This window comes from Mustela lutreola, chromosome 2 (genome assembly GCF_030435805.1).
Source record: "Mustela lutreola isolate mMusLut2 chromosome 2, mMusLut2.pri, whole genome shotgun sequence".
Lineage (NCBI taxonomy): Eukaryota > Metazoa > Chordata > Mammalia > Carnivora > Mustelidae > Mustela > Mustela lutreola.
The window spans coordinates 52,824,869-53,835,339 of record NC_081291.1 but is presented as its reverse complement, the minus strand read 5'-3'; the positions used below and the strand labels follow the sequence as shown (position 1 = coordinate 53,835,339).

The window sequence follows — 1,010,471 nt, the reverse complement described above, 5'->3', positions numbered from 1 at the left end:
ATTTTGATTAGTTGGCATAACTGTAAATCACAACTGCTTAAACTAGTATTTTCTATATGCTAAGTTCTTGCCAAGAAGTGTCGGTGCAGCATGCAAAGACACACTTATAAGTGGGCTTGTGTTTTTTTTGTTTTGTTTTGTTTTGTTTATTTTTATTTTTTTTTAAAGATTTTATTTATTTATTTGACAGACAGAGATCACAAGTAGGCAGAGAGGCAGGCAGAGAGAGAGAGAGAGAGGGAAGCAGGCTTCCCGCGGAGCAGGGAGCCCGATGCCGGGCTCGATCCCAAGACCCTGAGATCATGACCCGAGCCGAAGGCAGCAGCCCAAACCACTGAGCCACCCAGGCGCCCCTGGGCTTGTGTTTTTAATGAGCCATAATGAAAATCTTTCCTTTATCCCTACCTGCGAATCCAGGTTCCAGATGCAGGAAGAATATAGCACTTTCATTCTATCTTATGTCCTGCCTTTTTTCTGGAATTGAAGGAGAAACAGGGCTTGGAAATTCTATAAAATATACAATTCTGGCACTGTTCAGGCCTTTTCTGTCTTTCTCTGAGACCAACCAGTCATTCCCATCTCTAGGTAGAAGGCATTTCTCCCAAAGCAATTGGTGGAAGGGTCTCCCTCGCTTTTCTGAATCACTCAGGGTCCAACTAAGCCAAATATCAGAATTTCAGGAGTCTCTACCAGTTTTAGAAGCCCTGGATTCTGTAAGCCCCTTCCTTGCATAATCTTTATCTTCCCACTGAATTGTAAACACAGGCACACATCTGGCGACTACAGATAAAAGAATCCTGCTAAAATCAGGAACTAATTTAAATGCTTTATCGCCTCTCTGATTTCTCTCTTCCCCTGAACAACAATGCAGCAGAGAATGCTCACAGGGAGAAAGGCAGGCAGAGATCAAAAACAGCTTAAAGGAAAAGCTGGCATACCAAGCCACCTGACCAAACACTTGTTGCCCAGGTGTCCTCTCAAACAAGGAAGTATGCTAGAACATGCCTCCTTTGGCCTTTGCTCACTTCTCAGGATTGGGGGACCCCATTCAGGCCCACCTGCCCTAAAGAGATGTAGAAGGAATTTGGAATTCCAGAAACTGTTAAGTTCCATCTCTTCTTGGCTTTGTGATTTTCAAAAATTTGCTCAGCTCTCTAGGCCTCTTACGTAAACAGGGAGGGACAGGTGTGCCTTGGGCCTCTCAGGAGATAATATGGGAACACTTTGAAAGTGAAAAGGTTAACCAGAAAAAGCATCAATATTGCTTTCCACAAAGCAATTCGGAGAACACAATTGAGTTGAGTTTGTCACCTTCATTCAGGTGACCCTTCTTGATAATCAGCCCTATGGATAACCTTCCTCATTTGCCTCTGGATAGAGGACAGCTTTGTCCCTGACGTTGAATTCTCCAAAGATGGCCATGTCAGCTGGGCCGGTTTGCTATGATTAGGAATCACACAAATATAAGTTTAATTCCTAAATCAACCTCATGGTAACTGTGTAACTTTGAACAAATCACTTCTAGCCTCAGTTTTCTCATCTGTAAAAGAAAGTCATGATGATCATAATGACCTTGAAGGGCTATTGTGAAGACTAAATAAGATCAAGTCTATGAGTATATTTTATAAGCAGTAAAGCCCTGTGCAAATGTTAGCTATTAATATTTCTGACGCCAGGGGAATCACAGAACTCGCCAGCACCACAAGTGAAATATAAAAAAGGACTCTCCCCACACATACTTATCCTAAAGTTACACACCCAGGAGAATTCATGGAAAGCATGAGGTAGATCTTCTGCAGTCACTCCCAGGCTTAGTCATACCTGCTAAAATATATGCAACAATCATTTCAGCTAATTGCTTCTACCTTCCTGGGTGACCTTGAACAATGCACTTCTCTCTCCGAGCTTTCATTTCCTGGCCTGGAAAATGAGCTGAGTGATCCCCAAGGTCTAGTGTTGTGAGATTCTGTGAGTGGAGACCCACAGAGGAAAATAAGCACCTGATGTCACCAGGCTGAGCAAGGGAATACAGGGGATGAGTCTGGGGAGCCAACACTGAGCATGGCTTTAGGAAGAGAGAGAGATAAAGAGAGAGAAGCAGAGGCACCCAGGAGAAATGGATGGAATGAATTCTAATTCCAAGTCTTCCCCTGACTTAAAGGAGTCAGAGATGGTCCCCTTGCCAAGTCCCCATTTCTCTGGCAATATTAGGGACATAATAATGTCTACAACTGATGAGATGCCGACCACATGCCAGAAACTGCCCGTGTGTTATCTCATTAAATCTCCCCCAAGGGAGGTGTTAAATGTCCCCTTTTTACCATTAAAGCAATTGAACTTCAAAGACATTATACTAACTAACATCTTAGAACTGAAATATTGAAGAGCTATAAGGCAGGTTTGGTTGCTTACAAAACCCATGAGATTCCCCATTAGAGTATATTGGCAGGCCCCTTAGAAAGATGCCATTCAGCAGCAGCTTGCCTAATAAATGCATTTCATTGGAAACCATACAAGAAATAATGTGCCCCCCTGGCCTCTCCTCAGCTTCCCTTTCATCTCCTTTTGCCCCAAACCCTGCAGACTTAGGAGGCTTGGCATCCTATATAAACATTCCTGCCTCCCAGGAACAAGCTAGTTTGAAGCGAAAAGAATCAAGCCAATGAGACACCCCTTCCCCCATACACCCCACACCTCCTCCCACCCAGCTTGGACCACAGCTCCCCACAAAGCAGCTCTGGCCTCTTGTGGGATGCGGGTGTATTGGTTGTTGCCATGGTGATAGAGGAACATTACTGTCACACACACACAGGAGCAGCACAGAGTGGGTCTCCCCCGCCTGGGAAACTCAGAGGATTCATCAGAGATTGCTTCTGATGCAACCTCTGATGCTTCCTCACACCACTTCATGGATAAGTGAAAGAGCATCCTTTCCACTTAGCATTCAACCCACCCCAGGGACAACACTGAGCTTTCTGTACTGATTGGGTGTAGAAGGCAACCCCCTCCCTCTAATTCTGTTACAGTTCCTCTTCAAGGAGCCTCCTGCCAGGTGATAGGAAGAGATATTAAAAAGATGCTAGTGAATGTGCTGTGGTGTTTGTAATCTCAGCTATGCTTAAATTGTGAACCAATTAGATTCTTAGACCCATAAGGGTTTATCTTCTGCCTCAGCTGCTTTTTAGCAAAACAATCTCATGCAATTTCTTTAATGAGACTCAGTTTATTTATCAGTAAAGTGGGGTTAATCATTCTTTGCAGAGTTTTTGAAGAAAATTAAGTGAGATCATTTATAAACAGTCCTCAATACAATGTCTGGAACATTCTCATGACACCAATTATTTTAAAGAAAGAAATATAATTAAGCAGATGTTCTGATTTAGAAACAAATAATTTGAACCCCTGGTTCACCACTTAATATCTTCATAGCTATGTAATATTTTTTAAAAGATTTTATTTATTTACTTGAGAGAGAGAGAGAGAGTGCAGGAGCAGGGAGTGAGGGGCAGAGGGAGAGGGAGAAGCAGACTCCTTGCTGAGCAGGGAGAGCAGGGACCTCCCCTTCACCTATGCGGGGCTGATCTCAGGACCTCAGAATCATGAGCCAAGCCAAAGGCAGATGCTTAACAGACTAAGCCACCCAGGCGCCCCTATCTATGCAATATCCTGAAGTCAATTTCATTTTTTTTTAAGATTTTATTTATTTATTTGACAGATCACAAGTGGGCAGAGAGGCAGGCAGAGACAGAGAGAGGGGGAAGCAGGCTCCCTGTAGAGCAGAGAGCCCAGTGTGGGGCTCAATACCAGGACACTGGGATCATGAGGTGAGCTGAAGGCAGAGGCTTTAACCCACTGAGCCACCCAGGCACCCCAAGTCAATTTCATTTTGGGCCTCGGTTTCCTCAGGTGTAAAATGAAGAGGTTATATAGATTCATAAGCTCAAAACCTATGATTTCTTTCTTCTTTTTTTTTTTTAACACAAACACATTTATTTACTAGCCAAAGAGATGATCCTAATTAAAGCAACACCTTGAAACAGTTGGATGTAAAATGTGATAAAGATAACTGAACACAGTAATGGAAGGAAAAAAAAAAAAGGCAGTATAGAGATTTGCTCACTGAACTGAGCTTGTTCATCCTCACAGCTAATTTCTGTCTAAAATGGTGATGGAATTTTTTACTCTACTTTTTCATAGACTCGAATTCATGACACATTTCACCACCAGTCTCCTATTTTCCAATTTTCTTGTGATTGTGCTTTCCTTCGCATCCCATTCCTGATGTTGAACCAATGCACTGTGAAGTTGCAGACAGTCTGAGTTTTTCTGCCATCAGCTTTAGTTTCTTCAAACTTCTCTCCCAGGTTACATGAAAACTCTGTTGTTTCCAGAGTGCTCTCAGTTTTTATGGTGAGGTTTTGCTGTCAGAAAAGAGGATACAATCTGGTTTGGCCATTGCACCCACTTTTTGCAGAGCCAATCTCACTCCCACTTCCTACATATATTCATCAAAACCTTTGCTCTCCACTAAGCACTAAAGCACCATCTTCCTACTAGCTGCTGAATGGTGGCTATGGTGGGTGCAGGTGGGCAGGCTGAGCTAGCAGAGCAGAGTGGGGCATCAGGAGCTTGCCAAAACCTATGATTTCTAAGTGAAGATTTATTTTGAAGATATGTTTATAATATCTGAGGATTTCTGTGAAAAAGCCATCCACTTCTTTATTGCTGAAAGGCCATAAGGAATCAATAGCATAACTACTTAATGTATCTATACATTGAGAAGAATCTTTCCCCCACTCCCACCCTTGACAGCACATTATATGAGTTCCTGCACAGCTGTCCACAGGGGAAGGTTTCTTAATATCAGGACCAACTCTGAGCAGATGACCCCATTTCTTCTCTTGAAAACAGCCAGCTCCAGGGACCTGAGAAAAACAGAGTCATAATCCAAGGTCAAACACTTGACTGTTGTTTTAATGAGTATGATTCAGCCTGAAAGCCCATCAGCACTTTCTCTCCATCCCCTCCCCTGAGTCCCAGAATCTGTAGGACTCTGCCAGGGCTGGAGGCTCTCTGGAGAGCTGCAGACACCTGGCTGGCTTGCCTGTCCCCTGTTCCTGATCAGGAGTGGGGTCAGTTTTCCTATTCCTTGGTTTTTATCTTCTCCCTACACTGTCAATAGAATGTCTTTTCTCATCTCCAAAATAGCATCTGGCCAATTTGAAACAGGCTAGCAGTAGGCTTTCTGCCAGCGTTCTCATTTCTTGAAGGATGGAAGGCATTCCCCCAACCAATTATCTAAAATTCCCTTTGCCTGATGATTCAACCAACTCCTCCATCATGAGCTAGTCCTGGGTATCCTAAAGTCACCTTGAACAAATCAATTGTAATGATTGTTTCACACATTGCTTTGAATTCCAACAACTCTACAAGGTAAGAATCATGCTCTCACTTAAAGAAATGAGGAAACAGAGGCTCTACAGCCTGTCCCAGAAGAGCTGAGATTCAAACTCTGCTAGACAATTTAGGGGAAAAACTTGAACACTCACTTGCCACTTGCTTTTCCTACAAGACACAGTGAGCACATTGGAAAGTACTAGAAACTAGAGAACACGGCAGCCAACAGCTCCAGAAAATTAACCTATATGTCATCTCTGGTGTGCCTCCAAGCCTTTGCCAAGCTATTCCCTCTACTTGGGGTACCCTTCCCCATGCCTTGCAGCATCGTGCAGTGGAACAAGCTTTGCAGCACACAGAGCTAGTTTAGAATCCTGATGGTCCCGTTTGCAGATCTATGATCTCTGATCATTTATCTAATCTCCCTGAGGTTTTTCTTCTTCTTCTGTAACATGGGACTATCTACCTCATCACATTGTCATGAGTATTCGAGTAAAAGGGCCAATCCTGGTACTTGATTATTAGCAGGTACTCATGACTTTAACCAGTCTTTCCTAATGCAGCTCAGGCACCACCACTTCTGTGAAGCCCTTCCTGACTATGCCTCCCTCCTCTACGCCCTAACATTCATTCTTTTCTTTTTTTCATTTAACAAATACTTAAAATACATAAATAAGTCAATTGTAGCACTCAGCACACAGTATTGAAGTTATTGGGTCATGTTCTGTTTCCTTCACTAAACTGAGATCTCAACTAAGTCATCTCTGAATCCAGAATGCCTCATCCAGGGTCTGGCAGGAGGGAGGACTGGCAGAAGATAGGAAGATTGAAGAATAAAAGGCAGAAGCAAAAGAAAAAAAGGCCAGAGACTGCTTAAGAAACCTGCTTTTAAAAAATACCACCTCTCACTATCCAGGCAAACAGGAAAAGCACCTGGTCCTTCCCCAGCCTATTCTGCGAAAGTCTCCCCATTCCGCCATTGACAGGAGCCAACAACAGGATGGGAATATCAATGACTGTCTGAATAGAAAGCCTCAGATGAGCCCCGCATGGAGAGCGGAGACAGGCAAGTGGTGAGTGCTAAGGCGCAGCTGCGGGAAGGAAAATTCCGTTTGTACAGCCGCTGGGGATGACAGCCGCCGGGGCCTGGCAACAGCGCCGGCTGTTGACCAAGCTCCGCCCACCTCCAGCAAGCGCGGCTGCATCCCGGCAACGGCTTGGCTTCGTCTGGCAGGTGATGAAGGCAGCTACGGAATCAGGAGAAAGGCCTGAGGATCGACCAGGTGAGGGCGTGAGCCCTACAGCTCTACAGAGCTGGAGCTTGGAGCCCCAGTCCTTGGACAAAAATACCAGGAAGGAGAAAATGAAGATCTTTTTTCTCCCTGCTCCCAAACAATGCCCCTGCCCACTACCATATCTTCTGAGGGCCTTTTATAAAATCCCATTCTAGGGGCGCCGGGGTGGCTCAGTCTGTTAAGCATCGACTCTTGGTGTGTTACATTTACGAATTTAGACTTCCTATTGTTACTTCTACGAGCATACTTTCATCTTCTGATATTTGACTAGGAGCATATAAAAATGACTTCTATTAGAAGATAGAATCAGTGCTCAAATTAGAATAACACAATAATGAGGTGAGCAAGGGCAGGAATATAAGAATAGTTTGGTTGTGTGAGACTTGTTTGGGATTATTTCTGCAATTGTAATCAATGTCATATAACACAAGATCCTATTTCATAATGTGAACCCTACTCTGGAAAACACTTTCAGTGTTAAATCAACCAACTGATCCTCCTTGAAGTGAAGAAGTATTAGAAAGATTCTTACTGAAATGTTCAATGTAATATGCAATAAAATATTCAAGTACTCAAAAAAATAAAAAAGCGTCTGACTCTTGATCTCGGCTCAGGTCTTGATCTCAGGATCATGAGTTCAAGGCCCACATTGGGCTCCACACTGGGTGTGGAGTCTACTTAGAAAAAAAATCCCATTCTAATCCCACCATCCTTCCTTCAAATTGCTCATCTCCTAGCCTTCCTTGCACAGATTTGCAATCATCTGCAACTGCTTTCTGGGACCAAAAGAAGGCATGCTGTCATATTTCTGTGCCTTTACTGATGTTCTTCCCTCGTCCAGGAATGTCCTCTGCCTATGCTTTGCTCTGTTGGGTTAGTTTCCCAGGAGCAGACCCTGAAACTAGGAGTTGAGAGCAAATAGTTTGCTCAGAGGTGATTCCCAGGAAGCCCCAGTGCGGGCATGGACAAGTGAGACCACGGGGGAAAGAAAGCCAGGAAAATGTGCCTTACTGAGAAGGTTACCACTTTGGGTGGCTGGGGTCCAGTGTTACTCAGCAACCCTGGTAGATATGATAAAGCATATCTTGGAGTTATGCCACTCAACAGGTGAGAAAACTAGGGCAATTATCCACCAAATCCCATTTAAGATTGATTGAGTACTGCTCCTGGGAGCATTAGTTCCCCCAGCAGCCTGCAAGAGCCGGGCATATCTCTTTACCAAAACTAGTGCTTAAGTAGAGAGTTACAGGGTACTAGTACCACCTGCTACCCTAACTACTACTTTCTTACCTTTCAGGGCTTAGCTCAAAAGCCAATACTGTTAAGCCCAAATAAATTTCACAACCCCCTTCTCTGCATTCCCAGAGCATGCTGATCTTAACTCTGTCGAGTATTTAAGCTAGTGCATTACAGTGAGTTTCTGCCTATTGTTCCCACTTGACCGCAAGCTCCTCTAGAGCAAGAATTGTGACTTTATTCATTTATGGGTCTGGAGCTCCAGCACAGGATGGTACATAGATAGCAGGGGCTCGTTAAATATTAATGTTGGTTAAGAATGTTAATGAATATTGACAAATTCCAATGCCAGCCCAAGATTCCATTTTTCTGGGAGGATACTAGACTCCCTACTGCCTTTTGTGATTTGAGTAGAAAATCATGTCACATCTTTAGAAAGTGTAATACTGAATGCTGCATCAATTTCCTCAAGGTGACCAGTTGTCAGGACTACAAAGAAAAATCTATCTAGAGTTTTCGGCTTGAAGCAACGTAAGCTTTAATTTGCCATATTCTGCCCTGGTATGGGCAGACACCTTACAGTGGATGAAAAGGCATTCAATTCATATAGATTTGTAGTTGTTTATAACATATATAACATCATCAACCTGTTTTAGTATCCATGGCACCCATTCTAGAAAAGCTTAGGGTGAATGGATAGGGCATTCCCTGAGCCAGAACCCTCAGAGGCCACCTCAATCTCAAGGGGTCTAGGTCTTGCCTGCAAGCTAGCAGCAAGAACTGGAACCCAAATCAAACCAGATATGATGTTTCTCAACATAGCTTGAGGCAATACTGCCACAGTAGAGATTTTAAATTGTTGCCAAAAGAACATGCAGTTAGAATACACAGAGGAAGGGAACAAATATTTATAATCGCAATAAAAAAGATAGATTATCCATCAGTAAACTGAAAAAGATGTACTCAAATTCTATTTGAAAACAAAACTGATGTTACTAAGGGACACCAAAGTACACTTAAAAAAAGAAAGCTGTATCTTTTTCTTGGATAGGAAGACTCAACATCATAAAAATGTCATTTCTCCCTAAATTTATCTGTAAATTTAATGCAATTTCAATAGAAAAGATACTGAAAGACTTTGGCGGGGGGGGGGGGGGACTAGACAAGCTAACTTTGAAATTAATATAGAAAATAAGGAAGCAGAGGGGCGCCTGGCTGGTTCAGTCAGTAAAGCCTGCAACTCTAGATCTCAGTGTCTTTAAGTTTCAGCCCTACATTGGTTACAGAGATTACTTAAAAATAAAATCTTAAAAAAGAAAGAAAAGGTAAGAAACAAGCAGGAATAGCTTGGAGAATTCTGAAAAGGAAGAGTAGAAGGAAAACGACTGGCTCTACCAGATATTAAAACATGGTATTGAGATACAGTAATTTAAACAATGTGGTACTTACACATCAAGAAACAGATCAATAGGGATGCCTGGGTGACTCAGTCGGTTTAGCGTCTGTCCTCAGCTCAGTTCATGATCTCAGGGTTCTAGGATCAAGTTCTGTATCAGGCTCCTTACTCATCCTGGAGCCTGCTTCTCCCTCTGCCTGCCATTCCCTCCGCTTGTGCGTGCGCTCTCTCTCTCTCTGTCAAATAAATAAAATCTTTAAAAAATAAAAAAAAAAGAGGCCAATAATAGAAAACTCAGAAACAAGTTAAATACATCCAGAAATCTAGTGTAGAATAAATGTGACATTTCAAAGCAGTGGGGGAAAAGATTATTCAACAAACATTTTTGGAATAACTTGAAAGTTATCAAATTAAATTGGATCCATATCTCACATGTTACATCAAAAATTTTGCAGCTGGATCAAAACCAAAACAGTAATAGAAGAAAACATAGAGTATTTTGTTTTATAATCCTGGAGTAAGGAATAGCTATCTAAGGATAACATATCTCCATCATAAAATTTTAAAAATTGATAAATTAGACTGCCAAAACATTTCTCCATGGAAAAAAACCTTCATATATTCAAAAGGCAAAAAGACAAACTGGGGAAAATACTGACAGTTCATACCACAGGCATAGGACTAATTCCCTTATAATAAAAGATTCTACATACTAGTAAGAACAAAAACAATTCTATAGCAAATAGATAATAGACGTGAAAGAAAGAAGACACAAATGACTTCTAAACCTCATGCATTTTCAACAGCAAAAATTCAACTGCGTAAATTTCAAGATCAGATTGGCTTTATTCAACGATTCATGGATCAGGCAGCTTCCCATCAAATAATAGAAAGAAGCTCTGCTAAACTGTAGAAAGAAAAAGATTTTTTAAGTTTTTACTTAAATTCCATTTAGTTAACATATAGTGGAATATTAGCTTCAGGTGTATGATATAGTGATTCAATATATCCATGTGACACTCATCACAAGTGCACTCTTTTTTTTTTTTTAAGATTTTATTTATTTGTCAGAGAGAGGGAGAGAGAGCAAGCACAGGCAGACAGAATGGCAGGCAGAGGCAGAGGGAGAAGCAGGCTCCCTGCCGAGCAAGGAGCCCAATGTGGGACTCGATCCCAGGACGCTGGGATCATAACCTGAGCCGAAGGCAGCTGCTTAACCAACTGAGCCACCCAGGCGTCCCTCACAAGTGCCCTCTTAAACCCCATCACCTCTTCCACCCATCCCCCCACCTACCTCTGATAACCATCAGTTTGTTCTTTATGGCTAAGAGTCTGTTTCTTGCCTCTCTCTCCCCTTTTTTCCCCTTTACTCATCTGTTTTATTTCTTAAATTTCACATATGAGCGAAATCATATGGTATTTGTCTTTCTCTAACTGACTTATTCCATTTAGCATTATACTCTCTAGTTCCATCCATGTGTTTTGAATGGCAGACTTTCACTCCTTTTTTATGGCTGAGTAATTTTATATATATGTATATATATATACATATATATAAAAACTCCACATCTTCTTTATCCATTCTTCAATCAATGGACACTTGGACTGTTTCCGTAATTTGGCTATCGTAGACAATGCTGCTATAAACATTGGGGTGCATATATCTCTCTGAATTAGTATTTTGATATTCTTTGGGTAAATACCCAATAGAAAGACTGCTGGATCATAGGATAGTTTCACTTTAACTTTTTTGAGTAACCTCCATATGTTTAAGGAAAAGTTTTGGGGGGCAGAAAGTCGAAATTAGTAGCAAAGAGTACATTGTTTCAGGCAAGGTCACCCTTCTAAGGGGAGTGCAAGGGGTCTATTGGGAAGATTATCTCTTTAGTCCTGACCAGGTGATTCCATGTTGACTAGTTAAAGGTTACATTCCTGGGCACCTGCCTAGCTCAGTTGGTAGAGTATGTGATGCTTGAGCTTGGGGTTATGAGCTCAAGCCCCACATTGGGTGCAGAGAGTACTTAAATAAATCTTTTTTTTTTTTTTAAGTTACATTCCTGGAGAATTGAAAACTGCCACTAGATTAGTTATTAAGTCTTGGTTTGCTGACATGAGATCTAGCACAAGTGACTCCATTTGGGCCTGATGTCTTTTTTTTAACATGCTTAATAAGATAACTGGGTGATAGGAAATAATTGTATACTCTTTTGTATCTCTAAATTTTATGCCATCTGCCTATATTACCTAGTTTTCAAAAAAATTCAAGTTGAAAAAAAGAATAATTTTTTAGTAATAAACAATATGACACTGGGTACTAGCTGAATGAGTAACTGTGGACATTGAAGGGATACATGGAATAACAAAGTTGGTAACTAAGGGAGTTAAAAGTAGGGTGGGAGAGCTTAGTGAGGTGACCACTTGGAGTTTGATGTTCTATCTCCAGATCTACCTTATGCTAACTGTGTGACTTCAGCAATTAATTTATGGCCCTCATTTCTCATGTGAAATGGGGCAATTTTAGTAATTACTTCATGGGGTTTTCTGAGGTTCAAAGAAGTGATGCATGAATAATTCTAGGACAATATCTGGTATACAGTAAATGCATGAAGTTGCCTTGCCATGTGTCCAGAAGAGAGTGTGCATCACAGCTTAGTGGCTGTGCAGGGTGAATACAGGGTCCTAGATCTCTGACTTCACAAGCCTGACACCTGTGAGGCCTAGTCTGCATTTCTCGCTGACAGTCACAATATCCTTTTATCTCAGAAGATCCATATGAAACAAATACCTCAAATCCTTCTCTGCCGTTATTCTCTTTCTTTCTTAAAGCCTCTGATACCCAAGAATTACAGATTCTATTGACTTGCACAGGGCTCTCTGGTCCTGAATTCTCCTGGAAAATTCCATTAAGTCTCCAAATATACTAATCTATAATTATGGCTCAGTTGGGCTCACAGTAAGAGTTTGATGTGTGCATTTTGCACTGTGCCATGGCTGTTCCGCCACTGGATCTTTCAATGAGACCATCCCACCCACATAGCACATTCTTGCCAGACCTTAAAGGCAAGCTATAAATGGTAGCTGATACCTTAGGCAATCCCTCAATGACTGTCGATCCCCACTGCTGTCTAATCAGCCTACCCAATCAAACTACCTGAACTCCTGGCTCCATTCCCAGACTTTGATCCCTTCCTCTAGCCCTTTCTGGGTTTTTGTAGCTTGTTTATCCTCTGGGCTTTGAACCTTAGGGCTCCTGAATAATTTTTGATTTGCATAACCATTAGAGTAGTAAGGACTGTACCTTCATTGGGCCATTAGGCTGGCCCCCAACAGAAGGTATAAGTTTGCCTCTACTGCATTCCCATTCTCATTATAGAGCTCCTGGCCAGTACTTGATGCTGCTGTTCTCCTGTGGATGCCATCCATAATGCTTTATTCGCAGTTGACCATCATCAATACCAACAAGACACCACCTGAAAATGTTTAAGAATGAGTCTAACACCACTTTTCACCATGGATTTTCCAAGGAGTTCTGAAAACCTACAATGTCTCCAATACCCTGTGGAAATTTTTTTTTTAAGATTTTATTTATTTATTTGACAGAGAGAGATCACAAGTAGGCAGAGAGACGGGCAGAGAGAGTGGGGGGAAGCAGGCTCCCCACTGAGCAGAGAGCCCGATGCAGGGCTCAATCCCAGGACCCCAAGATCATGACCTGAGCCGAAGGCAGAGGCTTTAACCCACTCTGCCACCCAGGTGCCCCAGCCCTGTGGAAATTTTTAATTGTGAGTCTGTATACATCCTCTTCCCCAACATTATCTTGGGTAGTTTCTCCCAGACTTCATCCACATGGCTACCATGTTTCATATGACTCACTTTCTTGACTGCAGTTGATTGGTTCACCTGACCCAGGCCATCTTAATCAGAATCTTTCTCTAGGAGTTTGGTTTTTTGGTTTTTGTTTTTTGGGATTTTTTTTTAGATTTTATTTATTTATTTGTCAGAGAGAGAGCCCAAGCAGGGGGAGAGGAATGCAGAAGGAGAAGCAGGCTCCCTGCTGAGCAAGGAGCCTGATGTGGGACTCTACCCCAGGACTCTGGGATCATGACCCCCGAGTCAAAGGCAAAAGCTTAATTGACTGAGCCACCCAGGTGTCCCTGGGAGGTTTTTTTTTAATAATTAAATTAGGGGTACCTGGGTGGCTCAGTGGGTTAAAGCCTCTGCCTTCAACTCAGGTCATGATCTCAGGGTCCTGGGATCAAGCCCCACTTCGGGCTCTCTGCTCAGCAGGGAGCCTGCTTTCTCCCCTATCTCTCCCGGCCTCTCTGCCTACTTGTGATCTCTGTCAAATAAATAAATAAAATCTTTTTTAAAAATTTTTTAAATATAATTAAATTAAAGAATAATAACTAATCTTGATGGTAGTGGTAACTATAAGGCAAAAATACAGTAAGCCTCTGATGCTACTTCTTCCTGAAATGCAGATTCCCCTGCCTTTTCACATAATTTGGCTCTTTACCTTTTCCTTGGTGAGCCAGTAAGTTCCTCTTTCTACTAACACTCATTTGAGTTAGGTTTCTGTCACTTGCAACCAAAAGAATACTGATTAATACAGGCCCGAAGGAAACAAATTAAAAGGGAAATTAAGGGAAATATTTTTGGCGACGGAAATCAAATCAAGCCAACTCACAGAGCTTAGGTATGAGGAATGTACAGACTAATAAGACTGATGTGAGTATGCCCTATAACAATCTGAATTGAATTTGATGGATAAATGGTTTTACTAAACTATGAATTCTTTAAGAGCAGGAACATGCATTAGATCTCTGATGTCTGAACATGTGTACTGGTACCAGGCACATAAGGCTAATAAATAATTGTTAGATAAGTGAGACAGAGCCCCTGCTTTCAATGAGCTCCCACTCTAGTAGCTGGAACAGATATACAAACACCCCAGTACAATAAGTACTATAACAGAATTACATGCAAGTTGCTATATAATCCAAAAGCAAAGAACATTTAGCTCTACATCAAGGGATCAGGAAATATTTACAATCAAGCTGGACTTTAAGGGATAAACAAGACCGCCACTGAGAGAAGGAAGAAAGGTCTTGCCAGGCAGCAGGAAGGGCATCCACCAAGAGATTATGGCATAAAAGTATGAGAAACTTGCAAAAACAGCAAGTAGTCTTCAACTAGACCATGAGTCCCTATCTCTTAAAAAATGAGTTGTATTCTTGAATGAGTACTTAACACTTAGAAATGGCTTAGAATATAGTAGGAGCTCAATGCATTTTTTAGATTTTTTTCCCCAAGCTTTATTAAGTTATAATGGACAAATAACATTGTATAAGTTTAAGCAACATGTCAGTTGCATACACTTATATATTGAAGATGATTATCATAGCACTAGCTAACATCCGTGTCACATCACATAATCACCATTTCTTTTTTATGGTAGAATATTTAGTATCTACTCTATTAGCAACTTACATTATATAAGACAGTATTATTAACTATAACCACTATACTGTTCGATACATTTTTGGTAGTATTTCAAAGTGGCTGAAGCATGGTGTTGTGTGAATTATAGAGAGAGGAAAATAAGGCTAAACAAGAAAGATGAAACCAAGTGGTAATAAATAATAATAAAATTAAATTTAAAGGGGCACCTGGGTGGCTCAGTCAGTTGGGTGTCTGACTCTTGATTTCAGCTCAGGTAGTGATCTCAGGGTCATGAAATCAAGCCCTGCATAAGAGTTTCTCTAAAAAGAATTTTTTTATCAACAATATAAAATAATAGTAATAATAATAATAAATAGTAACAACAATAGCAAACACTACATGATTGATGTATGTCAGGCCCATGCTGAAAACTTCACATGCATTATCTCACATAATCTCAACAACCTTATGATATTGGCACTATTATAATCCCTTTTTTATTTTAAACCACTGAAAATATTGATGCTCAGAGAGGAGAGTAGCTTCACCAGGTCAAACAAGAAGGATGGGACAGAGATGGGATTCAAACCCAGTTAATTCCAGAGGCAGAGCTCTTCACCACAACACTGCCTCCCTTGCTACAGAGTTTTAATTGATTCTGAGGCAATGGGGAGCCATCAGAGCCACTTAAGATCTGTGTGATGCCCTCAAGATACACTGCATCAATGACAGCTTTCTATACTTCGTCAACACACAGAGTCTAAGAAGTGGGCTGAAGTATGGCCAGAGTGACCTGACTACAGCAGATGGGTGAAGCCAAATGAAAATCACAAATGAAATTAGGGGTAGATGCCAGGAAATGATTTTATTTTTTTAAAGATTTTTACTTATTTATTTCACAGATAGAGATCACAAGTAGGCAGAGAGGCAGACAGAGAGAGAGGGGGAAAGCAGGCTCCCCGCCGCACAGAGACCCCTATGTGGGGCTCGATCCCCTGACCCTGGGATCATGACCTGAGCCAAAGGCAGAGGCTTTCACCCACTGAACCATCCAGGCACCCCCAGGAAATGATCTTAAAGCTGCTCTTAACCCAAGTACTGAGAACTTGTCATTCACCAGACCCTGTGTTTGGCACCTTCCATTGTATTTTCTTGTCCCATCCACCTGTACACAATGCCACCATATGCATGAGGATTCTGAAGCTGAGAAGTCTAGGGTCTCACCCTAAGGTCATCTAGCTGGTTAGCAGCAAAGCAAGGATTCTAACCCAGGTACTTCTGACTCTTAAACCCATATTCTTTTCATAACAGAAAGCTGTTTACCTCATTTTTATCTGAATCAACTCATTCTTCTTTCCCATCATGGCCCTGTAACAACAGGGGACAACTATATCCAAGGTTTGATGGATTATGTCAAACCCTTGTTCTCACCAACTGCATAAACACCTGCTAGTGGCCAGGGCCTTGACGATTTTGTCAGGCTTTCCTCTTCCATCAGCTGTGTCAATAGGTCTTTCAAATAGGTTGTCACACAGATAGGTCTGTGCCAAGCTGAACCACAATCTAATGTAAGATGCCTTGTGAAGAATTTCACCCATGAGTTTAATTGGGGAAATTCCCAAACATTAATATCTTTCACTAGGTTCCTCAGAGGAGGAATCACCCTCTTTCTGATCTGTGTCATTGGTGAAATAGCTCTCATTATCTGTTTTAAAATCTGAAGATATGTTTAAATGTGCTCTTTAAAGCTATGCTCTGATAAACTTAGATCTATAACTGAAAGCTTTCCAGCTTAAAAAAAAAATGGTAACAACTTCTAAACCAGCTGTCAGAAAATGTGGTAATTGGAGAAAAATTAGTTTGAAGCATTGATGTGATCACACCATTATGTAAACTGTTTCTCCTTCTGCTTTACCCAGAGTTGACAAAGGACCCCTCTAGGAAAAAGTGTGCAGTGGAGGCTTCTCTGGCCAAACAAGAATGCTATGAAGGACAGCTGAGACTCTTCCATTAATGATCCCTAACAGGAGAGGAATGTGAACCAGAGAAGCTTCTGGGAATTGAGAAGGCTCTGTAAGAATGCTTAATGTCAACCTTTTTGAAGCATGTCCAGCATGGATACGCTCTAGGAGGATTTAATGCTAGAACAGATTCAGAGTGTTTCAAAAATATCATCTACCCAGCATCCAAATCAATTCTCAGTTCCGGCCTTCCTCTCTTGCCCCACCTGACAGCAACTCATGTTAAAAGCTAAAGCTGGGAGTGCTGTGAAGTGTGTAAACCTGGTGATTCACCCACCTGTACCCCTGGGGATAAAAATATATGTTTATAAAAAATAAAAAATTTAAAAAAAAAAAAGCTAAAGCTGGGTAATGGGGGTAGAGAGACTTGCTCAGGGTCAGAAAATAAGGAAGAGTCAGATTCAGGGCTTTTCCTCCGAGCTCTTTGTAACTGCGCGGCATATCCACATTATATTTGTAGGCAATCTCGGTGACAGAAATCAGGTCTGCTTAATGTTGTCTCTATCTCTATTCAAAACAAAAATTTATCATTAACTTTAAGAGTCCGCCTTTAGTCTAAATCAGTTCTTCAACAAAGTAGTTTGAGGGGAGCCTGGGTAATGCAGTTGGTTAAGAATCTGACTCTTGGTTTCCACTTGGAGGTGATCTCAGGATCATGAGATCAAACTCCATGTCAGGGTCCATGCTCAGCACAGAGTCTGCTTAAGTTTCTCTCTCTCTTTCTCTCAAATAAATAAATAAATCTTTAGGGCGCCTGGGTGGCTCAGTGGGTTAGGCCGCTGCCTTTGGCTCAGGTCATGATCCCAGGGTCCTGGGATCGAGCCCCGCATCGGGCTCTCTGCTCAGCGGGGAGCCTGCTTCCTCCTCTCTCTCTCTGCCTGCCTCTCAGCCTACTTGTAATCTCTCTCTGTCAAATAAATAAAATCTTTAAAAAAAAAAAAAAAAAAAAAGTAGTTTTAGAGATTTGTCATTCAGGCTCTCAGATCCCCTATGTTTCTTCTTTTTCCTTACTCCTTTTCTCTTGCCCCAACACTCATCTCAGTTGGCTCCTATCCCCCCTCACTCTTTGGTTCCCCCTCCCCAGTTAAAACCTCTCTCAAGGAAAGGGTATGCACACATTCACTTTGGAATGCTTGAGCAACTGTATTTTAACAAGGATATATGAATGGCTTAACTTAGAGTAATTAATATTTAATGATAGAACCTCAGAGCCCATCTAATGGGGGAAAGCATATCTTGGGGAAAACAGTCTTCTTCCCAGGGCTTTCAAAGTCATACCAATAGGGAACCACTTATATACATTATAAATCAGATCTATTTCACTAACTTTATAGCTTTGACCGGTTGCTATAAAAGGCAGTGCAGTGCCTCATCAGAAACCACACTAGACCAGGAATCACCTGAACTTTGCTTTCCTCATACGTAAGCTTTAGAAGATGTACCTTCTATTCCCTTGTTTGACATTCTAGAATTCAGAGGCAGAATTTTCCAGGGTCATAGTTCTGTAAGCAGTCAGACCTGGATGAAAGTGTCATTTCTGTCACTTACCATCCAAGACAAATTGACAGATCACTGAACCTCGCTAAGCCTTGTTTTTGCCATTTATATAATGGGAATTAAAATTACCTACCTCAGTATTATGCTAAGTGAAATAAGTCAGTCAGATAAAAACAAATACTGTATGATTTAACTTAGAATTTTTTAAAATGAACAAACAAAACAAAACTCATAGTTACAGGGAATAGCTGGAGGTTACCAGAGGGGAGGGGAAATGGAAGAGTGAGCAAATGGGTGAAGGGACTCAGAAGATACAAACTTCCAGATATAAAAATAAATAAATGGGGATATAATGTACAGCATGATGACGGTAGTCGATAACATTGTAGTGCAAATGTGAAAGTTGCTAAGAAAGGAAATCTTAAAAAATTCTCATCCACAGGAAGAAAATTTATAACTTTGTATGGCAACAAATGGTAACTAGACTTGTTGTGGTCATCGTTTCTCAGTGTATACAAACAATGAATTATTATGTTGTCCACCTGAAACTAATATAATGTTAAATGTCAATTATACTTCAATAAAAATAAAATAAACGTATGTATCTCAGAGTGTGGTGAGAAATTCAACAAGATGTGTGGTGCGTAAAAGAGCTCAGTATTAACTATTATCATCATTGCTTCCTGTTAAAGGGTGATCAGTTCGTCCTCAGCCCCCAGACTGTCACCAGGTCGTTGGATATTCTTTTAGTAAAGACTAGGGATGAACCTTCCTTTAGTTTTACTGAATTCTCCAACCTGACTTCAGAGAGAAAATTATGTACAAAACAATTAGAAGTCTATTGAGAAGAAGAAAAATTATTTCTTTCTTAAACAAATGTAGCTTTAATATTCTAAGTTCTCACCCTAGCACTTATGAGTCACTGAAATTAATTGGGTTCAGTATTGAAAGAAGCACATTATCTGCCTTATGTTTTCACAATCAGCTCCCTGGAAACTATTTTTAAAGAGAAATCAGTATGTCACACCTGGTCAGCATTATACCATGATTAGTTCTTAAATTAACAAGGAACAAAAAATATCATACTTTATTATGTCTTTGTGGGAATGCTGTTGGATTCCAGCAGCTGAATAGTTTCTAACAATTCAGCATGGATCACACCGAAGAAACTATTCAACTGAAAAGTGTATATTTTATTCATCAAAAGCTAAATATATTTATTATATTTTAAAATACCTTCTTACTTACCTGGGCTCCTTACAATATCATCAATTTCTTTTCTATTCCCTCTTCAATGCACAATTAAATACAAGTCCTTTATGAGAAATGTAGATCCATGGGATGCCTGGACGGCTCAGTCGGTTAAGTGGCTGCCTTCAGCTTGGGTCATGATCCCAGGGTCCTGGAGTCGAATCCCACCTCAGGCTCCTTGTTCAGCAGGGGCCTGCTTCTCCCTCTGACTGCTGCTCCCCCTGCTTGTGCGCTTGCCCTCTCTCTCTTTCTCTGACAAATAAATAAATAAAATCTTTTAAAAAGAAAAGAAAAGAAATGTAGATCTGTGAAAAGAAAATCCCCACAACTCTGCCCTCTAGTTACCCAAACTAGAAACTTAGAAATTCATTCTTGATTTTATCACATATCAGAACCATTGTCTAATCTTGTCAATTCCATCTCCTTCATAGCTCTCGAATCTGGAACCTCTCCATCCAATTGCCACTAACCTAAGATTATGCTCTCATCCTGCCTGACTTAGGTCCCTGCTACTCCAAATATGATCCTGGACCAGTAGGATTTGCATCACTTGAGAACTTGTTAGAAGTTAGCCCACCCTCCACCCCTGGAGTTGGTATGAAAAGAAACAAACACAGAGTGGCAACCACCACACCCAGTTTCTAGGGCTTGAAGTGGGAGAGGTACCCAGGGCTGCACATAGGCTGTGCAAACTGGAATATCTAGTGTTCAACAGTGACAGTCAAGTCTAAAGTCCTTAACCTAGCCTTCTTTATTTTTGTATTATTTAAGGTAAAAGTATCCGTTGAAACACATCAACTCTCGAATCTCAGGTAAACACAATAGGTTATTTCTTATGTACGTGTACTCCAATGTGTATGCTCCTGAGTGACAGGTGGTTCTTTAAGAAACCAAGTTCTTTCTACCTTGAAGATCTGCCACCTTCAACATGGCTTCCAGATGTTGGTTTGCAGCAGGCTAGTGAAATAGGAAAAAATGTACCAATCTTATCTGTAATTACAAATAGGTATTAGAGCAAGTGGGACAAGACTTTGTGGTGGCTGGGTAGAAAAGATATTACAAGGTAGGGCAGGAGATCTGGAAGAATATAGTAGAAATCTGGCTATCTCAGGCAAAGGTTCTTTAAGTCACAAATAACAAATTTCTCCTCAAAACCATTTTAAGCTGGCTAAAAGAAAGCAAAGAAATTTATTACAAGAGTAACATGCAATGAACACCTATTGTATTTATTGCCCTATATCTAGTCCTACTTCCTCTGAAGAGTGTTTCTTTGAGGAGCCACTGTTCTCCTCTCAGTGCATGTGATTTGAGTAGAACTAACTCTAATACCTGGAACCATGTTTGGCCAGCTATGCATTCCGTCCCCGTGAACATAGTGATAGCCTCAGAGTTGGGCATATGACCCAAGCCAGCCAACGACTCAATAGTAAGACCTTTCTTGCAACTTTTGGGAAAGAGATACTCTCTGCAGAGATAAAATTGAATAATCTGTGCTACCATCTTTCTACCATGGACAGAGTCTGCTTGAGGCTGACACCAACACAAAAGAAAGCAAATCTAAAGAACAGAGATAGGATCCCAACAACATTGAGCATCTTGAATCAAGGTGTGCCTGAAGCCAGTGTTATTCTTAGAGCCAACAGATTGATTCTTTTTCATTTAAGCCAGTAGGAGTCAGATTTCTATCATTTACATCCTAGAGTCATGACTAACACAGGCAAGAAATCCAACTGGGAAATCCAGGAAGTCTCTCTCATTTTCTCCCTCTCCACAGCCTCAGTCATGTGTTTCTTTCTTTGTGTTTGCCTCCTTCTTTCTCCCTATAGAATTTCTGTCTTTGTGTGTACCTAACCATTAATGAACACCTCATAGCTCTCAAGTTTACATGTCTTCATTTTGCGTGACCAGCAGAATATCAAGCATCTCAAATCCATTTCTCCATTTCTGGGGGAGAGACTCTGAGTGATTCAGGCTGCAACAGATGTCCAATCCTGATCCAATGATCCAATGAGGGGGCTTTGGCAATTTACATAACTCTCTTAGACCTCAATTCCTTCATTAGTAAAATAAGGGTACTAGCAGAACCTACAAGTTTATTGGAGGACTAAATGAGATCACACATGTAAAGTTCTAAGCATAGTACCCAGAGTGTATTAAATACAGAACAAATGTAAGCCATGAAAATAGTACTTCATCAGTAATGATGATGCTCTTTCTCTGTCCTTGGTGTCCTTAGGTTCTGCCTGAAGTCAGGGTGATGTTAAGGCTGTGAGTAAGAGGAGATTTAAGGCAGAAAGCCAGATGGGTGATCGCAGTGCTACAGGGTTCCACCCTGGAGGCAGCCTCAGAGAGGGCCAAGAGAGTGAGGGAATATTTTAAGAGTCTCATGCTCTACCGACTGAGCTAGCCGGGCTAGAGTGAGGGAATATTTTAAATTCAAGCAAAACACTTCTCCCTCCAGCAAAGGGGGGCTCATTAGAATAAGTTCTTCTCCCCAAACTGAGGTTGCTGCCTTCAGAGAAATTCTTAGTCAACTCAGCCCTTTACTGGGTTTCCCTCAGATTTGCCTATGCCAATAAGCAGAGTGAAGAATTTAGAAAGACTCATAATGGTAGAATTTGAGGCACTATCTCACTGAACCCTCACAAAATTCCCCTTGAGATGGGTATTATTATTATTATTATTACTTTTTCATAAAGAAGAACACAGGGGCTCAAAGGATTAAGTAGGTTGGCCAAGGTCTCAGAACAAGTAAGTGACAGAACCATAATATCAACCCAGGTCTGTTGGATTTCAATCCCCTATTCTTTCAAGCAGGCCATGCCTGATTCTACACTGTCAAGATTCACCCATAAGTCTCACTGGCTAAACAAAATCCATTACTTCTGTGACTTTGCCATCAGTCTGACTTCTCAAATAACGGCTACAAGCCACAAGTCACCTGGTAGAACAGAGGGTAATTGTACAAAAACTAGGCATAGGAGCTAAGTCCTGGGAAGTAGGGAGGGGCTAGATTTTTAGGAGTTGGTTTTTAGGCTGTGGTCTGAGGGAGCTATTGGTGTTTAGAGGAAAGTCATGCTAAGAGAGCCCTCTGAGTTCTCATACTTTGATGGACTAGATTATGTCCCCCTGCCAAATTCATATGTTGAAGCTCTAACTTCCAATATGATGATATTTGGAGATGGGGCATTCAGGAGATAATTAGGTTTAGATGAAGTCATGAAGGTCAGGCCCTCATGATGGGATTAGTTCTCTCATAAGAAAAGAGACACCAGAAAATGAAACAAGATGAAACAAGATGGAGAGACAAACCATAAGAGACTCTTTTTTTTTTTTTAAGATTTTATTTATTTATTTGACAGAGAGAGATCACAAGTAGGCAGAGAAAGAGGAGGAAGTGCTCACTTCGGCAGCACATATCCTAAAATTGGAAAGAAAGAGGAGGAAGAAGACTCCCTGCCAAGAGTAGAGAGCCCAATGCAGGACTCGATCCCAGGACCCTGAGATCATGACCTGAGCCGAAGGCAGAGGCTTAACCCACTGAGCCACCCAGGCACCCCCGTAAGAGACTCCTAATCTCAGGAAACAAACTGAGGGTTGCTGGCAGGGGGAAAGATAGTATAGCTAGGTGATGGACATTGGGGAGGGTATGTGCTATGGTGAGTGCTGTGAATTATATAAGACTGATGATTCACAGACCTGTACCCCTGAAACAAATAATATATTATATGTTAATTAAAAGAGGGTGGGGAGGGAGAGACCAGAGCACTTTCTCTCCACCATGCAAGGACATAGTGAGAAGGTTGCCATCTCCAAGCCAGGAAGACAGCTTTTTCCAGAACCCAAACAATGCTGGCACCAGCCTCCAGAACTTTGAGAAAATAGATTTTTCTTGTTTAAGCTACCCAGTCTATAATATTTTATCACGACAGCCTGAAAGAACTAAAACATATTTTGATTCATAATAGTTAATTTTATGTGTCAACTTTATTGGGTCATAGAATAAACAGATATTTCGGCGAACATTGTTAAAAAGTGTGTAAAAGGTATGTCTGTATGTTGTCCAGGCATGTCTGTGTGTCTGTCTAGGTATTTCTGAGATAAACATTTGAATGAGTAGAATGAATAAAGCAGATTGTCCTCCCAACATGAGTAGGCCTCATCCAATCCATGGAAGGCCTGGATAGATTAAAACTTGGGTAAAAAGGAATTCTTTTTCTCTGCCTGTCTCTGAACTGGGACAGTGGTCCTCTCCTGCCTTCATACTTGGACATGGACTGGAATTTACACCATCAACTATCCTGGTCTCCAGCTTGCATTGCAGATCTTGAATTTCCAGGTTCTAGAGCTGTGAGATATAAATTTCTGTTATGTAAGCTACCCAGTCTGTGGCATTTTGGTATGGCTGAAGCTAAGACACATACCTAAGTTCAGTTAAGTACCCAAGACACACACCTCAGCTATGATACAAACCCAAATTCAGACTATTTTTGGAGGCTCCTTTCCCCCAGTTTTACTTAAATATGTGTGCAAGGAGGGATGGGGAGATAAGAGATTTCATAGTTGCATCTCTAGCGACATCCTCCATCTCATCTCCATCACAGTGGGCAGGAAAGGCATAATCCAACCCCCAAGGAAACAAGTTTTATAGCCTAAAGCCCACGTGGACCATCCAACCTACCCCATTAAAGGCTGGGGAAGAACTAGTTACTAGGATGTTACTAGTTACTAGAATGGGATACAGGGCCTCTCCCCTTCTCTCCATTCATTTTGTCACGGTCTTAGTGTCTTTGTCCTTCCTCAATGTCTGCTTGGGATTTTCATAATTCCCTCCTAATTTGTTTATGCGCCACCTATCTCTTCTCTCCCACCCATCCTTCACCGCGCAGCTGGAAAAATCTTATCTGGTTTTGTCCCCTAGTTTCTCTGTGATTAAAAAAATGGGCTTTGGAGTCTAACTGCCTGGATCCACATCTCTGCTCTGCCGTTTCCAGCTGTGTTGCTTCAGTAAGTCACTCAATTTCATCATCTGTAAAATTGGTTTTATAGTGGGTTGGATGGTGACCCCCCAAAAGATATGTGTGTCCACGTCCTAATCCCTGGAACCTGTGAACATAATCTTATTTGGAGAAAAAAAGTCTTTATAGACAGAACTAAGCTAAGGATCTTGGAGGGGGGTTGGAGGGGAGGTCATCCTGGATTAATTGGTGGACCCTAAATCTAATGACAAATGTCAAAAATCAAATGACTATAAAAATAAGAGTTTATGGAGCACCTGGGTGACTTAGTTGGTTGAGAGTTGGGCTCTGGCTCAGGTCATGATTTCAGGGGCGTAAGATCAAACCCCTGTGTTGGGCTCTGTGCTTAGCAGGTAGTTGGCTTCAGATTCTTTCTCTACCTCTCTCTTTGCCCCTCCCCATGCATGCTCTTGCTCTCTTTAAAATAAATAAATACTTTTTTTAAAATGAGGGTTTATTTTGAGATTCCCTAGCTCTATTTCATTCCATTGATCCATATGTCTATCCTGCATAAATCATTTTTTATTGAGATTTAACTAACATGCCATAGAATTCACTTTTCAAAGTATATGATCTAGTGGTCTTTGGTATATTCATAAAATTGTGCAATCATCACCCATTATCTATGGGCATTTCTTGGGAATATTTGTGGCTCTAGCTCCACACCAATACAATAAAACAAATATCACAATAAAGTAAGTCAAAAGAATTTTTTGGTTTCCCACTGTATGTAAAAGTTATGTTTACAGTATAACCTATTCAGTGTGTAATAACATGTCTAAAAATGCACATATATTATTTTTAAAATATTCTATTGCTTAAGAAATACTAACCATCATCTGAGCTTTCAGCGAGTTATAATTTTTTTTTGCTAGTGGAGGATCTTGTTTCAATGTTGGTGGCTGTTGACCGATCAGGGTGGTAGATGTTGAAGGCTAATATGGCTGTAGCAACTTCTTAAAATAAGACAACATTGAGATTTGTGGCATCAAATGATTCTTCCTATATAAATGACTTCTCTGTAGAATGCAATGCTGTTTGACAGCATTTTACTCACAGCAGAATTTCTTTCAAAATTGGAGTCAATCTTCCCAAACCCCTCCACTGTTTTATCAACTAAGTTGACATCATATTCTAAGTCCTTTGTTGTCATTTCAACATCTTCACAGCACCTCCACCAGGAGTAGATTCTATTTCACAGCACCACTTTCTTTGCCCATCCATAAGAAGAAAATTCCTTATTCATTATAGTTTTATCATGAGATTGCAGAATTCAAATATAATAATAATGAAAAAGTTTGAACTATTGTCAGAATTACCAAAACATGACACAAAGACATGAAGAGAGCAGATGCTATTGAAAAAATGGCACTGAGCATCTTGCTCCACACACAGGCTTGCCACAAACCTTCAATTTGTAAACAAACAAACAAAAATAATAAATAAATAAATAAATAATAACCTATTAAGTGCAATAAAGCGAAGTGCAATAAAATGAGGTATACCTGTAATTCTGGAACATTTTTATCATCTGTAAATCCTTTTTGGTCCTTTCTTTTCAGACAGGAGTTTCGAATGATGGATGGGCTTTAAGATCTCATTTTGTTTTAACCCTGTTGGTAGGGTGACCTCCTCATCCTGGTTTGTCTGGGACCTTCCTGGTTTTAAAACTGAAAGTCCCACATTCCAGAAGCCCCTTAGTTGTAGGCAAACTGGGATGGTTATTCCCTTTCCCTATAGGAAACACCATCAATGCCTTGCCCATAGTTCTTAGCACACATGTTTACCATCAACCTTCCCACTGCCAGTTCCTTCATCTCTGTCTAAAAAGACTTTCTCCAAAGCCTTGCAAGCTTGCTCTGAACAGAGCAGTAAGATGGAATTAAATCCTGCTCTACAGGAGCAGCTCTGATGGCAGCTGGAACACCAATCCCCCAGCTCTGTCACCTGTTGGGTGGCTTAACTCCAAAGGTGAGAGTTTTATATGGTCTTCTATTGTTTTCCCAGCAAGAGAAGCTCCATTCACCAGTGATGATAACTGGCTGGCCAACATGCCTTTTACTGCCTGCCTTCCCTTGCTGTCTCACTTCCCCACTCTTCACTCTTTATCTCAGGGTCTGCTTCTGGTCAAATCCAAAGACAAACCCCTTTCCCACATCTTTGAAATAGACTACTAGTGCTTTCTCAAACATATGTAAAGTGTTATGCAAATGGAACTTCCCATCCTTCCTTCCAACCAAATTGTTGCCCATAAAGCACCCCCCTCCCCCATATAGAAATTCTGGAACTACTGCCACTTTGCTGGACAAATCTTGATACCACCCTTCCCCAGTATACCCATACCCTTACCCAGAGCCCACCTTCAGGACATAAGCTTCTCCTAAGGCCCAGGGAAGGCCTGATTCAAAGGAGGAGACTTTCTAGTCACTGCTGGCTGGGCTCTATCCAATGGCCCAGAAGAAAATCAGCACTTTTTATTTCTGTTCATTGTCAATGTCAAGTCCTCTTGGCAGGCAGGATCATGCCCCTGCCTATCAGTGGTGAGGGCTGTCTGAGCCCTTTGAGAAAAATGGATCACAACCTCCTGCAGGATAAATGCAGAGCAGAGAAGACAGAATTATGCATGTAGGAAGCTGGAGCAAAGTGACGCCAGGAGCAGTGATATCTGACTGGAGCCACACTAAAAGGACCCCTCACTATCCAAAAACCTGTTCCCACAGACCAGACACACACATGAAATCCCACCATTAGAGTGTTGAACCAAATTGTTTCCAAAGTCAGTTGTACCAGTACATATCTACCCTACAAGTTCTTATAATATGGCATTGCCATTCCTCCATTGAGAAGTGAGGTCCGTGTTACCACCCCTTGAAACTGGGTAGACTTGAATACTGACTCAGTCAGTGAGATGAGGCAGAAATACTGCATGAACTCCAAGACTAGCTCACAAAAGAGAATAGGAGTTCCAACTGGTCTCTCATGGCATACCTGCCCCAGGAACCCAACTATCATGTTGAAAGGAAGTTCAGGTCATGTGGATAGCCCACCAGCATGTTACTTACAGCTGATAGTCAACAGCACCCACCAGACAAATGAGCGAGTGAGCCTTAGATGATTTCTACCCCTAGGCTTCAAGTCTTGGAGCTGAGGACCAACATATCATGGAGCAGGGGCAAGACTTCTCCTCTGCCCCGTCTAAGTTCCAGACTCACAGAAATTATAAGAGACAAGGAATGATTATTTGTTATATCAAGCCACTAAGTTTTAGAGTTGTTATGTAGCAATAGATTACAAATATATGAGTGAATTCCTCAGTTGCACTAAAGAGCAACCTCTCTAAGTGCAAACACACCCAGATGAAGTTAGGTATAGTCATTTACACATCAGTATGAGTCACTCATCCTTGGCACCATTCCCCAACCCCACTGGAAAAGAGATAAAATTGAAAATTAGGAAATGGGGATTAGCATGAGGACCTAGGAAGCTGAGGAAGCTAAAATAGATATGAGGCATTTTGTAGGAAGAAATCTGAACTTAAAGCCAGTAGGACTGGGGTTCTAGTCCTAAGCCCCGCTTTCCGTCAGAATTTCTCCTGGTATATACAATAGGCTCTCCCACTTATTAGCTATATGACCTTATGCACAGCCTCAGTTACTTCATTTATAAAGCATTCACGATAATACCTACCTATCTCCCAAGATTGCTGGGAAAAGCAAATAACGCAATTGATATGAAGGGAAATTGTCCATGTAACTTAAAAAAGCTGCAGGATATGATAGATTCAAGTGGGACTCAGCAAATCTGGGTTTTAGATCCGAATTTGCCAGTAATTCACTCTGCACCCTTGGCATCCTTGGCAAAGTCGTTCCTCTCTCCATTGTGGTCCCCACAAAGCTTGTGCAAATGTATTACTCACTTCTAAACCCAAGCATCCTTGGTGCAAGGTCTTTAGCTATCAGTGCTAACAGAGGGTTTCAGAGTCTCAAAGTCACCAGTGTAGTCGACAAGGAAAGGTCAAGGTCAGAGCAAGGCCAATTCAGGGTCAAGCTAGTAAGGGGAGAAGCCAGCTATCAGACAGGGTTAAGGGGGTCCAAGATGAGTCCCATTGTCTAAATATACCTTTACAGCTATAAGAGATCATAGATGCAGCTCATAACAGGTAATAGGACCATCTATTACCATTCATGTATATTTATTATATAAATAATACTTAATATACAAATATGATAATATATCAATATATATAATTTAGGAACTTAGACTCTGGAGCCAAAACATCTGAGTTCTACATCCCAGCTCTCCTACTGATTAGCTGTAGCAATCTTGGACATTTTATTTAATCTTTCCATGCCTCAGTGTCCTCATCTGTAAAATGGAGGTGATAATTACAGCCCTCTTACTAGAAGTTACTGAGAAGATATGAGTGTGGGCAGTAGGAGTTCTTTCACACTTAGGACGCTAGTTCTCATTATGGCAATTTTGTCTGATCTTTCTCAAGTGAGGAAAATAATGGTTAAAGAGATAATTTTAGGAGGCAAACCAAAGCTCCTCTACCATAAAATCACGTGTCCCCCACCCTTCCAAAAAAAAAAAATCACTTTTCAATGCACTTTTGATCCTTCTGACTATACCAAGGGGAAAGCATCAGCTTAGTGCTAGTAAGTCTCTTACACCTCTCTACTACTTGCTAATTTTCTAATCCCCTCTCTAACAGTGCAAAGTTCAGGGCCAGGAACTCAGAGTCTTCCCAGGCAACAGTGTCTAGCTACAATTTAATAACATTTGCTTTTGTTACATTTTTGTCATATTTATTTTTTATAGTTACTTTCTTTTTATGAGAGTGATTCTGGTTTTACATTTATAGTAGTGATTTAAAGTTTTCTTTTAAACTTCAAATGTATTTTTTAAAGTAAGTATATTTTTAAATATTAAATATAGTATAGATGTTTCTTGGACATGGGGAAAAAAATGGTGAAGGTGGTACTAAAATGATTGACGTTTAGAAAACATGGTATCAAGCTACAAAGGTAGACAAGTAATCTCCAGGAAATTGCATGGATCTACTGACAACAAAGACATGTCCACTAGTCTCAATTTGTGTCCTCAGTCCCCTGTTCTGTTTTCCCAGGATCTCAGGGAGTCATGCTCTATCCTGTCCTTTCAAATGCTGCCAGAATATAAACTGGTACAAACTTGGGATAATTTGGCAAGCACACCCTCTTATAAATCAGTGATTCCATTTTTAGGAATTTAATAAAATAACCATAGATGTGCTCAAAGATACATGGTCGGGGATATTTGTGGCCACATTATTTAGGATAGGAAAAAATTGGAAACCATCTAAAGAGCCAACAATAGGGGACCAGCTTAGCAAATTATGGTTTATTTTTAAAACTGGACTGATCTAAAAACAATAACGTGACATTCCATACCAAGTGCTTTTCTAAGGACTTTAGATATGTTAACCCATTTAAGCCTCACTAGAATTCTACAAGGTAGATGTACTAATTATTAGTCCCCTTTTACGAGTGAGGAAACTGAAGCACAGAGAGGTTAATTATCTTGCCCAAAGTCACTGACATTTGAATACAGGCCATCCAGAACCAGAATTCATACTTTTTTTTTTTTTAATATTTTCATTATTTGTTTGACAGAGAGATAGAAAGAGCACAAGTAAGCAGAAAGGCAGGCAGAAGGAGAGAGAGAAGCAGGCTGTCCGCTGAGCAGGGAGCCCAACATGGGGCTCGATCCCAGGACCCTGTGGCCATGACCTGAGCCGAAGGCAGCCACTTAAACTGACTGATCCACCCAGGCACCCCAGAATCCATGCTCTTAACCCTTATGCTATAATCTTCTCATTGAAGCTAGTGTTGTGGATTAGAATATATTGACATGGGAAAGCATTCCCAATGTATTAGTAAGTAAAAATCAGGCAGGAGGGTGCCTGGGTGCCTCAGTGGGTTAAAACCTCTGCCTTCAGCTCAGGTCATGATCCCAGGGTCCTGGGATTGAGCCCCACATCGTGCTCTCTGCTCAGCAGGGAGCCTGCTTTCCCCTCTCTCTCTGCCTGTCTCTCTGCCTACTTGTGATTTCTGTCTGTCAAATAAATAAATAAAATCTTTTTAAAAAAATCAGGCAGGGAAAAAAAAAGAAGATCTGGAAAAACACACAGCATTCATCAAAAAAGGTTATTTCTGTTTGGTGAGGTATCATTTTTGTTGTTTGGGGGTTTTTTTATATGCGTCTTCCAGGTTTTCTGTTCTGAGTGCTTATTGCCTTTACAATAGAAATGAAATTCATGAAAAATGAATTCATGAAAAATGACTTTTCTCCTTAGTTCTCCCATTCCTTGCTGCTTCTAAAGACAAGGCGAGTGGTCCTTCATGATGACAAGAAAATAACGACGGTGATAATAGTCAACATTTAATGAGCTTTTTGTATGCTAAAAAATTAACAAGCATGATTTCATTAACCCATCACAGCCAGGACCACCATAGACAGCCTTATAGGCTGTGCACTGCTCAACTCTAGAGAGTACTACTCCTATTTTGTCTACATCATGGGCTTCACCATATGAAAGGTATTGTTTGAAGTTATACAACATGGCCACCCTGTCAACAACCTTAAAAGATAGATATTCTAATAATTCCCATTTTGTAGAAGAGAAAATTGAGGCATAAAAATGTTGATTAACTTGCCCGGTATCACCCAGCTAGTAAGGGGAACCAGTATTGAAACCCAAGCAGTCTGACTTTGGGGTTTGTTTTCTTGCTTTCAGTTGCAGAAGGGAGGTACAGAAGACAAAGTAAAATCTGAACACCCAGACAAAGGTTACAGAGCCAACAGAGGCACTGTGGCAACATCAAAAGATCACTGACCTGAGTGGCAGGCCGTCCACATTCTAGTCCCCATGCTGTTCCCACCTACCTATATGACCTTAGGTAGTTTCCTTCCCCTCCCCTGCCATGGGTTCAGCTTCCCCATCAGTAAAATGAAGGAATTAGACAAGATGATCTTTAAGATCTCTTGCAGTTCTGAGAGTCTACAATTACAGATGGCATCCCAATATGGGCCCAGAATCGTGCCCTCCCACTCAGCATGGACCGTTCTCCCTCCTGCTCGCTCAAGGCAGCGTCTCTCAAGCTGACCTACTTTATGTGTGAGGGAGAGAAGGGCAGAGAGGAGGGCTGAGGGTGGTGTGAATAACCAAAGGTTTGTCCTCCTGAGAGAGGCAGGCTCCTCTCCAGCCAGTGGCCATCTCACCTGCTTCTGAGGCCTCTCCTCCCTGCTCCACAGAACGCAGCAGGCTTAAAATACCTGGCAGGCGGCTGTGCTGTTTCAATGCACTGCTTTCACTTCTTAATCATGTTGGTGATTCACCAGGGTATTTTTCTTACTCTCCAAACATGCTTTGTTAAAGTCATTATTGCAGGATCTTTGGGATGTTTTATTAAACAAAAAAGCAAGGTGCAAAACAGTGTGTAGAGGGTGAGAAAAAGAACTTAAATATACATTTGTGGAGAGAGAAAAAAATGAAGAGGAGGAGTCCTGAGAGACTGGTAACCGGTTGCCTCTCGGTTGCCTCTCGGAGGGAAAGCAGGTGGCGGTGAAGGCGGGGCAGAGGTAGGAGGGAGGCTTCATGCCTTTTGAATGTGCATGTATTATTAGCTAGGTAATTTTTAAAAAATCATCAAAAGACATTGTTCTTCTATCTCAATACCATTTCATCCTGACTTTTCTTCTTCCAAGATATTCCTGGCTGTATTTGCTAGGCTGCCACAGCAAAGTACCACAGACTGGGGTGCCTTAAACAACAGAAATTTATTTTCTGACCCTTCTGGACGGCAGAAGTCCAAGGTCAAGGTGTGTCTGCAGGGTTGGTTTCTTCTGAAGTGTCTCCACTTGGCTTGCTGATGGACACCCTCTTTCTGCATCCTTATGTGGCCTTCCCTCCATGTGTCTCTGTATCCTAATCTCCTCTTCTTAGAAGGACACCAGTCATATCAGATGACAGCCGACCCTAATGACCTGATTTTAACTTAACTACCTCTTTAAAGATCCTATCTCCACATATGGTCACATTCTGCTGTACTGGGTGGGAGTTGGGACTGCAATAAATGCAATTTGGGGAATAATTCAGTCCATAACACCGTCCTATGCCAGCGAACTCACTCCTTCAGATCAGTGCCCATCTGAGGAACATGGACAGGTTCTTATAGCCATTCAATTTCAATTGAGCATTTCTTGTGAGGGAAACATTGTTTCAGAGTCGGGGGTATTATCAAACTGAGTTAGATTTGCTTCTGGCAAATAGGGAGATGAGAAAGAAAGCTAGATTCTGACTCTACCTTATTCTGGCTGAGTCAGTATGGACAAGATCTCCAGCCACCAGTATTGCCATGTGTAAATTGCAGGTCCTAATACATACCTCAAAAAATTGTTGAGAGGACTGAAGGAGAAAGCCATGTTAAATTCCTGGTCTCCAGTAAATGTTCAGTATGTAGTGTTTATTATTCATCTCATCTCCCGCCTGGACTGGGGGCTCAGGGAGCAGGACACACAGTTTTTCATCTCGTGGTTCTGGAGTGTAGCAATGAACAGCAGGGTGCTGTCTGGGAAGTTTTGCTAAAGCAATAGCCCAGACTGATTCGTGAATCCCTATGACCATATCCCAGAGGGACTTTGAGAAATATCTGAGGGGCAACCTTTAAAAGCAGTCTATAAAAAAGACAGAGAGTATTAATGTTAATACGACCTTCATGGGAACCACAGGCTGATGAAGCCCAAGGGTGTCTGAGCTATATTTGGAACATCTGTCTTTCGTGCCACGCAGATCACCCCAGTACAACGGGAAGCACATCAGGTTTATACTGGAATTTGCTGTTACGATCTGCCAATCACTGATTAACCCTTCTTCTGGTAACAGAATTCCACTTTTCCTTTGGGGATGCACCCTCATCCATTTTTAGCCCATGTAGTTTTAGATGGGCAGACCACACCTGCAGCTCCTAGGAATAAGCGCATGGCTCAAGCCTGGCCAATGAGAGTATTACAATCTCCGGCAAACTAGGGTTGCCTCAGAGATTAGCACATGATTCCAGCTGAAAAAAGCAGCAACTCGTGAGCGTATTACTGACACTATCAAGAAAGAATGGGATGGCTGGGTGGCACAGGTAGTTAAGCATCTGACTTTGGCTCAGGTCATGATCCCAGGGTCCCAGGATCAAGTACTGTGTCTGGCTCCCTTCTCAGTAGGAAGCCTTCTTCTCCCTCTACCTGTGGCTCCCCCTGCTTGTGCTCTCTCTCTGACGAATAAATTTTAAAATATTCAAGAAAAAAAAAAAAGAAAGAAGTACTCTCTTTTCACCAGGGTCACTAAACTGGAACTTCTAGTGACTACTTTGCCACTCAGGGAAAGCCTGCCTGAGACCCTGGTTACATTGTTGGAGCACCTGGATCCAGTCTTACCTGAAGCCATTAGTCCTGAACATCTCGGTTATATGAGTCAATAAGTTTTTCTTATTTCTTTTTTTTTTTTCTGCTCATTTCCCCCTCTATACTTCCTGGCAACCACAAGTTTGTTCTTTGTATTTAGGAGTCTGATTTTAGTTTGCTTGTTTTTTAGAGTCACATATAAGTGAAATCATATGGTATTTGTCTTTCTCTGTCTGACATATTTCACTTAGCAGAATACCCACTAGGTCCATTCATATTGTTGCAAATGGCAAGATCTCATTCTTTTTATGACTGAGTAGTATTTGACTTATATGTATACCATATCTTTACCATTCATATATCAATAAACACTTGAGTTGCTTCCATATCTCAGCTATTGTAAATAATGATATAATAAACATAGGAGTGCATATATATTTTTGCATTAGTGATTTTGTTTTCATTGGGTAAATACCCCATATTGGAATTACTGTTTCTTAAATCTATTTTTTTTTTAATTTTCTGAGGAACCTCCATAGACTTTTCCACAATGATTGCACCAATTTACCTTTCTACCAATTTACATTCCCCCAACAGTGCATGAGTGAGCCTTTTCTCCATCCTCACCAACACTTGTTATTTCTTGTCTTTTTGATACTAACCATGCTGACAAGTATGAGGTGATATCTCATTGTGGTTTTGATTTGTATTTCCCTAATGATGAGTGATGCTGAGTATCTTTTCATGTGCCTGTTGGCCATGTGTATGTCTTCTTTGGGAAAATATCTGTTCAGGTTCTCTGTTCATTTTTTAATTGGATTTGGGGGGGGCTGGTGTTATGTTTTATAAGTTCTTTACTTATTTTGGATATTAACCCCTTATCAGATATATCATTTGCAAATATCTTGTCCCATCCAGTAGGTTGCCTTTTTGTTTTGTTGATGGTTTCCTTTCCTTTGTTATGCAAAAGCTTTTTATTTTGATGTAGCCCCAGTAGTTTATTTTTGCTTTTGTTTCCCTTACCTGAGGAGACATTTCCATGAATACCTTGCTAAGCAAGACTGATGTCCAGGAGATTACTGCCTGTGCTTCCTTTTAAGAGTTTTATGGTTTCAGGTCTCACATTCATGTCTCACATTCATATCTTCAATCCATATTGAGTTTATTTTCATATGTGGTATAAGAAAGGGGTCCAGTTTCATTCTTCGCATGTAGATGCCCAGTTTTCCCAGCACCATTTATTCAAGACTGTCTTTTCTCCTTGTATATTCTTGTTTCCTTTGTTGTAGATTAGTTGGCCATATAGATATGAGAAGCTTTCCTTTCTACTTTAATCAGTTTGAGTTGGGTTTCTGTCACTGACCAACCAAAGGTACAGGTAAGGATTAGTTCTCAATGACTTTCCTCCTCTTACAAATCTAATCCTTTATTCAGAGGTATAGAACTAGATGCTACTAAAAATCAGTTCATCAGACAACTGGCATGAGGATAGTCCTTTGGAGTTTGCAAATACCTTCCACATATCCAGGTGTGTGTGTGTGTGTGTGTATGTGTGAAGATAGACTGTGGGGATGAAATAAGAACTGACTTGTAACTACTCCTGCCAGGTGTATCTACATGCTGATTCAGACCCAGCCAGGACACCTGGCTGCAAGACGGCAGCGATTTTGTGCTCCAGACCAGTAGTATACAGCAGCTGTGTTATACCCACTAACAGGCAGATTTGTTAAATATCTGCAGATTATCTGCAAAATTGCAGCTGCTTGTTAAACTGTTGGTAGCTTGAAATTGGCCATGGTGGGAGTATTTATTCCATGAATATCACCAAACATTACAAAACAATAGGGCATAATGCTTGAAGAGTCCATTTACCAGCAAATCATAGGCCCTGGAGTTGGTTTAACAGGTCCCAAAGTGGCCAGTAAGAATGACTGCTTAACAACAACAACAACCCATATCAACATCCCACTTCATAGCACTTTCTCAACCATAATCTCATCCGGTCCCTCTAGCAATGCTCAAAGTAGAAATTATTATTCACATCCTACTGGTAGGGAATCCATGGCCTGAGGGAGTGTCTTCTGTGATCAGGGAGCAGAGCTAAGAAAGAAACTCAGGTCTTTGGGCCCTATGCCTGATGTTGTTTCCCTAATACCTCGGTAGGAGGTGACTGAAATATCAAAACAGGATGTAAACAAGTAATTTGGTCACTGGGTATGGAAAAGCTGTTCCTATAAAAAGAGCTTTTTAACAATGTACTTCTGAGCAGAGGTGGCCAATTAACAAGGCAGTTGCCCAGGGGTTAGCAATAATACTACGTATTTGATCTGCTGAGAAAACACAGCATCACTTCTAATAAATTATATACCTCACATTTGTACAGAAGTTTTTGGTTTATAAAGCCCTTTCAGTTATGTTGCCGCTGTAGATCAACTCCTTTAAAACTGGGGCTCTGTGTGGCAGACTAGTTAATCCAAAACCCACCACCAACACTCTTCTCCTGTAACTGCTTCCACTAAAGAAGTCTGGAAAAACTAAATATTCACTTTTTCAGCCTCCCTTAGAAACCTACAGCCATTTTTAAAAAAAAGAAAAGAAAAGAAAAAGAAAAAAGAAACCTACAGCCATGTAATCTAGTTCTGACTATTGAGACTTACACAGAAGTGTGCTTTCCCAATAAAAATAATTGCCTTTATCCTCTTTCTCTTGCCTTAAACAAAGATATGATATCTGGTGCTGCAGTAGCCATATTGTAACTATGAGGTAACAAGACAAAACACTAAGAAGAGCAGAACAAAATATGAGTCCTTGGTGGCATTATTGAGTCTATACACAGCTGCTTCCTCAGAACCTTTCATTATGTGAGAAAAGTAAACCATTGTTACTTGGGTATTCTATTATCTGCAACGCAAACATTCCTATCATAACTAGCAATTCTGCTTGTATGAATTTATCCAAAAAAATCATCAATAATAGAGAAAAACTAGAGTCTATTCAATAATACGTTGGTGAAATAAATGGTGGGGTGGCCATATAATGTATAACATTCAGTTACTGGAAATTTATATTACAGACAAGGGATTCTTAATGTTGTGTTCTCAAACAGTACCCTTAAATTATACAGAGACATTTTTGTGTGGATGCACATTTGCATTTTTCAGATTTGCATTTTTATCAGATTCTATAAGGTTTCCAAAAACATTTTAGATATCACTATTACAAACTAATATTGATAGACGTAGAAAGATGTTCTCAATAGATTGGAGAAACAGACATTTATAAAATGTTTTGTGCAATAGTCTTCCAAATTAGAAAAATTACATTCATGTTATAAACATAGGTATGTATGGTACTGAGCTAAAAGCTACAGAATATGTACTTAAGTGCCAAAAAAAAAAAAAAAAAACCACTTTATTTATTTCTTTAAACTGAATTTGTCTTAGACTCCTAGCCACATTCCTGCTGGTTGTAGAAAAGTTAATCTTGCAATTCAATGTAACTCAGACACTTCCTGATATAAGGAGGACAGCTCAAGATCCTCCCCACTTCCTGTTCCTTCCTATTTCTTCCATGGACAGATACATTGCTCTGGAATTCAGAGAAGTGGAATCTGGTCTTGTGCTACCCTCTGCTCTTCCCTGGCCTCTGCAGTTCTCTTATCTGGTCCCCATTATCAAGCTCTGGTAACTGCTGCTAATATCTATAGTCCTCTTCTGGCTGTCAGTTGTGAAGTCTATGTACTCCTGGCCTTTTCCCCAATTATTATAAATTTTATTATAGATACTATTACATAATATAATTATTATTTCATTATAAATAAATTTTCCCAATTTATTCTCAGCCTCTTTGGTACCCATTACAGAAGGTCACTGGGGAATTCCTAAATGCTTTCCCTCATCTAAAAGAATGCCTTCATCCCGGCCACCCCTACCCAAGCAAATTTGCCCTTCAAAGTGTCAGGTTTTTTTTTTTTTTTTTTTTTAAGATTTTATTTATTTATTTGACAGAGAGAAATCACAAGTACACTGAGAGGCAGGCAGAGAGAGAGAGAAGGAAGCAGGCTCCCTGCTGAGCAGAGAGCCCGATGCGGGACTCGATCCCAGGATCCTGAGATCATGACCTGAGCCGAAGGCAGCGGCTTAACCCACTGAGCTACCCAGGCACCCCAAAGTGTCAGGTTTGATACAGAGTGACTTCAGTGAATTTACACCCTGGTAAGAGAGGCTCAAGTGCCTCTGTACTTGAATTCTCACTGAACCTATTTAGAATTCCTAATACCCATTTGCAGTCTCAGGGGCGGGCCAGAGCTCTGAGTCCCTCCTCCAAATCTAGGTATTATGTCAGCTCAGCTTTCATCCCTCTAATGCTCATTTTCATCTCCAGATATTCCAACTTATATCTCTTTTTTTGGACCTGCATTTTTCTTCATCTGGGGCTTATCATCCAAACACTTCTCTAAGGTTCTCAGGTTTGCTCTTTTATATATAAAATCAGACTGCTGTAAATCTAGAGATAAACTTTTTTTTTTTTTTTCTGTCAAAAAGTCCTGGCTCTTGTGTATCAAAAGTACTTTGGCTTCCAAATTTCTGTCCCTGCTGTACATTTCAAATCACCTTAGGAGTAACCAAGAATTAGGCCTTTTTTTTTCTCATTTATTTTCCCTCCTGGGTAATGCCCAGAAAATGCTTGAATAATGAGCATAGAACATGAAAGTGCAGGTCTATATATCCTGTAGCATGTGTGTTAGGAGGCAGCATGTGTTAGGAGAGAACAACCTCTTAATAATTCAAAATAGTTTTCTGGGAGTGTGTGGGTGGCTCAGTAGTGGGTCAAGCATCTGACTCTTCACCTCAGCTCAGGTCTTGATCTCAGGATCATGCGTTCAAGCCTTGTACCGGGCTCCACAATGGGTGTGGAGCCTACTTTAAAACAAAACAGAACAAAAGTTTTCTGACCCGTTTGCATGAGAAAATATCTAACAAGATGCAGGCTGGGGTGTTACCAGTTATGATCTCTGGGTGATGGGAGTATATTAATGTAACAGTTATGATAGAAGTTACAGAGAGCCCAACTAACAGTGGCTTAAAATAACAAGGGTTTATTCTTCTCACAAAATAAGAAATCTGGAGGGAGGTGGATGCTGGCTGGCATTGGTTCAGCAATACAACATTGTCAGGGCTAGCATCTGTACAGTTCTCTTGGCCTTGTGGTCTCAAGATGGTTGTAACTCACACATTACACTCCATATTCAAGGAAGTCAGATGGCACAAACCTCATCTGTTCATTTGAGCTAGAAAAGCAACAGCTTGACACTTTTGTCTCTTTGGCCAGAACTGGGTTACATGGCTACCTCAGGTTTGAGGGAAGCTGAAAAAACTAGGGGGCAGGTTGGCGTCAGGTTAGCCAGCCCATGGTGCCTACCACAAAGAGTATTTTCACAATTTTTAACGCTTGCTTCTTTGTGTTTTCCAATTTTTCCACTATTGACAAATAGTGTTTATAATAAGTGCTATCTGTAACTAAATATAAAAAAAATAATGCTTAGAAATCAAATGCACTGCCTCATTTGATCCTCCCAATGCCTTGTCCTGACAATCTGACCCTTGTTTTAAGAGAACATAAAGCTCAGAAGTAAAATGACTCTTCCAAGGACATATGGCAAATTTTTGATAACACTGAACAAAGAATGCAGCTACCCAGACTTCAAGTCCTCTCATTTTTGCACTAAACCAACTTGCTATTAAACATCAGGGGCTTTATAAATGCATCTTCACAGTTATACTGACAAAGAGGCAAGTGAAGGTTAATTAAGCACAACACAAAAGACCCATTGGCCATGTTTCAAGCAACACTGGGTGGAGCTCCCATTAAGCCTGTACTGCCCATGCCTCTTGACTTCCATCCTTCCCTCCCTTCCCTCTGCCCTCCCTCTCACACTTTCTGCCCAGCCTTTCCCACCTGCCACCTCCAGGAAAATGTCAGTCAGTGGAAAGAGCTCCAGCGTTGCCTTCAGCTACATCTGAGTCTGATTCCTGATTCCTCTCCTTAGAATCCATGATACCCTGAGCAAGTTACTTCAGCATTCTGGGTCTCAAGTTCTTTATCTTTTAAATGAAAATAGTTATCCCATAGAGCTAATTTAGTAATTTTATGAAACAGCATGAATGAAATCTTCTTATGTGGTATCCGATGCTTAGTATATGCTCAGTTAATCACAAGAATAGTAATTCTTGCCATAACACAGAAGCTCAACCACTTTGGAAATTTTGACCTTGCATTATTAGGAACTAGGGTAAGCATGAGCCAGAGGAGAAAGGCATTGACTACTCTCTGTTAACAAAGCAGTCACTGGTACAGTACCATTTAGACTTAAAGCAAATGAATTTAGGAGCAGATTTTGAGAACTCAATCAGTTTGCTACATAAATCTCTTAGTATTGTAGAGTTTTGAGCACAAATAGTGGAAATCATGGCTCAAACATTTATCAGCTTTGTGTCAAGTTACCTGACGTCTCTGTGTCACCGTTTGCTTGGGATAATAACAGTACTTAACCTTACAGGGCTGTTGTGAGAAGTCAGTGAATTAATATATGTAAAGCACCTAGAACAGTGCCTGACACACTAAAGTGTTATATAACTCAAAAAAGAAAAAAAAAGTGTTACATAAGTCTTTGCTATTAATATTATTGTCATATTGTAGTGAACACCTGCTACATGTCCCTACATGTCCAGGGTTATGAAGCCAGGATTTACACTCAGCACTGATTCTGAATCAGCTCTTCTAACCACTCATCAGCCTTTTAGGGAGGAGGGTTCAGATGCATAGCAGGCTTTTTGTTTTGCTGAACAGAGATGTGAGTTTGAACCCAGAGCTGTTTTGCTTGGACAACAGAGCGATTATTGCCAAGAGGAATATTTGTTTGCATTCTTAACACCCAACAACATTCAGCCTCTTCACTAAATTCCTTTACCAAATATTTGAAGAATAACGGTTTGAAGGAATGCCAAATTATTAGCCTGCCTAGGATAGACAGTACTTGTACTCACCATTATCTGACCTTGTTTTTCACAAGAAGATTACGCTATTCGGCCTTCTTGCAACTCTATGGGACTACATGTTTAGTTCTGGATAGCAGGCCCTAGGTATAGGCCACATGTGTCACTTCTAGGCCTAAGCACCTACCAGCAGATACGAGTTCTCATTGCTTCTCTCTTCCCCCTGCCATGATGAATGCAGAGGCCTTATGTTGAGATAATGAAGCCACAAAACCAAAGTGGCCCAACCCAGTGAGTGTAGGCACATGGAAGACACAGTTCTAGGGGTCGGATGGAGTCTCAGTGGACTTGGACCAATCAAGAAATAAATTTTTCATAATAGCCCAGGAGTAAAACAACACAAATGTCCATCGATGGATAAGTGAGTAAATTAAAAGCAGTCTATCCATACAAAAACAACTGATATACATTATAAGGTGGAAAACAGGTCAGACACAGAAGACCACATATTGTAGGATTCCATTTATATGAAATGTCCAGAATAGATAAATCCACAGAGACAGAAAATAGATTAGTGGTTGCCAGGGCCTGGGTTGGGAGAGGGAAGAGGGAGCGACTGTTAATGGGTGGAGAGTTTCTTTTTGAGGTGATAAAATGTTCTAAAATTAGATAGTGGTGACAGTGGCACAACTCTGTGAACAGACTAAAAGCCATTAATTGTGCACTCTAAATGGGTGAATTTTACAGTGTATGAATTTTATCTCAATATAGCTGTTAAAAAGAAATGTTGTCGCATTCAAACACAGAGATTCATGGCTAATTTGTTACTACTAAAGCCTAATCTGGTTCAGCGCAGATAAAACGCTGTCCAAGGTGCCCACAGGTGTGTCCTCAGCTTTGGCCACACTTAAGTATGAATAAAGTAGCACGGGAGCATAGAGTAGGGGTCAAGTAACTCCAGCTGCATAGTACTGACAACATCCAAGCTCTGTATTTAATAATGAGTAAAATAGTCCTCTCCTCCCCCAAAATGGATGATGGATAGGTAGATAGATGATTGGTGGGTGTGTGGGTGTGTGGATGGATGGGTGGATAGAGCATGAGTCACTAATGGTAAGACATGGACTCACTGAAAGAAGTAGTGAGAAAACAATACATAGGCTGGGAGATACAGATCATCAAAGGGTCTTCAATTCTTGGCCAAGGTTTTGGGACTGGATCCAATCAGAGGGTTGTTTTTTTTTTTTTTTTTTTTTTACAGAGTGTTAGACTGGGACTATTTGTATTTTAGATCATTCTGGTGGCAGGGCAGACACTGGCTTCCTGTCAGTGAAACCCTGGGTCAGAAGCTGACAGCTTGAGTCTGTAGGTCCCACGAACACATCCTGCTGCTGGGCCTTCAGGCATGCTGGTGCCTCTGCCTGGGACACTGTCCCCCTCACCTCTTTGCCTGGTAACTCCTGCTCATCCTTCAAGCCTCAGCATCAAAGCTACTTCCTTCAGGAAGCTGTCTTGGCTCCACAGACTAGATTAGAGTACCTTATTTTCCACTTTTAGAGTGTGTGGTCCTTCCACACTTGTCTCAGTTGTATTTAATGACCATCTGTAGGATTACTTCAAGACTCTTTGTCTCCCTCACTGAACTCTAAGCTCCAATCAGCGGCCCTTGCCTTCCTCACAGCTGCATCCCCACTGCCCAGTACAGTGCCTGGCAAACAGTAGGTGTTCAATAAATACCTGGTGACCAGGTGAGGGGGTTCAGGAATTGGTAGGTAAATCTGAAATTCTAATAGTCTACTTGAAGGCAAAATTTCTTCTTCTTGACGGAGAAGAAAAGCATGAATTGAACTTCACATGATGGCAGGAAGTGATGAAGAGTTCAGACTTTAAAGCCAGCCTGACTCAACTGTGCCCCAGCTGTGCAATTTAGAGCAAGTCACTTTCCTTCTCTGAAACTCAGTTTCTTTCTCTGTACAATGCAGACAATATTTATCTCATGCAATCAGAATGTTCACAAAGCAGCTAGCACTGCCTCACACAATAGTAAACCCTTGATAACTGACAATAATAAATAACAACAAAAATAGAGCTTTGTTTTCTTAGTCCTGACAATACTCCATTGAGGATTAGGAGTCTGTATTTCCCAAGCTTGCCTAGTTATAAGAATCACCTGGAGGGAGCACTAGGCATTCATATAAATTCAGAGAGTCTTGCCCAGATTCAGTGGGACTGCTGTGAGGTCTAATGAATTTGTATTTTCTTTAAAAAAAAAATTGTAGTTATTTATTTGTCAGACAGAGAGAGTGCACAAGCAGGGGGAGCGGCAGGCAGAGGGAGAAGCAGATTCCCCACTGAGCAAGGGGCCAAATGTGGGGCTTGATCCTAGGACCCTGGGATCATAAACTGAACCGAAGGTGGATGCTTAACCAACTGAGCCAACCCAGGTGTCCCAAATCTGTATTTTCATCACACACTCCAGGTGACTCTTCTGAGTAGGTAAGTTTGAGAAACACTACAGGTGTTATTACAACCTCTACTTTACTGATAATGATGAAGGAGCGAGAGGCTGGCTGAGGACAAAGCAAAAGCTGGCACATTGCACCCCTCTCCACCCGCTCCCCTCAGTAATACGCGTCACATTCCTCAGGCACCCCTGACTACCCTAGAAGGAAAACAAATAGTTAACTTGCAGAGATCACAATCCTGCAAGGCAGGAGTCTCCCTTGGTTTACAAATGTCTTTGAGATTTATAACAAAGAAGTTACCTTATCAATAGCCCAATTTCCAAAGGCACATAACTCAGTTCCTCAAGCCACCCTCCCCTCCATAAAAATGTCACCCTCCCCTCCATAAAAACTGAAGGAGGCTGAGGCAGAAGGAAAAGTAAATAAAGTTATATTTCTTCTAAACCCAAATCTCACTAACAAGGACACTTGATAGGAGAAATGTGAAACTTTATCTCTAGATCTCCAAGATAGTGTTGAGAATCATTCCCAAGCATATGGCCCACTGATAGACATCTAAAGGGTCTCACAAGAAGATTTTTACTACTAGTAATGAATAACCTTTCTCCCAACAATAGCTAGCCCCTCAAGGTCCTGGAGACCTTGCTTCCAAAATTCCTTAGAGACTAACATCACCCTCTTTGTCCTCACCTACCCAACTCCTGTGTATATAATCAGCCACTCCTCAGGATAACAGGGCAGCAGCTCCTTCTGCCCACGGGTCCTGTCCCTGTGCTTTAATAAACCACCATTTTGCACCAAAGACGTCTTAAGAATTCTTTCTTAGCCGTCAGCTCTGAACCTCACCCCATTGAACCTCACCTAGGTTCAAGAACTTCATCAACAAGAAGATTTTTACTACTAGTAATGAATAACCTTTCTCTCAACAATAGCTAGCCCCTCAAGGTCCTGGAGACCTTGCTTCCAAAATTCCTTAGAGACTAACATCACCCTCTTTGTCCTCACCTACCCAACTCCTGTGTATATAATCAGCCACTTCCCAGGATAACAGGGCAGCAGCTCCTTCTGCCCACTGGTCCTGTCCCTGTGCTTTAATAAACCACCATTTTGCACCAAAGATGTCTCAAGAATTCTTTCTTGGTCATCGGCTCTGGACCTCAGCCCACCGAACCTCACCTAGGTTCAAGAACTTCATCAATAAGGAGAGCAAGTCTTCCCTCTGTGCTTCCCCCATGTACTTTAGTGTACAGAAGAATCACGTGGGGATTCCGATTCAGTAGGTCTAGGGTGAGGCCTCAAGTGCCCCAAGTTTTAGCATCTTTTTTTTTTTTTTAAAGATGTTTATTTATTTGACAGAGAGAGAGAGATCACAAGTAGGCAGAGAGGCTGGCAGAGGGGGAGGGGGAAGCAGGCTCCCTGTTTAGCAGAGAGCCCAAAGCAGGGCTCAATCCCAAAACCCTGAGATTATGACCTGAGCCAAAGGCAAAGGCTTAACCCACTGAGCCACCCAAGCACCCCAAGTTTTACCATCTTTGCAGGTAGAAGTGACACAGTTGGTCTGAGGACCATACCAAGTAGAAGGCGAGAGCCTGGGGAATCAGCTTACTGGTCCCCAGAGCTACATATTGGGGTTAGCTAAAAATGATTATGCCTGGATTCTGCCCCCCTCCTTCCCCACAGATTCTGATGCAATTAGTAGGGCCTGGGCATTGGAATTTTCAAAACCTACATGGATGATTCTACTAAACAGCAAAGTTTGAGAACAACCAGTTTAGGTAAAAGCCATATAGTTCAAATTCACAGAGCTAATAAATGGCCAGGTCAAGATGTGACCCCACAGTCAAGGATCTTTTGAGAAGAGAATACATAATGGTAATGGATATCATTACTAATATTATTATTATTTGAGGGGGGAGTCCCAGAAATAAGGCACAAAGAGGTAGCCTAGGCTGGGCCCAAATCTTCCACCTGCAACCACAAAGTGAGCCAGACCACCAGTACAAGCAGGATATAGTTTAGGAGACAGACGCCTGCTCTTACTCTGCCAGCTGTGGGCAGACAAAAGCAGACTGACGTGGATGTATGCCACTTCTCTCTCCCTCTGGCAAGCCTCCCAATGGCGCAAGCAGCTACAGAGGCCTGAAGTCACCTCACACCCACGCTTACAGCTTTTTGAAGATGGAGACAAAAGCCAGACTGCCCTAGCCGTGAGACGAGAGACGCATGATTGGACAACCTTGAGAAAATTGTAGCAGCCCCTAACTCAATTTCTTGCCAATTATCCTGGCAAAATGTCTCCAAGGAACAGACATCCCCGGCCTGATTAGCTAAGATACCAGACCACTGGAGACAGACAAACATTTTAACAGTAAAATTCATTTGGAAGATTCAAAACAGAGAAGAAAACTGGCTATAATTTCAGAAGCCACAAGAGTTATCACTTGACATGAATAATAAAACTAAAAGCTGTCCTTTTCTGAGGGTCTGCCACGTGCCAGACCCCATGCTAAGTATTCTCCACACGTTATCTCTTTTAATCCTCACCACCTGATGAAGTCCGTGTTCTTGGCCCTTATGAACCGGTGAAGGGATTCAAGTTCACCAGCTCCCAAGGTCATAGAGCTAGTAAGTGGCAGAGCTGAGGTTTGAACCTCACTCTAAGTTTTCCTTCTCACTCTGTGTAGCTGAGCCTCATAGATCACTGCCTACTTTGGCCTTTAAACAAAGAAAGAAATATTCTTCCAACTAAGCAGTGTAATAATTATCCCCACTGAGCTAATGAGACAAAGAGCCCAGCTGTTCTCTGTACCCACATCCATCTCTCCAAGTGCCTGCCCTCCAGCGAGGAGAGTGACTGATTTTGAGATGGCTGAAAGTCCCCAAAGAGAGGAACAAATGAATATAAGGCTCAGCTTTGAAGGGCACCAGCTCCAGAGAAAGTGAGGTCGCTCGGAGCTGCTTGTCTTTGGTTTTTCATCAGAGCTTTCTGCTGTTTTAATTTGCCCTGGGGATCTGGAAAGACAAGCTCTGTTCTAAAGGCTTCAAGCAGAAACCACTACAGGTGTGGTCATTTAATTTCCTATCTTAGGAAAAGTTAAAAAAAAAAAGCAGGTGACATTTTGAACCAGCTGGCAGGTTTGGGTTCCAAAGAGCAGGATTGTTCCTAGTTCTTATTTGATGTCTCCACCCCAGGGCACACTGTGGTTCTCTGTCCTCTACCAAGGTGATTCCCAGGATACAGTGTTATCTACCACCCAGCTGATCTCTGAAGCCCAAAACCCTTTCACAGAAGGACAAAAGCTTTCCTTCCATAATTACAGATAAAGCCTTAAGGGATAGCAGAAAGAGCAGAAAGACAGACAAGGTGAGGCCTTTTCCAACCTCTGAGTCGGCAAAGACCTAAGAATCATAAAGTGTGCCTTTCGCAACTCACAACTAAGAATGTCTTAGCAAAAGAAGCTAAGGAAAAGGCTGGGAACAATCTTCAGTTTTAGACTTTTAGTTCACTAACAAAGTAGTGAGCAAAGGATTTGAATTGCCTTTTTTTTTTTTTAACTTGCAAATTAATGAGGAAACCTCTTCCCTCAAATTCAGAGCCAACAGACAAACAAGTGAGTAATTGGAATCCATGGTGGATTTCAAGCTCTTTTGTTGGCTTGAATGCATGTCAGTTGGGAAACTCTTCAGCTAGCAAGCATACAAGCAAATAGTTTGGGAGACCATCTTGGTGGGTTTTTTTTTTTTTGTTTGTTTGTTTGTTTTTTGTTTTGTTTTGTTTTATCATTCTGGCTTCCAAACCTAGACACTAACCTCTTCCCAGTTCCTTCCCCAGCTATCAAGTGTAACCTTTGCTTCTCACCAGCTTAGTTTGCAAATGGGTCACATAATAGGAATAATAATAATAGCCAGTCTTCAGAGAATGCTTACAATTTACCAGAGATGGTTTTAAGGGTTTTATTAGAAAGTACTATTTTCATTCCAATGGACTTGCGAAAAAACTGAGACATTGGTACTGGTAACTTCTCCAAGGACACAGACAGTAAGAGGCCAAGTCAGGACTTGAACCCAACCCATCTGATTCCAGAGCCCACACTCTTTTAAAGTTTTCATTGTAAACATTTTACAGAAGGATAACAGAAATGAGGAGAGTGCGTGAGTCATATGGGTACAGCCTCAAGAACTTTCACTGGGTGAATATTGCCCATTAGCAATACTCAGATCGAGAGACGTAGCACAGAAGTGTCCTCCTGCTCAGTTGTAGCTGCTAAACCCCACCCCAGCTAACTTCTACCCAATTTCCTACAATCTAACATCCTACTGTCTTTGCCCTTGTTTGAACTTTATATGAATCTAATCATATAGCATGTACCCTTTTGCGTGTAGCTTTTTTCATTCCTTTGCTTTCAAAGAATGTCGTTAAGTAATGATAATGCAGATGGCTCTCTATCCCATTCTTTTGGCTTATCCTTGGGCCAGTACCACACTGTCTTAATGATTATAAGCTTTATGTTGTATCTTCACATCTGATAGTGGCATAAAGCTCTAGTAATTAAGACAACTTTGTTCTTCAGGATTGCTTTGACAATTCCTCTTTGCCAAGTTTGTTGATCTTCCCAAAATACCTGTTGGGATTTTTTAAAAATTGAGATTGCACTAAAATTATGACTAAATGTAGTGAGAATTATCATGTTGACAATAGTGAGTCTTTCAAGTGAAATATCTTTTTTTTTTAGTTCTTTAATTTCTCTCAATAATGTTTTTCAGGTTTGGTGTATTTTTAGCCCTTATACAACTTTCATTCAACTTACTCCTAGATAGTCGATGCCTTGTACGCCATTATAAATAGATTTTTTTTTAATTTCATTGTCAATTTGTTTGTTGCTAGTATTTAGAAGTAAGATTTTTTAATAAACTGTGTCGAGGGCAGATGCTCCAGGGACCCGGAGATCCGACAACCGCAGAGCTTTGCAAAATGGCGCCTGGCGATTTGCCAGAAGGTGTGTCTAGAGTGACTGATTGTAAACAGGAAGTACTACCTATTGGCTGTTGAACTATTGCTATGCTGTGGGTACTTGGTAACAAGCTTAAGATTGGTGGATGCATATCGCTGTCTATGCTGATTGGCTTAGCCCCCCTATATAAGCGATGGCCATATGAAATAAAGGGCCTTTTTTAAAACCCAACCGGACAGAGGGTCGTTATTATCGCTGCTGGATGGCGATAAAACTGGTCTTATGGCCAGTGACCTTGCTAAATTCATGTATTAATGTAATCATTTTTGTGTAGATTCTTTTGGATTTTTTTATACACACGATCATAATATCTAGAAGTGATGATGTATTTGTTGCTTCCTTTCCAATAACTATGCCTCTCGTCAATCTTTCTTGCTTCAGAGCTCATTCATAAGTACAACGGTATAATCCAAATTGCTATACAGAACACCAGAGCTCTCTGTGGAACAGACTTCCCTCCCAACTCCAACATTTCTGGGATCCCACAGCTTGTATTCTTTATGTGTATTTACTTATCAAATTACAAGTGCTTTCCACCCCAAAGAACAGAAAACCTGATCTTTGTGGCATAAATGAATAGAAGGGTGTTCCATTTTGTTTTGTCTTACTTTGTTTTGCCGGAGTCACCTAATGAGGAGTCTAAATAAATGGCTGCTGCAGCTCCAGCCATCAAATCCACATTCGTGCAGGAAAAAAAAGAAAGGAGGCCATGCTGATACCCTGATGGTTCCAATAATGGAACTGGCGCCTATGTCACATGTCATTTCAACTTCAAGAGAGATGGGGAAAGAGGGGGGCGTACTATTGTGATAATTGACTTAGACCAAATCCATAATTTGGGCCAGACACATTGCCTCTTTGAACAAGATGGTAATTCAGTTATCAAAGAAGAGGGAATGGTATTGGGTGGACAACTTGTCGTGTCTACAACTCAAATAGACTTACCTCCACCAGGACAGGCTTCTGCCTGCTCTCTTATACCCACTGAATATCCCTGTGTCCCCTCTGGACACCATCTTCTGCCACAGCTGAAGCTTGGTCAGTTGTGGCAAACTTCCCTATGAGGTAGCCAGCAAGTGAAGTCAATGCTTTCCACCTCTTTTCATGCTACCCTCTGTTAGAGATGTCAGAATAATGCTGTCTGTGCTCAAAACATCATAGAATTTTTAGTAAAATAAAACACTTAAAATCCTCTCCTTTGCAAAGACCTCAACATAAGTGTCTGGATCTGAACCCAAAACCAAGGGAAAACCACCACTCTGGGCACATGGCCCTACCTGGAGACCATAATATAGTAGTGAGTCAAGCTCATTATGCTAGGTGCCTTCTCTCCTTAGGATAAGTTCCTTCCCAGGAGGCACTGGGATGCTAGTGAGCCAGAATTCTCATCTGAATCCCCACTCAGTCTTGAGCTGGGACCCTGGCTGCACACACAAGGAAGCTTAAAACTAGGAAACCATTTTGGTTTTGACCATATTTCAGCTTGGATGATAAAGCAGTTTTGATTTTTTTTTTTTTTTTTTTTTTTTTTTTTTTTTTTAGCTAGCTGGCAAATCAAGAAACCTGGAGTCTAAACCCAATCCTGGCACTACTTGGCAAATTTAATCTTATGCAATTTCATTCCCCTCTCTGGGCTTCAGTTTCCCCATCTGAAAACATAAAAGAAGTTGGACCAGATAGATTCTCATGTTCAGCTCAGCTCAACTCTTTTTAGAACACACTCCCGCAAGAATGTGCTAAAGAAATGTCCCTGTGGGCCCTCAGTATTTGTCAGCTTATACCCCGAGTACCCTAGGAAGCAGTCCTAATATTATCCCCATATTAAAGATGAGGCTAATTGTGAGTCACCACAGTAAGGCAACTTGCCAATGATGGTACAGCTAGTAAGCAGCAGATTGGCATTTGAACCTGGATCTGTCTGACTCCATCCCAACCTCTAGATCACATAATGTGACCTCTACCAATACTGGTCCCATATTCTCTGAGCATAAAGTCTTGGGAACCACTGTGCAAAACCTTGGCTGCAGCAAAGATATTCTTGCTTCTGGGTGAGTTGAAACAGCTCCCAGGTGAGGGGGAGGGCTGTCATCCACCTACCCATTCTTCCTTTGCATTGTCTGCCTACATGATTACAATTTTCTGTTAAACTTTCAGCTTTCATCTGCTTTCCCCTACCATGCACGTCTTATTTCATGATTTCAATATAAATGATTTCCTGAGAATTGTCATTCCCTAGCCTGCTCAGCCTGCTATAGAAATCAGATTGCACAAATCCACAGCTAAGTTGAATAGAGGAAGTAAACATATGTTTAGCTCCAAGGATCCAGAAAAGATAGCAAGCAGTCCACCACACTTGCCATCTGTGTCATTCACTCAGTGATACATCTTAGGGCCTGCCACTTCTGCATGTGTACATTCTCTTCCCTTAGTTTCCACGGGAAACTACATACACATACCAACAACTCTACCTTGGAAACTTTTTGTGAGAATTTATGTTGTATTGGTTGAACTGTCTCAGTTTTTCCAAAAGCAATCAACTTTTAGGAGGACAAAAAGAAAAAAAAAAGGCAAATGGGAGTATTCAGATTACTAACCATTCTCCAAAGCAAAGGCATCCAGAATTTCAAACTTGAACTCTGCCCCAGTTCTTACTTAACTGCTGCAGGTTCCTAAGGGAGATTTGCAGAAATCTAAGCAATACAGACTTCTTTTTTTTTTTTTAAGATTTTGTTTATTTATCTGACAGAGAGAGAGATCACAAGTAGGCAGAGGCAGGCAGAGATGGGGAGGAAGCAGGCTCCCTACTGAGCAGAGAGCCAGGACCCTGGGATCACGACCTGAGCTGAAGGCAGAGGCCCTAACCTACTGCGCCACCCAGGCGCCCCAGCAATGCAGACTTCTTATGTTGTTGTCTGCTTGGTAGTCCACACTGGAGCAGAAAAGACTCCTATTGCCCTTCTCAGCAAAGCTCTCAGCCAGTGCTTTGGTGAAGAACGATTTTTTTTCCTTCAATCTGTCTTGGACTGATAATTTCATAAAATGTAATAAAAGTGAATTACTAGAAAAAATAAGAAAAAAAGATATTCAAAATAAAAGCCTGAATGTTTTATAATTAGATTCAATAGATTCAATAAATTCAATAGATTTGATTAGATTCAATAAAATTACTCTGTCAAATGGCTATAAAAATTTTTAAACATGTACTCTCAATTCTGCTCTTACTTTGTCACAGACCAGTTTCTAACAGCTTAAAGATCAGCTGTTCTTGAGCCACACTTTGTCAGGTCACAGGGTGGCAGCTATGTGGCGGATGTGCCTCCAGTTACCTCTCCTGCAACCACACCAGGCATTGCTAATTGATCACAACACTCATTCTTGAATGCAGCCCCAGATTCCTTCTCAACACATTCATCCACTCCCCAAATCAGATTGAGTATGGAAAGTGAGAACTGATGGCTCTTCCTATTCCCTCTTTCCAGCCCACACTCTGATCCAGCTCTTCTGACTCTGTGCAGAGCTGCTGTGCTGAGCCATCTACTCTAGGTAGCCCTCTTTTCCACTCTACCAAACATGGATAGGTCTTCCAAGGGTTTAGAGCCTGCCTGCTTGGGACACAGCCCCAGCACTGGATTCATTGAAGGGAAGAAATAGAAATGGGATTCTGAAATTTCAAGGAAAGAAATAGTCAAGAGAATTCTTCCCCCACCCCACCAGCCAGTTTTATTTATGATCTCTTTACACCCCCACCCCAGAAGCGTTTATTAATCACGTGCTTTGAATCTTTTACTAGAGACACCATCTGTGGAACAATGTATCTGACACTATTTTAGGTGATTATTTTTGTTATCTCAATCCATCATAAAACACCCCTATGAAACAGCCATTATTATATCCCCATTTTAACATAGTATGAAACTCAGGGAGAGTGACAAAGTCATGCAGCTGTAAGTGATAGAGCTTAGGTCAAAGATCTGTCACATTCCAAGGTCTGGTTTTAGATTTCTTTAGTCTCACCTCCAACCAGACCCAGCTTTGGAGTAGGGGAAGACACGCTTGAGCTCCCTCTAGAGGTGACACTATGCAACCCACGGTTTTCCCTAAGTGGTACGAGGACAGTCAGCACTTCCCCTCCACACCCCTAGATGGCACTAGAGGGCAGACCAAGGCTCGACTCCAAATTCCACATTCTACCTCAAAGATCGTATATTGATGTGTATGGAGGAACTACAATGTCCGCTCCGAGTCGGTGGGTGTTGCTAAAGCAGTTGATTAGACATTATTCTTTTGCTTCTGTGGCTTCTGGAGTCTTGACATTTTAAAGTGAGAGGCTACTGAGTGTCCACCCAAAAAAAGTGATGGAATGATTCAGTATTTTATCAAAAGCATTAGCTGGAGAATTCACCCATCTGGCCTCAGCAATCTGGCCTCCTAGACAACTGAGGAAATAAATAAAGCCAAATAAAAAAAATGAGAATAACAACTGCTACTATTTATTGAGCTCCATATGCTGAGCACGGTGATAAACATATATACACATATATACATATATATATATATATACACATATACATATATATATACTCCTAAGTATATATATTCCTAAAATCCAAACAACATTCCTTTGCATTTCTTCAGTGAAGGGAAAATTTTCATACTTTAGGAAAGTGATTTTTCACAAGACCCTAAAGTCATTTGTTATAGAAGTAGATGAATTAGGTGGGTGATGAAAATGAATCATGCCTATATTTGCTCCAAATGAAGTGATGCTTAGGGAATAATAAGATCAATTTCTTGGGGTGCCTGGATGGTTTGGGGGGTTAAGCCTCTGCCTTTGGCTCAGGTCATGATCTCGGGGTCTTGGGATTGAGCCCTGCGTTGGGCTCTCTGCTCAGGAGGGAGCCTGTATCCCTCCTCTTTCTCTGTCTGCTGCTCTGCCTACTTGTGATCTCTCTCTCTCTGTCAAATAAATAAATAAAACCTTAAAGGGCACGTGGGTGGCGCAGTGGGTTAAACCTCTGCCTTCGGCTCAGGTCATGATCTCCCGGTCCTGGGATCGAGTCCCACATTGGGCTCTCTGCTCAGTGGGGAACCTGCTTCCCCCTCCCCTGCCTGCCTCTCTGCCTACTTGTGATCTCTCTGTGTCAAATAAATAAATAAAATATTTTTAAAAAATAAATAAAACCTTAAAAAATCAATTTCTTCTATGTCTCAGAAACTAGCTATTTAGACTGCTGCACAGGGGGTCATGGAAGATTCTGAACAGTGGCAGCCCTCCAAAAGAATATTTGTAGTCAAGGTAACAGGTCCCCCCCCCCTTTTTTTAAAGCAGCATTTGTTTTCTAAATTGCAAAGGCCATTTATCTCTACTGCAGAAAGTAGAAAATAGAAAAAAAAAGTCATCTGTGATTTCCTGTCATTGTTTTGTCGTTTCCAATTTTGTTGCTATTAAAATTATGATGCAGTGAATATTTTCATGTTCATGTTTTTTTTTTTTTTTTTTGCACATCTCTGACTATTTCCTTAGTACAAATTTCTAGTGGTGGAATTTCTGGATGAAAGAGTAGATATATTTTTAAAACTTTCAAAATTCATTGCCAAGTTGGTAAGTGAACAATGTTATCTTATTTTAAGGTGAGTGTTCTGACTATTAATAAGATGGAAATTTTTATGGGTTTGTTTCTTATTTGTATTTGTTCTTTTGTGGGTTGTCTATTCATAACTTTTGGTTATTTTCATATTGAAGTATTTATCCTTATCTTTTTTTTTTTTTTTTTTTTTGACAGAGAGAGACCACAAGTAGGCAGAGAAGCAGGCAGAGGGAGAGGGAAGCAGGCTCCCTGCTGAGCAAGGAGCCCAATGTGGGGCCCGATCCCAGGACCCTGGGATCATGACCTGAGCTGAAGGCAGCCACTCAACTGACTGAGCCACCCAGGCACCCCAATCCTTATCTTTTCTGTAGGCATGCTTATATAGTAAGAAAACCCACCTTTTGTATGTCCTATACTTTGCTTTCTCTAATTTGTCCCTTGCCTTTCAATCTTTAATAATTTTCTCAATTATATTTTTTTTTACTTCATGTAGTCAGATATGTAGATCATTTTCTAAATGGTATCTGTCTTTGCTTGCATACTTTGAGAGGATTTTCCTACATGAGATAAATATTCATTAAGGCAACTGCTTTGCAGGGAACATGATTTTGGATGTATATTCACTGGAATATTGTTCTTAAAGTCTCTGTGCTGTATAGTCACACTTTTTAATTTAATCATTCAGTCATTTTTCTTTTCCTTTTTTTAAAGATTTTATTTACTTATTTGACAGACAGAGATCACAAGTAGGTGGAGAGACAGGCAGAGAAGAGAGAAGTGGGGAAGCAGGCTCCTGCTGAGCAGAGAGCCTGATGCAGGACTCGATCTCAGGTCCCTGAGATCATGACCTGAGCCAAAGGTAGAGGCTTTAACCCACTGAGCCATCCAGGCACCCCATTCAGTCATTTCTCTTAACCACCATCAGATAAGTACCTTCACTTGCCAGGCTCTGTGACCAAGTATTGGGGGTGCTGTGAGGAATATTTCAGGAGCTCAGAAATCACCCTGACCCCACTCCACTTTGGCCAAAGTCAAACTGACAACCCAGGAAGCAGCAGGAAGAAAAAAATGGGGTCGCTCTCCTTGACTTCCTCCTTCTTCTTGATCTTGGTGTGTCCCTAACTCTCAGTGCTTCCTGGAGTTCTAGTCTGGGTCTTCTTTTCCTCTCACTCCCACAAGGTCCCTGGAGGATCACCTCCAATGACTGTGGGGGATAAGGACCCCCCATATCACCCTCCCAAGCATCAGAGCTCTGTAATGCTACCTTCATCAACACCCGTGGACATCTCAGACTCAACATATCCTAAATGGAGCTCATCATCTTACCCACAAACCTCACCTCTCTCGTTCAGCTCAGTAAATGGCTCCAGTATCCACCCAAAGGTCAAACCAGCAACCTGGGGCCACCCTTCATTCCTAGCCTCTGTCATCTCTGTTACCTGATCTATCACCAAATCCTAACGGTTCTACCTCCCTATATAGTTCATCTCTGTCCCCTTCTTTACAAACCCACTACCACGACCTTACTCCAGCCCCTCTTGTCTCACACCTGGGTAACTGCTCAGCCTCCTCACCAATCTCCATGCTTCCTGTCTGGTCCACTTCCAACCCATCTTCCACACAGTAGCCACAGTGATCATTCTAAAGAAGAGTTCTGGACATATCACATCCTCCTCCAATTGGTCCTCACTAGCCTCAGGATGAAGTCCATGCTCATCATAGCCTCCCCTACAAGACCTCTTCTGATGTGGTCCTGCCAGTCTCTCTAAATCGATCTGTTATGTTCCCTTTTCATTCCAACCATATAAATTGTTCATAGATCCCTGAATGTACCAAGGAAGAGAAAGCCTCTAGGGGTTTTCAAATGCTATTTCCTTGGCTTGGAACTTTGTATTCCCACATCTTCACCTGGCTAACTTCCATTTTTCCACAGGGCTCCAGTTTAGATATTACTTTCTCCAGGAAGCCTTAAGTGAAATTCACCCCCATGTCCAATGACTTGATTAAGTACCCCCTCCTCTCTGTTTACAGTCTCCCTTCTTACTTATCTTAAATACTGTACCATAACTGCCTGTTAACTTGTTTTTCTTTCTGTCTAGACTGTGGCAAGACATCATGAGTTATATATTGCATGACTCACAAGATACAATGATGTAAAGAGTGCCTCTAAGTTATGCAGTATACATCCTACACAACTGTATCTGGAAACCTGGCATGTGATCCATGTGATCCCAGAAGAACAAGAGAACTACATTTTGTTCTCACTTGCATAACACATGTGCTCAGAAAATAATTGTTGAATTAATGGATTGATGGATGATTAATGGGTTCATGGAAGGACAGATGAGTACAGAATTTGCCCCCTAGGTTCTCATGTCTCCTGGCCAATGAAAGTCCACATCTTCTATTATCCTTGTCATCCCGTATCTGCTCTGCTCGCTTCTAACCAATTCACTGTTTCCTGTGGCTCCCAAGCAAGTACCTTATTTATGGGGGTTAGTCCTTACATTGCTTAAAATCAAGACTCGTTCCTCTTTATTGTTTCCCCAATTCCTAAGAGTTTCCTGAAGGTTTAATCGGGAATGACTGATCACAAAGGATTAAGCGGGTTTTTGTGTTTGACATTATGAAAAGTTAACCAGACTCAGTGCTGTGCTTCCTAGGGTTTAGAAGATTTAAAGAGAAAACAACTCAAATCTTCCTTCCTTCCCCACCTCTTCCCTTCCTTTCACTGTTTAAAGAGAAATTGTCTTTGGAAAATTACAGAGTATTTTTCCCCCCTGTATCCTAGCGAAGAAAAAACAAAGAGTTTATGAGAATTATAATAAAGAGACTGTACCTAGGAAACATTTGGAGATGTACTATGCAGATATGCCAAGTGAATTAAGCCAGACTCTAAAGGCCAAATATCATATAATTCCATTTATATGACATTATTCCAAAGGCAAAATTATAAGGCCAGAAAACAGATTAGTAGCTGCCAGGGGTTGAAAGGTTGGGAAATTTGGGTGGAAGATAGAGCTTTCCTATATCTTGACTGTGGTGGTGGTTACATAACTGTATACGTTTGTCAACCCTTGCAGAACCGAGCAATAGAAAGGTGAATTTTACTGTATATAAATTGTGGTTTAATTTTTTTAACTGAAGAAAGTTGTACCACTTAGAAATCATTAACAACAATGTTAATATGGAATGCAGATGGTAATGTATGGTAAATTGAGTTCTGTTGGGCTTTATTTATTTTTTTATCTGTGGAAATCCACCAAGAATGTCATTTTTCCCATTCTTTTCGATTGTTCTCTATTTTCCCTCCCTTTTCTCAAATAAAACCAGACTTGGGTTTGAAATTTGCATTGCTACTTCCCAGCAGACGAATCCTAGACAAATTACTCAACTTCACCGAGCCTCAGTTTCTGGGTTTCCTTAACTGTAGACAGGGGATAATCATATCCATCTCTCAGGAAGTTTCTGTGGGTGCTTAAAAAAAAGCTAACATAAGTGAAGGTGGGTACTGTGTCCTGGGAAACCTGTAGTGTAAGTAGAGTGCCATTGTACCCATCCATCCATTCATCCACCAATCTGCTCATTCGTCCACCCATCTGTTCATCCATCCATCCTTCCATCCGCCCATCCATTCATCCATCAATCCCTCCATCCATCCACCCATCCATCCTCTGCTGATCCCTTTGAGATGAGAAGGGAAGAATCAATAAATTCACTTTGTGGAGGATCTACTGGTACTCTGGAAAATACTTTTCATTTAAAACTCCTCACTCGGGGTGCCTGGGTGGCTCAGTGGGTTAAGCCCCTGCCTTCGGCTCAGGTCATTATCTCAGGGTCCTGGGATCGAGTCCCGCATCGGGCTCTTTGCTCAGCAGGAAGCCTGCTTCCCTCTTTCTCTCTCTGCCTGCCTCTCCATCTACTTGTGATTTCTCTCTATCAAATAAATAAATAAAATCTTAAAAAATAAAATAAAATAAAACTCCTCACTCAATTCTCCCAATCCCATGAAGAAATTCCGATTCAGAAATATCAGGTTGCACAGCAAAGAAAAGGAGTCTACAGAATGCAATTTTTTTTTCAGTCCCCCATTCCTTCTCCAGGTGTCAAAAATTCCATTCTTCAAGTGTTATCTACTTTGGCCCACACAACAGCTATCAGAGATTCATAGTCTTCTCCCCACTTTATAGTTGTGGAAACTATACAATCCCTGTGGCAAGGGATTGTACCTTGCCCAAGAACACACGAAGCTAGTAAGTGACTTTATTGTATACCTCCAGTCTAGCTCTCGTCACTGCTAACTGGTTCAGGGCAAGTTTCCAAGCATGCCAGGCACCCCCCTTTGCCAAATAAAGCCTCAGGCTGTATGTGTTGCAATGCATGATCCAGGCACATTAGAGATACTGTTACTGAGGTAGAAGATGCTTGGGGTTGGAAAGCATCCTGGCAAGTAAAGAATCTTCATAGTGTATGGGCTTTCCCATTTTTCAATGTGACCTTAAACCTGAATCTTTCTGAAAACTTTCTGAATCCCAGTTCCCTTCTCTGTTAAATGTGGTTTATTGGGCATGCCTGTTGGAGTAAGCTATGGTGGGGATTTAATGAGATACTTAATGTGAAAGTACCTGGCATGAGGATGGTCCATAGCACATACTCAATAAAATGTAACTTTTCTCTCCCTTCCTTTTTGCAGTTCCTGTCCTTCCAAATCTCAATTCACCTATAAGCAGGAAGTCACAATATTTATAGCTTATTTACATGCACTGGGGAGCTCAAACCAGCAGCACCTGTTAAGATCATTAGAAGGGAATGGGATTATTTTAGCATCTGTCCATGTTCAGGTCAGAGACTTAAAAGAAATCTAAGGAGATAATTTATGGGGTTCTCTATGGATATTGGGCCTTCAAATCAAAGCCAGCCCCTACACTCCATCTCAGAAGGATTAGGAGTGTCTGTGAATGTGCTAAGGGGAGTTGTTAACCCAGTTAACCCATGCCCTGCACAACGCAGCTGGACAGGAACAGAGCCAAGTCTTGGGGCACAGGTAGGTTTTTGAAAGAGGTCCTCACTGCTCACAAGCAAGAAAGAGCAGGCCCCTTAAAACAGAGGTGGAGTAGCCCATAGACATTGACTCATTTCCCAGATTCTCCTGGTTGCAGATAAGGGACAACATTCACACAGGTGGAAGCTGGATGGTGAGCAGATATTGGCTCTACTCCCATCCACGTGGTTCTTTCAGGTCCAAACTCACAAATCCTCTACCTTGCCATGCCATCTCTGCCCCTCTCCTTCTCACCTGGCACAGAAAACCGTTCTGTCATTTCTGAGGACAAGAGGCCTCAAATTCTTCTTTCAGATGTGTCAAATATGGCCTGAGTTCTTTTCACTCTCTTGAAAGCCTAAGCTTTGGGAACTCAAAAGCCAGAAGCAGCACTCTTTCCTCTGCCAACACATCTGTTTCCTGGGATAATTTGTCCCAGAATAATCTAGCTTGGTGGTTAGCAGCAACTACATCAGCAAGAAATTTGCTACAAGTGCAAATTCTTGGCTCCTACCTCAGACCTACTGAGTGGGAAACTCTGGGAGTAGGTCTCAGCAACATTTTAATAGCACTCCAGGCCATTCTGACACAAGCTATAACTTGGAAACAATTGCTTAGCTGATGACAGCATGGTGAGGTGGGGTGGGTTCAGAAACAGCCAAGAAGGAATTGAAAATACTAAGGGCACCCAAAGCAGCTACTATCGTATTAAATATGTTCTCCTCCGATAACAACCAGTAATTGTATTTGTAATGACAAATGTCTTTGACTACTAATGATGTACCATGCACAACACCAAGAGCTTTACCTGCATTGGTCACAACAATATTGTGACACAGGCACTATCATAATTTCGATTTGTCAGCTGAGGGAACTGAGACTCTGAGAGAGGATTAGGGATTTGCCTTTGGTTATACAGGAGCAGTGGGGGCAACACTGGGGTCTTGTGGATGAGGGCGGACAAAATGAGTGAAGGGGGTCAAAAGGCACAAACTTCCAGTTCTAAGATAAATCAGTTCTGAGGATGTCACGTACGGTGTGGTGATTATGGTTACTAATACCGTATATTATATTTGAAAATTGCCCAGAGAGTAGATCTTAAAAGTTCTCATCACAACAACAAGAAAAAATCTGTAACTATGTGTAATGGACATTAATTAAACATCACTCTGGTAATTGTTTCACAATATATACATACAACAAATCATTTCTGTTGTACAGCTAAAACTGCTACAGTGTTGTATAGCAATTATATCTCAGGAAAGAAAATGGGATCTTGTAAATATGATTCAAGAGTTCCATTTAAGCACTAACTTTAAAAAAATATCAGGCAGTAGTATGGAAAGTAGCATTACAGATGACTTCTATTTTCTTCTTTCTATTTTTCTGCAATTTCCACTTCTCTCCATGAACATGTGTTGCTTTTTAATCAGACAGAAAGTTGCTATTTAAAAAAGTAACCTGAGGGGTACCTGGGTGGCTCAGTCAGTTATGCATCTGCCTTTAGCTCAGGTCATGATCCCAGGGTCCTGGGATTGAGACCTGCATAAGGCTCCCTGCTCGGTGGGGAGTCTGTCTCTCCCTTTCCATCTGCCTCTTCCCCAGCTCATGCTCTCTCTCATGCTCGTTCTCTCTCTCTCTCTCTCAAATAAATAAATAAAATATTTAAAAAATTTAAAAAAATAAATAAATAAGTAATCTGAGGGGCGCCTGGGTGGCTCAGTTTGTTAAATGCCTGCCTTTGGCTTGGGTCATGATCTTGGGGTCCTGAGACTGAGTCCTGCATCAGGCTCCCTGCTCAGTGAGGAGTTGATTTCTCCTTCTCCTTCTGCCTCTTTCCCCTGCTTGCTCTCGCTCTCTTTCTCACTCTCTCTTCCTCTCTGTCAAATAAAAATCTTCTTTAAAAATGTGATCTGAGGGGCGCCTGGGTGGCTCAGTGGGTTAAAGCCTCTGTCTTCGGCTCAGGTCATGATCCCAGGGTCCTGGAATCGAGCCCCGCATCGGGCTCTCTGATCAGCGGGGAGCCTGCTTCCTCCTTTCTCTCTCTGTCTGCCTCTGCCTACTTGTGATCTCTCTCTGTCAAATAAATAAATAAAATCTTTTTTTTTAAATGATCTGAAAAAAAAAAACCATCTGTACATTATAGGTAAAATAAAACCTATAAAACTTGTAATTATATGTAAATACACACATATATTTTACACAAATATATTGGTTATATCAGTAGTTATTTATTCACAAGAGGAAAAACTAGAAGGCTCAGCATCAGAATGTTTGTAATGATTATCTCTATGGTAGAGATCTAAATGATTATAATTTTCTTCTACTTGCTGCTCGGTATTCTTGTATAATAAACATAAATTACTTTTGTGATCAGAAAAAGATTTATTTTAAAAATTTGAGGCTTTCTGACTGTAATGCCAGAATTCTCTCATAGCAAACTGTCAGTGCTTATTTTAAAAAGCCTTTTTTTTTTCTAGCTTTTTCCAGTAAACCAGTCTTGTTTTTCTGTCACATGTATGACTAACCACTTATCTCATTCCACATCATCCAAGAAGGAATAAAACCTTCCAACAAGGAGCTTCCTGCAAAGCTGCCAGATGATATCTCTGATTCAGATTTTGCCTGCAATCCTGTTGTTCTAAATAAAGACTAGAAATACACTTTGCCTTTCACTAGATAATAGTTGAGGTCTAGCTAATTATGGAATGCTCCTCTCTGGATTTTTGATTATAAGTACACGAGAGGCAATGTTCCCTCCTGGTTGCTTAAAGGATTATGAAAATCACACAGACCTAGGTTCAAATTCTAGCTATTTCCATTTCTTACCAACCCCATTGGCCTTGGGCAAAACACCTCCTCTAGGCTTTAGTTGTCTTCTAAAATTAGAAAATGTTATGAATGCCTTTAAAGATTATGAGGAACAAAGAGGAAATATATGTGAAATTTCCTAAAGAGCCTGGTACATAGTAACCCTCCCAATCTTGGTTTCCTTCTTGCTGGAAGATTCATGGTTGATTCTGCCAATCGCTAATGGTGGGCTGGTGACTCAGTTTTCAGACTCAGTTTTCTCATGTGCTAATGAGGATAAAACTTCTCTCATCTTTATACTGAAGTGGTGAATACAGACATGAGCTGCCCACACTCCGCTTGAAAGAAAGACTTGTTGCCCCAGCTGTCAGCTCCTGCAGGGTCGGCTTCAGGGCATGTCCTCATCCAAAGACTGAGTGCATCAAGGATTTAGGGAAGGGTGCACCCATCTTAGCCCTCTGCAGTGTAGTCCTGATGGGGCTGGCCAAGGTTTTCTCATGTCTGCATTACAGTTCGATTTCTCCTCTTGCCCAATCCTCCTCCTCCTTTTCCCTGCCACAGCTAGTGATCCCCATTAAATATCCTGCATGCCAAACCTTATCTCAGCAACTGCTTATGGAGAATCTAATCTGTGACAGTTGGTATCAGGAGGAGTTTCAAAAAATGGGCAATAGATGTGGGTTTAGACCTAAATCACTCACCAATGACGACCCCATCACTAATGGTAGGAGGAGCACAGACAGCCCCTGGCACAAGGTGATAATGGTCCAATTGTTAAAACATGCACCTGTGATGAATAGGGATGGCACATACTGATGGCATGCATGAGCTGGTGTGACCTATCAGGTGTTTAGAAGTATGGGCACATAGTAGCTATGAGGACAATGGGATTGGTTGGAGCAATAGTGTTGCATCACTGTCGTAACAAACTACCACAAATGTGGCAGTTTGAACAAACAATAATATATTCTTTCACAGTTCCAGAGGCCAAATGCCCAAAATTGAAGGATCAGCAGGTTTGGTTCCTTCTGGAGACTTTTGATGAAGAATCTGTTCCATGCCTCTCTTCATGGCTGCTCATGGGGGCTTTGTGACTCCAACCTCCACCTCCATCTTTCCACTGCCTTCTCTCTGTGCCTCTTTGTCTCAAATCTCACTCTCCTTTCTCTTAAGGGACATCACCATTGAATGTAGGGCATACCTTAATCCATGATAATCTCATCTCAAGATCCTTAACTTAATTACTTCTATAAAGACCCTATTTCCAAGTAAGGCCACATTCTGAGGTTTGGGGTACACATATCTTTTGAGGGCCACAATTCAACCTACTACAGTAGGTTATGCATAACACCTTGATGCCTTTGATAGCGATCATGAAAAGCTGCTGGATCAAGGGGCAATTGAAAGCCACATGTGAAAGCCCAAGGGACCTCCTGATAGCTTATGGCAGCAGGATGGTGGGGAACCATGGACCAGGCCCAGACCTGATAGAGTGTCCAAGCTCCAGGGAAGATTACTTGATTAAGGCAGTTCTGTCAGGTCAAGGTCAGGGCCCTGGTTGGGAAAACTTGGGCTTCTGACACTCAGGAAGGGGACATCTGATCTCCACTAGAAGTCCTGAGCTAGCATAAGTGGTCCACTCTTCTTATTAAAAGCTAGCATTGCTAACCCCCCACCCCACCTTTTACTTGGAAACCATGGAGAGGCCTCTCTACAACAAATACCTCTGCTTAGGATCTATCCCCACCTCCTATCCTGGCCACCAAGCCTACAGCTAGGTGACATGGTGGGCCTGGAAGGGAAGGAAAGGGGCTATATCCACAAAGAGCTCTAACACCTAGCAAACATGTGCTTCCAGGAGCTAGAGAAACATGGGTAGGATTGGATTCCAAGAATGTTTGATCAAGGCTCCTTATGATCAAGAACACAAGATAAGATTCCAGAGTATTTGTAGATTGCCAAGCACTCTCCCTAGATACAGGAATTGACACCCTGGCAGAGAACTCCAGGAAATGGTTCCTTAGCATGGTTCTGAAAAACAAGGAAAAATCACTGGTCCATGTTAAATAAAGTCTCAATTGTCATGGCTGACCATGGAAGAGACTATTAAAATGCTCAAGGAAGTGGATGTACTATGACATGCCATAAGACTCCCTAGAAGATTATATCCCATAGAAAGGCCCGGAGGCTACACCATTTACCAAGACTTTAAGAATGGGTTGGTGAGGGGAATACTGGCATCACTAAAAATTCAGTGATAAATGGCACTCTTCCATAAGCCAGAATTGATAGTTGGGAGGAATGGTAAGAGCTAGGCTCATTGATAGCAGTGGAGGTGATAGGACCCCAAAATAGAGGCCAGGTGGTGGCATGTAATTGCCATAAGCCATGTGGATGCAATTATCATAGTGAACAGCAGGGTTGGAGTGGCAGCCAAGGGGCCTGACCTGCAGAGCTGGTTAATAGCGTACAACATCCTTGGCAAAATAGATAGGCAGCTTGTGCATTTGGAGGAAATCAAGGAGGAATGATCTGGAGGCTTAAGACAGTTGTCTTAAGAAAAAGCCTGATTGCTTGCCCAGTTCCAGACCTGAACCAGTTTTTGGACTTATAATTCATTGACTGAATAGGAGACTGGTCCCCTGGAGGAAGGACCCTTGCAACACCATGGCCTGTGTGCATAGAAATTACCCTCCTTCCCTTTCCTATAGGGATCTGCAGCCATTTGATCTGGTAACTGTTCTCTAGAGAAAGGTGAATACACAAGGATTGTTCAACCCATGGCATAAGCTGACATTTTAACTCTAGCCCTGCAGCGTCATTTTCCCCATTAGAGTGGGAGCACAAAAGAACAAGCAATAAATAGGGTCCTGACTCCAGAAACCAGGAAAATGATTTAATCTGCTTTTAGAAATCCTTAATGATCCAGTTTCTGCTATCTCTCCAGACTTCTCATTCAGCTCTTATTCCACGGACTCCACAGAACTGAGCTACTTGCTCTTCCTTAGTGCTTCATCTCCTGGCCCCTTTCTCTCTTAGCCCCAACATCTCTTTCCATCTCTGTCTCTGTCTATGCCTCATCACTCTTCTCTCTCTCCTACAGACCCCTTAGATCTTACTTTCTGTCCTTGTTTATTTCTTTATTCTTTATCTCTATGTCCCTCATCTCTCAATCTCTCTGTCTGTCCATCTCTCTCTCTTCCTCTCTCTCTCTCTCTCTCTCTCTCACACACACACACACACACACACACACACACCAGGCTCTGTGCATGCTTACTCACCAGTCTCAAATGTTCCCCTCTCCCCCTGCCTTTCTTCTCACTAACTGCTATTTGTGCTTCAAATGCTTTTCCAAGGAAAGAGGAACCCTCCTACACTGTTGGTGGGAATGCTGGTGCAACCACTCTGGAAAACAGCATGGAGGTTCCTCAAAAAGTTGAAAATAGAGCTACGCTATGACCCAGCAATCGCACTACAGGATATTTACCCTAAAGATACAAATGTAGTGATCCAAAGGGGCACATACACCCAGAAGTTTATAGCAACAATGTCCACAATAGCCAAACTATGGAAAGAATCTAGATGTCCATCAACAGATGAGTGGATAAAGAATATGTGGTGTATATATATACAATGGAATACTATGCAGCCATCAAAAGAAATAAAATCTTGCCATTTGTAATGATGTGGATGGAACAAAAGGTATTAGGCTGAGCAAAATAAGTCAATCGGAGAAAGACAATTATCATATAATCTCCCTGATATCAGAATTTGAGAAGCAACATGGGGGGTTTGGGAGGTAGGGAAGGAAAAAATGAAACAAGATGGGATCAGGAGGGAGACAAACGAAACAAACTGAGGGTTGCTGGGGGAGGGGGGAAGGGAGAAGGTGATGGACATTGGACCATGGACATTGGGGAGGGTATGTGCTATGGTGAGCACTGTGAAGTGTGTAAACCTGGTGATTCAAAGACCTGTACCCCTGGGTCTAATAATACATTATATGTTAATAAAAGATAAAAATTTTATTAAGGGCACCTGGGTGGCTCAGTGGATTAAGCCTCTGCCTTCAGCTCAGGTCATGATCTCAGGGTTCTGGGATTGAGTCCCACAACGGACTCTCTGCTTGGCAGGGAGCCTGCTTCCTCCTCTCTTTCTCTCTGCTTGCCTCTCTGCCTATTGTGATCTCTGTCTGTCAAATAAATAAATAAAATCTTTTTTTTAAATTTTATTTAAAAAATTTTTGAATGTCCAAATATATGAATCTTCAAAAAAAAAAAAATGCTTTTCCAAGCATCACCTCTGAGACTTAGAGAAGCTGACTTCCTTATTCTCTCTGTGCTTGTCTCAACCACAACATAAACTAGATTCTGTGAAATCATTAGGATTCCCCAAACCGATCTACAGAGTCCGTGCAGTCCTTATAAAAAATCTAAGCTGGCTTTGGGGTGCCTGGGTGGCTCAGTTGGTTAAGCATCTGACTCTTGATTTTAGCTCAGGTCATGATCTCAGAGTCCTGAGATTGAGCCCCATGTCAGGCTCTCCAGTGATTGTGGAGCCTGCTTAAGATTCTCTCTCTCCCTTTCCTTCTGCCCCTCCTCTCTCTCTCCTTCCCTCCATATCTCTCTCTCTCTCTAAGCAAAACAAAACAAAACAAACTAAGCTGACTTCTTGGCAGAAATGGAAAAGCTGATCCTAAGATTTATGTAGAAATTCAAAGGATCCAAACTAGACAAACCTATAGTAATCAAGACAGTGGGGTACTAGGCTGAAGGTAGACATATAAATCAATGGATTAGAAGTGACTATTCAGAAATAAACCCTTACATGTATAATCAATTGATTTTTGACAAGAGTGCTGGTATAATTCAATGGAAAATGAACTGTCTTTTCAACAAATGGTGCTGGAACAACTGGATACCTACATGCAAAAGGAGGAAGTTGGAACCCTACCTCATCATATACAAAGTATCATCAGGTCCCAGCCAGCTAAATAGTTATCAAACCATTCTTAACACCTACAAACTCAACAGAAGATCAAAGAGAAGAAAAGCAAGAATTGTAGGAACAGAAAATCGACCACTTCCTGAAAGGTAGGATGTATAGATAAGCGAATCTGACTCTCTCTGCTTGACTTATTTCACTCACTTGCTTCCAGTGAGCTGCAGAGCAGAGGAGCACAAAATCAGAACTTTTAGAAGTCTGCTCCACTGAGGGATGTTGCTCCAGAAGTTAAGTGGGGGTGGAGCCCTCACAGGGAAAGTGTGATCTCAGGACCCATGGGGTCACAGAAAGATCCAGGGTGCATGAGTGTGGCAGAGCCCCCAGGTATCAGAGTGGGGAAGCTGGCTGCAGAGATGGAGCTGAGGAGGTGGCTCTCAGCTCTGGGTTACCTTAGACCATGATCCAAGGCACAATCAGACCACTGCTCTTCGAGCAGGGACCCCACAAGTAGCAGATCTGGGGAGACCCACCTTCCTCCTCCAGGAGGAGTGGCAGGGGACTACACTGCAGGAATCTGCTGGGTTTGGAGACTCCAAACAGGGCCATGCACCAGAGATCGAAATGCTTGGTCACAGGCTGGGTGAGCTCTGAGTGTAGCAGGAGACCAGGAGATGGGAAGGATTGACTGCTTTTCTCTAAGGGTGCACTGAGGAGTGGGGCCCCAAGCCCTTGGTTCCTCTGGCTGGAGATTGGGAGACCACCATTTTTGTTCCTGTCCTCCAAAACTCTATGGAAAGTGCTCAGGAAACAAAAGCTCCCGAGAGCAAAACCGAGGAGATTCCATAGACTACCCCCTGGCAAGGGTGGTACAACCCTGCCTTGGGCAAAGACATTTGAGAATCACAGCAACAGGCCCCTCCCCAAGAAGATCGGCAAGAACATCCACCGAAGACCAAGTTTACCAATCAATGAGAACTGTGGAACTCCAGAGCTAGGGGAAAGCAACACATAGCATTCATGGCTTTTTTCCCATGATTCTTTAGTCTTTCAAAGTTAAATTTTTTTAATTTTATTTTTTTCTTATTCCATTTTTTAAAAGTTTTCCTCTTTCTTATTTTGACATTTTAAACTATTTTATCTTATCAGTACCTTTTTAAAAATGTTTTTAAATTTTCATTGTTATAATCATATTTTATCCCTTCAGTGTATTTAATCTTATTTTTTGTATACATAAGGGTTTTTTTAATAAGAGAATTTTATTTTATTTTATTTTATTTTATTTGTATTTCTCTTCAGCGTAACAGTATTCATTGTTTATTGCACCACACCCAGTGCTCCATGCAATCCGTGCCCTCTCTAATACCCACCACCTGGTTCCCCCAACCTCCCACCCCCCGCCCCTTCAAAACCCTCAAACTGTTTTTCAGAGTCCATAGTCTCTCATGGTTCACCTCCCCTTCCAATTTCCCTCAAATCCCTTCTCCTCTCCATCTCCCCTTGTCCTCCATGCTATTTGTTATGCTCCACAAATAAGTGAAACCATATGATAATTGACTCTCTCTGCTTGACTTATTTCACTCAGCATAATCTCTTCCAGTCCCATCCATGTTGCCTCAAAAGTTAGGTATTCATCCTTTCTGATGGAGGCATAATACTCCATAGTGTATACGGATCACATCTTCCTTATCCATTCATCTGTTGAAGGGCATCTTGGTTCTTTCCACAGTTTGGCGACCATGGCCATTGCTGCTATAAACATTGGGGTACAGATGGCCCTTCTTTTCACGACATCTGTATCTTTGGGGTAAATACCCAGGAGATCAATTGCAGGGTCATAGGGAAGTTCTCTTTTTAATTTCTTGAGGAATCTCCACACTGTTCTCCAAAGAGGCTGCACCAACTTGCATTCCCACCAAAAGTGTAAGAGGGATCTCCTTTCTCCACATCCCCTCCAACACATGTTGTTTCCTGTCTTGCTAATTTTGGCCATTCTAACTGGTGTAAGGTGATATCTCAATGTGGTTTTTTGATATGTTTGCCTGTTTCGTGTGTGTTGAGTTTGAGGAGTTCATTATAGATCCTGGATATCAACCTTTTGTCTGTACTCTCATTTGCAAATATCTTCTCCCATTCCGTGGGTTGCCTCTTTGTTTTGTTGACTGTTTCCTTTGCTGTGCAAAAACTTTTGAATTTGATGAAGTCCCAAAAGTTCATCTTCGCTTTTGTTTCCTTTGCCTTTGGAGACATATCTTGAAAGAAGTTGCTGTGGCTGATATCGAAGAGGTTACTGCCTATGTTCTCCTCTAGGATTCTGATGGATTCCTGTCTCATGTTGAGGTCTTTTATCCATTTTGAGTTTATAGGGTTTTTTTTCCTTTAAAATTTTGGGGTACAATTTCTCCTACTAGATAAAAATATACCCTAAGTCTAGTGCATGGCTTTGTTCTAGTCTCCAGCCCGATTTCATTCTTTCCTCTTTTTTTTTTTAACCAACTTTTTATCTTATTATTTTCTTTTTTAGAATCTTTTAAAATTTTTATCATGACAGTCATATGCCATTGCTTCATTGTGTTTACCCTTATTTTTGTATGTATATACGTTTTTCTTTCTTTAAAATGTTGGGAGGTAGTTTCTTCTAAAAGACCAAAAATACACCCAAAATGAAGTGTGTGGCTTTGTTCTTTTCACCAGTCTAATATATATACATATATATACATACTCGAAACTGGGGGGAGAAGAAAGGGGAGGGGGAGGGAAATATATATATATATATATGTATATATATATATATATATTTCTCCCCTTTCTTCTCCCCCCAGAACCTAACAGTAACAGACCAGAAAGGAAGAGAGATAATATGCAGTAACATTCACCTTACAGGTAATGCAATGGCACTAAATTCATATCTTTCAATAGTTACCCTGAATTGTAAATGGGCTAAAAGCCCCAATAAAAAGACACAGGGTATCAGTATCAGGGTATCAGAATGGATTAAAAAATAATAATAATAACCAAGACCCATCGATATGCTGTCTGCAAGAAACTCACTTTAGACCCAAAGACCCAAAGACACCTCCAGATTTAAAGTGAGGGTGGAAAACAATTTACCATGCTAATGGAGATCAAAAGCAAACTGGGGTGGCAATCTTTATATCAGATCAATTAGATTTTAAGCCAAAAACTATAATAAGAGATGAGAAAGGACACTTTATCATATTTAAAGGGTTTATCCATCAAGAAGTTCTAATAATTTTAAATATCTATGCCCCTAACATGGGAGCAGCCAATTATATAAACAAATTAATAACAAAATCAAAGAAACACATCAACAATAATACAAGAATAGTAGGGGACTTTAACACCCCCCTTCACTGAAATGGACAGATCATCTAAACAAAAGATCAACAAGGAAATAAGGGCTTTAAATGACACACTGGACTAGATGGACTTCATATATATATATATATATATATATATATATATATATATATATAACATTCCATCCCAAAACAACAGAATACACATTCCTCTCTAGTGTACATGGAACATTCTCCAGAATAGATCACATTATGGGTCACAAATCAGGTTTCACCTGGTACCAAAAGATTGGGATCATTCCCTGCATATTTTCATACCACAGTGCTTTGAAACTAGAACTCAACCACAAGAGGAAAGTTGGAAAGAACTCAAATACATGGAAGCTAAAGAGCATCCTACTAAAGAATAAATGGGTCAACCAGGAAATTAAAGAAGAATTTAAAAATTTCATGGCAACAAATAAAAATGAAAACACAACTGATCAAAATCTTTGGGACACAGCAAAGGCAGTCCTGAGAGGAAAGTATAGCAATGCAAGCCTTTCTCAAGAACCAAGAAAGGTCTCAAGTACACAACCTAACCCTACACCTAAATGAGCTGGAGGAAGAACAGCAAAGAAAGCCTAAATCCAGTAGGAGAAGAGAAACAATAAAGATTAGAGCAAAAATCAATGAAATAGAAACAAACAAAAAAAACTAGTAGAACAAATCAATGAAACTGGGAGCTAGTTCTTTGAAAGAATTAATAAGACTGATAAACCTCTGGCCAGACTTATGAAGAAGAAAATAAAAAGAACCCAAATTAATAAAATCATAAATGAAAGAGGAGAGATCACAACCAACACCAAAGAAATACAAACAATTACAAGAATGTATTATGAGCAACTATACACCAGCAAATTTGACATTCTAGAAGAAATGGATGCACTCTTAGAGAAGTATAAACTACCAAAACTGAGCCAGAAAGAAATGGAAAACCTGAACTGACCCATAACCAGTAAGGAGATTGAAGTAGTCATCAAAAATCTCCCAATGAACAAGAGCCCAGGGCCAGATGGCTTTCCAGGGGAATTCTACCAAACATGTAAAAAAGAACTAATACTTATTCTCCTAAAACTGTTCCAAAAAAATAGCAATGGAAGGAAAACCTCCAAACTCATTTTATGAGGCCAACATTACCTTGATCCCCAAACCAGACAAAGCCCCATCAAAAAGGAAAATTACAGGCCAATATCCTTGATGAACATGGATATAAAAATTCTCACCAAAATAGTAGCCAATAGGATCCAACAGTACATTGAAAAGATGACTCACCGTGACCAAGTGGGATTTATTGCTGGGCTGCAAAGTTGGTTTAACATCTGCAAATCAATCAATGTGATACAATACATTAATAAAAGAAAGAACAAGAACCATATGATGCTCTCAATAGATGCTGAAAAAGCATTTGACAAAGTACAGCATCCTTTCTTGATCAAAACTCTTCACAGTGTAGGCATAGGGGATACATACCTCAATATCATCAAAGCCATCTATGAAAAACCCACAGCAACTATCATTCTCAATGGGTAAATCTGAGAGCTTTTCTACCAAGGTCAGGAACACAACAGGGATGTCCACTATCTCCATTGCTGTCCAACATACTACTAGAAGTCCTAGTCTCAGAAATCAGACAAGAAAAAGAAATTAAAGGCCCGAATCAGCAAAGAAGAAGTCAAACTCTCACTCTTTGCAGATGACATGAAATTTATGTGGAAAATTCAAAAGGTTCCACTCCAAAACTGCTAGAACTCATACAGGAATTCAATAAAGTGTCAGGATATAAAATCAATGCACAGAAATCAGTTGTATTTGTATACACCAACAGCAAGACAGAAGAAAGAGAAATTGGAGTCAATCCCATTTTCAACTGCACCCAAAACCGTAAGATACCTAAGAATAAAGCTAACCAAAAAGGCAAAGAATCTGAACTCAGAAAACTATTAAGTACCCATGAAAGAAATTGAGGAAGACATAAAGAAATGGAAAAATGTTCCATCCTCATGGATTGGAAGAACAAATATTGTGAAAACCTCTATGCTACCTAAAGCAATCTACACATTTAACACAATCCCTATCAAAATACCATCAATTTTTTTCAAAGAAATGGGACAAATAATCCTAAAATTTATTTGGAACCAGAAAAGACCCCAAATAGCCAGAGGAATGTTGAAAAAGAAAGCTAAAGTTATGGCATCACAATTCCAGACATTAAACTCTATTACAGAGCTGTAATCATTAAAACAGTATGGTACTGGGACAAAAATAGACACATAGACAAAGTGAAACAAAATGGAGAGCCCAGAAATGGACCCTCAACTCTATGGTTAACTAATTTTTGACAAACCAGGAAAGAATGTCAGGTGGAAAAGGGTCTCTTCAACAAGGAGTGTTGGCAAAATTGGACAGCCACATGCAGAAGAATGAAACTGGACCATCTCCTTATACCACACACAAAAATAGACTCAAAATGGATGAAAGACCTCAATGTGAGAAAGGAATCCATCAAAATCCTTGAGGAGAACAAAGGCAGCAAGCAAACTCTTTAACCTCAGCAGCAGCAACTTCTTCCTAGAAACATCACCAAAGGCACAGGAAGCAAGGACAAAAATGAACTATTGGGACTTCATCAAGATCAAAAGCTGTTGCACAGCAAAGTAAACAGTCAACAATACCAAAAGACAACCAACAGGATGACAGAAGATATTTGCAAATGACATATCAGATAAAGGGTTAGTGTCCAAAATCTATAAAGAACTTATCAAACTCAACACCCAAAGAACAAATAATCCAATCAAGAAATGGGCAGAAGACATGAACACACATTTCTGCAAAAAAGACATCCACATGGCCAACAGACCATGAAGGAAAAATGAAAAAGTGCTCAATATCACTCAGGATCAGGGAAATACAAACCAAAGCACAGTGTGATACCACCTCACACCCATCAGAATGACTAAAATTAACAAGTCATGAAATGACAGATGTTGGCAAGGATGTGGAGAAAGGGGAACCCTCCTACACTGTTAGTGGGAATCCAAACTGGTGCAGCCACTCTGGAAAACAGTATGGAGGTTCCTCAAAAAGTTGAAAATGGAGGTACCCTACAATCCAGCAATCACACTACTGGATATTTACCCCAAAGATACAAATGTAATAATCCGAAGGGGCATGGGTTTATAGCAACAATGTCCACAATAGCAAAACTATGGAAAGAACCTAGATGCCCAACAACAGATGAAAGAATAAAGAATATGTGATACACACACACACACACACACACACACACACACACACAATGGAATACTATGCAGCCATCAAATAATTGAAATCTTGCCATTTGCAACAACATGGATGGAACTAGAGGGTATTATGCTAAGCAAAATAAGTCAATCAGAGACAATTATCATATGATCTCTCTGATATGAGGAATTTAAGAGGCAGGGCCGGGGCAGGGGGTAGTCAGGGGGAGAAAATGAAATAAGGTGGGATTGGGAGGGAGACAAACCATAAGAGACTTTTAATCCCACAAAACAAACTGAGGGTTGCTGGAGGGTGGGGGTGAGGGGTAGGGTGGCTGGGTTATGGACCTTGGGGAGGATATGTAATATGTGAGAGCTGTGAAATATGTAAGCCTGATGATTCACAGACCTGTACCCATGGGGCAAATAATACATTACATGTTAATTAAAAAATAATAGAAAATGGATCAAACACATACATATAGGAGCTTAAATTGTAAATCTGTTAGAAGAAAAACAAGCTTTAGTCAAGGCTAAAATTTGAACCTCTTTCTCATCATGGAAATGCAAATCAAAACAACAGTGAGATATCACTTCACACCCACTAGGATTGCTTTACTCAAAAAGACAGATACTAAGTACCATAATTCCTCAAAAAATCAAATAGAATTACCACATGACTCAGCAAGTCTACTTCTGGGTACGTACTCAAGAGAATTGAAAGCAGAGACTCAAACAGATATTTGTACACACATGTTCATATATTTGTACACAAACGTTCACCATTTGTGCATTATTCCCAAAAGCCAAACAATGAAAGGAAGCAAGAGAAGTGTCATGGACAGATGGATAGATAAAGTGTGGCCTACACATACAATGTAATATATTTATCCTTGAAAAGGAAGGAAAATTCTGACACATGCTACTACATGGATGAAATTCGGATGTTATGCTAACTGAAGTAAATCAGTCACAAAAGGGCAAACACTGTACGATTCCACTCATGTGAGGTACTTACAGTCATCCAGTTCATAGAGATGGAAAATAAGATGGTGGTTTTGGGGGGTCAGGAGAGGAAGGAAGGGAGGGTTAGCATTTCATGGGTACAAAGTTTCAGTTTGGAAAGATGAAAACATTCTCGAGGTGGGTGGTGGAGATGCTTGCACAACAGTGTGCATATACTTAATGCCAATGAACCGCACCATTAAAAATGGTTAAAAAGATAAGTTTTATGTCATGTATATCTTACCACTACAATGAAAAAGAATGTTTTCATTGCCTAAACTTACCCTTGTGTTTTATTATTTATTTTTATTTTTTTAAAGATTTTGTTTATTCATTTGAGCAAGAGAAGAAGTGAGCAAGCAAGAGAGCACAGTGACGGAGAGGGGGAGGGAGGAGCAGGCTCCCCACTGAGCAGGGAGCCCAACATGGGGCTCAATCCCAGGACACCCTGGGATCGTAACCTGAGCCAGAGACAGATGCTTAACTGACTGAACCGCCCAGTTGACCCACCATTGTGTTTTTAAAGAGATAGCATGTTGATCATTTAAAAGTCAAAACACTGTTAAAGACATTGATACTAAATTTAGAAGCACTGGGGAGGCCCGTGCACCTCCCTTGCACTTCATGGCTTCCTCTTATAATGAGTTGGGTAGGATTAGATCAGTCCTACTCCTAGCTCAGAGTATCAGGACCCCTGTGGACTTCAAATACAATTTAAAAGATCCTCTGGTTACTTTCAATATTTCCAAATAAAATTTAATAGAAATATTCTTTTACCTTCCAAAAGTCTGCCCGGAGCAATAAAAAACATCAGGCTTCACAGGTTATTAGTTATAATTTTTATAGAGGAGGGAGGGACAGATTTAAGCTGCTTATGTAACAGTACTGGTGCAAGGGAGGGGACTGTCACCATGGAAGCCAACTGGAGTAGTACTTCAGAGACAGCAAAGGCTTGGCAGTTTGCGCTGGGCCACACTACCCTATGGCTAGAGAAGAAGAGAAGGATGTCACACCTGATGGGTACAGATGGTCCTTATGGCAGACAAACACATCATCCCAGTTAAAGCAGTAGTGCCCTGAAAACTGGAGTCAGGCTCAGCAGCTGGGGGAGGAGAGGAGGAACACAGCACATGCCGCAAGGCAGCCAAGAGGACCAGAGAGCCATTCCTGATGCTCTTGATTCCCTAAATAATGGGTTCTCAAATGACAGCATGCCACAGAATCACCTGTAGGGCTTGCTAAATCACAGGGTGCTAGGTCCTGCCCCCCACATATTTTGTTTCAATAGTAGGCCCTAGGTGGGGACCAAAGAATTAACCTCTAAATAAGTCTTAGATTAACCTCTAATAAGTCTTAGATTAATCTCTAAATAAGTCTTAGCCCAAGCTGCTGGTTTAAGGACCACACTTTTTTTTTTAAAGATTTTATTTATTTATTTGAGAGAAAGCATGAGCAGGGGCAGGGTCAGAGGGAGAGAGACAAGCAAACTCCCAGCTGAATGGGGAACCCAATGCAGGGTTTGACCCCAGGACCCTGAGATCATGACCTAAGCAGTCAGACACTTAACTGACTGAGCTACCCAGGGGCCCCTGAGGACCACATTTTAAAAACCATTGCTTTACTGTATCTATCAGGATTAGCTATGCTATTCTATAGTACTAAATAACTCCCTAAATCTCAGGAGTTTAACACCATAGAAGTTTAGTTCTTGCTCACACCTCAGTCCAATGTAGTTTTCATAGCCTTCTCCCTTATCACACATATGCTAACTTAACTACAGGAAAGAAAGAGAGTATGGGAATGTACATGAGATGTTTTTAAAGGGTGATGCCTGTAGGTGCCTGGGTGGCTCAGTGGGTTGTGCCTCTGCCTTCAGCTCAGGTCATGATTTCAGGGTCCTAGGATCAAGCCCCGCATCAAGAGCTCTCTGCTCAGCGGGGAGCCTGCTTCCCCCAATCTCTCTGCCTGCCTCTCTGCCTACTTGTGATTTCCCTCCTTCTGTTAAATAAGTAAATAAAATCTTTAGAAAAATAAATAAAGGGTGATGCCTGGAAGAGGTTCAAATCACTTCTGCTTCCTTCTGTGATTGGCTAAATCTCAATCATGACTCCAATCTAACTGAGAAATGTACCTGGGCGCCCAGACAGAAGGAAAAAGTGTGGTAAACATGCAACTTTATTTCTACCACACAAACCTACTGTCCATTCCCATTGTGCTCCCCTCCTTCTCAGTAACAGATTATTTTTTAATTGAAATACATTTAATTTATAGCATCGTTGTGGCACCTGGGTGGCTCAGTCAGTTAAGCCTCTGCCTTTGGCTCAGGTCATAATCCCAGGGTCCTGGGATCAAGCCCCACATTAGTCTCCCTGCTTGACAGAGAGTCTGGTTCTCTCCCTCCTCCCCACTCATGCTCTCTCTCACTATCTCTATTTCTCTCAAATAAATAAAATATTTTTTTTTTAAAAAAGCATTGTTTAAATGTAAGGTTTGGTTTGATACATGTTGGTTTGATACATGTATACGTTGTAAGCTCTAGAAGAACTTATTTGCTACTAGCTGCAATTCATACACTTAAACAACATCTTTCTTAGGGCACCTGGATGGCTCAGTCAGTTAAGCATCTGCCTTCAGCACAGGTCATGATCTCAGGGTTCTGGGATCAAGTCCCCTATCAGGCTCCCTACTCAGTGGAGAGTCTGCTTCTCCCTCTGCCTGCTGCTCCTCTTGCTTGTGCGCTCTCTCTCTCTCTCTCTAATAAATAAATAAAATTTTCCCAAAAAAATCTTATTTCCCCACCCCCCAGTTCCTGGCAACCATTATTCTGCTCTGTTTTTATGAGTTTGATTTTTTTATATTCCACATACAAGTGATATCATATAATATTTTTCTTTTCACACTTAGCACAATGTCCTCAAGATCCATCCATGTTGTCACACATGGCAGGGTATCCTTTCCTGGGACTCAATAACATTTCATTATATATATTCACCACATCTTCTTTATCCATTCAGCCATTAACAGACACATAAGTTGTTTCCATATTTTGGCTATTGTGAATGCTGCTATAAACATGGGAGTGCACCTATCTCCTTAATGTCCTTTGGATATATACCCAGAAGTGGAATTGCTGGATCCATACTAGCAGACTTTGTTTCTTTACAAAGGATTTATTCCTCCTCCAGGAGAGAGGAAAGCTGATACCACCTTCAGCTCAAGGAGACTACCTTTTAGATGAAGACAGTCCACCTTGCTCATGATTAATTCAGGTGCCCAGGCTCAAGCCAATATCAGTGCATATCAGTCTCTTGCCAAATGTTATTGGTCCAGGGGTGAGCATGTGACCCAATAAGCTGAAAGGAATAAGAAGGGTAGAGAGAATTTTGATCTATACAACCAGACTTAAAGCCAGGAAGCATGTGGCTTCAGCTGACATCCACAACCAAATGGAAACCAAGAAACCAAGCTAGGAAATAGAACCTAAAGAAAAAGAGAAAAATGGAGCCAGAACCCTGCTCTATACCTGAAACAATTTACTGCTGAATTTATTCGAAGCTACTTTGAAGCCAGACTTGTTTCATGTAGCAGAAAGTAGCCAACTGGATATATCTCTCAAAGCACAAGAGTGGGAACAGACATGTTTCATTTGCTGATTCTGTGACCTCTGACCCCAAGGGTTCTACAGATGAAGAAATGGGTTACACTTAATAAATGATGTGGTTTGTGTGATAGCAATTATTTCAGAATGTAGAGTCCACAGGGCATAGCTACAGCAGACTGTAAATTTTAAGGAGGCAGATACCATGTCTCTTCTTTTGCCTGTTATAGACCCAGGGTCCAGCCAGTGCTTGGCACACACATAGGTGCACGTACACACACAGACACACACTTAGGAAATCTGTGCTGAATCAATACTTCATCAGGAACTCATAAAAACTGTGTCCTGGGTGACCCTAGCACAGAGTCTGTCATCTAGTAAATAAATGGAAATCATCATTAAGATTTCTGGAGTTAACTAAACCATTCCATTTTGAAGGTTCCTTTCAAATTTAACTACATTGTTCTAGGACACATTGTATAATGATTAAGAATATAGACTTTATTCATAATTTTCTAAAACTAGAACAATCTAGTGGATGGCTTTAGAGTGGGTTAAGCTAAGCAAAATCTGTAAGGAAAGACAAATACCCACTGACTTCACTCCTATGGAATTTCAGAAAGAACACAGATACACATAGTTTGGGGAGCAAGATAGGCAAATGAGGAAAGAGACTCAGCCTTAGAGTACGAACCAAGGGTTGCTAGAGCGCAGGTGCATGGGCGGGAAGGGTTAAATGGATGATGGGAGGGCTCTTGTGATGAACACTAGCTGTTGTAGGCAGGTGAGGAATTACTAAATCCTACACCTGAAGCAAAGGAATTAACATTACATGGAAACTAACTGGAATTTAAATCAATGAAGAAAAGAAAAAGACCATGTTCTGCTTCATGAAGAGTGAGGTAAAAATGCGGTGATTTTCACTCTCCTATTCTGTAGATGATATAATTTTCAAACACACTGTGGTAGAATATGCTAGCTTCCTATTACATAAGGAGTCCTCAGAAAGCTGCAATGAAAGATTCAGATCTCAGAGCATGTTCATGTTCCATTGATATGCTACTTACAGATTGCCCAGGTAGAAAGGTAAGTGCAGAGAAATCTGACAGAAGAGGAAAGAAGTTGTTAACCATTCAGGAGGTAGCCTTCTGTCTTTCTCGTGAAAGCCTTGGGCCAGTGTAATTTTGGAAGGGGGTGGAGATCCTGGAGCTTTGCAGCAGACAAGGGAGTTCCAGGTCTGGGTAGAGCTCTCAGAGGTCCCAGAGGAGAGCTCAGTGTGTTCTGCAGGAGGCTGTGGGCAGGTTGTCTCCAGGGGTGGCTGAGTGGCTCCCGTGTGACAATTGTGACAGGTCAGTGCTGAGCAGGTTCCTGGCTGAGGACAGGTGAGACCCGGGTGGAGAGCAGCCAGAGCACCTTCTTCTGTGCCACAAGCCTCAGCAATACACGCAGCCTCATCATATCTCCTTGTCACTCCAATCCAGACTTCTCCATGTTACCAGGCAGAGACGTTGGTTTGTGCTTCTTTCTCTGCATGTGGGTGAAGTTTCAGAAGTTAGATGGTGGAAACGATGGGTCATCAAACATCTGTTACTCTTTTATTTCCTGCTCTCCTTTCAATCACTGAAGTGAATCAGACCTGCTAGTGGAAAGGGCAATCTGTGTTTTTCTTTCCTGATTTAATTAAACAATGAAAAAACAGGCTTCTGAAATCGTCAAAGAATCCTTTGTGGGGGTTCATGTTTTTCTCTTCCTTGAACCACTTTCTGATATTTGAAATTATTTTTTAGGGGTGTCTGGGTGACTCAGTCATTTAGCATGATCCCAGGTCATGATCCCAGGGTCCTGGGATCGAGCCATGCATTGGGCTCCTGCTTGGCAGGAAGCCTGCTTCTCCCTCTCCCAATCCCCCTGCTTATGTTCCCTTTCTTGCTGTGTCTCTCTCTGTCAAATAAATGTATAAAATCTTTTTTTTTTTTTAGAGAAATTACTTTTTAAAGTAAAGCACAGCCTCAGAGCTGTAACAGGGTGTGGTGTCCTTCGTGAGGGGGAGAAATGGAGGAGTGTAATTTGTTTAGGACCCCGTGGAGTGGCTCATTGTGCTCCCACTGGAGCACAAGCCCCTGTTAGCCTTTCCTGATGCGGGGGGAGGGGTGCTGCTCACCTGGTGGCCCATCCTGGGCTCTGAAACCTGACCCAGTGAATCAGTTGCGACTTGACCTGGGGAATTTATGAAGAAGGCAGAATGAACCCTGGAGTGTGCCTGTATCCTTTGCACTCAGACGATTCCATGGAGCAAAAGAACTCATCACCTGTGAGTCATGTCAGGGTCCCCAAGGCTGTGGGCTTTGCTTCATGGGAAGAAGTTGTGTCTTCACCTTTATTTGAACCAGAGCCATGTTGTCTGGTTATGGAGATCCAGACCTTTACATGACCATGTCATTACTATTCTTATTATTTTAAGAAAGCAACCTAGACATTGACTTTGAGATACAAATATCCAAATGAAAAACACAAGGACAAATACATATATGAGGACTGGATTTGTGGTATCTCTCATTAGAATGGGTAATGTAGGGCTGCCCGTATGAGAAAAAACAAGGAATTCTATTTGGATAGAAATGTGCTGTGCACACGTGGTGTTTTATGCTATCTTTCCCCTTACTTCTCTGAAGGGAACATAGATTGGTGATTGGAGCTTGGTTTCTGATTTGAAGGAATGGGAGACAAGCGATTTGAAAGAGCAGATTTCATGCTGTGTGGTGCTCCGTGCCCAGGGAGTGAGGGTTTGAAGCTTGGACTTGGAAACATTTGGTGTTCAGGGAGGATGTTGTCTGAGTTTCCCCGCACACAGAGTCGCTCGGCTGGTCTGCCTCATCAGACCAGTTCCTGTCTTTTGAAAGGCAGCCTGAAAGTGGCTTGAAACCCTAGGGCACTTGAGGAATGATCTGGAAGGGACCTGCGTAGGCCAGTGTAGACAAACCCAGGGAATTCCAGAGCTAAGGATGAACACGTTTCTGAGACTGGAGTTTGCTTCCCTGTGAGTAACATTGCGCTGGGGTGGAAAGCCGTCTCTGGGTCTTAGGAGTCACCGTGTCAGCAGGTGTGAGCCTGGCAGGGGAGTCAGATCAGATAGCTGGGAAATAATGAGGCTGCAGCAGTGGGCCATCGCTCTGGATGGGCAGGCCAGCTTGCTCCAGGGACAGGGATCTGCTCCCCAATCAGGCCTCCGGCTGCAGATGTGATAGGATACTTGCTTCCTGTTTGGTTCTCCAGCCCTCATCTCAGCAGGGGGCTTGGTGGGAAGCAGCCCACAGGCAGCATTATGGATTCTTGCCCAGTGTGCCCCTTGCTTCCTTGAAGGAGGCACTACAGGTGTCCTCTGCCTAGCATCTGTGAATTCAGCCAGCAGAAGCACTTCTTCCAGAAAAGTGCTGAGAAATCCTCCACTTTGCTTTGCTGTGTGGAAGAGGCCAGTTTTCATTTGGGAGTGGAATCTCATCTCCCACCGTTAGGTTCCAAGGCCACGTGGGACACCAGTCTCCTTGAAGCTCTAGTTCCATGTGGAGCCTGACATAAGAGACTGAGGCTGAAGCTGGGCAGCCTACTACTGCTGCTGCTATTGCTGCTGGTGGTAGTGGTTCCTTCCCAAAAACCATGCAGCAAAGCCTGAGTTGTGATGACATCCCAGGAAAGGGGGACAAGTCACCACTCTGTCTGACCACAGGAGGATGCCAGATGTCAATCACAGGTGGTTAGTGTAGGGGGGAGACATGTCTGTTTCTCAGGACGTTGGCCAGAGGGAGATTTGGACCCTGGGATGCTTCTCTGCTCAGCTTTCTCAGGTGAGCACGTCAGGCAAGGGGAGGACGTGTGTGTGCTCACGGGATCAAGGAAGGTGTCTGTTTTCAGGTTTCATGTGCAAGTGGATTCCTCTTATGGCTCATTTTCCTGATGGTCTTCAGGTGCTGTAGGTGGAACCCTTTTCCCTGGCATCCTGGCCATGCAAGAGCTCTGGTTACCTTTTCCCCCAGGCTCTGGACTAGGAAATCAGAGGGATTCAGTGTGAAACCATCCGTGTAGGCCTCTATTTCTCCCTTGCCAAGATGGACTAGTGATTATGATAACTGCTCTGGAAATATAAAGCAGGAGATAGGGCCGGGTGCTGAAGGGGAGTATTCTTGCTATTCACATAGGGGCCAGATGGGACTTCACCAGGAAGGTGATACTTGAGTCAAGACCTAAAGAATGTGAGTGATATCACATCAAAAGTGATCTAAATGGAAGGGAAGGAATATACAAAGGCCCTGGGCAGGAGCATACCAGGTATGTCCAGGAGAAGCAGAAAGGCAATGTGGCCACAGAAGACAGCTTAGGACATGACCTCAGTGAGGTGACAATAGGGTGACAGAAAGGCATTGCAGGGCCATGACCCCATGGGACCCTCTTTCACTGGGCCATCCTGGCTACAGTGTTGAGAATGGATGACACAGGGTTGAGGATGGACAAGGGAGGTCAATGATGAAACTTTTCCAGGAACTCGGGTTAGAGATGGGCTCAAGCATGGACCAGAAGGTGGCCTCGGAAGGAGTGGTTATTTTGGGTACCTACTGAAGATGGAGCTCACAGGATTTATTGACATGTTCGATATTGGGAATGGGAGAAAGGAGGAATTGAGGTAACTTGCAGCAGCTCTTGTTGGTTGTTCTGAGCAAGGCGAAAGAGGAGGTTTCTGGGGGTGGAGGTAGTCCTTGTTCCATCTGTTGAGGAAGGTGTCTTTCATGGTGGATCTGTGGGTATTTGTGTCTGGGAGAACACTTAATATCTACTCCCTCAGTAACTTTCAAGTACAAGTCTCCCCCACTTTTCTCAAAGTTCGTGGTAAGATACTTGGCTTTTTGGAAAGATCTACATTATTACACAGCTCCAGTAGCAGGAAGAAACCTGGTGAGAATTTCCCTCTTATGAAAACAGTCAAAAAGTGGGCATCGCGTTCAACATCTGTTTTGTGTGGAACCACTACAGAGGTGGCATGCACTCCAACCAGCTCATTCCTGGGCACTGCTCTCCACATCCAGCCACCAGCACTTTGAATTGTGTCTGTGAGCATTTGCTGTGCTTTATCTCCATTTATTTTTGACATCTGTTAGGTTGTTGTGTCCTGAGGCCTACAATAAGCCAAAGAGAAGGGATTTTTGGACTCAGCATGCTCACCAATTTGTCTGTAGAAATAAATGGTAATTCAGTTTACACCAGTTTACACCATTTCTACTGTGAAGAATTTCCTAGGAACACCGCATTTTTGAATAGCAGGGGAGCCTGTACCTCATCCTGCAGGGTTAGCTTTAGTCTCCATGCTGCACAGAACATTCCATGACTTGCAGATCTTATCACTCAAACATAGCACCTTTGACCATCTTCTCCCCTTCCCCCCTTCCCTGAATATGGCATCCACCAATCTGTTCTCAGTATTTATGGGTTTGGTACTTTTTTGATTCCATGTGGAATGTCCATGAGACCCTCTGGTGTTTGTCTTTCTGTGTCTGAGTTACTAAGCATAATGCTCTTGAGGTCAATGTTTCCATGTCTGGTTATTGTGAATAATGCTGCAGTAAACATAGGAGTGCATCTCCCTTTTTGAGGGAGTGTTTTGGTGTTCTCCAAAGAAATACTCAGTAGAGCAATTATTGGGTCACGTGGTAGTTGTTTTAATTTTTTCCAGAACCTCCATAACGTTTGTCACAATGGCTGTCCCAGTTGACAGTCCCACCAACAGTGCACAGGGTCCCCTTTTGCACACATCCTTGACCACACCTGGTGTCTGTCTCTGAGACAATTGTCGTTCCAACAGTTGTGAGGCGATAGCTGATTGTGGTTTTGACTTGTGTTAACCTGACAATGATTAGTGATGTTGAACAACTTTTTCTCTGTCTATTGGTCACATGTATACCATCTTTGGAAAGTACCTATTCACATATTCTCCCCAGTTTTTATTCAGTTTTTGTTTGGATTTGAAGGAGTGTTTTGGATATTAGCCTCTTTTCACACATATAATTTGCAGATATTTTTTATAATTGCACAGGTTGCCTTTGAAGTGTTTGATCATTTCTTTTGCTATGTAGGAATTTCAATTTGATGTCATTCCACTTGTTTATTTTTGCTTTTGTTGCCTTTGCTTTTGGCATCTGATGTAAAAGAAACTTCACCAAACCACTGTCGACAATCTTCCTACCTGTGTTTTCTTCTTAGAGGATTATGGATGCAGCTCTTATGTTTAAGTCATTCATCCACTTGTAATTTTTGTGTGCAGTGTAAGAAAGTGATCCAGTCACATTCTTCTGCATTTAGTGTCCAGTTTTCCCAGTACCATTTACTGAAGAGACATTCCTTTCCCCATTGTATATTTCCTGCTGTTGTGTCATAAGTTAAGACCATATATGTATGGGTTTCTTTTTCTTTCTTTCTTTCTTTCTTTCTTTCTCCCTCCCTCCATCTCTTCCTTCCCCTTCCTTCCTTCCTCCCTTCCTTCCTTTTGCTCTTACAGTTTATCTGTTGGGAAAACGTTTTTCCTGTCAGAATATATGCAGTGTGGACTTTATTGATGATGTGTTCATACTATTTCTTAGGACATTTCTCTGACATCTGTATTTTTGTTAATGAGTAAATGGATCTATAGCTTTCAACAGGTTGAACATTTGGGTGGAACTAGTTAAGTAGTATTATATTCTTCCATCAGATACAAGATTGTGTACAAGTAGTATGAGATTATAAGCCATCAGATACTTATTAATTGATTGATTTACTGACTTACTTATTTTTACTCAGTTTAAACTTGTATTCTAAATGTTTTTCTTTCACTCCTTTGTTTTATTATGATCCTATAAAATATTATTTGTTTCAAGGGTACAGGTCTGTGTTCCACCAGTCATACACAACACACAGTGCTCACCACAACACTTACCCTCCTCAATGCCCATCACCCAGCCACCCCCATCACCCACACACCCACCCCTCTCCAGCAGTCCTCAGTTTGTTTCCTGAGATCAAATGACTCTTATGATTTGTCTCGCTCTCTGGTTTCATCTTGCTTCCTTTATTCCTCTGATCCTCTGATTCCTCTGATTCCATGATCCTCTGTCCTGTTTTTTAAATTCTGCATATCAGTGAGATCATATGATAATTGTCCTTCTCTGATTGACCTATTTTGCTTAGCATAACACTCTCGAGATCTACCCATGTCATTGCAAATGGCAAGATTTCATTTTTATGGCATATTTCATTTTTATGGCTCCTATATATAGGAGAATAGATAGATAGATAGATAGATAGATAGATATAGATATATCTCCTTTTTTATCCATTCATATGTTGATGGACATCCATAATTCTTTTGGTTATTGTGGGCATTGCTGCCATAGACATTGGCGTGCAGGTGGCCTTTCAGATCACTACTTTCATATCTTTTTTTAATTCAATTGTCTTTTTTTATATAGTTTTTAAATTTATTTATTTTCAGCATAACAGTATCATTATTTTTTCACCACACCCAGTGCTCCATGCAATCCATGCCCTCTATAATACCCACCACCTGGTACCCCGACCTCCCACTCCCCCCCACCACCACTTCAGTACTGCAATTGCTGGGTTATAGGGTAGCTCTATTTTCAACTTCTTGAGGAACCCCCACACTGTTTTCCAGGGTGGCTTCACCAGCTTGCATTCCTACCAACAGTATGAAAAGGTTCCCCTTTCTCTTCAACCTTGCCAACATCTGTTGTTTCCTGGCTTGTTCATTTTAGCCATTCTGACTCGTGTAAGGTGGTATCTCATTATGGTTTTGATTTGTATTTCCCTAATGTTGAGGGGGTGTTGAGCACTTTTTTATGTGTCTGTTGGCCATTTATATATCTTCTTTGGAGAAATGTCTCTTCATGTCTTTGGGCTATCTCTTGATTGGATTATTTGTTCTGTGGGTGTTGAGTTTGATAAGTTCTTTATAGATTTTGGATACTAGCCCTTTATCTGATGTGTCATTTGCAAATGTGTTCTCTCATTGTTTTGATTGTCTTTTGGTTTGTTGACTATTTCTATCTTGATGAAGTCCCAACAGTTCATTTTTGCTTTTTTTTCCCTTGTTTTTGGAGACCTGTCTAGCAAGAAGTTGCTATGGATTTGGTCAAAGAGGTTATTGCCTCTATACTCAAGGATTTGGATGGATTCCTTTTTCACATTCAGGTCTTATATCGTACACAAAGTTCTTATATCCATTTGGAGTCTACTTTTGTGTATGGCATAAGGAAATGGTGCATTTTCATTCTTTTACATGGGGCTGTCCAATATCCCCAACACCATTTGTTGAAGAGACTGCCTTTTTCCATTGGATATTCATTCCTGCTTTGATGAAGATTCGTTGACCATAGAGTTGAGGGTCCATTTCTCATTCCATTGATCTATGTGTCTGTTTTTGTGCCAGTACCATATTTTCTTGAGGATTACAGCTTTGTAATAGGGCTTGAAGTCTGCGAATGGGATGCCACCAGCTTCAGTTTTCTTTTTTCTTTCTCAGCATTCCTTTGGCTAGTCGGGGTCTCTTGTTGTTCATACAAATTTTAGGATTATTTTTTCCAGTTCTGTGAAAAATGTGGATGGTATTTTGAAAGAGATTGCATTGAATTTGTGGATTATTCTAGATAGCATAGACATTTTCACAATATTTGTTCTTCCAATCCACAAGCATGGAATGTTTTTCCATTTCTTTTTGCCTTCCTCCATTTCATTCATGACTATTCTAGTTTTCTGAGTACAGATCCTTTGCCTCTTTGGTTAGATAGATTCCTAAGTATCATATGGTTTTCAGTGCAATTATAAATGGGATGAAGTCCTTAACTTCTCTTTCTTCTGTCACATTGTTGCTGTAAACAAATGAAAGTGATTTCTGTGCACTGATTTTATATCCTGCCACTTTATGGAATTCCTGGATGAATTCTAGCAATTTGGGGGCAGAGTCTTTTGTGTTTTCCACATAAAGTATCCTATTATCTGCAAAGGGTGAGAGTTTGTCTTATTCTTTGCTGATTCAGAAACCTTTTATTACTTTTTGTTGTCTGATTGCTGAGGCTAGGACTTCTAGTAATATGTTGGACAGCAGTGGGGATAGTGGACATCCCTGCCATGTTCCTGACCTTAGGGGAATGATATTCACTGCAGAATTTTCTTGGATGGCTTTTATGATATTGAGGTATATTCCCTCTATCTCTCCACAGTGAAGAGTTTTGATCAAGAAAGGCTGTAATTTGCCAAATGCTTTTTCTGCATCAATTGAGAGGGTCCTATGGTTCTTGTTCTTGTTCTTTCTTCTATTAAGGTAATGTATTACATTGATTGATTTGAGTTTGTCGAACCACCCTTGCAGGCAGGAATAAATTCTATTTGGTCATGGTGAATCATAATTTTAATGTACTGTTGGATCCTTTCAGCTAGTACGTTGGTGAGAATTTTTGCATCCATATTCATCAGGGATAGTAGTCTGTAATTCTCCATTTCAGTGGAGTCTTTTTCTGGTTTTGGGATCAAGGTAATGCTGTTCTCATCAAAGGGGTTTGGAAATTTTTTTTCCAGTTCTATTTTTTGGAGAAGTTTCAGAAGAATAGGTAGTAAATCTTCTTTACATGTTTGGTAGAATTCCCCTGGGAAACCATCTGGTGCTGGGCTCTTGTTTCCTAGGGGATTTTTGATGACTTCTTCAATTTCCTTGGTGATTATGGGTCTCTTTAGATTCCTTTACTTCCTGGTTCAGTTTTAGTCATTTCTGTGTTTCTGGGAATGCATCCATTTCTTCAAGGCTGCTTGATTTGTTGACATAGAGTTACCATCATATATTCTTATAATTGTTTGTATTTCTTTGGTGTTGGGTGTGACCTCTCCTTCTTAATTCATGATTTTATTGATTTTGGTTCTTTCTCTGTTTTTCTGGAGGGTCTGGCCAGGAGCATATCAATCTTATTAATTCTTTCAAAGAAACAGCTCCTAGTTTCATTGATCTGTTCTACTGTTCTTTTGGTTTCTGCTTCATTGATTTCTGCTCTAATTTTTATTATTTCACTTCTTCTGGGTTTAGGCTTTCTATTTTGCTCTTTCTTCAGCTCCTTTAGGTGTAAGGTTAGGTTGTGTACTTTAGACCTTTCTTGCTTCTTGAGAAAAGCTTGTAGTGCTATATACTTCCCTCTTAGGACCATTTTTGCTGCATCCCAAAGATACTGAACAGCTGTGTTTCATTCTCATTTATTTCCATGAATTTTTAAAATTCATCTTGAACTGACTGCTTGACCCGTTCATTCTTTAGTAGGATGCTCTGTAGCCTCCATGTATTTTAGTTCTTTCCAACTTTCCTCTTGTGATTGAGTTCCAGTTTCAAAGCATTGTGGTCTGAAAGTATGCAGGGAGTGATCCCTATCTATTGGTACTGGTAGAGATCTGATTTGTTACCCAGTATGTGATATATTCTAGAGAACGTTCCATGTGGACTAGAGAAGAATATGTATTCTGTTGTTTTCGGATGGAATGTTCTGTATATATCTGTGAAGTCCAGCTGGTCCAGTATGTCATTCAAAGCCTTTATCTCCTTGTTGATCCTTTGCCTAGATGGTCTGTCCATTGCAGTAAAGGTTGTGTTAAAGTCCTGAGTATTATTGTATTATTGTCCATGTGTTTCTTTGGTTTTGTTCTTCATTAGCTTCTACAACTGGCTACTCCCATGGTAGGGGCATAAATATTTACAATTGTTAGAACTTCTTGTTGAATAGACCCTTTAAGTATGATAGAGTGTCCTTCCTCATCTTTACAGTCTTTGGTTTGGAATCTAATTTGTCTGATAGAAGGATTGCCACCCCAGCTTTCTTTGGGTGTCCATTAGCATGATCAATTATTTTCCACACCCTCACTTTCAATCTGGAGGTGTCTTTGGGTCTAAAATGAGTCTCTTGCAGACAGCATATCCAATGGGTCTTGCTTTTTTATCCAATCTAATACTTTATGTCTTTTGGTTGGGTCATTTAGCCCATTTACATTCAAGGGAATTGTGGAAATGTATGAATTTAGTGCCATTGTATTGCCTGTAAGCTGACCATTACTGTATATAGTCTCTGTTCTTTTCTGGTCTATGTTCCTTTTGGGCTCTCTCTTTGCTTAGAGGACCCCTTTCAATATTTTCTGAAGGGCTGATTTGGTAACCACAAATTGTTTGAGTTTCTGTTTGTCCTGGAAGCTTTTGATCACTCCTTCTATTTTCAAAGACAGCCTAACTACAGAAAGTGTTCTTGGCTGCATATTTTTCTTGTTGAAGACCCTGAATAGATTATGCCCGTTCTTTCTGGCCTGTCAGGTCTCTGTGGCTAGGTCTTCTGCCAATCTAACGTTTCTAATCTTGTAGGTTACCAACTTCTTGTTCCAAGCTGCTTTGAGGATTTTCTCTTTGTCTCTGAGTTTTTCAAGTATTCCTATTAGATGTTGGGGTGTTGACCCATTTTTATTGATTTTGAGGGAGATTCTCTGTGCCTCCTGGATTTTGATGCCTGTTTCCATTCCCAAAGTAGGAAAGTTCTCTGCTATCATTTACTCCAATATACCTTCTGCCCTTCTCTCTCTTTCTTCCTCTTCTTCTGGGATCCCAATTATTCTAATATTCTGGGATCCCAGTTATTCTAATACTGTTTCACTTTATGGTACCACTTCTCTCTTGAATTAGCCCCTTGTGATCCCGTAGTTGTTTATCTCTCTTTCTCTCAGCTTCTTTATTCTCCACCATTTGGTCTTCTAAATCACTAATTCTCTCTCCTGTCTCATCTATCTTATCAGTTAGAGCTTCCAGTTTTAAAAAATATATATATTTTATTTATTTGACAGGAAGAGAAGGAGAGTACAAACAGAGGGAGAAGCAGGCTTCCTGCTGAGCAGGGAGCCCAATGTGGGGTTCAATCCCAGGACCCTTGGGATCATCACTGGAGCCAAAGGCAAATGGTTAACTGACTGAGCCATCCAGGCACTCCTGGAGACTCCATTTTTTATTGCATCTCATTAATAGCTATTTCTTATTTTGACTTGGTTAGAGTTTAATTCTTTTATTTCTCTAGTGTCTTCTATGGATTCTTCTAAGGGATTCTCTAGTGTCTTCTATGCTTTTATCAGCCCAGGTAGTATCTTTAAAATCGTTATCCTAAACTCTCATTCTGACATCTTACATATGTCCATATTGATTAGGTCCCTGGCAATAAGTACTGCCTCTTGTTCTCTTTTTTGAGGTGAGTTTTTCCATCTTGTCATTCTGTCCAGAAAAGAAGAGATGAATAAGAGGACAAAAATACTCAAAAGGCAACAATGACCCCAAAGAAATACACACTAAACAGAAGAGACCCAAAACCGAGGGAGGCAGTGGTAGAAATGAGTATATGATCAGGTGGATGATAGGAACAGAGCCATACATTAGATTTGGAACATATTTTGGTGTGTTAGAAGAAACAGCATCCCAAAATTTTAAAGAAAGAAAAACTCGTGTGTATATATACAAAGTAAGGTTAAATACAATGAAGGGATAGAATATGATAGTAAAATGAAAATTAAAAAGGATTTGAAGAAAGACATTGAGAAGTTGATTGAAAAAAGGAAGGAAAAAAATAGAAAAAAAAAGAAACAAAAAAATTTAAAAAAATTAAAGTTGAATGATTGAAGAATCATTGGGAAAAAAGCCATGAATTCTATGTGCTGTATTCCCTTAGTGCTGATGTTTTGCAGTTCTCACTGATCGGTACACTTGGTCTTGTCTGGATACTCCTGCTGATCTTCTGGGGGAGGGGCCTACTGCGTTGACTCTCAAATGTCTTTGCCCAGGTCGGAATTGTACTGCCCTTGCCAGGGGCCAAGGTAAGTACTCTGTTTAGATTTGCTCTCTGTAGCTTTTGTTCCCTGAAGACTTTCTGCACAGCTTTAGAGGAGAAGCATGAATGTGGCAGCCTCCCAATCTCTGGCCCTGGAGCTAAGAGCTTGGGGCCCAATCCTCGGTGCACCCGCACAGAAAAGTGTTCAAACCATTCATGTATCCCTGGTCTCTGTCCACACTCTGTGCTCACTGGGCCTGTGGCTGAGCATTTCTACCTGTGGAACATGACCCCATTTGGAGTCTCCAAGCCCCGCAGACTCCTGCAGCATGCTCCTGCACAGCTTCTTCTGGGAAGGAAGGGGATCTCCCCAGTTCTGTCGCTTCTTGGGCCCCTTCTCAAAGAGCAGTAGTCAGGCTGTGCTGTGAATCACAGTTTATGGCAACCTCCAGCTTACAGTCCACTCATGGGCTCACTCCTTGCAGCTGGCCTCCCTGCTCCAATACCAGGGAACTCTGTTGCCCTCAAGCACCCCTGATCTTCCTGAAACTCTGAGGATCCTGAGACCACATTGTCTCATCCAGAGTTCCACCCCCTGCTTCACTGCCAGAGCAATGTTCCTTATCAGAGAAGACTTCTAAAAGTTGTTATTTTGTGCTCTGCTGACCCTAGCACTTGCCAGTAGCTGGCTGAGAGAGCTCCTTCCCCCACAAAGTCTATCTTCCCATATATAGCTTGAGATTCACTTCTCTACACCTCCTACCTTGCAGAAAGTGGTGGCTTTTCTGTTTGTAGAGATGCAGCTATTCTTTTCTTTGATCTCTGCTTGAGTTTGCAGGTGTTCAGAATGGTTTCATAGGTATCTAGTTGAATTCCTTGGACCAGACGAAATTAAGTTCTCCTACACTGCCACCATCTTGGAATCTCTCTTTCTTCTTCTTTCTCTAGATTGGCTTGGGTATTTGGGGTCTTTTGTGATTCCATATGACTTTTAGGATTGTCTTCTATTTCTTTGAATAATGTCATTGAGATTCAGATAGGGATTTCATCACATCTGTAGATTATTTTGGGTACAGTGGACATGTTAATAGTATTAACTTCTAGATAATGAGCATGGCATATGCTTCCATTTATTTGTGTTTTTCCAAATCTTTGGCCCATGCATTCACTCCCCAACACAAATACGTTTTTTTCCTTTCTTTTCCACCATGTGTTCACAATACCAGGGGTTTATCATTCTTAATTACTTTTATACCTAGATTTTTTTTTCTTGATGCAATTGTCAATGACATTGCCTTTTTAATCTCTCTTTGTGAAACTTGGTAATCAGTATATAGAAATACAACAAGTTAGGGTGGTGGGGTGGCTCAGTCAGTTAAGTGTCTGCCTTCAGGTCAGGTCATGATCCAGGGATACTGGGATTGAGCCCAGCATTGGGCTCCCTGATGACCATTGGGTCTGCATTTCCCCAACCCTCTGCCTCTCCCCCTGCTTGTGCTCTCTCTCTCTCTATTTCTCTGTGTCAAATAAATAAATAAAATACTTAAAAAAACAGAAATTCAACAGTTCTTTGGTGTATATTGACTTTGTATATTGACTTTGTATCCTGCAGCTTTACTGAGATTTGTTTATTCTAACAGTTATCTGGTACTCTTATGGGATTTCTATACATAGTATCATGTCATCTGCAAAGAGTGACTATTTTCTTTTCCTATTTAGATGTCATATCTTTTTTTGGTTTTTTTTTGTTTTTTTTTTTTTTGTCTAAATAGCTTGGCTGGGGCTTTCAATACTCTGATGAATGAAAGTGCTAAGAGTGGGCATCTTTCTCTTGTTCTTGATCATAGTGGAAAAGTTTTCAGCATTTTATCCTGAGTATAATGTCTTCTGTGGGCTTATCATATAGGGCCTTTGTTTGTTTGAGGTATGTTCCCTCAATACCCAGATAGTTAGGGTCTTTATCATAAATGCATATTGAGTCTTGTCAGGTGTTCTTTCTGCATCTATTGTAACAATCCTAGATTTTTATCTTTTATTTTGTTTAGGTGGTGTATCCCATTGGTGGATGTGCAGATTTGGAATCATCTTTGCATCCCTGAAATAAATCTCATTGGATCCTTTGTGTGATTCTCCTGATGTATTGTTGAATTAACTTTGCCAGTAATTTGTTGAGGATTTTTGCATCTTTATTCATGAGGGATATTGCGCTTTCCTTTTCTTGTAGCATGCTTGTCTTGTTTTAGTATCAGGATAATGCTGTCTTCATAAAATGAGTCTGGATGTATGCCCTTCTCTCCTTTTTCTAAAAACAGTTTGAGAAGGGTTGGTATTATTTCTTCTTCTACTGTCTGTTTGAACTCCTCAGTGAAACTGTCCGGTCTTGGGTATTTATTTGTTGGGAGGATTTGATCATCAAATCAATCTTTTAATCAATGATCAGTCTTTTCAGATTTTTTTTCCTTCACAGTTCAGTCATTCTAGGTTGTTGTTAGTAACTTATCCATTTCTTCTAGGTTGTCCAAGGTGTTGGCCTCTACTTGCTCATGATACTCTCTTATGATCCTTTGTATTTACGATCCTTGGTATTCATTGTAATAGCTCATCTTTCTTTTTTTTTTTAAGTTTTTCACATTTTTTAACTTAAATTCAGTTAACCAAGTTATCGTTTTTGATGTAATGGTAAATGTTTCATTAGTATCGTATAACACCCAGGGCTTATCACCACATGTCTCCTCCTTAATACCCATCACCAAGTTATCCCATTGCCCAACCTACCTCTCCTCCAGTTTGTTTCCTATAATTAAGAGTTTCTCATGGTCTGTCTCCCTCTTTGATTTCTTCCCATTCAGTTTTCCCTCCCTTCCCCTGTGGTCCTCCACACTCTTCCTTGTGTTCCACATATGAGTGAAACCATATGATTATTCTCATTCTCTGTTTCACTTATTTCATTTAGCATAACCACCATCTATATTGATGTGAATAGTGGGCATTCATCCTTTCTGATGGCTGAGTAATATTCTATGGTATGTATTTACCACATCTTCTTCATCCATTCCTCAGCTCCTTCCACCATTTGGCTCTTGTGGACATTGTTGCAATGGACATTGGAAAGAGTGTGCCCCTTCTTTTCATGTGTCTCTATCTTTGGGGTAAATACCCAAGAGTGCAATTGCTGGGTCATAGGGCAGTTCTATTTTTAACACTTTGAGGAAGCTCCATGCTGTTTTCCAGATGGACTGCAGCAGCTTGCATTCCCACCAACAGTGTTAGAAGGTTCCCCTTTCTCCACATCCTTGCCAACACTTGTTATTTCCTGTCTTGTTAACTTTAGCCATTCTAACTGGTGTAAGGTGGTATCTCATTGTGGTTTTGAATGATGACAAGTGATGTGAAGCATTTTTTCATGGTCTGTTGGCCATTTGGATGTCTTCTTTGGAGAAGTGTTTCTTCCTGTCTTCTGCCCATTTCTTGAGTGGATTCTTTGTTTTTGGGGGGGGGGGGGGTTGAGTTTGAGAAGATCTTTGTAGATCTTGGATACCAGACCTTTATCTGTAATGTCATTTGCAAATATTTTCTCCCATTCTGTAAGTTAATTAATTGTTTCCTTTGCTGTGCAGAAGCTTTTTATCTTGATGATGTTCCAATAGTTCATTTTCTTTTGTTTCCCTGGCCTTTAGAGACATGTCTTGCAAGAATTTGCAGTGTCCAAGGTCGAAGGGGTTGCTGCCCGTGTTCTCCCTAGGATTTTGATGTGAGGCAGGAATCAATTATCTTTCTTTCCTGATATATCTGAGTCCTGTTTCTCGGTGAGTCTAGCTAAAATTTCGTCAGTTTTGTTTATCTTTCAAAAAAAGGCAGCTTGTATTTTCATTGATCTTCTGTCTTTTTAGTCTCCATTGGATTTATTTCCACATCCCATTTTGTTATTTCCTTATATCTACTGATTTGGAACTTTGTTCGTTTTTTTTCCTACTTCTTTCCCATGTAAAATTAGATTGGTTATTGGAGAGTTTTCAGGTGGATTGATGAGGACCTGAATTTCTATGAACTTCTCCCTTAGAGCTACCTTTACTGCATTCCATAACTTTTCATAGGTTCTCTTTTTCATTAGTCTCAAGGTACTTTTAAATTTTCCTTTGATTTCTTCTTTGACCATTTGCTGTTTACTAGGATGTTGCTAAATTTCCACATATTTTTGACTGTCCCATTTTCTTCTTGTAACTTATTTCTACTTTCATATTACTGTAGTTGGACATGATTTGAACCAGAGCATGAAGGGAGCATGCCGTTTAAAGGTTAGTTTCCTAGGGTATTTTCTAACAGTGACCCTGGCTTCCATGGGGACATAGAAAGGTTTTGTGAGCCTTGGGGAGGAGGGAGTGATCAACCCTTGTTAGGATTACTGATTACTACCATGCAGTCTGTGTACCACCATTCACACTATAATCCTGATGGACTTGTACTTCCTTAGCAACATTTTGTAGGAGGTGCAGGGGTGACCTTCTCTAACAAAAAGGTGCCATGTGAGTTCATGGCATGGCCCCCAGTATGGTAAATTGGGGGATCACAACCCAACTTTCTGTAGGAAGTGACAGAAATGGGACATGTTGAATTTCATGACAATAGCTGAGGTCCCAAGTGACCCACTAGGTATTGGTGGTGGGTGGGGTAGTGGGGCCTCTGTATCTGTCTCATTAGAATCTGTGGAATTCAGGGAAATCCTCCTGTCTGTTGAGTTGTGTGGAGACAGGTAGACAGCAGTCTCTGGCCAGGCATGAGGGTCACACTGGACCACCACCAGAGACCCAGTGTGTGGTGGGAGCCGCTGCTCAGTTTCCATGAAAATCAATCGGGATCTGGTGACTGTGATTCCTAGCAGCAACATGGAGAAAGGAGGTGGTGGTGGTGCACACTTCCTTGGGTTGTGGTCAGGACTAGTCTGGAGCCCACTGAAATGAACCGTGCCTGGCACTGAAGACACCCAGTCACTGTATCTGTGGGCACTGTGCCCATGGCACTTTTGTGCCAGCCAGCTCCCATGCTATTGCCTCCTACTTTTCACATCTTCATGGTCATGAGACTCTGCTCTTGCCCCATGGCCCCCTGGAGTATTGCCCTCCCTCCATGTGGCCTTCATCCTCTGCCCTGTGCAACCCAATGCCAGGGTAGCCTTCTTGAGAGGCAGCTCTGTCAGTCCCCTGATGGAACACTTCCAGGGATCCCCTGTGAGGTGAGGGTGATATCCTGACCTGGAAGGGCACTATAGGCCCCCCTTCAGGAAAGCCACATCTTCCTTTTCAGCCTGGCCTGCTCTCCCCTCAGTCCCCCTCAGAAAAGCTCTCCCTACTTCCTGAGCTGACAACTCTGACCTTAAAAATCAACATTGTTTTCTGTTTCTCCATGCCTTAGTTCATCCATGGCATGTCTTTCAAACCTCTCACTGGGTTTTCAGCAGTCTTGGAGAGCTGTCTGCTCAAAGAGGGAATGACCTCAGAGGGGCTGCCTTCCCTGCCACCTCCCTCAGCATGTCCCTGAGCCCTGGACCAGCTGTCCCACTGAGTGTTGAGGGACCCAAGCCAGCCCATCCTAAGCCCAGTCTATGTCAGCTGTGTAGACTGATGTGTGCCAGAAGCGGTGGGCAGCTGGCATGGTCCAGGTGCAAGCAGTTTCTCTTTCTCATTCTTTCACCACTCTCCCTCCCAGAGGTAGCTCAGAGCAGCCCCCATGCCCTACATCTCTAGATCCCTTGACCTGTGCCTCCTGCATTCAGCTGGTGAGCTTGGTGGTTTCCTGTTGCTTCTGTCTCCCATAACTGCACCCATGGCAGTTCCTGGATCAGGGGAGGGATCATACTCTTGTCTGTACTTGACCTTCTTCCTATCCCGCACTGAGCCCACCCACCGTTCTGTCTTCCATGGATGTTTTGGAAGCAAGCTTTCTAATAAGGAAACTATTAGCCAAATGGATCCAGGTAAAAACCACTGAATTAGTGATCCAGGATAGAGAACAAACCTGCTCTGAAACCTGTCCTACACTCTGTGACCACCTCATACTAAAACAGAAACAATAATAGCTTTCTGAATTATGAAATGGCACCTATCTCTGTTTACACTCTCTTGAATGCATAGGTGCTGATCCTGGATGGAAGGGGACCATGGCTCCTGTGGGTTAGGATTAATAGTAAATATAAGAATTTGGTGAAATTTGAATTCAAGGCATAGAATGAATAATTATTGTTGAGGAAGTACTCCCAAGTAGGGCATATGAACATTGTGTGCCAAAGCTTTTTCAAATAGGTTACTGAAAGAAAAATCTTTTTTATTGTTTCATTCCAGTCAAGTTAACATACAGCATTATGTTAGTTTCGGGTGTACAATTGCGTGACTCACTAATTCTATATGTTACTCAGCGCTCATCAAGAAAAGTATACTCTTAGTCCCTTTCATTTATTTCACTCATCCCTCCATCCACCTCCTCTTTGGTAACCATCAGTTTGTTCTCTGTTGTTAAGAATTGTCGGAGGCAGGCCCCTGGCCAGGGTAGCCTCCGCCATTAAAAGATGGCGCCTGGCTAGTTGCCAGCTTAGGATTGCCTCGTGAGACTAAGTGGAACGCCCAAAGAGGAAGTAAACAGCATTGGTTGCTAGCGAAGTTGTTCGTTTAGGTGCACAGCTTGATTCGCTCCCTCCTGTACCCTGCTCGCTGACTGGTCATGTAAACGTATATAAGTGTGTAGACTTGCGGAAATAAAGAGAGAGAAGATACATCTGAACTGGGGCTTCTTGTCGTCCTTGCGGGTCAAGGGCGATAAGAATCTATATTTCAGTTTATCTCTTTTTTCTCCTTTATTTATGTATGTTTGTTTCTTCAATTCTACATTAGGGTGACATCATACGGTATTGTCTTTCTCTGACTGATTTCACTTAGGATAATACTCTCAGATCCATCCATGTGGCTGCAAATGATAAGATTTCATTCTTTTTGTGGCTGAGTAATTGTCCACTGTGTATGTGTGTGCATGTGTGTGTATACATCTCTCAGCTCATTTAGCACTTTATCAATGGACACTTGGGTTGTTCCCATATTGTGATCTTGTAAATAATGCTGCAAGAAACATAGGGATGCATATATCCTTTTGAGTTATTGTTTTCGTATTCTTTTGGTAAATACCCAGTATGGTGATTGTTGGATCCTGGGGTAGCTCTATTTTTAACATCTTGAGGAACCTCAATACTGTTTCCCAGAGTGGCTGCACCAGCTTGCTTTTCCACCAACAGTGCAGAAGGTTTCCCCTTTTTCCACATCCTCCCCAACACCTGTGTTCCTTGTGTTGTTGATGGGAGCCATTCTGACAGTATGTGGTAATATCTCATTATACTTTTTATTTGCATTTTCCTGAGGTTGAGTGATGATGAACATCTTTTCAAAGGACCAGTGACCATCTGTATTTCTTCTCTGGAGAAAAGTCTGTTCATGTTTTCTATTTTTTAACTGGATTATTTGTTTTTTGGGTTTTGAGTTGTATCCATTCTGTATATTTTGGACACTAGCTTTTTATTCTATAGGATATTTGCAAATATCTTCTCCCTTTCAGTAGGTTGTCTTATTATTATTACTTCTTCAAAGCTCTTCTGCTGTGTGGAAACTTTTTATTTTGATATAGTCCTAGTAGTTTATTTTTGTTTTTATTTCCTTTGCCTCAGGAGACAGTCTAGAAAAAATGTTATTTTGGTCCATGTCAAGAAGTTACTGTCTTTGCCCTCTTGTAGGATTTTTATGATTTCATGTCTTCCATTAAGGTCGCGAAACTGTGTTGAGTTTATTTGTCAGTATGGTATAAGGAATCAAAGTAATTTCATTCTTTAGTGCATAACTGTCCAGTTTGTCCAACACTGTTGTAGAGATTGTCCTCTTCTTTTTTTACATTCTTGCCTTCTTTGTGGAAAATTAATTGGCCACATAATTGTGGGTTTATATCTGAGCTTCTATCCTGTTCCCTTGGTCACTGTGTGTATTTCTGTGCCAGTACCACACTGTTACAGCTTTGCAGTATAACTTGAAATCTGGAATTACGACTTCTCCAGTTTTGTTTTTCTTCTCAACATTGCATTGGCTGTTCAGTATCTTTGGCAGTTCCATACAAATTTTTAGGAGTGTTTGCTTAAGTTCTTTTTGTTTAACTTAAATTCAATGACCCAACTAATGTGCCATCATTAGTTTTAGATGTAATATTCAATAATAGGTCAGATGTGTATAATATCCCGTGCTCGTTGCATCACATGCTCTCCTTAATGCCCGTCACCCAGTTACCCCATCCCCCATCCACCTCCCCTCCAGCAACCCTCAGTTTGTTTCTGTAATGAAAAGTCTCTCATGGTTTTTCTCCCTCTCTGATGCTTCCCATTAAGTTTTCCCTCCCTTCCCCTCTGACCCTCTGTGGTGTTTCTCCTATTTCACATATAAGTGAACTCATGTGCCAACTGTCTTTCTCTAATAGACTTAATTCGCTCAGCATAATACCCTCCAGTTCCAACCAACTGGATATAATGGTAAGTCTTCACCCTCTCAGATGGATGAATAATATTCCATTGTGGATACGAACCACATCTTTATCCATTCATCTGTCCGTGGACATCTGGGCTCTTTCCATAGTTTTGCTAGAGTGGATATTGCTGCAGTGAACATTGGGGGACGGGTGCCACTACTTTTCACTCAATCTGTATCTTTGGGGTAAATACCTGGTAGTTCAGTTCTGGGTTGTAGGGTAGCTCTATTTTTAAGTTCTTGAAGAAACTCAATAACATTTGGCAGAGTGACTGTATGAGCTTATGTTCCCCAGAGCAGTGTAAGAGTGTTCCCCTTTCACCATATCCTTGCCAACATTTGTTATTCCCTGCCTTGATAATTTCAGCCATGCTGACTGTTGTAAAGTGGTATCTCATTGTGGTTTTGATTTGTATTTCCCTGGTGGCTATTGATGTGGAGCACTTTTTTGTGTGTCTCTTGGTAACTGGTATGTCCTCTTGGTAGAAAGTTGTGTTAATGTTTACACCTAGGTCTTAAGCTAGAATAGGGGTAGTCCCAGGAGCATGGAAGGTGTGATTTGCTTAGGTGTGGAGACCTTCACAGACCTCTGAATTGAGGTCTAGAGTTAAGGAGAGTATCAGCCTCGGGCTTTGTGTACAGTATGGTATGAAAGTACAAATAAGCAGGGATTGGTTCTAGATTTCATTCAGATTTCTCCTGCTCTAAATCCTTTCTGAAGTTCCAAAAGGCATGATTTCTGACTTTGTTATAGGATGAGCCCTCTGCTTCACTCATGTATCCCCACTCCCTGGAGATGTGGAGCCAGGCCTCTGGGAGCGTTCCTTTAAAAAGCCAACCTGGGGTTAGGGTGAGTGCCTAGAATCATGGCAGGTTCAATATGCCAGCTGTGTGACAAGACTCCTGGAGGCCTGAGTTGAGGGTATGGGTCAGGGTGAGTGTCAGCCTCCAGGTTTGTGTCCAGTGGGCCACTGAATGTGGGGGTGACATCAGGTGGGCATGCAGAGTTCTCCTGCTCTGAATTCTTTCTTGAGTTCCAATTGGCATGGTTTCCTTCTGGGCAGCAGGCAGAGTCCTCTGGAATTGCTTGGGTGTCCCTAGTCCCTAGGGCTTTGGTGCCAGGTCTCTGGGGACAGACCCCTCTGAGTCCAACCTAGGGTCAGCATTGGGGTCAGGTTTAGGGTCATGGGTTAGGGTCAGGGCAAGGGTTAGGGGTAGGGTGGGGGTAGGGGTAGGTTTAGGTGTTTGCTAAGGTTAATTTATTTGCCTTTTAATACAAGATGTCCATGCTTAAATAAGACATTTTCTTAGAGTATTTTACAGTGAGTAAAGGTTAGCATGTAACCCAAATATTATGGAGAAGAACAAAATGTTCCAAAGCAACACTTAAGATATTTCTTGGCATTTATGTTTTATGGTCAAAATAATTAAAAATTGAGTTGCTCTGTCACTCTTTTCACACAGGATTTGCTGACCATATCTTTCTGGTCTTGGCTGAAAAGCATCTTTTCAGTGGGCTTCCTTAATGGGTTTCTCTGAATAGGATGGCTTTCTTAGCCCTTAGCCTACTTTCCTTCCTATCACTGATCCATTGATTATATCCCACACTCTTTGCAAGCTCCCAGGTAGGACTAGAGCTATGTTTTTGCACTAAGTAGATACTCCATAAATATTTATTAACTGAACAAATATGTCTTTCTTTTTAATCAAAAATATTTATTTTTTGTCCATGAGTTTTTTTTTTACCATTTCAGACTATATTTGAATAAAACTATTGCTCCATGAACATACATCTGTCAGTGCTGTGGCTTTATTATGTCTTGTGTCATGCTTCCCTGAGCTAGCCAGGGTACTTATGACCCATGTACGAAGCTCAGCTTCAAACCTTAGGGGTGAGTTCTGTGAAGGCACTGGAGGCCTCTGGGGGGCTTTTCCTACTGGACACCACCATGTCATATGGGGCCAGATGTGACATGAGCACCTTCTCTTTCCCTAGCTTTTCCCATCTTCCTCTACCCTCTGTCAGCATGTGGGTTTCCCACCAACCGTGTCCTTGCAGACAAACTCTGAGATGGCCTATGGCTTGGGATTCCATTACCACCACAAAGTCTTGTTGTAACCAGTGTCAGAGATTTCTGTGGCACTGACATGACCTTTGTTCCCAGAATATGCCACATGAAGAGTCTCATGAGAGTCTGGGAGTCCAGGAAAGATAAATTGGTGATTGCAGCTCTAGCTAAAGCCACTCTGGAGGATCATGCTGGAGGCCATCTCACATCTCAGTCTGGCTCTTTCACTGATTTCCAGTATGACCTAGGACAGTCACTTCATCAGGATCATCATTTCTAAAATGAGGAAATGATTTTAAATTAATTGATTCACTCAAGACTATGGAATGAACTTCTAGGAGGTTGTGGGCAGTCTCCAAGATGGATTCTATCTCAGGAGTTCTAACTCCCATCCTCCCCGCTCCTATTGAGTTCCTCCATTGGACAAAATGGCTGTCCCATGGAAATTCCCTAGGGCAACATTGGACTAGCAAGTGTCTTCAGGATGTGCCCCCAGGCCATATGATGTCACTGAGGGTTGATGAACATTTCTGAACTCAAACCAATGTTTTGGCTAATTGGCCTTGGGCTGTCTTACTTGCACTTAAATAGCAGTGCCTGGATCAGGCCTTCACTGAAACAGCTGAGCTGGCTTAGTGAGTATCTTCCCCAGGACACTAACCCCATGACACTGTGAGGGTACTCTGAGTCCAGACTTAGGTCATGCAATGCGATAAGTGATTCTACATCAGGGTAGATGATGCAAAGTATAGTTTCACAACAAACATGACAAAAAACCTTTAAATGACAGAGTAGTATGTAGTTAAATGTGCTCTGTACTATGACAGTGAAGGGAAAAGAGAACGATGGGGTCAGAAAAGAGAATGGAAGTTTCAAGAAGCAGGCTGGAGTAGTCAGGGGGCAGGGGATATCTGGTGGAGGAAGGGACAGGGAGGCTTGTCACAGGTTACAACAGTGACAGAGTGTGCATTCTGCCTGACCCACGACCCCCAGGGGCACTGGGGGCAGTCTAGCTCCAGGGGATCTACAGACTGCAAATTGGCCTGAGCAGAGCCTCCACAGTATGTCTTCTTGTTTCCTGGCTGTGGCTCTTTCTCTGCTTCTTGGGTGAGGCTGTTGATTCTCCTTTTGTTTTCCTCTGAGCTGCACTGTTTTGTGTAAATTCAGTACTGTTAGTTGACACAAATTCTTCCTGAAAAGAACTGGAATAGAAGTCATCCTTGTTTCTAAGTAGAACTGAATATATTTGATAGTAATAGCCTTTCCCCAGGCCCTTGGGCCTTCATCTGCTAGCCAAGTCTGAGATTTTTGAAAACATATTCTAACAGGTTGAAAGAATTAGTTTTGTTTTTAAAAAATTCAACAAAGTCACTCCTTTCATAATCTATAAAATGATCTGTAAACATTGAATGAACAAGGCTTGACAGGATGAAGGAAGAATTGGCTTTAGAGTGGGGTTTGCGCCAATGTTTACTCACTGTTGCCCCCATGCGGCCACTCTCCAGATAGCACGTGGCCCAATGTGTTCCAACTTCCAGATTCAAGGGAGAGTAAGACAGAATAAGGTTGGTCCCTAAATTCCTCACCTCCTAAAAACCATCCTCTAATTTATGAGCGATATTCTAAAATGGATATATCTTAACTAGATATTAGGATTAGGGTCAGGGTCAAGTTGCATACATTAACTATGGACAGCTTTTTGTATGTCAATCTTACCTGCCTGAAGAGTTTTTAAAAAATAAAATAGGAGAGGATATAGTCACCAAAGCACTGAGTACATTACCTGTCCCAGGAAGTAGGTAACTAAACATAATTATTGTTTCATCTTAGCTGAGGACCAGGAGCTGGTCCTACAGGTACTTGGCAGGTAGCATCTGTGGCCAGCTGCCCGTCTCCCCCCGACAACCACACCCAGCTCAGCACATCCTCTGCTATGCTCAAGGGCAGCAAACAGGTGAACCAGGTGCAGGTGTGACTCCCTGCACGCAAGCAAGCATGGCTTCCTTCTGACAGGTAGAGAAGTGGGCCAGCTCACATACACATGACTTGTTCTTTTGGTTCCTTGCTATCTGCCTCCCCTTTCTGTCACCCTGGTCCTGAACCTTTAGCTCCTGTGAGAACTTGGGTTTTCAGATTTCTGTTGACGCTTTGAAGTGTGGATCTGTGTTGCCTTTGTTCCCTGTTCTTGGGTCAGAGATGAAGGTGGGAAAAGTCATTCTACTCTGAAAGCAAGAAAAAGAAATATCAAGTGTGCTCTGCCCCCATCACCTCAGACTTTAAAGAAAGGGCAAACTACATACTTCATGTTCTACACAGTCAATTTTAGGGACGCATATATCCATGTAAACTGAAATTCCTTACTGAACTTTTGCCTTGCAGAGGACAGTTTAGGGACACTGCCTCTCCCCTACCCTGTCATTTCAGTCTGGCCAATGCCCAGTCACACTGACACATGTAGTTACACAAAGGCACAACTGTGACATCCTCCTGGAGCACTCCCGGTCCCCCTGTCTCCTGGGTCTGGCCAGCCCTGCACACCCCCAGTCCTCCTGAGCATCCCCCATAGTGACACAGCTGAGATCATCCTCCTGGAGCATTCCTGGTCCCTTTGCCCCCTGCTCTGCCAACCCTGCACACCACCAGTCCTCCTGAGTGTCCTCTGTCATGGTACTTGTCACACAAGGTTGTCATTTGTTGTCTCTAGGTCTGTCCTTTCTTCTTGAAGTAGATCTCTCTCAGAGATGCCTGGCTGGATGACAGGTGGATGAATGCTTTTGGGATCTTTTGTCCTGGAACAGCGGGCATCCTTCAAAACCCTGATGGGCAGGGTGAATCTCTTTCCCTCTGTGTGTCCCCAGCCTCAGTGAAACATAGTGCCTAGGACAAGGGATTTGAGGGTCCTCCCAGATGAAGTTTGTTCTATGAAGGTGGATTCCTTCTGAGATCACTATGGAACCACATAATGATCTCAGTGGCCATTCCTGTGAGACAGAAAGCATGCTACTGTATTGTATTCTCCTTGCACACTGTGACTATCAAAGAGGAAACACACGTTCACACTCACAAGTTCACACTTACACCTCCATTTCTGAGCATAACTCCTATGTAAACTACAGTGAATTCCTGTTGGGCTGCAGACATGTAGACATGCCATTCAATAAATAGAGGAGGATGGGTATGAATTTCGGGCTAAAAGGATGGAAGTTCTTGCCTCTGGGAGTGAAAAAATTAGATTTTACCCAGAAGGCGCTACGTTCTACTCAAAGAAGTGACATGATCCTATGATCTTGCGACCAGGGATCCACACCTAGTTTTCTGTAAAGTCTTCTGTAAAGATTTTCTGTTAAGTGTTGCAATCCATGTGGTCTCTCTGACAATGACTCCACTCTTGCATTGTGGCTTGAAAGCAGCCACAGACTGTCCATAACTTATGTTCCAGCCATACTTGGTTGAGGGATTATGGGGGGAGGTCCCATTTGGTCCATGGGTGGTAGTTTCCCGTGAGATGTTTGTTTGTGGTTGAATTCCATGTAGGTTTTGTTTGGTTGAGTATGTCTCCATTGCCTGGGTATATCTTGCAAGTTATATACCACACAGATGGTCATCTTGTTCAGGCCAAGACCATGGGCACATTTAGGGTTCTCCTGAGTTAGCAGAGAATCTAGCATGTGCAGACTTTAGAATGAGTCTGATTCAGCCCTCAGCAATGTTATGGAGCACCCGGCTTCCTGGGCCCTCCGTGACACTGGCACAGGCCTGGCCTAGGGAACTTTTGCAGTTGTGATGGAAAAGCCCCATCCTGGGTGGCTCACCAAATGCTTGGCTCTGCAGGCTGAGACCCAAGATTCCTGCCACCTTATTGTCTGGGACCAGGTCACATGCCCATGGATGAGCCAATCCCTGGAGCCAGGGAGTGGAGCCACAGAGATTGGCACAGGTTGTTAGAACCTGTGTTGTAATGACTTTTCTAATGGTCATGGTGACAAGATCTTCTGGGATGCATCTGTTAATAAAATGAACATTAATTTATGATAGTAAGTGGGTCCAAGATGTTGGCCTAGCATATAGCACCTGTCCCAGCACCTTGGTACTACTGTACTACTCTGCAAAGACAATGGCTGAAAATAAGCAAAGTGGATGAATGGTTCAGCATGCACAAGAGAAGGTGCAGGGACTCCATGGTGTTTCACCACCCATCATTTTGCAGATGAAAAATATGCCTTTTGCATGCTGTGTGGCAAGACTCATTCCAAGTATTTTCTAGTTGGTACAGAAGTCAGAGAGAGCAGCACACTCTATCTGCTAGGATAGGTGTGAGAGACTGAGAGCTTTCAAGAAGGTGTCTGGCTTTTGCAGGGATCACTGTGAGCCTGCACATAGAACTGATGAGGACAGTTCAAGGTTTTGTTTTAAGGATGGAGTATTGGAAGAATGTGGTGCCCCTTGCAATCCTGGGAAGAGGAGAGATCTGGAGTTCACTGTAGTTACTTCGTGTGAGTGGCAGTGATCTGCAGCAACTGCTTCATGAGATGTCCGTCTTTATTGAGTTCTGAGTGTGGTTTCTGTAACATTGTCCTAATGGCTGGGATTTCCAGAGATTTTTTTTGCATACTCTAAGTAAGAGTTGGTCCACCAGGACCAGTGGGCAAGTCCCATTCAGCTGCTGAGAAGTGTGTCTCTAGTGGTTGGAGTGTGTATTACAAGCCTAGAGGTCAATGGTGGGGTGGTTACAGTGGTCGGCAGGCTATTTTTATTGATGATTTTTAGGGGGGAATTCCACAGGATAAGATGTTAGATCTTATGGTTAGGGATCCTCATTAAGTGCTCTTAAGGGGTGCTTTTTCTGAATTTCATCTTCGATTTTTTAAATTATTATTATTACTTCCAACAGCCCAGTTGAGGGGTGCCTGGGAGGCTCAGTGGGTTAAAGCCTCTGCCTTCAGCTCAGGTCATGATCCCAGGGTCCTGGGATCGAGCCCCACATCGGGCTCTCTGCTCAGCGGGAAGTCTGCTTCCCCCCCACCCTCTCTCTCTCTTTCTGCCTGCCAATCTGCATACTTGTGACCTCTGTCTGTCAAATAAATAAACAAAATTCTTTTTTTAAAAAATAGCCCAGTTGGTACCCTAATGAGCAGTGCATTGCAACATTGCCTGCAATTTATTCGTGTGTTAATGAGGATTTGAGAATGGGAAATGTTGTCAATGCCTCCACAAATTTTACACTGGAACAGCCAAATAATAAAATTTTGCTTTTGACACAAAGTAGGAAGCATCCTGCTGTGATTCTTAGTTTAAACCAGGGGAGGAGCACTATTTTGGTACTGGTAATGAGTACCGTAGGCCTTCCTAGGGCATATTATCAGATTCTGTTGGAAACTTTGACTTTTGTTATTGTGGAAGAATCAGGAGTTGACCAATTATTTGTCTCCTGTTTCATTTTCCATGAACATTTCCACGATATTTGGTTTCACACTTCTACCATTGTGAAATCAATCCCAACTTTGGCACCAGCTTGCCCTTCTCTGCCAACGGTATGTTTGAGCCAAGAAAAACACTGCTTCTGGGTGACTGGGAGACTCTAGAATCCAAACGCTCTCAGTAGAGAGTTATTGGGATCCTAAATTCTAAACCAACTCCTCACACCCAGACGAAATACATTTCAGATTTAGAAACATTAGAAACATCAGATAGAAATTTTGTTTTCATGATGACAACTAAAGAAAATATGTCATCCCTAAGCCTAACATTAACCCCTAACTTTAATGCTGAAACCTAACCTGACTTTAAAACCCAAACTGGAACCCTGAATCCCAAACCTGAAATGGAACCTGAAGCCAGAACTCTGAACCTGAGCCCTGGATCCAAGCCCTGAACCACACACCCAAACCCTAAACCAGAACTCTGAGTCATAAGCCCTGAACCCAAAACACAGCATGAACCCAAACCCCAAATTTGACCTTGAACTTTATCCTGTAAGCCCTAAGTCTTCAACCCTAAATCATAAACCTAAAGCCCTAACTCTAACTCTAACCATTCCCTTGTCTCTCACCCTAAATCCTCACCCTGATCCTAAACCTAAACCCTCATCTAGAACTCTGACTGGAACCTGAACCTGAACCCAAATTCAAACCCTTCACCACACTTTGTTTATGTATTCACCATTGATGGATATTTGTAGTTTCTACCTTTTGATTCTTGTGAACATTGTTTGGGTTGGGGGCTAGGGTTAGGGTCTTGGGTTGGAGTTAGGGCCAGGCTGGAGACCAAGCTGAGGTCAGAGTGTGGGTCTGTGTCAGGGCCAGGGTCAAGTTTAGTGTCACTGTTTGGGTCAGGGACTGTTGACATTCCATATTATTTTCAATTTATTGTTCCTTAGATATTTTTGGAGAAGTTGGGGGATATTGGTCTCCATACAGCTTGAATTTCCAAAATGAAATGGCTCCAGCTGGACCCAGGGAGGGCGAAGGTGCTTGCTTCCTTTTTAAAGGTGAGCTTACCTAGTCCTGCACTGCCTCCACTGCCTGCAGAGGGCGCAGGACCCCACCTCCCACCTGGAGCCTGGCATGCAGTCTCAGCTGAGACAGGAGTTTGGCCTCCTCAGGACCCTCTGAGGAGGCTTGTTGGAGGGGGGAATGTGGGTCCATGTGCACACCAACAGGATCTTGGCCTTCTCAGGACGCACTGTGGAGGACCTGTGGCAGCATCCATGCTGACACGACCTGCTGTGGAGATGTGGGTCTGCGTCCACACTGACAGGAACCACTGTGGAGGATGTAGGTCTGCTTCCACACCAACAGAAGCCTGGCCTCCTCAGGACCCACCATGTAGGCTTCAGGGAGGATGTGGGGCCACCTCCATACTGACAGCAGCCCAGTCTCCTCAGGACCTGTCTCTGGAGGAGGTGAGGAGAATCGACCTGAGTGAGGACTGGAAAGGGAGGTGCATGGTCTCAGGACCCCACAGAGGAAGAGCGTGCTCTGTAGATGGTGGGGTTTACGTAGCTTGTGTGCAGTGACGTGGACTCCCACTGTGCTGTGCATGGGGTTGTTAGGTCTCCCCTTTCTGGGCTCAGATCTACTCCCTGGGTCCCCTATCTGTGTTTATGTGCACATGGATTCAGTTCCTGGGGTTCCTCAGACAGTCTGCAGTCAGGGAGCAGATGCCCGCCTTGGTGCTCATGCTACCCTCTGAGCCTTGGCACTGTGGGGTCCTTCCCATATCCACACCTGCTTCAGGGTTGATCCGGTGTCTGGAAGTTTCATAGCAACAGCGTAGACTCTGTGGACGGAGGATTTAGGGTGAGAGACAAGGGAATGGTTAGAGTTAGAGTTAGGGCTTTAGGTTTATGATTTAGGGTTGAAGACTTAGGGCTTACAGGATAAAGTTCAAGGTCAAATTTGGGGTTTGGGTTCATGCTGTGTAGAAAGAGTAGATATTTTCCCAGTGTTGGTTCTTCCTTGAGCACAGAGTGTCTTCCTGTCTCCGTGTGTCTCCCTTCATGTCTGTAATCAGTGCCTCACGGCTGTCAGAGGACAGGTCTGCCATTTCCTTGGTTCAAAGGACTCCTAGGTATCTTTTTGTTTGTTTGTTTGTTTGTTTGTTTTTGAGATTTTATTTATTTATTTGACAGACAGAGGTCACAAGTATGCAGATTGGCAGGCAGAAAGAGAGAGAGAGGGTGGGGGGGAAGCAGACTCCCCGCTGAGCAGAGAGCCCGATGTGGGGCTGGATCTCAGGACCCTGGGATCATAACCTGAGCTGAAGGCAGAGGCTTTAACCCACTGAGCCACCCAGGCGCCCCGGACTCCTAGGTATCTTGTTCTTTTGGATGCAGGTGTAAATGAGATTGTTCTCCATAGTTCTCTTTCTGATGGCTCCTTAGGAGCACATAGATGTGCAAGTGATTTGTGTATATTGATTTTGTTCCTTGCAAGTTTCTTGAATTTATTAGTTCTGTTCACCTTAAATTCAAACTGCCAGTTATCGGATCAGCAAAATGGGTTTATTTAAGAATAGCAGAGAATTGCAATCTGGGATGAGCAAGCTACAGTCACATCACAGTCAAGTGCAAGAAACAAAGGAAAGGAACATTATTTCATGGAGAGGGAAGAAGAGGCTGAGAGAGTTGTTTGGAAGGAAAGTCCACCGGAGAAAGAAAGGTAGGGGTTCAGGGTGATGGAGGATTCTCACTGGCTGAGCTGTGGTGATGGTGGATTTCTTGTAGGAGATGAACCCTCCAGCTTCTCCTGTGGGGCCTGGAATGGATAAGTTTCTCCTGTGGTGGATTCTAATGGGGTCTGTAGTGGACACTGAGTGGTAGGCTCTGCCTTCCAGCCTCCCTTTATGGCATCCCCAGCCCACTTTACTGAGGCTTCTCTTCATGTTTTTTCACAGTTCTAACCAGTTTGTGGTGGAGCATTGTGGAATATTGGAATATCAGAATATTGGAATTCCAAATCCCACTGCTTCTACTGCACGGGGGCCCCCAATTTAATCCTCCCACGAGTCTCTTGTCAACACATAGCCTCCTACAAGGGTGAGTGGTCACTCCATGGTGAGTGAACTGGATCTGGGAGGGCTTGGCCTCTATCTTGAAGTTTGATGTCCTCTCTGCTTCTGTGATGAGATGCTTGGAGGAGTCATTTCCTCTGTGGTGATTTCAAAGTGCAGTCAACTTGTTACAGTGGCACGAATGCACTTTATCTCCACACTCAGATTCCCCAGCTGTCGTTCCTGCTGGCTTTGATTCAACCTTTATGGAGGGCTGTGTTGAGGACTTGGTTAAGTTTGAGTGTCCAGCTCTGGTTTGTTGCCCACGGGACTGCTGAATGTAGGGGTGGCTTCAAGGGGCCTATAGATTTCTCCTACTCTGAATCCTTTCCTGAGTTCCAAAGACCATGGTTTCCTTCTGGGTGGCAGGCTGAGTCCTATGTGATTGCTCATGTTCCCCAAGCCCTGGGTCTTTGGATCTGCCTTTTGGTGGTGCATCCCTCAGGGCACAACATAGAGTTAGGGCCTAGGGGCCAGGCAGGACCACTCTAAAGGTGCAGAGGAGAGCTTCTTAGGGGACTAAGGTGAGGGCAGGTCCATGGTGGCCTCAGAATCTGGGTTTCTACCAGGGGCCGCTGAATCTAGGGGTGGCCTCAGGTGGGTATGCAGATTTCTCATTCTCTGAAACCTTTCTGAAGTTCCAAATGGCACAGTGTCCTTATGGCTGGTGATCTTGTATTGCTCTGGTGTCCCCAATCCCTGGCGATATGAAACAAGACCCTAGGGAAAGATCCTCTCAGAACCCAACCAATGGTTAGGGTTAGGGACTAGGGCATTGGCAGGACTGATCTGAAGACCCCGCGGAGAGCTATATGGGGGGCTGAGTTGATGGTGTGGTTGTGGGTGAGTGCCTGACTTTGGGTATGCGTCCAGAGGTCCACTCGATGTGGGCATGGCCTCAAGTGGGCATATAGATTTCTACTGCTGTTAATCCTTTCCAAAGTTCCAAATGGTGTGGATTCCATCTGGGTGGCAGGTGAAGTCCTCTGCTATTGCCCACGTGTCCCCAAACTATGTGGATTCTGTGCCAGGCCTCTGGGGCCAGAACCCTCAAACTATGGGCCAAACCCCAAACTATGGTTTAGGTTTAGGTCCTAAGGACATGGCAGGCCTGATCTGCCGGTGCTATTTCAAACTTTATGGGGCAGGGTGGTTGAGATCAGGGTATGGGGCAGGGTGAGCCTCAGACTCCAGGTTTCTGTCCAGGGAGCCAGTGAATGTGGGTGGCCCCAAGTGGGCATGCATATTTATGCCATTCTGAATCCTTTCTGGAGTTCCAAATGGCATGGTTTCCTTCTGGGTGGCAGACTGAGTCCTCTAGTATTGCTCAGGTGTCCCCAGTCCCTTGTGCTTTGAGGACAGGCCCTTGGAGATGGATCTATCAGAACCTAACCAAAGGTTACAATTGTGGTCCAGGGGTATGGCAGGACCAAACTGAAGGCTCTGTGGAGAGTTTCCAGGGCTGCTCAGTTGAGGGTGTGGGTCAGGGAGATGGTCTGGCTCTGGGTTTTTTGAACAGAGGTCCACTAAATGTGGGCGTGGCCTCAGATGGGCAGGCAAATTTCTTCTGCTGTTAATCATTTCCAGTATTCCAAACAGCCTGGTTTCGTTCTGGGTGGCATCTGAGTCCTCTGGTATTGCTCAGGTCTCCCCAGTCTGGGGGCTTCTGTGCCAGGCCTCTCGTTACAGCACCCTCAGAAACAACACTATGGTAAGAGGCATGGCAGGCCCAATCTTCCAGCACTATTTCTATGATGATGGTTGCTGAGTTGAGGGCATAGTGCCAGCAGATCGGGTCTGCCATGCGCCTAGGCCCTAACCCTAACCCTAGGTTCAGTTCTGAGGGTTCTGTCCTGAGATTCCTGGCACACAAGCCCTGAGATTGGGGACACCTGAGCAATACCAGAGGACTCAGCCTGCCACCCAGAAGGACCACACCCACATTTGATGGATCCATGGACACAAACCCAGAGCCAGACACTACCATAATTCGCGCCATCAATTCAACCCCTTGGGAGGCTCCTACAGCACCTTCAGTTCAGAGCTACCAAGCACCAAGGCCCTGCTGAAAACCCTAGGTTGGGTTCTGAGAGTTCCATCCCCAAGGGCGAGGCCCCAAATCTCCAGAGATTGGGGACACCTGAGCATTACCTGTGGACTCAGTCTATCACCAAGAAGAAAACAGTGACATATGGAGCTCCAAAAAAGATTCAGTGTAGGGAAATCAACATGGCCACCAGAGGCACACACGCATTTAGTGGGCCCCTGGACACAAACCCGACCCTAGAAATGCCCCTGACTCATGCCTTCATCTCAGCCTCCTGTAAAGATCAAAACTGCCTCCATAAAGGGCCTGTCATACCCCCAGGCCCTAACCCTTATCCTAGGTTGGTTTCTCAGAGGTCCATCCACAGAATCCTGACTCCAAAGCCCCAGGCATTGGGGACACCTGAGCAATACCAGAGGACTCAGCATGTCACCCAGAAGGAAACTGTGCCATTTGGAACTCCAGAAGGGATTCAGATTAGCAGAAACCTGCATGGGCAGCTGTGGCCACCCCTACATTTACCCAGCCCATGGACACAAACCCAGAGCCCGACCCTCACCCTGAACTTGGCTCTCAACTCAGTCCTCTGTGAAGATCGAAAGAGCACTGGCAGTCCTGGTCTGCCATAACCCTAGCCCTAACACTTACCATAGTGTCATTTCCGAGGATTTTGTAACGAGAGATTTCATGGGTTTTTTAAAAGATAGACTACCTGAGCCTTGTCCTAGTGAAACCCAACCTAATAAGGTCATTGTTAAAGATACAAAACCAACAGCTGGATAAATCAGAAAAATGAGGCCCAACTTTCACTGAAAATCAAGTGGCATTTACCTGCAGTTTAAACGGCTCTCTAACGTTTGTATTGCATTGGTATGAGAGCTCTAACAGAACCCTAAAGCGATTACATAGAACACCAAGCCTTATTAATAGCCTTCTAACTTAGCAAGCCATGGTAATTTTAAAAAGAACGGATGAACTGCTAGAAGCAAGGAGATTTCTGCTGAAGAATGCAAATGCATTCTCTGCCATTGCTTCTGCCTCTTGCCGGAGAGAGGCAAAATGCACACAGGCATATGATGGAACTTTCCAGTTGATAGTTTTCCATTATCAGGAAGGAAAGTGTTTGTGAAAATGAAAATTACTGATAATTAGTTGTGAATGCCTGTAAGAGAGAAAAATGGGGAAACATTGCAGAATTTTTATTTATATCAAGGGCTGAACCTCGTGGGTGGCCATCTGAATTGGTATAATCTTTTGGAGGGGATTTTGGCAAGGTGCAGACCCTTTGATTCAGCAATTCCACTTCTAGGAATCTACTTTATAGCAATATTTGTACAAGTACACAAAGGTCTATGTATGAGGAATATTCACTGTAGCATTGTTTGCATGTATGAAAAAAAGAAAATAACCTCTGTAACCATTTTGAAAATATTTAAACAAATGATGGCATATCCATATTTTAGAAAAATTTGCTGCTAATGGATGGAATGAGATAAATCTATATATTTGACACAGAAAGATGTTTCTGATATGTTAAGTGAAAAGGGCACATTGCTAAACAGTATCTAGTATTTTAAATTTTTTTAATTTAAAAACTTTTAAAAAACATTTTCAAATGTTTTTAATGTTAACAGATATGTAGCAAATATCTGAAGGAATAGGTACCAAAGATTATCAGTGGCTATCTCTGGGAGATGGTATAATAATTTTGTAATGTTTACACTTTTATGAGCATAGATTACTTTGCAAAGAAGGGGAAGAACAAAAGAAACATGGCTGGCAGAGATATATTCACTGTATTTATGTGAAAGGTTTTAGTGTAATTCTGCAGTTCTGTAATTTCAGATTCCAGCAATCTGGGCAAGGGTGTTATTTGGTCGGAATGAACCCAAATGATTGTGCTCACACAGTGAGAATGAGACACAGTCCCTATTCTGGTCTTTAGCTTGTCCCTTTGGCTAGTGCTGCTGCTCGTCAAACTTGGCTGACAGAGTAGAAGTAGCTGCTTTTCCTTTTCCTTTCCTTTCCTTTTCCTTCTCTTGTCTCACCCATTTTAGAAGGCGCTAAAACACTGTGGTAAAGAACCTGGCCTTTGGAGTTCCTGAGCCTTGGGTTCAGATCCCGATTTCACCACTCTTCTAAGTGTGTGACTTTGAGAAATTTGCTTCTCCTGTCAGGACCTCTGTCTCCTCACGTGAAAAATGAAGATTCTAGACATCCTGCTTACTAGGGTCTTTCAAATGATGAAAAGAGAATAGAAAATGCAAGGAAATTTATCTTGATAAGTCCTGAGTAATACATGGAACTGTTGAATCACTATGATGTACACCTGAAACGAATATAACACTGTGTTAGCTACATTGGAATTAAAATTTTTAAAAAAGAAAGTGTTTGGGAATAATAAATATATCAACAAGTATCACCTACTATTGTTATTGTCTTGCCCTATCAATTCTCTCTTGGTAGAATCTCTTCCATCTACCTTCTGCCTGATAAACTCCTACCCATTCCTCAAGCTCTGGCTTAGATACCATCCTTGCAAAACCTCCTCTGGTCTCTCCCCACACACCTAGAGCTGATTAACAGTCCTTTGTCAGAGCTCCCACAGCGTCCTGGGCTCCCCAGCTTCATTTGCGTGTGACGTTCTGGGTTCTCTTGTCTGTCTCCTTTACAGACCCTGACCTCCTGCAAAGCATCAGCCCTGGTCTACCCATCTCAAATCCTCAGCACTTACCTCAGTACAGGGCTCAAAGTTTGAATTCACATAACCTTTATTTCAACTTGAATTAATCCCCTCTCTGCCTCTATTACCCCTGGCCAGTCATCTTTCATTCCTGGTGAAACTATGGTAACAGCATCCTAACTGCTCTCCCTCCCAATCCAGGCTGACGTTCAGCTCTGAATTTTAGCTGCACTTTTTGTCACAGGCTAATGTGATCTAAGCACACTGCTTTCTATCTCTAACAGTCAGCTTCCTTATCTGTAAAATGGAGACAATAACCTCCTCCCAGCCAGTAGTCGAGGGGACTCAAGGAAAACTGCGTGTGAAGGGCATCAACATTACCCAGATTTGACCATTGCTACTTCTGCTTTTTGCTTACTTATTTATTTATTTTGGTGAGGGAAGGAGAAAGGGGGGCAGAGGGAGAGAGAGAATCTGAAGCAGGCTCCATGCTCAGCGCAGAACCAACAGGGATTTCCATGTCAAGCCCCTGAGATCATGACCTGAGCTGAAATCCAGAGTTGGCTACTTAACTGCCTGTGTCACCCAGGCGCCCCACTATTTCTGTTTTTTGAAAGGCAGTGTGCACCAGGGAAGAAGAAAAGAGTATCTGAAAAGTCTCTGTCCTGGAAGTTAAAGTACACCCTGTGATTCTGAACAAATTTCTCTAGTTATACCTAAACAGGTGAGCTCTCTCGTAGGGTCTGTTTCCTCCAGAAATTGCATTTGATATGCCCTGCTGTGAGGAGCGTAGCTCCTCAGGCAAAGAAGCAAAGATCTTCTCTACCCTTAGAATTAAATACAAATATCAGAGAACATTGGTGAAGTCCTTTATCATTCATGGAAGACTTTCATGTCCATCATTGGATTTGAAAAGGGCTTTTGTGAGGGGAAAAAAATCACAGCCAAATTTTAACAGTGATAATTTCTGGATGGTGGAATTGGGCATGATTTTAATTTTATGTATGCTTTCCTAAACCTTCAAAATCTTCGATTTTGGAGCTGGTTGGAGATGATGGTTGCATTACATTGTGAATGCACTAAATACCACTGAAGTGCACATAAAGTGCACAATTTTATGTTAGCTTTGTGAATTCCACCTTATTAAAAAAAAATCTGCCATATACATGCATGAATTTACAGCCATTTACTGAAATGTGTTTGAGTCGAGAACAAAAACGGATTCTTCCAATTTTAGTATATGTGCTGCCTAAGCGAGCACCAAAAACGGATTCTTAAGCCTCAAAAGCAGTTCAATTAGCCGCACTCTCCGCACCCACATCTCCAAGTCACGGGTCGAGGCAGCCAGCCTGCAGAGCGCTCCTCCGACCGCGAGGGGTCTCCGCAGAGCCCTCGCGTCCCCACCCGTGGAGGAAGCGTCTTCTCTTGCGCCTTTGAAGCGCGTGTGCACGCGAGAGGCGTGGGGAGGATTGGCCTCTCGGCCCGCAAGACTGCCCCCTGCTCCAGCGTCCATCCGCGCCGCTCCCTTCTTTTCCCACCCGCGGCTGTAGCCTTTTGCTGTCCGGGCCGTCCCCCAACTTGCATCTCCCCACCCTGAACCGGCTGCCCCAGTATCGGTTCCCCGGCCCGCTGTCCTCTGCCCTTCGTGCTCCGCGAAGTGTGTCTGTCTATGATCCTGGGCCCCATGGCGCTGCAGGCGCTGCAGAGCTCGGGGGTGGCCTTCCGCAAGATCCTGTCTCACTTCCCCGAGGAGCTGAGCCTGGCTTTCGCCTACGGCTCCGGGGTGTACCGCCAGGTGGGGCCCAGTTCAGACCAGAAGGTGAGCTGGCCCCGGGGCAGGCACCACGCCGGGAATCGGCCTGTTTTCACGAGTTCCTTTTTGCCCTGGATCCCTCCAGAGCCCTAGAGCTGCCCCTCTACTCTGCGCATTTCACGTATCCACTAGCAAATTACAAACCGTAGAAATGTTTACCTGGTATGACATCATGAGCTGAGTTTTGAAGGTTAAGTAGGAGCTCACTTCGGTGTAGAACAGGAGATGCAATTATGCGGAGGGCAAAGCTGATGGAGAGGCAAGATGGAAGACAAGAAATAATTTGCCTGTTCAGTGTCCTTAGCCTTGGCTGAACATTAGGGTTTTCTGAGAATTTTTAAAATGCTGATGCCTGGGTTCCACTTGTGGAGATTCTGATTTACTTGGTCTGGGATGAGACCTGGGCTTCGGGAATTAAAAAAAAAAAAAAAACTTACCTGGTGAGTCTAATGAGCAGCCAAGTATGAGTCTCATCTATAGCTGTGGGAGAAAGTACGAAATGATGGCGGGTGGTTGTAGGGCCAGGGCAGATGCAGTGAAGTTACCAGGAAAAGCGTGTGTATTTACACACGCTCAGGACTTAACAAGAGTCTATTTAGGACTAGGAGTTGTTACTCTTCAAAGTTGCCTGAGTGCAATAGCAGTGAGGGTACAGTTTTCATTATGATTGCCGACTTTTTCCTGTCAATAGGGGGAAAAAGTTTGCTTCCAAGGTGGAAGCAAGATTCAAGACCTATGGAAGTGGAGTAGCAAGCAACTATTTTCATTTAAATGAGGCTGTTACTGACTTTCTCCATTCAGGCTTTAAAGCTTTTGCTAAATCAACATAAAAAGAGCAAGAATCTAAATAGAGATGTTTTCTGGTGAACTGGATTTTTATTTGCTGTGGTTAACGCCCAGTTTAACAATTCATTGTCACACAAACTAAGGAAATGATTGTGATAGGGCCTCCTTGATTTGGACACCTGACTAATCTGTTTTTAGGTTAAAGTTTGCCTGTTCACTTACGGGTAAGGCCATCTATACTTGTTGCTTGAATTTCTGTTTTTCCAACTATACAGTATTTAATGCTTTGCTTTAAGTTGACAACATATGAAAATTTATAGATTGTAGGTATGTAAGAAATTATAGATCAATGTAGGCTAGTTGTTTTTTTCTAACATACATTAACATAATTACACATTTTTTTAAAAGATTTTGTTAATTTGACAGACAAAGATCACAAGCAGGCAGAGAGAGGAGGAAGCAGGCTCCCTGCAGAGCAGAGAGCCCAATACGGGGCTCGATCCCAGGACCCTGGAATCATGACCTCAGCCGAAGGCAGAGGCTTTAACCCACTGAGCCACCCAGGTGCCCCTGGTTACACATTTTTTAAAAAAACATGTCCACCCCAAATCTTAAGTTTCACCAGTGGTTTGTGGTTTTTGAGACACTTAGAGCAGGCTTTAGCCTCCTGATTCAATAGCCACTTCATTTTTCAATGGAGATTTTCCTTTGATTAGGCCTGGAATTTCCTCCAAGAAAAGGCCCTTTCTTCCCTTTCCTTCACCCTCATTCCCTACAAGATAACAAGCCTTATAGATTGCAATAAAAAGTCTCTATCCCATCAGTCCCTACCCTCAGTGCCTTACTTAATGTCTTCACTTCTCACCCAGACTTCTGCAGTTAGCCCCCTGTGTTGTTTCCCACTTTTAGTCATCCTTCCCTTCAGTGAGCTCTTCTGCAGAAAGATTTTTTTAGCATGGCAACCCAGCCCTCCTCTGGTCTCCCTTGCTTGTGTTCTTTTCCAGCATATCAAAGTAAATGCAACATCCAGAACATGCCTAGCTCTCATATGCATAAGAGTGCTTTCCTTTAACAAGACTCCCTTCCCTTCCCCATGCTTATCCTTCCACCAAGCCTGCTCAACTCTTGTACCTTCTTCAAGACTCAGATTTATCAGAGTCTTGAAGAATGTAATTTCATAGCAAAGTTTCTCATTTCTGTTCTGACCCCATTTTGAGTAAAATTAGTACATTTTGCATTCCTCTATCAAGTTCATTTAGTGATAATTTGTCTATTCTCCCCAGAAGACTCTCTTTACCTCTACCCCAGGATCTATCAGAGCTCCTCGTAGGTGCTCAGTGAGTGGTTGGTGAATGGGTAAGAGTTAAAATAACTTATTTTCCATTACATAATGCTTTTCAGAGCTTATCCATCCTGTGTTATGTGATCTGGAAGAAAAGTGGAACACATGTAGCTACATTTAGATGAAAGGCCATGTGTGGCATAAGCTTCAGCACTCAGAATTTGGAACCAGACTGTGTCTGCCACTCATTAGCTTTGTGTCCATAGGCCTGGAACTTACTCTGTGCCTTGGTCTCCTTTCCTATAAAATTGGTATAATGTCAGTACCTACCTTGTAGGATTGTTTTGAGGCTAGACTGAACTATGATACATACAAAGTATTTGGAAGAGTGCTGGCAGGACCAGACATGTGGAGCAAGCATTGCCCTCACTATGCACGTTGATGAAAGCAAGCTCAGACTGGTTCCAGAGACTTGCTTAGATTTCTGATGACAGCCTCAGGTCTTTTATTTATTAATCATAATGGCATAGAATTTTAGAGCTTTCCACTCTATCTAGGTGCCTTTCGAGGAATTAAAACTAAAATCTCTTTTCTTCATTCTCAGAATGCCATGCTAGACTTTGTTTTCACAGTAGATGACCCTGTCACATGGCACTCAAAGAACCTGAAAAAAAATTGGAACCATTACTCTTTCCTAAAAGTTTTGGGACCCAAGATTATCACCACTATCCAGAATAACTATGGCGCTGGAGTCTACTATAATCCATTGATCATGTGTGATGGTAGGGTAAGTGACTTTGGACGTTTGTCTTAACTTGGGTGGTTATTAAATTAAGTATTACAATACCAGCTAAATATATATTCTTACAGTCAGGAAGTGTTCACATTCCTGCTGGATAAAGGTGGTTGAGAGAGACTGTTAATTACTGCCTTTGGCCAGTGCTTCTCGAATTTGAGGGAGCATCAGATCTCCTAGAGGGCCTCTTAGGCACACAGATTGCTAGGCTCCCCGCCAGAGTTTCTGATTCCATAGATCTGGGGTGATGTTTGAGGAATTTTTTTCTAAGTAAGATATAATTATAGAACATTGCATTAATTTTGGGTATACAATGTAATGATCCGATATATGTCTGTATTGCAAGATGATTACTACCACAATAAGTTTAGTTAACATTCATCACCACACACAGGTATTGTTTTTTGATTTTTTTTTTTTCTGATAGGAGAACTTTCAAGACTTACTCCCTTAGTAACAAGGGTTTACATTTCTGACAGCTTCCAAATGATGTCGCTGCTGCGGCTGGTCTGGAAAACACACTTTGAGAACCATTGCTTTGGTTAGTGGGACAAATACTCAGGCCCACTCAGGATGAGGGTATCACAGGTAGTCAAGAGCATGTGATGCTGTGCAATAGGAACCTTTTGGTGCCAGCAAGTCGGTAGAATTTGAGGAGGCACCCCATGTCCCTGTTGGAGAGTAGCTAAACAGCACAGATCACAGCAGAGGATTGTCTGATGGCAGGAACCCTGCCAAATTTTCACATGAAGGGGCCCAATCTCTAAGAGAGCTGCCAAGAACTAGGCAGGACTGCAGCCTAAGAGGACCAAGGGGGGACTAAGTCATATACCCCCTAGAGATAAGCCGGGCTACTGGTGACATACAGGTTCCATCAGCTCTGCCAGTTCTGCTCTGTGCTGCTGTTGGCTTCGAGCAATCTTACTTTGATGTGCTGGTGAATCACGTGAGGATCTCTTTGAAATGCAGATAGTGATTAAGGTGGTCTGGAATGGTGCTTGAGATTCTGGGTATTTTGACCAGCGCCCAGGTGATGCTGATACTACTTATCAATGGACCAGGCTTTGAAGGGCAGGAGGTTGGAGTACTGACTTAAGGATTTTGAAGACCTGTCTGAACTTGGCAGAAATGAGTACTATGACTGATTAGTGATGTCTGTATAGCCTTTAGGCCCTCTGTTTACTTTTCTGATTGGGGTCTAATCCTGCTCCAACCTGAATTTTGCAGTTGAGGAAATGAGGGTTCAGAGTGGACATGACTTCTATAAGGTCATGCAACTCGTTATAATGTGAGAGGCCCCTAACTTCCAGGTCAGTGGTGTTTCCATTACTACCCAGCTGTTCTGTGCCTGCATTAAGGAGGGCTTTCTGCTGTATTGTGGCCAGACTGTAGGGTCGATAGTGGCTTAGTGCAGTGTTTCACATCTACTTTAGTCATGCCAAACATGTAACTTTGTTCTTTCTCCATAATTAGTATTATGCTGAGCCTATCTCTAATTAGTGGTTTCAACAATATTATAAGCTCCAGTAGCCAAATGTTGGGGCATAATTATATGCCAAAGGGACTGTACTTTTTAATTAAAATTCTTAAGCTACTTTTTAGATATTTGTAGCCTGAGAAGGCTGTTTGAATACTGAAGTTTAGCAGAGTGAGTCTGAAGTTATTTGTTGAAGCAAATGGGATTTTGTAACCTGGAACAACTACATTCAGGGTTTGTACACATTGCTTTTGAAATGAGCTTGGCCATAATTCCATGTGTTTAGCGCTGATAAAGGGGTTTAATTTTTAGATGTGGCTTTGAAATTATAAGTGTTTGAAATACTTAATAGTGAAAGAGAAATTCACCATGTAAAGGATGTTGGTGAAAACTTCTACGTAAAGAAAATTTCTTGTACTCTGTGATGAACATTGGAAGCCCAGACTGACATTCGGGACCTAGTTTTTGCTCAGCTATTAATGGTGCCTCCTTGGGCACACCATTTATTAGGTCTCTTATTTCTGAAATGAGAAACACGAACTATATCTTTGCTTCTCACACTGTGGTGCAGACCCAGTTTTTATTTCCAATTTGGTGAGGACCAGTATGTGCTAGATAGCAGTAGAGAGCCATTGTGCCTTTATCATCACAAGAGCCTGAGTGAAGATAGTGATTGCTTCACCTCACATCCCTGAGGGGACAGATGAGTCTGGGAAACTAATCCTTTGTGAAAGATTCTGGTGGAGATGTGTGTTTTCACAAGGCAGAAGTTTTAAGTGGTTTTGGAAATCAAAGTGCTACTCTGGTCAGATTTTTTTTTCTTATATTTTGCATTTGCAAAAGCAAGTGTGGTATTTTACTCTCTTTCATGCCCATATCTTTTCTTTTCTAGCTTATCAAATACGGGGTCATTAGCACTAACAGTTTGATTGAAGATCTTCTCAACTGGAATAACTTGTATGTTGCTGGACGACTCCAAAAACCGGTGAGCAAGTGTTTTATTGGCTGCCACAGTTAGGAATGTCTCTCCTCTCTGAACCTGACCTTGCTTTGATCTGTGTGATTACAATGAGATGGAACTCCAAAACAGAAATGAATTTCAGACTCCTTTTACTCCATATAGAATTTAGTGCCAAATAACATCCAGATATTATCCACACTACTCCTGCCTTCTCTCTAAAGATACCCCAGTTGTCTGAATGAGGCTCAGAATCAGTCCATTTGGGCTCAGGAGGATGGCAGGAGAGGTGCCCAGTGCCTCAGTGGAACCTCTGTCAGCATGACCCAAGTCACCATTCCAGAATGTAAGTGCCACGGGGCACTGTTTGTCCACTGATGTATCCCAGCAGTGCCTAGGACAGTGCCTGGGACATAGTAAGCATCCAGCAAACATTTTTTGAGTAAATGAATGAGTCAGGTAGTATTTCAGAAGGGAGTAGATTCTGATCCCCTTTCTTACCCTCCTCAGGCCCATGGTGAGATCCTGTTTGAAAGTCCTTCCTTGGGCACCTGGGTGGCTCAGTGGGTTAAAGCCACTGCCTTCGGCTCAGGTCATGATCTCAGGGTCCTGGGATCGAGTCCCACATCGGGCTCTCTGCTCAGCAGGGAGCCTGCTTCCCCCCCACCCCTCTCTTTCTCTGCCTGCCTCTCCATCTACTTGTGATCTCTCTCTGTCAAATAAATAAATTAAAAAAAAAAAATCTTTAAAGTCCTTCCTTCATTTGGGTTGCCACCAGAGGAGGCTGTGGGGGGTAAGATTCCCCTGGGTTTTAATAAAAACAAAACAGGAAGGTGAAATCAAGAGAATGGCCCAACCGACTGAGCCACCCAGTCTTCCCAAAGGACTTGAACTTTTGACATTGTATTCTTTTTGCAGATATATAGCCTATTTTCTATGAAGGAGTGTTTTCATAGTTGAACGATGCAGAATAGTAATAGTTGCTAATATCACAGCAAGGAACAATTTTCTTTGTGCTGTTAGAGGGTCTCAGGCCCCAAAACAAGGTACATGGTTTGTTCTCAAATGTCTCCCATAAGAGTGATTCTGCTGCTCCTCTTTTTGTCAGTTATAGCAAAAAATTAGAGATTTATACAACCTTAGCTCACTTGGTTGTGTCATAAAAATGTCTATTGAGTGGCATGTGGGTGGCTCAGTCGGTTAAGCATCCAATTCTTGATTTCAGCTCAGGTCATTATCTCAGGGTCATGAGTTTGAGCCCTGCTTTGGTCTCTGTGCTGGGTGTGGAGCCTACTTAAGATTCTCTCACCCTGGGGCGCATGGGTTGGTTCGCTGTCTGTCTGCGTTTGGCTTGGGTCATGATCCCTGGGTCCTGGGATTGAGCTCAGAGCTGGGCCTCCACTCAGCAGGAAGCCTGTTTCTCCTTCTCCCATTCCCCCTGCTGTGTTCCTTCTCTCTGTGTCTCTCTGTCAAATAAATAAATAAAATCTTAAAAAAAAAAAAAAAAGAGAGGCGCCTGGGTGGCTCAGAGGGTTAAAGCCTCTGCCTTCAGCTCAGGTCATGATCCCAGGATCCTGGGATGGAGCCCCCCCATCAGGCTTTCTGCTCGGCAGGGAGCCTGTTTCCTCCTCTCTCTCTGCCTGCCTCTCTGCCTACTTGTGACCTCTGTCTGTCAAATAAATGAATAAAATCTTAAAAAAAAAAAAAAAAAGATTCTCCTTCCTCTCCTCTGCCCTTCCCCCCACCCAAATCTCCATTGATGTACATGGGTGGACGCAATTCTCTTACCTTGCTTCTGAACTTAGAATTTAATGGGATAGCTCATTAAAAGATCAGAAACACTTGATCAGGACAATAGGCATATAGGTATGTCCATATATAAAATTTGTCAAGCTGTACCCTTTAGATTGGTGCATTTCACTATGTAATTTTTACTTTATTTTTTTATTTATTTTTTTTTTTAATTTATTTGACAGACATCACAAGCAGGCAGAGAGGCAGGCAGAGAGAGAGAGGAGGAAGCAGGCTCCCTGCTGAGCAGAGAGCCCGATGCGGGACTCGATCCCAGGACCCTGAGATCATGACCTGAGCCGAAGGCAGCGGCTTAACCCACTGAGCCACCCAGGCGCCCTAATTTTTACTTTAGTAAAAACATTTTTTTTTAAGATTTATTTGAGAGAGAAAAAGTGTGTGTGCATATGGGCACAAGCGAGAAGAGAGGCAGAGGGAGAGAGAATTCTGGAGCAGACTTCCTATGGAGTGCAGAGCTTGACTTGAGAGGCTTTATCCTGAGATCATGACCTGAGCCAAAATCAAGAGTTTGGCCACCCAATTGACTGAGCCACTCAGGTACTCCAGTAAAACATTTTTCTTAAACTTCAGAAACAATGGGATTACTAAATTAATTTCATATACATAAATGAATTTCTCATTTCTAAGCTGGATAACTATTAAAGATAATCCAGTAAAACTGGATAATTAGTAAAATAATTTAATAAATAGATATAATTGAAAATTTGTAGATATTATCTTCCCAAATTTTTTTCTTTTTTCTTTTTTTAGTTTATAAAACATGGGGGCACCTGGCTGGCTCAGTTAGTGGAGCATGCAACTGTTGATCTTGGGTTGTGAGTTTAAGCCCCATGATGTAATTAGAGATTACTTAAAAACATGAAAGAGATTTAAAAATAAAATAAATTTATAAAATAATGTAACCTAATGGAAAGACTAATGAAAACAGAATTAGAATCTTCAGGTCTTATTCATTCCTGCCACTTGTTAGCTGTTTATGTGAACTTGGGAAACTTGTTCCTATCTTTTTGAACCTCAGGTAATTTATCTGTAGGATGGAGTAACAAGAAAGTACTTGCCTTCACAAAGGTGTTGACAAGTAGAAGCAGAATGATAATGCTGGAAAGAACACGGGTGTTTTAGAATGAGATCTAGGGTTTGGGTCCCAGCTATGACAAACCCCAGTTATGTGACCTTGTACCAGTGACTAAATTTCCCTGAGCCTTAGGATATCCTCCTCTGTGGATTAGTTTGACAACATCAACCTTAAAAGGCATTTGAGAAATGCCTCGATCTAAATTGCCTGGCACTTAATAGATACTTAGGAAATGATTGTTCCTTTCTCTTTGTCCTTGCCTATCTCAGAGTTATTTTGAGATAAATGAGATATTTAATGTGAAAATGTTCTATTATTATCTGTACTATGCTTTGTACTTGGAATATTTCAATTTTTTTTAAGATAAGTTTTAGAAAATGAAATGCCATAAAGTCTCAGAATTTAGCACTGGAAATAACCTCAGATTTTATCTAAATGTCACATATCCTGATAAAATAAAAACAGCAACTCAAGACAAGTAGTAGTTGCTATACTCATCTTGATCAAAATTGCATTTCTCAGCTAACTTGTAAAAGAAAATGTTATTGAGGACAATGACTGCCTTTCAGGTTTATTAAACTAATAACTGAAGAAAATTAGGCTATATTAAGACTCATTTGAAAGTGTTGAGCATAATACATGGTAAAAAATAAAATAAAAAATTATGAATGGGTGAATTAACTCTTTCACCCATTAGCATTTTCCTTCCCTGTCCATGGAAATCACTGTTAACCAGAGAATGGTCAGTGGTAATGATCTTTAAACCAATGATTTTTTTTTTACCACTAGGTGGCAGCAAGTAGTAGTCAAACGTGAACAAATCTCATGAGAAAGGGTTGGTGGTAGCCTTGTGGACCCCCTCCCCAAAAAAATAAGTGAAGGTCTTAGAATCGTGAAATGAGTACAAATTCTGTTTTTATGTATTTTAAGAGAAGGAGTTGTTTTAAATTATATTGTCTAAACCTTTAAAATTATCTTCCATATTGCAAATAGAACAAAATTTCTCAATTCAGGTCTTTAAAAGGAATACGCAGAGGATGTATGGGAACTCTGTATTTTTTGGTCAGTTTTGCTGTGATTCTAAAACTGTTTTAAAAAATAAAGTTTATTAGGGGTGCCTGGGTGGCTCAGTGGGTTAAAGCCTCTGCCTTTGGCTCAGGTCATGATCCCAGGGTTCTGGGATGAGCCCGCTGAGCAGGGAGCCTGCTTCCTCCTCTCTCTCTCTCCCAGCCTCTTTGCCTACTTGTGATCTCTGTCTGTTAAATAAATAAATAAATAATCTTTTAAAAAAATAATAAAGTTTATTAATAATATTTTAAAAATATAAAGGAATACCTTGCTTGAAAAGATGGACATTTCTGGGGAAAAAAATAAGTATAAATTAAATTTCTATCATACTTTACCATTAACTTACCTCATAACTGAGGTTAGATAAGTCACTTTTATTTCTAGTGTAGCTTTAAGTTTCTGAGTCACTTACCAAATCATTTTTCAAGGAAAGAGCAATGAAATTTGAAGTATTTAATAGAATCTTGTGGTCAGTTCTTTTTTAAGTCAAAAGAACTTTAAAGAAATTTATTTAATTTAATTTATTTATTTAAATTTATTTATTTAACCTAAGTCTGGATTTTTGAATTTCATGCTTTTAGTATATAGATAATTTGGTTTGAATTTTTAAAGCATTCTCATTGATATGTCATAGCCTTTTGCTACCTAGTTAAGAGAATTTTAACTTAATATATTCATTGCAGTATTTTTTCTTATTTTGCTAGTAATATAGATATTTTATAACATAAATTATTGAGTATAATTCACATACCATACAATTCAACCATTTAAAGTGTACAGCGGTTTTTAGTACATTCAGCGTTTTGCAATTATTACCATATTGTAACTTCAGTGATTTACTTTTTGTAGCCAGAAAAATCCCAGTGGTATTAAAGATCCCTGAAAGAGAGTTGGAAAACCTGACTTACTGCTCTTGGCTCTGCCCAGCTGTGAGCAAATGTTTGTGCCGCTAGCCTTTGAAATGCAAAATTTGAGCCATTAATTTACTTATTCAAGAGACGACTAAGTTTCCCCTCTGTGGGTGCTAAAGGAATAGAAAAATACCACCACATTGCTGATCCTGGAAGAACCCACAGTCCAACAGATAGATGATAACGTTTCATCCAGCTCGAATGTTCAGGGTTTCTTCTTGGTCCTCAAGCAGTGACCATTTAGAAAAATTAATGTTTCTGGCCATTTGGAATGGAAAACTTCTGTGGAAAGTGTCATTTGGTTACTAGTTGAGTGAACACTAGGTAGGGCTGTGTTCTTTGTGACTATGACTTTACTGATTGCAATTCAAGGACTGTCTCCATGTGACTGTATTATAGAGGAAACCACCGCATGTGACTCTTTTCTATCTTGAAAGGTACTCACAAATCTCTCAAGTTGAGCTTTTGAAAGTCCCTTCAAGCTTTACTCCTTCCTCTCTCCAGTAACGATTTTCCCCTTGGCAGTAATGTTAATGCTATCTATGCGGTTCAGGTCGGGGCATTCCCAGTAAGATACAAACAGCTATTCACAAATCGAAGGACTTTCTTTTTTTCCCAGGCCTCTCTGGCAGTGTCCCAGGGGTTCACTGGCTTGACTCTGAACCACAAATAACAGTGCTGCTGAGACAAGTGCCTAGGTCACCTTACACTGGAGAGCCAGATCAGCACAGTAGCAGAGTCTTCTGAATTGACATTTTTCCTTTGAGTAAGGATGCTTTTATTTTTATTCTCTTAACCTTACTTAGCAAACTGGGTTTTTTCACTAAGTAGAGTGACTTTCTTGGAGAACAAGTGTATTGCTTTGAATAGGAAAATTTCCCCAAACTTACTCTGATTTGTTAGCATCTTCTGTTTTTATTGAGTTTCTGTAAAAGCCACTGAAAAGAGAGAGGATGATGAATTATTGAGAAGGACCTGGTGAATGAAGATGAAGAACAGAAATAAGGAAATAAACAGGCTTCACAGGGTTTTAGAAAGAGCTCTGGATAAATCAGGGACCTAGGTCCTCTTTTGGTGTGCCACTACTTCTCAAGGGAAGATCTTTTAACCCTCTGGGCCTCAGTTTCCCAATTAGGAAAATGAGGACGTTGCCCTCCTAGACCTGATTCTTTATGGAATACAAAGTTTGGGAAAGTTATTCAAGGAGTGAACATAGGAGTTATATAGGAACTTAACATTTCTTTTAATCAACTTTCCAGATAAGAAGTTAACCAGAACAACAACAACAACAAAAGTTAACCAGAACAGATCCCTAACTGAATGCATGAAAATAATTCAAAAAATTTAGAACTGGATCTGCCAAGTATAAGGGTGTTACCCTGATTTTTGCCATCAACTCATTATGCAATGTTGGGCAAGTCATGCTACTGGACTGCACCTTCATTTTCCTTTCTGCAGATGATTGCAGTAATGCTAAACTCACCCAAGTGCTGAAAGGCCTAATTAAGGGCTATTAAGTGCTGTAATTACAAGGGAGGAGTTGGGAGTATTGAATAAGGCATCTTACCTTCCATAGAGAGGTTTGGTTATTATAAATATTCCCTTAGGAAAAAAGTAGGGACAAAAGGTAAAAGATAGAATTTAGGTTCTTAAGTTAATAAAATAGTTGTTTTATAATACCGTTTTTGACAATAAAAAGAAGAAATTACTTTGAGACATACATCATCTTTTCTCCTTGCAGTCTAATAAAATTTTAATTTTGTTTCTGATAGTGTATGTCTTTTAATGCCATCTTAATTTTTCTCAGAAAACATCTTTATTTGACAAATAAAAGTCAACTTAAGCCCCGTTTTCTAGAATTGGGGAAGATTTGGTGACAGCACTAAATGGTTTACAGAAGGTAGATACATTTCAGATAGGTGAGGGTCCTTATTAGGAACTTGCAGACTCTTCCCTTGTTTATAGACAGTCAGTTAGAAGCAGCCTGATGGTTTAAAAAGATTATACTGGGAGTGTAAATTGGCACAAGCACTCTGAAGAGCCATGTGGCATTTCTACTTCTAAATATATACCTGCAAGCAGTGGTTCTCAAAATGTGAAGGTTCCTTGACCATCTAAGAATTTGTCAGAAATGTACATTTTCAGGCCTGGCTTAGGCCTCCTGAATCAGAAATGCTGGGGAATGGGCCTAATAATATGCATTTTAATAAGCTCTCAAGTGATTGTTGGTGCTTGCTAAAGGTGAGAATCTCTGGCCAGGGAAATTCTTGTATTGTGCCCAAAGATAGAGAAGGAAGCTCACTTCAGCTGAGGGTCGTATGCTGTATCTCATTTAATCTAACCAACAACCTTATCAATTTGGTTCTGTTATTAACCCCATTTTACTGATAAGGAATTATGGCCATAGTCACAGAGCTACCAAAAGATGGAGATGGGTCTTGAACACTTTCCTAACTACAGTGCCATCTTCAAAACAGAATCTCAGAGCAGACCGGAACAATTTGTATTTTAATGGATTTGAGGAAAGTCAAAGACAGCACCTTCCACTGTGTATTCAGGAGAAAAATCCTTTTTATTGATCAAGGCATTCACTAGTACATTAGGTACTTTACATTTATTACTTCATTCAATCTTTGCAATAATTCTTTGATGCACATTTATCGCCATTTTATAGATGAGGACTTAAGTTCAGAGAGATTAAGTAATTTGGTCAAATTCACGAGCTAGTAAATACCTGGACCTGAGCCCATACCTACCCCCAAACGCATGCTGTTTCTACTCTAGCTAATTTTCTTTCCTTTTTTCCTTAGTCAGGTTCACAATCAGTTCAAAATAAAACATGAAGTTCTTAGATTATATATGGATAAGAGTAGAGGTGAGTTCTAAATAAAGAAGTAAAATGCCTTTGTTTACCATAAAATTAAGTAAATAATCATGAGATTATAAAATTTAAAAATACAAAATTTCCCGAAGGATGTTTATTTCATTTATACTGACTTCTTTTTCAAAACCTATGGAGAATTTCCTCATTTAAGAGAAATATTTAGTTTGCTTTCTTTCCTGTATCATGATATCTTTGATTCTGGCAAAGAACACAAGCCTCTGGGATTTCTTATTAGAATAATTATTTCATGTCTACTGGCCTAATATTTCAAGATCTTCAGCGCAAAGGGTTTGGGATAGTTTCAGTCCATGCGTGAACCCATAGCTTGAGCAGTAGTCCACTTTGACATTTTTCTTCTAAATGTTCTGCTTTTTTGCAGGTAAAGATCATAGCAATGAATGAGAATGTTGCTCTTAGGTCAGCCCTTGATAAAAATCTGAAGAGTGCTGTGACCACAGCCTTCCTCATGCTCCCTGAAAGCTTTTCTGAAGAAGACCTCTTTATAGAGATTGCTGGACTCTCTTATTCGGGTTAGTAGACTTGGTGCTCATGTTTTCTGCAGGAAAGAGATGCATTGTTTTTGTTTGTTTGTTTTAAAGATTTTATTTATTTATTTGACAGATAGAGATCACAAGTAGGCAGAGAGGCAGGCAGAGAGAGAGGAGGAAGCAGGCTCCCTGCTGAGCAGAGAGCCCAATTCGGGGCTCGCCTGATCCCAGAATGAGCCAAGGCTGAGGCTTAACCCACTAAGCCACCCAGGTTCCCCAGGAGATGCATTGTTTGAAGACCACGCATACAGACATTCTGCTTCTCACTCCCTGCTGGAGCTGCAGGCCCATAACCCCCCCACACCCCCATCCCACCACCTCCTCTGGCGGGGAGGGGGTCGGACTGCCAGAACCCCAGGATTTGCCTCCTTGCCTCCAAGGGCTCTTCCTCTCCACCTCTGTATGTAAATCACCCCAGGGTAGTCTTACAGTTGTTACTATTCATTTTCTTTTGGAAACAATTCCAAACTGACAGAAAAGTTTCATTAATAAACAAAGAACTCCCATGTGCCCTCCACTGCCCTTTGCCAGTTTTAGTGTTTCCTCACATTTGTGTTATCATCCTCTTTGTCTCAATGGTTTTCTAACTGGAGTGTGCATCCGAATACCCTAGAGGTACTGAGTGCACCCCCACACAGCTGCTTTGGCAGATCAGGGGTGGAACTGAAGAATTTGTATTTCTAGCAAGTGGGTGAAGCTGATGCTCCTGCAGCGATCCCACTCAGAAAACCACTGCTCTCTCTTTACCTGTAAAGATTATATCATGTATTTTTTTCTGAAATATTAGAGAGTAGCTCACACATATCCTGTTCCCTTCAAGCCAAATAGTTCCAATATATGTTTCCCAAGAACAAGGACATTCTCTTCTATAACCACAGCACAGTTACCAAATTCAAGAAATTTTACACTGAAATTTTATCAGATAGATGATCCATAGTTCATATGTTGCAGTGATGTTCTTTCCCCCTCAAGTACACAGTCAAGGATCATATTTATTAAAATGCCCTCTCTCTTCTATCTTTTAATCAGGAACACTTCCTTAGCTTTTCTTTTTCTTACATGACATTCACATTTTGAAGACTTAGACCAGTGATGTTTGTGCCCTGATAAGCAGAGTTTTTTCTCTTCTAAGCAATCCAAGAGGAGACATTTGAAGATCATTCGAATCTCCTGCTTCTTATCAAACTTTCCGTCCTAGATAGAGCATTCATTGAAGATTCATGCTCCAACCAGTCTTTATTATGATGGTTACAAGTGGGGACTTTCCAACTCCCCCACTCCTTGACCATTAAGAAAAAGCTTTCCCATCTTCCCCATTTATTGGTTTATTTATCTAAATCTTAACTTCCTTTCCCTTTCTTCTTAGACAAGTGTGTTCCTCAGAGCTGTCAGGGGCCCCTTCAAAGGGAGAGGGGAAAGCTGAGAGGATATAGCCCGGGGCCTCTCACCCTAGCTGCAACCAGAGGGGAGCTCCCCTTCCTGTTTAATGTATTAAGGATCCATGTAAAATTTTATTTACAAAAAAAGTAGTCCGTTACTTTAAAAAGTTTGAAACCACTGTCTTAAATAAGTATCTTCTTTCCCAACTTTTAAGTGTGAGTCAAAGAACTCTGTGCTGAAAACATTTCAAAAGCAGTTTACTCATTTTCTGAATCCCTGTACAGGTAAGATTTTATGAAACTATAATGCTAAAAGAGACTGTGAAGGCCTTGTTCTCGAGTTTTTTTCCCCAAAGTGCAGCTAACAGAACTACAGCTGCAGTTGTAACACTGGAGAGAAGGGAAGTGACGTGCCCTTGGTCTTGGTCACATGGTCAGCTCCACATGGCAGCATCCCTGACTTTCAACAGGAAATGGAGGGGCAGAGGCTGCTGTGGCTGGGTACCAGAATAAATGGGCCTTTGTGCAACATGTAGGAAAAGGGGGTCACCCTGATAAGATGATTCCCTTCCCTTGTTCCCTTGTGAAAAAAGATGGGCCCAAAACCTTTTATAAAGGGTTAGCTTTGTGGGAGAATGATGCAGAGCCAATTTCTCCTTTGCCCACACCATTGCCACTCCTCCATTTCCTCCACTGTGATCAACATCAGCGTAGTGTCAGGTGGATACCAGGAGTTCCTATAAATTCTGAACATTGACTCGAAGTGTCTTGAATGGCATAACTGCCTTTATGTATTAGCAAATTTCAAGTTAGCATGCAAGCTGCTATCAGTCTTCAGCTGATTCTGTTTTGCCTCCTGGATGGGCCCTGTTTTATATTCCTGGTTTCTCCTATACTGTGAGACATGTACAAAGTGTTCAGTGAGTTCTTGCTGACTCATAACAGTATCATTGTCTGTTTTGCTTCTTTTTTTTTTTTTTTTTTAAAGATTTTATTTTATTTATTTATTTGACAGAGAGAGATCACAAGTAAGCAGAGAGGTAGGCAGAGAGAGAGAGGAGGAAGCAGGCTCCCTGCTGAGCAGACAGCCTGATGCAGGACTCGATCCCAGGACCCTGAGATCATGACCTGAGCCGAAGGCAGCGGCTTAACGCACTGAGCCACCCAGGCACCCTGTTTTGCTTCTTTTATAATTTTTATGAAGGACTGGTGTGTAGCAGTGCTATACCAGACATAGTAGGTGGGGAGGGGGTTAAGTAGAAAGATTAAAAAATCAGTAGGTCCAGGGATATATAGATAAATCGATCATTGATTCCATCATTGAATTCTCACACCATAACCCTGTTAGTTCAGTCAATATTTCCTGTGTGCCTTCCATGTGCCACACACTATGCTAGGCCCTGGATATACACTGGTGAGCCTGACATGAGTAAGACTCCTCGTGGAGTTCGTGTTCCCTTGGGCAGAGGCAGGTGGTAAAGAAGCAGAAAGGCCATTTTAAAGATCACCAAGTGCAATAAAGAGAAGAAAAGAAATCCTGAGGAGGGTCACCTTTACCTTGGATAGGCAGGGAGGGCCCTCTAAAGTGGTGATGTCTAAGTCCAGATCTAGTAGTGGCAGGGAGCCCACCCTGAGCTGATGGGAGAAGGGCACATGGGGAGAGCTGCTTCCTAAGGGGCAGGTCTTAACCTTGGTGTGCCTGATTCTGGCTTTCTCAGCTTCTAGTTTCTCCCATTTCTCATCTTGTCTCCTCTTGCTCCCTTGCCATTATATTATTTATTGCTTAACTCGGATTTGGATCTGAGAATTTGGCCAAGGATCCTACATTACTCACTTTGCTGAGGTTGGCTTCTTTTTACTGCAAAACTTAGGACACAATACTTGGCACATCCTCTCCAGAGGGAACTGATTCCAAACCTATGCAGTCCCCAGTTTATAAATGAGACATTTTCCAAAAAGCAGTCTATCAGCCAGTTGTTTAGAACTGGGAACATATTTTTACACCAAGACAACAGCATATGATATTCCTAAACCAGGACACTGTATAATTTATGATTACCTACTCCATAAAATAATGAAATTAGAGTAGAATAGTGAGGATAGGGAAGGATCAAGGCCCTACAGGTAGATACCTTTCATGGTGTGAGACCTGCCCCAGGCCATGTGTTGAAAAGCAAGCTTTTCCTCCTTGATTTCTGAGAACCCAATATCCTTGAACTAATTGGATTCTATCCTGTCGGCAAACCTCCCAGGGCCCCCAGAATATTCCAGACTACAAATTAACTCACCAGTTTCATTTTTATTTACAACTTTGGACATTTATTTTCTATGTTGCTCCTAACCTGCATAGGTCAGCATTTCTCCCTGGAATGGGGTAAGGATAGGGAAACAGGAAACAGCATCTCTCCATGTTATTGGACAAGCTCCTGCCAGTAGTTACTAGCAGAGGCAAGATCTGTCTGTATTACTAGTAGTAGTAATAACTCCTTGCATTTTATATAGTATTTAAGGATCACTTTGACTGGCTTGGGGGGTCGGTATTGATGACATTATTGTTGTAAATGATGGTGAGAAAGGAGTAGGTGGAAGATGAGAGCCTGCAGAATAGGGGAGGAGAAAGCTTTCTAATCCTTCGGTTATTCTTAGAAGTCAGCATTTAAGTAAACAGAAAAGGAAAACCAAATGAGCTTTAAAGGGTCACATTGACCTTTCTCATGTAAGTACAAACTATTAAAATGACTAATTTTACATAATGATCCTAGTTTAACATTTATCAAATGAATCAGCATCCCATACCTCATGAAGAATTAAAGCTATAATTTCTGCTCTAAAGAACTTCACATTAATAAACATGTAGTCATAGTGAGTCAGTGATAGACTTAAAAAACAACACATATAGAAAAGGTAGGGAGTGTGAAAGAACATGGCTTATTTAGGGAAGAAGGAATAGATTGATGTAACTGAAGTCCATGCCTCATAACAGGAGAAAATAGCACTTATTGTTATGTGCCAGGAACAACTCTCAATATTTCTGATCTAATAACTAATAACTAGTTTAATCTTTGCAGTCTTCTTTTGATTTGCATGCTCATTTATTGCCCTGTTTTAAGATGAAGAAACGGAGGCCCAAATCTTTCTGGTAGGTTCATGGGTGGTGGAGCTGGAATTGTAGCCCATGCTCTTCACCATTTATCTTCATTGCTTCTCAGGTATTTTGGAGAAGAGGTTAGGCCCTGGCCAGGCCAGATAAGGCATTGAATACAAAGTCAAATGAGACTGGAATTTGATATCCTGTACACACCTGGGAACCACAGGAAGTTCCAGACATTGTGAGGTGGCATGAGATTTGTTGCTGTAGAAAGATCGTTTTGCCAGCACTGTTCAGGAGGGAGAGAGACTAAAAATAGGGAAAGGCCTTACTCATTGAGCAAATAAGGACAAGAGTCTCCTATGCCAAGCACTCTCTAACCTCTGTGGATGAAGGAAATAAATCAGGCGGGCATCGACCCTGAGATTTGGGGGGCTTTCATTCCAGTTGAAAAGTCAGACAGCAAACTCATGGCAGTGCTAGAATAGGGGAGGAAAGCTAATGTGGCTTATAACCAGGGAAGTCTTTGTGGAAGGTGACATTTGAACTGAGCACCAACGGATAAGGACCCACGAGGAGAGCCCACATGAGAGCTGTCTGGCAGAGAGGGGTCTAGTTAGGACTGTGCCCATGTCCAACCAGCCTCACGTCCTCGGCCTCTGGAACAGTGCTGTGGCACAAAGTGGCACAGCACACTGTCCATCTTTGTTGGCTATTGATAGGGTGAGTGGTGATGAGGCCTTGAATTAGAGTAGCATCTCAGCAAAGTGCACAAATTCTTATGAGAAGAATTGACATTCAGCCCTTAACTTCTTAAATTAAGTATCTTATTTTGTACCTTGCTGCCCTTTTTTTTTTTTTTTTAAACATTCTACTCATGGAAGGCAGAATTAGGGAAGTGTTTAAAAGCTGGGGCTCTAGAGTCAGAGGTCTGGGTTCAAAGCCTGGCTGTATTTTTTATTTTTTGTCTTCAGGCAAGTTTCTTAGCTCCTTGTAATTCAGTTTTCTTCATCTTTAAGGAAGGGTTTTATATAGATTAAATGCAATCATACATGTAAAGTGCTTAACACAGTGGCTGGCTCTTGGTAAAGGCTCAGTAAGTGTTATCATTGTCATTTTGGATACGTGATTGTACTCACACAGCCCCTTGATGTAATAAAATGTAATAAAAGAAAGGGAAAGACCACCGTCAGATCTTAGTTTGAATACTGGCTTTGTAGAGGTGCTTGAACCTTTTGGAGCCCGTTTTCTTATCTGTAAAACAGAAGAACTGTCCTGTTATTTCAGTGAGGTAGTATAGAAAAAAGTTCCTAACATCACACCTCTTTGATAGTTGGTGCTTAGAAAATTATTGCTATCATTATTTATTACTGTTAACATAGTATTCCTGGCCACACAGTTTTTTCTTAGGTTGAGACACCATTATTTGCCCATTCAGTGATAGATGGACATCCACGTTGGTTCCACTTACCATTGTTTTATTAATGCCATGGCTGTGAATCACTTTGGAGAAATTACTTTGGTAGGGAAATGGGGGAGAGAGGGTCACTAACTTCCTGGGATGTGTTCTCCAAAACAGAATTTTGTTGTTAGTTAAAAGAATTACAAAACTTGTTACATGTTGACAAAAATTAACAGGCATTAGAATCCACTTAGATCAAGTGGATTCGTTTGGTCCTTTCTTGTCCTTACGGAGTAAAAAACACCTTCAAGCACTCTTGTGTAAGAGAGAGAATGGGTTTCTTTCAATGCCAGATTGTCTGAACACAAGCTCAGCTACTTCTAGGAATAAGACAAAGCGAGGAAGTTTCCAGTTGAGTGATTCTTGGAGAAAAAAAAATTAGAACTGGGTGCCAGCCCTCTGAAGTATGAGTAAACATCCTCATTTCTGGATCCTAGTAAAAGCCAGTAAAGAAACTTCTTCTCTGGAGAGCTATTAAGATTTATTGCATGAGAATCGAACCATCTGAAACCTTGCAAACAGTGCCATTGGATTACTTGACTATTAGAGATAGACTAAGTAATTTGGAAGCATATTTCTCTATGCTTGGCAAGCTTGAGCTTTTGCTGAAGCCTCAATTGGACCTCTATACTCAGTCACTGGTTAATTTCTGAGTACTCCAGAAGGGATATTAATCGTCAATAATACCTAATGTTTATGGATTACTTACTGTGTGTCAGATATTGTTCTGTATTATGTGTATTAATGCATTTAATTCCTGAATCTTATAAGCGACCTACTGTTATTGCTTCCATTTTATATTTGAGGATACTGAAGCCTAGAGAAGCTAAGTAGCTTGCCTTGGGTCAGGTAGCTTATGAGTATCAAGCTAGGACATAAACACAGGGGATCTGTTTCTAGAACCCTTTGCTCTTCTACCAATGGTCTATTGTGGTGGGTATCATTTCTGGTCCATGCCTGGGACAGGCTTCTCCCAGGTCCCTGGGTGACTTATCTCCCTCCCCCAGCCGCTCCCCTGCCCCTACCCTGTCATCTTTCTCTGCTTGTGTTCTCTTCACAGCACTGTCTGAAATACTGATTATTTTATTTGTTCGTTAGTTGGTTTGTCTTTGGTCTTTGTTCCACTACTAGAATGTAAAGGGCAGAAATGTTTGTCTTATTTTGTCCTTAGAGTGGTACCTGACACATTCTAGCTGTTTAGTAAATATGTAATGAATGAATGGATGGATGACTGTAATATCGGTTCCTTCTTGAACCAGTATTGTCAACCTGATTCCTCCCCTTCCCTTTCTACACTGATCTCTTTTGTGTTCGCTAAAGTGTGGAAAAGAAAAGGTAATTCAAATTCATATCACCGTGTGCATCAGCTATTTATTCCTTTTTTTTTTTTTTTAAAGATTTTTTATTTTATTTATTTGTCATAGAGAGAGAAACGAGAGCAAGCACAGGCAGACAGAGTGGCAGGCAGAGGCAGAGGGAGAAGCAGGCTCCCTGCCAAGCAAGGAGCCCGATGTGGGACTCGATCCCAGGACGCTGGGATCATGACCCGAGCCGAAGGCAGCCGCTTAACCAACTGAGCCACCCAGGCGTCCCTATTTATTCCTTTTTTTAAAAAGATTTTATTTATCTGAGAGAGAGAAAGAGGTGCAAAATAGGGGGAGGGGCAAAAGGAAAGGGAGAAGCAGGGAGCCTGACCTTTGGCTCTATTCAGGGATCCTGAGATCGTGACCTGAGCTAAAGTCAGATGCTTAACTGACTGGGTCACTCAGGTACCCCAAAGCTATTTATTCTTATCTCATTGTCTTCCACATGCAAGTGGTATGATATGGTGTCTTTTCTGCAGCCATGGAGATATTTGGGGGAATATATTTTGAATGGTACAGTAGACTGCCTCCTAGAAATACTGTCCTAGTTATCTGTGTTTAAATAAGTATTGTATTGTCCACATACAGAAGAATGACTTTGGGCCCTTTTCTCATACTATGCACAAAATAAACTCAAGATGGATCATGTATAGAAGAGTCAAATGTAAGACCTAAAAGTCGAAAGCTTTTAGCAGAGTGACTTTGGGTTAGGCAGGGGTTTCTTAGATATACACCAAAAGCACAAGCAACAAAGAAAAAATAGATAAATGGGAAAACTGTATGAAAATTAAACTTTTGTGCTGTAAACAATACCCTCAAGAAAGTGAAAAGGCAACCAATAACTTGGGAGAAGAGATTTACAAATTGTATATCTGATCAGGAATAACACCAGAATATATAAAGAATTCTTGGAACGCAATAAAAAGACAAATAACCCAATATTAAAATAGGCAAAGGACTTGAATAGACAGGCTTTCAAAGAAGGTATACAAATAGCAAGTAAGAACTTAAAAAGATGCTCAACATCATTAATCATTAGGGAAATGCCAATTAAAACACCAGAAATGGGGGCGCCTGGGTGGCTCAGTGGATTAAGCCGCTGCCTTCGGCTCAGGTCATGATCTCAGGGTCCTGGGATCGAGTCCCGCATCGGGCTCTCTGCTCAGTGGGGAGCCTGCTTCCTCCTCTCTCTGTCTGCCTCTCTGCCTACTTGTGATCTCTCTCTGTCAAATAAATAAATAAAATCTTTTAAAAAAAAAAACACAAAAAAAAACACCAGAAATGGTGCTTCGTACCCAGTACAATGACTATAATTGAAAGACAAGAACAAATGTTGACAAGGATGCAGAGAAATTGAAACTCTCATGCATCATTGATAGGATTGTAAAAGGGTGCAGCTGCTTTGGAAAAATAGTTTGGCTGTTCTGAAGATATTAAACATAGAGTTACCATATAGCCCAGCAATTCTGCTCTTAAGTATCTACTCAAGAGAAATAAGAACACATATATGCACAAAAACCTGTACACAAATGTTCATCATAGCTTTATTCATAATAAATAGCCAAAAAGTGGGAACAACCCAAATGTCTATCAGGTGAGGAGTCGATTAAAAAAATGTGGTACATAGGGGCACCTGGATGGCTCAGTGGATTAAGCCTCTGCCTTCGGCTCACATCATGATCTCAAGGTTCTGGGATCAAGCCCCATGTTGGGCTCTCTGCTCATCGGGGAGTCTGCTTCCTCCTCTCTCTCTGCCTGCCTCTCTGCCTACTTGTGATCTCTCTAATAAAAAAGTAAAATCTTTTTTAAAATGTGGTACATCCATCCAATGGAATATTATTTAGTCATAAACAGGAATGAATATTGATACATGCTACAACGTGGTGAACTTTGAAAACATAATGCTAAGTCATAAAAGACCACTTATTGTACAATTCCATTTATATAAAATGTCCAGAATAAGGAAATCTAAAGGCAAGTAGATTAGTCTTTGTCTAGGACTGGGAATGGAAGGATGGAGGGAGACAGAGAGTGGCTGCTAATGGGTACAGGGTTTCTTTTTGGGAGGCCGAAATGTTCTAAAATTAGATGGTTGCATAACCCTTTAATATATACTAAAAATACTTTAAAAAATTGAATTATATATTTTACATGGTTGAATTGTGTGGCATATAAATTATATCTTTAAAAAATAACCTGTTATAAAATGAATATTGGGGCCACCTGGGTGGCTCAGTTGGTTAAGCATCTGCCTTTGGCTCAAGTCATGACCTTAGGGTCCTGGGACTGAATCCCACGTCAGGCTTCCTGTTCAGCAAGGGGTCTGCTTCTCCCTCTCCTTCTGTCTTCTGTCCCTTCCCCTGCTCATGCTTTCTCTCTCTCAAATAAATGAGTAAAATCTTTTAAAAAATGAATATTATTTGGGGCCCCTAGAAGTCTCAGTTGGTTGAGCATCTGACTTCTGATTTTGGCTCAGGTCATGACCTTGGGATTGTGAGATCCACATCAGGCTCTGAGCTCAGCATGGAGTTGGCTTGAGTTTCTGTCCCACTGCCCCTTCCCCCTGGCATGTGTGTGCACCTTCTCTCTCTCTCTCTCAAATAAGTAAATAAATATTTTTTTAAATGACTATTATTCAGCCATATCAACATCCAGTTTGGGCTACTGTTCTTAAACACTACCACATAAGAAATCCCCACTTCTGTAATCCACACTGAAAAGACCTGTTTTTTTTTGTTTGTTTGTTCGTTTTTTTAAGATTTTATTTATTTGACAGACAGAGATCACAAGGAGGCAGAGAGGCAGAGAGAGAGGAGGAAGCAGGCTCCCTGCTGAGCAGAGAGCCCGATGTGGGGCTCGATCCCAGGACCCTGGGATCATGACCTGAGCCGAAAGCAGAGGCTTTAACCCACTGAGCCACCCAGGCGCCCCAAAAGACCTGTTTTCATAGCACTTCCTGCCTCAGGTAGGGCAAAGATCTTTATATCTCCAATATCTGGTACAGCTCCTAGTACTTACTAGCCACCCAGATATTTACTGAACTGAAATAACAGCAGTATTGCAATGAGTTTAAGAGGGAAAAAGTTAGCCAGTTTTCATTTTCAAAGACTTCGGGTTTCCTCTACCCTGCTGTCCTTTCCACGTCCCATATGCATATCATAGCAACAGTACTATCTGCTTTACCACCTACAAAGCATTTGCTACTGCCTTAACTCATTTAAATCTAAAAATAACCTGCGCACCTGGGTGGCTCAGTTGTTAAGTGTCTACCTTTGGCCCAGGTCATAATCCCAGGGTCCTGGGATTCAAGCCCCATATTAGGCTCTCTGCTCGGTAGGGAACATGCTTCTCCCTCTCCCACTTTCCCTGCTTACGTTCTCTCTCTCACGGTCTCTCTCTCTCTCTGCTAAATAAATAAATAAAATCTTTTTAAAAAATAAAATAATAAAAAATAGGGGTGCCTGGGTGGCTCGTGAGTTAAAGCCTCTGCCTTCAGCTCAGGTCATGATTCTTAGGGTCCTTGGATCTAGCCCCACTTCGGGCTCTCTGCTCAGTAGGGAGCCTGCTTCCTTCTCTCTCTCTGCCTGCCTTTCTGCCTACTTGTGATCTCTGTCTGTCAAATAAATAAATAAAATCTTTGAAAAATAATAATAATAAATAACCTAGTGAGGTCAGTGTGATGGTTACAGCCATTTTACAGATAAGAAAACTGACTCAGAAGGGTTAATCTCCAGTCACCCTAGAACACTGCCAGACTTGAAAGTGAGGGTCTTTCCACTGGGCAGTGCAGCCCCTTACATCCCTACGTTCATAATAAGGCCCCTGGCCATTGGTAGCATGCTGGAATCACAGAGCAGGCCGACTACAGATGCTTTACAAGCCTCTGGGTTTATTTCATTTCAAAGTCGAAGAGAAATCATCCTTTTGGTTACCCATTGTTATTAGACTGGCAGTTTTCTAGCTTGAGCAGTCAAGAGTTAAACTTACCAGTAGAGGTATAAAATAAAAGTCAGCAGTCGGTTTTTCTCAATCCCTGTGTTTTGTTGCAAACATCTCTTGAGGTAAGAAAAATTGATTCTTATGATCAAAATGCTGGGCCATGCTGTGCCCACAATTTTATTCATTTTGTTCAGAAGAAATGGGTAGTAAGCCCATTTGCTTGCTGTTCCCTGTGGCTGAGCTAGTTCTGCTGCACAGCAGTTGGAGAAATTCAATTCAGCAGACGTTTATTGATGTGCCTTCCATGTGCCAGACAGTGCACAAGGAGATGGAGATACAGGGATGAATACACCCCAGTCCTTGTTCTCATAGAGTCCAGAGTATTTTCCAGGCCCTTTAATCATGACATGCAGATGCTCTTTAGGGTAGACTTTGGATTAGTTTGTTTTATATTTTGGTAAAATACAGTCACTCTTAGAAAGTTACTATCTAAAATGTAAGAATTCCTTGTTGAATGTACAAGAAAAAAAAAAAAAAAAGACACACATGTTTAGAATTCAACGGTGATCGGAACTGATCTTTCACTTCAGAGCCAGCCACATTGGTTTCAGAGTTGGGTGACATTTTTTCCCTTCCAAGATTGATAGAATCCATTTATAGGCTCTAAATAAAAGCCTAAGGATTTACACATTGAAAGTTAACCCAGCTGCCTTTTCATGCACATTTGCCAAGTTAGCACATCTTTGCACCCCATGCATCTATTTAAAAATGCTAGAAGTAATATGCCAGCATTATGGAAGTGAGAGAAATGGAGGAAAACTGCAAAGTACAGTTGTACTAGTCACCTAAAATGTCACTGCCCTGATAACAAGAGGTGGCTGTACCTTTGCACATCAATCTCCTCATCTATAAAATTGGGAATACTTATTGCCTTCTTTAGGAGGCTTTTCCAGGACTAAATAAGTTAACAGTATAAAGCGTGCACGCCCCAAAAAAGCCACAATAAATGTGTACTTTTTAGAGTAAAAACATTTTTTTTTAAGATTTTATTTATTTTATTTGACAGAGATTACAAGTAGGCAGAGAGGTAGGCAGAGAGAGAGAGAGAGGAGGAAGCAGGCTCCCCGCTGAGCAGAGAGCCCGACGCAGGACTCGATCCCAGGACCCTGAGATCATGACCTGAGCCGAAGGCAGCGGCTCAACCCACTGAGCCACCCAGGCGCCCTAGAGTAAAAACATTTTTATGTCATCTTTTTGTCTCATTTTTCCTCTTTTTGTACCAAGTTGTTTTCTTGTTGTACTTTTTGTTTTCTTAGCTTCTTACTATTATATGATCACTTTCCATCTTGCTATGTATGGTTATTATAATGTTTAATGGTTGCATACTGTTTTGTGGTAGGATATGGCAGTACCATTGTAACTTATCCATTCCCCTGTTGTTGGACATTTGGGCTGCTTCCAATGTTTCAGTATTATAAATAGGGCCTCAAGAACAGTTGTATATATGCAGTGTATTCTTTTACTTACTGGGAAGTCTAAGGCCCGTGGCTTCATCTCTGTCTTTGTTGCCCTGATACTAAATGGGGATAGAATAGGTATCTATCTGAGAGGACAGGGATGTGTGGATTAAATGAAGGAATACAGCAAAGCACTTGCATCAGTGCCTGGCTCTTACCAGGTGCTCAGCAAACATTACCTCCGTAACTCTGGGTCTGTTCCTTTAGGATTGCTCTATAGAGATGGAGTTGTTTCATCCACTGCTTTCCAAAGGATTTTACCAGTTTAGGATCTCAATGGTATTTTGTGAAGGGACCAATTTCTCTACACCCTCACTACCCCAGGATTTAACTGTGTAACTCTCTTCCCCTTCAAAATGTAGTGAAAAGAGATGCCTGGGTGGCTCAGAAGTTAAGCATCTGCCTTTGGCTCAGGCCATGCTCCCTGGGTCTGGGGATTGAGCCCCACATCAGGCTCGCTGCTCAGCAGGGAGTCTGCTTCTCCCTCTACCCTTCCTGCCTGCTCTGATTTCTCTCGGTCTCACGTTCTCTCTCAAATAAATAAAATCTTCTTTAAAATAAAATGAATAAAATAAAATGATAGTGAAAATAAGTTTGCCCATATTGGGGCAGCTTGTTACAACTGGAACTCTCTTCTGCTCACTGCCCTGAACAGACCTCATGTCACAAATGTTGGATTGCAGAGGCTGTTTTTATGTTTGTTTTCCTAAAGCTTGTAGTCCACAGCTGCTTTCCACGAAATTGTGCTTTAAGTTGGTCCTCTGAACCTTTAAAACCCACCATACTTTATTCCTTACTGAAGTACATAGTATTGGGTATCAGTATTTTTTCTAGAACAAAGCCATAGTTTGGTCTAGTAATATCTGTTGTGACACATAATAATTTCAATTATTCCCTCCTCTCCTGCCCACCCCACCCCCCGAGAAAATGAATTGGCAAGGGTAACCATATGTTTGGGTTTGCCCAGTTTTTACTTATCCTGGTATGATTATCCATCACGCCCACTTCACCCTCAAAAGCGACCTGTTCAGATGATGAATTACACTGTCACCTGATGCCTAGGAATTTGTTAGCACCCGGGGTACCTGCCTACTCTTACTACCTCACTGTTTTCCCAGATGACTTTCTACCTGTCAGGAAGGTTTCATCACCGTGCTCTTACCAGCCTTCACCTGGGAGGCCCTCACATGCACCCAGCCTGTTTGGACATGGTTAGCCCAGTAGGGCTTCCCTCAAGTTTTCACATTTCCTTATCTTTTTTCCTCTGCATCTTGCCGATAACTGTCAATGGCATAAGCAGGCCAGGGCACCTCAAATTTGTGTCAGAATTGGCTCTTTGTCTTTCAGAACTGTTTATTCTGCAGCTCAATTCATCCCACAGGCAAGTGTAACATTCCTCATTTCTCACCACTTGCGATGTAAAACATGGTATCTGCTTTCAAGAATTTCATCTTAAATGTAAACCTCTTAATAGGAATCTTTTTTTTTTTTTTTTTTAAGAATATGGACTTCTTTTTTTTTTTTTTTTTTTTAAGATTTTATTTATTTATTTGACAGACAGAGATCACAAGCAGGCAGGGGAGATGGGGAGGTGGGGGAAGCAGGCTCCCTGCTGAGCAGTGAGCCAGATGCAGGGCTTGATCCCAGGACCCTGAGACCATGATCTGAGCTGAAGGCAGAGGCTTAACCCATTGAGCCACCCAGTGGCTAGGACTCTTAATGCTCGCTGCTCTTGTCCTTATCAAATATGATAGATAAAGTTCTTTATATTCATAAAGTACCTCAAAGCCCTTGCACAAACACACCAAAGAGGTTCAAGCCAAGTAAGCAGTAGCAAGGACACATCCAAGATGACACAGCCATCAGCTCCATGATTAGTCACAGAATTTTGCTCACAGGATGGAAGATTATAAGTATAGGTGCATTTGCATTGGAAAAACAAAAACAAATCAGCTTCTCAATGGTGATTACCTTTTGCACTTAGGTAACTGCATTTTAACCAGAAAAAAGAGCTTTATGATTTGAGAGGCTCTGTTTGCCCCTGAACAAGTGCCTGCATTTCTTGGGTAATGTATTAGTCACAGTTTTAAAGAGGAAAGGCAAATGATTTGAATGTGGGATGCCACCATCTTGAACTAGCATAGGATGAATATGGGGCTGTAGTTTTGTAGGTCAGGATGTGGACTCTCAATGGAAAATTTGTTTTTCCATTTGTTTTAACCAGGCGACTTTCGGATGGTGGTTGGAGAGGATAAGACAAAAGTGTTGAATATTGTGAAGCCCAACATAGCCCACTTTCGTGAGCTCTATGGCAACATACTACAGGAGAATCCTCAAGTGGTGTATAAGATCCAGCACGGCCGACTGGAGGTAAACTGTATGTGAGAAATAATTTATATTGTTTCTAAGGCAAGAGCTATTCTAAGAGGAAGAAGGATTAGAGCAATATGATTAGTGTGATAACATTTACAGTTTATAAAAAGTAGGTTTCATATGTAAACATACTAGTCCATGTATTTGGAATAATGCCAAAGGTAACATAAGAGACAAGTAATAAGAGGCCACCTTTGGGAAAGGGAACAGGGGCTGATGTGGGAAAGGACCTGTCTTTACCATGTATATCTTTTTTGCCATTTGAAATTCTTACTATATGTACTGATTACCAGTCAAAAACAAGTGAAAATAAATTCTCAGATTCTTCATTCCCAAACCCACTTGCCTCCCCAGACGTAACCTTACTGACAGTTCAGCATATATTCTCCCAGATCTCTTTTTGTGTGCATTTTTGTATTTATTTGTACATATACACATGTATGAGTTTGGTCTTTGTTTGTTTGGTTTGGTTTTATGTAAATGGGCTCTCACATATATTTTTCTGATGCTTATTGTTTTCCTCACTCGTTGGGTTTATTATATCTTGGCTTTCCTTTTGATACATCAAATGAAACTTTCTTCCCGAGTATCTTTAAAAATTATATATATAAATATTTTAAAGATTGTATTTATTTATTTGAGAGTGAGAGCACAAGCAGGGCAAAGGGCAGAGGGAGAATCAGAGTCCCTGCTGAGCAGGGAGCCTGATGCAGGGTTTGATTCTGGGACTCTGGAATCATGACCTAAGCCAAAGACAGACGTTAACCGATTGAGGCACCCCCCAAAATTATATTATTAAATATTTGAAAGTAAATATTAAAGAACTCTTCCTTTGAGGAAAGTATTTTGAATTTAAGATTTTTTAAAACTCTGGAAACCACAGTTATTTTTTATGTTTATCACAAAGAACACTCTTCCTCTTCCAAATAATAGGGGCAACTAATTTTTTTTTTTTAAGATTTTATTTATTTATTTGACAGACAGAGACCACAAGTAGGCAGAGAGAGAGAGAGGGAAGCAGGCTCCCTGCCCAGCAGAGAGCCCGATGTGGGACTCGATCCCAGAACCCTGAGACCATGACCTGAGCCGAAGGCAGTGGCTTAACCCACTGAGCCACCCAGGCGCCCCTAGGGGCAACTAATATTATATTAAATATAGAATCAATGGAATTTTTACAACTGAAAGGGAACCTTGAAAAAAAAGGAAGTATTTTTTTAAAAAAGAGAGAGTAACATGAAATGCCCAGAATTTTGCAAGTTTTTTAAACTTTTTACTTTTCTCAAAGAAATGCACGCACATGGTTTAAAAACCAAATGGGACCTCAAGGTTTATAACAAAAAGTAACAGTTCCCTACTTGGCAACTTCCTGCTTCACAGTGCTTCTTCCCAGAGGCGACTACTTTCATCTCGTTAGCGGTCCAATGTTTACCTCCATGTTTCTAAACAATATGATGTCACTGTTATTTGTTGATTTTTTTTTCTGTTTTATACTTTATTTTTGTCCTCCTCTGTGGAAGATGAAGATTCTCTTACTCCCTTTTGTCACTCCTATCAACATGCTCTCACGGGTACACACTCACACGCACACACTTCCCTTCCCACCTCATTCCCTCTTGCTCCACGTACAGTTATTTCATAATTTTTGGTTAAGTTAATGTTTTCTATTTACATTATTATGAAACTTACTTTTTCTTCATTGCTGGGATACACTACTATGAAATCTTCTTTCCTGTGCAAATGTGTTTTTCTTGGAGTTAATAATTGTCTCATTTTCTTCATTTGCTTAATTTTTTTAATACCTGTCACTAATTGATACCCTCTTACAGATCTGTATAGCTTCTCTCATCATAGACCAACACATCAGGTATTTTCTGTTTCTTGTTTTTCTTGAGGGTGTTTCTTCCTGGAGCTCCGTGTGCCCTGTTCTTTCTGGACTGGTTGTTTTCTAGCCTTGTGGCACAGCTCTTCTCCTGGAGCATCTTTTCATTATCACCCTGAGGGTTCTTTCCGCCTTCTCTCCTTTCCTAGGTTTTGGTTTTCTGCATTTTTTGTCTTCTTTTTTCATGATTACGCTTTAATTTTGGTGAAATATACCTTTAGTACCTCTCTACCATAGGTTGCAAGGAAGGTAAATTTTTTGAGACCATGTACCTCTGCACATTCTACTCTTGTACTGATTGATAGTTTGGGGTACGTATTACATTCTAGGTTGGAAATAATTTTTCCCTCAGACTTTTTAAGTCACAGCATCCTTCTTCTAGTTTCTAAGTGTTGTGTTAAAAAGTCCAGTGACTTTCAGATTGCCTGTCCTTTCAGATTGCCTGTCCTTTTTTAGCTCTCAGATAGTGTTTAGGATCCTTTCCCTTTTTCCAGTCTTAAATTTCATGATGATTTGTCTTTGTATATGTGTTTTTCACTATTATTCTGGTACTTCATGAGCGTTTTCAGTCTGGAAACTCTTGAGCTCCAATTCTAAGAAATTTTGTTACTTCTATAATAATTTCTTCATATCCATTTTCTTACTTTGCTCTTTCTGGAATTTCTGTTAGCTGGTTGTCAGACCTCCTGGTTTGATCTTTTTAATTTTTCTTTTCTCCTTCCTTTTTCTTTGCGGTTTCTGTTCTCTTTTCCAGAAGAATTTTTCCAACTGATCTTCTAGCACCACTATTAAATATTTAATTTCCTTTGTTCTTTTTTTCTTATAGCATCCTGTTTTTGTTTTCCAAAGGCATTATCTTTTATCACCCCTTTAGTGGTCTTCATTATAATTTTTGAAGTTTTATCTTCTTCTTTACATTGTTTCTATTTCTCTTACTGTTAGAATCTGTAGGATTTCTCCAGACATCTGTAGGATGTCCAGTAGACATCATCTACTCCCTGGTTTGGAATCAGAAAAGATTGCCTAGCTGCCAACTTTTGGGAAACTGAGCAAGGGAAAAGGGCTGGGAATTTTCTTTAACCCTGAAGATATTTCCAAATTCCTCGCTATGGCCTGTGAAAGCCTGCATGATCTAAGTCCTAATTGATCTCTTATCCTGGGGAAGCTTACAAGAGTAAGATTTATGGACCAAATTACAGTTCCCAGCACTACTGAGGTTGTCACTGACACCCCCCTGCTCCTTCCCGTACTACACATTCCAAACTCCCCTCACCCTTATCTAGCACTTGTGCTGGGCTAGACGAGGTGGCCCAGACCCTCATCCCTAAGGCATCTGAGACCCGGTCACCTTCCCCATTTCAGGCTACGATTGCTGCCCTTTCCCTTTACCATCAAAATTGGGCAAGGGGTACTGAGAGTTGTGCACCAGCAGCTTTACCTCAGATGATCAGGATCAATTACTTTTGCCACTGTGGTGACTCCTTTCTGTGTCTGCTGGACTTTTGGCATGGGATCTGAAGAGAGCTGGTGGCAGTCATACCTTTAAGTTTAAAGTCTTGAAGTCGTAGGCATAGGAGGCACACATTTTCTGAGTGGGTCACTGGGAACAATGGGAAGCAAGGCTACCTCTTCCATCCCTTGGTTCCCAGACCTATGCATTCTACTGGTTGGGAATGAGGTACTCTGTAACAGGCATTAATTTAGGATGTGTACTGCACCCCATTCTCACCGGGTATCATCTCCAAGCTGCTGGCTTACCTGTTCTTCATTGCCCTGTCAGGATTTTTTAATGATGGAACTATTAGCATTTGGGGCTAGATAATTCTTTGCTGTATGGGCCCCAGATTTCCTCTTTTTGGGAACTGCTCTATCAGTCTGGCGGCTTTGATGAAGTATATGGTAATTATAGTGGAGGCATGGTCCTGTGCCTGTTGCTGTAACTCTGTACCTCTTTTGCTCTAAAATGAGTGCCATAAGTGATGTTCCATAGTACAACCATGTTGGTGAAGCAGGCATCCTGTAGGCCTTGTCATGGTATTGGCCAGGTCCTGTAGGCAGGAAGGGCAAACCCATGTTCAGAACATGTGTAACTTCCAGTTAAGATGAATTACTGCCCCTTCCCAGATGGAAGGTGTCCAATGTAGTTAACGTCCACCAAGTGGCTGGTTAGTCTCAAGAGATGGTCTTATTATCAGATTCTCAGCTTTGGCTTCTGTTGCTGTCAGGATAGACTTTAACAACAGCAGTAGCTAAGTCAGCCTTGGACTAGGCAGAACCTTGTTCCCTGCCACCATGGCTACTCCTTTTATAAGCCATTGTGCCAGAGGCTTTTGAATTAACTGGCTGAATTGTTCTTTTGGTTATTGTTGATTCTTCTGTGAAGGATACTTTCTCGTGGACATTAGCAAAATACAAAGATCTTCACACTTTGTGCATGCCTCCTGTACGTGCATCCACATACCTCTTCTCCCCAGTTTTTTTTTTTTTTAAAGATTTTATTTATTTATTTGGCAGTCAGAGATCACAAGTAGGCAGAGAGGCAGGCAGAGAGAGAGGAGGAAGCAGGCTTCCTGCAGAGCAGAGAGCCCGATGTGGGGCTCGATCCCAGGACCCTGGGATCATGACCTGAGCCGAAAGCAGAGGCTTTAACCCACTGAGCCACCTAGGTGCTCCTTCTCCCCAGATTTTTGTCTTTAGTCTTCCAGTATTTTTCCTTTCAGGTCTGGACAACCAGTGAACCATGCTTCACTCCCATGGGTCTTTGTATATTCTTCCCCAGGGCTGCTTTGTCCATGTAAAGTGGATGGCCAGGTGCACTACCGGAAGCATACCCATTTGGGAGGATTTCCCCTCATTAGTGTCTTTCAGGGCTGCCCCTGAGTGAGGCTGTAATGCATCAGTTTTGGCTTGTTCATACCAAGCCAAGTCATCCCTGGAGCAAACTCATCCTTTATCCACCACATGCCAGTCATAAGGGAACCTCCATGTAGCCATATGCATGAAACAGTGGAGAAATAGGATGGCGTGCACTGGTGCAACAGTGCATAGTCGATGGTATGGGGCCTGGGTTTCCTGCGTGTGCAGCTTACTCGTGCCCTTTGGCCTTACTTATGCTGGTGTACCTCTTCTGTCTTACAGTGGATTACTGTTGAGCCTGCCTGAACTTAACAGTTGGTGAATATGAGAGATCTCAGTTCATGATGTACGGTTCTTGATGCATGGTCTTTTTTTGCTCCACGGTTAGAAGGGTCTCATATCTGGGAGCTGATTTCAAATGATGTATTGTTCTTCACTCCAGAGGGCATGACCATCTCCAGAACCCTAGCAGTCTACATTGTGATTCTCCTACTGAGAGCCCACCACAAGCTTCCTGTGATTTCTTTTTTCTTTTCTTTTTTTTTTTTTTAAGATTTTTATTTATTTATTTGACAGACAGAGATCACAAGTAGGCAGGGGGCAGGGGTGGGGGGAACAAGCTCCCCGCTGAGAGAGAGCCCAATGTGGGGCTCAATCCCAGGACTCCAAGATCACGACCTGAGCCGAAGGCAGAGGCTTAACCCACTGAGCCACCCAGGTGCCCCTGTGGCTTCTTTTTATACCAAAGATACCTTTAGCATTATGGAGTATATATGGAGTGTATGGCCCAAGTGAGGGCCTGCTTGCTCTGCTGCCTGGATCTGTTGTAGAGCTCTTTTCTGCTCTGAGCCCACACAACTGGCATCCTTTTATACCACTTCATAAATGGGTCTGAACATTACAGTCAAGTGTGGAATCTGCTGCCTCCAAAACCTGAAGAGGCTTATCAAGCATCATGCTTCAGTCTTAGGAGTAAGAGGTGCAGGATGCACAAAGTTCATCTTTACTTTGGAGAGGATGTCCCAGCATGCATCAGACCACTTGGCCACCAAACTTTTCGTTGATATGGTAGACTCCTGAAACGTCATAGGGTTTATCTTCTACCCTCTGGAGTGCATTTATCTACCAGGCACTCCAGTGTACTTTTGTCTGTTGCTTACCAGGTAACAGCAGCAGCAAAGCATTGATGAAGTGGGTCAGCCCAAGATTACACGGAATGGCCACACTGTCTGGTTTCCTTGGGGGATCTTACAACACAGAATGGGAGAGTTAACAGAGCCCTGAGGCAAACATAGATATACTATTGTCTGTCTCGTGAATGGGAGCTGCTTCTGATCCTCCTTACAAATAAAGATGGAAAAGAGTGCATTCCCTAGTTTTGGCCCCATCCAGATACCTGCAGTTCTATTGACTTGCTTTAATAGATTTACTGCATCTGGCACAGCAGATGAAACTGGGACTTCCACTTGGTTGAGTTGTGGTAGTCTGCTGTAATCTTCCAGAACACATTTGGATTTTGTGAAGGCCAGACTTAAAGGAAGTATGATGGAGACCATTAGCCTTTGTATTAGTCAGAGTTCTCCAAAGAAACTGAGCCAGTAGGATATATAGAGAGAGAGATTTATTTTAAGGAATTAAATTGTGGAGACTAATGAGTTTGAAATGTACAGAGCATGCCAGCAGGCTGGAGACCCAGGGAAGAGTATGTTGTAGTTTTAAGTCTGAGGGCAATCTAGAGGTAGAATTCCTTGGAGACTTTAGTCTTTTTTCTTAAGGCCTTTGGCTGATTAAATGAGGCCTTCCTGCATTATAGAGGGAAATCTGCTTTATTCAGAGTCTGCTGACTTAAATATTAATTATATCTTTAAAAGTACTCTTATAATAATATCTGGACTAATGTTTGACCAAGCAACTAAGCACAATAGTCTAGCCAAGTGACACAAAATCAAGCATCACACCCCTGTATCCTTTAGGTATACAGATAACACTGATACCCTGCTGTTCCTTCTGAGATATGGTGTTTATTGTTGTTGTTTTTGTAATCACTGTCTTGCATAAGAGGTAAAATGGCAGCTTCAGAGGCTTCCAGTTGGCCTTCCTTAGTATGACAGCTCTAAAATACCAACACAGAGTGTGCGCATTAGGACCACTCCTGGTACCTATTGTGTAGGATCAGGATTGAGTGGATTTGAAACAAGCCGTCATCTGATCCTACGATGGCACTGTGGAACTAGGTGGCCTTTCCTGGTTGTCCCGTCTTGGGGCAAAGAGGCCAGGCCTTTGTACACTGCATTGTCCAGTCATTGGGTCCAAGCCCTCCCTTTGGCTGAGGACAAGTCTGGGAGGGACTCTAAGAGAGGGAGTCAGCCAACTTCCCCAGCAGCTAGTAGAGTGGATACCTTGGCCCTTAAGCCAGGATCTGTGTGGTATAATGCAGCATCCAGTATCCTGTGACCACATGTGCTTTTTTAAAACATCAGCTTTATTGAGATGTAATTCACATACTATAAAATTCAGTGTTTTTTTAGCATATTCACAAAGTTGTGCAACTACCACTACAGTCTAATTTTACAACATTTCCATCACTTGAAAAAGAAATCCCACATCCATTTGTAGTTTCTATCTTCCCCACCCCACAGGTGACCACTAATCTGTTTTCTGCCTCTATGAATTTGTCTATTCTGGACACTTTGTATAAATGGAACCATACAGTGTGTGGCCTTTTCTTATCTGCTTTTAAAATGCAGTTTGACTTCCATGATTTTTTTTCAAATTCTTCTCCTTTATTTACTGACTCTCATGATTTAACTAAATGCTTTCACTTCCATGTTTTAATGAGAATCAAAGAGGATAATTACACAGAATTTAGCAGTTTATTTGAAAATGTCACCTAATGTTCTGTCTTTCAAGCAAAAATTCCAGTGCATTCTTTTCCTCAAAAGAAAGCAGTGGCAAATACTATTTTTTAACTCTTGATATCTCTGAAATTCATAGATAAAGCCTTACAGAAATATAAGATCCTTTTTACTAATCTCAATTCTTAGCCCCAATGTATGAATCCATAAATGTTTATTTCTAATATATTTTACAATAATAGCCACATTTTTTAAAAAAAGATTTATTTACTTGACAGAGATCACAAGTAGGCAGAGAGCAGTAGGCAGGGTGGGGGAGAACAGGCTCCCTGCTGAGCAGAGAACCCAATGCAGGGGCTTGATCCCAGGACCCTGAGATCATGACCTGAGCTGAAGGCAGAGGCTTAATCCACTGAGCCACCCAGGTGCCCCATAATATCCACATTTCTATCATTTATTGAAACAAATATAAATAGAGTACAAATTCTTTGGATTTAGAATCATTTTAATGATAAATATGAAATTAAAAAAAAAAAAAAACCTTTACTGGAGCCAGTGGATAATAGAACTTTGCTCTTCTTTGCATGAATTTTATTTATTTTTTTTTATAAAGATTTTATTTATTTATTTGACAGAGAGAGATCACAAGCAGGCAGAGAGGCAGGCAGAGAGAGAGGAGGAAGCAGGCTCCCTGCTGAGCAGGGAGCCCGATGCGGGACTCGATCCCAGGACCCTGAGATCATGACCCGAGCGAAGGCAGCGGCTTAACCCACTGAGCCACCCAGGCGCCCCCTTTGCATGAATTTTATAGAAAACTAGAAAATCCAGACAATACTCAACAAATACTTGTTATATGAAAAAAAGTAGTAGACTAAGTGAAACTAAGTATTAATAAGTCATATCTAGAAAATCTGGATCTAAAATTTAATACATTCATTTGTCTCATTTTTTCTTACTCTCCTCTTAGTCCAAGTTAAAACCTAAACATTTGGTGAAAGAATATAAGACAGATTCTTACCTGAAAAATAATGGGATGAGCCATTAAGGGCGGTGCTACTGGTTCTCACATTGACAGGCAGGCAGTGTCTATATGATTTTGTAAAAACTTAGTTCCATGAAGTAAAGTATATTAGACTAGGAGTTAGGGAAGCTAGGTGTGGTCTTGGCTCTGTGGCTAAATTTGGATTCAAAGTAAAGTCTGATGTGTAGTTTGTATGTTTTATTTCTGTATTTATCTTTCAACTTGATGTCCTTGGAATATGTGGGGCACAGAAACCACTGGTGTAATTTTTTTTTTTTTTTTTTTTTTTTTTTTTTTTTTTTTTTTTTAAAGATTTTATTTATTTATTTGACAGAGAGAAATCACAAGTAGATGGAGAGGCAGGCAGAGAGAGAGAGAGGGAAGCAGGCTCCCTGCTGAGCAGAGAGCCCGATGCGGGACTCGATCCCAGGACTCTGAGATCATGACCTGAGCCGAAGGCAGCGGCTTAACCCACTGAGCCACCCAGGCGCCCCACCACTGGTGTAATTTAATCCTCCTTAAGAAATAACGAAAACTAAGTTTTATTGATGCACTTATTCATTCCTTACTCAGCTAGGGTTTTTGACTACCTACTATGTGCCAGAAGGTTGAAAGCAAATAAACTTGTCTTCAGTTTATTCCTACAGTTAATGAAATACGGCCTGGTGAATAAAAAGGCCCAGAAGGCAGGAGGCACGAGGTTAGAGGTGGCTCTCTCGCAGTGGCGGTAGGACCCTGGTTGTGCCACTCAGTGCCTCTGTGTTTAAAATGGGAGAGAGTGAGTACCTGGATTTGCTGAGCCTCAGTCAATGTTAGTAGCAGCCTCAGTTCCTTCAGCTGCTGGATATAAGACCCATAGGAACTTCAAAACTGAGAGACAGAAATTGATCGTTGAAAGAAGCTTCTATACTTTTTTCATGTAAAAATGGACCATTATAGGAAAGGAGTTGACCTCTTTGAAGGAACTTAGCATGTGAACTCTTGTGCATTCAGTTTCAGAAAGGAGCAAGTCTCCTTAGTGTGCTGCCCAGTCTAGGGAATAGGTTCAGTGTATGTTTATGTGATTTGAAAGAGAAGCCATGTGTCGTTGAATCTTTATAAAATTCAAAGAACTTTGCATAGACATTATCTTTTTTCCCCCCTTAGATAGATAAAAGCCCAGAAGGACAATTCACTCAGCTAATGACATTGCCCAAAACCTTACAGCAACAAATTAATCATATTATGGACCCTCCTGGAAAAAACAGAGATGTGGAAGAAACTTTATTGCAAGTTGCTCATGATCCTGACTGTGGAGAAGTGGTGCGACTAGGTATGTTTCTGGATTTGATATTCAGGAAATGCTGACCATGGGTAAAAAGCAAACTCTGTGACTGAAATGTATTCTTTATTCTTCCTTTCCTGGTGAGATGGAGAGACAGATTGTCTCATGGAAGAAGAAAGCGCTAACAGTCTGGGGTTTTTCCAAATCTAAATTGTCATTTGTTTGAAGTAGGGTGGTGAAAGTACTTCTGTTTTCAGATTCCTGGATCCTAAATCACTGTCAAAGGAAAAAACAATGTTTGTTTTGGTTCTAAGAACATAACTTCTAGAAGTTTTTCCAAAGACTCCTCCATGTCCTTCATGGTGGTCTGAGAAGGAAGGAGACTGGTGACATTTTTAGTGCTTTTATAACATCAGGAATACAGCTTTCACCAGCTGACTCCTGTTCAGTGTGTCTCATCATGTGTTTCGTCAGTTCCCTCTGACATGGCCCATGTTCCACATATTACCCTGGGGCCTTCTCAGTGTTTACCCAAAAATCTTTTTTTTTTTTTTTAAGATTTTATTTATTTATTTGACAGAGTGAGAGAGGGAATACAAGCAGGGGAAGAGGGAGAGGGAAAAGCAGGCTTCCCGAGGAGCAGGGAACCTGATGTGGGGCTCTATCCCAGGATGCTAGGATCATAACCTGAGCCAAAGGCAGACGCTTAACAACTGAGCCACCCAGGTGCTCCTGTTTACCCAAAAATCTTATCTTCAGAGACCTGCTTCCCTTTGAGGTGTTTACAAGGGCTGTCCGTAAAGAAATAATCATGACTAAAAATGACTCTCTTCTCCAGATGAGCACATTCTCCTGTTTTATTGAGTAAATATTTCTAGAGCTCCTCAAGGATGCAAGCTACTGGCTTAGATACCCTACCCAGTGATGCATTCTCCCGGGGACCTGCCCCAGGCTATCAGGGCATGCATCTAGATTCCCAGGTATCTATTTCTGAAGATAAGTGAGGAGGCACATTGTTTGTTTTCATTTTAACATGATTCTGTCACAATATGATCTCTTCTGCCTTTGTGAGAGGATGGAGGACTGAGGAATGAAAGCTCCTAGATGGAAACTTTGGGTTCTTTTTAATCATTTCAGATGTTGGGGTTGAGAACCAGCAGCCTTAACCAGATTTAAAAGTCATAAAATGAGCTTCGAGGTTGATTTAATCTACCTCCTGTTTTAATTAAGGCGAGGAGGCCCAGGCGCAGAGGGGACCAGGCATTTGTCTGAGCTCCCACAGCTGGTCGGTAACACAGCTGGTTGATGACACAGCTGGCAGCTCTGATCTCCTGGCCCTCAATCCTGATACCCCTTCCATTGTCATTCTGTGACACCAGGGCAGAGCTGGATTTGCTGGTGTTATAGATAACTGGAAAGAGTATTTTGTTTTAGGTTTTAAACGTGTGAAGATGACTAACATCTGGGTTTTTTTGCATCTTTGTTGGTTTTCTCTCACAGGGCTTTCAGCAATTGTGAGACCTTCTAGTATGAAACAGAGCACCAAAGGCATTTTCACTGCTGGTAAGAACTTCCAAAAATCCATGGTTGGTTGTTTTTGGTTTTTTGTTTCTGTTTTTGACAAGACTTACATTTAATTCACGATGTAATGAAGGTTACAGGTAAAAATCTACACATAAAGCGTGAAAAGGCCTATAACACAAATGTACATATTGCTATACAAAGCTCCTATCACCATTTGCTACCCTCGTCTCCTGTGTGTGTTACCTGGGCCGAGTCCTGGGTTATAAGAGCTCTCTTTCAAGGGAGGGGACAGGGAAGAGCCTCTGAACCAACACCTAAAAACATCGTCTTAGAGACATTAGTTATTTGCAAAGTAAAATCATTTCCTTCTTGAAGATCTAGGCTTAATGTACCTGTTGGATCAAAGGTCTCAGTATTCCTGATTAAAATGTAAAGCTGTATCTGTATCCTGCAAGTACTTCTGAAGTGCTAAATTATGACGGTCATGAACTAGGACATAGCACTGGTGTACAGACTGGCAAAACAGCACTGTCATCAGTCTGAAACAGTCAAAACCATGTAAGGTACTGTTGGAAGCCTTACTGCCTCTCTCAGTTTTCCAAATAACTCCTTGTATGCAGGTTATCCCCTCATTTTAGGATTTATGGAAGTCACATGTGCGGATCGTTACCAAAGCAGCAGTACCTTGCCCTTCCACACACTCCCCGACCCCTGCATTTTCACCTTTCCAGAGACACCTGCTGCTAACTCTCCTAGTGGATTGGTTTTATTTCCACTGCCAGTTTGCTAAATAGTATGTGTATACTGCCGCCTCTCTCCTTTTCAGTTGTTGGCATCATCTGTGGACTTCTCACTGTGGCAGATTAGAATTCAGCTCTTGTACCCACCAGGCCACACATGCTCACCCCTCCCATCCCTCAGTCCTCGGGTAGTTACTGTGCACCTTCGGTGAAGCCAGTTGTCAGCATTTACAACATATGAGTCTCTAACTGTGATTCATAGGTGAGCCGTATCATACACTTTTCCTTCCCTGCACAACTTTGTTTTCCCACGGAGATTGTCTTCCCCTGTCTTTTGGGAGGGATCCCCTATCTTCCCATCTCTTATGTCTTTTACTTTTGTGGTGTATACTTGCATTTTGATGAAGCATGCCTCCAGTAACTTCCTGAGTAAGGATGCAGGGAGGCAAATCGGGAGACTGTGTATAACTAGAAATCTCGTTAGCTAATCCTTACAGATAATGGACATTTAAGCTGGAGATAGAAATCATTTCTTTAAGAATTTTGATATCATGGGGCGCCTGGGTGGCTCAGTGGGTTAAAGCCTCTGCCTTCGGCTCAGGTCATGGTCCCAGGGTCCTGGGATCAAGCCCTACGTCTGGCTCTCTGCTCAGCAAGGAGCCTGCTTCCTCTTCTGTCTCTGCCTACTTGTGATCTCTCTCTGTCAAATAAATAAATAAAATCTTTAAAAGAATAAGAATTTTGATATCATTATTCCAATTATCATCTCATTTGAGGATTGCTCTTGAGATCCAGAGCCATTCTCAATCCTTTGTGTATGTTCTTTCTGGAAGCTGGTTAGGTCTTCACTTGCCCCCAGGGCTCTGATATTTCTCATTAATATGCTTTGATAATGTATCTGTTCTTATCTACTTTACTGGGTACTTATTGGCCTTTCATTTTGGAAACTTAGAAAATAAGAATATAAGAAATTTTTCTTTTATTGTTTTTTTACCTTCTTCCCATCTGTTTTCTCTCTTCTCTTTCTGGAACTCCTTTTATTCAAATATTAGACCTCCTTGAAGAGCCCTTTGGCTTTCTTTCTTTTTTCTCCTGTTTTTGATTTCTGTCTTTTTGCTCTGCTTTCTAGGAGATTTTCTCAACTTTAGCTTCCAACCCTTCTTGAGTATTTCTGTTATTTTATTTTTAATTTTCAGGAGCTCTATCTGTGTTCTTTTTTATTCTCTGAATGTACATTTTTTTTTATTTTTTTAAAGATTTATTGGGGCGGATGCCTGGGCGGCTCGGTTGGTAGCGTGACTGCCTTCGGCTCAGGTCATGATCCTGGAGTCCCGGGATCGAGTCCCGCGTCAGGCTCCCTGCTTGGCAGGGAGTCTGCTTCTCCCTCTGACCCTCCCCCTTCTCATACTCTCTCTCTCTCAAATAAATAAATAAAATCTTTAAAAAAAAAAAAGATTTATTGGGGTGCATGGGTGGCTCAATGGGTTAAAGCCTCTGCCTTCGGCTCTGGTCATGATCCCAGAGTTCTGGGATCAAACCGCACATCGGGCTCTCTGCTCAGCAGGGAGGCTGCTTCCCCTTCTCTCTCTCTGCCTACCTCTCTGCCTACTTGTGATCTCTGTCTGTCAAATAAATAAAATCTTAAAAAAAAAAAGATTTATTTATTAGAGTGAGTGTGTGCACATACGTGTGCACATGAGCAGGGGAAGGGGCAGAGGGAGAGGCAGAGAATCTCAAGCAGATTTCATGCTGAGCACAGAGCCCCATGTGGGACTTGAGCTCATGATCCTGAGATCATGACCTGAGCTGAAATCAGAAGTCAGACGCTTACCCAACTGAGCCACCCAGGAGCCCCAGAATGTATATATATATTTTTTAATTTAAATATTCTGTTCTTGTCTTAGAGGCTTAAGCATTTGAACATATCTTTGGATATTGCCACATTGCCCTCCGGAGTGGTTACATCAATGTATAGGTCTACTAGCAGGAAATTAGTGTTCTCTTTTCTCCCCATTTCTCTCCAACACTTGGTATTGTCAAATGATGGACTTTCCTGACTCAGTCTTTCTTTATGTGACCATCTACTGAGCCTCTCTAATGTGTCAGCCATGCAGGATACAAAAATGAACACAACATCATTCTGCCTTCAAGGAGTTCGTTATCTAGAAGGGGAGGCAGATGTGTGAATAGAAATTTGCAATACTGGGTGATAGATGGCGTAGAGGTAATACAAAGTAGGGAATACTCTTTCAGCCTGATTCTGATCCCTGGGCTGAGATTGCCCAGGGAAGTGGGTGTGGTCACCCTCTTACCTCTCACCCCAATGGATACCCAGCTATGTTTCGCCCCAAGGACACAGTGCTGCCCCTCCTGAGTCTTTGGAAAGATTTAGCCAAAAATGCAACAAAGATTTAGTAGCCCATGTGCTGAAAATCTTCCTACTATACAGAAGTACATAGCTTTGCATTTCCAGTTCACATAGTCTTTTTATCTATGTTCCTGCTGGTTTATCCTGGCAAGGCTATAGATGAGGTGTTTTTGTTTGCTTGGGTGGTTCAGGCTATTAATCTGTGATTTGCATGATTGCAGCTTCTTGGGTGAGGCTGAATGCTTTAGGTCTTTCTTTCTTTCTCCACCCCGCCCCCCATTTGGGGCTGTTTGGCCCATAAGGAATTATTGGATTTATGGACTTTTTTTTAAGCTGTGATCAGGTGTTATGGGTTTTTTTAATTTTTCTTTTCTTTTAGAAATACATATTAAAATTTTTACAGATGAAATGACAGGATGTTTGGGTTTTGCTTGGAAAAAAACATAGTGGAGGGAAGTGGGTTGGGGTAGATGACACAATATTCTCCCTGAATTGATAAATTGTTGAAGCTGAGTGAAGAAACATGGGACATATTCTACTCTTCTTTTATAAGTTTGAGTTTTTGTCTAATAAAATGTTTTTAGAAATCCGTCATCATCACCTCTTGACGCTTCAACGTGAAATGAATCTTTGGTCCTCTTTCCACTTGTTATTTCCAGTGGCCAGCAGAGGGCAGCGGGTGATACAAACTGCAGCCGTTTTCCTGTGGCCGGGCTAGTGCCCAGTGTTCCTTCCTGCGTGTGCTCACTGCCTACTTCCCTTTCCTTTCTAAAGATGCCTTATTGGATCATGGAAGGCCAAAATACCTGAATGTATGCAGCCTGCTCTGCAGGTGCAGAAACTGTGGAAAGTGATGGGCATCCCTTCAAAGTGTGGGTTTACTTACCTTGTGCTCTGGCTTCTCTGGTTTTATGGTGCTTGTGGGCTGTGAAGTTGACCCAGGCCAAAGGCCTAGAGCCTGGAGCTCATATTCCAATATAACTACTGTGACTTGGGCAAGTCACCCAATTTTTTTTTTTAGTTTTAATTTCATAGAGATAATTATACCTGCCTCACCAGGTTGTGAAAATTACATCTTACGATAAACAAACCCATCTAGCACTGTACATGGACTTTCTCTTTTTGGTACCATTACCTAAAAGTTTCCTGACCCCTCTTTAGAATAGGCCTCTTTGGGGGGGTGGCTGGGTGGCTCATTTGGTTAAGCGACTGCCTTTGGCTCAGGTCGTGATCTCCTGGGATCGAGCCCCTCATCAGGCTCCCTGCTCAGTGGGGAGCCTGCTTCTCCCTCTCCCTCTGCTGCTCTGCCTGCTTATGCTCTCTCACTCTTTCTGCCAAATAAATAAATAAAAATATTTTTAAAAAGAAAGAAAGAAAAGAAAAAAGAATAGGCCTCTTTGCAGTGTCATATTCAGATGACATTTGCTGACCCATTAACCAGGTCTCCAATTGTAGTAAACTAGCAACGAAAGGCCCCAAGTGGCTGGTTTACTGTTTCTTTTCCCTCTGACTTCACAGCAAGTTTCAGAACCTTTATGCTTCTGCATGTTTTCCTTAGAAGCATCTCATTGTGGTCATAGCTGTCACACTGCTCACTTTGCTAAGGCAAGACCCTCAAAGTTCTACTTGTGTTCAGTTTTTCAGCTGGCTGATCCATCATGTGACGGGGGAGAACCTGTGTATTTGATGGAGTTTGTATTCCATAGAAGCCATTCTCACCCCTCCCCTTTCTCACCATCCCACTCAGTGGGGGTGAAAAGGAAGGTTCAGTCTTCCCCTTTAGCTAGTGAATACCTTTTATATTCAAGTTCAGTTCAGAGAGAGCACTAACCAAGGAGCTCCGCTTGGGGTCAGAAGATCTGGATTTGAGTTGTAGCAACTTATTTTTCACTCTCTAACCCTGGATGTTAGTTAGTCCTCCTTCCTTAAAGTGGAAGGGATACTAATACCCAAGCCACTATGAGTTCAGCATGTCCAGTATGAACCTAGTAGGTGCTTTATAAACTTGGGTGAGTCTAGATCTAAACAACTCTATATTCCTAGACAAGATAGAGGCCAGGAATCTATAACCAGCCCAGAGGATTGCCTTTTCTCATAAAGTGTGTTAGATAACACAGTTGCCTGTTCTCATGTGGTCTGACACTCTGTCTTTATTAGTTCCCTCAATCCCTTCATCAGATACACCCATGTTCAAAGTTGAGTACAGAAATGCCTCCAAACCCAAACACTTTTTCCCCCTTTTAGCCTAACTCACCAACAGCTCAGGAGAAGTGAAAGGCCATTTAGTCTCCTGATACTTGTCTTCTCTTCTTTTCATGGTAGCAGCAGATGGCATCACTTCTCAGACTGGTCACAGAAGACCAGCAAAGCAAAGTGTTGTATTCTGATCAGCAACAGCCTTCACATTACTAACCTGTCTGAGTCTTCTGGTATGGGAATAGGAGAGAGATGGGAGATTTAGTGATAAGACTGAGAAGTAAGCAGCAGCTGGTGAAGGGAGCCTGAAAAGCCAGGCAGAGGAATTCAGAGTTTATTTTTGAGGGTGGAGGGAAGCCAAGGAAGGACTGTAGAAAGACTTCAATGGCTAGAGAGTAGAGAGCAGATGGAAGGGAAATAACATTCTTGCTCAGGAAACTGATTAGCTGTGATTGCAGCCAGTCAGAGAGGAGCTGTGGTTGCCCCCTGAACTCAGGTCATTGCAGTACAGGTAGAGAGAAGAGATGCACACAGTATTTAGAGGTCAAGTTATCTGTTCCAGATGGTTGTAGGGATATGGGAAGTGAAGGAGAGAGAGGAGTCAGAGATAACTCCGTGTCTGGCTTGGGAAGTGGTGCCATTCCCAGAGGTGAGGGAGGTTGGGAGGATGATGAGCTTAATTTCTGAAATCTTGCTTTATGTTTCCCCACCTGACTTTCTGGTCAGTCAGAACTGACTCTGGGGACAAATACCTGTTTACCTCTCTAGCTTCAAAGGATTCACCTGAATTAACAAGACAGGTTTGATCTTGCTGAGAAGTTTCTGGCATGCCTGAAGGGTTCCTTACCAGCCCTTTCCTGGAACACAAGAGAATGGATTGTCAATTACCCTCCGCTTCTGATTTCTTATAACTAAAGTACTTCTTCCATTTTTTGGTATCTACACGTTAAATAAGAAGAACACATAATAATAATTAAGGGTTTTTTTTCCTAATGATTTGCTTATTACTTAACCTGAGAGTCCTTTTAATATAAGTTTGTACTTCTGCTTCAAGAGATCTTCTTTGTAGATAATATCTAATTGTGGTTAGAAAATAATTGGAAGAATGTTTGGGGGCTTACTGATTTTCCCTCCTAAATATCTGAAATGTAGAATTATGGGAAGGGAGAGACCTCTCACAACCTACTCATATTGCTGCCTCATATTGTTTCCTGGAGAACCATGTCTGTCACTGGACGCATCTTATTTAAGGTCACACAAGGACTTGTGGTCTTACATGTGTAGTAACTTTGCTGCAGGTCATGTGAAACAGGCTGAAAATGAACAAAAGTAAAACTTGAGGATCCAGATATTGAAGTGGATTTCTATACACTTCCAAAAAAGACTTGACTTTAGATACTAGTCAAAATTTATAATGACTCACTTTCAGTGGATAAAGATGTCTCTAAAGACATTGTTATCTATAGAGGTGTTGCATCTTTATCCATTGGGGAAGGAGCAAAGACGAGGATGATTGTTCTTAAAGTTTCTCTCTTAGCAGACTGTCTTCCCTAAAGACACATTCTAAATGCAGACTTCCTAAATCATCATCCTTTTCTCTAGAAAGTGAGCAGAAACCAAAAGTAGGCTTAATGTAAGCCAAGTAGAATTCTGAGGATTGTGAACTCTGTGAGAGCAGAGACTATAAGCATAACCTCAACATCTAGTTCAATGTCTTTTATATTATTTAGATGCTTAATAAGTACTGGTTCAGTGTATTTCAGTGACTGAGTAAATGAAAGATTCTAGGTTTTCTGGTAGTAGGAAAAAAATCTCCATAGATACAGAAAAGTGCATAAATCATAAATTTGGTGAATTTTCACCAAGTAAACATGCCCATGAACCTAGGGCCAAGATGAAGAAATAGAATAGGACTGTCCCCCAGATGGTGTGTCAGTCATAGTCACTAGTCCTCCAGGAGTAACTACTCTCTGACCTCCAATTCCATGCTTCTATTGTGCCCATTTTTGAACTTTAGATAAATCTGTAGTCTCCCAGGCCTTTCACTCCTCTTTACATCAGTGAGATTTAACATGGTGTTGGAAGCAGCGATAGTTCATTTATCTTCATTGCACCAAACCCATTGTATGATTATACCAGTTTATCAACTCTCCTTTAATTGTTTCTTGGAGTGTCCAGTTTGGGGCCCTTACCAGTAGTGCTGCTGTGAACATTTTTGTGACTGTCTTTTGGTAAGCAAACGTATACATTTCTCTTAGGTACATACTTGGGTAGAATACAGCATCCTAGTGTATGTGAATGTTCTTCTTTGGTAATACTATCAAACAGTTGTCCACATTCTACTCCCACTAGCTGAGCTCTAGGTGCATCTCCTCCTCACCTAATACTCTGTGTCTTTTTCATTATAGGAACTCCAGTAAGTGAGTAGTGGCATCATATTAGAGTTTTAATTTCCATTTTCCTGATGACTCATGAAGCTGGGCACTTGTTCATGTTTATTTGGATATCCTCTTTTGTGAAGTGCCTATTCCAGTGTTTTCGTTGTTTTTCTCTTGAATTGTCTGCCTTTTCTTACTGAATTCCTTATTTGGTCTGGATACAGGTCCTTTGATATATGAAACGCAAAAGTCTCCTACTTGGGGGTCTGTCATTTCACTTTCTTGATGGTGTCTTTTGATGAAAAGGCATTCTCAGTTTTATTCAATACAATTTGTCAGTTTTGTCCTTTATGGGTAGCATTTTGTGCCCTGTGTAGGAAAGGTTGCCCACCACAACTTCATGGGGTTTTAGTTTTCCACTTGTGTTGCAGTTAGACTATTAAGGCAGAAAGGATCCTTCATTCCAGTCTATTGGCTCTTAACTTTCTGCAAATCCTGGCTCCCTGTGAAAACCCAACGAAATCTGTACCGTTGGCACAGAAGTGCATGCATGCACACACACAGCAAACTTTCCTGGTTTCCTCCTAACTTGCCTGCAGACCAGTGTTGAAACCTGCCCACAGCCCCCTGTCAGGGAACCCTGAACTAGTCCAACCAGTCTCTTTGCAGATGAGGAAGTTGAAGCCCAGAGAGGGTGTGACACACTGTAAGTTTATGGCCCAGTTGGGACTAGAATTCAGGTCTCTTGACTCCTATTCCAGTGCTCTTTCTTTTTTTTTTTTTTTTTTTAAGACTTTATTTATTTGACAGACTGAAATCACAAGTAGGCAGAGAGGGAGGCAGAAAGAGAGAGAAGGCTCCCTGCTGAGCAGAGAGCCCAATGCGGGGCTCGATCCCAGGACCCCGGGATCATGACCTGAGCTGAAGGCAGAGGCTTTAACCCACTGAGCCACCCAGGCGCCCCTCCAGTGCTCTTTCTAATACAGTTCCCTGCTACGGTCTTTTTAAGAATCTCAGGCAGAGCTGTCAAAGGGAGAGACTTTTTTTTTTTTTTTTTAAGGTTTTATTTATTTGAAAGTGAAAGAGAAAGAGAGAGAGCATAAGCCGGGGCAGAGGGAGAGGGTGAAGCAGACTCCCTGCTGAGGAGGGAGCCTGATGTGGGGCTCAATCCCAGGACATCATGACTGGAGCTGAAGGCACACACTTAACTGACTGAGCCACCCAGGTGCCCCAATGAAGGGAAGTTTCTATGCAGTAGCAACAAAATATGGCTGCATGGTGACACTGAGGTGCTTTAGATATCTACCTTAAATGTTAAGTCCAGCATGTCTGTATGTAAGGTTTATGAAGTTGAGCTGGGACTTATCATGGCCAGTGCACCTTCCTCTAGCTGTGACTTAGTGCCCTGGGGTTGCTGTGTTGAACCTTACTGTATGTACCTACCTGTGTTCTGCTTAGTGTCTTGATTGGTTCTGGCTGGAATATTAAAAAGCACCTTACGTAAGAAGTTTCCAGTCTCAATGCTCAAGTGGATGAGGTTCGCCAAAGTGGTTGCTCCAGGGAGAAAATTAAAAGAGGTGGAGGCAGGGAAAGGAGCTCTGAGTTTCTTGACTAGGCTCAGTTCGTTTGCAAGCTGGGCCAGAGTTTCTGGAAGTATTTGCTAACAGTTTTCCTGGTCTGCAGCCTTTTTACCTGCCACTGCCTCTTCAAAGATTCTAAGTGGACTGGGCAGCTTACAGGTAACAGGCCCAGGTATTTTCAAGAGACTACTCAAACCCCAATGCTAGCAGTCTCCAAATTCAGTCCTGTTACCTCATCCACAATGCCTACCTGTGCTTAAAGTGCACTGCCAGAGGTGTGCATTTCAGACTGGCAGCACAAACCACAATTCCTATCTCTTGGGGAAAAAGACCGTTTGGATCTTTGAGCCACACCCTGAAACACAGACTAAGTGATCTCATCCTCAGTACAAAGGAAGTCGAGCCCATAATACCATCTGCAAATAGGCTCCAATTAGACCTGACAGACAAATAGCATCCCCATATTCTACCCCATTTTACTTCTGTCCCATTAGCTCCCAGAGAGTCTCTTCTCCAGTTTCATCAGCTGCTTGTGATTAATGAGGTGAGGGGTGCTAGAAGGTCAGATATCTCAATGAGGTACATCTGTTCCATCATTTCAAAAGCATTTACTGAGTCCCTACTATGTGATAGGGATACAGAGATGAGTGGGACGAGCTCCCCGTCCTTGAGGAGCCCCCAGTCTAGGTGCAGGGACAGATCAGTAAGCTGATGAACACCACACAGTGTGGTTAAGTGTGTATGAGAGGTCAGCACAGGTGCTGTTCTGGGACCAGGAGGAGCTGTGTCTGAATTGGCCTGGGTTGTCCAGGGAGGCATTTCTGTAGAAGGAATCTGAAAGGGGTTGAGGAGTGTACCCGCAGAAAGTGATAGAATGACATTTGTTCTGGGCAGACTGGTGACACACGCAGCTACACAGCAGCAGGGAGCTGGGTTGGGGTGGTCGGAATGCTGGCATAGAAAGGAAGCTGAGGACATCCAATTAGTTACATACAGAGTTTTGTCTTTGTTTTCCTTTCTCCTCTAAAAGAACTACTCAAGTCAAAGGTTGATGATAGACCTGTGAGTCAAAAGATTCACTTACTCCAGGGGCACCTGGGTGGCTCAGTGGGTTAAGCCTTAGCCTTCAGCTTGGATCATGGTCTCGGGGTCCTGGGACTGAGCCCCGTGTTAGGCTCTCTGCTCAGCAGGGAGCCTGCTTCCCCCCCCCCTCTCTCTGCTGCCTCTCTGCCTACTTATGATCTTTCTCTCTCTGTGTCAAATAAATAAATAAAATCTTAAAACAAAACAACAAAAAAAAAACGGTCTCCTGGGCTTCCCAGTCATCCCATTACTGCTCCACTCCAAAGTTAGGTCTCTGATTAGAATATCATGGAAGCTCCAGCTGAGTATGTAGTCAGCAAGCACCAATTTTTTCACCATCTTTTCTCTTTGTCTTTTAGGTGTGAAGAAAACAGTGGTTTATAGTTCACTAAAGCTACACAAAATGTGGAAAGGATGGCTAAGGAAAACATCCTGATTTTGCTTTTATATGTGTTACGTATAGATTAATAAAATGATCCTTTTTCACAGCACAGTATTTGTTACCTTGACGCACTGCTTGAATTTGAAGATATCTAGGTTTGTATAATATTTGAATTTGAAATGTATGTGTTAGACATTTATCCAAGGGACCCAAATACCTTTGAGGACAAGCAAATGAATAGTTTCACAGGCCCGGGTGGGAATCTGTGAAAGTACTTTTGGCTAGCAAAGGATTGAATAGAACAGGGAAAATGACCTAATGTTCATTCAAGGCCTACACACCAGGTGTGATACATGAACTGCTTCTTTTGATCCTTACCCTACTTCTACAACATAGATATGAGTCCTGCTTTTTTATAGCCAAGGAAACTGAAGGTAAAGAAGTTAACCAACAGAGGGGCACCTGGGTGGCTCAGTGGGTTAAAGCCTCTGCCTTTGGCCCAGGTCATGATCCCAGGGTCCTGGGATCGAGCCCCACATCTGGCTCTCTGATCAGCAGGGAGTCTGCTTCCCTTCCTCTCTCTCTGCCTGCCTCTCTGCCTACTTGTGACCTCTGTCTGTCAAATAAATAAGAAAATCTTTAAAAAAAAAAAAAAAAAAGAACAAGTTAACCAACAGAGACACCTCGGTGGCTCAGTGGGTTAAAGCCTCTGCCTTCAGCTCGGATCATGATCTCAGGGTCCTGGTAATTGAGGCCTGCATCGGGCTCTCTGCTCAGCAGGGAGCCTGTTTTCCCTCCTCTCTCACTCGCTCTCTGCCTACTTGTGATCTCTGTCAAATAAATAAATTTTGAAAATCTAAAAAATAAATAAATAAAAAAAGAAGTTAACCAGAGACCCACTGGCCCACAGCCCTCAAACTAGTACATGGCTTAGCTGGGACTTGATTCAAGCCTGTTTTACTCAAAAGACCAGTATTACATCCCACTTGAGGCCTCACCTGCAAGATATGAATAATTCTTTCCTGGTTTATTCAGACAATTTCTATGATTATTTTCAGTTATTACTGACCATGGAGCTAAAGACATGGAGCTATGGTTTCTTCTGTACCATTTCTATTCTGTGTCTTGAGATCAAGTGGAAGAGCAGAAAATGTCGTCCTAGAATGAGCTACTTCTGGAGAGATGATGCATGATACGTCAGAATTTATGGCAAACTTAGACACCATTTATACTTCTTCACTTTACAGGTGGGATAAATAAGGCCCAGAAAGGTGGTGACTTCCAAAGTCACATCTATTTGTCGACAGCCTAGACTAAAACTTGCATCCCTACATCCTACTTAATCCCCTTTCACTCAGCCTGTTCTACCCACCCAGCATGTAAGTAAATTATAACAAGGCCTTGGATTTCAGTAGCTTTTACAAGATCAGGAAAAATAAAATCCCTCAGCTCAGTATTATTTTCAGAAATCACAGGACCCCTGACCCTATGTAACTCCAAACTCTAACTTGAATTTAACTGCCCTCAACCCCTTCTTGTATAACTAACCTACTCTAACAAATGGGCAGGAGATAGAGGAATGTCTTTCCCTGGAATTTCAGGTTACAATGGGTTGTGTAGAAATAGATCAGAAGTTATGGCCAGTGGAAAAGCCAGGAGAAGACTAAAGGCTCTCAGGGAGGAGAATTTAATTCAACTGGTTAATTCAGTGTTGCTAAGCAACATTAGGTTGGAAGGAGATGGGATTGGCCAAGATAACCATACTTGTGATCCTGAGTAAGGATGCTTGTAGTACATCAAGTGGGGAAGACAGAATTTATCCTCATAATAGAAGATTAGAAGTGGTTGTTGCATGAAGACAAGTTCATTCATTCAGTCAGTCAGTCATTTAACAAATATTTAATAAATATTGTGTGTCAGGAACTGAAGCTTAATGAATAAGACATTGTCCCAAATCTAAGGATCTTAAAATGCAGTAAAGTAGTCAGGTAAGTAAATTGGGAATTATATTTATCTGATAAATGCTTAATTATAGAGGTAACTATAGGGTGCTTTGGAGATGCCTAAAAGTAATGGCAAATACTGGTTGAGCCCTGACAATGTCAGGCAGTATTCTAAGCACTTTCTATAGATTTATTCATTTAATCCCCACCACAGCCTTATATAATAGGCTCTCTATATTATATATATTAGATTATATTATATAATAGGGACTCTTATTATTCCCTAACTTATGCCAGGGGAAACACAGGCACAGAAGAGTGAGGCCTGGCATACCGTTTCAAAGCTGGTAGATGACAGCCAGGATTCAAAACTGGGCCATCAGTTCACAGAGCCCTCCCTCTTAACCTCTGAGTTAGAATATCTTTCAATCACTTTGTGTTTGCACAGTTTGAAGAGAAGGAGCAAACGATGCCCAGCCCATTACTTTAAGAACAAGTAGGCGTTACCCCGAGGAGAAGGAAGAGTATCCAGACACAGAGAAGTGCTTGTTCAAAAGCCCTGAATGAAGAGATCACAGTGTGTCTAGGGAACTAAATTTAGCTCAAGATGAATAAAATGCCAGGCAGATGCTGTACAGAAGTGAGGATGGAGAAATAACAGAGCCCAGATCATAAAAGGTCTTACTGAAGCCTGTCAGTGTATTAATCATTATCCCCAGAGCAGTGGAAAGCCAGTGAGAGATCTGGGGGCTGGAGGGTGGCAAAACTGTATTTGCATTTTATAAAAATCATTATGGTTGCAACATGAAGAATGGATTAGAAGAGGCAAGACTAGGGACACCTGGGTGGCTCAGTTGGTTGGATGACTGCCTTCGGCCCAGGTCATGATCCCAGAGTCCCAGGATTGAGTCCCACCTCAGGCTCCCAGCTCCATGGGGAGTCTGCTTCTTCCTCTGACCTTCTCCTCGCTCATGCTCTCTCTCACTGTCTCTCTCTCGAATGAATGAATAAAAATCTTAAAAAAAAAAAAAAAAAAAGAGGCAAGACTATGGGGTACCTGGGTGGCTCAGCCAGTTAAGCATCTGACTCTTGATTTTGGCTTGGGTCGTGATCCTCAGGGTTGTGGGATTGAGCCCTGCCTCAGGCTCTGCGCTTAATGGTTGGTCTGTTAGAGATTCTCATTCTCCCTTCCCCCGTGCTCGCACTCTAAATAAATAAATAAAATACTAAAGAAAAAATGCCAAGATTCTGGCTAAGGAAACTGGGAACAGTGGTGTGCTATTTCCCAAGCTGGGGATTCAGGAGGAGGCACAGATTTGGGGTGGCATCATAAATTCGGGACTGGGCATGCTGAATTTGGGATGTCTGTGGATGTTCAATAGACATCGGTTACATAGGTCAGAAGCTGACAGTGTAACTGTGAGAGTTGGCAGGTATTAGATGAGGGAGTGGGTGAGATTTCCCCAGGAAGTCTGTAGAGTATGAAGACAGGAGAGCCAAGCTCACAACACTGGGAAATGCCAACATGAAAGGAGCAGGCAGAGAAAGCTAAGGAATAAGGAGCGATCAGAAGAAAACTAGGAGAACAAGATGTCAAGTCATACAGGAGATGGTGAGGAAGAATTAAATTGTATTACTATTCCCAGTAAGAATCTCTTTTCCCTCCCTGCAGCCCCTACCCTATAGGATGACTAATTTTCCTACCTCCAAGGACCTCAGGGTGGCCTTATGACTTTTCTTGGCCAATGAAGAATGGGACTGACATGTCACTTCTGAGCAAAAACTTTAAGAGCCAGCCCAAAGTTTATCATGTCTCATTTTCCCTCTGCCACAGGACTGGGAGTGCTCCCCATAGAGCCTGCTCCCTCGGCACAGGTTCTCTTTTGAGTTGGGACGGTCAAGAAAGGTTTTGTGCAGTCGGTTGGTATCCTGAGTTTTGACAAGGGCAGCAAGGCATTAATTAGAGAAATTATTTTTTCCAACAAATGGTGCTGGGACAATTAAGTAGCCACATCAAAAGAAAGAAATCAAACCTCTACCTCCCACCATATATAAAAATCAACTCAAATGGGTCAAAGCGTAAATATAACAAATGAAAGTATAACACTCGTAGAAGTTATAACCTTGGATTAGCCAATGGCTTTTTAGACCAGACACCAAAAGCACAAGCAACAAAAGAAAAAATAGATAAATGGGTCTTCATCAAAATTTAAATCTTGTTGGGTGCCTGGGTGGCTCAGTGGATTAAAACCTCTGCCCTCAACTGGGTCGTGGTCCTGGGATCAAGCCCGGCATTGGGCTCTCTGCTCAGTGGGGAGCCTGCTTCCTCCTCTTTCTGCCTGCCTCTCTGCCCACTTGTGATCTCTGTCAAATAAATAAATTAAATCTTTAAAAAAAAAAATAAGTTTAAATCTTGTGTTCAAAAGACACCACCAGGAAGTTTAAAAGACTACCCACAGGGGCACCTGGGTGGCTCAGTGGGTTAAGCCTCTGCCTTTGGCTCAGGTCATGATCTCAGGGTCCTAGGATCGAGTCCCAAATTGGGCCCTCTGCTTGGCAGGGAGCCTGCTTCCTCCTCTCTCTGCCTGTCTCTTTGCCTACTTGTGATCTCTCTCTGTCAAATAAATAAATAAAATTAAAAAAAAAAAAAAAAGATTACCCACAGGGCACCTGGGTGGCTCAGTTGATTAAGCAACTGCCTTCAGCTCAGGTCATGATCCTGGAGTCCTGCACTGGGCTCCCAACTCCATGGGGAGTGTGCTTCTCCCTCTGACCTCCTCCTCACTCATGCGCTCTCTCTATATATATATATCACTCTCTCTTTCAAGTAAATAAATAAGTAAAATCTTTAAAAAATAAATAAAAGACAACCCACAGAAAAATGGGAGAAAGTAATTGTGAATCATACATTTGATAAGGCGCTGTACTTAGAATATATAAAGACATTTGCAATGCAATAAATACATAATCAACCATATTTTAAAATGTCCAAAAGGTCTGGATACACATTCCTCCAAAGAAGATACATGAACAACCAATAAGTACATGAGAAGATGCTTGACATTAGCCATCAGGATCGCTTCTCGGCCTTTTGGCTAAGATCAAGTGCATTAGCCATCAGGAAAATGCAAATTGGACCATGAGAAACCACTTTTATACCCACCAGGGTGGCTATCATCAGAAGACAGAAAATATCAGGTAGTGGTGAAGATATGAAGAAACGGGAACCCTCATACACGCTGCTTGCGGGAACATCACAGCTGCTGTGGAAAACTGGCTGGTAACTTCTCAAATGGTTAAACACAGACTTATCACATGATCCAGTAATTCCACTGAAAACATGTACTTGCACAAAAACTTGGACAAGAATATTCATAGCACCATGATCCACAATAGCCAAGAAGTGCGAATAACCCAATATCCGTCACTAATGAATGGACAGATAAAACGTGGTATATCCCACACAATGGAGTATGATTCAGCATTAAGAAAGAACAAAATGGGGCACCTGGATGGCTCAGTGGGTTAAGCCTCTGCCTCCAGCTCAGGTCATGATCTCAGGGTCTTGGGATCGAGCCCCACATCGGGCTCTCTACTCAGGGAGCCTGCTTCCCCCTCTCTCTCTGCCTACTTGTGATCTCTCTCTCTGTCAAATAAATAAATAAAAATCTTTAATAAAATAATAAATAACAAAGTTCTGACAACATGCTACCACCTGGAGGAACCTTAAAAACATGCAAGGTAAAATAAGCCACACATGACATATTGAAGGATTTGGTATTATATTAAATGCTCAGAAGAGACAAATATAGAAAGAAAGTAGATTAGTGGTTTACCTATGGCTGGGAGTAGGTAATGGGGGGCTTGGGAGTGAGAGCTAAGAGATGCAGGGTGTCTTACGGTTTTTTAAAATGTTCTAAAAGTGATTTTCTTGGTAGATGGCTGCACAACTCTGAATATACTATAAACCATTGAATTGTGCTTAAATTCAGTGGTTAGAGTACATTAAATGGTAAGTTGTATGGTGTGTGAATCATATATCAGTGTTTTAAAATGGGAGAAATGGGGATGCCTGAGTGACTCAGTTAAGTGTCTGCCTTCGGCTTTGGTCATGATCCCGGGGTTCTGGAGTCGAGTTCCAAGTCAGGCCCCTTACTCATCAGGGAGCCTGCTTCTCCCTCTGCCTGCCGCTGCTCCTGGTCATGTCCACACACGTACATGCACTCTCTCTCTCTCTCTCTGACAAATAAGATCTTTTAAAAAATAAAAATAAATTTAAAATAAATAAAATGGAGGAAATGTTTCATGGAGGAGAAGGCCCTTGAGATGGTCTCAAAGGAATGTGAGGAGTAAGTGGAGAAAGAGCAAGTAAGAATGAGCACAAAGGCTGGGAAAAAAAGGAGGAGTCAGGGAGTGAGAAGTAGTACTGTGTGTGTGTGTGTGTGTGTGTGTGTCTAAAAATTTAGGGGTTTTGTTTGAGGGTCTCACACTAGAACTTCCTGTCCTCTCTTTTTTTTTTAAGATTTTGTTTATTTATTTGACAGACAAAAATCACAAGTAGGCAGAGAGGCAGACAGAGAGAGGAGGAAGCAGACTTCCCACGGAGCAGAGAGCCTGATGCGGGGCTCAATCCCAGGACCCTGGGATCATGACCTGAGCTGAAGGCAGAGGCCTTAACCCACTGAGCCACCCAGGCGCCCCTTTCTGTCATCTCTTAAGTTAAACTAGTCTTGAGGACAAGGAGACAAATCTAAGTGTCATACTCTGTTTCCTCTCTAATGCTATGCCAAAGAAGACCTGGGTTAATAGCTACATTGCTCGTACCCCTCTACTAGAAGACAAGGTTCCTCAGCCTGCTCCCAGAGAGGTTGCTGGGACCTTTGAATTGAGAATCTATGAACCTCATCATGTGAGGAAGCAGAGCTAAAGTAATGGGCCATGGTGACATCCAATCTTACCTGACCGGTGTATCAAGTAGCAGGTTTCTCCCTATTCTTTTACAGAAATTGGAGACACAAGTATGATTCCTAAAACTGGAGCAACCTGGGGGGCCTGAGTGGCTCAGTCAGTTAAGTGGTTAAGCAGCTGTCTTCCGCTCAAGTCATGATTGCAGGGTACTAGGATCCACTCCCATATCAGTGTCCCTGCTCAGCAGAGTCTGCTGCTCCCTCTCCCTCTGCCCTTCCTCCCTGTTCGTGTTCTCGTTCTCTCTCTCTCTAATTAAAACAAACAACAACAAAAAAACAAAAACTGGAGCAACTTGTAAGAGGGAATTTGCTGTGATTACATATTTTCCTCCTGTAGTGTAGTTCTGTAGCCCATCAGCTGACAAGAGGCCCACAGACTTCAGTGTCCTTGTGCAAGTATGACACGCAAAAGCCTCAGTCTGTTAACACAGCTGCTGTCCTTGTGAAGGACAACCTAGCACTGGTGAGAAGTCTTAGGTAGATTCCCTGGGAGAACAGGCTCTACGAGAAGGGGGTCTGCCTGGAGGAGGTGTGTGGAAGCATGCTCTCAAGAGGTGAAGGTGAAGGCAGCCATGGGATCAGGCAGAGGGACAAGCTGAGCTGGGAAGCAGCAGCAACAGGGGCTTCAGTCATTCTTCCAGGGTAGCTCTGGAGCTGGGTGGCCTTGCAGGGTGGTCCCAAATCAAGACAAGCAGGCAGGCCTTACCAAGGCAACAACTGGTTATTGGATGTGGGGCCTACTACCCTTGGTGAGGCAACTCCCTTTGGCTGGTGACAGAGCTCACAGAAAGACTCAGCTGTGAGCCATCAGCCATCAACAGTCCCAGCAGCTGGAGGAACATTTGATCTGGTTCTGGAAGGAAATCTGAATGGTGCTGAAGTCCAAAGGGCCTTCTGGACCTTTTTTAGCTGGTAAAACCTCAGACCCACCCACCATAAAATATATACAGAAGAAATATTCAAACATGAAACATTTATATGCTAACACTCTTCTTGAGCACTTTTCTCTGAAAGTCTCACAGACCTCTTGCCCAATGTGGTCGCCACAAGACACATGTAGTCACAGAGCCCTTGAAATATGACTGGTCCAAATTGAGGTGGGAGGTAAGGATAGACTACACACCACAATTCAAAGACTTAGTATGGTAGAGTGTCCCATTAATAATTTTTTTAAAAGATTTTATTTATTTGAGAGCGAGTGAGAGAGATCATGAGCTGGGGGCAAGGAGAGACAGTGGGAGAGAAGCATACTCTCCGCTGAGTGGGGAGTCCCCTGTGGGGCTCGACCCAGGATCCCAGGATCATGACCTGAGCCAAAGGCAGATGCTCAACTGAGCCACCCAGGCACCCCTCATTAATAATTTTTTAATATTGATTGCATGTTGAAATAAGTATTTGGAATACATTGGCCCAATATTATTAATATACTAATACTAGTATATGTAATACTAGTTATATGTATAATACTAATCGTATGTATAATACAAAACATATATTGTATGCAATATACAATACTAGCATTATTAATGCTATTATTAGTACTAATTTCACCTATTCCTTTTTATTTTTTTATTTTTTATATGCTGCTAACCAATTGAAAATTAACACGTGTGGCTCCCATTAGAACTCCACTGAGCAGCACTGTCACGCACATTTTCTGACAGTCTGGACCTTGTGGGAAGAAGGTCTCTCTTCATTTGATGGCTGGTAAGAACTCTATTCATTTCTTGCAGTCACCCATACCTTGCCTGGAGTAAACTCTCACAAAATGTTATTCAGGAACATGACAATGCAGGAACATCCCATTCAGTTTCACTTACCTCTTTCAGATGCTGCTCCGTAATTTTGTTGGTCAGATTCTTAGTTTCCTCACAGATGGGAAAGAAGAAAGACGTGGGTGTGTCAAGGGTGTGTGAAAGGAAGTGGAGCTTACTAGGAGGTAGTGATATCCCGCAAAGAAAGCAAGTGGGCCAAGATCCCACACTAATGGCTAGTGTCCGTGCAGTCTTCAGAGCCACAAGAAATCTGTGAGTGTGTTCCTGGGCATTATCTAATTCCATCCTCACAAAGTACTGTGACATGTATATTTTCACTGGCCCTATGGGATTAGAAAGTCTGACCTGTTCCTTGGCCATTTGCATGTCTTTTATATTGAAAAATGATTGTAAGCGGATGAGTTGGGTTCCAGTCTAGGTCTTAGTTCAAAGATCAGGATGGAATTTTTTAATCAGATGCATCAACATAGTGATTTAAATACTTACTTCGACCTGATTTGATCCCTGATGGAAGATTCCATTTATGTTTTTCTTTTGTAAGCACACTCGAGTTGTTTAACATAAACTTATTATGCATCTTCCCTAACTCAGAGTTAATTTTAAGGTTTCCTTTTTGGGAGGACCAGATGCTGCAAATAATTTGTTTTTTCCAAATTCTGGAGCTATTCCAGAATATGAAGCTAATCGAAGCAGATAACTGTGAATTCACTGGGAGGTGACCCATTTCCAATTCTGCAGGTCAGATGGGGGCGGATTTGAGGTCGTTTTTTCACTATTTTAATTAGGAATACAATCACAGCTAGCATAATTGTAGTGATGTCGATGGTTTCATTTAACTAGAACAACAAACATATGTTTTCCAGATATTTTTATTCAAGACCAAAAAAGCAAAAGATTTTTTTCCAATAAAAGAATGAGAATTTTAGAAATGTTTAACTCATTTATAAATGTAAAATACATTTTGTTTTAAAAATATGTACTAAGCAGGCTGTTTTCATCAGGTTGGCATGTGAACCTTAAACTATGTGATTATTTTATACATGATTACGTATGTACATATGATTATGTAGCTAACACTCTTCTCAACTTCTCCTTCCTTTATATTCACAGGACAGACGAAGAAGCATCTTCACTTTCCAGTTCTCAAATATTTCTACATAGTGTCAACATATTGAAAGGAAATACATATTCTCTCTATGCTTATGGCTCTGAGGAAAGTAATTATTAACTCAGAAAGCGACCCTGTTGTTTAAAGGGAAAAATGTGGCCTCTGGGTGTAATCAGACCTGGGTTCAAATCCTAACCCTACTGCTTATCAGACCTCATTTATCTTCCAAGAAGTTGGACTTCCTCTTCTGGCAAATAGGGATAATCACTACTTTGCAAGGGTTGGCATGAGGTGCAGATTAACTCACTATGGTAGCATTTTATCCACCATAAAGCTTACATGCTTCTTTCTTGATGCATCCCAGTGAGTAAGAAGTGTGACTCCAATTCCAAAGGACCACAAGGAAGGATGGTAACACTGCACCAGTATCTCCTGGTGTCCTACACTTCACCTTAGCATCAAGTGCTCTATAATAACCCTGCAGGTAGGTGGTAATTGTCCCATCTGCTCCCTGCTCTTGTCACTGTACCTCTCAGATTTAAGCTCAAGTTTCTAGTATGCCAAGTCCTCAGTGGGCTTAGGGACAACATTTATTCTAATACTGTTTTCTTATCTGTAAAACAGCAGCAATGTTAATCCTGACATCACACAGTGGCACCTCAACCCCATTTTGGAGTTAGATTAGCTCTGAATACCTTTAGGATTGAATGGAACAACATGCCTAGTAACACCTAGCTCATCACAGCAGGATCTCAGTAAATAATCATGACATCACCTCCACTGGCATAGTGAAATGATTTTAAAACTTCTCAGCACACGTGTCTCTTGAAATTTGTGATAGTTTATATATGGAGATGTGACTGCAGAATGGCCAGGTCCTAGCCACCTTGACAAAAAAATTGTGACACAGTCCAGAAGACATAATTCAAGGGTGAATTACTCACATTCACATGGCTACCAGAAATCTCAGGGCACCGGATGGCTCAGTCCATGGTGTGTGCAACTCCTGATCTCGGGGTTGTAAGTTTGAGTGAAGAAATTACTTAAAAATAAAATCTTTAAAAAAAAAAAACAAGAAAGAGATCTCCAAGATGGTGGCTGGGAATGTGACAGAAAGGAAGATGGTAAGCAGGATTCCAAAGCCTGCAGGGAATGTAGGGAGGCCGTTTGGAGACAGTAATAAAAAAAAGTATTCTGGCTCATGGCCTGAGCCTCAAAGGGTGAGAGGTAAGGTCCAGGGGCAGTCTTGGGAGCCAGGAGAGTGCAGTCTCCACTCCTTGGCCTCTGGCATGTGGTTACTTTGGATGAGCTCCTGCTTTCTTTCTGCCCATTGTACAAGTCAGCCTTGGGCTAGCCTAGCCATCTAGTTAAGAGCCACTCTGGAACTCAGTTACTGCTTTTGTTGGCAGGGTGGGGAGCCTGTCTGGGTCAGCTTGGTTTGATAGAGAAATTTCCAGGTGCACATACAAAGGGAAAGATACCTTCCGATTCCCAGGAAAGAAAAAAAAAAAGATACCTCCCAGAGCTGAGATTTTGAAGATGGTGAGAGAACTCTCCCTTGCTCTGTTTTGTCCAGGAAGCTTTCCTGTGCATAAATTGAGCATTCACAGAGTCAGAGAACAAGGGTGCTCAGACCTGTTTTAGATGGCAAGGCACCTGCATGTCAGCGTCCTTTGCGGAAGATGATGAAACACTGGCATTTCTATGCCTCACTATATGAATAATGACTTAGCTCATAATATATTGATGGATTTTGCTTCTAGGTTGGGCTGGAAACATCTGCTTAATTAATTGTGCATACTGTTATAAAATAAAATCACAGCTGTAAGCATACTGGCTTAGGGGAGAAACAAGCAACTTCTAAGTGTCCAGTTTCCAAGTGTCTCCACAACATTCATTTCCGGTATTCACTTGCCAGTAAGTTTGGATATTTTGCTAGTACCTGATAGTAGTCATCAAAGAAAAGTTCTGGGAGAAAAAAAATTAACAAAATACTAGCTTTTAGCTTTTTTTTTTTTTTTTTTTAAAGCAAATCAATAGGGGAAAAAAAGATCACATGCAAGGCACTTTGGAGTAAAAAAAAAAACCCTGGGCTTATGTTTTGTTTTCTTTTGTGTTTTAAGTGGGCACCATGCCCACCATGGGGCTGGAACTCACAACCCTAAGATCAAGAGTTAGGTGCTCCATAGACTGAGCCATCCAAGTGGCCCGAAAAGACCTGGGTTTAAATCAAGAGTATTAGCTGCATGACAGTGGGCAAGTTACTTAATCTCTGGAACTTGCTTGCTTCCTCTTCTTTAAGATGGAGATAATACCTTCTTGGCAGGATTAGTTTCAAGATTAGCATTCCTGTATGTGAAGTCCCTGGCACTGTGCCAGGCCCACAGTAGGAGGCTTAATAAAGGACCAATATTGTTAGCATTATTGACACTGGAATGCTTTGTCCAGCTCCCAAAACACCAGTGTTCAGTGGTAGGGAAAAACTAAGTTAGAAAAGGCCTAGAGACAATTGAATTGTGTACCCCATGCAACAGATGAGGCAACAGAGACTCACAGAGGATCCCAAAGTCACACAGCCAGTTTGCTGTGAGCCCATAGAATCCTAACTCCCAGCGCCTCACTGCCCTGCTGTGCTATTCTCTTCTGCAAACCCAGAGCCTTTCTCAAACGCCCCAGGTTGTCCCTCAAGGCCACTGGCTGTGGCACGTGTGCTCTGTTGGTAGCCAGCCAAGAGGAGAGAGTGTGCAGTGACTCACCAGGTGAGCCCGTCTGCAGTCCCTAGTTACTGTTCCTGTTAGAGAAAACATCCCTCTCCTGACTGCCCACACGTCTGTGTTTCTTGTTATGTTTCATCCTCCTGCTGTGGCTTTGCTCTGTTTGGAGAATTTGTCAAGTTAGGTGTCTTGTCCCCCCATGAGGCCACAGCCCAGGATGCTGATATGGTGGCCACTTAGAGCAGGGAAGAGCTCCGGGAGCTCAGGCTGGCCTGGGCGGCAGAGTGGGGAGGCTGGCTGCCTGCCTCAGGGCTCCAGTGAGCAGGTTGGGGCAGAGGAAAAGGGACTTGGAGTGAAGGGAGGCATGTCAGCACTTGTCTGCAAGTCACCAGGGAGAGAAAGACACCTGGTACGGGAGGAGGCAGAAAGAACACGAAAGAACCCAGGTGTACCTTGGGGGCCATGCACAGTTTTCACTACCTTACTACCTTATTATTTGAAACACGGCTCCATGCCTTCAAAGACTGTGGCTGTCCACCCCCAACAGGACCCCCCTGCTCTTCTGATCCCATCCTGGCCATGTGCCACTCCTGTCCTCCACCCTCCTGCTCAGAGGCTCGGCGCTGGGATGGCCACCCACCAATCACGTCCATGAACTTCTGTTATGTCACTAGCAGCCAATCAGAGTGGCTGATTAGTGTGGGATAACTGGTGTTTCTGCCTTGGGTTGACAGAAGCCAAGCCGAGAGCAAAGAAGCTTGACAGTTTTTGTCAGCAGCAGAACTTTTTAAACGGCTATTTGAAAGCCTGTGTATTTTTACAGGGCCACTCATAAACCTGCTCGTGTCTCCACCCCATGCTGACTGTTGAGCCATCTGCACACCAGGGTAAAAAACTGATATGCAAAGCCTGCTGTAGACACTGCCAGACCAAGAGAGGCATTTGCTCCTAACTTTGCAGCTCCTGGCTCTAGGCCAGGAGCGCAACACATCCCACCTCTGAGTTCTAGGAGGGGCTCTGAACTCATTCTTCTTTACTTAAATTATTTTTACTTAAGTTAACTGGCATCAAGACTTTCTGTGTCAGAGCAAATGGCACTTTGCCAAGACTTTTGACCTTATTATCGAGGCTTCTCCTTGCCTGGGCTGTGGGTTCCTTGGCAGGCTTGTCATTTGGACAGAATCTGTCTCTCCCACCTTGCTGACCTTGCTCAGGGCCCTACAGAAAATTCCAGTGGCCTGAATGAAAGATGTGCTTTGGCACAGCTTTGGGGTACTGCCTGGCCTTTTAGGAAATGCTGGCTGGTGGGTGGGAAGAATAGTCCCATTCCCCAGCCCAGACTGTGTTGAGGGGGCGTCTACTGGTTTTTGTTCTTCCCTTGGTCTAACCTAAGAGTCACTAAGCCACAGGCCCCCAAACATATCCATTCCACCTGGTTTTATTTGTCTTTAAGAATTTATTTATTTAGGGTGCCTGGGTGGCTCAGTGGGTTAAGCCGCTGCCTTCGGCTCAGGTTATGATCTCAGGGTCCTGGGATCGAGTCCCGCATCGGGCTCTCTGCTCAGCAGGGAGCCTGCTTCCTCCTCTCTCTCTCTCTGCCTGCCTCTCTGCCTACTTGTGATCTCTCTCTGTCAAATGAATAAATAAAATCTTTTAAAAAAAAAAGAATTTATTTATTTATTTGAGAGAGAGCAAGCATAAGAGAAAGAAAGAGAGCAGGAGGGGGAGGGGTTAGGGAAGAAGGAGACTCTACTGAGCAGGGAGCCCCATATGAGACTAGATCCCAGAACACTGAGCTCATGACCTGAGCCGAAGGCAGATGCTCTACTGACTGAGCCACCCAGGCGCCCCACAACCTGGCCTTAGAAATAAAGTTGTACTAGGACACAGGCTTATACATTTGAGTATTGTCTATGGCTGCTTTTCATGTGACAGCAGTAGACCTGAGATGTTATGACAAAGATCATGTTTTGGCAAGACCAACATATTTGCTATTTGGTCCTTCACAGAGTTTACAAACCTCTTAATTCATCTACCTGGCCACCCCCAGAGTGATCTCTCAAGGCTCAAATCAATCACGCCATTCTTCTGCTTCAAAACAAAAACAAGGAAACTCAAAATCAGCAGTCTATAAACAGAGCTCCTTGGTGCACTCTCCACAACCTGCCCACACCCCCTTCCATCCCTCCTGCCCACCCTTCACCTCTGCCCTTGCTCAGCTCTGACATCACCAGTTACGCCTTTGTCCGTGGCATGCAGGATGCCTGGAGTGCCCTCCCACTTTCTCTATCTGCCAAACCCCTAAACATCCTTTAACACCAAATTCAAATATTACCTCCCCTCTGTGCCCTTCCTACATGCCCAGCAGAATTCATCCCTCCTTCCTCTATGCTCCCACAGTTCTTCGGATGGATGTGTGCCACTGTATTGACCGAATGGGATTGTGTGATGTTTATGTGTTTGTCTCCACCACTAGACAATGAACTACTAGAGATCAGGGACCTTGTCTCATTGCCTTTCTGCCTCTGACAGAAATGAAGATGAATCATCTGGATGTTATAAGTAAGTCAGAAACAGACCTTTATAAAAGTCCCAGGAACCTGACTTTGTAAAAGTCCTCTCACTATTGATCTCTGGTTTCTTCTCATCTCTATACTCATCTCATACTCCATACAAATATCACAGGTGCTCAGAAAATGTCTTACTGGGGCGCCTGGGTGGCTCAGTGGGTTGGGCCACTGCCTTCGGCTCGGGTCGTGGTCTCAGGGTCCTGGGATTGAGTCCCGCGTCGGGCTCTCTGCTCAGTAGGGAGCCTGCTTCCTCCTCCCTCTCTGCCTGCCTCTCTGCCTGCTTGTGATCTCTCTCTGTCAAATAAATAAATAAAATCTTTAAAAAAAAAAAAAAAAAAGAAAATGTCTTACTGAGTGACTGTGTAAATGTATAAAACAACATGTGTTTTTTTTTTCTTTCTGTTCTAATATCAAAACACCATAAACATATTGTCTCATTTACTTTATCATCAAGTACGTTCAGGGCTTTTAAAAGACGTCTTCCTTCATCTAAAGATATACAAATGACCAAATGAGCACCTGAAAAGATGGTCAAGATCACCAGCAACTACAATGGACCCCACTTCACACCCACCAGAATGGCTGTAATAAAAAAGACAGACAGCGGGGCACCTGGGTGGCTCAGTGGGTTAAAGCCTCTGCCTTCGGCTTGGGTCATGATCTCAGGGTCCTGGGATCGAACCCTGCATTGGGCTCTCTGCTCAGCGGGGAGCCTGCTTCCCCCTCTCTCTCTTCCTGCCTCTCAGCCTACTTGTGATCTCTCTCTGTGTCAAATAAATAAATGAAATCTAAAAAAAAAAAAAAAAAAAGATAGATAGTGATAAGTGTCTGTGAGGATGTGGAGTAATTGGAACGTCCTACGTTGCCGGTGAGAGCATGACACAGTGCAGATGCTGCAGAAAACAACTTGACAGGTCCATAGTTACCAAGTAACCCACTCCCAAGTACATCCTCAAGAGGAATGAGATCCTGCATCCACACAGAAACATGCACAGAAATACTCATAGCAGCATTATTAACAATAGTAAACATGTGGGGCACCCGGGTGGCTCAGTCAGCTAGTCATCTGAATTCGGTCTACGGCCATACCACCCTGAACGCGCCCGATCTCGTCTGAATTTGGCTCAGGTCATGATCCCAGGGTCCTGGGATGGAGCCCTGCATCAGGCTCCCTGCTCAGCAGGAAGTCTGCTTGTCCTTCTCCCTCTGTCCCTTACCTCCATTTGTGCTCTCTCTCTCTCTCTCATTCTGCTCTCTCTCTCTCAAAAAAAAAAAATAAATAAAATCTTTTTTTTAAATAGCAAATGTACAATAAAAATATTCATTGACTGATAAATGGATAAATAAAATGTGGTATATTATATACTATGAAATATTATTCAACCTTAAGAAGGAATAAATTCTGACCTGTGCTGTGAGATGTATGAACCTTGAAGACATTATGCTCGATGAGAGAGAAGCCAGTCACAAAAAAGCCATGTATTTAAAATTGTGTTTATATAGAATGTTCAAAATAGACAAGTCCATAGAGACAGAAAATAGATTAATGGTAGCCAAGTTTAGTGGGGATGAGAGTGGAGGAGGAGATAAGCAGGAACCATTAAAGGGTAGGGAGTTGCTTTTTTTTTTTTTTTTTAAGATTTTATTTATTTATTTGACAGAAATCACAAGTAGAGAGGTAGGCAGAGAGAGAGAGGGAAGCAGGCTCCCTGCTGAGCAGAGAGCCCGATGCGGGACTCGATCCCAGGACCCTGAGATCATGACCTGAACCAAAGGCAGCGGCTTAACCCACTGAGCCACCGAGGCGCCCCTAGGGAGTTGCTTTTTGGGCTGATAAAAATGTTATGGAATTAGGCAGTGGTGATGGTTGTACAACTCTGTGAATTGAACTGTACAGTTTAATCATTGAACTATACACTTTAAAAATAGGTTAATTGTATGGTAGTGGATTACATATTGTTGTTGTTGAAGTACTCTGTAACAAGTAAGAGCTAAAATTGGTGAATTCTATCAATTCAGCTTCCTGGTTGGGAAATTATACTATAGTTTTGCAAGATGTTACCACTGGGAGAAACTGGGTAAAAGGCACATAGGATCTCTCTCTATTCTTTATTATAATTGCACGTGAATCTACAATGTTCTAAAAATAAAAAATTTAATTTAAAAACATACTCTTTTTCCTATTTCTCTCCTCCCCAAATAAGAATTTCTCAGAGCATGATGTCCGTGTTCCTTAAATGATATTGTTATTTAATGGCATCTTTTACTGGTTAGAAACCACAGACCTAGCTAGCTCATAGACCTGTGAATTTTTCAAAAAATGACCAGAGTGTTGGATGCAATAAAAATATTTATCGTCTCCGGGGCGCCTGGTTGGCTCAGTGGGTTAAGCCTCTGTCTTCAGCTCAGGTCATGATCTCAGGGTCTTGGGATTGAGTCCTGTGTCAGGTTCTCTGCTCAGCAGGGAGCCTGCTTCCCTCTCTCTCTCTCTGCCTGCCTCTCTGCCTACTTGTAATCTCTCTCTGTCAAATAAACAAATAAAATCTATTTAATAAATCTATTTAAAATATATTTAATGTCTCCAAAAAGTGAAAAAAACTAAAAATCATAATGAATGTTTAAAGATTTTTATTTATTTATATATTTGAGAGAGAGAGAGAGCGAGCAAGCGAGAGAGAAAATGCGAGTAGGGGTGGGAGGGGGGCATGTGCTGATGGGGAGAGGCAGAGGGAGAAGCCGACTCCAGGATAATGACCTGAGCCGAAGGCAGAGGCTTGGCTGATGGAACCACCACCCAGGCACCCCATTAATGACGGTTTAAATGGCTACCCAATATGATCTTACATCAAATAGTGAGGTGCAACGCAGCACATTTATTTCTGTGTGTGTATGTGTGTGTATTATATGCATAATATTTAATGTGGGATAGTAAGAGGATTCCAACCAGAGGTGACTTGGTTTTTTAATCTTATGTCTACCTCTTATAAATAAGTTTTTAACTTCTGTGAATCTCAGTTTCATGTTCTGTAAAAAGAAAATTATAACATCTACTCAATAGACTTGTTGTGAAAGTTAAAATTACAAGAATAACTACTTCATGTAAAAGGCTCAGTGGAGTAACTGCCCCATTGCAAGAACTAAAAAAATGGTAGTTATGATGATGATGATGATAATACCAAGTGTGGCAATTTATGCACTGTTGTCCCTGACGTGTCTTTGTAAAACCAGTAGGTTCCTGGGCCCTCTTGATAATGGGCTGTATTTCACCAGAGCCAGAGAAAAGGCTTCTATTGTCACTTCTGCTACAGGATCGATAGGAAGAGGAGAACAAAGGCCTGATTACACAGGAGGCTCAAGCTAATATTATTTTAAATGAAAGCCACAAAAACAGTGTGGGGAAAAAACACAGAAGGGATGAGGCCAGCTAAGGTTTGCGTCCTGAGGTTGGCTGGTGGTTGACTGAGTCACAAAGCATTTCATACAAATCGTGATCTAACAATCTGACTGTATTTTCCTCGCTAAAACTCAGAATACCTATTCCAAAAAAGCTATTTTCTTTTTTTAGAAATGTGTGTGTTTTGTGGTGTCTTATATATGAAAAGGTTTGTATAGGACTTAAATCACATTTGGTTACACGTTTACTCTTAACTGAAAAGTGTAGGATTGTGTGACATCGGCTCTTGCATGGCAAACCTGAGCTTTAAGGTTGTGTGTGATTGTGTAACCTTTGGGAGAACGGTTTGGAACATCTCTGCAAACATGCCTCAGGGCCTGGCGCCTCACTGAGCACTGAGGAGGCAAAATAGTCCCTGTCCTCAGGCACACCTAGTACTGTACCTATAAAATATAACAAACAACAGCAACAAAACCCACGGGGCGGGGAGGGGGGAACCCAGAGAGATCCGTAATAAATAAAAATCAGTGATTCTATGAATGTTTTAAATCTTCTCAGTCAGAGATAATATTAACACAAAGATGATAATGAAGGTCATCTTCATGTTTCTGGCACTTGTAAAGGATAGTTTTAGAAAAACAGCATAACAGTAGAAATATCACTACTGTACTAGGCAATACAAAGATTAGAATGAAAAGGTTCTGATACTTACCTATTGTATGACTTCAACCAAGTCACTTAAACTCTCTGTGCTTCACTTTCCTCATCTGTAAGAAATGAATACTAATATGTACCTCATAGCTTTGGTGTGAAATTAACTCAGATAAATTGGATTTTATTCAAATATAAGGTAACATTATAGGAAGTTATCGAGAATGTCCTCACTTATGGGCTGTTTACAGATAACCCAGGATTACAGAACTGTATTACTATTTTGTATTATATTGTTTCACATTTTAGACCAAACAAATTCCAGAACAATAGAAAGACACCTCTTAAGATCTTCAATTCATAAAGCAGAAATTTGTGTCCACACCGGGAAGCGAATACTCATCAAATAACAGTGAGTGCCAGTAGTGCTAGGTAAGGAGGGGTCAGGCAGCAAGGCCTGGGTAATAAGAGAGAGTTCTCTGATTGTGCTGTTTGGCATGGGAAGGGGAAGGGTAGGATAGATAAGAAAGCAAAGAAAGACTACGATTTATCTAGAAGACAGCAGTGGGAGTCTAAGACGAAGTCATTTGACAAACATTAACTGAGCACCTGTTTTGTGCCAGAATTTGTGCAAGTCACCAGGGATTGGGGGGTGGGGGTCTGTATTCCTCAGTGTTCTAGATAAGAGGCCTTGGTTTTCGTCTAGATTCTTCACCCTAGAAGATGGAGGAGCTGGGGTGGGGTAGAAAAGTGGAGTTTTTACTGAACCACACAATGTACTTGTTTTCCACACATTTTCATTGATCCACACACCAACTCTGGAAGTCAGCTCTTTTTATCCCCATGTGGCCATGAGGAAACTGAGACTCCAAAAGTTGAACCTAAGTCTATCAAATTTTCCAGGAGGTGCTAAGGAGGAAACCTGAAGCCATGTCTCCCTGTCCCAGGGCACAAGGCGGGGCTCTGTCTCACCACCTTGCAATCACGACCAGAGCCGAAATCAAGAGTCCCAACGCTTAACCGACTGAGCCATCCAAGAGCCCCTGGAGCCCTTCACATCTTAACCTGCCCGACAGAGTCCTGCATGATCTGTCCCAACTGAGCTGTCCTGCCTCTATGTAGTGCTCTCCCTCTTGCCTCTTTCCTGCTGGCCACTTTGGACTTTGCTGTCTCCTGCCTTCATAATGATTTTCTTTCCTTCTTGTACAGAGCTCACTCCTACTCAACCCCCAGGGCTCAGTTAGATATCAGTTCTTCAAAGAAGCATCTTCTGCCCTCCTAAGACTGAGTTGAGACCTTCATTGTGTGCTCCCATGGCTCTCTGTACACTGCTCTTAATAAATGCTAATAAACTCTAGTTGCTTCTTAAATAGCCCCCTTCCCAGCTACACTCAGTCCCTAACCAACTGGGACTGTACCATCCTTGTCCACTAATACATCCTGACCGCCTACTCAGGAAACAGACATATAAGACACTCTCAGTGAGTACATGTTCTCTGCATGAATGATTTTCAAACAATGCTTAAGTGCTGACATGCCCAGTGATTGAAGGGAAGCGACACAGAATTGCTTCTAAATCGCAGAATCAGAGCAAAGATTAAACAACCCTGTGATTTACTTCTGAGTGACTTTCAGATGGAGAGCTCCTGATGGTCTGAAGAATAAGTTAAAAAGCATTGTCATTTTGCTGCCTGGAGCGGGCAGTTAATCAAACCCCAGTGAGACCTGATTCCCAGGCGGGGAATAAACAAAATGACATCATGGTGACACACTCCCAAGGGATCGTGCAAGTTGCCAGCTCTGTTTGCTGGTTGGAAGGGGCTGTCCTTGCTATCTTGGGCTGCTAATCATCTTTGTAAGGCTTAGGATTCTGGAGGTCTCCAGAGATGGGAGACAAACTTCTGTCTCTGGGCACCTTTCCCCTCCCTGTGACCCCAGGATCTAGCATGGACCTCTGGGTTGGTGCCCTCCACTGTACATTTAGAGCTTCAGGAGACCAGTGCCTCTGCTCAATGTCCCCTCACTTGCACTGCAGTGTAACAGCTCACATCCTTCTAACAAACCTTCATTGTTTGTAAAACTCTCCCACTTTCTCTCTGTTGTTTGATCATGGATCTTATGCTCATTGAGGAAGGAAGATAGATTGAAATTGCAGTGTTCTATGACATTATATATACACACAGACTCAGCTTGGAGATCTGGGCAAATATTTTAACCTCTCGATGCTTCACTTCTCTGTGAAGTAGAATAGTAATAGTAACTACTTCGTAGGAGACTTGCCAAGGTTAATTAATATATATACTGAGCTATCATAGTTCCCAGCACATAGGTAATCACTAAATGTTAACTATTTCTATTGCTATTAATATTATTATGATATTTCACGAAAGGAAATGTGGTCTATTTGAAAGAACATGGCCCCGGGGAAATCAGAAGACTGGGTTTCTATCTTGGATCTAACAATTACTTGGCTGTGTGACTTCAGGGTAGTTATTTAACTTCTCAGAGCCTCAGGTTGGTCAATTATAGGATAGTGGTTAATACTATGAGCCCCCTGAGAACCACTGTGAATATTAGTCAAGAAACTAACTGGAAAACATCTAGTGAAGACCAGACACAGGGTGGACATCCTATTATTCCACATGGAAAGTGCATCACTTCCAATATATAGTAACTGAGAATTGCATTCAAGCTAACCAGTAAAGAGAAGCCAAGGAAAAAGGGAAAGGCAACGCTATCAGACACTGTTGGTAGCATCCTACACTGTTTGTAGGATGCTACCAACAGTGGCTGTTCATTGACTCTGGAATTAGAACCAATGTTTACTGAGTATCTCAAGGACAAGAAAGAGAGCTAACATTTACTGAGTACCTACTACATGCCAGGCACTTTATATAAGTCCATTTGAGCCCCCAGAAAGATGTGCAAGGAAGGGATTGTCACTCTATTTTACTGATAATAAGATAGATACAATGATTGTAAGGTCTCGGTGAGTAAACACAAAGGCTGGAATTCTAATCCAGGACTGTGTGATGAGCAAACACAGCTTTTCTCCCCGTTATAAAATATTCAAACATCCAACGTCTGTTGTAAGGGTGAATACACAGTAGTGAGGAGATGGGCAGGGGAGTGTGTTTTATGGAGCGAAATCATTGCAGGTAGTGGAAACAATGTGGTGTATGAGAGAAGCGTGAGCAATCAGATGCTTTACAGAACTGGAGAAGTCCGTCTGGGGAAGGCAAGAGGAGAGGCAGGAGAGGCGTATGGGAGGACTGCCGGTGGTGAGGGTCTTTTGCAGCACTGAGACCCCTACACAGAGACAGGGTCGGGTCATCAAGCAGCCTTCACATTGGCCATTGAGTAAAAGTGGGTCGTAAGGGCATGGGAAATGGACCTGGTCTTCATGTTCAACCTGAACATTCCCACCTGACTATTACAGGGTGCTCCGAGGGCTTACAGCTGGTTCTCCTCATGTCAGGTCCTATTCTCAGCTCCTGCACAGAAATGTGTCCTCTGACATGGGTGCTTGAACCCCTATGCCGTCCCCTCACGGTCTTGCAGTCCCTTAACTATTTCCCATCCCCTCTCCCCAGGATCTCACTCTTCCTAGTTTCTGCCTGGATCCTCGGGACAGGGCAGTGAATGGCCTGGGAGCTGTAAGTTGTGTCAAGGAGGTGTCTGCAAGTTCCAGACTTTCCACAAAACTGAGAGAGTGGCCCTCTCTGTCTGTCTCCTATATCCGTGCACTGTCTTGCTTCCTCTCATCCTTTTTCTGCCTTCAATCCAGTTCCTAAGACTTTCTTTTGTTATCCAGCCAAGGCATCTGCCAAGGCCTGGAAGAACAGTGTGGGGGAGGAAGGAAGAGAAAGTGGATCCCACCACCCCACAAGCAGTTAAACTTTCCCAGTTGCATCATGGGCAGACTCTCATGTTAGCAGTTTCACTCTGGTGGTCAGTGTGAATAGCACCTTTGTTGGGAACAGGACCCCGGGAGAGAGGGACACATTAGGGGGCTGTTGCAGCCATCTGTGGAAGAGCTGTGGTCATCTGGTTTTGCACTATCATCTAGATCAGGCAGGATAGTGAAGAAAAGAGATTTGAAAGTATTTCAGAGGTTTTTAAAAAACTGGTGATTGATTGGCTGTACAAGGTGAGGGAGGGCTACTCACAGTGATACATCCAGGTTTTCTAGGTTGGATGTCTGGGTAATAGGTAGTGTTATTACCTGAGCTGGAGAGACAACACATGGAATGAATGGAAGGGAAGGTTGTAAGAGGGCTTTGCATGAGTTTGAGGAGCCCATGGGACAGACAGCTGAAGGGTCCAGGCTGTGTTTGATACATGAATCCAAAGCCCCAGAGAAAGGTCTCAACTGCCAACTAAGAACAATCAAGATCCATCACTTTCCCACCCCCCCCCCAGGTAGAATGAGAAGAGCAAGGGATTCAGGAAAGAATGAGAGCAGTAACACTTAAGGTCCAGGCAGAGAAGCAGCAGCTCACAAAAAACCACAGAGACATGCAAGAGACCTGTGAGGAGAACGTGAGGCTTCCCAGTACATTGAGAATAAATCTGAATTCCTTACTGCTGCCCACAGAGCCCAGCAAGATACTGCCCTGCCCAGTTCCCTCTTTGTCTTTTGCCCTTCCTTAGTCAGATCAGACACATGACCTTCCTCTTTCCTTGGTGCACTGAGTGCCATCCTGTTTTAGGTCTACTCCTTCTGACATCCACCACTTTCCTGGGTCTTTTTTTTTTTTTTTTTTTTAAGTATTTTACCAAGGTGTGATTGACATGTAAAAAGCTGTACAGATTTAAAGTATACAACTCAGTGCGCTTAGGGATACGTATGTATCTGTGACCATCACCACCATCAAAGCCATCAGCAGATTTTATTCAAGTAGAATGTCAATCCGAACCACAAGTCTTTGGGTACCAGAATGATGTGAGAATCAGAACGGCTGTCACAATTGGTAAATATTTCAGAGGTTGGGAACGTAAGTCCAGAAGGGTTGGAAGCCTATTGGGCTTGATTCTGGAAACGGGATCTTATATATCTGCCTCAATACAAAGAAAGCTTTTTAGAAATAGACTCTCCCTAAAGTCTTTTGATCTTGTGGGCACAAAACTGATTTCAAAATGTTCCAGTATCCAATATGGCCACGGTAGTCTTAAAAACCAAAGTCAATTCTTTCCATCCTCAGAAACCAGCATGAGAAAAACAGATCCAGCAGATCTCAGGCTACTTTGGGTGTGAAGGAATATTTCCTCTTGCTTCATATCTGAATGCTATACATCTGTTTTGGATAGTACATTGTATTCATGTGTTTATTCTTTGATTCATAGAACTTCTCATATTATGGAATTGATTTGTATTGAACATAACTGTAAATAAAAAGAAATAAATGGCTAGAGCACCTGGGTGGTTCAATTGGTTAAGCATCTGCCTGGGGCTCAGGTCATGATCCTGGGGTCCTGGGATCAAGCCTCACATAGGGCTTCCTGCTCAGTGGAGAATCTGCGTCTCCCTCTTCCTCTGCCCCTCCCCTCTGTTTTTGCTCTCTCCCTCTTCCTCTCTCTCAATAAATAAATAAAATCTTAAAAAAAAAAAAAATGGCTGAAAGAGAAAAAAAATCTGGCAACAGATCCTGACCAACTGTAGTAACTAATGGACTAGGCAGTCCATTGTCCCTGTTCCTCAACTATGTAAGTTGGAGTTATAGAGAACTCAGGGACCTCTGGGGGACCCTAATCATTGGAAAGCAAAGAAAATGGGTTTTGGTGGCCAGAACCCAAGGCATATGAATATAGGATTCTAGTTTCCTGATATGTAGTCAAGAGTATGAAGTTTAGGCCCTAGTTCAACCACTTTCTGGGTGTGGGACAAGGAAGTTATTTAGCAAATATAAGCCACTTGGCTCAATCCTAAGCATGAATACAATGAAATTTGCTTCTTAGGGTATGGAGGGTCAAAAGATAGACCATAGATATAAATGCCAAGCAGGACCCCCTCTAAGCTCTCATTGTAGTAACAAAATAATTGCCAAGGGTTCAAATCTCATCCAGATGACTCCTCTGTTAATTCCCACTGAAGAGAACTCTTCAAATAAATAAATAAATAAATAAATAAATAAATAAAGTCAATTTCATTTTCTTTTCTTCATCATTTTACTACCACATGTAAGAGTACAAGACACATTAACATTAATATGAGACATTGAGGCTGAAGAGTGGGATTCTAGTGTTTGATACATAAATACTGTGTCCCACTTGCCTTTTTTCAACTTTTCAACTTTTTCAACTTTTTTCAACATTGAAGTGTAATCTAGGTCTATTTTAAGTGTATGGCTTAAGGACTTTTGACAAATGCATACACCTGTGAAACCACCAATCGAGATAAAACTATTTCCACCATTCTGGAAAGTTCCTTCATGCCTCTTTACAGTCATTCCCTCCAGCCTTATCTCTGGTAACCACTGAACTCATTTCTATTAGAAGACACATATTAGATGTGTCTTTTCTGGAATTTCATATAGATAAAATCATATAGTACGTAGTCTTTTATATCTTGAGGGGTTTTTCCTTAGCATAATGTTTTGAGACTCTTCTACGTTGTTACATGTATTAGTAGTTCATTCCTTTTATTGTTGAGGAGTATTCCATTGCATGGATGGATCACAATTTGTTTTATATCTACTTACCTGGTTTTTTTTTTAAAGATTTTATTTATTTATTTGAAAGAGAGAGAGGGCATGTGCACAAGTACAAGCAGGGGGAGAAGCAGGTAGAAGGAGAGGGAGAAGCAGAATCCCCACAGAGCAGGAAGCTGGTTGTGGGACTTGATTCCAGGACCCTGGACCATGACCCAGCCTAAGACAGACACTTAACTGACTGAGCCACCCAGGTGCCCCTATTTACCTGTTGATGGACCTTTAACTTGTTTATGGTCCTTAACTATAATAAGCAAAGCTGTTCTGACATTGTGTGCAAGTCTTTTTGTAACATTTCATTTCTTTTGGGTGTATATCTGGCTTTGCAATTTCAGGGTCACATGATAAGTGTATGTGTAAATTTTTAAATGTTTATGGAGGGGGTCAAACAGTACATGAGAACTCCAATTGCTTTACATCTTTGCTGGCTCTAATACTGTTTTAGCCATGCTAGCAGATATGAAATGGTGACTCATTGTGATTTTTTACTAACTCAGAAAAAACAAACAAACAAACAAACACAAAAAACTGTTAAAAATGCACAGAACAGGGCACTTGGGTGGCTCAGTCAGTCAAGCATCGGATTCTTGATTTCAGCTCACGTCATGATCTTGGGGTTGTGAGATCAAGCCCCCCACTGGGCTCCTTACTCACCATGGTGTCTGCTTAAGATTCTCTCACTCCTGGGCACCTAGGGGGCTTAGTTGCTTAAGCATCTGCTTAGGCTCAGTTCACGCTCTCATGGTCCCGGGATGGAGCTCTGCCCCAGGCTCCCTGCTTAGTGGGAAGCCTACTTCTCCCTCTCCTGGTGCCCTTGCCGCCCCCCACCCCCATCTGTGCTCTCTTGTTCGCTTTGTGATAGCCCAAATGTGGAAATAGCCCAGATGTCCTTCAACAGGCCACTGCTTCAACAAACTGTGGTCCATCCATACCACTGAGCAGTAATTACTCAGCAGTGAAAGGAATGGAAAGATTGATACACACAGCAACTTGGACAGATCTCCAGGGACTTAATAATGTCAAGGGAGAGAAACCAATCCCAAAAGGTGGCATACTGTGTTATTCCATTTACAGAACTTTTTAAAATAACAATTTTTAGGGGCACCTGGATGGCTCAGTGGGTTAAAGCCTCTGCCTTCAGCTCAGGTCATGATCCCAGGATCCTGGGATGGAGCCCCACATCGGGCTTTCTGCTCGGCAGGGAGCCTGCTTCCTCCTCTCTCTCTGCCTGCCTCTCTGCCTACTTGTGATCTGTCTGTCAAATGAATAAATAAAAAATCTTAAAAAAAATAAAATAAAATGACAATTTTTAGAGATGGTGACTAGATTGGCAGTTGCCAGGAGGCAGAGATCGGGAGAGAGGGCACAGCGGAAGAGAGGTTAAGTGTGGGTATAAAATAGCAATGCAGAGGATCCTTGTGGTGATGGAAATATTCTGTGTCTTGACTGTGGATGTGGATATGTGAATACCTACACACATTAATTAAACACACATTATGTACACAAATACACACAAATGAATATAAACAAAGACTGGGAACCGAATCAGATTGGTGGAGTGTATCAATGTCAGTTTTCTGGTTATGGTAGTGTACTATAGTTTGTGTCAGAGAAAACTGGACAAAGGGTACATGGGATCTCTATTATTTATTATGACTACATATAAATCTATAGTTATCACTATGAAATTTAAAAAAAAAAAACAGTGAAAAACCAGAAAATACTAGGAACTTAAGACTTTAAGAACCATGGGGAAATATTGCAAGATTTTTAAGCAGGAGTGACACATGTCTTCATTTAACACCTATTTTCTGTCCAGTGGTAGGATAATATTATCCTGGTTTCAGTTACAACTGTGACATTTTAATTTAAAATAAAATTTAAAAGATCTGTCTTCATTTTTAACCTGATGTGGTTTCCCAGAGTTTCCAGAAAGACAATTTTATGCAAACTCTGATTCCTCCTGCACCAGAAATAATAAGGATTTGTTCTTTCATTCCTTCCTCAAGCATTTATTAAGCATCTGCTAGGCTCTGTGCCAGGCACATAGATTCAGCAATGAGTAAAAGACAGTCCTGCCTTTGAGACACACTGTGTTGTTAGATTCTGGGTGGGGTGGGGGAGGAAAGTGACTCCAATAAGAAAGGGACTTATAGGAAGAAAGAAAGAAAGAAAGAAAGAAAAAAGAAAAGAATTTATTTGACTATCACGTAACCTAAAGCCAGGGAACAAAGGTCCAGAGATGGAGCAGTGACCTCACAATGTCACCAATTTCCCAGGCTCCTGCTGTCTTTTTTTCTCTGCCATCTTTAGCATGGTTCCCCAGCCTCAAGCTTACCGAAGTTTGCAAGGTGGCAATGCAGCTTAGCTTGTATAAGGAGGAAGGAGGGGAGAGCAGCAGAGTACCTGCCAGCTGAATCATCAACACTCCCCAAACCCACCAGCTTCCACCTGCATCTCATTGACCACTCGGTCTTGCAAAGGAGTTGGGAAATCAGCATTCTCTTGTTGGGGCAGGGAGAACATGGGTAATGATTGGTAAATAGCAGTCTCAGCAACTACTGAGAAACAATACAGTGTGACAACTGCTTGTGTATGTAATAGAAATAGGACATAAAGGCTGTCATAGAAATATGCGTAAGGGCTGTCATAGGAATATGACATCAAGGCTGTGTCTAGCCTCGAAGCAATCAGGGAAATCTTCACAGAGGAGGAGACTTTTTGAAGAAATGCCCAGTAGAGGGAACTGTGCTGCATGTTCCAAGGCATAAGAGGGTCTATCCTGTTTAAGAGAGAAAGTGAAGTCTGATGGTTCTGGAGCATAAGGTGTTTTCAGGAGTGTTAAGTGAAGAGGCTAGAAGAGTAGCCTGGGACCAGCACAGGAAAAGATTTGCCATTCAATGCTGTGCTAAGAAGTCTGGACTTGGTCCTATTGTGCCGCAGTTTTTTAAACTTTGGCATGTTTCAGAATCATCCCAGGGGTTCGGTGAAACACGGAACGCTGGGCCTCACCACCAGACCTTGCTGGAGTATGTCTGGGATTGGGCCTGAGAACTTGCATTTACATTTTTAACAATTTGCATTTCTAACAAGTCCCTGCTGATCAGAGGACCTCTTTTGGAGAACCATAGGTATAAAGAATAGGAAATGGATAGTTTCCAAGTAGGGGAATAATGTGATCACGTGTTTTTTGAATGATCATCCACGAAATTAACCTAGAATGAGTAATTTCCTGCGGACTGTAAATCTCCCAGACAGCAGCTCCCTAGGAGCACAGCCCTATAAGGTAGGCTGCTGCTCCTAGGGGCCTCGCCTTGCTCAGCACAGATGCTGAGGTGTTGAGGGGATCTGGGTTCCAGGCCTTTCTCTGGGACCAACTGGTTGTATGAACTGGGGCAACTATGTTAACCAATTTGAATGTCAATTAGGACATCTATAACAACAATGACTACCATTTATTATAGTTACACAATCATCTTGTTTAATATAACTGTCCTGAAAGATAGGTATTATTGTTCCATTTTACAGGTAAGAAAATTAAGGCTCAGATTACAACTTGCTCACCATTCCAAGACTATTACAGGATGGGGTTAGGACTCAAAACCAGAATTTTTTTCCTTTAACTCACAAGCTTACATTCCTTTTCTCTTTCCTTTTTTTTTTTTTTTTTTTTTTTAAAAAAAAGCTTATGCTCCTTAACTACATTGCCATGATTTCTGAAACTGAGTTTACAAATGTATTCTTAGGAATTTATGAGTTTTGTAGGAGAATTTTTTAAATTTTGTAATCTTGATGTTAACCTTTAAAAAACTGATATAAGCAAATACCAGGCTATCTGGATGACCCTTTTAGCTGATTGAATCCTTGCATTTGCGTTTATGCTTACACTGGAATTAGAGGCAAGTAGAACAATTTCAATGATCCCAGGCCAAAGAGCCAGAACATCACCAGTCTTTATTAATGAATGGTGCACCTATGCAAAGTAAAGAGCAAATGACCTCAAGATCAGCTGTACAAATGAAGTGTTCACAGAGGTTTGAATGGAAAAAAGAGAAGTCATCAAGTGGTCCATGGTAGTAATAAAATGAAAACACATGAGCCCATATCAGTCAGTTTCACATTCAGATAATTAACAGCTATTTAATTTCATAAAGCAGCACCATCTGTCATATTAGGTCAATGCTGTTAATGTCAACATTGGTAATTTTGTGGCATTGCTTTATTTACCTTGTTAATGTGTTTGTGTTCGCTAGCTGCTTAAGACCGAGCTACAAGCTTCTAAGGAGCTTATACATATACAAGTGACATGAGAACAAGGATAATGTACATCAACTCTGGGAGTCCAGAATTTTCATTCTTTATTAGGTATCTGCAAATTACTTAACGTTAAGCCAGGGCTCTGGGTTACAGTGAACGGAAATGGTCTCTGGTAATATAAGCAGAAATGGAGTTTAGTGAATAGGGATTGGGTGGCTGAAAAACAAGTGGGAAGACTAGACAACCAGACCCAGAAAGTGGTCAGAGCTGGAGAGGATGGTCAGGGCTTCCACGGAAGCAGCTCTGACTCTCCCAGCACCAGATTCCCCACTTTGGCCCAGGCATTGCCATTCCAAGACCCTTGACACTGCCACCGCCAAGATCCTGGGCAGGAACATCTGGTTGGCTAAGCCTAGACCATTTGCCCACCTCCTGGCTGCCAGGGAGGGACCATGGGGCACTTTTCAGCTTCTGTAAACCTAGCCAATGAAGAATTTCTCCCAAATAGGAAGGACCTCTAGATGCTGGGGAACCAAAGCCTCATTGATATCCACAATTCACTTACTTATAAAACAGAGAAAATGGGACCGGCTGCAGGGATGTCAGCATTAACTAAGACAACCCCATGAGCATCACCTGTAGAGCCCCGCCCACATGTTTGCAGTCATTGCTGAGCACTGTCTGACAAGTCCCACAGTGATGAAGAGCAGCTTCAAAAGGCCTAGATTCTACCTCTGGTTTTTCCATTTCATGGCTCTCACAGTAGTGGGCAGATCAAGAGAGAACCATGCAAGGTAATTTAATGGGCTTGAGAAACCCTTGAAAAGATGGTTTTTTGTTTCTTTGTTTTGTTTTGTTTTTCATTTAAACCAGCTTCTTCTAATGTTCTAAAAACCAGCTAATAAAAGGCCTCTGGCTCAGTTTCTGGAGTTGAGATTCAGAAAACAGAGTATTTATCACTGCAGCATTTTAAAGTTCCCATCCTCCTGAGCTAATCTAGCAAGTGGTCTTGCTTGGAGCATGAGGGATGGGAAGTGTGTGGCTGGGTCTCTTACGGTGCTGGCTAAAAATGCTTCCCCTCAGATCGGAGTGGGCTTCACATGTGGCTGCAATTAACTGTGAAGAAAACCTGCTGTGAGAGGAAACATTGTGCATTCTGTGCTCCATGTTGTGAAACTGTTACCCTTTCTTATTTTGGTTGCAAATCCTCCACTTTGAAAGTGTTTCATTTTGGGAGTTGCACAGGAAGTTGTTGATTGTGTGTTACTTTCTTTGCAAGAATTTCTACAAGAGGAAATAGGTTTGCTTTTCTCCCTCCTTCTCCAGTTACATGAAGATGTTGGGGGAAAAAAAATATGTTTTGGTTACTGCATGGCCTGCCCACCCCTCACCTCTCTGACCTCATCTTCTATCACTCTTCCCCATTCCCACCTACTCCAGCCACACTGGCCTCATGGCTGCTTTTAGAACATACCAGGTACTGTTCTGCCTTTGGGCCTTTGCATTTGATTTGCCCTTCCCTGGAACACACTCTGTGCCGTATAGGCACAAGACATATAGACACAAAATTGGTGTAAGCAAATATTGGGTTATCTGGATAACCCCTCTGGCTGATTGAGCCCCTGCATCTTCATTTTTGTTTGCATAAACTCTCAACTTCCTTCAGGTTTCTGCTCAAGTGTTTCTTATTATAGAAGTATTCCTGCCTCTAGTAACTTCAGTGCCTGACTTCCCTCGTATTTTTCTCATTTACCCCACCCTGTTGTTCTTTAGGGCCAGTATACAGTATACAGTATACTTCTTTAAAGATTTTTATTATTATTTTTATTTTTTTTATTGACAGAGAGAAATCACAAGTAGATGGAGAGGCAGGCAGAGAGAGAGAGAGAGAGGGAAGCAGGCTCCCTGCTGAGCAGAGAGCCCGATGCGGGACTCGATCCCAGGACCCCGAGATCATGACCTGAGCTGAAGGCAGCGGCTTAACCTACTGAGCCACCCAGGCGCCCCTATACTTCTTTATTTTATATCATCTTCTCCTGCTAGAATGGCATCTTCATGGGGTAGACACTACTGACTAACCACGAGGGCTCAGCACACATTAGACACTCAATAAATTATGTATTGAATGAGTGAATGCATGTAATAGTCACAGTTATCATTTCATAGGTTATAGAATTACATTATCTCTAAAGAGGGGTAAAATTATGCTGATGCAGTTAATGCATTGAGGGTCAAGCGTAATGAGGGTCCCATACCTGTATAAGAAGGTGTGGGGATCAGAAGCCTTGGGTAAAGGGAACTGCAACATTTAAACCCTTAATCTTGACCCTTCCTTTGCAGTCCTGACTTATCACCAACTGTCTTTTCAACATTTCCTTTAGGACGTGTCATAGGCAACTCATACTGCATATGGCCAAAATGGGTCTTTTGATATATCCTGCCTCTAGTATAAATCTGCTTCTCTCCCAACTTCCCATTTCAGCTAATGACTACCTCTACCTTTGCTCAGTCCAAAAGCCAACAAGTCATTCTAGGGGCCTCATTTTCTTTCAAAGCCCATGTGCAATCCACCAGAAAATTTTCCAACTCTATTATAACAGAAATGGCCAGTTGGACACTAAGAATCTGAGTTTTCTTCCCATAGAGTAGAATCGTTGCCCGGAAGTGGCTGCCCACATGGAGACTTCATTTCTAAGCTCTGCGACTTTCAGGTGAGGTCATGTGACTGGTTCTCACCTATGGGATTAAGGGTAAGTGATCTATGCTTAGGCCCAGGAAGAAACGTGTGTGTCCTCTCCATGCTCTCTTTCTCCATCTGCTGGATGAAGAAGATCCTGCAAAGGATTCTGAGGTCCTGGGGCTGGCAGAGCCACAGACAGAGGGATCCTGGATTCCTGAGTCACCACTTGCAGGACATGCCCCTGGCTCTTCTAGAATACCTGTTTGGACTTTATGTGAAACGTCACCAAGCTTTTGGGTCAATTCTTGCAATAGCTGGCATTGCCTTGACTGATACATATATCACCAAAACACACCTCAAATTTTTTCTCCTGGTTTCCCTAATCTCTTGTTTTGTTTTGACCCGCCATCCTCTAGCATCTGAAAGACTGTGAAAGTCTCCTACCTGATCTCCTTGCCTCTGTCTCCCTGCCAGCTACAGATCAGGTATTTGCAACCTGCAGATTCGTATGCTGAAGCCTAATCCCCAAAAAGTCATTAGAGGGGATTTTTTTTTTTAAGAGCTGCTTGATAATTAGCAGATGTGCACCCAGCCTGTCACCCAAGGGCATCAGTGGCAAAATTCTAGTCCCCCTCTCCCCACCCCCACAAATTCAGGCTAAAGCTGTAATGTCAAGAAAGAAAAATAGAGAGTCCTTGGATTCTTAGAGTTGACTGCAACACAGACTGGGAGGAAGCACCCTTGAAACCCGGAAAGCACGGCAGTAAAGCTAAGAAGAGAAATATTAGCAGAGGTGACATCAAAAGAAGTTTGACATATGTTAATGGTGTAAGTCTTAGGTGGGGCGCGGGGTGGTGGTGGGGTGGAATGCCATCTCTGCTACTTGACATTGCCCAGGAAGACCCATATCGGGACATGCATTATATGGTACTTCCCTGAAAACCCTAAATAAATTTAGTATATTACAATACATGGTTCCAAGGGATTGTCCCATGTGATGGTGTTAGGAAGTGGGACCTTTGGAAGGTGATCAGGTCTCGAGGAAGGAACACTCTTGAATGGATTTAGTGCCCTTATACAAGACCCCAGAGAGCCCCTCTGCTCCTTCCACCATCTAAGAACACAGCAAAGAGATGCTCACTTAAGAAACAGAAAGCTGGCTTTCACCAGACAGCAAATACATACAGGACACCTTGCTCTTGGACTTCTAGTTTTCAGAGCTGAGAGAAATAAATGTTTGCTGTTTAAGCTCCCCCATGCATGGCATTTTTCTATTCCCCACACAGTCATTAGAGGGGATTTTTATTTATTTTTTTAAAAGATTTTATTTATTTGACAGAGAGAGACCGCAAGTGGGCAGAGAGGCAGACAAAGGGAGGGGGAAGCAGGCTTCCTGCTGAGCAGAGAGCCCTATGCAGAGCTGGATCCCAGGATCCTGAGACCATGACTTGAGCCCAAGGCAGAGGTTTAACCCACTGAACCACCCAGGTGCCCCATTAGAGAAGTCTTTTAAGAACTCAAACCTGTGTTACCCTTTCTCTAAACCCCCTCAAATGGCTTCATTTTACATGCAGAATAAAGTCTGAACTCCTCCCTATAGCCCGCCTACTTCCCCAACTGTATCTCAAACATCTCTCTCCCTCACTGATTACATATGGTACAGCCACTCTGGCCCTCACATGGTTCTTCAAACATGGCACACCTGCTCCTGTTCCAGAGCCTTTGCACTTGCTGTTTCTCCTGCCTGGAAATCCTCCCACCAGACTGTGGCATGACTGGTTCTTTGTTACATTCAGTTCTCAACTCAAATGTTACCTCCTCACCGAAGCCCTCCCTGATCACGCTGTCAGACTGAGGCCATTCTGCTGCCACCACCTGTCATTTTCTATTCCCTGTCCCTGTTGTATTTTTTCATTGCTCTTACTACTATTTTTAACTCTTTTAAAGTAACTTATGTGACTTAAAATTATGTTTCCCAGCTGTCTCTCTTCCCACCTCCTCTCCAACACCTCCCCATTAGAGTATAAGCTCCTTCAGGGCCGGACCTTTGTCTGTTTTATTGATAGCCACAGCTTTAACTTCTAGAGTGGCAATTGGCAAACAGAGGGTGCTCTAGACAAAAGGAAGCGGGGGAGGGAAGGAGGATGGGAAGTGAGAAGGAAGGAAGAAGAGAGGAAGAATTGCCCTAATTAGATCAAGGCCCCTCACAGGGCAAACCCAGGGTCCACACCAAGTTCCTGGAGGTGGGGGAGGAGTGGGTTGGGGAGACACAGATGGAAGGCAACTGAGCAGCCCTCTGGCTTCTGAAGCAACCTCGAGGATATAGAAATGACATTACCTACCACCCTGAGGCATCAGCTTACTCTTCTTTGCAAAGCTCCCACTCTGGAAGGAAAAAAAAACCAAACCACCCTTACCCTTCTCTTTTTCCTTCTGTGCAGAAACCTCATCTATTTTGGACCCAAACCTATTTTCCCTGCTGCCAATAAGCACTGGAAAGTTTATGGGGCCTTCTTATATATGTAATTCAGAAGCATGTTAAACTGTAAACACAGTATAATGAAGATGTGGTTGCTCAAGATGAGTATTTATTTATTTACATATATCAAATTCTTTCAAAAATAGGTTCATACATTGTGGTGCCCTAAATACAAACACAATCTGCTTATTGGGGATGCCAGCATTATATACAGTAGGAGTGCATTAGACTTTGAACTGGAGCCACTTTTATTGAATATGCAACTGTTCTAATGTGCACAAAAATATTTTTTAAAAATACACAAGCTAATATGGATTCATCAGCCTAAGTAGGGTTGACTTGGATTTTAAAGATGTCTTAAGTAATCAACTGTAGGGTCAAACAGAGGAATGATGAAGTGGAAAAAACAGCCATTAAATGATTTTACGATCTTTTTAAGTACTTAAAGCTTAAAAAAAAAAACAAAACCCTGAATCTTTTTTTTCCCCCCAGTTAGGGCTTTTTCTTTTTTTCCAGTTTTAATATGATATAATTGACACAGAACACTGGATACCATAATGTCTTGACTTACACATATTGTGAAATGATCACCAGGATGTTTAGGTAGCATCCATCATCTCATATAGATATGAAAAAAGAAAGAGAGAAAAAAGATTTTTTTCCTTGTGATGAGAATCCTTAGGATTTACTCTCTTAACTTTCAAATATATACCAGACATCAGTGTTAACGATTTCATCATATTGTACATTAATCGTGTAACTGGAAGTTTTTACTTTTTGACCACCTTTCTCCTATTATTCCAAACCCTGGCTCTGGCAGTCAAAAATCTGGTCTATGATTTTTCTATGAGTTTGGTTTGTTCATTCATTCGTTTGTTCCTTCCTTCCTTTTAGAGTCCGCATATCCACACATAAGTAGATCATACAAAATTTGTCTTTCCCTGTCTGTCAGTACTTGTCTCTTTGTCTGTCAGTACTTGTTTTACCAGCCCTTTCTAAGCAGGAATCATCACTAATGCATAGGAGAGAAGATAGAAGGGTGGGCAGTGTCCAAGTACGTGTTCTGTGTCATAAAGCTGGAAAATGGTGGGACTGGGGTTTGAACTCTAGTCTGGCGGATGCTGACATCTCAGTAATTCCCATGTGCCAAGAGTTTCTCTATCATCCGACAAATTAGGTCAAAAATGATGTTATGGCGCCTGGGTGGCTCAGTGGGTTAGGGCCTCTGCCTTCGGCTCAGGTAATGATCCCAGGGTCCTGGGATCGAGCCCGCATTGGGCCCTCTGTTCAGCGGGGAGCCTGTTTCCCCCTCTCTCCCTGTCTGCCTCTCTGCCTACTTGTGATCTCTCTTTGTCAAATAATAAATTTTTAAAAAATCTTTTAAAAAAATGATGTTAGAACCTCAGTATATTGCAGTTCCATATGGTAGCCCACAGGGGATGGACCACCAAAAGGAGACATTTCCCTTAAGAGTTGAAGTGTTGATCTGTAAGAGTAGATTTAATGGTTTACTTAGAGATTCTCAACAGGGTCTTTTCTGGGTAAAAAAATGATATGATTGAAAGGTTGAATCAGGATCAGGACAGCTGGTTTGAATCCTGGCTCTGCACTACTAAGGCAAAAGTTTTACCCTCTCTAGCCCCCATTGTTTCATCCACAGAATGGGGTTGATAATGTCTTCTTCATAGGATTAAGCTGCATTAAATGGGAAGGCTCAGTAGAATGCCTTGTACATAGTTGGCACCTAGGAATGTTGATCTTCTTCCTTCCTTGTTTACTTTCTTCTTGCCTATATATAGCACATGCTTGTAAGAGCTGAATGCAAAGCAAGAAACTGGAGCCAAGAGAGATGTGGCAATCTTGGTTTGAAGAATTTCTCTCCTAGGTGGTATTGTCCTCTGAGTGATTCTATACTCAGAGGAAAAGTGCATACTTATTTCTGGTAAGTTCCCTGGCTCAAACCATTCTCTGTCTGAAAGCTAGTTACCTGTGGTCAAATTCTCGATGACTTTGAATCCAGCATCTGCAACATTCTTTTCTCTGGAAGATGGGTCCTGTTATCTCCTGCCACAGCCCACTGGTTTGTCTTTAAGAAAGATGGCAAGCATCTACTGCCAAGATGAGTTGTTCTTATGGCATTTGAAGGAAAATTCCTTGTGTGAGGATAAATCCAATCCTTGGATCAGTTAGACAGGTATCACTCAGAGATCTGAGGTCTCAGTAATTGTTTTGGCCATAATTCTGGTCTTGCTTAAGATCATTCATTCAGAACCATTCTAGGAAAAGAGCTGACATTCAGAAAATGGTACTTCTCCAAACCTTGGAATATCACCTTCAATGAATTCCACAAACAATTTGAGACTTGGGTTACTGCTACTCAAAATGGTCCTATCACTGGACTCTATCCAGCTGGGTGAAGGGTAAAATTCCTTTTGGGTCATCATGGAGGTTGAGGCTCATTTGTGGGCTCTGAAACAGTTTGCAAGGAAAGAAAGACAGGGAATTAACCGTGTGCTTACCTTGTGCCTGGCACTGTTAGATGCTTTCATACACATCTTGCTAGAAATTCTGCAAATATGTTAACCACTCATAGCCCTATTAATTTACCACATTCCAAAATGTGAGCAGTAGAGGACTTACTTAGCAAGCCAGATCTGGGTTTGAGTTCTGACCACCTGCAACAGAATGATAGCTCAGTGAGAGCAAGGTTTGCTGCTGTGTCCCCAGTGGCTACAAAAGTCCCTTTTACATAGTAGGATCTCAATCCTTATTTGCAAAGTTGGGCTGCTTAGCTCCTTTAAAGCTTCTTTTTCCTCAACAATAAAAGTAGGAAAAATAAAACCTACATAATGGGATTCTTAAAATTACACTTTTTATTTTGAGAGAATTATAGACGCACATGCAGTTATAAGAAGTAATCCAGAGAGATCCTACATATCCGTTCCCCAAGTGGTTACATCTTGCAAAAACTACAATATAATATCACAACCAGAATATTGACATTGGGGAAAAAAAAAGAAAAAAAAAGAATATTGACATTGGTCAATCCATTGATCTTGTAGGATTTCCCTTCTAGGATTTTTATGTGGATGAAACATAATTATATGGGCATAATGTGTAGCACAGTATATGTGTATAGTAAGCTTTTAATAAATGGTGGCTAATATCCTGCTAGGGATAATACGGTGTAGACCGTGGTTCTCAAAGGGTAATGTGCATATGAATCGTCTGGGGAGCTTGTTGAAATGCACATTCTAATTCAGTAGGTCTGGGTGGGGCCTAAGAGTCTGCATTACTATCAAGGTCCCCCCCCCATATCTGATGTGGAGTGACAGGCTAAATATGCAGACTCCAGAATTAGACTGCAAGGTTCAATTCTAGTTGCACCGTTATTATTTTGACCCTGGGCAAGTTACTTAACATTTCTGTGCTTCAGTTTCTTCATTCGCTTAAATAATGGGAATATTTACAGTTCCTACCTCATAGGGCTGGGCTGTTGTGAGTCTTAAACCAGATATTTGTTTTAAAGCACTTAGAACAGGGGCACCTGGGTGGCTCAGTAGGTTGGGCCTCTGCCTTTGGCTCGGGTCATGATCTCAGGGTCCTCGGCAGAGAGCCTGCTTCCCTCTCTCTCTCTGCCTGCCTCTCTGCCTACTTGTGATCTCTGTCTGTCAAATAAATAAATAAAATCTTAAAAAAAAAAATAAAGCACTTAGAACTGTGTCCAGACCATAGCAAGTGCTTGTTAAATGTTAGGTATCATTATTACTTTCATTAATTTCTCATTCTGTATTCTTGCACTGAAATAAGATCATTTGAGTTTTTCCACTGGTTACTTTGGTCTCTGGAAAAGTAGAAATTCACCTGTTCCCACTTGATGAGAAAAGAGAAGTTATAGCTAGAAGGAATTTTTGGAGCTCCTCTAATCGGAAATGCCAAACATCAATACACTAGCTCCTATTCCCTGCCCAGAGCAGACATTACTAATCCATCATGACACTTCTGTTTTCATTGAACCTCAGTTGTGGCTTAGAGTCCTTATTAAGAGAGGACTCCAGACAGGGCTGGTGCTCAAGATGACACCTCTTTGCCAAATCTGATCTGATCTAAGTTCTTCACAGGTGTGGAGACTTAGACCCATAGGGGTAAAATGACTTTCATGGGCCCACATCATCACATAGAGAACACACATCTTCTGAATGAGAACCCATATCTTCTGTTCCCTCAGCGCTCTTTGTGAAAACAATTTTGCGTGAAGAGGAGAACAGGAGAAATTCCTGTGAGCACATTATAAGCAAAGGGCCATGGGGTAGAAAAGGACATTTCTTCCTCAGCAGGTTAATGTACTGAGAGAATAATGAGTCTCTACATACTATGAGCACTTCATATTGGCAGCCATCTTGGTGTTTCCCCAATTTCCCTCTTGGAAGTATGACATGAGAGTACATATTGGAAAATAAACTACTTATTTGGAAGTTGGTGGTGGGAAAAAAACCAGCAGCCCTGTTTTTACAATACTGAGTCATTGCAGAGGCTTAAATTGTAAGGAGCAAATGGAAAAGCAAAGGACTTACTCTCACTTGATTGAACAACTGAGGGCCTTTCAACATGTTGCATTGGTCAGAGTCTTGCTGCAGGCGGCTGTTATATATCCCATAGTTTCCACTCTCCCTTGCCCTATCCTTTCTCCTCCTGGACTGTGCCTGATGTCACGGGCCCTCATAGACCCTCATGGACACCCCACTTCAAGGTAGATCAGACTGATGCCCTTTCTATGGACAAGCAGGAAGAGAAGAATCACATTGTCTCCATGAACAATGTGAACTATGACGATACAAAGGGAGTCCATTACCAGGGGAGCAAAAGCCAAGAGGAGCAGTAGTGACCAGGGAGCTCCTTGGTGGAGGGGTAAGGAATTAAGCTAGGGAGGGGCCCAGAGAAACGGAGAGGAGGACTGGCCAATAATACTGTGGACTGTGCAGGAGTAAGGGTAATAGTCCACAGAGTCTCTTTTGGTCCTTCATACTTTCTTTTCCTTTTAATTTTTTAACATTTTAATATAAAAATTTCAAACACAGGCAAGAGCAGGCAGAACAGTATAACAAACCCCCTGTAACCACCACTTGGTTTCAACCATGATCAATTCAGGGCAAATTTTGTTTTTTCTCAACCTCTGCTCACCTACCTCCTGGATTTTCTTTCTTTCTTTTAAAAAAAAAAAATTCTGGGGGCACCTGGGTGGCTCAGTTGGTTAAACGTTTGACTGTGGATTTTGGCTCAGGTCATGATCTCAGGGGCCTGAGATAGAGCCCTGCCTTGGGCTCTGCACTCACTGGGGAGTCTGTGTGAGGATTCTTTCCCTCTGCATGCCCCCACTCCTTCCCTTTCTCTCTAAAATAAATAAATAAATATTTTAAAAATATTTCTGGGGTGCCCAGCTGGTTCAGTTGGTAGAGCATGCAACTCTTGATCTCAGGGTCCTGAATTCAAGCCCCACATTGGGTCTAGAGTTTACTTAAAAAAAAAAAAAAAATTTCTGGTACATTTATAAAATCCTTGGTTTGAAGCACATTTTCATTAATGGTCCCTGTACAACCTTTGTTTTTTCAGTTAGCTACTTCAGCAAGTTTTTTTTGTTTTGTTTTTAGAAAGTTGCCCAATGTATTTTTCCTAAAGCGCCCTTCCCCCCTTTAAAAAATTATGGTAAAATACACATAGCACAACATTTACTATTTTAACCATTTTTAAGTGTGTGGTTTAGGCATTCATACTGTTGTGCCACCATCATTTAAGTGGTTATTGTTAATAGTGAACCTGTGAATCCACCATCCAAAAGTGTGGAGCTTGACGATAACCTCCATCTAACCAGTGACCGCTCCCACCCATCCAATGCAGTCCCCTCCCTAGGTAATTACCACTCTGAATCCTCTGGTCATCATCCCCTTATTATTTTGTATTAGTGTTACTGTAGGTGTATGTTCTCCTACAATTCTTTTTCATTTTATTTGTAACATTACAAATAGGATATTATGCTGTATGTAATCCTGTGGGACTTAACTTCTTTCACCTAATATTGTCAACCCTCATCCCTTTTGGGGTACCTGGGTGACACAGTAGGTTGAGCCACAGACTTGGCTCAGGTGCTGATCTCAGGATTGTGAAATCAGCTCAGCATGAAGTCAGCTTGAGATTCTTTTTCCCTCTCTCTTTGCGCCTCCCACTTGTGCATGCGCACACACTCTCTCTCTTTCTAACATAAATAAGTCTTTAAAAAAAAAAAGATTCATCCCTATTGTTATGTGTTAGCATACGTTGTTTGTTTAGGCTGCTAATATCCCATTGTGTGAATAGTCTATGTATCTGACATGTTCCAGTTCTGGTCCACCTACATCTTGAAGGCACACCCCCTTTTTCTTAGGATAACTTGAGTGTGTCTTTCTTCTGCACAACTAAAACAGCCAGGCTCAAACAACCATGCTTCGATGTTGCTAGAGCAAAGTCACACTAATGCTGACGTAAGGGAAGCAGTGAGATTAATTCTTGGAAAGGTCGAAGACTGGTCACATCCATGAGAAAAGGCCTTCTGTCCCCATGATTTATCTGCAGAGTAAGGTTTGCACTGAGCAGTGATGGAAATTAAAGAGGCAGCTTTAGGACATTCACACTGACCCCAAATGGAAATCATTTAGCAGCATACAAATGGCAGAATTGTCATAAAAATCAAATGAGATAATGATGTGGGAACACTTTGTAAACCCCAAAGCCATTGTATAAATGTGTAGTTGTATTATTATTGCTATCATTATTCATCTGCATTATCTGGGCAAATTATATTCCCATCCCCCCCATGTTAAAGTGGGTGTCTGTTTATAACGTGCCACAGCAGGACTGGATTTAAGGTAGGAAGAGTGAAGGAGGAAGATGTGAGTATTCATTCAATATTCTGCGTAATCCTTGGTCCCTGCAATGGATCTTCAAGGTAAGAATTATCTGTTTTACAGATGAGAAACCTGAGCTTGATGACATACCCCAAATCCTATAACAAACACAAACAGAGTTTGGATTCAAATCCAGGTCTGTCCAAATCCCAAGCCCTTTTTCTGTCTTGCCACACTTCCTGAAATCTGCCCATGCAGTCCTCATTCTTTCCTCATGCCCTGCCCTAACTTGGCAGGATGAAAACCTCCTCTTTATGATCTTTTCAGGGTGGTTTTTTTCCCCTCCTTGTCTAAAACTAGTGATGAAGTAACATGGAGTCTAAGTAAAAATATCTTTGGGAAGACTGGGAGTCTTCCCAGATTTAATCTGTGAATTTTAATCTGGGGACCAAGAGACCAGGGACGGCTATGCTAGGGTTGACTTGTCACTTGGGTTCCCATTTACAGTCGTCCTGTGTGGCCTGGAGGAGAGTATATTTCACCAGGGGCCCTAAGACCCATGTTCTGGTACAGGCAACACCTCTACCTGCTTTAGGGAGAACATCTACTCTGGCTGTAAAATGGAACTATTAATACCTGTCCTGCTACCCAGGGGTGGGGGGCTAAGATCAAATGAAGTAATATGTTGTGATCTGATATGATCAGATTAGGTCACAGATGCCATAAGAGTTTAAAAATGGCAAAGCACCCCCTCTTCTACACCGCCCCCCGCCCCCGCCCCAGCATTAATGTAAGCTGGTATTTCTTTTTATTGCCTCTCAGCAGAGCCTTCTCCCAGGGAAAGCCCTATAGTAGCAGGAGCTCCTAATAACGACCCAGGTTTGAGAACAGCCAGAAGGCGAGCAACCCGAAGCCATTTAAAGCAAACCAGAGGAAGTCCAGTCTCTGACTATTTATTTTATGAAGTTAGCGGCTGGATATGTTAAGCAAATGTTTTCTTAATTGTGGCAGTACGAGAAAACAATGGGGCAAGGGCTGCCGGAGACCGGAGTATCAGGCCTCCACCCCCTCTAACCCCCCTCCCCCCAAATCTCTAGAGAATGACAGGAAAAAATTAAAGACAGGGCTTTTCTTTTCGTGGTCACATGTCTACGCTGCTGCAGCAATGAGAACCTGCACCAATTAGAAATGTTTCACCTCCTCCCCTCTGCCCCTCCCCGGGCACATTTCAGAGCAGCCTGGGTTGTGGACTCCTGGAGTTTGCCAAACACAGCAAACACTGCTGTGTGAGCGGCTGGAAGGGGCTCTTTCCACTCCCACCTCCCTCCCTCCCTCCTCCGCTCCCTCCCTTCCACACTGTTTTCATTTACTAGGACTTCCTCCTCCGGGCGAGGGAGGGGGAGGAAAGACGCTGCTGGGCGCCTGGGGCGTGAGTGCGTGTGTGTGTGTGTGTGAGAGAGACAGAGAGAGAGAGAGAGAGAGAGAGAGAGAGAGAGAGAGAAAGTGAGTGGTGGAGGTAAAATGCTGTAATGGGAGGAAACCGAGCCGCTTCTGAGTGCCCGGGACTGCAGCGGCCGTTCTGATCGAAGTGGCACCTGAGCACACACTTCCCCGAGCAAGTGCGACCTGTACTTGCAGGTACGTGTGGCCGCCGGCCTGTCTGGGCAGTCTGGCTTGGGTGTGTGGTTAACGATAGAGTGAGGCAGCGGTCCAGGTCGGAGTCCCGGGGAGCTGGGAGTCCGGGGTGTGCGGGAGGCACCCGTGTGCGCTGAGGTCCCGCGGTGAGCCGGGTGGGAGCGCCGGTCCCCGGAGGGGTTGGACGCCCTGGCAGCGGCTGCTTCTCGAAAAGAGGACGGGTGCGGGTGTGAAGCCGAGGGCAGCCGTGGTGCTGCAGGTCATGCTCAGAGGCTCTGGCACTTGCCGGCCGCGCGTGGCGGGGCAGGGGCGGCAGGTCCAGTGGGTGTGGAGTACGGCTCAGCCGTGGACGTTGGTGTCACGTGTACTCTGTCCATTGGTGCGTGGGCCCACTGTGTGCGTGTGGGGAACGTGCCTGGCCCACAGCAGCAGGCACCTGGGCGCGCACAACAGCTTCGTTTGTGCGTGTACACTCACACTGAAGGTGTTCCACCGGCTGGGCCTTGAGGGGCATAGATGTGTGTGAGATGCCGGGTCCTTGCACCCTCGGGACCTGGCGCCTCCTCCCTGGGGCTCAGCGCGGCTCCGGGCCCGCCGCGGCGGTTCCCCGCCCGAGCGCGTCCTCACCCGCCGGGTAGGTGAGAGCCGCCGCCGGGCGTGCGGCGGGCGGGGGAGGGGAAACGCGCCTCTCCTCGTTGCACGAGGCCCCGCCCCCGCCTCCCTGCCCGCTCACCTGGCCTCGGCCGCCCACCTGCTCGGTGGGAGGGGCGTGTCCGGGGGCGTGGTCTGGCGGGCCAGGCGGAGCCCGGCAGTGCCCGGCTGAGGGCGGGCGGTGCCTCATTCCAGGGATTCCTCGCGCTTCCGCGCTCGCGTCCGCCGGCTCCCGGCTCGGCGCGCGCCGCCCGCGTGTGCGTGTGGGTGTGCGGAGGGGGAGTCGGTGCGGGAGCGCGGGCGCGAGCGCGCCTGTGCGTCGGCGCGCCCTCGGAGTGCGCCCCGCGCGCCCGGCGGTCACGCCTCCACCCCGCCGCTGCCCCCCACGGGGCCCGGCCGGCTCAAGGCGGGCGAGCCCAGAGCCGCCCGGCGGTGAGTGCAGGAGGACCCGGCCCGCGAGGGCTGGCCTGCGGGGGAACTCCGGGTGGGCTGACTTGGGCAGGACTGAGGACGTCCTCCTAGAGGGAGGTGGCGGCTGGTTTTCGCGGGGCAATTCGAGGCTCCGGGTTGGAGCCGAAGCTCAGGGACTCTTAGAGGGAGGTCCGGCTCCTGGGGGATCCCGCGAGCAAGGCGTCCTGGGAGTGCGAGGCGCGGCGCTGGGAAGGGGCTCGGCGCGCCCTGTAGACGCTTGGTCCTGACCGGAGGCAAAGGAGGGCTGGGTGCAGGACTGAGGGAAGGGGCTGAGGATGGGCTGCTGGGACGGGTCTCTCTTTTCTCTTCCTATACTCCCTGACCCTCTCCAAAATAGAACGGCACACTCTTCCAGCACCGAGTGCAGGCCTCAACGAAACGCAAACGTCTTTTCCTTTTTTTTTTTTTTTTTTTTGTTTTGCTTAAAGTCTCCTTTGATTCCTGACACTGAGGCATTGAAATGTCTTAGGTTAGGATGACAGTACTTGCTGGGGCTATTAACTTAGTTTCTTTGCTCTTTACTGGCATATAGTCATCTATTTAATGTTGGAGATTTAAAAAATCGGTTTCACTTTGATCATTGGTGCTGTATGTTTGCTGGTTGTATTTCCTTCTTTGTGGTTAATAAGAACCAGCAGCCCCGGGGCCACTTCTAGCTTTTATCGCAGCTAGTTGCTCCCTCTGTTTGAAAGGTACTATCTTCCAATTTGTAGATTTTGCTAATCTTTTTCTAAATCCAAGAATAAAGGCAAAGGCTTGCATTTGTTTCCTCTGAACTTTCAAAGACAAAACCAAGAAACGATACTTTTCTATTAGTATTTGAAGGTCCGTTTGGCATACCATTTTAGCATACCAAACTTTAACTCTTTCCTCTAGTCCACTAACTTGCAATGTTCATTGTTTCCTCCTTGCCGCGCATGACTGTGAGGAGTAGCGTGGGTAGTTGAAAGAGAGCTTAGGGGTACAGCCTTATGGGGTACGATTTGAACTTGGAACAAGTTGTTTATCGTCTCTAAATCTCAATGCTTTAATTTTAAATAATGCATTTAGAAATACTTTCCTTTAGAAGTTTGTTGTCTTATACTCAAGACACAATTTTGTGTTGGTTGATTGGTTGATTGTTTTTCTTCTGTGTGTTTCCTGTTGCATCTGGCTGAAAATCATCTCCCTCATGGTAGAAATGATGTAAACCCCTCAAATAGTTATTTGATTTTCGTGCACGTTTAATCCCAGGCTGATTTCCCCTGCCACTGTTTTTGTCACAGTTTGGGGCAGCTTGCTTTTGCTTTCCATTTGGAAGCTAATGCAAACTAATTTTTATGTTGACCAAACACAATACAATTAAGAAGATAATTCTGCTATAAATAACCATGGACTACATTCCAAAACTGTGAATGTTGTAGTAAAAACAGCTCTGGCTTATTTCTGGAGATTTGATTTTAACTCCAATCTCTGTCACCTATTAAGTTTGTGACCAGAAGAAGTTACTTCTACTTACCCTTTGTATTTGATTTTCTTTCTGTGAGAGGGTAATAGTATTTGTTCCCAACATATCACAGAAGTTCAGGAATTGGAGGGAATAATGTGCTTTGAAAGTAGTTTGTATTATGTTATTATAGAAGCCTTTAAAGATTTGAGAGAGCTTCTTAATGATAGTTGTTGCCTCTTCCCCCAACTGATTTAGTACTATGAGTTTACCTGAAGAGTTTAACCGTTCTTACAGACATAATCATTATGAAACCAAAACTTTCACTTTCAGATGTTCTGTTTGACAAGAGTGCTGTAAGGGGAAATTCCTTTTAACTGCTTATGGAGTCAGCCTTGTTGAGAACCTTTGGTGGTTGCCAAAACAAATCCCAAGGAAGATTTTACTTTGTGTCTTTTCTCAGCATCTTTCCTGGGTAGTTTTGCCATGCAGGTTCTAGTTTGCCTTCCTGAAATATAAGTAAAGTAACTGTGACTTCATAAAATAATAAGAGTTGTAAATTCAGGAGGTAAAATTCACATACATTGGGGAAAATTTTAATGTAACTACAATTTCGACACTGTAGCAGTCTTAACACATATCAAGTCTGGTGTTTGGCCTGTGTTAGGTAAGCTCTTGCAGAACCTGGTGAGAGAAAATATTTGTGTGTTAAGTTTGTGCATAACTGAAGCTCATTTGTGATTGTTTTAGGGAGGCCATCTAAACTAAAGGTAATGAAGTCGATATGAGCCTAATAGGAGAGAAGAGGGAATGCTGCCAACAGTCTGTAGCCATTTAGATTCTGACCATGTTAAAACAACTACAGCAACAACAGCTGCTTAGAAATTGGATTGCCACTGGGATGTCTGGGTGGCTCAGTCAGTTAAGAGTCTGCCTTTGGCTTGGGTGATGATCCCAGGGTCCTGGAATTGAATTCCGTATCGGGCTCCTTATGGGAAGCTTGCTTCTCCCTCCACCTCTGTTCCCACTGCTTGTGCTTGCGCGCGCGCCCTCTCTCTCTCTCTCTCTCCCTGACAAATAAATAAGATCAAAAGAAAGAAGGAAGGAAAGAAAGAGAAAGAAAGAAAGAAGAGAAGGAAGAAAGAAATGGGCTGCCAAATATTGAGTATAAACTGCCAAGGTAAGAAAAGCAAGAGCATAAGTGGGAGGTGCTGAAACCAGAAAAATTCTTGCTACCCGGGACGCAGTGTGACAGTTGCTTTGCAAAGGAGGAAAACCTTGTAAAATGCATTGTCTCATGCCTCAGGTCTGATAACCAGATATGGTGCCTCCTTGGATTTCTTACTTCATCTACTTACCAAAATTTATTTGGAAGCCTGAAGCTGAACTTGCAAGACTTTCTCTGTCACTCTGCACATGCACTGAGTGGTGAAAAATACGAGTCTACCTAAGTGCACACTTCTCAGGCGAGGTCAGACAAGGCAAACTACTCTGACTTCTTGTTTCAGTTCTCACACTGTACTCCCTACCTGTGGTCTATTTAGTGCCATATTTTTCTCCTTTGGGGGCTTTTTGTTGGTTTTGGTGTTTACAGTGGCCCTCCCAGCATAGTGATCCCAGGAGCAAGGAGGCTGTGATGTGCCTTTTAGAAAAAATACATGGTGAAAATATGTGCATTAGATAAGCTTCATTCAGGCATGAATTATAGTGCTGTTGGCCATAAACGCAATGTGAATGAATCAGTAATAGATATCACATAAGGTGTCTTTAAACAGAAACACACCTAAAAGCAAGATTTGTTGATCAGTTGACAAAAATGTAACCAGTGGCTCAAAGGAACCTAACCATGTGCTTCCCCTAGGAGCAGTGGCTCAGTGTTCAGTAATTCAGCGTTCTTGAAGACTTTAGAGAGCATGGCTGCGTGAATGATGAGAATTGAGCATATATACTGATGCTGATAAGTAGAGTGCTTCCTAATGGTATAATGTGTCATGGGTTAGAAGGTTTTATCTAGGCTTTAATAGGCTGAGTTGAGATTTGGAACAGTGGACAGTTAGACTTAGATATTATGGGACGTATGCCACCTTAGACTTTGATGCAAATTCATGTCTCTCATTCTTGGGGGTAAAAGGTCCCTGAGAAGGATGCCTGGGTGGCTCAGTGTGTTGAAGATCTAACTCTTGATCTTAGCTTAGGTCTTGATCTCAGAGTTGTGAGTTTGAGCCCATTTTGGGCTCCACTAAACAAACAAACAAACAAAAAGAAACCCCAAAACAGACTGAGAGGAAGGGGGGACCTTAGGACTTGTGAATAGGAAATTCTAAGTTTCCAAATAAAAGAAATGGCTGGAACAGGCATATCCAGAGTAAATTAAAAAACCCAGCCAGTTTCCTTTATTTCATATGCTGTGCTGTAGGCCAGCATATGAGCCACCCAGGTGCCCCAAGGATACTGCATTTTATCTGACAGCAGTGTCAAAAAATGGTGGGAATCGGTAGTCTGCTCAGAAATCCAGACTTGAATTTTATTTTATTTTTTACTTAGACACATGTTAGTGTGGGCCCGTACAGTTCCTGGGGGATCCTTTGGGGGAGATAAGTAGACTTCAGCCAGCAATGAGGATTTTTTACCAGCACCAGGCAGTCTCACATAAAAGGTCAGGAAATATGCTGTAACCTAAGTTTAGTTGTGCAACATTGGGCTTGCTATATACATGACTCTCAACTGGCACATGACTTAGCTTTCATACTGTCTGTGCAGGTGTAGAGCTGACACTGATACCAAACTGTATTATAGGACCGGAGGATTTAGTTTCTGCATGGTAGCACTGCTTGGCAGCTCCTGTTGCCAGGGTCATCAAGACGACTAAATATCATATCCCGGGGGAGGGGCGGTCAAGGGGGTCCATAGAGCCAAGCCTTGGGCCATTTTAGCATCGGAAAACCTGAAGTGGTTGAGTTGAGCATTGGTTCAGGAGTTTCCATCCAGAGTGGTACCCTTTACTCAGCCCCCGCTGTCTGGGATCTCAGTCTCTATTGAGACGATGGGAGGTGGAGACCAGAAGTAGGCATAGCCGAGTTGATGGCAGACACCTGAGCTTACCTTGTTTCGCCATCTAACGAATCCCACTTTGGAGGACCAGAGATGGATGGCTGCCCAACCCGTAGACTGCCTCCTGCAGAGCTTTCATAGGAGGGGCCTTATATCATTATGAAAGGGTATAAGACTGTCCCAGCTTGCCAGGTTTTATTAGTTTTCTAGGATGGAAGGACTGCCATCAGCTGACTCTTATTCTGGGGCTTCTGTTTGAGATTGGTAGGCACCTAAAAGCCCAACTAGGGATTTTATACATATGTATTTTCAGTTCTCTGGAAATAAGCATAGAATGTTTAGGCATATTGTTCAGATTTAATACACTTGGCCTTGGAATAGATTTTCAGGAGTGGCTATGAGTAGAAGTGAGGAACCGGGTGTAAGTGGAAGCTGGCCAGGCCCTGACACGGTACTTGGTGGGGTGCTGTACATTAGGCAGTAGGGGTCAGTTACACATACCAGCTCTATGCCCAGGTGAGGAACATAGGCCTGGCAGAGGATCCGTCTGTTCATGCTTTCTTTGGCAGTATAACTTTTTCTTCTTCTTCTTCTTTTTTTTTTTTTTAAAGGTTTATTTGTTTGTCAGAGAGCATGTGCCTGAACAGGGGGAGTGCAGGAAGAGGGAGAAGCAGGCTTCCCGCTGAGCAAGGAGCTCAACCCAGAGCCCTGTCCCAGGACCCTGGGATCATGACCTGAGCTGCAGGCAGCTGCAGACCAACTGAGCCACCCAGGCATCCCGACAGTATGACTCTTGGAAGAGTGTTTTGAGTAAGGGTTGGCCTCTCTTTAGTAGTGTGGTGTACAATTTACAGTTGTGAGAAATACAAATAAGGAGCAGATTTGAAAATATCATTCACTGTTCCATAAGAGTTATCCATGGGAGCTCAACAGCAGGTTCTCTTGAGTGTGACTAAGTGGAAACTGTCCTTCCTAATACTGAAGTCGTTTTCAGAGCCTGAAGCCTTGAGGGCTTCCCTTTAATTGCTCTGTAGCTGTGGAGCGGGTGGTGGCCAGGGTCACTAGTTCCACTCTCAGAACCCGCTGACTGCGAGCATTTTTCCACCTGGCTTGCTTACCATTCCTGAGACTGCATGCCTGTCTCTCCTCAAAGAAAGTAAAATACGCCGTTTTCTCATTTGTAAGAGGGGAGGGTTGGTTTCCCTTTCCTCGCTTTAGAAACTGTGAAGTTATTGGCTGATGTATCTCAAGTTATAGGGGAGGTACACAGACTGGAAGTCTTGCCTTGGTTGATGATAGAAGGGGTTTCTTTTTGGGAAGGGAGGTATAGCTTAATAAAAAACTAAAAATAAATAACTGCTTTTCTCCAGAAGTCTTTATGAAAATCAGCTTAAGTGTAGTAAAAATAGCACGGATGGTGAGTCAGGGGACTTGGATTCTAGTCTTAGTTTCTTCAGGAAGTCACTTACGTTCTCGGCACTTGGGTTTTTCATCTGCAGAAGAATAGTAATAATCCTCTTTGGCCAACTTACGGCGAGAATCCAGTGAAATAATTTACGTGAGTGTGTTTTGGAAAAGCCTGTGCTTTACAGCCTTATGTGGTGGCCGGAGTTTCGTTGTATCATGTAGTCCACAGGACAAGTTTGTGACTTAGGAAGTGAGCAACATTATTGCCAGTTTCTTTAGGTGAGGGACCTTGGGCCTGGAGAGGTTAAATGGCTGACCCATACAATCAGGCTTAGGCTTGTAGAGCAAAGCCTAGAACAAAGTGGTGGTTGTTGACTGAACAAGTGAAAGTGTTAAAATAGGGCTCAAGTCCTGGCTCCATTGATTTAACAGATGGTAAAGTGTGAAAAAAAAAAAAAAAAGGATCGCACAAACGAGATATTTTCAGCAAGAACATAGAGGAATGGTTGAGAATTGGGTGTTAATGGGAAGAATGTGTGTTGCAAGAAGTTAGTGGGGCATCAGCTGGACACACTATGGAGAAGAAAACAGTGAAGAGGGTAATGCTTGTCTGTATGATGTGCCCAAAGTCATGCTTCCATGTGGCTGCCAGAACCTGGTGATGATTTGGTCTGAAATTTTATTTCAGTTGTCCTCCTCACTGAGATGGACAGCTGGCCAAATTGACCACAGTGTGATATATATTTCGTTTATGTTACTTCTGTAAGGTCTGGGTATAGTTTGTTTTGTTTTGTTTTGGATATAGTTTTAATAGAAATAGGAGATACACAATGAAAGCCTCTAAATTCTTGATGGCCAAAGGGCCATAATCCCCTGCTATGGTGTGAGGGTTCATACTCCTAAACTTGCCCTCCAGTTGTGCTTTATTAGCTGAGGCTGGTTTAGATTATCCCAGGAAGTGGCCCTGATTGCAGGGGATAGAGGGATAGAGCAGGACCAACAGGAGTTAGAGATCCTGATTAGCGTGCTTCTGGAAGCTGGAGGTGTCATCAGTATCTCAGGATAGTGATGTCTTCCTGTTTGTGTTTTTTGGCCAAGTGACAGTGTGGCAGGAACATCAGTTTGAATGTGCTTCTCCCCACTCCCACTGGTTTCCCGCCCTTGCTAGGGTGGTTGCTCAATGTTTTCCTAGTCTTCCCCAAATTAATATGTAGTCAGGCCACTTCCTGGCAGAGCCACGGAGTGAGGCAGGCCTGGTGCTGTAGCTTTCACTTGGGAAATCTCCTTAGAACATTTCTGTAACATGTCTTGAAATTCTGTTCTCTTGCCTGGAAAAAAAAAATCGAATACACCCTGTGATTCTATTTCCAAGATAGGTGCTTTTGTCCTCTTGTTGATCAAAAAGGGACAGTTCTTTGTGGAAGTCCAAAATAATGGCATTCAGATTTATAGCTGAGCTTTTCATTCGCACTGAATGTCCCTACATTACAGTAGCTTTAGAACTGATCTGTTATTCTCTATTCTCCACCTTAAGCTTTTTATTAGTTTTGGCAATAAGGGAGCTTGAAGTAAAGCATATGGGCTGGCAGAGAAAATACAGACCATTGCTTGCAAAATGAAACAAAATGTATGTTCTGTTTATGATGACTTATGGTCATATTTGTCAGTCATCCCCAGGAAAGGTAAATGGCTAGACTGGAAATGAGTTGCAAGAGGGTAGAACACCTTCACAGGTGCACATGATGTCTTTTTCCAAAACCACTTTCTTTTCACTTGAATGATGTTATGTTTCAGGTGTGAGCATTTCAAGTGATTGCATTTTTGGTTACCATGATACTATAAAGTGGAAACCATCATGGAAAGGAGAACAAAGGAGAACGTGCTACTGGGATATACTTGGCTTTATTTTCTGGATGCTGCGTAATCTTTGGCAAAAGGTAGTAGATGATTTATGGTTCATAAAGGATGTATAATAAACCAGGCGTCCCTCTCCCCTGTGTAAGACCATTCAGCCTTGCACTGAGAATAAAGTCTCAGTTTGTCATACCCCACCAGTCACTACTTTGCCCCACCTTGTGGGCACCTTGTGTTCCCTGAACTGAGGTCATTCCCTCCAAATATCCAAGCCCAGCTTGGGTCTGTCTTGGGTGTTTTGCAAATGCTCTTTGTCTCCTTCCCACCTGCCTCCCTTTGCAAGACTAATTCCTCTCCTTGAGGTCTCAACTTTCCTTCATCTCAGAGACGTTGCCGTGTAAAGTGGTAGTCAGCACCCTTTTTCAAAACATTTACCATCATCATTTGCAGCTTATTTAATATGTTTGCAAAACTTTTGACAAAGATTATTTTAATACATATAAAGCCCATCCACTTCTTATAACACCCTGTGAAGGATAATAGGAATTCATATTCCCATTTTACAGACGAAGAAACAGACCCACAGAGGTAAAGTCATTTTCCAGGGACACACAAATAGGAAGTGGCTGAGCCCAGTTCAAACTCAGATGGTTTGGTGTCTAAAGATCATCCTCTTAAATAACCACTATGCTAACTTGTCTCTCAGTGTGGTGTGACCCTCCATCAAACACTGTAACCATTGTCTCCCTCCAACTCCCACAACTTTACTAACATGTTTTTTTTTTTTTTTTTTTTTTTTAATTGCGTTGTGAATATTGTAGAGCTGTAAAACCCTTAAGGTTTTTTTTTTTTTTTTTTTTTAAATTTTCATAAGGTTTAAAAATTTATTTTATTACTGTTTTCTTCCACCTGTATTTGCTTAGGTCTTTTGTGGCTAGATAGTTGCTGGCCTTCATCTCCCACCTGCATATATTGAACCAGCCCTATTGTCCTTCTCTCACACCTGGTTCCTGTCGAAGCCTCCTAACTGATCTGGTTCTACTGACCTCTCACTTTACTCTGTCATGTCAAACCATCTTCTCCAGAACTGCTAAACAAGGATCTCTCGTTAATATCAGATCACCAGCCTGCTCAGAGACTAAATAGTAGCTGCCTCTTGCCTACCATGTTCAGTGTAAACCTGTCCAGCTAGCCTTTGGCTTGTTCCTACAGCCACCCACATCGCGCTCACCCACACTTCTCCTTCTCTTAACCGGGACTCTCTGTTCTGACCAGAATGGTCTCAGTTTCCCTGTCTTGGGTTTTCATTCCTGTCTCTGCACCTTTCTTCAGGCTTTTGATCCAACATGACCGTACATGTAAGGATAAGACAGGGTCCTTGCGCCCAGGAGATACTCCTACACTGCGAGCCAGGTGAGTAAGAGAGGTCAGGGAGGAGCATGACAGCCTGAGGGAGAGAAATTAGGGAAGGAGATCTTTGAAGTGGCTTTTTGAAGCACACACATGTCTGCTCGAAGCAAAGAGTAAATGTTCACAAGGTATACTCTTCAGCTGACTCTGATCTCTCTTTTATCAGACAATACACATTCTGGTCTTAAACTATATCTTGTCTTTTATTCTCTTTTAAATGTGTCTGTTCGTTACTCCATTCCTTTAAAGAAATTTGTCTGTTAATCTATTCCTTATACTTTAGGTTCGCCAATAAGATCATAACTCCTTGAAAGCAAAGATTGTATCTTCTGTTTCTCTTTTACTTCTCCCGAGTACTTCCCTGAACTCAGGATAATTGTGTAATAAAAATTGGTTGGTTTCATTAAGTAAGGCTGCAGCAGATGGCAGGTGCCTTGTAGGTGAACCTTAAACACCTAATCCCTTACCTGCCTGCTTTGAACGTTAAGTTGCTTGGAGGTTTGGATTTCATGGTATCTGAGTAAACTTAAATATGTAATGTCCTATGATGCTAGAATTCTGCATCTACTTCTTTGCGTATTTGATGTTTCTATGTTTTGGTATTTTGCTTCTGTGCGTAACACTTAGGTGTATAATTTTCGTAACTTAAGGGATATGTTAACGTGTATCTGTTTGAGGTTAGAATTTTCACCAGGTGAGAGGAGAGTTAAGACTGTGTGATTGGGATGGGTGTGTCCTTCACAAGCTTTGTCCTTCAGCTTCACCAGGAAATTAAGGAATTTGAGTCTAAATACTGTATTCTGGAGTAGAATGTTTATCATCATTAACTTAATCAGAATAAAAGACTTTAAGTCCAATTCTTGCTTGAATAGGAAACTGACTTAGATGAAGAGAATATAACTGAGTTCTTGAGAGCTGAGCAAACCTTTTCCTGTCCTTCTGTTCAAACTATTTGCTTTCTTTACCTTTGAACAAGTTCAAAAGGCCTTACTCTCAAGAGATGATCTTTTCTATTTTACCAAGAAGATTAGGAATGTGAATGTCATTTTTTTTCCTTCTGATTTTATTCATGTTCCCTTGTCTCTGGAAAAAAAAAAAAGACATGAACTGTGGTTGATGACATTGCTGCCCTCACTGACAGCCGGCTTTGACTTTCCACTTACATCTTCCCCTGCCCCCCACTGCCCCATTTCTGGTATTGCGATTTATTTATTTTCCAACCCCCTTCACCTATCCCCTTCCCCCTCCCCGTGCAACCTCCAAACTATTTGCTGGCTCTGACTTTGTTTTCTCGGTTTCACATTGGAGCGACTCTCAAGTTTTGTCTTTGTCTGCTCATATTTCCAGACCTGTCAGTCTGTCTCCAGTGTTCTCCTGTCCCCACAGCTCCTGTAATGCTGCATAGCTGTATCTTTCCAATTGTTTACCTTGCCTTTGGCTTCCCGTTCCATAGAATGGGACTACGTGATGCTACCAGGATAATTTTCATTATCAACGGCCAAGCTAGTTCTCTGCTCAGAGATTTCAGTGGCTCCTTAACGCACACAGGAACAAACCCAAGTCTCAGTCTGTCCACAGTGTGGCCCCAGTCAGAACTCCCATCCCATCCCTGTCTCTTACTTCCTGTCCTTGTTTTACTCTTTTTTTTTTTTTCTAGCCAATCGGGGCAACTTGTTCCTGAATAGATTCTTCTTTTGTTCTTCTTTGGAAGAACTTATATATCCATACTTCAGAGGCTCTTAGTTCTGTTTTCTCCACAAAGTCTTTCAGAATTCATTTGTATTTTTTTTCATCTTTATTTCCTTATTTCTAAAGGGCTTTGTTTATACCACTGTTTTGGTACTTAACATGTCTTCCCTTAATCCATTATTTTCCTAAGTGTTCCCAGTAGGAACAGTGCAGTTTGAGCCATCAAAAGAAATAAAATCTTTTGCATCCACATTTGCAACAGTGTGGATGGAATTAGAGGGTATTGTGCTGAGCGAATAAGTCTATCAGAGAAAGACAGTTACTATATGATTTCCCTGATATGAGGAATTTGAGAGGCAGGACAAGGGGTCGTATTGGGTAGGAAAGGAAAAAATGAAACAAGATGGAATTGGGAGGGAAACAAACCGTAAGAGACTCTTAATCTCACAAAACAAACTGAGGGTTGCTGGGGGGTGGTGGTAGGGATAAGATGGTTGGGTTATGGACATCGGGAAGTGTATGTGCTATGGTGAGTGCTGCGAATTGTTTAAGAGTGATGATTCACAGACCTGTACCTCTGGGGCAAATAATACATTATATGTTAGTAAAAATAATGAAAAAAAAAAAAAAAGAATGGTGCAATTTAAGAGATTTCATTCCTTTTCCTTTTCTTTCCTCTTTCCTTTCCTTTCCGTTTTCCTTCCCCTCTCCTTTCCTTTCCTTTCTCTCCATGCCTGTGTTGAGACCATGAGGTTGAGAGTGACAGGCTCTACTGACTAAGGCAGCCAGGCACCCAAGGGATTTCATATGTAGAGAGCTACTATCCCTACTGCCTAAGCCTCATGCAGAAGGAAGGCATAGCAACATATTTGAAGCACAGGAAGGAAAATAAGCAGCTTAATTTGGTTTACTTCAGCATTTCCCAAACTTCTAAAAATTTTTTTTTCTTATAAAATAGAACATATAGTGCAAAACACTTTGGAAGATACTTAAACTAGATTCTTGTAGGCCTGTCTGTTGTACAGATTGGAAACTCTTTGAAAATAACTACTGGCCTTTTATTATTTTCCTGCCTTAGCACCTTGTAGATAGTTAATGTTTATTAAATGAAGTTGCATTGCCGGGCAAGACTTAATGTTTCTTTGGAGACCTGAAATATGATATTAACAAAGCAAGCTGATCTGCTATGTCTTGTAACTGACACATATACAGTCAGTACTCAGTGCCTTTAAAAGGGTGTACTTAAGTTGCACTAATAGGGTGTGCCTATTTTCCCAATAATTGTGTGTGCCTGTGTTTGTGTGTTCATGTGTGTGTGTGCATGTGTACTTGTTTAAATAACCCAGAAAAGGAAAATTGGGCAAAGGGCCTGATTTTCTAGGTTTTTCACCATCTTTGAATCTTTTGCAGTCTTTGCTTTTATATGTATGCTGTAATTTAAGAAAACAAAATTTAAAGTAAAACCTAGGCTTATTAAAAAACACAGCACTAGGTAAATTGGTGATGGGTTGTGGTGATAGGAAGTACCATACAAATATGGTATTTTATTTATTTTTTAAAGCATTTTATTTATTTTGGAGGGAGAGAGGCAGAGTGAAAGAGAGAATCCCAAGTAGGCTCCACACCCAGCATGGAACCCAACATAGGGCTTGATCTCACAACCCTGAGATCATGACCCAAGCTGAAACACAAGAGTCGGATATTCAACCAACTGAGCTACCCAGGCGCCCCCATAACATGATATTTAAAAACCAAGATTCCTATTGGAATGGAAAATACCAGTTGCATTGGAATTCACAGACCTTTCATGAGTACATCGAATATATAGTGATACGGTCATGCAGAGTCTCCGCTAAGGAGGTGAATGAACAGAACTGTTCAGTCTTAGTAATTTTTGTTAAAACTAGTAAACCAACAACACACATCACCACAACAAAATCTCAGACTGGTAGTAATACTACATTCATAGAGCAGCTTTTGTTCTGAAGCTGTTTTTTACTAGGTATGTCTGTATGGGCATGTTATTAAGCACACGCATAAAGGTTTATAAGCGCAAATAACATGGGCATGAATATTCACAATATCCCTTTTAGCTCTAAAACCAACTGCTTCCTGGAATCAGCAAGGTTGAGCTTAGTAGACAGAGTGGAATTTAACCCTTTGCTCTAGCTGTGCTGGACCAAATCCACTGAATTTCTTCAGACTGGGAAGAATTTCATCCTCTGACCCTTGATTTGCATGTGGTGGGGGAATCCTTCTAATTGTTAACTACCGCAATTCTAAATGAGTCGTTTGAATTCTCTTTAAGTTTTTTATTCTCTTTTTTACCTTCTAGGCTCCAACCAGGAATGGAGACACCATTGGATGTTTTGTCAAGGGCAGCATCTCTGGTGCACGCTGATGATGAGAAACGTAAGTCAGAAACTGTATTAAAGTGCTTTTTACCTGTAGCCTCTTGTCTCCCGCATTTTAATAGACTCATGTGTTTCTCCATGCAGTTCATTTTGGTTGTTTTCTTCAGGGATAACAGCTTAGTACCCTCATTTTTATTTTCAAATGCTAGGGATGTTTTATAAATGTCATCTTTGGATGCTGGAGCTCTAAGGATTAACTCTAGGAATTTTTGGCCTTTCTGGCTTCCTGCCTCTTGAGTGGAGATAGTCCTTAAGTGTCTCTGGAAGTTTAGATAAATGTATGTTGCTTGACAGACTAGTTGACCAGGAGAGAATTAGAGATGGAAAAAAATCAAGATCATTCCTGTCATAGGAATATGCAATGCATATAATGGAAAACAGTCTTGAAAATTCCATTTGTATCAGTGAGAAAGAGCAAATATTGGGGAAAAATTCACTAATGTGGTGGAGGACAGACGAAAAGGAAAGAGAACTTGACATGGTCCTCCATGAGATAACACCACAATGCGTTAAAGTGGTTTTCCTGCTCACCCTAAGTTATATTTATGTTATTTAAAAAAAATATTTTATTTATCTATTTGACAGAGATCACAAGTAGGCAGAGAAGTAGGCAGAGAGAGAGAGAGGAGGAAGCAGGCTCCCCGTGGAGCAGAGATCCCGATGTGGGGCTCGATCCCAGGACTCTGGGATCATGCCCTGAGCTGAAGGCAGAGGCTACCCACTGAGCCACCCAGGCATCCCGGTTAATTTGTTTTTAAACGTTCTTGTTCAATGTTAAAATTGCTTCCTGAACAATATTTGTGAGAATGACCGGGAACAAAGTTAAGTGTTCTTTTCCTAAACAATAAAATGCTAATAACAAAAGAAATATCTGAGGTTGGGCTTTTATACATTATAAATTCTTTTTTTTTTTTTTTAAAGATTTTATTTATTTATTTGACAGACAGAGATCACAAGTAGGCAGAGAGGCAGGCAGAGAGAGAGGGAGGAGGAAGCAGGCTCCCTGTTGAGCAGAGATCCTGATGTGGGACTCGATCCCGGGACCCTGAGATCATGACCTGAGCTGAAGGCAGCGGCTTAACCCACTGAGCCACCCAGGTGTCCCAATATACATTATAAGTTCTTAAAGATGAATTGCTTTTGAGCTTAGTGCACTATGAATTGGCAGGCTGAAAGGTGCTTGTCTTTAAAATGTAAGCTCTGCCTTTTCATGGGCTAAGACTTTTGGTTTTCTGAGCCTCAGTTTCCTCATTAGTAACATGAAATGGCAACGCTTTAGAAGGTATTTGTGAGGATTCAAGGAGGTATTGCATGGATGGTGCTTGTGTTAGCTCTCAGCTTCTGATGGGAACTGCCGCATTCTGTGCTCTCTTGGCACTTGGTTGGTTTCTGGTAGGATTTACTCTCATCTCTGTATTTGTCTCTGTGTCTGTATCCTCCCACCCTCTCTTACTACCAACACTCTGCAAAGTTATCTTTAGACTAGTGACTGGATGAGATAACAATTAGAGGTTTTTTTTTCTTTTCAACCTCTTCCATAATTTACATTTACTTAGCTTTTGATTGTTCCGAGGATATAACTACCCTTTGGTGTGGTATAATTATCCCTTGTAAGGAAATTGAAGCTCAGGGATGTTAAGTGTCATTCCCAAAGACACTGAGCTAAGGAGAGGCAGCTCAGGTTATAGGCTTTTATCTAACCCACAAAAACTCCTTTAAGCCTCTAAGATTGCAATACATGTTATTGACTTGAATAGCTAGTTACAAGCTTTATTAAGTATGAAAGTAGTTACTTTAGAAGTTTTTATACTTTATAAGACAGTATTTTATATTTGTTTTATAATGCCCACATTTAGTTAGGATTAGTAAAACGAGATGGTGTTTATACAAATAAAAAATAGAAGTAATGACCTCAGGACAGCCCTTTGTGTCTTGGGGGTAGAGAGTAAAAGTTTCTTCTTTTTTTGTGCTACTTTCTCAGGTTCAGCCCTGGAACCCAGCTTCAGGGGCAGTGTGTTCAGGCTGGAGACCAATTCAATGAGCAATGATTGGACAGACACTGCCTTTATGGAGCTGATGAACTTAACTCTTGCAGCTGTAAAATGTATAATAGGGGAAGACGGGGAATACTTGGTGATAAAAATAGAATGATAATTTCAAGGGCTAGAGGAATTCTTACTTACCTCCTGTGTTTAACACAGCAGTTAGTGATTTGCAGAGTCAGGATCTATGCATATGCAAGGCCAGAAAGAACACAGAGTAGAATTTATTCTGGAATATTCTTCTTTGGACTCTCATGATTCCAATTGGTTTAGGAATGGGCTGTCATGATTCTGGAATCCCTCTGAAATAATTTCAGTTTCTCAGGATCCTTTTTTATATTTATTTATTTATTTATTTTAAAAAATATTTTATTTATTTATTTGACAGAGAGAGAGAGATCACAAGTAGGCAGAGAGGCAGGCAGAGAGGGGGGGGGGAGCAGGCTGCCTGCTGAGCAGAGAGCCCGATGCAGGGCTTGATCCCAGGACCCAGAGGTCATGACCTGAGCTGAAGGCAGAGACTTAACCCACTAAGCCACCCAGGTGCCCCCCTTTTTTATATTTAAAGGAGAGGAAAAAAGTCCAAAGATGTCTAATCATTATTATTAACATGTAGACACCATTTTTAGAAACATTTTTATTTACAGTGGTGGTGTGTGGATCACCACCCATGAGAGCACAGAGTTAAAAAACTAGGCATTTGTTGTATTTTTTGTTATCTAGTAATGGAAGTATGTGAAAACTTATGCAGGTTATAGGCAAAGTTGAGCATTAAGTTCAGAGTTCTCTAGTAGATTTCTTAAGACCTATTTGGTCTTGTTCAGCCTGAATCAGCTTTCTCTGCCCCAGATTAATTCTATTTTAGCTTTTGTTATAAATTGCTGTTACACTTAACATTCTCTTCAACACTTTAAGAAAGTCTTGTGTATGTAATCTGATTTAGGTGTCTTATTACAAACAGAAAAATGTCCTACTACTTGAGATCAGTTTCCTGACTCCTGTAGGTGACCTGAATGATTGTCTTCTCTTTGGCTCACAGAGAACCGAAAACTCAGGCATTTTTGAAGATGTTATTGTTTGAGCATTTGAAGAGAACAGTGGCTATTAGGACTCGAGTTTATAATACCTGATAGCCTTAAGGCTTCATTATGTCTACTAGCAGAGAATAAAAGAAATATCTCAATGGTGGACTGTAGAGCTGAAGTCAATAGTGAAATGGTGGTTTTGTAGTAACACAATAGTCATTTATCTGGATGGCCTAGAAGGAGTACATTTACTTAAAATAATTATTCCACTGCTCATGAGACATTGATTTAATCAGCATCCAGGGTAATCCTGGAAGGTACTTATGAAAATACAACGTGAGATTGCCCGTTTTCCATGTGCTGGAGGAATCTTTCCTTTCAGTTGTGATTAATGCTGGTGCTGGGAAGACCCCAACCTTTTGCTAGGTCTGTTTTTTAGCAGTCAAAATTGAAAAAAATTTGAGGACAGGACTTAAGACACTGAGGTTTATTAGTCTCCTGTTTTTCCTCAGCATCTGTTAGGGTGGCTTTCAAACATTTTTGCCAATGCACATAGTACAAAAACATTGTGACCCTTGTATTGATATATTGATATAAATGATATAAAAGCTGCATGCAACAAAGATTACCCTGATTTGCATGGTGAGATGCCTGTTTTGTTCTTTATATTTTACTTTATTTAAAGGAGAGTGGGGTCATGACTCATTAAATAGACTTTAGGATCCACTGATGAATTCGGGCCTGCACTTGAAAGAACATGATTCGGTTATATCTCTTTTGTTGGATAAGCTTGCTGCTGGCTCCTCCCTTAATGTACTGGGAAGACCTGACTAACACATGGGTCATGAAGATATCATGAGCACGTCTGAATACTCTGGTATTCAGACATGCTGGAATAGATTGGTGACTAGACAGGAGTGACATCATCAGATTCTCTTTCAAGAGTACTGGAGGACTTGGCACGCCACTTGTGAGCAAACGTGACTATTCCATTAGAGGCAGTTCCTCCCTCTTTCAGGCTCTGTTGTTTCCAAATTTTAGAGGGGAAAATGGTCATTCTCCTTTGCTTAAATTTATTTAGTTCCATCTTGTTCCCTGAAGTGTCCTCCTAGCTGAACCATGGCTGTGTTGAGATTGCCTAGTAGACCTTAATTGAGAGGACAGCCATCTGATCATCTGTAGCCTAATTTGATGGCTTTGATCATTGCATTAGTGATTTTTATTCTTCATAGCTTAAAACACCCAAGAGGGATACTGTGTATTTCCATTCATGACAGTGGCTTGTTGTGGCAGTGATTTCCAAAGTGAGGAGGAAGGAGTGTTTGTAAGCATTCTGAAAATGCCTTACCAGGTGATTCTGTTGTTGGATCCCTTCTCCCAGCTGAGTTAATGGTACTGTGATACTGAGTTAATGATACTGTGGGCAATTCTGGATCTGAATCTTGAAGAAGGAGGGGCTAGGTCCACCTAAGTGTGAGATGCTCTAAAATTCCTTGGCTATCATATGTTCTCCCACCAAATGCACCAGTGGTTTATATTTTGTCCCATTTCCTCTATCTTTCTCTCTCTCTCATATATATGTGCATATATTTGTATAAATATGTGTGTGTATATATATATATCGGCATATATATAGATATATGTGTATATATATATATATATATACATATATATATATATATATATTTCTTTTTTCCTGAAACACTTGAGAGCAGGAGATATCATGCCTCTGTACTCCTAGGTACTTCAGTTATGTATTTCCTACACATGAGAACATTCTCTTGCATAATCACAATATGGTTATCCTTATTAAAATGTTACTTGAATATATATAAGCATAAAACTAGGCATAAAATCTTTATGCATATAGCACTTTAGCAACTTTTAACCAGAATATGAATTTATAATTTAAATGCAGCCATAAAAGTTAGCCGTGATATGGTGAATAGTAATCTGCTCCAGCTAAAGCCTGTTTCTCCAGTGTGGTCCTGCTTCCATGCTGGGTTTGATTCTTCAGTGTCAGGTGCCTGTACTGCAAAAGTGCCCTTTGACACAGGTTCTTCCCCGTGTTGATCTTTGCAGATTCTTCTAAAATACTCCATTGTACAGATGGTGGTGACATAAGTTGGCCTTCTTTTAGGGCCTGTTTGGATTTCATATTAGGCTTATTTCTATCCTTTTCTCATTAGGCCAGGAAGAAATGCAGAGAGTCCCTGAAATCATGTGCCAGTACCTGGTTGTACAGTAAATGTCTGATTTTTTTCCCCCAGATTTTCCTTTTTGGAAGTAAGCTCTGTGGCCCACATGGGGCTCAAACTCACTACCCGGAGAACAAGAGTCACATGCTCTCTTGACTGAGTGAGCCATTTGTTCCTGCTTATGTCAGATTTTTAAAGATCTCATTAATATAACAACACAAGTTAAAATTCCTCACAGACTTCTGAGCTTTGTCTATGGACTTCAGTTTAATCACTGTATTATCTCATTTAGTTCTCACAAAAACCCTATTAAGTAGGTATTCTGATTAGTTCCATTTTATAGATAAGGGAACTGAGGCTTATAGAGTTTAAATGATTTGGATACTAATTATAGTAATTTGTTATACTAATCAATTCGGATCCACAGCTGGTAGTGGCTGTGCTGAGATTTGAAGTCAGGCAGTGCGACTCTGAAGCCCACGCCCATAATTTCTCTGCTGTCTGCCTTCTCATTGAAGACTGGGTTGCTGAGTGAATGCATAAATGCGCGCGCACACACACACACACACACACACACACAACTTCTGTAAAGCCTACCTCCACTAATAAGTTAGCCAAGAGGTTTTTCTTTGGAAGATGTTTCCCAACCAGTGAAATAGCATTTCTTGAGTATTAAGTAGCTGCAATCAGCCAAATGAGAGGAGGGGTGGTGGCTTGTTATTCAGGAGCCGCAGGGACTCTGCCATGTATGTCCGTGGCTCAGATGCTCGCAGCCACAGAGCTCTTTCTATGGAGCCGCCTTTTCTGGTAAATCTCTCTCAGTTAAGATGCTCTGATGGGGATGGGTGGCCTCCCAGAAGAACAGATCCCTTATTGCCAAAGTAGTTCAAGTCGAGATGTGATAACCACTGTTCAGAGTCATTGTAGGAAAGACTTGGTTGGGGGGTGGGTGGCCACACTGGCTGACCTCAGGTCCTGTGAGTCTGTTAGATCCTAGACTTGCTCAAGGCCAGGATCCTGTTCCATACTGCTTTGTATTCCAAGCTTGTACCATTTCATACATATGGTTGGCATTTAATAAACATCTGTTGGTAATAAAGTAACCACTGTAGTGAAAGGCTCATCTCTAAGGAATTAATTTATTTTACACTAGCAAACACGACTCATTATGATTATCATTATTACTATTAATAATGTACAAATTGAAAGGAGTACTATATTCCACTTGATAGTAATTAATAGTTGGTGAAACATTTTCATTTGATGGTTGTAACAGGAACTTTTCTAGTAGGCTGGGTGGGAGATGTCAAAGAAAAAAAATTAAGCCTGAAAAAGTTGGATGCCTAAATCAAGATTAAAGTGTTAAAAAAAAAAAAAAATTGTAACCCTTCTCTCAGTGCCTTCATGTGTAGTCATGCTGTGATTGCCAAAGACGTGTCCTCTGTTCCTGAGGAGTGCAGCGGACTCTAGGGGAAGGAGGCACGAGGTCTTGGGGGAGCTTGCCTCCTTCTCTGACTCCATGTTCCCAAGCCTCTTTTGGATTTTTGAAATTAAGGACTGTTTTTACTGCCCTTTCTAAAGGTTGGAGTCATTAATAATATGCTTTGTGCTTTCAGTTATTTCCCCTTTTGTGAACAGTGGCATTGAAAATGTCATCTCCTAGAAGTTTATTTTACTTTAAAAAAAAGTCCATGAAGCCTAAGTAAGGTGGGAGAGTATTTCTGTGCTAACTTAAGACACTCTAGGTGTGGTCACCTGCTTTAATCAAAGTTTGCCTCCCAGGGTAAGCACCTGGCATATAATCAGAAGGGCTCCCCTCCAGAGACAGCTACTACAAATGTCTCTGCTATTTTTGTACTTTTATATCAGCTCAAATTAGCATAATAAATGTTAGAAATGGATCTCCACTGGTGAAAATAATGGCTTGTTAATTAGCATAATGGATGTTGGAAATAGATTCTTCTCCCAAATAGCTCTTCAGCCATTTGAGGGTGATTTATTATGTTTCCTTTAAACCAATATTTCTCAGTCTTTAGAAATCCATGCTTTGCTTTAATACACATAAAAATATAATGAGCTACTTTAATGTCGTTTGGAATTCAGTTTTAAATGTCAGAGTCAAGAATCGTTGGATGAAGTACTTATTTTTTTCATTTGATACCCATCTTCAGTGTCCCAGCATGCTCCTTCTTTTCCCTCCCTGCCTCTCGAAAATCACTACCTGCGCCCCACCCTGCGCTCCCCTGCGCCCTCCTCCCCCCTCCCCCTGCCCTCCCCACCCCCAAGCAGGATCATCCCCAGCACCGCAACCCTTCTCTGTTGCATAGGCCTCTGAACTCAACGTTGGGAGTCACTATCTCCTTTGCCACCTCTGGCTCCTTCATGTCCCTCCTGTAATAGGTACATTCAGAGTAAACAATGATTTTTGTGTGTGGTCTGGGGATTGTATCCCTGGTACTGCCACCAGCTTTGATCTGGAGTTCTTTGGACAAAGGAAGTAGGAGGGCAGACTGGTGCCTAGGGTGGGAAGTGGCCACGCGTCAGACTGTAGAGAGCAGGGGAATCCTGCAGAACACAGGGCTCTTTGCCCCCTTTCAGGAGGCAGCCACAACCCAGCTCCAGTCATTCTCTTGTCAGAGCCAGCTCATGGGGAGGTGCCTGTCTCAGCTCAGGACATCATGCTGGGAACTTGCAGTCAGCCTCCATGGGCACATAGGCTTCTTTGGTCTTTCCTCTCAGTGGAGCCAGTTAACATTACCCTGTGACTCCTTTTACATGGGAATATGGGGCTGGATTTGCCAAATTTTCTGATTCTTAACGACAGACTGAATCCTGGATTTTTATGTAAAATGTGTAGATTTTTTAAAATGCCATGTGAGCTAAACAATCATTTCTCTGCCAAGATCAGACCTGTTAAGTGTTACTCTAGTATGTGCTTTGTGGTCTAGTTTCAATACTTTTATTAACATAACCTAAAATCATAGTAGATTAAAAAAAAAAAGCAATCTGCATCAGCTTCTCTCCCTCCTCTCACTGTAGTTGTGAATTACTATAGCAATTCTTTAAGAGCTGAAAACATTGACCCACCTCCTAGTATCTCTCATTAGTTTAATATGGAAGCTAATTTGGATATGTGTGTATTTTTTCTTTGAATTCAGATTTTCTGTTAAAAGATGGAGGCCACATCTTTGCTTCACCTTGTTTGTTTCTTTAAGATTTATGTTTCAGGCTTACAAAATACTTATTGACTAGATATGGGATGTGGATGTAATTTGCAGAAGGAATACGTTTCAGTTTACACTTTTAGGGAAATAGCATCAACTTACAAAAATCAAACTGTTACATCCTTAGTGGCTTTAGATTTATTGTAACTGCCTTTTTATTGGATCAAGCTCTTGATTCCTTGTAAATGAAATGAATAAATCTTTCCTGAAATCTGGGGAAGTTCCCATTTCCTTCTCTAAGACTACCTCTCTCTTAAACTTTGTATGTGTTGTTTTTTCTCCCTCGGAAAAATATTGGTTAAATGTCACATCTTTTGTGGAACTTGCCATGTTTAACTAGATTGTAGTCGCTTTTTTAATGAACTTGACAAAGCAGAAATCTGTTTTGTTCACCAGAAGGCAGGGACTGAGAAGAATGATTTTTCTTCTCCTTAGCAAAGTGTTCATTGAGGTGCTTCGAATAAAACAGTTTAAATTGCAAAAGAATATTTCATTTAGGAACTCAGGAGGATAGACTGGAATTTGGGGGCAAAATGGCAGCCTGAACACATGCTTTTAACTCCCGTCTTTATAAAAATCCTTTAAAATAACAAAATATAGACATTAAAAAAAAATCTGTTATACTGCTAGAAAACCAGAAAAGGTGCCCACCTTCAGTAGACCAAAAGTTAGGAAGAATTCCTGGAAAACTGAAAACAGATGGCAGATGGGATTAGATTGACAAAAGGAAACAAAAACAAAAAATCATAACCCAAAACACAGGTGCAGAAGAAAATGGAATTAATAGCAGAGCTTGCAGTGACTAACTGCTACTGAGGGGAAAGGGCCCTAGAGCCAAATTCAGGAAACTATAAAGTATTGCATTTATGACAGTGACTTTCTGGCAAAGAACTGAGAACTGTGCTCTGAAGAAAGTGGGTGTAGGGATATGAGAGAAGCAGAGTAGAGCTTGATATCAGCATGGGCACCCCCAACAAAAAGCAGGGTGTGCAAAGCAATGTAAGCCCTTCCAGTAGGCAGGATCTTCACCACTAGAGGAAAGATTATTTCTGTAGGTTTGTGTCTGTCTCCCAGCTTGCTGTCTTGCAGGTTTCCCATTCATATGCCCTAAAGCACAGCTGGGTCCCTGGACACTCCTCTACTATATAAGAGTAAAGGTACTCCTCTCTGTGTAAGAGAGCATACTCCCCAAGGAGAGACCCATTGCTAGCCAGCCCACAGATGTGCGGGAGCTGTCCTTGTTGACTGCCCTAGTCTTTTCTGCTGAAGTATGAATGAAAATCAAAGGATCATCCGACATTCAAGGAAAACAAATAGGATAAGAGAAAGACCCAGAGTAAGAGACTTCAGGGAATATATGAGAAGTTAAAAACATGTTAGTTGGTATCTTCAAAAAGACTTGAGGTAGTGACTATGTTAAATAATAGCCTGCTTTGAAAAAGTATTATTGCTGCGATAAAGTTCATGGAAATTTAACATAGGGTTATTGAACTTCAGAGATTAAATACATCAGCTTTAGAATCGGGTGTATATGATTAAAGACAAATTTAATGATCTGGAAGATAGGCAACAAAAGTTTGCAGAATATCACAAGGAACTTAGGAAGTAATAGAGATCTGAAACATCCACCAACTGGAAGTTCTGGTGGGGTGAAGCCAAAGAAGTACAGGGACGATGCATTTATAAGAAAAATAGGAAATTAATGGGCCCACTGAACAACCAAAATAATAATAGTCATAGTAGTAGTAACAATAACACCAAAGTAGAAAGAAAAGAATTGGTCTTTTATTTTTATAAATAAAAATGAAAATCAATAAACCTAAATGATAAAAAACTTTTTTTTTTTTCTAATAGGCCAATAAGTGACAAATCTTTGGGCAATTTGATTAGGGAAAAGAGGATATATGCCGTTATAGAAAACGAGAGATGACAAAAGGGGCATTATGATGAATATAGATGAGAATAATACACAAACACATATACATGTAGAACAATGAAAAAATGTAAGCGAAATGAATGATTTGAATCACAGAGAGACAGAAACCTGAATTGGTTGATGATTATAGGAAAAATTGAAGAGATAATCAGAGATATGAGTCCTAGCCAGTTTTATAAGTAAATTTTATCAAATCTTCAAGAAACAAATCTCCCTTCTAGTGTGTAGAGCACTTTCTAACTCCTTCTGTAAGGATAGTATAACTATGATACCAGAAGTGGACAGGGAAAGCACAGGGCACATGTATACCTTACAAATCAGTTCCTCCCCCCCTTTTTTTTTCAGTTTCCTTTTTAACATAGATATGAAGATCCCAAATTAAATATTAAAAAAGTCAGTCTAGCAGTGTATTAAAAGAACAACATATTACATGTCTAGATAAATTGTTTGCATCACAGGAATGCAAGGATTGGTCAGTACAAGGAAGTCTTTTTTCTTTTTAAAGATTTTATTTATTTATTTGACAGAGATCATAAGTAGGCAGAGAAGCAGGCAGAGAGGGGGGGGGGAAGCAGGCTCCCTGCCGAGCAGATGTGGGGCTCCATCCCAGGACCCTGAGATGGTGACCTGAGCCAAAGGCAGAGGCTTAATCCACTGAGCCACTCAGGTGCCCCCGTTTTTTTGTTGTTTTTTTTTTTTTTAAAGAAGAAGGAAGTCTTGTAAAGTAATAAATTATTTGTATTACTTTAGTAGATTAAAGAAGAAAAATTCATGTAAGGTGCATGACAAAAATCAAAAAGAAATTCAAAAATTCAGCATCAGAAATGATAAAAACTTAGGAGAAAAGAACTTTCTTACATTGATAAAAGTATATGTTATCAGCATCCGTATATGGTGACAACTTAGTGTGAGCAAAAGAAACTTTCTGACGTAAATAAAAGTAACCCACTAGAAACCCATGATCAGTATGTTTAACAAGACAGTTTAAGTCAGGATCAAGACAGCTCAAATAGCATTAAACTTGAAGTTCCTGGTAATAAATTTTTTTTCAGGTTTTTTTTTTTTCCAGTTTTTAATTTTATTTTAGCTCCAGTATTGCGAAGATACAGTGTTATTTTAGTTTCAGGTGTACAGTATAGTGATTCAACCTCTGTATATAATGATTCTGCACATTACTCAGTGGTCATCATGATAAGTATACTCTAAATCCCTTTTACCTCTTTCACGCATCCTCCCACACACCTCCCTTCTGGTAGCCATCAGTTTGTTCTCTGTAGTTGAGAGTCTCTTTGTCTCTCTCTCTCTCTCTCTCCTTTGTTCAATTATTTTGTTTCTCAAATGCTGCATATGAGCAAAATCATATGGTATCTTTCTCTGACTTATTTTGCTTAGCATTATACTCTCTGGTTTCATCTGTGCTGTTGCAAATGGCAAGATTTCATTCTTTTTTATGGCTCAATAATACTCTCTCTTTCTCTCTCTCTCTCTCTCTCTCTCACACACACACACACACACACACCCTACATCATCTTTATCCATTTATCTATCAATGGACAATTGGGCTGCTCCCATATTTGCCTATTGTAATTAATGCTGCTGTAAACATAGGGGTGCATGTATCCCTTTGAATTAGTGTTTTGTACTTTTTGGGGCAAATACCCAGTAGTTCGACTGTTGGATCGTAGGGTAGTTACATTTTTAACTTTTTGAGGAACCTCCGTACTGTTTTCCATAATAGTTTGCATTCCCACTAACAGTGTACAAGGGTTCCTATTTCTCCACATCTTCACCAATACTTGTTTCTTGTGTTTTTTATTTTAGTCGTTCTGACCATGTGAGGTGATGTCTCATTGTAGTTTTGATTTGCATTTCCTGATGATGACTGATGTTGAATGCCTTTTGTCCGTCTGGATTCTTCTTTGAAAAATGTCTGTTCATGTCTTCTGCCCATTTTTTAATTGGATTATTTGTTTTTCTGGTGTAAGTTCTTTATATATTTTGCATACTCACCCTTTATTGGATATGTCATTTGCAGATATCTTCTCCAATTCATTAGGTTGCTTTTTAGTTTTGTTAATTGTTTCTTCGCTGTGTAGTAGCTTTTTATTTTTATGTAGTTCCAGTAGTTTATTTTTGCTTTTATTTCCCTTGCCCCAGGAGTATAGCTGAAAAATGTTGCTGTGGCTGATGTCAGAGAAATTACTACCTGTGTTCTTTTCTAGGATTTTTATGGTTCAGGGACTACATTTGGGCCTTTAATCCATTTTGAGTTCATTTTTGTTTAGGGTATAAGAACGTGGTCCAGTTTCATTCTTTTGCATGTAGCTGTCCAGTTTTCTAACAGCATTTATTGAAGAGACTTTTTCCCATTGCATATTTTTGCCTCTTGTGTTCAAGATTAATTGGCCATATACTTGTGGGTTTATTTCTGGTTTTTCTGTTCTTTTTCATTGATCTATGTGTCTGTTTTATGCCTGCCTCATACTGTTATGATTACTACAGCTTTTTTTTTTTTTTTAAAGATTTTATTTATTTGTTTGACAGAGACACAGCAAGAGAGGGAACATATGCAGGGGGAGTGTGAGAGGGAGAAGCAGGCCTCCCCCTGAGCAGGGAGCCTGATGCAGGGTTCCATCCCAGGACCCCGGGATCATGACCTGAGCCAAAGGCAGAGGCTTAATCACTGAACCACCCAGGTGCCTGATTACTACTGCTTTGTAATATAACTTGAAATCTGGGACTGTGATACTTCCAGTTTTGTTTCTTTTTCAGGATTACTTTGGCTCTTAAGGGTCTTTTGTGGTTCCACATAAATTTTAGGATTGTACTAGGGGTGCCTGGGTGGCTCAGTGTATTAAGCCTCTGCCTCCAGTTCAGGTCATGATCTCAGGGTCCTGGGATCGAGCCCCACATCGGGCTCTCTGCTCAGCGGGGAGCCTGCTTCCCCCACTCTCTCTGCCTGCTTCTCTATTTGTGATCTCTCTCTCTCTGTTAAATAAATAAATAAAATCTTAAAAAACAATTTAGGATTGTTCTAGTTCTGTGAAAAATGCTGTTGGTGTTTTGATAGGGATTGAATTCTGGCCAGCAAATTTTTGAAAACTGAAAGGTATAGTCAAAATTGTAATTTTCAGATGTTTATAAATAGTCTACTAGAAAAATCATAATGTCCCCATGTATCATAATGTGAAAAAACTACTAGAACTAATAAAAGACTCAAATAAGGTGGCTGATTATAAGAGTAGCATTTAAAAAAAAAAAATCAATGTTGTCCTATTCACCTGTAATAACCAGTTAGAAATTACCTCTAGAAAAGTCTTATTCACATACCAACCATAGATACAAAATATTTAGGAAAATACCTAACAAGAAACATGTAAGACCCACATGAAGAAATCATAGAAGGACATGAAGATGATCTGAATAAAAGAAAATACCATATTCCTGAGTAGAAACGTTCAGTCAAATAAAGGTGTCAGTTACATTCATTTTAATCTTTTTAATCCTAATGAGATTGCGTGATTCAGTATGATCCTAGCCAGAATATCAAAGGTATTTTAAATTGACAAAATTATCAAAATTTTTGAAAAATAAAGGGTAGGGAGGGAAGGGACTTGTGATGTCAGGCACTAAAAAAATCTATAAATTGTATTACTATAAAGCAATTAAAATAGGGGTAATATTGGCGTCAGGATACCTACAACAGTATTTATTAAATTTTTTAAAAACTGCAATCTGGGGTGCCTGGGTAGCTCAGTAGGTTGAGCCTCTGCCTTCGGCTCAGGTCATGATCTCGGGGTCCTGGGATTGAGTCCTGCATCAGGCTCTCTGCTCAGCGGGGAGCCTGCTTCCTCCTCTCTCTCTCTCTCTCTCTGCCTCTCTGCCTACTTGTGATCTCTGTCTGTCAAATAAATAAATAAAATCTTAAAAAAAAAAACCTGCAATCCATAGCTGCAGTGCATTTTATAGTAAAATCAGATTTGACTATCCAAATTCATAAGATAAATGGAGATAGTGTGCAGGAATTTTGTTGGGGGGGGCTGTCAGGATTGTCCCTTTGGGGGAACGGAAGCACACAGGAGCAGAAGGAGAAGTTGGGCTCCTGGGCAGGCCCAGCAGGTCCTGCCACTCTCTTCTGCCTCAGGCTGTCTTCTGGTGAACCCAGTTTATAGCAGACCTCTGTGCAAACAGATGCTAGTTTAGGATTACTGGGCTGGTGAGGACCTTGATTGTTCTCTTGTTCAACCTTCTTTCTGATGCACAGCTGCCCTCTGCAATATATATATATATATTTTAAAGATTTTATTTATTTGTTGACAGAGATCACAAGTAGGCAGAGAGGCAGCAGGGAGGGAGGGGGAAGCAGACTCCCTGCTGAGCAGAGAACTCAATGTGGGGCTCTATCCCAGGACCCTGGGATCATGACCTGAGCTGAAGGCAAAGGCTTCAACCCACTGAACCCCCCAGGCACGCTTCTCTGCAATATTCTTGTTGTTTAGCTCTCTTCCTCTGCTTGAAGGTAAGAGATGGGAGTTTATTATGTAACTGCACTGTCAGTGTTGAGCACTTGGAGGAGTTAGACTGCTTTTATTGTTGATATTATTATTTTCAAAATTTTATTTATTTGAGGTAAGAGTGTGTGTGTGGGCGGGCACTCGCATGCATAGGCAGGGGGAGGGGCAGAGGGAGAGGGAGAAGCAGACTCCCTGTTGAGCAGGGAGCCTGACACACAGGGACTCTCAGTTCCAAGACCTGAGCCAAAGTCAGATGCTTAATCAGCTGAGCCGCCCAGGCACTCCTGGAGCACTTTTACTATTGAGTGAGAGTCTGCATTCCTGTAATGTTCTCTCCTTAGACCCACTTCTCCCAGCTACTAAGAATACCTCTTCCAATCCTTGTTATTGTTCCAATTTCTACCCTTGGGAAAATTGAAGAAAGTTACATTTCTTTTAAGTTTCTTCTTTAATCCTTTTGAAATATTTCATTTTCTCACCTATTTCTTGTATAATGTCCTTTCTTTATTTTTCCCTCCAGCTTTATTGAGGTATAATTGACAAAACTGTGTATACTTAAGATGTGTAGCATGATGATTTGATATGTGTATGCAGTGTAAATGATACCACATCTTCTTTATCCATTCATCTGTCGATGGATATCTGGGCTCTTGCCATATTTTAGCAATTGTGGACATTGCTGCTATAAACATTGGGGAGCGTGTGCCCTTTTGAATCATTGTGTTTGTATCCTTTAAGTACCTAGTAGTGGGATTGCTGGGTTATAGGGTAGCTCTATTTTTAACTTCTTGAGGAACCAACATACTGTTTTCCAGAGTGGCTGCACCAGTTTGCATTCCCAACAGTGTAGGAGGGTTCCCCTTTCTCCACATCCTCGCTAACATCTGTTGTTTCCTGACTTAATTTTAGCCATTCTGATTGGTGTGAGGTGGTCTCTCACTGTGGTTTTGATTTGTATTTCCCTGATGCTGAATAATCCTACACCATTTATTGAAGACTGTCCTTTCCCAGTCTGTATTCTTGGCTCCCTTCTCATAGGTTAGTTGACTGTATATGTGTAGGTTTATTTCTGAATTCTCAATTGTGTTTTATTGCCCTAAGTGTCTGTTTTTATCCAGTACCTTACCATTTTGATTACTATAACTTTCTAATGTAGTTTGAAATCAGGAAAGGTGATGCCTTCAGCTTTGTTCTTTTTCCATATTCCTTTGGCTATTCAGGGCCTTTTATGATTCCATACACATTTTAGGATTGTTTTTTTCTGTATCTGTGAAAAATGCCATTGGAGTTTTGGTAGAGGTTGCATTGAATCTGTAGACTGCTTTGGGTAGTATGGTCATTTTAATGGTAGTAATCTTCCAATCCATGGGTAGGAGATGGCTTTCCAGTCTTTAAAAAATATTTTATTTATTTATTTATTGAGGAGCATTTATTTTTTGTTAGTGCATGAGCAGGTAGGGGGGGAGGAGCCGAGGGAGAGGGACAAGCACACTCCATACTCAGTGAGGAGCCTGATGTGGGGCTCAGTCCCAGGCTGCTGAGATCATGACCTGAGCTGAAATCAAGAGTTGGATGCTTGACTGACTGAGCCATCTAGGCGTTCCTCTTTCCGTTTTCTTGTATGACGTCAATTTCTTTCATTCTTGTGGTTTTTTTATGTTCAGAACTTTCACCTCTTCGGTTAAATTTCTAAATCCCTTAGCATTACTAATTTTATTCTACATTGTTATTATTCTTTTCACAAGTGGTTCAAACCAGGCCTTTGTCATATTACTCCCTTTTCCATACATATTATCAGTTACTATGCCATTTTAAGGACCTTTGTGTCAGCTGCTCTTTCTTTCTTTCTTTTTTTTAAAATTTCACTTACTTATTTGACACCAAGAGAGAGAGATCACAAGTAGGCAGAGAGGCAGGCAGAGAGGGGGAGGCAGATTCCCTGATGAGCAGAGAGCCTGATGTGGGGTTCCATCCCAGGACCCAGAGATCATGACCCGAGCCGAAGGCAGAGGCTTATCCCACTGAGCCACGCAGGTGCCCTCAGCTGCTTTTTCTGCCTGAAATACTCTTCTCTCAAATCAGAATTGCCGGCTCCTTCTTCATATTTGGTCCTCAATATGGATGTTTCCCAGGGCCGCAGTATTACTTTCATGAGTCTGAGGCACTTTTGCCTTTGCAGATATCTTTTGTCATTAAAAAAAAAAAAAGCATTAAAGATTATACTTTATGACTGTATTGGTATAAAGATGAATATGTTAATATTACATATTAAAACATTCTCTGTAGCCTAAGTGTTCACATTTTCTTCTGATTTTGAAACAAACCATTTTCATGGGCCTCCCAAAATATTGCAGGCTCTAGGCACTGTGCCCTTCTTAGGGCAGGGTCGTGCTCTGTTGCATGATATTATGGTATGTATTATATTTCCTGCTTAATGTCTAGAGGAGAGCCAGGCACATGAATGTAAGAAGAAACCAAGTGATACTAGGCTCCAAGTGGAGAATTCTCTTCTGGCTAAAGTACATGAGAATTGCATATTCCTAAAATGTTTAAACGTTTTTTACGTATTTTTTGTTTTTTGTTTTTTTTTAAGATTTTTGTTTATTTGAGAGAGCGAGAGAATGAACAATAGCATGAGCAGGGGCAGAGGGTGAGGAAGAAGCAGGGTTCCTGCTGAGCAGGGAGCCCAGTGTAGGGCTCCATCCTAGGACCTTGGGATCACAGCTGGAGCTGAAGGCAGATGCTCAACTAACTGAGCCACCCAGGTGCCCTCCCCTCTACCTTTTTTTTTTTTTTTTTTTAAATATTGTTCAATTTTAAGGTTATTTCTAATTTTCCCATTTATGCATTCAGACAACTTCTCCATCTTCTTTTCCCTTTAGGGTTATTTCTTTACAGTGAGTTTCCAGACAGGAATTACTAGGTCCAAATTTGTGTGTATGCCTCTATCATGGCTGTCCTCTAGTCTTAAAACAAAACACTATTCTCTGGTTCTTATTTTATCACATATAGTTGAATTTTCAGTTAAGTAACCTTTTGTTATGTGGTGTGAATCAGTTACTATTTTCTCTTTATTGTTTTAGATATTGTTAGTTTATTATTTCCAAGTATGTATGAAATTCTTGAGGGTAGGAGTCTATATTCTCATCCCAGCACAGTATAGAACTTATTAGTAGGTGCTCAGTTTTGGTTGCTTGGTTGTGAAAAAAAGGGAAGTTTAGAGAGGAAGCTAATTCTGGGGGCAAGATGACAAACATTATTGATATCTGTTCAGACGATCATTTCTAGCAGTCTGCTTTTGGAATTTATTCCAGAAAGATTAACAGTCAACTCTGTGGGAAGGGATCATCTATGAGGGAGAGAAAATCATAGCGGATAAAAGCAAGGCAAATGAGCCCTGGGAAGGGGAAGGAAGGGGAAGGATGCTGCCATGTAAGTGCTATTACAGTGATGTATGCATTTCTACATGCAGTCCTCACAATAATTCCACCCTTCCATCCATCCATTCAACAACTATTTATTGAATGTTTCTGGCATAACAGGTGCCGTGCTAAGTACTGACATGGAGGTATCATCTGCTTTAGCCAGTTGGTGGCAGAGACGGGGTGGGTAATCAGACTTCACTGACTTCATAGTGCATATCCTTTCTAGTATGCTATTTCAACATAGGTGAACATTAAATTGACTATTGGAGGGGCGCCTGGGTGGCCCAGTCGATTAAGCGGCTGCCTTCCGCTCAGGTCATGATCCCAGAGTCCTGGGATCGAGGCCCACATTGGGCTCCCTGCTCAGCGGGAAGCCTGCTTCTCCCTCTCCCACTGTCCCTGCTTGTATCCTCTCTCTTGCTGTCTCTTTCTCTCTGTGTCAAATAAATAAATAAAATCTTTAGAAAAATTGATTATTGGGAGTTAATCATGCACATTTTATTTAGAATTTTGTAAGGGACTTGGTGTAAGTGCTATCCATGAGAAAAAAACAGTATCCACCAAGGCATTAAGTTATGTCTTCCACTGTCCTCCCCACTGCCTTTCTGGAATTAATCTTATTATATTTTGAGACCCTGTATTTTAATGTAGTCTGCCTTGCATTCAAACTTGTTATCTGTCAGTCTGTCGCCCACACATTTTGGATAGTACTTTAAGCAAAATAATTATTTAAAATTGAATATTATTGTTTCTCTTAGTAGGTATGAATTTGTTAGTGTGTTGGTATATTTGATTATCATACTGCTGTGGGAAATAGCACATGGTTGTAATATTAGGGAATATTTAAAAATGAGATGGCTTAGGAACATCTCTTGCCTATAATTTAAAAAAAATGAATATACTTTGTTTTGTGGAAACTTTACAACGTAAACAAGTAAGGGGAACATTATAATGGGCTCTCTTATACTTTCAGTTAAATTAGGATGATATGTTGAGGGTCAGGGCTAAACAAAAGCCAGTTGAAAAGGAAAGCAACATTGTGACCAGGAATGGCATTCCTGCTGGAACATAATTAGTATGTAGGTCAGAATTAATACTATGTTATCTCTGGCGTAAAAAATACCATGGTAATAAGAATTTAGCTATGGGTCAGAGGTATTTTATTTGGTGTGAATCTTTAGGGATTCTGTTCTTGAGACCTGAGCTTTTGAGAACAGTAGCCTTCATTGAAATTAGCCCATGAAATTTTATATATATATATATATATATATATATATATATGTATACATATATATATTTAATTTTTTGAATATTTTATTTATTTGAGAGAGAGAGAGAGAGAGAGCGCATGTATGTATGAGCGTGAGTTGGGGGGAGGGGCAGAGACAGAGGGAGAGGGAGAAGCAGGCTCCTTTCTGAGCAGGAAGCCTGACTCAGGGCTTGATCCCAGGACCCTGCGATCATGACGTTAGCCAAAGGCAGATGCTTAAACCACTGAGCCACCCAGGTGCCCCTTCTACTGATTGTTTTTATAACTTCTATTATTTTAATTTTCTGGTGCTCTTTTTAAAAGCCACACCGTCTTCACCACACCATCTTCACCAGTGCTATAGCTCTCTGAGGCAATTGATACATTGAAAAAAATTTCCTTTTTCAATGGTCTTTGGGTTGCTTAGATTGTTTTTGTTGTGTGTGTGTGTGTGTGTGTGTGTGGTGTTTTTGTTTTTTGTTTTTTTTGTTTGATTTGGTCTCTTTCTTGCATGTTAGTAGCTTCCCTCATATCTGCTTGTCAGAGAAGAAATGACTGAGGTCAGTAAAAGGCAGAGGGAAGCTTGTACTCTGAGCCCCACATGAGATACCACCTTGCTCCTGTCAGAATGGTATTCATCAAAAAGACAAGAAACAAGTGCTGGCAGGATTGTGGAGAAAGGGAACCATGGTGCCCCATTGATGGGAACGTAGACTGGCACAGCCACTATGGAAAACAGTCTGGAGGTTTCCCCCCAAATTAAAATCGAGCTATCATTTGATCCAGCAGTCCTCCTTCTGGATATTTATCTGACGGAAACAGAAACAGGATATTGAAGAGACATGTACAGTTACATGTTCATTGTGTCATTATTCACATTAGCTGAGACCAGGAAGCAACCTAAATGTCCATCAGTGGATGAATGGTTAAAGGAAATGTGGTGTCTGTGTATACAGTGGAATATTACTCAGCTATACAAAGAAGGAACTCTTGCTATTTGCCACAGTATGGATGGACCTTGAGGGCATTATGCTAAATTAAATAAGGCAGAGAAACACAAGTGTCATATGACCTCATTTAATTAGGTACAGTCTTAAAAATAAAAAAAAAACAGGGTCACCTGGGTGGCTAAGTTGGTTATTGGTTAAGTGTCTGCCTTCAGCTCTGGTCATGATCCTGAAGTCCTGGGGTGGAGGCTTCCCTCCCCACTCACTCCTACCCCAAATAAGGCTCCCCACTCAGCAGGGAGTCTGCTTCTCTCTCTTTCTTTCTTTCTTTTTTTTTTTTTTTTGCTTCTTCCCACCCTGTTTGTGTTCTCTGTTTCTCAAATAAATAAATAAATAAATAAAGCTTAAAAGTAAAATAAAATTAAAAAAAACCAACTCATAGGTACAGAGAACAGGTTGGTGGTTGCCAGAGACAGTAATGAAATGAGTAAAGAGACAGTAGATGAAATGAGTAAAATGTATCAAAAGGTACAGACTTCCAGTTATAAAATAAGTAAGTCCTGGGATGTGATGTATGATAGCCTGGTGAGTATAGTTAACAATACTGTATTGTATATTTGAATGTTGCTGAGAGTAGCCATTTAAAATTCTCATCAGAAGAAATTGTTAACTGTGTGGTGATAGATGTTAATTAGGCCTGTTGTGATATTTCCCAATACATACAAATATTGCTTCAGTGTGTTATATACCTGAAACTAACATAGTTATATGTCAATTTTATTTCAGTTAAAAAATAAATAAATGTAGTCAGAATCAGGGTAACTGAAGATCCCTTAAGGAGAAAAAAAAAAAAAAAGAAAGCATAAAAAAATAAGGAATACATTCGTTAACTTATTTTTAAGCCCTTAACTTTTGAAAGTTGTTATTATTAATGATAACAGAACTAGCCTTTAAGGCGATCAGAATAAGTAATGTATACATTGAGCTCACGAGTAAAAGCAGAATCTCTTATGTAATGCTGTCTTTGGGGGTCAGGGCTGGCAATAGAGGGAATGTTGTGATAATACAATATTTAGAAGGTGATAGTAAAATATTTTTACAAAATATTATGTTGTAGATTTTTAAAAAACTCTCAAACAGACAAATTTGTGTAGCTAACTAATGACAGCTGGCTGAGGACACAGTACCAGTACCATGTTGTTTTTGATAGCTTGTTGCAGGATCATTTGTTTTCATCTTCAGGTTAGTTCAGGTTAATCTGAAAATGCACTTTTTTTTTTCCCGGATGGGATAAAGGTAGCTGGGATTCCAAGATTCCTTCTTTCCAAACTAGTAATTATTATTTGGAATTGAGCTTCCTATTTATGTTTACTGATAAGTATTTGTCATTGAGTGGGGGACAGAGAACCTAAAGGCAGGCTTTAGCCCCTCAGCTTCTTTTGTTGAGGCCTCTGAAGATAGAGTCAGTTGCTAATGCCTGAAAGCTAAGCATTCTTCTCTATCCCAACCTTTTCCTATCTCCCCCAAGGTTTTTTCTCTTTTCATTGGCCAAATAAGTCATGACTTACCCTTTGTCATTGATCCATAAAAAGTTCAGTTCTGATTTATCTGTTTAGTACACTGTATCCCCATTTTCTGTCCCCATAAGCAGCCATCCCAGTGGATTTAAGGTGTCTATCTGTATCCTGCAACTTGCTTCTCTTTTTCCCTTTGAGTCACTCATCCAGTTACTATGTGTGGAACATCTGCTCTGTATTTGTCACTCTTTTGGGTACTGGGATACAATGGTGAGCAATCCCGAAACCTTTCTGTCATGGAATTACATGGAGCTTTCAGCTTTCTTCAGTCTGGGATACCTCTTTTATCCAGTATAAAATAGAAATATGTAATGAAAATAATAAATGAATATCTTGACTAAAGTACAGTGGTCTTGTTCATATTTTGAAAAGTTAGTTGTATACTCTAATTATTTCTCAGAAATTCAACTTGAATTCTTGTAGTTATGATTGTCATTTGCTCTGCTTGGTCAATTGTACTTGATGAAAAAATATTTCCTCCCTTCACTGAATAGCAGAAATTTGCTGTGGAACCTGGGCTGGTAGAATAGATGAGGGAGAATTTGCTTTTTTATATTCAGTTGGTGAGTAGCTGACCTAAGTATTCAGTGTGATGTCTGCCCTTTCTTTTTCAGTTAAGGTAAGGAGCTCAGTCTTATCTTTTTTCCTTTCATAGATTTTGGTTGCTGGTAATTTCTAAGGTAAGTGTTTACAGATAGCTTTTATTTCTCAAAATTGGTTGGGAGGCTCTGCCTCCCTGTGGAGTATTAAAAAATGCACAGATGAGGAAGCTGGGAAGACTCTGATTCAATAGCAGTATAGCTTTGAGAGAGTCACAGTCTTTGGTTCTGTGTCCTCACCTGTACAATGAAGAGCCTAGAGAAAGCTGTTTGAAAGGCTCTCTTGCCGTGGTAAGAATTTTAGCAAAGTCTCAGCAAGGGAACGGTGAATAGAGCTCAGGATGCATGTGTCACTACCTTACAGAAGTTTGACAGGTGATGTTTGCACAGGTTTTGACTTGCAAACCTGTGTCTTTGCTGGAAGACTCTTGGGGAATTGTGAGGAGTTTGCTGAGGATTGCAGAGATAGTGAATAAGAGAACGAAGATGTTTTTCAAAATAAGAAAATAGAGGTGCCTGGGTGGCTTAGTTTGTTAAGCGATCAGCTCTTGGTTTCAGCTAAAGTCATGACCTCAGGGTCATGAGATTGAGCCCTTCCTGGGGTTTGCTTGGATTTCTCTCTCCCTCTTTCTGTCTCTACCGCTCTTCCCCTGCCCCTGCTCTCTGAAATAAAGAAATAAGCCTTAAAAAAAAAAAAGAAAATAGTAGGAAAGTAGAATTTACAACAGGAAAAAACAACAACAACAACAACACTGAACAGAAGTATATGCTTTCTTCTTGAGTTGTTTTAATACTGAGTACAGTCTTTAGAAAGTCACGTTATTGCTTGGCTGTCTGAAAATATCTTTGCAACCTGAATTCACTTGAAGTTGACCTGTACTTAAATTCTAGTTGTATTGTTAAATAGAGTTTGTGCTTTGCAAAGAGGACTCCTAATTGCCCTCTCTCTGGGATGATGATTTGAAGTAACCTTGAACTTTCAGAAAGTCCAAAAGTTCTTGGTTTCCCAATTCCATGACTCTGTAGCAAAATACTGTTTGCTGTTGGGAATCTTGAAGAATTTAGAGAAAGAGGAAGAGTTTGGTAAAAGGGTTCAAACTTCTAGCTATTAGACGAATAAGGTCTGAGGCTGTAATGTAAGACATGGTAACTAGAGTTGAGAACATTGCATTGTAAAATTGAATTTTCTAAGACAAGTTAAATGTTCTCACCTAAGTAAATAAAAAAACAAGTAAGGTGATAGGGGCATTAACTAGATGGGGGAAATCCTTTCACAATATATATATGTATAGAAAAACACCACGATGCACACTTAAAATATCTTATAATTTTATATGTTAGTCATACCTCAATAAAGCTGAAATTAAAAAAAAAACAAAAACAAAAGAATTTAGAAAACTTGCCAGGGAAAAAAGTCTTCCTCTGTTTTGTAGGAGATAAGCAGATGGCAAAAGGGGTTTTAGCTACCTGGCAAGCAAGAATAGTTGAGATTTAGAAGTTTTGTGACACGTTTTAATGACAGGGTAGAGCAGGATGTGAAAACTGAAACAAGAATGAAGTTAATAAAAAAAAAAAGTAATTGGATTGGTATCAAGAACTTTGCTAGAATTTTAGCCAAATATCCTATTCTTTTTTGAAAAAATGCTAGGCATTTTGAAAACCTATTTTTAAGAGGCGTGTGGCTGGGATCCTGGGCTTTGAGCCAGGGTCTGGCTTTGTGGAATTTTCCCAGTTGAAATTAAAAAAAAAAAAAAAAAAAGTGAAATTTTAGATGATATATTCTAAACGAGTCCCTTTCAGAAACATATTGCTGCAGGGAGTGTATTCTCTACCTCTTTGCTGCTCCACTCTGGTCTGTGGTGTCACCTGGGAGCTGGTTAGAAATGCTGTCCTTGGGGCACCTGGGTGGCTCAGTAGGTTAAAGCCTCTGCCTTTGGCTCAGGTCATGATCCCAGGGTCCTGGGATGAAGCCCCACATTGGGCTCTCTGCTCAGCAGGGGGCCTGCTTCCTTCTCTCTCTCTGTCTGCCTCTCTGCCTACTTGTGACTCTGTCAAATAAATAAAATATTAAAAAAAAAAAAAAAAAAAAGAAATGCTGTCATAGTCCTCATAGCAGAGCTACCACCCATGGAGAAGATGCATTGTGACCAGATTCCCAGTGAGTCTTGTGCACTCTAAAACTTAGGAGCACAGCTCTACACCACAATAAAAATGTTCCCTGTATTTTTTTTTTTTTAAGATTTTATTTATTTATTTGACAGAGAGATACGGGGAGAGCAGATAGAGGGAGAGGGAGAAGCAGGCTGTCTGCTGAACAGGGAGCCCAACACGGGGCTTGATCCTAGGACCCTAGGATCATGACCTGAGCCTCAGGTAGTCGATTAATGTCTGAGTCACCTAGGCGCCCCTCTTCTCTGTATTTTTATATTTTCTTTCTTTTTGGGGGGAGATAAGGAGAGGGAGGAGACTCAGTTTTCTTCCCCCAGCCATATCGTGCTGTAATTGGCAAACAAAATTGTACATATTTGCTTTTTTTTTTTTTTTTTTTAAAGATTTTATTATTTGACAGAGAGACAGCGAGAGAGTGAACACAAGCAGGGGTAGTGAGAGGGAGAAGTAGATTCCCCGCTGAGCAGGGAGCCTGATGTGGGGCTCAACCCCAGGACCCTGGGATCGTGTTGTGAGCCGAAGGCACACTTAACGATGGTGTCACCCAGATGCCTTCAAATTGTTCATATTTAAAGTGATGATTTGATACATGGATACATTGTAAAATAATTACCACAATTAAGTGAATAACAATCACCTCATAAATTACCACTTTTAAAATTTTTTTCACATTTTCTTAATTGACCTGGTGAAATTATAATGCAGTACTTTTCTTGCAAAGAAAAGTTTGGGAGGTTTATCTAAATGCCTCATTAACCTCTGAAAACAGCATTTGTGCTTGAGACCCAAAGATAATCTTCCTAAGAACAGCGACTCCTGCTGCTGCTCCTTGTCTTCAGTCCGCCCCCTCCTGCACTGGGTCCTTTCTGTGGTGCAGAATAGGGCTCTCCTCAATCAGTGGGCACCAAAGGCAATGGCAGAGGTCACTAGAGAAGTTCTTTTTGTACTTATTTTTATCTAAAACAGAAGGTGGGCATTTATTAGTATGTAATATTATTAATATGTAATACTTTGTCTTTTATTTCTATTTTTTAAAAAAAGATTTTACGTATTTATTTGACAGAGAGATCACAAGTAGGCAGAGAGACAGGCAGAGAGAGAGGGGGGAAAGCAGGCTCCCTGCTGAGCAGAGAGCCTGATGTGGGGCTTGTTCCCAGGACCCTGAGATCATGACCTGAGCTGGAGGCAGAGGCTTAACCCACTGAGCCACCCAGGCACCCCCTATATGTAATACTATAGATATTGATGATATTGAATATAATTTAGCAATGAATATACATACTTGAAGTATGAATGTTGGAAAGTCTTTAATGATAGTACTTCATTAAATGAAATCCCAAGTATTAACCATGTGTATATATCCTGAAAGGACCCACAGGATTTGGAAAAATTGTCATATGCTCTGTGTCCAGAGTTGAAGATATTTGAACATAATGGCATTTTCAGCTGGAAGGAACATAAGCTTTCCTTACTTTACATGTGAAGAAACTGAGGCCCAAGCAGCAGAAATACTTTTCAAAGGTCCTGATATTAGGAATTAGGATAATGGTTTCCCACGTTATGCTTCAGTTTTCTTTTCATTGTTCCTTTGGCTTCTGAATGCCTTCTGAGGTATCTAGAGGTTCCATTGGGGTCCTCAGAGGCCAAAGATGTGGGTGGGAAGAGGAAGGATGATAGGAAGGGGTTCCGGTAGCCTGTCTCCGATCTGAATATTTTTACTTTTAGGTGTTTTAGAAACAGATGACCGCTTTCATACATAACGCATTCCTGCAAACATGTGGACTTCTTAAGAGAAGTCTTACTTGCTGGAAGCGGGATTCTCGTTAGTCTTAAAGAAGCATGCCAGCCAGAGTGGTACATTCAAAAGAATGTTCTAACCATTACTCTAGGATAAAAATATTATAGCACTACTGTCATGGTTCAAGACATTTTTGGAGTTGCCTTAGGGAAGAGTTTATGAAATATGCACAAATAATCAGTTGTATTAGTATTTAAGCTTTGTTTTGGAATAGCAGTTCTATTACCTATTTTAATTATCCTTTTTCACACCACTTCTTTTAATGATCAGGTATTTACTAAAATTCTAATTACATCCTCAAAGAATATTTTCCATCATTTAAAATAAAGTCATTTTGGGAAAAAAAAAAAAAAGATCATAGACTTTTTACATAGAGGAAAATGTAAAGATTTCCAAGGAAGAGCTTTGAACAAAGACAATGTTCTGTCTGAGTTACATTTGGAAAAGCAATTAATTAAGTGCCTATTTATTTCAAACCATGCGGTGGGTTCCAAGGCTACAAAGATGAATAATATATGGTCCTGCTCCTTCCTGGTGCACACTGCCCAGGGGAGGAGAAAGATTTAAATATGAATCACAATGTAGGGGTACAGCCCTCACTGTGTTAGAGAATAAATGAAATTCCAGAGAAAGAAGAGATTATTTCAGCCTGGTTGGTATTTAGTCAAGGACACAGGCCATGGGATGGCCTGTAAATGGGCCTGTAGATGGGATGGGTAGAAGTGATTTTATCCATTGTCTTTGAGTTGAAAGGTGTTTTTACAGGTGTAAAGGAAGTTCTAGATTAAGGGACCAGTGTGAACCCTGGTGTGAAGTCAGTAAAATGCATGGATACATTTGGAGAAGGGAGACGAGGTAGTGTGACCAGAATGCGGGTGGTGGGGCAGTTTACGCCTCTGGAGGGTACGTTCCATGAGAGTGGGGACCTCAGTTACATCCTTGCTCCCTGCAGAAGTACTTGGTCTATAACAGGTGGTCAGCACAAATGCTTAGTGATATAATGGGAAGGTGGTTGCAATCACATTTCAAAGAGCCTTCACTTTTTGCTAAGATGCTTGGACTTTATCCTGTGGCCTTTGAAGGTTTTTGATGAAAGATAAGACAATTTGAGGATGGTTTTCAAAATGTGACTCTGGCTGTGGGACAGAGCTATCCTTCCAATTTTTTTTTCTTTCTTTTTTTTTTTTTTTAAGATTTTTGTTTATTTATTTGTCAGAGAGAGCGAGCACAAGCGGGGGGGGGGGGGGGGACGGCAGGCAGAGAGAGAAGCAGGCTCTTGGGATTCTGACCTGAGCTTAAGGCAGGCACTTAACCCACTGAGTCACCCAAGCATCCCCTTCCAATATTCTACCTGAAGGGCTTGTCTGCTTCAGTAGGTTGGAGAGGGCCCCATCAGTTTCCTTTCCTGACAGACTCGCAGGTATTGCTGATACTGCTGGTGGCCTCTCTTTAGTAGTAAGGGGAGAATGGATCTGACCATTTTAAAAAGGAAGATGCCTTTGGAAATTGAAGAGGCTGTATTTTGGATTCAGAAGATGAGACTAAAGCTGTTTTGATGTTTAAAATTCTGTCTCCCTTCAAAATACGCTAAGTTTGCTCATTTTTGTTCTTTTGTTTTTGTTTATATCTTAAAGAAATGGGTCACTTCCTGTGGCTTATAGGTAGGAATTTGAGACCCTCATGAAATAGGTCAGAAGGGTTCTCTGATGGTAAGGAACCTTTGTTAATTGCAGAACGAGGAAAATGCAATCCCTGTGGTAATGGTATTTAGAAAGTTTTAAAATGAAGTACCTTTTGAAAAAATTATTAATGAGCTGGCTTTGATATTTGGTCCCTTTCCATTGTCTTTTACATTTGTTTGTGATACAACAAATATCATGGCCTTTCTTTGTGAAAATGTGGAACCCCAAGTCTGTATGCCCTGGTACTACACAGAAGTGATATAAAGTGATTCAAATAGTTCCTAAAATGTTTATGTAGTCTGGTAGGGAAGATAAAACAGGCAGATTAATGGTAACGACTATATATTGTAGTGTGTGTGTGTACAATATATATAGATATATAATAGGATATGTCACTTTTTAGATCAGATAGAATGTGACAGTTTTACCACAAAAACAAGACAGATAACATGTTATGTATATTCAGGAAGAAAGATAAGGGAAGATTATCAGGAAACTGACCAGTCTTGTTTTGTTCCATATTAGCTATCAAAGGAAGCCCAGGCTGTGCAGCCTGTCTTTCAGAGTCAGGCTCGCCTGGCTTTAGTGGATCAGAGCAGGTGAAGAAGAGTAGAACCTTAGGTGGGACTTAGTAAACGTGAGAGGCTGTGGGAGATGACGCCCATGTGTCAGGGATGCCGTTTGAAATAGCAAACTGTGGTCCGAAGAGAGTCAGGCTAGAGATGGGAATCTGTTTGCTCTTTACTTTTAAGCGATTATTGTGTGAAGTGATTTAAAATTGCTGAGTGAAAGGCTGTTGAGATCAAAGAAGAAATAGATGGAACTTGGAAAAGATCAGCATCAAGGTGTGTTGAATGAGAAAGTGAAAGGAGGGAAGGAAATGGGAAAGCCGGAGAGCACTGCGGAGGTAGGGAGGGGACTTCTTCAGGGAGGGGGCGTTAGTAGTTTTTGCTGGAGAAGTTACTAAGAGTGAGAACTAAAGAATGTATTATTAGTGATTTGTGAGAACAAATACATTTCTGAAAAATGTGTGGGTCTAGAGTGGGAATAAGTAAAACTATGTAATAAGTAAAACTGTTAACATTTTGTGACTATTGCTGTTAATTTATTTGTAAGTTGTATGTTTTATGGAGCCTTAGAAGCCTATAGGTTTATAGGTCTCTGCAGAAAATCTTTTACAGTTTACAGTCTCCTTGGCTCTGGATTCCAGGCCTGATTTCAGTATTTCAGCAGTAGTTATACCAAATATACATTTAAAAATCTTTATATGGAGGCTGAAACACTTGGAGTCATTCTTGACTATCTTTCACACCTCACAAACTACCCACCAGCAAACTGTGTTGCATCTACCTTCAAATGTATCCCAAATCTGACCACTTTTCACCATCGTCATTGCTACCACCCTGGGCCACAGACTCTCGCTCCTCTTGCCTCTACTGCAGAAGCTTCCCAGCTGCTGTCAACTACTAAGGATCCCCTTTCAGTCTGTTGTTGTCAGCCCTATTGCTAGAGTGATTCTTTAAAAATGTAAATCACATCTGGCCCTAGGCTGGCTCAGTTGGTTGAGCACACAGTTCTTGATCTGGTTGAGTTCAAGTCCCACGTTGGGTGGGCTTGGAGCTTACTTCAGAAAAATGTAAATCAGATTATGTCACTCCTTTGTTCAAAACCCTTCCAGTGGCTTTCCCTCTCATGCTGAGATAAGAGCTGGTATTATGCTAAGAGAAATAAGTCAATCAGAGAAAGACAATTATCATATGATCTCTGATATGTGGAATTTAAGAAAACAGAGGATCATAGGGGAAGAGAGGAAAAAGTAAAACAGACAAACGGACAAACCTTCAGAGACTCTTAATCATGGGAAACAAACTGAAGGTTGCTGGATGGGGGGGTGGAAGGATGGGGTAACTGGGTGATGGATTTTAAGGAGGGCACGTGATGTAATGAGGACTAGGTGTTATATACAACTGATGAACCACAGCTCAGTACCTCTGAAACCAATAATACCTTATATGTTAATTAATTGAATTAAAATTTGAGAGTTTTTTTTTTTTTTTTTTTTAAGATTTTATTTATTTGACAGACAGAGATCACAAGTAGGCAGAGAGGCAGGCAGAGAGAGAGGAGGAAGCAGGCTCCCTACTGAGCAGAGAGCCCGATGTGGGGCTTGATCCCAGGAGTCTGAGCAGAAGGCAGAGGCTTAGCCCACTGAGCCACCCAGGAGACCCCAAATTTAAAAGGTTTTTTTAAAAAAAGACCCTCAACATAGGGGTTTGTAAAAATAAGAAAAAATTACAAATAAATAAATAAAAAGTTAAAAAAAAACCAAACCCTGATGTTCTTATATAACCTCTGAGGCAAGCTGGCCTCACTACTCCTGGAAGCATGCGGCCCGTGCCCCCTCCCCCAACTTCAGGACCTTTGCACTTGTTTCTTCAGCATAGGATCATTTTCCTTCAGATATTTCCGGGGATTGTTCCTTCCCTTCCTTCATATCTTCACTCAAATGCACCTTCTCAGAGCAGCCTTCCTTATCCCCTGCCTATTCCCCATCTGTGACTTGACTGCATGTTTCTGTTTTATTTTTATCTAATTTGTCTCTCACGTACACTAGAATGTATGATCAATGAGAACAGAATTTTTGTCTTACTTTATTCACTGTAGAATCTCCAGTGCCTTAATGGCCCTGGCACATGGTGGGTGAACAATAAATACGTGCTGAATGAAGGAATACCATCTTCTCCTTCTGGCTGTATTTTGGTATAGACTTTGTTAGGCACCTTCATGCATGGGTGGGACTTGGCTTTCTTTATAGATCTGGGTCTTTCTTTATAAATGTGGTAAAGGTTCTCCTTCCTCCACAGCTGCTCAGTAAGCTCCCTCTGCCCACTCAGAAGTTACTCATCCTCTAGGTTGTGGGCTGGCAGCATGGTGTAAATTGGCTTTGGCAAAGTTAGAGGTGCATGAAGGCATGTTGGGATTTGAATATGGTGAAATTTTTAGAGTAAGGGAAGACATTAAAATTTCTTTCATTTTGGTAGGCAACATTTGGAACTTTATTTTGGAGTTAATCAAATTTATCAAAAACTAAACTAGGGAGACTTTAAAGGAAATCTCCAGCAGTGACTATGCAGTCTCTAGAAGGGGCTATGTATGTCCTGTAAGAAAATGTGGGAAGATGCTGCCCTGTTTGGAGGAAAAAGAGAATGGGAACACACTTGGGCTAACTGGGGTGTCAGTTATATTTTCTGAGAGAGAATTCTGTGAGTTGCAGGCATTTGGGGGTTGGTAGACTTTCATTTTGGACAAATCAAGGTTTAACATCTATTCTTTTCTACTTCTTTGTGGTGAGATATTTAGTTCCAGAACTATGTTCTCTTTGAGGAAATTGTTTCCAGTAATAATTCTTGACGAGTCTGCCTCTCTCACCAAAGTCTAGACTAGTGTCTCTTTTATGTGGAAAGCATCTTACCTCTAGGGCATATCAGAAGCCCTTGGAGGAGTTTATTTTTACAAATGACTCTGTGTGTGTGTGTGTGTGTGTGTGTGTGTAGATAAATCTTAAGAGATTTTAATGCAGTAAACTTGGAAACTTCTATGACCATGAACGAAAGACAAATGAAATTAAACCAGTAGTAGAGATTTTAAAAAATGATGTAAGCTTATGGTCATTTGCTTTTTGCTTATTAAAAATTAGAAAAAATATATAAAACAGTAACAAAAACTATCTGAAGTCTTCCCTTTTGCCCACAAAATGACCTGCTAGTTTTAGTGTATAGGCTTCAGTTTTCCATACAAATATATAATACATCACAAAATATATATATAAAATATTTATGTATTGTTAGATATACAGTTTTTTATATGAAATATGTATATAAAAATGGAATCACACATATGAACAAAACTGGAGTAAAAGCATATGTTTTGCCTACTTTTTTCACTTAGAATTATTGTGAACATTTCTCCATATCACGAAGTATAGATCTACATCATTTTATTTTTTTTTAATTAAAAATTTTTTAAGCTTTTATTTTTTATTTTACTTTTTACAGAGGGAGGGTGTGCGCAGGAGGGGCAGAGGGAAAGGGAGAGAGAGAATTAGGCAGGCTACATGCCCAGTGCAGAGCTTAATGCAGGCTTAGTCTCACGACCCTGAGATCGTGACCTGAGCCAAAACCAACAGTCCAACGCTTAAGCTTAACAGACTGAGCTGCCCAGGTGCCCCCTGAATCATTTTAAATGTCTGCATTATATAGATGTACTGTAATTTATTTTGTCAGTTTATAAGTTCAGGTTGTTTTCAGTTTTTTATTATAAATAATGTGGTCATGTACATTTTTGTATATCTATTTGTTTCTGTATTAGGGAGGTTTTTTAAAGGTGCTTTGCTAGATATGTGAGAGGTATAATCATTTTTCTTCAAATAAAATACTAAGACACATTGCAAATTTTTTGATTTGTGAGTGTCATATGGGCATTATTACTAAGGTATAGAAACTAGATCTATTTAGCTGTATTTGAAAGGAATTGCCTTTATTGGAAAAAATACGTAAAGTTGGGATTGTCTTAGAAAATTGGGATAGATGTTTGCTACTTTTTAGTATATATTGGCTTGAGCTCATTACCTGCTTTATACTTAGCCCAGGGCTGAGATAATTGATCTTCCTATTGATGACCTGGTTTAATGGGTTCAGGATGCCGAAGGAAGGCTGAGCTGTTATTCTTTGTGTGCTCTTCTGTAGGTGTTTATTTAAATAGTCGTTCCATGATTATCTCCCAAGTAATTGAAAATTATTTATAAGGGGTAACTTAGTTAACCAGAGCTTTGAATTAATATTCTGTTTCTCCCAAACTTCCAATAAATAGGAGTTTATGGCAGTTGCTTCTTGTATCTACCGTGGATAGTGAAGCCTGTGTATGCCTGTGTCACTGAGTTTAGGTACTTAGGTATTCTAAATTGACAAGAAGTTAAGATGTTTATCTTGACGAGTTAATAGCAATTTAAAGGAGTCTGTTTCTAAATGTGATTGTACCATAGTTTTACTTGGCAAAATTACACAAGCAAATAGAATTTCAATTATCAGGTAATTTACTCACTGGATTCTGATGCATAGGATTTCTCTGTTCAGACAGGTCCTACCAGTTCTAATTTTTCTCAAATACATTTTTAAACTACCTAGCAAATAGTACCGCAGTGGTATGTGGTGTCTTTGTTTTGTTTTTGCAATAGCTCGTGGGAGCAAGGAGCAAGGAATCTAAAGGAGGGAATTAGAGCGCCATAATCTAAGAGGAAGCGGCAGAAGAAAGTAGTCTTAATAATATGGAGGGACCAGATTGTAGGATGCAGCAAACCATTCTGTTGGCCAGTTCCTTGCTGAAATACTGTGTTCGGTTGTATATTATTTTTAAAAGTGGGTCAGTAACAAACTTCATTCCCATAAAGAAGGAAGTGGAACAGAAGGATGTGGGGTTAAAACTGAGATATGCGTGGAAGGAACTAGGGTTATTTAATCGAGAGAGAGGTCTAAAGGTGAGAGAGAACTGGTTTCTACACGACAGATATTCTTGTTTTAGCTAAGGGATTCGCTTATCCTGTGTTTTTTCCAGTGGGTTTAACTGGGATCTGTGGGCAGAAATGACAGGAATTGATTTAGTTCACAGGAAATAAGAAATGTCTAATAGTAAGGGTTGTCTAGCAGTGGAATAAAAGGCTCACAGGTGGGATGCTGAGCCCTCAGCAGCTGGAGCTAAGGGGGCCGCCACTCACTGGTCTTTTGTAGAGTGATTTCTTCAGCTCTAGTGAGGAGGTGAGATTTGGGTAACCCCCAGATCTCTTCCAACTCTGACATGTTTTGGTTTTATACATTGGTCAATGAAATGCTTTAAACCAGATGCTTAGCCATTTAAGTCTATTTCATACCATTTAGTTAAAAAACATTTAAATGCGTTTCTAGCGAGACTTCTGATATCTGTGCTAGCCACAGCCTGGGTGCCTCTTGCTGTGACCTGACGATTGCCTGAGCATAAGTCCCATCCCAGTGCTATAAATATCCTTCTCCGGTCAGAAATCTCTTTAGGGATGCCTGGGTGGCTCAGTTGGTTAAGCGGCTGCCTTCAGCTCAGGTCATGATCCCAGTGTCCTGGGATTGAGTCCCACATGGGGCTCCTTGCTCGGCAGGGAGCCTGCTTCTCCCTCTGCCTCTGCCTGCCTCTCTGTCTGCCTGTGCTCACTCGCTCTCTCTCCCTCTATCCCTGACAAATAAATAAATAAAATCTTGAAAAATAATAATAATAAATAAAAAATACCATGAAATCATTAAAAAAATCTCTTTAAAGAAAAAAATCTTCAAAAAATTGTTTTTATTATTTTTTATTTTATTTTTAATTTTTTGTTATTTTTTAAAGATTTTATTTGAGAGGGAGCAAGAGAGAGCATGAGCAGGGGTAGGAGCAGAGGGAGAGGGAGAAGCAGACTCTCCTGCTGACCAGGGAGCCCGATGCCGGACTCGATCCCAGGACCCTGAGATTATGACCTGAGCTGAAGGCAGGCGCTTTACTGATTGAGCCACCCAGGTGCCCCAAGGAAAAAAATCATTTATTAAGGTACTTGAGGATGAAGATTTATAAAAGTGAATATCTCAGTATAAAAATTATATCACTGAATTAATTTAATTAACAATGAAAAAAAATCACACTCTGTTTTTTAAAACATTGATGATATAAAGAAAATGCCAATGGAAAGACTGAATATGATTTTTGCAATTTATCTAAGCTTTTCACCTAAAGGCATACAAATTTGTTTACAAGGTGACTTATCACAGCACTGTAAGAGCAAAAAATGTGATAGTGAATAATATTCTTCAGTGGGTACTTTTTTCAATTATAGTAACAACATTCAGCATGCAGCCTACCCTCTTAGCACATTTCTTATTTATTTATTTAGAGCATGAGTGCATGCAAGTGGGAGGAGGGACAGAGGGAGAACCTTAAGCTGACTTCCTGTTGAGTGTGGAGCCTGATGCAGTGCTCAATCTCCTGAGATCACGACTTGAGCTGAAATCGAGTGTTGGACGCCTAACTGACTGAGCTACCCAGGCACCCCTCCCTCTTCACACTTATTTATTTATTTATACAGAGAGAGCGCACAAGCAGGGGGAGTAGCAGGCAGAGGGAGAGGGAGAAGCAGGCTCCCCACAGAGCAGGTGGAGCCCCGATGTGGGACTTGATCCCAGAACCCTGGAATCATGACCTGAGCTGAAGGCAGTCGCTTAACTGACTGAGCCACCCAGGCACCCCTTAACACATTTTTAAATGCACACAAGAGTATTGCTAACTACAGACACCATGTTGTACAGCAGAGCTCTAGAACTTACTCATCTTGTAGAATTGACACTGTGCACCTGTTGAACAGCACCTCCCCATTTCTCCCTTCCCGCACCCCGGCCCCTGGCAACCAATCTTCTACTCTTTCCACAAGTTTGACTGTTTTAGATTCCTCATTACGTGGGATTGGTATTTGTTCTTCTGTGACTGGCTTACTTCACTTAGCACAATGCCTTCCAGGTCCATCCGTGTTGTTGCATATGGCAGAATTTCCTCCCTTTTTAAGGCTGAATCATACTCCATTAGATGCATACACTGTATTTTCTGACTATATTAAAGAAATAGAAAGAATTGGTATAAAAAAATGAAAGCCATGTATACATTAAGATGGTGGTAGTCTGGGTGAATTTTTACTTTCTCTACTATCAAGCTACTAGTTATACAATTTTTCAAAAGTCTTATATATGTAATGAATGATATATTTTATTATAGCTATTAAGATCTCTATATTCAAGGTAAATATGAACTTGGGTAATATAGGTTCTTAAGGATAGGACTTCCTCAGTATTCAAGAAGTTTTAAATAGCCAATTGGAGAGATGTTCACTGTGGGTGTCATTGGTAACCTGTTATTACACAGACTCTGTTGTTCAATCCCAGCTCTCTGGTTCAGGCCCCAGGTTGTCAGCTGCTATTACCGCCGGCTCTAAGTTTAACCTGTTTGTAATGGTTTACAGTTAGAAAGGATTATAGTACACTTCTGGTCCAACCCCTTTGTTTTATAGATGAGAGCATTGAGCTTCAGAGAGAGGAGATGACTCCCTTGTCATCTGGATGTAGACTTGGAACTAGAACCCAGGTCCTAACCTCATGCTTTTTTATTACCTCTCTGCAGAAGTAGTAGTTTGGACTCAGGTTGCCTTCCATCCAGGGATTGTTCTGTGTCCAGCTGCTCTCCTTTTGGAGCTGTTGAGATGGGATTTAGTCTTACAGTGAAATGGAGAAAGAAATGGCAAATGTGTTCTCTTACATTTGTGTTTTGCACAGAAAAATGGAATCTATCATTTTGCTAATCTCAGAAATAACGATATATAAAGAAAGAGTATGTAATGATAGAGCTGTCCAAAGTCTTCAACATAATTTTTTTTTATCAAGTATTAGTACTAATTTAATCTTGAAACCTGAGAATTAAGCAGCACGAATTAGTTAAGATTTCTACTTCCTTTTCCTTTTGCTTCTTTCCTGGCTTATTCTGTATCCTAGACTGATTCAGCCATTGCTATATATATCTATATCTATCTATCTATCTATATATATATCTCCATCTTCCCAAAAGGAGCCAATGGCAATTTTGTATTACTGTGTGTTACTGTGCAGAGTCAAGTATGATTTAGTACTGGTCCTCATCCTCTGGCCCCTTTTATCTTTTCAGGTATATTTTCTACTGACCCTTCCCTAAACTTACAGCTCATGTCATTTTGGTAGCCTGAACATTTTTTGCCCCCTGCTTTTTTTGCCTATCCAGCTCTTACTCGTCCCTTGTCTAAAACCTCCTAACTACCTCTGGATGACTCTTAGTAATCTCTCCTCCTGTGGTTACAAAATAATTCTTTATTTATCAGTTTGATTATAAAATGTTTAGAGAAGGGGCACCTGGGTGGCTCAGTGGGTTGAGCCTCTGCCTTCGGCTCAGGTCATGATCTCAGGGTACTGGGATTAAACCTCGCATCGGGCTCTCTGCTCGGTGGGGAGCTTGCTTCCCTCTCTGTCTCTGCCTACTTGTAATCTGTCAGTCTCTGTCAAATAAATAACATCTTTAAAAAAAAATGTTTAGAGAAAAAAATTCAGTCAGTGAAGAAAATCGCTCCCATCTTAAGTTCCTAGTTTTTCTGAGGTAACTCCTGGTAAGTTTCTTTTGTAGCCTTCTCAGGCTTTTTGCTTCATGGTCACAAAATGGCTGCCACATCTCCAGGTATCACATGTGCATTCCAGACAATAAGTCAGGCAAGGAAGAAAAAAGAGTCTCATAACTGGTCTTTTTACTAAGAAAAGCAAAAGCTTTCCTAGAAGCCCAAAGTAGACTTATGTTTATGTCTCACTGGCCAGGCCTGTGTTCTCTGCCTACTCCTAGTTTTCCTAGTGGAGGTAATAGAGAGAAGGGAGTTGGGTGTGTTTTTTGAGTTAGCCATCAGATTGTGTCTGTCACACACAAAATATTATTTTCATACTGAATTTTTATAACAATTGACTTTATAACAAGCCACTTTACTATAGTCTATTGTTTTGAATACTTCTTCAGGTGTGGGTTTTTTTGTTTGTTTTGTTTTGGGTTTTTTTTGGCTTCCTAGTGTGTTATTTTAAATTATGAAAATTCTGCCTTTTCTATTTCAGTTGTTTTTTAATCTCATCAAGAAGCTTTCAGTTCTAAGTAATGGAAAGACTCAAAATGATTTTAAAAATAAAAGGAACCTATTAATTCAAAGTCCAAAGGTAGGACGGGCTTTGGGGCAGTAAGATTCAAAGGTTCCTGGTGTTATCAGGTTCTGGCTTATTTCCCTATGATTTTCTTGAGTGTGTGGCTTTGTCCTTGGGCCAACCTCATCTGTAGAAGCAGCATGGCTTCATCATATGAGCCAGAGAAGACTCTCTCTTCTGGTAGCTCTCTTAGCTTCTTTCCAGAAAGCCTACAGCAAACATGTGCAAGGAGTGTTCTCATCCTTGAACCAACTCTTGTGATTTCCTGAAGCCTGTCCTTCATACACCTAATTGGGTGTTCACTCATGCCTATCTCTTTTATTGCTTTTAATGTGACATCCATGTCTGTTGCAGCCTAATTTTTTTTTTTTTTCCAGTTCCTTTCCAGAACTTTGCTAGCTTTTTTTTCATCTCCTCGTGTGGTCATACTTTTCTTAAAAACAGAGATCTTCAGAGGGCTTATGCCTTTTCTTCTTCTTCTTCTTCTTCTTCTTCTTCTTCTTCTTCTTCTTCTTTTTCTTCTTCTTCTTGTAAATCTCATAGAGAAATACTGTTTTATAACTTTCAAAATTCTTTGCAGCATAATTTGCTTGGTGTGTTTTTGCAAACACCTTGTTATTTGTAATGTTTCTTTGCTTTTTTTCTTTTCTTTTCTTTTCTTTTTTTTTTTTATAGTAGGCTCCAAGCCCAGCATGGAGCCCAGTGTAGGGCTTGAACTCATGACCTTGAGATCTGGACCTGAGCTGAGATCAAGAGTCCAGTGCTTAACCAACAGAGCCACCCAGGCATCCTTCCTTTGCTTCTTTCTTTTTTTTATTTTTAAAGATTTTATTTATTTGACAGAGAAATCACAAGTAGGCAGAGAGGCAGGAAGAGAAAGAGAGGGGGAAGCAGGATACCTGCTGAGCAGAGAGCCCAATGTGGGGCTCGATTTCAGGACCCTGAGATCATGACCTGAGCTGAAGGCAGAGGCTTTAACCCACTGAGCCACCCAGGCGCCCCTTCTTTGCTTCTTTTATCTTCCATCATTTGGTGATGGTATCTTTCTCATTACTGCTCAGTTTTAAATGGGGCTTTCTGGGGTGGCACTTTGCCCAACAGCAGTGAGTGGGGCGTGTTTGGTGAGAGTGCTGGTGCTAGAGGCAGCTTGACTTTCAGTCTGGTGCCTCACAGCACGTGGTTACTGGCACTCCCTCCTAAGGGTATTTCTTTTCTCCAGTGGAACAGGAATTTGCACTGTCCCATGAAGCCCTTAAACCCAGGTCCTTCTTATTTAGTGTTTGAATAGATAAATAAGCAGGTCTATGTATTCATTTTTGTGAGGACATTCACGTTTGATAGTTTTGCTGCTTGGTCCCACAGCTGCCCTGATGAAACTGAACCATATGATGGACCATTTTTGTTGTGGTTTGGTGTCCTGTGTTCTTTTTTTTTTTTTAAACTTTTTTTTTTTTTTTTTTATTTGTCAGAGAGAGAGCGAGCAAGAGCGAGCATAGGCAGACAGAGTGGAAGGCAGAGTCAGAGGGAGAAGCAGGCTCCCCGCAGAGTAAGGAGCCGGATGTGGGACTCGATCCCAGGACGCCGGGATCATGACCTGAGCCGAAGGCAGCTGCTTAACCAACTGAGCCACCCAGGCGTCCCTGTCCTGTGTTCTTTTGTTTGTTTTTTTTTCCTTTCCTTTCCTTTTCTTTCTTTCTTTCTTTCTTTTTTTAAATGATTTGTGTTTTATTGTAGAGAGAGCTGTGCCTACAAGCGCTGGTGGGGGCGGGCCAGAGAAAGTCTTAAGCAGACTTCTCACGGGGCTAGACCTCAAGACCGACCCTGAGATCACAACCTGAGCCAAAACCAAGAGTCAGATGCCTAACCAGCTGTGCCACTCAGGAGGCCCTGGTATTCTGTGTTCTGAATCTAAAATGGAGGCAGAGCTGAAATGAAAGTTCGGTTATAAAGCTTGAGTATTAGGATCTCAAAGTTTTTTAATTTCTAGAACTTAATGTAAATGATTTTTACTGGCATTTCATACAGCCAGGTCTCCAAAGAGATATATTTTTTAACCTATACCATTATTCATACAAACAAAAAATTCTACTGGGATAGAGATACGCTGAAATGTGCAAGATGAAACTCAAATTTTGAAATAGGGATATTTCAGAATTTGAAGAACAGTATACTTCATAGTACAAAGGACGGAATTTTCATAGTGACTTGAAATTCAATAGAAGGGAAAAGAATTTGGCATCTTTAGGGTGCCCCTGCCATGAGCACCGGCCTGTTTCAGAGTAAATAAGCGAAAAGGTCTGCTCGCAGGGATACCTGGTCTGTACGGGAGATAAAACCAGGCTGTATTAAATGCCACAATAGAAGGGGTGGCATCCCAGGAGGGTGATTGGTCTTTTGCGGGTGCTGGCATTATCCTCGTTTTTCAAAGGTGGGGAGATAGATCAGAGGCATTATGTAACACACCTGCACTCACGTACCTACTCCGTAACAGCACAAGCTTGAAACCTGCTTCTGACGAGCTCCCGGCCTCCAGGATTGGACACTTTATGTATTTCAGTATTTTAAGTTAGTTTTGCTGTGAGTAATCCCTTCAAGTTCACTTACTATATCTGTGGAAAACTCATTGAGCTATATCAAATATTTTATTTTGTTTGTGTCTTGGGAAATACCGTTGGGAATGCCTTTACCCTCAGCTCTGCTTTGAAATTTTGTTCTTGTGAGGGTCTAGATAAATGCCATTTTCCTGATGAAGCCGTACCTACGTCCCTTCAGAATATAGGCTTCCTCCCTCCTTTGCTTCCTGTTGTTAGTAGTTCTTGTTGTTTGTCCTCCAGTATAAACTCTTCAAGGACAGGGACTCTGTCTTACCTTTGGGTCCCCATCTCTTCTAGGCCAGCAAAGTGGTACCTGCATTAACAGGGCACTCTAGCTGTCTTTTTATGGATGTCTGGCTTGTCATATGTCTGGGGTCCCAAAGACAAGTGAACAATACTTAGAGGTAGGAAAATCGTATCTGTGCTGGGTGGATTTTCACTTCCTCTGTAATCCTGAGCAGGATGAATTGTACCTGAGGCGTAGAGGGTAGGCCTCAGATGTGGATGCGAAATCTTGTTGGATATCTCTTTTTCTGGGGCTCAGCAACACTCTTTTATCAACAACAAGAATTCTAAGTGTCTGTATGTAGTGTCTTCTTGCAACAGCCAAATAGCACTTTTCAGGTCTTCAAAATATTTTCCCATTTAGGCACTAAGTGTGCATAGTAGGCATTTCAGTACTTTATAATTGCATATTAGGCAAGTTCTTCTGAGCCTCTTATCTTTTTTGTTCCTTGTTAGCTAAATGTGTATTTACGAGTAAGAATTGAAGACTTGGTTTTTCTTTCATGAAGATTAGTGGGCCACATGCCAGGTGAATAAAAAGAAAGGTCTAGAAAGAGTTCATGTATTCCTTTTCACTCTGGCCTTCCCAGTTTATTAAAATTGGCAGCTGGGTCTTTAATTAGTCATGATATTAAAGCAGCAAACACACTGCAGTGACTGTCAGAAGAGGTTTGGAAGGTTTGCTTAAACAAGAAAAAGCAAGCTTCTATTTTATGCGTCAGCTTTCCAAAGGAAAGTGTATTAGTGTACCTTTCCTTGGTGGTTCCAGGTTCTCTTCTAAAACTAGAAGTGTTTTAACCTCTTTAGAAACAGTTGTACTTTTAGAGCATCTATAAATAAAATCCCGCCATTTCGTTATTTGTACGGGAAGCAGACAGCCCTGAGTGTGCAGGTGCAAAGCTGTATTTTCTCATGTTTCTCTCTCTCATTTTAAAACTTGTTTTACTGGGAAAACGGAGAAGAGGGAGCAGGAAGAATCGTTTATTTTGATGCCACGTAAATCGGCATTATTGCAACAAGGATCGTAATTTTCTTCTTGGCAACCTGTACCACAGGGTTGTTAGCACAGATATCCTGTAACAGGAGTCTTTGAGCAAGGAGGATTTCAAAGAACACGGATAGCCGCTCAAAAGTAGTAAGATTATCTGTGAAACTTTTATGGGGTGAACTGGTTAGGCTCCTTAACCCTCTAGTAACTAGCTAGAACTGAACTAAACCTGGAACTAAAGACCACCAGGAATTTTAGATCTTTTTATTCTTACTGAGCTGAAAAGCCAGATTCCCCTCTAGGTAGCAGAAGACTTGCCTTCATGTTCTCCCCAAGAAATGTAAAACTTCTGATTACTTCAAGACCTCTTGCTGTTATTGTTGGTATTGTTAATTCAAACCACCAGGAAAATGAGCTAAACAATTTTCTTCATGCCCATTGTTAGGCTAAAAGTGTGTGTGTGTGTTTCTCTCCTTTTTTTTTTTTTTTTTTTTTTTGCCCTGGGAAGACAGTGTGCTCTCTCCACATGACTTCAGTCAGTAAAACCAAAGAAAAATCACCCATAAACCCAGCTGAAACAGCCCTCTCTAAATAGTAAATACTGCCATTTATTGTAAAACATGAAATTCTGTCAGGAGATTGCAAATGAATGTGGCAACCTGTGGTTGGGTAGGGGTAAAGGGTAAAAAGGAAGGGAGGAATTATCTGGAACCCTAGAATTTTCAGGCTGATTCATGCACCACAGAGATTGGAGAAAGGATGTTGTCTATCGAAGTGGGACATACAGTACATTAGAAAGAAGAAAGAGGCTTGGGGAGATTTGTTAGTAAATGTACATTTTGTGTTAAGTCAAGAGAATAAATCTGCTCTAGTATTAGAACCCGTTTTCATTTTCATTTTATTTTTCAAAAGATTGTATTTATTTGAGTGAGAGAGTGGGGGAGCATGAGCCAGGGGCAGGGACAGAGAGTGAGGGAGAAGCGGACTCCCCGCTGAGCAGGGAGCTCAACGTGGGGCTCTATCCCAGGACCCCAGGATCATGACCTGACCCCAAGGCATATGTTTCACCAACTGATCCACCCAGGCACCCCTAGATCCCTGTTTTTAATGCAGTCTACAGGATAGGCTTTTGTTTCATCCAAATAATGGGTACCTAGTCAATGTGATTTTTAAATATTTGACAACTTTTAGGATAAGTATACTAAATTTAACTGAGCATGCATCATGATCATATTTAAAAAAAAAAAAAAGATGTGTTCCTTTGCAGATCCACAGCCGTCTTAAATTACTTTTCCCTCCTCAGGATACACAGAGGAGGTACACGTCATGGGCCTTCCTGGATTCCCCTTTCAGAAATCCACAGAGGTCTAATTAAGCATAAGGAAACTGCTAACCCACAAGAAGACGACCTTTGTTCCCGCGTTTTTATAGATGTTTCTGTTTGAAGTTCTTTGGGAGTGGGGGAGTGGGCAGGGCTGTCTTACTGTCTGAACAGGCTCCGCTTCTCCACATGGGTTACCAAGAAACGTCATCTGTGGGAAGAATGGCAGTAATGAATCTCTACATTTGTACCTGCTTTGTAGTTGATGCAACGCTGTAATAGCTGTTGTTCACTAGGTCCTCGACGGCCCTGTTATGGGCAAGGGAAGTTTTATTATTCTCCTTTTTTTTTAAAAAGAATTTATTTATTTGACAGAGAGAAATCACAAGTAGGCAGAGAGGCAGGCAGAGAGAGGAGGGAAGCAGACTCCCCACCGAGCAGAGAGCCCGTTGCGGGGCTTGATCCCAGGACCTTGAGATCATGACCTGAGCGGAAGGCTTAACTGAGCCACCCAGGTGCCCCTATTATTCTCCTTTTGCAGATAAGGAAATTAAGGCTGGGAGAGAGAGAATTCTCTGGGAACTGGGAACCTAACTTTTCTGACTTCGAGTCTAGTGCCTTTTTTTTTTTTTTTTTTTTTTTTTGTAATTATTACTGGAAAGCCAGTCTGAGGTTGGAGAGTGAAAAGGGTAGGCTCTTCATTGCTACCAGCTTCCAGTTTCACCTTGTTTCTCCTCCTTCACCTCCCCATTCCTGACTTCCTCTGTGGAGAGCCATGTTTCCTCACAGCCCTTCCTCCTTGGCTTCGTCCTTAATTCTTAGGCCCTCTTCTCTCTCTTGGGTCTCATTCCCTCCCCAGAGCTGTGGTTTACTGCTTGGGGCCACAGTAGTCCGTGCTTCTCTGAGAGGCCGGAATGTAGCTAGTTTTCGAAGCCTGGTTAGAAACTTACTTCTTTATTGGTCAGCTACCAAAGTACCCAGCATTGTGTAGTTTCTGGGAAAATAGTGAAAAGACTGGGAGGGAGATGGACATTAATCACAGGCACATACAAATGTGACATTATAGCTGTCTGAGTCTTCCTCAGGAAGGTTCATGGTGCTGAGTTACTACAAATTCATCATTGCCAGCCTTCTCTTAGACACATATACTGTGGAAATGCTTTTCTGCTCCTCCAGTAATTGCCCTGTCTCATTTCCAGGACCCCTCACACACTAAAACACACCTACCCATGTGGGGAGAGGCAGAAAAGCCTGGTTTGTACATTTCTGGTATTAAAACAGTTGAGTATTGGCAGTTTATAAATCTCTAGTTTTATTCTGGCTACTGAGTATCAGTGGTTAAAGAAGACAGGCTGAGAATGTGGGGATTCATTTGTCTCTTCCATGTAAAGCAAAACACAATGTGTAAATTCAAATGATGGAGTTCACAGTCCTGCTTCCCAGTGGGAAGGAAGTTGAGCCCTAAGGTTGGCTCACGTCGCCCCCTAGTCCTGCCCAGGAATAAGTCATTGGGATGTCCTTGAACTCTGGCGAGTGTGGAAGGTAAGGGGTTTCCTCACACAGGTGCTTTACTAAATTCCACTCAACATTCCCAGTGCAGAGCTCCTGAACCTCAAGGAGGGGCACGTGTGAAAATTACATAGGGAACTATTTTCAAACAGTACCAAGTGCAGCTGTTTCCTGGGCATAAATTGAAAAATACATCTTTCTGGGCCCAACTGTGTCCCATCCCAGATTTACTAAATCACCTTCTAGACACAGGGCCTGGGCATCCATGGCTTTCAGAGTCTCCTGGGTGATTGTGATATGTGACCAGGATTGCAAACTGCTCTTCTAGTTGATGGTGGCCTTAAAGCTGTAAAGTCCTCACTAATTGATGCATCACAGCCTGAAGGATGATTGACAGGGCAATGTGTGCAAATCCATCCTTGGAAAAATTTGATTGTGTTGTGAAAAAAATTTGATGGTACTGACTGTTGTTTGACTTAATTAAATATTTGCAACAATAACCTTTTAATTCTACTTTACTAAATATAGTTGGGTGAAAAAGTAAAATCTGAACCATCTGCTTACTTTGTGAAGACTCTGTCTTCCCTCACCAGGGTTTTAGGTCAGTAATCCGAGGAACTTTAAATGCCTACTCCTATAGGCATTGGAGCAAATTAAAAAAAAAAAAAAAAAAAAAGACATGATCTAGCTTCAAAGAGCTCACAGTGTGGTGAGGAAGGTGGATTTATTTAAAAGTTTAAAGGTATAGTTCTTATAGGTCTGTCTTAATCTTAACATTGCAAATGATCTGATTTTCATATCCAGTTAAAAAAATTTTTTTAGAGAAATTTTATTTATTTATTTGAGAGAGAGAGCATGAGCACAAGTGGAGGAGGGGCAGAGCAAGAAGCAGACACCCCACAGAGCAAGAAGCCCAACTCAGGGCTCCATCCCAGGACCCTGAGATCATGACCTGAGCCTAACGCAAGAGGGTTCACCAAACTCAGTCACCCAGGCGCCCCCATACCGTTTTTATTCAGTTGCTTTTTGCAGATCTGATGTGAAACTTGTCCCTCGCAAGTTCATAATCCTTGTGGACTTTAAAAGCTCTTATTTTTAGTTGAAAGTAAGATTTTGGGTGTAGTGGAAAAGCACAGGTTCAGATCCAGAGCCCACCCCTGTTTGTGTGAGTTTGGACAAGCCACTTAGGCTAACTGATACCTGTTTCCTCATCTGTAAAACTGTGATGTCCCTGATAACATTGTTGTGGGGATTAAAAAAGAAACCAGGTGTGAGAAAGAACATGACAGCCATGCTACGCTACTCTGTGAATCACGCCCACCTTCTAGTACTGTCCTTTGTCCTTTTTTTTTTTTAAAATTAACATATAATGTATTTTTTTTCTGGGGGTGCAGGTCTATAAATCATCAGTCTTACACAATTCACAGCACTCACCATAGCACATACCTTCCCCAGTGTCCATAACCCAGCCACCTTCCCGCAACCCCTCCTCACCACCCCCCCGCCACAGCAACCCTCAGTTTATTTCCTGAAATTAAGAGTCTCTTATGGTTTGTCTCCCTCCCATCCCATCTTGTTTCATTTTTCCCTCCCTTCCCCCCATGAGTCCCCACCCTGCCTCTCAAATGCCTCATATCAGAGAAATCATATGATAGTTCTCTTTCTCTGATTGACTTACTTCACTTAGCATAATACCTGGTTCCATCCATGTGGTTGCAAATGGCAAGATTTCATGTTCTTTTTGATAGCTGCATAATATTCCATTGTGTGTATACGTACACACACACATTTATACACCACATCTTCTTTATCCATTCATCTGTTGATAGACACCTAGGCTCTTTCAATAGTTTGGCTTTTGTTATCCTTTGTCTTTTATCCCTTCATCTTTAGGGAGAAAATAACATTTTGAGACAATAGGAAATTGGCCTCTTGAGCTGTACTGGCCACTGATTATATGGCTAAGGAGAAAATTTCTAATAATGGGTTGCTTAAACCAGGGTTTCTTGATAATGACATTGTTGCCATTTTGGTCTAGCAGATCCTTTGTTGTGGGGAGCTGGTCCTGTGTATTGTAGCACCTTTGGCATATCGCTGGCCTCCATCTGCTGCTAGATGTCCGTAGTATCCCCCATGTTGTGACAACCAGCCATCACCAAATGTCCCCTAGGCCGGGGGGAAGCAGAATTGCTCTGGTTGAGAGCCAGTGGCCTAGACTCTCCCCCTTCTGTTCTGTGTGGTGGAGCCTGTCTCTTTGCCTCTTAAAGCATTTAGGAGTTTTACTGTTGGTCAGAGAAGTATAAAGTAAAACCACAGTGTGGCTGCTCCATATTTACCAGAGTAGTGGGAATGTGTCGGCAAGGGTGTGGAACATCCTGTAGTCCCATACATTGCTGGCAGGACTGTGTGTTGGTATGGCTGCTTTTTTGTCATTGTGTGTCAGCTACAGTGGAAAAACATAAAAATGTAAAGCTGCAAAAAAATAAAGTGGGAGGACACACAATATCTGATTTTAAGACTTACCAGAACAACAACCACAATAACAACAACAAAACCCAGCTATATGCTCACCAAAGACATGTACTAGAAGATTTGTGTCAAACATTATAATTGCCCCCAAATAAATAAAAACTGCCTAAATGCCCATCAATAGTAGAATGAAAGAAGTGGTCATCTATTAGGGCAGTGGAATGCTATATAGCCATGAAAAGGAATGATTTTTTTTTTTTTTTTAACTACACATAAAAATAAGGAAATACTGGGTGCCTGGGTGGCTCGGTTGAGCACCTGACTCTTGATTTTGGTTCAGATCATGATCTCAGAGCCATGAGATTGAGTCCCACGAAAGGCTTCATGCTCAACATGGATTCTGCTTAAGATTCTCTTTTTCCTTCTCTCTCTGCCCCTCCCCCTGCTTGCATGTTCTCTCTCTCTCTCTACACTTGATCTTAGGCAAAAGCCTAAGAAGCAATTCTCTCTCTCTCTAAAATAAATAAATAAAATCTTAAAAAAAGAAAAAAAATCAGTGTAATACTCATAAAGTTGAGTGGAAAAATCTAGTCACAGAAGAATACAGGACATACTCTATATGAGGTGGTCAAACTAATTTATGTTGTGAAAGAGTAGGGTATTAGTTACCTTATGGGGGTAGTACCTAGAAGGGGGCACAAGGCAGGGAAGCATTAAAATCCTCCTTTAAAATACTTGGTGTGGGGTTTATTTTCTGGATGGGATCCTAACTGGTTGAATGGGTGGTTCTGGAGGTAGAAAATGCTGCATACTCAGGTACTGTGAAGGCAGATTGAACTGTTACTTGAAGATTAGTCCAGACGTTGGGATGGTCAGTGATCTTAGCCCTTCAAATGTTAAATCTTGGGGACTTTTCCTCCATTGGATTTCTTCTCTGATTTTTACCGTGGAAGGCAGTTCTAGCCTTGAAGGAATACATCTGTGGATGATTATGGTTTGTGAGAATGTGAATAGCAGAATAATCTTTTATTATTAATATTTTATTTGTGAAGTTTCTTTGGATGGGATTTACTGAACCTAAGTTTTTTTTAGTAATGAAAACCTCTATGGTAAAAGTTTCGTTTGCAACAAAACATTTGCTTATATGTTGTCAAATGTATAAGGTTCTAGCTGTAAACTAATAAGGCATGGTGTTTTGCAAGAGATTTCTCCTTCCTTGGGAATGCTGATTGATTCAGTTCCTTCTCCCAGTACTGATTTATTCCAATTTAAGAACTCAGTTCTGGAGCACAAGGGTAGCTCAGTGGGTTAAGCCTCTGCCTTCAGCTCAGGTCATGGTCCCAGGGTCCTGGGATCGGGCTCTCTGCTCAGCAGGGAGCCTGCTTCCCCCTCCTCTCTTTGCCTGCCTCTCTGCTTACTTGTGATCTCTGTCTTTCAAATAAATAAATAAATAAATAAATATATTTTTTTAAAAAGAGAGGACCTCAACCTCAAGATGTTAGCTAACTTGTTATGGTGATCACTTGGTAATATATATAAATGTTGATTCACTATGTGATGCACCCAAAACAGTATAGAATTGTATATCCACTATGCTTCAAAATATATATAAAACATAAAATAATACTTTAAGAACCATTTATATCTTAAATTCATGTTAATAAAGGAAGATTTTATATTCATTCATTTGATAATAATTGAATTGGTTTTGTTAGTATTTTAATGTTGCATAGTTTAGTGATAGTTCAGCTGTTTGTTAAAAAATATTTGCTTTGGGGTCCCACACTGGATGTGGGGCCTATTTAAAAAAAAAGATATTTTCTGGGACTTTTAAAATTAAATAAGATAAGAGGCTCATTGTATTTGAAATATAATGTCTTACGGTGAAAATGGCCCAAATTGTGCAGTTTGAATTCTCAAAATTGTTGTTTCTATTTAAAATTCACCCATAGAGGGCACTGTTGTATTGAAAGTTTAAATCTTTGCAGCACCTTTTTAAGTTTTTTTAAAAAGTACTTCTATTTGTACTAAAATCTCACTATGTTACAGCAAATAATCTAGTAGTACTTAATAGAAGTGGAGAGTGTTTTGGGGAGCCTGGCTGGAGAAATCCATAGAGCACATGACTCTTGATCTTGGGGCTGCAAGTTCAAGCCTCATGTTGGGTTAGAGATTACTTAAAAATAAAATCATTAAAAAAAAAAAATGTTGAGAGCACTTTAACTTAGAAATGGGACTATTTTCCACAATAGCCAAACTATGGAAAGAACCTAGATGTCCATCAACAGATGAATGGATCAAGAAGATGTGGTATATATACACAATGGAATACTATGCAGCCATCAAAAGAAATGAAATCTTGCCATTTGCAACAACGTGGATGGAACTAGAGCGTATCATGCTTAGCGAAATAAGTCAAGCAGAGAAAGACAACTATCATATGATCTCCCTGATATGAGGAAGTGGTGATGCAACATGGAGGCTTAAGTGGGTAGAAGAATAAATGAAACAAGATGGGATTGGGAGGGAGACAAACCATAAGTGACTCTTAATCTCACAAAACAAACTGAGGGTTGCCGGGGGGAAGGGGTTGGGGAGAAGGGGGTGGGATTATGGACATTGGGGAGGGTATGTGATTTGGTGAGTGCTGTGAAGTGTGTAAACCCGGTGATTCACAGACCTGGGGATAAAAATATATGTATATAAAAAATATATGTTTATAAAAAATAAAAAATTAAAAAAAAAAAAAAAAAAAAAGAAATGGGACTATTTTATAATCAAAAGTATTTGCTTTTGTGAAAAAGTTGATAAAATAGTGCATATTTTTCATCATTCCTCTGTGAGGAACTCCAAGTTAGAGAAAAAGCTATATTTTATTATATATTTAGGAATTCTTTTCTTGAAAGAAAATGAAGTTAACATAGGAAACCTGACAGATATATAGGTTTACCTCATTGATATTTGAGGCATTTGAAAATTGTTTTTGTTTTGGTATCTTATTGTTTAACAGCTATGTTGTTGAAGACCTAGTAGGTACAAAGCAGTCTTTATAAACTGGTAGGTGACAGATATATAAATTATCTCATAATCTCCTTTGTTTTAGATTTAAGTGCAGTATGCTTAAAATATGGTGGATTATACAGATTAATCCTAGCTAATGGGGTTCTTGAGGTTGGGGTTTAAAGGAGGCCTTTAAGGACCTACGAAACTTTGCATTTTAGACAATATTTAACAGCAAAGAAAGTTTGGTTTCTTAAATCTTTTTTCTTGACAATCAGTCTAGGTGTTAATTTAATCTTTTTTTCTGTGCTTTCCTTCTAAAACCTTCATCTTAGCAATTAATATAATTAGATAAAAAAGGGAAAGTGCCTTACCCAAGGAAATGTTGTACAAGCATCCTCATCATTGTTACTCTTGCTGTTCATACTATACTGAGGAATGTAATCATAAATGGCAGTGGATTCTAGAGATGCTCTTAAGTATTTTTCTACAGTGAGCTTCTTGTTCAGTTGAGACTTTAGGTCAAGGTATAGTCAAACTTACTTCCTTCCTTTGGTTAGGTTTGTTTTGATTATTATTCATGTATCAGATTAAAATTATTTAAAAAGAATAAATGTGTGGTAAAGAGAAAACTTAAACAAGAGCATTAATTACGTATCTAGCTTACCTAGAATCCTGGGAAGAGAGCAATTGAATCCACTAAAGGAACCAAATAGAATAGTAGGGTTATTTCTACTTCCTTGTGTCTTTGAAGAGATTATTGTTAGACTTAATATTAAAAGAGTCCCTCCTTTGAGTGCCTGGATGGCTCAGTTGGTTAAGCATCTAACTCTTGATTTCAGCATAGGTCATGATCTCAGGATTGTGAGATCGAGCCCAGCAATGGAGCCTGCTTGGGATTCTCTCTCTTCCCCTCTCTCTATCCATCCCCACCTCTCTTAAGAAATAAAATAAGATAAGATAGATAAGATAAAATAAAATAAAATATCACCTTCTCCATACACACACCCCATTGTTTACAGCAGCATTATGTACAATAGCCAGATGGAAGCAGCCCAGGTGTCCATCCACTGATAAATGGATAAAGATGTGTATGTGTGTGTGTATGTGTATGTGTGTATGCAATGGAATATTATTCTGCCACAAAAAGAATGAAATCTTGCCATTTATAACAGTGTGAATGGAGCTAAAAAGTTTTATACTAAGTGAAATCAGTTAGAGAAAGACAAATCCTATATGATTTCACTCATGTGGAATTTAAGAAACAAAACAAATGAGCAAAGCAGGGGGGAAGAGAGAGGGAGCAAACAAAGAACACTTTTAAGGACAGAGAACACACTGATGGTTAGCAGAGGGGATGGGTGACATAGGTGATGGGAATTTAGGAGGGCACTTAACAGTGATGAGCACTGGGTGTTGTACACCTGAAACTAATATTACACTGTACATTAACTAACTGGAATTTAAGCTTTTAACTTAAAAAAAATCAAGTTAAAACAAATTTCCCTTCCCTGCACATGCTCTAATGAGGGCATTTTGTTTTTAAAAACATATCTGGAGAGTGAATTTGATCTTCTGGCTTTTAAGCAGCTCACAGTTTTGGTGATTCTGTTCTAAACTGGTAGTTAACTCTAGCAAATTGAACAATTTAACCTAGTAATCAGCCTGGACTGCTGTCATTGTTACCCACAGAGGTGCTGAGACGCCGCCGTAGTGAACATGCATGGAACACTTGCCGTGTGCCGTGGGGAGCTTTATGCCAAGCCCTGAAGCTCTGTTTCCTTGTGCTCCAGAAGAAAGAGAGGTTTTGGGGAATCGATACTAATATGTGAAATAATTAGTAAACAATAGGAGACAGAAAGCATATGCATATGTGTCTACCTGCTCTGAAAGTTTAAAGTACAGAGAGCTTCTCTTTTGTCCCTTTAGGACATGTTCGAATAAACATCATAAACATCTTTGAATCTCAAAAAGGTCTAAATAAATATTTGGAATCTTTAGTTGTTAAACATGAATCAAAGTGATATGTTGAGGTGTTTACAGATAAGATACAAATGATCCACTGCTCATGCCTTACCAGGGCATGTTTTCTCATTATGCGCTTGCTTTTTAATAAGTGGGGAACCTTCCTCACCCTCACCTTGAGTATATATGAAATATATGTATATTTGTAGTTTAATTAGAAATACAGAAAAAATGTCAGAATGCCCACTCCTCAAAGATAGACACTGTCGTTTTGGTATTTTTTATTATGTTTTTAATACATATATATACTTTTTTCCTATAAATGTGTCTGTCTCATTAATATAGAAGCAAAACTGGTATATTGTGTACATATTACCTTTACATCCTATTTTGATTATATTCAGCTAACATGTAGTACTATATTATCATACAGATCATAGTATAGCCTTTCCTCATGTTGTAATAATTTTGAAGGAATTTTAATAGCTGCATAATATTCTGTCAATATACTATAGGTTTTTGTTGTTATTGTTACTGTTTTTTTAGAGAGCAACAGAGAGAGCTGAGTGGGGGTTGAGGGGAGAGGGAGAGAGAGAATCTTAAGCAGGCTCCATGCTCAGCATGGAGCCCGACATGGGCCTCCATCTCAGAACCCTGAGATCATGACCTGAGCTAAAATCAAGAGTCAGATGCTTAGCTGACTGAGCCACCCAGGGGCCCCTGTATACTGTAGTTTAAATGTAGTCTCTTTGGACTTCAGGTTTTCAAGTTTTCAGCATTGTAAATAAAAGGGTGGTAAGCATCTTTATGTAATGCTTTGATCAAATCTTAGTATTTCCTTGAGGCAGAGTTCTAGAAGTAGAGTCTGGTGCAAAGAAGGGAATACAAACGTTCCACACCCCCCAGTATGTGCATTTTCAACACCACAAATAGCTCGATATGAATGTCAGACTGCTCTATAGAAAGGCATGATCTGTTTACACTTCACTAGCAGTAAACACAGAGTCTACTAGGATCTCACCTCACCAGCACATAAATAAGACTGAAAAGTCTTTGTTGTTATTAATTTGGCAGATACAGAATCACTTAATTTTTAAAATATCACATTTTTTGGGGGAAGGATTTTATTTATTTATTTGAGAGAGAGCTAGGGAAAGCATGAGCCAGGTGAAGGGCAGAGGGAGAAGCAGACTCCCCACTGAGCAAGAATCCTGATGCAGGACTCAATCCCACAACCCTGGTATCATGACCTGAGCTGAAGGCAGCTGCTTAACCAACTGAGCCACCCAGACACTCCCCCTGTGAGGTGTTTTAATCTTACTGATTTTGTCCAACAGATATTTGCTGATTGGCCTACCTTGTGCCAGGCTAATGCCAGACTGACCTTGAAGAAGTGAGGAGTCCATAGTCCTTGCTCTTCAAGTCTAGATGCATTCAGGATTGGATCTGGAAACACAATAACGGAGAACAGGGAGCAAGAAGGTGGAAGGATGGGGGGGGTCCCACAGGACATGAGAGGCGTATGCCAAGTCTTAAGGGGAGAATAGGTGTTTGCTGAGTAGACAGGCTGGAAAAGTCTTGCATGAAGAGAGCATATGCACCGAGGAGTGAAATGTGTTAAAATGTGTGATTCGGTGTGCTTGAAGCATGAGGTCAAAGACTCGCGAGGAGCTGGGAATGGACTCGTCGAGGGAGGTCACTGCACTGCAGTCCACCTTTGTAACTAGCCAGCTGCCAGCGCCAGGCTGCTCAGACTGCCTAGAGAGGACGGGGGAACCAGATTTTCTGTGTTTTGTTTTTTTCTGCCAGCTTTTATAAAATGCAATAAAACTCAGTAACTAAAACTATGAAAAAATAAACCCTTATTTTTTAAAATTAAGATTTAAATTAAATCTGCTTTGAAAGTTTTGAAATGTTCACTCTCCATTTCCGTATCTATCTCTTATGGATAGTAGCAACCAGTTCTAGAACCCATCCATGGGCCTGAATACCGGGAATTTTGCCACTGATGGCTGTAAATGCAAGTCAAAGTATACACCTCTGGGACTGTCCACACAGATAATGGCCACACAGAGGCCACATTGCAAGTGACATAGCCTCATTTCGGGGAAGTTATAAAGTAATCATACCTTCCTGGACAGCTGTACTGTTTGAATCTGGCTAAGTCACTTATATTATATTATATTATATTAGTTATATATTAGCTGTATATTATGTCATATTATATTATTTAAAAGATTTTATTTATTTACTTGGGAGGAGAAAGAGAGAGAACCTGAGCAAGAGGAGGCACAGAGGGAGAAGCAGCATTCACGCTGATCAGGGAGCCAGACTTGGGGCTTGATCCCAGGACTCTGGGATCGTGACCTGAGTGGAAGGCAGACGCTTAACTGACCCAGTCACCCCTAAATCACTATATTTTATTTTATTTATTTTTTTAAAAGATTATTTATTTATTTATTTGACAGAGAGAGAGAGAGATCACAAGTAGGTGGAGAGGCAGGCAGAGAGAGAGAGAGAGGAGGAAGCAGGCTCCCTGCTGAGCAGAGAGCCCGATGTGGGACTCGATCCCAGGATCCTGAGATCATGACCTGAGCTGAAGTCAGAGGCTTAATCCAAATGAGCCACCCAAGTGCCCCTCAATCACTATATTTTAAAATAGAAAACTCTCCTCCTTAAAATAAAATGAAGTATCTTAAGGGAGGTAAATTTTTTTTCCTCTTTGATAAAAACAAGGGTTTTCAACCTTGACTGCATTTTAGAATCACCTCAGACTCTAAAAATGATACTGATCCTGGGTCCCACCTCCTCGGATAAGTTTGATGCCACCTCAGCATCAGGATTTTTAAAAAGTCCATGTTGATTCTAATGTGCAGCCAACTTTCTCCCATAGGAGACATGCTAATAACTCATCATGTTTTCTGATTGAGACCTGATGTCAAAGAACAGCACAGTAATTATATGCTAAAACTATCATTTGAATTTGAATGTGGTGCTTAAAAATATTAAGACTGTTTGAGATGTAATAATCTAGTGTATTATAGATGCTATCAGAGCTTCTTCTGACCCTCCCTGCCAAATACCATTATTTTAATTACGGTTGATGGTATATATGTCTTTCAGTATAGCTTATTCAGTATCCAGAATACATAACCTAGTGTTAATACCCTTATAAATTAAAGCTCGTGAAATCTTGAGTTGTCTGCTTCACCTGCTCCTATCCAGTGATGGTGGTGGTATTGGGTGTTTTATTAATCTCCTAATAAGATATGATTAGAACAACTTGCCATGAATGTCTAACATCTGAAGTGCAATTTTTTTTTTTTTTTAAAGATTTTATTTATTCATTTGACAGACAGAGATCACAAGTAGGCAGAGAGGCAGGCAGAGAGAGAGGAGGAAGCAGGCTCCCCGCCGAGCAGAGAGCCTGATGCGGGGCTCGATCCCAGGATCCTGGGATCACGACCTGAGCCGAAGGCAGAGGCTTCAACCCACTGAGCCACCCAGGCGCCCCTGAAGTGCAATTATTGCTGGATTTTAAAAATCAAATTCCTTGAAATCATTTATTCAACTCTTACTTTAGAGTATTAAAACTTCAGGTCTTGGTCTACTCTATGCCACTGCTTAATATTTTCTAGATCTCCCAATAGCATACAATATACCCATATACAATAGCATACAATATACCAATATACAAACACTTCCTGTGGTGAATTATTAGTCTATTTGTGGTGCCAAAAGCTAGCTACAGTCTGCAAAGATAAAATGATTTTTCCCCTCTGTTTGCTAGTGTGCTCTTCATGTGCTGAAGGCTCTGAACATTCAGTGATTTACTCATTCAGTAAACAGCTTTTGGGTGCCTACTTGTGCTAGATACTGGAGATATGCAGTTTAAGGCTCTTAAAGGAACAGGATAGGAACAGCACAGCAGCATACTACTAGCCATTAATACATAGATGGAGCAGCTTTCACACACGCAAAGTGAAAATATATTTATTCTCCCCCACACCCCATTGTTTCAAATAGGCATGTGGTTTTGGATATACCTTTCTTACTTGCTTAAACTTCTCTATTTTATCTTTTTTCCTTCCTGGTTTTGTTGTTGTTGTTGTGTTTTGAAAAATTATTAGGGCAGAAAATACCTTAAAAGTAGTTCTACCGACTGTTTTGGGGTCCTGGGCCAGTCATTTAATCCCTCTGTTGTAAAAAGATGATACTGTCTCTGCTCTGTTCATGTGAGTTGTCCTGAAGATTATGAGGGAAGTTATATGTAACATTAACATCAAAATTTGAAATACACAGTTCAAGTATAAATGGACCTTATAAAACAATTTTTAGAAGAAAGAAAAAAGAAACCTTACATAGATGTGCAGTGTATGTACCACAGCAAAAAACAGTGTGTGTTTCTGGACCCTGACAGCAAAGATGCACCAAAAAGTTAAATTCTATGGAAGTTTGCTTCTATGATGGATTTTTTACTTTTTACTCAGCTCCCGAAAAAGAAACTTCCTGGGTTTTCTTTCTCCTCCTACGGTTCTCCAGTGGCAAGGCTGTTTCCTGTCGAGAGCAGCTCTGCGGCAGCCCCTCTGCACAGACTCCCCACCTCCTCTTTCTCTTTCTTTCAAACACTTAATACATTTAGAGACTGATCTTGTGCAGAAAATATCCCTGACATTTGAAGAGCTCCAGGGATTCAGTGAGCATGCTCCGTGCTCCCTCCCGCTGGGAAGAGGAAGCTCGTTTACATACGAGTCATACCAGGCATAGCCAGCATGTCAGCGCAGTTAACTTGCAGCGGGCTGTGAGGAAAGCGAGTGCGGCTTTGTCCTAGGAAATGTGCTTCGTGTTTTGCTTTTTTCACTCCTTTTTTATTTCGAAGAAAGATTTGTAAAGACTTCTGAAACGTTTTTAAGTGCTCGATTGAGGATACAAAACATACACCGTCTACAATTAAGCCCTTGAAGGGTTTTTGTGTTTGATTTTTCGTGCGTGTTTTTTTTTCTCTTTTTCTTTCTTTCTTCTTCTTCTTCTTCTTCTTTTTTTTTTTTTTTTTTTTTTTAACTTTTACATACTTTGTTTTGATCATCTGAGGCTGGGCCTCACAGTCTTTGTGAAGTTTGAGAAGAGCCAGGAGCTACTCAGTAATAATTGATTTTTTGAAACATACTCTTTGGGGCAAAAGCAAAGAGCTGGTTTTCTGTGCGAGCCCGATAAATGCTATTTATGAAGATGGACCTGTTGAACTACCAGTACTTGGACAAGATGAACAACAATATCGGCATTCTCTGCTACGAAGGTAGAGGTTCTGTTCTAGAAATTGCTCTTCTCTTGCTTTTGTCAAGGCCACTCCTCCTTTAGGGTTCTGAATGCCTTCTGTGTATTTTCTTCTCTTTCTTGAGATTTCAGGGTGCTTTGAAAGGCGAGTGTTGATTATGTACTATTTTCAGTACAAAGTTTGTTGTTCCTATCTTAGCCTTCAGGGTAACAGTGGGGGAGGGAAGGCAGTGAAATATAAACTGTTAAAAGTTTCCTTTTTGCTTGCAACATATTAACTCTTCACATTTTTAACTCTTGATAATATGATTATTTTTTAATTCTGTTGATGTTCTCTTTAGAGGAAGAACTTCTAGGTCCAGGAAAAGTTAAACATGTTGTGCCCCCCCCCCCCCGGGTTTGATACTTATTTTAAACATGCACTATCTACAGTATTCATGTTGTATTCCAATCAGTACTTGGGATTTTCATGTAGAGGGGAACAGAAAGTTACAGTGAGTTTTTGTTTTCAGGAGCGATTGTCCCAAACAATGAAGAATTTTTCTATTCAGTTTGGGGGACTGAAAGGGCACCCATGTCACAAAGCACAGGCTGTCTCTTTGTCTGATTTCCCATTTCCTGTACAGCTCTGAGAGAGTTCTGACATTGAAGGATGTTCCCTCCACACTCCGGTCCCTTGTGGAAGTGATTGCACAACACACCAACCAGAAAGCTAAATTGAAAGAAAGGAAGAAAGAAAAAAAGAAAGAAAGGAACCTACTCTGAATTCTTATTGTTTATTACCTCCTGTTATAACCATGAGGTGTTTCTCCACTGCCTTGTAGCATTTCGAACTGTTAGTAGTAAGAAGAGAAAAAGCAATTTCTTAATCTGTTGGAAACATTATCTACGTGCAATTTGAAAAAGTGGTAATGGCCTGGGTTTGAGTGGCTGGAGAGGCATCTCCGGGGGAATTTAGCTTGGCAGGAGGAGTGTTTTTTGTTGTAACCACATACAAATCGAGGAGGAGACATCTTTCTGATTCAGTCGAACCAGTTTCCATGTTTTCTCTTAATAGTGAACTAAACGTTTCTTTTGGAAAAGAAAACATTGAAGAAACTTGCATGTAAAATTTCAGGCCTGTTGCCTAATCAGTTGAAAACTTACCCTTTCCCCTTCAAGGAAAATGAAATCTCATTCATACTGTTTGTTTGTGTGTGTGTGTGTGTTTTAAACTCTGGATAAGGATTTCATACTTGGGATATTTTTTTAAAAAGGTATATAAATATTTTTAACTCCTGCTTGTTTCACTGATGAGAATTATGGCGGATAGCTTTCTTTGAATCTGCTGCTTTAAGTAGATCATCTGAAGTCACTCATCTTAAAAGCAGACTTCTTCAGGATGGTGACTGGGCAGCAACAAGTAACTGGGCTTGTTTCTTGTGAAATTAACATACTGCAGTTTTAAAAAACATTTCTTTCTTCACTGAATAAGAAATCACAGACTTTTAAGGCAATATCTGTTGGCTTGTCTTTGTCATTGTGTAATATGATATTTTTCAAAACAAAACAAAACGTAATTATCAGCCTAACTGAGGAATAGACTGACTGCAAGGAAATTGATACCCCATTAATTTTGTATGTTTCCAGTTGCGGGGTGGTGAGGAAAAGCTTATGGAAAGCTTGTCCAGGTTGATTTGTTGTTTTGTAGTCTGTAATGTACTCGAGATAGTCTGCTTTGTAGTCTCCCTCCTTATTTGGGGGAAGAAACTTTGATTTTGAAAGTTGAGTAGATATGTAGGATGATTTGCTGTAGTCTGTTTGGTTTAAACATCTGCTGCTCTTTTCCTTGCTATGAAAGTCAACATTATTTTAACACCAAAATAAATACACAGGAAATGAAGAAAAGCACAGCAAAACTTGAGTGGTGTTTATAGTGGGTTGTTTATGCCCTGGTGGTTTTCTTAGTATAAATACTGCACACATCTGTTCTGAACTCAAAGGGGTGTTTTGAGGATGAGCATAAATCTCAGATGGGAATTTTTTTTTTTTTTTTTTTTTTGGTAAGGAAAGTTGGAACCATTACTGTTCCTTTAAATCCAATACTCTGGAAGTATTCGTATTAAGCATAGCAGCTCACCAGCATTCCAGGGAAGTTATTTGGAAAATGGAATGTACAGTTGGTAGGCAGCATTTAATTTCACTTGGGGCACAGGCAGGCTTTACATCTCTTTAAGAATAAGGGACAATTTAATTTTCTGAAGTTTTAGTTTTAACAATTAAGATGTTGATGGTTATTACTCTCCAGGTTAGTTATACCATATTCCCTGGTTCTGTTGTTCACAGCTCTACTCTGCCAAATAAACCATGTGTCCGCACTGTCATTCTTCAGCCTCTCTGGCAACATATACACAAATAGATCCTTTTTAGCTAGTTATCTTGCAGCATACAAGGCCTTCCTAAAGTCCTACATTTAGAGCAACTGGTTCAGACACAGACTCTGCTTGGTGACTGCTCTCTGGCATCTGACTTTCCCCATACTAGTCTGTAAGCATAATTGAAAAAGAAAATAAAGGAAAAAATTAACTGCAAATAGGTTTGGGGTGGGATCCATTGGGTAGGAGAAGGAGATTGGCAAAGGGCAATCTCAGTCTGGCTAATTTCTGGAAACCCATCACTTTCATTGGTAATGAGCAAATTAGCAGAACTCTGCTTGTGTTAATGAGTCTGTTCAAAAAACCTCATGGTTTATTACCACAACCCTCAACAGTTAACTAGCTCATGCAGTTAACCATACTGCATGTTCATGTTATTCCCATTTGAACCCCAGTTTTGCCTCTATCTCCATGAAAAGGTCATAAGCCAACCTTAGCCTTCATTTTTCCCCTCTAACTCCTGAGAACACTCTGCCAGTAGGCTGAAAGCCTCCTGGAGGCAGGGGCAGGGCATTCTGCCTTGGTCACCACTGGATCCTGGAATCCTGCCACGGTGCCTTATTTGGCTCCCAGAAAGTGGCTGACTGAAAAAAGAAAAAAAACAAACCATGAAATCTCTCCAATAGCAGTGTAGTCACTACTGTATAATTTAGTACTTCATTATATATACATCTCGTATTCTCTAATTATTGTAGAGCTGTACAGGGCCTTAGGTATATCTTAGACATTTGACTCCCCCCCACCCCACCCCTCCGCCCGGAGGAAACCAAGGCCCAGAGAGGTAAATTGTCTGTTCAAGTTGATTCAGAAAGTTTGTAGCAGAAATGAGTTGTTGTGAGGACTGAGTGGTTTTCATTAGTCTGTGATTTTTCTGTAGCATTACTGCCTCTCCACGATCATTTTATGTCTTGTCTCCTTAGTTATTAGCTTGTCAGTGATAGGGAATGTGCTCGGTCTTGGGGACCCTCCCAGCACGGGGTGGCAGGGGACATCTGAGATTACAGTGCACAGTGAGCCTGTTCTGGAGTCCTCATTTCCCTGAGAAGCCAGTTGCTGGTCTAGATTTCCAGGCTGTTGTGATGTCAGAAAGGAGAGTATGAGAACTCTAAGTGACCAGCCTTGTTGGAATTTGTTCTCCTTGCTGCTCTGGTTTGCTTTACTTTTTTCCTGATTGTGCAGAGGAGGAGGCCCTGTGTAATGCCAGTTCACAAAGAGTGTTTTCCCAAGGGAGTAGAGAACTGGTTAGACCATTGATTTTTCTCAAGATGGCTGACGGTTCTATTTACATAATTACGTGGTGCTGAAAACATAGGTCCTAATAAATGTGCTCATGGTTGGCCGTGGCTTTAAGCTGCTGTTAGTGATACTTTAATTATGGGTTAAGAGCCATTAGTGTGTAATTTGGTAGAAGAATTCTCCCCTTTTAATTTAATAGTGCGATTTATATTGGGAGAAAGTAAGAATAAATTGCATATTGTGATCATCTGAAAGCTTAAGAGGAGAGTATTCTAAGTTCCTCACATTTTGAGCTACTCATTGTTTTAGAACATAATTACACTTATTTCATCACAGGGTACACTTAAAATTAATTTTCTGGAATTGAAAGGAAAATGCAGACTAGTTGTTGAGTGAGACTTTGCCAGAATTAGGAGTAAGGTTGGGTGACGGGATTTCTTTTGTTTTCTGCCAGTCTAACCAGCAAGCAGTTTAGTGTTCTTTGTCTAATGAGTTCAGAGGCATCAAGGAAACTTAGAGCATTGGGTACTATTAAGGTGAAAAGGCCACAGAGCAGAGCCATTTGAACCCGCCTCTGTTCCAGCCCTGTGTATCAAGTGACCAGCTCTTGATCCTGGGGTGTATTCTGAAGTGGAACATCTGCAACTATTTTGCTGTGGAAATTCATTTTACTTTAGCATTTTGTTTGCAGGAGAGAGAGGTGAAGGGGAGGAGTTGGGGGGGATAGGAAGGGGAAAATTGCGGGGAGAGGAAGGAGGGGTTGGGGGGGATGGGAGCAGTTGTTGGGGGAGAGGCTGAGAGGAGTTTGATTAGTAAAACATGCCTAGGTGAGCCCAGGAGATCTCCTGCAAGAGATCCAGCCAGTTTGTATTTCTTCTAATTACAGTTTGTGAAGGGAAGGTGTGATTATACCCTCCTTCCTTCCAGCTCCCCTCCCTTGTTTCTCTGCCCTCTTCTGGAAAGATTATTTTACTTGGCTGTTTATCTCTTGGAGCTTACACATGGCTTTGTTTTGGAAGGCAGATTTCTCTTCCTTCCTTCCTCTGTTCCTTCCCTATTGTCTGCATGGCCTTCTATTCTTAGGCTGTTGGGATTTGTTGCTGTGAAGGTTTTTTTAAACACGCCATAAGATACAAAAAGTACCCCCGCGGCTTGTGAGAAGATTCAGAACCTCTCAATATAGCCTCGTTCTGCTCAATTGTGAGGATGTTGCAGAAAACTTGGTTTTGTCTGAAGAAATTAGATCCAGATTTAGCACTTCTGCATATATACAAATATATAAAACCGGTCTAACCAGGGGTTGTTTCTGGCTGTGTTTTATCTCCATATCTGACATTTATTCAATGACTGTTTGTGTTTAGTGGTATCTCTGTATCGGATATTGAGTTTATTAGAAGTATTCCCTAGTTGGGCTCATCAACATCAGTTTGTTCTATAGAATAGTCCCTCTCCCACATGCTTTTACTTTTAAGTAATCCCTGCACCCAAGGTGGGGCTTGAACTCACAACCCTGAGATCAAGAGGTGCGTAATCCCTTTTTTATTTCTTAATGAACTCATATGTCAGCCCCTTATCCCTCCCCTCAAAGAAACCCCAACCATGGATGCTTAATTTTAAAAGCAGAGTCTGAAAATGATTTTACTTTTTCCATTTGTTCTCTCTTTGCCTTCCTAAATGTTACATGTTCTGCTAAGTTCTAAGGAACTCTTTCTGTCAGTTTGCTTTGTTATCTTGCCTTCCTTTGTCCTTTTTCCTTTTTTTTTAAAGAATACTGTAGATTGTTACAGTTTCAGGGTATTGTGTACAGAATGTGTTTAAATCCTAACAATGCAAATTACTACTAGTTGAAAGGTTATGTACCCTAAATAAAGTAGAAAATCTATTCTTAAAGCTACCTTTAATTTGTGGCTGACTTATTTGATCTTTCTGAACTCTTAATAACTTGTTTGTTAACAAAGAAGTCTGTAAACGTAACAAACTGAAATATATTTAGTTAAGTCACCACAGAAAACTCAGTCCTGTCCTTTTCCCACCCGGTATCTGTTCTCTTAAAGGTATATGGAATGCGTGTGTGCTGTGCTGGAATATATTAAGTCTTGGGTTGTCCCTCTCTCTTGCAACACTTTTTATTATGAAATATGTCATATGTACATAAACGTGCATAAAACACGTGTGTGGTTTGAAAATGAACAACCTTATAATCACCACCAAGTCAGGAAATCATAATTTGTCTCTTTCAAGTATTCTCTCCTTGTCAAAATCCTCCTCGCCCCAGGAGGTCATCACAATTATGTCTTTTCTTCCTATCTCTCCTACCTCTATGTGCAATTCTAAACAAATTAAATTAGTTTAGTGTGTTTTTCCTTTCCTTTTTTTTGTTTTTGTTTTTGTTTGTTTGTTTGTTTGTTTTTTTAGCCCAATTGAAATTATTTCCTATGTCCTCTTTTTTGTCTTGCTTGAGGTTTTTTATAGTGGAGATGTCCTTGTCTTTTCCTTGTGAAGCCAGCTTATCTTCACGTGTGGGAATCTTGGCTGTGGAATATATGTGGACGCTCCAGCGTCTTTCTCATTCACTTGCTGCTCACTGTCTACTAAACATAGCTGGTGATGCTTTGGTCCAAACTTTTTTTTTCAGTCAGTGTTTTGTTCACAGTCTTCCTCACCTGTTGAAAGCCCTTGACCATGCAGGTCGTAATGGGAACTTGTATGTCTGAAAAACTCTGCAGTTTGTGAGAGTGCAAAGTGGGGGATGCTCGAGGAGATACATAGCTTAATTAGGGTCTGAACAAGGGCTTTCGTTCTGCATTAATAAGCAATTTGCTTAAAGGCTGAGACTTGTTACAAGTCAACTTTGTTACAGTGCCAGATTTCTTTGGATGTTAATCCAGGGACTTTCAGATACACAGAAAAAGCTTAAGTTGTTCCAGTAGTCAAACAATACTCTACATTGTAGAGAGGTGGCTGTCTGAGGGCAACAAAGATTTGAAACAATCATCTGCATTATGCACCATCTAAAATTATGAATGAAAAAGAATCATCCATATGTATGGATCTTGATTTTTATTTTATATCTGCTTTGCATGAAAATAGTTGCCTGTTAATTGTTTTTGGCTAATGATTCGATTTTAATAGAGTGAATTCCAGAATTTAATGATTTGTTGCAGATGCAGTCTGCCAAGCAATTTAGCAAAGTTGTTTACACTACCCCAAATCCAGCTGGACAGAGTGAGCCAAGTCTTCTTCCCTGATAACAGTTCAGGGAGTGATGAGTGTAAATTTCTGGACATTTTTTTTCCCCTTTGAAAACAAACACGTCTTCCATTATATGGCAGCACTGTTAGAGTGGCAGGGGATTAATTTAAAATTTTATTTTAATGTCAGCAGCTCTTTCCGGTACCCATTTTCTCCCATTCTTACTATGTGTGTCCTTTTAAATGATTATTTTTTTCTGATGAGCAACTGATAAACTGTTGGCTGAACTCACAGAAAACTCTTGTTTTATTTTTCTGCTGAAAAGTTATGACCTCTTTGCCAGTGCTTAAAATCACCCATGAGAGGGCTTTGAGTAGCTTTCTTAAAGGAATATCCAGTAGCAGCTGTACCAGGCTCTAAGTTCTGTTGGGCAGAGGGCAAAAGAGATGGAAAATAGTAGTCCTTCTCAGGATAAAACCTATAAAAAGTTTTCCAGCACTGCTCTACTGGATTCAGAATTGGTAACAATGACTACTAGTTTCTGGAGACCACGATGGGAGCACTTTTTCTCTGAGAGGCTTTATACTGGTGAAAGATGGTTGATTTGGGGAGGGAGGAGGTGGAGTAGAGTTCTAGAACCAACAGCAGACATCGGACATTGCTCTTGGTGTCCAGCAATAAATGTAATACACATACGCATTCACTTGGTTCTATATTTTGTTCAAAACAGATTGGGAGAGGGCCTTCTTATAGAGCTGGAAGAACTCTTGTGTATCCTTTAAGGAAAAGATAGAAGAACCACCACATCTTGCTTTTCCACCTGCAGACTCTTCTGGATCCACCTCCATCCTTCTTCCCCTTCCCTTAGGCTCACTGAAAGGCTAATTCTTTTATTGGTGCTCATAGATACCAGCTCTTCTGGCCTCAGGGACTTCTCTATGATCTGCTTCTGATTTCCCCTTCTTTTTTTTTTTTTTTTAAAAGATTTTATTTATTTATTTGACAGAGAAAGATCACAGGTAGGCAGAGAGGCAGGCAGAGAGAGAGAAGCAGGCTCCCTGCTGAGCAAAGAGCCCGATGTGGGGTTCGATCCCAGGACCCCGAGATCATGACCTGAGCCTAAGGCAGCGGCTTAACCCACTGAGCCACCCAGGCGCCCCCAGATTTCCCCTTCTTCCTCTCCTGGTTCTTTCTCTTTATCATGTGCTTAAGCACACAAGTTTTTCCCAACTTTAAAACAAAACCAAACTCATCCCTAAATCTTACCCACTCTCTTGCTCCCCGCCCCTGTTGCAGCTATTAGACTCTTACCTTTGCCAGAAGAGAAGAATGTGGTCAACTTGTTTCTACTTCCTTCTGTCCAGTCTCTCCTCAGTCCACTGTCATCTCACATCATCTCATTTCTGCTCCCACAGCTTCACTTAAGTTGTTCTGGATGAAGCCACTAAGTGATATCCTAGTGGAAAGTTCAGTGGACACTTTTCAGTCCTTACCTCGTTGAATCTCCTAATACCATTTGGTGTTGACTCCTTCCAAAATCTTAAACTTCTTATATCCCTTGGCTCAAATACTCTTTGAATATGCACCCCATTGGGAATTGAGTGCTGGTGAGCATGTGGTGAGCAAAATGGACAGGAGCTTTATGGCGCTCCTGGTGTTGGTAGGAGGGTATGAAAGAGTGAGGCAGGCTGATAAACATTAAAGACAAGCAAGCTGTGGTTGCAGCTTGAGAACAGATTGGAAGGGAAGAAGGAGAGAACGTAGAAATAGGAGAGAATGTGAATGTGCTGCGCTGGTTTAGGCAAGAGATAGTAGTCACTCAGATTGTGGTGGCGGTCATGGAAAAGCAAAGGAGTAGAAGAAAAATTTAGAGAGAAGACTGGCAGTACATGGGGAGAGGCTGGAGTAGGGGACAAGAGAGAAGACATAGAAGACATGGAAGTGCTTCCTAGGTTTCTAGCTTGTCCAGGTGAGTGGAAGGAAGGTTCTGCCATTTGCAGAGGTGGGAAATACAGTGAGAGGACTGGGTTCTGGGATGAGATCACGAGTTTAGTTTCAGATATGTTGAGTTTGAAGGATCTTTAAAATTTCGAAGAAGAGCTAAATATTATAGGATTGGATATATGGATCTAGAGCTCAGACAAGAGGCCATTGCTGGTGATACTAGTTTGGGAGAGAGAATAAGTGAAGCTCTGGGCAAGAATGGTCACTGGGGAACAAAGAACAGAATGAGGAGTTGAAGAGGTACTAGGAACTCTTCTCTTAGGTCTCTATCAATTTTCTTCTTTATTCCTAAAATAACCCCACAACTGACCCCTGCCTCTAATCTTGTTCTCTTCTAAGCCTTTATCCATAGTATTACCAGAGTGCCATCCCTTATTTGCTGTTACAGCCCTATTTTTTATTATTCCTTCACCCACACCCTGTAGCCCAGATTCATCAAACTACAGTTCACAGACAGCTGAGGGCGAGAGGTGCCTATCCACCCCTCCCTTTACTGCCCCCACTTCGTGTACTTGAAAACATGTGTATAACTTCTGACTTCCCAAAAACTTAACTACTAATAGCTTACTGTTGATTGGAAACCTTACTGATAATATAACAAAGAGTGATTCATGTATGTTTTGTATATCCTGTGTGTTATATACTGTATTCTCACAATAAAGTCAGCTAGAGAAAAGCAAGTGTTAATAAGAAAATTGTAAGGAAGAGGAAGTACATTTACAGTACTGTACTGTATTTACTGGAAGAAAATTGCATGCAAGGGGACCTGAGCAGTTCAAACCCATTTTGTTCAAGGGTCAGCTGTATTTGAGTGAACCATTGCTTCTCTCTGAAATCCGCGTCCCCTGCCCTTTCTCTTGACTTCTCTTAGTCCCTCAAGTGCAGAGACTCCTCGAAAGTGACCCTCCTCACTCCTGCCTTTTTAGCTGAATTAGGTGTTTTGTTTGTAGTTTTGTGGCATGCCGAGCATGGTTTTGTCAGAGAATTTATTTCACTGTGTTATATACTCCTCAGTCTGCCTTTCTATAAACTCTGGGAGGGCTAGGACTTTGTCTTTCATCTCTTTGTTGTTAGCACCAAACATCTGTGGTGTCTGCTTAGGTATGAATCTACTCCAGGGTCTTTTTGTTAAAGAAACATTGAAATTGTATGGTTAACCCAGGGATTGTCGGTTATTTGGTAACACAAGGAAGTTAACTCTTAGAATGTCCTTAGAGGAAGGAATAGCAGCTGGCAAAGGAGAGGGGAAGAAAGAAAACTGTTTAAGGCTGTTTTTATAGAAAAACTTAGCAAGTGGACTAGTTGGTTGTAATAATTGCTCCTGTTCTTTTTGTTTTCTAATTACTGCACTCTGGATTGTCTGTTAACTAACTGAACATTTATGGGAAACTATTAAATACTTATTGTGTGCCAGGCACTGGTTTATGTGCTGGGGACTTAGCTCTTAACAAAACAAACAGCAGTATCCCTGGGTTTTTGGAGTCTCTGTTCTAGCAGGAGAGATGGACTGTGAACAGGTACATAAATAAAGAAGATAATTACAGATTTTGAAGTGTCATTATTAACAGGTTGATGTCTGTTAGCTGATTTACTATTTAGAATAGTTGCATCCATACCTAAAAAGTGACTGCTTTTATTTTTAAGCTTCAAGCTTCAAAGTACAGATCTGAGTAGGTGATTTATTTCCCTCATGGTGTTGTGAAGGATTTAAAGTACATCAAAGAAACTTTTGGAAAATTTCCTTTGGAATATGAGAAGTCAGGTCTTTTACCACCCCCCCCCCCCTTTTTAAAAGATTTTATTTATTTATTTGACAGAGACACAGAGAGAGGGAACAAAAGCGGGGAGGGGGGGAGGAGGGAGAAGTAGGCTTCCCACTGAGCAGGGAGCCTGATATAGGGCTTGAACCCAGGACCTTGGGATCATGACCTGAACTGAAGACAGACACTTAAAGACTGAGCCACCCAGGCACCCCTTTTACTCCCCCCCCCCCCCCCCCGCCCCCATGCTCAAAGAATCAGACTGCTTCACTCTGTTATACCTAGCTTTTATATTGGGACCTAACATTTATTGTAGCGTTATCACCTTTTCCTTTTCATTTTTTTAAAAATAAGGTTTTATTTATTTGGCAGAGAGAAACAGTGAGAGAATGAACACAAGCAGGGGAAGTAGGAGATGGAGAAGCAGGCTCTCCGCTGAGCAGGGAGCCTGATGCGGGGCTCAGTCCCAGGACGCCAAGATCATGACCCCAGCTGAAGGCAGATGCTTTATGACTGAGCCACCCAGGCCCCCCGCTCTTTTCCATTCATTCATTCATTCATTCATTCATTTTTAAAAGATTTTATTTTTTTATTTGACAGAGAGATAAGAGAGAGAGAGCACGGCACAAGTAGGCAGAGTGGCAGGCAGAGGGAAAGGGAGAAGCAGCCTCTCCACTGAGCAGGGAGACTGATGTGGGGCTTGATCCTAGGACCCTGATGACCTGAGCCAAAGGCTGATGCTTAACTGACTGAGCCACCCAGGCGCCCCTCTTTTTTTTTTTTTTTTTTAATTAACAAAGGTCAAATGATTTGTTTATGTCCTTAGAAGAATAGAATATATTTAGAATTTAAAAAGTCAGTGAATGTTGGGGCACCTGGGGTGCCTTGGTGGGTGGCTCAATTTGTTAATTTCCAACTCTTGATTTTGGCTCAGTTCATGATTTCATGAGATCAAGCCCCATGTCATGCTGAGTGTGGATCCTGCTTAAGATTCTCTCCTCTTCCCTCTGTCCCTCCTAGTTCCCTCTCTCCCTCCTCTAAAAAAAAAAAAAAGGAAAAAAAGAAAAAAAAAATCAGTGAGTTTTAAAAAGGCTCAGGAAGTCAATTTATATGCTCTTCTTAAAGGACTTCTGGTCAGAAGAGTCCTTCTTAAAGGACTCTGGTCAGACCTTTAAAGTTATTGCCCTGAATAGAATAGATCTTACAATACCCCGGGGGGAGATTTTTATTGTGAGCTCTTTCTCTGTGAAAAGCGTATTTGGGGAGGACTAGATAAAAATGCAAGCCTTGGGCTTCATATGGATAAAGGACTACTGGTGTGTTCTACTTATTTAATTTTTGTTTTTCTTACTTTGTTTTTATTGAGGCATAATTGATGATGGTGCAGTCTTCAGGGCATGGCTTAGAATGATTTTTCCCTCTGTTTATAACTTTTGTAAGAACAAATCAAATCAAGATACAGAACATATCTATCACCCCAAAGTATTCCTTTATGCTTCCTTGGATAGGCCATACACATCCCCCAACGATAACCGCTATTTTGACTTATGTAATTATAGATTAGTTTTGTCTACTCTTGAGCTTCATATAAATAGAATCATTTGATTTCAACTTTTTGTGCTCAACATATTTTTGAGTGGCGTGTTGTATGGATCAGTGATTTGTTCTTTGTATTGCTGGGCTGAAGTCCATTGTAGGAGTATGTCATAATCTGCCTATCTAGTTTAAGGTTGAGGGACATTTGTGTTGTTTCCAGTTTTTAACTATTATGAATAAAATTGCTTTAAATGAATAAAATTGCTTTAAACATTTTTTTGTGGCAAAATACGCATATGCTGAAATTTATTATTTTAACCATTTTTAGCAGTATAGCTCTTAAATTCATTCACTTGGTGGGACAGCCTCTGAATATTTTTGTCCAAGCATTTTTGGGGATAAATGCACCCCTTTCTCTTGGATACATACGTGTGGACCTGCTGGGTCATTGGTACGTTTCACTTTCTTTCTTCTTTCTTTCTTTCTTTCTTTCTTTATTTTTGAGACTTTCATCTGTTTTCCAAAGTGGTTGTACCATCCTGTTCTCCTACCAGTGTTGTATAATGGTTCCAGGAACTATACATCCTCACTGATACTTTGTGTAGCTGGTCTTATAAATTTTAGTCATGCTGGATGTCTCTGGACAATATTAAAGTGTTTTTCATTGTTAACTTAAAATGCGTTACTTGTGGGAATACTAGGAATGACACTGCTGTTTGGTATTTTGTGCGAAAAGATATATTCTTTACTTTCGATGGGTTGATCGTCTGAAAGGCTGGAATCTGTGTAGCCCTTGTCAGATCACAAGCAGAGGTAGTGATTTTGGTATTGTCAGAAAAGGGGTTGTTTTTCCAAATGGGTAAATCCAAGCCGTGGAAACCAGCAGGCAGCCGGATTGAGGGATGTGAACAAACACCAACGTGGCACAGAGGACTCTTTTTTTGGGAACACTTCCCTTTAGTATAGTGTTGCTTTGCCTTATTTTGTATTTAGTAATGATTCATTCAACCACTGGCCTGTTAAAGTAAAGCTCAGGGATTAAGCACTCCTCGCTCCAGTTTGATTTCTCTTCTGGTTTGCATAGCCATTCCCTCCGGTAGGTTCTTTCAGTTTCCCAATTTGGAATGCCCTTCCTGCTTCTTTCCAGCTAGATGAATTCTATATACCCTTCAGGGTGTGGCTCATCCTCCATCTGTGAAACTTTATCTAAAACTTTTTTAAAGGCAGGAATTGTACTGTGTGTAATCTTTTAAGTCCTCAATGTCTAACAAGATGCCTCGTCTTCTTTCATGTATGACAATGTTTATATCCCCCTCTTGTGAATTTCTGTAGGGTTTATAGCCTGTAATATTCATTTGGCAGTTATATCACCTGTATTTTGTTATCTTTAATGTAAATAGAGTATGATATTAAAAGCAAACAAATGTAACAACTTATATATCTGAATAAGTAAGGTGTTCAAACTTGTCTTCAAAATAATTACCTTGGAAAATTACACATTTAACCTAACATTGTGGTGATCTCATTCTCAGAACATTGCTGTTTTGTTTTTGTTTTTGTTTTTTTATTAAGAAGTTGCCTTTAAGGTCTGAGGTACATTCTTTTGACTGTTTTATATGGTGGCTAGTGATTGTATATATATTGTGTATACATTGTATATACATATATATATATATACACATGTAAGTATTACATATTATATGTTCCATATATATTAGACACTTGTAGAGTGCTGTTTGCCTGGCACAGTTCTGTGTAGGTATGCCTATAAAATGATGAACTCTTTTTTTCCTGTTACTCTAAAGCCAGTTTCACAAATAGAGCTGGAAAATACCATTTTTAAAAAAGATTTTATTTATTTATTTGACAGACAGAGATCTTGAGCCAAAGGCAGAGCCTTATCCCACTGAGCCACCCAGGTGCCCCTGGAAAATACCTTTTAATCAGTGACCATTTTCAGGGTGCCTGGGTGGCTCAGTGGGTTAAGCCGCTGCCTTCGGCTCAGGTCATGATCTCAGGGTCCTGGGATTGAGTCCCGCATCAGGCTGCATTGGGCTCTCTGCTCAGCAGGGAGCCTGCTTCCTCCTCTCTCTACTTGCCTCTCTGCCTACTTGTGATCTCTCTCTGTCAAATAAATAAATAAAATCTTTAAAAAAAAAACAGTGACTGTTTTCTTTGGAATAGGTAGATTTGCATCATTCTAGAATGACTGCTTTGAAAAATGACAAGACTCAATTGTATGTTTAATAAAAACTTTCAAATTCACTTTCACTGCCATCTAGATAGGAAATCATCACATCTAAAGTGCAAGTTACTTGAGGGCATGGAGAACACCATCTTTGTTGTATCCTTCTGCCAGTAGCATTTCTCATTGTTTGTGACCATGGCAGGTACTAAGTAAATGTGTGATAATTCAAGATCATAGAGCCCTTATGCTAGAGGGCTGAGATAATATGATTGTTATCAAGTAACAGTTGGGTCTGTTGGGTAGACCAACAATCTCCGGCTTTGACTTTATCGTGTTCCACTTTGCTCACTGATTTGTGTGTCATACAGTACAGTGGCTGTTTGTGACCTTCTAGTAACCTGTTTTTCACTTCACTTTGTGGAAGATGGGAATGCCACTTAGTTTGTCTGTAAGTGATTTTTCTGTAGCATGACTCTTCCATTCCCTTTAAAGAGGTGGGATCATCACAGCTCATAGCTGTCATAGTGGTGTTTAGAGTACAGCCTGGGAAATATGCATGGCACCTTAAAATACTTATTACTGCCTTGTTAATGTTATGAAATCTCCAGCTATGCTAGATTTTACATGTCATGACGAAACAAAACTTCAGGCTCCTGCCTTTCCCAGGTCTTATCTTTTAATTAACAAGAGAACCCTGGTAACATGAGTGACAGTTAAACACTCATCCACCCATATGAGGGCTCCTGTTGCTTTGATTTTGTGTCATATGTGTATAGGGCTTTCTCTTTCTTTCTTTCTTGGTACATTTTGTGTGTGTGTATTCAGAATTTCCCTGCCACGTTTGATTTACCTCATTTTAGTTAACCACTGCAGCTGTGCCTGTTGGTTAACTAATTCTTATAATGCCCAGGGTTTACTGAGAATCTTGGAAAGATACAAAGCTGCCCTATTTACTCACCTCATTGTTGGTTCTGTTTCTGCTATAGTTGGTTTAAAAAAAATAAAGATTTTATTTATTATTTATTTGTCAGAGAGAGAGAGTGAGAGAGAGCACAAGCAGGCAGAGTGTCAGGCAGAGGCAGAGAGAGAAGGAGGCTCCCCGCTGAGCAAGGATTCCTGATGCTGGACACGATCCCAGGACTCTGGGATCATGACCTGAGTGGAAAGCATTGGCTTAACCAACACCAACTGAGCCACCCAGGCATCCTCCTGCTATAGTTTTTTAAAAAGACGATAGTTACTTTAAAACCTAGGATTTTTAAACAGCTTTGCTGAGATGCAGTTCACATACCACAAAATTCACCCCTGTAAAATGTTATGGCTTACCGATTTTAGTATATTCACAGTTGGGCAGTCATCGCCATGATCTAATATTTTCATTACCCTCCAAAGAAACCTTGTACCTATTAGTAGTCACTCTCCATCCCTCTCTTACCAGGTCCTGGTAACCCCCAAGTCTACTTTCTGTCTCAATAGATCTGCTTATTCTGAACATTTCATATAAATGGAATCATATAGTATATGGTCTTTTGTGACTGGCTTTTTTCATGTAGCATGATAAAGGTTCATTGTCTTGGAGCATGTATCAGTCAGTACTCCATTCCTTTTGATTGCTGAATACAGTCCCTTGTATGGGTATACCACGTTTTATTTATCCAAACAATAGTATTTTTTAAGAAGCAATAATAGAGGGATGCCTGGGTGGCTCAGTTGATTGAGTGTCCAGCTCTTGGATTCAGCTCAGGTCCTGATCTCATGACTTGTGGGACTGAGCCCCGTATCGGGCTCCACACTCCACAGGAGTCTGCTTGGGTATCCTCTCCCTCTGCCCCTTCCCCTGCTCACATACTCTCTTTCTCTCTCCTCTCAAATAAATAAGTCTGTTTAAAAAAAATATATTAAATTAAAAAATATATATATGTAATAGCTCCTAGGTGAAGGTTGGGCTGAACAGTATACTGACTACAACGCCTTCTTCACTCTTCTTCAGCTATGAAAAAGCAAGAGAAAACATGTCATTTTATTTGCTGATTAGCATATGAACCCCAGCAAGGTGTCATGGTCCCAACCCAGGGGTATAACTTCTCTAGTGTAATAGCATGGTTTATTTTGAATATCTGAGTGATAATTTCTGCTTACAGGTAGGCTGACAATCTCTGGCTTTGTCTTTACTCCATTTGGCTTTGCTCCCCTATTTATATGTTGCACAGAGCCATAACTGTTTGTGAATTGCTCTGGAGTAATTTACACTGTAGAGGTGGTGATTCTGTTGTGTTTGTGTATGAAATTTTATATATATGTGTCTGTGTGTATGGCAGTGAAACTGGCTTTTTTATTTCAGATCTGTAATTTCACCTGGCTATCTATACTTAGGAGATTATATTATATAAAATAGAAACACATTATATATAATTTATATGTATATATAATTTATATATATATATTTATATATATAAATTTAAAAATATGTATCTACATCAATATCTCTATCTGTCTGTATGGCTATAGATGGATAGTCTTTGACATTTTCAAGACTGTACTTTGAAAGACTTCAGAACCAAATGTCATTCAACCTAAATCCATAATGGGTTATAAACTAAGTGTTATGTAATTTTGTTCTATGTTCTCATGGGGTCAGAAAGATAAGACTGCCAAATGCTAGCAATCCTACTTAGAATCCTACCTGCTTGTAGGATTTAAAGGAAATGTACGGCCTCAGATGAATGATCTGACACACATGGCAACATGCAGGACTCCTGAGTGCACCCTTCTGTCAGAAAGTAGCATTTGGGAAACAATCTGGGACAAAAGGAAAAGCCTCTGGTACTTCTCAAGTTTTGAAAAGAGAACCCTTTAGAAGTCAGCATGTGATTTTTTCCCCCTAAATTATTATTTTATTTCTTAATTAGTTTTACTTTGTTTCTTATGCTGTAAGTATTTACAGAATGAAGTGACATGTTTTCCAAGGCAGATCCACCAGAGGATTTTGATTTCTCCCTCCACTGACACCAGTCATGCTGAGCAGGTCTTAATGCCGTCCTCAGTTTACCTGCTGTGACCTCTCAGAGAGTGATCACAGTGCTTTTATAGCTGGTCTCAGTTTAAACATGAGGAGCTAGTTGGAAGAAGGCGAGCTGTTTCCTGCTGAGCAAGTTAAGGCTAGTTTCTGGGGTTAAAGTAGAAGTTTCTCTTTGCTCCCTTTCCTTCCCCTTTTGTTTTTCTAGGCTTTGAGAAATTTACAAACTGGTGATCAGAAGGATCTATATGGCTTTTATCGACTATCTTGAAGCTTTTATTGCATAGTTCAAAGCTTTTGTGGGGATGAGTTATTTTGTCATGCAAAAGACGTATAGGAAGTATATGGCAGAATATACATTAAAGAGAGTATAAGGGAGCAGGTGTTTAGTATGCCCATTTTACGTGTAAGGAAACTGAGGCACCACTGAAGGTCATTTAACTTAAACATTCTAACATCTGAAGAAGTGAACATTAAAAACAGTGAGAGAAATATGTCTTTTTTGAAAACAGAGATGAGCTCTCCTCAAGGCTATGTTTAGCTCTTTTACATGTTATTGTTGGCTGGTGGTAATGGAGAGAGCCTAAACTCTATTCTCTGAACCCCAGCTCTTCAGAAATTTCCTGACTGGATGCTTGAGGATTCAGATACTTGCGATCATCAGTTTTTCCCCTTCCACCAGTTTCTGCTGCAACGTCCCTTGGGCTGTTGGAAATGTTTGTTTGATCATAGTATTGCTTAATCATATCATGGATCAGCTTTGAGAGTGAGGGGGCACAAGAGGAGATTCAAGCAAAATGCAGGAACACCCCTGGGGAGCATGCTGGACTTAAAATTTTTAGGGTCCCTCACTTTTTCATTAGGACTGGGGTCAGGTCTAGGAATAATCTTTTTATTTTATTTTATTTTATTATTTTTTAAAAGAGATTTATTTATTTGAGAGAGAGAGAGAATGTGCATGTGCATGACCAGGGCAGGGTGCAGAGGGAGAGAATCTTCAACCAGATTCCCCACTGAGCGTGGGACCTGACTTGGTACTCATCTCACAATCCATCCATGAGATCATGACCACAGCTGAATACAGGAGTCAGATACTCAGCTGACAGAGCCACCCAGGCGCCCCTGCGTTTTAAATAAGCGACTCTGGTGTTTCTGATGTGGTCAGAAACCACAGGGACCACACTTCTAAAAGCCTTGTGCTAAGTGAGGATTAGGAGGGACTGAATGAGAAACAAAAAGGAGAATTTCCATGGATTGATAAAAGTAAACGGAGAACCATTGCTGCTCCAAATAGGAGCTCAGTAGATCAAGATTGTACTTAAGTGAAAGTAATTTATTTCCAAATTTCCAGTAATAGCATTTGTCACATAGAGTCAGCTTCATCTCAGTAGTCCTAGAAATATTCATTAGCAGTTTACAGAAAATCCTGAGATTAAAAAATGCAATTTCTCTTCTGTATACAACACCTGTTTTTAACTCTTTGCTAAAACAAAAACCTTTACTGCTTCTGCTTTGTGGATTCTTTCTTCTTTTCCTTCCAGCAAGTCTGCAGTGCCTTGATATTATCCCAGTAGATAATCTGCTGTCTCAGTGAGGAAACTTGATGATATGTGGGTTGATGTGGAAGCTAGGATTTGGATATGTCTGAGGTGATGTCACTTTCTCCATCTGGGATTATCACCTCTGTGCTTTCAGCCACATTGGGGATCCGTAATAGATCTAATGTGAGCATCTTCAATAAATGTCCATCCACCTTTGGCAAGAAAGATAGAAACTTCAGCCGTGTTAGATATTTGCTGAACTACTGAGTGCTTAAGTAAATGGGCCATCCAGAGCCTGAATAGCCCTGAGTGAGTATAAGAAACTGTGAGAGTCTCAGTCCTCGGTTTTCAGTGGAACAGATGGAAGCCTCTCAATTACATGAGCTCACATCTGTCTCTCTGATTTGACTGGGTCTGTGCCATAATGTGCTCTGGAATTACTGATTCTGTAATCCTGAGAAAGCATGGTCGAAGTGAGATTGACAGAGACCTAGACCCTGAAGGTTAATGGCACAGAGAGAATGTGGACCTTGGAGAACTAATAGTGAAATATAAATGCCACTGGTTGCAACCACTCATCCATTTTATTTGCCAAAAACCTAATATAGTCTAGTAGGCCCCAAATTAAAGTGTTTCAGTTTTGTTTTATTTCTTCATTAGTCTAATTCCTGTTGACCTTGTGTCAAGGCTAAAACAATTTAGGAGCATTCTAGCATGGGAGCAGTTTTAACAATCATTGTCAGCATGGTTTTAAAGAAAATAGGTTGGCAAGATGCATGTACGTTCTGCAGTCTGTTAATAGCATGACATTATATTTCTTTATTTTGTAAAACCATTAGAACAAGGCTTTGGGAGGATAGATTGAATTTCTAAAATGGCAGAATGTCTGTGGTGAACATCACTGTTATTTATTTTTCTGGAGTTTGCTACCCCGGTGGATATTTAGTAATAGCTGGGTCCTTGTCATTCAGCATAGATTGGCTTATCACTAAACAGGGTGGAGGGGCACCTGGGTGGCTCAGTCGATTAAGCATCTGCTTTCAGTTCAGGCCATGTTCTCAAGAGTCCTGGGGTCAAGCCCCACATCGGGCTCCCTGCTCAGTGGGAAACCTGCTTCTTCCTCTTCCTCTCTCTGCCTTTTCCCTCCACTACTGCTCACGTTCTCTCTCTCTCTCGAAAATAAAGAAATAAAATCTTAGAAAAAGGAAACAGGATGGAAAGATAATGGCCTTTAAAAGAGCGTTTGTTATAAAATTTGCATGCCTTGTAAAAGAGGTAAGAATGAGGGTCAGATTTTGTGTAAGCGTCTTTTGTTCCCAAGTCTGAAGGCCATGGAATAGATAATTGGTAATAATAGATTTGAATGAGAAGGCAGCCCACAGACTGGAAGAACAATTTGCACAAATCCTATATATCTGGTAAGGGACTTGAATCCAGAACATATAAAGAACTCTTACACCTCAACAATAACATAGATAGTAACCCAATTTAAAATTGGATAAAGGACTTGAATAGACATTTCTCCAAAGAAGATATACAAAGATATACAAATACACAGAAGGTATACAAATATACAAAGAAGATATAAAAAAAAAAATTTCATGAGCACATGAAAAGAGATTGAACATCATTAGTCATTAGGAAAGTGCAATTAAAACTACAGTGAAGTACCACTTTATACCCACTAAAATGGCTAAGATAAAACAGACAGTAACAAGGGCTGACAGGGATGTGGAGGGATTGGAACCCTCATATGCTGCTGGTGGGATTGTAAATGGCACAGACACTTAGGAAAACAGTGTGCTCGTTCCTCAGAATGTCAAACTTAGGGCTGCCATTTGACTCAGTGATTCCATCCCTAGGTATACACCCAAGAGAATTGAAAACATAGCCTCACAAAAGTTTGTCCTCAGACATCCATAGCAGCATTATTCAGAATTGCCCCCCACCCCAAAAAGGACCAATGCAAATATCCCTTAACCAATGAACAGATAAATAAGATGTGGTAAATCCCTTAGAATGGAATATTACTTGGCGATGAAAAGGAATGCAGTACTGGTATATATATTACAACATGGATTGGCCTTGAAAACATTAGCTGAGTGAAAGAAGCCAGACACAGAAAGCCACAGATATGATTCTACTTATATGAAATATCTGGAATAGGCAATTATAAAGAAACAGAAAGTATGGTGGTAGTTGCCAGAGACTGGAGAGGGGGTATAGTGTGGGTAGTGACTACTACAGGGTACAGTCTTTTTTGCAAGGAAGAAGTATTCTAATGATTGTTGTACAACCCTGTGCTTACACTAAAACTCATTGAATTGGACACTTTAAATGGGTAAATTGTGTGGTATATGAATTATCTCTTAATAAAGCTATTATACAATTTGGAGATTTGAAGGGGAGAATATTGTTTGTACTCTTATTCCATTTATTTGATTATTTGCAAAATCCTTCATGTGTGATTTGCTTACATGAAAACATTTTGCCAAATATCCTTAGTTTGGTGATGAACCTTACTAATGGCACCTGTAGGTCATCCAATGAATATTTGAGCACCAGGCTTTGTGTCTGGTGCAGGGGGCCCACACTGCTCTTCTCAAGGAGCTGACAGTCTAGTATGTTTTTTTTATAATCAGTACTAGTTATTGTATAAGAAGCAAGTTAGGCATCATGCATGTTGTAAATTAAGGTACTTTTTTACAGAGAGTAACTTGTGGGTGGGTGTGTTTGGGGCCTGGGGATAAGGATTAGCAGAAGAGGGGGATGGAATTCTAGGTGAAGCTGCCTGCCAAGGGCAGATGTGCAGATGGCAACATAAATTTGTGAGTATGTTGCTTTTCCAGTTGAGTGTCCTCATTGATTGGTTCCCCATTGCCTCCAAAATAAAGCCCGCACTTGCTTTAGCATGGCTTGGGAGAGGAGGCTGCTACAGAATTTCCATGCAAGAGAGCTCTAGTGGTAGCAGTCTGACCGGAAGTGGGAGAAGGCAGGGCTCATGGCCTTGCCTTATGCTTGTCTGCATAGAAGCTAATTTTTCTTATAATGAACATTTATTTGAGGGGGCCTTCGAGGTGCTAAAGCATTTAGATGGCCAAAGCCCAACCTGTCCCCCACCATCACTGTCTTTCCCTGCTTCGTCACTTACTGCTCTTTCACTTTGCCCTGTACATCCCAGGAGCTTGGCGGTGCCATGCTGTTTCCCACCACTCTGCACTGAGAGCTTGTTTGGTCTGCAGGACTTTTTCCTGTACAAAATTCCTGTTCATCCTTCAAGACCCAGCTGGAGCACCATCTGCTCCTTTAAGCCTCTCTGAATGGCATATGACCTTGGGCAACTTGCTAAGCCACTTCTTTGCTTCCATTTCCTCCTCTCTAAAATGAGGCTCGTAAGAATACCTACTTCACGGTAATTAGGAGGATGAAATGAATTCATGTATATAAGCTTTTGGAACACTAAGTAAATGCTTCTGAGTGTCACCTATCGACCTGATTATTCGTTTTGGGCAGAGTGGAGGGCTCCCTTGTCCTTTCACCCTCTGCCCTTACGTGCACTTCCATTATTAGCAGTAAATACAGGGTGGGAGGGCATTGCAAATTTTTTGGGTTTTTGTGTGTGTGTGTTTTTTTTAAGATTTTATTTATTTGACAGAGAGAGATTACAAGTAGTCAGAGAGAGAGGAGGAAGCAGGCTCCCCGCTGAGCAGAGAGCCCAATGCGGGACTCGATCCTAGGACCCTGAGATCATGACCTGAGCCAAAGGCAGCAGCTTAACCCACTGAGCCACCCAGGCGCCCCGGCATTGCAAATTTGGTGAAAAGTCTCCGGTGTGGTCAAAACCATACAGATAAGGTTGTACCATGTGTTAAAGGGGGTGAGGTAGGGAGTGCACATTTACTGTACTTTGTAGTCATTCCAGGGAATCTATCTTGGGATGGAGAGGAGACCACCTGACTTAATGGCCCCTTCTAATGTAAAATCTTTCCTGCCTGAAGAAGCCTCTGTCTTTGGAGGTACTGGGAATGGGTGGGAAGTTGGGGTACAAGGAAGGGACAGGGTAGAATGAGGAAACTGTGGTGAAATCCGTGTGACTTTCTGGCTCCTCCCTAGCCCTGTTGTGACTGTAGACCAGCTCTGCTCATATACCCAAAAGCCTCGGGCAAGTCTGCGGTGGCCTGCCTCAACACACTAAGCATCCTGCATTCAGTTTGTGGAGAAAAATGAGTCTTACTGCTTCACCCAAGACCTCTCAGAATCAGGAACTGTTTCCTTACACACCTGCGGGGCCTACGGAGAAACTCTCCGTCAGCGTAAATGCACTGTTTGAGAGACACCACCAGCTGCAGCAGTCCGTGAACTGCACCACATTTTTTTAATTTTCATTTTTGGAAGTGTGGGAATGGTGTTTGCCCCTTTATACTTTGGGTCACCCACCGCTCTGTACATTCAGGAGGAAACCCCTGGAGTTTGTTTGTCCTCGGTCTCTGTGTAGCGGGCATACAGGAGCTCCAGGAATGTCTGGTCCATACCTCCGCTGTCTGCACCTCCGATCCAGGGACTCCTGCTGTCAGCTCACCCAGCCTCTGCTGAACCTTTGAAGTGGAGGGCAAGCCTTTCATCTTTGCTCATTTTCACTTAATGACAGCCCGGCCTTTGATCAGCTCAGTTTTCCTCTTTCTTTGGCTTCCTAATGAGTCACTTGGAGGTAAGGAGAGACTTAAAGTGTAGGCCCTGAACCAGCCACAACTTTTATGAGCACAGTGGTTGTTTGACCTTCATATCTTAAGCAAATATGCCAGAGGAGTCACTCCTTCCTGGCCTTTCATTGATAAAATTTGCTCACTGGCTAATGTAAACTTTAAAAGAGGTGGAGGGGTGTAGACAGGATAGGGAGAAGCAGAAGTGAAATGTAAGCAGCATTCCCTTCTGCAGTTTTAAAATTTCTTTAATTTGGGGAAGCCCCCTTTGCCTTCAGACTCCCCTGTAAAACTTCTTAGCGTCACGGAGGTGTATTGTTTTGGGGAAGCGTGTCAAATTCTCCATGCTACTGAAATCACTTGTTTTCAGATAAACTGTTAACCACTTTTTAGTTGATTATTTAACAGTATCTTCTCTTGGCACTTGATAGGGATACAAAAAGTTCCCCTTGATTGAGTATAATTTTTTTCATAAGGATCTTATTTCCAATTACTGTTAAAACCTAGGAAACAAATCTGCATTGGTCCTTTCCCCTCAGACTCACATATCCTTTGGTTAGGCTGCATACGGCTGCCATGCCATTGTTTTTAGTATGACATAAAAATAAATTTGGGGATAATTACCTTTATCTGTAGATGAAATTAATTGTTTGCCTGTCCAGTAAATCTGCAATGAATGGTTTGATACTCTCTCAGACTGGTTAGTATACTTTTAGACTCCAAGTCCAAAAGTGTTTTAGTTTTTGGGTGGGGAATGCAAACATCTTTCAGTAATAGCTTATGTAAACTGTAATTAATAAAATTTTTCCATAAAAGGACCCCAAAATATACTGTATACTATGAAAAAAAAACCAACCCTAACAACTGTGTATTAGCTTGACACTAATTTAATGAAGGATGTTTAATTTTTTTTTTAGAATTGGTTTATTTTAACACAGGGTGGATTTCATTTGAGTCTGTTTTAAATCACTGTAAACAATTTTTCTTCTTGGGACACCTGGGTGGCTCAGTTGGTTAAAGTGTCTGCCTTTGGCTCAGGTCATGATCTCAGGGTCCTGGGATCCAGTCCTACATGGGGCTCCTTGCTCAGTGGGGAACCTGCTTCTCATTCTGCCTGTTCTGCCTGCAGCTCTCCCTCTGACAAATAAATAAAATCTTCAAAAAAAATTTTTTTTTCTTCTCTACGTACCCATTATTGTTTGAGAAGCTTGATATTCTTCACAACTCAGATATTACCCAGGAAATATCTATTAAATGAATTTGGATTATTCATGGACAGTTGGAAACTCTTAGCATAACTCCTGCAATTAAAAACAGTAGACATCTCTGCTCATTTAAAGGAAATGAGTTTTGGTGTGTTGAATTTTTTTGTCTAGCAATAAAAATCATCTTATTAGAATATAAAAATGTCATAACAAAAATGTGGATGTAGAAGGCTAATTAGATTTCTACATCAACCTGGCAAGCCTAAAATACAAACTTACACTTGTAACTCAATCTTTATTTTTCTGCTTATATATTGATAAGGTTGAAAAAGAGTGTAGCTTTCTGGCTTTTCCAGTTTATGTAGTTTCTCAATTTATAAAGAAGATCTTTCCTTAAAATGTCTCTTGAACTTGCCTCTTCACTACACTCACAGATGTGAACAGAGTTGCCCTTCCCCCTTCCACGTGCAGTACTGCCTTGTCCCGTGGCTCAGGTGTGTCCATCCTGGAAGTCACTGGCATAGTGTCTGAAGATTTGCTTTAGCTGTGTCAACACTTACAATGGCTCCCTATCAGATGCTTGTCACACCAAGTCTAAATGCTCTGCCTGTGTTCAAAGCCCTTTATTTATCAGACCCATCTATCTCCTTAGTCCTAACTCTTTACTACTGGAAGGAATGAGCCTTTCATTCCAGTTAGGTTGACCTGTGCACGTGCGCACACACATGGCATCATCCTTGCTCTCTCCATTTTTTCAAACAGTTGTCCCCTCCTCGAATACTCCTACCCATCATTTCAAGCATTTAAATCCTACCTGTTTTTCAAATTCTACTCCTAACTATTAGAGCTAGAATTAACGTCTTCCTTTTAACTAAATGCCCATTGCTTTGCCTCCTTTTTTTTAATGTACTAAGTTTATTTTTATCTTCAAATTAATATTTGAACACTTTCTTCAGTTGTACTTCCTAATATGGTAATTATTGATAGAGTCCTATAATAAAAAAAAACTCTTTACGGTCCTCAGTTATTACTTTTTTTGTAACTGCTTTATTGAGCTTTGATTCATATAGCACATGATTCACTCAGTTAAAGAATATCTCTTTTATTTCGGCATTTATAATGTTTTTCCTTGTAGTTATTTATCTCCATGACTTATCACTCCTGTAGAACTACAGTTCCTTGAGGCAGAGACCAGATCTGAAAACATCTTTGTATTTTCCTCCATTCCTGGCATAGTACTCCAAACATACCAGGCACGAAAATTTTTTTTGAGTGAAATGTATCCCTTCATTTCTTCTGCCAGCTCTAACATCTCATACTTTTTTTCAACTGGGACTAACATCAACAGTTAGCAATTAGCCTTAAAAATAAAGGCTCCACATGTCCGTTTCTGGGATGACAGGCCGGGATACAAATCCCACTTTAATCATCATTGTGGGATGAGGATCATCTCAAGAACAGAGCTTGGGTGGCAGCTTTCAGAGCAAAGGAGACCAGACTAAGGTTGGCCCCTGGAACCTGGGTCTGTCCAGTGGCCTGTTGGCTTACCAGCTTGGTCCAAGCTTCTGTGAAGCAGTGCTCCTATTAGGTGATGTGATTAAGAACACAGTGCATGACCCAGAGAGCCAGGTTGAGAGATATTTTAAAGACTGTAAAAACCTAGGAATGCTGACTTGCCAAGGAGGATCTTGCTAAAGAAGGTAGGATTTGTACCCTAGCCCAGACCCGAGTGAAAGCGAGGGTATGGTTTAGATAGGTGGGAGGGGAGATGGAAGGCCATGCCCGGCAGGAGGGATCGGCACGTGCAGTGAAGTTTGGGAGAAGTAGTGAAACCCAGAGAGAGAGACACAAAGCTAGAGGCTGTGGAGATCTAGACTACCAGTTTGAAGAATTTCAGACTTTATTTCAGCAGTCCAGTCCCTCCGGGATTTTAATCTCTCATGGCTGAAGACTCTTGGCCCAAGGTATAGGTGATATGAGAAGGAAGAATTGAAACACGAGGTTAGTTCCAGTGGCTTTTGTTTGCCTGAGTTATACAGATCACTTATTCAACAGATATTTATTGAGTACCTGCTATATTCCAGGAAGAGTATAAGCCAATCCCTGATAACACTGGGTATTTCATGATATATTTTTTTCATTGTCTTTTTTAAAAAATGAAGACTTATTTATTTGAGAGAGGCATAGTGTGCACACATGAGTTGGGGGAGGGCCAAAGGGAGAGGATCTTCAAGTGGACGTCTTAATGAGCACAGAGCCTGACACGGGGCCTGATCTCACAACCCATGAGGCTGTGACCTGAGCCAAAGCCAAGAGTTAGACGCTCAACTGACTGAGCCACCGAAGCGCTCCTAATTGTCTTTTATATGAAAATATTATATCCCAAATCAGACTTGTGCTGATTTGTAATCAGAAACTTTATGTTTTATCCAGCTTAGCTCTGGTCTCTTGTATAACAAATAAGAAGTGCTTAATAAATGAGCAAATGATTGAGTGATAATGACAAGATGCGTACACCCCTTTTTACTACAGCGGGGAAAGGCCACTTTTTCATAGTGGAGACATCTGTGGATGCCATCTTTTTTTTTTTTTTTTTTTTTTTTAAAGATTTTATTTATTTGTTTGACAGAGATCACAAGTAGGCAGAGAGGCAGGCAGAGAGAGAGAGGAGGAAGCAGGCTCCCCGCTGAGCAGATAGCCCGACGCGGGACTCGATCCCAGGACTCTGAGATCATGCCTGAGCCGAAGGCAGTGGCTTAACCCACTGAGCCACCCAGGTGCCCTGTGGATGCCATCTTAAGCAAGTAATCAAGCTTAGCTTCACCAGCAATGGGGTAAAGTGACACCAGGTGCCTCCCAATGTGAGTCGGTGAGATGTGCACCGTATCACCTCCCTAGTATCTTGGCAAAAAATGTTCAACTTGATTGTAATTGTGAGAAAATCTCATCAGGCCACAATAAGGTGTAGGACAGCTAATTGGCCTTGATTTTTTTTTTTTTTTAAGATGTATGTATTTCGGAGAGAGAGAGAGAGCATGCACGAGCAGGGATCGGGGTAGAGGAGCGGAGAGAGAGAAAGAGAGAAAGAGAATCTCTGTTAGACTTCCCGTTTCAGCTTGGAGCCCAAGTGAGGGCTCGATCTCACAATGATATCATGACCTGAGCTGAAACCAAGAGTTAGACACTCAACTGACTGACCCACCCAGGCATCCCTGGTTTGGATCATTTTTAAATGCAGTGCCATGAAAGAGGAGGAAAGTAAAATTCCTTTAGATAAAAAGAAAGTAAAGAGGCATGACAGCTACATACAGCAGTGTGAGGTTCTTGATTTTATCTGGATGCTCCCACCACTTCCCCCATGGTCTCTGAAAAGAAGGCATTCAGGTCAGAAAATCTGAATATGGATATATGAATTGGATATTAGAAAATGGCAGTTTATCCGCTTTCCCTTGTTGGGTGCAGTGATGGTATTGTAGTGATGAAGAGGAAGGTCAGTGTTCTTGGAAGACAATTGTTGGAGTTTGGGGGTGAAATATGATATAGTACAAGTTACTTCAAGTACTTAACAGCAGTTAGAGCAAAAAAATTAAAAAAGTGTATGTGTGTAGGAAAAACACTGACCAGATGCTTAGATGTACGGGGTGGGATGCTCCTTGTTCATTCAACTTTTGGTGGCTTTAAAATGTTTTTGAAATAAAAAGTTGGAAGAAAATGACTCAAATACCTAATTCTTTCACCAATAAAGTTTACAGAATGTTACTTTAAGTGGCTTGTTTTACAGTCTTCCTGGTTATTAGGCACTTCAATTGTGTGCACGCCTGAGTTCTTAACGCCGCTTTCACTCTCCCAGTCTTGGGTGTCACTCTTTCAGTATTTGAACTGCGTCCTATTTCAATCCTTGGGAAATTCAGTCTGTGGCTTCTGAAACCAGCATGTTTAGCAATGATAAGTAATACAGTGAGTTAATGCATCTCTGTGGGATAACAGCATGGCTTTCTGAGCTATTTGATGGAGGATGTTTGTCCCATCTTTTTTTTTTTTTTTTAATATTTTATTTATTTATATGACAGAGAGAGGCAGAGAGGCAGGCAGAGAAAGGAGGAAGCAGGCTCCCCGCTGAGCAGAGAGCCTGATGTGGTGCTCAATCCCAGGACCCTGGCATCATGACCTGAGCTGCAGGCAGAGGCTTTAACCCACTGAGCCACCCAGGCGCCCCTCATCTCATCTTTTAAATGGAAATGTTATCTGATAGAATTAAACACAGTACAGTACATGGCCTCTTTTGGGCTGGGAACTTTTGATAAGTTTTTAGTGATTCACACAAAAGTCCTTGAAGGTAGATGAAGAAATGGGGGCTCATGAGAGAGGTGAAGAGACTTTGCCAAGATCACTTTTTCTGATTCCCAAACCCTCTTCTGTAGAGTTTCTCTACTGGGTTAGTGTAGTGAGGGGTACCGAAAGACGTGAGGTACTCCTGCCCATGGGTATGGTGTTATAGGGTGAGCTGGGCACCGGTAGACTCTTCTATAGGCAGACTGTGATGAGTCTATTCCAGAGGTTATGGGGTATCAGAGGAGGGAAGGTCTCCAGGCTCACCTTTCCCTCCCAACATTGTCTTTTTTTTTTTTTTTTTTTCCTTTTCCCCTTTCCTCCTCCAGTGGTCAGTGATTTATCATAAGGCTTAATCCTCCAGAAGCTCCTGGCCCAGTCATACTCTCCAGAATTCCTTTCACGTGAAGAATGTTTTGAGAACACAGATACTAGCATATTACCTTCGATGTTTAACCTGTTGCACACCAGAGGTCTTAAAGAGAGAGTTTCTTTGGGTATTTTTCCCCACATACATTATCCACTTCCATTTACCATTTCCTCCACAGCTTAATTTCTCTATTTTATGGTAACTAGAGTCCCTCAGGAGGCAGCTCAACTGTTGAAGAGGCTAGAACAAGCCTTTTTCACTTCAGCTTGTTTGGTGATTCCTTCTAAACACTTATGAGCTCTACCATGGAGGAAATTGAGCCTGATTCTAAGACCATCTGTAAAATCTGTAATTCTCCTCCTTCTCATTAGCAGTAACTTGTCACAAAAGTAGTTTTTCTGGTAAATATAGTGAAGAATTTCTGCTGTTATAGGGTCTTTCCATTAAGGAAGTTTCTGGACGTTTGGGACTAAAAGGTTCTTGGGCTGCCTTTATTGGGTCACATGTTGGTGCTGGACCCTCTGACAGGGATTTGCGAGGAACTGTGACACATTATGTCGATGTTCTAATATCCAGGCAGACACAGCCCTTCCGGCTTCATTGGTAGAGGAAAGCAGTGCTTACACCCCGAGACTGGGCTTCCTGATTGACTTTGAATCCTCTGCAGCTCAGTCAGAACCACACTAGGGTTGGAGGACCAGGAATAGAAGTTGGTGTGGTCACTGGTCTGGCTCAGGAAACCAAGGACACAGACAATTGTTAGATCTTTTGAGTCCCAGTTGTGATTTATGAAAGCCGAAACCCAGCCTGATTCTGAAATCTGATCTTTAGCCTCATTGTGTTGTTGCTAGATACCTGAATTTTTCTTTAAGCTGAAGTGATACGTATAATAAGACATTAATTTCAGTTCTCTTACTTGGTGGTAATTTCACCGAGGTTACAGTATTTTTAAAAAAGATGTATTTATTTATTTGAGGGGGTTGGTGGGGGCAGAGGGGAAGCAAACTCCCCACTGAATGGGACCCCCACCCGCTCAGTGGGGCTCAGTCATGGTCTGAGCCGAAACCAAGAGTCAGCTGCTTAACTCACTGCCTGAACCACCCAGGCGCCCCTGAGATTACAGTGTTGCATATTCCCTGAAGCTACTGTTAAATTGTAAAATGAGTTCAGTAGAGCAAATGAGGTTGCGGGGATTTTCTTTTTTTAATCCCCAAAACAACAAAATTATTTTAAGCGGTATAAAACGTAATTAAATGAATAGCAACATATGGATGTGAATATAATAATTTTTAATTGTCTTCAAAATATCTTCCGTTAGTGCTTTTTTATATTCAGATTAACCTTTCTAGTCAATTTATTTAACATATATTGTCTATTCAGAATGGAGTTTGAGAATTCTAGACATTTTAGTGTTCCCCTGGGTTTTTTTTTTTTTTTTACCATTTTTATACCAGTCCTTATAGAATTATAGATGTTTAAAACCATTAAGGATTGAGGACACCAGCTCCCCCACCCCAACCCCCGCCCTTCCACATGCACCAGCACTGTCTTGGAGCAGGTACTACCCAGACCTGCTCTGCAGGGTTCTCTTCTTCACCTGTGCAGCTAAGAGAACACCCTGCTCATTTGTGCTGAAGCTCTACACTTTTCCTGGAGCCCAGCCAAGATGTCCACTCTCTCTCAGTGCTGACCCATTGGTCTCCTCTCCTCTGTGACTTCTAATCCCAAAGCAGCATCCATGCATCTTGAGCAGTCCTGCTGTGTTGGGTGAGCTGGAATAGATGAGGTGGCCGGAACTGTTTGGTTCCAAACTGAACAGCTTTCTCCTTGCAAACAGACAAGGGTTTTACACCTGTCCTCACCACTCTTCTTCCCTTCCTACTGTTCTTCCCTGCCTAGTTGGTCCTCCTTGTGCTCTTCAGCTCTGGCGCCATAACAAAGCACCCCAGACTGGGGGCTTAACAAGTGTTTGTTGTGTCACGGTTCTGGAGGCTGGAAGTCTGAGGGCAGGAGGTCAGCAGGGGCGGTTTCTTCTGGAGCCTCTATCCTTGGCTTGCAGATGGCGGTCTTCATGTTAATATGGTTTCCTTCTGTGCGTGTCTGTGTCTTCATCTCTTTTTAGAAGCATACCAATTTACAGGATTAGGGCCCACCCTAATGACCTCATTTAACCTTAATTATTTCTGTAGAGACCCTGTTCCAAAATACAGGCATATTCTGAGGTACTGGGGTTAGGACTTACAAATTTTGGGGGTACAAAGCTCAGCCCACAACACTGCCCTTTTGGACTTCCCCTCCTGCTCTCTCTTCCTTCGTCCCACTTTTATTTTATTTTTTAAAGATTTTATTTATTAATTTGAGAGAGAGAGAGAGTTAGCTAGAGAGCACAAGCAGAGGGAGCAGCAGGTGGAGGGAGATGAGGGAGGTGCAGGTTCCCCACTGAGCAGGGACCCTGATACAGGGTTCAATCCCAGGACTCTGAGGTCATGACTTGAGCCAAAGGCAGACACTTAACCCACTGAGCCACCCAGGTGTCCCTCCCACTTCTTTTCCTTAACCTGATAAAGCATTCTGCATAGCTATAAAGAATATGAAAATGGATCTGAATGCCGTGTTTCTCCTTCCAGCTCTTCTCTGGGTCAGCTCTATGACCTTGAGCAGCTCACTTCATTCTTGAAACACTAGTTTCCTCAGCTACAATTCAGGAATCATTCTTCCCTTCTTGCAATATAAGACTCTAGTAAGAAAAAACCAGAGTTACAGATCCTATTTTTAAATGCTTTAAAAGTAAAATATACTGACATAAGATACAGGAAAGCTCAGACGAAGTGTAATGTTTACAGGATTATTTGGATTACTTGAAATTCTGATTACAATGGGGTATGTTTCAACTCCACATTTACTATGTTTTCTTACCCTTAATCATATTATTAGCAGCCAGCAATATACCGTAAGCATTTTTCTTTTTTTCCTGAGCAATCTTTTTGTTGCTCTGAAAAGACCAGAGCTGCTCTCAAATCATACTCAGCTGGGGTCTGGCCTCCCCTGCCTGGCTGACTGTACAAGAGTGACCTTTCACTGAGGGTTGGCTTCCAGATGTGAGATTGGGCTCTGCAGGTCTCCTGCTGTGGCACTGGGCTCCCAAGAGTGGCGGTGGGAAAGGGGTGGGGGCGGGGTGGGGGCGAGGGGGCGCGGTCAGTGAGTTGTAGAATCAATTGTAATCCCTGCTCTGCTGGCAGACACTACGTCACGTCTTTTATCTCTGCTGGCTCACCCGGGTTTCATCATGTTGCCTAACAGCCCTCCTCACAAAAAGAAAAAAAGGAACCAGAATGGGGATAGCCACCAGTTGAACTGTGTGAAAGAGATTGACTTCACAGTCTTCTCTCCAGCTGCTAGTCCCTGAGACAAAGAAGTATTATTTGAAAGAGAACGAGTAAGCCCGGGGCTGCTGCCCCGCACAGTCTTGAGTGTGAGAGGAGAGTGCTGCTGTTTATCTGGGTGACTCTTGCCAGTACGGTGATGTCAGTCTGGTGGCCGTGGGCTGTGGTCAGACAGGAGACGTTTCCACGTAGCCCAGAGGCTTGTGGGTGTGGGGGGAACTGAGCTGTGGTTTTACTTTGATTTAGGTTCAAACATGATAAAAGGGCCGGGGGTGGGGAGTAGAACATCAAGTCTTAAACACCACAACGATTTAGATTGTGGAAGAAAGCTTTGGAGCAAGGAAGGCAATACAGATTTTTGTGAAAAATCTATCCTTAGGGCGCCTGGGTGGCTCAGTGGGTTGAAGCCTCTGCCTTCGGCTCAGGTCATGATCTCAGGGTCCTGGGATCGAGTCCCGCATCGGGCTCTCTGCTCAGCGGGGAGCCTGCTTCCTCCTCTCTCTGCCTGCCTCTCTGCCTACTTGTGATCTGTCTCTGTCAAAGAAATAAATAAAATTAAAAAAAAATTAAAAAAAAAAAATCTATCCTTAAAAATTACAGCAAGATACTTTTTCTGTTTTTCCTACAGTCATTACCTTCCCCTTCTCCGAAAACACAAACACTGCCATTTCAGCCTTGTATTATTTGACTAATCTTCAAAAAAAAAAAGACCAAAAAAATGCCTTGGTTTTGATTAATTCCTCATGAGGCTTGCCACAGTCTTTTTTTTTTTTTTTTTTTTTAAAGATTTTATTTATTTATCTGACAGAGATCACAAGTAGGCAGAGAGGCAGGCGGGGGGTGAGGGGGTGGGGGAGTGGGAAGCAGGCTCCCTGCTGAGCAGAGAACCGAGGCCATGCTGGCTTGATCCCAGGGCCCTGGGATCCTGACCTGAGCCGAAGGCAGAGGCTTTACCTCACTGAGCCACCCAGGCGCCCCTAGTATACTTGCTTTTTAATTGCATCTCCTTCAAGGATGGGGTAAGTTAGGAATACTTAGTGGGGTCTGTTTTTTTTTTTCCCTATTGTGTAAAGGGTGCCCTATAAAAGTTGACTATTTCTTGATCAGTGATTAAAGTGTAACTTAACTTCGGAAGATGTGCATTACGTAGAACAGAGATCTTTCAAGCTGAGGTTAAGCCATCATGGCCATGTAATCAAACCGTTTAATTCTATAAATGAAGAAGCAGAGCTAACAAGGTGGATGCTGTTTTGAGGGCTCTGCACTTGGGTTCCATGTGTATCCATTCTGAGATGCACCATTATCTTGTTGTCCCACTAAGAAAGAAACTGCCTTGCTAATTAAAATATGCCAGTTGATTGTTAAGACAAACTCAGGCTTAGCTCTATTAAAATGTAGGAAGTAAAGCGTCTTGTTAGAATCTTTGCAGGATTCTGAAACGAGGCCCCAGAGCTTGATTCTCCTTCTGCCTGCAGCTCTCCCTGCTTGTGCTCTCTCTCTCTCTCTCTCTCTGAGACAAATACATTTTAAAAAGTTAAAAAAAAAATACCAAATACATTTTGAAAATTGAACGTCCTTTGTTATAACCAGAATTTTTTTTTTAAAGTTAAATTGACAATTGTAATGAGGGCAACTTGAGAAACTTGAAACACCAGGCTACTGAGATCTCCTTTCTCCTGCTTAATCCTGAAAAAGAGAGATAATCCTTTCTTCCTTTTCATTTACCAAGCCATTGTGAAATTTAGAATGCACGTTAATTCAAGAGCAAAAAGTCCTTTACACCTCAAGGTAAGTTCCTTTTGGCGTGTATTCTTTCCTCCCCTGCTTGTGGTCAGGGTCTGTATAAGTTTCATCAGTTGTCTCTGCGACAGCCCTTCACACAGCCTTCAGCATGCAGCAGGCGCTCACACATGCAGTCCAATTACAAGCCGGGCTGGCGCTTAACAGAACTCTGATGAATCCAAGTGCCTCCGTAACCTCAAGCGGTTCCTTCCCTGCTTTGCCTTTTCTTAACTTAATAATATTAAAAAAAATTTTTTTTGACTTCAGCATTGTAGAGAGCTTGTAGCTGTCATAGCAAAAGGTTGATTTTTTATTCCAGGAGAAATAAATGAATAGATGCTTGTTCTTATGTAACAGTTCAGTGTGAAAAACCTGAGGCAGGAAAGGAACTAATAATATTGGAGGGTTTTTTCATCTACTTATAAATATATTTTTATTTTTAGGGGTAATATTTTTATTGAGATATTCACACACCAGTGTAATTTTCACCCATGTAACATATACAATCCAGTGGTTTTTAGTATATTCACAGAGTTCAGCAACCATTACCACAGTCCATGTTAGAACATTTTCATCGATCATCCCCGAAAGAAGCCCTGCATTCACGGGCAGTTACTTTCCAAATGGTGTAACGCTTCCCCCCACAACAGTCACTATTGTACTTTTTGCCTCTTCACATTTGCTTATCCTGGACGTTTCATGTCTGTGGAGTCAGGCAGTATATGGCCTTCTGTGTCTGGCTTCCTTTACTTCTCCTACTGTTTTCTAGGTTCATCTGTGAATCAGTACTTCATTACTTTTTATGGCTGAATAATGTTCCATCATATGGATAGATTACATATTTTCTGTACCAATGTGTCACTTGCTGAGCATTTAGGGTTTTGACTGTCTTATGAATAATGTTGCTCTGAACATTCATAGAAGTTTTTATGTGAATTCGTGTTTTAATTTCTCCTGGTTAAATGCCTTGGCGTGGAATTGCTAGCTTATATGGTAACTCTGTGTTTAACCATTCGAGGAACTGCCCAGAATTGTTTTCCACAGCAACTGCACTGTTTTGCATTTACACCAGCAGTGCATGAGGGTCCCAGATTCCTCACATCCTTGTCAACACTTGTCACTTTCTGTCTTTTGATTATAGCCCCACTAGTGTGTGTAAAGTGGTATTTCATTGTAGTTTTGATTTCTGGTTTCCTGACCACTAATGAAGTTAGACGTCTTTCTTTTTTTATTTTATTTTTTTAAAAGATTTTATTTATTTATATGGCAGACAGAGATCACAAGCAGGCAGAGAGGCAGGCAGAGAGAGAAGAGGAAGCAAGTTCCCCGCTGAGCAGAGAGCCTGATGTGGGGCTCGATCCCAAGATGCTGGGATCATGACCTGAGCTGAAGGCAGAGGCTTTAACCCACTGAGCCACCCAGGTGCCCCTAGACATCTTTCTATGTACTTATTGGCTGTTTGCATATCTTTCTTTGAGAAAAGCTATTTAGATCTTTTCCTATTTTCAAATTGAGTTATTTATAGATCTTTTCCTATTTTCAAATTGAGTTATTTTTATTGTTGAGTTTTGAGAGTTCTTTATATATTCTTAAATCTTTTGAAATTTCTTATTTTATGGCATCTTTGATCTTTAACATATCCTGTAACTCTCTAATATGGGCACCCCATTGCCCCGCCTCACTGAGTCCTTCAGGCAGTGTTTACCACCCATCTACTATGTGGAGGGTACTGTGCTCTGCATTTTCAAGCATATAAAATGAATTAAACGTCCCCTGCTTCAAGGAGCACAAAACCAAGTAGGAAGGCAAGTATCATAGGGATACATTTCTTTGGGTATTCAGAAGTGATGACTTTTAGATTGAGCAGTCAAGGAAGACAACCTGAAGGAGGAGGCATTTTAAGTGGCCTTTGCTGGTTGCATAGAATTTAAGTATAAAAGATCAGAGGAAGAAACTGAGCAAAGGCCTTGGGGTTAGATGGTGAGATCCCTGAGCTGTGGTGTCCAGTCTGGTTTAACCTCTAGGGCTGACACTTTGAGACCTTACAAAGGGGGATACTAGGAACAGAGACTGGGAAGGCCGTGGGGCCACCTGTTGGGTATGAATGCAGAAGCAGCTTGGAGTTTATTTCATCAGTGACTGTTTGGGGTCCTGCTGGGTTGACATAGCCAGAATGCTGCCACGGAAGACTGAGTTTACAGAAATCTGTAGGTTGATGGGGGTTGGGGGGGTCACTAAAAGCAGCACTGCCGTGTTTCTGGCTTGGGAACGGAGAAGTGCTTTAGAGGCCAAGAAGGCCTGTAGTTTAGGCAAAGCCGTAGAGGGAAGTGTGTGCCCATATTCACCTCGCCCTCAATACAGTGCCAGTGTCCTGATTCCCAGACTATGTGTTCTCTTCAGTTTTTCTAAAATAATTTTAACCTTCCTTTGCCACCTAGACCATAATAAAAGCAAATCCCAGTTTGTAATACAGGATGTTGCTCTAGGGTCCTTGAGTGGAGGCCCCCAAATGAACGATGGTACATAACTGAAAAAACCTATTTCTATACTTATAACTGTGAATTTCTTCCCTTCTATCTGTGGTTTCTTTGCTCTGACCATGTGTGGGCCTTTCACAGTGTTTATGAGGGGATGTCACTCTGATGGGCAGAGGCCATGGCTTCTTGCTTATGGTAAACCATTCACTCTCTGAACCTGAGCAGCTCCTTCCATGTCTAGGGGCACAGTTTTCTCTGTCCAATGAGGGAATTCAAGTGTCCAGGGCCCCTTCCAGCACTAACAACATGCATGTCCCTTGTCTGTAGGGGATTTGGTATAGTTTGTCCTAGCCCTTAGGGGAAAAGAACCACCTGTGGTTCCTCTATGGGTAGTTTACCTATCAAGTTAGAAATCCCAGTGTTTCCAAAGGATTCTTGTGGACTTTCTTCTTTCTATGTCAGACACCAGCCACTCGGTCTTAAAGATAAGATGGGCATCTACTTGATGAGCTTCAACTGCCAACAAGCACAAACAAGCTTATAGTACGATGGGAATTGGGGAGGGCGGTGGGAATGTTGTTCTCACTCAGAGTTTTGCCTTTTGCATAGCAGTGTGTGCGCGTGTTGTACTGAGCAACTCTTCTTTTTTTGGAGTGATTTGAATTTGGTGCTGTGGTGGCAGGTTTCTATGGCAACAGCTCTTGCTACACATCTGGCATCTGATAAAATGGTTCCCAAAGCCCAGGGGTCCACACAGAGCCCAAGTGCTCCTCATCTCTGTTGAACCTGCCAAAGATGTGGAGAAACACAGGGAGGAGGGCATGGTGGCTCTGTGCCATTTTGATGAGGCTTGATTTGCAATTGCCGAGTTCCTGGGGGTATCGTCAGGGTTCCTCCAAAAGTTAGCTGAGCTACTGACACTTTACATTAGAAACGTCCTCTCCCTTTTCTGTGGAGGTGGAGGGTACAAGAGAGGGGAGCATATTTGAAAAGAATATTTTCTGATTTATCACAATATAAATACTAGTATGGCTTTTTATTTGCTTGCATTTTTTTTTTTAGATTTATTTATTTATTTGAGGAAGAATGGGCAGAGGGAGAGTCTAAAGCAGACTCTGTGCTGAGTGTGGAGCTCACATAGGGCTCTATCCCATGGCCCTGAGATCATGACCTGTGCCCAAACCAAGAGTCGGATGCTTAACCGACTGTGCCACCCTGGAGCCCCTGTTTGCTTGCTTTTTTAAACCAAAAATTCATAAATAGGAAGTAGAGGACAACCAAAAATTCTACTGAATGTCCGAGTGTGGCAGGCCAGCATATAGCCTGTTTTTAGGTATTTCATTTAAAATGGAAAGTTCCAGTTTGCTTTGGGGCCAAAGTCTCTAAAAGAAATCCTGCCTGGAGGTGTATTATGGGGTCACTGTATATTTGCTAGTTTATATCTTGCTGACTAAATTGGCAAAAGTTTTATTTTTCCTGGTAAACATTCAGGAGGCTTTTCCCTCACTCCTCTCCCTAACAAAATCATATTTGTCATATGTGTATGAAGGAAACGACTGTTAAAACTGTCCACACATCTGTGATGATATGAAAATTAGTGGCGGCAAACAAAGATTTCCTTTCTTAGGTACCACAGGGTCTCAGATGAAGTTGACTTTACCCTAATATTTCTTTCAAATTGTGACCAAGTGAAAACAAAATTGGCCATGCCTTAGAGGCCAATATGAATGAATAGTAACATGACAAAAGGGTTATTATTTGTGAAAAACTTAGGTACCCCTCATATGACTTAGAAAACTAGAAGTTTTCTCTTCAAGTATAATTCTTATTTATAAATTTTAGGTATAAAACATTTATTACAATAAAGGGTTATGTTTATTTTAGTTAATAATGAAGCACAAAGTAATTACTTAGTACAAAATCTTTTTAATTACAGGAATGAAAAGCTCCAAGATGTTGAATCAAATCACAATGTGGATTCTAATTTGAGTGTTTAACTTTGAAAGTGTTTGAGAACTGCACCTGTGTATTAAACTCATGACAAATTATATGCAGATACTTTGTGCTGATAATAAAAAATATATTTAATGTGCCATTTTTAGTGTTCTGTAAGAATGAAATGTTTATTTTTCATTAAGCAGTGTGTTTTCATTTCTCTTAACATTTTGAGCAAATATGTGAATTATTAACCCATAAATTTTCCTCATTCTTTAAAAAAATAACATACCAAAATTGTAATAAAAAAGTAACAGGCAAGAAAAGTGAGTTTCTAGTCGTGATCTAATGAAGCCTGTGTTAGGTCATTCTCTTCTAGGTATAGAGTCCAATACCCACACATCAAAAGATCTTTGTTGTTTTAAATTAACTTTTGAGATGGTTTGTGGTCAGTACTTTTACCCATCTGTTACTTCATTGCAACTTTTAATTTTAAACTCTACCCTAAAGAGTTGGTGAAGACGTGGTAATTGTTTGTCACGATGGAGCTGTTAGCAAATCAGCACAGCGTGCACCCTAACCACGCACAGTGCCGTATATCCCTTACATCTCAGTAAAGCTGGGGGAGGGAAGGGCGTTATTGTGTAGAAAACCACGTTTGTGTAAAACCTCCTGTGCTTGGCAGTTCACCTCGCGCTCAGGCCATGTTCCGAGAATGGCAGGCCGCCCGTTGGGTTGCCAAAACTTTCCACTGGGAGTAGTTTTGCAAGGGGTGGGCGGGCAAGCGGCGCACCAAGGTGGGGGCGTTTCACCTCCTTGGTGACGACATCATCTCTCTTTGTGTAGGTGAAGCTGCTCTCAGGGGAGAACCCAGGATGCAGACCCTCCCTGTGGCATCTGCCCTCACCAGTCACCGCACAGGCCCTCCGCCCATCAGTCCCAGCAAGCGGAAGTTCAGCGTGGAGCAAGGGGACGACGACCTGGACTGTGAAAACGACCATGCTTCTAAGATGAGTCGCATCTTCAACCCCCATCTGTGAGTTCCTTCTTTCTGAAGTGAAGGCGTTCTGGTGGTGGCTTCCGTGTGCTCTGTGCTGGGGCCGTGTTCTCTTGCAACTTCATGCCAGCTGTGAAGTCAAAGAATGAACAGTGCTTACCTGCCAGGCGGGAGATTAACTGTTTCTAATAACATGAGAGATGACATCTTCTTTCCTTCCAAATTATTTGTATGACTGTGTGTATGTGTGTGTGTGTGTGTTAGGAGAATACATCTTTGGTGAATGTCTTATGGAAATGTCCAGGAAATGGAAGGAAAGGTTAGCCCCTGAGCATACATATGTAAAATGTTTTGCTTAGGAGTCTAGGCTTGTACACATTAAGAAGTAGAGTAGCAGGGCACCCGGGTGGCTCAGTTGGTTAAGCGTCTGCCTTCAGCTCAGGTTGTGATCTGGGTCCTGGGATCAGACCCCACGGCGGGCTCTCTGCTTAATGGGGAGTCTGCTCCTTCCTTTCTTTCTGCCTCTGCCCCCCTCTCATGCTTGCTTTCTCTCTCACTTTCTCTCTCTCAAAATAAATAAATCTTAAAAAAAAAAAAAAAGTACAGTAGCACACCCCCCTTATCCGAGGGGTATATGTTCTAAGACTCCCAGTGGATACCTGATAAACAGAGAGTACCAAACCCTATATAAGCTGTGTGCTTTCCCAGACATAGATACCTGTGAGAAAGTTTAATTTACAAATTAGGCATGGTAAGAGATTAACAACAACAATAATAAAATAGAATGATTATAATCATATACTATAATAATAGTTATGTGAATGTGGTCTTTCTCTCAGAGTATCTGTTGTACTGTATTCACCCTTCTTCTTGTGGTGGTGTGAGATCATAAAATGTCTGTATGATGCTGGGAGGTGAATGACAGAGGCATTGGGATGGAGCTTTCAGCTGCTGTTGGCTAGAAGGAGAATCCTTTGCTTCCAGGCCACAGCTGATTGTGGAAAGCAAACTGCAGAAAAGCCGGGGAGTGATTGAATTAATTTTCACCTTGTGTATATTCAGGGTATAAACTTGAGATCTTCCTAAGTGGGAAAGATGGCTTTTTGTGTTTACGATAAGGTGCTGCTCGTCGCTTCTGGTATGTGAGCCTGTTGTAGCCATTAGAGCACTTGGCTTGGGGCTAGTCCTCCCTCTGCCACCAGCATTCTCTACAATCATGACATGAGTTGCGCTCCAACTCTTTGGCCTCAGTTTCCTTATTTGTGAAACAGAGGGGTTGAAATGAAAGTTTTCTGAATCCATACATCTATTAGGAAAATAGCTTGCTTCTGTGCACCTTGTTCCGGCTTCCCCTTTGCACTCTCTTCTGAACACTCACGTCCCACAAAGGGAGCAGAATGTCTTTTCCCATGTTCTCAGCGCTTGGAGACAGCCAGCCAGCTGCCCGGAGGGTCTGCTCTGGCAACTGTGCAACGAGTCGGTATTGTTGGAGTGGGGGAGCTTTTCAGAGGGGGTGAGATAGCCCTGATGATTAGAAGGTGTAGCTTTGTAGATTCAGGTTAGAAGATCCTACTCTTTTTCCCCTCCCCGGGCAGGAATTGATATTTCATAATTATTCACAATGCTTGGCTTCCCCAGTTCTGATTTCTGAGGATGCTGCTGCTTCTGGCAGGAGCGTGACTGCTCAGAGAGTTCCTGTTTTCTCATTGGCGGAGACCCTGCGTAGGGAGAGGCCGCCGCCAAGGCCAGCAGCCCCGTGCTGCCTCAGCGCCCCAGTCCCGAGCATTCCATGCATTCCAGCCTGCTTGGACTGTTGTGTTCAGTCATAAGACATACTGACAGAGGTATTTATCCTCAAATAAATCACGGTAGTGTTAGTCAGAGGCTGAGCCTGCAGTCTGGAGCCCTGGAATTTGCTACAATCAGGAATCTAGCAACAAGGCACTGCAAAACAATGAGCTCTCCCAAATAGAGGAGAGGCTGGTCATGTAGGTTCCGGGCGCTCAACTGTTTGTTCATTCTCTTGTTACTAGCAATTTCTTCTCCTCTGCCTCCTCTTTCCTGAAACCCAATTAGGAGACAGTTGGTCTTTTTTTTTTTTTGGAACCAAAGGGGAGGTAGCCCTGAAACAGTATTTTTGTGAGCAGACATGCCTTGGTTTAAATGGCTATTCTGCCACTTAATGTACCTGGGCCCACTGTCCTTTGTAAACTGGCAATGATACTAGCTCACGAGACACCTGTCAGGAGCATGAGAGTCAGCATGTGCGGGGAGTTTGGTGCAGTTTTATTACTTTTATTATTGCTGAGTCCCTTATTCTAATATTGATAACAATGATAAAGAATAAAAATACTATTATGGTGAACTTAATTTCTGAGTGTGTCTGATTTGCACTCAGAATGTCTGGACTCAAATTTCAGCTTCTTTATCTTTTGGTGGAAGTCATCATAGTTACATCATCATAGGATGATTGTAATGCCTCTTGCAGTGCCTGGCGTCTAGATGGTAAGCACTCAGGCAAAGTCATCATTAATATTATTATTATAACGTTAAAACAGAAAATGAGGGGTGCATGGGTGGTTCAGTTGGTTAAGTATCTGCCTTCAGCTCAGGTGATGATCCCAGGGTCCTGGGATCGAGCCCCACGTCAGGTTTTCTGCTCAGTGGGAAGTCTATTTCTTCTTCTCCCTCCTCCTGCCACTCCCCTGCATGCGCTCTCTCTGTCAAATAAATATATAAATTCTTAAGAAAAAAAAACCAAACTAACAAAATGATTTTGTAACTCCTTAGGTCGTTGCAAATATGATCTTGAAGTACAGATGACTATAAATTATTCATACTATGTTATAATGAGGACACTATAAATAACTTAAAGTATACATAATAGAAATAGAATTGCTGGGTTTTCATGTGCATCTCACAATTGACATCATCACACAGTGTTTTAGACAAATAGAAAGAGCAGTGGCCCCCTGGGCCACACTGCTTGGACTTCTAGGTGATCAGCATGTGGTCTCTTCATTCTTCTTCTTCTGCTTGGACTTCTAGGTGATCAGCATGTGGTCTCTTCATTCTTCTTCTTCTTCTTCCTTCTTCTTCTTCCTTCTTCTTCTTCCTTCTTCTTCTTCCTTCTTCTTCTTCCTTCTTCTTCGTCCTTCTTCTTCTTCTTCTTCCTTCTTCTTCTTTCTTCTTCTTCTTTCTTCTTCTTCTTCATTTTATTTATTTATTTATTTATGTGACAGACAGAGATCACATAATAGGCAGAGAAGCAGGCAGAGAGAGAGAGATGGAGGGAAAGCAGGCTCCCTGCAGAGCAGAGAGCCCGATGCGGGGCTCGATCCCAGGACCCTGAGATCATGACCTGAGCTGAAGGCAGAGGCTTAACCCACTGAGCCACCCAGGCGCCCCTGTTCATTCTTCTGTCACTGTTCTCCTGTGATGATTATTTGTTTCAGTAAGGGTAACAGTATTTCTATTTGTATCTTCTAAGAATGGAATTACAGATTTTATAGGCAAATTGGAAAGATGCTACATCTCTCTTCATATTGTACTTACTATTGTTGGATTTGAGGGAACATTTCCTCTTTGAGCTATAAGGTTGTTCCCTCCTTTTTATTTGATATGTCTAAGGAGTTTTTTTAAAATAATAAATTACAAATTGATATTTGTTTGGAAAAGAATGGCCTAGTATATTTGTCTCTTTAAGGAAATTACAAAATGATTTTTTGCTTTTATCTTCTTAGAACATGTTCATGTTGTGTAGTGAAAATGTGTTTTGTTTATCTTATCACTGAGAAACCACAATAATTCTGGGCATGGAGTGTTGTTGAAAAACAGTTTTGACAACTAAGAGAGTTTCAAAGATGCACTCCTTGGCTGCATTTCATTATAATCATCATATTGAGATACTTTCCAGTATAGAGGAGGAGAGGTTGGGTGTCTCCGAGCCAGAATAGGAAGCTACAGACAGTGACTAAATTTTATCGGACTTAATTCAGTGAGGAGGAAGACAAAGAAGAGAGGTTTCCTTAGTGATTTCTTCAGAACTTGGAAATTGAGAATTCCTGGACTCTTATTCCAACTTTGTATAGCCTGGGTCATTTGAACTCTTCATTGACTTGATATGGTGACTCAGAGAAGTATTTTTTTGCTTGTTTTTTAAGAAAAGTGTTAAGAACATGAATGTTTAATTTAGAAGTTGAAAGATACTGTGTTTCTTAGAAAGAAAGTGGATTGAGTAAGGTATGGGGGCATGGGTGTTGGGATTCCTCTCATGGAAATGTCAAAAAGTAATTTTTTTCTATGACCCTGGTATTCAGGTGTGATCTGCTAAGGAAGAGTTCTCTTACTATATCCATGACCCATATGGACTCATGGAGTACTTCAGCTGGCTCCTGTGTCCTTGTTACGGGCCTTTTTTTTTTTTTTTTTTTTTTAAAGTGCTTCTTATTTTCTGGCAAACAATCCTCCTCTTGTAACCTACTGTGTCAGCCATGGAATCAAACATTTCTCCAGGGGACCCTGGTTCCTTTTTGTGGCTAATAGGATTTAGAAGCCAAAATCTGGGTGCTAAGTATTTTTATGCTGTCATTGCCTTTGTCTTTTTGTTGTTGGTTGTTATTGTTATCCCAAGCTTTTTTAATTAAAAATTTTTTTATTGTTAAGTCATCATAAATACATCATTGGTTTGCAATGTTCCAAGATTCATTGTTTATGTAAATGCCCAGTGCTCCATGCAATATGTGCCCTCCTTAATCCCCACCACCAGGCTCACCCACCCCTCTGCCCCCTCCCCTCTAAAACCCTCAGTTTGTTTCTCAGAGTCCACAGTCTGTCATTGCCTTTAGATTTGAGTTGTTGAGTATTATAGACATTAGCTAGATGTGAAAATTCGAATTTAAAATTAAATAAAATTTAAAATTCAGTTCTTCTGTTGCACTAGCCACATTTCATACTCGGTAGATATATTTCAAGCCCAGCAGCCACATGTGGCTAGTGGCTACCTTGTTGTACAGCACAGATATAGAATTGTTCTACCATCACAGAAAGTTCTGTCAGGGGAAAGAGCTAAGAAATCATGAGTTCATATTACTACTCCCAGTTCTAATCCCAATTCCACAGAATTCTTCCTCACTATCCCCCATTCCTTATTTGCATCTCCCTGTTTCCCAGTAATACATTTACTAATTGTTCACTCCTGTAGTTCACATACAATAGTTTCAGAATTGCGGTGCCCATACCACTGTGAAAAACAAACCTACCAAGAAGAGTTCAAGATTTGCTGGCAGTTCATTTTTCAGTCTGTGCTGACTGTGTAACAAAGTACTTGTAACTTTGTAGTTAGTTGCTTCCTCTCCCCACCTTTCCATGTTCTGTTAACCAGAATATATAGTTGGGTTCATTCATTTCTTTTTGCATCTAGCTGTAGATCTATCTTTGTTGATTGTGTTTTATTTTTGAATATGTAAAACATTAACATGCTTCTAAAAGTCAGAACTGTGTTTAAAAGTACTTGGAGGAGTACTTTCCTTTTGAACCTTCCTCTTGTAGGCTGTTATCCTTCTTGTGGTTCTTTTTGTTAAAGTTAAAGTAAGCAGATACACGAATGGTTTCTCAGTTCCCCATCTTTTTCTTAACATACTTTATATGTTTATATGAGTTCTGGTGTTTTCATTCAACCATATACGGTAGACATTTTCCCATGCCCTTCCTTCTCCTAGTTTATGGCTGCATAGCTTTCCACGGTGTGCACGTGCCAGAGGTCAGTTAACCAGTCTCCGTTGTCTGGACATACAGGTAATTTCTAGCATTTTACAATCCTGATAATGCTGCAGTAGTTAAACTTCTGCATTTGTAGTGTCTTGTGTGTTTGCAGTACTATAAAAACTTGAAGGCAGACAATTGGTGGAGTTAAGACAACAGGCTAAATTCATACTGGTTTTGTGACCTGGTTTGGGCTGCTTGGCTGAGAGTTCTGTGCTGAAGAGTACAGTCTAAGGGGACTTTTGCAAAGAAAGCCATTTTCAGCTTTCTCTGTATGTGTGTAGGTATGTGTAGGGTTTATGTGTGTTAAAGGTTTGCCATTGAACAGTTGAGTTAGGTCATCTGTGAGCGGGAGGGAGCATATATTGAGTGCTATATGCTGTATGCTCATACATACATGCAACTGTATGCTCATTCTGTGTTCGATACTTTAAAGATACTGTCTTACTTGATTCTCATAATAAATAAGACCCTTTAAGACAGGTAGGGGTGTGTGTGAGAGAGAGAGAGAGAGAGAGAGAGAGCGAGCTCTGTTACTTAGAGAAGCAGAAATTGGGATTCTGAGATAATTGTGGTCCAAAGCAGTGGAGCTGGGATTAGCCCTGTTGTGTGTGAAACCAAAGGTCATTTGCCAAAACTATTTTACCCAAGGTAGGATTGCATGCATCTTAACCCACTGAGCCACCCAGGTGCCCCAGATTGCATGCATCTTAAATATGGACATCATATATTTATGACACTTCACCAGTGCAATGTCCAGTACATGGTAGGGACTAAATAATTTCTATGTTGAACTGAATTAGACCCACTTGCAAGAGATTGTGCTCCTCTTCCATCTGGGGGAGGCATCCCCTGGTGATCAGTGTTATGCAGTTGGGATGGGGCAAAACCCTGTAAGCTCACACTGGGATCAAAGCCATGGTCTCTAGGCTTGTGCTCTAACCAGCCGGGTTTGCCACAGACGGAGTCCACACTGAATGGGGAAGGGCTAGTGAAAGAAAACAGTGCCTCTCCTCACGGGTGGCGCTCCTTTGTAATACTGTCCTGGTGTGAAATGTGTCCAGTGCTGTTGTCTTTGCTTCTGTGGCCATTCTTTTGAAGTCTTTTCTCAAGCCTAATGTAGCCAATTCTGCTTTCTCTTTGAATGCATATGCAGCCTCTGGGCTCCTCTGTTTCCTCTGCTCCTCCTTTTCCTCTGTTTCCTTCTTTGGTCTTTGCTTTCTCCTTCCCTTCATTCCCTATTCTTACTCCTCCTACCACCCCCCTGGCCCTAGTTGCCTTCTCTTCCCTCCATAAGCATGAATAGAAAAGAGGGAGAAACAGACAAACTCAAAACCAGTGATTCTTTCAGCTTGACAGAAGGTTGGAGGTGGCCTTTGAAATTAAGTGCTAGTCCTATAAAGGAAACTCAGTAAAACAAAACAAAACATAAAAACTTACTAACTACTGGCTAAAATGGGTTTTGGGGTTTTCCTCTGGGTTTTATTTTTTTGCAGTGGGGTTGATTGTATAAATGGTTACCTCAGATGTTCTGGAGTATCTATAGTTTGTGGTGTCTGTGTGTAAAATGCTTAGCAGCAGTGTCGTGCTCCCTTTGGTGATGCTGTGTTTCTTGTATCTCTTTAGTACCTTTAATTTGGATACATATGGACATGCTTTACCTAGAGTTTATTCCACAAACTCCATGAAAGTGATGAGGACAATCCCTCATTTCATATTAAAACTAGACCCAGAGGAAATTGAAAAGTTGGGGTTATTTTGGTACCTTGACCCTGCGGGCAGCTGGGACCTGGTCAGGTAAACAGTAATACATACTTATAGACAGCATGCTTTACAGATGTGTTCACGTCCACATAAACCTGAGAGGGGGCACACTTTACCACTGAGAATGGTGACCGCTCGGGATCTGCAGCATCCCCGGAATCATGAGAGCCTTTGCCTTGGGGCTTCTTAATAACAGTGAGGATTGATTATTGTATACCAGGCACTGTGCTGAGCACCTCATGGGCATGATCTCACCCCATCCTCATGACCCCAGGATGTGGATGCTGTGATTATCCCTTGCTTACAGATGGGAAAACTGAAGCCCAGAGAGGTCCTATACTTGGTCAAGGTCACACAGCTTACTAATAGGTCACTGGGCCAGGAATCAAAACCCAGGCTCTCTGGTCCCAGAGCCAGATCCTCTTGGTGAGGACGGTACATTTACATTAATAGTGTCAGTATTTAGTCGCTCTGAACCATCTGATCCAGGACATTAGCGCCTTTTGGTTTTAGACAATCTTCTAGTTAAGCACTCTCAAAATGCTACCGATGATGCTTTGGAGATGAGAGGTGGAGACTTCACTTTAACAGTAGCCAGGGTGGGGGGCATGAGGTGGTAAAGAGCTGTCAGTAACAAGAAACACTGTAGTAACAGTAACAGTAACTGTGGTCACTGCAGTAACAGTAACTCTGCAAGGCAAATCCTCTCTGAGCAGTGATGGGTCCCTTCGGAGATTGCAAAAGAGAGCTGCCATTTAGCTTCCCCTGAAGAGGCTTGAAATGGTGACTCCGTGTGGCGAGCGCCTGTGTGTGTTTGTCTGTTTGTTCATTTATGCCCAGGAAAGTGCCTTTTTTTTTTCCTTTTTTAAAGATTTTGTTGTTGTTGTTGTTTATTTATTTGACAGTCAGAGATCACAAGTGGGCAAAAAGGCAGGCAGAGAGAGGGGGAAGCAGGCTCCCTGCTGAGAAGAGAGCCTGTTGTGGGGCTCCATCCCATAACCCTGGGATCATGACCTGAGCCAAAGGCAGAGGCTTTAACCCACTGAGCCACCCAGGTGCCCCAAGGAAAGTGCTTTTAAAAGTATTTTAATTCTTGGGGGACGCCTGGGTGGCTCAGTTGGTTAAGCATCTGCCTTTGGCTCCGGTTACAACCCTGGGATCCTGGGATCCTGGGATCGAGCCTCATATCGGGCTCCTTGCTCAGCAGGAAGCCTGCTTTTCCCTCTGTACACCCCCCCCCCCCAACTTGTGTTCTCTCTCACTCTCTCTTGCTCTCTCAAATAAATAAAAAAAATCTTTTTGAAAAAATTGTTTTAGTTCTTGTTTAAAAGTTCTAGCCCAGTTTTAGTGGGTTAGAGGCACAGGCCAATAGTAAACTTAGTCTAACAGACTCGCACTGGAGCAGTTTAAAATTTGGTTTAAGTAGATAGAGACACATATAATCTTTTTCAGGATCCCGTTCAGGATCAGACACAAAATCCTTTTCAGATTTCATAAATCAAATGCTCTTGAAATAGAATCCCTCAAACTATGCTGTCTCTTCTCTCCCACATCCTTCTTGGCGTCATCCAAATTCGGGACATTTTAGCCTTGGAATATTCTGTATTTTTCTGTAGTTCTACACACAGCCTTATAGGTACTCCCAAAAGTGTTCTGGGGTATTCAGGAGGATATGGATATACATATATATATATATAGTATATATATATACACTATATATATATTATAGTCTTAATTTTAGTTATCCTAAATAATTAACTCAGAAACTGAGATAATGTTAAATTAGGGTTTTTTAAAAAACTCCCCTCCATGTACAGCAAATAGGTGTATTTACTTAAAAAAAAAAAAAAAAAGTGAATGAGAAGGGAGCCTGGATCTTAGTAATGTTTCACATTTGGGAAGCATGTTAAAAACCGGTTTGTGTGAGACTGCCCCTACCACGGTCATTGGAGCTGCGGGCCAGCCTCAAGCCTCAGCAGGGACGGACATGGAGCTGGTTTTTTATGGCTGCCCCTGCTCCTTGTGACGTTAAAGGCGCATCTGTGTGTTCCGTGCAAGTGTTTTGCTAATGAAGTGTGGTACCTTTAAATAAAGGTCACAGGCCTGACCTGTGTTGTGTGGGTTGCTTGTTTGTCAGGCTAGAGGCATTTTCTCATTTTCACAGTTCAGCCGAAAACAAAGACCTCCTTATCCAGGCAGGGAGCTGTGCTCTTAAAAGCTGACATCAGCCTTTTCCCAGCAGGCATCACTTCTGCCTTAAGAGTCTTTGCAGAAAGCTGGAAGGGGAGATACCCATCCTGCTACTGGTATTTTTTCTGGCCAAATAACACACAGAGTAAAGAAATGCCAGGAGTGCCAGGAGTCAAAGGAGCAGAATTAGTAAGACTATCGTTTGTCAGGTCCACTCTGGGGACCTCCGTGTTGCTTATCTTTGTTGCCGAGAATATAAACGTGGGGCAAGAACCTTGAAAAAGGAGGACTTTTTTCCTAGAGAGGAATTAGAGAACATTCGGGATATATCGGAAAACTTCCATTAGCATGTAAAGTCACTTTTTAAAATGGCATGTTAAAGCTGGGGGAAAAAAAAAAAACAAAAAAACTCTTTTTATTTACAGAGTAAGTCAGAAGCATTTGTTCCAAAGGTGAGGAAACAAAACAACACAGCCTTTGGCTGTTTCTCTGTCCTTCCCGGATCTCTGGGCTCTGAAGCTTTCCAAGTGCTGTTGTCTTGAAGGTGCATCTGGACACAATGGCAGCTATGTTTATATATAGTTAGAGGATTAATCTTGAGGTGGCTTTATGACTACAGAGACCTCTTGTTGCAATACAAAGCCAGGCTGTCCTGCAAGTTTAGAAAGTGCTGTCACTTGAGTAGATTGGACCAAGGACCAGGAATAAAATGCTGAGAAGCATTTGCCTGTGTGTGAGTGCCGATGGTTCTTTTATTTTCCTTTCGGGTCTTGCTTGTAAATCCATCATTTGCCTGTGCTACATGCAGCTGGAATATAGCGAAGGAGTTTACAGACCCACTGATCTGTGTCTGGCATAGCTTTCATTTGAGAAGTGCCAGTACCCGGTCTCTATCTTCTTTGCTAAATTCCTGGGTAAACCAACCCTTCCCACCCCCGCCTCCATTTTGAAATTTCTTCACAAATTGTCTGCAAAGCGTAATTAGAGACCTTAATGTTGCAGTAGTATTCTCAGTCTGGCAGTAGCTAGAATCCTTGCCAGACAAGAGATCTGAATTCTGGATCTCAGCCTTCATAGCCCTGACAGAGGCATAATGTACTGCAAAATAGAAGGAAACTGATGTGGGGGGCCTGGGTGGCTCAGCTGGTTGGGCATTGGACTCTTGGTTTTGGCTCAGGTCATGATCTCAGGTGCATAAGGCTCAGTGGGGAGTATGCTGGAAATTCCCTCTGCCTACCCCCCCAGACACACATACCCCCCACACTCTGTTTCTCTCAAATAAATAAATCTTTTTAAAAAGGGAGGGGGCGTCTGGGTGGCTCAGTGGGTTAAGCCACTGCCTTTGGCTCAGGTCATGATCCCAGAGTCCTGGGATCGAGTCCCGCACCGGGCTCTCTGCTCAGCAGGGAACCTGCTTCCCTGTCTCTCTGCCTGCCTCTCTGCCTACTTGTGATCTCTGTCAAATAAATAAATAAATCTTAAAAAAAAAAAAAGAAAAGAAAAGAAAAAGAAGAAGAAGGAAACCGACTTCACTACTGTGCACTCCTCAAAATTATCCTTCTTGCCTTCCCTTTCTTGAAGAGATCTAAGAAGTGCAACTAATGGATCCACATAGAAACCAGCTCCAGAAACTGGGTGAAGGTCAAGTGGAAGAAACAAACCAGCAAACCAGCTCTCATTAGGTCAGGTCACTGTAGAACCAAGTCTGAGAACTGAAACCTCATTGCTTCCCTAAATCTTTCGCTGGCATTGAGCCCCTCAAGGAATGGTTATGGAGTTTTCTAACTTATGAGGAATGATTTCCTCAGCTGCATGTGACCACTGAAGTCCCACTCCTCACAGGTTCAAGGCACCATTGCCCATAGATTGTCTCAGAATGCTCTTGCCTGCACATGCTCTAAGGAAAAAAGTGTTCCCTCACCCAAGTTTGGGAAGTACCTAACCCAATCTTGCAGGTCTGCTTGCTCATGGTAGCACATAGCAGGCTTTGAGAAGTCCGATGTATGGAAACACTGTTTAGCCCACAACTGATCATGTAAGTAGCCATGGACTCCTTCACACCTTTCTCATGAGACCTGTCAGGAATATTCCAGGAAGCACATTTGCCTAACATAATGAGCATTTTGTTTGGTTTCAAAATTCTGTTATGAACATTCAGATTCACAAAGGTCTGGTGCTCCTGTACTGTTGTAGCAGCTGTTGGAATGAAATGATTGTGTCATTCCTGGATTTGGGACTATTGGATGCCGTCTTTCCTGTCTGGGGCTCTTGGGGAAGTTCCGTTGAGTCTAGAGAGGTTGAGGCAGGCTGAGGTCCTGTCCTCCTTTGACCTTGTGTCTCTCATATTCCATCCTTGGCTCTCTCCCCCTCTCTCAGCTCTTTCTAGAAAGCATATTATTTCTACTTCTATATCTGCTTCCCAGTCCAGTCCTGTGATCTCTGCCAACAACTTATGTATTTTTAAAGACTCGTTTATTTTAGAGAGAAAGTGAGCAAGTGAGCCCGAGCGGGAGGAGGGGCAGAGGGGAGGGAGAGAAGCATACTTTTCTGTGGAAGCCCCCTGTGGAGCTCAGTCTCAACGACCCTGAGATCATGACCTGAGCTGAAATCAAGAGTCAGACACTTCACCGACTGAGTCACCCAGGTGCACCTCTGCCAACAGTTTTAATGAAACTCCTCTCCCTCGTTCCCTGGTGACCCACTCGTCACCAGATCTAGAAGGAAACCTGCAATTCCTTATCTGATTGAACTTCTTCCTTGTGTCTTCCCCCGTGGTTTCTATGGCCCCTTTCTCGCTTTCTTTGGTTCCCCTCCTACTTCTGGGCCTGCTCCACTCAGGATCTTTCAGAGACTTGGCATTACTGCTCTTCTGCTGAGCTGTGTCCTGGTCACTGTCCAGATGCTGCTGAGGAAGCCACATGCCAACTCATGGGTTGGGTTACCACTCCAGGTGGAGGGTTCCCAGATCTTCACGTCTAGCCGAGTCCTGCCCTTTGCACCTGTAGAGCCGCCTGCCTTTGAGATACTGGGTGTGCTCCTTGGGTTGGTGCTGCTTTGCTGGAATTGGTTTTAGTGCCTCCTTCTTCTTCCAGTCTGTCCGCCATCTTTATGATGGGACACCTATCTTTCCACTTGCTCTCGAAGTGGCTTTCTCCCACTTTATCCCTCATGTCAAATCCACTGGCACGCCCTGCTAAATATCGTCCATGTCGGTATGGGCCCCGGCCGTAGCTTAGACCCCGCTTCCACGACAGTGCCCTCTTTCCTGGTCTGGGCACCTTGGAAGGTTTCTGCTATCTTCCTCTCCTCCTCTGTGACTCCAGTCTGCCCCAGAAGACACCACACAGACATCTGTCTGCAGGAGCTTCTGCCCCTGTGCTCCGGCTTGCTGAAGTGAGCCCCTGGGCCTTCACTCCTTCCTGGTACACTTTTCTTGCCTCCCTCTCTTGGCGAATGGGGATTCCTTCTGCTTCGCCATGAACATATCTTTGTATAAAGGGTAGCACTTTGCTGTAGTTGTGTGCAAATGTCTGTATCCCTCTCCCCAGACTGCACATCCTTCCAGGGCGGGAGCGGAGTCTTACTCACGTCTGTCCCACTAACACCCAGCACCATGCCCGACACCTGCTAGGCGCTAAGTAAGTGTTTGAATGAAAAACAAGTCACTAGGAGAATACTGTTGAAACTCTCTTCTCTTTGGGAAAGATTTTAAGAATTTATGTAATAACCCCTGCATGGCACCACTTACTGTGCTTCTGGGTTTTCCTTGGAGCCTTGATGTTTAGTTCAGAGAAGCTGCCGGAACAAAGAGAACCCCACTGTCACTACCTCCACTGCCTTCCTTTCCCTGTCTATCCCTTGCTCCCCCAAGACAGGAAAGTACATATCCCTAGTACCTGGGCGGAGGTACAGTTTACAAGGTGAAACACTAGCGCTACTTGGGATGCTTGTTTGGGATCAAATGATCTTTTCCTTTAGAGTTTATCATATGAATGAAATGTGTTTTTTCCTTACTTCTCTATTTGTATTTCTTCTTTGCATCATGCTCTGACGCCAGTGTGTGCGTAATGTAATATAAGGTATGTGGAAATGAGAAATTCACTTCAGCTGGACGCACCTCATGCTTCAGAGGGATGGCCAGACATTTCTTCGGGGTGTAAATCAACCCAAAGAGTAGATCTGTTCCTCTGAGAAAAGCAAACAAATACTTGTCCAAGTGTTCATTGCTTTTGGTGTTTTTTTCAAATCTACCTAAAAAGAAAGTTCTCAAAGCCAAAGTGTTTACTGGCTATTCTAGTAGATGTGTTGTGCTTAAATTGTGCTTATTTTATTTGTGTGTGATAGCTTCGGGCTGGCATTGCCAACAGCCCGAGGTCCCTCCGTGTTGGTTTTGAATGATCTGCATCATTTTGCGTTAGGCGTTCAGCTTTAGAGCAAGTGAGAGCAAGTGATGGAGACAGCGCTCTCTAGGAGCCAACAGTGAAACGTGGGTAAAGCTGGGAATGGAGACCTCGCTGCAAGAGGCTGCGATGGCTGTAGAGTACTGTGGTCATCAGATAACCTTGAGAGCTTATTTGGAGGACCTGGCAGAGTTTGTTGGCGAGGGGTGGCGGTGAGGGTGGCTCTGGCTCCTTTTTGACAACAAGATAAAACCCAAGTTCTTTAGGTGACTTTCAGGGATTTGGATGATCTGTCCCAAACTCCCTTTTCCCACTTACTTCTGAGGAGATGGCCTTCATGGACTATTGATCATTGATCTATCCCTTAGCCGTGGTTAAATTTTAAAAGAATTTATTTGAATTCACGCTGTTACATACCTTCAAGCAAGCTCCAATGTGGGAAGCAGCTCATGGAGAATTCAGGGTGGTCAGTTTGGATTGTCCAACCTGCCTCATGATTTCCATTTTGAGGCTTATATTTGAAACTAACATTTTCATTGCCCATGGCATCTTAATGTGTATGGCATGACCTCTCCATCCCACTGTTCCTCCCCATATCCCTGTATTGGCTCTTCTGTAAGACTGTGTGACATGCCACTTGGCCTACACTTGGTTAGATCATTCTAGACATACCATCCAAATTTGGTGATAATCTGACTTGCCATCCTTCTCTCCCTCCACTATCCCCTACCCCAGTTTCTTATTCTGGAAAAAGTTCAGATCTACAGAAACACTGAACAACTAATTCAGTGAGTACCTGTCACTAGATTCACCAGTTGTTAATATTTTGCCATATTTGCTTTCCCCTGTATATATGTTTTAACAATGATAAGACCTAATATGCTAATATATTCACATTCAGTAATGTCCTTTATAGATGTTTTTTCTTTAATTCAGGATTCATTTACACAACATACTTTGCATTTAATTTAGGATAGATTTTCCCATTTTGTGTGGGGTGGGTGGTGATTGGCTAAAGGAGAGGGGACCTGGACAGGGACAAGTGTCAGCACCTTGTGAGGTCTCCCTTGGGACTCCCTTGGGTCCCCTGGCAGGGAGTTGGTTTGTCTGGGAAGCTGGGAGGGGTGGCATTGTACAGGACACATAAAGGCCATATTCAGGCTGTGTGGCTGTTCAGTGGTGGGATGTGAGAGCTCAGAATCCAGCGATGAGGGAAGGGGAGAGAAGTAGAGGAGCGGGAGGCAAAGGATCTGGAACACAGACGGCTGAGATTCATGGAGCAAATGAGAAATTGTCATGCCTCCGGTCGAAGATACCTTTTCATAGATTTTTACTATGAATGCCCCTAAGGCTCATTTCTATTTCTAGCCCATAATTCCCAACAGTTTTACTTAAAACAAAACAACAATACCTTCACTTATTCATGGCGAAGATGGAACATTCCCTGTTCCTTTTCTTCCCATACCTACACAACTCAAACAGAACCTCAGAAGGTTGCTTTCCTATAAGATCCCCAATTTCTTACTGAGAAATAATTCATGTAAAGCTCAGGTGAAGTCTTTTGGCTGAAAACTGGTGCCATGGTGGGGGGGCGGGGGTGTCTTCTAATTTTCAGCGGCATGTGTGGTATCTAGTAAAAACAGTCTCAGAATTTTTAAGACTTTATGTCAGTAACTCCTCAATGATGCTGTGATTGGGTTCAGGTATGTAGGTAGGACCTGGAAAGGGGACCAAGTGCTAAGACCTGCAGCTGTTGGCCATGGTGCCTCCCAGCCAAGCATCTTGCCCTGGTGCTGAGAGAGGGTAGGCGCGCTCTGGGCAGCAGGAGCTGTGGACTGCTCACGGGGGTATGGAGCTCCTTCTGCCTCCTTTTGTTGTGGGGCTGCCTCATTTTTGTCCTTTTCCAGGATTGGTTATTTAATTCTTCTTTCATTTCCAAGAAATGTAGCACAGTATCTTTTCAGTTAATTCCACCCCCCTTCCCCCTGCTTTTTTCTTCAACTAGCTAGCCTTGTTTTATGTTGCTTGTAACCAAAAGAACTTGTTCACAAATGCAGATATTGTGTTGTTTGCAGTCTGTTGTTTTCAAAACTTCTGGGATGATGTGTGTATAGTTGTCCTTGTTCATAGGTCATATTTCCCATTTTTCTGGAAGTGGGATTTCTGGGTCCAAGGGCACCCTTTTCTACTATGGTGTATTCTGCCAGCTTGGTCTCTAGTAGGTCCTCTGATTTGCATTCCCACGGGTGCATGTGCCTGTCTCCCTGCATCAGCACAAAGTGACTGTTAACATGTATTTGATTTTTGCAAGGTTTGCAGGGGAATCATTGTAGTAACTTGCCCGCCCCCCACTAGGGAACTTGAGTGATCTTTTCACATGCTTATTGGACATTTGGATTTCTTCTTTTGTAACTTTGTATCTTTCTCTCTCTCCTTTAATTAGGCCATTCATCTTCTTTCTCTTCTGAGTTACAACTTTTCATGTCCAGCATCCTCCATCAGCTATGTTAGGAAAATAACCGTTTTCCCAGTTTGTCATTTGCTTTTCAACCTTACTGGTTTTTTGAAATCTTTTTTTTTTTTTTTTTTTTGGGGGGGGGGGTTTGAATCATTCAATCTTTTATTTAATGGAAGATCTTCTAAAGTGTTCTGGGATGGACTGAAATGTGTTGGTTAGTACCTTGTAACATGTCTGCTGTGTTCTGATAGTGGGATAATTGCATCTACTTAATACATGGTTGCCGTGGAATGGAGAAGGGCCTGTTTGTTGTCTGTGTATTACTTCATTAGTCCATTTTATCTGGCATTTCCCAAGTGCCTCTTTGTTGGTGGCATGGGGGATGTGGGTGTGCAGGGAAGGAGTCAGCCCTGGTTAGGGGAGGGAGCTTAGCTGAGCCTGGTGATGTGCAGGATAGAGCCCTGTGGGGAAGGAACACTCACCGCTTGCCTTTTCTGACTTGTCTGCTTTTTCCCTCCCTCCTCTTCAAGGACATTTGTCACCATCACTGAGCACTGTGCATGGCCAGAGTGCTTTCAGTGTTTGTTTCAATAGCCTCTTGTTGGGTACCATAAGTAAGCTCTGAAATCAGAAGTTTAAATTCTGTTTTTATTTAACCATTTTACCAGATGTTTCCTGTGGTTTGACAGATGTACCATTTACTCGAAAGTTACACTCCTGAGATTCTGAATGTTATGGACACTGTTGCTATAGACAATGATTCTATTAGGGCAGGATTTGGAAGACAACTTTCAAATCATTTTTGAGTTGAAGATGTGTTTTTTGCCAGAACAGAAATGCTTATCTTCATAATCTGCTTTTACCTTCTCTGTTAGTGTTCTGATCGGTGGTTTATGAAAGACTATAACCTACTATTTAGAGTTTATTCCATTCAACACCACTGTGCCTCAGTGGGGATTCCTTTCTGAAAACAGCTGGACTCAGGTTTATCCAGGTTTCATTTGTAAAACTCACCTGGGTTGGAAAAAAAAAAAAAAAAAACTCCAGTGGTGGGCAGGAGATTTAAATTGGGTTGAAAATCTGGCTTGATGCCCTCCCTTGATGGGCCACCTGACGCTGGTGGTTGATGGAGAAAGTTGCAGACTTGGCAGTTTTCTGTACCCACCAAAAGCCCATTGAGACAAAGCAAGGACTGCTGTGGTATCTTTGCCTTCCCAGTGCCCACGGTCAGTAGTTCTCTATAGCCCGAGTCCTAACAGAGAAGAGTCTCTCATCCAGGATCCTGCTGATGGGAGGAAAGGAGAAGGAAGTTGCTTCCTACAAAACACAAGTGAGACTAGTTGTGGCTGCATGGGAAGAAAAATGAGGATTTTTGACATTCCTTCACTGAGGGGCCAGATACAAGGGGGCCGCAGAGTTGCACGCATGGTTCCGTCAGAGCTGGCTCCCTTCTCCATCAACCTTCCCCTCCTGTGTTTTGTTTAGCCTTAGAGTTTTATAAAAGCCTTATGTTATGGAAGATGGAGAAACAAAGAAAGCGGAAATCGCATGCTATAATTCTGACAGCAGATGTATTTGCGCACCGAATGGAACTGTAATGATGCATGTAACATTTTGGCAAGACACCCTGTGTACATAAACCCTCCCAGGAGTTGCTAACCTACCCCAGGACCCGCAGGAGGCTTGGCTTGCAGCGTGGGGGCAGGCAGGCCCCCTCACCTTGCAGCTCTCCTCGCCGATGGGGACTCTTATTCTGACAAGCGATCTGCCTACCCACTTTTGTGCCTGGGCCTGCTTGCCAAGTTTGTGAGGCCCAAGGCTTTCTTGTGGGAGGACGCTGGGCTGTCTTCATGCTCTTTGGCAATGATTAAAGTGAGGTTAGTACCAAAAACCCTTTCATTTTATTCCCTTATCCTTGCTTTTTCAAACCAGATGGCAACCCTGTATTTTCAGCTGTAATTAATTTAAACCATGAGGCAGTGAGTCCTGGGAGAGGTAGAGTTGACTCTGCTCAGAAGGGACAGCAGTGATTTTCCTGCCCAGCCCTCTCCCCTCACCAGATGGCACCTTGTCCCAATCAGAGCCATGTCCCCCGAGTGGCTTCGGCGAGGGGCCCGGGTGCAGAGAGAGGGCCGTGTGCTGGGCTGCCGTGCTGGCCCTCGATTACACATATGAGCTGGAGGGGTGAACGCACACTAATGATTGTTGCCTTGATGGAGTGGAAGTAACCGGGCTTCAGGTGATGGCTGACATGTTCCTGCTAGGCCCGGCTGTCGTGGGACTGCTCAGGATAATGGGGCGTAGTTTGAGGGGCTGCTGATTAGGGAGTACAGGGGACTTTTGCTTCCTACTCACTTCAACTGCCAGGATTGCCTCCAAAAGGGTTAACATATATTCTTCAAGAAAATTACAAGGGAAATAAAAAGCCCATGGCCACAATTGCAGTCTGGAGGTTTTGACCTCAGCTACTTGACCACTTCCCTCTGTGGAAATTGTACTCGAGTCCCCTCTCTGTAGGTTGGATCAATTAGTGATGGAGAGATCCTTCCCATTTAATAGAAAATGAGGGCTTTTGTGTAAGTAACTTGTCAGGTCACTCCACAAAGTGACCTCCTCGCCCCTCCTTGCTCTGAATCAAAGCTCAGGTTAAAATGGAGCGAGGGGACTCCCTCCTGGAGAGCTGGGCGTCCGGGTGCCCTCACCTGTCTGCACAGGCAGACACTTGGGGGTTTAGCTCCATCATTGGAAAAACACATTTTCTGGGCAGCACGGAGGAGTTGCAGACTGAAGATCTGTTAACGATAATATATGTGCAAAACACTTTGTAAAACAGTACGCTAATGCTCTACAAGTGGTAGTTATTACTATTATTAACATTAGCCATCCTTGGATGACTTGGAGTAATTTTTAAAGGCCCATAGTGAGAAATGAAAACCACAAATTTGTATCTTGTGAGTCTCCAAAATGCTTACTGGTGGTTACAGCGTCATTGACTTCCGTCCCTGTGTGTGCCTGGCTTTGCTGATTTTAGTGAGCTTGGTGATGGATGTTCTTTGTTTACTTAATTTTATTTCAGATATTTACATTATTCATGAGCATTTCTCTTATGGACTGCTTGGACTGTGGTTACCAAGGCTTCCTTCCATTCTTGTCCTTATTGTTATGGGCCAGACCCATCCTTTTGGAAGCCTTTTATTTTTCTCTAGTAGAGAGGGACAAACATGTAGATGATTTGTCGAAACTTATAAGGACTAAAAATGTAGCATAAGTTAGCATATGACCCAGCAAGTCCACTTTACTGGCACGTGCCCCAAAGAATTGAAAGCAGAGACTCACACTGTTATTTGCACACCCGTGTCCATAGCAGCATTATTCACAATAGCCAACAGGTGGAAACAACCCAAATGTCCATCACTGGGTGAAGAGATAAACAGAATATGCACACAATGGAATATTACTCAGCCTTTAAAAAGGAACACAGACAGTTCTGACACACGCTGCAACATGCATGAACCTTGAAGACATTTGCCAAGTGAAGTGTGTTGGTCACAAAAGGACAGATCGTGTATGCTTCCATTTATGTGATGAGTCAGATTCATAGAGAAAGTAGGATGGTGGTTTGGGCAAACGGGGAGGGGAACAGGGCGTTCGTGTTTAATGGGGACAGAGTTTCTGTTTGGGAAGATGAAAACATTCTGGAGGTGGATAGTGGTGATGGCTGCACAACAGTGTGAATATTCTTAATGCCACTCAGTGGCATACTTAAAAATGACTAAAATGGTGAATTTTGTGTGTATTTTACCACAGTAAAAAAATAATCTAAGAATGCTTGATGAACTTCAGTTCGCTTGAATAAACAATAGTGATTCTGTTATGTGTTCCATACTCAGCTGGGATGAGAGGTGTGTAAGGTGGAGGTAAATTGTTTGGAGGACAGCAGACGTCCATAGCAGCAGTTCCCTGGGGATATGATATTTAGTATCTAATACTAGAGAGTCACAATATGATGACTCTTGGGGGGGTTGGTAATTGCAATTTAAAGGGTAGTTAGGATTAATGATTACCATTTGGTTTAGGATTCCCCAAGGAGAGAAGAGGGGTGGTGTCATTGGGGTATTAGGGAATGGTGGTCTTCCAGATTCTCCAAAGGTGTTCTAGGAAGAGGTTCAAGAGTTTGGGGAAAATGCCACCTCAACATGGAACAGAATCACCAGGTTCCCTGAGATTCCTTTTCCCTCTTCTTTTCCAGGTTCCAGGTTTGGGATACAGACATGATTTTAATAGCCAGGGGATGGCTCTTAGATGTTAGGGATGTTATAATAGAACCAGGTGGGCAGTTTGATTAGTTCTGAATTCCATGGTTTGCAAATGAGAATATTTGTAAGGAAATACAACTTTATAACTCAGAGAAAAATGAAATAGGCCATATATATATATATATATATATATATATATATATATATATTTTTTTTTTTTTTAGGTCCTTTGGGAACTTTGCTTTAAGAATAGAAATTGATGTGTGATTTGTCTATCAATTGTAATAACCTTTTCCAAGCACCTGCAGGTCCTTAAAATAATCATTAATTCACATCTTGTTCCTATCGTGTAATCTGTGTTGAAAAAAAAAAAAGCCAACTTTCCCTCTAGGCTTCGAAAGACAGCCTAGACTATCTAGATGCTCAGAGGGAATTAATGCACTAAATGCCTAGCATTAGTGCCCTGCATAATTTACTTTCCAATAAAAGTTCTTCGAGGGACACCTGAGTGGCTCAGTGGGTTGAGCCTCTGCCTTCGGCTCAGGTCAGATCATGATCCCAGGGTCCTGGGATCGAGTCCTGCATCGGGCTCCTTGCTTGGTGGGAACCCTGCTTCTCTCTCCACCTCTGCCTGCCACTTTGCCTGCTTGTGCGCTTTCTCTCTCTCTCTCTCTCTCTCTCTCTCTCACAAATAAATAAATAAAATCTTTTAAAAAGTTCTTCGAGATTCTTTGCTACAACCATTTTAAAGAATATTGGTAGGTCCCTCATTATATTAGATGAATATTTACTCACTTTACTTTACTTCTATTTTCAAACTTTTTAGTCTAGTTATATAGTAACTTAGTAATTTAGCCGAAAAGTTTCTGATGTCAGTCAGGGCAGGCCGGTGGGTTGAGAGAAAAACTGGCCAAATTTTGTTTGGTGCTGAATACATGTACTGAATTAGAGGTTATCCTCTCATACCGAGAAGTCAGGAAATCATTTGGAACTGGTTGCCACCAGCATCAGGTACAGGAAGGTGACTCTGTGTGGTGCCCATAGGGGAAGAGAGGCAGCGGCAAACCCAGCAGCACAGGAAGGACATTGGCCCGTGCACCTCTGACATGTATGCATGTGTAATGCAGATAGGGCTGGCACACCTCTGTCCTTGCCATGGTGGGGTCCCACATAGAGCTGAGTTAAAAGAAAACCACACACTTACTCTATGACCCAGGTGCATCTTGGGTAATGCTGTTGAAAGTGTAGTTCTAGATGACTGGGAGTGTTGAAGTCCTCCTGGAGTGTTCAATTCTGTTGACCTTCATTCTTACTAGACCTTATGTCCTGATGTTTGGCTCAGAAATATGCTACCATAAATTGAGGGGAGTTCTCTTTTCCTGTGTGCTCTGCGTTAGGTCACCTCTGGAGTATTATGTTTAGTTCTGGGCACCATACTCACCAAGGAGTGTTCATTGTAGGGCGTGTGGGGTGGGTGTCAGGGTGGTGGGGGTTCCAGCACAGTTGAGAGCAATTCTCTGGTGAAGAGGAATCTGTCCGTGGCAGGGCTGACATAGTAGTTTTCCAGGAGCTAGAAGAGGAAAGAGACTTCATTGAGTCTTTCGAAAGGCTTTCCAGAGGTTTGGACCTTTGTCCAAAGAATCATGCTGGAAAGCAGATTTCATTCATTGTGAGGAAGAACATTTCACTGAAGCTCTTTAGTCGTTGAGTGAAATGCCCGAAGAGGGAGTAAATGCCCATCTCCAGAAGTGTTTGAGAAGGAGCCACCCCTCAGTGATGGAACGAATGAGTCAAGGGTGCGAAAGGCATGCCATAGGGAAGGAGCATAGTGGTGCTCTGATAGGGTTGTGTGATGGCGGCTGGTAGTTACACTTGGGGTGAGTAGAGACGAATGTAGCAGATGTATTGCATCACTTTGCGGCACACCTGAGACAGTGCAACATTGTGCACCAACTGTACTTCGGTTGTTAAAAAAGCAGCAGTATGGCCGTCTTCGTCTTTGGGATGCTCTGATTCCTCGCCTCTCCTTTATTCACAGCCGTCTTACCGTGAAGCTTTCTTCCTCTGAGTAGGACAAAACATCCAGTCTTTTTGCTAAATGGCTTTATAATATTCTCCAATGATTTGTAGCAAAATGCAGAGTAAAAACTAAGAATGAGCCTTCTGAAGAACTCGAATGGAGTTATGAAGGATGGCTCGGTACCAGCCCAGAAGAATGGAAGGAGGAATAATGATGGAACGTATTTCCAGACCACTCCTTTCTGCAGCGGGGTTGGGGAGTTGAGGATGGCTGGAGTGGGCTCGGCAGTTCCCCCTGTGCCGGTGCTGCTCTGGTCACCAGCTTTGTGAACTCCTCTACCTTGTTTGGACCAGTAAGTGCTGGTTTTTCTTAAGAATCTGTGTGCTCTTTGGTTGGTTCATTCGGAAGTTAGTCATTGTGTGCCAGACACTGGTCCACACACCAACAGGGGGAGTCTTCTGAGAAGTACACTGTGAGTGGAAGTCATTTTCCCAAGTGTGTTTCACCCCAGGTGTGTGTAGAGGGACCTTTCTTCTCTGGGTCTTAGGCCAGTGGATAGCTAAGAAAGGGGGTGCTTCCATCCTCCGCCTTCCTGAGGAGGGTACATAAAGCCATGGGTCGCATACCACTTTTCTAGCACAAGGAAAGCCTTGCCTGTGGATCTTAGAATCAGACGGAGGGTGTGGAAAGTGGGGTGGGAAGCAGCAGGGGCAGCTGTGCCTCTGTGTTGACCCCAGCAAAGCCAGTGCTGACACTGGACAGTCTTGGTGGTCAGGTCCCTTGCTCCCCCTTTTTCTCCTCACCTGGCCCCAGCTGACCCAAGCATTCCCCAAATTAGGCCAGCAGAGCAAAATAGCACCATATTGATTCCTCTTTGTTGTGGAAGGAGGTAGATGATCTTTTCGAGGCTTTTGTCGACCTCAGACATTGTAGCTCAGTTACAGAAGGGGAGACATTATGTTTTCCATCCCATCTCTGGTACAAGGACTCTGTTTGATGCCAAAAATATGAAAGTGGTTGTATTTTTTAAGCATCATTCATTGAGAGAATACATAATGTCCAAAGCTCCTACCAATTTATTAGCAGTAGGAATTTTAAATTAATTCGTGAATCTCAGCCACACATCCATTCTCATGAAAAGTGCAAGAGGGTACACATGTGGGGTATGTGATTCATCTGAGGGGCGAGCAGGGCTTGCCGTGCACGAGGACTCTGGCGTCCCCGGCCCTCAGGTAGGGGCCCACTGTCTTAGTGGCAATCATCGCCAATGGGGGCGGTGGGCGTGGGGAGGGTTGAATGAGATGCTCTACATGTCATGTTCTCGGGTTTTTCCTTGTGTCTCTGCTAATGGTGGGAAACATGTACAGATATTTCTCGTCGAAGAAAACCAATGCCTTATTTGCATGGGGTTGAGCTATTTGGAACCATGGCTTGAGTCTCCTATCTGTGGCAATTCTGCCCTGCCCGCCAGCATCGCTGGGCGTCTCACCTCCTAGGGTGACAGCTCTGGAAAGCTCTTCCTTTGTGCAGCAGGTCAGCTCTGTGAACACTGGAGTGGGAGACGGGGAAGGGCACCCTGTCCAGCCCTGAACTCGCTCAGGGCCTATCTACTCATCCTTTTCACACTGCTCTATCATACCTAGTTGCCCGGCTTCTTGGCCCACCATGAGGAGCAGGGTGACCAGCACGGGCAGTGGCTTCTCCAGGAGTGACTCTAGTCGCTGACCCAAGAATTCAAGCGGCCGAGCCATCTGAGAGAACTCGGGCCGGGCCTGTCACAGAGGCCTGCTCCTTTGCCTCCGAGAGCCATGTTTATGCTGAAGATCCCAAATCACCAAGAACGGAAGGAGATTATAGGATGGTTTAGAGAGGTTTCTAACCAAAATCATTAAGAAATGTATTCTCTTAAGGCTCACATTTGGGTTTTCTCTAGAAGCTTTACTTAAGTGGTTGTGCTGGGTATGTGCAACCCTATGACTCTGGTGATGTCAATCAGGTTTTCTGGGTTCCCCAGGGTCTCTTGTGAGATCTGCAGAGTAATTGTGTTCAAGGAGGGACTTGCTACCCGCTGGAGTTCCTTCCAGTCTCTTGCAGGAGTTCCCAGAATGCTCATGAGGGCTGATCTCGGGAGGAATGGAGGGAAGTCTGAAGAATCTTGAAGCCTGGACAGTATGCAGAGATGTCCTTTTACTAATTTAGTGGCTCTCACTCTTGGGAAGGCTTTGACTGGAAACCCTTGACTCAATTATAGAGATAGTCCGAGTCCTTAACGGTGGAATTGTCACTTAGATACAAACTTCCTCTTACACTCCACACTATTTGTGATCTCACCCCCACTCCCTGCTCTAGAGGAAGGGGCTGTTTCTCAAGCCCCTGCAGGCCATTTTGGCAGAAGAGGAAGGGGTTGGTCTGGTTTGAGTCCCTGCCCCACCACCTACCCACCTGGTGACCTTCGGTGATCACGCCACCTCTCAGCTCCTGTTCCTTCCGTGTTCCAAGGGCATGATGATGGGCACCCCAGACGGCTTGCACAGCACTGATGCGGGAAGGAGGACCATACCCACAGTTGGCCTGTGGGCTGGAGGGATTGGTTGTCGCTGAGCCTATCAGTGCAGCATGTTGGAAAGATCTGGTGGGTCATTCATCCCATCATTTGTCCAAAATGTTACTGAGCCAAAAGGTTTTGGATTATAACTTGGCTGATAGGCTTCTTCCATCTTGTATGTGGGGGCAGCTGGGGATGCCTTTTCCTGACTTCCTGAATTGCTCTTGGAAGTGAAGTCAGGGGATAGCTTAACCCTCCAGCTTCCCCTGGCACGCCTGGCCTCACACATACTATGTCAACTTGTGTTGTCATTTCTTGGCACTTTTATTAAATATCCCTCCTATTGACAGGCATGGATGACAAGGTCCAGTGGATCTTGGGAGCCTCTTTGAAAATGAAGCTTTAAGACATTCATGCATCTGCAGGGGGATGGGGTATGTTAATTACAGATAAAGCAGGAAAAAAACATGATTGTGGAGAATAGCTAAAGAAGTATAAAGCAGTGGTGCGGAAAAGCCATGGAAGTTGTACCGGTTCCCCCAGGAGCGCTGTGACAAAGTGCTGTGGAGCTGAGGGCTCAGGAGAAGTAGATTGTCACCCAGTCCTGGAGGCTAGACGGCCCAGATCAGGGTGTCAGCAGGGCGGTTCCTTCTTGAGGGCTTTGAGTGTCCATCTGTTCTTGCCTCTCTCCTAACTTCTGGTAGCCTCAGGCATTCTTGGCTTGTAGGTGGCATTCTCCCTGCGTCTTCACATCGTTTCCTGTCTGCGCTTGTATTCAAATTTCCCACGTTTTATAAAGACACCAGTCCTATTGGATTAGGGTCCACCCTCAGGACCTCATCCTTTTTTTTTTTTTTTTTTTTTTTTTTTAATTTATTTGACAGACATCACAAGCAGGCAGAGAGTCAGGCAGAGGGAGAGGTGGAGCAGACTCCCCACTGAGCAGAGAGCCTGACCTGGGGCTTGATCCCAGGACCCTGAGATCATGACCTGAGCTGAAGGCAGAGGTTTTAACCCACTGAGCCACCCAGGCGCTCCTCATGACCTCATCTTAACTGGATTATCTGCAAAGACTCCACATGAAATCACATTTATAGTTCCTGGGGGCTAGGACTTCAACATCTTTTGGGGGAAAACACAATTCAACCCATAACAAATGAAAAGCAATTTATAATGGGAAAATGAATGACCAAGAGATGTATGAAAATATGTTCAACTCCGCTGGTAACTGGAGAAATGCAAGTTAAAACATCAAGGAGGAATGACTATGCACCACAAAAATAGCAGAAATCCACAGGCTATCGAAGCCGGACATCGTGGAAGATGCACGTGGCCAGGGCCGGTGACGCATCGCTGGCCGAGGCCGGGCAGAGCGGACAGCTATGTCATGATGGGTTTGGCAGCATCTGTTGAAGTCTGGAAGGTGGTGAGCTCGGCAGCCAGTGGTGTGCTTCTAGACATCTACCTGAGTGGTACTCAGAAACCCTGTTCCCGGGCAGAGATGTACAAGGACAGAAGCACCATGGGTTTTTTATAACGAGGCAAACCAGGGAGATGATCGGGGTGCCTGGTGGTAGAGAGACGGGTAAATACATGATGGTGACTTCCTGTGGAGATGTGAAGTTGTCCCACACAGCAGGCGCACGGCTGGATCTGTAGGTCAGGGCACGGATAGAGCCCCAAAACCACGCAAGGAGGAGAGCATATGGTTGTGAGGCAGTACGTGCAGTATGAGACCGTAATGTAGATTTAGAATGGGCTGGCTACATAGTACTTACAGACAGACTCCTCTGTGGTGAGAGTTCTTAAGCACAGATCGGAAGACGCCCCAAATACAGGACAGCGGTGCATTTAGGGCTGAAGAAGGGGAATGAGCTGGGGCCGGGGAGCACGAAGGAAGGCCTTCAGCCGTGTCTCCCATGTTCTGCTGCATCGACTGCTGCCAGCATTTCCCATAAGAGGAAAGAAAATGTCAGAAGCGCATACCGTATGTGATTTCATTTGTCAGTCCTGGGGGGTGGGTACATAGGTCGTTGTCGTTTTCCCTGCTGTGCTCCCCCTCTCTTGAGAGGGAAAGGTGCAAAGGAAAGGCTTTGGAGCCAGTCACGTAGAAATTAGAATCCTCGTACTGTATTGGTTTTGCAACTTTAGAAGAACTGCCTAACCTTTCTGAACCTCAGTTTACTCCTCTATAAAATGGGGATGATACTTTACATTGTAGTGAGGGTTTAGTAACAACAATAAGGGCTAGACTATGATCTGGCATGTAGCACTCAATAAGTGATAGTTCACGATAATAAAGATAATCAAGGTAAATAGAGGGATTCCCTGGCTTTAAACGCATTATATTTTTGGACACTACTTTCTAAGGGCAACATGCCAGTGGTATACGCTCCTCACTGGAACTGTAGGGCACACACGTCCTACAGTGTGCTTTCTGAAAGCTGAACTAGCAGAAGAGGGATGCTACCTTTGTGGGGAGCTCACAGGGAAGACGGTTATGTGGGTGGATAGATGTGGCAACAGTGTAATTCACCAACTGCGGGGCCCTTCCCACGCAGATTGGACCTTGGATGGTGGTAGGGCTCTGGCTTTTGTCTTGATTGTTAAGCAATGATAATTTCATTTGCAACACAGTGTCTCCCCACAGTTAAAGTCAAAGTCAGTCTCTGTCTCCTTTCTGCTGCCAAGCAGAACGTGCTTGTGATTGAAGCAGAGGTCCCAGATTATTCTGTGTCTTTGGGACACTGAATGCCAGTATTTCCCAGCTTTTCCTGCCTGTGACACACAGCTCATCATCCTGAATCCAGGAGGGGACCTCTGCCTTCCCTCTGCCCCACAGCGTCCTGGTGGTGTCACGACCCCTCTGCTTCCAGTCTGTAGTTGGTACCAAGGAGTGACAGGCTTGACAGAGTGTCTTGGGGACACATCCAATGCCCTCTTGCTTGTCAGGAAGCTGTGAATATTACCCTGCTCACTAGGAGAAAGTGGGGGTGGTGTGTGACGGCCTAGGAGACAGTTGGGGGGCAGGAGGACAAAAATTGGGGAAAGTAGTTACAGGGAGAAGACATTTCATTACTGTTTACTCTCAGTATTTAAAAGCTCCCTAAATTCTGCTTGCTCAGAACGTTTCTCTTGCTGGGAATTGCCGCTGAAATTTCCTTAATCCCTCTTTCATTCACCACAGATGCTCTTCGCTGGAGGCACGCATAACGTAGGTACTTCAGTAATTCCCTTGTTCACTGAAGAGGGAAACGTCCATGATGTGCCTGGCCCTGCGCAGGCCTCTGGGGAGAGGGCAGAGCACGAGGGGTGCAGGGCCCTCGCCAGTGTCCTTGGAGCTGGCTGACTGCAAGGCAAGGCGACACAGTGGAGGGCTGGTCCCCTCATGCGTGTCCACTGTTCCCTCTATCCGTGCAGTCCGGAGGCCAGGGAAGGCCTCCTAGAAGCTTGGGCAGAGCAGGCAGTAGAGAAGGACTCTTACAAGGGCCTGGGGGGACGATGGAGGAGCGGTTGGTATGTCTGGCTGATGCCCTGCCTCTCCCTCCATTCTTGGCTAAGTGTTTATCTTCAGCATCTTGCTCCTCTTTTTTGTGAAACTGGGGCAGCACCACCCACCCCGTCATAAACACGAGGAACTCAGTAAGTAATGGCTGTTCGATGCTTTTGGCTTTAAAAAAAAAATCATTATTATTTTTAATCCTGGTGAAGCGTATTTATCATACCATGTACCATTCTAGCCGTTTTAAAATAAAGTTTATTTTGTTTTTTTAATAATCTCTACACCCGATGGCCTCGAACTCAATACCCTGAGATAAAGAGTCACACACTCTACTGTCTGAGCCAACCAGACATCACTGTAGCCATTCTTAAGTGTACCCTTCAGTGGCATTAAGTATGTTGTCTGAGGAAGCTTTTTAAAATTGAAGATGCTTTCCTGACTTTATTGTTGTTTTTACTGAAGATTTTCTTTGAGAGAGAGCATGGGTGTGCACTTGTGCAGGTGAGCTCCTGCTGAGCAAGGAGCCTGATGTGGGGCTCAATCCCAGGATCCTGGGATCATGACCTGAGCTGAAGGCAGACGCTTAACCGACTGAGCCACCCAGGTGCCCCCTGACTTTATTATTGTTGGTGCTGGGCCATAAAGGTCTGTTACTGTAGGTCTGTCTGTCCTGTAGGTTTCCCAGAGGGCAACTGCTCCAGGAAGAAGTGAAATGGAAGCGGAGGGGCTGCACTGGGGGGAGGGCTGTGTCTTGGCTGTGACCCTCCTCTCATGGCCCCTGCTCCCCAGGGCCTCACCACTGCTCGGGCTCCTTTCTGCTTTGAACCTCTGTTGTCGTGCCCCATGGAGGAGGCCATGGCAGGCCTTTGGTTTGCTCCTGCAGGGGCTGGCTAGGCCCTGCCTCATTCACCTGGGCTGAGAGACCCGCAGCCACGGCGGCCCCCTGGGGCCCAGAATATGCCCTTGAAAGCACCAACTAAAATGTCTTCTACCCATTGCCTCTCCCCTGCTAGAAGAATTCAGGCTCATGTTGGTTTATTTAATAGCTGTCAGTAGTTCATGGAATTCAGCTAAGGCCCCAGAATGTCAAGTGATCCTTTCCAAGGGTTTGGTTTCAACTTCGAGCTCCTGTTTGTCTAAGGGCAGGAAAACCTCATTCTAATGAGAACACAGATGCACACAACGCCCTTTCTGCGTGTGGTGGAGGGATTCTTTTGCCATCTCACTGCACTTTTCCCCAGACCCAGTGGACACTTGGCTTCTCAACTCAGAGAGGGCAGAGGGGCATACGCTGTCCATTCCCTGGAACACTTGGTCCTGGAAGAACGCGGAATAGACATCTTCCCTTTTACCACCTCCCCACATTTGTCCCCCTTTCTGCTTCCTCTCCTTGAACATTGGCAGTGGGGTGCTGCCCCAGGGGGAGTGCATGTTCCCAGCGAGAGGCCGGCGTGCTGTAGAGTCAGCTGCCTGGCCTCGGTGGCGGCGAGGCACCTGGGAGGCCTCTGGGCCGGGCCTGCAGTTGGTTTTTCATAAGCAGACTTTGCCTTTAACTAGAACGGGGGCGACTTGGATCTCCTGGGCGGAAAGCGTGTGGTCTGTCTGCTGTCAGTGAGAGCACATGATTCTCTGGGAAGCTGGGGAGCCTGGGCTATGATTCACTGGAGGAGGGGGGAAACGTGGAAAACAATGTCGGTCTTTAAGCTCTGGGAACCAGGAAAATGAGCTGGAAATGTGAGTAATGTATAATTTTGCTAAAATTGAACACCAAGTTCTTCAGACATTTTCTCTTTGTGTTTGTCAGTGTTTTGCCTGATCCGTGATGCCCTACTGCGTCATGCTTGCAGTTGACTGTTTTTTGGGTTAGCCTCCCCAAAGTTCTCTTCTCTCAATCCTGGGGGCAGGATGAGTGCAGAGCAGGTCTTTGGGGGTGCAGGTTGTGGGTATGGCCCTGGCCTGTCTTGCTGTCTGCCCTGTTAGCTGGATGCCTTTCGACCGTTCCCTGCTGTCTTGGGGCGTCCTTCTCCCCTGGGATGTGGCTTATTATTCCCCAGGCCTCGTCATCTGGCCATCCCGAGGCTTGACGGGTTGATACCTGTCACTGTACTTGGCTGACACTGAAGGGCCCCGGATGTCGGATTTGGGGGATGCGGGCTGCCCTCTGTCCGCACTGGTGACTTTGACATTGGATGGAGATAGGTGCTGCCTGAGCTTGAAACTGCTCCTTGCTGTCAGCCCTGGGCGGCTCTGCCCTCTGACTCTCCAGCATTCTGCCTCCCCTCCGGACCTGGGGCCCTGCTGGCACTGCGGGGCTGTAGCTGCCCCTTGGGAGCCCACGCTTGGCCTGCCGGCTCACCAACCTGCAAGAAGGCGAGGCCGTGTCTTCCTTTCTATAGCCTTCACAGAATAGGGGCTCGGTTAACATTGCTTGAGAAGCTGGGAGTCTGAATCGGACAGAGGTGGATTGGGACTAAGAAGCCCACCGGTCCGTGCCCTGAGTGCCTGCTGTTCATTCAGTGGCCTCCAGGAACGTCGTTTTGGTGGGTGGGGAGCAGGGAGAAGATTGTGTCAAGGAAGCAGTTTATGGATCCGTCAAATATTGTATTTTATCCAGATTGAGAAGAAAACCTGATACTGAGGATGAGTATTGTGATGATGTCGTCTTTTCCTAGTCTGAGAAAATGTATATTTAGCAACAAACACCCGTCTGGAGAAAGTCCTGTCGATCCCGAGTGGGACAGGCTGGTGGGCTGGCTGCGGGGACTTCCTCAGCGGGACTGCCTGATCCCAACTACGTGCTTCCGCAGCCCCTGTGGCCCTCCCTGGGAAGGCCTGTCGTGTCTTCTGAATCGTCAGAGGAAGATGGGATGACGAACGGGCCGGTTTCAAAATTAAGGTTTTTTGTATTTGTTCGGTGCTGTAGGTCTTTGAAAATGGCTGCGGTCGGGCGCCTGGGTGGCTCAGTGGGTTAAGCCGCTGCCTTCGGCTCAGGTCATGATCTCAGCGTCCTGGGATCGAGGCCCGCATCGGGCTCTCTGCTCAGCAGGGAGCCTGCTTCCCTCTCTCTCTCTCTGCCTCCCTCTCTGTCTACTTGTGATCTCTGTCAAATAAACAAATGAAATCTTTAAAAAAAAAGAAAAGAAAAGAAAATGGCTGGGGTTGCCAGGGGCGTGTGTGCAGTGTAGCATTAAACTGTGTGACCAGGACATACTCTTGCATGACCGTCTTAATAGGCTGACAGTGTACTCTCTAATTGCTTTTAAGTCATTCTGTATAGTCAACCAGAGGGTAAGAGGGAGAAAAACCACCCATAAATTAAACACTGTGCCTTCTGCAGTGAATTACCCTACCTTAGAGCTGATGTGGTCCCACTGTATCCCCTGCTCACTTGCACTGGGCTAGCATGATTGTTGGTGTCTGTCTTCTGTTCAGTCCTTGCTGAAACCCCTTGGAGGGATATTCTGCTGTGACCACAGGTAGATGAGGACGCTGGGCTCCCTGGCTTGCCCGAGAGATGATGTGCAGGACCAAAGCTTGGGGCTCACGGAGCTCGCCACGTCTTGTACTCTTTCTGCTTCGCCCCCATGGGCATATTGATCCAAGCTTGTCCCACGTCCATAGGGTGTCAACACCCCTGTAGCTGGCTCCTCAGACCTCACTTCCCGATTCTGCTAGTCCTTGGTTCCATTACCACAGTGCCTGCCTTTCCTTCCCGGTCACCTGCGTGCTGCTTCTCTGTGTTCACTCATGCTCGCTGTGGGCCTGCCGCACAGGGCAGCATGCTGGGTGGGGAAGGTACCACAAAGTGCAACAGGGCTTGGTGTGTCCGCAGAAGCCCCCAGGGAGGTTGGGGGGCAGTGCATAGATGAAGACATTGCTAATGGTGTGATAGGTTTTTTATGAAAGGTATGCATGGGGCACTTAGGGATTGAGAACAGAGCAGCTAAGGCAGGTCAGCAGGCACGGTCAGCAGTGAGTGGTGTATTTGTGTGTCGGGGGTCACACAGTTAGAGGCCGAAAGTGGCACATCTTACTTGAGGAATGGCAGGAAGATGGTTGTAACTGCAGGGTACCATGGTTGGGGGCATGACAATAGAAAAGTGGTCGGGACCAGAGTGGGAAAGGCCTTGAAGGGGTGCTGAGCTACTGAGATTTGTAACTCAGGGTGGGATGTGGGTTGATCTGCTTTATAAAAGAGGTCATGCTGGAGATATTCAAGTAATGTGGGGCATGTGAATCAGGCTGGCCAGTTGTCTGAGTGTCTGGAGCTTGGGTGTGCTGTGACACTCTATGTAATTGTCCAAGATGTCACCATCGGGGGGAACAGGGCAAAGGGCACATGGGATCGCTCTGTCTTATTTCCTACAAATGCACATGAGCCTATGACAGAAGAAGGCATGCCTGTCACACACAGGCACCTGCCCGTGTGTATAAAATTCCAACTGACGTCTTTTCTGAGGCAGGCTATGACTTTTGCTTTCTTTGGTTTTCTTAGTGTATGAGCCTAGGCTTCTCTGCTATAAAACATTGTGCACTGAGGCAAGAGGATGGTTGCTTGTGGACTCTGAGAATAATTTGCATTCCTTAAAGAAAAGTCACTGAAATTTTTATCTGCCACATTTCTAGTTAAAAGACTTCTCATTTGTTCTGAGAATAAGATTGTGCCAGCAGCTGAGAACATGGTAGATGGCAGGGGCTGAGACCAGAGGCAGAAAGAACCCCTGCAGAACGGGGCAGGAGGGAGCTGGGCCGACCCGGTGTTCCTGGGCTTTGATCAGCTGTGCCTGGCCAGTCATTGTCTGACAGATGCTGCACAGGATGCTGCCTTGAGCCACAGTCGCTCAGATTGTGAGGAGGGTTGGTGTCGGCAGCCCGTCCATGTTCACACGGCACCTGCTGGGTGCTACACGTGTGGCCGAGGTCTCTGGGACTCTTCTGAAGCCAACTGCTGTGGCTGGTGTGTTCCAGACGGTAGAGCTGCACACAGGGAGCCACGGCAGACACCACCCCTTACCAGCCACATGCCCCTGCCCCCCAGTCTTGGTTCTGTCCTCTGGAGAGGAGAACGCTGTGGCGTCTCCTTGGTGCTGTTGGGAGGACCTGGAGAGCTCATGCTGCTGGAGGCCCAGAACAGGATCCACCCTGTAGGAGGTGTCTGGTGACTGCGTCGTCATCCTCTTCATCCTTTTGAATGGCAGATCCTTATCTAACCAAGCTGGCATCAGGCGCATAGGCTGGTTCTCCAGGCTCTTAGCACGTAGAGTTTCTCATACAAGGGCTCTGATAGGCACAGCCATGCGCGGGGCGGCATGCTGAGCAGAGGGGTACCACCTTCATTTGGATGGCCCTGCAGAGCCAACTTCAGACCCTAGTTTAGTGTTGGGGCTCCTCAGCTTCCTGGGGAGATGTTTGACCTGAGCCTCAGGAAATGGAAATGATGATAAATATTTATCCCCAGCATGGAGCAGAATTCAATGAAATAATGAGCTTGTAGCGCCTGGCACAGGGCTGGCATCCCATTCGCCATTCAGGGGATGCCAGGTATTCCCATCTGAGTGCTGTCTCCTGTCTTTCAGGAACAAGACTGCCAATGGAGACTGCCGAAAAGACCCCCGGGAACGGAGCCGTAGCCCCATCGAGCGTGCCGTGGCCCCCACCATGAGCCTGCACGGCAACCACCTGTACACGTCCCTCCCCAGCCTCAGCATGGAGCAGCCCCTTGCTCTGACCAAGAACAGCATGGACACCAGCAGGCCGGCTGGCATCTCGCCCACGCTGACCCCAGTGGAGCGGCAGCAGGTATGCCTCTGGCCATAGGATTCCCGTTGGTGGCTGACCAGGCGGAGCGTGCAGGATGGAGGGCCAGGAGGGAGGTGGCAGGAGAGGTGGTGCTTACCCTCGGTTCTGTGCTTAGAAAGAAGAATGGCAGCAGCACGGATCCTTTTACCAAATGCTGCCTTGTGTTTAATTCCCACTGAGACCTGTCTGGGCCTGACCTCCCAGGACTGATAGTCTTGGACAAGACGTTTAACATCTCTGGGGCTGCAGGGTCGGTTCAGGTTTTCAACAGTCTTCCTCGGGAATCCTGTTTCTAGGAGGATCAAGGAAAATCCTGCATTTACCTATTATAACGTCACACAGACAAAGTTAAACGTCAGGTTCCTTTACTTTGGGTTGGAATCCTCTACAGTCAGTGGTTAAAGCGGTTCTTAGCTCCTGCTGGTGAGAAATCTGTCATTGGCAGATAGGGTTGTTTTTTATTAAAGGAAAATAAGGAAATTAATTATTACTTAATAAACACAGTTTGCTTGGTTAAAAAAAAAAACAGTATTTAAAAATTGGGGCTCCTGGGGAAATCCTTTGCATCAAGGTTTGGAATTCCTGCACAAGCCATGGTGTTTCTCTGTGAACCTCTGGGGCCTGTGGCCCAATACGTCCCCGGTTGGTGTTTGCTGAAAACTGATGGGCAGTGAACGAGGCAGGTGCCATGTCCTGAGGAGATGCTGGGTGCAGCTGGAGACTCTGCTGCTGAGCGTGCCACGGCTTCCCTGCAGCACCCCACCGCACACGACAGCACCCGTGCCTGCCCCAGCTGTTCTTCAGCCCGGCCAGCACTGCCCAGTGCCTGTCTCTGATCCAGTCTGTCGTTGGGACAGATGGTGCTGGTGCCTGGGTATCCCAGCAAGGCTAACATCTCAATTCCTTTGTTTCATTCATTCATTTAACAAAACTTGGTAGGCACCTACTGTGTGCAAGGGGAGGATATAGAAGCTGGTCAAGTAAGCTAGAGGCACTGACCGTTTCAGTCTTGATGAGTCTGTTATCAAGTGACTGTAGTACTTCAGCTACTAATGTGGCAGCAGATGGCCGCTTACTCTGATAGCAGCTCAGGCCGACTTCTCCCTGCACTCACGGATTGCAAACTTACTAGTGTGGACTGTGCCCCGGGGCTTTGCAAAGCCCTGGAGACACAGAGACACGCATGTAGGATACAGGTCCAGCCTGGAAGGAGCTCGCAGTCCGGTCCGGGAGGTGGGTGTGTGCAGAGGGGGCTGCACTCGGACCACAGGAGATGTGGTTTAAGTATCAGAGACTTGGTTTCTAGGATCAGGGAACTGAGCCCTCTGGCTGTGGCCAGTGCTATAGAGAGTCCCTTGATGTGTGTGTGTGTGTGTAGGGGGTGGGACTCCACGGGGAAGTTCAGCCTCTAAGCCCATGGCTTGGGTAAGAAGCTCCCCAGAACCCCTGGAACTGTCTCTGCCCAGAAAAGCTATGTCTGAAGCTTTGGAATGGGTTTCTGTGATTTTTGAGTGTCTTCTGGTTGCTTCTGGTCATATTTGCTGTGTGAGAAGTGTGCCGCTGGACGGAGTGACCTGGCTCTTTTATTTTTTTTATTTTTGTATTTTTTTTTTATTTAAAGATTTTATTTATTTATTTGACAGAGAGAGATCGCAAGTAGGCAGAGAGGCAGGCAGAGAGAGAGGAGGAAGCAGACTCCCTGCTGAGCAGAGAGCCCGATGCAAGACTCGATCCCAGGACCCTGAGATCATGACCTGAGCCGAAGGCAGCGGCTTAACCCACTGAGCCACCCAGGCGCCCCAGACCTGGCTCTTTTAGCCAGGGTCTCCCCGATCCGTCTATAAAGTGTGCCCAGCTGCCCAGTCCAGCAAGAGGGTCCCTGACCTGTCAGATGAGCTGTGGGGCTGTTGAACGTGTTTTCTGGGACTGAGAACCTGAGATCTTGGGTGATTCCTGGCTGGAAAACAAAGCTAGTAGCAGTAGAATAAGTTCACAGCTCTCCTGGGTATAGTGGCTTTGGCTTTCCTGACATGGTGGCCCAGACCTAAACTTTAATTCAAGGTTGGGGTTGGTGGTGAAGCAGAGGTTATCAGCTTGCCCCCTCCCGCCCCCGCCCCGTGGCTGCAGGTCAGCATGTGTTTTGTGCACCTGGTGACCATTCATCGAGCTCCTTCCTATGCCAGCATGGTGTGGCCTGGATGGTCACTGGGGCCTGAGCTTCCTCTTAGATGGTTCCTGAGTTCTGTGCCAGGCACTGTGTTGGCCACACAGCAGTGGGCAGCTCGGCAGCATCCGCCCATGTCCGGGGTTGGGTTTTATTTGTGAGCTGTCAGGGTGGCTCCATTGGGGAAGGGGGCCTGCCACCGCGCAGTTTGGAGCCAGGGCAGTGACGCGGACAGGGCTTCCTGAGCAACGACACGGCTCCAGGTGGCGGGCAGGCAGTGGAAGCCTGCCTTTCTTGGCTGGAAACTGTGACTCAGATCTCTGGGAACTGGGATAGGAAAGTTCCCAGAGAGGCATGTGTGGGGAGCCTGCTGAAAGTGTCACCCCACTGCATGTTTCTGTGATGGCGGCTCAGAGGGGAGAGTGTGGTCTCAAGAAAGCTGCGGAAGAGCCCATGAGAATGGGCCAATGAGGAGAGGAGGGCTAAAGTTACATATGAACAAGCCCCCCCGGGACAGTGAATAGTAGGATGGTTCTCTTCCGGATGCTCTCCCCCGAGGGCAGCCCGGTTCTGGGCCCAGCCAGAGCAGGTGGGGCGAGGGCTGAGGGAGTGTGAGTGACCGTCTGGGCCTGGCCTTGCCTCAGGGTGGCTGGGGAAGCTCCAGCAGGTTACTCATTTCTGGCCTCCGTTTTCCCCATCTGGAAAATGAGGGTGTGTGGGGAGGAGTTTGGGTCATGGGACCTCACTGCACTCAGCATCTGGAGGCAGAGGCCTGTTCCAGGTGGGTGTGTGGGTGCCGAAGCCCTGGCCTGCACTCAGCCAGAGGCCTGCGCCTCTTCATCTCCAGCTGGGAGGGGTCCTGGAGATGATCTGCTGCTACTAGGAGTGAGATTGAAATGTCTTCTTGTTGGCCACATGTTCACCGGTGGGCCCTGCCCAGGGGCCACCTTCTGCTCCAGAGTGGCTATCATAAAAGCTGGACATTGACTTGATTCTTATAGCTTTATTCGGAGCTTCCCCAAATTTGTTCTCCTACACTTTACCTTTCTTCACCTTCCATGACCCCTTCCCCAAAACATGACCCCACTTGGTGACATTTGTGTCAGCCAGGACTCTGGTTGCGAGGAACAAAAACCAGCCTGAGCTGACATAAGCACAAAAGGAAGGGAGTTTTATTGGGAGGACCTGTGGCGTCTCCTGGAGCCCAGGGTCATGGGTATGGCAGGATCAGGAAGGAAGGGCCAGCCCTTGCCTCTGAGAGCTGGTGAGGAAGCCACATTCTCCCTCCCCGGCTCTGTGCTGGTCCAGTCTCCACATTCTCTTCTCTTTTTTTTCCTCTCTCTCTCTGCTTCTTAACCTGCACAGCCATTCTGGTACGACCATCCCATGACTCCTGAGGTCAACCTGAATCTCTTTCTTAGTCTGGCTTAGTAGTTGGCCCCAAGCCTGGGTCAGATTTCCAGCGTGGCCAGTGGGACAAGGTCACTTATGGACATGGCTGCCTCAGCCCTGTCTCATGGATGGAGGGCACATTCTACGAGAGGGGAACCAGGGAGATCACAGGCTCAGGGTTAAAAAGAACCTTCAGAAGGTGGACTGCAGGCTGCAGGCTACCCTCCCGGGACAGTAAGACCAGCCCCGGCATGGCAGGGCTCCTGCCACCAAGCCTTGGCCCCAAACTCTCACCTCAGGTGGTCCTCCAACGCCCTCTTCAGCTGCCACTCTTCCTGTCTCATACATGGAGAAACGGAGGGGAAGAGGGTGAAGGTTGCTGCCAGATGAAGGGGGAGTGGACCCGGACTCAAAGTCATGTTCTGTCTGCACCACTTTTGTCCGTGCTGCGATGGCTCAAACTCCATGCCTGTGGCTGATGTGTTGAGGTAGTATTGAAACTTCCATTTTTCCTTTCCATGCTGCTGCCGAGCCATGCCTTCCCCCATCTTGGATGTGAGTAATTTTGTGTCAGACTCAGGCACGTCCTGGCCCATCCTTACAGGTCCAGATCTTTATCACAGAACATGTTTTTCACTCCTGTTCATTTCCCATCGTGGGAAGGTTTGCTGTGCAAGCCTTTTTGTCTTTACCCTGGCTACTGATTGAACTCCTCAAAGGCCAGGGGTAGAGAAGCCCTGATGGCTCTCTGAGGAGCCCTTCCATCAGCTCCCCTCTACTTTTTTTGGAACTTCGGGCATATCCTCTTCTATCTTGTCTTCAGTACTGTCAGGAGAGCTCTTTCCTGGATGGAACCTGAGGGAGCTATTTGATTCACAAATATTTTCTGTCCTGGATACTGTGCCAAGGTCTGGGGCTCCAGAAACGCTTCCTGGTTGTTGCTCTGAAGTGTGCGTGGGCTAGCGGGGCCAGGTGCTGGGGTCTTCCTGGTGTACTTGGAAGGCATGATTGACTTGCTAAATGGGGAGGTAGTCGTGGGGAAGGAGAGAATGTCTGTAGAGCAATTTGGGCTGGGGGTGGGGTGCATTTAAATTCATACTTGGATGGACTTCCTGCATTTCCGTCTCCATCAGGATTTGTGTGGTCATAATAGAAACCAACTTGAGCTGTCTTTAGTTTAAGCAAAAACCTGGAGTATGTTGGGAGGGTACCGGGAGGGTTCCTAGAAGCCCTTGGGCTATAGGGCACACGCTGAGAAGAGCAGGGACTGGGTTGCCCTGGAGACTTGATGGCAGGAGCTGTGGAGGCTTCTCACGCACCCACAGAGGCCCACTCACTCTGATTTTGCTGTAGCTTAGCAAGTTCACTTGGTTTCGCAGTTGGAGGTGGCAGACAGGCCGGCCTTGCCTTTGCCTCTTGTCAGGAGGGGCTGCAGGACAGGCGCACCTCAGAGTAGCCTTGCCCAGAGGACAGGGACCTGATGGCCCAGAGGACAGTGGCCCTTGGCTCCTTGCAGGCAGGATGAGTGCTCTCCGTGGTGATAGAGGGACAGAGACTTGTTCTGCATCCCAGCTGTGGCAAGTGTATAAGGACTGGGGTCATCAGCAGGGCTGAGCACCACTGCTCCTTATCTGACCTCCCAAGCCAGAGCTGACAGCAGCCTCCTCTTCTCCCCAGAACCGGCCTTCGGTGATCACGTGTGCCTCGGCCAGCACCCGCAACTGCAACCTCTCCCACTGCCCCATTGCGCACAGCGGCTGTGTGGCGGCCGGACCAGCCAGCTACCGGAGGGCCCCGAGCTGTAAGTCACCCTGCACATGGGGCGGCTGGGGTGGGGGCTCGGGCTTCCTCCTTGGACAGGATTCAAGTGGAGTGTTTGCATTCTTTCTACATTGCTGTGGACAGAACAAGTGGCCTCTGGAGCTTGTATTTTTATTGAGGTTGAAAAAGTGTTTTGTGTTGGGGTTTTTGTTTGTTTGTTTTGTTTTGAGCACACATGCACCCAGCATTGTGTCTGGCTTGAGTGGGACAGAGGGAAGAAACCTCCGGGGAAGAAGCTGTAGTGGGACCAGATCTACCATTATCAAGGCCAGGTTTTCTCTCTGAACTCATCCTTAGCTCAGGTGGGCATGCTGCCATGTTACAGGTTCAGAAGAGAGATCTGGCCAAGTGCCAAGCCAGGGCAGGTGGGGACGGGCCCTTTGTCCCCAGAGACCTGACTAACCGCTGTCCCCCTTCCCTACAGCCACCACCACCTGTGACCCCGTGGTGGAGGAGCACTTCCGCAGGAGCCTGGGCAAGAACTACAAGGAGCCTGAGCCAGCGCCCAACTCAGTGTCCATCACAGGCTCCGTGGACGACCACTTTGCCAAGGCCCTGGGCGATACGTGGCTTCAGATCAAGGCAGCCAAGGATGGCGCGTCCAGCAGCCCTGAGTCAGCCTCGCGCAGGGGCCAGCCAGCCAGCCCCTCCGCGCACATGGTCAGCCACAGTCACTCCCCCTCCGTGGTCTCATGAAGGGAGTGCCACCCTCAAACAAGATGTCAATCTGCATGGTTTGCCTGAGCTTTGAACAGTCAGTGCTTAAAAAAAACAAAAACAACAAAAAAAAAATTGTCTGGGTGGGGTAGGGGGAAGGGTAGGGAAGGGATGGTTTATTCGCAAAAACCATGTCGTTGGATTTTTGTTCTGTTTTTGTACTTGCTTGGTTTAATACCAGGGGCCCTCAAACTCGATACCGGGAGCTGCCCGTGGACCATCTAACCTAGCGTCCTGCCTTCCTGCCTCAGTTACCAAAGAAACCTCTGATGCAGGTCTGCTGCCCCGTCCGGGGCCAGGACTCCACGGCGCACGCTTTCTCAGTCACAAGCCATGACGTTGGTGACCCAGATGCTTCGTGCTTTTCAATTTGCTTCTCGAGACCGGGGTGTGTGTGTGGCTTCGCTTCCATTGCGTGTTTGGTCCGGGCCGCATGTGAGTGCGTCTGCGTGCGTGCGTCTACTTGAAGAGAACAGAGAACTGTCGCGTCTGATTTGCACTATTGGAGGAGGGCTTCAGTTGCCTGCCTGACAGCTTTCTGTGAGATGCTAGTACTCTGAGGGCAAACTGCTGAAAAACAAAGGGTTTAAGGATGACATTTCTGACCATTTGTGTCTTGTTTGTTTTTTTAAATTTAGACAAAACAGCTTTGGAAGGGGAAGTCTCATACAGGTTATAGGTCTTTCTCTCTAGATTTCAGGTGCTTGCAACTGGACTGCAGACTCTACCAATCACGGGCATTCTCCCTTTCCTAAACACTGCAGTTTGTTAGACTAGAGCTGAGGTTGGAGGATTCTGTAGTGCTTTCAACGTGATGCATGTTTTAATGGAGAAAAATAGCTGGTTTCTATTAATTGTATAGATATAGTAAACAAGAACCTTAATACTTACTAGCTTCTTTTCAGAATTAGTTTATTTTTGTCATTTACAGTCCTAGATATACTTACTGCTGGTACAGTTGTACTCTGAGATTTGTTTGATATTCACATTACTCCTGAGTCGTGTGGGGCTGGCAGGCCCTGGAGACGGGCAGGCCACTCGTGGGTCAGCCGCCATGTAGGATGCTGGAGGTTTTTGCTGCCAGCTGACGTTTACTTTTTGCATCCCTGTCTGCTTATGACTAGCTATCAGGGGAGTTGGGGTTTGTGTCTTCCAACTTCCCTCCATGCAGAAACTGCTCCCTTTTTTCAACCCTCTTGGCTGAACAGCAGATTACTGACAATCTGTGATATGGTATTTTGTGTGCTTCCTCGTACGCTGGGGCCAAGGCAGTATACATTCCTCTGACTTTATACAGTTATCACTGCATTTATTATCGTTTGCTAGAGTAATAGCTACTAACTAGAAATTAGGCAAAGAAGAAAGCATGACGGACACAGCTGTGGATGTTCAACAGCTGCTCCTCTTTTTGGTAAATGTACATTTCTATCCTACCCCCCACCCTACCCCCCGCCCTGTTCCAGTCTCTAGAAGGCCACCAGAGGGCTTAAAAAGTTGCCTGGCCAGGTGACAACAGGTGCGCCCGCCTCCCCTGTGAGGCACTGTGGACGCCCGGGAGCCCTCGAGGCTGGTTTTCTGTATAAGAAAAACACAGGTTAGCTGGTTAATTGTAAAAATTGTCACTGGGCAAAAAGGTCAGCAGATCGGCTCTTGTGGTCCCAGGGTGGCTGCAGGTGTTTCCACAGGCAGAAGAAAAGCCCTTCTCCTCTTGCCCCTGCACACATTTCACCCCCACGTAACTGGGCTTCCAGGCTTTCGCATTTGGGCCCCTATATTTTCTGTAGGAAAAATCGGTGAGAACACTTTTTTTATATAGGTAACTTTAAGACCATCATTACGCTGTGCGTAAAGAATGTACAGAGAAATTTGTAGGTATTTTTTGAAGAACAATTAATTTGTTAATGATATGTAGCTATTTAATTTCCCCTTTCCCATTGTAATCATTCATATTTTTTTTGTTTGGAAAAAAAAGTTGATCTTTTTTTTTTTTTTTTTTTTTTTGTCGTAGATTTGTCTGTAAAAGTGCAGGAACACAGTTACTCTATGAGAACACTGCATCTGCCTTAATAGCCACTAGTTTGTTATTGCTCCAGGCTACTGAGCGCTGTGGCGGGAAAGCAGCCGCCGCTGGCGGGCTCTGGGAAGGGCGGGCTCCTCGGGCAGCGGCCTGTCGGCGCCCGGCACTGACCTATCTGGGATAGGTGGGCCCCTGGAGGGGCCCCGGGCACACAGGGAAGCAGAAAACCAAACATTTCACTGGGAAAGGACACACTCCCTGGCCTCAGGAGGAGCACAGTGAGTTCTTCACAGAGCCACGCCGTCGCAGTGCGTTCTGACCGTTCTCTCTCCATGTTTGTAAATCTGTAATATACCATTCTCTGTGGCCTGTTTTTCCTGGAAGAAGAAGAAAAAAAAAGGTTTGGCAGGCCATCTTTTTTTTGTACTTAAAAGTAGCCTTAAGAACAATAATAAAGTGCTCTTAAACCACAGGCTGTGCGTGTGACCAACGGGCTGGGGAACGGCACAGCGGGCCTGCACCTGCATCCAAAGGTGCCCCCTCTGCCCCAGGCAGGCGGGCAGACATCGTCTGTAGCTCCAACTCCCCAAGAAGCCCCATTCACGACCTGACCTACAGAAACCCCACCTTTCTCAGAGTTAGCCTTCAGACTCACTGTTGACTTGGGTCCCAGGCTTGAGACAGAAGAAAACACCCCAAGATCACAGTTGGGGAGAGATTGTCCCCCATCCCCACCGAGTCCTTAGGTGCAGCTCTGGGTGTCACAGATGGCCACCAAATACTGCAGTCAGGGCCCTCTGAGTAACACTGAGGAGGGCCTTGAGGGAAGGCATCTCCTTCCCTTGGCCATAGAGGAGTGGGCTCTGGGGATGTGAGGCCTCCTCTGGGGCAGGTGGGGCGCCCACCCAGGCCATTACTAGGTTGTGGCCCTTCCACCAGTTTAAGGCAGCAGCGGCAACTTTGTTCCTCTCCTGAGCAGGGAGGCAGGGCGGCACAGGTGTTTTGCCCACAGCTGAGGATAGGCCAGGAGGTGGAGGAACCGTCTGGATAGCAGACTCTGGACTGGAGTTCTGGGTTCACTGGGATAGGTGCAGGCCCTTCTGTCCTGCACATCCCTCCCTCTCCAGCAGGCCAGACTGACAAAGTTTATAAGGATCTCTGCCCTCACTGGTACCCAGAGGCCCCTCTCTGGTGTTTGTAGAATAGCCCAGGGAGTCTTATCTGCCCCGCATTTGGCATGTGTTGGGCTCACTGTTCCCCGTCCTTACTAACGCCCTATGGGGGCCAAGCTGGTGGGATCCCGGGAGTTTTGACTATCAAACATTTGACAACAAGAAAAAAAAAACTCGTGGAGGGAACGAAGTCCCAGATCAAGGGCAATGCCAAAGCCAAGGTTATTATTCAGCTCAGAACTGGTAGGATCATGAGTCATAAGAAATGGAGAACGCCAGATGCTCCTGGGCAGCGAAGCGGGGGCCCTGGTCCTCAAGGTATGCAGAGGAGGAGACCACAAAGGTTGGGGGGGCACGGGGCCCAGAATCACCGGTCCTGGGGGCAGCAGTCCCGCTCTAGTGACCCAAGGGTTCCTCAGCAGGCGGCGAGGGTGGGCCACGTCATACGGTCTCATCGTCGCTCATGTCCCAGATCTGTGTGGAGAAGGGGAGACATTCAGTGTCCAGATGGCCGGTGGTGCCCACTGATGTGGCCTCAAATCTATGTGGTGTGTGAGCAAGCAAAGAATGACCGTTCCCACTTAAAGACGACACACCGCGTGCTTCACAACACCCTTGTCGCTAAGGACAGACACCCCAGTTCTTGAATAATGAAAGCAAATCACACAGAAGGGAAGTCTTTTGCCTGAGGTCTCACTGCTAAGTGAGTGAATGGCGGCCAGCCTGGGGGCTGGGGTGCTGGGATCCACATGGGGATTGTGAGCGCCCCTCACCTCCAATGCCCACCACACAGCGCCATCACTGCCCCGCTTTTTTTTTCCTGCTGCACTGACGCCCTGTCCCGTCATCCTCTCAAATTAATCCAAGTAATCCTGTCTCCTCACGGTCCCCTGGGGCCGGGACTCTGGCCTGTGTACTTGCTCAGAGGAGGCCCCACATGCCTGTGCACACGCTACCCACCTTAGCAGCCTCCCACCCCCGGGGCAGCGCGTCAGCTGTGGTCCAGGTGCCAAATGCACTACAGATGGCACACCTGGACAAGGACTGATGGCTGGCCCTTGGGAATCAGCTCTCTGCCCACCAGTCCCAGGGGAGACAGCCAGGTCCTGCCTCTGTCCCTGTGTGTCTTTGGGGAGCCCAAAACTTTGGGGGCCATCCTTCAGGGGGCAGCATGAATAAGGGGACAGTGGGGCTCTCACAGCATCACCGCTGTTAAGAGGAGTGAGGAGGCCCTGCCCAACTGCCTCTTTCTCTGCTGCCATCTGCCCGGATCCCTGGGAGGGAACCGGAGGCCAGTACAGCAGCCCCTGGGGCTCCTCGCACCCTAGGCTCCCTAGGGGGCTGGTCTCTGAACTTAAGCCTTCAAACTTTCAAAATTCCTAGAACTGGTTGCAAAAGGCCACCTCAACCCTAGCAGAGCTGAGAGAAGGAACATGATGTTTACATGAGGCTGGCCCAGGGAGATGGGGAGGCCCGGCCAAGGTAAATATCAACACCAGCTTGGCTTTCAAAGTCAAGGATGTGGAAAATAAATACAGAGAGAAGGAAATTTCCTTTATCCTGAGGTCCCAGCTGCCTGGGCTGCACACCCATACCCCCTTTCTACATACACCCTACTGTCCCCAAGATACACCAGCAAAGATCCAGATGCCTGTAGGAGCAGGGACGGGGTGGGGAGGAGCCTGGGCTGGGGTCCAGTGACCAGAGTGAGATCAGGCCAGTCCTGCCATACTTGGGGCCCAGCTGCCCACCAAGCTGCTCCAGGGCATGGCTTGAAATGGACTCCAGGGCCTAGACCCTCAGATGGGGTTTGATGGGGGATGGGATGGAGTGGCTGTAGCCCAAGCAGAGGCTGCCCTTTGGAGCCCCTGGATGTGAGTATCCCCTGGTCCAACCACCTGGGTGCAGAATCAGCTCCCAGAGGGCTGTACTGCTGGGGCTCATCTCTTCCTTCACTCTGACATCCAGTAAACACACACTGGTGGAGCTCCTGGTGGAGGGGGCCCCCTGGGCTATGGCTGCACAGAACTGATGCAAATTTGCCCTCCCTTACTCCAGCACAGCTCTGGAGGTGCAGAGGGAGACGAATTCAGAGAGGTAAGATGCTCACCTGGGATCGCAGAGCGAGTCAGGTACAGAGCTGGGAGCACAGGTGTGTGGGCAAAGGTTACATGAACAACAAAGGCTGCCTGGGACAGGCTGCATGAAGGAGGGGGCCACGGTTGGTGTGGGGGGTGCTAAAACCTGTTGGGGATGAGAGGGATGCCAGCCAGGGCCTGGGCCATCTATGTCAACAAGCAGTGCCCTCTGTGAATGGATGGGGTTTTTTAAAGGACATTGGGGGCTGGGGGAGTTGGGTCCAGGGAAGGGCACAATGGAAAAGCAAGAGCTCCCGAGGCTCCATCTGTTGTACTTCACCTCATTGATGGGGAAGGGTCCTCAGCACCAGGCCCTGCGTTTGCCCATAGTGGGAGGAGGGTTGGGAGGGGTACTGGCTCTGCCCCTTGCTCCTGGCATCAGCCAGGTTGTGCAGGGAATCAAGTTAGGCACTCCAAGGGCTTACTATGACAGGGCTCTACAGAAGGGGTGGCGGGTAATGGACTTTTTATAACTGCTCAGGGATTTTCGAGAAAGAGTTCTCTGGGCCCGAGATGGGTTCCTCCACTAGGGCAGCCAGTCCTTTTCCCATAGGCTGGGTCCAGGAAGGCAGCAGTCTTAATTGTAAGCTTCCAGAAGCTTGAGCCTCGACAACAACCATATGAACTCATTTATAGGTAGAATCTAAAAATGCTGAACTCAGAGAACCAGAGAGCAGATGGGTGGTTGCTAGGAACTGGAGAAAATGAGATGTTGGCCAAAGGGTACAAACCTTCAGTTGTAAGAGGAGTATGTTCTGGAGATCCTATGTACACATGGTGATTACACTTAAAAATACTATATACTTGAAATTTGCCTAGAGAATAGATCTTAAGTGTTCTCAATACACACACACACTAACCATGTGAGGGGATGGATATGGTAATTAATCTCATGGTGTCAATCATTTCATAATGTATATTAAATCAGTACTTTGTAAAACCTAAATTTGTACACATATTTGTCAGTTATTCTTCAGTAAAGCTGGAGGAGAAAAAAACAAACTTTAGTCTCATCTCACCCTAGAATAAGGCCTTGGGGGTGGGAAGGAATGCTGTGACCTTAGCCTCCCTCAAAGCACCTGATGGACAAGGGACCCCATGAATGTCCTCTTTGTAATGAATGAAGGTTGTATTAAAACTGGCAAAGATTTTAAAAATGTTGATACTCAGTGCTGGCAAGGGAGTGGCAAAACACTTCCAGCAGGAACATAAATTGGTACCATATTTTTCAAAAGAAGAGATTTGGCAAAATATAACACAAAGCTTTAAAATGTTCATACCCTAAGGAAGAGATAAATGATCTCTTTTTGCAGATGATATGCAAGTATACCCAGAAAATTCAAGAGATGAATAAAGACAATATTCAGAAGATAGCAAGGTATAAAATGACCACCAACAAGTCTACCTTCATATATGCAAATGGCAGCCAGTTGGAAAACAGTGAGAGAGAAGAACCCATCATAAGAGTGATGAAAAACAAATTCCTAGGGAATAAACCTACATGAAATGTATAACATTCAAATGAAAAAAACCCGTCAGCTCAGCCCCACGGTGGTCCTCGCCAGGGCCTTATGAAAAGCACACTGGAACCAACGGAGAAAGTTCTCCCGTGTGAACTCAGGGAGACTCAGCAGCAAGAAACGGGTCAGGATCACCCAAATCCATACAGAGATTTACCACAATCTCCACTTGAAAAAAATCAACAAGTATCTTTTCTGGAGCTAGACAAGCTGGTTCTAAGGTTTATGGGGGAAAAATAAATAAGCAAAGATGTCGAGGAAAACTTTGGTGAAGAAAAACGCTAAGGAGGTTCCCTTGCTCTATGTTCAAGCAGGTCATAAAGCCAACAACTTAGAAGAGGATTGCGTCACCATGGCAACAGACAGATGGGCCCATGGCATGACCTGAGTCCAGAGACAACAGAAGAGAACATCCAAGTACATATGGAAACTTAGTATCTTAATGATAAGGTGATCACAAGTCATTAGAAAAAGACAACTTTTTAATAGATGATATGGGGACAGCTGGACAGTCATTTGCAAAAAGATAAAATTGATTCCATGTGTCACTGTACATTGGAATCCACTCCAAATGGAACTGATCTAAATGTATGACAGTGAAACTATACAAAACAAACATCAGTGAATTCCTTTATAACCTGGGAGTGAGGAGCCTATGGCCTTAAATCTATAAGCAATAAAACAGATACAATGGATTATGTGAAAACACATGTGTGCAATTTTGCACAGAAAAGCTACATGCAAAGTTGGAAAGAGAACAAAGTGGGAGAAAATACCACTTCAGCCCATAAAAGGCTAATCTCCCTAATATACAAATAGCTCTTACAAATCAAGAAGAGAAAGAGCAATAAAAGAACTCTATTTTAAGTAGAATACATGGACAGTCCCCAGAAAAAGATAGGCAAACAGCCCTTAAACCTAAGAAAAGGGGCTCAGTTGTTCAGAATAAAAGAAATGCTAAAATTTCTTAGGACACAAAGAATACTCAGAAGAAAAAAAAATGCCAACTCTTCACAAAAATCAAAACTTCTGCTTTCTAAAAGATACCACTATGTAAATGCAAAGGCAGACCAGAGACTAGAAGAAAATATTCACAGTGTACATAAAAAGGACTTGTAGCCAGAATATACAAAGAACTCCTATGTTCAATAATATAGAGACAGGCAACTTTATTGTTGTTAATTGACAAAAGATGTAGACACCTCATAAGAAAGGAAATATAATGGTCAGTAAGAACCTGGACAGGTGCTCAGCATCCTTAGTCCTCAGGGAAATGCAAACCACAAAGAGACCACCACACTGTACCTTCTAGAACTGCCAAAATGAAAACGGCCTGTAGTACCAAAGGTCTGTGAGCGCGTGCAGCACCAGGAGCTCCCGTACTGTGGTAAGCAGGAGGGAAACTGGCCTAACCACTTGAGAATAAGGCTGCTGACTTCTAAAGTTAAACCTATAATATGATGCAGCCATTTTACTCCTCTCTACCCCAAAGGCATGAAAACACATGTCCACAAAAAGACTTGTGCAAGTGTGTTCACAGCAGCTCTATTCATAAGAGGCACAAACTGGACTCAACCCAAATGGCCAATGGCAGCAAAGAGAAACAAAGAGTGGTATCACCTCACAATGGGGACTACTCACCATCAGAGGAACGGACCACGAATGCGTGCAGCAACACGTACGCGTCTCAGAGCCATTGTGCTGAGTCAAAAAAGTCCGACACAAAGGACTACATACCCTCTGGATCCATTTATGTAAAATTGTAGACGTGGCAAAACTAATCAGTGATGACAGAAGGTAGGTAACTCCCCAACCAATGCACTTTAAATGGTGTCTCATTTTACACAAATTATACCTTAGTAAAGTTGATTTTTTTAAAGCTTCACAGAACAGGGGCACCTGGGTGGCTCAGTTGGTTGAACATCTGACTCTTGATTTCAGCTCGGGTCATGATCTCAGGGTCGTGGGATGGAGCCTTGAGTTGGGCCCCCTGTTTAGCAAGTCTGCTTGATGTTCTCTCCCTCCCCCCTTGCCCTTCCCACTGTGCTCGCGAGTGCACGCTCGCTCTCTAAAATAAATAAATAAGAAAATCTTAATAAAAAAGTTAAAAGCTGCACAGAACATTTTCTTACCTATCAGATGGGCACAAATCCCAAAGCTCGACAATACATTCATTCATTGTATTTGTGAACCTGTGGGAAAGCAGCCCTCTGGGTGGAAGCTGATGGGACACAAACAGCACCAGGGCCCTACGGAGGCAACCGGCACTCTCCGACAGAACTCCTCGTCTTGGATTCTGACCCAGCAGGCTGATTTTAGTCTGTCCTAGGGCTACACCTTCACAAATACAACAGGATATGATTCACTGTGCATGGGTCGTTATAGGCAAAAACTGGCAATAGCCCGAGGGGCCGCCAACAGGGGAATTGCTGGCTAAGCTGTTTGCTCACAGCCACATCAGGGCTGTGGCCCTAAAATACAGCGAGGAAGCTCAGTGAACAGTAGGGCGCCATTTCCAGGGATCTCCTTAGTGAGGGAAAGAAAAATGCAAGTGTCTGTGGCAAGCCACCTTTGGTGTGAGATGGAAGAGAAAATAAGAACATCTTTACGTTCTTTCACAATTTTGCAAAAGTAAACACAGTGGTGATATACTGGAAATTAATTTTAATGGTTCCCTACAGTAGGTGGGTGGGATGGGGGAGAGGCTGTCTGTGTATCCCTTGTAATTTGAGCATCAAGTCCATGTTTATATAGTCAAAAAATTAAAAAAGAAAAATAACTGAAAGCACAGCAACAAAACCAAGCTAAACAAAATCCAGATATACAGGACCTCATCGAAAGTAAATGTGCCCCAAAGGACACTAGTAGGACAGTGGAAAGACAATCCACAGAACAGGAGAAAATCTTTGCAACTCATACACCTGATAAGCAATTTGTGTGTAGACCATTTACAACAGTAGTGAAAAGACAACCTAATTTATGAACGAGCAAAGAAGCTGAGTAGATGTTTCTCCAAGAAGGACATAAATGGCCAAGAACAACATGAAAATATACCTGAACATCACTGGTCATTAAGAAAATACAAATCAGAACCATGAAGAGACACCACGTCACACCCATTAGGATGGCTCTGGTCAGAAAAGCAGAGACTCGGTTCTGGGGAGGATACGGAACAGCCGGACCCCATCGATGCTGCTGGGCGCAGATGCCACGCTGCAGCCTCTGTGGCAAATGCTCTGGCCATTCCTCCCAGAGTTAACCAGAGTGATCCTGTGGCCCAGCAATCCCACTGCTTGGTGTGTACCCAAGAGAATGGAAACCCACGTCCACACAAAAACTCGTATAGAAACGTTCACAGCATTATTTGTAAAAGTCAAAAAGTGGAAACAACGCAGATGTCTCCCAACTGATGAGTGGGAATGGGGTCTGTCTGGACGGCACGGATTCATTTGCCAAATGCACGCGTGTCTTCAGTCTTCTCCAGGGCCTGAGGACAGTGGTGTGACCATTTACCAAGTAGGCAACTGCAGCCAGAAGATATTAGGTAAACTTGCCCAGGAGACCCAGCTAGAAAGGGTCACACTGAGGCTTTTCCACTTGATCTTACCACTTCCTTATTGTTCAGCACAATTTCTTCTGAAACAAACCGATGAAGGACAACAGTCTCCAAACCTGCTTCCTAGCCCGACGCTCAGTTCCGCTGACTCCCAATGAGTGGCCGCCCAGCCGGACCGCACACACGGGGAACCATGCACCCACACAGGCCAGCCTCCTACCTGTTCTGGCTGCCACAGCCCCCCCGCCTGCAGGCTTCTGACCCCCGTCGGGAGTTGAACCCTCACTCCTGCCCTGAGGCCTGTGCTACCCCTGGCTGCCCCAGGGCCTGGCCCGCGGGGCCCCAGCAGCACCGCAGCAGCACGGAGTTGGGCCCAGCCAGAGGTGGCACTGTGGCATCTCAAGCCAGGGTGGGCCTGAGGACGACCTGACCAGGGTGCTGCTCTGCAGCAGGAGGACCCTCCCACATCAGGACTCACTAGAAGCCAGGCAGAACAGGCAGCGGGACCACACACCCCCAGACAGCCCTATGGTTTCACTTTCTGCTCTCTCCGCATGAGACAGACACATTTGAGAGGAGCCATTCATCATCGAATTCTAAACTTGGGTCCCCTTTCTGGACCGCACTGCCTGGAGCCTGCCACGAACTAAGGTTTTTCTTTTATAAACATGGTAATTACCCTGTGAATGGCATGATTATATTTGTGTGCGTGTGTTAAAAGTGTTCATGTAAACATTTAAAATATACCACAGTTTCTGAAACCCAGTTTGGGCATTTCTTTATTTTTTAATATAAAATGGAAATATCCTGATCTCTCTGGGCCTCTGAGCAGCCCTGCTCCCATACCTCCTCTCTGGGATCCTTATAGGTATGCGTCTTTCTGCGGGAAGGTCAGAGAACAGAGAGGTCTAGGGGGTGGCCTTGGCTGGGGACCAGATGAGGACATCTGCCTGGATTTCCCCAGCAGAATTCCCAGCTGGATTGGGCCCACTTGGGAAAGAACGAAGTCCCCATCATGTTTCCAAATGGAGCCCACTATATCCATCCATGCATTCACTCATCTACAATCACTTATTCAAAAACAGGTTTACTGGGTAGGCACCACTAGGCTGGTGGGGCGGGGCATGGAGGGGGCTGTTCTCCATTTCTTGCCTGTCCAGTCGGTCAGTACCTTCCTTTAAACTATGGGAAATGGAGGGCATTAACCCCCATTTTGTCTGAGGGGCAGGAGTGTGGTAGTCTCTGAGCCCCTTCAGAGCACTTCCAAGGGACTATGGGACCAGCAGAGGAAGAGACTAGGAGGCACCCAGAAGATAGCCCCGAACAGATTTGGAAGGCAGCCAGCAGAGACATGCCCACCATAGGGCCAAGCCAGGCAAGGCTCCCCAATCAGAGCTGAGAACCAGACAGATGACAGAGATTGTAGGGCTCCCATCGCCAGCAGACTGTGGAACTACCCTCAGTCCTTGACATCCTAGGTCAGGTTCAAGGACAGGAAGGGAGGGGAGGAGATGGCCTAGCAGGAGGAGGAAGACGGGGGAGGAGCAGATGACACACTGCAGGCCTGAGTTCAGCAAAGTCCCTCACCCACCCCAGGCATCCTGCAGGTCTCTGCCACAGCTCCAGAGGACAGACACCTTGGTATCCTCAGGAGAGGGGAAGGACTGTTTCCAGGGCCACTTGGTAGACTCTTGAGGCCCAGCAGAGAATAGGATCTGTTGTCCTCAGATGTCATTGGCCCCTGGTTGCTCTCCCTGGGTCTCCACAGTCCTGGAGTACTGTTCACACAGGGGGAGCACAGTGCAGTCCACACTGGTTTCTGCACCCCCAGGCCCCCGTGCATAGCCCTGCTGACCGCTCCAAGCTCACCTCCCACGACTCGTCATTCACCTGCTTCCAGCCATCTGAGCTTGACAGCTCCTCCCTTCTGCAGGGCTCTTGCCCATACTTCCCCTGGGCATGGAAGACCCTCCCCAGGACCTTATTGCCTGGCTGGCTGGCTCCTGCCTGTGTACAGCTGCTGTTTTCTCTTATCACCCATGTGAAACAGCCTCCCCTCATTCTTTGGTGCAAACAACCCATTTGGTTCCTTCAGCGCCCTACCATGATTTGTCACCATTCTAGACTGTGTATCTGCCTGACTTCCCGTGGGGATGTGAGCCGCCTGAGGGAAGGGCCAGGCTCAGCCCACTGCTGCACTCCAGGGTCTGGTACAGAGTCTGACCCAATACACAGCCTCTGAACAGTGACTCCGAACTGTCTCGTCTGAAAAGAAAGGGCAATTTTTGATGTGAACATACTACCCAAGAACCAAACAGTAGAGAAAGAGGTCCCTCAGTCCAGATGGTTGCTGGGGACTCTGGCAAGTCAAGCCCTGGCCCTCCAAACCCCAAAGGCTGGTGGGGCAAGCCTGTGGGTATCTCCAGGCAGGAGCTGGTGGGCTAAGCAGGCACCAGAGCCAACTTTCCAAAGGGAGGCCTGGGCTCCAGACCACTGAGACCCTTATTTCCTTCCTGGGGCCCACCATGAAGTCCCACGCCAGGCCATGGCAATGCACAGTTGTGGACAATTCTTGCTTCTGGATTCTAAGGTCCCAGTGTAGGGTGGGTGCTAGTCTGAAAGGATGCTCTGCAGGTATTAGTTGGGGGGCCTTTCAGGCTAATCTGTGACCATGCCCAACCCAGGTCCATTCATGCAACATGGGCCTGTGGAGGGCTGCAGGAGGTGCTGCTGGGTAAAGGCCTAGGTTCTGACTCCCCAGTTCCCAGATTCCCACCTGGAACTACATCACACATGGGGACATGAGCCAACTCAGGAATAATCCTGTGCTCTTTCTCCAAGTAAGTCCAGAATTCCAGAGGATGAACTATGTGACCCAGTATCCATGTCTCTACCATGGGATCTGAAAACTTCCGATCCTTCTGCCCTTCTGCAAAGGTGGATATAGCCAATGTGAACTGCTTAGGTCAGCTGGTATAAGCAGATGATGGTCATAACAGACAAATAAGGGAGAAGAGAAAGGGCAGAAAGTCTGCAGAAGGACGGTTAGAGCAGATAGCTAGGGCGGCCCTGGGGACTGACCACCCGCCCTGTAGGGTACTTCCAAGCACCCTTGCAGGGGACCCTTGCTCTTGCTCCATCCACAGGCCTTTCCCACCCTCCTTCAGTGGAGATGAACCGATCCCCTCCCCACCCCATCCACAGGGCTCTGCACGCTCTTTTATACAGGACTGCTCTGGTACCTTTCTTTTTAAAGATACCTGCTGACTTTTTCACCCTTGGGCCCCAAGCACTCACTACCTCCTCCAACCTGGCCTCTCCTGGGCACCTGATTTGGGAGAGGAATTATGACTCAGCCCCTCTTCTCACAGAACCCCAGCCCCAAACTCAGCCTCCTAGACACCAGGCAGCTGAGGGCTGGGGAAGAAAGTGGGATGGGGTAGCTTGAACTTTGGGGGAAATTTCCAATGCTACAGTCTTCTGGTGGAGGACTGCCCCATCTCCACCCCTACACGTGCCAATTCATGGACCCAGTGTGCACTGACTCATGACCCCACTGCAGCAGGGGTTTTAGCACAAGGGTAAGGTTTTACCAGAAAGAAATAGTTGTGGCCCAGGCAGCTGGCCAGATGCAAACAATGGCTTATACAAAGCACACTGGGTAGCCAGTGGTGAGGGACGACAAAGGAGAAAGGAAATGCTTCGTGCTGGCGGCAGGATGGGGTACCTCTCTCCCTACGGTGGGGTGGAGTGGGGAGAACACCTCTGTCTGGCTACACAACTGATCAAAGGCAGAGGGAAGGGGCAGGGCTTGGGCCTGTGTACACATGCAGCTTGCATGCCACCTTCGTGGGGCCTCCCCCACAGCAACCCCAACTAAGATGCTGTGGACTGCAACTGACAAGAGAAGGGTCTGAAAAAAATGGCCTCTTGTTTCGGAACCTAGATGCAGCGAAAGAGACCAACACACCAGCCCTGCACTCAGAGAAGTGCTGGGAAGGCGCTCAGTTCACTGGCTGAGGTACCAAGAACCCAGCTAACACCTGAAACACACAGAGACAGGGATAGGATGCCCCGGAGAGGGGTCCCTGGGTGGGCTGTCATCTTAAAGGAAGCACAGGAGGTAAGCAGTGGAGAACAGGCTGCTAAGAGCAGCTACTAGGCCTGAGGGAGGGAGAATAGAAAACAAAGTCAAGGCTCAGCTCCCCTCCATGTGGGGAGGTATAGAGCTCAGGTGAAAACACTCAGTGACAGGGAGGCTCCATAACAGTTCACCTGAGGAAGGGCTGCTCATTTCCACCTTCCCACCAGGGGCAGGGTGGGCCTCCAAGGCCAGAAGAGAAGGACAGGAGGCAGGCAGCAGAGAAGGTATGTTTCACGGGGGACAGTAGTCTCAAACCATCCCCTGGGGCAGAAGAGAGAAATTTGGACCCCTTTCCTTGCCCCCACACCAGGGCAGACTGGACCGGAGAGCTTGGCCCATGTACTGGATGAGTAGGAGGCAGGCATTTAACATGTTTTCAAGCAAGTTCTCATAATATGAGAAAATCATCAGAAACACACACGTTTAAAGAGAAAATAAAACCAAGTGCCCCAATCATATACACTTGTTTTTTTTTTTTTTTTTTTTAAAGAAGAAGAAGAAGGAAAAAAGCAAAACCAAACAATAACCTGCAAGTAATAGAGTCACGGGTGTCCTATTTCTCCTTTACATGTTTTCACAAAGCTCACAAGGCACTTTCCTGGCCAGAAGAAGAGGCGGCTGCGGAGTGGGCCGCTATGCCCCGAGGGCCCCTTGGGGTGAGCATGCTGGCTGCTGAAGTGCCCAGAACCGTAAGAAACCTTGGGTTAGGGAGGAGAGGCTGCCATCTTAACCATGGACTCCGTGGTGAGGCTTCCACGGGAGACCCTGGAATTCCCAGCCCCCAGCACCAGCTGTGGAACATCTCCCCTTACGATTAGTCTGGAAAACGGGACTAGCAGCCCTGCCTTATTTAGCGCCCTCCCTCTGAATGTGTCCTTAAAGGAGAACCAAGATCTGCAAGCTCCTAGGACTGTTTATTGCCCAAGGCCAAGGGTGCGACTGAGGCCTGAGAGGGGTCAGTTGAGTCCAAGGACTGGCAGGATTGGCGGGGAGCAGCCTGGTTTTTGGGCTCTCAACTCCTCATTACCAAGTGACATTCAAAGGCAAAGCCTCCAAAATAGCATCGGCGGCCCCAGAGAATGACTAACAACAGGGTGTGTGTGGCGTGCTTCAGCCTCTCTACTTAGTCTGGGGAGTAATGCAGATTTATTTTGGGGACAGAGAGAAGGAAGGGGACATGTGGGAGAAGGGCGGCCGGGCCCCAGGCTTATTTGCTTTCTTCCCAGCTTCAAAACACATTTTTCAAATTAGGTGGTAAGAATACAGGGCAATTTCTGTGGCACCAACATACTTTCTTTCAAGATATGATTTATATGTTTGGCCCACATTTTAAATGAAATGGTTATTGAGATAAATGGCCGTGCTGGAGGCTGCAAAGTGGTTTCCATTATGTAGTTCTTCTTTTCAGTTCCTTAGAGAACTTTCTGAAAAGTGCCCCTGTAAAAAGATGGACACTTTAGCATCTTTGTTCTCTACCTCAAAGGGCTTTTGGGGTCAACATTGGAGAGACAGTGAAGGGAAGGGAGAAATAAATGTTTGAGAACTCATAGCTCTAGAGCGAGATGAATACAGACTGTACCTGGCAAGAGATAATTTTGAAACTTTATAAATGCTAAGGCAGGTGACCTGGAACATCACGAGAGGGCCCTGATTCAGTCCCCGGCAGACGTTCGAGAAAATGGCTGGTATCCCTACACGGAGTCATGAAGGCGTGGCCTCCATGGGATGAGACAGACACTGGCTCTGACCTTGTACAAAGCTGCAGAAATCAGACAGTGTGGCACTGAAGTAAAGACAGAAAAAGAATGAGCAGGAAGAGACCCACACAAATACTGGGTCAATGGACTCTCAACAAAGGTGCCATGGTAATTCAATGAAGAAAGGAGACTCTTTTCAACAAATGGTGCTGGCACAATTACATACCCACGTGGAGAAAAACAAACCTTGACCTTTACTTCAAACCATACACAGAAATTAACCTGAAATGACTGAAACACGGACAAATATATAAAAGTATAAAATAAAAAATTAATGAGACACGGGGGCAGGCAGAGAATGCTTAAGATACTAAAAGAATGAAACATAAAATAAAAACTTAAGAAACGTGACTTTGTAAAAAACCCAAACTTTTTCTTTCTTAAAGACAAGAAGAAAATGAAAAGGCAAGCCAAAGATATGATGGAAAAAATATATGTAGTACCTATACTTGGCAAAGAACCCATGTCCAGGAAATATAAGGAACTCTTACAACCCAGTAATAATAAGATAATCTACAGAAACTGTGGCAAAAGATTTGAAAGAAATGTCATGAAAAGAAGGCACACAGATGGCAAATGAGTACATGAAAAGACGTTCCGCATCCATTGTCATAAGAGGATGGAAAGAAAACACCCACAAGCTACCACCACCTACCCAGCTAACCAGCTGAAATGAAAGACTGCCAGCTCTAAGTGCTGACCAGGAGGCAAGCAACTGGAACTCTCAAATGCTGCTGGTGGGAACAGCAAATGGTATGGCCATGTTAAAACCGTGTGATAGTTTAAGAGATTAAACCTATACTTACAACAAAACCCAGCAATTCTAGTCCTAGGTAATCACTTGAGAGCAATGAAAAGATGCGGTCCACACAAAGACTGGTACATAAACACACATTGGAGCTGCATTTGGAACAGTCCCAAACAGGATACAATCCAAATACTCAACAATGAGTGAGTGAACAAGTGTGGTATATTCGCAAAGTAGGATACTATTCAGTGGTAAAAACAACCGAGACGTACCACAACACGGTTGGGTCTCAGCAATATCACATTGAGCAAAAGAAGCCAGAAAAAAAGAAGACTTGGCATATGATTCAAAAAAATAATCCTAAAATTTGTATGGAACCACAAAAGACCCCAAACAGCCAAAGCAATTATACGGAAGAACAGAACTAGAGACATCATACATCCTGATCTCAAACTATATTGCAAAGCTACAATAGTTACAACAGAATGGTACTGGTATAAAAATAGATACCCAGACCAACAGAAAAGAATTGAGAGCCCAGAAATAAATCCACGTTCTGATGGTCAGCTAATGTTTGACAAGGGGGCCAAGAACTATTAATGGGGAAAAGGTAGTATCTTCAAAAAATGGGCATTGAGAAAATCAAATAATTACCTGCAAAACAATGAAGCCGGCTCCCTACTTTACAGCATTCACAAACAATAACTTGAAGTTATTGTTAACTTCAAGACTTACTGTTAACTTAAAGATTTAAACACAAGACCTCCTGCTGTGCAACTCGTACAAGAAAACACAGGAAAGAAGCTCCTTGATGCTGGTCTTGGCAATGATTTTTTGAGCTGTGACACCAAAAGTACAAAAGCAACAAAACCAAAACTCATCAAGTGAGACGATGCCATACTAAAAAGCTTCTGCACAGCAAACCAACCGAGACAATAGTATCAGCCAACAACAAGAAGAACAAAACCCCATAAAACAAGAGGGTAACCTATGGAATGGGAGAAAATATTTGCAAACCACATATCTGATAAGAGATTAGTATCCAAAATACATAAAGAACTCCTACAACTCAGTAACAAGAAACTGAACGATCTGATGACAAAATGGACAGAGGAACTGAATAGACATTTTTCCAAAGAAGACACCCAAATGGCCACCAGGTACACGAAAAGGTGCTGGACATCATTAACTGTAAGGTAAATGCAAACTGAAACTACAATAAGATACCACCTCATATCTGTTAGGATGGCTGTCAAGAAGCTAAGAGATGTTTCCGAGAGGCTATGGAGTAAGGTAACACTTACACACTGCTGGTGAGAATGCAAGCTGGGGCAGCCACCATGGAGACAGTATGAAGACTCCTTTGAAAATTAAAAATAGAGGGGCACCTGGCTGGCTCAATGGGTTAAAGCCTCTGCCTTCGGCTCAGGTCATGATCCCAGAGTCCTGGGATCGAGCCCTGCATCGGGCTCTCTGCTCAGCAGGGAGCCTGTTTCCCCCACCTCTGCCTGCCTCTCTGCCTACTTGTGATCTCTCTCTTTGTGTGTCAAATAAATAAACAAAATCTTAAAAAAATAAATAAATAAAATAATAAAAATTAAAAATAGAGCTACCATGTGATGCAGCCATTCCACTGCTGGGTATGATATTGAAGAGACTGATGGACCTACCCCCACGCCGCCTGCAACATCACTCCCAATAGCTAAGCTGTGGAAGCAACCTAAATGTACATCAACAGCTGGATGGATCAACTGAATTATTATTCAGCCAAGAGAAAGAAGGAAATCCTGCCATCCAGGACAGCATGGATGGACCCTGAGGGCTTTATTCTAAATGAGATAAGTCGGAGAAAGACAAATGCGTATGTTCCTCTGATACGTGGAATCTAAAAAAAGCCCAACTCAATAGTAGCTACCAGAGGATTGGGGGGTGAGGAAACTAGGGAGTTGTGGTTTAAGGGTACCAACTTGCAATCAGTAGATAAATGAGTCCTGGAGATCAAATGCACAGCACAGTGATTATAGTCAACAATACTATGTTATACACTTCAAGGCTGCTAAGAGACTAGATCTTAACTTTTCCCACCATAAGAAAGAAGCAGCTGTAACTTGGTAGAGGCCAACACTAAGGTGGTACTTATTGCCATATAACAAAGTATCAAATTAACATAGTACACATTAGACTCATACAGTGTGCTATGTCAATTATATCTTGACAAAAATAAATTTTAAAAATAAAAGATAAAAGAAAAATATGGTTTCATTTGTATGGAACCCTAGAAAATACAATGGAATCTATAATGACAGAAAGCAGACCCTTGGATGTGGGCTGGGTGTGATCTGACTGTGAAGGGCCCCAGGGAAATCTTTGCCTTTTGGAGTGATAGAAATTGTCCTTATTTGTGGTGGTGCAATGTTGTGTATAAGGTGTGTGTAAAGGTGTGTGTAAAAGTGTGTGAAGATGTGTAAGGCTGTCAAAACCCATAGAAATGTACACTTTTACATACATTTTACTGTAGTGAATTACAATAAATAATTATAAGGAATATGATCTTTTAAAAATTCAGCAAAAAAAAAAAAAAAAAGAAAAGAAAGAAACATAGCTAAAAGGGGCAGTTCACAGAATATAAATGCATCTTTATAATAGTTCCCCAAGACATAAAAGAGGAATACTGTCCTTTCCAAAATGGCAGAGGGTTGGCAATCCTAAAGGGGAACCCCATTTCTACCCTTTCAGTTTCCCAGACATTTTACCTAGAAGAGACTGCTTCCCAGTCTCTTAAGGGGGAAACAGAATCATTACAATCTAGTATTTCTTGCTTCTTCAGCTAAATGGCACGCCTTCTCTCATAATGCATCCTGCTTGGGATTCTCTTTTAGTCGTCAAGCAACATTAAATCGCTTAGCCCAGGAGCTAAGAGCTCTGCTTCTGAAGTCAGACTTTCTGGATGGTGTTCCTGCTCTGCCACTTGCTAGCTCTGTGACCTTGGGCAACTTGCTTAATCTCTCTGTGCCTGTTTTTCTCATCTTAAAAACAAAGCACAGGGGCGCCTGGGTGGCTCAGTGGGTTAAAGCCTCTGCCTTCAGCTCAGGTCATGATCTCAGGGTCCTGGGATCGACTCCCACAACGGGCTCTGCTCAGCGGGAGCCTGCTTCCTCCTCTCTCTCTTTCTGCCTGCCTCTCTGCCTACTTGTGATCTCTGTCAAATAAATAAATAAAATATTTAAAAAACAAAAACAAAAACAAAGCACAGCACATTGTGATGAGCCCTGGGTGTTATACACAATGAATGAATCATTGAACACTACATCAAACCAATGATGTATATATCTTGGCTAATTGAACATAATAATAATAATATAATAATGATGATGATGATGATTTTGACAATAATAAGATGACAACAATGACAACAACAAAGCCCAAACTGTACCTCCCTTATAGGGTTGTGATAATTAAACGGAATATAAAGTGCTCAGAAGAGTGCCTGACAGGGCAAACACATGCATATGTGCTGTTATTTGTTTAAAATTGCTGAGAACACAACTTTTAAACCTGAAGCGAAAAAAAAATCCTTGTTCATATCATTAACATTTTTTTTTTTTTTAAATATTTTATTTATTTATTTGTCAGAGAGAGAGAGAGTGAGAGCGAGCACAGACAGACAGAGTGGAAGGCAGAGGCAGAGGGAGAAGCAGGCTCCCTGCGGAGCAAGGAGCCCGATGTGGGACTCGATCCCAGGACGCTGGGATCATGACCTGAGCCGAAGGCAGCTGCTTAACCAACTGAGCCACCCAGGCGTCCCTCATTAACATTTTTTGAGAAACTTTTGGAAGTTGTGGGTAATCTATCTCCTATAATACCCTAAAAAAAGCTCTCCGTGCTGAAAATAACACAAAGCTTTTTCCTCTTTTTTTTGTTGTCCCCTCAGGAGGAGGATGTCTTAGATGTTATTCACTCACTCACTCGGGCACAAGAATTATTAAATGCTGATTCTGCGTTATATTGAAATAGGACTCAGAGAGAACAGATGACTTGCTTAGGGTCATACAGCCAGGAAAGAGCAGAGCTAGGATTCAAACCCAGGTCTGTGCTTCCATGCCTTGTCTTCTCTTCTCCACCGCACCTTCTGGCAGTCAGGCACCTTTCTGAGCACTTTATATTCTGAGCACTGGTCTATTTTGAGGCTCCATGGGGGTGTTTGACCAAGAGAACTGTACCCTGAAGGGCTGGCAGCTGTATGAAACCGCCTGTGCTGACTTTCAGAAAGGCCTTCCTGAAATGGCCACAAGTCACCTCGGAGGGGACAGCATCACCCAACCCATCCCCTAGGCTTTCCATTATCACGAATCCTGACACAACCCCCATGCTCTATAGCACACTGGGGCTCTAGAATTGCCAAGTCCTTACCTGAGGCTCCCATGAAACACAGGGATGTCAGTTGCCCGGGCCGCATGTTTCCCCGAGCTAGGAGGACCATAAAGGCAGTGTGAAGTCACACACAAGGACCTGCCAGGCTTCCCAGGCCTGGTACCGTTCCTGGACCCCTGCGATGTATAGGAAGTGGCTTGGCTCAGTGACATGGGGTGTGAAGGAAACAGCACCAGACCGCTGGCAAGGTTCTACTACTTTCTAGCTCTGCAATCTTAGGCAAGGAGACTTAATCTCTGAGACTCAGTTTCTATCATCAAACTCACAAAGGTCACCAAGGGTAAATGAAATAATGACTGGAAAGCACTAACCCGGAACCTGGCACTGAGCAGGTCCTTAGGAAATGTGCAAGGCGTCTGGTCCAACTGCGTGAGCCTGCAGGAGCGAAAAGCAGAGTGGGGAGTGAAAACACCTCCTGGCTACTGATTAAGGGCTTTGTAACGGACATTTGGTTTGTTTTATAACCCCCCTTTTCTGCTATATCCAGATCCTTGAGGGAATATGGGGCCTGAGTGGTCAGGAGGAACAGAGCTCTTCATACAGAGGGGTACCCATCCCTTCAACCATGTGTCCACTCAACAAACATTTATGGGATGGCTGCTGTGTAGTAGGGACTATGCTAGGTGCTGGGTGTTAAGTAGCTGATCAGGATAGAGAAGGAAGGCCCTTAGTCCTGGGGGTTCCTGCTTGTGTGAAGCCCACATTCTAATGCAGGCAAACAAGGGGCAAACACATAACCAGATCTAAGAAAAGAGCTCCAAGACATTTAAGTACCATGAAGGAAAAATAAACACAGAGTGAGATGTGGAAAAACAGAGGAGCCCTGAGTTTAGATAGGGATTTTGAGTAGAGCCTCTTGGAGGTGACATTTCAGCTGAGATCTGAAGGTGAGAAGGAGCCAGCCCATCAAAGGGCAGAGGGAGGGTGGCTGTAGGTGGAAGAAAGAACAGCAGCAAGACCTGCAACTGGAGAGGGCAGGGCTGACAGAGGAACACAAGGAGGACAGACTTCCTTCACACGGTCCACAGTGAAGGGTCTGGGCTTCTTCTAAACCACTGAACTTAGGCAAGAAGTGACATGATCATGGAACGTGCCAGAGTGCATATCTGCAATATATCTTGGAGGGATAATCAGAATATTCATAAATATCGAAGATCAGAATCCTAAAACAACAGAGCTGGAGACGACCTTACATGTGTCAGGTTCAGCTCCCGGTGTTACTGAAGGTGAAACTGAAGCCCAGAGAAAAGGACATGGGCTAAGCAAGGTCATAGATGGAGCTGGGTCTAGAACCCTAAACTACCAGGGTGGTCCCTGGCTCTCCTAGGTCAGAGCTATGGGCTCAGGGTAGGTCCATGCCTGTGAAAACAGAAGTGAGAGGGTCCCTTCTCCACGGACACCCCCTTTTGGAGTGCACACACACTGAGGTTTACTCTGAAAACAAGGGCAATGACCTCCATGGAACACAAACATCCTCCCTAGGTGTGTGTGAAACTCGGCACTTTCCTTGGGAAATGGAAGTTTTGGCTTTCTTCCTCTGCAGTCCCAGAGAAGGTCCTGGGAAGGCACTGACCTGATCTGTAATCCAGGCTCCATGGGTAGGATGGAACAAAAGGAGTCTGTGTTGATGATCACCACTGATGCAACGGGGTGGGCACACTTTCTTGAGGCCACATGGGTTGGGGGCTCTGTGGGCCAGCTCAGGGCTTATGAGGAGATGGCCATACTCCCTAGGAGCAGTCCTTAAAGACAGTTCTTTCCCTCCCTAATTTGTCCCTAATGAGCTCTTTCAAACCCACCCGAAGGCTCTCAGTTCTGCTCCAGTCCTGCTCCCGTGGGCCCTTGGGGGAGGCAGTTCTTCCAAACTCCCCCTACTGGCTTGGCTGGCTCTGACCTACTCAGCAGAGAGGGGAAACCTCGATATCCCACTGGCCTGTCTTGAGGCTCTGTCCCTCTTGAACCTGAGAATGCAGGTCCAGCCCATGGCCAGGCTTGGTGGCCAGGCCCGAGAGTGGTTTGGCAGGAGACTCTGCTCATCCATATGGAACCACTTTTTCCCTCTGAAGATGATAAGCTTTGGGGCTCATTTTTTGTGGGCTACGCAAAAATTCTTAAAAAAGGACTGATGTGTTTTACTATGAGAGTGAGGATATAAGCCTAGCAGGAGCCCTGGTCCAGGGGAGTTCCAAAGTACTCTGGAAGGCATGACAGAGCACACAGCTCTTCCAGGAGGCAAAGCCCAGCCTCATCCTGGACTCCCCCAACCTCTGTGCCAAAGAGCCTGGACCTGGATATTCGGAAACTGGTAGGGCCAAGTCGTCTGCAGAGGGGGCCTGGACCTCAAATGCCATATCCACCTGAAGAGCTGGGTTTATAGCAGTCATCTCAGTCTGGCCCGAGGGCCCCCAATCAAGGCCACTGTCCCATCATCATCTCCACACACCTACAAAAGGAGGTTTGCTCTGAACCTCCTCTTGTTCGGCACATGCTCCTCCACCTGCTCTGGAAGGGGCCAATGCAGGAGACTTCCAGGTTGACAGAAGCTGGGGGTCCATGCTAGGGTCTTGGGCATAGTAGTAGGTATCACTAGGGACACAAAGATGGTTAAGATGAGATACCCTCACTCCCCATCCTTGACCCGGCAGCTTGCAATCTGCCCAGGAAAATGATATGCACCTTGGATTACACTACACAGGATTTCTGATAGATGGGCCCAGGGGATTGTTCTGAGCCTGACAGAGCAGAGGGCTAGAGGCTAAGCTGAGGCTCTGCATGGGATGGTCTGGGTCTAGAACCCAAAGGATGGAACATTCCTCAGGAATTCCTGAGAGGGAGGACTCCAAGTAAGGCAGTCAAGGAAGAAATCATTTGGCCCTTTACAGAGGAGGAGGTGATCAACAAGTGAATAAGGGTATGAATTGAAAGCAGAGCTGGGCAACACAGGAAAACAAAGGCACTGGGTGAGGAGGTTTAGGAAGAGGACTGAGGGTCAGCTGAGGTGCAGATCACTGTCAGGAAGTAAGGAAAGCAAGGCAAGCAAGGCTTCTGGGGCAGGGGTCCAAACCAGGGAGAAGTGTCCGGGCTACTGGTTGGGTAAGGCCTGCTGAGGCGAGTGCAAGGTTGCTTCAGCTGAGCCACTGTGGGGTGGGAAGGACACTACAGAGGTCCCAAGGCAGCCAGGTACGTGCTAGCCGGCAGTGACTGGGGCTCTGTCCCCCCAGATGCTGAGCAACACAAGAGACAGAGCCAGGTGAGAGCAGCTTCCCGCTGTGGGTTAAAGAACATCTGCTTCTGAGAGGTGATGACCCACCGGACATGGCTGGGTCGTTTAGGGCTTGACCACCGCCCTGCTAACAAAGCATTGCAGCAGCTCCCTTAAGGACAGCAAATAGGAAAGCACAGTGTGCAGTCCCTGCCTGGCAGCACGTAGCCACCCAGCATGAAGGACAGTCATTCAGGAAGGGCTCTGCTGCCTTCCAAACTGCCTAGGCTTTGGGCAGAGGCCTTCTCCTCTGTGCAAGTGTTCAGCCCCTGGGGCAACACAGGGCCTCTGTTCCAAGACAAAAAGCATGCTGAAGTGACACCAACCATGCCTTTCTTTACCTTGGCAATCTCATGCCCACACCTAAATATAGATGCTTGTGCGGAACATCTGCCTGCTGCCGCAGAATTGGTAAAGTCCAACTTACAGCAGAAGGGCCCAGTGTTAAGACTCTAGAAGCTTTTCACTGTGTGTTGTTAGAATCCCAAGTTCCTTTTTGTTCAGACTGAACATCCTCAGCTACAGGTGAAGAGGACACACGGCCCCGCAGAAGGGGACAACCATGCCCGCAGGTTAGACATGCAGATTTTCACTAGGAGGGAGGAGAAGATGCGGAGCCCAAGGGCCCCAGCCTGAGGTTATCCTCTCTGGTCAGTACTTTTCCAGCCCAGATTGCTCAGAAATACTGTAATTCTCAAGTTTTCCTTTGTGGCTACACATTTCTGATGATGGGAAACCTGGACCTTAAGATACAATGCAAGTTTTTAAAAATTGCCATAACTTGAAAGAACTTAAAATTTTAAGAGCAGAAAAGAAGCGTAGTTCAATTTTTCTTCATAAATACATTCTGGGGTGTCTGGGTGGCTCAGTTGGTTAAGTGTCTGCTTTTACCTCCTGTCATGATCCCAGCCAAGGTTCTGGGATCAAGAAGCCCCTGCTCAGCAGGGAGTCTGCTTCTCCCTCTTCCTCTGCCCTTACCTGGGTTTCTGCTTGCTCACTCACTCTCAAATAAATAAAATCTTAAAAAAAAAAAACCCAACAACATTTAAAAAAAAAATCCACTTTATAAACAATTCAGTGTTTCCTGCTTCTAGTTTCTTTCCTTTTTTCTTTTTCTTTTTTAGTTTGTTGATAAACACCAGGCATGAAGTCCACAAGGCTGCATTCTGGTTAACAAAGAACAAAGGAACAACTATGGATTCAAAAACTAAAATCTTTGAAGAATCAGCTCTGTGTCTTCCTTCCCATCTTTCTCTGAAAATAATTTTTAATGACAGTTTCAGTCTTTTTAGAAAAGAGTTTCTGCTTCAATGTATTTATGTAAAGGGTGACTATTTTCAGTGAATGGGGCACTTCTCAGTGGTCCCAAACTACCCTGAGAAGGAGGTAAATGAAAGTTCACACTGGGAGCAGCATCAAACCCAAGCAGAAGAATAACACAAAGCAAACTCGTGTATGGGCCTAGCTTTTTAAAATCACACTTAAAATTCACTTTATCTTTCTTAATAAATTACTGCAAGCTGAACTAGGAAAAAAGTCACTCCAGAGAAGGTTTACAATATAAATAACCGCTAAGAGATCATTTTCTTTGTTTTCGTTGGCATGGGTCTTGCTGAGTTTAAATGCACATGCACCATGACGATGAAAGGAGCCCGGATTGTAGGGCTGGGGGACAACAGCCCAGTGTGGCCACCAGAGAGAGACCATTCCAGGCAGATCATGGCCCCAGGCGTCCCTGGGGTCTGGGGGGCTTGAGGTCAGGGACTCTGGGTGCAGAGCACTAAGCCCACACTCTCCTTCTACTCTGCACAAAGGCACCCCTCTAGACTGTTCTATCTTGGGGACCTTCCTCTAGCCCTCCCCTCTCAGGCTGGACCTACTCCTCTTTTCCACCCTTCTGGGAAACCCTCCAGCTTAGCACTTGGGTACCCAGATTGTAGGAGCCAATTCCAACACTGGGGGATAGGGGATGGCATACAGACAAATGAATAAAACTCAGGGCCTCTGTCAGAACACTTTTACTCTATTAATAACAAAGCTTGTTCTTCCTGCCTGCTGGGCATGGCGGTAAAACACCACTCTTATGTTACCTAGATCCATCCTCAGCCCATCCTCTCACACCTCAGAGATGGTGTGACTGCTCACTTGGGGAGCAGAGGAGAGAGAGGAGAGGGGCCTGTGTTCTCCGCTACCCATTCCATCTCCCTTTCTGTACCTCTGGCTCATCCTCCCAGGCCCAACCCTCTGTCCTTTTCCTCTCCTGGGGGTCCAGCACAGGGCACCTCTGGTTTACTCATTGCAGACGACATGCTCCAGGCCAGGGGCTGCATCTCTGTGGCATGCCTGCAGCTCTCACGCAGTGCTAGTAACGGCTCAGTAATCATAAACCAGACATACAGCAGCAAGTTGGCGTCCGCGAATGCTTGTGGAATGAAGGCATAAAAGAACGGGCCACACTGTGTCAATTCTCTCCTTACCATTTTGCTTCTCAAGCTCTCTGAGGGCAGGAACCCTGCCCCACCCCTCACCACCCCCACCACACCAGCACCTACAGGCCTGCACGCTGCCCAGCACAGGAGGCTCAGGGATGCACTTGTCTGTCTGCAGGTGTGACATGCCATCTTGCCCTAAGTCTTAATAAGTTGTTGCTTCCTACAGGATGATTCTGGGGAAAATCAAATAATTGAATGTGATGATTAAATTAAACTGATTGACTGGATAATGCCAGCAAAGTGTTTGGAAGAGTGCTTGGCATACAATAGGCACTCAATACATGTTAGGTGCTGTTATTACTATTCTTATCAGTCTAGTTTTGGCTATTTAAGAAGCTTCAAAATGCTGTGCTGTCATGGTGAAGTTTAGTGAAAGCTGACACACAAACTTGTAGACCATGTGACTGTTGCTTGGGCTTAAGGAGGATTACAAAAGGGTGACACACTCAGTGCCATCCAGCAAAGGCCTGGTGCATGGAGGTGGGGTGTCCCTGTGAGGAAGGTATTTGCCTCACCATGCAGGTCACACACACAGGCTGAGAGGTAAGTAAATGAGAAGCATGAAGTGAGGGGAGGTCCCCTCCGGCCCCCAAGTCCTCCCACCTCTCAGGCAGGACAGCAGGCCTAGGTTCCCAACCTCATGTTCTTCCTCCTTGCTTCCCCCAGAACCCTAGCATTGGCTGGGGACTATGCACAGCCCCTGCACCCTGAGTGCCAGGCCCAGATCGGAACAGCCGGGTTTTAGTCTTGACTGTGACCTACTAGCTGAGAGCAGGGGGCTGAGGGAGGTGAAGCTGGGTCTAAGGAACTCCACACTCCCCAGGGGGGAGGGGCCACCATAGGGAGAAAGGCATCCTCATTTTAAAGAATGAAACAAGGGAAGCAAGGGCAAAAATAAACTATTGGGACTTCATCAAGATCAAAAGCTTTTGCACAGCAAAGGAAACAGTTAACAAACCAAAAGACAATTGATGGACTGGGAGAAGATATTTGCAAACTACATATCAGATAGAAGGCTAGTATCCAAGATCTATAAAGAACTTATCAAACTCAACACCCAAAGAACAAGTAATCCAATCAAGAAATGGGCAGAAGACATGAACAGACATTTCTGCAAAGACATCCAGATGGCCAACAGACACATGAAAAAATGCTCCATATCACTCGGCATCAGGGAGATACAAACCAAAACCACAGTGAGATCCCACCTCACACCAGTCATAATGGCTAAAATTAACAAGTCAGGAAATGACAGATGCTGACGAGGATGCGGAGAAAGGGGAACCCTCCTATACTGTTGGTGGGAATGCAAGTTGGTGCAGCCACTCTGGAAAACAGTATGGAGGTTCTTCAAAAAGTTGAAAATAGAGCTACCCTATGACCCAGTAATCACACTACTGGGTATTTACCCTAAAGATACAAATGTAGTGATCCGAAGGAGCATGTGCACCCGAATGTTTATAGCAGCAATGTCTACAACAGCCAAACTATAGAGAGAACCAACATGTCCACCAACAGATGAATGGATAAAGAAGATGTGGTATATATACACAATGGAATACTATGCAGCCATCAAAAGAAATGAAATCTTGCCATTTGCAATGACGTGGATGGAACTAGAGGGTATTGGGCTTAGCAAAATAAGTCAATCGAAGAGAGACAATTATCATATGATCTCCCTGATATGAGGAAGTTGAGAGGCAATGTAGGGGGTTTAGAGGTAGGAAAGGAATAAACGAAACAAGATGGGATCAGGAGGGCAACAAATCATAAGAGACTCTTAATCTCACAAAACAAACTGAGGGTTGCTGGGGGCGGGGGGTAGGGAAAGGGTGGTTGGGTTATGGACATTGGGGAGAGTATGTGCTATGGTGAGTGCTGTGAAGTATAAACCTGGCAATTCACAGACCTTGTACCCTTGGGGCTAATAATACATTATATGTTAATAAAAATTTTTTTAAAAATAAAGAATAAAACAAATGAGTTACTAGTCGTTATCAAAGAGAACCGGAGAGAGAACAATCATGACTAAATGGAGGTCACCGATGGATGGGGAGTTAGGAAGGCAAAGGAGGGGAGCACATTTCATGATTTCATGATGTCCAGGTTGGGTACTAGTTGGAAAGAATTTGATTTTTCTGGCTTGTTTTCAACTAGAGCAAATCATTACTTCCCAATGCAGCATCCAAGTTTCTCAGAAAACCAACTAAAGCCGTTCTTCTGGAAGTAACTTCTGGGAAGACATAACGCAGGTCACTGTGTCTCTTTAAATTCAAAATGTTGCACTTCCTTCAAAGTTTATCTTAGTGTGTTCAACACATAGGCTGGCAACGTGCTCAACAGAAGGAAGTCCACACACGCACACATACACACCCAGGAGCGTTGCTGCGGAGAACGTGTTGCTGCTTGCGAGGCCTTGCTCGCCTTGTGAGTGGCTCTGACAACCGGATGAACTGTTCAGAGCAGACAGTTTGTTTAGTCACGTCTGCTGAAGTGGGAAGGATGTTACATACAGCACATCTGTGCTGGCTCTCTCTGCATGGGCCGTGCAGTCCTCAGGCCTGCCTCTAACCACCCCCATCTCCCCAGCCAGAGCAAGAGGCAGAGCCACAAATGCCAAGGACACATCTTCTCCACCACTTTCTAATTATAAAGGAGCGAGTATGAGAAAAGACTGCAGGCTCCTTCTCTCTCATCAGCCATAGTGAGGGTAAGAACAGGGCAAAGAGCAGGGGAGACAGCTGGTGTCTGAAGGTGACAATGTCACAGAGCCACCTCTGCCCCAATGTTCTCAGGGGGAAATACAAACTCCTTACCCAGGCTGGCTTTTCATTGTCCCAAAACATGACCCTCTTCCTTCCACCTGGTTCACATGCCCTCTTGCCTAGCTATGCTGGATGGTTCCCACTGTCACCCGATGTACCATTCCCTGCTTCCAAGGGAGTATTTTTCTCACCACAATGTCCCCCAGGCCCACCTCTGCAATTCCTATCTGTTCTGCAAAAAGCCTTCTCCCACCTCTCTTGCCCCCACATCTGATGGTTTATGTAGTTATGAGAGTTCAACAACATTCTACGTATGACTTCTCTTGTGTCCTTGATTTCTGACCTCATTCTTGCAATGTTGCTTTTAACTTTTATCAAAAAGAAACAACAGATCTGAAATGGAGTCACTTCCACTAAGCCCCACATCAGCAAACTAAGACTTCATACCCAACTTAAGTGCAGTTACAACCTCCCCCTAAATGGGACCTTTTAACCAGTCAATATGGAAAACCCTGGTTAGCATGCGGAGGTAATCTGCTGATAGGACCCTTTTCATTCCCCTGAAGAGGACATTCTTGCCTAAAACAATGTATTTTTTGCTAATAATTTCCTTTTTTCCATTTCCTCTCTTCTTTTAAAAATCTTTCCTTTTTTGCAATTCAATACAGAGGCTGTCTGATTCATAAATCACTCAATAAAGCCAATCAGATCTTTAAAATATACTCAGTTGAATTTCTGTTATTTAACATTTTTCTATGTGCACTTTGTATCGTCCCTCCTACTGGACTTGATGTTACACTATGATGTCAGAGACCAGCCTTCTGTACTATAGTCTTCTCCAGGACTCTGCTGGTGAATAGCACAAAGGAGGTACATAGCCATCTGACTCAGTAGATATTAGTGATAATAAATGACTAACTCTAAACTCCCGGAAGGCAGGAGAGTTGACTTATGCTTCTGTAAGGTACGCGCCATTGAAACTTGGATATACCTGGACACATCAGCAGGGGCTGCCACTGGCTGATTTAACAGTAGTGTCAATAGATATGGGGTGAATGAAGTCAATATTCTTATGGGTTGAAAACAGGATTCAATATAGAAAACACTGTCTTGTGAAATTAGAATGGTAAACAGAACCTTTCTTCATTGAAGTATTTATTTACTTTGCTGCACATATTCCCATGGTCCCCCAAATGAGAAGGTGATAGCAAGCCCATAACTAAAGTAGAAATGCAACAGGCAAAGTGGGGAAGACTGAATGATTCACACAGATAGGCACAGAAACAGAATATGTACCAAATCACTTCCTATTGCATTTCTGCATAGATAAGGATGAGAAATCCTAAAGCAGGAAGGCAGTGTATTGTTTCCACTGCAGTTAAAGTCCTTTCTAGGACATAAGTTTCTCAAACTTTGATATGTTTGCTTCCTAAATAAACTCTGTAGGGTCCTACACTCTTAACAATTGCGCTTACAAACACGAATGCCTGTGTTCCTTCCCACCCAGTCCTGGTACACAGTGATAAATGTGAGGTGTCTGTATAACATGAAAAATAATCCAGTGTCACCGATACCCCAGGAGTTCCCAGGAATACAAATTCTTAACTACAGGAGATAGTTATTCAGGGACAGGTGGAGGAGAATGAGAGTGTCTCAGGAATGCTAAGATAGCTCAACATAAAAAACAAACAAACAAACAAACAAACCAACCTAGCATCTTAGTATACCACATTTCTCATTTTTATAAAAGGATAAAAAATTTAAACATCTTAGTAGATCAGGAAAAGTTAACATCCACTCAACAATTTTAGCAAAATGGCAAATCTGTTAACAAAAGGAAGCTTCCTTAATCTAATAAAACCTACAGCAGATATTATAGAAAATAGTAATACTTGAAAAGCATTCTAAGTAAAGTCAGGAACAATTCAAGGAAATCTGCTGTTAGTGCTTTGATTCAACATTATTTTGGCAGCCTTAGCGAATGAAATAAAACAAGAAAAAGTAAGGAGGTATACAAATGGAAGAAGAAGAGCCCAAACTACTGTTAGTTGAAAAAAGGTACGACAGTCTATGTGGAGAATCTGAAAGGAATTTCAGGAGTGCCTCGCTGGCTCAGTTGGTAGAGACTGCAACTCTTGATCTCAGGGGTTCTGAGTTTGAGCCCCATGATGGGTAAAGGGATTACTTAAAAAAATAAACCCTTTAAAAATAAATAGTAAATAATAAAAGGATATTCAGACAAACTGTGAAAACTAATGAGATAGAACAACAATGTTGTTGGACATATAAGCAACATACAACAACCAATAAAAATCAATTTCAAAAATGTAACAGAAGGAATCAGGACATTATTTTAAAATCTCATTGTTTATAAGTTGGGAGTTTAAAAACAAGGAGGATATGGTTCAAGGTTACAGAATCTTACTCTCTGCCTATGAATTTGGAAAAAAAGAGCAGCAATAATCAATCTGTATTGGCACAGAATTCTATGGTTTACTGAGTACGATATTTACTTTGTATAGTCAGAAATATATCAGTAAAGAAGAGTTGAGTGGCTGCCAACAAGTGTGCATTTCTTTTTAGGGTGATGAAAATGTTCTTAAACTGATTGTGGTAATGGTTGCACAATATTTTCTGTGAAAATACTAAATATTGTACACTTTTAGTTGGTCAGTTGTAGGACATGTGAATTATATCTCAGTAAAGCTGTTATTAAAAAACAGTAAATTAGGGCGCCTGGGTGGCTCAGTGGGTTAGGCCGCTGCCTTCGGCTCGGGTCATGATCTCAGGGTCCTGGGATCGAGTCCCGCATCGGGCTCTCTGCTCGGCGGGGAGCCTGCTTCCTTCTCTCTCTCTCTCTCTCTCTCTGCCTGCCTCTCAGTGTACTTGTAATTTCTCTCTGTCAAATAAATAAATAAAATCTTTAAAAAAAAAAAAAAACAGTAAATTAACAAAAAGACAAAACAAAAGAACTTCTCCAAACAAACACATCTTAGAGCTGACAGTAAAGTGTCACCAGCTTGGTAAATTTTTCCCAACAGGTATAAAGTCTTTTTTTATTTTCTGCTTTAACTTCAGAAGAATTTTTGGAAATATTGTTAACTCCCTTTGGGCTTTATTTTATAGTTGGAGAAACTGAAATGCAGAATCTCGCTCAGTCTGGGAAAGCTTCATGGAGAAAGGGAAATGAGTGGATCTTGTTTGCCCTAGAAAGTTCTGGGGAACTTAAAGAAGAAAATAGGTCTGGAGGATAAAAGCTGACAGCTTTATTGAGGAAGAAAAAGTGTGAATGAGATGATTAGCCTGGAAACTTCCTGAACTTTCACCTGTGCCCTTAGAACCTAGTCAGAGTCTCAGCCAAAGGAAGGATTCAGTAAATATTTCTTTAGTACATAAATAAACAAATGGATAAACACCACCAACAAAAAAGAAATACATATTTTGGTCTTTGTCTGTGGCTTTTGGCTACAGCTCCTAAAATGTTTGGAATTTCCTGGGTGACAGAAGCATCTTCTGTTCTAATGAGATGAGCCTTGGTGGGCTCCTGGATGGGGGCTGGTCCCTAGAAAGACCAAACCATATCAGAAACTTGGAACTTTCAACCCCACCTGCCCCCTTGGGGGAGGGGAAAGGAGCTGGAGATTTAATTAATAATCAATAATCAATCATGCCTACATAACAAATGCTTCATAAAAAACCCCTAAAGTATGGGGTTTGGAGACCTGCAGTATTGAACACACGCAGGTGCTGGGAAGGTGGCAGAGGACACAGAAGCTCCACAACTCTTCCCGCATACCTTGCCCTATGGTCTCTTCTATCTGGCTTTTCCTGAATTCTTTTCTTTTTTTTTTTTTTTTAAAGATTTTATTTATTTATTTTAGAAAGAGAGAGAAAACAAGAGTAGGGGGAGCGGCGGAAGGAGAGGGAGAGGCAGAGCGTCCCAAGCAGCATAGTGCCTGACACAGGGCTCAATCCCATGACCCTGAGATTGCAACCTGAGCAGACCAAGTCAGACACTCAACCAACTGAGCCACCCAGGAACCCCTGAGTTCTATTTTTTAAATAATAAGCCAGCAACTGGTAAGTAAACTGTTTTCCTGAGTTCTGGGAGATGCTTTAGCAAATCACTGAAACCGGGGAAGGGGTCATAGGAATCCCTAATCTGTGAGCCAGGTCAGAATGTGCGTAACTTGGGGATCTACTACTTGCAAGTGGCACCTTAAGGAGGGCATGTGGTGGAAGGGCAGTCCTGTGTGACTGAGCCCTTAACCTGCCTCCGGGCAGACAGCATCAGGACACACAGGCTGTGTCCAGAGAGAACTGGAGAACGGCTCAGTGTGGACATCTACAAATTTAGAGGATAGAGGTGTTCTGTGAGTCGGACAAACCATTTTTCCTTCCAACGAGGCTTGTCAAGTTGCACAGTAACACTATAGATTCTCAAATTGTCCTGTGAGGGGTGAATCTATTTTACATGTGAGGAAACAAAGGCTACAGAGTTTCTCAGTCTCTAGTCCTCTGCTTCAAAAAAAGTTTATAACTAGATATTCATTCCGGCTGCATAAAAGATTCTCCATCAACAAACAAGTGAGTACCTACCAAATACCAGGGCAAGGCAGAAACAAATCCCACCGAGGATTTACTGCAAATCTCTTCTGCACGAAGTCAACCACTCAGAACAAAGAGAAGCGGCACTTTTTTTCTACTCCTCTGGAAATAGCTAATGTGAGATTTGAATGGAGGAATAAATGTGCCCAAATTCCATCCTCAATCCTGAAGCAGCTGGGGACAACACAGAATGTGGGCTTGTTGCTGCGTTGTTTCAAGCATTTGCCCACTGATAGGGAGCTGTGTTCTTAATAATGTACAGAGTAGGTACCCTCACCTGAAAGATGACAGGATAATGGGGAGGGGGGCGGTCTGCTGACTCAGAATGCATGGTATTTATTGGTGGCCATAAGAGCAGACTGCACATCCTTTATTAGAATCCTTCCACTTTTTGGAGAAACAAGCAGCAGCTGCCACCATTTTATTATAGGGCACTTTTCTGGTTCTCTAACATGCCACAGTCAGGGAAACCCTAATCCCATTTTTCAGCTCTTTGATGCAGATTTCCCTGGTGGTGCCATGCAGTGGAATGGGCTGCTCTACCAATGGGTGGAAGGAAATGCCTGCTTTACCCTCTGTTAAATGAGGGGGAGGGGGAAGCCTGCCAGGCAGATCATCAAAAATAGGGTACACAGAACAGGGAAAGGTGTGGGGCTCCTTCTGATGGAGAAACATGGGTGAGAAAAACAGAGAATGCTTCAAATGCTTTTTTTTTTTTTTTTTTTCAGATAAAAGTTTGTTTTATTGAATGACTGATCTGTCTTATTGCCGAGGCCACTATGTACAGACAAAAGAGAGGGAGTTTTATTTCTTGGTCTCTTCCTCCTTGGACAGAGTCTTGATGATTTCCTCCTTCTTGGCCTGAAGCTGCTCTTCATGGTGCTTGCGAGCCTCCTTGGTCTTTGATCTGCCAGCCTCATCCTGGTCAGCCAGAAGCTTCTTGTAGCTTCTTGTGAGCCTTGTCTGCCTTCAGCTTGTGGATGTGTTCCATGAGAATCCGCTTGTTTTTGAACACGTTACCCTTCACTTTCAGGTACAGGCTGTGATACATGTGGCGATCAATCTTCTTAGATTCACGATATCTTCTGAGTAGTTGGTGCAGAATTCGCATCCTCCTCATCCAGGTTACCTTCTCTGGCATTCGAGCATTGGCAGTACCTTTCCTCTTACCAATGCCCATATGCCTGCCCTTCCAGGGGGCCAAAGTGTTCTTCCAGCACCGAGCCTGGGAATGGACAGTCACAGGCTTCCGGATGATCAGCCCATCTTTGATCAGTTTCAGATCTGCTGACAGGAATTGGCATTGGTGATTTCATTCGTCTCTTGGGGTCCAACCAGACCTTCTTTTTGCCACAGTGGAGGACACTGGAGGCAAGCCTCTTCTGAAGCCTGCTTTTGAACAAGATTTTTACAAACTCTTTTGCCTGTTTCAGCCTAGGGCCATATACTTGAAATGATAAAAGCAGTTCTTTCAATTCATTGTTAAATCCTAGAATTCCCACAGCTAGTATCAACATGCCGGGCTGTGGCTACAGAAAACAAAAGGGTGGGGGCCTGGGCTGGGGGCCACAAGGTGTTCCAGTTAAAACCAGACAAGCAGAAATGCAAGATTTTGTGTCCCACCAACCCTTTCCACAGGCATGGTTGAATTTTCCCCTTCTTGTCCAGTTTTTCCATGTTAGCTGGATTTAGCAACTGTTGTTTTGGCTGTAATCAGAGATCCAGTGTGGTATAATTATTCTAACATCACAAGGTACAGTTTCATTTCCAGAGCTGACATTTTAAAACCTTTGCCAATATTACCAGAGCACTTCCTTTAGAGTATGTGAAAGGAAATCGGTACCAGGGCGACGCAGTAAATCAGGTTTCATTGAAGCTCCTGCCCTCCCAAAGGCAAATCAACATTTAGGGCTCCCAGAGGAAAGGTAGGGCAGATTTCCCCATTACTCTAAATCAAACACTGTGGAGTACTTCACCTCTGCCCAAATGTACATGAGGAAGGAGTCCTGCATATGGTACAAATTAGAAAGCATCCTCCCCCTTCCTCTCTCTAGGCCTAGAGACAAGCTAGATAGCTATGCCTTGTATGCAATGAGTCACCAGGATAGAGGGTAAAATCATGGTTGGGTAAGAACTTTAGGAAGATCATTTTAACAGAATTAGACATTCCCTCCCTCCCTCCACCCTTCCACCAAAGAATGAGGGAAAGGTACTAATTTTAGTTTATACACCAAACATTCACAGATCATTGTCACAATGTCTGGTTGATCCTTACAACTTGAAGATGTTCTAAGGAAGGACCTGAGTTGGGTGTTACAAGCACTGGAGGAAGCATTTCCTATATGACACAAAATGACGTCACCAATATTTTCCAGGTACTTTTTACAAAGTGTGATCACACAATGTCATTAGCCCCTCTGAAAAGCCCTTTGAGGTCTCAGTGTGACCATTTTACAGGTGGGGAAAAAAGGTGGAGACAGGAAAAGCAAGTGACTTAAGGCCATATGGCTGGTGGGTAGCTGGCTGGGACCGGACCTCTGCTCTGTTTGATTCTAGATCCAGAGCTGTCTACGAATTTGTGAAAAGGAGCTTTCTTTCTTTCTTTCTTTTTTTAAAGATTTTATTTATTTATTTGACACAGAGAGAGAGATCATAAGTAGGCAGAGAGGCAGGCAGAGAGAATGGGGGAAGCAGGCTCCCCGCTGAGCAGAGAGCCCCAAGCGGGGCTGGATCCCAGGACCCTGAGATCATGATGTGAGGCTTAACCCACTGAGCCACTCAGACACTGAATCAAAACAGTGAGGGTGATCACCGCCTGCCTACAGCGCTTGGCAGCCCTGCTACTGACTGACACGGCTGTGCTTGAATGCAGACACGTCAGACTCGGAGTAGTGGACACACAATGAGCAATCAACACGCTAGCCCCAAGGCTGAGGTTTGTTTGAATTTGTTATTGACAGTCACATGGAATTGCCCAGTAAACAGTTTGAAAATTGGGTGGGCCATTTTGATAGAATTTAGTCTCAATTCCTTGCCTAGGCATGACCGGTTCTGTTCCAAGCCCCTCCCAGCCCTGTGCAGACACAGAAGAGGTGTGTAAAAGCCTTGCACATCCTCTGCTGATTCACTTGGCCAACCTGCAGAGCTGTGAACTCTGTGAGGCTCATCACTCCTCCTTGATTAGCAAGTTCTGAGCTTATTCAGGAATTCCCCAGTGTCTCCTAGCACAGAATGATGTTTCAAATTACTGCAAACTCACCTGTAGCTAGGAGAAAGTAGCCAACACACAAAAGGATGGTTGGCTCCAAAAATACTCAACTTTTGGCTTTTAGATGTCAGGTTTCCCTGACACTCTGCCAAAGAGATTTGCCAGTCTCTGCTGTAGTTTAACCCTTCCAAGGAAAGCTCCCAAACAGAAGATAAGCAGGTAAAAGGAGGTGAATGGGGTCGGGGACATTAAAAAATCTCCTACTCCCAAGAACAACCGCTGGGTTAAGGGCTTGTGCTGTGGGGATGGATCACTCTGAAATGGAACCCTAGCTTGGCCACTTATTAGCTAATTACTTGGGGGTGAGTCACATAAGCTCTCTGCCCCTCAGCGTCCTTTCTAACCAATGAGAATAACAATGGTCACTATCTCAAGCAGCTGTGGTGAAGACTCAGGACATACAGGCCAGGAGGCACTCAAAGGTTTATCTACTCTGTTACTATTGTCAGCAGTTGCCATCTATAGTCACTAAATGCATGGAAAATTCCCCATAAAGCTTCCTGGGACATCCATGCAAAGCTGATCCCCTTGCCGGCCCTGGCAGCACATCCGAAAGAGGTGCAGAGGGCAGAGTCTCTTTGGGGCAGAGTCTCACGTTAGAGGGTCTTCACCGTCCCTTACACAGCTTGCCGCCGCCCACTATCCTACCACTCTGCGCGCCTTGCCTCTCACCTAGAACGTAGGCCTATTCTTCTCCTTGACAGCATACGCATCATCTCTGAGGTTGAGTCGACACCTCTGTGACGCTGTTCCTTTCCCAAGCTGGTGCCAGCCACGCTGATTTCCATTAGAACTTCGTCAGCACGTGGTGTGCACAGCGGCATTCTCGTCCATCCAGCAGTTTCATGAGTTCCTGGCCTCTCCACCTCACCCTTACTCCTGGCAACTCATTTCTGCATTGTGCTTTACAGATCCCTAATGTGCTACACCTGTTATCTCACCATTGGTGGTGTGTTGGGGCTCTCCCTCCAACACCTCTGTTAGACACTTTTACCATCATCCCCTTGTTACAGAACAGGCCACTGAGAACCTGATAACCTACAGCTGTCCACTCCACATTCTTCCCCTCAAATCCCCACGCATGGCCTGGAACAACAGTGCCCTCAAATTAAGCTAACATGGCAGCTTTCATACTAGGAAATGCTTGCATGTTTGCAGGGTGTTGGTGCCCTGGAGAGGACTCACAGTGAACTGTGCCTTGTTCTCAGGAGTGAGTGAGATGTGAGGCACTGGAAGGTGAGGGATCCTACCAAATACTGACTTTTTTAAAAAGGGCAAAGTTGCATCCCAAACACACTGCTGGTTACTGACAAGCTGAAGCCTGGACCCACAATGGTTTCCAGAACCAAGCTTGTCAGGTCATTGAAATTTCTGCTGTAAGGCAACAGGGAAGCCTCAGAGGTGCAGGGTCTGAGCTGAGGTCCTGCTTGCAGTATATGCTCGTTATTTGTTGGGGGTCATTGCTTCCATGGGGTGTGAGCTCTTCCAGGGCAGGGACATAACTTCCTCACACCTGGTTCTCCAGCCCATCTGGCATAGCACCTGGCTCAGCAGCCACTAGTAGTGGCCCTAAGGCCTACTGTTTAGCATGTACGTACTGCTGAGCTATAAGCCAGTACTCTTAAAGGGATTCTATCTCTTTAATCCTTAAAATATCCTTAAAATGTTGAGAGTCTGACTCTTGGTTTTGGTTCAGGTCATGAACTCCAGGTCATGAGATCCAGCCCCATCTGCTGAAGATTCTCTCGCCCACTTTCCCTCTCCTTCTGCCACTGCCTCCACCATCCCCCGCCATGCACACGCAGATGCTCTAAAAATAAATAAATCTTTTTAAAAAAAAAATGTCCTGGGGTACCTGGGTGGCTCAGTCAGCTAAACACCTACCTTCAACTCAGGTCATGATTGCAGGGTCCTGGGATGGAGTCTGCACTGGGCTCCCTGCTCAGTCGGAGCCTGCTTCTCCCTCTACTCCACACTTGTGCTGTCACTATCCCTATCTTTCTCTCTCAGCTAAATAAATAAAATCTTAAAAAAAAATGTCCTGATGAGGGAGGTGGATGTATCATCTTCCCTTGTTTACTGAATGAATAAACAAAAGGAAGGCGGTGGATTTCAGACATGCTAGTTCTCTACCAGCATACTGGTGGAGAAGGAGTTTTATCCAGGGGTGCCCCTGTCATGGTAAAGCAGCATGCTTAGTAGAGAGGTTTGGTGGGGAGGGGGGAGCATTTGGTTGAAGTGGGTTCAAATCCAGCTGTGTCCCTTCTTAGCTGCATGACTCTGGGTAAGTTTACTGAATTTTGCTGAGCCTCAGTTTCTTGGCCTCAGGAGATTCTTATGAAAATTAAGTGAATGTGTGTGCAAAGTCTCAAGCAAGAGCTGCCATTTGGGGAGGTGTTAGGCTCCCTCCTCCCATCACTCACTCCAAGACCAGCACAGCCTCAACCTATGTGAATGTGGTCTCCAAACTATACCCATTTTAAAATGCCAATATGAAGTATCATTATCTGAAAGTAGGGAGAGAAACAAAAAATGGTTAAGGTGTATGAAAACTCTCACCAGTTGACTTCACTGACAGTAAGTAAATAATACTGTGTGCATGACTGTAGGACACTTGTATGCACTGTATCCCTCTACCCCAAGGAGGGTTGGTTGCATAAGAACAAAATCTGAGTAAGATTCACTATCTAAATCTATTCCACCAAGGAAGCGAGGGTTCTGAAATACCCTCATCTACTTATTTCTTCATCATTAAAATGGGGATTGTTTGTAAAACATGTCTAATTACATTCTGCTTTAAACACCCCCACCCCGAGTCTATCCAGTGCCAAGGTTCATCTGTAGTCCCTCAGCCTGGCAGGGAAACCCCTATATGATATGGCTTCTGCCTATGTGAGCAGCTTTGTATCCCACATCTTGCTCATGTGAATGATTTGCTCAGGCCAAACTGATCACCTCACTGGCCCAAATCTCCTTCTATGTTCTCCCCTGCCTCTCTTGTGGGACTGCTCTGATACTCTGACTACTCAGGTCTTAGACACTGGGAGACCAGTGTATGTACATGTGGCTGTGCACATGTCTTATCCCCAAGCAGATTAGAAATTCCTGGAGATCAGGGACCAAATCTTAGATTTGTTTTCTCCATGGGGATATTTACTTGCTTTCCTTTATGGGAAGCAAAGCATTCCCATCAAATAATAGTCTATTATTAGACTATTCTGGTACATCTAGAAGAACTTTGAATGCAAGAGTTTTTCGACCTTTGGTGCATACCGGAATTGACTGTGGAGCTTTTCTTTTTCTAAGATTCATATGACAGGTACCCAGACTTGGGGGTTCTCTTATGTTACATCTGAGGTAAGGTCCTTGCATCTTTATTTTTTAAACATCCCCCAGGTGATTCTGATGTATGTCAGAGGTTAGCAATTACTGCCACCTATCCCTAAAAGGACACACAGACTTCCTTATGCCCCCGTTCTTTCCTAAAGTACAGGAGAAAGCCTGCTGACTTTGACATAGGTGCCATCTGTGCCACTATACTCCGGCCCTCTCTGAACCTCTTCTTCTGTAAAATGTGAGTATCACTAGCTTTACAGGTTTGTGAAGAACAAATGAGACAGTGAAGATCAAACGAAGACAGTGCAAGTTAAAGCACTTTGTAAACTGTTAAATACAAAATGGTACTTCCGCTACTGCTACTGACTGTATTTAGGCCGGATGGGCCACGTTAGATGGGCTTGATGGAAGCAGAGCCTGAATTTGGCCTGAATCAAAAGTAGTGGGGGCCTGAGGGTTCCCAAGAATACAAGACACTTCTCTTCGGTACTTGCCTCTGTGCGTTCCCTCAATTTATATCTGAGGTTCTGGACAGGCGTAGGGCCCCTATTGTTCTCAGGCAAAAGCATCATTCCCTTTGCCCTAGCAATTCCTCATAACACTGCCTCTGGGGCAAGAATTAGGAATGACTTCTTTATGCTTGAGCTACCTACATAGCAGTCACAAGAGGCAAGGGCCTCTCTCATCAGCAACGGTGTGGGGGACTTAGGGGAGCAGGAAAAAAATACCTAGCAACCAAATCTCCACTCAGCCTTGAGCAAAAGCAGAAAGGGTATTCCTGAATCCTACGCTCAACCCAATACTTTCCTGCACACTCATTGGCCCACGCTCCCAGCCTTGAAAAACACTTGCAGGTTACCTGCCAAGGCTTCAACTTCACAAGTGAGGCAGTCATCTGGTCATTGTAAGAGCTAGGCCTAAAATATGGGCAAAGATGTGAACCAAGATACCGCGGCTGTTTCTGGCCATAGGCATGTGGAATATGTTGTTTAGTTAACCAAAGAGTGGTTTTATCCACACAGTTCATTTATTTGCTGACAAAGACCACGGGGGAGAATATTTGACGCCGAACACTCCATACCTAGGATAACTGCAGTGAGAACAGCAGGACAGAGTGGTCAGAAGCAGGCTCTCCAGAGCCCATCTGCCTTAAGATGAGTCCTGGCACTGCCATTTCCTAATTGTAAGCTTAGACAAGTCACTCTACCACTTTCTGCTTGTTTCCTCATATAAAGCGAGGAAGAGAACTTAACCTACCCACATCATGGAAATTCGAGGATGAAATGAGAATGTAAAGTTAGTTATGACAAACAAAACTGGGAATTATTTTTTCTATTGTTTCTATTGCACCTGGGTTCCTTAAGGGACACAAGATGGTTTTAAGGTTTTGGTAGCATTAGTACAGGAAATTCATCGCTGAAAACCTGAAACATACCTTCTCCCCTCCTTCCTTCTTCCCTTTTTCTTCCCCTCCCTTCCTCCCTCAGTCAGAGCTTCAGAGGTTACAGTATTTTCAAACAATAATAGCATGCCCGTGGGGCGCCTGGGTGGCTCAGTGGGTTAAAGCCTCTGCCTTCGGCTCAGGTCATGATCTCAGGGTCCTGGGATCGAGCCCCGCATCGGGCTCTCTGCTCAGCAGGGAGCCTGCTTCCTCCTCTCTCTCTCTGCCTGCCTCTCTGCCTACTTGTGATCTCTCTCCGTCAAATAAATAAATAAAATCTTTAAAAAAAAATAGCATGCCCATCAGAGGACTGACACTCTGGGAAATCTGACAAGTTGGAGTCTCAACATTAAAATTTTGGATTAAAAAATGTTTGAGGCTCAGTAAGGGATAGCCCTGTACTCTGTGTTTATTCACATAGAGCCTTTTTTTTTTTTTTTTTTTTTAATCATGATGAAAAATTTTATAGGGCTAGAATTTCAGAGCTGGAAGGGAACTCTGAGATCAACAGTTCTTTTTCCTTCATTTACCAGATGGGAAAACTGGGGTCAAGAAAGATTAAGGTTGTTTCTATTGTTTACCTTATCATTTAAAATCAATACTTTAAGAAAGAATTGTTAAAATTCAATAAAAGCTATTCTCTTTTAATTAACTTCATTGGCTTTGAGGTTCATATCAAGTTTTTTTATCCAGGCCTTAGCAAGCCCCCAACTGTCAGTTTGGGTATGGGCTACTTTGGGAATGCAAAAGCTGTCAAGTGTTTATTCTAAAATCTAACAATTCCCAGATGTCCATCTATATTCCAGGGTCTGGCTGAAGTCTGATGTATCAAAGAAAAGAGCAGTAACAAAGCAGTGATTTGTAAGGAGACCGTACCTTCCCTGGGTTTTCCTCACACAGTCCGCACGTTGGCAAACACAGCACATTCTAATCCACCTTTCTTTTTTTTTCTTTTTTTAAAAGATTTTATTTATTTGACAGAGAGAGACCACAAGTAGATGGAGAGGCAGGCAGAGAGAGAGAGAGAGAGAAGCAGGCTCCCTGCAGAGCAGGGAGCCCGATGCGAGACTCAATCCCAGGATCCTGAGATCATGACCTGAGCCGAAGGCAGCGGCTTAACCCACTGAGCCACCCAGGCGCCTACTAATCCACCTTTCTAGCCTCCTTTCCCTGATCCTTACCCTCCTCTTCGTGGACCCCTCACCCACAGCTCCCTCCCCTGCTGGCTGTTTAGGCCAGAGCCAGAGCCCAGGGAGGCACCAGAGTCCTTCCTCTCTCTCACTCACCACCCAACTAATCACTGGCACCTGCAGATTCTACCTTCTCAAATTCATCCACTTCTCTCTGGCCTGCTCTTAGCCAAGCCACTATCCTTCTTGAGCCAGCCTATCATCTGCAACCTGTCCTCTGCCCTGTGGCCATCTTTCTGAAGCAGGGATCTAGTTGATCATGTCATCCTGCGCAGAACTCCAAGGTTCTCCCTACAGCTCTAAACATGAACTCTCCATGTACTTGTGTGCCTGACCAAGCTTTCTTTCTATTTGCAGCTCTTTCTAGTCACACCTTAGATGTACCTCTTCCCCTAGAAAGCCTCTAGTGAAGCCTCCACTGGCCAGCCAGCTCCCTTCTATGGCTTCTTTTGGGTATGTCCTCAACCTCCCTCTGAGCTGGGTGCCTGTGTCCCCTAGCTAGGTCAGGCATGTTTAAGAACAGGGGCAGAGGGGCACCTGGGTGGCTCAGTGGGTTAAAGCCTCTGCCTGCCTTCAGCTCAGGTCATGATCCCAGGGTCCTGGGATCGAGCCCCCTATTGGGCTCTCTGTTCAGCGGGAAGCCTGTTTCCTCCTCTCTCTGCCTGCCTCCTCTCTGCCTACATGTGATCTCTGTCTGTCAAATAAATAAATAAAATCTTAAAAAAAAAAAAAAAAAAAGAGGAGCAGAGTTTTTTCCTCAAACTCCTGTATGCTCTGCCTTCTTGTTCTCTCACCACCTCCCCCATCAGCTCCTGACAACCACTGATAACTACTGCCTCCGCAGTTATTCCCTTCCTGGACTGTCGTATAGTTGGAATCATAGTATGTGGTCTCTGCACGCTGGCGTCTTTCACTTAGTAATATGCACTGAAGTTTCCTCCATGTCTTTTTGTGGCTTGACAGCTTATTTCTTTTTAGCACTGAGTAATATTCCACTGTCTGATGTATCATAGCTTATTCACCTACTGAAGGACATCTTGGTGCCTCCAAGTTTTGGGAATTATGAATAAAGTTGCAATAAATATCTGTGTGCAGGTTTTTGTGTGGACATAAGTTTTCAACTCATTTGGGTAAAGCAAGGAGCAAGACTGCTGGATGGATGGTAAGGACATGTCTGGCTTTGTAAGAAACTGTTGCACTGTCTTCCAAAGTGGCTCTTGCATTTTGTATTCCCACCAGCAATGAAAAAGGATTCCTGTTGCTCCATATCCTTTCCAGCATTTGTTTTTGTCATTGTTTTGGATTTGGGCCATCTTAATAAATCTGTAGTGGAATCTCATTATTGCTTTCATTTGCAAATCCCCCAATGACAGATGATAGGGAGCATCTTTTCATATGCTGTTTTGCCATCTGTGTATGTTCTCTGCTGAGGTGGGGGTGCAGATGGGGACTCAGCTCAGAGTCTCAGTACTCTACTGGCACAGAGTTGGTGCTCAACAAATACCAGCTTAGGAATTATGTTAAGAAAAAAAAAAACCCAAAAAACAAAAAAACCAACCCAACCCAACCCAACCCAACCCAACCCAGCCAAACCAAAAGGAATGACAGCTGATCCAAAACACACCTCCCTGCTCCCATGCCTTTTTTCTGGCAGTTTCCCACTTTGACATCTAACTGCATATGCCACGTACTGTCAGGATGGTTTGGGTTTCCCACAGACAGCAGTGCTCTGTGCTGGCTTCAAGCTCCCACAACGTTCTTCTGTTTAATCTCTGTTATCATGCGCACTGTATTTAAACATGGAAGACAGTTTTCTAGCTTATCTTTCAATAAGCTGTAAATCGTTTGAGAGGAAGGATTGACCTTACACACTTAAAAAATATTTTTAAAATTTACAAATAGCAAAAAACTGACATTTTGGGGTAAACAATTCTGTGAGTTTTATACACACCTATGTCTGTGTCACGACCAATACAATCTCACTCACTTCTGATTCTCTTCCTGCCCATGGGACAGCATCTTGGTCTTGTAACTATACACTTAAGACATGTTGAACAGAATTACACTATTTCTCAAGACATAAGCACCCTGAAAAGTGGCAAGTTTTACCAGGTGCCTTTTCTTGAATTAAGATTAAAACCCAATTTATATCAAATCCCCCCCCAGGAATAAAGCAATTTTGAAACCTTGACCAGATACCCCTGGATGTTTCTTGTATTTGGAACATTCTTCACTCTCCTCATCATTCTACCCATACATGCCAGCATCCAGATCAAACACTTTCACGGAACCGTCCCCTTTTCTGAATTCTCTCGATGGATGCACTTCTTCCAAAACTGCCAAACATATGCACATTGATTAGTCACAATGCCTGTCCTGTCTCTGCTACAGGACGGTGGCTCCACACAGGAACCAAGGCTTTTATGCCTCATTCTTCTGTGGCTAGACATGTGCTCTGCCAGGGACTTGATGAACTCACACCTGGCCAATGACTCTTAAAAGCAGAGCAGGTCTAAATGCCCTACTGAATCCACTGTCAACCACAGAAACAGAAATGCAGTGAGCACTGTCTGAGCCTTATTCATGTTGACAGCTAGTGGCTTACACAAGAGTCATCACTATGTTGGCTAATGTATAGTCAATGCACTTGGGCGGTATAGTGTGGGTGACAAGAGTGGGTGGCATTTCCTGGAACAGGCAGACACATCTCAAGTCTCCCTCTCCCAGGGGAAAAACCACCTAGTTCCTTCTGCTCTGGAAATAAGGCCTGAGCACAGGAAATGGCTTGTTGATCTGAAAATGGAAGGTAAAATGGATAGCCCAAACAAAACACTGTAAATGCCCATCTTTGAAGTTTATTACGTTTCTCTTACCAATTCTGAAGTGGGAAGGGGAATATTCTGCTTAATAGATGAGAATATGGGCCTTAAAGTCAGCATGGCCAGACTCAAATTTTGACTACCACTTCCTCTAAGTATGTGATTCGAACAAATAACTTCATCTTTTTAAGCCTTACTTTCCTTTCTGTAACATGGGCATACTAATACTTTAAAGGAGTAGTTATCAGGATTAAATGAGGCAGTTCCTTTAAAGCATTAAACAAAGTATCCGGGACACAACAGTTGCCTATAAAACAGTACCTACTATTTTTATTTTTGCTGCTGTTATGCTGTCTACTTTTCATCAAGCATTTCAATTATAATGCCTTATTTTATTTGATCTTCACTATTATTATAAGATGGGACATTAATCCCAGGGAAAGGCAGAACGAAAGCTCAGAACATGGATGGACATCATTGGTGACCTGTTTTGTGGTCCCTTTGGCCAGACTGCAGCACCAGGCTCTAGGGCCCTTGACCCTGTGGTGGAACTCAGAGGTTGAAACAATCTCTTTTACTTCCAGTACTTGGCCCAAGAAGTGAGAAAGCGCTCCAGCCCTCAGAGCTGGCTGGTGGGTGGAAGGGTGGAGGCAGGGCTCCAAGAGGCAAGCCAGTTGTAAAGTTAAGGAGACACTCAAGGCCATGGGGTGGGTGAAGCCACAGATGCTGGTAATTTATCCAGGGGGACTAAGACTACACATGGCATGCTGCCGACCAATTTAACTTATGCTTGAAGCTATCAATTCTACCCCCAAGCCTGGAAATTTGACTGCCAAGAACAGCATGGTCAAAAACACAGGATGAAAAAGAGCAGGATCAATTTTTGCTTCATGTTGAGAATGTGCTGTTTTCGGCATAAAAACCTGGGGAAAGGATGCAAAGAAAGGGTAGTGCCCGAAGGCAAGCCTCTCGTGTCTGACTGCACATGGCATACGTAGGGGTACCCCACCAGAAGGAAAGAGACCTCTGGAGACCTGGGGAAAAGACAACCCTGGGGAAGGCCTGAGCAGGCGATCTAGTTTATCACCTGGGGCAGAGGTGTTAATCACACATGGGGTTGAGGTTACCTCAAACGAGGCAATTCGGTTCATCAGCAGTAACTCAGGACTTTTTTTTCCCCCAACTTGGGGAAGGGGCAAGTCTACAAAGACAAACAAAAGGTAATATTGTAAAATATACATTCAGGTATGAATGTAGGGAATTGTTCTGCCTGAGAGCCGGTGGGTATCTATTTCAGACAAGGTGGCTAGTCCCAGAGATCCTGTGGCCTAATGGGCGGGGTGGGTGCCATTCTCCCGCGGGATGAAAGAAAGAGAATACTAAAAGGGGGTGAAGATATAGGATTTCAGGCAACTCTGTGCCAGGCATGCATCTTCCTTCTGATTTCTGCAGACACCAGCTGGCGGGGGGAGACAGGCCCACAGAAGAGAGGATCTCCCCAGTGGAAGAGGAAAACAGGGGAAGCCAGAGGGAGAAAGTCATTCTGGGTTCAAAGAAAATCAACTTAGAAAGCTTCCCTTATAAAAATAGCCATTGGCAAAGCCTAGCCTATTTATAACACCCGACCAAGATCACTATCAGATCCTGGGCTGAATCACAAGACCCTGTAAATAATCCTCACAAGTATGGGGCACTGGCTGCCTGATTTATGGGAAGATATTTGAAGCACCACCGGAGCAACTGAGTCAGGGAAAATTTGAGTGCTGGCACCAAATGGTACACTTGCAAGTGGATCTCACTTTACAGAAATAGATAGGTTCCTGAAAAGTTGGCTCTAAGATTAATTCAATTAATAGAGTCATATTTTCCTAGTGAATCACATTTTAAAACTAGAGATGGACGGGGGGGAAGGGAGACAAAAAAAACCAAGACGATGGTGACCCTAAAACTAAATAAAAACCACTCTTCATTCAGCAAACTTTAAAATCACACTTATTTAAAAGGCCATTATAAATGCTCATAAAATAGAAGCAATCAGTCAGCAAATAGTGCCTATGATGTACAGGGAATTGCACCAGGCTTTGTGGGGGTTTCCCTTGGGAGCTCACAATCTCGGACTTTAAAGAAAATAACATTGAGCATTCATGTTCCATCAGAAAACACCCCCTGGGATGGAGACAAGAGGTGTGCACGAGAGGCTGCCTGGCCCTTGAAGTGCTATTTGGGCTCGGACCAGCTCTGTTTCCCTCCTGCCAGAGCCAAGAGGGTTTGCCGGTTAAGTAGGCCTTTTCAGACTCTTTTCTTCTTTTTTTATAAACTAGAAGCTGTCGGCTATGTGGTGCTGTGTCAAAATTGCTATTTATTTAACTAACTTAAAAAAAAAAAAAGAAAAATGAAAAACCCTCATGATCTGGGTACCTTAATAAAATGAGAAGAGTTAAGGTATTTAAAGCTCTCTGAAAAGTTAAAAGCTGCATGCACAACTGAAGGAGTTGTTATTTTAAACTTTAAAGGGCATTTGCTCAAGGGATTTGTTTGTTTGGAAAAAGTCTGCCTCCTTCTACTTTTTATGCTCTCTTGCACATAGCCTATTACTGGTCACTGGTGACAGGACTAGATATCTATTTGTTATTGGTTCTGTCAGTACAGATGGTGACATACTGAGTCTACTTTGAATAAGGGACAAACACACCCTGACAGGGATGAGACTGCGGTCTCTGAGCTAATAATGTTGTTGCCGGTGATTGCAGGCATATGCACAGAGTTGGGGCAAAGTAGTTCAAAATATGCTATATCCCTTAGACACTATACATCTCAGGAACTGGTAACACAGGGAGCCTGTCCACAGCTAGTAAGAGTGAAATTCTTCCTGGCATTTCTGAATCAGATCTGAAAATGCACAAAATGTCAGAGAATAAACAGCCATTTTTGAATAATAGGAACACATTTTTTTGTTTGTTTGTTTCAGTTCCATAGTGATGAATGAAGTTGTAGCAGAGACTGCTATTTATCCTAATATCACCTCTTCTCTTCCTTTTACTGGCAGAACTGCTTTCAGATTTTTAATAGCAACGTAAAGGGTTGCCCTGAAGACTACATTTCCCAGACTGCCTTACACTACAGGTGGTTATGTGACCGCCTGTTGACCAATGGGGATGGAAAACACTTCCAGCTCATGTCCTTTAAAAGAGATATCACTGACCCTTGCCCTTTCCACAATCTAGAGGGTGGACTTGGCATTGCCAAGCCAGCTTTGACATCCTCTGGCAAGGGTTCTTAACCCTGAAGTCCACAGATACTCCCCCCACCCCACCACAAGGGATCAATAAATAGGAATGCTGCTCTTGTAAACTTGGATGGGAAGAAAACTATGCAACTTTCTTTTCATTAATGTCTATCTGAAATTTAGCATTTCCTTCAGTTATCATGTAGGGAACAAACCATAAATGGAATCTGCCATATCCATGACTGTCACCAACTGAAATTATAGGTATTTTCACATCACATTTGCTATGGATTATCTTGAAAAAAATCACATACACTTATCAATACTTTGAAATTATAGTGGCCATTAGATTTGCCACCAGATCATTACTTGGTGTATTAATGAAGCACACGTTGTAATATCATGAGTTCATCTTATTTTTTTATACTTTGACAATTATATTTCAACATTAATTAACTTCTATTATAATCCTACATATTTTATATTAGACATTTAAAAATATTACTCTGTGAAGTAGTCTGTAGGTTTTGTCATAGTGCCAAAGGGATCGATGGCACCAAAAATACATTAAGAAGCTTTACCTAGGGGATGGCAGAGCAATAATATTTATGAAACTCAGGTCTGTGGATGACTTTGTAGAGCAGAACTATCCTTGAAGTTCTGGACCATTCCTTTAGATCAGGGCTGCCCAAAATACTTTCTGGGATGATGAAAATGTTCTATATGTGCTGTTCAATACAACAGTCTCCAGTCAAGCGGCTCCTAAGTGCTTGAAATGTGGCCAGTGCAAATGAGAAACTGAATTTTAAATTTTATTTAATTGTACTTGATTTAAATGTAAATAGCTACAAGTACGTAGTGGCTACCATATTGGATAGCACAGCTCTAGATTGTTATATGAGAGGGAAACAGATTTCCGTCTTGTTTGAACTGCCGTATTTTTGGTCCTCCCCCTGTTATAGTACTTTAACCTATACCTTAACTAATACACAACCCTACCTAGAGTCAATAATAATAATAATATACCAGGGATAGAAGGTACATTTGTACAAACTCAACACATAAAGATACTTGCAAATTGAAACCAAGAATTGTAATAGGAATTTTCTAGTTACAAGTCATTCCCATATACATTATTTTGCCTGATATCTATTATCACCCTGTGATAATTATTGTCCCTATCTTATTCCCAAAGAGGTTAGGTGACTTTGCTGAAGTCACACAGAGAGTATAGCCAGGAGTCAAATCCGTATCTTACCACCACCACACCATGTACTTTCCAGCATTTTGACACTCTGGACGGCAATCCCACCCCCTGATTCCTGGGGAGGAGAGAGGAGGCAGTGGAGGTTCAATCAGTCACCAATGGCCAAATATGTAATCACTTATGCCTGTGCAACGAAGGCTCCATAAAAACTCAAAAGGATGAGGTTCAGAGACCTTACAGGTTAGTGAACAAGAACACTCCCATGTACCACTGTGCTGAGCCCCAAACTCCACAAGGACAGAGCTCCTTTGTTTGGGTCCTCACCCCATTATCTCTTCATCTGGCTACTGATTTATATCCTTTAATAGCCTTTATAATAACTCAGTAATCTACTTAGATGATACCCAGAGTTCTGTGAGCCACTAGTAAATTAACTGAACCCAAGGAGAGGGTCACGGGAACCTCTGATTTCTAGCCCAGTGGATAATCACGTGGACTTGTAACTGGCATTGAAAGTGGAATGCAGTCTTGTAGGACTGATGCAAGCTGATATCATCCCTGGGTAGACAGTGTCAGAATTGAGTTGAGCTGTAGGACACCTGGCTGGTATCAGAAAATTGCGTGGTGTGGTGTGAGAGACTCCTCCCCCAATAGGAACTGGGTACTAAATCTTTAATGTCTACAGTGTTACTTCTTGACTTCATGATTTTCCCCCCTCAGGCTGAAGCACTGTGTATCCATTTCCCATTTTGGTAAATGAGAATTCAGCTATCTTCCACTAAGTGCCCCCTCACCCCTACAATCACAAACTCTTATCTTACCCTCCTTTCATCTTGTCAACATAATTATAATTCCATTTAGATCAGTATCTAATTGCTCTATCAACGTGCACTGTGTAATATGCTAGGATTACTTTTCATTTCTTCTCCGAGGTTGTTTTCCCTGGAGTTAACAACTGTCTTTTTTGTTTTACTTTGTTCTTAAGTACCTATCCATAATTTAATCCCCAACTTTCTGCCAATTGTCTAAATCTCCTAAATAAATGCTCAGACACATTAAGTATTTAAAGAACTTTATTTCCTTAACAAAATCTGTGCTGGAGCCTTCTGCCCTGATCCAGTCTGTTATAGTTGTCCTTACTGCTTCAGGTCATCCTGATATCTCCCTTCACCATTATTCTGAGGATTCCTCAGTCTCCCTCCTATGTGCCATCTGCTTTTTCCCATTTACCATGTCTTCTTCTTTCTTGGTTTATTTTTGTGTTTTTAGAGTTCATCCTTCAGTGGTTTCCTCAAAAAGGGTGAATAAAAGGTAAATTTTTGAAGAGCTTGTGTACCTGAAAATGGCTTTATTCTAGCTTCATACTCGAGTAAGAGTATGACTGGATATAGAATTTAGTTTAGAAATAATTTTCCTTCATGGTTTGAAAGCATTGTTTCATTGACTTCTGGTTTCTAGTATACTTACTGAGAAGTGGAAAACCATTCTGATTTTTGATTCTCTGTGTGTGACCTTATTTTTTCCTCTCTTTAAGTGGTAGTTATTTTTTGACTCCACTGTTCTGAAATTTCATCATGATGGGCCCTGGTGTTGGTTACTGTCATTCACTGTTTTGACCCTTCTACTACAATCTTGAGTCTTTCAATTTTGGGAAAGTTTTTTTTAATTCCTTCTTTATTTTTTCCCAGTGTTTTCTCTCTCTCTCTCTCTCTCTCTTTTTGCAACTTCTGTCATCTGGATGTTGGCTCTCCTACCCCAATCCATAATTTGCTTATCCTTTATACCCTATTTTTCATTTCCTTTTAATTCCTGGAAGACATCCTGAATTTCATAGTCTACTCTTTCTGTTGAATTTTAAACTTACTGCATTTTTAATTTCTGAGTTTTTTTTCATTATCTGAATATCCCTTTTCATGGCCCTTTGTTCTTCTTTCATGAATATAATCTTTTATCTCAATGAGAATATAAATAATAGAGGAATATTTTGGAGTACCTAAAATTTTCATCTCTTGACATGGTCTGTTTCCTTCAAATTTAGTTTAGTCTCTGTCTTTAAGTTAGATGCCTAGAAATACTTGGTTTCTGCTCCTATTTAAGTAATTACTCAAAAGTTGTTTGAGGTCTACTGTGGACTTCACTGCAAGGTCATCTAGCTGAGCAATCATGTCACAGAGTTCCTGGTATTTTCTCTTTAGGGTTGGGCAAACTCCCTGGAGATGGAGCATTCTCTCTCCGGTCTGAAAGGTATTTAAGCTTGATGATCTGTGTTGTGGAAGCCCAGCGTGGGGAGGTCTGATATCTCTGTATTTAGTATGTAAACATTCGTTCAATCCCATGTTTTCAGTGATATATATTCTACTTTCAACTCTGATATGTCCTGTCCAGAAACTCTGTATTATTCTGACCAGAAAGTAAACTTTGTTTCCTACTTGGAGCTGGGTAGGGAGTTGTCCTATTGTGCAAAAGCTATCATGATTGTTTAGGGATCTAATTGCCTCTTAAGACATTCAACCAACCCTCCTGTTTAAGTCTCATATTTACTTCCCATCTTCAGATGCATCTACTGTCCCCAATTCTCAAGTCTTCAAGTAGATCTGTGGAAACTCTTGGCTTTCTTTACTGGCTGGTTTAGAATTTAACTTTCCTTCTGTCCATATCTTTTAGTTAGTTTGAACTGCTGTATCAAAAGCACCACCGGCTGGGTAATTTAAGCAACAAACATTTGTTTCTCATAGTTTGTGCCAGCAGATTTGGTGTCTGGTGACAGCCTGCTTCCTAGTACATAGATGACTATCTTTTCACTGTATCCTCACATGGTGGAAGGCCAAGGGAATTCTTTGAAATTCCTTTCATAAGGCAACTAATCCCATTCATGAGCAGTCCACCACTATGACCTAGTCAACTCCTAAAGGCCACACATCTCCAAATACCATGACATTGGAGATTAGTTTATCAATTTTAGTGGGATGCAAACATTCAGTCAGTCTGCCGCATTATCTTTCCAGACTCCAAATCTTTTGTTGCCATTGTTTACTCTCCTATTCTTATTAACTTTGAGGGTTAAAAATATCCCTTTACTCTCAGGGTGTCATAAGAAGGATAACAAGGATAACAAATAAACATGCTTGATCTTTTCTTTCCCTTTTTTTTTTTTTTTTTTTTTTGGAGGAACACATTCACATAGCTCAAGCTTCAGGAGGAATAAAGATTATATAATGTAGTCTCCCAACCCTAATGCCAAGTCACCCAAAAGCTCTCCTAGGAAGAAACCAATGTCGCCAATTTCTGGCATCCCTCAGCCTACCTTAATCACTCTAGATTTTACTCTATTATTATCAGGCTCTTTGTATCATTTTAGACTTTGCTTTATTGCTATAGCTCCTATCATATTATATGAAGAACTTCTTGAGGAAACATAAAAAAACTGAAGTAGCCTAGCTCTTTGGGGGAGGATTAAAACAATGATAAGAGTTATCTTTTTTTAATCCTTTCTAATTTATGTACACTCTCTCACCTTGTATGACCCTGTTCAGGCACCAAGGAGTAACCACAAAAGCTTCTCCCCAGCTACTGTTAAACCAGCTCTACAAGAAGGGATCTGAAAAACTGTTTTCATGTTAATGACTAATACAGTCTACTCTACCATTCTTCCCCTGAAGTGGCTGAATTTTCACAGGAGATAAAACTTAAGGCCAAAGGAATTAAACTCCAGTGGCTGCCATTTTGGGAGTCACCCAGGACAACAGGTCACTTTTGCCAAGATGTGCTGTTACTGGGACTATGCTTACCAGGAAAATAGGGTCAAGCCAGAGCAGACTCTCAACACTAGATGATTTTCAAACTAGGCAAATGCCAAAGAAGCTATCTCTTAATATAGTGAGTACCAAAGCTGAAAAGGCCAAATGAAACATTCATACATTAATAAAGATGCTGCTTATAGTCATTTTCCAACTAAATAATAATGTTGGGAAACAGTACTGAATAACAAAATTACCATGAAGTAAACTTAGAATAAAAATTATCCATAAACTGTGCTTTTTTAAATGAGTGTCCTAAAAAATGTAACTGAAACTAAGATAGCAAAATGTTAGTTTCCAGTTCTATGATAAAGTAGATGGTATCAGACTCACTTTCTTGCCATAAACAATCAAAACTTGACAAAATATATAAAATAACAGTTATCAGGCTCAGAGAGCAGCCAACACAGAAACTCAAGCAGGGAGCAATTGTTTTGATAGAGGGATGAAGGTGTTTTTTTGATAGAGGGATGAATTGTTTGATAGAGGGATGAAGGTGGCTGAGATTTGGGGAGCAGAATGGTAGAGATGGTTGAATGTGAGGGAGGGAACCCAGAAATCTACATGGAAATTTCCCTTGGATCCCTGGCTAACTCTTGGGCTACTGAGCAGTGGCTGAGACTCCTAAAGGTCTGGGAGAAAGCATGTGCTGTGAAGCTGAAAGTGAGTGGAAATGCCAGGTATTAAACAGTATTGAAAAGATGTGGGATTTGGGACAACAGCAGAGTGGAAGACATAGGTGAACACACCAAACATTTACTTATAATTCAGAAAAGTCACCCATAAGATTATCAGTCATACTTAGTTAAGGGGATGCTAGATCTTCCCTAAATAAGGCCTTCTAGTCACTTAGCTGACTGAACAAATTAAAATACTTTGTAGATTACTATTATATAGTTCAGAGTAAATCTAGCATTTACAGTGTTTGGCATATAATAAATATTTACCCCTGAAAACTGTGAAATGCATCAATTATCAAGAGATAAAACAGTGATTAAAAACAGAGTTGATCCAGATATTTGACTTAACCAAAGACTCCAAAATAACTATGATTACTATATTCAAAAGAAAAGAGGTAGAAAAACAATATGAAAAAATAGAATATTTGAACTTAGGAGCCACAAAAATAAAAAAATCCAGAAAATTTCCCAGAACTTCCAAAAACAGAAATCAGAGATTAAGAACTCACTGGATGGGTTCAACAGTGGAGTAGATACACAGCAGACAGGATTAATGAGCCAGTAGATAGGTCAATATTATATATCCAAAATAAAGCACAAAGAGGAAGAAAAAGAAAAAGCAGAAAGTAATATAGAGTTGAGCCATAGTCAGATAATCCAATGTGCATACCACCGGACTCACATTAGGTAGAAAAAGAGAGAATGGAAAAGAAGACAGTTTTGGAAAATATGCCAAATAATATTCAAAATCTGAGGAAACACATCCACCCCACAGATTCAAGAAGCTCAGTGATTCTCAGGCAAGACAATAAACAGAACTAAACCCAGGTACATCACAAACTGATAAAAAGCAAAAATAAAGAGAAAATCTTAAAAGTAGCCATGGGGGGGGTGAGGGTGGTGGGGTGGGGAGGTGGGGGTGGGTGGGAGAGGTGGGGTAGAACAGATTATATATACTCCAGGAAACAACAATAAGAATGAATGTTGATGGAGGTTAAAAACATGCTACTCAACAATGAATAGCTCAGCCAAGAAATCAAAGAGGAAATCAAAATTCTGTATGGAGACACATGAAAATGCAAACACAATGGTTCGAAATCTCTAGGATGCAGCAAAAGTGGTTCTGAGAGGGATGCTTCTAACAATGCAGGCCTACTTCAAGAAGCAAGAAAAATTCTCAAACATTAACAACCTAACCTCACCCCTAAAAGAGCTAGAAAAAAAAGAAGAAACAAAACCCCAAACCAGTAGAAGGAAGGAAATATAAAGATTAAAGTAGAAATAAGTGAAATAGAACTATAAAAAAACAAAAACAAAAACAAAAAACCCCCGACAGAACAGATCAATGAAACCAGGAGCTGGTTCTTTGAAAAGATCAACAAAATTAGTAAACCCTTAGTCAGACTTATTAAAAAAAAAAAAAAAAAGAAAGAAAGAAAAAAGGGGGACTCAAACAAAATCAGAAATAAAAGAGAAATAACAACCAATATCACAGAAATACAAAGGATTACAAAAGAATATTATGAAAACCTATATGACAACAAATGTGATAAATCACATAAATGAGAAAAGATAAAAACCATATGATCATTTCAACAGATGAAAAAAAAAGCATCTGACAAAGTATAACCATTCATAATAACTCAACAAAGTAGGTTTAGAGGGAAAAAAACTTACATAATAAAGGCCACCTAGGAAAAACTCAAAGCTAGTATCATTCTTAATCGGAGAAAACTGAGAACTTTCCCCCTAAGGTCAGGAACAACACAAAGATGTCCACTCTCACCACTTTTATTTAACATAGTCCTGGAAGTCCTAACCACAGCAATCAGACAAGAGAAATAAATAAAAAGCATCCAAACTGGTCACAAAGAAGTAAAATTTTCACTATTTGCAGATGACATGATAATATATATAGAAATCCCTAAAGACTCCATCAAAAAAATTACTATAACTGATAAATGAATTCAGTGAGGTCACTGGATATAAAATTAATATACAGAAATCAACTGCATTTCTGTACACTAACGATGAAGTAGCAGAAGGAGAAATTAAGAACACCACCCCATTTACAACTGCACCAAATATAATAAAATACCTGGGAATAAACTTAACCAAGGAGGTGAAAGACCTGTACTCTGAAAACTATAAAACAATGGTGAAAGAAATTCAAGATAACATAAGGAAGTGAAAAGATATTCCATACACATGAACTGGAAGAACACATATTGTTAAAATGTTCATACTACCCAAAGGAATCTACAGATTTAATACAATTCCTACCAAAATACCAACAGCATTTTTCACAGAACTGGAGAAAATAAATCTAAAATTTGTATGGAACCATAAACGACCCCAAATAGCCAAACCAATCTTGAAAAAGGAAAAAAAGAACAAAACTGGAGGTATTACAATTACAGATTTCAAGAAATACTACAAAGCTGTGGTAATCAGAAAGTATGTTACTGGCATAAAAGTCAACACACAGGTCAATGAAAAAGAATGGAGAGTCCAGAAATAAACCCACATTTACATGGTCAATTAATCTCTGACAAAGGAGGCAAGAATATGCAATGGGAAAAAGACAGTCTCTTCAACAAATTGTGTTGGGAAAACTGGACAGCTAGGTGTGAAAGAATGAAAATGGAAAACTTTCTTACACTATACACAAAAATTAACTAAAAAATGGATTAAGGACCTAAATATGAGAACTGAAACCATAAAAATCCTAGAAGAGAGCGCAGACAATAAGCTCTCTAACATGGAGAATAGCAACATTTTTTTAGACATGTCTCTTGAGGCAAGGGAAATAAAAGCAAAAATAATCAGGGATACACCAAAATAAAAAGCTTTTGCACAGTGAAGGAAACAATAAAACTAAAAGGAAAGCTACTGAATGGAAGAAGATATCTGCAAATTACACATTTGATAAAGGGTAATATTCAAAATATAGAAAGAATTTATATAACCTAACAATAAAAAAATAAGTAATCCAATTAAAAATGGGCAGAAGATATGAAAAGACTTTTCTACAAAGAAGATATTCAGATGGCCAACAGATACATGAAAAGATGTTCAACATCATTCATGATCAGGGAAATGCAAATCAAAACCACAATAAGATATCACCTTATACCTGTCAGAATGGCTAAAATAAAAAACACAAGAAACAATAAATGTTGGCAAGGATATGGAGAAAAAGGAACCCTCTTGCACTGTTGGTGGGAATGTGAACTGGTACAGCTACTGTGGATAACAGTTTGGAGGTTCCTCAAAAATTAAAAATATGATTACCATATTATCCAGTAATTCCATTAATAGGTATAACCTAAAGAGTATAAAAACACTAATTTGAAGGGACAAATGACCCCTTTGTTTATAGCAGCATTATTTACAATAGCCAAACTATGGAAGCAGCCTAAGTGTTCACTGATAAATGCATGGATAAAGAAGATGTGGCCTGAGCACGCACGCATGCACACACGCACACAGAGACACATGGGAATATTACTCAGCCTTAAAAAAGAATGAAATCTTGCCATTTGAGGCAATGTGGACAGACCTAGATGGTATAAGGCTAAGTGAAGTAAGTCAGAGAAAGACAAATACCATATGATTTTACTCATATGTGAAATTTAAGAAACCAAACAAAGAGAAAAAGAGACAAAGAAACAGACTCTATAGAAAACTGATGGTCACCAGAGGGGAGGTTAGTAGGGGGATGGATGAAATAGGTGAAGGGGATTAAGAAAACACTTATCGTGATAAGCACTGAGTCATGTACAGTTGTATGAAACTGCTGAATCACTCTACTGTATGCCTGAAACTAATATAACACTGTATGTTAACTATACTGGAGTTTTTTTTTAGAAAGTGAAAAAGAAGAAGAATGTTGATTTAAGAAAAATTACACAAAGTAAAAGATTTTAAGTTCTGAAGAATAAAAAGTCAACTATAAATTCTATACCCAAGGAGGATGTCCTTTAGAAAGAAGTGTGCAGTAAAGATGCTCTCAGAAAAAGAAAATGAATGAGTCTTCATTTCTTGTATAGAGTTCCTCTATGAGTAATACCAAAGGGTATGATGACTATAAGACAGGATGTTCTTCAGGCTCATGGGCAGATGCTCTGATATGGAAGTATACAATTTTAAGAAGGAAATCTGTAGCTTCAAAAAGTAAACATATGTATAAATATAGAGACTACTGACCATTAAAAACAATAGGGGTAATACTGCCTTGTGGGGCTTATCACTTAGTAGAAATAAAATATATGGAAAGTGTAACAAAAACATTGGCAAGGGGGAAATGTAATATACTTTAAGTTTCTTGCTTGCTTTGGCAATGGTGAAGTAAACTGTAATAGATTAACTTGGGAATTTCTATAATAACCCCTAAACAGCTCGAGCTCCATGTTGGGGGTAGAGCTGACTTAAAAAAAAAAAAAGGATAAAAAAATGAAAGATGCTTAAAGATAAATAAAGTCAGAGAAAAGGGAATAAAGAGGAAAAACAGAGTAGATAAATACAAAACAAATGACAAGAGAATTAAATCTAACTAAGTAATTATATATAAGTGGCATATACAATCTAATTAAAAGACAAAAACTGGGGCGCCTGGGTGGCTCAGTGGGTTAAAGCCTCTGCCTTCGGCTCAGGTCATGATCTCAGGGTCCTGGAATCGAGCCCCACATCAGGCTTTCTGCTTGGCAGGGAGCCTGCTTCCTCCTCTCTCTCTGCCTGCCTCTCTGCCTACTTGTGATCTCTGTCTGTCAAATTAATAAATAAAATCTTAAAAAAAAAGACAAAAACTATAATATTGGAATTAAAAAAAACAGAGATGTAGCTAAAAAAACCCAGCAATTCACTTTTCAACAGGTTGAAAATAAATGATTAATACCATGGCAAATAACAAAAAGAAAGCTTTGGGTATGGCAATATGAGCTAAATAGATATTAAAATAAGAAGTACCATGAGAAATAACTAGAGACATTTCACAATAATAAAAGGGTCAATCCAAAAGAAAGATAAATGTCCTAAACATTAATGGATCAAATAACTTAGCTTTAAAAGAAATAAAACAAAGTTGAGGATAAAAAAAAAGGAACAAACAAATCTGTAGTTATCACTAGAGATTTTAACACACCTCTCTTACTAACAGACGAAGCAGACAAAACATCAGTAAGGATACAGAAGATTTGAACATGACTAACCAACCCAATTTCACTGACATACATATGCAACAGCTGCAGAATAGAGATTCTTTACAAGTGCACATGGCACATTTACCAAAACAGATTATATTCTTAGCCATCAAGTAGATCTCAACAAATTTCAAAAGATTAAAATCGTGTTTTCTGACCACTTTGGAAATGAGATGAAATGCAAGAACAGAACGATGAGAAAAATCTCCAAATAACTGGAAATTAAGCAACACCTGTCTAAGTTACCCATAGGTCCAAGAAGTCCAACAGAAACTATAATTGATCTCTAAAAGCTAACAGGGCCTGTCCAGGGCCAGGGCAGTCAGGCATGAAAAAGAGACTGGAGGATGTTAGCTCTGGAAGGGATCCTGGGGCAGTAGACAAATCCTGTTTTACGCTGGAAGGGACTGCAGTCTTAGAAAGGTCGAGTGGCATGCACAAGGTCTCACAGATAGTCAAGAGGAAGGGCAGGGACATTAAATGTTGGCTCCCTGATTCCAAATGCAGACTTGCCCCCTTTCCTGACTTAAGCATGTGCAGAAATCAACACACGAGAGTTAAGACATGTGGCATGACTCTCATGGATACTCATTTCTTTCATATGCCTCAAACTCTTATCCTTAATTAGATGTTTATACTATTCCTTCCACATTATACTCCATTTTGGTGATTAGAAATAAATAAAGTAGAATAGTAGAAATAAAGTCGAAATAAATAAAGTAAATAAAATAACAAAAGCTGCCCTCTGTCCACCAATCTGCATTTTGCTTATTCCTGACCGAGTAGCTGCCTTCAAATTTATTCTTTCCTTCCTTTTTCCTATCGCTACTGCCTACTCCTGTCTCCTGCTCAGGCCTCCAGCTGTTTCCAATTCATGTCTTTCCTGGCTGCCAAAGGCATTTTTCTAACAGTCCCTACAGAGTCTTTTCTCTGCTTAACACAATTCTATGTGTTCCCCAATTCATCAGGGTGAAGTCCCTTCAATATGCTTCCTTGCCCGGCCTCAACCCACCCACCTTCCTGCCTTTCAAGCCTCATCTCTCTGCGTCATTGTCATTGTTCATCTTCTCTGTTAGCCCTTTTAGGTAAAGTTGAATGGCTTCTCTTCCATGAAGTCTTCCCTGTCCTCATACTGGAATCACTCCCTCTTTGGCACTCTCTACCCTTTCTCTGTACATATCGAGCAGCCTTTATCACATTTCTGATGTTAAAATGGTAAATGCAGGGCACCTGGGTGGCTCAGTGGGTTAAGCCTCTGCCTTCAGCTCAGGTCATGGTCTCAGGGTCCTGGGATTGAGTCCTGCATCGGGCTCTCTGCTCAGCAGGGAGCCTGCTTCCTCCTCTCTCTCTCTGCCTGCCTCTCTGCCTACTTGTGATCTCTTTCAAATAAATAAATAAAATCTTTAAAAAAAATAAAATAAAAAATAAAATGGTAAATGCATGTGCCTGAAGCCTGTAGCACCAGAATACAATCTTACCGAAGGCAGGACTGTAACCCCTATATCTAGCTTGATACTAGAGTAAATGATTGCTCCCAGATCTGGGGTTACAGAGGATAAGCCTTTTCTAACACAGAAGAAATACAAACATCAGCTGAGCTGCCATAAATACAGGTGCCTAGAAGGGATGAGATGGATGGAAGTGAAATGGTATCACCGGCACGCCCTGACAGCACACAGCGGTGTCTGCTATTCACGGTGGTTACTCTGCTGAAAAGGCACTTCCTCTCACAGGGTCTGCCCACTTTCTAGAGGGCCATGACCAGAGTCTAGTGAGATGGGTCAGAGGGGCATAGCCTGCTGGAGTACAGCAGGGTAGTCAATCAGTGGATGGCTTCAGTCATTAGGAGCATCTCCAAAAGGAGCTTTTCTTGCCCACAAAGATATTTCAACTTCAGTAGGTAAACGGAGGTAAAGACCTCAGTTTACTTTGAAGGAATAAAAAAAAAAATTCCACTCTCCAAATTAAAAGCCCTGAGATAAACCAAAGTGCTGTCTCCCAGATAAACACCCACTTCTATGAATCATGAATTTCTGAAACAGAGAGACAGAACCGTTTGTTCAGTCTGGATCAGTGAAGGATACAGCAATAGTGAGAAAAGGCGGGTACTATGTGCACAAGGAACAAGTGCAAGGATGTTTTTCGGGGCATTATTTGTATCAAAGCTTGGAAACAAATGTTTTTCAACAGAAGAATGCACAGGTTTTCAAGTATGTCGTTAATAAAACCTCTGCTCTGGTGAACACAGCTGAACTGGGGCTGCACCAAGCAGCATGGATGAATCTCAACAATATATTCTTGAGGGGAAAAAATAGTTGTGTAAGGAAAATTACAATGTGACCCCTTCTACATAAAATTTTATGGAAAATAAGGTGATACCTCATTGAGGGAGACATCACACATGCAGTCAGGGTAATAAAGGCACACAGAGCAATGATAAGGAGCATATTCAGGGCAGGGCTTATCCCTGGGGGAAGGGGTGAGGGAAGGCCGTGATCAGGGAAGTGGGGTGGGGCCTCAACCAAATATCCCACTTTTTTTTTTAATTAAAAGAATTTTTAAAATTATTTTTTATGTTTTCAAAAAGATTTTATGTATTCACTTTAGAGGTGGATGGAGACAGAGTGTGAGAGAGTGAAAGCAAGCATGAGCAGGGGGAGGAGCAGAGGGACAGCAGACTCTGTGCTGAGCAGAGAGCAGAGAGCTCCACACTGGGCTTGGTGATCTGAGCCAAGACCAAGAGTCGGATACTTGGCTGATGGGGCCACCCAGGCACCCCGTCTAGTCACTCTTTGGTTGAGTGTGGTATGCATGCTTTCATTGCATTCACTAAGTCTTCCTGCATGCCTGAGGTATTTCATAATAAGGTTAATAGTGAAAAAAAAGTTCTCAAGCATTCTATGCAAAATCTCTAGGGTTAGGTATTTTAATGCTGTGAGGGCAGAAATAGAATCCACCCTGAGTTTATCAATCTCTTTTAAATAAGAGGTGAACTGGGTTCCCTGCCAGGTCTTGCACAGGCAAAATACTGTTTTTAGTGAACCTTGCCTCCCTACTCCTCCCCATCTCCCTCCCTGGCTCCTCAGCTTTAAGACGTACTGAATCCTTTTCTTCTGAGAGCGAGCGAGCGAGTGAGCAGATCAGCTGTAACACCACCTGCCCAATGAAATGAGCCTGACACCCGCCACAGAGTTCTGAGTCCCTGTGGGCCTCTCAGGTGGCTGTGGTGTCATGGAAAGAATCCTGCAGAGATGGCTCAGGGAGTGTACGGTTACTAGTTGTGCCACTTGTCCACATCTGCAGAACTTTCCTGGCCTTGGTGGCTTCACTTGTAAAGTGGATGGTTTGGATCACTCGGGTATATCCCTTCCAGCTCTGAAATCTTCGGCACCACAAGCTGCATCCAAAAGACTTTCAGTTCTGGTTCTCACCAAGGAGGAAAGCTTGCCACCATTTGCCTCTTGCCCTGAACTCTGACACTGGTGTCAGGGTGAGCAAGTTATTCATTAAGAGTGTTCCACAGAAATGCTCTCCCTGAGTCACAGTGAAAACAGGAAGCCCACACCTTTTTCTTCTGAGGACCATCCCATGTGCTTACCACCTTCCACCAGCTGTAAAAACGTCTTCATGAAACCCCCATGGAGCCAAAGCCAAAGGGTGTTGTGTGCGGGAGGGGGTGGGATATTGGGGCAGGAGGCATGCAGGCTGCTTGCCCACAGGAAACCCGCAGCAAAGTCTGGACAGTCCAAGGAGGAATCTGTCCAAGAAGTCTGCCTGGAGATAAGGCACTTCCTAAGCAGTCTCTGCTCCCTGGGGCATAAATTACTTCATTTGTCCAACAGTAAAACTGAACATAGGACATGGAGCTTAAAATTAAATAAAAATTGTAAGAGCCCCCCACCGATTAGGATAGAAAATGGAAGCATATGTACAAGATTCACAAACTGAGTCTCCTTCCAGTCCTGTCTCCAGCCAAACAGCTCTCTTGTCCAGTAGCAACCACTGTTTTCAATTTCTGGTATACACCTTATACTATGCATATACAAACTTATAAACACACACACACATACATACACATATGATTCTTTAAAAAACATGCTACACATGTTCTATACCCTGGTTTTGGAAAATTTTTCTTTTGAAAAGTTTAAAACTTAGAGAAAATTTGAATCAGTACCCCTATCCTGTTCCCATAAATATGCTGATATTTTCCCCGCATTTTTCTCTTAATCTATGTTTACTTTTTTCCCCTGAATCACTAAAAAGTATACTGCAGACATCATGACACTTACCTTCTGAATACAACAGCATGTGTCCTGTAAGAATAAGGGTGTCCTCCTACACACCCATAATAACATCACCACACCCATGAAGATTAACATTAATTCAATACTATCATCTTAATATGGAGTCCATATTCAAATATCCCCAAATGTCTCAAAAGGGAACCTTGCTTTTCAAATTTACTACTCTATCCAGGAGAATTTTCTGTATCTTTCAAATAGTGGCTAACATCTATTAAGTGCTTACGGTGCATAAGGCAATCTTCTAAGATTTTTTCTTCTGCCATCCTTGGGTTAATTTTCTTTCCTTTTTTAATAATGTCATAAGTGTGACACATAATTTCTTTTATTTTCCTTCACTTTTGTTATTTATATAAGAACTGAGGTTGGTGAATTTTCCGAAGTACTATATTAGCTGTGTCAAAAAAAATTACGTGCAGAATTTTCACATTCTTTTCCAGATAGTCTACAATTTTCATTTTGATTTCCTCAATGACTCAAGAGGAGTTTTAAAAAAAATCCCAGTGGTGTTTTTTGTGTTTTAATTTTATAAATTTGTGTTTCTTAATTTATTATAGAGTGATCAGATATGTTTTCTTGTGCTATTTCTGATCAGATATGTTTTCTTGTGCTATTTCTACTTTTTTAAAAAAAGATTTTATTTATTTATTTGACAGGGGGAGAGACAGAGAGATCACAAGTAGGCAGAGAGTCAGGCAGAGAGAGAAGGGGGAAGCAGGCTCCCTGCTGAGCAGAGAGCCCAATGTGGGGCTCGATCCCAGGACCCTGAGATCATGACCTGAGCTGAAGGCAGAGGCTTAACCCACTGAGCCACCCAAGCACCCCTATTTCTACTTTTTTGATAAGTACCGTGGTTTTCTTTGTTCCTACTATATGGTTAATTTTTATGGTAATTGAAAAGAAAAAGGTTTCTCAACGAATCTCCCTTATTAGTTTAGGAGTCAGTAGTTTTATGCGTCTACATCCATACCAAATTCAGCATGTTAGAATTCAAATATTTTTATATTTTTAGCCTCAGAGTTTGAGACGTTTTATCTTTACTACTCTATCATGCAATTGTGGTTAATGTTGGTCTTACACGGCACATCACTTCTGCTGAATTAGAGAACCTTAGCGATGGAAAAGAATTTAAAGGGTATTTAAGCCAACCTCCATTTTGTACAGGAATTTCCCTTCCAGCATACCCAAAAGATGTTCAAATGGATTTAACTTGAATTATTGCCATGCTGGGAAACTCAGTACATTGCTGAAGCTGTGGTGCTTATGGCCTCTGTCAGATGGTCAAGAATTAAAGTCCTCAACAAGTATTAACTGGCTACCCACTAGGAGGACTACATTGCTCAATACACTTTGTGGAACACACAAGGGAAGGTTGATACTACTCTAGAGCTGTGGTTCCCAAAGTGTGTCCCTCAGGGCACTGCAGGATGGGGTATTTTAAATTTTTCAGGAAAGCATGACACACACAGTATCTGTCAGGCACTGCAGAAACTACCAGATCAAGGTAGTTTATAGCTCTGACATTTTAGTTTGTACTATATTCCTTCTGATGATCTCAAATCTTTGCAAAACTGGGGTTTTGGCAACTGTACCACAAAAAGTATTATGTGAAATACAACACAGAACAGGAAAGGAATGTGGTAGTGTCCCATCTGATTCCAAGCTTTGGGAAACTATGAAGTACCCAACGGGAACATAAACCCTATTAGTAAATAACTGTGGTTGTTTTTAGAATAAAACAATGATTTTTTTTTTTTTTTCAATTTACGTGCAGTATTTTCTCAAAGAGCTATTAATTGTTAGGTCAGGACTATTTATTGAGTCCTAACTGCTTCATAAATTAAATTTCTGTGTTTTTCTTTTGGCCTTGTGGGCTCTGTGAAATAATTCCTGAAACTCCGAGAGCACTGTCTGAGAATTTCTCTGGGAACTCATAGCTGAGTTTCAGAGGCCAGAACTCATGACAGCAATGTAATCAGGATGTCAAATGTCATGGTTATACACTCTCATAGAATCAGTACATGTTTCAGGAGATCAGAATGGAAGGAGTATAGTCAGATGGGAGCACAACATAGAACAGATTCAAACAAGTGGGACTGGACAGGCCCCTGTGGGCTGGGAATGCCTGAAGCACAGACAGGAGAAGGAGACCCTTGACAAGAGCAAAGAGGACTGGGAATGAATATGAGACAGTGAAGACACTGGTCTGGTGGAGGGCCTTGGAGGAGAAGCTAAGGAGTTTAGAGTTTTGATTAGGTGTCTGGTCCCAGCACTGATACATTAAAAACCAATGTTTTAGGAAGATTAATTCAATGGAGTAGTAGATGAACTGGAGGATGAGATGGTAAGAAATTATATCACCTGAGATAGGAGTGCACTTATAAAGGACAAGTTTGATACAATACATAGTAGGCATCAGTTCCCTCCCTCAGCAGCCACACTACATGGAGTCCATACTGCAAAGTTCCTAGAGCTATATCCTAAGAACATGAATCACAGCCCTTGATTGCATGCTTGGAAAATTGCTGTTTTAGGATTCTTTCTAACTGGGGCACGCTGGAATTGACTTTACAGAAATTCTGCTTGGAGATCATAGCCTTGCTTCTAGGAAAGTATACAAAAAGAGAGGTTAAACATAGAATAAGAGGGAAAAAATACTGGATTAAGAGCCAGGATACTTGGAATTCAATCTCATTTGACCAAAAACTCACCAAAGAGTAGTCCCAGAACTCCTCTTCTTCATTCTTAAAATGAGGGCTCTATGATGTGAGACATGAAGAAATTCTAAATTGCCAAAGAGGGCTCATTTCTATCTAAGGAATCGAGTCCAAACTTTTTGTATACTGATAAGTAGAGCCAAAACTGTGGTTTTAATACTTCATTCCAATTTGCATGAAGCAAGGGGCTCTATACTATTAAAATATCATAATCTGGGCCTCTGTAAACTATTATTACTATAATAGCACTGAATGTATACAATAGATGGGAATATTGGCAGAGACTTCTAGGGAACAAAAATCAGCCCCATTTTACCAAAGCTGCCCCATGATGACGACTCACAGACAATATTTAAAATAAAAATTAAGCAAACAATCTGCTTTGTGTCTCAAAGGAATAAACAAGCTCTGTATAACCTGCATGAAGACAGAGCAGGAGCGTCCAAGTATGACAGGGAGAATATGATGGAAAATCAGGGGAAATCAGGGAGCAGAATGACTGCTTAGAATCTGACACAGTTACAAACACTAGAAATACCCAATAAAGGCCACATCAGAAGAGACGTTAGCCAAGTCCTATGGGTTTGTGTTTATTTTATTTTAATTCAAGCAATGACAGCTTTATTTTTCCTTTCCAACTTCAGAAGGAATGATAATGCATCCTACGCAATCAGCCCATAAAGCATTTCTGATTCTTTACTCAAATTGGGTAGAAGATCAAATGAGACAGTATTGGAGACCCCCCCCCCCCTAGGGTGATGGGATTATTAAATGTCAGGACTTGGTGATGAGTCATAGAAAACGTCTCTGGCTTTTTAAATGGCCCCCAGATATTGCAGTCTCTTTGATAGCCTTAAAACATCTTTTTAGAGGCACTCGTCAAGTGGGGGCACAAAGCCTCAGTAGTCCCCAAAGAAGAACAGGATGAACATGGCCATGGTAGTCTTCTAAATGCAGCTCTGGGTTACAGTTTTTGCTAGGGTAGGTTACAGTGGAGGAGGTGGGGGAGTGGCAAGGGAGGGGGAAGAAAAAACATTCTCTCATCCTTGGGAAACTTGCAGAATGACTTCCCTTGATGAGTTTGTTCAAGCGCAATCTCCACCTCCCACCCTTGCTTACAGGTCAGCGAAACCATTCATAGATTAGGAAGTGACCCACAAGCACCCGAGTGAGGAGAGGGGCGTGGTGGTGGAAATGCTCGGAGAGAATGCCATATCCTGTTTAACTTGGCCTTGCAAACATTTCTTTAGTTAAAGAGCAATAACGTCCTACTTCCAATGGCCTTTCCGTTCATAAAACAGGCTGTTCTCCACATTTATGAAACCACTCTCCCTGCTTCACTTTACCTCTCTTGCATTAATCTCCTCATCTGTGAGACAGAGAATGAGCCCTAATTTACTCACATCATAGCACCATTGTGTAGAAAATGCCTGGAGATAAAAATGTGATACACTTGCAATACATTGTAAGTCCTTACAGTACAAATGAACTGAGTCCCCTGAAAACACTCTTCATCTTGCTATTGGCCACACAGACAAGTATCCTGGTGACCAGAACTACAGAAGGGCTCTCTGAAGCCACAAAAGCAAAACACAAACTTAGTGAGCATGACAGCCACTGGAAATAACACCTTGAAGTTCTGGAATGTTCAGAGTTAGCATGTTAGTACAAATGCAAAACCTCCGATGAGGCTGCAGGTGGATAAAGAAGCCTTGTTGTCCATGTCCTAGCAAGGTGCCTTCCCCTCACAGTCATTAGGAAACTGCCTATGACTCTTTTGCAGCAGAAATAACTTTTGAGTGGTTTGGTCTGGGCACTTCCACTGCCTCTCAACCAATAGAAGAGGGAACTGCCACTATCACTGAAGTTGTGGGGTTGGGGTCTCTGTCACCCTGTGTCCTTGTAGGAGATCACATGAGAGCAAGGGCACCCAAATCTCCATCTGTTACAGTTTCCCACTCTGTTGCCCCACCCTATCTACCCAAATTCTCTCTCATAATCTCCCAATCCCACCCCATGCCTGCTATCTTTACCTTGTTCTCTTCAATTCCATCATAATTCAAGTTCCGTGACAGTCCTTGCCTCCTTCCCCAGATGTTCTAGCCCACGGCCATCTTACTAGAACTCATCTGAGCCTGTGCTATATGCCTGTGAGCAACCATATATTATCAGGGTTGGACAAGGCCTCACAGGGCATTTTTTTCCAAAGCTCTACAGAGTGTGTGAATCCCTTCCACAACCCCTCTGACAAGCACCCAATGGAGCCCCATGATTGGTATGAGGTCCAACCTCCAAAAATGTGTGTCCTCCATACCCACACACAGGCATGAGGCCGCATACTCCTTCCACTTAGCAGCTTCAAGTGTGAGTAATTGAACCAGAGTCCCTTCTCTGTAACCACTCCCTAATCCTAACACAGCCTTCCAGAACACAAGCCTCATGTGCCTCACATGTGGGACAGCCTTCAGGTATCTGAGGATGGGACATGGGCATCCCTTCTGTTCTTTCAACTAACTACTCATTCTTTTATTTAAGAATGTTCCAGGTAACATAATTTCCTTTTTTTAAAAATTTTTTATTTCTTTTCAGCGTAACAGTATTCATTATTTTTTTTTCAATACCAAGTCATGTATTTATTCACATTAGTGATAGGCTCACTTTTTTTTTTTCATTTATTTTCAGCATAACAATATCATTATTTTTTCACCACACCCACTGCTCCATGCAATCCGTGCCCTCTATAATACCCACCACCTGGTACTCCGACCTCCCACCCCCCTGCCACTTCAAACCCCTCAGCTTGTTTTTCAGAGTCCATAGTCTCTTATGATTCACCTCCCCTTCCAATTTACCCCAACCCCCTTCTCTCTAACTCCCCATGTCGTCCATGCTTTTTGTTATGCTCCACAAATAAGTGAAACCATATGATAATTGACTCTCTCTGCTCCCTTCTCCTCTCCATCTCCCCTTGTCCTCCATATTATTTGTTATGCTCCACAAATAAGTGAAATCAGTGAAAGCAGGTAACATAATTTCTGATCCTGGTTCTCAACATCTCTCAGCATCTTTAAGTGTGGTCATCAGAAGTGAGGTCAGTATTGTACCCAGATGTGGGTCCTAGCCATTCAATTTTGAGAAATGAGAGCTCACAGTGCAGAAGCTATTTGTTATGCCCCTTCTTACCACTGATTTACCCGCACTGTGCGACAAGCAGCCACAATCTCTCCTCACAGGTGCTATTTATTGAGTCTCCCTATTCAAGACTCACAGAAACTTTCTTCTTCTTCTTCTTTTTTTTTTTTTAATAATCTAAGGACTTCTACTTGTGCCTGCTATATTTCAACTTTTCAGATTCAGCCTTGTGTCTGTCATTATCTCTTTAGATCCTGATTTTAGTGCTCTTCCAGGTTTAGCATCACCCACGAATTAGCCAGATGTGCCAGTTTTATCCTAATCTTAATTATGGATAAAAATGATGAAAAAGTTTTGAGGACTTACTTCTTTTGACATATCATCTTCCCTTTGGGCAGCAAACTATGTTATCCAATACTGTGCATATAATAAATGCTTACATACACTCTCGAATTATTCTAAATTCTCCCCCATATATGTTATAATTATATATCCATGGTAATGATGGAATCTATCTCAATTCCTTCTTGTTGGGTTCATCTTCTCTCTCTTAAGTCTCCCTCTTGCTTTTGCCCTCAGAACTCTGGGAACACAATGTAGCTTGCAGAGTCCAATAAATACACATTATATCAATAATATGTTTCTTAAATCCTTTTTGTGGAGTCTATCCTGATTGGCTGCAAAGCCAGAGTGTAGAAAACCCATTGCATTAAAGCAGATAACATCTGTGATTCCTCTGATTTCCTGTTTGGCTCCAATGTCAATATAATAATAGCTTCTTGTAGATATTTTTACTGTAGGATAAACAGACTAAGCTCCACTTTTAAATACAAGGATTTGAGTATGGCAGTGCACGCCAAAATGGGGGCTTCTGTGTACCTCCTGTAAAATCATTTTCTTGTAATTTTTTCAGTAGAAACAATTCGAGATGGTCAACATTAACACAGGGAATGCAATGATGATACTTCTCTTCAAATACATTCCTCATTCTCAAGAAAACTGAAAACATAATCAGGGGAAAGATAATCCTACTTTGACAGAAAAAGGAAAGCAGGAATCTGAGCGTGTTAGAAGCTCAGTGGATATCTGATGATTCTAAGAACTATACCATTGTTCAGCTTAGAAAACACTATACCTTGAAGTTTGGGCACCCGGAAAACAGAACCAAGGTCCTAGGGAATCTGCTTCTGTCCCTTTTCAGACTCTGGGATTGAGCATGACTGACCAGAAAGGATGGGGATCTTACCTCCCTGACCATGACCTGATTGGGGGGGTGGGGCTGGTGGGGCCAGAAGGGTATATTGGGATGTGTATCAGTGGTGAGGGCAGGAAAAGCATTTCTAAGATGACCACTTCTTTGTTTCTTTTTGGTTAAAACAGGCAATAACAGATTTTGAATTCTTAAATGATATTAAGTAGAAAATTGGGACTTAGGGGTGGACATAAGTGTGAGAAAGTCAAGAACCCAATCCAATGAGAAGAGGTTGAAGCAGTAGTTACCTTTGGGGATACTGACTAGAAATGGGTCTGAGGCTCTGGAGTACTGGAGATGTTCTGAATCTTAGTCTGGGTAGTATTTACACAGGTGTGCAGATCACAAAAATTCATTGAGATGTATACTTAAGATTTGTACAGAATTCATATTTAATTGTATATAAATTATACAATTCTCAATAAAAAGGTTAAAAATAATAAAAGGCTTAAGAACCACTGGCTTAGTAGCCTGGCACTAGCCTGGCCATCCCCTTTAACATACGGTGCTGGTATAGAAGGGGTACCCAGCTCAAAGAATGTCATTAACTTGGAGAAGCTGATAAATTATACCACTCATCAAAGCACTCTAATCTTTCTACAAATTGGATTCTATGTCTTGGTGAGACCTATATACAAAGCTGGGCTGTCCCCCGGAGCAAGGAGAAATAGCATGGACACAGAAGGAAGGAAGGGTGACAGTCCCCAGACACAGCCTTTCAGACCTGCAGGAAGAGGGGTTGTGGGGGGCCAAACTACTGGCTGCAGAGACACAGGTGTGGGGTAATAAGGACCTTTCTTTGCTTCTAGCTCCCGACTGAGGGACAAGAGGTCAAAGGAAACCAAGGGGACAACTTTTAACCCTAGGGAAATGTAGTGGGTCTGAGAAGCGAGACACTGAGGCCTGGGGTCTTGAAAGAGCAAGATGCCCAAACACCACAAGACCCTGAGCACTGCTCTGCTTCCAAGATGTTGCTGGCACTGGGCAAGGGGTGGGCTATCTCTCCTCTCCCACAGCACCAATATATTTGCATCATGAACTTCCTAAAGTTCAAAGGCAGGCAGAGCAGGAGAGCAGAGTCTAGAGAGTAACAGGAGAGGAAGGAAAGATTTTCAGGAGGTGTCTCACACACTCCCACATGTGTGGAATGAAGAGCGCTCTGGAGGCTGTCTCAGACACCCACTGCATTTCACTCCGTTGTCACAGAAGCTGCAGGGGCAAGGGGGTGGCACTGATTTACCACCTGCCCCCAGCCCAGCACTCAGTGTTCTCAGAAATGTTGGCTTGTTTGGTCCTGATAGCCTGCATAGCAGGCAACTTCACTCCCATTTTATAGGTAAGGACACAGCAGCCAGTTCATGAAGATGAGGAGACTTGCCCACAGTCATAGCACTGGAACCAGACAGAGATGGAAAGCCATGACTTTCTCCACATTGGCTGGCCTCAAGGCAGGATCTGAGTCTCTGTTCTCCACGCTCAATAAAGTTCTAGCCATTCTGGGGCACTGTGGTATGGATGCTAAGCATAAAGCCTTATGAACTCAGGGTTCATTGTTAAGACTCTGTTTTCACCTTGATTGCAGAGGATAATCATTAAAAAAGACCTATATAGTACTCTGACAATAGGAGAAATTAGGGACATAATGAACTCAGTACTTGCTATGTAAAATATAAGAAATGGGGAACTCCAGGTTTTTGTGGTGAGTCCCACACATTTGTTATTTTGCTATAGGATATATATATAGAATTTATAACTTACAACAAACAGCTAATCTTGACTGAAAAAAATGCTTACGATCCCTAATCTGTTTTGTGATAAAATATATAACCATTTAAAAAATATAAAATCTACCATTTTAGTCATTTAAAAATGTATAGTTCGGTGGCATTAATATGTTCACACTGTTGCACAACAATTACCATCATCCATCTCCAGAACTTTTTCATCTTCCCAAACTCCTGTCCCCACTAAACATGAACTCCCATATCTGTTCTTAAAAGTAGCAGCTTACACAGTACTTTGCCCAGAGCACATGCTTAGGAAATGCTTGTTGAAGAAAAGTGAGATTTATAGTCATACGAGAGGACCAACTATTATATTATATAAATAAAAGAGATTAAAGTGAGTATATTTTTCCATCGCTAAAGACTAACAGCATCCATAGCCAAGAGGAATTAAGAGTAATTTATGACTTGTTTACACTTCTGGCATCAACTCTCATCATCTGTTGTGACTGAGTTCCTCTTGCTCCCTTTAGATGCATTAACAGGTGGTAGTGAAATCTAGTGAAGGGGGTGGGAAAGAAGAGATGGCTGGCCGGCTAGCACTCAGGGATAGTTGTTGAGCTGTCACTCCGTGGAGAGGGACTCGGTGCACTGCAGACAAGCCTCCTTTGACAGATTTGTGTGACTTGGCAGTGATCCTCTGATGGAAATTCACTGAAGAGCATGGATCTCAAATCCTGGTGAGCAAAGCTTTCAGAGAGCTTCTGTGTAAAGAAGCAGCCTAGACAGAAGGCAAAGGCTTCCCCAGTACCCTTTGGGTGAATTGGGGAAGCAGAGAAGTATGGATCACAAGGCATTTTACTGATTCTTGGGCACTGCAAAAGCATGCAAAGCCTCGACAATCAGCCCCTTTACTTAGGAAAGGTCTAGTGTGGTAAAGACACACTGCCCTAAGTGGACAGGGTTGGAGGTAAGCTGTTTGTTGGAGACAAGTTAGCTGGATTTTCAAAAACTGACTGATGGACCAGGCATGCACATAGCAATGGCCACTGGGCCACTGGCTGGCCTCCCTTGTCTTTTTTTGGCAAAAGAAAGATAAAAAAAAGAAAAAAGAAATTCTGCTAGAGAAAAAATTGGGAAAGTACTGATGCCTATGGTTTTTTACTCTTCTGACCATTGTTGTTCAATAACTTCTCCTTTCCTTCCCGGAAAACATGCCTTACCCATCGATTCATACTTAAAACCCTAGACTAGGAAGGTGATTCTGGACTGGCAGATTTGGATTAGCTGAGAGATGCTCTGTTCCAAGAGAGGGGACTGATAATTATCTGTGCTTTGGAAGTAACTTTATGATGTTTGGATTTTGTGCTGGCACCAGCCTCCGGGTTTGAAACACTCTGCTGTCACATGGTATGCAGCCTCTCCAAGAAAAACTCTATAAAATGAAAATACTTTATTGCCACAGCCTTTGACTTTTTGAGAGTCATACAAATACTGTAATCTCTTGCAACATTTAATTTAATTTAAACTCAGTTCACCTAAAGAAAAAATTAGTTCTGAATCCACCCATTTCACTTCTTAAAAAGCACTAGGCTTCTCTGTGGTGTCACTGTTTTGTTTGTTATGTGCCCAACTGTTATTTCACATATGTGAGAAGAAAATTGGCATCAAGTCCATATGAACTCAACTACTGGCAAAGGCAATGCTGGAACTTGCCATTGAGAAGATTAGGTTCCCAAGAAATGTCTCTAGCACTGTCCAATATCCACAAACTAAAAAAGTGTGTGTGTGTAAATATACACACACTTACTTGATTTGAAGAAGCTGATGTCCCCAAACCGTCCCAGAGTTCAGGTATTCCATTAGTAGTTTAAGTTGCCATGAGCTTAAATATCTCATTTGTACAAATAAATACAAAACAAAAAATAATTGTGCACCAATTAATAAGATAAATAGGAAATTGAGAATTTATTTTTATTCAAGTTTGAGCTTGGATATTTTGATTATCTTCCTTGTGTGATTAATAAATAGGATGATTCATAGTTTTCTTATTGATTAGATCATGTTTGGTTGGTATTGGGGGGGTCAGGAAAAGCATTTTTAAATTTTCACTAATTGTTCTCTTTTACTTTTTAAAGGTCTTTTGCTATTTAAGTCTGCCATTTTTCAGACTGCTTAGCCTTTCCCTCAGATTCAAATGTGGAACTAAATCAAGAGAAAAATGGAAAATTTTATTATGCAGAACTGTGGGAAGTGGTTTGATACTGTGAGGTCATAGTTGAAAACTGTGCTGTATGGAACCCTGGATCCTTAGTCTCCTGTAATAAGGTAGCTGTGGTGGCTGGGCCACCACAACAGGCATTTTTATTTCTGTTCCATCTCTTTAGGACCCTCCCCTGAGAGCACACTATTAAAGGCTCAAGAAGGTAAGGTTGGTAAGGTTAGGCAATCATTTGAAACCGAGATGGACTCTTCTATAATTCAGTCTTACAAAGGTGAAATACTTCTAAAAGAATGAGAATCACTTTGGGAAAACATGCAGAGAATATTCTTTAGGTTTGGATACTTCAGATTTTCATATTCATTCGTTAAAATAACCATTGTGTTTTTCTTAGTCACTGGGGAACCCCACCTATGGGAACATATCAAGTTCTCTGATATGATATAGAGTCTCTGATATAGACTCCATCTTCCCTACCCTACCCACAGGGGTGTGATCAAGACCTGGCCAATCAGATGGGGTCATTTCCCTGGCAACAGTAATTAGTCCAGGAGGTGGAGTATGACCCAAGTAGGGCCAATCAGAGCCCTTCCTTGAGGCCAGTGTATGGAAGAAGACACGTGTTACCACCGGAGTTGCTCAGTAAGGAAGATCAGAATCTGGGGCTACTAATAGCCATTTTTCCTGCCACAGGGAGAAGCCTAGAGACCTGTCCTCTGAACAAAGCCAAGCACAGTCAGGCTCAGCAGAGAGGTGAATGGAAGGTGAGTCTCAAGAGGGACTGAATCCCAGTTTCTAACCCTGAGCCCTGGTTTCTGCAGCTCTCCCTTTAATCTTATTAGCGGTTCCAATAACATAACATAAACCAAGAAATTTACTATTTGCTAAGGTTGGTTAGGATTAGATGTTTGTCACATGGAAAGGGTTCTGAATCATGCTGTGGATGATCTTAACTTGGGAATCACAGTATTACTAACTTTAGTGATTGATGACTTTCCGTTAATAAGTGAATGCCAGCTGTCTTTTATGCCAACATTTTGCTAGTTGTATTCCTTATCAATTTATAGGTCAAGAAAGAAATGCGGAAATGCCCAAATCAGAGTGGGGAAAAATGTTTGTTTTTAAAAAAGCAGAATTAGATTAAGTTCACTTCTACCCATTAAGCATTTCTCAGCACATGGAGCAAATTTACAATCTTTGCTGAATGTATTGATTGATTCAGAAATTTGTAGCACAAAAATTCTTACCCACATTTCATCACTATCCTTCATCTACCTTATGGAACAAAAGAGGCCAGGAACCAGACTGGGGAAGAATAAAAGAAAAGCTTCCATTCACAGAAGTGTTTGATTCTGCCTGTCCATATGTTTAGATTCTGCTTCTTTCCCTAATCCAGAGCTGAACATCTCAAAGATGCTGGCAGGTACAAACATGCTCCCTTTTAATTACACTACCAAATTGCTGCAATAGTTGATTGCCAGTTAAATAATTATAATCAAATGCCCATTGTGCATAACAATCATTTAATGACTGCCATCCGAAAACACTATAATAAAGAGAGCTTTAATGAAGAAAACTGGAAAAGGGCCAAGGTTTTATGGTGGTTTGCTTAAAGGGAGAGAGTCATAATCTGTATTTAAGATTAAAAGAAGCCTTTAATCCAGATGCTCAACATTAAACAAGAGCATGGAGTCATGTTTTGATCAAAAGTTACTGCATGCATAAAAGAAAATAATGTAAATGTTCTTAAAAAAAAAAAATAAAGCTCCAGTAAATTATATTAAGTAAGTGTTTGTAACCATTTGGTGTGGAAAAAAAAAATGAAAAAGAAGAAAAACATCTGATTTTTATTTGGACAAGAATACTTAGCTAAAATAAAAGGGAACAGGATTTTATTTGATTTGTATAATATCACTGAAAATAAGTGAGTTGCCATTCAGCGTACCTGGTACCAGTAATCATTCCCCTCTATGGACCCTATTCATTTTTTGCCCTCATTTAACTAGGCCAGACCTTTACCTTTGGGAGATATAATTATATTCTCACACAATGTCCTAAACTGAAATGGTTTGATGATCTCAGTGCTAACAAAGAGTAGTTCTCATTGGAGGGGGAGAAACAAAAAACAAAACAAAAAAAATCTCACCACAAAAAACTCAGATCAACTAACAGCTACCGCCCCTGCTGATGTATTTGGCTAACAAATTAAGGCTGGAAATTCCTAGAACTGCAACCATTTTCTACCATCTCATATGGAGCCTGGCCAACGATAAACGCCAGAGACTCCAGATTTTGTTAGAATGAATGCTGGGTGCAAGCTAAAGGCAACATAGTAAGTCCTCTCAAGAAAGAAGAAAGAAACTCATAGAAAACCAAAATAAGTTACCATAAGTAAGAGCAGATTAGGCTCCAACAGCTTTCCTAGTACCTCAGGGCAGACTTGACCCCTGTTAGGTGCCCACAGAAACAGCCAGTCCTCGGAAGGTCACGATGATGTCTTAGGCTATGAAAAGACCCTGAGCGCTTGAGGGAAACCTATTACAGCCAGGGATCATTTCTGTGTCAAGGTAAACACAAAAGGCAGAACAGGCTCCCCTGGTACTCTCAAGATGCCCCAGAAAGCCCAGTTTTGGTATGTGTGTGTGTTGGCGGGGGTGGGGGGGGTGGGATGCAGACAGTGAGACAGAGACGAAGGACACAGATAAACTGAGGGTAGGGAAAAATGCCCACCTGCTCATTTGGGGGTAAAGGGCACAGACAGGTCAGGACAGATTTTCTGAGACCATTCTAACTTAAAACTGACCTAGGAGAAGGTGTAGGAATTCAATGAAGACACCAGGACTTTTTCTGACATTGTAAGTTAAGTGTATCAACAAAATAACAAATTCTCCTTCAAGAAGTTCCCACTTTTTAGTCTGTGTTAGAGGCATCTCTTCACCAGCCTGTACAATGCCAGGGGGAACAGCCTCGGCCTCTGTTTTATTCAAGGCTCTCCCATGGCACTGACCGCAGGCTTTGACAGTGTGCAGCCTGCCCTGGGACGTGTGCTCCTAGGGCAGGCTCTTCACCATTCCTAGGACCAGCTCTTCTTTGCATCTCAAAGTCACCACCAAACTCCAGTGTGTGTCCTGACAAGCTTCCCAGCTCCGCTTCCAGGAGTTTGGTGCCTAGCCTCCCTGCTGCTCCTGTTCCCTTTCCTCACTAGGAGTGGTCAGCATCTAGCTCTCCCCATTGGTTTCTTCCTTTATAAAAGGTAACATGAACACTAAACTCAGCTTATAGGGTTTTTTGCGTGTGAGAAGACTTGAAAAATGCACAGAAAGCCATGCGACTGGCACTGATAAATGTTCACTAAGCAGAAGCTATTAATGATGCACACCATTGCCTCTAGAGGAAAACCCAAATTCAAATTCCTCCATCAGGTGTATGATAACATCGATAATTAAAATGACATAAATTTTCTTGCTCAGCCACTCATCCCAAACATTCTTGTTTCTAGTTTTTTACACCCCGATCCATTCCCCGCATAGCAGCCAAGGCTTTAAAAAATATGCAAATCACTCTCTGACAGTCTCCTACTTAAAACACAATACAAGCTCTTTCTCTTGGCCTACGAGAGCCTCTGGTCACTTGTCCCCTGCCTCTGTCTCCAACCTCACTTCCGACCACACCCCCACAATTCACTGTGCTTTCGCCATGCTGACTACATTTCTTCCATTTCTGAAACTGAACAAGCTTGTTCCCACCATAGGTCTTTGCACAAGATGCTCCCCCTGTCCACAGGCTCTTTCCCCAGACACCCACATGTGTGGATCCCTTCTCTGCCTTCAGGTATCAGCTCAGAAGTCACTTTCTCAGACAGGCCTGCACTAACCTGCTAGTCTAAACTAACTCCTGACTTCTATTTTGCTCTCCTCCCACACCAATTCACTCTACCCCAACATCCCATTTTGTTTGCATCTTTGTGTTCAACATTAGCTGAAAGGGTCTTTGTTTGTTGTGCATGAAGTTCCATGAAAACAGAGACCTTGCCCTGTGTGTCTTGACTACCCACGCTTACAAGGGGCTGAACTGCAGACACCAAATGAATATGCTGTGTTCCCCGCACAGAGCCCTGCACACTGGCTGCTGCTTACTAGGCATTCAGGAAACCTCCACTGAGCTGAAATGCACTGAATTCAACCAAGACACAGATGTCCAGAGCGTGGCTAAAAATCTTCCCTTGGCCACAGTCTTGCCAAAGCAGGTGGACCATGGAGAGAGCTCGTAACTGTGACCTGTGCTTATCAAGGAGTTCATGAAACTTAAAAGGCAGTGGTTGTAAGGGTGAACATATATAAAGATATTTAGGCAAATGTTTCTGGGTTCAACGGAAGGGTGAGGAGATACAAATGCCTAAATTTAGGGCGTACTATAAACAAAGCGGTAGTGGTAAATGAGAATACTGTGCAACTGGAACCAGGGTAACAGTTAAAATAAACTTTTTTCTTAAGATTTATTTATTCATTTGAGAGAGAGAGAGAGAGCAAGAGAGCACACATATGCACATCCTAGAGAGAGCGTTCGAGAGGGGGGAAAGGCAGAGGGAGAGAATCTCAAGGAGACTCCCTGCTCAGCACAGAGCCCAACATGTGGCTCGATCTCACAATCCTATGATCGATCACGACCTGAGCCGAAACCGAGTTGGCTGCTTGTCCGAATGAGCCACCCAGGTGCCCCTAAAGTAAACTCTTGATTTAATATATATATATTAATTATAATATAATATAATTAATAATAATATAATATAATTATAATTAATTATAATTAATATATATGTTAAATCAAGAGTATATTAAAATTTAATATATATATAAAATATATATAAAATTATTAAATCGTGTATATATATATATATATCTCCAGTCAGTTTCAGATAGGCGTGGGATGTGGAGGCAGAATTCACCATTTTCTGAACTTGAAGAGCACTATCACCTATCCTGTATCACACAGCACTTAGAAGCTAGGGTGAAAAGTAAGTGAAAGAGAGCAATAAGGTGACTATTTTTAACAATACCAGGGGGCAGGTATTTAAAGAAAAAGGAAAAGACAAGCCACCTGCTTCGGGCCTATCACATCATTTAGCTCTAAGAAATAAGAGAAATATCAGAAATATTAGTAAAAAAGAAAGGAAAGGTAACCAAAAAGGATATCTGTATGCTTAGCCTGCTGTATCATTATTTTTATGATAACCACACCAGTTTCCTAATTTTCTCCAAGTTCTCCCTAACTCTCAGGTTGTGTGATTTTGGTGGACTGTTTACCCTAATGCCACTGGAGATGGGAACATATTCCAGCTCTGACTAGTGAGAGCTACCTCCCTGCCCCCCTTCCCCCACGGTAACTGGGTCACTAGAAACCAGTGAAGCAGGACCTTAGCTAGCACCAGTGGGAAGAAGGCTTGCTTTCCCTGGTAGTTGCTATGGCTGGCAATGGGCTACCAGTGCCATCTTGTTATCCCAAGGCCAGAGCCTTCCTAAGAATGAACAGTGAAGCAGTGTAGAGAAAAGCCAGGCAAGAGAAGAAGACACCACAGACATTTTTTTAACACTTAGATCTAGGAGTGTCTGAGGCTAGAACTATCCATGAATTTTTCAGTTATTTGAACATATAAATCCTCACGTTTGCTTAAATTTGAGTTAGTGTCTAATTTCCAACCCAAAGAATCTGACTGATACAGTAATTAATCCTGTAGAGTTTAATCCTAAAGGAGGTATCTAAAAAAGCAGTACACGAAGTACTTTTCTGAGTTCTCTTAAAAAGAAAAGAAAAAAAAAAGAGTAAGAGAATATGTGAGATGCTGGGAAACCTACATTTCTCACACTAACAATTCTATTGGTCCAAATACGTATATGTATGTGACGTGAATATGCATGAGACAACTGCACTGTGAGATTTCTGTAAACAGAAGGGGACCTTCTATTTATTATGTCCCTAAGCCTTCACCTTAGCTCTCCATCAGAGTCAGGCAATCATTCTTTCAAAGGTGTTCTTAGTTAAGTGCTGAGCATGTGCCAGGTATTATGCTAGGTACTGAGGATATAAAGATAATTAAGACACATTCTTTTTTTTTTTTTTTTTTTAAGATTTTATTTATTTATTTGACAGAGAGAGATCACAAGTAGGCGGAGAAGCAGGCAGAGAGAGAGAGAGAGGAGGAAGCAGGCTCCCTGCTGAGCAGAGAGCCCGATGCGGGACTCAATCCCAGGACACTGAGATCATGACCTGAGCCGAGGACAGCGGCTTAATCCACTGAGCCACCCAGGCGCCCAATTAAGACACATTCTTATTCTCAAGAAGCTAGCAAATAATTGTGGTCCAGTGTGACAAGCGTGAGACAGGTACCGGGGGGCCTTCAGAAAGGATGAAAGCTTAAAGGATGGGCACGCATTTGCCAGGTGGAGCGAATAAGTGCCAAGGGACAGGCAGAAGTGTAGGGCAGCTAAGACCAACAAGCTTGAGAGGTATGCTGGAGCCTGCTGTAGGACCTGTCTGTGACTGCCATGCTGAGGAGCCGACCTTACCCCAAAGCAAAGTTCAGCCTCTATAAGATCCTGAGTAACGTGCTCAGATCTCTGTGTCAGAAAGGGAAGCCTGGTGGCTGCTGGAGGCAGGACTGGAGAGGACAGAGACTGAAGGTGGGATTCACTGGGGACTGTGCTTGTCAATGGTAAATGGCTGTGGGACTTTGATGGAGAAAAGCCACATGAAACTAGGAGGCAAGTATCTGTGGTTCCAACTCAGAAGAACAATGAATGCTAATCCCATACAGGTGACTTTAGAAGAATGCTGGTCAAGATGATTATCTGCATCTTAAATGACATAGACAGAACAAGAGTAATACTGGAAGATGGTAATACATGTCTGCACTTTCCTCAGACTCTGGATCTCACTACCTCCACCCTAAGTTCTTTTTCCAAACTAATGTCCATCCACCCCAGCTTCAGGGAAGGGCCTTTGCTTCACATCTGCTGGTAACCCTTGGAGTTCTCTATGCTATGGCATCCCTACACTTTTTTTTATTAAAAAACTTTATTTATTTATTTCACAGAGAGAGAGAGAGAAAGTGCACGTACATGCGTGCACAAGCAGGGGAAGCAGCAGGCTGAGGGAGAAGGAGAAGCAGGGAGCCCGATGAAGGGCTTGATCCCAGGACGCCGGAATCATGACCTGAGCCAAAGGCAGAAACTTACCCAACTGAGCCACCCAGGAGCCCTCTACATTAAAAAAAAATAGTTTATAAGTGACTATACCTCTCTGAATCTCAACTTCCACATCTGTAAGATGGGAATACTGACATTTACCTCAGGGTGAGGACTGAATAAGACAAATTTCCAAGAGCGCTGTACAGAGCCCGGCACATAATAAATACTCACTACACAAAAGCAGCCACACTCCTGCTGAAGATGAGCTCACTGCACTGGCAAAGATACTCACACCTACCAGCAGCTTTTCATTTCTAGGGACTCCTGGACCTTACAGTTAAAAGACTTTTGTGTTAGGAGCAAGGCAGGAGCACTTTACTGGGTAGTTAGAACAGAGGGACTAACAGAAGCTCAGTAACTCTGAAGGTCCATAGCAATCTGGTCAGGCTGCAGTGGAGGATGCTGGGCAGAAGGGGAATGCATGTTCATGCTCTTGAATGCAGAAATGCAGTATACATGCTGCTCCTTCTCAGTGAAAATGTCATTCTATTGTCACCCCTCCTTTAAAAGCTGGGAAATGTTTTGTGACAGAAGAAAGAAACTCAGGGGACTAACAGGTCTGTTGATGATGTGGCTTTATCTTATTCCTAAAGCCAAACCTACAGAGATAGCTTGTTTATAGAATTTCCTACAATCCTCTTTAACTAAACCCTCCGTGGACAAGTTGGGACTTGGCTACCACTGGGCCTGGCTTAATGGTTTGTGAAAATGCACAAGCTCAGGGAAAGATGAGAGAGCCATAATGCAAAAATCCAACAAGATTGGGCAGCTGTACACTGCTTCAGCATCTCCATCCTCAAGCCACCCACACAGAGCTTTAGGTGCCAGAGGAGCAAAGTTGCAGAGTTTGCAAACACTAAAAAACCACATTCAGCCACCGAGGGCAATGGTCCCAAACCTACTTTAGACCGAAGATACCTCTTGAGAGTATAATGACACTGAACCTCCCCTCCATAACACACATACATGCAACCTTTGGTGTACAGGAACCACCCCTGCCCCACCTGCAGGCCCATCTTGGTCCCACAGGAATTTAGAGGAACCAGTTCACAGGGCTTGAAAGAAGAGGTAGGAGAGTCAAGAGTTCCTCTTCTTGGGGCTCAGTTTTTTCTAGGACACAATTCATTGCCATGAATGCCACCTCCTCACAGGGAGATGGCTAATGAATGAGGGGAAATTTAGCCTGAACACTGATCTGTCTGCAGTGCCTAACTCTTAGGGTTATGGGGCATCTTGGAATCTTAGTGGTGTCCAACGTGCTAGGTACATTAAAGTCACCAGGTTTCCCTGGGAAGTAGTAAGAAAGCCTGGTCTCTTCCCCTCAGCTCCAACTAGTTCTCCTATTCTTCTTCTCTTATGCACAGACAGCAGATTCCTTGGGTGATCTGTCTCAGATCCAAAAGGTTAAAAATAATTTGCTAAATACCTTCCTAGATGAATTGAAATCCAAGACCTTTTTGAGTCTTGTCCAGCCATCCCTCAAAGGGTGAGCAGGGCTGAAAGTCATGTTCTTTCCTAGCTGAGACCCTGAGTCAGACTTCTGCCTGTTAATCTTCTGATGTCACAAGTCAAACTGAGCCATGGAAGGCTGAGTAAGCATCTTTAGGAAACAGAAACTCAACTGTAAGAACACAGGTATTTCCAAATGCAAAACATCGCAGCCCAGTCTCTAACTCAGCTACTGTATATAAATTTAGCCATGATACTGGCATGAGAATTAAAACCAACAACAATAACAATAACAACCAGGAGTCAAAGGTGAAAAGGATAACAAAGTACCACGAGTCACTATCTTAGGCAAGACATGTAAAGTGGTAAAGAACACATAGAAAGACTTTGCCCTTGTGGGAATTCTATTTGAGTGGGGGCTGGAGAGGGAGACAGGAAATAAACAAAAATGGCTAATTTCAGATAGTGATTAAGTGCCATATAGAGAATAAAACAGGGGAAAGGGATAAAGAATGGCTGAGGGACTGTTTTTATATCCATTTCATAGATGAGGAAACTGAGGATAACAGAAGTCACGTGGATTGTCCAATGCTTCACAGTGAGCAAGTAGTGAATTTAAACTTAGATGTGTCTGATTCCAAAGCTATTCCTAACCACTAACCCATTATATTGCTTCAGCTTCCAGAGAAACCAAAGAATCTCGAGAACACAGAAGGTGACAAACCATCCTTATTTTTATTTTTATTTATTTATTTTTTTAAAGATTGTATTTATTTATTTGAGAGAGAGACAGCGAGAGAGAGCATGAGAGGCGAGAAGGTCAGAGAGAGAAGCAGACTCCCCATGGAGTTGGGAGCCCGATGCGGGACTCGATCCCAGGACTCCGGGACCGTGACCCGAGCCGAAGGCAGTTGCCCAACCAACTGAGCCACCCAGGCGCCCCCATCCTTATTTTTAAAACTCCCTTTCCAGGATATCAGCAAAACTCTGAGATCTATGAACTCAAAGGAGTATACTACAGTTGCCATTTTGATGCTAATGCAACTAACATCTGAGATTTTCTACACGATATTTAACATACTTTAATCCTTAATGCCATCCTCTGAGAGGGGAATTACTGTCCCTATACTTTGATAAAAGAGTTTAAGTAACCTGTTGAAAATCACAGAGCTTAGAAGTGTGGAAGCTGCAATCCAGGCCTTGTGCCTCTGAGTGCATTGCTTTTTCCATTACACCATGCTGCCTTCCAGAAGACTCCCCAAGGAGCTACATTTTTCTCCCACTGGGAGACAAGGCAGTAACTAACTTGGCAGTGCAGACAGAAAGGAGTGACTGTTTTGCATCTCTGCCAAGCAAGCATTCATGCCCTTTGCAATATGACTTGGACACAATACCCAACCAATCTTTAGCAGCTAAGCATTCTAGAATCAGCTGAAGAATTTTCTCACCTTCTCCATATGGGGTCCAAAATTAAGAGGGGGAAAACATATTTATGTCTCATTCAAAATTCAAAAAGCAATAAATCCTTCAAGGCTCTGGCGAGTTTCTCTAATCCGTTGTAATCATGTTTCCTTGTATAACAAGTCTTGTGATATCTGTAGCACTGTCTCGCTATAGTAACAGCAGCCCGAATGTTGGAGTTCTTCTTCTTGTGCCTGGGGGATTATTCCATTTTCCACATTAGGAATAAGCCGCAGACTTTAGGTTCTAAAACGGTGTCAGAAATGCTGACTAGAATCCAGATGCCCGAAATACACTTAGAACTAAATTGTACTGCCCTCTGTGAAAGACACAAATGAGAAGAATGTACCAGGTTCTAGAATACTAGTTCAGAAAGCAAAATTATGAACAGAGCCAGCATGGGTTCTGCTGCAACTCAAAGACTCCTTAAAGCTACCCAGAGACTTTCCAATCATCTCTTCCACTTTTAAAGTTTGTTCCCCCTGACTTTAATTTTTTTTTTTTTCCTTACGAAAGAAGCCAAACATACTTGGGAAGGAGGATGTACTATCGACTCATCCTAATAAATTGGGTTTATAGAACTTTCTGGAGGTGTCCTTTTACATTAGAAAAATTGTTTAGGTTTAGGGGAGAGTCAAGATGGGGGAGGAGTAGACTGAGATGACATCTGGTTGCAGGAGATCAGCTAGATAGTTATCAAACCATTCCGAACACCTACAGACCCAACAGGGGATCAAAGAGAAGAGCAGCAATTCTAGAAACAGAAAATCGACCACTTTCTGAAAAGTAGGACATGTGGAGAAGTGAATCTGAAGAGACGGGAAGATAGACCGTGGTGGGAAGGGCCAGCTCCCAGCAAGCAGTGGAGCAGCAGAGCACAAAATCCAAACTTTTAGAAGTCTGCTCCACTGAGGGACATTGCTCCAGAGGCTAAGTGGGGTGGAGCCCTCACAAGGACAGTGTGATCTCAGGTCCTGCGGGGTCACAAGTGTCTGAGTGTAGCAGAGCTCGCAGGTATCAGAGCAGGAAAGCTGACTACAGAAACGGAGCTGAGCAGTGGGCTCTCAGCTCAGGGTTTCCTTAAACTGTGATCCATGGCACAGTGGTACCACTGCTCTTTGAGCAGGGACCCCCCCGCCCCCACCAAGTGGCAGATTCGGGAGACCCATCTTCCTCTGCTGGAAGAGCAGGAATCTGCTGGCTTTGGAGATTCCAAATGGGGCTGTGTGCCAGAGACACAAACACTCGGTCACAGGCCAGGTGAGCTTGGAGGGTGGCTGGAAACCAGGGAGATGGGAGTGATTGACCGCTTTTCTCCGAGGGCACACTGGGGATTGGGGACCCGAGCTCTTGGCTCCTCCAGGCTAGAGATTGGGAGGCCACCATTTTCATTCCTGTCCTCCAGAGCTCTACGGAAAGCATTCAGGGAACAAAAGCTCCTGAGAGCAAACTGGAGCAGATTACTTAGCCTGGCCCCTGGCAAGCATGGTGCAATTCCACCTCCGGCAAAGACATTTGAGAATCACTGCAACAGGCCCCTCCCCTAGAAGATCAAGAACATCCAGCCAAGACCAAGCTCACTGATCAAGGAGAACAGTGGAATTCCAGAGTAGGGGAAACCAAAGCATGGAATTCATGGCTTTCTCACCAAGACTCCATAGACTTGCAAAGTTAATTAAATTTGTTAAATTTTATTTCTTTCTTATTCTAATTTTAAAAACTTTCCCCCTTTCCTCTGTAATGTTTTTTAACTATTTTATCTTAACAATAACTTTCTTAAAAAAATCTTTTTAAACCTTCATTATTATAGTCATATTTTATCCTTCATTGTATCTAACTTTATTTTTTGTATACATATAGGGTTTTTTCTTCTAAAAAATTTTTGGATACAATTTCTTCCCATACATCAAAATATACCCTAAATCTACCACAGGGTTTGTTCTAGTCTCCAGCCTGAGCAAATTCTCTCCACTTTTCTTTTTCTTTCTTTTTTCCAACCAACTTATCAATTCCTTTTTTAGAATTTTTAAAAAAAATTTCATCTTTACAGTCATATTCCATCCCTTCATCATGTTTACCCTTATTTTTGTATATATTTAAGTTTTTCTTTCTTTAAAATTTTGGGATGTAATTTCTTCTAAGAGACCAAAATACACTCAAAATCAAGTGGGTGGCTCTGTTCTATTCACCAGTCTAATTTTTTTTAACATTTTTAATTTTAATTTTACTTTTTAAATTAAATTAAATTTTAATTTTTTAACATTTTAAAAAATTTCTTTTTACCCCTTTTTTTCTCCCCCCAATTTAGGGTCTCCTCTGATTTTTAATTTTTTAACATTTAAAAAAATTTCTTTTTACCCCTTTTCTTCTCCCCCCAATTTGGGATCTCCTCTGATTTGGTTAGCATACATTTTTCTGGGGTCTTTGCCACCCTTTTAGTATTTTATTTTCTCATTCATATATTCTTATCTGGATAAAATGACAAGGTGGAAAAACTCACCACACACACACAAAAAAGGACAAGAGGCAGTACCGAAGGCTAGGGATCTAATCAATATGGTCGTTGGTAATATGTCAGATCTAGAGTTCAAAATGACAATTCTCAAGGTGCTAGCTGGGCTTGAAAAAGGCATGGAAAATATTAAAGAAACCCTGTCTGGAGAAATAAAAGCCCTTTCTGGAGAAATGAAAGAACTTAAACCTAACCAAGCTGAAATAAAAAAAGCTATTAATGAGGTGTAATAAAAAATGGAGGCTCTTACTGCTAGGATAAATGAGGCACAAGAAAGAATTAGTGATATAGAAGACCAAATAATGGAGAATAAAGAAGCTGAGCAGAAGACAAGCAACTACTGGACCACAAGGGGAGAATTCGAGAGATAAGTGATACCATAAGATGAAACAATATGGGGCGCCTGTGTTGCTCAGTGGGTTAAAGCCTCTGCCTTCGGCTCGGGTCATGATCCCAGGGTCCTGGATTGAGCCCAGCATTGGGCTCTCTGCTCAGTGGGGAGCCTGCTTCCTCCTCTCTTTCTCTACCTGCCTCTCTGCCTACTGTGATATCTCTCTCTGTCAAATAAATAAATAAAATATTTTTTTTTAAAAAAGATGAAACAATATTAGAATAATTGGGATTTCAGAAGAAGAAGAAAGAGAGAGGGGGACAGAAGGTATATTGGAGCAAATTATTGTAGAGAATTTCCCTAATATGGCAAAGGGAACAAGCGTCAAAATCCAGGAGGCACAAAGAGTGCCCCTCAAAATCAATAAAAATAGGTCCATACCCCGTCATCTAATAGTAAAACTTACAAGTCTTACTGACAAAGAGAAAATCCTGAAAGCAGCTTGGGACAAGGAGTCTGTAACCTACAGTGGTAAGAATATTAGATTGTCAGCAGACTTATCCACAGAGACCTGGCAGGCCAGAAAGAACTGGTATGATATATTCAGAGCACTAAATGAGAAAAACATGCACCCAAGAATATGATATTCAACTAGGATATCATTGAAAATAGAAGGAGATAAAAAGCTTCTAGGACAAATAAAAATTAAAAGAATTTGTAAACACCAAACCAGTTGTACAGGAAATATTGAAAGGGGTCCTCTGAGCAAAGAGAGAGCCTTAAACTAGTAGACCAGAAAGGAACAGAGACAATATACAGTAACAGTCACCTTACAGACAATACAATGACACTAAATTCTTATCTTTCAATAGTTACTCTGAATGTAAATGGGCTAAATGTCCCAATCAAAAGACACAGAGTATCAGAATGGATAACAAAACAAAACCTATCAATATGCTGTCTATCAGAAACTCATTTTAGACCCAAAGACACCTCCAGATTTAAAGTGAGGGGGTGGAAAACAATGTACCATGCTAATGGACATCAGAAGAAAGCTGGGGTGGCAATCCTTGTATCAGATCAATTAGATTTTAAGTCAAAGACTATATAAGAGATGAGAAGGACACTACATCATACTCAAAGGGTCTGTCCAAAAAGAAGATCTAACAATTTTAAATATCTATGCCCCTAACATGGGAGCAGCAAACTATATAAACTAATTAATAACAAAATCAAAGAAACTCATCAACAATAATACAATAGTAGTATGGGACTTTAACAGCCCCCTTGCTGAAATGGAGTGATATCTCTCCATATCACAGATCATCCATGCAAAAGATCAACAAGGAAATAAAGGCCTTAAATGATACATTGGACCAGATGGACAGATCTATTCAGAACATTCCATCCCAAAGCAGCAGAATACACATTCTTCCCTAGTGCACATGGAACATTCACCAGAATAGATCACATCCTGGGTCACAAATCAAGTCTCAACTGGTACAAAAAGACTGGGATCATTCCCTGTGTATTTTCAAACCACAATGCTCTGAAGCTAGAGCTCAATCACAAGAGGAAAGTTGGAAAGAACTCAAATACATGGAGGCTAAACAGCATCCTACTAAAGAATGAATGGGTCAACCAGGAAATTAAAGAAGAACTGAAAAAGTTCATGGAAATAAATGATAATGAAAACACAACTGTTCAAAATCAGTGGGACACAGAAAAGGTAGTCCTGCGAGGAAAGTATATAGCGATACAAGCCTTTCTCAAGAAACAAGAAAGGTCTCAAGTACATAACCTAACCCTACACCTAAAGGGGCTGGAGAAAGAACAGCAAAGAAAGCCTAATCCCAGCAGAAGAAATAATAAAGATCAGAGCAGAAATCAATGAAACAGAACCCCACCCCCCAAAAACACACAAAAAAACAAACCAAACCAAACAAACAAAAAACCCCAAAAAACCAGCAGAACGAATCAATGAAACTAGGAGCTAGCTCTTTGAAAGAATTAATAAGATTGATAAGTCCCTGGCCAGACTTATCAAAAAGAAAAGAGAAAAGACGCAAATTAATAAACATGGATGAAAGAGGTGAGATCACAACCAACATCAAAGAAATATAAACAATTATTATGAGACAATATTATGAGAAATATTATGAGAAAGTTACACCAGCAAATTTGACAATCTGGAAGAAATGGATGCATTCTTAGAGACATATAAACTACAAAAACTGAACCAGGAAGAAATAGAATATCTGAACAGACCCATAACCAGTAAGGAGACTGAAGCAGTCATCAAAAATATCCCAACAAACAAAAGCCCACGGCCAGACGGCTTCCCAGGGGAGTTCTATCAAACATGTAAAAAAGAATTAATAGCTATTCTCCTAAAAATGTTCCAAAAAATAGAAATGGAAGGAAAACTTCCAAACTCATTTTACGAAGCCAGCATTACCTTGATCCCCAAACCAGACAAAGCCCCATCAAAAAGAAGAATTACAGACCAAAATTCTTGATGAAGACAGATGTGAAAATTCTCACCAAAATACTAGCCAATAGGATCCAACAGTACATTAAAAGGATTATTCACCACGACCACTTGGGATTTATTCCAGGGCTGCAAGGCACAAATCAATCAATGTGATATAATACATTAATAAAAGAAAGGACAAGAACCATATGATACTCTCAATAGATGCTGAAAAAGCATTTGACAAAGTACAGCATCCATTCTTGATCAAACCTCTTCAAAGTGTAGAGATAGAGGGTACATACCTCAATATCATCAAAGCCATCTATGAAAAACCCACAGCAAATATCATTCTCATTGCAGAAAAACTGAGAGCTTTTCCACTAAGGTCAGGAACACATCAGGGATGTCCATTATCACCAGTGCATTCCAACATAGTACTAGAAGTCCTAGCCTCAGCAATCAGACAACAGAAAGAAATTAAAGGCATCCAAATCAGCAAAGAAGAAGTCAAACTATCACCCTTTGCAGAGGATATGATACTTTATGTGGAAAGCCCAAAAGACTCCACTCCAAATCTGCTAGAACTTGTACAGGAATTCAGTAAAATGTCAGGATAAAAAAATCAATGCACAGAAATCAGTTGCATTTTTATACACCACCACCAAGACAGAAGAAAGAGAAATTAAGGAGTCGATCCCATTTATAATTGCACCCAAAACCATAAGATACCTAGCAATAAACCTAACCAAAGAGGCAAAGAATCTGTACTCAGAAAACTATAAAGTACTCATGAAAGAAATTGAGGAAGATACAAAAAAATGGAAAAATGTTCCATGCTCATGGATTGGAAGAACAAATACTGTGAAAATGTCTATGCCACCTAAAGCAATCTACATGTTTAATGCAATCCCTATCAAAATACCATCAATTTTTTTCAAAGAAATGGAACAAATAATTCTAAAATTTATATGGAACCAGAAAAGACCTCGAATAGACAGAGGAATGTTGAAAAAGAAAGCCAAAGTTGGTGGCATCACAATTCCAGACTTCAAGCTCTATTACAAAGCTGTCATCATCATGACAATATGGTACTGGCACAAAAACAGACACATAGATCAATGGAGCAGAATAGAGAGACCAGAAATAGACCCTCAACTCTATGGTCAACTAATCTTTGACAAAGCAGAAAGAATGTCCAATGGAAAAAAGAAAGTCTCTTCAACAAATGGTGTTGGGGAAATTGGACAGCCACATGCAGAAAAATGAAACTGGACCATTTCCTTACACCACACACAAAAATAGACTCCAAATGGATGAAAGACCTCAATGTGAGAAAGGAATCCACCAAAATCCTTGAGAAGAACACAGGCAGCAACTTCTTCAACCTCAGCTGCAGCAACTTCTTCCTAGAAACATTGCCAAAGGCAAGGAAATCAAGGGCAAAAATGAACTATTGGGACTTCATCAAGATCAAAAGCTTTTGCACAGCAAGGGAAACAGACAATGAAGCCAAAAGACAACTGACAGAATGGGAGAAGATATTTGCAAATAACATATCAGATAAAGGGCTAGTATCCAAAATTCATAAAGAACTTAGCAAACTCAACACCCAAAGAACAAATAATCCAATCAAGAAATGGGCAGAGGACATGAACAGACATTTCTGCAAAGAGACATCCAGATGACCAACAGACACATGAAAAAGTGCTCCACATCACTTGGCATCAGGGAGATACAAATCAAAACCACAGTGAGATCCCACCTCACACCAGTCAGAATGGCTAAAATTAACAAGTCAGGAAATGACAGATGCTGGTGAGGATGCAGAGAAAGGGAACCCTCCTACCCTGTTGGTGGAGATGCAAGCTGGTGCAGCCACTCTGGAAAATAGTATGGAGGTTCCTCAAAAAGTTGAAAATAGAGCTACCCTATGACCCAGCAATCGCACTACTGGGTATTTACCCTAAAGATACAAATGTAGTGATCCAAAGGGGCACATGCATCCAAATGTTTATAGCAGCAATGTCCACAATAGCCAAACTATGGAAAGAACCTAGATGTTCATCAACAGATGAATGGATAAAGAAGATATGGGGTGTGTGTGTGTGTGTGTGTGTGTGTGTCTATACTTACATACATACATACACACAATGGGATACTATGCAGCCATCAAAAAATGAAATCTTGCCATTTGCAATGACATGGATGTAACTAAAGGGTATTACACTGAGCAAAATAAGTCAATCAGAGAAAGACAATTATCATATGATCTCTCTGATATGAGGAATTTGAAAGGCAAAGTGGAGGCTTTGGGGTACGGAAGGAAAAAATGAAACAAGATGGGATCAGGAGGGAGACAAACCATAAGAGACTCTTAATCTCACAAAGCAACCTGAGGGTTGCCGGTGGGAGGAGGGTATGGAGAGTGTGGCTGGGTTACAGACATTGGGGAGGGTATGTGCTATATTGAATGCGGTGAAGTGTGTAAACCTGGTGATTCACAGACCTGTACTCCTGGGGCAAATAATACATTATATGTTAATAAAAAATTTTAAAATAAAAAAAATATATAAAAAATGAGAAAGAAAGAAGTAAGACATTTTTATCTGTAGCTAATGTAATTCTGTATATATAATTCTATATATAAAGGTTAAAACATAAATTATTAAAATTAATATTTTATCAAGGTTAAAAAAAGAAAAATTATTTAGGTTTTCATGGATTTCTTTGATAAGTAAATGATTTTTCTCTATGGTTAAGCACTTCTAATTGTTATTAAGATAAATTTATTAAATTCTTTAACAGAAATAAGTTGTTTAACCCTTAAAGTTCCCCCAACAAAGTTGTTATTATTTCCATTCTACAATGAAGGTCTAAGTCTCAAGATACTGCTACTACTACTGCCCAAGGTTACACAGCTAGAACTTTAATATAGGGAACTAGGATCTAGAACCTCTTCTGGAATAAAAAGTTCAAAGCCCTCTCCCCCACTACAGAAGAGCCATCGCTTCTAGCTTCTGGCTGTCACCAAAACTTTCTGAATTAAACTTGATTTTCAGAGCAATAACTTTCTTCTTAACATTGTTTTTCACTCAGGGAGTATTTAATTAAATGGTATAATTACAAGTCCATCTGGCTTTCCCAGGCTATGGAAAGCATACCCCTCCACTGGTGGGAGTAGAAATGTGCAGGGGTTCTAGAAACCAGCCTAGTAGCTGGGGGCATCCAGCCTCTGTGGGTATGAGATAATGCTTTAACAAGAGAGTGTAGTTAATTAGAGAGTCTATAAAGGGAAAGTCAATTAGCAAAGCTGTACTGACTATATAATACTTTTTCAGAGATTTTATTTATTTATTTATTTATTTATTTGAGAGAGCAAGCTAGAAAGTGTGCACTTGTGTGTACAAGCAGAAAAGAGGCAGAGGGAGAAAGAGAGAATTTCAAGCAGACTCTATGCTGAGCGTGAGCCCAACATGGGACTCGATTTCACAAACCTAAGATCACCTGAGTCAAAACCAAGAGTTGGATGTTTAGCCAACTAAGCCACTCAGGAGCCCCAAATGTATAATAATTTTAAAAAGCACATTATGCCTCTTGTTTGTCAACCTGCTTTCAGTTAGGATGGGCTCTCAGGCTAGTTTGACTCCTTTATTTATTTATTTAGAAAGATTTTATTTATTTCTTTGACAGAGAGAACACAAGCAGGGGGAGTGGCAGGCAGAGGGAGAGGGAGCTGAGCAGGGAACCCGGAGGCTTGATCCTGGGACCCTGGTGTCATGCCCCGAGCTGAAGGCAGACACTCAAAGGTCTGAGCTATCCAGGCACCCCTGGACACCGTTAGTTTTGAATGCCCAGCACCCTTGGGGTTTCTAGTAATGGCAAACATTTTCTGATGGGGACTGCTAACCATGCTCCTTTACAGACTCTGCCTCTCTGGCCCAACTTGACTGGTCCCAGAATGAGCAACAGACCTAAGCTGGGCCCTGGGTTTTTAGTCAGGGACCCGAGAGGCCGGTTCATGTCAGATGATGCAGCTATAAATTAGGAGGCTGTGGAGCTGCCAGCAGCCATGTTTCCTGTCTTGCAGAAGAGGCCTGTCTGCAGGGACAACCCCTGTTCCTGTTATTCCTGAACTGCAGCTTTTCCCAAGGTGTGCCTGATTAACCTCTCTTTCAGTTGTGTGCAATGCTCCATTGTTTCTGTTTGCCTCTGGTAATTCAAGTTGGGTCTATTTCACTTGAAACCAACAGAGTCCTGAATAATTTAGAAACAGTACCAGGAATGGAGAGCTGAAAGGAAGCAAGTCTAAATGCAGAAAAGTGTAAGATGAGGTGGGAGGAGGAGCCATAAGAACCTTCCACATCTGGGGTGGAAAAAACTCCCAATTGCTGCTACAGGCAGTAAAACAATCAGTTTAACGAGGCCAGAGGTTTAGGGGATTTAGGGAAACATCAGATTATTGGAGGCACTGTCCACTTCTTGCAGCCTTTCATACAGGGCAAGAAAGAGATGCCTCCCTGAAAGGTAGCCCAGCCAGAAGCAGATAAGGACAGCACAACTAGTATCTAATACCTTGAAGGGAGACCTCTTATGCTTTTGGTCAGCACTCTGAGTCTTTTTTGACTTGCAAAGGGTGATTTTTTTTTTTTCCCCTGCAAGCTGAAGTGAGCTGTTGTTACAGAAATGGTGGGAGTCTGATAAATGGATAGCAATCTATGGGAAGAGCCGGGGCTCTTAGAAATGGCGACAGGAAGGCTCCTCTGAACCCAAATGCAAACTGAGAGCAGGTACCCAGCAGAAGTCCTTAAATTAAGTCCCAATGGGATAAGCAGGGGCTCTTAAACAGCTTTTTTAAAAATAATTTTTTTAAAGATGCATTTCATTTATTTTTATTATTTATTTGAGAGAAAGGGAGCAAGAGTGGGGAGGAGGGGCAGAGGGCAAGGGAGAAGAAGATTCCCCACTGAGCAGGGAGCTGGATGTGGGGACTTGATCCCAGGACCCTGGGATCATTACCTGAGCTGAAGGCAGACACTTAACTGACTAAGTCCCCTAGGCGCCCTCTTAAACCACTCTTAGAGGCACTGGTCTCCAGTTACAAAACCATGATGACTGAGTAGATTTTATTTTACTTTTAAAGATGTGTGTGTGTTTGTTTGTTTGAGGGATGGGAGAGGAGGGAAGAAGGAGAGTGGGGAGAGAGAGAGAATCCCAAGCGGATTCTGTCCTAAGCATGGAGCCGGATGTGGTGCTTAACCCCACAACCCTGAGATCATGACCTGAGCTAAAATCAAGAGTTGGATGCTCAACCAACTGAGCTATACAGGTGCCCCTGAGTAGGTTTTAATGACTGGACCTCTCAAGGTCCAGAGCAATTCCCTAGATTCAGGTTCCACATCTTAGAATAAGATAGGATAAGATTATCTCCAAAGTGTCTTCTTGGTTTTAATCTTTGTTCTTGATGATTAAATATAATATAAAGCTTTATTATTTTCTTAAAACTACCAGGGACAACTCTCCTCATTTTAAACATTAAATGTAAAGGCAAATAAATGTAGGGGTAAGAGAGAGTAAGCACTTGCTTGTGAGTCTTTGCTCAATTCACTGCGCACTTTCACAGGACGAATTCAAATTTCCTCACCGGCAAATGGGGATCTTAGATACCTGTCTTCATTGGGCAGTGAGAAGGGAAAAAAGAAAGCCATGTGACTTCTTAAGAGAGAGTATGTTGTAGAAATTCTTAACTGGATTAAGGTAACACCCTTTCTAAATACAAAGATTGTCAGCCCTTCTGAAGCCATTTCTGACCCTAACCCTTGCTATAGTTTTCATATGTCTACAGAGAATGTGTTCCCCAATGGACACAGAACTGGCCTGGGGGAAATATCAATGTTGTCTCATCCCTGGCATTTCTGATTTTCCCTTTCAGTGTCCTATTTCACCTGTCCAGGACTGGCTCCCTGTTTCCCTGGCTTCATCTTACCCAAAGATCATACAGCCAAACTTGTAAAATATTGATCCAACATGGTGGATCAATTTCATCCTCTCTTCCTGGGTGTGTAACTGTTTTGACACTCAAAAAAAAAAAATGCCATAATAATGGTAGTGGTGTATGTATTGTGAACAGGATAGCTACAAAAACAACGGGAGATGGTCATGCCAGGTGGCTGCCAAAACACTCTCCCTTAATGGCTTCATACACATGGACTGAGTTCAGGTTTGAACTAACTGGCACCCTCTCTGTGAAGCCTGTCTGTTCTTCCCAGGCATAGACAGCAGCTCTTTTCTTTGTGCTGCCACAGCATTTTCTAAGAATGCTTATTATCTCACTGTATAAAAATCGTTACAATTTATAGGTCTCTGGTTGCAATAAAATTTGTGGAGACAGAGACTTTGACTTATTCATTTTTCTACTGTCTTGTACAAAGCAGGAATTCAATAAATTTTTGTAGGATGAATTAATGAATTATGTGGATCACAACATCCTGTTATCCTCTTAAAAGAAAAGTAACCTCTGAAATCATGCAGTTTCATCCTGAACTAGATTATGGACAGCAAAGATATGGACTTATGATTGTCCAAGGCAGATGTTACTACTCAGCCATGAACCTCTCTCTCATGACATCTGAACCAGGCTTGTGAACCCTTTTCAATATAGTTTACCATGCAGACACCTCTCCTGCTGGAGCGGGCTGGTTTCGCATCCCTGATGTAGATTAAAGACATCTTGGGACAAGAGGACACATGGCTGATGTATAATGTTCTTCACACCAACAAGGAGATATGCAAAGCAATGCTACACCGTTCTCTGGAATTCAAAATGCCATCTTAAAACAACGTGAAAAGAACCCACTAACTCAGACAGCAAAGGACTGATCCACCCTGTTATGAAGCGCCACAGCCACCTACTTTGTAAACTGGTTATTGCTGCTATAAATGAAACATTCTGCCCTGAGGTGGTTCAGAGCTGAGATGCTGATCTGCGTAACTGGTGGTGAATTAAATCTCTGTGTGATTTCAGAGATGTGAGAGGCAGTATAGTACAGTGGTTATGATCACAGAGCTCAAAGCACTGTTCCTAACTCACATGGCCTCACTATTGTAAGGATTTCATGTATCAATATAGGTAAGGTACTTAGAAGATTGTCTGGCACATAAGCACATTAAGAGTAAGCACCAGCAACTATTATTATATGTGGCCTGGCTATAGGCTACCAACCAATCAGTATAAGGTTTGGTCTACACTGGCTCTCTTATTCATGATTCAGTGGTTTCTTTATTAACTGATAGCTATTGCTTTGATAAGAGGCTATTAGAACAAGCATGGCAGGATGACAAACTGTGCTCGCATTTTCCTTTCCTTTCCTTCCTCAACTTCAGGAGCCTTTCTTTAAGTTTTCTAAAATAATAACTTAAAAAAAAACCCCACAAAAAACAACTTGGCTCTTGTCCGTTCTCATTCTAAAGATTTTTAGGCTTAATTATTTCTATGGTATTGAGGATAACTTTCTTATATCTTTTTTTTCTGAACCAGGCAGGATGTACATAAATATAAAAATATTTGTCAGATTCTTGATGAATGTCAGCCAAGACATGTGTCTAAGATGATACATTATATTTTTATGTATCATGCATACCATAATCATATTGAAATATGGGGCAAACCTCATGTAACACTCTGCAGAGATATCAGAAAAGGCTTTCATTATGTTGACGCTTTACTGTAAGTGATCATCATTAAACATGTCATTCCTCCTCTTTACCCTGAGATCACAACTTTTAGGACAGAAAATGAAGCTGAAGTCAGAGAAGCAATTAGCTAGGCTGTAAGAGAAAGATTATCTTGTTGAAACCCATACTCTTTTTCATCTTTTATCCTGATTCACAGAATCAAAGAGTTTACTGTCTTCAATTTTCTAATAAATATTTTTAGAGAGCATGAAGATCCAGAGTAGAGAAGTGATTTGCTTATGATCGCCAAGTGTGTTAATAAGATGTTAGTAAGACCCAAATCTGAATTCTAAGCTAGTTTTCCTTCTAAAATACCAAGATGCCTCTCTAGACCACTAAAACAGAAAATGAGGAAATCTGCTTTGAGTAGTCAGTTATAAATGGAAACTATTTTTCTTTCTTTCTTTTTTTTTTTAATATTTTATTTATTTGACAGAGGGAGACAGAGAGAGTGAACACAGGCACAGAGGAAGTGGGAAAGAGAGAAGCAGGCTTCCTCCTGAGCAGGGAGCCTGCTGTGGGGCTTGATCCCAGGACCCCAGGATCATGACCTGAGCCAAAGGCAGATGCTTAACAACCGAGTCACCTAGGCACCCTAAATGGAAACTCTTAAAATGTATTATTTTGCTGTAGCAAAATGGAGAGCTGTTTTGAAAACACTAAGGCAAAAGTTCCACAAAAATCAAAGTTCTCTGGGAAATATTTCTGTTGCAAAAACATTGATTAACTGTTAAAGGCATTCAACATGAGTCATTAACTTAGAGTTATGGGCCAATTCCCAAACTAGGAAATCAGTTCATTCATTCAATCAATACATACCTACTGCTGTCTAATTCCACGCCAGGTCCAGAGACTAGACTGTCCTTGTTGTCGAGGAGCTCAAGGTCTTGGACAACTATTCAACACAAGTGCTACTTCTTCATCTCTTAGGTGTTCATAACAGACATCACTAATTCAATATATGACCATCTTTCCAGCTAAGCTTGAAATTGGCCTAAAAAATCCTTTCAAGAGACCCCCTCCATGTGACCATGAGCAAGCGATAAGAGAGGCAACCAAATTTATCTGTCATCTTGGCACTAGTATTGTTACTACATAGTTATTAGATGCTAAGCAACTGGAAGTCCTTATGGTAGGTACTAGAACCCTAGTCCCCCCATGCAAAAGAGCAAAAGAATGTAAACTCTTATTTAGCATTGACTTAAGTTCTGGATGGAGTTCAATTCTCTTGGGTACCTTAAGAACCCTTGATAAAGGCTCACGAAAGACCAGTTATGTCCCAATAAGAGGCATTCCTCTTTCACTACAACATTCCCTTTCAGCCTGGGCAGCACAGCCCTCCATCTTCTGTCTGCCATCACCCATGGTTGCCATCTGCTGCTGCAGAGTCAGTCACACCCCTTGCCCCAGAGCAGCTGCTTTTCACATCTAGCGATTTCACCAACTGAGGAAAGAACCAGTTACCGACAGTGCCACCTAGTATAGTTCTTCCTGCCCCCAAGAGTTTGGGAAAAAATACTTCTGATCTCCTCCCTTTCAAGGTGAACTCGAAGACAGATGCAGGGCCTCTGTTCTATAAGCCTGGCATCTTTTCTGTCCTTTGTTAGAGCAGTTTTCTTGGGGTCTGATGGGGGGTTGGGGAAACAAGAAGAGGTCTTTTCCTTTTAATGGCTTTTATAATGTCTTTAAACATTTTAATTATCAGTGATAAATGAATAAAGGCCTTGAGAAGCCTTGCTTCCTGGAGGTATGTTATTACCCCACAAAAGCTGAGTGGAGAACAGAACACAGTGCTGTCTGCAAGGAGACAGGTTCGAAGGTGCCCTTTCTTTGTGCCCCAAAGTACATCTCCCTCAGAATGTGCAGACTGTTGTACACTGATCATCTGCATCTTCAGGTAATTCACCTCCAACTGCTGGGCCTCAGGGAGACCAAAGACTTTAGAAATACAGATGTAGGGCGCCTGGGTGGCTCAGTGGGTTAAGCCGCTGCCTTCGGCTCAGGTCATGATCTCGGGGTCCTGGGATCGAGTCCCACATCCGGCTCTCTGCTCAGGAGGGAGCCTGCTTCCTCCTCTCTCTCTCTGCCTACTTGTGATCTCTCTCTGTCAAATAAATAAAATCTTAAAAAAAAAAAAAGAAATACAGATGTAGCACTAAGGGTGACATAAATTAGGCTTAAACAAGGAAGAGAATGCCACAGGTCTCCACTTTCCATTACATATTCCTGTCCTAACAGTAATGGTGTTCTTTTGTTAGGTAGACATGATGGCTGGTATTGGGTAGAATATAAAGAAAAAACAAGGCTTTTCCCCTTCCCTCAAATGTTTACATTTCCTAAGTAAGACAAGATGTAGTAATGATAACTAAATACCATGGGATTTAAGTATCAGAATAAATAATGTTGCTCCCCACAAAAGGTCCAAAACACAGAATTACCATAACACCTAGAAATTTTACTCCTAGGTATCTACCCAAGAGAAGTGAAAATGTTTGCTCACATAACTTACACACAAATGGTCACAGAAGCATTGTTCATAATAGCCCCCAAATGGAAACAACCTGAATGCACATCAAAATGGCTCAACAAAATGGGATCTATCCATATAAAGGAATAGTACCTGATCTTAAAAAGGAATGATGTGCTGGGGCACCTGGGTGGCTCAGTGGGTTAAGCCTCTGCCTTCGGTTCAGGTGATGATCTCAGGATCCTGGGATTGAGTCCTGCATTGGGCTGCCTGCTCAGCAGGGAGCCTGCTTCCCCCTCTCCCTCTGCTGCTCCCCCAACTTGTGCTCTCTCTCCTTCTCTCACTCTCTGTCAAATAAATAAATTCTTTAATAAAAAAAAAAAAAGGAATGATGTGCTGACACACGGTACAACACGAATGGCTCTTAAAAACATTATGCTAAGTAGAAGAAGACAGTCACAAAAGACCAGCTGCTATAGGAATCCATTGATAGGACTTGTCCAGAAAAGGCAAATCTATAGACACAGAAAGTAGATAAGTCACTGCCTAGGGAGGGAGGAAATGAGGACTGGAGTACTGGGTTTCTTTTTGGGGCAATGAAAATATTCTAAACAGGCCATGGCGATGGTTGTGTTACTCTGAACATATTAAAAAAAACATTAAACTGTGTATTTTAAAAGGGTGTATTGCAGGATATGTGAATTAGATCTCAATAAAGCTGTTACAAAAAAAACACAAAAGCACACACAACACTATAGAGGCTCAAAGGAGGGATAAAGAGTTTTCTGGCTTAGATGGTTTGAAAAGAGGTATTTACATTTTGAGGAGAAATCCTTAACTGGAGGTGGGGTGGATGGATAGCAACACAGTACAAGCCAAAGGACAGGGGTGCTCTAGACTTGTTAAGGTGGGAGCCTTCAGTGGAGGGGGGGGCAGGACTGGGGACATGAGGCTGAAAACATAGTTGTGCGGCACCTGGGTGACATAGTCGGTTGAGCGTCTAACACTTGGTTTTGGCTCAGGTCCTGAAATCAGGGTTGTGAGACTGAGTCCTGTGTTGCGAGTCTGCTTAAAATTCTCTCTCCCTCTGCTCCTCCCCCCTGCTCTCTCTGAAATACATAAATCTTGAAAAAAGAAAATATAGTTGTTGTCAGCATGAGTGAATCAGAGGGGTGGATGACAGGCCTGGTGAAGGCAGAATCCATTCAGCCTTATGAGTGTTGCTGCTTCCAGGTCAACAAGGAGCAGCATGCTAATCACCTCTCTGTCTGCCACTCCTACAGCTGTTAGGAGAAATAGAGGACACTAGAGCAAGGAGCTGCTGGGAGGCTGCTTCCACTCCTCTTCAAAATGAGTCCTGCTGAAGTCAGGATCTGTTTCCGACACCCTACCCTTCAACTGCGATGAAGAGCTGGATGTGGGACATCAAAGGGCAGAAGAGGATCACTGGGTGTCTTGGAGCCACTTGCCAGAAACTGATTTTTCTGGACCAGGCTATTTTTTGTATCACCATCATTATTGTTTGGCATGTACAAGTCTTACTGGGTAAAGGGAAGGAATGAATTCTGTGAGAAATTTTAGGACTTTACTACTTGAGAGACATTCCACTTAAAAATTAATGACTTATTTCCTGAAAAGCCTCCAAAAGTCAACAAGGCATTTTAATTATCTTCAGTTTCCAGGTCTAGGAAATGTTAGTTCCTCTTGCATGAAAGAATGTTCATGCACACCTCACTCTGTATAATGTGTGGCTCCACGTGGTAATTTTTTTTATTACACTACTATAATTACTGTTTATACATTAATCATACATGAGAGAAATAAAGCTGACCCTTCATAAATCACTTCTTTCAGTAAGCCCGACTATTTTTCTATACATTGTGCTATTGATCACTATTGATCATTTCATAACAAACATCTGCAAAAATCCAGCTTCCTGGAATTATGGTCCGAGTCTTATCTATGTTTGTATTCTCTACAGCAGCGCCGTCCAATAAAACTCTCTGCAATGATAGAAATGTTCTGTATCTGCACTGTCCAGGAAAGGAGCATTGAACACTTGCCTTGTGGATGGTGTGATTTAGGAACTGGAGTTTTTATTATTTTAATTTTCATTAACTTAAATTTAAAGAACTACATGTGGCCTGTGGCTGCCGCAGTGTAGCCCTACAGGATCCAGAATAATACACTTGTTCCTTGTAAGTGTTCAATAAATATCTGTTGACTGAAAGAAAATTTGCACATCAATAGACAAATTCTGAGCTCCCACTATATGCAGGCACTCTGCTGGATGTTGGGTATATGAGTGAAGCACTGACCCTGAATGAGTTAAAACTCATGCAAGGGACAGCAAACTCGACCCTGATTAACTCAAGCCAAACGTGAACTTTTTGGCTCACATGCCTGGAAAGACTAGGATAATGGTGCCTTCAGGGCAACTTGGCTAAGGATAACACCATGACCATCCTTGTCCTCGCCCTCTCCCTCCTCAGTTAGACTCAGCTCTCTTCCATGTGTGGTCTCCATGCTCAAACTGGCTCTCCACTCATAATCGCTAGAGAGCTGCCTCAGCCCAGAGCTCACACTGTCAAAGCTCCAAGCCCTGACCCCAGTCTCCCAAGCCAAAGGCTCATTAGATCTCATTGGTCATGACTGGGTCAGAACAGATGCCCAGTTCTGCACCAGTCATCACGGCCAGGGAAATATGATGTATTGACTGACTTGGGCCACAATTACATGCTCCAACCCTTAGCCAAGGGTGGAGCCAACTCCACCAGAAAAGCACTTGGGATGAAAGTAATGTCCTAGATGGCCTCCCAGAATAAAGCCAAGGTGTGATCATTAGGGAAGAGTAAATTTTGCTAAGTAGCAAACAAAGGACATCCGTTGTAGTCTCTGAAGAGCTCCATGTCTCCCTAGGGAAATCTTAAAGAAAAATGCTGGTTGGTCAGATCTGTTGGCCAGATAGTAAAGAAGATATTATCTTAAAAGAAATACTCAATTTGCAAGATCCATACTGAAATGACAATAATGTTTACTTACACAGAATTTTCACTGATGTTCACTTCTCCATACCTTAAAACCCTTGAGGGTTACATTTATGAAATCTAGAAACCTTTAGGAGGGAGCAGTCAGGTGACCAGGGCCTGCTGTCTGCAGCCTTCCCTGCCTGAGTCAATCTGGGAGTCCAGATGTCTCCTTCTGTGCCCCCCTGTCACCGAGCACACCGAGGGTGTGCTAGACCTTAGAAGTCCTGACATGTGTGGATGCAGGCAGAGCAGACACAATGCAGCCCACCCAGGGAAGGGACATAACAACTGCCAATTCACACAATGCAATGGGAATTGTCTATTTTCATAAGGGTTACTCCAAGAGAGATTATTTGTGGGCAGGATGACTCACGAGAGAGACAAATGAATTCGCCCCACAGAGAAGACAAAGAGCTTGGAACATCAATGAAATGAGAAAAATTCGCCAAAACAGCTGCAGCACTTTAGGGCCTTTTAAATAGCCTTCTTCTGTCTACTTCTCCACCCCTTTCTAGCTGTTCCCTCTCTCTCATTAAACACTGATGAGGTTTTGCTTTTGTTGGCTCCAAGGGCTAGCTGAAGCTGGGAAATAGTCTTTTTAGCAAGCATATCGTTTTATCCCTCAGAGTTTTCTGGTATTATCTTTTGTGAAGATGATTCTGGATTACTCTGAAACTCCTTGGCTTGTTTTTAGGTGGAAAAAAAGTTAATAAAGCTCGTGGACAGGACTTTCTGCATTTCAAGGACATCCAGTGCTCAGCCCCATGGCAAGAAGGCCCATGACTCCCTCTGCTCTCCTCTGGGAATCCAGAGACCGCTCAGTCCCCTCAACATCAAAGTGACTACCCCTCCTTCTACTGTACAGCGAATGTTCTCACTGGAGTGTGGCTCTCCAGCCATGGTGGAAATTGCTGCAGATATTCCATGCTTGGTAAGAAAGGAAGGGCTGTTAGCAATATCCTCTCTGGGTTTCCTGGATTACTCAGTTCAGCAGTCAGTGGGCCTATCCCCTACCGGACTGGAACGGGGCCTGCAGGAGCCCAGAGACTATGCACTTCCAGCACACAAGAACTGGGCCTCCCTGGGCTTGCCAACTGGCACACAGTAGGTGCTTATTGAATGACGGTCAACTGTGGAATATTATTGGTAACTTGGAGATAGACTGTGCATAAAAAATACTAAACAGAATGGGTCTAAACACTAATGTCTGCAATACTTGCTGTTCCAATAAAGTGTTCAGCTCTTTGACTTTACCCAGTGAACCTCAGTCCCCCAATCTTAACAAATTCTCAACTCTAAGGTGACTCAACTTTAAAGTGCTCTTTATTATGGGTCTCAAGCCTGTGTAAACTAGTTAACTGGTTATGTAAATGTAAGTTAGCTAACTGATTTCCCAGTCCTCAAGGGCTAACTCCAAAGGACTCTAATTCACATTAACATACAATCTGCCCATTTAAAGTGCACCATTCAGTGCACTATTCACAGAGTTATGCAACCGTCATCACGATAGAATTCCAAGACATACCATCTCCAAAAGAAACCCAGAAACCCAGTACCTATTAGTGGTTACTCCTCTATTCCGCCCCAACTCTCTCCCTACCCCTAACCTACCACCCCCACCAGCTCCTGGCAACTATCAATCTACTTTATATCTCTGTAGATTTTCCTAATCTGGATATTTTATATAAATTGAGTATCACTCATTTTTTTAAAGGCCCTTTATTGTATTTTCTATGTATGAGCTTTCATACCAAGTGCTGGAATCACGGACTTAAGTAAAATCCAGTGCCTGCCTTCCAGCCACTCATAGTCCAACAACAATTGATGAACACAGAACTCTCTACGTTTCCTATTGAGCATAACAGCCACACTGCATATTAGCTGGCAGAGGTCCTCTGTACCAGTGGGATACTCAGGCCAAAAGGCCCACCACTTCCTTTTGAGTTCAACTCTACCAGGTAGATGGTACCCAGTGCTCCATCTCATGTGCTGATTGGGCCTACAAATGTCCACCTTTACTCCTACTTATTTGATCAAGCAGCACCTGTACCTGACCTGCCCTTTTCAAAAGATTCTGTCTTTGGTAAAGACTCAGAAGTTTGGCGTTATTTTTAAATGCACCCAACTTGTCTTTTTCTTTCCATCGAAATCAAAGGAATAAAGAATAAATGGACAGTTGGCAGGGGGGCAGTGGGTAGAAGATGGGTTAAATAAGTGATGGGGGATTAAGGAGAGCACCTGTGGTGATGAGCACCAGGCAATGTGTAGAAGTGTTGGATCACTATGTTTTACACCTAAAATTCACATTACACTGTATGTTAACTGTACTGGAATTAAAACAGAAACACACACACACACACCAAATGAGTATCTTTCTCAGGTTTCCAATAAGGTATTTGGGATTTTCCTGTGTGATAACGACCGTAGTTAGCATATCCAAGGTGGAATATACTGAGGTCTTGCTGTAGATCTTGAAAATAAGGTTAGCCTTGCAGAATGGAGCAAGTAAGAACTGACATGCCCTGGAAGACATTAGCCATGTGTGGAAGTTAGGCATCTGAAGAGACTGTAGAAATGCAGTCAAGGAGATTGGGAATTTCCATCTTCAATCAAAGTGACAAAGGACTGATGGCTGGAGATATATTTTAAGTAAGAGAGTTACAACCTACGTAACCCTAGATTATTCGTATGTGGTAACAGGGTCCATATGGATTTTTAAGAAGTCTCAGAATTCACAAAAGAATTTGTTAATGTCTCTGCTGCTGTCCAGAACTTAGCAAGGTGATCTCCCTGGAAAGCAGATCCCTGCAGAACTTGGGGTATCACAGCTCCAGTGCAGTGATCATGAAATCTGATTATATGTCTCCCCAGGTACATATGGGGGGGGGTGGACAGAACAAATTAAACAGCCTCACTTATACATCAATCTCTTATGAGTTTGGCTGTTGGGAAATTAAACCTCGAGAGTCTTCATGTTCTGGCAAAACCCAGTTTCTGACTTGAAAATGTAGGACCCATAGAACATGATGATTTACCAAAGCACAAATCTGGAGAACAGAAGTTTGAGAGGTATGAAAACCATGGCCGAACATACAAAGGTCTGCCATTTAGAAGAGGAATACAACTAGCTATAGGCAGGACCAACAAAGCAGTTGTAAGAGCACAGGCTCTGGAGCCAAACTGTTTGGCTCTGACACTTATTAGCTACATGAACTTGGACAACTTAGCCTGCATGCACCTCAATTTCCTCCTCTGTAAAATAAAGTGGTTGTGAAGATTAAATGAGATAATCCAAATAAATGCTTAGTATGACATCTGGAACACAGTAAGTTCTCAGAAGTTAGCATCATGTCATCACTGTCCAAAGACGACAGACCACCCTGTGAGAGGGGGCGTCTCCCAGAGTTCAAATCAAGGCAGAGAGATTTGTCAACTGAGGACCAAATACAAACTTACTTACTTCAAAGCCCAGGACTTCCAATTAGCTCCTCAGCCCCTCAAACTCCTGCTACATGCAATTCAAAACGAAAAAGCTATCTCAGTAGCCAATGTGTTGCTCATGTGGAACTGTCTTTTTTTGGGGGGGGGGGGCATTCAACCTATGTATACCTTATGTGCAAAGCAGCTGTTAGTCAAAAATAATAAGGGGACAAGGTGGTCCTTGCCCTCAAGAAGCTGAACATCAAACAGAAAAGAGGATCACAGAACCACGCAGCGATACAGACATATATGTTGGATTTAGGCCAACCATACATTGGTGCTTAACTTTTTATTAGAGAGCCATCACCAAGAGAAGGCTCAGGGAATTCACTGCATTCTATGGAACATGACAAACCTATTAGTATACTAAACCAAAAATCACATTCTCTCTCCCTCCATCTCTCAATCTCCTTCTCCATTTTTTTCTCTCTCCTTTCCATTCCCTTCAGGGTGCAGCAAAGTAGCACGATGGCTCTGGGACCTTCCAGTCTCAAATTCTCAGGCTCATGTGCTGGCTGGCCCATGGCAACAACTAGTGAAGGTGGACAAGCTGCTTCCATGTTGCAAGTCCACACAGGATTCTCTGGCAGGACACTGAAGGCTATTTTTTATTTGTAACTACTGCTTGAATATCCTTCTGCCTCTCAACTGTTAAGTCCAGAGAAGAGAAGACAAGTGAGTTTTCTTCATCATGTAGCACAGACAGGCTCTCACATACTTATTGAATAAGGCAGGTTTATCCCCTGGCTATTATAAGTAACATCTATAAGAAAAACCACTGATCCTTATTCTCTTAGAGTATCTCCTTCTCCCCACCTTGATGGGTTCTTTCTGTGACATTCCAACCCACATTCCGGGCTTCTTTTAGGTTCCACAGGATCTGGTTGCTGCATTTTAAGCACATTACTCTCCTGTAAAATGTCAGGTAGGGGAGAGAGGCCCCTTGATCTGCCTTGCATTTTGTGGACAAATACCCAGGACCAAAGAACACCAGGAGGCTCCATTCACGTTGGAATAGTCACCAGTTTACTGATTGCTCTGTTGCCTCAAGAAATTCATAGCACCTTCGGGCAAAGGAACAACAGTGTGGTGTTTATTGAACTCTACATCTGGTAGCAATTTGTTCAACAGCAACCAGCTTTCCCCCCTCCTTCACTTCAGTCAAATAATCCACAGGGGCCCATAATCTCCCACAACTGTTCATTTGTGTGAAGCCTGTATTGTGTCTTTATGTTCCTAATTACAGATCTGGGTTTATCAACAAGTTTCAGCATGGTAAGTAATTTTTAAGACTGCAGAGGAGACTAAAGGCCCATGTCTTGAGGCAGGGACACTGCTACTGACCATTGCCGTCTGGACTGAAAGAGGAAGTGGCACACTGGGCCCTGTCCACAGCTCCCCTGCCCCCATTTGGTCAGAAGAGGCAGCCAGAGCACGACCCTTTCCCACCCTAGGAGGTGTGACCTTATTATGGTGTGTGGGAGCTTGGGAGAAGGAATAGCTGAGTTTTATCCTAGACTTAGACATTTGTGTACTACAGAGAAAGGGAGAACCCCTATGCTTCGCTCTAGGAGAAAATTCTTTCTCCCTTTGGAGGCTGGCTGTGAGGGAGACTGAGCAGCTAGTTTCCTAAGGCCTCAATGAATAAAGAGCACTTAGGGATACCAGTAATTAGGTGAGAAGATGAGGTAAATTCAGAAAGCATTGTAGGTCAAGTTTGGGGGCAAATCTGGGGACTAGCCCCTCCTTTGGAGAGGACGATGCTGCTCTCACCTTCACCACACGGTTCTGAGGGAGGCTGCCAATCCCCAAACCCAGCCTGTGGCCCAATCTGGCCAGTCACAGCAGTCCATCCCTCTCTACTGCAAGTGGTCCAGAGAAGGCATGTGACTCAAGCCTGGTCAATCACAGACTATGTCCCAGGGTTTCCCTTTTGGAGCCACCAGAGAAGATATTCCTAAAGGAAGAACGAGATTTTAGAGCTGCCTGAGGTCATGTTTTTTTGCTAAATGGGAAAGAAAGAGTACCTGTTTGCAGTGAGAGAAAATGGTGCCAATAAAGAGGGAACAAAGAGGTACAATAAAGAGAAAAATGGTTGTGACATTAAATCCCTCTCTGTAAAGTCCCTGGAGCCAAGATTCCATGGCTTAGCTACACATTCTTTATATATGTTAAAGCCAATTTGAGCTTTTGGTTTCTGCCATCATGACCTGGGTCTAGAGGGCTACCAATGGTGTTTCTCTAATAATGATGGCTATGATGGCCAACTAAGTAAATGCAAGTAAACACTCTGAAAAACACGTGCCACGCAAGTGTCAGATAGTGATCGCATACAATCACATGTTATTAGAGGCAGGTGTGCACTAGAAAAATGGCTGACTAGATACCAGGAGAGGGGTTTCTTTAAGAAATTCTCATTTGGGGGACTTCTGAAGACACACAGAGGTACATGGAATGGTACAATTGCCTTCTCTCAGTATCCCTCCAGAGGTCCAGTAACCACTGACCCATGTGCATGCCAGGATAGCAGGGGCTTTGACCAACTCTTCCTGGAGCACAGCTGTTCCCTTTGTGCCTTGGTTCCAGGCCTGAGAAGCCACTTGTCTGACTGGAAGTGAAAGTCTGGCTTCTGGCAATGGGACAGAATCTTATAGCAAAAAACCAAAAGTCAGGAATTTATGAGTTCAGCCTTATCAGGCTATACTCGGCCCAGACTCATAAGCTGACATATGCCTCATGCTTTCCAAGGCTCATTTATGATTTCTTAGCATTGTTTTTGGATGTGTATTTTGTCATGATAGAAAACCCTAGGGGCGCCTGGGTGGCACAGTGGGTTAAGCCGCTGCCTTCGGCTCAGGTCATGATCTCAGGGTCCTGGGATCGAGTCCCGCATCGGGCTCTCTGCTCAGCAGGGAGCCTGCTTCCTTCTCTCTCTCTCTCTGCCTGCCTCTCAGTGTACTTGTGATTTCTCTCTGTCAAATAAATAAACAAAATCTTTAAAAAAAAAAAAAAATGATAGAAAACCCTATTAGTGTTGCAAGAAAATCAGCTACAAAAAATTTCTTTTGAACACTGACACTACCTTTCCTTTGTGGACTAAATTAAGGAGTTTCCTCCTCTTTTTTTAAAGATGTATTTATTTATTTGAGAGAGAGAGAGAGAACACCAGCAGGAGGGACAGAGAGAGAGAGAGAATCTCAAGCAGACTCTTTGCTGAATGCAGAGCCTAATGCAGGGCTTGACCTCACAACCTGAGATCATGATCTGAGCTGAAACAGAGTCAGATGCTCAACTGACTAAGCCACCCAGGTGCCCCAAGTTTCTTCCTCTTTAAAACTCATTTACAAAAAGACATTAATGTTCAACAGAGAAATAGTGTCCTAGAATACCTAATGTAGGGAACACATAAGGAGGATGATTCAAAGACTATTTTATCAATATCATGGAATATTATATTAGAAGGGTTATGGAAATCTCTAATCCAACTCAATCAGATTTTCTAGTAGACGTATGCTTTAAACATCAGTATTTTTGAAAAGACAATTCTAACAGACAGCCAGGGTTGAGAACCACCCCTCTAACTCAGTCAGTACCTTTATTTAGTATATGAGGACACTAAGTCCCAGAGATACGGGACTCTAAGACAAACAGTTCATCTGGGATTAGAACACAGGTTTCCAGGCTTCATTGTATTTTTCAAGTGAATAATCAGGTCATCCTATTGTGTTTTCTTTTAACAGGGGCTACATAAGTGGAACATACAAGAATTTTTAAAGTTGAAGTAGAGAAATAGAGAAGTAAAACATCAGGGAAGAGGATTCCAAATTATTAATAAACATAAGCTGTTTAACCTCCTGATAATAGGAAACTACAAATTTTTAAAGAAGCATAATGTCATATTGTTACACATCTAACAGATTGGTAAAAATTCTTAAATATGACAGTACCAGGATTTTAGCAAGGATATATAGCCACAGAAACTCCCATATAATCACTTAAGTTGGTACAATTGCTCTGAAAGACTGTTTGCCATGATCTAATAATGTTCAAGATTCACATTTTCTATGACCCAACAATTCTGATCTTGGTTATACAATCTAGAATGTGCATTTTCAATGTGGGTAATATTATTTCCACAAAAGAACAAAATTTGATTTTTTTTTAAAAGATTTTATTTATTTATTTGACAGAGATCACAAGTAGGCAGAGAGGCAGGCAGAGAGAGAGAGAGAGGAGGAAGCAGGCTCCCTGCTGAGCAGAGAGCCTGATGCGGGACTCGATCCCAGGACCCTGAGATCATGACCTGAGCAGAAGGCAGCGGCTTAACCCACTGAGCCACCCAGGCGCCCAAATTTGATTTTTGATAAGGGAAAAAATCTTGGCTATCACAATGGCTGTGGCCTTCCAAAGCTCAACTCTGTCCAACAAAATCCTACTCTTTAGGATTAATTTTACAGTTTTTAGTTTAAAATTAATCAAGCTTTCTACTTAGGAGAGCTGATATAGGAAAAATAGGTTGAGAAACACTGACAGAGAAACACTGCTTATGTAGCCTAGGAGATAAATGTAAGAATGCTCTGACCCACACTCTTTATTATAGTCCAAACTGGACAGGCTACCAGTATCCATTTATAGTAGAATCGACAAACTGCAGCATATGTAAACTATAAAATACTATACAGCAACAAGAAGTAACAAATTTCAGCTGCACACAACATGTGTAACCTTCACAATGGTCAGCAAAAGAAGCAAAACACAAAAGATTATATAGGGCTCACTCCCATATATAAAAGTTCAAAGTCAGGCAAAGTGAATTATGTTGTTCATACACTCAACTAAAGCTGTTATGTAAAGCAAGGAAATAACTATCATAAGAGTCAGCAGGGCATTTACTTCAAGGGTTGTGATTCAGGAAGCCAAACATGAGAGGGGTAAAAGGGAATGCTGTACTTTTTGATCTGGGTGTGAATACGACAATCATCCTCTTATATCATATACATAATGTTTTATGCTTTCTTCTGGTTTATGTAATAGCTCACTTGAAAATATTAAGATATAGGGGCACCTAGGTAACTCAGTTGGTTAAGTGCTGCCTTCGGCTCAGGTTATGATCCCAGGGTCCTGGGAATCCTAGGAACAAGCCCTGTGTCAGGCTCCCTGTTCAGTGGGGAGACTGCTTCTCCCTCTCCCTCTGCCACTCCCTCTGCTTGTGCTATCAAATAAATAAATGCAATCTTTTTTAAAAAAGGGGAAAATATTAAGATAAAAAGAAAAAGGGAGGGGAGAAAGCTCTTGATCTTTGCCATTTTCATTTTCCTAAAGCATTGTTGGATCAATGGTCATTCCTCTGCTCCACAATGATACAAAACTGTACCAAATGCACATGGTGCTTTCAGACCTTCCTTATATGATCTCATGAGTACCCCAGCCTTGGGTAGAGAGTCAGAAACCATCTTTCAAAGGAGGTTGGCCCTTGAGTTAGAAGGGCCCACAGGAATACCAGCCAGACCCCATGGGGGAAGGAAACAGGACTTGACCAGATGGATGGGCTCAACCAAATCTCAAGTGGGAAGAGGATGGGGCAATGGGACAGAAGTACGCAAGACAGAACTGCAGAGAATGCACAGGGGCATGTGAGAGACAAAGCTATTCAACAGTCCTTTTGAAGAGTTAATTTCAGAATGGAATAAGAATATTCTTTTAAAGATCATGATGAACTGTGAAGTTGCAACTGTTTGTTAATAGGAGGTTTTACACAGATTTATTTGAAAGTTAATGTGTTTTCTTATACCTGGACTGGAATCAAGTGATTTTCTATAGGTTCTTTTACAACAAAAGCATTTGTTGCTAATGTTTTTGATGCTCAAGTTCCAGTTAATACAAATTATTTTAAGAGTTAATGAATGTTTCAAGTTTAATTCAAGACATTTATGTTCAAAGGCCTATGGTGTAGCAAGAAAAAAATGTATTTAGAAAAACTATAGCAGTTTTCCATATGGCTCATTTGCATTTAGCCTAATGAGAACTGATACTTCTATTACACTTCTAAGATTTCAAAGCACACTGTAACACCAACTTGGTGGGGGTAGGTATTATCCCATTTATCCCATTATACCTTAAGTTTAGTAGCATAATTAAAAACAAATCAATTGGGGCACAGTGGCTCAGTGGCTCAGTGGGTTAAAGTCTCTATCTTCAGCTCAGGTCCTGATCCCAGGGTTCTGGATTGAGCCCTGCATCGGGTTCTCTGCTCAGCAGGGAGCGTGCTTTCCCTTCTCTCTCTGCCTACTTGTGATCTCTGTCTGTCAAATAAATAAATAAAATCTTTAAAACAAACAAACAAATCAATCCATAGCAGCTTACTATATTGGTAATTCGAAACTCAATGATTTTGTCTTGCAACAATAAGATCTGAATATTTCTAATTTAGCACTGATTTTTTTTTAACCAGATGGCTGAATAAAGACAAATGGGAGCAAGATTTTAACTTCTCTTATTAGGAAAAAGTAAAGGACGGGAACAAACAAGTTGTCTCTTATCTGTCCTTTTCCCATTGGTTAAGTCTGGAGATAGAATCATGAATGAGTAAAACCTCATTCCCACAGATTTTAAGATGCCAGTCTGTTCTTAAAGACATTTCAAGATTAAGAAAGCACAAGTGAGGCTGGCTGACCAGGGTCCAGGATGGAAGAGTGAAAGAAAACATGCTCTTCAAGAATACTGTTGGAAGGAAACAGACAAAAAGCAAAACTACTCTTTGAAACTGCTCAATCTGAAAGCAGAGGTACTCTCTGTAAAGCAGAACACATCCGTATCTTCCTATCTGCTCTCAGGCACATGAACCGTATTGTAAACCTCAAGATATAGATAAATACTGAGCCAAGTTAAGTTTAACAGTGTCCAGTCAACTTAGCATATCAGTTCAGTTTTCTGAGCTGTAAAATGTTAAGATCCATCTCATAAGACTGGTATGGCACCAAAGGCTAGGTACAAAAGTTCCATGAAAAATGCAGATGATGTAATCAGCCTTAGTTGCTGTGTCTCTCTTGGTCATTTTCATCAGTGATCTCGGATGCTCCCATGCCACAGCCCATTCTGGATCGCCTTCTCTCCTTCTTTCCTACACTTGCAGTACCAATCTTCAGGAACCAGTTCAAATCTAACTATTTCTCGGAGCCGATCCTAGGTTCCTGAAACCTACAGGACTTCCTGTGCCATGTGTCCAGCTCTCTGTGCACACCTACTGCCCCGCAGCCTTGGTTACTCATCTGTTCTACCAACCTAACTGTGCCACGTCAGCCTCCTGAACACCTGGTGTGTGTACCTCTTTGAATCCCCACACCGCCATGAACTTGACAAGGAGTCAACATTTGTTGATTGACAGAAGCCCTGACTAAACACGAACAATATTTAATTTAAAAACAATTTACATCTTAGAACATCTCACATCCCTTCCCTCCTTGGTCTCCTACAGCTAATGGCAAAACAAGACGGATCAAGACTAAGATTTCAGAACCAAGAATCAATTTAATTTTATAGTACCAAAACATGGAAACCCCCCAAATTCAACACAGCAACTGTTACGTTTGCAAATGAGAAGGGTCAGCTGTAAAAATATAGCCCCTGGAATAATGGTCACAGGGCAAACTGCAGGAACATCTCCCCGGGACCTCTACTGCTGATATAGTCAGGAAGTCAGGGCCAGTGGTGCCCTCGGCCAGTGGCCCTCCTCTTCCTAACCCCTACTTTTCCGTGTCAGACTACATCTTGAAAAACTGTTCCCATCCAATAAAATGCACGACTTTTATCTTACTGTTTTTATAATTCAAAGGCATACATAACTGTCAATAAGAACTTTTGACTGGATCAGGCTAAATGGCATTCCATTCCACTCTGAAACAACAGAATTCAGGAAAACCAACTTGATCAACGTAACTTCATGTCCTAAACATTTTATTTCTGCGTTGGCTTTACAAAATATTGAAAACAGACTTCACAGTCCCATTCCTACCTCCTCAAAAGCCTCAGGCACTGGGCAACCACATGGGAGGATGAACAGGAACCCACTGCTCAGGGCCAGTTGGCTATGAAGTTTGGCTCAATCAGGCTACGATGCCAACGTGATGCCTGGAGATGCCTCACCGGGACGAGGCCTGCCTGGAGCAGCAGAACCTCTGAGCTACGCTGCCAAATAGGGAAACTGTCTCTCCCCATTCAGAAATCAGGGTGTTAAGTGCTAAGAAAAAAGATGAAGTTCATACAGCAAGTGACTGATGCTGAATTTTTTTTTTTAACTTTTTTAAGTATACAGATATAAATGAGGAAAAAAGCAAACAATGGTGTAAAAGGTGCTTTTAAAATTCTGTGGATGACTGGGAAAATAGAAACACATACTGCATTTTAGATGCCATGAGGGAATGATTATTCATTATTCTGTAACAATAATGGTATTCTGTCTATATGAAAAGAATATTTGTATTCTTAGGTGATCCATGCCAAAAATTTAGAGGTGAGGTGTCATGATATGTGAAACTTTCTTTCAAATCGTTCAGGAAAATAGAAGGTATGTGAGTGTGTTTGTGATGTGTTGTGTGGATGTGCTAGCCACAGAAAAAGGGTGAGAGGAGGTGAGCAGAGACTAAGGCTTGGAAACCAAGGCACAATAAAAAGGGTAAAAAAAAATCACTATCTCATCTAGACAAAGTTCATTTCTACAAACAATAAGCTAACATGCTCTGACAGCCTGTCACAACAGAAAATCAACACTGCCCTTAGAAGCCAGAGAGAGAAAAGGAGAGAAGGAAGCACACAGGGTCCCAGCTATGTGCACTGGGGCTCTATGTTGTTTTTATTTTCTCTTTGGTTATTATATTGAGATATAATTCACATACCATATAATTCACCCATTTAAAAAATATATTTTATTTATTTATTTGCAAGAGAGAGAGTGCGAGTGAGAGAGTGAGCACAAGCAGGAGGAGGGAGAAGCAGGCTCCCTGCTGAGCAAGGAAGGAGCCCAATGCAAGACTCGATCCCAAGACTCCAGGATCATGACCTGAGCTGAAGGCAGATGCTTAACCAACTATGCCACCCAGACATCCTTCTTTTCATGTTCTTATTGGATATGGTTATATCTTCTTCTGAGACATGTCTACTTAAATCCATTGCCCAGTTTTTAATTGGGTTTATGTCTTTTTATTATTGGGTTGCAAGAATTTCCGATATAGTCTGGATACCAGTTCCTTATCAGATATATGACTTGCAAAAAATGATTTAAATCACAAAGTTTTAAATTTTGATGTGCTCCAATTTGTCTTTTCTTTTGTTAGGCACTTTTTAATTTAACACTCAAAATAGTCGTGAGGAGTAGGAATTATTGAACTCATTCTACAAATGAAGAAAATGAAACTCAAAGTTAGGCAAATGACCCAAGGTCTCACACAGGGCTGCTACATATGGTCTTACCCTGCACACTGCAAACCGCTGAAAGGCAGCAGTTTGGCCATTTGTTGGGGCTCTGATTTGGACTCAGATCATCTCACCAGCCAGAGTTCAGGTACTATGAGTATTATACTGTAATATGGTTTGTTTTTAAAGAAAATCCTTGGTTTTTATACATGCAACATTCTAAAGATGTTGCCATTCCTTAAGGGCTTTGGAATTCATCATTGGAACCAAGAGGTTGCCAAAGTGGCAGATTTAAGGAACACACTTGATTATGGTGTGGGGAGACTCTAGTTTACGAAGAAGCCAAAAGTTCAGGGCATCAAGACTGGACAATGAGGTAAGTTAAATTAAGCTGGCTTACACCATAATGAATTTAAATACACCACTATACATACCAATCAAGATAAAGTATGAGAAATACTATTTTATGGCTCAAAATAGATCTATATCTCTAAAGAATACAACAAAAAATGTCCCCAGCCATGACAACCCAGACAGGATAGACACTAGAACAGTTAGAAAATGTATAAAAAGTAATCATCTTGATATATTTTAAAACATTTTGACATAAAAACTGGCCATCGTTTTACTTCTTGGTCATACCAGCTATATTTGAAACAAAACCATCAGATTATTAGAGCTTAAAAGGACTTCACATATGGTTCAATCACTTTAATTTATTTTTATTTTTTTTTATTTTTTTTTTTAAAGATTTTATTTATTTATTTGACAGAGAGAAATCACAAGTAGTCGGAGAGGCAGGCAGAGAGAGAGAGAGGGAAGCAGGCTCCCTGCTGAGCAGAGAGCCCGATGTGGGACTCGATCCCAGGACCCTGAGATCATGACCTGAGCCGAAGGCAGCGGCTTAACCCACTGAGCCACCCAGGCGCCCCAATCACTTTAATTTAAAGGGGGAAGTTGATACACAAAATTTTCAAGTTATTCACACAAGTACTCAGGAGAACATGAGCAGATCAAGAACTAAAATTTTAGGATGCAGTTTCCATGTTCTATTTCTCAATATCTGATGTTTTAACTCTGCTTTTAGCATTTATGATTCTCTTCTCTCTCCCATACACCTCTAAGTGGATTATACCATCCAAGACTGCTCTTTGGAAGGGTGGAGACTCTGCCCAAACTTCATTGTTTATCCTCCAATTGGATCCTTCCCCAACACCAACTTATCTAAACATCTCAAATCCATGTAGATAACTCTGAAAGCAAATAAAAGGGATTCATTTTATGAAGTGAGTTCTGACGGGATACTGCCAAGCCTTATTTCAAAAACCAGGCTCTCATTTCCAATCTAAGAATTAAATGGCTTTCTGCCTGTTGTTTCTGCCTTTCCTCTGCAATTAGGGGAGAAGGCCAAGGCTGTGTCTCCAGGGATTGCTTCTTAAGGAAAAATCAAGGCAGGATACAGTCTAAGGATGGGCCAGTGCAGGTTGGAAGTGGGCGAGCACAGGCTGTGGGAAAAGTGAACTGGATTCATGAGCAGGCTAGGTCAGTCCCCACAGTGATTTCTCTCCATTGGAAACAGGTCTAAGTGCTGACACGGGGGTTTCCCACAGCTTCTACTGGCCTCCAAAGGCATATTTGTCATCAGAGGCTCTTGATGAAGCTGTACATAAATATCTGACTGTTGTTAAATACAAAACAAAACAAAAAAAATATTCCACAGGAACCAAATCAAAACCATCTGTGAGGGGGAGAGGCCAAAAACTCAGTGTAAGTGCAAAAGGCCCAGCAGAAACACTTGTTAATTGTGTTATTTACTTTGCTGAATAGTAAATTGTCATGCCAATGAAGTCATATCACATGACTAAAAATAATGTTTTTCATATGACTTTCCTGCTATGAGAGAAATGGGCACTTTATTTTCTAGAATTCTGAAATCTGTAGTAGATGAGTCAGAACCTGAGTTTTAATTCAGAATCAACCCTTTGGCTCTCAGCCTTCTTTATTTCTGCCAGCCTGTTCATGATTTTACATCTTATGCTATTATTGACATTAAACTTTATTTTTAAACGATCATTTGTTAATTTCTGATTCTGCAGGAAAAAAGTTCTGCTTAGCAAATGCTGGACAAAGATGCAAATTCTATTAATGAAGTGCTTTAACTGCAATCTTGCAATCATAGCTGCATGACACAGCCATCAAATATGAATGATATAGTCAAGGCGTGGGAGGAAAACCTAGAGTCATGGAATGTGCAAACCTTCGAAAATGAGAATGAAGCATTTCAGGGGAATTGGATTATGAAATTTTGTTATTTGAATTTCTCAGGGATATAGCTTGCTTTATGACCTCTCTTATGTACCAGTCTTTTCTCTCTACTTACATGGGGTTTGACATTATTTGGCATTTCCCACAGCACAATGTTGAACCCACAGTTGGAACTAACTCAGTACATGTGAACAGGTACTTGATGAAAAATAACCCTAAGAAGGTAAGTCACAGCAAATTTTATGGAAAGATGGCTAAGTCATTTGCATGTCTGATTTATACTGAGCCTTTCTTTCTTCAACAAATTCAGCAGTTTTAAAAGCATTTGATCAGCACTTCAACAACTTCATGACTTGGACATCTTGTGCTTCATCAACTTTAAGGCCATTTCCTTTTGTTCCAACTGGGATAAATAGACAGAGATGAACAAGAGAGAACTCGGGTCAATCTCCAAGTATCCAAACCCATTCTCAAAAAGGCTCTTGAAAGTAAAGATCAGAACTTCATGCAAAACACCATATTCGGATGGCAACATTTTAAGAGAGCAAAAGCTGGGGGTGGGAGGCTCTCCTCCATGGGGCCTTCTAATACCTCATGAGTAGAATATAACCATAATTTGGCAGCTAGATGGGCTATAGACTAGGGACATGGGTCTCTGTCTAAGACCCCTTCTTTAGGAAACACAACATTTGTAATAACATTTATGAGGGAGCATTTTTAAAATTTTAAGCTACAACTCAAGACAAAATTAATCTACCATTCCTCATTTAAATACTTTTTATTGCATCCTAGCTCTATAGCTTCTCCTCACTGTACTCAATGAAACAGGATAATTTCTTTACCTGCTAAGTCCATCTACCAGTCTTCCTCTTTTTCTCCAAACTCTATCATCATGCTATCTCTAATACCATTCAGTCATTTCCATTCATTTATTCCATTACCTCAAAATCACCATTACCCCAAATAAATTAATCTTTGTAAGTCTGGTCTATCCACCCTTCCCTTCCCTCCTTAACCACACTTCCAGTCCCCACTCTGCACCTTGTATTTCAACCCCTTCTCCCACAGAAACCAACTTGGTGATTTGTCTGTTAATCTTAATCTCAACAGCAATGTGATTACACTAGTAACCTAGACTAAAATAATGGCAATCATCTGGGGTTATCTGATGATGGAAGAAAGGTGGGTGTAAAATATTGGGTTGCACTAGTCAATCTTCCTAGATCTAGGTGATTCTGTCTTCCAATCCATTATTCCTGTGCTTCTTTCTATGAAAAGGGATTTGTAGTCTCTAGTAGGATCAGCTTTGCATTCTTCCTTTATAAAGGGTCTATATTTGGGGAGATAGACCACAGGTGTTAAAGATAGGGGATTGTTTAAAAGCATCAAAACTTTTCATTTTTTTAATGAAAAAAGAGTTATCTTGCTGTAACATGGATGAGCCTTGAAACCATCATGCTAAGTTAAAGACAGCAGACACAAAAGACCACAAATCATTTGACTTCATTTACATGACATGTCCACAAATAGGCAAATCCATGGAAACAGAAAGTACAGTAGTGGTTGCCAGGCCTGGAAGGAAGGGGGGAAATAAGCAGTGGCTGTTTAATGAGTATGGAGTTTCTTCTTGGGTGATGAAAATGTTCTAAACTCAGTAGTAAGGGTAGCACAACAACTCTGTGAATACACTAAAAACCACTGAATTGTATGCTTTAGAAGGGTAAATTTCATGGTATATGAATTGCAACTCAATGAAGTTGTTATTAAAAAAAACAACAACACCTTATCTGATTTCAAATAAGCCTGGCTCTACTACATTCTCATGATTCTGAGTAACACACTAAAGACTCTTGGCCTCTAAGACCTTTATTCAGCCCTCCCCTATTTCCCTCCCAATTTTTATTTTTAAAGACAGTCTACTCATCCTTTAAAACTAACTGGTGATGGATGTTAACTAGACTTGTTGTGGTGATCAGTTTGGAATACCTATAAATATCATTACACACTGATACTAATACTAATACTAATATATAATGTAATATGTCAATTATAGCTCAATAAAAATTAAATTAGAAATTAATTAAATTTTAAAATTTAACTGGAATACTTGTTCCCTTCTGTGTGAAGCTTTCTTTGACATCCCTACTCCCCAAGGCAGAAGTAACTGCTCTCTGAGCACTTAATATATATAAATGACTAAAATATTTTTGATGATATTAGAATGTACTATTTACATCTGTTTCTCCTATGTTTCTCATATTAGACTATGAGTACATCTCATTGACTTCTGTTTTCAGTTACTACACAGTGACTTGCTATCAAATTTTTTTAAAGCTGTTCAATAATTTCAGTTATAAAAAAAGTATTTGTACAAATACACATTTCATAAAAATATATAAAATGATACAGACGCATATAATTATCTGGTTGAATCTTCTGCATTTTCAAAGTTGAGGCATAAAAAGAGCCCAAGATCATGAAACGAGATGGGATCGAGAGGGAGACAAACCATAAGAGACCCTTAATCTCACTAAACAAACTGAGGGTTGCTTGGGGGAGGGGGAGTGTGGAGAGGGTGGTTGGGTTATAGACATTGGGAAGGGTATGTGATATGGTGAGTGCTATGAAGCATGTAAACCTGGCGATTCACAAACCTGTACCCCTGGGGCAAATAATACCTTATACATTAATAAAAATAATTTTAAAAAAAAGAGTCCAAGAGGAAAATTGGGCATTCTTGGTTACATTGTTAAAATAAATAAATCAGGACTTTTCTATATGGAAAGAAGAATTTTGTATTTTTATTACTCAACATCTGTTATTCCATGAGGAATCAAATATGTGAATCAAAATGGTATCTTCACACAGCTATATATTTTTTTGAAATATATTTATTTACATATACGTGCATATTTTTCATAGTAATGTAAAATAATGTAGGTAGGACAAGGAATTTTACTGTTATGAGGTCTTTTACTGAGAATTATCTTAAAACACAGCCCTATTTAAATGAAATACATAAAATCGTTAACAACCAACATAAAAAGAAATAATCGATATTAATAAAGTAATAGTAGGGGACTTTAACAACCCCACTTACATTGATGGACAGATCATCCAAACAGAAAATCAACAAGGAAACAGTGGCTTTGAATGACATATTGGACCAGATGGATTTAACAGACATATTCAGAACATTCAATCCTGAACAGCAGAATACACATTCTTTCCAAGTGCACACACAACATTCTCCAAAACAGATCACATATTAGGCTACAAAACAAATCTCAACAAATTCAAAAAAATCAAAGTCATACCATGGATCTTTTCTAACCACAATGCTATGAAACTAGAAATCAACCACAAGAAAAAAATCTGGCAAGAGCACAAACACATAGAGGTTAAATAACATGTTACTAAACAATGAATGGGTCAACCAAGAAATGAAAGAAGAAATTGAAAATTACATGGAAAAAAATAACATATACATTGAATCTTGGAATACTGAAAAATAAAATTATTTTAAAAAAAGAAAATTACATGGAAACAAAATAAAAATGAAGACACATGTCCAAAATCTTTGGGATACAGCCAAAGTAGCTCTAAGAGGGAAGTTTATAGCAATACAGGACTACATCAGGAAGCAAGAAAAATCTCAAACAACCTAACCTTACCCATAAAGGAGCTAGAAAAAAGAAAAAACAAAACCCAAAACCAGCAAAAGGAAGGAAATAATAAAGATTAGAGCAGAAATAAGTGAAAAAGCAGCTTAAAAAATTTAGAACAGATCAATGAAAACAGAGGCTGGTTCTTTGAAAAGATCAACAAAATGGATAAATTTCTAGTTAGACTGATTAAGAAAAATAAAGAGAAAAACTCATGTAAACAAAATCACTAATGAAAGAGAAGAAACCACCACCAACACCACAGAAATCTAAACACTTGTAACAGAATATTATGAAAACTTATATGTCAACAAATTGGACAACTTAGAAGAAATGGAAAAATTCTGAGAAACATGATATTCTAAAAATGAAGCAGGAAGAAATAGAAAATTTGAACAGACTGCCAGCAAAGAAATTGAATCAGTAATAATAATAATAATAAAAAACTCCCAACAAACAGAAGTCCAGAATTCATAGGTGAATTCTACCAAACATTTAAAGAGGTATTAATAATTATTTTCAAACTATTCTAAAAAATATAAGAGGAGTAAAACTTTAAAATTCGCTCTATGAGGCCAGTATCATCCTGATATCAAAACAAGATAAAAAGGCCACAAAAATGGAAACTACAGACAAATATCTCTCATGTATATAGAGATATTTCTCTATATCTCCATATAGAGATGCAAAATTCTCAACAAAATACGAGCAAACAGAATCCAGCAATATATTTTAAAAAATCATACAACATTCCTAAGTAGGATTTATTCCTGGGATGCAAGCGTAGTTCAATAGTCACAAAGCAATCAATGTGACACATCACATCAGTAAGAGAAAGGATAAAAACCAGATGCAAAAAAAGCATTTGATGAAGTACATCCATTTATGATTTAAAAACAACAACAACAACAACAAAACCCTCTACAGAGTAGGTCTGGAGGAAACATATCTCAACAAAACAAAGACCTTATGGTAAAAGCTCACAGCCAACATCATACTCAATGGTAAAAAACCAAGAGCTTTTCCCCTAAGGTCACAGGACAAGGATGTCCACTCTTACCACTTTTATTCAATACAGTACTATAAGTCCTAGCCAAAGCAATTAGACAACATAAAGAAATCAAAGGCATCCAAATTGGTGAGGAAGAAGTAAAACTCTATTTGCAGATGACATGATACTCTGTATAGAAAACCCAAAAGATTTAAAAAAACTACTAGAACTGATAAATGAATTCAGTAAAGTCTATAGGATACAAAATCAATGTACAGAAATCTGTTGCCTTCATATACACTAATAATCAAACAGCAGAAAGAGAAATTAAGAAAACAATCCCATTTACAATGGCATCAACAAAATTAAATATCCAGGAATAAACTTAACCAAGGAGGTGAAAGACCTGTACTCAAAAAGCTATAAAGCATGGATAAAAGAAATTCAAGATGATGCAAAGAAATGGAAAGACATTCCACGCTCATGAGTTGGAAGAAAAAGTATCGTTAAAATGTCTATACTACCCAAAGCAATTTACAGATTTAGGGCAATCCCTATCAAAATACCAACAGCATTTTTCACAAAACTAAAACAAACAATCCTAAATTTATTTTAAAAGATTTTATTTATTTATTTGAGAGAGAGAGGGCGCAAGTGGGGGGAGGGGGAGAAGGAAAGAGAATCGCAGGCAAACTCTGTGCTGAGTGCAGAGTCCAATGCCGGGATTGATCCCATTACCCTGAAGTCTTGACCTGAGTGAAAATCAAGAGTTAGAAGCGTAACCAAGTGAGCCACCCAAACAATCCTTTTGGAACCACAAAAGACCCAAAATAACCAAACCAACCTTGAAAAAGCAATGCAAAACTGAAGATACCACAATTCCATACTTCAAGTTACATTACAAACTGGTAGCAATTAAAACTGTATGGTACTAGCATAAAAACAGATGCACAGATCATTGGAATAGAACAGAAAACCCAGAAATAAACCCACTATATGGTCAATTAGGAGGAATGAATATACAATGGAAAAATATCTCTTCAACAAATGATGTTGGGAAAACTGGACAGCAACATGAAAAAGAATGGAACTGGATCATTTTCTTTCACTATACACAAGAATAAACTCAAAATGGATTACAGACCTAAGTGAGACCTGAAATCATAAAAATCCTTCAAGAGAGCCCAGATAGGAATCTCTCCAACATGGGAAGTAGCAATTCTTTTCTAGATATATCTTTTGAGGCAAGGGAAATAAAAGCAAAAATAAACTATTGGGACTATGTCAAAATAAAAAGCTTCTGCCCAGTGAAGGAAACAATCTACAAAACTAAGGAAATGATCTACAAATAGGAAAAGATATTTACAAATGGCATATCCAGTAAAAAGTTACTATCTAAAATGTATAAAGACCTAATACAAGTTAATATCCAAAAAACAAATAATCCAATTTAAAAATGGGCTGAAGACATGAACAGATAAATTTCTCCAAAGAAGACATCCAGACAGCCAACAGTTACATGAAAAGATGCTCAATGTCACTCATCATCAGGGAAATGCCAATCAAACCACAATGAGATATTACCTCACAACTGTCAGAATGACAAAAACAAAACATAAGAAACAGCAAGTATTGGGGAGGATATGGAGAAAAAGGAACTTTTGTGCATTGCTGATGGGAATGCAAACTGGTGCAGCCACTATGGAAAACATTATGGAGGTTCCTCAAAAAATTAAAAATAGAACTACCCTACAATCCATTAATCACACTACTGGGTATTTACACCACCACCCCACCCCCCAAATAAAACCACTAATTGAAAGGGATACATGCACCCTTTTGGTTATTGCATCATTATTCACAACAACCAAACTACAAGAACAGCCAGAGTATCCACTGATACATGAATGGATAAAGAAGATGTGGCATATAATACAGTGGAGTACGATGCCATAAAAAAGAATGAAATCTTGCCATTTGCAACAACATGCATACAGCTAGCGAGTATAATGGTAAGTGAAGTAAGTCAGAAAAAGGTAAATATCATGATTTCAGTCTTATGTGGAATTTAAGAAACGAAACAAAAACAAAGAAAAAAAAAGAGAGAAACCAAGAAACAGACTCTTTACTATAGAATACTGATGGTTACCAGAGAGGAGGCATGGGGGAAATGGGGTTGAGGTAGGAAGAGCACACTTATTATGATGGAAAATAAGATGAAATAAAAAAGCAAAAAAAGGGGTCTATTGAGCGGCTGTCTTTGGTTCGGGTCATGATCTCAGGGTCCTGGGGTCAAGCCCCACATCTGGCTCCCTGCTCGCAGAGACCCTGCTTCTCCCTCTCCCTCTGCCTGCCGCTCTGCCTACTTGTGCTCTCTCTCTCTGTCAAATAAATAAATACAAATATTTTTTTTAAAAAGCAAAAAAAATTTTTTTAAACTAAAAAGGAAAACCACAACCCTATTTATTTATTTAATTATTATTATTTTTAAAATTTACTTATTTGACAGAGAGTGGAAGAGCACAAGCAGGCAGTGCAGCAGAGGGAGGAGAAGCAAGCTCCCCACTGAGCAGGGAGCTCGATCCCAGGACTTTGGGATCATGACCAGAGGTGAAGACAGTTGCCTAACTAACTGAGCCACCCAGGTAGCCCCCCCCCCCCGCCGCCCTTCACAGACCTATATAAAGCTTTTTAAGAAAATAAATGATCCTTCTCTAATATAAGGATCACAAATTCTAACACCTGAAAGGGTCATTAACTCAAGAGCTTCTTTTAAATGGAGAATATCACCTAAAAAAAACTTTGGGCAAAAAAACAACAAGTGTGTGTCTCCAAAAAGGAAACCAGGTGATAAGGAACAAGTGTAGAAGATTTACTTTACACGCGGAATATTTTTTATATCTTTAAATTTCATATAAAGTACATTATTTATCTATAAAATTTGCATCCTGGCTCCAGCTAACCATCACTATTAAGAAATGCAGGCCTGGGCTCGCCAGATCTGATTTTTCAAAGAAGTTAGAAATGGGAAAATTCAGATTTTTATGTAAAACTTGTAAGTTTTTTTTTTTTAAGAGTTATTTATTTGACAGACAGGGATCACAAGTAGACAGAGAGGCAGGCGGAGAGACAGGGAAGCAGGCTCCATGCTGAGCAGAGAGCCCTACGTGGGGCTCGATCCCAGGACCCTGGGATCATGACCTGAGCTGAAGGCAGAGGCTTAACCCACGAAGCCACTCAGGTGCCCCCAAAACTCGTAAGTTTTAAATGTTGACTTTATTCAGAACTCAGAACACAGGGGAGGGCCAAACAAAACACACCTGCAGGCCATATCTGGCTCACAGGCCAACCAGTCTACCATCTCTAATCAAAAATTTGATGTGTGGGGGCGCCTGGGTGGCTCAGTAGGTTAAAGCCTCTGCCTTCAGCTCAGGTCATGATCTCAGGGTCCTGGAATCGAGCCCCGCATCGGGCTCTCTGCTCAGCAGGGAGCCTGCTTCCTCCTCCTCTCTCTGCCTGCCTCTCTGCCTATTTGTGATCTCTGTCTGTTAAATAAATAAGTAAATCTTTAAAAAAAAATTTGATGTGTGGCTTATGATTCCAACAACAATAAATATAACTGAATGGAGGAAAATTTCAAACAGAAAACTCCGACTTATGGATGAAACCATGTTCCCTCCTGCTCCACCATCTATTTAGTCACTGTTGGTCTCTTAAACTTCCCCTTTTCTTCCTGGGTCTTTGAAAAGGCTATTAATGTTTGACCAGCTAAAATGCAAAGCAAGTCAGATCTCACCCAGAATCTGCCCATTATTCTAGCATCCAGCTCTGTTTTAAAGAGTGAAATTTGGAGTCACTTTCAAGTTGCAATTCATCTAGCCAACAAAAGAGAAGTATATGGGGCGCCTGGGTGGCTCAGTGGGTTAAGCCGCTGCCTTCGGCTCAGGTCATGATCTCAGGGTCCTGGGATAGAGGCCCGCATCGGGCTCTCTGCTCAGCAGGGAGTCTGCTTCCCTCTCTCTCTCTCTGCCTGCCTCTCAGTCTACTTGTGATTTCTCTCTGTCAAATAAATAAATAAAATCTTAAAAAAAAAAAAAAAAGAGAAGTATATGAATTATTTCCAGCTCGGTAGAAATATTCCCTCAGCAAACTAGTCAAACAATTGCATAGTTGAAAAGACCTGTAAGTTATTTTAACCTTATCAGGCAGTACAGTGCTACACAAAGGATAAAATGGCAGCCATGATCAACATAATGCTCTGAACCATGTCTGGGAACCAATAACAACTCTGGGGGAAAATCTCAAATTCTCTTCAAATTCAGCACAGATACTGTTCATCTTCTGAAACTGAAGCTAAGAGACTATGTGGGCCTTACTATTGGTTATAAGTGGAGTACTACACATCCATTAAATGCCCAGAGGACACCAAGGCAAGTTAAAGAAGAACTGGTTATAGCTTTTTTTTTTTTAAATGTCTATTTATTTAAATAATCTTTACCCCATGTGGGGCTTGAACTCATGACCCCCAGATCAAGAGTTGCATCTTCTGAGTCAGCCGGGTACCCCAGAACTGATTTCAGTTTTATTTATTTATTTTTTCTTTTCTTTTCTTTTCTTTTTTAAGATTTTATTTATTTATTTGACAGACAGAGATCACAAGTGGGCAGAGAGGCAGGCAGAGAGAGAGGAAGGAAACAGGCAGAGAGAGAGGAGGAAGCAGGCTCCCCGCCGAGCAGAGAGCCCGATGCGGGACTCGATCCCATGATCCTGAGATCACAACCTGAGCTGAAGGCAGAGGCTTAACCCACCCAGGCACCTCATAATTTCAATTTTAAATGTAGTACTAGAGATGTACTATCTTGCCTCTCTGGTGTGCCTGAAACTCTCCCCTCAATCTGCTAAAAGTTTCAAAGGATTTGACTCTGGTAGATTCAATTTTCTTTACTTAGTGCTACTAGCTCCAATCTTCCAAACAGCAGCCTTAGTTTGCCACCAGCTAGTCCAGTATCCAGACTGAATGTCTACTCAATGACCACTGGAACCTGCCCCAGTGGTAAAGACATACCACCCCAGGCAGGGGTAGGAATGGTGTAGTCATCAATAAATAGGACAATAGGACTAATGGCATCTTTGCAAATGTTCCACTCCTGTGGGACACAGGCGCTCAAGGTTTTCTTTATGCAGCTTGTGGAAATGATAAGACAGGCCACATTTCTCCTAAGAACTTCTTCATGGAAATTAAGATCTGCAATATATTCTAATTGACAAGCAAAGCATAACTCTCTCAGGTTGTGACTGGGGAAGCCATTTTATAGTAGAGTTCAGTGACCTAAGATGTATCCAATTATCAAATAAAAGCCAGGAATATTTCCTCTGAAGAACATGGCCAGAGCCAGTCTCCCCTATCTGACATTCTGATGTGTGGACATCAGAAACAACTCTCCCATGGCCACAGGCACACTGTTTTTCAGACAGGACCAGAGGTGCTTGAAAATCCATAACCCATATTCCCTTTAATTATGTGCACTGGGCACCTGCTATACAAGAATCTGCACACATCAACATACAGTGACTGCAGAAGGTTCCTTCTTTTCTGATAATTAGCAGACTTATTCAGCAATGTTTGTCAAATCATAATTCACTGCTTCCTTACTATGCCATAAATCTGAGTATCAAGTAGGTTTCAAACACACCAGTCCTCAGTACAAAAAGCTTGTTTTATTCTTACCTCAGCAGCTTGGGTCTCTTGGTGCAGCAAAGTGAGGCCTGTCAAGTCTTCTAAGAAGGAATGTGAGGAATTAAACACCTTCGCTAGGAAATTAAATCCTTCTCGTTCATATTGATCAAGAACCTGTAAAACATTTATATTTGTTAAAAGGGGCTGCAGGCTTTAAAAGTATATTACAAGATTTTCACTTCTATAAGCACTTGTCAAAAATGAAACTAAAACTAGAATTAAACATGGGGATAATAATGCACTCTGGAGGGCAAAAACTGGGAGGGCTTAGTATTTATCACTTTCCCTTCTTAGAAACAATGACAATATCCTTTTCCAATTTACAAGACAATTTTAGTCAAATAAGTTTTATGCAAATTCACTAAAAATTCTGTAAAGGCTGGGTTTCCTACTTCTAAAGTTCACCTATTAGGAGGGAAAAAAAAAGGGGGCCAGAAAAGAGCCAAGAAAAAAATTAAAAAGAATAAAGACAAACAGACAAATGGATGGGAAATGTGATCTGCTGGCTAGGCATACATCTTTTTAAAAAACAATAGTTCAAAACATAAAAATAAATTTCACTAGGCATGTTACAAAAGAGGATATCCAAATGGCCAATAAACATATGAAAAGTTGATCAACATTACAAGTGATTAGGGAAATGTAAACTAAAACCATAATGAAATCTTACTTTATAAACACCAAAATGGCTAAAGTAAAAAAGAAGATTTCAAGTACTGGTAAGAATGTAGAACTAGGATTCTCATGGGAGTGCAAAATGAGAAAGCCATTTTAAGCAGAGAGAGTCAACTATCATATGGCTTCACTTATTTGTGGAGCATAACAAATATCATGGAGGACAAGGGGTGTTAGAGAGGAGAAGGGAGTTGGGGGAAATTGGAAGGGGAGGTGAACCATGAGAGACTATGGACTCTGAAAAACAATCTGAGGGGTTTGAAGTGGCAGGGGGTGGGAGGTTGGGGTACCAGGTGGTGGGTATTACAGAGGGCACAGATTGCATGGAGCACTGGGTGTGGTGAAAAAATACTGTTTTTCTGAAAATAAATAAATTAATTTAATTTAAAAAAATAAATGTATATTTAAAATACTAAAAAGAAAAAAAAAAAAGAAAAAAGAAAGCCATTTTAGAGGCTTAAGACTTATATGCCTTGTGATCAAGCAGTTATACTCCTAAATATATATACCCTGCAAAAAAGGGTGTGTGGTTATGTATCAGAAGACCCAAACAAAGTGTCCACAGCAGCACTATTCATGGTAGTCCAAACTAGATACTATTCAAGTGTGCATCAATAGTAGAATGAATGAACAAAAGGGTATATTCATGCAATAGAATACTACTTAGCAATGAAAGCACACTGTATCTACTTGCAACAATATAGATAATTCTCATAAACATAATGTTAAACGAAAAAGAGAGAAGCAATATTTAATGCACAATTACATTTTTATATATAAAATTTTAAAAAAGAACAAGCAAAATGAATCTAAGTTAGGCGAGTGGTTACCCATGGAGGGACTGTAACTGGAAGGGGCACAAGGGAGGTCCTGGATACTGATAACATTTGTTTCTTTATCTCGGTGTTGGTATACTTTGTGAAAAGCCATCAAGCACTTTTTTGTATATATGTTATCCCCTGGTAAAAAGATTTAAAGCCTGCGTCTTGACAGGAGAACAATACAAGAATGTCTCAGTTCTCAGAAGCAAAGAAAATAATGATTATTGTATTTAAAAATTCAAAGATCACAGGAATTATGAGTGTTTGGAAACAGTAAACCAGAGTGTCTCAAAAATTCTCTCAGAACTCAGAAGAAATAGATGAATGTCTCAAAAGCAGACATGAAGATAAATCCAAGAAATCAATTACACATGAATAGAAAGGCTGGAGAAGCAGTAACAAAAGAAAACAATTCTTAAAACTTCTCCATAAAAGAGATGAGAATGTATAAATGCTTTGGTGCAATAATTCCACTTCAAAGACTTTTCATACAGATACAGTTGTCCATGGGTAAAAGAAGTTGACATGTAATGATGCTCACTAAAACACTCTTTGCAGCAACAAAAGATTAGAAGCCACTACTCTTTAACAGGGAGCTGGTTGACAAAATTATGGTGTATTTATAATTAAGGGCATAAGTTAGATCCATTAAAAGAATGAGGTAGCTCTACAGTATTTATACAAACTTGTTTCCAAGACATACAGGTATATTAAAAGCAACGTCCAGACCATGTGTTTGGTAGTAATCTCTTAAAAATAAAGATGGAGGAGTAAGGAAAAAGAAAGGGAAATGCAGCTGCGTGTATGCTTGTTCCTGCATATAATAAGATCTCTGGAAGTATGCATACACACGACTGGCATCAAGTAGTTGGCTCTGCAAATTCTTCTATACTACCTGAATTTTTAAAATTGTGTGCATATATTACTTATTTAAATAATATTAAAGTCTCTCTTTTTTCCCTTTAGTGCTGGAGAAAGGTCCCAGCAGAGGAGGAGGAAAAAGAGTCCTAAAGCCCTGATGAAGCTAGAGCTGAGCTGGGGGGCAGCCCTCCCCTTCAGCCATGGGAAACAAAACAGCAGTTGTGATGTTAGGAGAGCAGGGAACTGGGGGCTGACAAGTTCTGGGGTCTGACAGCAGGCAGCAAGGTCATCGGCTGCCAGAGAAGGGGGTGGGTGGACCATGGCAATAATGGTCTGGGACAGCTGTGTGGGGAATGTGAGAAAGGAAGTGGAGGACCCTGCTCAGGACAGATAATATATGTTTTGGGAGAAATGTGGTTAAGGACCATGTAAGCGTGGGCACTGATAGGATAAAGGCAACAGGGAGGTCAAAGAAATCAAGGGGCTGCTGAGTACCAGTGAAGGGAGCCAAGGGAGGTAAGGTAAGACCTGCAGACTGGAGGGAAGAGATACACGGGGTATCATGGAGGAGCAAAGGGTGATCAGTATGCCTCAAGGTCACACAGCAAAGCCTTTGGCTGATGAGCCCCAGTAAATTAATCTGACAACCCAATGCCTGGATAAAAAGGCACTTAGTAACTGAATCCCTCAGTAATAAAGAGATTCCTTACAAACAAGAACTTTATCTTAGGAAAATTATGCATGAAAATTAATGATCTTTTTCAAAATGATAAATACTTTGTGCTTGGCAATCATTTATTTCTGAACTATTAAGCTCACTAATTAGCTAGTTTGTGCCACGTTTTCAATAAGGTGAAAGAAGAAACAGGTTTGAAAAAATGGATTAAAAAATTTTTAAAAATTAGAATTCCAGGTCCACTTTGTTGGACCTTAATTAATCTTTCAGATTTCAAGTCCATGTTTCCACAGATAATTTTGCAGTGCTACAAATCTGAATAGCAGAAAAACCAACAGCAAGAGCAGTAGGAATAAAAGCCTTCCCCCATAATCAAGATGTACAGAAAGTTTAATGCTGAACACTATTCATAGCTCTGGCTTCAAAAATATGTGGAAAAACTTAATCCTCCAGGGGCATATTTAATCATGCAAGGGTTTTCTAGTATTCCCTTTATGTGCTGGGAAGTTAATCTGTGTTACAAGTATAAGCAGCTTATAAAAGGTACAAAGATATTTTCCCCTACAGTTTGACCTTCTTAAAAAGGAAAATGTGTTTTAAATTACCCCCCAGCCTCAAAAAGATACCATCACAATGAATATGAGCACTGCTACAATGTGTCAGTCTGCAAACACACTGTACCTCCTAAGTAATTATATAATACATGGTCCTGAGAAATGTGCACATTACATTTTGACAGGTTATTAAGTACTCTAAAGGTACTGGGAAGTTTGCTAAGTAGAGAAATAATGACTTTTAATTCAAAGATATGGATCCTTTCCTGATGAACATGATTTTCCTTACTTCACTGTTCTCTTAGGCTAGGTGAGCTTTACTCGTGTCACATGCGTACTGCTGGACAAAGACTGTAGAATCTCTTTTTAAGACACGGTTTTAGGAGTATCCATTCTCTTGCTGAGATTCTTTGAGTACTCTTTATTAGATCAAACCCATAGCCCCCAGCTAGGCATTTCAGTCCCTCCAGAAGCCTCCAACTTTGGACAACTCTCTGGAGAATGCCTTTCATAGGGCCTAACATCTGACCTTGCATAACATGCAATGATTTACACTTCATGAGAAGCAGAAGAGATTCATGGTTTGCAACTCTTGTCTATTCTTAAACAAGGATACAAGGAACTGAGTACTCAACAACAAAAAAATAGCTTTTGTGTTTTCTACTTTCAGCTTATCTATTTTCATGCAGTGTCTGCAAATCTCTTATTTTAAGTCTCTGTTGTTTAGAAATTGTATTCACTTACTCTAAATTATTTAAAAAATAAACATGTGTCATGATTTCTAATATTCTCAGGGAAAGCTAGCCCAATATCCCAGATAGAGTAATGAAAGTACGGCTGGTAGACACTAGGACCTTTAATTCCCGTCCTACATAGGAGAATCCACAAAAGAAGGGTCAAAATACTCCCATCTGATGGACAGTCACCCAATAGTCTGCAGAGGCTTTGCTCCAAGGATGGCAAACCCTGTTTTGTTGCTAAGGGAGCCATTCCAGCATGGAAAAGCCTCACTTTGGATAATGAGCTGGAAGCATCACTAATAAAACCAGGAAACACCCTGATCAACTGGTTTCTGTCTTTTGGTGTCTGCGATTTCTCTCATCATAATAAAAAGGAATCAAAGAGGAGGAAAAAAGGCTCTGATTTCAGCAGCTCTTACAACTACTGTCCCACCTTCACTGCTCCCAGCTCTTGTTTCCTCTTGGTGCTAACCACTGATGGTGACCTGTCTTCCCCATCAAATAAGATCTTTCACTTCCAGCAAGATTCAGCTCAAGTACCAGTTCCCAGAGCAAGTCCTGCCTGATTAATTCCACTCCCTGTGATCTTTTCTTCCCTCTTATATTCTGACCCCACTCTCCAGGGCACACTAAGTTGCCAAATGAATTGAAGGAAATGCTCACAGTATCCCTGGTAATCGAGAGTTGCTGGCGTTTCCAACTATCAACCACATGTTTGGTAACTTTGTTTCAGTTTCCATATATCTTAGTGATACAAAGCTGATAATGGAATAGAAAACAGCTTCATATGGAAACATATAGCTATCAATCTAATTAAATCTGTTGCTGTTAACTCACTCTATTGGACATAGGCAGGATTTATCAGACCAAACTTGAAAAAAAAAAAAGAGAGTTCGAGACATGAAATGGTATTACTGGCATGCCAAAAATATAGAACAAGTATCTTGTTCTTTCCCTAAAGTCACTGTATAGTGTACCATCTTAGGCATCCAAATGCAAAATTTGGGCACAACTATAATTTAGAGGATGTGGAAGAGTTCAAGCCAAAACACCAAATAGTATCAACATCAAGATAACAGACTATGGAACAAAGGTACCAACACTTTAGTATTTTAATTAAACTTCTTATGGTATAATACACAACTGCATTTTAAAAAATCAAATACTGTATCTTAGTTTCTTCATGTACCAAAATCACAATTCTGCTTGAGTCAACTGGCAATGGAAAACAAACTATAACTGGGCATTAACCCACAACTGGGAGCAACTTGGCACATGGAGCAAGACACTTCACCTTTTTGAGCCTGTTTGCTCATCTCTAAAATGGGGAGGCAACTCCACGCCTATTTCCCTACCTACTGAGATACAAAAAGAATTTCATGACTTCAATCACTGACAAAGAATGGTTTATAAAGGGAAGTAAAAATACTAAGCATTTATTACTTTAAAAATATTATTGCCGGGACGCCTGGGTGGCTCAGTTGGTTGAGCAGCTGCCTTCGGCTCAGGTCATGATCCTGGCGTCCTGGGATCGAGTCCCACATCAGGCTCCTTGCTCAGCAGGGAGCCTGCTTCTCCCTCTGCCTCTGCCTGCCGTTCTGCCTGCCTGTGCTCGCTCTCTCCTTCTCTCTCTCTGATGAATAGATAAAATCTTAAAAATATATATATTATTGCCAAGGGGTGCCTGAATGGCTCAGTGAGTTAAACATCTCCCTTAGGCTCAGGTCTTGATCCCAGGGCCCTGAGATCGAGTCCCACATCGGGGCTCTCTGCTCAGCAGAGAGCCTGCTTCTCCCTCTCCCCCTGTCTGCTGCTCTGCCTACTTGTGTGCTCACTTTTTCTCTGTTACATAAATACAATCTTTAAAAAATATATTATTGCCAAATAGGGTTTGATAAATACAGAAAACACACGACAAGAAGACATATAATGGTGTCAGTGATAATAGGAGAGCAAGGATCTCTGCAAACTCTCTCCTCTGTAAGAGAAAACAGAACAGTGACAAAGTCTGGGGAGTATTTATTCAGAAAACATCTGAACCTCTGTAAAAACAATGGGCTTTGAGGTTTTCAACATGCTCCATTCCCACCCCTTCCCCTTTCTAGCTCAAATGTAGCCCTGAACACTAACAGGACACAGTCACAGTGGAAACTAGCCTGGCAGCCACTGGAGGGGGTAGACTGGGACTGAAGCTCCTTTAAAGCTCCATTTTCAGAAAAATTCCACCTGTTGGTGATTCCCAGGGAAACCCTGCTTGCATGTTCCTTGCATTTGACCTGACTCAGAACTCACCCAGTGTGAAAGCCTTTCTCCCAGGGCTAGCTGTCAACAAGTATCAGGGACAACTGTTTAACATCATGATCTCCTGAGATGGTAGATAATAGTTGCTGCAACAATGTGCTAACCAAAGAGTGTAAACAAAAGTCTGGGGACTACCATTAAGAGACACTGAAAAGTTCCAACATACTCTTGAGAATCTAGAAGACTGCATAGGCACAAGGTGATATGTATGCCCAAAGCTGTGCACATGCTCAGGAAAGATCTGAGAAAGTCCTAAGCTCTCACTTCTAGTTGAGTATCTGTGCAAGCAGGAGGTGAAAGGTAAGGCAGAGTTCTTAAATGCCTGGCTCAGCACCGAAGGCACTCCCCAATATACACACAGAGCACCTCAGCAAAGACTGTGATTTATTGGTTCCAGGAAATTCAGAAAATCTGTTTAATCATTAGATGGCAACCAAGCTAACCAAGCAGAAACTTCATGGTGACACAAGACAAAGAACACCAGCTTAATGAAAGTAGTTCAGCAAAGTCACTAAATAACAAACGAACAAACAAACAAACAATAGCTAAGAGCAAAAATAAACCATGGGCAGGGGAGAGAATCTGATTTCCAGATTTAGCACAATATATTACGTGACACATCCAGTTCTCAACAGAAGTTACTAGATAGGGGCACCTGGGTGGCTCAGTAGGTTAAAGCCTCTGCCTTTGGCTCAGGTCATGATCTCAGGGTCCTGGGATCGAGCCCCGCATCGGGCTCTCTCCTCAGCAGTGATCTTGCTTCCCCCTCTCTCTGCCTGCCTCTCTGCCTACTTGTGATCTCTCTCTCTCTCTCTCTGTCAAATAAATAAATAAATAATCTTTAAGAAAAAAAAAAAAAAAGAAGTTACTGGATATGCAAAGAAACCAGAAAATATGTCCCATATACAGAAACAAAACAAAAATGGTCAACAGAAACCATTCCTAAGGAAATTACTAAACAAAGACTTTAAAACAGCTATAGCTATTTTAAGTAAATTTGAAGAACTGAAAGAAACCATGTCTAAGTACCTAAAAAAAAAAAAAAGTATGAAAGTATGAAAATGATGCTTGGCCAAAATAGGGCCTCAATAAAGAGAAATAATATAGAGGATCAAAAGAGAAATTCTGGAGTTAAAAAATACAACAACTGAAAAATTCACTAGAGAGACTGAAACCAGTTTTGGGCATGCTGAAGAAAGAATCAGTTAATCTGAAGACAGATCAACTGAAAATATCCAGTCTGTGGGCGCATTTGGTTGGCTCAGTTAGTTACTCTTGATTTCAGCTGAGGTCATGATCTTGGGGTTGTGGGATCAGACCCTATGCTGGGTTTTGTGCTGAGTGGAATCTACTTAAGAGTCTCTCTCTCCTTCTCCCTCTGCCATCTGCATGCATGATCTCTCTTTCTCTCTCTCTCTCTCAAAAAAAAAAAAAAAAAAAAAAAGAAAGAAAAGTACCCAGTCTGAGAAACAGAAAATGAACAGAAGTCTCAGAGACCCATACAACAACATGTGCTAATAAAGGAGTCAGAAGAGATGGAAGAAAAGAGCAGGGAGAATATTTGAAGAAATAATGGTAAAAACTTCCCAAATTTTATGAAAAACATTCATCTACACATCCAAGAAGCTCAGCTCCAAGAACAATAAACTCAAAGAGATCTATATCTAGACACATCAAAATTAAACTGTCCAGAGACAAAGGGATGATCAGGCAAGTGCAAGTGAGAAATAACCTATCATGTAAAGGGAAATCATTAACAGCTAATGTCTCTTCAGAAACCATAGGAACCAACAGTACTGGTATGAAATATTCAAAGTGCTGAAAGCAAAAGACTGTCAACTGAGAATTCTATATCCAACAAAACGGACCTTCAAAAATGAAGGAGAAATTAACAAATTGCCAGATAAATAAAACAAGAGAATTCATCACCAGCAAACCTATCCTGTAAAAAATCCTGAAGTGAGTACTTTAGGTTGAGCTGAAAGGACACTAGACAATAACTCAGATCCTCAAGAAGAAATAAAGAACACAGGTAAAGGAAACTGCAATTTTTTCTTTGTGATTTTTTTCTTCTATGTGATTTAAAATACAGATATATAATCAAATAAAATTCAAGTATACAAATGCATAAAGCAATAATTATACATCTGTGTTGTCATATGAAGATTTAATCTATGGGACAGTAAGCCCAAAGGAAGGGGAGGCAAACCAAAATACAATGGAGTAAAGTTTTTACTGTTATCCAAATTAAAGTGATGTTAAACCCAAACATATGGTTATGAATAGTATTTTGATTGTATACCCTGGAGCAGACACCAAAATAACTAAAAATATATATAGTAAAAGAAAAAGCAAGGGAATTAAAATGGCACATTAGAAAGTATCTATTTAACACAAAAAGGTGAAATAAAGAAAAATAGAGGAATAGAGAAAGAAAAAAAAAGGCATTAGACATATAGAAACCAAAAGCCAAAATGGCAGATGTAAATTCTATTTTATCATTAAATGTAAATGAATTAAACACCTCCAACTAAAAGGCAGACATGGCAGAATGGATAGATAAAACAAAAAAACATCATCTAACTACATGCTGTCTATAAGAGATTCATTTTAAATTCAAAGACATGAATAAGTTGAAAGTAAAAGAATAGAAAAAGATATTCCATGCAGTTTAAATTATGCATGATAAATAAGTTCTGGAGATCTAATGCAGAGCATGGTGATGACAGTTAACAGTACCATACTACATATTTGAAATCTGTTAAGAGATCTTATACTAAACTCCTCAACACATACACCCCCCCACACACAAAATGGTAACTCTGTAGAGGTTATGGATATGTTAACTAGCTCGGTTGTGGTGATCATTTCAAGATACATAAACACAGCAAGTTACAGCCTTTAAATAATGTATAATTCGTATATATTAATGCTATGTCAAAAATAGCTGCTTAGGGACGCCTGGGTGGCTCAGTTGGTTAAGCAGCTGCCTTCGGCTCAGGTCATGATCCCAGCGTCTTGGGATCGAGTCCCACATCGGGCTCCTTGCTCCGCAGGGAGCCTGCTTCTCCCTCTGCCTCTGTCTGCCATTCTGTCTGCCTGTGCTTGCTCTCTCTCTCTCTCTGATAAATAAAATCTTTAAAAAAAAAAAAAAAAAAAAAAATAGCTGCTTAAAAAAAGAGAAGACTCCATGAAAGCAGAAACCGAAAGAGAGTTAACTGGAGAGGCTATACTAATATCAAACAAAATAGACTTTAATACAAAAATTGTTACCAGGGACAAAGAAAGACATAATGAAAAGATATAAGAGATACATATTAAAAAGATACAAAAATTATAATCTGAGGTGTACTTACCAAAACAGCCCCCAAATACATTTAGCAAAAATGTATTTTGCCTTGAATTTTTCAAAATTGAAAAATTTTGAAAAAATGTATTGAAAGGAAAAATTCACAATTAAACAATAATAGTTGGAGATTTCAATACTGTACTTTCAATAATGTATAGAACAACTAGAGGATCACTGAGGAAACAGAAGACTTGAACACTATATATCAATAAAACCTAATAAAATCTATAGAACACTATATCCAGGAACAGCAGAATCCATACTCTTCTCAAAGAATGGAGCAGTCTCTAGGATATACCATGTGTTAGACCATAAAATGTGTCTCAATAAGTGAAAAAAGCTGAAATCATATAAATTATTTTCTCTGATCACAATGCGATGGAATTGGATATCAATTACAGAAATTTGGGAAACTCACAAATATGTGGATATTAACACACTCCTAAAAGCAATGGATAAAATAAGAAATCACAAGGGAAATTAGAAAATACTTTGAGATGAACAAACACACATACACACGTAACATACCAAAAGTTATGAGATGCACTGAACACAGTGCTCAGAGGGAAATTTATAGGTATAAATGCCTGTATTAAAGAATGATTTCAAATCAATAACTTAACTTTCCAACCTAAGAACAGAACAAAAAAATGACCTAAACACAATGAAGAAGGAAATACATGAAGCATGAAGCATGAAGAAGGAAATACAAAAAATTGGGTAGAAAAAAAATCTTTTCAGAAAAACAACAAATGTGACAAACCTTTACTTAGATTGGCCAAAAAGTAAGGGGAAAAGACTCAAATTACTAATGTCAGAAATGAGAGAGGGGATATTATTGTCAATATTTCAGAAATAAAATTATATGGAAATACTACAAACAACTATATGCCAATACATTAGATGACCTAGATAAAAAATGGAAAAATTTTGAGAAAGACACAAAGTGCTGAAACTGATTCAAAGAGAAATAGAAAATCTGGGGTGTTATGCCTCCATCAGAAAGGATGTATCAACATGGACGGGACTGGAAGAGATCATGCTCAGTGAAATAAGTCAAGCAGAGAGTCAATTATCATATAACTTCACTTCTTTGTGGAGCATAAGAAATAACACGGAGGACATGGGGAGATGGAGAGGAGAAGGGAGTTGAGGGAAATTGGAGGGGGAGATGAACCATGAGAGACTGTGGACTCTGAAAAACAATCTGAGGGTTTTGAAGGGGCGGGGGGTAGAAAGTTGGGTGAGCCTGGTAGTGGTATTATGGAGGGCACGTACTGCATGGAGCACTGGGTGTGGTACATAAACAAAGAATTCTGGAACATTGAAAAGAGATTAAAAAAAAAAAAGAATGAAAAAAAAAAAAAAAAGAAAATCTGGGGTGCCTGGGTGGCTCAGTGGGTTAAGCCTCTCTGCCTTCGGCTCATGTCATGATCTCAGGGTCCTGGGATGGAGTCCCACCCACACCGGGCTCTCTGCTCAGCAGGGAGCCTGCTTCCCTTCTCTCTCTGACTACTTGTGATGTCTCTCTCTCTCTCTCTCTGTCAAATAAATAAATAAATAAATAAATGTCTTTAAAAGAAAGAAAGAAAGAAAGAAAGAAAGAAAGAAAGAAAGAAAATCTGAATAGACACATGAAAAGTAAAGAGACTGAAGTAGTAATCACAAACTTCCCACAGAGTAGAAAGCCCCGAAACAGGTGGCCTTGCTGTTTACCAGACATTTAAAGAAGAATTAACCAATCTTTCACAAATCCCCCTGAACAACAGAAAAGAAGGAAACATATCTCAGTTCATTTGAGACGGGTATTATCTTGTTACCAGAACCAGACAAAGACATTACAAATACAGAAAACCAAAGACCAATGCCTCTTGTGAATATAAGTGCAAGTATCTTCACCTAAAATATTAGCAAACTGGGGCACCTGGCTGGCTCAGAAGAGCACATGACTCTTGATCATGGGGTTGTGAATTTGAGTCCCTTGTTGGGTGTGGAGATTACTTAAGTAAGTTTAAGAAAAAAAAATTTTTAATTAGCAAACTGAATCTCCAGCAATGTATAAAAAGGATGACACACCATGACAAAATGAGACTTATCCCTGGAAAGCAAGGCTGGTTCAACATATGGAAATCTATGTAATACATCACATTAATAGAGTAAGGAACAAAAATCCACATCATTATCTAAAAAGGCACAGAAAAAGCATTTGACAAAAATCCAACACCATTTCATACTAATAAACAACAAGCTAGTAATAGAAGACAATTTCCTCAACTTGCTAAAGGGCATCAATAAGCATTAATACTATACTTAATGGTGAAAGACTGAGAGCTTTCCCAGTAATATCAGGAATAACACAAGTATTCCTGCTGTTGCCACTTCTATTCAACATTGTATTGGATGTTCTAGTCAGGGCAATAGGCAAGAAAAATAAAAGCATCTGTCTAGATTGGATCTGAAATAGAAAGGAAAAAGTAAAACTCTACTTCCAGAAGACATGATCTTGAAGACATGATCTTATACATGGAAAAGCCTAATAAATCCACAAAATGTTCTTAAGAAAAAAAAAAAAAAAAAAAGGACTCCTACTCTTGAGTACAAGAATACATTCTACTCTTGTAGGATATAAGAGCCATATACAAAAATCAACTGTATTTCTATACACCAGCAATGAATTATTCAAAGAAGAAATTAAGAAAAACCACTCCATTTAGGGGCGCCTGGGTGGCTCTGTCGGTTGGGCATTTGAATTTTGATTTCAGCTCAGGTCATGATCTCAGGGTTGTGGGATTGATCCCCGTTGGGGGCTCCATGCTCAGGGAAAGTCTGCTTCTCTCCCTCTGCTCACACTCATTTTCAAATAAATAAATAAATAAATAAATAAATCTAAAAAGGAACAAGAGGAGGAAGAAGAAGAGGAGGAGGAAGTAGAAGAATGAGAGGGAAAAGGAGAAGGAAAAGAAGACCACTCCACTTGTACAACATCAAAACACATCTAGGTGTAAATTTAATGAATGAAGTGCAATACAAATACACTGAAAACTACACTGAAAAAAGAACTAAATAAATACAAGGACATCCCAAGTTCATGGATTATAAGACTTAATGTTAGTAAGATAGCAATATAGTCCAAATTGATCTAATATTAAGTGCAATCCCTAGCTGGCTTTTAATAAGTGAGGACAGATACTGACAAGCTGATCCTAAAATTCATATGGAAACCTAAGGGACCTAGAACAGCTAAAATAATCTTGAAAAAGAATTATTCCAAGACTTACTAAAGGGTAAGTATTGGTTACTAGATGGCACTAGCATAAGGATAGACATACAGATCAATGGAATAGAGTGCAAAAATAACCCTTACATTTTTGGCAAGCATAACAAGATAATTTAATGGGGTAAAAAATACTCTTTTCAACAAATAGTACAGCAACAATCAAATATCTACATGCAAAAGAATGAAATTAAGCACCACATACAATATACAAAAATTAACTGAAAATGGATTATAGATCTAAATTTAAGTGCTGAAACAGTTAACTCGTAGAAGAAATCAGAATAAATCCTTATGAGCTTGGGTCGGACAACAGTTTCTTAGATGTGGCAACAAAATCCCATAAGAGGCTCAACCCCCTCCACCCCACCCAAATTAGGATGTCATCAATATTAAAAACTATTGTGCTTCAAAGGTTACATCAAGAACGTAAAAAGACAAGCCACAAAATAGGAGAAAATATTTGCAAATTACGTATCTGATAAGGGTTTGGTATCCAGAATATATAAATAATCCTTAAAACTTCTCAATAAAAAGCCAAAACCCAAAATAAAAACCCGAATAATTTAACAATGGACAAAGGAACTAAATGGACATTTCCCCCAAAAAAGACACACAAATGACCAACAAGCACATGAACAGATAGATGCTCAACACCAGCGGTCATTAGGGAAATGCAAATCAATACCACAATGAAATACCACTTCACACCCAGTAAGATAGCACCAATAAAAAAGAGACAAAAACAAGTGTTGACAAGAAGATGGAGATTGAAATCCTCCTACACTAATGGGAATTTAAAATGGTGCAGCTGTTGTGGAAAACAGTTTGGCAGTTTTATAAAATGTTATACAGAGTTACTATATGACCTAATAATCATACTCCTAGGTATATACCCAGGAGAACTGAGAACATATGTTCACACAAAAACTTATACACAAATGTTTATAGCAGCATCATTCATAGAAGCTGTCAAATAGAAACAACACAATATTCATCAGTTGATGAATGGATTAAAAAATGTGGTATATCCATATAATGGAATATTTTTTAGCCTTAAGAAGAAGAGAAATACTGACACATGCCACATTACGAATGAACCTTGAAAGCATTATGCTAAACGAAGGAAGCCTTTTGCAGAAGTCTACATGTATGGTTCCATTTATATGAAATGTCCAGAATAGGAAAATACATACAGATAGGAGATTAGTGCTTGCGAGGGTCTGAGGGAAGCTGGGAATGGGGAATGACTACTTTTGGCATTGGGGTTATGGTTTTGTTTGGGGTGATGAAAATATTCTAATTAGATAGTGTGATGGCTGCACAAGCTTGTGAATATACTTAAAAAACCAAGAATTGTACACTTTAAAGTGAAGAATTTTATGATATATGAATTGTGTTTAATTTTTTTTTATTTTTAAAGATTTTATTTATTTATTTGACAGAGAGAGACATAGCAAAAGAGGGAACACAAGCAAAAGGAGTGGGAGAGGGAGAAGCAGGATTCCCGCCAAGCAGGGAGCCCAATGTGGAACTCAATCCCAGGACCCTGGGATCATGACCTGAACCAAAGGCAGATACCCAATGACTGAGCCACCAAGGCACCTATAAATTGAGTTTTAATAAGATTAAAGACCTATATGAACTGTTAGTATGAGGATTCAGTGTAGAGTGTCTGTAAAGCAGATTGAGTAATAAAAAACACTATCTGGAAGGAAGAATTGAGGGGTGGATTGATGGATGGATGCACTTAACCTTCCCCCCATCGATCTGTGGACGGCTTCTTAAAAATGTGTCATTTCCAATTAGAGTTGTTTGAAACCAAGTAAGCACGAAGTCTAGTTTATCATCTTAAAAGATGAACAGTACTTCTTAAGATCCTTGCAAAGATAAATATATATAGTGAGGAGAAAGAAAAGAAAAAGGAAGGTCTCCTAAGAAGGTTTCACAACCTTCAAGTTTTGGATAGTGGTAGAAGATCAAAGAACCACGGCAGACCCTTTGTGGAAAAATTAATCTGCTTCACCTCCCCCGACCCGAAAAAAGAAAAGCTAATCGGACACAATTTCATCTAAATCTAAAATAGCTACTCTAAAAACTACAAAACACTTATTAAAGAAGTTGAGGAAGACACAAAGAAATGGAAAAACATTCTATGCTCATGGATTGAAAGAATATTATTAAAATGTCTATGTTACCCAGAGCAATCTACATATTCACTGTAACCCCTATCAAAATAACACCGACATTCTTCACAGAGCTGGAGCAAATAATTCTAAAATTTGTATGGAACCAGGAAAGACCATGAATAGCCAGAGGAACGCTGAGAAAGAAAACCAAAGCTGCTTTTGGGCATCACAATGCTAGACTTCAAGCTATTTTACAAAGCTGTGATAATCAAGACAGTATGGTATTGGCATAAAAACAGACACATAGATCAACGGAAAAAACTAGAGAACCCAGAAATGGACCCTCAACTCTATGGTCAATTAATCTTCGACAAAAGAGGAAAGAATATCCAATGGGGAGAAAAAAGTGCCTTTAATAAATGGTGCTGGGAAAACTGGACAGTCACATGCAGCAGAATGAAACTAGGTCAATTTCCTTACATCATACACAAAGATAAACATTCAAAATTGATGAAAGAACTAAATGTGAGACAGGAATCCATCAAAATCCTAGAGAAGAACATAGGCAGCAACCTCTTTGAACTCGGCCACAGCAACTTCTTGCTAGACATGTCTCCAAAGGCAAGGGAAACAAAACCAAAAATGAACTATTGGGACGTCATCAAGATAAAAAGCGTTTTCACAGCAAAGGGAACAGTCAACAAAGCTAAAAGGCAACCTATAAAATGGGAGAAAATATTAGCAAATGACATATCAGATAAAGAGCTAGTATCCGGGCGCCTGGGTGGCTCAGTGGGTTAAGCTGCTGCCTTCGGCTCAGGTCATGATCTCAGGGTCCTGGGATCGAGTCCCGCATCGGGCTCTCTGCTTGGCAGGGAGCCTGCTTCCCTCCCTCTCTCTCTCTGCCTGCCTCTCCATCTACTTGTGATTTCTCTCTGTCAAATAAATAAATAAAATCTTTAAAAAAAAAAAAAAAAAAAGCTAGTATCCATGATCTACAAAGAACTTATCAATCTCAACACCCGATAAACAAATAATCCAGTCAAGAAATGGGTACAAGACATGAACAGACATTTCTCCAAAGAAGATACACAAATGGCCAACAGACACATAAAAAATCAACAACATCACAGTTCAACATCACTCAGCATCAGAGAAATACAAATCAAAATCACAGTGAGATACCACCTCACACCAGATAGAATGGCTAAAATTAATAAGACAGAAAATGACAAATGTTGGCGCAGATGTGAAGAGGAACCCTCACTGTTGGCGGGAATGCAAGCTGGTGCAGCTGCTCTGGAAAACAGTATGGAGGTTCCTCAAAGTTAAAAATAGAGCTACCCTAGGACCCAGCAATTGCATTACTAGGGATTTACCCCAAAGAATAAATGCAGTGATCCAAAGGGGCACCCACACCCCAATGTTCATTGCAGCAATGTCTGCAATAGCCAAACTGTGGAAAGAGCAGAGATGTCCAAAGACAGATGAATGGATAAAGATATGGTATATATAACAGAATATTACTCAGCTATAAGAAAGGATGGACACTTAACCATTTACATTGACATGGATGGAATTGGAGGTCCAGTTGAGTGAAATATGTCAATCAGAGAAAGACAACTATCATAGAGTTTCACTCATACGTGGAATATAAGAAATAGTGCAGGGGATCATAAGGGAAGGGAGGGAAAATTGAATGGGAAAAAATCAGAGGGAAGAAAACCATGGGAGACTCTTACCTATAGGAAACAAACTGTGGGCTGCTGGAGGGACAGTGGGTGGGGAGATAGGTAATAGGGTGATAGGCATTAAGGAGGCCACGTGATGTGATGAGTACTAGGTGTTATATGCAACTGATGAATTATTGAATACTACATCTGAAACCAATGATGTACTATATGTTGGCTAACTGAATTTAAATTTAAAAAAATCTAAAATAGCTCTCTTTTTAATTCTATCATAAAAGCAAAATAAACTATAATAACAATAACAATAATAATAATTTGACCTTACAAAATTGTGTTGCTTAATAAGCATGATATTATAATGATCAGAATATTTACAAATAGATGATCTGACCAACTAATCTAATCTTTTTAGACTTACACAATGGCAGGTCATAAATTTGAGGAGGGTTTATTTTAAATATGGACAAAAGTCAACAAGGAGATGAACTGTAAAAATGCTAATAAGAAGCCTTTCTAAGAAAGACTATTACCCAAGCCACTCAATACATTCATTTGAATATTTACAAAGCCTGCTCCAGGATATAGGCTTCTTGGGGACATTCACTATGTTTCTGTATGAGAAATATCCTATTTTTTTCTCATCTTTTTTGTTGTGGTAAAATAAATATAAAAAATCTTCCTTCTTAAATATTTTTAAGTGTTCAGGTCAGTGGCCTGAGTGGCATTAAGTACATTAATGATTTCTGCAACCATCCCCATCACCTTCCATCTCCAGAACTCTTTTCATCTTGCAAAACTGAAACTCTACACCCATTAAATGCAAACTCACCATTTTTCTCCCCTAGCCCTGGTAACCACCATTCTACTTTCTCGCTCTAGGAATCTGACTATTCTAAGTACCTTATTTAAGTGGAGTCATGCATTTTTTGTCTTTTTGGGACTGGCTTATTTCATTTAGCATAATATCCTCCAGGTTCCCCCATGTTGTAGTGTGTGTCAGAATTCCCTTCCTCTGGAAGACTAAATAACATTCTGTTAAATGGACAGACCACATTCTGTTTGTTGATTCTTCTATAGATGGACACTGGGGTCCTTCTGTGTTTTAGCTATTGTGAATAATCCTGCTATGAACAGAAGTGTACAGGGGTGTTATTTTTGCCAAGGAGATAATCAAATATTCACTGTAATGCACAATTTTTGCAGAACTATTTTTATACTTATGATATTCATTCTTTGGTCTCAGGCTTATTAATACCTAATGCTTTGTTGGTTTGTTTTTATTGTATCATTTCATTATTATTCTAATTTATATAACCAGGTTGGGGAAAAAGAACTGGATTACCTTACCTATTTAAGTATTAACACTAATATGTAAAAGAGAAATTTTTCACCCCAATTAAATATAAATAACTCAAGACAAAAAAAATCCTAAAAAATACAAAAGCAAAACATGTACATTAAGTATAAGTTGGTTTCAAAAAAAAGTGTAAGTTGGTTTCTTAAGTGACCTTCTTTCATCCCATCATCTAAGCTTGTTGAGTTGTGTGACTCAACAATGCCTAAACAGAAGGAATCAGACAAGAACTCTCTCTACCTCTCTATATTCTCATCTGAACACAAACAAGCTTAAATACCCACCACCTTAAAAAATATAATCTCTCTTGATAATCTGTCTTATCACCTTCCCCCAATGACCTCAACAGTAAAAAATGTCATCGAAAAATTTATGTTTCATTCTATGAATAGAGGAAAAGAAGGCAAAGAGAGATTATAATTTTATCTACTGTGAATACCAGTCACTACTTTAAAATGAAATTTTTAGGGACAGAGCTTTTCTTTCTCAGTTCTCTTTTTAACCTAAGTCATATTTTTTCATGACTATAATAAACTAAAGATATTCTTTGAAGGATCATTTGGAGGATCTCAGGACATTAAAAAGAGTACACTTGAAACCCTGATGTAACAAAGTACAGCTTTCTAAAGTCATTCTTCAAAGGCACAAGAACTAGAGTCTTGGTCTGAAAGCACACATCAGAATCCCCTAGAGAGTGGGGCCACATCCCCAGTTCCTCATTAATTAATTAAGAACTTGCATTTCTTGTGAGTTTCCATAAGACATGGATGCTGTGGGTCATAGGACCACACTTTAGAACACATCTTCTTTCTCTAAGCAGGGGGACCTTCTTTTAGACTCAACCCATGAAGAAGCATGTATGTTCCCTTAACATTAAAAACTCATCTTTAGCTGTTCCTCCTAAAAGAAATTACTGTGTGATACTGTTTATTTAGTAGTTTTAGTCAATTCCTTTAATAAACTCTTTGTGGTAAAAAGGTTTTAGGTGCCCTGCATAGAGAGCCAGCTCTCATTAAGAAAATTATTACGTCAAGTCACTTTGTAATGTGTGAATATTGGTTCAGTGACTTTCTTTTCATTCTGGAACTGAGACTTATACAAGCATATATTTGGCAGGCAAGGTCCATTGAGAAAAATTAGGCATTTGATTATATTATTTCATATATTATTCTCTAACTCCACCTGCATGGCCCTTGATGTCACTGCCATAAACTAATAGCCTTTGACTAGAAATAACCCAGACACAGGTATGGTTTGACTCATGGAATATTTGGGGGAAAACACATACTTGAATTAAAACTAAAAAATCAGATGCTTTGATTTTAGAATTCAGATTTCCATTTACTCTTAAAACAAACAAACAAACAAATAGAAGATCTGGCAACACTACTCCCAGATTTCTACTGGTCAATGATCAGTTAGAGTTGGACCCTAACTGCCCCTCAGAGAGAACCTGAGCTCTAGCTGGCCATAGTCTGCATTCATTTTCTGTCATCTTCACACTAGTTCACTCCATTCATGTATTTATTGGCCTGCCCTATAGGCTTGTATATGTGGAAGCCCAGCATAAGAGGGAATACGTGGTAGAGTCTCAACTTCGGAAAGTATTATACTCTGGCTTAAATAAAGTATGGTATAGGTAAGCTCCTTTGGAGTCAATCCCTTATGGCCTAAGCTTGTTGAGCTGTGTGACCTACCAGTAGGCCACCTCTACTTTTGCGTTAGAAACATTCAGCCTAGAAGGACCCATTCTCTAAAAAGCAGTGTGTCAGATTAAGACTCTTTCGTGTATAGCCAAAAGAATAATGTAAATGATTTTCAGGTGTGAACCTGAAAACACCTGCAAGCACAAAGCTTATACATTATTTTAATCTTTTGGTCATGAAATAAAACATTATATATAACATTATAACATATAATGTATATAATATATAACATATAACATTAATATAATGTTATAATATAACATTAACAGACATAAACCATTACAGCTTAAAATACTATCAAGAACACCAATACGTCAGAAGTCCCTACAAAGCCCACTTTACAATCACAACACCCCACTTGTCTCTCTGAGGTAAACACTGACTTGTAGGATAACCACTTCCTTAGTCTTTTTAATTCTTCCACCTAAGTGTGCTTCCTGAACACCATCCCTTAGCTCTACTATATTTGAATGCTGAACTCAGACATTTATTCATTTGTATCTGACCTTTAAAAATTTAATACCATGTTGGAGGCACCTGGGTGGATCAGTTGATTGAGCATCCACTCTAGGTTTTAGCTCCAGTCATGATCTCAGGGTCATGGGATTGTCATAAGTCAGGCTCTGAGCTCAGTGGGGAGTCTGCTTGAGATTCTCTCCTTCTCCCTCTCCCCACCTTGCACATATGTGCATGTGCTCTCTGTGTAATAAATAAACTCTTTTAAAACATTTTTTAAAATTTTATTTTAAATTTATTTTAAATTTTTATTTGACAGACAGAGATCACAAGTAGGCAGAGAGGCAGGCAGAGAGAGAGAGAGGAAGGGAAACCGGCTCCCTCGATCCCACGACCCTGAGACCATAACCTGAGCAGAAGTCAGGTTATGAGCCACCCAGGCGCCCCTAAAACATTTTTTTTAAAGAGTTTATTTATTTCTTTGACAGAGATCACAAGTAGGCAAAGAGGCAGGCAGAACGACAGGGAGGAAGCAGGCTCCCTGCTAAGAGAGTCTGTTGCGGGGCTTGATCTCAAGATCCCGAAATCAGGACCTGAGCTGAAGGCAGAGGCTTTAACTCACTGAGCCACCCAGGTGCTCCACATTTTTCAATACTATGTTAAGATACATGCTAATTGTGTTCTGTTTCCACTCTTGGCTTTGTTCATCTTTTTTTGCTCTTTAGTTTCTACCTTTGGCTTGTTTGTATTTGTTATGCTGCCTTTTCTGACCTCCTGAGATAAATATTTGCTCATTAATTTTAGGCCTTTTTTTTTCTTTTAAGGCTATCCATTTTCCTATTAGGTTACTCCTTTACCTATAGCCTATAAATTTTTACATGAAATACTTATCACTCACTTAAAATACTTAATTTTCATATCTTCCTTTTTTAAGATTTAAGAGAGAGAGAGAGAATTCGTGCACATACACAACTGGAGGAGGGGCAGAGAAAGAGGAGAAGCAGACTCCCGGCTGAGCAAGGAGCCTGACGTGAGGCTAGATCCCAGGACCCTAGGATCATGACCCAAGCTGAAGGCAGACACTCAACTGACTGAGCCCCCCAGGCACCCTCCATTAAATCTTCTTCAATTCATGACTTTTTTAGGGGCATATACTTGAATTTCCAAGTAAATACATAGGGATGATTTTCTAGTTATCTAGTTACTACTGATTTCTAGCATAATTACATTGGGATAAAAGTAAACATTCTGTATAAGTTTTGATCTTTGATATTTGTTGAGACTTGCTCAATGACCCAGGCTATGGTAAATTCTTGTAAAATATTATATGTGTGGTTGACAAGAATAGGTACTTCAGTTTGGTATAATGTGTTCACTAGGCTTCTTATCATGTTGATCAGATTTTTAATTACCAACACTGACCTTTTCTTGTATGCATCTGTGAGACAATAGAAAAAAATAGAAAAAATATATATATTGATCTCTGCCCCCAGTCTCTGGCGCAGTCCTCCTGAAACCCTTATAATTTACTAAGTGATAAGAGCACTCTTACCTTGTCTTTTATATTTCCCATCTTTTTGTCTCTTCATGCTTCACCTTGAATAGATTTTTTCATACCAATTTTTTTCTGGTCACTGATTTTCTCTATAAACCTATAAACTATTCACTTTGTTTTTATACTTTGGTTGTAGAATTTAATTTTTTTTAATGTACAAAGCCACATTCTAAAGTTCTCAGTCCCTGCTGAATCTAAAGTTTGGCTTTTATTTAATTCTACAAATGTAGTACATTATAGTCTGCTTCTGATAATTTCAGTATCTAGAATCTCAGAGTCTATTTCTGTTGTCTGTAGCTTCTGTTAGTTCTTGTGTTTGGTATCTTCTTTCTTTGTGTACCTGGTTACCTCTGATTATGGCTGGAAACTATAGTTGAAAAATTATTTGTGGAAGTAATTTGAGGACTGGGATTATCATATTCTCCTTTAAGATTTCATTCCTTTTACCTGGCTCCTCTGGGCATTAGCTACATGCAGTCATCTTAATCCAAGTCAACTTTAAAGTTTGTGGGCCACTCAGATAATGTGAAACAGAGCTGCAGTCAATGTGAGTGTTGGTTTACTTCCAGTTACAATTACACCTCAGTGTATCTCTTCAGGGAGTCCCAGCTCAAAGTGGGGAATGGTTTATCAGACTTCCAAAGCTTGACAAGATCCAGACTATAGTTTTTAACCTTGAAAAGATACCAAAGGTGATCTCAGGCTCTCAACTTCCTCTTCTTGATCAGCAAATGCCCATAAGATAAAAGAGCCCCCAATGTCAGGTTAACTCCTCTCTGTCACATTCTCTCGTAAATCTCAACTTAATAATTCTTCATAATTTATTAGTTCTTAGACGTTTTAGAATATTAAAAAACAATGATATATCTAGTTTCTTTGTGTGACTGCAGTAAAAGAAGTGGTTTGAATTATATGGCTTCCCATGAGTTAAATTACTAATCTTCCAACATTCTTTTATGTATTTATTATATCCTTAGCACATGGCCTAACCTTGTCCATACCTGCCCCAAAGTGAAAGCTCTATGGTATTCCTTGAAGATCAGGATAGGTATTCCTGGTAGCAGCCTTTTAGTATAGAGGCACTATAAAGAATTAAGGTTCAAGTTACAATTCCTATAATTCCTCTGTGACCCTGGACAAAGATTTCTCTGCAAATTGGGTGGGAGATACTTCCATGCATATCAGAAGATTAGATGGAGGAATGGAAAAGAGCTTGAAAAAGCCTATAAAACTAATTCTGTTTCTCCTCCCCACAGAAGAACTATTCATCCATGGCTCTAGTTAACTCATCATAGTAGGCCAGTGGTCAACTGACATTTCAGGTCACTCATTAATGGCTAGCAACATTATGCAAGACACAATATTCCAGGTGCAAATAAAGAGATAGATAATGTTAGATTATAATTTATTTTAAAATACTTCAGCATACATAGTGTGTACATGAATAATGTGCACTATATATTCTCTACATCCTAAGGGTAGTTACTTAGTATTTGAGGCACCCTAATGAGGAATGTATCATCTAGGTGTAGATCACATCTAAAAGACTAAGTAGAAGAAATCCAACTTCCCAAATCGGAGTATACTAATTATAGCTACCTAAATTGACACTGGAGGGTTTTCCTAGTGAGTATAAAGGAGGAGGAAGAGGAATAATTTTTCTGATGAAAGTAATAGTGCTCAAGATATATGGGCTGGATGGAAATATAATCTTATATGCATGAGGATTCTAAAAATCTGGCAAACCAGGCAGCCTACCATTCTTTGCAGTGGCACTCTGGGCCTAAGCTTCTGTTCCTGGGTCTGGACAGTTAATAGAAGAGTTCATCACCTGATATGACTGAAAGATCAGATATATCCTTTAACGAGAATATGTTTGTATCTTTCTCTACTGAATATCTGATGTGAGATACATATGAAAAAGATGAGTTTGGGCTTTTCTCAGTCTGTAAGAACTGGCTGACCAGCTTTTGTGTCTGTTTACTAATAAATGTTCACATGTGTGGCAAAATTTGGTCCAAGACTTGACTTTATCGTTACAAACCACATAGTAGCAAGATAACTTGTAACCATTGGAAGCTACCAATTTCTACCAAGAAGATTAAAATGCAGTTTAGTTTGCAACAATTATGGTGCATCAAATTTCCCAAATGGATCCTGCTGGGAAATAACCTCAAAGCAGGAACATCATGCTGATTAAGCTAATGTACAGACTTGCCATCCTGGACCATCCAAGAGAAAGGCTGTTTCTCTTCAGTAGGAAAACCACAGGAAGCTACAGAGACAGCCTTGGGGTGTGGGTTTTGCTGGGCCTGGAAGCCTGCCAAAAATACTATCATTCTGTCTCGGCCCCTGGAATGCAATGATACCCAAATTTTTTGTTGTTGTTGTTTGTTTTTAATAACTTTTTCCCACTGATTGCCCCCAAACCACCTGGACTCTGTATTTTATTCAAAATGATGTCATTTAAACAATATCTGTATTTAAAGGAATAGATAGATGGGAGGCAAGTATTCTATTTCCATAAGTAGATGAAAAAAAGAAGTATTTGCATTTTTAAAACAGTACTGTCTTAGATTCTTAGCAGCTGCATGTCCCTACCTTCCAAACATTTTTAAAAACACTTAAGCTGAAAATTAACTAAAACAGCCAAGTGAACTTTTGTCATAAACAACTCCTTTAAGAAAAACTTTGAAACTCCCATTCCTGCCCGCCACACCTGTGCCAGAAGGCACCTAGAGGTTGCTCTAGTGCACATAAATTTTCCTGATGTCACAGTCTGAAATACATTCTTCTGGGTCAGGATTCTCCTTTAAAAGGACAAGTCTCCTTTAAAAGGACAAGTCTCCTAGTTGGTTTACCAAGTTTAACCAACCAGTCCTCAGAACTGCTAAAAATTTTACATGGAATCTTCCCCACCCCTACTCTTCCAGAGACAGTACAGTGGAATTCTATTAGTGTTATTCCTGCCACATCATTGTCTGGGAGATGCTTAATATGGTAGGTAAGTGAACTGAGAGGGTTGGAAATCGTGGACCTCTGTGTCATTTCGCTGATCCTAATGAGCTCTTGGCTGGGGTAAGATGGGGTAGCCCTCTTGCTGGACACTTTCTGGGAAGCTTGAAAAGGACACTGAGAAGACATCCACAAAATGGTACCAAAGAGAGAAACACTGCAGCATCTGACAGGATGAAGCCAACTCTTCATCCACTTACAGCCATAATATGGAAAGGCAAGATGCTTGGGGCTGGAGAAAGGCTTCCGAGGAACAGTGCGGAACAAGGGCAAGAATAACAGCGCTGGCAGAAGCAGGCCTGGCGCTGTCAGAGAACCACCATCCTAAGTTTCTTATGCCCCTGCCCTCTAAGGGCAAAAAGGAATTCACAATTCAGAGACAACAGTCAAGAAGTCTTTCCCAAGGTCATGCCAGCTCATCTAAAGTTGTGGGCCTGATACGAGTCCCAGATACCTACACAGGAACTTCAGCAAGTAAGAGGATTCACCTCCTCTCCTAGTGCACATTCCCAGGAACATTAAACCTCAGCTTCATTCTGGTTAATAATGAAACCCCTAGATTAAATGCCTACATGACAAGAAAAGTGAAAAGGAAAGAAAAAGACAAAGAATCTAATACCTTGCATATTTGCTCACCTCTTGAGGCCATGCCCTTTTAAACGAATTGCTCATCCTTTTTTGGTTCCCTAACCCTTTTCAGCCTCTAAGGATAGAAAGACTTTATGGCTATAAATTACTAAGTGAGCCTATTTATGAAAAGAAATGGGAATGACATCTGATTTCTGCTTATAAGAAGGAGCAATTAAGAAGATTTATAGTACCAGGTGCCTGGGTGGCACAGTCAGCTAAGCGTCTGACTCTTGATTTTGGCTCAGGTCATGATCACAGGGTTACATGTGTAACCCCCCATATAGGGCTCCATGATCAGCCCAGGAGTCTGCTTCAGAGTCTCCTTCTTCTTCTCCCTTTGCCCCTCCCCCTGTACTCTCTCACTTTCTCTAATAAATAAAAAACGACAAAAAAAAATTTATAGTACCAACTGTAGGACACTTGGCACACAGCTCTCATTTAATCTTCATTGCCACTAAAAAGATTATCTTAACTATTTTCCACTCAAGTGAAGCACAGAAAGTTTGAGATACTTTTCTTTGGTCACACAGTGGGCAGTGTCGTCTCTAAAGCCAGTGACCACTTCAATGGCACAAACCATACTAAAACGTCCTGTTATCTCTCAGCCAGCTCATAGACAGAAAGTTAGCATACTCCAAGTTCCTCGCACTGGAACTTTCATTTATTCAGACCCACAAACTGAAGCTCTTGCAGCTTTTTAATTCTTGAAGCTTTCCTTGCAAACTGCTTTATCCCTTGATTCACAACATGCAGCTTCAAATTACTTTGAGCCTTCCCAAAATACCAAACCCACCCTTCAGAGGTCAAGAACTCACGAATGCTGAAGCTCTTAAGAGGAAAATATTGTGAGATCTGAAGCAATTTCCCAAGAAGAACATGTCAACTGTTTTGAGTGAGCACAGCAGAACTGAAACAAGCACACTGCCTCCCCCAGGGACACTGTGAAAGGGCCACTTCTTGGGACTTGCAGTCCTTTTGCACAGTGTGATAGGGTGTCGCAGGTCTCATTTTTCAGGTATCAAGGGCCTATTGGAATATTCTTAAAAATAAGCAGTTGAGCGATTAGGCAAAGAACAGCAGATGTTAGGAAATAAAACTGACTCCTCCAATAGAGCCAAGTGACGTGTGTGTTTTTGTTTTCTAACACATTACTCTACTAGGAAGTCAGTTTATACTTGTTTACTTTAAAAAATCTGCTTGCATTATGATTGAAGTCAATTTGTCAGGTCAAATTAAACTAACAGGAAATCTAGATATGGGCCCATAAAGAGTGAAGCTGGGCTCACGTCCCACATTTGGGATATGTGAGAGGTATTAACTCAACAGGGAGTAACTCGACTCAGTTACCACTTGTTACCATCTTTTCCCCACGTCAGGGTCCTTCATGAAAGAGCTGCCATGATAGGGAAATGTCAAGCACAACTAAGAACTGAGAGAAACCCAAATTTTCTCTCCCCTTTACAAAGAACACAAAAATATGCTTTTACATGGATTTCTATCCCAAGCTGGAGTGCTGACAAAGTCCTTGAGAGTATCCAAATGCTCCAGCAAATCCAGAGTCAACTACAAAGATACGAATGCTGTCTAGAGTCATGAAGATGGGTAATCTCTGACTACAGGCCTTGGGACTATGCCACAGAGCCCTCATGGGAGGCGAGGCAGTTATCCTAGAGACTGCCATTCCTCAAGACCCCACTAGATATGCACTCATGAAGTTTTAACACGGTGGTTCTTATGTCTGTTCTCCCACTGACTGTTTACATTTGGCACACTTGCAGCCATTTCAGGATCACAGGGAAGGTATTTTCTAATTTTAGTCTGATGGCTATAAATTCAAGAGGTCAAATTTGGGTCTACCCTTTAATTAACCACTAGGCATTCTAGAAAAAAATATGTTGTCTTTTCTTCCTTGTGAAGAAAAAAGTCTTCAGTTTCTAGGATGAAAAAATTACTTAAAACTAGAGAAGACTCTAGTGATGCCTAGCTGTCTCAGTTTGTAGAACATGTGACTCTTGATCTCAGGGTCATGACTTCAAGCCCCTGTGTGGCGTAGAGTTTACTTAAAATTCAAAAGAAATTTTTTAAAAATGAGGGAAAGCTAGATATTCTAGAATTTATCACTGTCATCACGTAAATATCACATAGGCAAGTCATAAGGACAGTAATGTTAGGATGAGGATATTCTCAAACTGTTCGTTCACAACTTCTATGGCAAAAAAGCCTGCAGAGGAGCACCTAGGTGGCTCTGCCTTTGGCTCAGGTCATGATCCCAGGGTCCTGCATTGGGCTTTCTCCTCAGCAGGGACCCTGTATCCCCTTCTCTCTCTGCTTGCCTCTCTGCCTACTTGTGATCTCTTTCTGTCAAATAAATAATAAAATAAAATAAAATAAAATAAAATCTTTAAAAAAAAAAAAAAAGGCTGCAGAGATTAAGTTCTTTTAGAAATACCTGGACAGGATACTGGAAGGCCTTCTAGAAAAAATAAAATGGAGACTCTTAAAAATCCTGCAGAAGAGCAAGCAAAACTGTTCTAAGAATCCACTGCCAAAATGTATCTTTTAATAAAATGTTAGGTCATCTTTGATGAATCCCAAAGGCTCCTTGTTTTAATATACCCTGGAAGTGATCTTCCAACATAATAACAAAACATCAAAAGCATCAACTAAAGCAAAGGAGAGAGTAAAAGCTGAAAAAGAAGATCAGAAGGATAAACATTGGGGCGCCTGGGTGGCTCAGTGGGTTAAGCCGCTGCCTTCGGCTCAGGTCATGATCTCAGAGTCCTGGGATCGAGTCCCGCATCGGGCTCTCTGCTCAGCAGAGAGCCTGCTTCCCTCTCTCTCTGCCTGCCTCTCCATCTACTTGTGATTTCTCTCTGTCAAATAAATAAATAAAATCTTTAAAAAAAAAAAAAAGAAGGATAAACATTCAGAACGCCGAAATACATAATATTCAGTAATAGTTACCACTTATGGCACAATGATAAATCACACCTCTGCACTAACAGGCAAAGGCATTCTGCGACTGAGTTCCTAGACAGTATAGACTATACTACTTCTTTCTTATCCTGTTTTGCTGTTCATTTATTCATCTATTAAATCATAAACTTTTCCTGACATTCAAAACATTTAATCATTTCCTACCAGTTACTAAAAACTAATTACGCCTTCCAAGCTAGGTATATTTCTTGAGTAAGGATGTTTATATAATTCTGGTATAACAAGTTATTTTATCATGTAATAAATTTTACTATCCTATCTAGAAGGTTATCATTGGAAACCTCAGAGGCTCTTATTCACCTCTATATCATTCAAAATCACAGTATCATGAATTAAGAGGTTTTTTTTTTTACATTTTTTAAAAATTTTTTTATTTTTTATAAACATATATTTTTATCCCCAAGGGTACAGGTCTGTGAATCACCAGGTTTACACACTTCACAGCACTCACCAAAGCACATACCCTCGCCAATGTCCATAACCCCATCCCTCTTCTCCCAACCCCCCTCCCCCCAGCAACCCTCAGTTTGTTTTGTGAGATTAAGAGTCACTTATGGTTTGTCTCCCTCCCAATGAACTAGAGCGTATCATGCTTAGCGAATTAAGAGTTCTAATGTTTATTCAAGTGAACTCCTGGGACAGTAGTCATTAAAATAAATTCATGGAAATATTTATCTGGTATTTTCAGTATTCAGCTTAGTTATATGTTGTATACAAACTCTGTATGTACAAGCATGTACATCCATTAAAAAAATCTCCTATTTCAAACTGATGGCTCCCTTATTTTAAAAACCCAGCAGTTACTACCATGATCCTCTCTCCCTCCCTCCCTTCTTTCCAAAGCTTTTAAGGGTGGAGGGAGAAGTAAAGAAGATAATATAAAATATTTTATGAATATAAAAATAATATAAAACATAAGTTATATTTTATGTAAGTAAAAAGGAAAGAAGAAACATGAGCAGATGATGACTGGGGCTTTGTCCATCAGGAGTCAAATCAATGTACCACTAGAATAGTGACAATGAACTCCTAGAACTCTGAAAGGGTCATCCTAAATGTAGCTGGGCCTAAAGAAATGGAATAGCAGATCAAGAGACTCTACAATCTTAGTCATAAAACAAAACTCAGTGGTAGATGAGCTCCTGAATCTCTCTTTACAACAGCTGAGGAAAATGATTCTCCAGAGAGAGATGGCCAACTTTCCAAAGCCATAGAAGAGGTCATGGTGGGGCTGGTTACAACACTGGTTCCCCAGTGTCTTATCCAGAACAGTTTGGGAATGGTATCAAAGAAAAACCCATAGAACAAGGGTGCCTTCCTAGGATCCACAGGCATTTTTCAGGCACTTTATAACACCACTGAAATTGTCTGGAAAATTGTGTATGGCTTTACGTTTTTTTGTTTGTTTGTTTGTTTGTTTCAGGGAAGCAGGGTCTGCTGCTTTGGTCAGTCTGAACTAGGTCCAGGGTTCAAAAATTTTAGGTACCACTCTGTCAAGGATGGGCTTGGGGTGCAGGAGGGGAGGAGAGGCTAAAAGTGAATAAGATTAATTCCAAACTAAAAGGAACCCAGATTTTCAACAACCTGAAGATTTTACTTGGGCCAGACAGCCAGTGGAACCATGTAAGATAAACTTTCTGGTCTGGATGGTCAAAGGATCCTATAAGGAAAACATGTGTTCAAGCAAACTTGGATTGTTTGTGACCAAAGGTGACAGGGAGAAGAGCAAGCAGTACAAACTTAACTACCAATTAGGTGGTCTCAGAAGACCACTAGTCAGAAGTAACAAGCAAGGCACAGTTCTCTGGAATCAAGGGGGAAGGTTTTGGCAGCATTTGTCATGAGTAATGATGGAAGGTTTCTGCAGCTTCTCAAAACCAGGGCAGCCTTGACCTTCAGTCAGGCTTCTCATTCTACCTGCTTGTACAGTGAGCCCGGAAAGGGTTCCACATACCCGGGGTGACCTATTTCAATCATAGGGCTCTTTGTTTTCTCATTTCTGATGTCAACATCAGTCCCAGAAGTGGGCAAAGGCCTTGGTACTTGGTCACAGGGAACTAAATACACGTCAGCCATTGCATTTCCCTGGGAAACAGAAAATATTTTCCCTACTCTATGGATGAGGAAATTGAAGCAAAGGGAGAAATGTCCAAGGTTTTTCAAGGAGGTGAAGAGCCAAGAGCTCCGAGGTTAGAGCTTGCAGCTACGATACTCCACACTGGCTCTGGCTGGATATTCTGGCTCCTTTAGGGAACCAAATGGCTCTGGAGATTGGGGAAACACTAGTTGCTAAGCACAAGATGTGCGATACAGTTTACACCACTCAACCATGCATATGAAATCCATCACACATTACGACAGAAGACTTGAAGCCTCACTGGGTAAACGAGATAGGAAAAGGGAACCTGGGGGTTACTCATCATTTTCCAAATCAGAGATTTATGTCCCTTTTGGAAAGGAGAAGGAAAACCTGGCTGCAGCCCAGTTTTGAGTAATATTTGCCACTGAGAAGCTGTATGCAAAAATTCCTGGCACAAACTTTGGAGAGCTCTTCCGATTGGGCTCTGGCCAGTCCTTAAAAATGATTGAGATTTAAAACCCTATCAAATCAGAGAAGCAGGGAGTGTCCTTGGTGCAGAACCATAAATCTCTCTCTCTAAAGCTAATTTCAAACATAAAATAGGAATGTTCAGAGAGAAAAATTATCTACACATACCTCCTTACATAGAAATTTTTTTTCTTAAGTCAGAAAGGGTAGAGGTCAATGGCTAACCGTGGTCTAAGTGGCTAGAATACTGTTGATTATCTTCTTTAACCTTAAATATATTTTCTGATTTTACTATAATTAAAATAGATTGCTGTGGAATAAAACATAAAATTAACTAAAGAAAATATAAGTGCTAATAGTCAACAGAGAGCCAGAGCTTATCTCATCCAACTGAGTCATTTAACAAAAGAAGAAATGGAGGCAAGCAGAGAGGGAGCACCTTGCTTGTGGTCACTCAGGCAGCCTGCAAGGGACTCGGAGCCAAGACCCTGGAAATCCCCAGAACGACTTCCTGGCCTCCACACCACACTGTTGCAGCTGCTGGATTCCTTAGGCTAGGAAACCCCCTAAGCTTGGTGCTAGGTGAGAAACAAGTTTATACGGCATTGTAAAATTGAAAACAGCAGCCTCAAATGTCAGACAAAGTACACTAGATTCCAACTCAAGAATAGCTGAAATTGAAACGGCACTCAGAGAGGACGGTTGGGAGAGAACTGGATGACTGATGCTCTGTCGCAACGGCTACATTGAACAACTACTCTGAACGACTCTGTGCCTATACCAGGCTTTCTTTCTTTTGGCAACTGTTGCAATTCCCCATCTACAGGATGTGTTCTGTCTCCCATGTGTTTCTAAAAATTCCTACTCATCCTTTAACATCAACTCCGAAGTCACCTTCTACAACGCCATCCTTGGTCTCTCCTGTTTGAAAAAGTAGTGGGTACTAGCACACCACTGCAGGAGGACACACCTTGACCACACAGCGTGTTACTATATAAGTGAGATGACTGCTGCTGCGTTACAAGTCTGCCGCATCCTCTAAATAGCATTTATTTTAATCATCTTTGTATCTCTGGCACCCAGCAGGGACTCAAATGGCAGCTGAATAAATGAACACCTGCTAACAGCCATACAGGAAGACTTTAACCTCTTTTTGCATATTCATGACTTGCCTTTCTATCCTCAAAAGGGCATATTTGTTGAACCTGAGGCAACAGATTGCTTTGGAGGAGAGGTTTTTCTTAGTTTAAAAAGCTAAATTGAGTATCATTATTTCACACTTAAGTAGCAAAGAAATAAATAGAGAAACGTTAGGATTATATAGTATAAGAAAAATAAATGGACAGGTTGGCAAAAAAAAAAAAAAAACAAAAACAAAAACAAAAAAACAAACATGTAATTTACTACATGAGGATACCAGCCAAAGTGTATTATTCCTACACCCGCTCTATCACTCAAGGCACATGTACACAGATACATACAAAAAGTTAATAGCAAGTCACCATGGGAAGTTTAATCATAACCCATCAACAGAAGAGCTCATGGCATGGTAAACACCAAAGTGTATTATTAGGGTTGCTAATTGCTAATTAAAATCCCCAGATCAGGTTTCTGGGCACAGCTTGCTACATCTGTGCAGTGGGCAGGACCCAGATGGTATGAAAACCAAGACTGGGGCCTGCTTCTTCATGCAAGGCTATTCCTGCAGAATCACAAAGGTTATGGGTGACAGATTGTGCAATGAGAACAATATCCACATGCAGTCATGTCAGGCACAGTCTTGCTCCCGAATATAGATTTGAGATAAGTTTCTAGTCAACTTCCAGGACCCAGAAATTAGGCTATTGTTGCATGAAATACCAGAAAGTGCCTAGCTTGGTATTCGACATACTGGTATTCATCATACTGTCCTCATTCCTCGATATGGTCTGGGAAGGGAGACACAGGGATTTCTTGGGGTGATGGAAACATTCTAGATCTTGATTGAAATGAGGGGTACACGCATGTATACATTTGTCAGAACTTACAGAATTGTTCTCTCTTAAGATTCATGCCTTCCACTGTATATAAATTTTACCTAGAAAAAAAGGACCATGCATAAAAATTGAACTCTAATTAATAGGTTTATTTTCTGCAGTAGTATGAGCTAGCAATTTTGAAACTACTTTCTGTATATGCTAGACTTGAGCAGGGAGTAAATACACGCAGGATAGTAAGAGCCAGGTTTCTCACCGTTGGAGAAGGTAGTTCAAATACAGGAAGCGGGGAAATAACCTCACCAAAGGGGATAAAATACATCATGTGGCTCCTAACATGAAGATACATCATCATGTCTTTGGTAGTTCTGCCAAAATTTTATAACCTGACTCTAATCATAAGGAAATATTAGACAAAATAAAGATGAGGGAAATGCTACAAAAAAACCAGCAAGACATCACCATGTTTAGGTTAAGAGGAAAAAAAAAAAAAAGGTTAAGGAACTTTTCCAGATTGAGAGAACCCAGAGAGACAGAACAACTAAATGCAGGCAGGCTTGATCCAGAACTGGATCCTGAATTGGTCTAGGAGAAAAAAAACCTATAAAGAACATTACTGGTACAAATAACAACATTTGAAATACCGACAGTGGATTAGATGATAGTATTGTGGCAACATTAAACTGCCTGAATTTGAAAATATATTGTATTTGGGTAAGAGAATATCCTTTTTCTTAGGAAATACACATCGAAGCATTTAGTTGGAAAGGACCACAATGTCTCCAACTTACTCTCAAAGTTGCAAAAAAAAAAAAGAGAAGGGTGAGGAGGAGGAAGCACGGCGTGAGGGAGGGGAGTGTGCACATACATAAATGGGGCAAAGTGCAAACAAACGGTCAGTCTGGGTAGAGTATAAGGAGGTTCTCTGTACTATTCTTGCAACTTTTCTGAAGTATAAAATTATATCAAAATATAAACATACCAAAAAATACCCTAACTTACCCCCCAAAATATTTAGAGGAAAGGCTAATAGTAACTAATTGAGTGTATTATGAGAAATTCTTTCAAGAATATTGGTTTTAAAATTCCATTTTTTTTTCCCTGCTGGTAGCAATCCACAAAAACTTCAGTTGGCTCTAAGCTCCTTTTCGGAACTAAAAACAACTCATATAGCTTCAAATAAGACTTTTTGAAATTCTGGGGCAGATACTAACATTTTAAGAAAGTCTTTTAAGACAATAATCAGAAATTGGAATGAAAATGCCTCTTCATTACCCTCCTCCCTCCAGATTCTTCAGTATTTTTTCTGTAAGATGGAACAATTAATCTGGCTACCTGCCAAGTTAAAACCAAACAAGGCAAGAAACTATTTGTGTGTAGATGATTCGGCCTTCCCTGACATAGTAGAGAACTCTATTCTTCCCCACCTCAGGCCTTATAAAAGGTCTATACACACATATAAATATGGTAATGAACAGAGCATATTACTCAGCAGAGCTTATTCTATTTCTCCCATTTTCCCCCCATTTTTTTTTAAAAGATTTTATTTATTTGATAGAGAGAGAGATCACAAGTAGGCAGGGGGCGAGGGGAGCAGGCTCCACTGAGCAGAGAGCAGGACACAGGGCAGATTCCAGGATCTCAAAGAGATCATGACGGAGCGAAGGCAGAGGCTTAACACCCTGATGCACCCAGGTGCCCCTAACTCCCCCATCTTTCTGTCTGTATTTGTGTTAAATTAGATATAAGTATGACCTTGGTCCTGAGGGAGCGGGAGGGATGGTGGGGGATGGAGGCAAAAATACCAAACACTACCAAAGGAAAAAATTACTTCATGGATATCAAAGCAGAATTTTTAAAAAGTCATTTTTAGCCCCAAAGAATCTTTTTGAAACAATAACAACTATGATATTACTCAGTATAAAAATATTATGCTAAGTATGCATTAAGAAAAATTCACATGCACAGCGATGAAACTATAATTGGATTTGTCATTTCAAAGTATTAATGTTGGGTTTGCAGATAATAGAGAATGACATTCTCCTAAGCGAATAAAGAAGTTAGCCAAGTAAGTAAATACTGTGTTTCTACTGTAAGGAAATATGTGCACCAGTGAAGCAACCTTTTCAGCACAAAAGAAATTTAATACCCAGACCACATGAAAAGTGATCGCTATGGGAATAGCACAGCTGTTAAAATCCAAAGCAGTTTGTATTAAATTGTCCAGCATGTTTATGTATCTCAGGACTCTCAGAATGACCACCAAGAGGAATTAACTTTGCTAACAAAAAAAGTGATACCTATATTTAGTTTAATGCTTACAATAAGTGTGAAAGCATTAAAACTGCAAAGCAATTCTCTTTCAAAGAATAGAAGGGACCTCAGTTAGCTGGTATGTTTGTGATTCTTTCACAAACAGTATCTCAAGGGCTAATTTAATTAGAAATAGAACAAGAAAGAATGGGTGTTTGCATTTCACTTACAGAACCCAGTTACCTTTATTTCACTGAAATGCCTGGTCTACAAAAAGCCACAGAAAAACTGTGCCAAATGAGTTCAGCATGAAAATTAATACTGCCAAGTTATTCTGAGACCAATTAGCTCAGCCATTCAAAGAAAAAAAAATGTGCTAACTAAAAAGCATATAATTCTAAAACTTGCATTTCTGAACACAGAAGTAGACATCCTTAAAGCCTTGACTTGAACAGAGAGACAAAAAAAACACAAAAAAACAAAAAACCAACCGAGCTCGTGGGTCACTACTGAGAAATGGTAAGCTTTAAATCTAAACACTGACTCTTGGGTTGCATAATGATAAAACAGCTTAGCTTACTTCTTGAAGAAAAAAAATTACTCTAAATGTTTCAGCACCTAAAATTAACCAAATTTATCAACATTCTCAAATCTGAATTAAGTTTTTAGATTGGTTAGCATTGTGCTTCTCAGCTTCTCATAGATTTACAGACTGAGTAAAGTCCTCCCCCACTAACATACAAGGGGATGGGTGGAGGGAAGCTTATCAACTCAGAGTGGAGAGAATTTCACCAGAATCCAATCCTTTCTGTACTACCAGATGAGTCTCCATGGCAAAAAAAAAAAAAAAGTCCTAAATTAGAAGTAAGAGGCGAGGGTTTGGGATTAATGACCCCAAAACCATTTTGCCAATATTTGAACATGAAAATCTTATCGAGAAGTTTGAGTTTTAAAAGCCCATTTTAAATCACTGGGCATCAATGGCTTAAAGAAAATACAAAAGAAAATTAGCTATAAATTAGCTATAAAAATTAGCATACAAAAGAAAGTTAGCTATAAATACACAGTATACAGGCACAAGTAACTCAGACTATCTCTAGGCCTATGAAAAAGTGAGATGCCATCACTGTAGTTTGGAGATACATCAGCCGGTTCCCATTACAATGGAGGACATGCCAGCTCTATTTTTAGAGCCTCTGGAAAGATCAAAGCTGAAGGGGCCCTTTTTATGTGCTCCCTAGCCAGGCCCCTAATCTCTGTTTATTTTTTGTCATTATATAGATCTCCAAAAGACAAACCATGAGGGCTGCCTAGTATCTATCCCTCCTCCTCTAAGAACACTTAAAAATTGCTCCATGATGGTCCATGTGAGCAAGGAACCTCTGGGTAGGAGCAAAACCTAAAAGTTTACAATCAAGCTAAAATTATTGTGATGCAAATATTGATACAGAATTACAATATCTAATTCAGTCTCTCTCTGTACTATAAAGCAAACTTTCTCAGGCTGGTTTCTCTGTGAGAATGAATACACATAAATGTCAAATCCCCTCCAGTTTTTTAGACCCCATCCCTCCCCCTCAAAAAAGTCCTCAGTTGGGTTCAGTGCCTCTCACTGGTAAGGGTAACAGATTCATTTTGAAAAACAAGTCCCTCAAATGCAGAATGACTTACTTTGGAAGAACAAGCTGTACATTTGTCAAACGCCAGACTGACAGGAAGGACATTATCAAATCGTGACAGAAATCCCCGGATCTAAAAACAAAACAGAACAATTGACATCAAGCTCAGAAGGCCCATACCTGTGAGATATATTTGTAGTTTCTGACAAAAAGTGGGAAATAATATGGTGGTCTTGACAGATTACCAGCAAAAATGAAGTACAGCATGGACAGTCTTCCTTGTACTATAATCAGTTTGAAGAAGAACTATAGCATGTCTTTTATTCCATTAGGAACCTACAAACTTTGTATACAGGATATGATATTGGGTGGGGCTTCACAGGTGAGGCCTGGGATTATGCCAGGCAGAGGTGGTTCTAAATTTACATCTAGTTATTTGCTTGACTTGGAATAGATAGGGATAAAAATGCAAAACATCACCAAATTTATAGGGAAATAGCGCCACCTCAAGCATAAACTTCTGGACTACACCTAACTGCCATTTTCAAGGAATCAGCTATAACCAGGTTTCAAAAACTAGGGTTTAAGTAATTGACTGAGAACATTATACCTCTCTAGAACTATACTTATGCCAAACAGGAAATTTTAAGCTGTTGTGTAGATCAAGAACATACTATTATGAAAAACATGAATGAGGGGCGCCTGGGTGGCTCAGTGGGTTAAGCCGCTGCCTTCGGCTCAGGTCATGATCTCAGGGTCCTGGGATCGAGTCCCACATCGGGCTCTCTGCTCAGCAGGGAGCCTGCTTCCTGCTCTCTCTCTCTCTCTCTCTCTGCCAGTCTCTCTACCTACCTGTGATCTCTCTCTGTCAAATAAATAAATAAATAAATCTTTAAAAAAAAAAAAAAAAAAAATAAATGTTTGAAAAACATGAATGATAAACTGTTAAGTCTCCACAGGACTTGGCATTTATAGTAAGTCAGACAACATGAATGAATCCTCTCATGAGTTAAATTATTTGATCTTCCCCACTGTCTCCATTTTATGTTGATAAAATTCAGATTCAGAAAGGTGACACAACTTGGCTCAGGAAAACAGAAAGTGACAGAGCTAAGATTCAAAAGTAGGCGTCTTTACTCCAAACACGGTCCAGCCTCTTCCTTTTACCTTACCTCCCTTCTTCCCTTTCTCTCATGACATCACAGTTTTGTCTTCAATATTAGATCTCAACATAAATTGATAATCTCACCCGAAAAGAGCAAAACAACCCAGCCACACACTCTTATTGTCTTTAGCTACCCTACCAACGATTTCCCCAAAATAAAAACAAGTAAAACCTGACAAAATCTTCAAAGAAAAAAGCTTTCTCCTGGATTGGGATAACTCCCATCTTCATGCCCGCACTGTACCTAGTCTAATTCCATGTTCGTGCTGGAAAACCAAACATGGTTTGGCTGTCTTTTTTTTTTTTTTTTTTTTTTTTAAAGATTTATTTATTTATTTGACAGAGATTACAAGTAGGCAGAGAGGCAGGCAGAGAGAGAGAGAGGAGGAAGCAGGCTCCCTGCTGAGCAGAGAGCCCGATGCGGGACTCGATCCCAGGACCCTGAGATCATGACCTGAGCCGAAGGCAGCGGCTTAACCCACTGAGCCACCCAGGCGCCCCGGTTTGGCTGTCTTTTAAATACCCTTTTCAATGTACTCCAAGATCAAAAGAGCATTTGGTAGAAATGATAAATTAGAGAGCTGTATTAGTTAGATGGCCTCACTGTGAACCTCTGAAAAATGCAACAATCTTTTAGTTTCCTAAGTCTCAGGAATGTGGTAACCATTTCATTATATAGTACTGGAGGCACAATCAGGGTTTAAGTTTGCTATTCAGGACACCAAAACAGGAGACATCAAACTTCTAGGAAAGACTTTAACAGGTCATAAATGGGAATGCTGAGATCCTCATAAGATAAAGAAGTGAGAGGCTTAAAAGAATTCTCAAAGTGAGTCTTCTCATACCTCAGTTACTTTTATATTACATTTATATATATACATACATATATGTTTATATATAAATACCTTTTATACTAAGTTCAAAAAAATGTGACCATATTTTGCACATTTTCTATTAAAATGTTCATTGATATAGCCTATGTTAATGCCTCCACAGGCATTTTGTGGAAGAAAACCACAAAAAGGTTTTCTTCATTCTTTTTTCTCCTACACCTAACATCAAGCTTTATGCTATATAAAGAAATATTGGTAATTTTCTCTGCTAAACTGTCTCATGATTACAGATAGGAGGTAAAGCTGAAGGCAAGGAAGACAGAAGACCAAGATAGGAGCAGGAAGAAAGGCAGGAAAGAAGAAAATAAAAACAAAAAACACAGGTGGTGAGCAAGAAAAGAAAAAGGAACCAAAATGAATGGACTGGCCAAGTATGGTCCACACACTATTGTTTAGCACCCCCAGACAGCTCTTTACTAGGAAACTGTGATTCATTTTCCCAGGAAATGAAGTAAAGTAACATCTGTGTATGAGGCCTTTTAAATTCACCAAGTTGGTATCAGAAGGCCTAGAGCTCAAAGTAATTAGTGTTAGGTAATTTTATTTTATTTTTAAAGATTTTATTTATTCATTTGACAGACAGAGATCACAAGTAGGCAGAGAGGGGGGCAGAGAGAGAGAGGAAGGGAAGCAGGCTCCCTGCTGAGCAGAAGGCCTGACTCTGGGTTTGACCCCAGGACCCTGGGATCATGACCTGAACCTAAGGCAGAGGCTTTAATCCACTGAGCCACCCAGGCACCCCTAGTGTTAGGTACTTTTAAAAAGGAAAGCCTTTTCTCAAACTAATGCATCAGCCTCCTAATGGGTATCTCCACAGGTGAGCTCCCACCTTTCTATATAATGCCACACCCTGCCATTGATGTATTTTTCTAATACACAGCTCCTGGGTGTGTCACTTTTTTTCTTTTTTTAATCAACTTTCTAGAGCTGAAACAAACACGACAGAGAATTCCTTATGCTGGCATTCAAGATCCCCCACTAACCTGGGACCATCCTGCCTTTCTAATTAAGTCTTAAATTCAGTCTGCTCATAGGCCTCATACAGCTACTAACTAAGCTGAAGTACAACTTCCTTCTAAAGACATTTCTGAGTTCCTGACCTTGTCTCATGCTGAATTCTGTGACTCAGAACCCTTCCTTTTGGAAACAGCTACATAGCCAAATCTCCATCTTCCTTAAAAACCACTCAATGCAAACAGACCTTTCATAAATCCTTAATCTACCTATCATCAAGCTTAGAGATAATGTCTCCATCACATGAAATCCTTCTTTTTGATATTTATTATTAAATACCTTGTATAATAGTTATTTTTGAAACCCCAACAGGTTAGTAGAATATAATTAGTGTATTATAAAATTCATCTTTTAAAAGTATATGATTCAGAGACTTTCAGTATATTCACTGAATAATACAATTATCATCAATATCTAATTTCAGAACATTTCATTACCCCAAAGAGAAACTGAGAACCCAGAAACAATTAGTCCTCATTCTTCACTTTCCCCAGGCACTGGTGACCACTAATCTACTTTCTATTTCTGATTTGTCCATTTTACATATTTCCTATAAATGAAATCCTACAAGACTGGCCTCCTTTACTTAGCATGTTTTCACCTATATTATATCCTGTTTCTGTACTTCATTCCTTTTTGTTGCCAAATAACGTTCCATTATATGCATATACCACATTTTGTTTATCCATTCATCAGTTGGGACATTTATTTTGGGTATCAACAAAACTGGGTATACAGTAACTCCCATTATGTTAGGAATTAACGAGTCATACGGTAACTGTATTTTTTAACATTCTGAGGAACTGCCAACTGTTTTCCAAAGTGACTGTACCATATTATATTCCCACCTACAAGGCCAACACTTGTTATTGTCTTTCTGATTACAGCCATCATAGTGAGTCTGAAGTGGTATTCTCACTGTGGTTTGATTTGCATTTCTCTAATGACTAATAATGCTGAACATGTGCTTCTTGATCATTTGTAAATCTTCTCTGGAGAAATGACTACACAAATTCTTAGAACAATTTTAAATAGGGCGCTTTTTTTTTCTTTTTATTGTTGAATTTTAAGAGTTTCTAAAAAAGATATTCTGAATACAAGTTTCTTTTCAGATAAGATTTGCAAATATCTTGTCTCATTCTATGGGTCATCTTTGCACTTTCTTGACAGTGTTCCTTTTGAAGTGGAAGACTTTTTATTTTCATGAAGTCTTATTTATGTTTTCTTTGGTTGCCCTGTCTTTTGGTGTCATATATATATAAGAGACCATTGTTTAACCCAAAGTCATGAGGATTATGTTTTCCTCTAGTTTTATAGCTTTAGCTGTTATATTTATGTCTATGATCCATTTTGAGTTAACTTTTGTATATGGTATGAGATAAGCATCCAAATTCATTCCTTTGCATGTAGAAATCCAATTGTCCTAACACTTTGTTGACAAGACTATTCTTCCCCAATTGAATGGTTATCAAGTGACCATGAATTTAAGAATTCATTTCTGGACTCTCATTTCTATTCTGTAGATCTATATATCTATCCTTATGACAGTACAACACTGTCTTGATCATAGTGGCTTTGTACTAAGTTTTGAAACTTTGTTCTTCTCTTTCAGGATTATTTTGGCTATTCTGGGTCCTTTACCTTTCCATATGAATTTTAGGATCAGTTTGTGTGCTATACTGAACAAAAATATTTATTTCTCTTGCCTATAAAGGGTAAGACATAGGTTGAACTATTTGCACTTGGCCATAGCACAGTGACATGCTTTTAAGAGAGACTACATATTACTATGAAATGAATGAATGAGAAAAAACACAAACATCCCAAAGCCTATCAAATTATTCATATCTCAACTATACAGAGAAAACAAGTCGGAAATAAACCACAAGGAAAACTCCAATGTAGCACCATTCACATTTTCCAGGCAATCTGAAGCCCTTCCCCATCACCAATGCTTTAAGTCCCCAGTATTAAAAATGCGCTGAATTTCCACAATATGCTCTTCATTCCCCCGATCTTACAAGAAATGAGTAAAATTTAAAGAGCAGGGATTACTACTTAAAATTTCAGCACTTTCCTTAGACATGGTTAGAAATCGCAGAGCAATCTAAAATCCAGGTACCCTATGCAAAATCCTAATAAATATACTCACACATATTTAAGAGGCCAGTCCCCAATTCACAGTCTAAGACGTTTTAACAATTTGTTCTTAGCTTGGGTGAGGAAAAATTCACCATCATCTTCCCACTTAGAAGTGCGCAAAGGATGTAAAGCAATATGCACAGTGTTTTTCTAAACTTGCCAGAGCAGAGAAAAGAATCCCCTGAAATTTGATTCAAAAGGGCTAGGATAAGGCCTGAGAATCTGTATGTTAACAAGAGCCCCAGGTGATTCTCATCAGGCAAACTTGTGAAACAGGAGCTTTCAGTTACCAAACTTATTTACACCTTCCTGTAGTTTGCTGTATACCACTCAACCGTCACCTGTTAGAGGTCAGAAAACAGATGGAAGCTTTTAGCAAAGTTCTCATTCTTTCCACGTTTTCTAAAAATAGCACTACCACACCTACCTAATTTTGCCCACATCTAAAATAACATTCAAATGAAAAGCCTTTATGAAATGACATTAAAGTCATTTCTCCATCCACACAGTAACTAAAAAGTAAGGACTCTTGACACTGCTCAAGGTAAATTCTCTTACTTTTGGGACTGCACACTGTTTATTGTAAACTCTTATTCTAATACTAATATTTGCTGTCAATCTTTCTGTACAGGAGGGTAGGCATTAAACAGCTATTTTAAAATTTTAACTCTACCTAGAAATAAACACTAAGCACATGAGAGAAAACAAAAGAGCAAACAACAAAAAATAACCCATGCTCCAAAAAGATGTTTACTCCCATTTTCACATTTTTAAAAAAAATATTTAAATATTTAACTTCCTTCTAAATAGTCTCCTCTGAACACCAAGAGGGGAAAACTGCCGATTTTATAAACACACATGCCTCTATACCTAGCTTTGGGGCTAATAAGAGCGATTCCTTAGATGGGCTAAACCTTGCCTCCTATCCTACACATTTTATATTTTAAATTTACATTAAATTTCTTCCCTCTTAAAACAGAAAAGAATAATAAATAAAATCTTAAAAAAAAAAAAAAACAGAAAAGAATAAGGAAAAATTTAGATGTCCCATATGGAAGTAGGTCTGTGGTTGCCTGGGGCTGAAGGTGGGGATATTACCTGGGAAATGCAAAAAAGAAATTTTGGGGTTCATTGGGATGTTCTACATTTCACTTGGGGTGGTGGTTATATATGTGTATGCGCTTGTTAAAGCTCACTGAAATGCACACTTAAATTATATTATATAAATTATACCTCTTTCTAATCTTAACATTTTCAAAATAGTACAGAAAGGCACAAAATGAAAAGTGTAAGTTCCTATTGCCCTCAACTCCCTTGTCCTCAAAACAACCTCCGGCATCAGCTTCCTGTGTTGCCTTCTAACAACAACAACAAAAATATTTCATGCACAAACCCGCTCTACAATGTATCTTTGCTAAACCCCCTGAATATGTAAAAGTCTACCCAGGAATGACAAAACCTAGAAGAAATAAAATTAGCTGTGGTTTCTTGGCTCCCTTAGCACTCATAGTCCCCAGGCCCCATCAAGGACAAAAGCGGCCCAAACTGAGTTGAAATCCCCATTGTCAAACACTAGTAAGGTATTGCTGGTATTTGCCTTTGGCTAACAGGGCCTTGAAAGAAGGACAAGCTCCCCTCCCAAGAAGAAAAGAAACAGACAAACAAACTGGCAGGAGATATGAAAAAGCCACAAGAGCAGGGCCTTTAAACTCTTTTTGGCCTTCCTCCTGGCCCTCCCAGCAGGACAGTGGGTGGTCCCAGCCCCAAGGCATTAGACACACCTGTGCCTTGCCTAATTAGCTCCACAGACTCATTGGCAAGAACACCTGCTTGGGCTGGAGGTGTGGGCTGGGGCAAGGTATCAAGGGTCCTTTTGGAAATAGAACTTGGGTTGGTGGAAGCACAGAACTCAAAAGCAAGTTCAAAGAGCAGGATTTGATCTGTGTTAACTTGATGAGTAATGTACTTTGTCCCACAGGATGCCACCAAGAAATCCCCCCCCCACCCCTTTTTAAATAGACTGAAGCTGTGGATCTCAAATGCCTAACATCCCTGGAGGCTGTCACTCAGTGGATCTGAAGAGGGACGGGAAATTTGATTCTGAAATGGCTCCTGAGGTAACTCATGAGGCACAGCCAGACGTGGGAACCCCTGGATTGGGCTGTCTTCCTCTTAAAGGCTAGCTGACTCCAAGTCTACATCCAGACCCGCTCAGATCTCTTCTGGTCCATTCTTCAGGCAGCAGCCAAATTTTACCATGTTATGTCCAGCTCATGACTTTCCACTGGCTTTCCGCCGCCCCTGAGGTGAGGATCCAAGCCTTTTAAATAGTTTATTGGATCCTGATTGCCTCCCCTCCACCCCATCCCCCGTGCTTCTCCAGGCCTGTGTTATAGGCACACCTGAAGCCCTGCAGGTCCTCAAACTCACCAAGCACCCTTCTTGCCCATCTTCTCCGCCTCTCCTATGCTTCCCTTACAGTGCTTACCCCTCTCCTTTACCCCTTCCGCATAAACAGCTGCTCTCTCCTCTCCTTGCAAGCTGTGTGGGAAGGCATGTCCTGAAATAATGTAGAAAATGGGAAGGGAGGGAGGACAGCACTATTAAGTGCCATCCCTGTGTCCTGTGCTCTTGGATATTTTTGCTCATTTATCTCTATCTACCCTCACAATCATCCTGTGACTTTCTCAGGGAAGTAGCATGGCTTGCCCAAGGTTCCACAATCACCAGTGGCAAAGCCAGGAATCTGAGTTTTGTTCATTCTGGCTCCAAAGCCTGGAGAAGAGAGCTGCAGAGCACGGGAGAGATGAAAAGAAAGAACGCAAGGAAAAGAAGGCCACAGGAATAAAACAAACAAAAAGTCCTGCAAAGAACAAAAACTCAATACCTATAAGGCAGCTATCAGGGCCTGGGTGAATGAAATTATCTTCAGTCCTTTATGCCTCATTGGCTACAAAATCAATAGATCAGGAATAGAAAGGAGCTGCTTCCATTCTGGGCTGCTGCTGGCAGTGTGTACAGCAAAACTGAGTAAAATCAGCTTGAGCTCTAAGCCCACCTTGCCTCTATGGGAAGCAGAGAGCCAATGCCCACAAAGTGCCCACGCTGAGCAGGCACTGTGTGGCCACAACTGAACCAGCTGCATTGACTTCACACCAGTTTCCAGCAGACTTGGCAACTTCAAGAGCTTGGAGTTTGCATAAATAAAACAAAAAATAAAAACAAACTCCAAACTCCAAGAGATAAACTTTGGACATTGAAGGGTCTTAATGAAAATCAATGCCAAAATGGGGAGTAGAGAAATTGCAACACCCCAGGCGCGGCACAGTCACCCTCATTTCAGACAATGGCATTGATGACTACCAATGGTCCTCCTCTCCTTAAGTGAACTGGACACCAAGGGACGGAAGGACTGAGCTGCACATGAGACAGCAACGTTCTTAGAAAAATCCTGCAGAATGGTGCTGGCTAATCTTTTCAGTCCTTCCCAATGTACTCATTGGAAGGCTTCCAGAGTTTTATGGAGATTCTTTGTAACTCCCTATTTAGAAGAGCATAGAAGTTCCATTTAACCATTTTAATTAAAAGTGAAAGAGAAAGATAAAACCAACATTTACTAGTATCCCTTATGTGCCCCAAACTGTGCTAGTGCTTAGTAAATGTGATATAACCTGTATATTAATTCCAGGAGTTTATTATATAATTATCCCCATTTTACTGGCATGAAACATGAAATTCAGAGACAACTGGTAACCTGCCCAAGGCCACACACTAACAAGTGACAAGAGCTGTTTCAAATATTTTGTAAAAGGAGCTAAAGAATGAATGGATTAAAATGTAATTAAGAAGAAAACCCAGAATTCTAATTGGATCTATATGATCATAAAGATTACAGGCTGCCTCCCACATGGGACCTCTCAAACAGGATGGACTCATCAGGTGAGCAAAATTCGGGAGGCACAAATAACATCCTTGGATGGATAAACTTATGCCCAAGTCTTCAGGGACAAGAGGTGCTCTCTAAGACACATTTGAACTCTGCACTATGTGTAATTCATCCCCTCTTGTCATGCACCAAGGAAGGCCTATCACCCTCTCTTCTTCTAGGGCCCCACACAGAAAGCACAGATATTGTCAGATTTTGTACCCAGATCCCTCCTTTTAATCAGGGCCTCCCTCTGGAATGAAGTTCCACCACATCCAAATGGCTTGGGGGTATATCCACCGAGTTAGATGATTCCAAAAGCAAATGGAAATAAATACTGGGTGCCCTTGTGTCAGTTACTGAACTTCTCGGAACATCATGGTGCTTGGCACAGTGTTTGGCAATCATCTGCTGAAGGGATGGTTGAACGGAAGGATGGATAGGTCACAAACCAGAACATCTGATAGAGAAACAGCAGACATTTAGACTATTTGTCTTTCCTGCCATTCCCATTATCATTATTGGAAGGGTATAGAACCAGAGGGGAAGAAGACTCCCTTTCTTGGGCTACAGCTCAGGAAATGGGCTTTTATTGCTTTTCTTCTTAATCTCCTTCCTCAGCAGTCAGTCCATCCATACCCCTAGAGGCACACTGTGATAAGCATTTCTGAGCAAAGTAAAGAGAGCTTATTTAAAAAGGCCCGAGGATTTGTGGGGGCATAGCCTGTGCAGACAGGCCAGATAACTAGCAACCCAAGGCATGGGTAGGGGACCCAAGCTCTATCTCAGACATGTCTCAGAGGTTTCCCAGGTCAGGTCTCTCTCAGGGTTCTGCCCTAGTTCCACCTTTGTTCTGCTTTTCTGAAAGTAATTAAAATAAAGAATTCAAGAGCCCAAGAGAACCATGGGGTTGGCAAGTCCAAACCCCTAGGAATGGCATACACATTCAGGGTGTTTATTCATCAGTACTTGAGAGCCAAGAGTACATTCACCCAAAGACAAAAAATGTGAACTGCCTGGTCCACAAATGGGATAAAAGCTGACTGCTAGATTAATGACCATGGTGTTTGGAGGATTGTTGTATTGCCACCTTGTTTTTCATATTCTGAGGGAGGTCCAGTCAAATGATCAGCAGCTCCACAGGCTGCCAATTTCCATCACATTCAGGATCTCTCATGAACCTGCAAACCAACTTCCTAGAGATATAAGGAGTGACCCGTACATTTTCTAACTCTTGAGCTGTGCCTTGCACCAAAGAACCAGAAAAAGGGTCTGACCTCATGGAACTCAGCCACTACCCCAGGAGCCAAGAAAAGCCTTTTTTTTTTTTTTTTTTTTAGGATCCCATTAGATGGAAAGAGAAGAAACAATACTATGCTAAGCTCTGCAATAAAAAAGTTCTCTCTACAAAAGAAGCCAAACTCCAAAGTATGGTAGTATAGTACAGTATACTATACTATATGATTTCATTTATAGAAAGTTCGAAATTAGACAAAAGTCTCCCACAGTGTCCAGAGTCAAGCGATGCTTGCCTCTGTGTAGGAAGGATGTGACAATAAATGGAAGAAGCATGACGGGGGCTTCAGAGATGCTTGAGAACATTTTATTTTAATTTGTGTGCTGGGTACATGAGTTGTGTTTACTTTGTGATAACTCAGGTTGTATACTTAACAATTTGTAAGAGTTGATGAGCTTTATACAGACAGAAAGAGGATTATGCTTATTGCTGGCTGCTTGCAGAACCCCATCCATGTACACTGGGCCACTTTTAAAAAAGAATAAACCCATAAGCCTAGTTTCTTATCTTTAAATGGTGTTTTCACAGTTTTCAAAATCAGTCAGGTTATTTTCAGGCTGACTATTATGAATATCAAGGCCTAATCAAGCCCTTTCCTGCACTTGGTCAACCTCTGTATGGGCCAAAATCTGCCTGTAATCCCACAGGCAGATCAACTAAGTCATCTTCAGGCCTCCCTGATCTGACAAGGAAAGCAAGAGATACAGAGCCCATAGGCTAAGTTAAGCAACTTTCTCCAGATTACATAATGCGCTGCTGGTGGGGGGGGGCTTGCCATTTCTATCCAAGGGGTATCACTTTTCTACTACAGCTTATTCCACAGGGGCCAATCAACACAATCTCCTTGGGGGACAGAAAAAAAAAAAAAAAGCCTCTGGAACTCATGGGGTCGTTCTTTGTATGCAATGCACACAAAGGGGTTTACCAAGTTCTTCTACAAGAGGAAATCTGGAGAGCCAGGAAGAGGAGGAGGGAAGTGCTGAGTCTGCAGCAGGGCATTGCAACACAGCCCAGTGTTTTTGTGGAAACGATGTTCCCCTAATCAAAACAGAGTTGCATAAATGGACTCACTCCACTTAAGAAAAAAAAGGAGAAAAAGAAGAAGAAATTTAAAGCCTATAAATAGGAACCACACAACCCTGATTAATTTTAAAGTTCTTTCTCCACTGTCTTTTTTAGATAGTAGCTAAAAATAAAGGCTTGAAACTTGAAATAATGTAAGCAACTAATCACACACAAGCACAGGGCTTTTCCCATATATGGCTGGGTTATTCTTTAGCCTTTGAAAAGACCAAATGAAGAGATGGCCAACAACCAAAATAATCCTTCAGACATTTGAAAATGAGGAAAAAGAACTAGAAGAGTTGGTGAATGACAAACAATTGTGAAGCTCAATGGGGGTAAATGACGCTGAGAGGGATTAGTTGCCATAGTACTTTAAAAACATGGGCACATGCATTTTGACACTGGACCCTTCTATAAAGAGACTGTTTTGCCCTCTGGCCTTGGCACTAAGAAAACTACAGCTGTGGTGATTTAACATAAAGGACTTAAAGAAGGAGAGAAGTGCAGGGGCATGACTGAAAATTTAATTAAGGCCCTTCTCAGTATGAAATTTGTAAGGGTGATGAGGGCACATCTCAAGGTCAGAAAAGAGGGACAGAGACATGTGAAGAGGGGAAGTAGATAGGGATTCGAACGAGATTCGAGCGTAAATAGCAGAGGTCGGCTCCAGAAGACAGCTTTCTTATGATGGAAGGTTATTACAGTGTCTGTTGGGTTCTGTCTGAAATGTTTCTGTAGAAAGATGAACATATTCATGTCAAATAAATGCAGCATAGTGGCACACAGTCTGTGTGAGACAGAATGGAAAAGCCACATTTGCACTGTGTTTTATGGTCTGCAAAGCCTCATCATAGATACAATCTTGGACACCAGGTAAGGCACCTGCTTTTACTGATATGGAAAGGGGCTCTGAGAGGGTAAGTGACCTAACACACGGTGTCTGACGGGCGACTTAGTGCAAGAGGGCTGGAGTGTCGACCAGAAGGTTACACTCCCCATGGGCAGGCCGGGAAAGTTTCACTCACAATGCCTCACGAAGAGCACCAGTAGGCGTGCCAAATTTAGGTTCATGTTTTGGTTCATCCACTACCTCTCTATGACTGTGGGCAAATAATTTTCCTTCTTCTGATTCAAACCGTCCACTGGAAAATGGTAGGGCTGTCCTAGATGACAGGAAGCAGGAGGTGGGGAGGCATGGGGAGACCAATGTGGGCTGAGGGGCCACCCCACTCTTGTCTTCAGCTGTGAGCCTGTCCTCAGAACCCCCAGATGGGACTGGCGGGCACTGTCACCACTTTCTGTGTGGAGACAGCCTTCCTCTTATACACAGAAATACACAGATAGCACCTGGATAAATGGCTTCCAGAAAGTAAGACTGGAAAATATCTTCATTCCTCCAAAAACACAGTAACGAAAACTAGTGACAAGGCAACATGAATTTGAAATGTTCATTCCATCATTTTTTTTCTCTCTCCTTCTTATGGGAAGGATCTTCTTCATACTTAAGATTCTTTTTTTGAAAAGAAGCCCTACTTTTTGACACTTCTAATGGTTTTCCCATGTATGCCCATAAGGCTTTTTATGTGGCTAGGGACTGAATAATAAAGAACAGCAACAAAAATAGCCAGCATCCTTCACCAAGGGCCTATGACATGCCAGGCACCACTGTCAAGCACTCTTGTACCCATCATTTCTGATCTCTGCAACCACCACACGAGGGCAGTATTACTGTTTCCATTTTATAGACAGGCAAACAAGGGCTCAGACAAGTTTAGGGATTTGGCCAAGGAAGGCCATCTTAATTAACTGAAGGGCTGGGATTTAAACTGTCGTCTGGCCAATTCCAGAGTATGTTCTTGCTGCAGCTTCTTCACTACGAGATCTCCAGTCAACATGCTAAATGCATCCAAGACTCTGGATGATGCTGCTTGTTTACAATTTCTCCTCCTCACCATCCCTGCAAAATGGGATACTTGCCAGGTAGTCTTAAAGCATTCCCACCGAAACTCAAAGCAGCTGGAGGAGAAAGAGGGTGGAAAAGAAGGTGGGCTGAACTGATGATGGTATGATGAGGTGACCCCACATGCGTTCCCCCTGTACCACTGGAACCAGGTCCAAAATTATGACTTCACTTCCAAATCACTAACCTGGTGAGGCACAAGCCCGAGAGAGGTTGGCGGCTCATTCATGCGGTCATCACTGCTGCTGGCAATGGCATAGCCCCTGAAAAAAGAAAACAATTACAGGTACTTGTCTAATAAAACTTTAGGTTTAAGACCCATGAGGATGATCTGGAAGGGGGCCATGTGAGATTTATAAGGATAACCAAAAATGTCCCTTGTGAGAAAGCACGAACTAGCAAAAACCTAATTTCCATGGGAGGGAAAGAGGAAGAAGAGCACACACACACAAAATGCCTGAATTTTGAAGTCAGAAAGGCCAGAGCTTGTGACCACAAGAAAGTTGCTTAACTTCTCTGTGCTCTCGGTCCATTAACTATAAAACAGGAATAAGACCATTATGAGGAATAAATTAGGAATAAATTAGACAAACTGCCAAGTGCAATGTTTGGCATATGCTAAGCAGATTGTTAACGCCCTTACTCTGAGATAGTCTTGTAAAAAAAACATGGGCACATTTTTGTACTGAAATTTTGAAATGGAAAACTTGCCAACCTTAACTTCTTGAGGTGATATGAATGCTACAAAAATGGAGGAAGGAGATAGAACAGTGAGGAATTAATTGGGCAGGAGAATGAATGCACTCTTCCCGAATGACAGTGTGATGTCTCCTTATGGCACAGAAGATATGTGACACAGGACCTGGTTTCAGCCTACAACCAGGGCGAACACTGCAGACTGAGGGGGCAGTGTCAAGGAATGGCAGAATCGGCTCTCCAAGAATTTATCCCAGAAACACCCTGTCAGGAGGACACATGACACTTAGAAGGCAGGAGTAGGCGGGGGGGTGCGGGGGGTGGTGAGGGATGACAAGATGAGAGGAAGACAAAAAAAAAAAAAAAAAAAGAAGAAGAAAAAGAAGAAGAAGAAGAAAGCTGCTTATTTTCATTTAACTCTGTTATACCTAGACTAACTATGCATTCTACCAATATTATATAGAGGTCATCTTTTCAATCGTGCAGAAAAACTCTTGAGTCATAGAATAAAGAGAATATTCAATGTTATTTTATGAGAATTAGAAAAACAAATCTTTCAAAAATTCAATTCTCTCCTTTCTGTGTTACAAACAGCATAGCAGGATGATTAAAAAGAGTTTGGAGCAACACTGTCTTGGGTGAAAGCCCAAATATACCACTTACCAGCTTTGTGAATTCCCGCAACTTATCCTCTCTATGACTCAATTTCCCCCTCAAAAATGGGACAGGTAATAATTCTTTCCTGATAGATTGGCTATGAGGATTAAGTGAGTTACTCTTGCAGAGTGATTAGAACAGTGCCTCGCACAAGGTAAGCACTATATATAAGCATCTGACAAACAAAATAAATTACAGTGTATTTGTCAGATAATTAGGTGTAAAAATCCATTTGACTTCATTCTGCTAGCTGACACCTGGCAGCAGACCCTTGAGCAGGTATAGAGAGAATCTTAAACTGTTTAATCATTTTTCTTTTACTTTTTTCTTTGTTTCCTTTCCTTTTCTTTCCTCCACCCCTTTCTCATCTCTTCTTTCCTTCTTTCTTTCTTAAAATTACTAGCTCTATTCTTGAAATTAATTTAATTTTACCTCACTTCTATTTATTACAAGATGAATAAATTATATTTTTTATAGGTCATTACATAAGAGCTTCTTTCTTGGAGCAGATAGGGTGTCCAGATCACAATCATGCTAAGCTTTGTATCTTTAATATAACATATATACAGTATAGTATAGTAATCATATAGAGTACCATAAAGCCAAGGTCCAGTTGAAACAAAACATATCAGGTCACTCACTTCTCTACTCTCACATGCAAGCTAGTATACTAGGAGTGCTTAATAAATTAAAAAATATATTTTTAAAAAGTGGTATGGCATCGGTAGGCTAGGTAGTCACGGCCAACCCTCCACTGAAAACAAACAGAAAGCTAGATTTTGTATTAAAACTTTTGTTTGAAAGCATGACAGCTACCCAAGTAGGGAAGAAATGCAGAGCCAAGATCTGTGAGAGGAGAGAAGCCCATAGAGCTCAAAACAGCATTCTCAAGGGCAACTTTCTGTCATAAGGTGATTACGAACCTCAAAAAGCAGTGAGGAATCCAGAAGCTGAAGAGTTATATGGACAGACAAATGGACTGGAAGGAAAAACTAGAGTTTGAGGTCTGCCAATAAGGAGGAATCATGAAAAATATTCCAGGTGTTGGACTGGGAACAATGGGGGTTACATTCTAGGAATAAGAGTGAACCAGAAATAGACAACCCCTAATTAGACTTAAGTATTCCAGGACTACTAATGTATTTGGTCTTGCAGTTTTCCAGAAGGAAATGGAAATAACATCATCTGGGCAATTTTTTAATGTCTAATCGTAAAAAATAATCAAGCAAGAAAAAAAAAAAAAACAAGCGGATTTGAGAAACTGGGGAAATTGAAAAACTAACTGGTTGTGAAGTGGTATGAAGGAATTACTTTTATTTTTATATGTAAAGTATCTTTACTAAAAAGATATATTTTTATGAATGAATTGCTACATCTTGGATTTGCTTTAAAATAAGCCAGTGGGAAGAGAAAAAAATGGGGATAATAGTATAGATAAATGATGATGGGCCATATGTTGGTAACCACTGAAGCTGGGGGGTCTATACAATGGGGTTTATTATTTTACATATACTTTTTCTTTCATATATGTCTGAATTTTCCATAATCAAAATGATTTGTCTAAAAAAAAAAGAAAAAAATACCAGGTACTAGAGGAGGTAATACATAACCAAAAGCCAAGGTCAAGGTCAAAAAATAAATAAACAAAAAACAAAACCAACAGGCAAGAGAAACAGAATCACAGGAGATCCAGATAATGGAGATACCTTATAAGAATTAAAAGGAAAAACAGGGACGCCTGGGTGGCTCAGTTGGTTAAGCAGCTGCCTTCGGCTCAGGTCATGATCCCAGCGTCCTGGGATCGAGTCCCACATCAGGCTCCTTGCTTGGTGGGGAGCCTGCTTCTCCCTCTGCCTGCCACTCTGTCTGCCTGTGCTTTCTCTCGCTTCTCTCTCTATGACAAATAAATAAATAAAATCTTTAAAAAAAAAAAAAAAAAAAAAAAAAAAAAAGAATTAAAAGGAAAAACATAATTAAATGTTTTTAAGGAATGAAAAAGAGCAAAATCACAATTTCAGCAGAGATTAGGAAATGTATAAAATAAAATCAAATGGAACTTTTATAACTGAAACATAAAATAATTTAAAACTCAGTGAATGGTTTAACACATATTAGACACAGAAGAAGAAAGAATTAGCAAACTGGAAGATAACCCAAAAGCAAACTGGCAGACTAAAGCAAAGAAAGACAAAATACTGAAAAATACATAGAAGGGCATACGTTGATTCTGACATGCAATTAGAGACTCAAAAGGAAAGAAGACAGAAAGGAGCAGGAGCCATATTTTAAGAGATAATGGCTGAGAATTTTACACACGAGAGGAAAGGCATCAAGCCATGGGTTCAAGAAGCACTAGAGAACACAACCAGGAAAAATACATAACTAGGTATATCACAGTCCAACTTCTCACAACCAAAGACAATGAGAAGGCCTTAAAAGCAACTAAGGGCAGGGAAAGAGGAAGAAAAACAAACTGTATCAGAGGAGCAGCAGTGAGTTAAACAACCAAGTCCTCAACAACAATAAAAACACCCACAGATAATAGGACTATACTCTCAATGTGCTAAAAGAAAATTACCCCCATTATCTTCAATTCTATACCCAGCAAAAATATCTTTCAAATATGAAGACAAAGCCATTTTCAGACAAACAAAAACTGAAGTATCTTGTCACTAGTATTCCTAAAGGAAATAATAAAGGGCATTCTTCTGGCAGAAGGATAACAGCCCTGGCTGGAAGCTCCAAGATAAAAAAAAAAAAAAGAAAGAAAAGTAACAAAAAAGGAAAATGCCAAACATTTCTTCTGGGGTTTTAAAATATATACATAAATCCAAAAAAAATGAGTGAGCAGACACTTCTGTTTGCCAACCCAACATCCATTCTGCACATCTATCTCATCACAACTTTTTTCAGGAGGTAATGTGCCCAGATAAAACAACCATATTTGTCAGTTTCCCTTGCAGCAAAGTGTGGCCACATGATAATAGGAGTTAGAATCAATGGGTGAGTCTTCCAAGAAAGCTCTTTAAAAGGGAGCAGCCTCAACTGAGCTGACAGGTGTTCTCAACTTTAACACAGAAGAAGTACTGGAGGTGGAGGTGGCAAGCATAAGGAAGAAAAGCTGACAGTATCTGGGAGAATGGTAAGAAGGAAAACTTCAGTCCCGATGGCCTAACAAAGCTTTTGTACCAACTCTGGATTGCCTGCCTCTAGGCTTCTTGCTGCATAAGCAAAATAAACTCCCATTTGGTCAAGTCACCGAGGATGTTACATAAAGCCCAATGCAATTTCTATCACATGTGATTCATGTATTGCCTTGCAAATGTTCAGGGCTAAGGAGATCAAAACCTACTAACAGAATAAAAGCATGAAGGTCCCTAAGGTCTCCACCAAAATGTTTATTTTTCCTTTTCATCAGTTACCAAATAACTCTAGGAGAGTTCAGTTCCAAAAGGATGCAGAGACAGAGCCCCAAAGATCACAAAATAAGCTCCCCCAGGCCAAAGAATCAGACTGGGTTTTTCAACCTTGTATTTTTGAAGAAAAAAATTCTCAGAAGAGTCAGGCTGAGAAAAGGCCAAGCTGTCTTTGTTTAAATGACCATCTCTACAGAGTAAACTCACCCTTCTGGATGCTGCAAAACAGAAACCATCAATTCCACGGCCAGGGCTCCTGCAATCATGGCCAATCCTGGGCGGCTCACAGTACACTGCTGGTCCAAGGTCCGGTCTCTGGTTGACTAGAGGAAAAATCATTGATGTGTGCTCAAAGTTTCAGTCCACTCAACTGTGCTGTCTGAAGCAGTGATTAGAACAGTGCCTAGCATAAGGTAAGCACTATATAATAGTGCTTACTATCGTCCGCCTCCATGTTAAAGCTACATAAGATAACCAGACACTTGCTCACTGTGGGCAAAGAACATTCAGCCTCAAATAAGATCACTTCTTGGAAGTACCAAGAAAAACAAAATATACAACTTAGGTAACGAAATGAGGTAATTTGCTAAAAGGGAATAACAGTAATGAACAAATCAAAGATTGGGTCCTAGCTGCCCCATATATGGAGTTTTGTCACGTTCTCTTTTAACGGATTCAAATCAACCCCACTGTGCTTGGTAACTGAGGAACACACAGAAAGGAATAATCTTCTGAATAATGCAAATGATTCTTCCCTGCCATTCTAACAAAGCCAATGCCTCAGAGTGCCTGTGGTGTGGGGTAATTTGCCTTTTCTGCAGTCCTCAGCTCCTGTGTGCCTCTCATAGTGTGGACATCATGTCACACTGAGTGTGATTTTTGGGCTGAAATACAAGTATTTTTGCTACAACATGGCTCCAAACACAAGCCCTCATTAGTGCAACAAAAGAAATTCTAATCTTCCAACTTTAGGCAAGTTAATAGGTTGTTAAGGTTGATTTTGACTCTGAAATTTTCACCTTATGAACAGATACAACTTTTTGCAACTGACTCTTAATCCTACTTCTTGGTAATGATGAAGTAAGAGGATGAGCTGTATATTATAACACCTCTGATGAAGATCATCAAGTCATCCTTCTTCACATGGAGAATATTTATCTTTTTTTCTTTATACAGGAAGGCCATAAAAGCCAGTCATCCAAAAGAGGTAGGAATTATTAAGGAACATGTTTTTAAAGAAGGGGAAAACGAAGGGAAGCATAAAGAAACACCTATGCTTTGTTTCACCAGAAGGGATTATCTGTTCTGATAAAAGACCATTCCTACAGACTGTGCCTTGTGTGGTGGCTTTAACGCCACAGAATCTTACATTTGCACAGTGTACTGCCTGCTGTTCAGAGCACTTTCACATTTGACCCACCTTGCACTATGAGCAATCAGGTTAAAGTATTCTCCCCTCTCCTACTGGTAAAATAAGAGACACCCAGATAAATCTGAATTTGAGATAGACAACGAATATTATTTTAATATGAGCAGGTCTTGAATATTGCATGGGACAAATTCATACTAAAATATTATTCACTTGAAATTCAAAGTTAACTGGGAATCCTGTATTTTCACTTGCTAAATCTGACAATCTTATGGGACTCGGCCCCATTCTGCAGACGCATGGGCAGTCTATGAGTGTTATTTGGAATCACCCCACAAGGCAGTGTCCAAGCCTGGACTGGAATCCGGGTCTTCAAACCCCTCACTTGATGCTGTCTTCAGTGATACAAGCACAGGAAACAGTGCTGAGTGCTGCCAGGAACCAATCTATCCTGCAGTTTCCCTGCTGAGCTTTCCACAAAAATGGTTGGTCACTGCGTTTAAGCTGGTGAACAAGAAGAGCTGTGCACAGTTTATAACACCAATCAAGGCTCGTGGGGAGATAATGTCACTCCCAAATTAGAGAATTCTTCTATTTGTTTAAAGACAGTATTTAAATAGTCACAAAAGAGCTGGGTCTCTTTGCCCCAGTGGGCAAGACAGTTGTAGGAAATACCTGGAAGCACAAAGAAATCTACTTACGTCTCCTGGAGCCACCACATCATTGCAGAAATAGCAGCCAAGTTTGTAGCCAGGGATGTTGGCAAAAAGTGATGAGCCCAGGAGGTCAGTAGGTGCCACAAGGTGACCAGAACACAAGTCCCCAGCTCCCTGCTGCTTAGGTTTCTTCAAGCCATGTCTCATGACAACAAATGTGTCAAATCCCAAGGCAGCATTGATGACCAGCTGTGGATTTCAAGGAATAAAAGTCTAGAGTTAAGAGACACTTACATTTTAAGCATGGCTAATTTCATATTTGGTCAACTTTTAAAATTTATTTTATAAATATGTGCATTTGAATGTAATTAGAGTCTAGAAGCCAATGTTAGTAAAAGCTACCCAATACTGAGGATTTGCCTGACCAGTGATTATCACTAATCATTTACTTTGGCTTCATTTAGAAGTCCCAGATGAGGATATTTACAGTTTTATATATCCTATTTACAGATAAGGATAATGAAAGTCAGAGTAGTTACTTCTATAACTTGCCCAGGGTCACTTAGCTGTTAAGAGGTAAATGTATAAAACCAAGTTTTGAGAGTTCTCAGTCACATTCTTTCCACCATTGTGCTATCATCTGCCATGTCTACACACATTTTTTTTTAAAAAAGATTTCATTTGAGAGAGAGAGAGAGAGCAGAGTGAGAGCGAGTGACTGAGAGAGAATACACGACAAGCTGGGGAGAGGGGGCAGAGAGAGAGAGAGAGAGAGAGAGAAGCAGGCTCCTCCCTGAGCAGGGAGCTAGCCATGGGGCTTAATCCCAGGAGACTGGGAATCATGACCTGGGCTGAAGGCTTAACTGACTGAGCCACCCAGGGGCCCTAACAGACATTTTTTTTTTTTTTCATAATAGCTTCACTGAGACATAACTGACACACTATAATTCAACCTTCACAGAGATTTTTTAAGGACACTTTTTTTCTCATTTATATTAGAATTTCTCTTAGTTGTAATTTAACTTATTCTCCTAAATTTCTGGTTATATGGGAAGTTGGATAATAAAAAGTTCACCAGAAAAAAAAAATCACTCACAATCTCATGGCTCAAACACTTACTACTAATAGTTTTGGGTATTTCTTCCTGTTGTTTTCACGCTTTCTCTTTCCTTGCCCCCTCTTTCTCCCTTCTTCTTGCGTCCTCCCCACCCTCTTGCTAAACAGATGTAAATGTTTATATATTTACAGATATAAACAATTCTTATTAAATGTATACAGTATCATATCTTGCTTTTTTAACATAATGTGATATATTCCATGTTAAGTCTTTGAGAACATAATTGTGCACAGTTGCATAGTATTCCATCACATTTATGTATTGTGATTTATTTAACCATTCCATACTGTTGGCCCTTGAAGCTGTCACTGACCAAAAAGTAATAAATGAGACAGTCCTTGTCCTTTTGGAGCTTACATTTTATTTTAAGTAGAATATCCCCTCTAGAAGACGTCAAAGGGTTGCTGTGAAAATTAAACAGAAGAAACCTATTATACTAGATGGTGGTGTATGAGACAAAGACACCGTCCGCCAGCGGAAGCCTTTTGACACCATGTCACTAGGTCATTTGCCAGCACATCTCTCTTCTGGAGGGAAGGCAGATCTCCCTCCAGGTAATGGCACATCAAGTCACAACCAGACACAAGAGCCCCAAGATCCACACAATCTACCTTTCTTTTGCTCGCAGCAATGACGGCAGGGAGCCACCGGCTCTCTCTGGTGTCCATCAACAGGAAAATGACATCATGGCTTTCAATAAGCTGCTCCAGTTGCTCCACATCCCTGCGGGCTTGCTCCAGGGTGACGCTAGAAAAGTTCACTGGGTGTCCAGGCATCGGGATGCTCATGTTGAACCCTCTGGCATTCTGGGGAAACACCCAGATATACAGATGTCTGAAGCAAACATATAGGTTATATCTTAGAGCCCATTTCTCCCCATAGCTACAAGCATGCATGTGTGGTCACTTGCAACCAGAAATTTCTCTGTGCATGATTTTGCTGCTTGTCCCTTTTGCTACCTGTTCCCTGTACCTTCTTTACCTCTACATTCTAGATTATCTTGTTCTGTCATCTCAGGGTCCCTGGGCCTGGATAAAGCAGCAAACAGAGACATACAGATCCTAGTTCCAAAGAAGGAGGTAAGTACTTCCCTTTGACGCAAGGAGGACACTGAAGAAAACTGTAACTTTGGTTTTTCCTATAATCTGAGGACAGGAACCTCTATGAAAATGCCCTGTGCCTGCTCAGGTCCTCTGTCCAGTTGTCTCTCCCTACTGGTTCCCAAAATGCCTCCCGCCACCATTTCCTTAGTGTTTAACATCTCTAAATAGGATCACATAAGGTTAGAATGACTGATAGTTACGCTTTAATCTTAGAGGTATATGCACTTTAAAAAAGCTATCTAAACCAAAAAACTCTCTAACTTACAATAAGAAAATCTACTTAGGAGCATACAGATTTTTTTTTTTTTTTGGAGGGGACAGAAGGGGGATGAGCTATAGCAGAGTGTGGTACTCAAATGGAACTTCATTCCTTGTCCAAAGTTGTCAGGTGGCCAGGATTCTCTTCAAGTGTGGGGACTCAGAAGTTTTCATAGGGGCTTTAGAACAGCTCTGTAATTTACCACTGGTCCCCTGAAGGCCCCACGGTGTCTTGGCAGATTAACAGTGAGTCACATATAGGTGTCAATGAAGCCAGGGATATTAACTGTCCACAGAAAAGGAAGTGTTCTAGAATCACAAACTGCACCCTTAACTCCCTGTATAAGGCTGGCTACAGGGAGGAGTGTGAAATCATTAGCTTTCTCATTCATTTCCCAAAACCTGTCACCTACCAGAAGAACAGCTGAGGGTGGGGAGGGAGGACAGAATAAATAGGTCCTTTTACAAAGCAAAAAAAAATTTTTTTTGTGGATTGTAGCTCTGTTCTTCTTATCTTTTTTTTTTTTTTTTTTTTTTAAAGATTTTATTTATTTATTTGACAGAGAGAAATCACAAGTAGATGGAGAGGCAGGCAGAGAGAGAGAGAGGGAAGCAGGCTCCCTGCCGAGCAGAGAGCCCGATGCGGGACTCGATCCCAGGACCCTGAGATCATGACCTGAGCCGAAGGCAGCGGCTTAACCCACTGAGCCACCCAGGCGCCCTGTTCTTCTTATCTTAAACTTTAAACCTAATCTCCAGGATTCAAGGAAGAGACAAACAATATTAACAAAAGCAGTGATATTTAAAAGAATGAAAAAAAGTTGTAGGCAAAATAGGAAAAGACGCCAGACAGAAAGGACTTCAGAAAGAGGGTTCAAAACAAGTCCATTTTAACAACGAGAACACTACAGAGGCAGCTATCTGGACCTCATTAATTAATTAACTCATTAAGCATTTTGCATCTACCAGGTACCAAATACTATAGTAAACAATAGCAGAGACTACAGTAATGTTATTACCTTATTGTCTTATTACAATTGGCAAAGCATTTTAATTGGTGGTAGCTTGATCCAAAAAAGGTATTATTTAGGTATATTAATGACACCAAGATTAAAGCATAACTACTCAACACCAATTCGGATCTTTTCAGTAATACAGATCCATACCCACTTCACTGACCTCCATAATCCTCTGCTTGCTAAAACTTCAGCCAGTAAGCCTACTCAGGACTGGCTCTCAGCCCACCATTTAGATTCACATACCTAAGGCTGGAATTCAGCAAGTTTCAACATGGCAGTTTTCAACCTTGGCTACACATCAGAACCACCTAGAGAGGTTTTAAAATTCCTAATGCCTAGGCTTTTCCCCAGACTATTTAAATTGGAATTTCTGAGAGTGGGCCCTACCATCAATATTTTCTAAAACTCTCCAGATGATTCAAATGTATAGCCAGGGTGAAAGTTCACAGAAAGTATAACACACAGATTTCAGTTGGGTGTATTTCAACAAACTACATATTAACCACTGCATACACCCAGCAAGACATAGGACACTTCCATCACCCTTGAATATGCTTGTGTGCCCCTTCCCAGTCAATTCACACCGTTCCCATCCCCACTGGGACAACTGCTGTTGCAACCACTTTTTAAAACCCTAGATTAGTTTTGCCTATTTTAGAACCTCATATAAATGGTATCCTGCAGTCTATACCTGTTGATGTTTGGCTTTTTTTGCCCAGCATAATGCTTTCGAGGTCCATCCATATTAGTAAAGTATCAAGAGTGTGTTCCTTTTTGCTGTATGAAAATACCTCAATTTTTTACTTAATGTCTCACTGACCACTATTTGGGTTATTTCTAAATTTTGGCTATTATGAATAAATCCATTATGGAAATTCTTCTGTAAGTGTTTTAGAGTATGTATGTTTTCATTTCCTTTAGATAAACATCTACGAGTGGGATTTCTGGGTTTAGGTTAGTTTAGTTTCATGAAAACCTGCCAGACTGATTTATAAAATGGTTGTTTGAGCAGTAGACCAAGAGCTCTGGTTGCTCCCCAGCCTGACAACATTTATCCCTGTCAGTCTTTTTAACTTGAGCCACTTTAGTGGGCATATCTTCATGGTTTTAATTCCTGTTTCCCTGAGACCACAGATGTTGAGCATTTTTGTGTGTGCACTGGCCATTTATAGGTCTTCACTATGAAATAAATGCCTGCAGAAGTCTTTGGCCCCTTTAAGAAAAATCCTTGTCTGTCCTTTTATTATTGAGTGTGGTAGAGGTTGTTTATGGATTTTGTTTAATAGCTGTTTGCCAAGTAGACATAGCCTGAATGTTTTCTGGGTTTTGGCCAGACTTTTCACTCTCTTAATGGAACTGATTGGGAAGCAGGAGTTTCAGGTTTTGATGAAGTTAAGTCCAAGTTATCCATTTTTTCACTTACGGTCAGTATTTCCTGGGCCCTAGGAAACCTCTGTGTATCACAAGAACACTGTACTACTTTCTCCTGGAAGCTCGGTAGTTCAGCTTTTATGCTTAGTTCTGAACTTACTGGAGTGTCATCTAAGGGCTTAGGGTGCTCCATGAGGGCAATCCATTCTGGATAGGTGGGATTCCAATGTCTTCCAGCCTTGGGGGAACTCTGGAATCTCCACTCTCACAGCAGATAGTAGTGCTTTTTTGCCCAGACTCACAAAGTCACGACCTGAGCTCATGTAGCTTGATCTGGTCAAGGACTCAAGGTGCCGCCCAGACTACTTCTCTGCTCAGCTCCCATGTCTGATACTCTGTCCTGTGCATTCCAGCTCCCTTAGCTGCTCTGAACTTGGATGTTAGTTTCCTCAGCTCATCAAGCCCAGGAACAGCTCCCTGGGCTCCTCATGGGCTCTGGCATGAGCCAGAAAGTTCCTCTATGCAATGGGCTGGGACAAACATTTTTTATTTCCTTTTTGTCTAGGACCATTGTCTTTCCATTGTTCATTGACTGGAAAGAGTCAATTTATGTATTTTACCCAGCTGCATAATTGTTTATGGCAGGAGAACTGGTCCAATAATAGTTACTCATCAGAGTTAAAAACAGACGTCCAGAGTTGGGTTTTAAAAGCTCTATGGTGGTTCCACAATCCTATATTATATTGCCTTGTCTTAGAAAAGGGAACTTCACATAGTTATTTGACTTATTAATGATCAGGTTTTTTCCTATTCAGTTAATTCAACCCCAGGATTACACAGGGTATTTGCAGTAGAATAGTTCTTTCCATGTCTTGTTCACTTAAGACATTTCTGCAGTCTGGTATGAGGAAGGTGATGAGTAAGTATTTATTCAAGCAAAAAAAAAAAAACACCACACCGAACATACAAAGAAAGCACCATAAGCCCGAGTAACCTGTAAGTGAAATTATGATGGACTGCACCAGGACTTAAATGGATTCTGCACATCATCTATTATTTTTTATAAGGTAGGAAGGATAAAACTGTAACAGACCTGGTTCCTGGCCTCAAGGACTGAATAACCTAGTAAGGAAAGCAAAGTAGCACAATGTAAGTGCCAAGGAAGATGTTTGACCTGGTGGGCTAATGATTTCAAGAAAAGGTAAACTTGATCTCAAATGTCCAGCAAGAGTCAACCCTAGCTTTGGCCCTACCTTCTACCCCAGGGCCTTTCTCTGTATTCCCTGACCTCCACTCTTCAGCTTCCCTGGTTTTCCTTGGTGCCACAGAAGCGCTGTGCTGCCTCCTGACCTCTGGCATTTGTACAGACAGCTCTGATACCCTTCATTTAGCTGATCCCCACTCATCCTGCAGGACTTAGCCTCCTCAAGGGAGTCTAACTTAGGTCAGGCTACCTGGCAAACATCCTCATAGCAACTGAGCTCCTGGTTCATGCACTTACTACAATTATAACTATTTATGAAATCAGTTATTGACCATGCTCCCCCTCTGGACTACAATAGTCCCATGCAGGGAAGACGGAACTTTGTTTTGTTCTCCAGTCTCTAGCACACAGAAGGCCTTAAATATTTAATGACTAAGTAAAAGAATAACTGAACAAATAAATAGGGAGGACTGCACTGGATCACAGAAACATTTGGACAAGGAAAAATTTCAGGCAACTAGTAGCAGAGGTCAGCTTCAAAGCCAGGTCTGTCTGGGCCCTGAGGGGAATTTGTAACACTTTCCAGTCACAGACTGGATTATTCTTCCGAACTATGCACTGCCTCTCACTAATAGAATTAAATGTCTTCATCCTTTGCCACATGACTTTGTAGGACCTCCCACTAGGAAGGCGGAGGAGTTTGTCCAACTCCACTGACCTTGGGCATGGCCTTGTGACTGGCTTTGGCAAGGAAATGGAGAATGCTGCACTGTGTCACTGGTGAGCTGAGACTTGGGTCTAAGTTTTTACCAATCCTTTTACACTTCCACCTTCTACCGTAAGAAGAGCATGACACAGAAGACTGCTGCTCCCTGAACCTAGATTTTAAAACAATGACACATAGCACAGACTGGAACTTGACTTAAAACCTGGAGTCCAGCCTAGCCCAGCAGCTAAGCCACAGCCAATCTGCAGACCTGTGAATGTGAAATAAATGCTTATAATAGTAAGGCAGAGATGTGAGGATTGTGTGGTATGCAATAATGTAGCAGAAACCTAGCTAATATGATGGGGTTGTAACATTCTAATTTCTTTTGGCATCAAGGTCCTAGCTGGGGACACAGCTGGTATTCATCAATAGTCTTAAATTAAACCCAATAGATGATGTTCCTCTGGATCACTGGTAAAATGGACAAACAACATTGCTCTTTTAAAGCAAGAACTAAAATGAATAGGGGCACCTGGGTGGCTCAGTGGGTTGAAGCCTCTGCCTTTGGCTCAGGTCATGATCCCAGGGTCCTGGGATTGAGCCCTGCATTGGGCTCTCTGCTAGGCAGGGAGCCTGCTTCCTCCTCTCTCTCCGCCTGACTCTGCCTTCTTGTGACCTCTGCCTGTCAAATAAAATCTTAAAAAAAAAAAAAAAAATTTATAAGAACTAAAATGAATAAATCTAAGACTGAGTGATTAAACAGAAAAACCTTGAGAAAGGGGTTTTTTTGTTTGTTTTGTTTTGTTTTTAAGCTAGCACTGAGAACCTCTAATGCCACTTTAAGTGTTAGCAGATGCTTTGGAGACATCTAACCTAACTTCTGTCAGATAAACTGATTAAGCATGCAAGATGCACATTTTCTTTTATGGATGATCTTTAAAAAAAAAAAAAAAAAACAAAAAAAAACCTGCCAGGATTTTGAATCACATGAACCGAACAAGCTTGTCTCTTACTATCTGGTATTTTCAAAGTAAACAATGCAACTCAAAAACAAGAAAACAGCTTGAGTAAAAAGCTAAATATTTAGCCAGATACTCCTTCTGCACAGACTACATTCAATTTAGTTTCATAAGCCTGTACTAAGTAACTAACAAGTATTCTGGTGATGAAGAAAGAATATCTAATACCTGAGCTACCAAGAATCCCCTTGGACTAAGGAAGTATATAAAAATATGCCAAATTTTGGGGGGCAGTATTTTGCCAATATTCCCACATTCCTTAACTTAGATTCAGATAATGCTTTAAAACTTACAAAAACTTTTCATAAGTGCTTCATTTATAAGCTTGGCCATATAATGGAGTCCTGGGTAGTAAGTGACAAACATCCATTCCCCAAGATTAATCCGAGAAGCTACAGGAGACAAGCTCTGACGTTCCCAAACAGCATCACGTACCACTCCAGGAAATATTTTCTGAAGCCGGTCTGCTGCAGCCAGGGCCTTGGGCTTACCACCTGCTAGGCAATCTTCAAATTCATAGAGAGGCTGCCTCACAGGATTGGAGTAGGAGATATTGGCGTTGTCCACAAATGTGATGTGTCTGACGCCCCAACCCTGCATGGAAACAAGAGATCAGGGTGTGTTTCTGATGAACATGTCACGGAATGTCTCTCTTTAAGGTATTGCTTGGGGGTAGCTTGGGAACCTCAAATACAGGAAACTTCAGAAAATGAATTGTGCAAATTCAGTTTTTGATCCACAGAGGGTCAACTTCCTTTAAAAGATAATATAATTATATACCTGGTGCCTGGCTTCCTGCAGTAATGAGACTAAGAAATGTCAGGGTGGGTCTGAATAATAACTCATTATTTTTGACAGTGGCACCAGAGGAAGATCTGGAGGTGAGTCCCATAAGAATTGTCTATGTTGCTGTCTTAAAAGGATTAGTGATAAGCCCCTAAATGTCCTTGCTTTCCCTTAATGAATAATTAAGTATAAATAACAGCTCACATTAAAACTCACTTAAAGCCTGAATTAACTCCTCAGAAAAATAACTTAGGAGTTATTCCCCGTCGTATAACGTCAAAGAAGATTTTGTACTACTTCTTCGAGATGTAAAGGCCTTATTAATATTCAGTAATCCACCAGACAATTCTATATTCTCAGAAATAGTTTGCACGATTTCATATACTTCAATTATAACTCCTAGAAAGTCTTATAGAACCACACAATTTTGAAGTGAGATGGAATCTCTAATATCCTTAGTCCAATTATTTCATTCTACAGAGATGGCAAGAGTAGCCCGGAAATCATTTAAGGTCATAGATCTGGTTAATGGTTGGGAAGGAATGAAATCTAGAGTTGCAACCAAATGAAGATGCCTACTTTTTGAAGAGTGAGGTGCAGTGTGTGTATTTTAGCAGATCATAAGAAAGCATAGTGATCTAAGAGCAGCCCTGCTATGACTGGCTACAAAGCTGATTCTGCTCTCTCTCTTATTTCAATATCTTTCCATTAGGGATTCAGAAACTCAATTAGACTGATGGTTCCAAGGGCACAGTCAACAGAAATCCAAGATTTATTTTCAGGGTTGAGAAGGACAGGCCAGTATCCATCCTTTCAAAAGTATAGTTTAGGTTATCTGTTTTGAAAGCCCACTAGTAAACTTTGGTCTACTCACCCAGTTTGGTAAGTGACTTACCAGCAAAGCAGTCTACCATGGAGGCAGAATAAAGTTATGGGAAATATAAAAGTCACTTGTGCTTGGTTTGGGGACATTTATTTCTGAAGTATTTTTACCTTCCTTAAAGCAATGCTGAGTGGACAGCAAGGAAGACAGTCTGGGAAGATGCTGGGCAGTGGGAAGAAAGCCAGGTAAATTACAAACAGACCACAGGTTAGCCACCTGCAGGTGGGTATTTGCTTCTGGCTTTTTGGAATGCTACACAGTTTAAATGGCTAACCTGCCAAGATTAAAGAAAACTGTAACACTTGATGCTGGTGAGGATGTGGTGATGAAAAGCTATTGTACTGGATGAGAATGTAAAATGATGTAATTTTTCTGGAAAACAATTTAGCAATATGTTTCTAGAATCTTTCAAATGTTCCTATCTTCTGGTCTATTTGCAGCAATCTATCCTCAGTAAATGCTTCCAGCAATTTATCCGAGGAAGTAACCGGAAATATTAACAAAAATGTTCCACAACATAATTTACAGTTGTAAAATACTGGAAACAATGTTACCATCTACCACTAGGGGAATGTCTCAGAACAGTATATTTCATCATTTAAGAAGGCATATTCTATAGTCATTAAAAATGCCTGACAGGCATCATTTTTAATTACATGAGAAAGTGTTACAATGTTAATATATGAAAGCAAGGGGAATTATTATAAATAAGATTTTTAAAATATATATTTAACAAACATTGAAGGAAATAAGTGAAAAACTGGTAGGAAAATGGGTGTCTTCTTTTCCTGCTTTATAACTTTTGACACTTTACAAATTTTCTACAGTAGCTTTCCACTGACTTTATAATTTTTAAAAATGTTAAGAAAACCTAAGCACCTAATTCTGGAAGCCAGGTAAAGAACAATAAAATAAATTCCACAAGACAGGAAGATATTAATTAAGATAAAAGTAATTATTAATGAATCTGAAAGCAAAGCAAAACGAGAGCAAAAACTATAGAACTAATAAATAAATCAAGTACTTAGTCCTCCAAAAAGACTGATAAAATAGACACGCCTCTCTGGCAAGTCTGAATAAGAGAAAAAAAGAGAAAACATAAACATGCAACCTTAGGGATGAGGAAAGATTTTTTAAAAAGACAAAGAGAGTCTTGGGGTGCCTGGGTGGATCAGTGGGTTAATGCCTCTGCCTTTGGGTCAGGTCATGATCTCAAGGTCCTGGGATTGAGCCAGTATAGGGCTCTCTACTCAGCAGGGAACCTGCTTCCTCCCTTCTCTCTCTGCCTACTTGTGATCTGTCTGTCAAATAAATAAATAAAATCTTTTTTTTTAATTTTAAAGATTTTGTTTATTTATTTGACAGATTACATGTAGGCAGAGACGCAGGCAGAGAGAGAGGAGGAAGCAGGCTCCCTGCTGAGCAGAGAGCCCGATGCGGGGCTCAGTCCCAGGACCCTGAGATCATGACCTGACCCGAAGGCAGAGTCTTAACCCCCTGAGCCACCCAGGCGCCCCAAATAAATAAAATCTTAAAAAAAAGAGACAAAGAGAGTCTTAAAAGATGCTAAGAGAATACCATATGTATTTTGTGTCAATTAATTTGAAAATTTAGATGAATAAAAGAAAATTTACGAAGCAAATGAAATTAAATATTTACTCTCACTAATAAAAGAAATGCAAATTAAAAAGCTCTGTTTTGTACAAGTTTCTAAAAGTACAACCTAGTAAAATGTTTCTGGAAGGTAATTAAGCTTGGGAAAAAACCCCATATAAATATATTGTACATAGTATATATTGTACATTTAAGTGCATGTGAGTATACACACAGGTGCATACACACATACATTCTCTCTAAAATAACAATTCTACTTATAGGGCTTTTTTCCTAAAGAAATAATCCTAGACATATGTAAAGATATAAAAATGTTCATTTCAACAGCATCTCAAAAAAATATGCTGAAGTTGGAAAAAATCGAGGACATGGTCACTAAGTATACATTATACAGAACACACAGAGAACCACAATTACCTTTCTATAAAGTTAAGAATAAAAACCTATTACAGACAGTATACTATGTTCCAATTTTTATAAATATAAACAAATGGCAGCAAAGATGACAAATGTCCCTCTATGTGTTTGCATCTGCCTATGAAAAGTTCAAGGAATGTGATATTGTGTACTAATCTAGTAAGTCTTCTTAATTCTGGGAAATGGGACTTGAGATGAAGGTGGACAAAGACTTTCTGTTTCTACTTTGTAATAAAAGTATGAGTGCCTTACATTGTTAAAAAGATAACTGAGAAAAGAAAAAGGAAGGGAGAGAGGTAGGGAAAAAGAAAGGGAAGGAGGGAAAGGAAATCTGGGAGGTAGAAGGCAATACGGTATAGCAAAATAAGAAAAGAAGCCACAGCTTCAGAGGTACCATTTGGCCCCCATAAACTTACCATCAATGTCCTAGCTACATTACAGCCCAAGGTGCCAGCTCCAAGCAGCAGACACTTGGCAGACACAATCTTGTCTAAGTCCAAAGTAGGGACCAATCTCCAACACATCAATTTGAGATTTAAATCCACTGATGACTCAGCTAACCTAGAAAATGACAGAATTATTTATTCATTCAGTCACTCATTTATGCCCCATCTTATCCTAAAAAGGTAGAAAGCATCTGAATAAGAAACTGAGGAACAAATCCTGAGCAAAATGGGATCAAAGGGAAAATAAGATGAAGCTTTAGGGCAATAGGGAGGAGAAATGGCATACAATTTGTGCCACCGTAGGCTACTGCCACTGCTAGTGATAGGCCATGAATTTGATACTGAGCCCCTAGCAGCCAAGGGGAAAATGTAGACATGGCCACTTACAGGAGTCATTGTAACTATAAATTTAAAAAGTAAAACAAAACAAACAAAAAAACCCACAGCTACTTAAGAGGAAATTTTCCCTAATACTGAAAACAAGAAATATTTTCCACATCCCCTCAAAAAAGGGTGCACTTATATCATCCCTTAAATACAACATTAGTTTCCATTAAATATTTCTCACAATGTCCTTCAATGTAGGCTAATAGGAAAAATCAAAGGACCATGAATAAAGGACTAAAAGGTAGTAGGTACCTGTAACTAACTAGGTTTGAGTGTCTCAGCTCAAAGCAAGAACAAAATTTATAATGTCTAGAAGAGTAGATGAACTGTGTGCTCTTCCAAATCTCCATTGGTGATATTTAGTTTTCACAACCACAATTAAATCAAGTCAGGCAGCAACGACTCGAGTAACACTTGTCATTATAAAAAGCAGCCCCTGCGCTGCCCTGAGTGATGTGGTTGGTCTGACGGAACCTTCTGTGTGTCCTGGTGACAAACAGCCCCATTGGAGAAAACAGCTTCCAAAATATACCTTTTGGGGTCCATACATTCACTGAGGTTCACCATCCTCGGTCCCATGCCGCCTTTCTGGTTTTTTTCCCATCCAACTGCTTTGGGACAATCTTAAAGCAAATAAAATAGGGAGTTGAATGAAGGAAGGAAAAATAAAAACAAGTAAGTAAAGTAGCAAGAGGGCCAAACATTAATAAGCTTTCAGTTCACTTCTTTCTCACAGAGGCTCCAGGGCTTGAACTTGCACGTACTTGCTAAGTGGCTGGCCATCTGCCCCAACTACCCACACCCTTGCGGAGAGACCACCAGACCCGGGCATGGTTTTTCTGTAGAAGGGCTTCTGAAATAACCCTCGATTTTCATCTGAGTAGCCTCCACTTCCCCAGTTCCTGGAAGTTGCTCAAAATAAGACGATCCCCTCTGGGCTATGTATAACCCTGTGCAGGGCTCTCTTACCAAGGAAGACCAGCCAGTGTGACTACACTTTTCCACTGAAGTTCCCACCAGGCTTTCAAACTCTGCATTCAGTTCCTCCTTTCTGTTTCTCATCCTTACCATGTCCCTCTGCTCAGCCTCCCAAGCCTGTCACTGAGCACCTGGCCTATTCCTCTGTTAAGCGGCCCTCTCCTTTAAGTTTATCCTTATCCATTCAGACCTTCCCCTTTCCTGACTTTTCTCTTCTCCACTAACCTCTCTTAATCTCTGCTATGGGTGCCTCAGAACTTTAATTCCAGTTCTCAAAGTGTGCTCTGTGTGATGCTCTGAGAGGATAAGGGTCCTGTGGTTGCTCTATTCTACTATTAGAAAATCTCTTAAGTGTCTCGCTTGCTTTCTAGAAAGCTCCTGCTACTTTCTCACCTTAATGGTAATCTGACTTCCTTGGTGGAAACCTGCTAATGGGGGCCTCTCTTACACTCCTCATATCTTAGGACCTTTGTCACTCTCCCATTCTCACCAAATACCTGAAATTCACACTAAAACCTCAACTCCTTAATAGGGAATTCACTTGGCCACATCTATGCTGCTAGCATCCCCTCCAATGTCTGCCTTAAGTAACATTCTCTGAAGGAACAGGAACTCCCTGACTTAAAAATGTATAGGACTGCTGGGAAGAATTGTATGTTTCTAATTTGTATGTTGGTGTTCTTGGCCATTCTCCTACTTTTAAAGATTTTATTTATTTATTTATTTATTTGACAGATCACAAGTAGGCAGAGAGGCAGGCAGAGAGAGAGAGGAGGAAACAGGCTCCCTGCCGAGCAGGACCCTGGGATCATGACCTGAGCCAAAGGCAGAGGTTTTAACCCACTGAGCCACCCAGGTGCCCCAATTCTCCTACTTTTAGATTGCTGCCAACACTTCTATTTTTCTTTCCTTGGTAACTTTTTAGCTTTTGACCTCTGTTTTTTAAAATAGTATTGCTCAATATAATTATGGGACCTAGAAGGTATAGATTTTCTTAATGCACTCTTTCCTTTCTGGGATAGAATGACCATTGAAAAACCTTGGGGCCAGTTATCCTCGAAAGCTACTTGGGCCCCACTGTAGCTGGAGACATCATTCACAGCAAGAAGCCAGAAAACGAATGTCCCTTCCCATTTTAACTCAGGCACTCTGAAGTGGTCCATTTTTTTTTTTTTTAATGTAACAAAGTTAAACTGCTATAAAAGAGGAGTTCTTACAGAGGTTAAGAGTTCAAAATTCTTTTTTTCTAGGAAAAGGAGTTCAGACATGTTACTAAATTCATATTTTGTTTGTTTTCCTTAACTACACTTACATTAAATTTAAAAAAAACCTCTCTAACATATAGCCAAAAACCTGAAAGAACTTCAGAACAGTTTAGTACTGTAACTAACAACTCTGGCCTAAGTTTTCTCCTGTTACAGATAAGAAGTCATAGATAAAAACAAAATTTCATTTCAAATGAAAACATCTCTGTACTCAAAATGTCACAGCCATTTCTAAGAAATATATATAAAACTAGATATATTAGATATATCTAGATATAGATATATTACCTATATATATATATTAGATATAGCTTATTAACAATGGAAAAATATATTTAATCCATCAATAGTATTTAGTCAGTCCTATCTGCCTCTATATAAACTGTATCCATAAGCCATGCCCCAAATAATAGAAAAATATTTTTTAGGAGAAAATCAGGTCTTGCTTTCCCACAGCTGAACAAGCAGGAGGAGAACATCAAGGACAAGAATTAAGATGAAGAATGTCCCACTCACAGCAGAGTCTACTGTCTCCTTCCCCTGGCTGCCAGTACAGTTTTGTAACAATGGACAGTGGGCTCCTTGCACCACAAGGAGCAAAAGATGATTAAAATTGTACTTCTTATGCCATTGTCATTGCAATTTTGGACTGTCTTCGAAATAATAAAAAATACTACCATATCAATAGCCTTCATTTCATACTATGATACAGAATAACTCTTTACAAAAATTTATTTAAAGTTTTATTTAGAGCTAACAGGGAAAACATTAATTTACATGAAAAAAAGAAAATTGGCCTTTCCTAAACTAAATAATCTACACTCGATATCAAGTATAAAGAAGATATATTGGGGTGCCTGGGTGACTCAGTTGGTTAAGCAGCTGCCTTCAGCTCAGGTTATGGTTCCAGGGTCCTGGGATTGAGCCCTACATCGGGCTTCGTGCTCAGCAGAGAGCCTGCTTCTCTCTCTCCCTCTGCCTGCTGCTCTGCTTACTTGTGTTCTCTGTCAAATAAATAAATAAAATCTTTTAAAAAAAAGATATGTTGAAGGTATTTATTGGGTGATAGGAAACACCTTTTTCAAAAGGAAATGTACAATGCTTCCAGGCTTTGCCAGCTTCACCAAGCATCAGCGAGATCATCGGAACCGTGAAGGAAGAATCATACAATGACTTTATCATAAAAATGGGAAAAAAAAGTGCTTCCTCTGAAGGACAGCTGGCAGGATTAAGTGAGTGAAGGAGTACGGAAGGCACCTGGTGGCCTCCCAGGCACAGACCAGGCACATATCGCTTGTTAGGTAACTCACCCATTCCTCTAGAACTATCTACAACTGTGGCTTAATAACACGCAGGTATGGCACCTCAGTTAATAGCACATGGAAGCTATTTCAGAAGGTGCCAGAAGAGGGTGCTAAATCAAATGCATGGATCTAAAGACAGCAGGAAAGCTGTGGATTTCTTAAGGCTCTCAATTTACAACCTATACCCTTCTTTGCCTAAGCTGAATCCACTGTAAATTTATCCAGGAAATCTATTTAAGACATTTATCAGTGCAATGGCAAAGAATCACCGATAAAATGCCCTCAGAGCCAATCCTGAAACCTTCTGACATCACTATAGAAATGACATCTCAGAAGAGAAGCTAACAGTGCCCTCCCCAACACACACACATTCTCTCTCTCTCTCTGAGGCACAGGACCCCCAGAAGAAAGAAAACAAAGTGCTGTCGTGGAACAATGTAGATGTGGCGAAAAGCAAATTAAACAATTATGTATAAAGGTACCCTGGAAAGCATGTAAGTCATAGAAATCTGAGAGATCATTTTGGAGAATGCTGGGCTTTGTTTAAATAGGAAATTAACATAAATTAGCATTTACTAAATGCCTATAATAAGCCAGATAGTGTTTTGTTTTTATACAGGACACACATTCGTCCTAAGGGAGACTCCATGAGGTAAGTATTATCTTTATTTTACTTGGATTTGAGTATGTATTCTATCTTTGTAACATGTATAAAAATACATAAATGTATACACACACACACACACACACACACACATCTATAAAATATCCATGAGCCCAAGTTTCCTAACTTATGAACTGGAGATAATAGCTGATGTCTACCATTCAGGATCTAGTGAAGAATATTAAATGTGGAAGGAGAAATGGCACTTTTGCTGACTGATTTACTATATGGAGAGAAAGATCACATAACTTTACACAACAAATAAATATGTAAGTATAGTATTTTGTTCTTCCTGTAAGAAAGTTCAGGAATAAAGATTTTATATGAAACAAAAGCTAGGTGGTGGGGGGAGAATCTTCAAGACTGGAGGGAAAAAACAAAGGCCTGAAGGAAATTTCCTGAGGACCATCTTTGCCTTTGTTCCTTTCTGAATAGCAGAGTGTGCCCTCTGTTCAAGGGAAGTGTTCCCATGGGCAAAGAGGTAGGCGCTGTACTTTTCTCTATCTTCTGCTGCCATTGTGAAGGGAATGAAAGGAAAGTTAAACTTGCTTCAGTTCCTGATAAATGATAATTATATGCATTCTCAAAGACTGGCAAATTACCTGGGCTAAATGCCATTTCTGGAAGCTTCACTTCGAAGACGATGCTGTGAGCAATGTCTCTCACCCCCTGCATGGTGCGGTCCCGGAAGCAGAGGACTTCAACAGACTGGAAACTGCTACTCCTTGATGTCAGGCCCCAGGTTTGAATTAATTCATTTTTTTTTTTTTTTTAAAGGAGGGAAAAGAAAGAGCTCACATAAGAGCTTCAGCAAAACCAGTTGGAGAGTATTCAATACATTGTTAATTATGCCTCACTGAACTCTTGGGGCATGGCCTTAACCTCTGAGAGATTTTGAACACATTCACATATGCTTTTTTTTGTCCAAATGCTTAGAGACCGAACAATGAATTGGCTCTGATTTCTAAATGGATTTTATGTAACAATCGCATTAAATAAATAAATAAATAAATAACTCTGACAAATCCATCTAAAATACAGGGGGGAATAAAGCTTACAAGACATTAAAAGAAACTCTAAGACATTCACGGGTTCTCCTGGCCCCCCTTCTCCCTCTGAACTCATATTTTATGAAATAGCACCTCAGTTAGAAATAGTTAGCAAGCCTATGTGTACTCAGACACACTACCTGGGTAAGCAAGTGTAACAATTCTCCCTCTGGCGACAATCTATAATTAACCATCTTCATTTTTTTAAAAGCATTTTTATGTAAGTAAAACAGATATGAAGACAAGTACACAAATCCTAAACATAAAGGAGCCTATCTCCTGCCTCTCCCAGTCACTGGCCAGCCCCTTTAAGAGTAACTACTACTCTAATGTCTAAGTCTATTTCTGGGTTTTTCCTGCTCTGATCTTTACAGAGAAGGAATCAGAGGGCCTATTCTCTTAAGGGCTGGATTATTTCCACTGAACCTCATGGCATCTGTGTTGACATGAACATCAGCAGTTCACTCAGATTTATGACAACATCACATTCCATCACAATGAATATGCCACAATTTATTGACCATTTTACTGTTGAAGGACATCTGGGTTATTCCCGGTGTTTGATTATAAAGAATAATGCTGCTGTAAGCATCCCTGCATGTGTGTGTTGCTTCTAAGCATACATTTCTATGCATTATCTACCTGGGAAAGAAACTGTTGAGCCAGAGATAGTTTTCACTTTGGTGGATGCTGCCCATTTTTGAGCAGTTTGAGGGTTCCAACTGACTCACATCTTTGACAACACCTGGTGCTGTCATCTTTTTCAAGTCATCTGGTAGGCATGTAGTAGTATCTTAGCATGGTACCTCATTATCTCTATTACTGAGTAGAATCTCATCATATTTTATGTCCATGATGACTAATGATGTTGAGCATCTTTTTAAATGTATATTGACCTCTTAGATACCCTCTGTTTTCATTATTTTAGGGCTAGAAGAAAAGGAAGATAGCAGCAGTAAGAAAATCCTATGTGAGGCTGACAGCTCAGACAGCTGGAGGGAGGGGCTGGAATTTCCAGCTTGGGACATCTGGCTGCTCACTCTGCCCTACTCTGAAATGTCTTTGGTGCAATATAGTCAGTCTGCAGCTCTGTAACATACCTGCTTAGGGGCTCCCACTGATGGAAACTGGATCATGACTGATGAATTAATTTATTATCTGGTTTCTACACCAGAAATGAAAAAATGCATTGGAAATAAAAGAGACACAGACAGAGGCATACACAGTGTCAAAAATAGAGTGACAGAGACAGACAGACACAGACAGACACAGACACACACATGTAAATACCATCGGTGCGCTGCTAGGACCAAAAGATTCCTCAAAGGCCATCCAGGATGCTGGGCTAAGTTACAGGGATCATATACACCAATTGTTATCTGTAAAGAGAAAAGATGTTTTGAGTGAGTCAAGTGTCATGTCAGGTTCACAGTACAGACACTGCTAACAATTCCTCTTCCCTTTTATGCTATTCTGCAAAAGCATTAACAATTAGACACTTGAAGGGCTAGAGAGTAGAGAAGAAAGCAAAAGGATCTCACGCCAGACCACAGGGCTTCTAGATGGAGAGGCTATCGAATTCTTCTCTGAGCCTCCACACCTTGCAGTAAGCTTGGCATAGTAGGAACTAGATACATTCAGAAGTAAGAAAGATTGCAGGGAAAGTAACTGGGAGGGAAGACAGTCAACTGTCAGGGCTCACATAGAGAACATCCTCTCATAAAGAGCCACAACCTGTGAAAACTACTAATGTTTATGTAACAAAAAAAATCAAAGAGGGGCCACTACCATTACAAGCCTACAGTCAGATCAAATGAAAAAGTCAGATGCTCTGGGGGTGCCTGGGTGGCTTAGTGGGTTAAGCCTCTGCCTTTGGCTCAGGACATGATCTCAAGGTCCTGGGATTGAGTGCCACATCGGGCTCTCTGCTCAGCAGGGAGCCTGCTTCCCCTCTCTCTCTGCCTACTTGTGCTCTTTCTTTCTCTGTCAAATAAATAAATAAAAATTTTTTTAAAAAGTCAGATGCTCTTGATATTGTTAATATGTATTTCCTTCCACTCCATCCCCTCAAACTCCCTCAGCACTGACCTCTGTCTAGAAAACTCTATCCAACTTCAAACACCATTTCTTCAGTGAAGACTCCCTTTGGTGGGAATAGTCACTCTGCTGTGCTTCCACAGAAATTTGTAGATCATACATACCATTTTTTACTTTTTCTTCTTCCTTGCAAAAGACAATGAGTACGCAGCACCCAGATCTTAATTTCTAAATACCACTCTCCAATAAAAGGAATCAGGGCTCCTTGAACACATGGCTAAGTCTAGGGCTGAGGCGGGGAAAATACAAGATGAGCCTGCAGCATCTTGTATACCAGAAAGTAAGTGCTCAACAAACAAAGGCATGGAGCCATGCCAAGGGGACACCAGAACCAACTGAAACAGCATTTGATGGTCAAGGCTAGAACAATCTGAACAATGCAAATAAATAATGCAGGACTGGATTATAATCCAAAGGTATAAAATAAATACCTGTGAATCCATACTGATATAAATAAATGATGGGATAAATAAAAGTAAGAAGGTGAAGAGGCAAGTCTTCCTTATAGAAGATTTCCAAACAATATACTGCCCTTTCTAGGAATAGAGCTTAACCCTTCTCCTGGAGAGTGGGCTAGACTCAGTGACCTACTCCCAAAGAACAAACAGTAACTTCACAAAAAACAAACCTGGCAAAGACTACCTTAACCACATGATCAAGTTTAACATCATCATGGATGCCGTGTGCATATCAGGCACCTGAGATATGATGTAATGACTAGGGCGGCTCACCCTTGGCAGAGTTCTTCCCAAAAACCCATAATCCCGGTCTAATCATAGGGAATCATCAGACAAATGCAAATTAAGGAACATTCTATCAAAATAACTGTCCAGTACTCTTCAAAACTATTAAGGTCATCAAAAACAAGGAAAGTCTGAGGAATTACTACTGACCAGGGGAGACCAAGGAGTCATGACAACACAATGCAATGTAGTCTCCTAGAATGGCTCCTGGAACAGAAGGAAGCCATTGTGGGAAAAACTGGTGAAAAGGAGAATAAAGTCCAGAGTTTAGGTAAGAGTAATCCACCAATGTTGCTTTCTCAGGTACTATGGATAACATTAGAGAAAACTGAAACTGGGTGAGAGTGTATGGGAATTCTCTCTGCGCTGTAGTTTTAGTTTTTTAATAAATCTAAAGTTATTCCAAAATAAAAAGTTTATTTCAAAGAAAAGAAGACAATGAGCATCTGGAGAGCATGGAATATCTTTTTCATTTCCCCATGATCAATTCATGTATACATACCAGATACTTAGTGAATGCATGTTGAATAATGAAAAGATGGATGGATGGATGAGTGGGTGGGAAGGAGAGATGGAAGGAGGGAGTGAGGGTGGATGGGTTGGTGTGTGAAAGGAGGGAGAAAGGAAGGGACAGAGGAAAGATGGCTGGGAGAGAACCATAAATCAACCAACAGGTTCCCTTTATAGGTATAGTTTTGGGTTAAATAAATAAAAACACAGTAGAATTTTAGTTACTCTAGATACACTAAGTTCCATGAGAATGGGGCCAGGCCAAACAATTCTATTTATTTTACTACAATGCTCAATATAATATTAGACACAAAGCAGAAGCTTAACCCTTACTCAGAGAAAGGAAAAGAAAGGAAACAAAAGATAGAAAGTCAGGAAGGCAGAAGGAAGGCAGGCAAGCAGGAAGGAAAGGCCTAGAAGTCCACCATCCAGAAAAAACCAGCATTAACACCTTGGTATATAATCCCCCTTAATTTTATCTTTGCATAAGTATATTTTTACCACAACTTTTATACAATTATATAATTTTAGTATAATTTTTATTATGAAATGAAAATGAGACAGTGCTATAAATACTGTTTTATAGCTCTTATTCTGTTGTTAACTGTCTTCTATACCAATAAATGTCTTTCTACAACCTCTGTCAGTAGTGGCTGAATGGCATTCCACTGTACTATTGCACCACAACTTTTTTTCTATTTCCTATATGGAAGGACAATTAATTAGCCTTCATCTGTGCTCAAGAAAAATCTCTGAAAATGAATTCTACTCTAGTACTATCAGATAATTACTGCATTATTCCAAGAGTACTCCTTTTTGCTACCTTCTCTATGTGAAATTTTCTTATTCTTAACACTGAAGCTTTTTGTGTAGACACATTTCCTGTCTTTAATGCAAACAGACAGATTCATATTTTATTCAATACAGATTCAAACATATAACTATCATTTCAGGAAACACAGAATATCTTTATTTGAGACTTCCTTTTCCCTGGGAGATAAAAACACCAGCATCCAAGCTTTTAAAAACATAGTTTGCACAGACTATTCTGAGTACTGCCCCTTGCTACATGACTGTAGCTAAGGCAAATCAGTCAAATCCTTTAAGCCTCAGCTGGTTTTTTTTTGGGGGGGGGTAGTCAGAAAGGGGCAGGGGGAGAGAGAGAGAGAAAGGATCTTAAGCATGCTGGGCATGGAGCCTGACGTGGGGCTTAGTCTTACGACACTGAGATCATGACCTGAACCTAAATCAAGAGTAGGATGTTAACTGACTGAGCACCCAGGTGCCCCTAGGCCTTGGCTTTTTTTTTTTTTTTTAAGATTTACTTGAGAGAAAGAGAGTGAGTACGGGGCAGGAGTCGGGCAGGGCGGTAAGCAGAGGGAGAGTGGGAGAAAGAGAGAATCTCAAGCCGACTCCCCACTGATCGCAGAGCCTGACACCGGGGCTTAATCTTGCGACCCTGAGAGCATGACCTGTGCCAAAATCAAGAGTCAGACACTGAAACTGATTGCACCACCCAGGCATCCAGGTCTCAGCTTTTTAAACCTGAATCTCTGGGCAACTACTTCACAGAGACACAGTGAGGATGACAGGGTATGGTACTGACATGAAAAGCCCTGTTTATGTGTAGTGCTATTAACATTATTCATGCTTCCAAATCTCCAGTGGTGAGCCTAGCCATGTGTATCTGTATAAAGTGTTGAAGCGATGCTGGTGCCATTGGATCAGTTCACACACTTACTCGGAGAACCATTAGAGAAGGTGATCTTGTAGACTAAAGAGAAGTCTGTGGGGCCATTTTTCATTACCTTGGAAAGTCTGGACTGGCTCTATGTCTAAATGGGTTCCACGCACCAGTAGTACCACCTGGGAATCTGTTGGAAATGCAGAATCTCAGGCTCCCTGTCTCCAGTCCCACTGGATCAGAATCCATTTTAACAAGGACCCAGGTGAACTGCACGCTCAAGGCAGGTTGAGCAGCACTGCCCTGCTCCTCAACTCTCTCCTGTCTTGGTCTTCATATTTGAATGTGTGTGACAATCACGCTTGGGAAGCTTTCAAAAATCCTGCTGCCTGGGTCCCACCACTTGAGGTCCTGGTTCTGCTAGTCTGGGCTGTGGCTTGAGCATTAGTTATTCTAAAAGCTCGCCAGGTAATTCTAAAGCACAACAAGTTACAAAGACCTCTTGAGAGTGCAGCGGTTGCTTAAAGCGGTCTCGCTCTGTGCGGGCTCAAGCAATGTCTATCACATGCATCTTTCCATCCCTAGTGCCTGGCACAGTAATGGATGTTCAGCAAATTTTGCTGAATAAATGACAGAACTGGCCATTTCTCCAGGCCCCACTATATGGGAAGCTCTGCCCCTTATACCCTATCTTTGGGCAGGGATCCTGGGAGGCAGCTGGAGGGAGGGAGATGATGGCTAACCAACAGAGATCTGAAGCTCACATATAAAGCCATGGTACAGCATCTTGGCTGGCCCTTTTCCCTCCCTTTTCTTTTCTCAACAGTACAGGTTCCCCCTTCAGTGACATTTTCACACTGGGATTGCCCTGGATGAGAATGTGACAGTTTAATCTCAAAGGACTTGCTCTGAGAGATGAGAAAACCCGAAAAATGAGGCATTCCCCACAAGGCTCCCTCTGAATGAAGAAATTGTCTCCCTTGAGTTTTCTGGTCCTGTTGGCAATCACCACCACTTGGGACACCCTTCAGCTTTATTCCCTTCTGTCAATCATGACAGATGGCATCTGCTAGACAAATTATATTTAAGTAATCATTGCTTTGCCTTCACATTTAAAAAAATTTATCAAAGATATTTACAAGTCTATTATCCAGCAAGAAAAGGGGGAGAAGGGGGAGGCTGGCATTCTACTTCTATAACATTTAAAACAGCTTAGAAGAAGAAAATGACCTAATGTGGTAGAAAAAACCAGAGGTCAGCAGGCATGCATGACCTTCGTATTGAGACTCTGAGTTTCAATTTTCAAATGTGACTCAATAAATCTGGACTCTTAGCAGATGCCTTATTCTCATACAATTTCTCTGTACCTTAGGTTTCTCCTCTTTGGAGAACTCTGCCTGCACATGGAGACTGCACACAAGGCAAGCTCAATGAATGCTAACTATAACAGCAATGTAAATAAACTCTATGTCGTACCTGCACTGACCCTTCTGTACAGTTCAATCTGTTATTGTCACATAGCGATCTACCTTCCATCTCAAAGTTCCCTTTTTCCTAACTGGCAGAGAAAAGAAGGGGATAAGTTCCAGCTTATCAAACACTTTCCACATTTAGGCTTTATCATCTGTAAGTGTAGAGTTGGGACTAAATGAAGTTATAGAAACAAGAATGTCATATTAGATACTGTAAGTGGTGCCTAATTTCAAAGAATGAGTACATTTCTGACACTAAATACAAAGGCAATGAGATAGGAAGGTAGTAAGAAAAAAACCCCAACTTTTTCTGAGCAGAAAAAAACAGGAATCAGTTTCTTAGAGCAACCTGACCTAAGATGAGCTACAGAGTAGGAGTGAACTGCTGAAGAGAAATCTATCAACCACAAAGGGAGGTCAACTTCAAGATGCTTTAAAGTAACTCTCCTACCCACATGAGGCATGCATGAGTACAAAAAGCAAGCATCCAGACAGGAAAACGACAGAATCCATTTGACATTAGACTGAACATCCTTTAATATTTCTTTGATGATTCAAAAGTGATTCCAAAATCTTTAAGTGCTTTCGGAACCAAATCAGGAACCTCAATCACTGTAGGAATTAGTCAGCACAATGCTAGGTAAGCCAGCTTAACTGTTTGGGTAAATAGATTTTTTTGTTGGTGGTAGTGGCAGTCAGAAATCATTATGGGCTAGGAGTTCTGCCTTCTCCACCTGGCTTTGTCACACAATCATTGTGTGAAGCTGGGTAAATCACTTCTTTTATAATACCAATCAGTAGAAAGAAGCAAAATGTAATTGGGGGGAAAAAAATTTGTTTAGAAGATTGTCGAAATAAATGCTCCTTTCTACTTGGCCGAGAGCACACAATTCATTGAAGTAGCTCAGTCATGCTCTGGCTATGGTCCACCCAGTTATTTGCTGAAAAAGTACATGAGAAAGAAAAGAGGGCAAAATTGTCAACTTGAGTACGTTCAGCTGGAGAAATTTCCACACTGCTCCCTTAAAATACACTTATCTGACAAATGGCCATCTACTACTCAAATACTTGATGTAACAGGAAATGCACAAAGGTGATTTCATGTTTTAAAAGTACAGGACACATGGGGCGCCTGGGTGGCTCAGTGGGTTAAGGCCTCTGCCTTCGGCTCGGGTCATGATCCCAGGGTCGTGGGATCGAGCCCCGCATCGGGCTCTCTGCTTGGCGGGGAGCCTGCTTCCCCTCTCTCTCTGCCTGCCTCTCTGTCTGCTTGTGATTTCTGTCTGTCAAATAAATAAATAAAATCTTTAAAAAAAAAAAATAAAAATAAAAAAATAAAAGTACAGGACACAAAAATCCAAGTATCTAATGCACTGCAATGTCACAGACAGCTGCCAAGATGTGGAGCTTGCTAAGTGAAGAAAGAGGCCTGCTAATAGCATACCAATTGTTGTTCCTTTGCTTCGCTCCTGTCCAAAGATTTTTAAACCCCAGAATTAAAGGCTAATGTTGTTACAATTACAAAATGTTTCCCAAACACCCAATCTTCAATAACTGCTCTGAGGAAAGCAGAAGACTCAAGCAAGCTTTTACAAAAGACTGGCAATGGCACAGAGATATGGGCTGTTTTTGATGGAATCACAAACACTGCCTTGAAAGACAACTAATTGTTAATGATGCGGTTGTCACCATGACCAGTAAGTGGAATCATAGTCTCACTGAGGGAATGAAGTATGTAAATGAGGCCCTTTTTTAATTGGTTCAAATGTGTAAAATGTGTAACATCCCAGGGCTGGTCTGGGTGCATGGCTGGCAGAAGGGAAAACCAGCACAGTTTGTGAGCCATAGTTATGACAGGCAGTGGTAGGCCAGAGCTGGCCTGAACAGACTTGGGAAAGCCAACTGTTACCATCTCTTCCCATCTCTGCGTTCTGTGACTTCATGTTGGCAGCCTGAACTTGGCCATGGTGGGAGGACTGACACCATGAAAAGAAGCAAACATACACAATCAGGGTTTTGCCCCACCGGAGAGCCAGCTGTCAAACATTTACAAGCACACCACTGATCATAGACCTTAAAATGTCCAAACCCTTTAAGTCAGTAGTTCTCTATCTAAAACTCCTTCCTAAGGAAATAATTCAAGGTAAGTGGGTAGAGGGCAGGAATCTGATGCACAGGGAAGCTCCTAATAATGAAGAAGTATCAGAAAACTAAATGTCAAAAATTTGATGTTATCTATCAGAAAGGAAGTTGATACAGAGTGTAACGGTATTATGCTAAATGTTACAATAAAAAATAATATGGTATCATCTTAGTCTTTAAAAAATAGAAAAAGATTAGTAGGAAATATACAAATTGTTTACTTTAAAAAAACCTGATACCTTAAAATAATAGTTGAATAACGTCATGAAAATTTAAAAACAGAAAGATGCAGCTGGAAATGAAAATCACAAATGGAACCATCCTTAGTGCAGTTCATTTATCGGCCAGTACTCTCCCACTGGGCAACCAACCAGCACTGTCCAAACTAAAGTGATAAGCTATTTGTTAGTTCTAGTCATATAGTGGCTCTTTCAAAAAAGATCAAAAAGAGAATAGAAAACAGAATGCTTAGTGCCTAATAAAGTATTGTTTTGTGAAGGAAAATGCTAATATAGTTGAGAAAAAAATGCACTTTAAAAAAGGTATCTTAAGTTCAGGCTAAGAAATAATCAGGGCATCTATTAGAGGTCTCTCTTTTCTCAACTCTGATATATCTACATGGCTAATGAAATTATCCCACCTGACTTCGTAAGCTCATAAAATTCATCAATTGTTTATTTTTAATTTACAATCCCTTATATGACTGAGATAGCTCACTATATACACTTCTGAAAGACACAGTACTTTTTCATTTGTTCAGAATTTTATTGAGGACCTAAGACCAGTTTAAGATATTTTGTAGATGCAGATACATTAAGATACAAGCTCTGCCCTTTAGGAGCTTACCATCTAGGATAGAACAAAAAGTAACTTGTATAAGCAAACAGGACAGAAAATGAGATCAGAAAGTAAGTGCAGTGAGATCAAAAAAGGAAAGATTACACATGGCCAGGCCACCCTGTGAGAAGGCTTCACCATGGAGCTGGAATTCCAACAAGGAGAGTTTCTCAGGATTTTCACATAGAGTATGTTTCAGATGATACTGTATGAGGTCAAAGAGAGTTATAGAAAAAGTCCTACATAGACTTGATTCGTGGGAGTAGGGTTGAGGGTGAGGATTCTCTGAAAAAACAGGCAAGCTCACCTGAGAGCAATGGTTTATGAGGAAAACAGCAGAAGATGAAGCAGGAGAAGTGGCCTGGAGCCAGATGGAAGACACCATTAACCCGATCACTGAATGATAGGGTGAATGTGAGTAGTTTGAAGCAAGTGGTGGTAAACAGGATGGAAGCAAGAAGACTCTAACTGTCCAGAACAGAAGTAATCAGGGCCTGAACTATGGTGGTAACTCTGGAAATAAGTTAAAATACAGATACAAAATATATCAGGAAGGAAAACTGAAATAACTTTATCACGAATTGGAAAGGAGGAACCCAAAATTACTTTGAGGTGTAAAAGAGCTAGGAAAATCTGGAGGAGAGGCTGATCTGGGAACAGCAGGGCTGAGAGAGGATGAAGATTAAAGAATGTTCCACAACATTCCTTGGAGGGCTAAAGAAATCTAAGTGATTTTGAATTTTGCAATGATCTATTAAGACATGAACATCAGATTTTTTTTTTTTTAAGAATAATAAAACTCAGAGTTTTTCTGACCTTTGTCCTTTGGTCTTGGAAGAAATCACTGTAGTGTTTAAGCAGGGAAACCAGCACCATGTTCTCATCATACTTGATCAAGAAGTAAGGTAGCGCTGGGACTCCTTCTGTGTGACAAAGATCATCATATGCACGCTCAAGGCCTTGAATCTAAGAACAGGAAACACTGAATTATTCTCCAGACAATTACTTTCTAGTTCTGAGCTAAAAATTAATATAAAAGGTACATTAAAGCCAGAAGACTAGAAATGACTGAGCATAGCCCTGTTATTCTTTTGTAGCAAATGAACATAGAAGTACCCAAATAATACCCCTTCACTTCTACGTAACCCTTTCCACGTGCATGGTGGTGTGTCTTAGAGAGGGGCACGAGGTTTTGAGGGGACACTTTATAGTACAGCATGGTGGCTCCCTAAGATGTTAATCACAGTGGTGTAGAGAGAGCTCCAAACATTATTTCTCTCCTATAATAACCAAGCACTGAATCCACCACTGATGAATTTTACCTTGAACCTTTCCTTAAAATAACAGCATTTCTGAGACATACCTCACTTACTAGATAATTCACCCATGTAAAGTGCATAATTCAGTGCTGTTTTTAGCATGTTTGCAGGATTATGCAACCATCAGTGCAATAATTTTAGAATATTTATAGAATGTAGGATAATTTTAGAATATTTATGTCACTCCTAAAAGAAATCTTGTTTACATCAGCAGTCAGTCCCATGGCATTATCCTTTTCCTCTACTTGTCTTTCTTCTTGGGAAATTAGTTCCACAAAACTACAACCTTCAATTTGCCCTAAACAAACTTACTATTTTTTCATCAATGAGGGTTTCTCCCTGGTGTTAGAATTCACGATTTAATGATTGATGTGCTTCATGATTTCAAATCATCTTGCCACTCAATCCTTGCCTCAACGACAGCTGGAATTCTTTGATTTAGGGTCTGTGTTCTACTAGCCTGATTATTTTCACTGCTCTCCACTAGACCATCTCTGATGACTATATTGTCTTTCTTAGACCAAAAAGACTAGATCTCTATCTACCATTTCTGATGTAGAAGTTCTACAACCTGGTGTGAGTGTGGTAGAATGTCTTCTACTTGTTCTCAAAGACTCTTCCCAAAGTATACTGCCATAGGATCCTGTATAGTGAAAGTGAAAACCACATTTTGGCAAATTCTTGCAGACTTTCAACATGTTCCTATAACTCCTCCCTACCAGCTTAGCCTTTCACCAAATGTCACTGAAAACTTGAAAAAAGTATCACTCAGTACTCCTTCAAAATGATTTTTACAGGGGCGCCTGGGTGGCTCAGTGGGTTGAGCCGCTGCCTTCGGCTCAGGTCATGATCTCAGGGTCCTGGGATCGAGTCCCGCATCGGGCTCTCTGCTCAGCAGGGAGACTGCTTCCCTCTCTCTCTCTCTCTGCCTGCCTCTCCATCTACTTGTGATTTCTCTCTGTCAAATGAATAAATAAAATCTTTAAAAAAAAATGATTTTTACATTTTGTAAATAAGTATGCTCCTAGTACCATCTTTGTAGGATTCCATGGGGACCATCTCTCCATTCAGACAAGTACCTGTCTGTCTTTAGAATGAACTGAAGTATTCAAATGTATTAAACCCAATTTTGCCTGCCTTTTATTTAATTTCTTGATACCTGTTTTGGTGAAAACCTTTGATCCAAGCCCACCGGCCCTTGAATGAGGGGTATACTCTCTGGAAGGCAGAGAGCAGGGAAGCAAAACCAATAGTAGAAGTGGTACTTCTTTAGATCCTAGAAGAAAGGATATAACAGAAGTTATGAGATTAGCACCTATGATTAAACTGGAATGCATCCATTAATGTAATTTCCCCATCGTCATGTAGATAGACACATTGATGCACACAAAATAGGATAAGCTGGTCAGAAAGTCTTATCTCCAACAGAGCTCATGATAGAATACAGAAATTTTGTCTTTCTCTTAAAATATTCCCATACACCACACACTAATACCTCATGATAAACATATTAGCCACTTGCTAACAGAAAGTGTTAACTGGCAATTACCATCATCACTGTTAAATACACAAAACCACCCCAGGACGTGATTATTATCCCATTTTATGGACAGAAAACTGAAGCTTAGAGGAAGGTGAAGTACTTGAACAAAACAAAGATACTGAGTGGTGGGGAGGGGGGTAGAATTCTGTTTCCGAAATTTAAGTTCTGTCCTAGTACCACACATACTATGGTACTAGTATGCACTATACTATCTGAGAAGGCCCAACCAGCAGACATGGTTACAGTCTTCAGAGTCAAATGAATGGAGCATATTATTGAAAAGGCTGTGCCATCCATAACCTCTACATGCCTGCGATAATAAAACACTGCTTTCAGAAATGCCTTGTTGGTGTAATTTGAGTAAACAACTATTAAACACTTGCCATGTACAAAGCAATACATTAGACACTCTGACAATAAGAAGATAAATAAAAGCTAGTCGAGCCCTCAGGCAGCTCACTCTCTTTACCGGCAGAGATAAAGTGAGTCCATGATTAATAGCCATGGGTCATAGAAGAGGTTCTGAGAACAAAGGAGCATCAGCAACATTGAGATTACATCTTTAAAGGTATATCTTCCACCAGGGGAAGCGAGGCAGGGACAATGACTCATGAAGCTGTTCTTGAAAACTGTTCCCACTCAGGTTGGATGTTCTTGCCTCTGAATTCTTACAGCTTTTGTGGCCTAAGTTACTCCTATGGTGGATCTCATAGTTCTATGGGTGTTTGATAGCTTCTCCATCAGTTTATTGATTTGGCTAATCAGTATTTCTTCTTGATTTGCTAAGAATAAAGAATAGATAGTTGTTTGATGACTTCTTATTAACATATAATTCACACACCATAAAAGTTACCATGTTAAAGTGTAAAAAGCCCCCATCAGTTTATTAATTAGAAACACCCATGGGGCGCCTGGCTGGCTCAGTGAGTTAAAGCATCTGCCTTCGGTTTGGGTCATGATCTCGGGGTTCTGGGATCGAGCCCTGCATCGGGCTCTCTGCTCAGGAGAGAGCCTGCTTCCTCTTCTCTCTCTTTGCCTGCCTCTCTGCCTACTTGTGATCTCTGTCTGTCAAATAAATAAATAAAATCTTTAAAAAAACAAAACAAAACACCCATCCACAGAACTTCCCATTCCCCCTTCTCGCCAACCCCTGGGAACCGCTCATCTATTTTCTGTCTCTATGGATTTGCTTTTCCTGGGCTTTTCATATAAAGGAAATTTTACCATATAACTTTTTAAATATAAATGTATATATAAACATATGTCTGGGTGAGGAAATCTAGTAATTATAGTTTCCAGTCTCTAATTCTGCTATTAACTGATCAACTAAGAACAAATTCCCATATTTTTTTTTAAGATTTTATTTATTTATTTGACAGACAGAGATCACAAGAGAGGCAGACAGAGAGAGAGGAGGAAGCAGGAAGCTTCCTGAGGGCTTGACTAGCTTTTATTTATCTTCTTATTGTCAGAGTGTCTAATGTATTGCTTTGTACATGGCAAGTGTTTAATAGTTGTTTACTCAAATTACACCAACAAGGCATTTCTGAAAGCAGTGTTTTTTTTTTTTTTAAGATTTTATTTATTTATTTGACAGACAGAGATCACAAGAGAGGCAGGCAGAGAGAGAGGAGGAAGCAGGAAGCAGGATCCCCACTGAGCAGAGAGCCCGATGCGGGGCTCGATCCCATGACCCTGGGATCATGACCTGAACAGAAGGCAGAGGCTTTAACCCACTGAGCCACCTAGGCGCCCCAACAAATTCCCTTTTGATGGCGGCAAAACAAACTACAAAACAGAAATTAAAGTGTCTGTTCCTTTGAGTCCTAAAAATAGCAGAAAGGAAAGTAAAACATCACAGATTATTCTCTTCCTTATACTTATATGATTTGTCATAACTGATCTTTAGTCAAAGGTTAAACAATTCAAGATGAAGGACCTCACAATTTCTAAGAACCTTTATCAGATTATCTTCAAAAGAAAAAGGCTTGAATTTCTTAGAAATTCTTCTCAGGATACAAAGGACCTCAATTAAATTAAACATAAAGCCTTCTGTGTTTGAAGAGACTTTTAGTTTTTTTAAAAGGTAGGTGAAGAACGATCAGTAAAAAGGGCAGCAGGGCAAACACACAGAATTCTTGATACAGAAAATGTATTGATGTTAAAGTAACAAACCTAGAAATCTTTAACTAGCACTACTTATATATCTCTTAGTAGCAGATCTACAAAATTGCTCAAATTTATACAATTAATTCCAAACTACAGCTAGTAATCTCATAAAGAATTTAAACATTTTTATATCTCTCCCGCTATTACACAGAGAGCACTATAACTTGTTAGGAAATGTGCTCCTTATAGATAGCCTCCCTTTGGCATGGCCTTCAGTATGATTTTTATCATTCTCTCCTTTGCCTTGGGCAGCAAATCAGATAGGCAGCATTCAGAAGAAACAGAGGATTAGTTCATGAAGGAAGAAGAAAGGCAAGACCTATAAGTGGGCAAAAGGAAGGAAGGAAGGAAGGGAGTAAGGGAGGGAGGAGGGAGGGAAGGGAGAGATAGATGTGGGGAAGAGGATTAATATCCAAAGCTGATGAAGCTGATAAAACACAACACTCAATATATGTTAACATCAATATGTTTATATGCCTTCTCCAAAGAATTTATCCTAAAGAAATAAAATGAGCAGAAATAAAAATCAGTGTGGCCAATACTGTTCCCTGCAGCATTTTTTAAAGTAGTGAATATTAGAAACAACCTAGATGTACAAGAGTCTAAAGAACATACACTTGATAGAATATTACATAGTCAACTTAATTAGAAAGGCTAACTTTATTTTACACAGAGATATATATGTATACAGATATATACACATGCACATACACGTGTGCAGTGTATATGGCTGGTCTCTATAACCAACCCTTCCATTTCCCCACACTGCCCACCAGAGACCAGGTCCTTGCCCCTACTTCCCTAGGCAGCTGATGTTACACTTACACAAAACATTTTTCATTCTTAAAAAAACATAGCTGTTTGGACAAACTATGCAGTGTGAACTCCTCTAGTCTGGAAGCTGTTGGGGGATAGCCAGGATCCCCAAGATGTCATCTTTTCCTTATGCTGATGGACCCAGCAACTGAGCTCTGTAGGACTGTACTGAACAAAGAAATGGTGACAAAGAACCACTATTTCCTAAAGCTGACTTGACTGTCCCGAGCAACAAGACTTGGGTCTCGGTGTTCCATTAACCACGCAACTAGCAACAGTATCTTCAGAATGAATTAACTTTGCACTGGTGATAAGTGCCAACACTATTGGGCGACTTATCAAATGAGTGTTTCTTGAACAGCTCTGAATTCAATAAAACCAGGTAGTAGCTTCAGTGAGAAGAGCGCAGACCGTCCTATTGGGACCCTGGACTTGACTGGGGCATTTCAGCAGTCTAAATATGACTGAGAGTACATTTACTTACTGCAAAGGTCAAGAGGAGGAACTTGTTGAGAAGGACAGGGTTTTCGAGAGCAGCACCTGATTTTATAGCTTCCCATATCTGTCAGAAGAAAGAGAAGGGTCAAGGCAGTTCTCAGGTGTCTCTGAGCTTCTCACAAATGAAGTATAGAGGTGAAAAGCTCCAAGCTCTTCTTTCCTCCAGGCTCAACATCACTTACCCCAGGCTTTAGAGTGGGTTGTGGCCACTCTGGATGGCCTCTCTACCACCGCAAACAAACTCCCTTTGGGGGCTGAGGAAATTGACAGAACCCAGGAGCCTCCTCTCACTCAGACTCAGCATCCGAGGAGGAAAGCAGGCCATTTTCATGCCTTCATTATTTCCTCCAACAAATATTTACTGATTGTCTACTATCTTACAGGCACATCATGATTATAGAATAAAAGACACAGTCCCAGGTGCCTGCGTGGTTCAGTGGATTAAGCAACTACCTTTGGCTCAGGTCATGATCCTGGAATCCCAGAATCTAGTCCTGCATTGAGCTCCCTACTTAATGGGGAGTCTTCTTCTCTCTCTGACCCTCTCCCCTCTCATGCTCTAATAAATAAATAAATTTTAAAAATAACAACAACAGCAAAAACCCTGACACAGTCCCTACCCTCAAGAAGCTTTGGGTTCAGTGAGGGAGACAGGCATAAATGTCCAGATACCCCACCAGGTAGGACATGCTACCTCAAAAAGATGTGGAATTCCTGGGAGGAGCATTGAACTGGGTTGGGAAGGGGTTCTAGGAAGCAGTGATTTGACCTAGGTATAGGGGATTTCTGAAAGTATCACTTGGGATTATCTTGCCCTGAGACATGAAGGAAAGAGAATGAGTTTATGCATACTCAGCAAGTAGTGTGACCAGAAGCAGAAGCTGGTACTGGTCTGTAGCTGCTGAACACAAGGTTTCAGTAGCTAAGATTAGCTACTAAACTTTATGTCACTATGCAAGACAAACAGCTGCACCAAAGGAGCCACTGGGTGGAAGAGGGAAATAAACAAAGAGAATTCTTTTCCTACTATTGACATAATAGCCCTGAAGGAGCTGGAGCAGAGAAGAGTAGGCCCCATGTCCGAAAAACTAAGAGGGTGGGGGAAATGCTCGGGCGTGTGAATCGGGGTAAAGGCTGAGCCGCAGGATGAGGGGTGGGATTTCTGTGGGGAACAATCTGTGATTTTTTAAAATGGATGAGAAACCAACCCAGCTCCTTGGAGACAGCCTTTGAAATGTGCTGCCAGACCAGGAGCCCAGGAGCAGTCAAGCTGCAGGCCAAGAAAAACCACCATCATCACCTGGGTCACAAGCTACTTCCATCTCAAGGGATGTTAGGGATGCCTTCCTTAAGACCAAAGGCAGAAGATCTCCTTCTCTGACCGTGGCACCCATACTCATTTTTTTTTTTAAGATTTTATTTATTTATTTGACAGAAAGAGAGAGAGAGAGAGATTACAAGTAGGCAGGCAGAGAGAGAGAAGCAGGCTCCTTGCTGAGCAGAGAGCCCAATGCGGCACTCGATCCCAGGACCCTGAGATCATGACCTGAACCAAAGGCAGAGGCTTTAACCCACTGAGCCACCAAGGTGTCCTAGATGGAGTAGTTTAGATTTAGCCTTAAAGATACAAAGAGATAATATAATCATCTCTGACAGCATTACAGTGCTTAGGACTGGAAAGCCATGTGGCACAAAGAAGAGAGAACCCAAAGGCATGTAGAAACAGGGATAGAACTCTTAAAGACAGGTCAAACTGCTTCCAAATGCTAACTGAAGAACAGCAGCAAAGCTTTTTACAACTGCCCTGCCATGGTTTTCTGGCCTATCCCCAGCTGAGAGGCTCAATGTCTTCTCCCTGAACTTCCTGCCAATGTAGGAGACTGTAAGAACCCCCTCTGGGAAATAAACCAAAGCCTGCAAGGATCTTTAAGTACTGACTCTATGCTAGTTTCCCTGACAGACCCATACAGCTGATCAGAACCACTGGGCCTACCAAGACTAGGGAAGACAGAACAGATACATCATCAGTTCCCAGCTAACCTCATCTGCTGCTTGCTCCAAAAGTAGCTTCTTATCTGCAGCCTTGAAAGCCTCAAGTGTGTTGGTGTTAAAGAGCGTTCCAACAGCTGGGCAGCAGTGGGCTGGCGTGGGAGCACTCCTAGACACAGGAGAAAGATGGTTAGGCAGGCAAAGATGGGACAGCAGTGGGAGAAAAAAGACAGTGCTCTGCAGGGCAAAGAGATAATCAAACACACATTTCTTTGGGAAAACATGAACATCTTTGCTTAAGAACTAAAAAACTGGAACTATACACACACACAAAATCTCTATATTCTCTTTACCCTCACCTCTTGTTGTTCTTCCACTGCCCACCACCTCCCACTTCACCTCAAATATACATCCATTATCTAGATTTTACCCTTTCTCATCTTTAACCTGAAAGGGAAACATTATTTATGGAACTTCTACTGCACCAAGAACTGTACAAGTTTTGCATTTTTGCAACAACTCTTTCTCCTGATTAAAGGCTTAAGTAACTCACCTAAGGTCACATAAGATAGGCGGGGCAGGAATCTAAAGCCAAAACTAGCAGACTCCAAGGTATTGAGCTGCCTAATCCCTACTCAAACCCTCACAGGCTTCAAGGCCCTGCTCCAAACCATCTCCTTCCTGGAAGAACCTCCCATTTTCTCTGGTAATGGCTGGCACAGGAAACTGAGCATTACATTTTAGTGTATCTTTAAGACTGACCATCAGAGACACCCGACTAGAGGACAGTAAGCTCCCCGAGGGCAGGGAACATGTCTCCCTCTTCTGTTTCCAGACCTCACTCAGCCTAAACAGGCTCCACAAAGAGATGCTACTGAGCCAACTTCCAGTGGTGGTCTGAGTCACACAGACAAAATGTGTCATCCCTGGGCTACCTGCCAATCTGTCGTGTCACGTGTGTATCACACTCTATACTGTCCCCTTATGGTCTTCAGAGTAATCAAAATCAGGGGAGAAGAAGACAAGTTAATTCTAAGTACAAACTCAGATTTGGAAATATCTGGTCTCCTCTCTGAAATGATTACCTTGTGTTTTAGAGGTTACAGATGCTAAATGAAAATACTCATTTCATTAGGAGCCTAATATTGTTGTCAATTACAACTACTGCAGAGAGAATGCATTTTTATTGATTGTACAGTTTCAAAGACCTCATGTCTCTTGGAATCTGTACAATTGGGTTCACAGGGGCTGCGAGGATAGAAGATCGAAACCTAGACCAGGTGTGTGGGGGTGTAATGGGTGGCCAAGGCAGCCGTGCCAAATGTTGTCTTTGGGGCGCAAATGCCAAGTCCTGGGAAAAAGTAACTTTCAATGGCCAGAGCCTTCCCTTGGGGGCTGACAAGTTAGCAAATCATAAGCTGTTTCTCACAACTCTACTCCAATAAAATATTTTTCATTCACGTGGGAGGAGGACATCAAAGACAGTCTTAAAGAGAAAGACAAATCACAAAGGAGCAAGACTCAACCTAGAGGGAGGAAGAAAGAGCACAGTAGTGCTTGGTACACTAGGCTCCCTACATTCAGACCTGGCTTTATGACATTACTGCTGAACTAGAAGGGACAGAGCTCTGCTCTAATTGTGATACATGCACAAAAAGAAGGGACCCTTCTTCCTAAGTGCCTGACTGTCCCAGGTATGTGAATGCAGTGTTGAAGTGTCATCATAGGAAGTCAAGTAACTGCCAGCATGCTGGCCAGGCTCCTAGAACATTAGTGCTCATGCAAGTTAATCAGAGAGCACAAGATGAAGTTTCAAAGGGAAGAATTTTTCATGAGTAAAGTCCCACCAGGGGAGGTAGCCAAGGAAACAAATTTAAAAAGTGATAGTGGGAGGAAAAGCCATTCTGCCAACCTCTCCAGGTTCAAGTTCACTTGTTCCACAACAAGTGAAGATAGATGGCTCAGACAAAGAGTGGAAAGAGTCCTGGACTTCGAAACAAGAGAATTTAGTCCACATCCTGGTCCTAGACACATATTAGTTTAGTTTCCTAAAATTCCACTTATATGAAATGCCCAGGATAGCAAATCCATAGACAGAAAGTAGATCATGGTTACTGGGCCTGGGGAGTGGGAGAAGGGAAGAGTGTAGAGTAACTGCTTATGGGTATAGGCTTGCTTTCTGGAGTGATGAAAATGTTCAAGAATTGGTGGTGGCAGCTGCACAACCTTGTGAATACACAAGTGTAAAAACTGCTGCTGCCACATTTTTAAAGGGTGAATTTTATGATATGTAAATTATATCTCAATGAAACTGTTAAAAGATCAGAATTAGAAATCTTTCCCAGATAGTAAAGCCAACTGTGAACTCTCAATGATGTAGACGAAACAGGTAAAGGACTAATTTTAGAAAGGTCTCAAGCCTGGACCTCCTTGGGGATGCTATCTCTAGGAACTCAGCCTGCACTTCACTCAGTCTCCCAGCCCTGAGTGAGGGAAGTTCTGAAGCTGGTTTGCACCTGTTATTCATACCTGGCCAAAGGCAGGACAGACAGGCAGGGTGGTGGCCAGGACAGAATAAATTCCCCAGAAGACAGACAGAGGTGATTTTGCATTATTTGGAGGAATCTCTGTTCTAACTGCACAGCTATGCAGGCCTACGAGGAACTTTGGGAACCTAGAAGTTATACTTAGTCTGGGGGCATGCATCATGCTTTTTGTAGTTATCTGTGAGTGTCTGTTTTGCAACATCTCTAACAGATTCCACTGCTGTCTTTCCACCAATCGCACCACATCCCATTTTGACAGCCATGCATTTAGACTGCTTGTAATTGATTTCAACAGTTATATGAGCAACTAGTACATGTCAGATCTGTGTTAGGGGCTAATGAGATAGTAGAGATTAAGAGAGTCTCTGTTCTGTGCTGATGATTTTGCATATGAGTCTAATTTCCTTAACTATTTTTTAGAGGGCAAGGGTTATGCTTTCTATTTCCCTAATTAAGTCCAACTTGAAGCTTAGTAAAGAAAATATTTCTTCTGACTGCAAAGATAAATGTTCCTCAAGGGAAAGAAGCCCAGAAAACTAATGGTTTAATGAATCAATTTCACAATTATGCAGAGATTGTCCACCAAAATCTACTCTTCCATTCTTAAACAGAAATAGAGTACATATATGCTGCTTGAGGTGGGGCACCACGCTTCCCAGACTCATGCTCTCCCCAGTGGAACCTGAGCAAAGTGATGCATGTCCTTGCCTGGCAAGGCAAAGTGACAATTCAGGTTGTTGGGTTGTTGCTGTTGTTTTTTTTAACTTTTTGTTTGGTCTTTCTTTCAAGATTTTATTTCAAACAAGTTAGCTAACGTATAGTATAGTATTAGTTTCAGGGGTAGAATTTAGTGATTCCTCACTTACATATAAAACCGATTGCTCATCACAACATGTGCCCTCCTTAATACCCATCACCCAGTTACCCTATCCCCCCTCCTACCTCCCCTTCAGCGATCCTCAGTTTATTTCCTCTAGTTGAGTCTCTTGTGGTTTGTCTCCTTCTCTCTTATTTTATTGTCCTTCCTTTTCCCTATGTTTATGTTTTGTTTAAATACCATACAATTTCACTCCTATGTGGAATTTAAGATACTTTTATTTTAAGTAGGTCCCATGCCCAACATGGGACTTGAATGCAACGACCCTCAGTTTAAGAGTCACATGCTCCACAAACTGTCAGTCAAGTGCCCCCTACAATTCCGTTTTAAGCAATACACAAATACAAGCTCTCTAGAATGATGGGAGCCTTAGAGGTAAGAAGACTGAACCCCAGTCCCAGACTATTAAGTGGGCAAGAAATAAACCTCTTTTGCGTTTGGGCCATTATGTTTTGGAGTCTCGTTTAGCAGTATACCCTACACTAAGACAGCTCTCTCCAGTGCAAAATGGTTGATGCCTGACAAAATACTACTTGACTGCTAATTCACCTCATACAATGTGGAGAACAGGATTCTTATGGTGCTAACCCCTGGCAGAGACCCATTAGGCTTCCAGGGACTCAGAGAATAAGGGATTTATCTGGTGCTATGCAAAGCTGAGATACTCTTGGCATCTACAAATGAGTACTAGGACTGTTAGCTCTTCAGCTGTACCTTATTCCTCTCTCCATGCCCAGTGCCTAGCACATTCTATTGTCAAGATACAGAGGAAGCAATCAATAAGTATTTCTGAAATAAGCATTACCTTTTCACATTTATTACAGCACAGAGCACACTAAAATGCAAACATGTATCTTCTACCTCTATCCATTCCCCATGTTTCTTAAGTCTTTGTATTTCTACCACCTACCCATCCAGCATGTAAGAGGCATTCAGCATCTGATGAGTAAATTTATAACCATTTCCCCTACAAACCCATGCAGGTGTAAGGCAATAAAAACAAAGAAAGAATAATAATGAAAATAATTTGCATATGAAGAACTCCTTTCTTCTGTGGTACTCCAAGTACTTCCATTAAACTCCCTAGCTGTCTTAGTCTGTTTGGGTTGCTATAAGAAAATATCACAGACTGGGTAGCTGATGAACAACAGAAATTTATTTCTCATAGTTCTGGAGGCTGGAAACCCAAGATCAAGGTGTCAGCAAGGTCCAGTTCTGGTGAAGGCCCTCTTCCAGTCACAGACTGCCCATTTAGCTCCACATCCTCAAGTGGTGGCAAGGGCTTGTTAGTTCTCTGGCGGTCTCTTATAAGGCACTGACCCCACTCACGAGGCCTCTGCCTCATGACCTAATCCCCTCCCAAAAGCCCCCCCTCCTGACACCATCACCAGGGTCATCAGGTTTACAACATAGGAAAGGCAGGGACACAAACACTCAGACCAAAACACTAACCATCCTAAGACAGATTCAGAAAATCACAGACTTGTAAAACTGGAAGGAACATCAGAAGCCAAGTGCCAGAGATGAGGAAACTGAATGTGAGGAAATTAAAAGCACTTATCCTAGGTAAGAGAGTTAACCCGCCTTAGATAAGAGGCTGGCCGGATCCAGCACTGCCACTAGGGCCACGCCTCATTCCTGCCCATCTCCTCAACCACATAGCCTCCAACACTGCAGGTATTCAACAGTGCAATGAAAAGATATGACCAGTCAGATCAAGCAATTTCTGTGAAAGTCATAGCTGCGCAATCACAGATATTCTTACCTCCATCAACTAAAATTTCTGGATCATTTAAGATGTTTAGATTTTGTAATAAGATCAAAACCTAACTTCTATGAACTACTTTTTTCCTGTAACTAATTGTTCCTAAGAATACAATTATTAAAATCTTTAAAAAAAAAAAAAAACAGAACATAACCCTTCAGTCTAGTCCAGAGTAAAGATGGGAGCGAGTTTAGCTTTTAATTAATGTTAGAGTCTTGAGATCATATTAAAACTACACTGCTCATATGCCCCCTTGAACAACTTCAGCTAATTTAATGCTTATACACTGTCAGTTTTTTTCCTTATTATCTTGTAATTGTTTCAGAGGTAAGTTAATCTCTACCAAAACAAGAGAGAGATTACCAGGATTTGACTTGTTTTGACAAGCAATCACAAGGAATTTATTACAGAGCAAGAAAGGTCTGAAGAGAACAAGAAACACCAACACATACCTTTTAAAGATAAAAAGACTAATATATTTTTTACTAGGACCACGTTTTGTTTATTTTTCCTAAGCCTTTCTTTCTCCTCAGAGTGTGACACGTTATTTATTTCAGCATATCAGATCCCTGATTTACCTGGTATAGGGAAAAGGACTAATACCATTTTAGATTTATGTTACGCCATTAAATTTTGCAATTTGAGATAGAAGAATCAAATGTGTTGACTTTTTGAGAGATTTTAAAAATATATTCTATGGCTAAAATCAAGAACACAAGAAACAACCGGCATTGGCAAGGATGTATAGAAAAAGAACCTTCATGCACTGCTGGTGGGAATGCCAACTGGTGCAGTTGCTGTGGAAAAGAGTATGGAGGCGCCTCAAAAAATTAAAAATAGAATTACTGTATGATTCAGTAATTGCACTATCGGGTATTTACCCAAAGAATATAAAAACACTAATTCAAAGGGATACATGCACCCCTAATATTTACAGCAGCATTATTTACAATAGCCAAATTATGGAAGTAGCCCAAACTTCCACCAACTGATGAAGGGATAAAAAAGATGAGATATACATATATACAATGGAATGTTATTCAGCCATAAAAAAAGAATGAAATCTTGCCATTTGCAATGACATGGATGGAGCTAGAGAGTATAATACCTAGTGAAATAAGAGAAATAAGAGAAAGACAAATACCATATGATATCCTGCATTTAAGAAATTAAACTTAATGGGGCGCCTGGGTGGCTCAGTGGGTTAAAGCCTCTGCCCTCAGCTCAGGTCATGGTCCCAGGGTCCTGGGATCGAGCCCCATATCGGGCTCTCTGCTCAGTGGGGAGCCCGCATCCTCCTCTCTCTGCCTGCTTCTCTGCCTACTTGTGATCTCCGTCTGTCAAATAAATAAATAAAATCTTTAAAAAAAAAAAAAAAAGAAAAAAAAAAAGAAATTAAACTTAAGGGACGCCTGGGTGGCTCAGTTGGTTAAGCAGCTGCCTGCGGCTCAGGTCATGATCCCAGCGTCCTGGGATCGAGTCCCACATCAGGCTCCTTGCTCGGCAGGGAGCCTGCTTCTCCCTCTGCCTCTGCCTGCCATTCTGTCTGCCTGTGCTCGCTCTCTTCCCCTCTCTCTCTCTGATAAATAAATAAAATCTTAAAAAAAAAAAAAAAGAAATTAAACTTAAGAATTTAAAGACATAAAATAAACAAGCAAAGGGGATAAAAAAGAGAGAGAAATCAAGAAACAGACTCTTCTGTTTTTTATCTTTAACAGATGGTTGCTAGAGGGGAAGGGGATGAAGGGATGGGTTAAATGGGTATTGGGGATTAGGAAGGACACTTGTCATGATGAGAGCACTAGGTGATATGTGACATTGTTGAATGATTATATTGTACCTCTGAAACTAATACAACACTGTATAATGTGGAAGCATTGACTACACTGAAGCCTTCAATTCTTCAAGTACTAATCGTCTCAGAACCCCTCAATATGGTTTCAGCTCCACTTCTCTGTGTGGAATTCAGTTTGAGACTGCAAAGAGCCTAATCAACAAATCCAATGACCCTTGCATTGAATGCTGACCTTTCTGCTTCTGACACTGTTGATCAACTCTTTCCTTCCTGAAAGCATCCATCTATGGTTTCTGTAGCACTTTTCTGGTTCTTCTTCCTCTCTGAGAATTCTTATTTCCTTTGATAGTTCTGTATCTTCCTTCTTGCACCCCCGATCAGATCCACTCACCAGTCTGGCCCTCTGTTCTTCTTACGTGATAGTCTTCCTCTCTTAGAGCCTCACGATCTCCTCTGCATGGACGACCCTCTCCCTGACTCCAGGGCCTCCTGGGCATTTCCACCAGATGATGTCATCTCAAACTCAACATGTTTTAAACCAAGTATAACCTCCTTCTAAAATCGTATCCCCCTCCTGGTCTTTCTGTTTCTGTAGAATATAACAAAATGCCCCTGGCTACTCAGACTACAACTTCAGAAATCTATTTCACTCTCCTTCTAAATTTAGCCACCTTGGGCAAGCCATTTTACCTTCTGACCCACAGTTTCCTCGTCTGAAAAAAAGAGAAAAATCACATCTGGCAGGTCTGAAAGGATTATGTATATGAAAACACCTGCATAATTAAGTCAATAAATGTCTCTCTTCTCTCCAGCAGTACCTATGGCTCCCAACCAGGGGGAAAAACAAAAAACAAAAAACAAAAAAACCTCTTTGAGAGTGTATATTGTGTTTCTTTGTATAATGCCTTACACAGTGGCTTGTATGTAGAAGTAGCCTAATAAATGTTCACTGATGTCCATGGATAAGCAACTGAAGGAGTAAGTGAAGAAGTATCAATAAGGAATCACAAAATATTAAATAAAATCCAAAGCAGAAGGGCTACTATCTACATCTCAACCAATATAGATGATATTTGACACCTAACAGGCTCTGATAATTACCTGCTAGAAAAAGGTATATCCAATAATCCTAAGCATCTAGCACTTGTCTCTGGGGGGTACAAGAGAAGTGAAAAGCTGGCCCTGCTTCTGGGGGCTCCCCAAAGGTCCCACTGTGGCTCACCTAAGTTTAAAGTTAAGAATGTTCATTCCTCACAGAAAGCAAACACTTTAGATTTTAAGCCAAAAAAAAAAAAAAAAAAGAAAAAAAATACTCACATGTCAAAAGCACTGAACTCCAATGTTAAGCGAGCTGGCAGCCCAGCAGAATCACCTGGACAGAAGCATTATCACATTTTCCATTATGAGTCAGTAACAGCAGCATTCATAACTAAAATGTCTGTGAATAATTTTGTTCTCTTTCTTGAGCCCTAAGTGCCCTGTCCAATTCCTGGTCATCCATATTCAACAGGGACTTAGCAGAAGATGCCAGAGCTTTTCTAAATTGGAGGAATTTGTCCAGACTATAAAAAAAGATTCATTGAGAAAAAAAATTTCCAATCTCCTCCCTCAGCAATTTTAAGTAGTCAGTATTAATTCTTTGGGTTAATAACGGGAGTCTCACTACTCTCTTTTCTTTTCCCTGCGCCCGAGGAAAAGAAGTGAAAACGAGTTTGTGTCAAAAGCCAGGAAGTAAAAGGGGATAAAAGGTATGGCACACAGAATATAATCAATGTTACTGTAATAGCACTGTATGGTGACAGAGAGCAGCTACGCCTGTCGTGAGCAGAGCATAATGTATAAACTTGTCAAATCACTATGCTGTAAATCTAAAACTAATGTAGCACTATGTGTAAACGACATCCAAATAAAAATTAATTAATTAAAGACGGTCAGGAAGTAAAATAGAAACCAGTGAAGAGCATGAATTATAAAAGACAAAGGTAGGAAAGCTGACCCTATAGTGGAGGGCAGAGAGCATAACAGAAGATGACGGGATACCGAGTTACTGTCACCCACCATTGTAGTAATAGCCCTTAATGTCCTTGGGACCTTCATCCAGCCGGTACTCATTCAGTTTCCTCTGGGTCAACTCATGCCAGAATCCAACGTCCAAGGCACTGCTAAAGGGAGCGAACTGCAATTTGGACAGCCCAGGATCCCCCGGAGCTGCTGCCATTATTTGCTGCCTACTAGAAAACAAAACAGAACACAGCAAAATAGCACAACATATGGTGAGGGGAAAAAAAATTGTAATAAGGCATAACCAAAACAAACAAGCAAAAAATGATGGGAGGTATACAGGCTACCTAAAGATCTAACTGAAAATCACCCTGATTTGGCCTATATTGCTAAGTTTCACCTCCTGACAACACAAATGATTTTCTAAGTAAATCCTTTCTCTTAGGCCTTTCTGACCTTTACCCTCTGGGTATCTCCCTTTCTTGTTCAAGTCAGTCTGATGGCAGCAAAAGTGCTATGCCTTCATAGACATAATCAGAGTCACAGAAATTTTTGTCCTCCTGTGTGGTCCTGGAGAACTTCACACATGCAAAACCCGAGTCCAGCAGGTCAGAAACACAAGGCCAACTATACAAGCTCTGAATTATAGCTGCACTTGAGCACCCCCTGCCCCTGCTGAGGAGAGAATGAACAAATTTCTGCCCACCTAACCTGAATTTTTTTTACATCCCATCTTTTATCTTTTAAATGCACGGAAAATTTGCATTTTACTGTATATACATATTTTAATATTTCATTCTCCCCCTGAAATCATCAAATAAATGTGACCCTCCTGGCAATCAGGCATGCCCACACTGTAACTCTCCTACTCCTGCATGCACACTCAGGGGGACACCACTGCCAGCTGGAGAAGCACAATACTAGAGGACCTTGGTATTTCCAAAAAGCAGAAGTGGGGGAGGTCTCTTCACTTTCCACTCTAACTTCCCTATGACCAGACAGAGTAATATTTCTGCAGCAGAATGTATGAAGAGTCACATTAGATGACAACAGTTCACATCAACCACATCACAGTTTTGAGCCAAGATTATTACATAGCTTTCTGTTTTCCAAACTTGTTGGATTTGGGAATTAAGATCTAGCAAGCTTTCTGGTGCCTGGGTGGAGCCCCAGGTCGGGCTCTCTGCTTAGCAGGGAGTTTGCATCTCCTTCTCCCTTAGTGTGCATGCATGCACATGCTTTCTCTCTCTCTCTCTCTCTCTCTCTCCCTCTCTCTCTCATAAATAAAATCTTTTAAAAAGAGAGAGATAACAAGCTTTTGACTGATAATAACTAGATGATAAAGTGCAAAGTTAGCACTACATGAAAATGCTAAAATTCCAGGAGGAGAGGAGTATGGAGTAGGGAGGAAGTCTCAGAGAAGGTGCTCTTTAAAACTCCCCACTGCCTTAGTATGCATTCTCAGTATCATGCGTTAGACAATGCCTGACCCGAGGTTTTCAAACTTTCCCCACCTTGAGGGCTTATTAAAAACTAAAGATGAAGCGACACCTCGGTGGCTCAGTCAGTTAAGTGTCTGCCTTCAGCTCAGTTCATGATCTCGGGGTGCTGGGATGGAATCCCTTATCGGGGTCCTTGCTCAGTGAGGAGCCTACATCTCCCTCTGCCGGTTTCTCTCTCTCCCTCTGACAAATAAATACATAAAATCTTAAGCAAAACTAAACTAAACAAAACAAGACTAAACTGAGGATGCCTGGGCTCCAGCTACTGGAGAGAAGGGAGGATGAGGGTGACCAGGAGTCCCCAGGTTTGACTAGTACCCAGGCAGGTCTGATTCAAGTTTGGTAGTACTTGATGGGTTCAGGCCACTGGCACTCTTACTTTTGGAGGGCCCACCTCTTAACCATTTCAAATATATTTAAATGTAGCCTCATCCCATATTAAATAATTTCTGGCTTTTAATTATTTGAAAGGCTTTTTATAATTCTGTACTCTCAGAATGTTCATCTCTTTCCAGGTCACATCTATTTCCATTGGCCCAGGGAAAGCTTATGGATCCCATGCACTGAGACTTCAGTGCCCAAAGGAGAAACAGACCCTCATATAGGTGATCTGGGGGCTTCGCACTGAGAAACGTGGGTCTAGAATACCCAAATGGCTTCCTCCAATCATTCCCTTCTACTCTTCCTCCACAATATTTTCTGCTATTAGTTTTTGAAAGAATCCATGCTCAGCCCTCTCCTTGGTCTGTAAGTTTTCTCAAAAGCAAAATTATTCATTATCTTTTTTTTAAAGATTTATTTATTTGTTTATTTGACAGAGAGAGAGAGGGAGAGATCACAAGTAGGCAGAGAGGCAGGCAGAGAGAGAGAGAGGAAGGGAAGCAGGCTCCCGGCTGAGCAGAGAGCCCGATGTGGGACTCGATCCCAGGACCCTGAGATCATGACCTGAGCCAAAGGCAGCGGCCTAACCCACTGAGCCACCCAGGCGCCCCAAAATTATTCATTTTCTACATTAATTTCTATTTATATGCCAGTGAACTTTAGGACTATATTTCTAGAGAGCTAACCTCCAAACAAACAGTTGACCTTTGAATAACACAGGTTTGAACTGCACGAGTCCACACCTACATGGAGCTTTTTCCAATAAGGTACAGTACTATAAATGTATTTTCCTTAAGGTTTTCTTAATAGTATTTTCTTTTCTCTAGCTTACTTTAAGAATACACTCTATAATACATATAATCTAGTTGTTTGTGTTAATCGACTATGTGTTAATGCTATGTGTTAATCGACTATTGATGTTATCAGTAAGGCTTCTGGCCAAGAATAGGCTATAAGTAGTTAAGTTTTGAGGAGTCAAAAATTATACATGGATTTGACTATGTGGGGGTCGGCACCCCTATCCCCCACATTGTTCAAGAGTCATCTGTATGTTTTAAAGCCAAGACTTGGATTTCTCACAGACAACTCAAGTTTGGCAAACCCCAAACTAAACATTTCTTTTCTTTCTTTCTTTTTTTTTTTTTTAAAGATTTATTTATTTATTTATTTGACACACAGAGAGAGAGAGAGATCACAAGTAGACAGAGAGGCAGGCAGAGAGAGAGGGAAGCAGGCTCCCTGCTGAGCAGAGAGCCCAATGCGGGACTCGATCCCAGGACCCTGAGATCATGACCTGAGCTGAAGGCAGCGGCCTAACCCACTGACCCACCCAGGCGCCCTAAACATTTCTTTTCCCAATATTCTGCCTATTTCCCAGTATGTCCTAGTTAACTTAATAGTACCAACTATATCCGAGGTCAAAACCTCAAGTCATCTTCAGTTTTCCTATTTTTCACATTCAGTAAATCAGTAATTGCTAGAAGCTAAACCTTAAATGGGCCTCTGGAATGAGATGCAGGTGACAGCTACAGAGCATTGACCAGGACGAGGCACTGCAGCAGGGCATGCACCTGAATTTACTCCTCTCGAAAGCCCTAATAAGTGACAGTTCCGGTTTTACAGAGGAAGAGACCGAGGTTCAGAGAGGTAAGAAGTCCACAGAAGGACATACAGGTAGGAAAGTGCAGTGAAGTGGGGAGGGAGAGGATCCAAATTCCATATGCCCATATTCTTCATGCAATTTTGTGCTTCCTGTATCCAAGTCAGCCTCCCTTCTCTCCTCCATCCCGCTGCACAGGTCAGGCCCACCATCTCATACCTCAGCTCCTGAGTTAACATGCTCACAGGTCACTGCCTTTGTCTTCTTCAATGCTTTCCACTATTCTGTCTTCAAACAAGACATCTATGTTGCTACTGGAACTGATTTGCACTGGCACTCCCTTGTTTAAACAAACAAAATCTTACCAGCTTTACCCCCAGAAAGAGTAAGGTGTCAACACTGTCTCAGCTTGCTTGTTTCCCAGCCTTACGCCTTTCCCTCGGAAACCTCTCCCCATCTCTACCATGAAAACTCCTTCTCATCTATTAAGATTTTTTATGAAGCTCTCATTAACTAACACCCACAGTCAGTGGGCATCAATGGGTCCCTTCTCTGTGATGACAGATGAAAACTTCATTAGGGCGTTTGCCATCACGAATCATACTTGCTTTTTTGATTATATGGTTTTCAAAACTTTTTAAATAATAGCAGTAGTAGGGGTGCCTGGGTGGCTCAGTGGGTTAAGCCGCTGCCTTCGGTTCAGGTCATGATCTCAGAGCCCTGGGATTGAGTCCCACATCGGGCTCTCTGCTCAGCGGGGAGCCTGCTTCCTCCTCTCTCTCTGCCTACTTGTGATCTCTCTCTGTCAAATAAATAAATAAAATCTTTAAAAATAATAATAATAATAGCAGTAGTAGTAATAACTATTCTAATTGAATTTTTATTCTGCGCCAAGCACTAAACATTTTACACATTATCTTAGGACAAGCTCAAAGTGATTGCATTATGCCTAATTTATAGAAGAGAAATGGAGGCACTGAGGTATCAAGTAACTTGCCCAAAGTGACTCAGTTAGGAAGGAAAAGAGCTGAGATTATAATCCACGTTGATTAGCTTCAAAGCCCCAACTCTCTCATCACTATATCTGTACTGCCTCGAAGGGAGACACCCCTTTTCAGAACCTTTTTATTGCCTATCAGCCACACATATGTGAAAAAACCATTTTGAAAAACATTTTCATACTAACTTACTCTCCAACAGAGTCAAAAGAAAAAGGTCATAGCCAGAGTAATCATCCACTATGGAAGGAAATCAACACAGCAGCAGACAGTGGTACAAATGGATCTCTGAAAGCCTCTGTGTGATGGGTCATCAGGCTCCTACACGCTTTAGTCATCCACAACTTACTCTTAAAGGTCAGTGGTAACTCATCATCATTTGGATGACCCGATGAGGTCATCAAGATGGAATTTTGCCAGGGCCAGAGATGAAAGAGAAGACTCTCTCCTATACCACACATCAACAGCTGGGAAAAAAATGACTCAGGAAGACCACTCACAAGATGACAGATGGGCATACTAACAAAGTGATATGCATAAGAGACACATCCTTTAAACATTTTCTGACTTATTTGAGCCTTTAGAAATTTCAAACAGAACCCAAGAGCCTATTTCACAAGAGAAAGTGGTTGGTATTCAGCCACTGAACTACTGCTTGACAGGCTAAGAAAACAGAAAGGTCCTCAGCAGCAGCAATATGTGATGAGGACATTGCTGGAAACATCTGAAGAGCACACTCAAGTATAACTGCATCATTTAAGAACCCATACATCTGTGTCACATTGCCATCTCCTTAAGCTGGAAGGGAAGATCTAAGGAAGTAATGATCAGAATGGAATTCTGGAAGGAGTAGTGAGTTATAGGTACAAAGTTATTTGTCACTAACCTAGATCCAAACAGCACCTGTTTCCTTAAAAAAAATGATGTGCCTGTACAACCCTAGACAGCACAAGGTGAGAATTCTGGCCTCTGCTTTGCTTAGAAAGTTAAAGATTTTATCTACCATACTTCAACACTACAAACAGACATAATCAAGGAAGGAAACTGACAGGGGCATCAATATAAGTGTGGTTCAACTTCATTTCTAACTATTTCTATCACATTCAGGATGTGAAACCTGGGAGTTACACAAAATGGGATTGTGTCACTTCCACTGAAAGAGAGAGGCTTTGATGAGGATTCAACACTGTCATGAGCAAGAATCCCAGCAGTAGCCAAAATATCCAGTCAAGATTTAACTTAAATAGCAGGTGGGTAAATACAAACTCTGGGGCTGTGTGTACCACCCAAACGTGGTGCAAATTTCAGACTTTATGAAAATAAAACTAAGTCACACTCAGCAACTTATACAAAGTAGGAGCTCATAAAACACCAATGTCTGAGTACTTGCCAAAAGTGTTTTTTACAAATGGTCCTAAACCTTGGGTAGTGCTGTTCTTTAAAGTCAAATCCCCACAGGAAATGGGTGACAATGGTTGCCTCCCAAGAAAGCGACATAGAGTCAGGAGACAAGGGTGTAGAGAGACTTATTTTCACTGTATGGCCCTATTCTCTCTGAATTTGTGTTCAAAATTCAATGAATTTTGTGTATGTGGAATAATAATAGAGAAATAAATAAAATAATTAAAGAAAAAGTCCCAACCCAAAGGCAAGACAGGGAATGAAAGGCACCCAAGACTACCAGCATAGCAGCTTTAATTCCAAGAAACAACACCTGAGAGATCCCTGGTGCAAACCATGTCTTACTCATCTTTCTTCAGCCCTCAGCACACTGCCTAGACTATATTAGGAGCTCAGTAAATGTTGACACACTATAATAGTCCTCTTCCCCCAAAAAAGGCCAATAGATGGATCCTATAATGAGACAAATTACAGCAGACTTTAAATATTACTAATAGCCTGAACTGTCCAAATAAGAAACAGATTGGCTGGAGAGATAATGAATTTTCCATTAGTGGAAGTGTCCGAGCATATATTAGATGATTATTTGCCAAGTCATATTGTACAAAGGATTACTGTATCAGGCAGTCAGATGAGACCAGGGTTTTGGCAGGCTTTTTCTGAAAAGGGCCAGATAGTAAATATTTTAGTCATTGCATGCCAAAACAGTTTCTGTCATAGTTTCTTCTCCTTTTTTACAATGCTTGAAAAACGTAAAAACAATCCTTAGCTCATGGACTGCATACACACAAAAAGGCCTTGGTCAGGATCTGACCTGAAGGCTGCAGTTTGAGGACCCTCGGACTAGACGATCTTCCACACCCGTCATTTGGTGAAGCAGTCCGCAAGGCCACAGTCGCTGTTCTACAGTAGAAACCCTGTAATGTTGCAAATACATCTTTATGAACTGGAAAACCAAGTCTACACAGAACACTCACACATATGTCAGCATCAGTAAGCTACCATGAAGCCCAATTAATATTTACTGAAGCTCAGAGCATCTGGGTGGCTGACTTGATTTCAGCTCAGACCATGATCTCAGGATCCTGGGATCGAGCCCCACATAGGGATATTAGCTCAGTGGGGAGTCTGCTTGGGATTCTCTTTCCCTCCCCCTCTGCCCTCCCCGTGCTCTCTCTCAGATAAATAAATAATGCCATTAGTGGCATGTCACATACAAAACTGGCATATTCCCACACATCTGATGTTTCCCACTTTTTCCTGGACCCCTACTACTACCTTCCAACTTTTCTGGAGCCACCTTGGTGGCCCCACCGCTCCTCACCTCTGACTTGATGCTGAAGAAGCATCAAGCTGCTTAGTGCTCCCCTCACATACCTGCTGTCCTGCCTCCTCAACTCTGAACAAATAGCTAGCTGTCTAAAAGACACCCTTGTCCCTGTGACTGACGCACTTGTCAAAATCCAGCTCAGAGGTTATCTGCTCCAGAAAGCGTTCCCAGAGCTGCCCTTCACTCTCATTACTCTGTTTGCTCTTCTCCATTGGCTACAGTTAATCACTTCTTCTCTGAGCTACCTCCACGTTTAGTATTATTGTCCAGCTCTTCTCTGATCTGTCTACCCCCGTCAATCTGATTGTAAACTCTAAAGCTACAGATCCTGGATCATATTCCTCTCAATATACCATAGTCTCTTGCACAGTGGCTCTCAAACGTTACTAAGATGAGTTCTAGAAACCTTTTTATGGGTACCTTCTATAAGAAAAGCAAGAGAAAGAAATAAGCCAGGCTTCTGCAATTGGGAAGACAAAGCTCATTACCACGGAATGTGGTGATTAGAGAAAGAAATCATGAACAACATATGGAAATAGTCCATATACTCAGAAGGTCTCTAAACCTATTGTTTTTTTTTTTTTAGGACTAAGACCTTAGTAGGCAAGAGATATGCATGTACAAATCAATTGAAGTGAAACCTTAATCAAAAAATTACAAAATTAGTAAAGAATAGATCTTTCTTCCTGAAAATATTCCCAGGGTACAGGAGTTAAAAGCTTACATTCACAGTCACAAAGTAACTTTCCACAAAAAAAATGATTAATTTCAAAGGAGAGAAAAAGTCACTTTACAGTGACAAAATCTGGCAGACACCATCCTCATGGAGGGAATAAAGTTAACAGCAGCATCAGTGGGACGAACAGACATACATGCTATCTGATGGAATGCCACGAAAAGCACAAACATCTATAGCACTCGGCTAAAAACATGACTTGGAGCTCAGTGAGAGGAAATGTCAGGTAAACCCTAACTGAAAAATATTCCATACAATGACTGAGACTGGCTTATAATCTTCCGAAGTGTCAAGGTCTTAAAAGTCAAGGGAAGACTACAGAATTGTTCCAGAGTAAAAGAGAAAGACATGATGACTGAGGGCAACATGTGATCTTGGGTTGACACTCTGCTTCTATAAATGTTGCTACTGAGACAAAATCTGGATGTGGTCTCTGGGAGAATGGTATATGAAAGGTCTTTGTCTTATTCTTGTAAGGTTTTTTGCAAGTTTGAAACTGTTCCAAAATAAAATATGAAGACAATTTTAATGCCTGCACACACCTAGCCTATGTTACATTCAGCAGGCAAAACCAATTAACATGATAGAAGTTAGAAGAGTAATTATAGGCTGGGGTGGGGCTAATGACTGGGAAGGGGAAATAAGAAGCCTTCTGGGAAGCTGGACATATTCTATATACCTTGAGCTGGGAGCTGGTTATAGGGCACATATATATGTGAAAACCCATGAGCTATAGATCTATGGTTAGTGCACTTTACTATATGTATACTATACTTAAAGAAAAAAAAAAAAAGAGACACCAGTATTCAAGCTACCATGACCCTACAAAGAACCTTCCTGTATTCATTTAATGGTTAACAGATGACCTATTTAAATCTAGCTTTGGTGAAAAGAAATTCATTGCTCTAAATAAGGCTAAACGAAGTATCATTTCCATAAATTTCCCTGGCATCTGTTTTAAAGAAGCTAAAGAAGGAAATATTTTGGCTTTGCTGCTTAGATAATTAATTGGAGCAGGAAGGCTCCCTGTTGAGTCTGTCCAACTGGTCTCCCTCTGGTGGGGGGCCAACAGGATTGGACACAGCAAATATTAAGCCAGTATAGGATTTTTGTAAAAATGAAGAAGTAAAATTGGTAGAAGATAAACAACAATCATGGTGATAAAACAAACTTGTCTTCAGGGAAACTAGACCCTTGGAGGGACAGCAGAAAAAGAGACTAGCCTCAATGTACTAAAAAAACGCCTTGCTATCACTTTCCACCTATTTTCATTGGATTTTTATTTGTCTGCTTTGGGAGGGCAGGGGACTTTTAATGGTTCAGAGAAGGGAGGCTAAAGTGATAGCAATTGGGGGTCTGGTCTTCAGATAGACCCAAGTGTGAGTTCCAGTTCCAACTCTCACTGGCTGAGGAACCACGGGCAAGGAACTTCATCCCCTGTGCCTTGATTTCTCATCTGCAAAATCAGGATAATTGTACCCAAGCCCTGAGGTTGTTGGGAGGGCTAAATGAGAAAGTGTGTGATGTGCCTGTTCCAGTGCCTGGCACAGTCAGCAGTCAATTAATGGTACGGCTATTAGTTCTTGTCAACACATCCTCCCACGTTAGCCAACAGCATCTGACTAATGTGGTTGCCCTTCCCCATACTCACTATGAAAATTTTCTCTGCCTCCAACACACCTCATTGAAGCCTCCCCTCCCTCAAAGGAGCACTGCAGTCACAACAGAGGTTTAATTAAAATGGAACGGATGGTCTCCTGCTATAGGTCATCAAGAAGTCCAGAGGAGTAAGTTCTAAGGGTTAGGAGCACTTTGTGTTCAGTTTCCCTGAGGCCGTGTGGGACCATTCACTTAGCAGAAGTGCCAGAATAACCGCAGTCTGGCCCCAAAGTACCTTCTCTGGGCCAAAATGGAGCACAAAGAGCAGACTTCTGTTCTCGTTCTCCCAGCTGCGAGCTCTGGCAGTCATTAAAATAAGCACCAAACCATATGGCCAAGTCCTACTGACAAACAGAGTATATTCTTAGCTGCTGATGGGTTAAAAAAAAAAAAATGAGGTGGAGACGGTCAGGAGTGGGGAGAGGGCCCCTTTGGCATATGGAGCCAATGCATGTTTTGTCAGCTAATAATGCTTTGTGAGTTCATGAGTTTTGGAAATAATGTGCAAGGCTGCCAAAGAGGGAGGTTTACAAGCCCTCCCTTCCAAAAGGAGGTGGGGCAAAGTTCCAAACTTCGAAGACAGATTAGGCTTAACCAGAAGACGAAAACTCAGGACTCCTACAGGGGAACCAGCTGGATTCAGAAGCCTCGATTCCTTTTAAAAAATCACATCAGAGTCAAGATGCCCTTGAGCCAAACCGATGTCTCCACAAGACACCAAGTCATCTAAAATGGCTCTTTTTATGATTGTACTGTGAAGTGGTCACAGCTGATCACATACGCAGAGAAAATAACTGCTATTGCAGATGAGTGGTCTCCCTCGTTCCACATATGCCACCTTTACCCCTACAAATCGACATTATTTGCTTCTTCAAGAAGTCAATCAGAGAACTGACAGTCACCTCTAAACTCTTCAAACTATAACCTTCATTCTCACTGGCTACTTGTGCAAGTTGTTTTTCTTTGGTTTTCCTTCTGCTTTAATAACCTTAAGCTTCACACACACTCTGTTCTTGTTCAGCCTGTTTTTGAGAGTGGGTCCACTGGCTACCAGCACTGTAGGGCGTCCAAACCTAGGAGGGAGAGGTAGTGACAGCTGTAAAAGCTGAGAAGGCCTGTGAGAGAGGAGAGACAATACAAGGAAGATGGAGATTGGTTGCCTGCTTTTGAATCCTTTTTGTTACCTGTACCAATCAACAGTGTCACTTTGCTCCATTCTGTATATGAGGGACAGCCACCTGGATTCACCTGAATCACTGTGGAGCCTTGTGTCAACCAACAAGTAAAATCCGTGATACTTTCCTGAAAGCTGGCTGAGTTATGGAGGCTAGCTTCTGAATAACAGAGGCTCTGTGGTTTTCAGTTTCAGTGATATTTAAGGAGTCCTGGAAAAGGAAGAGGGGCTGAAAGATTGGGCCAAGCCAATACTTGATACCAGATATTCAAAATACTGATTTCCAAAGATGAGAATAGGGTTGGATTCTACATCCCACTGGACAGAGATTTTGCTCCCAGGAGGGGTGTCATGTGGGCCTTTTTAGATCACGTGGCACTTTTGTACAATTAGGAAACTGCAACCCTTCCTCAAGACGTTTTACTTCCTTCCCTTAGAAAATTGCTGTAATACACTGATAGGTTGGCTCAAGACATTTTACCCTTTATTGCCAGAAAGTTGGTGCTACAAAAACAAACCCATCATGCCTATGGCCTATACAAAACACCCCTCAGGTGTGGCCTCTTACTCAGTGTACAACTTGGTACAACCGAATGAAGCAGTTCCAAGTAATTATAAGAGGCCATTACGGTTTAAGAATAAGTCATAACAGATTAACAGCACTTCTTTCTTGATCAAAGAACCCCAGACATAGGACTTAGGATATCTGGACTTCAGCAAGGTTTCTGACAAGAATGCTCCAAATATCCTAGTAGACAAGATGAAGATGTCATAACTGGATATACTGACATAATCAGAGGGATCAAAAACTGGTAAAGTAGTCTTATCCAAAAAATGTTGGTTAAGGTATGAACTGATGTTAATAAGGAGCTAATAGGTGTTCATTGGCTCATTCTTTGGTTTTGCCCAATTTATTTTTATTTGTCTGTGTGGACAAATATTCATCAGTATTTACTAAGTATTTCATGTGTGCTGAATCCTGTGTTAGGGGTCTGGAACAAGGAAACAGACACAGAAATCACATAAACAAATATTTTAAATAAGGTATAGTTACCGCATTTTACCAATAACCTGGATAATGATAAAGGTTTGCTTATCAATTCTATACACGACATTAAGCAGGAAGGAATAGGTAATATAATGGATAATAAAAGTTCAGAATAAAAAAGGTTCTGACCAGCTGATATAACAGGCCTATTTTAGTAGGACTAAAAACTTCATAGAGGTAAACATAGGGTCTTAAATCTAAGTAAAAAAAAAAAAAATTGGACAATGCAGCTGATACACTGGAGGCAGTATGGTAACGGAAGGGCCTAGCTTCATAAGCCAGAGACACCTGAGTTAAAAATCCCACCTCTGCTACATCTAGCCACACAACCTTGGGCAAGTCATTTAATTTCTCTGAGTCTGTTTCCCCACTTATAAGATGGGACATCAACCGTGTATAGTTGTATCACTGTGTGGATTCAACTATAAAATGCATGTATCTGACACAGGAGGTACTCAAAAACATAATTAATGTTTCCAATAAAATGTGTCAGAGACAGAGGGATTTCCACTTAGTTATTCCCTCAATAAACTTCAATATAGTATGTACAAGTTCTTGTGCTATATTTTAGCATTTAACGGCAAAAAGCTAAGGTCTTTGCATTTTAGGATCTAAGTTTTGAGGGTCAGACAGACTAGGAATGACAGTATAACAATCTGTATAAAACTAGTGCTGCAGAGTATAAGTGTTTGTACAGACTGTTAAGGGAGGAGGAAGGAGAGGTACCTAAATTAGACTGAAAAAGCAGGGATTTATATTTTAGTAAAGATCGGTATTTTAGAAAGGGCACTTCAGCACCACTAAGGGCCAGACAGGGCAAGCAGCTCAGAGGCCATGCAGGTATAGAGAAAGAAGTGAGAAGAGCCCAGACTAAGGCAGTAGGAGAGAAAATGGAGGGGGAAATGTGTTAAGAGATATCAAAGAAGGAGAATCTGTAGAACTCTGATGACTACCTGGGACGGGATGAGAGAGAAAAGTCCAAGATGACTCCAAGGCTTTGGCTTGAATGACTAAATGGAAGGAGGAGAATGAGTCAGAATGGATGTAGAAAGAACTGTAGGAGGGAAGCTGATGAGCTTCACTTTGGACTGAGTTTGAGGACTGGTTCTCAGGAGAGATCCCAGCTCAGGGCACAGAACAGGGGACTTTGGCACACTAAGTGGGAACTGAAGTTGGGGGTGAGAAGAGCACAGAGTATAAGGCAGAGCCTTGGCGAAAACTAGCATGTAAGGGACAAAAGGAGGAAAAAAGGATACAATGGATACAGGGGAAACAGCCAGAGAGATAGCACAAAGCAGGAGTGGTTTTCATAAATGAAGCAATATATCAGCAATATCAGATGTGCTCAGAATTCAAGACAAGGAAGGAAAAAATGTTCAGGAGTTTTGGTAACACAGAGGTGTGAAGACTAGGGAGAGCAATTTTGGAGGACCTGTGGGTGGAAGCAGGATTTTAGTGAATGACGACTTCAGGAAGTCAAGAAATGTGGTTGGGAAGAGGTGGTGTGATGACAGAAGTTAACAGGAAAGTGTTCTGTTTTTCCCAGATATTTAAATGAGAAGAGATGGTTAAGCAGGAAAGAAACAGAATAAATGATGGAACCAAGTCCTAAGGAAAAGAAGGAGATGGAATCTCAGCACAAGTAAAAGAATTAGCCTTAAACATATTTCTTTCACAAAATTAGGCAAAGTTATACGGTCAGCTGGAGATAAGTTTGTAAGTGATAGCAGTTGAGGAGTCTTAACTGATGGTTGCAACTTAGTGAAGTCAAAGGCAAGGTTAGGAAGCTGGGAGAGGAATGAAAATCTGAAAGACAAGGAGGAGATGGGCAAGAGAGCCGTCCAAATGCAGATGGGGAGTGCCAAGTAGCACCAGGAGCCCACAGCATGATAGTGGACAGGATGTGTCTACAACAAAGACTGGGGGTGGGGCGGGGTGGTGCTCAGGTCACCACAAAAGAAGTACAGCCCTGGTCTGTATGGTCAGACTCCCCAAGGAAAAAGATCTTCTTTTACATACCACACTCTCAAAGACAGACTGTCAAACAGGATAAGTTCAAGGGAGGGTAATCACAACAAAGGTGTGAGAAAACCCCAGAGGTGATCACCTGGGGTTGGCCTGACACCGAGTTGTTGGTACCCAGTCTTCCAGGACCATGGGGTTGTATAATGTCTACTGGGTAACAAAGCAGCATCTCATTATTCTCCCTCAAATACACAACCAGGCCTTACACTAGAGATAGGTAGAAGGATCAGGAAATAGAAAAAAGGAGGAGGAAGGCATTTCAGAACTTCATTTCCCATGGGTCAAAGTGGAGAAAAGAGGCCATTTGGACTTTCAAATAAAATCTCAGAGGCGATCAGGGATAACAAATCAAGGACCACTAATCAAAGAACTTTGTTATTACTTACATCCACACACAGGATCCATCCCCTCCATCCCATATCCCAATTCATCTTCCTCCTCTCCCCATGTGGTGTTATCTATGGTGGTAACTATCAGTCCAGCAAACCCTTTCCTTTGTCCCTTAAACCCACCCATCTGTCTCCCTCCACACAGCCACTGCCTTGGTTCAGGCCTCCCTCCTCTGCCACCTGGACCAAAGCAACAGTGTCCTCACTGGTTTCCCTGTGGCCCTACCCTGTCCAGTGTAATCACCATGGAACCGTCTGGGTACTTTAAAATAGATGAGAGCATGTCACACCCTGTTTTAAACTTTCACTGCCTCAGCTCTCCAACACCATACCTTCAAGAAAGTCCAGAAATCTTAGCATGGCAATATTAACAGTTAGTTCATCATTTACCATCTACCAACATCAAGCAGGTAACATAAAGCATTCAATTCTCACAGCAACCCTGGAAGGTTGGCTTATGTGAGGAAACTGAAGTTTAGAGTGATTGCCTAAGGTCTCAAAACTAGTTCAATGGCAAAGCCAGCATAGGTACACAAGTAACTTATATTCCAAAATCTGTGTTCTTAATTATGTATTATACAATCTCATGTTGCCCACAAAGCCCTTTGTGATCTGCCTCCTGCTTACCTTTCCACATTCATATCTTAGCCTGGGTGAACTACCTGCAAGTACATCTGCTCACACCATTCCCAATGTCTGCAATTCATCCCACCTCCACTCCTCTTCTCCTAACTATTCTTGCTCATCCTTCAGGCCTATGGGCAATATGTCCTCACAGAAGCCTTCTCTGATGCCTCAGCCTGACTTAACAATTGCTCTAAGTCCTCCTCTGGCAAATCTCAATAGCTTCATACCATAGTGCTGTGGTCTATCTCCCTGACTTAAAAAATAACTCCCTGAGGCCAGAGATGTGCATCTTGACTGAGAGCCCTGTACTTAACTCCTTAAAGAATTTCAAAATCATGTCACATGAGGGTTAGGGAGGAGCTGGCCAAGAAAAATGGAAGGGGAAGCAGAGATGTTTTATGTTTTATGCAGAAGCAACAGGAGCAAAGGGTCACAAGTGAGACACAACCTGTAAACAGTTTAACAAGACCAAAGCACAGAGGGATGGAGAAACAATTAGGCAATATGAACTTTCACAAGACTGGCTTTTTCTTCATTCGCATGTTAGCTCCAAAGTCATCTCCTCAGAGAGTGCATCTCTGACTAGCTAGATTTTTTACTAGCTCCCTCCGCTTATCCCCAGTTACTCTCCATCACATTACTGTTTCTTTTTTCTAGGGTCCAACAGGATCTGAAACACCTACCATCCACTAAAAGCACTATCTTATTAACAATTGCCACAACTGCCACCACCACGATCAAAAGGTATGCTCCATGAACAGCACCTCTACATCAGCGGTGCTTATAGTGATGCCTTGAACATAACAAAATTCTCAGTTGTTGTAGCATATACTATGGGTAAATAAATTAAATGTGCTCAGCCTGGAGAAGAAATGGTGTGAAGCAGAAGATAAACTAGCAACTTTCAAAGGTGTGTGCGCAATAAAGTGGAAGGGAGAGCCCAAGGGCCTGAAAGAGGGAAAATGAGCTGAGATTATGGGGTAGCCGCTTTCAGCTCAACATATGGCCTAAGTCAAAGCTAGGGAAAGACCAAACAACAATAACCAGAAATAGTGAGTTTTCTACCACTTAAGAAACTTAACCCGTGGGCAGGGGTGTCACAAAAGAAATCCAAGTATTCAATGGGAAAGGGAACCTGGGACCCAGAGGCCTGAAACTGGCAATCACAGATATGCCGGGTTCCAGCTGTAGTTTAAAAACATCTTTTTAAAATTGGTTTTGAAAAAACTGTAGTCGTCAGTGTTTAAAAATCAAGAGATTACACAAGTGCAACACACGAGTTTTGTTTTCATTTCTCCAACTTCATACATGTTAGTGCTGTGCTCATAAGCTCAATTCAGTAAAAATACGTTTGACTCTGATATGACAATATATTTCTTACACCTACATTTACCTTACCTGACTGAATAAGCATTAAACTTTGTAACCCTGGGTCAAACTGAAGAGTAGAGAATCTTAGCTCAGAAAGCCCTTATAAAAAACTGGCTTCACGGGCGCCTGGGTGGCTCAGTGGGTTAAGCCGCTGCCTTTGGCTCAGGTCATGATTTCAGGGTCCTGGGATCGAGTCCCGCATTGGGCTCTCTGCTCAGCAGGGAGCCTGCTTTCCTCTCTCTCTGCCTGCCTCTCTGCCTACTTGTGATCTCTCTGTGTCAAATAAATAAATAAAATCTTAAAAAAAAAAAAAAAACTGGCTTCACTTAACGCCCTCGCTTCACAAACGACATCATCACTCCCATTTTACAGATGAAGGAAGAGAGGCTCAGAGAGAAGTGACATGCCAGAGTCACAGAGCAAATGCAGGCAAAGCCAGAATAAGAACCCTGCCGTCCTATCTCCGGTATCCCAACACCGAAGATTCAGAGGATTCCTTGCCAGACGACAGGAGGGGCTGACATAGGACACTAGGAGCTTTCTAGTCAGAAGACCCCGAACTGAACAATTCCCGGGGATGTGGCTGGAGAAGGAGGGTGAGAGCCGGAGTCAGTGACTCCCCGGAGAAGGGAGGATCCTGAAATCCACCAAGACTTTCGCCCACACTGCCGAGCTCGCCCCTTCCCACCAGGGCCTCCAAAACTCAACCCACAGGACCCCCCACACTCCCTCACCTGCGCGGCTCACTTACCGCCGCTCAACTTCCGGCAACCACGGCGTCGTCCGCAGCGCGCGCCCCGATGACGCAATATAGCCCCGCCCGCCCGTTCTTCAGGGTTAGTGGTGCGCCTGCGCACACGGAGGCGCGGGCCAACCTGGTAAATGAGCCCCTAGCACCGGGCTGAGTGGGAGGAACTTGAGTTGCAGCGAAGGCGGAGCGTCAGCAGGTGGGCGAGTCTCCCTGATGAGAGATGAGCTAGTTTATTAGCTGTGGCAATGTGTATACGCCAGTCATGCTTTGAAAAAAAACTGCTCCACGTTCTCTCTTTCGATTTCAGAGCATGACAGGAATTATGATCATTTCCGTTTTCAAGGAGAGGCAGCTTTAAACGTATCCTAGGTGCCATTAAGGAGACAGGTGTGGAGACAGATGAGAATTTTAACAGGTAAAATCTCATGAAGGTCGTCAGTGATTAACCTGTTCTTTCTAAACCAAATATTATTCTCATAGCTTCCTGCTGTCAATGGGATGAAGTTACTCCTTCCAAATTATTTATCGCGCATTTCCAATGTGCCAAGCATTTGTCAGATATTGAAGACACAATAGTGAGTATAAACTTCATGTGACATATAAGGCCATTCAGTTCATAAGGAATTAAAGTGACTCAGATGTAGATCAATAGATTCATAATGATTAGAGTAATTACAATTATCTATTCTGTTTTCAGGGTTTCATATTTTCTAATCACCACAAAGACCCTGAAACATAGATGTCATATAATTGCCATTTTACACGTAAAGGAAGAGAGACTAGGAAAAGTTAAGTGATTTGCTGAAGGTTTCAGAGGTTTAGGGATAGCATTCTTTTTTTTTTTTTTTAAGATTTTATTTATTTATTTGACAGAGATCACAAGTAGGCAGAGAGGCAGGCAGAGAGAGAGGAGGAAGCAGGCTCCCTGCCGAGCAGAGATGCGGGATTTGATCCTGGGATCCTGATATCAGGACCTGAGCCAAAGGCAGAAACTTAACCCACTGAGCCACCCAAGCATCCCTGGGAGAGCATTCTAATGGAAGCATGTTTGACTTTGCCAAATAAGAAAACAAATCCAGACTTAGTGAGGAGATACTTTATTTGAAAGGAATATTGGCAAGGGGGGAGGAAAAGGGAAGAGAAGGAACTATTGTAATAGGGAGACCACTCTGACTAAAAGATCTGCAAGTGGCTAAGGGTTAGGCAACAAAAGTTTTTCCTTGGGCTCCTGGGTGGCTCAATTGGTTAAGGGACTGCCTTCAGCTCAGGTCATGATCCCAGAGTCCTCGGATCAAGCCCTGCATTGCGCTCTCTGCTCAATGGGGAGCCCTGTTTCTCCTTCTCCCTCTCCCTCTGCTGCTCTGCCTGCTTGTACTCTCTTGCTCTGTCAAATAAATAAACTCTTTTTTAGAAAAAGAGATAATTTTTCCTTAATAGGGAAGAGTAAAGAAGGCTAGAAAGAACTGAGTGTGGGAAAGTGGAAGGAAAAGGTGGCTTGATCAGATAGTAGTAGGTCAGAGACTGTTTTACCGCGAGGTCAGTCTATTCTCTGCAGGGGGTGTATAGTGGCTCAGGCTGAGGTGTTTGGGTGGCTCAGTGGGTTAAAGCCTCTGCCTTCGGCTCAGGTCATGATCTTAGGGTCCTGGCATCGAGCCCCCATATCGGGCTCTCTGCTCGGCAGGGAGCCTCCTTCCTCCTCTCTGCCTGCCTCTCTGCCTCCTTGTGAGCTCTGTCTGTAAATACATAAATAAAATCTTTAAAAAAAAAATAAGGGGCTTGGAGGGTATGGGAGAAGCTTAACTAAAGTTGGTTAACAAAGCATTTTGTTTTGATTCATCAGTGGATACAAGTAGTTCAGCTAAACATTTAGAAGGCGAAGAAGAGCAGTTCAGGACTGTCTTGCCTTGTCACAGGTAAACAAGGACGTTATCCATGAGTCTTAACGTAAGTCATAGAGGAGTAGATATTTCTTTGCAGTAAACCCTTCCCAGAGGACAGAAAAGTGGAGGAAGGGTGTTGAAAAACCAATACTTTTCTCAAGAGCTCAGCGATCAGATAAAGTTCCATATTGTAAACTCTTTCTTTATAGCATGTTCCTCTTCTGCCAATGCCCCCTCAGACTGCTCGCTTGGGTCACACCAAACTAATTCTGATGTTTTAAGCACACTCTGTTCTTTTATACAAATCTCCATCCCTGCAATACCCTCACACTTCCTCTGCTTGTGTAATTCTCTCTGTATTCAAAACCAATTTGATGCACCAAAAATAATACTTAGGAATAAATATAACCAAGGAGGTGAAAGACATATATTTTGAAAAATATAAGACAATGATGAAAGAAATTGAAGATGACACAAATGGAAAGATGTTTCATGGTCATGGGTTGGAAGAATTAATACTGTTAAAATGTCCATACTTCCCAGAGCAATCTACAGATTCAATGCAATTTTAGTCAAAACACTGACAGCATTTTTCATAGAATGAGAATAAATACTCTTAAAATTTGTATGGAATTATGAAAGACCCCAAATATCCACAGTGATCTTGGGAAAAAAGAGCAAAGTTGGAGGTATCGCAATCTCAGACTTCAAGATATACTCCAATGCTGTAGTAATAAAAACAGTATGGGACTGGCACTTACACAAAAAATACACAGACCAATGGAACAGGATAGAAAGCCCAGAAATAAGCTCATTCTTATATGGTCAATTAATCTATGACAAAGGAGGCAAGTATATACAATGGGAATAATACAATCTCTTCAATAAATGCTGCTGGGAAAAGTGGACAGCCACATGCAAAAGAATGAAATTGGAGTATTTTCTTACACCAAATACAAAATGGATTAAAACCTAAATGTGAGACCTGAAACCATAAAACTCCTAAAAAAAACCACAAGCAGTAATCTCTTGGACATTGGCCTTAGCAATATCTGGAAATGTCTCCTCAGGCAAGGGGAGAAAAGGCAAAAATAAACTATTAGGACTACACCAAAATAAAAACCTTTTTCCCAGCAAAATAAACCACCAGCAAAACAAAAAGGCAGTACAGTGAATGGGAAAAGATATTTGCAAATCATGTATCTGAGATGGGGTTAATATCCAAAACATAAAAAGAACTTACACAACTCAATGCGCATGCGCGCGCGCGCACACACATACACACACACACACACACAATCCAATTAAAAATGGGCGAGGACCTGAATAGAGCTTTATCCAAAGACATGTAGAAGGCCAACAGATGCATGAAAAGATGTTCAACATCAACTAATCATGAGGGAAATGCAAATCAAAACCATAGTGAGATATCCTCTCACATTAATCAAAACACCCAGTATCAAAAAGAAAAAAACAAACAAGAAATAACAAGGGTTGATGAAGATGTGGAAAAAAGGGAATATTTGTGCACTGTTGGTGGGAATATAAATTGGTGCAACTACTGTGGAAAACAGTAAGGCAGTTCCTCAAAAAAAATTAAAAATAGAAATACCATGTGATCCAGTAATTTAACTATTGGTTATTTACCCAAAGAAAACAAAAACAGTAATCTGAAAAGATACATGTACCCCTATATTTACAACAGCCAACATATATGAAAGCAGTCCAAGTACCCACTGATAGATGAAAGGATAAAGAAGATACAGTGGACGATTTCTAAGTTGTAAAAAGTTAATGAAATCTTGCTATTTGTAACAACATGGAAAGACCTAGGAAAGACCTACTATGCTAAGTAAAGTAAGTCAGACAGAGAATGACAAATACTATATTATTTCACTTATATATGGATTCTTAAAAAACTAATCAACTCAACAAACAAAACAGAAACAGATTCATAAATACAGAGACAAACTGGTGGTTGCCAGAAGGGAGGGGGTGGCAGGGTGAAAGGGACTAAGAGGTACAAAATTCCAGTTGTAAAATAAGTCTTGGAGATGAAAAGTACAGCACAGGGAATATAGTCAATAATATAATCATGTTGTATGGTGACTTACTGTGGTGAACATTGGATAATGCATAAAACTGTCAAATCAATATATGGACAACTGAAAGCATGTCAACTATATTTCAATCATAATAATGATGATGATGATGATAAACCCATTGAAATGTGGATAAATCTTAGACACAAATGAAAAAAAGAATATATATATATAATGTAATTACATTTATGCAAAGTTCTAGAATCAACAAAACTAATCTGTAATGATTAGAAGTTAGATCAATGGTTGCCTGGGACATAGCGGGGGCATGAGGAACTTTCTGGGTTGACAGAAATGTTCTGTATCTTGATTGAGATGGAGATGACATGGGTGTATACATATGTCAAAACTCACTGACCTCTACATTTTAAATGGGTTCATTTTACTGTATATATTGAATGTAACAAAGCTGGTTTTTAAAATACCCAGTAGAATGACACCTACCTACCTCTAGGCTTCCCTCTATTAGGCATATATGAGCTTGCATTTAAGTTAGTTCTTTACAAGCTTGTTTTCTCTGCTGGACTTACAGATCCTTATAATTAACACCTTTTGGGAGTTTCTGCCCAGCTCACAATGTCTCTGCTTCTCTGGGAATTGTTGGTCTTCCAGCCATGTTTGTACCACATCCGCCATCTGGCCCCCACCTCCCTTCAGAGTTCACTGCAGCAGAGGTAGACACAGGATGATTCTTTCCTCTAAGCTTTGGACTTTTGAGTTGATGCTCATGCCTTGGGGCACAAAGATGATGGAGCATCACGAAAGATTCAAGATCAGGACTCTCAAAAAGGCAGAGAATATTCTCAGACACAGCAAGGCAATGAAGCCCATGACACTTAACCAAGACCACAGCGATTCAGATCAATCCACCTTCATCATTTGACTTGCAGTTCAGTTGAGGAGAGCACATCTCCCCACAATGGGAACCACATGCCTTGGCTTTGACAAGAGACTGTGTGAAGACATGTTGGCAAATTAAATCTTAACAGCATTATTTCTTCCCAGGACTTAGAATGCACCCCAGCCAGAATAGCCACAGCATCCTTTTCACCCTGTGTTAGGACTGAAATCTACCTCTGGAATGCTCATTTTCAAAAGAGATACCAGCAATTTTCTACAAGCCAAGTAGCCAAATGGCCAATTCATCAAATGGCCAATCTGCAGACTAATGGATTTTCTGAATGAACACTTTATTAACATTACCAACTTCTATGATCTATAGCAATCTCTGTTAGATAGAATAGTTTCACAATCTTTTAAAGATTTATGTGATGTGGTAATTGACTGCTTTTCATGTGGTCTTCAGAGAATCATTTGAAGGAATTTCTATTTATCAAAAGCTAAGGATGGTTTATTCTTCTTTTGAATATATTTAACTTCTGAATACATTAATACAGAATATGTTCTTGAATGTAGATTTTTCTTGAGTGTAGTAATATTATGCCACTTGGTTTATGCTCTTTCTGTCCCCCACTTTCTACTTTCCCTTTCCCCAGTTTCTCTCTGTGCCTCAGTTTGCCTAGTTGTAAAATCACGGAACTCTCCCTCATGATATTGGTTTTAGGTTAAAGTGGATAATAGTGGTAAAGTATGGGGTCTGGCACACAGTATCTTCAGCATGTTTTAAAACTACATATGAGTCCCCACTGTGTACAGGACACTCAGCAGGCACCATAAACACTGCATTCAGTAATGCATGGGCCTCATTTTTTAATGCTCTGACAATTTATATTGACCATTTCTTGTTCTTGTCAGACTCAAATCCAGGTCTCTTCAACCCAAAACCAGAGCTCATAAACATTTGTCTTCTTCACTAGTTGCCTCAACCATTTATCAACATAAATAATGGGCATTTGGGAAATGTTTTTTGACTTGGGAACAGACCAACTGCAGCTTTTAAACCCAGCATAAAAGTCTCTTTCACTCTCCCAGTTTTAAGCAAGAGGAGTTTTGGGAGATGCCAAGCTGAGAATGAAGCTTGTTATAAAAAGTAAGTTCTTTCCTAAAGACATTTACAAAGGTAACCAGAAACCAAAGAGAAACCCTATATAATATCTGACAGTACGTTTCAATATATCTTCTCAGTCGAAGAGACCCAGGAAGGTAGAATTAAATAAATCAAACTCAGTATAGTTTCAAATATCATATTTTAGGTAGGTAAAAATCTGTCATTCTAACAGATCATGCAAACAGGAACACAAGAGACAAAATACCAGCTTGTGCACGCACTCCATTTTGCTACATATATGACAGTTTGGCATTAAGTTTTAAAATATAAATCACAACCAGATTGCAATATAAACCCCAAGGAAAACTGGATGTTCCCATGACTTTGCTAGTTTTTACTGAAGAAGTGTGACTATAAAAGAACATGACAACTTTTCTTCAACAAACACAGCAGAACTCATGCACACTATGCCCTCAAGTACCACTTTCTGCAGCCTCGGGCATAGTCTACGTCAGCCATTCCTTCTCTCAACACATCTTTTTGGTACTGCCACCACTTTCAGGAAGTGTGTGTGTGTGTGTGTGTGTGTGTGTGTGTGTGTGTGTGTGTCTTGTATACTTAACAGGACAAATTTTTGCCTTTTGGAGGTAACATGTGACAACAAGCTGGAACCCCACTGGGTTTTCATTCTAACTGTGTGATGTCGGGCACCTTATTTCACCTCACCACACCTCAACTTGCTCCTCAATAACACCATCCTCCTGCTGTGGAGTGTCATAGAGCCTCAGTGAGATAAGCATGACCCAGCCTTCAAGAAATACGGCTTTCTTCTCCCCATTCCCATTTTTTTGTTTGTTTTTATTGTGCAACCATTTAAAAAATACCCCATTCCTCTTTCTTTTGAGGGTAGCTTTTATCATTATTTTGTTACTAGTCAAAAGGAATTGGGAGTTGAAAACAATGAATGTACAAGCTGCATAATTTCCTACCAACTCTAAGATGTGTGTGTGAAAGAGAAATAATAAGGCAGAATTTCCAACTTGGTTCAGACACAGGTACTGCAGAAAGCTGCAGAAGGGGCTCAGAGGAGAGATGTTCTGAGAAGTGACAGTCACAATGGAATTGCTGTCATGCCTATCAAGGTGACCCCTGGAAGGGACAGCATCAATCTGCATATGTAAGGTCTCTGCACAGTCCTATAACTCCATTCCAGGAAGGCTTGAGAGTTCCGTCTGATTCAGCAGTGAAACTCTCTCTACATGTCCCTTCAGTTTCCAATTAATTCCAGTCTTCAAGCTTGAATTACAATGAGAGTCTGAGGCAGGCTCCCACATTTCCTGAGGAGCAGGAGAACTCATCCAGATCTGATTCTCCTGGAAATATCCTGCTCTTTACTCAGTGTACACTGTCTGCTGACCACCTCCGCCATCTGCTATTCTGCCAACAATCCCTTAGAACTTTCCAAGTTACCTAGTCCTTAAGACTAGTCTTTTGACTCCAGAAAGCCCAGGTGCCTGGCAACTCACAGGTCTTCATCCTCCATTTTCTTCAGAAACATCATTTTGGTTGCCTCCCTTAGGAACGAATGTGCAGAATTTTCTTGAATGTCTTCTTGAAGTTTTCATTGCACAAGGGGTAAATGAGGGGGTTCAGCGTGGAGTTGATATAGCCCAGCCAGATGGTGAACATGTGCACACGTTCATTGCAACAGCTCTTGCAGAAGGCAATGACCATGAAGAAGATGAAGTAAGGAATCCAGCAAAGGATGAAGGCCGCCATAATAAAACCCAATTGTTTGGCGGCCTTCCGTTCTCGGTTCATGTGCAGACCAGACACATACTGTCTTGAATGTGAACGGAGCCTCTTCCAAGTGAACTTGATATAATCCAGGCCTGTGCTAGATGCACTTCTAGGTTTACCTTTCCCTGATGCTGACTCTGTGGGGGTGTCTGAGTCTGTCCGAGAGAAGGACTGGCTATCACCGATGATCTGATCCTCTGATATCTCATTGGCCCCATGCATGTTCACGCTCTGTTCATCCATCCCGAGTGGGCCCTGGCTCTGGTCAATAGCTACATAACTCCTGCCACTCCCCTCTGCCTCAGTCTGCACCTGCACAATGTTAAGGGGAAAGCACGGAAGTTTGTCTACTTCTCTGTCCTCCTCTCGGCTGAACACACCTGGGGATTTCATCTCTTCTGGGTCTTGGGATGGTGGCTTCAAGACAGGCTCACCACTGGCATCTTTTGATTTCCTTTTCAGAACCTCCCAGGGAGACTCCTTCCCTGATTTCTTGGGCCCTGCCTTGGGATTCTCTGGCTTCATCTTTATGTCAGAGAAGGAAGGGAGGGATCCATTGATGAGCTCTCTGTGCTGACAGTGCTGTCGTACAGCCTTGTAGATCTTGGCGTAGAACCAGAGCATGAGCAAGGTAGGTAAATAGAAGTTGATGATGGCAGTCATGATCTTGAACCAGGTGACATCATAGAAGTCTGTCTCACACTTGTCTTCCCGGTGTCCCGAGGACTGTGACATAAAGTGATGCCATCCCAGAATAGGAATAATCCACAGGAAGGAGAGAAACCAGGCCCCCAAGATGGTGGCTGATGCTCGGGTCTTGGTACGATACTTCAGGTATCTGAGGGGCTGCTGGACAGAGCGATAGCGATCAATGCACAAGATGAAGACACTGAAAATGGATGCTGTGCTGGCCACGTAGTCCATGGAAAGCCAAAAGAGGCATAGAGGCTGGCCCCAGGACCACCTGGACATGAGGAGGTAGAGGATGTTCATGGGCATGACGACAGCCCCTACGATTAGGTCTGCCACGGAGAGGCTGACAATGTACAGGTTGCCCACAGTGTGCAGCTTCCGCTCGCTCCGCACAGCATACAGGACCAGCAGATTGAGTGCCACTGTGACCAAGGAGATGGCACTCAGGACCACCACCAGGGGCATCAGTTGGGGGCTGGCTATGGTGGTCTTATTCCCCTCGCACATCTTGTCTTCGAAGGTGCAGGAAGAATTGGGAAGGGTCATTGGCACGAGAGCAGCCTTCAGCTGTGGCTCCCTCCCTGAGAAGAAAGACACAAGGATTAAGGTCAGAGCCTTGGAGATCAGTAGAGTCACTTGGGACCATCAAGTTGATCTAACTGGGGTTGTATGCTGTTTAAGGCAGTAGATACTGCTAGTTACCTACAGTCTATATACCCTTCTTCCTTAGTCATTCAGTTCTTCATCCATTCAATGACTATTTAGTGAACTCCCAGCATCATTCTGGGCACTGGGAATATAGCAGTGAATAAAACAAAAAATCTCTGCCCTCCTCAAGTTTACATTCTAGTAAGGCAGCTGGGCAAAAGCAGGACAAAGTTTGTATAAGTCCCATGTTTCACGTGTTCTGGGAAGATGGACTCCATTCTGACTGGTCTAGGCTGGATATGGTACTCTAGTTTGAAGAAAACTGAGAAGCCCTAACAGAGTGTAAATCTCTCTTAATAACTTAGCAAAAGCAAACTACTTTCATGTTAGGACAAAGCCAGATAAATTCTTGAGATGAAAAATAAATTTGTATGATTTCTTAAAGATAAAAAGGTAGGCCCTAAGGCATTTGATCCTTCTGGGAGGAATCCTCGAGTTACTCTTATAAAAGCACCACGTGAGCAGCACTGATTTTGCCCCAGCTCTGCCACTGACATTCTGAGTGATCTCTCAGCCTGCATTTTCTCACGGGTCAAATGTGAAAGGCAGTGTGGGTGATCTCTAAAGGCTTTTCCAGGTATCTTGTTTAGAGTTTTGTTTTGGGTATTTTTCCATATTCTCCTCCAGCTCAGAACTGCCCATCAGAGCAACACTCCAGGTTCTTCGAGTGTGCCTCCTCTGAACAGCCTCACCTTCTCTTGTGACCCAGCCCTGCTCTCTGCTCTTGTCACTCTCTGCTGTCTGCCTGCCTGCCTTCCCCACTCACCCCTGTCAGCCTCAACCATCAGCTTTGTGAGGATAATAGGCCCCAGATCTACAGCTTTAGCCTTCTCCTTCTCTACCTTTACATCCTGAATCAGGACCTCGTAGCTTCACCTTCAGCCCTGACCAAACTCACACCCCTTGGAATTGTCTACAGGCACCACAGGAAGGAGGAAAGAGGCTAGGGAGGTTCATCTCAGTTTTATTTTGGATTTTGGTTGGGACAAAGACAGAAGCAGTTCCCCAAACACTCCTACAGGTGGGTATTTTCAAGGTAGCTCCAACCACCCTCTGCAACCCTCTGTTGCCTTGAAGAAAGTTCTCTTTCCACATTTCTCATTGCACACAGAGAATCTCTTTTCACTGTGTGTATACTATTTGTCATTCAACAATGTGACAGAAAATGATTTTTTGATTTAAAAAATCATTGATTTTTTCCCTTTTTGACTAAAAAGAAAAGTTGTGATGATTGAATTGAGATTACTGAACTAAAAATTACTGTAGCACATTAAGCGTTTAGAGGTAAAATCTATGAGGTCTACAGCTTTGAAATGAATCAAAGAATTAGATGGATGGTTGGTTAGAAGGGATAAAGGAACAGACATAAAATAAAGCAGAAAGAGCAAAATGTTAATTCCTAACCTTGGTGGTAGATATATAGGTGTTTTCTGTACAATGCTTCCAACTTTTCTATTTTTTTTTAATTTTTAATTTTTTATAAACATGTATTTTTATTCCCAGGGATACAGGTCTGTGAGCAACTTTTCTATTTTATCAGTAATTTTCCTAGGAAGACGTTGGGGAAAATTAACGTAGCACATATACGTTTATCTTCCTCACCTATCACTGTAAGCTTAGTTCTTTATCACATGTTCTCCTTCGTAGCTTAGACATGTTAGTTTGCATAAACATAAAAGCTAAAGATCAACACATATTTGTCAAATGGATGAGTGAGTGAGGGAGAGGCAGGTGCCACAAAGCATCTCCATTCAGAACTTACTTATTCAGGGGCGCCTGGGTGGCTCAGTGGGTTAAAGCCTCTGCCTTCAGCCTAGATCATGATTCCAGGGTCCTGGGGTCAAGCCCCGCATCGGGCTCTCTGCTCAGTGGGGAGCCTGCTTCCTTCTCTCTCTCTGCCTACTTGTGATCTCTGTCAAGTAAATAAATAAAATCTTTAAAAAAAAAAAAAAGAACTTACTCACTCAATAGATATTTACCGGTAAAAGGTTCCCTTCAGCTCAGTGATCTGCTTCAGAAGCAAGAGAATCCACTTTTGCCCTCTGAAGCTATGGAATTGGGGAGGATTCCTAGAAAGGCAACCACAGCACCCTTCTGCTGCCTGCAGACCCATCTTGGCTGCTGCCTCCTGTGACCTCCTGTCCCACTCAGGACTGGCTACGTGATTTGCGGAGCCCAGTTTAAAATTAAAAATTAAACAATCATTAAGAATTTCAAGATGGCAACAGCAGAACATGAAACGGAGACAGGGGCCCTCTTGAGCAAGAGTCTGTGTGGCTGCTGTATGCCACTCCTGCTCTCTGGCCCTTATACCCAATCCCGAACATGCCCTGATTGGTGAGATAACTAATGTAAGGTACTCTCACCTCCCTCAGGGATATGCATTTTAAAATGCAGATCACTGAATAGTTTTTTCTCTACAAATGCCAAAGGGACGTCAAGTTGAGTGTGGGATTGTGTGGGGACATGGATCCTCACTGTACCCTCATGCTACACAGGCCATGCTCCCTTCAGTCTGCCCAAACCCCAGAGGGTTCTGAGGGGCTCTCTCTGGGATCAAGGTCAAGCCTACAGAAAAGGTGAAGGCAATGGGCTGTTCTTTGAGAAGAGAACAGAAGCTCAAGGAGGCACTTCGGACAGGACAATTGGAAAAGAAAGGTGGGTGCCTATAAATCCTTTAGAGCTCTGTGTCCTTTGAGAAGCAGGAGAGGAAGGAGAGGGTTCTCCTCCTAGCTCTGCCACTTGATAGGCTGTGTGGAGCTTGGATAAACAGCCACACCTCCAATTTTCTTACCTGTAAAGCAGGGAAACATCATTATCTCCCTCCCTAGGCTGCTGAGAGGGTCCTCTGAGGCAGTTGGGGTGGAAAAGCTCTGCTAATTCCCCAGGTAATGAGGACCGGGTGACAAGCAGAAATGAATCCCTTTTCTCTAAAGAGGTTTGTGTGCACAAGCAAGCCATCATTTTTGAATTAAAGCAATGGCTCCATTCCAAAACCATTAGCTGCAGTGGGACTTTTTCCAGCATGATTACAAATAGTCTAATCCAATCAGGCCTATGTGGCAGCAAGTAAACAAAGGTAGTCCACATCTCTTCCAGTTCCTTGGGAATGCTGACTGGAGCAGCTAAGATTGTAAGGAGCCAAGCCAAGCCAAGCGTTTCAGATATTAGTTATTAAATGTCTCCCACAAGCCCATAGGGAGGTCTTATGATGATCTCCAAAGTACAGATGAGGAAACGGTCAGCTCAGACTCAGAGAGGTGAAGTAACCAACTCAGGGTCACACAGCTAGGAAGACACTGATAAACTCAAGATTCCAACCTGGGTCTATCTCTTTTTCAACCTTTGTTCTATTGACATTTTGAACTGGATAATTCTTTGTTGTGAAGGACTGTTCTGTGCATTGTTGGCTGTTTCACAGTATCCCTGGTCTCTGCTTGCTAGGTGCCAGTAGCATCCTCCCCCTCTTCCCAGTTGTGACAACCAAAAATATCTCTAGACATTGCCAGATATCCATTGGGAGCCAAAAATGATCCTTAGTTTAGATCTATGGTCTAACTGAAGAATAAACACCTTGAACTGCCAAAGAATACAGCTTTCTGCTCAAGGTAAAAAAGGGTAGATGTTATCTAACAATGCAATGAATTGTCTTGATAGATTATTTTCTTTGGCCCTTCATTCTTTTAGCTGGCTGGAATGGTAGTAGGATGAATAGGGCTTACGCAGCCTTCTTGGGACCATGAGGAAGGGCCACAAAATGAGAAGCAGCAATTTGGATGGAGCTGAGGTCTCTGATGACTGCAAAGCTGCCAAACCAGTCAGGGCTCTCCCTCTCTGGGATAGGTTAGGTTTTCTATCACACACAGCCAAACCAAATCCTAATTGATACACAGTCCCTGACTTCAAGGAATTTGTCCATTAACATGAGAATAAAGACAAAAGATAAAGGAACAGCATCAAAAAATTAAAAAAAAATTCTAGAATGTAACCTGCACAAATATGATGACTGAAGTAAGATCAAAGCAGGTGACAGGACAGAGGAAGGAGGGACAGCCTCTCTCAAGGTAGAGTGCAGATGTCAAGAAGAACATTGGAGAAGGAGTGATGTGTGAGCTGCGCTTCAAAGGATGAGTAAAAGTTCACCAGGAGGAAAGAAGAGAAATTTAAGGATGAAGAAAAAAAGAATAAAAGTATAGAGCTGAGGGGTGCCTCTGCCTTCAGCTCAGGTCATGATCTCAAGGTTCTGGGATCGAGCCCTGCATTGGGCTCTCTGCTCAGTGGAGAGCCTGCTTCCCCCTTTCTCTCTGCCTGCCTCTCTGCCTACTTGTGATCTCTCTCTCTCTCTCTCTAACAAATAAATAAAATAAAATTTAAAAAATTTAAAAAGTACAGAGCTGAGTGTGAGGAATTGGGAGGGAATTGTTGGAATGAGGAATCTGGGAAGGCATCAGGGGATAAGGTGTCAGAAAGCTCTTTTATACCTCTATGCTTTTGCTTGTGATGTTTCCCTGTATGGAGCACCCTTTGCCTGGAAACTCTTAGTTGCTCTCCCTCTGCATCCCCACAATGCCTCTAACACCCCTTGATAACACCGAGCTTATCATTCTTTCTTCAGCTGATTGTCCCTAACTAAACAGGGAGTACCCACTGAGGGGCACGGAAAGTGTCTACTATTTCTGTTTCCAACGTGAGACACCAATTACCATCAAGGAGACACCCCCTTCTTTACAGCAGGGCCACCCCTTTTCCTCCACCACCATTGTCCCATGCTGGTGCCATGCAGGTACATGAGGGATGCTCAATGGACATTTGTTGGATGGGCTCTGAAAAGCAAGACATGAATGAAGAGTAGCAGGAAACGCAGGAGGAAGAATCCAACTGCAGAAAGCATGGGCTTGGGGCGCCTGGGTGGCTCAGTGGGTTAAGCCTCTGCCTTCAGCTCAGGTCATGATCTCAGGTCCTGGGATCAAGGCCCGAATTGGGCCCCCCACCCCTTGCCCGCCCGCCTCTCTGCCTCCTTGTCATCTCTGTAAATAAATAAATAAAAGTCTTTTTTTTTTAAAAAAAAAGGAAAGCATGGGCTTATTTTTCACAAAGATGCCTACATCAACAAAAATCAGGGTAAGATTTATGCTATTGATGAATATTGATAACCTTCATTTGACTTTTCTATTTTTTCCTGGAAACTTTACTGTTGAAAATTTCTCTCATGGTAATCCAAAACATGAATATAGATTTATGCACAAGGATGCTTACCGCAACATCATTTAAGATAGCCAATAAAAGAAAAGAAATCTAACATCTGGGAACTAAACATATTATGGGATAGTTACAGAATGGAATATCATGAAGTCACTGATAATCACATTTATGGACCACCATTAGTAGTATGGAAAAATGCTTACAATGAAATTAAATTTACAGATGCTGTTTATCCTGGATGATGTCCATTCTGTTATTAGGTTTAGTATAAGGGTGAGTCTCAGTTAGGTTATATTAACAGTGGTTTCCTATGGGTGGTGGGTGATGTTTATTATCTTTGGCATTTCCCAAGATATCAACAATAAGAGCATCTTTGTTTTATAACAGGGGAAAATAAGAACTAACTGCATTCATTTTTAAAAAACAAGATAAAATAGATTTATTCCATTGGGGAAAAAATTTTAAGGAAAGGTCTTCCACATTCTTAGCACATCTTTTATTTTCTTTAGTGAAGCGTGAGAGTTTGGGATTCCTTTCTTGATACATTCTAAATTGCCTCACCCACCACTCCTCATTCCAAACTGTTCTACCCTCTGAGACTCATTTGCATTGGATGTTTATCTTAGTCAGTTCAGTCTGAACATTAGTTTCTTCGCTCCAATTCTAAGAGTGAGGTGCCATGCATGAAAGTACCCCAAATATTGCATATTCCCATTGAGTGTCGCCAAGGTATAATTTCCATAAAACATCCAGGCTTATCACTGCCACTGGCTGTGGTGCAGAGAACAGACTGCAAATAGCAAAATCCTGTTATAAACCTGGTGCTGTAGGAACATGCCTGATTTTGAATGTAGGGCAGTGCTGGGTTGAGAATTAGCCTCTGGGTAAGATGCAAGAGGTAGATGACCTTGTGGGGAGAGAGTGGCCCTGAAGATTTTTTCTGGGGGTGGAGGTGCACATTTAAATGTCTAAAGAGTCAGGAAGGGAAAGTTAGTAAGAACAGGGACTCTGTGTCTGGAGGAAGAGGAAATGGTGGGGACTGGGGCAACCTGGAGAGCACATTCTGTCTGAAGAGGACAACTCTTGCTCAGATGCCACCAACGGCTGCAGGCCCAGATCTGTCTGTTTTAAAAATGAAGCATAAAAGCTGGATGTTTACATGGAATCTTTTAGTTTTAAAATGTCACTTATTGCAGCCCCAGGGTGGTTCAGTTGGTTAAGCATCTGAGGATCCCAGGGGTCCTGGGATTGAGGTTGGCATCAGGCTCCTTGTTCAGCAAGGAGCCTGCCTCTCCCTTTCCCTCTCCCTCTGTCTCCCCCCCACCACTTTCTCTCAAATAAATAAATAAAATATTTTTTAAAAATAAATAAAATATCCCTTATTTAGTTTTTTTCATTTGTTTTCTTGAACACTTGAAAACAGGTCAAGCAATAACAAATTTTGAGAATGTGACCTGTGAGCCCCGAGCTGGAAATGTCAAGCTAGTTCACAGGGAATCTGGAGTGCTGATACAAGATAATGACCCTAGAATAGACCCCTTTTGGGGTAGCTGCCCAATTCACAAGCTTCCTTCTCGGGGAACCATCATCCATCTAGGAGTAGATACTGGCAGCCAAATTTATACCATGTAAACGTGACCTCTAATAATGTGATTGGACTGTAGGATGTCATCTGAGCTAGAAGGGCTAAGTTGCATTCTTTCTTCTAGAAAACTGGGATGGGGGTTGTGCAGCCAAGACAGTCTATTGGTCTCATGAACTGAAGTGACAAGAAAGGGGAGGGATTGTGGCTACCATTGAGGGGCAGTGGTGCTCATATGCAGATGCCCTGAAGCAGAGGAAAGGTTGTAACAAGGCAGGGAACAAATGTCATGACCTGTGCTGGAATAACTGATCTCTCCCTGTGCAAAGATGAATCTAGACCTCTCCCCCTCACACCTTATATAAAAATCAACTCAAAATTGACAATAGTACTAAATGTAACAGCTAAACATCTTAAAACTATCAGAAGAAATCACAGGAGAAAAGCTTTGAAATCTTGAGTTAGCTGAAGACTTCTCAGATATAATACCAAAGGCATAACCCATAAAGGAGAAAATTAAGTTAGACTTTGTCAAAATTTAAAACTCCTGTGTTTCAAAAGGCACCAGTAAGAGAGTAAGAAGCTATAGAATGGGAGAAAACATTTGTACCTCATGTATCTGCTGGATCATACATCTGATGGACGCAGAATGTATAAATAACTCTTCCAACTCAATAGTAATAAGACAAAAAACCCAATTTAAAAATTGGCAATGGATCTGAATAGACATTTTACCCAAGAGAGTATAAGAATGGCTCAGAAACTCATAAAAAGATGTTCAACATCATTAGTCATCAGGAAAATGCAAATCAAAACCACACTGAGATACCACTTCACACCCACTGGTTGACTATACTTTTAAAAGACAGACAATAATAAGCATTAATGAGAATGTTGAGAAATTAGAACACTCCTATAGTGCTGGTGGGAATGAAAAATGGTGCAGCCACTGTGGAAAAATCGGGCAGTTCCTCAAACAGTTAAATAGAGTTACCATGATAACCAGTGATTCTTACCTAGATATCTACTCAAGACAATGGAAGATGCTCATCCACATAAAAATTTGTATGTGAATGTCTCTAGTATTATAAAAATAGCCAAAACGTGGAAACAACCCACAACTGGTGAATGGATAATCAAATACGGCATGGATGAACTACAAAACATCATGCAAGTAAAAGCAACTACACACAAAAGGCAACATATTGTATGATTCCACTTACAGGAAAAGTCCAGGATAGAAGATCCATAGAGACAGAAAGTGGATTAGTGGTTGTCTGAGACTGGGGGTGGAAACAGGAAGGAGTCTTTGGGAGTGATGGCAATGTTCTAAAATTGAATTCTGATGATGATTATACACTCTGGACATTTACTAAAAATAATTGAATTATATGATTTACTCAGAATGGGTGAATTTTGTGGTATATAGATAATATATCAAAAAAGTTGATTAAAAATAAATTCAGGGACGCCTGGGAGGCTCAGTCAGTTAAGTGTCTGCCTTAGGCTCAGGTCATGATCCCAGGCTTCTGGGATGAGTCCCGAATCTGATTCCACGCTCAGCGGGGGAGCCTGCTTCTCCCTCTTCCACACCCCCTTGCTTGTGCTTATGCTCTCTCTGACAGATAAATAAATAAAATTCAAAAAAAAAAAAAAAAGAAAGAAAGAAATTTGGTGGTCCAAGCAAGAGGCTTTCTAGGTTTCCAGACTTCTGTCTGTTTTAAAAACTTGTTTTGGTACACTAGTATTGCTTTCTAAAATACTTACCAGGCACCAGAATTTTTTTAAGGGAAATAAAGGGGTGTTAGGTAGATAAGGATTAAACTAAGGGTAGATCCTAGAGAATCACTGGAGTTGGGTCACAATTTTGACTCTGAGCTTCCCAGGAGCCACAGCAAAGAGGAAAAACAGGATCAATTACATGATTCTAGTGTCATTAGCAATGTCATAATTAGCAATATCATAAGCAAAATAGTTGCTTAGCAGAAAGACAGCTTTAGCTGGAACTACGATTTTAGATAAAATGGTTTCTTAGAGTGGGAGGCACACTGCGATGTGACATTGCAACTTCTTAATCCTTAGGCAGTAGAGTGGACAAAACTTAGCTATATCAACTCTTTCCTCCTGTGCATCCATGATCCTCTCTCATTTTATAATTTGGCTTAAGACTTTGGGTTTGTTTATTGGCTCTTTCCAAGCCCCACCACTGGTATGACAGGCTGGGATTTTGAAATTAGGCCAGGAATGGGAAGCCAAAGCATAATTATCACTAAATGTCAAACAAAAGAAGCAGAAAAAGCCCAGCTCCATTCTCGCTTACCCTCTGATATTGAAAAGCAATGAATGGGAAGAAAAAGTAGTATTTCAAAGGGGCTTCCTATGACATACCAGCATTGGGCTGCAAGGGTTTCCATGTTGCTTCACTGAATCATCGCAGTGCAGGTTATGATAAAGGAATCATTTTTTGCCCCTATTTTAATGATGAGGAAACAGAGGTCTCTGGAGTTTATATACTTTTTGGTGCCCTGCACTAAGATCCAAAGATGACTGAAGAATAAGTCCCTTAATAGCCCAAGTGATACCTGCCTTCTAGGCTATTTAAGGGGCTTCAGACCACCTACCCTAACCCACCCACCTTTTCACTACAGTAAGAAAGAGATAGAAGTAAATACATGCTTTAAATAAACATTTCATGGCATTGGTACTACGAACATTTGTGCTAACATTAGACAAGGACACTGTACACAACACCAGGCCCAGCATACACACACGTATCACTTCAGGACACAATGAATAATGTTTTATTTTTGTTCCAAGTCCCGGAGATTAAGCCTTGAGAAAGGTACTTTCAAAGAACAAAGTTATCCAGCCTGTTTCCTTCTTGAGAAAAAAAAGAATTATGTATGATATTGAAGTAAATAAAAGAGCTGGCAGAAGATAAAGGAGAGGCAAATGAGATGTTTACAAGAGAAAACTCATAGATAATTGGGAGTTTCTTTAATATCTGTCTTTTTCAGTCAAGGGACCCCCTGTCTGATTGTGCAGCAGCCATGCCAGCACCATACCGGGGGCTCTTCACCGCCACCTGCTGGCCAAGCCTCCTACTGGTACTGGGCCAGGCTCGTCTCTAGACTGAGGTTATACGTGTACACTAGCATAGGTGGGTATGAATCAGTCTGGCGGCTCGTTGCATTCTCATATGCATTTACTTATCCATCCATCCATCCATCCATCCATTCATCCATCCATCTTCTCTTCTTTCCACCAATCCACCCATTCAAAACTCCTTATTGAGGCATCAGGCACAGATGCTATGCTAGGTGAAAAATAGACACAACCCCATTGCTCATGGAACTCATGGCCTATACCAATGGTTCTCAACCTTGACTACCTGTGACATCTATTTCAGGGAAGACTGAGTACAGGTACTTTTCCCTATTTTTCTGTTAAGTACAATTAAAAAAAAAAAAACCCTGAACATTATATTTAAAATAAACATAAGACAACTCTAAAAGGCAGAGAGGCAAAGGCAGACCAGCTAGGGATCCCTGAACCCAAAGAATGACACAGTGTTAGTTCCCTGGGTTTTTGTTTGGCCATATATATCTGAGACTTTGAGCCACAAAGGATGGCAGATCAGAAATGCCAATGGGCACAGATAAATAAACAAAACAGATAAATTTTAAAAAGCCCCCCCCCCCAAAGGCTGCTGTGTCTAGCCAAAGGACCAGGAAAGGAGAAGCATAGCAAAATAGAAAACTTCTAGACTAAAATTGGTCTACTTGCAGTCAAACACCACAGAAAACACTAGAGTCCCATTCCCATCCTGGCCAGCAGAGGCTGAGGGGAGCCAAGATGTTCACCGTTGTCAGACTACAAGGTGATGTGACTCTCTTGCTGGGTACGTGTCCCTACTGTCCTTAATAAGGACTTTCATCCTCATCAGGTAGAGATCAGCCCTGCAGCCCACCCCCCAGAGTCAGTGGAGGCCACATGGGGAGCAGTAAGGATGCACCTCTATCCCTCCCAGCCAGGGAGTTATTCCTGGAGGCCTGGGAGGGAGCCAGAACTTGTTCATGCTCATGAGTAATAAAGACCCATTCCCCTTCAGGTATCACAGAAGCTGATCAGGGAATCTGGACTTCTACCCCCACCTGGAAGTAATGAGATGGCATACCCCCTTCTCACTGCCTCCTGCTTCCCCTGCCAGAGCAGTGTCCCATAACACCAGATAAAACAGAAGACTTAAATTTGATACAGAGTCTCAAATGCCCACCTAAAACACACACATTTCAGTTGAAAATCATTTCTCATATAAAAAACTGGGAAGAGCTCATACAGAATTTTTCTTAAAGCAATCAATAGATACCAATGTCAAAATGACAGGGATGCTAGGATGATGCAACAAACACTTAAAGTAACCATCATAAAAATGCTTCATTGTGCATATGGGAACATCCTTGAAACAAATGAGAAAATAGAAAGTCTGGGAAAAGAAACAGAAGAAAAACGAACCAAAATGGAAATTTTAGAACCAAAACATCTGGTAATTAAAATAAAAACTCAGTGGTTGGGTTCAACATCAAGATGGAGGAAGAGAGAAAAAAAATTAGTGAACTGGAAGATAGGACAATAGAAATTACCTATTGTCCTCGAAGATAGGACAATTACCTATTGTCCTGGAAGATAGGACAATAAAAATGACCCAATAAAAATATATGTTTATAAAAAATAAAAAATTTTTTAAAAATGACCCAATCTGAACATCAGAAGGAAAACAGACTGGAAGCTAAAAAAAAAAATCCCAGAGATCTGTAGGACTATATAACAAAAGACTTAACACTCATGTAGGCATAGTCCTGGAAGTTGACAAGAAAGAGTATACATATGAAAAGGCACTTGAAGAAAACTTCCTAAATTTGGTAAGAGACATAAACCTTCATCAAGAAGCTGGGTGAACCTCAAACAGGATAACTGCCTCTCGAAACCCACACCAGGATACATAATAGTTAAACTTTGGAAAACTAAAGGAAAAAAATCTTGAAAGTAGCCAAAGAAAAACACTTTACTATAATGAGAATGACAACAGATTTCTCATCAGAAAATGTGGAGATGAGAAGGAAGTGACATAAGATTTTCAGAATCCAAAGGGAAAGAAATGTCAACCCAGCAAGACTTGTATGCTGAAAACTACAAAATGCTGATGAAAGAAATAAAAGATCTAAATAAATGAGGAGATACACGGTGTTCACAGAGTAGAAGATTTGGCTTAGTAGATGTGTCAACTCTCCCCAAACTGATGTACAGATTTAATGCAATTAATGCCCAAATCTCAGCAAGGTGTCTTGTAGATATGAAGGAGACCATTCTAAAATTTATATGGAAGGACAAAGGAACTAGAGGATGAAGAGTCGCATGCTCTTCTGACTGAATCAGCCAGGCACCCCTGAATTTCTACTTATCACACAAAACTCATCTTAAAATTTCCTTCTTCTTCGAAGCTTTCCTATATCCTTTAGCCACATCTAAGAATTCCTTCCTCTGGGTTCCCACAGTATTGTTTCCATATCTCTATTTTTCCTTTAAGATCTTTTTATTTATTTGAGAGGGAGAGAAAGAATCTCAAGCAGACTCCATGCTGAGCGAGGAATCTGATGGGGGGCTCTATCTCATGACCCCAAGATCAAGTCATGATTCCAGAGTTCTGAAATCAAGACTTACATCAGGCTCCCTGCTGAGTGGGGAGTCTGCTTATCCCTCTCTCTCTGCCCCCATTTGGGCTCTCTCTCTCTCACTCTTTCTCAAATAGATAAATAATAAATAAATCTTTTAAAAAAATAAAGAAAAATACTAATGTCTGGCTCCCACCCTTAGACAAGATTCTGATTTTCTTGTTGTGAAGTGTGGTCTGATTATCAGGATTTTTGAAAACTCTCCAGATCCAGCCAAGACTGTGAACCATTGCTTAACCAAAGCTGAATGGTAGGAGGAGCTCAGTAAATGAAGAATGAGTGAATGGATGAATTCTTACTCTAACACATCACAGTCCTGACCCAACATGACCATTTTTAGGGTTTCATGCTATGCTAATTCATAGGAACTATTAATTAAGCAATAATGCAGTACCAGGTGTTATGCTAGGCCACGCTGCTGGAGATGAAAACATGAGTAAGACTCTCACTTCTCCCCCTGTTCCAATGTGCCTTTGGGAAAGCTGGGGCTGTGTCCTTGTTCGTCCAAGAACTTTCTGTCCTGCTGGTTAATTGGCCAGTACCAACAGCAATCATCTCCCCAGTGGCTGACAGCAAACCTTCCTCCTGGCTGCTTCCTTCAGCAAATGTAAGGACAGACTATATAAATTCCCAGAGAGAAAGTTCCTGGAGGGTAGGAGTGAGTGAACTGAGCAAAAAGAAAGTGGTCCTGTCTAGATCTCTCCAAGCACTGCAGAAGTTACTGGTGAATCTCACAGGTGGCCAACTCAGGTGAGTCTCACAGGAGAAACCCTGTGCTACTTAAATAAACTTCCTTCTGGGTGTGTATTTACACAAAGAAAGTCAAAGGCCTTAGGATATGATTAAGATCTGAACTACCTCACACTTAAAGAGAACTTCCTTCCCAGTTGCTGCCTTCTCATATTCAGAGCTGCTTTAAGATTTGTACCACAGATTACTGAAAAGCAGAGATAATAACCATTTGTGCCATTGCTGTTCTGGTTCAGACTTTGATAATATCTCTCCTCCACTTTTTTTTTTAAACTTATAATGTATTATTTGCCCCAGGGCTACAGGTCTGTGAATCATCAGGCTTACACATTTCACAGTACTCACCATAGAACATACCCTCCCAAAGTCCATAACCCAGCCACCCGTATCCCTACCCCCCCAACCCCCAGCAACCCTCAATTTGTTTCATGAGATTAAGAGTCTCTTACGGTTTGTCTTCCTCCCGGTCCCACCTTGTTTCATTTTTTCCTTCCCTACCCCCTACAACCCCTCACCCTGCCTCTCAAATTCCTCATATAAGAGAGATCATATGATAATTGTCTTTCTCTGATTGACTTATTTCGCTCTCTGTTCCACTGTTTTAACAGTTTCCAAATTGGTCATCCTGATTCTGATCTGGGTGCCCTCGGCCCATCCTACATGCAGCAGCCAGATAATCTTTCTAAAAAACCACGCCTCCAATCACCTCTTTCTCTTACGGAAACTCTAATGGCTTGCCATGGCTGTCCGGCCACAATTGGATACACTGGGTAATCCTCCTATGTGTAATACAAGGATAACCCAAATGAAACGGGGCTGTTTTGTACCCAGTCTAACCATGGTACTATATTCAGAAGAAATTCAACTCTAACATCCAGGAAGAAAACAAATGGGAAATAACTTAAACCTCTTCTGAAGACTCTTAAAAAGGCAAAAAAAAAAAAAAAAAAAAAAAAAAATCCTAAAGCACCTCTTGTCCCATCTATTACCCTACTGTGCCACTTCCTGGGTCATCTGCCTGCCATTGAATCTCCTCTTCTCTTCTCAAAAACTGTAGTCTGCCCTTCTACTCTACCTTTCTCCCATCCACACTCCAATCTTTCTGACCTGTTGAAGTCAACTTGCATTTTTAACAGAAATCCACTTTGCTTTCCTGATGTTTTCTTTACTCATAAATTACTCCAATCAGCACAAGAGAAGCCCAAGAGACAAGCATTCAAAAACAGATTGCACTCTGGAAACTGAGAGACAGGGACAGGGACCAGCAGTGGCATATTAAAACCTTTGACCTCACACAAGAGCCTTTTCCATTGGGATGTACCCAATTTCCTGTGTGGCCTCCTCTCCTGCAATTCCACGTTGCCTCCATAAACCTGGCTCTCAAGCATCCCCGTACCTTTCCAAATGCTGTTGCCTCTACGGGGGCTGCCTGTTTCTTCCCTCTCAGCCTGACAACATATCCAATTAATTATTTACAACCAGCTCTGATGTCACTTCCTCTAACACTTTCTCAGTTCCACGAGACAGAGTCCATTGGCTTCCTTCTCTAGGGCTTTTCTGAACTTTGTACAGATCTCAGTTATAACCCCTGTCAAGCTGGGTTGTAATTTCTTAATTACTGACCAGACTTTTCATTAGACTGTAGGTGCCAAATTTAAGTCTGAGTCATCTCTGTGTCCTCAGCCCCAAGAACCAGGGAGCTGCACAATAAACAGTTACCGAATTCTCTAGAAATATGCTCCAGCTATGAGGGCTGTAGAAAAGCATTTCCCAGTGTTCTCCCCTCTGCTCATTAGCCTGGGAGCTCATATCACAGTGGAGCTTGAGAGATCGGTGCTGGCACTTACATGGCTACATCTGATCAGCCCTCCAAAGGGGTGTCTGTCCCTCTCTCTGACCCCAGCCAGGCCTGGTTCTCGCCTAGTTGAAATAAATGAAGTTAAGTGCAGACCAGCAATTAGGCATGGGAAGGCAATAAAGTCACGCGGACTTGAAAGGAAGAAGTCAAACTTTTCAATTTGCAGATGATAGGATCTTATATCTAGAAAATCCCAAGGGTTCTACAAGAAAATGATCAGAGCTAATAAATGAATATGGGGGCCCTAAGTCCTTATTTGGGTGGGGGCCCTGCTGCCTCCGAGAGCGACCTCCCATGGCATTTGCCAGCACACCTTCTTCTCCATTGCTTGTACCCCCAGCACATGTCGTGCCCCGTGCAAGGCTGCCTGCTTTGCCCTCAGGGACCTAGGCTGTGCCTTTGCCTGGAAGGCTTCTCTCCCACCACCGCCTTATCTGTAAACTTGGGAAATGAGAGCTACATCTATGGAAGCTGAGAGAGTTTGTTATGCATAGTCTCATTTAAACCTTATGGGAACCTGGTCAGGAAGGAACTATTATTATCACCCATGATTTTTAGTGGGTAGGGACAGAGGAAGAGGGAGAGAGAGAATCTCAAGCAGATTCCCCACTGAGTGTGGAGCCCGACACAGGGGTTGATCTCACGACCCTGTGATCAAGACCTGAGCTGAAATCAAGAGTCGGACACTGAACCCACTTCACCACCCAGGCACCCTGTCCACCCATGTTTTTCAGATAAGACTCTGTTCCTGTCCTTTGCCCAAGCTCCACAGCTACATGTCTATCTCCCCAGTTTCTGAGCCCAGGGTATGGGTGTTAAAAGAGAAGCTGACTGTTAGTACCCCAGCCCATCAGAACAACTACACTACCATTGGCATATAGGATTAATGGACGATTTTAAGGAGAAACTGATCGTGTTCACAGTGGCATTATTCAACAGGTGGAAGCAACCCAAGGGTCCATCAACAGAAGAATGAATAAACAAAATATGGTCTATTCTTATAATGAAATATAACCTCAGAAAGGAAGGAAATTCTGATCCTTGCTACAACAAAAATGAACCTAGAGGACATTGTACTAAGTAAAATAGCCAGTCATAAAAGACATACTGTGTGGTTCTAAGAGCACATTTATAGAAATGTCGAGCACATTTATTTAGAGCTTATTATAGAAAGTCTAGTGATGGTTGCAGCAGCTGGGGGAAACAGGAATGGGGAGTTGGTGTTTGATGGATACAGAGGTTCAGTTTTTTAAGATGAAAGAGGTTCTGGCCAAGCAACTCCTTGGGACACTCTGGGGTGGGGTGTCTAATACAAAAGGATTTGTCAGTTGAAGTGGACCTTTAGACGGAATCTTCCTGGGAATTCAAGGCAGATTGAATGTGAGTTCCTGGTAGATGTCAGGGTGCTCAATGAATTGTTACATTTTACATTTTCTTATAAACTCATATTCCCACCTCCAGATACTTCAGGGAGCAGCAACCCTTGATTCATCTGCCTTGATTTCTCCTCTCAGTTCAGTCAAAAAATCAGGAGTTTGTCATCTCTCTTCTGCTCCCAAGGAAGCAGGATTGTGTAGGACACCGGCTAGGAAAAGTGACCCTTAGAGAGGCAGGGAACCCTTCCCAGGTAATTACCCTCCACTTGTCTGTTCTTTAAGCCCACATGACCTGGTGAAGGCAATAGAGGCAAACAAAGCTTACAGGACGCAGCCCAAGCCTAGAAGAGTAAAAGCAGCGCCATTTCCCCTACATAAAACACCAGAAAGCAATTTACTGTCTCGGCCTTGTGTCTCCGGTGCATTATCACCTGCCACGGGCAGGCTTGGGAAACATCGGGGTTTCCACACCTCTCACTGCCTGCTGTTTCCCAGGGCCACTGGGTGCTCCGCGTGTTTGGAGGTAACACAAGTATGGGCGGGCTCAGCCCAGAGCACCCCAGGTCCCAGCAAGCAGCCTACCAATATCAGCTACAGTTCTTACCAGAGATGGGATTTTCAGGAGAATCAGGAGGTATCAGACCTCAGAGAAAGGACTCTGCCAAGATCACAAAGCAAGTCAGGGGGAGAGGTGGACAGAGATGGAGACAGCATTCAGGGCTTCTGATACCCAAGTCCGCTTCTTTCTAGGACCACCAACTCACACTGACAGATCTTACAAGGGTCTGGGTGTGGATGACATGCATTCTTTTACTAAATGGCCAGCACATGCTAGGAGCTAAGTGCTATTACAATTTCCTTTCCAGATAAGGAAACGAAGGCTGGGAGAGGTTGAATAACTTGCCAAAGGTCAGAGAGCTGGCAGAAGGCAGACGGTGAACTTCCATCTGATTGTATCCAATACCTCTTCCTTTCTTATTTTAAGTGTGTGTATGTTTTTTTCTTTTTTTAAAAAACAAAACATGAATACAGGAAACAACACTAATGTAATGGGTTTACTCAATAGATGATTGTAAGATACATACCACCAAGGTCAAGAAAGAGGACTTTGCCCCCACCCCAATCCCTGAAGCAAGCCTGACCAGTCCCTGAACTCTCTGCCTCTTTGCTCACGCTTGTTCCTTTTTCCTGCACCACCGTTCTATAAAATCAGTACTGACCTACTGAGATCCTGCCCAACCCAGAGGCCCAGCTCAAAGGCTACCCCTCCTGAGACGCTTTCCTGATTCCTACTACCTGGCCCGGTCAGAACCTCTGTCATTTCTCAACAGGACAGCCCTTTGCACACCTCTCTCATTTTCTTTAGTACATTCTATTTGAATTTGTTGGTCTAAATAATAACTATCTAAGGTCAATCATCATTATTGAGAACTTTAACTGTGCTGGTCACCATGCAAAGAACTTACATGCATTGTCTAATTTAACATGTAAACCTCTATAACCATGTCCATTTTAAAGACCTGGAAACTGAGGCTCAGAGATACTAAGATGTTCAAGGTCACAGAGTTAGCAAGGAACAAAGCCAGGCATGCATGCATGCATGTATTCATTCATTCATTCCATAAATCATTATTTAGTAAGGGCCTATAATATACTAGACATATACTAGATATTGGGAAAATAGCAGGAATCAAGTCAGACAAAGTTCCCATCCACAAAGAGCTATCATTCTAGCGCAGAGATACAGTTCATTAAAAAAAAAAAAAAAAAAAAAAAAAAAAAAAAAGTAAATACTACATTAGGTGATAACAAATGCTTTGAGAAAACAAGGGGAATATTATATCTGAGGTAGGTGTGCTATTGGATAAAGGATGGTCAGGGTGATGTGACATTTGAGCAGAGGCCTAAAGGAAGCGAGGGAATGAATTACACAAAGATCTGGGAGAAAGAGCATGACGGGAGGAGGGAACAGCCTGGGCAAACGCCCTGGGGTGGACACATCCTTGATATGTTTGATAAACACCCAGGATATCAGTATGGCTGGAGCTGAGTGAGAAATGGTAGCAGAAAGGTGGTAGAGATGAGATCATCTGGGGCCTTAAAGACGTGCTAGATACTTTGGTTTTGACTTTGATTGAGACAGGGAGCCACTGGAAGATGGTTCCTAGAACCCATGTTCTTCATTACTATGCTATACTTTCTGATTGTTACTTGAATGAGTGCCAAAAGGTACTTGCAGACATTTTCTCATTGAAACCAGCAGGATGGCAGCCAGACAGCCCAAAACAACAAGAGATGGAAGATCTGAGCTAACGGGGCTGGCATAACCATCCCCTTGCTAGTCAGGAGGATCTGCGGCCCCCACAGCACAGGACTGGTTGGGGTTCTGGGGTGACTTGAGTGTGTCCTCTAACTGGATTGGCGATGTGTAAACTTCTCAGGCCTGTTCCTGGGGAGGTCTCAGCCCCTCCATGAAATGTGTCCTTTGCTTGAAAGAGGCAGAGAGAAAAAGGCAACATCTATAGTGACTCACCAGAGAGAAATGAAAATTCTGTCCAGGCTGGAAAACAATCAATTTGGAAGTCACACATATACACACATATATATATATCTTTTTTTCTTCCTCCTTCTCATTAGAAATATGGCAGAGCCTTCTCACACACACTGTCTCACAGCATGACAAAAACCATCTCCTGAAATTCCTGCCTTCCTTCCTGCTGCAGTTCTCTCTGAGATAAAAATACAACCCCAGTATGTGGCCAGGCCCCCAAACCACCCCCCTCCCTGCCCTGTCCAACTGAGAAGTGCTGTCTGACAGTAGCGTGGAAGCGCTGGTGGTCCTAGGACCGTCCTGTGGTTGCAAACCCACCAACTATCCCCCAACTTTGGAGTGCATAGGAACCTCTGAGGAGACTCTTAAAAGGCAGATTCCAGGGAACTGGACCCGGGAGGTCTGGCATGAGGCCCAGAAGCTGAGTCTTTAATAAGGAGTCCTCAGTGATTCTGATGTTGGTAGTCTGAGAAACACTGACCCAAGCCCCATGAATAGCTCCAAGAGCCCAATCTTTCTGCATTGAACCTTCCAGGAAGTGGCCCCAAATCCTTTCTCACACCGCAAGTAGCACGTTTTGGCTCCCGACACGGGTGGGAACTCTCCTGGGTAAATCTGAGCAGAGGAGAATCTTGAAATCCCAGTCTTTGCTGATGTTCCTGACTTGAGCTACCAACAACATGCAGGGTTTGCTCTCTGGGTCCTTCTCAGGAAGACCCATGCCCTGAAACTGCAGCTGCCCTGAGGACAGGCATATCTGAGAGGGTGCCAGACCTGCCTTCCTCTAAAAGGAAAACAAGGTCTAATCCTGATTATGAAATGCTGTTTCATCTCTCAATTTGCTGAATTTACATGTTGGCAATAGGTACTCCCCTAACAGTTGGAAACTAAAAAGCTCAATGGGCAACATTTATTATTATAATCGCTGGAATAAGGGGCCACCAGCTAGAGCTCCTGGCTGGCACCCCTTCCTCGGGATTTACAATAGTGGTTTGAGAGCCCTGTTAGCTGCTTGCTTCAGGCACCAGATTTGCTAATTAAAATTCTCCCATGGTGCATTCAAGTTCATTTATGTCTGTGCTCAGTTGTCACCTTCCTTGTCTATTTTGTCTAACGAATTCTTCCCCAAGCTTTCTCTCATTTCTAACCTCTTAGTTTACTTTATTTTTCCTCTTTTGTTTTCTTTTTTTTTCTTCTTCATAGCACCCAGCATTACTGGAATCACTTTATTTGCTGGCTACTTTATCTTCTATCTCAATCCCCCTAGCAGGTTAGCTCTTTGGGAGCTGGGCTTTTATCTTGTTCACCGCTGGATTTTGATGCTTGGCACGTAATAGGTATTCCATTGATATTTGCTGAGTGCATGGATAAGTGAACAGATGATGTTATTATACTCTGAGAGTCCACAGAGCTATCTCGAACTCCAAGGTGCTCTACTCATGGGATCCTGGGGTCTTTGGGGGTACTAAATGAATATACCAAAAATAATAAATTTGTTCAGTGCTTACTACATACCAGCTGCACACAATATTTCATTTTGTCCTCAAGGCAGTTTTGCAGGGTGGGGATTATGAACCCCATTTAAGGGATGGAAAACCAAAGCCAAAGGCACAGAGCTAGTATGGGGGAGGGGGGATTCAAATCCAAAACAACTAAGGCTAAGGCTTTACTCTACCTGTTAACAGCTGGACTGGGTGCTATCTGCCTTATGTTGACACAGGGATAGGATCCAGAGGTGGACAAGAAATTTTACCTACAGTCTACCCCGCCATGTAGTAGAATGACAATGGGCAGGGGCCTGGAGTCAGCCTCCAAATCTGAGCTCCAGCTCTTATTAGTTGAGCCTCAGGATCCTCCTCTGTAAAATGGAGCTAATAATCCTTTCCTTGGAGGGATGTCAACTGAGACAATACATAGAGAGTGTACCAAACAGAGAGCCTGGCATCTAGCTAGCACTTAATAAACAATTGAGTTTATTGGCTACTGTGGGAGAGAAAAAAATCACATTAAAAGCGTTGCTCTAGCCCTCTGGTTCCCAAACTTCTCTTCATGGAAGATGCCATAAATCGAATGCTGTGTCCCCCTGATTCATATGATGAAACCCTAACTGCCAATGTGATGGCATTTGGGGATGAGGCTTTCAGGAGGTAATTCAATTTAGATGCAGTTGTGAGAACGGAGCCCCCATGATGGGATGAGTGCCTGTATAAGATGAAGAAAAGACACCAGAGGGTCCTCTCTCCACCATGTGAGGACACAGTGAGAAGGTGGCTGTCTGCAAGCCAGGAAGAGAGCCCTCGCCAAGAACCTGACCATATGGATACTCTGATCTCAGACTTCCTATCCTTCAGAACTGTGAGAAGGACACATTTGTTGTTTATGCATCCAGTCTGCAGTATTTTGTTGTGGCAGCCTGAGCTAAAACAAGAGATTCTGGAAGTCACAGGGCTATTATTAGGGAAACACTGTAAAATATGATAGATTAAATTTCTTCATACAGATCAGAAGCTGTTTTACTACCAGATCAGATATGCCAAGAAAAGAATTAAGAATCTCTACACAATTAAAACTTACCATCACAAATAAATAATTTCCAAATCTCTTTGTTAAGTACAGTTGACCCTTGAATGACATTGGGCACTGAACCCCTGTGCTGTTGGAAATCCATGTATGACTTTTGACTTCCCCCAAACTGAACTAATAATAGCCTATGGTTAGCTGGAAGCCTTATTGGTAACAGTGAACAGTCAATCAAACCATATTTTATTTATCTATTTATTCATTTTTAAAGATTGTATTTATTGACAGAGAACACAAGCAGGCAGAGACAGAGGGGGAAGCAGGCTCCCCACTGAGCAGAGAGCCCGATGCAGAACTCGATCCCAGGACCCTGAGATCATGACCTGAGCCAAAGGCTGAGGCTTAACCCACTGAGCCACCCAGGCACTCCTAACCCATATTGTATATGTGTCTTATATACTGTATTCTTACAGTAAGCTAGAGAAAAGAACATGGTAAGAAAGTCATAAAGAAGAGAAAATATTTTCACAGTACTCTGGTATCTTCATCTTATACAGGCACTCATCCCATCATGGGGGCTCCATTCTCACAACCGCACCTAAATCGAATTACCTCCTAAAAGCCCCATCTCCAAATGTCATCACATTGGCAGTTAGGGCTTCAACATATGAATCAGGGGGACACAAGCATTCGATTCGTGGCATCTTCCATGAAGATATGTTTGGGAAACAGAAGGCTAGAGCAATGCTTTTAATGCTTTTAATGTGAGTTTTGTCTAGCTATTTACATTCTTAGAAAACCAGAAGCTATATGAACAACAGCTATCACGGGATTGGTTAAGTATGGGCTCATAAGAACACTAAGAACATACGCAGCTGTTAATAATGATGTGGATGTGGGAAGATGTTCGTAGCTGTCAAATTAAGAAGGTTACAGAATGATACGTAACTGTATTATGCGAAATCAGATGAGTGTGTATCCTTGGAGAAAAGGTGCCTGAAAATTCGTAGTTGGTTTTTCCTTGGTAGAAGGATGTTAAGTGACTTTTTAAAAAAGCGTTAGATTTTTATTTAATCGATAGTATTGTGTCAGGACAAGTTATGCAAAAAAAGAAAGTCAACTTAAAATTGATTTCAAGAATAGTGTTAAGGGAAGAACAGGTAGAGCAGGGAGTAAAGAGACATAAATATATTGCAAAGGGAGTGTGAAAGTTTGAAATACAGTTTTAAATTCTTCTTTGCCTTGCTCTTGTGTGTGTTCCACAAAGTGGAAAAACTGTTCTCACCTTTAAATAATAAATTACTGAGTGAGGAAAACTCCTTCTGTTTATCCACTAATCTAGTTTTGGTGGCCCACCACACCCACCCTTCTTGACAGCTCTCAGGGCACAGGTTAGACAGACCCACTGGACATGCAGGGATGGCCACTCTCCTTCCTTGGGTCTTGCAGTGGCTCCCCATCCCCCAACCCTTCAAATGAGGGGAGCAGTGGGTACATATTGAAGGTTCCCTGGGTACCTACTGAAGGTTCCCTTTGTAAAGACTGCTAATCTTTTGTGCATCTTCTTAAAACCACACTGGAAGGGAAACTTTTTGATCACTACCCTCCTCCATTTTATAGATTATGAAACCAAGGCTCAGAGAAGTAAAGAGTCTTATCTAAGGTCACACAGCCAATAAGTAGAAAAGCTCAGACTCCAGCCCAGGTCTGTCTGAGTCCTGAACATCTCACTCTAAATCTCTGTTGAGTTCTGTCTTAACTTGGCCTGGGAGGCTTAGCATGATCTTGCTTCTATCTGCCTTTCCTGCCTCCTCCCACACCCTGCCTATCACTGCAGCTCCATGCCCACCATCTACCCCGACCCCTAACTTCAATACATTCAAGTGTCTCACACCTCCCTGTCACTGTTCCTTCTGTCCCTACCTCCAGGAATGCCTTTTCCCCTGCAAATCTCCAGAGACTTCCACCCATCCTTCAATTCCCCAGCCTAGAGCTCCCCCACACCCCACTCCTCCAGGTTCCCTCCATCACAGCATTTCCACTCTGCTGGCATTGTCTGTCCTACTGTCTGCTCTTTCCTACAAATCTATATGCCCGTAGAGGTTATAGACAGGGCTTTCTGCCCCAGGCACTGTGCACAGCGTCTGGCCCCCAGCAGGTACCTGGGAACTGTAGAGGGACTTGACCCGAGGGCTTACAATTCAGGTTAGGAACCAGACAGACACAGTTTGAGTTCCATTTCCGTACCACACCAGCTGAATGACCCTGACACCTGGAGCACAGTAGAGTGAGCAAGTCACTCTACTCTGAGCCTCAGTTTCTGCATCTGTAAATTGTTGTTGGGACGAAATAACATAATGATAGGCAAAGAGCTTGACATAGCAAACCCATAACAAATCCTAGCTATGCTCATGATGATGTCAGTTGAGTAACTTATTTATAAATGAATCTGGCCACAGGGGCAGGGGGAGCCAGGTGGCAGGAGGACGGTGAGTCAGCTACTGAAGTCCAGGCCAGCAGGCCGGTTTTGGTATCCATAAATGGGAAAACCACCAAGCAGCAATCTGTGTCAAAGGTCACTGCTTTGCAGCCAGGTGGACCACAGGGACAGGGCATCCAGGACCCTAGTAAAGTCCCACTCCAAGACAACAGACCTCTGACAGCCACAGAAAGAAGTTTGGGAGCCTAGGGTTTGGAGGCAGAACCCCCACCCAAGCAGAGTGTGGAAAAGTGGCCAAGCTACTGAAAATGCCCCACATTCACGCGCCAGGGGTCTTGCTAAGTGCTTTCCATGCATCATCTTACTTTGTCTTCACAGCAACCCTAACGGGTGATACTATTTGTGTCCCATTTCACAGAGGAGGAAACTAAGGTCCAGACAGATTAACAAACTTGCCCGAAGACCCAGCTGGTGAGGGTGGAGCCAGGATTTGAAGCCAGGCAGTCTGATTCCAGAAAACTGCTCAGATCTTCCAGCCCCACATCGAGGGACCTGGGCAGGCCAGAGTCCATGGGTGGGGGCCCAGGGGCCCAGAACCAGGGGATCCCCACGTCAGGGATTATGTGATTTGAGCAGTTTCTGCACAATGTGCTCTACCTGGGGTGGGTTGTGCTTCTCCAGCAGGAAGAATTTATCCCCGGAGAGCGGCCAGAGGCCGTGTCGGGGGTGGCAGTGCATACATTTCACATATTCTCAGCCCTACCTCTTGAGAGGCACTGATGAGAGTCCTGTGTCACCAGTGAAATTGCCTCCAAATTGCCTTCTTCATTAACTGTACAAATTTGCATCTTAATTAGGCTTAATGGAATACAATTACCAGACCCCAAGTTTCTCCCTCTCTGATCCCAAGCAAGGATGCCACAGAGGCAGGCCAGAAGCCAAACACATGGGGCTGAGGAGAACCAGGCTGGGCGCTCCCCGTGGGAAATCTCCCACCTGAAAGAGGAGGGGCCAGGCAGGGGTGGTGGGGGGATGGCAGCCGGGGTGTCCAGGCCCCTAACATGAGAAGCTGAGGTTGGCCTGGGCTTTGGAATTGGATGTGGCAGGAAGCCCGAGTCCACCTCTGACCAGCGGTGGAACTGCAGCTGTGTGCCCTCTCTGAGCCTCAGTTTTGTCTGGCAACAAATGGGATAATAAAAACATTTGCCCCTGGGTGGCTTCTGGAATCAGATGGGATCACAGCGCCTGGCCCAAAACCTAGTATCTAGTTTGTTCTCTTTCTCATGCCCTCTCTTTCTGCACTGTAGACTCAGGAGGTCATGCGGAGCCGATCCCCGTCTACCCTTTCCTGATTCAGTGAGTATGATCTCATATCAGCCCCTCCATGCTCTAGCCACACACACCTCCAAGTCCTTGGAAAGCTCTAAGCTCCTTCCTCCTTCAAGGGCTTTGCAAGTGCTCTTCCCTCTGCTTGGATCATCTGGCCTGTGGCTCTCTGCTTTAATACTTACTCATGCTTCCAATCAGCACTCAAGTGTCACCTCCTCCAAGAAGCCTTCCCCAACCCCGATGACACTCTCCTAACATCCTTTATCTGTGGGATTATTTCACAAGGGTCCCTCTCTTCCCAGCTAGACAATAAGCTCTGTAAGTCTGGGAAACACTTCCATCGTGCCCTCTGCTGTTTCTCCAGCTCCCAGCTTAGGGTTTATCGCATAGGTCCTTCCTTCATGTTTGTTTAATGTGCACACCTCCCTGAGCCTCATTGAATGCATCTGTCAAATGGGAATCATCACCTCACCCTCATTTCACGGTGTTGTGAAATGATTCAACAATATTTGGCACACAATAGGTTCCCATGGAACATCATTCCATGCCCCCATTCCTTTTGATTAAGGAAGAGTCAGAAGCAGCCAGGTAGCTAGCTCAAAGAGCAGTTTGGCTAGGGGAAAGCAGAGCCTAGAGGGAGCCTGGAGGCTGACACCACATACGATCAGGATGGGAAATCTGGAAGGAACTTTAGAAATGATATTGTTAATTTGTTCTCAAAGGCTCCTTTTAATCTTCCCACTATGAAATAATTTCATCTACCACAAAACTACATGAATTAAGGAAAAATCCACTCTCCCAGCTTTGAATTACTCAAAGGCATTCTGTTTTATCCCCTTGGTGCCTGCTCAGTGTGAGGGGAGCCATGTGGAGACAACTTGCCAAGCATTTCCAGCAAAAAGGAAGGCCCGCCGGGGCCTGGGCAGCAGGAAAAATGATTTCCTTTAACTTCCCAAAATGTTAACAACAGCCTTTGGAGGCCGAGGGCAAGGGCCAGAGTTAAGAGTCACCAGGGGACCACACAAAGGGAAAAGCTTTCTGCTTTTATTTTTCCTAGCTAGACCTGCTTCCTGTTGGCAGCTCCACAGGCACATGACAAGGCCTGGTGAGGACAGCTTTCTGCCTGGAAGGCTCCCTTTCAGGGCACAGTGACCGCCTTGGTAACACCATGAACTTACAGATAGCCCTTGTCCCGCAGAGTCTAAGGCTGTGTTGAATCTTCAGCCTGCTTCTTGGAAGGCCCATATCTGACCTGAGGTCCTCGTGAACCTTTATAGAGATTTCCTGCTCTAATCCCCACTCCTATGGCATGCCCCAAACCATGCAGAACTTGGCCACTTCCTGTTGGCTTCTCTCCCACCCACCACCTTCTGCCGCCCTCCACCGTCTCTCTGGTTTCTAGCTGCCCAGTTACCCAACGGCCATAAATGCTGGTGCCCGTTCACAGCCCATGGGCAGGTGCCTGTTCCCCCTGCTTGGCTGCCAAGAGGTCTTCCTCATACAAGAACCTGGTGAACTCCTACACAAGCAGCAGTGTTTCCTCTGCATTCCCCAGCAGTTCCTGCTGTCACCAGAGCCTGCCTGTTGCAGCGCCTCTCACATGGGAGACCAGTGGTTTATCAACATATCTGCCTTCCCTTCTGCACTGGGGACTCCTCTGAGAAACATGCTGTTCTTCCGTGCCCTCTAGCTCCAGCTCAGACAAGTCTGGAAGGCAGGGGTGGGCCTCTGGAGGCTTTTGTATAGCTCAATGGATTCCCTAAAACTGCCCATAGATGTAAAGGGAGCAAGAGCATCTTTCTGGGGAGAGGCCATCAATGGGATCTAGTCCCCCCACAAAGGTAAAGAACCTCCACCCTAGACCCTGAGTGTCTTGATGGAAGAGAATGTGTCTGATTCTTGCCTGTAATGCACAGACTGCACAGAGCAGACCCTTAATAAAAAGTACTATCAAGTCATGGAGGTTTTTTGAGCTGGAGATTTAATCCAACCTTCCCATTTTACAGATGGAAAAGCTGAGCCTACAGCAGGAAAAATGACTTACTCATCTGTCAGCCAGGTGGAATGTTTAGGGAAATGCCTTCTCTCTTATGATAGGAAATAGAGATATTAATATTAACTTATTCGCACTTCCATTTATTCCTCAATCATTTTTCAAGCACCTGCTATGTGCAGGGTATAACTGGGGGGATACAGAAATGACTGACACAAGGCTCTCCTCTTGGGGAGCTTACAAGCAACAGGGAGAGAAGACATACACATGGATTACCAATATACGCAGACAGAAGAGTCCAAAGGAAGGAGGAATGACTTCCTGGGAGGCTGCAGGAGGTTTGGCGGGGAGGTGGGGGGACAGGTGCCACTCTGAGAAGGCTTTGTGTGGAAGTGACATCCAATCTATGCATAAAAGATATCCCAGACCCTCCAGTGCTGGAGCTGGACTCCACGTCCCTGCTCTATTCCCCAACTGGTTCCAGACTATACTCTTTCTCCATGGTACAATGTAATTGTTAGGATGAGTTAGGCTAAAAGTAATAGAAAAATCTCAACTCACTTGGCTTATGTAATAAGAAAATATATTCTCCCTCTAACAAGAAGTCCTGAGGTAGGGCAGATCCAGTGTTGGTTAATTCAACACCTCAAGGACATCATCAAGGACTTCAGTTCTATCTTTTGGCTTGGCCATCCTCAGCATCTGTCAGGAATATCCTCACCTGTCAGGAATACACCTCCTGGTATCAAGATGGCTGCCACTGGCACAGAGGTCACACCCTGACAAGTCAACATCCTGAAGAAAAACCATCCCTTTCTATGTGTGTCTTCCTTAGTGGGAGTGAGTCAGGGAGGGATATTGCAGGCAGAAGGAACAATGTGTGCAAAGGCCCTGAGGGGGAATGAGAGAGATGACTCTTGGGACTGACAGCATGTTTCATGTGTAAGTGCAAGACCTTTGAGTCAACGAGAATTACTTTCCAATCCTGAGGTCAGTACTAATGAGGAATATGACCACAGGCAAACTACTTAACCTTACAGTGCCTGAACTGTTTAACCCATAAATAATACAGGGTTAATAATTTATGTTTAACAGGATGTGTGGCTCAAATAAGGTCAAGTACATAAACCTCCCACCACAGTGTAAATCCTCAGTTATCATAATTATCATATTGTGAGGACAAGACCCTACAATGAAGAGAGATGATGAGAGAGATGGGTGGAGCTCAACTCGCTCCTCCCCATGGTTCTCTAAGGCAGACAGGCTGGACTCGGGCCACCCAATAAGTGGGACAACCTCATGTGACTAGTGAGTCCTTGAATGTGGTGGGTCCGAATTGAGATGGGCTCTAAGTACAAAATACACACACATTTGAAGAGTTAACCCCACAGCCCCAAATGTAAAAAAATCTGATAATCATCTTCATAATTGTTTACAATGGTTCCACATTTACTTTTTAAAATGTGGCTACTAGGATATTTACAATTACATTTCTGGATGGCGTCCTATTTCTACTGGATGGGCTGGGCGAAGTAAATTATCCCACTGCAAATGTCAAGGAACTGAAACACAAACGCATTCAATGCCTGCCTTCTGTGGCTAAGAGGGTACGGTGGGGACAAGGGACACGGCATCAAATCCTTGGCTAGCACTCATTCCACTCACTCTCCTCTCACTCACTTAGCTGATGTCATGGTGATGGCACTCCCCACCCCACCCCCCAGCTCTCTTGTTTTTCAGTCTCTGCTCTGTCCTTATTTTGTCTTCTCCAGATCCCTAGTTTCCTCTTTGCTTAATGAGACCCACTTCTTGGAACCGTTGACAAGTGGCACTCTCGATACACAGACAGGGAGGGAGAGCTATACCAACACCTGGTGACTGTTCTGTGAGAGGTGGACTGAGCCCCAAATACTGGCCTTGTAGCCAGCCCCAGGGGCGGGAGAGGAGCTCATTGGCTGGGTCCCCCAGACCACTGATACTCAAGGGCTCTAAACACACATGGGGCACCTGGGTGGTTCAGTCAGCAAAGCATATGATTTCAGCTCAAATCATGATCTCAGGGTCCTGGGATCCAGCCCTGCATTGGGCTCCCTGCTCAGTAGGGAGTCTGCTTCTCCCTCTGCTCATCCCCCAACTCATGCATTCTCTCTCTCAAATAAAGGAATAAAATATATTAAAAAAAAACATAAAATATGGGCACTTGGGTGGCTCAGTCAGTTAAGCAGCTACCTTCAGCCCATGTCATGATCCCAGGGTCCTGCAATGGAGTCCCACATAGGGCTCCCTGCTCAGCAGGGAGTTTCTGCTTCTCTCTCTGCCCCACCCCCTCCGCCATACTCTTTCTCTCTCTCCCTTACCCTCTCTAGCAAAATAAATAAATAAAATTCTTAAAACAAAACAAAACCCCATAAAATAAACACACATAAAGACATCTACCTTTCCAGGGTACAGTGTCAGGAATCTTTGATGACTACCATTTTCTGTTTGGGGACATCTCCAGCTGGAAGTCTCAGATGCCTGAGACTCAATCCATCTGAGCCATCTCATCACCTGTAGCGAATGCCTCTGATGTCCCACCCATACAACCTTGGTCTACTCTGAGAGCTGTCTATACCACCAGAGAAAGTTTTCTCTTCACCCCCAATGAGGCATGGGATGGAAGTGCTGGAGAGTTAATACCCCAAGAACAAAGCACAACCAGCTTCAGGGGACCATGCTCAGGCATGGCCTAGAGTCTGTCACGGATTACTGCCCACAGCAGTAATCCGTGCACCAACACGCCTTCCATAAGCATTCAAACTTGCCCTGGCTCACTTCCCACTCCTACCTGGAATACCTCCCTAATAAAGTGCTTACCTAAATCCTTGCCTCAAGCTCTGCTTTGAGGAGAACCCAAACTAAGTCATTATCTTTCCCCCAAACTACATCTTGTTCCATGGACGACTGCTCTCCTCTCAGATGCTGTAGCTAGAAAATTGGGAACCACCACTGATTTTCCCCTCCAGCTCACCTCTTATATTCCAACCATCTCTAAGTGCTGTCTGTTCTGCCTTCTAAATGCTTCTCAAGTCCATCCACTTCTCTGTGCCATTTCATTACCGTTTCTGGGCTGGGCCACCATTGTATCTCACCTGGGCAGCAGCTCTAGCGTTCTGTACCCTGCCTTAACTTTTGATCCTGCTGGCTCCTAAATCTGTGCAGATCTGCCAAGCCCCGCCTATATATCTAAATGCTTCCTGGACAACTCCTCTTGGACGTGCACCTCAAATTTGGCATTTCCAAGCCTCCTTCTGGGGCACCAGTAACAAGGTCCCCACCCCACCTTATCAACCACATGCCTGGAAAGCAGGAAGTCACCTTCAGTTATTCTCTTTCCTTGCCGCTCCATTTCTGCCTTGGAAACTTCTTACACATCAAACCTCACCTGTTGTTTTCATGTCACTGCCTCTGTTCAGGTGGTCCAGGTCTCCTGGCAGGAATGCTCTGACTCTCTCCTAACTAGTCTGTCTGCTTGCAGTCTTGCCCTCTATGGAATTTTCCTAAGATGCCAATCAGATCATGCCACCATCCTCTCTGACTCTTCACTGGCTCTCTGTCTCCTCCAGGATGAATTCCATAAAGATCCATTATAATGTGGGTCCAAACAAGCTTCACTTCCACCTTCCTCCAGAAAACCCATGGCTGCAGCCACCCCCAGACTATTTGTACTCTTTCTTGCCTTGGGCCTCAAGTCTGTAAGGTGTGGGCCCAGGGATGGGGCTCTCCCTCGTCAGCTCAGTCAGACATTTCAACAGCAAGTCCCCACTCTCCTCTTCTCCATCCCAGAGAATGGCACCACCATCCAGCTGCACATGCAGCCAGAAAGCTTGGCAAAACCAGATGTCCGATCCACTGTAGTGGTTATTATAATACTAAAAAATGGGTCTCTCAGTCATTCATAAGCTCTTGGCATTTAGTACCTTCTTATAAATCCTAGCAGCAGGGCCCTGAAGAATGGAAATTAGACAGATCAGAGAGAGTAAATGTTTGGAGCCTGGGGAATTGGAAAGTGGTGGGGTGGGGGGAGACAGAAGTGGGTTTGGGTGGGACTTTGTAGGGCGGGGTGATGGGCAAGCATCTGGGTGAGTGTGCGAGAACAGAAATCCTGAGGGCATGCAGGACCTACTGCAGCCGGTATGACCTCACAGCTTTGCAGAAGGCTGAGTCAGGGTCGCCATGTCCCCCATGCTACACACAGCGCAGGCTACTGGTGGTGCAGGGAGCACATGACTGAGGGTACTGAAGGTAGGTGAGGGGCCTGCAGAGAGCTGGATAACCCAGCCTTCCACTAGTTAGTGGAATACGTGAAATCAAAAGACAGGTGGAATTGGAGAGCAGCATCCCTGTTTCCCAGGTAAGGAAGTAAAATGGATCACATACAATCACAGGCTGGCAAAAGGCAAGGCAGGGACCTTCCCATGACCTGCCAGATGAGGTCTTTCTTCCTTAACTCCTGAAGGCGAATGCTTTCATTAGCATTAGCCAGTGTGCAGCCTGAAAGGAAGTCTTGGATGACCTGTCTGATTTTTTTTTTTTAAAAGATTCTCTGGCTATATGTCATAACCCTAAAACATAACCACACACTGTAATATTTTTTAAGATGATCTTCAAAAGGAATGTACAGTGCTTTCTAGTAATTACTATTGTGAAGTCACATTTTCCAGAAATGATGACTAAATTGGGTTGCATTTCTTTATCCACTGTTCATTGAATCCATTGAGTGACCTCCACAAACATCCAAACTAGCTAGCACTGAGGTCATCTCCACATTAACGTGACTTTCCCAGACAGTAACTTTTGTTCAGAACAAAATAATTTATAGAGCATTCTATAATATGAATAGAATGTTGGATGGACCCTTTCCTGGGGGACAATTTCGGGGGGGGGGGGGAACCATCCTTGCCTATGTATACCAGGCACCAAGGTTAAAGAGCTAGGCAAAGCAGCCAGGGTCCCGACCCTCAGGAGGCTCACAGGCTAGAAAAGAAGTCCAACACTAAGGAAGAAATGGAAAGAAATTAAAGGGAATGGAAAGAAATTAAGGGAGGTTATAGGAACATAGAAAAAGATGTCCTAACTCAGCGTTCCTCAAACTTCAATGTGCACACGAATCCACTTGTTAAAATACAGATTCCTACTGAGTAGGGCTGGGGTTGGGCCTGAGATTCTGCATTTTTAATACGCTCTCAGGTGCTGCTGGTTCATGGACCACAAATAACGTGGCTGAATGGCTTCTTATGATCTGGGATATAATTTCCTCTGACAGGATCATGCAGATTCCCAAAAGGCAATATCTCAAATATTTTATCCACCTTTGAAACTTGGCTGCTCTGAAAGGTTCTGAGGGATGACTCAGTTAAAGGCTCCGGCATGAACACTGCTGTTACTGAGGAACACCGCTATGAGCTAGGAGAATAAGCGGACCTATCCCGTTCCTGATGGAGTGAGCAGTTGAATGGGGGTAGACAAATAAAAATCCAAAAATCATAATAAGACAAATACGGGAGGGGGGTAAGACTATAACCAGATTACATTTTGAAAAGATGACCAAGACATGGCGCTTGGGAGGCTCAGTGGATTAAGGGTCCGACTCGGGTCATGATCCCAGAGTCCTGGGATGGAGCCCTGAGTCCAGCTCCACACTCAGGGGGGAGCCTGCTTGAGATTCTCACTCTCCCTCTGCCCCTCCCCACCCCATACTCTCTCTCTCTCACTAAAATAAATAAATAAATATATATATTAAAAAAAAAAACAAAAAACAAAAAACCAAGATCACTGGTCACAGGGAAGAAAATGGACTTGTGGGCCAGACTGTATAGTCTCTTCCCTGGGAGCATGGAACTGGGCCTGAGAGAACATTCCAGTCTCTCTCTGGGTGGCATAAAATTCTACAACTGTGGATGGCCTCTTTCTGCCCCAAGAATGCTGGAGGCAGGGACGGATGATCTGCTCAGACCGGGGCATGAATGAGACACACAGGAAGTAACTGGGACAGAGAGGGCTTGCAGGGGAGGGGAAGGAGAGCTGTGGGACACTGTGGGCCCTTCCTGAGGCTCCTCTGCTGTCCTGTGCTGATTTCCTTGGGAATGCCTCTGTATCCTTATGAGGACTTCTTTGGTTGAGGTGGCTTCTGTCTCTTGCAGCACTGGAGCACTGGAGAATTCTGCAGCACATCTGAGCTGAGCCATTCACAAGTGGGACAGCACTATGAAGGCAAGGGGCAACACCCCAGGACTGGGGTCTCCGGATGCCCCATCACTGAAGCCCAGACGTCGTGAGAGCTGCTTGGCTCTGAAGAATGCGTGTAGATTCCTGAGCTATGCCTGGGCCCCTGAGGTCACCCCACGTGCTCCCTGGAGGTGGGATTTCTAGTCAACCCAGGAATGCGAAGGTGAGCTGGGGAGGAGGGAAGGCTGTAAAGGAATCACAGGGCAGATATGCCTAAATATGGTCTGGCTGGCTTGGACAGCTTGGAAAGATTGGCTTGGAAGGTTCACTGTTGGCACCATTCAGTCAGCCCCATTCAAACTTGTTTATGTTTTCTCCTCACGTTGGAGGTTTGGGTTTGATTTACAAGGGATTGAGATGAATATGAATCTTCTCAAAAGGAAAACAACCTTGCAGAAAGCTGCGTGTTCCGAGGAGCACTCCCCACAATGTTTTGCTCTTTTTGGTTCCTGGCAAGAAGAAGATTGAGGATCTGAAAGATTCCTCTTAAAAAGAAAATGACTGGAAGGAGTGTCAAACTGACCTCTCAAAGGTACTAACTGAATGCAGGCTGTTGAGTGGGAAATCCGTTTCTTCATCCCAAAAAGAGCTCTCCTCTTGACAGGACAGCTCGGGGATTAAATTCGGACATGCGGGCGTCCCCAAGTGTGGTGTGCATATCAATGTTGCTGAGCACACTGATTCTTTTTTCTTTTTCTTCTTTCTTTGGTCTCACACAAAGAATATTGTTTTGGTGCTTATGCATATATTTTAAGGCATGTTAGAGGGAAAAAAAAGCATATCAAGTGCATCATTTCACGGCTATGATTGCTAAGGATGAGGCTTAACCTAAAATGTGAGCTGACTTAGAAAGTGATTAAGTAAATAATAGCGAGCACATCAGTGTACCCAAAGTTGACATCTGCAGAACACTGGGACAAGGGGCACCTGGGTGGCTCAGTCATTTCAGCTCAGGTCATGATCCCAGGGTCCTGGGATCGAGCCCCACATCAGGTTCCCTGAGCCCTGGGGAGAAGGGATCACTCATCCAAATGCAGAGTATGATACAGCACCAAGTTGGGATCTGGACTTGGGTCTGTTTGCCTCCAGGCCCCAAAATCTCTGAGGGCACTGTCCCACCCTGAACAATGTATCATTCTCTGTCACCTCTAGGGAGGACACGGTCCTTCCTACAAACACCTCATCAACACCATACCTGGGACACAGCCAATTTTACCCCAATGCTCTAATTTATGCCACATTATCTCTTTGCATTTGTGCTTGGATAACCTAGTATCAACCCAACAAATTGCAGAACCAGTGCTTCCTGCCATGTAGCAGGCCCACCGCCCTGTCCTCAGGAGGCCTGGGATGAGCAGCCCGGGGCAGCTAGGTCTTGGGACAGCGTGGGATGGCTAGGTCTCTTCCAGCTACTGGGGTGGTAAGTGTTGGGCCTTGAGTGAGGACAGGGAAGGGACTCTTCCAGTCTCATCTGGTCATGCTCACTCCATGTCTGGGGGGTTTCTGGAGCCACAGCTGGAGACTGATACTTCGTTTTGTGTCCTCTGGGCGCTTACATTACCTCTTGGGACTTGCAAGGCAGGCCCTGTGTTCCAGAGCCTCTGGCAAAATGGCATCTGGATGACACCCTTCTACCAACATCTATAGGGTAGATCAGAGACCTCCTGATTGCTCCAGAAAGGCTCCTGCTCTCTGCCTACACATAGCTGTTCTAGAGGCACATGCTTCCTGCCTGTCTCTCCCCCAGTTACCAGGATTTATACTATTCTCACTCACATAGTGGTCATTTTTCACAAAAAAAGAATGTGTGAGTGTTGGAAGATGATCATCACCGTATCATTCCATGTGAGTAGTCAACATCTGTCTCAGAAAAACAACAAATGATTACATGTCATGGACCACTGAGGTCTTTTTGAGAACCACCAAAATATCCACCCACTGATGCCAAGCATCTTGTTAGAGTCCTGGCTAATACCCACAGAACACTATGTCCCAAGCACTCTTCTAAGAGGTTTGTATGTGTTTATTTACTTAATTCTTCTTGAGATAGATAGTTACTATTATCCTCCTAACTTAGAAAGTGAGTCACAGAAGGACTGACTGGCTAGATTATGAATGCAGAGCCAAGACCTTAATCACAGGGCTGGTCTACAACATAAGCCCAAGGGTGTCCTCTGGATCCAAAAGGATAGCAAGTTCATCTGAGAGCAAAGAATCAGGTTGCAGTTACACATATGCTGTGTGACCTTGGACAAAACACTCCACCTCACTGAGACTTTTCTGGCATCTGCACAATGGAGACAAAAATCTGCCCTGCTCACTCAAAGGGTTTCTGTGAAGGTCAGAAGAGATCACTCCTATTGCAAATACTTAGTTTTTGGACAATGTATGCATGAAAGGGAAGAGACAAATGGATAAGTGCAATGCTACTCCTGCCTTCAGGAAACATTTAGGACCTTACAGGAGAGGAAAGGCAGAGAGCACCCATGCATTTTCTTCTGTGTGCTTTAGCAAACACTCAAGCAAAGTGTCTGAGGCACAACGAGGACAGCTACCAAGAACACACTGTGTGAAACAGGGGACTTTCCTTCTCTGGGCTTCACCCTTCTTCTTCTTCTTCTTTTTTTTTTTTTTTAAGATTTTATTTATTTATTTGGCAGAGAGACAGATCACAAGTAGGCAGAGAGGCAGGCAGAGAGTGGGAAGCAGGCTTCCTGCTGAGCAGAGAGCCCAATGCAGGGCTAAATCCCAGGACCCTGAGATCATGACCTGAGTTGAAGGCAGCGGCTTAATCCACTGAGCCACCCAGGAGCCCCTGGGCTTCACCCTTCTTGATACCAAGGGTAAGAGGAGGTTCCTTTCTGTTCTAATGTCTTATGACTTAATCTTGTTTCTGGGTTAACATATTTGTGAAACAGCCAACAGCTCACATTAGGGATTCTTCTTATTGGTGGGAGTATATAGCAGCTATATGTCGACATTAATGTCCTCTTTACATGCAACATCAAGGGATGGTCACTACCAAAATAGTATTTAAAGTTGTATTTTGGTCTCTCAATAATATTAGCATTCTAATTTGGGATCTGGGGCCTGGATGTTCCTTCTCATCCTGCACTATGGACTTACTTCCCCTTTGTCCTGCCTCCCTAGTCTCCAACCTTCACCTTACACAATGTATTTTCTTGTCTAAGCTCCCTTGAACTTGAAACTAGTTTAGAAAGAAAACACTAGCCTCAAAATCAGATAGACCTGAGGTAGAACCCTGACTCTGCAGCTTCATAGTTGCATGACCCTGGCTGGGCAAGACTCCTGAGCTTCTGCTTCCTCATTGGGGATATGGAAACAGTAGGAGCTCTCTCACCGGCCTGCCGTGAGTATTAAATGGGATCAAGCAAGTCAAGTGCTTGGGCATATAAAAGGCATTCAATAAATGGCAGCTTTTATGATCGGGGTAATATAGGGACTGAATTAGTCAGCTCAGGAGCAGTTATGCTACAGAAACAAACTAACACCCAAATCTCAAGGTATAATCAACCAAGGTTAATTTCTCACTCATGCTATGTGGCCAGTGCAAGTCAGCAGGGGATGCTATTCCATACAGTCACTCAGGGAACCAGGATGAAGAGGCTTTATCATCTGAAATATTAACACCACAGCAGAAGAGAGTACTAAGGAAGTGCTTTGGATTCAACTAGTTTGAACTAGTTACTGGCCCTGATTGGCTGCAAGAGGCCAGGAAAAGTAGGGAAGCACGTGCTCTATCAGATGAGCATTACTCTATGTGATATGAAGCCAAATTTTGTTCACTTTACATTCTGCCACAGTTCTTAGCACCATGCCAGGCATATTAGAGATGATTAACACCGTACCAGGCTTATTAGAGAAATTAAGAACGAGGTCAAAAAGAAGGCTTCTCTGATGATGTCATAATTTCTTAGCAAAAATGGGTTTTTCTCTCATTTCTTTTTTCTTTTCTCTCTTTTCTTTTTTTCACTGTAAAGAGCTGCTTGCTATTCTCACCCTACAGTTGGTCATTGACACAGGTATTTCAGTTTTATAGACAACAGTTGTTTTGAGGAAGTTTGTAAATGCCCTTTAACTGAAGGGAAAAATCCTAGGTCATGTCCAGGCCATGAGTTCACACTTGGAAGAGGAGGAAGAGAAGAGGGGACGGGACTGCCTGGAACAAGATGACAAGACATCTGCATCTCTCAACAATGCTTCCAGTGCTTCTCGAGCCCTTCCTCTGGGCCCTTTGGTCATTTGGGGGTTGGTGGGTGTGTTATGGCTGTGGAAATCAATTCAGGGATACAGTATGGCTTGCCCATGGACCCAAAACCAGCCAAGAGTAGACCAATGTCCCTGCCACACTTTTCCCTTCTTCCCAAACCCTGGCAAAGTCTTCCTTCTGGCATAACATTCACAGAAACTTTTGTGGATCACAAGATGTCAGTACCTCTACTCAAGTGAACTCCTGAGAGCTGCCACTGATGCCCTGCTTAGCCTAGGTGGAAAAGGGGGCTCAGGAGAGATTCTTTCCCACAGGTACTTTTCTTTTCCTTCCCAGAGGAAGGAAACACCAAGCACCCTATTCTCCTCTGGCCTTACAGATGTGTTCTGGTCCTGGCTCTGCCACTTGCTACTGAGTGACTTTGGATAACATACCATTCTTCCCTGGGCATCCCTTTACTCACTTATAAAGTCAACATGCATGGAGTGCAGCCTGACTGAAGGGCTGGGAATGTGCAGATGACAAAGTCATGAACCTGACTTCCAAGCAGAGAAATAGGTCAAGTGGGGCCATGAGGACTGCCTATACCAGCAGCTGAGGCACAGACAATAGGGATTGTCTGTGGGGAAACAAGTGAACTTGGTGGGAGGGGAGCTATGGAGACCTGGCATTTGCATGCTGCCACCAAAAACCACTTTAAGTATATACTTCCAGGTGACTTTCCAAATGGGCTAATCTAGTTTCTTAGGAGCCCCCTGTGTTTATGTCACAGGATATGAAAAATCTGTGATTTACTAAGGTCATTCTGTTGCTACCTTAATCTTTGTGGCAAGCAAGGCTCAGTGTAATGACCCTGAGGTTGGTTTCTTCCAAGCCTTTGGGTTCCCTCTATTTCTCCACCCTGAGGTCTGGGAAGAAGACAGATCTGGAAATGTATAATCCTAAGGGTGAATGGAAAGCTAACTGCAGAATCCGGGGTGGTCTCTAGTCCACTGAGGAGTGGAGGAGATAGAACAGCTCTTACCAGAACAGGCAGGATGCCTTGCAGCCCCCAGGGTCAGAAATCACCCAATGGGAGCTCTGGATGGACCTTTTTAACAGATAAAAAAACAAACAAACAAAACAAAACAAAACAAAACAAAAACAGAGAGAGGCCCAGAGAGAGAGAATTTAAGTCACTAGGATAAATAGGCTGGGTCCTATGTGGTGCCACATCTGGGGGGACCATAATGACTTGAAATAATGGTGCTATCATCAGTACTACTACTGAAACTCTACATTACTAGACCTTTAGGCCCCTTTCGAAGCATGGCCTCTTTTAACTCTTGCATTTGATCCTCACAATGGCCCATAGAGGATGGCAGTGCCAGAATTTAGTATTCCAGTTTAGTAGAAGGGGAAACTAAAGTTCAATGAGGGTGAAGAAAACTGTTATATTAGGTACCTCTTATGAGCCAGGCATTTTTACATCGTTCTATTCTTTTATTTATTTATTTAGATTTATGATAAACACATTTGTGTATAGGGTTAGGAAAAAAGATACTAAAGAAAATAGAGTACAAAATTAAACTATTGAGACTATGCCAAAATAAAAAGTTTCTATATGGTGAAGGAAGCCATCATCAAAACAAAAGAGCAACCTACTGGATGGGAGAAGATATTTACAAATGGTATTTCCAAAAAGGGGTTAATGTCCAAAATATAGAAAAAAACTTATACAACTCAACTCAATACCAAAAAAATAAATAATCTAGTTAAAACATGTAGAAGACATGAACAGACATTTCTCCAAAGAAGACATACAGATGGCCAAGAGACACCTGAAAAAATGCTCAATACCACTCATCAGCAAGGAAATGTAAACCAAAACCACAGTGAGAGATCACTTTACACCTGTCAGAATGGCTAAAATATAAAACACAAGACAAGTGTTGGCAATGATATGGTGAAAAAGGAACCCTCATGCACTGTTGGTGGGAATGCAAACTGGTGTAGCCACTCTGGAAGACAGCACAGAGGCTCCTCAAAAAATTGAAAATAGAAATACCTTATGATCTGGTAATTCCACTACTGGGTAATTACTCAAAGAAAACAAAACCACTAATCTGAAGGGATATACATGCCCCTATTAATTGCAGCATTGTTTACAATAGCCAACACAGGGAAGGAGCCCAAGTGTCCTCTGACAGATAAATGGATAAAGAAGATCTCTCTCTCTCTCTCTCTCTCTCTCTCTCTCTCTCTCTCTCACACACACACACACATAGAGGACTATTATTCAGCCATAAAAAAGAATGAAATCCTGTCACTTGCAATAACATGGATCAGAACTAGAGAGTATAATGCTAAGTGAAATAACTCAGAGAAAGACAAATACCGTATGATTTCACTCATATGTGGAAATTAAGAAACAAACAAACAAACAAAAAGAGGCAAACAAAAAACCAAATAGAGAGAACAAACTGCTGGTTACCAGAGGGAGGTGGGTGAAACAGGTGACAGGGATTAAGAGCACACTTATCTTGATAAACACTGAGAAATGTATAGAATTGTTGAATCATTATACTGTACATCTGTAACTGCTACAATGCTGTATGTTAATTATATTTCCATCAAAAAGAAGAAGTAGAAGAAGCAGAAGAAGAAGCAGAAGGAGAAGAAGAAGAAGAAGAAGAAGGAGGAGGAGGAGGAGGAGGAGGAGGAGGAGGAGGAGGAGGAGGAGGAGGAGAAGAAGGAGAAGAAGAAGGAGAAGAAGAAGAAGAAGAAGAAGAAAAAATAGAGTATGGAAACCAAGCCCTATCTTCCAGCTGAGATCTTATAATGAGATCTTATTCCCAGAAGCACCTCCGTTTCTAGCATCCTCTGTCTCCTTCCCACCCAGACTATGTGCACGGAAGTCCATGTGTTGACATAAACTCTTTGCTCCTCCCTTCCTTTCTTTCTTTCTTTTAAACAAATGGCCTTCAACATTCTGTGTCAGTTTCTATGAATTGAGTCATCCTTCTTCACAATTGCATGGTAAGACATATATGGCTGCATGATCACTTATTTAACCAGTACCCTAGAGGTGGATATTTATGGTTATTCCAAGTTTTTCTCACTTCAGACTCTCCTCAGACAATCACTGATTCACACATGTGCAAGTCTGTCTGTAGGATGGACTTCAAGAAGTAGAATCACTGGGTCAAAGGATTTGTGCATTTAAAATTCTGTAGGATCCAAAGTGCTTTCCATAGGCTGGACCATTTGTGCACTACTCACAATTTCTCAGGCTCTCTCTGCACAACCTTGATAACAAGATGTCTTGTCCAACTTCTAAATCCTTGCCAGTCTGTTAAGTTAAAGTGATATGGTTGTACTTTATTCATACTTCCCATAATAAGGAAAGTTGTACATTGTTTTACATAATTGCCATTTGTATCCCCTTTTCTTTGACTGCTTTTTTTTCCTATGGGGTTGATCTTTTTCTTATTGGTTGTAGGGACTCTTGATATATTAAGAAAATTAGCTCATGTGTGAGATGTGTTAATAGCTATTTCTTTCCACGTGAGTTATTTGTCTTTTGACTTTGCTTATAGTATTGTAATGAAGATATTTATATTTTTTAGGTGTTAGAATTTATCAAACATTTTTGGTGCATTTTTTCCACTCACTCTGAGGTTGTTTTAAAAATCTCTCATCTTCTTCAAGTAATTGTATTTTATCTTTTTTTTTTAAGTTTTTTAAGTTTTTGATCAACACAGAACTAATTCTGGTGAAATGAGTGGTTGAGGTCTACCCTAATATTTTCCAGGTAGCTCTCCAATTGTTCCAATACCATTTATTGAGTGATCCATCTCTTCTCCAGTGGTCTGCAATGCCACACTTAATACATACTAAATTCTCAAATATCTATTTCCAGACTCTTCTGTTCTTTGTATCTGTGCCTATCTGTTCTGGAGCCAGGCACCTTCATACGTGGGCATATTAACCTGCACACTTATGGTGTAGATTGAAGCTAGAACCAGGTTCTCCCAGTCTGTGCTACTTTATCTCCCATAACTGGTGAGGACGCTTTCCTGACCCTGGGGGTGGAGGATCAGAGAGGCCCCAGATCCTGATCCACCAAGACAGGGAGATAAACCAGGCATAAAAGTCAGACTCTTCTTTCCCTTTGTTCTCTCAGAGGCAGTGAAGGCCATCAGCCAGCTCTGAGCTGGATTCTAGCTTTCTCAAGAGTCAAGGAGTTTGCCCTTGGGTAAGTTTGCTCAAATCCTGGAGCCTTGGTTTTCTCATCTGCAAATTGGTAGTAATAATAACACCTATGTCATGGTTCCAGGATTCAGCCTGCTAACAGCAAATGGAGGTGCGGTAGTAAAAGCCACAGTTATAATCACCAAGAGCATTGCCACCAGGACAGAGCCGCTGTCCCTTGTTCTCAGACAAGTAACATCCATCACTGCACAGGGCCAACCTGGGAAGCTTCCTGACAGCTAGTTAACAAATCTGAAGTTCAGGCCATACACACCCCAAGGGTATAGGATTCCCAAGGGCAAGTTCCTTGGAAGAAGAAAGGGCCTGCCCATTGGAACGTTAAATCTGACCTTAGAGCTGCAAAGCTAAAAAATAATTAACGTAAAGGCCAGTCTTGCTCCGGAGGGGTCCTGCTTCGGAGTCCCGCAAGGGTTGCCGAAAGAGCAGGAAAACTGGGATGGTGGTTGGAGGTCATGGCTTCCATACAACACCAAATGATCCAGTGATGTCAGTCCCTGGAAGCTACACACACTCATATCTGGAACACCTACCTGCCCTCTCTGAGTGTTGGGAGCCCAGGGGAAGCCAGGCTCTGAGCCCACAACTTGCCCTAACCAGCATCTCTCAGAATGCCCACATTCCAGAACAGGCACCATATCCTCTTCCTTCTCTTTCACCCCACACCAGCATGGCTCCTTAGGTTTATAAACCATCATCACACTGTTGCCTGTATCATCTAAGCTCCCCAAAGAGCAACACATTAATATTATTCCCATTTTCCAGATGAGTAAACTAAGATTCACTTGGAGCACATGAGTAGCCCAAACTCAAGACGCTAGAAATGCACTAAGTGAGAACTCAGTTCTTTTCAATCTATAGGCTAGATCATGAGATGCTCTGGACAGAGGCCAAAGTGGCCTGTCCACTTAGTCATCTATTTGTTCAATAAACATTCATTCAGCACGAACTTCATATTTAGGACTGGAATCAGTGTTAGATATACAGAGGCTGATAAGAACTTTCTCAAAAGGGCCAAATAAATAAGTAACTATTCTGTGATGTCAAGTGTAATGAGTGTACCAAATGCTGCAGGAGGTCAGGGAAGGAGCAATTAGTTACTATGAATCTGGGGAGGCTTCCCAGAGGAGGCGATTTTGAGACAGGGCTTGAATGATGCTTTCATCATCACTGATGAGTGGGAGTTGATCTATTCCTCAATGACTGAAAAGTCGGGTTCCTGAGCCTCACTGCTATACTGTACTTTAGAATTTCCAGGGAACTGTGTTAGAAATATCCATTCCTAAGCCTCATCCCAGACCTTCTGAGTCTGAATTTATAGTGCTAGTACCCAGAGGCACTTGAGTTTTCTCCTAGCCCCCCAGGTTTTCATCAGAGGGTGTGCATTTGGGGCCTGCTATCCAAGGGTGCAGCTATTAGCACTTTTTTCTTAGGAGCATTATTCGTTTTAAGAAAAACTAAATCCAGTGGAAAAGCAAAGCCAGAAACCCCAGGGATAAACCCCATGCCCATTTATCCTACCATAATTAGTCTGATTCTCTCCTTCGTGTTTGAAAAACATTATCTGGGTACATTAAGAAAGTGCTTCCTCCACTCCCATTAATAATGCCCAACATGTTAGAAAAGCCTGGAGCTCCGGGAACTTGTTGTGTCTATCTGGGAGAAAGTTGGCCTGAGACACGTGAGGCAGGGAGGGAGGGCAGGCTATATTTCCCTGGTAGTTTTTAAGAAAGGGAGAAAACATTCCATGATAAAGAGCATGGAGCTAGACCGCCTGTGTTCAATTTCTGTCTCTGTTACTTCTGAGCTGTGTGACTACAAATTCCTTAACTTCTCTGGTCTCAGTTCCTTCATCCATTAAATAGGGACAACAATAATATCCATCCCATAGGCTGTGTGAGGATTAACAGAACTCACATATGTTAAAGGTCTTAGAATTGTGCCTGTCAGATATAATACATTTTATATAACTAGTTGCTTTCATTATATTACCATAGGGTTTAGAGGTGAAAGTTGGGGGGTGGGAGGCTGGCCATCACCAAGACTGGGGCAGCTCTTAAACCAATCGGAGGCATCTTCTCAGACTAACTGCTTTCATTCAGCAAGTTCTTCCTGAAAACCAGCTATGTTCATTTACCGCACTAGGCACTGGAAATAGACCAGTGAATGAGACACAGTGCCTGTGCTCAAGAGGAGCCAGGTTTCAAGAAACGAGCAAACCATTGCATCATCTGCCTCTCTGAGTGGCAGGGACCTGTCTGGCGGGCAGGGCCCTGTGTGCTTTTAAACAACAAAGCAAGATTTCCCACTGCCTGGCTTCATCACAAGCTTATCTGTGATTTCCCACTGCCTGGCTTCAACACAAGCTTATCTGTGATGTCCAGCCTAGAACACAGGAAGGGGGCAGGAGAGGAAAAGAATGCCCAGGCACCAACTGAAGAAGATCTTCCTGTAGAGTAGAGTCACCTCCATGTACATAGACACATGTCCCGGCACCGGGGAAGAGCAGGACCAATCTTGCAGCTGTATCTGCCCAGAACAGAATTTCTCTGCACTACTGACACTTTGGGGCAGGAGAATGCTTTGTCTGGGGGGCTGTCCTGGGCATCTGCAGGATGTTCAGTAGCATCCGTCTACCTACTAGATGCCAGTAGCATTCACTCTCCCAACCCTCTCCAAAGCACCACAAAAATACCTGTAGAAAAATGCCCAGTGGGGGCCAAACCACTCTGGGCTGAGAACCACTGTTTTAGAATCGGAGCCCCTCTGCCCAAGAGAACCCCCTCCCTCAGACAGTGAGCACTCAGAGCTGCCCACTTCTAGAAGGAAAGGCCTAAGGGATCTCGCTTCCCAAAACCAGCACAGTCTAATCCAGGGTTGGCCCCGGGAATGGTGAACTTCTAGCCTCCCCAGGCTACCACTTCAATATGGTGGGACTTGGCTGGGCCTACATTGTGTTTAAAATCCTGCCAGTCTAAGAGGTAGTACAAGCAACAGATATGACCAGAGTGGGAGTACCTTTTCCTTCTTCTTCAGGTTTCCTCTGTGGTGATTAGAAAGTTCTGATATAATCACAATAAAAAACAGAAAAGAGAAAAAGGAAAAAAAGTGCTTTCCTGGAGTGATCCAGGAGATGGAGTACCCCAGGGGTCATGGTGTGTCAGCCAAAGAGAGGACAGTCCTTGAGGTTGGAAAATCCTGATGCTGTCATTTCCCAGATAGGAGGCCTCAGGCAAGGGACTTCATCTCTTTGAGTATCAGTTTCTACATCTGTGAAATGGGCAGATAAGAACACCTATGACTTTGTGAAGTTGGAAGGCCGAACAAGATGATGTTCATGGAAGCATTTCAGACCATGCTTGCCGCAGAGGAGTTGCTCAGTGCAGGCTAGCTCTAACTACCCGCACCCCACCACCTGCCACTTCTACTTTATAGAAGAAAACACTGAAGTACATGGAGAGGGGTGACCTGCCCAATGTCACATAGCTGAACTCCACTGCAGATCTGCTTTGGACCATTTCTGAAGCCAAGAGCAGGAAATAACTTTCCTTCTCTGGCCTGAGTTGCTTCATCTGTGAAATGGGTAGATAGAAGGGAGGGACAGATTGGATGATATCAGAAGGCTTATCTGGCCTTGTGAATGAAATCAATGTTCTATTGGGATATCTGGCTGGCTCAGTTGGAGGGGCATGGGACTCTTGATCTCAGGCTCATGAGTGCAAGCCCCACGCTGCATGAGGAGATTACTATAAATAAATAAATATTTAAAAAATTAAAGAATGTTCCATTAATGATACCAACTAACAGCTACCTAGTATTTACAGGCACCTTATATACTTTGTATCATAACTTAGGGAATAGCAAGTTAAAGATGAGGGAAATGAGTCCTCATATATCTGATAAGGAAGTAATAATCTAGAAAATATAAAGAACTCCTACAAATCAACAACAACAACAACAACAAAAGGCAAATAACCCAACTAAACACATGAGCAAAGACTCTGAATGGAGATCTTTCCCCAAAGATCTATGAATGGTCAATAAGGACATGAAAAAATGCCCAACATCATTAGCCATTGGGGAGACATGCAGATCAAAACCACAATGAAATATCACTAACACTCACTAGCAAGGCTAAAATAAAAAAGACAAATAGGTGCTGTTGAGGATGTGGAGAAATTAGGATCTTCATACATATTGATGAGATTGTAAAGTAGTGCAGTCTCTTTGAAAAATAGGAAATCCCTCAAAAAATTAAACACAGTTACATATGACACAAATTCCACTCCTAAGTGTATATATATAGATGCACAATATATATTTACATATATTATGTATGTATATTATTCCCATAGAGTATTATTCCCATAATATTCCCAAGAAAAATAAAAACATAATTCACCCCAAAACTTGTTCACAGCAGCATTATTCATAATAGCCCAAATGTGGAAACAACCCAAATGTCCGTCCACAAAATGCGGTGCATCCACACAATGGAATACTACTCAGCAACAAGGAATGAAATTCTGACATATGCCACAACATGAATAAAACCTTGAAAACATTATGCTCAGGGAAAAAGTGAAAGTGAAAGAAGCCAGATACCACAAAAGACCACATATTATATGGCTCCATTTATGGGAAATGTCCCATGTCCTTCTCTATGGCAAATCCACAGAGACCGAAAGTGGATTAGCAGTTGCCAGGGGCCGGAAGGTGAGCCGGCATGAGGGAGGAAATGGGGAGTAGCTGTAAAGGGGAGGAGCTTTTTTGCAGGGTGGTAAGAATGCTTTAAAATTAGATCATGGTGATAAGTTGCACGTCTCTGTAAACATACTGAAAACCCTGAAATGTGCACTTTAAATGGATGAACCTTATGGTATGTGAACTATGTCTTAATAAGGCTATTAAAAAAGAAAAAGTAACTGAGGGCTAGGGAGGGTGCCAGTGTGTACCTTTGGAGCAAAAGCACAGTGAGTTAGAGGGAGGTTGCACAGAAACTGTAAAGGAGATTGGTAGTTGACCAATACCATCCATTTCAGGCACCTAGGTGGGAAATAAGGGACCTAGGATTTGAAACCAGGTCTGTTCCCAAAGTCTATGACCTTGGCACCCTCTTTAGGAGGGATGTGCCCATAGACTAGGTTGGGGAATGGACCAAATATATAGGCCCCCAGGAGGGAGGAGGACAAGCTGGACCCAGAAGGAAAGGAGAACAGCACCCAGAGGCCACAGTCTGGGGAGGACATGAACCTGACCCCATGGGAGAAAAGAGGATGAAGTATGTATGAGGCAAAGGGCTGTGTGCTGAAGGAAAAGGACAGAGGCAGGCGGACAGCGCCTCCTCCCTCCGAGGTCTGGGTCCTAATGTAACTCAGCCACCTCTTCCTGGCTGCTGGAAGCTCTGGTGTTGGGCATGGAGGGGCGGAGGTAACAGAGATGCCTGCAGGAAGCAGATGTGTCAGAAAGAAACCCCACAGAGGGAACTCTTTTGGATAAACCTCTTCAGAGGGAGGCTGAATTGCCGCAGGGACAGGCTGACTCCTGTCTCTATCTGTGCCAGCCGAGAAGCTGCTGTGTTTAAAGGGAAGCCATAAACAGCTCACAGATCCCAGGTGACTGTGACCTGTTCTACTTAGTCACCCAGCATGAAGGGTCTGCTCTGTGAGCAACTTAGCAGGCAAAGTGAATTGATTCAATCAAACATAAATTCTGCACTTTTCATGCCCGTGATGCACCTGGATGGCACTGTGTTGGACACTGGGGGTGGAGGGGAGTGGGTGGAGGTGTTAAAAGGAATTCAAACAAGGTCTCCGCCCTCAAGGAGCTCATCATGAAGTAGGGGAGACAGACACACAGCAGGAATCACAACCCAGGGTGCTAAGTGTCATGATGAGAGTTAATGATGGGAGCATAGAGCTCAGAGGGACTACTCCCTCATCCTGGAGGAACTAGAGATAATTCACAAATGAGGTTATATTGGAATTGGGTTTTGAAGGATGAGTAGGAGTTCACCAGAAAAGACTGAGGGAAATGCTGTTTCAAAGTTACTCAGCTGATGAGTAGCGGGACTGGGTTGTACTTGACTCCAGGTTGTACTCTGGATTATGTAACACTATCTTGATACTCCCATCACGTTAATCTCCCACATTACAACCCTAATTTTAAAAAAGTACAAGAGATATTATCCCCTTTGGAGTTGGTCCAGTTTGAATCCTGGCTTCGCCCCTCATGAACAGGATGACCTTGTGCCTAGCTGAAAGTAAGCGCTCAATGTTCATTCATTTCTTTTCCCCTTTACTTACTTGGCTATGGGCTTATCCTGCCCAGTCCCTGAGCCAACTTAAGACACTGGACACCTTCAGGTTCACCAGTAGGTGGCACCTGGAACTGTAGCCAGAGGCCTGCAATGCATATTCTAGCACGGTGGGGTGAGAATCACAGCGCCTGTGTACCTCTCTAACCCTCGGGCCCACCACCCCACCGTGCTAGCCTGGAAAAATGCTTTCAATAGACAGTGGTGGTGGTGTTTGGGGGGGTATCTCCTATGGAGCATCTGGAAGTGGAGGGAGTGTTCTGAGTTATCACAGTAATTTGGAGGGCACAGCTGGCATTTTGTGGGCAGTGGCCGTGATGACCCATGCAACAAGCACTATCCTTTATCCTGCCTACCTTTCAAAGGTTCCCTGGACTACATGTAGACAGAAGCACATGATATAATCATCTAAATCCAGAACCCCTACCTCCATGTATATACACACACAAGAACCCCTACTTCCGTGCACATACACATGTAAGAACTCATACACATGCAAGAACTCATGTACATACACACACATTTTGATCTGCTCTGAATTGTCTAATATTGCTCTGATCATGTGAACTGAGGGAGGTGATACATTCTGAAATTGAAGGAGCTTGACCATGGGTTGAATCAGTTGTTGACATTTGATCTGCCAATTCAACACACCTACATCCACCTGTATTTGTAGCTCTGCATTTCCCTGATTCTAGATGTGGCTGCAGGCTTCTGTCTGCTTCAGAAAATCTTCAAGTGTTGGCATGCCCAAGTGTTTACATAGTGAAACCTGTATTATTATTACATTATAAATAAATTTCCTTTCATTTCTCCTTTACCATAAGATTAGTTTCTACTAATTACATTAGTAGAAAGGTCTTCGCCCTCAAGGAGCTTATCATGAAGTAGGGGAGACAGACACACAGCAGGAATCACAACCCAGGGTGCTAAGTGTCATGATGAGAGTTAATGATGGGAGCATAGAGCTCAGAGGGGCTACTCCCTCATCCTGGAGGAACTAGGGATAATTCACAAATGAGGTTATATTGGAATTGGGTTTTGAAGGATGAGTAGGAGTTCACCAGAAAAGACTGAGGGAAGTGCTGTTTCAAAGTTACTCAGTTACTCAGTTACATTACATTCTATGAATTACATTCTGGTAATTACATTCTTGCAGTTACTACATTATTCTTAGTGTTTGTAGATAGGTTGTTTGATCTATGTTTGAACTGCATTTCAGGATGGTAAAGAGGGTATCACAAACTTTTGGTAATAAAAGGGAGCATTGGGGGGCACCTGGGTGGCTCAGTTGGTTGAGCAACTGCCTTCAGCTCAGGTCGTGATCCCAGGGTCCTGCGATTGAGCCCTGCATTGGGCTCCCTGCTGAGCCGGGAGCCAGTTTCTCCCTCTCCCTCTGCTTGCTGCTCTGCCTACTTGTGCTCTCGCTCTATCTGTCAAATAAATAAAAATCTTTTTTTTTTTTTTAAGTGGGGGGAGCATTGGGTCTGAGGGATTCAGAATCACTGGTCTAGTCCATACATGTCCATCCCAAAGAAATGGGAATCTTTCCCGACAGATAGTAGAGCCGAAGGATAGGAGCCAGGCTTTGGGAGCCAGAAAAACTTAATTTGAAACCCAGCTCTACTGCTCACAATTATACGACCTGAGGGGATTTGTATAATCCTGCTGATCCTAAGCTTCCTTGTCTGCAAAATGGGGATAAAATAGCCACCTCAAAGGGTTGTAGTGAGGGTTCAATAAGGTTGACTGTGGAAGGGCACAAATTAAGTGCTCAGTAACAGCAGTAACAGTAACAACTGATTTACCATTATGTCCTTGTTGCTGTTTCTCCATGGAGTCCTCCCCAGCGTAGAACACTGAGCTGTGACCGGGCCTTAGTGTTTCAACCACACCAGCCACTTCCAGCCTGGCTCAGCATCCTGATCTCCAGAACCTGAGAGAGATCCATATAAACCATGAAACCAAGACACCCCTGTTGGGACCATGTGAATCAGGCCTGATTCACTACTGAGTGCTGCCCTGGGTGGTGTGGGTGGAATGTGTTCTATGGTCCAAAGCGCCTCCAGTCTCTGCACTGGTTTTGAGCTCAGCTTCCCCACTTTTCCCACCACTGCTGGGGCCCTGGCATGCCCTGCACTGATTCTGCAGGCTCTGGAGACCTGCCAGGAGCCGCCTCCTAGGTTCCGGCTCTGGCTCCTGAGCGTCCAGGATCAGCCAGGCCCCTCTGCACCAGGCCCACATCAGCCTCAGAGTGCTGGAGACAGCTGTGGTCCTCCCACGGTTAGGCATCCATGGAGCCCTCAACTGGTTCTACATAAGCCACCAAGTGATAGTTCATGGCATACAGACTCTGGAGTGGGCCCTGGGAGCTGGCTTTCCTTATCATTCTGGTGGCTCTTGTTCTTTCACTGAACTTTGCTCTCGATTCCTCACAGTAATCCCAGTTTTCATCTCCTGCTCTCAGGAACCCCAGGCAGCCCTTGAACCATGCATTTGGCCATCAGCGGGAACTGGTTCCTTCCCCCAAGGCAATGGGAACCCGCAGAGTTGTCAGAACGGAGTGGTCCCCTCCCGGCCTCAGAAGAGACCGAGAGCCATCTCTTTAGACCTCCTCTCTTTGGCTGAGTCATTAGGAATTCAGAGAAGGTGGAATGCCTGGGTGGCTAAGGTGTTAAGCATCTTCCTTCACCTCAGGTCATGATCCCAGGGTCCTGGGATCAAGCCCCACATGAGGCTCTCTGCTCCACTTCTTCCTCTTCCACTCACCCTGCTTGTGTTCCCTCTCTCGCTTTGTTTCTCTCTGTCAAATAAATAAATAAAAATCTTAAAAGCACCTGCTTAAAAAAAAATTAATTCAGAGAAGGTGAGGAAGGAAATCTGGTCTTGATCAAGTGTCATCTGAGAGGATCAAGATAAGAAGTTCATGGTCTAGCTGGGAGGAGCTGGTCATGTAACAGATAACTATAGTTAAATGTGGTACATGTTGAGTATGACATTCACTCTAAAGGTCATCTCACAGGGAAATGGCTAACTAATTCCGCCTAGGCAAGGTGGGAAGCCTTCTGAGAGACGTTAACATTGCAATGGGGGATTGAGGGATGAGGAGGAGTTCTCTAAGTCTTGGGCTAGACTCGCAAGTCTCACCTCATTCTGCTAGCCCTACAACTCTGGCATGGTTAGCCCATGCCTTTCTTTCTGAGTCACAACCATGGGGGAAGAGGCAGTGGAGAAGGGACTGAGAATGAAACACAACTCTACACCCAGAATGATCCATATTTAGACAGGATTCTGGTTCAGAGATATTGGCTTCCCCAGACTGTCCCCAAAGCACAAAAATCCCAGAGTCCCACAGAGCACAATTTCCTCAGAAAGTCCTCTATGTTATATAAAAAATGTGACTCCAAAATCAAGTAAATTTCAGAAACCTTAAGTTAAGCAAAGTCAAGCAGATTCTACTGCAGGATTTCTCAGAGCCTTTAAAGGTAAAATAATAAGACAATAATAATTTATATATTTAAAATAAATTTTTATAAATAATTTAATACCATTATAAATATAATAATTTAACAGCTATCCTTTGTTTAATGCTTCCTAATGTGCAAGACAGGTGCTATGCATTATCTCATGAATGTTCATGGTAACTTTACATCATCAGTACTGCTATTATTCTCATTTTGTAGACAAGACTGAATCAACCCAAGAAGTGAAGTTCACTGCCAAGATCACAGTAAACAGTGAAGCTGAGAGTCAAAGCCAGGCTCTGTCAGACCTGAAGTCCTCATGCTTTAAAGGGCACTGTGAATCCCTAAGAAGGGGATATGATATGCAGCATTCCTAGACTTAAGCAGCCATGGATCCTTCTTCTAGTCAGGGTTCTGCAGAGTAACTTTGGGAAACACTGTTCTTTCTTCCTACCAAGATGCAGTAAAGGTAACAGAAGGGCTTCTGAGGCTCTGTTTCTCTCTCTTCTTCTCCCTTCTCAGCTGGGCCCAGGGATCCACAGTCCTCAGCAGGCCCTTCTATGTTCACCCCAGGGATCACTGTGAGAATCCAGAGGAGTTCCCCCGGGAAGCCAAGAGTCCAGCCAGCAGTTCCTAAACTGTCTGGCTCTAAATAGATGACCTCATTGGGTACAGATCACACACAGAGGGTTCCAAATTTTATTCTCAGCTAGTTCTAAGTGACTTCTTCAAACTTAGCAGCCAATTCTGTCTCCAGCAGACTAAATAGGTTATGAACTCAGAATTCTTGTGTCATTACCCACTTAACAGGACAAAGTATGGGCCTCTGAAAACTGGTGCAGTGTCACCAAATGGGGCCACTGGCTAGACTCAGGCCTGATCTTTTCTCATTTGGACCCTGACATCAGTCTCTGCACTGATGTCTCCAGACCCTTCTTGCCAATTCGTCGCTGCTGGCAGAGTGGCCTTTCAATCGGCTATATTCTGCCACTCCCTTCCTTGGAAGTCCCTGATATCTCCCTAGTGCTCTGATAAAAGTCCAAATCACTTGGCCTGATTTTCAAGGTCCTGGGAGATGTGGCAGACTTTTTAGTCTTTGTCCCTTTCTCAAAAGAACACATGGATGAACAAAGGGGCTATAAAAGTGACATGCACAAGGTCTAGGTACCCTGTCCCCGAAGACAGACCAACTCACAGAAGGAGCCAAGTAAGTAACACCTGCCACATCTCCTGTCCATATATCTTTTATTTTGGACACTCTTTAATAAGGAACAAAGAAAAACTTTCTACTTAACAAATAAGTAAGAAAGTTGTATTAATATATCCCACTTGATCCTGCTTGAGAACAAGCAAGAGACCCCAGGGAGGTGGTCAAAGAGATTCAGACATGTCCCCTTGGAGGGTAGTCCCCAAACTGGGGCAATGCACTCTTAGTCCCCATCTAAGACCAATGCCACATGCCTATTTCAGGGTCCTGCACTGGATGAAGAGCAGCAAGAGCTGGAGGCTGAGCAGGTGAAGTCCAGATGCTTCCAGGCCCAGCATCACCTCATTTTGTAAGGCATGTACATGTCATCGTGTTCAAATGCAGATTCTGATTCTGCAAGTCTGGAGTAGGGCCTGCAGCTCCACCTTTCTAACAAGCTCCCAAGTTATGTTGTTGCTCCTGGTCGTAGGACCACTCTACGAAGGGCAAGTTTCTAGAGAATAAATGGGCCATGCAAACCCCTCCACCCACCTACTGGGCCACCTGGCAACCCTGAATCTTTCACTCATTGTGATGAGAAGATTCTAGGTTAAATCAAGGGAAGCAATGCCTAACCATCCTGTTTCTCTCTCTAGGTGTGTCCATCTCCAACCACCTCCCTGCCCGTAAGCTTTATTTTATACTCTGGCAAAACCTAATTCTTTACAGTTTCCTGCACACACCATGCTATTTAGCTGGAATGCTGTTTTGTTCTGCTGAGACCATAACTTCTGCCTGTAAGCTCATTTTACCTCATTTTGCTGAATTTCATCCTACTCATCTTTGAAAACTAGGCAGGCACACCCTTAGGCTGAGCTAAGTACTCCCACCTAACCCTGCCGACATCTGTGCAGCTGTGAGCCTTGCGTCCATCTAGACCATGACACATATCTTATTACATGGAGACTGAGTGGATATAGGTCTGCCTTCCCCACCATGCTGCGAGTTCAAAAGCATGGGTCATGCTTTGTCCCCTTTGTCTCTCCAGCGCCTAGTACAAAGCCTGGCACATAGGAGGCGTGTAATAAACGTCTGGTACTCTGATCCAAAGCTGGTAACATCTCCTCCAAGAAAAGAGTTCAGCAAATTCTTTCCATCTTGAAGAGAAAAGACTTACTATTATAAACAAAGTGTTTTTTGGGTTTTTTTTTTTCCTGCTTCCTTGCCTGCTCCTGAGTTTAAAGAAAGGTGTGAAGTGAAAATAAGAGTAATGCAGTTTGCAGTTGCTTTGCCTGGGTTAAATCATTGAGTCCTGTGAGGCAGATCCACCTATCAAAGCCCCTTGGACAGATAAGAAAACTGGGACTTCCAGGGGCCGCTGACCTGTCATGGAGTGTGCAAGTGGGAATTCCAAGCTTTGTGTGACTCCAAACTCTGGGATCCTTCTTCTGAATTCCTCCAAAACTGCAGGGCTTGAAATATGCATTCTAAATAGGGGAGAGGAGGCCTAAGAGTGTCCACGTGCAGGGAAGGGGACCCTTTCCTTGAGACAAGGTGTCAAAGGGATCTAATTATTGAAGAGTACCTGGATAGGGAGATTAGGTCTCCAAATGGAGCTGTTCTTGCTGCAAGACAGTGAGCAACTCATTTTTGATATCAATTCACAGACACAGCCGGAAGGGTTGTCAGCTTTGACTTGATAGAGATGCAGTAGGGAGGCTGTTTCAAAGGGCAAGACAATGAATGTACTGCCTCTTGAAGGGGGTGGAAAGAACACAGGTGGATAAGGGATTCCAGAATGAGTCACATCCGGGCTTCGGCCTGTCCAAGCCTTTGGGGGCCTGGGAGGTGGCTGCAAGTTGGCCCCACGGGTGGTGCCCTGTGTCCCACACTCCCTACAGGAACAAAGTCTCCAGATGAGCCCAGTTAGCCTTTGTCTCCCCCATCATGGCCTGGCTTCCTACCCCCACTCTCTTTCTCTGAGCCATCTCTGCTATAATGAGCTGGCTGAGGTGGGCCAGAGGGTGAGCAAGGGAATGATGTTCCCTCCCCATGGACCTCTTCTAGGCTTCTCCTACTCCCCCACCTCTTGGTTTCCATGACAGCATCTGGCAATGAGGCATCTACTTCAAAACGCTAGCAAGGATGCTGGGCAGGAGCCACAGAGACACAGGCCTGGGGGTGATAGGCTGTTGAGTACCTACTCTGTGTGGGTCCCGTCCAAGACTTGACATCCAGCCCCTCCCTACAGCTTACCTCAACGAAGCAAGGAACCTGATATTGTCCTATTGCATAGTTAAGGAAACTGACGCACAGAGAGGGGAAGCAACATGCTCAGGATTACATGGAGCAGAGCCAGGATTCAAACTTAGACTTCTGTGGGACCCAGGTCCAGGCCTTTACTCACTATATCACTCTGCCCCTTGGCCACAGGTCAAGGCCTGAAGTCTGACACTTGCCATAGGCCCCTGGATGAATCCCTTCATCTCTCTGAGACTCTAGAATGGGATCGGTGAGTTCCATTGCTCCAAGGGACTGTGAGGACAGAAATAAGTTAGGGCAAGCCCCAGGCTCTTGTTTGGATTTCAGTAAAGGGGTCTGTGTTCCATTTCCAACTGGAAAGGTCCCAACCCCAGGGTTCTGGGCAGAGCAGAGCCAGGGCTGCCCAAAATCCACCAGTAGCAGTCCAACCCAGAGGTGTCCCTTGTATGCTGCCCCACTTCCCGTGTTCCTAACAATAATGGCCCTCGTTTACTGGGCACCCCCTGACCTGCTAGGGTCCTGCATGCTCACAATGACCTCAGGAGGGAGGCACAGTTATTATTCTCTTGTTGCAGATCAGGAAACTCCTTGGTGGCACCCAAAGTAAGCCTCTCAGGCAGGAGGCACCCTTTGCGTCCGCCCAGATAACCGGGTAACCAGACTGATTATGCTCAGTTCTTCAAAATAGGCCTGGGAGCTTATCACGCCTCATCGCCTCATTGTGTCCACATTATACCCTGGACTAGGCCACCACTGCCCTCTGCTTGAAAGATGGCAGTAGCCTCCCTGGAGCCATCTGCCACCACTCTTCCCTCCCTACAGTGTATCGCCCACACAGCAGCCAGGGTGATGCTCTCTATTGCACATTCGATCATGTCATTGGAGGCTCCCAATGTCCTCTGAACAAAAGCCAGGTCCTCACAATGGCTATCGAGGCCTCGCCTGCCTGACCCCATGACTCTGACTCGATCCCCTACACTTGCCCTTGCACACTCTGCTCTAGTTACGCAAGTTTCCTTCCTCTTTCTAGAACATTCCAGACCAACTCCAGCTCAGGGTCTTGCTGTTTCCTTTGTCCAGAAGGCTTTTCCCTCATGCTTCAGTTCCTCACTTGATTCATATGCTACTCTGCCTACCCACATGAATGGACACCCCTAATTTTCCCACCCTGTTTATCATTTACCACTCTTTATCACTGCATTTTATATTCACTTGTTGACGTATTTCCCACCTGTTCTCCTAAGAAGGTAGCACCTTTCATCTTGTGCATCCCTGTATCTTAGCCCCCAGAAGAGCCATTCATGGGTTATCTGTGGGGTGGCCTGGGGCAAAGTTTCTGCACAACCAGAAACAGGCTAACCCCAAGTATAAATCTGACTCTTGAAATGCAGAATGTGAAACATACAGAACAGCCGCAGTTGGCAGAAATCAGGGACAAACATCCAAAGCCATCAGGTCACAGAAACACGACACACAGAGGTCATAAACGAGCCAGCAGGATCCTGGAAGCAGCACAGAGGCTCGCCTGGGTAGACATCTTTGCCTGCTTTGTTCTGCTGAGTGTCCCAAGCGCCTAGAGGAGGGCCTGGTAGACAGTAGATGCTCAATAAATGTTTGTTGAATGAATGAAAGGAGCCATGGAGCAAAAAGAAGAACCAGTTGGCATCAGCAGGAACAGTCAAAGCTGAGGAGCAGATTGCTGAGGCCCTTCATTGTCCCTGTCCTAGAGAGGGGAACAGAAAACACTAGATCTGAATGACCCTCCAGTTCCCCATGGGGCGACACTGTCATCTGACAGCAGTGACACTCTTTTTTGTCTTTCTCACATTCCATTATATACAGATCATACACCCCAGGGTGCATCTCAAGTCCAGTCGCTATAGCCCTAAATAACTAACAGGGAAGGCTTCCTGGAAGAGTCACCACAGAAGGGGGAACCCAGAACAAGCATTCCCCTCACTCCTTTTCTTTCTTTCTTTCTTTCTTTAGACAGTGGCACTGAGATATAATCTACAAACCATAAGATTCCCTCACTTTGCTATGTATATTTTATCACAATAAAAAAAAATCCCTAGAATAAAACTCACTTGTTTGAAGTGTACAATTCAGTGGGAACTTAGGGCTTGAGTGGACAGGGGAAGTGGGAGGTATGATGGCAGCGAAGTCATGGTGATGAGGAGCCACGAGGAGTGTCCGGAGAAGGATGAGTTGTCCAGCATGGATGGGGACTAGTGCACAAAGAGCCCGTGGATAGAACTCTGGCCTGGAGTCTAGATTTGATGTGGGAAGTCTCAGAAAGAGAGCGGTCTGTTCAAAGCCAGTGGTGGTGCCCATAAAGGCCACAAGACCTGGGTTCTAGAGCCAGCTCTGTCATTATAGGAGGTGAGACCCTGAGCCAGTCTCCCTCCCTCTTCCAGGCCCACATTCCTCCTCTGAAGGAGAGACCTTTGTAGCTCTAATGTCCCCTAAACAATGTGGTAAAGAAGAGGGGCTGGGAGCCAGATCTGGCTGTGAATCCTAGTTCCTCCACTTTCTGACTGTGTGATTCTGGGCTCCTCATCATTAAAACAGGGACAACAACAGTCCTGACCTCATGAGGCTATTTAGAGGCCAGATGAGCTGACAATATAAAGTGCTCGGCACGACATCAGACACATAGTAGATGCTCAGTGTGTGCCATTATTACCAGTGCCTTGTGTTGGGTGAAGCCAGTGATGTGTGAGGGCAATAATGTAAGGTAATAAGCCTAGAAGTTGAGATCTGCCCCCTACTGCACTATTTACAAGGTAACATTAAGTGCACAGATACACACAGAGCTCTGTGTCTGGGATGAAAGGGAGTAAGATGCATTCACCAGGAAAACGCTTGGTTTCCCCTAGCAACCAAGGACGCAGAGAGCCCTGGGTGTTCAGAACTGGCATTGTGGAGCTCGCCAATAGAGAACTCAGCACTGACGGGGCAACTTGGGTGTCCAAACCTTGCGCATCTGAATCCCTGTCCCTCACTCAAGCTCCCTGCTTCAACCTGCAGAGCCAAATGCCCCACTTGAGTTTTCTTCCCTACTTGCCTGCCTGCTTTTCCAGCTTGTAACAGAAAGGAAAGAGTGAAATCTCTTGGTATCAGTGAGCTCTCCACACAGGGAACCCAGGGTTTAGTGTTGTGACTGACTCTTGCCACCCACCCTAGAACTCACACCTAGAAAGAGCCACATTTTATATCTATAGAGGCATGAATGAAGGAATATATCCTGGGATACCAAGGGAAGAGTCAGGATTGTCTGACTTTGAATGATTTCTAAAATGTTCTGGGCAATTAACGTTACGGGCATCGTGGCACTAAGGAAAAAGGTCAGAGGATCTCTGTTTAAATGCCAGGTTGGCTAAACTAGCTGTGAAACCCTGGGCGAGTCACCCAGCCTCTCTGAGCTTCCTTTAACATTGCACTTTCTCAGCTGGGAACCTCACATCCTGTTTCACTGTGACTTGTCCAGTGTCTGTCTTCTCTGCCACCCTGTAAAGGCAATGGGTGTGTCTGTCTGTTCACTGCAGCCTCCCAAGCACATAGCAGGGGCACAATCTCCACAACAGACTCCAACTCCTGCTTTCCTTTTCTTCACCTGCCACTGAACCCAGGCAGCCCTGCTTGTTTAGGTTTGGCAAGGGCTCCATGCAGCTCTAAGACTATAAGCGAGGACTTCTTTTGCAGGAACTCTGATCAAAAGACCGATGTTTGCCTCTGACCCAGGACTGAACTGCAGTCTGTTTCTGTTGCTGGTTTGATACAGGAACTCCATAAAGGAAGCAGAGTCACACGGATGGTTTCAATTAAGCAGAAAAGCCATAAATCCTCTATTCCCACAAAAACTGGATTGATTTATACTAGGATCCAGATATCAGAACGCACAACACAATCTATGTCTATAGCCATATATGGCAGAGGAAAGCAGGTATGGAGGAGGAAAGAGCTGATCTTTGTGGGCAAGAAGAGCTTTAGAAAAAAGAGAGAGAGAACATACATTTCCATCTCTTGTGAAGTTTGCAGTCTGGAGGTGGAAAGAGACAGGTAAAGCAGGTGTTTGTTTTACGTGATGCTGAGGATACAGCCAGTCTGGGGGATCAGTGTATGAGTGACAGAAGGGCATGATCCCCACCCCCCCACACACAAACACAAAATAAATCACTTCCTTCTCTGTGCCCACCCTCATTACGTCTACTTTCCTTTTGTTGACATGACATTTCTTGGGTTCCCTACCTACCTTCCAACCTTCAGTACTTCCTGTCCCTCCGTGGTCACACTCTATGATGTGGCCTGACCAGCCTACTTACTCTTCCCGAAGACTGTTCCTTCCCTCCCACCTGCGTGCCTCTTTGCTCACGCTCTTCCCTCTGCCCAAAATGTTCTTCCTCCACACCCCTATCCATCGAAAACTTCTATTTCAAAGCCCTGTTCACATTGACTCATTCACCCATGCATTCATTCGACAAATATTTTCTGAGGGCTTACTATGCCCCCCACACTGTGATGGGTACCAGGGATCTAATGGGAGAGACAGCCACAGCCTGTGTCCTCAGGCTGCTTACAGCCATGAGCAGATAGATGGTTACAACAAGGAGTAACACATGTGGTAGAGGTAAGACCAGGGGGTACTGTGAGTTCAGAGAAGCCTACTGTGAGTCCAGCCTAGCCTCTAAGGGGGCGGGCAGTGTTTAAGAAAGGCTTCCTGGAAGAGGAGACTTCTGAATCTGAGTTCTGAAGAATGAGATGAAAGGAGAAAGAGGTTTATATTTACATTTAATATATGTGAATATATACAGTTATGGCCATGATAATGACCACTTATTGAGTGCTGCTAGGAGCCAAGCACTGGGCTAAGCCCTCCTTTAGCCCTCTCAGCCCTTTGGAGTGAGCACTGCTCTCGTTCCCATTGACCTGATGAGAAGTCTGAAGCACAGAGACACTAAGAATTTGCTCCTGGTTACACAGCTACCAAGGGGCGGAGCTGGGGTTCAAACTCAGCATGGCCCCAGAACCCACACTTCTGACTGGTGCACTGTGCTATCCTGCCACACTCTCTTTTCACTTAATGACATGTTTACCATGGACATCTTTCCAAGTTGTGATACTCGGATTTCATTCTATTTAATGGCTACAGAGGATGCCACTGGATTTTGAGCAGGGAATTGACATGATCAGATTTGTGCCTAGCAAAGAGCCCTTGGTGGTGGGGTGGGGGAGAAGGGTGGGCAGCAGAGTGTTGTCGGGGTTTCTAGGGGGGAGGGAAGGCCTAACCCAGGCTGGAATAGGGGGGCTGTGGAGGGGGCTCGGCTTCGGGGAACAGGACAGGGCAGTGGGTGCAGCAGTTGTCACTACTAAGGGAGGGAGGAAATGCAGGAGGCGGAGGGTGGGACCCCTTCTTTACAAGACCTCTCACAGACCCAAGCATCTTTTCCCTTGGCCCCCACCTCACCCCTGTGTGTTCTCATTCATTCTCTCCCAGCATGCTCCAGCTAGCACTCCCAATTAAGAGTGAGTGATCATCAGTTTCAGTTCCGCTGAGACGTGCAGATGTGGTGCCTGTGGAATTCTTAATTCTTCGAATAATCTCCCCAGAAGGACCCTGTCTATTCTACCCAAAATGCAAGAAACAAGCAGAAAAACCCATGAGTTAGTTACCTGATGGCATTGCTTTAACACTGTTCTAAAGTAATGCCCCAGCCAGACTCACCACACTCAACCACCTGTCTGTCCCAATGCATCTGTTCCAAAATAGTGTCAGTGCATCCCATTCTCCCCACTGCCACTACCTCCTGGTCCAAATGACCACATTCTCTCATCTGGAGACTGCAATAGCCGCCTTACAGGTCTCCCCAGTTCCACGCTAGCATAAGTTAGTCAACATCTCAGACTTCAGTGTTCTTATTGATAAAATGGGCACACTCATTCTTATCTCACAGGACTGTGGAGGGAACTGGCGACATCATGAATGGAAAGCCCTGGCCTGGTGTGCTTTCCTCGACAGATGGCAGTTCTTTTCCCTGGTCAGCTGGATCCGGTCAGCTGGATCAGAAGGCTCAGAAGTCCTTTTTTCAGAGTCTGCTGGTATACATAATGAGCAGGTGTCAGAGGCCCCCAGCTGTCCCTACCTCTGTGGAGGCTTCTTGTCCTATTTCCTTCCACATGTTTCCTTCCAGGTAATGGGAACGTCACTACCTTCATATTCCTGGCCTCCCCCACCTCCTCATTTGCTCATCTCCTGGGTCTGTGCTGCATACCACATGTTTATGAGTGAGTTGCAGAGATGAAATAGGCAAGTATTATTCACTCTCTTCTCCGCTTCCCCTAGAAGCCAGCCTACCTGCAGGAAGCATGTATCTAACTGGGCTCTCTACCAGGAAGGAGGCGGGGCTACGCCCCTGTGAGGCCCAGCACTGCCTGCACCCAGACAGGTGGGGACACTGTTCTGGCCTTCAGCCAGGGTTACTGCAATCAGTGCTAATGGTGACACATTGTTCTCTAGCTGTCCAGCTGAGCAGAACTCTCAGTTGGGCCAGAACGCAAGTCAGGCAAAGGAGTGCTATGTATCGCCCCCCTTCCAGCCTCAAAAGGAGAGAAGAGAAGGAGAAACCCTGCCCTCTGTTCCCAACTTGTTTATCGAGCTCCTCGGGTTCTCAGTCAAGTCTGGTGTTGGGTGCTGGGAGAACCAATCAATCAATAATGGACAAATATTGACTGCATCCTTGATATAACCATGATAAAGAACCCATCTTTGTTCAGTGTTTCTTACTACTCTTAAAATGCCTAAAAGCATTTTTGGGTGTGTGAATACTACAAAGTACCCGGTACATCCCCCATCTCGGCAGTGTCTGCCACCCTCCATGGGATCCAGGCATGCCTTTGTCTTTAAGGCTCTAGCTGTGACCTTACTTTCTTCATTTAGTAAGTTTTTAATGCACACCTACTAGGTGCTCAGGGCTTACTAATGGAGTCATTGTGGGCATAGCAGTAAACCAGGCAGATGACATCCCTACCCCTGGGGCTGGAAGTCTGATGGGCACTATGTAGAAAATCAGTGGAGAGGAACTGGATTGGAGTGGGGACAGGAAGCCAAAACAGGGTAGTCAGGGAACGCCTCTCCAAAGACGGAACATTTGAGTCCTCGGTGATGAGAAGATCAGTCACTGCAGGCTTAGGAGAAGAGGTGATCCCTAATGCTATGAGAAAAGTAATAATAATAATTATTATTATTATTCCTTTTTATAAATATGGAAACTGAGGCCAGGGAGATTACAGTGCTTCCTCTGAGGCCAAGGAGGTAACTACTGATGGCATCAGGATGTGAAATCCCAAATACTGCCACTAAACCCACTATCTCTGGGTTGTGGCAACTTTTAAAAGAATCTTATCTTGGAGTGCTTCAGCTAAGTGGCATACAGCACACCTTCAAGAAGCTTCCAGTGTAATCTGAGAAAATATCTTCATGCCAAAAACACTAATCACACAGGGAGGATCAGAAATTGATGCATAGGATTAACACCATTCCAACTTTTAAAACCCAGTGGGGCTTGTTCTGGAACATGACAAAATGACTCCTGATCTCTTAGGGGAGAAAAAAATCCATCTTATGTTTACTTACTAATTGGTTTATTTTATAAACATTTATGAGTTGCCAGACTCTGTGATAAATCCTTTTCAAATATTAATTCTTTTGAAATTCATGACTTACTTATTACTTACAGTGATGCTGTAAATTACTACAATCACTAACCCCACTTTATACTTGAGGGGATCAAAGGAAGCATAGGTGGGATGATTTGCCCTGGACATACTCTGGTAAGTAGTGGGTCCAGACACCAAACCTGCATCGTCTGGCCCTGGGATCTCTGCTCTGACCATAAGCTGAATTTACAAGTGTCACTTACCCTACTAAATTTATCTACACAACATTTTCTCTCTTTCTGTCTCACAGGAACTTGTTTTCAAGAGATTGTGATGATCTGATTTAAATCCAGAACTCACAGTTCCCTGCCTCCCCCCAATTTGTTCTGGGGAGTCCATAGGAGGCACTTCGAAAAGCTAGACCGCCCTTCCCCAGGGAGGCTGAAACTAGATCCACCAGAGGCCCATGTTGGGCCCATCAGGGTGGACCCACCATTCAGGCAGGCAGGTGCCGAGGACAGAGGAAAGAAAGTGAGGCTTCTGTCTTGGCCCAGGATCAACAGTCATGTTGGCAGACGTTTCAGACCACATGTGTGGGCTGGTGATGGGCTATGTCTCACATAGGTCAGGGCGAGGGACAGCAAGATGAATTTATTTAATGATGATATCCTCCAGAAACAGAGAAAAGGCAGCTAGTAAATAAACAAAGTTCTCAGGAGGAATAAGTTGAGCGAAAACTGCCTAGAAAAGTTTAAAAGGGAGGGGGAAAAAAAAGAAAAAAGAAAAGAAAATGAAGACAAAGGAAGATGTCTTTGCCAACTCTTAACACATCTAGTACATAGCTAATCATAGGAGCATTGCGGCGCAGTCCCCACCAGTCTCCTATGCCCAGCTGGCATCTGCCCTCTGCTTTCCACCATAATCCTGTCAGCTGGTCGGCTGCTGGAATCATCAGAAAGGTCAACACCAGAACACACAGCCTGGGAAGAGACCTGCTAGTAATGACAAGGTTTCCAGCTCATATACCCTGAGGCCCAAGATCAGAGACCATGACTGGTGTCCCCTGGAGTTGTGCATTGCTGTGGTTCTGCCTCTGACCATACGGAGTGTATTAGTGTCTGATATAGGTGGCATACAGGTGAGAAAGGGAAGAAAGTGGCCATAAGCAGGATGGGGGCAGCTGGTTAAAGATGTGAAAAGCAAATTAAGATGCACCTTTAATTTACACCCAAACTCAAAATAGCTTAGAGAAGGATAATTTAGTGTGAAATTGGAAACCACTGAGATAATGATGACCCCAAACCTTGTTTTCCTAATGTGAATAATGGGGTAACAGTCACTACCTTAAAACATTGTTCTGGGGATTAAGAGAGATGATCCAAATTAGCATAGCACCTTGGTGCTTTGGGTAAAAGAAGGTGGAAGGAAGACTGGGCTGAGAGGTTTGCCCGGATCTAGCTACCCCAGTGGGACAGTGGGTTGGGGGAATCAGCAGGAAGGGTGTGGTCCCAGGTCCCAATCTGGGGACTCCAGCAAACTGACATCACAGAGAGGGAAAGCCTGTCCTACCAGCTGGAAGACAAATGGTCTGTGGAGGCAGGTCCCTCCATCTGTGCACACCAGAGACTAATAATATATGGTGAGCACACTGTCTGCAGCCATGGGAATTTTAGAAGCAGGAGGACACTCAACCAAAGCTCATAGGCATCAGACTCTCACCCTGGGCTGAGCTCCCTTCACCCAGGATCCCTGGTTGCAAAAGCCCTACCCAGTATCCAAGGCTGGGCTCCCGCTGCAGCACTCAGGTCAGCTGGGGCTCACAATCCCTGAACCCCTAACTGAGGCAGCCTGAACCTCTTGCTGTTAGGAAGTTCCACTTTGGACAGAGCTGAAACCAGCTGCCCTCCCCACCGTTTTCTTCAGCTTCTATCCTCTGGATCCTCACTGGTGAGTTCACCAAATAGTCTACAAAAACAACACCCAGCTTACACAATCTCTTCTAGAGAACTGAAGAACTGGGAACACTGCCCACCTCGTTTGACGGGGCCAGCATAACCCTGATACCAAAGCCTGACAAGTAAGCACCAGAAAGAAAAATCACCAGTAGATCTCACTCATGAAAACATAACGTGCAAATCCTCAACAAAAAAAGTGAGCAGAAATCATCCAGTAATAATGATACTACAGGATGACCCAAGTTGGGTTGATTTCAGAAATGTGAAAGTCATTGTGCTTCACTGTGTTAACAGATGGAAAGAGGAAAATCATGTGACTATCTGAGCAGATGCAGAAAAAAACATCTGTCCATTTATAACCAAGAAGAAAAGGAAGGAAAAGGAGGGGGAGAAGGGGGAGGAAGGGGAGAAAAGAAAGAAAAAGAGTAAGTGGCAAATTTGAATTAGAAAGGGACTCCTTTAATCTGATAAAAATTATCTACCAAAACCTTAGACTAAACATACCTAATTGTCAACTGTGGACAGCTCCTCCATAATAACTACAAAAGGCAAGATGTCTACTATCACCTTTTCAATTCATTCTTGTACTGAAGGTGAAGTCTTAGGGCTATAAGGCAAGGAAAAAAGAAAAGAAAAAAGAAAAAAAAACTGAAAGGATTGGAAAGGAAGAAAAACTGTTATTTGCACCAGCTATAATTCTATACACATTGTTTCCAAAAGAATCTACAAATACACTTTTATAATTAGTAAGACAGCTTAGCAGGATTTCCAGATAAAAAATCAACATACAAAACGCAAACATATTTTTCCAAAATGTAAGCAATGGAACATGAAAATATATATGTATGTATATAATTTATAATGTATGTAAGATATCAAATAAGTAGGAATATATCTAACAAAAGATGTGCAAGACCACCAAGGCAAAATTGGGAAGAAGTTAGATACCTTAAATAAGCAGAGAGATACCATGTTCATGAAAGATTAAATACTGCACTATCTGGCCCCCAGTGGGGCAACAGAAAGCTCTCAGTATTAGGTAGCAGATCAGAGCAAACTCGCTTATATTTTACTTCCTGCCGCTTCTAACTGTGACTCTGGGCATCCCACCAACTCCTCTGAACCTGTTTGCCGCTGTAAAACAGAAAGAGCTATTCTCCCTAGTTGTCAGGGGTCAACAGATATGAAAGCACTTTGTAGAGTGCTGTGTAAATACAGGGATTCTCATGACCTCTTGTTGGTCTGAGGGTGGGGAAAAGGTTCTCACTCTGCAGACTCTGCTCATCAATTTGTCACCAAGCGCTTTGCTGAGTGCTTATTCTGTGTGTAGCATTTCCTCACTTGGTACTCACAGCAACCTACAAGGTGGGTGCTATATTAACTCCATTTTACAGATGAGAAAGTTGAGACTCAATCCAGCAACTTGTCATTTGTATACCCATTTCTTCATTCATGAACCCCTTATGTACCAGGAGATAAGAATACCACGGAGAATAAGATAGAGATGGACCCTGCTTGACCAAAAGTGATAGTCTAGCTGGGAAGATGGCCAAAATTCATACCACAACTAATGAGCTGGCAGAACCGAGATTCAAACTCAGGCCTATAGAACGCCAGAGTCCATGTTTTTAACCACTCCCTGGAGGTGTCTTCCTCAACCTCCTCTACTCCATTCCCTCTGTTGTGATGTACTGATTTCTAACATCCACTCTGCTGGCAGAGGCAAATTTCAATGGGCCTTGCCATGAAAGCTACTGCACAAATTGAGAGCTGTCAGCTTCGATCCCAGCCCATGTGATCCTCGTGCATTATCACTGGAGATTTACAGCAGGGAAGATGAATGCATAAACGAGGGGAGGCATCCTGGCCCCCCCCTCCCACGACATCAGTGACATTGTTCCCAACGAGTGTGTGCCTGAGTCCTCTGCCACCATTAATGGCAAAAGTGAGTCACTTATAAATAAGATACAGGAGCTTTATTATAATTCCATCCTGAGATTCAGAAATGCTCAGCATCACTGTGAAAGGGAGGGCAGCAGGTGACTGGGGCTTGAATGATCCTCTGCCAGGTACATCCTTCAGATACAACATCTTGGATCAGGAGCAGTTACAGCTAATGCTCTGCCTGAATGCTAATGAGAATTACTTATAATTGCATGTAATTCTTTTTTTCCTTTTCTCTGCTTTTCCATCTAGACATGATTCCAAGAACCAGACACTGGGAAATGTGATTAGGGCCATTCTGCAGATGAAAAGACTAATGCCCAAGTGCAAAGGGTTGGGGTTCTAACCCTGAGGGCTTTTTTTGTTTTGTTTTGTTTTGTTTTTAATCTCACCATTCTATCTTTAAGGGACAACATTTTCAGAACTCTGGTTGTGTCCATTCACTTGGAAGGTGCGCAAAATATCCCAAGTCAGTAGGACAATCTGAAAGCCAGCTCGATGGTGTGTTCTGTTGAGGCCTTTGCCTTGGTGAGCAGAGGACACCTTATGAAATGAATTTCAAACCTACCATGCACAGCCACTGAGAGGCCCAGGCTCAGACTTGAGAATGATCATGAAGAGAGCCTGGCTAAAAGATAGGCAGAACCCTTCACTTCCCAATAGAGAAGTCAGAAAACTGTCCCAAACCCCATGGCCCATTGAACCAAGCTGAAGTATGAAGTTCAAGCTACTATGTGAAGGAATGAGGTTCATCATAACAGGGATAATTGTGGTCATGTTCAGCATCTGCATCAGATTGCACTTTGCAGGGTGCCAGAAGTTTCGATAAGTCTGCCCCAGGACATTGAGTTTTGGGCTATTTAAAGCCAGGAACCGCACTAAGACTTCCCGGACACACACTTATGTCTCCCACTTGACAAATGAGAAAGCAAGAGGCTTGCACTGTGAGGCAGCTTGCAGACAGCAGAGTCAGGGTACAGAGCTGGGCCTGTTTGACCTTAATACTAACAATCATGACAACTAACTTTTAAATAGCACGTTAATGTATTACACATCCCATTTAAGTGCTTCGTGAATATGAACACAATTCTTTCAGCAACTCAGTGAGGAAGGTGCTTTGAATCTTCCTATTCTAGAATGAGGAAACTGAGGAAAAGAGAGTCGTAGCAACTGACCCAAGGCCACAGAGCTCAGAAACAGCATTGGGATTTGAGCCAGTTCCAGGGTTCACAATTTTGCTCTCCTCCCCATCCCTCCTCTTTGTTAAGGAAAGGTCATTCCATTTCCACTAGGTACAACTCACTTGTGAAAAGGAAAGTGTAAACATAGAATTCTGAGAGAGTCCAGGGGCAGAAGGTTTGGATATAAGTTCTTTCTCCCTTGGGCACTCAGCTGAGGGCCAGGAGGGAGCACTTCCAGCCAGGGACTGCCCAGTCTCCTCAGATCTACAGGTTCCTTTGCAGGTAGCTTCAGTCTCCACCCGGCTCTGAAATCATGGACAGGGACTACTGGGCCATCTCTCACCTCAGAAAGGATCTGCCTCACACTTGAAAATGGTACCAGGCTGTCCCTCCCCTGTCCACAGATCCTCTCTCCTCCAGGTGAAAGGCCTCTTGATAGAGCCAGGCAGCCTTGGACAGCCTTGGGCTCTGATGAAGTTCCAGCCAGCCCTGAATCATACTAGCATATTTATATAGGGCTGTCAGGGATTCCTGTGAATGATAACCCACTGAGCAGCAGGCCTCCCGCAAGACACCCAACAGAGAAAAAGGAGAGTGGTGCACACACATCAGGGACCCTACTCTTTACCTTTGCTGCTGCCAGCCACAAGTAGGAGGGCCCTAAGGTCCCATCTGCAGCCTGAGTTTCACTGATAATCTGGAAGGAATCAAGTAAGATTTGGGTTCAATCCCAATTCTGCCAGAGACCAGCAGGACAAACTCAGGTAAGTTACTTAACTCCTCCGAGCCTCAACAAATGATCTGTTCAATGAGGCTTGTAATAACAGTGCCTATCTTGTAAAGTTGCTGTGAGAACTAAATGGGATAATGCATAATGACACTATGATCGGTCCTCTCTCTCTCCCTCTCCCCGTCTACGCTCTTTCCTGGCTGCCAAGAATGGGGCTATATCAGAACCCCAAACCACCTTTCTTCCATGTTCTGGAGATAGACTCCATCTGTGCTCCACTCAGAGGGGCCTACCCCCCACCCAGGAATGAGTTACCCTAGTGCATTCCAGTCAGGCTCACATAGTAAGACAAGCACTGGTCCTCTCTTATTAAGTGCCAGTCTGAGGTGGGAGCCCCCTGCCGGAGAACAGCGATCCTGCCAGGAGCATCTCTGAACTATCAGCAGCCAGGCTGAGCGGACACCTCAAAGACATTGAAGGATTGGCGGTGGGGGAGTGGGTAGGAGGGCGGTAATCATCCAGAGAGAGAAAGTGGCTTCCATAAAAGAGTGCTGCGCTCCAGATCCTGCTCTTCACTTCCTTGTCTCCTTCCAGAAAAATCTAGAGCAACTTCCAGAATTTGGTCCCCTCTCACTCTTGCCCTGAAAGAGCAGCCCCAATGCGCTTTGGCAACCAAAATCCACACCCTGGCAGTAATGACAAACCATTTCTCCAAAGGATCGTCCAAGAGGTACATTGAGGATGTGTACATCCCTCCTGGGCTTGCAGCCTAGTCCCAGAAGGCCGCTGGCCGTGGTCTTGACTTTCCCATACTGGACGCTTGGTGACGTTGAACCCAGGGCTTGCCCGTGTGAAGTTAAATGATTTGAGTCAGGCCAACGGGGCTCAAAACCCTGGCTCTCTCTTTGACTTGGTTGACCCCCCTGCGCACAACTTTGCTTCAGTCTCAATTTCCTCTTCTGTAAAATGGGTGTAATTATACCCGGTTCCTGGCGTTACAGGGAGAATCCCAAGAGGTAATGGATACCCAGCGCCTGGCACACATAACGCACTTAACAGATGGGGTGGGACTGCGGTCAACATCCAACTCAGAGTCAGGGGCAGCTCTGGGAAAGCTGGAAACTCGCCCTCTCAGCCCCGGAGCCTGAAGGCAGATGCCCGGGGCGCGCACCCTGGCGAACCCCGTGGAAGCCACAGGTGTCTGCGCGTTGGGGCGCGGCGCCAGAACGGTGTATCAGGGAGGGTGCCCTGCAGCGAGCCGTGTTGCGGGACCCGCCCCAAGCCGCTGGGGTCCCCGGAGACCCCAAGCGCGCCCACTCCGCGCCAGCCGGCTCCCGCGGTCTCCGATGCTCCCTAAGGATGCCCAGATCCCAACGGCCAGCGCACAGCCTCGCCCCGCCGCTGCGGCCCCGCTGCGGTCCCTGCCCGCGCCCTGCCCGCGCCCTGCCCGCGCTCGGTTCTGACTCACCGGCGCCGGCTCCGGGGAAAGTTTGGCGGCGCCGCGGGTGCGGCGGCCAGGCTCGGGGCTCCGCGGCGGCAGCGGCAGCGACGGCGGCGGCGGGGGCGCAGAGTGAGCGGACTGCGGAGGCGGGGCTCCGGAGGAGGAGCCGCGCCGAGGGGGGCGAGCGAGGGAGGGAGGCGGAGACCCAGGCCCGCCGGCCTGCAGCGCGGTCACCTCGGGCTCTGAGCTCCCACATCCGCCCCCACACCGGGAGGGGGCGCGAACGGGCGCTATGGGGCGCCTTGGGCTCTGATACCTTCTCGCACCTCCCGCCGCGCACCCCAGCCTCGGGCTCGGCGCCGCGGTACGTCTCCTCGGGGTTGGAGAGCGATGTGACAGAGGGTCAGAATTAAAAAAAAAAAAAAGATTGGTCAGAACCCTGGCGAGAACTCCCCACCGCCCACTCTCACACGAGGGTGGGCAGACCAAAATAGGTAAGTCCAGATAAAGAAGGAGATGGAAAGTCAGAAAGGAGATGATGTTTGGCAAAGTCAACCACAGACCGAAGGATAGACAAAGACATACAGTGATAACCCACCTCCACTATCCTTGCTGGAGAGGCCAAAATAGAAACACAGACAGAGCCAGCCAGACCAAGAAACATTAAGATTGACAAATAGGCACCCTACCCTAGAGGTTTCATGGGGAACTAGAGAGACCTCCAAAGTCTAGAACACTACACCCTCCTCTATTTCTCTTCAGCCCCTCCAGATGAGCTCAAGTTTCAAAATTACAATATGTTTCAGTTAGCATCCTGTGCTAGACTGAATCTAGAGCTGGGGCCAGGAGAGGTTTGGGGGGTGGGGGTTATTCCTGGCAACTTGAGAATTCTTCTTACTGGCTGCCTTCATTTACAAAACCAGGGAAGAGAAGCAAAGTTTTCTTTCCTCAGTACCAGGAAAACTCCATCTGAACCTCTAAACAGTTATGACCTCAGATCTTATCTCAGTGCTTCAGAAGAGACACTCAAGTTCAGAGGGAGAGAAGGGTGTTGAGGAGGAAAGAACCCTGTGTTTGGCGTTTGGGGGGGGGGTGGGCAGGTTTGGGGCGTGGTGGGGCTTTTAGCTTCCTCTGAGTAGAAAGCAATTCCACTTAATAGTGAGATCACATAGAGCTAGTTTGAGGCCCAGCATCACAAGCTGTGTGTGGTATGTAGTATCTTTCTGGCCTCCTGGACTACATGTGCAAAATGAGGGTGAATAAAAACAGCTGTCATGGTGCCATGTACTCTTCTAAGTACAACAGGTGCTTACGCATTTAATCTTCATGACACCCTGAACAAGTGGGAACGATAACTATTCCTAGTTCACAGAGGAACAGAGAGGTTAAGTAACAGGCTCAAGGTCACACAGCTGGTATATAGAAGAACTGGGAATCCACCCTACACAACTCAGCTACAAGGTCCAAGATCATAGTTACTGTGCTGTCATCTTCATCTCACTGGGGCTGCTGGAAAATCCCATGAGATCATTTACATAAGAGACTTAGCAAGTCCATAAATGGTAGCTCAGAGACCACTGAGCCTTTCTGCAAGTTAGGGATTAAAGGACTGACAGTGATGCACAGAGATAGGAAACTTTAGGTTCAAGATAGCTGACAATCCATGTTATCATCCAGGGTACCAGTTCTGACATTCACTAATCAGAGAGGCAAGGGATTCTTCCCTTGTTCCTCTGACCAGACCTCTGTTGATGAGCAACCCTGCCCCACTGGGACTCAATGAATCCATAAGCCCCTTTCTATTCCCTGGTGGTTCTCTAGGTCCTCCATATTTTATACTTTGCCAGACTGATGCCACTTTTGGAATTGAGTTAGCCCTTGGGGGAGCAACTGCTATAAATTCTAAGGGAAATGTAATCTACTCCCTCCTGCAGCTGTGAGGCTGATAAGAGTTTGGGGGGAGCTTGGAAATGGCTGGGCCCAGTCCCATCCCCTCTCATTTCTGCAAGTCAGCAAAAGCTTGATTATTTGGAGTGCCTCTCCAAAGTTTTACTTCCTGGGCTGGTTTTAGGCCTACTAAGCCCATAGTGATCACCATTTTTAGAAACATCAGCATTTTAGAACCAGCACGTCAGATATTATTTGGAGCCCTGGGTGAGCAGGGTGTGTGTTTTTTCATTGTGGCATTTGGAACTGATATATCATAACTCAGGCTGCATCCTGGGTGTGTGGGACGGAGGTGGGTAACCAACTTACTAATAACATACAGGCAGCAGAAGAAAAATAATTGTAAGCCTTTTGTTAACTCTTATCATGTGCCAGGCTCTAAGAGCATTAGACATAATTGAATACACTTACTCTGCACAACAATGCTGTTAGCAAGATACTCTTAGCTTCCTATTTTGCAGATGAGAAAAGTGAGGCACAAATTGGGGAAGAGACTGGTTCAGGATACACAGCTAGTAAGTCATTCCAAGATCAGATGGTTAGGAAGCAGCTGAACCAGGTCTGGAACCTGGATTGGCCTGGCTCCCCAAGCCTGTTCCTACTTCTGTGCTTTTTGGAGGCAAGCTAGAAAAGGGGGACTATTTGAGCCTCTGAGTCAAGATAGGTAGATGAAAGGTAGATGGATTAAGAAGGGTAGATGAAAGATATCTGCTCTACCACTGGTTAAGTCAGTGTTCGAGTTGCTTCTCTGAGCCTCAGTGACCTCATCTGTTAAATGAGACTAACACCTGGGTCATATCCAGGATTTTAATGATGATTCTTCCGGTGTCAGGGAACGTAAACCCAATTATAAGCAGGTTCAGCCAAAAACTGTTCTTAACTGAAAAATTTCAGAAGACATTTTGGATTCAGACATAGTCCATGCCAGAAGCTCAAAGGAAGTTGTCGTGAATCTGTTTCCCTCTGTGTCTTGACTCTGTTTTCTTTTGTGTCTGCTTTATTAGAAGGCTGGGTCTTTCCACAGACAAGCAAGAATAGCCCATTAAGCAACCTCAAGGCAAAGAGATCACTTTCTTCCCAATACTTCCAGCCAAAATCCCAGGGTTGATCTCCATTGGCCTGGATTGGGTCACATGGTCAGACAAACGCATCCCAGCTGTTCTGATTAGCAAAGCCTGAGTTATATGCCTGTGGCTAGAGTCAGGGAATGGGGTCAGCCCCAAATAAGTGATGGGTCCCTAAAAGAAAATCAGGGTGCTATTAGCAGAATAATGGGAGCATTGGGCCTGGACTGGCACAGATGTCTAGTTTCCCATGGAACCATTATTAGGATTAAATACATTCATGTGTGTGAAGTGCTTGGCTGTGGTGGGTGCTCAGGAACTGAGACCTCACTCTTGGGAAACAGGATTCATGGCCCACCAAATCCAGGCCAACTGCTTCCTCCTTCAAATGGGGAAACCAAGAAGGTCCAGAGAGGAGAATGGCCCAGGTGGCCCAGGGGATCTGCCACAGAACCCAATCATAGAAGCAATGTCCCTTGAACTGAAACAAATTCCAGTTAAAAGTCTCAGCTGAGAAATTTGAGATTGCTCACTAGCCAAAGGAGTTTTCTTTGCATTTGCACAGGGGACACAGGAAATCACAAAGTCCTTAAGACCCAGAGGACATGAACACAACTTATGTTGGACTCCAAGACCGTGCAACAAGCTATGGACGGGCTGATGGGCAGAATGCCCAGTCCAGCTCCCCACCCAACATGTTATGAACTCAGCCATTTCCTCTGCGGACTCTGCACTCTGGTTGCAGAGAAATCCAAGAGGTCGTTTTTCAGATAGCTGCCCAAAGAAGGCAAGATGGCCTTTCTCTTGTTTTATTTCCTGCTCAGTTTGTAAGAACAGATATTCGACCTTCAGGGCTGAAGTGGGCCAAGTAGCAAGAATGTTATTTAGAATTATCAAAATTGACCCTTTCAACTTGGCCCTGATGCAGTTCCAAAGTTTCTGGCCTTGGGCCATTAGTGTGACTTCTCCACTCTAAATTTAGTTAGACTGGCATGCTGTGAAGCAAGGTGAGCAAAGAATGAGCAAGAATGGCAAATATCAACCTGGAGTAAGACTGACCCCTTCCTTCCCCTCTTAAGTAAAGCACATAGGTTTGGAGTGCACACCGCTAGCGGAAGCATGAATTGATATAGACTTCCCAGAGGGCAATTTGGAACCAAATGTGGAAGACTTTAAAAACATTCAAAACTTTAAAAACTCGAAGAGTTTTTCTTGAGAAAATAATCATGAATATCACCAAGATATACATCAAGATGTTCATTGCAGGACTGCATGTAATAGGAAAAGAAAATAATCCAAATGTCTAACTATAGGAAACTGGTGAAATAAATTATGGTATACAGATAGAATGGACCTGTTAAGGTCATCTTGGATACTATAGAATTATGTGAAAATGGGTGATGATATGAATATTAAGTTAAAAGGGCAAGTAACAAAAGACTGGTATGTATGAACTCATTTTGTGAAAAAATGTACCTATGTATAAAAAAAGCTCAATAGTTGGGACGCCTGGTAGCTCGGTTAAGCATCTGACTTCAGCTTGGGTCATAATCCCAGAGTCCTGGGATCGAGTCCCACATTGGGCTCCTTGCTTAGCAGGGAGCCTACTTCTCACTCTGCCTGTTCTGCCTGCAGCTCTCTGTGCTCCTGCTCTCTCTGACAAATAAATTAATAAAAATACCTTTAAAAAAACCCTCAATAGTTGTATAAGGCATAGTGGGAAGGAGTGGGATGCTTTTGGTTTTTACTCCTCTGTATTTCCTAATATTTCTTTAGTAAATTTGTATTACTTTGGTAATTAGGTAATTGCCCAATAACTGTTATAAAAGGATTTATGTTTGGTTTCCTTTTAGAAAAGCACTTTCACTTATTAAAAAATCACAAACCAGAAGTGAGATTAAATTGATCTATCTCCCTTTCTCTCTCTCTCTCTATCTGGGTAGGACATGTGAAAAGGAATGGGGAGCTTAGGGTGGGAGTAGCAACAACAGATGCGGGCCAGGGAAGTGCAAGAAGGTTGAACCAGGAGGCTATGTGCTATGTGTTCTATTTGCTATGTGGCCCCAGGCAAGTCACTCAGAGTCTCTGGGCCTCAGTTGCCACATTGCTAAAATGAAGTGTTTGGTTACATTATCTCTGAAGTTCTTTCCAAGGCTAAAACCCTATGTATGGAAAATGTCTGTGAGCTCCAATGAACGTCCATATATGTTAGGGGAGAACATGTATGGTCTAGAAATGGGTTCAGTATAAATTATTTTTGCCCCTCTAGCCCTATACGACTATGTGAAAGCTCTGCTTAGCTTTACCATTTCTTGGGAATTGGCAAATTCCAGGGGAAAACACATGGAATGCTGGGCCTACCTCCATGAGTTCCTCTTCACTCTGGGATCTTGATCCTTCAGGTCTTGGCTTCCTGGAGAGCTCTTTGATGCCTTCGAACAGATTTTTATGTTCATTTTAACAGTTCTAGCTGGGTTTTGTAGTTGAATATGGAGAGCACTGCTCTCTACAAGCTAGTTTTCTTGCGCAGAAGAGGAAGTTTGGTCCTATATTATTTAAGTAAAAGTGGCTAGTTATAAAACATGTGCATAGTGGGATCCTATTCATATGCAAAACAGGTCTATGTGTTTATGCAGAAGAAACAGTGAAAGAGTGAAAGCTACCTACAGCTTCTATCTCTGGCTGGGTTTTCATTTTTTTAATGGTTAGCTTTATTCTTCATATTTTATAGAGTGGACTCTGGTAATGTCTAAATTTCCTCATTTAAAAAATGAGGAAACTGAGGTCAAGAACATGTAAATTCATGTCAATCAAACAATTATTGGAGGATTGCTGTGAGCAGAGATCCATGCTAAGGGGCTCCTGGGGCATCTAAAGAAAGGTAACACCTAGTCACTTATTCCTCCATCTCAAGTGTCTCCAAATGTGCTTGACTTTGGGATATGAGAATGAAGATGACAAGAATCTGCCTTCGGGTATTCTAGCTGTGGAGAAAAATATCAAAATAAACCTTCCCAGGTATGCCGTGGAAAATGCTAAAGGAATAATGTGGCAGAGACCGTGCTTGACCTGTTAATAACCATTCTTTCAATATCCAACCAAAAGATTGGATTTCCCAGCCTCTCTTGCAGCAAGGTGTGGTCATATGACTAAATTTTGGCTAATGAGATGTAAGGGTAAATGTTGTGGGGGTTAGTGCAAATTCTTTTTAAAAGGAACTTACAAAAAAAAAAAAAAACGAAAAAGCAAATCTTGTTTCCTTTTTCCTGCTGCTTGGGATGTAGATGCAATGGCTGGAACTTTAGCAGCCATTCTGACCTATGATGTCACATTGGGAAGGGAGCCCCATACTCAGATGATGGAGCAAATAAAATAGCCTCAGTCACTGATACCATGGAGCTGCTATACCAGCCCTGGATTGTCTATTTCCATACTTCTTTTATATAAAAAAGAAACTTATTTTCCTTATCACCCCAATATTTTGGATTTTCTCTTTCATACAGATAAACCCAATCCCCTAACTTACAAAAATCCTAAAAATTACAATTTCAATTCACAAACTCACGTAAGCAAGAAAGGTAACTTTAGTTTCTATTACATAAGCTCAGTCTCCACTATGATCTCCCATTTCAGGTGGGAGTCCTTAATGGTAGTTAAGTTGGGTTTTTCCTATTTCTCTGGGGGTAGTATGTCAGTTCTAAGGATCTTGTGGGAACACACACACACGTGTGCATGCACAGACACACACACAGGGCACTGCTATATTATCTCTTGTTCCTGAGTCTCATTTCCTCTCTCAGCTGCTCCCAGGGTCCTTCCAAGTGCACAGGAGCCATTGCTTGGCTCCCACAGCCCCTGGCGCAGAGAGAACTCTATTAGACATTGAGGTTCTTCTGCCCAGCCACACAAAGCCATTTTTATGCCCAAGAGTATGCTTAGGAGAAGAGTACAGGTTTTTCTACACTCAACTTCTCTGAAGTTATCTGGAGATTTTGGGGCCCTTCTCCAACCTCAGGGCCATCTCCAGAGAAGGGGCAAGTTCAAGGGGCTTGTACCGTCCATCTCCCCTTTTGTTGCAGCTCCAGCTCTCTCTCCTACCCTTGTCTCTGTCAACATTTTAAAATAACAAGGTAAGTGATTCAACCAGCAAAATCCAGTTAATTCAGAAATAGCAGAGGAATTGCAATTTGGGACAAGCAAACTATAACAGACCATAAGCACGTCTCAGAACAAAGGAGGAGTGATTTTTATAGAAGGAAAAAGGGAGTGGGTGGGATTGTTTTGAACAAAAGTTCATTACAAGAAAATGAGAGTTTGAAGTGGGGGTAGTCTCTCATTGACTGCAGGCGAGGGCAGCTTGCCTTTGCCAGACTAAAAAGAAAGCTTCCGGGGGCGCCTGCGTTGCTGAGTGGGTTAAAGCCTCTGCCTTCGGCTCAGGTCATGATCCCAGGGTCCTGGGATCGAGCCCCACATCGGGCTCTCTGCTCAGCGGGAGCCTGCTTCCTCCTATCTCTGCCTGCTCTCTGCCTACTTGTGATCTCTGTCTGTCAAATAAATAAATAAAATATTAACAAAAAAGAATAAATAAAAAGAAAGCTTCCTTCTTCCTACTGCTCTATGCAACCTGTGACCATGGCTTCCCTACTCCAATTCTGAATTCAGTTTCCCTAACATGTTTTCACATCTGGAAACTCTTGCCTAGTTTCAGAGAAGTGGAACCTTCCTCCTAAATACACTGCATTTCCCTGTTTTAATCATGTCATCAGTATGTAAGAACCTTTTCCTGTAGCTCCTGAGACCCTAGATTTTTGAAACCCAAAAGGCAGGGAAAGATTTTGTTTTCTTTCTGAGGTCCAGAAAAAGAAAATAGCCTTGAGACAGTAGCTTAAGATAAGATATCTGGGTAACAGAAATTAGCAGGAATGCAAAACAACTCCAAGAGCTTCCTCCATGCCCCTGTCAGAATGACTGAAATAAAGACGAGTGACAACATCAAGTGTTGGCCAGGCTGTGGAGTCCCTAGAACTCTCTGACACGCCTGTTGGAGATGTAAAATGGCACAGGCACTTTGAAAAATTGCTTGGCAACCTTAATAAACATAGATATGCCTTATGATCCAGAAATTCCACTCCTAGGTATGTCTTCGAGAGAAATGAAAACATGTCCACAGAAACTGCACATAAATCATAACAGTTTTATCCCTAATAGTCCAAACTGGAAACAACCTAAATATCCATTCAAACAAGAGTTTGAATAAACAAATTCATTGTCTGGGATCCCATACAGCAATCCAAGTAGAGGACCTATTGCTGCCCACAACACAGAAGAAAAAAATCATTATTTTGAATAAGAGAAACCAAATGCAAAAAAAAAAAAGTGAATATCGTATAATTCTACTCATATGAAGTTCAATAACTGGCAGGACTAATTTACGGTTTTAGAAGTGGTTACCTCTGGGAGAGGGATGGGGAATGGGACTATTATTGACCTAGAAGAGGCACTGGAAGCAGGTGCTAGAAAAATTCTATACTTTGATCTTTGGGATGGTGACACACGTACATAGATAGGTAAAATTTTTAATATCTGTGCATTTTAATATGTAGAAATCAGTTTTTAAAATTTTATTTTAATTAAAAAACCCAGAGGCTAATATTTCAAAAATAATATGCTACCCTGGGTGCTATGACAAGGTAAACACATAGCACTCTATGCTAGCCCAGGGGGGTGGGTATTAACCACACTGTGTATGGGGTAGGTGTATGGATGGAGGGCTCCCCAACGAAGGCTTCCTGGAAGAAGGGATGGCTCAGCTAAATGTCAAAGGGTATGAACTGAAGGTTAAGCAAAAGATGTCTCTAAGGGCATTCCAGGCACAGAGGAACTGCATGCAAAGGCACTGGGTGAGTCCCATGAGGACCTGACTGGGGGTGAGAGTGGGAGGATAGGACTGCAGATGGAAGCAGCAGTCAGATCTGATGGAGCCTCATAAGCCAGGTGGAAGCTCAAATGGGGAGGGCCTTAAAAGTTGTGGTCAGATCTGAGCTTTAGAAAAGCTCCCTCAGGAGGGAGGGAGGACAGTGGTATAGAGGGGGTTGCAATAATCCAAGAGGTTTTCTTCTAGGGCAGAAGAAAAGGGGACTGGGATTGAGGGAAGAGCTTCCAGGGACACTGGGGAGAAAGGCTTTGCCAACTGATAAGATTGGCAGGAAGTTAAAGAAACTGTCAAGATCTCGCCTTTCATGTCAGGGAGGAGCCAACTGCTGAGAAAAAAATCAGAGGAGGTAACATCTGTAAGTGTTATAGTAGTTGGCTAGATGTACTTTTGCCTGTCCAGTGCCTGTTTCCCCCTTTCTCTTATGATAGAACCCTGCTTTTTCTACAGAGAACTTATGGCTTCCTAATCTCAGGTCATGTGCCTAAAGTGGGGGTGATCCCACCTCTCAGGTGTAGGACATGTGACACTGGCCAATCGGCAAGTTCCAACTCTCTGGTGGAATGCCGTTCAGGGATTGACACATGACTCAGACTGATCCAATGAGAGCCCTGGAAATTCTGCTGGAACTCTTGGCAAAGAATCCCCTCCTTCCTTCTAGGTTTGCTGAGCTGGTGGACTGGAAGCCTGAAGCTGCTGATGGCTCTTTTTGACACCAAGAAGGGGGAAAGGCTGCCTGAGAATAAAGCCAGAACTTGAGTAAACAGAGCCCTATGTCTGATGATATTGCTTGGACTATTAGATCCGGCCATGTCTGAAGACTAACCTGTACTTTTTTCTTTCCTTTTTTTTTTTTTTAAGTGAGGGTTTTTTTTTTTTAATTATTATTTGAGTTTTTTTAGTTATTTATTTGACAGAGAGAAAGATCACAAGTAGGCGGAGGCAGGCAGAGAGAGAGGGGGAAGAAGGCTCCCCACTGAGCAAAGAGCCTGATGTGGGGCTTGATCCCAGGGACCTGAGGCAGAGGCTCAACCCACTGAGCCATCCAGGTGCCCCAAACCTGTACTTTTCACTTTAGCGAGCCAACGGCTTCTTTTCTTGGAGTAATTCTATTTGAGTTGGGTTTTTTTGTCACTTTGAGCTGAGAGAATTCTGATGACCATAGGCGCCACTGAAAAACTTCACTTAGTACAGAGCTTGTTAGGAATGATGTAAATGCTCTGGGAATGGATAGTGGTGATGGTTGCACAACACTGTGTATGTTCTTTTTTTTTTTTTTTTAAGATTTTATTTACTTATTTGAGAGAGAGCGAGAACATGAGACAGGAGAAGGTCAGAGGGAGAAGCAGACTCCCCGCGGAGCTGGAAGCCCGATGCAGGACTCGATCCCGGGACTCCGGAACCATAGACCTGAGCTGAAGGCAGTCGCTCAACCAACTGAGCCACCCAGGCACCCTGTGTATGTTCTTAATGGCACTGAATTGTACTCTTAAAAGTGATTAAAATGGTCAATTTTATGCTGTGTGTATTTTATCACAATAAGAAAATTTAATAGAAAATTTTTAAACAACATGTTACTAGTGAAAAGCAACCCATTTCCCATTGAACAGGTAGAGGGCTCCTTTGATGCACATTGGATCATCTTTATTGAAAATCATCCAGAGGCTTCCCATCCCACTTAAAATTCAGCCCACACACCTTCCCAAGGTCTATAAGTCTCCTTATCCTCCACCCTTGTACCCTGTCTTCATGTCTCACCCTCCTCCCTGAGCTCACTACCTTCCAGCTATGCTACTCTCTTTGCTGCAGACAAACACAGAACAATATTTTGTCCTGTCTTGAAGCCTCTGCACTTGATGATTCTTCTGCCTGGGATACTTATTCCATGCCCCCAACCCCAGGCCAGTCTTTCCACAGTCACCTCACCACCATTCTGTACTCAGTTGCCACCCTTCAGAGAAGCGTACCCTGGTCAAAGTAGTGGTCCCTGCCTATCATTTCAACCTTCGTGGTTGTCATAGATGTCTGCAGTGATCTTTTCCTTGCTGGTTTGTTTATTGTCTTATAGTCTACATTTGAATATAAGAGAGTAGCTAGAGGGCAAGAACACTAGCTTGTTCCCCTTTGTGTCCTCAGCACTTAGAGGAGCATGTGGGCCACAGTATGTGCTTTATAAATGGTATTGAATCAACTATTTGCACAGGTAAGCTCCTTACAGTTAATTCTGCAAGTGGGGAAAACTGAGCCCAGAGAGGTGAAGGGACTTATCAAGGCATCCTACAAATCACTGTCAAAGACAGGACTAGACCCAGGACAACTGGTTCCACATTCAGTTCATTTTCTGTAATTCCCCTCCACCTCTTTTTGCCAAAAGACTTGTAAGGCTTGAGCGATTTTCCCCTCTGATGCAAGCATATCAGAATAGAAAGAACAGTGAACTAGAGGCCAAAAGACTTGGGAGCTGGATCTAGCTCCGCCATCCACACACCTTTCAGACGGGGTCTCCTGGAGGACAGGGGCTTTGCTAGCACCCAGTGCACTCACAGTACAGCAGGTACTTAGGCAAGTTTTCTTGAATGAGTAAGTGATTGCTTGCATGATAAAATGGGTGTCAACAAAGAGTGGTGGTTAAGATCTCTGAGTCTGAGCTAGATAGATTTGAATTCAAATCCTGGCTATGCCACTTCCCAGTTGTTGGACATCTGATCTCACATGAAGAATATATTTGCCATCCTCTGTGATAGTTGGTCTCCAAGACGGGTCCCAATGACCCTCATCCCCTGGTATTTATGTTTGTGTGTAGCCACATTCAATTAGGGTTGGCCTGCACTGACGCACAGAATACTGCAGAAGGGACAGCGTGTAACTTCTGAATCTAGATCATAAAGGGTACTGCAGGTCCTTCTAGGACTCCTGGATGGTTCATTGGGTAAACCAGCTATCACATTGTAAGGACACTCAAGGAGTTCTGTGGAAAGAGGGACCAAGGCCCCCACACTTCCCAACAGCCAGTACCAGGTTGGGAACATATAAGTAAGCTACTTGGAACTGGATTCTTAAGCTCAGTCAAGCCTTCAGATGACTAAAGCTTCTGCTTCATGAGAGACCTTGAGATAAAACTGCCCATTCAAGGTAATCCTGAATTCTTCACCCACTAAAACCATGAGAGAACAAATGATTATTGATGTTTCAAGTCACTAAGTGGGCAATTTGTTTTACGGTAAAAAGTAACTAATCTATCATATTCTTCTTTATCATTGACATTTACTGAGAGCTTACCATGTGGTTTTTCATTTGAACCCTCCCAGTCATGCTATGAGATGACAAGACAAGAAAACTGAGGTGTAGGGCAATGAAATCTCTCTGTGCAGAGCCCTTGAGCTTAAGGGCTTAATGGTCAGGTCTGAGAGTCAGAAACTCAGTGTGTATGACCCAAGGCAAATGCAGCTCTAGGATCCCAGGAAGGAGAGATGAATTTTGGATTCTGGTTTCTGGTAGTTTCTCATAGTTAGGGAGAACACTCCAAAAGCAGCAGACACATTCCCTTCCCTTGAGTACCTGACTACAGGAGGTCAGATGCTAATGAATAGCATAGGGTGTTCTGTTGCTGAGAAACACACATGTTTACACAATAGTGATGAGAAATGATAACCCTTCATAGGGTCTGGCACTTTGCATATATAAGGCTTCATACCTGCAGAAATCCATAGACTCCCACCTGGCAAGTAAAGCATGGATTTATGGACTGAATGTGTCTCCCCTCTCTCGAATTCTTATGTTGAAACCTTAACCCTCAATATATGGTAGGTATTTGGAGGTGGAGACTTTGGGAGGTAATTTGGGATAGATGTGATAATGAGAGTGGGACCTCATGATAGAATTAGTGGCCTTATAAGATCAGGCACCATGGAGAACTTTCTCTTCCTCCCTCATTCCTTTCTCCTTCTCCTTCTCCTTCTTCTTCCTCTTCTCTCCTTCTCTTTCCCTCTCCTCCCTTTCTCTCTCCCCCTCCTTCTTTCTTCCCATGGACACACATAGAGAAAAGGCCACAGCAAGAAGGTGGCTGTTTATAAGCCAAGAAGAGAGCTCTCACCAGAACCCAACTACCTGGTACCCTGATCTCAGACTTCCAGTATCCAGAAGTGTGAGAAAATAAATTTATGTAGTCTAAGTCACACAGTTCATGGTATATCACAGCAGTCTAAACAGGCTAAGACACATGGCAATGTACATTTTACAGATGGGGACACTGAAGCACTGGAAAAGTTATAGGACTCTCAAAGTGTCACATGGGCTTCAAGTGGCAGAGCCAAGGTTAAAGCCTGGCCATTAGGTGTCCTTACAAGTGCAAAGGACTGTCAGGGTTTCCTCTAAGGGAAGTTCTAGGAAGAGGTGAGCAGGGAACACGGTTCTGAAAAAGGGGGGGGGCTGGTGGAGAGAATGGGGCATGGAGGACCTAAAGGGGCAGGGTGAGCCCTTGGGAGGCTCCTTAGGGGTATGAAGACAAAAAGGGAACATAGATGGAATGGAAAGAATGAGCAAGCCTGGGTGTGTGGAAGAGGCTTGGCTGAAGGAATTCCAGTGGTAGGTACAATTGCAGCAGGAGGTTTTTGCAGAGTGAGAGATCTTGGAGCTGGGGCCAAAGTCAACCATGGTGCCTAAAATGGGAAGAAGAGCTTATTTTGCTTCTTGGGTGGATTTATATTCATAATATTTTGCAACTATCACCACTATTTGTCATTACCTCAGAAGACAATTCTGTATCTTCCAATTCGCCCTCCCTCATCTTCTGTCTCCATAGATTTCCCTGTTCTGCACTTTTAGATAAATGGAATCAACCCTACCACATGCTGCTGAATGTGACTGTCTTCTTCCACTTAGCTGAAGTTTATCTATGGTTCTCAGGGTTTATCTATGTTGTGGCAGTACTTAATTCCTTTCGGGGGCTGAATAATATTCCATTATAGGGATATTCCACATTTTTGTTTATCCATTCATTAGTTGATGGACACTGGGTTGTTACCTCTTTTTGGCTGTTATGAATAGTGCTGCTATGAACATTCTTGTCCAGTTTTTGTGTGAATATGTTTTTTGTTCTCTTGGGTATATATCTGGAAATGGAACACTTGGATCATATGGTAATTCTATGCTTAACTTTTGAGGAACCATCAAACTGCTTTCCAGAGCAGCTGCACTATTCTACCCTCCCAACTGCAATGTTTGAGGGTTCCAAAGTCTCCATATCCTTGCCAGCACTTGTTGTCTTGTGTTTTATATGCCATCCTAGTGAGGGTGAAATGATATCTCATTGTGGTTTTGATTTGCATCTCTCTAATGACTAATGATATTGAGAATCTTTTCATATGCTTATTAGCCATTTGTATAACTTCTTTGGAAAAATGTCTATTCAGATCCCTTGTCCATTTTGTAGTTGAGTTGTTTGCCTTTAGTATTGTTTTGTGAGAATTCTATATAGACTCTAGATACTAGACCAATATTGGATATATGATTTGTAAATATTTCTTCCCATTCTCTGGGGATCGCCTTTTTCTTTCCTCCCATTCTCTGATGGGTAGGGCTCTTCTGGGGCTGGTAGGGACCTGACCCCTGGTGCCAGAGCACTGAACACTCTCCCACTGTGGAAACAAATGCTTCCTCAGAGGTCTTACCCAAGAGAACATGTTAGTACCTCTGTACGTTTACAGTGAGTGCCCCACATGCCAGGCACTCAGGGCATAAATCTGAAAATAACATGTCCCTTCCCCCTTGAGCTGCCTGTCTCCATGAATAATACCTACCATCACCCAGACTTTCAAGGGAAAACTCCAGCGCCCCCTCAGGCCACCAGCCAATTTGCCACTATAGCTCTCACTTCCCCCTCTTCTCTCCTCCCCCCACACCCCAGTCTAGGCCCAGGTTACCTGAAGGATTTCAGTCATTCCGTAATTGTCTGTAGACCTCCCTGCTTTCTTCTTCCAGTCCATTCTCTCTTCCCTCAGTGCAGAAGCAGAGTGACTCTTCTTAAGTAAGTATCCCATCATGGTTCTCCCCTCACCAACTTCTCAATGGCTAAAGTCAAGAGAGAAGACCCACGCTTAGGCAGGGGCATTTGGCTTAGACTGCTCTCTCTACCCTCTTTCTTGAAGTGACTCAGCCAGACTGAACCTTCTCCCAATTTCCCAACTTGCCCCGCCTCCACGCTGTGCAGAAATCACTCACTCTGACATAAAGAGATGGCAGTGGGGAACTCCAAAATAGGTCATGGGTTGGGCAGCAACAGGTCAGGGAGGAGCTGGTTTGTGTGGGGAAGGGGGAGGGGAAGGCTGCAGGGGAAGGGAAGGGAACCTCACTCACGCACGTGTAGTGATGCGCTTGGACTTAGACATGCAGGCGGGCTCAGTGGACTCACCTGAGTCTCTGGGGTGTGTGAGAGCCTGAGTCAGCCCTAGGTATTGGGAGGCAGATTCCATTGCCCACCACCCCTACCCCTGGCCCTCTCAGATGCCTCAAACCACAGCACTGAAAAAGCCTTAGAGATTCTGTGGCCCACCACTCATCTCTTTGCCTCTATTAAAACCCCATTCTTCCCACCTCAAAAATGGAAATGATAACACCTTCTGGGGGCTGTTGTGAAGCTCAAAGAACATGTGTGCTTGGAAAGCACATCTAGACTCTTCCACTAACTTTTAGAACACATGGGGAAACTGAGGCCCAAAGAGACAAATTGGTAGCTTTCAACCTTGACTGTGGTAGAGGATCACTACGAGAATTTGTTGAGAATAAGGATCCCTGGATCTTACTGCAGTTTCTGGAAGGTGTTCTGTTATCTGTATTTTTTAACAGGTGACTCTGCTGGGAACCAGGGGAGTAGCTGACTACTCTGAGAATACACAGAAAGGTGTGAGAGGGCAAGGGGGCCCCATCTTCTGAGGAGGTCTGGTTGTCTTCCCAGAATTCTGAGATGTGCCTCTGGTGAGAGGTCACTGAGGTCCCAGCTGTGTGTGATTGACCACCTTACTTTCCCAGACTGGCAGCCAAAAGCTGGCTTCCCTGATGCCAAGCTTCTGGAAATAATTTCTCCTTGCTGGATTTGGCTGTTAAGGATGTTCTGGGGAGAGAAGTCTCTTGGCGTGCAGACCCTAATGAGATGGGAAGGGGAGGTCTGGGGAGGGAGGGAAATAGGAAGCTCCATCATACAATGAATAGAACTGAAACCAAAATAAACAGAAGACAAGTTTGTCTTGGGTCAGGGTGGAACTGTGGTGAGGAGGGGGCTGGCTAAGGCTTCAGTGGTCACCTCCTTGCCTGTCTCGGGCTCCTGGCACCTTCCTGGTTCCCTGTTCGCTCTTTCCATCTAAACGTGTTCTCTGGACAGGATCTGAACCTCATCCACACTCAAGTGCAGTTGTCTAATAATACAAATCCAAAACATTGTAATGCTTCTTTCTTTTCTCTCTCTTTCCTTCCTTCCTCCCTCCTCCACCCCTTCCATGGTCTGCTTTCTAATTTTGACTCTGGTCTTGAGCTCTTAATTTGAATTGCTTTCCCCAGGTCTCTATTTCTTCATTTATGATTTGTGTTTTCCATACTCACTCAACAAAGCTACAACTCTGGTCATGTCCACTCTCAGCCAACGCCGCATCCACCCCATGCAACTGCAGCTTAACAACTGCTTCGACTGTGCTCACCTTAAAATTCATGACCTTGAACATCAAGAGGGCCCTTGGTGCTGCCTGGCTATTAGGCTCTACCTACCTACCCATTGGCTCTCCAGCTCTGCTAGACTACTGCTCCACTCCTCTGCTCCCCTAAACCCTTAGTGTCCCACACCCCACACACTCCACTGCCTCTTCACCAACAAAATCAAAGCCCTCAGAATGTCCACATACCCAGCATGTGCTGACCCTCCCCTGTACTCAGGCTTCCTAATGCTGCCACAGGTGAATGGCCTGTCCTTGTGCACTGGACTCCAGCCCCATTCATCTGCCCTCTTTTTCCACAGCATCATTTTTATTTTTAAATTTTATTTATTTATTTATTTATGTTGGTGGGTTTTTTTCCCCCCATAGGATTTTTTAAATTATTAGGCTCAATTAGCCAGCATATAGTAAGTATATCATTAGTTTTGATGTAGCATTCAACAATTCATTAGTTGTGTGTAACACCCAGTGTTCATCACCACATGTACCCTCCTTAATACCCATCACCCGTTTTCCCCATCCCTCCATCCCCCTCCCTTCTGTAACCCTCATTTTCATTCCTGGAGTCCAGAATCTCTCATGGTTTGTCATCCTCTCTGATTTCTTCCCACTCAGTTTTCCCTCCCTTCCCATGTGGTTCTCTGTGCTATTCCTTATGTTCCACATATGAGTGAAATCATATGATCATTGTCTTTCTCTGCTTGACTTATTTCACTTAGCATAATCCCCTACAGCTCCATCCATGTTGATCCACAGCATCATTTTTATCTCTTCTGGATCATTCTCATCAGCATACAAACATGCCATTAATTTCCCCCATCCTTTAAAACAACAAAAATCTGGCCACTACTTGCAAGAGTAAAACTGACCCACTTTCTTACACCATATACAAAAATAAGTTCAAAATGGACTAACAACTGGAATGTAACACCCCAAACCATACAGTTCCTAGAAGAAAACATAGGCAGTAATCTCCTTGACATTGGTCTTAGCAACATTCTTTTGGATCTGCCTTCTCACACGAGAGGGAAAAAAAACAAAAATAAATGAGTGAGACTATGCTCAGTGAATTAGGTCAAAGGTAAAAGACAAATATGGTATGATTTCACTTATATGCAGAATCTAAGAAACACAACAAACGGGGGGAGAAGTCAAGATGGCAGAGAAGTAGCAGGCTGAGACAACATCAGGTAGCAGGAGATCAGCTAGATAGCTTATCTAACCATTGCGAACACCTACAAATCCAACAGGAAATCGAAGAGAAGAAGAGCAACAATTCTAGAAACAGAAAATCGATCACTTTCTGAAAGGTAGGACCTGCGGAGCAGTGAATCCAAAGCGACGGGAAGATAGACCGCGGCAGGAGGGGCTGGCTCCTGGCAAGTGGCAGAGCAACAGAGCACAAAATCAGGACTTTTAAAAGTCTGCTCCATGGAGGGACATTGCTCCAGAGGCTAAACTGGGGGGAAGACTACACGGGGTCAGCATAACTCCAGGTCCCGCGGGGTAACAGAAGGCCCGGGGATGTCTGAGTGTCACAGAGCTCACAGATATTAGAGCGGGGAAGCATGCTACAGTGATAAAGCTGAGAATTGAGCTCTCAGCTCGGCATTTCCTTGAGCTGGTCGCAGGCTGGGTGAGTTCAGAGTGCAGCCGGAGGCCACGGAGACGGAAGTGATCAGGCACTTTTCTCCAAGTGCAAGCAACTGAGCGCTTTCCTCCAAGCACGACCAGAGACCAGGGAGACGAGGGCGGTTGGGCACTTTTCTCTGAAGGCGCACTGAGGAGCGGGACCCTGAGCTCTCGGCTCTTCCACGCTGGAGATTGGGAGGCCTCCATCTTCATTCCCGTCCTCCAGAACTTTATGGAAAGCGCTCAGGGGACAAAAGCTCCTGAAAGCAAACCCCACCAGATTACTTAGCCCAATCCCTGGTAAGGGCGGTGCAACTCTGCCTGGGGCAAAGACACTTGAGAATCACTACAACAGTCCCCTCCCCCAGAAGATCAACAAGAAACCCAGCCAAGACCAACTTCACTCACCAAGAAGAACAGCGGAATTCCAGAGGAGGAGAAAGCAAATCTTATCTGGACAAAATGACAAGCCAGAAAAATTCACCACACACACACACACACACACACACACACACACAAAGAGGCACACACAAAAAGCTGGGGACCTAATCAATACAGACATTGGTAATATGACAGATCCAGAGTTCAGAATGACAATTCTCAAGGTTCTAGCTGGGCTCGAAAAAGGCATAGAAGATATTAGAGAAACCCTCTCTGGAGAGAATAAAAGCCCTTTCTGGAGAAATAAAAGAACTAAAATCTAACCAAGTTGAAATAGAAAAAGCTATTAATGAGGTGCAATCAAAAATGGAAGCTCTTACTGCTAGGATAAATGAGGCAGAAGAAAGAATTAGTGATATAAAAGACCAAATGACAGAGAATAAAGAAGCTGAGCAAAAGAGAGACAAATTACTGGACCACGAGGAGAGAATTTGAGAGATAAGTGACACCATAAGATGACACAACATTAGAATAATTGGGATTCCAGAAGAAGAATAAAGGGAGAGGGGAGCAGAAGGTATATTGGAGAGAATTATTGGAGAGAATTTCCCTAATATGGCAAAGGGAACAAACATCAAAATCCAGGAGATGCTAAGAACGCCCCTCAAAATCAATAAAAATAGGTCCACACCTGGTCACCTGATAGTAAAATTTACAAGTCTTAGCAAAAAAGAGAAAATCCTGAAAGCAGCCCGGGAAAAGAAGTCTGTAACATACAAGGGTAAAAACATTAGATTGGCAGTGGACCTATCCACAGAGACCTGGCAGGCCAGAAAGAACAGGCATGATATATTCAGAGCACTAAACGAGAAAAACATGCAGCCAAAAATACTATATCCAGCTAGGCTATCACTGAAAATAGAAGGAGAGAGAAAAAGCTTCCAGGACAAACAAAAACTGAAAGAATTTGCAAACACCAAACCAGCTCTACAGGAAATATTGAAAGGGGTCCTCTAAGCAAAGATAGACCCTAAAAGTAGATCAGAAAGAAACAGAGACAATATACAGCAACAGTCACCTTACAGGCAATACAATGGCACTAAATTCATATCTCTCAATAGTTACCCTGAATGTAAATGGGCTAAATGCCCCAATCAAAAGACACAGGGTATCAGAATGGATAAAAAAACAAAACCCATCAATATGCTGCCTACAAGAAACTCATTTAAGACCCGAAGACACCTCCAGATTTAAAGTGAGGGGGTGAAAAACAATGTACCATGCTAATGGACATCAGAAGAAAGCTGGGGTGGCAATCCTTATATCAGATCAATTAGATTTTAAGCCAAAGACTATAATAAGAGAATGAGGAAGGACACTATATCATACTCAAAGGGTCTGTCCAATAAGAACATCTAACAATTGTAAATATCTATGCCCCTAACTAGGAGCAGCCAACTATATAAACCAATTAATAACAAAATCAAAGAAATACATTGACAATAATACAATAATAGTAGGGGACTTTAACACTCCCCTCACTGAAATGGACATATCATCTGAGCAACAAATCAACAAGGAATTAAAGGCCTTAAATGACACACTGGACCAGATGGACATCACAGATATATTTAGAGCATTCCATCCCAAAGCAACAGAATATACATTCTTCTCTAGTGCACATGGAACAGTCTCCAGAATAGACCACATCCTGGGTCATAAATCAGGTCTCAACTGGTATTAAAAGATGGGGATCATTCCCTGCATATATTCAGACCACAATGCTCTGAAGCTAGAACTCAATCACAAGAGAAAATTTGGAAAGAACCCAAATACACGGACAGCATCCTTCTAAAAAAATCCTTCTAAAAAATGAATGGGTCAACCAGGAAATTAGAAAAGAATTGAAAAAATTCATGGAAATAAATGATAATGAAAAGACAATGGTTCAAAATCTGTGGGACACAACAAAGGCAGTCCTGAGAGGAAAATATATAGCGGTACAAACCTTTCTCAAGAAACAAGGAAGGTCTCAAGTACACAACCGAACCCTACACCTAAAGGAGCTGGAGAAAGAACAACAAAGAAAGCCTAAACCCAGCAGGAGAAGAGAAATTATAAAGAGCAGAAATCAATGAAATAGAAACTGAAATAACAATAACATAACAATAGAACAAATCAACAAAAGAATTAATAAGATTGATAAACCCCTGGCCAGACTTACCAAAAAGAAAAGAGAAAGGACCCAAACAAATAAAATCATGAATGAAAGAGGAGAGATCACAACCAACACCAAAGAAATACAAACAATTATAAGAACACACTATGAGCAACTCTATGCCAACAAATTCGACAATCTGGAAGAAATGGATACATTTCTAGAGACATATAAACTACAACTGAACCAGGAAGAAATAGAAAACCTGAACAGACCCATAACCAGTAAGGAGATTGAAACAGTCATCAAAAATCTCCAAACAAACGAAAGCCCAGGGCCAGACAGCTTCCCAGGGGAATTCTACCAAACATTTAAAGAAGAATTAATTCCTATTCTCCTGAAACTGTTCCAAAAAATAGAAATGGAAGGAAAACTTCCACACTCATTTTATGAGGCCAGCATCACCTTGATCCCCAAACCAGACAAGGATCCCATCAAAAGAGAGAATTACAGACCAATATCCTCGATGAACACAGATGCGAAAATTCTCACTGAAATACTGGCCAATAGGATCCAACAGTACATTAAAAGCATTATTCACTACGACCAAGTGGGATTTATTCCAAGGCTGCAAGGTTGGTTCAACATCCGCAAATCAATCAATGTAATACAATACATTAATAAAAGAAAGAATAAGAACCACATGATAGCTCTCAAAAGATGCTGAAAAAGCATTTGACAAAGTGCAGCATCCCCTCCTGATTAAAACTCTTTGAAGTGTAGGGATAAAGGGCACATACCTCAATATTATCAAAGCCATCTATGAAAAACCCACTGCAAATATCATTCTCAATGGAGTAAAACTGAAGGCTTTTCCGCTAAGGTCAGGAACATGGCAAGGATGTCTGTTATCACCACTGCTATTCAATATAGTACTAGAAGTCCTAGTCTCAGCAATCAGACAACAAAAAGAAATTAAAGGCATCCAAATCGGCAAAGTAGAAGTCAAACTATCACTCTTTGCAGATGATATGATACTATATGTGGAAAACCCAAAAGGCTCCACTCCAAAACTGCTAGAATTTGTACAGGAATTCAGTAAAGTGTCAGGATATAAAGTCAATGCACAGAAATGAGTTGCATTTCTTTATACTGACAGAAGAAAGAGAAATTAAGGAATCAGTTCCATTTACAATTGCACCCAAAACCATAAGATACCTAGCAATAAACCTAACCAAAGAGGCAAAGAATCTATACTCGGAAAACTATAAGTACTCATGAAAGAAACTGAGGAAGACAAAGAAATGGAAAAATGTTCCATGCTCATGGATTAGGAGAACAAATATTGTGAAAATGTCTATTCTACCTAAAACAATCTACACATTTAATGCAATCCCTATCAAAATTCCATCCATTGTTTTCAAAGAAATAGAACAAACAATCCTAAAATTTATATGGAACCAGAAAAGACCTTGAATAGCCAAAGGAATATTGAAAAAGAAAGCCAAAGTTGGTGGCATCACAATTCCAGACTTCAAGCTCTATTACAAAGCTGTCATCATCAAGACAGTATGGTACTGGCACAAAAACAGACACATAGATCAATGGAACAGAATAAAGAGCCCAGAAATAGACCCTCAACTCCATGGTCAACTAATCTTTGACAAAGCAGGAAGGAATGTCCAGTGGAAAAAAGACAGCCTCTTCAACAAATCGTGCTGGGAAAATTGGACAGCCACATGCGAAAAAATGAAATTGGACTATTTCCTTACACCACACATGAAATGACAGATGCTGGTGAGGATGTGGAGAGATGGGAACCCTCCTACATTGTTAGTGGGAATGCAAGTTGGTGCAACCACTCTGGAAAACGTGTGAAGTTTCCTCAAAAAACTGAAAATAGAGGTACCCTATGACCTAGTGATTGCATTACTGGGTATATATATCCTAAAGATACAAACGTGGTGCTCTGAAGGGGCACATGCACCCGAAAGTTTATAGCAGCAATGTCCACAATAGCCAAACTATGGAAAGAACCTAGATGTCCATCAACAGATGGATGGATAAAGAAGATGTGGTATATATACACAATGGAATACTATGCAGCCATCAAAAGAAATGAAATCTTGCCATTTGCGACGACGTGGATGGAACTAGAGCGTATCATGCTTAGCAAAATAAGTCAATCAGAGAAAGACAACTATCATATGATCTCCCTGATATGAGGAAGTGGAGATGCAATGTGGAGGGGTTGGGGGGGTAGGAAAAGAAAAAATGAAAGGTAGGATTGGGAGGGAGACAAACCATAAAAGACTCAATCTCAAAAAACAGACTGAGGGTTTCTGGGGGGAGGGGGGACGGGAGAGGGTGGTGTGGATATGGACATTAGGGAGGGTATGTGCTATGATGAGTGCTGTGAAATGTGTAAGCCTGGCAATTCACAGACCTGTACCCCTGGGGATAAAAATACATTATATGTTTATTTTTAAAAAAGAAAGAAAGAAACACAACAAACAAAACAAAACAGGAATAGACTTACAGTTACAGAGAAGGAATGGTGGTTACCAGAGGGGAGGGTGTGGGAGGGATGAGTGAAATAGGTGATAGGGATTAAGAGGTCCAAAATTCTACTTATAAAACTATAATTCACAACATAGGGAATATAGTCAATAATATTGTAATGACTTTTTATGGTGACAGGTGGTAACCAGACCTATGTTGGTGATCATGTTGTAATGTATAAAAATATCCAATCACTATCTTGTACACTTGAAACTAATATAATACTGCATGTTAACTATAATTTAATAAAAAAAGAGTGATGCCATCACTACTAAAAACCTTGACTCCTCTTCCCCCTTGATGATCCCTCCATGTCTCCCTGTTTGGATTCCTTACTGCTGTATAGCAATCCACCCTGAACTTAATAACTTTCAAACAACAACCAGGTTCTCATGTCTCCATACCATGGGGTGACAGGGCTCCACTGGGCAGCTCTTCTGTTTCCTGTGGTATCAGCTGCAGCTGGAGGCTCCTAGAGGCTCCCCTGGGCTGGGAAGTCTGGAGGCCTGTGCTTGGTGCTGGCTGGTAGCTGGAGCCTGATCTGGCCTGTTGAGTGCAGGGCCTCCCTGCTCCCCTCCACATGGCCTGCCCTGTGGTTTGGGTCTCTTATAGCATCCACCTAGGTTCCAGCAGTGCAGAAGCTGCTGGGCTCTCTTAAGAATTAGGCCTAGAACAGAAGCAGTGTGGCTTCTGCCACATTTTGTGGGGTAAAGTCAGTCCTAGGGACAGCTGAGATGCAAGGGAAGGGACTATACAAAGACCTGAATAACAGGAGACAAGGTCCCTGGGGCCACCGAGCAACAAAATGCCACAATATCCTTTGCAACAAAACTCCTCAAAGAAACTGCCCAAGCTCAATCCTTTTGACCTCTCCCTCCCATTCTTGGTAAACCATTCTGACCAGGGGCCATTCCTGCTGCTCCATGGGTGCCCCTTTTGTCAAGGTGGCTAGTGGCCTCCTCGTGGCAAAATCCACGCTCATTTCTCAGTTCTCATCTCTCACATGGGTAACCACAGTTGACTGCTCCCTTCTCTCTTGTCTGATTTCTGGGACACTGTGTGGTCTCGGTCCTCCCTCTGGTCTCTCCTCCTTCTCCTTCTCTTCCTTCTCTCTTCTCTACTCCTTCACTGGTTCTCTTCTCTCCCCTACATCTTAATGCTGAGAAGAGCTGAGGCTTGGTCTTTGATCCTCTTCTCTTCCCCATCTGTATCACTGTCTTAGTAACCTTGCCCAATGTCATCGCTTTCAATACCATTTATATGTAAGTGATCACGCTTATGTCTCCAGCCAAGACTTCTCTTGAATTCCAAGCACAGAGACTACCTGTTTGACATTTCCGCCAGATACCCAATGCAGAGCTAAACCCCTCATGTCCAAAACTCAGCTACTGATTGTGCCCCCTCCCAAAACCTTGAGCTGACCCCAGCTCTCCCCATTTAGGTGGGTGGCAACTCCTGACTTGCAGTTACTCAGGCCAAAAAGCCCAGCATCAAAACTGATTCCTCTCTTCCTCTGACACCCATATCCAAGTCGCCATGAAATCCTGCTGGATCTAGACCCTGTCCACCCCTTATCCCTTCTACTGTCCGCACTCTGGTGTGAGCACCATCTCCTCTTAGGAGGAGACTTCTCATAGCTCTTTCTGCTTTGATTTCAACCTCCAATGGTCTATTCATTTAGGATTTTTCTGAGGGATCCTTTTAAATCTAAGCCAGGTCACATCCATCCTCCTGTGGCTCCCATGTCCCTCAGCAAAAACACCAAAATTCTCACCATCACCTACAAGGTCCTATGTGACCTAGCCACCCTGTGACCTTTGACCCCCTACGCTCCCCTCCACTCAGTTTGCTCCAGGTGCTTGGCCTCTGATATTATACCTTAAACTCAGAGACACACTCTCATCCAAAACCTCTGCATAGGTCCTCTCCCTCACCTGGAACACTCTCCCCCTAGATCCCTTCAGGACTCCCTTTTTTACCTCATTCAGGCCTTCTACATGAGTCCTTACCTCATCTCCCTGTTTAAAATGGCATTCCATTCCTGCCTCTTTGGCTTTTCCCATCTTTTCCAACCTCTCTTTCCCTACTGTCTTCTCTCATCAATAGCTCTTAGCCCTCTAACATATCTATATAATTTACTCATTTGTTATGTTTATTGTTTATTGTCTGTTTCATGGTGCTAAAATGGAAAGGTCACAAGGGGAAGAATCTTTGTCTCTTGTTCACAGATGTATCCTATTGCCTAGAGTAATGCCAGGCAGAGAGATTGCTAAAATTTTAGTTTTTAATTTTACTGTAATTATCTTGAAACTTTTTGCGTATCTCAAATCCTTTGGGACACAAGGAAGGGTGTAGACAAATCTATTCTTGCATTCACCTCCCCATCCAACCATCTATCTATCCATCTATCCATCAATCCATCCATCCGTCCATCCAATCTACTGCCTATCCATTTGCTCATATCCATTTATCTGCTTATCACCATCCATTCATGTCTGTCCACCTGTCTGTTTATCTATCCATTCATCCCATCCAACATATTTCTGAAACAATCTTTCGACAAACATTTTTAAAGTATTGACTTTGGGCCAAGCACTATGCTGGGCTCTAGAGTCAAATCCATGACAGTAAGATTCTGACCCCTGAGGTGGCAGTAAGGAGATAACTGTTACAGAATGTTTGCCTAAGAAAAAACCCACAACCACAGGGCCTCAAGTCTTACTGTAAAGAATGACACCATAAAGGACAGCTGGCAAATTTCTTGGGTGCAGGTGGACTGGGGCAAGGGAAGAGGGAGGTTGCTGGCTCTTCTCCTGACTCTTGGGGTCTGCTTCTCAGAGGACCTGGTCTGGCATCCTATTGCAATAAGACCATGAGTTGGGAAACTGGTTCCAAGGCTCCTCTTCCCACCAGGAAACTCTCCTCCCCCTGGGCCTACCCCCAGCAGGTACAGGTCTGGGATCTCTGTATTCTACTTCCTTCCATGTCCCCAACCCCCAGTGTCTTCATCTGTGAAAGGAGATAGCGACACTCGCTTGACAGAATTAACTAATGCACGTGGGAAACTTTCTGTATCTGTGGTACTTAATCTGGGCTGCACATTCTACCCCTCAGGAAGCTGATGCCCAGGCTCCACCTCCATACTATGAAATCTGAACCTTCTGGAGTAGGGCCCAGGCATCAGCATTTTAATCATTTGGTGGTGGGGCCTGGGAATTACTATTTTTAAGAAGCTTCCAGGGGATTCTGATGTGCAGCCAAATACTGCACATTAGTGTAGTGCACAAGTACACAAGTACTGTGTACTGCTGGAGCAAGAGCCATTTAATCAATGCCCTTTATCTATTTAATTGATTTTGAATATTACAGCTGGAGAAAAGCAGATTTAATTAGAGGAAACAAAACACAAAGATGCTGAAGACAATGTGTGGACACTTTCAAGGGCCTCACAAGTTGCACATTTCTTCTTATCTTACCCTTGTTTTTGATTTAGCTTATGTCATGGGAAAAACTATGTTCATAAAGCTTTATTTTTGGAGGAGTGAGTTAAACAAAGTAAGAGATGGAGAGATACTCTCAAAGGCTGAGACCCAGAGAGAAGAGAAGGAGAGAGGAAGAGGGAGGGAGAGAGAGGGGTAGAGAGAGAGGAAAGAAGGCAGAGGGAGAGGGGAAGAAGATGGAGAAAGGGAGGGAGAGGAAGAGGGAGGGAGAGGGAGGGAGAGGGAGGGAGATATTTTCTTGAGCTAACTGGCCAAGAGTAAGTGGAGAAACAGCAAAGAAAAATCTGTGGAAGCACAAAAGCACTGACCAGAGATTATATTCCCCAGTGCCCAACATGAGCGAGGAGAAAGTATGCTGGGCAGGCCCTCCTCTCCTTCCAGGGGAAGGGTGGGGGTGTGTCTTGATAAGAAGAGCCTTGGACCCAGGTTCCCACCTCATGTTTTTATTGCGATGGTACACCAGTTCAGGTCCTCTGAGAAGCAGACCCCAAGACAAGAGGCGTGCAAGGGATATGGGGGCAAGCCACTTGTGAGGAATAATCAAGGAGAAGAGGAGCAGAGGAGACAGGAAACCCTCTGATCCAAGTGCAGTTGGACACTCATGAAAGCTGAGCAAGAAGAGTGGTGCTGAGAAAGCCGAGGGCAGAGGGATGGGGAGCCTCAGGAGAAAGACTGGCTGTTAGAGATGGTCACCATTGGGAGGGAAGGCCCAGCTCTGGTATCCCCATTGTGCTCACGAGATGGGAGCCAACTGGGACAGCAGCTGGAGGCAGTCAGCCAACAGCATGCATCCCAGCAGGGAGACTTAAAGGGGCAGCTCTGTGGCCCCCACAGACACCCAACAATGGAAACATTCATTCATCCAAGCAATGTTATTAAGCTCATGATAAACATAAAGACAGCATGGCTATGACAGTGAACCAGGCAGGCATGTTCTTGCCCTCCAGGAGCTTTACACCACAGCTGGAGAGACAGCATTACACAGTGAAGTAGTCAGAATTAAGAGATGTTAGAAGGGTCCAAAATGAATGGATGGCTACTTGATTTACCATCTAAATCTAGACACTTTGGAAAGCGAACATAAGGGCTGTTAATAATTATGTCTAGACAAATGGCATGAACTGGGACTATTCTGGGCAAACTGGGATATATGGTAATTCCAACATAGAGAAGCACCATCAAGCCAGGGAATCAGGGAAGACTACCTTGAGAAAGGGATGCTGGAGCTAGGATCTGAAAGACATGTAGAGGTTGACCAGTGATTTGGGCTGCCATTATATGTGATCAGAGCCTGGTGATGCCCCCTGTATGGTTGGCACCATAGGTGCCAATTCATCCTTTGCTGATTGATTTCTCAGTCTTAGGGACTCCCATGTCAGGGATGTCTCCATAGCCTGGAAGAGCACTGCCTGGGATTCTTCTGATGGCACTGAAATGGAAACAAAGGCACTTAAAAGAATCTGTCAGTGGCTCTCCTTCTGCCTTTGATCATGTTATTCTGGAAAGAGAATAAGGAAATCTGTTGACATTTGATTATAACCAATTTTTTCCTTTTAAGATATTATTTTAATATAAATTAAATATATATTTAATAATTTAATATAAATTAAGTATCAAAAAATTTTAAATGATTCAAAATTTTTTATTTTATTTTTTGATTTAACATTAAATCTAAATTATAATTTAACAAATACACAGTATTTGAATTATATATTATATATTAATTGAGTCTATATTAATACATTAATTAATTGCATGGCTAATATATTAATCAATTTATAATGATTGATAATAATATATAATTATATATTAATTAATATATAATATATTATTAGTTTCAGAAGAAGAGGTCAGGATTCATCAGTCTTATCTAACACCCAGGGCTCATTACATCACAAGCCCTCTTTAATGCCCCTTTTAATCTCCCAGTTACCCCATCCCCCACGCACTTCCCTCCAACAACCCTCATTTTATTTCCTACGATTAGGAGTCTCTTATGGCTTGTCTCCCTCTCTAGTTTCATCTTGTTTTATTTTTTCCTCTCTTTCCCATGATCCTCTGTTTTGTTTCTTAAATTCCACATATGAGTGAGATCATATTTTCTCTGACTGGCTTATTTCACTTAGCAGGATACCGTCTAGTTCCATCCACATTATTGCAAATGGCAAGATTTCATTTTCTGAAGGCTGAGTAGTATTCCATTATTTTTGTTAAAGACTTTAATTATTAGAGAGGGAGAGAACATGAGCATGAGTAGCAGGGAGAGTCAAAGGGAGAGAGAGAAGCGGGCCCCTCACTGAGCAGGGAGCCCAACAGGGGACTTAATTTCAGAATCCTGGGATCATGAGCTAACTGAAGGCAGATTAACCAACTGAGCTGCTTAGATGCCCCCATTTTTACCTTTTTTGAAACATCAATAAAACTGTTTTCCACTTATCTTTCTTAAAATTGTTGTAAAATACATAACAAAAATTTCCATTTTAATCATTTTTAGTGTACAGTTCCATGACACTGAGTACTTCCACTGTTGTACAACTAGCCCCACCATCCACCTCTAGAACTTGTTCATCTCCCCAAACTGAAACTCTTGTTAAACACTCATTCCCCAGTCCCCTCCCCCAACCCTGGCACCCACCATCCTACTTTCCATCTCTATGAACTTTATTCCTCTAGGGAAGTCACAGAGGTTAAGTCATACAGTATTTGTCCTTTTGTGATTGGCTTAATTCAGTTAGCACAATGTCTGTCCTTGGATGCATCCATTTTGTGTCAGGATTTCCTTCCTTTTAAAGGCTGAATAATATTCCATTGTATGAATTTACCACATTTTATTTAACCATTCTCATATCAAGGGACACATGAATTGTTTTCACCTTCTGGATACTGTGAATAATGCTGCCATGAACATGTGTGTAGAAGTATCTCTTCAAGTCCTTGCTTTCAATTATTAGGGTATACACCCAAAAGTGGAGTTGCTAGGTCATAGGGTAATTCTATGTTTAATTTTTTCAGGCATTACCTGTTTTCCACAGCATTTACACTATGTCACATTCCCACCAACAATCTATAAGCCTTCCAATTTCTCCACATCCTCTCCAACATTTGTTAATTTCTTTTTTAATTTTTTACAGGGACTTAAAATTTTGAGATCATTATAGATTTACATGCAGCTTTAGGAAATACTGTGGAGAGACCTCAGATACTCTTCCCGCAATTTCTCCCAATGATAACACCTTTCACAAGTATAGCTGAATATCACAGCAAGGATACTGATGTTGATATAATCCGCTGACCTTGTTCAGATGTCAATTTTATATGCACTCATGTATGTGTATGTGCGTGTGTGTATAGAAGCAGTTTTTTGCAAATTTATCCTCTGTGTACATTCATGTGACCCTCTCTCTGTAGTCAAAATACAGAACAGTTCCATCACCAGGATCTACAATAGGGTTTTAAAAAAACCTTTTGTTTTGGAAAAGTTAAAACTACACAAAAGTAGAGAGCATAGTGTAACTGACACCATATGCCATCAGCAAACTTCAGTAACTCCCAATTTACAGCTGCTTCCATTTCCTCTGTAGCCTTGCCCCTTCGCATATTATTCTGCAGCAAATCCCAGGCTTCTCATCACCTCAACTGCAAACATATCAGACTAAGTTTAAGAGAAAAATGCATCACTTTTAGGCAGAACCACAATATTACCCTTATGCTCTATCCCCTGCCCTTAGCCAGCAATAATCCCCGAAAGGGATTCCCAGGGAATTGGCTGATACTGTAGCTTCTCCAAGCTACATCTTAGGAAAGGGCACATGTTGGCCACGAATAAGTTGCCAAAGGTTAACAGACAATATAGTAACAAGTTCTTTTTTCTCCCAGACCCCACAACCAATCCATCACTCTACCTCCAAAACAGAATCAATATCCAATCCCATGTCTCCACCTCCGCTCCTGTCACTGTCCCAGCCTGCACCGTCTCTCACCTGGGCTGCCGCACAGCCTCCTCTCTGCTCTTGCTGCCTCCAACTCTGTCCCCTACAGCCTCATCTCTGCACTGAGCCAGAGGACCTGTCAAGATGGAAGGGAGAGCATGCCCCTCCTCGGCTCAGCACCCTCCAAGGGCTTCTCATCTCATTCAAAAGCCTAGACAGTCGCTCCCATGCAACTTCCCATTACCTGCTGATTTCACCTGCTCCCCTCACTCTGCTAGAGCTAGAGGCCAGTCTGCTGTGGCATAGATGCCCCAGGCACACTCCCACCACAGGGCCTTTGATCATGCTCTTCCTTCTGCCTGGAATACTCTTTTCCACATATCCACTCAAACTTACTCCCTTCAGGTCTCTGATTTAATGTCATTGTGTAGCTTCTGTTTGCATGCCTGGATCGACTCAACACGTATTTCTACCCTGCTCTGTCTCCTGGGTATTTACTCTAGGGACTAAACAACAGAGCCTTCACCTTCTGGCTTCCACTGGGTTTGGTCTATGGAGGGCACCTCAAGAAGGAGTGAGGTCAGTTATTTATTCCCTGCACTCCCAGGTAACTGCTGCAGGTGGGCTATGGCCCTGACAGGTGGCCTCTCTACACAGCCTCTGTCTTCTGTCATGTGGCCTGCCTTGCCAGCCTCGGGGTCACTGTCCCTGTGGTTTCTCTCCATCCTGTCCACATCATTATGAATACTTTCTCTGCTAACTCTCATCCAATGATCCACTTCAGTGTGCCAGCTGTTCCCTGCTGGGATGCTGTTGGGTTTGGTAATCTTGGTGAGCTTATCCCTGGCACCCAGTATAAAATTGCACCCTCCCACTTGTCCACACCCCCACTGTAGTCTCTGTTTTATGTTCCTCAGCATTTCTTACCATCTACTGTAGCACATATTGTACTTACCTATGTTGTTTATTATCTGTCTCCCCCAACTGAAACCGTTGTGTCCTGTTGCTCAGGGTGCGCACTGCACAGTTCCAGAAGTCACTATTTACACAGACTGCAATGTGATAGGACAATGGCTCCTCCTAGAGTTGTGCAGTAGGATGGCTCTGTCCCCCATCAGAATATAAGCTCTGACTTTCCCCCTCCACCATTCTATCTCAAGTGCTTAGAAGAGTGCTCAGCACATAGAAGTTCTCACGAAATTGTCATTAATGACTCTCAATCTCTTTTACTTTCCTCGAGAAGTGTAAGTGCAAGCATGCTTATAGGGTGGTGTCAGGAGGTCTCAGTGAGTTTTCTAAGGGTTTTCCTTGATACATTGTCTTGCAACTGCAAGGACCTGAGAATAGGAAGCATGTTCACCTTCTATATTACCTACTATTGTGTGTGCTCTTGGTGCCCTTCTCAGTTCTCCTGAGAATTGCCCTCAGCCAGATGGAAGCCCTCTTGCTTGGGAGGTCCGGCCTTCCACACCTGGGAGTGTCTGCAGCCAGGGACTGACACAGATACAAAATCCTGCCCCTTGCCTCAAGGTGGGACCAGCTCAGTGATGCACATTTGCAGGGCCCGGGTGAAGCCAGCCTCCCTGGGATGTCGTGTCCTCACCCAGTTCCCACCCCACATGTACATAACCACCCTGACTGGGGCTCCCCTTCCTGAGCACCTGCCCTAAGATGCCTGGGTGCTCTCAGTATGCCCTAAGTATGCCATGTGTAGCATACTGCCTAGCACACAGCAGGGGTCCCATCACTATTGTTAAGTGAATGAATAATAAATCCGTATGGGTTGGCTTCCCAGCCCTGCCATTCACTAGCTACATAACCTTGGCTAAGGCAGTCCTGATATTGAGCCTCAGTTTCCCCAAAGGCCAGGTAAGCTAGTCCCATTCACAGAGATGACCCTGCACGCTGTGAGGGATAAATACTAGTTAGGGAAGACAAACCCTCACCCTGCCCTGCTCAGCTATTTCACTCCTCCCTGAATGTTAAATCTCATCTGGCCAGCTTCCTCGTTAGCTCCTGGTAGGGAGGCTTTCTTTTTCCTGGCCTCTTTTCTCCAGGGGACAGGGCTCACAAGCGCTCTGTGGATGCTCTTTGCTTGATTGAAAGTGCTTTGGGAAACAGGAGGAACTTGGGGAAAGAAAGCGATTAGAATAGACCATTAGGTATTAACACCACCCACCATCAGTGCTGTGGCCAGACTGACTTCCTTTGAGTCTGCTGAGCTGGAGTTAATTAGCTTTTGGATTTCTGAGCTGTGGGGTGTCGCTTTAATCATCTGCCACCTGGCCCCAGCTCAGCCCTGGTGGGAGAGAGGCCTTTAGAAGCATGAAATGAAGGGAGGCCAGTCTTGCAGAATGAGAGCCCCCAGAGCTGAAACTGTGCTCCAGCAACTGGACTGACCACTTGCTTGTCCCATTTGAGGGAACTGAGGCCTGAAGAGGCTGGACTGAACCTCAGCAGGCAGAAGAGCTGGGATTCAAGCTCAGGTTTCCTGTGTTATGGCTTGGGGTTTTATCCGATTGTAAGCCCTCCCTTCGTTTCACAGGTACTTCCCTAGCACCTCATCAGGGTGGGACACTGGGATTTCACAGATGAGGAAAGCAGAGCTAGTCCTTCCCCTTCTGGGGGCTTATGCTGTAGTAGCTGCCATCAATGGGCAAGTGAGCAGATATGGTGATAATGACAAATGGTGAAAAGGGCCACGAAAGAGGCCAACAGTACAACGAAAGGGAGTACTACGCCCTACAAAGGGCAGCCGGGAAAACCTCTCTAAGGGGCTGACTTACATTCCCTAAGATGATAAGAAGTTTTTCTTTATAGAATGGCAGCTAATAAATAAAGATAAAATAATAGCATGCACCTACCCTAATTTTGCAACCCCCAAAGGATTAATGGACCATGCTTTGAACATCAGTGGCCACAAGCATCACAAAAAGGACGGCCAGCAGACACTAAGGCTTCCTGACGAAGAACATGGCATCACCCTGAAATTGCCAGAAAATTGGACCTAAATCTGATCAAATCCTTAGCACAGAACTATTCAGCGAAATACACACAAATGCAAGTCACTTAGGTCACATATGCCATTTTAAATTTTCTAGAAAGCATGCTGAAAAAGAGGTGAAATTAATTTTAGTAGATCTTACTTAACCCAATATATCTGACACATTATCATCTCAATATACAATCAATACAAAAAATGATCGATGAAACTCGTTTTCATCCTTCTTTCATACCCAGTCTTTGACATCTGGTGTGTGTCGTGTGCATACAGCACATCTCAGCTCAGAGGAGCCACAATTCAAAGGCTCCGTGGCCACACGTGCCTGGCAGCTACTGTCCCAAACACCACAGCTCCGCTCAACAACCGGTTTCCAGGAAATTCAGAAGAGTGAGGACTGTGTGAACACCACCACCCTGATGCAGTCAGCCAAGTCAACAAACTCTGATTTTCTGGAAAACTCTACAGAAAAAGCAATCTAGCTTTTTTTTTTTTTTGTAAGAAATACATTTTAAAGGGGGAAAATTAATGGAGAGAGGACCCATAAATTAAGAGTCGTCAGAGTCATACATATCAACCAATCACCATATGTGAACCTTATGGGATCCTGGCGGAAGCAAACTGTAAAATATTTTATAGTGTTTATGAGAAAATTGGATATCTAAACACTGAATATTTGGTGGCTCTTAAGAGTTGTTATTTGTTCTAGGTGTGATAATGGTGTTGTGGTTATTATTCTTTTAGAGTGTCATTATCTTTTAGAGAGACATACTGAAATATTTATGGAGGTACTTTGAAATAAAATGAAGTCTGGAATTTGCTTCAGAATAATGTGGGAAGGGAGAGAATAATGGGGGTGGGGTGAAAAGAAACAGGATTGATAATGGGGGTGCTGGGTGAAAGACACTTGGGTCTTCTTAACTATTCTGCCTACTTTATAGAAGTCTGACACTTTGCATTGTAGAAAAAAAAAATGTTCTAAGGAAGTTGGCATCATGTTGCAAAGGGATATAGGTAGCAGAGGCCACAAAACAAGACTGTTTGAGGGCAGGGATGTCTGCCTTATTCATCAGTGTCTCCCAGCATCTCACACAGAGATGACACATGGTAGGTACTTAGTATGTTCATCCTTTTTGCAGTTATTTCTGTCCTTAGAGCTCTTCAGTTATATCCCACTGGGGTATACAGTCAAATCATTCTGTCCTTCATCATAATTCTTCTCTGTGTGATTACATCAGCAATGCTTTCTTTCTTTTTTTTTTTTTAAGTCTTGTTTTATTTAGTTTTTTACTTTTGGTGATTTTTTTTTACACTTTCATTTTATAATCATGTAAAATATTTGGATGTTTTCCAAGTCAAGTCTACAAAACAAGGCATATTCAAGGGAGTCTGACTCCAATTCCTGACAATTTTCTTTTGAGGATTTACGTCCACCCTTTGATATAGCTTACAGGAGTAAAAGCAGGGACCCTCCTCCTGCCTGAAAGTTTGGCCCATGACCCACCAACAAGCTCACTGATCATCTGTCTTTGCAATAGAAAACTCTGACAAAAGGACAAAAACATGAAGGTAGTTGGATTTGACTCATCAGGTGGTGGCCCCCTGATCAGACTGCCCTTGTTATAGTCTCACTGCAGAGGTCCTAGCATCCTAGCCCTCTGACATTGGTTCCTGCCTCCACCCTAGTCAAGTTCTTCAGCCTTCACTCAGTTCTAAGCCCCTGGTATGAATCCACTAAGTTCCCTTTGTTTCCATTAGTCTGAGTCCCTTTCTACTGTTTGCATCCTAAGAACCCTAAGGACAGATCTCCAGCAACACATGGCATAGTTAAGTACTTAATCCAGATTCTGATAAGACATGCCCCAAGTGAGAGCCCAGAACCATCTGAGGGGTGAAGTGAGCTTGGAGAACGCCCTGAATCAGGCAAAGCTGGAGAAGTGGAAGTGGCAGCCAGGACACCTATGCTGAGGCTAAGCTGGGTTACTGATGTTCCTGAGGATCGCATACCCAGTAGTATCAGCCAAAGGGTCCTGGAGCTTGGGCTTAGGAATGTACTCCCTGAATCCTTCTCTGCCACCCCTCCCCAGCTTATACTTCTCTGACGTCACCAGAGAAAGGGCTGTGATTTTCACTGTAGCTCACCCTTGTTAGCTATTCAGAGGATAGACCTTTGAGGCTGAGGGGTTTTTTTGTTTTGTTTTTTGGGGTTTTTTTTTTTTGTTTTTTTTTGTTTTTTTTCTGTATTGAGTTGTCCTGACCCTACTCCTGGCAGGCTGACCAAAGTCCCTGGAGGAGCTGGGCCAGATGTAGGACAATATGGAGCAGGGGGAACTGGAGAGAACTTGAAGGGTTCTGCTACTAGGTTCTCACGATTGTCACCAGAGGCTCAGCATCACCAGACCTCCTTATTTCTCATGAGAACTTAAAAATAAGACTTTTATGTTAAATGTTCTTATTTTTAAAATACACTGTGGAAAGAGCCAAGATGCCCTTCAACAGACAAATGGATAAAGAAGATATGGTCCAGATATACAATGGAGTATTATGCCTCCTTCAGAAATGATGAATACCCAACTTTTGAATCAACATGAATGGGACTGGAGGAGATTATGCTGAGTGAAGTAAGTCAAGCAGAGAGAATTAATTATCATATGGTTTCACTTACTTGTGGAGGATAAGAAATAACATGGAGGACATTAGGAGAAGGAAAGGAAAAGTGAATTGGGGGAAATCAGAGGAGGAGATGAACCATGAGAGACTGTGGGCTCTGAGAAACAAACTTAGGGTTTTAGAGGGGAGAGGGTGGGGGGTTAGGTGAGCCTGGTGGTGGATATTAAGGACGGCACGTACTGCATGGAGCACTGGGTGTGGTGCATATACAATGAATCTTGGAACACTTAAAAAATAAAATTAAATAAAAAAATAAAATACTCTAAAAATGTATCAATGGGATGAATTCCTCCCATGCGCCATCAGTTGGAAACTCCTGGTCTACCACCTACCTTGTGGGCCTTCCTTTCTGTATGGTCATCATCTGCCTGTCTGTCTGCCTCTCCCATAAGTCACAAGTCTCGAGAAGGCCAAGGTTCTCTTATTTCCAGCTGAATCCCACATGCCTCACTCACTCCTTGGCATTCGGCAGAGTTCAATATGCGTGGGTGGACAGATGGATGGATGGAAGGACAGATGGGAGGGAGGTCACACAATTCATGGAGGACAACAATCCCAAGAAAAGCATCAGTACCACACCAGGCAGGGGGAGGGAGAGAGGAAGAGAGGTGACTCGGTTTCTTAGCTAGGATGTGGCTGCACCATTAGCCATTAGCAAGCTCCTCCATCCAGGGCCACAGGGGCCAGAGCAGTCCCTTTTTGGAGCTGCCAGATTCTATTCTTAAAATAGTGCTTCCAAAGCACTCACTCCAGGCACAATGAAGACCTGCCTTCCTGTGTCCACAAAGCTTACTGCCTGTGGTTACTCAGCACTGAGGGCCCAAGTGCTATGACTCCCATGCCTTCCCCTCTGCCTGGCCTCTGAGCACCTCGGTGCCCTTTGCCCCAGGAGGGAAGCAGCCTGCCTTGCCCTCTGCCAGCCTTAGGGCATAGAAGTCAAGGCTGTCAGGCCAGAATGGGGAAGGGAGGTGGGGCTTCCCTGAGTGTGCCCCCCCTTCACTTCCTGCCGGCTTCTTTTGAGGAGCTTCTTCCTCCCCTGCTCCACCGCCCACTTGGCTGTGAGGACACAGAAAGGCTCTTCAGTTGCTATAACAACACCTACTACCTTCCTCTGCACTTAAGCTGGGTTATTTAGTCCCTGTTGGATAACGGATCTGCCTGTAGAGTGACGGGTTCCCCTTAAACTGGCCAGCCACTGGCTCAGGTTTTGGCCTCAGAGTTGGGTCTGAAGCATTATTACTATTAGCAGGGGTGTTGTTGTTTCAGGTGGGCAATTTTTGAGTGCTCACTGCATGCCCCTATAATAATGAAGCCTTCACAAGCACTATCTCATTTAATCCTCACAGTGATGTTATTGACATGGGAACATAGCTTTTGATTAATGGCTCAGGGAAAAGCCAGTATGGTTTAATAAGAGTGGGAACCCTGTGACTGGGCTGCCTAGGTTTGAACCCAGCCTGCCAGTTGCTAACCATGTGGGCAAACCAGTCCCTTTGTGCCTCAGTTTCCCCATCTGTAAACAGAGCTAATCATGTGGCCTGGAATAGTGTTTGTCTGTTGCAGGTGCTGGTCTTGGTCACCGCAGATGGGCACCCTGAGACAAGCGTACCAGCAGAAATTGTTAGGTGAGATCTGAGGCAGGGAGGAAGAAATGAGGGAGAAGAAGGAGGCAGCAGGGAAAGTGTGCTCTGGTAAGTGACCAGTATGGGCAGCTGGAGAAGAAGGTTGCTGGGAGCCAGTGTAGACACACGGCTCCAAGTTACCCCATCTCAAGGTGGATGGAGTTGGGGGTTTATCCACTAATGCCACCAGCCATAGGTTGAAGGCTGCCCCTGGGTAGGTGTGAGTTCCCCAGCACTTCTGTCCTACTGTATAGGCTCTGCAAGATCACTCTGGCATCTCAGGAAAGCTTGTAGCCAGGGGCTACGGGTGCCAGCAGTGGGGAGCTGGGCTGGACACGCACCAACAGCACCCAAATATCTGCTCCATAGCTCACAAATGTGTGTTGAATGAAGGAATAAAAGAACCATGGAAGGCAGAACAGCCCCCCAAAATGTCAGTGGCCTAATTCCAGGAACCTGTGGATATGCTACATTACCTAGCAAAAGGACTTCGCAGGTGTGATTGAACTTAATAGATCTTAAAATACGGAGATTATCTGGGAGACCCAATCTAATTACATGAGCTAATAAAAGCAGAGAACTTTTCCAAGCTGGAGTGAGAGTGAGGCAGCAGAAAGAGAAGCTGGAGAGATCCAAAGCATGGGACAGACTAGACTCACCTGAGAAGGAGTGCTGGCAGCCCTTAGGACAGAGGCTGGCTCCCAGTTGACAGCTAGCAAGGGAACAGGGACCTCAGTCTACAGCCACAGGATCTGGACCCTGCCTACAACCCGACTCCACTTCAAAGCTGGTTCCCCCACTTAGCCTCCAGCTAAGGGCCTGGGCTGGCCTACAATCTCTACTGCAGCCTTTTGAGACTCCAAGTACATACCCAGCTGAACCCCTTACACTTCTGAGCTACAGACTGAGATAATGATTGTGTGTTACTCTATGCCACTGGATTGTGGTAATTCATTACAAAGGCCCTGGGAAATCAGTATAGATACTGAGGCTCAGAATGGGCAAATAACTTGCTCAATGCTATACAGTCCATAAATGAGAGCTGAAAAGTCATTTACCATCAATACCCAGGTACCTGACCTCTAGGTAATGCTACCTCCTGCTCTTTGAGGGGCAGGAGAAGGGAGGGCACCCCTGAGAAAGGCTGTGGAAAGGGGGAGAACATGTTTAAGAGCACAGATTCTGGGCTGGACATATTTGTATTGAAGTCTGTTCTGTAACTAATTAGCTGGGTCATTTTGGGCGGCAAAATTACATTACCTCTCTAGCCTTAATTTCTTCACCTGTAAAATGTAGGTGATAATGGCACCTTCCTGGTGGGGTGTATCATGAGGATTAGAGGAGATTTGTTGATAAAGGGTTGTCTGTGATGCCAGGCCCATGGGGAGTGCTAGATAAATATTTGCCTAGTGTGGTCATATATACTCAGTATTCATTCTGCGTCAGGTGCCTTAGTGGAACCCCAGTGCACACAACCATTGTGGTTAGTATCGCTGTTCCCATTTTACAAATGAGGCAAAAGGCTCCTATATCCTTTTATTTTTTTACTGTGTGCATTTTGATTTATGAAATTAAAGGAAGTAAGGATGGGAATTCCACTTTCACTGATTAAAAAAGTCAAGAGCCAGGTGGAAAGAAGGCAAACACATGAGTGAACCCTCATGTTCACCCTGATGTTTAGCCTAGAGGCACTTTCCAGATCATAATGTATGATGGTGGCAGACAGCAGTTTGAATCTGCTGAAGTAGCTGACACTTGCAGAACAGAGTGCCGGGTGGGTGGGGATTTATACAGGGGAGGATGGCAGTGGGAAAAGTCCATGTGGGGGTTTCTGATAGGTCCTTGGCCAAGGGCTGGAATGCACATGTACAGGGAGACTCTGAGAGGCCCAGCAGAGAATGAAGACACTGGTTGGTCACATGATGGAGTTCCATCCCAATCTGAGTTGACAGTCATCACTGAGTATCTTGGACATTCAGCTGACAGCTCAGAAAGGCCACACCTTAAGAGTAAAGATCAAGCTTTGGGGCTGTGTCCTAGTATAAAGGACAGAAAAAAATATACAGCCCTAATGGCAAGCTAAAGAAAGCTAGTGATATTATGTAAATACCAGACAAAACTAACTTTAAGATAAGGAGAGCAATCAGGGATAAGGAGAGACTTTTCATAAGGACAAGAAAGCCAATTCAATTCCATGTAATTTTGTTTCCCAAAGTGACCCAGCTAATTAGTTACAGAACAGACTTCAATCCAAAAGAATTTGGATAGAATTTCATAATAAATAAAGCAAAACCCCATAGTTTAAGGGAAGAATAAACAAATCTATCATCATGTTTGGCAAGGTTAAAAACTCTCAGTAATTGAAGAAAAAATAAACAAAAATCAGTAAGGATATAGAAACTTCAAACACTATCAATCACCTTGATCTAGTTGACATTTTAAGAGCACTACCCCAAATAATTGCAGAATACCTTTTTTTTAAGGTACTTGAAATGTTCACTAAGATGGAACATAAACAGGGCCATAAGTCTCAATAAAATTCAAAAGCTTGATACATTTTAAAAGACTGAAATCATATAAAGTGTGTTCTCTGCTCACACTGGAATGAGATTAGAAAATCACCACAGCTGTAAATACCTATAAAAAAAGGAGAAAGATGTCGAATCAATAACCCAGATTTAATTAGCAACCTTAAGAAACTACAAGAGGAGCAAACTGAACTAAAACCAAGCAAAAGGAAAAAAAATAATAAAGATCATGGTGGAAATGAATGAAAAGAGTACAGAAAAAATAGAGAAAATTAATACAACCAAAAGTTATGTCTTTGAAAAGATAAACAAAATTGACAAACCTTTGGTTAGATGACCAGAAGCAGAAGAGAGAGGATTCAAATTACTAAGATCAGGAATGAAAGAGGGGGCATTACTACCAACCTTACAGAATAAAAAATTGCCAGTGTTCATATCAGGGAGATCATATGATAATTGTCTTTCTCTGCTTGACTTACTCTTAATCTCACAAAACAAACTGAGGGTTGCCGGGGGGAGGGGGTTTGGGAGAAGGGGTTGGGATTATGGACATTGGGGAGTTCATGTGATTTGGTGAGTGCTGTGAAGTGTGTAAACCTGGTGATTCACAGACCTGTACCCCTGGGGATAAAAATATATGTTTATAAAAAATAAAAAAATTGCCAGTGTTAACTTTGATACCAGAAGCCAGAAAAAAAAAACCATAAGAAAACCACAGACCGGGACGCCTGGGTGGCTCAGTGGGTTAAGCCGCTGCCTTCGGCTCAGGTCATGATTCCAGGGTCTGGGATCAAGTCCCACATCGGGCTCTCTGCTCAGCAGGGGGCCTGCTTCCCTTCCTCTCTCTCTGCCTGCCTCTCTGCCTACTTGTGATTTCCCTCTGTCAAATAAATAAATAAAATCTTTAAAAAAACAAAAAAAGAAAACCACAGACCAACCATTGCATCTTTGTGAATAAATATGCAAAATCCTCAACAAAATACAAGTAAATCAAATCCAGCAGCATATAAGGATTATACACTATGACAAAGGTGGATTTATCCCAGAAAGGCAAGGACAGTTCAACATCTAAAAATCATTTAATCATATTAACAGAACAATAAATAAAAATCACATGGTCATCTCAATAGTTGCAGAAAAAGCATTTGACAAAACCCAAACGTTCTCATGATGAAAAAAATTTCTCAACCCATGAGGAATAAAAACGAACATTCTCAGCCTGAAAAAGGACACCTACGAAGAAGCAACATCTAATAGCTTACATATTAGTGAAATACTGAAAGCTTTTACTCCAAGATCATGAATGAGACAAGTGTATGTACTCTCATCTTTTCCATTCACTATTGTACCATAGGTTCTAGCCAGGAAAATTAGGCAAGAAAAAGAAAAGTCTCCACATAGGAAAGAAATAAACTGTCAATTTTCAGAAAACATAGTCATGAATATGGAAAATCCTAAAGGAAGAACACCAGAAAGAAGGTAGAGAAGAAGGAAAAGAGGAAAAGGAGGAAAAAGAAATCACAAAGGAAGAAGGAAGAAAGGAACAACTATTAGAGCCAATAGCTGAGTGCAGGAAGGTTGCAGAATGCAAGACAAACGTACAAAAATCAACTCTATTTCTATGTACTAGCAACAATAACCCAAAAATGAAATAAAAAAAACAATTCCATTTACAATCAAAAGATTAAAATGCTTAGGAATAAATTTCAAAAAAGAGGTGAGAGACTTTTACATGGAAAACTATGAAGTACTTTGAAAGCAACTAAAAGAGACCTAAATAAATGGAAAGGCATTTGTGTTCATGGGTAAGACAGTATTGTTAAGACAGCAATAGTACCCACACTTAGCTACAGACATAATGCATTCTCTATTAAAATTAGAGTTATCCTTTTTCTTTTATAAGCTGATCCTAAAATTCATGTGGGAATACAAGAGAGCCAGAATAGTTAAAACAATCTTCAAAAATAACTACAAAGGGGGATAAATCATACTTCCCAATTTTAAAACTTACTTCATACTTCCAGTAATCAAGACTGTGCTACTGGCATGAGGATAGATATGTCCATCTGGAATGGAATTGAGAGTTGAGAAATAAGCCCCTGCATTTATGACTGATTTCTGACAGAGTGCCAAGACAGATAAAGAATTGTCATTTCAACAAAATGTAGTAGTAAAACAGGATATCCACATACAAGTTGAATCAGAGACTCCAGTGTATAAAGAGCCAAAGCTACAAAACCCTTGGAGGAAACATGGGTGTTATTTTTGTTGGATTAGACAATGGTTTCTTAGCTATGACATGAAAAACACAAGCAACAAAATTTAAAAAAATAGATCAAGTGGACTTCATCAAAATTAAACACTTTTGTGCTTTAAACAACACCATCAAGGAAGTGAAAAAGACAATCCACAGAATAGGAGAAAATATTTACAAATCATATCTCTGAAAAGGTCTAATATTCAGAACACATACAGAACACTTAAAACTCAACAATAAAAAGACAACCCAAGGGCACCTGCGTGGCTCAGTCAGTTGAGTGTCTGACTCTTGATTTTGGCTCAGGCCATGGTCTCAGGGTCCTCCGATCCAGTCCTACATCCAGCTCCATGCTTGGCAGGGAAACTGTTTGAGATTCTCTTTCTCCCTCTCTCATTGTGTGCACATGCTCTATATCTCTCTCAAATAAATAAATAAATCTTAACCAAAAAAATGACAAATAACCTAATTTAAAAACAGACAAAGGATCTGAATAGATAGTTTTCCAAAGAAGATGCACAAGTGCCAAATAAACACATGAAGCTTAACATCATTACTCATTTGGAAATGCAAACCCCAAATATACAGATGTAGTGAAAAGAAGAGCCCATATGGACCCCAATGTTCACAGCAGCACTGTCCACAATAGCCAAATTGTGAAAAGAGCTGAGATGCCCTTCAACAGACGAATGGATAAAGAAGATGTGGTCCATACACACAATGGAATATTACTCAGCCATCAGAAAGGATGAATACCCAACTTTGCATCAACATGGATGGAACTGTAGGAGATTATGCTGAGTGAAGTAAGTCAAGAAGATTAAGTCAAACCATTATCATATGGCTTCACTTACTTGTGGAACATAAGGAATAACATGGAGGACATTAGGAGAAGGAAAGGAAAAGTGAATTAGGGGAGATTGGAGGGGGAGGTGAACCACGAGAGACTGTGGACTCTGAGAAATAAACTGAGGGTTTTAGAGAAGGGGGAGTGGGGGAATGGGTGAGCCTGGTGGTGTGCATTAAGGAGGGCACATATTGCATGAAGCACTGGGTGTTTTACATATACAATGAATTTTGGAACATTGCATCAAAAACTAATGATGCATTTTATGGTTACTAACACAACACAGTAAAAAAAAAAAAAAGGCAAATCAAAATCACAATGAGGTATCACTTCACACCTACTATGATGACTAGAATAATTTAAAGAAAACACCAATAACAAGTGTTAGTTAGCAAGGATATGTAGCCCCTGGACCCTTGCTAGTGGGAATGTAAGAATATGCAAACTGCTGTAGAAAACAGGTTGGCAGTTCCTCCGAGTTAAACATGGAGTTATCATATGACCCAACAATATCATTCCTAGGTATATTTCCAAGAGAACTGGAAACATATGTTCACACAAAAATTGTGCACAAATGTTCACAGCACAATTATTCATAAGATCCAAAGGGTAGAAACAACCCAAACGTCCACCAACTGATGAATGGATAAACAAATACGGTCTATCCACACCAAGGAATGTTATTCAGCCATGAAAAAGAATGAAGATATAAACATGGATGAATCTTGAAAACATTGTGCCAAGTGAAAGAAGCCAAACAAACGAGGAAACATACTGTATGATTCCATATATACATGTAATTTCCAGAATGGGCAAATTCATAGGGTCAGACAGTAAGTAGATTAATGGTTGCCAGATGCTGCTGGGGGAGGGGAATGGGAAGTGACTGCTAACTGGTACAGGGTTCCCTTTGGGGTGATGAGATGTTCTGGAATTAAATAGTGGAGGTGGTTGCACAACCTTATGAATACACTAAAATCATTGAACTGTATATTTGTTCTTTGTTACATAGTTTAATAAAATAATTAAAAGAGTATACACTTAGCATCTGCAGGTAACACAAACCTCCACTAGTTTAACCAGTAAGAAAGGTTACTGACTCAGGAAGCTTGCAGTCCAAAGGGAGAAGGACCCCTCCAGATAGACTGATTCAGTAGCTGAATGTTGGTGTCAAGGACTCAGATTTTGGTACATCTCTCTGGTCTTGTAGTGCTCAGTGCGAGATTTTTTTTCAAACTTGTAGCAAGCAATTTCAAGTGACTCCAGGCATCACATCTGACAAAGCAAAGTCCTGAGGCAAAAAAGAGAGCTCATCTTCTTAAGATTTTCTCTTCAGAAAGAGGAAAATTTCCTCCAAAGCCCCCAAGATATATGCCCTCACATCTTATGGCCAGAAGTAGATCGTGTGTCCATCCTAAGCCAGTTGCTACAATCAGGAACAGTATTACTTTCAAGCCACTGAGGACCAGCCTGGATCTTGGGGTGCTATCAACCTTCCCTGCAGCAAATGGCTGAGAGGGGGAAGAATGAGAACTGGACAGAGAAAGAATTAGGAAGGAAGAGGGAAATAGATGCTGGATGAGAAGCCAACGGTTATCTCAATAGAAGATGACTGATTTAACTTTTATAAATTTGATTACATAGTATTAGAATATTCAATCAATGAGCTAGAAAAAAGTACGTGCACAATATGAAATCCAGTGTTCTCCATGGAGATTTAAGATGTAATAGTACTAACCAAGGATATAGCATGATTTCCATCCTCTCTGCCAGAGTTTCCCCAGACAGGTTCCATCTTCTAATAACTGGACATCCCCTAACATGTTATGTGTATCTCAACACAAATAAATCAATTTCTAATTGTTCCTAAGACAGGATGAGCTGTAGAGTATTTCTTTTCAATTTATAAATACAAATTATTAACAAAAATAAATAATAAAAAAAAGCTTTTTTGAAAATAGGCAAAAGACTTGAACAGATGCTTCACAGAATAATTTATCCTAATGGCCAATGAGCATGTGAAAAAGTGCTGAACTTCATAAGTCATCAGGGAAATGCCACTTCTAAAATTAAGAGCACTGAAATGCCAAATGTTTATGAGGACATAAAGCAGTTCAAGATGTCGAACATTGCCAGTGGGAGTGTAAAACGGTACACCCACTTTGGAGAACAGTTTGTTTAGTTTCTTATAAAGTTAAACAATACCTACCCTACAACCCACCCATCCCACTCCTAGTTATTAATCCTTAAGAAATGAAAACAAACGCCCTCAGAAAGACTTGTTCAAGAATATTCATAGCAGTCTATTTGTAAGTCAAAAAGGAGAAATAAGGGGCGCCTGGGTGGCTCAGTGGGTTAAGCCGCTGCCTTCAGCTCAGGTCATGATCTCAGGGTCCTGGGATCGAGTCCCGCATCGGGCTCTCTGCTCGGCAGGGAGCCTGCTTCCCTCTCTCTCTCTCTCTCTGCCTGCCTCTCCATCTACTTGTGATTTCTCTCTGTCAAATAAATAAATAAAATCTTTAAAAAAAAAAAAAAGGATAAATAACACAAATGGCTATCAACAGGAGAATGGATAAACAAATTGTGGTGTATTCATAATGGGATACCACTTAGTAATGGAAAGGAATGCACGACTGCCCAATATGGATAAATTTCATGGACATGATGTTGAATGAAAGAATCCAGACCCCCCAAAAGTACAGACCGTGTGATACCATTTATATGATTGTCAAGAAAATGTACATCTAATTCATGGTGATAGAAATCAGAACAGTGATTGCCTATGGGGGTTAACTGGAAAGGAACATGAAAAAACTTTCTGGTGATGGAAATGTTTCGTATGCTGAGAATCGTGTTAATTACGTGGGTATGTACATTTTCTCAACTCTGTTTATTGGTACATCCAAGATCTGTGCATTTGAGTGTATATAAATTTTTCGTCAACTAAAAGAAATGAAAAAGGTGGGAGGCAGAAGTGGTGACTAGAGAAGTGTCTGGAATCAAATTTAAAGACCCAGAATTCAAAGTTCCACAGTTTGCCTCTGATGTTCTACGCCCTAGGGCCCTGGGAGGTGTCTAAGCAGGGGTGTGGCTTAGCCTTTGGTGTGTTCCAGGGACCTTGTTTTGCCTCCTGTTACCCTGCTATATAGCTTTGGTGGCTGAGTCAGCTTAGCTCCTAGGACCTGGGCTTTGCCATCTGCCCCGTCCTTCCTGAAACACCTTGGAGAGTTGGTCTCTGGGGAGAGGCTCAACAGGAGGCAGAGGAGCCCCTGGGCCTCCAGTCTCCAGCCCTGGGTGAACTAAGAGTGAAGAGGAGCCACCCCCTCCCCCACCCCATCTCCATCCCAAACCCCTGCTTTCCTGAACTGAGCAGGACTGAGGCTTCTGAGAAATCTCATTTTGAGTGCCAGCCACCCGCCCATTCCTGCTCTGATTTATCATCGCTCTGCATGGGTGATGACTCAGTGTGGGGGAGGCAACAGGAGACTTGCTGCTGCCAAGTGGCCCAGGGCTGCTGCTGAGGGAGGAAATCTGCCCATCCCTGTGGGGACTTGGGGTTTCTGCTCCTGACCTATATGCTGCCCATTCTGTCCAGACAGGATGAAAGGAGCAGAAAGGGCTTGAACTCTGGGGACAGACCAAGTTGGGGTCATCATAGGTAAGCCTTAGTTTCTTGTTCCGTAAAATGTGGCAGGGGTGTTTTAGGGCTTTGGGTGCATGTGATTTATTGAAGGAGTGCTCTTAAGAAAAACCTATAAAGGGTAAGGGAAACAGGATAGGGAAGAGGGAGGAGCCAAGGGGGAATGTCACCCCAGGTAAGGAAGGTCCAGCCGCAGCCTGATCCACAGGAGGCTGTGGGACAATCACACTACAAAGCTATTCACAGCCCTAGATGAGATGGGGAGCCAGTCTTTTGTACCCACTTTTCAGCACTGACTGTGAGATGTTCTTGGAGGGATGTAACCAACTAGTGAGATTCCTGTCAACCTAGGGCAATTTTCCAGAGAAGGGGTGCAGCTTTGAGCTCTTGACAGCCAACAATTACACAGCTGGTGGGTGGGTATGATGGCCTGGTTATGGAAACCTGATTGGGGCCCCAACAGCACCTATTAAAGGGGTAAAATACCCACTGCCCAGGGCTTCTGTAAGTTCACACAACAGGCAGTGAAGAAATAATAACTACTTCTTAGGTGCAAGAGAAGTGGCACTTAGTACTGCAAATGTGTGTGCCCCGCCTACTGCAAATCCAACACTTTTGGGGACCATGGCAGAGTGGGAGTCGAAAGTCTATGCATCTAAGCAAGAGCAATAGGCAGAAAGAAGCTGGCAGGGTAGCTGGGTCCTGGAGAACCTCTTTAGTTCCTGGGAAGTTTTGGGTTCCTGAAGATAGTGGCTGAGGCAGTGATGGGGAACCCTTTAACTTTAAGAACCTGGGATGGTGGCTGATAATCATCTGGTCTTACCAGCTTGCCACATCATTCTGTCTTCCTGCCATGCACCTGGATGATCTTTAGGCACACCTATTGGAGACAGGGGAACATCCACTCACCTGCCCCCACGCTCTCCCTAACCCTGACATTTCTCTATCATTTGCTTCTAAGAAGTTGAGCATTGACCACTGAGCATCATCTGGTCCATTCAACCCAGGACTCTGCTTTTGATGGGGGCTTTCTAGAAACAGTGAGTTTAAAACGTTCTTGGGAGGTCCACATTTTCTCTAATAACCTACTGTATGTACATTGTGGAGGGAAGAGCACTGACTTTGGAAGCAGATAGAACTGGTTTTGAATCCCACTATGCCATTTCTTGGCTGTGTGCTCTTGAGTGAGTTGCCTTATCTTTCTGAGCCTCAGCTTCCCTCTTTGTAAGGAAAAAAAAAAATGTTAAGGGATAAATTAATGTGCCTGCTCAGAACAATGACAGGGGAGAGGAAGCCTCATGATGTGATGTGCTTAGCACACAGTAAACACTTGATAAATGTTTGCTCTTTGCCCCTTTCCTCTTCTGGAACAATGTATTTTTGGTCCTGTCATCCCTGGGCGGGGGCAGCTTTCCTAGGTTCAGCACCTGCACTAGGGGGTCCTGCTCATCCTGCTTGTTTACCCTACTGAAACTCTTCACCCTCTGGGAAGGGACTCGTGTCCTTTCTGCTTCTGGCCTCAGTTCCAGGAACTGCCCACAAAGGTTTGGTTATTTTTTCTTAGCTCGCTCTTACACCTTCCAGAAGACTCATCTCTTTTATGAGCACCCTCATTGTCCACTCCATCCGGCCTCCCTTTCCTTGGAAAGACAGTTTTCTCTGAGGTAGGGCCTTTGCCAATAAGCTGTGTCCATTGTTAGGCATCCCAGTAAGACAGGATGAAGGCCCACGTAGAATCTGCCATCACAGATGACTTCAAAGGGGCTGATGGTCAGTGCCTATTTCCTCCCTTTACTAGAGGTGCTTCTGCAGGAGATGAGACACTCACAGGTCATACATATCAGGGACAGGCAGCAGGATTCCAGCCTGATCTCAAGGTCCAGGGAGGTAGCTAACAAGTCACGTGTGTCTTTTGACAGAGTCTAGAAGTTCAGACCAAGTGAGAGAGAGATCCAAGTGTGCAGGGACCCTGCCCAGAATTCTAAGACTGCCCCCTACAGGGGGAGAGGATCACGGCTTGAGTCCTGGCAGGACCACTGAACCAGCTCTGTGATTTACAGCATTTTACCAAACCACTTTTTGCCTCAGTTGCTACTCCTATAAAACAGATATGATGATAATCAGCATTTTTTCCTGATAGTGGGGGTTTTCCTCCTGGATACACAGGAATTGTCACTTCTGGTAGCAGCACTGCTTCTCCTGGAGAGTAGCCCCTGCACACCCAGGCCCTATGTTCAGAAAAGGCTCGTCTTCAAACTGGGCATGCATTTCAGCCCTGGCCTACAAGTGTACTCCATCCGCAGGCCCTCCTTTATTATGCAGAGATGGATGCTGGACCCCTGAAGTTTCAGTGGACCTCATTTCCAGGACTTCTGTTGGATGTATTGAGAAACAGCTCTTTCCACAGGTGTTTCAGGGCTCTCCCAGGAGGGTTTGTACTCAGGGCTGCTCAGGGCCATTTTGCTTCCATGAAAGGAGAATTTGACTGAGAAAGGAGACAACACAAAGCCACGAGATGGAATAGAATGTGTCTGATAACATCCTTTGAACATCAGGATCCAGCAGGACCTGAACATCGCCTCAGGGTTTTCAATCACTGTTTTTTACTAAAGCCAGTTTGGGTTGGGTTTTCTGTCCTTTGCAGCTGAAGAGTCCTTCAGTAGTGTCATATATATAACAGTAATACATTCCTCTTGAGTTGTTTGAAGATAAGCCGTGAGAGGCTCTTAGCACAGCACCTGGCACAGAGTAGGCACTCAAAAAATGCCCCTTTCTCCAGGGCCTGTTTTCTCATTTGTTAGATGGGTACATTGAACTGTGTCCCAATGCTCTTAGTGGAGATGGAGACCATGGGGTAATCTGAGCAGTCTGTTAAATTAACAGGGAAGGACTGGGGTAGGAAGAACACTCACCAAATGTCCACATCCTAATCTCTGGACCCTGTAAGTAAGTTACACTGCCTGGCAAAAAGAACTTCAGCAGATGTGATTGATTAAGGATTTTGAGTCAAAGAGATTCTCCTAGAATATATAATTATGCGAGTCCTTAAAAATCAGAGAATCAGGTCAGAGCTGCAATGTTATTGGCTTTGAAGATGGAGAAAGGGGACCTTAGGCCAAGGAATGTGGCAGCTTCTAAAAAGCCGGAAAAGGTGAAGCAATGGATTCTACAAAAAGTAATGCAGCCCTGCCAACACTTTGATTTTAGCCCAGGGAGACCGGTGTTAAGACTCCTAACCCCCAGAATTGTAAGATAATCAATTTATGTTGTTTTTAGCGACTGAGTTTGTGGTAATTTGTTAATAGCAGTGACAGAAATTCATACAAGCATTCACACATTTACTTACTCTTCTCATTCGTTCATCATTCAGCAACTATGTATCGGGCTCTGTTAGTAAAATGGATTTCATTTCTGCTCATAATCTACTAGGAACACAGAAAATACTCCTCAGTTTGGAAATCTCTGCCATGGGAAAATGAAAGCTCTACAATGGGGAATGTACATGTTGCTATGGGAACATGAAGGAGGCACCTAAAGCAGCATGAGGGTGAGGCTGGTGGCGGCCAGAGAAGACTTCCTGTAGGAAGTGCAGTCTAAGCAGAGACAGGAAGAATGAACAGAATTAACCAGAATGTGAGCAGTCTTCCCTGGGGGGAGCTAAAAAGTTTATGGTGGTGTACTAGTCAGAATGCTCCAGAGAAGCAAAAGCAACAGAACATGCACATATGTACAAAGAAACTTATTTTAAGAAATCGGCTCATACAATTGTGGTAATGTGGTAAATCCAAAGTCTGCAGAGTAAGCCAGCAGGCTGGATACCCAGGGAAGAGTTGCAGTTTGAGTCCAAAGGCCTCCTGCTGGTAAAATTTCTTCTTGCTCAGGGGAGGTCAGTCTCTAATGCTGTTGAAGTCTTCAACTGATTGGATGAGGCCCACTCCCATTATGGAGGGCAATCTGATTTACTCAAAGTCTACCCATTTAAATGTTGATCTTATCCAAAATATACCTTCACAGAAATATCCAGAACAATGTTTGGCCAAATGCCTGGTCACTGTCATCCAGCCAAGTTGACACATGACACTGGCTATTATAGGTGGGTACCAGTATACTCCACAACATAAAGACATACAAAAAATCCTATTATTTTGTCTCAGCCACTTAAGGATGTCCCTCTGTCCACACTCACCAGGATTGGCGAACATTTCAGTTTCAGCTATGGTTTTTTCAGCTGTTTTTTCGGGCTACCCTTTTTAGATTCAAACAAGAATTTTTTTGCAGCCATTTCTGTGGCCAATACTGTGGCCATTTCTCCCTCTGCTCTCCAAGGTAGCTATTTGGCCTGCTGCTCTGCTCCATCAGTCTCTATTGGTTCTGAAGTCTTCTTTCACCACCAGCCACATGCCTGGATGTGGAAACCCTCATGAATTTACTCATGGACTCAGGGCTATTTCCCTAGGCATTCTGCAACTGCAGGGACACTATGGATCTTGCCTCCCTGCAAAAATGACCACCCTGAGAACCCCTCCATTTCCTTCCCTGCCCCTTCTTCCTTAGTCAGATCTCAGCCCCCATCCCAGCCTCCCCACATAAACTTATGAAGTCTAGCTGAAATCTGGTATAGGTGAGGGCCCTTCTAGAGGTCTGGAAAGTTCTGTTTGAGGCTCTGTACCGCAAACACTCCTGGGAGTATCAGAATACATAGTAGAAATTATAGGGATTTGGGGGAGAGAGGAGGAACTGATAAAGACAAGTAACTTTTCTGACTCATTGGCAGGAGTGAGAATTAGAAATAAATTCTCCAATGAATGACTTTGCCACACACACACATTAGACAGAAGGACCTGCTGTGCAAAGGCCCTGGGGCAGTAGGGAAACAATAAGGAGGCAGGGGTGGACTGAGAGAACAAGGGGAGAGTGGAGAGAGATGAGATTGGGATGGTAGGCAGTTGCCAGACCACGTTGCAGCGCGGTGGGGAGGGCTTGTGCCAGACAAGAAGTTTGAAAAGTGTCCTGAGGATGGCAGGGAGACATGAAGTACTTCGAGTGGGAAGCAACACTATCACATTTGTGTTTTAGAAGACTCCTTTTGGCAATTAGGCAGAAAGTGTCCTTGATGGGTATTATGGACTGAATCATGCCCTACTCCCAAATTCATATGCTGAAGGTGAAACCCGCAGAAACTCAGAATGTGATTGCTTTGGGAGACAGAGCCTTTCAAGAGGTAATTAAAATAAATAAAGAGGTCCTTAAGGTAAAGTAAGGTCATATGGATGGGCCCTAACAAGATGTTTCATCTCCTTATAAAAAGATCAAATTAGGACGACACAGACAGAGGGAGACCATGTGAAGAGACACAGCAGGACAATGGCCATCTGCAAAAGGAAATGAGCCTCAAAAGAAATCCAGCCTGCTGACACCATGGTCTCGGACGTCCAGCTTCCAGAACCATGCAGAGACACATTTCTGTGGTTTAAGCTGGCCAGTCTGTGGTGCTGTCACAGACAGCGGCCTGAGTAGACATGTACAACAAGTTAAGAGTGGCCCCTGGGACGCTGCCAGGGCAACTGTTGTGACTCCTCAGATGACAGCTCAGTCTGGGGATGAGAGGCAGATGGCCCCCATAGGGGCTCAGAAGCCCACAGCTGGGTGAGGCTGGGACCCGACATATTGACTTCCCAAAAACTTCTAGCTGTGTCAAGAAGGGCAGGGCCGGGTGGTGATTACATCTGGAAAACTGTTCTCCAGCATATTCCCACATGCCTCCGCACCACGTGGCACGGATTTGGCTGCCCTGGGCCTTAAACAGACTTCCTCAAACCTGAATTTTTTTTTTTTCCTCCTGCCTCTTGGACACAGTGGCAATTTTCCAAAGCTTGGTCACACAAAGAAATTTTTATCAAGAAGGATCGAATCACTTTTCTTCCTTTGAGGGCATGATCACACCCATGGGCATAGTCTGTCAATTGTTTTATGAAAACTTGGCACTTGGATGCTTCTAGTGGTTTTAATTATGTATAGTTCTAGAAGCAAAACATATAATATTTTTATATGTAAATGTTTACATATTGCAATTTATGTAATTATATATATTGAGTTACTATTAAAGTATAGGAAAATGCATATATCTTAGGCATACACCTCAATGAATTTTTAGCTGTTTAGATCGCTGTAACCCCCTCATTCAGATCAAGGTGTGCAACAAACCATCTTCCCGTGCTCCTTTGTATTCAATAATCACCTTCCCCACCCCCAAAGTAACCACTATTATCCAAGTTTTTTCTGTTTTTGAACTTTGTGTAATAAGCTCATGTAATCCATGGTCCTTCCTACGTAATTTCTTTCACTAGGTATGATAGGTCAACATGATAGCTTTTTAAGATTCATCCATGTTGTTGCATTTATCTGTAGCCATTTTTTAAATTATTGCTGAATAGTATTCCACTATACCCCTGTACCTCTCTGTATCCAGTCTCCAGTGGATGAACAAGGGCCAACTTACTTTAAGCAAAGCAAATATAGGTCATGTTAAATTTCAAGGAACAGAATGTCAGGGCTGAGTGGAGGAAAGCTTGAGATCATCTGTTTTAACTTATTTTTTACATGAGGCCCAGAGAAGGAAAGTGAGTAGCCCAAGGTCCCACAACTTTGTCCAAACAGAGCTAAGATCCAAGCTAAATTTTCTACTTCTCTGGCTAAATTCCTCTCCATATCTCACCATATATTTTAAGCAAATATGGAAAAATGAATCCTTTATTTCCTAAAAGGACATATGCTTTTAGGCATGTAAGTGGCAGGGAAGTGGGAATTCAGTCTGGAGTGGGTGGGAGATCATTTTCTCCTTAGAAAGCTTGACATTTTCCTTGGCAAGAGCTGAAAGATTTTCAAGCCTCTGGCACCTGACCTTGTCCATCTGCTCTGCTCTCCCCAGGGTCACATCTTAGAAAGGGAGGCCAGGAAAAGGGCAAGGCTTGTGCGATCTGGAGGGCACAGAACTGGGCAAAGACAGCTGTGGTGTGGAGCCTCAGCCTGGCACTGAACCCAGGGAGGACTGAACAGCAAGAAGAAAGGAAGAGAAGGCCCCAGGTAGGTAACTCTGATTTTTTTTTTTTTTTGGTAATTTTTCAGGGCCTTAGGAGACCCCCATGAATAGGGTTAGCCTCAAGAATTGGGGAATCTGGACCAAAGGAGGGAGCCCAGCTTCCTGGACAGGCCTGTGTGGGGATCCCTGCTCAATAAGCCATGTGACTTTGGGTAAATCCTTTTCCCTCTGTGGACCTCAGTTTCTTCATCTATGAGATGGGAAGTTAGGAACATCCAATGACTTGACAATGGGAGAAAGGTGGTGGTTCAGGTTGAGTTCCTTTGTCTTTCCCTACCTGATGATGGATAAGTCTCCAGGCCACACAGCTAGCTGAGCTATGAAGTTACTGATCTACTCTCATCCCAGATCCAGGCTCAGCCAGGCAGCTTCCGCAGGCACCTCCACAGCTCACATCTGTGTAACTCCGGGACAAGGAGACAAGCCCTGCACCCACAATAGAAGGACATATCTGTCATTCTTCAGGGGAAACAAAATAGATGTCTTAGGGTTTTCTTTCTTTTTTTTTTTTTTGTTAAAGATTTTATTTATTTATTTGACAGAGAGAGATCACAAGTAGGCAGAGAGGCAGGCAGAGAGAGAGAGAGAGAGAGAGAGAGAGAGAGGAGGAAGCAGGCTCTCCACTGAGCAGAGAGCCTGATGTGGGACTTGATCCCAGGACCCTGAGATCATGACCTGAGCTGAAGGAAGAGGCTTAACCCACTGAGCGACCCAGGCGCCCTGTCTTAGGGTTTTCTTGATGGACAGATGCTGCCTGCCATATGACTTGAGCAAGTGTCTTCCTTGCTCCCAGATTCTGTTGTTTTCCTAAAAAATGGGATTAAATAATCCTCCTCTACTACAAGATCATCTTGAGCATTAAGTGAAGCAATGATTGACAAAGCAGATGCATGTAGTAGCTTAAAGAACCAGTATGCGATTCAGGCTGGACCCTGTCCCCACTACTTCCTACCTGTGTAACCTTGGAAAACCTGCTTAAGCCCTTTGAGCCTCAATTTCCTCATCTGTAAACCGGGAGAATGACTGGAACCCATTTCACACAGTGGTTGAGCAGCACCAACAGGTCACAGATGTGAAAAAATAAAACAGTCTGAAGCTGACTAAAGTTCTTGGACAATGGGAAGACACCATCTGGGTGGGGTAGTAATGGTTAAAGATTCTTTATTCCTTAATCTCCCTGTCTACCAATCATAACAATATAATTGAGCTATAATCAGAGCAATATAATTGAACTTTATACTCTTACAGCAGAATCTTTTTTATTTTTAAAATTATTCTCTTTTCTAGAAGGGGGTGTTAGAAATTAGACAAGTAGGCCCAAAAGGGAGTCACTTGTGCTTAACCCCACATCAGCAAACCAAGACGTAATACCTAACCTAATAGCAGTTTCAACCACCACCCCTGCCCCCAAATGTGACCTTAAGCCAATCAAATAGAATTACCTTGTCAGCACTAGTGAGAAAAACCCATCTGATAGACCCCTTCCATTCCCCTCGGAGGGTGATCTTCACTATGCATTGCATTCTTCACTAATAATTTCCTCTGTTCACTCCCCTCTGTCATTAAAAACTTTTCCTTTTTACAGCTTTGGTGGAGCTTCGTTCTACTGATAGAAGGGATGCTATATAATTCATGAATCACTGAATAAAGCCTATTTAATCTTTTAACTTATTCAGTTGAATTTGTTTCCTATCAAATTTGGTTGGTAGCTGTAGGAACCAGCTACCAACCAAATCTGATAGGAACCAAAGTGAACTTCTGATGATATTTGGGGACAGTGAGAAATATAGGCATGGTACCCTGTAAACCCTTTTTGAGATCACTGTCATTTCTGAGGGTCATGAGTAAATCAATCCCTCTTGGTTCTGTGCTCTGCTCTCTTTGCATTGAACTCCCAATCTAATGGACTTTCCAGTCAAGAGCTTAATGTGTCAACTTGCTGGCAGAAAATTCCATCCTGAACCCAAATCCCTGGTCTTTGGGTTAGCCCACAATTCCTCGGTTCCAGCCTATAGTCCCCATTTTAAAATTGATTTTATGGAGCCAATAAAATCTCTTGAATCAGCCTCGTACCTTACTCACAAGGTTCTAGCAAAATGGTCTTAAAAAGAGCTTTTATGGTCAATCACTAACCTCACTGCACTTATGATTAGGCCAAGTTTAACACAAACCTATGTTTTACTGTGATTATCTTTAAAAAAAAAACAGGAATAATTACAGGAAGAAAAATTGTTTGTACCTTTGTAGCTATTAGATTCTAATACTGTTAACTATCTTGAAGTTTGTAATGTATCTTTCACCTGGATTGGATTTTGAGTTCTAGTTTCTCCAAATACCTGACTATGATGCATCAAACTAACATTTCTGTTTCCCACCCTTCTGACTGGAATCACTAAGAACTAAGCCCTTGAATCTCCTTGGAAAGAACTATTCCAGGTCCTCCTCACAACCAAGGCAGCAGTCAAGCCCCTTCAGAGACTTGAACCTTGAGTCTACTTCTCACAGCTGAAGAAGGCTCCACTTGAAGAAGGCTCTGATCTGTGCAAACACTGGAGACTTCCAAATCCAACTGACCAGCAGAAGGAGTTGACATAGAGATAGACTGCCTCTTCCCAAGATGCCAGATAAAGACTTCAAACTTGAAACATAAAACGCTCTCTTCCTTCCTTTCTTTCCTTTACTCTGGCACTGGCCTGGGAAGGTAACAACCTCATGCAAATCTCCCCAGTCACTGCTGAGAAGGGTAGCCTTTACATCTCAGACTGCTGGATTTGTCATCAAAACCTTGCCTGTCCATTAACAATGCCACCTGAGCAGGGAGCAGTGTGTGCCCCAACAGGGATTGCCATTGTAGTTGTTATCATTCTCCGTGGACCTATGAATGCCGAGACAGCTGGTATGTAACTGGACAGTGCCTCCTAGGTTATTTAACTGTGCCCCTAACTGCCCACAAACAAACTCAGACACACCTGATTGATCAACTCTCCTGGCTTTACACCATTGAGTTAGGAATTGCCAGGAGTCAGTCCTAACTCAGGATTCACTTGCAATACTTGCCTGATTAGAAATGTAAATGAGGCTATGCTCAGGAATCTCTCCTTAACTCTTGATATTACAGAATCCACTTTTAAAACAATAGCTGCCCCCCCCAAAAGTCCTGAGTCTCATCAAAGATGTCTTGATAACAGGACAGCCCGATTACCATTTAGCTGAGCAGGGAGATATCTGTGCAGTGGGCAACTCTACCTGCTACATCTGGATTAACATTTCTGGGGGATGTTGAAACTCAGTCATGTAAGATTACTGAGCAAACCACTTGGCTTAAAATGGTGACCCCCTTTAATAAGTCTTTGTTTGACTTACTTGATTTTGATTGGCTTGGGTGTTGGGTACCATGGTCCTGAAGTACAGTCCAAACACTGGGAATTATCCTACTTATAATAATCATAATAATCTCCCTGGTATATTGTATTCTCCCAACGATTTAAATACCTATTTGCAGCCACTAACCACCGAGCAATCTCCCAAAGACTGCAATGTTAAGAAAGAAAGAAGAGGGCACCTGGGTGGCTCAGTGGGTTAAGCCACTGCCTCAGGTCATGATCTCAGGGTCCTGGGATGGAGTCCCGCATCGGGCTCTCTACTCAGCAGGGAGCCTGCTTCCTCCTCTCTCTCTGCCTGCCTCTCTGCCTACTTGAGATCTCTGTCAAATAAATAAATAAATAAATCTTTAAAAAAGAAAGAAAGAAAGAAGAGAACAACTTAAGAATTGTGAACTTAAGGTCTTGGCCTGTGAATATCACAAAGATTAATCCAAAAATATCATAACCTGTGAACAAAAGAATTAACAAAAGCTTCAAGAACTGGAGAGCAGTAACTGGGAGTAGAGTGGACATCTCTCAGGTAAGCTGATAGGTCAAAAGGAGGAGATTGTTTAAGAGACAGCAAGAAAAATGGAGTCATGCACGCTAAACCCTAAGATAGCAAACCTTAATACCTAACCTAACCAGTTTTAACCCCCCAGAAATGTAAACTTTAGTCAGTCATCATAAAACTACCTGGTCAGCACTGGTGAGATAACTTGACAGACCCCTTTTTCTCCCCTTAAGAGGACGATCTTGCCTGAAACAATGCACACTTTGCTAATAATTTCCTCTTTATTTCCCCTTTTCACCTCTAAAGACCTTGCCTTTTCTACAGCTTAGTGGAGCTCCTTTCTACTGCTAGATGGGCTGCCGCCTGATTCATGAATCAGTGAATAAAGCCAATTTGTTCTTCAAATTTACACAGCTGAATTTTTGTTTTTAACAGGGAAATGTGGTAATTGGGAAGAATGGGGACGTGGAGTTCAGACTGAGTGTTGAATCCTGATTCAGCCACGTAGCAGCTGTGGGAAACTGGGCACGTACTTCCCCTCTCTGAACATTACTTTCTTCCTCTGGAAAACGGGGTTGAATATGACTCCCTTGAGGGTGAGATGAAACAGTTGGGGCCCAATCCTAGCCTACCCTCTGGCCCAGGATCAGCATCCCAGAGTAGAGTTTCCTTGTTTGTCTTTGTGATGTAGTTGTCACGGTAGTAAAAGTTTAGCTCAAGGGCATCAAGATGTCTCCCTGCCTTTCACGGAATGTTGGCATTTGTTTACCGTTCTTCAGGCTCTCAGCCTGTACCCTCCATGCCTGCATTCTGCACGTGGAGGAGAAGGCAAAGAAAGGCACAGCCCCAGGTTCCAGGAAACAATCAAGTTTCCTGGCTCCTAAGCCTTCCTCTGGCCATCTGGAAACATGGTTAATGAGGCCTTCTCCAGGGAAAGGCTGAAGGATCTGGGCTTTGATGTCAGACAGACCTGGCTTGAATCTGTCTTATTTTAAACGGCACGCCCTTGTGGAAGTGGCTTCATTGCTCAGATCCTGCAAAGTGGGGAGACTGATGGTCCTCCCCTTGGAGGGTTACTGAGGCACCCCACTTGTGAGCAGTGAGTGGTATCTTCTATTGTTGTTGGGAGAAATAAGGGTCTGATGCATGGTTTGCTGACCAAACAGTAAATTCTCCAGTGGGATCAGAGGAAGGCCTTCTCCTTCACATCTCTTCCTGGGAGCTAGGGAGTGTGGTAGGACCCAGGGCAGCACATGTGCATTTAACAATGTCAACTGAGTGCTTAGAACATTGGAGATGCACTATAAATGTTAATTCCTCCACCCCCAACCTCTCACAGGTAACCTAAAGAAGGGCCCAGCACTTCTTTGGGTACCATGGTCCTCATTTCCTTCTGCTCAGCTTTTTACAATGTCAGGGCTTGGAGTCTCCTTAAGCCCCCAAGTCAGCCCTTTGGGGCCTTGTTTCCACACAGGGGAGGACATGCAGCAGGGAGGCTCTTGGTAGCTTCATCGACATGGCAGAATTGGTATGTGATAGCAATTACATCCACTCCACCTGCTGCCCATCCATCAGTCATTCACTCAACAAATATTTATTTAACACACACTATGTGCTCTGGGCATAAAGGAGTTAAGAGGACAGACTCTTCTCAGCCTATGGAGTTTATAGTCTAACTAGGAGGGAGACATGAATAGATAACTACATAAAAGTTTAATTGCAAGGGTGATTAAAAGCTATGAATGGGAAATGTAGGGAGTTGCCAGAGTGTGTAGGGATGATCCTGGCACCTCTGAGGGGTCAAGACCACCTCCATGAGGAGGGTCTCAGCCTGAGTCCCCCAAGAGCAGAGTTTTAGGCAGGGACTTGGTGTTGAGGGGTTTATTTGGTCAGGGAGGTATCCTGGGCAATAGCAAGGAGGAAGAGGGTAGTGGGATAGGGCAGGAGAAAAGCCAATATATAAAGTTGTGTTATCGAGGTTATTACTGTGGGCAGCTGTGCCAGCTCTCGAGACCTCTGGAAGAGGAGGCACAGAGCTTCCTGGCAGTGTCTCCCCAAAGGGAAGAGTGAGATCTTCCTTGCAGAAGGCCTAGCCAGCTTCCTCAGAGTCCCATCCATGGAAGGAGCCCAAGGGCAGCTGTCCAGTCCAGCCCAGGCTGAGAGTCTGGACCCAGATGAGTCAGGCACAGGAGGTGACATTTTCCAAGAAGTTTGGGAGGGCCTTGGAAAGGAGGTGGAGGGACAATTCCAAATTCACCAGCTTGCAGAGGGGTGACTCATCTGCCATACCCCCAGCCCTCAGTGCTTCTGCTGGTCTGAGTCCCAGAGAAGTATCTCCTGGAGAGGTACATCTTCCCCAAACCCCAGGCTCCTTCCCGACACCCACCTAAAGCTGCATTTCTCACGGTCCAGTGGGGCACTACTGATGCAGGTGGGTGTGGGGTGCACTGGTGAGAAGTATATTTGTTTCCTTCTCCTCCCCTCTGGACTTCTTGCCTCCGGGACTCTCAAAGCCTTCAGAAAGGAGAGACAAAAGTATCCTGGCCTGCTCTGGATGTCTTGGGTAAGCTGTGCTGTCAGATGTCGCCCCCTTCAATTCCAGGAAATCTTTACTTTCAGGCCACCAGATGGTATGCGGCTCCAGTCTGGGTTTGGCATTTTTTTTTTTTTTAGGTGTGCCACGTGAATCCAACAGTCTCCTCCCTAGAGTTCAGTGGCACGGGTTAGCAGTTCCCCATAAGGGCCTTTCCAGAGAGGTTGAAGAGTCTTTCTGGGGTGTATTTTTTTAATAGACAAAATCTCTAGGTTACAAGGTCTGATGCTTAAGGTCAACTCCCAGGAGTGCACTGTGAAGACTTCTCTACCAAAGCACGGTTATTTTAAATAGAAGCAATCAGGCCTGTACATTATTGAAACAGACTTCCTTTTATCAACTCTGGGTCAAAGGTGGCAGGGGCTCCATGCTTTGGGCTGTGACCATCTCAAACGGTGAGAGTCTATGAGTTCCCAATAGGGTGGGTTGGAAATTTAGAAGGACTGATGGCAATGCTTTAGGAAAAGGTATTTGGAGGTTCTCTACAAATTTTGCCAGTTGAGTCTTAATAGAACCACAAGTGCATGCAACTAAGCCTGAGGACTAAGAGTGGTGTGCATGATAGAAGTGTGGAAAAACTGAGCAAACAGCAGAGAGTTGTCAAAACGAGTTTGAGAGGTGTTCTCCAGGTAGGGATCTTCTCTTCTAACAGAAGCAGCATTGGACGGTCTACAGGAGAATGTTTTGGTCCCATGAGAAAATATACAGACTGTGGTTAAAACATATTTATGTGTGAGAGGAGGAAGTTGTATAAAATCCATTTGTGCCAACAGGTTTCCCTGGAATGTACTTTGGACAGGTGGGACAGGTGAGGTAGGCACCTTTCATGGCCTTATACATTTTCCCACCAGTGCTGGTCCATGAATGCTATCATCTTGTCAGCAGACCAGTGGCCTGATGCATTACAATGGTAAGGAGTGGGAATTTTAAAATCTTCTGGTAAGGCCAGATTATGATGTGGTCCAAACCAGAGTTCTCTTTTTATTGGCCTGATAATTATTAGTTTTCCAATATTCTTTCCTTCCTCGCTGGGGTCAATTGTTGGGTATCTCTTGTCATTTTTTCTAAAATTATCATCTGTGATAATGTTCCACTGGACATGACAGAGATTTAGCTACTAATTTTCCTGAGAGTGGCAGTTTTTGGTGGAAATATCAGCAGGGTGGAGTCAAGTCTAGAATGCCCAGGAGCCTTAAGAGCCAGTGCAGCCAACAAATGAACATCATTTAATAAATTTTGGACATCTACATTTTTAATTTATTCCCATAGGAGGTAAGGGACATTTGTTGTTTCCATAATATTCTAAAGTCAGGAGCTACCCCAAATGCATACAAACTATCAGCATAAATTCTGGTTGTTTTACCCTTGGCTAAGGTCCAGGCTTGAGAAAGGGCATATTAATTCTGCCTGTTGGACTGAATTAATCAAAATGTAAAGGTGCTGTCTCGATGACTTCAAAAGGAGCTGCAATGGTAAACCAGCACAGTATTTATCCCTTTCATCCTTTTTATAAGAACTATTGGTAAACCATGAAAACCTGCACAGGTTAGAGGAGCTTCCTGTGAATTGTCACAGGGATTCCCAAGGTAACCTGTCAGCATTAAGCAGTCAAGAGGGTTTCATCTGGTTCCAAAATAGTCCTTGTTTTGAGACCAGATGCCCCAAGTATAGAACCCGAGTTTGAGTTAACTGCAATTTTTCTTTGGAAACTTTATGTCCCTTTAAAGCTAAGAGATGAGTGCTGTCTCCTTGTGAATACCCTTAGCCAGGGAAGCAGAGAAGCAAAGCATCTACATATTGTAACAAAGTAGAGCCTGTGGAAAACCTCGGATCGTCCATATTAGTCTATAAGGTTTGTGAAAAGTAAAGACTCTCTGAAACCCTGGCATTACTGTCCAGGTGTATTTCTGTGCTTCCCAAGTAAAAGCAAAAAGATTTTGGCTATCCTTTTCAACCTTCAATACTAAAACTGCACTGCATAGATCAATTACAGTGAAAAATTTGCTTTCAGTGGGAATGGATGTCAGTAGCACCTGGGGGCTAGGAACAACAGAGTGCCAAGGGATAATGATATTTATTGCTCAGAGGTCCTGGAAAACCCTCCAACCTCAGCCACTGGGTTTTCTCCCAGATAAAATACAGGTATTACAGGGACTAGTGCAGGGGATAATGAGGCCCTGAACCTTGTAATCTTCTACTGTGGGCTTGATGTCTTAAAGTGCTTCTTTATTTGTACAGCAGTGATTAATTATGAGAAGAGACTTTTGAGGGATCTATTTGAATCTTAATGGGGGTGCACTGTGGATTCTGTCAACATCAGCTGAGGATCTTGCCCATAAAGAGAACAGTAGCTGATCCTACAGGAACAGATAAAAGATGTGAAAGGGTCATTTAATTCTCTTCATTAGCTATTTTGATTACCACTATCAAATTCTAGAATTGTTTCCTCCTTTTTGAAGAAAGAAATTCTGGCATACTCCTAAGAAATCTCAGTCCAGTAAATGACTAGGGGTAGAGGAACTGAGAAGAAAAGGATGTGTGTCTCTCCAAGGGCTTATGGATAATAGGTTCAGAGACAGGAACCTTTTCACACCTAGTTGAGCCACTATTTGAGCTCAGGAGGAGCTGAGGCAGGAGCTGCTTTACAGCAGTGGGGCTGAGCTGAACACCAGAGAGTGTAGCTCTGGTGTTAACAGGGACAGAGAGCCATTCCCAAACCAGAGAGTGGTTTCTCCAAGCCTACGGAGAGGGAGGATTGGGAAGAACCCCTGTAGTTTCTCAGATCCTTCTGAATGGGAATTAGGAGGGCACTGAAAATACTGGCTAGAAGGCTCAAAGTACCTGGAGCACATACATTTCTAACAATCCTTTTTCCAGTGCCCTGGCCCCTTGCAAAAACAGAAACTATGGATTTTTGAGTGTTCGTTTGGGGGTCTTCACTTGCTAGAATGGAAAATTGAGAATTTAGTGTTTTTTCTCTTAGATAACTCATCCAGAATGCGAGGGAGCTGGTTTGCCAAGTTACCTAAATCTGGAGGGGCCAGTTTCCCAGTCTATCCTGGCCCTCTGAACTAAAGGAGAAAGATCCCAGATCATCCTGTTAATAAGCATGGCATCAATATCTATGTGAATAAATTCAATATCTAAAGGAAGACCAGAGTTTTCTTAAAAGACAATTTGGAATGGATTGTAATAGTTATGAACAGGTTTATCAGGCTTTTGTGTGAAAGCTGGAACTTTGTTCCAAACAACAGGCTTGGGAAAAGCTACTGCAATTTTGCAGTGGAGATTTCTAGAAAGTGTTCTAGCATCTTGCCAAAAGTTAGCGGTTTCTCTAAACAAGCTTCAGATGTTCCCGTCCAGCTAGTTTCATCTAGTGTTTGGCCCGGCCTTCACCCACAAGCATATGAACTAACTGAAATAAATCTGAGAAACCAGGTTAGTAAGTTGGAATAACTACACTAAAATTTCCGGCAAACTTAAGGGGGTTCCTCAGTCACTTTAGAAAACTCCTTAACTATGGCTTGCAACTCGGCTTTAGTCCAGGGAAGATAAGAAATTTCAGTTTTACTTAGATCTTCAAAAGACTTAACTTTAAAAAGGCAGGTTTTAATGGATTCATAAGAGAAGGGAGCAGGGAGAGCCTCAGGAAAACGGAATTATGGCAGAGAGGACAGAGGAAAATGGCAACAAATGTGGGACCAAAGCAGGAGGTGGCTGCAGACAAAGACGACAAGGGAGGGGAAGAAAAAGCTGCCTAAGAAGCTATTTTGATTCCTTCTCAATTTTTTGTTTACATCAGCTAATTTAGAAACAGTATTTTGCAAAGAGGCAATCTTAGAATCCTGAAAACATCTGGAAGCCTCAAGGTACCTTTTAGGCATCCCAGGACGCTGGGGTGGCTCAGTCCTTAAACATTGTCTTTGGCTCAGGTCATGATTCCAGGGTCCTGGGATCCACCCCCACACAGGGCTTCCTGCTTCATGGGAAGCCCGATTTTCCCTCTCCCATTTCTCCTGCTTGAGTTCCCTCTCTGTCTCTGTCTCTCAAATAAATAAATAAAATCTTAAAAAAAAAATAAAGTAAAATAGGCATCCAATGCGGTTTCTTGTTGGTTGGTTTTGGAGTGCCTCTCTCACTTAATTTTGAACAAAACAAGCTGGGAGAGAGCTCAGTTCCCCATAATGGCCATTTGTGTTTGAAATTACTTTTTGTTAAGTCAGTCCATTTAATTATATTATACATGCGCAGGTGGAGGGACCATACTTTTTAAATGTAAAACCGGCCAGGGTCCCAAAAGGGGGGGCGGAGGCACCACCCTCAAAGTATTTCAATGACTGGTATCCCATTTCTAGGAGGTTTTTCTCTACGGCAAAAAGAAGAAATTCCTAAACAGCACAGTTTCAACAGGAACCGTCAGGTTTCGAAAAGGAGTCAGACTGAAGGGCAAACGAGTACTCTCAGAGGAAAAAAAAAAACCCAAGACCTTAAAACAGATCCTAAATAAAGCCCAGAGAGGTCAAACAGGAGAGAGAGGCTTGAGATCCAGAAGAAAACTTACCCTTAGACTCCAGCCAGTGTGGGCAAAAAAACAAAAACAAAAACAAAAAAACCCAGTAAGTTCAAGAAAGCTGGCTCTGCGGTCCTGGCACCGGTTTTGCTTACTCTTCTCAGGATCCTGCCACTTCTGGTCACCAAGTAATGTTAATCTTAAAAATAAAACTGCCGGTTCCTTTACAGGCAAAAGATGAATCTGGGAAAAGCAGAGAGCTGGGAAGCCAAACAAGCAAGGCCCACCAAAAACCATAGGCAAGTCCAAACAATAAAGCAGAATGAGGTTCTTTTGTAGAGGAAAGCGTGAAGTTTTGCAGGCTATTATAAACAAAACATCCATTGGATAAACTGGGCACTGGAAGTATAGTGGTTTTTCATTGGCTGAGTCGTCACTGCCTCTCATTGGCTGGGCTGTTGCCAGGGGAGAAGAAAAGCCTTTCTTCCTCTTGCTGAGATGGTAAAATAGTATCCCTGCGCAAGGTCCCATACTATATGTTGACTAATTGAACATAATTTTTTTTTAAAATCCCTCTCTTCCTGTTGGGTCTACAGTCAACAAGGAGAGGTAGGGTGTGAGAGCGACCCCTGCTAGCCTCCCCACTCCATTCTTTGTTTTCCATTTTTTAAAGATTTTATTTATTTATTTGACACAGAGAGAGAGATCACAAGTAGGCAGAGAGAGAGATAGCAGAAAGCCCGATGCAGGGCTTGGTCCCGGGACCCTGAGATCATGACCTGAGCTGAAGGCAGAGGCTTAACCCACTGAGCCACCCAGGCTCCCCTCCCCAATCCATTATTTTTTTTTTTTTTAAAGATTTTATTTATTTATTTATTTGTCAGAAAGAGAGAGAAAGCACACAAGCAGGCAGAGAGGCAGGCTCCCTGCTGAGCAAGGAGCTTGATGTGGGGCTCCATCCCAGGACCCTGGGATCATGACCTGAGTTGAAGGCAGCAGCTTAACCCATTGAGCCACCCAGGTGTCCCTCCCCACTCCATTCTATATGAGATTTCCTTTCATTAATTTCCATAGGATCATGGAGGGGTAGCTCTGGAATGCCCTTCGGTGACCAAAGAGGATGGATCTCAAGCACAGTTATCTCTAATGGAATTCAGGAAGTCAGATATTTTTCTCCCTTTACTTGTTCTCCCCCAGCCATCCCATTTGCTAGGAAAATGGCTTCTGGCAAGGACTGGAGGAAAGATGCCTTCTAGTACGTGGCAGAGCTACACCTAGTCACCTCCCAGCTGACAGGGACAGAGCAATGGTCTGGGAGTTAGACCTCGTTCCAGGGCCACCAACTCTCTGGGCCCTTACTGTAAAAATATCTAATCTGATCTGAAATGCACAATCAAAGTTCTTTTTGGTGGATGACAGCAATAGCCAACAACTAGGACTGAGGGAGGATTTGCTGCTTCCCCACAGTCTTGCTACCAGTCTATAACGAAAGCAAGTGGTGGACAGAATTCTACTCCTTCAGTGGCATTTATTAAGCAATTGTTATGAGCAAATAGGCCCCAAACAGTGCATATAATATATTATTAAGTTCAATAAATATGAGGCAGACATAAAAATACTCCAGAGCCACATTCTGTGACTGTTAGAATCCCTGTCAGACAACCAGAATCATCCTACACCAATGGCTGAGTGCAGATCCATAGGGACCCACCTGGGGTGCCCTCCTAAGTGTTTGTGGGACTCACACTTTGTTCATGCCAGGGAGGGAGCATTTCTAAAATGTTTAAGCCAGGCTATATCTTCTGAATCTCATCAACTTCAACAACAAGTGCCTGTTTCTAGCATCCATTAAGCTGGCTAACAAGCCACTGATTTCACCTCTGAAAATCTATTTATTTTTAACAGTCATTATGCTAATCAGCAAAACCTCTAGTGTTGATCAACATCAAGGATAAATGAAGCTCTTGTCCTAGTGCCTTCTGGAGCCAGTGAGGCTTTCCTGAAGAGGATGCCAACTGGCCACCTCTGGACTGTGAATTCCAGAATAAGCAACTGACAACTCCTGTGGAACTGTAGCTTGAGCAGGAACACAGACTTATATCATATTATGCTCCTTGAAGTGTGTTACACTTAACTTCCAATATAAGGGTGGTAACCTTCCCACAGTCAGGTACCCCACTGGATCTCCTTGTCCCATCTCTAGAGAGACTGGTGCCCTGTGCCTTTGGCACAAGCTCCTCTTTGAAGTTGGAGTCTTGGCAAGGCTGTTCCAAGCTCTCTGTGGACAAGGCTGATCATTATCCAATGCCCTTCTTTTTTTTTTTTTTAGAGATGTAATTGACATATAACATACTAGTTCCAAGTGTACAACATGATTCGAAATTTGTATGTATATGTGAAATGTTCACCACAATAAGTCTATTTAACATCCATCACCATACATAATTATGAATTCTTTTAAAATTTACTCTCTTAGTAAATTTCAAATATACAATAAAGTATTATTAACTATAGTCACCATGCTTGCATTCATGTCCCTGAAACTTACTTATCCTATAACTGGAAGTATGTACATTTTGATTGCCTTCACCTATTTCCCCCATGCCCCATCCCCTATCCCTAGCAACCATCAATCTGTTCTCTTTATCAATGACTTTGTTTTATTTTTTTAATTTTTTATTGTATTATGTTAGTCATCATACAGCACATCATTAGTTTTTGATGTAGTGTTCCATGATTCATCGCTTGCATATAACACCAGTGCTCCATGCAAAACATGCCCTCTTAAATACCCATCACTGTTCTAACAGATTCCCCTATCTACTTCCTCTCTAAAACCCTCAGTTTCATTTCCAGAGTCCACAGTCTTTCATGGTTCATCTCCCACTCTGATATCCCCCTCTTCATTTTTCCCTTCCTTCTAATGCCCTCCTTGCTATTCTTTATGTTCCACAAATAAGTGAAACCATATGATAATTGTCTTTCTCTGTTTAACTTATTTCACTCAGCATAATCTCCTCTAGTTCCATCCATGTTGATGCAAATGTTGGGTATTGATCCTTTCTGATGGCTGAGTAATATTCCATTGTATATATGGACCACATCTTCTTTATCCCTTCGTCTATTTGTTTTAGATTCCACATATAGGGACCCCTGGGTGGCTCAGTCAGTTTAAGCATCTGCCTTCGGCTCAGGTTGTGATCCTGGGGTCCTTGGATCGAGTCCTGCATTGGGCTCCCTGCTCAGCAGAAACCCTGCTTCTTCCTCTCCCTTTGCCTGCCACTCCCCCTACTTGTTCTCTGTCTCCCTCTGTCAAATAAGTAAATAAACCTTAAAAAAAAAAGATTCCATATATAAGTGAGATCATATAGTATTTATCTTCCTCTATCTGATTTATTTCATGTAGCATGATGCCCTCAGGATCCATCCATGTTGTCACAAATGGCAAGATTTCCCTCTTTTATGGCTGAATAGTATTCCATTATACATATATGCCACATTTTATTTATCTGTTCATCCACCAACAGATACTGGGTTGCTTCTGTATCTTGGCTATTTGTAAATAATTCTGCTGTGAACATGGGGGTGCAGATATCTTTTTGGATTCATGTTTTCATTTCCTTCTGATAAATATCCAGAAGAGGAACTACAGGATCCTATGGCAATTCCATTTTTAACTTTTTTGCAGAACCTCCATACTGTCTTCCACAGTGGTTGTACCAGTTTGTATTCCCACCAACAATGCATGAGGTTTCCGTTTTCTCCACATCCTCACCAACACTTGTCTTTTGTCTTTTTAAAATAGCCATGCACAGGGAGCCTGGGAGGCTCAGATGGTTAGGCACCTGTCTTCAGCTCAGGTCATGATCTCCAGGTCCTGGATCAAGCCCCATGTCAGGCTCCCAGCTCAGTGGGGAGTCTGCTTCTCTTTCTCCCTCTGCCTCTCCCCCTGCTTGTGCTCTCTCTCAATCTCTGTCTCAGTATCTCTCTCAAATGATTAAAAAATATCTTTAATAAAATAAAATAGTCATGCTCACATGTGTGAGGTGATACCTCATGGTGGTTTTGATTTGCATTTCCCTGATGATGACTGACATTGAGCACCTTTTCACATACCTGTTGGCCATCTGTATGTCTTCTTCAGGAAAATGTCAGTTCAGACCCCTTGCCTATTTTTCTTATCAAATTTTTTGTTAACACCTTGTTTTTGGCAAATCAGTGCTGCCTCCTAGTTGGGCCTCCCTTTTTCAGGAGGCGATAGTCACTCATCCCGAGGCCCCGTCCTCCTGTGCTTAGCCCTAGGAAAACGTGCCTGTTTTTCACTGGTGGAACCAATCCATATTTCCATTCTTTTGTTCATTAACAACTTTTTGGCTATTTTCCATGCATCACTGACTGTGTTAGTGTTCATTTTCTGTCTCTCCTGCTGGATGGACCACAAGCTGAGCGCCCTGTGCCTAGCACAGTGTTGGCACTCAGGAAATCCTGAATGAGCGCATGAATGAATAACAAGAAAGGAGAAAGCATTTCACAGCTGGCAACAGGCCAGCTCTGCCTGTCCCTGAGGTTTCCTGGGCCCCTCCAACTAAATGCCTTTCCCAAGTTGGTGGTGAGGCTTAAGAGAGAGGAGGAATTAAGTGCCGAGCTCCCTTCTCTGCCTGAGCACTTGGGAGAGCTGTGCAATTAGTTGATCCCCTGAGCATGAGGTGGTTTTCCTTGCCTGACTCACTTGGGAGCAGGTGGCTGTGATTCTGCAAGGCTAAGGCCAGGTGAATGTTCATGGACAGAGGGAGACAGAGGAGTAGGAAACAAAGCAGTAAACAGAGAGACACACACAGTCAGAGCCAATGAATACTGCTGAGATCTCACTCCACGCCAGCCATGCTGGGACACCCCCAAGGTTTAGTGGTGAAGAAGAACATGGAGCTTAGACTAGCGTAGGGTCTGCAAACTCCAGCCCTCAGGCCCAGTCTGGCCCACCGCATTCTGGTAAACAACGTTTTATTGAAATACTGCCTTGCTCATTCATTTGAATAGGGTTTATGGCTGCTTTCTCCCAGTGGCAGAACTGGGTCATGGCAACAGGGACTGTCCATAGCCCCCAAAACATAACATACTAAGAACCTGGCTCTTTACAGAAAAGCTTCTCAGGCGGGATCATATATGTGACTTGGGGTTCATTTGCCTCCTAAGAATAGAGCTGCCATTCCTCCTTCCATCCCTGACCTCGAAGAGCTCTTGCTCTAGGCACACGGAAGCACATGGACAGGCACTGGTGTGTGGCAAGGGTGGTCCCAAATTTTGTGAGGGGGGATTTAAAGTTTACATAATTTGGGGGACACTGTTTAAGTAAAGGATTTCAAAACAATACAAATTTAGGTGCCCATATGAATATTTATTTGAAATTTAAAAAAGAAGTCACAATGTTACAATTTTTTTTTTTAACTCACAAATGCCAGAAACATCACAGAATCTAGAAAAATAATGTGTATTAATTACCTTCTGGATACTTTCTGAAATGGATTTCCTACTTCTTTTTATCTTTTTGGCTGTATACTCCTGGATAGGCAATCCATTTTTTACTAGATGTCGATGAGAACTGAAACCAATTATAATACTACATATCTGAGGATGAGAAGAGTGTCCCACTTCCACTCCCAAGCCTAATTTCCAGCTCCATACATTACCAGTCTCTTTTCTCTTGTTACCCAGAAATCTCCAGCATAGGAGGCACCAGGGAACACCACTCTCTCAGCACAACCATGGGTCTCACTGCTTCATGTCATGAACCTGGACATAAGCATGATTTCTAGAAGCCATCACTATGCCAGTACGGTTAATAAAAAACTGTCTATGAAAGGGAAGGTCAACCACACGTATATCCCCTCTGGTTCCCAAACTAAAGGTATCCCCAAAATGCTACCTGTCATGTGACCGAGGGGGTTTGTGAAGAAAGAGCTAGTAGTGTTAACAGATTGTAGTTGGAATGTGCTACTTTTCCTGTTTTTCAACCCATTGACTGATGAATGGATAAACCTAGTGTGGTATGTCCATATAATGGGATATTATTCAGTCATAAAATGAATGAAATGCTGTCTCAGGCTACAACATGGATGGTCCCTGAAAACTTATGCTAAGTGAAAGAAATCAGACACATAAAAGCCAAATATTGCCAGATTCCCTTTATATGAACTGTCCAGAGTAGGCGGACCTATAGAGTAGATGAGTGGTTGCCTGGGGCTGGGGGCAGGGAGATGGGGGAGTGACAGCTAATAGGTATGGTGTTTCTTTTTGGGGTGATGAAAAAGTTCTGGAAAAAGATAGTGGTGATGGTTGTCTAACTCTGTGAATATGCTTAAAAAAAAAAAAAAAGAAAAGAAAGAAAACAGCCACCCAGAATTGTACACTTTAAGTGGGTATGTCTTATGGTATGTGAATTATATCTCAAGCTATTAAAGAAGAATATTAATTTTGCAAATTTTACAAAACCATATGACTAGGCAAACACATTGCTAGAATCCCCTCCTAGGGCCTTTAAAAGGCCAACACACCGTGTGACAAATTCCCTTGTGGTGTATGTAACCTTTGCTGTAATAAATCTGTATAACAGACAACCACAAAACCTCAGCAGGTGTTCTATACTTATAGGTATATGTGTATTTGTTTGTGAATATAAGTGTGTTCAGGCATCGGTGTGTGTGCGTGTGAGGTTGCTGTGTGTGTATACTTTCTCTGAGTGCGTATACATGCCCTGCATGCATGAGCGTGTTTTGGAAGCTTTCCTCTTTGTATGCCTGTGCAAATGTGAGCTTTTGCAGATGGGTGCCAAGCATAGTGGGCTGCAGGTAGTGTCAAGTCAAGGCATGTGACGCCCATCCCCCCAAACTCCAATGCCGACAGGATTCTGGAGTCTCTGTGCCCTTGTCTGTCACTTCCTAAGAAGGACAAGAGCACAGGCTTTGAAATCTGGAAGGCTGGATTCAAATACCAGCTCTGCCACTGACTGGCTTGGCAAGGGACTCCTGCCCCAGTTTCCTGATCTGTAAAATGGGAATACCATTTGCCAGTTACCTTGTAGGATCCCCCACCAGGTAATGCCTGTTAAAAGGGCTTTGTCACAGGCACAGTGCTATGGTTTTGTTAATTATAAAGATTTTGGGGAAGCGATTTCCCTTCCCACTCCAGGTTCCAAAGGCTTGACCCTTACAGACGCAGAAACTGGAGGTGGCTCTGCTTCTCTTAATGTGCTGTCATGGCAACCAGTGCTTCCTGCTCCTCTGTCAGCTGCGTGGGCTGGGGCTCTGTCGCCCCCTCACCACCGGCTGCAGGTGGTGAAGGAGCAGGGTCACCGGAAGTCCCTACCTTTTGGAAGCAAGTCAGGGAAGGATGCAGAGGAGGTACTTATCGGTCTTTGGTGCTTCTGCTCTGCTCCTTTTGCTATGCCTCTTCCAACCATAGCTTGGTTTGGTGCCGGAGCAGCGTCTTCAAACTTGAGCACAGCTCAGCATCACCTGGGAGAAATGCACCATCAAAGATGCACACTCCCATGCCCCGTCCCAGAGAGTCTGGTTCCATGGGTCTAAGGTGCACCTGCATTTTTCATTTGCTCCCAGGAACTCTAACCAGAGAAAGCCCGCATCCTCAGTGCAGGGCCCCGGGGCAGCCCACCGGCTTACACTGCTGCCCCCACACCTGAGCCTGCCCCGCCTCCATTCCTTCACTGATGCGTCAGTTTGCTTCTCCACTCATCAGTTTCTTCACTCACTCATTCAATAATTCACACCTCCACTCACACTTAAATAACCATTCCCTCATTTATTTACCGATTTATTTAAACCAACATTTATTAATGCCTTCAGCTCTGGGAGACAGAGAGAGAATTACAGACGCAGTCCCTGCAGCCCGGCAGGAGGTCCTAGGCCAGTGTTTTTCAGACTGTAGCGAAATGAATTTAATGGGTTGACTGGCACGTTTTTATAAAATGAAACAGAATAGACCGTAATTGAAAATATTAGTGTGCATAGCAGGTAGCAAGGGAAAATAGTGTTTGAGAAACTCTTGCATCCAGGGTGCGTGTGATTGTGGGTATGGGATTTTGATGTGAAATGTATTTTCTGGGGGAGGGTAGATGTTGTGGAAAAAATGTTGACACTGCACGGTGGGCGCTAGATGGCAGGATGTGGGGACCGGGGGGTGGGGGGAGGGTGCCAGCAGGGCTCAATCCCTCTGCTGGGTGACACTGGGGAGGCTTCACACAAAAGGTGGTTGAACCATGAGCAGGAGTTTTTTCCCTAATGGAAGAGGGAAGGGATTGCAAGTAGAGGGAACAGCAGGAGCAGGCCCCAAAGCACAGAGGCAAGGAAAAGCAGGGAGAAGAGCCACAACCCCTGTGAGCCTGGGGCATGGAAACTGTGGCTGGAAATGGTATGAGATCAGGCTGGAGAGTAAGAGAAGGCTGAATCCTAAAGGATCTGAATGCCAGGAAAAGCACTTTTGCTTTTTTTTTAAATGATACCATCTGGGGCCACTAGAGAGAAGTCAGGGAAGTGATGTGCTCAGAGTGGCCACATAAAGAGACCATGCAGGCAAGACCAGGGCAGGGAGGCCAGCGGGAGAGCGGCTATTACATGGTGAGAGATGGTTGCAGTCGGAGCCGGAAAGCTGTCTCTGATTGGAGTTGAGAGAGAAGGATATGATTGTGATGTGGTTTAGAGGCAAGATGCAAGGGAAGTGATGACTGGACATGGGAGGGGGACCTTTCAAAGAGTCCACAATGATGCCTGGGTTTCTGATGTAAGAAGCTGGGTGGAAGGGGAAGCCATTTACTCAAACAGGGTCCCACCTGATGTCAGCCCAGACTCTCTCCCTGGGAAGTAGAGGTAGTTACTCAGCCCTCCAATGGGAGTTCTAGAACTTTATAATATTTTAAAATATTACAATAGTAGAAAATAATAATAGCAATTTTCTATTAAAATTGCTATTAATAGAAATATTATTAATGTTGCTATTATTGCTAATAATAATATTATTATTATTGCTAATCCAACTTCTGCCATGCTGAATATTTTGAGGATGACACTTTCCCTCCCACTCCGTGATGGCTAATTTAATGTGTCAACTTGACTGGGCCGTGGGGTACCCAGGTGTCTGGCTAAATATTATTTCTGGGTGTGTCTGTGTCTTCTGTTTCCAGAAGACATTTGCATTTGAACTGAGAGAGTAAAGAAGATTTCACTCACCTTTGGAGGGGGACATCACCCAATCCGTTAAAGGCTTGAATAGAACAAAAAGGCAGAAGAAGAGAGAATTCTCCTCTGCCTGACTGTTGAGCTGGGACGATGTCCTTCTGTCCTCACCCTGGGACCATCAGCTCTTTGGTCGGCAGATATTCAGACTCAGACAAGACCCCACCACTAGCTTTCCCGGGTCTCCAGCATGCAGACAGCAGGCCGTGGGTCTTCTCAGCCTCCATAACGGCATGAGCCAATTCCTGTAATAAATCTCCATATATATAGACACAGATAGAAAGATATATAAATGGGAATATAGATAGACAGAGATATCCATATGCCTCCTGTTGGTTCTGTTTCTTCGAAGAATCCTGACTAATAAAGCCCTGGGCATGGGTCCCTGACTAATTCTGACCCCCGAAATGCGAGAGACAGAGATATAGACCATTTCTAGTCAGAAGCCTCTAGTTGCTGTTCAGCTTTTCACCTTCTCTTGAAGGACCCTGAAGGCTACTGTCAAAGCATCAGCATCATAGATTGAAGGCTTGAAGGATTGAAGGCTTGTAGGCTTGAAGGACCCTGAAGGCTACTGTCAAAGCATCAGCACCCTAGATTGGTGGCACTGAAATCCGCTGGACCCTGTGAAGAGAACCCCAATCCACTGGGGCCAACTCTTTGTTGGACATGCAATACAAGTTAGAAATACACCTCTGTTGCTTCAAGCAGTGGGGACATGGGGTTACAGTTGGCCTAGCACTACAGTTATTATTTGTTCTGACTGGCATTAACCCCCCCACATCATTTATTGAGCACCCACTATGCACCAGGCTTTATCTTTATAGAGCAGCTAGAAGGACCCTGGAGCTCCGTAAGAGTCACGGCACTCCACTGTTGAAAACCTTCTTGACTTCCCATCTCATTCATAGTGGAAGCCCAATTCCTTCCACTATGACAGGGAAAGCCCTTCATTTTCTGGTGCCCTGCCCAGACCCCCTCTCCTCTGACTCCCCTACTTACTCCACTTACTTACTCCACTGGTCCTGCTGGCCTCCTTGCTGTCCCCAACACACCAAACATGCTCTCTGCCTTGCTATTCCTTCTGGAATGCCTGAAGTGATATGGCCCTGTGTTCCCTTATGGTTTGCCACCTCACCTCCTTTTCTCAAATGTCACTTTTTCAGCAAACTATTCCTTAGCTCCCCACACGAAGCATTTGACCCCCCCTCCCCGATCATACATATCCCACCTGTCTTCTCTGCTTTATTATTGTTTTTCCTTATCACCTTTCCCTGAGTTAATGTTTGCCTTATTTCTCTTTGCTGTCTGTCTCCCCACTGGAATAGGGTGTCCCCTAGAGCAGGGATTTTTGTCAGCTTTGATCCCTGCTGAATCCCAAGGGTGGGGCATAGAGGAGGCAATTCATTCAAATAAATGAATGCACGAGCTCTCTGAATCCTCCCAATGACCTGTGAAGGATTGTTAGCCCATCTTCCCAGAAGGAAGCAGAGAACCAGCATCTGCCAGATTTCGGCTTCAGTGACACAAGGCTGACATTCTGACCCTGGGCCTGTCTCTCTCATTCACAGCACCAGGGTAATACTGTAGGAGCCTTCCATCTTCATCTGAAGCGCCCACCTAGTCTCACTTCAGGCGGATCCCATACCCCCTAGATGCCTCGCCCCAACCCCTTCCGTGCAGCCTGGGTGGACCTGTGGCCTGTGAGAGGTCCGCAGCGGGCTCTTCCGCAGGCGGGCGCATCTGGGTCGGGCAGCAGCGCCACCTGCTGGACACCAGCAACCGTCTGCACCTCTGTTGCCACCTGATGGTGGGGAGGGGAGCACCAGGATCAGGCTATGAAACAGCCTTGAGGCCCTCAAGGATTGAAGTATTTAGGGGCACCTGGGTGGCTCCGTCGGTTAAACGTCCAACTCTGCTCAGACATGATCTCAGGATTGTGAGGTCAAGCTCTCTGCTTGCTGTCTCTCTCTCTCTCAAAACACACACACACACACACACACACACACACACACACACATAAATTTTAAAAAGATTTGCAGGCCAAGAAGCTCTATCATGTACTCATTTACTCACAGTGAGGTTAAGACCTTCAGGGCTAGGCTCCAACAGATCTGGATTCAATTCCTGGCTGGACCACTTCCTGGTAGGGCAATCCTGAGCACCTCTGCCCTGTGCCTCATCTGTAAAATGGGTATAACCATAGTCCCTACCTCACAGGCATGTGGTGAGGATCAAGCCAGGATGCCCAAATACCACTTCTTCGGAGAGGTCTTCCCAAGTTACCTCCACCTGAAAGCTCCTCCATCTCCATCCAAGATGTTCTTCATTCTTTTTTTTTTCCCCTACCTTCATTCTTTTACTTTGTCTTCTTTTTCTTTTTCTTTTTTTAATTTTTTTTTTGACAGAGATCACAAGTAGGCAGAGAGGCAGGCAGAGAGAGAGAGGGGGAAGCAGGTTCCCCGCTGAGCAGAGAGCCCGATATGGGGCTCGATCCCAGGACCCTGAAATCATGACTTGAGCAGAAGGCAGAGGCTCAACCCACTGAGCCACCCAGGTACCAATTATTTTTTCTTTATAGCACTGTCAATTGACAAAACAAAAAAATTTTGTAAAGGGTTTGGTGTCCTTTATGTAAGGGAAACAATCCATGGATTGGGGGAGGACAGTGCCTCGCAAGCAGTGGAACACGGTTCTGGGAGGATTTTGGCCAACTGCGAGTTTTATAGAACTTTGGAAGAGGCAATGTGGAAACATGACACGATAGACTATGAGATGGGGGATTTCCTTAGGAGCCTAGCAGGTCCTACTTTCCAAGGAAAGGTGAGCTAGCTAAAGCTGAGTTGGAGGATTGGATGGGCACACGTCAGGCTTTCTTGGCAGTGTGTGTCCTGTAAGCACAGGCCAGGTTAGGGTCACATTTTCTGTGTGGACCCGGCCACTGGGGCAGCCACCATATCGAGGCACCCAATACACAAACTCATGTCATCAGCTCACGGCAGCTTTGGACACTTTCATATTCCTTGTTTGCTATCTTCCCCACAAAATGCCAGCTCTGTCAGGGTAGGGACTTTGCTCACTGCTGTACCCCAAGAGCCTCTAGCCCTGAGACATATCCTGATAGAATTCCCTCAGAATCAAACAACGTGTTACAAGGATGACTGACATCCTGTGATTATGCATTCCTTTGTTCATTTGCTCCGCTCTTAATTTATTCATTCATGTATATTTCTCTTTTTTACTGCGGCAAAATGCACATGACCTAAAACTCCCCACTTTCACCATTTTGAAGTGTGCGGTTCTGACGCATTACTCTGTTCACACTGTTGTCAGCTATCCCCACCGTCCATCTCCAGAACTTTTTCATCTTCCCAAACGGAAACTCTGTCCCTGTGAAACATGAACTCCCCAATCCCCTCCCCCCAGCCCCTGACAGCCACTGTCCTACTTTCTGTCTCTTAGAATATGACTGCTCTAGGAACCTCATATAAATGGAATCATATGGCATTGATCTATCTGCTGTATGTATTTCTCGTGCCCCTGCTACATACATGGGGAGTAGTTCTTACAGGGCTAAAGTGTATATTGAATGAGATCGGTGCAGGTGAAGCACCTACCATGCATAGGGCCAGTCACAGAGGAGGAGCCCACATAAAATTGGCCTAATCCTACAACCCACCCCCACCCCACCCGGGTCCTGGGCGGCGAGGTGGAATTCCCTGGGCAGGGAATGCTGCCTGCTGCCCGGGTTCCCTCTGTGGCTGCTGTACCCGACACCAGGTGGCAGCCTCGGGCCGTGAAGAGGACTTTGCCGCCTGGAGGGGAGCAGCGGACTGCTAGGGGGAAAGGGAGCCTGTCTGGGATGCCACCAGCAGCAGGAAGTGATTAAGAAGGTTTCAGGAGGTGGGATACAGGGGGCTACATCCTACAGGGTTTGAATCCTGTGGGTTGGTGTCAAATAAGCATGAGCTCCTGCCCCGCTCAGGCTCTTTTCTGCTCTGAGGCACTGGATGAGTGTCTTCACCTCTCTGAGCTTGCCCTTCCAAATCTGTAAAAGGGGACTTCTGATAGACTCTCTGCCAGGTTTCGGGGAAGAGTAAGCGAAAAGGCGTGGTGGAGTTTCTGGCATGCAGCAAGTAACCTATTTTTTTTGCATTTATTGGTGTTTATCGACGTAGAAAGAGAAAGTTCCCCTCTGGGACTATTACAGAACCAGAAGGTGAGGGGTATCTTTATTCCTCCTCATGCCCTTTATTTAACTCCAATTCCTACTTCTCAAGCCCTCACTGCCTGCCAGACCCTAAGCCAGGTGCTTGGCAAACCCTGTGAGGTCAACATGTTCTCCATGCCCACTTCATAGCCTGGAGCCTTAGGGTCCTTCTGCAGGCTTCTCAGCCCCCACTGCTTCCACCAGTCCTTTTGTCATCCTAGCAGGAGTGCCGGGCCAGGGCTGTCATATTCCCCTTTTGTGGATTCCTCCCCAACCTCAGATGCTAGTTTTTGTTGACCACGAGGGGTCTGATTTGAGAAGCCAGACAGGGGAAGTCACATATTGTATGATTCTATTTCTATGAAATGCCCTTTACAGAAAGTAGGTTAGTGATCTCCAGGGGCTGGGGGAGGGGAGGGTGGTGAGAAGCAGCTTCATGGGGTTTTAGTTTGGGGTGATGAGATATTTTAGAAGCAGCTAGATGTGACAGTTGTACAACATTGTGAATGTATTAAAAACACCACTGAATTGCTCACTTTAAAATGTTAAATTTCATGTTATATGAATTTCACCTCAATTAATAAAAAAGAAGCCTGGTTTAAGAATATGTTAATACTATTGTTGTGGCCACTGAAAACAAGAGCTAGGGGCAGGCACAGAGCCTTCCAAACCTTGATATCCAAGACTGGAGCTTTCCACCTCTAATGATAGAGGAAGGATCAGCATCCAACTGTGCATGTTGGACTAATGATGGACTAATTGTTCATCTGTCAACTAATTGTTCATCTGTCCAACCATTCACCCACTCATCCACTATTGATTTATTAATTTATCCTTCCATTATTCATTTCCCAATAAATCATTCCTTTTTTCCATTCCCCTACTTATCTATTCACCTATCCATCTATTCATCCATCCATCCATCCATCCATCCATCCTTCTATCCATCCATCCAGCAGACCCATTAGCATCTTCTCTGTCCCAGGCACCACCATTTCAGCAATAAGCAACTCCAACTTGCTCCCCATCCTCCAAGTCCTCTAAGTCCAATGGAGACACACTTTTCAAACAGAGTGTGGTAAATTCTCAATGAGGGAAGCTTAGAAGGTTGTGGAAACCTTTGGCAGCTGACTTTGGGGAGCGCTGGGAAGAGTTTCTTCAAGGAAGTGGTGTAGCAGTCTCAGTGCAGTGGGGAGGGGGAGTGGGCAGGAGGGGAGCTTCTCAAAGAGGGAGCTATATGGTCAAAGGCAGAGGTGAGAGAGCATGGCACCAAGCAATGTTCAATGTTGTCTGAACTTAGCAGATGAAGTGGGAAGGGCAGAGGCCAGTCAGGATGGAAGGACCAGACCAGAGGGAAAGAGACTTCAGAGTCATGGTAAAGATATGGAACATGATGCAGAGTGGGGAACCTTGGAGAGCTTTGACCACAAAGTGACAAGATCAGATCAGACCCACCATTAGACAGACCCCTCCGCTGTAGCACAGAGGCTGGATTGGAGGAAGCAGGCCTGGAGGAGGGGTGTGGGGGGAAAAACATGGTGGCAATCTAGATGATGGAGTCTTGGACTGTTAGCATATCTGTGGAAGTGACAGGAACGAGAGGGTCCAGCAAGGAGGGCCTTCTCACTGGTCTCCTCCCATCCCCCGCCTTTGTCCCCACTGCCCTCAGCAGGGCCCCCCCTTCTAGCTCCTTTAGGCTCAGCCTGCTATGCCCCTGCTGGGATCTGGTGCAATGAGGGGGCATCATGTTTCATCATTTTATGTTGGGCTGTCATTGAGGGTTTGGGGCTCTGCCTTGGCTCCTCTGTGGGCTCTGGGCGGCTGTAAGAGGCAGAGAGTAGAGGAGGGAGGAATCCCTTCTGGGCAGGAGTCCAGGACCCAGAGGGGATAGGCCCTTCTCCTGGTGCCCCTCACATCCCATCTCATCCAGGAACCTTTCCCAGGAACTGTTCTTGCACTGCTTCTTACTCTACTTCAGCCCTGGGAAGGGACAGGGTTCCCATTTTGCAGATGAGGAAATGGAGGCCCAGAGAGGCCCAAGGGACTTGCCCGAAGGCACGCACCTAGAAAGCAGCCCCCACTGAGGCCTGAACGCAAGTCTGCCGGACTCCTGAGCCCCGACCTTCAACTTTGATAGCCACTCCTCTAATATTCATCATCTTTTAAAAAAATTGCAGCTTAGCACTATATATCTATGTTTCCACATTCACATATCCGCACTGGGAAGCAGAACAAGATGAGGCCCGGAGGGCCTGGGTCTGAACCCTCCCCCTCTCCTTACTAGGGGAGCTGTGTGAACTTGGGCAAGTTACCAACCTCTGCGCCTGTGTTTGCGTCCGCCAAGAGACCTCATGAAAATGAAGCCACATGGGATATTGGGACGGATCACTGAGTTAACTGGTTTAAATGTAATGCTTTAATAACAGCTAACATTTACTGAGTGTGAGCCACGTGCCAGGCACTGTTCTTACACTGGATCCATGTTTACTAATTTTATTCTCTGTGAGACAGGACTCACTAATTATCCTTACAGCTGGGGAAACTGAGGTCCAGAGAGGTGAATTAAGTTTGCCCTTAGCCACACAGCTCAGGAGTGGCAGAGGTAGGATTCACATTCACACAGGCTGAGCCCCACAGTCTGTGCTCTTCCTGATGCACCCCCAGGGGCAGTAGTTACAGTCAATAGAAGTTACTGCAATGATTGTAGCCATCCCCACCCACTGCCTGGTGGGCCTCCAGCTCGGCTGACAGGCCTCTGGGAAGTTGGCTCAAGAGAAGTCACAACCCCACACTGTCTCCTTCCTCCCCTTCATTATGTCAGAACAGATGCTGAAAAACCAGGCTGGCTCAGCAAGCCAGAGGAGTAAGCAAGCCTGGAGACCCAGAGCCCTTCATGGGCCAAGTCCAAAGCCCTGTTCCAGCATGGCTTGCACCCGCCTGGTCCCCACCTCCACCACCACCAGTCAGAAAGTTGCCAATAATCCCATCTCTGGGGATGGGCTCTCTCAGGGAGTCCTGGCTTCTGAGATCAGCCACCTTGCCTCACCTCGGTGAGAAGATCCCAGTGCTGCTAAGGGGATCAGGAGAGAACTGCTGGGACAGGAGGGGGGCTCCCTCCCCACACAATCCTGCTCCCTCTGGCACCCACCCCTGCCTACTCTGCCTTCCTGGCCAACTGTACTTTCATCAGAAAGGGATTTTGAGGGCCGCCTGGATCCTCACTTTAATTAAAAGGAAATGTCCTCCTGGAGTTGTTGGGCTGATTTTCCTTTTCTTCCTTGGAACATTTGCTCAGCCTCTGAGCCGGAGCCTGGTGTCTGGTTAATTGAAAGTTACAGATGAGCAAGGATATGGCCCTCTTGGGAGGGAAGGAAGAAAGACACAAGCTGGTGCTGGCTTTCCACATTTCCCGTGGGAAGGAGCAGACGTGGCCCAGGCTGGTGGGCAGGAGGCAGGCAGGGGTCTGGGGTACCCCTTTTTCCATCAGAGCCTTCCCTTCCCACCCCAAAGCCACTGCTGATCATAAGCAAACTCCAGATGCTAAAGACATCCAACTTCTAAACAACTCATGTGCTTACTTTCTCCGGAAAAATGACAAAACAGAGCAAAATAAAGAGCCCCGGTGTGCTCTTGTCCTTCTGGCAGCTTGAGATAATCACGGCTAACACCTGAGTGTGTGTAGCCTTCTGGAACTTTCTAACACTTTGCATACATGAACGATTTTATTGCCTCCCAACTTTGATCATTATATAAAGATGGATGTGTATTATAAACAGCTTAGGAAAAAGTTTTAAAAGCCCAGAAGTTTCAGCTGTCTACCTATAGTGTCATACTGAGAGACCTTGAACAGAGAAATAGGGGATAGAAGGTGTGGGTCTGGGTATAGGCTCTGGAGCTGGACAGTTCTTGCCTTGGTAAGGAGCTTAATGTCCTATGCCTCACTGGTCCCATCTGTGGGATGGGAATACAATACAACAGTGGTTGTGTTAGGGGCTGATAGGAGGAGGAATGAGGTCATTATGTACCCAGTCCAGCCTGTTCAATAAATTCAGGCATTCTGCTGCACAGGTGTCAACCTTTGGGGATGTTTCCTTCCAAGTAGATGACAATACAGCACAGCACAATGTGAATGATATTATGATATTATATACACATAATTTTGCATCTCATTTATTTTTAATCATAGCTGAATTTTGGACATTTTTTTAAAAAATGACTTCTTCTCTTTCCTAACATCATCTTCGATGGCTGAGTCATGTTTTGTGGGCTGGGGGTGCCATGGTTTATCCCACTAATGTTACTCTTAAACTTCTAGGTGAATTCCTTTCTTTTCACTGCAATTCTGCCCCACATTTCTGGTATCTCCTAAGAGATTTCTAGAAGTGGTAGTGCTGTGTCAAAGGGAGCAGATACTCTCACTATGTATCCTACTGTATATTATTGCCAAAATGTATCCAGAAAGATTTTAAAAAGTCAGTTTAGGTATTGGTCCAACATACATGAATGTGTTTCTTTTCCTTGCTGATACCACTGTCTATGATCCTTTAAAGTTTTATGGACTTAATGGATGAGGAAGATCGCTCTAGTTGCTTTAATTCCTGGGTGAAAAGAGGAGTATTTTGGGACTTGATGAAAATTTGGTAGTTGGGAAAACAAGTTTCTCATCTCTCTACATGTTTGGTTCTTTACTTATAAACTGAGGATAATAGTATCTATTTCGTAGGTTGTTGTGAAGACTAAGGGAACAAATACATATAAAGCTTTTAGATCTCTTCTCAATAAATGCCAAATAGCCCTCAGCGTGTACTATTATCTTTGTTGCTATTGTTTCCAAATTTCACAGGTCTGGTCTAGGGCCTGTATTCTGACAGCAAGAATGCTGTGTGATTTTATGTAGGTCTCCTGTCCTCTCTGGTCCTCAGTTTCTTAATCTGCCAGGTGGGGCTGAGAAAGTCTTGCCTGTTCTGGGAAGTCACTGGAAGAACCAAATATGGACTTGCCTCTCAGAGAGCTGGGCATATACAGGTTTACTGTCTCTCTTCTTGCTTCATGGGTTTCAGATTCCCAAGAGATTCGTTGGCAGCCCAGGAGGTCTTCCTGGAGGAAGGGCACCTAGACCAAGACCTGAAGGAAGAGATGGAGTTAGCCAGCTGAACAAGAGGATGAGGAAGCTCCAGGTAGGGCAAACAGCATGTGCAAAAGCCAAAGGTAGAAGAGCCTCAGGGGTTGGGGACCTCAGTGACCCCAGTGAGTGGGGGGGACAGTGAATGGGTAGAGAAGAGAAGGAGCCTTTTAGAGGTGACTTGTGAGGAAAGGCTTCTTGGATACCTCAGCCCACAGGAGTCTACCCATCCCACCCCCATGGAGCTCTCCCTGCTCTGCCTTGCATGTAACATCTTTTCTGTTGAACTTCTGTTTGGCACCATTACTCCACTCTTGCCCTAAGAAAACTAGAATGTAAATTGCGCGGTGGTATAGGGACTTTCTAAGCTTTTTCTGTAGGCCTTTGGGTCCTGGGGGGATAAAACAGGAATGATGATAGCATCTACTCCTACCACCCACCACCTACCCCCTATGCTGGTAGTGAGGATTCAATGAACTCTCATGTGTTAGGGGCTTATAACACTGCCGGCCACAGAGTAGGTGTGCAATGAATTGTAGTTATTATTGTTACAAGAATATTGTGTGAAGGGTGGTTAGAGACTTCGAGGGAGGGACCTGGGAAAGGAAGTGGTATATGGGAATGATCTCTGGGGAATGTGGCTTAGCAAATAATAACATTTAGTAGTAGCTCATTCTTGGGCACGCGCTGTGTGTTGAATGCTGACCTTCAGAGAAAGCACCTTGTCTCTTTCTCACAGCTTCTCTACAAGGTGGTCCAAATGAAGCATGGGAGAGGGAGAGACTTATTTTCAAGTCACAAAGCAGTGGGTGGCATAGCCAGGATTTGAACCCAGAAGGGTCTGGCACAGTGCTACCCAGAAGAGTTCCAAGAATGAAAGGAGGGACTTTGGGGCAAATATATGGGTGTAGAGGGGAGATCTGAGAGGAAAGATGTTTCTGGCTAGGTAAAAGGTCCTAGTAGGGGGCCAGTAGGAAAAAGCATTCACTTGTTCATCCATTCTCTTATTTTTTGGTATTGGTTGGTATATATACAACTACAGGTTACAGAAAATAATAGAGGCTCAAACAGCATAATTAATTATCTTGCATAACTAGAACTCAAGAGGCAGATTTGATTCAATAGCTTAATGATGTCATTAAGCACAAGTGTCCTTTGCTTTTTGTCTTCCTACCTCATGATCACAAGATGGCCGCCACATCTCCAAACATCACACTCCTTGCACCTGTATTCAAAGCAGGAAGGAGAAGAGTGCTCTGTCATCTTTTCCTCAGGAGAAACATCCCTCCCAGAAACTCCTTTCCCCTCCTTCTCCCAGATACTTTCTCATTTCCCACTGAACACAACTGTGTCACAAGCAACCCTGTAGCTAGGAGAGACTGGGAAGTGAGCTTCTGGCAAAGGAGGGTCGGTTTACCATGATTGGTTTACACCAGGGGTCCTCAGCTGTGGTTGCTCTTCAGTGTAATCTGAAGAGCTTTCAGAAAATCCTGATGCCTAAATCCCCAACTAAACCAACCTGAATCTTTGGACTCGAGGCATGGACTGGGTATTAAAATCTCCCTCAGATGATTCTGATGTACAGCCAGAGTTGAGAACTACCAGACTAGGCCAGGAGTGATCTGTCCTCAGTGACAGAGTCCATTGCTGCCCAAATACATTGGGTCCCCTCAGCATGGAAGGAGGGAAGAATGATTAGAGCTGGGCAGTCCTTACCGTGAGCCCCACACTTCCTCTGGTTAACCAAGATCCCCTGAGCACCTACTCTGCCCCACCCTGCCCTCAGGAGATCCCAGCCTGGACAGGAGGAGGCAAGCTGGTCAACAACAGAGAACAAGGTGGGTTCTGAATGCAGCAGAGAAGTAACTGCAGAGAGGAGAGGCCAGCTTTTAGCCTTGGGGGCGTGGCCCTGGGAAGCATTATAAGGGGCCCAGTGCTCTACCCCTGAACCTCCCAACTGTGTTTTAGGCAAATTGCACCCACTCACCTTTCTCAGCATCTACTTTCAAGAGCAGAACAAAACAAAACAAAATAAAACAACAGCAAACCAAAAAAAACAACAAAACAAAAACCCTCCATTTACCATAATTGCTCCCCCCACCGCCTAGGACTCCAGCAATCACTGCCCTGGAGAATGGAATCACCTAATTGACTTAGACCAACCAAGATTTACCTTCTGGAGCTGGGCAGAGCCCCACCTCTCCTGTAGACCTAGGGTGCCTGATGCCTGAACAAGATCAGGGTTTCTTCCCGCGGGAGAAGTAGGGGAGCGGCTGTTGCTTTCCCCAGCCTGCTGTGTCTTTCACAGTCTCCAGAGACCACCTTGGCAGACAGGAAAATGGACTGTGCAGGCACGGAGCTTTACCCAAGGGAGGCAGCGTCCTGTGTGGCAGCTAGCCGGGAGCCTCCAGTTGGCTGCCTTGCCTCCTTGGCTCCTCATCATTTTCCCCGTGGGTCTTGGCAGACCCTGGGAGCTCAAGAAGCGGAGCTTCTTGTACCAGAGTATGGGAGGATCAGGAAGCCTGGCCCAGCTAACGTGGAGCTAGGGCCGCACCAGAGACCTCCAACCCCCAGGCTCTGCCCTTGGGATGCTGGTGTCAACTCCAAAGAAGCAGGACTGAGTTAGGAGGCCTGATCCCTGAGTTCAGAACCATGTCTGGTACTTACAAGGGCTCAATAAATATCCTTACATTATTTTTTTTAAGATGTTATTTATTTATTTATTTGTTTGACAGAGATTACAAGTGGGCGGAGAGGCAGGCAGAGAGAGGAGGAAGCACACTCCCCATGGAGCTCGATCCCAGGACCCTGGGATCATGACCTGAGCCGAAGTCAGAGGATTAACCTGCTGAGCCACTCAGGCGCCCCCTTACATTATTTTTTAAAAGGTTTGATCCCAGCCTTTGGGCAAATTGCTGCTCCCCACAGGCTTCAGATTCCTCATCTACAAAAATGAAAAAATAAAGAAAAAGGAAAAAAATTGATATAATAATATCTGCACACCCTCCTTCCATGGGTTCCTGACCCCAGAACGGCAAACATCATCTGCCACCCCTTCCGTCCTTCTCCTTCTTCTGATCAGGACTGGAGAGAAAGAATGCATCTAGAGCTCTGGGCTTTCGAGTGTCACCCCCACCAACAGCATCTGGGAATTTGTCAGATAAGCAGATGACCAGGACCCACCACAGAGCCCAGGAATTGGAAGATTGCCAGGCTAAATTTGAGGTACACGGATGCTTCCAGGGGAAGCCGTTGCTGCTGATTCACGGACCACGTCAAGACCCAGGAGAACCAGAAGAACCACGTGAACCACGTAACCCTACAGTGTGTTACAATCACTTGCTTTGAAAACCTGAACCGCCCCCATCCCCACCCCGCCCTGCCCGGGCCCCACCGCCCCGCCTGAAGATTCTGAGCTAACTGATGCGGAGGAGCCTGGGCCAGGATATTTCAAAAGCTCCCCCATGTGAGGGCGCCAGGTGGCTCAGTCAGTTAAGCAACTGTCTTCAGCTCAGATCCTGATCCTGGAGTCTGGGGACTCTCTGCTCGGCAGGGAGTCTGCTTCTCCCTCTGACCCTCCCTGCTCTCATGCTCTCTCTGGCTCTCTTAAATAAATAAATAAAATCTTTAAAAAGACAAAAAAGCTCCCATGAGGTTCCAACATGAAGCCAGGTTTGGGAACTGTTGTTATAAATGTTCTGTCACTTACTTGTTTACTTACATGTAAGCATTCATCCATGTGAGGTTTCATTTGTGTTTATGTGGTATTTGTTGATTTGTTCTTGTGGGGAGTACAGTTTAACCTCCCCTCTGGTATTCTCACTGATTTGTACCCACTTCAGTCAACACATAGTTAGTGGGCCTCTGTAATGTGACAGGCAGGCACTTGGTGTGGGGGGAATGATGGTGAGCAAGACAGCCCCTGTACTCGTGAGACTGACAGTCTAGCTGTAGAAGGAGTGAGCTGATGGCAACACCGGCATCTCTCTGCACAGCCCATGGGGCCAGACACCGCCGGAGTGCAGAGAGGGCCCTGGCTCAGGGATGGGCGCTGGAGGGAGAGGGTGCTCCAGAAGGCTCTTGACATATGAGTAGGAGTTTACAAGGGGAGTGGGGACAGGTGACAGCCAAACCAGACATGCCAACAGCTAGGTGAGTGTGCAGAGAACAAGGGGTAGCTTGTTGTGGTAGGGAGGAGACCAGGTCAGACAGGGTCTTGCAGAATACAGCAAGGAGTTCGAACATGATGTTCAGGGCCGTGGGAGGATGCTGGAGTGTTTTCCACAGGAGTCTCACCTCCTGACTTAAGCTTTAGAAAGAGCTCTCTGACTGTGGGTAGAGAATGGGTTGGAGGCAGAAGACAGAGATCAGCCAGCAGGTCATGGGTGGTCTGCACTGGGTGGGGGCAAGAGAGACCGGAGTTGAGATATATTGAGGGGTCCCCCCCCCCAGGTAAATGTCCCACATCGAGGGCTTGTGGGGACCTGGAGCAGAGAGCTGGCTAGGGATGGGTGCTGGGAGCTGGCCAAGGCTGAGAGGATACCGTTGTGAACGCCCCAGTTGGCCTCAAGCCCCAGATGGAACCAGCTGCAGGTCCCAGGACCAATAGGAGTCTGCTTGAGGGTCAGCATCCTCGTTTCAGATAAGTCGAAGGAGGCCATTGTTTTGTTGCAAAGCCTCAGCCTAAAAATGTTCTAAGGGCAAGGGCAAATTTTTTAAATTCATGTTTTGATGGGCAAGGACTTGGCCACATGCCCTCAGGGAAATGCTGCTCTTGGAAGGGGTTGAGGCAAGGGAGAGGAAGGGGCACAAAGGCATATCTTCATGTATCCCACCCTTCATGTATCCCAGTCTCACGGCCCTTCTTCCACCGGATCAGCTCAGAAACCATCTGTTGCTAGAAGAACCACAGAATGGACCCCTGCTGGCTGTCAGCCACCTCTCATGTTCCTCTCATCTCTGTCAAGGTAGGACCTGCTGCTTGCATGAGCCCAGGGATGGGAAGCTCACTCCCTACCAAGGCAGCTGGTTGTGTTATAGGATAGTCCTGAATGTGAGAATGTGCTTCTTTCGGTTGAGCTGGAGTATATATCCTGTGGACCGTCTCTCACTTCTAATACACACACCTTTGGCCTCTCTGGGGTCAAGGAACACTCTGCACCTTCTGTCTTATTTACTTATTCATTTATACATCCAATAGACTTTTTTCCCCAAGGAAGTCACTTCATTTTCCTACACATTTTTTCATCCATCAAATGGGAGTAATCAGACCTACCTTAACAAGTTTTCTGGGTGCTAATGAGACAGGGAAGGCAAAGCTGTTAGTGAGTGTGTATTGCAAAATGTTGGATTTCAGCCATAGGAAACCAAAAGCAGTCTTTTGAGCATGGGTCTGTGGCAAACATTGTACCAGGACCGGGGACACAAAGGCAAATGAGACACAGTCTATTTCCCTCGGGCCAGTGGGGGAGACAAGTGAGCAAGCAGGGAGAGGAGCGCCTGCCAGGGAGCATGGCGGGGGCACCCAGCACCCTGGGCACTGCTGCCCCTGAGAGGTTGCAAGAGGGACTTCTCACTTGAGACCTGAAGGAGTTGCTTTCCAGAAGTAGGGGGCAGTTACAGAATGGATGTGTGCAGGTGAGGAGTGACCCTGTTCCAAACCGAAGCCTGGGTATCCATGGCCGGGTCCCCTGAAGCCCTGCAGGGACCCCTGGATGGCTTTCATCGAATGCAGGTGACACCCAGCCTCCTTCTCGGTCATGTGTTTAAATAATTTCAGACTTAGAAGTTGCAAGACTAGTGTGAAGGATTTCTATATCCCCTTCACCCAGATCCCTCAAGGGTTATTTCTCCATGTTGTCCTGCTTCATCACTCAAATTTTTCTCACCCTAGCACACATACACACACATGCACACATGTGTCTGTCATTATGATTATCTCAATCATTTGAGAATAAATTGTAGACCTGATCCACTTAGCCCAGAATACCGTAGCGTGCGTTTCCTGAAAACAAGGTCATTCTCTTACATAACCACAGTGTGTTGCTCAAAATCAGGAAATTAACACTGATACAACACAATTATCTCATCTACATAGCTTATTCAAATTTTACCTATTGTCCCACCAATGCCCTTTATAGCAAAAGAAAAAAAATTTTTTCTTTTTCTGGCCCAGGATCTAACTCAGAACCATGTGTTACATTCAGTTGTCACTTCTTAATCTGAAAAATCCTCCCATCCATGTTGTTGAAGACGACATTTTTCAAAAGCAGAGGCTAGTTGTTTTGTAAAACGACCCTCAATCTGGGTTCCTGGATTGTTCTGAACAGTGTTTCTTGATGCGATTAGCAGTCAGTTTTCTCAGAAAACTGGAGCTGCTTTTTAGAAGGCAATTTCTGGGTCCCAGCCCAGGCTTCCTGCATCAGAATGTTTGAAATGGGCCTGGGTATCAGCTTTTGATCTGGCAGCCTTCCTGATTCCCCTGTACATGGCAGGCTTACAGCTTTCTTCTTCTGAAGGTGCAGTTAGCACCCTCTGTGCTTGGGGCCTCCGGGCGGGTGCGAGGAGGCACATTCCTTGTCGACTCCACTGGGCATCTGTACAGGGGAGCTCCCTGCATGCTCGGGGCCAGCGCAGGCCCTTTCACCCACCGAGCAGGCACAAGGGGTGGGGCTAATCCGTGAAGCTCCATCAGAAAAGAGTCAAGAGCCCCTGAAGTTCATGCCATGGATTTTTCCTAACTACCTTCTGGCCTTAACTCTGCCTGCTCTCAGACCTTTGCCCGGTGTCCTGTGTGGGTGTCTCTCTGCCCAAGGAGGCCACTATGGTGTTAGGTCCCATGATTTGTAGCTGTATGGCCTTGGGGAAGTTGCTGTCCCTGTCTGAGCCTCAGGATACTCATCTCTTAGAGGAAAGAATAATCTGTGATTGTTGGCAAGATGGCCATGGGAAGACAACAGCATCTCTTGAGAGGGTGTTGGGCAAATAAAACATTTTTAGGAAATGTGGCTACACTTTTCTTGTCCTTATACTTTTGTATTTTGCGGAACTGCAGTGGAGAGTACAGTTACCGTGACCTCCGGCTGCAGCACCTTTGATCAAGTCTGCACTCCCCCTGGCAAGCCACAGTCAGGGACCAAGCCTGGTGGACGTGCAGGGGCAGGGACAATTCTTTAGCGTGGGATTCCTCTAATGACAGCCGCTGGCCTGGGGTTCTTCCTGGGCCTGGCCAGAACTGTCTTGTAGCCCCGTGGCCTGAGGCTCTCCCCACCCTCCGTTTCTCTCCCTCCTTGCACAGGTGCTCAACCGCCACCGTGGCCTGAGTGCCTGCTCCTGCCCTGTTCCCATGTCCTTCAGAGATATTTACCCCAGTAAATCTCTTGTACTTCTGACTCTGTCTTGTTGTCTGCTTCTTTTTGGACCTGAACAGACTCAAACCTCAAGGAAAACACCAGCAAATCCTCTTGAAAACATCAGATGAAAGAAATCTCCAGTGATCATGTCACTGGAGCCCCTGATTTCTTCTTAGATGGTGTTCCGATATTATTAGATATTATTAGAATTCCCTGTCGTGCCTGGGCTGCTCACCCATGTCCCCATTAGCCTTTTTTTAATACAAGAAGACTTTCCTCCAAGAGTAAAATATGCACAGTCTTTAATTATATGTGCATCATAATGAGATGGGCTTGTCAGTAAACTGTCCTCCTCCAGATTGGCAAACCCATGTGGCTCGGTGATTTAAAAAAAAAAAAAAAATACAGTTTATTATGTGGTTCCCATTTTAAAAAGTAATGTCTGTGTCTGTGGCACAGACAGGAGGTGCCAGATATGGGAGTGAAGGCACATGTGTACAACATGAAAATGGGAAAGGGACCCAAGGGGGCACCAATAGGAGGATCCCCTACACTTCATGGAGTGTCCTAAGGTTCAATGAGAAAGTGCTCCAAGGGTTGTGGGCGCAGGACCTCATAAGCATTCATTACCACTGTCCGCTACCCACCAGGGGGTGGCGTCTGAAGAGGTCCTGCAACAGCTCAGCCAGCTTGAGGTGTGACCCCGGGAAGCTCTTTCGAAGATCACTCACGAAAGGGATGGTTTGTGAGGATACAAAAAGGAATACCCCACTGGCACTCTAGACTCGCCAAAACCAGTCGTGATCACCCTGCACACATTTTATTGTTCATCTTTATACTGCACAAATGCCACTAGGAGAGCATTTAATTCATGTGTGAATTAAAACTTATACGTGCATGTGCATATTTCAAAACTTATACGTGCATGTGCATTCTGTTCTTTCCAGAACAGGAGAGACCTGCCCCAAACTAGGTTGTTTTGATTTCCCTTCTTTAGATGTGCACATGCCGCCCATACTCACTTCTTCCACTTCCTGATGCTTGGGGAGAGTATGGGGTCCCATATCCTTCCCTTCCCTTCTAGGCCATCATTTTCAGTGTGAGTGGTTGGCTTGAATGGGGAAGTAACTGGAGTAAGAAAGCACGTGATGGGGGTCCTTGGGTGCTGAGCGTCTCTTAGTATACCGCTGCCTTTTTCTGCATTGGAGGCAGATACTGGTTGGAGCAGGGTGTGACCTCTCAGGGCCCTGCTTCCCAGTGAAAACACCTCCCTTAGGGAGCTCAGAGTCATTTGGTAATCACTCATTCCAGGACTTTGGGGAAACCCAGCTGTATCTTGCTGGATTTTTGAGCCCCAATCTCTCTCTCTCTGTTGGGGAAGAAATAGTGCTGTGTGTATACGTCGTTGTTGCAATGAAAGAAGCTTTTTTGCCCCCAACCCAAAGAACTGAAGGTCTGACATCGTGTATCATAGAACCTTTATTATTTTTCCTCTAAATTCTTAGAAACGTACATAACGCTCGTGCTCTAGTTATGACACCATTTATAGACATTTAAAATGCATCTTCATTTATAAATATTTTACATTTGGTCCATAGAACAGATAATTTTTCTAAATAATACTGTAATTTTTTTTAAAACAGGCTCTGTATATAGTTTGAATAAGTATATATTACATATATTTTTTTATATAGAGATAGATTTACTTGGTGTTCTGAGAATAAATCCTTATTGCAAAAAAAACATATATGATAATACAATATCTTTCCCCCAGGGCAAATACTAAAAAAAGGTACACGTATTCACAGTTCTCACTGGAATTGTACGACACGTAATATTGTGCTATATTAAGTAGGTTTGGATGGAAATCGGTTAGGGGATTTCTTGCCAAACATCTCCGTTAGATTTGCATACAAACATTAAGTACACTGCATTTGTCTTAGAAAGACTTGGTCTTAGTTTCACACAGAAGAGAACAAAGAGAAAGTCAGAAGTCTTCCTGCCCTTATTCTAAAGGAGTTCACACAGGATTGGGGGGGAGGGGCGGGACCATGAGACACAGTGAAGGGTTCCTTTCATTCTAAACCCTATAATTTAACAACACATATGCATTTTGATCATGGATTCACCAGTTGGCATTTGGGATGCCTTAGCAATGAGACTATTTTACAGATGACCTCAGGAAAAGGGTTGAGATTTCCTACACGATATCAAATAAGACCCTATATACCACGCGTGAGGATGAACGTTTATGTGTGTGCCTTTATATGTGTACACGTACGGTATGTTTTTCTACAAGAATGTGCTTACTATTCTGAGGGTAATACCTTATTGCAAGAACGGGTATGCTGGTCACTGTCGGATGAGAATGACAAGAGATTAAAAAACCCACAGTCACAGTTATTTACCATAATTATTTAAGGATTAGTTGTAAAACACAGTTTGTGAGCTAACTAGCTAAGGAGCTACGGGGCACAACATACGATTTGCTACATGGGAACCCATCTTCCTGGCAAAGGAGAAACGCTGAGTCACTGGAGCTTGCCAGAAACTGTCTTTGCCTGATCTGCCACCTGCCACCGCCGCCATCGCCACGGAGCCCAGTTCCAGAAACAAATACTACTTCTCGATGAAGCAGTTTAATCTTGGAAGCACTTTGCGGGGAGGGGGCGTGGGGGGTGGTCTGGATGAACCCTAGCTCCTCAGTTAGTGGGCTGGGGAGATTTTAGTGGTAGTGAGGGGATTCCCGCTGAGGAATATGAAGGAAGAAGGCAGCATTTTTGACGGGGACGGCAGTGAGCACACAGCTGACGGGAAAGCTGGGAAGATAACCACATCCATTTGGACTCAAGGACAGACACACCTTCACCTTGATTTCCTCTGCACCTGATTTGTACTCCATAAAACGGGGCCGTCTAAGAGAAACTGGGGCTCCTGATTAGGGAATTTCCCCAGCGGGATCTTAGGCCCCCAGAATGGCAATAATAATAAAACAAAAATCAGTTGTGCTTGTGGCAGTTTTCCAAGGAGGGAGTGAGGGAGCTGGGCTGCCTGGAATGATCTGGAATGATCGCTGTTGGGCCAGGTGGATTTGGCCTGGCTAGGAGGGGGCAGGGAAGGACGCTCAGCAAATTGCTGGGGACACGGGGGCAGTTCCAGGGGAATACTGATGGAGGTCCTGGGGGGTTGTTTTGTCAAGCTGCCTCGGGAAGGATCAACCGAAAAAATGAAAGTCAGAGCTCCGCGGGCTCCCTGCACTTAAGAGGGAGCTCTCCCTGGAAATCCCCATTATACAAAATGCCCTTTTCATGTGTACAGAGCGGCGTTCCAACGGAACCGAACTCCGGCAAAGTCCGAGATAAGAGTCATGGGTTTCGGCAGTAAGAGAACAGTCAGGAACAGGACTAAAAGCCAGGAGTGTGTGGCCTCGCCGCATCGCACTCGCTGGCAAGATAAAAATGATCTACGGCTCAGTCACGAAGGCTGATTGCTTGATGCTTATGGGGCCCGGATTCAAAAGGTCACCAGCCTGCAGGTGCTGGAGCCATCAGGTAACTTTGCCCAGGGCAGGGCCCACCAGGGGTGTGACTGTCCCCCACCTCCCCTCTCTTTGCTTGGTGATGGTGTCTGGACTCGCCACTCGAGGTAGGTTGAGATAGACGGTATCTTCAGACATCAAGTGGTGGTCACGTTCAGCCGGGCTGGGGGGTGAGAGTGGCGGGTCGGCAAGCCGCCAGACACCCCTAGATGTAGGCCTCTTTGCTGGCTGAGCCACTGGCCTGGGGCTGCTCTGGACCATTCTCCGGGCGAACGATGTCTTCGCTGGGCTGGATCATGACCTGGATGCGCTGCAGGCACCAGGGAGAATTTGGGTGGGGAGGAGGAAGACTGGAGGCTCCATCCCCCCACCTCTTTCTAAGTCTATCCTGCCTGGTCTGCTTTCAAAATGCACCCAGACTCTGGCCTTGTCCCTACATCCTCCATACTCTCTGGCCCCCTCACGTCTCCTCACACATGCCAAACATGCACCTGCCTCAAGGCCTTTACACTTGCTGTGCCCTCTGTCTGAGACATCCTGCTTTTTAGATAATTACACAGCTTGATCCCGCTCAAGACCTCCTCAGGTCTTGGGTCAGTGTTACGGTTTCAGCAAGACCTCACTCAGCACTCCCTTCAACTCTATTTTTCTCCACAGTACTCATCCCCATCGAACATGTTTTTATTTTGTTAATTGTTGGCCGTCCTCTACTAGAATAGGAGGTTGGGAATTTTGCCTGTTTTTCTTATGACTGTGTCTGTGGCCCTGAGAATACTGTCTGGCACAGAGTAGATGTTGAATACCTATTTCCTGAATGGATTAATTTCCCCCTACCTTCTCTCCACATATTCCCTGAAATCCTGTCCCCCCAAAGCATGTGCTGTCATCAGATGTGCCCACTCCTGGGCCTTTGAACAGGCTGTGCTCCCCTCCTCAAATGAGCCTCCTCTGCCTCTCTGCCCCTCCCAGACCTCACTGCCTTTTGCCACTCAGCAGAGGACTGTGGAAAATGAAAGCACTGGGTCTGGAGCTGGAAGAAGGGGCTACAAGCCTCTGCTCTCCTAATAACTTATGGCAAGGGGTGGGAAAGTGGCTTCTTGCTTGACCTTAGTTTCTGCATCCGCAAAAGGAGGAGGCTGGTCCGGGTGCTGCACATGGACCCCTACCTTCCTTAGGCCACAGACCATAGAGCTCCCTCTTCTGGCTCTGATTGGTCTGGAAGGCCCATCTTCATAGAAATAAGGTTGAGAGCCACAGATCCAAGGCCTCCCAGCTGTGGCCCTTCATATTCTGATCATCCACTTCTCCCCAGTAAAATCTTCTCAGCTTACTCTTAATCTAGTGATGTCTCTTGAGTACCTGCAGCACTGCCTTGTGTCACTTGAGAATTCTACATAATTTAACAAATAGCTGGTGTGGACCTAGAATGGGCCACTAGGGCCCCTTCTAAGGACAGCATGCCTTACATTATATTACCTTGAGGGCAAGACCACATTGTGTCTCTATCAAACACACAAAAGGGGTCTAGAGTAAGCCCACAATACAAGAACCCCACCCTTCATCTGTTTCAAACCCTTGAGGCTCCTCATTAACTTCAAGATAAAATTAAGAATTCTTGTCCTAGGGGCGCCTGGGTGGCTCAGTGGGTTAAGCCGCTGCCTTCGGCTCAGGTCATGATCTCAGGGTCCTGGGATCGAGTCCCACATCGGGCTCTCTGCTCAGCAGTGAGCCTGCTTCCTCCTCTCTCTCTCTGCCTGCCTCTCTGCCTACTTGTGATCTCTCTCTGTCAAATAAATAAATAAAATCTTTAAAAAAAAAAAAAAAAAAAAGAATTCTTGTCCTAGGGGCGCCTGGGTGGCTCAGTGGGTTAAATCCTCGCCTTTGGCTCAGGTCATGATCTCAGGATCCTGGGATCGAGCCCTGCATCGGGTTCTCTGCTCAGTGGGGAGCCTGCTTCCCCCCCCTCTCTCTGCCTACTTGTGATCTCTGTCAAATAAATAAATAAAATCTTAAAAAAAAAAAAAAAAGAATTCTTGTCCTAGTTTTCAAAGCCCTTCATGAGCTGGCCTGACTTTCTTACATCCCCAACCTTCTCTCTTATCACCCCCTCTGCATCCCTCTCCACTCTACCTTCCAGCCACATTGATTTCCCTTCAGTTTACCGAAAGCTGTTTATACCCCTGGGCCTTTGCACATATTTCTCATCCCCTTCTAAGGAACATTCTTTCTGCTTCTACTTTTATCTCGGGCTCATCTGTAGGCTTCTTCTTAGCTATCCCCTCTTTTAAGAAGCCTTCCTTAACCCTCCTCAACCCAGGCAGGGCTAACTCATCTCCCTGGTTTATTCAAATAATGGTACTTCCAACATTCTGTTGTCAATGGATATTGAGTTGTCTGTTTCCTAACTAGACTGTGAGCTCCACGAGGGCAGGGGTCGTGCCCAGCACAGTAGGGGAAGGAAACTAAGCAATCTGAAGGGTGAAGAAGGGACTTACCTGCTTCAGGGAGCCCTTTAAGGTGAGGAACATGTAGGCCATGTATCCAGGGATGAGGACCATGGAAGACAGAGCCATGAGCCAGCCCACGCCCTGGCCCCACTTGGGGAAAACGTAGTTTCCCATGGTGAGAGGAGTCATCTGCACAGCACTGAAAATGAAGACACCCTAGGGAGGGGAGAGGAGAGGGGATGGGACACAGTCAGTCTCCCCAGTTGGACAATGAAGACCCCTCCCTAGACTCTGAAGTTGATAGGTCTACTGACCACCTCCCTTGACATGAGGGTGACTCTCACAAGGGTCCAGCCTCGTGGGAATCTGGCACCGAAGGCCACTGTTACTACATAAGACATTTTTGTATGGAATAGAAAAAGGCACCCCTTCTGGGAGAAACAACTTGAAGTTAGTGCCCTCTGCCCACCAGAAAAAGGGATCCTTTCTGGGAGGACAATAAAAAAGGCTCCTCTTCTTCCAAGTTAACCAGCTTGGCAAACAGAGCAAGGGCTGGACTTTAGGCTCTAGTCTGCCATCTGCCGAGTGCACTTGTGCAGGACACAACTTACCCCGTGGCCCAACCCACCCCACGCACTTGGGGCAGCCGTCCCAGGCCTGTTCACATCTCAGCTTCCTCCTGCCTGAAGGAATCAAGGAAGCTGAGAATGAGAGGTCTCCTGGAGCCCACGGCCTTGGGTTTCAGAATCAGGCCCACCTGATTTGAATGCAGCACCAGCTAACAGGGTGACGCTGGCAGCGGGGAGCCTAGGGCCCTCAGCAGTCAAGTGGGGCAAGAAGGCCTATTTTGTTGAGGTTTACGAGGATGACGTAATGTTTCTGGTGTCATGCAGGGCACAGAGCAGATGCTCAGCAAATGGGATGGAGTAGTATTATTAGGGAATGGGCGTTTTTGCCTCCAGAAGTTTCTCTTTGGGCCGGAGTCACTGTAGAGCCTGGCCTGATCCCAACAGGGCTGGCCAGGACTTTTCCTTACCGCCACAATGATTGGGGTGAAGAAGGACCAGCAGAGTTTCCACCAGATGCAGGGCCTGGAGCCAACCATCTCTTGGATGTTGTCATAGAATCGGTTAACACCTGTGACATTCAGAGTGAGAGCAGAAGGGATGAATGAGCTGTGGGCACTGCAGGCTCAAAGTCTCAATCTGCCACTTTCTGGCAGTATGACTGCAGCACGACCTCTAGGAGCTTCAGCCTCTTTGTAATAGCAGCCAGAGCTCTGAGGGGGTCCTTGTTCGCTAAGCACTCAATAACATCCAGCAAGTGGGTTGTGTGAGAAAGCCAGGAACCTCACATGAAAATATCTACCAACAAAAGATTATGCTTATAAAGCGTGTTCTCACCTCTCTGAGTGACCCTCCCACCCAATAGCTAGCCCAGCCATTCCTTCAAAGCTCTGCTGGACAGAGCGGTTTTCCCCAGAGCTCTGATGCTATAAGCAACTGGAGATAGGCTGCAAAGAAGAACCACAAATATTGCAAAACACCACCAGTGTCATGAAGTTTCCAAGACTGTTACTGGCCATCCCTCAGGTTCTGTGCAAAGCCCCTGACCCAGCAAGGAAACTGATTTGAGGGGAGAGAGGATGACAAGGAGGGGTAGATGGAAAAAGAAAAAAAAAGTACAGTGAATATCAAGGACCAAGGAAAACATTTCAAACACATTGTCTTGCTGGGATAATCAAAGCGCAGGGAAGGACAGCCTTTTGACTATTGTGCAGGGGGGATTTAGAAACTCAGGCCACAAAATAAATAAAATCATTGTTTCTTCCATTTTTTGTTCTAAGGGAGTGTGTACCTTTCACCATAGCCCCATTTTTGTTAAATATTTCACTTTGGACTTTTTCTTTTGTAGTTTTGGTGTCACTTTTTCTAGATAAAATCTCAAACCCTCTTATCCCCAAATTTATGAAGACATTTTGGCTCCCACTTTAAATGAATTTATTTAACCCGTCTAATGGTGTCTCCTAAACACAAGACCCCCCTGCTAACTTCATTAGATTGCTGTGAGGACTGAAAACAGTTGACCCCTGAACAAAGTGGCAGCTAGGGCCACTGACTGCCCCCCCAACTGATGCAGTCGAAATCCACATGTAACTTCTAACTCCCCCAAAACAGCCACCAATAGCCTACTGTTGACTAGAAGCCTTACCAATACCAAACAATTGATTAATACATACTTCGTATGTTCTATGTGTTATATACCGTGTTCTTGCAATAAAGTCAGCTAGAGAAAAAGAAATGTTATTAAGAAAATCCCAAGGAGGGGCGCCTGGGTGGTTCAGTGGGTTAAAGCCTCTGCCTTTGGCTGGAGTCATGATCCCAGGGTGCTGGGATGGAGCCCCACATCAGGCTCTCTTCTCGGCGGGGAGCCTGCTTTCTTCTCTCTCTCTGCCTGCTTCTCTGCCTACTTGTGATTTCTCTGTCAAATAAATAAATAAAATCTTAAAAAAAAAAAAGAAAAAGAAAATCCTAAGGAAGAGAAATTACCTGTAGAGTACTATTTTGTATCAAAATGAGTACGAAAAAATACTGTATTGCATTTACACACACAACAAGAAGGCTGTGCTGTTGCAGCTCGGGTTGTTCAAGGGTCAGTTGTCAGCTAATGTACAGAAAGGTCTTGGTATTCAAGCTCTATCTGTTGAATGACGATTGAAGAAATGAATGAATGAATGAATGAATGAATGGAGGGATTAGGGAGGGGGGGAAGGAAGGAGGAGGGTGGACACTCACCATAAAACCAGGAAATGGAGACACATTCGAAGAACACGAGGAATAGCAGGCTCATACCACTGGCAGAGTAGTAATCAAACAGTTTGAAGACATAGATGCCCCCCTAAAAGAGGAAAAGCAGTGAAGGGGTCCACTTCCCACGGGGGCCCAAGACACTCAGTTCACAGCCAACAGGGGCTCTGCAGTCTGGCGAGGTATATGTGAGATAAACACTGCAGCGAGGAGGCTTAAGGGAAGACTAAAAGAAGCGCGAGAGCCGAGTAACTAGGAGATGGTGTGATCATCGACTCCCTGGGAATTGGGAAGAAAATGTCTGGGGAAGAGAAATGCCCCATTTCTGGGAATGCTGGACTAAAAGAGGAGCTAGATATCAAGGCCATCTCTCCACAAAGTTAAACCAGTTATGTCTTCTTTCTGCTTAAAACCTTCCATGGCTTTAAAAGGACATAAATTTAACACATCAAAAAGTTGAGAGAATAAAATAAAACGCAAAATACAAATGGCTTTGTCCTCTAAGTTCTTGCATGATCTGTTTCTGTTCCCTTTACTTATCTGATCACTCCCTCTGCCCCTCAAACTTAACAAGCCCATGCCTACCTCAGGGTCTTTGCACCTGCTATGCTCATCTTCCCATGGCTGTCTCTTCATCATCATTTCAGTCTTAGCTCAACTGCCACTTCCTCAGAGGGCCCTCTCCTGATGACTTTGTCTGAGGTAGCATCCCTCCCACCCTCACTGGTCATTCCCTGTCTCATTATCACCTTTTCTTCATGGCACTGAACACACTCTGAGGTGATTTAATTTGTCAGTCTTGTCCACCAAAGCATAAGCTCTAAGAGAGCAGATATTGTGTCTGTCCCGTTAACTGCTGAATCTCCAAGGTCATGACAGGCCCATGGTGAGTGTTTAACAACCATGAAGGAATAAACGGACAAATTAATAATATTCTGGGGATGAACAGTATTTGAATCCAGGGGTAGTTCTGTGGATCATAAAGCAGACCCACAGGGCTGAGTTCATGGCTTTCAGGTCATTTATGTTTGCTGTACAATTCATCGGTTATGTGTTTGCCTTCTGGCTAGACCAGGAGGGCCTTGAATGCGGAGAGGACTGATCATCAATATCAATAGTAAAAGAAAAGTGGGAACAAGAAGAAGAGGGCAGTGTCAATGTCAAAGGCCCAACTCCAAATGGACTGTCTAATTTTTGTGTGTTTTTAAAAAACTCAGTTCTTGTATCCCCTCCTCCTGGAAGCAGTCCTGAGTGCCCCAGGCTGAGTTAGGGGCTGTATTCTCCAGCTGTGTCTTATCTTTTCTAGCTCAGTATCTGTGTCTCCCACCCTCTCACCTTGAGGACAGGGTCCCCATCTGCCTCGCTGCTGTTTGTACAGGACTTGGGACAGAGACGGTGCTCAAGGAACAGAAGAAGGGTCGGATGGCATGAGGCTGGGGTAGAGAGGACCTGGGAGTGGGCCTGGGGGCAGTGCACCAGAGGTGTGCTCGGGGCGGGTGAGCTCACCTGGGTGATGTTGGAGAGGCCAATCAGGTAGGAGACGATGCAGACAGCCGCGATGAAGAGCTCCCTGCGGTTGCGGAGGAGCCTGGGGTACTCATCCACCAGGGCCGTGATGAAGCCCTCCACGGTGCAGAACTTCAAGGGAGGAAGAAGGTCAGCCAAGTGTGGCAGATCCCAGCCCCGACCCACCCAGGGCTTGACTCTCTGGGGCAAGACCAAAGGGGTCTGGCATTCTCGGGACGGTAGAGCCAGAGAAGCCCCAGGATCCAGGCCTGATTCTGCCTCTGCCTCTCTTTGTGACCTCAGGAGAGTCCCTTCCCTCTGGACATCAGTTTCCCGAGATGGAAAATGCGGAAGGTGGTTGAGCTGCTCTACCCTAAAGTCTCATGTGGAACAGTCTAGGGGTCTGAAACTCTTGGTCATCTTCCTTTGGGCCCAAGACAATGGCCAATGGCCTCCTCTCCCTGCTTGTTCCCAGACCAGCAAGGCTGGGTGGCTCCACCAGGTGCCAGGGAGGGCGTCCTCACCTGGCTGTCAATGCCCAGCATCAGCAGCATTGAGAAAAAGAGGATGGCCCAGAGGGGAGAGATGGGCAGCTGGGTCACCGCCTCTGGGTATGCCAGGAACGCCAATCCAGGGCCTGTGGAGGAAAGGATCAAAAAGAAGCCAAAAAAATAAAAAATTAAAAAAAAAAAAGGGGAAGAAAAGTACTGAGCACCTACAGCATACCAGCATACCCCCCACTTTCTAAACTTTATTGCATTTCATCTTCAGAGTAAATTTTTGGGTGAGTGTTGTCAGCACCCCCTTTCCTAGGTGAGGATACAGAGTGTGCGTGAGTGGGGGAGGTGGTAGTGTTGGGTCCAGAAGCCAGGGCACCGGTGAGATGAAAGGATGGACTGTGACAGGGATGGTGATGGTGCAGAGAGGGGGCCAGATGGAGAGATACTAAGGAGGTGGAATGGGCAGGTCCTGGTATTGGTTGGTTTGTAGAGTGAAAGTGAAGGAAAGGTCCAGGATGATGCTGGGGCTGTCCTGGATACAGGACTTTGGCACTCTTTGCTGCAGTGGGGAGCACAGGGAAGAAGTAAGTTTAAGGAGGTCAGTTTGGGACATACTATGTTTGAGTGTCTGGGTCCGGGTTAGTCAAGAGAGGAGGAGAACCACTGGAAGGAGAAGGAAAGAAATTGTAAGCTCTCTAGGTCTGGCTCAGGAAAGAGGGGTGGTGGTTGGGGAATGCCAGAGAAATGAGCTAGCCCTTGTAGAGAAGATGAGGACATCAGTGGAGAAAGGTCCTTTCCATATGAGCAGCCCAGTTCTCCGTGATGGGGAAGGGGCTAGTCCCATTGCCTCCCCAAGTCTCAGGGCCTCTGCTGTATACAGATTGGGTCCCTCCTGCTCACTGCTTTCCCAGCTGAGCCTGGGGCTCTCCTCGGACCCTACAGCATTGCTGACTATTTGGTGAGAACATATCTGGAATGGGACTAAAGCAAAGATTTAAGCATGTCTGAGTTGGAAGGTTTATATCTCGGGGGCAAGAGTTGGTCCTCTCCCTGCAAAAGGCAGGATTGTGCTGGAAGTGCCAGTATGGGCAGGTGATTAAGAGCCCAAGCTTTTTGATCAGCCAGGTCTGTGCTCAACTCTAGTTCCATCACCTCTCTAGCTTGGTGAACATGGTCCCTGGGCCTCATTTCCTCACCTCGTAAAGGGAATAAAAAAACATGGACTCCACAGTTTTGGATAGTTTCACATAAAATGCTCCCTGCTCTGGTACCTGCTCACAGCCCTGGAGCCAACACACTACACTCATCCCTGTCTCACCGTCCTTCTACAGGCTTTTCTCTCTGTCAACACGCTCATCCTCTGGCTCCCACTGGTGAGGGCGGTAATGACCACAGAAGCCCACGTGTTAGCCCCTCCCACCCCAGGAGCCCCGGCCCTTCCATGTGTAGCGCTGACCTGAGGCCGCCACGTCAGCAATGGACCTCTTGGTGACATGGGCCATGAAGCCCACGATGGAGAAGATGACAAATCCCGCGAACATGCTGGTGCATGAATTGATACAGCAGACAATGATGGAGTCCCTGCAGAGAAGAAAGGGTGGACTCAGGGACGGTGGGGCTGGCAAAGGAGGTGAGCTAGGAGCAGTGGCAGCGAGGGACAAGCGGCAAGGGCAGAAGAGGGTGCCTGGGAGCAAAGCCGCAGGGCCGGAGGGAGGGTGCCCCCACCCCACCCAGGGAGCTGGTGGAAAGAGTGGAAAGAGTGGAAGTGCCATAAGAATACCCCCCGGGGCGGGGTCTATAAGGGGCGTGGCTGCAGGAGGCGTGGCGCTGGAGGGGCGTGGCCAGGAAGAAAGGGGCCCCTGGGCTCTCACACCTGTAGACATTGTTGTGGAAAGAATTATAGCTCCCAAGAGCGATCAGGGATCCCAGGCCCAGTCCGTAGGAGAAGAAAATCTGGGTTGCCGCATCCAGCCACACCTATAGGTAGAAGGAACAAAAAACAGTCAAAATTATGATCCTAGCCACCGGGCCCCATGGCCCTTTACATGTAACCAGCTGTACCTGGCAACCATCTCCGTTTACATATGAGGTTAGAGAGGTCCAATGACTTATATCCTAAAGCTGGTAAATAGTGGCTCAGGACTCATGCAGGCCCTTAACTCAGCCGCTGGGGGCCAGGAACCTGGGAAGGCCACTCACCTCTGAGTCGGACAGCTTGCGGAAGTTGGGTGTGATGTAGAAGAGGATGCCCTCCTTGGCCCCAGGCAGCGTAACTCCACGGAAGAACAGGATGATGAGCATGATGTAGGGATAGGTGGCGGAGAAGTAAACCACCTGGGGGTAAAGTTGACAACGATGCCCCCTCCAGTGCGCCCATTCTTGTCCTCCCCCCACTTCACTGACATCCGTGTCCGTTGTGGCCCTGGGCTTACTCCCAGTTCGTCTTCCTCCAGGAAACCTTCCTGGATTCCTAACTGACTGTGTTTATCCACTTTTCTGAGGCCTCTCCTTAGAATCTCAACCAACCAGCTCAGCACCTGATTTTCCCTCCCCCCCTACCCCTCCTTTATTTTTTGACTTTTGTCTAAATTGTTCAAGTAAAACATGGTGTCAGGAAAAATTTCAAGTTACACACACACACACACACACACACACACACACACCTTAAAGTTCCCTTCAGCAGCCCCTAGAATTTAAGTTATGTGAAGGAGAGGGCTTGTCTTGTTCACCTCTGTTTTCCCAGTGCCTAGAACAATCCACAGTTTATAGGAGACACTTAATAAATGCCTAATACATAAATGCATGGATGTTAACATTTTAATGTTCCTCTTTTGAGACTTTGTTATGCATGTATGATCATATTTTCTTACAAGATGATGCTCCAATTATGTGCTTGCTTTCTCATTTAACATGTTTAAAATTTAAAAAAAAAAACAGTGCATACTTAATTTCTTGTTTACTAAACATTGTTTTATTGTCTCATAACAATGTGGTTTTTTTTTTTTTTTTTTTTTTTTTTTTTTTTAAAGATTTTTATTTATTTATTTGAGAGAGAGAGACAGTGAGAGAGAGCATGAGCAAGGAGAAGGTCAGAGGGAGAAGCAGACTCCCCATGGAGCTGGGAGCCCGATGCGGGACTCGATCCCGGGACTCCGGGATCATGACCTGAGCCGAAGGCAGTCGTCCAACCAACTGAGCCACCCAGGCGTCCCAACAATGTGGTTTTTAATTATGCAAAATAGTCCTCCAGGAGGTTCTACCATCCTCTTTAAAATCTCTCCTACTGTTATCCATTCATGTGAATCTCACTAATACTATATTGGAAACCCCTGTGTATAAAACTTGATCTACAAAATTATTATACCATTCTTGGGAAAATTTTCTAGAAGTAGAATTACTGACTAAAAGGGATGAACCTCTCCATGGCTTATGATTCATATTGCCTAATTATCTTCCAGAAAGGGAACTTCGTCTAGCATTTCAGAGCACACCTTCCCCACAAAGTTGCCAGCACTGAGTATAATAATTAAAAACATTTTTTTTTTGCCAAATTGATAATCAAAAGACTAATGTCATTGTCTGAATGTCTGAAATGACATTTCTTTGTTTGCTGTTGTGAAAGAGCCATTTTCAAGTTTAATAACCCTTGTTATCTCACAGTCTGATGTGACCCTATTTTCTGGGCAGCATGAACTGTTCTCTGGGTTAGGTTCATTTCCCTGGTTGGATCGAGATTCTTCAGGGTTAGGAAAGGAAGCCAAGATCCACTAGAAAAGCCACTGATCTTGGAATTAGGAAAAGGAAATTCAAAACCATTTGTGGCACCTATAAGCTGTGTGACATTGGGTCAATTTCTTATCCTCTCTGACCCTTGTTCTTTCTGGTCTGGAAAATGGATACAATCAACCTGCCTACTCAGAAAGGTCAGTTGTATGAGAATATAGAGCATGCCTAATATATATTGCTTAGGTCTTGCACTTGAATCTATCTTCCATGTTTAGTATGGAGCCAAGTATGTAGAAGATGCTTAATAAGTATTTACTGATGGCTTAGATGACTCAGTCAAAAGACAATTGATACCATGTATTGTCTACCTACTAGGTGCTACATACTCCACATAGATTATTCTCCTCAGTCTTTATGCCAACCTTTGTAAGGTATTATTATTGTACCCATTTAACAGATAAGGAAACTGAGGCACAGAGAGTTGACATGACTTGCCCAAGCACACATAGCTAGGTATTGGAAGACTGAGACTCAAGCTCTGGTCTATCTCTTGTAGAGGCCTTAGGCTCTATATTCTTCTGCTTCTTAAATTTGGGTTCGGAGACACCTGTGCCTTCCTCCTGCCTGTTAAAATAGGGATGCATCAGAGAGGTTTAGACACCGGCTTCGGATCTGAGAACTGGTAAATCCATAGGTCCCACCAGACTGGAATTGGGCACTTATTTCATCAGTCATATTCATGTCCAAGTATGGCATTTGCGAAGATTCTGTTTTGTTCATATCAGCTTGGGTAGTCTGAACCTCCCTGCTCCAGCATGATTCAGTTCAAATTCCTTCTCTCTCTTACTTGCTGTCAGAACTCAGGTTTCCTCTAAGTCTCCCTCAGGCCAGGGTCCAGTGAGGGCCTGGGCTACCTTCTGTCCCTACACCCCTGGGGTGCAGCTTTAAGAGGAAAAGGGTGGGAGTGAAGCCAGGCCCCTCCCCCTAACTTAATTGGAAAGATCCCCAGGTGTCCCCAGGCTGGACCCCCAGCTTGACCTGGTTCTGCCCTTACCAATATTAAAAACAAAAACAAATGCATTTCCTCTTGTTAGCTACCAAGTGCTTTAACCAATCCCATTCGATTTGACTCTCCTGGCAAACAAACAGATAAGCCCCATTCTTCAGAGGAGGAAACTGAGTTTCAGAGAGGTGAAGTGATCTGCCTGAGGCCACCTAGCCAAGTTAACAGCCAAGCTGGGATCTGAACTCAGGACTATTTCAGTACAAAGCCTGAGAATTTAACCATTCATTGATCCATCTCTGTTCCTCCTCCAAGGCTGGGATGTGGAATGTTCATCTCTGGATCACCCTGGAACAAAACCTGGTATGGTGGCTGTTGGAGCCAATTCCACATTAAAACCTGTTAAACCCCTAGGGCTTGTCTGGGCCTACTTAGCCATAGTGACTCCATAATGCCTAGGTAGCCATTTTGTTGTTACCAGTTCTGGTATCAGTTAACCGTTTAACCATTGCCAAAACACATACCTAAAACAAGTCCATTTTGTTGTTTAATAAACGCCTCAGCAGTTCTGGGTAACCATTACTAAAACACACAGGTAGGAGACATCCAATCAGCCAAAGCCACATACGTAGAGGTCTGAGGTTGTGCCCTATAAAACTGTAAGACCAAGGCGGGGGTCTCTCTCTTCGGAGGCGGCCCTGGCTGGTCAGTCTGACTTCTAATGCTTGGCATAGAATAAAGCTTTACATAACTTTCACTTAGCCTCAGTCTCGTTCCTTTGATAATGGACCCAACAGTGGCAATGCTCAGGGACAGTCTGCTCAATGGTCCTTGAGCAAAGTTTACTATTTTGTGATGGCTCTGTGTAACTGACTTACATTATTGCATTTCATCCTCACACTGCCCAGAAGGTAGGTAATGTTATTATTCCCATATTACAGGAAAGAAAACCAAGGCAGGGCAGGATGTAGGGACCTGCTGCACTCCAGGTTCAGTGGGGTTCCTGGAAGTGCAGACTCCTTGTACAGGACGGAAATCCCCTTGTAGTCCCATTCTCTGGTCCCCACTGTGCACATATCTTACCTTTCCAGTCCAGCCAACACCCTTCCAGATACAGAAATACACAAGGATCCAGGCGATGGCCAGGGTAATGGCCAGAGGCCAGCGGATCTGTCCTGGCTTATCCAGCCCATCTGTCATCTGGTGCATGTTCCGCCTGGTGGAATAGTGGAAGGAGCAGAAAGTCACATGGGGCTGGTGGGAGTTGAAATGGCCTCGGGGTGCCCAGGTAGTGATATCCTCCGCGGTGACCGTGCTGACATCTGTGATCAGTGAGACCCAGGAGCTGGCAGGAGACTGTGGGGTCCATTATACTAACCGGTAGAAGTGTTATTTGCTCAAGGGACCTGATGGTTCCTTATTTTGTCCAGGATTATTGCTCACCTGTTTGGTTGCTGGTACCCTCCTAGCAAGACCCTCACCTTCACTTTTGCTCTATCCCCACTCCAGCTCCAGGGACCCTTCTAAATCATATGTCTGACTGTGTCCCCTCCTGCTCAAAACCCTACAATGAATAGCATCCTACTGTCCTCAGGATGAAGCCCAACCTCCCCAGGTCAACCCTGCAAGGCTCTCTGAGCTTACCCTGCTTCTCTCTCCAGTCTCAGCTCTCCCTGAAACCCCTCCAACGCTCATCAGACTGATGACTCCCATTCCCTCACCCATGCTTGGCTTGCTGTCACCTGCCTCCAAGCCTTCATGCATTCTCTTCCTCTTGCCAACACTGGTCTCACCTATGTGGTTTTCACCTTAGACATTGCTCCTCACCTGGGCTAGTCCAGGTACCATCTTGGGGTCCCTACAGTCCCCCGTGCATCCCCTCCTGTTATTACTGGTCATCTGGCGTTGCCACTCTGCTTGTTTGCTTTTGTTTGCCATGTCTCTAACCAGAATGCACATAGTAGGTGTTCAAGAAACGTTTATTGACTACATGGTTCAATGCAGTGCTGAAGGTGCGTTAGAGAATTGTATGTGGCACATGCTGGAAAGAAGAAGCAGCCGGAGAAGAATTTGATTCTTATTTGTAAGGAGGTAGCCTCATTAAGGACATTTCTGCACAAAGAGACTCGCATCATGTGTTCTGACAGCTCCTGAGTATGGCTCCTCCTGGCAGCTTATGCAAGGTGCCGTGGAACCTTCCTGGGTGCTCCTAGACCCTTGCAAGCTGCCCAGCACAGATGCTTCCTTCATGCCAAAGAGACTTGGATCCCAAGACCTCCTTTTGTAAAATCAATACCTCAACACACATCTACAATGTGCTCTTCTGAAGATACAATCAGCACAGCCCTCACTATGAACCGTGTGTGCGTACTTGTGGATGTGTGTGTGTGTGTGTGTGTGTGTGCACATGCCTTTATTCCAAACATCTCTGCGTTTCTCAGTAGAGTGGACTGGTTTTCCGGATGAACTGAGATTTCATTGGCCTGTCCTAGCGATTCTTCTTGACCTGTGCTATTGCCCTCCAGCAGTATACCCTCCACCCTCTCCACCCTGCTCCGTGTCCCAGGAGGCTGGCTGCTGGGGCTACCTCATTGGCTCCCTGGCCCTTTGGCTTCTAAGTAGGTTTGACGGATGGCAGGAGTCACTGGGCAGAGGAGCAAGAAGGCAGGAATTCATTCTCTCTAGCTTGTGTCTAGTGGCCCTTTCCACAGCCCAGCTCTCTACAGGGGAAGAGAAGGCTTCACTATCTCTTGTTTCTCCCTGAGGCTGGAACACCTCACCAGCTCCCATTACCTTTTTGAGGGTGCCTCTGTCTCCTGCTGGCCCTAGCTGACAGGCACCCCCTACCTCTGACAGCCCCACACTTACTCCCAGAACTCAACCACGGCGCTGGTCATGTTGGTGGTGTTGACAACAGTGTAGTTGGAGAAGCAGCGGTCCGTGTTCCAGGGGTTGTCGCACTGTTTCCATGGCAGCGTCTGCAAAGGCACAGTGGCAGAGACAAGGTCTGTTGAGCCCCCAGGGGATGGCAACAGTGGTCTCAGTGCACTTTGTCCATCCTCACCGTCCCCTGAGCCTCTTCCAAGCCATCCATGATCTCACCTCCCCTTCCCAACAGCTCCCAGATGCAGGTCATATTGAGATACCCATTTTGGGGATCAGAGAGGGGGAACCACTTGCTTGAGATCACACAGCTCCTGAGTGTCAGAGTTGAAATTTGAACCTTGATCATTTCGCTTTGAAAATCAGCTTTCCAAGCTGTGCTGTAACTTCTTGTGTGTTTGCCCTGGGGCCACTTCCCAGCTCTGTGACCTCAGGTAAGAGATCCCACCTGTTTGACACTCTGCACACCGATGTTAACAGTGACCACTGAACGGTGCTTGTTCTTTGTGAGGTACAGTGCTAAGCCCTTTACACATATTTACTCCTTAGTCCTCACAACAACTCTATGCAGCAGGTTTCATTTTCACCATCATTTTATAAATAAGGGCTCTGTGGCTCAGAGAGGTTAAGTCTCTTTTCCAAAGTTGAATAGCTGGTATATACTGGGGTCAGGATTCAAACCCAGGCAGTCTGAGTCCACACGAAATGAGCTAACAACAGCTACCTTAAGAGGGGGAGTCAGGAGGATTAGAAGTCAGTCCACACAAAGCCCATGGCTCAGGGTCTGGCCTGGAGCAGGTGCTTGGTTCACAGTGCTACAACTTGTGGGGACACAGGGGCTGCTGAAGACACACCATCCCACCCCTCTCCCCCAACCCAAGGAACAGCCCTATTAGCAGAATGGTAGTCCAGCGGATGGAGGGTGGGCTCTGGGTTTGGCTCCTTCTGGAAGGAGCGGTCCAAGGGGCCACTCACTGTGGTGAAGGAATTGTACAGGTAGTAGATGGCCCAGGAGATGATAACGATGTAATAGATGTTCAACCAGAATGACAGCACAGCAGCAGCAAGGCCCACACCTGCGGGTGGACACGGCATCATGACATTGGTCTAACAGAGCAATAACAGTAACTACCCTAGGAAGTGTCATTCTTATTTTCCATGATGTCCACCAGGTCACTGGACCTTGGAAACAGGTGTTATGGAGGCACTGAGGCTAAGAGAGAGGGAGAGACTTAGCTAAGGTCACACACATCTGGCAAGGGAGGACTTGGGTCTGGGGCCTAGCACTGGCAGGTTGCAAGTGGGGTGGGGGTCTTGGCTTGCCAGGCCCTCCATGTATCCATCTGAGGGTCTGTCGAGCAATTGAGCAAGGAAGCAAAGAAAGTCGTACCCAGCCCTGGCTGGGGAAATGAGCTTACAGGACAGGGCAGGCTGATGTGTGTACAGGGGCGGGGGGGGGGGGTGGTCGTCTCTGGATTGGGGCCTCCTGTCCACCTAGATCCTAGCCGGGGCTGCCATCTGCCACCTGGCCCCTTTGAGGGCTCCACTCTGTTCAGAAGTGAGCAAGGTCCCTCTCTCCAGGAGGGCTGAGAGTGTCAGGATGGCCCTGGTTTCACCACAGTTCTGTGGGCAAGAGCACTGCCACGTGGCCCCATTCTGCAGACTTACCCTTGAACATAGGGGCCAGCTTCCACACCCCCAGGCCTCCAATGGATGTGTACTGGCCCAGGGAGCACTCCAGCAGGAAGAGTGGGACCCCCGCAAAGATGAGTGTCAGGAAGTAGGGGATCAGGAAGGCCCCTGTGGGGGAGAGAAGAGAGATGCTCATGGTTCCAAAGCTTTGGAGAAGCCCCATTCAGAGAGAGCATAATGGCGGGGCATTTTAGGGTCCCAGCCACAATCTCCCTACCCTCTGCCTTCAGAGTAGCACCCACAGCCAAAATCCAGTCCAGGATGTCCTTTGCTCAAACTACATCCCTTGTTCTTTGCAAAATGAAGAGGTGAACTGTTTGGTATTGTTAACAAAGGGCAATTGTCCTTTGGGAAACTTTTGGTAAAGGGACAAAAACAGGAAATGGTACCTGGTCTTTAGGGGGCCCTTCCCCTAAGTTTCCCTCAGAAAATGCCCAAGTGTGACACTCTTCAAGGGGTCCAGACCCAGCTGGGATGTGGCCAGGACAGCACCTACCACCACCGTTTTTGCCGCAGAGATAGGGGAATCTCCAGACGTTGCCCAGGCCGATGGCATAGCCCACACACGACATGAGGAAGTCAAAGCGGCCCTTCCATGTGTCCCGGTCTGGAAGGTCTGCTGCCTTCTTCTGCACCTTGACCACCAGAGTTTTGGGCTTGTCATTGGCCATGGGGGCCTCGCTGACCTCTGTGGAGATCTGCCCGTCGGCCACCTTGCTGCCATTGGTTGCCATGTCTCGGAGTTTGGACACAGAAGTCCTGGCAGATGGACGTGTGACGTCTGCCCCAGTCCACGCAGACAGCAGTTTTGCGGCTCAGGGTCACCCTAGGAGAACAGAGGGATGGGGTGACAGGCACGGAAGAGTGGCCAAATCCTGAAGTTGTCCCAAAATAACAAGAATAAAATGGCCCACAAGCCAACCAGGGGTCAGAGAAGGCTCTCTCATCACCCTCTTTCTCCTGGAGGAAGCACAGTGCCTTCTGTTCCTAGACTTGTGTGGGGAGAACATGGTGATTTTATGGCTCCTGGACTAGCTTCACACCTGCAAATCTATGTCATGTGCCCTCTCTTATGTGTCTTGCTCAGCAAAGAAAGCTGAGGAGACCAAATTTCCAGACAGGAATATCAAGTGTTCCTCATCTTTGCCTCTCAGGATACAATTAGATTTTTCATACCCTGAGGCACAGTAACCATAGTCACTGTAAGCCATGGAGGGGCTTACCATGGGGCCAAATAGGGAGGTGACCCAGCTATGGGTAGTGGCTGAAGGTGGGAGATAAGCACAGACTCTAATCACGATCCAAGTCCTCTTTCACATTTGAGCTGTGTGACTTTGAGAAAACCTCTTCACCTCTCTGAGCCCTGCTCTCCCTACCTTTTAAACTGAGTACGATAATAGTACGTCAGGTTGTTACTCAGCAAGTCTCTTGTGCCTGGCAAGTGGTGTTACTATTTGTCAGCAGTCCCCAAACCTTGCTGTGCTTCCAAGTTGTTTGCGAAGCTCTGTAATGATAGAGTCCCAGGTCCCACCCCAGATGTCACACATGAGAATCTCAAGGAGATGAGTCCTAAATCTGGAGATGAGTCCTGAATCTATACATTTAACAAATTCTGCAAAAGGAGATTCTTATGCTGGGAGCCAATCGCGGCCCTCAGCTGAAAAAGGACCACTGATTTACCTGACCTCCCTGACCCAAGAAAGTCCATCTACACTCTTTACTCGCTTGTCTCTTTAGTTCCAGAGGCAGCATGGAGTAGAAAATGATTTATGACATCGGACTCAGCCCAGGCCTAGGTTCAAATCTCCAGCCTGCCTTTTATAAACCGAGTGACCCTACGTCCTGCTCTAGCCTCATGCTTCTTGATTGTTCTAGTCTCAGTTTCTCCACCTATAAAATGGCAGTAATCTTATCTGGCTTGTAGAATTGCGGCAAAAACAAGCTTTCATGGTTGTACAGGTATTTTTCACCGGACTGGTTTAGAAAGAGAATTCTGCATATGGTTGTGATTATTTTGGTTGTGGATGTTACCTAATGATACTTGCTGGTGGGTCAGCTCCAGAGTAGCTCCCTTGGCCACCTCTGAGTGCACGCCTGCAAAGCAGAGATGGGGAGGGAGCCCATTGAGCTGGCAGGTGGTGGCTAATGGGCAGCCCTAGGGAGAGAGTACCAGGGCTGCAGGAAGCCCATGGGAGCCCCCCACACAGGTGACCACACGAGCCTCCATGCCAGCCATGGGGCACTAGAACATGCTGGAAGGGGCCTGTGGCCTTCTCAGGATAGCTGTGGGGATGGGCATGAGGGCAATGCGAGGACGGCCTTCCATCATTTCTTCAGAAGAAAAAGAGAAGTCAACAGAGGGGCAAAAGCCCTTCAAGGTCCAACTGGGAGCCAACAAACGCAGCTGAGATTTTTCTCCATCCCCTAACCAGAACTACAGAAATGTTGTAAAAGGCCATGTAAGTAGACCTCAAAATAGTTTTAGTATGATCTTTTTTTGCCCATCCCGTTGCAATCTAGTCATTAAAAAAACCCCTCCAAAACCCTAAAGATATATTCTAAGGCATACACAGTGATTAGTTTATATGTGACTTCTGTTTCCTTTTTTGCACTTTTCTGGATTTTTATAATTTCTAAATTTCTACAAAATTTTTACATTAATCAAGTAACACAGAATAAACTTATAGAACGCTTAGAACAAACAGGACTGTGTGAAACAATAATCTGGGGCCTCTGAGATGTAGTAGCAGAGCAAAAGCAGCACATGGCCCCAGAAGGTCTCCTCTCTCAGCTCTGCCCCACTGGGGGATCCGGATTGCTGTGCTCTCACCTTCTAGACCCCTCACACTCAGTCCTTATCCCCAGACACCAATGTCTCTGCCTAGAGTTCACAGAAAACCAGACTACTTCTAGACAGTTTCCAACCCTGTTTCTCACTCTTCAAGAGGACCCACAGGCTTGTCTCAGATGCCTACTACCTGCTTCCTGACTTTGGTCTGGTACCATCAGAAGGAACTCCTGACTCAGGTAGGGTGACCTCCCATTGTCAGGAGTGGTAGCCCATCTTGTGGTCTACCAGAAAGTCTTGGCATATGCAGGGGAGAGAGAAGCCTTAGGAAAGGGTGTGTGTTGGGGGGAGGTGGTTAGCCATTAACTGTCAAATCAAAGATGACCCTTAACTGTCCCTATGACCTACCCTTGTAGGTTCCAGCCACTATGTTTTTTCAGAAGGATCCAATTACCTTGGACCAGAGCTGATCACCTAACTCTGGGTAGTCTTTCAAAGCTCCTTCCCTGGAAATTTGGCACATGGCTGAGAAAGAAGGCCAGCCTGTCCGGGGAACTGGGAACTCTTAGGCAGCTGTCTTCTGCCCACCCGCACTCAGAGTATCAGGGAGAGTTGGTCTGCTGAGGAGGAAGGAAATGAGAAGTCAAAAGATGGAGAGTCTTGGGCGCCTGGGTGGCTCAGTGGGTTAGGCCTCTGCCTTCAGCTCAGGTCATGATCTCGGGGTTCTGGGATTGAGCCCCGCATCGGGGCTCTCTGCTTGGCGGGGAGCCTGCTTTCCCCTCTCCCTCTGCCTGCCTCTCTGCCTGCTTGTGATATCTCTCTCTCTCTCTCTCTCTCTCAAACAAACAAACAAATAAATAACTTAAAAAAAAAAAAGATGGAGAGTCTTGAAAGCATCTATCTTTGCCATTCCAGGCTTTCTTAAGCCTGGCTGCATTCCAATGCTCAGAGTTCATAAAGAAAGCATTTCCACCATGCCAAAATAAAATTCCCTCCTTTTCCTCACATTGGCACAGGGGATTCCTGCTAACGTCTTGAATCTCTGTTCTCTTACCACTCAGCTTAAGTTCTCAGGAAGGCCTGTAGCCCTATGGGAACAACAACTTCTGGCCTCTGCCCTGGATATCTTTGTTGACTATCCATGGAGACTCAAACCTATTCCAACACCTACTGTGCACTAGACCTCAGATTGCCCCACACCACTCAGGGAGAGACAGACAGACAGACAGGTGCAGGTCCGGCTCACTCCCAGCAAGAAGGAGAGATAGCGAGGTGCATTTAATGGGGTGAAATGTGGTGTTTATGTCCTTTGAAGAAATCATTCGACACCAACACAGAAGAGAGGTGGAACGCTGGGAGGAAGGAGAGCTCCGGTTCACCAAGAGGTTTATTCCACCGTCCCCTCCCTGAGCACAGTTAGCATCCCCTCGTGCAAAGGCCAGAGAGATCAGAGACCACGGCTGCTTGAAGAGCTCAGCGTGAGGAAGGCATATGTGTTATCTTCAGAATATGGGAAAAGATTTGGGCAGATGCCTGTGACTACCCTCTGAAGAGCCACATAGCCAGATAGAGCTTTCCTTTTAGAAGACAAAATGTGAAGATAACAGTAGAAAGCTGAGAACAGATATATCTTGTGCTTCCTCGGGGATTCCTAGGGAGGAGGTCCCCTGGGTCACAAGACAGTGAGATGGTGCTACATCAGAGACCTTGGCTCCCCTTGAGGTTTACTAGCATTGGGCATGTTCCTCCCCTTTTTGATCCTCATCTGTAAAATGGGGAAATAATAATAATCTTTTATTCGTAGAGTTGCAGTGAAGGATAAATGAGATCGCACACATAAATCATTGCGACTACAGGGCTCAAGAGCGAGGGCTCAGGCTATCTCCGCCGTTCTCATCATGGTGATGATTACCAACTATATACGGGTTGTGGTTCCTAACCTGGGAGGTACAGCAATGATGACACTATTACGACTAACATTTATCATGGGCTTATTATCCATGCCCTCCAGAGACGGGCAGCACTTTCAGAAGACTGATAGAAATTGTCCTTTAAGCCTCCATGGGGGAAACTAGCTAATAAAGATTTCACATCTTCCTGCTTTGGGCTCTCTGTATACCAACTGATGAGTGGTCTAGCCCATCACCCTGGGCCAGGCAGAAGGCAGGAGTGGTACATTTGTGTGTCTGGTCAATAAAATAAGGGATTATTCCTTAATAAGTCTGGCAAGAGCAAAAGTCTAGTAGATGGGAGGAAAATGAGTAAGGGATCCCCATTAGTTAAAAAGCCTGGGACCTGGAGCTTACAGACAACACTTCCGGAAGCTGCCTCGCTCAGACACTCCAGGAGTATAGCTGCTGGTGAATTTTCATTCCTGACACCAGCTGGTTAACCTGTTGCTTCCCTGTCTCATCAAAAATGGCACTGAAAAGCACAGGCATATACAAGTGCCCAATAAAGGAAGCTGGCTCTCTTTCTAGAAAAAGAATGATCTCAGAAGGAGGAGCCACCTGTCAGCCAGGAGTTACTTCCCCTCTCCTGAAACGGACTCCCTTGCTCTGCCAGGCAGGGGCTGTCCTGTGTCGGAGGACAGCTCTGCGGGTCCATAGCAGAAGGGCCATGCATCTCTTCACCCCCTCTGCAGCGTGGGCCTCCTCTACCTGCTGGTGGAATGGGTAAAAGGAATGCCTTTCACCCCTTCGTGATGTGGGGCATTTTGGGCATTTTTCCAAGGCTTTCTTCCAGAGTCTTCTGGTTCTTCCTCTTCAGATGACAGAATTCTGCAGATGAAGAATCTGAATACACGTTCCTCCAAGTCCTTAACGTTTCCCCATATTGACTGAATTCCTTTGAAGCAACGTTCAACGGGGCATCGTTAATGTGAGACCCCCGTGACACGTCCTCTGTACTCACTCGCCTACTCATTCACTCCTTCCTTCATTCAGCAACTATTTGCTCAGCACGCGCTGTGTGCTGAAATGGGGATGGAACAATCATTTCGAGCCCTTTGTATTCTGCAGCAGAGTCTGAATCAGTGAACTAACAGGAGCCAGCAGAAAGATTCCATTTTGTAAATATTTACCCAGGGCTTAATGTGTTCGTGGAGCTGGGCTGGACACGTGGGTCGCAAGTATTAATAAGACAAGGTCCGTGACCTTCACAAGGTCACAGCCTATAATGAAAAATATCTCTGCCTGTAGCCAATCATAGTACCTGTGATATGTGTAGCAAGAGTATATGAACTCATATACTCTAGCAAGAGTATATGAAAAGAGGCCTTTGTGCCGGCCTTGAAGGAATGATGGAATTCAACCAGAGAAGACATCCTAGGGGTATTGGCTCAGTTGGCTAAGCCTCCAATTCTTGGTTTTGGCTCATGATTTCGGGGTCATGGGATCGAGTCCCACATCAGACTCCATGCTGAGCATAGAGGCTGCTCGGGATTCTTTCTCTCCCTCTGTCCCTCTTCTGCTCTTACTCTCTCTCTCTAAAATAAATAAACTAATTAAAAAAAAAAAGGCGGCATCCCTTATGAGGGGACATTTGAACTGGGTTTTGAAGGTTGAATAGGTGTTCATCAGGCTCAAAAAGAGGGAAGGGCATCCTAAGTGGAGAGAATGCAGGAACAGAAGTAGAAAGATTTGAAGATAGGAAGGTCAGTTTGTGAAAGACCTTGAAGGCCAGGCTAAAGAACTTCGGGACCAGTTGCAGGGATGCAACTGGGGTGATGATGTGAACAGATTATTATTATAGAAGACTCACTCAGGGAGGCTCTGGGAAGGAGTGAAAGAACGAGACTCAAGGCAGGAAAGTGGTGAAAATGTTCCCATGAATATGTTCTTTCCTCAATGTGCAGTTGGAGACCAAGTCCTAAAGCCATTAATAAAAATGGGGCCAAACCAAGCAGAAAGAATACCTCTGCTAATCCCTGAGTGAGGCAATGCTTTGTAAGAGAAAAAAAGAAAAAGAAGAAGAAGTTTGGAAGCTCTAGACCAGAAGTGGCAAAATGGGTCAAAACTGGCCCTTGGGCTTATTTTATTTGGCCTGAACAAAGTTTTTTTCGGTTTGAATTAGGATTCAGAAATACGACTCTCTAGGATACATGATTTCAAACAGAGGGAACAGCAACTGCAAAGGCCCTGAGGCTGGAAGAAGCTTGGCATGTTTGAGTCAGCATGGAGGCTGGGCTGGCTGGAGTCCAACAAGGGAGGGAACAGAACTAGTCAGAAGCAGGCAAGCCCCACATCACACAAGGTCTCAGAGACCACAGCAAGGAGTTTACACTTTCTTCTAAACAGGATGGGGAAGCGTAGAGGGTGTAAGTGGTGGGAGAAATCTGACTTATATTTAAGAGTCTCATTGTAGCTGCCTAGAAGAGGAGGCAAAGGGACAGAGGTAGAAGCAGGGAGGCTCCTTAAGAGACTGAGAGTCCAGGTGAGAGAAGACAGTGACTTCAACTGTGGCAGCTAGGGAAGAGGTTGTGAGGAGTGGGACCAGGGATCTATTTTAGAGGTGGGCCCTGCAGGCCTTGCTAGCAGACTGGCTATCAGCAGCCTAGGCCTGCGCAGATGGCAGGCTGGGGGGAGGGGAGCGTGTGGCAGCCACCCTGGACAATCCCCCTCTGTCCCACTGCATCAGAGGGACTGGTGGCTGCGTGGGGTGGGGACTTGGGCAGAGGCCAAAAGGCCAAGGCCAGTGTCTCAGGGCTGCCATTGTCCAAGGCTAGCGCTGGGCCCAGAAGGAGGCTCAGAGGGAGTATGGCACCATGAAGAGCCAGGAAGGCAAGAGGGGGAGCAGCAGGCTTGGGAGTAGGGGCCCCCACTCCCTCCCATGACACTGTGCATACTCCTGCTTTGTCTTGCTCCCATTCTGTAATTACAGAAATTACAGAGGCTTGCTTCAAACTGCAATCACTCTACTTGCTTTTATTTCTTTTTGGAACTCTGCAGTTCAAGAAAAAAATTAATATTGGGTTTGGCTTCATTCCAAAGAGAAACATAATGCAGTTTATTCTCTGCTTTAGGGAAAAATGCTAGGCTCAATAAATTGGACAGGCTTCATTGAGCATCTGTTGTGTATCCAGACCCATGCCAGCTCCTATCAAGGGAGAAGAGCCAGCATTTACTGAGCACCTATTGTGTGCCAAGCATTTAACAGGTGCTATATCACCCAGTACTCATTCCGCCTCTGTAAGCCAAAGGCTATTTCACCCATTTGACAGATAGGGAAACTGAGGCTTGCCCGTCTGTGGCAATGGTAAAGCAGTCTCAGCCGGCTTGGTGCTTCAAGCCCTTGCTATCCAAAGTGTGGTTCTCCAAGAGGTAGCATTGGCATCACCCAGAGGCCTGTTAGAAATGCAGAATCGTGAGCCCCATTCCAGCCCCATGGGATCAGAAGACGCATTTTAACAAAGTCCCATGCAAGCTTTGCAAGGGTGCACACGGAAGCTCTGGAGGTTGTAGGTTAGGGACGACCCCGATTATTTCACAGAGCTTGCATCCATTCCCTGCATGGGCAGGGGCTAGATATTTAGTGTGTTTGAGTATCAGGTATCCTCAGTGGTAATTGTGGACTCCCATGCCCCACAGGATGGCTGTGAAACTCCGAATCAAGATAATGCATGGCAAGAGGCTGATGAGAGCAGAGGGCCTCGTGCACAGGAAGTGCTCAGTAAACAGCAGTTTCGATTGCTATTCAAAGAGATGAATGGCCGGGGAAGTGCTTTGTAATTGAAAAACATTGCACAAATATGAGGACCGATTAATAGAGGATAATCATGTGCAGACAGTTAGAGGGAGGATGGATGTGGGCAGGTGGATGCAGGTGCTGTGGGCAGCCTTTGACACCACCTGCCCTGAAGGTTAGGGAGGGATCCCTAGAGAAGGTGCTCTGATGGAGAGGGGGCAGCTGGAGAGGGTCTATCAGGCCTCAGGACTTAGGTCTCAGAGACCCGAGTCTGGGGGCGAAGAGTCAATCTTCACCAGCGTGTGAGCTGCAGCAAACTGGCCGGCCACAGGTCTAGATGGTAAGTCCTTTTCCTTGAACCCTCAGCCAGAGCCAGGACCTATGCAGCTTCCTTCCTGCTCCAGGCTTGTTCTCTGCCACACTTGTACACCTGGTCTATACCAGCAGTCTACAGATTAAGAACAAGGCCAAGAGGGGCACCTGGATGGCTCTGTGGGTTAAAGCCTCTGCCTTCAGCTCAGGTCATGGTCCTAGGGTCCTGGGATCAAGCCCCGCATCAGGCTCTCTGCTCAGCAGGGAGCCTGTTTCTCCTCTCTCTCTGCTTGCCTCTCTGCCTACTTGTGATCTCTGTCTGTCAAATAAATAAATAATCTTAAAAAAAAAAAAAAAAAAGAACAAGGCCAAGAGAGGGCTGGTTGCTGGCCCAAGGTCGCACAGTACACAAACAGTATGATCCTTGGAGACCCCCACCACCCCAATTCTCAGCTCATTACACATTCAGAGTCAAGAGATGAAGGAAAGCAGCTCCACATCTTGCACAAACTTCTCATCTGACTCAACATACCTGAGAGGTAATTTGCAGACCCAGGTGCATTTCTTAATAGCATCTATTGTATACCTATGCTTCACAATATCCCACTGTGACTTTCAAGTAAGTCACTTATCTCCTTAAAGTGTTCGTCTCCTCATCAGGAAAAGGAGCCAACAGTAACTACTTCATGAGGCATAAGGACTGGATTTGAATTTTCTAGTGCTGTGCCCAGCCCAGCAAGTGCTAAATACACTGAAACTAAAATGATTACTGGCTCCATTTTGCAGATGACAGTACCGAGGCTCAGAGAGGTCAAATGACCTGTGCAAAGTCACATGGGATTTAACTCAGGCCCCCTGGCTCAGTCTGGTGGTATCTGCTCACCCAGAGGTGCCTGCCAGACACAGGCCTGTATGAAATTCTCTGAAGCCTCTAGATGTAGCCTTACCACTTACTCAAGCCTTCCTGCTGGGTCCCAAGGAGAAGATATGTGACCACAGGTAGATGAGTTTCCCCAGCCTCATAAACCCATGCAGATAAGAAAACCCAAGCTCAAGCCCTTCCCCATCACTTGCAGCCCCAAGAGCCTGGAATTACAGTTTTCTGGGGTGCTCCCAAAACCAGAATGTGGGAGCTGGCTAGAGAACGCACCCGCCCACCCCCAATAAGCAGAGTGAAAGGGCAAAAAAGTCAGCTTTATAACTGCTAGAGGCTTAACAGACCCATCTAATGGTGAAATAAACTCCAGGAGTCAAGCTTCTCTTTCGTGGTGACACACAGAGAAAAAAATCCCCAAATTTCATTAACAAAGAAGGAAAGAAAAAGAAGATATCAGAGCACAGGAAGGAAGTGAGCCCAGCACTTAACTAACATGCCAGGGTCTGCTCTAAATGATTTATGTATATTAACTATTCTCGCTCCCTCTCCATTTACTGATGGTAAACTGAGGCACGGAGAGCTTAAATTGGCTTGCCAAAGGTCTCACAGCTAGGAGTGAGGGGACCTAGGACGAATCCAGGCAGCTGGGCTCGTGGTGTCCATGCTCTTAAACACTCTATTCCGCTATCTCCAGTGGGACCCCCAAAACCCATCTTTTTTTTTTTTTTAAGATTTTATTTATTTATTTATTTATTTGACAGAGAGAGAGAGAGAGAGAGAGAGAGAGATCACAAGCAGGCAGAGAGAGAGGAGGAAGCAGGCTCCCCGCCAAGTAGAGAGTCCAACGCGGGGCTCAATCCCAGCACCCTGAGATCATGACCTGAGCCGAAGGCAGAGGCCCAACCCACTGAGCCACCCAGGCGACCCCCAAACCCCATCTTTAAGGTGTGCAAGAGTGGCCCATTTCCAGCAAGCAACTCCCTCTAGGACAAATCCCCACAAGGACAAGGCCTGCTGTTCTTTTTATGAAACTGAAGGCAGGCTGCTGAGGTTTGGCTCCCGAGAGGTTAACTTGTTCCCATGGCCATATTGGGCAGAACTGCCAGTGTCCCGGGAGCCAACAAGAGGCCACATGGGATCCAGGATGATCAGCTCTCCCCAGGCCCTAGGGGCTAGGGGCTCTAATTAGCGTCCCCCAGAGGGGCAGGGGCAACCAGGCTCAAGGTGTGGTGATCCCTTCTGGGAGTCCCCAGTTTTCCCCCCAATTGCACATATGGGTCCTGTGTGCTGCTGGAAGGAGGCCTGCCTTCGGGCCATGTCTGCAGGTCAAAGAGGGAGCATGGCCAGCTGGAGACTCTGGAGCCTCAAGCCGCATGTGGGAATCCACTCCACCCATTACCAGCTGTGTGGTCTCCAGCCAGCCCCTTCTGCTCTTTGTCTTGGCTCTCCTCCGTGTGCAAGGACAGGTGCCAGACTGTGCCTTCTAGTGCCCCTTCTACTCTGTGTCCTCATTCTCATCTCACCCTGCGAGTCTAGCTTACCCAGTCAGTGGTGTGCTAACATCTGTCCTGGTCCCTAACTGTCTGCAAAACCCGACTGAGCACCTCCTCTCATCCAGGCAATTTTCAATCCAATCCAGCCCACATGGACTGTGCACACGAGGGTAGCAGGACCCACATTAGGTGCAGGGGAAGAAAGATACCAGTCGGAGTCTGGGCCTGCTGCCACTGAGCTCTCGGGATGGCTGGGAGCTCTCAGGACAGCTGGGACACAGGTAACCAGCATGCATGTGATAAATTCTTCATCAACCCAGAGGAGGGATGGCCCTCTCCACAGGCACCTGGGAGAGAATGGCACTGTGCTCCCTGACAGAAGGGGACAGAGGTGGGGAGGTTCTCTTTATAACCACAGCCAGAGAGAGCAGGACTGGGATCCTTGCCTTTCCCCAAGCCTAGCTGCTGGTCCATTTCAGGCAGAGAGAAAAGGGTGAACATGCATAATGCACTTAGGACCACTGAGGAGCATGGCGTGGCTGGCTAGAAGCTGGGTTGATTGAAGGAGTGTGACTGGAGAGGTGGAAAGCAGCAGCAAAGGGCTTTGAATGCAGGAAAAGGGCGGGCACTGTGTCCTGTAGTAAGAGCAGTGATCACACTGAATGCTTATTAAGTGCTTAATACGGTTAGTGCATTTCATAGATGATCATATTTACCTCTCACCACACCCTACTGCACAGATGTGGAAACTGAGGCTCAAAGCAGTAAAACACCTTGCCTGAGGTCCCAGATCCAGGAGGCTAGATTCCAGAGCCCATACTTCTAACTGCTCTTCCACACCTTGGGTATTGGGGGAGAACTGGGGGCCACTGGAGTCTTTAAAAGTGGGGAGATCTGATCCGGCGATGACTTGACAGGAGATTGGCACCTGGGGTGGGGGAGGACAGCACCACAGCTGGGATCACCGTGGAGGTGAAGGGGAAGGCCCTGTCACTATTCACAACTCAACTTCTATTCTGACTAATGGCTATTTGGTCTTATCTCCCCAGGTACATTGTATCCTCTACACAGATGGGACTCGGAAGTCCAAGACTTGCTCTGTTTCCCCCACACCCCTCAAACAGTGATAGATGCATACATGCTGTCCTGAGTTCCACCTTCCCTCCCCACCTGTCCCTCTGTCCCTCTCTGTGACAGCAGACCTTGTTATTAAAAGTCCTCAAGAAACGTCTGCCTCGGAGAAGGTGGCACTGGTCTTCAAAGCAGCGGTGTGCTGTGTTTACCAGAAGGCCCTCAGGAAAGCAAATGGAAGGCTGATTCTGGGGTGTAAATGCTCCCACTGCAGCGGGTTCAGGGAGCCACCATGAGGTCACAGGACTGGGAGAAGATGAGCACACTCTGGGAGCAGACTCTTGTGTGCTTCCTGTAGGGAAGCTCACCTCACCTCCTCCACAGTCACTGGAGTGGACACTGCTGCTTCCGCAGGTGTGTGGAGCCCCAGTCCAGCCCTCTGTGGTGCTGAGGAGATGGAAGGGACATAGCGAGGAGGGCAGGCAGGAGGAGAAGAAAGGAGAGCAAAGAAAACCGGAGGGAGGGGAGTAGCAGAGAGGTGAGAACAGGGGCACGGGAGGAAGACAGAGGAAAAAGACAAAAGGAAAAAGAAAAGACAGTGGAGGGAGGGGGAGACAGGGTGCTGTCCTTTTCCTGTGGGCTGTGCTAGGCTCTACCCTATGATCTCACAGTAGCCTCTGGAGAACCAATGAAGGAGGGGGCCTGCATTTGAGCAGAAAGAAACATGGTGGCAGAGCCCACAGTCTCAAGTGGTTGAGGAGCTGTGACCCGGGACGCAGGCTACAGGGTCTGCCCCGCTGCCTTCCTCCTTTTGGTAACTGGACTTGCTGGGGGCCAGCCCATCCCTCTGTGCCTTCCTAACAGCTCGGAAGGCTGGAGGCCCCTAATGCCAGGTACCCTGCGCGGGGCCCTGGCCGTCCTGTCCTGTTCCAGGCTAAGCCTTTCCCCCTCCCTTCCTTGGCTGGCTGCGTGCAATTTTGCAGCTCTGCGCTCCAGGGGCTGCCTCAGTAAAGGCCCCGGCTCACCCAGTCAGAAAGGATTCACCGCGATTGGGAAATGAGAGTGACAGGCTGACCACCTGGCATTCTTGTACACCATTCTTCATCTTTGCCTTCTAAGACACTCTTGTAAGAAAACCAGGGGGTTAAATCACTGCTCTCTCCTGTTGGGAGATGTGCTTGAAGGACTCTGAAGGGCGTTCTGAAGGGCGTTAGGATAAACGGCCTTTAGAAACTCAGATTGGAGGTGGGGGGAGGAAAACACAGTACTGCAGAGACGGGCTGAACGAAATGATGATCTGTAATAAGTCACATGCAGACACGCCGCCTACACAGAGAGCCCACTCGGTGTCACGGACTAGCACTTCCGCCGCAGGGGCGCGGGCTATTTCTTCAGTTCCCTATCAAGCGTCCACACCTGGGGCTCCATTTCCAACTCTGTGGGCTTTATGGGCTCCATTCTATGGATGAACACACTGAAGCCCCAGAGATAAACTGTGTGCATCAAGATCACACAAACTCACAGTAAGAACCCGCGGGGATCTCAAACGGATGGCCTGTGGGGGCCAAGTGGGTCCCCTATATGTGTCTGGTTGAGTGGTATCAGAATTTTAAAACTTGCATTTGCAGGTTTTGGTGGGGGAGGCGCGGGGGGAATAGGCATGTGTTTTCCAATTTACTGCAAGTCCTGCCACGAGTGATATCTTGTCCCTGATCTCTTGATTCATTTCTTTGAACTGCCTGGCTCTCTGCTCTCTAGTTTGCAATCTAGACACTCCAGAAAGCTCTTCCTCTCAGAAAGCTCTTCCTCTAAGTGGTAGAAGGACAAAGTTACTCTTTCTCCTCTAGGAGATGGGCAAAACTATTGGGGATGGTAGGGATCAGAAAAAAAAATCTGTATTGTAATCGTAATTTTGTATCTGAGAAACAACAAATCCTATTGTTCTCAATAAAAGCTCAGCTGGATTTTAAAACAACGTTGAGAGACACTGCTTGAGAATATTTTGCAAGAATGAGGAGGGTGTGTATTTTCAGAGTTGATTGTGGGTCAGATTCCAGGGTCTTGAATATTTCCCACAAGAGAAAGCTGATTTTATTTTTAAGAGACTCAAATGAATGCTCACTTTAGCCAATGCATCTGTTCTTGATTCATTTCACTTAGCTTTCTAAAGGAATCTTTAGAGTATGCATCTCCCTTCTTTGTAAAGTGAAAAAACCACATGCAGCAAAAAAAACCTACCCATTTGGGAAAATGGGATTTTTTACTGAGCACATTTTAAGTCCATGGTCTATGAACAAATTCATGAACACCTTCCGCTGGGCATGTCAAAGGGTATTTGGAGGTTGATCTGGCTGTGAGGACAGAGACAAGCAGAACAGGGGAGTGGTTAAGGACAATGGCCCCAAGGGAAAGAAAACCCTCAGATGCTGTGTGACTATAGGTTAGTTCCCCATCCTCTCTGAGACAGAGGTGATGATACCTACGTTTAGCTACTATGAGGATTAACTGAGATAATACGTGAAGTGATTAACACAGAGCCTGGTACAGAGAAAAATGCTTGCTACCTGGCAGGTATTATCATAAATCACTTGATTAGGGCTAATATTATTTGTTTTGTTTTCGATAGTTATGGGAGAAAGTCCTGGGCAGAATGCCGCAGTTATCTTAACCTATAGGCAATCAATAGAAGGGAATGGTGCCAGCATCGGGAAACGCTGATCAAATCAAAATCTCAGAGCAAATACTTTTTTAAACATGATTCCCAAAGTGGATGTGTGTACCTTTCCTGCAATTAGCACATCTGTTCAAATCTCAGTTAAATGTCAGCCATCTTCATGTGTCCATTGGATGAGTCCCCCTGACCCCTCTCCCGCCGCCTGAGTCGGAGTTGTGGGAATCTGAGGTCTTCAGGCTCCTTGCTTCACACCCTGTCATCCAGCCCCAGGATCAGCAGCAAACAAATGACCCTTTCTCTCTGGGAATCCAGAAACAGGTTGCTATCTCTGGGGGTGGATTTGCTCGGATAGGTTTGCGGAAACAAACAAAATGGTTGCTTGCCTCAGAGCCTTCAGGATCCCAGCTCTCACCATTGCTCTTAAAGCAGCCCAATAACCAAGTCCGGCACCCTCTTTCTGCTTCCCAAAAGGAGTGGGCTTGTCTGCCAGCTCCATCACATCTTTGCCAGCATGCAAATGATACACTTTGGGGTTTCTCAGGGTGTTAACCCCATGCTCTCCAATCCCCAATGAGGGGAGTAAATATTTTGCACCAGCTGCGCAGGAGGGAGAAATGGAAGAGCGTGGGTGCGAGTATTTATTTTCCAAAAGGGTTCACAGCATGGGGTCATTTAGATAGCTGGCAGAGAGAAAAGGCAATTTTCCCCAGTGTGGTGTGCACATGGGCTTTTAGGGAGAGCACGTTGCAGTGAGGTACATCAATCATGCTTTCCCAATGCAAAATATTGATGTATATTTTTGGTGATGGGGACTGTTCATTTTTTCCACTGATATTCACTAGCCTGAAATGAAGAGCTCTGCTATTCATCATTCTCATCCCCATCTTAGCCAGTTCCACCCCTCCAACACCACAATTTCCAAGCTGCTACCCAGCTGGGAGTGGCTCCTTCTCTTAGCTTCTCCTCTTTGGTTAATAATCCTAGCTACTGTTGACTGCACTGTGCTTAGGAGCCGGGTTTGACGAGCTCTCTACCTTACCTTATTTGATCTTAGAACAATCCTATGAGGGAAGTCTGTCATTGTCCCCGCTGTGCAGATGAGGACGCGGAGGTTCAGACAGCTAAAGTGACTTGTTCAAGGTCACGCAGCTAGGAAGTGGTAGGGCAGGATTGGACTTTGGCTCCCAAGTTGATATGGGTAGCTAGCTGTCTTGCCATACTATTTCCCCACTCCTCCCGGGCTGGAACTGTCATCCCTGGCCCATCAGAATCCCCATGAGCACTCTCTTCAGCAGTCTTTGGAGGGGTTGAGGTGCCCTGAGTGCAGAGCTCAGAGCCGGCTCCCTTCCGGTTCCCACCAATTGCTTGTACTCTCCAGGTGCTGCTCCAGGCCCGCCCCGGGGCCTAGTCTTCAGTCACCAGTCTGAAATTTAGATCCCAGCTCCACCTCTCCCCTGGCTGTGTGACCTGGGTGAAGAAGAGTCAGGCCACCTCTCTTTGCCTTACGTCATACCTCCACGAAGGGCTGGTAATTATCCTTTTCTGCCAAGGCTGTGGGAAGGATGGAACTAGGGGAGATGAGTGTCCCCCACAGCTCTCTCCATCCACCCAGCTTCAGTCTCCTTGGGGAAGCTCAAACCCCAGACCCAGTCCCCTCTGCACTCTTGCTCACTTCCTCCAGCAGGTCCCGAATCAGCATTCAACACACATCACTCTGCCTGTACAACGCCATTATCTCCCGAGGACACAGGCTCCGTTGTCACGGCAACCAGAGTCCTTCCACCAACTCTATTTAATAATTTCTCAACAGTGAAGCTGGGCTGGCTTGGGGCAGGGGAAAGAGCACTGGGTTAGGGGTTAGAAGCTTTCGGTCCTAGCGCCTGTGGTCCTAGGACTCCTCCCCTCTGGGCCTCAGTTTACTCATCTATAACACAGGGGGGTCTGAAAGGAGTGGATTTTGTGACTTTCTCTCGCCTAGAAAAACCTAAGAAACAGTTCTCCAGGTCCAGGAAGCAGAAGGCAGGGAACTGGAGCCACTAGACAGTGGGTGGAGGTTTAAGTAATATCCTATATCCATGAGAAGAACCAGAAGCTACTTTAGTGACCAAACACTCTCCTTCTACTGAATTGCCCACCAGAATGTCACTTTTCAGATGTTTATGCAATCTCTGAGTTCAGAGCTGGGGTTGGTTAAGAGACACAGTTTTGCCTGCAGCCATCACAGCCCCTATTCTCCCCATTTTGAAAATGTGTAAACAGAGGCTCAGAGGGCAAAAGGATTGTCCATGGTCACCCAGCAGGTGTAAAGTCCAGCTGTCCAGGAAGGCCAGGTTGGTTTGCCAGGGAAAAAGAGCCGGTCCACCTGCCTGTCGTGCCTCCCCGTCAGCCCACAGCTGAATGTGCTCTGGTCCCCAGCTTGTGGCCTCTTGCTCACACTGAGAAAGACTTGTAGATCACAAAAAGCAAGAGGTAAGTACCTACGATGTGTCCCACTATGCTGGGCACCAGAGATGCCAGAAGACACTGCATTCCTGCTGGTAGGGTATGTACAGTTTTGACTGTGAGCAGCTCATCAAAGGCTGGAAACAATGTCTGATTTGTCTCCACAATCTACGGTCGGACGTGGCATATAGAAGGTACTCAAAATTTTACCGGGCACAGTTGTTTGTCCGCTGCTACCCCTGAAGGTAACCTGTTTAGGCCCCCAGAGGCCTCTATGAAAATGTTCCAGAGTGGCCACCAACATCCCTAGCCACAAAGTGCCACTGTGGACCCCATGCCAGGGAGGGGACCAGTGTGGATAGGCTTTGTTGCTCTTGTCTTGGCCCTGCAGTTGGGGAGGAGGTGGTTCTGCCTCAGCCTGGGTCCACAGCACCGCTTTTCAGCATGGCCACAGCCAGCCCAGTGGCGCTATTAAACTCATCCCGGGTTGGCATTTTCATTTAATACCCGTGGCATAATTAACAGTGCTGCATCTGCTCTGTCATTAGTGGCATTCACTGCCATTTGGAGAAAGGGCTCTTATCTTCCCCAGTCATTAGTCTCGGGAGGCTATTATGGGGGAAATGGAGGAGGAAACGGGGCGTGCAGCCACCCTTCCCCTGCCTGGAGAACCGGCGCCCGGCTTGGGGAGCAGCCCATCGTCCAGTCCAGTCCAAATCCCTTGGCTTTATGGACTGAGAAAGCAAAGTCCAGAGAGGGGTAAGGACCCTGCCCTTTATTCCTTGCAAGTTCAAGGCCATCCCGGAGTGCAAACACAGGCCTCTGGGTCCCGCAGACCTAGATCTGAGTTGCAGTTCTGCAGCACATCAGTGGGGCACCCCTGGGCAACCATGTGAGCTCTGGGCCTCATTTTTCTTATGGAGGATCCTAGAATAGTGCTTGTCAAGTCCTCAGCTCAGTGCCTGGATCATGGGATCACAACCAGAGCTCAAAGGCCAGAAAGGGCTTGTAGCTATCTGATCATTTGCTACCAACCTGTTAAAAATGTATGCAGTTAAATTCCATCTTCATATAATACTCTCGGTATGACAACTTCTTCCCTGTTCCCAAGCTCACTTTTTTTTTTTTTTTTTTTTTAAATCCTAGGTGATCTCAAGTTCTGAGGACATCTGACATGAGAGCAAAGGGGCAAAGGGACTCGGGCAGCAGGGGAACTGGACCCAGGACAAGGGCATGGGAGCCTTTGGCTTTGGTCACTTTTATTTTGCATAGCTGACATTCTGCCTCAGTGAGACAAAGCCCCTGTCTCCTCCACTGTGACCTCTATTCAGGTGCTTTCCAGAGGTAGTGGTAAGCATGAAAAGGCATATGGGGGCTGGCATCAGCAAGGCTTGGGTTCAAACTCTGCTGTGCAAGCCAGGGTAAGTGACTCCATCTCCCTCAGCCTCCAGATCTTCCTCTGGCCAAGGAGACCGTAGAACCTAGACCCCCTACGCCTAGCATCTTTCTCATCTGCCTCAGGCCCAGGACTGGTGCCCAGGGGGTGTGCCAAACTCAGTGGCTGGGGAAAAGCTGGCTGGGTTGGGGGGGGGGGAGAGTCAAACTCTCAGGCATCCCCACCCCCCAACACCCTAGTAGGAAGCTCCCAGAACTTGTGATTTTTCATCATCTCCAGCAAGAGCAGAGGGGAACTGGGGGTAATGGCCAGAAGAACTGACTGACACCCCCCCCCTTTTCTACCCTCTTGTCCAGGAAGGACTCAGAACTAATCAGCCTGCTCCTCCAGCAGGTCCCAAACAACCCAAGGCTCACCTAGGAATACTGCCCCACATGCTTCCTGGTTGCCAGGGCCCTGAGATCCTTCTAGACAACCTCACAGGGCCCCTGGTATATTTGTTTTCATCCAAAATCACCTCGATATTCAAGCACTGTCTGAGAGTAATCATCCCTTCCTTTCCTCCCAAATCTGGCTACTGCTGGGGGCCCCCTGGCCAAATGAGCACACGTCAGACTCCACAAACTCTGGGCATAACTGAGGACATGTTAGCCTCTGGCCGGAGCTCAAACAACAGGGAAGACTAAAACGATGCCGGGGGCCTTCTCTCCCACACTGCATGGCTGTGCCTTCCCGCACGATCCTGCCGTCAGTCCCTGTGTGGCTGGGGTGCTGCCCGCCACAGATCGGGCTCGTTGGGCTCCTTCTCAAGGGGCAACCTGCTGAATTTGAACTTGGGTTTCATCAAAGTGAATCCCATCAGCTGGCAATCCAGAGGTCAGGAATAAGTGTGTTCAGGGCTTGTTGAGCCGCAGTTTCCCCATCCAAAGGATGGAGATAATAATGGCAATAATAATAATAATAATAATAACAACAATAACAGTTTCACTTGGAACCCCCGGGGCTATTGCAAATTTCAACTATAAAATTCTATCTAAGTGTTGGGACGCCTGGGTGGCTCAGTGGGTTTAAGCCTCTGCCTTCAGCTCAGGTCATGATCCCAGAGTCCTGGGATCGAGCCCCGCATTGGACTCTGCTCAGCGGGGAGCCTGCTTCCTCCTCTCTCTCTGCCTGCCTCTCTGCCTTCTTGTGATCTCCATCTGTCAAATAAATAAATAAATAAAATCTTTAAAAAAAAAAAATTCTACCTAAGTGTTAAGTGTGCATGAACTCATGTGTGTACACAGAGACCTCATTTGAATCAAGGTCATTCTGACCTGGGCTTTACGAGAAAACTAGCTTTAAAAAAATGTCTCTTTTTGTTTGACATAGGATTCTTCTCCAGGATATCAAGGACCTTATTTTCTTCCCCTGGAATACTTATAGGATCAAAAGACACACCAGCTTCAGGAACATTTTTCCGCAAACTCCAAAGTACTTTTCTGATGATCCGGAGTTTTCTCGGCACTAAGCTTCGGCAAACTGCAATTCTGATACCAAATGTTGTTGCTCACCTCCCGTGGCTGCTGCCCTCTCTCTGGACAGAACCTCCTTACCAAACAATAAGGTACCAAAACAGCCTGCTGTCAACGTTTTTCAGGGTGTCTTTGACCTTGAACATCCCTCTGGTCAGGGCTCAGTTGTGTTAGGAGCTGGCATGCAACATTGATCTTGCAGACTCTGTGCACTGACAGGTGGGCAGAGCTGCACGTCACCATCTGAGACAGCCACCAACTCCTGCATCCTCCAGCCAGGTCTGTATGCCAGGATTCCATCCGGCCCCGGAAGCTGGGGGCCTCTCTTGGAGCCAAGAGGGCCCCCGACACCCTAATGTGGCCTGTTCCACCTAGCTGCATACCCCCTGCTTTCAAAGAGCCACGGCCAATCACTCAGCAAGACCTGGCCTCCTTGTAATTTCCAATTTGTGACAAATGTAAAAATAGAAGGCCATTCGATGCAGGCGGCTCACATCAAATTGGATGCCGCTTTTCGTGTCATGTCAGATCACGGTAAACGGAGCTGACTGACTTAGTCGCCTGCTCTCAATGGCTTCCAGAGCAGTGAGAGGGTAGGAGACAAATTGGGGGACACCTAAGAGTTAGGGAAAGGTGGCTGGGTGCACAATATTGAAGCCAGCTTTCAATGAACTTGGAAGTCTAGCTCACAAAGACTTAGGACACTAAGTCGCAGATCCCAGGGCACTTGAGTGCAGATCCCAGTTTGCACCCTAGCAGCTGAGGGACCTCAGGCACAAACTCATCTCTCCCTGCCTCCGCTTCCCCTAAGGAACACCACCGGTCTCCCAGAGCTGTGGCAAAGCTCAATTGTTGGAAAAGGGGGGGGGGGGGAGTACTTTCCAACCGTGCAGCTCCATAAATGGGGTGTGTGGTCCTTGCCAAGTGAGCAGCACTGGGGGGGGGGGAGCTCTTCTGGGGCTGGGATGTCAACATAGGGCTGCTGAGCTGGGGCTCCAGGGGCCACTTACTAGCCTAGCAATCCTGCAGCAAGCGCCCTCACCTCTCTTCCTCTCAGTTTCCTTACCTGCACAGGGACAATCCTATGTACCCCACGGGGTTTTGTGAAAATTAAATGCAATGATGTAAGTAAAGCACACAGCACATTCCCTGGCAGATCATCAACGTGCAATAACTGTTAGCTATTATTATTATTATTGATGATATTATCGCTGGAATAATATTTAGTGGGGTGTGTTTGTTTGTTTTTTTTTCTTTTTGCTGTTTGTGACTGAATCCAAGTCTGTGCTGAAATATCACAGCTTGTGTTCACACCTACCATCTACGCCAGGCAGCCCTTATCCCTACTATTAGCTGGGTTCCTTACTGACTCTCTCGCTGACCTTCCCCCTGGCTCTGAGGTCGGCAGGTGAGCTCCAAGTGAAGATGTTACATGTTCACAAAGCTCCTGGAGGCACGTTTCCTGGGAAGCCCTATTTCGGGGTCCATATCTGGCCTCCCAGCCATTTCCTGCTCTTAGATACCACACACTCTTTCCCTCCATTTCCCAGCCACCTTCAGGGAAAGGGGCAAAAAGGCGACACAAAGAAACACATGCACCGGGTCCCTTTGAGGCGAGAGTGCAGAGGAATGCTACGGAGAAGCCAATCTCCTCACCAAGAGGGGCCCCGCTGCTCTTTGCAATTGGAGTCAATTCAAGGTTGTTTTCATCCTGGCAGGGGCTGGGCTCTGTCCACTGTTCTCTGGGCACAGAGAAGCTCAGGAGACTGCGCAACAGGGAAATTGAAGGGGCAGTCTGAAACGGGCAAAATCATGCCTGCTGACACTCACATCTCCATTTCCTTCTGGGGAATAAGGCGATTAAGGGGCTCTAACTGGGTTTTGTCCTGTAGCTACAGCGGAGGGAGGAGGGATGGAAGGACAGGGCTGCTGGGGTGGTGTAGCTTCAGTGATCAAAAGCAAGGAAGCTGGGCACACCTGAGGCCAGGTGACAGAGAGGGCCTCCCAAGGACAAAGGGGGCAGACTTGGGGATGGACTTCAGATGCAGGGGGCTAGAGGTGGTGGACAAAGCTTAATGACTGGCACCTGGCCTGTGATGCATATACGTGCTAAGAGAGGACGGAGAAAGCCATCTCCGAATTCCAAGTGTCTTGAAACAGCTCTGTCTCAGCTGCTGAGCTCACAGCCAAGCCTAGGAACAGTGTCTTCATGTGATGGCAAGAAGCCATCTGACATTAGTGCTTTATTCAAGCTCTTAGCGTATGCCAGGAGGTAGAGAAATAGCCACTGGTCAGACACCAGACCCCAAGGCCTAACTGTCCACCATTCAGTCCCAACCACCCTTCCATGTCATTCTGTGGAGGTGAAAACTGAGGCCTAGAGACCCAACAGTGGGGCTGAGTGTTGGCCAGGAAATCAGAAGAGCGGGATTAAAATCCCTGTCCTGCCTCTTCCTAGCTGGGTGACCTTGGGCAAATCACTTCCCCTCTCTATACTGCAGTTTCCTCCCCTCCGAAGTGGGGATTAGAAGAGTACCTACTGTGCAAAGTTATGATAGGAATTATGAGCTGGCCACACTGGACTCCAGTCTTTCCTTTCAGTGGGGATGAGAACTTATCCAAGGTCACCACCGGGCCAGAAAATGGCAGCACCCCAGCTCAAAGCCAACCCAGCCAGGGCCGGTTCTGGTCTCAGTGTCTACTTTTCAGAGCCTCCCTGGCTCAGTGACATAGAAAGATATTGCAGGTCAGTCCATGCTGGCACCTTCCATCCATTCAGGCTTTATTGTAAGACACTTTGTAAGTGCTGCTCTGGGCTGGGCCATGCATAAACAAATGGCATTTGGAGTTCCTGATGGCCAGGCATGAGAAATCCCTCAGAGACAGAGCCATTGTGCTTCTTTCGGCTTTGATGGAGTTGCTCTTTTCTCTTTACCCTCTGAGTTGCTTCCTTCTGGGCCTCTTGATGCCCCTCTCAGCTCCATCCCAAGTTTCTGGGGACCCACCTCCCACACCTCCAGCCCCAGAATGAAGGGATGCACACAAGAGAGCTGGTCCCTGCTTCCTCTCCCACAGCAGCTGCCCCTCTCCCGTGTGGTTCTCAGGAATCGCCCCACTCTCCAGAGGCTCTGCCAGACAAGCCCGGCTGTGTGCCCCGGCCTGGGACTCACTGTTTGTCCTCCAAGCCCTGGCCACCGAGCCAGCGCTTGGCTGGAGAGAGAGAGAGCGTTTTCTTTGTTTGCTGCTTGCCTGACAATTTATTTCCGAGACTCAAGAGAGGCTCAGCCATTTTGCCCTGGATGCTCTGGGGAAAGGTCCCTCCCACTCCTCCTTGGACTTGTATCTCTAAGGGCTAAGTCTCCTCTTCCTCCTCTGCCTGGGGGAGGGCCAAGACTGCTCAGACCCTGATCAGAGCAGAGGCTGGGTCAACCCTTCCCAGAGAGAGTGCTCCAAACAGAGAGAGAGAGAAAGAGGGAGACAGAGGGTACAAGTTGCCTGTAGTTCCCACTGATCTCCTTTGTTCTGGACTTTGAGAGTTGGGGCAGTCTTTTCAGACTCCCTTATGAATACATTTTTCCCAAAGTTCCCAAAGAGAAAAATCTAAGCAATACCCAGCACCCAACACCCCCTCTCACCAAACACCCACTTTGTGTGTCACAGAAAAATGAAGGTCGACCCCAAAGGCCATTCAACATAACCTGACAGCCTCTGATTTGGGGGTGTCACCAAAGCTCAGGAGCCATTTTACTCAGTGTTTCCCCCTCCACCTCAGCTCTTCATGGGCTGGGGTTTCTAGGAGACGCAGGGAGCGCTCCAGCCCCATATCAGGAAGAAACAGGGCTTTATCATTTGGCTTTTTTAAATCCAATTTTCTCCTTGGGGTCCATGTCTATTTTGGGAAGAGATTAGCTAAGAGCCTCAGTGGGGGACTGCCCGGTCTAAGTTCCTTGTCTGAAGACTAAGTCAAACTGGAATAGGGCATCTGTGGGTGCCCCCCATAGGGGATGGTGGGCACAAAGGGACCAGACACGGAGACCTAAGGGTCATTGCCCTGAGGTAAGTAACCCTGGCAGGCAGTTTCCCTTTCCCCATCCCCAGTGAGAAAATGCGGGACACAAGAAGGTGAAAACAGTTTCTGCGGCGACAAGGGGACACTGTCCTCAAACCCTCGGAGGGAGTCCCCTCACCCCACATTCCTCAGGGAAAGGAGTGGAGAGCGCGGCGCGAGCTAGTGTGCGCTAAGCCCAGACTGAGGTAAATGCTTTTTAGCCAACGTCTCCCCAGAGCTTGAGCTGCCCCAGGATGGGAAGCGGGTGACCCACCCCCAAGTCGCTCGCCCCAGAGCCCTTAGAGAATAAATGAGGCGCACGGGCTCTACCTCGGCGCATCTGACCCCAAGACCGACCAGTGGCCACGTCCTCCGCAAAAGCTCTTCGAATTATTCACTCCCGGGGTCCCGCCATCCCCTGAGAAATAAATGGACGCGGCGCTTCGACGGCTCCAACTAGGAGAATCCAGCGCCAGCTAGGAGGTGCAAGGGGACTCCGCGCCAGGGAAGGGGCAGTAGGACTCTCGCGACGCTCGCGCGAGTCCCCATGCCCCCCGCGCACCCCGGGTGAATCGCCCGGGCTCACGTCGGCGGTGGGAGCGGCGTCCCGGGCTCCTTCTTGCAGCCCTGAGACGAGCCGAGGGGAGGCGCGGGGGTTGGAATCCGGATGCCCGCCCCCACCCCGCCCGGCCGAATCTGCCCGGGCCGTCCGGGGCTCTGCGCCCCGCGCCCCGACGCCGGCCGCCCCTTCCTACCTGCGGCCCGGGCTGGCGCTGCCCGCAGCGGGCGCTGCGCGGGCAGCTCGGCCGCACCGGTGCGCTCCGGGCGCGGGGCCGCTCCGGACTCCGGCCGCGCTGCGCTGTCGGCTCCTCGGCTCCTCGGCTCCGCGCCGCGCGGCTCGCCCGCAACCTCGCCGCTCGCTCGGTCTTCCGAGGGCGGGCGGAGGGACACCGGGAAGGGGCCGGGCGGGGGAGCCAGGGACGGAGGGCGGGAGCGCGCGCGGGCGGGGGGCGGGGCACTGCTCCGGGAGCCCGCCCAGCCCGGGGAGGGGCGTCGCCGGCCGCCCGCCCCCCGCCCGCGCTCCCTCCACCCCCTGGCCCGCGCCGCACTCTACCCACCCCGCAGCCTCCTCGCCGGCAGCTTCCCCCCTTCCTTCTCCTTGCGGTCGCCGCTGCTCTCTCTGCGTTCCCCTCCTCTGCCCCCTTCTCTCTCTATCCCGCCTTCTTCCCCTCTTCCCCTCCTCCTCTTTTCTTTCCTGCTTTCCCTCCCCTCTCCCTCCTCTCTCTCCCGCTCTGCCAGCCCACCTCCATCCGTTTCGCCTGCTCCCCTCTCCCCCTCCTCTTCCCATTCCCCTATTCCTTCTTCTGTCAGTTGGCCTCTTTCCTGCCTTGCCCTAGGGTCCTCAGCCCGCGTGTCTTGGTCTGTTTCCCATTCCTTCTCATCACTGATTTACCTCTTGGCTTTTTTCTTTCCAGCCTTGCAGACCACTTCTGTTGGTCTGTCCTTTTTATTTCTCTTTCTGGCACCTTTTTCCCTCTGTAGATCACAAGGCCTCCTCAGTGGAGGTGGGGGTGGCAGTGGGCTCCTGGCCCACTCTCCTCTCTTGGCGGGTCAGCCTCCTGCTTCCTGTTAGGAGGGGAACACAACTTCCGACCTGAAGCTAACTAACTGGCTCTTGGTGCCAGGCTGGGGGTGTGCCTGTGGCAGGAAGGGGCAGTTTGCTACCAAGGCTTGGTCTTAGAAACACAAGTCGTTATGTACGTGGATGGACAGATGGATAAACAGACTACTAAAAAGGGGAAAGAGCCTGGAACAACACCCAAGGGATGACCTCAGAACCCCCAAGACATCTTCCTATTTCCAGTTTCTGAGGTTTGAGGGATTGTCCCAGAGAAGCGTCTCTCTTAGCGGGTCCCAACCCAGTGCCTGAGGACTCCTTCCCTCCCCTTTGCCAAGTCCTGACATCGCCCCCATCCACCTCCATTTTCACAAAGGCTCCTGGGAATGGGGCCATGACTGCCCTTCCCTCTCCGTTCCCCCAAGGACTCATAGAAAGGATTCCTTCTCTCCAGCCCTGACCTACTCTTTGCCTCCTCTCTTTTCCCCTAGGCTGGCATTTCCTGATTGACTTGCTATCCTCTACGCCACCTTGCCCTTCGCTTGGGTCATCCATCCTGGCATCCCATGACACACAGTGCTCCCCAAGGCCACCCTGGCTTCTCCTGGTTCTTTGCCCACACTCACCCACAAGCATGGAATCCTGATACCTTTCTTGATGTCTTCCATCCATCCCTCCCCCCTTCACAGGTCACCAGCTTCTATATGCTTGTAACCTCCACTGGTACTTCAGATAAATATATATTGTGCTTCTACCTCCCAGGCACCGTCCTATGCTCCAGGGACACAGTGGTAGACAAGAGAAACCTCAGGATGGTCTTGGTCAGCATGGGAGATGGGCCAGATAAGCCCAGGGTGACTAGCTCTTCCAGGAGCATACATTTCAGGGGGGAACTCAGACCAGCTTCGGGTGGTTCAGGAAGGTTTCCTCAAAGAAATGCTATTTGAACTGAGGGCCAAAGGATGATTAGGAGATGTGTGGATGGAGATGTGGGGCACAGCTTTGAGGGAGGATAAGAGGCTAACTAAAATGGAAGCTGTTTTTGCTTGCCTGACATTCATTTCAACTTTTTAGGTGATAACACCTCAGTTTTTATTTGGAGAACTTGCCCTCCTCCACTCACATTCCTGTGGCTGGGTGGGGTTCCCTCCTTCCAGGGTTGGACATATGGCCCAAGCAGGGCCAGAGTACATCACCCTGACCTCTGTGGGGAAGGGGGGATGGAACACATGACATCGACTGGCTCGGTGAGAACTCTTCCTGGGACTTTTGCTAAAACTGTTGTCAAACACAAGCTTGATCTCTACCACAGCTCTTAAGCCTGGAGCTGCTAGCAGCCATTTTTGTCACACCTGGAGCAGACCTTACCTGAAAATGAAACCAGCATAGAGTACGGAAGAGCTGGGAGATGGAGAGGGGACTGAGTTCTGATGAATAACGTCTGAGTATCTGAATCTAGACATGCCTGAAGGCTGTATAGTTATTTTAAAAAACCCATTAAGTTCCTTTTAGTCAATTATGCAAGTTTGAGTTCAGTTTCCGGTGCTTAAAATCAAAATTGTCCTGATGAATCCAGGGCTGGATTGAGAAACATGAAGCATCACCTATATAAAGAAATAATCATAAGCACTTCCATCTTCCCACTTCCATCCTGCCTTTAGGTCTCCTGGACCACCTTGTTTGCAATTGTCTCTCTCTCTCTCTCTCTTTTTTTTTTTTTCTAGATTCCTGATCAGAAGTTCATTCTCTGCTGTTTTCATTTCAGTACATGTGTTTTGCCTACATACCAAAGCAAATCCTGGCTGTCAGGTCAGTTTCATCGGCTGCCATCTGATGCTTGAATTATCTTCACAATATTCCCTGCTCCCGGTCCCCTCTCCCCCCATGACTGTCTAGCATCTGTCTGCACATCTTCAATGATGGGAGCTCTTTATTCCATCAGGCAGATGGTTTCAAATAACAAACTCTTATCTCAGTGGAGTTCTGAAAACTGTCACCTGTGCCGTGGGGTTTGGGTAAGAGCCGTTGTACTAGAAAGCTGACGTTGGTGTATGGAGGACCTTCATGTCCTTCTTAAAATCCCCAGTTAAAATCTTCCAGAGAACTCACAGGTGTCCCCCATGGACTAGCGTGGTGGGTTCCATTAAGTAGCGTTTCCAGAATGTGGCCTGGCAACGAGGGGTGCTAGCTAGGATAATTGTCAGAGGAGTGGAATAATTTGGAAGGGAAAAGCTCTTTTCTGTTCATCTCCTTGTAACATTCTTGTGATTTCTGCTCATGGGTAAGTCTCAGGTTGGTGCTAATTTTTCATTAACACCTCTCCAAAGTACTGACCAATCCCATTTAAGAGAGAGATAAGCCCTAGGATGCCAGCCTTGGTAGACAACAATATCTAGTTAGAATTGAATGCTTGGCTCATTTGTCCTTGCGTTTCTTTTAATGGAGACCTATTTCTGGCAAGCAATACTGATCTTCTAGTTATAGCATGATGTACAATTTCCTTTTGGGATACATTTATTTAATCTAAAAACGAAAAATATTTAGGTAAATAAAAATAGACATGATGCACAGATTTCACAAAACTCTTATAAGTGGTTTGCAAATGACTAAAGTTTGAGTAGCCTAATTTAGAGAAACATTACACCCACATGTTCATTCACTTAACAAATGTTTATTAAGCACCTCCGAGTACCAGGCACAGGAGAGGACCAGGCAAAGAGACAATACAGTTGATAGGAAATTTCACTAGAAGGGCATGGCCTGAGCACATTAAAGAATTGGACTTGACCTTGGGGGCACTGGGGAGCCATTGACTGTGCTGAAGCAGAAGTGAAAGGTAAGGTCTAAGAGAGCTGAGGCTGGCCAGATGTGCAAGATGGATTGAAGGGTGGAAGACCAGAAGCCAGGAGATGAGCAGGGAGCTGCTCTAGCATTGTGGATGGAACATGGGGTGGGCTAGCACCTAGCAGAGCTCCCACAGGAGGCACCCAATAAATGGTTGAAATTATTACTGGTACTATTATTGTTATGGTCTTCCTCCTTCCCTGACTTGAGGTAATTCAGGAAGTCATATTTACAGGGCTTCCGATTGGAGTTGACCCTTAGATAATACCTAGTCAAGTCCTTTTGCTTTAGAAATGGGTAAATCGAGGCCCAGAGAGAGGCAGTGACTTGAGTGAGAGCCTCTTGCAGTGTGATGGAAGAGTCAGAAGTCGATGACTTCCTGCAACATTTTGGAGCACTGGCAGCATGCTAATCACTGACATGTAGGGAAACAGAGGCCCAGAGAGTCACTAGCCCAAAGTTACACAGCAGGAGAGGAGCAAAGCTGGGAATCCCAGCTCCACCTAGGCCATTTCAAATCCACTGAGCCATTCAGCTCATTAATCTTGCCCCTTTGGGGTTTTCTGCCATCTCTGGTGGCCTCCCTTTGGGCCACAGGTGATGCTGTGGGAAGAGACCTGATCTGGGGATCAGGATGCTGAGATCTGTCACCCACCCTCTGGGTCACCTTGGGCAAACCCTTTTCCCTCTCTAAGCCCCAGGTTACTCACCTACCTGTAAATTAAAAAGACAGCATGCCTTTCGGCCATCCCGAGTCACCAGGCTGCTGGGGGAGGGACTTAGGGCGAAGGCCACACACAAGTCTCCTCACTCCCCACTGCCTTGCCCAGGCCTCCTACCCTGAATCCCCATCTGCTGCTTGTAGTGAACTGTCTCCGTGGACAACAGAATTCCCTCTTCGAATTTCTCCAGAATTATAGTAAAACAGAGAAGCATCCCTTCCACCTGAGAAAATCTCCCCTGTGGGGAAACAGAATTTCCTGTTTTGTTTTCTGAAGGGATGCTGTTATCTTAACCACACCCCCCTCCATGCCAGAAATTCCCCCATTAGCTAAAGAGCCGCAGCTTTAATGTGTGTAATCACTTGAAAAACCACAATAAACCTCAGGGGAGATAATAGGACATAAGATCGTTTTGTTACCCTGCCCGTGAGTCACGCTGGGGCAGATCCTTGGCTGTGGCTTCGCTGCCAAATGTTCAAATATTTGTGTGTGTCATATGGGATCAATACTTTCATGCTTCTACAGAAGGCCACTTCCAAAGAGGCAACCACCCAAAAGATGGTTGGAGGCGGAGCCTGTCCCTGAGGACACAGCCCAATAAACATTTCTCCACAGCCTGCAGCGTTTTGGATAACATGCAGGCTTTGCAGCTGGACAGATCTTAGCCAAGTGACCTCACCTTCCCTGGCCTCAGTTTCCTCATCCATAAAATGAGAATCATAATAGCATCCACCTTGACAGCGTTGCTAGGAGAAAGCAAGCTAGTGAGCTGGTGCACAGTGTCTGCTCAATATACTTTGATTATTCAGGCGCCATTCACAAGGAATCTCCTTTTTCTCCCTTCACAATCGACAAGATCCTAATTGAGGGTTGAAGACGATCTTAAATGCTACCACCTCCGGGAAGCCAAATGGTTGTGATTACTTCTCCCCGAAATCCCCTTGTAGGTCTTGTTCCTGCCTCCTTGCAGATACTTACCACTCTCCTTTTGGTGGATCCAGGGACTGTTGTCCCTTGGAACCCTGCACACAGTAGCAGCTCAATATCCACTGATGCTTCTATCCTCTCTTGGTGCAGAGAACCTAGAATTTGGATTCCTTCCACATTCATTGCCTGCATCCAGCCATGAGGCTACTTTTAGTGCTCCCTCAAAAGGTTACAACCTCTGGACCTTTGCATATGCAGTTCCCTCTGCCAGGGACACTGTCCCCTTATCCTTCTCTCCTAATGGACACTTCTTCAGTCTGCAGGTTTCAGATTGGATGCCAATGGGACACCTCTTGCCCTCCAGGTGTGGGCCAGTTTCCTGGTATATTCAGTCTGTGTATAGTCATCCCTTGTACAGTGGTTTTGCTTTTGTTTTCCTCTGGTTCATTTACCCAGGGTTGGTCAACTGCACCTGGGAAGCAGATGATCCTCCTTTTGAAGAATTGTCCAATGGCCAAGTGGTAGCCTAACATTGTGTCACAATGCCTATGTCATTCACTTGACTTCATCTCATCACACCTATGTAAGGAATTTGGGGGGAGCTTTATCTATAAAGCTTTCATACATGAAGCAGATGCAGGTGTGATTCCCTACAATTAATTAAGAAAGGGGTAAAAACCACATCACCCCTTCCCAGCTGGCTGACCTCAGGCAAGTTGTTCAAACCTTCTGCCATGTCTCTGCTCCTTGGGCTGGTGGTCTGAGTTCAGTAAGGTGATGGCCACCAAGTGCCTTGTGCCCAGCCACGGTAGCAGTTTGTACAATGGCAGCCCCTCACAGAGAGCTTTTGGTGGCTTTCAAACTGATGGAATCTTGGTGCAGCTTTTGAGATCAGCGTCGGTGATGACATGGGCACTTCTAAGAAAATGGAGAGAGAGTAGTTCCCCACATGCCATGCTCTTGGGTGCCTCCTTGATCATACCCTAACCCACAACTGGGTGACAAAATCCACCAGCAACCAGATCGTACCAACCTCACTTCTTCACCCATAGCAGTCAATTCACTCTACCTGCTGGCTCAGCCAGCAGCTGGTATACGGTTTTCAAACTGAGGTGTAATATACATGTGTTAAAGTGTCAATAATATTATATGGCTTTGCATGGTGACAGATGGTAACTACACTTGTGGTGAGCATTTTGTAATGTACACAATCACTATATTGTACACCTGAAAATAGTATAATATTACAGGTATCTATACTGCAATTAAAATTTTTTAAAATAAAGTGCACAGAAAGTACTTACCTTGTGTGGACAGCTTAGTGCAATTTTACACATGCATACTTCTATGTGCAAGATATAGAGCATTTTGAACTCTCCAGAGATTCCCACTTCATACATCACCCTAAGAGGTAACAACTCTTCGGACTTCTGGTGTTAGAAATAGGTTGTGATCTTGAACTTCATATAAATAGACTCACACTCTATATGTGCAGCTTCTTTCACTCAGTATCACAACTGTGAGATTCACCTACACAGTTGGGTATAGGAATTAGTTTATTCTTTTTCAGGGCCATATGGTATTCCATTATATGATTGTGCTATAATTTCTTTATTTTTTTTTCCCGCTGTTATGAACACTTATGTTGTTTTCTGCTTGGGGCAATTATAGATGGTGCCGCCGGGAATCTTTTCATATATGCCCTTTGGTGCACATATGAATGCATTTCTGGTTGGTGGTTTTCTTTCACACTTAACAGATTCGCTGATAAAGTGTCGCATATTTTTAAGCCAAGAGTCACTTGCAGACTTGCCTTTCACATCCCTGGAATGGGATTGTCGGTCATGAGTGTGTGTTTAACTTTGGTGGGTATGTCAGCAGCCTGTTTAAGAGCTCTGGATCCTTGGTGGTAAGATCCCAGACCTGCCTCTTTTGACAGGGAAGAAGGAGCCCTTGAAATGGATTCCTATCTAAGTCCCCATCCAGTCATGGGGAGACTAAAGATGATGTGTGCAGGGCTCTGGTTTCACACTCCACCAGTGCCAAAGGGAGGGTCTACACCAGTGTCTTTGATTGAGAAGGTTCAATGGCTATTTAATTCCCTCATCTGACAGCTGTGCTGCTTGACCCATCAAAATGATTACCCATTTGATGTGATTCTTGTCCCTGCTGCATTCTATATCACTGTTTTTATTTATATTTGTTAAAAAACAAAAATTTTTAGATTCCAACCTTAAGCTGCCTAAGATGGCAGGTGGCTTTATCTTCTTGGCTTCCTTCAGCTCAGCTTCTGGCTGTCACATCAAAAAGAAAGTCTCAGATTAGTGCTACCATGCCTTTAACACCTTTCCAATGCTTGCTAATCTCCCTTTTTAACAAAGAACTAGCTTCAGCCTCCCTTCTGTAACATAGAATTTAATAACATTGCTCTTTGCTTATTATTGTTATCGTAATTGTTTTAAATTGGTTTCTATTTTGGCAAGGGATTATTGGCTTTCCATTTGCAGTGGCAAAATGTTTCCTTTTAAATAAATTTACTGTCATTTAAAGGAGAATTGCTTTAAAGAGAAATCTGAGTACTGCCCAGATATGGCAAAATTCCTAAATTGGAGTGTGAATGTTGAAAACAGAAATAAAGGTGACATGTGAATGGCTGAAACTTAAGAAACGCGGGGGTTGAGGGTGGAGTCAGAGAATCACCTGAATTCCAGTTGTTGCTCTGAATGTGTAACCTTGGGCAAGTCACAGGAGGTGAGGGAGAAGTCACGGGAGGTAAAGGGAGATTCTGCCACAGTCTAGTGCTTTGGAAGGTTTTACGTGCCTATGAATTTCCTAACTCCTCAGCAGGAGAGTTCTAGGGCTGGGATAGGAGAGTGATTTGAGGTCCCACTGGTCCCTAGATCTTGGAGGTACCTCTGCGGAGCAGTAACATGTGAGAGGTGGTTGGGGGTGGAGGTAGGCAGACTCAAGGATCCACATCTCTGATTCAGCCAGAACAGTTCCACTTTTATAATCTGGGCTTCTACTTATAATTTTATTTGATACAATTTATGTGCAGCTAGAGATAAAAGTTAGAAGTCATTGGCTTTAGTATCTTAAAGGACTGTCTGGCTCATTCAATTTAGTTCTTGAGCAAGTTTCCTTTCCAGATTCCTTTGGTTGCAGGAGATGAAATCTGAACTCAAACCACCTGAAAACCAAATGGAATTTATTGGCTTGCATAATCAAAATGTCAAGGATATATCCTGGTCACATAACTGGATCTATTCCATCTCTCTCTCTGTCTCTCGGTTCCTCTGCCTATATGTGTCTTTCTGTCTCTCCCTCTCTCCTTTCCCTTTCCTAGTCCTGCTTTCTTCAGGTTTGGCTTCTTTCTTGGGCAGCCTCTCCCCCATGTGTTAACAATATGGCTACCAACAGCTCCAGACAAACATCTTTATTTTCTCATCAGGAAAAGCCATCTCATTCCCAGTATTCCTAGAAAATTCCCAGGGTTGACATTCATTGGACTAACTTGGGTGTGTTTCTGAAACCAGTCACTATGGTCAGAGGTATTTCATGTTCCCTTTGGCTAAACCTGATTCATATGCACTCCAGCTTCATGGAGTCCGTGTGGAACCAACCCACCTGAACCACAGACCAGTCACTATACTCAACACTTTGTGTGTATGAGCTCATCTAATCCACACAAGACTATGTGGAAGGTCCTCTCCTTATTGCCCAACATATGAAGAAAATACTTAAAGAACAGATGCTCCATCACCAGACAGGATTCGAATCCATACACTCCTAAACAAGGTCTTGTCAAGGATGCTATCTATCCAATATTCTCTTTGGACTGAGTTTGGAGAACTAATTCTCCACCCCCACCCCCAAACTGAGAGGTTGTAAGCAGACCAGGGAAAAGGATTACCAAGTGGGAAAATCCTCTAAATGTCCAAATACCACCTTAATGAGTTTGAACCTGAAATTGCCAGAAAAGGGGGAGTGGGGCATGGGTGAAGGGAGTGGGAAGGTACAAACTTCCAGTTATCAAGTATCTAAGTAATGGGGGTGAAATGTAGAGCATAGCGACTACAGTTAATAATATTGTAATGAACATCTGAAAGTTGCTAAGAAAGTACATCTTAAACATTCTTTTCACAAGAAAAACGTTTGTAACTATGTGTAGTGACAAACAGTAACTAGATCTATTGTGGTGATCATTTCACAATAAATACATATATCAAATCATTATGTTGTACCTGAAATTAATATAATGCTATATGTCAATTGTACCTCAATTGAAAACAAAACAAAATAAAACTGAAAAAGCTTGAACTTAACCTAGAGAGACTTGAAGGATGTGATTAGATCTGAGTCTTGGGAAGTTCCTGCTAGGAGATCTGTTGTGAGTGACTGATGTTTTTGTTACCATGTATTGGATCTTGGCTTCAAAGGGGCTCGTTGTTTGGGTCCCCCCAGAGACAGCCCCCAGACAAGGTCTTGAATGCAAGTGATCTATTTGGGAAACTCCGGGAATACAGTAAGGAAGTAGGATGTAGGATTGGGAAGGGAAGGCAGCCAGCATGGAGTGCATGACCCAGCCCACTGGCTGGTGGACAATTGGTACTCAATTCCAGGGGGAAGCTCTAGGAAAGAGTGTAGCACATGCACTTCAGAATCACCCCCACCTGAAAGGAGAGGGAGCTGGGGTATCCACACACCCACTCCTGACAACCATTGTTAGAGGACTGCTCTAATGGTGTTAATTTCCTGACACTTCTGGACCAATGAGCATGTGGGTATTGTGTGGAAGCCCCCAGGCAGAGATGCAGGTGAAGGAGTAGGAGGTTGGTCAGAGTCCCTGAGAAAGGTCAAGCCCAGGGTTATGGTAATATACTGTATCTTCTCTACTGGGGAAGGGGTGGGCTAATGCCTGATTGGGGTGAGCCAGGAAGCCCCACTCTGAGTCTACTCATTTCACTCATCTTCTGAAATTTCTGCTGTCCAAGAGTAATGGGCAGCTGGGGTGTAGAGATGTGAATTCTGCTCTTGGAGAGATTAGTCCTCAGTTCATTCTAGGACTTTGAGGGTGGATGTTGTCACTGGGCCATAGTTATTCCTCTCTGTAGACACAGCCACGACAACCCAGAAGAGGTGGAAGGAGTGCATGGACTCAAAGCCTGGCGCAGAGCCGATGCCCCATCAGGGCTTGTGGCACCCACACATCTCTATCTTAGGAGATCCAGAAGCAGCAAATGCATGCTCTACTTTCATTATCTGCCATCAGAATGGCAGATAATCACAATATCAGTATTTATGAGAAAAATGGATTCAGCATTTTTATTCCAAACGGAAGCTATTGACATTCCTAGAATAGTCCTGGGAGAGGGAAAACCCATTGCTAAACACGCCTTCAGAAACAATTTGCAATCAGTGGGCCAGGCATGGGGCCAGCCATGTGGTTCTCTCAGATAAGAGGAATAAAGGTCTTTGCAGGGGGCCAGGCTCAGGGCAGGTGGGGGGACAGGAGAAGAGTTGACATCTTAATGGGAGAGAACACTGCAGAGCCCTGGGATTTCACCTTGTCTGCCTCAGGCTGGTGGGGATGGAGAGCTCTTGGCAGATGTGGAGGAAGTGGACTGCAAGGGGTTTCTGCAACCTGAGTCCTCACCTCTGTGGCCTCCCCTCCCTTCCTTACTCCCTGACCCTCTCTCTGTCCTTATAACTCCCTGGTCTCTCTTCCTCTCTCTCTTTATTTCAGTTCCTTATTTTGTTCTCCTTCATTTTCCCTCTTTAAAAAATATTATTAATGACCTAATACTTCTGGTACACACTCCTTGTAAACTATTAGAATATGTAAGACCTTTGGATTAACAACTTAATCTTCATTTCTTCTTCCTCCCTTCCCAGATACAACATGAAGAGTGTGCTGTGCTGTGTAAAAAAGCTCTAGACTTTTCCCTTTCCAGTTGCATACATCTATATATACCTAGAAAACATGTAACAATGGGTTTTTTTGGTGAGTGCACTTATATTCTAAATATAGCACCGTACTCTAGTTATCATTCTGCCACTTGCTTTTTTTAAAAAAAGACTTTACTGTAGAGTAGTTTTAGGTTCACAGCAAAACTGGGAAGAAGGTATAGCAATTCCTACATTCTCCTCACCCTCACACATCCATAGGCTCGCCTATTGCCAACATCCCCCATCAGAGGGTACATCTCCTACAGCTGACACATCATAGTCACCCAGAGATCACAGTTTACATTAGGGCTGTCCATGGTGTACATTCTATGGATTTGGACAAATGTAAAATGACATGTATCCATCGTTATAGGACCATACCAGGTATTTTCAATGCCCTAAAAATCCTTTGCTCTGCCTTTTCATCCCTCCCCCATTCCTCAAGCCCTGTCAGCCAATGATCTTTTTTAAAGCTTTTTTTTTTTTTAAATATTTTATTTACTTTCTTGAGAAAGAGAGAGCACAGAGGTAGAGGGAGAAGCAGACTCCATGCTAAGAAGGGACCTAGATGTGGGGCTCAATCCAAGGATTTTGAGATCATGACCTGAGTCAAAGGCTTAACCAAATGAGCCACTCGGGAATCTCAACCACTGATCTTTTAATTTTCCCCATACTTTGGCCTTTTCTAGAATGCCATGTAGTCAGAATTGTATAGTATGTGCCCTTTTCAGATTGATTTCTTTCACTTAGTAATATGTATTTCAGATTCTTCCATGTCTTTCCTTGCCTTACTAGCTCATTTCTTTTTAGTGTGGAATAATATTCCAATGTCTGGACTTTCCATAGTTTATTTGTCTATTCACCTACCGAAGGCATCTTAGACTGTGTTATATCTAAAAACCATTCCCAAAGTATATAGATTTCCTTGTCTGTTATCTTCTAGGAGCTTTATGGTTTTCACTTTCCATTTAAATCTATGATCCATTTTGTGTTAATTTTTGTGAGCTATACATGTGATTTCTGTTGATCACACAAAGGCACAGATACAGCCAACATGACTGTGGTTTGTTACCTTCATTCATAGCGGAAGGGAATTAATGAACATAAAGATGTGATGCTTTACCCATGCAGGACCACAGAACCCCTGAGTTCTTTGCACCATGGTCTATAGGCCAGGAGGAAGGGGTTACTGTGGAAGCTGGAGGGAGTCCCTTCCATGGGGGTTCTCATGAGGCTCTGGGTCCATGTAGCTCTGCCCAGGCTTGGGAGCAAGTGATGGAGAAGGAGAGAAGGCACTTTCTTGTTCCATTTGTGCCTTGCCTGAAGCACCCATCCAGCAGCTTGAGAGACACGTGGGGACAGCACCCCGGGCCCATAGATCAGCAAAGACAGCTGGGGACAGCCTTGCAGGCAATAGCCAGTGTGACCGCTAGAGAGGAAGAGCACAGTGGATGCCTCTGGTGACTACCACTGACGGGCTGGCTGGTGAGCACTGGGGAGACATCACAGAGCCCACGTGAGGGGGGTGTAGAGCCAACGAAACAGGAACTAGGACTGTTTCCAGGGCCCCATCTGAACCCATAAGCTGGGGAGGCCTGGGGCAACTCAAGCTATAATAATCCTTCTTATTTATAGAATATTTGACTCACATTTTTCAAGACGTAGCCATTGTCACCCACAATTTATAGATGAGGAGGCTGAGGGCTCAGAAAGATAGAAATTTGCTTAAGGTCGCACAAGGTCACTGTTCCCTGGAAGTCTTGGATTCTTAGTCCAGCATAGACGATTAGAAGAGAAAAGGTTGAGAAGGAGAAGTAAGGTGAGATCATGTGGGCTTGAGCATCAGACTAAGGTATGAAGTTTTATCCAAGGAATGTTCTTGAGCAGGGGAGTGACTTGGCAGATATGGGAAGATTAATCAGGTGGTGGTGTGTGGTGGGGGTTGGACGGAGAGAGAGTGGATAGGGATTAAGAGGTCCTCTAAGGAAGAATGGTGACATCTTGAGGAGAAACCCTGAATATAAGTCCCACACCAAGAACCCCCAGCTGTCAGTGGGAGGACCACATGCACATTTTGTGATGTCCACTCTGACTATATGTCTGCTTCATATACTGTAGTGCATGTCTTTCATCACACTCCACCATTGGGGCAAGTGGGTCTGAAATCCATTCTGTGCTTTGCAGGCCAATCTAAAGTGTACAGCTATGTTCACACAGAGGACAAAGCTGTTCTATTTCGCATGAAGGCACACTATAGGTAAGTACAGCCCATATACTATCCCAAATTCCTTCTGGGGAATCACATTTCTACCTCTGCCAGCTCATATAAACCTGGTGGGACTGGACTCATCTCCAGCTCTCGAGATGAGAACATGACTCAAGCCTGGCCAACTGGAGTAACTACCTCAACCTCACCTGGGTGATTGGTACAGAAAGGAGCACATCACCAAAGCTCATCCAATCAGAGCGAACCTAAGGGATTTTGCCTTAACAGCCATGTTGCTTCCATAAGAAGAGTGTCTATCTAAAATCATAGCCAGAGTAGAGGCAACTGTAGACAAGGGATGGTGAGAATGAAACTTAGTCACAATGAGTCCTAAAGATATCATCTGGGCCCTTGGATCCAGCCATGCCTGAGGTCTACTCAGATGTTTCTCTTGTTTGAGAGGGTAATCCTTCCTCCCCTAGACAATGTTTAACTTAAGCCAGTATGCACTGGGATTTTGTTGCCTGTAACCTAAATTGTCCCAACTGATATAATAGGAGGGTCACCTGGATCAGGGGTAAGTAATCTGTGTTCCATGGGTCAAGTTTTGGCCTACCACCTCTTTGTTATAAATTAAGGTTTATTGGAACATAGTTATGCCCATTTGTTTCCACATTGTCTATGACTACTTGCACTACAATTGACTTTGCACAACACACTGGAGTTGTGACACAGACCCTATAGCCCACAAACCCCAAAATATTTACTATATGGACTTTTATAAAATGTTTGTCAATTTCTGACTGAGACAATCTCTTTCACCTCTTACTGAGCTACAAAGTGGGTCCCAGAGTAGAGCTAGCCTAAAATTGGGGCAGAGCCAGAGCTAGCACCCAGGTTTTCTGACTCCCAGCCAGAGCCCTCTGCACTGTCTCTTTTGGTCTCTCAGACACTGAAATAACCATGGGTCCTTCTGGGGATATTTGATTCATTTGACAGTTGAATCTTTCTTCTAGTCCCAGACAAATATGTTTTTGCAGCCTCCCTCGGATGCTCCTGGGAGTCACAGGGAGCCAGGGAAATTGAAATCCATAAATAACCAAGCCTCACATCCCAGCCAGTCCAGCCTGCCTCCCCAGAGACCTGCTAACTGGAGCTGGAGCTGATGTGGAGGACAACTGCCCTGTTTGGTACCTATCCAAATCCTGCAGAAACTCTCCTGACCCTGGGACCCAGGACTGGAGGAAGGCCCAGCTGTAAAATGTTTTTACCATCCATTGAATAAGACAAGGCAGGGGTTTAGAGACTCCTCCATCTAAAGGGCCAAGAGATGATTTGGGTCATGAGGGTAGGGACTGGGAGAGCTCAGAGGTATAAGGGGTGGCAATCCAGAGAAGGTTTTCTGGAGGCTGTCTAGAGCATTCAAGGGCAAAGTTTTAAAATGTTCAGAAAATGCTTTGTTACCGCTCTGAATCCTCTCCCCCTACCCCCCGCCCTAGCTCTCTATGCTCCAGTTACCTGGGCATAGCCCAAATGCGCCAAACCTACTCCTACCCCATGGCCTTTTCACTTGCTCTTTCTTCAACCATGAGTGCCCTATGTACACAAAGGGTTAGAGATGAAGGAGTGTCAGTGAGGAACTCAAAGTAAGAGGGAAAGGAAGATTTGAGTGATAAGCCTAGACAAGTGGGCCTGATACAGTATGTTGGGGGGACTGGACTTTGTTCTGAGAGTAGTGGTACCCCAAGCAGTAGTTTAGCTGGGACATGACAAAAATCAGCCATGGGCTTAGAAGGTTCACTTCAAGGATGTGTTAGAATCAGAAGGCAGGGTCAAGGGGAGTAACCTGTTCAAGGGGATGGTTCTTTGGTTGCCAGAGAAGAAGATGGGGTGTCTTGGACTCTCTCCTCCACCCCCTTTCCCCAGAATCCACACTGAGGGCTACTCCAGCCATAGACCCAGGCCTGACCCCTCCAGGCTGTGAACTGGGACAGCTTCTTGGAGGAGATGACCTGGAGCACCCCTAGACTCACCTAGAAGAGCTGAACAGGGAGAAGTTAGCATAAGACCCAGTTTTGTTACAAGTGGGCTATGAAAGCTTGGACAGATCTTTGTGTCTGTTCCCTTATCTGTCAAACAGGGAGGAGAGTATCACCTGTCTCTTGGGTTTTGTGAGGATTAAATGAGACAATACATATAAAGCACTTAGCACAGAGCCTGGCATCAGATCAGCACCCAGAGGAGGCGACTCTCTCAGCAATGATTAGGGTCTGGTTTGTTTTGGCCAGGGCTCCCTAGAGGGGTGGAGGGATGAGCTGGGTGATGGAAAGGGCTGCTGGAGGTTTGGGGGAATCAAAGCATTTTGGAGACCTTTAATTCCCTTCTACCCTTGGGGACTGCTCTGGGCTGCTATCCTATTGGGATCCCATCCCCCAAGGAAGCTCCAAGAGATTTAGTCCTGGGCTGGAAGGGGGACCCATTCTCTGGAGTTGGTAGCTAAAGGCAGAATGCCTGTCTTCTGGTCCTACCAGCATCCCTTTGCAGCCACATTGTACAGGCCAGGTAGAAACAGCCACCGTGTGGAAGGTGACAGATGGCCACAAATGAGGGGTGAATGAACCTGCTAAATCATCAGCTGGGAAATTGAGCATCTCACCACCCATCTGCGAGAGCCTCTTCCCTGTGGAAGGGAGCATATGTTTAGGTGTGAGTGTGGGGGGCATTCGGCATACTTACAAACAGACTCAGATGGTGCTGTGGCTAGGGCGAGTGTGTACACACATGTGGATACACATGCATGTTTACATATGCACACATGCCCACATGCTTACATATCCATATACACACATGCATACATGTGGACACGCATGCACACACCCCCACATGTTTACACTCCCCTAACCCACATTCCTCCCATCACACACACACTCACATTTGTCCATTCATCCACAGGCTCTTGTACACAACTCTTAAGCACTTTTTTTACATCTAGAAATGCCAACCTACCCCTGTCTACATTCTGAACACAAAGCACCCCAACAGGTAAGTTTGCACACCTGAATTTTTTCACACAAACCAATACCCATCAAGATGAAAACACTCATTTGAATTGGCTTTGCACAACACACTGGAATCACAGTGCATTAGACAATCTCCTTGTTCACAGATTTCTTAGCTCTCACTGGGGAAGGGCTCCACTTCCCATGCTATGGAAGTCAGGTCTGGTCATGTGACCAGCTGTGGCCCATGAAAGGAAAGTGGGAGAGCTGTGTGTGACTCCTGGAGAGGATATTTCAAAGCCCATCCATGGTTCCTTGTGTTCTCTGTTCCCTCTGCCATGGCAACCAGTTGTGTTCCAGGTGAAGGCTACCCATTTACTCCTGATTCAGGGCACAGTTGAGAGGAAGCAATGGATTAACCTGTGAATTAACTCGGAGATGCTGGGGAATAAATCTCTGCTGCTGTGAGCTACAGAGATCTGGGGGCCATTTGTTACAGCAGCATAGCAGTCTTCACTGACTGAAACAACAGTTACACACATACACTCACATATATGCACACTCCTGCTGGGCTTATACATTTCACACACACAGGTGCCCACCCACTACCCTGGGCTCACACATCCCCCCAGGGCACTCCAGGCTAGTCTGGCATGCAGGGATAGGACAGGGACAGGGTAAAAAGCGAACAGATATGGGCTTCTGTGATCAGATTGAGGTTGAATTATTAAGAAGAGCTTTTATGTAACCAAAGGATGCAGAACCCAGCCATGAGTGAATGGTGAGGTTTCTGAAGGCGAAGGAGCACTAGCCAGGGAGATGGGAGTTGGGAAACTGAACTTTGAGCCTCATGTGGCTATCTGATCTTCTCTGGTCTGCTCCTGGAGGCAGGAATTGCTTTGTATCCAGGAAGGGGGGCTCAGCGAGTCCCAATAACAGTGAGCAGCCCAGCAGTGGCCTCCTCCTGTGGTAAGTGGGACGGTCACTTCATAAGGGTCTACTCATGGATTCCTCACAGCAGTGTTCTGTGATCTTAGGTTCCAAAGGATTAAAGTCCCCTTGGTAAACATGTGTGGATGGTAGCTAGGCTGTAACGTTCCCATGCTGGTGATGCTATGATGAACCCCATCTTAGACACAGATGACTGGAGCCAACAGAAGAAGAAGGCAAGTTTGATCCTGGGATGTAGTGACATGGGCATCCTAAGGCCTGAGTGGTCATATCCTGAGAGAGTTTAGGAGGACTCCGTTTGGCAGGGGCATTTGAGCTGGGCCTCCAGATGCTGGTGAGAACATGGACTTCAACAAGAAGTCCCATCTCCTTTGCTTCCTGGCTGTGGAACTTTGAGAAAAGGACTTACCCTGACAGTGTCTCAGTGTCATTATCTGTACAATGGGTATAATTTTTACTATGGTTATAATTGGGTTGCTGTTGTGAAGATAAAATGAGAAGGTGCCCAGGCAGAGCAGTCTATGTCTCTTTACTTGAAGGCCCACTTCTGATGCTCCTTCCTTCAGGAAGCATTTCTTGATCTCTTCCTCTTCTAAACTCACAGGGCCGTTTGTACACCTGTCCGCATTCTGTCATGACCAAGCTCACTCATTCATGGATTTGCTCTACATTTTATTAAGCATCTTCACTATCCCAGGCCTTAGGCTGGGGGCTAAGATATGGAGTTGATTAAGATGATATAGCTGAAAAAAAAAAAAAAGATGATATGGCTGGCCTCCCAGCAATGTCCCCTCCATCTGCCTGCAGTTGGGTTGAGAGCTTGGCCAGGCTTTTTTTTTTTTTTTTGCAACTGCCTGGCGTGGTGCTGGCATATACATGTACCTCAGGGACTATGAGACAAAGGGACAGAGTGGAAGGGCTCAGGTCTGGAGTCAAGTCCAAGTTCTGCTACTTTTGTGCTAAGTGGCCTTGAGGAAGTCCCTGTCTCTTGTTGAGCCTTAGTTTCTCCATCTGCAAAATGGCAGGGGTTGGGCCTGATCATCTGTAAGTACTACTGGGCTCTGTCTCTCAAGAGTTGCCAAGCATGAGTCTCACATTGGAGGGTTTCTGACAGCCCAGAGCCCACACCCATACTCACCTCCTCTAGGCTCTGAGTGTGTGCCCTGCCAGGGGGAGTGAGGCAGAGGTTAATCCCAGACCTTTATTCAGATGGCTTGAATTAGCATCTGTGGCCGTATCAGAATCTGGGTATTAATGAACCATTGAGTCAGAGCCAGTTGTCCCGTGGGCTGTGCTGCTGATGAATTAATCACTTCTGACAGCTTCGAATGCCAAATCTGTGTTCACCTCAGGCACGCCTAGGGTGGCCACCAGCTGAGTCACCCAGAGCCAAGTCTATCCTAGCTGCCCACGGCACACACTTCTGCCAGCAGCATGTCAGCAGCTCAGCCCGGGGTTCTTGGCCTTCTTAATCTGGACCCAGCCTCTCTCTCCTTTCCATTCATCACTTCTCCCTGCACCCTAATCCACTCCCAATTTTAGTATATGTGCTGCCGAAGCGAGCACCCCAATCCACTCCCATAACATGATAAATCATCCAGCCTCCCCAGCTAGAATGGTGGCCTCTTCCCCTGCTCTTGTTCCTCAGTTGAATGAAATAACATTTTCCTAGCTCTTGGGTAACCATGTGCAGAAAATCCTACATTCTCAGAAGCTCATTTTCTATCCAGGAAGACAGGTGATTTATTTGGATGATTACCTATATATTTGGGGGGGATTAGGAGTGAGATCCCCAATACTGGGCAAATGACCAGTTGAGGAATGTAAGCTGAGTGCAGAGTGGGCACGCTCTACCAGTAGAGAGGACTTTTAGAGACTATGTGGCTAGAAGAGAAGGGAAGAGATGTGGGGCATGCCTTGAAAATTGTTCCTTCTGCCTTGGTCTCCTGGCGATTCTCTGGCCACATCATGACCTTCATTGTCCTTGGACTTTGGCCCAGGCTGTACCCTCTTTCTGGAATGCTTGTCCTCTCTTCCTGATCTGAGAACACTTGTATTCATGCTTCAATCATGCCTCAAAGCCCACTCTACTTTCTCCAATCAGCCCTTTATGGATTTCCACTCAGGTCTGAAAAGATGGCCTGAGAGGCATTTGTAAACTTTTATCTGCATATGTTTATGTACATACCTGCCTCCCCCTGTAGCCTGGCAGAGAGCCCCTTGAGGACAGAGACCTCATCTTATTCACCACTGTAGCCCCAGGTTCAGAGGTGCTCCAGGAAATGGGAGGGGAATGGATAGACTTAGTCAAATCCTGTTGAGGATCAGAGGAGTTTGGAAGTAGCTGGAAACTTCCAGCTTGGGTTTTGGTCATGTGTGCCCCCGGAACTGATAACCCCATGAGCTCCATGGTATCTTAGTCAGCTCAGAGTCCCTAGTATAGCCCAGCCTGTGACTGGTAGTTGAGTGGGGAAACCAGGGTGCTTGGAACTGAGTGAGACCTGGTGCCTGGATGCTAGCCCTTCACCTAGCATCTTTCCCTCTCTCAGGCTCTGAGGCCTGGAGGAAGCCGGGGCTGCTGGTCCTCAGCCTGCCAGGGAACCAGGCTCAGAATACACCATTCATCAGACTGCTGTATGCAGGCAGGGTCAGTGGCAGGACACAGAACCCCAGCTCTGTGTCCTTGGGCAGGTGACTTAACCTCTCTTGGCCCCATTGTCCACATCTGTGAAATAGGCCTACTTCCCAGGGCTGTTGTGTGGACTAAGTGAAATCACGAATAGAAAGCCTTTGGCAATGTGTTTGCCCAGAGTTGGGGATCTTCTGTCTTTTTCTTCTTTTCCACTCTTGTCTCTTCCTTCCCTTATCCTTTTCCCATTGGAGCCTTTGTTCCTTGTCTTCCTCTCTCTCAACCTTCCCAACTGACAATTAAAGGCAGAGAGAGTTGGGGAGGGGCAGGGAGGCAATGTCTAAGTCAAAGGAGCTCTTGCTCTATTGGGGGAATTTCGGGCCTCTGTGGCCCCATGTTTACCCAGGCTTTCCAGGCAGCTGGGAGCCTCCTTCCTTCAGAGCAGGGGTGCCTGCCTCACAGTGTTACAACTTCGGTGACAGCATTGCCATTTCTCCTATTGGCTGCGAGTGGTCAGCCCTCAGCCTACTGCCAGGGGCCACCAGCCTGGGGCTGGATGAGGATGAGAAGGGCTGCCAGGGGTGGCCTGGGGCCTCTTGAAAGGCACACTCTGAGGGAAAACAGTTGTCACAGGATGTGGGATCATTTTCTCTGCATGGAGCTCCCTTTCATGTCCGTGATCACACCAGCTCCCTGAGGTGGTGCTGGCGGCGAGAACACAGGGATGGCTGGGGCAGCTGGGAACACAGTGAAGACCATCAGCTTCCCGCCAGGCCCAGCTGCCTGACTGCAGGGCCCGCATTCCAGACTCCACGTGCAGCGCAGGCTTCCAGCAGCTTCTCGGCCTCTCTTGCTTCCTTCCCGCCTCTCCATAAAGGAAGGGGGCAGGACAGATCTGTGAGAAGGTACAAGGATACTCATGCATTCATTCATTCACTCACTCACTCACTCGTTTATTCACATATGACTTTGTTCTCTTCTCAAACCTGTCCCCAGAGGGATGGTGTTGAATGTTGTCAGACTGGCCCCCCTTGGCTCAAAACCCACCATCCTCAGAGTGGAAATCCAAGTACCTGCAAGAGCCTGCGAGGCCCTGCGTGATCTTGGCTGGTGGCCCTGTCCCCAAGAAGCCCACTTCCTGGTCAGGGAGCCTACTCTAGCTTCCCGAAGGTTACTGTCTCCATACTCAGGTAGATTCTCGCCTCCGGAGTTTGTACTTGCCTTCCTGGAACTTGATTCCCTCGCTAGGCCCTGGCAAATGGCCGTGGTTTCAGGGAAACTTTCTCTGATCGCCTCTTTCATTTTGTACTGCTCCCCCCTGTATTCCTAATCCCCTTTATTTTATAAATAGCTCCTGCATTTTACACATATATATAGCTCTGCATTTTTCACATATATATAGCTCCTGTATTTTATGTATATATAGCTCCTTTATTTTCCTCCACACACATGCACAGAGCTTGCCGGCTTTAAAAGCCCTATACATTCAACTTAACTGTTTTGTTTACTGTCTGTCTTCTTCTTCACAAATTAAAGTGATGTCAGAGTAGGAGTTTTCATTTATTTTGTTCACATACTGGCTAGAAGACCTTGAGAAAGTGATGGCATCCCCATGCCTCAGTTTCCTTATCTGTGAAGTGCAGATGCCTGGCCCCCCAGCCTCATGAGGTTGTGTGAAGACTGTGGTGGTGAGTCTGTAAGGGGTAAAGCTCTGCCTAGGGTAGTGATGCAGACCCATGGATCCAGTAGTGACCCAGATACACCTCACAGAAAGTTCTGTCCTATTGTGGGGTGACTGATGGTGCATATTAGGTGATGGTAGTATGGGTAGTTCCCCCTGCAAGGCCCTGCACCTCTCCAGACAAGTGTTTTCTCTTGGCCATGCTGGGCAGCCTGGACACTCTAGAACTTCTTGCTCTTGGAAGCAAACTTTGGCCAATGAAGAATGACAGTGGGGGATGGATACCCACCTTCCTGCCTCTCCATGGGATGGTGCTGAGGTGTGCTCTATGCTGGGAGGATTGTCCCTAGTTACTCACAGTGGTCACTTACTCAGCAATTAGCCATTTATTTACTCCTTCCCCTCCCCACCTTCCCCAGGCTCCTACCAGTGCTTCCTTGGGTCATGCCCTAAATAAGCTGCTTGCATTTGAACCCTTGTCTCAAGGTCTGTTTCTGGGGAAGTCAACTCAAGGCAGGTGGATTCTTGGCAGGGGTGGTCTCCATGGGGAACATCTGCCATTTTTTCTTTGCCAGCCCAGCCAAGACTCTCCATCCCAGGAGTTGTCTCTGTGGTTTTCTCAGAAGTGCCCTTGAAGTTCTCCTTTGAAATTCCACCTGCCCTCACAATAGGGTTCCTGGTCAGGAATGGGGCTGCATGAGAGAGGGAGAACTACTTAAAATAGTTGAGGATTTCTTCCCTCAAACTAGAATTGCCACGGGCCAGGGAAGTGTATATTTGATTGAGTCAAAAGGCCACAAGGAGGAAAATGCCTTCTGCGGGGATTCTTCCAAGGCATCCTCAGGCCTTACATGAAGGGAGATCTTGTCTGAAATAGGTTGGTTCTAAAATACAGAAAGAGTTCATCTGGCTCTTGTACCAGCTTATGGACTCAAGTGTTCGTTCATTCATTCATTCATTCACTCACACCGCGTACATTTATGGAACCCCCACCCCATGTATCAGGATCCAATGATGCAATGGAGAACAAGGCATATATAGCTCTGGGACAACAAGGCCATCTCACGGCTGTGGTGGCTCCAGGTTTTGGGGATCTATGTTGTTGGGAGTCTGGTGGATGAGGGCCCTGGTGAAGGGAGCTGAGAGCGCCCTCTGAGGGTTCCTAACACTGCTCTGGGAAATAGCAGTGATCAGTTGGCATCCTTGGCTGGTGGTGCTCGCACTGTCTTGGCCACCATGTAGAAGTCTTTTTATACCTTCTGGTCTTGTAAGTTCTCCCAGCTACTCTCGGAAAGGGGCAATAATGCTGAGAGGTAATTGGTTCATCCAAATAGAGAGAGAACCAAGTCCTGGCTTCTGTCTTTTCATGCAGAACTTATGTATTGCAGAGGAGTCTTCAAGACTGCAGAGACCCAAGCTTTGGGTGAGTGGGGGTAGGGCAGGGTAAGGAAGACTCCATAGACCAGCTGGTCAGCTGGCTGTCTTAGAGGGAATAGGGGGAAAGAGAGGAAGATGAGGTTCAGAGACTACCCTAGAGCCCATGGGCTGGAAGCAAGAGGTCCTTGGAGAGATTTACATCAAGGTTCATTCCCAGAGCCAGAAACTTCTAGAGAGCACTCTCTGGTTGTCTATTTTCCACCAAATAAACTGTTTTCAGTGGAGTGGTATGTATGTGTATGCAGATTTGTGTGCGTTTGGGGAGGGTTGTGCCAAGCAGGACAATGAAAAGCTTTTGGCCTTTGGAGCTACATAATCAATAGTGACAACAGTGAACTTTTACTCAGTGCTTACTGTGTACCTGCGGCCATACCCAGTGAGCCAGGGGTGGGGTTCTTCTTAGCCTTCCCAGCAGTCCCATGTGACAATGTGACATGTCGGCTGGTCCTGTTGTGAAAGAGAAGGTGCACACACATGGAGAAATCCTGGAGAGCTTAGCAAAAGGTCCAGGGAAACCAACAAAAGATAATGAAGCACCTGAGGTCAGCAACCATGGGCCTATGTGGATCAAGGGAAGGAGATGTTACTGGAACCTGGTAAGAATGGAGATAACCCCAGCAGGGCTGCCTGGCAGGGGTTCTGGCTCCAACAGGAGAATGTAGTCAATCTGAAATGACCCAAGAAGGAGGGAGCCCAAGGAAAACACCCCACTGGGGGATGGGTAGCCTGTCCTTGCACATGAGTACTCTACTTTCCTTGCCTTCTCATCTCCCACCAGCGCCCCCTGTTGGTGGAATACAACGGTGTGTCAGAGGACCTGGGAGCCTGATGGTATAGTCCTCATAGTCCAGCCTCCTGGGCCACAGGGCAGGGTGGAGAAAGTTGGAGAGTGGACCCAGAGTGGGGAATAGATGATGATCATTCCCAGGCAGGACTGGCTCAGTGATATTCAGAACCTAATGCAAAGATGAAAATGCCAATATCCTAGTGAAAAAACTATTGAGCGGGACACCTGGGGGGCTCAGTCAGTTAAGTGTCTGCTTTTGGCTCAGGGCATGGGATCAAGCGCCACCTTGCCCCAGGTTTCCTACTCAGCTGGAGTCTGCTCCTCCCTCTCCCTCTGCCCCACCCACCCCACTTGTGCTCTCTCTGTCTCTTTCTCAAATAAATAAATAAAATCTTAAAAGAATATAATGAGAATTTCAAAACAGTGACAAAAGATAATTAAACCATTTCGTATGCGCATGACAAGCCAACCTCACTCCCTTGTTACACACGAGGAACCTGAGGCAGAGAGAAATGACACCTCATCCAAGACCTGGTCTTTAAGTCCTGGCTCTGCCCCTGTGTGGCTGTGTTCAGACAAATTACTTTAATGACACACAGGAAAGCCTTAAGACATATTACTACTTTGGAGACATTGCTAACAAGTTGGGGATCAAACCAGGAAAGGCGGGGTTGTGCCAGGATCACGCCCTTGGGAGCTATCCAAGGTGATCCCAGATGGGGATCCCTTGAGTCCTGTGCTTGTCATGGATGCTGAGGTAGGTAGGAACTTTTGAAATCATCTACTCCCACCTGCAGTTTGTCTCTGGGCTCCTCGAAGCTGCAGAGCACTGAGACCTGAAGTGTTATTGTCTGGAGTTTGGGAAATGATGTACTGAGCTGGAAAGAGCACACGAATGGGAGTCAGGAAACCAGGACTTCACTAGAGTGGTGTTGACATCGTCTCCTTCATCCTTACAACCATCCATCAGAATGACCCCTTCGGCCACATCATATGCTTTATTCAACACTTACCGTTTGCCAGACTCAAGCAGCGCTCAGTCATCACTGTGTCATTCAAGCGCTCTTATCACCCTCGCCTAAAGAATCTCAAGCAAGAGAAAGTTACTACTGCAGTAGATTCTACTGGACCATCACCCCCCATCATGCTTGCCCAGCTCACAGAGCAAGCGGAAAATGATGGATTCAATGCCAGAGAAACAGATCTCAGCCAATGACAGGTGAGAGCCCTTGTGCTCTGGTTGAGATGACGCTGAGGAATGTTCTACATTCTTCTCCAGGGTCCCCTGGTGGGGTTAAGCTCTTAGCTGTCCACAGTGGCCAGTCTGTGTAGCCAATACAAAAAGAAAAAAGTGATGTTGTGCCTGAGATTAGGTTGGTTAAGACACTGTTGGCTAAGATCTCTCTAGATCTCTCCACCCAGCCCCCCGCTCCCCACCCCAGTCCCCTGTGCTTGCTCTGGGAAAAGCATGTTTCCACATCAAGGGCAGTCCTGGGGAGAGGTCTACATTATAAGGAACTAAAGCCCCCAGCCAGTAGCCAGTCAGGAATCCAGATCTGACAAAACCATGAGATCCAACTTGGGAGTGAACCCTTCAGCCTCGGTTGAGTCTCCAAATGATCACAGCCCTGGCTGACGGCTTGACTGAAACCTCACACCAGGCTCTGGGCCAGAACTGCCACATTAAACTACCTCCAGATTCCCAACCCTCAGCAACTGTTAGATAATAAGCATTCATTGTTTTATACTGTTAAGTGTTGGGGTAATTGGTGATGGCAATAGGTAACTAATACATTGTCTCCCTTCACTGTTGATGCTTCCTATATTCATTCACCTCTCAACGAAACTATTTAAACTTAAAATCTTGTTTCAAGATGAGCACCTGGCGGAAACTCAAATGCAGATCATTCCCCAAGGGCACCTATCTGGGAGGTGAAAGGCCAGGATTTGAATGCAGAGCACATGGAGTGACTGTGCAAGAGCCCAGTGCTGTGCGTGTCAGTCACTCTCAGCTTCACCCTGCGAGTGCCTTGGTTATAGGGAGGATGGCTCAGTTCCCTTGGGGCCTTAGTATCCAGCTCAGGGCCTCCCAAGAACTAGGTGCTCAGTATAAGCTGTTTCCCTTCTGCTATCCTCATTCTTTCTTATGGGTGTTTGGTTGCATTGAGCATATCCCCCCTTTTTAGACTGAAATTTCAGCCTAACGCTGGAGTTAGGCTATATGCAAATCCTGGCTCTGGAACTCACTGGCACAGTGGCTTTGGGGAAGTCCTTTAACCATTTCTTGCCTTAGTTTCTTCCTCCATAAAATAGGGGTGATAATAGTATCCATTTCATAGTGTTGTGAGGAGGATTAAATGAATGTACGTATAGTCTTAGTCAGTACCCAGCACACAGGAAGTGCTGTGTAAGTGTTTGCTTTATGAGGACGGTGTCATGCTTGTCTCCACTCTCCCTATTCATTCTCGTCTGAAGGGCACATAGCTCAGGGAGCCATTACCTGCCATGATTTGAGAGAAGACCTCGAGAGACATAGAGATGATTTTTTTCAATTCCCGGAGCCTCCTAGGATGACTTACTAGACACATGTAACTTAGAGTGAGCTCTCACCTTACCCACAACAGATAGCAAATCTCTCTGGGAATGGGAAGGGGGATGAGGGGCTTGGAGGATGGGAAGCACAGTCTGTGAACTTAAATTTTCTTTCCTTTTTTTTTTTTTTTTTTTCCCAGAAATGAATCCTGGCTGCCTTCCCAGCAGGTGCTCAGTAAATACACATCAAAGGATGGATTGGAAAAATGCCAAATGAGCATTGATGCCTTGAAAACAAGGGTGCATTTTTACATAAAATAACATCTCCTGTAGACAACTCACACAGCAAGAGCCCCAAACACACACACATTTCCTGCCCTCTTCTCCTTCTCCTTCTAAACTGGTGACCCCAACTCCTGGCTGGTGTCGATATCTCTCGTGGGGTCCCTGAAGGCACCACAATTCATATTCACCTCCCACTTTGGGTTAGGAATATTGGCCCATTTATGCCCTGATTATGCTAATTAACTAGTTTTTTTCTTAAGGAGACAATTATTACCTTCAGTTTGACAGTTTCTAACTCCATTAGCAGTCACAGCTGCCAACATCATGGAGCTGATTAGTTACTTCGAGTTGCTCAGAGAAAGATAATTATCCTCAGGCTGCACCCCCAGCCTCTCCTGCCACGAAGGGGGCACTGGGCTCCATGGCTTCTACAGTGAGCGGGAATCTAGGGAGGTGAGGTCACAGCCAGCGGGGTAGCCAGCTCCAAATGTGGTCTAGGCAAAGGCAATTGCAGTTGGAGCAAAAGGCATAGGAGTGGAGATCCAGACAGCTGGGGCTGTTGCCCTGGGTCAGAGGAGGCATGGTGGCAGAAGTTCCCCTTTCTTCCATCCATGCTGCTTTCCATGGTCCTGAAACACTATGTACTATGGCTCTTGGTTTCTCCTAACTCCCGGCTCCTGGCTCTGGAAACTCATGGCCAACTATTCTCATAGCTCACATCTTTTCTTTGGTTTTTTAAATTCTTTATCTCTTGATAAACATTTTGTCTCTTTTTATACTGTCACTGAATAATTAGGCCCATGACATTAATAATTCACGGGAGTGATTTCATATACCTTTGACAGTTCCATAATGGTTCTGACAGTTCCACACTTTATTTTTGTCTCTGAGAGGTTGGGAGGGGGGTTCTCATGACCTTCACTGCCTTCTCCAAGACTCTGCTTTTGAGTAGTGGGTGCATTTGGTGGGGTGAGGATGATGCCTCCATGAAAGCTGTCTTCTACCATAGGGATCCAAGGGCATGGAGCTGACCAGTACCACCAAAGGGCCTGTTAGGAGGGAAAAGAGGATCTTGAGCAAAGGATGAAAGTCTGGACCATAGTCTCTGAACCCCATCTATGTCATCCTAGTTATAATCACAACCCTCATTTATAACCACTTTCTCTATGCTAGGTACGAAGCTAAAAGCACTTTGCATGTCATTTCTTTTCCCCCTAACATCCACTAGACTCTTGAGAGGTAGGAATCATTAGCCCCATTTTACAGATGAGGATACTGAGACTCAAAGACATCAAGGTCCTTTCCCAAAGCTTCTTAGTGCTGAATCTAGGATCTGAACTTCAGAGCCTCTATGAGTCTCCTCTCCTTTGCCACTTTACCTAGTCTGTAAAGTGAGTTTATAATCCCTACCCCACAGTTATGGGGTTAAAAGGGGATGACATCTGTGAAGCACCTGGTACCACTAACTAAGTTTATTTCTTCCTTCTTCCTCTTTAATCGACCCCACCTTCCCAGAGCCTCTACTGCTTCATGCCTCCTTGCTCTCCCTGGGCTGACTGGTCTGAATTACAGACAGATGACCTCTGGGGCTCTGGCTCAGGCTGTGGGTATCTTGAGCCTCCTCTGCATGAGGTCTCCTAGGCTGCAATGTAGATGTTGAGAAAATGTGCACATATAGGCGTGCACATGCACAGTGGACTCGCATATCCCCACACATGCACTTGCACATGTGGTGTTCATGAGGGTGCAGGACTTAAACACACACGTATGTGTGCATGAACACGTGCATGTGACCCTGTGTATGGACAGACATTTGCTCCTGAGCCATCACACACATTGCTGGGTGAGATGGAGGGCAGATGCTGGGAGAATTCCACAGCAGATAGGGAAGGGATTTAACCTGAGGTTGGGGGAAGGACAGACCCCAAGGCTTGCAGGGAGGAGAGGAATAAGGGGAGGGTGAGGTCTCCCAGAGAACACCCAGAATTCCCTCTAGGGCTACATGTCACAGTCACAAAGACCTAACCCCCCATGGAGTGGACAAAGACCAAGACCCAGAGAGGACAAGGCCCTATGCAAGGTCACACTGTGTGTAGAGGGAAGAGTCAGGGAGAACCCATGCTCCTAAGCTAGGCTCAGATTCCCCTCAACTCTGAATTTGAGACCAGGATTTCCTTGAGGTGGTTTGTGTGAAAGGCAATGTAGGACATAGGAGTGGGGGTGGGGGTAGGGAGGCCAGAAAGGAGACACCAGTGCAGGGTTGTTTGATCTGGGTTGCCATTGTGGCAACAGCAGCTCAAATCCATCAGGACCTTCTGTGGAGTATACAGAAGTCCTCCCAGTTGTCCATCAGGTCCGGGCCCCCATTTATCAAGGATTGCTGGGACAGGGGTATTGACTTCCCTGTACTTCTGAGCTGGACGTCCATGAGGTGCCAATGATCTCCACTGGGCAACCCCACATTCAGGCAAAGGCTCTGGCATGTCCTTGAACAAAGTGAGAAGTAGATTGCGAGGACAGCCATGGTGGATATCAGAGGGATCAAGAGCATGGGAGTCAAAGGCAGAGGAGTCAGATGTATTCTGGACACCAAATGTACCTGCTATGTATACTGGCTTCCTTTGGGTAACTCCTTGACAATTCACCTGTCTGTACCCCTGCCACTAGCAGGATTGCTCACTCTGAATAATAATACCATATGACACTTAGTAAACTTCTGCTAGGGGGTCACCTGTTGGCTAAGCGCCTGCCTTCAGCTTAGGTTACGATCCCAGAGTCCTGGGGTCGAGCCTCGTGCTTTGGGCTCCCTGCTCAGCAGGGAGTCTGCCTCTCTCTCTCTCCCTCTGGCCCTCCACCCGCTTGTGCGCTCTCTCTCTCTCTCACTCTTTCAAATAATTAATTAATTAGACCTTTGCTATGTGTCCTATTCTCCTCACTTCACATATACGAACCCATTTAAACCTCTCAACATCCTCCCATCCCTTGGATCACTACTATTATTGTTTCCATTTTACAGTAGAAAAAAATGGAGGCACAGCTAGTAAGGTGCCATGGTTGGATACAAACCTGGGTCCAAAGTCTGAGTCTCTAGTTCCTTTCCTACGATACTCCAGATTCCAAGTGGCTCAGTGTCCCAGGCGGAATTCTGAGAGATTTCTGTCTCAGCAGCATGTGTCCAGCGGGTGGCTCAGGTCATTCCCAGGGAGGAGTTTTGGGTGAAATGCATCCCCAGCACCCCAGGGAATGGGACCCCCCTGACCCTCATAGCCTAGGGGTGTCTCTTGCAGGAGCAGGTCTCTTGTGGGCTCTTCTGCCTCTGGCTGCCCATTTGGGCCTGAGTCTCAGCAGATCCTTGTCTCACATCCTGGAGATGCGGGCACGAGAACTGCTGAGAGATAGGCACCTCGGTCAAGTGGCCTCTACAGCTTGGTTTCCAGCAGCTGTGGCATCGCATTACTAGGTCACTGATAGCTGGGAAGCCAGCCAAGCCGCAGGTGCCAGCCGATGGCTTCTGGATGCGTGGCTGCTTGGAAGCTCATGGCCTGCTCCCCTCTGCTCACATGGAAGGGACTCAAGGCTCATTAAGAGTGTAGATATGATGCAGAGGCCACGTGGTATACTGGGGCACCTGGCTCCTTCCCTAGCTGGGGACCTTGGGGTCCGTCACCATCCTCAGGACCCTCTGGAGAGCAAAGGGATTGGACTAAACCAGGTTCCCCACTCAAGGTTACAGAGGACAGAGTAGGGCCACACTCCACATTGGGACTGTGCACCCCTGGTCACCCAATGGTCAATAAGCTCTGTCTCTGGGGCCTGGGGATTCACATCCAAGTCCCAATTATCACTATGAATGACTATCACTGGCTGAGAATGCTTTTTCCTCTGCACAAGGAGGCTTTGTTACAAACATCATTGCGTGGGATCCCCTTAGGCCTGGGAGGTGAGCATCTCCATTTTACAGATAAAGAAATGGAGGCTGGGAAAAAAATGAAGCCAGTTATCCCAAATCACACCACAAGGAGCAACAGGGCAAGGATTCCAGCCCCGGGGCTGGCTGACTCCCAGGCCTGGCCTCTCAGCCTCTGCTACGCTACAGTAGGCATTGTATCGTCTCATTGGTGGAGCATTCCTCTGAGCAAGGCCCCTGGAAGGATTTTGGTAGATACCTTCTCATCGAACCTTTGTGACAGCCCATTGTATGCATGAAGAAACAGGCTCAAAAGGAACGAAGCCAACTGCACAAGACCACACAGTTCAGAAGTAGGGGAGTTGGGTTTAGAACCCACATCTGGCTGCCCTAAAGCCTGTATTATTTTGATTGCCACAGTCCTCCCAGATCACCCCATAATCCCCACAAGTAAAGTCAGGATATGTGGGTGACAAATCCTCCTAGAACATCCAGCATGAACCATAGAGCCCTCCCCACAGCTCCCGTGATCTGTGCTCAGGTTGTTCAAAGCTCTCTCCCTCTGTGCTGCCAAGAGGTAGAAAATGGGGTCAAAGTCTCCGGCAGGAGAGGAGTGAATGCAAGATGACAGTCCCGTGGCCGGCGGGCCTGTGGGCAGGAGGGAATGGAAATGGGTTAGTGTCCAGGGCCGCGCTGACCCACTTTGGGACTTGTTTCCTCTCTCTAAGCCTTCCTCAGGCCCCTCCTTCTCTGCCCATCCGGATTGGGTGAGTGGGGTTGTCCCCCATCCACAGGGCAACTGGGGACACTAGAAAGATCTTTTCCTCTTTGCCTTTGCTGAGGAAAGCACATGCCTGGCACCCTCAGCGTCAAGGAGACCTGCCGGAGAGATTTCAGCATGCCCGTCTGAGCAGGAACAAGGGGCCAGCTTGGCGGGCCCTGGGGATCATTTGGAGAGTCAGCACAAGCCGGCAGTTTCTGTCTAAACATCCATGAAAAGGACATACCTCAAAGACAACTGTGAAAGCTGTTGATATTAATTAAGCACCTACTAGGTGCCAGAAACTTGACGTATCTTGGAAAGAATCCTTGCGAGGGGTGGAGGGACTGGAATTATGTTCAGTTTCTCCACTATAGGTGAGGAAAGGGAGCTCAGAGAGGTTCAGCGACTTACCCAGGGTCACACAGTAGGTTGGCTGGGATTTAAGCCCAGGGCTTTCTGCTTCCAGGACCTCCATCTTTTCCCTCTGTCCTATGCTCAGGCTCATCAGTTCTCTATTCTAGAACAATGGTTCCCAGAGGAAAACTTACTAAGAATCCAGAATTCCCTTGGAGAGTCTGAACTGGCAATTCAGAGATGGGTCTGGGAAACTGGATTTTTTTTTAGAAGTTTCTGGTGGGATTGGGAGCCCCAATTTAAGGAGGTGCCCAATCTAAAAGTGCAAGTTAAATTCTAGGGGGTGGGATCCTCATAGCCCGAGACCAAGTATTTGTCCATCTTTACCTGGGCTGAGTCCCCTGGAATGGGAGACCAGGGACAAAAGCAGCAGGAATTCTTGGGATGTGAGGGAATTTGTTGTCTGAGCACCAGGCCTCCTGAATGCTCTCTAGCTTCGATCCCACCAGGGGAGTAAGGGGAGTCTCAGATGAGAGTCCGTGCCTGGGGCCCACACTCCAGGAGCTGCTATGGGTCAGGGAAAGGAAGCGAGGGAGCGTGTGTTTGCAGCTGCCGCCCTGTAGATCTGACTAGGCCCTGCCTGGCCAGCAGACTCAGTCCTGGGTGTTGGGGAAGGTAGTGACGGGCCGGCCACCAGCTTGACAAAGCACAAGGATCTGGCACTGGAGACCATGGCCTCCAGTCACCTAAGCAGAAACCTACTCTTTGTGATTCCATTTTCTCCCCCAGACGTCCACTCCCTGCCCGCCACACCAGACCTAACCCTAGTCCAGCCCACCTAACTGCTATGACGTCATCTGCCCCACCCCCCACCAGTTCTCCTGGCCTCCTCTCTGTTCTACACACACTATGCACCTCCTGCCTGGGGATTTGCCTTTGCTATTTCCCTTTCCCTATAATGCTGTTCCCTCTGCTCTGCTGGGCTCCCTCCCTTCTTCCCTTGAGTGTGTCCTTCAGAGTGGCATTTTCAGAGTACTCTGTCAGAAGCAACCCTCCCTAGGCCTTAACAAGTCCGGTCTAGGGCCCTTGACCCCCTCCTAGCACACTTCATTACCATTATTGTTCTTTTTATGGTTAGACTTACTAGTGCATATTTCCCATGGGGCGAGAAACATGCATTCAGCATGGTGGTTGGCTTCTAGTAGGAGCTCAATAAAATTTTGTTTAGTGAGTTAATGAAAGATTAACAAGCAATCTTAAACTCATTGCTTCTGACTGGATGTCTTCACTCCTGCTCCTGGCTCACTGGATTGTTTAGGAAACAAGACAAAAGGGGCTCACATAATCGCAGTGAAGAGATGACTTTCACAAAATGTAAAGAGAAAACTGGGGAACAGTGGTTTCAAACTGAATCTCTGAACCCAGCAGACCAGACATGCAAAGGCTATGACAAAGCTCTTTGTCTGAATGGGGTGCAGTGAGAACCAGTGCAGCCAGAGCGAGAGCCCAGGCAGAGAAGGCTACAGGGCCAGGGGACCCTCTCTTCCCCAGGTAGGCCTGGGGCCGCTCCCTGCCGATGGAATGAGGCATCACACCTGGGCCCCAGGGCAGAGCTGACCACTCAGGGCCCACAGATGGTCACCTCCTCTCAGCCACCCAGAGTCCTAGGGTGGGTGAGTCCAAGCCCCAAAGTGGGTCAGCGCGGCGCTGGACACTAAAGCAGGACTGCACACCTCAGCCCTCTGCTGGTGGCCATGCTGCTGGCTGCCCAATATTGAAAGCTCCCCTGTTCCTCAGCTGGGTCAGGGATGATCATATTTGAGATGAGAAGATCCAGAAGACCATGGAGACATTTCAAGGGGAAAAAGAAACAGCTCTACAGGGAAAACAGTGTGTGTGTGCGCGCTTGTACATGTGTGTGCAGTGTGTTGTGATGTATATGCGTGTATATGCCCATGTATGCACATGTTGGGGGGGCGTGCACATTTCTCACAGACATTCTCATTTCAAGTCCCACCTTGTGTTTAGGGAATCCTTACAGGAAACTCCCACCGACATGATTCTTCTCCGAAAACCCCCTTCGTATCCCTCATCTCCGTTCCACCATGTCCTTCCTTACCTGCAGAGGGGCCTCTCCCTAGCAAGGGATGATCCCAAGCTAAGCCACTAGGGAGGAGGAGATTCTCTCCCTGTCCTCCCCCATGTCAGCTGCTTCCCAATCCAGATGCATCCAGAGGGGCAGGTCTTGCAAGTTACAAACCTCATCCTTGGATATTCTGAATTGCACAACCTGATCATCTGTCCCAACCCATCAATTGACAGATGAGAAAATGGAGGCTGAGGAGGGGAGGGACTTGCCCAAGGTCGGATAGTCAGGTGCACACTAGGGACAGAACCCAGTCTTCCTACTCTCAGTTTGGCCCTTGAGCTATGACATAGCCCTTCCTGCTTTCAGGGAAGTCACAGTCTAGTATGTAGGCTTGTTTGTTCATACCATCACTCAGTTTGCACTGGTCTGCACATTTACTAAAACCACCTACTGTGTCTTCTGGGTGAACAGGGCTACCCAAATCAAGACCTTGCCTTCAGGGATTCCTGGCTAGGAGCCTAGGATGACCCTGGTTTTGATGAGTACCCATGTGAGAGGCTCAGCCCTTCCCTGTGAGGGCAGCTGCAGAAGGGATTTCAAGACCTGGGGTTGGTGTGTATGTGTTTGTTGGTCCCCTGTGTGCCCACCATGGGTCAGAGGAGCTGAGACCCGGTGGTCCACTGGCAAGTGCCTGGCTCTTGTGTCATGGGATTGAATGAGCTCACTTAAGATGTGTGTGGTATGTGATATGTGTGGGGTGTGTGTGGTATGTGCTGCATATGTGATATGTAGTATGTATGGTACATCGTGTGTGTAATGTGTGGTATGGTGTGTGTGGTTTGTGATGTGTGGGGTATGGGTGTAATATACAGGGTGATATGTGGTATGTATGTAGTATATGTGGTGTATGTAGTATGGTATGCAGTGTGGTGTGGTATGTGGGTATGTGTATATGGTATGTGATGTGTGGTGTGTGGGAAGTTTATGTGGTACGTGTGTGGTGCATGTTTGTGGTGCGGTGTGTGGTATGTGTTTGGTGTGTGGTGATGTGTTGTGTGTGTTGTGTGTATGGTATGTATGTGACAAATATCTGTTGTATGTGTGGTATATGTGTGTTGTGTGTGTGATGATATGTGCTGTGGTATGTGTGGTGTGTGTGTGGTATGTGTGAGGTGTGTGTGGTATGTGTGTGGTATGTGTGGTATATGTATGGCGTATGGTATGTGTGTAGTGTGCGTACAGTGTGTGGTGTGTGTGAGTTGTGTGTGTGGTGTGTGTGAGGCATGTGTGTGTGGTGTGTGGTATGTGTGTGTGGTGTGTGTATGGTATGTGATATGTGTGTGATGTGTGGTATGTGTGGTATGTGTGGTGTGTGGTGTGTGGAGAGGAAGCCTGCCAGGTTCTTCTCCAGCAGCCAGGAGGAGGCAGAACTAGGGAAGGGATCTGAGTCTAGGGAAGGGGAGAGAAGGCTGAGGACTCAAAATTACCTAAGCCAGTGAGATGCTCCGCTGAACCCCGGCAGTTGCCAGGCAATAATTCCCCCTCCCCAGCCTGATCTCTAGTCCCCACCCTCATGGGTGGCCATCTTTTCCTTCCCTCTCCAGCTAACCGAGGACCTGATGAGTTCCAGTACTGACCCTCTCCGGGACCTCGTAGTTAAACCCACTTGTTGGGCAAACATCTGAGCCTCCAGGAATGGAGTTGCTGGCAAAGTTGCAACAGAGGAAGGTATGTCCTGGAGATGGAGGATACCACTGCCAAGACCTAGAAGAGACAGGCAAGAAAGGGAGGATGGGGTCAGAAATTCCTTGAGTGCCACTTCCCTGTCTGACACTCCCAGGGATCCTTGCAACCACTTCCCCATTTAATTTTTACAGGGAAGGTTTGCTTTCATCAAACCCATGCTACATACAGTCGAGTTTGAGGTTCAGAGAGGCATAGCAGCTTGCCCACAGTTACATAGCAAGATAGTATAGAGCTAGGTCCTGAGGTTCTGACTCCCAAGCTCAATGTGCATTTTGTTCCACCACGTGTCTCAGGGCCTCTGTTTCCCTATCTATAAAATGAAACCACAGGAACAGAGAAGAGATGAGAAAAAGATTAACTTGCACACCAGATCTGACCCATGACTGACCACATGTGGAGAATTCTGATGCTAAGGCTGGGCCCCATGGACGTCATTGACGAGTAACGTCTGTCCTGGCTGAGGAACTGAGGGGTGACAGTGCATGTGCTTCTGAAAGCTGACTTTCTTAGGGTCTTACCAGCTCTGACATTTGGGCGCTGAGATGTTAACCCTCATCTCTAGTGGTCTTGGGCAAGTCCTTGCACATCTCTGAGGCACAGATTCTCACAAGGCCTGCCCTGGGAACAGCCTCCCCTGGCCTCTTCATGGAGGACAAAAACAGCTGCTCAGCCTCCCTCCGCTGTACCCTCAGGGATGAGCTGCTATTGCCTAGCAACGGGGGTTGAGGGATGGGGGTTTTTGGCGGGCTCTACACAATCCCAGAATCTGGGCAAACATTCTGCCTATCTCCCATAACCCAGGCCTGGATCTCGAACATTCTGTACCAGCCCCATGAGAGTCCTCAGGGCCGGGGCCCAGCACCAAGTAACAGAGGGAGACAGGTCTCATGGGGCGACCGAGCGGAGTTCCAGGCCTGGTTGTGGGAGACACGCTGAAAGGCTTAGGGCACACGGGCTCACCCTTAGTTTCTCCGTGTATAACACGGGAGAGGGAATCATCCCAAACTGGTGGAGGCATTGGGTTATAACAGTGACGGGTGGGAAGATGCCTTGCAGTTTTTACTCTGGAACCTACCTCCTCACTCTGAGAGCTCATCTAAAAACTCAGAGACTGGCTCAGATGTCCTCTGCCCACCCAGACATCAAGCCTGAGACCATGACTTGTCTCTAGTTGCCTATTAAAGTTATTGAGCACCCACTGTGTGTTGGACCTGGTGCTACATTTGCAAACATTAGCTCATGGACTTCTCACAACAACCCTGGGAGGCAGAAACTAGCTTTATCCCATTTCACAGATGGGGAAACTGAGGCTCAGAGAGGCCAGGTCACTAGCCCAGGGTCACCCAGCCAGGATGTGGCAGAGTGAGGATTTGAACCCTGGCATGTGTGATTCCAGAGCCTGTGTTCTTTAAACCCCAATATGACAAGGCCTCCCCTAGATCCTCTTTGTTCTGTGCCCTCCTCTTACCAGTGGGGCCTCCGTCCTTCCCCCAAGGGCCTTGTGCTCTGCACAGGGACATCATGGGAGGGCTTTCAAGGGCTTGTGTCTCCCTTCTCTTCTTCCTCAAGATCGTGACTTTAGAGCCTGTCCCCTAACAGTGGTGTAGGGGGCTTTGAAGTCCCGGAATAACAGCAAAGGGCAGCAGGTCAATTTTCCTGCCTGTCCTGTCTATAGGGAGGCCATTCCTCAGGCTATTTGTAGAAACATTTTGGCCTGGCCTGGCACCTGCAGCCTTCCCTGGCACCCTGGTCCAGGTGAACAGAGGTCCCCAGTCTGGCAAAGAGATGGGAGTAGGGGCAGCTGCAGAGAGAGAGACCAACAGGGACTGGGTAGTGAGGATGGGAAGGGGAGAGGAGGCAGCGGGAGTGTGCAGAGGAGAGAGCCACCTGTGAGAGTTGGGGTGAGAAAGAGGAGAGAGCACTCGGAAGGGGGAGGTGGGAGGGGAGATGAACTGTTGAAGACTGGAGGATGAGGAGAAGGATAAGGGCTGTTGGAGAAAGAAGGGGTCTCAGATAGTAGACAAGAGAGGAGCTCACAACAATCCCCTTTGAAGGTACAAGTGCTCACCAACCAGATGTCAGTGACAGATTGTTCCACTGCCTGGCACTGGCCAGGGCCCAGGAGCCGAGTGGAAAATCTAATGAGAATTCCAGTCTTGCTGCCAGAGCCTGGGAGACCCCACTGCTGCCAACCAGGCTCTCTTTAGGTTCCTTGGGGTTCTGGGGACTGGAGCCAGGTTTCCACTATCCCCTTAGCTCCCCACACCCAGCGAGGGCACGGCTCCCTGTCCTAGAGAACCACAGGCTCTCCTAGGTAGGGAGAAGGATCTAGGGCTCAGACCCAAAGCAGATATCTTCTAGGTAGGTCAGCAGAATCTTCTTCTATGCTTCCTTGCACTGGGAGCTTGTTTTCCACCCAGGGCGGCCCAATCCCTCCCAGGACAGTTCTAGGAAGTGAGGTTGAGCTGTATGTAATGAATGAGCCGGAGTTAAACCAGAAAAAGAAGGGAGAAAATGTGCTCCAAGAAGGACCAGCAATGCAAAGCCCCTCTGCTGGGCCAGCACGCAGTGGGGCAAAGTCTGAAATTCAAAAGAACCCCGGGGCGGGGGTGGGGGGGTGCTTCAAGGAGGGGGTTGGTGACAAAAAAATGAATCTGGAGAGGGAGCAGGGGCACATTCCTGCAGAGGTTTCTAGGCAAAGTGTGGGGTTCAGTCTTTATCCCTGGAGTAATGAGGGGGCCTTGATGGTTAAAGCTGGGGGCAGGGAGATTGGCTGTTGGTGGTAGTGTCAGTATTCAGATTTGCATTTCAAGAATATCCTTCAATCTTTTGCATAAAAATGGACCAAACAGGACCAGAATGACAGCACGGAGTCTAGGGAGGAGGCTCCTGAGGTGATCTGGGCACAAGACAATGGGGGCTTGGGGCTGGGGGCGGGGGCTGGGAGCAGGGAGCAACAGGGGTATGGAGAAGCAGCCAGATTGCTGACCTATTAGAGAGTAGAACAGCCGGGTCTCATGTAGGAATGGGGCTGGTGGGGGATGGAGTTTGGGGCAGAATTGCCTGATGTCAGAACCACTGACCCTCACTGAATAGTGTCTCGGAATATTGATACTTGGGCCTATCCCGGCATGATAGAGTTCAGATCTCTAAGGATGAAGTCCAGAATCTTCCTTTTAAAAACCTACTTCTGGGTTATTCCAAGAATCAATCCATCTGCCATGGGCAATGGCCTAGAGTTTGGACCACTCTGAGTCCACACCCCATTGTACAGAGGAAGACTCAGGTCCCCGGGGCAGGGGAGGAATACTTTCCAGGACCACACAGGACTGGCATAGTAGAAATAACTAGCAAAAGGCATCTGATACACAATGCCCATTTATGGTGTCCCTTCAACCTGGTGAAGAATCCAGAGCATGCTGTGGGATGGTGAGAAGCACAGGCTTTCCTTCACAATGACCTTGGTTCAAATTCTGACTTTGCCAATCTGTAGTTGGGTGATGCTGGGCAATTCACCTCACCTCTGTTAGCCTGTGGGTCCTCACCTGCACATGGACACAAAATACATGCTTCAAAAACAGCTATGGCATTTGCACTTGAGAAGGTGCCCGAGGCACCTGCATGTGCAAAGTAAGGGAAGCTCTCATTATTAAAGTTCAATCCCACCCTGCCAAGGACAGCCTCAAGTACAGGCAGAGGCAGGAACAATCTATGTGTGTGTGTGTGTGTGTGTGTGTGTGCGTGCACACGCAGGTGCGCATGGACATATGTGTGTGAATGGGTGTGTTTTGAAGAGTTGCTTCCCCTGACCCAAACCACGTCCTACCTCCTAGTGACCTATCACAATGTCTAAAAGCCCACCATTAAAGCCACATTTCCCTGGGCACAATTTTGTTTAGTGCCTTTTCTTTTCTTTCTTTCTTTCTTTTTTTTTTTTTTTAAGCACAGGCGAATTTTGCCGTGGAGTAAATAGAGGCCAGGGAGAGGGAAAGTGACCTGCACCAAGTCCGATGGGTGGTAGAGGCAGAATGAGGACCCCAACCCAGGGAGGCTGCACCACTCACTGGGGGTGGGGTGGGGGGTGGGTGTGGGAGCATGTACTCCCCACAGAGCCTGGGGAGGGGGCTGAGTGATGCGTTCTCCATAATCAAGGCGCAATCAGCGCTAATCAGCGTGTTCTTGAAATAGACCCAACTGGATGGGGGAAGCGAGCAGCCGCCTGGGTTTGTATAGCGGCAATCAGAGGGAGGCAATTTTAGATCTGCGGGAGAAACAGCCCTTTGTCCAGGGACTCTGCCGAGCGCTTTGGAGCCCACTGCAGCTTGGAGATAAAAAACGCTGCATGGGGGCTGCAGCTGCCTTGGCCCAGGAAGGGGGGCGTTCATGCAATGGGGCCAGATGCCTCCTGGGTGAGGTCCTAACTCTTTTGCACCTTGGCTGGGCACCTACTATGGGCTGAGTGCATGGACAGCTTCCATTTTTTGCCCTGCTTTCATTGCAGGGGGAGGAATGGAGGTTCAGAAATGGTGGGGCTTTGCCCTAGGTCACTGGGCTGTTAAGTGTCATAGCTGGGGTGGGAATTGAGTCTGTCTAACTCTAAATTTTGTGCCTATTCCTTTTATGGGGTAGAGGGTACCATCAGGCTATAGGAGACATCATCTTAGGTTAAGCCAACAGCCTAATGAAATTCCCAAATCTTGCAAAAATCTCTAGGCTTGAGGATTCTTGGTCCCAATTTGCAGATGAGGGAAATTGAGGCTCCAAGAAATGAAGGGACACACTGAAGGTCACCCAGAGGGTGTGTGAGTGGTAAAGCCAGGATTCAAACCCACATTTGTGAAATGCCAGAGCCCACCACTTGAAATCACTAAGCTCTGAGCTTCTTCAAAGACCCATCCCCTGCCACCACCTCCAGGAAGCCTTCCCTACTACCTCTGGGGCCACCATCCTCTCCCCTTTGATTGATGCTTAGTTATCATGGAACTGGGTGGGTATGGCTGGGTGGTAAACTTTGTGGGGTTTTTTTGGTCACCCGGCATCTTTTCCTCTTCTGTTGGTAACAGTGCCTCCCGATTTCCTTTTGGGGTGGTAACTTTTGGGCAGAAAGAAAGCTCTCTGACAGAGGCTGTGAGTGAGGTGGGAAGCACTCTGGTTCAGGTCCACCCAGCCAGGAGCACAAGGTGTGAAGTGCTTTATTATAAGAAGAGAATGCATGGGAGGTGTGCAGGCAGGCCAGGCAGGAGGTCACAGTGGTGGCCCAATTGATGGTGAGTGGTTCAGGGCAGTGGCTGAGAAGGAGGACCGTGGATGGATTTGAGAGATTTTGATGAGGAAGAACCAAGGAAACTCACTGATGGAAGGAGGGGAGTGAGGAGGATTTCTCACTTGACTAGCTGGCCCTACACTCAGTCATCCTTGATTCCTCTTATACCCCACTTCTAATCCACTAGGAAGTCTCGTTAATTTGCCTTCAAAATAAGCCCAGAATCTGATCATGTCCTCTCTTTGCTGTCTCCTCTGGTCCAGCCAGCATCATCTCTTGCCTAGACTAGAACAGTCTCCTACTGGTCTCCTTGCTTCCACTCAAGTCCACCACTGTAGCCAGAAATTCGTATTAAAACAAATCAGGTTACGTCCTTCAGCTCAATACCCTCATCTCACATCTACACCAGCCTCCCAAGTCCTTTGTCATCTGCTGCCCCACCTCCCTTACCTCACTTTAAAATTTTCCCTTTGCTCACTTTGCTTCAGCCACCCAGGTCTCCTAGCTTCTCTGGGAACACCGCAGAGAACCTCTCACCCCAGGGCCTTTGCCCATGCTGCTTCCTTTGCCTGGTCGCTCTTTTCCAGGAAATCACAGGCTCTGTCCCTCACCTTCTCAGTGAGGATTTCCCTCATCCTATGTAAAATTCCAACCCTAACCCATAGTTCCTCTTCCTCCCTATACCTTTGTTCCTTTATTTTTAGCCAGATCATTTATCTTCTGCTATATGATATATGTTTACTTTTTAAAAAGGTCATTGTTTTGTTCTCTCAATAGAACTTCTTGAGGGCAGGGTCATAGTGATTGCTAAATCATATTTGCTAAATGAAGGAAGTTGGAGAATGATGGTGTCATTTATTGAGACTAGGAGGGATAGACTGGGGGGAGGTATGGGAGTTAGAGGAGGCATTCAATTGAGAAAATGGAGTTTGAGAGGCCCCAACAGACACCCAACTGGAGATGCCCAGGAGGCAGTAATAATCTCACCTGGCAAATAATCCTAGCTCCCTCACCATTGAGGGAGCATGTGTAGTTACGATGGGGGGTGGGGTCTGATGAGATAAAAAGCAGTGGCAGTAATTAGCACATAGTCAGCTCTCAACCAAGGGTGGCTGCCTTGCTTATCTGCTTCTTTTTCTCCTCACACAGCTGCAAGAGCTTCCTGCAATGCTTGAAGATGTTGGAATGCCTGGACCACCCGAAAATGTGGAGAATATGTGGCCCAGTGGAGAGGTCCTGCTCCATTTGCTTCTCCTTCATTCTGAGGCTCAGAATCCCCAGGGGAGGCTGGAGCCAGAGGACTGGAGGAGTTTTTGCAGTCGCGACACACCCCCTCCCTTCTCCCGCTCATCATTTCTTCCAGCCACATCAGAATAATTTCTCATTGCTCCGAGTCTTCATTTGTAACCAACCTCCAAGTGGCGAGGAGAGGATTTTTAAAAATAGCTTTATTGATTTTATTTTCTTGGAATATAAAAGCAATAGATGTTCTTTGTTAAAGAAAAATTAGACAGTACAGAAATAAAGGAGAAAATAAAAATCAGCCCAAATTTTATCATCTAGAGATAATCATCCTCTTATTTCATTGTTTAGCCTTCTCACCTCTATTCTATATTTTTGTGTCCCAGTGTGTTGGGGACAGGAGTTGAGGGATGATAGAGGAAAGTAGGGGTTGGGGGGAAACTGAGCAGGCACAGGCAGACCCTGGCTGACAGGGCCTGTGTAATTGCTGGTACATGGTCAGGGCAAAACCCACAGCCTGGCCCATAGGCTCAGTCAGTCCCTGAGGGGCTGCCCTCCCCGCCCCACCCCCCCCCCCCGCATACCTTATCATCATTGCATGTTCACCTAACTATGACTCCAGGGAATGTGAATATTTTCACTAATCATTCTTCCTGTTCTTTTGGAGCTCTATAAAACAAAATGCCATAGAGCCACTGTCTCGTTTAATTCTCAGAATAACCGAATGAGAGAATTCCTGTGATTAGCCCCATTTTACAGATGAGGAAACTGAGACCCAAGGAGGCAAAGTAACTTTGTCCAAGGCTGACAGAGAGTAGAGAACTAGGACATAGGTCTCCTGATGCCAGTGGGGGCTCTTCTGATGTCATCCTGAGAAAAGTGACACAGAAGAACAAGACTCTATGTGTCAGCCACATAGAATTATGGTCTCATTTAATTCTCTCAGCATCCCTGCCAAAAGGCCGCTATTCTGTCCATTTGCTCAGATGAGGAAACTATAGTCAGAGTCACTTGCCTAAGGCCATAGAGCCACTAGTGGGGAAGTTGAGAACTGAAAGCAGGTGTGCCTGGCTGTTGGGGTAATACTTCGAACAGGCGCAAGGGATAGGGCAGGGTGAGAAGGGTGAATTGCATCCTTTTGTCAAGGGCAGCCTCTTTGTCCCTCATCTGGGCATCTAGAGAGGGCCTAGTAGTCCTGTGGTCCCAGCTCCAATTCTGACCTCACTACTCAGAGCCTGGACCCTGGGGAGGGGGCTTGGGCTTACCAGCAGCGCCACCTGGTGGCTGATTTGCTGCTACCAGAGTCTGCCTGAGCCCCGGGCTCCAGGTGGGAGGGCCATAAGGAGGGAAGGGAGGCCCAGGGTCCACTCTTCCCTGCTAGAGACTCTGGGCCACCCCAATAGCCACCTGGTATAGAGAAAAAACTAAGAGCTTTGGATTTGATAGACCTGGCTTTGAATTCCAACCCAGTCTATGTGACCTTGGTTAACTCCTTCCCCTACCTCTCTGAGCCTGTTTCCATGCCTGTAAAATGGGAATAAATTGGAATTGCTGCAGTTGTGTTCATTGTGGAAAATACCTGAACCTATCCCAGGTACATGGTAGGTACTGAATAAATGATACTTGAGGTGATCAATGATACTTGCCTGCTCTACTATTTCCTCTGTCCCTTCTCTCCACTGTCCACACATCAGGCCCGGACCTCCCTACTGGGCCCAAGCTCCCGCTCAGACCAGACTCCCAGAGCCGGTTCTTTCCAGAAACGCTGGCTTTGGAAAGATACTCAAAAGGAAGACAAAGGAAATTCCATGGAGATCAGAAAAGCCAAGCGTTGGCTGGTTGGCACATCCAGGTGTGGGATCTCTGGGAAGAGTCAAGCCTGCTCCACTCTTGTGCGATGAAGGTCATGGAGTCCTGTGCCCAGGCACAACTTGCCTGCTGTCTCCTGAGGTTTGCAGCTCTGGCTGGGCCTCCCCATCGCTGCCAGGCAGGCCCTCCTGGTCCTCAGTCCCTTGTCACCGCATCTACACTGTCCATGCACCACCTCTAGGAGGATTTCCAAGTTCCTGTCCTCCTCTCCTTCACTTTCCTCAAGGCTGCATCCTGCAGGGTGCTCCTAAGTACCCCCGGAACTCTGCATGGCTCCAGTGCCCCCTGTAATGACCAAGGGCTGTAATATATTTTTACAGCTTTTGATGATCCCCAGCAACTCTGAAGTGCTTCCCCAATAAACCTTCATTTTCCCCAGCAGTCCCCTGGAGCTCCCATACCCACCCTCCAGTATGCTCAACGCTTCGTAATTCCTCAAGGGCTGTCTCTCATTGCTGACTCCACGTAATTCTGGCTCCTCACTCAGGACCTCTCATTCTCTCCTACAGGTCTCCAGGGTTTTAATGGTCCTTTCCACTCTCAGTGCCTCTCACCAGCCCCAAATATCCCTTTGTCCACCTCAGAGAGCCCTGGTGACCGTCTATCATTTCTGGGATACCAAGGAGGCTCCCAGAGGTCCCTGGTGTCCAAAAGATTATTCAAGGGTCCTTGAGACTTTCCGACCTTCTCCACCTGGTCTCCACCATCTGTTTCTCCATGGCCTGCAATGATTCATCAGTGCTGATGGCTGTGGTGGCCACTGGAGGCTCCCAAAAGTGGTCTGTGGAAAGTGCATGGGACTTGGAGCCAGAGCCCCATGGGGCCACTACCACAGCTCTGCTATTAACTGGCTCTGGGACCTTGGGCAGCTAACTCAACTTCACTCAGCCCATTTCTTTATTGGTAGAATACGAACACCTTGCCAATCCACAAGGTGACTGAGGGCAAGATAATACATAAGAAGGGACCCAGCATGATTTCCAGCACTGAGTGGGTCTTCAGTGTCTGTTGATTCCCTTTCCAGTGGCTCCCCATTCCAGGGCCAGCCAAGCACTTGTTCATTGAAGGCCCTGTTCCGTGGAGCACCCACTGTGTCACACCAGATACCATCCTTGATAAGCAGGATGTTACCTAAGCCCCTTTCTCTGAGAGAAGAGGGAGGGGCTACCCTCACAGCTGGTAAAGTTGCATGAGGGCTTGTAAAAGTAGACCAGGGATGGAGAAATTTTAGTTTCTGCCATATTTGCTTAAAGACATTCTTCTGCCTCTACCTTTGCTTAGGCCGTTCCCTCCTCTCAAATGCTCTTCCCTGCCTGGTGAAATCTCCCTGTCCCTCAAGGTGCAGCTCAAGTTCCATATCCTTGGTTAGGTGGTTGGGTACCTGGGCTCTATTTAGAACCAGCAAACATTGGTTCAGCCCAGCTTCTCCACCTACCAGGAGGTCTATTTGATATCATTTTGGAGACAAATTATTTAGCATCTAAACTTCAGTTCCTCCATATGAGAAATGGATAAATAACACTTTCTTCTTAGATTTGTTGTAAGGCTCCGATGAGGTAATGCAGGTGTGATACCTGGAACATAATAGCTGCTCAGTAAATAGTCCTTTTCTTCTGCTTGGCACTCCCTGAGCACTCAGTCCTTGGCACATTCTGCCTGTAGTTTCTCATGGTTCTGATGCGTCAGCTGACCTGGAGGCTCTGAGAAAAGTGCATGTGTATCTCCTGCAACATGGATTTTATCCAGAAGTGAGAGGCAGAGGAGGCCAAGAGTTGGCAACAGATTGACTTGGCTTCCCAAAGGGTAGCAAGATGTCCAGGTCAAGGGCCCATTTGATTTTTAACAGTCTGAGAAGATGCAGAGGGCTTCTAGGGGGATCTTGAGCCAGCTAGGTTTCCTCCCTGGGTCTTATTTTCTTCACCTTTCTCCCAATGGCTAAGTTGAGGCCTAGAACAATGGACAGACTTGCCCAGAGCCACACCACAGAACTCAAACTGGCTGGAGAAGGCTGAGACTTGGAAGGAAGAATGGCTTCTGCATGCATTTACCCCTGTCCAGAGAAGTGTGGACACCTGTCCTCTTGACCTAGAGGAGCAGGACATTCAAGGAAAAGAAGAAGCCTGTTGAATACATGACCTTTTCCAAAATTTGCAGCCATCAGCAGAAAATGTCAGGTCTTTGGTGCCTGACTCCCATTGCCCCCCACCCCACCCAAAATCAGAGGAAAATCTCCTAGGTCTGAAGTAGCCTTTGACTTCATTTCCAAGTAGCCTTTGACTTCACTTCCTCTGCTCTGGTTATTTGCAGTGCCTAATAGAGCTAGGCTGCAGAGTCCTGCCTGGCCAGCAGGGTCACCAGCACACACTGCACCTTCCAGGGTCTACTGAGTAAAATAATGCCATAGGTTACCAATTCTATAAGCTTAAGCACCCATCAATCAGATTTCCTGGGAATGAGGGAGACCCACATTTCTGTGACCCAGCCTCTTTGGGTCTTGATGCTTTGTACCACTTTGGACACGAGGAGGGAATAGTGGCAAACAGGTGATTGTACCAATCCCCACAGCTCTATGAAGTTATGAAGTTCTCAGGAACCCTCTGGGGATCAGAGATTTTCTGAACCTGGAACTCTGTAGGATGCCTTCCCTATGAGCAGATGTTACCATCTCAGAGTGCGAGAGGTCAAGATAGTTTCTGGTGGATCCCGAGATCAGGGATTTGAAGTAGAAGAGTCAACCACACAGGAACAAGCAGATGCTGTGTTTAATGATCGTACTGTTCCACGGACTGGCAGGACAAAACATGCTTTGTTGTCCCAAGCAACTCTTTGGAAATTGCAGATGCAGATTTAGAGATTTCTGCCCAAGTTCTAAGCATTGCTACACTTTTAAAGCCTGGGCACTATTGGTTCAGGACGATGATAACCAATGTGAATACAAAGCTCTACCAATCCTACTCAGAGCTCTTCATAATCTTCATAATCACCCTCACGGGATCTTCATAATCTTCACTCCTGAAACAGGAGCTACTATCTTCTTTGTAGAGATGAGAAATTTGAGGCTGGCAAGGGCAGAGGGTGGAGCCCAAATCAGGACTCCACACTTCCAACCTCAATGTCTTTCCACCCCACCTTGTCTGCCTCAGACATGCAGGTCTCCCTAGCAGGTCGGGCCCATGAGCTTTGCGGCAGCCACTGTGGCCATGACGAGGCAGCTGCTGCCTTCTTTGGGGCTCACAGCATGAGACACAGAAAGGCAGAGTGATTAAGAGACCGGGCTTTGAGTTCAGATAGACCCAATTTCTCTGTGCCTCAACCTCCCCTATCTGTAAAGTGGGGGAAGTAATGTAAAATGGGGAGATGCCTGCTTTATGGGATTGTTTTGAAGAGTAAAGAGACAACTTCTGTAGAGCATCTAGCATCCAGCAGACATTCAATGTATGCTGAGCACATGGAAGGAAGAAGTGTGGGCTCCTGGCTGCTTCTAATTTATAATCCTGAGTTGAAACTACGACTTCCAGGGATGGAACCAAGAGGGTTTTGCAGATAAATCATGCATGTGATAAAACACAGGAAGGACAACTAAGCGAGACCACTCTGCTAGGAACCGCCACACACAGTTTGTTCATTCCTTTAATTTTTAAAAATGAGTAAGCAGACAATCGTGTGCCCTTTGAATACCCAATAAAAACGTTCATTATGTAAAACAGTACAACCTTTTTCATTTTTTAATAATTCTGTAAATATCTCAGAAAGGATGTATTGTTTCTAATGAATATCAAAAAGTCACCACAATGACATTTCCCCTGCCCCCACGTTTCCCTCCCCGCCCTGCCCCAAGTTGCCCAAATACTAGTAGGAAATTACAAAAAACAAAGAGCAAAAGCCCTCCCTCCACCCTGCCCCATGAGTAGTGTTAAGTGAGTGAAATGTTAAGTGCCACAGGTACAGTGCAGTGCATCCCATCCCTAGTGAGGCTTCAGAGCTGTAGGTGGAGAACCGGTAGCAGCAGCAGTGGGGACTCTCTCTCCCCGGCACCTGGTGGGAGAGAGCAGACGAGGACAGACACAGCAGAAGGCTCAGCATGAGGCCCGATCCTCCTGGGTCCACTTCCTGGGTCCACCAGATTCGAGAGCTCAGGGAGAGCCAGGCAGTCCTGGGCAGTGTGTGCAAAAGGGGGCCCAGAAGCAGGCATCCCAGCCTACCTCAGAGAGGGCACTGGGCCTCCTTTCTAACAAACTCAGGCTTCAGAAGGGGGCTGGCCAGACCAGAGAAGCTGTCTGTTTGGAAAGCTTCAGATAAATCAAACATGTGGGTTCCCTACAGGAAACTAAGGCCTTGGTTTAGAGTAAGCTCTGGTTTCCACCAAATAAAACTGGAGACATAAAGGAAAAGGATAAAGTGTACCTTCCCAGTTCCCAAATAACTCAGAATCCAAGACAAAAGGCCAAGGAAATCCAGTTAGAAGAGAAGTCAGGCAGAGAGGTCTGAGGCAGCACTGGCCTCACCCCCACCAACCCCAGGCCTGCACAGAGGGAGAGGTGGGAGCCCAGTTCTCTCCTCCAGGATAAGGGCTGAGGCTTCTCAGCGACCTGGTGAGAGGTGCATGTAGGATAGCTCCCAAAATGGGTAGGTAGAAGAGGGCAGAGGATATAAGAGAGAGAGGAAGTGGCAGGCAGATGAAGGGGCCAGAGGACAAAACCAGGCTCTAGGCCCTAATGGGGTTCTAGAAAGCTGGTAGAAGGAAAGCTGGTAGAAGGTCCTAGACACAGATCCTGATTGAGGCAGCAGCAACGGCAGGACAGACAGCTGCAAGGGAATAGCAGCTGCTTCCTGACCCTGAAAACCAGCATGCAGGTGACTCCAGTCAGCCCCATGAAAATGGAGAGGCAGACATGACAGGGAGAGCAGATGGACAGGACAGGAGGAGCCTTGTCACGGGGGCTGAGGACCTGGCCAGACTCCAGAGAATGGAGCCACTCACAGATGCATCAACCTAGAGTTTAAGGGGAAAATGCCACATCATTTCCATGAAAAACTTGATTTTAAATAAGCAGGGGGGAGCCTTCAGAACACTTAAAGGTCAAGGTCAAGGTCAGGCCTGACAGCCAGCAAGACATAACAAGCGAATCCCCAAGAGACCTGGCCAGGTCAGGAAGGACCTCAGAGATCACTTGATTTGGTCCTCCCCATTTAGGAAATGGAAAAACTGAGGCCCAGGGAAGGGATGGGAGCACCCAAGGTCACTTGGTGGGATCAGGGCAGAAAGATCACTTTCTCTTCTCTGACACAGCCTTGCTGTCTGCAAACCCACTGCTAAGAGGTTGGGGATGGCAAAGGCAGGATTTGAAGGCAAAGCTGTCCCTGGAGGCATGAAGAGGGGCAGCTGTAATGGTCAGGGAGGAACATGGGACATGGACAGGTCAGCTAAAAGGCTGACAGAGATCAGGCATCACTCCCACCCCACCTGCCCCACAGCCCAAGTATAAAAGTTTGACCATATGATACAACTTCTCCCTAACCCCTAGAAAACATTGGTTAAAACCATCCTAGCACGGAAGACTCTGCTAGTCCCTGTACAGTATTATCTCTTCATAATGTTACTTACATGATAACTGGGGGCAAGGAGGGGAATGGGACTTTAAACCAGAGTGTACATGGCCACCTTAAAATTAACTTGTTAATAAATCCTGTGCAAAACAAGCAAGCCTCTATCATTAGGTGAAGTATGTGTCTCAGGTATTCATTTATACACATGGGGTCGGGGGAGGGAAGAAAGGAGAGGCATCCGAGGTGGCAGGTGTGGCTCAGAAGTGTGTCTCCTTCTCTGTGATGGCTGCAATGGTCCCATCGCCCTTGAGTTTGGCGTCACAGTCATTAACCATCACCGTCCGTGGGCCTGCCCCAAGCTTGCCCCGCATTTTCAGATCAGCGCTGGGGATGGTCAACTTCTGGAATTTCTATGTGATTAGAAAGGAGAAGAACTGTCTGAGAGGGACTGCCAGGGTCCGGGTGCCTGGCTCGGCCTCTCCCAACTGCACGGGTGGATACTGCAGGCCACAGAACCATCGAGACCAAGGTCTGGGCCTCTGCACTGTTACTTAGAGCTTTGTTCTGCATGATGAACTGACCTCCCTGGTCTCAGTTTCCTCCTCTGGGAAATGGGAAGGACAGAGGTACCCACTCCTGGGGTTTGCTGAGGAGTGAGGGGATGGCTTACAGAAATGCTTAGTACTGTCCCTGGCCTACTGCAGGTATAACTGGGGCTGATGGCCTCACCTCTCCCTCCATGGGAGACAGCTGTTTGGCTTTGAATCTCTGCTTGGCCTCTCACTAGCTCTGTTAGGCAGCTCACATAACCTCTAGGAGCTGCATTTTCCTCTTCTGTGGAATGGGAGAACAATACTGGCCTGAGAGGGGTGTTGCAGGAGTGATCTACAGTACCTCTGGCCCTGTTTCTGTGATTGCCGGGCAAATGGGTATGCTTCCCACAAAGACGATGTTATCATGGGGCCACTGTCTAGGGGAATATGTGGTGTGTGCTGTGTGCTCCTTTTGCCATGCATGGAGATGGAAACATCAGCGCAGCCATGGTGGCCCCATGCTGCCTGGCAAAGTGGCCAGCCTGAGGCTAGGCACAGATGGTGTGGCTGTCATCCCTACTGTACCAGGGAAGGAGTAGAGATCACAGGCAGACTCCTGACGCAGGCTTCTGCTGTCACAGTGCTGCCTGGGGCCCCACACCTCAGGTCCACGGACATCCTGCAGAATCCATCAGGGGAAGGCACTGGACCAGGACTTAGGAGGTCTTTTCTGGGCATAAACCCTTTCCCAGGAAGCCTGGAAAGACTTTTGAAGGTCTGATTTTTCATGATCAAGGTTCTGTCTTCTCTTCCAGATGCTGCCACGACTAAGAGGTTGAATCTACACAGCCCAGGGGGGATTACCAGGCCAAATCTCCCAGGCTGAACACTTTCTGTGTGCCAGGCACCATGCAGGAGAGGATTGAGAGCATGGGCTCCAGAGCTGGGTGCTTGGGTTTGAATTCCAGCTCTGTCACTTCACTGGGGCAAGAAACTTAACCTCTCTGTGCCTTGGTTTCCTCATCTGTCAAAGAGAACAAGGGCACCTGCCTCTTGGGATTAACACGAGGCTCAGATCAGCTGACCTTGCCACAGATTAGCACAGATTATCCATCTTCACAGCAGTTCTCTCAGGTAAGTACCATTGACCCCCCTTTTCCATCCAGATCCTTTCTTTCAGCTGTCAGAACCTTCTGGAAAGGTGAACTAACTGGCACAAGTTTCCTCAGTAAGCAAGGCCTGGAAATCAGTTCTGCTGTCATTTATAAACCTTGCTCTCTGTGGTGGCAGATGCATGAGCTCAGGGAGATGGAAGAAGCTTAGGAAAGTAGCCTCTCCTTCCACCTGCCCACCTGACACTGGGCATTCCTGAAAACCAAAGGCCACTGGATGTCTGGGCAGGGGCCTGCAGGAACCAAGGACATGGTTTGGTTCCAGATCAGAACTGACTGCCCTTGACCTAAATTCCCTGCAGGAGCCAAGGAAACTTTCCCAGGGGGTATGGGCATGCTTGAGTAAGAGACTTCTCAGCTTGGTCCTTCGGGCTGGGTATGTGGCTTTTTTCCTGGATCTTTGGCTGTCCCGTGGGCAGGCAGGCTGGGTGAAGCCCTGAGCTAGCACTCATGTTTGGGTGTTTGCATACACATCCACTCCCATCTCCCTGTGGCCTTGTTCTGGAAGAAAAAGGTGAACCCCTGAGATCTCTGGAGGGTGCCCAGTCCGAGCAGGGGAAGGAGATAGCAAAACTCAGGTGACAAGAGCTCAGAGCTTCTGCTCTGCCACTCCAAGGCTGTGTGCCCTTAGACAAGTTGCTTCACTTCCCTGTGCTGCAGCTTCCTCCTCTGTGAAGTGGGGGCAGTAAGAGTCTCCACCTCACAGGACCACTATGAGGGTTAAATGGCATCACAGCTGAAACAGAACAGTGTCTGGCACACAGCAGTTTGCTCAATGAGTGAGATACTGACTCAAACCATGTGACGTGCCAGCAGGTGGGAAAGGAGAGTAAAGAGCCTGTGAGTGCTCTGTAGTGCTCTGTAGTGCGGCTTACCACCCTGCCTGCCCCCAAGGGACAACACACGGTGCTGCTGACAGGCAATGTCCAAGCAGGCAAATCCACAGAGACAGAGAGAAGATGGGTGGTGTCTGGGGCAGGAACAGGGTAAAGTGAATGAGCATGAGGGGTCTTATTAGGGTGCTGGACATGTTTTAAAGCTGATTCGTGGTGATGATTCTAATACACAGAACACAGAAAGTTACAATAAAAATCATTGAATTGTATACTCCAAATGGGTAAATCTTAGCATACATTAAACATACTTTAATAAAATTGTTTCTAATAAAATTTGGTACCCGTTGTGGAAACTAGTATGAAATTCCATCAAAAAATTAAAAATAGGGGCGCCTGGGTGGCTCAGTGGGTTGAAGCCTCTGCCTTCGGCTCAGGTCATGATCGCAGGGTCCTGGGATCGAGCCCCGCATGGGGCTCTCTGCTCAGCAGGGAGCCTGCTTCCTCCTCTCTCTCTCTGCCTGTCTCTCTGCCTACTTGTGATCTCTGTCAGATAAATAAATAAAATCTTTAAAAAAAAATTAAAAATAGAACTACCATACGATCCAGCAATTCCACTCCAGTATTTATCTGAGGGAGAGGAACACACTAACTTGACAAGGTATGTACACCACGCCCCCCAACATTCACTACAGCATTATTTACAATAGCCAAGAGGTGGAAACAGCCTTACTGTTCCTCAGTGGATGAAGGGATAAAGAGGTTATGGTACATCTACACAATGGAATATGACTCAGCTATAAAAAAGAAGGAAATCCTGCTGTCTGTGACAACACAGATGGACCTTGAGGACATTATGCCACGATAAGCCAGACAAGAACAAACACTATATGATCTCACTTATATGTGGAACCAAAAAAACAAAAAAAACAAAAAAAAAAAACCCACCCCAAAACCCAACAAACAAACAAAACCTATCTGAGCTCAAAAATACAAAGAACAGACTGGTGGTTGCCAGAGGTGGGCGGGGGGGATGGAAGGTGAAATGGGTGAAGTGGCAGAAATGAACAGGCTTCCAGTCAGGAAATAAACAAGTCGTGGGTATGTAATGCACAACACGGTGACTATGGATAATAATACTGTAATGTGTATTTGAAAGTTACTAAGATAAAAGATCTCAAAAGTTCTCATCACGAGAAAATAATTTTTAACTGTGCTGAGGGATGTTAACTGGATTTAGGATGGTGGTCATTTCACAACACATACAAATATTAGACCATTATGTTGTTACCTAGAACCAACATAATGCTTTATGTCAATTACATCGCAATTTTTAAAATTTGGTTTACTAAGTTTTGGCTGTGCGATGCGAATTTTTGGTTGAGCGATTTCATTTCTCTGAGCTTTAGTTTCAGGTTCTACCTGCTGAAGGCAGAAAATGAGGCCAGCACCCTGGTTTTCTCTGAGGACTATAGGAGATAACATGTAGAGAGTTTAGCATGGTGATGACAGGGGATAGGTGTTCCCTCAACATCAGATTTTCTCCCTTTGTCCTGGGGATGGGGTCCTTCATGAACTAACAGAACAGTAAAAGCCAACATTTTGTCACTCTGTTCCAGGTCCCAGTTTAAGTACTTTCCTTCCATGAACTCATTGAGTCCTTATAAAAACCTCTGTAGGTCAGGAACTGCTGTTGTCCCCATTTTATAGATGCAGACACTCAGAGAAACTGGCACACTCTCCAGGCCTCACAGAAATGACTTCATACCATGGTAAGAGTGAACACCTGCCAGGAAGGAGCTGGCCGTGGCTACCCTAGGAGACACATGAGGGCTCATTCTTCATACACTCATTGCTCAGATAACCCATGGACTTGCTCCTGCTCTTCAGCCCACCTGAGGTAGAGCCAGGCCCTGCGTGTGCCTCAGCACCCTCAGAGCCATTCTTGCCACCCCGCTACCCCTCCCCCAACCTGGGCTGTCTCACCTCAGGCAGCGACCCCTCTGTCTTCCATAGCTTGATGAAGATCCAGAGTGGGATGCAGAGCATGGAGGACAGGGCCATGAGCCAGCCGATGCTGTAGCCCCAGGTGGGGTAGGTATAGATGTTGTTGTACTTAAGAGGCTTGTACTTGACCAGGAAGAAGATAAAGATGCCCTGCCGAGAGACGGGGAGAGGTCCCTGAGGGCTAGCCTTCGGTGACAGGCTCAGGCCCAGGCCTGCGTGCAGGAGGCCAGCGGGGTTAGGGACCACCCCGTGTGGCAGTCCTGGACAGGCGAGGCCCTGTGCCAGCTCACATAAGGAATGGACTCTCACAGATCCCAGTACCTTAACAGGGCTGTGAAACCCTTCCCACCCCAGGAGCCTTATCCCCAGCCTCTGCCCAGTAAGGAATTTTCTAGCTGCTTCTTGGGACTGCTTTCAAAGTGGCCTTTGCAGAACTGTGATGGTTTGTGAAGATGTTCTGAGACACTTTCAGTGCCAAGAACTGCATGAAGAACGTGGGGCTGTGTTTATGAAATGTGAAGACCTCTCAAGGTGTGGCTTTATTCAGTAGCTTTCTCTGTTAAAGGCTAAGCTAAATGTTGTCTCTCATACGATCCTTGTCCCTTATGGAGACAGGCCCCAGCCACTTAGCTTGCAGGTATAGAATCTGAGGCCTTGAGAAGGGAGGGGACTTGCTCATGGTCACATAGCAAGCTGGTGGCAGAGCTGGGATCCCAGGAAGGCCCCTCCCTGGCCAAGCCCAGAAACTGCCCCCACGACTGCCACTTAGGAAGCTGTTGGGTGCTGCGGACTCTCTGGAAGAACAGAGGGTCTCCCAGGGGGCCAGCCTCAGCTGGGCTTGCGGTGCTAGAAGGGGAGAGTGGGTGGTCAGCCTGGAGGCAGCTTCTGGCAGGGCCCTTACCGCGCAGATCCCGGGGGTCACAACCTTCCAGCACCATTTAATGAGCGACAATGGCCGGTAGCCAATCATGTCTTCGATGTTATCGTAGAAGCGATTGCTTCCTGTCCAGAATAAAACAAACAGGCACACACACCCCAGAGAATTTTTGTACAAGACTCAGAGGGAGGGCTAGGAGGGTTTGCTTTCCCCAGCCCAACAGACAAATGACAGCAGGGACTTTATTTACCACTTAACAACTACCAAGATGTTACCTATGTGAGTTTTCAGAATATACTGCAGTAGAAGGAATTCCGGACCAATGCTGGAAAGACCCTTCCTGACCTTGGTCAGTGAGGCCCAGGAAACAGTGCATAAGGAAACATTTCTTGGAGAAAGATCGAAGATGGTCCCTTTGAGAGGCAGAGCCAAGGCCTGGCTGACATATGTGGGGGCAGGAGGCAGGGCTCTGAAGGGGACACCTGGCTGGGCTGCTAATGAGAGGGGCAGCTCACAGAGAGACCTGTTCCCAAGCTATGCTCACAGTGGGAATAGCCATCATCACTGAGTCCAGCAATCCTCATCCACTCATTCGATTTAGGAAACAGGAGGACCAGAAGACAGGTGATCATGAGGGCCAGGCACCATGCTGACGGCTTTGTCCACACTATCTCCTACCTGGAGACATGGAAGGACTACCCCATTTTACAGATGGAAAAACTGAGGCTCAGAGGCTGAGGCACTGGCCCAAGGTCACAGTGCCTGAGTCTGGAACCCCCACCTGTGCTGCAGGGGGATAAGATCAAGAAGCTCTCCTGACAAATGTGACAGGTTGATCCTCTGAGGGAAAGGAGGAAGGGTGGATACAGAAGGAGACCAGTGCAGAGAGCCCCAGGCGTCTATATGCTGGGCACCTTGACAGGCTGCTGGCGTGTAGGTGGGCCCGGCCTCTACTTACCATACACCCAGCCGATGCAGACACACTCGAAGATGGCCACAAAGAGAAGGCACATCCCGCTGGCGGCGTAGGAGTCGAAGAGCTGGAAGATGTACATGCCACCCTGCAGAGCAGGAGGACAGGTACATGGACATGGGGATGCAAAGACACATGGGACAGCAAGTTGGCCAGCTGGAGTTGGAAAGGCCCTCTGCTTGGCCCTGGGGCTACCATCAGCCCAGGGTCACTTCCACCAGAGCAGACGGCTTCTTCCTAGTCTCCTCAAACAATACAGCCTCCGCACCTGGGCACCCCGAAGGTAGCACCCTCTGGGGTAGCTGGGCTTGAGAAGGTTTCTCTTGTCTCTGCTCCCTAAAGGTCAGAGACCACACAGAAAACCTGAGACTAGAGGCTGGGCAGCCTCGGCCCCTTTCCCTGATGGCTCTGACAGCCTCCCCACCGCTCTCCTTGCCTGGAGCCTCACCTCCTTCCCCGCACATCAGCTTTCATTAGGACCTTTCTACTATGTAAATCCAATCATGTCACTCCACAGTTTAACACTACCCCTTGGCTCCTGTCAGCCTGCCAGTAAGAGCGGCCCTCTCACTTGGCCTTGTCTCCCCCTCCTCCCAGCACAACCCCCTATGCTTCCCCCTGACAGACTAAGGGATAGTCTTGCCTCTGTGCCTTTGCATATGCTGTCCCTCCTTTATTTGGTAAGTTCCTTCACAGTTCAGCTCAAATGTCACCTCTTCCAAGAAGCCCCTTTTGACAGACTTATCTTCTCTTCAGGCCTCTGTAGCACATTTTATGGATTCACAGTTTTTGTGTTTTTTTTGTTTTGTTTTGTTTTGTTTTTTTAAGTTTTCCTGTCAGGTGCTCTGTTAGTTCTGGGTTTCTGCTGGGCAGGCCCCTATACTGGTTCTCTTTGTATCTACTGCCAGTGTGAGAGGGAAAGGCCTCAGAGGCCAGATGACCAGGAAGATTTCTAGAAAGGAGGGATGGCATCTGGGCAGGAGAAGAGGGCAGCAGCTGCAGCTCTCAGAAGGGTTTGGATCTATATAGGTCATCTATATAATACATGACAGCCCTTAGGAGAACACAATCAATAGCAGGAGAAATAAAAGTGGAAAAGAGGAGGGTCAGGTTGGGGGAGGCATTGTGAATGCCAGGACAGGGAGGTAAGAGGCCAGGACAAAGCCTGGACAGCTTCCTGTTCCTTGGAATTAAGCTTTCAGCCAGTGCTCCCATGGCCTCCAGGGCCTCCTGCTACCTACCCTCTGAGACCACACACGGGCTGGGACTGTTTGTTTCCTCACTCATCTCTTTAGCTGGATCTGGGGCAGCATCTTGATGCCCAGAGGGCCAGACAGATGACATGAGGAAAAGAGGTAGGCCCGGTGTGTGACCCCAGGAAGTGGGGGGACTGGGGGTAACTGGAGAGCACAGGCCCCATGTGGCCACGCAATGCCTTAAGAAAGTTGCTGGGGGAGGCAAGCCTGGGTGTGGCCAGATCTGCAGATTTTTCTAGAAGAGGCCAGAAATCAGATTTTCACAAGAAGTCCTTCTCAATTGTTGGCAACCTCTTTATGTTCTTAAAAACACAGCGGGGTGAAACAAAGGGGATCTCTGGGACATATCTGGTCTAGGGCCTCCTGTTGGTGCTGACTGTGGTGGATATTTGGGGCTATGAGAGTGAGAAGCAGGACTGAGGCTCCTCTGTGGCTAGGAATGTGCTCAGCTTTCTGAGTTAACAGCTCAGACCATGCTCCTAACTGCTCTCAGGAATATCTTCTCCCATGAACACAGTGTATACAGATGCAGCCCTCTCCAAGTACTGGGCTCTGATTGAGCTGCTTCCCATGTCTCAGTCTGCCAGATCCCTACAGCGTGTATAATTAAAAGGAGGGTATAACTGCTGTCCTCAAGTCTTCATAGGAGAAACGGAGGCACAGAGGAGCAAGAATGCTCGTGGTGCGTCATCCAGCTTGCCAGCCATGGGACTGAGGCTTGAACCTAGGTGGTACGGCTGCATAGTCCATGCCATGCTCTTAATTCTCCACCACACCACCATGGTGGAGGGTAAGAAATCTGTGGCCTATTTCTTCCCTAAAGCCACACTTTAAATGTGTGTAAATGAGGGATAAGATCCTGCCAGCAATTACTGTGAAGGCTGAGGCCCACATGGCCCATTTGGCAATCTGAACTTCACTGGTGCAATCACTCACAGAAATTCCTGCGTGGAGGCGGAGGGCTGGCATGTGAAGCCCAAGGGTGTGCTGATTAACAGTCACCACAGCGCTCTTTCCCTGATGGGCCCCAGGGGCCGTGAGGAACCCCTAGACAGACCCATGGCCTCAGGTTGAAGAGTGGGCATGGAGGCTCTGCAAGGCCAGGGGTACTGGGGCTGGAGGTCCAGGAGGGTCCTCTGCCTGTCTGCTCCAAGCCAGTGACACCCACGCCAATGCCCACTCTTCTTGTAGCCCCGTTCCCATCAGCCTCGTTAACACATCATATTAACCCCCCAATTTGTACGTGAGGAAGACTCTACTTTGTGTAATTAATCAGCACTTAATGAAGCCCTGCTCATTGCAGGGCTGCTTTCCCCATGTGGGGAGAGGAGAGATGGAAACGGGAAGTGCCACACCATTCATTTGCTCAAAGCTGATTATCACTCCCATTAATGTGACAATGACTAGGAGCAGTAATAACACCAGCCACCACGCCCTCAGTGTCCACCCCCTGCCAGGCCCCAAGGGCACGGAGCTGGTGAAGGCCAGCTGTTGTCTTCATAGACCTCAGCCTGGACGCAGAGAGACGGGTGAACACAGTGGTCATTCGAAGGTGGGAGAAAGGCTGGGGCAAGCCTGGAGCTAAGTGCTTGAGGAAGGAAAGCAGAGGAGCCTTCCAGGAGGCAGCCTCTGAGCTAAGAAGCAGAGGATCCACAGACCAACCTCAATGTCACCCCGGCTGCTTCAATGGACTGGAGTTCCCTCATTTCTTTCCATTCTTTCCATGTTTCTTTCAAAACCTCTTCTTGTCTCTAGGCAACAGTTTTCTGTGTGTGCATGTGTGTGCATGTGTGTGTATGTGTGTGTGTGTGTGTTTTAATTAACTAGTATTGTCAGCATGGGGAGAAAGATATCTCATCCCACCTTCCCAAGGTACTTGAAAAAATATTTATTAGACAGGATGGTTGTGGGAGTGGGGGAAGAAACATGGTATCATGAGAGTCTTAATGTGGGGGGTCATGGTGAACACTTCCTCACTCACAGGACCAGCAGAGATGAGAGACAAGGGGCCTGAGGTGCCAAATGTCCTCATGCACGTCTGTTTTCATGGAAATTCTAGAAGAGCCTGCTCTGAACTTCAGCCCAAGAGCAGTACCTGGTTGAGGGGTCCATGGCTGACACTGTCCCTTTCACCCAAAAGTACTGTATGGGTGGATAATGACCATATAACCCCAGTCTTTCTCTTTGTGAGTTTTACTCCCCTCTGGTAGTGACCACGGTGACTGTTAGCTGAGCTTTCACACACGTGAAGACGTTATGCTTAGGGCTCAATGAGAACTTCCAGGGATCTCCACAAAGAGGAGAAAATGAGTCCTAGAGAAATGCTAGACCTGGCTGGGGTCACGCGAACAATCCCAGAGCTGGTATTTGACATCAGACTTGCCTAACCTAGAGCCCAGCACTTAACCTTTAAGTTACCGTGTCACATCAATTACTTGTTTCCATGTCACTCACCTCTGTGAGCATCACGAGGCCCAGAAAATAGGAGACGATGGACAGGGCCAGGATGAGCAGCTCCCGCCGGTAACCCCTCCGGAAGACCTTGGGGTACATGTCTACCACAGCGGTCACGAGGCTTTCCACGCACACAAACTGCAGAGGGCAGATAGGATGGCATCATGCCTGAGAGAAAGTCTGTTCTTAGTGGTCCCAGCTCTGGACAAGTGCAACAGACCTAACCCCCAGGCTTCCCTCTCACTGGGCCCCACCCTTCTTTCCACACTCATACAGACAAGAGGGCCTGAGAATAATAACAATCCAGGCACTTACAGATTTCCAGCAAACCCATGTAACAGATGAGAACACTGAGGCTCAGTGAGGGGAAGTAACCCATCCAAGGTTGCTCAGACAGGAAGTGAAAGAGTGAGAACGTCAACTGGGTACTCCTGACTCGAAACCTAGTACTCCTTCTCCCCCATGCTTCCTGTCATGTGCCTGTGTGCTGGGCCCTGTTCTAGGGTCAATCACTTAAATGAGACGCTGTCTGGGAGGTGAGATGGGAGTCTCCAAAACTGTCCTGAGAGCTGGGCGCTCGCTAGTGGCAGGCTCTGGTCAGTCTTTGTGAGCAGGGCTGGATTTCCTCATTCCCTAGGACTGGAATAGTTCTCCTGTCCTTCGCTTCTGGGAAAGCTCCCCCTCTGATGGGTGGAGAGCAATCAGAGGTGAGCCAACGCCCAGCTCTTACATTTCTGCTACAGGACTCTCTGGGCCTAGCCAGACTGTGCAGGCTTACGACAGCAGACCTTGTGCCACTAAGTGCATCCCACCATGCTGAGACTGGGCAAGACACACAGTATCCATTCTATTCCTGCTTACCCATCAACAGCCGGCCTAAATATCCCAGCGACCCTTTGCTGGGTTTTCCAGCACTGTTGTACGCAGATCTCCTGCATAATCCTTTCCCCGACAGCTCCTCCTTGCCCTGAACTTGGGCAGAACAGACCCTTCCTCTCCTCTATACTCAGCCAACCCCCCACCTCACCCCATGGTGCCCATGGAGCTTACAGCTATCTCCTTATAAGCTGGGACCCTGGAGGGCAGGGACCATGCATGCCACTTTCATCTATTCCCAGTGGCACAGAGGAGATGCTCAGAAAAGTTTTGATAAATCAATAAAAATAATAATAAATAATGGTGAATACATGGTGCTAGGCTCTTTTCTGAGCAGTTAACAAATATTCATTTATTTGATCTCTGTGGTACTATTATCATCCCTGTTTTGTAAGTGATGACGTGGAAGCATAGGAGGTAAGCCACCTGCCTGAGAGCACAGAGGTGTTCAGAGATACAGCCTGTGTAGGGACCAAGGCAATCTTGTTCCACAGACTGGACTTTAACCATTGTGCTGGACTGCCAAGGCAAAGAGAAGTAAAAAAAGCAAAGGATTAAAAAAGCAAAGGATTCCTTTGCTGATTGCAGTGTGGAGACATTTCCTTCCCTGGAGTCATTTTTTAGCCCCAAATCCTTTCTGATTCATTTCTACCTCCTCAGGAAAGATATTTCCAGCTTTACTGAATAAAGAGACCAAGCACAGAGAGGTGAAGTGTCTGGCCCAGAAGAGCACAGCTGGTAAAAGTTGTGGATCTGAGACTCAAACTCAGCCTTGTTTGACTCCAAAGCCCAGGCTCTCAGCCTCCAGGCTACCCTGCCTCTACTGCAAGGCTATCTTCAGTCCTTCTTTCTCCAGGGTCCTCAGGGAAAGGAAGAATTCAGGGAAGTTTGTTTATCCAGGACCCAAACTGAAGAGACACAGAGCCTGCGGGCTAAGAGGTACAAAAACCTGGGTCCAAGTTCTAGCAACTCACTCAGCCTCAGTTTCTTCATCTGCAAAATGGGGATGACAAAAGGTGCCCCCCAGTCCATGTGGCTACTGTGACAGAGAAAGGAGGGTGTGGCCCAGGCTCAGCAAGTGCAGCACACGTGTGGCCACCTGCCCACTTGGCCCCTTGCTAACTTCAGTCTGCCACTTCAGTCCCCCTTGCTAACACAGCACCTTGGCCCAAGTGCTCAACACCCTCAGGGACTCACAGAACCAAGGCCCCAGCCCCCACCTCCCTATGCAGGATGGTCACTGTCACGCACAAGCTGCCAATCCTTCCCAAGGCCTCTGCCCGTAACAATGGAAGAGAAGATTATCAGCAGAAACACCCGGTGCTTCAGCAGCTCGGCTCAGCAGTTTCTGAGAAATCACCCAGGAGAAGAAATTGGACTTGGCTGGGTTGACAGACATACTGGTATGAGGTTTGGGTGCTAAGTGACTAGCACAAGGTCATGGGTAGAGGAGAGAGAGAGAGGTGCTGGGTGGAGCTCGGTCCCTCATTCAATTGTTACTTTAATCCATCATATACCAAGTGCCTTTGTGCCAGGACAGCTTTAGGTGGAAGACATTCACTGGGGCTCTTAGAGAAATCCACCATGCTGGAATAGCAGGAAATAGGGTAGATTTCGGAGAGTGGTGAGTGACCAGAGGCCACAGGCATCTGGCTGGAAAATCCAGAAGAGCCCTGGAGAAGGGCTGGGAGGGCAGGCAGAGGTGAGTTTTACAGTGTGAGAAGATGAAGGGCATGAATTCACAGAGAGAAAAAGGAAAATGTACGCCTTTAAATTGCTAGTTCTAACTATACACCCTTTGCTGAGGAAGGCAGGCTGCCAAGAGGAGGGTGGGTGGGGAGAGCCGGATCAACAACAATGAGAAGGAAGAGAGCAGGCCGGTGGGACAAGGGGCACTGGGGAGCTGACGGTGGTGCCGAGGACCCACGTGGCCACCTGGAGCGTGTCGGGGGGCGTAACAGAGACAGAGGAAGGAAGGAGAGGGTACTTTTCTGTGCTCCTGTGTCCCCCACGATTTGCCTGGGACAGGGACACATGGTGGTAGAGCTCTTGGATACCATTAACCATTGCCTTCTCTCTGAGAATTTCTTCTGCTTGCTAGATGGTGCTATTGCACAGACATATTTTCACAGGATGCAAGAATTTAGCAATTTTTTTAAAACTTGGATTGGGAGTTGAGAATTTCAGGTAAGGAAAAGTATGTTTGGGAAGCTGTGGAAGGAGCCATACAGTTGTGTCTGAGGGTGACCATTGAGATCACGGTGTGCTAAGAGGAGAGCAGGGTGGAAACAGTGGGCGGGGCCCAGACAACCAGCACTGAGGTGTGGGTAAGGTCCCTGAGCCGCTCCTGCGAGTAGCATGTGATCTCCCTGCCCTCCCAGCCTGGGATCCCCCCTTACCTGGCTGTCCAGGCCCAGGAAGATGAGCATCATGAAGAACAAAGTGGCCCACAGTGGGGAGAGAGGCATCATGGTCACAGCCTTGGGGTAAGCGATAAAGGCCAGGCCAGGGCCTGGAGAGGAAGGAGAGAGAGAGAGGTGCTGGGTGGAGCTCAGTCCCTCATTCAATTGTTACTTTAATCCATCATATATCCAGTGCCTTTGTGCCAGGTGCTATGCCTAATTCTCCCTCAAATCACGTAAATCTCCCAGCCACCCTATGCAGTTGGTTCTATTATGACACCCATGGTGGATATGAGCCAGCTGAGGCACAGAGAGGTGAGAAAGGGTTAGGAGGGGCCAGGCTTCTCTGACACACAGACTTCCCTCTGCACAGTCCTGTCTCTATTGTTCTCACTAGGGCACATATACGATGCAGATCTCAGGCCCACCCCAGAGACTGGGTCAGTCTAGGGTGAGGCAAGGACCAGGCACCAGGTGATTCCAATGCAGGAGCTGGAGTCCAGGCTTGGACAAAAGCCGTTCTACCCTAGGCCGCCTCTGCCTTTGGTTCCTCCCCTCATTTCCTGGATCCACACTCACTTATTTTGGCTGCTCCAAACAGAAAGCGTGGTTAGCATGTCCTGAGGATGAGACTTATTAATTTTTTATTAATATCAGGGGAGAGATACCTGATGTTCTAGACCTGTAGCACAGTGGTCAAGAACACAGGTTCTGCAGTCAGAAAGCCTGGGTTCAAATCCTTGTTCTTTACTGGGATCTCTATCTGTTTCCTCAGCTGAAAAATGGGGATAATAAAGTCCTACCTAATAAAGTGGTTTTGAGAATTCAGTAAGATGATGCAGAATATGGAAAGCACTTAAAGTAAATGTTCAATAAACATTAACTCTGATCATTATTTTTTTTTACCTTAATTAAAAGTAACCTTATTAAAATCTAATTTACCTACAAAAAGCACTCATTTTAAGCGTATATTTCAATGAGTTTTGAAGTATATCCAGATAACTGCATTCAAGATATGGAACATTCCTATTGTCCCCTTGGGTTCCTCTGTATTCTCTCTCTCCCCATTCCCTGTCTTAGCTCCAGATAACCACTGATCTGATTTTTTTTCACCTCATATTAGCTTTGCCCATCTTATTTAGGAGTGGAATTGCTGGGTCATTTGGTAACATAAGTTTAACTTTCTGAGAAATGCCACATTGATTTCCAAATTCACTGTCATTTTACATTTCTATCAGCAATGTTTGAGGGTTCCAGTAGCTCCACATCTGTGCCAACACTTGATATTATCAGATGTGGAGGTCTCTTCCCATATCTTTCTTGACCATTCATAGATCTTTTGCAAAGTCCTTGTTGAGTCAGCCCATTTTGTATTGGGTTGTCCCCCCCACCCTTTTTTTTTACTGAGTTGTGGGAATTCTTGATATTATTTGGAATACAAATCCATTATCAGAGAAGTATTATTAATATTTTCCCCTACTCTGTGGCTTGCCTTGTCATTTTCTTAATGGTACCTTGTGAAGAGCAGAAGTTTTTAATTTTCCACTTGTTTGTTGCTAGCATATAAAAAATATAATAGATTTCTGTTTCTTGTCCTTTTATCTTGTGACAATACTAAGTTCACTTAATTTTTGTATGATTTTCTAAGTGGCCAATCATGCTCATGCATAAATACAGTTTTTATTTTTCCTTTCTAATCTTAAAGATATTTGTTTATTTTTCTTGCTTTATTGCACTCTCTAAGAACTCTAGAACCATATGGAATAAAAACAGAAACACCATATACCCTGGCTTTGTTTCTGATTTGCGGGGAAAGCATTTAGTATTTAGTGTTCAGATTAACATTTGTGCAATACTATTGATTAAACTATAGACCTTTTTCATTATCTACCAGTTTTTCTCCTTACGTTTTTTTTTTCCTGTTTTAGTATCCAATTCAGGATTCCACACTGCACTTCAGAGATATATTTATTTACTCTCCTCTAATCTGCAACAGTTCCTCAGCCTTGTCTTTTATGACCTTGATATTTTTGATGAGTATTGGTCATTATTTTGCAGAATGTTCCTTGTTATGGATTTGTCTGATGTTTTCTCATTATCAAACATTATTACATTTTTGGGGAGTAAGGACATCATAGAAGTGATGCTGTGTCCTTCTCAGTGCATTATATTGGGAGAGGTACATGATATCCATAAACTGTATTATTGGTGAAGCTTACCTTGATCACTTGGTTAAGTTGGTTAGTATCAGTTTTTTCCACTGTAAAGTTACTGTGTTTCTCTAAGTGATAAATATCTTGGGAGGATATTTCGAGATTATGAAAATATCCTGTTTCAAGTCAAACTTATACCCACTGATTTTAGCATCCATTGGTAGATCTTCCTTGCAACAATTATTCCTGCGGTGTTTGCCTCACAGGTTTCTATTATTTTCATTCCTTCTACATTTTATTAGTTATAATTATTCTGTAAGAAAGAACTATCCCTTCACAATCATTTATTTATTCAATTTTTACTTATTTCAGTATGGACTCCTGTGTATTCGGTTTATTCTATGGATCACAATCCAATACTGTATTTATTCTGCTATTCAAGTTGTTCTAGGTTTTGCTACTAGGAGTGTCTTCAAGTTGGTTCCTATCTCATTTTGACATACCTTCATCCTTTTTCTGAGCACTTCCTTATTTCTGGTACCACTAAATATTCCAGCTTCATCATGTCTTGCCCTGGCACTGGAATCAACTGCTTCTCCAAGAAGCCCTGGTTCCTTTCATGGAAAGTGGTGTTCAGAAACCAAGATATGGCTTCCAGTGTGTTCATTGCAGCTGGGGTACCACTTCTTGCAGCACACAAAGCTAGGAGACCTATGTATGTATATCTACACATACATACACATCTGTATGTATATTAAACATATGAGTCTCCTGATACCTCAAATTCTAATACAGTTCATTGTAGATTCTCCACTTTCCTCACTTGTAACTTCTTTCTTAGTGTAAAATCTGTCCCCAGTGATCTATATTCATTTGTTTGTTCAATCCTCATATACATATACAATAGTTATGGAATTACAAAACCATATCCCTGTACAAACAAGAGAATAGTACAATAATTTTTTGTTTTTAGCCTTATAGTGTACAGTTAAAATACTGTTTCCGGAAATTTACTTAGGTTAAGTGTTTTCTTTCCCATTCTCTTCAGTGTGGTTACATTTTCATTCATAATACAGTTAGGCTCATTTCTTACTGTTTGTATTCCCTTTTAATTCCACCCACAAAAAAGAACTGTTTATTTTGGGTGCTATGTGAAAAACTACTATTACCATGGTTCTCTGAGAGTCAGAGATATTGAAAATATATTAAGAGAAGTATTGTTTCTTCTCATCCTTAATTCCACCCTTCCTTCTATCCCTTGTCCACTTATCCCCTGTAGGTAATCATTCTTTATTTTCTAGTTCATCCTTTACATATTTCTTCTGCAGAGATGAGCAGACATGATTTCTTATATCTCTTTTCTTATACAATGGGTAGGATACTATAGATATTTGATTTTTAAACTTACACACACACATTTACCATTTTAAAAATACACTTCAATATCCATTTGCTTGATTATTTTTGTATTGTGATGAATGTTGAATTTTTTTCAAATAATTTTTTTTTGTATCTGTGAAGATAATTTTGTAATTTATTTCATTTGGGCTATTAATATGTTGAACACTATTAGTAGATTTCCTAGCATTAAATCAGTCTTGCATTAGTCCAGGAGTAAATCCAAATTAGACATGGTATATTACCTTCTTAATGTGATTTTGGATTCTAATATTTTCGATTTGGGTTTCCTATTATTTTATTTACTATTTTCCATCAATATGCATGAGTAATACTTTGTTTCTTTGCCTTATTTGGTGTAGGTATAAGTGTTACACATACCTCATATAAGGGGTTGAGAAGTTTTCCTTCCCTTTCAATGCTCTGCAATAATTTAAAGAGACTGAGATTATCAGATCCTTGAAAATTTGATAGAATTGTCTGAAAAATCATCTGGACCTAGTGTTTTGTTTTTGCTTTGTTTTGTTTTGTTGGTGGAGTAGTTCCTCAGAGACTTTGTCTATTGGCTTGTTTAAGCTTTCTAAATCAAATGCAGTCAGTTGTGGCAATCTATTTTCCTAGGAAAGTATTCATTTCAATTAAGTTTTCAAATTTATGTGTAGAGAAGACTATAAAGCAGTCTCTTGTGATTTTAAAAAATGTCTTCTGTTTCAATGGTTATTTATCCTTTATTATTTCTTATTTCGCTATTTGTATGTTCTCTTTTTTTTCTTGGCAATTTGGTAATTTGTATATTTTTATTTTTAAAGACCCAGAATTTTAATTTGTTAATTAGATCTGCTATTTCTCTATAATTATTTCATTCATTCTTGCTCTTTATTATTTCCTTCCTCATGTTTTCTTTTGGTCCATTTTGTTGTTGTTTTTCTGAACAAGAGATATAATTCATTTATTTTTATTGATAAATGTGGTTAGTATAGTTTTCTCATATTGGTTTATTTCTACCTATATCTCCTTACTTACTTACTTCCTGAAATTTTACTTCATAAAGATTATTGCTGTGTTATTTTGTGCACATATTTTTATGTGTTACATGTAGCTTTTACCATTAAAAAATGTCCTTTGTAGTGCTTAGTGCTCTGGGGCTTGAATTCTACTTTGCCTGATATAAGGATTGCTATTATTTTCTACCCCTTTATTTTTAGTCTTTATGAGTCTACTTTGTTTTAGGTGTGTCTCTTATATATGCAGTATATATGTAGGTCATATTTTGTGAGGCAAGTTGAAAACCTTTTATGGCTATGTGTATTTTAAAATATTTATTATGCTCCTCTATGAGTTGTTTATTCTTTGTTCTTTTATTTGTAAATATTTTTTGGTACTTAGGAAGGTTTATGTTTTTGTTCTAGTGGTTACCTTGATACCAATGATTTCTACTTTGTTAACAGTACACAACATATGTCTGTATTAGTCATCTGTCCTCTTCCCCACCTTTGCTTTGGTCTTAGATGTATGCTTAAACATTTTTACATGCTTACTATCAGTCCTTTTTCTGAAGTTTTCCAGTCATTATTGGTAGAGAGAAGCTCACCTTCTAATAGATTACTCCAAAACACGGATGAATGTAGAAGCCTCAAAGCTCTGTTTAAAATGGTTTTTCTATAGCCTTGACATTTTCTATAGCCTTGATTCACACTTCTTTGTGTGAATTTAAAAAAAAAAATGCTGCTTCATAGTTGCCTTTCCTTGTGTGTTGGTTTTGAAAAGTGTGATACCCCATCTAATTCTTTTGCCCTTGTAAGTTATTTAATTTTTTTCTCCTGGCAGCCTTGTGGATTTTATCTTTTTCTTTGAAAGCTGGTATCTTTGCCAGAATGTCTTGGAGTTGATCAATCTATGTGAATTTTAATTAGTCCCTAAGAAGTCCTTTCAGTGTATAGATTTAACTCTTTTTCTGTTTCTGAAAAGTCTTCTTGGATTATAGTTTTATTTTATTTATTTATTTTTTTTAATGGGGGGAAAAAAAGCATTATTTATTATTAATGAAAAATTCAAAACAAGAAAAGACTCGTGAAACTTTATGTACCCCAAAAATATAATATTGAGGTATATATAGTATAACTGTTTGGAAGGTGGAAAGCAGTTCATGCCATCTTTAACAAAATGTGACTTTTAGAATTTGCCAAAGAAAGTGTGATATAAATGAGTAGAAGAGTTTAATTACTACATTTGATTCCATAATTATGTGCATAGATTTTTTTTTCTTTCTTTCCTTCTTTAATTAATTTTTTATTTTTTATAAACATATATTTTTATCCCCAGGGGTACAGGTCTGTGAATCCCCAGGTTTACACACTTCGCAGCACTCACCAAAGCACATACCCTCCCCAATGTCCATAATCCCACCCCCTTCTCCCAAACCCCCTCCCCCCAGCAACCCTCAGTTTGTTTTGTGAGATTAAGAGTCACTTATGGTTTGTCTCCCTCCCAATCCCATCTTGTTTCATTTATTCTTCTCCTACCCACTTAAGCCCCCATGCTGCATCACCACTTCCTCATATCAGGGAGATCATATGATAGTTGTCTTTCTCTGCTTGACTTATTTCGCTAAGCACGATACGCTCTAGTTCCATCCATGTTGTCGCAAATGGCAAGATTTCATTTCTTTTGATGGCTGCATAGTATTCCATTGTGTATATATACCACATCTTCTTGATCCATTCATCTGTTGATGGACATCTAGGTTCTTTCCATAGTTTGGCTATTGTGGACATTGCTGCTATAAACATTCGGGTGCATGTGCCCCTTTGGATCACTACATTTTTATCTTTAGGGTAAATACCTAGTAGTGCAATTGCTGGGTCATAGGGATTATAGTTTTAAATATTACCTGTTCATTGTTTTTTTCTTCTTCTTCTTCTTTAGGGACTCTTATAATGTTAATATTTTCTTCTTTCCTAGTCTTCTGTTTCTACATTTTTACTTCTCTATGTCATTTTCATTCACTTCTTTGTTTTCTTTCCTTTTTAAAATGCCCCCTTTTTGAGACGATTCTCCATTGGACACTTTGTAATTTATTCTTTATTTCTAAGATACCTTGGTCATTCTTTTTTCTCATTTTTTCCCGAGTTTGATCAACTTTCTCTTCATTTATTCCTGTTATCCCCTTTGCCCATTTGTTAGTTTTAAAATTCCAGGTTCAATGGGGCGCCTGGGTGGCTCAGTGGTTTGGGCTGCTGCCTTCGGCTCGGGTCATGATCTCAGGGTCCTGGGATCGAGCCCCGCATCGGGCTCCCTGCTCCGCAGGAAGCCTGCTTCCCTCTCTCTCTCTCTCTCTCTCTGCCTGCCTCTCTGCCTACTTGTGATCTCTGTCTGTCAAATAAATAAATAAGATCTTAAAAAAAAAATAAAATTCCAGGTTCAAGATGTTTTTTCCCAACATCCTCATATGCTTGTTCAGGTATATTTACTTCTGTCTGGAGTGCTGATACATAATTTTGCTTTATTTTATGGTTGATTTCATGGTCATTGATATGTGGGGAATTTACATGCCTGTTTTCTGCAGTAGTTCTGCAAGGATTTAAGTTTTCTAATGTTCATGTTCATGTTCTTGGGTATTTTATAATATTCCCAACTAATAGTGCCCTCTTTTGTAAGTATGACAAAGTCCAGGTAGTTTTCTTTTTTCTTTAAAGATTTTATTTTTTTATTTGACAGAGAGATCACAAGTAGGCAGAGAGGCAAGCAGAGAGAGAGGGAAGCAGGCTCCCCACTGGCAGAGAGCCCGATGTGGGGCTCGATCCCAGGATGCTGAGATGACCTGAGCCAAAGGCAGAGGCTTAACCCACTGAGCCACCCAGGCATTCAGTCCAGGTAGTTAACAGCATTTTGTGTTGATGGTGGAGGGAAGGTGATCTCCCCATTCCACACCCTAATTTAACAGTTCTCTTTTGTTTTGCAGGACTTTATCTCCTTTTTTTGGTTTTCTCTTCACTGTCTAATTATTAAAGGGTGCATCTTTCTTTCTTTTTCTCCCCAGAAGTTCTGTGTTTCAAATGGTCTCTCCTTTAAATTGTGTCTGTTCCTATAAATGGTCCCTACCCCTTTAAATCACACACTGAACCCTTTCTCCGTTGTCCTAGTTAAGGGATTTGTCTGGATCTTTTCCAGCATTTTTCAGACTTAAGAGTGGATTTAATCTTTCTGGTGATTGCTCCAAATCATTTTTAGGTCCCTTCACCAGCCTGTCTTCTGTCTCTCCCACAGTTTTTCTCAGTTTGCCCTATCAGCTGTGAAGGCATAGGTGGTAGCTGGAGGAATTGTGCACCTGGATTGATAATTTTTCCTTTTGTTAGAGCTATCTGTAGCTTCAACATTTCCTGTCTTCAAATTATGCAGGGACATGGTTTTGTATAAAATATATTTTCCCTTCTTGTTCTTGTTTGGAGAGAAAACTGGATTACAGCTGTCACCATACTCAGATATTCAGATGTCTTATTTCCGCTAATTTTTAAAAGACTATTTAAAAAGTATAAGAGTGTACTTTAAAAAGTATAAGATTGATATTATTTTTTCTTGAATGTTTGGTAGAATTCACCAATGAAACCATGAGGGCCTCAAGTTTTCCTGCTAGAAATATTTTTGATAATGAATTCAATGTCTTTTAAAAGTATAGAGCTATTCAGTATTTCTATTTCTTCTTGAGTCATTTTGAGTAAATTATATTTTTAAAGGGATTTTTCTGATCTACATTACCAAATACATTAACTTGAAATTGTTCATAATTTTTCATAATTGTTCATAATATTTCCTATTCTTGTTTTTAATGTCTGTAAAATTTGTAGTCATATCTCTTCTTTCATTCCTGATATTAGTAATTTGTGTTTTCTCATGTTTTTTTTTTCCTTGACTAGTCTTGCTAGGGAATTATAATTTTGTTATCTTTTTCAATACCAAATTTTGGCTTTGGAATTGTATTGTGTGTGTCTTACAAATTTGTTTGTTTCTACTTACTCTGGGTTTAATTTATACTTTTTTTTTTTTTTTTGCAGCTTCTTCAGATAGAAACTTAATTTTTTTAAACTTTAAATCCTTCTAATTAGGCATTCAAAATTATAAATTTGTCTGTAAGTACTTTAAATGCATCCCACAAATTTTGGTATGTTGTATTTTCATTACCATGCAGTTTTCTTTGACCTGTGGGATATTTAGAAATGTGTTGCTTAGTTTATACATACTTGAGGATTTTCTAGTTATATTTTTGTTATGGACAATTTAATTAATTGGTAGTCAGAGAATATACCTTAAAATTTCAATCTTTTGAAATTTATTGAGACTTTATGGCTCAATTTATATCCTATCTAGGTGCATGCTTCATGCTCATTTGAAAAGAATTGTACTTTGCAGTTGTTTGGTGTAGTGTTTTATAAATGTCAATCACGGCAAGTCATTGGTAGCTTTCCAATATCTACCTCTTTATTAATATTTTGTATAGTTGTTTTAACACTAGTGAGCAAGGGATATTAAAAATCTTCAACTTTGGTTATAGCTTTGTCTATTTTCTGTTTTAGTCTTTCAGCTTTTGTTTCATGTAATTTAAATGTCTGTCATTATGTAGCAACACATTACAAATTAGATAGCTTACAAATGAACTGCTTTTATAAACATTATGAAGTATCCCCCTGTTATCTCTAGTAATAGTCTTTGACTTTAAGTCTACTCTAATATTAGTGTACCAAAGCTACTTTTCTTGTGCTTGTTGTTTGGTGAGTATGTCTTTTCCCTCTGTTTTGCACGTTGTCTGTGTCTTTAAAGTGTATCTCTTTTTAGAAAGCTTACAGTTGAGTCTTGCTTTTTTACTCAGTCTGATAATCTCTGCCTTTTACCTGGAGTATTCAGCCCATTTACATTTAATGTAATTATAGATACGGGTAGGTGTAAGTTTACCATTTCATATTTGTTTTGTTTTTGTTCCTTCTGAATTTTGGGGGTTTTCATTTATTTACTCTGTTGTGTTTTTCTTGCCTTCTTTTGGGCTAATCAATATGTTTACATATTCAATTCTATTTCTTCTAAGCTTTGTAGCTCTACCTATTATTATTATTATTTTCTAAGCAGCTGGGCCAACAATATGCATCCATAACCCATCAAAGTCTACCTAGAGTTAACAACATATCACTTAATCCTGCTACCACATATCTGACACTTTCCACTTCTGATGATCATTCTGACATTTTCTGCCTCGAAACAGAATTTAGGACTTAGCCACATCAGTACTTACAAAATGAAAACAAATACTCCAATTAAAAGACATGGATAATCAAGACAGTATAAAAAAGCAAGACCCAATTCTAAGCTGTCTAAAATTTCAACCTCTAGGAGAGCGTACCTGACGAAAGAATCACAGAAACACACCAAGGAACATGTGGGTGAGGGCCACAAATTTCAGTGGTGGGATTATAGCATGACAAAATCTGAGCCCTGTGACAAGTGCATGTTGCCTTCCTAGATCAGGTTCCAGGTATGCTGGGACATCCCACTGAACATTCTGCCATTTAATTAGGTATCTTCCAAAAATCATTCATCAGAAAGCATGCCGAGGTCCTTCTGAGCAAGGTGAGATGGCTACACATTCACTTGCAACTTGCAATTTCTCCAATTGGCAGAGACTCCTAAGGAGAATCTTAGCCTGACTCACATTGCCCAACAGGGGCACAGAGCAGATTTACCTGCTGGATACAAGAAGCAACACAGGAAGATGAACCAGAAAAGGCTAGAGCCAGGCTGCACCGCCTATGAGCTGTGTAAACTGGGGTGAACCACTTGGGTAACTCAAGCTCTGCGTTACAGGGTCCTCATCTGCAGTGGGCATGGTTCGAAAGCCTAGGGCTGCTGTTTATGTGAAGAGTGTCCTCTGCAGGACTGTGGTGCATACTCTGCACAGCCACCAATGCAGGACCTTTTAAAGCCTACCTTGCAGAGGTGCTGTGAGCAGTTTGTGAGGTAGAGTGTTAAAAACAACCACCCCAGAGCCTGACAAAGTGGGACAGAGTAAATCAGTTACGACCCATCCATCCATCCAATGGAAGACCACATAACTATTAAAACTCATGATTGAGATCTCTGTTCATGGAGGCAGAAAGCTCCTTGTGCTTTATTGTAAATGGGAAAATGCAGCCTACAGAATACCAAGGATAATTTGATCTGGTTTCCAACACCACAAGTATGGATATATATGCATGGAAAATCCTGACAGGAGAACCCCAAAGTGTTGTCATATTCAGAGTGCAGAGTTTTTCCTTTGTTAAGATTTCTACATTTTTCTACTATGAATATGCTTTCAGTTTGAAATTAGGAAAAAAATTAACAAACTTTATTTTTAGTTGGCTGTTTTCCTTTCCATCTATGACTCCTCTTTCAATTTCATCTATAAAATTTAAAAGGTAATATAAAGAGAAAAAATAGTGCTGCAGATATCTTATTCCACTTACTACCTAAGGTAGGTGTTAGGAAATTCATTTTATGGAGGAGGAAATGGATTCTTGGAGAAGGCAATCCTCCTGTAGAGAATGCTCTCTCTTCACAGGGCTGCAATGTAGTTTCATGCCAGGAAGGAGCATGGATGTTTGGTCAAGTGTCAGGTGACCACAGTGGGCAGTAGGATGGCATGGTCAGAGCACGGGCTTTGGAGCCAGATGGCCCGTAGTAAGTCCCAACTATGTCCCTTCCAGCCTGTATAACCTTACATAAGTCATTTCACCGCTCTGAGCCTCAGCTTCTTTATCTGTCAAATAGGGGAAGCAAATGTTGGAGGGCTGAGCTGAGACTGCTCCTGCCCAGAGCCAGCACTCGCTGAGTGAGACCTTTAGTCATACTAATATTCTCTAGTTTAGATCTGGACTCTTGAGCTCAGCAGGGACTGTCTCTATCTCTGGCATACATTATCCAGAGGAAGGGGGACCCTGAGTGGTCACACAGAAGAGCTTTGCAGCCATGCACCGGCTCTGATGTCCAGATACCCCACTCTGCCAGCTTTGGTGGGTTAGAGGGATGCTTCCCTATCTGTGCATGCCACACCAAACAGGACACTGTAGACCAGCATTTTCAAGAGAGGCAGTGTGGCTCCCAGGGGTGCCTGGGGGTGGTTGCAATAAGTTGGGGCATGACTAGCATGGAGTAGATGGAGCCAGAAGGCTAAGCTACCTGTGTTACTCTCAGCAAATTGTTCTACTAAATATTCTTGGGGGTGAAAAACTTTAGACTTAATTGGGGTTAGAATGTGTTTGTCATAAAAACACAAACTATTTTCACACTTTTAAAAAAAGTACACACTGAATTTTTCTAGAATTCAAACACCATGTAAATCAAGGCAAGAGTAATTCACCATTTTGCATAATCACATTAGCAACAATAACTCTGTCTGTAGTGGGTTTGAAATAAACACACATCAATCTATACTTAAGAATGTCTCATTCATCATGATTCTGCATCTTAGATGAGGGGAAGGGAGAGAGATTCTTCAAGCAGAGGGAACATTATGTGTAAAGACCCCAGGGTAGGAGGAAGCAAGCCATGTTGCAAAAGCAGACCACCACAGCAGGGCAGCATGAGGGTGAGGGAATGATGTGGGTGGAGAAGCTACAAAGGCTGGGCAACGATGGCGTTGGGGCCCTGCTAAGAATCCAGCACTGTGAGAAGCTAAGAAAAGCTTTTGATCAGAGAAAGAAATGCTCAGATTTGCATTTTGAAAGCCAGTCTGCACGTGGAACAGAAGGGGCAGTAGTGGTGGCTGGGAGGCCAGTGGAAGGTTCCTGCAATCATGTAGGTGAGCAGTGATGGGGGTCTGGGCTAGTGGGGAGAGTGTTGCTGGGGCAAAGTACATGAAGTGGAGCAACACCCAGGAAGCAAAAGCTATACCACTTGGGGATGACTTGGATATGGGAGTGAGGAGGTGTCACAGTTTCTCTCCTACGATCCTAGCTTGAGGATGGATGGTGGGGCCACCTTCTAAGACCTGAATCCAGGAGAAGAATGAGCTGAGGAGGCAGATCATATTTGCACCCTGACCCACCAGTCCCCCAAGGCCTCCCTCGCCTTTGGCAGACTTACCTGACTCTGCCACCTCGGCAATGGGCACCCCCTGCTCGTATGCCATGAAGCCCAGGACTGAGAAGATGGCAAAGCCAGCCACGAAGCTGGTGCCACTGTTGAGGCAACAAAGCATGATGCAGTCCCTGTGGGGAAGCAGTGAGAGGGGCTGAGGTCAGAGTGGGAGGAACAGGTACACTGCTCGAACATTCTCTCTGAGCACCATAGCCATCCTGTGGAGCAGGCAGGGCACGGTGGGCACAGACAGCCCCATATGCCTATTGAAGCCATTGTGGTTCAGGGAGGTTAGGTGGCTGGCCCATGGTCACACAGCTTCTCTTGCATTTCTAGAAGATAAGGTGGCTATGGACCAGAAGCATGGAAGAGGGATGGGAAGGAAGAAAGGCTAGCACGTGAGAAAATGCACTACTGAGAAGATATTTAGAGACAAAGCCATGCTCCTCCAAATCCCTGGTAGGAGAGGAAACCAGGGAAAGCAAGAGAGGAGTGATTTCCTGGGAACTCAAAGCTAAGAGGGCAGGAGAGGCCTCTGAGAAACAGCTGCTTCTCAGTCAGGGGAGCATCCATGGACTTGACACTAGAATCTCCCACCCGCTTCAGGAGGAGACACCCCATCACGCCACACTGTTTATTGGAGCAGTGCCTCAGAGCCCTCATGGCTCAGTTCCCATGAGGTAGCAACCCTTCTAGGTTGGACACCGCATGGAGGGGTTATCAGAGCAGTGCCTGGCTCTTGCCCTGGGGAGGGGCCTAGCAGCAGAAGCACCAGCATGAAGCTGCAGCCCAGGAGAAATGAGAGCAAATGATGGGGCTTTGCCAAGACGAAGGCAGAACCCACAATTCCCAGCCTCTCCTTCCTCAGGCCTGGCATCCTCACGCAGCCACAGAGGGTAATCACAGAGTCTTCTCAGCTGCTGGCTGCAGGCACTGGCCAGTTAGGCTTAGGGCACCTGTGATGCCACACTTTCCCAGGAGGCGCTCCTAGAGGATCTGGCCACTCTCTGGTCTGAGGTAGGGCTCTGGGGTGTCCCCATGGTGGTGGTGGCTCATGCCACCACAGGGCTGCCTCGGCTCACACCCTAGCAAACCTTGTGCCCTGGTTCCATGGCACTTTCCCCTGGCTGGCCCTCCTGTGCTGCTTACAGCACTAAGAACTTCCTCATGTGTGTTCATCCCAAACCGGCCTTCTCTGGTGAGTTTTAGTTCTGCCCTTCCTACCAGCCTACACCTCCTTCAGGTTTGGGAGATCTGAAGAGAGTGGCCCTACATCCCCTTTGAGTTTTTTGCTCCTTCAGTTAACTGTCCCAGTTCCTTTACTAGATCCTCATCCTGCCTCTCCTGCCTCCTAGCTTTGAGTTCCCAGGAAATCACTCCTCTCTTGCTTTCCCTGGTTTCCTCTCCTACCAGGGATTTGGAGGAGCATGGCTTTGTCTCATCCTGCTAGTGATCTGTAACACACTCCAGCTTGTCTGACCCCTCTTCAAGCGCCATGCCCAGGACCAAGACTCAAGAACAGAGCAGGACTCTCACCTCCTCTTCTCCCGACAGCATACTTTTTGTAATGTAACCAAAGGTTACACTAACGTTGATGACTGTGATACCCAGTTGCCTTGCAATGACTCTGAGGATCAAGGGCATACTGGAGAAGGCATTACCCTGGGGGTCCAGAGACATGGGCTCCACTTCCCCCTGCAATTCTTTTCTCTGGACCCGATCTCACCATAGGACAAAATGTTTGATAACAGAGTTTCTTGGGCCTTATGACAGATTATTAATTTTTTAGCAAGTAGTCATATCCCCCTACCTTCTTCCTTAGGGATGAGTCTATTTCCCTGCCCCACAGGCTTTGGGTTTAGCCACATGATTTTCTTTGGCCACAGGATATTAGCAGATGTGACACAAATGAGGTCTGAGATATGCTTATGTGACTGAACTTGTCCTTTATGCCTTCTGTGATTTGCAAGGAAAGGAACTTCCCCAGGGGAGCTGCTGTCCTTGCCGTTTGCACCCCACAATGTACACACATGAAGCAGATTTGAGCTTGCCTACACCTTGGAGCCAAACCCAACCAATTCACAGCCCACTGGAGGGCTTCCCCAGCTGGCCAGGAGACTTGTGAGCAATAAAATCAAACGCTTGTCATGTTAAACCACTGAGTTTTGGGGTCTGTTTGTTACACAGCTTTACTGTGGCAGTGAGTGACTGATTACAGATATCTTTAAAGAACTCCTCTGGCACTGTGGGTGAGGGCTGGGCTGGCAGATCTGAAGATTATCTGCAAGCCAGATTTCTCTCTTCTTCTTCTTCTTCTTCTTTTTTTTTTTTTTTTAAGATTTTATTTATTTATTTGACAGACAGAGATCACAAGTAGGCAGAGAAGCAGGTGTGGGGAAGCAGGCTCCTTGCTGAGCAGAGAGCCTGATGTGGAGCTCAATCCCAGGACCCTGAGATCATGACACGAGCTGAAGGCAGAGGCTTTAAACCACTGAGCCACCCAGGTGCCCCTGATTTCTCTCTCCTTAAAGGGAAATGCAACTCAGGCAAGGTAAAGGGAAATTTATGCCCAAGGTCAGGGTGAAGATGTTCCCTCATGCTCATTTCCTGACCTTGCCTCATCAAACAGTGAGAAACAAGGTGGTCCTGGTGAGGAAAGTGCTTTCTTTGTATCTTCTACATTCTGGAATTCTCCTGTATAACCGGAATCTGCAATGTGCCTAGTCCTATGTTGGGGTTTCTTGAACACTGTGTCACTGAATCTCAAGACTCAGGGAGGAAAAACACATACTTAAGGTTTCAGGGGCTTCTACTGGTGAGGATGGAATGTGCATCCATTTATCTCAGACACTAAAACCCATGCATCTTCCAGGAGCTGCACAAAAACAAAGCCCCCACCCCCCAAGAATTAAGACTTTCAGATCTTGACTCGTGGACAATTATCTGTGGGTATCCATGTGGTTGCTGAAAAACAAATATCCCTTATTGCAAAGTCCCCATCTATCCCCAGAGGTCTCCCGAGTGACTGCCTCACACCACAGAAGCACAGTAAAGCACTGAGTAGACCTGAGGTCCCTTCCAGCACTGCGTCCCACACCCCAGTCTTCAGAGCGCCTGCACTTGCAAGAAGAGGGGGCTTAGCAGCCTGTGTTCTGAAGTGAGGATTTGCCCCCACCTGGTTTGCTGTATTCCCCATCCCTCCACTTCCCTCCTGCAGGGCACCTTCTAGGTGAAAGCTTATGTAACAAGCGCTTTAAAGTTGGCAGGAGCTGAGCTGGGCTTTGAAGACCTCCAGAAGCTATTATGCTGTCAGAAGAGAGGGTACTAATTTACTCCCTCTGAGTTGGGAAGATCTTCTCGCAGAACAATTTGGAAATAGAAATAAAACGGGCCTTCAGATTTTGCAATATCACCTGCAATATCATCTGCTTTCTTCTGCCGCAGGGAGGGGGAATAACCTGCCTATTGGATGTGAGAGCAGAAGGGAACTGTGGCAGCCAGCATATTTTACGCATATGCTCGGTGGGGAAGACAGTCGCTACGGCCCCAGAACACAGCCTGAAGACAGGGCGGTCTTGGCCGAATTCTTGTCAGCTGCAGTTGTTGGGGAAAAAACTGGCCATCCCTGTTAGTGAGGAACAGGGGTGCAGGAACCAGAAAAACTTGGGTTCAAAGACATGTTCCACCACTGGCCAAGCAACCTACTCTTGGGCCTCAGTTTCCTCATCTGTATAACAGATGGCTCCTTCCTCGCTTCCTGACACATCATTTGGCACTGTACTAGGCTTGAGGGACAGTGTGGAACAAGAAGACCCAGACTGTGTCCTCACAGAACTGACAGCTGAGCAGTGACCAAATGATTTCTGCAGTGCCCTGCACGGAGGGCTCATGCTGAGTGCTGGCTGCTGACGGGGTGACAGCCGTAGACAAACAGCAATCTTCCCTAACATCCCAAGTGGGTCACATTCAATGCAAACCAAAGGCCTGCTGTGTTGTTCTCCCTGTCCCAGTGCCTTTTGCTTCCTGCCCATGGTGACTGTCCTTATAGTGGCTCACAGTGCTCCGCCTCTCATCCCTCAGACCTGCCTCTCGGTGAATGCGTGGAAGGTAGAGAGGATCTTATGAACAACCTGGCATGGTCAACCACCTCTCCAGCATCCTTCTGTCCAGCCCTACCTAATACCTTTCTGCCCAAGCTCCCCCAGGAACAACAGAACTTGCTGTCTAGCGGCACACTGGATTCTACCATGGCTTTTCCTTACAGCATGCTGGACCTGCCCACTGTCACTTCCTTGTCCTCAGTTTCCCCAACTTATGAACTCTGTAGACTGAGGCTGTGCCACTCCTGATTCTGGAGTGCCACAATGCACATGGTTTTAGTGAATGGATTAATAAAGTGACCATGAAGCTAGCTTTCAGAGAGATGTACGGGAGTCCTGGGATGGAAACCGGGAGACTTCAGCCAGAGTCCAGGTTCTGCTATGTGAAGCTGGAGATAATGTGGGAGGAACTTTATCACTGCTAAATGTTCTTTCAAATGCATGATCTCACTTGAGCCACAGAGCAATCGAGTTATTTGGTTACTAGGTACGAAATCCCCAAAGAGCTACCTACCATGACCAGGCACTGGATGCAGGGGTGCAGAGACCTCAGCAAACAGACCACTGGCCTAGAGCTAGTGCTCAGGGTGCCATCTGCATGTGAATCATGCACCGCTATGCTAGGGGACCTTGGGTGGGTTCTTGGCCCTCAGTGCGTCTCAGCCTCAGAGCAGAAATCAGGCTGCAGGCATGAGAAACCAGGCAGCCAGGGCCAGACAGTGTCAGGCTCAGGCCCGAACTTGGGCACCTCCCTTCCCAGTGCTGGGTGTGGCCACATGCAGGAGGCCCGGGAGGAAGGCTGTGGGGGAAGATGGGGCACTGGCCATTCCAGATGGGGACAGAAGAGGAGAGGAGCCTACATTCAAGTGAGAGGGGGCAGGGAGCTGGTTTCTGAACAGAAGACAGAAGAACAAAGCCAGATCTGGGTTCAAGTCCTGGTTTTGCCACTTATTAGCTATGTCACTGTGGGCAAGTCACTTACCTGCCCTGGGATAAACGTTTGCCATACAGGGTGGGATGGAGGCCAGGAACAAAATTCCTGGAGTGGACTTGCTTTTAGCCTGCAATGTACTCTGATCACATTCATTATTTTCTTAGCTCCTCAGGTGGCCCACTTTGTGACCCTGGGGCAGGGAGAGTCTAAGAAACAAGCCATCTGTCTCATCCTGGCCCCACACAGTGGGAAGACAAACGTGAACTAGCCTGGCAGCACAGAGGGCTTTGGTGGACAGCGGGTAGGGCTGTGAAGTGCTCACCTGTAGCAGTTGTTGTTATAATTGTTATAACTTCCCAGAGCAGTCAGACAACCCAGGCAGATGGCATAGGAGAAAAAGATCTGCGTCCCAGCATCTACCCAGACCTGCAGGAGGGCACAAAGAAGTCAGCATGAAGAGAAGTCAGATTAGGGGTGGCCCCATTCTTGGAAATCCTCCACCCTCCCTTGTCCTCCAAAAAGTCTAGGTAAAGCAAAAATATAAACTTCCTAACCTTCTTGGGAATGTGCTTTAAGAGTTCTATTATTGGAGACTGCTTCATTAAATACAAATGTCCTTAATTCCAGAATTTTCCAGAGGTTATGGATAACAGTTCACTGAACAGCAAGAATTTGGATGTTTAGGTCCTTGCTCCAACTATGTGACCTTGGAAAAGCTACTTAACCTCTCTGAGGCTTAGTCCCCTCATCTGCAAACTGGGGAATGAACTACCCTCTCAGAATTGTTAAGAGGATTCCTGTGATATGGAACGGAAGCTCGTGGGACCCAGCTCATAAGCTAAGGCATATTTAAGCCAAAATGAGTGACTGCTTATCTTTGCGATTAAGAATACCATGAGTAAACTGTCATAGGATTCTGTCCCTAGGAAAATATTTGCATAGTTGATTTGAGCTTAAGAGGTGGCAGGGAAGGGATAGGAGAAGGGGGAGGCCCACCTATATCTTTCACCTTTCAAAACAGATGCATTTTAGGCTTCCTATGTGGTACATAACGGAAACCACTTTCTTAGTCTCCAGGTTCCTCTCTGGCAAAAACTGCTGTTGACAGCACGACATGCACACCAGGAGTTATGATGGCTTCTTTAGCACTTTCCCCCAAGCTCTCTCTGCACTCAGCTCCAAGGAAAATCCATAGCTAAAAGCTAAATGCAGCTGATGACACTGAAGCTTGAGAATCAGGTGTCATCTAGAGAACAAGGCTTTGCACTAAGTACAAATACCCACTAACATTTATTGTGCACTTGTTACATGCCAGGCACCGGTGCTGAGCCCTCTGTGCGATATGGCACTTGGATATTCACAGCAACCCTCTGTGGTAAGTGCTATTATGCACCCCCTTTTACAGCTGAGGCAACAGAAATGGAGAAGTTGCATGACTTATTCAAGGCCACACAGCTGGGAATGGTAAAGGCAGGTCCATGGAGACCACCTAGAAGTCCTCTGGGGTAACCTCCCATCCAACACAAGACTCTCTTCTGACTACTCCTGACAGAATAGTTTGTTTGATTACTGCTAGTGACAGGAAACTCTCTATATCCTGTTGTGGTTCTTTCTTCTTTACAGAATTCTGTCCATTAGAATATTTCTGAAAATGAGAGGAAATCCCCCTTCCTGAAGGTGTTCTTAGTTCCGGGACCATCCAGACCACACCTTTCTCTTCTGTATGGTAGCATTTTAGAGATTTGGAGAAAGCATCAGTGCCCGTTGGATCCTAGAACTCTTCCTTCTCTAGGCAAAATAATTCTATTTCCTCTCTCAGGGATTTTATAATAACAGTACAGGTCACTGTACCCTGGATTAGTTCAAGCTGGTTAAATCATTCAACAAATACTTATTAAAATTGAAGATCATAATGTTGCTTTTCAACCTAAGAAATGAATACATTTTTCTCCCTCACTGGAGTGTCTTGGAACTGATGTGGAACTCAAGGAGAGCTCTTTCATGGGGTGTGTGTGTGTGTGTGCGCGTAGGGCAGGGATGCCAGCAGATCAGAGTGGACTGAGACATGGGGAGGAGGAAATGGAAAGATGGAATAAAAAAAAGCTTTTATAAGAAGTTTTGCCATGAAGGGGAGTTGGGAGATAGATAATGGTAGTGTAATTTAGGGAGATTTTTTTTTTTTTAATGGCAGAAACTCAAGGATGCTTAAATGTTGAAGGGTCCAGTGCAGATGAAAGTATTAAATATGTAGGAAAGAAACATACGCATTTTCAAGTCCACCCATTCTGCCTCAGTTTCCCCATTTGCTACCTCAGTGGATTCTCTTTAACCCAATCCAGGGTAATGATCTATATACCAGGTACTCAAATCTCCAAGAGGAAGAAAACAGAGGTATTTTGCCTGGAGAAGGGAAGAATTTTAGTGTCCAAGGGCACTGGTGCTTTCACTGAATCTCTAATCTAAGACTAGTAGTAAATCATAAGGAAAGGTAAAACACAGTACAGATGCTAACCCAGGAAACAGAAGACAAGATCACAGGAGCCACTCAGCAGGACGTTCAGCATTCAGTCGAGCCCTGTTCCTCGAGTCCCTTACTCTTCCTGAAAATGCCTCTGCAAATTAAATGTCCCTCCTCCCAGATCCCTCACTGTCCTCTGGCTGAGCATGTGGGCCACAGTGAGAAAAACCACCAAACTTGTGGGAACTCTGGCTCCTTCATCGTGGCTGGGCCCCATGGCAATTGGTTCCTCTCCACCCAAAACATGGTAAACAAGCCCTCTGTGACTCTGAAAACACCAGAGAGATTTCCATCCACACATCTCAAAGTTGGGACCCCGAAGAATGATCTTCTGTGGGAATTTTCCTTGCAGTCTTCTCACTGAACATCAACACTAAAACAGACATCTGCTGTTTTTGCCCACCCAGCATCCATCTCCCCTTTTCAGGAAACGGTGCCCTAATTTCCTTTGGGAAAGCCCCTCTTCTCCACTGGAATGTAGCTTCAAGGGTGTTCACACGGCCCAGGTCTGGCCAACAAAAGCATCTGTCTTGGCCATAGTGATTGGTTCAAGGATGAGCATATGATGCAAGCTAAGCCAATGAAACTTAATCCTGGGACTTTTACCGGAGCTACTGCAAATGGGACACATCTTTTTTTCCTGGAGATGTTAATCTTATAATTGCTGGGGATCATCCTTGACCATGAGGGAAGAGCCTGTATGAGAATAAAAACAATGCAGAGGAAAGAAGAGTCTAGAACAAAGAAAGAGGGGTGCCTGGGTGGCTCCGTTGGTTAAGCAACTGCCTCTGGCTCAGGTCATGATCCCAGAATCCCGGGATCGAGTCCCACATGTGGCTCCCAGCTCCACGGGGAGTCTGCTTCTCCCTCTGACCTTCTCCCCTCTCATACTCTCTCTCACTGTCTCTCTCTCAAATAAATAAATAAAATCTTTAAAAAAGTAGAACAAAGAAAGGCTGCTATTGGTATAATGACTTGAGTACCTGGATCCAGCCATACCTGAAATGAATCCTACCCTAAAACATTTCAATTTCAGAGGCCTATAAATTCCTCTTTTTCTTATGTCAACTTGAATAGGACTGCTGTCACTTCAAAACTCAAAGAATTCTGACTAGTATCAATGTTAAGTTCATAGAAAAACACAGGGGCTGAAGCCCAAATCCCTCCATCAATTCCAAATTACTGATGAACCAACACTTACTGAAGGCCTTCTGCATGCAAAACCCTGTGGCATAATCTGAAAGAAGTACTATACAATTATATAGAGCACTGTGTCCCTGTTTTTTGGTGAGAAAAGGGGAGACATTTAGAGGCAAAAGGAGCCAGTACCAAGGAGTGGTTGATGAAGGGCACACTTAACATGTGCTAGAACAATCAGAGAAGGCTGTCTGGATGGAGGCATAACTTTAAACACTGGAGAAAGGATGAGAAAGGACATCTTGGGTCTGGAGGTTCATGTGAGAGGAGGATATATTCTCAAATGTTTTTTCCCTCTTGTTCTACCTCTATGGTAAAAAGCCCGTCACTGTTATTCTGATGGTTAGCATTGAATCAATACTTTCATATAATACTTTGAGTCCTCCCCCTTTGAGACACCGAGGGTTGGTTCCCAACTATATTGAAATTAGCCAGTAGTCTCAGTTTCTTTTCCGTCCCTTTCCTCTAGCATCTAATTAGAAGAAATACTCATTTGTTTCTAGTTAATATGTAAAGGCAATATGTGAATTTATTCTATTTTTCACATACATAGTCCATTCTTTCCTTTTTTTTTTTTCTCAAAATGGTTGTCACCATTTGTATCAACTTGGATGGAACTTGAGGGGATTATGCTAAGTGAAATAATTCAAGCAGAGAAAGACAATTTCCCAATTTTTAATACTTGTCTATATCTGCATGATCAGAATGTACAATTGCATTATCTCCTTGACAGCCATGGAACTGTGAGTTCTACAGGTAACGATAAATTTAATGCTTCCCCACCCCCTGCCCCCAGTCCTTATGTTTATACCTCTCCAGGCAGTTTGGTTGCCTGTAGTTTGTTCTCTAGTAGGTTCCTTAGGCAAGGCTAATGGGAAATAATACTTCCTGGAGTCTTGCATGTTCATAACAGTTGACCAACAGCTTTCATACTTGAACATCAGTATGGCTTTATATAATGTCTTTGGTTTCCTTTTTCTCTTCCTGAGTATCTTAAATAGCTGTTTAGTTGTCTGCTGGCACTGAGTGTTGCTGTAGGAAAATCTGATACCATTCTTGTTCACTTACTCTTTTTGTCTGAATGACCAACAGGTTGTTTCTTTTCTCTTTAATATTCGGTCATTTTGATTAAAATAGGTCTTAACGTTTATCACCCTGGGCTGATATTCCCAGGCTTGTGGTGCACTTCTTCAAGATATAATTCAAGTCTTCTCTTTATTATTTTTTTTTTATTTTTTTTTAAAGATTTCTATTTATTTATTTGACAGAGAGAGATCACAAGTAGGCAGAGAGGCAGGCAGAGAGAGAGAGAGAGAGAGGAGGAAGCAGGCTCCCTGCTGAGCAGAGAGCCCGATGTGGGACTTGATCCCAGGATCCTGAGATCATGACCTGAGCTGAAGGCAGCGGCTTAACCCACTGAGCCACCCAGGTGCCCCTCAAGTCTTCTCTTTAATTTCAAGGAAAAACATCCCTGAATTACCGTTTTAGGTAAACAATTTGTTCCTTTCCCCTGCTTTGCATTTCTTTTGGGGGGACCCATGTGTATGTTGGACCTTCTTTGTCTTTTATATCACCTTTTCTTCCACTCTTTAAGTAATCTCCTTTCTGACTTTTTTATTTTCCTCCTTTCCACCCCCTATTCACCTTATGGTGTCTACTCACCTCTTTATTCCTTCTATTCAGTTATTCCTCCTGAAATGTTCTGCCTTTCTTAAGCTGTCCTTTGGTTAGCTTTCTTTTCAAATCTTTTTGTCTCACAATTTCACCTACACTGTTACTTAATCACATTTGTTGGATCTTCATTTTTTTTTTTTTAGCTTATTTTGAAATATTAGGTTTGAGTATTCAGCTGTTTTGAGGCCCTGTCTGTGGAATACATACATTATCTATAGGAATACGATTATGCTCAGAATTCTTTTTCTCTTAGTAGTTTTTAATGGGATTTGACATGATCCTTTTCCATTGTTCATGTGCAGGTTAGATACATTTCCCTGTCCTCTTACGAGGAGGGTTTCTTGTATGGAGGAATAGGGATGATCCAGGGTAGATTGTCTAGCCTTACATTCTAGGTTACCACTTCTATTAGTATAAAAACTGAGACTGTGCAGACAGTACATTCTGAAATTATTACTCCCTGTTCCCTTCCCTCATTCCCATCCAAAATTTCTCTTTTTGTTTCCTCTAGTATCTCCATCCTGCTCAAATTGTATTCTGCTCCTAGTGGCTTCTCCCCAGTGTGGGGTTCTCTCTGGCTATGGAGCCTCAGCTGCTTGGTCCCTAGACTTCCCAGGTCCCAGACTTCTGCCGAAGCTTCCTACAGCTCTCCTACTTTCACCTATAACTTGGGGCCCACATATATCACTGTTAATTTTGGCTGACATTCTAAGATATCTCCACCAAGCCTACTCTCCTACAGTCCTCTCCTTCTAGGGGTGAATACTCTCCTTCTAGGGGCTGGCTCTCAGCCTTCTACATTCCCTTTGCCTTCATCTTCATCTCATCTCATAGAGTTGACATCATGCAGATGTTATTGGTATCAGTGTTCGGCTCCACCTGTTCACATTTTGTGCTTAATGGAGTTACCTAATTATGCTGAAGATGTTTTTTGTTCTGTTTTGTTTTACTATCCTGGTTTTTCTCTTTTGGTGGTGAGATTCTGGAATATTTTTTTAAAGTTTTTTTTTTTTTTTTCCTTTTCCTGTTGCTATCTTATCTACTTGGTTCTCAAGAATGTTCAGGGAGCAGATGAAACAAGATTGGTGCTGACTGGAGGTAAGAAAAGAACACCCGTGGTTCAGCAATTTGGTAGATGGGGTATAAAAGAAGATGAGCTGGATTTTTAAAGGGAGGATGGAAGTATAAAGTAGGGAAATGGGGAAGTATAGTTTTGGATAAGGCAAGTTTTAGACATCCAAGTGATATGTGCAGGAGACAGATGGAAAGTCAGGGCTAAATATTACGGCCTGGGCTGGAGACAAAAATTTGGAAGTCCTCAGAATTTTAGGAGTAACTTTATATCTCCTTGACTTCAGCTCCAAACCTTTCTCCACTGGCTTTTTCTATTTCCTACATTTGGAAAACTCAGGTTGATAAAACTTTTCTGCTTAGACATGTGCTCACTGGGCATTCAAGAACCAAGAACCTTCAGGGTTAGATTTCTTGAAAAAGTCTCATGAAGAAGCATGAGTATCTTTGCATGAAGTCTGTACCATTAGACTTCTTAACAGATTTGCATAACTGAGGTGGGTCTATGTTCTTAAACATATGACTGTCATTGCAAAAATGTAACAGGGCTCCATCTTTCAGCTTTCCTTTTCATCAGGGAAGGAATTAGTTAATTTACCAGGGAGCTGCTATATGTACTAAGATAATTACTGCTGGGCTATGCAGGAATAAACAATGAATCCCCCAAATCTCAAAGGCTTAGCACAACAAAAATGTATTTTTTTGCCGACAAAAAGCCAGACCCAAATTGTGAAGGGGTGTTCTTCAATCCAGTGACTTAGCCTTACAAGACCATCTGCCTTATCATGATACTTCTATCTACATCAACACACCCTCTGATGCAAAGAACAAGACATTGGAGGTAAGCCTGGGAAGTTTTAAGAGCTAGACGTAGTTGTTGCATGTATTGCTTCTGCCCACATACAGCTGGGCAGAACCAAATTGCATGGTCCCAAGCTAAAATCAAGGGAATCTGGGAAATGTAGTCTTCCTACTTCCAAGGATGAGAAAAGGAAATACTGATCTGGTTGTTGAACACATAGCATTATTTCTGCTACAGGCATTATCCCAAAAGTCTATTTCCCTACTTCTCTCTTCAACTTGGATTTCCATAGGCACCCAGAGATCAAGTAAGATCAACGGTGGCTACTGGAATAACTTGATAAAAAGGGAAAAGAGAGACTAATAAAACAGACTGGCCATATTTATGAACACTTCCACCAGTTTGATGATGTCTTAAGAAGTGGAAAACTTGAGTTAATGTTTGTTGACAACCTACCCTGTACTCAAGGCTTTTGTGGACATGATCTCGTCATTTACATAAGCATCTCAGTAATGTAAGTAGTTTCTCCATTTTTATAGATGAGGAAATGAATCCATACAAGGTCAAACAGCTTAGCAGGTAGAGTCAGGTTTGAACACATAACACCCTGGCTCCATGTTTTACAGAGAAAAACTGGGGCCTCCCAGTGTGCTGAGTAGGCCTGGAGTCTCAGCTAGGATTTAAACAGCTCTGTAGCTGTCCAGTCAAAGACAAAGGCAACCCCACCTCAATGAAAGGAAGACCAGGCAACTGAACCCCGTTGACCAGCATCTCCCAGGATGCTAGAAAGGGGGCAGCTCAGTGGAGAAAGGGCTTCCTTTTCTCAACACAATTTGAAGGGAAAATAGTCTCCACAAAACAAACCCTAAGGAAGCTGGGTCAGTAGCTGAGAAACAGATCACTCCCCATGTTCTACAGCAATGAATGGGGGGCGTTCTGGCAGCATGAATGTGGGCGGTCCACATTCAGAGGTTTGGAGAACAGATTTGCATGGGAACAGGGGAGCAGGGCCCCTTTAGAAGAGAGGTGGTCCCTCCCTCTAGCTTCGGGTCAACCTCATCCCTTTCAGGGCAACCAGTTCCAATGAGCCCGGTGCACAGCAGGTACAGAAAGCAATGGGTTAGAGTACAACCAGCCTTCCCAACTAGACCCTCAAAGCCAAGCACTGTGCTGCACAGAGTAGGTCCTCAATGATATAAGCAGGGAGAGCAAAGAAGGATGGACAGACAAGGACAAATTCTTCCCTACCCCCGCTTAGAAGCCACATTTGTCAAGATAGATGCTCAGTACTGGCTGCCCCAGTCCACATGGATATCGTTTTACAGTTCATAAAGCACCTGCTTATATTCCGGGACCCACAGCTGCCTTGAGGTGGGCATGATTATCCTCCGGTTTGAGACAGCTGTGTGCAGGGCCAGACGCATACTTACTCTCTCCCCACATGCCCATCTTGTCCATATATGTAGAATGTCTCATCTCTTAGACGTTTGTGAGTGAAAGCTTCATGTCTTAGAAAAGACTTATCCAGCTTAGGCAGAACCAAGGAGAAGGTCCTTGGGCATATGTGGTTAGCATCTTCCTCTTTTTCTCTTATATACAAAAGCTTAAAAAGATAATGTGTGTGCAACAGATATTCAACACAGTGCCTAGCTCTTGGAGGGCACTAAGGAAGTGCTCAGAAACCCAGCCCGTGAGCTCTAACAAATGGTAGGTGTTTAGTCAACATTCATCCCTCCTCAGGATATACCAGTATTCAAAAGTCTGGAAGAAAAAAAAAGCCTCTTCTCTCCTTTTCCCTCTAATACCCATGCACTGGGTATCCACCCTGTGCCAGGCACCGTCTTCCCTCAGGGGGCTCACATTCTAGCAGGACGGACCACATACCAATGCAGAGAAGCAGCAACCCCGCATCTGGTGGAGAGGAGAAAATAGGAACAACAGGGGCTGAGGTCGCAGGGCCGTGGGGCCCAGGGCCTTGCTCGGTAAAGATGCAGCTGCCGCCCTGGGAGCCTGAGGGGGGACTGGAGCTGAAAGTCTCCTTCTCTATGGTGTCTTGTGCAGCATGGACTAGAGGAAGAAGCCCCTGTGAAATGTACTTTCAGGCCTACACATGGAGCCATCCGTCAGCGCAGAGGGGCAGTGCCTCTGTGCAGCGTCAAAGCTGATGCCAGTTGGCAGGCCTGCTACGTCCATCTCTGTGTCCTGGAGTTGGTGGCACATGTGGCACTGATCCTCTGAGGTCTCCGACAAATGCAGCATCAACCCATCCTGCCACTAGTAGGAGGAGGAGTTGGTGATAGTGATGCCAGCCAACACCATCCCAGCTCATCTCTGTTAGCGCCTCGAACACACCAGGGGCTATTCTAAAGGCTTTGCAAGTATTAGACTCACTGTTGAGCTATGATTATCCCCTTTCTATAGATAAAAAAACGAATGCCTGGAGAGGGGAAATCACATGTCCCTCTAGCTTTGGAGAGATGTACATACTGGTTGCTGTGTGAGGAGTTAGCCTTACTGATAAATGAGCCTCTGGAACCTGGCCTACCCTCTGGGAGACCATGCCCAGGGGGAATAAGTTAAATAGGATGGTTTCTGTTAGATGCCTGACTCCAAGCCTTGCTGTGGCTTAAGGAAAGGGTGTGAGCTTTGGAATCAGGAAGACCCAGGTTGGAGACCTGCTTGTCCACTTACCTGCTACACAACCCCGGGGCAAGTTACTTCACCTCTCTGAACTTGAACTTCACCCGTAAAAGATACTGTGAGTGTAAGGTACACAGTGGGGTACCTGGTAAGATTCCCTTAATCTCATTTCTTTTCAGGGCTAACACTTCTCAACTATACCATGAAAACCAGCTCCTGCCTCTTTCCTACCATCCCAGCCCCTTGAGGCCAGGTGAACCAATCAGATTTCTGAGCAGCACCAAACACTGCAGCCACCCTCCACTACCGTAGACTCACTTACTTTTAGGGCCTGGAACATGGACACGACAATGAGGGGCAGAAGGAACCAACATCTCATCGCTCCCAGACTCCTTACAGTCCCAAAGCCAGGCCAAGAACATACGTGAAAACTGCCAGCCCCAACAACACATGCAGCATTTGGCTTTTGAACCTGAGTAGACAGGACAGGGCTTGGTGGCCCTCCAGGGGCTCACAACCCAGAGCCCTTTGTCTCTTTAACATTTTCTTTTCATACAGGCAGCCACACACAGATACACAAACACACATACACAACACAACTTTTGTAAGCAAACCCTTTGATTGAGGCTGAAACATAACTTATATGGCCCGGCAGAAAATGGCTGAGTTAAGCTCTTTCTTTTCTCCTTTTATATTGGTAAAGATTCTCAAAAGATTAAAAGTAGGTTAGGAGAATAATACAACAGCTGTGTTTCCAGTGTGTACCTGACAACAGCTTTTGTAGAAGTGAATAATTACATGAAAATCACTTCCTTCCCACCTCTTTCTCAGCCCCCTCTGGGTTGCTAGGCGCCCTCTCTCCTTCTTTCGGCTAATGCCACATACAGAAGCTGATGAATACAGTATGGCCATTATGCGGGAAGGGAGTCGGGAGGGAGAAGGATTCAAATGCTCCCTCCCTGGTGGATTCAATGGTGGGGAGAGGGCTATGGAGGAGTCTACTCTGGATATATTTAAATGCTAATGTGCTGGGCAGGCAGGCAGGGCCAGTGGGAACAGTGGTGGGAAGGGGCAGAAGCTCTTGGCTTGGAAGGCCCACTGGAAATATGTTCTGCAGCCTCTGGCTCTGGAGCCAAGCGCTTCCCTGGGCAGCCGGCCCTGGGGGCCACCTGGGGCCCTGCCAACTGCCCTGCCAGCAAAGTGTCATTGGGCTGAAGTGTTGCACCGCGGGCGGTGAGGAGCCGTTCAGTTCTGTGGGGGGGGGGGGGGTAGCCTGGGTGTGTAGGCTAACCCTGGTGGCCCTTTTGTGTGGAGCAGGGAGCAGGGTCACTGTGGCTGGGTCTCTGCCCAGAGGCTGGACAGCCATGTACCAGTCACAGAGTGCTGAGGGAGTGGATGGGTGGTTGTTGGCACTGGGCTGATGGCAATGACCTCCAGGCCTTCTGAGGTAGAATCCTGAGGCCCGTGCATGTCTACCCCTTAATCCATCCCATGGGACAACTGCGCCCTGTTTTACCAAATGACTAAACAAAAGAGGTTCTGAGCACCAGAAAGCGTGAGCAAGGCCTGAAGATAGCATGTCCCCTGTCCTGAGCTTGTCTCACAGCTGTCCATGCACCCTTGAGGGGTTGCATTTTAGCCCAACAGTGTTCCTCTAGGGAAATGCAACTGGCATTTTGGACAGGACAATGCACTGTGCAAAATGTCCCATTCACTGCAGGGGGCGTTGCTTCACTGGCTCCCACTCTCCAAATGCTAGAGGCAGTCTCAGTCATCGCAGAACCCAGAATCAGGCTCCCATGTGTTTCTAAGTGATCCTAAGTGGCTGAGAACCACTGAGGCAGGAGGAATCTGAACTGGCATCAGTGGCTGGGCTGCAGAACCTGCATCCCATCCCTGGGAGCAAAAGGCCAGGGGCTTCTGAGCCAAAACAGACATCAGCTCCCAAACCAGCCCCAAAGTGGCTCATTGTCCTGTGTCAGAGGAGCAAGCAGCCAAGATGAAGTCTCATCATCTGCCATAACTGCTTCTCTCCTCTAGGAATCATGGAGCTGGTTCAAGGCAGGGAGCCAGGGAAGCAAAGGCATGCCAGGATGCCCCACACTGTGGGAGAGCCAAGTGGTCACATACACTGCAGTCTTGAGAAAGGACTCCCTTGGGAGGAACATGAAAAAGGAAACAGCCACAGTTGGTAAAGGCAGCTACCTCTGCATCTGCCCAGAGACAAAGAAGTAAATACATTGAGTCACATCATTATATTCATTGCTTATTGTCTGTCTCCTCCAACTAGAACAAAGCCTCAATAAGAGCAAGGACTTTCATTTACTTTTTCTTTGATGCTCCCCTAGCACTTTACGCACTGCCTGGCACATGGTAAACACTCAAAACTATGTGCTGAAAGCCCACGGCTGCTTAGCGTCTCCAGATCACAGGAACAGAGTATTCAAACCTCCTACAGAGTCCTGGCTACAAGACCAAGTACAGTATGAGCCAGATTGACAGGTTCAGAACACCGGGTTCCAATCCCAGGTTGCCCTGATAGGTCCTGTCTGTTCTCCCTAAAATTCTCTCTCCCAGCCTCAGTCTTCTAATCTGTAAGGAAAGTGGATTGCAGCACAGATGATAAATATGGGGCACACACATCAAACTCTAATTCCTGCCCAGGGCAGACATTGCTAATCGAGTTCACTCCTCTTCCTTCCTATGGCAGACATTGTTAATCAATCCCACTCCAATTCCTGCCCATGGTACACACTGTTAATCGGTAACGTGGCCCCCCCAACCCTTCCTCTCATGAAAGATATTGCTAATCACTTGCAACATGTTCTTATCCTCCGTCTAGCTGTGGTAGAATTCTACTACCAGTCCGAATTGGTAAGTGAGCTAAAACCTGTGAAAGATGGTCTTCTAGCCCTGATGCCCCAGGCTTATAGAGCAAGGATATGTTTTGGGGTCAGTTGAGACTCATTTTCCTTGGGCTGTTTCAACCTTACAGTCTTGAAAGCCCACGAAGACACTGTGACACCCCAGAGTTTATGCTCCTGCCCCACTCCAGGAACAGACTTCAAATCAAACACAGGAGCCAAGAGACTTTATTAAGGAAAGAGGAGAATGATGTCCCACTCATGGAAATAGACATTTCCAAGGGATTTTCAGCACTTGTCCTGGCCTGGAGGCCAGAGGAAGAGGAGGGGTGTTCTAGTAGTGAGTAAATGGTATCAGCAAAGGCCTAGCAGTCAGGGAAAAGAAAGATCTATATGAAGTTGCCCCAGAAGATGCTTCTAAGGTAAGCAAAGGACAAGAGAGGGGATGGAACACACCTTCCCGGGCCCCATGGATTCACAGAGCTGGTATTTAATTCATCATGGTATGTTTGGCTGGAAGCTGCTCTGACTTTGGGAAAATGCCTGTGGTGGCCGTACAGAGGTTGCAGGAAGATGCTACTTACTCCCTTGGGAAACAGAACTCTGAGAGTGAATGGGAAAGCACTCAAATTCCTGTTCCAAAGAGCCTCCCGGGGGGAGAGGGGATCCATGGTGGTGGGGGTGTGGGGACAGTCATAGCAGCAACTAAGCTTTGTCCCTGGCAGAGAGCTTCAGCCCTAGGATGAGCTCCCTTTGCTAAGTAATTGGGGACGCAGTGAGGAAATTCTTGCATTGCATTGAAAGTTAGGGTAGAAATCACTGAGGTTTTTTCTGCTGCTAAAAAACTTTAAACAGTTAATCCCCTCCACAATACTTTCTGAGCATCATGTATCTGCTGGGGTGGAGAATATGCAAACAATTCAGATCCCTATTTCCTGCTCAGGAGCTTGCAATCTAGCAAGTGAACAAGGGAAAAGGAAGTCAGACAAGCAAGCACCTTCCCCTGTCTACAGTATCAAATCTGGTTCAGTGCCAGCTCTGCTGGGTGACCTCAGGGAAGCCACTTCTTTGAACCTCAGTTTCTTTATGGGTGTTGTGGGAAGAACAACAGCTCCAGGGTGCCGGCTTTGTTCCAGACACAAAACAAGACAATGTGCATAGAGTATACACTGATACCTGGCTCACAGTAAATGCTGCATCCAGTGGGAGGGGCTGAGGGGCCAGAGAGGGGTCATTACTTCTGGCTTGAGAAAGAGTCTTTGAAGAGTCTGGGAAGCTGAGTAAGTGTGTCCCGGGGGAGAAGCAGAAGAAAAGTCATCTATTCGGGACAGGCCCCAGAGCCCTGGCCTCTTCACACCGGGGTGAGTGCTCCCAGGAGGGGCCAGGCCAACTCCCAAGCTCATGCATCCTCTCCCACACCCCACAGACAAACCCCAGGGAACTGAGCTCCCCAGGCTTCATTTAGGACTGCACGTGTGGGCAGCATCAGGAGTGAGAACAGAGGGGAAACCTGCCATCTCCGTATGGGCCTTCGAGGAACTATGCAAGCTGTTTACATGAGTACCACGTGGGGATGCAGACACCATTTGCTCCTAAAAAAGATAAGTGCATTCTTTTCTATTATCTCAGCAGTAGAAAACAAGTCTCTCAAATCCTCACATGCTTCACTCTTTTCACTGGGGCCCTACAAGGCTGACGATTATCTCAGTCCCTCCACCAATGCTTTGAGCTTGGTACTCCGATTTTCTCCATTTACAGATGGGGATATTGAAGCCTAGAGAGGCTGTGGAGGTGGCCCTTCATCACCTAGCCAGTAAGTGGAAGATTAAAACCCAAATCTGTCTGATCCCAAAGCCCTCCTTTGAATTGTCCCATGAGACTGCCACCACCTCAACCAAGAGGAGAGTGCCCAGGATGACCAGCCTCACAGGCCCAAAGCCCGGATGGATTTGGTGCCTGACATGTGACCTGCCCACATCCACCCACATATGGTTCTCCTTCTACCTCCCTACATCCTTGTCAACCAGGGTGGCTCAGTCAGTTAAGTGTCTGCCTTCAGCTCAGGTCATGATCTCAAGGTCCTAGGATCGAGCCCTGCATTGAGCTCCTACTCAGTGGGAGTCGGCTTCTCTCTCCCTGCCTCCCCCAACTTGTGTGCACGCTCTCTCTCTCTCACCCTTTCTCTCATAAATAAAATCTTAAAAACAAAAACAAAAACTTCATGGCCCAAGTCCACCTAATTCACAGTGCCTCCACTCTGCACATTCAAATAGAGAGGTAAGAGTTTTAAACAACACCAGATCCTTGGGAACCCTGGCACCCAGAGAGCTCAGGGCAGAGAGTCAAAGCAGATCCAGGTGATGGAGTGAGTGAGTCACCACAGTGGCACAGCAGGCTGCCTTCCACCTGAAGACTGACCCCACCTTCCTGACCACAGCAAGGTCTTAGAGGGAGAGAACCCAGGAAGGTTGGCTAACCTTGCACATGGACTAATAGGAGGCACTGACAGGCTGCTACCACACTCCCTCCCAAATGATGCCCATGACTATGGCCTTGGCTCTGGGCAAAGCTGCCATGAGAGGGGCTGACCTCATTCCTCATGCCTCTCTTAGCAACTTCCATGGGCACTGGCTTAAGGAACACAAGAGTGATCATTTCCAAAGTAAATCAAACATGAATGCTGAAGTATCTAGGGGAAAAAGTGTGCAGATGTCTGCAGCTTACTCTGAAATGTATCTAAAAATAAATTAAGTGGATGGATGGATGGATGGATGGATAGAAGGCTTGGAGAGGTCTGTGATGAAGCAGACACAGCAAAATACTGATGGTAGAATCTAGGTGGTGGATTTGTGGGTGCTCCCTGTGCAGGCAGAACCAAGAAGATGAAGAGGGGAAGCTCCCATGTCAGCAGCGGGAAGTGGTGGGCTCACTGAGCTGACTCATATCCACAAACTTGGGAGGGAATGCTTCCCAGGGATACACTAATGAGAAGACATATGCTTTGTGACCAGTAACTCATGATCACATCAGTGAGGGGTAAATTGAGGCAATCCCTCTGCTGTTCTAGGGACAGTCAGGAGCCAAACCCAGAGTCAGCCACCAATCTGAAAACATGTGGGTTTTTCTGAGATTCCTTTTCTCTCCTCCTTGATACCACCTCAATGATTGAAAACCCTTCTGAATTCCTTAAGTCATCTAGCAGTAATTCATGGATTTATCTGAGTTGTTAAACCTCATTTTCAGCGACCATTCTCTTCTGAATGAGGTGGAACAACCTTCCAGGGTTTATGGGAGGAGGAGGAGCAATGGACAAGTATGTAGTCCCCAGTCATCTATGTACAACTGTAGAGATTCATTTAACATTTGGTTCTGAGGTATTCGCTAAGAAGATCATGCCTGTAATTTATTTATTTATTTTCCTGTCTTTCTTAGACAGAACCTTTTCTTTCTTTCCCACTCTGTGTCTTCACTGTTGCCCATTCTGAGGTGTAAACAGTTATCATGGCATCAACTGTACCAGGCATGAATGAAGTACTGAGATGATGACCATATTCTATAGAAAGGTTTAGTGAGCATTTGCTGTGTGCTGGGCCATATGCAAGTCCCCACCATGGGAGAGGTCTGGTTGAATAAGATCTTGTTTATGTTCTGTAAGGGTAGTCTTGGATAATGATCAAGTATACTTTGGATTTCCCCACAAGAAGGTTAACCTCATACTTGCTTAGAATGATGTTCACCTGATGCTCCTTTCTTAGTTGTATGGCCTAGAGAAATCTTAATGCACTATCATGCATAACCTTGGAGGCATGTGGATGATTTAGAACATAAAAACATTCACACGACTGCAGATAAATCATCTCAAATCTCCGGGTTTAATTTTCACAAAGAACATTTTAAAGAATAATTCCTGGGTTCTGCTATCTTTGGTTAATCGGACACATGCAATTGCTAATAGGAGCTTCCTACTGGCATGAACTAGCCCATGAGAATGGGTCATAAGGGAGAAAAGAAAAGAAAAGGGCTACTGGTAATGAAAACACTGAAAACCAGTGATTTTACCTGATACCCTAATTTTATGCCTGAGGGAACAGTGGCACAAGGATGGACAATGTCTTTTCAAGGTCAGGGATAGAACTGATTCTAAGCATGGGAGTTCCCTACTATGCAACACTGCCTTCTTGGGGCAGAGGAGGGTATGAAATGCAAGGACCAAGGCCCTTACAACATTAGAGGCTGAGCTTTGCCCACAGGCCCCTCATATTTAGAACAACTCTAAGGCTCTCATCAAGGAGAAAGAGATAAGTTTGACCTCTTTGTGAACATTATGCAGGACTCAGCACTCGCCCTGCAGGGGTTTCCAGTGCTTGGTTTGCATATGAGAAGTGAGGGAAGTGGAACATGAGATTCACACACCAGTGAGTTTTCACAGAGAAGAACATCAAATGTCATAATCCCAGCAAACTAAGATGTATCAAAGCCTTGTCACTTGCTACTTACAGACAAAAGAGATCCTTGCTTTCCTTGCTCCAAACTGTGTTGGGTCAGAAATCATCAGAACACATTGTATGTGCAAAGCAGACTTCTTCCTAACTAAGGAGGAGTTGCAGGAGGCAGTCACAGCATCTTAATTATAAGAACTACAGGCACGTCTCTGCAACCCTTGCGTTTCTCAGGGTTGTTGTACATATCAACATGTTTGTCACTCTTGACGGTCATCCAAGGTACAAAGGATAGGGCTTATTAAGAGAGAAGCCCAGATAGGTTAAGTGGTCTGCCCTTGTCACAAAACTAGGCAGTCAAGAGCTCAGTGTATGTCTAGTCTAACCTCTTAACTTCACAAATGGGAAAAAAGCTCAAAGGGATAGAAATATGACAGGTGTTTCAACTGTAGGTTCTGCATTCCAGTCCAGTTCTCCACTAACTGAGGACTTGGGTAAGTCATGTCCTCTCTTGGGCACTCAGCTACTCATCCACAAAAGAAGAAAATAAGCCTAGATACTGACTTTCAAACTTGTTAAAATTGCAAATAAACGGGCTCCATGGGGCTTTTTATCCTGATGAATATAATCTTACTCTATGTGCTGGAAGCAAATTTACTGTCAGAAAATATATTCAATGGGTAGTATGAAATATGAAATCACCACAAACATATCACTTTACAAATAAGACTGAGCTGCTAAATTAAGCACAAATGACTATGGGCCAATTCCCTTAATGTGCTACCTGAACACTCAGTATGTCACATCCAAGACTAGCAGGTAAAGAGAAGAAAGTATTGAGAGTTAAACATAATTTTGTGGGAGATACTGAAAACACATAAAATAAGATAGCCATTTAAAATTACAGCCTAGTTTGAAAAGATAGAAAATTCTCCCAGATACCAGAATGAGAGAAGTCAAAGCTGAAAGAAGAGGAGTAGAAATAGACTCAGCAACCCATGGGGATATCCAACCAGAGAGAAGACTGATGCTTAAACTCCTTTTCAAGGCTAGAATTAAGATTACAACCCTTGAGCATGACTTAAACCTGAATGGGCTTACTGCAAAAGGCAAGGAGCTGGAAAAGGACTGTCCTATGATGAATGAGTTGTTAGAAAATCCTACCCTTTAGACCAGGACTTTCAACACAGAACTTCCAGCTTTGGGTATGATAAACTTGGCTCCTGTAAAGTGGGCACCTAAGCTTAAACTGCAACCTTAGCATTGCCAGCCTAGAATTCCATACCCAGCTAAACTACCAGTCAAGAGTGACAATAAAATTAATACTTGTTCAGACATGAACAGACTATGAGAGCTAGTTCCTATGGGGCTTGCTCAAAGAACTATTAAAGGATGTACTTCAGGACAAAGGAAATGTAATCCAGTAGAAAGGAGTGAAAGTAACAGGGAGCAAAGAAATGGGTAAACATTGTAAAATCCAAGTATCAACTCCAGAAAGTAACAAGGCAGAATTTTAAAAAGTAGTAAATAACCATAACAAGAATGGAGAGGGATGTGGAATTTGAAGGGAATTTTGTATCTTAGGCATTTTCTTCTTTAGAAAAAAGGATGAGACTGGCCAACAGCCACTCTGATGAACTCGGCATCATCTATCTTTTCACAGTGTTCTGGGGAAGACCTTTCTTCTCAGCTAGAACCACTGAATGAGCAGCTATCACCACCTTCTCAGGACTTCGCAGGATGGCCTTCCAGTTGCTGTGCTTTCTGCCCAAGACAACAGTGGCCACAGTTCCAGTCATGATTCTTCAATGGGCATTCTCTGAACTCTTCTGGAAATAACCTGGCCCTTATGGGGTATAGGAACAGGAAGGAACTCACAATGCTGACAGCATTCCTTCAAAGAGCCAGGAGTCACCACTCCACTTCCAAAGTGCCTGGAGCAGTTTGAGTTTCAGTTTCCAGACTGTCCCCTCCCCAAGTCCCTGTTTCCTGGGCCATTTTTCATCTAGAGCACTACTGTCCAATACAATTTTCTGCAATGATAGAAGTGTTCTATATCTGATCTATACAATATGGTAGCTCCTAGCCACCTTTGGTTATTGAGCACCTGAAATTTGTCTAACCAAACTGAGGAAACTGAACTTTAATTTTTATTTAATTTAAATTACTTTAAATTTAAACAGTGAGATATGACTTACAGCTACTGTAATGGACAACATAATTCTAAAGGGTGGGCAATCCCTGAAGAGGTCCATTCTATTCCCAAATGATTCCTGAGAGGTAGCTCCAGACCTTTGCTGGAATCCCTGGAGTGGTCTTTCCTACCCTCTGCTCTGGAGTGTGAGAGAGAGCAGGTGGGTAGCACCAACACTCAGCCTCAGCCGCATTCCTTCCTCTGACCACAGCCCTCACTGCTTGTCTGACAGCTCTCAGCCTGCCCTGCATACTTTCTTGGACCACTGCCCCTCAAAAGCTCATGTGTATACAAACCAGAGAGAGATGTTGCTAAAATGCAGACTCTTATGAATAGGTTTGGGATGGAGCCTGAAAGTCTGCATTTTCAACAAGCTGTCAAATAACACTGATGCTGCTGGTGGTCTGGGGACTACATTTTGAGTAGTATGGTTTTAGAGCCATTGTCTTAAAATGTCAGTTAACTCAGCCACCACATCTAGCATAATAGCAGCTTCCACTAATATGTGTATCTTCTCTTTTTGCCATACCTGTTTTCCACAGGGTTTTAAAAGCAAACTCTATGACAACAGGAGGTTAAATCAGTTTATGCAGAATCAATGTAGGAAAAAACTTTAAGTGTTGGTCAAGAAAATAAAATCAAAGGTACATTCATCTCTTAGAGAAAATAACAGCAACACTTACTGAGCATTTACTATGCACTGGACTTGATGTAACACACATCATGAATGAGGACTATCTCATTTAATCCTCACAACAACCTTTGTTACAGGTTTAAAAAGCACACAGTCAAGGCACAGAAACTTAAGTAATTTGCCCAGGGTTGTTATAGTGAGTAAGTGGATGAACCATGGTAACCCCCATACTATGCAAGAGCTCTGGTCAAAAGCTCAAGAATAGGGATCTTGATTGTTGAGAGTGGCTGGACTCCTTTAAAGGAAAACATGCTTAAGGAGATATCTGCACACAAATGTTTCTAGCAGTTTTATTCATAACTGCCCAGCTTGGAAGTACCCAGGACATCCATCAATAAATGAAAGAATAAACAAATATGGTACATCTTGACAATGGATATTATTCATTGATAAAAAGAAATGAGCTGTTGAGCCACAAAATGATATGCCTAAACCTAAAATGCTTATTACTAAGTGAAACAAGTCAATCTGAAAAGGCTACATGCTGTATGACATTCTGGAAAAGGCACAGCTATGGAGACAGAAAAAGATCAGTTGTCAGAGGTTCAGGGAAGGAAAGAAAGAGTGGGTGGAGCACAGGGGATGTTTAGGGCTGTGGAGCTCTTCTGTATGACACTATAGTGGTAGATACATTACACACTTCTCAAAACCCACAGAGTGAACAACACAAAGAATGAACCTGAATGTAAACTGTGGTTAATAACAATGTCTCAAGATTGTCTCAGCAACTGTAGCAAATGCACCACACTAATATAAAATGAAAATAATAAGGGAAACCAGAACACTGGTGAAGAGGTATATGGGAATTCTTTGTTGTTGTATCTTTTTGTAAAGCTAAAACTACTTTTAGAAAGTTTATTAATTAAAAAAGAACATGTTCAGGGCGCCTGGGTGGCTCAGTGGGTTAAGCCGCTGCCTTCGGCTCAGGTCATGATCTCAGGGTCCTGGGATCGAGGCCCGCATCGGGCTCTCTGCTCAGCAGGGAGCCTGCTTCCCTCTCTCTCTCTCTGCCTGCCTCTCCATCTACTTGTGATTTCTCTCTGTCAAATAAATAAATAAAATCTTTAAAAAAAAAAAAAAAAAAAAAAAGAAAAAAAAAGAACATGTTCAGTGCACAGAATTTTATGTCCAACTGTGTGGAGGAGGGCCCAAACCCTTCCCAATTAAAAACCCCTGTCTTAGAAAACACTACTCATACCCCACTTCATTTCATAGAGCCCAACAAATGTCCAGCAAGAATAGATACTTGGCACATTGCTGCTGATTCTTTTTTTTTTTTTTTTTTTTAGATTTTATTTATTTATTTATTTGACAGAGATCACAAGTAGGCAGAGAGGCAGGCAGAGAGAGAGGGGGAAGCAGGCTCCTCGTCAAGCAGAGAATCTTATGCAGGGCTTGATCCCAGGACCCTGAGATCATGACCTGAGCTAAAGGCAGAGGCTTAACCCACTGAGCCATCCAAGCACCCCTCTGCTGATTCATTTTAAAAGTAAAGCCCTAGCCAGCACAATGCCCGGTATGCAGTAGGTGCTCAATAATACTTGCTGGATGAAAAAACACAAGGCTGGAATCCTAAATAAGACAAAAACAAAAAACAGCCTAAGAATCCAAGGAGAAAGGCTCATGGTCACTCCTCTTCTGTGCTGGTACAGCTGGGGTCAAGACCGTCCATGGTCCCCTCTGGCCCCCACTGCAGCCTCTCCTGGTGACATCTCTCTCTCCCTATGAGAATGCAATATCGTCAAAAGCAACAGCACTGTCCAACTCACCCCTTGTAATCCCAGTACTTGGTCAGACCTGGCAGAGAGCAGGTGCTTCTTCAGGGTTTGCTAACATCTCTTTGAAATGAGCTCATGTTTCTTTTCTCTGCAGTACCTGTTGGGCTTCTGGAAGTAGCCAGATGAATTCAAACAATGGCACTAACTTCCACCATATCTGCGCAAAAACCCATGAGGTCACAACTGAAGGGCCACTTTTTGTGTCCCCTATGATGTTACAAAGCCCCCACTGTCCTTGGCAGATGGGCTTCCTCCTTGCTTTACTCTGCCCATCCACTCCAAAATCAAGGTCATTTGACACATGTGTCCACTTCTTTCCTCACCTCCAAACTCATCCTATTTGCTTTCTCTTTTTCTGCCCCTAGAGAAGTTTACATGTTGCTGATTCATTTAATCTTAACTATGTCTACAAGGGAAGCAGATGAGTAAAAGACTGGATGTTGATGCTTACAAGAGAGGAAACTGAGGCTCAGAGAGGGTGAGTGCCTGCTCAAGGTCACATAGTGAGGTGAGTGAGAGGCAGGCATTCAAACGCAGCTCTGACTCTCATACTCTGCTGCCAAGTTCTACTGAGCCCCTCCTGTCTAAGCAGTCTTCTGAAGTTACAGCTCTATACATGCCAACCAACCTCAAGCCCAGAAACTTCAACAGCTCCCTCCTGGCCAGTGAATGAAGCTCTTTGGGCTTGGCACCCAAGGTCTTAGTGATGGGGTCTTAGTCTATTGTCTCAATCTTATTTCTTATGATTTCCTGCAACAAAACCTGTCCTATAGCCACACTGAGTTACTGACCATTCACTTTGCATATGCAGACTTTCCTATGTCTGGTCTTTGTTTATCTCTAAATAGCCTTCTCTTCCCCATCCTTCAGGGATCCAATCAAAGGCTGTATGTTTCACAAAATCTCTAAAGGATGTGTAACTGGGAATAATTTTGTTCTCCTGACCATGTATGGTCCTTTATCTGAACCACCATATGGCGTCCCACCCACCCACCAGTCCAGTATTGACTGGGGGACTCACATGCACCAGGCTGTGTGCAACAGTGGTGGGGGAATCCATGGTGCATGAAGTTCTTTGGTTACATGGAGCTACATACTAACGGGGGAGGCCAACAGTGAACACATCAACCCACACATGAGACTGCTTCAGAGAGCCATTAGCCCCATGAATAAAAGAAAACAGTGGTTTGGTGAAAGTCATGGGGTTTAGTAGGGGATGTCTGAGCTCAGGCGGCCAGAGGTGACCTGACTTTGGAGCTGAGATTTGCAGGGCAAGAAAGAGCAGGCCATGGGAAGATCTGAGAGAACACTAATCCACACAGGCAGGGTCTGTGGTAGGAAAGAGCCTAGAATGCCCAGGGCCATGTGGGAGATGGAACAAGGCCACAAAGGTGCCATGGTGAACAGTTTGGATGTTAATCCTTGTGCAAGGGGAAGCTGCTGGGGGGACTGTAAGCAGAAAAGTCAGACCTCTGCTTCCGGTCATGATTGAGTGACTGGTATTAGACTAGTCCTCCTCCATAAGCAACCATCAAAGCAGACAAAATAGCAGAGGCAACTGTTTCAGGCATTGGATAACATGCTAGTCAGGGCTGATAATCCTAAGAGATGGGAAATTCCACAGGGGTTTTGCCCAGCATTCCACCTGGGAATAATTTCTTCACCACAGCACAGAGGGCTAGAGTCCGAGTAGAACACATAGTCTCACCGGGCCAAGGAGGCAGGGCCAGAGTGTGGGACAGCTGGCACAGTTATAATCTATAGTGTTGGGCATCAGAAAGGGGGACCTGTATAGAGCAGGGCCCCAAAAGTCCATGTGGAGGTCCCCTGTGAGGCTGTGGTTGACAGCTGAGCTATAAAGGTCCAGGGGGAGCCCATCCAAGGCCAAATAGTGCTACTACAGGTTGAGAATGGAACAGAGACACTAGAGGCTGGACAGGGAGTGGAGTGGGGAGGAAGAACAGGGCTGGGAGACTGGAGATCCTGCCTATAAAAGTGGACAGATCTGGCCAGCACCAAGTATTCAGCCTTGGCATCTGGCTGAGACACAGAACAACCTCCACTAAGGAGCAAGGACAATGCCTCCAGGCAAGGTTTCTCCACCATGGCATTATGGATATTTTGAGCCCCATAATTTTTTGATGCAGGGACTGTCCTCTGTAGTGGATGATGTTTAGCAGCATCCCTGGCCTCTTTTCACCAGATGCCAGTAGCACACACAGCAGTGACAATTAACACTGTTTCAAATATTGCCAAATGTCTCCTGGGAAGCAAACTTTCCCTGGTTGAGAACCAGTGCTCTAGAGTAAGAATTACAGATAACTACTTTAGTCTCAACCTAAAAAGGCCTAAAGCAGAGCCCTGACAAACTGTACAGAGGACAAAGAGTTTAGAACCAAAGTCCCACTAAGTTAAAGGGTCTTAAGAAACAGCTTGAGATTTCCACATATCTGTACTAAGAAAACACAAAGTTGAGTCTACAGAAGTTTAAGGTGTCAGCCAGTAATTGAAATACCTATTCACATAAAAACCAACACTCTTCAGAGGAAGATAACAGAATCCAGAGCATCTATAATATAGTATCCAAAATATTCAACTACAATCCACAGTATTCAATCAAAAACTACCAGGCATGCACAAAAACAGGAAGATATGATTGATTCACTAAGAAAAAGAGATGTGAGATTTAACAAAGACTTTAGAGTATCTATTGTAAACACACTCAAGGAATTAAAGTGCAACACCTTAAAGAATAATGCCAGGAAGTTACATAAGCCAGAATTCCTTTTTCAACGCTCCCTCAGTCTGCAGGGTGAGGAAGGGAATACTGGTAAGAGGCAGGGAGTCCACTTGGAGCTATTCTATTAGCCCAGAGGAGGCTGGTTTGTGTCTTAGTTGTCTGAGATGCACTTAAATTAGTATGTTCAACCCTGGTAGATACTCTCAAAGTGGGGCACAAATTGGGGCAGATGAATCAAGAGAGAACAAGCAAATGCAAGAATAAGTGACTGTCTCAACATTGGGAACCAGGTGAGCTGGACAGTTGTTCCAAAGTGGAGGTGAAAGGTTTCCTTGTAGGGGAGGCCAATCAGAAACTGACCTGGTTACTATGGACTGGATTCCTGCACTGGGTGGGGACTAAACCCACCTGAAGCTAGATTCTAGGATTCTTATAAAGTAGTCCTGTAGGTCTGAGATACTCGAAGATGCCAGAGCCAAGATGGGCAGCCCAGGGGTGCAGAGTAAGAGCAAGGCCAGAAAAATCATATAAGACAAAGAGTTTTAGGAGTGTATCCTTTACATGACCAAGTCAGAGTCACCTAGGTTTAAGTACTACCTCTGCCAGCAGAAGACAAGTGATTTAAGCTCTTGGACCCTCAGTCCCCTCATCTGAAAAATCCTTAGGAAAAAGATTTTTAAAACTCTCATGACCTGTAAGAGAGAACCCTTCTTAGGGTAATAGAACCTCAGGTCCTCTCTTACAGATCCTAAGAATTTAAGGTACTTATATATAGGACTTAGTGCCTGAGTCTAGAAAATAATTTTCAGTAAGAATTTGTTGATTCAGTGAATAGGATTAATTAAATGGTGAGTTTGTGAAGCACAGCATCTGTCAGAGAACCAGCCTTAAAGAAACAATAACTAGAATCACTACTCTCATGTGTACCAGTTGTGCAGTGAAGCAGTTCTTCAACCACTGAGACTACAGATTAATAAGGGGCTGCTGAAACAGTTCAGAACTAAAATTCATAAAACCTCCCTTTGAGTAAACCTGTGACTGAAAGGATTTAATGAGGAGCCCCAGTGATACTCCAAGAATCTCCTTGGAGTATATCAGAATTCTGATTCCACAGAGTAGCAACTCTTAAGGAATTTCAAGCAGTCAAGAAAAGAGGAAATGTTCACTACTTCTCAGTGTGTGAGTTAGATCAGTAATGTGTCTCTAATTCTTGAGTTCACCTGGTGACTGGAAGGAGAACACCATGTCAGATGAATTCCAACCCCAGTAACTCCCTTCATACTTTTATTGCTGACTTAATTAATTATGTGTGCCTTCCAAGAAACTGTCATCGTTTTGAAGACAAGAATCGTGTCATCTGATTCTGTATCCCCAGTACCTGGTACTGAGGAGACAACAATAAATGCTCGTAGAACAGGGACTCTAACCCAGAATCAAATATACCAAAAGGAAACCTTGATTGATTTTCAGTCTCAAGGACTAGCCCTCATGTTCAGTGAGGTTTGCAATATTTTCAAAAATGTTTCCAACATCTGTAAGTCAATGTCATTATTTACATTTTGGTTTCAAAGTTCAACAGCCAAGAACCCATTTTTCCTTGGATCCATTTGGAACTAGAGTACACTGCCACCAGGTGGCAGCAATTCCATGGGCACATCCATTAGGTTCATCAGGTAAGGTTTTAATCAAAGGTCTTGGGGCGCCTGGGTGGCTCATTGGGTTAAGCCTCTGCCTTTGGCTCAGGTCATGATCCCACGGTCCTGGGATCGAGCCCCGTCCTGGGATCGATCGATCCCTGATCTAGCCCCGCATCGGGCTCTCTGCTCAGCGGGGAGCCTGCTTCCCTTCCTCTCTCTGCCTGCCTCTCTGCCTACCTGTGATCTCTGTCAAATAAATAAATAAAATCTTTAAAAACAAACAAACAAAAAACCAAAGGTCTTATTTTCCCTGATTTGTTCTTGTGTGGTGGGTAGGTGGAGTAGATTTCTAGTGTTCTGAGATGCTCTCACTGGACATCCTTCTAGCCCACCTTCAGAACTTGGACACCTTAGCCGCAGACTCCAGTTCCCTGCATAGAAGAGAATGACTTGGAGAATGTGTGCATACCCTGGGAAAGCGGACCCCACGATTTGGATCTGTGACAGGCCTTTCTGTTCTTGCCCTGAAAACACACACTTGAAACACAATGAAGAGTGAGAGTGGCAGGAATCTGGGACAAGGAAAATGTGATTTCCTGCAAAAGCCCCTCCATTCCCCCAAAGACTGAAAAGACAGAAAATAAAAATTTGAGGGGGGAAAAAAATGGAGTGGAAGCACTCTACACTTCAGAGAGAACACAGGGCTGACAGTGAAGACAAATAGATGTTTAGAAAGTTATAAGAGACCACAGAATGCAAATTGACGGAGGACAAAGAAGGCAAGCTGCTGGGTTGCTTCAAGTTCTTGACGAGAAACTTAATTTACTGGATTCACAATAAAGGCACTTGGTTCCGAGTTCAAAGCCTCCCCCTTGGGCTGTGGGGCTCCGACTCATCCTGCCCAGAGCCAGTGACATAGAGGCAAATGAAGAACACCACCAGTGTCCCCAGAGATCTACTATATGCCAGACCTTGGGCTGGGTACCGAAAACGAGAACCAGAAGTGCTCTTGTAACCATGTGCACACTTACTTCACTGTGTGGTGGGTATTCTTTTTTCCCCCAGTATTTTATTTATTTGACAGAGAGAAATCACAACTAGGCAGAGAGGCAGGCAGAGTGAGAGGAAGAAGCAGGCTCCTTGCGGAGCAGAGAGCCTGATGCGGAGCTCGATCCCAGGACCCTGAGATCATGACCTGAGCCGAAGGCAGAGGCTTTAACCCACTGAGCCACCCAGGAGGCCCTGTGGTGGGTATTCTTACCCCAATGGACAGGTGAGAACCCTGAGTCCTGAAAGGTAGAGGGAAAACAGCCTGAAGGACAGACACCAAGCTGGTCAATGGCAACAGAGTGACTCAAATTCCTTTCCTGGAAACTAGATTCCACTGCACTACAAATCCTGTCTCTGGAGAGCTTACGACCGACTGCAGGACATGCTAGGTCACCGCAATGCGGAGTCACAGAGGCTTCTCCTGAAACTCTCCGTCCCTCCTCCTTCCTTTCCTGCCTACCTTCAGTTCCTTCCTTCCTTCCTTCCATTCTTTCCAAAAAATACTGACTGAGCTCTTAATGTAGGCAGGTTTCCAGGGGTGGGAGATCTAATAGTGTATGTAACAGATTCGTCCTCTGCCCTCCTGGAGCTAACATTCTAGTGAGGAGAGGGTGATGACACAAAATGAAGGATGCCTTAGATGTTGGCAGGTGTCGTGGCAAAAACCAAAGGCAGGGTGGTGAACAGGAAGTGCGGGGTGGGTGAAGGAAAGTGTGATTTTAGAGAGGGTGGCTGTCAGGAAGCTCCCATGGAGACTACCTTTACACCTTAAAACAACTTCCACGACTCTCTCTCTAGACCTTCCTTACTCCGTGAGGAAGGTGTTTTTGGCTCCCCGACTCCCCACAGCTGAGCTCTCTTTACCTGCTTTCTGGAATTCTCTTGCCTCAATGGCTGGGGAGACAGAAGGAGGGACCCTCTGAATGCTTTTGCCTATCCAGATCAACACTTCATCAGTCTTCCTGCAGAATGCCACGCAAGCCCAGAGGGGCCAGGGGCACCCCTTGAAAGGATTTTTCCCTTGTCTAATGCTCCAGGGAGCTGAGGTCCAGAGTGCTGCACCTGTCAGGAGCCCTGTGTTCCTTTAGAAAAGTAAATGACATTGCAAACAGGCATGTCTGAACCCCTTGTAAACAGCAGAGATAGGGAGCTGGAGGCCAGGGCTGGAATTCATGCAGATCCTGTGTCACAGAAAGGTCCCACATCCTTGTCACTCTGGCTGGGATGTGGGCTGCAGGGAGCAAGAGTGTCCTATGGGCAGAGATACCCCAAATGTTATTTTCCTTCTGTGGGTTATTACCTGTCCTACCTGGCTAACGTGCACAGGCACCAAGACTTCAAAAAACCCCAACTGTAGAGAAGTTGAGAAGTTTACTTCCAGAGAAGTAAAGCTCTGATGATAACAGGCAGGCTTCACAGCTCTTACTGGATCGCTGGGACAGGGATGGCCCTTCCAGCAGCAGGACAGAGAAGGCAAGTGGGGGTTCCATCCAGTGCCTGGAGCACCAGCAGTCAGCCCTCCCATGAAGCCTCTGCCCACAGACGCTCCTGAGAAGCAAAAGAGGGAAAGGGACGGCATGGATGCAGCTACTTTAGATCTTCCTCAGTATGTAAAAGGCATGACTTATTCACATGCTTTGCCATGAGGACCATCACCAAGAACAAGGTGCATGTTCTTCTCAACAGATCAAAGGAAGGATGAGAAGCTCTGATGGCCTCCAGCTGTCTTTCTACTTAAATAGGTGGAAACCAACCCAGTCAAGTACTAGTGAGGCTCTTTCCTCTTCCACCAGACTGTGGGCTCTTTGGGGACAAGGGGAGAGAGTCTTATTCATTCTATGTACTAAATATGTGACATAGTAGACATGCAGCAAATATCTGTGAGATGCACTAAGTAACAGCTTTGCTGGGCTCTGGCAATAGGTGAGTGGTACACAGGATCCTGGTCGTGACCCCTGTCCTCTTGGAGTTGGCAGCCTAGAGAAGACTCCCAAGAAGTGCTCATTTTACCTCTGCTGGTCCTCAGTCCACCTAAGAGCAACAACCCCACCCCCCACCCCCGCCAACACACACACTTCTGGGAATGGTTAGAGCAGTGCAGGGAACAGATGGGGCTCTGAGGCTGGAGACCTGACCGTCTCTGGCAGCGGCCCCTCCAACCAACCCCAGTCCCTGGGGCTCACCTCCTCCATCCCCTCTCTTTCCTACTTGTTTACCCACAAGAGGCCGTTTCGTAGCTCTACCATCAACCCTTTTGTCCCTGGTAGCTGCAGGAAGCCTGAACACTGCAACTTCTAGATCAACCCCAAGATCAACCCCAAGAAACAAGGCTGTTCCCACCCCTCAACAACCCAAACCACTAGACCTCCCTGGGAACTTTTCTTTCTGGTGCAGTCTGAAGGGCAAATGGGAAACTAAGTCAGGATCATTTCACAAAAAACAAAAAACAAACAAACAAACAAAAAACCACAAAGGAGATACTACCTGATAAAAGGAGATAACTACCAAGAGACTGAGCCTTTTTCTGATCTCCTGATTAAGGATTTCCAGCCGACAGCTCTCCTGACCTACTTTCTCTAATTTTGAGTCATGCCTCCATTGTTTTGAGCAGGACCACGCGGCTACCTGAAGTCCTAACACTACTGCAAGATGATTCTCCAGCCCTGGCTCTGCCCCAAACTGCAGCCCACCATCTTCCCCTGGTACTGCTTTTGCCAAGTCTATACCCATTCTAGTATTTATGGAATAGCTGCTTTTCAATGAACCTGGCTCCTTATCACATACAAGTATGTATATGCATGTGTGTGTAAGTGTACATAGATACAGCTTCATTCTAGCAATAATAACTATGAAGTCACAGTTTCAATGTGATTGACTGATATTCCAGGTTTTGTTTTTTTGTTCTTTCTAATGCACATGAAAATAAATAAATAACTACAATAAAAAGAAAAAAACCAGTCCTCCACTGACTGGGTCATTGTACTTCACCTTCCCAGTCATCTGATGGGGCAGGAACTACAACCTATAAGCCTCGTAGGGAAGGCGGACTTGGCACCGGAGAGGGAAGGAGCCTTGCTAGATGCCCCACAACCAGTAACAGGAGAGTGGGAATTGAAACCAGGACCTTCCTGATGGAAACGATGGCCTGGGGCATGCACAAATGAGAATGCTTGGAACTGGGGAGAGTGGATCTGCTGTTTTCTTCTTCAGACATCACCTTCCTTCATTTAGTATTCTCTTTCCCAAAACCCAGGAACGCTGGACTCTAAGTCCTTGAGCTGCTGTGTGAACAGGCAAGTAGCTCAGCCTCTCTGACCTGGATCTGTGGTTCTACTGACCCACCCATAAGCCGCCTTCCCTCCACACACTGAGATAAACCTGTGTGATGTGCTAGCCTTGAAAGTCTGAAGACCCCTCCACAGAGTCAGGGGTCCCTTACATCCCACCACCAAACTTTCAGCCCCCTGGAGCAGACAGAAAGCAGGCTCAGGGCTGCTCCCTCCTCCCTTTTCAGCCATGTTGGGCCCATCCCGCAACATACCCCAGCTTCCAAAAAACACCAGCTACATGGAATTTTGTTTACCTTCAGTCTTGCAGTCACTATCCTTACCTCTGCCCCACACAGTTAACTCTCATGTTGATTTTGGGGTGCACACACACACACACACACACACATTTCCTTGCCATTGGTGATGAAGGATCAAAAACATAACTCTCGGGGCGCCTGGGTGGCTCAGTGGGTTAGCCGCTCCCTTCGGCTCAGGTCATGATCTCGGGGTCCTGGGATCGAATCCCGCATTGGGCTCTCTGCTCAGCAGGGAGCCTGCTTCCCCCTCTCTCTGCCTGCCTCTCTGTCTACTTGTGATCTCTCTCTGTCAAATAAATAAATAAAATCTTTAAAAAAAAACAAAAAACAAAAAACATAACTTTCAGATCAGGTGAGCTGGAGGTTTTTAGAATTTTAGCTAAAACAATAGAACCTTCCTTCAAAAATCAAAATAGCTTTGGCTCTTATAGTCATTCAGCAAATATTTACTGAGCACTGGTAGACACTGTGGAGACACAGTGGTGGACAAGGCAGATTACAGTGCTTGCTTCCAAGCTGTCTTCTCTGGGAGGTCCTCCCTGGCCACCATGCTGGAAACTTCAGCTCTCTTTCAAGCTCTCCCCTTGATACTCCATACTTGGTCTCCATGGGTCTTGTCACCATTTAATGGACTACATATTTTATTTTTACTTCTGTTTTCTGCCTTCTTCCTTGACTAGCATATAAATGTCATTGTTTTGTCCGCTGTCTACTACTATACCCCTGATACCTATAATAATCTCTGATATAGAGCAGGCACTTAGTAAGTATCTGCTAAGCAAATGCATGGGCGTCAAGTGAATCATACGTGTAATACAGACATATATGTTTGTATATATATAAATATTCCATTGTACATATGGTAAATGCTTTGGAAAACAAGTAGAAATCCTTGGGGGTGAATGGTTGGCAGCTGGGAAAGACTTGCCTGAAAACGTGATATTTAAACTGAGTGGCTATGGGGCAAGGTAAGGAAGTGGGATCTGGGGAAGAAAGAGGGAGTGTTCTCAACAGAGAGACAGCAAGTGCAAAGGTCCCAAGGCAGAAAGAAGGCCAGTATCTGGGATGAACTAAGAAAGGTGGGAAGGGAGGAGGGATGAAGCAAGGAGGCAGTTCAAGGAAGCCTTGGAGGTCGTTCCCTTTGGATCTTATTCCAAAGACCACAGGAAACCTCAGAAGGGATTTAAGCGAAGAGGTATCTGTCATATTTATATTTCGGAAAGGTCACTCTGCTGCTGTATGAGAGTGGCCAACAAGGGTCAAAAGATCTTTCTGTAAGACCAGTTAGGAGGCTCCTGTCAAGTGGGAGATTGTGGTGTTTGGACCAGGTTGGTAGCAGCAGAGGTAGAGAGCAACATGGGGCGTGACGTTGCTGTCCAAAAGGGCCTGCTGGCAGGAATGGCTCTTGAATGGTGTCTGGGAACTTAGGTAAGATGTTCCCCCTGGTACTAAGTCACACAGTCATTTCAGATGTCTGGGGCACTGAATTCTGCTGGGCCAGCCTGCCTGGATTGCTTATGCAAGCAAGACAATTTACGGTGAGCACCTGCTTTCCTTCTAAAGGTTGGGAATTCTGGGGTCTGTGTGATTGACCACATGGCCAGAAAGTATCTGTGCACTTAATAAAATTTCCTCATTGGGATGCCTGGGTGGCTCAGTCAGTTAAGCATCTGCCTTCAGCTCAGGTCATGATCCCAGGGTCCTGGAATTGAGCACCACATCAGGCTTCCTGCTCTACAAGGAGCCTGTTTCTCCCTCTGCCTGCCACTCCCCCTGCTTGTGCATGCTCTCTCTCTGACAAATAAATTAATAAAATATTTATCAATCAATTAATCAATCTTCTTCATTAAAAACCCAGGTCCTGAGCAATCTCCTCTGGGCAGAAATACTGACCACATGCTGCTGCATTTTGATACTACAAGAAGGAAGATGTTCAGGGTGTCTCCTCCTGGCAGAATACCATGGGAAGCCTAAGCATGGATTCCTCCAGACTTCATCTGATGATGGAAATAGACAACATTCAAGGGTATAACTGCTGAGTCCTCTGAGCCCTTCTAGTCAATCACTCAACGTGTGTGGGGTCTTGGCACCCTCGACACAAGGGGTCATATGGTTTCTGTCTCATCTACTCCACATTGCCTCTGGGTTATGCCTTTGAGCAGCCACAAACAACATGGCTCCATTCCAATAAATCTTTATTTATGAAACAAGGGCAGAGGGCTGAATCTGGCCTGTAAGTCAGTTTGTCAACCCACGTTCACAGAAAATGCAGGATTCTCTGGATCTACTTTGAAACTGCTGACTGAATTCAATCTTTTCATGTCATTAGTGGGAACGCTGAGGCCCAGAAAGAGGAAGAAGTTGTCCAAGGTCACTCAGGATCAGCAGCAGAGCCAGAGGAAAACCAGGTCCAGACTGCTGGCCCAATGTGCTGGCCACAATTCCAAGAGGCCATTCCACAGAACAGCCTCGCAGGTAAGTGCTGGCCTGGGAGCCAAGGCCTAGGAGGACAGAGATGGCAGGAGACTGGAATGGTGTGGGCAGGCAGTCTGAATGGTGGACTATCAGGCTTCACTTCTGTTCTGTGTGTGGGTGTGAGTTTGTGGCGCACGTGTGCACATGTGTAGATAGGGCTCTATGGTTATAGGTGGTGGCTGGGTTTTCCCAAACTTTTCTGACCATCAGAATCTCCTCTACAGCTTTCTAATAATATAGATGTGCAGTTTCCATCCCATAACCCCTGAAATTGCACTTTTAACATGTTCCAAGGTGTTTCAATAATCATTGAGGATTGGAAACTCTGGGTGATGCTCAGAATCTCTTGCCTGACCTTGAGGACCAGGATAAGGAAGCCCATGAGTAGAGGAAAGAACAGGAAATCTGTCAAGAATTTGTGGATCTAACACAAATGCACAGACCAGTGATTCTGGAAATAGGTTTTCCAAAACCGATTCTCCAACTGAGCCTTTGCCATCATAGGTTGGCATTGGCAAGGCCAACAGTCAGGAGCTCATTTCCTTCTTCCTAGGGATTCTGCATGCAATTCAGGATGCTGCCTCAGATGCCCGATGGTGCCCTGAGCCTCGGGGGCCCCTCACAGCACAGCAAACTGAGATAGAAATGAGTACACATTGCCACTCCACCATGGACTTAATCAGTATAATGAGTACAGCTGAGCTACAGTAACTCACCCTCCATAAACCTTCCCATCCAATTTCTCCTAACAGGGGGTGGCTGGAAGCCACAGACTGCACACTTGGAATTTCTTGCAGGCTCATCTTCTATGAATACAGATTCTACATTCTAATGCATGATCCATCTATGTTTGTTTTAGTAGAAATATGGGTACCTCTATGTTCATCGTGGCATTATTTACAATAGCCAAATTGTGGAAGCAGTCCAAGTGTCCATGGAGAGACGAATGGATAAAGAAGTGGTGTAGAGACACAATGGAATATTATTCAGCCATAAAAAAGAATGAAATCTTGCCATTTGTGACAATATGGATAAACCTGGGGTACTACACTAAATGAAGTAAGTCAGAGAAAGACAAATACTGCATTTCACTTATATGTGGAATCTAAAAAAAAAAAAAAATGAACAAAACAAAACAGAACCAGACTCCTAGATAGAGAGAACAATGTGGTGACTGCTGGGGAGTGGGTAGTCAAAATAGGGGAAGGGAATTAAGAGGTACAACTTCCAGTTATAAAATAAATAAGTCACAGGGATACAAGGTACACTATATTGACTATAGTTAATAATATATAACCACTTTGTAGGGTGACAGACAGTAGCTAGATTTATCATGGTGATCACCTCATAATGTATAAAAATGGTGAATCCCTGTGTTATACACCCGAAAATAATGTAACATTATATGTAAAGTACACTTCAGTAAAAAAAAAAAAAAAAAAAAAAAAAAAAAAAAAAAGGATGTCTCCACATCCATCAAATATCTTTGAGCACATTATCTGACATACACACTGGGATTACCTGGTGACCTTTAGAAGATCCTGATACCTAGGACCCACCCCCAGAAAGTTTAATTTAATTGGTCTGGGAATTGGGATTTTTTGAAAGTTTCCAGGAGCATCTAACAAGTAATGAGGCTGAATACTCCTGGGCCTGCAAGATGTTTGGTTTCATCTCTCGTCTAATGTACCCCCAGGCACACCCCCACTACCCACTTAGGGAAGTTTAGGTATAAACAGTCACTATCCAATACACATATACAACATATACACATATACAACAGGAAGCCAATGCCTTCCTGGAGACAACTAACAGGGGAGCCAGTCTTCACCAATTGTCTTCTTTCTGTGAGCTACACCCATAAGAAAAATCAATCACCAACACAGACCCAGTTCCTCTGGCTGAGATGCATGGCTGCAGGGATCTGTGACCTTAGGTGGGAGCAAAACGTGTGTTTTATTGTCACTAACCTCTGAAATTCAGCACTTCCTCAATTATGAAGGCAGACAACAAATTACAGTATTGCTAGCAGTAGAAATTCCAGATACTTTCATATCACAGTACACATACCGCCAAAGGTCTTTTATGATCATCACTACTTTGAAATCATGAAAACGAATGGACCTATTGCAGAATCTTGTTATTTGATATATTGATAAATGAGCACATACTTTATTACCACATCACAAATTCGTTTTTTGTTAATGTTAATGTATGTATTGAAAATTATTGCTGTGAGAAGGGGTCTACAGGATTCCACGTACTCAGCCAGCTGGTGAGCCCCTGGGTTAGTAGCAGAGGCCCACAGAAGGCTTCCCAGGTGTGATGGGCAACTGGGCATTGAGCAAGCAACTCTTACCTGTGGGTCGGAGAGCCGGGAGAGATCGGGGTACAGGTAGAACTTGATGCCTTCGGAGGCCCCGGGCAACGTGACCCCTCGGATCAGGAGGATCAGAAGCATGACATATGGAAATGTTGCAGTGACATACACAACCTGCCCAGGGGAGGAGAGGAAAGAATCAAGAAGGGGTGGTCATGTCGGGGCGACATGGCAGGCTCCTAAATCCCGGCCTAAAGCAAAGGGCTTCCCAGTGCAGAGATATATGAACACCCCACATGGCTTCTTCTCCCATCTTATCTCTCACCATCTGGACCCTTCAAGGGCCAGTTCCTTCAGTGAGTATCTTCTGAGTGCTGAGAAAGATGCTTGAGATCAGTGCTTTTCAGTCATTTGTGGCCATACCCCACAGAAGGTAATACACAGGATATCAAAATTCAATGCACATCGAGCTGAAACAGGATGTTTCACAAAATACTCACTCTTCCATGTGTGATGCACTCAATATTTTCTATCATATCTGATTTCTTATTTTTAAAAAAGAGCTGGTCATGATGCTCTAAATGCAAGTCACAATTCACCAACGGGACATGATCCACATTTTTAAAAAACAATGCTCTTGAGTAAAATCGAGTTTTCACAGTCAAGGATAGGATAGAAAAGTGCATGAGATGAGTCAGGGAGGGCACTATTGGAGGCGAGAAAGACCCAGTGTGTGCCAGGGCTCATTTCCGCGGGGTGTGTCTGGAGGACCCAAGGAACCTGGGCAGCCCTTTCAGCCCAGACTTCTGAACAAGTAGCAAAATCCCCCCTTTTCTTTATACAAGAACTGTTTACAAGGAAACAGCCACACCTTCTCCACTCTGGGAGTTCCTGTCCTGGGGCACACCTTCACCTGAGGTCCTTGCAGGACTCGGTGTCCCCTCCAGCTCTCACTTTTTTCTTTGTCACGTTCTCCTCTGAAGTAACTTGATCATGTCCTCTCAGTGGGGCCTGCCTGTTCCATCTGTTTAGATCAGCAACTTGTCAACATGTGGGAGCCACGGACACTTCTGAGGATCCGAGGACAGCTACAGACTCTCTGTCCTTCCCCCAAAGGTGCACAGACACAGAAATGTGTCCAGCTTTCGGACTGATTCAAAGACTCGGAGTGCCCCAGTCAAGGACCTGTGCTCTACGACCTATGGTCTTAATTCTTCTGGTGGAATCGTTTCTCAGCCCAGGGTTTCTTTTACGGCAGTCCAGTCCTTCACTCTGTGCGTTTATTCATTCACCCACTCCTCCCCTACTCACTCATTCACACACCCAGAACACTCCTACGTACCAAGCACTGAGTTAGATTCTGGAATACACAAATAAGAATGAGTCTTGAATGGAAGTTTCTGCTTCAAGAGGCTTCCCCACTAGGAGAACAGACAGACATGTAGGTAATGCATTATGTGATCAGGGGAGAAAGTAAAGGATGGAGGAGCACAGAGGAACTAATTACAGAGGCAGTCAGGAAGGGCTTCTCCAAGGAGGTGATCCAGGGATTGGCCCATAAAGAATTAGCAGAAGTTGAGGACATGGGAAATGGGGACAGAGGAAAGAAGAGAATAAAATCCTATTAAATGCCAATCACTTCACATGTGACAATAGAAATAGCCACATTTATACAGCATTTCCTCTTGGATTTTTTCCTTGCATTATTTATTTTATTTTCATATAAATTAACATCGTAGAAAAACTGAAATAGAAACGCTAAATACAGAGGGCACCTGGGTGGTGCAGTCGGTTAAGCATCTGCTTTCTACTCAGGTCATGTTCCCAGGGTGCTGGGATCAAGCTCTGTGTCCTGGCTGCCTGCTCAGCGGGGAGCCTGCTTCTCCCTCTCCCTCTGGCTGCTGCTCCTCCCCCTGCTGGTGCTCTCTCATTTGCTCTGTCAAATAAATAAGTTTCAAAAATCGTTTTTTTTTTTTTTTTAAGATTTTATATATTTATTTGACATACAGAGATCACAAGTAGGCAGAGCAGCAGGCAGAGAGAGAGGGGGAAGCAGGCTCCCCGCTGAGCAGAGAACCCAATGCAGGGCTGGATCCCAGGACCCTGAGATCATGACCCGAGCTGAAGGCAGAGGCTTAGCCCACTAAGCCACTCAGGTGCCCCTAAAAATCTTTTTTTTTTTTTAAAGAAACATTAAATACAGTATGACACACAGTATCCTTGTGTTAACTGCCCTATTATATTTCATTGAAGAATGCTCCACTATGTGCAGTGGAGGGACAGGAAGGGGACAGGAACACAATGAAACAATAACAAAAAAAAACCATTACTGTTGAGAAACAGTTAACCTGCTGCATCCTGTAAACTAAAAGGTAAGAGGCCATACTTTACATAAAAGCAAAGGTAAGTCATTGGGTTGGTGAGTGGCACAGCAGGAAACCCAGTCCTCAAAAACAAGAAATAAGAACCTGCAGAAGGGGGGGTGTCACTGGACGCCGCTTATGTCTGGAGGGCTGGATCGTTTCATCCACACATCGTCCTTAACCTACAAGGCCGGAACCAGCCTCAGCCTGCTCACAACCTGGCTGCAGCCATTTCAGTGTCCTGCTTCCAGACCAACCATCAGCTCCGCGGACATGCCACGTGATTGTTTCAAATGATCTCTTGCTGTAATATACCATGTGATCCAGAAAAGGTGAATGTGAGTTAGATATATAAGAACAAGAGCCCATGGCTGATATTAACAGTAAAAAATCAGAGGCCAGCAATCAACAGGGTTGATGGTTCCTGCCCATAGAGGTAAACTGTGCTGTGCTGTTTCCCTTAGTCTGGTGAGCATATTCTATCATGGATCCTCAGCATTTCATATAAATTATGGATTCTCTCCCTTCACAATGAACCCCCACGCTCCATCCAACCCAGCTTGTGTCTATGAAAAGTAAGGGGGGGGGGGAACGCTAAAATCTATTGCTTTTAATTGCATACTTTCCACATTTGTCTCTGCGGTATGGCAGAAGATTAATTATCCAGAATGCCCAGGCTCTGAATAATGATATTTCTGTCTTAACTCCCCATGCTCATAAAATCTAAGGGAAAGAATGTTAACCATGTAAAACAGAAGAACAATTGAAAATTATAGGACTTTAACCTTACCGTGTGGGACCACCTTGATGTGACTAAACTTGTTGATTATGCTCTCCCTGATCTGTTTGGATTTTTGTAAAGATTTTATTTATTTTTTTGTCAGAGAGAGCAAGTACAAGCAGGGAGAGCGGCAGGCAGAGGGAGAAGCACACTCCCCACTGAGCAGGGAGCCTGATGTGGCACTTGGTCCCAGGACCCTAAGATCGTGACCTGAGCTGAAGGAGACACAAACTGACTGAGCCACCCAGGCATCCCTCCGTCTGGTTTGTTTTGAATATACTGGGCCACCAGGGTGTCATTAAGGCGTCACTTATAACCTGGCCAAATGAGCTCTGACCATGCCCTCAGCAATACACATGGATACGGATTGTTCCTCAAGATCCAAACTGGCATGACTTATTAAATGGCTAATGTTTCTTCTGAAGTAATCCCATTGTTTAGAGCTCTAAATGCATGCTCTGCTTCTACATTACATTGAGGAGAACTACACTCCCTCCACTGAAATCCACACCTTCATTTTTACAGTTTTTAAAATAAAACCATAAGGGAAAGAAAATATTCAGATGAACTGTCCAAACACCACAGTGTAGACAATGACTTAGGCTGCCAAAATGAAACCACGGGCTGGCAGGCGTTAGCTAGAAAAAATCCCTTTGTGAGCTGAGGTTTGAGAGCTTTGAGTCAGGGAACAAAAGGTGGCTTAGGGGCATCATTATGTAATGGACACAAGTGGAGAATGGTATGAAAGTCGAAAATGCAATGCTGAGGACAGCCTGTATCTGACACTGGTCCCAGTTCTCCCAACAGCCCCTTTAACCCTCAACTATACTAGACACCTGGAAAATATCTTTGATTTTTCCTGAGAACAGCCATAGACTGTGCAAACAATACAGACCTTGTCATTAAGAAATTGCACATAAAAGGCATGCACGCTGCCACATCCCCCATGTGCTCATGCCTGTGCTCATGGCAGACATCACCAATTGATCACAATATTCTCTGAAGTTAAGCCTGGATGTAGCTAAGCCTCAAGACCCTCCATAGTATTCTGGGCAGCCTCCATAATCAACTGGGAAGAAATCCACTATCTGCTACTCTTGCTCTAGCCCATTTTTTCACTGATGCATTCACAGTGTCCTGCAGGCCCTTAGTCCCTGTCCCCAGAGTGGTAAGACCCAGATCTAGTGCTCAAAGAAAGAACTGCTGAATGTGCATACCTGAATGACAGTCCTGGGATCATGACACCCACTGGACTAATGTGAAACATGAAAAGGAGGCTAGAGAGATGGGCTGGAAGCTTCTTTATGGATAGTTTCAGCCTTCTGGCTCTGACAGTGGGGTTGAAGCTGGATTTCCAACACTAAGCAGGAATTGGAAAGGCTGAGTCCGCCAAGAAAGATGTCAAACTAGCCAACAGTGAGGAAATGGGCTGAGAATACTGTCTCCCAGGCTGTGCTCCAGGTGTTCAAACTGGAGCCTGCCTCCCTTCTTCCCCCAAATTCTTCCACATTCAATCAGGTGCAGCAAGTCTGGAAAATTTGATCTCCAACTATATTCTGACATGATGCCCCCTCTTCAGCCCCATCACTGGGAACTTGTGTCATCTTTCTCCTCCATCCGGGGACAGCCCCATGCTATCCACGCTGCAGCCTGGGTTTCAAAACTGAGTCCAGCATGTGTTTTCCTGATCTCCCCAGGCTCACATTCAAGGTTGTGGGATACAGTGCAAAGGGTTGGGGTCTGAGTCAGATGACCTGTGTTTAACCTTGACTCTGCCCCGACTTGCTGTGTGACTTGATTAGCTTCCATCCTTCCCCCAACCACTCTGTCCTCTGCTATGCCAGCTTCCTTACCCTCAGGGAGTGTGCCAGCCTCCCTGAGAGTAAGTCCTCCTTATCTTTTCATGTCCCCCTTTATCTGTAACACCCAGTCCTAGGTATTCATCCTGAGTATATCTTAAATCCCACAAGGCTAGGACTCCTTCAAGTCAGGGACCCTGCCTTCTAGGTGCAATATCATTGTCCTACCTGCTTTATATGTCAGGTAGCTGAGGCCCAGAGGAGTGGAGGAAGCACAGTAGCCCCCTACCCTTACCCACAGAAGATACGTTCCAAGACCCCTATAGGATTCCTGAAACCACGGGTAATACAGAATGTTATATATGTTTTTTTCCTGTATGCCCATACCTATAACAAAGTTTAATTTATAAATTAGGCAAAGTAAAGTGAAAAACAATAACCGAGCATAAACTAGAATAATTATAACAATGTACTACAATAAAAGTTACATGAATGTGGTCTCTCTCTTCCAAATATCCCACTGTACTATACTCATCCTTGAGTGAGGCTGGCATGATAAAATGCACATGTGATGAGAAGTGAGAGGAATGGCGCAGGAACTGTGACACAGAGTTAGGCTACTACCAGTCTTCTGACATCAGAAGGATGATCATTGCTTCCAGTGAGGAACTGAAATGGGAAAAAGTGAAACCATGAATCGGGGGACAGATACTGTACCTCAGTCTCACCTCAGAACCCAGGATCCTCTAAGCCTGGAAGCCATGCCATCTGCCCACCATTGTTGAGGGGTTAAAGTACCACGTCCTTCCTCAACTCCCTTCTCCACCCACGCCCCCATCACTCTGGCACCCTCTGAGCACCTCCAGCAGCTCTCCATCAGCCTTGTTACTGCCTTGTAAGCTTCAGATTTCTAAATCATAACCTCTTTGAGGTAAGGGAGCTTTGTCTTTTACTTTCTCTGCTGTATCCACAGTGCCCAGGACAGTATAAGGCACATAAAATATGCTCAATAGATATTTGGTAGAAGGATAAACAAATCAGCAGGCTGAGATCCTGGATCCTGAGGTTAGGCTGCAGGGCCTCAGAACACCACTGTGTGCTCTGTTGAAGGAGCAGGAGGCTGGCTGAGGACAAAGCAAAGGCTGGCGCCTTGCACCACCCCCCTTCACCCACTCCCCTCCATATGTGTAGCATTCCTCAGGCACCCCTGACTGCCATGAAACGATAAATAGTTAACTTGCAGAGATCACAGTCCTGCAAGGTAGGAGTCTCCCTTGGTTTGCAAGTGTCCTTGAGATTTACAACAAAGAAGTTACCTTATCAATAGCCCAATTTCCAGGGACACAGAACTCAGTTCCTCAAGCCCTAATGTCACCCTCCCCTCCATGAAAACGGAAGGAGGCGGAGGTAGAAGGAAAAGTAAATAAAGTTAAATTTCTTCTAAACCTAAATCTCATTAACAAGGATGCTTGATAGCAGGAATGTAAGATTCCACCAGGAGACTCCCAATTGTCTTTACTTGATAGTAACCAGGCCTTCAATATCCTGATAGTGCTTTTTTCCGCATGCGTGGGCTAACCGGCCAGTTCTGCTTCTGTAAGATTGCTTTGTCTGCTTTCGCGCGGGGTCCCCTGACCCAATTCACTGACGCCAAGTATGCCTGTTCAAACTGTCAATCAATCAGCTCAGCCCCACCCGAAACTTGTTTGTACCTGTCTATAAACACCCTGCACCAACCCAGCTCTGGACCTCTCGGTGTTATCGGCGCTAACACCCTGCACCAACCCAGCTCTGGACCTCTCGGTGTTATCGGCGCTAACACCCTGCACCAACCCAGCTCTGGACCTCTCGGTGTTATCGGCAACGAGCGCCGCAGAGGTCCAGGTTCGAACCTGCAATAAACGACCCTTGCTGATTGGCTTTGACTCACGTCTCTGGTGGTCTTTTAAGGTGGGGGTAATACTCTATTGGCATTTCACTGTCCTATGAAATGCTAGGTCCATAAAATGGGATTCAGAAAATTGAATCTGATTTTTTAAAAAAGATGTATTTATTTATTTGAGAGAGAGCACACACATGCAGAGGGACATGGAGAGAGAGCAAGAGAGGAGGGTTTCTAAATAAGGAAGTAAGAGATTTGGCTTCAAAAGACAGATCAGTCCAGATACAGAGGGCAAGAAAGTTCAGATATAAGGTAATCCCCAGCTAAATTCATCACTTTCAAGAGGCCTGCCGCTACAGGATTCTCTGGATGAGCCAAGCAGGCCTCAGGAATTATGGTAAATTATGCAGTGTTTGGGGACAGACACAATAAGTCACTGAGAAGGTACGATAAAGGCTGGCTGCTTCCTGGCTGCTTCCGGCTGCTGCCAGAGATGGCTCCGACCCAGAGAGGTGGGTGTGGAAGAAGGAGGGTCTAATCTGTCAGACCTCTGAGGCCCCTGTGAAATGAGGTTCCTGCCCCAAGCAAATGCCTTGGTTGAGGAAGAGGTTTTTTTTTACTATTGTTTAACTTCCTTTCAGCAGGTCAAGTCCTCCTGAATATAAAGGTTAGCACAATTGGTGGTAATTATACTGTATCCTGCTTAATTGACTCTAATTGCTCATTTGCATTCCAATACTGGAATTGTGGGGCATTTCCCCCTACTTCCAGGACACAGCTATTTATTTCATAGCAGGGAGATTGTCTGATCATTGGGAACATGACAAAGGTTGCAGAAAGGCTGCCCCTCCCTAAGTTTTCCAGGATAATGGGGTAAATTGGAAAATTGAGCCTTGTTCAAAAGGCTTTGGGAAAGCAGGGTGGTGTGGGGGCAAAGACACAGAACCACAGGGTCAGAAGATCCAAATAATAAGTGGCTAGGGCAAGTTCCATACCCTCTCTGGGCTGGCATTTTACCATCTACAAGAGGCAGGGGTGAACTAATCCAAGCTTCAATCACTCTTGTACCATTTTCCCAATTCTTTTTTTTTTTTTTTTGCCATATGCATGTATTCCTTTGTGCTGTTTACTTAATATTTTCTAGAATTCAATATTCTCTCTTATGTTCAATAAATATATTAATGGAAAAACTGAATTACCACCATAAACAGAAAACCATGATCTCTAACCACAAATATAGAAGGTAAGTGCAAAAATAAATACAATGAGAATAATATATGATTAAATTAGAGCCAAAGGCTCTGAGTCTGACCTGTGTTTTCCATTTGTTCAAAAGCAAGAGTGGCAAGTATCAGGGAGGTGCTAAAAGATAAAACAGCTTACTATACCTTTTGCCTTAAGCACATGAAAAAGGACTATTATCTCATTACATAATTGGATATTCTTTGATACAGTTTCCCGTGTCACTAAAATCATCCTGTGGACTTCCAATAGAAAGAACATCTCCCAAACCTGTGGAAAGGATCAGATGGATGATTGCTAGGGTCTTTCCCAGCAAACAAGTGTTTTCTGGAACAGTTAGCTCATAGTTAACCACAATCCTTGCAAAGGATCAGGATTCCTTAGAGCTATCCAAGGTCCTGACACTAATTTAGGCTGAACCTTCTGAGAGCAAGCTACCCCAGGGCCTTGCAAGAGGCTGTGTTAACTGTGCACCACTGGGTGCCAGAGATGTGTCATACGGTGCCACTATCTGATATCCATGCCATTTGAACAGGTTATATCCCCATTTTGCAGACAAAGACAAACAAAAACTCTTGAAGATTAAAGAAAGAAGTGGCTTGCACCAGGTCACAGAACTATGAGATCAGAAGTCAGCTCTCTCCAACACACGTGCCATGCTCCACGCCGCAAACCTGACCAGACACATCTTCCTGTTTTCAACTCCCGTTTCTTCTTCTGTTTGTCCTTCACTTCAAAGATCCAAACAAACAAATGTCTGGCTTGCTTTACTTTTTTGGCAGCAACTCATCGTAGCCCACTACCCTGGCGTGGGAAATACTGTATTTGTCCAGTCGTCCCCGACTTCTCCTCTGGCTGGGCTTGCCTCTGTGTCTAGGGTACATATGCCCATTACATATGGCTGTAAAGCACATAATAAACATCAACCCTTAGAGAATCAGTGTTTTGAATATCAACATAATTTCCAAGAGAAAACTACCTGAATTCTGAGGTAGAAACACCAGAGCAGGCACCAAATAGCCTGGTATGACCTCCCATAAGATGTTACTGATATCTGGGAACAAGGTGCTAAGAGAATGTGAAGCCAAAGAAGGGATGTCACCATGGGCATACCTGGCCTCTTCACCCTTTTTTAGAGTAATTATTCTTCAGACCATTCTAACAGAAATAGGAAATGAAGAAAACACATTCTGTTTCAAGCAACCAAATTTTAAATCAGTGAGAGGAGTCATGTTTTCACAAGAAAATAGTGAAAATATTCACTATTATAGGAGATAATGGTATTTCAGCAATGCAGAAATATTTCCATGAGAAGCTGAAGTTACAGTTTTTATGCAACAATAAATGGTTTATCGTTATCTATAAAAGTTAGCCTAGGTGTGGAGCCTAAAATAATATACCAAAACACTGGCCAGCCTTGGAATCCATGCTTCAGGGCATATTTGGGATTGAGGAGGAGGAGAGGGACAGGATTAGGACTGGAGGCAGCACCCAGGGTGGGAGGATCTGGCTCTTGTCCCTATTCTACCACAGTGCCAGAGACCATGAGCCTCATTTCAAGATTCACTTTCCCCTTTACTGTGGTAACAAAACTCCTACTTTTGACTGGATCCATGGCTGTCTAGAATAAAGACAACATTTCCCAAATTCCCTTGCAGCTAGGCTATGTGACTACATCATGGCCAATCATATACACATGAAGGTGTCGTGTACAACTTCCAGATTGTGTCCCTAAAGGGAAGGGCTGTATTCTATCTTTCCCTTCTTGCCCTTCCCACAGGCTGGAATGAAGACCAAGTAGTGAGCAATCTTCAACCACAGAAATGAGGGCAACACCCAACACCCAGAGCAATGGAACAGAAACAGTCTGGGTCCCTGACAGCAGGCCAGTCATACCTGGGCTGTTACGGGAGAGAGAAATAAACTGTCTTGTTTCCACTACTGTTCTTTGAGGTCTCCACTGTAAAAAGTCAAACATGGAACTGAAATATCTAACCACCGATTGCCTCTGTGATCTTGGATGGGTCCCATTACTGCTCTAAGTCTGTATCATTTTTCTTAAATGAAGGTACTTGCCCAAATGATCCACACTATTCCTTCCTGCTCAGAATGAAGAGAAGATTCCAAAGATGACCTAGGACTCTGAAGGTGAACTCTTCAGAGCGAACATCCTTCCACACCTGGAATCAACCAGGAATGCAACATATAGTCAGCAAGTCTTCAGAAAGACCCAGTTAGTAACATTAAAAGAGCGGTCAGAACAGACCTGTCAAAGAGATCACCATTTCTGATAAGCCACTGTTTCAACCTTCTCTGCCACAGTTTAGAATGAACTTGACAGGGTGAGTAGCCAGATTCGGTGTGAATCCCGTCATCAAGTACAAAGGTGCATACATGAGTCAGAAGGTCTCTGAGGTCTTCCTGAGCCTCCATCCTCTTCATGTGTGAAATGAGGATAATGCCTACTTCAAAAGTTGATGTGAGAATTTGAGGTCACCATGCAAAGCACCCAACACACAGACGCTGCTCAGTAACTGGAAAGACTGTGATTGTCTTTGCTGGCCATCACTGGTTCAGTAAGCACTGGCCCTCCAGCTCAGTGGCTGAGTAGCCTTAGCCAGCAGAGAACAACATAAATGGGGGGATGCAGGTGATTCAAGAATATAAACAGAGAGTCTGGAGTCAGCCCTGTCTCAGCTGTAAGGGGAGACTAGAGAGTGGCTCCTGAAAATCCTTATGGGGTTCTCTCACTATCAATGGGAATGAATAGCAATGTGATGGCAACAGAAGGCTGGTATAAAGAGGTAGTAAATCCGGGTGAATAGGACCAGAGATAAGAAAAACATCAGGACTTGGGGCGCCTGGGTGGCTCAGTGGGTTAAAGCCTCTGCCTTTAGCTCAGGTCATGGTCTCAGGGTCCTGGGATCGAGCCCCGCATCAGACTCTCTGTTCAGCAGGGAGCCTGCTTCCTCCTCCTCTCTCTCTCTCTCTCTCTCTCTCTCTCTCTCTCTCTCTGCCTGCCTCTCTGCCTACTTGTGATCTCTGTCAAATAAATAAATAAAATCTTAAAAAAAAAAGAAAGAAAGAAAGAAAGAAAAAGGCAGAATTCATGGTGCACTGTGATGGGTCAGTTGTTAAACATCTGCCTTCCGCTCTAGTCATGATCCCAGGGTTCTGGGATCAAGCCCTGCATCAGGCTCCCTGCTCATAGGGAAGCCTACTTCTCCCCTCACACTCTCCCTGCTGTGTTCCCTCTCTCACTGTCTCTGTCAAATAAATAATTTTTTAAAAATCTTTAAAAAGAAAAGAAAAGAAAAAGTCAGGATTCAGGCTCAGATCTGTAGTAGGACTCCAAAGCCAGCATTCAAACACTACACGGACCCAAAGGAAATTCAAGTGTCCCTGTAATCCAACCAGCTTCATCTTACACATGTCCCTGCGTTCCCCAAACCAACCCTGTACTTGCATGCATGTAAGCCTTTGGTTTTGTTATTCCCTTCATGTCCAAGGTCCTTTTTCCCTTTTCTAATTAACAAAATCTTGCCAACCTTCAAGACTAGTCAATTATTATGTCTTCCATGAATCAGCCTTAGGCTACAGGATGAAATGCTTCTCCTATAGCCTACAGCACACTGGGCAATCCAGCATACAGATAGGGGCATCAGTCTTGACCACAGAATAACCAAGTTCAAATCCAGCCTCCAGCACTTTCTATGTACATGATCAACTTTTGGCAAGTTATCGTCTTTCTAGGTCTTGATATTTCCTTCTATAAAATGGGGATAATAATATAGCCAATTAACTCAATCCCTTTGAACTGTGGATTTTTAAATCTATGGAATATGGATAACAGCTCCTACCTCTTATGGTGAGGGGTGAGAATTAAATGAGCCAATGTTTACACAGCACCAGACATGGAGACTTGACCCGTCAGCCTGTAGCAAGCTGCCTCCCATACTTCTTTCACTTAGCTTTTATTTCATTCTACCTTCTCATACACCGGCCTCTCTTCTAGAGTAGGATCTACTGAAGGGCAAGGGCTTATTCATCTTGGCCCATCCTGAATGCTGCTCACAAAGACCTACAAAGACTGTAAATAGTTGATGAATAAACACATTCTGACCTCAATAACCCAGCGCGAATACAACGGAACAAAAAACAGGGTATAATCCCATGCGGCCACAATGGGCCTTAAGTGTAAACAGTTTTCATTACAAGCCTCCCCATCTGAGGATAAAGAAATTTCTAATTCAATTCACCAGCCATTCATTTAGCCCACTGTGGGCCGGGGCCTGTGCTGGTTTTGGAAGGCATGCTGATGAATGAATCAGGCCTCTGCCTGCAAGGACGTAAGAGCCGGCCACAGACACAGACAGCCATAATGGTAGACCATTCAGTGGCAGCAGTGGGAGCTCAGGGACAGAGTGATCAGGGAGCAGGCAGCTCAGGTGCCAGTGATGTGTCTAGAGAGCTCCTCATGGGCCTGCGCTTTGAAGGGGGACAAATTGTCCCTATTGCTCCAAAGAGTCCTGCTCTAGAATGTGCTGTGGAAATGCATTCCTCAAAGCAAGAAGGGCCAGGACACGGAGCATGTGGGGTGCTTCAGCCTGGGACCAGCACTTCCAGGGAAAGAGATAAGCTTTGCATGGGAGCAGAGGTGGAGGCCCAGAGGTGAGAAGATACTTAAACAGCAACCATGCTCATTAAGACAGCCGAGCCCAATTCAAATCCCTGTCCACAGTATATCTAAAAATCACTGGATGGGGGATTCTAGTGTTTAAGCCTATTTCATGGTGAATTAACTAGAAAGGCAATGCTATTGATTTTTACATAGCTCCACCATGAAGACCACAAAAATGAAAACAAATCCCCAAACAAGCTCAAGTAACATAAATATTCCAGGCAGTGCCCAGCCAAGCCTACACAAGCATTAGGAGCTATTATTCACTGCCTGGAAAACACACTTGGTACCTTGGCTAATAATGATTTAAACCCTATCCATCTCTCTTAGACTAGAAAGCTGGCATCGCCATGGAGATCAAAAGCACCATTAAGGCACACCATTAAATCCCAGGCAGGGCTTTACCAGTGTAGGGAGGCTGTCAGCTAAAAAGTACCACCCCACATCCTCTTACGCTAGTCTTCAACACGCTTGCTCATGGCAACGGAGGAGCGGAGGGGAGAGAGCCGACATGCAGGGACTGTGTCTGCAGCCAGACAGCATGCTGTCTGGATCCCGCAATCACCGCCTGCTCTCTGAGACCGACTGCCTCCCTTCCAGCCCACAGGCCAATCACGCATTCTCCTGGGTCTTCTTCAGGAGTCTTGAGCAACAGGGGTCCCTCCTAGACCACTGTGCTGCCTGCAACACACTCCTTCTAAAATAGCTTCATGTCTTGAAAGAAGAATCTACACTTGCCTCTATCGATGGAGACCCACATGCTGCCTCCCACCTCTTCAGTCAGCAGCCACCCCGGAGGACACCGGGCACACCTATGAAGTCAAATGCAGTAATTTCTTAGGACCTGTCCAATTTTGCAGCTTTAACTTTCCCTCATTAGATGATGCCTCTAGTGGTCTGCTTCTTTTCCTCATGATTGTTTTAGTCTCTTTCACAGGCTCATCTCTTCACTCATTCTTTCCAGCAATTAATTAACCGATCAGCCAACTCTGATGTGCCTCGTCCTGTGCCAGACACTGTAGGAGGCGGAGGATGCCAACAAAGATCAGGGGTAAGCCCCACCCTCTGTTTCACGAGAAGCTGCTTCCCCAAATCTGGCCTCACCGCACCTCTATTCACTCTCTACCCACTCTCCTGCCTTTTCTTACCTACTCCTACAGTTTTAGGAGTCACCAATGTCCTGATGGCCTATCAGTCTCCCTCACCAGCCCAGATGAATCTCAAGTTGAAGACTGGGGCGTTCAACTATCTATGTGTATATCCAATTGGATTTCCTACCTCTAGTTGCACATGCTCAAAACCAACCCCATGACTTTCTCCCCCAAATAGGTCTCTCCTATATGTACCTTTTTTGGATAACAGCATCACGCTTACTCTGTCCCCCACTCTTCATGAATAGAGAAATTCACAGCTGGACTCCACTGTCCCACAGCCCCCTCACTGCACCTGGTCTCATGGCATGTGGCCAGCTAGAGTGGGCTCTTCCTCCACCCTCCCCAAAGGCCTCACCACCCTGCCTTTTCTCTACTTTCCAGAGAACTCTGTTTCCTTTTCAGGTTCCTCTGCCTTTCAGCCTCCCCAAACCCCTTATCTTGACCCCTCCATCCTTCTCTTACATTCTCACCCTGGGTAGCCCACCTGTTCCTGGGGATTCAATTCCATCCATTCTGAGATGCATGCCTTTAGCACTGTTCACCTTATTATCTCTGAAATTAGGATGCCCTCTACCCCTGCTCTAGGTGGCAGCTGCAACATAGTTGCTGCTCCCGAGTATAAGGGACCTGGGTTAGAGCTGTTCCTATTACCATCACTTTAGTTGAGTGGCTTTGTTGGTTAAAATATTTTAAATTAAATTAACTTAAATCAATTGCTGCTTGATGTTTAAACTGTCTTTTTAAAAGATTATACCATGTTTCTGCAGAAAGGCACAGAAAAGGGGGGTGAAAGTTGATAATGAAAAGCAAATATAAATCACTAGAAAAATAATCACAATCTCATATTTTCCTGCAAAGAGAAAACCAAATACAGTTGACTCTTGAACAACACAGATTTGAACTGCTCAGGTCCACTTATACGTGGATTTTTAAAAATATAAATAAGGGTAGGGCTATATATATACTTTTCTCTTATGATTTTCTTCATTGTTTTCTCTAGTTATTTTATATAAGAATACAGTATATAATACATGTAACATACAAAATATGTGTAAGTCAACTGCTTATTTTATCAATAAGGCTTCTGGTCAACTGCAAGCTATTAGCAGTTAAGTGTTTTTTGGGGGGGTCAAAAATTATACATAGATTTTTGACGGTGCAGAGGGTTAGCACCCTATGATGCCCAAGAGCCAACTGCATTTTAGGGATCTAAGAAAATGCCTCCCAGTAGATGAAGCTGTATTACATTGTTACTGCGGTACATGCAGACTGATAGCTAGTAAGCCTCACGCCTACAGACAGGAGAATCTGCCAAAGAAACTTCAGAGCAGTAGGTGTGTATGCAAGTCTTCTGTGGTTACTTCACGTGCCACCTAGGAAGTTCAGGAGAGGCAGAGCAGACGAACTGGAAGTATTTCTGCTTCTGGCAAACGTCCTTCTTCAGTGGTAGTATTATGAACTGGCATATAAAATAGTGGTGTAACTTAGATCAGATGAGATTTGGAATATCAGAAGTTTCTCAACATTTCGGGGACAAAAGCTCCTTCAAAAATTAGAAGATAGCTATGAACCCTCATCCTAGAAGAGTGTGTCCCATAATTTTTTGCAATTCCAAAAGGTTTGGTGGCCCCCTGAAGCTTCAGTGGATCCCAGGTAAAGAAGCCCTGAGATACATGCTGACCCCTCACTGCACACCCCTCTCTCCTGGGATTTCGACCTCCCTGTCCATGGTGCAGACAACCTCTACTTGTGGTGCCACCGGCGTTACAGACATGACAGTGATCTCCCTCAGCTCCAGCTATGCCTCGTCCTCCTGCCATGTCCCCCATCTCAGCCAGCAGTGGCACCGGGCACCATGCACTTGAACCAGGAAACTGAGTTTCCTTATAGATGTCTCTGTCCCCTTCCCCCTCTACATTCAGTCCCAGGGTGCGGGGGCTGATGCTCACTCTTGTTCTCAAACCCGTCCTCTTCTCTCCACCGCAAGGCTGCCATCATGTCCTGCTGAACCACCACCGTGGGATCCAGCCTCAGCTCCCATCTACCCATTCTCCACACCACAGTCAAAGGGGCCTTTTTATAAGAAACCCTGGTCATATCTCTGCATTTAGCCTTTCAGTTTCTCACCACTACTTTCATCTTCTGACAAGGCTCGCCTACAAACCCCTCCTGAGCTGGTCCCTGCCTGTCAATCCAGCCTGCTGCTCTCCGTTCCCTGTCAAGGAATAGACGCTCTGGCCATGGTGAACTTCTTTCTATTACATTCCTGAGAGATGTTCCCTCTCTCTCATGTGTTACACGTGGACTGCGTCTTAGACATTTGCTTCTGTGTCTCCAAGAATTACCAGTGTCTGTAATCTAGTAGGTGTTTAATAAATGCATGCTGAATTCATCTTAAAACATATGGTTCCATATAACACTAATGTAGTATTAAATGCCATGGTGAGGCAGACAAATGAAGTGGGTTCCAGTTCCAGCTCTGTGATCATGAGCAGGGGACAGCACCTGTCTAACTCTCAAAGTGCACACCCAACAGCGGGAATGAAAATACCTACTCAACAGATTGTTGTAAAGATTAAACAACATAATGTGAGTTGGTGGATGTCACAACAACAGTACTGGTATCTAAGGGGTAACCTGGAGACTTATGGGCCATTTGAGGACATCATAAAGATTAAGATACAGCATTTAATAACCAAAGGGTAAGAAAGCTGGCAATCCTGCAATGCATGGGACAGTCCCCACATAACAAGAAATGCTCTGTTTCTCATGATTTCCAAATGCACCACCAGACATTCATGTGTGGGTGTATGGGGGGGGGTGTTTATAATTATTAAGCCTAGAAACTAACTGCTCTACAAATAACTTCAAAGTATATTTTACTTCATTTTAAAATAAACTGAATTTTACAGGGGCACCTGGGTGGCACAGTTAGTTAACAATCTAACTCTTGATTTCAGCTCAGGTCACGATCTCAGGGTCCTTGGACTGAGCCCCACATCAGACTCCACACTCAGCAGAGAGTCTGCTTGAGGATTCTCTCTCTCCCCCCCGCCTCTGGAAACTGAATTTTCCAGAAACACAATCCCCATGTAAATTGAGGGTAGACTGTACTCTTTCCTTATCGAGTGTTAATATTATTCATGTTGCAGAAAATCCTATCACTAACGACAAGGCCACAGATGGAGCTCCAGTGGTGGTCAGTGCAACCCCCTTCCATTAGTCCACATCTGTAGCTGTTGCATTCATGCTGATTCCCTAATGTAGCTCTTATTTCAAGATGTCAATGACAGAAGAAAACATATTGGTAACATCCTATGGCAACTTGGCTCTCTTGCCTTCTATCCAGATGAATTCATGCCAGGTTGTTGCCAGCACCAGACGACACTATCGCCTTTGTGGTGTGCCTGAGCATTTACGTGCTGAAACACATGTTGTTTTATGCATTGCTTCCTTTTTGCTTTTCCTTTAAAATATAGCTGGGCTATTATATCAGCTTTCTTGAACTTATCTGTGTAGGTAGATTATGAATTGCATTTCAGGGTGGTAAAGGCAGTACTGCACATATTCTTCATACCCAAAGATTGCAGAGTCTGTGAGAGGCTGAAGCAGCACAGGTTGGGGATGGGTTGTAAAGGTCTCAGACGCAGCCTGGAGTGAGCCTTTGCCTCCTGGTGTTGATACCACTATTGGCAAGATATTGGGTTGATCCTGACTGTGACACACAGACTTGTGATTCAGGATAAAGATTACATTTGCTTTCTGCTTCAGTGTTCTCACTGGTGGGCTCTAGTTCATTACACTTAGGGGGTTGTCAGACGGGAAGGAAGAAAGCAGATGCCACTACAAAGCACACAGTATGAGGCCGGTAGGTGTCCCCTCCACTTTCCCAAAATATACCCCTGCTCAAGGACCCTCTATGGATCTCCACTGCCCATGTGACCCCAGTCTGGCACTTGTGCTCCCTTCCCTCGAAATCTGGCCTTCCCTATGGCCTCCCAATTTCCACAGCCACCCTTGACTCTCCTTTTCCTTACCCCTGCTCCATGGAAGGCCCAGCTCAGCCCTCTACCTGCCTGTCCTTCAAAGTGAAGCTCACATCCTACCTCTTCCAAAAGGCCTTTCCAGACCACTCTGGACCACAGGAGCTTCCTTATCCAAGCTCTGTACCAGCAGGACAGTACCATTATTGGAACAGCTAATCTATACTACAAAATTGTGTTAATTATCTTCGAGTCAGGGAATCCAGTCTTCCTTCTCCACTAGACCGAGAACTTTTTTAAGATAGAGAATAGGTTTATAAAAATCACAAGCAATTAAATAAAAACAACAGCAATTTGGGTGTGTCCCGTGTGACAAATGCTGGGCAAATGTTTGCATGCCTCACCTCAGTTAAGCCGTATAGTGACCCACTGACATGAGTCCTCCTATTGTCCCCAGTGACGGTCGAGGAAAGCTCAGAGGCGAAGAAAGGGCCATGCCCAGACCTGCAGGGCAGAGCTTCAGTTCAAACTCAGGACCACTCAGCTCTGTTCTCTCCTGCCCACCTACCTCCATGTCACCCACCAATGGTGCCAAGCACATGGTTAGTGCTTGGGCTGACGAATATTCACCTAGGTCAGGAAGGGAGCCAATACTTATTCAGAGCTCCACATACACTAGTGAAAAGAACACTGTGGTTCTCAGATCCCCTTTTCAGACCTGCTTTCAAATCCTGACTCCTCCAACAGCTGCGTGGCCCTGTGCACCTGTGGGCCCCAGTGTCTTCAATTATAAAGTGGATTTGCTAACACTCACCTGACAGTCCGTTGTGAAGGTTAACTTAAATAATGAATGTAGAATGCCCACCCCAATGTCTGGTGCACAGTAAACAGTAAATCATTTACTCAGCTTAGGGCAAAGACCCGAGCTTTGAACCTGGGTCAATCTGACTCCATAGCTTCTGGGACACCATCTCCCCGCATCCCCTCTCTAGACCTGTGAGATCACCCTCCCTTTGCTGCTGGACCTTAGACAAAGGTCTCACACCTACTGCTGCACACTTGGGCTCACACACAATTCCTAGGGACACTGCCACATTTTTCACTCCTCTCCCCCAAGACAGGTCTTCTTTCTGCTGTTTTCCTAGCCACTGGGAGGGGGGTTGCAGGAAACAGGGCTTGGCTGTATGACTGTCAGGAAATACTTTGGAACTTTCACCCCAATCAATCAAACAGATCCTAGCACATGACAGGCATCGCATACTTGTCAGCTGACTGGATCAACTAATAAGCGAACTCTCCTAGCACCTACCAAGTGGCTTACCCTAGGGATAAAGAAATGCACAAGAGCCCCTGACAAGCAATGGATGTCACTCACCAAAGGAGGAGGAGGGAAGAAGAAGGGACAGAGTAAAAGACAGAAGGAAAATGGAAGAGAGGAGGAGGGGGAAAAGGATGTAAGCCAGCTTTTTGGCTTTTATGCAGTTCCTTTTTCCTGGACTCCCCTTTCTCCTCTGCCTTGGGGTAATTAATAACCACCCAGCTTGGATGCCACTGCTTCCCCAGGACCATCCCCAGCACAGGGATGTTTCATAACTGCCTGTTTACTTGCCTGCCGACACTCCAGCCTCTTAACTTGTTTAGGGTTGATATCTGTAGTCCCAGGTACAGGGCATGCTTAATAAATATTTGTCTCTCAAACTAAGAAGTCTCCCTGAGCCCAAAAGCCTGGCAGGCATGAGGCAATGACAGGCAAACTTGGGGCCGCTGTGTGCTGCTGCCATCAAGAGCCAGCGGAGGAGTTAAGAGACGCCCAAGTAGGATGAGTGTGGAGGGGGTCTGGAAGGCTTCCTGGAGGAAAAAGAGGCATCAGGGAGGGGCAGAAAAACAGTGGATGAGGAAGCAGGAGCTGGAAGAAGGCATGGTGCTGCCCATTACCTAGCCAATGCCCATTACTGCCAGGGACACAGGGAGGACTGGTCGTGCATAGAGTGGCATAGAGACAGGGAAGCACGTGTGAGGGAAGACTTGTTTGGAGTGAAGGAAACTTAAATCTCCTCCATCCAATGCTAGCACTTCCCAAATGCCAAGGAGGGATTCGAGATGGACCGTCAGCAATGGCCAGAAGGTCAGGGCAGAGGGAAGTGAACCGGATGTGACGGGGGAGTTGGTAGGGGGTACCTGCCTTGCTGGGGGAGGCAGGTAGTGGACAGAGGTTTTCTGGATGGATGAGACCGGTGATTTGGGCAGAGGTTTCACCCCCTTTTTAAAAAAATTTTTTTTTTAATTAAATTTTTTTTTTTTTTTTTAGGTTTCACCCCTTTTAACCTTCCCTTCAAAATGACCTTCCAGAAGGAAGGAAAACCATATGAATAAAGTATTTCCTTTAGCATTTTCAACGATAGAGGAAAACTGTGAAGTATCCTAAGAGCCCAGTGGTCACAGAGTAGCTTATTAAGTAATGGGATATTTACTCAGTGGAATTTAGAAATCATACTATGGCAAAATGAGGGAACATACTTTGGGAAGGACTGTTAAATGAAAATGTAAAATATTAAATTACATCCTCTTATGATTAAACAGGGTATAAGCTATGGTTACACGTATATAAGCATCAAAAGGCAGCATGTGGGGAGAGACCATTTTTTGCTTTGAAATAGCCGCTGCTACAATACCGGCTGGGTGACTTTCACCCAGCTCACATCACCTCTCAGTGCTCCCCCAGAAACCCCTTTGGGCCTATGCGCATCACCCTTCCCTCACCACCCCTGCCCAGAACCTCCTAGACCCGATCCCAGGTCCTCCTCCTGTCTCTGACTGCCGCCCCCCACCCCCGCCTCAATTGTTATCTCATGAGTGACACCTGCACAGCCACTGACCTGTCACTGCATGTGTCACCCTAACTTTGGCAGAAGGGGAAACTGAGGCCCTGCAAGAGGAAGTGTGTGAATAGCCAGAGAAGGCAATGGTGGCCTTCACTCTGTCACATAGTCTGCAAGGTAGGGTGCGACTCTTGACTCCAAAAGATGGCTTATTCTATCTACTCCTCTTCATTGTCGTCTTCCTCTCCTCTGCCAGATTCTTGAAGGCAGGATACACAACACACGGCTCTTTGTGAGTGCCTAGCACAGTGCTGATATTCAAGAGGCACAAAACGAGTAGCCACTCGCTTCTGGTTTTGTTCTCCAAAAGCACTGTGCTTTGTCTCACACAGAGAGCAAAGCCACTTCGACTCTTCTACGCCTGCCATCAGGGAGGGTGGGTTCCCGTTTCCCAGGGAGGCCACACACGTGGGCCGCTCCACCGAGTGCTGGGGACCGGAGGCGTTCCGCTCCCCACGGGTTAAGAGTGCCCGTCGCCCCTGCCTAGGTCCCCCTTGCAGTGCTCCAACGGGTTTTCTCAGGAGGCGGCCAGCCCCTGCAGAACCCCTCCCATCCAGCAACCACTCAGACTTTGGGGGGCCTTTGTGCTTTAATAAAGACGGTATTACTGAGTCCCAAAGCTTCCCTCCTTTCCAAGTCTCCTCACTGCCAGGGTTCCCGCTAAAGGTGAAGCGCTGTCAGTCAAGGCCAAAGAAAGGCTTGAATCAAGACGCTAAACTCTTTTGACTTAATGTGACAATCTGTGGCTCTCCCCAAACCACAGTTGTGGGAGAAGCACTCCCCCCTGGGCACCAAAACCTCTCCGCAGTGGCCTGGGGTGTCCTCGGGCTCTGGGGGCCCGAGGGCAGGGCTCGCCCCACGCCGGCCACCGGCTCTCTGCATGCTTCTCATGAGTGTTCTAGTTTCCGCTCTGAATGCGGACATCAGCCGGGCCGCTGGGACAGCCCTGCCACCAACGCCGGCCCCACTCGCTTCGGGCGGCAACAAAGGCCACTTGAGGGCCGAGAGACAGCGCTGCCCAGTTCCTTCCCTGGGCCTGTTCTCTTCCCTTTCATACATCTTTCCCTTTTATTTCCCCTGCTCCCTTTACTCCTGCTTTATGCCTCATTGAATCCATTAGCCACTTTATAGGGTGCTCCCGAAGAATAAATTTTCTGTGTGGGGCTCCTGGTCGTTTCCCTGCTGGCGGCTCCAACACGCCTTAATATGAGGGGAGGCGGTGGAGAAAAAGGCAGGCACTCCAGGGAGGAGCCTCCAAGGGCCCCTCAAAGCTGTGCCTCCTTGAGGCAGCTCTAGGGCAGGCTGCCTGGAGTAGGTGCCCTCGCCTGCCCAGAGGCCCCACCATGCTCCTTCCCCACCGTGATGGGCTCTGGTGCCCCAAGATCTTAGGGCACACAGCTTAAGCACTGTGAACTTTGGTATTCTCATCTGCAAAATGGGAATGACAGTCACACCTCTCTCACAGGCTTGTTGTGGGGACTCAGTGGGTTAACGTCATGAGGGCTTTAGAACAGGGTCTGGATCAAAGTGCCACATAAAGCATTTGCTTTGCTATCATCATCATGCAGACGATGCGGGCTGTTTAAGAGTCCTTGTGCCACCTCCAATTCCTCTACTTGTTGGTGAATGAAGGAAAGGAAAGGGGGAAAAAAAATCAATTCAAGGCTATTTGCAGCTGTTTCTGTGTGAGTGCGTCTGTGTGTGTGTGTTTTCTTTTCTCCTGCCTTGGTGTCCTAGAGTTCTGAAAAGAATAAAAACAGAGCCCCAAAGCAGTGAAAAGGCAGGATTCTTCTTAAAATCCCAGCTAATCCTGCAGCTTCCTTTAAAGCGGCAATAGCAAGGGGCGGGGAAGGGACCAGAATTGTTTTTGCTGTGCCCTCCCCTCTCAACCTCTGCTCCTGGAGACCAGGAAACGAGGGGGAAAAATCCATAAATCATCCACAGAGAGGAGGACAGAAGAAATTGGGCAGAGGAGAGAGCAAAGGACAGGAGCCGGCTGGGGAGGGAGTGGGGGGCAACATGAGGAGACACCCTATCTGGGGAGCAGGATGGCTGCCTGCAGAAGGCAGAGGCTGGGGAGAGCCACCCCCATTCAAAAGTCAAAGTACTACAAGTTCTTGAACCCCTACAAGTTCTTGAAACTTCTACCCCCACAGAACAAGGATGTTACACCAAAAGGCGTTTGATGTGACTGATTCTTTCTACTCCGCTGCCACCTCCGCCTTGGTCACCTGCTAACACGGCTCCTACAACCTCTCTCTCTCCCACCCATCCATTCACAACAAGCAACCAGAGCCAGCTTTTCAGGATGAAATTCAGATTATGCTACTCCTGCTTAAGAACATTCCGTGGCCCTCCATCACACTCAGAATAAAATCCCGAGCTTTCCCCACAGCCTACAAGGTCTGACCCCTGCCGATGTCTCCTGCCCCATCTCCTGCCACCCCTGACTCTGTCTGGGCCCCAACTTGCTCAGCTGCACCTTAACAAGGTCGTTCCCATTTGAGAACTTCACGAGTACCGCTCACCTGGCCAATCCCTTCTCATCCTTCCCATCACAGATGGACACCCCCACTCAAGGTGCCTCCTGCCCTTGTTCTTTCTTCTCCCAGCATCCGCTGCATTTCAATGACTTGCTCATTCTCTATCTCCCCCATCAGGCTGTAAGCTCCATGGTCTGGCTCTCTCACCACTGCAAAGAGCCCCACCCTGGTACCTGCTCAAAGTAAGTGTGCAACAGACACTTACAGGATGCATGAGTGAATGAGCAACATCTATACCAAGTGAGCATTTGGATACAAGAAATAGCACATTTGGGGGCTGAAAATGTTGGGGGTGAGATTTTAAGGATTTTTGAGAAGAGTTCCCCATTGCAATTATCACTGTAGCTTTGCAGTGTTTGAATCGGAACATGCTTTGGGTGACAGCTGTTTGTTAGTTTCTTGTTAAATGGCAAGGAGTCTGCCGGAGTTAGTTTAACAGATTACAGATCCACAAACGTTTTCTGTTAAGTACCAAACAGTGAATATTTTAGGCTTTGTGGATCACACAGTCTCTGTCACAACACTTTAACTCTGTTGCACTTAACTCTGCTTATAGACATGGATGTGGCTGTGTTCCAATAAAACTTTATTTATAAAAACAGGCCATTGGCCTGATTTGGTTAATCCCTAAATTAGACTAAGGTTTAGCAAAGCCACAAAAGAAGGACAACTAGTAATGACCAGATTTTTCCATCTTCAACAAATATGCATGGAGGTATTGAGAAAATATTGCAAAACCATGACATTGCTTCACATGCTATCACTTGATAAAACAGAATGAAGACAGGAACACAAAGAATTTATTTGAAATTGCTGTTTCATAGAATACACAGCATTTGTATTATTCTGCATGTCAGCAATATGTTTGTACAAGTGGGAAATTCTAAGAGCAATTTTCACTCTGGAGGTACTGGGGAGCCACCAAAGGCTCAATATTTGTTGCATGTGTGGGTGAGTGAGTAGATGAATGGACAACAAAAACGGAGAGGACAGGGTGTTTGCCAGGGAGATTACAAAAGGAGACTCGGTCAATAACTGCATGAGACAGAAAGGGAGACGATGTCAAAAATAACTTGGAGGAAGAATGGGTGTCAGGGGTGGTCAAGATGAATTTGGTTGATGAATTAAAAAACAAAACAAAACAAAAACAAACAAAAAAGGACAGAGCAAAGTTGGTCTTTTCAACAAATGGACATCCACATGTAAAAAATAAATCTAGAACAGACTTTACTTATATCCTTCACAAAAAGTAACTCAAAATGATCACAGACCTAAATATAAAACACAGAACTATAAGGGTCCTAGAAGATAACTGGAGAAAACCTAGCCCTGGCCATGATTTTTTTTTTTCTTCTAGATTTTTATGTATTTATTTGAGAGAGAGAAAGATCACAAGTAGGAAGAGCAGTAGGGAGAGAAAGAAAGGGAAGCAGGCTCCCCGCTGAGCAGACAGCCCGATGCAGAGCTCCATCCCAGGACCCTGAGATCATGACCTGAGCCAAAGGCAGAGGCTGAACCCCCTGAGCCACCCAGGCACCCCCTAGCCACGACTTTTTAGACACAACACTAAAGGCAGGATCCATCAAACAGTTGATAGGATACATTACATTAAAATGAAAAATTTCTGTTCTGCTAAAGATAATGTCAAGATAGTGAGAAGACACACCAAAGACTGGAAGAAAACAGCTGCAAGGCACATATCTAAAATACCCCAAAACCCTTAAAACTCAACAATGAAAAGGCAACCCCATTACAAAATGGGCCCAGGACCCTAACAGACACCTCACCAAGAAGATACACAAATGACAAGTAAACATATGAAAAGATGTTCTTCATAATGTCATCGATAACTAAACATTAAAACAATGAGACACTATTACATACCTATTGGGATGGCCAAACTCCAAAACACTGACAGCACAAAATGATGGTGAGCATATAAAGCATAATTCATTGTTGGTGGGAATGCAAAATGGTACAGCCAACTTTGGAAGATAGATTCAGTTTCTTACAAAACTCTCTTTGGGATCCTTGGGTGGCACAATCGGTTAAGCATCCAATTCCTGGTTTCGGCTCAGGTTGTGATCTCAGGGTCTTGAGACAGAGACCCACATTGGGCTCTGCACTCCATGCGGAATCTGAATTTCTCTCTCCCTCCGCACCCCCCTGCACCCCCCCCCACTGTGCTCTCTCTCAAAAATAAGTAAGTAAATAAATCTTAAAACAAAACAAAACTCTCACCATGCCATCCATCAATCACCCTCCTTGGTATTTATCCAAAGGTTGAAAACTTATGTCCACACAAAAATCTGCACACGAATGTTTATAATGGTTTTATTCATCACTGCCAATCTTGGAAGTACCCAAAATGTGTATCAAAAGGCGAATAGATAGGCACTGCAGTGTTTATTCCAACAGTATTTTCAATAGCTCAGATATGAAAGCAACCTAAGTGTCTATCAATAAATGAATGGATAAAGAAGCTGGAATGGAATATTACTCAGCTGTAAAAAGAATGAAATCTTACCATTTCCAACAACATGGATGGACCTAGAGGGTATTATGCTAAGTGATAAGTCTGACAGAAAAGATAAATACCATGATTTTGCTTATATATGGAATCTAAAAAACAAAACAGGGGCACCTGGGTAGCTCAGTGGATTAAAGCCTCTGCCTTCAGCTCAGGTCATGATCTCGGGGTCCTGGGATTGAGCCCCACATCGGGCTCTCTGCTCCGCGGGGAGCCTGCTTCTCCTTCTCTCTCTGCCTGCCTCTCTGCCTACCTGTGATCTCTGTCAAATAAATAAATAAATAATCATTTAAAAAATAAAATAAAAAACAAAACAAATGAATAAACTAACAAAAACCAGAATCATATACATACATACAGAGAACAAACTGATGGTTGCCAGAGGGGAGGCAGGGTAGGGGGATGGGAGATACAGGATAGAATGACTAAGTCCCAGGCATGAAAGGTAAGCACAGGGAATTACAGTCAATGGTATTACAACAGTGTCCTGTGGTGACAGCAGCTCCACATGTGGCGAACACAGTGTAACACATAAAGATACTGAAACACGATGTTGTACACCTGCAACTAATAGAACACTGTGTGTCAACTATACTCAACTAAGCCAATTTTTAAAAAGGTGAATGGATAAACTGTGGCACACCCAGACAATGGAATATTATTTGGTACTAAAAAGAAAGCTATCAAAAGACATGGAGGAACCTTAAATGCACATTACTAAGTGAAGGAAGCCAATCTGAGAAGACCACATACTGTATGGTTCCAATGATTTGACATTCTGGAAAAGCAGAAGCTACAGAGATGGTCAAAAGATGAAGGGTTGCCAGGGGTTGCGTGCAGGGGAGACGGAAAGGGGGAGCACAAAGAATTTTAGGGCAATACTGTATTATACTCTAAGGGTAGATACCTGTCATTATACATTCATCCAAATGTCCAGAATGTACACCAACAAGAGTGAGGCATTTGGAAACTACGGACTTTGCGTGATGATGAGGCATCTGTAGTTTCATCAGTTACAGCAAATGCCCAAATCTGGTGGGGGATTTTGATCTCAGGGCGGTTACACATGTGTAGGGGCAGGGGATATATGGGAAGTCTCTGTACCTCTTGTTCTGTTTTGCTGTAAAGCTGGAGCTGCTCTAAAAAATAAAAGTCTTGGGATGCCTGGGTGGCTCAGTCGGTTAAGCGGCTGTCTTCAGCTCAGGTCATGATCCTACCATCCTGGAATTGAGTCCCACATGGGCTCCTTGCTCTGCAGGGAGCCTGCATCTCCCTCTGCCTGCCACTCTGCCTGTCTGTACTCTCTCTATCTCTCTGACAAATAAATAAATAAAATCTTTTAAAAAATTTTAAAAATTTTAAAAAGAGAGGGAAAAAAATAAAGTCTTTAAAAAACAAACTACAAAAACGAAGGACACAGAAAAATCACAAAGATGTCTCCAAGTTGTGGTCACTTGATTTCAATTATCCAGAGTAAAACTGTTCATCATCCAGAGGCTGACAAGGTACAAATAGCCTGGAAGTTTCCTCCTAAAGAAAGCAAGTATCTGGGGTGCCTGGGTGGCTCAGTGGGTTAAAGCCTCTGCCTTCAGCTCAGGTCATGATCTCAGGGGGCTGGGATCGAGCCCTGCATTGGGCTCTCTGCTTGGTGGGGAGCCTGCTTCCCCCCTCTCTCTGCCTGCCTCTCTGCCTACTTGTGATCTCTCTGTCTGAAAAATAAATAAAATCTTAAAAAAAAAAAAAAAAAAAGAAAAGAAAGCAAGGAAGTATCTTAGGATCCTGCATCTTTGCAAAATTTAATAAATAATTGAGAAAGGTTTTTACTTATTTTTTTAATCCAGATTTCTAGCATTTCCACTAGTGTCTAAAGAGATAAAAAGATCACTGTGCAGAACTAAAACCATAGCTGTTGGACTGGGGTGGGTGAAATAAACAGCTTTCTGAGTACCTACCATGTGCGAAGAACTATAATCAACTTGTTCACACTGAGCCTGCATAAGGTCTCCAGCATGAGAACAGAGGAGGCTCAGGCTTAGGGAAGGCAGACAGACTTGGGCTTGAATCCCAGCACCACTCCTTCCAAACAGGGTGGTCTTAGGCAAACCGTGCAACCTCTGTGGGCCTTTACTGCCTTATTTATAAAATAGGGTTTGAAATTAAAAACCAACATGTCTCCCAGCTTGGACAAGCTACACTCTAATATTCCAGAGCCAATTCTCAGCCATCAGAACCCCAACATTTGTAGCATCTGATTCTCCAACTGTCCTATTGTGAATGCTAGCACTAATACACTGAATTGCAATTGCTTATCTGTCTGTGCCTGCCCTGCTAGGCTGCACACTCTATAGGGACAAGATGGCTCACCATCCCCTCTACAGCATCCCAGTACCTTGTGGGGAGCGCCCAGGTGCAGGGAGAATTCATTCATTCCACAAATGCTTATTAAGAACAGGATGTGGCACCTTGCTACATTCTGAAGCTGGAACACAGTATCTCCAAACTAGAGCAGCTTTTTCTGAAAGGTTGCTCACTCTGACCCTGGGGAGATACCAAATGCTGGATTCTGTGACATCAGAGGACTGTAAAGCACTTGAATGTGGTGTGGAAGAGGACAGCCCCAAAGGACATCTGCAGAGACTATCAGTGGTGGGGCAGGGTTGGGGGATGCTAATGCCAGAGCAGACTCGGGGGCCCACGTGCTGCCTGTTGAGCTGCGGGAGTGGGGCTGGGCCTTCACCTGGGACCCTGTCACAGATTCATCTGTGATCTACTCATTTGTGAACTGATCCCAAATCTCCTCTTAGTCACCTGCTAACAGGCCAGGACTGCAATGTCTGCCTCTAGGAGCAGGGGCCAAGTTTGCTGAATCTTAAGCTAAAGCTGGGGTTATTGTTTTTCCCTTAGATAAAAGAGGGGACCAGGAAACTTTTCTCAAGTTAGTGAAATTTTAGAATTTCTGCTGAGGTCTGAGTATGGGAAGTGGGCTGGAACTCAGCCATGTCCTGGAGAAGAGCAGAAAAACAGGGTTCTCCTTCCTTGGACAGCCTCATGAAAGCGGCTCTGGCCAGGGCCCCACAAGCAAGAGACAGGGGTGGCAGCTGCCCACTCAGGGAGACTCAGATGACCTGTGTTTATTCTTAGCTGTTTTTGTACAGAACCTAAAAAACCTTTGGACTCTGGGCTTGTGTCCAAGAAGAGGTGCACAATAAACAGTAAGAAAAGAATCACCCCCTCTCTTAAGAAGATACCGTGTGCCGATCAGAGACTCCTGGTCCCCTAAAACTGTCAGAATCTCATCATTTATAAACAGCTGACAAGTTGGGCCACCAGGCTCCAGTTCCTGACCTGACAGTGGTCATTTACTGCATGACCTTGGGTAAGTCGCTTCTGCTCTCTGAGCCTTAGTTTCCTGAGTGATAAAATAAGGGAGGGGATGGACCAGATAATTTCTAAGAAATCAAGCAGCTCTGGAAAACCACATCCCATCGTGGATGCTAACCCTGGTCTTGAGCATAGTATAGGGGGAAGAACCCTTGAAACGAAGCCTTCAGGAAAAATGCTGCATTGGCTCATCTGACTTCAGTATTTCCCTTAAAAGCACCATCTAGATCCACTGGCAACCAACAACCATTGAGCACCCACAGTGTGCTAAGCTAGCTCATTAACTGCCTCATTATAACCAGCCCATAAGAAAACTGTCATTGTCCCTACATCACAGGTGACAGGCAGGACGGTACACTCATCTAAGGCACAGACTATATGGTCACCAAGACGTGGGGTCTGCTTCCTATCCAAGGGTCCTTAAGCAAGCTACTTACTTCCTCCCACAAGCTTCAGTTTCCTCATCTGGAACAGAGATAATGATTGCCCCTGTCTCCTGGGCTTGTTTCATGATCAGAATGGAGTGGGCCTGTGAATCACTCAGTGATGATTATCTGTTACTACCACGAGCACTTCGACTGTTGCCATCATTACCATATCTACTAGAGGCAAGAGCAAGTAGGCTCAGGCAGAATGTATAAAAGGACATCACTCAAAACATCACAACAGCCTAAAATTTGATCAAGTCTAAGGACAGGTAAGATGGAGCAGCTCTGGGTCAGTGTTGCAGTGCAAAGTCTTCAAGTAATTGAGCCCAGGTTCCTGAACCTCTTAGCCTCTGGGTCTCATCTCCAGAGGCTAAGAGGTAATACCTCCCCAGGTTGTGGGGATGTGCTAATGTGGATGAAAAATTCCTGGCAGAGTGTGCAGGGAGCAGAAGGCTGTGGATGAATGTTCTCTCCCATGCCTTCCCATATACTTCTTTTGAAATCTCCAAGAATGCAGCCTGCTGGTCCTTTCTTAAACCCCAGTCCCTGCATTAGAATTCTCTACACACAAGCTTGATGGCTCAACCAATGGCAAGTGGCCTACTGTGGGACTCAGCTTCTTCCTGAGGGCTGGGTGGAACCAAACTTTGGTAAGGCCCATGTCCTGGGCCCAAGAACTCAAGGCCAAATGTGCACATGGACAACCCAAGCACAGGCATGCACTAACATCTTGTCCAGTGGCCCTCAAACCTCACCACACACAACTGCCACCCAGCCAAGTCCACTGGCCTTGGCATTGACTCCCAGGAAAGTTGTAATCTTGATTGAAGCAATCATGGTATCAACCATGACACCTCCTCCCTTCCCTTTACCATTCACAAGGCCCTCTCACATATGTTAACTGGGAAGGTAAAGGCTGTGTTTTGTTCATCTTTGGATATCCACTGAACAATGCTAGGTATAGATACCCAGAAACTACTTCTCAAATGAATAAACTTTATCTTTATAACAAGATTTTTTAAGATCACCCCATTATTCAGCACTTGCCATAATTGGCAACCACTCCGTGAGAAAAGCCTCATATCAATCCCCATTTTGCATAAGGGGAAACTGAGGCTCAAAGAAGTTAAGTGACATGCTATGGTCACAGCTAGTGAGTGACAGACCTGAGATGTGAATCCTGATTCCACACTTTCAGCCCTCCAAGTCTTCAGCCCTCCAAGTCTTTCTCCTCCTCTTTAGCCACAAGAGGCAGCAAAGAGGGGAACAGGAAAAAAGTGTATATAGTCTAAAGAAGTATATCAATTACGCACAGATTTTTAGATTTGGAAAAATAGAAAAATCCTACTGCTTTTTAAAAATTATGTACAGTTAGTCAGCATATAGTACATCATTAGATTTTGATATAGCATTCAACGATTCATTAGTTGAATATAACACCCAGTGCTCATCACAACACACACCCTCCTCAAGATCCATCACCCCATTACCCTATCCCCATACCCATCTCCCTTCTGTAACCCTCAGTTTGTTTCCTGGAGCCCAGAGTCTCTTATGGTTTGTCTCCCTCTCTGATTCCTTCCCATTCAGTTTTCCCTCCCCTTCCCCATGGTCTTGCATGCTATCTATTGCTTTCTCCTGATATAAACTAGAGAAAGCAAAGATCAGAAAAATCATCTTGGCCAAAAGGACATGGGTGTCCGTTCTCTTTTCTCTGACACCCCACCCCCCGGGCACATTATGATTCCTTTCTAGTATACCCTCAGCTCCCTTAGAGCTCACAGCATGGGGGCTTGTTGGTATCTGTTTTCTGCTCTCCTAACTTCCCTCCAACAGGTATGTCCACCTGCCAAACACTTACCACTGTGGCAGCTGAGGGAACCATCTTTTGTAAAAGGACCCAGAGTTGTTAAGTTCCCATTTCCTTGGAGGTTTGACCTCCAGCTCCTGACCAAGCTAACAGATTAGAATAAAGGTGATGAGCAAATGCCTGCTGGAAACAGGCAGGCAAGGAGTGACATGGTCAAAGTGACCGAGAAGTGAGTAAAGCTTCATGTCCTCTTTCCCACAAGAAAAAAATGGAACAGCACAAATGAGGACACTAATGGCACTGACATTCAGCCAAAGGGTCAGGGCAATAGGGAATGGTGGGGAGTGTGGCCAAGCAGAGCATCCCTAGAAGGATGTGGCTGCTGCTCAGCTCAGCCAAATGCTGCTGTGTAGGCATGCAGGCCCTAGGTCACCAAACCTTTCAACTTTCCAAAGGATACCAGACTCATATTTACTTTTTCACCATGAACTCTCTGGATTTTTAAATGCTTGCAACTAATTCTTTACTTTCTTTTCTTAAATAAAACACACAAGTGGGCTGGACTTGTCTATGAGCTACCTACAACCTCTGTATTGATCCTTGCAGCACAGATGGCTCTGCTAAAGACATCCCCCTGCTACTCTATGTTTCAAGCCCCCCTGACAGGTAGCTGAGGCCAAGCCTTAGGTTCTGGCCAGTGGTCCATGGTAACCTTCTGACCAGGCCTATTGAGATTGTCTGCCTCCTCCTATTTCTCTTTCCTAAGGAGACAGAGGTCCTGGAGGCTACATGGTATAGATAGCACAGTAACAAGATGGAAGCATCTGCCCTTCCCTCCACAGACTCCAGGTGGGTGAGGTCTCGGGGCCTATCAGTGTAGGCAGCCAGCATTTCTTGCCCTTGCATGTGCCTGGAGCACATGTCTTCATTACAAAATCCCATGGTAGTAGTTTAGCACTTCTTCCAGGGTTCAAAGCACTTTACCTCCCCCTTCCTTGCATGGCTCTCCATAAGACAGAACGGGCTTTGTTATTTCACGGATGAGCAACTTGAGGCTCAGAAGGGAACTGAATAGCCCTGAGGTGTGCTGCAAGTGAGTGGTACCCTGGGATTCTAGCTCTGGGCTCCTGAGTGGACTCTCAGTCCAGTGTTCCTCCTACCACCCCACAGAAGAGTTGCCTTTTGCAATGTGAACTCCCTGGCACTCTACAGTTCACGTGTGATCTCGCACAAGGACAGCTCATATCCTCCCCTGCCCATGGCTGTTGCTTCAAGATGCACCTCTTACCTTCCCTGTGGACTTGGTCCCCTTCCAGATGCAGAAGTAACAGATGGTCCAGGCTGCCAGGAGACACAAGGCCAGCTCCCAGCGGAGGTTCCCAATGTGCTCAATCCCATCTGAGATGGCCAAGACCCGGCGCCTGCAGAGGGGAGTAGGGAGAGTCACGGAGGCTGGAAACCCACCCTGACCAACCCCCAGCAAAGCTAGTGCTATAGAGGGGCAGGGATGGGCCACCCACTCATTCACCTGCCCTTTACTATTTGCTGAGCACTTCCTCTGAGCCAAACCCAGGGCTGGGTATGGGGACCCCAGAGAAGAACAAGACCTAGCCTTCTGTCTTCATGGATTCACTCATGGGGAAAAAGACAGGCCAGTTAGTAGATGGTTTATGGTAAGTGGGGCAAGGAGAGGAAGTTGTAGGGGCTCTGGAGAGACCAGGAAGCATCTAGCCTATCTCAAGGTTGCCAGGAGACTGTAGCACTGTCCATACACATTCCAGGTCCCTCCCTCAGCACAAGCATTATACATCCCTGGCCTGCTGAACTAAAGAGTGAACACTGAACTTGCTTTGGCCAGTGGCACCTGTGTCACTTCCAGGGCCAGGTGGTGCAGTTCCCCTCTTTCCCTTTTCCCTACTGTTGCTGTCATGACAGGGTATGTATCAAGATGAAGCTTCTAGAGGCTTAAGTTCCTGAGTGACTTCATGAGGCCCTTCTGCTACCCCTTGTCCAAGATGTGGTGTGATCAAGAAAGCAACATTGTTGCTTTAAGCTACTGAGATCTTTGGAGGTGTTTGTTATCGTGGCAAAACCCAACCAATCCTGACCGATACACAGGGGGTCAGGGAAAGTGTTCTGGAAGAAGTGATATTTGAGCTAACCTTTGAAGGATGATGGGATTTAGTCAGGAGAGAGAGGGAGTTAAGGTTGTTTTAGATCGAGGTATTAGCCAGAACACAGAGCATGGGATACCTGGGGAATGCTGGAGCATGGGGATCAGAAGGGAAATGCAGAAAAGGTAAAACAGAGGAGTATCCCTGGGAGCCCTGAATAACATGCTGAGAGATGGGCTATCCACAGGAGGGGGAGGACCCCTGGCTACACTGAGCCAGTGCCTCCTGCCCCAGTCTTCCTTCAGAACCATCAATTCTTCAGGGTTGACACAGGCCTGGCTCCCAGAGCCCATGCCTGGGGTTTGTGTTTCTTTAAAGTCAAACTTGCCACGCTCCATATTGTGTAGAACCATGGCACCAAAACAAACCCCCTCCAAACTCACTCCACGAACCCCATTCTGGCTGCCAAACCACCCCCGCTGGACCACGCCGGTTGCCTCAGCGCTCTGGGAACGTCCTTTGAGCAAGCAGCTCCCATCCCACCAAGCATGAAAGCCTCCCTCAGTGTCTGTCTCCCTGGGAATCTGCTCAGGGCCCGATTCTGCATTAATTATCCAATGACACCAATCAGCCCTGGTCTACAGGCTCCCTCCAGCCCCAGTCCCTGCTGGAGAAATCCGGCAGTCCCCCAAACAAAACTGGGCTGTGTGCAGCTGTGGACCCACCTGAAAGGAAACCAGCTTTCAGACCTATAGCCAGAAGTGGGAAAATCCACTTAAATACACATTTATTGAGCACCTACTATGTACCAGGCACGACTAATACTACAGATAAAAAGGTAAGTGTGTATAAGTTTTGCCCTCTACTAGTATGTTAGACCAAAAAAAAAAAAAAAAAAAAATCCAAGTTATTTAAGGAAGGAGACAGCCACATAGCTACAATAGGTTGTTTTTTGCTTTTTCAAGGTTTATTTATTTTAGAGAGAGAGCAGTAGCAGGAGGAGCAGAAGGAGAGAAAGAGAGAATCTCAAGCAGGCTCTGTGCTCAGCTCACTCTCACGACCCTGAGGTCATGACTTGAGCAGAAACCAAGTCTGAGGCTTAATGGACTGAGCCACCCAGGCGCCCCAGCAACAGTTTTTTGTGTTTTATTTCATTTCTTATGTCTTAGTAGTTTCTGGCTTTAATTCTTTTAAGACCTACAGGCCATTAAATAAAACCTTCAAGAATATCTATTATCATGACAGAGTAGTGGGCCAAAGAGCACAGCCTTTGTGGAACACTTACTAAAAATACAAAAATTCCTGCACCTCATCCCAGACCCATGGAGTCTGAATCTTTTCTGTACAGCTCCCTGGCAGCTGCATTTTACCACATTTCCCCAAGGACTGCTTATGCATGATAAGGCTTCTATACTACAGAAGTAGAGTTCCCTGGCAATGAAGGAATGACCTACAAATTCCACCTGAATAGTATTTTTGAAGCGGATCTGGGGACGGTATCCTGTATCCTTCGAGAAGCTACTGAAGGGCTTGACTTTCTCCCCACCAAAATACTGTGATGTACCCACTCACTCCCAAAATTCTTCAAGGAAACCTCATGGTGTTCATCAAGTACCTTGTTTCTAGATTAAGAGTCTCCTAGGCGACATATATCTACCACCTTGCCCACTGCCCCCAACAGCAACCCAAATGCCCAGCAGCTGGTGAATGAGAAGGGTGAAGCCCACACAGGAGAGAAAGTAGGCCAGTGCAGATGGTGTGCTTTTCCCAGTCCACCCCAGGCTCTGAATTTTTCATTAAAGAAACACTTACATGAGGTCCCTAGCTAGCAGGGGGGCACAAACACACATGCCTTCTTATTGATGCGGTTGTTTTCTGAACTGGAATTTGAAAACTGGAAATGGTACAGGGGTAGAGGGGCAGCAGAGGAGGCAGATCAGCCAGGAGGGAGCTGGCTCAGGTCCCCTCTCTTCCACATTTTGGATGCTGCAAACTTTTGAGTCATGCAGCCTGCCTTGACGCCCTCTCGCTTAATTGAACAATCTAATTCCCAGAATGGGAAGCAGATTACTAAAAGCTACGCAGGATGAATTGCTCTTTTGTTCCACCAGACGCTATTTGAAAACATCCCCAAATGATTTCTTTAGGTTTTACCATAGCTGACTCTAGCTAGCAATGGACCTTGGGTTTCTAAAGATAGGGGGGTCGGGGGCTAGGTTCTCAGCCTGCAGGCCTGTGGGTTGTTTTGAAACCCACAAGGGCAGCCTTTGAGAGCCAGGGGCTGGGGCACTCAACTCCGGAGACTTGGAGAAGGCACAGCTCTTCCTGGGAAAAAGCTTTCTTAATGACCCTCCCCCATGAAGAGCTGGGACAGGAGAAAGGTCTGAATAAGGAAGAGTTTGCTGCCAACACCCTGGCAAAAAAAAAAGGACCAAGGAACAGACCTCCCGACACTGTCCAGGGAGCGGGAAATGGTGAAGACTAGACAGAACTCTTTGGAGACCTTTACTCGAGTTATACTGAACAACTACTATGAGCCAGGAAGGGAAGCAGATCCTTCCTGAGGCATCTTTTTCAGGCCCTAAGTGTAGAGTATTTCTGGAGATTGCTATCCAGAGACTAAAATCTCAGAGCTTGGAAGTATGAGGCCTCTGCTTCTCCACCCCGGTGCATATATAGAGATGGACTGGGTTCAAATTGAGCTCTGCTCCTTACCAGCTGTGTGCCTTGGGATAAGGGATATCACTTCTCTGAGTCTCAGCTTCTTCATCCATAACATGGGAATGACAATACTTCCCTTTGATAGGTTTTCAACCATCATCTAACCCTCCCCACAATCCTTGAGGTTAAGTACAATCACCATCATTTCAAAGTCATACCAGGAGCAAGCAAAAGCCCTGGGATTTGAATCTAGGGCTCCTGGCTCCAAAGGCCACACCTTCAGGCTCAATGCTAGCTCCTAGATTCCCCCCGTACACTTACCCTGTAAAATGACGGCCTTCCTCTCTTCTTATAAATTAAAGCTGTTGGTAAATGCATGCCCCAAAGCTATATTACATGTCTTTGCATATGACATAAAGGTAGTACATATGTCCTTCATACATTTATTAATTTATTCAAGTAGCACTTATCAAGGTGTCCTTAGTGTGTCCGTGTTACAGCTGGGGTTCTGTAAAGAGCTCATGTTCTAAAGGGGAAAGCAGACAAGAAAACAGAACTGGGCATGGAGAGGGTCAGGATGGAGAAAAGCAGGGACCCTCACTGGGGATCTGGCCAAAAATAGGATGTGGAGATGTGACTGAGCCAGGGGGTCCTGGAGGGTAGGAAGAGAATTAGCAAAGAAGTGGCAGAGAGAGCATTGGGGCAGAACGGCCACCAGGTGCAAAAGTCTGGAAGGAAGGCTTGGTGAGGTCAGTAAAGGGCATAGTATGTTGGGTCAGTGTACCAGAAGCTAGGATGAGAGGTAGGGGTGAGAACAAGGCTGGAGTGTGAACAAGGGCTAGACTATGAGCCTTGCTAAGGAGCTAGGGTTTCGTCCTGAGGGCAACAGAAGCCTAGTAGAATCTTAAAACTCTTTGGCTGCAGTGGGAAGAATGGACAGTAATGGTAGAATGGGGCAGGGCTCCCTTAGTTTAGTCACTAAAGGGGGAGGGTCTGGACCAAGGTAGGGGAATGGTCCTGGAAGGAATAAGTGACTTGAAAAGTGCACAGGTACAAAGTGACTGCCAGCGGGCGGCAGGTAGCAGGGAAGAGGGAGGTCTCCGCTGACTTGGTTGGATGTGGGGTCATTAGTTGAGCAGGAATGGAGGTTGAGCAGGTAGGAGGAGGTGGTGGTAAAGAATCGATCTTTTAGACAAGATGATTCTGAGGATTGTGAACACCCAGGAAGCTGCAGTGCCCAGAGGCAATGGCTCTGGCTGTAAAGCTCTGAAAAGAGCTGCAGGGATGAGATTGAGACCTGAACTCAGGGTGTGCTGGGAGAGCATGAGGCTGCCTGGGGAGAGCTGGAGGAGGGAGAGGACCTGCCACGGAGCTCCCAGAACCCCAGCATTCACAGCGCAGAAAGAGGAAGGGAGGAGTCCTTGCAGCAGGCAGGCAGAAAGGCAGGGGAGCAACAGGAAAAGGGGGTATCCCTGGAGGCAGAGGGCATTCCAGAAGGGGAAGCAGCCCATCTGCCACGTGCTGGTGGGCAGTCTGGTGAGAGGGAGAGTGTTGCGGGATTTGCAACCAGAAGGTGTGGTTGAGGCAAGGCGAGAGGGTCCTTGTGGGGCAGACTTCAGGCTGCTGTGGGCGGGGAGCAGGACAGACTTCAGGCTGCTCTGGGTGTGGAGCAGATACACGATGGGACCCTGGTGAGGTAGCTCTTTGAGGAAGTTGGGCTCTTGTGGATCAGAGGCTGTGGTAGCTAAAAAGGTCCCACAGAGTACAAAAGCTGTTTTGCTATGCCAGTTTTGTTCTCAGGTTGGTGCAAGTGGGGTAGTTAATGGGTAAGGGAGGATGGGGTCAAACACAGGATGGGATAGGGTGTAAGGGAGAAGGGGGGGGGCTAAAAGAAAGAACATGCTGGTAGAGATGTTACCATTTGCTATAGGAACAGGAAGGAAAGAATTGGGGAAACCATGAGGCCAGTTTGAAAACAAACCATCCTTATTAAGAGACTGTCAGGAGAAGACTGGGAAGGAGCTGGCAGTGGAGGGGACAATGGCAGATGCCACTAACAGACCTACATTCAGTGCTTCCTGTGAGGAAGGGCTGAGGATTATTAGACCCATTTTATATATGGGGAAACTGAGGCCAAATGAGGTAAAGCACCTTGCCCAGATTAGGACTTGAAATCAGCTTCTTCTGGAGCCCATCCTGCATCCCCCAACTGCTGTCTTCAGAAAGGGACCTAGGGAGAGAAGGCATCTCACTCAAGGGCCCTCCTCCAACTTTCAGGGTCCTAGGGAAATTGCTGGAATCCTAAATCTAGTCCTCAGGCATCACTCCCTTCTCAGTGTCTCATACTCAGACAGACTGGGTCCAGTGAGAAGGAAAGAGCCTCACACCTGGGGCTTCCCTAGCTTCCAGAGCCAGGAATGGTCTGAATCAGGAGAGCAGAGAGGGAGCAGGCAGCCAGGCCCCTCTCCCCCACCCCCAAAGAGCCTGGGAGAGACTGTGTGGGAATAGCTCCCAGCACGGCTGGTCAGTCGGGGAGGCCTCATCTTAATGTCCAGCACGGAGCCGGAGCCGGCAAACACATCACCTTTCTTTAACCTGCCACGGAGGAAGCGCTGCCAGGGACGCAGAGACCGCCCTAAAAACTGGCACTGAGGGGCCTGGCTATAAATAGCCTTGCTGGTCTTCCCTTCTGGTCTCCCCAAGCAACAAACAAAAAAGGGCCCATCACCAAAACAAATGTGCTTTCCCTGCCCCCTCCAGAACTTCTCTGCCTCCAGGGTTCTGCTGTCACTTCTCTGGGAAGAAAGAAGAGCAGCCCCCAGCTCTTCCTGCATATGGGGCTCACTCCTCTAGCCCCTAGCAGGAGTCCTAAAACCCCCTGGAGCCTCAGGGCAAGGAACCCCCTTATCAAGAAAATGAGGCCTCCTCAGCATGCAACCTTTGAGCAGGTGCAAACTCTATGCTATGCTGAGTACCCTGAGGACTAAAGCCACAAGGAAGAGGAAAGCAGGGCATTCTGCCCTCAGAGAGCTCACTACCCAGGGGATGTAAAAGCTTGGCTTTCCCTCATGTTTACTCCCAAGGGGAATGCAACCGCTATTCCCATTTCACATATGAGAAAACTATGGCTTATGCAAATTTGCATGCCCAAGAAGGCTGAGGCAGAACCTGAAGCCACATTTGTTCAACTTTAGAGGCAGAGCTTGGACCCACTGTCTGGTCATGGGGAAGATAGGCCAGAACCTTGTCATTCAGGGAATACAACTAGGGACCCAAGTTGGCCTGAGAAATCCCTGTAGGTGAAGCAGAAGTCCTCACCAGCCCCCAAACACACTCTGACTTCTCTACTTTATACCATTCATTCCTGCTGTTCCCTCTGCCAGGAATGTCATTCTCAATTCTCCCAAGCTATAAAAACTCCACAGGTCCTTTAAGCACCTGCTCAAATAATACAAAACTTCACTAAGTGCTTTCTTCACCCTTAGGGTCAGTCCCTCCTTTCATTTAAAGGTTAAGCAAGCACCTAACTTGCACCAGGCACTCCTAGGTAAGGGGCAACAAATTTTTTCTCTAAAGGGCCAGATAATAAATATTTTAGGCTCTGCAAGCTATAAGGTCACTGTCCTAACTATGCAACTCGATTCTTGCAGTGTGAAAGCAGCCACACACAATTTATAAATGAATGAGTATGGCTGTCTTCCAATAAAACTTTTTTTTCACAAAAACAAACAGCAAATGAGTTTTGGTCAGTAGTCTCCAGACCCCTGTCCTAGGCTAATGCTTTCCAAAGAACACTAATCCCTCAATCACTCCAAGTTCTCAGGTCACACCAGGCCCTCACTGGAGAAAATGATGTACACTGTAGCCCTCCTTTGAGAGTCTCAATGATCATAAGAATATTAAAGGCTCTGAGAATTCCTGCAATAAAGACACCTTCACAGTTCTCATTCACCCAATGTTTCCCAAGTTTACTCAGAAGTGTTCCCTATTAGAGTGCAAATTAAAACCACAATGAGATAGTATTTCACACCCATTAGGGTACAGCTGCTAGGATGGCAGTAATCAAGAAAACAATAACAAGTGTCCTCCAGGATGTGCAGAAATGGAACATCATATATTTATTTCTGGTAGGAATGCAAAATGGCTTAGCCACACTGAAAAATGGTTTGGCAATTTCCTAAGAAGCTCAACATAAGGGGCGCCTGGGTGGCTCAGTGGATTAAGCCTCTGCCTTCAGCTCAGGCATGATCTCAGGTCCCTGCTCAGCAGGGAGTCTGCTTCCCTCCCCCCCCCCCCCCCCCCCGCCTCTCTGCCTACTTCTGATCTCAGTCTCTCAAATAAATAAATAAATAAAATCTTTAAAAAAAAAGAAAGAAAGAAAGAAAGAAACTCAACATAGAACTCAGAGATTTCACCCCTAGGTTACTCATAATAGCCAAAAACTGAAAGCCACCTAAGTATCTATCAACTGATAGATAAACAAAATGTGGGATATCCATAAAATGGAATGTTATTCAACCACAAAGAGGGATGAAATAGTGATCCATGTCAGAACATGGATGAATCTTGAAAACATTATGCTAAGTGAAGGAAGTCAGTGACCACAGGACCCACACTGAATGGCCCATCTATATGCAAAGTCCTAACTAGGCAAACCCAGAGAGAGGTGGAGGAGTGGTGGCCTGAAGACAGAGGTGGGAGGAGAGATGAATTGCAAATGGGTACCAAAGCCCTGAAGAGGGTCCTGGAAATGTTCTCAACCAGTATTGTGAGGATCTCATAACGGACAGTTACTCAAAATCACCAACTTGCACACCTACAGGGGGAGCAGTGTATGGCATGTAAACAAGATGTCAGTTACTAAGAAGTTAGGAAGGAAGTGTCCCCTGCCACCATTCTGCCTTTCCAAAGTATTACTTGCTAGCATGACACAGAACATGCGCTAGAAGAACACTCTGGTACTCTTGTGTCTGTGAGCTTGTTTTGCTCCTACTGTTCAGAGGAAACGGAGGCTCCCTGTCCTTACTGACCTCCCCTTGGATCACAGACTGCAAGTTGCAGAGCCTGAACTTGCACCCCAGCCTCCTGTGCTGCAACTGCTGGCGGGTGAGACCCACGGAAGTAGAAGGTGGTGAAAAGAGGAGAGTGAGTATAGAAGAAGGGACTGTTAAAGCATTGAAACTCGGGGAAGGCTCCCAACACTTGTACTTCATGGAGAGATGTAAAACAGAGGTACTGCTGGTCAGGAGGCGAAGGGCAGAAGGGACAAACTGAGCAGCAGAGGGGCTGCCACAGTTTTTGGAAACCCACTGGTTCTTAACAGAGTCCATCCTCACACGGGTCAAACGGATCCCCCGCAGTAGAGAGGACCTTGCCACCCATGGCTGGGGTCCCAGGACCCTCCAATTCCTGAGCCTTTCTCCTCCTCGCCAGGACTCTGCCTAGCCCTAACCTGCTGCCCAGGCCTTTCCAGCCCCATCCCATGGGTTCCCACAGTACCCCACCTCTGCATCATCAGCCACCAAAAGCTCTGATGGAGTCTGACCATCTTTGCTAGCCCTGGCCCCTCTGAGATGTTCTATGTCAAGGTTGGCAAGGAGTCACTGCCTGCCATGGAGGGACTTCAAGCAGGAAAGGCACACATGCCATCAGGAAAAGTCCTTGGTGACTAAGGAGATCCAGAGTAGGGAGTGGGGACCTGCTCCCACCTCCGGTGTCTCCCTCCAGGAGATCTCCATCCTTTGAATGTCACCTTATCCTTGGTGGGGGGGTGGCAGGTAGGCTGGATGCAGGAGTGAGAGGCACTCCACTGGCCAGTTACATACTACCCATGCCCGTCATTTCACATGGACTGCACCCTGAGGCCTGGGACGGGTACACCCATTTCACCAATAAGGGAATAGAGGTTTCAGATCACGTGCCCGGGGCCCCACCAGTAAGTGGGAGGGACATGTCCTCCAGTTCTGGTGCTTCTTCCCCATCCTGGATGTCTTCCAGGAGAAGTGTAGGGCAGACAAGAGGATGTGCGTCTAGACTAGACATAATGCACTAAGATTTGATAACAGTCCTTAACTTATGCGTTATTCTGTGCCTATAGTCATTTATGAACGCCCATGCCACCAGCTGCAGGGCCATACGCTGGAGGCCTGCATCAATTTACATCTGTCATCATAGCACATCCGAGTCTACCAGGGTCACACACAATACCTGGCTCAGCTGGAAACCACAATATTCTTTTAAAATCAAGGTTCAAGCCTTTTCCTAAAGGAACCTCTTGAAATCCAACAAAGAACCCCGAAGATAATTTTATTTTGTTTTGGCTGGGCTCCAGAGCTTTCTCTTCATTCATTCCCCTGTTAGTTTCTCCCTTCCTACATCAATTATATCTCCCCATCTGCTAAAAACTATTCCTTCAAGAGCATCAGTCCACCAGCCTACAGAGAGAATTCTGCCACGTGATAGAACAGGCAGTTGCTGGCATATCAGACATGGGCAGGAGGAGCACGGAGGGGTGAAGTGACGCAGGGAGGACTGGAGAGATCTGCTCTCAGCCCGGGACTGCCTCTGGCTTGCCGAGAGAGGCAGTTTGGACCAGACCCTAACCTCTCGCTGCCTCAGAATCCCCTCTGTAGGAGGAGGACCCCCACAGTGATGCCACACCATTTATCCGGGGGATGGGTGGATTAAATTGAAATAGCATGGCGAGAGGGCATGCTTGGGGCGGCGCACACAGCCAGTGCTTTCCTTCCCTTGCTGTACTCAACAAGACATAAAAGGAACCTCAGACAAAGCTCTTCTGGCTCTGTAAACTGCAACTTCCCATTATTTAGTGTAAGACATTTTCTGTGAAAACAAATACACTCCTGGCTGATTTTATATACAAATACCTTTACTCCACCAATCAACAAAAGATCATAGGAGCAGATCAAGCTCTTCAGCACTTACTAAGCCCAAATACTACTGCTCCCATTCTGCAGGCAATGAAAATGAATTGCAGAGAGATTTAAGTAATGAACACAAGGCTAATAAATGCAAGCAAAAGGATTCAGATTCTTGCTGTTTGGACCCAAAGCCCAGGTCTCTGCATCCCCATACTGCATCACTGTTATTTTTAAAGAGCATTTCTGTAATTCTGTATATGAGCCAGGCCTCTATCCTCTGCTCTGCTCACAGTGCTGTGTTTAGACTGCATCAGCAGCAGAGCTACAAACTGGTCCTTCTCGAGGCAGGAGCTCTCTGCAAGCTGGCACCCCAGTGCTGACAACTGAGGGCAAATAGCTCACAGCTGGGGTGAGCCCCCCCCCCCCGCACTTGGGCCTCCATTTCTAGCAGTGGGGGAGAGCTGCCTGCTGTTCCTTGAATGGGACACCTGGGTCTTGCTTCAGGGGTGGTTACCACGGTGGATCTGATGGAAACAAGGGAGTCCCAACAGTGGCCTTTGGCAAGTAATCCCTCTGAGTTTCAGCAATGTGGAAATGGAAACCCTCTTGCGTGTGCTCTTTTCCCTTCTTTTACTTAAACAGACTTTCTATATTTTCTGCCAAAAAAACAAAAAAGAAACAAAACAAAACAAAACACAAACTACTTTTGCAATAAGGAAATCCCAGTGTTCACTGGAGAACCCACTTCTGTAAAAGAGAGTTGACCTTTATTAATAGATCTAAATTCCTGAACCTGGGAACTGATTTCCTTCAATAGACATGGCAAAAAGAAAAGTAAAAATGTTCCTAAATATATAGGGAAATATTAGCAGGAAGAGATTCTGAATTGTTAATAGTTGTTTCTTGGGGGGAGGGGCCAGGAGGAACATACTACAGCAGACTCTAAATTCTTACATTAAATCCTAATCCCCAAATTGATGGTATTAGCATATGGGGTCTTTGTTAAGTGATTAGGTCATGAGGGTAGAGTCCTAATAATGTGACTAGTACCCTTATAAAAGAATTCCAGAGAGTTCCCTTACCCCCTCTACTAGGTGAGGACACAGTGAGAAGACAGCCGTCTATGAACCAGGAAATACGTTTTCACAACACACCAAATCTATCAGCACCTTGACTGTGGACTTCTAGCCTCCAGAACTGTGAGACATAAATTGTTGCCAGTCTGTGGTATTTTTGCTATAGCAGCCTGAACCTGTGAAAACACATATTTAATATGTGATACACAAAAGTATCACATTTATGTAGCTGTTGTGTTTGAATCACTTACCACACTCACTACTTTACAATCAGTGAAATGTTAAATAATTACAATAAAGAGGACACAAAATGCCAGTTGGGGTTTGCTTTGGTGCATCTCCTGAGGGCGGGGAAGAGCTGCCCAGGCCAGCTCCTTTGCACTGAGGTTGGTGTGGCAAAACCTTGTACATCTCAAGGGGACTTCCTCCCTGCTCTCCTTAATTCAGGGCCCCTCGTGTCTCCCTGGCAGTGAGGATTGAGCAGCAGGAATTAAGGAATTCCTCAGTCCGTTGGGGGAAGGACCTGTAAGGAGAGACAGCTGCTCCCTCTGATGCACACTCCAGAGCAGGGCCCTCTGGAAAAACCAGGGCTGCCTGGGGGCAGTGGGAGCTGAGAGTTTTGAGCTCTGGTATACGAGGTGGACAATCCCTCAGTTTCTCCAAAATGATGTTTAACGGAAAAATGGATATTTTTTTTTCTTCTACCAATCTGCTGGGCCAATATAAAATTAAATGAGACAATGTTAACAAAAATGACTTGTAAGATAGATAAATAATGACTAGTAAGGTGAAACCAAAGTTGTAATTAGGATTAGTCACTCAGGAGAGATCATTGTAATAAATTACAGTGTATTCAGTAACTCCTCAAGCTTCTTTTTTTGAATTATGAAATAATCATGCTTTTGTTTTTAATTTTTTTTAATTCAAATAGTACAAAAAAGTATAAAGCAAAAAATAAATCTCTTTCAACACCCTTGCTTGCCCTCCATCCCACTCCTGGGTGAAAATCATGGTTAACAGCTTCCTGTGGATCCTTCAGAAAAAAATTTATGGGAAGAAGGTATATACATATATTTTTATAATTATGGTATTATATACAACTTTCTACACTGTGCTTTTTCTAATTAATTTTACCTTAGAGGTCTTTCCCGTATCAATACATTTTCTGCTCATTCCTTTTTAGCAGTTCTTGCAAAAATACCATAATTTATCTAATCAGTATCATAGTTAAGAACCTTTTACATGTGTCCCTTTTTTTTTTAAATGATCACAAACGCTGTTGCTGTTGGCCTGCTGTTCATAACTAGCATGGTCACCCCAGTGGAATAAAGTTCCAGAAGTGGGATTTTGGGGACAAAGCAAATGCACTGAGGGTTACTGCTAGGATGGCTTCCACTCCTATGTAAAAGCTGGGAGAGTCCAGGCAAATTTAGAGCCTCCCATTTGCCCTCATCAGAAAAAGCCCACCAAGGATATGTGCAGGTAGTAGGCATCTTAGTGCCAGTGGGTAGGTGGGAGGCATTAACGGATCAGAAGGGCAAGTTCTCTTACTCTCCCAGGGCATGGTATGGCCAAGCAGAATTACCTTCATCCCCATAAGACTTATTTCTACCCATCTTTCCTGATAGGTAAGGGCACCATCCCCCCCCCCCCAACTCCTGCCCTCTCTCCATGCAGAAACTTCAGTTTCATGTGCCTAGACCAGGAAAGTGCTCCCATGACCCCTGCCTCCCGCCTCCTGCATCCACCTGGCAGCATGGGTGATCTGTCTTACTCCCAGATCCCACCCTGTTATCACACAGATATGGCCTTTGGAGGCATTCCACGGGATGATTTAAAACCCTTTATTTATTTTTTTTAAGATTTTATTTATTTATTTGACAGACAGAGATAACAAGCAGGCAGAGAGGCAGGCAGAGAGAGAGAGAGAGGAGGAAGCAGGCTCCCTGCAGAGCAGAGAGCCCGATGTGGGGTTTGATCCCAGGACCCTGGAATCATGACCTGAGCCGAAGGCAGAGGCTTTACCCACTGAGCCACCCAGGTGCCCCTCAAACCCTTTAGAAAGGCACCAAAGTCCTTCACACTTCGCTCCAGTCTCCCTGGCTGCCTGCTCTTCCCCGAACACCTCCAACACACTCCCACTGCAGGGTCACGGCTCCTGCTACTCCTTTGACTCGAAGGCTCATCCCCAATATCCACCAGGCTGCCTGCCTCCCTTCTCTCAGGTGCCTGCTCCAAGAGGCCTTCCCTGATCCTGTGACACTCATGCTCCCCGCTTGCTTATTCTCCAGCAGACCAATCCTAACTGAACCTAATACTTTCCGCCTACCTTGTTGTCTGTGACATCTACTCCACCAGGCATGTCTTTGGTTTTGTTCCTGCTGTATTCCAGAACCCACAATGATACCCGACATACAGTAGGTACTCAGTAAAGACTTGAGACTGACTACATGTTCTGGCCCTGCCTACTTCCTCAGCAAAGCCCCCATCATTCCCCAGTATCCACAGGCATGGACACTACTAGGTAAAGTCTATAAGCCTCAACATACTGCTTCAGGTCATTGGGTTCTTGCCTGTGCTATTTTCTCCACCAGGCATGCTCCTCACTCACTCCACTGGCAAACACATAAACTTCTATTCTCCCTGCAAAACCCTACTAAGCCTCATCAGCTCTATGAAACCTCCCCAAAGCCCAGGCATCCAGGCTTCCTCATCTTAGCTCAACGCAACCATCCTACAAATATTTGTTGCTTTATATTTCAAAAAAATTATTTTATCTCATTATTATATGTTTACTTTCCAGGTTCCTCCACTAAGCTATGTGCTTCTTCAGGACAGATAGCATTCTGGAGATCTTCTAGTTACTGATAAGGTGCCCAGCACCCAGTAGATTCTCCGAAAGTGTCAAAAGAACAATCAAGTAAAGTAAATGCACTGGGAGCTGTTCAGGTCCACTCTGAGGGGCAAACAGACCAGGCTGAAGAAACTTCTCTAAGAATCCTGAAAAGAATCCACATAGGCTTTCAAAGAGCTGAATGATAGCTTCCTTGTAAAAATTAGCTACCACATACTGAGTACTCACCACATGGAAAGCACATAGGCCTCATCTCATCTAATGCTCCTGGCCACCCTGAGAGTTAGGTCCTATTACCATCTCATTTTCAGGGAAGCAGATGGAGACTCAGGAGGGTAGCTGCCTTGGGTTGAATGCTGTGCTAGTGGAGGAAGTGAGGACTTAAACTGGGTTCTAGAACTTGCTGGCTGAAGTCTACACTGTGTACACAAAGGGGGTAATACATTGGGATTGGGATTCTCCAAACCAGCAGAAGTAGACAGTGCCACCCGATGTTGGGTTCTGACTTAGGGAAAGGGTCTGGGAGGCACTTCTGACCCTTCAGTAGGAGACACAAAGGCTCTTTCAGACATACAAGCCAACTCTGCACAAGGATCTGCCATGAATCCATACCTGCAGAGGTAGGGGCAAAACAGGCCATGGAGCCTCAGTACCAGGAGCTAACTCAGGCACCCCATTTACAACCCATGAAAATTCTCCTTTAATCCTCACAGTGATCCAGAGAAACTGGCAAGGCAGGGAACAGGACTAATCCCCATCTCACAAACAAGAACATCAATCACAAATATTCTCTTTCTGCATTCAACCCTTTCCAAAGGGCCTAAGCTATCCTGGGGTCAATATAGGTGAGGACTCATTCAATCATCATCTCAGGCTTGCAGATGGGCTTTATCATGATCACCTGCCTCCAAGGGGTTAAGAAACATCCATTCATTCATTTATTCCCTCCTCCACTCATCCATCTCAGCCAATATTTATTAAGTATCTAGAACGTGCTGGCCGAACAATAGGGAACAAACAAGGCCAGTTCTTGCTGGCATGGGGCTTATATTCTAATGGAGGGAGGGAGAAAATACACAAATAAACAAAGACAAGGGAATTTCAGTAAGTACTGTGTAGACAAAATAACAGAAATGTGGTTGAGAGAAGCTAAGTGCTGATATAGGTGGGATGGTCGGAGAGGGCATCCCAAATGACATCTGCATTAAGATGTAAGGATGAGAAGGAGCCAGACACCCAAGGAACAGGTGAGGACTCTTCTAAACAAAAGGAACAACAAAAGCCTGTGACTGAGTGTGGGACAAATACATACAAAGGACAGAAAGAAGGCCGGTGCAGAGGAGGGCAATGGTAAGGGGAACAAGTCTGAGAGAGAGGCAGGGCTGGGCGCTAGGTCCACAGAAAGAATCAGGGTTTCGCTCCAGCTCCTCTGCCTCCCAGAATTTGTATCCAAAGAAAATCAAGTGGCCAAAATGATTTAGAAATAATTTTAAAAACTCATCCAGTGAAGATAAACCAGGACGATAAGACCTCATCCTCCTGAATAAAGATATAGAACTGAAAACTCTTAGAGCTTAATTTAGGCCCAGCACACAGTATGTGTTCAACAAATGCTAGTTGAATGGACACCGTGCAAAAGTGATTTCAACTGCATACACAGCAAACATGGACTTGCTGAAAACCTGCAGACCAATAGGATTCAAGGCCTTAAGTGAAGAAAGACCAAAGCCCACCAGATATCATGATGCTAGTTACATGCTTGACAGTACTTGATCCCACCAGAGGACATGCACTTAACATTTAGAACTACAAACATATTTAGATAAATGCTCAGATACCAGATGTATAATAAGTTATTAAGAAAACCAGGATGGCCTAATTTTGAAATCTGACATCAGAAAGACAAATGGCCCCTGCCCCCTAGACCTCCTGCCTGAGCAAGAACCCAAGACTGACCCAGGGCCAGAACTGTTCTCACTGCCTGAACCAACAATTTATATACTGAAAAAGGAAATGAACCTTTAAGATGGGGTGGAGAGGATCAGGTTGGGCCAGGCGTCCAAGGTCAAGGTGAAGCCATGGGCAGTCATGGGCAGGAAAGTAACAAATATCTTGTTACTGATTTTATGATAGTTTAGGGGCTTGTCTCCCCTCTGCTTCTAGAGCACTAGAACTGTATCCCATGCTTCTGCCTCCCCCAAATATGCAATAGTCCTTCCTATGTGCATGCACCAGGAGCTCAGACATTTGTGGAATGAGTGAACAGGCAGGCAGCTGAGGGTCTATTTTTATCAAGCGGTGTGGTCCTGAATGAGGTCCCTGGAGTTAGAGTCAGCGAGGAAGGGCAATAGGATCACATGTAAGACCTGAACCAAGGGGAGGCATCTGTGTGCCGGCCACACAGGGAAACAGCAAAAAGAACCAAAGAAGAAATGCTTCTGAGGAAACTTGATCCAATACTTCAAGAGCTGTCACACTCGCAAGGAATTAGGCACGCTCTATCCAAAGCCCCAGAAGTCAACTGTCAGCTGAATTTAAGGAAGAATTCTTTCCCAGCGAAGTATGTGTTTTGTGGACTGCTAGCACTCCGGGAGTGGGGGCGCAGTACGGGAAGGAAGGGAAAGATTCCAAATGATTCCACAGGAAAATATGTTGAGGAATTTGAGTTAATCAAAGATAACAGATGTTCTTGCTGAGGAGCACAGCTTTTGGCCCTTCTCAAATTTATGTGGCCCCGGGACGCCTGGGTGGCTCAGTTGGTTAAGCGGCTGCCTTCGGCTCAGGTCATGATCCCAGCGTCCTGGGATCGAGTCCCACATCAGGCTCCTTGCTCCGCAGGGAGCCTGCTTCTCCCTCTGACTCTTCCTTCCACTCTGTCTGCCTGTGCTCGCTCTCATTCACTCTCTCTCTGACAAATAAATAAATAAAATCTTTAAAAAAAAAAAAAAAAAAAATTTATGTGGCCCCAACAGCTTTCCATAGGATGTTATGAATATCTCACAGAGTCTCTGTTCTAAGCTCATCTGTGAGAAAAGATGAATTAGAGCTGACAAAAGCATCTTATGAAAAGCGGAGTGTCACACCAGTTTTTAAGTACTTTTAGGACATAAAATTCAACACTGCACATACAGTACAGACGCAGTCTAGGAGAAAACTAGAACCACTGGTTTATTCTCTCATAAAAAAGTCCAGATAGACTTTCATCTGGAATGGCCAAGTGAAAAGCCAAAAGGTCCAGTTACACATGAGTATGTAAATTAGCTGTCTCCTGCCACCACTTGGTGCCCATGTAAGTAGGTGATAGGGATATTACAAAGAGATCCTGGAAGTAATCAGTGTTGTTGGGTGAGCAACTTAGTGACAGGATGAGTTCTTGCCAGATCCCACTCTGACCCTTCATGCAGAAAATACTGCCTGCCTGTCTTGCTCCCATTCATCTATCCATTCTGTAAATATTCACTGGGGGGAGGGGGGTCTTCCATAGATCAGCAGTAGTAAGTAAAGCCAAATAAGGTGTTGCTTTAGGATTACCTTTTGGGGAATACAGACAATAAACAAATCCATTGCACAAAAAATGATTTAATTAAGGTTTTCTATATATATTACAAAGGAAATAAATGGTGCAAAACAATGGTAAGTTACACAGAGATCTTGTCTAGTGTGGGGTTTCAGGATGGGTTCTCTGAGGAAGCATAGAGACCCTGTTTTACAGATCCTCAAATGTGCAGGTCAAAAATAAGTCTCTGTGACATTACTCTGGGAAATCATGGCCCTGGAGGGCTGGGAAAGGCCACACATGCCTACCCACCACAGTAGCCTCCTCTCTAGCACACATCTTATTATGCTATATTTGGGACAATGACTCAGTAGGTCTGGGGAGGACTAGAGAATCTGCATGTCTAACCCAGTGATTCTCGTGCTGTTAGTCTGCAAACATTTAAGTAATACTACTGTATTGGGCATTTTGAAAAACCTAAATAAATGGAGAGCTATACCATGTTCATGGATAGAGAGGCTCAATCACAAAGATGTCAATTTTCTTCAAATTAACTTATAAATTCAATATACTTCCAACCAAAATCCCCATGGAGTTTTTTTTTTTTTCTTTATTATTGTTTAACCTGAAAGCTGAATCTAAGATTAATTTGGAGGGCAATTTTGGAAAAGAACAAACTGAGAGACTTGACTTACTATCTCCAGGCTTACAATTAAAGTACAGGTGAGGTATTAACATAAAATTAGCCAAAGAGAAAATGTAACAGAATAGAACAGAAAGCCCCAAACAGACCTGTACTTTTAGGAGAACTATATATGCAAGACAGCATTACAAATCAATAGGGAAAAGAAATACTACTGAAGAAACTGATAATTTATATTTAAAAAAAAAAAAAAAACCCTGAACTCCTACATCACATCATATGCAAAAATAAAATTCAAAGTAGGTTATATCCCTCAATATGAAAACATAAAACATTTAAAACTCTTGGAAGGAAATACAGAAGATTTTTACAACTTTGGGGTAGGGAAATACATTTTAAATAAGATACCGATTATGCAAACCAAAAAGAAGAGACTGGCAAATTTGACTTCAATAACGTTGAAACTCCTGTATGCCATAAACAAATAAGAAAAGCCACACAGTAAGAAAAGCTATTTGCAGCATACTTATATTCAGAATGTATCAAGATACTAATATCTAGAATGTATCAAGAATTCCTACCCATGAGAAAAGACAATCCAAGGAGAAAAAGATATGAGCAAGAAGGTCACAGATGAGAAACCCAAACAGAGGAAAAAACACGAAAGTAATTAGAGGAATGTAAATTTAAAATACTAAGATTCAAAACTTAAAAAAAATCAAAAAATCAACCAGACCAAGTGCTTCTAGAATATAGAACAGCAGAATTTTCATACACTATTGTTTAGAAAGTAAACCAGAATGATCCTTTCAGAAAGCAATTTGACATTATCTGATAAAACCCATGATGCATGCACCCTACTACTAGCAATTCCACTACTAGGTATACCGCCTAGAAACCTCCATTCACACAAACAAGGAAGCATGGAAAAGACATTTATTGTGTGCGTAGTAACAGTGGGAAACAGGAGAAAGTCTAAATCCCCATCAAGAGGAGCTGGCTAAACACAATGTAGTCTTTTTATACATTGAAATACTACACGGCAGAAAAAAATTAATGAACCAAACCTATATGTATCAGCATGGGAACATCTTAAAACCAATACTGAGCAAAGAAACAAAGTTGTGAGAGAATATAAATAATGTACACCATCAATATGAAATTTTTAAATATGCAAGAAAGGTCTAGGCACTATTTGGGAGATGAATATATAACATATTATTAGCATATAGTTTATATGTAACATATAATTTTATACAAACTTACATGGTTACTTATTAAAATGTATAATTATATATTAATATATCATGTGTATATACATATGTGTGTGAGATACACACACACACACACACACACACATCATGTGTAAACTTGAGAATGCTCAGTCTAAATTCAGCATCGTGACCTCTAAAGAGGGAAGGAGATAAATGGTATCTGGGGAGAGAATTAAAATCACTCATAAAACCACTGGCCCTCTACACTACTTATAATAAGCATTAGGGATTAAGGTAAGGGATGTTCTTGAATAAAACCATATTTTTTTCAGATTGAAAGCCTCCAAAAGCATTTAGCCCAACCTCTGACTCAGAGAGGAAGCGTCTCTTCAGTACCTGGAACAAGGGATCCTCCTACCTCTACTCAGAAGATGCTAAGTCAGAGCCACTATGTCCTGTTATGCATGTTGGTAATGCACAATTCTGGAGCACACATTTCACTATATAAATAATGCCCTCTAGGGTTGTGCAGTGAACAGCTTCTATAACCATTTGTGGCAGCCCTATAACCACCAGGTCATAAACCCTTCTGGAAGGCTGATGAAGAAAAATGACCATCCACACAATTACTGCTTATAATGTGGGTAGATTCAAACACCTCCCCAACAATGATTAGAGGTCCTCCACTAGCTGAACACTTTCAGAGATGGGTGATCACAAGCTTCAGAAGTACTTGCAGATAGTGCTGTGAAACTAAGCTCTTGCTTTAAGCACATTTGAAACCAGCCTCTTTATAACCTCTATCCATCAATGCTGATCTGCTTCCCTTGAGCATGACATCTCAGCTACTGAAAGAAAATGAATCCCCCCTGTCCCCCACCCAGACTTCTGCTTTCCAGACTATAGTTTTGACTTAGGTTACTACAAACACGCTGTCTCCTCTTTCGTTAAAAATGCCTCTTTTTTAACTATCATTTTACGAGTGTTTCTTACCCTAATAAGCAACCAGGCATGCTGACAGGTCATCAAAGAACAAAAAAATCGTTTCTCTCAGCTGCTTCTTTGGGAAACCTCTAAAATCTCCAAAGCCGTCAAATGCCCACAGAAGCTAGCACGAGCAAAGCCAAAGAAAGAAGAGGTCAGGCTTTTCCCAGAGTGGGGCAACGTTAACTGAGCAGAACCAGGACAGAGGCCTCACAGGCCAAGGGACACAAATCATTTTCCACTTACTCCCAAAACTCCATGACGGGAGAGGTGGCATTCTGCAGGGACACATGACTGTGGTTGCTCATGTTCAGTTTCTGGAACTCCACACAATTCTCTACAGTGGAAACAAGACAAGAAATAGAAGATTAACCTCTGCAAGGGCTGGACCTTGGGAAACATTCAGATTTGATGATGCAACCAGCTGGTTTTACCTAGCCGCTCCAAGCAAACATGCCTCAGAGAACACTGGGGATGCAGATCAATAACTTGTCAGTTTAAGAGAGAGGTCTGGTCAGATTAGAACAGGAGCAAAATTGGGGGGGGGGGCAGGGCACCTTCTCTCAGTCCCACTCCATACGTCCTATCCAACTCTTCCTTCCTGCCTTGCTCTCTCTTTTCTATTTCTCTACTGAAGGCCTGCCCATGGCATCTCTGTCCTGCCTAGTGGCCCCAACAGGAATGGCGGGACTAAAGGAGTTGTGTCAGTCATGGGGTCACTAGGATAATAATGCATTTGAGACTGAGTTCTCCTTCATGTAGAACACTAACATTGTAGCTGCCTCATAAAGACATGATAACTGGATGAAATGTCATGAGCCTGTATGTGTAAAGGATTTCTGCTTTCTTCACCATTCCCTCAATTGATCCGTTGGTCCAAGGAAAGTTTTGTTGAATGTCTCTATTTCATGAAACTTAATGACCAAGGGGGATTCGAATTTCAGGTAAAAACATCCAACTGTTGAACCTTAATGGCCCAGATCAACCTCCTCCTCCAGGAAGACTTACTCAATCTCCCTCCCCTCAAATGCTAAGAAAATTAGGATTTAAAGGCCCTCCAAGGAACCACCTTCTCCAACTCCCTTTATTTTGAAAAGGAGAACCTTAAGGGCCAGAAATGGTCAACGGACCTGCACCTATACCCTCTCCCTCCTCTACAAAGTCACCAGCCAACTGCAGACAGACCAGGGAGTCAGCTGCTTTGTTATGGTCATCACCCAGCTCTGTTCCCCACCAGGGGACCCATAGTTCTTTACAGCACCCCTGGTTACAGAGCCACCTCAGCCAGACTGGGAACCAGAGCCAGACTGGGAACTCCCTGAGGGCAGCTGTGCCATTCACTGCAGGGGCCCTGTACCCAGCAACAGAGTCTGCATAGAGCCAGTGCTCTGCCCAGTCAGGTACTGCTCTCTCCTCACACGTGAGCAAATTCTCCAGCTACATCTGTGAATTCTGGAGCAGGAAGCCCTCCTATACCTGATGTTCACCACATCAACAGTGTTCACACACTCTTAGCGAAAGGGGGCTACAAACCAGGGGCAGACAGGTTCGCAGTCTGCTGGGGAAATGTCCTCTGATCACTGGCCTCCTTCCTGCTCCCTTGGCAAGTGCTCATCATCTTCTGAAGAGGGGGATGGGTGTGGGGTACACAAAGTCCTGAAAAGAGTCTGAAAACCCGAGATTATAGGTGCCCTTGTGCCTTTATCCAGGGAGAGGAGTTCTTAGTTTTGATCAGTCTCTAAAACAAGGGTTTTTTTTTCCCCCCTAGAGTAAAAAAAATTTCTCAGACATCCGACATGGACAAGGTGTTTTTATTAAAATGACATTTAGTTATGTACAAATAAATGAGTGATTATAGTATTATGGTAATCATACAACTATAAAAGCAGAATTAAGTTTATACATTAAGTATCAACTACAAAAGACAATTCAGATTGATAGCATAAAATCGATGTGTAGTATAATGCCATTTTGTGAAGTTAAATGGACTTCCCAGTAGAAAAATGGAATCAACAGGGAGGAGGCAGGGTCTATGGAGCTCTGCTTGCCTGTTCTTCCACTGGCTACTTGAGATTCAATGCTACTACCATTTTTTTTTCTGGTCACACTTGCGCAACATCCTTATTCTTAGAGTTTGCTACATTCTTAACTGGACTTCACTTAGTACTGAAGCACCATTTATAAATTAAATCTCTCTGGTCTTCTCCATTGGCCACCATCCTATTTATCAAAAACAAATCTTAAGTTGCAAACACGCACAGCCAGGCACTGCAACCTCCTGCCTGACCTTGGTTATAAGATGGTTGTGCACAGAATCCATGGGTGCATATTTTTAGAGTGTCCTCAAAATAAACACACAGAATTAAATTATCATGGAGGACTCATAGGCCTTCTAGAGTATACACTTGAATTTTAATTTGAGAAACATCCCAATGAAATCCCTGGCCAAAGAAAGGTTAAGAACCATGACCCTAAAGAGAGACAATAAGAGACCTCTACAAAATGCAATGGGTGGGAGCTGGATAAAGTCATGCAGGACTAGAAGCTACTTCACAGCACTTCCTAGGCCTAATTGCTACTGTTCCTTCTGCTGGTAACCAACATCCTACCCAGTCTTACTGTATCTTAGGATGACAGACCACTTCCAGAGACAACCTAACCACAGGTTATAACACAGATGATGAATAGCTTAAAGCACGTGTGCCGATTCCAGTCAAAAGGCAGTGGCTCCCTGGAGCAGAGTGGAGAAGGGTTCTGAGGCCAAGACAAGATTCAAAAAGGGAAGAGGTCTACAATTGATTGGTGATGTCTGCTCTGAACCTGGCCGTCAGATAGGGATTGAACGTGTTATTTGCCTTCCCTGGATTATAAGACTCAATCTTAATAGGATGGACAAATTGAAAAGCCAACAGCACATTAGAATCCAAAGTAATCTAAAAAGTTATCCACTCGAGGGAGTAGGAGAGTGGTAAATTCAAATATCTACCTGAGTTAGACAGGTAAAGTAAATATGTAATGTGGACTAAGTGGAGACTGTGGCCAAATTGAGGACAGAGGTGTTATCCAAAGACAACTGCTTATTAGCCCCAGAACTGCTGCCAAGCAAAAATTTGGCAATGTGGGTCTGCTGTTGCCAGGTTGTTTTTTTAATTTTTCAAGAGAAATTGGAAATCTGGATTTTCATGTGAGGTTTTCTGGTTTTTAAATTTTGTCAACGAGATACATTTTTTAAATTCACTGATCACTGATCAAAAACCTAATGGTGTGTAGGCCCCTGGTTTGCAACCCTTAATCTAGTCTAACCCCTTCATTTTAGAGAGGAAAATCTGATATCCAGAAATGCAGGGCTGGAAATGGAGCTTGACCCCCTCATACCTGCCTGCACAGGGCTCAGTCTCTATATTAGGCAAAGTGAGGAAAGAACATCACCATTCCACTACCTGTGCCAATTCCTGGGCCAGGGCTCAGCTCAGGCTCAGGGCTGCAACCCACAGAATGAAACCAGACCCAGTTAAGAACTGACCTCCAATTTCAGTGGAGTCTGGACTCATGTCAAAAGGCCAAAGGCTGATTGATCTCCAGGATATGGGCATACCCCCAATGCCAAGTCCCCCAGCACCAGCAGACAGACCCTCCCTGGGGGCCATACCTGTGTTCCATTCATGCCCACAGGTGGCCCAGGGAAGCTCTGTAGTGAAGCAGTTGCTCAGGTAGAAAATGGCCCATGCCAGGATGATGATGTAGTACACGTTTAGATGGGCCTCAATCACCTGTGTTGCGTAGCCAATGCCTGAAAGAACAAAGGGAATGATTTGTATCTCTCTCCACCTTGTTACAACAGTCTCAGCTACTTTTCACAGACTGACATCACTCAGGAACCACTTCATTTTCTAACTCAATGCTTACCTTCAAATAAAGGGCAAATTTTCCTCCAACATGTAATGCCACCTTCACTAGTGAACTGTCCCAGAGCTGTTTCCAAGAAAAAAACAGGAATTCCACAGCAAATAAAAAACACCACGTAGGGAATCAGGAACGCCCCTACAAGGATGCAAAGTAAGGGAATGCGGTTAAAATTGCCTCTACTATTTCAAGTTTGACAAAAGAAATCTTTAATAAGCACCTCCTATGTGTGAGACATGTTCTCTGAGCTTAAAGTCAAGTCCACACCTTGAGTCAGAAAATATGGCCCTGGGTCTGTGCGGTTTGTACATCTACCTCCCATCTCCCATCCTCAACTTCATCTGTAAAATGGGGCTTTAAAAATCAATATCTATACCACTCTTCTCACAGAAATGTACATCTAAGATGATAATGTCAAAGTGTTTTCTTTCCTTGATTCTGTGTTTATATATTTCACCCTACAGCATAGGTTAAATCAATTCCCTTTCTGAACATTACATTGTCCTTTTGTATTCTAAAGTAACCTCAACAGGCAAGGTAAGGGTGACCCCTTCTTCTTATTTACTTTGGAAGTAATCTACAAAAAGAATGTTTTCATTAGGAGATGCATTCTCCAGGAGATGTGCAATAAGCAGCCTCAGGCCCTAGCACATGAGAGTCAGATAAAGGAGCTGAGTTATAAGGGGTTTGCTGTAAGAATCTATCTATTCAGAAAAGTTGACTTTGAATCAGTCTGAGAAAAGACTACCATAAGCTTTAGGGCTCCTATCTTGATACACACAATACCCATTGCCTGGGCTTTTCTGTGAAACAAATTAAATAACTGAGGTGAACATGAGCTATTTTAACCAGAAAGGGATTTTTTTCAAATCCCTCATTCTCTCTCACCCATCTAATAACAAAGCCTGAACACACATGCTATTGCCCACCATCTGATCTCACAAACGAAGGCTTTAACTGAAATTGCTTTTTGCTAAATGAAGTCTCTTTAACCTTAGAATTAATAACAACAGTTTCGATCAATCCTGATAGTAGGACAGCATCTACCAGATTTTGAAAGGGTTTTAGCTTTTTTGGGCAAGATACTTTTTTAAAAGTTTCACAATGGGAAAGAAATTCATTAAACTATTGTTAGGATCTATGAATAGAACTGTGTATTTTTTTTTTTTAAAGGCAAGCAGTTGGTAATCAGATACCCCAACTCTATCAGAAGCAAAAAGTGTGTGAGAAGGAACAAGAGGATCTGTTTGCTGAACATAAATCTAAGTGTTTACAACAAGCTGCAGTAGGTTCCCTAATACATTGTAGTATACTTGTGAACCCTCTAGAACCTAACAGGTGGCACTTTCTGAAAAACTTTTAGCCTATGTATTCACAAAACTAGCAATCCTTAAGATAACTAGCTCAATTAAATCAGGTTATCTGTGTACCTAACGGAGACTCTTGGCAAATTACAGAGAAAAAAAAAACCTAATTTTTAAACTTTGCTCACTACACCTTTTTTTTTTTTTTTAAATCTGTGCAGAATTTGTAATTAACCCAACTTACTTTGTTTTCTCCTTTTAGGCATGCATTTGGTTTTGGCATAATAATTTCCTGTATTTAAAAAAAGGTGTTAAAACAGTTTTTGCCTGGGACTACCCTAAAGGGTTTCCACAGGTTTCTCAGAAGACACGGCAGCTACTAAAGGCTGAATCTGCAGAGGCAGAACTCACAGCTGAGGCCATAGGGCACATTCCGGGTCTCCAAGGCCACTCCCTCTCTCTCTCTCGTGCCAAGCCACCAACACCGGCGGTCACTTCATTACCAGTGCAGAGCAGGCTTGGAGCAGCCTGTGCCTTCAGAGTGAATGTCTCCAAAGAAAGGGCCCGGGCCAAGCAGTACCCTTCTCACTGTCCCTGCAGCTGCTCGCACAGGAAGTCCAGCTCCACGCAACCTAACAGTGTGGTCCCTGCCAGCCAACTTCTGAGCCACCTTCAGTGGAATCTGGGGATCTGCTGGAGGAGCAGGGGAACAGCAGGGAGAGAGAGGAATGCATAGACACAGGCTTTTCCTTAGAGAAATTGTGCCCAAGAAGGTATCACAAGGTACCCTTGCCATGCACCGCCTTCTGTCCTGCAAATATGATAGGTGGAGGCTCCTAAAGTCCTTGAGTGGAAAGATTTGAGGATTCACTGCAGCATCACCACCAAACTGACTTGGGTACATCACTAGGAAAGACTCTCTCATCTCCTTCCTTTCCCTGTTCCCTGCTCCAATACCTCTAAGTATCTCCTACACATTAAATCAGTATTGTTGCTATTTGTCTTAGGTGGCTCTGAGACTAGTGAAAGGAAGTGCTTGGGGCCAATGTTTCCACCAGATGGGCCAGGAAGGGGACCTAGTGAAGGCCTTAAGGGCAAATGAAAGACTGGGCAGGTAATCAAACATTAATGCCCCAACTTAAAGTTTTCCCTGTTGTCAGTCCAATACCAGTTTAAAACAAGGCCTTGGTGGCAGAATCTCATCTTTACTTCTCACAGGGTTATTTCTTTGAACCTTTGTATCTCATCTGCAAAATGGGTACGCCAATGCCCGCAAAGATGACTTTAAGGATGCAAGGAGATGATGTAGGTAAAGCTTGTTACAGAGTCTGGCATTTCAGTAAGCGCTCAAAACCTGAGCCTACTCAGATCACGATGAGAGTCCCTTTCCTTCATGCTGGTTTCCAGTGAGGAAAGCTAAGGATCAAAGGGTTTTTCTCCTCCTTAACAGTGATACGGGTACAAAAAGCAAGGGCTCCTAGCCTAGGCCTCCACCTCAAGTTGCTGCAGAACACACCTGGCTGTCAAGTCCCCGCGTGCCAGCAGGCGGCACATTCAGGTGCGAAGAGGCGCGTGCACATGCGCCCTGGGAGAGGCGAGTCTAGCCCTGGGAAATGCTCCCGCGCCAGGTGGCCCACAGAGGGCATTCCCCCGAGGGTCCCGCTACACGCAGGCGCGGGCGGGGTCGCGCGCTCGCCCCCTTGCTCCCCGCCCCCACCGGGCTGAGTTCCCCTCCCCGTTCTCCCTCACGTCGCGCGTGCAGCCTCACCTCCTCCGTTCTTGTAGCACAGGTAAGGGAAGCGCCACACGTTGCCCAGCCCTATGATCTCCCCAGCCACGCTCAGCACGAACTCCACCTTGTTGTTCCAGTGGCCACGCTCGTGGACCGCCTTGTCGCGCTTGTCGCGCGGATCCCGCGCGGACGCCGCGCCCCCGCTGCCGCCGCCGCCGCTTCCCAGCGCCTCAGACTCCCGCGCCTCCTCGGCAGCCTTCCCATTGCCCAGAGGCAGCGCCTTCTCCGCCGTCATGGCCGCGCTGGCTGCCTCGTGCGCCGGGCCCGGCTCTGCGCCGCCGCCCCGGGCGGGCTGGCTTTTCAGGAGGCGCGAGCGGGCGGGAGGGGGAAGCAGGGGGTGGAGCTGAGGGGCCGGGCCCGGCCAGCGCGGGGACGGGAACGCCGCGCGGCGGGCCCGGCCCTCAGGGCGCCCACGCCGCCTCAGCCCGGCAAGGCCCGGGAACCCGCGAGCACCTTGCGCGCGCCGAGCACCTTGCGCGCGCCGAGCACCTTGCGCGCGCCGAGCACCTTGCGCGCGCCGAGCACCTTGCGCGCCCTTCCTTGCTGTTCTCCTACCCTCTGGCCTTAGGACAAGAGAGGAAGGACCTAGGGCCTAGGTTGGGCTCCTGGCACCAGTCCCTCAAGTTCCATCAGGTGTTTAACCTCTGAAAGCTTGGGCCTAGACTGCCCATCTCGAATAAGATAAGTGGGCTCTAGACCAGACTTCTTCCATCTTTAAGGTACATACCAAGCACCTGCAGATCCTGATCTTGTGGGTCTGGCAGGGCTGGAGCTTCTGTGATCTAACAATCCCCAGGTGTGGATGCTGCTGGTTCAGGAACTACACCTGGAGGAAAAGGAGAGTAAATGAACTCTTGATTTCTTCCCAGTTCTCAAGGTTTGCAAACTTCCCTAGTATGGGTACACCTACAGAACTTGTTCATCCTGGTGCTCACTGTTCTAAACACAAGGAACCAGGACAGTGTGGCAGATGAGCATCTGTCTGAAGACGGGCAAGTATAGGTTGAATCATGCTCCACCTGAGTTGTGTGAAGTCATCTGACCTCAGTGTCTTAGTTTTCCTGATATGCAAAAGGAAATACCAATAATACCTTTCTTAGGGGTTGTGTGTGGGTTTGTACTTAATGAGAAAATGCTTATAAAGTACTGAGTATGTTGGAAGAGCTCAATGAACATTAACACTTTTTAACAATATCATATAATGTGTAGTAACACAATGTCTATACTTATAAAGTACTGAGTATGTTGGAAGAGCTCAATGAACATTAACACTTTTTAACAATATCATATAATGTGTAGTAACACAATGTCTATATTTGTGCATCTTCTTGTTTAGTATCTATCATGTCACTTAAATTGTAAGGATGATATACACTGTCTCATTCATTATAATAGCCACAGAGCTTAGCGCAAGATCTAGCACATAGTAGGTGTTCAGTAAATACTATGGCAAGAGAGAAAGAGGAAGGGAGGAAGAAGGAAAGGGAAAGAAAATTAGATCTGCAAGGTACTACAGAGATCATCAGATCCACCTCAGTCATTTCACAGCGCTGGAGGAGCCCAACCACAAGATCTCTTACTAATGCCACTCTCTGTGTTCTCCATCCATCCCTTGGAGCTCCTTCTGGGGCTTTTTGAGGGAAAACTTCCCCCATCTGGTAGCCTTCAGCCTCTGCTTTCATTCTAGCTTACAACTGCTTGAGTCTCTCCCCACCTCCACCCCTCTAGAAAACCATTCCTGCCACCATCTTCCCATTTCAGGCCTTCTTCCTCCCCTCCCCCTCACTATCATATTTCTTGAAAGAGTAAGTTTACATGCTGCTGGCCCTGTCTTCACTTCCCACTCACTCCTCAGCCCACAGCAATCTGGTGCCCACCCCCACCGTTCCTTTGAAAGCGCTGTGAAGTCCCTGAAATCCTCTTCATTTGGCAGATCTTATAGTTCCTTGTCCATCCCAATCCTGCCTGACCTCTAGGTAACTTTCTGTACCATTGTCCTCTTCTTTCTGTCTTAAAACTCACATTTGCATGCTTTCTTTAACACTGCCTGCCTCAGCTGCTGTTTCTCTTCCTGCTTCTCAGCTCTTTCTTTCTCTCCTCTTAAATTTCATCTCATGCCTTTATCACCCAAAAAAAAAAAAAAATGCCCACACCTCCCACACCTCTGTCCCCATGTGCTGTACAGGGTATGTCCAAAAGCAAAGATCCTGCCGAGTGTTTAGGATAAGAGTAAACTGAATTCAGATAGATGTGGGGTCACATCCAGGCTCTTCCCCTTAGGAGCTGTGTTATCTCTGTCCTCAGACTCCCTCCTCTGCCAAGTGGCGTTGATACTAGTTCTGACCCCATGGGATGGTGTGAGGGTTTGCAGGCTGAAAGCTTTGAAAACAATAGGTACTCTGTGAATAGTAGCTATTATTTTTATTTTGAAGTTGATGGTGATGTCATTCCCTTGCTTAAAAGTTTTCATTGGCCTTTCTTTGCCTACAGGATGAAATCAAATTGCTTATCTTGACATTCAAGCCTACCCCACAATCTGATTGCCCTAGCCTTTCCTTCTAAACGGATGCTGTGTCTATCCCACACAAAAACTCCATATTAGTACTTTGATTTGGGGGAGAGGGGGCGTGATCCTCAATACTGCACATAGAATGGTCTATGAAGGAAGGAATTCATGTCTGACCTTGACAGTGCCTGCACACAGTAGGCACATAGTGCCTAGGAGTCCTACTGTTTAAATTAACAACTACATCAAAAGTTAGAGACACAGTTCCAACCCTTATTGCAGTATTAGGCTATCATCCCAGAACCTTGCAGTGTAAGAGGGCTGTATCTGGCCAACCTCTGGCACAGACTGGGCTTAGTTTTGCTTATAGGTGGTTATGAGTCCTTGGGTATGTCCCCTAATTTCTGAGCGTTGTTGTCGTTACCTTATCATAATGAGCCTGACTTTCCTCATCCCCCAGGGTGGTCTTAGGGGTAAAGTGAGACTACATGCAGAGAAGAGCATTGTACATACACTAATGTCCCAAATTCATTTCTCAGGTTTTATTGTTTCCTTTTATAGAAGTTGACGAAGTCAGTATCCTCTTGCTAGAATTTGGTAAATAAATGTTTAAAGTCTTTCCCTGTGGTTGTATCATGGCTCTGGAAAACACTTAATTCTTTCTCCTCTGTGCTTATGCAGAAGAACCCACATATCCCCCAACATTTCAGAGCCTCATCTCTGGAACTTTTTAAATTTTTTTTTCCATTTTGTTATTTCTTGAGTGGCAGTAACTTAAAGTGCACACACTCATGTTCCTGGATGGATGTACTGAGGTTGGAGCAAGTCAGGAATGTGGGCCATGGACCATCTCCAGAGCTGGTCCTGATGCAGCATAGCATAGTGGTTAGGAACATGGGCTGTACGGTCATACTTCCTGGGTCAAAGCCCACATCTGCCAACTTGGCACATTACTCTGAGCTCCAGTTTCCTTATCTACCAGATGAGAGTACTAATAGTATTTGTCTTTAATTGTTATGAAGGTTATATGGGCTAGTATTTGTAAAGTACTTATATTTATGCCTGATAAAAACATTTCTGTTAAATGAATATATAGTCTTCAGAGGACAGAAATGTCATGACTTTCTTATTCCTTTCTTGGGACAAGCATTCAAAGTCTTTAATCTGTACATAGCTGTCCTGAAGGCTCATTTAAACTTCAGCATTGCTCATTCATTCATTCTCCAAATACTTGTGGATCTTCAATTAGACACTTTATTGGTCTTGAGGGTGCAAAACCAGAGAGAAAGCCTGCCCTAGGAGTATGCTGAAGCCAGGTCATACAAGCTCAGGAGAGTCAGTTATTAAGTTTTCAGAATTTTGCAAGCCATAATTGGGAACTTGAAGCCTTCTGTGGTAGTTGTACCCCAGGAATCTATAAAAGCTACACATCAACCCTACACCCATAGCCAATGTACCAGCCCACCATTATGGAATAGTGGGGGAGGCAGATTCTGGTTAAGTAATCACAGAAATGAATAGAAGTTGGAGATTCTAGTTTATGCCATAAAAGAGAGACTGTGGTGCTGGAGGAACTTGTAACTAAGAGACCTGACTTGTCAAGGAGATCAGGGAAGGCTCTCTGAGCAAGTGACAGATGAGTTGAAGCCTAGAGGGACAGAAGCAATGAATGGGGTAGGAGGGGTTGGGGGTCTTGAAAGATGATGATCACTGAGGCTGAGGCTAGAGGGCAGAGTATGGAACAAGACGTACCTGAAGGGAGAATATTTTTAGCTGTGAGTGACATTAGGATATTTGCATTTTAAAGAGATTACTGTGAAATGTGGTTTATGAAGTGAGGAGGGTGCTATGAAGAGACTACTGCAGTAGTCCAGGCAAGAGATGATGGCAGCTTACATGAAGGAGGTGGCAGTGGAAAGGAAGTGAGGAAGAAGGAGTTGGTAAAACCCACAGGATTGACCTGGGGCTGAATGTGGAAGATAAGGAAAAGGAAGGTATCAGGTATATCTGCCAGGTTAGTAGAACCCCAGCATTCTGCTGTGGGTGTGATGGTCCTGCTCCACTTTGTGCATATACACCCACTGCTGGCTTGCTCAAGGAGAGATAAGCCAGAACCACTGGACCAGTGC

At 43.5% G+C, this 1,010,471-nt stretch overlaps 7 protein-coding genes and 1 long non-coding RNA gene across 31 annotated transcripts; 3 read left to right on the top strand and 5 right to left on the bottom strand.

Moving 5' to 3' along the window:
• Positions 1-116,325: 116,325 nt before the first annotated feature.
• TAMM41 (TAM41 mitochondrial translocator assembly and maintenance homolog) lies at positions 116,326-177,349 on the top strand. Of its 8 annotated transcripts, XR_009350799.1 has the most exons (10): positions 116,326-116,622; positions 119,289-119,471; positions 121,850-121,942; positions 130,045-130,195; positions 145,187-145,332; positions 155,093-155,258; positions 156,711-156,773; positions 172,571-172,684; positions 175,996-176,078; positions 177,257-177,349. XR_009350799.1 is itself a non-coding variant. In XM_059161760.1 (8 exons), the coding sequence occupies exons 1-8, from the start codon at positions 116,473-116,475 to the stop codon at positions 172,618-172,620; spliced, it is 1,002 nt and encodes a 333-aa protein (XP_059017743.1). In that variant the 5' UTR covers positions 116,326-116,472; the 3' UTR covers positions 172,621-175,988. The 8 variants fall into 8 exon arrangements, 5 of the variants coding, with proteins under 5 accessions (XP_059017743.1, XP_059017745.1, XP_059017746.1 ...); XR_009350801.1 differs by lacking the exon at positions 172,571-172,684; XR_009350800.1 differs by lacking the exons at positions 172,571-172,684; positions 175,996-176,078; positions 177,257-177,349 and adding exons at positions 157,561-157,736; positions 167,439-167,572.
• A 33,724-nt stretch (positions 177,350-211,073) lies between these two features.
• VGLL4 (vestigial like family member 4) lies at positions 211,074-364,637 on the top strand. 5 transcript variants are annotated; one of them, XM_059161755.1, is made up of 6 exons: positions 211,074-211,225; positions 225,517-225,593; positions 323,100-323,289; positions 357,725-357,947; positions 363,181-363,304; positions 363,749-364,637. In XM_059161755.1, the coding sequence occupies exons 2-6, from the start codon at positions 225,530-225,532 to the stop codon at positions 364,018-364,020; spliced, it is 873 nt and encodes a 290-aa protein (XP_059017738.1). In that variant the 5' UTR covers positions 211,074-211,225; positions 225,517-225,529; the 3' UTR covers positions 364,021-364,637. The 5 variants fall into 5 exon arrangements, with proteins under 5 accessions (XP_059017738.1, XP_059017739.1, XP_059017740.1 ...); XM_059161756.1 differs by lacking the exon at positions 211,074-211,225 and adding an exon at positions 212,195-212,305; XM_059161757.1 differs by lacking the exon at positions 211,074-211,225 and adding an exon at positions 214,857-214,950.
• Positions 211,223-216,885, bottom strand: LOC131825530 (small nuclear ribonucleoprotein-associated protein B'-like). Its single transcript, XM_059165020.1, has 4 exons — positions 216,873-216,885; positions 214,043-214,124; positions 211,956-212,391; positions 211,223-211,724 (listed from the first exon to the last, which is right to left on the bottom strand). The coding sequence occupies exons 1-4, from the start codon at positions 216,883-216,885 to the stop codon at positions 211,581-211,583; spliced, it is 675 nt and encodes a 224-aa protein (XP_059021003.1). The 3' UTR covers positions 211,223-211,580.
• Positions 364,638-367,428: 2,791 nt separating the features above from the next.
• On the bottom strand, positions 367,429-613,354 carry ATG7 (autophagy related 7). 8 transcript variants are annotated; one of them, XM_059161751.1, is made up of 20 exons: positions 613,236-613,316; positions 596,301-596,473; positions 595,560-595,614; positions 587,311-587,428; positions 585,257-585,334; positions 581,404-581,520; positions 579,742-579,891; positions 570,731-570,819; positions 568,994-569,115; positions 564,713-564,803; positions 563,764-563,908; positions 560,083-560,241; positions 553,576-553,770; positions 551,893-552,096; positions 550,030-550,145; positions 545,241-545,316; positions 531,645-531,725; positions 494,404-494,526; positions 385,836-385,899; positions 367,429-367,704 (listed from the first exon to the last, which is right to left on the bottom strand). In XM_059161751.1, exons 2-19 carry the CDS (start codon positions 596,458-596,460, stop codon positions 385,861-385,863), a joined length of 2,118 nt encoding a protein of 705 aa, XP_059017734.1. In that variant the 5' UTR covers positions 596,461-596,473; positions 613,236-613,316; the 3' UTR covers positions 367,429-367,704; positions 385,836-385,860. The 8 variants fall into 8 exon arrangements, with proteins under 8 accessions (XP_059017734.1, XP_059017735.1, XP_059017729.1 ...); XM_059161752.1 differs by lacking the exon at positions 385,836-385,899; XM_059161746.1 differs by lacking the exons at positions 367,429-367,704; positions 385,836-385,899 and adding an exon at positions 399,782-400,358 and having other exon boundaries at positions 596,301-596,470; positions 613,236-613,354.
• LOC131824229 (uncharacterized) lies at positions 440,254-467,720 on the top strand. 2 transcript variants are annotated; one of them, XR_009350797.1, is made up of 3 exons: positions 440,254-440,371; positions 440,860-440,930; positions 467,121-467,720. It is a non-coding gene; the product is annotated as an uncharacterized LOC131824229 (long non-coding RNA). The 2 variants fall into 2 exon arrangements; XR_009350798.1 differs by lacking the exon at positions 467,121-467,720 and adding an exon at positions 444,277-444,701.
• A 5,991-nt stretch (positions 613,355-619,345) lies between the features above and the next one.
• On the bottom strand, positions 619,346-692,956 carry HRH1 (histamine receptor H1). Of its 4 annotated transcripts, XM_059161742.1 has the most exons (3): positions 692,611-692,678; positions 672,573-672,700; positions 619,346-622,239 (listed from the first exon to the last, which is right to left on the bottom strand). In XM_059161742.1, the coding sequence occupies exons 2-3, from the start codon at positions 672,598-672,600 to the stop codon at positions 620,741-620,743; spliced, it is 1,527 nt and encodes a 508-aa protein (XP_059017725.1). In that variant the 5' UTR covers positions 672,601-672,700; positions 692,611-692,678; the 3' UTR covers positions 619,346-620,740. The 4 variants fall into 4 exon arrangements, with proteins under 4 accessions (XP_059017725.1, XP_059017724.1, XP_059017727.1 ...); XM_059161741.1 differs by lacking the exon at positions 672,573-672,700 and having other exon boundaries at positions 692,611-692,956; XM_059161744.1 differs by lacking the exons at positions 672,573-672,700; positions 692,611-692,678 and adding an exon at positions 637,029-637,079.
• Positions 692,957-785,426: 92,470 nt separating this feature from the next.
• SLC6A1 (solute carrier family 6 member 1) lies at positions 785,427-829,330 on the bottom strand. 2 transcript variants are annotated; one of them, XM_059161739.1, is made up of 16 exons: positions 829,118-829,330; positions 806,094-806,156; positions 804,559-804,888; positions 804,039-804,170; positions 803,346-803,446; positions 802,356-802,465; positions 800,571-800,703; positions 796,958-797,092; positions 796,632-796,735; positions 796,215-796,339; positions 794,783-794,895; positions 794,259-794,390; positions 792,741-792,843; positions 790,982-791,082; positions 789,994-790,161; positions 785,427-787,808 (listed from the first exon to the last, which is right to left on the bottom strand). In XM_059161739.1, the coding sequence occupies exons 3-16, from the start codon at positions 804,794-804,796 to the stop codon at positions 787,704-787,706; spliced, it is 1,800 nt and encodes a 599-aa protein (XP_059017722.1). In that variant the 5' UTR covers positions 804,797-804,888; positions 806,094-806,156; positions 829,118-829,330; the 3' UTR covers positions 785,427-787,703. The 2 variants fall into 2 exon arrangements, with proteins under 2 accessions (XP_059017722.1, XP_059017723.1); XM_059161740.1 differs by lacking the exon at positions 806,094-806,156.
• Positions 829,331-878,905: 49,575 nt separating this feature from the next.
• Positions 878,906-1,006,170, bottom strand: SLC6A11 (solute carrier family 6 member 11). The gene is made up of 14 exons (XM_059161737.1): positions 1,005,813-1,006,170; positions 1,002,744-1,002,878; positions 1,002,487-1,002,627; positions 999,084-999,174; positions 978,203-978,335; positions 945,498-945,632; positions 910,102-910,205; positions 904,752-904,876; positions 892,090-892,202; positions 888,815-888,952; positions 885,090-885,192; positions 884,156-884,256; positions 883,234-883,404; positions 878,906-879,119 (listed from the first exon to the last, which is right to left on the bottom strand). The coding sequence occupies exons 1-14, from the start codon at positions 1,006,069-1,006,071 to the stop codon at positions 878,967-878,969; spliced, it is 1,902 nt and encodes a 633-aa protein (XP_059017720.1). The 5' UTR covers positions 1,006,072-1,006,170; the 3' UTR covers positions 878,906-878,966.
• Positions 1,006,171-1,010,471: the final 4,301 nt, after the last annotated feature.

What these genes read in the sequence shown, in the direction of transcription:
- TAMM41 (XM_059161759.1), top strand. Translation starts at nt 116,473, where the DNA reads ATGATCCTGGGCCCCATGGCGCTGCAGGCGCTGCAGAGCTCGGGGGTG. An exon ending in CTGGACGACTCCAAAAACCG is followed by an intron (nt 121,943 to 130,044) that starts GTGAGCAAGTGT and finishes GCTTTTTTGCAG; the next exon opens with GTAAAGATCATAGCAATGAA. An exon ending in CAAAGGCATTTTCACTGCTG is followed by an intron (nt 156,774 to 167,438) that starts GTAAGAACTTCC and finishes TTTGTCTTTTAG; the next exon opens with GTGTGAAGAAAACAGTGGTT.
- LOC131825530 (XM_059165020.1), bottom strand. An exon ending in AGAACGGTTAAACTCTTCAG is followed by an intron (nt 212,392 to 214,042) that starts GTAAACTCATAG and finishes ACCTCCCTCTAG; the next exon opens with GAGGACGTCCTCAGTCCTGC. An exon ending in AGGTGGGCGGCCGAGGCCAG is followed by an intron (nt 211,725 to 211,955) that starts GTGAGCGGGCAG and finishes ATGCCCCTCAAG; the next exon opens with GCCCAGCCGGTGGAACACCT.
- VGLL4 (XM_059161754.1), top strand. Translation starts at nt 283,126, where the DNA reads ATGCTATTTATGAAGATGGACCTGTTGAACTACCAGTACTTGGACAAG. An exon ending in CCCCAGTGGAGCGGCAGCAG is followed by an intron (nt 357,948 to 363,180) that starts GTATGCCTCTGG and finishes TCTTCTCCCCAG; the next exon opens with AACCGGCCTTCGGTGATCAC. An exon ending in CTACCGGAGGGCCCCGAGCT is followed by an intron (nt 363,305 to 363,748) that starts GTAAGTCACCCT and finishes CCTTCCCTACAG; the next exon opens with CCACCACCACCTGTGACCCC.
- ATG7 (XM_059161746.1), bottom strand. Translation starts at nt 596,460, where the DNA reads ATGGCAGCAGCTCCGGGGGATCCTGGGCTGTCCAAATTGCAGTTCGCT. An exon ending in TGGAGCAAGCAGCAGATGAG is followed by an intron (nt 585,335 to 587,310) that starts GTTAGCTGGGAA and finishes TTCTTCTGACAG; the next exon opens with ATATGGGAAGCTATAAAATC. An exon ending in TTGCTGCGAGCAAAAGAAAG is followed by an intron (nt 552,097 to 553,575) that starts GTAGATTGTGTG and finishes TGAAATCCACAG; the next exon opens with CTGGTCATCAATGCTGCCTT.
- HRH1 (XM_059161741.1), bottom strand. Translation starts at nt 692,839, where the DNA reads ATGTGGGAGCTCAGAGCCCGAGGTGACCGCGCTGCAGGCCGGCGGGCC. An exon ending in TTTCCCCGGAGCCGGCGCCG is followed by an intron (nt 622,240 to 692,610) that starts GTGAGTCAGAAC and finishes CTTTCTTCTCAG; the next exon opens with GGAGGGAGCCACAGCTGAAG.
- SLC6A1 (XM_059161739.1), bottom strand. Translation starts at nt 804,796, where the DNA reads ATGGCAACCAATGGCAGCAAGGTGGCCGACGGGCAGATCTCCACAGAG. An exon ending in TGCTGGGCATTGACAGCCAG is followed by an intron (nt 794,391 to 794,782) that starts GTGAGGACGCCC and finishes CCTCCCTTGAAG; the next exon opens with TTCTGCACCGTGGAGGGCTT. An exon ending in CTCCATTTCCTGGTTTTATG is followed by an intron (nt 791,083 to 792,740) that starts GTGAGTGTCCAC and finishes TGAATGTCACAG; the next exon opens with GTGTTAACCGATTCTATGAC.
- SLC6A11 (XM_059161737.1), bottom strand. Translation starts at nt 1,006,071, where the DNA reads ATGACGGCGGAGAAGGCGCTGCCTCTGGGCAATGGGAAGGCTGCCGAG. An exon ending in CCCGTCATGGAGTTTTGGGA is followed by an intron (nt 978,336 to 999,083) that starts GTAAGTGGAAAA and finishes TCCCCTCTGCAG; the next exon opens with GCGCCGGGTCTTGGCCATCT. An exon ending in CCCGGCTCTCCGACCCACAG is followed by an intron (nt 910,206 to 945,497) that starts GTAAGAGTTGCT and finishes GCCCTCCTGCAG; the next exon opens with GTCTGGGTAGATGCTGGGAC.